This window comes from Pseudopodoces humilis, chromosome 25 (assembly GCF_049639895.1).
Source record: "Pseudopodoces humilis isolate 2021_Gansu_Grassland_sample_001 chromosome 25, ASM4963989v1, whole genome shotgun sequence".
Taxonomy (NCBI): domain Eukaryota; kingdom Metazoa; phylum Chordata; class Aves; order Passeriformes; family Paridae; genus Pseudopodoces; species Pseudopodoces humilis.
The window spans coordinates 2,295,335-3,432,832 of NC_142224.1; the positions used below are offsets into that span (position 1 = coordinate 2,295,335).

Here is a 1,137,498-nt window from a genome sequence, read left to right on the forward strand (position 1 = left end):
GGCACTGATCAGTAGCCGAGCTGGAGCCCCTGTGATGCCCATGGGACTCTGATGGAGGAGCCCCAGCAGGGGATGGAGCTGGGATTGCTGGAGCAGGGAAAGGACAGAGGAGAAGTGGTGAAATGGCTGTGAAGTGGGATAAGTGAAGAGAGGAGGTGGATTTTGTTGTTTCTGCCTTGTTCAGCTCTCTGGTGCATTTTCCTTCACTTTTCCATCCCCCCGGGGGTAAATCACTGACTCTCCAGGCTCTGGATTGCTGGCAGAGCTCTGTTGCCACCTTCCTTCAGCTGCAGTGCTCTCATGGATGTAGGAATGAGCACAAATCCTTGGAAGTGGGTAAAAATTTCTTCCAGAAGAATGGGTCGACAGTGCAAAAGAAAACCAAAATAACCCTCCCAGCTTCATCCAGGAGCCACTTCAAGCACCCAAGCCAGGGGAATCATGGCCAAAAAGCAAGCCCTGCCCCAGGCTGCCCTGGGGGAGCCACTGCTCCGGTCTCCCCTCTGCCCTGGCTTAGCAAGGATTGCTGAGGGAAAAATTAACTTTTAATTAAGTGGCCTGTGGTTAGCTGGACAAAAACCCTGGGAAGGTGATCTGAGGGGAGACTTAGGGCCAGCTCTGAGTGCGTTGCTTTATGGACCTGGACTTCATTACTCTGAGAGCAGGGAAGTGCATTCCCAGCCGGAGAGAGGCGAGTCTGCAATTTTCAGCTGAGTGAACAGGTGGGGCAGAGCATCAGCAAAAGACCTCCTGTGTTAAGCAGGAGATGTCCAGGCTTTTTCTTGTTGTAGAAGACAACTCCTCCAGGAGGCCACCTCCTCTTTGCAGCTGGGGGCTCCCAGCTGTGGGATCCGTGGTGTTGGGATGTGGTGCTGTCAGTCGCCAGTAATGGGATCCACCTGCTTGCACACAGTGCTGCAGGAATAAAAAATGCTCTGTTGTGCCTCTGGAATAGCTGCAATTAACAAAATCTGAATAGCCAAGGGCTGGATTCATCTCACAGACGCGGTGGGAGGCAGCTTGAAGTGTACCCACAAGCACTGATCGGGGTCTCGAGCCTAATTAGTCCCTGGGAGGCACCGGTTAGGATGTAAGATGGATGTGGTGTGGGCTCCAGGCAGGTCTGTCCCACACAGGAGAGTGGTGAGCTGCTGCAAGGAAGGGCTGGAAGCTGTCCTTGGGATGCTGTCACCCTGCAGCTACAGCAGGGAAGGGCATGTGGGCAGTGCCAGAGCCTCTGCCGTGCTGGGAAAGCCATCCCCATCCTGCTGCTGCTGGAACCAGACAATCCCAGCAGGGTTTGAGTTGGAAGGAAGTTTAAAAATCATTTTACTCTAATTCCTGCCACGGGCACAGACACTTTCTCTATCCCAGGTTGCTCCAAGCACCATCCAGCCCACCTTTGGACATTTCCAGGGATTCAGGGGCAGCCACAGCTGCTCTGGGCACCCTGTGCCAGGGCCTGCCCACCCTCACAGTCAAGAACTTCTCCCCAGTATCCCATCTATCCCTGCCCTCTGGCACTAGGAGCCATTCCCCCTTGTCCTGTACCACCAGGCCCTTGTCCAAAATCTCTCCAGCTCTCCTGGAGCCCCTTTAGGCCCTGGCAGGGGCTCTGAGCTCTCCCTGGAGCCTTCTCCTCTCCAGGTGAGCACCCCCAGCTCTCCCAGCCTGGCTCCAGAGCAGAGGGGCTCCAGCCCTTGGAGCATCTCCGTGGCCTCCTCTGGCCTGGCTCCAGCAGCTCCAGCTCCTTCCTGTGCTGGGACCCCCGAGCTGGAGGCAGCTCTGCAGGTGGGGTCTCACCTGAGTGGGGCAGAGGGGCAGAATCCCCCCTCCCCTGCTGCCCACGCCGGGGATCAGCCCAGGACACCGATGGCTTTCACAGGGACAGAACTGTGGATTATTGCTCCAAAGCTGTGTTTTATTCATGACTCAGCCATTTCCCCACCTACAAGATGAGGATAATGATACATTCTTCCTTTAGAAAGAGCTTGTCATCTCCAAGTGTGCTACAAACTCTGGTAACAATGTACCTTAATTGAACACTTTCACTTTTTCGAGTTCCAAGAGAAAGTTTGCAGCGAGAATAATTCTTATTTTATCCGCATTTAATGCTGTGAGGTGTGTGGCAGAGTACAGATGGTCACATCCAAGGTGGGAAGAGGACAAAGAGCTTTTTTGGACCCCCCTCCCTGATGTGACATTGGGACTCGACGTGCTGAGCAAGCACTTGTAAATCAAGCCAGCAAAAATTAAAGGCCCCAGTAATGGGTTGGATTAATCTGCTCTGGCTTGACTGTCTAAAAGTTGGATGTCAACGTTTGGGGTTTGTCACCTTGGGCTCCCTCCCAGCTGGTGGAGAGAAATGGGCATCTCCAGAGGCCATTTATCTCCTCCCAGACAGGCTGGCTGGATGAATTGCCCTCTGGAGGTGCTGGTCTCTCTCTCCATTGATATATCTTATATATTTATATTAAAAGTATATGGAGGGGGCTGAAGGTGAATCCTGCCTGTTGGGATGGAAAGGAGACAGGTCTGCAGCTGCTCTGGGTACCTGCTGCAAGGCTACACCCAAAAAAGGGGCATAACCAACTTTTCAGGATCTGCATCCTGAGGATTGTTTCCCTATGGAATATCCTGTCTGAAGCTGGAGGTTTTTTGGCTGTTTCAATCACCTGTATCACGGTTTGGTATAAATCTGTGCAGCTGCATCTCACACGTGTGGGCACAGGACAAAACCTGCTGGTCTTGAGCAACCCCAGCAAGCCAATAACACAGGTTCAACCAGCAAAGATTTGCATGGAGACACCAGAGTGATGGGCAACATTATAAAATCATAAACCAGAGGAAATGGAAGTTTTGGGCTCCTAACTACCAAACCCCTAAGCTCTGTGCATTTTGTCTTCCTAAAAACTATTCCAGAGGTGTCAGAAACAAACCACGCACTTCCAGTCTCTTGTGTCCTCCTCTGTATTTCAAATGAATAATAGATAAAGGAATCATTTTATTTAAAGAGAATGAGTTGAACAGTTTGCTTTAAAAAAAAAAAAAAAAAAAACCCACAAAAAAATCCACACAAAAAGCTCTGTGCCACTTGGTCCCAATTTCTGTTATAAAGGAAAACTTCCCTTTTTCATTTATTATTGAAGTAAATTAAGCTGATTGTCAGAAATGTGTGTGTTGGGTGAAAACGCTGCCATTGTGAGTTGGGATGAGATGAATGAATTTAATTTACCCCTTCGGTTCGTTCAGCTCCAGCTCTCGGCTCCCTGCCTCCCCCTGGGAAAACCCTGCCAAGTTTCCTGGGGAATTTTCCATGCTGGGATTTTGTTTCTTCACAGGGGCATCTTGTCCCCTTGCCCTAGGGCCAGACAGGAAAAAAGAGGACAAGGAGACGTGTGGGTTTCTTCCCTGCTCCCTCACGGTGTGTTGCAGCAGCCAAGTCCTCGCTGGGTTTTTCTCAGAGCCAGAAAACTGCTCAGAAGCTGCTCCAAGCAGGCCAGAGTCAGGTGCTGCTTCCAGATTTCCTTGGCCTGGGGATCCACGGGAAGCAGGGCTGCATCCCTGGGCAAAGGCAGATTTGGCAGCCAGGGGGATGCAGGATGGGGCTCAGAGCCTTGCTGGGTACCACGGGTGTGTCACAGGCTCCTACCACAGACCAGAGCATTTCTGTGCTGCTGTGAGCATCCTGCTGATGCCGTGACCATCTTTTGCCTTTACTTTTATATATCTTTTATGTGTTCTCAGTGCCCTTAACATGCATAATTGTAATTCCTTAAATCTGGTAATTTGGCATAGTCCTGGTGTCCTGTTAGAGCAAAAGATCAAACATCCCAAAAGCCTCACAGCTGGAAAACAGAAAGCCTTATGCTATCTTGAGAAAGCAAAGTCCCCTCCAGAATACAACCTGTGAACTAAAATCAGGCCCATCTAGGGGAGAATCCTTCAGGATAAAGAGATATCATGCTATTCATTCAAGCCTCTCATTGCAGCATCTTTGTTAGATATGCTAGTTTGCAAAGTCAATAAAATTGTATACACCATCTACCCTGTGTGTACATTTTCGGTGTTTTCCACCTTGGTGAAGTGTTCCACCATAAAGATCCTTATTAAATACTGAGGTAAAAACCCTTTATCCCTTAACTGTGTCCAGCTCTTCATTTTAAGACCGAGGAAAAGGCGTCACTGTGGTTTTGTTGGGGGTCAGGCAGCGCTGGGTTTGGGATGAGGAGCGTCAGATCCCCTGGTAGCTCTCCAAAAGCACCATTTCTGATCCTGCTGGGGTCAGAACCATGCTGCAGACTCCAGGTCCATGGGTAAATGCAGCCCCCTCCCAGCTTGTGCTGAAAATACTGATTTCCACCAGTGGCTCCAGGAACATGTCAGGAGAGTTTTTCTCTTGGAAATTGGAGTGGTGGGATGTTATTAAATGTCCTGCAGGAATGCTGAGAGTGTGCATGGAGCTTCTGTCAGGACAGTGAAGGCAGAAATGTGCTCGAGGCAGAGAAAAGCACCCATCAGCTGGGAATAATGGCACTGCTGGAGGAGGAAGATGTTGCCATTGAGGTTTCAGCCCTGGTGTGTGGTGAAGGAGCCATTGAATTCCAGGTTATTGCTCGTGCCACACAGGCAGCCAGGCAAAGGCTAAATCCTATAATTATCCAATAATTAAGGTTGTGAAAACCTCTAAAATCATCAAGTCCAAGCATTAACCAGCACTGCCAGGCTCTCCATTAAGCCCTGTCCATAAAATGTCCATGTTCCCACTGGCTGCACGCCCTGAGCTCGTGCACAGCTGGGTCAGGGTCAGCAGTGGTAGAGGCTCAGAGAGGTGAAATTTCCTGGAGGGAGCAGAGCCTGGGAGAAGACAGGAATAGTGGCATTGCAGGGAAAGCCTTTGCTGGAAAAGTGAGTGATCCCAGAACAAGCACAGGGTGACTTTTCACAGGAGAGTGTAGTAGCAGGACAAGGGGGGATGGCTTCCCAGTACCAGAGGGCAGGGTTAGATGGGATATTGGGAAGAAATTATTCTCTGTGAGGGTGGAAAGGCCCTGGCACCGGGCTCTGAGTCCAGCTGCTTCTCTGCTACAATGGTTTGAGACAGCTTGGAGCAGCAGTGCACGGTGTCCCTGCTCACAGCACGGGTTGGAACAGGGTGGGCTTTAGGGTCCCTCCCAACCCAAATCATTCCAGGATCTTGGAGCAGAGAGGGAGAATTGGGGCTGTGACAGCTCTGTGCTGGAAGTGGCTGCTGACATAAATCAGCAGTGAAGGGGGATCTGAGCAGGAGGGTTCTGTGTGGATGCTGGGCTGTGTACGTGGCATTTTAACACTTGGGTGAGACCCATGTGCTGTGTTTGTGCTGAATTTGGGTGTTTGGAACAGCGCTGTGACCGTGGAAGTGTCTTGAGCACCGTCCCCCCCCTCCACAGCCGTGTCTTTAGGTTGTGCAGGAGCCCTGGGGGATTTTGGCATGGGGCATGGTAACCACGAGATGAGGTCCAGAAAGCTCCAGTGACTCAGAGCAAGAGCAAATGAAGGGCATCCTCTTGGAAAGAAAAGGCAGAGAGAAGGAGCCACAGCAAACCTTGGCACTGGGAATGTTTGCCACTCTAATATTGCTGGCTGGAAATGGGATTTTTCCCTCTGCCAGTAGGTCTGTGTACACAGAACTTCCACCGCTGTTGCAATTACACCGCTCTAAAGTGGTTTTTCTGTCACTGCTTGTTCTGCCCAAGGAGCAGGACAACCTGTCCTGGTACCTTCCTCACCAGTGGCACTGAGCCACTCATTGTCAACACTATTTGGGTACCTGCAAAGCCAGGGCAGCTGCTTGGGTCAATTTATTTCTCGTCTGGATTTGAAAAATTGGACCTAGAAGCTTGTTCTAGTTTTCTTCTTCCTCTTTATAAGTTTATTCTCAATATTTATGTTCTCAAATTGAGTATATTCTGAATTATTCTCAAGGATAATCTCTCCAACCACCATTTTGTGCTTTATTCTCCCCCAGATTCTCCAGCAATTGCTCAGGAGGATATGGCAGAGGGAGAAGGTTTCATTGAACCTTTCTCCCGTTTGGTTCAGCTTGAATTTCAGGCGATTGTGGTAACTCCACTGACCGACTTTGGGTCTCGATATCAGGTTTGGCCAGGCAGGATTTTGCTTCCCGAGATCAGCTGAGGATCAGCTGCAGCGCTGCAATGAATTTAGGGCCAGAAGGGACTTTTAGATCACATAAACAGGCCCTGGAAAGTCATTAGATACCTCTTTCCTGAGCCTTGGATTTGGTGTTTGGCAAACATAAATCTTCTGAAAAGGTGTTCAGGGTTGATTTAAGGATCTCGGGAGATGCTGAACCCAGGGCTGCCATTGGTAGTGGCTTTTAAAGGTTAATCACCTTTGCTGCTAAACATTTGTGCTGTATTTAATTTGTCTGCCTTTAACTTTTTGGTTGTTGCTTATTGCAGTGTCTTTCCCTGCTGGGAGAAATCACCTGGCATTTTCTTTGATCAAACTCCTTTCTCTCCCCCCAAGAATAAAGAGTTTCCCCGAGTCCTTCAGCTGAGCTGTGTTTTATCATCCAATTTATCCTCACAGATTAGGGTGTTGTATCCTCTTTTGCCTTCCAGGTTTCTCCAACTTCAGCTCTTTGGTTATTTGATAAAAATTAGAAATTAAAAGGGCTTTGCAAAACTGATTTTACAAGCCCACAGGATTCAGGGGATGGGAGAGGGTGAGGTCTGTGTCGTGCTGCAGAAATAGCCCTGATGAGCACAGGAGAGCCCCGGATGCTGCTGGGCTTGGGCCAGGGATGGGTGGGACAAATCAAAAGCTTTGTGTTTTAAAGAATGTAATAGATTTTAAATTGCATTTCCTTTAATGAATGACTCACCCAATTACCACAGCCTGAACACCTGCGCCCGAGACCCGAAGTCTCCAGGGAGACTTTTGCTTTTAACAATATTTATTATGCTGAGTGTTATCGCATTAGGAGGAATCGGGGCAGAGGGAGGCTGCGGTCACGGGCAGCATCAGGGCAGCCCTGGGTTAGCCTCCCCCTGTGCTGCTGGAGTGTGTGCCAGGAATTTCCAAAGCCCCTTTCCACCAGGATAATCTGGAGGACTTTGCCCAAACTCCTTGTGCTGTGGGTGAGCTGATTCCTCTGGGCCATCCAGGTGGGGAGATCGGACAAAGGAGAATGGCTTTGGACTGACAGGGGACAGGGTTAGATGGGATATTGGGAAAAAATTCTCATCTGAGAGGGAGGTGAGGCCCTGGCACAGGGTGCCAGAGCAGCTGTGGCTGCCCCTGGATCCCTGGAGGGGCTTGGAGCAGCCTGGGATAGTGGAAGATGTCCCTGCCCATGGCAAGGGTGGAACTGGGTGAACTTTAAGGTCCTTTCCAATCCAAACCATTCTGGGATTCTCTGTTGCTCCTTCCAGTGCCTAAAGGGGCTCCAGGAGAGCTGAAGGGGAACTTTGCACACAGGTCTGGAGAGACAGGATAAGGGGGAATGGCTTTCCACTGCAGAGGGCAGGGTTAGATGGGATGTCAGGATGCAATTCTTCCCTGTGGGGGTGGGGAGGCTCTGGCACAGCTGAGAGTCTGGGGCTGCCCCATCCCTGGAACTGCTCAGGCTGGACCTGGCTCTGAGCAGCCTGGTCCAGTGCAAGGTGTCCCTGCCCATGGAGAGGCTTGGAACGGGATGCAAACCCACACCTTGGAGCCATGAGGGCCAGGATAACTCAATTCTGACCCTTTTTGCACAGGAGTGGATGATCTGGGAAGGGAATTTGGTATCATCTTGTGAAGTTATTTCTCATCCCCTCTGCTCCAGCATGAGGTCAGTGCTGAGATCCCGTTGTGTGGGGCTGGAGGAGCTGTCTGGGAGCAGATCCCAGGCAGGGCTGTGTCTGTGCTGGCTGGAGGGAGACAAAAATATAATTAACCCAGCTCCTGGTGCTCTCTGTGCTCTGCCAATGCTTCTGCAGGCCAGAGGGCTGAGCTGATGTATTTATGCACCTTCCCCTGTCTGTGTTTAAACAGCACCTTAGAAAATGCAGTAAAAGAAGCCACAACTCTCCTCAGTGTCCTCTAGGGGTTTTAATTTATTTTTATGGTGTTGGATCCTTGCTTTGTTGTGGGTTTTTAAGGTTTTTTTATTTTTACACCCAGTGCCAGAAGTTGGCTTTGCTGCAGAGCAGAGGTGGTGCAGAGAAACAGAGGCCAGTGAATTGCAGAGTGTGAAGAGATATTGTGAGTTAGGATGATGTGGCAGAGCTCCCAATGATCTCTGGTGTTATTTTATAGTCTACACATTTATAATCAGTCTGCATTTTTTTCCCAATGGATCTAATTGTTTTGGGCCCTGATTTTGCTGGGGTGCAGCCAGGATTCCCTGCTCTGCTCATGTCTTAAGGCAGGCACTTCTCCTGCATCCCTGTGGACAAATCCTGGTGTGAGCTGAGGGTGCTCAGTGCTTGAGGACAGTGTTACCCTCAAATCAAACAGCCCCCAGAATTGCTGTGGAGCTTTTTTGCATTTTCCAACCTTGGATTTTTGCATTTTCCAGCTCTGGATTCCCTGTGCAACAGGGAATGTTCCTGTGTGAATCCTTAGGCCACTTTGTTGTGCTCATAAAAAATTGCTCAAAATAGTTTTATTGGCTTCCCCAGTGACAAAAATAGCAAGAAACAGTAAAAATCTCTGCATTTTGTGTGGGTTGAGCTTCCTCTTCTCATTGCAGGCAGGACCAGGCTGATTTGAAGCCACACCAACTCTCCTGGCCATGCTGGATGCTGCATCACCTCGAGAAGAAGAGGTCTCTGAGGTACCTTATTTTTGCTTTTGGTTTTCTCCAGGTTTGAGGCTTTCTGCTTGCATGGTGAAGTGCCTGGAGGGCACCAAGCACCTGTCAAAGCACCGAGGGTGGTTTGTCCTGTGGCTCTGAGGTGTGGAGTGGGTTTTTAGGAGCGTGGTTTCACCTGGCTGGCATTAGGGAGCCCTGTTCCATCCAGGACTGGAAGATTTTAAATATGATATTTGAAAACCTGGAGATGTTTCAAAGCTTATAAGGCTTTTGACCTGTCTCATTTATGCTCACCTCCTGCATTGCAAAGGGAGAAGCTTAGAAATGTGAATTATGTGAAATACAGTGTGAAATCTTTTGAGATGTCTAAATCATGTGCATATACACACAGGCACTTCCACCTCCTTAAAACTTCATCTCTCCTTCCTCAGTCGATCCAGGTGCTGGCAGGATGCATGAGCAGCTGGGAAAGAGTTGGGAGGAGGAGGAGGAGAATTATAAGGACTTAGTTCTCCCCATCTTCCACACCCAGTGGCCTCCTGCTCCTCCCTTTGCTTCCCTCTGCACTCCATCGGGATCCAAACACAACATCCTCATTCAAATCCCCTCTGGGATGTGGGGACAGCAGGAACAACCCCTGGGCTCTGCATTTCTGAGGCTTCTGTGGCTTTTTTATTTCACAAAGCCGAGACCTGTGCCACAAAACATCCCTTAGGTGACACATTAATATTTCTCCCTAAATGTAAGTTTGCAGAATCTACCTGGTTTTCATATAAGTGTTCTCTCTTCCTGCTAATTACTCAAGTGGATATCTCAAACCTGGTAGTTGTGCTCAAGCTCTCTGCCGTGCTGTAGAGGTTTATTTTTACTGTCTTGTTAAAGAAAACAATGAGTTAAGAAAACAAAGTGTGTGCCAGGCAGCGTTGGAGGTGTGGGGGTGCTGGTGGGCTGTGCAGCATCTTTCCAAGGATATTGGTGGGGCAAAAAAACAACCCAGAACTTCAAAGATTTTGAAAATTTCAGCTGCTGAGGGGTGACCCTCTGGTTCCTGGTGTTGTCAATGCCATCCCACCTCACTGTGTTTGGTTCCTGCTGGCTGCTCCAGCGCTGGTGTCCCGTGGTGTCCATGGGGAATTGGAGGGCAGGAACCACCTCTCTCCCTCCTGTGGTGTCAGAACTGCCTGGCAGCCCCTTCCAGAGGCTGCCGTGGTTGAGAGGGAATGGGAGGATCAGGAAACCCCAAGGAAAGGCAGAAAGAGGGAAGGAATGGAGGGAATGAATGAGCTGGTTTGGGCAGCATCAGTGATCCCGGGTTTTTCCAGTCATTCAGTGACGCTGTGTGTTTGCCATCTAATTCCATCCCAAACACCCTAAACTGGAAATAAAGCCCTGTTTAATAAACAGCAATCGGCATTTCATTTCCCTGAATATTCTGGGAGCAACTGCTCATTATTCCGATGATTTCCCCCCACTGTAATTATTCCAAACGACCATTCACAGATTCCACTGTTGACTTACACGTCCATGCAATCTCACGCTGAAATATGTATATATTTTGGTGTCCTATTGAAAATTCAATAGGATCCAATTTCAATTGCTATTGCCTTCGCCACCGTGCCTCCCCTCTCCAATTTTCCAATGCTACAGCTGCACGGCGGAGAAGAAAGGATGCAGCAGACATAAACAGCAACGTCCAGCTGAAATGGGGAGAGAAAAATTACTTCCTTGTACTACCACACTCCTGACAAGAGCTGACTCTTTCTTTTTTCTGCTTTTTTTTTTTTTTTCCCTTTTTTTATTTCCCCTTTTCCCTTTTTTTTTTTTTTCTACCACATTCAATTTTCTAACTCTGCTAGGCAGGTTGCAGGACTAATCTTGGATGTGCTTTGAGCCTGCTGTATAACACCACGGGCTTTTAAAGCTTGGGATGGGGGAGAAGGAGGAGGAGGATGTGGAGAATGCAATTAGTTTGGGGTGGCAGGATGAGCAGGGAGAAGCTAAAATTGTAAATGAGGGTTATTTGGGGAATACGAATCCCATTCCTCCCAGGGCTGGTTTACCTGCCTTTGTCTTTTGGCAGATGGAGAGTGGGAGATGTGAATTAGATGGGAAAAAAATCCCTAGACAGTCTGCAGGGTCTCAAATGGTGCTTTCATCACAGCCAGTGTTTTGTAATGTGCATGTTTATTTTCCCCTTCATCTGGAGTACAAAGGATGTGGTGTTTGAGACCTGCCAGGGGTTGGCTGGTGGCAGGAGCCTGGGCTGCATTCAGAGGTGTCTCTCTGGCTCTTGGGAACAGAGCAGGTGCTGGGTGGCTTTGAGCACTGCAGCAAAGGTGTTGCCACTGCTGCACCTTCCAGAGCTGAGAATAATCATCAATAAATAACATCTGGTGGGTTTCTCTCTGTTCCCAGCTCCTGAAGAGCTCTCCTGAGGTGGGATTGTCTGAGACATCAAGGTGGCTGCAGGTTTCTTTATTGCCACAAGTCCAGCTGGTGTGGTGGTCACTGCTGAGCCACCTCAGTGCGAGCCCAAGCTTCAGAAGAGCTGGAAAAGAGCTGTGCAAGACTTTCCTCCCCCCCAAAATTAATATCCCATTATCAGTTTGGAGGAGATGGTCAGAAATTCAAAAACTGGAGGGCGAGTATATCTCCCAACACCTTCCAAGACAGTCTTGGGCAGCTGGCTGAGTCTTTGTCTTCACTCCCCAAGTCAGAGAGGGAGCTTGAGGAAGGGAACAAAAGGGAAGGGAAGGCAGGGATGTGCCAGGGCTGTGTCACCCTCAAGCCCAGCAGCACACAGACAGCAGCAAGCAGCCGCTATCTCCTCGAGCTGTCTGTTTGCAGAGCCTTTGCCCATGCAGCCGTGCCTCTTCCCACGTGGACTTGTTGCCTCCTTGTAATGCGTAGGTAAACAGAACTTTAATCAGCTGGAAAGCAGGGACAGGAGGTGGTGAGCCACGATAAGAGTCAGGTCGGGATGGGGACTGACCCAGCGGGTGGGTGCTGGGAAGCATCCCTGCAGGATCTTTGGGATATGGAGAAAAATGATTTGTTTGTGGGAAGGGAATGAATGAAGGGAATAGCGGGACCAAGCAGAGCATGGCCACTGAGCACCTCTCCAGAGGCTCTCTGCGCCTTGGTTTGCTTCTGTGTTGCTTGAAATTGGGAATTTTATGTAGAGAATAGAATTTCCTGGAGAAGAACATTTCCCTGGGTAACACAGATACCCCATCCTTGTGCACTGGATAAGGGCAGGGCACTGTGGGCATCGCCTTCCTGCAGGGATGCAGGTCACTGCTCCCTCTGAGCTTGCAGGTTTGAGAAGTTTGGGGACATTCTGGGAGGGTTCTGGGGGGTTTTGCGTGGTGCTGTCTCATGTCCAGATGGGCACTTTGCTTGGCTGATCCAAACCCTTCTCCATCCACCCTTTCTTTCTGCTTCTGCTGTGAGAACCACGTTGTCCCTCAACACTTATCTGGCCATCAAAGAGCCACAGAACCTCCAGACTTGGGTGGGGTGATGCCACCAAATCCAACTCCAGGTTCAGAGTTTGAAGGGGAAGCGAGGTGTGCTCAGTGCTGGAGCTGCTGGGGTTTTTATCTCCCAAGGGTTCCTTACAAGGTGCTGGGATACCAGAGGTGCTGCAGAGCTGGGAGCAGCCTCAGCCAGAGGCCTGGGATTTGGGGAGGTGCTGTGGGCGCTGGGAGCAGGTGACCCGGTGCCCTACAGTACATGGCATTACCGTGTTTAATGTACTCAGCGCTAATCTTTCTCTAAACACAAGCGATCTTGCTGAGTTCAGCACTGAAAGAGCAATAACCAATGAAGGAGATGAGATTAAGAAAACTCACAAGAATCAAATGTGCTAGAAAGGGCTGGGGAAGTGCCAGGGGCACTGCAGTAAATGACCTCCCTGGGAATCGAGGACAAATAAAATCCATGCCCCATGTCTCTCTCTCCTCCCAGGCGCCTTGCACTGCTGCCGGAGCCCTCCCCTCCCTGGTGGGGCCATAGATGTTGCTTTCAGGGTTATTTTTGCACTGGAATACAACAAATCCTCTGTGCTATGGGGCCGAGACGAGGATCCGTGTCGCTGCATTCAGAAAAACGAACCTCTCGAGCTCAAGGAGAGCTGCTTCAGTTGGCAGGAGCATTATTCTGTCTGGAACAGCCTTGAGAGGGCAAACAGAACCTCTGAGCTGTGGCTCTTGTTTCCAAAGGCTCTCTGCAGGCAGGGATGCTGGTGAGAGTGGCTTTTTTTTTATTTGCGAGCCAGAAACAGCCAAAAATTGACCCAAATGCCAGCAGGATGGGATGAAAATGAAGTGCAACGTCCTGGGGGAATTGGTGTCCCCAGTGTGAGCTCTGCTGGGCCGGATGTGGAAAAGTCTTGCGAACAACTTGCAGGTGCTCAGCGAGCATTGTGAGGTTTTTATCCCAAAGGATGGGATGGATGGAGGTTCTCCCCCAGTGCTCAGCAGCCTGAGGCTGTCCTTCACGGATCCCAGGCATCCCAAATCTGCTGCCTCAGATCCCTACCCCAGCGCCGTGCAGCCTCGGAGGCTGCGAGGATGACTTGGCAGTGATATATTTACTACAATTACCATCTCCCTTCCCAGAGGAGGAAAAAATAGATGAATAATATGTTTTGAAGGTGTCATGGAGTGAAAGCAAGAGAGGAGCTTGAGCCTGAACTTATGAATAACTTATAGGCTTCCTCCCTTCATGCAGCTGCTCCGTTTGGGTTTATCTTTCTCACCCGTAGGAGGTGTAATTAAAGGAGCAAAGCCGGGTACCCGTGGGCACGCGTCTGTCTGGCTCCGTGTGTCCCCTGCACACCAGGACACAGGGATGCTGGAATGCCTTTGTGTGGACACGTGGGCTATGTGAGGAGCTTCACAAATTCTGCCCCTTGTCAAGAAAAATGGGGAATTTTGCACATAATTCATGGCTGGTGTTTTTGGCAGGGTGGTGGAAGCGCTGCCTTAGCTCTCCCCTTGCACTGGTGAGCCACGAGCAGAATCATTTCGGGTGGGGAAACGCTGCAAGGTGAAGCAGGTGAGCCCTGCAAGCCTGAAAATCTGGGAGATTTTGGTTCTGTTCATGACACAGCTGGAAATTCCCTCCCTGGCCTCACGTGGTGGCTTAGCCTTCCCAAGTCTTATTTTTCCAGCCCTAAAATGAGAAGTAATTTGCTCTTGTCTCAACACCTTCCTCTGCTTTCTCTATTTTGACTTGAAGAGCTCAAGGGAGGGACTGTTTTTACCAGGTGTACACACGGAGTCGAACATAATGGAACGGGGATCTTATCAAAGGCATGCCAATGCTATTGTAATGCATACAGTAATTATAGGGATGTATATGGAGGGATGATGAAAAAAAAATCCAATGAAACATGGCATTTCCCTCTGGAAAAAATGTTAGCGAAATAAAACCACGCCTGGGAATATGTCAGTTCCAGCAAAAAATGTCTATTAAAAATTATGCAGTGCTGTTCAGCAAGGTCACAGCGCTCCTTTTAGAGCCAGTTAGAGGTTTCCTTGCAAAGCAGAACATCACTTTTTTTTTTCCCCCTGCAGACTTTCAGCCAAGGTGTTGCATTTTGGGCTTTTATTCAGATTTAGGGGCAGAAAAAAATGAATTTCATAGAAATTTTGCAGGAATTTCTGCCAAAAGGAGGCTTCTACATCTCGATATGCACAGAGGGATGGTGTCCCTGGTTAACACCAAGTATAAATATATATTTATATATGATTTCCAGTGAATAACTTGTTCCCCCCCATCCCTATCTCAGGAGTGCAGCCCTGCTATCTGCATGTTCCTATCAGCCCAGCGCACAGATATGGACGAGTGTAATGGAGATATTAGGCATTTATTGCAAGGCATTCTGTTGAACATCACCTGCTGTTCAACATGAAAAGTTGATGTTCCACAAAGCCACAAGCCAAAGGCTCCTTAAGAGCTGTTCTGGTGCATCGGGTAAATATCCGTGCTCGGAACGAGCGCTGTGTGGATTAATAATGCATGGAGCAAATCTGTAGGAAGAGCAGCGACTGCGTAGGGCTGACTTAGAAACTGCTCTCCCTGCTTAGGCAAATAGGCAGGGAAGTTGTGTTTTTTAAAGCATAATGTGTTGGTAATAAACCAAACTAACCTAATCGACCACTTCCAGCTGCTCCAAGCTCCGTCGCTGGCTTGGCAAGCTGGGGTCAAAGGAGTGTTGCCAAGAGTGGGAAAAATTGCTCTGTGGTTTGTTATTGTAGGGGATTTATGCTGGTGGAATGGTGGGGAAGCAGTGGACAGGTTGAGATGGGATGGGGTTAGGAATCTTTCCCCCTCTCCAAGGGTTTTCCATCAGCTGGAGGTCGCTGGGGGAACACTCCAATCCCTGACATCATGACAAGATTAAATCCTCCATACCCTGTGTTTGCTTCTGGAGAAATATCCTGCTGTGCCACGGCCAGGACTTGTCATGGGTGACAGGGTCATTAGTGCTACTGTGCTCGTTAGCTAGCTGTCCTAATGAGCTGGGAGGTGGTGGGGGCCCTGGCAGGGTGTGGGGTGCTCCTGGAGGTACCGGGAAGCGGTGCTGGAGAGCCCTGGATCCACTGGTGCTGCTCGAGGTCTGCGGATCGAGCCAAGCCCTGGGAGGGGAAAAGGAAGGAGAGCTAAGAGCCCTCAGCATCAGTCTGCAGCCACTTTTTGGCAAGCCCCCATGGGAACTGGTGGATCACAGCAGCTGAGGGGTTGGGGAGCACCCAAGGATGGGTGAAATTCATCTTGTCTGTGGCTGGGCACAGCGTGACCCTTTGGGGGCATCACACAGAGCTGGTGGGAACATCCAGCCCGAGCTCCCTTGCAGTGTTTGACGTTTGGATCATTGTCAGATCTGTGGATGGGGCCTGAGCAGAGGGACCTGTGCTCTGTCACCTTCCTGCAGCAGAACAACCGGCCTGGATCTGACTTGGGGTCTCTCTGGGTGACAGAGAGAGAAACAGCTGGATTTCCAAGAGTTTGCAGCCAAGCCTTCTTCTGAATTGCAAAGTGAACAGCTCAGATTTTTGGAAGCCTCTGAGGAGGCATAAATACAAAAAGCCAGAATATCTTTAATTTTTTTTTTTCCTCTTTGTCTTCTTTTTCTGGCTATAATGTTGTTTGAAGGGGCTGTGAGTCACCTCAAGCAATGGAATGAGACATCCTTATCACTTATGAAAATAATATTTAATGTGATGGATTTAATTTAGGTTGTTTTAAAGGGGTCTCTGGGGGGTTAGAGCCTCAGATATCCTTTTTATTGGACAAAGGGCGGAAATAATTTAAGGGTTTTTTTTCAAGGACCTTTTCTGTGTGGGCATGTGGGTGCCATGCTCTTGATGCTGGGTTGTGATGTGGACGGATGTGTTTGGTTTGGGAATCCTTAATTGGAGAAAAGTCTGTTTTATTTCTGGTGTTGTGGAACAGGGACCAGTAGTTGGCATGGGCAAGGAGCTGAAGTAACAGGAGTGTGTTCAACCCTAAACTGGATCCAAGGGGCCCAGATGCTGCTCAGAGCAGGAGGTGGGCTTGGTGTGAGGAATCAGATGAGCCTTGTTACAGGTAGAACAAAACCCCACCTTGATCTGGACTTAAAAGGAGATTTCTGCTCCAAACTGAAGAGTTTTTCCTTATTAAATTTGCTTTTAGAGCCATTTCCACGTGTGTTTAGGTGTGCAAGGGGAAGAGGCTCATTGGGGCTGTCCTGCAGACATCAGCCCCCCCAGGAACAGGTGCCCCTCTTCCTTTTGGGCCGGGCGGGTGGGACACGGGGGGGGGGGTGTGAACCCCTCCCACCATCGTGCAGCTGGGGAAACTGAGTCACAGCATCACTGCAGCTACTCCAGGAGGGATTCACCCCCTCTCCCAGTGGGGAAGAGCTTGAGGGGAATTGCAAGGGTGCTGTGGGGGTGTGTGGATGATGGAAAAGGGGCACAAGGGGAAATGTGGGGGTGTGCAGATGTCGGGGAATTTGGTGGGATGTGGGTGCTGGGGGGATGCAGATCCAGATGTCCGGGGTGCAGATGCTGGGGGAATTTTGGGGTCTGCAGTGAGGGGGATGTGGGTGCCGAGGGATGGGGAGTTCAGTGGGGTGGGGGGTGCAGATTTTGGTGGGGTTTGGGAGCTGCAGATGCCTGGGGGCGCAGTTTGGGGGTCTGGATGCCAGGGGGAACTTGGGGACTGCAGGTGCCGACATTGCCAGGGGTGCAGGTGCTGGGGGTCAGGATGCTGGGGCGGTGGTCAGGGTGTAGATGCCGGTGGGGTCATGGGGTGCAGATATTGGGGGTGCAGATGCTGGGAGTATTGATGTCGGGGGTGCAGATGTTGGGGGTGCAGATGTCGGGGGCTGCAGATGCCGGGGGTGCAGATGCCGGGGGTGCAGATGTTGGGGGTGCAGATGTTGGGGGTGCAGATGTTGGGGGTGCAGATGTTGGGGGCTGCAGATGCTGGGGCTGCAGATGTTGGGGCTGCAGATGTCGGGGGTGCAGATGTCGGGGGTGCAGATGTTGGGGGCTGCAGATGTTGGGGCTGCAGATGTCGGGGGTGCAGATGTTGGGGGCTGCAGATGCCGGTGCTGGGGGTGGGGGCGGGGTGCTCGGGGTGTGTTTGCCGGTGGGGTTAGGGGGTGCGGGTGCCGGCGGGGGGGCCCGCAGCCAATGAGTGCTGCGCGGGGGCGGCTGCGTGCGCGGCCGGCGGCGTGTTGCAGCCGGGCGGCGTGTGCGGGCCGGAGCGGCGGGCACGCAGCGCCTGTCCTCGCACCTGCAACCCCTTCCGACCCCCTTCCCCCCCCCTTTTTTTTTTCTTTTGGGTTTTTCCCCTCCCCCACCCTTCGGTGCTTTTTTACCCCCCCTCCCTTTTTTTTTTTTCCCCTTCCTTTTTCCTTCTTCCCCCCCCCCCCCCCCCCCCCCCCCCGCCCCTCTTTCTGCGCTTTGCTCCGGGAAAACGCTGGATTTTAAACCTTTCCCCGCCTGGCAGTGAGTGGGGAAGGAGAAGGAAAACATGGCCCAGGCCAAAATGCACCACCCCGTCTCTTGGGTGATCTTCGCCGGGATGGCCGCGCTCCTCCTCTCCCAAGGTAGGGAACGCCGCGGGGGACGCAGCCCGGGCGGGCGGGGGATGCGCGCTCCCACAGCAGCACCCTCCAAGGGGGCTGGGGGATGAGAATCCCCCCCAGAGTGGGGGTGAGGATCCCTCCAGAGCGGGGACACAGCTGGGAAAGGGTTCCCAGCCCGCTGTGAAGTTGCGGGGGATGCGGATGCGGGTACGGCGCAGGAATTCCCGGTGCACCGGGCTGGCGGCGGGGGGGACACTTCTGGCGTCCCGATCATTTTTGCGGGTGCAGAAGGACTCTGCCATCCCGGCACAATTCTGGCAGGATCAATGATCCAACAGGCTGGGGGTTGGCGAGGGGGGCCGGGGTTCCTCTGTGCTCCCCCCACGCCTTTGCTTTTCCAGCAAGGTCGTCCGAAAAACTCGGTGCAGCCCCGCTCCCGCCGGGCTGCGAGTTGGGAAGTGCTCAGCCAGTCTGTCCCGGGCCAGCTCGGCCGTCTCCCCCCCAGCCGGGGGACGCTGCTTGGAGGGGAGGGGGGAGCTGTGCGAGCGAAAAAAAAAAAAGAGCAAAAAGCGATGGGAAAAGGAGGGGGGAAGAGGCGGCAGGAGCCAACCCCATCTGGCCGGGAGCGCCGAGCCTGTCAGCTCGCGTTAGGCTCCTCGCAGCCATCTGGAGGGGCTGTGGGAGCGGGGTTTCCTCCATGGGAGGAGAGGCTGGAGCCGCATCCTGCCCCGGGCCGCCGCGGGAGCTCGGGATGTGCAGGGGGATGAGCGGGGGATGCGCCGGGGGATGCAGCGGGGGATGAGCGGGGGATGCAGCGGGGGATGCGCCGGGGGATGCGCCGGGGGATGCTGCACGGGGGGCGGCTGGTCCCGGGGCTCCGGGGCGGGATGCGGGCACTTCTCGGGGAAATGGATGCCCCCCCGCCAGGGGATGCAGGCGCTCTGTGGAGCACGGATGCACCCCCGGGGCGGTGCGAGTATTCCTGGGCGAGACGGATGCGCGCCGGGGGGGATGCAGGCGTTCCCCGGGGGGAATGTAGGTTCTCCCCAGGATGGATGCACGCCGGGGGGTGAATGCACCTCCTTCTCCACAGCCGGATCCAGCTACCTCTGCGCTGCTCCGAGGTGCCCACCGGAGGCTGGGAATGTCCAAAGCAGCGCAGCCTCGTCCCCCGTGTGCCGAGGTGCGCTGCAGCAGGGCTCGGGTGGGCTCGGGGAGCCCAGGCTGTGTGGGGCTGGGGGCTGCGGGGCGGCCAGAGATGGTGCCTGGGTGTCTCCCAGCACAAACTTCTCTCTGCTGGCCAGGCCGGGTCCCCCTCTGCGGGGGGAGAGCCCCCCGGTGCCGTATCGACCGGCACGGGCTGCTTAACATGCACATCACACGCCAAGGCATCGCTCCTCTTCGCCTTCCTCCCGCTCTCCCTCCTCGAGCTCTCTCCCTCTCCCAGGCTCGCTGCTCCCCGTGCCGGCATTCCTGCATCCCGGGGGCTTCCCTGGGGCTGCCACCTCTGCAGGGAGCCCGCCTGGGGTGTCGAGAAACGGGGCTTTCCCAGGAGAGGGATGAAGCTGCACCTTTCCCTCCTCGCTTCTCCTGCCCAGATTTTGTGCTTCGTTTATTTTATTATTTCATTATTTTATTATTTTTTAATGCTTGCTTTGGGGCTCCTGACTTGGCTTCCTTGCAGTCTCATTCCATGCCTCTGGTCATCCTTCCTGCTTCCTCTCCCTGCTCCCATCAAAGCTTCCAGATCAAAAAGTAGCTGGCTTTTTATTTCTTTATTTTTTATTTTTGTAACTCTCCTGGGCAGCAGAGCAGTGGGGAGGAATGTTCTGCTTCCCACAGCCATTGGGAATCCCCCAATTCCCTGCCTTGCAGGAATCTGATGTGGGTTCCAGAAGCCCCTGAATCACCCCTGGAGTGAGGAAAAGCAGGGAACCACCTTGCTCCATGGTCTGGGGAGGACCCAGGGCAGAGCCATGGAGAGCTGGGTGAGAGCTGGCTGCACGGGGCAGCCTTCGGCAGCAAAAAGTTGGGGCCTTCTTTGGGCTGGGAGTTGCTGCATTGTTGGAGGGCAGGAGTCCCCTCGGGAGGTATTTTTTTTTTTCCCTGCATAATTTTATTTAGGAGTCATTAAAAAAAAACCCAAATGCACCCTATAAATAATTTTGTATTTTAGCACAAACTTTTAAGGAGAGTTCTGAGAAATTTGGGTACATTCAACCCCAAGGTAATATTTAGGTTTGTATGCAGTGCTGAAAATCATCAGTAATGTGCTTCTGCTTGATTGATTCTTCTGATAATCAAAGCAGTTTTTGGAATTCATAAGTTTTCTCCCTCTTTTGGTGTCCAGAAGTGGAGCTGGCTTGTGTTTGAAAGCGTGAAAATTATTGTCATACAGGAAAACTGTGTTTTGCACAAATCTCCAAATATCTCCAGAGATGTGTGCTGCCCTCTGCAGCGGTTCATCCATACTCCAGGTCATTTCCCCATTTCCAGCCAAACAAACAATAAGAAAAGTGTTTTGTGAGTGTGCTTGAGAGGAAAGTGGAGTGTGAAGTGGGATAATTCAGAAGTGTTTGACCACCTGCATTTGTGGAAACATCTGTGGGTCCTCTGAGTTTTGTAGATTCGCTTTTGTAGAAATTTTGTAGATTTGTTGGATTTGTGGAATTGTGGCCCTAAAATGGGAGCTGTTGAGTGTTGTGTCTGTCAGGAAGGAGCCCCCTGAGCCCTGGAATGTCCAGCGTGGTTGGACACCAAGAGAAGCTGGGGGATTTCTTGGATGCTGCATCCCCTTGGGAAGGGGCTGGACGTGTCCATTGCATCCACCCACAGGAAGGATGGAGCCAGAAAATGTCCAGCTGAAACTTGGGAAAGGAGATGGAAAGGGGGGAGGTTGCAGAGGGCTGGGATAGCCCCGGGCGTCGGGAAGTGAGTGGCAATTTGGCAACACAGCTCTCATTGTGTTTGCTCCGTGTCTTCTGTGGGATTTTTAAATAGCAGCTATGGAAATCCAAAATATCCTCACACAGGGACCAGGCAGCAGCGTTTTCTCCTCCCCCTTTCCCTGGCTCAGAGTAAAGGGGTGTCCTCACATGTGCCCCATGTCCCTGACTCACAGCCCACCTGGATTTCTTAAGGAACAGGCAAAAATCTCACCCCAGCACTCGGCAGTGGGAGAGACAAGAAAACTCTTCACTCAGCCACGCGTAAAAGGATTAACCAGGCTAAAAGGTCATAGAAGATTTAGCTGGGCCTTTAGCATCAGTAAGCCAAGAATTATGGGAATTTGATTTACAAATTAGCATAAAGACCTTATTCTAATAAGCATACAAGCTGAAATAGGTATGTAAAATAATAGCATGTGTCAACATCCTACACAGAGCGTTCCTCATCCGAAAGAATTATTCGCTCGTTCGATGTGGCTGGGATTCAGATAATTCCCAGACTGAGACAGGCTGTGCTGGTGTGGGATGGAAAGGCTGGATCTGACCCAGAGACAAATCCACAGGGAGGAGAGGCTGGGTGCTTCCCCTCAGGAAAGGCAGGATTTGGAATCTGGGTTGGGGCTAGGCATCCTGTGAGAATTTTCTCTCAGTGGAGGGGTGAGGGGAAACCTCCTGGCAGTTCGTGCAGGATGTAATTGCACTAATGAATGTGTATAAGAAAAATTACACGTATCGACATCTTTTTGTGAATGCCCGGATTTATTGGTCCTCGGGAAAAATATTAGATGTGGTTAATAGTTATAGTGAGGGTCAATAAAATGTGATATTCACCCCAACAGCAGAAAATAGCTATTTAATAGGTAATAACAGTAATAATCAATACCTACATGATTAGATAACCCAGTTATATGCAGTACATAAAAGGAGGGGAGCGCACTCCGCCTGTGGATTTGGAGCGTGGCTGAACATCTGTCACTCCTGTTGATTCTCAGTGGAGCTGTGAGGAGCCATCAGCACCTCTGGAAATCAGGCCACCACGTGGCATTAATTGGCACATTTTTAAGATGCAGCAGAGCAAGGAACCTGAGCAGACCTTTGGAAAGCAGTTGCACTGTGTGAAACGCTGGATGGCACCCAAAATGCTGGGAAGGGGCTTGGGATTTGGGTTTGGGTGGTGGAGCTGCAGGTGGGGTTTTCCCTGTGTGGATTGCTGCTGCTTCCCTGGGAGCATCCCTGCACTGCTCTGGTTGCACAGCAGCGGATTGGCAGGATACAAGGAGGAGTAAAGTTGTAGTTGCTGATACTGAGAGATCTCCATCAAAAGAGAGGGGGATCAAAATGACAAAAATCAAAATGGAAACTCTGTTGTGTGTAATGAGCTACTTTAGAGCACGGGAGAAGGTGCTGGAGTAGGTCGGTGTTGTAGCTACACCAGGTTTAGGAACCCCACAGGTGGACTGGAGATGTGTGAGGTCCCACAAGTGCTGACACAAATGTCAGGACCTGCAGCTGTTTGCTGGCCATGAAACACACGTGAACAAGGTGCCTGTGGCCATCTACAGTGGGCACGTGAGCAGGCAAAAAACATCTCAGATGTTCATGGCAAGGGCTTGGGGCTGCAGCTTGGGCTTGGAGTTGAGCTTTTGCTTTCAAACAGGGACCAAAATGAGCAAAGGTGCCAGATTTGGGGATTTTATGGAAGTCCAAGTTGGTGTGGGACTGCTCTCTCTTTGCCACGTTTGGGATGAGCCTCATGGGTCAAAAGGAGATAAATATCATTTTGATAAGCAGAGGGGATCAGGTGGGAGCTGGGAGCTTGGGAAAAAACCTCCTTTGGTAAAACTGAACTTCTGAACCAGCCTAGGGACCATCCCTCTGTACAAGACTGGTGCTCTGGGGGCTGCAGCCAATTTTGGGATATCCTTGTGTCTCACAAAAACTTCTCCTTTATCCCCAAAGGAATCCAGCACAATAACCCTGGCTCCTGGTTTTTCCGTCTTCTTTTGACTTCCACCTCAGACGAGTGCATTTGATATCAGAAGTGTCTGCTTTGTGTATTTTTCTTGCAGTTTTCACTTAAAAATACCCATATTGTGATCTCCCCCCATTTATTTTTTTCCCATGGGGAAGAATTGGATCAGTTGACAGATCTAGGTCAGGTTAGTGAGCAGGGCTTGCTGTTTTCTCTGATAGACCAGGAGTGGATGGGGAGAGCTCTTCCCAGGAAGCTCCAGACAGTGGAGGTGGACTTCAGCTTTCCTCAGCCTGGAAAACACCACATGAAGAGCAAATATTTGGCCATGGGGATCAGAAAAATACCTTAATTTGTGTTTATCTTTGCTTCCCAAACTTCAGTAGTGGCAAGAAAAGTCAAAACTTGCTTTGCTTGTTCTCCAGTTGAAGTGAAAAGAGTTTTAAAGAGGGGGAAATGGGATTTTTTTAAGCTTTACTGGTCATTCTTCTTTGATGGGCCATGACAAATCTCCCTTTAGACTCATCCAAACCTGGTCCATCTCTGATGTTCATGGCAAGGGCTTGGAGCTGTGACTTGGACTTGAGCTCTTGGTTTCAAACAGGAGCCAAGATGAGCAAGGTGCCAGATTTGGGGATTTTATAGTGGAAGCCCGAGCCATGCTTCTGTCTCCTGCTGCCAGCCAGCACCCACACCTCAGCACATGGGTTTTTCATGCCTTTAGAAGCTTTTATAAGGAAAAAGAAAAAAAACAGTCTGGGAGGGCTGGGATTGTTCACCTGGAGAAGAGAAGGTTCCAGGGAGACCTTAGCAACCCTTCCAGTGCCTAATGGGGTTAGGCAGAGGAGAGGGACAAGGGCCTGGAGGAGAGGACAAGGAAAGGGATGGCTTCCCACTGCCAGAGGACAGGGGTAGGTGGGATGTTGGGGAGAAATTCCTGGCTGTGAGGGTGGGGAGGTCCTGGAACAGGGTGCCCAGAGAAGCTGTGGCTGCCTCATCCCTGGAAGTGCCCCAAGGCTGATTTGGATGGGGCTTGGAACAACCTGGGATAGTGGAAGGTGTCCATGCCCATGGCAGGGGGTTGGAATAAGAGGACCTTTAAGATCCTTTCCCAACTCAAACCATTCTGGGATTGTGTGAAAAAACAGGATCACAAAGAGTGATCCCTTTATCACTGCACCCCTTGGGGCACCTCAATGCCTCCAGCCCTTCCATGGGTGCATCCTGCAGGCATCGCATCCCTCGTGCTCCCAGCGCATCTGGAGCTGTGGCTGGCAGGAGGAACGGGGAGGAGCAGCCACCTCCCTCCCTCCCTCCTCCTTCCCAAGCAGGCACCTTGCTCGTGGTTAATAATAAATCAGAGGTGCTGCCTTGCTGGGCTCTGTTATCTGCCGCCAGGAGGGAGAGCTCGGATTTTTGATGCGCTTAACAGTTAATATGTCTAATGCTGAAAGCTGTTGTAAATTAATTGACCCCTTGGCCCCCGTGTCCTGTTGACTGTTCCCACTAAAGACAGTGTTTGGTTCTTGGCATTCTTGCCCCCTCCTCCTACTTTCCCTTCCTCCACCTCCCACATGCTTTGCTTACTAATCAGGGCAGTCAAAAAAAGGAGCCTTGACTCTGAAATGCTTCACAGGAGCTGTGTGGGGAAGTCAGGATTCCGGGCATCTGCTGTGCCTGAATTCCTGGTGCTCAGAGAATTCCCTTTACAGCACTGCTGGAAGCTGGCATGGAATCCTCACTCTTCCCATGGGGATCATGGGGATGGAGGTGCTGCCAGACTGAGGAGTCCCAGCACAGCATCACTCGGGGTCACCTCCAGGCACTGGGTGAGCTGGGGCCAAGTGCTCTCTGCTGGAGCACTGGCTGTGGCTTGGAGGAAGGGTGAGGGCAGGTTCTCATCAGGGAGTTTTTGGGAAATTTCAGAAAAAGATCCCAGAACAGTTTGGGTTGGAAAGGAGCTCAAATCTCATCTCATTCCACCCCTGCCATGGTGGAACCCTCCACCAGAGCAGGTTTCTCCAAGCCCTGTCCAACCTGGCCTTGAGAGGATGGTGTATTTTCCTTGCACATTGCTGATCCTAGAAACCCTGATTTAGGTTGGAAAGCAGCTTGGAATTCACAAATTCCAACCCCATAGGGCTGGTTTGTGTCCTCCAGTGACTCATGGTGGGAGAGAGCAGCTGCTGAGGAGTGGGAAATACCACAGGAAATTGTGTAATATTCGAAAAGAAGAAGAATGTTTCAGGGTTTTCTAATTCCAAAACGAAATAAAAAAGAACAATCACAAATTCCCAGTGAAAGTAAATCCTGGGAAAAGTCAGGATTGATTTTTGAAGCATTTTCTTCGGAGCTTGCTGAAGCTTTATGTACAAAGTTGTGAAGTGGTTTCAAACAAAAAAAAAAAGAGGAGCTCTGAAGGCCACGTTCCAGCGGTATCAAAGAGCCTGGAGTCTCCAGCCTTGTTCCATTTTGTATTGTTATTTCTTCAAAACAGCTCCTTTGCTAATGTTTTCATTTTACCAGAAACAGAATTCTTGATTTAAAGAACTGGTTTGAAAGCCAAACCTGACCCGCCTCACTGGAAGCGTGACAGGCCCTCAGAGCAAACCAAGGTTCATTAATACCATAATATTCTCTTTCTTTTTTTAGTGTTTAGGGCTTTTCTCCCATCTTAGAGGAGTTATCTGGTGAATAGCACTTTGTTCCTGGGTTGGTTTGGGTGTTTTTAGCTTTTATTCCCTTTCTACAGGACAGATGGTATTTAGAGATCAGAGGGTGCCTCCGTTAGACTTTTAGTTTTCCAAAGTCAATCCCCAAAGCCAGCACTGGGGTTTTTGAGAGCGGGCCAAGGCACAGGAGACCGGCAGGGCTGGCTGGCACGAGGTGAATTTGGATTTAGGATGAGTGACATCTCTCTTAATGAAGTCCTTTTTGGAACAAAGCTGGCGAGGAGCAGGATCTGTGATCCATTAGAGGCCGGGGTAGTGGCGGAGCCAAAACCGCCTTGTCATTGAAGACAACATGAAAAAAACGTGTATTATTTATTGTTTACTTTTTGTGCTGCTTTTCTGCACATCAACGCTTCCCATTGTATGTTTTGGGCTTCAAAACCTGACACCACATTAGAAACCATCTCCAAAGCCCCCAAATAATGCATAAACTATGATTATTCCTTCTGATCCACTTGTGTTTATGTAAATGGCTGGAAAAGCATTTTTCAGCTTATTTCAGAAGCTTAAGGGATTCATACCAAGCCTATTATTGAAAAATCAGAAAGTGAAAAGCAACTTCTGAGGCAAGGAATTAGCAACTCAATGGCAGCGTTGGTGCTGCGGGATCTGGCTGTACCACAGATGGGAATTCCCTCGGGATTCAAAAATCCCACATGTGGCAACAGGTTGGTGGGGGAGAGGGGAGAGGGGACCCAGAGGAGGTTTGGGGTTAATTCAAGGGGATGAGGGGCTGGAGGGGCAGCTGGGGCACAAGCCATTGGTGCTGCTGGGGCTGGTGGTCTGGATTTTTGGGGGATGAAACCCCCAGGCACTTGGGGGATAATCCTGGCTCTGTGTCCTTGCATCCACGGGTGGGAAGGGGCTGGCAGCGCCATCCTTGCTCCATGCAGACCTTTTCCCTCTGTCCCAGGAGAGGTGGGACCAGATGCAGATTCTCTTTGAGCTCCATCCCATTCCGACCAGCCCTGCAGCATCTCATCCCTCCTCTCCTGCTGCTTTTTTTCCCTGGTTTGGTCCCTTTCCCCCTTCCTTATGTTAATTTCCCACCTGAGCACCAAGTACTTTATAAATAGCAAATCTGAAATGAATTTCCTAGCAGCAATCATTATCTCCCTCGACAGCCATTAAACATTCACACAAGCAGAGCAAAATGACAAAGGGGATTGATTTTTACAGTATGTTGGGGGGAGGTAGGAGAAAGGAAATATGTTGACAAGGCTTTTTTTTTTTTTCCCTTATTTCCCCCCCTCTCTCCATTCTCCCCTCCCTTCCACATCCTCTGTCTTGTGGAATTCAAAATCACCCTTTTGGAGATCAGGTTGGGAGGGGATAGGAGCCAGCAAAGTTGGAAATAAATAACAATAAATTAAAAAAAAAAAAAAGAAGGGAAGAAAAGAAAAAAGCAGCAATTCTATCCCTTTCTTCTTCCAGCAGCAAGCTCTGCCCGCTTCTTCCCCAGCCCTGGAAGCCTCACTCCGGTGCGTTGGCCACATGGAGTAAACATGGAGTTGGTTCTGTGGCCCGGCTGCGGAGATGAATATGTCAGAGTTAATGCCTCTGAAGATGGAGGGGTGGGCTGCAGGGAATGGGGGGGCCCAATCTGGGAGCCTGCTCAGCAGAATAAATGTGTTGATGCAATCGGGAGCGGGCGAGCCGCGGCCGAATGAGGCACTGTAGCTGAAAATTTAACTTTGATTTCAATTTTCATATTTGTCAGCAATAATTAGATTCAAGAAATGTTTTTGCCGCTGTTCTAAAATACTAATAAGTAGGAGCCTTTGTAGTATGGCTAATGGAGTCTTTTTTTTCCTAGTGGGCTAGAAAAATTCCATTAAAGGGAAAAGTCATACTATATTACTGTGCTGCAACATGCAGTGACTTTGCTGCCACAGGAATATCAGCGCCCTTGCTTCCAAGTGCAGGGATGATGCTGGGGAATGGGACTGGCTTTGGGATTGGATGTGCAGGGACTAGGGAGGGTCAGAGGGGACTCCCTGCATCAAACTGGCCAGGGGGTGATGCTCTGAGGGGCTTTGGGAAGCTTTTGAACTGCTCATGGGATGATATTCCAGTGGCTCTCATCCAGCAGCCTTTGGTGTTGGCGTTTCCCTTTGGGTTTAAAGCCTTGGATCAATGAGGAATTTCCCCCTGTGGGCTCTGCCAAAGGCAGAAAGCCCCTTCTACCCCTCCCCAGCCTGCAGGGTGGATTTCCTTGGCAGCACGTGCCAGGTTTTATCCCGGAGAGACGCCGGCAAAGAAAGCGATATTAAATTTGCTGGCGATATGCAGAGCAAATGGGGAAGCTCTAAGTTGTGTCATTCTCAAGTTACTTCAGCCTATTAAGCAAACAAAAGCACTTGTGGAGTGAGAAATGGAAATGGCCAACGTGGCCCGATTAATCCTGGATGTACAATTCCATTAATAAGCCAGCTTTTAATAGGTGGCTCTTTCCAGGAGCTGCTGGGACGAAGAATTGATGTATTCACTGTAATTGTATTGCAACTAATAGGATCGGAAGAAAATTGTATGGAGAACTTATTCCTTTGCCACCATATTCCAATCAGTTGAAATAATACAGGAGGGCCCAGCATGGTAATAAGACTTAAATCTAAACAGGAATATTTTAAATTTTAGTGTGGGGGAGATCTGGCTTGTGCTTTTGCTTCCCCATGGAGTGGGCAGAAATAAAACAGCAGTTCAGAGAAGGAGGAAAAGGGATCCCAAAGCGCTCCATGGTGGGGTGATGGGGCTGCTGTCTGAGCTGGGTGATGGGATGTGGCTGCTGGTGCAGAGCTGTGCCAGGTCAGCCTCTCTCCTGAATGCTAAGGGGGGTGTCTGGATGCCCAGGGATGGGACTGCCCCTTTGGCACCTCACCCGGAGCCTTTTGTCCCTGTCACTGGCAGCGAGAGGAGCTTTCCCCTCTGCAGTCACTGTGGTTCACTGGCAGAGCTCATTAATGAGCCTCAGGTCCTCGCTCCATTCACCCCCTGTTTATTCTGACCTCCATCTGCAGGCTCTGATGGTTTGCTGATCCTTTCCGATGAACTCCTGCAAAAAAAAACACCTTCTGCTTTAGAGAGCAAATGCACCTTTGTGGCTGCGGCTCTGGGTGCCTGTGGGATGCAGAGAGGGATTTGGGCTTTAATCCATGAGCGTCTCTCCAAGGGCTCTTGGAAGGGAACTGTGTGGTGCCACAAATCCCAGGCAGGCTGGGTGGCTCAGCACATCCGAGGTGATGCACAGCGGTGCCCCAGGATGCAGATCTCCATAATATCAATGCAATTGTGGAATTATGGACATTAAAGCAAAGGAAATACTGATGTGGGAGCTGCCCGACCTAAAATCTGTGTGGCCTGTGATTACTGGAGCTGTGGCTTTGCCATGAGAAGTTTGCAGACACTTTTTGTCTGTTCACCACTGGTTCAGGGCTGTTTGTTTTTCACTCCTCCTCCCTATTTGTATGCATGCTCTGACCCTGCTTTGGTAACAGGCTAGAGAGCAAATAGAAAGGGGAGGGGAAAAAAAGAGGCAAGGAAAAAAAAAGCCAAGGCACAGTTCAGCTCAAATCCCCGAGGAAACAGATGTGATTGCCTTCCAGAAATGGCTCCAATAAGGCCAGAAAGGAATATTGCTTTTATAGCTTTTGGGATATAAAACATTTAGAAAATGTGATTGACTGGCAGTGCCTAATTTATCATTTACCCGTTTCTCTATCCACCCAAACACAGCAATATCCTCAGATGGACTCATTTCCACCTTTTTTTTTGGCTTTCTGCCTCTTTCCTGTGTGTGACACATGTGCAAAGCCATGTTCCCCTGCACACTGAGCTGTGTGCACACCGGCACGTGTTCCCCCATGCTCCTGGCTCCTTGTCCCTGCGCCTGTGTCATGGATTTATCATCGTTCTGCTAAGCACTCAAACTCCTGTGGCTATTTATAATTAATGCTCAGAAACCTGCCAATCCATTTAATGACACCGGGAGGTCACGGCCTCCCTTATAGCTTCCCATTAATCATCATTAGAACAGTTCTGGGTTTTTTACGTTCTTTTTAAATGTTAATTCACCTTTATAATGCTCCTTTCAGCTCTGACTGTAAAGGGATACTCTGTAGTCACTCCAGACTGTCTTGCAAGTGTGTGCAGGTGAAAGGCGCAGTGGGACAATTGCACTTGATAAAGTCTCTTGGATGTCTCCCGCTGGAATGAATTACACTCACAAACTCTGCCAGATGGGATTTCTCCACTGCCCTCTGCCACCGGCTCCTTGCAGCGATGCTGCCACAGCTCTCTCCCTGCTGCCTCCATCCCGGCTACCACGGAGCCCCTCACCATTTCTCCCTCCTGTGCTGCTGGGAACCACAGGATCAGAGAATCCCAGAGTAGCTCGGGTTGCAGGGGACCTTAAAAATCCTCCAGCTCCACGTGGCACATGGTTCCTAAGTGGAATAAGCTTATGCTGGCACAGCTTATCCACACTTGCTGTGGAGCCACGTGTGCTCTGCCAGGTTGTGCTCGGGCACATTTTTACTGGGCAGATTTTTTAGATCTGAGGGGGGCTCATGCACAGCTTGGCTTTATGGGTTGTGGTGACTTGGTTTGAGTGGAGCATGCAACTCATCCCTTGTGAAAGTTAACAAAAATCCCAATTCCCAGAGAGCAGGGCTGCTCCTATTGCCGAGTCCATCTCTTTCCTGGGAGCTTTCCTGGGAGCTTCCAGCTCTTTTTGTGTGTCCCAAAGCACCCCCTGTCACGGTCACAGCAGAAGGTCTCAGCAGAGATGTCAAGGGCAGCTTAGAGGAATGAAAACTCTGGGTGCAATCTGGTACCTTTGGCAAGCAGCAGCTCCTCTTCAGTAGCCCTCTCCAACCTGGCTTGTGGTTGGGAGCAATCATCCCTCCATCCAAAGTCCATCTGTGCCTGCCACCAAGGGGAATGGTTCCAAAGCGGTGCAATCCCGATCCAGACTGGGGTGTTGATCCTTTTGGGAGCAGCCCCACGGTGTGGTGGTGCAAAGCACGGCCCCATGTGAGCTGTGGGACTTCTCCTAGCTCTGGAGCCTCCCATGATTTCTGCTGTGTTCATCCAAGAGGGGAGAAGGCAGCACGGGCACCCAGTTCCTTTGGTGGGAAGCATGCACAGCCCCACATGTGCTTGAGGTGGGCAAAGATTCATGCTGGCCTCTCTTTTTGGGTGAAATACGATCACTCCTGCTCCTTTGGAGACTTCTGGTCTGGGTGAGAGCTGAGCCCAGCCCCGTTTCTCTGAGTAAATACGCCAGCAGCATTTGGCTTAATGAACTGTGGCTTTTAATAAATGGCTCTTATCTTGCTGAAGTGCTGCTAAATTGTCAGGATTTAAAATTAGCCTAATAGATTTGTGGGCGATGTTTTATTCACTGGTTAGTTGGAAAGAGACGGAGAGAGAGGGGGAGAGAGGGCTCCACCCAGTTCTCCCTGAATTATACACGAGTTATTTATTTGTTTGGGCCGAAGGGGAAATGTTCTGGATTAATGTGCGATGCCTCAGCACCTGACTTAATGAGAATTTAGAGACCTATCCCAAACTGATAGTCTCCCATTAATCACTCGGTGGCCCCTCTGCTTTGCTGTCCCTGGGATGTATTTTTCATGGTGGTGGTTGGGTTATGGTACCCACTGCTTGCCAGGAAAAAGATGGGGATGGACAAGGAAAGTTTTTGGGTGCTGTGGTGGCTTCCAGGACCACTTCTTGTAGCTTTGCTCCTTGTTGATGGTGAAGTAGAGCCCGTGGATCTCTGTCTACACCACGCCTACCTGTGCAACTGGAGTTCTTGAGCATAAAGTTGAACTCTCTCAGCTTGTGATACATCCTGTGAACTTCCATGAGCCACTTTGCTTTTATTTCTTTTGGCAACGCTGAGCTGGTTATGATCCTGTTGACAGTTTGGAGACATATGGAGAGTCAAGGCAGAACAGTGTCTTATAATAGAGTAAAATGGGATCTGGTTGGGATGAAAGATGCCAGGGAAATGTCAATCACTATCATTATCCTAACAAACTGCTGTACCTGCGGAGATAATAATAATATTTAGCAATTATATAGCACCTAACAAGCTCAAACAGCACAGAATTCAGCTAATTAAATCTCCCAAGACTTCCTTTGGGTGGGTGATTTCCTTAGAGCTTCTCAGAGCTCTCAGGCCAGCTTCTCAGAGTATTTTGTGAGAGGCTAAAGGCACTTCTTCCCCATTTCACAGGTAGGGAAAGGTGGTCCTGCTGGAAATCCAGTGAGGGTGGTGGGGTCAGTCCTGGCTCTGGACTGGGCTGTTTTCTCCATTAGGAGGTGTTGGCTGGCCTTGACTTGATCACCCAGGTGGCCAAAGGTGTTTGGATGCATTGATGTGCTTTTCCTTGTCCTTTTTGGAATCGGGGAGAGTTTGGGTGCTGGACATGCAAATGAGGACCCCACCAGCACCCCTTGGTGAAGCAGAGGTGCTGGTACAGGTGATTTTCAGGGCTGGACAGTCAGAGGGTGTTTTCTCCTCTGTCTGCTTTGCTGGGCTGCTGCTCTTTCGCTCTTGGTTCATCATTCCTCATCCCATCTTGACCAAGCTGCATCCTCAGAGACCTTTCTGGAGGGTGATACATCAACCAACACCCCTGGTTTGGCTGGGTCATCCAAGATCACAATGATGGGAAGCAAGGCTTTGACCATTTCCCCATTTGTGGTGGTGTCACCTCTCCCTTCCTGGAAAGCAGCAGATGAATCCCTCGGTGGCTCCCTGACCCCTGCCCAGCTGGGTGTTGCTCCAGCCCAGGGAGCTGGTGGTGTCCCTGTGACTTTGTGAAGGTCAGCGTCGGTGTCTGAAGTGGTGGCAACGCGTGATGCGCGGTGTCAGCCATAAAGGAAATATTGTATATAAAAGATAAGGTTTTTTTTTCTTTTCTTGTGGCAGAGGAACAAGGCACTGGGTTCATTTGGCATTCATAAAGTCTTGCTTTGGAAACGCCTTTAAGTACTGCTGAGGGAGACTTGAAGGAGCATGTTTGAGAGTCAAATGCACATCTCCTTGGGCTCTCCTTTCATCTGCTTTAAAAAACACAATCTTTTTTTTTAATCTTTTTTTTTCCCCCTCTGTAAAAATACTAATCTTCTCCAACAGCAGCAGACACCCAGGGTGCAGGCGCTTGGCAATTAGCTCAGTGAACAGAATAAGCGAGGAGCAGAGGGAAGGGGGGACTCAGCCAAGGACTGGGGGACGCTGAAATCCTGCTCGTTAATTAGGAGGCAGCACAGGATGGGGCCTGGTTAATTCAGGTGCTGAGTCGCAACACCCGAGCGTGGTGTCCACTCGGGTGACAACGTGGTCCTGTGGCATCTCTGAGCTGAGAGGAAGGCCCAGCAGGGAATCTGGGTCTTGGGCTGGGGAAGAGTCCAAGGGGATGAGGTGAGGATGAGTTTGGCTTGATTTACAGCCTGGCAAGAGTAGTCCTGACTCCAAGCAGGTCACGAGGAGTTGTTGGGAGAAACATGTGGGGGTTTTGGCGTGAGTCCTCCTTGGACTCATGGCCGACACGTGGAGTGGAGTGTCCATCCTCCAGAGGCTGGGCTTTCCCTCGTAGAGAGTCATTGTCTTGGAGCTCGTGCCGGCATGGAAATTCAGTGCACGGTTCCTGTAATCCTCGCAGGAGCTGAGGCAGAAGGAGAGAGACAAAAGCAACAAGGGTTGTCGTCATCCAAACTGCTTCAGGTTGTGAGGAGCCAACTTCTTGGGAAGTGTCAGATGGGCAGAAGTTCAGCTCAGCCCCTTCTTTTGGCTGAAACTTTTCTTGTCCTTGAAACCTCTCTCCTTCACTCTTCACTTGAGGGAAGGGAATTTACTGAGATGAAATATGTTGTCTTGTGGCTTTTTATGAAAACAGCACATGTCACTGCCCCTTTTTCCTGCAGCCAAAGGATATGGCTGGATTTCAAAAAGAAAAGGACTGGATGATTTCATTATTGCTAACAACTGTTCCCACCAAGATAAGGGCAGTCTAATCACTTTCCCTGCGAAGAAGTACCAAGGGAACCACAAGGGAACGTTTCCATTTGATCTTCCACGTTGTCTTCTGTGTTTTGGTCCTCCTTGGTGCTGTGCAGTGCCAGGAGCAGGCTGTGAGGCTGAAGGGATTTGGGGGGAGTCAAGGCAGCAGGTCATGGTGGGGTGTCCTGGTTATCAGGGGTGTCCCAGGCTGGAGCTGCTCTGCCAGCAGCTGTCTCCACGTAAGGATTTATTTCACTTAATGCCTGCAGTCAGGGCTTGAATTCCACATCCCAAACTCTTTGAGCGGAGCCTGAGCTGATGAAGGAGGCTGAGCACTAAGCAGAGGGGAGTTTTCAGCTTTTTATTTTTGATTTGCAAGTTGCCCAGAAGAAAAGTGCCACCTCCTTCAGAAAAAAAATAAAAAAAATAAAAAAAAAAAATCAGCGCTTTTGGCTAATAAATTTGCTTTTCTTAATTACGTTTCACAGATTCCCAATGTAGATTCCCCTGAGAACTGATCCATAGCTGAAAACCCCCTCTGCAGTGAGCATGCTCTGTCTTTAAGTGCCAGGAGGCGATGCTGACCGTGGTGTGACCCGTGGGGAGCGGCAGGGCAGAGCCAGCAGGTGGAGGGGACCAGATTTTGGCTGTGCCCCCCACTCCACTCAGCTGCCTGCACGGAGTGAGCTGCCACTGCAACGATTCCTGTCGAGCTCTCAAGGCTTTGATTTGCCTCGTGGCAAGAGATAACATCATCATCTCGTCCTTTAATGATCTGAGGACGGACTGTTTCTCCCATCAATTTCTCCGTCTGGGTAGCCCTGATTCTGCCACGGGTGGGTAGTGCACAAATCAGCGCAGGCGGAGGGGATGCAGTAACTCAATCTTCCCCCTCACCCTCTCGTTGTTTGCATGCCCTTGGCTCCTCAGGAGCTGGGAGAAGGCACTAATTGATCCATCCCGTTGGCACAGCCGGCGAGGAGTTGTCATTTGGTGAGCAAAGAGGGGTTCTCTCCTCTGCAGCGCAGGGTCACCGCTTCAGGTCCCAGCAGCGACCACCCAAAGAGAAAAGATGACTTATAATTACATTCATAATTGAAAGTGATTAATGGTAGCAAAAGAACTTCGAGCTATTTCTTGTAATTAAATACTAATTTTAGTTCCTTTGCAGTGCCGAGCACCATGTTTGCTTTACTGGGGATATTTATGGCTGTGCCTTAGCACGGTTTAATATCTTAAAAATACATGTTAAGTCATTAACAATTTTTTGGTGACTGGGTAAACATGTAAACATCAATTAATTTGTTTACTTGTGTGTCTGTAATTAGTTTTTATTATTTTGGATTTTGGAGAAATTTTATTCTGGAGGATTTGTGGCTTTGAGTGGAAGAGTGATCAGTCCCATACCAGGGGAGTCCTGATCTCTGCTCTGGGCTGCTCTAGCTGCCAAAAATCCCCTAAAGAGTTATGAGAAGGAGGCAGGAATCACATCTGGAATGGTTTAGGCTCAGAGGACGTGACGGCCAAGTGTTGAGCCTGCTGGCTCTGAGGCTTTGGAGCAGGGAAAGGAGCTGTCTGCCCACGGCAGATGCTCGCTGGCTGTTGCTTGGTCTTGAAGAACAGAAGTGTCACAAAATCAGCTGTTTCTGCCAGGTTTTGGCTGTCTGTAAGTGACACCTTTCAAACTCAGCTGCTGCTCACCGTGCTGCGTGTCAGGGGTTGCTCAGGGCTGCTCTCCTCTTCCCCTTGCTCCAGCTGCCAACACCATCTCCTCCCCTCCCTCTTTGGAGGCAGCTTTTACCCTGGATCCAGCTTGGATGCAGCCTTGACTGGATTTTGGGGATATATTTACAGAATTTAGTGTTTAATCCCTAGTGCTATCATTGTATCGATTTGATTTTGAATTTTGACCTGTCAAACGGGGCTGGTGTGGGTTTTGGCTGTGAACAGGGAGCTGATGGATGCTGGTTTGGGTGGCTGTACCTGGATACAAACATTGGGGCCCATCAAATTGGGCAGAATTCCCATCCTAGGGCGTGTGGGCTGGGTCTGACACCTTCCAATGTCACAGTGGTCTGCTCTGACTGGACCTATCTTTAAGCCTGGTTTATTCATCAGCCGCAGCAGCTCTTTTTCAAGCACTGCAGGATGAGTGTTACGCCCAGACGTGCCCATGTCCTTCCTGCACCTTGACAAAGTTGTTTTGGGAATCTGTTTCCCAAAAAACTTGGTCCTGCTCTCATAGCAACACACTGGGCCGGAAAGCTCTTGATGGAAATCATGTCTCTTCCTCACCAGTTCCCTGATTCCTTGCTAATGCTTTTCATTCCCTCTTGCTGCTTGAGAGAGCTGATCGTCTGATTAAATTAAGACAGACACAAAAGCAGCTGGCCTGCCAAAGACTTGGATTTTATTAAAAATAATATTGTTTACAGAGTTCTCTCCCTTTATGGCGCATATAAAGCAGTGTGTTCCACCCGAGCAGCCGGCAGACTCGCTGCAATTTACCCAGGAAGAGATGGAAAGACATTAAACCCTGTCTTGATGGGGAGCAGAGAGGGCATGGAGGAGACAGAGGTTGGGGATAAGAGACGGTGTGTGGCTGTGGCAGCAAACGAGAGGGGAGGAAATGCAAGAGAAATAAGAAGAGAAAAGGAAGGATGGTTCCCTGATCCCCACCTCCCCTTCTCCCCTTGAATACCTGCACTGAAATAAAGCTTTCAGCAAGGAGAGAGATCATGGAAAAGAGGAGATAAACTAGGGCAGAGAGCTTCAGCTGGGGACACAGCCTCCACTGGAGCAGGAGGAGAGCTGCTTGCCCTCCTTGCAATATTCAGGAGCCCTTCCCAGGCTTTCTGTGCAGGTGGAAAGGTCTGTTCTCAGCTAATCTGAGGTCTGGCAGATGTTTTGCAAGTCCTGGGGCTGGGGCTAGGCCAGGCTGGAAGTGCTGGCTCCTGCCCACCCAAGTGCCTCACCAAAGAGCTCTCGTGCTGTGTAAGTCATTTATTTGTGGTTTATTCTCAGTTCAAGGGCAAAGGAGGGTGTGCAGCGATGGGTCATGGCGTGAGGGGCTGGCAGTGAAGCAAGGAGACACAGGGAGGTTTTCCCAAGGTCACAGAGGCAGCTCGAGGTAACACCCAAATTTAAAGCAGGGTTCTCACCTCTAACAACCCTTGTGCTGGCTAAAAGGGGTTGTGCCTCTCTTTGGGAAGGGAGGGATGAGCCCTGTGCCCTGGCTCTGCTTGGCTCTCTCTTCCTGTGTCTTTCTTTGTTTGTTTGATTTGCTTCCAAATAATTAATTGTAAAGCACCATGGCTAATGGTTTGAATGAAGGGTGGATGGGTGCTTTAATTACCTTGTGAAAGGATTGTACACTTGTGATTTCAGTTTCCCTGACCCCAGCTGAAGTGAGAAGGCTTGAGCACCCCATGTTCTGAGGGAGCTGAGCACCCTGTGAACATGGGATGTGCTGGGTGGGGGGATCAGCTTGGAAAAGCCACCCAGACTGTGCTGGGAAGATTGGACAGGGATCCTGATTGTGGTTATCATGGAATCACGGAATATCCTGAGCTGGAAGGGATCTGCAGGGCCATGGGGGTTACTCCTTTCCCCTGCATGGGTGGGGCCCCAGGTCCCATGGGAGAAAATGTCCCACCCTATTTCCCTGGACCACTGAGCTCCAGCTCTGGCCTGGTGAGCACCTTCTGATGCTGATCACATGCTGCTTTTAACACCATAAAGGGGTTTGGTGGCACGAGGGAGATGTTCTTTGAGTTGTACAGAGACTTTAGAGATTAAATAAACCTGAACCACGTTTTGGACTAATACACATGGAATTCGGGTTGAGCATGAGCCACCAGCCCCTTCTTTGCAAGATGGTTACTGCACAAGCTTCCAAGAAGAGATGCCTTCTATTTTCCAACCTTTCCAGACAAAATTTAGCCACTGAATCTGGTTGGGAATAAGCTCAGCACAGTAGTCTTGGGCAGGAGGATTTCTGCAAAGCCAAGAGCTCAGGAGACTGTGAGACGAGACAGAAGGAGGTCTCGGAGGAGCTGGCCCTGGGTCATCCCTTGCTGGCTCCAGGCACATGGAAGCTTGATGGGTGTCAAACCCTGCGTTGATCCCTCGGTCTGAAGGGAGGGAGAGGTTTGGAGTGGTGGCAGCAAGTGCTTCAGACTCTGCAGCTCAACACATCACAGCTTCGGAAGGTTTTGCGTTGAGAATTGCTGAGAAAATCTTTGGAGGAAGAGGCTGAGCTCTCACCATCCTCCCCATCCATCCCCACACTTTCCCCCAGCCCATTCCTAAGGCTGACTCCTCCCATGTTTTGGGATAAAAGTGCCTCCTTCATGGCTGTTTTAATCGGCAAATAAACTCCCAAGACCCAGCTCCAGGAGGATTAGTGAAGGAGCCAGACCTTTACAGCTCCTTCACTGCATGGTTCAGGAAGCTGGGATTGGGATTGGGTCAAGTGACTCCTGAATGAGTCAAAAGTGCTCTGAGCATCCACCAGAGGCACAAGGTCGTTGTGCACATCGTGCTACTGAGTCACCAGGCAATTTCCTGTCCCTCCCAGTGCAGAGCACTCCAGGTGGGAGCTTCGGCATCTCTGCTTAAAACAAGGCTGATTGGGCTTGTTCTCTCATGGAAAATGCATGAGAAAAACTGCATTCCCATGCTGGTTTTTTGGATCAAAAGTCATTTTTACTCTAAACAAGGCTTTTTTGGCCTTTTTTCAATGGTGATATATGCCTCTAGAACCGTCCCCACTTATCAATCCCCCAGTGAGCCGCTTGGATTGATTGCTAATCTCCCTTATTATGTTTTTAAATGCACTTTAACACTTGAGTTTTAGTGGTTTTCTTTTATTTTTGAGGCCAAACTCCAGCTTCTGAAGTGCTTGGCTCTCTTTTACTTCAATGGCAGCCATCCCCGTTTATCCCAAGGCATAACATGGTCCTCACACCATTTGAAATGAGATGCACTGATAAGAGCATCCCTCAGCCACCACCACTGCTCTGCACCTCAAAGGACAGCTCGGAGAAGAGGCTGGAAGCTGGACCTGGGGGTATTCATGCACTCAGAATGTGATTTCTTAGGACTTGGCACTTGTTGTAGGTCTCTACAAGTGACCTGGAAATGGATGTCTGCTGGCAGGTGATGAACTGGAAGTGGTGGTGCTGGCGGGAGGGCAGTGATGGCCATGTGAGGATGTCTCTGATCCGTATCTATGATAGATGATTCCATCTGTGCTGTTGCCCTGTGTTTTTTATAAGTAAGGACAGAAGTAAGAGTGGTGAAATATCGAGTGAATCGCTAAAAATTGCTGTGCCTGGTACTGTGGGCTGAGAGTGCTTCTGGCTCAGCCAAGGACATGCTGCCAGGGCTGGAGCCCCTCTGCTCTGGAGCCGGGCTGGGAGAGCTGGGGGTGCTCACCTGGAGAGGAGAAGGCTCCAGGGAGAGCTCAGAGCTCCTTGCAGGGCCTAAAGGGGCTCCAGGAGAGCTGGAGAGGGACTGGGGACAAGGGATGGAGGAACAGGACACAGGGAATGGCTCCCAGTGCCAGAGGGAAGAAATTCCTGGCTATGAGAGTGGGGAGGCACAGGGTGCCCAGAGCAGCTGGGGCTGCCCCTGGATCCCTGGCAGGATCCAAGACCAGGCTGGGCAGGGCTTGGAGCCACCTGGGACAGTGGAAGGCGTCCCTGCCATGGCAGGAGGTGGGATGGGATGATCTTTAAACTTCCTTTCATCCCAAACCATTCAGTGATTCCTTTCTGATGCTGCTCAGTGCCGCTGGTTGCTGGAGGCGGCAGCGCTCTCCTCTCTGCCGCGCGTCTCCGCGGTGCTCAGCACCCGCTGCCGTGGGGTGCAGACCCTGCTGTCTGGCAGTCAGGAGCGTGTCTGGAGCGCTGTCTGCAGCCTCGTTAGGCGGCTGCTCCGCCTGTGATCGCTCCTTGGAGAACCCTCCCTCGATTTCACCAGAGTTAAGCATTTTGTTAGGGAATTTGCTCAGTTGCTCTGCGGGGTTTTTTAATTCCTTTCAGCTCTGTGTTTTTCCTGGGGAATTTGTGCGTGCCGCAGGGAGGCGTGGTGGACAGGACAGATGTTGCAGATGTGGGTTTGAGCTGATGCTGATGGTAGCTGGACGTGCAGGATCCACCTGGGGCTTGGCAGAGGAGCAGTCACAAGTTCTGGCAGTAATTTTGCCCTTAGAAATATTTTTCCACCTCAAAATGCTTTCTCACTGGGGTGAAACTTTAATGTCAGTGCTTCAGACAAGGAAATTGAGCCCCCCAGGAGAAGGAGGATGTGATCCCTGGGTCTGGATGGTTTCAGGAGCCACCAATCCCACTCAGTTTGGGTGAAGGGGACTTGTGTGGGAGATAGAGTTGTGCTTGGGGTCTGACCTGAGAGCAAAGGGTGTGATCTGAGCTTGGAGACAGCACAACACAACAATCTTTCAGCCTTCAAATCTTTGCAAAATCATAAAGGTCCATGTGCCCTCTGAGGCGCAGCCTTGAAATGAGGGCGATATATGGGAATGCATTGGATAGCTCTGTTTAATCCAGGCCAGCTGCCACCTTGCTGTTAATGACGAGCCCTTGCTGTCCCTCCAGGTAGGAGTGATATTTGTCTGAATTGGTTTAGCTTCTAACGATGGCCAGAAAACCTGTTCTGATTGAGTTGCCTCGGGAAACGTTCAGTGCTTCTGTCAGTCACTGTCTGAGGCTTAGCTGTCATTTTTGGGCTGTGCTTTTTCAATCCTCCCCTTGTCAGAACCCTTGAGCGGTGCAAGAGAGGGCCTGGGATGGATGGAATGATTCCCTAGTTAATGCTCTCACACAAACAGTGGTGTGTCCTAATGCCACATAAAGTGGGACAAGAGCTGGGGGAGAGCGGAGGGGAGAGGCAATGATCGCTCTATCCACTGAAGCAGTTGTCCCTGGAAATGGAACATGAATAAGTAATCTGGATAAATAATGGAGCTGTCTGAACTGTAACAATAAAGAATAAAAGTGCTGAGTGTGTCTTGCTGTGATTTGTGGGGTCACAAATGTCTGTAACGGTGGAGCCCTTGCTCCCAGTGGTGGGCGGGAGCTCGCAGACGGATCTCCTGGGTGCCACAGCGAGGACTTGGACTTGCCACTGTTCGTGGTCCAGATTTTACGCTGCTGCAACAGTTTTGTGGACCCCAAGAGGTTCCAATGTCACTGGTGAAGGACCTTTGTGGGATTAGGGTTGGGTGGATCCCAGCTGATTTCACCCTCCACTGGAGTTGGGCACATGAGGGACCTGCTTCATGGGCAGCTGAGCTGTCCTCTGGTGATAAAGCCCTTGTGCAAGGGCTTCACGAGCCTCAAAATTATTCCAAGTTCCCAAACAAAATCCCTGTTGCAAATTAGTGTGTTCTTCTTCTGTCTCTTTGAAGGGATGCACAAATAATTATTCTCCTGCTTTGTATGATATTTATGTAAGGGAAGAGAGTTGTCAATTCTTACTCAATCTTCTCTTTTAGTGACAAAGCAAACCCTGGTGCCTTTCATCTTTCTCTGGAGTTGTCTGCATCTCTTCCCCGTTTCATTGCTATTCCATGGATCCACCCTGGCTCGTCCCGGCTGGGACGTGCGATCAATTGCTGCACATCGATTAGAGATGTGTGTCTTGCACCGTGGCAAACGCACTTCAGACTGATCTGAGAAGAAAGGGAACCTCCAGCTGCAGGCTCAGGGCAGCCAGATGTGCTGGGAAAGAAGACAAAGTGCCAGCATGGGTCGGTGGGGAGGTGATAACGTGTTAAGCTGCGGTGGCTTGACCTTTGCCTTTCTGAGAGCCTGGTGTGCAGGTCGGGATGGAGCCCTGCAGCTGAGCCCTTGCATTAAACCAAGTGGAGCAAAACGATTCTCCTTTGTCCTTTTTACAACACTTGTGTTAAGATTTGCCATCTTCTGTAGCCTGCTTGAATCCTCCATCATTCGTGGGCAGCTCTAACACCCCAGTTCCTTAGGTTTATCCTATCCTTTTTATCCACATGTTCAATGTTTTCTCTCTAAGTGTATCACATCATGGTTGTCTGTCCTGGATTTCCTATTTGCTCATTTCCAGAGGAGATTTGAGATTCTGGTCCTGTCCTCAGAACCCTTCCAGCCCCTCTCCTCCTGGCTGGGCATCATCTACAAATTTTAATCAGCGCGCTCCGGGCTCCGTAACGCAAGCAGTTAAATGCAAATGTTGGAGAGAGCAGGGCTGGACAGACCCCGGAGGAATCCCGCTGTAGGTTGGCCTCCTGGCATGGTTGTAAATAATAGATAAGCACTCTTTGAGAGCGCTTTGTCAACAGGCTGTTATCCCTCCTCCCCTCTGCCCCCAGCCTCAGCGATTACATCCACTCCGTGCTTCCTCAACTTTCCTCGGAGGTGCCGCGTGGGACTGGCATCAGGAGCCTTATTAAAGTCAAGGTATATCATGTCTACAGCTTTCCTCTTATCCACCAAGTCTAGTTATCCTGTCAAGGCGGAAATTAGGTTGGTTTGACATGATCTGTTCTTGACAAACTCATGTTGGTGGTGGATGTGGGGTTTTTTTCTCACTTTATTAAATTCCCGGGCCTTACAAGCTATGATAGTTTCATCGTTTGTTTTAGTATCTTCCCAGTGATTGAAGCTGAGCTGATTGCCTACAGCTCCTAGGTTTTTTTACTTAAAGATATGAAGATTTCTTGCCCTTGCTGCTGGCCTCCACGAGCTCCCAAAGAGCAGCTCTGATGGCTCAGCGACGTTTCTGCCTGATTTTTCATCACTTTCCAGAGACTTTCCTCAATCTCTGCCAGTTTAATTTTATTTTTTTTTTAACCCTTCTTTTCCCCCCGCTCCAGTCTGAAAGCCATTTCCCTGTTAACATGAATTTTGGAGCTGTCTGCTGACACACCTGCCTTTATATGGATACAGCAAACGTGGCTCTGAGGATCTCTGCCACATGCTTTCTGTGACTGCTTGGTGACAGACCCAACATTCCTTTTCCTTTTCTTTTGAGCAAATCCAAGAGCCTTTTTATTCTCCTCTCATATCTTTTGCTAATTAAAACTTGTTTTGCATATAAGTGCTGCTGACTTTATCCCTCTCTGCTGCTGTGGCTCTGTTATACCCATCCCTAATTATTAGCCCTTGTTTCCATACTTTTTTCATGATTCCTTTTTTATTCCCAGGTCATTGAATGGCTCCAAATTCAGCCACAGCAGCCTCTTCCTAGGATTCCTACCTTCCCTTTGCACGGGGATAGCCTGCTATTGTGTGTATAATAAAGTCTCTTTCAGTAACTGCCAGCTCTCCCCTTCTTTGTGATTATTTTCCCAGGAGAACCCATCTACCAGCTTCCTGAATTTTTTGAAATCTGGCTTTTGAAGTCCATTATCCATATTCCACGGCTTTCCATCGGGTTGAGAACTCGATCGTTTCATCATCACTCTCACCCAAAATTACTTTCCTCCTTAAAGGCTGTAGTCCCTGTTTCCTAGGCAGGAAACCTCAGGCTTTTCCCTGGGCCTTCCCAAATGCTTCCCTTGGGCAGGGATGGGCTGTGTCCTGCCAGACACTGCTCTGTCTGTCCTTCTGGCCCTGTCCCTTGGTCCTTGGTTTAAGAAGGGCTTCCCCAGGGATGGAGCCCCATTCCCTCGGCTTTCAGCCTCTCCGTGCTCTCCATGTCTCATGCTTGCACGTTTTGGGCAGGGCAGGGGGTGTCTCCTGGTTGTGTCCTGCTCCAGATGAGGATTTTGGGCAGTTTGCTGCTTGGTCACCTCACTGCTTGTCCCATCCACATGGCACATCCATATCCAGGGCTGTGTAGGAAGGACTGGCTTCTTTTTCCAGGCCTCCTGCACCGATGCCCCAGGAACACCATGACAGAGCCCACGGGCAGTGACAGGACCTGGACATGCTGCTTGTCACTGAACCAGGCAAAAATATCTTACACTTGACTCTGAACTTTAGGGCAGCAGCTTTGGGTGAAGTGGTTGCTGTCCTCCCTAACAAAGATGTGGAGGGCTGGTTGTCCAAGACCTTTAAATGTCAATAAGGAGTTCTGCACAGCACACAGACCTTGGTAGGGAGCTGTCAGGGACTGCAGTGCAGGGGGAGCTCTGGCTCCAGAGCTGTGGGTCTGTCTGGGAGCAGAGACACACCTGGCTGGGAGCTGTGCTCATGAGCCAAGGGGTCTCAGCAGGTGGTTGCTGGAGCAGATCCACCTACTTCAGTGAAACACAGGAGGTTTAGATTGGATATCTGGAAGGAATTGTTCCCTGTGAGGGTGGGAAGGTCCTGGCTCAGGGTGCCCAGAGCAGCTGTGGCTGCCCCTGGATCTCTGGCAGCGCCCAAGGCCAGGCTGGACAGGGCTTGGAACAGCCTGGGACAGTGGAAGGTGTCCCTGCCATGGCAGGGGCTGGAATGAGATGAGCTGTAAGATCCCTCCCTACCCGAACCAGTCTGGGATTCAATGATTGAGTGATTTCTGTGGAGAGAGCATGTGGGAGTCTCCTTTCCCAAGGGATTTCTGGTAGCTTTTTTAAAGCAGCAAGGGCAGGCTGTGGCAGCTCAGGCGTGGCTCCTGCAGGGCTTGGATGCAAGCGTGGAGATGTTGCAGAGTGGCTGGATGGCATCAAGAGACTCCCAGTGAAGTCTGAGGCTGCAACAAGAGGCCCAGTCTGAAATAACTCAGGCAAACCATCCTATTCCCTTGGAGTCTAGTGAGAATGAGGGATTTGCCCTTCCAGCTGTGCCTGAGAAACCACAAGTGTGTGCTGCTTTGCTTGTGCTGGCACCAGCCGAGGTGACGTTCAACCCTGGCTGGCCCATGTGTTGGACTGGTGTTAAACACAGGGATGTGGGGGCTGAACCTCCCCCCAGCTGCTCTCTGGAGCATGGAAGGCTGGACAGCCACTCTCAGAGGATGCAATTTGGCATTTCAGTGGAGGTGGCAGAACAGGAGCTGGTGGCAGCAGGGCTGTGGGTGCCACAGCGATGTCCCCACGTGCCAGCACCTTGGCAGGGAGCACGTGGGCTCGCTGACAGACGCCTTCCCAAACAGGCTGTTGTGTCCTCAGGGATGTGACAGCTGCAGGGAGACACAAACACACAGGTTGGATAGAAAATACGTCACCCAGCAGCTCAGGCAGAGGTGCTGTGGGGCAGGCTGGCCGTGCCTGGGTCCCACCGAGCCCCCCAGGACCCCTCCCCTCTGTCAGAGAGTTGCAGTGCCTCTCACTAGCCCAGGAGGACATTGAATTTAATGGATGTCCAGAAATTATCATATCTGGGAAACACTCATTAATCTCTGCCTGGCTGGGTTTTATTGTCTTCCCTTCCTGTGAGCCCTGCTGTGCCCTGATCCTTTCTCTCAATTCATGTCATCTTCTTTGCACCCAAGTTTTGCCTCCCACTCCTTTGGTCTCCTGCTATACCTGTGCACCCAGGGAAGCTCCTTGCAGGGTCTGTGATCCAGAGCCCATCCACTGCAAACTGAGGGGCAGGGGTGGAGCTTTTGAAGCACGTCTAGATTTTTTCTGTGGTTGTTTTCACTGCTTTGTAGGGCTGTGGGAGCAGAGGGGGTGATGGCTGCTGGCTGTGGGCAGGTGATGGGCTGGTCTAGCCTGATCCTGGTGTTAGCTGCTGGATTTGGCAAGGGAATGCTCCTCTACACCTCCAGATGTGCTTCACTGATGGCACCTTGTCCCCATCTACACCACAAAGTGGATCTGCTGTCCAACCCCATATCCATGCCTGAAATAAGCCTGGATTTCTTGGTTAAAATCATAAAATGGTTTGGGTTGGAAGGAACCTCAAAGCCTATTCTGTTCCACCTCCTGCTGTGGGCAGGGACACCTTCCACTATCCCAGGTTGCTCCAAGTGCTGTCCAGCCTGGCCTTGGGCACTGCCACACATCTCAGTGGCCCTTTGCAATGGCTTATTTCAGTATTTATGTATTTATTCTGGTACTGCATGCAGCACAGCAACACATGCAGGGTTGCAGGGTCTGTAGGGAAAGGCTCTGGCCAGCTGGGGAAAAACTTTGGATGAAAGGTCCTAAAGATCCAATCTCCCTCCATGGAGTCACGCTGGTGGAGCAGTGGGGACGAGCAGCTCCAAGCCCCACCCAACCTAACCTTGTCTCTTTCTCAGGGTGAAACATTTACCACCTCTCTGGGAAACCTGTGCCAATGTTTTACCACCCTCACCACAAAACACTTCCTAATATCATCTGCACAGTGAATTTTCCCTGCTCCAGTGGGCAGCCTGGTGAAGGAGGGAAGGTTACCCTTGCACAGGGGCTCCTGCTGGTTTGCAACATCCCTTCCCTGGAAGTTTTCTGACTGCTAAACATGACAATTTGTTGAAACTGAGTGAAATAGGCTTCTTAACTTAATGAGTAAATTAATTTTTCAGGCTGGTGCCACTCTTTCCCTCTCTGCCCTCTCTGTCGGCACAGCACATCCTGCCACGGTTGGGAATGGCTCAGCCCCATCAGCAGGGCTGAAATTTGGCACCAAACCTCTTTCCACACAAAGATTTTTTTTTTTGTTTCATAAAGCATAAGCCTGAACAGTTTGCTCTCGCTCGTAGGTTTTGAAATACGCATTTAATTTTGGCTTAATGAAGAGATTATTGTGAATAAAATTAAAGGCTTTGCCATGTTTCTCCAGGACTGGGCTGCTGAAGGATGAGAGCTGTTGGGACAAGTGATGCTGGGAGATCTTGGGGATGGGGGAGTTGAGGGGAGAGACCTGGAACAATGCGAGGCAGCAGCGAAAGATCACAGAATCATGGAATAGCGTAGGTTGGAAAAGACCTTTAAGATCACTCAAGGAGTCCAATGACTCCCCCAGCACTGCCAAGCCCACAACCAAGCTGTGTCCTCTAGTTCCACATCCATACATGTCTGAAATCCCTACTCCAAGGATGGTGACTCCACCACTTCCCTGGGCAGCCTGTTCCAGGGCTTGACATCCCTTGCCATAAAGAATTTTTTTCCTAATATCAAGCCTAGATCTCCTCTGGAGCAACCTAAGGCTGTTTCCTCTTGTCCTCGTGGTGAAAGCCTAGGATGGGAATGGCTGCAGCAAGGGAGAGCAGCTGTCCAGAGGAATGACTTACATTTTTATTTACAGGGAAGTTTTCTTCCATGAGCCTGACCAACGTCTGTGGAGCTGTTTCATGGCACTGGTCTCCCAGAGCTGTACAGTCTGGGGGTGGCACAGGAGGAGGTCTGGGCAGAGCAGAGATGCTCTGATGGTCCTTGGCAGAGGTGCAGGGCTGGGATAGGGACTCCAGGCACTGTATGTTGTGGAAAATAAATGCCTGTTTTCAGGTCTGTGTGGGAGGAATAACAGGCTAAGGATTTGGGGATCTTTAGCTGCAGGTTGGTAGCAGCCAGCTGTGTTTCCTTGTGCCCTGACTGGGAGCATGTCATAGCTATGGAAAGGCAAGAAATTCAGAGAATCCCAGCCTGGTTTGGGTTGGGAGGGACCTCAGAGCTCCTCTCTTTTCATCCCCTGCCATGGGCAGACACCTTCCCCTATCCCAGGTTTCTCCAAGCCCTGTCCAGCCTGACTTGGAGGACTTTTTGCAGTAGATTATTTCAGGTGTTTAGGCATTTTGATGACTCAGCCAGTACAGCAACATGTGCAGGATTGCAGTGCTCTGTAAGGAAAGGCTCTGGCTCGCTGAGGATGAAAAGCCCTGAAGATCCAAGCTCAATCCAGCCCCTCCACTCACAGTGGCAGAGCAGTGGGGACGAGTTCAAAGCCACTGCACAAATAAACTCTAATAGCTTTCCTCTTGCATTTATGTTATTAGGGGGTTCATTTGACTGGCATTATGATGATAAATGAAAAATGCTTTGCACCATTACGTTGGGCGCTAATGCGTAGTGGGAAGAATTTTCTACTCATTTAAAAAAAAAAAGGGGGGAAGAAGAGGAAGGCAGAGGGGAAAGTGATGGGTTTGTGCAGCAGCACTGAGCTCTTCCCATGCAGCACCGATCTTTCATGCGTCCCTCCCTCATCCCTCTGCTCTTGCTGGGCTGGGGCAGGCCAGTCATGTACAAATCCACATCTCCACAGCTCGGTGTCGCTCCCATCCCGCGCGTTATCCCCCCTTTTGCACCACATCCCGCATCCCTGCAGGGTTTGGGATGCCACCTCCAGCCCCAGATGTGAAGCAAGGGCAGTGGCTGTGGGAAGAGGGGCACGCTGGGGCCCCAAAAGCTCGCTCAAAGTCCCCAGCCACCCTTGGAAGCCAAAGGAGGAGTTTGACAGTCCAAAGGCTTTCCTTCGTTTTCAAGCCGTGGAGCAAATTGAGTTCAGAGGGTCACTGTTCCTCCCAGCTGCCGCGACAGAAATCCCTAATGCACCGCATGCCAGCTTTCTCCAAAGCTTCGGCTGCTTTTTTATGAGGCTCTGTCACTCTATTATCTGGCTCTGAGTTGGTCTTTAGCTCTTTAACCTCATGAGAAGGGAGGGAAAAGGAACCTTGAAAAGGAGGAAAAATAAAGAGAAAACAGGATGCTCCAAGAGCAGCTTTTCATCCTCAGTCACTGAGCTGTAATTGGGTGCTTGGAGAGAGCTGCATTTGAAAGGGGCAGGTTTGAAATGTCTGGGGGGGGAGTAGGGGCTCTCCATGTCCTTTTAGGGGGGGAGGTGGGTGCAGGGGTCAGAGCTGACCAGAGACACTGGCATCAAACGGGAACTGGCTGCCCTTGGTGCTGGCGTGCTGTCACCTGCTTTGCTCCCTTCCCTGGTGTGGCCATGGAGGGAGGTGAGGAAGGGATGAGGAGGGGACCCTGGTGGCAGGTAAGGCTTGGAGGGGCTGAGCCCCAGCCTGCAGTGGAGGAGGAGAGCTCAGTGTGGGGCTGTGGCAGGGGCTGGGTGCTGGCTGGGAGGCATCACCTGTGGGATCCTGGGTGCTGTTATGGATCAGCTGTGGGTTCCTGGGTGCTGTTATGGATCAGCTGTGGGTTCCTGGGTGCTGTTATGGATCACCTGTGGGTTCCTGGGTGCTGGGATGGATCACCTGTGGGTTCCTGGGTGCTGGGATGGATCACCTGTGGGTGCCCAGGTGCTGCCACTGTCACTGGGGCTGTGGGTGCCCAGTGCAAGCTGGCAGGGAGGAAGGGATGGAGCAAGGAGATGATGCTTCTGGAGCAGAGGGGTGAGTTCCTTGCTGCTCCTCCCGGATAGTTTGGGGCAGTAGTAAGACAGGTGGTGGGGTTATCTCACAGAGAGAAACTGAGGCAGAGGTCGATTAGGCACCAAACCCCATCCCTGCTTTGCAAGCAGGAACTGAAAGAGGAGGGGGAGCAGCGAGGGGCTGCAGATTCACCAAGCACCCGGCTCCTTCCAGCAGCAATTTGCTGCTCCCGGCCGGCTGCTCCGTGGCACGAGCCAGGGCTTTGCTCCGCACTCTCTCCTGCATGCTAAACACGCTGGCTCCCTGCAGGATCCTGCAGCCTTCTGCACTGCTCTGCTGCAGAGGGGGTGGGGAGGCAGCTCTCGCCTTCCAGCACAGCGGCAGGCGGATGGCAGGAGGTGGAAAACTGCAGGACACAGCCCTCCTTCCCTGGACACCCTCCTGCAGCTCCGTTTTCACCCCGAACCATCCCAGCTCACGCACAGCGTGTGCCCAGCCCGCGCTGCTGCTGCTCCGGGTGCTGCTGGAGCGGAACTCGCTCACCCTGCAGGGATGTGCAGCCCCAGGCTGGTGCTGCTGCCTGTCCCGTGGGTTTGTCTGTCATTGTTTCTGCTCCCCAGTGGATGACACTGGCCTGGGGTGGGGTTTGTGGATGCCGGTTCCTTGTTTGACCTCCAGAAGGTATCGCTGGTGGTGCGGGGTAAGGTGGTGGTCGTACTCTGACCAGGGTGCTGAGGCCATCCATGGGTGCACAGCATGTCCCCTGATGTCTGAGTGACAATCACTCCTGAATCCATGCTGAGACTCTGCAGCAGAAGTTTTGAAGAAAACAGAGCAGCTTCTACATTTTTAAGGGAACGCATTTTTATTCCTTCAGTTAAGTGAGGTCTTGTGCTCTTCCTGTTGGGAATCCACTTGGTTTCCATTTGGTCATACTTGGGAGCACATTCCCCTTTTCTTTCCTTGTCTTCATGTAAATTCATTCAAAGTATGAGAGCAGACTCTTGGAGTGGTCTTCACTGCTCCAACTCCTCCTCCAAACCAGCTTGGAGATGGTTTTCACCAGCACCAGGAGCTGAGAGCCAGGAACGGCTCAGGCCACGTGTGGTGCCAGGCTGAGCTTTGGGACTGTGGTGGTCTCTGCTCTGCAGGGAAGTTCAGGAGAAATGAGCTGCTGAATATCTATGGATGGTGAGGAGAAGTCCTGAAGGGTTTTATCTTGTGAGAATCCCTCAGAAGAACAAGCTGGGGAGGTGTGGAGAGAGCTGGGAAGGAGGGGAGTGATGGCTGGTGTGTTTGGAGGGAGTTCAGGCTCTTGGCTGGTTGGAAACAACAGCTGTGTGAGGAATAGCAGGAGCAAGGTGTTTGGGAGAGGTCTGAAGGACACTTGAGTGTGGGACATGCTGGTGGCCCTCAGGGCTGGATTTCCACCTTCCTAAATAAACCTCCATGGCTGCAGCCTCTGCTTGGGTTTCCTGGCAGAGGAGGCTGCAGGGCAAGAGCACACGAGGTGCCTTATGGTCTTCAGAAACACGTCCCCGCTATTTCCAAAGAGCTCCATATTTTTGAGCAAGGACCAGAAAACATCCAATTGTGCTTTTTCCTCTTCTTTAATAATTCCTCCTTTTCAGAGCTAAATAATAGAGAGGGAGAGGGCACCAAAAATAAAAATGGAATCGCTTTTTAAAGAAATTTTTTATCTGTTCCTAACAAAGAAACCACTAAGGAAACATGTCTGGTTTTTTTTGAGAAAAGGCATTTTGAATGGGGTGAGGGTAGAGAAGGAAAGAGAGATCACATTAAAAACTTCCACCAGCTCCAGTAATGAGATTAAGGGAGCTGCCAGATGAAACCATCTGCCTAATCTTCTACCCAGAGTCGCTGTGTTCCCAACTCCCATCCAAGGATGGGACTGAAGCCACCTTTTGCCATGGACTGGCTTGACAGTAGATGTACAGGTGTCTGCCAGGGAAGGACTGCTCACTCCAGACATGGAGCTCCTCACTGAACATCTGAGGAGAAGGGGGAACGAAAAAGAAAAAAAAAAAAATAAAAAGAAAAAAAAAAAAAAAGAAAGACACTCATAAAAAAGACAGTTTGACATTTTCTTGACTGTTTTGAAATTTTCCTAGCACAACAAGCTGTTTATCCGCCACTCCAGCTCTTATTGAATTAAAGTGTGGAGGGGGTGTTAGGAAGAAATCAATTCGTGCTCCATATGCTGCTCTGCCGAGGAACGCGGCTCTCTGCACACTATGGAATATGTAGGGAAGGGTGGGGGAAGGAGAGATAAATCCATCAGCTAACAAGATAAGTGCCTTGTTCCTCCATCTGTTACTGCTGTGTCCTTATCAGGGATTGCAGCATGGCAGCAGTGATACATCTTGTGTCAGGTATTATATTCCAAATTCGTATGAATGAATTTCCACGCTCGCACTGATCCGCGGTCCTGCCGCCAGCCCCGCCGTGGCTGCGGCCTTTGCCGCCGAGCTGCCGGGGCCTGCCCAGCTCCTCTTTTGCTGTCGCAGGTTGTGACTTGAGAGGGATCATGTAGGGACAACTCCAGCTCAGCGAGGGGCTGGTAGAGCTGGGAGGAGGGCCTGGATAATGGCCAGCCTCAGGATGGCGACAGGGCGGACATGTGCTTTACAGACAGGAAAATCAGCTTGGGAATAAAGCGCGTATTTAGAGGTGGCAGGAGGGACAAGGGCTTCTCAGGTCTTTGCTTTTCTGCTGAGTTTCGTTAGGTGGAGCATTGAATGTGCTTAAACTGAAGCAGGATAGGTCTAGGTGGGATATTGGGAAGAGATTTTTCCCTGGGAGGGTGGGCAGGCCCTGGCACAGGGTGCCCAGAGCAGCTGTGGCTGTCCCTAGATCCCTGGAAGTGTCTAAGGCCAGGCTGGACAGGGCTTGGAGCAACTTGGGATAGTGGAAGGTGTCCCCCCCTGCCCATGGCATGGAATAGGATGAGCTTTAAGGTTCCTTTCCAACCCAAACTTTTCTGGGATTCTCTGTGCTACACATCCTTGGGGTGTGGAGGCTGTGCTCCAGCACTCGTGTCCAGTGGGCAGTCTCCAGCAGGGAGAGAGGCAGTGCCAGGCTGCCCTTCACATCATCCTTAAATTGGGCTTTTTTAGAGGCATCTATCTCTTTATTGGTGGAGGAACCAGATTCCTGCCAAAGTTTTTGGGAGCAGAAGTTGGATGGGATGGATCTGCTCCTGCTGTGAGAGCGTGGGGAGCTCATTCAGCTGTACATGCCCAAACTCTTGATGGGCTGCTCTGCCCAGCTGCAAACCAGCTCCAAAGGCATCTGGCTGCAGAATGCCGAGTTTCTGCACCGTGCTTGTGTTTAAAATCAATTTATCTCTGGACTGGGCTCCAGACTTGTACCAGATTCAGTGGCTCAGTGTGGGATGAGCCAGGCTTTTCAGAGCTGGGAGCTGCTCTCAGAGTCTGCTCTTATGGCTAATCCTGGTGCACTTGTAATTGAAGGCACAAACAAAAGCTACTGGAGAATTTTTGTGTGGTCTTCAAACCTCTGGTGTCTGTAGAACCAATCACTTCCTGGTTTGTTGGTTGTTCCAACCATCTAGTGAGCTCGGGGTCCTCAGAGCTGTCAGCAGCCTCGGGGTGTGAATCCAAGTCTGGCTGGGATGCAGGCAGGCTGGTAAAACCCACGGCATCATCCTGGAGTGAGGAACAGCATCACCATTTGTTCCTTCGTGGTTTTGAACACTTGTGTGCCAGCTTTTCCTGGAGAGGACAGTGTGGAGACACAGAGAGTTTAATCAGGGGATGGGAATGCATCTAAGTCATCTCTAACTGGCCATACTCCACCGAGTCCCTCCTGACCTGCGAGCCCTTGGGCTGCCCTCAAGGACCTGCTGCCACTGAGGAGATGAATTAAGTCTGTGCTGCTCATAGAGGGTTTTCTCTGTGTCTCTCAGCATTGGAAATGGGATTTTCCTGGCTGGAAAAAAAAAGAAAATCACAAAAGCTTTTTGCAAAACTGGGCTCTGTGAGGCTGGAGCGAGAATGGTGAAGGTCAGAGCCAAATCCCAGCCCTTGGCAGCATGAGGGTTTGGAGCTGGGTGATTTATTTTGGGGCCAGTTTTCAGTCTGGGTTTGTATGTGCTAGCGCAAGGCACAGAGTGTGGCACAGTGCCCAAGCCAAGAATTTAGAAACCTGTTTTTAGATGTAAAATCTAATTTGGAATTAAAGCACAGGAATTGTTAATACACTAGTAGGAATAATCTGTGCCTGGATCCTATTTTCTGCTTCTCATGTGTGTTAGACTCCTTTCAGTAACATCCACGGAGAGGGATCACTCAGGGTGATGCACAGGGCTGGGAGAGAGTCAGGAGGAGGAGTCACTAACCACCAAAACCTCTGGAAAGGGAGAAAGTGAGATGCTGCCATTCAGCACCTGGCTCCTGAGCATCCCTCTTGCCTGGGACTGGGATTTGGGAAGAACTCAGCCCCTTCGAAGAAACTATTCAAATGGCCTTGGTGGGGTGATGAAATTGTCTTTCTGCTGCCCAGGATATTGGTCCAGGTGGCCCCAGAGGGATGTGGGCAATGAAGCAGCAATGAAAGCAGGAGTTGTGCCTTTTTTCAGGTGGTCTTTTCCTCTCCTTTTGTGCCTTTGAATAAAAGGAATGAAAGCGAGAACGCTTATCTTTGCTGGTGTGAGCATCGGGGGAAAGAGCACATTTCACTTGCAGAGCAGTAAAAAGTTTCAGGAAAGAGTCAGGAACAGGACCCTGAGCTCAGCTTGCCCTGGGTTCCATCAGAGCATGGGAGGTGTGGTTTGATCTTGAAATATCCTTTCTGAGCCCGTCTCGAGCTGAAAAGGCAGAGAGATGCCTGAGGGAGAAGCGGGAGCATCGTCTTTGCCCTGCCTGCGGGATCGGCGCTGGGACAAAACCCAGCTCCAAAGCCAAGACTGAGCAAACCAGGTGTGTCGAAGCCAGAGAGGATCTTTTTTCTCATTCCCACCTTCTTGTTCTTGAATAAAGATGCTATTTTTATTTTCCCTTCTGTTTAGCCCCGATGGGCTTAACCCATCTCTGCAGAGGCACCGAAATCCCAGCTCTAATTTCAATTAAGAGTGCTCCTTTTGATTGCAGCCCAGGCTGGGGTTTGGGATCTATTCCTAATCCCTATATTAGCACTGATTCATCTCTTCCATGAGTATTATCATCAGCGGCCCTTAGGGAAGGGAGGGGAGGGATCTTTTGGGAGGATAAATACCATTTGTTTGTGTTTGTATTAGCTTCCACGCCGCATCCTGATTACATCCCGCATTTTGACACAACAATTATTATTAATTTCCCGGCGTCTGCGTTTGGATTCTCGCCGACACAAAGGGAAGATGACGGATAATGTCAGGCTCGGTAATTGGGTGGGGGAGGGATGGAGAAAGATGTGGGGGGGAAGTTGGGATATTATTAGATTGCAATTCTCAGTGTGGAGCAGGAAAGGTATTTCTCAGCAGATGTCGGCACTGGCTATTTATCCTCACGTTAGCGCCAGCGGAGCGATTGTCTGGGACACGCTCTGCTCCCTCACCCCTGCCCCTCTCTGCCCTCTTCCCACAGAAATCCCATCAGCTCTGTGTTGTGGGAATTGGCTTTTCCAGGGAGCCCTGCCGGCTGCTTTCTGCTCCAGCACCGCCGTCTTTGCAATTAACTTGGCTGGGGCGAGCCCTGGCTGGGAAGCAGCGAGCGTGGGGCGACGGGAGGGCTCTGCTCTGGGAGATGGGTTTGGGAAAGTCCTCGTGGGTCTGGATCCCTCTGCTGGGGGGTGTAAGGAGCTGGTGCTCGTTTTGGGAACTCTTGTGAGCTGCCTGATGTGGCTGTGGGCAGAGCCAAGGTGGGAGCCCGCTGGTCCTGCCTCCTTGTCTCAAAGATGTTCTCCATGGACATCCAACATCCTGGACACCCAACCTTGATCCGAAGTGTTGGATGCTTGGCTGGGGTAAAGGTGGCAGATTATGAGCAGAAAGATGATGGAGAGACATTGCCAATGAAGATATCAGAGCAGGGTGTGTGCCCTGGTGTCCCTCTGTTCTTGCTGCCGGGGATTTTTGGTAACTGCCTGCTTTTTTCCTTCATCCAGCCTTCACAGGAGAATTGCAGCAGGGCTGGTGTGTTGAGCACAGCCCAGGTGATGTAAAATCCTGAAGAATATTCAGAAAAAACCCTTGTATGACAGCAGGCATGCACAGACAACCTTCTTTTCCCACATCTTGCATCCATCAGCTGATCACTGACTTGCATCCTGTCATTCCTTACTGGCACAGGTTGCCCAGAGAAGCTGTGGCTGCCTCATCCCAGGCTGGATTTGGGTTTGGAGCAACCTGGGACAGTGGAAGGTGTCCCTGCCCGTGGCAGGGAGTTGGAATGAGATGGATTTAATGTCCTTTCCAATCCAAACCATTCTTTGGGCTTTGGAATGGTGGTGTCTGAAACAATGTGCTGGGAGGGAAGGTCTCCTGCCCTTCCCGTGCCTCGCTGTTGTCTCGTCCCTCCTGCAGTGCTTGTGCTTGTGAAACGCTGCGTGGTTCATCCCCTGCTCTCACCATGTGGAAGGAGGTTTGAGTTCAAGCTGGGAAAATAATAAATAAACCAAAGGATCTAACTGTGATTCAGTGAGCTTCGATTTCTGAGGCTGCTCCTGAAACATGGAGAGATGCTTGAGATGGAGGGGAAGCTACAGGAGAGGAGGAACAGGTGGGTCTTTGAACCTTTGGGAAACCTCCCTCCTCCTCTTTATAAATCTCTGAGGGCAGGTGATGTGCTGGAATATCTGTTCCTCCCCAGCACAGGCAGTAAAGATGGTGATGGAATTGTGTGGGGTTGATGGGGAGGAGACCTGCAGTCCTGGGGGGTTTTAGCAATGAGATCCCCAGGCTCTGTTCTGAGCCCGACAGGGATTTGGGAGATGAGCAGGAGTGCTGCTGGTGCCTGACCCTTGCTGGGGCTGAAAAGTGCCTTTACAACTGTGCTTAGGGCAGCAGCACAAGGTCAAACTGTGTCTCTGCCTGAGAGAGGACCAAGGGCACTGACCTTGTAGCTCCTGAAATCATTTGAAGAGGGTGATGGGTTCTTTAATGTTTGAGCTTTGGCTGTGCCTGGCATCCACAGTCAGTGCTGGGTCCCACCCCCCAGTGCCAGACCCTTGGCTGGATGCTGCTGTGAGCATCCTGCAGTGCTGGGGCAGGAGGAAATGCTCTCTTTCTTGGATTTGTGGTTGTTTTGTTCACCACACCCTGCTGTGACACAGCCAAATCCTGCTGCTCGTGCTCCCTCCCTCTGCATTGGGTCCTGTCCATCCCAAGCCCTCCCCTTGAAAGTGTCCCAGAGCTGGGTCCTGGCTCTCCTTCATCTCTCCTGTGCAGGTTTTCCCTGCAGGACAGCAGTCAGGATCCTGGCTACATCCAAATCATCTTGTGCATCAGCCAGGCCTTCCCAGTGCGTCCCACTAACTGCAAAGTCTTTCAGCCTGGAGTTTAACCCTCCCAGGGCTGGCAGCTTTCACACAAAGGGACACCTGGTCCATCCCAGTGGTGTTCAGCCCGCTGGATGCCAAGAGCTGCACTGCTCACAGGTTGTGCTTGGCCACTGGAAGGGCTGCACACAAACCAGCCCTGGAAATCTTCCAGGCCAGGCTGGATGGGGCTTGCAGCAACCTGGTCTCGTGGAAAGTGTCCCTGCCCATGGAAGAAGATGATTTTTAAGGAGCTTTCCATGACTGACACAAAGAGCTCCTGGTCCTGGTGGGGACAGCTAGGATGGCAGGAGGAGGTCCATATCCTGGCTCTGAGTCCTGCCCATGGACAGAAGCAGAAGATGCTTCTGAAAGCTGTTCTCTGAGGTAGGGCTGCTTTCCCTGCTGCCCAGTGGCTTCTCTGGCTGACACACAAAGCTGGGCTGGCTGGAGCAGAGGCTTTGTCTCCACGCAGGAGGGGCTTTGGGATGAGCCAAGCAGCTGGGCTGGGCTCACAAGGCAGCGTGAACCCACACTGGGGATGGGATCCTGGTCTGGAAAGAAAATGAAGGGTTTTTGTTTGGGTTTTGCCCTTTCTGACAGTTTATTTAGGGGGTTGTTGTGAGGCTGCAAGCACCTCCTGGGTGTAGTCCTGAAGTATTTACCTACAGGATGGAATGGGCTTGGCTTGGCGAAAGGAATGGATTCGATGCTTTGCTCTGAAATTAGGCCAAATCACAATCTCTGGATCCAGCAGCTGAAATTAAAGAACATGCATTGCAATTAAATTAATTGTGATATTTAGTCTTTTTGGAAGCAAGATCAGCTGAAAGGGCAAGAAAGACTGAGTTAGGCTGGGGCATGGTCCCTGTGTGTGCTGGGACCTGGGGGATGAGGAGCAGCTTGGTCCTGGCTGTGTGATCCTGGCCAAGCCCCTTCTCCGTGTTTTCCCCCCTCAAACTTTGATCTTTTCTCTTCAGCCTTTAAGCACTTCCAGCCGTGGATTTGTGTGTTCAATATCCAGCCTGGTTCCTGTGGTGTTGCTAGGGGTTAGCATAATGGCAATGGTAAGGCAGGGAATTATCAGAGATCTTATCAGCACAGTCAAATCTGAACTTTTTTCCATTTTTCCCTTTCACCCCAAAAGCAGGATGGGTTTTCTGTGCACTGTGACCTGTAGGTGCTGGAGCCAGGCCGTGGGGTCATCTCCTCTAATAGCAAATCCTTTGTCCTTAGAACAGTAAATCCAACGTTTCGTTCCCCCTCTTGCATCTTTTTATGTCCATTTGCACATTGAAATCTCTTCAGCTGACTCCTGCCATTCTTTACAAAAAGCTTTTGCTGCTTCAGATGTTTCAAAGATTGCAGGGTTGCCCATCAACCCGAGAGCTTTCCTCGTAAGCAGCTCCAGCTCTGCAGAAGGCAGTGGGAGGGAGGTAAATGTATTTGGAGAAGATGGGGAAGGGAGGCAAAAAGTGAAGGGGTTTTGTACCCTGTTCTCCAGGGGAAAGCATTTTTTATCTCTAAATCTGTGTAATTGATGCTCAGATACTCTGGTGATGAGTGCCTTAGAAATGCATCTGCAGTAATAATCTAATATCCGTTTGTTAGGGCTCCAAGGAAATCTAATAATACTGATACTTTGCCTAATAGAGCTCTTTTCATCCCAGGATAAAATGCAAGGAGTTTGAGATGGAAAAGACCAATTTTAGGTCGTGCAGTTCATCTCCCTTCCCATGCAAGTCTTGAGGTGTCTTGCAGACATTAAATAATTAAGGAGTAGTTATGGCCAGGGAGGCATCTGAGTGAGGAAAGCAGCAGCTGGGGAGCTCCTGGGGGTGCTGCCAGGCTGGGAACTGGGAGCTCCCTGGGATGGCACCTTCCCATCCCACTCCTGCAGTGAGCTTTTGGGTTTGTGTGCTGCTCTGGACTCTGAGCTTTGCTGGGGTGCATGCCCAGCTCCTTGGATCCCACCAGCCTGGCTGTTCTGGGACACCATCCCTGCTAGGTGGGGATGATTTGGCATCAGGCTTCAGGACAGCAGCTTGGTGGCTGCAGGCACAACTTCATCTCCTTTCTGACCGTCCACCTGAGAAATGCAAGACAGTGATGGAGCTCACCTGAGCTGGAAGCTCAAGGTGCCTTCTGCAGGAGCAGCTCCAAAGAGGAGGCTGTGACATGATTTTCCAGTTCACTGGCAGCTCCTGGCAGATGAATCTCCCTCAGCTTCTGGCGGTTGCAATCACTTGATATCAGTTTGTTATCTTTTGGAAGAGCGTGTTAAGGGCTGGGTTTAGGTTTGCAAGTGATGCTCTTCAGCCTCGCCCCACGTAAGAGCAGGACCAGCCCAGAATTCAGTCCCTCCATTGCTGAATCCAAATCAGGGGTGATCCCAGCAATTCCCTGCCTGGGAACAGGAGCCATGGAGGGTTTTATTCCCTCCCTGTTTGCTCCAATTGCCCGTGGACCGGGCAGGATCCAGCCCATGGAGCTGCACTTTCCCCTGGGGCTGTGGAGGGAAGAGCAGGCAGGACAGCGGGAGCTCCTGCAGGACTCTGGCTGCTGCCAGTTTTAGCCTGTCGCGGCTCCGCATTCCCCAGGACGAGGGTGGCAGGTGGGTGGGATTTGGGGATTTGCAGAATTAATGATATCTGCAGTGAGGAATCTGCCCCCTGCGGCTCCGTGCGGAGCGGGAGCCGGCAGCGCGGGGAAATCACCTGTGACCGCTTCCTCGGATGTGCCCTCCTGTAAATAACCTGCAGATGAAAATGTCAAGCCTGGAGCTTCTGACGCCAGGCTAAAGCAGGGGATGAGCAGAGGGAAATGTGTGTGTGGTGTGGGAGGGCGAGACACGGGGAGAGTGGTGGGGGAGACAGTCAGTGCACGACGGAGATGCAAACCCCGACAGGGAGGGCTGGAGCCGAAATCTGCAGGGAACGGGCTGGGAGAGACCCCAGAAGATGCTTGTGGGGCTCTGTGAGGATGGGAAGGTGTGTGCTGGGCTGTGCACTGACTCTGTCTTAGGACTGTGGTCCCAGAACGTCTGGCTGGCTCCCTCTCCCGAGGATGAGCCTCAGGGAAGGGATTTTCCTGGTTAAACACGGAGATGTGTCCTTCCATCCACAGAGAAACACACAGCATGGAGAGATGGCTGCTCCCCTTCCCTGGCCACCTCCAAAGAAAGAGTCTTGGCCCTTTGCTTCTCTGCTGAGTGTTAATTAGAGGGCCAATTAGTGTTCAAGGTCAACTGGATTTTCTCGCTGCAGCAGCAATTGGAGGGAGCCCATCTCCTCATTTGGGGAGGTGGGAGGCTGCTCCCTCTCCATCATCACCCTGGCAGCCTGGCAACGTGCTGTGCACATCTGGACTGCTGTGTGCACATCTGTGCAGCCCCTACACGGCTGATGGGAAGCAGCAGGTACTGGCATGGGAGAGTGGAGAGGGGAGCACCTCTGCCACAGTGGAGTGAACCCAGAAACACTCAAACAGGATAAAAAAACAGATTTGGGAATCTGGCAGGGGTGATAGGGAAATGAAAGGGTTGGAGTAGTTTAATTTGTGTTTCAGCAGCAGTGCTTTTGCTGGTTTTGCTGCAGTGGACAGCAGGATGTCGAGGAGAAGGCAGGTGTGAAACAGCCCAGGAACAGAGACCTCAGCAAGGGTCAGCATCCTCAGCCTCAGTTTCCACTGCTGAATCTCACTCCAGCAGGAGAATTAGGCTCTTCCTGGGAGTTGTGGGCAGTCAGGACATGCAGTATCCTCTCCAGGAATTGATGTGTGCAGGGATAACACTGGCAGCTCCAGTGCAGCATGACGGGATGTTGCACCATCCCAGCTGACCTGAACATTTGGGATTTTTTGGGTGCAGGACAGGCAGCAGAGCTGGCTTTTCATGGCTACCTCAAGTGCAAAGGCACAAGAAAACACTTTCATGTGGTTCTCCCCAGCCTCCAGTGTCCTGCCAGGTGGGCTGTGCTGCTGTGTCTGTGCCTGGAAAAGATTCTGTAGCTGAGATTTTTTCACCCATCCTCAGCCCATGTGCCCACAGCCCCCACCCTGGCCTTGCCATCGGGATTTCTGGGCACAAAACAAGGAGCAAGCGGAGCTGGAACACGCACAGCTGCTGATGCCTGCACCCAGGCGTGTGACACGAGTACCCTGCCCCATCCCTGTATTCCTCCCATCCTGAAATTCCCCGTGGCTGCAGGAACATCCCTACAGCGTGCAGCCAGCACTGAGCACGTGCCCTGAGAGACAGAGGCACGTCCACCACCTCCTCCACCAGCTCCTGCCTTCCCCACAGGCAAAGCTGGCTGTGTGAAATCTGTGCTGGGGGCATCCGCTTGATACCAGCTCCAGTCCAAAGCCGATGAGGAATGCACAGACTGGCAGTGCTGGACTGCATACTAATGGTGTGAGAGCTCGCAGGGAGCAGGGAAGAGAAAGGGAAGGAGCCAGACTGCAGCTCCTGGCTACCCACGATTGATTTATTACCAGGTTTGCTGATGAATGTGTGAGAAACGCTATTGGTGATAAAGCAGAAAGCCCGTAATTAAAGTAACAGCTTTCAGTTTTTAAGCACTGCTTGGGTGTTTTCTTCTCTCTGGCAAATTTTGTGGCTCGGTGCCACTCGGCAGCATCCTCCTCCCACCATCCCCAGTCTCAGCTGCCTTTGGCTCCAGCCTGGAGGCTCTGTGCCAGCCTGGCAGTTGGTGAGGGGCCGGGCACGGTGTGGTTTGGTCAGTGGCTGATTTGGGGAGGGAATATGGCATTTTTGGAGCCCTGGTGGCACAGAGATCTGTACAAGGAAAATTCTTACACTTGCCAGAGGCTCTAGGCAGGATTTCTGGGGGGCACAGGGCACTGATGCTCTTCCCTAGTGTGTGGATGAAGATTTTCTTTAAACCCTTGCTGTACCTTGCAGAAGGTGCTCAGCACCATCCTTATAAGCACGTGCCTGGTTTTTATGCATTGCCATGGTTTGCTCCTGCCCAGACCAGAACCTTGCTCCTTCCTCCTGCTGGTGGATGTGCAGGTGCAGCCCAGCTCAGCAGTGTGTGCTCCACATCCACCCCAGCACCCACCTGCTCCATCCCCTCTCTGGGGCTCCTGGGCCGTGGGAGAAGAGGACCTGCTGCTTGGTGGGCTGTGGATCCAGTGATCCACAGGGAAATATCTGATGCCCTGGGGTAGCAAATGGAGCAGAGAGGCCCCGAGCCCCTTGCAGCAAGAGGCTGTGATGGATGGGCTGCTGGATGGGAGGATACGTGCGGTGAAGGATGGGGGAGAGGAGGTGAGAGCTCTGCCGGTGACAGATGGACAGACAAGGGGGGTGTGAGGATATGTGTGTGGATATCTGGGCAGGAAGGTAGGGAAGGGTCCCTCTGATGAGAGATAGATTGAGAGAGATGGATGGATGGGATATTTATAGTGATGGCTGGGTAGATAGAGCTGGATGTGTGTTGATGAATAGGTGGATGATGGATAGAGGGCAGGGATTGTGGGAGCTGGCTAAAGGGTATATATGGTGCTAGATAGATTAGATAGAAGGATATATGTGATGATAGAGAGATAGTACAAGCAGCAGTCTCTGTGTCCCCAGCAAACTGCTGCTTTTAGCTACTCCAAGCTCTGGTGTAATCTCATTTTGCCCTGATAAATTCCTTATAAATTCCTTATCAAGGCAGGGTTGGTTTTTTTTGTTTGTTTTTTTAAAATGAAATCTCCTTAAAAGAAAGAAAGAAAGAAAGAAAGAAAGAAAGAAAGAAAGAAAGAAAGAAAGAAAAAAAATGAAAAAAAAATAAAAGTAAAAAGAACAGATCACCAGCATCAACACTTCCCGACTCCTCTGCCAACAGCCTCTGACCCGGGCTGGCTGTTTCCATGATGACAAATGAACTGATGCTCTGCAACAGCTCCAAGTTTTTCCCAGCACCTGCCCGGGAGTCATCAGGGAGAGTCTGTCCCTTGGCTCCCCTCCCTCCCCGCTTTGGGGAACCCTCTGTGTCCTCGGGCAAGCTTCAGATGTCCCCACAGGCTGTAGGCACACAAGGCATCATGTGTGGGATGTCACCGGCGCTGGCTCGTCGGGAATGGGCTCAGCTCATTCTGGCAAACCCCGGTGCGATTCCCGGCGCTCACCAAGGGCTGTAAGACGAGCCTTGGCTCCTTTCCCTCTCCCTGTTTCCTCCTGCAAACAGCTGAGGAGCCCGGGGACAGATTGTGCGCCGAGGAGAGCGAGCTCCAGCCTGCGGGATGCGGGGCTGCGCTTCTCCCCATCCCCGAGCAGGCGCACAGAGCCGGCAGACGTGGGGAAGTCTGGCGTTCCTCTGTGCCGATAGCAATTAAGATGTGCTAATGGGTTCAGATGAGCACCTAAAAAATGTGGATGTTTCACTTGAGCCTTCTGGAAGCTTTTGCTCATCTGCAAACATTCCTGCTGGTGGGAAACGAAAGCGTTCCGTGGCACAGGCGCCGTCTGCGGCGGCATCTGGAGTGACCTCTTGGTCCTGATAGGGAAAATGTGCCCGTGTCCTACAAACAATTCCATCACAAACCTTCCTGCTACCTCAGCCAGCGGGGAAAGGAAGAGGGCAACATGTGGCCGGGAGTTGGGATAAAAGGAGGCTGTGCCCTCTGAAACCTGGAGAGAGAAAAGCCCCGGGGGTGTGTGCCCCGCTGGACTCCCTCTTTTATTCCACTGAACTTGCAGGGCTCCTCTGTCTCCTTTATGGATGCTGGCTTTTCACAGCAGGGTTTTCTGTGAGTCCCACATGTGGTATGGAAGGTCAGGGAACCCTCGAGGTGTTTCTGAACATCCCCACGGAGGTCTGACCTCAGCCTGCCTTTGGGAGCTGCAGGATGATGTTTTATCCCTCTCTCTGTGTCTGTGTTGGGCTTTCTGCTGGGGAGACATTGGAGAGGGACAGGAGTCCTGGACCTAGCAAAGGCTTCTCCTCTGTGCTGCTGTGGGGATTTATTACCAATATTTTTATAGGATTTGGTGGAAAACACAGTTCAGACCTGTTGGCTTCACTGTCTCAGGCTGCTGATGAGGAGGAAGGTTATTAGGTTCTCCCTGGCTCTTAGGTTTAGCCAAGAGGTGGTTGAAGGGGTGGTTTCCTCTGCTGATACTCAGCACAGCAGCTGGGACATCCTGGTGGATTGTTCAGGACCTGGAAGCACAGGAGTCCCCACACTTTGCAGGGAAAGGCTGTAGCTTGTGTTTTCTGGCTGGATGCAGACTCTGCATTTTGTAGAACCATTAAATGGTTTGGGTTGGAGGACCTTAAAGCTCATCTTGTTCCACCCCCTGCTACAGGCAGGGACACCTTCCACTGTCCCAGGCTGCTCCAAGCCCTGTCCAGCCTGGTCTTGGGCACTTCCAGGGATCCAGGGGCAGCCCCAGCTGCTCTGGGCACCCTGTGCCAGGGCCTGCCCACCCTCCCAGGGAATGATTTCTCCCCCAATATCCCATCTAAACCTGCCCTGTGTCAGTGTGAAGCCATTTGCTCAGTCCCTGTCTACTCCTCATCCCCCCTGGGACAACACATCCTCTGGTCTCTGCTCCAGATACCCTGGAGTTCAAGAATAAATAATGTAGAGAGCCCATATGATGCTGGTGGACTTCTTTTTCCACCAGTGGGTTTCCTTTGGGAACCGGTAGAGACCCATTTCTGGTGAATCTGGCTTCCCCTTTCCTGAAGTTGAAATAGATTCATTCAATAATCAAATATTTGCAGCAGACTGAGAATCCCCTGCTCTCCTCCTGGATAGTGGAGGAGATCCCCTCGTGCAGTGAGACCTGGGGAAATGCATCTCCATGCAAATCTCTCTCCCCTTCCTTGGCAATTTCATCTCTTGATCATTTCTGACAACCCAAGTTTTGTCAGCCAGACACATTTGAGGCAAAAAAAAAAAGAGAAAAAAAAAAAAAAGGAAAAACACAGCAAGTCAAAGCAAGTTGGAGATGTGGTTGGGGGAAGGGGGAGGGAATAAGTAGGAGGAAAAGGAAGGTCCCTGGAGACAGCAGTGAATATGTAAACTTTCTCGATTTCCTCTGCCTACTCATACCTCTGTGTGTTAACAACTAGACAGACATCTTGTATATATTTGATAAATAAGCCTCTCCATTTATTCAGAGGAGTGAATTTGTAGCTATTATGATTCAAATGGCATGACAGGTTCTGGATTGTTGTATTTTTTTGCTATTGAGTTTACAAAAAGAAAAAAAAAAAACCCATGAAAATTGCAAAATTCAAAGCAATTTTCTTTGGCTATGGATCCTCACAATGCACAGATAGAGAGATACAGTTATATATATATATATACACAAAAATAATACAAAGGCCAGTCCGAGTGCCTCTTCCCTCGAGACAGGAGGATGAGGGGTGCAATAAATAATTTAGAAATTGCTACCACCACTTGATTCAGAGTGATGGATCTGGCATGTGTTCCAACAAGGCACATGCTGTATTCATTACCCATTGAGCTACATTTTAATTTCTCCCTCATTAACCTTATCTGTGACTGGGGTTGTGCATCAAGTCAAATCCTTGGGATGTCAATCAATTCATTAGATGGTTGTTTAGTTTGTCATATGTGCTGTTATCGCTTATTAGGCTGCCACGCCGATCAATCAATCAAAAGGCAGCGAGGAGCTGGCTGGAAGGGACGCGGGCAGGCAGCAGGCAGGCAGCATTCCATGGATAGGGCTGCCTGGAGCACAGCCCACGCCGCCAAAAGGAGCATGAACGTTTTGCAAAGTGGAAGGGGAGAATTTCAGAGGCGCTCAGATGGTTGCCGTTGAAAACCACGGCTTTGTTTCAGATCATTGAAGCAAGTTATAGGCACATAAAAATAATAATAATAAGGTTAGTTGAGTGTTTACAGTCAGGGCTGAGAGCTTGGTACGAAGGATGTCATCTCACCATCCTGCTGGCACAGAAAGTCTCTCCTCCTGACTGACCCTGCCTCTGTTTCCACCTGATGTTTGCTTCCCACTGAGCTCCTCCAGGGTTTCCAGCTGATGGACAATCAAAGAAAGGCTCTTGGCTGGCTGGATCTACATTTCCACCTTCTTGGCTTGGCTCATCTGAGCATTATTCCCATTCATGGATTAAGTGAGAGGCCTCACCTGCCCTGTTAGGAGAGGGGCTGTGTCCAGGACAGTCCCAGGAGCCCACGTTCCCTCCGTCATAGCCAGCCCTACTCCTTCACAGCCGTTTGCTTCCTCTTGTGGCACTTTAGGGGGAAGCACAAGAGCACTTGGGTGGAGGCTGGATAAGAGCCAGCAAATGCCCAGGTGGCCAAGAAGGCCAAAGGCATCCTGTCTTATAGCAGCAACAGGAAAAATTTCTTCATCCAAAGGGATCTGAAGCACTGGAATAGGCTGTCAGTGGTGGAGTCCCCATTTCTGGAGGGATTTAAAAGGCATAGATGTGGCACTTGGGGGTAGGATTTAATGGTGGCCTTGGCAGTGCTGGGTGAATGGTTGGAGTTAATGATCTTAGAAGGCTTTTCAACCTAAATGGTTCTGTGATTCTAAGGCATGGCAAATTTTGATTCATTGCCTTGGCAAATCTTCATGCAGAAACTCCTTTGCCAGTCCCAAACCTCTCCATGGAGCACCCAGGAGCAGGTGACAGCCCAGCAAAGGCCTGCAGTGCTGATACATCCCAGACTTCTCATTCCTCCTCTTCTCCCCAGCATGTGGCTGTGAGTGCTGCAGGGCTTAGTTTCTCCACCAAAATCAAATAAGGACATGCAGAGAGGTTCTGGCTGCTCCATCCCTGGAAGTGTTCAGGACCAGGAGAGATGAAGTTCTGAGAAATGTGGTCTAGTGGTCTAGTGGAAGTTGCTCCTATTCATGGCAGGGGGTTGGAACAAGATGATTTTTAGGGTCTCTTTCAACCCAAACCATCGTATGATTCCACAAAATGCTGGTTCAGGTTTGTGTGTATTTGTGAAGGTGCTGCTGGGTGTTTGCTGCCCACACTGGATGCTTCATGCCTGGGAAATTATCCCTCTGTGCTGTGATCCAGGCAAGCTGTGAAGTCCTTGGCACCGAGCTGAGCCCTTCCCACAAGCCCAGTGAATTCTGCCCTGCTTTGGGAGGGAAAGCCACTTCACCTCCCACTTTTTTGCCCCAGTACCACCTAACAAGTTCCTTTTCACCTCAGCATCCTCTCCCAAATCGCAAGGCAGGGACAGAAAGGACTCAGGTAGCAGGACTTCATCGCAGATGGAGTGAGACGGAGCAGCTAGAGGGGAGAAAAAATATCCATTACTAAAGTGCAGCTGGGTCTGCAGCCATTCAGAGGAAATGGCTCTGGATCCCCCCCGTGTCATTCTTCAAAAATAGAGCCATTCTCCTCCAAGTGCTCTTCCAGGATTCATTTGAAACCCCCCATTGTAGCTCGGCGGCTGTTGGGTTTGGAGCGCAGGAGTTGGTGGCTATTAAGAGGTCTGCTCCTGCCACAGGTGTCCTTTGGTGACAGTGCCTCTCTATTAGGGTACAGCAGGTAGATGCCACCGCTCGGTGTCGGGGAGGCCGGGACAAGCAATCCTAGCAAGGCGCCGGCGTTTCAATTAACTGCCAAGACAGCGAACATTTCAGGACCTGTACATCTCTCTCCGCAGCAGCTGGGATGTATTGTATTATAAATAACAATAAGCAGGCCCAGTCAAAGGCTGTAATTGAATCTCTTCATTTTGCTGACTCGGGTGAAAAAGCCCCTTTGAGTGAATTATGCCGTGGGGATGGGTGATTTGGGCGATGTGCAAAGGTAACACACACTCGCTGTAATTAAAGCAAACATCCATCCCTGCCGATGCCGCTGCCCTCGAGGTGGCCACAAGCTGCTTTGATGGTCTTGCTGTGGGCAGATCCTGTTGTTGGTCTGGGAAGCATCACTCAGCTCTCCTAAACTATCCCTGCCCTTGAAGGGTGATCCCTGATGACTGAGCTGTGAATGTCTGTTGAAGAGGAAAAGGAAATTCCCTCCTCTTGAAACACTGGAAGCGGTGAGAAGGGACTCGCTGTTCCTCCATTCTCTTATGGTTTTCCTTGTAGTGCTACTGCAGCCTCCTTCCCATGTTGCCAGCTGTTCCCAGCCTCCAAAATCCTCATTTTTGTGATCACGGAGACCTCCTTCTTGCTGACAACCTTCTGGGAGCTGCCCATCTTGCACACTCCAGCTGCAGGCCCAGCATGAAGGAATTTTTATGGATTAAGAACTCTCTTCAGTGGCTGAAATGGAGTCATGCAGGTGGTGTTGCCAACAGGAATGAGCAGTTCAGTTGACCTTTGCTTAGAGCAGTAGCCTGGGATGTCTTTTGGCTAATGGAGAGAGCCAAAGGTTGATGCCTTCCAGTTCCCTTCTGTCCCTTGTGTCTCACTGCTCTCAGCACACACCCTTCTCATCTCTTCTCTCCTCTCCAATCCAATCCAGACATCTCCCCAAGGCCAGCACATTTTTCAGCCCAAATTTTGCATTGACAGAATATATTACATCTGCGGCGAGGCGGAATAGAAAGTGAGGAGGAGTTACTGGGGGAGCACAGGGAAATGAGGTTTTCTCCACTGCGAGAGCACAGGGTTAAATTGGCAGCTGCAACCAGAGCTCCTTGGTCCCTCTGTGCTGCTTGAGGTTTTCTTAGAGATTTTTTGTTGAGAACATGCTCCACCTTTTTTCTTTTCCCCTCTAGAATCCACTTTGTATGTCACTTGCTTTTTCTTTTTTTTTTTATTATTATCTTAAACATCCATTATTTAGAAACTGCTGGAGCCTGGAAACCAATTTCCGTGCTTATTTCAAAGAGTTTGCAGTGTTTAGGTGGTTATGTACAGGCTATTACATGGACTGACCATGGGAAAACAGCCTGGCAGAGCTGGGTGCCCTGCGGGGAGGGGACAGTGGGCAGGCAGGGGGCTCAATATGGGACAACTCCTGCCTGATGGACATTAAGATGACTGGGGGTGAAAATCACAGAGGATGAATATCAGTGTTGCTTTTGGGACAGCTCCTATGCTGGAGGAGCTGGAGGAAGGATGGGAGCCCAAATTCTCCCCCTGGGAAGGGGGGTTGGGATGGGCAGTGCTGGGCATCCTCCGTCTCGGGGTGCTGAGCTCCTTCCCGGCTGGGGACGCGCTTGTCGCCGTGTCCTTCGCTGTTCTTGGCTTTGCAGGGCTCAGCGTGTAAAGCAGTGGATCCCTGCGGATGTTTTAAGCTACTCAAGGGATTAGGCAGGGTTATGAGCAATCCCAGGATGGAGGAAATGTGGAGGCAGCTTGCAGCCAGCCTCACCCTTCTCTCCTCCAGCCAAGGAAAGGAGTGGAGGGATCTTTTTGTCTCGGTTTTGCCATTTGTGGGTGGGTGGTTGAGGAAGCCCTTGGTGCAGGAGGGCTCTGTCTTCCCAAAAAACCTTGCTGCTCATATTTATGGCCAGGGAGGTGGTGGGAGGGAAATCCGGGATTGAGGGATTGAGTTCATCCCTCTTGTAAGCCCATCAAAGTCAGCGGAGTCTCAGTAGGAGGAGAGCTGGCCGGGTGCATTCCCGGCCTGAGAGCAATCCCTAAATGCCACTGCCTCGGTGTGACCCGCTGCTGAGCTGCCTGGCAGTGACACCGAGCCCTGCCCGAGGCACAGGGATCCCTTCTGGTGCCACTTTGGTGGCGAGGGAGCACCGCAGAAGTCACCATCACCAGGGCATGGACAAAGGGAAGAGCTGTCCCAGCAGGACGTGCTCCTTTTTCAGTGTTAAGCCCGGAGTCTTTTATCCTGCGATTTCAAAAGAGCTGAAAAAGATCAATCAGTGGCATTATCTCTGCTTCTTTCAAACAGAAGGAAGGCAGCAGAGCTGAGCTGGGGTCAGACAAGCCCCTGCCCTCCCTGGGTGCTCCCCATCCCTCCCAAAACTCTCCAGGGTGCCAACATGAGCAACTGGGGTGTGCAAGAGGTGTCATCCATGGGACATCTCCCCTCCTGCTGCCCCTTAGAACACCAAGATAGAATTGCAGAATCCTGGGAGAGTTTGGGTTGGAAAAGACCTTAAAGCTCATCTTGTTCTACCCCCTGCCCTGGGCAGGGACACCTTCTACTATCCCAGATTGCTCCAAGCCCTATCCAAACTGCCCTTGGACACTTCCAGGAATGGGGCAGCCACAGCTGCTCTGGGCACCCTGTGTCAGGGCCTCACCTCCCTCACAGGGAACAATTTGTTCCCAATATCCCATCTAACCCTGCCTCTGGCACTGGGAGCCATTCCCTGTGTCCTGTCCCTCCATCCCTTGTCCCCAGTCCCTCTCCAGCTCTCCTGGAGCCCCTTCAGGCCCTGCAAGGGGCTCTGAGCTCTCCCTGGAGCCTTCTCCTCTCCAGGTGAGCACCCCCAGCTCTCCCAGCCCGGCTCCAGAGCAGAGGGGCTCCAGCCCTGGCAGCATCTCCATGGCCTCCTCTGGACTCTGTCCAGCATCTCCACATCCTGCTGCTGTTGGGTGTCCCAGAACTGGAGGCAGCTCTGCAGGTGGGGTCTCACCAGGGGACAGAATCCCTCCTCTCCGTGCTGCCCACACTGCTTTGGGTGCAGGATCTTGGGGTCACTCGGGGTGACCGCGTTGGGTTGGTTCGATTTTCCAGGCTGCAGCCCAAAGCTGGAGGCTCTGCAAGAATCCACACAGCAAATCCAACCATGCCAGAGCTTCCTGAGCCACAGCCCTGCTCAGAGCCCTCTCCAAGCTCCCGCTATCCTCATCCTCATCCTCACACCAGAAAGCTGAGGCTGGAATCCGAGCGGTGCTGGCGGTGGTGGGAGGCAGACAGCAGCGCTGTTGGAATTTTCTCCACATCGCTGTGAGTTAATTCATTCCAGTAAATCATCCAAAATAATTTGCGGCGAATATCAATTTTCTGTGTGAACTTCTCGCTGGCTGCACAGAAGTATCTTCTGCCGACACGGCTCCCTTATTCTGCTGATGGGAGACAACAAAGCAGCTGGGGAATAAACAGGAGGCGAGCTGGAGTCCCCAGGGCTGCCGGCACGAGGGAGGTGCCTGGGCTGAAACTCTCTCCTAGATAAACCCAGCGAAGGCAGGCGATGATTAAAGGCTAATTTGCTGTCTGTGTAGTGTTAAGTGCCCCCCTTTCCTAATGAGCAGGAGGCGCTGCCAAGCGTTCTGCTTCGCCGCCTCTCTTTTATTTACCTTTTCAATTATTTTAAGGCTTTTCCGAACTTTGATAACGAACTTATCCTCTGTGAGCCCGCTGTGTGCCGGGTCGGTGACAGAGGGTGTGTCTTCTGCGCTAAGAGGGACTTAGGTGGGAAGCAAATATCTCAAAAAAAACACCCCCAAAAACCAGAAAACCCAGGCTGCTCCTCCTGTCTCATGGCGGATTTCAGCTGTGAGCAGTGCTGGCTGTCACTTGCTCGACCTTTCTCCCCTACCAGCTGGTAGAGCAGAGCTGTCCCAGAGCCAAAGGCATGGCTGCATGGAGCTCTGTCACCCCGGGAGGGTGGTGGCAGGGTGAAGAAGACTCAATATTAGCATCTGACCCACCGTCTGCCCTCCAAAAACAACAAAAAAAAATCCCAGGGAAGAATTTTGGGTTGGTTTGGTTGTTTTTAAGGATGTTTTAAGCTTGACATACAATATTTTTTTATGTTATTTCATAGGATTCTATGGTTAAACTCTGGCTATGCCGTGGCTGTGCTCACACCGGGGTTTGGAAAACCCATTTTGGTGTTTCGGCTTTTGTTCTCATTGTGATGGGAAAAGTCTTGCAGACAGCTGGGATGAGGAACCCACTTTATCACAGAATCACAGAATAGTTTGTGCTAGATGGGACCTTGAGGCTCATCTTGTCTCACCAGGGACACTAGCCTACTATTTCTTAGTGGAACTAGGCCAGGTTGCTCAAAGTCCCATCCAGCCCGGCCCTTCTCCCACCTTTTATCATGGACAGGAGGTGCCAGCTGAGGATTTCTAAGTGGGCTGTAAAGGAGAGAGAGAGCAGGAGCTCTTTCCCCACTCAGAGTCTGGAAGCAGCTTATCCCCATGGCACACACTCAAATGTCTGCAGCATCACTTCTCAGGGTTCTCTAGCCGGGGTTTAACCTGGATACAAGGATGTGGGTGCCTTTGCAGACACCAGCATCACCTCAGCTTCCTTCCTGGAGGAAGGAAAATTGCTCCTCCTTGGTGCTCCCCGTGGCTCGGGCAGCTCCAGCTGCTCTGGCACCGTGCTGGGGTGTCCTGTGATGGGCACCTGGAGGAGGCACAGCCCTGGGGAGCTCAAAATAGATCTGGGGCACCCATTTGCAACCTGTGCCAGGATTGCACACGGGCTCCCGGTGGGGGAAGCGGCCCTGATTAAAAGAACTATTTTTAAAGAGCCTGGATGCAGGGAGGAAGAGGTGATAATTAGCTGGTGGCAGTGGCTGCAGGACCCGGCTCGGATGGGTCCCTGTGCTAACTGGGAGATCCACACAGCCAGAAAAAACCCTGCTGGGATCTAGAAAGGACTGACTCCCTTCTCCTTACCTCTCTCTCCATGAAGCCCTGCTATTTTATTATCACTGTTTTATTTTCATAGATGTAGCACCTGCTCTTGGCTCCCACAGTGGGAGCAACCAGGGAGTTGAGGGCTGGTTGGGAATTGTGTCTGTGTGGTGAAGATCATCAGGAGTGATTTGGGTGATGTTTTCCACCACGAAGAATTTATTTGTCTGTTTGCTTATTTTCTTTTTAGATGGCTGTGAGACAGGATGAATTTTTCATGCAGAAAAAAATTCGAGTGTTTTATTGTTTGAAAAATTGGCTTTAAGTACAAGTGTGTATATGTGCAGTTGGGAAAAAAAATGGAACTCTTCAGTCATCTCCACTTATTTATTTATTTGTATGATACATCATGCAGATTTATTTAATTGATGGCAGCACCTGGAGTGTGTTAGGCACTTCCTAAGCTCTCCCAAAGGCCAGGCTTTGGGTTTGTGCTCAGCCTAAGGACAGACATGGCACTGGAGGTCAGCAGAAGGGGAAGAGCTGCAGACAATTTATGTAGGAGCTAAAATCTCTTCACTCAGAGCCGCCCAGAGCCAGTACCTGCAGCCTCTCGGGGGGCTGGATTAGCTCCTTGTCACCTCCTCAGAGTGGATTCAGTTTATATATATATATATATATATGTGTGTGTGTGTGTGTGTGTGTGTGTATTTCCCTTTCATTCAGCTGGGATAAAAATTGCTGAGTCAAAGATTCATTTTCTTCTCGCGCCCCTTGGAAGGCAGATAAAGGGGCTGGCGGTGCTTGGCAGGGCCATAAATAATGCATAGAGCACAGGAGCAGCCAGCCCAGCCCTCTGCTTACACCGAGAAGATTTCTCCATAACATATTACCCTGTCTCCGTGCCGGCGCTTCCTCGCTCACCTTAGGCTAACACCTACTGCTCGGAGAAATAAAGAAATAAGGCAGCCTAATAAAGCCTCTGGTTGCCACCATCCCTGCCTGATCCTATCGCTGCAGCCCTCGGGGTGCCCTGCTCCCACTGGTGTCCTGGCTTTAATGCTTCTGGGAGTCACCATGCTCAAGGTGATGTGAGGACAAGGGGAGAAATGTGCCTGATTATCCTCCTGCCATCCCCCCCAAGGCTGGAACGCTGCCTTCCCACCATGTCCCTTCATCCTGGGGATAAGATTCTTGTCCATTTAAATGCAGAATATGTCCCTGTGCCGAGCAGGAATGCCAAATCTGAGGCAGCTGAGAACGTGGAGGAGGTTCAGATGTAGCTGAGGTTGGGTCTTCACCCACAAGGCCTTCAATGCAGAAAATTCCTCAAGGATTCACTCTTGCTCTGTATCATTGATCAAATTACTTCCAGCTGCTCCCAGAAGCCTTCCCCCTTTCCAGGTCCTGCTGCTGGTTGCCTGAGCCTCTCCAGTGTTGGACGATGACTTGGGAATGTTGGCTGGTGAGAGGGTGACAGCCCAGTTGAGGCGTGTTAGACTTCCCTGCTCCACACAAAGCTCTCTCTGCTCAGGGTGGGAAGAGGCTCCCGTGGAACAAGGACTTGTGTGGGCTCAGTGCTGAGCTCTCAGCGATGCTCCAGGGAGGAGCGAGTGAGCCCTGGCACAAAGGGAGTGAGGGTGTTACCGAGGCACTGGCGGCTCAGGGGCCTTTTTCATGTAGTCCCACACCGTGGGGGGCTTCTAAGGCCTTTTTCCTTCCCTTTGAGCTGCTTGTTCAAACGAGCCTCACCCTCAAAGAGAAACACCCAGCAAAACTGTCGTAGTTCATGCGATTGCCATTGAGTCCTGGTGCAATAAATTGGTCCCAGGTTGGCACCGGGGATCCAGGTGAATAAATGGAAAGGGTGGCCCCCCCTGTCTCGTGGTGCACAGCCGGGAGATGCTGCTGAGAGAAACCAAAAAGCAGCAAATGTCAAATCGATGAAAGAAAAATCTTCTCCCTTTTTTACTGCCTTCTCACAGAACACACTGCTACTCCTGAAGTTTCTCAGTTTCTTTGCTCTTTGGCCTCAAATCCCTTGTCAGGAGCTACCTTTGAAAACAAAGAGCAGCTGTGGAAGGGTGAGAGGGAAGGACACATTTCCCACCTGACCTGGACAACCTTGGAGAGTTTGGAGGAGCTCTGAATCATCCCACTTCAGGGTGCCGGGCACCCTCTGCTTGGGGAGGGTCAGGAAGGGACGTTGGCTTGGGAAGGGTAGCCCAGGAGTGCCATCTTCAGGATTGTCGTTACCTTTTTTCCTGAAGTTCTAACGAGCAGGTTGGGTGCTGCTACTGCAGCGAGAGCTCACTGAAAATCCTCTGTGGCCAAGTTTTCCGTGTTTTACCCCAATTCTTCTCCCTGGCTCCTGCTGTGGCCACGCATGCTCCGGGCAATGCCCCTTCAGTGACATTTCCTTGGGTATCATTGTGCTTAGATTCCACGTTTTCAAGGGTATTTGGAGGAAATGTGGATGGTTCATTGACTGATATTTGAAGGAAGCGGCAAATTTAATTAAAAAACATGAGGCAAAATTAGTAGTAAAGGAGACTGATTGCAGGGCTTGATGTGGGGTGGATTTAGGTACGGCAGAGGAGCACTGGGACCTACTGGCTCCCTGCTCCATCCCAGTTCTCTGCCCTTGGGGAAAATAATAACAAGGAGAAGCAGAGGGAGGCCAAAAAAAAAAAAATAAAGCAAAAAAAACCCCTGGTTTTTATTGTTGTTTGTGATTTTTACATAAATTTTTCAGATTGCACAGCCTGTCTTGTCTTTTTTTTCCCCTGTCTGCTCTGTTTAATGCAAACGGCACCTTCCCGCTGATTGCAATCACACACTGATTGAGAGCAGCTCCTCTGCCTGGGCTGGGAGGGAAGGAGGGAGCTTTAACCCTTTCTCTCACTTCCCTCTTTGCTGTCTCACTCCTTCCTTGCTTCCTCCCCTTGCCTGAGGGCTCCAAACCCACTCCCCAAACCTCCTGCTTATACATGCGCCAGAGGTCCGCGGCGCTAACTGTAAATTTATTTCCGTAAGTGAAAGCTTTGAAATAGATACTGACCTGCTGCTGCAGGGCACGGGCCCAGCTCCAGCTAATATGATTAGGAAGAAACTTTTCCTGCAGAGGAATCTTTGCCTATCTGCCTGCTGCAGCCGGGTGCCGCGGGATGCCAGGAGCAGCGGTCACCGGGGGGAGGCGGAAGCTCCCGGCTCGGTGGATCATTGTCTGTTCTATCCCAGTTCTTGTATCCTCCTCATCACAGCTGCTTCCAGTGGTGCATCCAACAACACCCAGCCCACATGGCCCCTTTGCTCCTTGGGAAGCAGCCTCGCAGCTCATAGAATCGTGGAATGGTTTGGGTTGGGACAGAACGTGAAGTTTGTCTTTTTCCATCTGATTTCTCCTTTCCATTTCTCCAAGTGTCCACATTGCTCCCAGTCTTGTCCAGCTTGGCATAGAACACTTCCAGGGATGGGGCATCCACAACTTCCCATGCCCATGCTTTGCAGGCTCACAGGGACTGGGATCCAGGATCCAGGGATCCCTGGAAAAAGAGCACCACTGAGAGTGGCTTTCCAGCAGCACTTTGGCACAACTGCTGCTGGAGCCGTCTGGGCTTTTTGCTAATTCCCATCTTGTGAAAACTCATAAAGGCTCTTAAATCTCCATAATCCTTAATCCAGTGGACACACACCTTTTCACAGTGGAGATGCACAGGCTGTGGGAAGAGTTTAGGCGTTTGATGAGTGCAAATCTCGATTCCACGTGTTGCCCCGTGGCTTGGATCACAGCACATGGAAATCTGCCAGGCACCAGGTGTGATGAGAATCCTCCCAAAAAAGTCGTTCCTGCAGGCAACAGGGATGTGGTGATCGTTCCCCTCTGGCTGCAGATTGTCCTGTGGGGAGGAGGAGCTGAGTACCAGCGAGGCCACGCTGCACGGGACTGAGACCTGCACTTCTTCAAGGTCCACAGCTTCACACCCAGCGGTGTAACCTGGTTTGGATGCATCATGCAAAAATAGGAACAAAACCCACCCTGGTCCTCCTTTGCAGGGGCTGCAATTCTGCTCAGAGGGAGCTCAGCCAGGCCAGGCGTGTGCATCCCAAAATTTGGCCATGCCAGGTCCCTCCCTTCTCTTCCTCTGCGATAAAGGTGCCCTGGGAGACAAGGGAGGGGAGCGCTTTGCAGGCACAGTGATGCCTGCAGAGGTCGGGAGGGAATGTGGTCCATGGGCTGATAAGTTACCTGAGAAGGGAATGACTTCAGGGATTGGATTGCATTGCCCAACTCGGTTACGTCGAGATAACATCGTGGTTTGAGACATCGATCACTTCAAAGGAACCTGCAGAGGGATTTTAATGCCTCGCAAATTGCTTTTCCTTCTATTCAATTTACATTCACAATTGCACAGAGCATATTTAGGAGCTTTCCAAACTGCCACAAACAATGACAAATCTCTCCTGAAACGTTCTCCTGTTGCAGTAAATTTGACCTGACAAAAGAGAGGGAGAAACTTCAGCCTCCTTCAGTGCCATGAGGGTCTCCTAACCCCACCGAGAGCTGGGGCTTAGGCTCAGCCCCAAACCTTTGTGGGAAGGCTTTGCTGTGATGCTGCAACATCTGAGAGCTGGGTCAGGATGCTCTGTGTGAGAGAAGTCACTGATCCTGAAATAACTTCCCTGTGGAAGGTCTTCTTGATGGAGCTGGAGCCTCTGAAAGGGCTGCTGGTGTAGATTAAATAGAGTTTGTTCCTGGCAGTGGGATACATGCTGCCCTTGCCACTGGAGACAAGGTAAGGAAAGACAGGGATCACTTCAGCACCAGAAAAAACCCTTCTTGCTTTAGCTGGGGCTGTGAGCTTGAGCCTTGGTCCCAGTGCCCATGGGAAGGCTGATTGCCATCCTGACTAGGGTAAAAATGAGTGGATTGAAAAGGAAGCAAGGAGCTGGGAAAATAGGAATGTGCACCAGGACCTGGCAGCACGGCTGGGGTTTGTAGCATAGGGCTCATCCCATATAACACAGAGTCTTCAGGACATTTTTTCTGGGGATTCCTGCTATGGCAAGAGGCACAAGAAGCAGCTCTGGGCTGGGATGTGTTTCTCTCTGCAAGGCAGGCTCAATAGCCCCACCAGCCCTGTCACGGTCTCTCCAGTTCTGCCCAGCCCGCCATCCCATGGGAATGTTGCTAATTGAAATGTAATCAATACAGCAGTGATTGGTTTGCTGGTGAGAGAGGATCCCTTTCTCCCCCTGGAGGGACAGGCTGTGCTGATATCTGGGGCACACAGGAGCCCACAGCCAAGCTATTTGGGATTCCCAGGCTGCTCCAGTGTGACCAGATCTGATCCTCATGGTTCAGGACATACAACGTGCCTTCAGTTTTGGTCCTTATGCTCCCAGTGGCCTCTTTTCTCCCATTCCCATGGGTGTGGCATGGGGATCATGGCTCCTGCTGGAGAGAGGGCTGGGAGAGGAGGGCAGATGCCAGGAGGAGGGGAGGATGTTTTTGCCAGGCAGTCTCCAGGGCTTCCTTCTCTCCAGCACAGCTTTTTCCCATGCTTCCCAAGCCGTGGTCAGGCAAAGAACCCGCTCACCTGAGTTTAATTTCATTAAAGATGTTAATTCTGACCCTGCCTCTGCATATTCATGAGCCAGTGGTGTCCTTCCGCTGCCATGGACAGTCAGGATGAGCTGCCATCACAGCACACAGCGGGTGCCCATCCCAGGAACGGGAGGGTGCCACGCTCAGCTCAGCCTCATTCCCCTCCATCTCGTACCTGCTGGTTCCTGGAGGCTTTAAAAGCCAGTGCAGAGCTGCAGTGGGTTTGCTCCCAAACTCCCACTGGGTTTTTCCAGCAGCATTTGTTGCCCCAAAGTGCTTCTGCAAGTCCACTTGGCCCCTGTTTGCTTAGATGCACCTGGGTGACCCCCAAAGCACTCTTAATTCCACGATTAGTTTCCCAAATGGACACCTATAGATTGTAGAGGCCAGCAGAGCTCCTTGGCATGGCCAGGACATCAGAGTGAAGCCTCACATTGTGTCCATGTCCTCAGATTTGCTATGTGGCACCTGCCAGAGCATCTCCTGCTCTGATAGAGCCAGAGATTTCAGCTGGGAAATGTCAGCTAGCTTTGGATGGATTAAGGGGTTTTGGCATCATTCCTGGCACCTTTTTATCTCATTCCTCCATGAAGCTGTGATCTCGGAGATGACTGTGCTCCAGGGGAAAGCAGCAATCAAATGCAGCAAGGAGTAAAGCAATAACAGAGCAAAACCTATTCCCAAGGCCCCAAGTATGGACAGGTTTCCCAAGTCCTTCCATTCAGCTGGTGCTTCTGTTTGGGAATGGCTTGTTTGGACTTTCCCTGATATTCCTGTGCTTTGGGGGTCTGAGATAAAGCCTTTCAGTATTACTCATCCATCCCAGGAGACTGGGAAGGGCTCTGAGGAGCTGGAGGCTGCAGTGGTGTTTCTGCTTCCCATCTGGAGCTGGATCTAGTGGGGCAGCCTCTCTGTGTGGGGCTTTCAGGCTGGGATCTGGCACTGCCACGTGCATCCGTGTCCCAGCTCTCTCCACCTCATCCCCTCCTTTTTGGAGCCACACAGCAGCAGAGCACAAAGCTGCTCTGTCCCCTGGGCCCTCTTGCCCTTAGATGGCTGCAGAAGGCTGCCAGCCCCGTTACTGGGCTTGATTTAATCCTGGGTTTTGTGTAACAGCCTGAAAATCCTCACGGCCATCAGGGCACAGCACATTAGGGATCTAGAGACACGTGTTCCAGCCTTCTTCTGGGCTCCTGTGGAAGTACTCCCACGGCTGTTGCAACCGTGGGGAGGTGCTGGGATGCACAGGCAGGACTAGAAATAGACTTCAGCTATTTCATGGTTCTATTCTGTGATCTTTGCCAGATGCCTGGGACACCCAGAGAAAATGAACTGATTTCATACTGGTATCTTCTCCCAAGTGTTGTGTTTGGGAGGTGATTTCGAGGCTCCAAAGAGTGAAGGAACATGATCCATGGGCATGAGGGTGCTGGGCCCCTCTTCTGTCCAGGCTATTTCCTCCAACATATCTCTGATCTGCACTGAATGCTTTCAGCTTTTGGGGCTCAACCCCTTTCTCTTGGACAGACCTAAAAAGGGACAGAGGAATTCTGAATTTTCAGTCTCTTCTGCCTTGTTTGCTTCTTTGTCCCTCCAAATCCAAGTTGGCACTGCAGAAAATATCCTGGTTATATTCCTTTCCCCTGCCTTGCCCCTTTTTCATCGAATTAGTGGATGCACCAGGGTTGATCATTAATCTTCTGTGGCTCTGAGCTCTGCTGGTAAATCTGCTGGGGTGAAGCTGTGGAGTCATCACTGCACAGAGCTCTGACCCTGCTCAGGGCTCGAGAGGGTCCCCGAGGTGTCACCCAGCTGGTGGCACGGTGTGGCTGTGCTGGCTGGCAGGGGGAGCGGGCACTGGGCTCTCTCCCTCTCCTCTCCTCCTGCCTAGAGCTCTCTAGTTTGCATTGCACAGGAAGAAACGGGAAAGTCATAAATCAATCTCGAGTGTTTCTCTTCTCTTTAGGGGTAAAATAATAACCCCAAACAAAACAAGGTCGGGAGAAAGGAATTCCTAATGACAAACTTACTTCAGCTAGGACACTAGGGGCTTCAGCAATATGAGATTAAACCTGCTGTGCTGAGACTCTATTACTCCATATATTACTGTGTGCTGCTGGACTGATGGTTCTCACAGGCGGAAATATAACCCTTGGAAATGTCAAGGCACATAATAAAGAGACCTAGCAGGGGAGGCTGGATGGCTCCGGGGATTGATAAAGCCTTTACAGCACCAGTGCTGCTGTGAGGAGGGGTGGGTGCCCGCTGGAGCTCACACACTTTGCTGGGCCTTTTGTTAGATGGCTCCAAGGGAGAGGTGACATGGGAGAAATTCTCCTGGAACAACTCTGTCTGGCCGAGTTTGCTTTGGAAATAAAGCAGGGACCTCAAAATGAAAGCTTGGATGAATAGTCTCCTCCTAGTGCAGTCCTCAGCTGTGCTTGTCCCCGGGGTGGCTGTCGCACTTATACCTCTTCATTAGCTCTTAATAGTTCCCGTGTCCTCTTGGCATTGCAAATCCCCTGGGGACAGACTGTTTCCCTGGGAGCCCGGCTGGGTCTCCTGGGTTTGTGTGAGACCACACTGTAAATCTCTTGGGAAGTGTCTTCCTAATGGCTGGTGGATAGAGCTATCTCAGGGGGAAAGCAGCACTTGGGATCCTCGCCAAGGACCTCGTAACAAATCCTTGGGGGCTGGAAAAAACATTTTGCTCCTTGGCGTGTGGGCTTATAAATCCTGGGTTTGGGAATGGGCACAAGCATGAGATGCTGGATGAGCTGATGCCAGTGGGTCTGTGTGTGCTGTTCCCAAAAACACCACTCTTCAGTGCTGTGCACAGCAGGGCTCCCTGTTAGCCCTGGAGACTGTGAACCTTCCCATCCCTCCATGGCGGCTGCGGGCTCGTTAAGGCAAGAAGAGGGAAATAAATCTCCTGGAACTCATGAACTATTTACAGCAGTGCTGAGCAAGCAGTCTGCAATTATTTATTTATTCTCCCCAGGACGCTGCACTGGTGAACCCAGAGAGTTGGGAATGCTGCCAGGGCTTCCCAGTCCAGCTCCATGCTGTCTCCTCTGCATGGGGCTCCCAGTGGGCAGGCAATTCCCTGAAGATCCCAAAAGGCAGCACACATGCCCTGGGAGCATCTGTGTGCTGTGTGTGTCTTTGGAAGGAATAAAACCTAACCCTTCCTTGTGCTGGGGTATTTTCAGCCTTGCTCTGGCTCATCATTCTTGTGCCCATGGCCACAAAAAGAAGGAAAATCATACTGTGGAAGAGGATGATATTTTGCAGGGAGATGTGTTGGAGGAGCCTGTTGCATGTGAAATTTATCTGCAGCTGGTTTGGGGTGTAAGGAGGATCAAAAAATGGCTTGGGTTGGAAGAGACCTTAAAGATAATTTTGTTCCACCCTCTGCCATGGGCACCTTCCACTAGAACAGGGTTGCTTCAAGCTCCATCCAGCCTGGCCTTGAACAATTCTATGGGTGGGGCTTGATTTTATGAAATAGCCATTTTTCCCTCCATCATTCCCAGACAATCAATGGATATTTATTAGTGATCCTTCCATTAATTATACAACCCCTGTGTTTGTGGAAACAAGTCCTTTAAACAGCCAAGAGACGAGTCGGGGTTTGCTGGGCCATTTCCACATAGAAATGTGGAAACACCCATTGCACAGGGATGTGTCTGGGAGGAGCTGCCCTGCTGTCCTTCCCACCCTGTCCCTGTGCATTTCAAACCCCAGAATGAGGGCTGGTGGAGAGGATGCTGTGAGGAAGAGGGAATGGCCCCTTTCCCTTTCCTGGCAGCTCTGGAGTCTCCTTACTGGCACTCATGTTTCTTCAAAGGCATTTTCTCGTCGTGGGGCTTATGGGCCAAGGACACTTCTCGCCTGCAGCTTTATATCTGTCAGTTTGATCAGCGAATGGGGGAGAGGGCCATAAAACTGTGGAGGCTGAGTCCTGGTCCCTTTAATCCTGCCAGGAGGGCCGGCGTTATTTCTCCGCCGGGAGCGCTAATCGGATTCTAATACGCTGGCAAATGGGATTTTTTACAACTGCCATTCTGCAGTTCCGGAGACGGTGTGTCACCGGGACAGCCCTATAAATTCTGGAGGTGGAGGGGGCTGCTGACTTGGGAGGGGGAATGGTGCCCTTGCTGGTGATGATTGGGAAGGATTGGCTGGATGCCCCATTGCTGTTTTCCACGCTCTTGGAGCATCAGCGTGGCTTGACTGGGCGGTATTGCTGGGCTGGTGGGGCAGGGGTGGTTTGGCTATTTCTAGTGGGCTTTTAGGGTTGGTGTCTGGGAATTTGGACTTACCCTCCTTGCTCCCTCTGTGCCCTCCTTGTTCCCTCCCCCCTGCACGTGTGTGCCAGGATGAGCTTCCCTTTGATGCCCTCAGCAGGCAAAGCAAGGAGTTGGGTGCTCAGCGGTGTTCACATTGGGAATTGCAAAGCCTTGATAAACCGGGGAATGTTCTGGCAGGATCTGTCTGATCCTCCCCTCCATTGCTACCCCCTGCCTGTGTCTCCTCTGTCACAGTGGCTGGAAGGCTCCAGTGTGGAGGTCACAGCTCCCAGCTGCCTTTCCCAGCCAGCTCCAGAGCTGGGGCCAAGGCCAGTGGGACCATCTTTCTGTGGAATGGGGTTTATTGGCAGTGGTCACTGCAGGGTGGCCTTGCATGGAACACCTGCCCCGGTCAGGGAACTCCCTGGCAGAGCAGCAATGTCATGTCTTTGGAACCCTATTCCTTGCCTTGTGTTCATGCACATGGAAATGTTGATGGAATTGTAGGACAGGGATGTATTTGTGGCCTTGCACTAAATCCCTTGGCTGGAACAGAGCTGGCAGAGGGCAGGCTCCACGGATGCAAACGGATCCCACTCCATTTGAACATGACTCTGACACCCTTGGGACACACCAGGTACTGCTCTTCATCCCCTCCTCAGCAGGCAGTGCCTGGCTCAAGTGCCAAAGCCATAAATATTGTATCACTGTATCCAATCTCAGCTCCGGATTGATTTTCCTCCAGCCTCGATCGCGGGAAGGCAGGGAGACGGGATTATTTTCCAGGGCAATCACAGGTTGATGGCTCCTTGCAGCTGCTTCCACACTTTTTGCCATCAGTAAATAAGCAGCTCCCCACGCTGTGCTCAGAGTAGCACCTATTTCCCTGGGACATTCTCCGGGGTTTCATCCTACTCCGCTGCAAATTGGTACAGGAGAGTGGCCCGACCCTTCTTGTTTTACAGCAGCGTGGGCATGTCGGTTTTATCTTATCTATTATCACCTCTGCCCGAGAGCTAACAAGATCTCATCTACCTCTCTCGCAAATCTTATTTGTCATCACATTCCTACAGCTGCCCAAAAGTCCCACCCTGACGTCAGGAATCCTCATGCCCAGCGCTGCACAGGTTGATTGCGAGAGACAGAGCTGCCCCACAGGTAATAGACCAGCTCTCCTTATTCCCATTTTACAGGCAGCTGAGCCGAGGGGAAAAGCGTGGTCCAAGTTAATAAAAACTCCTTGAATAATCCCCCTGTGATTTTTCCAAGGTTATAAAGAAAGACTGAGGTTTGAAGAGAGATGTGGAGAGCGCTAAACAGAAATCTGGCAGTCTGTAAACAGCTCGCTCCAGGGTTTTAAATTGTCAGGATGCAACCAAAGCAGCAGAGTTCCTTCCCCAATTAAAAAATAAAACAAATTTGAAAAGTTCTGCATGTAAATCGGCACCAGAGAATGAGCTCGTGTTGTGCAATAAATGGGTGAAGGCAGGAAAATGTCACATTTTATTGAGGGAAAATCTGTGACGGGAGAAAATATCTTCTCTGAGACTGATGTGTTTGGGGAAAATAAAATAGCAGCAAAGTGGCTTTTTCAGAGTCTCAGCTGCAGGAGGAGGTGGAGGAAGTGGGTGTCCCTGGTAGGGATATCACAGGTACCTCTGCAGCCAGGACCTGGAACATTGTGAAAAAAGGCTCCTGAGCTGCCACCAGTTCCAGCAGAGAATTAATGCAAAATTGGGACCATCTGCTGCACTTCAGGATTTGTTTCCTGTGCTATTCCATCCTCCCTGAACACATCTGGGCAAGGAGAGGTGGTGAGACAGCTGCTGGGGACAGCAACCCTTGAACTTACCATGTGGTGTTTTAGCTCAGGCCGCTCCAAATTCTTCCAGATTCTGAAAATCCCAATTTTCTCTTCTTGGAGCGGTGGCTGCAGCTCTCAGTGCTTCCCAAGTCCTGGAAATGGGGTCGAATCAATGTGACATCTTGCAGGTTTTGATGGGAATGAAGAGATGTCCTCTCCTGGACCAAGGGACTCTTCAAATCATAGAATCATGAAACAGATAAGATTGGGGAAAACCTCCAATGTCATGGAATCCAATCTTTGATCGATTGCCACCTTTTCAAGTAGACCAGAGCACTGTCATGTCCTGGCAAAGGCACTTCCCCTGCTCCCTTCTTCCCAGAAAAGCCATGGGAGATATATCCCTTGGACAAATTAATCTGGTCTTGTCACCTTGGTTTTTAGCCCTTGGAATGAGACTTTGTAGGAAATAATCTGTAATTGTGGCTCTGTGTTGCAAACCTTCAGTGCTGTGTGGGTGTATTTTGGCAGGTCCTACTCTTTCCATGTGCTTTAACCCCAGGATATTCCATCCCCTGCCCAAACCTGTCAGGGTGCACTGCACATTAAGGTGAGAAGCAGGAGAAGATGATGAGATTTTTCCCTGTTTTACTCCCAAAATTGCCTGTGACCAAATCCACTTGCTTGACAAGGAGCCAGGAGATCGAGGATTTGGACTTTGGAGAGGAAAAAATGCATTTCCAGTGCAGTATTGCAAACCAGGATGGGCCCTGGAAGGGGTTTTCCACCTCCTGAGGCATCTGGCTCTGGGCACTGCTGGCAATGTATCCCAAACCAATGGGATTTCAAGGGAAACATCCATTTCTGCAGGTAGGAAACAAACACTGACAACAAAGAGCTCAGCAGTGAGTGCAAGCAAGGCAGAAGAAAGATGAATATTTGGCTTGCAGAGAAGTGTTTTATTCCTGTCCCTACCAGAATAGGATGCTCCTTTCCCATTCAGAAGAAAAATGAGGTTGTAGTGATGATCTTTGGGTTTTATTTGTAGAAGGGATTTCATGGGAGGAAGACAAACAGGGAGGAAAGGGAAAACAAAATCACAGAATGGTTTAGGCTGGAAAAGCCTCTAAGTCACCGAGTCCAACCAACCCAGCACTGCCAAGGTTACCATCATCTGTGTCCCCAAGTGCCACATCTTCATGGCTTTTAAATCCTAGGGATGACAAATTCATCTCTGTCCTGAACAGCCTGTGCCAATCCTTTCAGTGCAAGAATTTTCCCCAATATCCAACTTAACCTCCCTTGGTATAACTTGAGTCCATTTACTCTCCATCTTCCTATGCTCTTGTTGAACCTTAGCATGATTTTTCATTTAATAACTTTATATTAAATACTTTAAATTGATTTTTTAATAATAATTGAGCTTGGAAGAGTCTGAAGCTTTTTACTCCCTACCAAGCATACGATGGATGTGAAAGTCGTGCATGGCCAAAACTTGTTAGGAGCTGCAAACCCTGTACTTGACATGAAATGGAAAATAAGACAAATAGATCAATTTTCATTGCAGCAAAAGCTTAGCAGTCGTGGGCTTCAAATTTCCTCTGGGGTCTAATGTTGTTTAACTTATTTCTTAATGGTCTGAAACACGGGGTGGCTGGTGCTGTGGCCTTTGACTGCAAGAGAAATATAAAGTTGCCCTAATAACGGAACATTGGGAGTTATGAAAAGGAACTGGATAAATTAGATTGTGGCCTCGTGTGTGGCAATGGCAGCGTCCTCCTGGAGAGATAATGATCAGTATTAACTGAGGGGAAGGAGAAAACAGGCCAAATCTGCTGTATGTGGAGAACTTATTCCAGGAGTGCTGGGATTTCACACATTCCCAGGGACTGCAGAGGGACAGCTCCAAAACGCGCCGCTGGCAAAAACCAGGCGAATTTCTGGGCTCAGCAGAGAGATGTTGAGGAAATTAAAGCACTGAGGAGGGTTCTGTGTGTGGTTTTATGGCAAGGAAAAGCTCTTGGTCAGGCACTGGCAGGAAGGAATGGATATCTCCTAACACATGGGGCTGATGTCCTTAGTCACGCCGGTGGAAGTGACCCGATGCGAAATGGAGTTATAGATTTTTTTGTGCTGCTGGACGTATGGCCAGAGTGGGATTTAGAACTGCTTTTGCAGCTTCTGGGCTGAAACTGCAAGGAATTGCTGATACAAAGATGTTTCTGGAGACTCCTCACCATTACCAAGAAAATAAACATTAAAATGAAGACTTTTGCAGTGTGACATTATATAAAGAGCCCCAAACTGAATTTAAGTATTTAATAAGAATCAAATTTTTCACTTAAAACTGACTTTTTTTCTCCACGTAACCACTGTATGAAGCCAGCAGAGGCTCAGCCAGACCCACTGGGACATTTTTTGGTGCCAAAATCTTGTCCAGACTTGGTTCTCCTATGGTTTATGCCCCCCCAAAGGCTCCCCTGAGCCTTTGGCTCCTCACATGCTGCCCCCGGGGGAACCAACAGCATCAGCAAACCTTGCAAACCTTCTTTAAATTCTCTTTGCTCCATGGGTTCACTCTGTGGAAAGGAGATGTAGGGAGAGGTGACTTATATCCCTTGCAGCAAGAATGTGGGATAAAATCCACCTTGATCCAGGTGATTTGTGACATTTCACCTGTCATTTAAACTTCTGAAGCTGTTGCACTTGTGCAGAGCAAACTTCAATGTGCAGTGAAGAACACATCAATTACGTATCTGTAATATATATATATTTAATATGTAAAACTCAGTCCACTGATGTGGTTTTTTTTTTTCCTTTCTCTTGTTGAGTATTCCCCTTTCTCATCGGGAAGCAGGAATAAAGTTCACAGCGCCAGGAACATAATCAAGCAAACGGCCTCTGCGCTTATCAAGTGCCTCTGTTCTGCTTGGGCATTTAATCACCTACAAAAGCCATTTATTGCCTCGTATACTCCTCTTCTATGAACATTAGCCCTTAAATACCTGGCATAATTAAAGGTGAAGCCGCAGCGCCGCGCTCCGTCTCCTGCCCGTGGAAGGGTAACAGATGAGGTGGGAGTTCTGGTGGAGTTCAAGGTGAGAGCCGTAAAGCCCATTTTCTGCATGTGTCAGGGACATTATTTTAGGAATGCCTAATTCTGCTGGTGAAAATTGAGGCTGGCTCAAATAATAATTCACGCTTAATGAACTTAGAGTTATAGCCCCGGTGCTGCGATTCCCTCCGTGCCTGGCGCGGTCGATTGGCCTTGTCAGATGTTTAAAGGATGGTGAGGAAATGACAAAAAGGATTTGATGGAATTAGATGGAATTCCCCCCAAAAAACCTATTTCTTTTGTGTTTAGATCCCTGTCTGGGAAGAAAGAGAGAAATTTGCCGCAGCTTTGGCTGTAATCCAGTCAGCTCCTTGATCAGGACTTTTCAGGGCTTTAACCTTGTGTGTTCTTCTTGCAGCTCAGCTCTTCAAAGGGCTCTTACCCTTCCTTTATGTGAGGGAAAATAAACACAAAGCCTTCATGAAGGGTTAATACCCGGCCCTGTGTGTAGGGAGCGAATTTAAGCACTTGTCTGCCGCGTTCCTCGACGCACCCTCGGCTGCCCAACAATCAGACATCCAAAGGCTCCATCATTAACGCTGTTATCCTCGTAACACCCCTTTGATAGTAAATTAATGGGCTGTGGGATGTAGAACATCAGGCTGTTGCTGCTGCTGGGTTTATCCACTTGCAAGTTGTATGGCAGGGAAACGTGTGCCCGCTGGTGAGGGTGGGGAGTGGAGGCAACCAAGCCAAAGCCAAACATCTCATTATGGCAAGGAGACAGCGAAATGTGAGTGCACCCAGGAGCTGGACTTGATAATCTTTATGGATCCCTTCCAACTCAGGGTATTTGATGATTCTACCCCACACACAAACTGTTCTGGCTGCTGGTTTAATATCAACCTGTTTCATGCCCAGGGGGTTTAGGTACCATCTGCTGATCATCTGGAGGTGTTTGTCCATATGGGTTGTCCTATGGTGTGTCCTAAAAAGGGCAGCAAAGCTGGGGAAGGGTCTGGAGTGGCTGAAGGAGCTGGGAAAGGGGCTCATTCTGGAGAAAAGGAGGCTCAGTGGGACCTTCTGCCTCTCCACAACTCCCTGACAGGAGGGTGCAGCAAGGAGGGGGCAGGCTCTGCTTCCAGGGAACAGGGACAGGATGAGAGGAAATGGCCTCAAGTTGTGCCAGAAGAGGTTCAGGTTGAACACTGGGAAAATTTCTTCATGGAAAAGGTTGTCCCGCCCTGGCACAGGCTGCCCAGGGCAGCAGTGGAGTCCCCATTCCAGGAGGGCTGAAAAATCATGTGAATGTGGCACTTGGGGACATCATTTAGTGATGGTCTTGGGCAGTGCTGGGTTAATGGTTAATGGCCTTAGAGGGCTTTTCCAGCCTCAATGATTCCATGATTCTGCAGGTTTCAAGTGTAACATCTTAGGAGACCAACCTGGGGTGAAGGAGTAGGGTCTGGGGTAAGTGGAGATCACCAAGATTCCCCAAATCACAACCCCATTATCCACCCCTCTTCTTCCCAAGCGCATCCCCACAGCAGGATTGTTGAGCTCTGCGTTGCTTCCTAGAAAGACAAGGATTTTTCTGGCTGTTGGAAACATGAAGCATCTGTATAAACAATTGTATTAAGCTGCTGTTGTAGTAATTGTGTTTGCACAGTGAAGCAAAAAGGCTCAGTTTACCCCTCTGCTGTCTGGAAATGATTCCTTTAGGTTATGTGTGAAGCGTTTTTTCGGCGTGCTGATTTCATTCAGAGGAAGGAAAAAGGCAAAGATCCCATTACAGTGACATATTCTTCCCCAATGGTAACTTTATCCCCGCTTCTGGCTCTGTGCAGAACCATAATTCATTTTGTCACAAGGATAGCAAATAAATAATAAGAATAAATTGAGCAGATTATCTCATCTTTAAGCCATGCCCAGCATTCATCAAATCCATGCCAAGAAGTAAGACTTATCTGCAGTCAAATTGATCCTACAAGAACACCTACCTTAAGCTCCATTAGGGCACCTCAGAGCCACTCTCCCATTTCCTGGTCCTTGGCTGCTTAAAATGACAAGTCATTAAAGTGACACATTCCCAAAATGTTCTTTTTTTTGTGTAATAAGAGGGCCAGTGAAAACCTAGATCTTGCTATTTTTCCCCATTGATTTTTCCTGAAGGGACCAAACCATGCAAAGGCTAAATCCAACGCAGGAGAAGTTTGCTGCTCGTGCTGCAGATGCAAAAACATCCATTTCTTCTCTCGCTCCACTGAAGTTTTAATAACAGCTGCTGCAGGGACTTTGTGCAGGACTAAGGTCTCATTATTTTTAAAGAAGGTGCTACTGTACATTTACTGGTGGTACTGCAAAGTGTTATAAATAATTAACGTGGAACTACAGCGACTAAACCTACTGCAGTCCAACTAATTGGTAAACAGCCATGTATTTCACTCGGAGTACATGAGAGGTATTACCACTTTCAGTGGGATGATTCACTTGTATAAATTTAAGCTTATGAATAATGGTTTGAAGGGCTGAGGTTTGCTTTTTTTCATCTCACAGTACTCAAAAACCAGTGGCTGCGTCAGATGAAGAAAGGTGAGGTTTGTTTCCCCAGAAAATATCGATTCTAAAGCCTCGTCTAAACTAAGACTGGGACTGAAGGAAGTCACTTTGGTAACAAATAACAATTAATTCACTGGAAGCCTTTGTGTTCAGTTGAAATAATATTCCCTGAACCTGCTTCAAGCCCCTTCCCAAGTCATCACAAAACAGCACATCCTGAATGCAGAATTAGGTGGTTGATTTGCTGTTGTGCTCTCAAGGGGTGTGTGATGAAGGTTGTGCCAACAGCACAAGACCGTCTCCTTGTACGGTTTTATATGAATTTAACCCAATATATTTGAGCTGGAAAACATGTGAGGATGAAGCACTCCAATTTGCTTCAGCTTGATCTGGAATATATTTAAGATTAGACTGGAACAAGCCCTTTTCAAGCTGAGATAGTTTGTGCTCACGAGTGTTTGTTCCCATTTAGGTGGGTTGGTTTAATAACAGGGTCCTGTTAAATGGTGCAGGCTCTTGCTCATTTCCACACCCTCTGTTTTTCCTGAAATGTGGATTCCAAGAGCAATTTTCCTCCTCAGGTTTGCGTTACCTGTGAGCAGAGGGAGCACAGGCTGGACATGAAACCATTGCCAGCTGAGAGGAGGAGTGTGCTGGTGTGGGCTTCGTGCAGGAGAAGGGACAGCTGAGGGTGGAAGCCAGCATGGCCCTGGTGGCAAAGGGGGAAGCGTTCGGAAGCTGGACTTGCAAAGTCCTCACCTTTGTAGCAGGTACGGCAAGGAGTGAGGCTGTGCCTCAAAAGGCGAGCTGCCAGCGTGGTGGCACACAACATTTCAAGACTATATATAAATATCTGACCTATTTCTTATGGATAGCACAATAAGGACTCGATCAAAACCCCATTGAATTCTGCAGGAGTCTTTCCATTGACTTCAATGGCTTTAGGATTGGCCCCTATAAATGGCTCTTGAGAAGAAGATAGTGGTGCATTTGCCTGACTATTTTTATAATGTGTTTGATCACTCACTCGGTGATTTTTCCAACTTCAGCCGTTCGCAATGGGGAGCCAGTGCAAATTACAATGTTCGATGTCCAAAGAAATGTCTCTTGAAATTGAACGGAGACGCATAAAACAGATAAATGTGTTGGCATCCCATGGCCGCAGAAATGAAAGAGGAGCATTAACACTCATTAAAAGGGACAAGTCAGTGCCACACTTCCAGCCACCCTGTCATGGGAACACCAGGGTTTTGTCATTTATTTTCCAGTACTCCCGGCTTTTGGACTAGCGTGGGACTTGCAGGATCAGTGGGCCAGCTCATCTCCTGTCCTCTTTGCTGATAAATGGGAGTCTGGGGAAGGTCCAAGAAGCGTCTCAGAACGTGGCTGCAGAGTTACAATCACAGAATCACAGAATCTCTGAGGCTGGAAAAGACCTGTAAGATCACTGAATCCAGCCATTAGCCCAGCACTGCCAACACATCCCACTTGGAGAAGTTTCTTTCTCTGAAAGCTCAAGGGCTTGCTCTATTCTGCCGTGGAGCTGTGCAGATCCTCATTGCTCATCGAAGTCCTTCAGCCTTATGTTTCCCTTTGAGCTCTTCTGTTTAATGATACCCGGTGTCAGAGGTTAATCATGCCATGTGCAAAGAGGGGCCTCCTCCCCTACCTCTGCAAGGAGCTGCCTGGTGGAATTCAGAGAGGCCCCTCTGTTCCTCCTCTTTGAGGACTGGGAGCAGCAGGCATTGGGTTTGTGGTGAAAGGCTTTTCCACCACCAGTTACAGTGAAAGCAGAATATCTGCTAAGATCTTTTCTCCACTGGAGTTTTGCACAGTTTCACCAGTGGGTAAAATTTCCATAGGTTGAAATATCATAGAATTAAGGAATGGTTTGGGTTCAAAGGGATCTTAAAAGCTCATCTCATTCCACCCCCTGCCCTGGGCAGGGACACCTTCCCCTGTCCCAGGATGCTCCAAGCCCTGTCCAACCTGGCCTTGAGCACTGCCAGGGATCCAGGGGCAGCCCCAGCTGCTCTGGGCACCCTGTGCCAGGGCCTGCCCACCCTCACAGGGGACAATTCCTGCCCAATATCCCATCCAACCCTGCCCTCTGGCAGTGGGGAAACCATTCCCTGTGTCCTGTCCCTCCAGGCCCTTGTCCCAGGTTCCTCTCCAGCTCTCCTGGAGCCCCTTTAGGCATTGGAAGACTCTTCCAGTGTTCTCTTTTTGTCTTATTTTATATAATAAAAACCAATGGAATCAAAATGAAAGCATTCAGTGATCTCACTGATCACTGGGAATATTCTGTTCCTGTAATATTCTATGATGTGAAGGAAATTCACAGATTTTTGCCCCAGGTTTTGCCCCAGATTTCAAAGTCTTTCTCAAATAAAAGAGAATTTACATTTTTTGGCTTTTTTAGCCCCCCCAGGAAATAAAGCTCTCTGCTTTTGCTCCTGTTGTATCCCCCTAATCAAGACAGGAACACTCAATCTTCGTCACACCTAGAAATTTCCAACTGAAGGCACAGAGCATTTCAGGGATATTATATTCACAGATTGCTTTATACGATAATAATGGAGTGGTGTTTGCATTTTTTTTAAAAGCCTTTTGTGGATGTCTTGGAAGCAACAAGAGGATTAGGGATTGGAAAACTGGCTGGAGATTTGCTCATCACGCCTCAGCCAGATCACTGGGTTTTGTAAGGACGCCTGCTTGGTCTGTCCTTGCCTTTTTTTTCATGAATACAGAATCCATACAAACACTTCCTTTGCTTTCAAGGAAGAGGCAATCAATTTTTCTTGGAATACGGGATCTGCCACACCCTGTGGCAGGAGTTTGTCCTCTCAATGTCACCACCTGTCCCAGGGCTTGTCATTTAATTCTTTGCTTCTCCCCCTTCAATATGCAGCAGAAGGAGTCGGGACAGCTGCCTCCCCCGTGCCTGCTGTGGGGAAGATGCCCACGGAATTATTTCATTTCTCCTCCATGTCCTTACTCTCTAATTGCTCCCCTGCAGACCTGTGCCGATGGAAATCTTCCTGCTGTCCATGCTCAGGATTCCGCTTGGGAGCTGGTTTGGGGAGGTTGTGGGTGAGACAGAAAGATCTGAGGTTGTTCTCTCTGCTCTGACTTTACTCGCTGCCCACTGGGGAGACCTCCTGGCTCTTTTTCCTGGGTCACAGTGTCCTTCTCTGCTATTTACTGAGCTTTAAACCCTCGATTTCCTCAGCAAATCCAGCCTTTGTGTGCCTAAAATAAACAGGGAAACCTTTTCCATGTGAACTACAGAGTTTATGTCTGTATTTGTCGTCTAAAATTCACACTGTGGACCCAAAAGCAATGCCTGACCCAGGGAGCAGGTCTGAACCCCTTCATTTTTAGGCTGCTTTAAGTAAAGGCATTGGAATGATCTTTCTAAATCATGGGAGATACCAGGATTAATTTGACCATGTGAAGTTTCAGTGACTGTTTTTATGTATTTTGTGTAGATGGTCTTTTGAGAGATTTCCATTGAACCCCATTTTGGTATTTCATAGGGGTGATTTCTTGCTCTGCTTTTTTTGGCATGGACACAGTGTTTAGGGGTGGTCTCAGCTCTTGTTTTCTAGGAAAAATGATAAATTGATGGAATTAGTGAATCTGAGGCTCCTCCACAGCTGTGGCTTCACATCCCCTTCTCAGTGTCACCACTTGTCCCAGTATGAATCCTGGGATTCCCAATGCCTCATTCCAGGATTCAATATGGATGTGTCACTCAGTACTGGAATAGGCTGTTAGAACAGACTGACCAAAGACCTGGATGTAGAAAAGGTAATTAAACAATGAAGAATAATAGAATAATATCAATAGCACTAATGTAAGTCAGGTTGCTGGCTGGGCTGTGATGTGTCAGAGCTCTGGTCCGTGCACCTGCCTGGGGAATTAAACTGCTTTTTCTCCCTTTTTAAAGTAGATGAGATAATTATGCCCTGTACTTAATTTCTAATCCCTGACCTGCTGAAGTGCAGGATGCTATATTTTCCATGCTGGATTTGTCCATCAGTGCTGTTCCAGAGGGCCAGAAGGTGCTGCTGATGCTGGGGAGAGATCCCTGGTCTCAGGGATCCTCCCCCATCAGCCCCAGCAGGAATTCTCCCAATTCAAACACACCATTTTTGGCCTAAAGGCGAACTGAAAATTAAGTGAACTGATCTGTTTAAACCTTTATAAATACGTGTTTAATATCTGCTTAATGGGAGATGGAATTTATGAGCCGTTAAGTGATGCCGGATCGTTTTTATAAGAATAGAGAAGTCTAGTGGGAAAACTTCCTCCTGGGACATAATCTCATATTATTATTTTTTTAAGAGAGAGAGATTTAATATGTTACCGTTGACGTTTGCAGTGACACTGGAATATTTCCTACGCGGGAGCTTTCACAAGTGCTTTATAAATCTTGAAGGGTTTAAGTTAATGAAATCCTTGTGCCCGTGGGGAGGATTCTGCCTCCTCTGCTGACGGGGAAACTGAGGCTCGGCTACAGGAATGTGCAGAGAGGGGAATGGGATGTGTGAGTCCCACGTGGATCAGGGTGCTCCAGACACTTGATGGCATTTCCCCAGTGAGGAGACAACGCTGTGCTTTGTTTCTCCTTGGATTTGGGGTTTTTTTGCCGTTCATGTGGTTTTGCAAATGGTGGTGGAAGCAAAGGATGCACCAAGTGTCCTGCTGGGACAGCTCCTGCTTCCTGTCTTCTTCCCCCACTTCCCTCCCATCAATCTTTGCCTATTTTTTCCTTCCCTTCTTTTCCTTTTTCCCTTTTTTTCTTTTTCCTTTTTTCCTCCTTGACTATTTTTTCCTTTTTTTTTCTTTTACCTTTTTCCTTATTGTTTTCATCTATTTTCTTTTATCCTTTTCTTTTTTCTCATTTCCTCTTTTGTTTTTCTCTTCCCCTTTTTCTTTTTCCTTCATTTCCATTTTTCCTTTTCCTTTTTCTTTCCTCTTTACTCTCTTTTCCCTTTTTTTTTTTCCCCTTTTCTCTTTCCCCATTTTACTTTAATTTTTTTTTTTTAGTCGATTTTTCCCTTTTTCTCCCCACTCTATTTTTGGTGCTCCCATCTCCCCCTCCCTTTGCAGGGGATATTGCTGATGTGAATCCAAAATCCATCTCCTGGCTTTCCCAAGCTGCTGCTGCTGCAGTAACCGATTGCTTTGGATCCACCTGGAGCAAGGGCAGCTCCAGTCCTGGCAGAGATTCACTGCTCTGGTGGGACAGGGGATTTTGGGGACGTGGATCAGCCCAGGGAACATCTCTGTTGTTGTTTGTGACGTAAAGATTTTCTGCTTGGTGGCTTTGGGGGTGGCCCTGCTGCCTGGAGGAGTAAAGAGCTTTCTGCTTCCTGCAGCTGGGGCTGGAATGAGATCTTTTCTCTTCAATGCGAAAAACATCAGTGAAATCCCTCGGTGGCTGTTGCAGTTTGCTTCTAACATTTGGAGTATTTCTGAAAAAATCCTCATGCATTTGTGATATGAAACTTTTATATTTTTTCTCTCTCTCTTTTTTTTTTCCCCCCTCTAAACCTGTATTTTGAGGAGGATCCCAATTGCTGTGCTCTCCTCAGAGGAGATGATGGATGGATGATGGATGGATGGATGATGGATGGATGGATGGATGGATGGATGGATGGATGGATGGATGGATGGATGATGGATGGATGGATGGATGGATGATGGATGGATGGATGGATGGATGGATGGATGGATGGATGGATGGATGGATGGATGGATGGATGGATGGATGGATGGATGGATGGATGGATGATGGATGGATGGATGGATGGATGATGGATGGATGATGGATGGATGATGGATGGATGATGGATGGATGGATGGATGGATGATGGATGGATGGATGGATGGATGGATGGATGGATGATGGATGATGGATGGATGGATGATGGATGGATGGATGGATGGATGGATGGATGGATGGATGGATGGATGGATGGATGGATGGATGGATGATGGATGGATGGATGATGGATGGATGGATGGATGGATGGATGGATGGATGGATGATGGATGGATGGATGATGGATGGATGATGGATGGATGATGGATGGATGGATGGATGGATGGATGATGGATGGATGGATGGATGGATGATGGATGGATGGATGGATGATGGATGGATGATGCATGGATGGATGATGGATGGATGATGGATGGATGGATGGATGGATGATGGATGGATGGATGGATGGATGGATGGATGGATGATGGATGGATGATGGATGGATGGATGATGGATGGATGGATGGATGGATGGATGGATGGATGGATGGATGGATGGATGGACAGGGGAGATGCTCATCAGGAGAGCAGAGCTGACTCGATGCTGAGCTGTTTTCCACCTCCAGCCCCATTTTCTCCCAATCCTGGGAAAGCCTTGGGCAGAGGGAGCCGAGTGATCAGTAGATCCCAGTGCAGGAATTGCATCCTCACCCTGTGGGTGCAGCTCCCAGGCACTGCTGACAAAGCCTGGGCCCTGCTCCTGTCCCTGGTTGTGCTTATCATTCCAGTCCTGTCCTGGGTTCAGATGTGGTCCCTGGCCTGCATCCCACCTCTCATCCCACCCTCCTCCTGCCTCCAGCTAATTAGGGACAGCAGAGCCTCATTAGGATGGCATCCAGACCAAGGCTTTGACCCTTTCTCTGCAGCCCTTGGATGGGATGTCAGGATGTGGCTCACAGGGATTGAGTTTCGTACTCCTGAGGACTCTCTTCCTCCTTCCCCCTGTTTTGGGGGTGCTGGGAGATCTCAGTATCCCACAGGATGCTCCTGAATGATCCTGAGACTAGCCCTATGGAGGAGCAGTGCTATCTCGGACTATCAGCACCCGTTTGGCGGGTTTCTTATGAATAATTATTGAAAAAGAAAGGCAAGAGAGGCAGAGAGAGCTGAGGAAATAATCTTTTTACATTTTAATCTGAGCAGTTTTCAAGCAGTTTGATAAGGCGGGTTGTAGAAATGTCAGCTTCCCCTTATCTCTAATTGACTTAAAGTAGAAGCCAGCTTTAATCCCGGCATGCAGAGGAGCTTCTGATGGGGAGATGAGGGCAATTGATTTCTGCCTTTTTAATTAACAGTCTGGCTGCTTTTAAAAACAATAGGGAGGAGGGAAAGGAAGGGGAGAAGCATGCGGTGACATTTGGAGCTGGCGGTGTGGGGATGGACAGGTGCTCTGTGGGCTCTCCAGGAAGATCAAGGTGCTGCCCAGCTTCCAGAGGGTTAGGGTGGGCTGGTTCCAGTCTAAAGAGGGAATTGTTTCCTGGAGAGGAGGCAGAGAGTGGGGCTGGGGGATTCCCTGCATTAAGCAGCCTGTGAGGATTTGGGTTATCCTGTGCCAGGTCCCTGAGCAGGAGCGATGGAGGGTGACAGGCTGTCCTGGGACATGTCCCTCACCCACCTCACTGCGGCAAACCCACGGGTGGATGGAGAGTGGGACATGGTCCCACCTCCCTCTGACTCCTCCAACGTCCTCCTGTGAGGAGCAGGACCATGGGTTTGGTAGGGGAGGGGCACAATGGATGCCATTCCTTTGCCAGGCTTTTCTCTTGCCTCCTGACCTTGCTGTAGCTCTGCTCCCCTCAGTGCACTCACACACACACTCACACACACACACGTGTGTGGGGATGTATGGAAAGTGCTTCCCACATGGACAGCCCAGGAAGTAGAGGTTTGCTTGGATCTCTCACACTGGATCTGTGGCATCACACGGACGAGCTCCACAGAGCCCCCAGCCTCCTGCAAACTCCAAATTTCTCTTGACCCCACCAGGCAGCACATCACCAGTGGGGAGGAGGGGAGTTTTCTGCGGAGGTGGCTCTTGCAGCTGATTCCTGTGTGGGAAGGCAGCCCAGATGTGCTGATGATTATGGCTTTCACAGCGGGAGAGCTGCTGCTGTGGCTGTTCCGGCTCCATTTGCTGTCCTGCTGCAATTGGCTTCCACTTGTCCGCTTAAGTGTCAGCCACGCAGCAGAGGATTGTTTATGCAGCACTTAGTAACATCTACGGGGTAATGGGCTGTGCAGAAGACCCTGGAATAATTGGTAAAATGTCTGGAAGTGGATTAGCCGTGTGTCTGCACGGCGGATATTTGGAAAAAGATACATACGTTCAATTTTTAAATACATATTAGGCTAAAGTCCTGGTTCGCCCGGGGATTGTGGCGCTGGGGTTAATGTTGTGTGAATGGAGTGGGTTCAGATCTCCTGGGAAGGCTGGGAGAGGCGGTGCTGGATCCCTGGTGGGTTCCAGGAGGGGCTGTGTGTCCATGGTGGGGCAGGTGAGGCACAACCTTCCCCAGGAGAACCTCCCCCTGCTAAAGAGCTGCTGAATCCCAGAATTTTTTAAGTTGCTCCCTGATCAAGTGCACCTTGTTAACTACACTAGAGCACTGAGTGCCATGTCCAGTAGCTCCTTGGACACCTCCAGGGATTCCCCCAGGGACCAGGAGATTTGGGATTGGGGCTGGAGGAGCGCAGAGAGATGCAGGAGCATGCTGGGAACACGCAGCTCTGTGCCAGTGGTTTATTTGCCCTTTGCTCAGGCTCTCGCTGGAGGTCAGGCTGTTCTCCCTCAGCCCCAGCTCCCCTGGGCTTCATCCTGCTCTTGTGCATTTTTCAGCCTTCTTTATTCTTATTTTCTCCAAGCACCTCCTCCCCTACCAGCAGGAGGGAGAGGAACCACCGAACTCACCTGCCCAGGAACACGAGCCTCTCCACAGCACCTGGAGCGCTGGATGGCCACTTCCAGACGTGGGCTTTGGGGCCATCCCAAACATCCTGGGGGTGCAGAGCCCCTGGGAATGCAGAGCCCTGTGTGCCTGCTGGCACCAGCCTTCCCAACCCTCCCATTGCTCATTATATTCCAGGCGCTCGCAATGAATTGTTTAACGAGCTTTCTGCGAGGCTGAGCAGATGAGAGGAGCGCGGAGCTTGGAAAGGAGAGGAATAAATTGGGAATGCTTTTGATTTGTGAAGAGCTGTGATGAGCAGGAGGGAAATCAGAGCTGGAGCATCCCTATTGAGGGTTTGGCACAGAAAAGGGCTTAAAAATGGAGTTTGGCCCTGTTCTCTGGTATTTTTAGCCCAGATGCACGATTGCAGGACCTGCATTGTAGACGTGTGCATTGCAAGTTCCAAAGGGTTTGGCGTCTGCTCAGAGCAATGGTTTATAGGTATCAAATTTTTGTCTTTTAAAGCTCCCTAATAATTCATAATTTTTTAGTACCATGTGCTGTCTCTCTCATTCTAACAAATCAATTTGTTACGGGTTATATCTGCTGCTGAACCGTGGTGGGGAGGAGGAGGAAGAACAGTTTTTTCTCTGCACTTTTCACATTCCCTTTCATATCCTAAGGGTTATCAAGTCAGTCACCAAAATGCCATGACTTAACATGACGGGTATTTAAAGTCAAAAACAATCCCATCAGCAAAGTAATGCAGCAGCAGAAACACTAAAGCACATCTGAAGTGGTAAAGTTGGGTGCAAGTCCTGCTTCCCATGTCCAGCTGTAATAAAAAAGTCTTATCCTATGTGAACCACTAATGTCATGGAATCACGGAGTCCTGGAATGGTTTGGGGTGGAAGGAACATTAAAAATTGTCTTGTTCCAACCCCCTGCCATGGGCAGGGACAGCTTCCACTAAAACAATATGGCCTGGTGGAAGGAGCCTGAAATTCCATTTAAATTGTTTGGTTCCAAATATGAAATTGTATATTCCAAATATGTATTTCCCAATATGAAAATTATTCCAAATCCACCCAGATAAAATCCTTGCTGCCTCCAGATCAACTCCTGCCTCCTCATCATCTTGAAGGAAAAGGAAATTTGGGATCAGGCATAAGGGCAAAGGTGTAGAGACCCAGGATACAACAGCCTTGATGGGTTGGATGGAAGCTTTGCTCCAAATTCCAGAGGAGATTTGGCAAACCACAAGGTTCCATTAAAAATTAATAGAGCTTAGACTTGGAATTTCATGGAAAAATGGGGATTGGACCCCTAAAATCACCTTGGTCCTTTGGGAAGTGTCCTCGTGGTGCTGCCAACAGGGACATGGTTCCCATTCCCAAAGCTCAGCATGGATGTAGATGATAGAGCTCCGGTGGTGGCGTTGATTTCCTATCAGGATCAGGCCGGAGGGGCTCTTTCTTCAGCCAGCCTGAGATTTTTGCAGCTTTGTGATTCAGTATAATTAACATCTGGGAGGAATTAAAGGGGTCTTGGGGGAGAAAAGCAAGATCTGAAGTTTAAATAACAATTTGGTTTCAGCACAATTAAAAATAAGCTGCTTTGTGATTACTGGTGCGGCTGCTTACACGGAGATGTAAACGGGAGCTCTGGAAGGAGGAGATAAACGTAGGGATGAACAAGGAGAGAGCAAGAGGGTGAGGAAGGACTAAACCTGATCCTCAGGCTCTGGGGAATAAATCCAATAGGAAAAACATCACAAAAAGCTGGAGCTCAGTTGCCACTTGTGGTCTTCTCTAGAGCATCCTTGTCATTCTTTATATGCAAATGTGGATCCAAGCTCCAGCTCCACTCACCAAAGGAAAAAAAAAACCCAAACCCACTCCAGAAAATCAAATATTTTGTAGGTTGGGTGCCAAGACCCTCTTGAAGCTGATTGGTATCTGTGGCCGTCTGGGAATCTCATGCGATTCCTTTAATTGCTTTATTTTCCCTCCTCTGATTGCATCTCGCAATGTAGAATTGGGAAACAGGGAAAACTGAAGCAAACAGAAATTGTTGTGTGCAAACGAAATGCTCCACTTGCCCAGCAGCAAAACATTTGGAGAAAACTTCAGTTTCAGGGCTGATTTGAAATACGGCCAAGTTTTTACCAACTTGCAGCAAATTAAGGGTTTAATCCTGGTTTTGGAGGGGGTGAGGCTTTGTGATTGGATATGTGCAGTGAGGAATGGCTCTAAAAAAGCTTTTCTGGGGGGTTTGGCCATCTGCAGCCTGGCAGGAGGATATGACAGAGTTCTTGGGGAAATGGCAAAGTGAGAAATACATGAGTGATCCAAGGAAATACCATTTTAAACAGGGATTGGTTGGGTTGTGGAAGTCACCGGTGGAAAATACAACTGGGAACAGTTGACTGTGAGAGTGGAGTGAAACTCCAGACCAGATTTGGGATGGGGTGGGTTTGTGGAGGTGAGGATGCTGTGCTGCATCTCCTCCTTTCCATATATCCCTACACCTGCTGTCCATCCTCCAGGCCAGTGATGGACCAGCAATATCCATGAGCCCATCAAAGCCCAGAGGAGGAATAAATCTCTTCATTTCCTTACAAACCCACCTTGTACTTTGGTGCTGAGACACAGCAGAGTGCCTGGTTTTCCTTTTTTTTACAGATTTCCATATTTATTACTTGCTTTGCGCCACAGGGGGGAAAAATGTTTTGCAATTGGAAATTTCAGTGGGTTTAGAGATGCCTGGGCTCCTCCTGCTTCTTTGGAGTGTTGGCACCGTTTGTTGCTGGATAATTATATTTTTTCTGTTTAAGGTGGTGTTTTGGTGGGGTTTTTTTTATGGTTATGTTTTCTCAGGGAGTTTTATGTGATGGCTTTATTTAGATCTTTGCTTGGGCATAAAACCTTAGAGCACAAACGCAGCTTCTGCTTTGCTTTGAGGGAAAATGCCTGTGGGAATTTGTGGTTTGGAATTGTTTAGGTTCCATGCATTTTGAAGGGTGGGAGGTGAGCAGACATCATTAGAAGAGGAGTTTGAGAAGGAAAAGTGACCCTTGACTGCCTTAGGAAAATCACCAAAGTTCCTTATAAATGCAACCAAATGCTTTTCAGCCTGTCAGCAGAAGGTCTGTTACACACTTCCTTGTGTTTTGCATGGAATAAACATGCTGGATTTATGGGAAGCTTTAAAATCTGATTTTTAAAGCCCAAAAGCCAAGTGGAGAATGAGGCAGGAGAGATCTCCAGGTCAGAGTGTCTCCAAACCTATTGGAAACCGGGAAATGTGATTTTTTTTCCAAGTGGCAATGTGGGATATGACAGCTGTGGGAAAGTTCCTCACCCCTTCAAACCTGTCAGAAATTATCAGTGGGATTGGCACAGGTCAAAAATGACAATTATTCTTATTTTCAAAGACATTTGGACTTGCTTTAATGTCCCTGCTATTTTCCTCACCTTTTTTTTTGACTGCAAGACATAGACAAATGAAGCCTGGAGAGCTAAGAGCCCCCTGGAACTGATGTAGGTGGAAATTACAAAGGATTTTTTAATCCCTTTCTCTCCTAATATTTATGGGGGTTTTTTGTTGTTTGGGTTGGCTTTTTTTTTTTTTTTTTAATTTTAAAGTGAATTTGATCCAATAATCTGCACAGAAGTAGCAATTTTGCACAGAAATCCAATTTGCATTTCCAAAATACACCTAGAAAAAAAATCCCCAGCTTCCACCATTTACTGCTGGCTTGTGTTTCCTCTGGGAACGAGTCTCTCATTTGTCTTTTAATTTCTCAATGCTCACTTGGTGCTTAGTTTTGGGCACAGATTTATTGCAGTGATCATTTCCCCAGCAGTTTGTACCTTTTTCTGTACAATATAGTTGGTGCTTTGCCTTGCAAGTGGTTTGGGCAACAATGAGAGTTTTGTTCCTTGTGCAGGAACATCGTTCAGAGCTCGGATTGAGTCTTCTGGGCATTGTAGGTGCCTGAATAATAAATAATATTAGCAGAGGATAATTGGGCAGTGAAATACTTTGTGTTGGAAGTTCTGCTGCTGCTGCAATAGACTTGTTCCTTTCCTTTATTGACCCTTGATTAAATTTTTGTAACAATTACAGACCAATAATAGGCAGCTATTGATTTCTGGGGAGGTGAATATCAAGATTTACAGACGGGAGAGTGGAAGCTATTGACTCTGAGGAGAAGAATAGCTGGAATTGACTGGGGGGTTGCTCATGGAGTCAGGTTCATTTCCATGTCTGATCCAGTGGTTTTTGTCTCTCCAGCCTCGGAATGGAAATGCAGAGGCCCTTGGTGTGTGTACCTGCCTGGTGGGAGCTGTTTCCCCATGGCTTTTGTCATCAAATGGGCTTTGAGAATGGAAATCTAATGAATCTCCACATTATCATGGAATTCCAGACTGCTTTGGGTTGGGAGAGACCTCAGGGATCATCCCATTCCAACCCCCTGCCAAAGGCAGGGACGGCTCCCACTAGACCAGGTTTCTTTAGAGCCACCTTTGTCAAGATCAAGTATGTTCTATGCAAAATCCAGTTTGTAGAGTTCCCAAACTGATAAAGAAGTTGGGGCCTGCCCCAAATCCCTGAAATTTCTCCTTTTGGTGCTTTTCAGTTCGATTCTTGGCTCTGAATTCAGCTCTTTCGTTTCGGGAAGTGGCTGGTGCTTTTCTTCGAGATCTTTCCATTTCTGTTGCAGTTTGGGAGCAAAGAAGTGCTCACGAGCTCTCTTTTCATCTCAAAAACTCTCCTAAGATCCCACTCTTGTGCTTATCACCTTTTCCAATTGAGGCTGGTGCATGTCCTCCCGGGCACTTGAAATTAAAGGGTGCTTTGAAACAGCGCTTTTAGCAGCGTCGGGAGGATAACAACAACTCGAAATCGCTGCTTCATCTCCAAACCTGGAGAATTCCTGGTGGATCTGCTGCCTCCTCCATCCTCCCCGTGGATGTGCCAATAGGTGGCAATCTCTCCACGCACATGGATGTGGCGTGTGCCACCTCTCCTCACACGAGTTATCCTGCCTCTGCAGGAGCTGATGTGGGAATTGGATGTGGGCAAGCCTCACCTGAAGGGAAAGAGGAGAAAAAAGGGGATTCATGTCTTTTGTGGTGCTACCTTGGGATTCCAGCCAAAGTTTGGTGGCTTTGCTGGGAGGGTGGGATGGAAAAGGGGGACAAAGCAACTTCCATGTGGCTTTAAGAGCCTTTGTTGGTGTAATGGGATCCTTGATCTTGCGGCTGCATAAATCACAGGCAGCCAGTTCAAGTCAATTCATATTTTTGCAGTTCGTTAGCAGCTCGGGAGGAAATTGCATTTACTATAATTGCCTCTAATTGCACCAGATTAGTGATTACAATTATTGATGGTGGCTGATTATTCATTAGGCTTCAAATCAATTCCCCTGCTTCATCATTACCCAAAACAGTAACTCTGATGAGGAGAGAAAAAGGTCTGGAGGAGTCCACGGCCATGCTCCTGCCAGGGAACCTGCCTGCCTGCAGAAGTCGTGTGAAATCAGCACTCCGAGCTGATTAATGCCTCGACAGGATGGGAAAGGTCATTAGCCAGGACTTGGGATGCTTTTGGTGGCCAGGAGATGCATGGGCATCTGCATGGGCAGTGCTTCTCCTGCCTCAGGTGCCTTCCTTAGAGGGGCTGCTCTCTGGTGAAACGTGGTTGAGCTTGGGGAAGGGTCTCAATAAACCGTGGGGGTTCCTGACGTGGTTGGAGGTGTCAGGAGAGCGAGGGGACAAAGTGCAGCGAGGGGAGCAGCTCTCCCAGAGCAGCCCCAGGTGCAGGCAGCCACCTGCACCGCCTGCCAGCGATGCCTGATTGTCACCAGGGCTGCCTGACTCGCATGATAAGCAGCACTTGGGGCCGCACACAGCCCCCAGACAGCTCGGATTGCCGTGTGATGCAGGGGTTTGCCATCCCAGCCCTGCTGCCCCGACCCTTTGCCCTCTCCTGTGGGGCCCAAGCTGCAGAGTAGGTGCTTTTCCTGCCCTGCCCTGCCACCTGGACAGCCAGGGCTCTGAGGGCACTCGGGACAGGGCTGAGGAGCTGGTGCAGTTGTGCTGTCTGGCAAGGGTGGTGCTCACAGGTCTGACCCATGGAATGTGTTCTCCCTCCTTCTCATCATCATGGAATCATCACAGAATTCTCTGGGGTGGGAAGGACCTTAAAGCTCATCCAAGCCCATCCCCTGCCATGGGCAGGGACACCTTCCACTGTCCCAGGATGCTCCAAGCTCTGTCCAGTCTGGCCTTGGGCACTCCCAGGGATCCAGGGGCAGCCACAGCTCCTGTGGGCACCCTGTGCCAGGGCCTGCCCACCCTGACAGGGAGCAATTCCTTCCCACCTGCTCTCTGGCTGTTTAATGTTATTCTCCTTTGACCTGTTCCCGGCCTTTTCCAAAGTCCCTCTCCAACCATTCCTGGTCTGCAGATGAAAGGTGCTTCAAAGTCCCAAGTTGTCCCAGGGGCTCCTTTGCAAACCTTAATTGTGTTTGTCTTAAACTGACTGGTGGGTGCTAAGAGTGGATGTGGTATGGCAGAGCTTGAACATGATCCCAAAAGTGATGGATTTATAAACAGCCTTCCATATTCTGGGGATCTCGTTCCAGCCATCCCTCCTGCTGCTCCCCACAGTGAAACAGATCCTGGATTCCTTCCTTATGTGGGGGCTGAGGGGTGAAGTCAGTCCTTAGAGCAGCTCCAGTTGTTGGTCTCTGTCCTGTGATTTGCACCAGCCCAGGGCCCCGTGTGCCAGAGTAATGCCTGTCAGGCAGGATTGGGATTTGTAGCTGAGTGGGACACGCAGGTCCCAGCTGTCTTCTTAAAGGCCACTTATTACCTACATTTCCCACCTATTGATCCTGGTTCTGCTGCTGTGCTCAGACACTGCTAGGAAAAAAGAACCATAAAAAAAAGGAAGAGGTTGGTTCTGTTCATTAATCTCACCCACTCCCATCATCGGGAGGAGCAGGGCCTGAAGGCTCAATTAGCCTTAGTGGCTGCAGCTCGGTGACACATGGCAGCTTCCATCACTTTCCTCACGGATACTTTCCCTCCCCATGTCTGTCTCCAGCTGTTTATCCCTCCCAGCTGGCCCTGAGAGGCCTTGGTGGTGGGAGATAAGGCAGGGAGCCCTGGGAATTGCATCCTGCACCCAGGTGAGGACGAGAATATGGTGGGAGGGGGTGGGCAGGAGCTGATTCAGGTGAGACAGGGGAGGTCACTGGTGTCTGTCTTCTCGTGCAGGATTTGGACCTGCTGTGAGATCCATAGGGATGCTTCTTTTCAGCATCTCAGATTTTTAGCTGAAAGTGAAAGGATTTGGATTCCTGAATCTCCATCCCACCCTTGCAGTGCCAGTGCTGTGGCCATCTCAGGTGTGTGTCACCTGCCAGGAGAGGGAGGCAATTATGTGGGTTAGAGAAACACCTCACCTCACTCTACATGTCCTATGTGTAAATCTGGACCTCCTGCAGTGCCAGGAATTTGTCCTGAAGGAGATGAAATTCAGATTGCAGTGCTGATGCAGCTTTATAACACCTCCTGCTGGGGCAGAGGCAGAGCAGGCTCTGGTGCAGGAATATCCCAGGAGTGTTTGCAGAATGTGAGTGTGCCAGAATCAGAGCCAGGGAATCATCAGAGTCATGGGATGGCTTGGGTTGGGAGGGACATTAGAGCTCATCCCATCCCACCCTGCCATGGGCAGGGACACCTTCCACTTTCCCAGGCTGCTCCAAGCCCTGTCCAACCTCACCTTGGACATTCCAGGGATGGGGCAGCCACAGCTTCTCTGGACAGCCCGTGCCAGGGCCTCCCCACGCTCACAGGGAAGAATTTATTCCCAGTATCCCATCTATTCCCTTTGGCAGTGGGAAGCCATTGTCCCTTATTCTGGCACTCCAGGCTTGTGTTTGAAGTCCCCCTCCAGCTCTCCTTGAGGCCCTGCAAGGGGCTCTGAGCTCTCCCTGGAGCCTTCTCCTCTCCAGGTGAGCACCCCCAGCTCTCCCAGCCTGGCTCCAGAGCAGAGGGGCTCCAGCCCTTGGAGCTTTTTGTTGTCTCCTTTGGAACCTGTCCAGCATCTCCACGTCCTTTTTATGTTCAGGACTCACCCCACGACTGCTCCCACAAATACTCTGTGACTCTCACCTTCCCAGTCACCCTCTGCCCCTTTCCTGGGCTCGGCAGGGCTGAGCAGCATCCATTCCCTTCATTTGGGAATTCCTGCCTCCTGCACTTTCTGCACCACGACTGGACCGTTTGGGCCTCTCTGGTTTTCCTTCTAATTTGTCTGAGCATATGCTCAGGAGTGATTTGCTTGGTGATTGTTCGCAGAAAAGAGTTTTTCTTCTATGCTGCCATTTCGAATAGCCACGAGCATCTCGAGTCCCCAATTATTTTGCAGTTTGCATTCAGCAGGAAATGCCACAGCAAAAATTCAGACAACTTGGATTCCTCTCCCACTGTCTCTGAGTCTCCAGCCTTTGCAAACACCTGTAGGATTTTGGAATGCCGTGGAGAAATCTCCTCTTCCACTGAGGAAAGAAGCAACTCAAAAACGCGGAACAAAAGCGGGTTTGAGGTTAAAAGGCTGAAAAAGCAACCCCAATATTTTCCAATCTGATTTTTAAGGACTAAACTCCTGCTGAAGGTTTGGGATCAACAATGCTGGGAGCACCTTCCATGGGTTTGCATGGAATTAGTTAATAGGGATTTATAGAAAGGGACTTTTAAGCAGCTCTCTTTGAAAACTTTAACTTGCAAAAATTAAAGGAAAAACTAAGGTACCAGTAGGGAATAAAACTGGCATCATCAGAGCCTTTCTAGTGGAGCAACACAGCTTGAACTGGACTAATGAGCCTGAGAGTTTAAAAAAAAGATTATATATGTCTCTATATCTCTATATCTCTATATTTCTGTATCTCTGTATCTCTACATCTCACATTTGTACCTTTGAAGTACTGGCAGTTGGATATCTTGGGTTTGGCTGGGCTGCAAACACACATGACATTGGATGTCCACTATTTATTCCCAATTTTCTGCATTTTACTGCTTCCAGCATTGTTGCAAGAGGCTCCTCTCCCCCTGTGACGCTGTCCAGTGTCCAAAAGGGACATTAAGTAGGTGCAAAGTTTGTCCTGGGGGTATCTGTGACCACAGAGGGGTCTTCTCCTCATCATAATGCTGAGTCACCATTATTTAAGAAGCTGAATAAGAAATTGGGGAACCAGGATTCTCATTGCAGGGTGGGAAGATCTTTACCTGCAGATAAAAGAAAGTAGAAAAATTAATGAACTGGCTGAAATCGCTGTATCCAAGCTGGATAATTTACCTGTTTCCAGGCAGTGTCCTTGCAGGATGTGAACCTCAGAGACCACACGATTCCTGGCCTCATCCCTCTCCTGCCTAAGTGCTCCGAGGGAGTTTTCGGGTGATTTACGGCTGATTTAGGAGATCAATCTCTCCCGGCAGATGGGAGGGAACTCATTTTGGGGTTTTGAAGCAAACACAGTTAAATCTTCTTTTCCCGGCTGAGCTGCTTGTCTTGGAATGACAGGAGGGTGGAGGGCTGGGAGCTCTTCCCTGCTTCTGCCAGGGGACTCAGGGATGCTCCTGCTCCGTTCCTGGCTCTCCAGACTGCACGTGGCTTTGCTGGGGGGAGCAGCTGTTGTAGGGATCTGGCATGGAAAAGGCTGCAGGCTCATCACCACCAACCTAAAAACATCACTGCTGTTTTTCGGGAAAACCCCAAAATGCACGGATTTATCTGGGCATGGACAGTAGAGCTGAGAGGGAACCTCCCTGTGGGGGTCTGATCCCAATGGCTGAGCTGTCACTTCTCTGTCTCTGTTGGACAGCTTTCCATTCCATTTCTTTTTGATGGCTTGGAGTGAAGTTACCTGCTATTGTCATGGAAACAAGCTTGGATGCAGGGCCAGGTGGCAGCAGGCAGCACAGAGCCATCTGACCCCTGTCTGCCTCTGTTTCCCCCTGTTTTCCCTGACAGCCTTGCTCCAAACCCCCCAGCGCCGCTGCCAGACTCACAAACTGGCTTCCCAAGGATGGATGCTCAGCAGGAAGTGAAAGCAGAGGGTTGCTCCTAACCTTGGCAGGAGATTCCAGCTTCCTGCTGGGCTTTGTGTTGGCTGAATTCATAGCAGGGCAATTCCCCCGCTCCAAATTCCATCTATCCCAGGCCTGAGAGGAATTTGTGAGTAAATGGAAGTTGTCGGAAAAAACATCCCATATTAAAAAGAGGGAAATATCCATATCAAATTGTACCTGAGGCAGAATCCTCTGCTTCCTTTGACTGATGTTACAGGAGGAAAATTGAAGTGAAACACTTGGAGTTCATTGAAGAGATGAGAATTGACAATTCTGCCTTTTTATTCCTTTGGTTTTGATGCCGTTGCTCAGGTTTGGAGTTTGGTTATGGAAAGCAGGATTTGTGGATAGCTGTTCCTGGCTCACAGTCAGACCTTGTGCTCCGTGCCTCAGTTTCCCTTCCCACACGAGTCCTCCTTAGGATTTACACGGCCTGAGCCATGCAGGATCTTACTGGGGCACAGCCCAAGAGGCAGGGAGCAATTTGGAGGCTGGAAACGTTCAGAAATAACTTTTTGTCAGTGCCCAAATTCCCGATCCAACCGCCAGCACTTCGGAAAGGTCCCAGATGCTCGCAGGGAAGCGCGTTGCTCAGCCGAGCGGGACGGAGAGGCGCTTGATACAGCGATGCGGTGCCAGAGAACGACAGCCCTGTCACGCTGACTTATGATGGATGAGGAAAAAACCTATTTCTCATCGGCGCTGGGAAGATGTGAAGTGTAAAGAAGGATGCACCAGGAGTCTCCGGGCGATTCATCTTGTGTCGGGCATGCTCCTGGAGCCGGCAGAATTGAGAGAGAGCGTGCGCCGGCAGAGCCAAAAGGCGCCAGGAAAGAAGGGGTTGGGGAGAAAATTCATTACGTGAAGGATAATCTCAGCGGGAAATATCAAAATGTCAGTGGCACCCCAGATAGGGGAGAGGAGAAAAATTAACTGGGGGCATTTGTCACCTGGTTAACCAGGCGTGGATCGGAGCAGAGCGGTTGGATGGCGAGGTGACGGCTGCCAGGATGGGATGGGAGGCTTTGACAAGGAGGGAGAGGGGCAGAAGGGGCTCTGGATTCACTGGTGAGGGGGAATTTTGCTTTCTTGGCTGGGCTCTGCTTTGCAGGAAGTTTCTGTGGGTGCCACGTTGAGCTGGGGTTTTCCATGGAAGTTAAAAAGAATTATTACATCATTACTCCCAAAGAGCTGCTCTTCACCTCTTGGGAATTAAAAATCTCAAGATATTTTTTAATCCCAAAAGATGATGCCTCTCTGCTGGCAGAGCAAGGGGTTGTGGCTCCCAGCTTGGGCACTGGTTCTGGTTCCATTGAAGCTGTGGAGCCCCAGTAGCCACCGAGGGAAAGCCCCAGAGCAATTGGCTGCCGGAGCTGTGCTGTTATTTGCCCAGCCTGGATCAGCCTGGCCACATCCTGTGGTTCATTCCTGGTGCAGAGAGAACCAATTCCCTTGGCTGGGAAATTGCAGAGCTCCCATCTGGACTGCAGCAGCCATGTGAAAGGAAGTCAGGACTGATCCCACCCAGAGGAGAAAACCTTGATTTTCTCCCTGGCCAGGATATTCTGGGAGTTTTAGTGTTTCATCCAATCCTACAGTGAATTTCCATGCACAGAGCTGCCCTCAGCATTCCCACAGGAGCTTGGGAAGGGCCTGCACTCCAGAAGGGTTCCCAATACCTTGTTTTCCATTTGGTAAATCTAAAAAGCAGCTTTGCTTCGAGAAATCTCTTGGGTCAGGTGGCAGCAGTAAATGGCCAGGATGTTTAGAAATGATTGAGCCATTTATTTCTGAGTGACACCAAACCCACTGCTCCAGCAGCACTTCCAGCTCTGTATCCAGGGAGAGGGTTTAATAGCTGGAGTTCCAGGGTGCAGAGTTTGGGATAACAGTTGGGGCTTGACACCAAATAAAAATCCCCTATTAAAGAGATCAGGTTAATTTACTGTGTGAAATGAACCGACTTAAGCTGCTCTCCAATAGACAATATATTGTAGTTTTTTTAGTGGGAGTGGAAAAATGATCAGAAACCTCTGCAGCAGCCTGTTGGTCTCCTGCCTGTGCTGCTCCTGGGGTTCTGATGGATGCTCTGTGCCTTTCTTCCCCACCGTAAAACCCTTCTTCATCCAGGTGATACAGAAATCCACAGATGGGAGCACTCAGCATCTCAGAGCTGCTCTCCAATACACTCTGCAGCATCCAGGGAGCTGCTGATTCCATGCTGGGAGCATTTGGAGAGGATTCTGTCTCTGCCTGAAACCAAACCCGTGTGGAGGTCTGGGAACAGGTTGCAGCCCTCAGAATTAATGTTCCTGTGTGATGTGTTGTGATCAGGGAGGAGACCCCTGCACTGAGCTGTTGCAGACCCATCAGGGACCCAGAAAGACCTTAGAGGTCTTTTCCAAACTGAATTCTATGATTTTATGAAGCAAGGGAGAGTGGGAAAGCTTTGAGTGAGAGACATCTACTGTAAAATACCAGGGTGCCACTTATGGCCCCATTCCACTCTCAGAAATTGGTGTGTTTTCCCCATTTTCCCAACAATGCTTTTTCCACCCCATTTGGCTGAAACTTCTCCATTTCAGTGCTGCGCCTGTGTCCTTTAGCAGAGATAAACCCCAAATGATTTTTCCTATCGATCCTCACCGTGAGCATCGTGGGGAGCCAGAGGTGTAAGTGCCACTCTCTTTCTCCGCTGCTCTGTTAAGTGAGACTTTTAGTAGCAAATCTTGAAAGGGAAAGACAAGTCTCCTCCACAACCGGAGCCCCCTTCTCCTTCCCACCCCAGGAAACCGTGGTACAACTTGAAACCGATTAATAATACACAAAGGGATGATGTGGTTGGGCAAAGTGCTGCGGTTTCCTCGGCTACCTTGTGTTATGCTTTTATTAAGCTGCGATCTAAAGCGAAGGAGAGGGAGTGATTTTATAGCCTGCAGCGTCTTGTTTGCAGATTATTTTTCCAAAGATGCTCAGTAGAATATCAATTGGCTGTGATGAGACATCCCGGCAGGTGCTGCCTTGCACAGAGGAGGCTGCACAAGTCGTCACAGTCCCTCCTGGCATCCTGTGCTCATCCCATGCTCTGTCTCGGTGGAATTCGGGCTGACACGGATGGGAATGGAGAGAGGATTTTGGGGTGGGCAGCTCTAGGTGCAGAGGGCGGTTTGGGACTGAGGCAAAGCCCTGCTGGCTGTGCTGTTCCATCCCTCCAGCCCTAATCCAGAGGTTTCTGTGGAAGAGCAGATGTTCAGCCCTGCACGTCCAGGTTGCAATGGCACCGCTCATTAGCGTTTGCAGGGAGCTGGGGCTTGGCCGGGGGACAAGGAAACAGCCCGTGTGTCAGATGGGAGACAAGGGCAGCAGAGAAGGAAAATGGGAGGGGACCCAGAGGAGTGTGATGACTTCCCAAAGTCACACTGCAGTGTGGGGAGGCAGCCAGGTGCCTGCCTGCTCTCTCAGCCCCCTGACCCGCCTGCTGGATTGCGCTGCCCGAAATTAAAGCATCTTTTCTCTCCCTTGTGGGGATGGACCGGGGGCAGCTCGGGGTGATTGGCATCTTTCCGAGCGGCTGTGACAAAAGCAGCTGAATTCCTGAGTGTACAGCATGAGAAAAAGGGCGAAAAAGAAGTTAAGCAGGGGTTTTGCTTTACAAAAGTAATGCTTGCTGGTTCTTTGTGATGCTCTGAACCCCCCACAATGCCTTGGAGCCCCTTTAAGTGCCAGTTGGTGGAGGGTGCAGACAGATTCCTGCCATCAGGCAGAGCTTCCCAAGAGCCACAAAGCCCAATCAGCAGGAGAGGAACAATCGAGGCGCCGGCGGTCTCGGAGCTCTTCAGCTGATGAAGAAGAGCAGGGTCTGGACAAATTTGGAATAAGAAATCAGCTGCTGAGGAGGAACACCTAGTGACCTAGCTGGGGAAAGGAGGCAAAAAGTTCTCCTCTATTACTTGTGTGTCTTTTCAGAGCATCTTTAATCATATCGCGCGTCATCTTCATCAGAGGGAAGGTGGTAATCAAGGCAGCTGCCTGAGGCTGATGCTGTGTCTTTCTGCTGCCCAGGCTGTTCTTTTTGGGGCAGTCAGGAGAGCAGCTCTGGAGTGTGGGAGTGCATTTGGGATGTATTTGGCTTTTTATTTTTTTATTGGAGGCACTTAGGAGTTGGCTCACATTGTGCTAAGGACAGGGATTGAGATGCTCCTGCCCAGGGAGTTAACGAAAGACAAATGCAATGTAGTCTCTTATTTATTTTTTTTTTTCCCCTGCCTTCTTTCTTTCTAGTGGTAAAATGATAGAATTTCATGCAGTCAATTGAGGCTATTGAGTTGTTTTGCCACTAAAGTTCTGGAGCATTGACTGTATGGATTCACAGTGTCCCCTCGCAATAACATCCCTTTTAACAATGTGCTATCAAGGGAGAGCTGTGCAGGCTTTAAAAGGTTTTCCATGATTGTATTTCTCTCTCTCTCTCTGCTCAATGTGCTGAAAGCAAACCTGGGGCAGGTTTCAAGGGAGGAAGGAGGCCTCAAGGCATGGCCATGAGGGAATTGGTTGTGCCTGTATCCTGCTTTATGGCAAGACACCAAGTCACAGATTTTCTTGGAGCTGAAGGCACATGGGATGCTTGTCCCCTTCCCTGCTGGGTCCATCACTCCAGCTCTTGGCTCCTTCAGGAGCTACTGAGAGACAGCTAATACTCTGTACTTACAATAAAAGTAAGGGATAAAAGAAATGCAAACTCAAGGCTGAGAGGGAAAGCAAACAGCTGAAACCCCCAATTTTCTCTGAATTCCTGTGATTCCTCCCCTCTGTGTGTGCTCACCCTCATTTGCTGTTAGCTCTGCTCTGCTGCCCAGAGGAGACCTTTGCCTGAACAGAGCAGCACAGGGATGTGCCATGTCCTGAGATCCTGGGTGAAATCCCAGCCTGGTCCTTCTCACCGTGATTCCATGGTGCTGTTGGGCTTTGCTCTCCAAAGGCAGAGTTTAAATGAGCTTTTCCTTCAGGAGAGAAGGGTGGATTTGCCTGGCACCCCCTGGTGTGGTTGCTGTGGCTGTCACTGCTCTGGGGCACACCTGGGCACCCCGCGGGTTCCAGGTGGGGCTGGGAGAGCTGGGCAGACCCCTCTGGGTTCAGTGCCTTGGGGTATGATCCATGTGAGATGGAGCCCAAAGAGGTCTCAGGAGGTGTCAGCCAGGGTGGGGCTCAGCCTCCTGTGGGGTTCAGTGGGGCAAGTCAGAGAATCCCAGACTGGTTTGGGTTAGAAGGGACCTTAAAGCCCCTCTTGTTCCAACCCCCTGCCACGAGCAGGGACACCTTCCCCTAGAGCAGACCTCAGCACCTGCAGATCTCCAGAGGTCTCCCGGGAAGCTCCGTGTCCGTGCCTGCTCCGGGAGCATCTCCGGCACTGCTGGGCCTCCCAGCAGCCCATCCATAATGCAGATCTCTCCAGGTGTCCTTGCTGCAGTATCCCTGCAACTGATCAGGCTGGGGCTGGGATATTTATGAAACTCAGCTTTCCAAATTTCAGCTGGTTTTAACCTTCACTATTCGCTTTCCTGGCTCTTCGGTGTGTGCTCTTTTAATAACTGTAACCCATCTGATAATGTTGTTATAAATTAATGATCTGTTTACAACCTTAACTCTGTTTTAATGAAGACTTTTTTTGTTGAGGAAAATAAAAGCTGCTGTAATTATACCTTGTAACTGCAGGGTTTTATAGCCGGTGAACTCATCCAACAAGCAATTTCGATTAGTTTATCCAGGCAAATATTCTAGTGTTGATTTCATACATATAAAAAACACACACAGTACTTCCATGAGCAGCAGAAATAATTATTCCTGGATCCCCCTGCCTGTGTCTCGAGAGCAGACTCGTGCTAGATTTTCTGATGCTTAAAAAAAGTTGAATTCACAACGCTGCCTTTCTCTGGGTAAAAGCTTTAATAGTATCTTTCATCTGACTAGTTCCCTATTTTCCCCAAACTTGTATCTTGGAGATAAACGTGTCCTTCCATCAGATTTTATTGAGATGGGTTATAAGGTTTAGAAATCACTGGAGATGGGGAAAGGAAACAGCCGGGCAGGCACTGTAAGGTGTGTAAGGCTCATTTCCTCGGGAAACCAGGCTGAAAATACTTCGGGTGCCATTAAAAAGTTGGAGCTGTCATTTCAGGGGAAAGCTTCAGAGAGACTTGGAAGCTGTTTTCCAAGTGGTTAGTTCAGTCTGTGTTTCCCAAAGTGCTCAGCTTGGATTGCTGGACAAATTCCTGAATTTCAGAGGCTCAACAACTGACTTGTTGAGGACTTTGGAAAATGTGGCTGTTTCTTTTGGTACCTACACTGAGCCAAACCCACCGGATTCTTCTGGAGGAGCTGGCCAGCACAACGTGTTGGTACCTTTGTTCCATTCTACTGGAGATTCTGGCTGTCATCAGGCTCACAAGGTCCAAGAGACCCTCACTTCCCACCAGCTGGGGTTGGACCTGATTGCCAGAACCTTTATGCCAAGGATGGGAGCACAGGCAATGGTCTGGGATCTGTCCCAATCTGGGATCTGACCCAGATCAGAATTGAATTAATTCAATTTTGGGTTGCCCTTGGTGCTTTTGGCAGAGCTGCAGAGGTGGGTGCAGTTGGGAGCTCGTTAAGTCCAGGAATTCCTGTGGGATTGGGAAAGTCAGGTCAGTCTTCCATGCTGGTGGTGCTGCAAAGGAGGATGGTGATCCCTTCTCTCCTGGAAATCCCCCCTCAGCAATTGTTCCTTCCTCCCAACCTTGCTGATCATGGATCATGCAATCCCAGAACCCCGGAATTGTTTGGGTTGGAACGGATCTCAAAGCTCATCTCATTCCTACCCCCTGCCATGGACAGGGACAGCTCCCACTAGAGCAGGTTGCTCCAACCCTGTCCATCTCCTAACCCTAATCTAACCCAGCCTGGCCTTGGGCACTTCCAGGGATCCAGGGGCATCGACAGCTTCTCTGGGACACCTTTGCCAGTGCCTCAGTGCCCTCACAGGAGCTGTGACTCTCCAAGATTCCTGGCTGTCCTGGAACACTTCTGATCTTCATCATCCACACTGAACCCCAAGATTATTGTGCTCTTCCTTTCCTGAGGTGTCCTGTCCCAGCCCTGCTCTCCTGTTCCTTCACCCCTCCATGCTGCCATTGTCCATGGATCTTGCTTCTCAGGCTGGAGCTGCCCATCCTCTGGGCCTTCTGCTCATGTGAGATGTGCAGGTTTAAAAATAACCAGCGCTGGCACGGAACAGGAATTCTGGCTAATGAGGGCACTGGGATTCACTGCCCACGGTCACTCCAGTTCACACCTGGTATAAAACCTGCAGGGTTTGTGCCTCAGACATTTTCAGGACCTTTGCCATCCTGGGCATGGCACCTAGCTGGTGCTTCTCTCTGCTTCTCCTCCTCATCCTCAGTGTATAGAAAAAAAAATTAATTTCCTAGAGATTTTCTTTATTATATTTGAGCTTCTTTCCTGCTGTAGGATGCTGCCTCTGCCTCGTGGATTCCCCACGCTGTCACAGGATCAGTAACAATAGTGGAATGTTTTTTTTCCTTGGAGGCTGTCTAGCAAGGCCCCCAGAGCAGGGACACTGGCTTTGGCATGTTGAGCTGCATCCCTGCCCTGCAATCAATTTCTCCAATTCCAGCCCCCTGCTGCTGCAACAAAAAGTTGAACCAAAAGCATTTCTCGCCCCTGAAAATCCATTACAGTCCCTGTCACCGGCCTTTTCTCACAGTTGCTTTTTTTTTTTTCTTTATTTTAATCAATTTTTTTTGTTGGGTTCAGTGGGGCTGTTTTCCCATCCTGATTACAAGGAGTTATCGGAGAAATCCTTTGCCAAGTGTCAGCCCAGAGCCACCTGAGGCAGCTGGAGTAGGAGTTATCAGTATTTGAACAGGTATGGAACAAGCTCCTGGCCACAGACTGGGGCAATGTCCTTCCTCCTGTCCTTGTGGCAGGCAGGAGGGATCGGCTAATGAAAGATACTGAGGAGAAAATGGCTTGGATGGGAGTCTGGCCGGTGCCATGAGCTCCAGCTCTCCAGGTGTGGGGTAAGGTCCCCAGTGCTGAGCCAGGACCGTGCCTAGGGATGCTCTGGGTGCTTTGAGCTGCGCTGCCAAAGCTGCTTTTAGATCCAGCATCCCATTTTAAAATTCCTTCTCCTTCTTTCTTAAGTGCAGAGCTCCAGGCGGTATTTTCAATCATTTTATTTTACTTCTTTGTTTTTTTCCTTTTAAATTCCCGAGTGACGCTGCTATCTGAACCTCCTTGGGGATGGGAACACTGTGGGAAACCTATGCCTTAAATTTCTTTTTTATTTTTTCCCCTTTCCTTCATATCTCCACCAAGAATCTGCATAAAGCTCCTCCACATATCATTTATTCATCTGTATTTCAGCGCGAGAGGCTGTGCCTCGTGATGGAGATGTCATTTGCAAAATAATAAGGTCCCGCTTGCTGCAAGAAGAGCACCCCCACTCTTCCCCCACGAGGTCATTGCCTTCAAATTATAAATCTTTTTAACCATTACCTCGTGGGTATCCATGAGCACAGCACTCAGATTAATTCCAGGTCTGCTTCCTTGTCATCTCCTTTGCTTTTTCTTTTTGCCGTGCGTTCGGCTCTCGAGTGTCGGATCGGGATTCCTAATTGGGTGGCATCAGAGGATCTTTGCCGTCAGCTGCTGAGCTCTCTGCGTTGTGCAGGGACGTAAGTCACGGGTACCATCCCATAATTAAGCTGCTATCAGGTGATGGAAGTGGTGCTTCCCTGTTTGATCCCTTCCCGTGCCATACACGGTATCCAACCTCCCGTCCCTCTGCTAGGGGGAGGAGGAGGCACAGATAGAAACGGGCTTTGTTTGTATTTACAGGGTCATTCCTGCAGCAGGTCACTGTGAAATGATGAGGGACAGTGAGGCTATGGTGTTTCGGTGTGAAAAAGGTTTTTTTTTGGGCCTCTGGCCATCCAGTCCAACAGGACACAGTGCAGACCCTCATGGAGGGTGCCCACAGGAGCCAGGGATGCAGAGTTGGCTTCTCCCAAACCCAAAACCCATGGACACAGCCTTGATTTCTAGTTTGGCTCATCCAGAGCCAAGGGAATTGTGCTGTGCCAGCAGTGAATCCCTCCCTATACAGAGATGCATTTATGGGACATATCCCTGGAGCCCACCCCTTTGTCCTCTTCCCTAAACTTTGGATTTTATTCGAGCATCTGCTCCCAATCCCACCTGAGACTGAGCCAGCTGCATCCCAGGAGCTGCTCACGTGGCTGCTCTTACGGAGGGGAAATTATTAATGACCTAAGGTGTAATTATCTATGTCTTAAGCCTTGCTCAGGCTCCGCCGACATCTTTCCAGAGGAGGGAGGAGGGGTTTCAGGGAGACACCTTGCTGTTTAATAAATAAAAGAAGAGATTCATAAAGTGTCTGGCAAGCACATTCCTCACATAGAAATGTTACGGAATAACACAGGATGAATAATAGAAAAGGTTATTGAAAAATTCATAATTTCCAAGCGCCAGTGAAGGCCAGGCTTCCATGCCGTTTATTTGCCTGTAGAAAAGTGATTAAAATATATATTATTGTCCTGTCTATAGGAAAATGTATTATTAAGTGGATACTAGCATGACATTTGAAAAATCCATTTCATTCCATTTAGTGGCGGGCGGTGGGAGGGGAAGGGGGGTCTTTTTCCTGCTTTTGTGGAGGAAGGTTTTAAGGGCTTTTTAGTCAGACCTTCAGAAAACAGCAAAAACACAAAGAGGGGGAGGGTTTAATTACAGCCCCTTCCCTCCCAGTGGTGTCCTTCGCTCTCTGTTTCCATGCCTTTTGCCTTAAAAATGGAATGAGATTCCTTCACCTTTATTTATTGCTTTAATTGCCAAGAAGGGGAAATGAGGACGGACGGTGGGGGTGCAGGGATGAGGGATTTTCTCCCTGGACAGCACAGCTGGAGGGTGGGTGGGCTTCTGCAATGGTTTTCAGAGGTTTTCATCAGCTGATGATCTTGTAATGTTGATCTGATCAGGCCAGCCTCCAGGACCTGGAAGCAGAAGGAGTGTCCTCCCTCCAGGTTGTGCTGGTGGGGTTGGTGACACCCAGGTTGTCACACTGGGCTCATCCCTCTTGGGTTTGGGTTGTTTTATTAACCTGAGTGCATGCACAGGCCATGCTCACAGACCTGTCCTGAGTGCTGGCTTGGGAAAGGGGAGGATTTGGGTTTTTTGGGGGATATTGGATGTGTTTATTGGCCTTGATCCCTCCCCTGATCCGTCCAGCCCAATTGTATAATGAAGGGTGAGAAATTGTCCCGAGAAATGTTCTTGACCAAATACCAGGATTTGGATCAATGTGACTAAAAATAACTCCAAACTATCCTCCTGTACTCTTGGATAAATGTCTCCTGCCCAAGCCAGCCACATTCCTGCTGCATGGGGAGAGCAGTTGTTTTGGGCATGGGTGTGATGCAAGGTCTGGGCAGACCAGGTGGAAGCAGGGGTTGCATTTGTGTTGCACCATGGAATGTGGTTCCTACAGAACTCCATGTATAAAACATCTTTCCACAGGCAAAAGATATGGGTCACTGAACAGATTGATTTGGGATATTTAGGCTTTTTCTCCAAGAGCAGCCTCAGGAGATGAGCATTTTGGGCAGGAAAGTTGTGTCATGCATAGCCAGAGGCATTTTGTATATCCACTGTGTACACGGAATTGATCTGGGGATTAAAAGGCAAGAGCTGTCGCCTCTGCTCCGTTAATGTCGGCAGGGATACGTCATTCCACATTAGCCTAGATCTGTCCTGGAGAAGAGAGGTGGGAGCTTTTCTTCCCCCCCTGCATGGCTCAGATCTTGAGCAGAGTCTATATTTGCTGCGTTAATGACTCGGAGCCAATCTCCAGCTCCTCTTCAGTTTTATTCATAGATCCCATCTGGGACTGTCGGAAATAGAAAGGCAAAACCTGCAAAGAAGCCATGTGGCAGGAGAGGACATGAGGCAAGGAACTGCTTCTAAAAAGAAAACAAGGCTTGGGATTGACTTAAACTATTCCTCAGTCTGGAAGGATTTGCCATGGATCCTCAATTAAAACAGTTTAAAAGACAAAGCTACTACTTTTATGGTTTTCACGAAATGTTTTGATTTTGAGGGTGTGTTCAAATTTGAGCTGGGCTTCCAACATCTCCAAAAAGTGACTCACAGAGCGCTGATGTTGAGCATCTCTGGAAGTGCCTCCATCCATCCATCCATCCATCCATCCATCCATCCATCCATCCTGTGGAAAACCTCAGACCCTGCCCCTCAAATTAGATCAAATACATAAAGGCAAGCGTGTCTGAGATGCAGAGGTGTTCATTGTGTAAAGCTCTTTAAATCTGCATGGAAAATCAGGCTGGGAGGACAGGAATATTGAGATCTCGCCGCAAAGGAGAGCTTAATGTACCCAGAAGCCGCTGATAGACTGTCTGATAGCCAGAGTCACAGCCCGATGGGCAGCCTCTTCCTCTCCTGCCTGGAAAAAAACAGCTCTGAGCAGGAATAGATGCTGTGCCTGGGAAAATGGCAATATTTGGTGTGGAGGGGCTGCAGCCCAGTGCTGACCCTGGAATTGTGAAGGATTAGGGAAAAGGAGCACGGGCAGGCACAGGGATGACGACGTGGCAGTGGCAGCTCCGTAGTCAGCGTGGCAAATGTGTGGACACAACTTTTGTGATCAGCTATCTCTCCTTGCTTATTTATTTTTCTTTTCTCCCCCTCCCTGCCTTACAACCTCCCCCCTTCTCTTTCTCTACCTCTCCCTGCCCGGCCCTAACACCCATCTTGGAGGATCTAAATTAAAATCTGTTATCATTTCCTGGATAATCCCCTTTGATGCCCTGAATACAGCAGAATCTGTCCTGCTTCAACCTTGCATGTAAGTGCTGATAGCTTTTGAACAGCTAAATGGCTTTGTATATCTCATACAAATGTCTGTCTCATCCAGGAGCTGGCAAGCCCCGTGCAGTCAGCTGGGGAAGCTTTATGAGTTACAAGTGGAATTACTTTGGAGAGATGCTAAGGAGGCCAAACCTTTCAGAACACGTTCCCTTGGCATCTTCTGTCTGGCAGGGATGGGACTTGCATTGTCTTAACCTCACAGAGCAGCTAATTGGTGTCGTGGTGCTGATGCCATTTGTCATCAGGGCTTTCCTGCATCCAAGCCACCGTGCCAGCCTGGATCTGCCCCTCTGGCTTGGCTCTGGATACCAGTTTGCCCCAAACCGAGCTCCTGAGGAGCTGTGGGATGAGGAGAACTTGGGCATGGACTGTGTTTGTGGATTTTGGGCAGAACTGAGGGCAAAATGGGTGTTTCATAGAACCCAAGAATGGTTTGGGTTGGAAGGGATCTTAAAGGTTATCTCAGTCCCACCCCCTGCCATGAGCAGGGACACCTCCCACTACACCAGGTTGCTCCAGGTTGGTTTGTGCACCTCTACCCAGCCTGGCTCCTGATGCAGTCGATGTCCTGGCTCAGGTCCTGGTGTTCTCCCAGCAGAGCTGATCTTTTTGCTGGGGCTGCTGAGTTGCATCCCCAGTGTGAGGGGACCCTTGTCCCTTTCCATCCTGGCTTTCCTCATTATCCCAGGGTCATGGAAACCCTGTCAGAGCCTCCCTCCTCCGCTTTCCCAGAGGATCTGGGCTGTCTCCAGGTGCAAGGTGAGGGATGACTCCCACCTTAAGCCAGCCCATCCTGGCACCACCCCCTGTGCCATCCTCATGGGGAGACAGGAGGACACGGATCCTTGCAGAGGGGAGTTTTCCCCAGTGGGAATGGATTGTAAAGTGGCAAAGCAGAGCTGCTTGGGGGTGAGCAGGTCAGTGGTGTTCCTGGAACATCCTGGCTCTGGGAGTGTGTCCATCCCCTGCCTGCCATGGTTGAACCCCAGACAGAATCTCCAGCCCTGCCCAAACTGACAGAGTGCTGCAAAACACAGAGTGCAGCACAGAGTAATTGCCTGTGTGAAATAAAAGCCATTCCAGCCGGGAGAGAAACCAGGAATCACTGCAGCCAGTGACGTCTTCGTGCCCCCTCTGAGGACCCAGAGAGATCTGTGGGCATCTGGGGAATCCAGGGGGAGGAAACTCTGCAGGAAGCTGGTGATAGTTTAGCAAGGCCCCGATGACATGAGCTGGTGTGGCAGGGCACAGCTGTGACTGGGAAGCATCTTCCCAGCTCCCCGCCCCAGGTGATGGGATATAAAACCACAGCCCCATGCCTGGGGAGAGGCACTTAGCCAAAAACCCTGAGGAGAGAGGATTAATGGGAAGGAGCCAGAGAAAGGGAGGAAGGGCTTTGTTTTTAAAAGAAAAAGGAACAATAAGTCCTATTTAGTTGCAGCCACTTCTTCCCCATGACTGCCTTGCTGCTTCTCTCTGGTGCAGAGCTGGAAAATAGTGGACCTACATCCCTTGGTTAAACTGTGGGAGCATCAGTGATGGATGGGGGCTCCTGAGGGTGCAGGAAAGGGGAGCTCATGGTTCTGCAGATCACTGGTCTTGTGTTCAGCTCAGGGGGAGAGGACAGGGCACAGCCAGCCAGCTCCAGCTGCATTCATTCCTCAAAGCTGCCTGTTGTGCAGGAATTCATCTGCCAAATCGGCCAGAGAGCTAGCAAAGAGCACTGGAGTGGACTTAACCTTCCACCTCTGCTTGTGCTTCCTCAACAAAAAAACCCCAAACAAACTGCTCTTGCTGAGCAGGGACTTTATCAGAATGAAGGGGGAAGCAGGCAGCTGGGCTGCCAAGAGCTGCTGGCTCAGGGCAGGCAGCTCTGGCTCTCCAGGTGTTCCCTGGGAAAGGGGGATTCATCCCTGCTTGCTCTTTCTCTCCAAAGGCTCTGTAATCTCCCAGCTGTGTCAGAGGGAGCTTCCCTGGCAGCTGCTGAGGTGCCGTGGCTGGTGGGAAGGGGACAGGAGCTGACCTTGCAGTGTCAGATGGAGCTGTGGCACAGGCCTGGCACAGATCTGGCTCTGGATGGCACTGCTCTGCCATCCTTCAGAGGATGCTGATTTCCCCCTTTGGACAGACACTCGTGGCTGGGGACAGCAGCTGCTGCTCTGAGCACCTGTGAGAAGAGCAGGACTTGATGCAGCCCATCCATCCCCCTGCATCCATCCTGCATCCATCCTGCATCCATCCATCCTGCATCCATCCATCCTGCATCCATCCTCTGCATCCATCCTGCATCCATCCCCTGCATCCATCCCCCTGCATCCATCCCCCTGCATCCATCCATCCTGCATCCATCTCCCTGCATCCGTCCCCCTGCATCCATCCCCCTGCATCCATCCCCTGCATCCATCCTCTTCATCCATCCCCCTGCATCCATCCCCCTGCATCCATCTCCCTGCATCCATCTCCCTGCATCCATCCCCTGCATCCATCCCCCTGCATCCATTCTGCATCCATCCCCCTGCATCCATCTCCCTGCATCCATCCCTCTTCATCCATCTCCCTGCATCCATCCCCTGCATCCATCCCCTGCATCCATCCCCTGCATCCATCCCCCTGCATCCATCCTCTTCATCCATCTCCCTGCATCCATCCTGCATCCATGCCCCTGTGAGGGCAGCTTGGGATGGCAGAGCTGTGGGCAGGGTGCCGGCCTTGCCCTCCTGACCAGGGCCAGATGTGTGTCCCTGTGGCTGGTGACTCTGCTCCAGCTGTGGCTTCTGCCACCGCTGCTCCAGGTGCCCGTGGGCAAGGTCAGCCCTTCCCAGCACTCTGTCTCAGCTTCTCCCCTCCGCAGAGCTGGGATCTTGCCAGGGAATATGGTACTTGGTTATTGTCAGGCTTTGGGATCAGAACTGGTCGCTGTTGTGATGGCAGAGGGTGCAAAGGAGGACAATTCCTTCCATCCCTGGGATGTGAGGATGCTGAGGACAGAGATTTGAAGCCTGAGCCCCGAAATGAGCAGCATTTCTGGCACTGGTGTGATGAGCTGCTTCCATCCTCTGCATCCTCAGAGACAGGAGCTCCCTACCGCTGCTCCCTGTGTTTCCCCCCAGCCTTTTTCCCCATTCTGAATCCAGTGGAAAAGCAAAAAAGCACTCACCCCCCCTTAATGAACTCAGCATTAATCGCTTGTGTCAAATCCTTGTGCTAACAAGCTGAGGAAATCAAACAGGCGTCCCCGGGGAGAGCCAGGGAGTCAACACTCATCCATTAAAATGGTAATTTTGTATTTTTCACCGAGGCATTTGTCGCCTCTTGCCCTTGTGCACTCGTTAGAGCTTTGGCCTTTAAATTATAGTGATTTTTTTTAAAAAAAACCCAAACAACTAAACCACAAAACCAGCTCTCTTCAGACTTCTTCCCTTCCTCATCCCAGGAATGCTGAGCTGTGTGCAGGGGAGTGTGTCTCCAGGTGGGCCATTATTTTGGCTTCAGTAATGGCAACAAAGTGCTTGTGGCTTCCAAAACAACTCCTTTTCTCCCACAAATTCAAAAAACCAATCCCCACTAGCTGCAAAAAAAAAGTGATTTAAGAGTGTTTTGCTTGAATCCAAGCAGGAATTTCAGGTCATCCCGTTGTTCAGGGCCTTGCAATACTTTCTTGCTTGTGAGGTTTCTGGGAAAACATGGAGATATTTGCATATCCCAAGGGGTTTTGTGGTTGTTTGAATGCAGAAGGTGGGGGCTGGCAGCTGTTTGCTGCTCCCTTGTTTTAAAAAGTTGGTGGGAGCGAGGTTTTATTAGGCTGCCAGAGAAGGTGGGCAAACGCAGCATCGCTTCATCAGAGTTCAATCAGATCTGGGTTTTCAGCATAAAAATGGCTTTTCCCACCTGCCTCAGCTGCTCCAATGAAAGTTATCAGCTCTCCCCACAAACCTTCCAGCCTCGTGGCCGAGCTGGTGGAAGGCTGTTAAAATCCCCGTGGGTGCAGCAGGAAAACCAGGAGTTCCTGAAGTGCAGCATCTCCAGAGCAGCCTGGGAGAGGAGGAGCAGGCAGGAGCTGCTCCAGCACCACATGACCTGGGGAAGACCTTGCTGCCCGAGTGCCTCAGTTTCCCCATCAGCAAAATAGCAACAGGAAAATAACATCCTTCCCGGTGAGATCAGCTCCCCCTGTTTCAGTGGGAAGTGTCTGTGGAAAGGGGTGGAATGAGATGGGTTTTAAGATCCCTTCCAACCCAAAGCGTTGCGTGATTCTGCGATTCTGGAGGCATATGGAAAATGCCAGGGAAGGCACAGATTGCTGTGGTGGCAGTGATGCTGACGACAGACACGATTTTAAACCGAGTTAGCGCTCGTTCTGTGCAATCAGCAGGAGCACGAAGGGCTTGGCTTGGGATTTGTTTGCCTTTTCCAGCCGGGATAGCTGTGGAGTTCAGCTCTCCCCGCAGCTGGAGCTGCTCATTCCTGGCTTTGCTGAGGTGCGAAGGTGCAGCGTTGGACTCGCAGCTCTTTGAGACAGGGGCTCTCTCTCATCTCTCACTGTGCCACAATTAATACACCCTAACAACGCGTCAGGCGGCGCGGGGACGTGAGCGCGACGGCGGCGTTTCCCTGCGGAGCCTGCCGTGCGGAATCCGATGAATAATCATGCCCGTCCTCCTCTCCCCGTACGGAAATATTCCGATAAATAAATAAAATAAATGACATTTTCTTCGTTCCGTTAAATTTTTTTTTCCCCCTTTCTATTTTTCATCAAAGCTCTCCCTCTGGTGAGCAATTTGCAGGCAGCATGGCGCGCAGCGGCTCCGAGGAGAGGATCCGCTGTGGTTGATGTGTTTTTCATCATCTCGTTGTCCCATTTTCCGGGATGAAGGAGACTGGTTTTTCCCCTCCCCATACTGGTTTCTGCTTGCCACGATCCAGCTGCTCACCACGCTCTCCTGGAGCTGGGACCATTCTCACCACGAGGTTCATTCAGGAATGGAGAGAAGCCCGAGTGGTCAGGAGGGGCTTGATTTTAGTGCCTTGGTGTTAAATTAGGGCTGGGGGTGGGTTTGAGTGGAGATGTGGCTGTAAAACAGCCAGGAGGGGCTGTGTGTGTGCCACGGGCATTCCGCAGGGCTGTGGAATCAGGATTAATGGCTCCAGCATCCTTCAAGCAAACTGTATCTGCGAGTGCTTTGTGGAGTTAAATGACACAGGACGGTGGGTAATATATGGTGTAAAGCGCTGGAAAACAGCGGCACAGAGATATGGCAGGGGGAATAAATTAAAGCCTTCCGTCAGAAAGCCAATAATGGGGAAAGGGGGAGTGGAGAGGTGGAAACAAGGGAGAGGATATTTATTTTCAGCTGAGCTGTGGAAGGAGTGGGGAATCAATGACTAGAACATACAGCACCTCATGCATAGCACCAATATATACACAGCCCTGGCCAGGTTTCCTGGGGGCCTGGGGGTGCCCAGTTCCTTCAGCTGTTGATAAAAGGGATGCAGTGTGTGCCTGTGCTGAGGTTTCTCCCCTTGCAGGTGGATTTTTGTTTGGTTTGGGTTTTTTCAGGGGTGTTGAGAGCTTTCAGACAGGGTCTGAATTTGCCTTTAGCTGGGTTCAGCTTCCCTCTGCTTCTTCAGTTCTTCAAGGTCAGTCTTGCCTGGTCTCATCCAGCAGCTGATGTGAACCTGGTGTAGAAAACTGGATTTAGCCTCACACCTTCCCCAAACCTCCTGGAGGAGGGAAGTCCCATGCACCAGGCTGGGAGTGGGATATTAAACAGGAATTTTTACACCGGAGCCAGGATTGCAGCGTGGCTGCACTGACTTTTAGGAGCCCAAGGAGAGCAAGGAATGAGCACTCAGTGCCCTGCAAGGATGTTATCCATCCTCATTTATTAAAGGTCACACAGTGCAGTGGGACAAAGCAGCATCTTTGCCAGGCCTGTTTTTACCGAGGAGGGGCGAGAGGTAGAGGAAGGAGGGTGCGGTGAGGGGATGAAGATACCTCACATGCCTCCTTTGACAAGTTTGCAATCCAAGGAGAGGCTTTGCAGGCGTCCTCACGTCGCTGGCTGTGCTGGGGAATGTGTCAGTGCTGCTCCCTGGCTCCCCACTCAGCCCCTCTGATAAGGTAATGAGATGCAAGTCTTTGGTGTGTTTGACAAGCTGCTGTCCTACAGCGCGGGAGCTGGGAGTGCTCAGAGGCTGGGAGAGGAGATTAATTAATGCTAAAAGACACAGTTTGATGTGGCAATGAAATTTCGATTATAATAATCTCTAATTATCTTGTAGCACAAGTGCCTCGGCTCTCCCAGGTGTCTTCCCCAGTTTGAAATTGTTATTTGTCGGCATCAAAGGGAGAGAGGAGCTGGTGCAGGGGGTGCACGTGGGGTTCCTTGGGATGGGGAGCCCAACTTCTGCCAGGGGTATCCCTTAGTGGCTGCTTCCATGGATCCCATCAGCTCCTGCTGCCCCAAATCAGGGCAAAACAGGGAATTTGAGGCGTCTTCAGTGTGCTTTTCACAGAGTGTGAGAGCACAGGGAGGCAATCTGAGGTCTGTGCAACTGTTTTGTGGCACTTCCACTTTGCCTTTCCAAAGTGTGTCATTCAAACACCTGGTCCCTCACAGTTCTTGTTTTTTTCCTGATGGTTTTTACTCAAAATCAACTCGTTCCCAGGGAGAACTTTGGTCTTGAAAAAACGGCACTTTACCCAGGAAAGTGATTTCCTTCAGCTGCTTTATTGCCTCTCCTCCAGGCTCAGCGAGCTTCAAAATCCTCCTCCTCCTCTCCCATCAGCCTGAGCCCTTCCATTCCCAGCATCTTCAGCTGTGATGTGTCCATTCCCAGAGGGATGTGGTGGCCTTTGGAGAGGTCCCAGTGAGAGGGGCTGGACACTGGTTCTCCGAGGGTGGAACAGCAGATGGACACAGCAGCAGCTCCAGGAGCAGGAATAATTGGCTGCTCTGCTCCTGAGGCTTGGAGGGGGCATCTGAGCATCTCCAAATCATATTTATCTACTCAAAATGGCCTCTGGAGAGGAAGCATCTTGGGTTTGAAGTCGTGGTGCTATGGCATTGGTGCCTTAGGATTTTAACTTTTCTATTTGTCACACATTTGTAATCCTGCCATTCCTCAGTGTGGAACTCCAAACTCCACACACACTGGGAGCTGCTGCTTCCCCACTTTGGGCAGACACAACAATTCCTCTCCAGGCCTGGCAATCAAGGACACCTCACTGCCTCAGGCCCCAGAGATGGAAACAAAAGGGAGTTGGGGGCAGCAAACTTGGGGGAAATGCCTTCATTCCCTGCAGCTGGAATTGGGAGATGAACACCCAGTGTGCAAATGGAACAAACTTAGAAAAGTGGGAAAACCTGTGGCCTATCATTTATTTTTTGAGTGTAGCCCCTGGGGGGCTTTGTCTGCCCTAAATGCACCTGAAAGCCCTTCAACAAAAAGAACTTATATTAAATAAATATTAAATAAATAAACTGCTTTTTATTCTCTGAATTTTTTCTGGGCTCTGTCTTTAGGTAGCCCCAGAAGGCATCAGCACAGCGAGGCTCAGTTTATCCTGAGCTTCCTGGGGCTGCAGGGGCAGGAGATTTCCTGCAGCCACCAAACCCCTGCCAGTCCTGGGGGAGCTTCTCTCCTTCCCAGGAGCAGCAGCAGGCAGGGGGCATCTCCAAGCCCAGCATGGGAAGGGCTCCAGCCTGCTGCTGTGACCTGTTATGTGTCATTGCAGCATTGTTCTAAGATAAAAAAGCAGCCAGTTGCAAATGAAGCAGCTGTTCCAAAGCCTTTCCCATTTTTTCATCCTTATGGGTGTTGGAGAGCCCCCCTCCAGCCCCCCACTGCCTTCCCATACAGCTCCAAGCCTCTCTGACAGCATCCCACATCCCAGCCTTGCACTTCAGCATCTCCAGAGAGGGAGGAAAAGCAACACAAACCACAAAAAAAAAACCATCCCCGTGTGGTTGTTTGGAGTCACAGCTCTGTTTGCAAATGAGCTTGGGGGCTCACTGGGTAAAAAAGGGCATGCTTGGTGAATCCCATTTCACTTCCCCAATGAGCTGAAAAACTCTTGGATAATGGGTTATGAGTTGTAGATCTGTTTGATTGCATTGTTGCAAAGTGGGAATTGTTTTGCAACATAGATTCTTAATCACTGAGGCATCTGTGATTGAATGTGTCGAAAATTGGTTGAAATTGAAAGTTAACTATACTGCAGACAGCTTATTCTTGTGTATAATTGAAAATAAATTCTAATACTCTTCTTGAAAAGGGCTGCCAGGAGGAAATTTCCAACCTTGTCCTCTTCTCAGCTCCCTACTCCAAATCCACAAATCCTCTCCCTTCCCCTCTGATCCTTTTCCTCTCCATCTTTTAGAGCTGGGAAAGAAAAAGCAATCTCTGCACATCACTCCCTGCATCCTCAACCATAAAATACAGAGCTTGCAGATAGTTCCTTTTGGAATGCCCGGGGATGGGAGAGGTGGGAGGATTTAGAGGACCAGGACTCTGGGATCAGGGTCTTGTTTGCCAAATAGCTCAGTTCTTCTCTGAAGTGTTTCTCAGTGTGAACAGACCCATAAAATTCCAGAATGGTTGGGGCTGGGGGTGGTCCTTGAAGCTCATCTCATTCCCCTGACACAGCCAGGGACACATTCCACTATCCCAGGTTTCTCCAAGCCCCATCCAACCTGGCCTTGGACACTGCCAGGGATGAGGCTTCCCTGGACAGCACAGCTTCTCTCAGGGCAGGGTTGGTGCTGGAGGGGAGCTGAGCTGCAGTTGCTCCTGGCTCTCACCTAATTCAGCATCCAAGGAATGTCCTGCAGAACCGAAAATTGACAAAATTAAGGCTGATACAGGGGAATTTTATATCCCCAATAAAATTTTAGTAGGGATGCAATTGCCCTGTGACACCCCCTGCCCTGTGGCATTACAGAGCTGAGTTTAGCAGGCTTCAGGAGGGATGAGCTGTTCCAGGGAATCACGTCATCCTGCACAGGGTGGGGTGGGGAGAAACCTTTGCCAAGGCGGTTCCTGCAGCTCCCAAGGGATAGCAATGGGCAATCCAGGCCTCAGGTCACTTGGGATGAGACTCCAGCTCTTCTACCCCAGTTCTAGGTGACTCCTCCATCCTCATCCTGCTCCTTAGGACTGCAATCCAAGCCCGCGCCTGGCTGTGTCCCCCCCAGCCCCTCCATGGCTCCTCACACTCCGGGAATTTTTGGGTTAGAGATGATGATGCACACAAAAGGTCCTGCCTCCCCGTTTTATGCAGCCCACAGGGGTGAAAATCAAATGGTTCCCTGCTTCTTCCAAGCTTTTGGCAGTCTGCTGGGGGTTATTCTTCGTGGGATGAGAGGTCAGTTCTGCTTGACAAAGGGAGGGGACTTTGGTGGGTTTTTTTTTCTTGCACTGATCTCGAGTTATTTTTATTCCTTTTTCCACCCTGTGATGGGACAGGCAGTCGATAGGGTGCTTTCATGGCCTCATTTCGGAGAGGCCTTTGGAGGAATTGAAGAGATGGGTTATTATTAAGTCTTCATCATGCTAAAGATGCTCCGAAACCACACCTGGACCCGCTCATGATCTAAGGCTGGACCACCAAAGAGGAGAGGGCAGGGCAGCAGCCCAGGAGAGGGAACAAAAAGATGAAAAGATTTTTTTTTTGTGTATTGATTCTCCTTTGGTTGCTTGGGAAAGGCAGGTTGGAATCTTCTGTGCTGCCTGGAAAACTTGGGGCAATGCCGCTTCCTTTTGGAGGAGTACCATGATTTTCTAAGAAATAATTACTATTTAAAGCTGGGTTAACTATGGGATTTCATAATTTCTTTAAATTGTCATCCAAATTTGGCATTTGAAATCTTTTGGGAAAGCACCAGCAAGGAAATAAAGCAAGCAACTGGCTGAAACTCAAACAGAGCTTAGCGATGCCTTTGCTTATATTAGAAATTTGCACAAAATCAAGTGAATTGATTTCAAATCAATTTATTTAAAATGGTGCAAACTCCTAATACAGACAGAACTAGTTTAACCTTTGCTAAAATTGATTTTGCTTGCAACAGTAAATTACCAAGTGAGACTGAACTGATTTAATGGAGGGTTAAGCCTGTTTAAGTGTGTCCATTTTCGGGGGTTTCATTGGTTTGGAGAGTGAGGATGGCCCAGTCCTTGGGAGGGCCTCAGGAAACCTGATTTTTCTTTCTTGCTCTGCCACAGATGTTGTCAAATTCTCCTCTGTGTGGCTTGGTTTCCTATATGGGATGGGGGATTTAAAATTTTTCCTGTTTTGTAGGAGCATTGTTGCCTTGATGTGAGAAGCACCTTAGGGGGTGTCTGTCCAGGAAAAAAATAGCTGCTGCTCCAGCAACTCAACTGAAAATGAGAACTGAGGAGTTGCTAACAGGTTTAATTTAATTGGTCAGGCTGAACCAGAGCCATATTCTGTGTTGCAGAATGGAAAAATTGGCTTTTTTCCAACATGAAGTTTAAACCCCATCACTGTGCTGCCAGCATCCCTCCTCCATCCATCAAACTCTGCATTTCAGGATGCCTTGGAGCATCTCCTCCAGGCTGGAGGGAGCTGCACGCTCCGCAGTCCTACACCCCTTTTGTTGTGACATTTGTTTTGCAGGGCTTGTTTGAAGAGATGGATGGGAATGCTCCAGCTTAGCCTGGCTCCCCAAGGCTCCCCAGTGCTGAGTTTAAGGTTAAGGTGGTTTTCTGTATGCCAGAACAGCTCAAACCTGACTCTTTGCTTGTGGAGGAGCCTTAGTCCACCTGTACATCTGTTTTCCAGTGGATAGTAAATCCCTGTGACTTGTCTGAGAGCGATGTGATTTGAATTAATCAAAATGCTCAACTGCAGGAGGAAAAAAAAATTGGGGTCTAGATTGACGGAAGCAATGGAGTGGTGATAACTGTGTTTTAATCCAGTAGCTGAGGACTTCGAGCAGCCGCCTGGGAATCAATCCTGCTTTTTTTTTTGCCTGGGGAATTTGAGGCTGCAGCTCACAGGGAAGCACCAAAGGATGCTGGCAGATGGGGGGTGCTGGGCTGGCCCCAGAGCTCTCTGCCTTGTGTACCAATAGGTGTTTATTAATTAGGAATCCGAGTGGCTCCCTTGTTCAGAGGTTAGGAGGCTCGCTGGGGAGGCTCTGGTCCCTATTCTCATTAAGGTTTAATTATACAAAGTAAAATATCATCAAGAGGAGGGAGCAAGCCCCCCTGAATGCTCGATGGGGGGGTGGCTGGCAGGATGCCGGACGTGGCTTTGGGTCCCTGTGGAGGGGGAAAGCTGAATGGATCCCATCTGGAGTGGAGGATATTGGGATCATTTCCCTTCTCCTGTTGAGCTGCAAATCTGGGGAGTCCAGCCTGCAGTGGGGTGGGAGCAGGACGGGGTTAATTCCACAGAGGTGGGTTGCCAAGCAGGTATCGCTGTGGAATGAATGGCAAATGATCCGAGGCTGCTGTAAGTTAAGTATCCATCTGCTGGCATCCCAGGAGCCCATAAATTCCAGGGATAATTAGTAGCTGCCATACAGAGAGCAGCAGGGCACTAACCATTTTCACTTGTGGTTTGGAGCCTCTTCTGCCCAGGGAGTGGAGCGATGGGGAGGAAGGGTGGGGAGGTTCCTCCTCCTTGGATCAGGTCTGACACCAGCACAGCCCATCATCCCAGAGGGTGGGAGCACCCAGGGAAGGGTCTCTAGATGGGTGGCTTCATTTTCACTTGGAGAAATGGTGCCTGATGAGTGAAAGCATCTCTCTGAGAAGTCACCCCAAGCTCTTGCTGCCTGCAACCTTTGTCTCTGCTTCATCTCCAGCGCTTTTACCACCACAGGCGTCTTGATCCTGGTTTTTACAACGTGGAAACTGAGGCAAGGTGATGAACAGTGTTTTTACTGCCAAGATCAAGCCAAGTTTCCTGTTTTTGCTGCTGCTCTGGTCAGCAGGGTGCAGGTTCTGTTCCAGGGTGGCTGTGGCCAGGGCAGAGGCAGCCGGGCAGAGCAGCTCCGGAGGAGGTGGGTGGTAATGAGTTCACGTTTTGGAAGTGCTCTCAGGTGAAAGTTGCTCTCCAGGAGAAGTGCAAGGAGTGCTGATTTGCATTCTTATTGCAGGCAATATCCATAGGGAGAGAATGTCAGAACAGCTGTTATGTCAAATTACCTTCCTCCAGTAACAGGGGATTTTATCTGTCATCTCGTGGAGGGCAGAGGCACTTGCACCCCTTGGGGGAAGCCTGGCTTAGCATATTTTTTGCATCCAGTGCTTTGTGGAATGACTTCACCAAGTCCAGCGCTGGGAGAGGCCCTGGGTGGGCAGCAGGGTGAGGGATGGAGAGCAGATGGAGCAGAGCAAGGGCTGGGACCAGCCCAGGTGCTGCTCCTCCCCATCAGCTCCCCAGGATGATGCCCAGGTCTTTCCCCATCCCGGCCCGTGGCAGCAGCTCGGCGTGTCCTGTGTCGTGAAGCTTTTATTACAGCCTTCCAGTATAATCACTTCTTAATTAACTCAAGCAATGGCTTTATTTCACCAAGCTCGTTTCCAAAAGCTTAATTTTATTTCTATGCAAAATTAATATTTTTCATTTTTCTGCTTGGAAAAAGCTCCCGCATCCGCGTGAAGGGGGAGAGGAGGAAGCTGAGCCAGCACAGCTTCTCGCACCAAAAGGTTTCTGCTGTCGTCTGTGTTTTCCCAAGCAGCCATCAAGTTCTAGTGATCATTTGCAGGGAGGAAAAAATAAAAATAAAAGCGAGCGTGGATCAAGATCGTTCAAAGGCTCCATCTGGATGGTGCTAAGGATGGGTGATGGCAGCGGGACCACTGCAGCCAGGGACAGGCAAACAGAGTATTTTTATATTTAGGTGGGGTTTGGGACCTTGCAAGAGCCTCCAAATGTCCTTTGTGCCTCTGGGCAGGGCAGTGAGGCCCTGCAGGCAGGAGGGTGCTGGGCATGGATTTGGTGCATCCCAGCTCTGCCTGTGGAGGGCTGGATTTGGGCAGGGATCACCCTTTGGTTTCATGCCCAGGACAGGGCTGCTGAGCAGCAAAACCTGCTGCTGCTGCTCTCTCTCTTCCTTATCCACCCAGGACACCCCCAGTCAGTCCTGCCCCACCACAAATCCAGTTCAGGCTCAGCTCAGCCTTGTTTCGTTTATGGTGACCCCATCCTCGAGTTCCAGGCTGAGAGTGGATTTCATTTCCAACAACACTGTGCCTCAGTTTCCCCTTGCACAAAAACATGCTGATACCTTTTCTTGAGGTGCTCTGAAACCTCTTAGGAGAGCAGGGTGCCATTGCCATTGTCCATGTGGATGGCTCCAGCCTGGCTGTGCCTTTTGCCCAGGACAGCTCCAGGCAGGTCCAAACCCAGTTAGGCCTGACAGGAAACATCCCTTCCCTGCTAATCCCATGCGCTCAGTCCAGGCCAAAGCTGCTCAGTGACATTAGGTTTCTAAAAAAGCTTCAGATGGGACAGGGCCACAAGTAGGACTGGGTGTCCCCAGCCAGGTGAGACACTGTGCCCTGAAATAGCCACAGGCCAGCTCAGATGGACCGGCCTTCCCCAGCCTCTGTGTTGGGATTAAATCACATCCCCCAATCCCAGCTCGTGGCCAAGTCTGGAATCTGTGAGTCATTCCTGCAAGGGCCAGGACCCCCAGGCTCTGCTCCCCATTCCCTGACCCTGCTGGGGGTGCCCCAGGGATGGGACTGTGCCCTGCAGCCCCGGCTCACGCAGTGTTAAATATTCTGTGTTGGTAACTGTAAGGGCTGGACCCCGCTCACAAGCTTTGATGCGTAATTCCTGTGCTGTGCCCCCATTCCCATGCTCCAAACAGAAAGAGTCTAGAGCCAGTTAAGTGCTGGAAGTGAGGCAGAGGGACACTGAGAGATATTAAATCTCTGTAGCCTTTCAGAGGCTCCATAATTCATAATCCTGGAACGCACAGGCTGATAATTGCCCTAATCACTGGAGAAACATGGCCAAAATGTACTGAAATAAGCCATAAAACTCATTACAAGATAACAAGATTCTATCTATTCTCGGAGGTCGCGTTAAAGCTTGGCAGGTCAGGGAGTTAATCACCTCCTCCAGCAGAAGCGACGCTGATAAGCGGCGGAGCAGAGCCCAGCTCTGCCCAGATCCCCTGGATCCCACCTTCCTCTGACAGGGATCCAGAAGGGATGGGCTGCAAGGGGGTTGGGGGAGCTGCCACGTGGCCGCTGGCATTTGGATCAGCAGGGAATAACTTTCCTTGCAGAGGGGTCCTCATGAACAAAACCAGCCTGAGCTGAGCCTGAGTTTTGTGGGAGGGCAGGACTGCCTGGGGGTCTCGTGGCTGGATTAGGAGGGGAACATCATCAGCAGGTTTTGCAGTTCAGCAGAGACAGCTTTCCCTTCTCATCAGAGAGGTGATGCTTCCCACGCTGCCTGCCACAGCCCAGTGCTCCTGTATCCTAAAATCCTAGACTGGTTTCAGTTGGAAGGAGGTTTAATGGCAATCTGATTCCAACCCTGGGACACCTTCTGCTGTCCCAGGTGGCTCCAAGTCCTGTCCAAGCTGGCCATGAACACTTCCAGGCATGGAAGGACCCACCTTGTATTTTCTGCTCCTTTGCACAACCAATCCAGCCTTGGCAAAACACACTTTGAGAGGGAGATCCCTCTGCAGAACGTTTTGTAGGGTGGGATGCTGTGTGCCCTGTTTTTCAGGGATTGATAATTAGGGTGCTCTCCTCCCCTCCATCCTTCATGCTGCGTTTCCACTTTGCTCAACCCCAGCTCTGTGCTGGGCCATGTCTTAGGGGGAACAGTCTGGAGCCACGGGTTGGGGTCACCATCCCCTTCTGGAATGTCCCTGTTAGGGCTGTGCCTGAGCAGGGCCCCTCAGAGGAGCTGTGGAGGTTCCCCAGGTGTTCCCCCAGCACAGGACAGCTGTGTGCTGGCCCTGCCAGCAGCTGCCTTCCCGCTGGATTTGTGGTGATGGATACTGGGCACGTGGCTAATCCATAATCCCCGTAAATGCTGCTGATGAGTCAGTGCTCATTTAACATGAAATAGCCCTCCTGCGAAATCCATCTCCTCGGATTTAGCACAGCTACTTGTTGACTAAATATTAATTGGTTATTAACAGTATCGGTGAGAGGGAAGGAATTCGGAGTTTCCCAGGGCTGTGGCTGGTTCTGTGCCCCATGGACGAGGCTTTTCCAGGTCCCTGGATGCTGGGACCTCTCCTTCTTCAGTGCCTGAGCCCTCCTTGCCCAAATTTGTTACCCCCTTTTATTTACCACTCTCAGCCTTGAAGAAACTGCAGGGGAGGGATCAAGGTCCTGGAGTCTATAATAGCAACACCTCTCACATCCCTCTTTCTCTGGCTTAATCCTCCTTCCTTTTTTCCTTCATTCTTGCATGGATTTTAAAAATAATTATTGTTTTTTTCCCTCTCCCCCGCCTTGAGGGATTAATACAAGATGCAACAAGGACAGGGGTTGATACCTGTGGTATTGGGGAGCAAGAGGGGCTGGGAGGAGGGAGAGGAGTGTTGGGTCAGTGAAATGTCTTTTAGTGGCTTCCAAACCCCTCCAAATCCTGCTGTGCAGAGGGGAAGCTCTGAGGAGCCATGAGAGCTGTGCCTTCCCCTCCATCACGCTGGAATTGCAGGGCTGTGGGAGATTTCCAAGCCTGGAAAGGAGAAAAGGACCAGAACACCTCTCCTGGTGGAGTGTTGGGGGTTGAAGGGGATCTTAGACCCTGGAATGTATTTACAAATATTGGAAAAGGGGGTTATTGATTGAAGATCAGCAATAAGAGATGTAGCATCCCTCCCTGACGCTGCTTGGAGAGGATCCTTTTCCTTTGCTGTGGCTGGAATGGAGCGTTTTAAGCAGAGAATTGGGAGAAATGTGGATATTCAGTTATTTATGAGGAGGGTCCTCAGTGGCTCTGCCCTCGGTGCCGATCTGAGCAGACCCTTCACATCATCCCAGGGCCATCTGCAGTAATTTTCCTCTGGACAGGAATTTAGCCAGGAAAATCCTTTCAGCTGGAAATACACATCATTTTTTTTTCAGTATGAAACGAAAAAAAAGGAATGCTTTTTGTGTGCTTGCCATGGACCTGTGTCCTGCTGGGTGACAGGAGCAACAGTTTAAAGCTGTCATGCATTTTCTGTCCCTCAGCCCTCCCTCCTGCTCTGTAGGGGATGGTGCATCCTGCAAATGAAGATTCCCCACAGGTGCAGAATGCATTGCATTGCTCAGTGTGAAAAAACAATAAATATGCTCCCTAAAGAAAAAATAAAGTAAAATAAAATAAAATAAAATAAAGTAAATAAAATAAAATAAAATAAAATAAAATAAAATAAAATAAAATAAAATAAAATAAAATAAAGTAAAATTAAATAAAATAAAATAAAATAAAGTAAATAAAGTTAAAATAAAATAAAATAAAATAAAATAAAATAAAATAAAATAAAATAAAATAAAATAAAGTAAAATAAAGTAAAAATAAAATAAAATAAAATAAAATAAAATATAAAATAAAATAAAGTTAAAATAAAATAAAATAAAATAAAATAAAATAAAATAAAATAAAATAAAGTAAAATAAAATAAAATAAAATAAAGTAAAATAAAGTAAAATAAAATAAAGTAAAATAAAATAAAGTAAAATAAAATAAAATAAAATAAAATAAAATAAAATAAAATAAAATAAAGTAAATAAAGTTAAAATAAAATAAAATAAAATAAAATAAAATAAAATAAAATAAAATAAAATAAAATAAAGTAAATAAAGTTAAAATAAAATAAAATAAAATAAAATAAAATAAAATAAAATAAAGTAAAATAAAGTAAAAATAAAATAAAATAAAATAAAATAAAATAAAATAAAGTTAAAATAAAATAAAATAAAATAAAATAAAATAAAATAAAGTAAAATAAAGTAAAAATAAAATAAAATAAAATAAAATAAAATAAAATAAAATAAAATAAAATAAAATAAAATAAAGTAAAATAAAAAAAAATAAAATAAAATAAAATAAAGTAGAATAAAATAAAGTAAAATAAAGTAAAATAAAATAAAATAAAATAAAATAATAATGATAATAATGATAATAATGATAATAATGATAATGATAATGATGATGATGTTAATAATAATAATAATAATAATAATAATAATAATAATAATAGTATCCAAACAACAAAAACCCCCAATACACAGGGAAACTTGCTAAAAAAGCAGGGAGAAGGGAGAGCAAGAGCTCCTCTCAAAGGAATAGTTGTTGCAAAGGGAGATCTTAGGGAAGTGATAATAAATCCAAGCACTTTGCTGGAGAAGTGGAATGGGATCAGCGGGGGATGCTGCTGTACCCGGCGGGAGGACACACAAACTGCTGGGAAGGGTTTGGCTCTCACCCTGCTTTTCCCAGAAGGGTTTTCTCGCATTCCCACGAGCTTTGCAGCGATGGCTGGGGCGGCTCCGAGGGGCTGGGGTCCCTCTCCGCATTGCTGGAGCATCCCGGTGCCCGGGCTGGGGGAGCGGTGGGACTCTGTCCCCATCTAGCGATGGCTGGGCCGAACCTGGAGCTGCTGCAGCTCCGAGCCTGAGCTTCCATGAGAGAAAACCCAGCCTGACCTCTGCCTTCACCTCCCTGCTCCAAACCCCTCCAGGAGGGAGAGAGACAAACCCATCCCAGCCAGTTCTGCTCCTGCAGCTAAAAGGGAGGAGACTGGGAGCTGAAGGGGATAAGGAGCAGGCAGGCTGTCACCACTCCTGATTTTAGGATGAGAGAATATCCCTGAGAGTTTAAGGGGATGAGGAGCAGGCAGGCTCTCACCACTCCTGATTTTAGGATGTGTTAAAATGAGAAACCAGTAATTCATTACAGCAGGGTTCATTTGCCAGCTCTGGGCTGGGACTGCAGAGCACTTAGAGCATCCTCCAAGTGGGTCTCAACCTCAGGTCTTTGCGGGGAAGAAAAAGGGATTTATGTCTCATGTACCCACAAAAGAGAGGTGTGAGAGCAGGCAGGGTTGGGGTGGAGGGGACTTGGGAATCCCTCGAGGGGAGGAGGAGGAGGAGGAGGGAGGTGAGGATGAAGCACCAGCAGCTGACTGTGACTCGGTGACTGCAGGGATGGAGCTGATGGAGCGCTCGGTGCTGCTGCCTCCCGTTCCAAACGGGGCTGCTCGGCTCTCTCAGCCCGGAGCTCTGGGATAAAACCTGACACAACACCGAGGGGCTGAGCCAGGCTGAAGGGGTTTCACCACCCTGCCCAGTGTCAGGAAAATTAATCCACAAACACCAGAGGTTCATGTCCAAAAAGGAGACAGAGGAATCCTTTTACTTTATTCAAATACATGGAGAGGCCATGGGACATTCCCTGTGGGGTCTCTCCAATTTTTGGAGGACGCAGCCTCCTTTTTATCCCAATTTCCCTCTCTTTTTCCCCAGTGGCTGAGATACTTGAGAGGCACAGACTTCCCAGAGTGCCTGATAAATAAGATTCCCCCCTAATGTATAACCCTCCTTCTTAATTTTTAATTCTTATGGAATTTATGGTGTTTCCCCATTGTCTCTTTCATCTTTCAATATCCAATTTCATTTATCAGCAAACCTGCAGTTTGTAAAGGCAAATATCTTTTTTCCATTCATCAATCATCAGAATCCATCCCATTGTTTCTTTTATCTCTCATTGCTGGTTTTATTTACCAGCAGACCCACAGCTTGTTTGTAAAGACAAATCCATCATTCCTCTCATGGCGAAGGAGCAGGACCCGGGGCTGGAGCGCTGCAGAGCAGCCCAGGCTGCAGCTCTGCTCCTGTGCTGTGTGACAGCCCCAGCACCACTGCTGCAGCCCTGCATGTGGGAGAGGCATCTGGATGGATGCAGGGCTCCTCCAGCTGTTCCCTCTGCTCCCAGCGGGAATTGTCAGCAGGATGCTCAGCCGGGATGAATAACCACCACATCTTAAACACATCTCAAACTGCGCCAAGGGGAATAGAGGTTGGATATCAGGAAAAAGCTTTTCATGGAAAGAATAGTGAAGTGTTGGAATGGTCTGCCTGAGGAGGTGGTGGAGTCACCATCCCTGGATGTGTTTAAGAAAGACTGGATGTGGCACTCGGTGCCATGCTTTAGTTGTGGTGTTAGGGCTGGGTTGGACTTGATGATCTTGGAGGTCTCTTCCAACCTGGTGATTCTGTTAATTCTGTCAAACACACTCTTAGTGTTCCCCTCCAGGCAGCTCATGGGGCTGGAAATGCTTTGCAGAGGGATCAGGAGGGATGAGACTCCTTTCCCGTTTGGAGCAAGTGTGGCTGTACATCACATTCCTACATTTGAGGTTTTCTATATGTAGCTCATATATGTGCTGTAAAGGTGGGCAGGCAGATGGATGGGGATGATAAAATTTCTCTTTAGTAACAAATATCTCTTTTTGGCACTCAGCTTTGCTTAGAGATATGGCCTGTTAGGCTGCAGATAGCACTGGAAAGGATGGGAATCAGAGAATTTGCCTTAAATTGTTCAGGAATGAGCTGGAGAAAGCCCTTCATCGAGTCCTGAGCTGCAGGAGGAGCAGGAACATTTCCAGAGCTCCCCCTGATTCTCCATCCCTTGCATGGGATGTGCTGAGATGTGTGAAGATGAGGCCACCAAAGATGAATTCCTCCATGGGACAGGAGGCTGTGGATGCCTCATCCCTGCAAGTGCTCAAGGCCAGGGTGGACCAGGCTTGGAGCAACTTGGAACAGTGGAACCAGAAGGTCTCAAAGGCCCCTAAACCATCCTGCAATCTCTGCTTTCACCTCTGTTATTTATTATTTTGCTTTTCTCCAGCTCTTTCCTTGGCCCCCTCGGGGGGAAGCAGCCCCGTGCACACGTGGGACAGGATGAGGTGGGCATTGGCTGAGCACAGAGTGAAAAAAACCCCAACCATATCAGAGGGAAAACTGGACTCCAGGAAACCTTTGAAAGTAGAGAGTCCTTTAAAAGAGTTGGGAAAAAAGAGAGGAAGGGAAGTGGGAGGAAAATATCTTTCAATTTTTGCCATTTCAAAGCTTTAAGCTGACCTGATTTCAAAGAATACGTGTGTAATACTTTCCTCCTTTCTTCTCTTTTTTCCCCCTAATAGGTAAGTGACATCTTATTCTACTTATCCTTGAGGCAAAGTTGGATTATTTTTTTTTCAAGAGGGGGGATAAGACATGCAGGGAAGGAGCCACACAGGCACAGCAGCCAGTGGCACCAAGAGAGAGGCATCCAAGAGCTGCCCAGGTAGGTGACTCCAGGTGGGGACTGCCATGAGGGGTGCAGCCCTCGGGGGACATCCAGCCATCCCAAAATCCTTCAGTTTTGAGAAAATCATAGGGAAAATCCTCAGGCAGGGCCTTCTCAGCAGCTGTAGGGAGGCAGGGGTGGATACTGGTGGGAAGAGAAGCTCGTGCTTCGGTCAGGACTGTGGCCATGGGGCTCACTCCCTGTTTTTGGGGGCTGCTGTGGGATTTGGGTGGAGTGGATGTGCTGAGGGTCAAGTGTATGGATATGGTGGCTCACTGGCATTTTCACAGCCTATTATTAGTGACACTGGATGGTGTTTTGGTGCTTTGGTGTTGGGGAAAACACGACAGACATGGAACTGGATCCAGTCAGCACATGGAAGTGCTCTCTGAGCTCCTGGAATATGCATTGCAATGACACTGGACATCCCCTTGTGCATCCCTCCCATCCCTAAAAGCTCCTAGGCCAACCCTTGTCTTTCTGGGCTGCTGCCTGTGGAATCCACATCGTGTGAATATCTGGGATAATTTACTGGGAGCTGGTTTTGCTGATGGTAGGAATGAGGTAATTTCTTGGGGGCCGTTCCAGGCTGACCTGCGAGTGTGCTGACTTCTCCTGAAGATTTGGCCTGGCAAGACAAAGCTGAATTGCAGCAGCAAATACCCTGGGCACCGTCCAGGAATGGCTGGGGAAGAATTATTGTTTCCTGCCCCATTTTGCTCTGCAGCAAGATGACTTTATAACCACGTGTACGTGAGGGGATGGGGCATTGCCAAGCAGGAGTATGGCTGCAGGGCTGAGCTGGGAGTCTGGGATAGCCAAAAATACCTTTAAACAACAGCAAAAATCCCAACCTAAGCAAAGAGCAGCATATCCTTCCTGCCAGCGTTCCTCTGGAGCCCAGAGGAGCGCAGAGCAGTGGGTTCTAACCTTTGTTGTCAGCTCTTTCTTTATTTTTCACCTCCATTTCTGCTTCTCATAACCGAGTTGACCACCGAGTGAATCCCACCCTGTGCGTGCTGGTGCTGATGCTGCAAGGGTTACCCCAGAGCCTGGCTCCAGCTGAGCTAGGGAAACATGTGCAAATCAACATTTTTTGACTCAAATGGAAGGCAGAACTAGGGAGAGAATAAATACAGGCCGTGGGGATCACAACTCTATAGGAAGTTGTTATTTCCCTGAAATCCTACCCCAGGTTTGCATGGATGAGCAGCTCCCTGGAACTCTCTGGGATTGCTGTTCTTCATTAGCAGCTTGCCGTGGGGGGGAATATTTTTAAGCCACGATCTTGTTTTTCAGCTGCTTATTTTTTTTTTTACCAAAAGGAAGCATCAAACCCTTTTCCAAGCCTGTTTTGCTGCTCTGGTGTGGGGGTTTTAGGAGGAGCAGGGATGGAGGCATGGGAAGGAGACAAAGCGTGCAGGAGCTGAAGCACATTCCCACAAATAATTAGTTATATTAAAAGTATAAATCGAAACTTTCTGGGGGGAGCTGTGAGGAAAACGAGGGTTTGAAAAAAAAAAAAAAAAAAAAATCAGTGTTTTTATTTCCGCGTTGAACTTCGGTGTTCTTTTTTCTCCTGCTCGGATTTGTAGACAAGAAGGGAAAATTAAAAGTAAATGACTTAAAACCCACTTTGCTCCAAGAAGATAATTTTCCCTTCACTTTGATGTTTTGTTTCAGGGAGAGGGAGGGAGTCGATGCATAAACTCGAGGTTTATCGGGTGATGCTTGAGATCCATCCCTGCGCTCCCGGCGAGTCCCGGCGGCCTGGGAGAGCCGGGATGGATGGATGGGAAAACCGGAGCGGAACAGCCCCGAGGGGAGCCAAGCTGAGAGGCAAAACACAAAGTGTGTTTGAGGCAAATATTTGGACAATCTCAAGGCTTTGTTTAAACTAAACGTCAACTGTTAATAGCTGATCCCGCAGGGAAAAGCGGATCCTCCTGCCGAGCGCAGATTAGAGCGTCGCTGATGGGGGGACCGCAAAGTCAAAGCGGTCCCAAGCTCCAGAGCTTCTGCTCGGATCCCGCTTGGAAAAGCAAGAAATTAAGCAATTTCTTCCCCAAAAAGATGAGCTTGTGCTTCCCTCTGTGGTTTGGGGTCAGGAATACGGGAGGTGCCCCGGGGCGCTGGGCAGGGCTGGGTTTGGCGTGGTGCTGGATGGAGGTTTCCAGGTGTGATTTAATAAAAAAATGTGGGAATTTATGGGCTGGGAGATTAACGCAGCACCGAGGCTGCTCCTTCACCCCTCCAGCCCCTCTATCAGACTTCACAGGAATTAGGAAGCGGTGCTATATTGATTTTAATAATTTTTCCTTTGATCTTGCTTGTCCTCATCCCTCTCCCATTCACACCCCCGTTTTTGATCTCTGTAAAGTGTTTACACCCCACAATTATAGTAATTACCTGTAGGAAAACCGGGAGCGGGCTGCCAACCCTGTGTAAATCCAAGGGGTTTTAACCTTTTCCCTGCTGGGCATTCCTGGCAGCAGATCCAGGTTCCCTCTCATGGGGCCCTGCTGGGTGCTGGCTCTGCTGTATTAAATGTGTTAAATGCTGCAGGTGTTACACAAATTGCTCAGGGTTTAGGACACGTAGGTCGGGATAAAAGAGCTTTGGCTCCTTCTTTAATTTCCCCTGCCTGTCCCTGGACCTCTGCCGTGCATGGGAAAGGATGGCTCCTCCCCAGCCCCGACTGGTGACTCTTGTCCTTTCTCATTTGGGATGGATTTTCCCTCTCCTTGGCCAACTCTTTATGTGTTTCCTTTGTTTGCTGCGTGGGGGAAAGCTCCCTTGGGCCTTGGAACATGTTCCCCAGGGAAAGGTCGTGGCTCCCAGTTCAAGGAATGCTTAACCAATGCTCCCAGGCCCAGGGTGGGATTATTGGAGCAGCCAGGAGTTGGACTCGATGATCCTTGTTGGTCCCTTTGAGCTCAGGATATTCCATGATTCTTGTGGATTTTTGGGAATGCCCAGCTGGAAACGCCCCTGGGAGCAAGACAGCGAGCAGTGACAGAAACAGAAATGGATAATCATGAAATGTGGAGCTGTAATTCCATCAGGCCGAGGTGGGAATTCCCAGAGGGGAGTTTATTGTAGGGATGGTAGGAAGGAGCTGGGTTCAGCAGGACCTGGAGGGTGTTTGCTTTGCTTCACCTCCAGCCACGTCAGGGGTGGATGGTTCTCTCCATCCCTTGAGTGTGGCCAATGGGAAAAATTCAACTTCAATCCAACATTTCCCTGGGCTTGGAAAAGCTTTGAGGCTAAAGGCTGGCAGATGAGCCATCCCTGCATGTGCCTGCTGCTGCAGAGAAGGGACAGACTGAGCTCCCTCCCCCCGAACACGACGGAAAGCACGGGGGAAGCACCGAGCACAGCAACAGGTCCTGTTTCCTCCTTCTCCTCTAATCCCTGATTTTGGACAAACACCGACCCAGAAAGGGAGAGAAGAGGAATTAAATTAACGAACACAATTTCTCCCTGTCATTGCACTCTGACTAATGAGTCTATTTCTGGGTAATAAGAAGGAGCAGGAAGTGACAAGGCACTGTAATGAATTAGTGGCCCAGAACCTCGTTAGTCAGAATAATCTTTCCATGAAAGATAAACGATGCAAACATTAATTATGAAGCCGCTGCGGAAATGCATTTTGTTATTTGGCATCCCAAGACATCTCTCCAAGTTATTACTGAAGTGAGGTGCTTTATGAAACAAAATAAAAGGGATTATAAAAAGAAATGGGGATAATATGTTGGGCTCCAAGCAGGATCACCTTTGTGAAGTGATGCACGAGGTGAGCAGCCGGGCGATTTCCAGGGAGCAGCAGAGATTTCCAGGGTGTCCCTGTCTGCTTGTATCAATCATCCATCTCCCACTGCTGCCTGTGGGCTCCTGCCAGCCCAGAGCCCAGTGCCAGAAGAAATGGCAATCCAAAGAATTGCACCCTAAGGGATGTAAAAAAATAAAAGTAATTCAAAAAGAAAGAAAGGGAAGTAGGATTTGGATTATTTATCTATGCCACTCTGCACATGGGATTGCAGGGTTTTGGCTGCATGAGTTTTGGCCAGCTCAGTCTCTCCATAGCTGGGTCACTGTTGCTTCCTGAAAGAGATGTCTTAAAAATGGCTCAGGGACATCTTTGTGAGCCACAACTGTGGCTTGGATTTCTCTGGAGGTAATGGAACAGCAGCAGAAATGAGGCTGGATTTTAATGAGGGAAAAAAGCACAGGAACATCTTTAAAAAAATATTAAAATTATATAGATATTATATGTATGTCTATAGATCTCACATGGGAATAAGAAGAATCATTCCACCCCCACTCTTTAGCTGCTGCCTGCTCCCACCTCTGCTGTATTAGTGCGGCTTGTCCCAATTTTCTTCTTTGTTGTTTTTATTCCCAATGTATTCCTGAGCTCTTCTCCCAGATTTCAAAGAGACGGCGCCCGGTGTTTGGGCGCAGTGGTGGCTCTGCCTTCCAGGTGCAATTACTTTGCAACACAACTTTGTCTGGTGCAGAGCCTTTCGTGGCAGCAGGAGGGGAAAAGGATTTGGGGGGTGAGGTGGGGCTGGGGAGAAGGCAGGGAGAGGTACCTGGGAAGAGGAATGGAGGGAGAAGGCAAGGGAGAGGAATCCAGGGAGGGATGGAAGGAGAAGGCAGGGAGAGGTACCCGGAGGGAAGGATGAGTGGAAAAGAAGGGGAGAGAACTCCAGGGAGGGATGGAAGAAGGCAGGGAGAGGATTCCAGGGAGGGATGGAAGAAGAGGGCAGGAAGAGGATTCCAGGGAGGGATGGAAGGAGAAGGCAGGGAGAGGTACCAGGATGGAAGGATGAGTGGGAAAAAAGGGGAGAGGTATCCAGAGAAGAATGGAAGGAAAAGGCAAAAGAGAGGACTCCGGAGAGAGATGGAAGGGATGGAAGAAGCAGTGTATGTCACATTTTAACAGAGCAGCGCTACCAATGAGACCTTGTCACCCCCAGAGCAGCTGCCAGGGTGGGTGGGGTGGATCTGGTGGATGTGATGTTCTTCTGGGACTCTGCTTCCCTCTGACGACCTTAAGTCTGTGCCTCGGGTGACCAGGTTTAGTTTTGATGCCCTGAGCGGATTTTACCCGAACAGCAGAACAAGTCAGGTACTCGCACAGATGCTTTTGCAAACCCTGCTGAGCATTGCCAGCATTATTTCAGCGTTATTTGCAAACCCTGCTCCTCCCTGGATCGCAGATCACCGTCTGTTAATGGGAAGCAATAGTGGAACATTGCCTTCGCCGAGGGTTGCGGGATACATCGGTAATTACGAGGTGCTCAGAAAGGGCCGGAATGGGGCCAGCAGTGCATTGCGGCGAGGCAAATACTCCCTAACAATCTCTGTGCTGCCTCGGAGGCTCTGTCTCGAATTCGAACGCTTTCCTAAGGCTCCAGCTGCTCTGAGATGGGTCTGGCTAACGCGACACAGCGGCAATAGCCCGGGGGTAGCTGTGCGCCGAGAGGGTGTTTCTGGGTCAGACACAGTCACACCAGTTTAGCATGTCTTTATGGTCCCCATCTCGGGGGTCCACGGCCAAACTGCGTTACTTGTGGGGGTGGGAATATTCCGTGGGAAGAGAGGTGGAAGCCCTCTCTAGTTAGGGAGTTTGTCGGTGATCCTGGTTAGCCGGGGCTGGCCGAGCACGCAGCCTGCAACAAATCCATAAAAGCCTTTTCCTAGAGGCAGAAACACGCAGTATCGGCATGTCTCTCATCCAGTGTCAAAATAGAATATTTTTATAGACTCCCAGACTGGGTTGGGTTGGAAAGGACCTTAAAGCTCATCCAGTCCCACCCCTGCCATGGCCAGGGACACTTCCACTGTCCCAGGCTGCTCCAAGCCCCGTCCAACCTGGCCTTGGACCCTGCCAGGGATGGAACAGCCACAAATTCCCTGGGCAGCCTGTACCGAGACTCGTCATCCTCACAGGGAATAATTTCTTTTGTATATCAAAACTAAATTTCCCCTCCTTCAGTTTGAACCCAGACAATGAATGATCTCCGCTTATTTTAGGCCCTCAATCACAGCAAGAAATTCCCGGTAATCACCACCATCATCCTCGCTATTGTCTCATGAAAGCGAGAGAGAAAAGAAATAACCCCGACCTCTTATTTTAAAAACGTTGTTATTGTTTTCCAGCAATTGTTGGCTCGTTATGCCGGTGCTTGAGTTAAAGGGAGAGAGAAACAGGCTGGAAATAAGCTGAGGAACAGCCGTGTTAAAGCGCTTTGCACCGGAGCTAAAGGACTCCGGGGCCGGGTAATTAAGGAGCCCAGCACCCCCCCGCACCCGGGAATTGTGTTTCTGCCTCAGGTGCTTCTCTGCATGTTCAAAGTGCACAGGAATGGATCAAACAGGATTTACTCCTTTCTGCAAGGGCTGCCTGACAAGCCGGGATTATGGTCTAGGAAAGCATCTGATGAGGAATGAAATGAGACATGGCAAAAATGCGCTCTTTAGAAAAATACAGGGAAGTGGAGAGGAGGGAAGAGAAGGAAAAGGGGAAAGAAAAGGGAAAAGGGAAAGAAAGAGGGAAGGAACAAATGAGGATGTTGTGCTGGAAAATATCAAATGAGGATGTTGTCCTGGAAAAAGGGAAGGAACAAATGAGGATGATGTCCTGGAAAAAGGGAAGGAACAGATGAGGATGATGTCCTGGAAAAAGGGAAGGAACAGATGAGGATGTCCTGGAAAAAGGGAAGGAAGAGATTAGGATGTCCTGGAAAAAGGGAAGGAACAGATGAGGATGCTGTCCTGGCTTCATGGCCAGCTGTCTCCTTGGGTGGCACAGGGGCGAGAAGAGGGGTTCATGTTCCCACCCGTTTGGATGGCTGGGGTGTGGCCTGAAGGAAGGTTGAGGTTTTCGGTTGATTTTGAGAGGGGTTTGAAGCTCAATTTCCCAGGAGTCCTGACCTGCCAGGTGGGCTGCTGTCTCCTGTAATATTCCTGCCGTGACTTTCTGCCTCTTTGAGCCCCTCTCTGGAGCTCTGCGAGTCCAGCAAAGCAATCTTTGATTTCAGTGGGTTGAGGATGGAGCCTGTAGGAAAAGGAGAACCCTTATCCTAATAAAATGTGCTGAATTCAAGGAGGCCATAAGGGGAGGGGGGGAATCTCTGCAAGGAGAACCGTGGGCAAACAGCCCTGTCCTAATTCAGGGCACAGCCACACACCCTGGACATGCTCGCATCCCTTTCCCCCTCCTGCCTAGCAGAAGGTGACACCTAAACCTCTGCACACAGCTGGATGTGAGCTCTGTGCTGTGGTGGGAGCAGGACCTGGAGGGCACGTACAACATTCCCAGCTGGAATTCCCGTGCCAGCGCCGGCTCCGAGGGCTGATGTGCTGCCGCTTGTCTTTTGCTAGGATTTGCCATTTTGGAGGCTTGAAATCCCCAGCAGGACGCTGTGTTCTCCCTCCTCCCGTCTCTCCTTCATCCCCCAGCCCGGTTTCTGGCCCCCACGGGGTGTCTGCTGTGCCGCAAGGCAGAGCCAAGCTGGGAGCTCAGCCGCCGGCAGATAATTGACTTCGGAAGCGTTTCGTATGAGATCTGGGAGGAAAACAAGGGGAAATATGTTATTTTACAACCTTGATACTCCTGACCTCATTGGAAATAAATGTAGACTCAACAGCCCGGAGAAATGGGATGCTGCATGGCGAGGCAGGGACGGGAGCGCGGGGCTGTGCTGGCCTCGCACGGCTCCGATGGGTACTACAAGGCTCCGCCGCGGAGTAAAATGCTTGGGAGGATGCGCTGGAGTATCCGAAGGCAGAAGGACAGCCCCGTTTTCCTCCCTAATCTGCCGCTGGGGGCTCCGGTGCGGTGCCGGGCGGGTGTCGCTGGTGGCACTGGAGCGGTGTGGGGTGCTTTGCTGTGCTCTGGGGGGGCTGCAGAGGGATCCCAGCTCCCCTGGGATGCAGGAGCTGAAGCAAAGCTCCCCTAATTTGCCACGATCCAGCTGTTGCACCCCAGCTGGTGATGCTTTGGCGCTGGTCCCTGGCCGGGGTGGGTGCTGGGGGTGCTGCTGTGACCCCCCAGCACCGAGCAGAGCCTCCGGGGCACCCAGGGCACTTTGGCTGCCCCTGCCTTCCCCGGCCCTCTCCGCCATCTGTGCCAGGGTCGTTAAAGGTGTGAATTAGTGCTTGTCGTGGGCGCTACTTAAAGGTAATGAAGTTTACTTGGCTGGGTAAATTACCAGCTCTCTTTAAATGGCCCTTTTTTCCCTTCATTACTATGCAGATGTATGCTAATGAGATGGTCTCCAAACACAGCTTTGATGACCTTCTAATTTTTATTTATTTATTTACTTGACGAAGCAGTTTTGGCTGGCAGTGTAATTTAATTAGCAGCTCCATTTCGGAGCCTGCCTGGCAGCCAGGGGAGAGGAGCTGGGGCTGCAGAGGGGCTCCTCCAAAGGAGACGGGGCCACCCCCTAAACTGGGGGTCACAGAACCCTGGAGTTATGGAATGGTTTGAGTTGGAAAGGACTCTAAAGCTCATCTCGTTCTACTCCTTCCCATCCACAATCCCAGGTTGCTCCAAGCCCCGCCCAACCTTGGGCAATTTTAGGGATGGGGAGCGCACAGCCTTTCCGGGCAACCTGTGCCAGGGCATCACCGCCCTCACTGGGAAGAATTCTTTACTAATATCTAATCTAAATCTCTCATCTTTTAGTTTAAAACCGCCCCTCCGTGTCCTGTCACTCCATGCCCTTGTGAAAAGTCACTCTCCTTTTTGTAATCCTGCTTGAAGTACAGGAAAATGCAGCAGGAAGGCTCCGGCTTGTCTGGACTACCCAGAGGTGTATTTAGGGAGTGACAGTGCACTGGTGGGATTAATTACCTGAAGTTTCTAGGGTCGTACGAAAGGAGAGTGCTGTAAATACGCTGAATAAGAGGAAATCTTTGCATCTGCTCTGAAGGGGGGCACTGCAGGGAGCATCTCCTGCAGGCAGAGCCAGCCTGGCCCGTGCTGCCAGTGGGTGGCCGCTGCCAATTCAGAATCTGGGCGTGGGGAGCAGCTCGGGGGACAGACCAGCCCCAGCCCTGGGGACGGGGACCGCCAATGAAACGCCTCTTACAAAGCATCAGCCGGGCTGCAATGAATCGCAGCGGCTCCGGCAGCTCCGCTGATACATCTGGAATCTCTCTCCTGCAAGAGAACGTGTGGCACAGCAGACATCAGGTGCCTGGACATGCAGGCAGTGTCTGGGCGCCTGAATAGGCTTGAGGAAGCGTCATTTCCCAAATTCCTCTTCCTCTCCTCTCCTCCTCGCATCCTTCTGTTTGTGCTTTGCTCCTTCCCACTCCCACCCAGCAGCTGTCTCCGAGTCGCAGAGCAGCTCCTCCATGCCCCTCCATCCATCCCCATCCATCCCCATCCATCCCCTCCATCCCCCTCCCTCCCCTCCATCCCCTCCATCCCCATCCATCCCCATCCATCCCCTCCATCCCCCTCCATCCCCTCCATCCCCTCCATCCCCTCCATCCCCTCCATCCCCTCCATCCCCTCCATCCCCCACTGGAGCCGTGCCGGGGGTGCCCGGGGGTGCCCAGACACGGCAGCTCCAGCTGCTGCTGCTTAGGTTTAAGTGTTTGCATTTGTTTATCACAAAGACGCCCCTGAGATTTCCTGGCTCATCCACAGGCTGGGCCAGAGAGCTGAGCGAGGAAATCCACAGAAGCCGTCCATCAGCAAAAACACCCCCAAAGCACCCCCAAACCAGCACCCGGCTGTGTCCTCGGCTTGGAGGTGCAAGGAACAGATCTGGGTGCCTGGGTGGGGGCTGTGGGTGATCTGGGCCTCCCCAGCTGGGACCAGGCAGGACCTTTCCATGTTTTTTGGGTGCTTTCAGAGTTGGACCAGGTTGCTGGCCCCGTGGTTCCCTTGCAGCTCTCACTGGCTGAGTCTGACATAGGGATAATAATAATAATAATAATAATAATAATAATAATAATAATAATAATAATAATAATGACGCTCTGGCAGCGGGGTTGCAGCCTCTCCTGCCCATTCGTTCCGCCTGGTTAGAGGCTAATGGGAAAGCCAGAGGAGGGGACCACAGCCCAGAGGAATTTGGCTGGATGGAGCCTCCCACAGCATCCTTCATCCTTAGGGATCCAGAGCAAGGCCAGGCAGGGATCCGAGCAGTTCTGTGCATGCACATGGTGGTGGCCAGGGAAGAGCCTTGAAACATCGGTGCTGTCCTCCGGTGGGTACAAAGTGTGGTCCCAGAGTGTGAGGTGACACGGCTGGGTCCGAGGAGTCCCCCCATGTCCCTGTGGACCTCCAGCTCCAAATTGGTACCCGAGCTACCCGAGCCCCTCTCTTTGTTTGCTTTTCCATCTCTCCATCCTCAGGGCGGTAAAAGCAAACAGCCCCGTGCCAGGAGGGAGGAGAGGAGGTTGCACACCTCTTCCCGGCCTCTCATCCCCCTGTTTTGTGCTCAGCCAGGAGCTGGGAAAGCACAAAGCCATTTCTGTGAGCGGTCCCCCTCCAGCCCTGGGCTGGGCCAGCGCCGGGATGCTGGCAGCAAGGAGATAGTTCAAACTTTTATTGGCGTATTCATGTCCTCCGATTGACTGATAAACTGGCTCCTCATTATGTTTTTGTGTTCTCCTCGTCTTTTTAATTAGCCTAAGGGCCTCATTAGCAGCAGCAGCAGCAATGACTCTGTGATCAGCCTTGCCTGGCATCCAACCTGCATAATGTCGCACAGGCTCCGTGCGCAGGGGTTACCTGTGAAGTGCCTCCCCCTCCTCCCCAAGCCCCTGGCCCCGGGGGAGAGAGCCTGGGAACAGTCCTGGAGCGGGATGGGGAGCGGCAGTGCCGCTATGGGATGCTGCAAAGGAAGAGGGTGAAGTGGCAAAACGCTGCTCAGAGCTTCTGGGTCCTCTGCTTTGCTCCTCTCCTGTTCCCTGCTGGGTGGTGGCTTCATGCCTCAGTTTCCCTGCGCGAACCCCGAGCCCCTTCCCCTCCTCCTGCTCTCAGTTTCAGCGCAGGGTGAGGATCCCTCTGGCAAGAAAAGGCTGCAAATTGCTCCCTCCTGTGGGCTGGGGATTTGATTTCTGCACCCGACTCTGCTGCGGGGAGCCAAAACCTGCGGCGCCGTGCAGCAGCCAGGGAAGGCCCTGCCTCGGCAGCCAGCTGGTGCCCCCTTGCTCTGCCTGTGCCATCAGGCAGCCAATTAGCAAGAAATTAATATTGTGATTAGCAAATATTATGATTTTCTATCTGAATCTGTAATAAGCTGATTATTCACTCGTGAGTGGAAGGCAGTGCTGGTGGATGAGGCTGCCTTTGCCCTGGCGGGATGGAGCTGGGCAGATCCTGGAGCAGGATGGAGCATGGAATGGGGGGTTCCAGCCGGGCTGGCTGGGCTCCATCCCCGGTGCCTGGAGGGGAGCAGGCAGGGCTCGCTGCCGGAGCGTGCAGGGCTGCAGCCCGACAGCAGATGGCAATGCCCTCCTGCGGCACGGCACAACAGCCTGCTGCCACTCTGGGGACATCGGGAGTGCTGGGGACCACCCTCCCCAGGCAGCACTGCCTGCTGAGCAGTCCCACAGAGAGAGAGAAACAGCGTGGTGAGCTCAGCTCTGGCTCCTGCTGCAGCTCCTCATGGGGCTGGGACTGTTCTTCCTGCTCTGTATCTCAGAGCATCCGTGGTGCTCCTCCCCAGAGGGGATTGTAGAACTGTGAAACAGTTTGGGCTGGAAGGTTTAAAGGTCTCCAATCCAACCCCCGTGCCATGAGCAGGGAGACCTAACCAGGTTGTTTCAAGCCCCATCCAACCCAGCCTTGAACACTTCCAGGGATGAAGAGTCCAGCAGCTCTCTGGACAACCTGCTCCAGTGTTTTACCCCTCGGGCTCGCTGTGCTTTTCCCAACAATTCTATTACTTTTGAGTTAGCAAATGTCTGGGTTGATGTGGGACATGCTGATGGACATCAAAATCTGCTTTTCCTTTGCATTTTCCTGTGCATTTTGGACCACATGGAAAACGTCCTGTATTCAGGTGTTTATCCTTCAAAAAGATATTGGCAAACTTCCCTCCCTTGTGGTTCCCAGAATACTGATGAGGTGTGACAAGAGATGCTTTTCTCTGTGTTGTTAGAGATATTTTCCTCTGCTTGGGGAAACTCAGGCACACACAGTGATTTCTCAAAACCAAGGAAAAGGAGCATGGAAAGCAGGAGGAGAAAGGAAGGTTTCATGGACTGAAAACTTTGCACTCCCTGGACCTGTTTATGCCAATATGGGATGGCTCAGTTTTGTTCTCTTGCAAAAAAATACTCCAAAATGACCCAAATATGATAATTTATGACCATCTCATGCTCTGGGACTTTAGGTGCACGTGGGCCAGATCTGAACTGGATTGGAAAAGCAGGGTTTTGTTCTGCACAGCTCCGTTCTTGTGAAATAATCCGTGGTTTTGGTTGGTTTTCCATGGAAGAGGGAGCTGAGCACTAGATGGCGAAAACGAGCTGTGGAAAAGGCCTGTGGCCCTCACCTCTCCATCCTCACCCCTCCATCCTCCCCTCCCTCACCTCTCCATCCTCCCCATCCTCACCCCTCCATCCTCCCCACCCTCACCCCTCCATCCTCCCCATCCTCACCTCTCCATCCTCCCCTCCCTCACCCCTCCATCCTCCCCATCCTCACCTCTCCATCCTCCCCACCCTCACCCCTCCATCCTCCCCATCCTCACCCCTCCATCCTCCCCATCCTCACCTCTCCATCCTCCCCTCCCTCACCCCTCCATCCTCCCTGTTCTCACTCTGCCACCTCCTGGCCCTCACCCCAGCGCTTTCTCTGAAGATTTGGGATAAAAGAAGAGATAATTTGGGGGAACATGATTTCCCGCAGCTGCAACTCTTCCCTGAGTTTGAGCATCCTCAGTTCAGGATGTGATGGCTGTGTAGGTGGTTCAGCTTGGCCCTCCTGCTCTTGTCCTCCTTCCCTTGCTCTGTGATCCCCCCCAGACCTGTGTCTCACTCTGAGCCCCCTCCAACCCCACTTGCAGGTCTCTGAGGCCGGACAGAGCTCACTGCAGAGCTGATGGGGTTGGAAATGGGAATATTTCCAATGGGAACAGTGAAAGGCTGGTTGGAGAAGGGGTGAGAGGATGTTCTCCAGTGCTGCCAGGCATGGACTTGTCCTGGCTTAACCTGCTGCTGGAAAATCACTGCCCCTGTCATGGGCATCGTGCCACCCCCACCCATCCCAGGGCATCTCCACTGGATCCCCAGGGATTTTCCTTATAGGTGTGGGTTGCTTTTCCTGCCAGCTCTACATTGTCCCTCCTCCCTGTGCAAACACACAGAGCATCTTTGTGGAAACAACAAAGCAGCATCATCTCCTCTCCTTCCTCCTCCTCTCCTTCCTCCTCCTCTTCCACCTGATGCCAGCATCACCGGGGGTTTGGATGCCCAGGGCCTGTCCCCTCCTTTTCGGGGAGCAGCTGCCTGGCAGTGCAGCCCTTGCTGGCTCCCACAGGCCGTGGGCAGAGCAGGCTCCTGCTGGTCAGCCATTTGTTTGCTCTCCTGCCATCAGGCTGTGCCGAGCTGGAATCGCTCCTCCTCGGAGCAGCCTCTCCTCCTGTGTGTTTATGACCTGTGCCTAAGGCATGTTTCCTCCAGCCAGAGCTGGCCGTGCCTCTTGCAGCTGCTTTTCCTCCCGGTGCCAAGGCTGGAAGGAGTCTGTTGCATGCTAAAGCACCCCAGTCCATCCCAGCAGGGAGCAGAGGCAGAAGGGCTGGCTCAGGGAGAGCCTGGCTGTTTGTCTGTCCGCACTCAGAGCCTCCCTTCTCCACAGCCTCTTCCTGATCTTCCCACCTGCACCAGGGGCGTGGAAAGAGAGGGGAGAAGTCCAGCTTGGATGGAGCTCTGAGCGACTTGGTCTGGTGAAATTTGTCCCTGCCCGTGGCAAAAGGTTGGAGCGAGGTGGATCTTTAAGGTCTCTTGCGACCCAAAGCATTCCAGGATGCTGCAATTCTTATCAAGAATTGTTCTTATCAAGTCAGAGGCATCTGTGGCTTTTCAGAGTGAGCTCAGGAGAGCTGACATCACCTCCAGAGTGAGGAGTGGGGTGTCTGCAGGGCAAAATGATTTTAATGGGGGAAAAATGGGAGTGGGATGGGGGAAGTGGGATGGGAGAGGTGCTGAACATCTTCTCCAAAGCAGCGCTTATCCAGGGAATTTATTTTATGCCACAATCAGGAATTGAATTCAGAATTTCAACTTCCTTTTTGCCTTTTTTTGGATTAAAATTGCAATCCTCTTGTCTGCTGCTTTTCCCAAAACTCTTGAATATGTGGATCCAAACTTCCCTGAAGGCTGAGCAGTTTGTAAATGCATTAAGGCCCCGTCCCAGCCCCCCCAGGGGAGGTGACCCTGCTGCAGGAGCGACACCACACAGCCAGGGGAACAAAAGGCAGCGTGGTGGGGACATGGGGACTCTGATCCAGGCTGAGTTAGAGACACCAGCTCTGTAATCACTGGCAAAAAGGGGATTAAGAAGGGGTTTCGTTGAGGGCTTACACATTTCTGAAGGGAATTGAGCGGATTGATGCCATGAGACTCTTTGAGCTTGTGTCAGATTAGAGGAACAAGTGGGCATCAGTTTAAGCCAAGATGCTGCAAAGCAGGACATTAAAGGAATTTAGGTGAATATATATATATATTTAAAATATTTTTCTGTGTGCTGTGATTAGTTAATCTAAGTCATTGACTACCCAAGGCAGCAGTCAGAGTAATCAGTGCAAATGACTTTAAAATGAAGCCAAGTTGGTAATTAGGGATAACAAATGTCATGTCAGGAAAGCGGTGGCTTGGCTCAATGGCTCTGGAGCTTTGCAAAGATTGTCCGGACCCTGTGTCCAGCCAGTGAGGGAGGAGGAGGAGCAGGAGAAGCTGATGATGCAGAGGGTGTTGTGCAGTGCTAATTGTGTCCCACTCAGCTCTGTGTGGGTTCATTTATGGTGTTGGTGGTGTCTGACTGCCCTGTTTGGGCTGGTTTTGGGGTACTGTTCCTTGGAGAGGAGGCAGAAGGCTGAGGGAGGCACAAGTAGCTGAGCCAAGTGGACTCAAACTCCACGACGACTTTGAGCTACCATCAGTAGGTTTCAGAGTTAACATCTCTCGGTGTGAGTGCCTGATAAGACATCTGACGTTCAGCTTAGCACCGAATCTCCTCTGCCTGCTGCAACTCAGAGCAAACACAGCCCTTTCCTGAGGGGAGGCAGGGGTTTTGCCTGTTTGTGAAGTGCACAGCAGGGCCCTGGTTCCAGCCGTTATCTCTGGGGCTCACTGGAACAATAACAACATCTGAAATCCTCCAGTTTTGTAATGACTGTTTTTACAAAGTCTCTTCTGGTCATGTTTGAATTTTATGTTTTTTGGTGTTTTTTTTTTTTTTTTTTAAGTTGCTCTGTGAATAAATTGAAAGCAGATACAAACCACAGCCAGCCCCCTGGAAAGTGTCACCTTCACAGTGACGCCGACCGTGGCGCTGACAAAATCTCCTGTCGGGTGACGCGCTGGCAGATGGCAACGTCCTCTGGGATGGAGCAAATGAACAGCGAGAAATCCTGCAAAGAAACAGCCAAAATAACCCCCAATCCACCCCAGAATGTGTGTCCCCTGGGAGAGGGGAATGCTGCCAGGGGGTGTAACAGGCTGCCTTGAACCCTGCCAGCTGGTGTCTGCTGAGTCCATGAATCCAGGTAGTGACAGGACAAGGGGAGATGGTTTTAAATTGACAGAGAGCGGGGTAAGGTGGGATATTGGGAGGGAATTCTTTCCCTGTGAGGATGGTGAGGCCTGGCACAGGCTGCCCAGAGAAGCTGTGGTTGCCCATCTATGGAAATGTTCCAGGTTGTTTGGGGCTTGGAGCAAACTGGTCTAGTGAGAGCTGTCCCTGCAGAGGGCTGGGGATGGAACTGGATGGGCTTTAAGGTCCTTTCCAATCTAAACCAGTCTGGGATTCTCCAATTCTAATCCCAACCACCTTCCCAACAAAAGCAAAGCCAGAAGTAGCCTGGGGGGTTTTATCTTCCTCTTCTTCCCCTTCTCTTTCTTTCCCCCATCGCTGCTCATTCCTTGCCATGACTCCAGCAGACTCTAATGAAGTGAAGGAATTTATACTGGCCAAAGCAGAATGGATGAGGCTGATTGCCTTCATCTTATTACCCTTAATGGGAGCCCATGGAGATAAATCCTCCTGGATCCTGATGGAAGCTTACCTTTGAATATCTGGCATGCAGTGTGAGTTATGGGAATGCTGGGTCTGGGGGAAGGGGAGTCACACCTGCAGCAAAGCACAGGAGTTAAACTGCTCCCATGGGGATTCAGGACACACACAGATGACAGCTCTGGGCTGGATTTTTGCACAGATGGGTGTTCAGTGGCTGCTTTTGTGGGGGATCTCCCTGTCCTGGTTATGGTGGTGGCCCCATGGGTGGTGGCCTGGGGTTTTCTCACTGATTTGTCTGCCCCCACCGTGCTGGATCAAAAGGGACAGTGGGAGCCACCGTCCTGTCCTCCCCACATCTCTGAGATTCTGGAACAGGACATCCAGACAGGCTGTGGACTCCTCATCTCTGGAAATGTCCAAGGCCAACTTGGACAAGGTTTGGAGCAACCTGGGATACTGAAGTTGTCCCTGCCCATGGTAGTGAGTGGAATGAGATGAGGTTTAAGGTTGCCTTCAGCCCAAACCGTTCTGGGATTCTGTGATCTGTCCTTGATGCTGGCCATGGATGGCCATTTCCTCCATGGACAGTGAAAGGAAAGGAGGAGCTGTTTCCCAGGGATGTCAGAGCTACAGTCCTGCTGGTATTTACATTTTGTTCCCCAATAAGCCCTGAACTCCCTGGCTAATTAAATAGCAAGTGGCTATTAAGCTCTTGCCTAGGACTAAGGTTTAATAAGGCGGTAATAGGCACTGTGTGTTTGTACGTGTGTACCCAGCCTGAGGTGGGAAACCTCAGCCCAGGTGCTCTTTAAATAGTCAATAGTTATTTATTAAACATGGGGCAGCTATCCAGAGAAATTTAAATTAAAGGCCTGGCTGAGAGATGAGCTTGGATTTAAAGAATTAAAGGGTTAGCAGCCTAGCACAGCATGCACTGGAATCCTAAAGCTGCATTCCTAAAACTGGAATAGCAGAAGGAAGCAGCACATTGCCATTTAATTTGTGTGAGTTCCCTGTTTGCTCTGCAAATACCAGCGAAGGTTAATGTTTTTAAAAGTTTTGGGCTGGCTTCTTTCCCTCTGATGGCAATCTGGGTGTGGAGAAGCCCAAAGGACAGTTCTCCTGGGGGTGTTGTTTCCCACTGGAGCCCTCCAGCTCCTGTTCCTTCCTTGGTGTTGGGTGTATGGGCACCGAATGTGAGAATCACCACTGAATTATGGGATGGTTTGGATTATAAGGAACCCTAAAGCTCATCCAGTTCCACCCCTTGTCATGGGCAGGGACACCTTCCACTAGACCAGGGTGCTCCAATTCCTGTCCAACCTGGCCTCAAACACTTTCAGGTATCCTGCCACAGGATTTCTCCCAGGAAAGGATTTCTTCCTAAAGAGGATCCTCTTCTCTTTATGGGCTTCACCAAAAAGGTGATGCTCAATACCCTACAAGAGTGGGGGGGTGGAATACCTCAATTAGGGTGGAAAATTGCATCCATGGATGGATGACACCTGCTCAGGGCATGGAATGTCAGTATAAAGTTAATCAACTCTCAGCACCGCTTTCCCATTCCTTGGCTTCCCTTTCCAGCCGTAGTGATCCTCACTTATTTTGTCATTCCTTTTTCCTCCAGAGGGGGATGGGCTGGCTCTGTCCTGCTCACACTTGAACCAGATGCTTTATGACATCTGGGGACTCGCAGAGCTCCCCTCGAGGAGCTGCTTTCCTCTGGGTTTGTCTTCCCTGTTTAGGCAGCCGGCAGGGAGCTGGTTCCCAACAAGTCAGCTGTGCCTGCAAGCACCTAGCTGTGTGTCAGTAACTTTGTACAGCTGGTTCAGCACTGCTCCAGGAAATAAAAAATGAAATAAAAAAGCGGGGGGGAGTGTGGGAGTGGAGAAAGAGCCTTAACTGCTGCTGTTTATCCCTCTTATTTTCAGTTCATTTTATGCAGCTTCAAACACAGCCGACACTCACCCGGGTCCATTAATGGAAAATAAAGGTCAGGGCTGGAGGCAGCGGTGCTGCCATCCCTGGATCCCACGTGGTGTGTGGTGAGTGCCAGGGCTGCAGGATTTTCCATTTGATTTCCATCTGGGGGGACAAACTGGGGCTGGAATCGGCTCCGAGCGCTGGCAGCAGCGGCTCCCACCATCCCAGCCCAGGAGCAGGGACAGCAGCAGGCAGGAGGAGTCCTGGCCACTCCTTGGCCAGGCTGGATGTTCTGCAGTGTAATCTCCCTGCATCAATAGCATGGTTACATTTAATTGCCAATTCCAACTCTGTTTCAGGGATTCAGGGTCATACCAGACAAGCTGCGCCCCAAAATCTCACTTGTCCTGAAATATTGCTGTTAACATTCTCCTCAAGGCAGATTTACTCATTTTAAGGATTCAAAAAAGACAAAGTTTGTTTGCTGGTGTGCTGATGGTTTCAGGGTGGGTCCCTCTGTTTCTCCAAAGTGTCCCAGGAATATGATCAGCTGGAATATTGCCCGTGAGCAGCTTGAGTTGCTGACACAATCCTAGAATCTGGGCCTGAGGCTCCTGGACTCCACCCAAGTGGGAAAAATGAGAATTTTGTCAGGGTGATATGGAGGGCTTGAAGCCATGTTTGGGTGTTGTCCAATGTGTCCAAGGGGATAAGGCACTCTCCTCTTTCAGGAATTATACAGAATGGGTTTTATCCCTCCACATTTTGCTGGTCCTTCGGCCTGCAGATCCCACCTTTCCATAGGAAATTAGGGAATCCTGTATGTACCCTTCAGGATTTGCCTTTTGGGGTTTTTTCCCCCCTGAATTTTGCTGCTGGGCTCTGTGCAGGGCAGCAGGAGATGCTGGAGAAGTGGCTCTGTTTTCCCATGAAATGATCCCAGGCCTGGGTAGGGATCTGTCACCTTGCTGTGCCTCTCACACCTCACTCAGGTGAAATCTTTACCTTATTGCCTTTGATGCATAAACCTGACCAAACTACGCATCCTGAATAAAAGAGTCAACAGCAGCAGGTTGGTAGGAGCTGGAGCAAACCTGGTGGGCAGCAGACCCTTATAGAGCAGGAATTTTTCCTCCCTGCCTCCCACCAGAGCTGAATAACTTATTCAAGGCAAGCAAAAGCTGGTTTTGTACCTTGCCTTTGTATCTTTATTTGTGGCTTTTCCTCCTGGTTTTAGCTCCTGTCTCTCCCTTATGCACAGTCACTGGGTGATGTCTCCATCAGGCTTGTGCTGTCCATCCCTCCCCAGTGTGGCAGTGCTCCCCCATTCCCAGCTCTCCTGATGTGACAAAATCCTCCTGCCACTGCCCTCGGGCTCTGTGCTCCAGCTCTGACAGAGGGATGGGGGCAGAGGGGCTTCATTTCCAGGTCAGATACAAAATCCGAGGTGCTTTTCTCCTTCCAAGGCACTCACCTGGACACTTCCCTGCGGTCAGGATGCTCCTCACATCTCCCTCTTCCCTTATCTCCCTCTTCTTCTTGTGCAGGCTGTAAAGATCATCCCTGCTTCTCCAAGGAGCACCTCCAGGACTTCTCCGTGGGCAGTGAGCCCCGGGGCAATGGGAAAAGCTCTTTAGGACCAGCAGATCTTCATGTTTGTATTTCAAAGCACCAGTGGAGTGGGACTGGGATTTTTGCCAGAGTCTTGCTAGAGGGAAAGTTTTCTCTGGCTCAGTTCACACAACGAAGATTTCTCTTTCTTTTTCCCTCTCTGCTTTATTCTGATAGCTTTTTAACAGGATCAGCTAAATAAGCAGATAGAGTGTACCAGTTCACAGGCCCCTAGAGGTGAGGAGCCACTGCAGATTAAAGTATTTTTTTGTGATCTCCAAAGCAGCTGTATTTTATATGCTGGCCCTGTTTTGCTGATCCTATTAAGGGGTATCGTGGAACAGAGCACCCCGTGGCTGTGTGTGTCTGGCTTTTATGGAGCAGGACTTTTGGTAGTGTGGTGGATCTTGTGCCTTGCCTCACTGCCTGCCTTCCCAGACCCTCAGACAAAAGGTCTCTCCTTAGGCTGAAAGGAGATTTCCATTAATTCAGGACTAAATTCCATCAGGTGCTTCAGGAAAAGATGTCCCCCACATCTTGAAGGTCACCCTCTGCTCTGGAGCGACTCATGCCCTGTTGGGATGGAGGGAGCTCTGACAGTTCAAGGGTCAGGCTGGAAATTCCTTAATTGTATTAATCCCTCTATGGGATGCAGATGCTGTGGGCAAGGTTGGGGGATGGCTTCTCTCCCCTTTATCAACTGGCCCATATCTTGGGTGGTTTCATTTCACCCCCCAGGTGCATTACTGCTCTTCCAGCACATCTCCATCCCTGTTTCCACTGCAGCCCCTGGCAGAGGTTTCAGGTGCCAGTGATGAGAGGCACAGATTTCCCTCCTCCCCCTGTTCTTGCACTGCTGGAAACCCAGTGTTAATCTGAGTTTTTAAAACCAGCTCTTCTGCAGAGCGCCGGGCCCACTCACCCCAAGCCACCTGTCAGCTCCAGAGGAGCCTGCCCAGGGACCCCCTCTCACACTAATGAATAAGGACAGTAATTAATGCTCATTGCTATTTGTGTTGAGGACTATGACTGCTCTCACTGCTGACTGCTCTGGCAATTACCAAGCTGCTCCCTCCATGCTCTGGTCAGCAGGGGAGGAGAGGAGGAGGAGGAGGAGGAGGAGGAGGAGGACGAGGACGAGGAGGAGGAGGAGGAGTCACAGAGATGTTTGGGGCTGGCTATCTCCAAAGTGTCCCTCAGCATCATCTTGCTGAGTGTGGGAGCAACCAGCAGCAGGTCCCCGTGGTGCTCCAGCCACCTCGCCCTCCTCCTCCTCCTCCTGGTATCAATCAGCCTTTTGGAGCTTTCCCAGATGGGTCTCACTTTCTGTTCCATCTCATTTGACACTTCATCAGCTGTAGACGGCAGAGAGACGTGTCAGCTCCTGAGATCCATCCCTGACCTGCCAAAAGGCTTGTGCTCCTTGGCAAGAAATGTGATTATTCTGCTTTGCAGCAGAGATTTCTCATGGTGTTTTCTTGGGGGAGGAAATTTCAGCCCCCATCCCATTTCCTTCCCTTCCCAGCAAAGGCTTGGTGCTTATTCTGGCCTGAAGGAGATGTCACTCTGCTTCACTGGGTTATGCATAAACTGACACCTGCCATGTGAAAATCCCAACAGCATCAGGAGTTCCTGGTCAGAAGAGGGGGAAAAACCTCCGTGGAAACACCTTGGTCATGGAGATCTCTCCTGGGAGCTCAGTGTGGAGGGAGAGGCTGGGCAGGTACAACAGGCACCGCTGCAGGAGCCTTGTACCCTCCCATTCCAGCCTTCCAAATTCAGCTGGAAGGATACTGAGCCACACCCCAAATTCCCCTGAGATCCAGCTGCTCGCCCCTCTCTGCAGCTGGTCCCCAGCTCCGTGTTCCAGCTGCTGCCTGGGTGACTGCTGGGAAGAACCCACAGCAGAGAGAATTCTCTGTATTTTTCCACATTCCAATGTTTTCTCTGTGTGTGTCAGTGTCCCATAAACAGTAATGATGGACATTATGTTCTGAAGCTCTTTGAAGGGAGAACATAAAAGCTAATAGGTAAAACCAGGCTTTTCCATGCAAATTCCTTTGGAAGTTAAACCCAGCCTAGGTTTCAGCGGGTTTTGTGATGCCCTTACCACGGGGCTGGTGCTCCCACAGTTCTTCCCTGTGGAGGTGGGATACCATCCCTGGGCTCTGCTGCAATCAGCTCAAACAGAGGAAATTTGGAATTGTTGGCAGGTGGAGAAGCTAAAGGAGGTGAGGATTTAAGAGCCTGAATTCCTCCCATTGCGTGCTGGGGCTGTGACTTGTGATAACGCCCCAAGGCACCGACTGAAATGCACGTCATAAATTAGAACCAAAAATGTGATTACTTTGTCGCTTGGAAGACAAATGTGTGTGCCTGGGGAGTAACAAAGCAGGTTTGATTTGTTGTTGTTTGTACTATGTTTACTATTATTATAACTTATTCCAAATTATTCCAGTCTGGAACAGAGAGGAGGCTGGAGCTGGCAAACCTCTTTTGAGGGTGGGTTTAGGGAAAGGGCCAAATCCTAAAAAGCTGAGTGTCGTGGCATGAAATGGTCTTGGGGTGCTGGGGGGGAAACTGGGGAGGTCTGGAGAAGGTCTGGATAATGGAGGGTGTTGAGTGGAGCTGGTGCACATCAGCTGGAGATCCCGACCCAGGAGTGCAATCACTGAGAGGGTGGGGAGGCCCTGGAACAGGGAGTCCAGAAAATCTGTGGCTGCCCCTTCCCTGGAAGTGTCCAAGGCCAGGTTGGATGAGGCTTGGAGCAACCTGGGATAGTGGAAGGTGTCCCTGCCCTGACAGGGGTGGAACAAGATGATCTTTCAGGTCCCTTCCAACCCAAACTATTCTGAGATTCTGTGATAAAATAAATCAGAGAGAGCTGTCAACCCCTTCTGGGACAGAAATCTGAGGTGGAGCCCTGCTGGATGCTTGCCTACCCTGGGTAACCTTCAGCTCAGAGCTGAGTCCTTGACTTTGGACCCAGCTTGCTGCTCCATCCCTCCCTGTGAGCAGCATCTCCCGGGAGCACCGCACTCCTGAGACCCTGCAAGGCACCTGCCACCATGAGTGACAGATTCTGTCCCCTGTAGGAGCAGAAATCTCCAAAGAACGCTGCATCCCCCATCGTTCTGACCAGGGAAAAAGGAAATGCAGCTTCTAATACTCGTCTCCACAGGAATCTCTAATGCTAAAGAGCTTAGAGGGAGCACTCATGACTTTGAGAAGAGTAAAAGCCTCCCTTGTCCCCTAAGCGGTGTCCGGCTCAGTGAGCCAACACGCTCTGATACCGTGGCAGATGGGTATTTCTAGCATTTGTTTTGATGATGAAAGTGTACATTGTGCTCAAAGATGCCCCCAGGACACATTGTTCTCTGGATAAAGGGATGAAAATTAAAACTAAGTTTCCTAGGTCAAAAGGACGCTCATTAAACCATTCAGGCCTAAGAAGAGAAAGAGGGGGAATAAAAAGATAGAAAAGACCCAGCTAACAAAGCCCAGCCCTTTCCTTAAAGGAAGGTGGCTCTGGAGGAGTTGTGTGGGCTCAGATTGTTGTTGGGTGTGCTGGAAAAGCTCAGTTTGGATGATGATCTTGGTTCAGGGTACATTGTCCCCTATTAGGGAGCAGGTTTGGGGCTGGTGTGCTGGAGGAGCAGAAAACTGTGGGGTAATTCTTATTTTAGGGTTATATCCAGTGAGGTTGTGCCTGGCAGGAAAAAGGCAAAGCCATGAGGTTTAATCCAGGGAGAAAACATCAGAATTTGGTTCCTTGCATCAACAGGGAGGTGGGAAGTCAGGGTTGATGGTGGGAGCAGCATCGCAGGAATGGGATCACCCTCTGCAATGCTGCAAGGTGTGTGGGAAAAGAGGGGAAAAAAGGGGGAAAACTGGAGGAAAATGCAGATTTCCTTTAGGTTTGGGTCCAAGCAGGGGCTGTGGCTGCTCCCTGCTCCCTCTGTGCCTGCTGGGCTTTGCTCTCCACTTTCCACCCCCTTCAGTGCTGAAGAAGAAGCACATTTCCCTGGGAGCACGGGAAAACACCTCATCATGGAGATGGAAATGCCAATCAGTGCCAGCCAGGGGAAGAGAGGAACAGCGTGTGGCCTCTGCAAATTGCAGGAAAAGTGACACAGTTATTCAGAGCTGCTTGGGGAGGGAGGGAGCGTTAGTGGATGGATGGGAAAAGTGGTCTCAGATTCCTTTTATAAGTGCATTATTGAGCCAGCATGGACAAATTGTTTCCCATTTTTGTTGCCCCAGTTTCCCCAGCTGCTCAAAACGGGACTGATTTTTTACCTGCTGCCTACCAGGGCTGGGAGAGAAGCTTGGGTTGTTCCTGCCAAGCCCTTGGGCATCCCCAGAAAAGCGATGCACTTTTGGGGCTCAATAACAGGATCAGGTACTCAGCTGTCAGATTTAGGCTCTGAATTGTTGTTATCCCACTGGAAAATATGTAAAGGCCATCCAGGCCACCCAGATAATAATCCAGGCCACCCACCAAAATAATCAGATTTTGTTACTCAGCATATTTAGGAGGTGAATTAGAAAAAAAACATGTTTTGAAAGCGACCTCTCCCCTCTCTCCTTCTAGAAACGACCCCAAACCAACAATCCTGTTTATTTTTCAGCATGTCTCTTTTGGGGCTGCTGCCCCCCTCATTTGGGCTTTGATTTGCCCTCCAGGGATCAGCAAAGAGCATCAAGTGTCATTTTCGTTCTCTCCTCTAGATCAAGGGAGAAGATTAATAGATGAGGTTTTTCCTCTGTGTGTGCTGGAGTTTGGAGCTCTTGTTTCTCCTTAAACATTTCCTGTCTGAAAGCAAATTTGGGGCTCTCTGCCCCAGAGTTAACACCAAATTCCTCCTTTCTCCTCCCCAAAACCATGTCAGAGTTATGAATCCCCTTGACAGCAAGAAATATCCTGCCAAGTTTTTCATCCTTTTCTCTGTCCTCCACCAACCCCCATTTGTATTCTGTCATTAAAAAGATTCCTTTTGATCTGGAAATTAATTTCCAGATAAGCTCAGGCACACAGGAGCATGCAGGGCCATGTACATCCATGAGCAGGAAGAGGTTTGGTGGCACCAGCTGCGGATCAATCCCAAATTCTGTGACATCCCTGAACCCCAGCAGCCCCAAGTGCAACAAGTTTCTGCAGGATTAAACTCTTTTATGGATAAAAAATAGATATATGGGAATGTGAATATATATTTTTTAAAATTTCAATTCCCCCCTCCATCCCTATTTTTTCTGAGCCACTTTGAGGGAGGCAGGGCATTTTTCAGGAGCTTCACACCTTTCTCCATGCAATATGTTTTCACCTGCTTCCAAAGCCAAGGCAGTTTTCCTGATGCTCTGGCTGATAGAGAGTCCTGCTGCAATCCCAACTTTCCTTTTCTCTTTGAAGTAAGTCTCTATTCAGGGTGGTTAAGCACAAAAGCTCCAAAAGGCAGCTGCTGAGGGCTTAAAAACAGGGAGAAAAGAGGGAAAAATAGGAAAAGGCTGCAACTCATCTTTTTGGTTTTAAAAGGTTTTAAGGGCTGCATTCACCTAATGTGGAATGCCTGTGGGAAAGGGATCCCTTCAGAACAGCAGCGAGACACGTGGGAAGTGTGGGAATCACAGAATTCCAGAATAGTTTCAGTTGGGAGGAACCTTAAAGGGACCTTAAATCTCCATCTAGTCCCAACCCCTGCCATGGCAGGGACACCTTCCACTGTCCCAGGCTGCTCCAAGCCCTGTCCAGCCTGGCCTTGGGCACTGCCAGGGATCCAGGGGCAGCCCCAGCTGCTCTGGGCACCCTGTGCCAGGGCCTGCCCACCCTCACAAGGAAGATTTCCCTCCCTATATCCCATCCATCCCAGCCTCTGGCAGTGGGAAGCCATTCCCTGTGTCCTGTCAGTCCATCCCTTGTCCAAAGTCCTTCTGCATATCTTTTGGAGCCCCTTTAGGCCCTGAAAGTGGCTCTAAGTACTCCTGGAGCCTTCTCTTCCCCAGCTGAACACCTTCTCCCAGCCTGTCTTTGTAGGAAAGGTGCTTCAGCCTCTGGAGCACTTTTTTGGTCTCTTCTGGACTTGCCCCAGCAGCTCCATGTCCTTCTGTGTGATGGGAAAATGTGGGAACCCCAGAATCCCAGACTGGTTTGGGTTGGAATGGACTTTAAAGCTCATCCCATCTCACCCCCTGCCATGGGCAGGACACCTTCCACTGTCCCAGGCTGCTCCAAGCCCTGGCCAGCCTGGACTTGGGCACTTCCAGGGATCCAGGAGCAGCCACAGCTGCTCTGGGCAACACAAGCTCATAAATAAATTTAATTTCCTCATGCCTCAGTTTCCCTTTCTCTGCTGTCACCTGGGCTGGGGAACACGCTTGGGAAGGGTCCATGGACTGAGCACAGCCTTGGGCGATGCTGAGAACCTTAATCCAGACCTAAAAGGTGCTTAAAAAAATCCTCCCTGCTTGACTTTCAAGTGGATTTATCCGTAATTCACTCTCCATGTATGTACTAGGAAGGATTTGGGTTCTCAGAGGGTGGGTTTAGGATTTTTTAAGATGTATTATTTTTTATTCTTTAAAGGCAGCACACGAGGAGAAAAGCAGCTAAGTTCACCTTTAAGGATTTATTGTCATTTCTCTAGAGCAGGTATTTACTGGGGGTATTTCTCAGAGGAAATGACTGTCCATTATAAAAAATAAAATAAAATAATAATAATAATAAAAAAAACCCACCTCTCTCCTGAAGCCAGTAACCTTGTGGAGTGATGGATTGTCTTGCTGAAAGTGGAGTTAGGGAGAAATGGAGACAGAGAGGAAGAAATGTAGATACTGTAACATACTCCAGGGGGTCGGGAAAGGGATATGAATTATTAAGTAAAATTAATAATTGAAATAATTAACAGCTGCAAGAGATTTTTGTCCATCCTCCACATAATAGGGGAGCAATGTTTAGTATCAAGCTGGAGTAACCATGAGTAATTTGATGTTAATTAATTCGTTGGCTCAGTATTCCAAGCATTTATGGGTGTTTTCTTTCCTTATAAATATATTAATAAGTTTAAGTCATTCTACAAAAGTAATTTCGAAAATAATAATAATAAAAAAAGAGCCCTGGCAAATGCAAGTCATTTATTTTTGATCAGTAATTAAAATGGCTTTTCCCCCACTCTCGTGTACATCAGAGGAAAATGGCTTTGTTCCGAGGAGCTTCTAATCCTTATTTTCCTTCCTCTGATAGGAATTTATATCATATTTGGGTCCAGATTTATGGATTATTTTTCATCATGGGCTTTTGGAGCTCCTAAAGATGGGAGGTTTTCCTTCCCCATCGCTCTGAAGCTCCTGGAAAATTCAGGAGAGGCTGGAGAGGCTCTAAAAGATGGAGTTAAATGATGTATTTGGGACAGATAAATTTGGGAGTGCTGGATGGGTGGGTGATGGATGTGGGTAGGAGGAGCCAAACCCCTCTGGAAGCCCTGCTGGGAGGGAAATCCATCCAGAGGGAGATCCAGGGGCAGATAAATGGGGTGATGGTGTTGATTGCAATCCCAAATGCTCCTCAGCAGGCTTGGAGGTGCAGGATGCAGAGGGATTCAGGGATGCTTGAAGGATGTGTGGCTCTGGCAGGGCTCTGCTCTGCTGACCTTCAGCTCTGTCTTTGGAGTGGAAAGGATCCCAAATGTCCCTGTTTGGAACAGCAAAGGTGTCCAGCACCTGTCCTGGGACCTGCTCCTTCTGCTCACGTGCATCTCACAGCGAAATACCATGACTTGGAGTGGTGTCACTGCTCTTCAGGAAAGGTCTGGTTGAAGTCCATGGGGTTTTCCAGGGATTGGCAGCCTCGAATCCCTGAATCCCAGGCCATGCTGCTGGAAGCAAATTCCCTTTCAGAGCTGAGGTGGCAGAGACAGTGCCCTCTGTGCCACACTTTGCTTCCACCTGGGGAAACTGAGGCCACAGCGACACATGGGAGAAAAGGCTCAGGGCTCCAGGCAGTGTTATTTTGCCTCTGGATTGGGATCTGGGGTGGGATGCTTGGTGTTTGGGATGTTCAGTGTTTGGGATTCATTTGGGATGCTCCATGTTTGGGGTTCTCAGTGGTTGGGATGCACTGTGTTCAGGACACTGTGTGTTCCAGTTGCTCAGTGTTTGGGATGTCAGTGTTTGGGATACTTGGCATTTGGGATGCTCAACATTCAGCATGCTTGATGTTTGGGATGCTTGGAATTCAGGATGCTCCATGTTTAGGATACTTGGAGTTTGGGATGCTCAGTGTTTGGGGTGTCAGTGTTTGGGATGTCAGTGTTTGGGATGTCAGTGTTTGGGATGCTCAGTGTTTGGGGTGTCAGTGTTTGGGATGTCAGTGTTTGGGATGTCAGTGTTTGGGGTGTCAGTGTTTGGGGTGTCAGTGTTTGGGGTGTCAGTGTTTGGGTTATCAGTGTTTGGGGTGTCAGTGTTTGGGGTGTCAGTGTTTGGGGTGTCAGTGTTTGGGGTGTTAGTGTTTGGGGTGTCAGTGTTTGGGATGCTCAGTGTTTGGGGTGTCAGTGTTTGGGATGTCAGTGTTTGGGGTGTCAGTGTTTGGGATGTCAGTGTTTGGGATGTCAGTGTTTGGGTTATCAGTGTTTGGGGTGTCAGTGTTTGGGGTGTCAGTGTTTGGGATGCTCAGTGTTTGGGATGCTCAGTGTTTGGGGTGTCAGTGTTTGGGATGTCAGTGTTTGGGTTATCAGTGTTTGGGTTATCAGTGTTTGGGGTGTCAGTGTTTGGGGTGTCAGTGTTTGGGATGTCAGTGTTTGGGGTGTCAGTGTTTGGGATGCTCAGTGTTTGGGGTGTCAGTGTTTGGGGTGTCAGTGTTTGGGTTATCAGTGTTTGGGGTGTCAGTGTTTGGGTTATCAGTGTTTGGGGTGTCAGTGTTTGGGGTGTCAGTGTTTGGGGTGTCAGTGTTTGGGGTGTCAGTGTTTGGGTTATCAGTGTTTGGGGTGTCAGTGTTTGGGGTGTCAGTGTTTGGGGTGTCAGTGTTTGGGGTGTCAGTGTTTGGGATGTCAGTGTTTGGGTTATCAGTGTTTGGGGTGTCAGTGTTTGGGATGTCAGTGTTTGGGGTGTCAGTGTTTGGGGTGTCAGTGTTTGGGGTGTCAGTGTTTGGGGTGTCAGTGTTTGGGGTGTCAGTGTTTGGGATGTCAGTGTTTGGGATGTCAGTGTTTGGGATGTCAGTGTTTGGGATGTCAGTGTTTGGGATGTCAGTGTTTGGGATGTCAGTGTTTGGGATGTCAGTGTTTGGGATGTGTGCAGGCTGTGGCAGCAGATGGAGGCTGTTGGATGGCAAATGGCATCTCCATCCTCAGGGAGCAGCAGGATGTTATCTGCAGGCAGCAGCAGCAGCAGCAGCGTCCCTTTGCAAAGCTCAGCACAAAATAGTGGAGCAGGGAAAGAACTCATTCCCATCCTCAGATGGGAGCCAGACCTATTTCTGGCCTGGCTGTGGGAGAGGAGGGTGCAGGGGGTTTGGATATCCAGGAGTTGGGTACCAGGGGCAATTAAGGTGCTGAGCTGGAGGGATAGAGGAGGGAACTCGGGAGACAGAGCAAAGGGTGAGGAATTCTTATTTTCCCCCACTCCAAATGCTGTGGGAGCTGCAAGGTGCCTGGCAGCAGGGACCGACTGCTCCTGCCCCAGGGAGTGAAAGCATTAAAAGTTGGAAGGTAAAATGATGGAGCTGAGCTGTAGCAGCAGAGTTCTGCGCATTTCTCCCACTCAGGGATTTGCCCTATATTTAATTTTGTTCCCTGACTGCTTTAGTGACTCTGTAAACGTTGCGGAGTTTTTGTGTCTTTTTTTTTTTTCCTTTCCTGCTAGATGAAGTGGGTTTGGTTTTTATTGAATCAGTTCCCTCCGAGGATAGAGGTTGCGAGTGGATAAAACCTCTTTCAATCCCATAAAAATGCTGTCAGGGGATTCACTTAAATTTATTTAATCCTGTGCACTTTATCGCGGTCACTTCATCATGGCAGGTAAGTGGATGCTAATGGATCCCTTCTTTTTATGGCCTGCAGACTCCTGGAATTAGATCCCCCAGCTGCAAATCTCTCATTTGTGGTTGGCATTTTATCTTCTTTCTTTTATTTGATTAGCGGAGGGAGCGAGAGGCAGGGCGCCCGTTTCGGGGAATTAAGGCCAGGACAGCTCGGTGCTCTGAGCCACTCTGACCTTCTGGGTGGCACCAGCCAAAATTTCACCTGGAGGAGAATCTCTCAGGGTGTCAGGACATGAACTCCTCGCTCCAGCCCTCCCATTCTGCTGAGCTGGGATCTCTGGGTCCAGGTTTGTGTGATAAAAGCCACACAAAGCTTCTGCTCCTCTCTGCTTTGGTGATGAGTCAGGGTTGATGTGGATCTGCCTCTTCTGATGGCCTGATTCACTCTGCTCCAAACCTGACAGGCCTTTTTCACTGAAATGAACTTCATTGTCACTGAACCATTTTCTTTTATAAAGTCGAAGTGTTTGGGTGCTTTCGGGTGAAGGTTGTTGAATTGCCTGCTCCATTAATGCTTTTAAAATGGAGATATTTTTTCCTGTGCTGTCACAATTCTGCACTTTTTTTTTTTCTTTTTTTTTTCTGAACCTGCTTTAGTATTTAGTATTTAATTTTGGCTGCTAAATCTGGAGCCTTGTCCTGTCTGACCTCTGAACTTCAGCCTGTGTGATGCTCAGGCTCAAGGACGAGGGATGCTGATCCCATGTGGTCCAGCCCCACCTGGGAGCTCCAGCACCTGTGATGCTTCTGAATCCTTTCCCACCAGGAAAACACATTATCCAGGTTTAGCATCATGAAGTGTGGTGCCTGCATGGAAATTCAGGCCAGCTGAGGCTTTGGAGAGCCTGGGGGCTGCAGGGTTTGTGTTCTGGGGTATCGCTGTCTTGTCCTCAAGGGACTCCTGCAGGTCTGTCCCAGAGGGATGAAAGGCTCCTCAGGCTCTCATGGAATGTGTTGTAGGGTCTTATTGCTACAAAAACCTTACCTGGGTGATAACAGAGAGTTTCCTCATAGCAAAACGTCCTTTTACAGCAACAGGCACCAAATCAATCCAGAATACTCTGCAGGGGAAAGGCAAAGCTTGGCGAGGGGAAATGAACCTGGTGGTTGGTACCGTGGGGGGAGTGGTGCTTGTGGATTCCCAAAGGGATTTATTGCCTCTTGGAAGGGATCCCCTGCGTGTCAGAGCATCCCTCAGCACACACTTCCCTCCTGTGTCCCCCAGGCAGGGGAAGGCTGGTGTTGGAGTGTTAATGGAAAAACTAAATAACGCTGGAAACGCAAAAGCATCGGGTGAAAACCAGAGAGTTTGAGTTATTAGGGAGCCCTCTCGTCACTCACTGCGGAGAGAGAGGGGGAAAGGGAGGGAATATTGGTGTTTGGGAAGCCCAATTATTTCTGAACTGCAGACAGTCTTATTAACTTGGGCAGAAAATTAATTACTCTAATTAGAAAAACTGATTGGAGTTTGGTGAGGAGTTAGTGGGGGAGATGATAGTGGTGGAGGGGAGCTGGGGAGTCACGACAGCCGTGGGAGGGAGGGGACAGAGGGGTACACGAGCAGTGGGGGAGCTGCTCAGATTAATGAGAGAGAAGAAGAGATGGGGGAGAGGAAGGAAGATTTTTTTTTTAGTCATAATGGTCTAAATTTAGGGATTTTAGTCTTTAAAAAACATGAGTATTCTTATAAGTGCACAGTCATATATATATATATACACACACTATATATATATGCACAGACTCATATATATAGATATTTTTATTTTATATATATATATATAACGTATCTGGAATGTAATGCAGAGATTTATCCGACTTTCTGTGGGTGGCTGTATTTATTTCCGATGCACCAGCCCGTCAGCACAGGGGGTTGTTAGAAAGTGCTGGGTGGGTGGTTTTTTTTTATCTTCACGGATTTATGAAGTCCTTAAAACATCTGTTCCATCCTGGTTCCACAGTCCTTCGGGGAGAGGGAGATGTTCCTCGGCGGAGCTGTCTGGCTGCGCATGGTTTGGATAAAGATGCATTTGCTGAGCGTTAATAGCGGTGATGCAGGAAGGGGGAGCAGGATCCTTCCTTGGATGGGATCCCAGGAAGGAAATTCATCCAGGATTGGTGCTGGTGGGGCAAAATGCTGTGGCATGGGAGAGGGAAATCGGGAGTTGGGATTTTTGAAGGAGTCTTGTAGGAGTTCAGTAAGAAATCGATTTTCCTTCTTTCCTTCTATGAGCTGTGGTTCCAAAGTGAGTGTATTCACTCATCCCCACACAGGGAAAGACAAACACTTGATTCCCAGGCACAGGGTGGGATCCTTGGGACTGTCCTGTGCAGGGCCAGGAGTTGGATTCTGTGATCCCTATGGGTCCCTTCCAAGTCAGGATATTCTCTTTCTATGACTTTCTTGACTCAAGAATACTGAGGCCACAAATGGGCAAGGACCAGGGTCTGGCAGTCAGTCTCCTCATCACAGCAGCCAACCTTGCAATACTAAAAACATTCCAAAACCTGAGATAAAGCACAGCTCTGGATGAATCAGAGCTCTCTGGTGTTTGGGACCCCGGTGTCACCTGCGAGTCCCCGCTTTCCCGAGCTGGATGTGCAGCAGCCAAGCTGAGGATGGAAGGGATTGTGCTGCATTTCCAGCCCTACACAGAGCAGCCTGTTGCCCATCCCGAGCCCCAGAGCAGTGCTCGAGGTGACATTGTGGGACTGGCAGGGCTGAGCCGACTCTCCGGCCCCGCCAGCTGCACAGCCCCCAGCTTCTCCCCAGTGCCTTTGCTCTGCTGCCTTTGCTGCCTGTTACTGAAATAACCTGTCAAGCTCTCGCTAATAATGAGCCATAAGTCAGATTCTCTCTGGTAGGTTGCCCTGGGTGTCTGTCACAGTCTTTAGGGGTGACCCAATTATGGTAATTGGCCAATTTTGCTACCGGTGTTCAAAAAGAATTGCCAAACAAAGGAGGAGAAATCAAAGCTCCTTAGAAATTAGCAGAAACCCCAAATCTAGCTATTTTTCAGACCTTCTTTTTAAAGGCATGAGGTGCCTTTAATATTAACCTCTTCAGTCTGATACCTGCAGAGAAGAGTGAAATAAAACCCCGAACGCAGCAGATCACATCAGTGATGCTCCACTTGGGTACCACATCGTGTACTCCATCCCCAGGATTGCTCACAACCCAGAGATACAGACATTTGTTCAGCTTCAGAGCCTGAAACTATGTATTTAGAGCAGTAGTTTCCCTCCCACTCAGTCATAAGGCCTTGATTTTGCAAGAATCTCTCCGATTATACAGAGATGGACTCAAAGGGGGAAGGTAGAGGAGAGATTTCTTTTCCACCCAGCTGTGTATGACATGTACCTTCAGTTAGTCAGGGCAAGATAAAGGGAATAAAGAACAATTTTAGCCCCATCCTTGCTCCTTTCCATCCTCCACCACCCACCTTCCCTTTCCCCACTCACTGGCCTTGTGTAAAGCACCAGTATTATTTCTGCATCAGAATAATAATAATAATACAGAGAGAACTCACTGCTACTACTGCTGTGACCTCCTGCCCAGCGGGCTCAGCAGAAACGCTGCTGGAATTGCAACTTGGCACCGAGCTTTGTAGTGAAGCATTGCTCCTGGCTAATCTATAATTTACAAAACACACTCAGATTCATTTTTTATGGACTGTTTTGATATGATGCCATTTAAAAAGCGGAAAGAAACAGCGCACCTTTTTAAAGGTTGCTTCTGGTTCTTCTTGCTCTTTTTTTTTTTTTTTTCTTGTGGGAGGGCATGTTATTTTTGTTGCTGTTGCCATCTGGCCACAGAAGGGGAATTTCTGTCCTCTCGCAGGTGTTGGACTATTCCCTGCAGTGCTGGGGACAGTCTCGTGTCACAACCTGCATCTTCAGCATCCAAACTGGCTGTGCCTACAACCCTCTGCCTGTTCCTGTTGGCTTTTCCCCCTCTGCTGGCTTGGGATACGTATTTCAAAGGAGGAAAATGATGTTTTATTCCACCCTCAGCTTTTGCTCAGGAAGGCTGGGCAGGGATAGAGAGGGAGGACACCCAGGGTGATGCTGACATCCCCAGGGATGGGGATAGGCTTGGACTTCCACCTGCATCATCATCCCATCCCTCCTGCAGCCTCTGGAAAGGAAGTACACCAACAGGAAGGGTTTCTGCTGGTGGTGGGGTGGCTCAGCACAGAGAGCAGAGCCTTTTTTGGGGGGCCAAGACTTGTTTCTCTGGTGTTTTATTGCCTGCAGGCTCCTCTCCATTTCTGCCTGCCTTTTTATGGTGCCCCTTCCTGACTAATGCGAATCCCATCCGGCATATATTAGCGGGAAGGGCATCGTTAGCAGGAAGAGCAGCACTGTGAAAAACCCACCATGAATCTTCTCAGGCTCACAGGGCTCTGTGAATAGCACGGGAGGAATTAAATATGTTCATCTTCACAATCCAAAGGGAAAGGAAGAGGTTTCTCATCATCAGCGTGTCCGTGGTAGGATGATGTAGCTATAATTAACCTCTTCCCTGATGGAGACTGAGCTGCTTCTCAATCCCCCACAAGTTGCCCAGTGTGGGAAGCAGTGTCTTGAGCAGGAAAAGCTTCATATCTGTTGATAAATAGAGGCTGTGATCTTCAGCACCAGGTCCTGGGATGGAGGGAGCTCCAGGAGACCTCGTGCTCGTTTATATCCATGTGCAGGTTGGAGCTCGGGTGTTTTATGCCTCCTTTCATCCATGAAAATAGGAATTCCAGCCCACTGGTGAGGAGATCTGCTCTCCTCCAGGGATGGATGGGAAATAGTTTAACTCTCCTGACATTTCCATGCAGTCCCAGAGATCTTCAGGTGTTATTTTAGTCAAACATTGAGGACAAAGGGGCACAAACCACTTTCTGTGCCATCCAAATGATGAGGGTGGATGCTGTTCCATCAGGTGTGCTGCTGCCAGGTGTGTGAGGGGAGAAGGGATCACAGGTACAGCTGACCCATGGCAGCTTGGTCTCCTACCATGGCACAGATGGATTCAGTGGGGCTCTGGTGCTAAGAGATGGTTCAGGTAACACAGGCCTCCTGAGGAAGGTGGGTTATGGAGGGGGAAGGTGCTCCTGGGTATGTCTGGAGGGAGAGATGGAGTGTGAGCCTGTCAGAACCAGTCCAGAGGAGGCCACGGAGATGCTCCAAGGGCTGGAGCCCCTCTGCTGGAGCCAGGCTGGGAGAGCTGGGGGTGCTCACCTGGAGAGGAGAAGGCTCCAGGGAGAGCTCAGAGCCCCTTGCAGGGCCTAAAGGGGCTCCAGGAGAGCTGGAGAGGGACTGGGGACAAGGGATGGAGGGACAGGACACAGGGAATGGCTTCCACTGCCAGAGGGCAGGGCTGGATGGGATATTGGGAAGGAATTGTTCCCTGTCAGGGTGGGCAGGCCCTGGCACAGGGTGCCCAGAGCAGCTGGGGCTGCCCCTGGATCCCTGGGAGTGCCCAAGGCCAGGCTGGACAGGGCTTGGAGCAGCCTGGGACAGTGGAAGGTGTCCCTGCCATGGCAGGGGGGTTGGAAGGGATGGAATCCAAGGTCTCTTCAGACCCAAACCATTTGGGATTCTGTGACAATTCTGTGACACACAGCTGCCAGGGCCTGGCAGGTTGGGGAGTTCAGCTCCACTCCTGTGGCCATGCTGTGATGTCCAGCACTGGGTTATGAGGCATCCAAGTCGGTGCCATGTCTGAGGAGGAGTAAAGCTGGAGTAAAGCTGGAGTAAAGCAGGAGCAGTGCAGTCTCTAGGGAGGAGCACGTGAGTGAGGAGCACTGAACAGAACCAACCTGATAATGAATGCTGCTGTTACAGCACCTGTCACAACTGCTGAGCAGTTTAATACTCTGCAATGTCAGATGAGGAAAACATCTTTCGCTGATGATTGCTGCTTCTTTTTTTTAAAGGGAAGAAATATTCCATTCTCTCAGTGTTTATTTTCCATTCATCATTTTTTTAAAGGTGGGGAAACTGAGGCAGCACATTGCACTGGCAATCCTGGGGGTGAGGGGTGGTGTGGGTTCCTGTGGCATGGCTCCCCCTCCTATCCCCTGCTCCTTTAAATTCTTGGAAAAGAACTGTTCTTTGCAGAAGTCCACATAGCCCTGACTCTCTGCATGGTTAATATTTAGGTCAGCAGAATCTAATTCCTTTTAAAATCATAATATTATCATTGTAATTGCAAATGTTTTCATTAGGCACTGGCACTGGGGAGCCTGGCACAAACCTGCACGGGGGCTTTGTCTCTTGCTGGGGTGTGCTGGCTCCAAAGGAATAGCAAGGAATACTTTGTCCCTCTTTATATCCCAGCTCCAAACCTGCAGCTGATACAGGGATTTGTGGCTGTGTCCTGCCAGCACCCGAGTGTGGACAAGGGGAGACACGAGTGGCATTGCCAGGCTGTCACCTGAGTGTCGCCTTCCCACTGCACTTCCAAGTCCCTGGCAGAGAGAATTAGCTCTCCTTAAGTGAGTTATTGTGTCTCCAAGTCAGGGCTCTGGTTCCAGAGAATGAGACAAAACTCTCCGGGGATCCAGTCTTAATACCACCTGCCTGGGAGTCCTGATAGGGGACTTAGTGCTGAAATGAATATTCATCCTTTGTAGTGGGAGTTATGATCCTGCTTCCCATCTCAGGGGGGATTACAGCCCTTTCCAGGAGGGATGGCACAGGGATGCTTGCTGTGGGATGGGGAGCAGAGGTGGGGGCTGTGTGTTCCCAAATATCCCTGTCCCAGGGCTGTGATCCAGGAGGGACTGAGGAGGGGCTGTCTGTTCCCAAATATCCCTGTCCCAGAGCTGTAATGAGGCAAGCTGGAGTCCTGATTTTCAGGCAGGGCTGGTGAAATGCTGGCTTAGGTTGGGACAGGGCAGAAAAAGTGATGCCACCTTCTCCATGCACTCCCTCCTTTCCAGTCTGGAGATCCAGGGCTTTCAATGCCCAGGAAGATCATTCCACGCTGCTGCTGGCAGTCCTCCATCAGTCCATCTGCAACACCTCCATGAGCATCCTGGTGTAGCACCTTCACCCCCAAATATCCTGGGGTATTTGCTGTGCAGGAATTTGTCCTTTATCTGGAAACACTGAGGAGAAAACTGCAGGAATCAGGTCTTGGATAGCAGAGTTCCTTTGCAGCTTAACTGTCCCGAGCTAGGGCTGCAGGAAGCTCTGCCAATCCCTGTTGCAGCCTGCAGGAGATAGCTGGACTTGGTTATGCCTTGATTAAATAACATTTTTGTTTTTACAGCAGTTAATCCATCCAATTCCCTCAGCACGTTGCTGCTCAGTGATATCCGTCTGGGATAATTGGGATGAGGGGCATCTCCCACCCCCTCACCAGCACCAGATGATTTTGAGCACAATTTTTCCTTGCAGTTTTCCTGGCCAAAATCACAACCTGTGCAAACTCTGCCCTGATCAAATCTATCAGGCCCCAATTCCAGAGCAGTCTGTTGATCAGGGAAATGGACTAAAAATTGGCCCTTTAATGGGAACGCGGCTCTTGCACAAGTGTTGGAATTAATGGCAGTGCCCTGCTGCGAGCTGGCAAGTTGGGCATTTGATTCCAGTTACAGGAAATTGCCATAATTTCTGCTCCGTGCTCCTCTCAAGTGACACTAAGCATCTATCTTTCTTCCCTCCCTTATTTATTTATACTGGGAGAAGAGAATGGTACGTGGGTGCTTTTCCCACCCGAACTCTTGTCTTGTTTTCATGGCAACCCCTGCTTAGCAGCAGACCTTTTGTGTACTGAGAAAGGGAGGGAGAAGGGAGGTCTGGAGGGAGAAAAGGATGGCTGGGAGGGAGAAAAGGCTGGAAATGAGATCTGCAGGGCTGGTTTCGTGAGTGGGACTGTTGGTGTGTGGATGCTATGCCTCTCTGGTGTAATCAAGCTGGGAGAACCGAGGGGTATCCCAGGAGATGTTTGAATGCTGGGGGTGGAGCACTGGGCTCCTCAGGGTGCCATTCCCACAGCATTCCCTCCAGCTTCCTCAAATCCATCCTACAGAACATCTGGAATGGCTTCTCCTGGCAGAGCCCCTGGCTTCTCCTTGGGTGGGCTCCTGGAAAAGCAGCTCTGTCACACTCAGTTTGGCCAGGGGACATCAGATTCTTAAATTAAATGCTGGAATACAAGTGTGTAAATATCCCACCCTGCACTTCGGGTGCTGTGGGTCTGAGCTGTTTATTTATCCTTGCCTGAAGGTCAATCCTCATCCCCCTGGATGCTCCATGGAGTTTGGGGCTCTGATTCCCTCATCTCCTGCTGGCAAAGGAAAGGAGAGATTTACCTGGGGAGATTGAAGCACCAAAGCTCCAGGGGCTTTGCTCCCAGTTGTAAAACAGGGAAAATAGTGAGATGAAGGGAGGGCTGCAAAGATGGATGTGAGGAGGTTTCCAGAGTGTTTAACACTGTGGGAAGCACCAGAAAATGTTGAGGAGGAGGTGAATAATTTTGTTTTTGGAACAGGTTGGAAAAGTGTAAAATAAATAAGACCTGGAGCATTGAGGGCACAAAGCCTGCTTGGGGTGGGGATATGCCAAGAGCTGGAATCAATGCCTGACCTGGCATTTGAGCACTTGACTCCTTGACCCTCCCCTGGCTTCTTACCATTTCCTGGGGTTTTTCCACAACTCAGACCAAAATGCTGAGCTGAAATTTCTGGGCACAGGCTGTCTTTGAGAGTTCAACACAGCAATGCTGGAGGATGGGGGGATCCCACATCTCCCAGCACAGTGGTAGAGGGATGCTGGCTTTTCCCGTGTAACACAGTCTATCCAAAACCCAAACAAGAGAAGGGAGTTTCTTTCTCCACCCTTAAAATTCTTCCTTGCACTGTTGTTTTTCCTGGGCTCGGTGTGGTGCAGGATGACTTATCTCTGCTCAAGTTAGGATCCTTTTATTTCCAACCAGACCTGGCCCTAAGTCATGCAGCGCTCCTTTGACAGAGCTGTAAATTCCCCACAGCAGCCTGGCAGCCAGTGAACAGGGTGAGGACATTGGCAGAAATGAGTTTCTGGGGATGTGAGGAGGATGAAGCTCCTGGCATCCTCTTCCAAGGAGGAAATAGGTGCAAGGGTCACAACCCAAAGACCCTGAAGCATTTTTGGGGCTCTTTGTGTAGGAAAATCGGGTAAGGTGACTCTCTTTTCTCACTGAGGGAACAGTGTCTTAAGAAATGATGGCAGGATGGCAGTATAGGACAGGAAAATGCAAAGGAGTGCACACATGTGTGTGTTGAGAAATCTGCAGATAAGGTTTTAAAATTAAAAAAACCCATCATATGCAGCTGTGAAGATCCCAAATTGGGGAAGGCAGAGCGTATATTGCCGAGAGCTGCCTGCCAGCCCCAGCAGGTCCCACTGGCCATGGCTCAGGAAGTTGGGAAGTAGAACCTGATCCTGGTTTTCCCCATGGAAAAATAAGGAAAAACCCAGAGCTGTGAGTTCAGCGATGCATCAACTGTTGGTAGCTGTGGGCAGGATCTGGTTTGTGTGTTCTGGGCTCATGTTTGGTTTTCTGATGGTGTGAGTGTTGGTCAGGTCTTTTGAGGGCTCAGACACCCTTTCTCTCCTGGGATAAAGTCCCCGCTCTTTGCTCTGGGGTTTCTGCCAGGAATTCTGGACAAGCTCTTCATCCCACGTGTGTGTGTGTGTGTCTAAGGGTGAGTTGTCACCACTGTTTAAGGATCATGGAATGGTTTGGTTTGGAAGAGACCTTAAAATCCACCTTGTTCCACCCCCTGGCTTGGGCAGGGACAACTCCCACTGTCCCAGGCTGTTCCAAGCCCTGTCCAGGCTGGCCTTGGACACTTCCAGGGATCCAGGGGCAGCCCCAGCTGCTCTGGGCACCCTGAGCCAGGCCCTGCCCACCCTGCCAAGAACAATTCCAGCCCTGCCCTCTGGCACTGGGAAGCCATTCCCTGTGTCCTGTCCCTCCATCCCTTGTCCCCAGTCCCTCTCCAGCTCTCCTGGAGCCCCTTTAGGCCCTGGCAGGGGCTCTGAGCTCTCCCTGAAGCCTTCTCCCACCCAGCTCTCCCAGCCTGGCTCCAGAGCAGAGGGGCTCCAGCCCTCGGAGCATCTCCGTGGCCTCCTCTGGCCTGGCTCCAGCAGCTCCAGCTCCTCATGTTTTGTGCTCCAGCTCTGTTTTTCCATCCCTGCCCGCTCTGTGCCGCTGGGGCTGAGCGGTGCCGTGCACTTGGGAGGAGAGAGCCAAGGGTGTCAGCGGTGCCTCGGCAGCCAGAGCCAGCCCCAGCCTAATTCCAGCCGTGCTCCCAGGGGGAAGAGTGCAACTCTCCCTTTCTGCCCCCCTTTGCCAGCCAGAGCCGTCCTGTGATCCCCACTGACCTTCTTAAAAGGGATCAACCCCGTCAAATGAAGAGATGAAGAGTGAAGGGAGGAGCCGGGAGCAGGAGGAGGAGGAATGAAATTAGGAGCAGATATTAATAACCACGTTAAATATTTATCTGACCTCCTTTCACATGATCCTTTTTAATGGTGACCCAAAAAGCTGATGTGCTAATATTCACTCTCGCTCTCCTTTCTGCCTCTCTGTCAAAGCTTTGGGCTTGAGCAGGAAAAAAACTTCTCCTTTCTCACCTTCTTGGGTGGGGCTGTGGGAAAATGGGGGTCCCAAAGGAGCCTCCATTAATAAAGTGGCACTGAAGTTGATGGGCTTGTGCTCATGGACTGCTCCTGCCTTACTGATGCTCATTCACATCTGACTGAAGGGTTTGTTGGGTTTTTAAAAATTTTCTTTGCTGGTTTTTCCAGCTGTCCCGCTCTGAATGGCTCCGGGCATTTTGAGCTGGAGCTGGAGGAAACATCTCTGCCTTGAAACCTCCGGCTCCGGGCTCAGGGACGGGAGCGTTACCAGCTCAGTGAATGTACAAGTCATTAGTGAGGTTTGCTGAATTCCTGACTGCTTTTCCTCCTCCGTGCCTGAAAGGTTGTTGTGCTGGAGTGCAGAAATGTCTGCTGTGGTTTGACCTGTTCAGAGGAAGATGAGAGTGGGGCAGAGCATGGCAGCAACAGGGTTTTGGTTGTGGCTGTTACGAGGCAGGGCCAAGCTGGGGCACAGGGGAAAAGCAGAAATAAATCAGGGTAATTCTAGTTCAGGGAGCTCCATTGTATGTTTCTGATCACATTTTTGTTGTTTTTCCACTTAGCCCTCAGGTTTCTCTCTCTCATCAGCTCCTGAATTGCAGGAGCATCAACTGTGCATCCAAAATTCTCCGTGTTTTCCATCACCTCATCAGCCTGCCTTTTGCTGCTGAACTGCCTGCTGTGCTCTCCCTCTTGTTTTCATGGCTCAAAGCCTGTAAAAAGCCCTTGAGAACAATGTGAAATATCCTCTCATATTATAGTATTTGTCTTTTTAAAGGAAGCTGAATCCATTAGAAGCAGGACTGAATACAGTAGCAGGATTTTTCTAATCTTGCCGACATCAGCCCCCTGGGATGAGCCCCTCTCATTTGACTTGACTGGATCCTCTGGGACTTAATTTGTGTTTTCAATTTAAACATCAGTTAAACCACAGCATCTCCTTTCTCAGCCTCAGTTTCCCCTTTGCAGGATGGAGCTGAGGGCACTTTCCAGCTCCAAGATCCAAACCTGGTGGGTCTTCCCCTTCCTCCAAAATCCTTCAGAACCAACAACCATTTTAGTGGGGCAATGCTTCTTTTTTGGGTTAAATGAATGGACTTAGGGATAAAATGTGGCATTTTAATCCAGTGTCAGAATACACAGACCCTGGGACAGGTTGCTCATCAAGGACGGTCCCCATCCCTAGAAGTGTCCAAGGTGAGGTTGGAGAGGGCTTGGAGAAGCCTGGGACTGTGGAAGGTGTCCCTGCCCATGGCAGGGAATTGGAACAAGATGAGTTTTAATGTCCCTTCCAACCCAAATGATTCCAAAATTCTGTGATTTTTCCACTGGGATGCCTGTTTCCAGGACCTGACACAGGACTGTGCTTTTAGAAATTAATGCATTTATTTTAGGGAAGTAAAACAAAACAAAACATGTTTTTGCATTCCTGCACTTGTCCTGGATGGAGATTTCCACTGAGAGTCTTTCACCAAGTCCCCATCCCCACCGCCTCCAGCAAAACAGAAATGTGTTTAATCTTCCTAAATGTAATCCTGTTGTAGAACAGGAAATTCTCCGCTGGTCAGAGAGGATATTAAGATGCCTGCTCTGAAAAGTGTTTGAAATTATCATCATTAATCTGGAAATGATTATTGCTTAGTTCAAGCTGAGTAACGTGAAAAATAAAGTTAACCTGAAGTGTATATGGGGAAAAGTAAATTGGATTTTTTAAAAAGCTCTCGTTTGCCTAATGGAAGATAAGATTAATAGCACGGCTCGGGAATTTAGAAAAAGTGAAGGTTTCCAAAATTTAAAAGCAACTGGTGTTTGAGATGTTTGGAAACCCCACAGCTGGGGAGATTTCTGTCCTGCCCAGAGTATTCCATGAATGTGTCATTCCAGGAAGCAGAGGTTGTGACTGGCAGGTGGGGCCAGACAAGGGGTGGGGGTTCAGGTGTGGGAAGGGCTGCAGGAACCTGATTTCATCCTCACTCAGTGTGGAGGAACCGGAGCCTCTCTGATGAGCAAAGCCAAGTTGTCCAGGTGTGACCTTCAAGAGAGGTTGGTGCTGAGGAGTGGCTTGGAATGGCCACCTGGAGACCTGGGATTCTTCCAGAATCTCTCCCTGAAGGATTTTGAGTTTATTAGCGCCTCCTCTGTCACTGTCTTTGACCAGATCTGGGTTCGTTTGAGTTGGATTCTACTTCCAAGCTGAGCCAGCATCTGACAAACGGAGAAAGCCACATGATGGAAAGGAGAGCTTTGGGAGGAAGTTCTTTTCGGTGTGTTTTGAGCAGAGATCTGAGATAATCACTGCTCTTTCCCTCTTCTGTCAGACCTGTCTCAAGTTTGCTGCCGTGAACTCTCCCTGGTTTATTCTTTCTGGTTTTCTCTCCAATTTGGATCTGAGAACCATCTCCCCCTGACACTGCTGAGCTCTGATAGCAGCACAGTCATAAATCCTGGGTTTCTCTTGCCTCCTTGATCCCTGTTGATGCTCCTTAATCCCAGGTCCATGGGGGCAGCAAACTCCTGTCCCCAGCCCTGTCCAGAGCCTGTGCTTGCATTGACAGAAGGTTAATACCGATGGGGTTTCACAACTTTTTGATTTATTGTCTTTCAGTGTTCATCACTCTTTTCTTTAAATTAAAACTCCCTCCAGATGGGGTTTGTGACACAGATTTATTGATCTGCAATAAAACCTCCCTCATAACCTGTACAGCTGCCCATTCATCTTTCAGTGAAGGAGGGATCATTTCTCTGTGGATGTCCCAAGAATGAAAGCGAGTTGTTAACTTCTTCCCTCTTCTGTCTGTCTGGTTTCTTCCATGATCTCCATGCCTATTCTCAGGTCATTTACAAGGCTCTAGATGGTAACAACATCAGTTCTGAGCTGCTCCTCATGCTCCTTCTGTCTTCAGGTGGGATTCTTCAGGTTGTCCTGTGCAATGCAAGGAGTTTGACTTCAGTGAACCTTGTAGGTCCTTTCCATCTCAAGATATTCTATTATTTCTTCATTCAGGTGCTCAGAAGGTGATGTGGTGGCAGAAAAGCCACCTGGGAAAGCCCCATGGGATAGCATAAGATATAACAGTCTGTATTAGATCCTGCAAATCCTAATGAGGCTTCTACCCCTCTGATGGGGATGTACAGAGGGAGGCAGCAATGGCAAAAGTTGTGTGGTTTTTTCTGGTGTAACATCAATGATAAGATGCTGGAATAAATTCTAGCAAGGTAAGTTGGCTGGAAGCTTTAAAAAAAAAAAGATTTTAAAAATTTAAAAGATTTAAAAAAAAGAGATTTATTTCACAAATGCCTCCGTTTCCTAATCTAGGAGGAACCCAATCAGAAAGTGCTGCCTTCAGTGGTGACGGGATTTTGCTCAAGTCTATGTTTTTAATGATGTGATCACACCTTCCAGAATGGTTTCAGTCTTGGGCCTGAGTTATTAACAAGGCTGGATTTTTAAAAAAATGTACCCAGAAGAAAAGTGTGTCTGTGATTAAAAATATCACAGAATGGTTTGGGATGGAGGGAACCTTGAAGCTCATCCTGTCCCAACCCCTGCCCTGGACAGAGACACTTTCCACTGTCCCAGGCTGCTCCAAGCCCTGTCCAGCCTGGCCTTGGGCACTTCCAGGGATCCAGGGGCAGCCACAGCTGCTCTGGACACCCTGTGCCAGGGCCTCAGCAGCCTCACAGAGAAGAATTTCTTCCCAAAAGGCAATCTAAACATGATCTCTGTCAGTTTGAAGCCATTCCCCTTGTCCTGTCACTACATGCTCTTGTAAAGAGTCTCTCTTTGTGATGTTGAAGTATTGAGTAACTGCAATTTTAGGCAGATTGATAAAAAACATGTCCTCAGAACACATACTAAAGTCTAGACTTGCCCAACTCAATTCTTCTTCCTGAGTTTCCCAGTAGAGAAAGATGAAAATGAAGTAGAAGGCAAAATTTCAGTGGCCTGAAGCCAACCCCTCGAACTTTCATTTGTGTGTGAAGTCTGGTTCCTGACTTGATAGACCTGATACTTAACAGCCTCAGGAATCATGTAGAGCTGCTCATTCTTCAGGAAGCAAATGGGATTAGGGAAGGATCAGTCGTCCTGACAATTGGAACAGGGTTTTTTTCAGGTGCCTCAAAGCACAATGCTGTGTGAAGCAGGATTATGGAATGTCTGCCTGAAGTCACTCGATGCATTGAATGTGTATAAAGACAGCCTGTGTAGGGCTGGCAGGTGTTGGCTGAGCACATGGAGGATGATTTTGGCCCACTGTCTGGCCCACCTACACCTCTTCAGGTCACAGAATCATAAAATGGACTGGATTGGAAGGGACTTTAAAGATCATCTCGTTCCAACCCCCTGCCACAGACAGGGATACCACTCTCTAAATCAGGTTGCTCAGGTCACAGTCATGCCCAAAAATGTCTCTACTGATGCTTCACTTAAATTCTAGAGGTGATCAAAGCTGTAGCAGCAGCCCTTTGGAGGACATGGGGATGGGTGGAGAGTAGGAGAAACACATGTGCTGATGGATGGATGGATGGATGGATGGATGGATGGATGGATGGATGGATGGATGGATGGATGGATGGTAGAGAGCTGGACAGAGGGGTGAGCTGTGCCCATGGATAACGGGATGGGAGCTGGCCAGGGCAGGGGCACTCAGGGGAGGCTGGGTGAGTGTTGAGTCAGAAGGGAAGGCACTGTCATTTGTCACCATAATCAGGAAGCCAGGCTGAGAAGGTTTTAATCACTGTGCACGGAGCTGGAATGCAGAGCAAGTTTATGGTTTACAGTGAGCGGACTGACACAGCTGATTGATGTCAAATATGTCATGATGTATATTGTAAAGCCAGGAGATTTAATGGTGTAACTCCATGGTAGTCTTGGAAGTGAGGAGCTGCAGAGCAGGGAGTGATGGATGGGCTCATTTACATGTAAAATTGCCGATGGCATTGACAGCACTGGTATGCGGAGGGAAGATAAGAGGGAGACAGTGAGATTCACTCTGACCCTGATATTGAAATATTAAAATACAGCTGTAGGATCATCTGGACTTTGCAAGGCGACTGTGCATGTCTGTGTGTGTGTGAGCACATAAACACATGGGTGCTCATGGTTGTAATTGTGTGCACAGGGGCCTTGGTGAGGCAGAACAGCTCCGGCTGGTGTTACCAACCCTCGGCTCAGGCAAGGAGAGTTTGTGCTGCTCCTGCACTCTCAGGGAGACAAATCCAGTTATTTCCTAGCTTTGGAGGAGCCTTGGTCCCAATGCTTTTAGGGGCAGTGTTGCAGAGCAGAGGAAGCTGGATTCATCCTGGCAGCTGGGCAGAAAGCTGTGCTTCTTTCTTTCTCCAGAAAGCACAGGATGGTAGCCCAGGGTTCAGCATGTCCCATGGCACAAGGCTGGATTTCCAGATTCAGCGCTCCATTAATGCTGATTGCTGTTCTCACCTGGACGTGTCAGGAGCAGGACTAGTGCAGGAGTTGCCTTTGTAGCTCAGCATCTCCCTTCTAATTTTGGTTGAGTGAGGAGGGGGAAGAAAAGAAGAAAGGAAATTTGGGGCTGTGAGATGACACAAAGTGGAGGGGCAGAGAGCCTGGCCTAAATAAACTGTCCAAGGTAGTTCTGTTTTCATTAGGCCTGCTGCAAGGCCTTCCAACTCCTGGCAGTGCTCTGTAGCAGCATCCTCCTGGACAGCTCTCCAGGAAGGAAATTTCTCCAGGATAGCACCACTGGGAATCAGTGAGCTGCTGGCAGGAGCCTGGGGAAGGTCATGAGGAGAAGCAAGGGGGTAAAGGGAAAGCCTGGAGGGGGTTCAGGCCCGTTTTGGGATGTTTTTATCAGGATTTAGCTCTCCATCACCCACTCCAGCTATTCTGGAGCCATTCTGCTGCCCCCAAGCACAGAGTACCTGTCTGGGGCAAATGCCTCTGGTGAAGCTGATGGGCTCACCCTCAGGATAATTCATCCTTGTCATATCATGGAGAATCTGTGAGGGATAAGCAAGGGAAGGGAAAAGCTGGCTTGGGGATGCAGGAGCAGCCCAAGGAGGGGATGGATGTGAAAGAGGAGGTTGTACAACCCTTGCTCCCTAATGAGGGTTATTTACATGGCATTTGCCTCCATCCTCTTGGTCCCTGTTGCCTTTGACCCTGTCCCTCATTCCAAACTTCTGGATGGTCATGGAAGGACCTGAACTGGTGTATTTTCAGAGGTGAGATGACTAAAAACCAAGTGAGCTGACCCTGATAGAAACACTTAAGAGGCTTTGCAGGGGATTAAGTGGCTGTGTTTTAATCTTGTATTTTAATTTGTTGTGGGGATGTGTCACAGGGCTGCCTGGGGCTGTGGAGCTGCTCTCCATCCCTGTCCCTGCCTGCAGATGCTCCTGGGACAGATGGACCAAGTGGTACAGGCAAAAGACAGTATTTCCAGGAATTAATTTCAGTTGCTCTTTCCCTAAATGAAAAGCCTGGTATTAAAATTATCCTTGAAAAGGACTTTTTTTTTTTTCCCCCCCCCTTAAATTTATGAACTGCTCTGTGGTCTTTGGAGACAATTATAAATTATAGAGCAGCCATATATCTGAGCCAGAGATGGAGGCAAAGGGGCTTTGTCAGGAAGAGCAGCTGTGGGGGCAAGGGGAAAAGGATTTAGACTTTTTTAGACTTTTTTTGACTTCCTGAGCTCATTTTGGTTCTGATCCCAAATCCTTGGAAGATGTTGTGTATTCCATTTCCCATTAACTCTCACAGACTTCAGAAAGCCCTTTTCTGAGCTGAAATTGGGATTGCAATGCCAGATCAGTGCAGTGTCCTATCTCCAAAAGCTGCCAGCAGCAGATGCTCAGGAAAAAAAAAAAAAAGTACGAGAGAGTTATGTTGGAGCAATAAATTTCATGTGGGAAGTTGGCTGGGGGCTGACAAACAATTATGCTTAACCTGTCCTTGCCTAGATGGGTTCCCAAGATAAAACAGAGGGTCACAAGGATTTGAAATGTTGTTGGATGTGGGAGAACTGGAGAGGTCATCTGTGTCCTGGTGTAACCCTGAGCGTTAAGAAATGACAAGAGAACAGAGAAGGGTTAAAGGGGAAGGTCATGAGGAGAAGCAAGGGGACAAATGGAAAGCCTAGAAGGGGTGGAGGCATCCAAGAGGTTGCAGACCCGTTTTGGGATGGTTTTGTCAGGATTCAAGGGTCATCTGTGTTCCAAGCTTTAAGAAATTACAACAGAAGAGAGAAGGGTTGATGCTGGTTTATTTTCTTGCATTTCCTCTCTGCAGCTCCTTGAATCCCTCCCCAGGACAAGAACATTGGGAGAATCTCTGGAAGTGCCTCACAGAGCACCATTCCTGAAAAATTGATGGGTTTTTATAGATTTGGGGTTGCAGGGGAGAATTTCATACATGGTTGCCTGCAGGAGCACTGTAGCCATCTCCTCAGCTCTCCTGTGCCCTCTCTGGGGATCCATGCAGCCCAAAACTTGGACGCACTTGGGCTTGCCCTAATCCCAATGGATACACTGGCACTAGAGCATGAATTTTCCCATTTTTAGAAGATCTAATTGAACCAAAATCACTTTGGCTCTAACTGCCCCACGTGGGAACCATGGATTTATAGTGACACCTGCCCAGTTTGTGTCACAGGAGCACAGAGCTGTGTCCCTGGGAGCCACGTGGGCCTCTCTGCAGACCAGTTTATGGCAGGCAGAAAGCCCAGGTGCCTCAGCTTTTCCACAGAGCTCTCCCAGGAAGAGCTGGGTTTCTCCTTGACTTATGCAACACTTTCTGCCAGAGCAGAAAATTTGTTAAGAAAAAGGAGACTGAAGGGGTTTAAATGATGATTTTGTGCAACTCAGTAAGGCTGCATCAGTTTATCATGAAATCCCTGAATGGTTTGTGTCGGAAAGGGACCTTAGACATCATCTTGTTCCACCCCCTGCCACAGGCAGGGGAACACTTTCCTCGAGGTTGCCTCCATCCATGAGCACTCCCAGGGATGGGGCATCCTGATAGAAAACAGTGAGAGGTGGAGTTGGAAGGCTTTTGGTGAGTCAGCCAAGAGAGGAGAGACATTTTTAGGGAGTCTGGCACAGCTGATTTCTGGCTTTGTGAGTTCCAGAGTACCAGCCCAGCATCCCTGTTCCTGCAGAGTGGGGTGAGGAGGATGCTGGGGGGGTTGTCCCTGCTGTGGGGAGCAGCAGCACATCCTCGGGGCATCCTCATCCCTCCTTGGGGTTTGTTCAGCCTCGTGAGGCTGCATTTTGCAGGCTGCACTGAAGAGGGGATGGTTTAACCATCCATTGGGTGCAGCTGCCCATCACAACATCTGGTGACAGGGACAGGTGGATTTCCCAAGCATTCAGGATCCTGATCCCCCCAGCCTCCCCTCAGCTCCTCTTTTGCCTCTGCCATGTCCCAGTGGCACCCATCCATCCATCTCACCATCCCTTAGGTGGGAAGTTGAGGCTACTTTTTGTTTGTTTATTTTAATTATCATTTTTCTCCGTGGCTCGGCGCTCCCACAAGGGAGACGGTGTCCGTGTTAATGGGATTATGTGTGCTGTTTGCTGATGTGGACGTGTTCACCACTTCCTCTCCCTTTGAGTTTCACCCAGATAATTGATTTCTGTCTGTTCCTTGGCACTTGCTTTTGCAGCACGGGGTGTTATTAGTCCCCTTTTGTTTCATTGCTGAGAGACGCAGCCTTTACACGGCAGCCCGAGCACAAACAATTGTTGAATCTCTCGTTTTCTTTATTAACTAACTGGGGATTCCAGGCAGCTTGAAGCCCTCAGAGAGACGTAATAACCTCAGAGGTAGTTTGGGAGCAAAGCAGCTCCTTCCTGCTGCCAAGAGGTTGTGTGGATTATCCAGGTCTGTAGTGCTGCTCATGAACCGAAGTGGACTCTTGCTGTCTCCTGTCTATCCATGTATCCCAAGGTGCTGGGAGCTGAGGGAGCAAATCCTTCCCTGTTCTGCATGTGAGGAGTTGAGGGTGGGCTGAGATTTGTGGCACTGGTTTGGAATTCCTTTCTGCCATAGCTGGCTAGGAGGGAAGAGAATCATGGAATGGTTTGGGTTGGAAAGGAGATTAAGGCTCCATCCCATCCCACCCCCTGCCATGGCAGGGACACCTTCCACTATCCCAGGCTGCTCCAAGCCTCATCCAGCCTGACCTTGGACACTTCCAGGGATCCAGGGGCTTCTCTGGGCACCCTGTGCCAGGGCCTCCTCGCCCTCACAGGGAAGAATTTTTCCCCAATATCCCATCTAAACCTGTCCTCCCTCAGCTTAGCCCCATTCCCCGTGTTCTGTCACTACAAGGGAGAATGGCCTTGAATGAGATGATGGAAGGTGGCTGGTTCTCCTAAAACTGGGACATGCAGATTTAGGAAAAGCAGCTTTCCAGGAGAACAGGCCGGTTTCAAAGGAGTGTTTGAGCAGAGCTGAAAAGGCAAGGAAAATGAAAACATTTTGCAAGATTTTAAAATCTAATTTAATTTTTTTCCTTGAGGAAAACTAGTGATTTTCTGGCTCAAAATATAAGATTGAAGCATAGCTGAATTTTTCTTATAATTAATAAGCAAAAAAAAAAAAAAAAGTGAAATCTAAAGGTCACGTTGACTTTGGCCCAACTTTCCTCGAGTTTGAGTAATTTGAGAATTTTGGCTAATGGCTTCTTCCCCCCCTCTTTCTATGGGAAAGGGCAAAATTTTTATAGAGTGGGAACAGTTATTTTCTTCCCAGCTTTTTTCCAACTGCAGAGATTTCCATAAGAACATCATGTCTAATGCCACACAAATGCTCTGAGCACGGAGAAGACATTGGGTTGCTAAAGAGGACTCAAGTCCATGGAAAATAAATACAATTGAGTCCTCACTTGTTAGATTGTCCTTTGCTCCAGTCTCTGGGCAGAAATAGGATGCGCTCTCCCAAAACACAGGGAACTGGCTCCTCTCTCTGCCCTTCTGACTCTTGGCTTTGTTTTCTTCTATTTGCATAATTTCTCGGCTTGTTTTCCCTTCTTATTGTTTTTTCTCCTTTCGTTTCTCTTCATTTATTTCCTATTCTCTTGCTGCCCTTTTTCTCTTTGATTTTTGCTTTGTTTCTTCCCTCCCTCTCTAGCCTCAAATGTGGGTAGCATGAATGAGTGATTTCTAGAAGGAATAAAACCAGTTAAGGAGGCAAAAAAAGCAACAACATTTTCTGTGCATCACGGTGTAAAATGTACAATAATCAAGCAGAACCACTCTAAATGAATTATGGTAGAAAAACGAAGATTACCAACATGTCAAATACTATTAGCACTCAGATTTGTAGGAGCAATGTATGCACAGAAGAAGGGTTTTGTATTTTAGCTTATTTTAGCCTTACTTTCTTTGTAAAGCGAATGCCAGCCACTCCTAACAGCTGGGTTTGGTGCCTTGAAGGAATTATTGATAAAAAAAGAAAAGCAGGACCTTTTCCCAGGACCATTTCTCATGATGTCAGGTACCAAGGTGTGACTTCTTGCAGGAACTTCTGGTGTGTTCCTGTACATGTGTAAAAGTCTCATTTCCTTGGATGGGATTAATGATCTCTTATTCCACCGGAGAAGGGAGATGGAAGAGAATCAAAAATAAAAGGCTGCAGAGAGAGGAATTCTGTCTAGGAATTTGATTTTCTGACCTGGACTAGAAAATCGAGGAAGGATGGCTTTAATTAGAGGGTTTCCTAAAGGACCAAGTGTCTCATGGCATCCTCAAGGACTGGTGGAGCTGGGGTTGGTTGTGGCTCTCATGACCTTTGGAAGAGGCCGTGATGGCTGTTCATGTTAAATACTCATGGAATCATAGAATACCCTGAGTTGAAAGGCACCAACAAGGATTATCCAAGACCAACTCCTGGCCCTGAACAGGAGAGCCCCAGGAATCCCACTGTGTGTTCTAACTCAGCTCTCCAAACAGCCAAGCTTGAGGACCTCACATGGGGATGCTTTCCTTGTCCAAGTTTTATGAATATTTATTAATAATATTATTTCCCTCCCTATTTTATGAAAAAAGATTGCTCTTGAATGATTACAGCTATTTTCCCTTGAATGGTGGAGTTTGGAAGGATGAGGAGTTCAGCCAAGAGATGAAAACATTTTCTGAGTTTGGCCAACAAACCCACATCTCCACCTTGCCAATGTTTGCTCCTGGGTGAATTCTCTGAAGAGCACAAGGAGAGGGCACGACTCCGTCTTTCATCAGAGCTGCTCCATTTTACATGGATAAATATTTGTTGGGCCAGCAGGGATTTTACAGCCCATCAGCTCAGGCACTAAGCTGGGATGGAGGAGACGTGTGCTCAGGTCCCTGTTCCAACATGTGGTTAATTATTTATCTGCAGCAGAATGGCTGAGAGAGACCGAGACAAAGAGCCAGAGGCCAAGTCTGCAGCCTCATCGCTGGGGTGTTTGGTTGCCAAGGGAGGCCATGAATTTTATCCCTGCAGATAAGTGGCTTTTTTAGGGTTCAAGTGGCTTTGCTGCTCTAGGTCTGAGCAGGAAGGATTAGACTGGATTTTAAAGATTGCTCCTGATAAATTGGGTTGGTCTGGGAGAGTGGTAAGGGGGTTGAATTTTTCTAGGTGGAAATTTTCCAAGGTCTAGGAAAAGGTGATGGCTCTTTGAAATGCCCAGCTTTTTCCAGGATGGGCTAACTCTTTCCCTTCATATGTTTTCTATTGGACCGGTATGCCCTCTTCTTCCTCAGACACCTTCCACCAGTTTCCCTTCTCAAAGGACAAGTTGTCCAGCCTGGATTATGTCCAGGCTGTCATTCACCCACTTCCCAAGGAATGCTGCACAGGAGGACCTGTTTAGTGCAGGGATCCTGGGACATCTCTTTGAAGAGCTCAGCTGAGGTGGCTGTCGAGCCACCGTGCGTGTCCTAGACCAAAGGTCTGCAAAGAGGTCACTTAACTCAAGACATAGGCATTTAGCTTAAAGTGAATTAATTAGCAGCTGAATTAGAGTGAAATAAATTATAGTCTAATAGACCCATGGCTTGCAGAGGTTTCTCCCATCCATGCTTTTCCAGAAGGGCTGAGACTTCAGAGGTGTCGTGTGGCCTCTAATGAAGACATGCTCTGAAGTCTGTGTGTGTCCAGCAGTTCAGACTCTCATCCTTGCTATTGAGTGGGAAGAAAAAGGTCACCTTCCTTGACCTCCCCCAGGCAGATCTTATGCCAAAGCAAAGCTGCAGCTTCTTGACAGAAAGGCTGGGAAGCAAATTAAACAATACAAAGGTTTGTTGACCCTCTGAGACTTCTTCGTTACTGATTTGCAAAATTATGCTGCTCCACCTTGCTAAACAATATCTGGGATACTTTTAAATAATTGCACAATCAAAACAATTGACTCAACTAGGAAATGGTTTAGAAAACCTGTTACTTCAGGCATCCTCTTATTAGTGGTTAATAAGAAATAATGCATTAGGTGTGCAGTTAATAATGGGAGGTTCCAACCTTCCTAAGGCTTTGGATTTGGTCTGTAGATGAAAACAGTTTCAAGGTGTGGGTTTAATCTAAACCTGGAGGAAGTTTAGGCTCGACTTCAGATTGAAACCTGCTCCTAATGTGAGTGGGGGACTAGACCAGGGGTGTCCAGAGGGCTCATCTGACCTGATGGCTCCCTGTGAAAGACATTCTTCGTGTCCTTGTCAAGTTGCTTGGATTCTCCCTTCAGTCAGTGGAAGGATGTCCCTGAGCAGTAAATCTCTAAGATTCCCTTGCTCTGGTTTTCTTTAAGGACTGCACTCCTGAGGAGTGCCAGAATAACAACATTGAGATGGTCAGTGAGAGTTGGAGAAACCTCCCAGCCATGGCACAGGTTCCACTTCCCAGTGCCAGTGTCCTTGATGGCTGGGCTGCCCCAAAGGTGACAGTGACTTTATCCAGTGCCATTTGTCCTGTTGCAGGAGACCTCCCCGATTTCTGAACACGTGTTTTTGCTGAGGAGCAGCTCGAGGACAGCCATGTGTGTAGTGCCACGTTTTATATTAAACAAAAATAAATTCCCTCTAACGTGAGCTTTTCAGACAGGTTGTCCTAATATATTAACTTCTGTCTGTGTTTTGAATAGTCAATTTCACGGTGAAATGAGTTCTTAATAATATATTTACCACCTGGGAGAAATCTCCCAGCCATCTGGAAAGGAGTAGGGATTTAGTGCCTCCAAATGGAGATTGGTTTTTTATTTATTTATTTTGCCCATGGTTTATTCCCTCTCCAAGATCAGACCCAGAGGATGCTTTGGGTCTGACTTGACCATTGCAGAAGGTTTTTGTGTCTTTTTCCCCATTTCCAGCCTGGCAGGAGGTTCCCAGCCCATGGTAGGGGGTTGGAAATAGATGATCCTTAATGTCTTTTCCAACCCAATCCATTCATGGATTCTGGAATTTCTTACTGGCATGGAGGTTTCAAGAAGTGTGTGGAGGTCCTCCACTTAAGGCAGCATGGAGAAATGTCACCTTCACCAACCTTAAACTTCTGTCCCAGGCACTGAGGGGCCCTTTTGGAGGAAGAGGAGTTTTTCTTGTAGGTGCTGGCAAAGCCTTTCCCTTCGGATGGAGATGTCGGTGATACATGACCTAAATCCAGGCTGGTTTGTGTAATACATCTTTGGAACTCGGGTAAAACAGGAGCCAGATGCAAACCAAGCTCTCCCTTGATTATGTGGTGGAAATGGTGAATTCATCATCACTTGAAGTCTTTTAAGCAAGACTGATTGTCCTGCTAAAGCCCAGCGGTGCATCAGCAAGAAGTGGCTGGGTTTGCTGGTGTTTGCCAGAGTGCAAGGGAACAATCCCTGTGTTTGCTCCAGGGCTCACAGGGTGAAATTGTGTGGCTTGGCTTCTCCAGGCTGTCAGCTTTGATTGTCTCTTCTGCCCTTAGACATTGTGGATTGATGGAAGCTCATCATGGCCTTTCTCTCGTGTCCTCACGTACCTTCCCCATGTGCTTAACCCTCATCTTTTATACCACTGGAGTATGAAATTCCCACGTGGTTGAGAGAACTTGGTGCTCACCCAACACGAGTCCCTGAGGAAGTGAAATCTGATGGCTCCAGGGCTTGAAAATCATTAATTTTGTTTGCAGAAGGGATAGCATTAGGGATATTAGCATATCCCCACCCCCTGCTTTCGTGCTCTGCACAGGTCATTCGTGTGACACAAAAGGAAACTTTTTTGCTGGGAAATTTTGCACAAGCCATGTGGGATATCACTGAATTCCCAAAATTGCTCAGAACACGTTTGCACATGTCATTGCAGTGGGAAAGCTCTGCAGCCCTGCTCTTGGAATTTCTCTGTGCTGCAGGAATGTATATAATCTGGTGGATTCTATCTGCCAAAATCTTCTTGTTGTGAATGGTGGGAGAGCCTGGAATAGAAGTTTCAAAAGTGAGAGGGCAGCAGAGTTAGCACAGACCCATCTCTCCACCGTCACAGAATCCTGCACTGTAATTTCCAGCGCTGTTGTATATGCAAATTAAAGCCATGAGGTCACAGGATCATGGAATGGTTTGGATTGGAAGAATCCTTAAAGATAATATAGTTCCACCCCCTGCCATGGGACACCTTCCACTATCCCAGGTTGCTCCAAGCCCCATCCAGCCTGCCCTCAGACTCTTCAGGGATCCAGGGGAAGCCACAGCTGCTCTGGACAACAAATTTGCCCTCCCCAAAAGACATCTTAAATCTCCTTTGTTTTTGTCTGGGCTAAATGAGTTCAGGAAGGAAAGCAAGTCTCAGCCTCCCATTTTCCACTGTTACACTTTGCAGGCTGGAAAAGGTGAGAAGGGTTGAAGGTTCCCTTCGACTGAGGATGAAAACATTAATGTTTTGTTTGTCCAAACCATTTATCCCACCTATTTCAACAGTGCTGAAATGGCCTCCAGCCATCCATACCTTTGAACTCCACGGTCTCTAATTTGGTGCAGACAGCTGGCAGCTCCTGAAATATGTATGGGAGAGGGGAAAAGACAAAGGGAGTCCTGTTAGAGCTGCATTTTACATCAGGTTGCACCAAACCCCTGGATTTAGCTCTCCTTGAACTTGAAGTTGGCAATAATTGAAGACCAGATTTGGCAGCTGCTGTTCTGACATGATATTGCTGCTGGGTGTTATGAAAACCACTAGAGCCAGAAACCAGTGCAATATTCTCTGCTTGGAGTTTGAGCTTTCAAACATATGAAGCATCAATCTCTCGCTAGCGGCTCCTGAGCTATCAGCTCCTACAATCAGGTGGAAAAGAGTCTTTCAAAAGTGCTTAGTTACTGGAACAGTACAAATGCTTTCTGGACCAGTAAATGCTTCCATGTATTGGTCCCGGACCATGATTAGGATGATAAAAATCTGGTCCCTGAGAAAATGCAGTGCCTGGATGCTCCTGCTGCTGAAATGTCAAAATAACAGGAGGATGAGGAAGGATGCAGGGCCCTGGGATCAGTTATCTCACCTTATGGGGCTGCTTCCAGCTGGGTTTTGTTTTTGGTTTTATTCTCTTTATAGCAAATGAGTGATTTTCCCTCTTGATCTTTTAATGTGAAATCTTTGTTCTTGAATCTCTGAATAGGCTGATCCCACTGCTCTCACTCCATGGATTTATTTTTAAGATTTAGGGTGATTCAGGCTATACCTGAAATTTTTAGAGTCATGGATGATCTTTGGGGCATGTGGGGGGTCAGACATACACTTGGGTCTAGCTAGAAAATGTAGGAAGTCTATTAATCCTTGTTTGATGTCATCAGGATCATAACTAGACTATTTTAATTAATTGAATGAGAATGATCCATGTGTCTGAGTGCAAAGACAGCTTTGTCTTTTTTGTCTTTTGGTGTGGCTCTGTCTTCCAGCTTTACAAATCCAGAATCCAGCCCTGCATTGGATAACCACTGTTACAAGCATCACTTTTAGCTGTTTAAGCTCATCTCAAACCTTTGTTTGTGATATTGCCACTGAAACTGCCAGTTACACTTTGCAGTTACTGTGATTTTATCAGTTATAATGGGAATTGTGGGCTTGAACCCCCCAGGATGATGTTTTGGGAGCTGGGGATTATTGCTGTTTTAAAAGGAGCTTGGTGGTGCTAGTGCTTTTGAGCATCAAATGTTGGGTGGAAACAACATTTTATTGATTTCCTTGCATAATTTTGGGCTCAAGGGGCAAATAAGCCTGGAATTTTTTGCTTTTAAAAGTTACATGGCTGGCAAGCGATGGTGTGGGGCCAGATCCAGTGGAAGGAGCAAACAAACTCTGCCAGGAATTTGTTTCCTAGCAGAAAACAAACCTGTCTCAACCCCGTCCCTGAAACAACTGTGGGGGTTAAATTCCCCTGTGTGACATCACAGTGCCTTGGCTTCATTTATCTTGCAAGGATGTAAAAGGTGGGGATGTTTTCAATTGAAGCCATCTCCATTCTCAGCCCATTTTGCAGGAGCCGTTTTACTGGTGATGTGACATGATATCAATAACAATGAGGTTTCTCGCTGCCTGCTCTCGTTTATGGAAAGGAGTTTCAGAAAACATATTATTATGGAGAATAATGGATGGGCTGTAGGGAGACAAGGAAATAATTGCATTGAGGGGGTTTGAAAACATCATAAAGCCAAGAATGGAGTTTGGTTGGACTCTCATGTCACAAGGTCCCAAGGACTAAACTAATTCTCCATAAATCTGTGCAGCCCATTTAGACTTACGGGATTTCTTTTCTTCCCTTCTCTACTAGATTTTTCCCCCCTTCTTTTCTTTTGAAGAAACACCACAGAGGAGATGGAAGTGAATAAAAGCCACCCAATCCCCAATTATGGTGATTAATTATCCGTTTGTATTTTGTTAGCACCTATAGATTCTCTGTCACGGGGCTGAGAATCATCCAAGCACAGACTAGAAAAACACTCAGCCTTTTTTCTAAGGAGCTTAGAGCTTTTTTTAAAAAGGAATGAATAAATATTAAAAATAAAAACAACTAAATAATTAAAAAGGAAAATAAAAGGGGCTGCTACGGAGTTGACATCCAGATCAGAAGTGTTGCCAGCGCTCTGACTGCTAAAACCTTTGCTCTGGATTTATTTCAAACTGACAGAGAGCAGGTTTGGATGGAATATTGGGAAAAAATTCTTCCCTATGAGGGTGGGCAGGCCCTGGCACAGGTGCCCAGGGGAGCTGTGGCTGCCCCTGGATCCCTGGAAGTGTCCAAGGGCAGTTTTGACAAGGCTTGGAGCAGCCTGGGATAGTGGAAGGTGACCCTGCCGATGGCAGGGGGTGGAACAAGATGAGCTTTAAGGTCCCTTCCAACCTGGACCATTCCATGATTATCTTCCCTCCAACCCATTCTGGAATTCTATGAATTTTGGCTGCTGTTGGGAAGATCTCAAGTTGTTAAAGCCATTAATATATAAGCAGAGCCTGTTTGAATTAGGTTGTGAAAATAAGTCCCTCTCAGCTGCCATGGCAGGAGGGAGGTGAGAGGGCAGGATGAGTTCCTCAGTTGTGCTTTTGGGGGAATTTTAGATCCATCCAGGCATGAGGTTGGAAGGAGTTGGGCATCTAAATCCCTCCCCTGGGGGATCCACATTCCCAGTCCTGAGAGATCCAGGGGAAAGCAAGCATCTTCCCAAAACTGGGCTGAACACTGCCCCTCCAGTGGTCCTCCCACTGGAAATCTCAGATTGCTACATCACAAAACCCCCATTGACCGACCATTTCCCAGAGATGTTTTCCCTCTATTTTCCAGTCAGTCATTCCCCCCCAGGCCCCTGTAATTTTTATTTGCATTACATCAGTCTGGGGGAAAATTCAGATAATCAGGACTTTGACCAGATCTTTCAGAGGGCGAATGAAAAGGACTTTTCTGCCTCAGGGAGGGGTTGTTTGTTCCAGCCTGGAAGCATGGCATTATAATTATCATGTGATTAAACTGAAGGATTAAGCTGGTGGTGGATGGTCGTTACACTTCCATGGTCTTCCTGGGATCTGAGGTCAAATTCAGGATGAATGGGACAATTTATATTCCCTGGATGTGCTGCTTGTGTCATTTTTCAGTCCTGTTTTCTCCACATTCCTGGATTTTAAGATCCTTCATTAGTTTAATATGGACTTACGCGGGTTTAGCTCTGTCATAGCTGCCAAAACCTGTGACAGCTTTCCAGGGGGATTTGTACACCTGCACCACTCCAGAAGATCCCCTGCACTGGGAACAGCTCCACGCACCCTCCCAACCCCAGCACTGCTGATGGTGGGTGAATAATGGCTTTTTAAATTCCTTTTCACAGCTTAGTTGGTGGCCAGGGCAAAGAAACAACATTGCCTTGAGGTCACCTCAGAGAAAAGTGGGGAGCTGAGTTTCTTTCAGTGACACCAACCCGGTGTTTCTGTCAAATCCTAATGAAACAGTTTATGCAAACGTGGAAACCGACCCATATGCTTCCCTCAGCGTAGCCTTTTTTTAACCTTTTAGATAAATGTCAATTTTTTGGAATGACAATGACATTTCAAGTGAGAGATTGAAATGTAACACACAAGAAACATCATCCACGAGATGTTTTGACTTCTCTGCAGCTCCCTCCTCTCCCCGTTCTATTTATTTTCTGCAAAAACTGTTCGCTAAACCTGACTTGAATCCACAGATAGTTTCAGTTCCTGAAAATGACATTTTCTAGCAAACACGCCGTCAATCGAAAACAAAAAGAAATCAATCTTACAGGCTCTGCTCACCCTTGGTGCCAGAGCCAGCCCTGGGCTCATCGTGTTGCTCAGAACCACTGGGGCTGGGACATGAGGGTCTCCTGACCCTCTCTGACTTGCAGAGCTTTTGATTTTCCCGCTTTGCAACCCAGGAATTTTCCATTTTGGATCAAATACTGTGCTTTGGTGGCTCTCTGCAAGGTTGGAGAGGAGCATTTTGGGGCTTGGTCACCATCCTTGCTGATGAAATGCACCAACCACACTCCTCTGTAATCAAAAACAAGGTCAGAGAATCCCAGAATGGTTTTAGTTGGGGGAGACATTAAGGATCATCTTGTTTCAAGCACATATCAAGAGCAGGGACACCTTCCACTATCCCAGAGTGTTTCCAAGCCATGTCCAACCTGGCCTTGGACACTTCCAGGGATCCAGGGGCAGCCCCAGCTTCTCTAGGGAACCTGTGTCAGGGCCTGCCCACCCTCACAGGGAAGAATTTCTTCCCAATATCCCACCCAGCCCTGCCCTCTGGCACTGGGAGCCATTCCCTGTGTCTTGTCCCTCCGTCCCTTGTCCCCAGTCCTTCTCCAGCTCTCCTGGAGCCCCTCCAGGCCCTGCAAGGGGCTCTGAGCTCTCCCCAGAGCCTTTTCCTCTACAGGCTGAACAACCCCAGCACTCCCAGTCTGTCTCCATAGGAAAGGTGCTCCAGCCTTTGTAGCATCTCCGTGGCCTCCTTTGGACTCTGTCCAGCTGCTCCACGTCCTGCTGCTGTTGGGGTCCCAGAGCTGGACACGATGCTCCAGGAGGGTCTCACCAGAGCGGAGCAGGGGGGACAATCCCCTCCCTGGACCTGCTGCTGATGGTGCTGGGAATGCAGCCCAGGACAAGGCCAGGCTTTCTGGGCTGAAGGCACACATTCCCAGGTCAGGCAAGATCTGAGCAGGGAAGCAGAGTGTCCTTGTCCAACGTGAGCAGAGCTCTGCATGGGCATCGTGAGCACCCATCTGCCCCAGGGGTAACGGGGACACGGAGCGGGCAGTGACAGCCACAGCCTGGCATGGGATGAGCTGGGATTGGAGACATGGAATGGACAGTGACACCCACAGCCTGACATGGGATGAGCCGGGATTGGGAGCAAGGTGCTGGCTCTGATTCAGGGAAGTGATGAAGTGCAAACCTCAGGTACTTCATCACTCAGGCTCTTGCTTAACTGCTGCCTTATGAATCAGTCCGTGCTCACATGATTCCCTGAGTCACTGTCTAGAAAGGGATAAACGCTGCTTCTCATTGTCTCATCCAAATTGTCCTCCTTCAGCCCCTTTATTTTTGTCTGCTGATGGTGTTGTGAAAAAAGATCTTCAATTTACTGAGAGAGGAGATATATCAAATCTTTGCTGTGCTGCTTTGCTTCTGTTTTACCTCAAAGAGCGCGTGGCTTTCACAGAATCATGGAATGCTTTTGGTTGGAAGGGACCTTAAAGCTCATCCCATTCCACCCCCTGCCATGGGCAGGACACCTTCCACTACCCCAGGTTGCTCCAAGCCCTGTCCAAGCTGGTTTGGACACTTGCAGTGATGGGGAAGGCACAGCTGCAGGAAGGTCCCAGGGTGTGAGGATCCCCTGTCCCCCCTCCTGCTGTCAGGCTGGTTTGTGGCACAGAGCAGGGTGCACCCACGTCACTCGCTCTGTCCAGTGTGAGCTCTCAACTCCTTTACAGCCAGGGAAAATTGATGGCAGGCAGGTTTGGAAGGTAGATTATTTCATTATCATCGTAATTGGTGCTTATAATTAGTTGTTACTCTGGCGTGTGATGTGCCCTGAGCTCTGCGGCTGCAAAGTGCAGGAGCAGAAAGGAAAGGCTATTTTTATTTTATTATTAATTATGGCTGTTGTTTATTTTATTGGAAATTTATGCACTTGCTGTTTCAATCAAGTAACCTCAGCTCGTTTGGCTTTGCAGCAGGCAGATGGTTGGGCTTTGCCTGACCTGGCTCTGGTTCAGCTTGGGCTCTGCCTCCTGCTCTTCGGTCAGCCATGCCTCGCTTTGCCCAGGAGAAAATCTGGAATATTTTGGAAAATTTGCCTTGCTCTGTGCTTGTGCTGTGCATCCCCAGAAATGGCAAACCCCGACATCGGCGATGCTGGATGCAGATCCCTCACTGGGGATCCAGAGAAGCGCCGCTGCTTCTCCCAGCGGGGACCACCGTCAGCCAGGCGTCTTGCTGGAGGACAGAAGCCTCTTGTCAAAGGCAAATCACCCTGGAAAAGCCGCAGATACTTGCTCTGAGTCAGGCAAAGGGCCCTTTTTGTGGTGCGTCAGCCTTTTCCCCGCTGAAACAATAAATGGCCTTTTCCTCGTTAGCTGACGCAACCCAACAAAGCGCCATTGATTTTGGTAGGTGCTTCATCAGTGACAGCGAGGCAGGGATGGGGTTCATGGCCCCACCGGCTTTTCCAGGCGCCCACGGACATGTGGTTGGGTTTTAATGAGCGCTTTGGGCCACAAAGTGGGTCAGCACTTTCATCTGCTCCGCCTTGTCCCCCCGCCACCCCCGGCTCCCTCCTGCAGCAGAGCCGCGAGGATGTCACCGTGAGCCGCCCCATCCCGGGGCTGGCAATGGGGGTGTCAGGGTGGGCAGGGGTCCTGCTGGGACACGGGGCTGGAACCTGCTGGTGCCGCTCCCCACGGATCCCGAGCTTTGTGCGAGTGGCCGGCGTGGTGAGCTTTGAAGCCTGAAACCTTGAGCACTTCAAACGGGCAGAGGACAGGGGGATGATGTATGGGAAATTAATATCTAACAGGGCTAAAAATTGTTCTCGACGTCGCCCGAACTCCCCTGCCCAGCTGAGCTCTATTTACTTTCATCCCATCCAGAGCATTTAGCACAAAGAGACCCCTTACACCCTTAATTTCCGAAAACACAAAGCCTTCCATTTCATCGAATCCGGCTGAAACCTTCCCCTTTTCTCTCATTTTCCGGCTCGCTTTTGAAACCCCCTTCTCCCTCGCTGCAGCCTCTCAGGGGATGAAGCAGCAAAGTTTGGAAAGGAGAGCAGGTCGGTAACCCTTTTGTGGCCGGTTTGCTGCAGGGAGGGCATCCAGAGGCTTTTCCCACATCCCAATTTGTGTATCAGCCTTTGCGGGAGCAATGCCCCGCCGGCACCACGGGCGGGTTTAACAGCGGGCAGTGCACCGTGGAGGATTTGTAACTGGAAATCGGGATGTTGGAATCTTATTTATGTTGCGGTAGGAGGATAGCAAGTGAGAGCTCTTTGAGAGAGGAGCATCCTGGTGGAGCTGTTTGGGCTGTAGAGAGGAGGAGGGAGGATGGTTTCACCATCAGGGCACCAGCCCGAGCCCGGGGGCAGCCGGGTTCAGCCCTGGGCTCTCAGTGTCACTCACCCGGCTCTAGGGATCACACCCCGGTTCCTTATCAGCTTTGGGAATGAGTTCAGGGAGGATTGCTCCACGCCGACTGGGAATGGTGTGGGCTGGAATGAGCCTGGCATTTCATACCCCACCCCTGCACGGACAGGGAGTGTCTGAGATTATCAGGGCTGGGTGGGGGAGAAAAAACGCAAAACAAGTGATGTTTCAAAACACAGCCACGAGATTTTCCCAGGCTGATTTTCCGGCCCTCCTTTATAGGCTGGCACAAAACCAGCAAAGGAAAAGTCGTTCTTTAGTGCTGACAGGTTAGAGGTGATGCATCACCTAGAGGTGATGTCCCCGGGGGCATCCCTGTGCCGGGGGCTCGGGTAGCTGGGATGGATCCAGCAGGGCAGTGCTGCCCTTTCCTTGGGGTCCCAGCCCGCTACTGCAGCCCCGGCTCCCATCGGGAGGAGATTTCGGCTTCCCTGTAAACACAGCCTGGGACTGGTGTGCCGGCATTGTGAAACAGGGAAGGGTGGGATCAGCAGTGATGCCGGCTCCCTGGCAGCCAGCTTGGCCCCGGGGCCTTTGACTGCTGTAGTTTTATTCAATTAATTCCAAGAGGTGTGCGAGTGCCCAGGGCAGAGACGCTGTTCCCATCCCCTTGTGCTGCTGCAGGTGGGGCTTGGGCTGGGGGTGCTGACCCTGAATGGGGACCTCCCCTCCACAGCTCCAAAAGGAGGCAGGAATTGCAGTCTGGGGCTGGAAACTTGTTACTGGTGTAAGGGCTGGGTGTTTTTTATCTCCTTATATGCATATACGTGTGTATATGTATGCCCAGAGAGGTTGTTGACTCCTCACCCTGGAAGTATTCCAGGCCAGGCTGGAACAACCTGGTGTAGTTGGAGATGTCCCTGCAGGGGGTGGAACAAGATGAGCTTTAAGATAAGCTTCCAACCCAAACCCTTCTGGGATTCTGACTCGATCTTCTCGAGTGTGGCCCGGCTAGCTCAGTGATGAGGTTTCTCTTCACTCGAGTTTCAAGCCAGCATATGTTTGTGGGGTTCACTGATTTTCTTCAAGAATCCAAGTCTATAGAGCGAGTAAAGAAATCAGGGGGGGACTCTCTCTCTGGTTTGCATTCCACAGTTTATTTCTGTGAAGGGGAATCCAAAGGATGAGAGACCAAGGATTTGGGGTTTGGGGGATCTCTTTTAACAGGGTTTCTCGGAGGGAGGGAACATCAGAGAGGGAACCAATTATTTTTCTCAGTTAGTACATCTTACAAACTTTCTACAAATCAAGGTTACACACGCCAAGATAAAAAATAACAGACACCAACTTCTTCAAATGCCCACAAAGGTGTGGGAGTATTCTCCACAGAGGGGCAGAGGGGGAGAGGGGGGGGGCCTGGTTTCCTGGCAACACAGGGGGGAAAGAATGGGAAGGCAAGGTAAGCATGCCCTCTCAGCTTCCATAGCTCAGAGGCATTCTGGGACAGGAAAAAGTTACAAACTTCCGTGTTGGAAAGAAGAGTTCTCTTCTCCCAACCCCGTGCTTTCCTGGGCTAAAGAAACTTCAAGCAGCTGGAAATGCCAGCGGGGTCCTCTCTTTACTCTACCCGGCCTCTCGCCGTGGGGCTGAGGAGAGAAACTTCAGTAACCATGGTAACTTGACGCCAGGTAAACAGGAGAAAGAGAAGCTGGGGGGGAATCACAACTAAAAGATGGGAAAAGATACATTTCAGGCTATCAACTACAACAGGATTCTGTGACTCTAATTTCCTATATATTTGTATACATGGGGTTGTTGAGGTGCTCGGAGCCTCCATGTGCCTTGTGGGGTGACACCACAGGTTGTTTGGGTCCCGAATATGCCCTGAGAGCGCAAGACTGGAGTCACAGCAGTGTGCAGGACACGGCTTTGTAGGTTGGTGCCTTCTTGCCATGCTGTTTCTCTGCACTGGAGTGCAGTTCTGTAGTTTTCACCTTTTGTTGCCTCTCAGCAACCCCTGGAGAGCCCCTGTTAGCTCTGTTACTGCTGGAGCTCTGACACCTCCTCCTGGATATGATCTGGGATGTGGAGCTGACCAGCCTCTCCCAATCCCCTCATGGACAGCTTGGCATGACCCCAGGTGTCCCTGAGCAGGTGCAGGTCCCGTGTGTGTGTGTGGCACCCGGAGCAGCTCCGAGCCCAGCACCTGGCAGCCGTGGCAGATCCGTGTTTCCCTGCGAGCCCGGCGGCTCACGAGCCGTCCCTGCAAAGCTGGGATGTCTGCCATGGCCGGAGGGGCTGAGCCTGGCTGCTGTCAGCTGGCACCATGTCACCCAGCAAACGGCCCAGCTGCTCGCTCGGTGGCTGCCGCTGCCCGGCCCTGAGCAGCCAAAGCTGGGCCAGCCAAGGGCCAGTTGGAGCTGCTCCCCTCTCTCTGCCTCCCACTCTCTTCCTCACTTCTCCCTTTTAATTCTCTCCCCGTCTGTTCATCTCTCTCCCCTTCTGTTCACCCCTCTCTATTCTTGAGCCATCCTTCTTTTCCTCTGTGAAGAAAGCTTGGGGAGGAAGGGAGGAGAACGGTCCAGCTCCATCGGTTTTTCCAATACCCTTCCCTAAAATCTCACCAGGTTACATTATGCTCTAATAGACTTTAAGCCAATCTGCCTAATGCCACTGCAAAGGTCAATTAAATTCACCCTAAAAAATTTACTCCTGGCTCATTATACGTTTGGAAAATGAGTTAGAAGCACAAGCTGCCCCAGAGGTTTCTGATATTTTCCTAATGAACATGTCTTCTAATGGAAAGAAAAGAAAGAAAACCAACACAAAAAAAAAAAACTCGCAGCAATTTGAAAGGAATATTTTGCTGGTCCATTGGAGAGGGTAGAGTAAGGCTGAGTGTAAGGTGAAGAGGAGGAGGAGGAGGGATGCGTGATGCTCTGTCTCAGCGAGGTCATTACACCCACCAGAGGAATTTTTTTAAGGAATTTGCTTGCCCAGGCATTTGGACAAGAGCTTTGACCTCTGTGTCTGTGGCTGGCCCCTCTTGCAGGGTGCTTTGGCTTCGTGCTCCCCAGGCACATCCAGGTTGGCTCTGACTTGGCACACTCACAGCCCACCCACGGCTTCCTCACCCCGGCAGCGCTTTGTGCCTGCGGGGCCTCTCAGGCTAAAGGAGGCAAAATTAATCAAGTGAATGATTAATTGCAAACTGTGACCCGACTTGCTGAGAGTGACAACTTTGAAGGGCTTTTCAGGCTGAAGATGCTCAATGTGAAAGGCCTTTGTGGACCCTGAGAGGTTTTTTTGGTTTGTGTTTTTCATGAGAGAGTGATGAGAGGGCTCTTGAAACCCCTGTGCCTTTGAGGGCACAGAGTTATTTACTGCTCATCAGATTTTCATCCTCATTTCCAACATGTAGATCCAGCCAGGTGCAGAACAGAAATAAATTCAAAGATGTTCACTGGTCTTTTGGGCACCCGGCTGTGGGTGCTCCCCACAGTGTTCAGGATTGGGTTGATTTGGAATCTCTGTCAGTAATGCAGAGGTTTTGTTAAGTATGAACTGGATTTTGAATGCAGAATTTCATTTCCTGCCCTGCAAGTGGAGTTTCTCAATGGGGAGAAGTGGGGGGAGCAGAGCATCTCTCTGAAAGATTTGCTAGGGAGGAATATAAACCATTAAGAACCAGCAGAGGTGCTTGGAATGAAAATGAAGCAAATCAAGGCGATAAAAGCACAAACGTGACTTTGTCAAAATCAGCATGTTCCCATGGGAAGTTCTAAATTTCAACAAAACAGCATTTCTGACCAAACAAACAGCCCAAACCTTGCCATTTGTGCAGGGATTTAATGGCCTGGGATGGTTTGTTGAGCAGGATTAAACGTGTAACTTCCACTGGTGCACGGTTGCCACCACTGGGTGTGCTGGGCTTCAGTACCTTAGTCACTTCAATCATGGGGGTCTGGTTTAACTTGGTCATCAGCCAGCCAGGGAAGACCTTCCAGCACCTAAGGAGGCTTTGAGGGAGCTGGAGAGGGACTTTGGAAAAGGGCCTGGAGTGACTGTACAAGAGAGAATGTATTCCCACTGCCAGAGGGCAGGGATAGATGGGATATTGGGAAGAAATTCTTCCCCGTGAGGGTGGGCAGGCCCTGGCATAGGGTGCCCAGAGCAGCTGTGGCTGCCCCTGGATCCCTGGGAGTGCCCAAGGCCAGGTTGGACAGGGCTTGGAGCAAGCTGGGACAGGGGAAGGTGTCCCTGGCCATGGCAGGGGTGGCACAGACCGTCTTTAAGGTCCCTTCCATCACAAACCCTTCCATGACCTGTGTTCCTCACAGAGAGGGCAGTTCATCCCCTCCTGCAGCGCGTGGCTAAACGATGTGGGACACCTGAATTCCAGCCCTCTCCTGTGTCTGGATGAAAAGCTTGGTCTAAGTACCATCATCTAAACCAGGCTGCAGCTCCAGGCTGAGCTGCTGCCTTTTTCCAAGAAGCTGCTGGGAATTTTCTTGCAGAGCTGTTTTTTTGGCGCGGGGAAAAGCTTCAGGGAAACCGAAAGCCTGGGCATAACTCCCTTCAGTTTGTCTTTAATTACAGCTAGGGAAGAGGTGGTAATTACAACACACCTTTCCCTTGCACAGATCCTCAGGTGGAATCAGCGCTCAGAAATATGCATACTAATCAGGAGCCTGGGTTTTGCCAGGGTTGCTGTTGTGTTGGTTGGGATTGAGCGGAGCGAAGCTGCCCAGATGGCATCCAGGATCTGGCTGGCAGAGGAGGCTTTGAGGAGCGACGAGGACAGGGAAAGCTGTTTTCTCCCTCTTGCTACGGATATTAGGCAGGAGCTGGGGACAGCGGGATGGTGCTTGCAATGTCAATTATTAGCGTGTTTAGTAAATTACCTAGTAAATTGGCCCTTAAAATTTCCAACTGCGTGTCCTCTCTTGCACTCCAAGCCTGCAGCTGAGTTGTTTACACTCTTTCAGCGGGGAAGATGGATCAGCTCTGTCTCAGCTTCTGGATGTCTTGCAGAGAGGAGCCTGAGCTGATCCTGCACGCTGTGCCGGGCTGGGAGGCGGAGGGAAGGTTGTGCCCACAAGCACAGGAAGCCTCACCTTGGCCCAGCTTAAAGCTGAAAGAGCCGTGCTGTGGAAGGCAGGACCCCAGGAATCTGCGTCCTTGCCATCCACACCATGGGCTCGCAGCAGGTTCAGTGCTGTTTGTGTGTGACAGCATCTCCCGTGGTTCTCCTGGTTGCCTTCCCTCTGTGCTCCTGTTCTTGGCGGGGGCCGCGCCTGGTGCGGCGCAGAACCGCTGGCACCGGGGGATGAGCTTGTCCTCCTTTTCTCACAACAGCAGGCTGAGAGAGAGGCTTGCAAAAGGGAAAGGCAGGAATCTGTGTGATGGGAGGGAGAAGGAAGCTCTGCAAGCTGTATGAGATGGGTGAAACACTGCTGGAGAGACTTTGCCGTGGTCTGCTGGCCACTGCTTGCTCCATAAGCTGATCTGGGGAACTTACCTCCCTCAAAATCTGTGGTTAAATAGCTGGGAGATCACTGTGGATGAGCCTTAGGGATGCTTCCCAGCAAGGGCAATCCTGCTTCTGCTTGCCAGAAAAGCTGGTCCCGTGTGCTTTTGGGCTAAATCTGCTCAGGGGCTGCCTTGGGACCTACCCTTTGGGGTTGGGACAGCATCGAGAAGAAGACCTGGCTTTGGTTGGGACTGATCCCAGGCCAGATCCCCTTCCTCCCCCATTTTCCCCATTTTTCTAGGTGGGATGTGCATGGTCTGTTTTCCATTGCAAGGCACATTTTCCCTTCTGTGCGTTTCCACCTCTCCTTTTGCCTTTTCATGTGTTCTGGAAAGGTCAGCCCATATCTGGAACATGCTTTAAATTCGCACAGAGAGCCGGGGGCAGGAGGAGAGGGGAGCGTCGTGCTGCTGCAGCTCCAGCCCTCTCAGAGGGAGGTTTGCTGCTTATTTCACTACTTTTATGGATGGATGGGATGCAGGACTGCGTGAAAACCCACCTGCAACCTGAGGAAACCGCCTTTTCTTAGCAGAAATCCCCCAAAGCACGGAGTGGTGCTGTAACCCCACCGGCTGTAGCGATCCACTGTCCTCTCACCAGCCTCAGCTCTTGGGGTGCATCACCCTCGTCCTTACTCTCTCCCCGGGGCGATCCTCACCTCCTCCAGCCTGCTGCTGCCAGCTGAGCCTCGCCCCCTGCTCTGTGTCCTGCTGTGCAGGCAGTGCGTCTGACCCGCTCCCCTGGCCACCGCATCCCTCATACCGCATCCCTCACCCTGCATCCTGCATCCCTCACCCTGCATCCTGCATCCCTCATCCCACATCCCACATCCTGCATCCCTCACCCTGCATCCCTCACTCCACATCCCTCATCCCTCATCCCTCATCCCTCACCTCACATCCCTCATCCCGCATCTCTCATCCCTCACCCTGCATCCTGCACCCCGCATCCCGAATCCTGCATCTCACATCTCTCATTCCTCATCCTGCATCCCTCATCCCTCACCTCACATCCCTCACCCTGCATCCTGCACCCCACATCCCGAATCCTGCATCTCACATCTCTCATTCCTCACTCCGCATCCCTCATCCCTCGCACTTTTCCCGGGAGCACAGGGACGCCGTGGCCGGCACCGTGCCCCCTCCTTGTCTCCACGTCAGGCCCTTACCTTGCCTGTCAGGCGCTGCCTCCTCTCGCCGGGACCTGATGCTGCTTCATTTCTGTTTTAATTTTGCTGCGGTTTCGCGACAGCCACTGCGGGGTCAGGAGTTACAGAAAGGTTACTGGTGAGTGATGGGTATTGACATCCTTAACAGCGCCCTGACCCCATCAGTCTCGCTCTGTTCTTCTTTTTCCTTACACTTGCCCTGTTTTTTTTCTTTTAAATTGGCCTCTTTCATGCATAAAGCTGCTTCATCACATTTTTACCCAAAGCTGCAGCCGGTGAGGCAGGAAGGGAAGTGCTGATGTGCCCTGGCTGGCATTGAGGGAAGCTTTCATCCTCTTATTTTCCTATCCCAGAAACCTCGTGTGCTGCTTTTTGGCCCCCTTTTTTTCCCTGATCTGCCAGTTCCTCTTTCCAAGTGCCCACCTGGGTTGTCGTGCCTGTGCCTGGGGCTGTCATGGGGGCTCTCACAAACAACCAGCTCACCTTGTGCAGGGCCAGGCTGCATGTTGGAGGCTCAGCAGCAGAATCAGCTCGTCCCTGCTCCTTTCCCACAGCCTGGCTCCTTGTCTGGTGGGTTCCATGTGCAAACAGCTGGGAGAGCTTGTCCAAAGATGTGCACCAGTCTGGAAAACCCCAGCACAGCAATTCAGGTGCAGCCTGAAGAAGCTCAGGAGTTGGCAGTGGGGGGATGACAGAATTTCTACTCAAAAATTGAAAAAAAAATTAATTTAAAAGCCTTATTTAATTTGTTTTGATGAGAGTAGCTTTAGACGGGATACTGGGAAAAAATTCCTCCCTGTGAGGGTGGTGAGGCCCTGGCACAATGTTCACAGAGAAGCTGTGGCTGGATCCCTGGATCCCTGGAAGTGTCCAAGGCCAGGTTGGATGGGGCTTGGAACAATCTGAAATAGTGGGAGGTGCCCACGGCAGGGGGTGGAATGGGATAAGCTTGAAAATCCTTCCCATCCCAAGCCATTCTGGGATTCTGGGATTCTGTGTGTGCCAGTGTTTCCCCCCAGCCGAGGCTCATGGCTTCCCCTCCTTGTTGCACCTCATAAACCCCAGCCTGGCAGCCCATCACTGCTTCATCTGGCCAGACATAAACCTTCACACAGGCTATTTGGAAATACGGCACAGCTCATTTTAAACGTGTCTTATCTCCCCTCTGAGGAGCTGGTGTGGCTTAGCAAGGCTGGGTTTGCCTCCCTCCCGCAGCTCATCCACATCTCCACTCCCCTCCCAGCGCTCCCTTCCCTCCATCCCACGACAAGCTGCCGTGACGTTATCAGATGCTTCAGCACTAAAACTCCTGGCACACAAACTTCTTTTTTTTATTTTTTTTTTTTTTGGCTTTATTGTTGCATCCATAAAACTGGCTGGAAAAACTGCTGAAGCAGTAACCCTGCTCCGTTTTAAAGGCAGCTGCAAATCAGCCCCACTCCCCGGTGCAGCACTGAGCTGGTTTTATGAGCCCTAATTAAACAGGATCTGCCCTGTGGTCCAGCTTCCACCCAGCCTATCTGAGAGATGGGATTTAATGGTTGGGGTTATGGATTTGTGTCCGTGGGCTTTGGTTCCCCTGGAAATGAGCTGCGGTAGGATGGTGAATGGGTTAAGGTGAACGGAAACAGCCCATGCAAAGCTGTACATCAGCTGTGTGCTTTGTCTTAGCTGGAAAATGCAGCTTGGAGACTGAGTCAACCTGTTTTAGGGTTGGACAAGGAACAATCTAGCACTGCTTTGTGATCCTGAAAAATGGGAATGGGCATTAAATATAGGAAATACTTATTGCTGAGGGAGCGCCAGGGCTGTCGACACGCCTGGGTTGTGCCTGTAGAATACCAGGGCAGAGCAGGGTTTTGGTAGCTTCAGGCTGCCTTGAGCCAAGATCCTCCTCAAAATGGGATGGCACAGGCTGTCCCTTTGCTTGTTTTCCTGTGGAAATCTTTTCAAGGCTTGTACCTCCTGACATTTCTTTGTGGTGGCATCTCTACAGGAGAAGCCTCACGGTCCTGCTGTGGCAGGAGGAGGGAAGAGCTGGCACCCAGCACTTGACAATTTATTTGAACCCTTGAGTCTTTCCAAGAAAGCAATTTCTTTGATATTTCTCTTGGCATTTGAAGAGGGGGAAAGGTATTTCCCACATACACTCACTGGTTTTAACCTTCCCTTCCCTGAAATGATGATTTCTCTCTTTGTCAAAGTCAGCTGCATCTTACAACCCATAAACAGGGTGAGGAGGGAGGTGGGGAGGAGGGTTTGCAGTACAGGAACTCTGTAGTGGTGTCCATAAGGATATTGGGATTTTTCATGGCACAAGAGGATCCTTCCAGACAATTCTGTGCACCCAACATTGTGCTCCCACAGCCGTGTCATCCACAAGCAACCGTGAAATATCAGCAGCATCATGGCTGGGCTTAAATCTTTACTGAATCTCCATTTTTCTTTCTTTAAACGCTTACAGAATAAATGGAATTTATAATCAGAAACCATAAAATCGCTGATTTATGATTCATCTTGATGACAATATTTAATAACTCGTGTATATTTTATTACATCTTTTTAATGCCCTGTTGTGGAATTTTACTTAGGCATTTCACCCTCTATATCAACCTGTCTCAGCACAGATGGGCTGACTTTTTTGCCTTGGGCTGGCGACGGAGCCAAACGTGCTCCGGGCTGGGCTCTTCCCAGGACTGCCATCAGTCTGTCCAAGCGGGCACGGAAAGCAGCGCTGGACATCCAGCCGTGCTCCAGCTTCTTCCAAGAGCTGCTGCTCACGTTGCAGATCTGATGTTTTTCCCTGCCTGGGCAGCTCTTTTCCGACATCCCCAGCCAAGTTTCGGTGCAGGTGGGGAGAGACATTCAACTGTAGGGCCTCTCTTCCCTCCTCAAGGACTTTTTGCTTGGAAACGCGGAGCTATTTAGGTTATTGCTCGAGTGTGTTCTCCTCTGGAGAGCTCTCCCTGCCTTTCTGGGACCATTAGTGCAAATTAGCTGCTGCATCCCATCATCCCCCAGCCTGCTGCACCCAGGATACCGATCCTCCCACGGGGAGGGGATGCTGTAAGCACCAGAGCTGCGTTCTGGCTTGGCTGGAAAGCAGCAGCTCCCTGCATCCTCCCTCCCAGCTGGCTTTTCTAACCAGAAGAAGGAAATCCAGAGCTGGAGTGCAGAGAAATGAGGGTGGGCAGCAGCTTGGGATGGATGTCTCTTGAGGTTTGGATGCAAGAAGGGTTCATGCGCTTCCTCAGGCGCCTGCAGCCTGTTTTGGGTGTTAAGCCAAAACAGGGACAGGTCATGGCTAGAGCTGGTCCTAGGAGGCACTGCGGGCTTGGGGCCACATCAGCCTGGTTTTACCCTGGTTTTTTGGCAGGTGGGCTGGCAGTGTGTGGTTAAATCCATTTTCCTCCTGCTGAGGGTGGTCTGGTGGTTTGGTTTTGCTGCTCCTCGAGAAGGATGATGCCCCAGCACTACGCTGGCACTCGAGCAAGCCGGGTGAGGGGATGGGGTAGCAGGAATAGCTGGGAGCACACGGGCCTGGGGCTGGCAGGCACCCCAGGAGCTTGTTGGGAGCGTCTGTGCAGCGCTGGACGTGCTGCCAGTCGCTGCCCATCCATCCGGCACTCCCGCCCGCTGCCATCGCCTCGCTGCTCCTGGCAGGAGCCGGCCGGGCAGCCAGGTGGAGAGGAGGGAACGGAGCGAGGCACCGGCACAGCCTCCCCCGGGCTGCCGGCAGCCATCCGCATGGACGGGCAGCGGGGATCACCTGGGGACAGCAGGAGAGGCTGCAGAAGGGAAGGACAGAGGGTGGGAAGCAGCCAGGCGGGGAGGAAAAAGCAGCGTAGCATCAAATCTTTATTTTTTTCTTTTGGCACCCGACAGCAGCAGGATGTGGAGCTGCTGGAGCCAGGCCAGAGGAGGCCACGGAGATGCTCCAAGGGCTGGAGCCCCTCTGCTCTGGAGCCGGGCTGGGAGAGCTGGGGGTGCTCACCTGGAGAGGAGAAGCTCCAGGGAGAGCTCAGAGCCCCTGCCAGGGCCTAAAGGGGCTCCAGGAGAGCTGGAGAGGGACTGGGGACAAGGGATGGAGGGACAGGAGCAGGGGCAGTGGTTTGACACTTCCAGAGGGCAGGGATAGATGGGAAACTGGGGAGAAATTCCTCCCTGTGAGGGTGATGAGGGTCTGGCACAGGGTGCCCAGAGAAGCTGTGGCTGCCCCTGGATCCTTGGAAGGGTCCAAGAGCAGGTTGGATGGGGCTTGGAGCAGCCTGGGATCATGGAAGGTGTCCCTGCCCAGGGTTGGGCTTTAGAATGGGATGAGCTTTAAAGTCCCTCCCATCCCAAACCATTCTGGATTTCCATGATATTTAAGGTTCAGCATTTTTCTGTGTTGCACTTTTTGGGTACAGAGAGGTTGGTTGTTTAATTTTGGAGCTTTGGTGAGGTGACCCTGTGCTGTCCCTCCAACAAGGATCACTGCAGCCACTTGGCTCTTACATGGAGAAGGCAGAATAACCAAATACCTGAGTTCCATGTACTGTTATGCACCCACCAGTCTGTTGGTCCTGGGTGCTGATGGTTCCTTTTGAAATGAACAGAAAAATTCAGTCTCCTTCACAATGTTTTGACAGTTTTTTGGGTTTTCTTGTTGGTTGTTTTTTTTGTGGGGCTCAAACTGTTTTGCAAAGAACTCTCAGGGCTGGATGAAATGTTTGTGCTGGGAAATCAGCCATCTTCAAAAGGGCTCCTGCTCCCTTGAAAAACATTTGCAGAGTTTTCATCTGTGCGTTTTGGCTCCTCTGATACAAGGCAGGAATCATCCTGGGAATTGTCTTCCCGATGGTTATTCTGCTGTCTCTGCTAGGAAATAGAAAAAGGCAGAAATGAGAATAACTTCAGCCAACCAACAGCAAGAAAACATCCTCTGTGCTGCAGGTTGCTGGGCTTGGATGGTTTTGGTCTAAACAAGGTCATCGATCCCAAACAAAACCTGTCTGATGTGAGCTGAATGGCTGAGATCTCAGATCACAGGGATTTGGAGGAACTTTTGCCGTCCTTGGCTGCCCCAAATTGCCCTTATTGGCTGCATGTCATTGCTCAAAATTTATTTATTTCCTTATTGAACACCATAACCAAAGAAGATTTTGTAGAGTCAAAGAATCACAAAAAGGTTTGGGTGGGAAGGGACCTTAAAGCTCATCTCATTCCAGTCCCTGGCACAGGTAGGGCACCTTCCACTGGTCGCTCCAAGCCTCATCCAACTTGGCCTTGAACAATTCCAGGGATGAGGCAGCCACAGCTTCTGTGGGCAACAGAGAATTTAAAGCTGCAGCACTGGCTGGGAGGAGCAGGATGCCCTGCACAGATTTGAGGGGGGAAAAAAGTCATTGGCAGGATAAAAGTCCTTCCCTGGGAGGTGGTGGTGACTTCTCAGAGCAGGCACATCACAAGGCTGCCCCATTCCAGCCCTAAGTTATAGTCTAGCAAAGGAGGAGAAGCCTCCTGAGGAGGTGGGAAGGGATCACAATCTGTAAAGATCTTCTGGGGAACGTCGGAAATGAAGAAAGGAAATTATTCCTGGTCTCCAAAGGTGGTGGGACAAGGAGTAGTGGCTTGGAGCTAATGGAGGGAAGGTTTTTCTGCTTGGCTATTAAGAAAGTGCCCCCGTTGTTGGGAGGGAAGGGGGAGAGTCCCCAGGGAGGGAGCGCCGGCGCCGGGCAGAGCACAGAGACGGGATGTTAATGGAGGCGATGAAGGGAAGGATCTTTAGACAACTCAAGAGGTCAACCTGTTGACCTGAGCCAGCTCTCTCCTGGCCCTACAATCTGTATGGTGCCATGATAAATTCCACTTCCCTGACTTTACTGCAGGCGCTTTATCGCTCGACTTAATGGCTGGGAAATGTCTGCACTTGACTGCTCCGTTCAGACGAGAGGGCTGTCTGTGATCCCCGGGCTTAAGCAACAATTCACTGCCTGCGAAGGGATGATGCTTTTTTATTATCTTCCCTCTCAGAGCCTGGACTCGAGATGCTGGCTCCTCTTTGCCACTCATTTTTCCCTTTCTGACCTCGTTCCATCCCCGCTGCCTTGAAGATTCTCACAAGCTGCCTTTGGGAGCACATGTTCGGAGTTTCCATCCTCTGAGTTCTGATTTGGCAGTGGTTCTGTTCAGTCGGAGATGGGTGGGTGGCGAGGGGCTCCCCGAGAGTGTTGTGACCCCTCTGGATTCCAGCCTGGAGAGCAGGAGTCAGGTGTGGAGGAGGATGCTGGCAGCAGATGTGTGTGGTGTAACCAGCCCTCCTGTTTTTATTGCAGGTCTCAGTGGTCTCATCAGAGTTGATGTTTTCTTTAATGTTACTGGCACCGGGAGATTGCAGACGAATCCAGGCTTTGGGTGAAATATATCAGGAATCTGCCAGCTAATAAAACCAGCACATCTTCATTGTGACTGTTCTTATTTTAGAGGTCAAAGTGAAGGTTTGGGGGGGGATACTTTGGAGCAGTGGAAGTACTGAGGTGCTCCCAGTGGGAATTCGGAAGGAGTCCAGTGCTGTGCTGGGTTGTGGTGATGGAGAGGTGGCCCTGTGCTGCAGAGAGCTTTGACTCATTCCTGCAGGGACCTGGCCGTGCTGGAAGCTTTTATTTAAGGAAGTAAGGGAGAGCTGATGTTTGAGGCAGAGCCAAGGCTGTGTTTGTGTCCCTGGGCTGGGCTGAGCAGCGTGTCCAGGAGCGATGCCCCAGGGTGGGGAGAGTGGGCGCTGGCACTGCCCTTCCAGCTGCCCCAGCTGTGCTCCCCACAGAGCCTCCCACTTTCCTTGGATAAATGCTGAAGGAATGTGTCCCTTTTTGGAGGCTGTTAAAGTGTGAGCAGGGAACAGGAGCAGCAGAGGAACTGTCGCCATCAGCGGCTTTTTGTTAATCTGATCCGAAGGTTCCAGCTGTGGATGTGGCTGGAGCTGTCCCGGCTCTCCCTGCGAGTGCAAATGGAAATGTGCAGGCTCCTGGTGCCTCTGTCTGCATGGAGGGAGACGAGGGAGGCCGATGAAAGAGGGATTGTCCTGTCTCCACCAGTGCTTTTGCATCTGCATCTTTTTGCTTTGCTCCATTTGCCCATTCCCAAATGCACATCAGGGCACGGCGAGGAGGGATGAAGAAAGCCACCTTTGGAATTCTGGCTGTGAATCCTGGAATGGTTTGGGTTGGAAGGAACCTTAAAGCTCACCTAATCCAACCTCCTGCAGTGATCAGAGACATCCTCAACTAGACCAGATTGGTCAGAGCCCGTTGGTCTTCCATCAATGTTCATTTCTGCACAGAAAGTGCCTTTATTGCAAAATTCCTGGGATACTTTTCATTTTTGTCCAGAGAAATTGATTTTCCATTGGGCAAATCTAAATCTAGGTGATTGCCTGGAAGGAGCTCAGTGGTTTGGTTGTCTGATGGACTCAATTTGCTGCCCAGGGAGACCCACTGGGAGGCAATGGGAAGCACCAAACCCCAAAACCCCAAACCCTAAAACCCACTGGAAAGCAACTTGCCATGTTGTGTCCCATCTAGAGGACACAGATGATTCTTCCAGGAGCTGGGATCTAGCTGGAATGTCCTTGCATTAGGTGAATGGGGGAGGAAAATAATCTATTCCATGAAAATTGTACTTTTTTGGAAATTTCTGCTGAGATGGGGAAGTTAGAGGATATTTTCTTTTTTATTTAAACATATATATACATATATATATACACACACACACACATATATATTTGAGTTTCAGAAGCTTTCCATTTCCTAGTCAGCTCTCTGCACGATGCCATTTCTGCAGGCACCAGATGACTCTTTTACCCCTCAGGAAATTTTCTAATATCAATTTAATTTTGACTCTCACAGCTGCATCTATTCCATGGGGAACCTACTCTACGGCCTCGCCAAGAAAGTGTTTCCTTTTAGCTGTGAGTTCATTTTCCAGCTTTAAAACATCATTCAGTCATTCCTAACGAAAGGTGTAATCAACTTTCAGGCTTCATGGCTTAGCTGAGCCCCAAATGGAGATGGGATCATTCCTGTAAGATCATTCCAGCTCGGCCCTTATTTCCCATGACAGCTGTGCTGGCGCCTTGCAAAGGATGGATTTCAGTGGATGAAACTGCACCCACAGGGATTAGAGCCAGTCCACGTGGATGCAACTCCATGAATTACTCCCTTGGGATGCGTTCTGGCATCTCACAGGGAATTGCTCCTTCGCTGTCGTTGTGGCTCCACAAATTCTGCGCGGCTTCTGCAGGAGCAGATGATAAAGAATTTGGTCCAGCTTGACTTAAAACAAAGAAAAAGAAGGAAAAAACAAACCCAAACAGCAAAAAAATCCAGCAAAAACATAGTTTGTGTCCCATCTGATTGTATTTCCATGCCCATGTCTGCTCTGCATAAATGTTTTGGGAGCACCAAAGGGGAATTGTCTTCGTTTGCTGTGCTGTGCTGTGCAGCAGGAGGGGTTGGAGTTATTCCAGACCTTGCTGAATTCCACCATGGATACGATTCTGTACATCCCCTCCTGTGTCCACTTGCTGTGGAAGTATGAATGCAAATAGCACCAGGAAAACAGGATCAGTTGGAAGGAGGAAGCAGTAGGAGACCTGTGAGGAATGTCAGGGCTGGGCTGGGCTGGGCTGGGCTGCCTGGGGAACAGGGTGCTGTTAAATAAGGCCATGGAGCACTGGAGCTCCAAATGGGACCCCATGGGGCAGGGTGGGATTTATTCCATTGAATGTTTGCCCAGCCTTGTGGAACAGGAACCTTGCGCTGGTCTGGGCAGAGGCAAGCCCTGGAAATCATGGATTAGGATGGAATGGGATGGAAAGAGGAGAGGAGAGGAGAGGAGAGGAGAGGAGAGGAGAGGAGAGGAGAGGAGAGGAGAGGAGAGGAGAGGAGAGGAGAGGAGAGGAGAGGAGAGGAGAGGAGAGGAGAGGAGAGGAGAGGAGAGGAGAGGAGAGGAGAGGAGGAGGAGAGGAGAGGAGAGGAGAGGAGAGGAGAGGAGAGGAGAGGAGAGGAGAGGAGAGGAGAGGAGAGGAGAGGAGAGGAGAGGAGAGGAGAGGAGAGGAGAGGAGAGGAGAGGAGAGGAGAGGAGAGGAGAGGAGAGGAGAGGAGAGGAGAGGAGAGGAGGGGAGAGGAGAGGAGAGGAGAGGAGAGGAGAGGAGAGGAGAGGAGAGGAGAGGAGAGGAGAGGAGGGGAGAGGAGACTCGAGGAGAGGAGACTCGAGGAGAGGAGAGGAATAAAATTGAAAATAGAATAGAATAGAATAGAATAGAATAGAATAGAATAGAATAGAATAGAATAGAATAGAATAGAATAGAATAGAATAGAATAGAATAGAATAGAATAGAATAGAATAGAATAGAATAGAATAGAATAGAATAGAATAGAATAGAATAGAATAATTTATGCTGGAAAAGCCCTGTAAGATCACTGAGTCCATCCATTTCCCCAGTGCTGCCACACCCACCTCTTAACCAGCTTTACACAACTTTTAAATTCCTCCAGGGATGGGATTCCACCAGTGCCCTGCTGCCAGAAAAAAAACCCCATGGGGACCCTGGGACACTCAGATGTGTCACAGGGCAGGGGAAGGGCTGCAGGGACCTCATCCAGGGCTGGGTGCTCTCTCTGCAATGGGCTCCTAGGTTTTCCCCCTTCCTGTTCAATCCTGAAGTAGCTTATGAGGCATCAAAATGACAGAAATTGGGAAATAAGCAAAACTTCCAAGTCCTTCATCTCTCTCCCCAGAGGAAAAAACCCAAACAGATGAGCCAACAGAAATTTTTAATTGAAATGTTTGGGTACAAATTACCTGACAACCCAAACAGAGGAGTTTGGAACCAGCGCTCGAGCTTCTTGTTCAGAAAATATTGAAGCGTCGTGACCTGACACTTTCAGAACTCCCCATAAAGCTTTGGAAGTGAAAAATTAATCCGGAGTAACCTCTTTCTCTGCTTTCCAAAAGCAGATTGGCTTTTGATGGATGCTTTTCCCTCCTCAACAGATCCCAAGCAGCCGAGCCTGGCTCTTCCCCATTGTGTGGTGTGAATCCCTGGAGCATCAGAGGGTGGGGATGCACGTCGGGCCGCTCCGGATGTGAGCGATTGCTCTGCATACCTGGAGCATTTCCATTCCTACCTCCTCTCCTTTTGCTGTCCCTGTCAGTCCACGTCCATCATTTCTCCTTGCAGCCGTCAGGAGTGTGTTGCTGCTGCCTTTTATCCCTCTGAATCTACCTCGTGGGATTAGGCATGGAACGCAGAGTTGTAGCATATAATAGAAGGGCTGTAATTACCTGACGAATACGGTGTAATTACATCTTGGTAAAGCTTTTGGATAACCTCACCACCTCCCACTTGTCCCTATAACTGGAATTTCACTACATTTCAGCTCTTAGCATTACCCCCATCTCCAAAATTGTGGCATTGGCTTCCAGGTCACCAAGGAAGGGTATTTTTAACGTTCAGCGGCACCACTGATTTTGCACTTACACTTTAATTAATTTGCGGCCATGGAGCCTTGAAGTTGTAGGAGTAGAGTGAAAATTGCAGGTGTGGGAAGTAGAGCTGTGGTGTAATCACACCACAATTGCTGGGCAATCACACCCCTCAAGCTCAGCATAAAGCCACATTAACATTTTGGTGGGACCTCCCTGAGGTCTGTTGGCACAGGTTTGGATGGGCAGGGGGATCTGAGCTGCCACAGATCCCTCTGTCCAGGTGCAGACAGGTTGGACTTCTCACCCCCTTCGACTCCCTGACAGGAGGGTGCAGCCTGGTGGGGATCAGCCTCTTCTCCCAGGGAACAAGGGACAGGACAAGAGGACACGGCCTCGAGCTGTGCCAGACAGGTTCGGGTTGGACATCAGGTGGAATTTCTTCATGGAAAGGGTTGTCGAGCATTGGAAGGAGCTGCCCAGGGAGGTGTGGAGTCCCCATCCCTGGAAGGATGTCCAAGGAACACCTGGACATGGCAGTCTGGGCTGGGTGACAAGGTGGGGATTGGTCACAGGTTGGACTCGAGGATCTTGGAGGGCTTTTCCAACCTTAATGATTCTGGGATTCTCTGAATTCTCTGATTCTCCTCCAGTTAGCAGCTGTGGAACAGCATTTTCCCTGATCCATCCTGCTTGCAGCTTTGAGCCCCTCAGCCCAGCCTGGATGAGGCCTGGTGGCACCACTCAGCAAACTTCATCCTGATGAGTGACCCGAAGCTAATTACTGCCTTTCTTGCACATTTCCATCCCCCTGACTCTGGTAAAACCAGCCCAGCCATTTCCCTGCCTTTTGGAGCTGTTAGCTGGGATACACAGACAACAAGCACTGTGACATAATGGATTTTTATTATTATTAGGCTCCCAGTGCCTGTTTCCCTGTCAGTGTAACAGGGCTAATGAAATGTCCCCACTGCTCATGGGGCTTGGGAGGACAATTTGGGCTAATCTCCATAGCACTTGGAAGAGGTGGAATGCTGGTTGTTATTTATTACAGATCTGGTTTACTTAGCCCTGGGTTTATTGAGTCTGTCTCCCACTCGCAAATGCCGACCACAGCTCCCAGTGCTGCTCCCGGTGCCAGGGATCCTTCCTGTTGCCTCTGACTTGCCAGCTGGACTTGTTGTGGACTCCAGCTCAGGCCAGTGGGCCAGGTTCATCCCTGATGTACCATCATTGACTTTAATTAAGCTCCCCCAGGGAGGAATTTGGCCCGCTCTGTTTGTGAGCTGTGCGCTGATGCCAGGAGAACGGCACGGCGGGTGCCAGCGAGGGCTGTGACAGCCCCGTTTCAGTGTGGGACAGAATTCCTGCACCTCTGTCTGCTGTGTGACACCAGCATCCACCCATGGGCAGGGAAAGGGGAATCCAACAGCGCATTCCTTACAGGACTTTATGTCTCATGGGGTTCCAGGTTTCATCTCTCTGGAGGTAGACAGGGAGGAAAAAAGCAAGAAGGGGGGGAAAGGTGGGCAGTGGATCCTTAAGTAAAGCGAGGTCTGACTCAACGCTGAAGAGCTGCTGCTCTCAGACCCTCTGGATCAGATCCAATTTTCTCCTTGCATGTTTGTGACTGGCACCAGAGCACTTGCCTAGATACAACCCCTTTTTTTTTCCTGGTGGTGAAGTTTATCCTTGGTTTACTCAGGATCGTGGGTAGCACAGCCCCAGCATCACCTGGGTGGGTGACAGTCCCTCCTGCAGCATCACCTCGGCCACCCCCACCCGGGCAGCGCTGGACCCTGCCGATATCTGATACCCTCCTCCATCGCCTCCCGCACGCTGCCCTGAGGCAGCCGCTGCCCGGGGAGAGAATTCGCTTGCCTGGTTCAAAGCAGAGGGAAAGTTTCTGTGCTGGCAGATCTGGGGCAGAATTTTAAGAGTGTCTGAATTTCCTCCTGCTCCGTCTGAAGTGAGGCACATCCAAGGATGCAGCCCTGGGCTTTCATCCGCCTCACCGCAGGCGTTGTGAGCTGTTCTCCTCTGAATCCGCTCTCCTGGCTTCATATTTCCTGGGGTGTTTTAGAGAGTGGCTCTGGCTTTCTAAATGCAGGGGCATTCTAAAAAAAAATACATATAATTAACTCTAAATGCTGCAAAACCGTGACTTTTAGTGCATCCCCCCACCTCAGTCTGCGGGGATGTGGTGGGGTGGGGTTGATTCTGTGATGGAAAGAGGTGGGTGCATGATGGGATGAGATGGGGGCTGTGATGGGATGAGATGGGTGCTGTGATGGGATGAGATGGATGCTGTGATGGGATGAGATGGGGGCTGTGATGGGATAAGATGGGGGCTGTGATGGGATGAGATGGGTGCTGTGATGGGATGAGGGGCTGTGATGGGATGAGATGGGGGCTGTGATGGGATGAGGGGCTGTGATGGGATGAGATGGGGGCTGTGATGGGATGAGATGGATGCTGTGATGGGATGAGATGGGTGCTGTGATGGGATGAGGGGCTGTGATGGGATGAGGTGGCCATTGGGATGGGATGAGGTGGGTGCCATGACTAAATGAGGTGGATGCCTGATGGGGTGAGGGGAGAGCAATAATGGGGTGAGGTGGGTGTTGAGATGTGTTATGAGCGTGAGGTGGAGCTGCTGGGTGCAGAGGGATTTTTCTGTGGCTCACACAGATGGGGATTTGCATCTCCCACCATCTCCTGTGCCACCCTGTCATTCCCAGCCCTTCTCCTCCCCGGGGGCTGCCAGGCCCTTTTGTAGCCGTGGCTGCACATCTCGGGTTATCTCAGGACACGGGGTGCAGGGAGCAGCAGGTTTGATGACAGCAGGGACACACATGGAAAAGCTGTGGTGCAAACAGTTGGAAACTGATAACTAGCAGTGATGCCTTTGCCAGGAGGAGAAAAAAAAGACTGTAAATTCGCTTTGTTTTGATATTCAAATACTCCTTTCCGTGTATGTGCTAATGGGTACGCTGGTGTTATGGCATTATTAGAACAAAATATTCAGATGATTCCTAACAGAATTTGTGTTTCACAAGCTACATGGAAATGTTGGCTTGGAAACTGCAGTAGGAGTAGGAGACTGTTTCTCCCAGGGGGTAATAACTGGCCCGAGCTGCTCTGCAGGGTTGGGGTTGGAGCGTGGGATCCAGGTGAATTCTGCCAGGAATCCCTGCTAGACAATATTCCCCTCCCCAGTGTGAAAGGAGCACCCTAAATACAGACCAGGAGGAGGCTCAGACCCTCCTGCCCTTGATCCTTCTTTCTCACCAGCTTTATGGGATGTGAAAGGCTGTTTTTAAGGACAGCTCTGCTTCTGCTGTGCAATGGCACAGCTGAACCTGGGTCAGCATCCCCCAAGATCTGCTCCAGCTCTATGCCTGGATTCCTCAGCTGAGGCCAGGCTGAGGCTCTTAGTTCTTCATTCCCACCGAAATGAGCAGCAAATCAATGCAGGCCTAATAAAAGATGATTGGGAATTGCTAATAGGAGTGTGGGAGGGCAGCCCTGCCTCCCAGAGCCAAGATGAGTATGGATTTTCTTGTGCCAGGGACTGTAAATGCTCCTGGCCCCCCCAGGGAGCCCTGGATGCTCACCCTCTCCTCACCTTCCTCATTCTCCTGCCACCTTAGAAAGAAACCTGGCAAAGGCAATTAGCTGGGTTAATTAGCTGGAGGGGGCAGGGAGGGCTCGGCCTGGGTGGGCTGGAGTAGGCTGGGACAGGGTGCGTGGTGGGGCCAAGGAGCCCCTCGGCCAAGGGCAGGGTTAGATTGGATATTGGGAAGAAATGCCGAACTGTGGCTGTGCTGAGGCCCTGGCACAGGGTGCCCAGAGAAGCTGTGGCTGCCCCTTCCCTGGCAGTGTCTGGGGCCAGGTTGGATGGGGCTTGGAGCACCCTGGGACAGTGCAAGGTGTTCATGGTGGCAGGTCCCTTCCAACCCAAACCATTCTGGATAATAAGATCATCTGCCCCAGTCAGAGCTTGGTCCCCATCCCACAGTACCTGTGCAGGGGCAGGAAGAGGAGAAGCAAGGTCACAGAGTGGGAATGGGGGAAGATTCTCAGTGCCTTGCTGCTTGGCTTCAACTCCAGCTCCTGGTAGCTGCTCTCTCCAGCCAGCCTTATTTATGGACTCACATCTCCCCCACTCCTCTCCCTCCAGCAGCACGGTCCCAGCACCCCACAGGTTCCCCAGCACCGATAGATCAGCACCAATAAACTCCCTGCTCTGCTCTGCATCCGCTCAGCCAAACCCCTCCTGCCCTTCACATTGGTGCTGCTGGGGGATGATGTATGAAACCCAAGTCTTTTTGATTCATACGAGTTGTGTTCACCTTGCAGAACAGGCTGTCACCAAAAATAATAAACCTCCTTGTTTTAATGCCTGGAGAGGCTGTTGGACGAGCAGCAGGACAGGTTTAGATCCTCTTCCAAGGAAAAGGACGCTTTTGAGAAAGACGGATGGCAAGCCACGGGATGGCTGCACAAACGGTAAATAACAATTAGAGCCGTGTCTGGAGGCTGCACAGGGAGCAGGGACCTGTCAGGCTTCGTGTGGCACTGTTGCCCTGGACAGGACAATCCCTGACCCACAGCCTGTCAGGTCTAAATGACATTGCCAAGAGCAGGGGGTTGGCAGTGACCTGTCCCTTGTCACCCAGGAGAGAGGTGGCACGGTCCGGGGTGCTGCGGCTTTGTGCAGGGATGGGGACCAGGGTGGCTGCAGTTCATCATCTCTTACATCCACGGGCCTTTACCAGGACAGGCAAAACCCTTCTGGGCAATCCTTTACCCCCTGGTTTAGAGTTCATCCCTTGAATTTTTCTCATGCCACAGCACAGCCCTTCCCTGAGCTCCCACCTGCTTCCATGAGGTATTTTCTTAGGAGTAAATGCACCAGCACAGTACCCAGTGAGGTTATATCCTCATCTCTCCTTTCTGGGCAGCAGTTCAGATTATGATGCCAGTCTTTTGCTTGGCATCAGACCTGCCTGGTGCCCCCAGCACCACCTCTTGGTCCTTCTCCCTTTGGATGCTCTGCTGTCTCCTGCCTCGGGATGTGATGCCCAAAGCCCCATCCTCCTGGAGCAGCCCACACGTGCACATGGCATCGAGGCAAAAAAGTATTAATGGGGAGAAAAGTTAACCACATTTATTGAACTGCAAAAAAGCTTGTTTTTATATCCCTTTATTGGAATATAAAGACAGCTTTTATAACCTTTTAAAGGGGCATAAAAGCAGCTTGGAGACCAGAAACCTCACTCCAGTGGAAGGCAGGGAAAGGGAAAGGGAAAGGGAAAGGGAAAGGGAAAGGGAAAGGGAAAGGGAAAGGGAAAGGGAAAGGGAAAGGGAAAGGGAAAGGGAAAGGGAAAGGGAAAGGGAAAGGGAAAGGGAAAGGGAAAGGGAAAACATCTGCCACATTCTGAGATCAGGAGGAACTGGGGAAGCTGGCTGGAGCCACCAAGTCCCCAGGTCGGAAGTGGTTGTGGTTGAGGTGGTGTCAGCTCTCTCAGGAAGGTTTGCAGCCCTCTCTGCTGCTCACAGCTCTGGACCAGGACAGTGTTCCTCCCCTCAACAAGTGCAAAGCCCTCCCAGGAGGGGAGGTGTTGGACTTTATGAACTCACTTCTTTCCTTTCATTTTTCTCCCCAGTCTTCTGTGAATAAATACTGCTTTGGATTCTTCCCTCCTGGAATGAGGGAGGAGGGAATGGGTAAAGGTCTGGCCTTGAGGCTGGAAGGAAAGTTTGCTCTGTGACTGCTCCAGCCTCTCTGGTGACACTCTGGGGCTTCTGGGTGGACTAGCTCCCAACCTCAGTGGCCCAGAAAGTCTTGGTAAATTTGGGATCTGGGACTGGCACAATCATGGGTGAGATATTCTCTGTCCCCAGTGCCATCAGTATTTTGGGACAAGCACAGGGGCGTGCTGCAATCCCTCTCCTCCACTGCAGAGAATTCACTGCCTCCTTGCCCACCCAAATCCAGCTGTTGCTTGGGATGTGGTTGAGAGCAGCAACTTCAAATCCAGGAGGAAGCTACTTCATCCTCTTCCAGAGCTCCTGCAGTGCTCCAAAAGCACTGCAGGAAAAGCAAAAGCATTTGGTATGGTCAGAGCCCAGCCACCTCCTGCTGGCACGCTCCTCCCAGGATGGAGCTGGGTTTTCTCCATCCAGGGGGGGAGATGTGCCTTTTCCTTTCCCTTGCTCCCTCAGCAGTGGCTCTGACACGACATTAAGAGAGGAAAGTGACCTTTCCAGGAGTCTCCAGCTCTGGGGAGGGGAGAGCTGAGCCCTGTCTGCAGCACAGCACTGCTGGAATATGGATAGGTCGCAGGGCTCCCTTATCCCCACGCCATCTCCCAAATAATCTTCCCAAGATAATGTTGTAGGGCTGTAGAGAGGACAGGAGCAGGAGCAGCTGCTTCTAATTTCACTTCATAGGGAGGGAGGCAATGCTGAGAGCACCCCACATTCTCGGCACTTATTTTTCATCATTATAGGCAGAAATGCCAGAGCTCTGACAGATATTAATGCAGTTCACACCGGGAGAAAATCTTCTTTCCATCAGGCTCCATGTGCAGCAAGAGGGCAGTGCCATTTGCAGCCCTAGGGAGGATGTTTGAAAGGTGATGTGTTTTTTACCTGGGAAGTTTTATTCCCAGACAAAGTCCTGTTTGGAGAAGGAGCAGCTGGACCCATCCCACTGGGGGCTGTGGGGTCACTCTTCATGGGCCTGGGTGAAGGTGCATGTGAGGCTGTGCTGGGAATTAATTTGGATTTTGGTGTAACTCAAATTGCCCTCTGCTGGCTCTGTCATGGCTGTGTGTCACCATTGTCCCATGGAGCAGTTTTGTGACCTGGGCTCCCATCCTACCCTGACCCACAATCATTCTGTGAGGTTTCAGACTTATCCCACAGGGAACTGCACCTCCTTGCACCCCTCAGCCTCCTTTTATTTGCTTATCCCACTAAATATTCATCAGTAACATTTAAGACAAAGGAAAGAGATAATTACAAGGGGAGAGTTTTTTTGCAGTATTAAAGGTTAACAGAATTCTTGGCATTTGTGCCTTGTCGATCTCCATGTAATTATGCTCATTTCCCAGAATTCAGAGGCGACTGTGCCTGTTAACGCTCAAAGATGGTACCCTGGGAATTAAATTTATGAGATCATTTCTCAAAATCTTCAGATTCAAACCAAGTGTCTTGCTTAACGGCAGGACTATTATTAATATTATTCTTGGATGCAGAGAGCCGTGAGGGTCAGAGGACCAGTGGCAAAACTCAAATTGATACAGGCAGACAGCCACGAGCCTGGACTTTTTTCCCAAGGAAAGCACTCGAGCGATTTGGCAACTTCAGGGAAGCAGGCTGGCAAAAGATGGGTGCTGCAAAGGTGCTGGTTTGAGGTGAAAATGGGAAAAAGCCCATTTTTGGCAGCAGCTGGCAGGGACTCAGAAAGGAAAGCTTGGTTTGGAGGTGACTGATCCCAGTCTGGAGGCAGGTGCAGGCAGCAGGGAGATCGGTAGCTCCAGGAGAGGCTGATTCCAAGGAAGCAGAACATCTGGCAGTGGGCTGGGCTTTCACCCAGCACAGCAGAGCACACTCAGTGCTTTTAAAAAAAGGGATTTCAGGGTTTCTGCTCTTAGTATCTGCTTTTTGCTACATATGGTCATCTAAACTGAGGTATGTGCTCCTCCCCTGTTGTCTGATTCCCCTGCTTTGGTAGGGACTGAGCAGCTTTCTGTTCAGAAAGGGTTTGTGAGAAAACTGAGCTGGAGGGGGTGAACCAGCCAGGCTTTTTGCTACTCCCTGCAGTTGAGGATGTGTGTTATATCCAGATGGGCTGGGGAAAGCTTGGCTCAGTGTGTTTGCCTTGGGACCACCCCAGGAGAAGGCACAGCAACTCTTGGAGCTGCTTTTCCAAACAGTTATCCAGCACAGAGCCCCCAGACCGTGAGCAGAGCCTCAGAAGTGGTAGAACCTTGTGTTTTCACATTTAAGGGGGCTGTGCTGGAGCTCCCAAATATCCACAGTGAGACCTGAGGAGTGTCTGGCTTTGCTTTTCAGCTTATTCAGCTTTTTTCCCTTTTCCCCTGACTGTGGGGATTGAGTTGTAGCGCTCTGGGTTAATCATGCACTTATCAAATGCCATTAGATGGATAATGGCATGGCTTTATCCCATGTCATCACCGTCCCTGGCACCTGAGCCATGCTGATCAGACACTGCTGGGCATGCAGAGCCTGTCCCAAAGAAGTTTTTTGGGCTGTTCATACAGCACCATCACCTCACAGGGAAGCCATGAGAAGCAGATTTATGTAAAATCAATGTTGATTTGTACCAAGGATCAGTCTTAGTTCATAATTCTCACTGTGCCACCATGGCTTGGTAGCTCTTTGATCAGTTTTTTAACTCTCTGCAAAGAAGTTTAATGCAGAGTTTGGACCTGCAGAGGTGTGACCTCATAAATGTTTGTGCCAGGATGGGCTGATGGGAGAAAGGCCTAATCCAAAGGGAAAAGTGAGGCCTTGAGGGCTGCTTTGCACCCTCCTGATGTTCAATCCCAGCTGCAGCACTGCCTGGCCCCTCTGGAAAGTACAGAGAACCCCAGGATGGTTTGGTTTGGTTTGGAAGGGACCTTTAAAGCTCATCCCCGGGCAGGGACACCTTCCTCCAGCCCAGGCTGCTCCAGCCTGGCTTTGAGCACTGCCAGCGATGAGATATTGAGTATCTCAAGGATACTGCTGAGAATTAGGGCTGGCAGGGCTGTGTGGGGAATTTTGGCTTTGCTTTTCCTCCTCTGGGTTACCTGGTGGGAGGGTGCAGGGGGATCAGCCCTGTGCTGGGTTTGCAGCACCAATTTGGGACAGATTTGGTGCCTTTCCCTGGTTCCTCCAGCCCCTTGGCTTTGCAGCTCAGCCTGGGGTGCCCTGGAAGGAGTTAATTCGTGCTTGAAAATTTCAAAGTCCCCGAGCACGATGAGAGCAAGCGACAAACCCGAGCCCAGCAGTTTTTTAAAGGGCAAACAAAATGTTCCTTTTTTTTTTTTTTTTACTGCGAGGCGCTTGGTGCAAAGTGCAGGCAGAGCAGGGCAGCGTGGCTTTAGGGGAAGGCTCCCAAAAGCACTTCTTATTTAAATTTAATAGGATGGTTACTGTACGTTTATCTAAACTGCAGTTAAATATTAACAGAAGCTCTAGCAGGGATTAATGGGGTCTCCTGCGTTGTTTTTAAACACCGTGAAGAGGGTGCTGGTTGTCCCTGCTTGAGAGGGCTGAGCGCCCATGAGGATGCTGCTTGCATTCCAAAATCTGCCCTAGAAACAGCCCTGAACAGGAGATTTCTCCAGCTGGGAGTGGGAATTCCTTTGGGGCGAGAAGGGCTCAAAAAGGCTCCGGCCAAGTAAGGCTCGCAATCATTGTTCTTTAATTGGGGCCACAATTAACGAGGGGATAAATGAGCGGAGCTGGAGCCTTTGTGGCTCCGGTGAATGGCTGGAGACACGGAGGGCTCTGCGGAAAAACTCTCCAGGACTCGTGTGTCATTCACCTGACTAATGCCAAGGAAATTAAGCACTTTTTGTGCACCTCGGAGCTTATTGGAGAATAATGTGGTATGCGATAGCACGGCTGGCGTTATAAAATCGTGTTTTCATTTGGAAGGAACGAGAATGTCTCGAGCATAAATTATGTTTCTGATCATATTTGGCCATTTCAGATTAAAAATAAATTTCCACTTTGGGGCTATAGATTGCCATCTATCAACTCCCTGAAAAGGGAAAAAAGGAATTAAAAGGAAAATCTGGCTGTACGAATTGCCTTGCTATGACCTACTTATTGAAAGTAGTTTTTTGTTCTCCAGGAATGAAATCCACTTGTGTGGGGAGGTGTAGGATTGTATGGATATAGGTTTGCAGGCAGGTCTGTAGGATGGGAGGATCTTTAACTTGGACCTGCAAGCAGCTACAATAAAATTAAACATAGATCCGAGCTGGGTATTTCGGAGGAAGCAGGAAAAAATGCAGCAATGTCGTTGTTTCCCTTGATAGAGGAACTTGAACTGCAAATTTGCATCTGATTATCGGCCTCTGGGACCACTCAGATCTGCAGATTAGCTGCTTAAGGCTTGGTTTTGTGTGAAAAGCCCGAGACTGGGGCGGTGTTTGCCGGGAGGGTCCTTGCAGGAGGAGTCGGGGTCCCTTGCAGCAATCCCAATGCCATCATTCTTCCCCGTGGGACACTTTTTGGGACTGATTTGCTCCCTGCTGTGCCTCTGAATCTCGTCCTCCCCAGCTACCGATAGAAACGCTCCTCTGGGAAACAAACCCACAGGTTCTTGCTGCTTCTAACCCCTTCTTCATCCAGGCTTTCAGCATCCTCCCCTGCGGCTGCCATCTCCCACGGGGGCAGATCCTTCCCCGGCTCCATCCTTCCCTCTCGCTGCAGCCCCTGCTGCTTGTGCTGCCCTGTTTGTGGTCTCTGCCAGGAGAGGGGGGCCTTTAGCCTTGCTGGGAAGGAGAGCGGTGAGATGGAAATAAAGATACACCTCGAGCGTGCTGCGCTCGCCTCGTTCTGCTTGTCTCCCGCCTGTTGCTCGCCATGAGGAAAAAAAGGACTTTCACCTAAGTGGGAAGAAAGGGAAGAAGTTGAAAGCGAGAGGCTGTTTGGTGCTCAGATGGGCTCAGCCCCTGTGCAGCAAACTCTGCTGCTGCTGTGGTCAAAACCCAGTGAAGGAAAAAAGACTCTCTCATCCCCAGAGGAGGCTACAAAGCTCTCTTTCTCTCGCTGCTGAACCTGCACAGCTGGACTCGGTTGCTGGCTCCACTGCCGCTGGAGCAACTGAATTATTTAAAGGAACCTTGATTTGGTTTTCTCTTTGCTGTTTTCCCGCGTTGTGTTTATTGTCTATAGATATTTTTGTAGTCCGAAGCAATTACAGCTGTCAGAAAAGAGACGAGCTGTGACAGGCTGATTTATATGTACATTGTATGTATGCAAGAGAGGGAGGGAGACCAGGGATTCTGCCGGGCTTTAGTATGCAGGAGCATATTGGATGTAAATTCCTTGGGATTTTCAAACAATGCTGCTGATGATCTCCTAACAGTGGGCCAAATTCAGCCTGGCAAGGGCTGAAACAGCTCTGCAGGTCACATCTGCCCCAGCCCCGTGTGTTTTCAGTGCTGGGAGGTGTTTTTTGTGCTCGTAATTTAAGATGCTCCTGGCGATCCGGGGCTGAATTCCGTGTGAAAAGGTTAACTGGCTGTGGTTATTGGAATCCCTCTGCTTTTGCTGACACAGGAGTTGGTCTCTGCCCGTTCAAAGGAGCGGCCCCACAAAGAGCCAGCTCTTGTGTGGTGGCCCTGCAGGTATCGCAGCGGGGTCCCCATCCTGCCAGGGGTGTCTGGATGCCGCAGCAATCAGCAGGATTGGTGTGTTTTATTCTTGGCTGCGTTGTACACCCCGGTGCAATGACACAACCCCGGACAGAGCCTTTTCCCCAGCCTCTGACGGTCTCTCCTTACGCAGTGAGGTTTCAGAGACGCCTCCCATGTAATTTGTGGCCCCAAAGGATCCGCTGAATGCAGAGTTCCCCCCCTCTCCTGCCAGTTCTGACAGCCGAGTTCACTGCAGGGATTAAAGTCCTTCTGCCAAGAGCTGGGGAAAGCTGCCGTTTCCTCTGGGAAAACACAGGGCTCGAGGCAGCACGTCCCACCAGCGCTAAATTCAAGGAGCAGAGAACCTTCAGACAAGGAAAAAGTAGCGAGACTTTCAGAGCAATCCCCTTCTCGTATGACCAGTCAGCATGCACAATAATAATAAAGCTTTATTTGATGGAGTGTTTCCTCTGCCCGGCACAGCTCATAATGTTTTAGAGATTAAATAGCACAGTTAGTGAATTAAGCAGTAGTTTACAGGGGATTCGGAGACTCCAGGGATTAGTAACGGGCTATGGATCCTTTCACATCTAGGTCACCAGTTTGAATCCAGCTCAGGTTGCCAGCAGCGAACTCAAAAACAACAACAAAAAAACCCACCCCGTGTTGGTGCCGTGCAAAAGCTGCCGAGCACACGGTGGGGGAATGGAGGGAGGATTTTTGGATAAGGCAAAGCGGGGAATCATTGGGCACAACAAGGGGGGGAGACCTGCTTTTCCCTAAGGCTGGGCTGCGGCAGCTGAGGGGTTTGAGGGGTGCAGCCCCCCAAAAGCTGTGATCTGACTGCTGCCTCCAGGACTCTCTGCTCTGAGGATGCTCCCCGGCACCTTTTTACCAGCATGGATCTGTGCCTGGAAATATTAATGTGTTTAGCCACTAGCGGAGGGAAGGAGGAATTACCCGGCATAAGCAAATGTGATATTTGTTAAATTATGAGCTGATAAAAAGTACGCGGGGACCGTGCTTGTGGCTGGGGAGGAATTTGCCACTTAAGCTCCCGCTGTGTCTGTGAGGTGCAGGGCACCAGGAGGACACGCTCCTGCCTCTCCTCATCATCACCTGGCTGGGGGGGGAAGCGGGGGGAATATTACTTGTGCCTCAGTTTCCCCTCCTGCACGGCGACTTTGCCGCCTGGCTTGGGGAAGGTGCAGAGGTAGAGGAGGGCAAAAGGGGAAGAGTTGTGCTGCGCTGGCTGCGGGACGCAGGTAAGCGCAGGGGAGAGAGGAGAAAGGAGAGGGGGGGGGTCTCGTTATTCCCCCCCCGAAGAGCGCGGCGCGGCAGGGGTTAATGTGCGTGTCCTCCTGCGCATCCCGCCCCGCTGCCGCCCGCCCGCCCGCCCGTGTGCGGGGCTCGGGCCGTGCGGGAGCCGAGGCGCCGGGCAGCGCTGGAGCCGCTGCCATGACAACCCCGGGGGTGCTGCCGGCCGGGGCCGGGGTGCTGCCGCCGCCGCCCCCCCGCGCCCCCCCCGCCCGCCGCTGAGGCCAGCCAGGGGCTCCGGCAGCCTGACATCCCCGCATTCTGCATCCCACCGTCCGCTCATCCCCATCCTGCATCCCGGCATCCTGGACCAGCCCCCCGGCAGCGGGGCGGGAGGAGAGGAGCTGCAGGGCATCCCGAAGGCTTTTGCCGGCTGTGCCTTCTTGCGCCTGGACACCTTTGCTAGCTCGCCTCGGGGGTGTTTTTTGGGGTTTTTACTGGTTTTTGGACTGCCCCCGCCTCGGGACAAGCGTGCGGGAGTGGGGTACAGCCGGGCCCCCCCGGCACCTCCTCGCCCAAGTGAGCCTCGGACTGCTGCCCGAAGAACCGGCTCGCCCAGCACCTTTGCCACTTCTCCTCCTCCTCTTCCTCCTCCTCCCCCCGGCCCTCCCGTCCTCCTCCCTCGCCCGAGGACAGCGGGACTCCCTCCGATGCCGCTCGGCAGGCTCAGCGCTCGCAGCCAGCCTTGCCGGGGGCTCTCCTGATCTCCGTGGAGCTCCGCAGCGCTCGCCCCGGTGGTTTTGCTCCCCCCCATCCCTCCTCTCCACCCACCCCTTCCCCCTTTTCGCCTTGTCGGGTGTGTTTTTTGCCTGTTGGAAAAGTCCCCGCTGCCCAGGATGGGGGTCGGTGGGTGCTTGGCCCTGCCCTGGAGGTGCCTGGTCGTCCTCTGTCTCAGGCTGCTCTTCCTTGTGCCCGCAGGAGTGCCCGTGCGCAGCGGAGATGCCACCTTCCCCAAAGCCATGGACAACGTGACAGTGCGGCAAGGGGAGAGCGCCACGCTCAGGTAGGAGCAGCTGGACGGGGGCTTTGGGGGGACCGGGGGGGGGGTCCTGCTTGCGTGGTGACTTTGGGGACGTGACTCAGTTTCCCCGCGGGGGATGCGCCGTGCCGGTTGGCGGTACAGGATGGTACCGGGCAGCGAGCGGAGAGATTGGAGTGCCAGGGGGACTGGGCTTGGGTTCAGCCCTCCCGGTTGTCTTTGGGAAAGTTGATGGGGGATGAAAAATAAGGGAATGTGATTCCCTTTTGGCGCCCTGCCCCACAGCAGTACAGAATATCGGTACCATGGCTCGGGCACTTTTGGCTGCGTTCGGTGCAGATACATCCTGCTCTGCTCCTGGAGTGCAGTGCCCGGGGTGTCTTCATCCATGTCAGACCCAGCCTGGGGAAAGAGGGAGTTGTTGACCCCCTGGTGTGGCTTTGTGCTTTTTTCTCATGTCCAGACCTGCTGGAATAGGGAAGTGTAGGACAGAGCTGGCTCCGGACAGGTGGATGCTCCACTCCTTTAAAATCCTCTCGCTCCAGAGGCAAGGGGTTGCTGCTCCCTGGCAGCATTGCCTCCCTGGGAAGGGGAGAGATGGGGGCTGGGCGTTGCACCAGGGTCCTGTCTCCTGCAGCAGCGATCCGAGGGGTTCCGGGGCCGCCAAGGAATCCGTAATTTTACTCAGCGCAATTTCTGGGACATCTTATGCCCCGACACTCCTCCCTGTCCTCACAGCAGATGGGCGCAGTCATCCCAGAGGATGTTTGATGGGGACATTAAAAATCAAAAGCCAGGTTTTAATTGCAGCTCTGGGAAGCGGCGCTTGCAACTCCGGCATGCTCGGGAGCGACTTTGCTCCTCCGGAGCGGTGCATAGGTGACACCAACATCTGCGGGGCCAGCTGGGTGTGTGCCGTGACACCGCACTCCTGCTTTATGCCAGCCACTGGAGAGGGGCCAAGCCAGGGCAGGAAAAAAAGCCCCGGGAGGAATTTCAGCAGGAATTTTCCTGCAACTCAGTTGTTCCCAGCCAAATCTTGTGTCCCCCCACGGCCCCTGAGTGCTCCTGGGAGGGTGGGAGCTGTGTTGTGGCCATTCCTCTGGATTTGTCTTGCGTCATGGCACGACTGGGCAAAGAGGCTGGCAAACGGGTGGCAGAGGCTGGAGGACAGAGTGTCTTCTTTAGGAATTTGAGCTTGGCTTAAAAAAGTAGTAGCTCCTTTTCTTTCCTGAACCGCTGTGTTCTCCCAAATGCCAAAAATCCTACAGATCTCACTGTCCAAGAGGGAGAGGTTTGGGTTACTGGGGGTCTGGGTGGTGAAACTCACAGGGGGTGGCAGCAGCTGGGTGGGTGCTCAGCAAACTCATGAGAAGAGGCTCTGGTGAGGGCCCACACAGGGTTTTGGGTGTAGATCCTGATCCACACCACGGATGGAGGTGCTCTGCCCTGGCACTGGGTGGTCGCTGGTGTTGGAGAACAAAGGGAAGCTTGGGTGAGTCAGCAGGAGGGATTCTTTTGTCAGGGAGGCTTCATGGGAAGGGGACAAATCCTGTCCCTTGGAGATGACTCTGGTGGGGAAGGACAGCACTGTGTCACCATCACGGGGCTGCCATAGGTGCATCCCTGTAGAGCTGGGAACTGGGCTGGTGGCAAGGGATGTCCATGTCCCTTGGCAGGTGCCTGGTCAATACAGGCATGCCCCAGGAGAGGGGCCCGTGGGCTTTGGGATGTGCAGCCTGTGCGAGTGCTGTTCCCACTGTGCCAATGACATTCCTGCTGTCCCACCCCTGGAGCGGGAATTGCTCTTGGAAATTCATGGCTTGCTGCCACGGCAGGTGCTCTGCTGTGGTGACAGGGAGGTGCAGGAATGTGGTTTTGCCTGGGCGTTTGGAGGTGTTTTCCTGCTGGTTTGAGGTGGGAGCAGTTGGCCCAGCAGGCAGTGGGACATGGCTGCATCCCTGGGTCAGTCCCAGCTGTGCTGTGCCGTGGCAGGAGCCGGAAAGAGCAGGGAATGTGCAAACCAGAGGAAATCAAGGAAGCATGAATCTTCCTGCCTGCTCCCCTCCCAGCCCGGCGTGCCCATCGATCTGTTGTGGAGGAGTTAACTTGTGCAGAATAGCAATGCTGCTACAAAGGCTCTGGCAGACCCCAGTGATGTTCCTGACCACCTCCTGCCTGGCCCTGCATTGGTGGCAGTCAGGGAAGGGGAAAAAAATTCAGGTCAAATCCAATCCCACTCATTTCCATGCAAGGTGGGAGGATGGGGAGCTGCAGCCAAGGATTCGGAAGGAGAGATGTTTCTAGAGGTCCCTTCTTGGTGTTTCACAGATGTCAAAAGGGAAGAGCAAGCTGAAAACTCAGCAGCAGAAGTTGCTGTTTCTCTGGAGCACTTGGAAAGTCCTGTCCCTCGCTCTTCCCAAGGAAGAGGCTTTGGCTCTTGGAAATAGGATTTTTTTTATCAGGGTGGCGGGTGCTGAGGAGCCTGAGCCACTGTCGAGCAGCAGTGCCCTGCCAAGAGGCTCTTTTCAGCTCTGTCCCTCCAAGCAGAGTGAATTCAGTGCTGGGAAAAAAGCTGGACTGAAAGCTGCAAGGAGACTTCTCTGTTGTAAAGGCTCTGCTCCGTTCAATCCACTGTAGGGAATTGGTTTAGGACCAGAGACGTTGGAGATGTTCAGATATTTCCTCCTATCTCCTGATGATTCTGCTGGAGGGTACAGGCATGTCGTGGGTACCAGCACTTTAGATCACTGTATTAAATTTAAATCAAGCTTTAGATGTTGGGTCAGAGCTGCTGCCTGGGATAGGAGGGGTAGGATTTACTCCTGGATGCTGCAAAACCTGTGGGAATCAGGAAAGGGTTTGAGGGTGTTGTGTTCAACAGGACGGTGTTTTTACTGCTGGGTGTGTTGGTCCTGCCTTTGGGGTTACACTGAGGACTTGTGTGCAGGTGAAGGTCAGAGTCTTCTGTCCTTCCTTGTGTCCCCAAGCATAGATTGTGAGGATGAGGCTGATCTTCATCCCCTCCCACCATGTCCAGACAGCTCTGCCCTCACCAGTAGTGAGCAGTTCATGCTGGAGAGGACCCATCCTGAACTTCCATGCAGTGTTTGAACCGAGTCCAGGCATTGCTGAGACCTTTGGAGCAGCTCTCTCGGCACCAAAACAAATGGCTTGATTATGATTTCACTTTAATTGGCATCAGTCAGCGCTTTCCATGGCGAGGCTCTGACGTTCCCATCAGCAGCACAGGCGCCTGCATGGTGTCCCCCCGAACCCGCCTGTGCTCCTCTCTCCATCTCCTCTGGTTTTCTTGGCAGGGTGATGCAATGCCTTCATTTGTTCCCCTCTTTGATTCCAACACTAAAAGTCAAATCTGAGTTAAACATGAGGCAAAGCTTTTTTTAACCCTGATGTTTCCCGTGGTTTCCACTCAGGCTTTGAAAAGGGCTGTGAGCTTTGCCACTGAGCTCTGTCATTCTTTACCTAAGCCTGTTTTGCAAATTTATTTGGCCCCTGTTGTGCTCTTGAAATAATTTTGGAGAAATGATGACTTGGCTGTGAAACAAAACAAAATCAAGCATGTTTGTTTGATGGGTGCAAACAGTAAGTGCTTGTTTGCTAAGCAGAAAAGACTATTTTTCAGAGATGGGTCTGTTTTCTATGACTCTTTGCTGCCCCATCTTTTCCCCTTTATTCACAGGAATTTGCCTTGCTGTGTTTTTATTGTGTAATAGAAAAATAAGAATGAAAAATAAGAATACCAGTGGGTAGATGTGGTGTGTTCCAGCACCCAGGTCCTGGGGAGCCTCCGTGTCTCCCCCAGTGCTGCTCCTGCCAGGGTTTGAGTGAGGGTGATTCTCGCTGAGGTTTTGGGCAGCTGCCTTTGTGGTTTGCCGTCAATGAGTGCAGAAATCCTGCGGGGGGAGGAGGGCAGGGGAACCCATTCCAGGCTGTCTGTGCCTGGGAAAGCCTGGGCTGAGTCAGGGGGGTTCAGGGGGGCTCAAAGAGCAGCAGCAGTGGGCTGGGCTCCTGGTGTGAGTAACAAAAGCCAGGCAGGGCAGAGGATGATGATGATGAAAGGGGCCAGCCCTGATTGCTAAACCTCCTCTGGTGGCTGCCCATCTCTGTGTCCATTTTGCTCCAGGCTCCCACTCCCACTGTGAGCTGCAGTAACCCCACTGAGGGAGTTTTGCTTGTGCACCCTGTCCCACCAGCTGAGAACACACCAAGTTCAGCATTCCCATCTCCTGCCCTGCCCAGCCAACTCCCCCCTTCCCACATTCCCACATGTGTGGTGCACAACCACCACATTCCTTATTTCCAGATCAGTGCTCATCTGTGTCTCCAGGGCTCAGACCAGTGGAAAAGTCATCCCATTCCAATGGTCTCCAAGCCCAGTACTCGGTAGTTTTCATCCTGCTGCAGTTATTTATTTCAGAGACTCCTGACTGCTTGCCTGCCTACTTCCCAAGCCCTAAGTTGGGGATAAAGCTGGGGCTTGCAGAGGCCAAGGTGTAACACCTTTGCTTTTCTCAGTTCCTGAGCAGTAAAGGAATTCTGAGCACCTGGGATGGGCTGGGAGCAGCTTCCAGTCCTGTGGGGATGGGGTGAGGATGGAGCTAAGCTGCACACTCATGTCTTAATCCAAGTTAATTCCCCCAATTCTCCGCTATCCACCACCTTTGCCCTTCTCCTTCACACCTCTCCCCTTTTCATCTGAAGTTTAGGGAATAAATTCAGGGCTGTGGTGACCCCTCCTGTATTAAGGTAAGGAAGCAGCAGAGCATGTTCTCCTGCATCCCTCGTGGTGCCACTTCACCCCTGCCTCTCCTCTTCCCTTTGTTGCCAGGTTCTCCTTTCTGGTCAGGGTTTTGTCCCCACATTCCCGGGGATGCCCCGTGGGAGAGGCTGCAGGAGCCCCACGTGCAGGGCTTGTAGCTCACGAGCCGATTGCTTTGCTGGCGATGGCACGTTTCTGAAAGAGGAGTTTATTACTAAAGTGACATGTCAGCAAATCTCTGCCACCTCTCTCCCATCTCAGAGATGGAATCAGCTTAAAGTGGTGAAAAAAAAAATTGTCATATGCATGGATTATTCTCTTTTTCTTTTTTTTTTTACTGAGTGCAATTTCCATCTGAGATGAGACAAGCTCCTGATTGCTGTGCCAGAGGAGGGTTTCCCTTTATAGCTTTCCTGGTAGAGCTGCTGCCTCTGGTTCACTGGAGCTGGGGTCTCCTAGGGGACAAGTGGGCTTTTGTGGAGCTGTCATCTCTGTCCTGGCTTAAAGCATCTCACATCTGGAAAGGCTGAAGTCAAACAGACTTTACCTTGGCTTGGGGAGGGGAGGCCAGAGCAGCCCCACAGATGGCCAGTGGAGGGGTGCTGGGGTGGTGTTTCTAATGGTGAAGGCAGGCTTAGGAAATGGATTTTCAGTTGTCAGCCCTGCCCTCGGCTCCTCGTGTGACGTTAGGTGCCCTCCCAGGTCCTATAAATGTCTTGATTCGTGCACAGCTATTGCAACGCTTCCTTTCTCTGCTCCATGACTCATCTGCTTGCGTTGCAGTCTCTTTGTGGCAGGATTCATCCCTCTGCAAGGAAAATGTTTAAAGTGTCCTGCTGGAGGGCACCAGAGGTGTCCACCCGTGTCCCGCCCTTGCTTGGGGTTTGAAGAGGGGACTGGGAGCTTTATTTGGTTGGATATGCCAGGGAAATGTCCTTTTGGGGGTTCCTGGTGTGAGGATGGGGTACTGCAGAGCTGCTGGGAGGGTGGGTGATTGGGTTGGAGCTGAACTAAAATCAGGGCTGTTGGGGAAGGAAGGCCTCTGTGGGGCTGCTCACAGCCCCAAAGTCTGCTCTGAAGCTGCCTCTCCAGAACCATGAGCTGATGTCAGCCTTGGAAACAAACACTTGTGGGTGCCAATCCAAGGGATGGCACCTGGCCTCACCTCTAGCCTCTGGCTGTCCTGATGTGCTGTCCCAGTGCCACCCTGGCAGAGCCCTGTGGGCCACGCTGCTGCTGGCACCAGTGTGTTAACAGAGCTGGGTTGGGTTTGTGGGTCATCTTCAGCTTGCCCGAGTCCTTGTCACTTCTGTTGGCTTCACTGGAGTTACTCCAGTTTATGCTGTTGGAAAAATCCTCCTCTTGATCAGAGTTGTTTTCTTCCCCCTAGACCTGCCTAAACCTGCCACTTTGAACTCAGACACCCTTATTTTCCTTCAGAGGAAAAAATCCGGAAGGAACTAATCTACAACCACATCAGTGGGAGCCTGGGCTAATAGAAATTGTAATGAAAATCCAGAGCCAAACAAACAGGCAAATGGGGAAAATGCAATCCCACCAATGCGACAGAGAGATTTATGCCAGCAAAGGGGCTGATCCAATGCTCATTAATGTCACCACGAGTCTTTATCCCAACTGTAATGGACTGGGGATCAGGTTGGAAGACAGCATTTCAGTCCTGCTACAATATGCAGGCTGTTAACGGGTTGTGTGTGGAATAGCAATGTGGAATTCCTTCTCCTCGGGGTTTGCTCGCTGTTGCATGCGGCACCTTTGCAAAGCAAGTGGGAAATACCTTCTGCTCTCCTTGGGTTTCGTTCTCGGAGGTGCAAGGTTGTGAAGGAGCCAAGTCTGAGGCTCAGGCTTGGCTGTCTGGTTGCTGCAGTGTCTGCTGAACCGCCAACAGCATCTCCATCATGAGGATATTAAAAAATCTTGGTTTAAATAAGGATTCTTCAGCTGCTGGGGAGCGGTGTTGGCTGTCACCACCACAGTCACGCTGGGAAGCATCCTTAGTTTATGTGCAAAGTGAGGAGGCAGATGGGTGGGTATGGAAAATCAGCAGGCAAACTTGACTTTGCAGCTGGATTCTCCCCTGGAAGAACCAGGGAGAGAATTGAGACAAGGTCTGGAGAGCTGAGCCTGGTCTGAAGGTGGGGACACCTTTGGGGACGGTGCTGAATAGGAAAGGACACCAAGGGTCAAACAGGAGATGAGTGAGTCCAGCTCTGCATGTCAATGAGGACAGAGTAAATAAGGGATAAAACTGCTTTCCAACATGAGCAGCTGGTGAAATATCACAGGATTTTTTCCCAGAGATGGGAGATTTTGACCAGCTCTGTGCCTGCAACCATAAATGGCTCTGACACCTGTGTCTGTTTTATCAGACACATGCAGAGCCCCGGCCATGATCCAAACATTCATTACTTGGGATTTTTGAGTCTCTTTTTCCCTTTTTTTTGTCATGGTGGGATCATTATTTTCACAGCTTCACATCCTCGGTTCAGCAAAACCAGCGTGTTTTTCAGCCTCATGGTTTTTACACATCTCTAATAAGAAGCATGAGAGGAAGCTGTTGAGAAAAGCAAATTCTCAAAGGTATGAAAGGAGGAGAGCAGGGCAGCTCCAGGCTCAGAGACACTTACAAATCTCAAGATACTTTGGACCTACAGATAGGCACAGCACTAATATTTGAAGGCATATTTGGGTTCTTATCCTTCAGTCCTCCAAATTCAGTCAATTATATGTGTAGGGCTTTATTACTTAAATAACCTTAAAAAACATAAAGATAACTTTTAATTATCTTGCATCCCTTTTTCTCTTTTACAGTCCAGTACAATGCTCTTGATGAGCTCAAAGGAAGGGTGACTGAGGTGAAAATTCAAGGAAGTATTTTCCAAGTCCTTTTTCTTATTACTATTCAGCAGGAGTTGGGGAAGCACCTGCTTCTCCTTTCATTCAAAAATTTCAGACTTTTATCATTTGTTAAATAAGAAAGCATTTTTTTTTTTCTTTTTTTAGTTCAAACCCAGATATTTTTATTAAACAATCCATTTCTTTCTTGCGTACCTTGACTGGAAAGGATTTGACTCGGAATTCCCTTGTGAAGAAGAGGGCATGTTTGGGTTTGCTTGGAAAAACATTTCTTTCCTTTTATCTGAGTTTGTGAGTTCAATGAAGCATCTTCACAAATGTAACAGGAAGCTCTCTGAAGCTAAAGCAAGATTTGGGGTTTAAAAGTGTTTTATAGGAAATAGCAAGAGTCTGATTTCATTCAGTCTCAGAAGGGAAGGATTTCTGGACACACAGAGTTTCCCTTTAGCTGAAAAGAAATCTTTCCCTATTCACCTCTAAACTGCTTTACATCTTGGGTCAATTTTTCCATCAAACTTCATCTCTGCCATTGCTACCATTTGGAAGAGCTGCTGTGTTTTGAATCAGACAAAGTTTATTTTGAATTATGTTTTCTAAGGCCAAATTTACAGCTGGTCAAGGCACATCAGGACCCTGTTTGCTCTATAAAATTCCACAGCGTGGGAGTCAGGGCAAAACGTGGTGGGTGTTGGGAGGGAGCAGTTTGGGGATTCCTCATGGTGTGTGTGCAAGTGATGTGATTTAGACCTCTACAAACACAAGGAGCCAAAGGTATCTTGTTGGCCTTGTGGAAATAAAGAGTCTCTTCCCTCTCTTGCATTCTGTGGCAGGGCAGGATGTGGTGGTTGGTCACTTCTTATGAGTAACGAGTGATAGGACAAGAGGAAACTGCCTCAAATTACACCAGGGAGGTTTAATTTGGATTTTAGGGAATATTTCTCTACCAAAAGGGCTGTCAAGCACTGGAATGGGCTGCCTGGGGCAGTGGTGGAATCCTCATCCTTGGAGGGATTTAAAAGCCACGTGCATGTGGCACTTGGGGACACTTGTGAGTGGTGGTCTGGGGGAATGGTTGGAGTTGATGGTCCTAGAGGTCTTTTCCAGTTCTGCAGTTGGAAAGCCAAAATCCCATCTTGGGTTGTTATTGCTTCGTCACGGAGGTGGTTGGTGAGGGGAGACGCTTTCACTGGTGCATGGCAGCTGGGCTCCTAAATTTCTCCTGCTGTCCTTGTCTCCTGGAGGATGGCAGCTGCAATTTCCTTGCTGGTTCCAAGCCAGCAGCTTGCAGACTGTTGACATTGCTCAGCAGACACGGGGCCTTCACCTCAGACACCTCTGTGAGTCTGAAAACAACACAGACGTTTTTGGCCATCCAGAGATGCTCTTGGTGACCTCCATTCATTCAAGTGGCACTGCCTGAAATAATCTGAACTACTGAAGGGATCGACATCCTCTTGTTCCTTCCAGAAAAGACTGCAGGCTCGGTGGCTGTGCATTGTTGGGAGTTGGAATTTTGGAGCTGGAATTTCACCCACCTTGAAGGGTCTGACCCTCTGGGCTCGGTGGGAGTTGCAGGATGATCCCCTTGCAGGTTTGGTGGGAAGGGGAGGAGAGAAGGTGCAGGTGATGCCCTGAGCAAAGGGCTGTGCTGGAAAGGGAGGCTGCTGAGAGGCGCCGTGGGGCTGCCGAATGAGCACGCCGGGGACGTGTCAGCTCTTCCTCTCAGCTTCCCTCCCCAGCGCCAACTGTCAGTAATTTAACTAACATTTTGTAAATAAATGTGGCATTCGGACAGCTGTCACCGCGCCTGTTATAAACACTCCCTTTGTCACTAAAAGCTGGCAGTACTGCTCCGTTTCCTCTGCAAATGCAGCCACCGCTGCCAGTTAGCTCCCGAATCCAGGGCTGTCAAGGATTCGCATGTCGGGCGGTGCCTGGGACACCGTGGCTTTGCACAGGGAGCCTGGCCAGGCTCTGCCAGGGCCTGGTGCGAAGGCAGCTTTTGCATCTTGAAAATAAATAAATGGCCTGAGCAGCCAGCAGGAAAACCCATCTGAATGTGGCTGTAGGGCTGGCTCCCAGCCAGGAGCCCAGGCGGTCCAGCTGCAGTGTCGGTGGAGCCACTTTGGTTCTGCTGTCACCTCATCCCGGCTCTGTGGGAAGCACTGAGAGGATGAGAGGGGGAGCTCAGCCAGACCTGGGATTTGATGTGCCAAGGGAGTGGTTTGGCACCGGCATCGCGGACCCTTTTTGCTTTGAGCAACCTGGTCTAGTGGAAGGTGTCCCTGCCCATGGCAAAGAGCTGGATTGAGATGAGCTTTAAAGCTGCTTCCAACCCAAACCACTCTGAAATTTCATGAAAAGTGGGTTACTCACTCATCAGGATTTGATTTTGGTAAATTTGGAGTCTCTGGGGCTGGTTGGATTTGAGTGGTGAGATAAAGCCCTTTGGTCTTGCTCAGCACACTTGTCCTATCAGGACCGGATTCTACATCCCCAGGCAGTCAGGATGCTTCTCCCACCAACGAGCAGTTGCACACTGCCCAGAAAAGTTGTGGCTGCCCCTGGATCCCTGGAAGTGTCCAAGGCAGCTTGGACAGGGCTTGGAGCAGCCTGGGATAGTGGAAGGTGTCCCTGCCCATGGCAGGAGGTAGAATAAGACGATCTTTAAGGTCCCATCCATCCCAAACCACACTGGGATTCTATGAACCTGGAGAAGGAATGCAGTTAGATTTCTCCTTGATGGGAATTGTTGATTCTGTGCTGCTTTTCTTCTCTCATCTTTCTGCAGCTCCAAACCTGCTTTCCCTGGATTTTCTGTCCTGGTGCAGGGTGGTTTAACTTCCAGCCATCAGCACCTATGGCCTGGCCGTGCTGCAGCGCTGGGTGATGCAGACAGCACAGAAATCAGCACATGACATCTCTCTCCCTCTAAGCTGCTGTAAAATTAGCTTCATCTCAAGTGGCAGAAAATGATCATATCCTCGCTTGAGGGCGATGAAGAATATTCCTGAGTCACTGCTAGTGATGAAACAGGCAGAAAATCCAGAGTGATACACAGCTGCCCACTCAGTTCTAATCGCTGAGGCCATTTGCTGCTGCAGAGCCTTAAGACACAGCTTCCTCCTCCTCTCCCTCCCTTTCATCCATCACTCCCCATAGAGGCCAGGGCTGCAGATCCCAGCAGGAGCAGAGCAATTTCCCGTCCCACCAGCGAGGCTTCAGGCTGTGAGCAGCATGTCCTCTTTCCCTGTTCCCCTGAGACGAGAGGAGGGGGTCAAAGCTTCCCTTTCTGAAAGGAATCAGAGAAAAATATTGGAGCCTATCCCCCTCAGGTCCCCTTCTTCCACATTGTGATCCTGCAGTCTGGGAAAAACTCAACTCTGAGCTCAGCCTCCTCTCCACAAATTTTCCCTGCTGTCTCTGAAGCAGCTGCTGTGCCCACAAGGATATTTCCTTTTTGTCTCTCCTGCATCAGCTTTAGTTCAAAGCCATCTCCCTGGATTTTTATGTCTTGGATAAAACCACCCTCTTCCCTACCGCTGCCAGCTCAGTGCTTGGGAAACCTCCTGCCAAAATTGCTGGCAGCTAAGGCCAAAAAACCCCTTCAAAACAGGGATGATCAGAAGCAAAGTGCTGTAATCCTTCTCTTCCTTGCATATGCTCCCTGGCAGTGTGGTAATGGGAAGGGCTCCTGGAAGGATCCTTCCTGCAAACCCTGTCCTGCCAGCTTCCCCCAGGTTGAGATGGGAGCCCCCCATGCTCCAGGGGCAGTCTGGAGGTTCTGAATCTCCTCCTCCTCCTGGTTTTCCATCTGGCTCTGTCACCTTGTTCAGCAGCGTTTAGAGGGAAAACCGTAACAATCCTCCAGTTCATGCAGGTGTTTGAATGAACACTCTGTTCTCCAGTCAGGGCTTGTCAGTATTTATCCCTTAACCTGGTTTTCAGATGTTCTCTATCCTGCAGATTTGTGGGATATGCTATTCACACAGAACTCTCCTGGTGTCAGACTTCTGCTAGGATCGCTTCACCGCTCCCGCCAGCCTGCCACGGGAATTAAGCAGCGCTGGCAGCAGAACAGGGAGAAATGTGTCGGAGCAGGGCTTCTGCCAGTGTCAAACAAAAATATTGCACCAGCTCACCACCCCCCCTGGAAATTGCTGCACCAGCGCGAGTTTCCCGCACTGGTTGACCAAATGTGGGCAGTTTTCTGTGAATCCTGCTCCCTTCCATAATCCCAGACAGCTCTGCACGCCGGGAACTTATTTGTCAGCACAAGCAGGTGCAGAGCTGCAGGACATGGGCTGAGCATCTTGCTTTGGTGGTTATTCCAGCACACAGCCGCTTTATCCTCCTGTCAGGCAGCACCAGCAGCTTAATTTCCTGTTTGCCTCATATCTTTTCCCAAAAAGCACAGTCTGGATGGTGCATTTTGGGTCAGGATCAGCAGGAGAGTGGTATCAAAATGAGTATAGGGCTGGGAATTTTGGGGTTGAGTGTTACAACAAAGCACCCCCTGAGCACGATTCCTTCTGCACGTGTCAACCATCAGCACATGCAGGGAGCAAATTTGTGTGTGTTTATCATGGGGTCATAGAAATGCTTGGGTTGGAAGGGACCTTAAAGACAATCTAGTTCCACTATGTAAATAAAACATGTATTTATATGCAAAAAAATTAAAATATAAAAATATGTTTCAAAAATATAAGTATGTATTGATGTATCTTGTGAACAAAGGTACAAATGGGGAGGAGTAGGTCATGCAGAGACCTGGTGAGAGAGGCAGGACACAGGGATAAAGCCAGGGGAGATGGAGCAGATGGCAAGCCTGGATGCCACAGCTATACCCTGGAAAAATGTTTCTGTGGAAAAGCAGCACTGGGGGCTCCTTTTGGGAGAGGTGAGGGGACAAGCCTTTGGTAAATGCTCCAATCTTTTCTCCTGATGCTGCCAACTGCTGCTTGTTTCCCCTGCTGCGGGTTTGAAACCACCCCACTAACCTCTGACAAAATCAGGGGATAACAAGGATGGAAGGCTGGCTTTGTTTGTGGCATTCAGTTATTTAGTTTTTCCCTGGCTTGGAAAGGAAGAAATAAAGTTGGATTTCAAGTGGGGTTGTTGCAGTAATGGAGGGAAATGAGATCTGCTCATCAGCTGCCTTCTCCTTCCTCGTGTCCCCATAAATAACCCTCCTCACTCGGAGACAGTTCAGCTCCTACGCCGGGGACAGAGATAGCTTCGGTCTTTTATTTATTTTTTTTTTTTTTGCAGTGGCTGGAGGGCTCCTTCCCTTCCCTGCCTGCAGTTCCCCTCCTCAGAACCCGCTCCTTCCTAGGGATGCTGTCAGTTAAAGCAGTTTTCCTTGCCTGATGGAACAAAGGGGAATGGCTTCCCACTGCCAGGCAGAAGGGTTAGAAGGGATACTGGGAGGAAAACTTTCCCTGTGAGGATTGGGGGACCCTGGAACAGGCTGCCCAGAGAATCAGTGGCTGCCCCATCCCTGAAAGTGTTCCAGGCCAGGTTGGACAGGGCTTGGAATAACCTGGGATAGTAGAAGGTGTCCCTGCCCACAGCAGGGGATGGGACTGGATGACCTTTAAACTTCCAATCCGAACCATTCTGTGATCCCATGATTCCAAGGATTTTTGGCTAGGTTTTACATGCAGTTTAGCCTTGCTGTGTCTGTAGCTCTTCTGCCTAAAAGTCATTCACACTTTCTTTGTGGATTGATGGAAGAAAGGCCCAGGTGTCCCTTTTCCCCTTCACCATTCCTGCCGGCTTTTGTGAATCAGCTGCCTGGTTTTGGTCAGGTTTTACAGGGAGGTTATATTCCTACAACTCCCATGAAAACAGTAAAGCTTGAGAGACCTCATTATTCCTCTGAAGCAATGATAGAACGAGCTCAACTCTTGTACGAGACACCCGAGAATCCGCGTGGGCGCTGGTTGTGTGCAAAACTCAAGGAGAGGGGGAGCTCCAGCCTGAGCTTCCATCCTTTAAGGTTTAAAATGTGTAGGAAACCACACGTCTTCCATGCAATGTGTGGAGCTACTCATTAAATGCAGCAAGGAGTGCAGGTGGGGAGGGGTTGAGCACTCCAGATTGTGCGTAAGGAAAACTGCAGAGCTGATGTTGTGTTGGTGGAGAGAAGCTGCCAGTCCTGGTGTCAAGGAGAAGAGACAAAAGCTCAGGGCTTTGTGCTTAATTCTCCTGCTCTCAAATAGGGGATGCTGCACTGAGCTCGGCTGAATGGGAAGACTGCAACAGCTGGTGGCTGTGGCATTACTGGAACGGGCTGGCTCGCCCTTCCCTCTGCTTAGAAAGAAAAAAATAAAGGCAAAAAAAGGCACAAGAGCACCGACAAAAAAAATAAAATATATCCAATAACTCGCTTTCCACAAGTTCCTAATGCTGCAACAGGCAAGGCACCAGAGATAAAAGAAATATAAAAGCAAGGGAAAGAGGGGAAAAAAAAAAAGCATTTATGAGCTCTCAAACTAACAGCATGCAACTCTCATATTATTTTTCCTCCTTAGCCTTTGAAACAGAACAACGGCCTGGAGCCTTCTCGGCAGATGGACAATGTGCGTGCCTTAACCACTTAACAGCCATTAGCCTAATTTCACGTACTGGAGCCAAATTAAATAATAAGTAAGAGGCTATGAAAAGCTGGTTTGGAGGCTGCGTTACTGCCTTTCACTTGATAACCTTCTCATAAACAGATGCTCTCTCTCTACCCTATTAACCTTGTCTGAGAGTGGGGAGGGGGCTTCGGTGAGACAAACAAGCCAGACCTTGCTGGAGGGGGGGGAGATGAGCTGGAGGGGCCAGATGTGGGGGCCCTGCCTGTTTTGGAGGCTCCTCTCATTTTTGTCCCCGATGCCCCGGCCCTGGAGAGGGCCCTGAGCAAGGAGCCCGTTCTGCGGTTGCGCCCGGGTCATTGGAACGTGCCAAATGATTCATCTTGATCAGCGAGTCCATCTGTACCTGCTGGGCGAGGCTGCGCCACCCGGAGCTGATTTTGTGGACAAATCTGCTTTACTTGGAGGAGAGGGGAGATGGTGCTGATAGACACGAAAGGAGAGGAGTGCCTAATCCCTCCCTAGTTTTGGCTCAGGGGGCTGCTGCCTCCTCCGTCCTCGCTGTGCCACCAGCTCGCCTTTTCCGATGAAGTCATTTTGCTGCTCTTTGCCGCTTTCCTCCCCCCCTGCACTGAAATAGAAACAAAAGTACTTGCCTAAGCTCTGGGAGTTTGGGAATATTAGTTTGCAAAATGCTTTTGACGCGGATTTAGCGCTGGGAGGGTGAGGCGGGTGCAGGTGTGTGCAGAAAAGGTGTTCTGCCTTTCTTCCTGCCTGTAAAGGTTTGGGAGTGGCTGCCCTATTTCCTCAGCATCCCCCACTAACTCTTGCTCTGTGCTTTGTGTCTCAACTTTAGACCTTTAGAAGTTTTCAGGGGATTATAGATGACTGGGCAGCTATTTTTGGTGAAAGCTTTTATTTATTAAAAAGCCATCTTCCTTCATTAAGATACATTGATGGGAAATAGATGAGCGGCTCTATTACTGGCGTCTGGCGAGCCCGGGGCTGCTGAGATTGTGTGTTTTGTGCCCTCCCTTGATGCAAGAAATGCCTTGATTGTAGCCAAGAAAAATTTGGTGCAGGAACCACCCAAAATTTGCTGCATCAGTCATCCCCTTGCCCTGCCTGCAGCATCCAAGGTCCTTGGATAGATGTGGGAAGTTTTGGTGCAAGATTTCCAGCAGTTCCTTGGTGTCAGCAGCAACTTGACTTTCCTTCCATGTTGGTTTTCCTCCTTTGTCTGAGTTGTCACACAGGCTCTGATTTCATATGCAAAATCCATCCTCTGACTGGCACGGAGGCCGATAAAGCCGGGGTTCTTATAAGTTTACTTCATTTTAGTCCAAGTAGGAGTCAATGATTTGCTGCCTGTGGTGAGGACGTTTGGAAAGGCTTTGTGCTGAGTGGATTCTCTGAGGTTCAGATGAGGATGAATCTCATTTTCCTGTGGCCTTTCCCTCCGTGGGGCACTTGCAGCATCTCTCTCCTGTACCTGGCTGCCTATCTGCACTAGACTTGCAGGTACTTAATGTCTTTGAGCCATCTGTTCCTCTGTCCAATTTAGTTAAAATTGGCCAAAGGCTTCACGAATTATTGGGGAAGATTGCTAGACAGAGGTGTGCAGGTGAAAAGCATGATTGAATAAGCTCATCCCAGTAGGACTCAAGGCTAAAAATGTTTCAGGGTATGTTATTTGGAGACAAGGCAGCTTGGAAAATGGGATCCATATCCAACCTTTCCCCAGCATGAGAGATACTAGATTTGAGTCTATTTTTTGGTGCTGTAGAAAGCTCCTTGGTGGAGGAGGACTTTGCCCCGGGTGGGATGTGGTGCTTTATCTTTTATTTCTGGTAATGCATGGCGTCCTGTCCAAAATGAGCCCATCCACGTTTTTCCAAAGCACTGATCCTTATCCCAAGATGCTGCAGCTGTATTTTCAGGCAGCTGTTTGCTGAAGAGCTCCTCCATCAAGGGCTGGGAGGGCTCTCTCAGCCTGAGTAAGACATTAACTTTGGGGGAGCAGTGTGCTTGGAGACTGCTTCATCCATCTCTTAAACCAAGATGCTTTGATTCTGTTGTGGATGTGACTCTGTGCTCCCAGCTAGATCCATCCAGAAATTTTGGCATCCAGAAATTAGGTCTCTGATCCAAGCAGGTCTTGGGAAGAGAGAGGGACCAGCCAAACTCCCAGAGCCCCCTCTCTACAGGGGGACATGGGCTAAGGGGGAAGAAAGGAAAAGCAAAGGAATCATTGAAAATTCTGTCAAAAGCTGGGGATCTCTTGATCCATGAGCAAGATCCACTTCCCAGAGGAGCCCAGAGAAGCAGGAGCAGTCTGGGATACCTGCTCCTGTGATTGCAGGTGTCTGAGATGATGGATGGCTGTGTCTGAGCGTGTTTGTCCAGTCCCTTTTGCAGTCACTGGGGAGCAATGGGCCTTTTTAGGGTGCAATTCATCCCAGTCTAAGGTGTCTAAAATAGGTTGGACAGATTGTGTCCTAGCAGTGCCTCCTTCTCTCCATTTGCTACAAAACGGGGCCCAAATGGCTGAGCTTGGCTGGTGAGGTGATAAATCCCAACCCCAGCATTTAGAGGAAGTCATAGGATCAGAATAGAAAATATCTAGCATTGATCAGGTGTACTAGAGCCTCATGAGGGTGTGGAGCAGCAAGAAAACACCTGGTACTGCACTAAGCAGAAATAGAGGAAGAAATGGCTTTTTTGGTGAGTTTTTGCATCCTGAGTCCATTTAAATCTCAACCCTGCAACTTCCAGGAGACTCAGCTAAGCAATTCTGCTTGTGGCTTGTCATTAGGTGCCTCACCCAGCAACCTGCAAGTTCATTAGTATTCTTTTTAGTGCTAACGAAATGTCTGAGCTGCATCTTTTCTGCATGAGAGGCTGAAACAGAGGCAGTAAAGGGAAAAATCCAACTCCAGCTCTATGGAGACCACCCAGAGAGGGTCCCTTCTGCCAGCAAAGCGCTGCTCGTGTCAGTGTGGCAAAACCACAGGAGTGCAATAAAAAACCCAACCCCAAAAGTAGTTGGGAAGAGAATTTTAGCTTTATAATTACATCTGCACTGGGGTCTCTGCCAACGTGGCAGTTTGAGCCGAGGATCTTCCCACCCCAGCACAGCCGTCACTGCAGAAATCCATGGGAGTGAACATCTGCAGGTAGAGGCAGAGTGGAGGATTAGGTTACGGATGTTCCTCTTTCTCCTGCCTCTGTGGGAACCCATAGGGCTGCTTGGCTCTGCTTCCTGGGCTGGAAAATGTGGATCCAAGCTCTGTTTGTGGGTGAGGAGAAGGCAAAGCAGCTCATGGCTGTGCCCCGCCTGCCGAAGAAGCTTCATTGATTTTTCTTTTCTTCAATGGAAACAGAACTGACATCCATTAACCAGCCTCTCCAGAGCTAGCCATGGAGGCAGCAAAGCCTTTATTGCTATTTTTTTTAAAAAAAATTTCTCTTAGGCTTGTGGGTTTCTATCCTATTGCTCCCTGCTAATGCTCAGCAGCTCTGGCTGCAGCCTGGGGGATGCAGAGGGGTTTGAGAAATAGGAGGTAGAAATGCAGCTCCCCTAATCTGACTGTGTTTTGGGAGACACCCCCTCCCATGTATTTAACATGACATCCACAGAGAGCTCTGTGAAATTTCCAAGAGGGAGAGGGATGGGGGAAACCATCTCCTCTGGCTTTATTTGGCAGCTCAGATGCTTTTTGCTCCCTTGGGAATGGAGCACAGCCAGGCTGTGAACAGTGGGGTGCAGTGTGGATTCCTGGGGTGCTAGCAGGCTCTGGGAAATGGGATTCTCCTCCTCCAAAGGCAGCTCCAGTCTGAATTGTTCAATTCCTCTGCTTGGAATGAACATTTTTTTAATAGAGGCTGGAGGTGAGAGCTGAGGGTCTTGAGGTAGCAAGAGCCAGGATCTTGCTGCAGAGGTGGGATGCTGGTGGCTTCATCATCTGCATCCTTCCCATCTCCTGGGGATTATCCCAAATCACTGTGCAGTTGTTCAGGGGAAAAGACGTTTTCCTTCCTCAGAACCTGTGGCAGGTGGAGAGAGAAAAAAAACATTTTGGATGAAAATAGAGCTTTTAATTTCAAGTTTTGCAAAATAACTAATATATATTTAGCACTGTGTCTGTCTATATGATGTAGATTTATGAGCCTTATGTACATTTTATACATACATACATCTTAGACAATTAAAGTCTCCTGAGTTCTCAGCAGATTTTTTTTCCTTGGCATTTTCCTTATTTACTTCTTTTCCCCCTTACTTTGGGTGGGTTTGTTCCTCACTGCTGTCACTGTGCAGTTCTCCAATAACCATGTTTTGTATTCAGTTGCAGAGTTTTCTTTGGGGGGTTGGTTTTTAATATACAGATTATGAAGAAGCCTGATTTTTGGGAGCCATGTATGTTTACAGCAGAATGTTTCTGCAGAGAAAGGGAAGGTCTTGGAAAAACAAAGGAATATGGGGGAAAAAGAGATTATTGGGTCTTTTTGGCCAGCGAACACTGCAGAAATACCTTTGACATTTTCCCAGACTGATTAGACAGGTCTCGAGCTGACTCAGGTACCCGCTTTCCAAATGTCTCTGCCTGGACCAGACCTCAGCTGCAGATTTAATGGCAAACCTCTCGTTACTATCCTGGCAGTGCTGCACCATTCCCTGCTGGAAAAACAGCCTAGGCTCTGGATTTTAATGAAGGAGTTGTTAATGCTGTGCTGCATGGAAAGCTTCCTGCTCTATTAGGGCAAGACAGGAGCTTCCCCCCTCACCCATCCCCATGTGCCTGGAACACGCTCACAGTGCCCGTGCACATCGATGGAGGGAAGTTAATGAATTCCATCAAAATCAGGATCCTGTCAAGGATGTGCTGTCCTTGGCTTTTGAGGTGGTTTTTTGGTGTTCATCTCACCAGCTGCTCCAGAGACTTGGTGGGACTTGTGGTTTTGTGGAAGCACAGGGAGTGACTGTCCTGAGCTGGAAAAAATTCACATGCTGGAAATGGAAGCACTGGGAGCTGTGGGCTTCGTGCTTGATTGCTTTCCTGATCGGTACTATTTCAAAAAAAATGCATTAGAGAAAGAATGTTTGATTTCAAGAGTGCCTGGGTGCCGACACCATCTCTGTTTGTTTTCCTTCCTTTAGCAGAAACCTTGTAAAATTTTTATGAAGCATTAATGGAACAGAGATTTCTTTTTCCTCAAGCAAATTTCCTGAGGTGAAGGTAACCCCCACAAGAGCAACCCAGTTCTGCACTCTTGAGAAATGCAGGACAAGGAGTGCTTTGGGGTGGTTCCCAGAGCATTCCTGATGTGCTTCCCACCTGGGATTAGGGAGGAAAAGGAGGATCCATTCTCATCCTGGTGTGTGGTGATGTGGTTGTTGGCCCTGGAAGGACAAGCTGCTGGGAAGGATGAGGCACAGGATGTGTTGAAAAAGTGAAGGAATGCAAATGTGGATCTTCAGGTCAGCATCATAAACTAACCCTGAACTCGAGATTCACCTCTACATTCGCCTCTCAGTTTGTGGGGAAGGACATTTGAAGGTTAGTGAACATCAAGAGGAAAAAAAAGTGAAATACAACATCCCAGCCATCCTCTGCTGGTATCCCTTCAGTGTGCTGGGAATGTTCTTGCAGGCAATAAACTGGTCAGAAGTGATGGATAAGAGGATTCTTCTATTTAATTTATTTTTTTTTTAAATTTTGTTTATATCTTCTGTGCTGAATGCTGTCATCTTCCTTGGGAAGAGAAAAGCTAAGCTGGGATCAGAGCAAAAACTTGGGGGTTGTGGTTTCTGTGTGTCCAGCTCTGGCAGGGATTTCCAGCCGGACTGGTGGTAGAGAGCTCATTTTACAACAGTGCCTCAAGCCATATCCCTTCAAGAGTTAGCTGGGTAAGGAGAGCAAACAAGCCCTGGCAGCAGCCCTGCAGAAAAGCATGGAAAACATCCAGCTCTGAGGAGCTTAATGGGAAGTTATTAGCCGGAATATCCTCCTTATTGTGGAGGCCGGGCTGCCTTATCATCCTGACAGCCCCGAGTAATTGATGTCCCTTCAGAAGGAAGGTGAGCAGAGGATTTGTGGCTCAGTGGGAGCTTTTGCTCTGCTTGACCTTCCTGTTGGCTGAGGATTTTAACACCGATGGTGCAGCTCCGGGAGCTGGGCATGGGGCAGTGGCCAGGATCCGTGAGGCACGGGAGGGTTGGGACATGAATGAACTGAGGGCAAACGGGGACGCTGATGGCACACAGGGGACATTTAGTCCCATGTGGAAGCCTGGGCTCAAGTCCCTTGGCAGAGCAGGGAACATTCTGGCATGGGGAGTGGTTGCTCAGATTTGGAGGGGTGGGGTTGTCCCTGGCGTTTGCCTAATTTGAGAAATGATGGAGCTCAGAGCCCTGGGTAATTTTGAGCCTGGGTGCAGATGAGTCCCACAATTATGGGTTAAAGGATATTTACGGTTACTGTAGGTAATGGGACATAAACCTGCATCATCCCTGTGATGCTGAGAACACCTAGACAGGGCCAGCAGGGGCTTCTCCACCTGCAGCTTGGGAATTGTGATTGAAGAAAGTTTCGCAAGTTATTACAGAAATGGTCAAGACTGTGTCAGTGGTTCTGGAAGGGCTTTCACATCCTCAGGGTTTATTTTGACAGGAACGCGAAATAAATCAGAAGCTTCAAATGTTAACTCTTTCTGTTCTGGTCTCCATATGGCTCTTTGTTAAACTACCCTGTCTCATACATTTTTTCTGAACTTTCTTCAAATATGCAGTAGCAATCAAGGCAATTAACTATAATTGCAGAGAGACTACCTTGTGAAGGCGGGCCGCAGAAATAGGCAGGTAATTACAAGGAGTTATAAATGGATGGTTATTTACATCGGGAGTGATGCACAGGGATTTAGTTATCGGAAGTGGCAATTGGTGATTGAAGCACAGGGCAGTTGTCTGGGGTCATTTGTCCAAGATCCTGCTGTGCCCAGGCACCTGTCTGGTGTTGGTCCTCTCCCATTGCAACCCAGGGACTCTGTGCCCACCACCTTGGGATCATCAGCAAGCTGTCAGGGTCTCTAAGAGCACTCTGCTGTCTTCAAATGAAAAGATAATTTAATTAGGCACATCTCTGAAGACACATGGACTTTGAGGGTGAGCTGTTAGATCTGATTTCTGAGCGATGCTTTGCTGGCCTCCTGCTGCTCAGCAGCTCAGGGTGGGCTGATGGTGAGCAGCTACAGCAGCACCCAGAGCTGCCCCACTGCTGAGCTAACCTGTGCCTTACTCCTGCTCACAAGGTCCTCACCCCTTGCAGTTGTAGAGCTGCCTTCCTCTTAATGCCTTTTAGGTTTTCTTTCACTTGGGGAATTCATGGGTCAGAAAGATCTGACTCGGCTCTCAATGCTCCTCGTGCTTTAGGAACTTAATCTAGCTCTACTAGGGCTAGCCACGTCCGTGTAGCTACGTGCTGTGCTTTCGTAGGGCTGGCAGGAACCTCACATCACCCTGCTGCCACTTCTCTCTGGAGGAGCACTTTGTAGGCATCACGCTCTACGCTGAAATGATTTTTTAAACCAGATTTGAGAACGTCGTTAGGAATCAAGGAGGATGCCTTTCCCATAGTAGTGACAAGCACCCTGAGGGAGAAACCACGACGGGAGTGGCTCTGAGGAGCAGCACAGTCGGTCTCGTTTCAGCAGACAAGGTACTTTGGTGGCAGAACATCTTGTGAGCTGTGTAGATTTCCTGGTCCTGGTGTCCCCGGAGAGGTTTAAAACTTTTAGTGCCCTCTTGCTTGGATGTACTTAGCAATGAAGAGATTTCAGTTATTTAAAGGTACAGGAAGACATGAAAGCCATTAGGAAGGAACCTGGTGCCCTCAGGAGATGTTGCTGGCTTCTCCTCCAGTTTGCAGGACTGGCTGCAAACCCCAGCACTGAATCAGGGGACGAAGTGAAGAACAGATGAAAACCACCTTGGAATAAAACTGGAGTTGGGTTTGGGCTGGAATCGTTGGCTGGGTGCAGTGAGGGCCTGCTTGAGGTGGAGCCCAAAAGGAGAACAGCAAGGCCTGTGCAAGATGGGATGAAATAAAGAGGAGATCAGGCAGCAGGGTGCAAAAGATCAGGGTATGGCGTCCCTTGTGTTCATTGTCCCTTGAGCAGAGATGGGAATCAATGACCAAGGGCAGTGATGTGATGCACAGTGAGGAAGAGCTCAGGTATGGATGAGTAGGTGGGATGGAATCCTCCCAGCCCCTCTGTACCGTGGCTCTAAGGTTGGCTTGGGCACAAGGAAAGGCTCGCTCTGATGATGGAGTTTGAAGCAGGCTGCCTTGCAGCCCTGCTGCCTTGGCAGAGCTGGCTGTCCCCAAAGCTGTCACTAGCTCAGCCACAGAGCTGGGATTTAAACTGGATGTTGATGTGTGCTCTCCCCAGAGCACGGCGGGTTTGTTGTCCTCATGACAGGTCACCCCACTGCAACGAGCTGAACCCGAAGTATTGGAATGCTGACATGTTCCAGAGAGCTGGGGTTTATTTCTGCTGGCAAAGGCAGTACTCCTCCGGACTTCACTGTTGTTTCTTTCCAAATTCTTCCTTAGTGGCTCTCTGGGCCTGTCTGGAATTGCCACTCAGGTGGCATCAGGTTAAGCTCTGAGACTTTGGCCACAGACGTGGCTGTGTTTCACTGCTGAGTGAAGCAACTCATTAATTACCTTGTCTTGCTGGACCCATCACGAAGGAAGGCAATGCACAAATAGCAATTGGATTTAATTACAATTTTAACCAAAATTAAACCATTGTGATCAGAGATACAGAGCAGGGAGCTGTCTGGGCTGAGGACATGTAAAGTTGGTACAGTGGGTGATCAGCAGGTCTTCAACAGCAGAAACTCTTCTTCACACAGAGCAAGTACATTTGATTTATTACAACTGGGAGTGGGAACAGTACTGGGGCAGTAGGAGAATTAAAAACATGCGTGGCATGGATATGATACAGAATAACTAATCTTTGCTGACATTTACTGTCAGTCATGGCTAAGGAGAAGATAACTAACTCTGCCTCTCATGTTCTCTGGTCTGCCGTCTTCAGTCATGAAGATAAATGTCAGGCTTCAGCTGTCCTTGTGTACAACCATATTCTGCTTTCAACTAATTCTTATGCTGGAATGAGAATATTTGTGGAGCCCAGATCCAAAATCCTGGGGACTCTGTGTGGAAAGATTTTGGTCCCAAAACAGGGACCCGGGGTGTCCCCTGCACAGAGAGCTGCCATGGTTGCCTTGGTGGTGATGACCCCATGAGCCAGATGGAGCTTGGAGGAAGTCCTTGTGCTGCTCTGATTTCCCTGAAGTGTTTATGTCCTACATGGATCTGCCTTTGCAGCCACTCAGACATGGGATCACTTTTCCCATGGCTGCCGAACCAAATTCCACATGCATTTTTCCTGTAGAAATAATAACGCCTTTTTAGCCATCTGAAATCATTTCCCCATTCATACAAGAGCTCTCAAGTTGTCCGGGGGAAAGGGAAAGCATGGAAAAATAAGCCAAAAATGGCTCTTTGTTTTCGAGTGTGTCATTTGAAGTGAGGGGGGGCAAACACTCAGCTCTCGTCGCTTTAATTTGAACTGCTTGACTCGGGGTTATTTTGGAAGGTGTGTGAAGTGGAGGAGGTTCAAGTTCAGTCACAAGGTGGGAAAATATATTTTGGGGCTTGTGCGAGGAGATTGAGGATTTTTTTGTGTGGGGGTGAGGGAAGCATTTATCCAGCTTATATCCTCCAAGGAAAAGAAGATGGATAAAGTCACGAAGTCCAGAGAAGACAAACAGGGATGTGCTCCTGTTGATGGCACAGGAGGGGATCATGGCCAGGGAATCTGCCTAAGGACACTTGCAAATTCTATTTCCCTCCTAGAGGTGCCTGCAAGGGCAGAGTTAGCAGTATATTATTAATAATAAATAACAGTAGGATGGTAAAATGTTTACTTAAATATTCTGTGTCATTCAGTGCATCTCTCTGTGCCGAACAAGGGAAAATTTTAAGCACGTGTGAGAAGGGTAAATATGAGACAAGGAGGCAGGAACTGGGAGGGGAGATAAGGTGGAGATCAGGAGCTTTTTCCTCTTCTTGTTTTTTTAGGGTTTTTTTTGGCTTATATATTATAATGATCCAATTCCCAGTTGCCCAGGTGCTCTTTAGGGCTAGCTGGTCATTTCTGCATGCAGGATGAATCCAGACCGGGTGAAAAAGTGGAAGGAAAGGTCTCGTAACATTTCTGTCATACAAAATCTGCTGGTGATGGGGGAGGGCGAGGGGCTATCGCTGTGAGAGCTGCAAATAGAGCTGTTAGTGCCATCAGATAGCTGCCGGCCATCGATAGCGCCGTATCAATGGGATAAAGATAAATGCGAAGATAAAAGAGTCGGGTTTGCCTTGAAATCCACTTGTGGTTACCAAAAGGCTTTGTCTTCACGTTGATTTCTTCATCCCGCTCCTGTGGTAAATGCCAAGGCTTGAAATCTTATTTATGGTGACGCTAATGAAAAAATGTCCAGCAGAGCCAGCGCTTCACCCAAAGGATATGAAGATCTTCTGTGTTGTCTTAATTAAGTGAGGTAACGGGGAGACTTCTGAAGCCACCCGGCAGTGCTTGAATGGCTAATTCTCTCCAGCATTGCATTAAAAATTAGGAACATTTAATAAGCGGGGTTAGGTGCCCCCTGAGTTACGGTTTCATCAAGATGCAGTTAAGCCCAGTCTTTTTGCTTGGTTTTGAAAGTCTGACTCATCTTTCCCAGCACTTCTCTGGCAGCTGGGAGGGCATGGAACTTTTTTAGATCAGAGATAAGATTCATGTCGTAATCACATGATTTCAGGAGCTGGCGCTTTAAGGGAAAGAGTGCTAAAAATAACCAGAATTGGTGACAAGATAGTAGCAATTTTGGCTTTTTCTACCGTGAAGGGCTGGTTGCCAGCTCTAGGGAAAGGAGTCAAGGGCTTCATTCTGCAGTGGGGTTCCAAAATGTCATTGCTCCCGTGATAATGTGGGGTAATGAAAAAAAGAGGAAAGGATAGGAAGACAAAAAGATGGAATGGAAGTGAGAGTAAGTAAAGGGGAGATTTGGAAAGGGTAAATATTGCAAAATAAAGAAAAGGCGGGGAGGGAAGCGGGGCACGTCTTGGACTAGTCCTGCATGGGCTCGGATCCTGTCGGAGGAAGACAAAAGGAGTGAGACAGAGCAAGAAGCACAATGACTTTAATTTGTAGGCAGAGACTGTTAAGAGAGAGAAAAAAAAAGGTGATTTGAGTTCTTTTATTCATTACTAACCATAAAAGGCCCAGACTGTGTTGCCAGTGGCTTTAAAATCCAGGATCCTATTAAACCTTCCTTGATAGTAACTCAGCACTTGGAAACGGAGTTAAAGAAGGAGCAGGAGAGAGGGGAGGAGGGATGGGGGAGCTGGCTGAATCCAGGGGAGACTTAGAGGAAAGGTCTCACCTTTTTCCTGGCAGTGTTTTTTGGGATCAAGTGCCTGTTTTTTTGGAGAACCACGACAGGCAGCATCCCGATGCCCCTTGCAAAGGGATCGCCCCGGCTGCTGCTCCCTAGAAAAGGGCACTGCTCCCCATTCCCAGGTATTAAATCAGGTTTTATGCTGCAGCTCACAAAGCAGCTGCAGCTCCGGGGAGGCTGCACAGAATGCAAGATGAGATGGGAGAGATCAGCAGATAAACGCGATGGATAAAGCCAGCAGCAAAAGGTTCTTTGGATTAAGTCCCTGTATGATAAATAGCAGCATGTGTCTGTCTGGTTGGAGTTTGACACGGGGGTGAGGTGAGGCTGGGCTGGATCAGGACGGTGCCAAGGCAGGATTGGGAACGTACTGGGATAAATGGTTAATTCCCCCTCTTCACCTCCAGCATCAGCAGTGGTCCCGGCACACCCCCAGGGACTGCCCTTCCCTGTTTTCCAGGATGCTGCCAACCTGCAAAGCCTGCGCCCAGCTCAGGGGAGAGCTGTAATTAAAAGAGCTGTTCCCTGAGACCCAACGACTTATTGATTTTGTGTGTGTGCGGGGAGCGCTCGCTCCTCTCTCCTCGGGGAAATAGCAGAAACCATTCATTTCTAAGGCAGACTCGGAGCTGACATGCAGGTCTGTGCCACGCCACGTCCTCAGCTCCCTGTGACACGTGCACAGCAGTGCAGCCAGGCAAGGAAATAGCTCCCACGGGAGGTACTCGAGGGGATCTCAATTCCTCAAGGATTTTCCTTCCCTGCTGGAGTTGTGGTGGCGGTTGGAATACAGAGATGCTGTATTTCACCTCGCTCCACACCTCGTACTGAGCATCCCCAGGCAGCGAGCAACAGGTTTGGGGAGCCTCCACAGCTCTGATAGAGATGGGAAAGAGGGAGAAAGAAACAGGGCTGAGCATCCCTTCCCTGAGCCGACACAGAGAATCCGGAGAGGCACAGGGAGCTGCTGCTCCGGTTCGTGAAGTGGGTAATCAGCCCTTTTTATGAAGTCTGACTCCAACCTCTTTGAATTTCACCCCGTGTTCTTCCTGTTGTGGAATAGAATTGACTGATAAAGGTCTTATCTGGTCACTGTGCTTGAGGGAATCGTGCAGCCGGAGGAGCGTGGCTGTGACTGGAGCCTTGTTGGGAATGCAGCGTGCGGCTGGGGGATGGAGGGCAGAGCAGGGGTGACAGGCACAGAGTGACCCCACTGGGCTGGAGTAGCCAGAGGGACAGTGCAAGGAAATGGAGTTAGGGGTGAATTGTACCACTCTGTGTGGAATTTGGGAATTGCCTACTGTGGCCGCCTTTGCCTTTCCCAGAGGGGTGCGGCGTGTTTGCAGATTCCTTTGTTTGCTTCATAAGAAAAGTGACAAATTGCAAAATTAACCAGAAGTACAGGCTTCTGTCATCACTTTCCTTTCCTAATGGAAATCCAGAGGATCCTGCGTAGTAACTAATCAGTCAAGCGGAGGAGTAAGATGGTTAATGCAGGAAAAATACTCCTCTCGGTGCCTTGTCTGGGAGAGACTCGACAGCTTCATGCTCAGTTATCAATCTGAAGGAGACACTGGCAGCTCTGCGTGTCTGTGCTGAGGAGAACATCAGGGTGGGCGGATTTGGGCATTTGAATACCTGAAATAAACCCTGTAATAGAATAAGGAGATCCTCAGCACCTTGTCTCTCCTTAGAATTACAAGGAGAACCAAAAAAATCCTCCAGTCCATGAGGTCTCCCCCTAAATCAGGCATTTCTGAGGGGGCTGAAAGGAGAGGAAGGAATCTCATTAGCCACCCTTTGGAAGCTTAATTTCAGGCAAGCCTGCCAAAGTTCCATGGCCCCTCGGATAGGAAGTGTTGGAGAGCTCCAACAGCAGCTCTCCATGTCCAGACCAGCCTCAGAGAATATCTTTAAGTGTTACTTGAGGATTTGGCCGGCTGGAGCTGGGCAAGCTACAAAACCCAGATGTTGTATTTGGCAAGAACATCTTGCCCCTTGCAGGGGACAAGGCTTTGCCCTTTGCTAAAGCCTGAACAAACTTCCATTAGGAATTAAGCAGAGTCCTCTGCATTTCAGCAATCTGGGATTGCAATCTTCCCTCGTGTTTGCCCTGCTCAGCTCGTGGAATTCTGCAGAGCATCCATTTTCCTAGAAAGCTTTGCGCCCATCTGCTCTGTCGACTTTAGTAATGGAGTTAAGAACCCCCCTCCTGAGCCAGGGTGAGGAGATTATCCCTCTAATATAATTCAAGGAAACCCCTCAGCTCCCAGCTGGCTCAGGCAGTTGCTGGGTGATAGAATTCACTCCAGAAACAAAAAACCTGGTCAATGTGGCTCCAGATGGAGCGCCCGCAGTTGGAGATGACTCTGGAAGAGGGGGTTAAACAGCTCCACCAAAGTTTTTCTCATTTTCTTTCAATTTTGAGGCTGAATGAGCCTGTTCACTGAGGCCACTGGTGTTTTGTGGAGGGATTTAGGGAGGTAAAGTGTCTTTTTTCCAGTTTGTGGAGTTGATCCTCCAGCTGGATCCATGTGTAGGGGCTCTGTGCCTCTCTTGGGCACAAAACCTCTGCTTTTCCGTCGCCTGTCCTGTGGGTTTAGACATCGTGGGAATGGGATTTGGGGAAAACTCCAGGTATTGAGTGTTGAGGCTGGGGGGAGCAACTCACAGCATCCCTTTTCCAAAGGGGGTCCCACAGCCCCCAGTTGTGCTGGCTGAAAGCTTCCCATCGTACGTTTGCCATAGAAAACATTCCATGTGGAATTTGCTGTGTAAAAAACCACCCTCCTAACAGCAAAACCAAAAAAGAAATACAAACCCATAGAGACAAAAGGAAAAGATATTGATTTTTAGTTTGGATCCTTCCAGAGGAGTCTGTGCAATCATCGGTCCCTGTCTGTCTGCCTTACCCACTCCTATCCCTCTGTAGTTTCTGCGCCCTTTGGCCAATTCCTGGCCAATTTCTACCCAATTTGACAGAAGGAAAGAGGTCTCAGAGATATTAAATTTCTATAAATTTCATTAAAAGAGGTGTCTGGGTAAAGGAGCCCAGCTATTACAGCAGCCCCATGAGACTGGGGGCTCCAGCATATGCAGAGCCTTTGTTAGACAGCAGACAGTGGCTGAGGAGAAAGACTTTTCTATATAAGCAATTTCAGGGAGAAAAAAAAACCATCTTTGACCAGCCCTTGCACCTTCAGAGCCGCCGGGGAACGTGGCTGGAGAGCCCTTGAAGGCCGTGTTACATTTGTTCCGCTGCCTGTGGATGGTTGTTCATTCAGAAATGAACTTGTAAGTCCTGGAAATAGGTCACGAGCGGGATGGAGGGAGCATTCCGGCCTCATTCGGGTGCCTCCACACCAGAATAAATCCCAGCCGTGGAGATCTGGCTGATTTCTTCCCCCACCCCAGCACTCTCTGCTTTTTTTTTTTTTTTTTCCCAAGGCTGAAAATGCTGAGCTCCAAATCGGGAATTGGTTCCGAGCAGAGCCCGCGCGCCCGGCGGGGAGAGGATGCGGAGGGGTGCAAGGAGGCAGCCGGGAAGGCCAACCAAAAGCTCGGTGTTATTAAGATTTTTAAGATATACAGTTTTGATAAAAGCTTGCAAGTAGCAAATTTGCTATCAAGCCTAATGTAGCATGGCAGATTTTGTCTGAGCTAGCAAAGGATCACATTTGCAGCTCCTCTGAGGCGGGGAAGTGGGCTCAATAGGCTATTTTCCACATCCATGCTCTGTTCCTAAAAAAAATAAAAAAACCAGGGAGGGGGAAGAGGGGAGATGGAAAGGAAAATAAAGACAGCTTCTCTTTTTTCACTTTGCCCTGATTTCGCATGTGTTTGCCCTGAATGTTAATTGCCAATAACCTGTGCTCAACACCGGCTTCACCGTGGGATTTGTGTTTTGCTGGGTGTGCAGAGTTGCTTAGGAATACTTCCAGATGGGCTGCAGAATTTTGGCAAGTCTGGCATGTTACTGATCTGTTGGCATTTTCATTTTGACCCTTGTTTTGTGGAATTAATACCTTGCTGCATCTTCCTGAACCGTGCTGAGGCTGTAAGGCTGCCCATGGCGAGAGGTGGAGACAACGTAAAATATCCATCAGAAGTTGGTTTGGTTGGATAGGTGATATTAATCAGGACCTGGTTTCTGCCATCTGAGCTTGGGTTATATTAAAAAAAATGAGAATTTTGGGAGAAAAGTGGTTAATTCAGCTGTCCCACCGTCAGCCAGAGGGGAACCTGATGCAGAGGGAGACTGTTTACAAGGGCCTGGAGGGGCAGACAAGGGGGAATGGCTTCATACTGACAGAGAGTAGGGTTAGATGGGACATTGGGAACAAAATCTTCCCTGTGAGGGTGGTGAGGCCCTGGCACAGGCTGTCCAGAGCAGCAGTGGCTGCCCCTGGATCCCTGGAAGTGTTCAAGGCCAGGCTGGACAGTGAATGTGTGACCCAGCCAGGGATGGGATTCTTCACTCACCTTCTCAGTGCAATAAAACAGATATTTGGATGTGGCCTGGAGGAGATTGGGTGTTTTCCTGTGCTGATATACTCACATTTTTCTCATGCATGAAGCAACTCTTCTTGTTTTAAGAGACTGTGGTATATTTTCCTGCTCAGGAGAGCATGGGGAGATGGCGTATTTTTTTATGGGATCAGGCATGTGTTTTGTTAATGCCCTCTGAGATGTGCTACTGCTTTTATTTGCATCATTTACTGTCATTCTGTGGCTTAGTGACCCAATGTGCTTCTGTCCTGGCTCCCAGCACTGATCCTGAGCATCCTGCAAGCTCTGGCCGCATTCCTGGATCTTGTCTTATCCTTTTGCCCTTCTTTCTCCCATTTCTGAATGGAATTTGGTACCTCGTGCAGTTTATTAATGCTTCTTTGTCACTGCCTGCCTGATGGGTTTTCTTTCTGCCTCCCTGCCGCATCCCTAATCTTCCAGCCTTGGCTTCATTTAAGGGGGGGAATCAAAAGCCTGCTGCTTCTGCTAAATCAAGTGGTGTTTGTGTTGGGAAATGAGAGAGTGTGATGCCATCAAACTCACTTATTCCAGAGCTCCGCTAGGATTGTATCCCGGCTGCTTGCAAATCACGTTATGTGGAGCCAGGGAGCTCATGGCTTGGCAGAACAACTCCCATGGCTGTGCCCTGTCCTGACAGGAGGGAAACTGCTTATTTCCCCCCTATATTTTAGGAAAAATATGGGTTTGTCTTTTTAAGGGTGAGGATGAGGTTCTGCTGCTGCCCCTCTGCCGTGTCCTCCCGGGCAGCAGAGCTGAGCCAGGGTGAAGTCCCCCAGGGCTTCCCTGGATTCAGCCGGCAAATCTTGTAAATGTACAGGACCATTTATGCTTTTAAGACATCTGAGGTCACTTTTCATCGCAGGCTGGGCCGCTGCACAGTTTTACAGGGTCATAAAAGCCCTGACAGGAGTCATAAAAGCCTCCAATTGCACTGCACAAACCCGCGGAGTATATTTTAAGGGCCCCTGAGTTTTCATTTTGCTGCTTTTATGGGAACTCATAAAAGCCTCGATGAGCACAAGCCCTGATTGGCTCCTCAGCACGGAGGTAGTTAAAATTACAGCCGACGACAAATTGTTCCAGTCTAAATAAATCAGGGCTTTGCATGGATTGTGGGAGAGGAGCCCCGCTCCCCCTTTGCTGTGGGTGCTCCGTGGGGGCTTGGCCCTGGTGTCCATGTGGGCATCACCCCTGGTGACCTGTGTGCTCTGCTGTCCTTAGGGACACGTCTTGGCTGTCCTGGTAGAGGGCACGGTGCGTCCTGCTGAGCCCTGTGCCGCGCTGGCCTCCCCTGGGCACGCTGCTCTGCTGCATCACTCACCCTGCTTTATGCACACACACGCACCAGCCCTGCTCCCTCCTTCCCTGCTCCCACCAAACGCTGCCCCAGAACCCTTCTGCTCCCTTCCAACCCAAACTATCCTGTCATTCCACGGAGATTCACGTCCCAGACTCAACCCTGCTTTTTGTGCACACGCAGACGCTCAGCTGGCTGTCACCGAGGCAGGGACAGCCCCTGTGCATGGCAGTGGTTGTGACTGAAGGGGTTTGGCAGCGTTTTTGGGCTACATTATATTTCTAGTGAGCAATGTCAGTTTGTCAAGAGGGAAATATTTCATGGAAATAGCTTGTTGTGGTGTTTATTTTTAACATTACCTAGCTAGACTGATATAAATAAAGAGTGGTTGAAATTCAAATGTGATGCTTGGAAACTTCAGAATCAGACCTCTGGGTGTGGTGTGACCTGAAAATGGGAATGTTTGGGATGAATTCCCTCTCTTCCTGGGGCAGGGAAATATTTCTTGGTTCTGGCAGTCTCACCTGGGCAGCTGTTGTGATGGCCAGAGGGATGTGGTGAAGGTTGGTACCACGGGAGGAAGGTGTGGAATGGTTGCAGCAGCAGGTGGAGTGTCTGGGTTTGTGGTGGAAACCTCCTTGGCCGGTGTCCTGCTCTCTGCACCCAGCTGGGAACAACGAGGGCAGGTTTTGGTGGTTGGGCGTGCACTGCGCTGCTCTCCCTGAGCCCTTCCCTGCCTCCCATTCCCAGGGGCATCTGCCTTTCTGCTGACATGTTTCTGGCCTTTCCCTGGGCCAGTCCTCACCACAGGGAGGAAAACTCCCCATCAGTGGCCTCTTCCCTTGCCGTGACCTCCCCTTTTCCCCAGCTCCGTGCCCAGGGCGCTGCCCGTGGTGCCCACTGCTTGGTGTGACCTGCGGGAGCTGTGCTGGCTCCCAGGGCTCAGACAAACAAAGCCAAGCCCCAGGGACCAAGCTCAGGTCCCACAGCCCCTTGGAAAGGGACTGGCCAAATCTCAGCTGTGTGACCTTCCAGCCTGGAATCTGCTTGTCACAGCCTGGGAAAGAAAGGAAGCGATCAGAAAGGTTCTCTTTGCTCTCTGAAGATAAATGTGTCTTATTTCTGTCTTGCTGTAGCTTTATATAGTAATTATATCAACTACAGCTGATCAAAGCATTTGTTAAAGAGAAAACTATCTCTCCTTTGCTTTTGTTACTGTTTGCAGCCAATTTGACAGGCTTTATATCTCTGACTACATTTTCTCTTATTTTCCACGCTTGATTTCTCTTTTTTCTTCCTTCCCCCTTGTTGGCACCTGGCACATAGATGTATCTCCCTCCCCTCCTCCCCTTCCCCTTCCCCCTCTCTCCATCTGGCTTAATGAAAATGTTTTTTTTAAGCCATCCCAGGGACTCTGGAGCAGCAGCAGTTGTGCAAGTGCTCAGTCTACCTGGGCCTCGAGTTCTGGCAGAGGTGGGAGCGGGCAGGGAGGGGGTTCAGCCAGGCAGGAGAATGCCTGGAGCAGCTCCCCTCAATCCTCACCTCTCCTGGTTTTCTATTTTCCTCCATTATTGTTTCTTCAGGTGTTTGTGAGGGTTTAACCTCTCATCTCAGAGTTTTTCATGAGACTAGCACGAATGGGCTGACCTTTTGTGCGAGCCATATCCACAAATCCCAGAAAGCGCATCCTTGCTGCTGCTTTAATGTTATTATATTTTATATTTTTTTTAGGATTCCTTCTTTTCTTGTTGACTTTCCATCTTTCTTTAATCTCATTTAAAACCTCCCTCTTCTCCAATGTCCGTACTCCTTCCTCTCTCTCTCTGTTATTGGATATATGGCCAAATGCTTTAATTTATTTGCCATACAATATCTCTTTACCACTGTTCTGGGGATACAAATTGTTTGAAAGACATTACAATAATATCCAGGCTTGGCACATCTGTTTGTCAGTGCACAGCTTTTCCAGCTCAGCCGCTCAGGGATGGGTAGGAGGAGGGTATTTTCCTCTGCTTGAGCAACTGGGGAGATTAGATGTAATTACCTGGGCTAAAACTTAGCTGGGATTGAAGTTCCTAAGAGAAAATGTCCTGGGAAGCTGCTTCTTCTCCAATATCAGCGCTGTGGTGTCGATATCAGCCAAAATGATTTGTACCCTGGTGCTGGTTAGCACAAATTCACTCCTTGCACAAGAAAAGGCTTGAAATAACTGGGGGAAGAGTTCTTGGTCAAGACAGGGGTCAGAGTGGGGGCATTTGTGTTCAGGCTGCTGGGGCTGGTTGGGAATTTGTTGGTGTCCCTCTGACAAGGGTGGGGGTGCTCTGGTGGCTTTGCCCAGAGCTCACAGCAGCAGCGGGGACAGGAGCTGTCCTTACACCCACTCCCAGCTGGGACCGGAGCTGCAGAGGGGAGAATGGCGTGGCTGGATTTACAGAGGGTCTCCAGCAGCCTCCAAGGTGATTTATTCCTGCTGATGCCTTTTAGCTGTGAGAAGCCAGCTGCCTTGGGCTGGGCTGGGGGTAGTGCTGTTAAATCCCCTCCGTGCTTCAGGCAGGCGGCAATTGCCTCCCCCGTGGTGTTTTTAGCTCTCCTTATCAATGTGCTCCATAACTCCTAATGTGCATTGATTGCTGTCTATTCCTCTTTTATTTTTGTGTTATGCTTGATTGCTGCTTTAGCAATAAGAATAGGGCTTTTAGCCAAAATTGTCTTTTTTGGATTGTGGAGCCCTGACTTTTTGGCTCTCTAATAAGTTTTGTGTTATGAGCCCACATTTCTCTGTTGACATTTTTCCTTCCAGCCAATTTCTCCCATAATTTTCCCCCACGTTGGAAATGAGTCCTTTTGAAGCCTTGAGTATATATATTACTGATTGGGGCAAGCCTTTATTATCCATTGTGAATGTAATCAGGTCCTCATCACTAGTTTCTTGATAATCACTGAGCACCAGTTCAGTCATTAATTTCGTCTTTATCCATCATGTCTTCTTTCCACGTTATTTGCTAAATAGCTCGGACGTGATTGCGCCGCTCGGCATCTGAGCTTGTAACTCTTTGCTTTCTTAATGTGTTTACATTGTCAGGGTAATGCAGTCCCTGCTACTCAGGTCTGGGGGATTTTACTGTGAGGGATGCTCAGCCAGCTCCAGCACAGAGGAGATGAATACTCCTTTGTTGGATCATCACCATCGACGGTCTTTAGACCCTGAGGTTTCAATACTGCCTTGCCTGCAAGCTCTAATTTATTATCTCCCCAAATCAAGCTCCTCAGAGCTGTTTGTCTTCCCCCTCGTTTGCAGCACGGTGTAAAAATTCATCCTGGTGTGTGGTTTGCCTCGGAGGTCTGTGCCTGCCCATGTCGATCCATATGTATCCAATAGGTCGAAGAGATCAAAAGCTCTAAAAGTAGGAAAATAAATGGATTATAGCAAAGGCAGCCCAGTCGTTCCGACCACTCGGTAATGCCAATAATATCTCCTCACTTCTTGTCAAAGAGATTTTCCAGTTCTTGCTGCCTCTGGGGAAGTCCTGTGACATGGATGGATGGATGCAAGGAGGGAACGGGGGAGGGAGGAGTGGACAGAGCAGGGTGAATGGCTGCTTTGGGTGGTGATCCATGGATTCTCAGAATGGTTTGTGTGAGGAGAGGCCTTGAGGTTCAGTCCCACCCCTGCCATGGCAGGGACACCTTCCACTATCCCAGGTGGCCCCAAGCCCCCTCCAGCCTGGCCTTGGACACTTCCAGGGATGGGGCAGCCACAGCTTTGCCAAGGACAATTGGTTTGCTCCCTGACCTGGCATTTGTGCCCCACTCTTCTTTTTTGAGGGTACCCTCATTAAACAACCACCCAATATTGATTGCAGGGGTTAATTAGCCAGGACAGGGCTTAGTACTGCCATGCCCATAACTTCTGGTGCCCAAACCAGTTTCTTACACTGCCCCGAGCCTCTCCCTGCTCCCTCTGTATTGTACAATTAGGGACCCCTTCAGGGCCTTTTGAGAAGGTTTTCAGAGCTCCTCTGAGCTCTGCCAGGGGAAGTTGAGGCTGCAGGCATTAAAAACCCAACTTCCAATGCTGCTGATCCCTGCACAGGTGTAAAACAAGCTGAGGGATGACAGGGGCCTCAGGGATGCAGCTGAGCCTTGGAGACAACACTTCTGCTGCTCTCCTTTTCCTCCTCTTCCTCCTCCTACCCACAGCCAAGTGCTCTGTTAACTTTTTTCCCTGCCAAGCTGCCATGCTCCCTCCTGGCTGCTTCTGTCTCTGCTTTCCTTCAGTCTGGATTGGGCACTTAACATAGGGAATGAAACTCTCCATGATTGCATTAGGCTCATAAAAATTGGAAAAACAAATGCAAAAGGGCTTTGAAATCTGTTCAAAGCCACAGGCTGGTTTTTCAGCCATGGGGGTTTGGAACAAACGTCTCCAAAAGGATGCTTGGGTGGCAGTGGCTGTGGCAATCACCCTGTTTTGGGGTGGCCAGTTTTGTGTCCCCACATTCTTGTTTGGGGTGTTGGAGTGTGGTGTCAGGGCAGGTAGCTGGGCGTGTTTTATGCAGCACACACAGCAGAGAACCAGCTCTGGTTTTGTTACTTTTTTGGTGGAGTGATGGAGTCAGCAGGATGCACTGGGAATTTTCACAGAATCTTACGATGGCTTGGGTTGGAAAGAATCTTGTGGATCTTTTAGCTCTGATGCCCCTGCCACATGCAGGGATCATCCTGATAGATCAGGTTGCTCAGGGCATGTCCAGCCTGGCTCGGAGTTTTGAAGAATGTTGTTGTGTTGCCACTTGGATCAAATTTCGATATATTAAAATTAATTAAAAAATGTGGAGTTGTAAGTGGTGGGTACAGAGATCCTCAACCCTGCCAGGGATCAGCAGAGAGAATCTCCAAGAGGAATTTATCCCAGCCTGTGCCTGATGCTCAAGAGAATTAGGAGAACTCGTACCTTACGCTGACAATCCCATTGGAAAGACAAATTCAGCAGGCAATAGAGGCCACTGGATGGTGGCTGCAGGACAGGTGAAAAGCTCAGTGCCTTGCCTGCTAAAGGAGCAGCCTGGGAGCTCTCAGCCCATTGAAAACTAAGCAGCAAATGGATTTTAAAATTCTTGATTGTGTCCTTCTTCCTTCTAATGCACATCTCATCCATCGGTCACCTCTCCTTGTTCTCACTCATAGTTTCGGCTTTCCTTTCTCCAGAGGCATCAGCTCCTCTGGGTAATGTGCCCTGACAGCTCCTCTTAGCAGAGCTTTCAGCCTTGGTGTGCAGGGCTCTGAGGAAATGGAAGAAAATCCACCTGGTAAATGCTTCTATGGGCTGAAAACAAACTGCTCTGAACACCCAGCCCAGACAACTTCTGCAGTTCCCAAAGCCAAGCAAAACCTCGGGGGGCTTAAAAATGAGCAGTGGCTGAGCTTTGGGATTTTCCTCCTATTTTCTTCCACAGTTGTGAAAAGTGCAGGATGTGGGAGATATTTTACCAAGAGGAAATCAGGTAGTAGGGAAGTGCAAAGGCTCATTCCTCAGTCCATCCCCACCTTCCTCAGCCTTTCCAGAGCAGGGAAAGGGGTGGGAGAGCTGGGAGCCCCTCTGCTCTTGGCACAGGCAAGTGCCAGGACAAGGCACCTGTGTTCAGTTCCAGCTGTGCCTCCAGGATTCCTGGTGTGCATCTCAGCTTTACCAAATCCCCATCATTTCTGAAAAGATTAAAGCTGTGCTTCCAAAAATCCTATTTTTTGATAGCTTCTTTGCTTCAGCTCCCCACCTCCCTTCCTATTTTCTCTGCCCTCCATCCCCCCACTCATGCACCTTGCTGCCATCCATCTCTTCACTGTACACACATGGAGAGGGTCCTTTCTGTTATCCAGGCCTTGGGAGCTTCTTTTTCTTTCCATTAGGAATGAGTGAAGGCAACAAAGTGATTTGTAAGGGGCAGCATCCGGCTGTGGGATGCTGGGTCCTGCTGGATATGTTCCATTTCTTTGTGTGCTTTACAATTTCTCCTATTGTTTTAGGATCATATAATTTACTTTGCTTTAAATACAAGGGCTGCATAAACCGCCATCTGTATTATTTTGTGGACCCTGACATAAATTTCCATTATGGTGCTTATTAAAATGTCTCTTTAATGCCCAGAACATCGACAGCGCTTTGCAAATGTGTGGTTTTTTCCCCACTGCCTTGTGAATTGACTGGATTTATCCCTGCCAGGAGCCTTTTGGAGGGTGATGGTCGGGGGGAGGGAGAATCTTTTTTATCTCATCCTGTTCAGTGAAGCTTGTGCCCCTCACGGGGGCTCCCAGGCCACCTCAGCGTGAGTAAGGAGAGGGCAGCAAGTCCTGCTGGGACAATGCAGCCATGAAATGCTCCAGGATTAAAAACTGGAAAAGCTTTTATGAAATATGTGTGTCTCTTTTCTTTTTAACCCTGCCCCCAAAATCCAAATATTTCCTGCAAGTGCTGCTGTTTTATCAGAGCAGGGCTTTTCCTAGAAGCGATCTTTTTATTCTGCTCAGTGTTTGTGCAGTGTCTAGCCAGGCAAAGATCCCGTTCTCCATGTGTTCCTAGGCATCCTTCTAATAACCGTGGTTAATAATGAATGACAACCATTAAATCACTTTAAATATGTACGAGCAGCACGATGGAGACCCTTGTTTCCCGGCACTGGTAATGCCAGTCAGGTGTGGATAAGCACGTTGCTCTCTTGTGCCACGGCCACAAAAGGGGGGACCCTGTGGAGAACTGGGGTAATTTGTCTTGTTGTTGCTTTATTTAGCAGTAAAAATGCCTGGAAGTGGAATCAGGAGAGACATTCCCACGTCGGCTTCGGGGGTCGGGGGGGGTTCATCGCGGCAGAGATTATGTGAGGCGGCAGCTGCTCTGCCTTCGTGGGCTTCACGAGGGTAAAACTCGTTTTGTGGCAGCTTGATTCCTGCAGGCAGAAATAATCCAGATTAGAGGGACCTGCTGTGCTTATGGAAGCTGGTGAACAGCCAGCCAGGAAAGCCTCTGTGCCCATAAACTTGGTGTTTGATCAGGGGCTGTGCTGCATCTGTCCAGAGACACGGAATGTGTCCCTTCCATAGTCCTGATATTGGACCATCTCCTCTGGCAGGATCCAAGGGCTGCTTTAGCCCTGTCTCCTTGAGTCTGTGGTCTCTGCCTTTATCTGGTGTTCTGCCTTCATCCCACAGATCTGCCTGTATTGATGGCAACAGGACGAGGGGCAGATTTTGGCAGAGCTGTCAAGACCCCTCCAAGGTTTGAGCAGCTGAGGGGGACACGTGTCCTGCTCCTTCTCACCCAGGGTGGTTTGGCTGCCATCCCCATCAGGGTGAGGTGCCTCCAAACCCTCTGCAAGCTCCCTGCACCCCTCACAGAAGGAAATCCAAAATCAAACACTCCCTGTTGTGCCCACACCAGCACAAACAAGAGCAGAATTTGTTCCTCTCTGCTGCTCCTCACGTGGCTGAAGCCAGCTCTGGGATTTTCCACTGCCCTGCACCTCGTCTGTCCCTCTCCTGTCATCCCAGCACCCTGCTGCAATTCAAAGGAGCCTTTGGAACACAGGGATGGTGCCCAGATGGCTTTGGAGGTGTCTCCGTGCCACGCGTGCCCTGAGGAATTGGGGAATTGTGGAATGGCTGCGTGGGGCTGCAGACGGCAACAAGAAGCTGTTTCTGGCTGCTCAGTGGAGTAGAGGGACATGAAAAGCCTGTCCAGCTGTGACAAATTCCCCTGGTCATCATTCCTGACCTGCTGAAGTGGGGCAGGAGGAGGAATGCTGAAGCGTGCTTGGGAAACGGGGAGCAAAGGGTGAGAGTGTGGAAGAGGAGCAGATAAATTATTTAAGATACGATCATTAGAGCAATGGGAGGGAGGAAAAAGTAAATTTTATTGCCTTTTGCTTTGCTCGCAGTATTGAAAATGGGGGGGAAAAATCATTTAGGATCAAGCTGGAATTCAACCTTAGTAACTGAGGGCTGAAGGGAAATAAGGGAATTGATGCTGGGTTGACTGTTCCTCATTCAGTGAGAGTGGAGAAAAGCTTTGCTCAAGTCTTTTCAGAGTGAGACAGGCCAGAAGGCCAAGGGAGCAGCAGAATCCTTTGGGATTGTGCCTGGAGAGGTCTGTTCCTGCTGCTGTTCTTGGTCTGGAAAACCAGAGAGAAGAGAAGAGCAAACTCTTATTGCCTCTGCTTTGGATGGCACCTCAGGCTTTGCATGGATAAATCCCACAGGTTTTGGGCAGCATCCTGAGGCATCCCCCTCCCCTGGGATGTGGTTTGGCAGGCACTGCTTTCATCCCTGCTCTGTGGGTGCTGGGGTTCTCTTCCCTGAGGTGGTAGCTGGGCTGGCTTTGTCCTTCCTTCTCCCAAGCCATGGTGGCAGTGTCCTAGTGAGACCTGTCTCCCTTTCCTGGGATGAAGCTGCTCCAGTCTCCTGAACAGGACGTGATGCTTCTTCCCAAGCCCTGGCAGAGGTGATGCTGAAGGCTCTGGACAAGTGCTTTTATAGTCTTTTAAGATTTCCAGAACCACTCTTGGAGGGCTGTTAAGACCTTCGGCTGGTGATAATTGGATTTGTAAGACAGTGCAACATGTGATAAAGTGCTCTTGTTGGACAGGATCCCAGTTTTCTTCTATCATTCCTATTAATGTGATAAATGTCGCTGTCTCAGCTGATAGGGCCGTGTTGGATAATAAGATTGGAATCAGCTTTGATTTCTCCAGCTCAGTTCTGCATCACAGCTCGGCAAGAGCAGGCAGGAGAGACCTGGCCAAGGTCTGGCTGGGCTGGGGGTCTGTGTCCCTTCACTCCACACTAATTCCTGCAGGGCAGGGCAGGAGACAAGGAGATGGATCCGAGGCCGGTGGCTGCAAGTCTTTAAACCCCTCAGCAAGGAGTGGTTGAGGAAGATGGCCTTGGAGGTGCTGGAGCAGAGGCTTGGATGTGTCAGGCAATGAAACCTCTCCTAATTAAAGCTGATAGCAAACAAATGTGAGAGTGGGAGGACAGCTGGGAAGCACAGTCCAATTTGGAACTGAGCAGCTGTGAAATTGGACCCACTGCCCACAGCTGGGGCTGGAGGAGGAGGGAAATCAGGACTGGGAGAAAACCATTGTGGCTGTTGGTGATCTTATTGCTCCCTGTGGCTGGTGATGTATCACAGTCCATAGGACACCCACTTTGCTCCTTGGGAGTTATGGAGCTGTCCAGGTCCCGGCCATGGATGAGGAGAGGCAGAGGTGGCACTTTGGTGGCCCAGTGTGCTCCATCTTCTCTACAGTGCTGGTGGTAGCCAGAATGAACAACATCTTTCATTTCCTCCAAGGCATTGAGGCAGAAAAAGGGGGACAGGGTGAGGTTTTTCCACATCCAACCTCCAACATTAATGGTTACTCTTTGTGTGGAGAATTAATGTGGAGAATTTGTGTGGAGAATTAATGGTTCCTCTTTGTGTGCAAAGATGAGAGGTGTCTCTTAAAATCAGTCTCCTAAGCTGGAGATGTTTTTCCCCCTGTCCCTCTCTGTGTCTCTCCATTTCATTCCTCTGAAGATGTGTTGTGCTTCACTGATTCCTTGGGAATGGGATGTGTGTGCTGGGGAGGATAATGCTGCAGCAGCAGTCCAGTGTGGGTGAGCAGTAAATAGTTATGACATCCTGCTCATGGCTTTTCTTAGGACTTGTGCTTTTTCTTGCTAAACAAATGCCAAATGAAGCCGCCTTCCTCTTTGAGGGTGGTTTGAAGAGGCAGCTGGAGTCACCAGCGTTTGAAATTAGATGGCAAACTGAGCCACTGTCTCTTTCTGCTTGATATTTTGTGCAAGATGAGGGCAGCAGGAGGAGAGGGCTGTGTCCAGCCTCCTGCCTGTGCCTTGCAGAGTGCTTGGCCCTGCTGTGGCCGGGGCCAGGGAGCTGCTCCCAAGGCTTAAAGCATCTCTGGGCTTTGCTGTGGAGGGATGCAGTGGCCAGAGAAAGTCATTAAACACCCCCTGTGTTTAAGGTTGGACTTTGCCAGCCGTGCAAGCAGAAATCACAGCGCCGTGAGGCTGCTGCAGGGATCATCCCAGAGTTATTATCCTCGGGTTCTCTTCCTCAGGGAGCAGCTGCACTCAAAGGGAAAGAGGAGCACACACTGTTCAAAGAGCCAGGCAAAGTACCCTGTGCCTGCTGAGCCCCACGTTGGTAAATGTTATTTCCCATCTTCATTGACTTCCCGGCGTGTCCTTTCCACTGGCTCTGATTGCTGCTCTCCCACTCTGGGAAGCTGGGTTTGTCCTTTTCTGTGATTGCTTTGATCTATACAACACACACCAAAAAAAGATGGGGGATGGCCAGCAGGCAGCAATGAAGAAAATCAAAATTAAAGAGAAAAAGTATTCGTAAATAAATATCTCCAAGCGCTGAATGATCTGCCCTGTTCGTTTCATTTACAGCTTGGAAGTGAAGTATTTGAGCGCTTGATCTGAAGCTGAGCAGGGTTGGGAAGGATGCAAAGAGCAAGAATTACAGCAAACTGCTCCTGTTCTGGGATCTGGGGGGTGAACTGTGCCTGGAGGATTTGTTTTAGTTGTTGAGGAAGATCTGGTGAGTCTTGCAAAGGCACCAAGAGCTGCCAGGGAGAACGGAGATGTTGGGGATTTAGCAGCATCAGCATGGCCTGATGGCCTTTGTGGTAGGAGCTAAAAGACTGAGAGGAAGCTTTACCTCTTCCTTCTTACCTTGTGGAAGGTGGAGATGTATCTTGGACATCCAGCTGCTTCCCACGGTCCTGCTCCATCACAACAGCAGCCAGAAGGATTTGGAGTTTGGATGTTCATGACATTTTTCTTGCTTGTGGTTTTGTCCAAAGGTATTTAGGCTGGAGATCAGGAGAAGGTTCTTCCCCCAGAGGGTGCTGGAACTGCTCAGGGAATGGGCCCTGAGGCTGCGGAGCTCCAGGAGCGTTTGGACACTGCTCCCAGGCACAGGGTGGGATTGTTGGGTGCCTGTGCAGGGCCAGGAGTTGGATGTGGTGATTCCTGTGGGTCCTTCCAGCTCCCGTTCTGTGATTCTGTGTTTGGACCAGGGACTGCCTCATTCTGTGGCCAAGCACAACCGACCCTGGGGTCTCTCATCATGCCAGGGTCTTACCTCTACCCTGCCTGCTCACTGCTGTCAGCTGTGGCCACTTCTGCATGGGGAAGGAGTGTCAAATATACCCCAAAAATGTGCTCTGCAAGGGCGAGAGATCCCAGAGCAGAATCCAAAAGCAGCTGCTGCCTTATTACACCTGGCCTTGTACCCGCCGAGTCCATCATCGCCTTGTCGGGACTGTGACACTTCGTGTAGCACAGAAATCCTGCTGGGTATAATCCGTGTTAGACAAGCAGGGGATGCTGCCCTGCTCTGCCTACGAGATGGGATCAGCTGAGATGGCACAAGGCAGCGTTTTCCAGCTGCTCCAGGAAGGCCAGGCAGAGGAGAGATGCTCAGGGGCTGTGAGCCCCCTCTGCCAGATGTTTGCCAGTGGTTGCTCCCACCCATCATTATTAGCACTGAATTCCCTGCATCCTCTTGCTGCATTTCCAAGGCTGCAAATGCCCAGCTGCCTGTGCATCACCAGCTTGGTGGCCTGACCTTCAGTCATCCCCTGTTTTAACTTTTCTGGGCTCTGGTGTGTTTTATTGAAGCCCTGGAGCAAAGGAGTGCTCCTTCATGTAGCACTTTATGTGCCACAGTGCAGTCTTTTTTATTTATTATTATTATTATTATTAAACGTTTTTGTTGTTTTCTTTTTCAATCTGGAGAGAGCGGATATTTATAATTTACCACCTAGGGCTTGGTAATTAATATTTGTGTAGAGCTCTCAGCGATGTCTTGGATGTGAAATGTATTATATAAATAAAGACCGTCTTGCAAGCAGCAGGGGAAGAGGGGAATTAAATAAAAACCAGGTTTCTGCGATGTTCATGGGAAAAGGTGAAGCTGGGAAGGGATTCAGGATGCCCAGCCCCAAAAGGGCTGTGGGAATTGTCACCAGTGGAGGTCAGGGGCTCCTGGTGCTCCGAGGCCGCTCAGAACACGTGGAATGAATTTGTGTTTTCACTCCCAGCAGAGCAGGAAATGCAGTGAACTCGCAGGAGCTTTGGGAACTGTTGGAAATACCTGTATGGAAATACTGGGGATTAAATGGGCTGTGGGGATGGAGCCATGGTGGGAATGCTGCTGCCAGGGGACCGTCACCAGCCGGGTCCCTTGTCCCCCTCATCCCTCCGAGCTGCAGAGGGGCAGGGACTGGAGGAGCCAGCACCCCTCAGACACAGCCACAGGGATGTGAACCCTGCTGTTCCTAGGAAATCTGCCCATTTCTCAGGTCAGATTGTCCTGATGGCACCAGCAGTGAGGATGAGGGAGAAAATCCCACTGCCCCTTGTGGGGTCACCAGCCCTGGGAGTGTTTTTGTATTTTTTGGTTGGCTTGGAATGGATTTAAAGCCCACCTCATCCATCCCCTGCCATGGAAGCCTCCACAGGACCAGGCTGCTCCAAGCCTCATCCAGTCAGGCCTTGACTGACCCCTTTTGGGGTCACTGGTTAAGGTGGTTAAAATTCTTCCCAGCAAACTCTGCCTATTCAGAATTTGGCTTTAAAAGAAACCCATGAGAAAAACTGGAAAAAAAACCCCAAACAAACAAACAAAGGGGAAATAGTTGCAAACCCCTCCCCAATACCCTGCGTGTCTCACAGTTGTGCTTAAAAAATTCCATCTGCTGCATCCCATTACAGGTTTTCATGGTCATAATAATTTCCCTGGAAAAGGGAGGTCTGGTTTGACTGGAATTATTACTGAACAGAGCTCAAACCACCAATTTTGGGTCAGGGAAAGGAAAAATACCATCTAGAAAACTTGTTTCATTTTCCAGAAAAAATATTTGGATTTTTGTTTCAATTGCTGTTTTGGGTTTGTTGGCTTTTTTGCTAAATGTAACAAACTGTGGTTATGAAGGTCAGAGAAACCTGATACCTAAACCAGAGAACACCTGACAATGAAACAAAACCTTTATTTTCTGGTTGAACAAAATATTTAATTTGACTCAAACAATTTTTCACCTGATTTTTCACTTTTGTCATAAAATCAATTTCCTGCATAGCTCTGTTCTCCCACGCTGCCAGCATTGTGGAGTCAGGGAATCTTTTCCCTTTTCTTTCTTTGTATTATTTTCTCCTTTCCCTCCCTTTCTTGCTTTTCTGCTCTTTTTTTTCCTTTTTATATTTTTCCTTTTTATTTGAATTTTTCCTCTTCTCCTTCTGTCTGATTTTTTCTTTCCCCCTTCTTTTCCTTGACTCCCCTTTCTTTCCTTTCCCCCCCTTTTCTCCCTTTCCCCAGCTTTCTTCCCCTTCCCCACCTTTCCTCTCTTCTTCCCCCTCTTTCTTTTCTCTTGCTCCCCTTTTCCTTCTCCCCTTCTTCCCCTTCTCTGCCCTTTCTCCTCCTCTTCCCCTCTTCTTTTTCTTCCCCTTTCCTTCCCCCCTTTCTTTCCTTTCTTCTCTTTTCTCCTTTTTCTTTCCCTTCCCTGTCCTTCCCTTTCTCCCTTCTTTCCTCCCCCTTTCTTTCCTTCCCCTCTTTCTTCCCCCTTTCTCTCATCTTTCCCCTTCCTCCCTTCCCCCTTTCTTCTTCTTTCCCTTTCCTTCCTCCACTTTTACCCTTTCCTTCTTCTTTCCCTTCCCCTCCTTTTTCTCTTCATCCCTTTTACCCTTCCCCTCCTCTTTCCCTTTCCCTCTCCTCTCTTTTCCCTTCCCCCCTTTCCCTTTCTCCCCATTCTTTCCCTTTGCCCCCCTTTCTCTTCCCTTTCCCCCCTCTGTCCCTTGCCCCTTTCTTCCCTCTCCTCCTTCTTCCCATTTCTCTCCCTTTCTTTCCCTTCCCCACTTTTCCCCTTCCCCCCTCTTTCCTTTCACTCTCTCTTTCCCTTCCCTCCCTTTTTTTCTTCCCATCTTTCCTTCCCCCCTTTCTTTCCTTTCCCCTTTATGTCCCTTTCCCCCCTTTTTTCTCTTTTCCCACTTTTCTTCTCCTTCCTCCTTCCCTTCTCCCCCTTTTTCTCTTTCCCTCCTTTCCCTTTGCTCCCCCTTCTCTTTCTCCTCCTCTTCCACTTTTCTCCTCTTTCTCTCTCTCTCCCATTCTCCCCTCCCCCCCTTTCTCCCTTCCCCCTTTTTCCCTCTCCCCACCTTTCCTCCCTCTTTCCCATCCCCCTTTTCCCCCTTTTTTTCCCTCCCATCTCCTTGCCCTGCACTGCTGCTGGGGCAGCCCTTATGTAACTAATCTGCAGGTAATATTGTGATTATATATCGGGAGCCATATGGTCCTGTGCAGTCACTTCCCGTGTTGTTAAACTGCTGAAGCGGATAAACTCCATGTCCATGCACAAAGTAATTGCACAAAACTAATTTGTGTTTGCAAACAGAACTGAAATTAAGTATGTAAATAAGCAGAGCTGCAGACTAAATATTATAGTAGGGAAGGAGGGAGCCGGGGGGGAGGAGAAAGTGGAAACAACTTCATAACTGCAAAGTACAATCCATGCAGGAGATGGGAATGGGAAGTGTTTCTAATGTGCAGGGAGCTGGTGCTGTGAACAACTGGTGGAGGCTTTGTGGTTATAAATCCTGCCTGTCTCCAGCACAGGCCCTGCCTCCAGCTGCGGCACCAGCTCCTTCATCCAGGGGGGAATACAGATAGCTTATAATTTAATGGGGGTTTTTGCTGGGAAATAGATCTAGTTTAACCCCGTGTGTCGTTTGGTTAGAGGCTCTATTTTATTTGAAAACTTTTCAGGAGGAATGTTTTATAGCCTGTGGATAATGGATGTGGGATGTGCTTTGGAGGTGCATCCATTTGGGGTTGAGGAGCAGCTCCCCCTTCCCCAACACGTATAGACCCCCCTGTCCATGGGGTGTGAGCTTCTCCCTGACCCAGGGGAGAGGCTGAATTTGATTTTGGGGGCTTCTGGGGGTTCTTGGTACCAGTTCCTGGTGAGCAGTAGGTGGGATCTGCAGGGATGAGTCCCAAACGGATTTTTGCAATGGCGAGATTTGGGCACAGGGGGTGGATTTGTCACCGGTGCACAGCCCAGAAAATGGAATATTCACAGTGGGGCAGACACTCTGCACCCACTCGAAATGCACTGGAGTGTCTGAGAGGATCACAAGTGATCTCTGGGTGCGCTGTGATCCCAAAGCTGGGCGCAGCAAAGCGATGTTGGCTGCTGCATTGAAGCTCCGAAGGGTCCCTCCGTCTCCCAGCCAGCAATGGGAAGGTTCCCTCTGCTGGCAAATGCCAGCCTGGCCCTGGAAAAGCTCTCGGTGATTTCACGGAGCCAGCGCTAAGCCAGAGAAAGGCTTTAATTGCGAGATGCTTGGGAAAATGTCACCGCGTGTACACACATGTGACATCCTGTATTTATCGGGAGAAAAGGTGCTGGCAACCCTGCCTGCTGTTTATAACCCTGCTAAAGGCTTGTCTTGGGACTGGAAGAAGAGCTCAGCTTTTGTCTATGAGTTTTTACTCCTAAAATTAGCCCCGTGTTTGGCTCCTCAGATGGGTGCTCACAGGTGACTGCGAAATGGGTTGAAATCTGCCAGCGGAGGCACGAGGAGAGTGCAGTGTCATTATTCCTGCTATCATCATTAATGGTGATGTCCTTGTCATGGAATTGTGGATTTCAGCTCTGTTAGAAACTGAAAGGCTTTAAAAAAAGCCAGGGAAATAAAAGAGAATGACTGTTTACCAGATGGATAAGGGGCAGAATTGCTTGAGGGATATTACGACTCCTTGTTTTCAAGATGGCGCAAAAGCACAAGGTAAAATAGATACATTAATTGATAAATAAATAAATACTTCTCGAAAACAGATGGGTCCTCTTGAGCCCAAAGCCATCTCTCTTTGTTTCTGTTCCAAGCTGGTACTTCAGAGCAGTGTTGGAGTGTGCCGGGCACACCGGGCTCTCCTCTGCCGCAGTGTTCTCAGGGCAGGATCTGCACCGGGGGGTTTGCCCCAGGTAAAACTTCTGAGCTGGCTCCAAGGCTCTCCATTTCTCTTTGTCTTGCAGGGACAATCCCCTCTCATCCTCTCCATACCTGCTTCTGTTTTGGCTTCCTTGCCCTGCAGCCAAACCCTGCCCCTCTCCACAAATGAGATTCAGCAGCTTTGGGGGGACGGTGGGGCACTTCCCCAAAGCTCTGACAGGATAAAGGGGCTTTTGCAGTGGGATGTGCTCCTGGGAACAGTGGGGTCACGTCTGGGGCAGATGGCTGGTCACCCTGAGTGACCTGTCCATCCCATCTCCTTGTGGGGAAGGCTGGGAGAAGTTTCCAGAGCTCTCTCTCCAAAGCATCCCCTGGGATGATTCCCAGCAGCAAATATCAGAGATCATCCTAACCCTGTGCACCCTTTGGCTTGGGAAAGTTCATCCTTCAGCAGGTGTGAGGCTGAGTGGTTGAAACCAGAGGAGGTTTGGTGCTGGAGAAATTCAGGGAGCATCCTCAGCTTTAGCTGTTGGGAGAGGTGTTCCCTCTTGTTTGTGCCAGAGCTGTAAAGACAAAGTTCCCACCCGACCTTTGCTGTCACTCTGAATCACTGCACATTGCCCAGGCTGAAATCTGCCCGAATCCAGGACTCTCACTGCAGAATTGCAGCTGTAGGACAGGGACCAGACTCTCTGCCTCCACCTAAGCTCAACCCCAGCCTGCAGCAGGCAAGGCTTTGGGCTGGGGAAATGGGAAGGTAAAATTTCCAGAGCTGGGAGAGGCTGCTGAGAGGCTGATTTTTACCCTTAGCCATGATCATTAGGTTCTGTTGTTGTGCAAATGTTTTAAAAATAACTAGGGAGAAAAAAAATGCAAGTGCAGGGGGAAAGCACTGATAAACACAGCCTGAAATGCTGTTACAGGCAGACTTTAGAGCCTGAAATCACCTCAAATGTATTCTGAATTACCTTGAGCATATTTAGACAGATCTATTTTTCATTGCAGGACATTAATGTACTGACTTGGGGGATTTTTTTTCTCTGCACAAACATTTCTGTCGCACGCTGGGAGGAAGGAGTAATAACCCTCCTTTAGCACCAGGACAGGAAGAAAGACTTCACGAGGGAATGGCTGGGGAGATGGTTGGGGGCATGGCTGTGAATTTGGACTCTGGGGAGTTATTTTTTGCAGTGCAATCCAAGGAAAACTGGAGCTTTGGAGCTGACTTGGGCTCTGGAGTCTTTTCTGACGAGGTTGAGAGTTGATTTTCTTACCTATCATGTACAGTTTGCGAGGCTGTCGAGTTCCATGCAATATTTGTATCCCTAAAGGTTTGTGAATTCCCAAGGTATCCTTTCCATAGGCTAAGATTCGAGGAGCAGGTTGTATGAATTAATATAAATACTGTAAATAAGCTTTTTCTCCCAGGATCTGGGATATTAGGGCACCATCCCTCTGCCAGGCAGGGACTTTGTGCAGATCTCAGGATGAATTAAATAGGAAGGTGAGCATCCTGAATCCCAAATCCTGAGTTTCCAGCTGGATAAGAGGGTTGGGGTTGTTGCAGTGCCTCTTGCTGTGTCCTGCAGCAGGAGGACGTGGGGATGGAGGTGCTGCAGGGTTGGATGGAGGAGGAGGAGGAGGAACTGGAAAAATCCAGTGCAGCTGAGCTGGGTGGGAATGTTTGTGTGAACAGCAGGTGAGGGGCAGCAGGAGCAGCACAGCAGATGCTGAGGGGCTGGCCCAGGAAGGTTTTAGGGGGAGGAGGATGTGAAGGCACACGGGCTCCTCCCGTGCAGCCTCCTGCCAGGCAGGAGCATTGCAGGGATGAAGAAAAGAGGAAGATTTCTCCCACTTTTGGTTTGGCAGATGCAGTTCCTGGGCTTTGTTGGGTGGTACAAGAGAGAATATGGAGCCTGGGATGGAGTCAAAGACTTCTCCTGGCTTCTGGCATTTCCTGGATTATCCCTGAAGGCAAAAGGGGTCTCATATTTCCCTCCTCCTCCTCCTGCATGCCTGGCTTGCTGCCTGCTTGGAGGAACTGTAACCCTTCCCCGTGTCCTTGTGATTAATGACAGAGGCAGAGAGACACCACGGGTTCTGCTCAGCTCCTGTGGGCATCAGCCTCCCACCCAAGCTGTTCCTGACCCTGGGAAGGGCAGCCCCTGCTTGGATCAGGGGCCTGAGCTTATCCTATCCTTGGAAACCCAGCAGCATCCCGTGGTGTAGCTGGGAATTAGGTGTTGCCCTTTCCAGAAGGGATTTAGGTGTGAAATCAGGGCAGTCCCCGCAGATGCTGGAGCTGGGGGTGAATGCCTTGGAAAATTTCTTGGAGCTTCCATGCTGTCTCCAGCCCTGGGCAGGTGTCCAAGTAGATGACTTTGCAGCAGGGGTGGGCTGGTCCCTAAATAAAATGGGGCAGAAACAAGCTGATATCACTCATATTTTCCCTTCCCCTGCTGCTACTCCCTCTCCTGATCCTGAAGTTGTGTTCCATTTCCACAATTCATCACCTATGGCATGGCTGTGTCCTGCTGTCCTTCGTGTAAATGCCTGGTTGCTGCTTGTGGGCAGTTGAGAACATATCAGTGGTAAAAGTGGGTGATTTTCCCTTTATCTGGATATTTTTTTCCTTATCAGGAAGTCAGATGGAGATGTACAGCAATAGGTAGATTTACAATTCTGCTACTAAAACTCCTAAAAGTAGAGTCTTCCTGCAAACGTAAAGAGAAGATTCTAAGAGGATTTGCCATATTTTCATCAGTCATAATGTACATTTGCCAGGGGTTTTATGTCCTTGCAGTGCCCTTATCTCCAGCATTTCCATGCATGAACTTCCAAGGCTGGTTCTGTTGAGTTCAGCCCAGTTGTCGTCTCCGTGGAGCCCCATCCATGGCAAGCCTATGGTGTCCTCTAAACATGACAGTGATTAACTACCAGAGCTGTTGGATGGGGATCCTCCTTCCTGGCTTTGGGACTGCTGGTCTGAAACGGGCTGGCAAGAAGTTTGTGGATAAACTTGAAAAAAAAGGGGAAAAAAAAAAAAAAAAAGAGATATATTTTATTTTTTTAATTAAGTCAGTAAAGCCTGGGTTGTCAGAGCGGAGCATGCCCTTAACTGGTGACTTTGGTGTTATCAGTGCTGTCAGAGATCTTTATTGCTTCCATCCCTCTGGCCAGGGATGGAGTTTTCCTCGTGTTGGTGGCGTGACTGCTGGGACGTGACTTGTCTGGAGAGTGGACAGAGCAGCGAGCAGGGGTTTTGGAGTGAGCTTTGCAGCTGTTCCACACAGCCTGGAGCTGCAGCTGCATCCCCCTGAACCCCCCAGGCAATCCCTGGGGATAGCTCACTTCATCCCTGATGGAAGGGGACAAGATGAGGACCAGTCTCCCCCTGAAGGACTGAGGAGGGGCAGGAGGAGGGAGCCCGTGGTGGGAGGAGATAGCAGAGGAATGTGTCTCAGCCTCACATCTTTCCCAGCCCCCCCATTTTTCCTTGTGGGAGCTGCCCCCTGGTTTTCCTGCCTAAAGGAGGCGACGATTTGTCAAGTAAAAGGCAAAGAGAAGGGCAGTGATGGGGAGACAAAAGGAAGCATTAAAAACCCCCTGCCCTTCCAGAAGAAAGCAGTGTGGGCTCAAGAAGGGTCCCTGAAAAATATAAGGCATGAGTCTGAAGGAAGGAAAAGGGGAGCATGCCAAATTCCCCTCTAATCCCCTCGACAACAGCCAGATATAATGGGTTGCCAGACTTTTCCCTGAGCTTGTTTTGCTTTGGGCCGGAGATTTTTACAAACTCTGGCATGTTGGGAATTTTAATCAGGGCCAGGGCCTTGTTCGTGGTGATGTTTATAAATGTGAGTGGAGGAGAAAGTCCAGATTTTGCCCTTAAAAAAAAACCACCAAGAAGACAACAACAACAAAAAAAAAGCAATCCGGAAAAAAAAAGAAAAAGGGAAGCTTACAAGCTGTTCCCATCCTCATTCTGTCCCAGCTGATGGAAAATCACCAGCACTTGCCTCATGTAAATGGCACTTTATCCACTGGAAATGTGAATGCTGTCACCAGTGGCCAGGTCTGTCAAGCTTATCAGCTGAGCTGGTGAGACGGAGAGATGCACCCAGCCCTGTTCACGCCAGGAGAGTGAGAGATAATAACATTTGGAGGGGAGAAAAGGCAGCCAGGCTGACGGGCAGGAATTCAGGCACCCTGTGGAAGTCCATCGCTTATTCACTCCTGGTTTCATATTCAGGAGAATGGCGTTTGCTCTCCCCTTCGTTTTCTTTCTTCCTTTCACTCTTTTGAAGAGCCAGCCCAGCAGAATTAATTCCCTTCTTCCCTGCTCCCATCTCCTCATGCATCATTCCTCATTTGCACCTGGAACAGGCTCTGCTGGATTTACTTTGGGGGCTTTGGGTGCTGAGAAAAAGAGGGATTTGGGGGTTTTCAGGCAAAACAAAGAGCGGTGTGGGGGCAAGGAATGCCCAAGGAGGAATCTGCCATGGGTGACCTCCTCCAGAAGAGCTGCTCAGACCGAGGTGTCTGTGCTGGGAATGGGGGATGGCAGACAGGACCCTGCTGATGGAGGCACCATGGAAGAGGGATGGAAAGAGGCTCCAGCCATGGCTTTGGAGATGTTTTGGGTTAGGGAGATGTTTTTCCAGCCTTAAAAGAGATTATACTGGAGGAGAGGGAGTCTGGAGATGGTTCCTTATAAAACAGGCAGCTGGGCAATGAAGCCAAAAATGAAAGCAATGCAAAAGTTGGTTTTGTGGGAACTAATCATCAGCTTGGCATCAATGCATGGAGACAAAGGCTGCCAATCTCCCGGGAAAAGAACCACCAGGAGGAAGGGGCTGTCCCTGTGCAGAACTCCAGGAGAAATGTGGGATCTCTCCTTAACCAGCCCCAGCCTCGGAGGGACTATTAATGCAGATCAGAGCTGTGTTCCATATGTATGATCCTGAAATCTCTGCTTGCAGAGAGAACCCCAGGCACGAGCGCTATAATGTAATGAGTTAAACTGCTTGTTCGCAGTTCCACTAAAAGCAAATGGACTGGGAATTTGTTTTAAAAAACTGGACAGAGCTTTATCGGCCAATTAATCAGGATGTATAATGGATAAATTAAAGGGCAGAGTCAAGCGAGGCTGCCAAATAAAAACCAATAAAGTGCAGTCTGCAAATGGACATGACATTATGGGATGCTGAACAACAGCAGCAGAGGGGGATCAGCACATGGCCTTGGGCTCCCCAGGTCCCCTTGGCTCCCCAAGTCCATATCTTAGAGGAAAACCCATCCTGTGTGGATTGTAGTGGTTCACAGCAGGAGAAGTGCTGCTGTTTGAGGGGTGTCCCCATTCCTTTTTAAACTGGAAGCTGAACAAGCCATAGGCTGGATTGAAGGTGGCTGGAGATTTGGGAACTTCAGAAATTCAGATGAATTGTGGGCAGCCCCAAGGGGTGAATTTTGCAGCACCCACGGAGGCATCTTTTCTTCCTTTTTTATTGACATTGCTGGAAATAGCAACATTTGGGATCCCTGGCTATTACAATAACTGCTCCACTGCCTTTATGGGCAAAGGACTTCCCAGGAGCACAGGCAGGGGGCTAAAAGGGAGAGCTGGCAATGGCAGGGATGGGCTGGAAGAGCTCATTTCCTCCCAGGCTCTGTGCAGTTGACCAGTCACTCGAGGAGCTGCGTGCTGCTCCCTCGGCAGCACCGACCCTGGGGAAGCTTTGGGAGCAGCAGCTTGGCAGATTGATCACCCTCCTCCCTACATGCCTCCACGGATGGGGAATTTCCTCCCCAACAAATAAACCCAAGCAGTTAATTGACTTTGCAGGTAGGGTTGGGGTGCTCAGCTCCAGGCTGAGTTCCTGGCTGTGCTCATGCTCCACAGCAAAGTTGTCCTTTAGATTTAAGAAATAAATTAATTAGCTTGGTGTCTGCCATGACCGTTCCTGCTTCCTCAGGCTTTGTGTCATGGCAGTCAGAAAATCACTGGGAGCTCTCCTCTCCAGGTGACTGAGGCTCTGTTGGGATTCCTGGGAAAATGAGGCTGTGTCTTCTTCTCCAGCACTGGGTATCATGTCACAGCTCCAGCTGGGGCCTCTTCCAGGTCACTTGGCACATCACAAGTGTTTGATGCGTCCTCTGAAGGGACAGCAGAGGTGTGAACCTGTCAGGAAGAAAAGCCACAAGTAACCAGAAATAAATTTTTAGTTCATTTTTCAATTTTTTTTTGTTAAGTAAAAGTGTGAAAAAAAACCCCTTTTTTTGGGTCCTTGCTAGAACAAAACCAGCAGGGTAAGAGCACCAGGGCACTACAGGCAAGGAGGGGAAGATATTTTAATGATATTAAGCAATATTTAGCTAATGGAAGACAGATCTGATGGAGAGGAGGTGTTTAGAACACCGGCCATGCCTTTTCCTTGGGAGCTTTGGATGCCAGACCGATCCCGCCGTGCGTGTTCTGTAGCGTTGCTCCCTGTGGAGAAACTTCCATAAGGAAATCTTCTAGTTGAGAGACAAGGCCAGATCCTGACGAGCATATTGTTTGTGAGCAAACACCGACAGCTCGCTCCTCAGCTGCTGCAGACACGGCCATGTGGCGACTTCCCCCCAGCTCTGGCAAGTCCCTGCTCCTCTCTCTGTTATCAGCTAGGAACGTGTTGCTCCCAACAATGCTGTTATGGACCGAGGCAGGGCTGTGTTTGTGGGGTGCTGGTGGAGCTAAGGTCAGCTCCAGAAATACTTTTCCCCTTTCCTCTGACTCCCATATTTTTGAAAATCCTCCAGGGCCTTAAATCTCTGTCTCCTTTCTCGGTCTTGCCCCCAAAGCCTCAGGGGGTTTAAGTTAAGCAGGGATTTCACTTTGTGTGTAGGACCCAGATTTCCCATCACCAGCATGGATAAACACTCCTTGTTCCTTGGCTGGGGATCAGGGGCTGAGTGTTATCTCAGTAAAGAAATTGGGATTAGGTTTGGGGGCTGTTTTGTCCATCAGAGTCTGAGGAGAGGTGGAAGGCAGGGCACAGTCCTCTGCTCCCCTGTGCCAGCCATCCCCATTGTCCTTTTGAGGCTGTGGCATCACAGCTTTTGGGTGGCTACAGGGTGAGGAGGGAGCTGGGCTGCCTTTGGCATTGCAGCAGGAAAGGGAGCTGGAATCCCTTGCAGAAACACAGGATGTGGGCTGAGTGGCAGGGCTTTGTCTCCCTTTTTCTGCTGAGGCTGCAGAGGTTTCTCAGTGTCCTTAAAAAGCCTCTCCCAGCCCTCCTGGAGGTGCTCAGGGATCCGGGAGTGCTAGTGGGGTGTATCCCGATGGATGAGCACCCACACCTCCTGGGCATCCCCCCCGCAGGCTGACTCAGTGCTGAGCTTGCTGAACTGGGGCTCTTGGGATTAATCCCCTCCACTGGCTCTGCTTCCAGAGGCTCAGACTCAAAGAGGATTTGCCCGGTGATAGAGCAAATCTTCCCCAGCACATTTGTTTACTTGCAAATCACGACCACCCCCGTGCACCCAGGCCAAGCTTTGCATCCTGTTTGTGAGCAGCAGGGACCAAGGGAACCCGCTCAGCAAGGGAACAGCCTCGTTGGGTGCAAATATCCCTCCTCATTCCCACAGGGAGAAGGGAAGCACAGGGAGGCATCAGGTGCTGCAGTGCCATCCCCTGCTCGTGGCAGAAGATGCTCTTTGTAAGGGATGGGCCTTGCAGGGGATGCTCCTGGCCAGGGATGCTCCTGCATCCCTGCATCCCTCTCCTGAGGAGGGAAGCACTCCTCACCTCCCCAGGAGCCTCCCTCCATGCAGCCGTCCTGCCCGAGCCTCTGCCACGGGGTGGGCGAGCTGACACTGCAGCAGCAGGAAGAGCAGCGTGGGAGAGGGTTGGAACTTAGAAAATCTGGGCATGTTTTCTTCTTTTGGACAAATAGCTTATTCTCTGAAAAATTCAGTTGCGGGTCGGCCAGTGCCATCTGTGAAGCCCTGCCAAACATGGTGAAGAGTTTCAGCCAAGAGTGAAAGAAAAGGAAAAATTAAAAAACCTGGAAAATGTCCATTTCCAAAAGCACTTTGCAAAACAAACATTTCAGGTCTTTCTGTCCAAATTACATTCCCTGTTAACATGTGTCTGTTTAATAATATATACGTTTTTCAGAGGTTTGGAGAAGATGACCTCAAGTACTCCGGTTTTTGATTTGTGGCTTCTGTGTGGGAGATGTTTTTGTTCCCTGGACACAAAGCTATGGGAAGAGCAGATCCAGTCAGCTCAATGACCTATTTGGTGCTTGTACAGTGATTATTGTGACCCAGCCTCGTTCACAGACTGGTGTTGAGGTCTCTGTGGTGGGGGTTGACTTTTCTGGGGAAGGGTGGCAGGGTTTGGGGTGCAAATAATCCAGCATCTGCTCTGGCTTTTAAAGACTGAATGTGGGAGGCATGGGGTGTAAAAGTGACCAGGTTTGCTGTTTCAAATTGAATTGGCTTTTCTGGAAGAGCGGAGCTACACCTACTTGAGTTTCCACTTCCCCTTTCGTATCTCTCTTCCCTGGTAGCTTCTCTTCTCCAACACTCTTGGTTTCCCATCTGTGCTTATCCAAGAGCTGTGACCCCAGATCAGTGTCGCCAATCCTTTCTCATGATCAGATTTTCACAGAAAAGAGGAAATAACTGTGGGTGGTTGCCAGCATGGACAGATTCATGTAATAATTTAAGTCTGATGTAACTTCTAGGATATCACCTGGTTGAAGTTTCTGCTGATGTGGAAATCACATGCATAGTACCGGTGTTATCATAGAATCCCAGAATGTTTTGGGATGGAAGGGACCTTAAAGCTCATCTCATCCAACCCATGGGCAGGGACACCTTCCACTATCCCAGGTTGTTCAAGCTCCATCCAGCCTGGCCTTGGGCACTTCCAGGGATCCAGGGGCAGCCACAGCTTCTCTGGGAACCTGTGCCAGGGCCTCACCTCCCTCACAGGGAACAATCGTTTCCCTATATCTAATCAAAACCTGCTCTCTTTGAGCATCAAACCATTCCCCCTTGTCTGTCACGACATTCACTTGCTTCATGCTTTTAGAACTGCTCCACCTGCAAACCACCAGGCATTCCAGTAAAATATCCTCCAGACCAGTGGAGGTCTGGAGTCATCAGCTTGCTGGAGCAGTTTATTTGGCTAAATACGCCATTGATTTGTTTGGGCTGCATTCCAACCGTGTGGGCTTTGTAAGTCAATACAACTCCCGTCCTCCTCTCCAGGCTCAGTAATTGCAGGGTAGTAGATTCTGTTTAAAAAGGGCAATGCTCTGTGTGTGCTCAAACAACAGGAGATGGGAGGGTCAGCACCAGGAGAAGAGCGGGGCCAGGTCTGGGACAGTGTTGGAGAGAAGAGGGAGAAGGAGGCAAGTGAAGGTACCACATTTCCAGGTTGCTTGAGGAAGAGACGAGATGTGGCTCTGTCCCCTTTGCTCCTGCTGTGAATGTCTGGGAGTCTCTGATTTTGAGTGTCCCAGAACTGGTCAGGACGGGAGGAATCACAGTGCTCCAACCTGCCAGGGTCATCCCAGAACACATGGCACAGCATTGTGGGTGGCTCTGGGATATCTCAGTGATGGACACTCCACTCCTCTCTGGGCAGCCTGTTCCAGTGTGTGGTCACCTGCAGAGTAAGGAAGTTCTTTCCCATATTACAGGTTTCCATCCATTACAGCCTCAGGTCTGTCGCCCCTTGTTGTGCCCATGAAGGTATCACCTGTCCCTCTCAATTTTTGGTGCTGGCTGGGGAGGCACAGAGTGTCTGGTTGAGGAGACTGCCTGGAAATGAAGAGTTGCAGGCTCTGTCCCTTTCCTCCATCATGCTGTGATGAGGTTCTGTCCCTGATCCAGGTGTTGTCCTCCTTCCCAACACAGATCCGGTCCCAACTTGGTGGTTACCAGCACGAAAGTCACTGTGATATGTGATTATACACTTACCAGGGACCATAACACTCATAAGGGACTCTGCTGCCCCAGAGTAAAACACTCTGGGTGGCAAAGGGTTAAACAGGGGTTAAACAGACCTTGCTGAGGCCAAGGGCATGGTGGAATGGGATTGGCTTTTCTTTTCCCTTTCTCTCTGAAGGCAGACAATTTTAAATGCCCAATTTCCCCCTAGAAATGCGGGTTTATCAGCAGATGCTGCAAACCCACCTCCCCAGCACGACAGCTCCCCAAACAGGTGCAAAACCGAGGCAGAGGGGTTGAAGAGAGGCCAATTTCTCAGCAAGGAATCAAATCCTGCTTCCAAAATCCCTTTGCACACCTCCATGAAGACCAGGCACGCAGGCAGCTGGATTCCCCCCCATGCCGATGTTTTTTTCCGAGCTAATCACGAGCGTAACCTCGGTGTCCCTGATTGCGGGTGAGGTCCGTGCTGATTTCCCAGGGAGCCTCAAGGCACTTTAATCCCGAGCCTGGTGCTGCCAGGGGGCCCCCCCAAAGCCAGCCCATCTCCCCATCAGCAAACACACCACACTTGTTAGGACACAGCGCAGCCGAGCCTGCCATGCCAATCAAGGCGCATTCATGCGGCCGTGCAGGGTCTTCGTGCTCTCTCCAGCGATGTGTAATTAGTGTATATTTAGAATAACAAATTCTTGGCTCGCAGGAGGGAGTTCAGGGCCAATTCTGCTCCTTGTTGGAAGGAGGGGGTTGCATGGATGCCTTTTCCTGGGAAAAAGGACACCTGAGCAGGGAGGTTGTTCCTTTTGTGCTCGTTCAAGTGGGTTTGCACATTGAACTGCTGCTCTGGGGGCTTTACCTGTGCCCTCAATACACAGGGCTTGTAAAAACAGTGGGAATGTTTGGATTTTATGTGTCTTTCCTGCTCTATTAACATTGTACATGGAGAGCTTTGCCATGGGATGTTGCTCCACGCAGCTCTTGTCCTGCACAGATGCCAATTTACAGTGCCTGCACCCACACATGGGTTTGTTTTTAATACTGGTATTTATTATCTGCCTTCCATCTAATGTCACTGTCACTTCCATGTCTGCCACCAATTGCCAAGGAATAAATACAATTAAATCAGCATCTCCTCAGGATAGAGAGAAGGAAAAAACAATGTGCCTACTGCTTCTTTGCAGTCTTGGGCTTGCTGCATCTCATCTCCATCCCAGCAGCTTTCAGTGTGTCTTTGCTGGGGCTGGTGAACAAATAAAGCAGTGAACAAGGTTTTTCCAGGTCCCTTGGAAACACAGAGGGAAGGAGGCGATGGCAGTCAAAGGGTGGAACTGTCAGACTTGAAGAAAAGCCATTTCCAGGCAGGGAGGAGGTGCTAATTAAATTAAATTTGAGATTTATGCCACTCAATCCTGAGCAAGTCTGGGAAAAACCAAACAACCTTTAAAAATAATTAAAAGTTAAACCCAAAAAAGAGAAAAACAACCAGGTGGGGAGGGGTTGCTGACTACAGGGTTTGCTGCTGTTATCCACCCCCTGGTGCCTCTCTCTGAGAGCGAGCAGCTCTGCCGGAGCCCTTTGGAGCTGCCTTCCCTTTGATGCTGTGATTGATTTCCCCCAGGGATGGGAGAACACTACCTGGGGAAGAAATTTATGATTATTTTTAGCTTTGTGAGCACCAAAGGGGATTCCACAGCAAGGCTGAGCTCTGCATGCTTGAACCTCTCCCAACCCATCCCCGGTGCCATGGGCCTGGTGGGAGGATGTCAAAGCTAAGAAAGCAGGATTACTGCTATAAAATTAGGGAATCCTTATAGCTCAGCCTCCTCATGCACTGGCACAGAGAAGTTGCCCCATCCCTGGAAGTGTCCAAGGCCAGTTTGGACAGGGCTTGGAACCACCTAGTCCGGTGGAAAGTGTCTCAGCCCATGGCAGAGAGTGGAATGAGATGAACTTTAAGGTCCCTTCCAAGCCCAAATGTTCTGGGATTCTGGGATTCAAGGCTAAGCAGCCATGATCCAAAAGAAATCTCCCCGAGGGAGCACTTGGAGGCAGCAATTCAGAGCAGGAGGAGGGATGGAGGAACATTGCTCTTGTAGAGGGCATAGCAAATAGCTTAGAAAAGGCAGTTGAGGTTGAGAGTAGTGCTTGGATTGATGGCATGAAAAAAACCCATTCGGGCTCAGGTCACAAACGAAATGTTTCAAAATGTCAGTGGATTTAAAATCTGGGAAAATATTCTGACTGGATTTCACTCTTTTGCCTTGGCAAAACCCAAGTAGTCTGGTGTTTGCTTTTGAGCTTTCCGATTTGTGCCTGATATAAAGCAAATGTAAAGGAAAGGTTGCAGGGAAAGACTGTTTCAAACACAAGAGTTTGGAGTTAAAATCCAGAACAAAAAGTGGGTGAATTGGTGTGTCCATGGTGCTTCTCCCTTTGCAAACCCAGACTGAGTAACAAAAATAGCACTTTCTGCTGAACATCTCATCCATCCCTCATGATGAGGTGGAGGGAGGGAGCCAGAGCTCTTGGGTGCTCCAAACTGTGGGAAGAGCTTGGGCTGGGATTTTGGATGGGTTTTTGAGCTCTGGACAACCAGGGGGAATGATTCCCACCACCTGGTGTGATGCAGGAGCCCAGGAGGAGAACCATGGGTTCATGGACCAGGCTGGCAGGGGAGAGGTCCAGCTCCATCCCCCTGCATTGCTCTCCAGATGGATTTTTCCATCCTCTGGGCTTGGCCTTTGTGGTGGCAAGGCTGCTGACAGCAAGAGCCAGGGTGCTCTAATTGGCGGGGAATAGGTCCTGAAATGTCACAAAGATTTATATCCCTGTGCAGCCTCTCCAGGTGCTAATTGTGCTACAGGCCCCTGGATAATGGCTTGGGGAGAAAATAATCCCAGTCTCCCCTGCTCTCTGGCCTCTTTTTTCCCCTTTTTATTCACTTGGTGGATCTGAGGGCTCAGAAGGGTGACTTCTTGCATTGTTTCCCACCTGCCCTGCAGGGAGAGGGAATTCTGTCCACAGCAAAAGCGAGAGCAGGTTTAGTGGGAGTGGGGAATAATGGAAAATGTCACTGCAGATGGCTCTTGGGTGGGATGCAGCTCTTCAGTGCTGCTGACACAGGGAAATTTCTGGATGGATTACAATTGTGGCTGCTGGGAGACTTCCCAGCAAGGTCCTGCTGTGGCACATGGAGCTTCACAGCCCTGGCAAGGAGAGACCCCCAAATTTTCTCCCTCCAAGAGAGGAAGAACCTTACTTAGGGATTTTTTCCCCCAGGGTGGAAGTTGTTACTGGGATGAGCAATCTGTGATGGTTTGTCCTCTCCAGACTGACCCAGCCAGCCTGGTTTGGGCAGTCCTGAGCAAGGTGCAGGTTGCTGCAGGTAAGGTAATGATGTGTTTTTGTCAGACAGGACAAATTTTTTCCTTCCCTGACTGAAACAACAATATTGATCTATCGTCTTGGTCAGTTACATAAAGACCGTCTGCATTAATCTGATTTAATGGGGATTTAGCTGGCACGGGAGGGAACCTGTTACTGTTCTAATCTCATTTCAGCAACACACCGCTGCTTTTTTTAATACTGTTTTCCTTTCCCCCCATCTCTGCTGTTCCAGTCTATTTGGATCAGGCTGTTCCTGGCTGCTTCTTTACTTGGTTTTGCAGCTTTTCTGTGATTTTTTTGCCATGCTGTGTGTGCTCCCTGGTGTCTCAGCCATCCCAGCAGCCCCAAACCCTTCGGTGTTGGAGTCTGCACCCCAAAATTTGGACAATATTGATCTATTTCTCCACAAGGGCTGGTGGCACCCATGGGTTCTCCTGCACAAAGGGGAGGTGTTGTAACTGCTGTGGCCACGGGAGCCCTTCATTGCCAACCTCTCCTTACCCCAGTCCTTCCCCAGAAGCTGCTGGACCACGTGTTGAGGTCCACAAATTGAGCCTCTGCTGCTGCACCTCCAGAGGTGAGACTGAGCTGGGGTTTGCAGCACCGGGCCTCCTGATTATCAGTCCTGCAGCAGAGCAGGGAGGCCTGATGGGTTTTCCCACCTCCAGATGGTGAATAGGATGAGAAGTACACGAGTACCAGGGGAGGGAAGATCAAACATCATCTTCTTGGCGCCTGTGCTGGAGGCTGGGGAGTTGCTAGGACCGAGCAGCGAGAAGCAAATTAAAACCTTGCATTAATTCCATTAACAATGATCATCTTCTCACCAGGGATGAATTTAACTGCTCACCATTAGTATTTTTATAGACAAAAAGTTGCATCGAGAGACCCACGCACCATTAACTCAACCCCATGGCGGGGATGGTGCGATCCATCCTGGATGTTCACGTTCCCTGGGTGCACCATGATCCCTCCATCCCTTCTCCTGCTGCCTCCTCGAGAGGGAAGGTGTTAAAAGGCAACACGAAGCTCCAGTTTAATTTGCCAAGTGACTGGCTCAGTCCAGCTGTGCCATTAGTGCCTGCACAGCTGGACCGCTGTGCTGGTGGCAGCCAGGGCTGCCCGCCGAGATCTCGCTGTAGAACCGAGAGCAAATACATCATGAATGCTCAGCTGCCTTTTGTAGCTCGAGGTTCTGTCTCTTGGTAGGAATTTTGGGGGTTTGGGCCTTTGCTGAGCTCAGTTTCTGGGATGGGGGAGGTGGGAACAGTCCCAGTGTGGTGGCACCAGATTTCTGCTGTGCTCTCTGCTCTTCGTTCCCTTCTTTTCTTCTGGAGGGGTGACCAGGACTAATGGGTCCTTCCAAATTCATCTGTAAGGGAGAGCCAGGCTTTTCGCACCTTGCCAAGACACCAAGGATCTGGCTCAGAGGAATCAACTCAGAGCTAAGAGGTTCCCAGACCTGTTCTGTAGCATGAGACCTTCCCAGAGCCAGGAGGCACCGTGTGGTTGGGATTTCTGACTCCAGAAGCAAAGATCCATCCTCAAAGCATCTTTGCCTGGTGTTCACCCACCCTCTGGTGCTGGTCTGAGCTCCCTTGCCAGGTGTTTGGACTCAGCACATCCTTCTGTTCAGCTGGGAGGGGGTAGTTTGGCATCTTCTACCTTTTGGGGTTCAGTTTTGTTCAAATCCTTGTTGCCCTGGAAACCCTGCAGAGGAGAGGGATGGGAGAAGGGAGAGCCAGGTGACCTGGTGCTGCCAGTGCACAGGGGACAAGGGGGGCATCTCATGCTGTGCCATGGGGACAGCTGGGAGGGCTGCACACAGCACTGGTTATGGACTGGGACACCTGAGCAAGCGGCTCTTTGCAACTTTAGCAATTAGGGAATCTCAGCTAGGACAGCTCCAGCTGAGGGGTGGAGGAGGAGGGGACAGAGAGGTGTAAACTGACTGAACAAGTGCTAGCAAAGAAGAAGTGGCTTAGAAGGAGCTTCCTCCTGGGAAGTTGTATTTCCTTCAATGTCCTTCTTGTCTGCTCACCCTGTCCAAGTCCTGTGTGTAATGGTGGCTGCATTTCTCGCTGCAGGGCTGGGGCTGGTGGAGCAGGTTTCTGGTCCATGCCACCCTAGGTTGGACATAAACCTCCTCAGATCCACCTGAGGATCTTTCCTGTCACCTCTGGGATGTCCTGGAGCCATCACCAGTCTCTGCACAGCTTGTGAAAAGTCTCTCAGCTCCACTGGCCATGCCCTCATTGTCAGGATGGTCAAAACCTTGACCACTGCAGGGGGAAATGCCTCAGGGCCACGCTGGGACATGTCCATCCCAAACCATGTCCCCTTCTTTGGCTTTGCACCCATCCTTCTGTACCCACCCACATCTGCAGCTCAGGGTCTGCAGCTCAAGCCCAGGGCTCTGAGATGGAGCAGGCAACAGGAGAGGAGCAGCACAAAGAGCAGCAGCTTTTTTTTCCCCATTCCCCATGGCTTTGGGGTCAGCTGGAGCTCTGCAGAAGGCACACAACTTGTCGGGAAGCACTGGAGAGTTCGTTGACAGCGGGTGATTTTTCCTCCTCTTTTGCATGGATTACACTTGTTCTCTGCTTGCCCTTTTCAGCAGGGAGAGCAGTTTGGATACACATTACCTACATGGCAAAGTGTGCTCTAATTGGCCAAGAATTGGTCCTAAAATGTCAGGAAAAGATTTATTTCCCAGTGCAGCCTCTCCAGGTACTAATTTTTCTATGGGCCGCCAGATAATGGCTCCAGTGCACAATAGCTCAGTTCCTAATCAGGATACAGAGCTGTAATTGGGTTGAAGGGATTTAAAATCATTAAAGCCACATTCAAGGGGAATAAAAAAGGAACCCCCCCACCTCCTTTCCCCCCCAAGACTGAGTGACTGTGTTTAATGAGCAACTCCTGGCATGTCACTCGTAATAGGCAGCAATGAAGTTCCAGCAAGAAGTCCAAGGGCAATCAAGACAGACTTTGTGGCCTTGGGATGACTGGTTAAGGAATCAGGAGCACAAAGCAGAGCTCTCCCGTGTCTTTCCAGTCAGAAGAAATGCTGAGGGAAGAAATGGAAAGAGCCAGCAGATCAATACCTGGCTCTGAGCCTGGTGGCACGGGCAGAATTTGGGGTGTTTTGGTCTCCACAATGGGGGACCCCTGCCTCAAAGGATCTCTGTGGAGGAGTCAGCAGAGCTTTAAACCAGATTTGAAGGGGTAAAGGAATGAAACCAGGCTCCAAGGTAAGTCTGGAGGCAGCACATCAGTGTTGACAACAAGCAGACCTAGAGGAGGTCACTGAGCATCCAGAAGTTACAAAGTCTCAGGCTGTGCCCTTTTGGTGATTTTTCTGGTCTGGCATCCAGCCCTGCCTGGGCAGTGGGAGCCAGGACTGCAGCTCTGTGCATCTCCAGGTCCATCCTTACTGCTGCATCTCAGTTTGGGTGCAGAGTGATACCAAAGTGGTTGTCCCCGTTTTACTGTTCTGGGTCCATACTGGAGTTTTGCTATTGTCCTCTTGCCAAAATCAGTGCAAAGTGGTAAAAATCACCAGTTCTGCAGTGGGCGAGGAGTGGCAGGTAAAGAGCTGAGCAAAAATCTCCCACACTGAGCAGAGCAAAATTGTTTGGTCTTGCTTTAATTTGCTTAGCCTTTCCCTTTCTTCAGCATTCTGCTTCACAATCTCATTCACTGAATTTCCTTTTCCACATGAGACCATATCTTAAAGTGTGTTGAGACCTTTTAAATTCCAGACCCTCCACACCCCTTGCAAACCCATCAGCCCGGTGTCAGCCACCCACCAAGGCCACGTTAGCACAACTGCTGGAACTGCAGCTGCTTTTGTCCTTCAAGCTGTGCCCTGTGTTGAATTCACGCCGTTATCTGGCCTATTACAACTTCAGGTATTAATTTCCCCAAAGTCTCACCCTACAGCGCTGCACCCTCACTCCTCTGCGAGGATCATGGGGAAAGGTGACGTCAAGAGACTCACCGATGATGGGGAAAATACGATGTCCAGGTTTAATTGGCAATGATTGTTTTGTCTCCTGTACAAAAGCAGCAAATCCCCAGAAGCTGGAGAGGAGCACAGCTGTTTATGGCGAACAGAAGCCGCTGCTTATCTCCTTGTAGCAACCTGTCTCCAGGAGATCACGGCTTAATTAACTCGCGTGTTATCGAGAGCAAAATTGTACAGACATTGTTAAAAAAAAATAATATTAGAAAATAGAAACTAAAAAGAGATAAAGTGGGAAGGAAGGAGGTGACCTGGGAGCCAAGTGGAGTGAACTGTGTAGGGAGCCAAAGCGTGTGGCCAGCGGTGGCTGCTGGAGGCGATGGGTGAATTTGCGTGTGCTGGATGAGCTGGAGAGAGGAGAGCCATTCCCTGGCCACAAGGAATGTGATTCTCAGGCATGGTGTGGGATGGACTTGCCCCCAAAAAAATGCAAACCTGGGTTTGCACTGTTTGTTAACTGGGTTTGTCATTAGGAAGGGATCACTGTGCACAGCTGGAGCCTCCTGGGCACCAGGCACATCAGCATGTGTTGATGGAAGGGTGAGTGCAGCACTGCTGCTCCTGGTCTCTCCACCCCATGGATTTGGGGATGGCCCTCTGATTTCCTAATCACAGAATCACAGAATGGTTTCAGTTGGGAGGGATCTTAAAGATCATCTCTTTCCACCCCCTGTCATGGCCAGGGACACCTTCCACTATCCCAGCTTGCTCCAAACGCTGTCCAACCTGGCCTTGGACACTTCCAGGGATGAGGCAGCCACAGCTGCTCTGGGCACCCTGTGCTGGAGCCTCACCAGTCTCACAGGGAAGAATTTCTTTGTAATATCCAATCTAAACCTACTCTCAATTTTAACCCATTTCCCCCTTGCCCTATTGGCAAGGACAAATAGATCCCAAATGACTAAATAGGGCAGTTATTTACCATCAGACTGGGGTGCAGAAACCAAGTGGCCACTTGCAGTCAAAGGGAGGGGAGAGCTGAGTCCTTCCCAAAGATACTTTTCTCTGTGAAAACCTCATTCCTTGCTCTTAGATCCCAAGTTTGTCAGCAGCCTCATCCCTAATTTCAGCAAGTGGCCACACACAGTGGCCAACTGCCCCATCCAGGTGCTGGTGCTTTCTCCCAAACAGCTCACTCCAGAACAAGGGGCATGGCCTTGCTGCTGCAGATCTTCCTGAGGATGTAAGGGAAGATACTGCTGGAGGAAATTGCAAAGCAGCCTCTCAGTGAGGGCTGTGGAGTCACTTGGAGAGTGGTGCAGAGGGAAATTTGACAACCTCTCCCATTCATCACTCAAAGTGCTCTGCAGATCAAAGCCAGAGAGACAATAATACATTTTGAACTAAGAACATTAATTTGTATCCAGAGCATTTTAATAAATAATTTTTTAAAATCCAGTTCAGCCCTGTCATCTCAAGCCAATTCCATTTAATATCCAGCCCTTCGACTGACAGATTTTTAACAGCATAATTAGCATGTATGGCTCTTAAAAGCCTTCACCGGTATTCTCAGGCCTCCTCTACATTTCAGCATCTCCTCTCCTGTCCTCCCAGCCCCCTTTTCCCATATTGTTATTCCATTTGTAGTTGTTTATTGTGCCTGCTGAGGCAGATTAAAGACACGAAGGAGCCAGAGAGTTGTTCTTAGGGGCTCCTGTGCAGTGCAGAGTAAGCATGGCAGAGCTTAAGGATTCCAAATCCGGAGTCTTGCTTTTCAAACCGTGTGCCTGACGAGTGGAGGTGGTTTCTGAAGCATTTCATTATTGCTTTGTTGGGTTGTTTTTGTTTGATTTGGGTTTTTTTTCCCTGTGGATTTATGTTTTTGCATGGGAAGAGTGAGGAGCACCAAGGGTTTCTTATATAATGATATATGAGTGAGAGCTGAGGCTTAAAAGGAAAATAAGAAAGATTATGGAATAGTTGGTCATACTGTAAATTTTGGCAGCACCAGGAAATATCCTCATGTGTTACTGCATTGAACAAAGCTCCTCGAGCTCCATCCAAGGATGAAAGCATCCAGCAGAAGCCAAACGCAGTCCAGTCCCCCAGTTCCCTCCTCGGAACATTGAAGTGGGATGTAAATTGTCTACAGCACACACTTAGAGCTGGGTCTCCTTCCTCCAGCAGAAATGGCTGGTGAGAGCTGGAGCTGTTTGCCAGTCCCCATTTTTTGTGGGATCTGCCACACAAAAGGAGCAGGATTTTGTTCTCCAAAGCCAGCGGAGTGTGCGGAAGGGGGAACCAGACCTTGTCCACAGAAACAGAGACGCCAAATGCTTTCTTGTAGTGATTTTGTTCCACTTCACTCTTGGCTGAGGATGGGCCCAAAGCAAAATCCCAGCTCTGAGCAAAAGCCTGAAAGCTGAACCTGCTCCCAGCCTGCAGCTGCTGCTTATCTCAGTGATAGGAATCAAACCTGGAAACCTGTGGCTCTGCTCTGTGGCTGCACCTGCCCTTTGGAGCGTGCTTGTCCTGTCCCACAGAGATGTGTAAGCCTCAGGAGCATCCATCTGTCTCTAAATCTGAGCAATTCTGGGCTGCAAGACTCCATGCTCTGCAGTGAGCACCCCCAATCCCTCCACCTACCTCAGAGCAAGGCAGGAATTATCCTCTCGGTTCTGCCATGGCATGAAAATCAAAGCCAGGCTTTGAGGCAAAGCAGTGCCAAGCCCTGTTTTGCCATTCAAGGCATGCTAGTGTTATCCCCATGGTGTGAGGAGGTGGTGGGGAGAGCTTTGAGGCCAGCATGGATCCAGGATGATCCCCAGCACTCAGCACAGAGCTTGTAGGATCACAGAATCATGGAATCTGCTCAGGAATCACTGAGCCCAGCTCCTGCCCTGCCCAGGACCATCCCAAAGAGTCACACCCTGTGCCTGAGAGTGTTGTCCAAATACTTGCTGAGCTCTGTCAGGCTTGGGGCTGTGACCATGTCTCTGGGGAGCCTGTTGAGTGCCTGACCACCCTCTGGGTGTCAGACTGGCCGGCCCCTGGCAGACACCCACCCCCAGGTGCTCCAGCACAGCGTGGGCCAGTGCACTGAAACACGGCACAGCCAATTTGGGCTGCCAAGCCCCATTCCCCCACCCAGCTCTGGGATCCCAGAGCTCATGCACTGAAAATCTGCAGAAAGCAGCAGCAAAGCTCTTGCTCTGACTCATTATTCTGACCACAGCAGATGCTTTGCAGAGGGACACTGCCTGTCCCCTGGCTGTGGCATGGGGCCACCAGCCCCAGCATGCCATAGCAGCCCTGCCAGCTGACAGCTCTGACAGGATGATGGGCTTTGGCACCTTCCCATCTCCAGCTTGGAGCTGACCCACAGTGCCCTCCTGGATTCACAGGGGCTTGCAATAAACTTTAGGGCTTGTGCCTGGCTTATTGTTGGCACTTGATGCTTCTTCTCGCTGCTCTGGTGGTATTTCTTGTCCCTGGCTCGTGGCTGGCTTGCAGCTGCAGCGTGCTCGCCCTCATGCTGAGGGGAGAAATTACACTACAAGCCCCCAAATTGATGTAGAGTTAATTCCTTGCTGCAATTTGCTAAAATCCTCCCTCCTCTGTGCTTTCCCTGTTAAAGATCACATGGAGTGGCTGGGTTTGGTGCCTGCTCTGTGGGAGCCAGCTGCAGTCCCTCGTAGCCTTTTGTTTTCAGATTGCCTTTTTGGAGAGAAACGAAAATCCACTGAGAAATGATGGGCAAGCTCTGCTTTGTAAAGCTCCTCTCTCCTTTCTTTCTGGAGTCCCTGCAAAATGTCAAATGCTCTTTTCCTGCCTCCTAAGTGCACACATTTGCCCAGGTCCCTGGTATTTTGGGAGCAATCCCATTCAGTCACAGGCTGTGTAGGAGGCACGGGCAGAGGCTGTCCAGAGGAGCTGTGGCTGCACCATCCCTGGAACTGCTCAAGGCCAGGCTGGACAGGGCTTGGAGCAACCCAGGCTAGTGGAAGGTGATGAGGGGGTTGAAATGAGATGGGCTTTCAAGTCCCTTTCAACCCAAACCATTCTGGGTTTCTGTGATTCTATGCCTGATTCCCAGTGCTGGTCTGGAGCACTTTGAAAACTGAAGCCTTAGATGTAAAAATTGCAAAAACTGGTGATTTTTGGTGCAGTGGCCGGGATGAACCAGCGTGGTCACCTCCATTCTCCTGCCTTTTACCCACTGCTCTCTTTTCTGTCACTGTGAGCTCTCAACAGGAGATTTGGGCACTTTCACTGCAGGTTGTTGCCTGATGCAGATTCCATCTGCGGTCTCCTACTCCCGCTGTCACTTGTGGCCAGCGTCCCTGCAGCAATGAGCCACACAGGGTGAAGGTGACACTTCCCCTTAATCCCCAGCCCCAGAGGCTGAGCTTTACATGGGTCAGCTTTTGTACAAAAAAAAAGGGAATAAAAACAAACAAGCAGCTGAAAGTTGAGCAGGACAAGGAAAGTTCAGGCTGCTCTGTAATGTCAAGGTGAGCAAGGCGATGGCATTTACGTTGGAGATATCCGGGACTCAGGATCTGGGATTAGTGTCAGCTCTTCTGTGGCAAGCTAAATTAGGAATGCAGAGGCTGTCTCTGTTTATGATACAGGGTTGTTAGGTGCTTCAGGTACTGTCATTCTTATTTAAGGATATATTTAAGGATTAACAGTAAGAAGACCAGCATTAGCAGGAGAGAAATGAATGTTAGTGAGCTTAGGCTTGGAGGGCTTATTTTTGATCATCATCATGTGAGCTGCTTTAGGAGAGATGAGCTCCAAGATGGGGAGGGTGGGGGGAGATTCTTGTATTTTTGCAGGGAAAGAAAACGTTTTGCAAGTTTGAATAGAGCTCAGAACTTAGCAACAATGACGGTTGCAGGGGTAAAGCTGCATAACTCCCCGGAGCCGGTGCCTTTGCTGGGCTGGGGATCTGGCTCACAGCACCCAGCCTATTTTTAGCCTCTATTTCTTTGGTGTTTCTTTCTTCTCGTGCAGAATATGTGTGATCAAACAATGTCCACGGATTTCTTTGTTGTTTGAAATCATTCTGTGTTTTTTAATTGGCAGCTTTTCTGTTTCGCCTTGATCGCGGTTGACTGCAAGTAGGTTACGTTTGCTCTGAGCTGTCTCAGGCACCCTGGGCTGGAGAAGTTCCCTCCTGATCCTGCTCCTTCCAACGGGGGGTGCAGCACAAAGATTTTCTTGCTGCCAAACATTTTCTTATGTGCAAACGCCACGTTTTGCTTTCCCAGGCTTTGGCTTTGATATTTGCTGCCCACAAGCACCTGGCGCTGGGGAAAAGCTGCTGAGGATTCACAGCTCTTGACATCCCAAGATTTTCATATTTTCAAGGCTTTTCTTAGAGCAAAAATGGGTGAAAAGATTGGTTCACTTGTGCAGTGGGTTAGGTCAGTTCTGATGGCTGAGATGCAGGAAGGGGGAGGTCTCACAATCACCTCTGTTTGAAGGAGTAGCATAAAATGTACACCCCAAACTCCTGGTTTTGACGTTCCCATTGAAATAATTTTAATTATTATCTTTAAATATTGCAAGTATCAGGTCCAGCTCCTCCTTAGAGGTGAGTTGAGTGTGCTGTGGGCTGTGTTTCACCCCTCTGCACTGAGGACTCTGCAAAACCCTTGCTGGATGATGGAGTGGGCACCCCATGACTCCAGCACTCCTTGGGTGTGCCAGAGAAGAAGGTGGCCAGGCTGAAGGAATAAAAGGTGCCCAATTTTATGTGAAAAGTGCTTAACCAAACTGGACAACTCCTGAGTATCCATTACTTCTGTGCCTCCTGAAGCTGAAACAATTGTTATTAAGCCACATCACACTGCATGACCTACATTTGACTTGAAAGCCTCCTGCTAATAATTAGTTTGAATTTCGATTTAAAAATAAACACATTCATATTCTAGGTTTCAAAACTTGAAGAAATCAAGCCCCTGGATAGATAAAATCCCCCACCTTTCCCTCCTGGTCCCTTCTTTCCCTGATTTTCACACAGGCAATGAGGAAGGAGTGAATTAACTGGGCTCAGTGGAGGAGGAGGCTTTGGATATAATGAGACCGCTGGGCATTTTCCTGGAAAACTGCAGGAGCCTCAGCGCTTGGAAGATTTGGGCCATCTGGATAAAGAGGGTCAGGCTCGGCGTTGGCAGGGATGAGGCAGCGGGTGCTCAGCCTCGCCAGAGGAGCTGTGGAGAGCGCAGAGCAACGCTCAGAGCCTCTGGCAGAAGGCTCAACCCTTCCCTTCCCTTCCCTGGGAATGATCAGCATTGTGCTGCTTCTCCTGCTTCTCCATCTGCCTGCCCGGCCGCTCCACCGGGAGCGTCCCGAGGCGTGGAGGCAGCGCTGGGTCAGCGCCTGGCGCTCGGCCGCGGATCCTCGCTCGCTCAAGGGGCCGGTGTTAATCAGAACTGCTGGGGAGGAGAGGATTGTGCCTGCTGGAGATGGGATCTCTCCCAGAGAGGAGAGGTGCAGCTGGGCTGTGTCCCACGGCCAGCTCCAGGAGATGGATGCGTGTTCCTGGCAGAGCTCGGGCCCATCCGATGGGATGTGGCAGCGTTCCTGTGAGGTCTGTGCTGGTTGTGGCCCTGGCAACACCTCATCATCTGCCTTTCTCCACACACCTCGGGGCTTTCTGTTGCTGGAGGTAGAAAATACAGAAAGCTGTCATGGTCATAATGCTTATCCAAAATCCCAGTGTCCTCATTCAGTTGTTCCATGTCCAAGCTTTCCCCTGTATTTCTTGGCCTCTGGTCTCCTTTTGTCATGGTGTGCTACCATGTGCACATGGGTGTTTTTGTGCATTTTAGAGAAAATATGGCAGAACAGCCAGAGAATGTGGTTTTGGGAGATGCATCCCTGCCTGGACCAGGTTCTCCCTTCCCACCAGGTACCTGTCCACCCCCACCCCTCTTGCTCTTGCGTTTGGCAGCAGTAACCCAAGGGTTTGGAATTTTGGAGTGTGCTTTTATAGGCAAATATCACAGCACAAGTGGCTGCACCTGGGAGAAAAAACCTGGCTTTCTGCTTAATCCAGAAATCCCCTAAAACACCGGATGGCACTGTGGGGTCATTGTCATTCCGAGCTGATGATGTGTCCATGCCTTGAAGCGAGACAATCCCTGCACCTTGTAATTCCTTTATGGCAAATAAATAAAGAAATAAAAAATGTCCAATCAAACTTAATAGTAACAAAACCAAGAGGATCCTGTGGAAATTAGTGTGAAATCCTATAGAAAAGGGGAGACAATGAAGCAGCATCCCTGGTGGGATTCCACAGGTGAATTTTTCCACCCATGGGAAGGGTTTTATTCTCCGGCTGCTTCGGCAGCACTCGCCCATAAGGTGTAATCCTAAATGATGCCACTTCAGGTGCTATTTTTATTCAGGAAAATGTCAAATCCTTTCTCAGAACTTAGTGACTTGTTGTCTTGGTAATTTCTTGCAGAAACAGGATCTATAAAAATCCCTTATTTTCTTGGCACTAGGCTTTTCTTGTCTATTTTGGATGTAAATATTTTTTACAATCGGGGGAAAGAAAAGGGTGCTGCTTTAATTCTACCAGCAGTGTAATTTCCCCCTAGAATGCCTCTTGTGGGTCTGTGCACTCAGATTTATGGTCCTGGCCCAGAGTCCTTTGAAGCAGAGTCCTTGTACATCCAGATTGTATCCGCCCTGTTCTCTCTTCATGCATTGGTTCCTAATCTGAATCACAGCTCTTGGGAAGCTGGAAATCCAGTACTGAGCAGGGTTGTATCCATTTTGAGTTGAGTGTGGCAGCGTGGAGGGCACACTATGCTGTTGAGTGGAGATTTTCTTTTAAATTTCCAGCAAAAATGACATTTTCAAAAACCAACAGTCACTCTGGCAGTGAATCCTTTCCAAATTTTGGCAGCTACAGGTCATTTACAAATTAAAAGATAAAATCAGAGTGTTTCTGATAACACTGAGATGTTCTGCACTCAGAGGAGTTTGGGGCTGCTTCTGAAATGCTTCAGTCAGAAATCTCCACTTCCCAGTGAGGGTGACTGGTTCTGCCATGCCCTAGTGAGATTGGGAGCTCTGAACAGGCCTGGTGACCACTTTCATAGAACCAGAAAGGTTGGAAAAGACCTCTAAGGTCATTGTGTCCAAGGATTAAGCCAGCACTTTCAGATCCACCACTAAAACATGTCCCTAAGTCCCTAGGGTGGTGATGGAGGAGGAGGAGCAGAGCCTTTGCTCCCACTGTGATCAGCACTGACATCAGAGCTCATTCAGAGTCTTAGGGTTTGCTGCAAGCTGCAAGAAGAAGCTTTGAGGATGGCAGGGGGTCATTTTGGGCTATTCCTGCCGCCATCCAGGCTCCTGGGCTCCAGCACAATCTCACTTCAAGTGAGATCCGAGGGAAAAGCGAGGCAGGAGCTGCACAGCCCTTCCTGGGAGAGAGGGAGATGATGAGCAGTGTCTTTCCAATCAGAACAAGATCCCCAGAGTCCAAAAGGAGCAAGGCTTGGGCATAAAAGCCAGAGCTGCCCTAATAAAACATTTACTGGGGTTTGGAGACCTGTGCGCTCCGACACGGCGCATACATATTAAATGATCAAAGTTGCAGTGCCTTCGGAGGAGCCGGCTGCTAATCTAATGCAGCCCTCGGGCTTTGCTCACCACTGACTCGGCATGAAAGAGAATGCCAGCTCTGTTTTCCTATTTAAAAGGTTTCCCAGCTAAGCCAGATGGGTCACAGTTCAGGAAGGAATAGGATCTGGCCTCTTCAGGGCTTTGGCAAGGAGGGGCTTGGGAAGGCTTGTTAGGGTTGAGGTGGGTCTGGCTGCATCTCTCAAGCCCTGTCTGCCTCTGACTCCTGCAGGCCAGCTTGGTGCTGCCATGGTCTCACCCCTTCCTCCTCCTCCTCCTCTTCCTCCTCCTCTGCTTGTCCCTCCCTTCCCTAAACCACTCTCTCCACATCCCATTGCCTGGCTCTGTCCCAGCCTGAGTGTTAAAGTTCTGCCATTGGATTAAAACCAAAGCAAAGGGAAAAAAAAAAAACCACCCAACCCAAACAATCCCACTCCCTTTGAATTTATAAACCGAGCACACTCGAGCTGAAATGTGCCGAGGAGGAAAAGGAAAACACAGAGCCCCCGGGGTGCTGTTTTTCCAAGTGATGCAGCCCTTTATTTTCCTGCCCCCACTTGTTTTAGCTGTGCAGGGAGGCAAGCAGGTAAAACCCTGGCAGGGTGCTGGTTCCTGGCGTGGGGCTCCCTCCACGCGGAGCTGGCTCAGCAAACCTCCAGCTCTCCCATCATCTGCTGCTGCTGCAGAGCAAACACTGCACCTCCTGCTCCCCGCTGCTCCAGTGGTCTGGGACTGATGGGTTTGGTTTTCCACTTGGTTACAGCATTTCTTCTGCTTCTCAAGCATCTCCCATGTCTTTCATGTAATTCCTTAACTAGTTTCCATTTACTGGAGGTTGCTTTCTTTTAAGGTACTTGAATCTGTTTGATCATCAACAAATTTCTCTTTCTGTTCCTCTGATAAAAAATTAAATCTGGGCACTTTTTGAAGGCTTCCTCCCCACCCCCTTTTCTCTTCCTCCATCCCTGCTCAGTGGGGAATCAGTCCTTTTCTAGGAAATGAAAATAAATAAAAATTAGAGTTCAAAGTGTGATATCTCCCCTTAAGAAGAAGAGGGGAAGAAGAAGGAAAAAAGCCCCACCATATATTCTTACAGATGTGACATCAAAATGGAAAACTATAAAGGACATGTTTTCAAAGGCTTGTACAGGGACTGAGTTGGATCAGTAGGAAACAGGCAAAGTCTCTCTGGGTGCTTTGAAATCCTATCCCCAAGTCACCAAAACTGTTGTTTTAGCTGGAGTGCTGGTGTTCCTCCACCTGCCAAAGCAGCTGGATGGGGAGCAGAGGCTGCTGCGGGCCCCACGTCACCACAGAGGGTTGGGGGTGTGCTTGGGACAAGAGAGTGACATCGTGGTTGGGTGCTGGCACCCCCTGCATCCCCCGTGTCCTCGTGTCACCTTGCATCCGTGTCTGCCAGCAGAGGCATCTCCTTGCTCACTGCAGAGGAGCTTTTTGGGAACAGGGAAAAAGCACAGCCAGACCCTTGGGAAGGGTGCAGGACAGAGCTGTGGGAAATCAGCTCCTTCTGTCTTGGTGATGGCCACCACAAGTGGGGCTGTGGGGATGGGCAGCAAGAGCTGCTGACTCTGCTGAGAGCTGCCCTTGGCTGGGGAGGGGCTGCATCGGGGCAGGGCTGAGTGTGGGGTCACCTCTGGTTTCCCACCCAGCCTGGAATCGGGCTGGGAAAAGCCCCGTGGTGCCGTGGAGCTGCAGTCTGGTCTGGGGCCTCCCCCTGTGCCGTCCTGTGGGGTGGCAGATGGATTAGCAGCTCACTGTTGCCCAGGTAACTGCCTTTCCTCCCCTGAATCCTGATTATTTGGTTTCTCACCATACACCGAGGGGCCCTGCGACTCATTCCATCCTTCCCAAAACCTCTGGTGCTGTGGCAGAGCAGGTACCCAGCTCAGCTCCCTCCCTCCTCAAGGGCCTTTTTACCCTGTGGGCACAGTGGAGGCTGAGCCATCGTGTCCTGGGACCCTCTGAATGAGCCACCGTGGGGTTGGAGCAGGCAGGATGTTCCCCAGGGGGCTCATCCAGCCCAGTGGCTCTGCATAGAGGGTCCAATGTGCTGTTGGTTGTTTCCTGCAGGCAAAGGCTCGAGCAGCAGCAGTTTGATTGCATTAAGAGAAATTAAAGGAGTTTCCAAATGTGTGTGAAACCCCCTGGCTGCCCCAGGATGGAGGGAGCAGGGTCAGGTGCAAACCCAGCTCAGCTCCAGATTTGGATGTATTCAAGGTCATCAGAGCATCTCTGTGAGCATCTGTGGGCACAGGGACCAGCCCTACGCTATCCAAGGCTGGATTGTGCATCTCTGTTTTTTAGGGAAGCTCATAACAGCCAGGAAGGGATCCCACAGCTCCCAGCAAGCAAAAGCTCCCCCCTGCTCTAGGCAGGTGACTTGCACAGCACAGGAGGCTTTAGGAGGTTGAGTGATGTTCCAGATGGCAATTTTTCATCTGTCACTTCATCTCCTCCTGCAGCTTCCCTGAGTTATCCCCAGTGCAAACTCCTTTTCCAGAGATTTTCTCCAACAAAACTCTCTCACCCCATCACTTCCCTCAGTGCTCATGGAGCATCCTGGCTGTCTAATGTGGAACACGAAGGGCTGGAGCCCATGGCTGTGACTTCCACGTGCTTTCAGCGACAGCACAGACACCTGCCTGATGCAATCGATTATTTCTTTTGGGGAGGAGGAGCTGCAATTAATCTCTGCTTGTCTTTAGTGCTTTTTGTTGTCTTTCTGGCTGCTAAACTGCTTGTGTGGGAGGAAAGATGTCCACCTAATGGTGGGAGATTGCCTGGGGAGGAGGAACAAGGAAACCTTTGGGTTCTGGGGGGCTCCTGTTGTCCAGTGTGTCTGTGGTGGAGTGGAGAGGGAGATTTCTCGGTTTGCAGCTGGTTTGGGCCACAGGGTGGGCTTGAGCCTGAGGATGTGCTGAAGTTTTGGGGTTGATTGTCTCACTGTGAATCCCTGGCTCCTGCTCCATCACCTTGGATTAATTACAATACAATGCAATATACATTTATATGGTGTCTGCACAAGTGTCTCAGGGCTTCTGCAATCTGAAAAATCTAATTAAGGTGCAGCCTCCAACATGAATGCTTATCACCAGAATGCGTGCAGCCAGCCAGGGGCAGCTGCCTCCCCGCCTCAACCCCAAGCAGGATCCACACTCTCCTGGCATTATTAATTACTCAAAGCTCGGTGTCCGAGACACCGATCGATACCGCGGCTCTGCAGAGGTAGGAGACTCTGAGTGTGAGGAGCTGGAGATAACCATCAGCCAGAAACAGGGTGGAGGCTGTTCCTGGCCAGGGAGGAGGAGGAGGAGGAGTCTCTTTGCAGAGACAAGCACGTGTTCCCAGTGACTTTGACGCTGGGATGTTACTGATGGAGAAAAACGTGGTTGATATTGAACCTTGGCCTGGGGAAGGTCGTGCCTTGGGGGTTGGACCGGTGCTGGACACAGCAGCACTACTGCAAAACTTATTGGGCATTTTTATTTTGTCTCAGGAGTGGCAGCAGCTGCCTGGAAGGGAGGGAGGGAGCACCACAAGTGTGATGAGAACGTAAATAACCAGGGGAAAAGGGAAAGGAAATGTGAAGTGGCCCTTTAAATATGAGCCTCCAGAGCCCAGAGCCCAACTAGCTTTCCCTAAAGTATTCAAATGAGATTGCAGCATCAGATTGGTATGCATTAGGCTGGTCTCAATGAAAATTAACATGTAATTGCTTCAAATGAAGTAAGTGAGGAGGTAATCTGTTCTTAAATTGGATTCGCAGGATTTTGTGGTACCATAATGCAGCTGTGAAATGAAATATATTTTAAGGATGATGTCCTCAAGGGGAGAGGGAAGGATGGGGGAGTCTTTACTGGGAAGGGTCCTTTCCCTCACTCTGTCTTTTGTTTCTGGTCTCATTAGTGCTATTTTATAAATGAGGAAAGGGCTTTGGTGCCATGGCATGGCTGGAGAAGGTCCCATTGCTTTGGCTCCATCATGTTTCCTTCCTTGACATCCCTCATGTCCCTCTCTTCCACTTCCTCTGGTTCTCCACTTGCCTTGCTATGTCAGTGCTTCTCCAGCCTCTTCTGTCAGGCACAAGTCCCCATCCCATTGCAATGAGTCACATGGGAGTCGTGAGATGAGCCCTTGAACTTTGTTTATGTAGCAAACCACCTTCTGGTTAGGTGGTGGGATAGGATCTGGCTCTGTGGTGGGGTTTGTGTGTCTGTGCAGGTTCTTGTTAGGGAGCTGGGTTCTCCAAGGAGAGAGACATCAGAGCAAGAGGCACAGTTTAGCTTCTCTCAGCTACTTGTGCTCTTCTGCCAAAGAAGAATCACCCTGTGATGCAGCACAGCACTGCAAGGCTTCAGGATTCATCTCCAAAGGCTTGGGATGCACCACTCCTCCTACTCAGCCTTGAGTTGCCGGGACCACCTCTCTGTTTTAATTTTAAGGATTTGCTGCTTGTCCTTGTTCTGTCTCTCCCCATCTCTCCCCATCTGGCAGCAGAGGCACGATGAGCTCAGCCATCGTGGTGAAGATGCAATTAGGAGTGTGAGGGAGAGCTGGTGTAGGAAGGTGATGTGGTAACCTGCAATTATTCCCAGGCTAGAATTATAGAGATGGCATGGTATATATAGATATAGTATATATAGCTAGAGAATAGATAGCTAGAGAATAGATAGATGGATATATATAGATGTGGGATATATAAGTATTATAGCAGTTTATTTTTGCTACATAAAGTTGTGGCTGCCCCATCCCTGGAAGTGTCCAAGGCCAGGTTGGGCAGGGCTTGGAGTAACCTGGGATAGTGGAAGGTGTGCCAGCCCATGGCAGGGGATAGAACAGGATGATCTTTAAGGTCTTCTCCAACCCAAACCCTTCCATGATCCTAGAAGGCAGTGACAGTGCAAGCTCCCCCAGCTCCCCAATGTCCTGGGCAGCTCTGCCAGTGCCTTAAAAGCCTGATTCCTCATCTTGTGTCCTTCCCTGGGCCCTGCAGCCCACTGCTTGCAGCACCTCTCCCTCCCTCTCGCCCCCTGCTCCTCCTCACAGAGCCCCTGGACTCGCAGCATCCTTCAGCAGCCTCCAGTTCCCTCCTCCATCTCTCTGCAGTCCTGGCAGAAAGCATTCACCCCTCACCGTTCCTGTTTTGTGCCTCAACTTCTAAGGAAAAGCCACTTCAGTGATAATTTCCCACTTGTGATAAGTTAAGTGCATGGCTTCCTTTGGAATACATTTTCAGTGCAGTTAAGCTCAGCAGTCCCTTGCCTGTGTGCGTAGTTAAACGCGCTCCTTTGCAGCCCGTTGGGGTGGATGGCATCACTTTATTCCAGGGCCATTAGTGTCACTTGGCAAAGCAGAAGCAGGATTTATTCCGGGGCACAGCTCGTAATTGAGCGAGTTCAGCCGGGGATCGGCACTGACTGCTGCGAGTGCAGCCGGCCGGAGGAGAGCGGAGCTGCGGGGGTGAGGGATGGGGACTTGGGGTGACTCGAGTGGCTCAGCCAGGGACTAGCAGGTAGCAAAGGAGCATTTTTTCTAGAGAGAAGTGCAGAGAAAAGAGAGAGATCCCTGTTCTTTTGGAGGCAGAGAGAGAAAACGACTTCTCTGCACCTCCTCAGATGGGGAGACCTTGTTTTCCAGGGTTTACGCTGCTCCGTAGCACTTGAGGGGAGACGATGAGCTCATCAGGGAGCTCTTTTCTTATGTGGGATTTTCCACACCTCTTTTTGAAGCTGCCAGAGCCTGGTCCTGGACTGGGCTGATGCCCTCCCAGCAGGAGTGAGGATCCTTCCATAGGCAACCCTGGAAGACTGCCAGGGAAGGGGTGGCTTTCAGTGAGGGCTTTTTGCCTGCTGGCATCCAGGAGCCCCCTGTTCATTATTTGGGCTTTGGGAATGTGAAAAAGGAGAAAACCCTGAGGAATAACTGTCCCACAGCTCAGTGCAGGATCCCAGCAGGACTTCCCTGGTGGTATCTGTGTCATTTTTAATGGGGCAGGAACAGGGGCTCCGGTGATGCCCCATGGAGCCAGCCACAGCCAGGGTTAGGGACACGCTGCCTGCCACGCTCTGCGAGCCGCTGCCCTCATTGGTGTTTTGTGGCACGCTCCGAGATGCTGAGATGGAAGATGCTATAGATGTGCAGAGCCCTGTTGTTAGCAGAGACAATGGGAGGATAAATAGAAAGGCTGGATGAGCTGAGCACGGGACTTGGAAAGGTGCTGGTGCACTGCTGCATTGCAGAGAGATAAAGACTTTTCCAGACGAGCCATCCCTGCCGGCTGCATCGCGATCTGCCCAGCCCTTGGGGCCGGCACAGGGGTCTCCAGGACTGTCAGGATGCACACAGATGTGTTCATGGAATCCATGCCTGCTCCCTACCCTGCCTGATGCTCAGTCAGCAGGAGCTCCAGCTCTTTTTGCAGCTCTCCTTCCCTTCCCAGTCCGGTTTCCTCCTGTTTCCTAGGCATTTGCCAATAACCGTGTCTAAGGCAGCACACTGGGAGTTGTTTGCAGCTCTGTGAATCCCGGGCAGTGAACCAAGGCGGATCTTTTTGAGCCCAGTATTATTATTAATGTAATTAGTGGGAATCATTTGCATGTATAAACTTTCAATTGAGGAGATCAGGTACTTTATAAACATGAGTTAACATGCTCTCCCTGGCAAGGAGGTGCCAGATATCTCCAAAGCCTTGCAGAGGGCAGGAATGAAGGGCAGGAACTTGCATGAACCAGTGGGAAAGACAGGACCTCCCATTCCAGGTCCCTGACTGCCTCTGCAACAACCAACATGGAGCTGCCTGGGCAGGGAAAAGAGGGGGAAGCACAAAGGGGTTTTATTTTTCTCTTCTGTGCATTTCTTTTCACCAGCTCGGTGCTATTTTGAAGAGGTACTGGGGTGGCAGCTGATCCAAGGGCACCTCCTCACCCCACAGCCTTTGGAGATGCTCTGGCTGCTGCATGGGGGTGGGAGGAAGGCACCAGCCCCAGCAGGAGCTCCCCTTTTCCTGCCTACCCCGCTGCTGAGTTAATCACTGTGTCAGCTCCTGCCTGTCAGGAGCCAGGCTCCCCATGCAGGGAAGAGGTTTCTTGGTCCTGTGACCACGCTGTGCTGTGAAAACCTCCTCGGGCTGTGTCTTTGGTGGTGTCACATCAGTGGGAGCTCCAGGGATCCCCTCCAGACAAACTCACAGTGAGGGTGAGGATGACTGGGCTGGTCCTGGGGAGCAGGTGAGGATGGGAGTGCCAAGAACCTCAGCAGGGCTGAGCCACTCACCCCAGCAGGGCTGAGCCTCCAGCCCCCATTAGAGTCCCTGACTGAGCACTGGAGGCTTCCAGCAACACCAAACCTGTGGACATCTTAATCCAGCAGTCCAGCTTCCACTGTGAATGGAATCCTTCCTGCAAGGAGCCTGTGACCAGCACACCCAACCTTGCCATCCAGGCTCCAGGGCCTGAGCTGGGTGTCCCTGCTCCAGCAGAATGGGATTATTGCTGGAGGAGCACACGCTGCTCCCAGTGCATGCTCTCAGTGGGGTTGGTGTGCAGGGCAGTGCTGGCCAGCCCTGTGGATGTGAGCAGACGGTGCTGCAGGGAGGGTGTGTGAGCAAAAGCAGGCTGGGTGTGCAGGAAAGGGATCAGATGCTGTAAATCCTGCTGGAAAAGGGCTGGACTGGGAGAAATTGCTGGTGCGTGACTTAACCCAATGCAGCAAAGAGAGCGAAACCAGACTGGGTTGTAACAATGAGAGGTTTGGCTCGATATTTATTAGTTAAAAAGCTTTCAGACCGTGTTATATGTGATATCCACACCTCAGGCTGTCCATGGCATAGGCATCCCAGCCCTACAGGATCATGGGCAGTGCCTGTCCCAAGGAGCATGGCACAACCTGGCCCCAGCTTTCCCTTTGCTCAGGAATTGATGGCCAAAATTGTCTTCTAAACATCATAGGAAAGTCTGTGAGACTGTGCCTGACTGGGATTGAGTTGTTCAAAGCCCGGCCTTTAATTAATCCTAATAAATAACAATAAAATGTGATAATCACAGAAATAAATCTGAGATGTGGAGCTCTGCCTCCGGCAGCACGCTGGTTTAGTTGATCATTTATAGCTCGGCTGACGGTGCAGAGGCAGGAAGGTGATGTCTGGGACATGAGAAGCTGGGGACAAGGCAGGGCCAGAGTACCTGTCATTTTACCCAGCCTCAGCAGGAGGATTTGCACCCAATTTTAAGATAATCCCCAAACTCATTCCTGATCTCTTTAGCTCATAGCAGAGACAAAACATTTCTGGTGTGGGATTGATTAAAAATCTGGAGGTGTGTGAGAATGGCTGAGTTAGATTGGGAAGAAAATGAAAAGACATCTGGGGCTGCTTGGTGGTGGGACATGGTTTAGGGATGGGCTTGGCAGTGCTGGGTTAATGCTTGGATTCAATGATCTTAAAGGTTTTTTCCAACCTAAAGAATTCGGATCAATGCCATTTTGAATTTCCATCAAGTGGCCAGGATTTAGGAAGGTGGTTTCTCTAGGGTGGGCATGCCATGAAAATTAGGGGGTGGTGGAAGGTGAAATGAACCTGGGAGGGGTCAGTTTGGTCACAGCCCAAGGTGGGCCTCCACATTTGCTGAGGTGAGCCAGGCTTAGCCCCATCCCTTCCTCCCCATGATGGAGCTTGTACCCTGATAATTGCAATGAAAGCAGCAATCAGGTTGGTAATTTTGCTGAGCTCTTTTCAGTTCTAATTAACATTATTCATTTCTTGTGTGTCCTGCTGGGTTGAGACAATCTGTGCTCTCCAGCCCAGCCCTCTGGAACACCAGCAATCTGCATAAGAGGCAACAAAAAAGTGTTGTGTGCCAATTACTACACTTCAGTAATTAAAAACCTCCTTCCCCCCACTGCCTGCCCACCTCCTCTCCTGTCATTTTTTTGTGTGCAAACTTGAGAAAGCAAAGAGAGGAATTCAGGAGGGCCCATCACTGCTGGCGTGTTCCATCTGTGTCTGCTCTGGAGTCGCAGGGAGGTGCTGGGGGCTGGATGTGGCACGGGTGGGATCAGTGGTCAGGGAACTCGGCACCCTGCTGCTTGCTTATTCCTGGTACTTGTTTGTGAGGCTGTTGTGTCCCCACTGATGGCTGTGTTGGCATTTTCAGCCCAGCTCATCTTTGTGCTCGCTGGCAGAATCCTTGTGGTGTTGCTTTCCCTCTTCCAATTTGCCTTTGAGTGCTGTCCCTGCAGCCAGGTGAGCTGCTGGCTGCACCTGTGGGGCCCTTTGGCTGCATGAGCTCAGTCCTCAGGCTGTGGAAATGTTTGGGAATACCAGTGTAGGAGAGAGTTGCCAGTCCCTAATGGATCAGCTTGATAGAGGAGGGTGGATAACAAAGCCTGGAAGTTTTGGTTGTGGGAGATGTTGACAGATCTGGAAGGGGCAGCACCAGCCTGTATCCCACGTCCTTGACTGGGGAGTGCAGGACAAGGGATGAGCAGATGGGTTGGGACGGGGGGGGAGGATGGAGATCTGCAGCTCTCACCTTGGCTCAGTGCGTGTAACCGTCTTAAAATGCCCAAATTTTTGGAGGGAGCAGAGGGTCTGGTGCTGCGTGAGGAGCTGCATCTCCCTACAAACCATCCCTGCCTGCCCCAGGATGATGCAGCAGTGATCAGTTAGGCAGCGTTCCCATCTCCCTGAGGAGATTTGAGACTCTGGGTTTATTATGAAGGAAACAGCAGAAAGGGGCAGCAGTATCTAGAGCAGCATCATCTCCACCTTGTGCTGGCACACAGCAGTTTTTCAGCTTCCTGGAGGAGAAGTTCTCGCTGTCTGAGCAGGACTGGAACAAGGATTAAGGATCTTGAGAGAGAAAATTACCTCATTTGTGCTTAATTGTTTTTAGATTATATTTTTGGAGGCAAGCACTGCTTTCCGGCACCCCAAGGACCTCTCCCTCCCCTCCTTCCCTGGCACATCACGAGGTGACAGGGAAAGTGAGAGCTTCCAGCGAGGTGGAGGAGGCATCTCAGGGCTCTGCACTTTGCCAGGAGCAGGGTGGGAAGAGGGGAGGCTGTGGGCTCGGTGGTGGTTTTGCTCTCCACCTGTGCCTGGAGCGTGGCCTCCTGGCCAAAGCCAAAGAGAGAGGAGGTGGGAGAGGAGGCTTCTCATCCCTGCGCTGGGCTGCTGGAGAGAGGAGCTGCTGGAGGAGGGAAGGAGGAGCAGATGGAGGGGCTGGAAGAGCATTGGGTCACTGTGACGAGCCTTGGCCATAGGGACCCCGACCAGCACTTGTGCGAGGAGGAGCAGGAGGAACTGGAGGAGCTGGAGGAGCTGGAGGAGCAGGAGGAGCTGGAGGAGCAGGAGGAGCAGGAGGAGCAGGAGGAGCAGGAGGAACAGGAGGAGCAGGAGGAGCAGGAGGAGCTGGAGGAGCAGGAGGAGCAGGAGGAACAGGAGGAGCAGGAGGAGCTGGAGGAGCTGGAGGAGCAGGAGGAGCAGGAGGAGCAGGAGGAACAGGAGGAGCAGGAGGAGCAGGAGGAGCTGGAGGAGCTGGAGGAACTGGAGGAGCAGGAGGAGCTGGAGGAGCTGGAGGAGCTGGAGGAGCTGGAGGAGCAGGAGGAGCTGGAGGAGCAGGAGGAGCAGGAGGAACAGGAGGAACAGGAGGAGCAGGAGGAACAGGAGGAGCTGGAGGAGCAGGAGGAGCACAGTGTTTGGAAGCAGCTCAGGAAGGAGCACAACTGCCAACCCCTAAATAGCCCAGCACATCCAGAGCTGAAAGCACCTCTTTCCCAGGAGCTGCTGCTGCGCTTTATTTCATATATATATATATATAAATATATAAATATATAAATATATATAGGCTCAGGAGCTTTAAGAGGCAGGGAAGAATATAAAGTAACAGCTTGAAGCTTGCCGATCCCAGGGACAGGGAAGCGTGTCTGGGTGATAAGGAGAGATTGTGCCCAGGTGCTGTGAAGGGCGAAAGCACTTATTTCACTGTTGCCTCATGCGTTACCTGAGCCCCGTTGCTTTTCAAAAGCACTTAAATGCCCATATGATAGAGGGAATGCTTGGATTGCACACTGTCTGCCTCCATTATTATCCAAGGATCTCCAAGCTGATGCATTTCATAAAGAAAACTGGCGTGGAGGAGGAGAGAGGAAATATGTATTTTTAGTTCAGCCTGCTTAGAGTTCCTCAAGGTAACGTCTGCAGAGGGGACTGGTTGAGAAATTCAAGTCACGTCTGGTTTCTCATCACCCAGCCCTGGACACCTCTGTGTTTGTGCAGAACCACCACCACAGGAGCCTATTTCATGGTACCAGAGCCAAACACCAAATAACCACTTCATTTTATTCGTGCCCCATAGGTCTGAGCTACCAGCAGAGCTGAGATTTGGAGTTCAATAGACTAAACCCATCCTCTGGGAAGTAATCTCCAGTTTAATTCAACTTGTGTAACTAAACTCTCAGGCCTTTTACTCAAGTTGTAATGCAGCTGAGAGCAAGAGCCAAGTTCTTGGTGTTCAGCCCAGACTGAATCTATTGCTTTTTTAAATGTAGATCATAAAAATCTGCTCACATTTAATTTATTATTATCGTAATATCATTATGGAACAGTAGTAAAATTGTTTAATATATCGGCTGTTTTTCACACCAGAGAGGGAGGATGGAGCAGGAGTTGGGTACTGGCAAATCAGGGGTGTCCTGTGCTGCAGACAACACATCTGACCTTGGGCATGTCTCCTCTGTCACCCCCAAAAGTTGTGTGTTGAGGCTGGGTGGGTTATTTTGGCTTCTCCTGTAATCACTGGGGCCAAAGAGGTTCCAAAAAGAGGCAGAATGAGATGAGATGACTTGTCCCCAGGTGGGTACCTGCATCTTCCCTGGCATCAGCAATGGACACAGGAAGAGAAGTCTGACACCACAGAACCATTAAGGCTGGAAAAAGATCAGTCCAACCATTCCTGTACTGCCAGGTCCTCCACTAACCCATGCCTCCAAGTACCACATCTCCGTGGCTTTTAGATCCCTCCAGTGAGTCCAGCACTGCCCTGGGCAGCCTGTGGCAGGGCTTGACCACCCTTTCAGTGAAGAAATATCCCCTAATATTCAATCTAAACCTTCCCTGGTGCAACTTGAGGCCATTTCCTCTTATTACCTCGGAGAAAAGGTGAATCCCCACCCAAAGGAGTCTAGAAGGACCCCAATAAGGAGACAGCTCACCCAGAGAAAGGGCACACTCCCTAAAGTGTCCAGGACAAGTGCCACAGATAAAACCATCCTTGCTGTTACCTCCCATTAGTCTGGGACATGGAGCCCATCAAGTCCCTTCCATTCCTTGAGGTCACCCCACGTGAGACGTCCCAGAAGCTGCCGGGCTCCCTCGCGGTGCCTTAGAAGTGAATTTGCATCCCAGCCGCTGCACAAGTAATGAAGTGGCTTGGGGAAGAATATAAAGAGTGGATCTTAGGCTGAGTGGTTTTATGCAGGGACATTATGCTCTGGAGCCAGCATCCAGCAAAGCGTGGCTAAATCCCGATGGCTCCGTAATCCCAAAATTTCTCAGAGAGAAGCAGGGGTTTAGCTGGATGTGGGAGCTGCAGGTTTCTGCTGCTTAGAGAAGGTCTTGATGCTTGTCTGCAGATGATTTGTGGCTATGGGAGGATTCAAACTTGGTTTGGGGACATGGGGGTGGGGGGGTTACAGGGCTGGCAGAAACCTTTGGGAGAAACAAGACTGATCCCAGTTAATGTTGACAGGGAAATAATCTCCTTCAGGATCAAAATAATTTCTAGGTTTGCACTGTGTTGTCTCCAGGGGGAACTCAGGTGCTTATTGAGGCTGAATATAGAGGATTTCTACCTTCAAAACATCCCTGGATAAGTGAAATGCTCAGCAGGAGTGAGGTGCACAAGTGAGGGAGGTGCAGCAGTGCAGTTGATGGGTACGGAAGGAAAAGTTGACAGAGGGGACAAATGGTCGGATGCTCAAGGTTTCTCTTTAAAGGTGTGTGTGTGTCAGAGCTGGCTTTCTCCAAAGATAAATTTTCCTCACTCCTTTGTGAAGCAGCACAAGCTTTCCCAGCACCACTTTGCATTCCTTTGTGTGACTGCAGGGATGTGAAGTTCTGCAAACAGAATGAGAGGTGATGGATTTGGGCAGGAAGTAACAACCCGCACCGCCCAAAAAAAGTGGGGACTCGGGATGGAGGTTTGGGCTCAGCTCTGTTCGTCTGGGAGTTTGAAAAAGAATAAATTGGAATGGAGGAGTGAAAGGCTGGTACTGGGTGTCTCCCTGCATCTGGAAACTCTGTGGAGCTCTTGGGAAAATCTCTGGAGCCGCTGGTTTAGATGGATAGCGGTGCCCTGAGCACCGCAGGGAAAGTGCTGACCTTGTCCTCTTTGGACACTGAAAGCACTTGGTCCCTGAAAGTGCTGCTGACAGCAAAGCTAAAAATAGTGCCAGGAGGACCAGGAGGGCTGGCAGGGAGGGAGGGAGAGCGCCCAAGAGCAGCACACTGATGGGTCACCTCTCTGCCTCTCCCCAGGTGCTCCGTGGACAACCGGGTGACCCGAGTGGCCTGGCTGAACCGCAGCAGCATCCTCTATGCCGGCAATGACAAGTGGTGCTTGGACCCTCGGGTGGTGCTCCTGGCCAACACCAAAACCCAGTACAGCATCCAGATCCAGGATGTGGATGTGTATGATGAGGGCCCCTACACCTGCTCCGTGCAGACAGACAATCACCCCAAGACATCGCGTGTCCATCTCATCGTGCAAGGTAAGAAGAAGGGAGTTTGTAGAGGGGTTGGGCTTGGGGCTTTGCTTTCTGTTCTTTTTGGCCTGGTGTCTCCTCCTCCCGTTGCTCCTATGTTGAGCATGTTCAGCTTGGTGCAGAAGTAGAGGCTGATCCACAAACTTGGATCATCCCAAGCTGGGTAATGAATTTTACAGAGTCAGAGAATTTGCTGAGTTGGAAGGGACCCACAAGGATCACAGAGTCCAGCTCCTGGCCCAAGAGTCACACCATGTGTCTGAGGGTATTCTCCAAATGCTTCCTGAGCTCTGTCAGGGTTTATCCAACTTTGCTGATGTAATCCCAGGGCTCTGATACAGGCAGCTCTGCCTCACGACACAGCCACTGGCAAACCCGTGGTGCTGTTTGTTGTTGTTGTTTGATGTTTTTTTGTTTTCCAAGCTGGAGGCAGTGCATGAAGTAAAACTTGTGTTGGGGGGAAAGAGAGAGCTGACAGATTTGTGTGCTTTGTGGGGGTGTGTGTATGCCTAGCAACAATATGTGTTTGTGTGTTGAAATTCCATACTTTTGGAGAAGGAGGAGGAGGAGAAGGACCAGCACAGGGTGCTGGAGCACTTTTGGTGGCTAAGTGGGTGCCTCTACGTGCTCTTCAGCAAATGTGTGAGCACACACGACTTCTGGAGAGGGGACAGACAGGTGTGGCCGCAGGTGATGGCCAAGCAGATGGACATTCATGGAAGATAACTCCTGTGCCCATGTGGCAGGACAAGAGCTGGACAAGGAGGAGCCTCGTGGAGGGACACACAGAGCCTGATGAGCTCTTAGCTTGGGGCAAGATTAATGGAAAATTCCTAATCCCTTGCTAGCAACTGGGGTTTTTTTCTGCTGCTTCTTCTGTGATTTGGCTGGGAGCCCTCTTAACATGACACACCAGCTTGAGTATTGGAATCTCGTCTTGGGTTGATTTTCGAATGCTGATGGGTGTATTGATTTGGAAACAAGCTGGGTTAAAAAGGCATTGGTCTTGTACACAGAGTCGGGTTGAGCTAATCCGCCGTCGATATTCCAGGCCCAAGCACTATTGACAGCCTAATGAATAGAAGTGGGGAAAAAACCCAGACTCAGGGCCTTTATTTTTCCTCTTCCCTCCCTTTTCATTTTCCTTTTCCTCTTCAAGCAATCAAGCTGACTAACCAGAGCCGGACTTTCTCCATCTCCATTAAGCGCGGAGGGAAGCGGATGCATTGCCAGCTCCGGTTCTGGCTGTTTATCTTGCAATCTCTTATTACCTGCCCGAGTTTCTTAAGCCAAAGTCTATCACCAGCAAGTTCTGAAGTCGCTATCAGATGCTGGGGTGATGCAGGACAATTTCTATCTGTTCTCTTCTGATTCCCATTTCCTGACCTAAATTTCCTGTATCACCAGACATCCAGGCCCATCCCTCCCGTGTCCTGCTGTATCATTAGGAAGAGATATTTGGGTACTGCAGGAAAAGGTCAGAGCTTAACTCCTTGCAGCAGTTAAGTACGGGATGATTCAGTGATGGGCTCAGTCCTGTAAATGTGCTGAAGCTCCTCATGCTGCCTGCAGAAATTCCAGCTCTGGAGAGCGAGCCCCCTAATTTGAAGAGCTGTTCTTTGGCTCACCCAGCCCTTTCTCAGAGCAGGACATGAAAGTGAATTACCATGTCCAATTAAAGGGAAACGTGCCTTAATGACCTCGACGAAAATTGGACTGGGGTGCCAGGATTAACTCTCCTGCCTTGGAAATTGGGCCCTATAAATATGTTTTCTCTAATAATCCTGCCCAGAACAGCATTCAGCTTGTGGGAAGTGGTGCTTATTCACCCCCCTAGAAAAGCAGGGTGGCCCAGTACCAGATTTCAGGGATGTGCCAAGTTCAGCACACGGCCCTGGGACATTTTGCCCCTTCCTGATAGGGGCAACCTGAGAGGAAAGGAGAGGTGATGTGAGGAGGTGAGAAAAGAGGTGTCTCCTTTTTAACAGGTTTAGCCAGGAAGAGAGCAGTGTGCAGGTTGCTCTAAGCAGGTCCTGAGTTTCCCCTTGCTGCACCAGCAAAGGGCCTGGAGGCACAGCTCTGGAGGCAGGAGCTCTCCAGGCTCTCAGGATGCAATTAAATCGTGCCCCGGGGCAGGCTGTGCTCTCCAAAGGGACTGGCAGCTGGGGGGGCAAGGAGCTCTTCCCCTTCCAGCCAGGATTGCAGAAGCCTGCTGCTCCCCCAGGCAAGCAGGGTGCATATCAGCCAGGCCCTGACGCTCTGAGCCTGTGCCTGCATCCCTGCTCCTCCCCAGGTTTAGGGAATATTGCTGGGAAACAGCCATGGATGGAGGGCATCCGTGGTTTTGGCCAAGGGCTGCTGGAGGGAAGCAGAGTTATGGGAGGCTGGAGAGCAAAAAACAGGAGAGGGATAGGGGTGGGAGAAAGATATTCCTGCAGGGTATGAGGGTCAGGAATGATCCCCAAGGAGAGAATCAGGTAGAAACACCCAGATCTGATGATCCCCACACTGCAGCAAGGGGTGAGCTGCACATTTATTTCTAGGTTGGCTCTACTGGATGGCCGAGATCCCAAAATAGGTGGGGAGAAGGCACCTCAAGAGCTAATTTATCCTGTCCCCCCGCAACCAGGCAGAGACCTCGCTGCCAAGAACATGTGAAAGCTATTCTTGAAAATCTTTAACAAAGCAGGTTCTTCAGTCTCCCCAGACAATCTATTCTACTGCTTTGCTACCTTTTTAATTAGAAAATGTATAGCTAATATCTAACTTAAACCTTCTTTGTTGCAAATGAACTGGAGTTTTTCTCAGCTTATTCCCAGTGGATGTGGGGAACAATTGATCAGTGTCCTCTGTAATAACCTTTTGCTTTTGGAAGGTTGTTATCCCGGTGCCCCTTAGCCGCCTTCTTTCTGAAACCATCCAAGCTCTGTTTTTCCCACCTTTCCTCATTGGCCAGGCTTTCAGAAACACTTGTCAGTCTTAAAATCCTGGTACAAAAGGGAAAAGGTGATTGCTGCTGATCCAGGAATAGCAGGTCGGTGCCTCTGTGCTAATGTGGGACAAATGAGCTCAGGAATGAGACAGCAGACCCTTGGCACCAAACGCACCAAAGTTCAGCCTGCTATTTTGGGGACTGCTCTAAATGGGGTCAGGCTGGTGGTGCCAAGCTGATGTCAGCCAACAACAGAGCTGCCAAAGGGACAGGGAGGTTCTCAGTACCTGGATCTCTCTTGGAAAAATGCACCCAGATTACAGACAGAGCTAAAATGAGCAGCTCAGGGAGCATCCCTGTCACCTGCAGGGTCTGGAAGGTGCTCCCACTCCTTCAGTACACGTTCCTTCTTAGGAGGAGTTGCCATAAGACCAGACAAAGCACCAAAAACCAGCACTGCCTGTGTTTGCAGGTATCTGCCTTGAACTTTGGGGAGAGCGAGACGTTTTTGGGAGTAAATCCCAAAGAAACAAAATCCAAGGAAGCCCCACTTTCAACAGGTAAACTGTGAACTTGGAGTGGGGCAGAAACCCAGAGTGAGGAAGAAGATTTAGGTCTCACTGACCTCTGAGGAGCGATGATTTTCCTTCTTCTCTTCTCCTGTATCCCACTCTGGTTTCCTAAGCAAATCCTACTTCTTGCAGCAGCATCTCAGGCACAGCCTCCCCCTTCTCCCTGCTCCCTGCAGGACATTCCAGCTATTTAAGCCATTCTCCGGGTTCCTGGGTTTAAAGGAGAGAGGGGAGGTAGGAGGAGAAGGACGATATCTGAAAAGCTTCTATTTGTATTGATAATAAGCCGTCTCCAATGCGTGCCTGCAAAACACTCCCCCTGCCTTGTAAGATGCATTAAGGGAACTTGGCCTTATCTCAGTGCGGGAAATGGACTTGGGGAAGGAGGCACGGAGCCTGCCAGAGTTTAATCTCACTTAGGCACACGAATTTGCATGATAGAAAATGGTGGAATTTTAGTGTTTAAAAAGAAAGAAAGAAGGGAAAAAAAAAAAAAAAAAAGAAAAGAAAAAGGCAAAAGCAGGCAACTGGGGGATATTAGCGCTTTCCCCGCTTCTTTATCAGTTTCCCTGGACCTATCTGGCTCTTGCTGTTGTCACTGGAGCAACTAATCACCCCTCCCCTTTTGTTTGGTGTAAATGAGTTTTCCCCACTCCTCCCGGAGCCCGGGTTAATCTTCAAATCCCACCTTTGTCTGGGAGTTAATTACGTGCTCGGCGGAGTCAGGGGGCTGTGGACACAGGTGGCAGAGGTGGCAGTGCCGGTGGCACCTGTCCCCACGAGGGGAGCAGCCCTGCCAAGGTCTGTGCCAGCCAGATAAAGCCACCGGCTTTGTTTCAACCACCACACTGCCCAATTAAATTTCCTTTGATGCCACAAGCCCCTTTCACTCGTGGGACAGCAAGGAGAACTTTTTGTTGCTGTTTTGCTGCCTGGGTGCCTGGGAAATGCCTTTGCTGGGAGGAAGGCTCAGTCCCTGTAGTCATCATCACCTTAGCTGTGGGGCTGTGCCACCAGTGCCAGTGGTTCTGGGAGCAAGGAGGGACAAGGGATTTGCCCACCAGTGGCAGAGGATGTGCAGACATTGGTCACGTTTGAAGCCGTGGGTTGGAGTTTCACACCAGGCAGTTTCACACATCCTGCTTCTGGAATGGTTTTTCTGGTGTTTCCACACATTTTCCCCCTGGGAGCAGCTATTCCTTCTAGAAGCAAAAGCAGGTTTAGATAATAACTTCTAAAAGGCATGGGGGAGCTGGGAGAGCCTCCCCAAAGCTGTGGAGGGGAGGAAAGCAGCGGCACAAAATGGAAATCCTCCCTCACTTCGCCTGAGCTCTCGGCTCCTTTGACTGATGTGTTCCTTCCTCGTCTCTCTTTTGTTGCTAATAACCGTCCCTCTGTCAAAGCATCCTTGCCTTTTGTACCAGGGCTGTTGTGGAGGACTGAAGGTCTCCCACACTCTCTCACGCACTGGCCTAGTTTTTGGCTCTTTATCCTCGTTTTGCTCTGCCCTCAGGGAGCATCTCTGCAGGTCCCACATCCATTACTGCCCCTGGATCCCTCCTTCTCCCCCACACCCTCAGATCCCAGCCCTGCCTTCTCTGGGATGTGAATGTCCAAGTTCCCCTGTGGAGTGGCCTCGTACCCAGCCAGGCTCCCTCCAGCCTCCCCAAAGTCACTTGACCTCTTTGCAAATCAGTTTAACATCTGTGAGGCAGAGATAATAATTGTCACCTACTTCACAGGGGGGTTGATGAGGATTAATTCATTAATGTCGACAGAGGTCTTTGAAGATGGAACGCGCTATCTGAGAGCTAAACGTTATTATTAATTAGCAATTATATCGTGGGGTGGGAGCAGGGAGGGAAAAGAGACTCCAGAGTCTGTATTATGGGAGAGTTTGCTCTGGGCTCACATTCTGCCCTTGCTGCAACTTCAGGCTGCCCCAGTTTCATGTCCATGCTGCTGCTGGAGGGAGCCAGGCACTCTGCATCCCACTGGGGGTGTGTCCCACCATGCTGCTCCTACCTGGAGCTTGTGGATGGGCCCGCTGGTATGAGGAGTGAGAAGGATGGGGAGGTGAACAGTGCTCAAGTGAGTTAACATTGTTAGAAGGAGAGCAACTTGGAGGTTGGGATGAAGGGAAGACACAGAATCCCAGAGTGGTTTGGGTAGGAAGGGACTTTAAAGCCCACCTAGTTCCATCCCCTGCCATGGGCAAGGACAAATTCCACTGTCCCAGGTTGTTCCAAGCCCTGTCCAGCCTGGCCTTGGACACTTCCAGGGATCCAGTGGCAGCCACAACTTCTCAGGTTAACCTGTGCCAGGGCCCCACCACCCTCATTGTAAAAAGCTTCTTCCTAATATTTATTTCATGAACTTTTTTCAATTTCAAACCATTCCCTCAAGGCATCCTCTGGGCTTGCCTGGCACCCCAGTGATGAAGCGGGCCAGAGTCATGGGAGGATGTATCCTGTTCCCAAGGAGAAAGAATTGGCAGGAGAGTGGAGGAGAGGAGAAGGAAGATCCAGTGATTCACAGGACACACAGACCGGTTTCATTTCCTTCCTGTTTTTCTTCCTTGTGTACACCCAGGCTGTGGCTAATTCCTGTTTGTCTCCCCAGTGAAGTGTTAATGCTGCAGTCCTGTGTGTCACTGGGTTCCCTCAGGCAGCACTGACAGAGTTCTTTGTGGTCCCCTCCAGATGTTCCGTGCCTCAGTGCTGGGGGCATTCCCACCTCTGGCATCCCCTTGGCTCCACTGTTTCCATCCTTCCTGGCTCAGCCGTGTGCGCTTCTGTGGCAGGGAGGAGAGCTCAGTGGAACTCTCTCTGCTACTCCCTCAGAGCTGCGGAGGTCACCCTCGGATCACCCCTCTTCCAGAAAACAAGAGTGTGCTCCTCTTTGAGCCTTTCTGAGCACACGAGCGCAGCAGCCCCGTTCACCCAAGCTCTCCAAAGGCTTTCAGGGAGAGGTCACCCGCCTCACCCAGAGCCATTCAAGAGTGACTCCGCTAATCCCTTCTGCGGAGCGGCTGAATCCGGGAGGCCAGAGCACTGGAGTTGTGTGTGGCTCTCCAGATGTGCAGCATCCTTTCCCCCCATGGATTTTCCAGCCAAAGAGGTGCCACAGCAGCACCCAGGATGAGCGCCGGCCATGTCCCACTGCCGCGTGCGGTTTCTGGAGGAGCTTTGCGATAAAGCCAGTGGGGGTTTAATGAGGTCACTGCAGTTTAATGTTACTGCAGTAATCTCTTTTGTTTTACTACATTAAAATATTTGTGGTGGAACGGTTGGACCACTGTAATGTGATAGCGCTACCTTAATGTTATTGTTGCCATGGCAACACTAATGGCAGCTCAATAACATTATTGCAATTTAATCTTACGACAATAAAATTAAGGGTAGAACAGTGAGACCTCGGCTCTGTAATGTTACTACAGTAACAGCATTGTTATCGTAAGCGCAGGAGCGGAGTCAGCCCGCTGTAGTGTAACATTGGTACCGCGCTTTGTTGTTACTACAGGAGCACCACGGAAAATCACAGCAGGGGATGAATGGGAGGAGACGTCACCGGTGCGCTGGTGCTGCTGCTACCCTGGGGCTGTCAGCATGGGGAGGTCATGCTGTAATCCCATCACTTATTCATCTAATTCCTCAATTGTGGTGTTTTTATCGGGGTCTGTCCTCTTCTCCCTCCGTTGCTGGAGCTCTTTGGAGCAGGTCTGTTGTTTTAGTGGCAGTAACTCTGCAGGGAAGGATTTAAAGCACTGCCTCCATCCAGTTCCAGATCCTTCTGCCTGGCGTTTTATAGCATGTGGCTGTTATGGAGTGATAACGTTTTATATTTATATGTCATCTTTCAATGTGAAGGATCCCAGCACAAGCTACAAATTACTGCCGTGCTGCAGGGCCAGGCAGACAACCCGGCACACGCAGCGTGCCAGAGGAGGGGTTTCATCCAAGGGCACTAATTCCTCTGCAAGTGAGAGTCTCCTCTGCCTAGAGGATTCATCCAGAGTCCCCAGACTTCGTGAGGTGGGGCACAGATCTTTGTGCACCCTATGCCATGTGCCTCAGGAAACACCTGCCATGGCTGGCATGGGTATGCGCAAAATTCCTCCTTTCCCAGGAATAGATGCACTGCATCAGGGCTGGAGAGGCAGTGGGGGGACAAGGCACAGGTGACATCTCTGTGCCGTGCAGGGGCTCGCTGCAGTTTTCTCCAGCCTCCAGGGGAGGGAGGCAGAGCTGCTGATCTGTCCTGAGCATCGCAGAGCTTCCCTCATCCTGCCCAGGCCCAGTGCTCCCGGGGACGCACATTTGCCGTGCCCAGGGATGTGTGCTCTTGGCCGAGGGATGTGCCCAGGGGTGCATTCTTTCTGTGTCTGCTGATTCATGATTGTTTTGCCCGGGTATGAGCTCTTGCTGTGCTCAGGGATGTGCTCTTTGTGCAGAGAGATGTGGGTTTGTTGAGCACAGGGATGCAGATTTGCCATGGTCAGGGATGCACTCTTGTCCCCAGGGTTGTCTTCTTGCTGTGCCCAGGGATGCACAGTTTTCATGCCCAGAGATGCCCTCCTGCCGTGCTCAGGGCTGCAGGTTTCCTTTGCCCAGGGATGTGTGGTTTGTGCCCAGGGATTTGCCATTCCCAGGGATGCTCTCCTGCTTGCTGTGCTCAGGGATTCACATTTGCTGTGCCACACCTGCCAGCCACGCTTAGTGCCCCATTTGCCCACTTGCCCACCTGAACAATCAGCAGGCAGGAATTTTCCCTCTGCTTTGAGCCCTTATGCTGCCTCCCAGTTTCTCAGATCTCCATCCCCAGACAGCTTTTCGGCACCTGAATCTGGGGGTGTTGCTGCCTGCCCACATTCCTCCAGCCCAGCCCCGATCTGGGCCCGCTCTGTGCAGCAGCTGCTCGGCTCCCCTCGTGCCTCAGCATTTGATCTCTCTCCATGAGTATTTGGATTCTGACCACCGCAGTAATTCCTTGTTTGTCCTTTAATAAAAGACCCGTGGGCTCCCCTTGACACCGGAGCTGGAATCGCTGGGACCTGGGGTGTCCTGTGTGCCAACTCTTTGTGGCAATCTGGTTCCACATCCATCCTGCCAACCCCGCTCCTCCGGGGGTTACGTGTTTGAAAACACCAGCAGCAGCTCATCTCCCATTCACTGTTTTTCTCCATCATTTGCTTTATTAAATATTGATTTTCTGTTGCATTATTAAACCTTAAGTCCTGAGCATAAATTTAGAGTTGATACTTTAATCTGGCTCTTCTTTTTGGCCTTTAGAACTGATTTTTCTGGCCAGTCTCTCCGGAGGCGAGTCCAGAAGCAAAAACCTGTTGCAGAGGCTTGGGGAGTCAGAGGATGAAGCAAAGGGCTCTTCCCAAGAGATTTTTGTCTGTTTGGTGTAGTCTTTGCTATGAAGGTGGCATCCATAGGGATCCTGGCCTGCAATCCTGCACAGACCTTGAGTGAAAGGAGGCTGGGGAGGAATCAGCCAAGTTTTTTCAGGGAATTTTGTACATTACTGGCTGCCGGAAGGATGTAGTCCTCTCTTTTTTTCTCTTTTTTTTGCAGAGAGATTGCAATCTGGAATGGGAATTTAGCCTGGAGCCACTGCGTGGGCAGGGTGGCCGTGAGGCATCCAGCCCTCCACGTGCCTGGCTCTGCTCCCTAGGGTTTGCTGCCTTGCTCTGCCAAAATTGCCCTGCTTGGGAGCAGGACTCTGCCGAGGAAGGGAGCCACAGATGGCAATGCCTTGTCCTAAATTCATTCCCAGCTCCTGAGTGATGCTGCACAAATCTGGTCATTTTTTACCCTACAAATCCTCAGCAAAACCAGAAATGGCCTTGGCCAAAGCTGCAGGCAAAGCCAGAGGGATGTGGGTGGTATAAAGCCACCAACAAGCCAGGAGCAGTGCAAGTGGCCACCATCCCATCCTTGATAGCCACGGTGGGTAGCTCTGATCCCTGCTCTGATCCCTGCTCTCCTCCCATTCCCTATCGGAGAGCTGCACGCTGCCAGCTGCTGCCAAACCCCATGCTGCCAGCAACCAGGTGTCTGAACATGCTTCCAGAGCCAAGAGAGCTCTGCAGCCAAAAGGGAGGAGGGGAAAGCAGTGTGGCAGCACCGGCAGGTTCGGGAGGATAAAAAAAAATAAGAAAATTAGAGAAGAAAAAAGGCAGAGGGAGGTTTGCAAACGGCTTTTGGATCCAAACAGGGCATGGAACCTGTGCCTGGCAGCTGCTGTGCTGAGCAGTGATTTAAAAGCAGACTCCCAGCAGCAGGGAAAGAGGCAGAGGGGTAAGCAGATGTGAACACAATGCTGGAGATAAAGGAGAGGCCAAGGGAACAGCTGCCGAAACGCTGCCCAGGCCCGCCACTTCCGAGGGCTAGAGAACCTCCAGCAAATGTCCCCAGGCTTGAGGACAGGCTGGGAGGAGGTCACTGGGAGAATAAAGGGGGAAACTGGGCAGAAAACGTGTTTTTTTTCACATTGCTCTTGCCTGGGTTTTGAAGGAGAGGGGGAAGCTGGGAGGATGGAGCTGCATTGAAACATGGGGAGAGTTGTGATTTTGTTTTCCTTTCTGTTCTGGTGATGCAATGGAGAAGAAAGAGATTTAGAAAGACAAGGAGAAGCAGGAAGTGGAAAACAAAAAGGCAAGGATCTTTGTAAAAGATGTGGAAATGTGATTCTTCAAACAGTATTGAAATGTGGCCTTGAAATATTTCTGGTTTGGGTTTTCCATGCCTGCTGTGAGACAGCAGTGAAACCCCTTTGTCCTGTCCCTCAGAAAGGAGGTGGATTTATTCCTTAGTCCATGACTGCATCCCTGGAAGGGATCACCACAGCCCCACTGGGTGCAGGGGCCAGGGTGGGGAGGTGTTCCTGTTTTAGGTGGATCCATACCCTCATACAGAAGAAATCCTTCCCTGTGAGGGTGGTGAGGCCCTGACACAGGTTCTCAGAACAGCTGTGGCTGCCCCTGGATCCCTGGAAGTGTCCAAGGCCAGGTTGGATGGGGCTTGGAGCACCCTGGAATAGTGGGAGGTGTTCCTGCCCATGGCAGAGGGTGGAATGAGATGATCTTTAAGGTCTCTTTCAACCCAAACCATTCTGGGATTCTGTGATTTTTCATTTCTGGCTTGCTTGTCCCGCTAGTAGAGGTGCCCAAAAGATTTCAGCTCTCCTTTTTGGTAGCATCTTGTATAATTTCCTGGGTAGGGTTTGGGATGAGGCAGGAGAGGTCACACACCCCGTGCTGGTTCGCTGTCCTGTGTGAGATATGATGAACAGGTCTCAATCTACCCTCCTCTCTGCCCAAATCTCCTGCCCACTGGGCCCCCACAGCCAGCAGACTCTCCAGTGTGTGCCTGGGGCTCTCCTTGCCTGGCCCAGCATTGACACAAGGCATCAACAGAGATGTCTCCTCCATGGTTTGCCCTCCTTGTAATCCCTCCTTCTCGCAGCCAGCCCGAGAGCTTCAGCCTTTGATCCTCCTCCTCTTTTGCAAACACTTCTCTCTGCTTGTGAAATTAAATCTCTCTCACAGTGATTTCCTTCCCTATCTTTTCTTTTTGGCCGAGTCTGTCTGAAATATTCTCTTTTTTTTGCTCCTTCAGCAGCAGGGCTATATAATTGATGGCCTCGCCAAGCTTTCTGTGCTGAACATTAAACCCTTCCTGCCTTGGCTCCGACCGGAGTTCATTACTTTCTGAAAAGCTCTGTTGTCTGTTTGTGCTCAGATGATTGTTGCTGTGGAGGGGAGGATGTTGTCGACACAGAGAGAGGAGAGGGGTTGGGTTTGGCCAGGGATGCTTTGTAATCAAATCCTGCTCCCTTTAGCAAATTTTTGAGTGGAAGGGGCCTCTTTTAGTAAAATTGAAATATGGTACCCTCCTGAAGCAGAAGCACAAAACTCAGGGTCTGAATTAGTGCAGCAAAAGGTCGTCTGGCTCTTGGGGCAGTGGGAAAACGCTGCTTTGCAATATACCCCTGCTCAGCACTGGGCAGGAGGGAGCAGGGGCTGCTCCCATCAGCACAGGCTGATTTCCTGGGGTAGTCACACCACCTTTCTCAGTGAACCCTCTGTGGTCATTCCTTCCAAGCATCTGCATCCCAGGAGCTGCCCTGGGAAGGATGAGCCCCATGCCATGCTGGCAGGGTCCCTCCAGAACCGTGGTGTCCTTGTCCTGGAGCTGGGGGTCACTCTGTGTGTGTTTTTACACGATGCGAACCCTTTCTGCACATTTTGGCCTTTCCTGGCAAGACAAGGTGGTGCTTTCTGTGCTTTGCCCTAATGCCAATGACACTCCTGGCTCCCCATCTTCCTCCATGGGCTGTCCTCACTTAAAACACAGCAAGGCTGAGGTGATTACAAGGATTGGAGATGCAGTGACTCTTCCCTGCCAACAAGTAATTGATTTATTAAAGACATTACAATACATTCATGGTTGAGCATAAGAGTTTCCTTTGAACTCGCTCAGAAATCCGAGGGGATTGTGCCTGTTTGCGAGGACCACGGGCAGAATAAATCTGGGCTCCCCCATCGCCTCCCCCCCGTGCCGCCACAATTTCATTTCCCTTTGACTGGCGCGAGTAAATATCACAGCTCGACAACTCCAGTCCGGTGACTGGTGTGATCCAATTTAATAGCATTTAAAAATTCAAAGTGATTGTTAGCCAAATGGAAATGTAAGATTTCATACCCAGCCTGCCTTGGGGAGGAAAGGGAGAATTAGGGAGGGTGCGGGGGATGTAGACAAATGGACTAGATAAAAAATAATGGAAAGTAACTTAATTAAGAGGCTCGAGTCAAGTTAAAAACAGTAATGATTTTGAATCGGAGAACCACAGGTATTAAAAATGAAAGGGAAAGAGGAAAGAAAGAAAAGGAGAGTGCGGATAAAAAGCCTCCAAAATGATTAAATGGGAGGAAAAAGAGGCATAGGAAGAATGGGGTAAAAATAGTCCTTCCATGTAAAGCAGGAGCACATGGGGAATAGACAGTGCTGGTGATGAGGCTGGGCATTAGGAAGACAAATAGGGAAATTAAGGATGCTCTGGCGGTGATAATTCCCTGTGGCTTTTCTGGCATTCTCGGAGGCACGAGTGTGGCCGAGAAGAAGACTCGAGGGCTTTGTTTAGGAGAAACAGGAAATGAAGGAGCAGTCCTGATGGGAAAGGAGAACAGCCCCCGCGTTCTCCAGGCGCATCGATATCCTTCCCTTGTGGGACCGTCGCTCCCTCCTTTTCCTTCGCTTTTAGCTCTCTCAAATGTTGCTTGGTTGGGTTGAAATTGGGGATTGGAATTTTAATTGCCCCTCTGTGTACAGGGATATACAGCTGTGCTCAAGTGGCCTGATGACTGATTTTTAACCGTGGAGCTCTCGTTCCGTGCAGCCCCATGGAAATATCTGCCCTGGCAGCCACCCTCACTCTCCCTGTGCCTTTTTGACATGGTTTCCCAAGCTCCACAGAGCATGAGAGGCAGGTGCTGCAGAGCGTTGATCCCAACAGGCGCCTCTGGCCCATTTGATCTTTGGGTCTCATTTCTCCATCCGTGAAGTGGGAATAATAACGCTCCCTTATCTCCCAGGGTGATTTGATGATAGGTATAAACCACATAGGAAGGCTTGGGAAGGACAGTAAGCATCATCCCACAGACTCTGGATTGTTGGTATTTGCACTCCTGCTTGTTCCTGGCACCTTTGGGCAAGCTTTGGGTTGGTCCCCTGGGCTTGGGCAGCTGTGAGTTTGCCTAGAAATGTGCCTTGGGATAGGGTGAGGGATCAGAAATATTCCATGGGAGGGGTGAAGAAGGCTGTGGGGCTCTTGGAGCCCAAGAAGGAGAGCCTGAAAAAGCAAGGATATAAAGAAATTCCTAAAAGGAGTAAGGAATGGATCTTTGGCAAGGCAGAGCTGCCTCTGTTGGCACGATGGATGAGTCACAAGAGATGTGTTCCCATGGGATAGGAGGAGTGGCAGCACATGGAGGCCATGGATCACCTCACCTGTGGTTCATTTTGGACTGCTGGACCTTGCTGACCTCCCACTCCACGAGCTTTGCTCTCCCACTCTGTTCTCCCAGACAGAGTCTGGGCATAAGTAGCAGCCTCCAGACCACCTAATCAGACAATAACAGGGCTGTGCTCCCTGCCTGACCCATTAATTTTTAACTGGAGTCAAAGGCAAAGATGGGAAGAAGCCCAAGCAGGAGTAAAAGCCCTGTTCGGAGCATGAGGGGCACCTGGAAGAGCTGGAGCTCAGGAAGGATGGGAGGAAAGAGCTGTCTGGGGACAGGCAGCACTGGCAATGCAGAGATTCAAATAGATAAATGAGGCAAAAAGGGCATGGATAGACTCAGAAGATCCAAATAAACTCAATCAAAACTTGGGGCTTTCTCATGGTTCCACACGAACACCACGGATCTCAGTGGTTTTTGAAGTGAAGGCACAGGGTCCAGAGATGCTTTTGGGGAAGCACAGCTCGTCCTCCTGCGAGGGCGGGTGAGCCACACGCTCTGCCTGGGCACGGGCTGGAGGCTCCCTGAATTAGCTGAGTGTCAGTGTGGAAGTGCAATCACAAACACTTTGTGCTCCAGCCCAGGGAGAGAGCACAAGAGTGAGAGCGCCGAGATAAGAACAAATATGCAGGAGCATAGTGTGTTTTTAATGGAAGGGAGATTTATTTCTCTCTGTGTCTTTTTAAGCCTCTAGATAGATCATAAAAAAAACCAGCCCAACCCACACACAACCTGTCTGCCTGAAATAGCCGAAATGTAATTTAAAGAGCAGCATTTTAACTAATACTTCACTTCAGAGACACCTGCCCTATATTCATTGGAGATGCAGGCTGCATTAGAGCATCTGATTTATCTTTGGAAAGGATGTTTCAGCTCCTTTGTTCCTGTCTGGTCCCTTTTGAGGAGTAAAGTGGCAGAGGGGCGGTTTGGCCAGCTCAGCCCTGGTTGTGATGCCCACTCTGCATGGACAGAGAGCTGGAGGGGACAGGGAGAGACTCCTGGCTCTCCAGGAGCAGAGTGGGGAGCACGAGGGTGAGGCACAGCCACTCTGGCTGGTTGGGGGAAGGGGAAATGGGGGTTTGTGTAGAATTTAGCAGGACATCATGCACTGATGGATCAGATGAGCAGTATTGTGGATATCTGCTGTCCTTTGGAACAGGAGATTCCAGGTTGCCTGGGAAGGGCTGTTTGCAGGTACAGCCACTTGAGACATATGTGCTAAACTAGATCTGTGCATCTGTCCCCATGGAGAAATGCCCCCACCTCCAGTTCCTGTGGCCATAGGCTCTGGATATCTTATAATTTCATATGTTGTTGTCTTTTTAATGAGCCTGCAAGGATGAGAAAGTCTTGTCATTACGTTGATGGAGAGATGAGACCAAACGAGACCGAGGGTTTTGCCAGGAGCACTCTGGCAGAGCCGGCATCCATCCATCCTTCTCTGCACTTATTGACCTGCAGCAAGGAGGCTTTTCTATCATTAAAAATAAAGGAGGTTCCACAAATCATGATTTTCTCCCAGGGTGGAGGAAATGATCCTGGGTTGGCCTGCATCCCCCAGGTCCCAGGCTGGTCCTAAGCTGGGGTCACCTATCGAGGATGAGGGAGTGCAGTGATGAGCACGAGGAAAGATGGGGAGAGGAGAGCTGCAGTGAAATCCCTCACTCGCCCTTTCTGATCTGAAGTTCACTTGTAATATTTTCCCCGGCTCGGGTTGCTAATGCGTTTTGTTCTCCAGAGTGTGCGTGGCCCGGCTTCCCGCGCAGCCTTTAATTAGTTTCTGGATGATGACATCTCCGCCGAGAATCATCTCGTCGTGTCCCTCCGATCTCGGGGGGAGATAAAGGAATCTAATAAAGACATTCAGCATTTCGAGGTGATGGGTTTGACAAGCTTTGTATTAACCACGAGTCGTGTTCAAACTTTCTGGGGTGCTGTCGGCACGCTCTGGCTCGTCCCCACACAGGGATTTTCCCAAGGGTCTGATGGAGACTCCAGCGTGGAAGGAGGGGAGCTGGAGACCCTGTGTCCCCTGAGCAGGGTGTGACAGAGTCACTGTCACTTTGATGGTCACCGTGGAGGCAGTTGTGAGAGAGGCTGTCGTGCCTTGAGGAGAGGTGTCAATAATGCTAGAAAAATGATGCAGGTGTCTTAAGGATTTGAGATCCTTCAATTTTCTGCCTTTCATGAGGCGTTGCTTGGCTTGCAGGGGGAATCCCAGGTGGCTCGGGGTGCAAAAACTGGAAACTAGATCCGTGCAGCGTGTGTGGAGTTGAAAATGAGATCTGTCTAGACAGGGAGCTGAACTGCCAAACACTCCTTGTTTGGCTGCATTTCTTCATGGATAATAATGGAAAAAAATTCACTTTTATATCTTTCTTCTTGTTTTCTTTTCACTCAGCATCATTAGACTCATTTTAAAGGAGGCAACGAAGTCTAGAGCAGTGCCACATCTTCCTTCAGTCATTGTAATATGAACACAGAATTCTCCCAAACCTGAGGGAAGTATTCTGCCTCCTCTTAAAGCTGCTTATTAATTGCCATGCAAAGAAGCTCTGGTTTGATTCCCCACAGGTGTGGGGCTTGGTGTCAGGTGTTTTCTTCATTTTTTTGCTAGGAAAAAGGATGCAGATCCCTTCGGTGTGTTGAAAGTGGAGGAGTGAATCTAGTGAGGCAGCGCCCCAACTCCTTAGGGAGCTGCTCTTGACCCAGGCTTGTGACCTGGATCCATCCAGAAATCAGGGAAAAATCCTTGTGCTTGAGCCCCGACTCTCCTATTGTGCCACGTTTATTGTGGTGTATCCCTGGTTGACTGCAGCAGTAGTGCTGATTTATGCTGTCGTAAGTGGAATCAGATTGGGCTCCCTTTTGGCACTTAGCTATAAAGTTTGTCTGCAGAAACCCTGCTGTTTATGCGGTGAATTATACCCGCGTTCACAAATACTTTACTAATGAATGATTGGGAATGTCTTGTTTCCCCCTCCTCCTCTGAGTTATTATGATGCTGTGCTGTGTAACCTGCTGCAGAGACGGGTGTAAAAAATCTCATGTCCTCCAAGCTCCCCTGCAACAGGGGCTGTTACCTGTTTGGGAAATCATTTAGACACATTTCGGTGCCGTATGACACATCTCATTACGCCTCGCTTTAGAACGAGCAATTGTCATTAGTTATTTATTAATTGCTTATTAAGGTCGTTATGTATGTCTTCTTTGTTTCCAGCCTTCTTTCTTCATGGCTTTGGCTGCTGCCAGGTTTGTGAAGGGGGGGATCAATCCCTTGGCAAAGCTGTGCTGAACCTGGGAAGGGGGTGGTGGTGCCAAGCCAGGGTGCAGGCAGCCCTGGGGAGCAGGACGGGCACCCACAAGGGGTTTGTGTACAAACCTCGGTGGCTGAGCAGGCTCTGAAGCTGTTTGCCCTTCCTCATACCTTTGGACAGGCTCAAAACAGCTCCTGATATGATGGAAGGATGATATGAAGCAAGGATGATATGATGGAAGGATGATATGACAGAAAGACGAAGGCCTCTCTGCTTTTCTCTTAACTATAATTGTGTTAGAGCAGCACAAACTGATTTAAAAGCCCATTATAATACACCTGTATTTGAAGGTGCAGGGCTCTCAATTTGCTCCCTAAAGGCGGAAAGCTTTGGAACACAAAAGAGTGTTGAGGAGGAGGCACCATGGAGGTGCCTGGCACTGTGGCAGCCAGCACTGCACCTTCTCCTGACCTGGCAGCTACAAAGTGCTCTGGTTACAACCTGGAGGAGTCCTGGAGCTGGATGTCGGGGTCCCTGCCTTGGGCAGAGCCTCGGCTGACTGAGGGTGGGCTCGTTTTGATTCCACATTGCTGGAGCAGGGATAGGACACCCGGGATCCCCCTCACCCAGTCCCAGTGGCAGCACCTGTGGCAGCAAGCTCTGTAAAACACAGGGAAGTCTGAGTGTGACAGCAGTAAGAAGCTGTTATGAAAAGCAGGAGCAGTGTCAGGCTGATGCTCAGGAAGCTGCCAGTGCACATCACAGATCGCCTGCAGAACGCAAGTCTGACTCTCCTTTTTCTTTCTTTCAGACACTTTTATAGTTGTTCTTTGTTGTTTCCTTTGATTTGGAGCAGATGTTGCTCGTGCTGGAAGATGGAGGTTTGCATGTTTTATGAAGAGGAAGCAGGGCTGGGCTTACCAGGACAGCCACTCTCTCCCAGACTGTGCGAGGGGCTGACACCCCTTAGCTGGGACAAGCACCTGCTCTGCCTCCTCCCACAACAGGAGGGTTTGCTGCTCTGGAAGAGTCACAAGTACATTTCTGCTGGCCTTGGCTCACAAAAGTGGGTAGAAGGGGGGTGGTTAAGGAAAAAAAAATGCATTTGTGCCTTGAAAAAGGAATAGACCACTTGGTGAGGCTCATTTGAAGTCTCTTTGTCGGTCTGAGGTGAGAGGTTGTTCAGATGCACCCTCCACTCAGTGTGGCTGAAGTTTGGGGTGCTGGGGTGTCAGGAGACAGAGGTGGGGACACAGGGTCAGGGAGAGGACAACCCAGACAAGCAGCACAGTCAGTACATGCCAGGAAGGTGGGTGGGGAGGGGATGATGATGGAGATGGAGGTGGCAGGGCCCAAGCATGGAGGCAAAGCTGGTGATGTTTATGCAGTGTGGGATGAGTTATAAAAGGCAGCTGGAGGAATAATCAGGGAAAGCCTCAGTCCTGCAGTGGGTGCCATGGCAGAGGCAGCAGAGGAGGTGGCAGAAATGCCAGGGGAGCCCCGCCACATCCCCAGGATGTGAAGATCTGTGTGCAGCACTGCTGTGGAATACAGTCATGGGATCTGTGAGCTGTGCACCTGTGCTGGCTCGGGAGCGGGTGTTTGGAGGTGAAAGCAGAGAGGGGAATATCATCTGTGCCAGTGGCGGGAGGGCATCTGTGCGCCAGGGAATAGATGTGTGTCGGCAAGCACATATGCTTGGATCCAGAAAGACATCTATCACCTGCCTCAACACCCTCCAACGTGGAGCTCACCATATGCTTTGGTTAAATATTTAAGCAAGCTGCTTTCTGTCCTGGGGACTCCTCATGTGCACGTGGGAACCGCGTCAGGGAGAGCTCGGGGCATGCCCTGGGCACCTGCAGGGGGCTGAGAGCACCCAAAACCTTCCCCAGAGCCGTGGCAAGGATGGAGGGGGGGGAAAAAGAAGGAGCTGGATGAATAAAGCACCAGCCTGCCTCTGGGGAAATCTGTGCAGTGTCACCGGAGCAGCTTGGCCAACACTGCCATGTTTAATCTCTTCCGAGCAAGAGAGATGCTGAGCACAAAAGGACTGCCCGCAAGGAGAGGGCTCCCGCCTGGGAAGCCTGCATTTACTTAGCTTTATTTATTTATTCATTCCCAAAGGGGCACATCTCCATCTGCTTTCGGCTGAGGAAATGTCTCCTCTGCCCTGCTGCTGCAGAAATGCCAAGTGCTGGTGAAAGTCCTTTAATGCAGAGGGAATGGAAGTGCTGGTGACTGTTAAATAATATTAAATATATACATGGATCATTTATTTATTAAGATTTCCCTCCCTAGTCTGGTAAAAGCCTTACAAAACACCTGTTTTGTCTCTAGAAAGGCATTTGGAATAGTTTGTGCGGTTAAATATTCAAATATTTAATTAGCATACAATAACCACTGTGTTAAATCCTACCACTGCATAGACAATTCCAGACTTAGTTAACAGCTTCAGTGACGTTTCTCTGGTTTGCTTCCCAAATGTTCTTGCCTCCTCTCATTCCAGATGGAGCACAATAAATTGCATCTCCCACAAGTTGTCCTGAGCTTGCCAGAGTATGGTGAACTCTTCCCCTGTTGCATGAGCAGCTCGAGCTGCTTTTTGCAGAATTATGGAAAGGTTTGAATTTGAAGGGACCTTTTAAGATGCTCTAGTTCCATCCCCTGATGTGTGCAGGGACTCCAACCTGGCCTTGAACACTTCCAGGGATGGGGCAGCCACAGCTTCTCTGGGCAACCTGTGCCAGGGCCTGCCCACACTCATTATAAAAAACTTCTTATACCTGTCCTAAATCAACCCTCCTCAGGTTAAAGGCATTCTCCTTAGTCCTACCAATCAAACACAAGTTTAAGTTGTTTTAATTATGTTTTATAACCTGGTCAGTTGATTTTTGTCTCTTGCCTGGGTGGGTGCACGTGGGTCTGTGCAGTCCCAGAGTAGCAGTATAAAGTCTGTCTTGTTTTTTTTTAAAGCCTCTGCAAAACAAGCTGAACTGGGTCGATGTGGATTCAGCAGTTAAAAACATCAGAAAGGTTCCTCTGTGATGCAGCAAACAGCACATTAAAGATGATGGATGCTGCTTTAGTTTTATTGGGACTTAGAGCTGGAAGCTCTTGCTGCTTCCCAGACAAAGGTGGGGATCACTGCACCTCTTCTTGGCTCTTCCCACCTCTGCAAAATGACAATGGTAGTACCCCCTTGGCCTATTTTTGTTGTCCAGACCACGTGCTCTGTGTTTTTAGAGCACACATGGATTTCCTGGCTGGCAGTCCCAGCCTCACTGGGAGCACAGCAGGGCAATCATAACGATGTTGTAATTAATTGCATCTCCCCAATGGACCTGGCCATGGGCAGAGCATTCCCAGCTCTGAGTGGTCCCACAAGGAATGTGCTGTCCCCTTAGTGACACTGAAGCACATGAATATTTCTTTAGGTGTTGTCTGTGTGCCCTCCATTGTCCTGCTCCAGAGCCCCCTCTGTTTGGGAGCAGCTGATCCAGAGTTGTTCTCCAGTGCATGATTAGCAGATTAGCCATCATGCCCAGAGCAGCAAAAAAATGAACTCCCAGAAGCCCTTCAAAACAGAGAATAATTCATTACCCACCTTGATTTCCACTTAAAATGTACTTTAACTACACTTCCAACTACAAACCCTAAATCACCATCATGTTCACAAAAAATCCATCATTTTTTATTTTATTGCACGGCACTGGCATGACATAATCCCTTCCAGAGCGTCTTGGAGTGCTTTACGGATCAATAAATTACTTACCTGCACAGCAGAGGCATTGCGTGCAAGGCCATTGCAGTCATTCCGGCTTGGAGCAGCCCAGGAAGGTGTGGGAGGTGGGGAGAGGTGGGGAAGGGAGGCTCGGGAGTGGGGTCTGAGGCAGGATTTGGGTGTTGGGCTGCAGCCCCAGGTGGGGTGATGGATGGGGCTCTCCCAGCCCGGGTGATTTGTGACTCTCCTGCAAAGCGCTGCAGCAGGGTGCCAGTCCCTGCTAGGCTCCAGAGAAAGCCTGGAAACAAACCCAGGAAGGTGATGGTCTTTATTATATTCTGATAACAGCAGCTGATGGTTTTTCCTCACATATCCCCACCGTAGATCCCCCAGGAACCCCAGCCCTCCCCAGCAGCCACATCGTGTCCTCTGCTCATGCAGCAGCAGGAGCTGAGGGCTCCCTGCTTGCTCCTCATCCCCTCCCAGCCCCCTCCTCATCACCCCCATCCTGTACCTGTGTCCCCTCCTGGGGCCTGTATCTGACCCCTGAGTGCTCTGGGTGGCAGTTCCAACGCAGGGGGACAGATCCACGCAGAATTTCCCTCCCTGTGCATGGTGCTTGACCTTAGAGGCTCCTCAGCAAACTCTCTCTTCATGCCCATCTCCTCTCGGTGCTCCTGTGCTTACAAGGGCCTGGCAGAGAGCCTGCACAGCTGCAGGAAAAGCTGCAGCAGTCTGAAGGGGGTGACTCGTGTTTTCTGAGGAAGATGCAGCTCTGCTGGGAACAGTTTGTCATGGCTGAGACAAGGAATGCTGGAAGTGGGGTAGGAAGAAGTGCTGTCTCACACCACAGAGGAGCTTCTCGAGCCTCCCTAAAATGACTGAATCCCCTCTGGCTACAGTTTCTTCCCACTTCAGCTGTGTCTTCTCTGCCCCCTCTTTTCCCTGTTTGTTCCTGCCAAGTCAGATGAGACTGATGGGCTTCTTCATAGACTGTCAGAGCAGAGGGAGGATGGAAATTCAGCCTCCTTCACCCACAGTTTGAGATTTCACTTGAAGCAGAACCAGTTTCATTTTCCTTCTCCTCTTTGCATCATTGCAGTGTCTCCAAAAATCATCGAGATCTCTTCTGACATCTCCATCAACGAGGGTGGCAACGTCAGTCTCACCTGCATAGCCACGGGCAGGCCAGACCCAACAATCACCTGGAGACACATCTCACCCAAAGGTAAGAACCAAACATCACCAGAAATACTTTGGGAAGGGCACAGCACTGTTTGTGAGTGGCTGGGGAAGGGTCAGTGGCTCATTCTGCTGCCAGGAGAAAGTGAAATGCATCAAAAAGATTTGACTCAACACAGGACTTGGTGACTTTGGTGGAGGAACATCCACCCTGGTGCTCTAGAAGAGGAGCTGATGGTTTTGGTCCTGTGGAGGACTGGCTGCAGGTGCCAGGTTGGGGTTGTTGCGCTTGGATGTTTATAGAATCAGGGAATACTCTCCACTGGAAGGGACACACAAGGATCATGGAGTTCCTGCATGGGGCACTCACATTGAACGTTGATTGTGCTTTTCTGGCCATGTTTTGAACATTTTTCAGGCAATTCTTACAGGTTGCTTCAAAGGAGGATTGTAAATAGTGCAAATGAGCAGGAAAACACACAAAGCATTAATTGGTGGCCTTGTTAATTGGTTAGCAAACCCTCAGCAGAACTGTGTGGGTGTGACTGCTGGGAAGCAAATTCCCAGGCGTGCAGGACCGTATAATTCCAACCCCCTTTCCCAGCTGCTTTTTGGCATTTGCTTTGCATTTTGCTGCCCTGTTATCCCCAGGAGGCTGCGAGGTCCTCATGGGTGAGCCGGGGGTGAGATCTGCAGGCTCCGGGTGGGATGAGCCGTGCGGCCAAGCGGAAGCGCCTGACTCTGATCCTCTGATCCTGTCTAAGTGCTTCAGTTCCACCTCAGAGTCGTGTTTCCCCTGAGGTTTTACCAACGTGGGCTGTTGTTCCAGACAGCTGCTTCAGGCTCTCCTCGGGGACACCCGGCCAGGCTGTCCGGCAGCCGAAGGAGCCGACGCAGGGGCGGCAGTGACGGCTGGCGCCGGGGCTGCTCTCCCTGCCCAGCTCCCGACGGGGCCTGCGGTGTCTCACTGCAGCTCCATTGATTTTTTGCTATTTGTCTGTGCTGGAGTGAATGGCTGGGCCAGATCCATCACTCTGCAAAGCCCAGAGCGAGCTGAGTCGGCGACATCTCAGCTCCTTCCCTGGACGGGAGCCTCTACAAACCGTTCTCCCAGAGCACATTTTGGCTTATCCACTGTGGGTGGTCTTGCTTCTGAGCTGGTGGCTTTGGTCAGGGTCTGTGCATGGATCCACACGCTCCTCCCCATCCCTGAGCGTCTCTCTATGGAATCAAAAGTTGCTGTCACTGTGTGTCACCACCAGGTAGCATCTATGGTCGAGGCACTCCATGCGTTCCCACCTTGAAGCCTTTTCTTCCTACTCTTCCCCTTGTCTACCCTGACAACATGTTTTTGTTTTGCTCAGCCTCCTCAGCACCTGTTTTTCACAAGCATCTTGTTTTCCCACAGCCCCACTCTCCTTCCTACATCCCCTTCTGCTCCCCAGAACCCTCATCTCCCACATGTGCCCCTTTCTGCCTTCTCCCACATGCCATCCATCCTCTCCTAACCAGGCTCCCAGCTCCTGATGCCTCTGTCTTTCAGAAGGGCTATTTTCTGTGTTTGCTGCCATCCAGCAGGTTTTTTTCCCCGGGGAATCTTTACATGCGCTTGAACCAGATGTTTCCATTTTACTTAGGACTTAGCTGCTATGGAAACTGAGGATGCACCAGGAGAGGAAGAGTGAGCTAATCAGAAATTACCTGTGGCGCTGTGTAATTTGCAGCAGCAGCTCTTTCCTGATTTTGGCCATGATTAGGCATTCTGCTTTCAAAACTCAAAGGGAACAAATGATCACAGAGATTTACCAGAGTCAGGTCTCCTGCTGATGGAGGGTGATGAGCCCAGAGGTGGCCCAGGACAACTTCCATGGTTGCCCATCTCCGTGGGCAGCTCCTCTGTTTCTAGGTCTGCCAAGCCACCAAGGGGAACCTCTACTTCTCCATTTTGCATTCACCACACACGGCAAAGATGAGGATTGGAAGTGTGAGGACTGAAATGAGAGCCAGAGAAAATGCATAGAGGTGCTATAGCAGATGCTGGGATGGTATCCCTTTTCCTAGCAGGATACATTCTAATTCGGAGTGCCAGGGGCAAGAAAAATCCAAAGTTTGCTGCTGGCCCCTCTTGGTTGTTGTTCTGCTGCTCATCCCATGGGAAGCCTCGAGCGAGCTGCCTCCTGTTCCTTCTCACCATCCTCCTCCATCTCGCTTGAAGTGGTGGAGAAAAGGGACGAGGGAGAATTGTTTGAAAGGATGCTGGTGCATAATTTAAGGGTTTACACAGCGGGTGGGGAGTGGCTCTGAGGGGTGCTGCTTGGACAGGCTGTGCCAGCGCTGTGTGTGCCAGGCATGGCCACACAGGCAGCTGAAGGACTGGTCCCCACGCTGACACTGGGGAGTGCTGCTCTGTGCAAAGGCACTTCACGGGTTTTATGATTTCCTTGGCACCTGTGAGCACACAGCTCACCTCTTGGTGGGAAATGGAGCAAATAAGAGTGTTTGCTCAGCAGGGAGGGTATGGGCAGGCCTTTCAGAGGATGTTCACCAGGAGCAGCCCAGCTCCCCGGTGACTGATCTCACTCAAGACCCTTTGCCAGCCCTCCAGGCTCCTGTGAATGCTTGGCTGTTCTCTCTGCTCCAATTAATTTGCATTCAGGTAAACTCTGCTGAATTATCCTGCCTGCAGCTGTTGCCATGTTGTAGGAGCTGTTAAGCCCATTTTGGAAGCTCTGTTTGGTTTGGAGGCTGGAGGAGATCCTGCAGCTGGGATGAGGAGACCGTGTTCATGGTATAACTCAAGAGCTCAGTGAACCTGAGCAAGAGAGTTTTCTGCTTCTGATTTTGTGAAACACGGGCATGCTGGCCCTGTTGGTGCCTCCATCAGTACTCAGACCTTAGTCCTGCCTGTGCCCATCCTCATCCTCCAGCAACAAAATGAACAAAACCAGGCTACTGGCTCTGGAGAAGTGTTTTGTGAGCCTGTGGCCAGTCCAAAGAAGGTGTGATACAGTCTGTCTTCTGTCCCTCTGCCTCACTTCTCTGTCTTATTTTATTTCTCCTCCCAGTAATGCTGTATTCACTCACAGCAGCTCCTGTTAAAGCAGCTGAACAGATTGAGGGGGAAAAAGAAGTGAAGCTGCTGGAGTCACAGCTTCTTCTGCCTCAGCAAAGGAGGCTTAACAGCTTTGAGGCTCTGTCCTGGGCTTGGATGCTCCAGCTGGCATCACAAGTACCAGTGGAGCTGCCAGGCACTGGGGCTTCAAAACAGCTCTCTGAAACTACTGTGAGGTGCCAAGACCTGGCATGGGATGGGAGGGGGCAGCTCCATCCCTTCTTGGCACCTCCGTGGGGCCCAGATACTTGGGATGGAAATTAAGAGAGGCATCTTGAGGGTGAAGGGAGGGAGCAAAAAAAGGCAAATAGGGAGTAATGATGTAGATAACATCATGTGGCTTAGGTATAACACCTGACATAAAGGCAGCAGCATGTGCCCAGGGGAGGTGGAAGTTGCACAGACTTGGACTCAGAGCCTGAAAGGCAGCTCTGTGTGTACCCATAAACATCCATTTTGCACCCTTAGGTGCCAAACATGTCTGTGTCTCCAAGGCTTTGGCTGGATTACAGTCCCCAGCCTCGTGGTGCCAACACTGTCTGTAAACTGTGGCGAGGTCTTCTAGCTAGTAGCCTGGTTTTGGTCACTCAGGTGTTTCCATAGCTACTGGGCTTTTTATTTATTTTTGGTGGGGGTAACTGATGTTGTCATGGTGATTGTCATACTGTCAGGCCAGTTTTCATCTCTCAGTGGAGGAAGGCTGGGATTTCTTGGCTGGGAAAAAGCACAGCATCCCAGGCCACCAGGCTCAGGGGGACGCCAAGGCACTGGCAGAGAGAGTGGCACCATGTTGAGCTATCCAGGGGATGTTTATCAGCACTGCACACGCAAAACTAGTCATGCCTCCCGTTAAGCTCAGGAAATATGCCGAGGAATTGAAGTGAGGGATCTTCCAGGAGGGATGAAGGAAGGCTCAGCAGCCTCTGTCCCAGGATGAGCAGACACAGTTTAGCAGTAATGATGAAGAGTGGGCAGACAAGTGGGGTTATTGTGCCATGACAGGGCTAGGGGCACAAGGAAAGGGTATGAAACTGGGTTTGTGCCCGTGGATCCCTCCACTGGATCACCCAGCACCGCTCTGCCACGCACAGACATCCTGAGCCAGAGGCTCCGTCCAAGTTGTCATCCTTAATGACCCTGATGGACTTTTCTGACATGGTTTTATCTAATTGCTTTTTGATTTTTGCTGTACTATGATGGATTCTGGTGTGAGGCTTAAGACAGTGGCTGCCAGAATAGGAAAGCATTATGGTTTGGCTGATGATGTATTTACTTGTAAGAGATCTGATCAAGAGGTTTCTGTGGCAGGAATCCCTCATTAATCTCAGGATTAAGCTGGGTGCTGAAAGCTGGATCCCATGTGGAGCCAGAGTTGTCATTTGGGGGGAAGGTGAGGGCTCAGTGCTACAAGGCAGAGACTGGGAAGCTGCTTGGAGGATCCTGACGTGGCCACATGCAGGATATCCCCCATGATCAGCCCGTTTAACCTCGGCAGCCTCCCTGGAAGAGGTACATTGGCACTCCCTTGTCTCACAGAACTGTGGGAGGATAAACACATTCCAGACGTGAGGCACTCAGACTCAGCAGCAATCACAGCTTGTATATGCACTTAAGATAGATGAGACACGGTGGCCTGATGTGGCAGAGGTCTCATGAGATCATCTGTCTATACATCAGCAGCAAACCAGCAAAGGGACTCTGGGAGAAGTCTGGTATATTTGGATATATTGATTCACCCTGGCTCTTGGCAAGGCTTGAAACAAGAGGATGAACATCTGCAAAATATATCCAGCTTGAAGAGGTGCTCGAAGGGGACACATCCTCCCATCTCAGAGGTTTGTCCATTAAGCACATTGCCTGCCATCTTCATACTCCCTGGAGAGGAGGCAGAGGATATTTATAGATTGGACATCAGATCTGGAGCCCAGCTGGGAGGCACAGGGAGAAGGGGGATCCACTTGGGTGGGAAAATCTTTGCCTGCTTCTGTGCTGCCTTGTTCCTGTCCTGATCAGCTGCACGTGCTGTGAGATTGCTCCCATTAGCCCTCACATCATTAATGGAAGACCAGAGAGCCGTGTCCTCTGCTGGCCCTTTTAGCAGGGAAACACCTCTCAGAGGGAGCAGATGGTTCATGTAAGGCTCCTTCTGTGTTCATCCCGGGTCTTGTGTCTCTGCTCTGCCTCTTGTCTGCTTCGGAGATTTGCTTTGTGCCAACACAAGCAGTGTGTCAAAGAAGGGAAGAGAGAGATCCTGCTGTGAGATGGAGCTCAGAGCCCAGCCTGAGCTGTCAGCTCGGGTTGGGTTTGGATGGGTTGGGCTTGGATAGGTTTGGTTTGGATAGGTTCGGTTTGGATGGGTAGGGTTTGGATGGGTTGGGTTTGGATGGGTTGGGTTTGGATGGGTTGGATTTGGATGGGTTGGGTTTGGATGGGTTGGGTTTGGATGGGTTGGGTTTGGATGGGTTGGGTTTGGATGGGTTGGGTTTGGATGGGTTGGATTTGGATGGGTTGGGTTTGGATGGGTTGGGTTTGGATGGGTTGGGTTTGGATGGGTTGGGTTTGGATGGACTGGTTTGGATGGGTTGGGTTTGGATGGACTGGTTTGGATGGCCACCCTGCTGTACGTGCTGTCCCACCTCACTTTATTGCATGTGTCCCTCCTGTCTTTTGGTGTCTGGGTGACTCAGCAGAAGTTCAGCTGATCAACTTGATGGCCAAGCACCTTGTCTTCCTTCTGAGGCAGTTGCAGGCCTGGGCTCTGCTGTATTAACTGGAGCATTTCAACTGGCTCCAATCCTGTCGGCAGCTCAACCATCCCCTTGTTTACTGTTGAAATAATTACTGCTTTGCCATAATATTAGCTCTGAGCCGTGACTCCATTACCATTATCACCGGAATATTACCCATTTATTATCTCCCAGCAACCCTGGAAGATGAACACTAGGCTTCAGAGACCAATTGTTTTACAACAGACAGGATCTTGGTGTGCATTGTTTAATGAGGTAAACTACATTATAGCCAGCATTAATTTGGCTGCGGTGCTCTCCACTAAATCATTGTTAACCTGTAAATCTGCCACCACTTTTGATACTCGTTTAATCAACATGCGCTGGATGGAGCAGCCGGGCAAAGGGTCAGCAGTGGTCCAGCTCTGCTTGTATCATGTAGAAATAAATAGGGTGAAGTTGCCATGGAGAAGCAGGACTTTGGGATGGACGCTGTTTTTTTGTGTGGTTGTGGTGAAGGAGGCAGCTGGCATTGCCATGAGAAGAGTGTGGACACACGTGACCACCAGCAAGATCCTGACAGGGATCAGGGGGAATATTTAGCATAAATAAATATTCCAGCAGCTTCTCCATCAACTCCCATGGGAGCAGGGTCTGGCCCAGCAGGAGACAGAATCTGGTGGAATTACGTCATGGGCTCCAGGTTGTTCTTTCTCCAAGGAATGACTAAAACTTGGTTGGCATGCCATGCGGGGAGCTTCTTTTAGCATTTCCCTTCTGATGCACCCTAGTTCTTCCTGCTTCTTCAAAGCAATGGGAGATTATGTACTTTTATATGAATAAACGTAATATTTTTGGTTCCCTGCATGGTGGAAATGAACTCTTGGAGCTGATTTTGTGTATTTGGCATAGCTACCTCTGAAATATGCATCATGGTACAAAAATAACAAGACCCCTTCCAGCTACAAATGAGGCAATGTCTTTCCCTTAATAAAAGGAGGGGAAAAAACCCTCTTGGTTTCAAGACATTCCCTAAATACAGCTTTGCAATGTCACACTTTCCCAGTTTGCCAGAGGCGGGGAGGGATCTGCTCCTCATCACGGTTTGGGGTAGCAGCTGCCTGCTGCCCTAATAGGGGGCAACACCAGGAAGGCCTGACTGCACCCCCAGATTTTATCCTGTGTCTTATCCCCTGAGTCCCTGACCACCTTTCCCACAAAGGTGAGACCCACAGAGGAGCTGCAAATGCCCTGATCCATGCTTTGCATGGCATCTCTCTGTGGGAAGAATGGGATATGTTAATGGCGTGGTGGGACAAAGAGGACAAAACCCAACGCACCAGCAATGTCAGCTTGTTGGATTTTCCATTTCTTCTTTACTGCTGAACACAACTCCCTGTTTCCCTGATAAATGCGTGGCTTTGTGTCGCTCCCTGTCTGGGACTCTCCTTTCATTCAGCTGGCCTGGGGAAGAGCAAGGGACAGGAGTGTCTGAGATTCCAGAGATCTCCACGCAAATTAAAACCTTTTATCAGTCCCTAATAGCTGTGCAAACTAATTATATTTGGGCCAAACTTTGCCAGCGACTCCCCTGAGGTATTATTATAAAAATCTGAGCTGTGGAAATGCGTCCCCATTCTGTCAACACCAGGTCGCTCCAGCTATAGAAAACTCTGCTCTGGCTTCTTTTAGCTCCCGTGATGTGCTTTGCATAAGCTGCTGCTGTTGTTTTCAGGAAGGAGAGAGGCTGGCTGGGCTATGTCACATGTGGCCCAGGTCTGCTGAGCCAAGGACAGGGCAGTGTGCCAGGTAATTGCACTGAAATATTTATTTGCACAAGCCCTGACGGCCTGGCTTGGTTTGTGGCCGTCAGCCTGGCTTTGGGGCTGTGGGTGCACAAGTACTTCCATCCCTGGAGAAGTGGAATGTGGTGATGAGGGGTGGTAAGGATGCTGGAGAGGAGGGGATGCTCAAACACAGCAGGCAGGAGATGGGAATGAGCAGCACAAGCAGAAAGCACACCAGGCTCTATATGGATGGTTTTCCCAGTGCCAGTTCCTTGCTGGGTGGCTCCTTGTGGTGTTGGAGCCGATTTCCACCCAAATTTGTTCTTTCTTTTTCCTGAAATCACCATTTGCTCCATTCATTGCCTTATAACCTTGTTCCCAAGCTTGCACAGGGTAGGCCACCAAAGATAACCCCCATGTTCACCCACCCCCAGTGTCCATAGGTGGAGGCAGCACAGGGAAATGCTTTGAGCCAGACTTTCCAGTGGGAAGGTTTTCGTTCTGTGCCACCATTCCCCCACCATCCTTGCACTCTTCCTGGGGCGCAGATTGCCAGCTAATGGGGTGGAGCTACTCCAAGCACTCTCCATTAATGGAGCAGAATATAAACAGAATAAAGCCTTCATTTCCCGGGCTGTGATTTCATTATTAATATACTTTACAGTTCACAGGTTGTTCATTTGCTTCCATGTTTTCTCAGCTGGTGTAATCTGCCGCGCGGAGTGAGAAGAGTCATAAAATTTCCATTTCCAGTTGAATGTGCGTCCAATTCGCCGTGAAATGTTTCTCTCTGTCGTGAATATTAAGTGCCCGAGGAGTTGGTGGCCCCAGGATTAGGCAGGGCAGGTTGCCAGCCCCTCTCTCTGTCCCAGGGGTGTGGAAGAGAAGTGGGTGTAGAGAAGGAAAGGTGACAAGGCAAAGTGGAGGGACTAAAGGCAGAACCTTGTGGCAGAGGGAGGGAAAGGGAAAAGAAGATAAAGTGAAGATAGAGGGAAAGGAGGGAAATTGAGTGGCAAAGAAGCTTCAGGGAGGGATGTGGTGGGTGAAGAATGCTCTGACAGAACTGACCGACACTCACCTCCTTGTTTCCCTGTCCCATGACCTTGACACTTGTCACAGAAAACGTTGCACCAGTGATTGCCCCGGTTTGTAAATCAGTTGTTGATGTCTGTGCTTGGTCATTGCCATGGGCCTCAGGGCTGTGCCCTTCCCCTGGCCTGAATATGGGTAGAAAAAGATTCTCCTTGTCTCTGGTGAGGTTGAGAAATGCTGCTGTGATTGTAAGGGCAAGGAGCTGGAACGTGCTGGTGATCTGGAGTGGCTCAGCTGCTCTGTGTCGAGCTGGAAAAGAGCAGTGAGCAACCACGGAGCTGTATCGCCATTGCAGACACATAAAAAGGGCTTTTCACACGAATTTGGGGAGAAAAATATCATGTTCTGCTCATGTTAAGCAGCCAGCAGGAAATTTGTTGTATATTTAGAGTATTTAATGGCTTGTAGCCAAGCAATGGGTTTCTGGGACAAGGAAGCAGAAATTTGGGTAGTTGGGGCAGGTGGTCATGCCCCAGGCTGGGAAGGTGGTGGGACCAGCAGTGCCACAGAGGGGTGCCCACAGCTGCAGCACCACTGGCAGTGGGCACATCTGGCGGCGCATCTGGCACATTGCTGCAGCTGGAGGTGGTGAGGGATGTGTGCCCCTCCCTGGCCTTACAATAGCAGCACGGGATGTGGTGTCACTGCTGGGAAAGGGGACAAAAAAGGCAAATCATGGTGGCATGCCCAGGCTGTGGGGGTAGCTTGGGCACTGCCCCAAGCTGATGGCATCGTTTCCTTCTGACTCTTTGCTGAAATTACTTCAGCCACAGCATTCCTCACTGCAGGGGAAAAAAATGCCTCTTCCTTTCCCATCTTCTCTCGGTCGAGTCAAGATAATAATAGTCTTTTTCTGATCCCCTGAACTTTCCCATCTGCTTGGTAAAACAATGGCAATTCTTTTTCCTCCTGGCCTCTCTCTCTGTCTTCCTCTCTTTTATTTTTATTCTCCTACGGTATAATTTAAAGCCAGAGCAATGCTGTAGCCTGTGGGTTTTTCCCCTTCCTGTGACACACTGCTGTTATTTAAAATGGCTTTTCCCTTGCAGAGCAATGCCTCTCGCTGCCCTCCCAGCTCCTGTAGCAGGGCCAGTACCTACACAGAGGCCTGAGGAAGGCATGATGGGCTCAAGAAAAGGGGCACAGCCCTTCAGTCCCCCAGTTTCATCCACCCAGCATCACACATTCCTGAAATTCTGTCACAACCACCCCATCCCCACTCTCCAGGCCCAGGGCATGCTCACCGGTCCCCCAGGGCCCCAAACCCATCTAACTCATCACCCCTGCATTTCCCTGGCTTCTCTCAATAAGCCACAATATTGCAAGTGATCCTGCAGAAATGGAGACATCAGTGCCATAAAACACGAGGGACAGAGCAAGGCCACTGGGCTGGAAAATAGCGTGTCTGAAAAAATAAAGACGGGATAAAGATGATGGAGAGGCGACAGCGAGTCTCACCCTGCCATGATTCAGATGGCTCTGGGGGGGTGAAGAGTGGTCAGGGGGTCCCAGGGGAAAAAGGGGGATGGAAAATATCCCCCATTTGCAGAAAGTTGTGTCAGCAGCAGAGTCCGGGATTGCCGTGAGCTGCCTGCAGGGATATGCGTGGAGAAGGGAAAGTTTCCCAGATCCCCATGACTTCTTGCCAGCACTGGGGATGGATTTAGCTGGCACTTGATGCTTATTTTTTTACTCTAATGCCATTATGCCACTTGCTTCCCATCTGAGGGATATTTCCCTAATGCGGCTGAAATACAGCTTAACCGAGGTTACAGCCATTTAACGCTTTGCATTGCAATTGCTTCTTAAGAGCTTGTCCTGTGGAGAAAGCCTTGGGGTTTAAATTTCCAGCCAGAGGGACCCTTCGGTCCTGGCTGCCAGCAGCTCTTTTTCACACAAATCCAGAGGAGAGCAGGGTGCCTGGAGTTTGGCAGGGGTTGGGAATGCTTTCTCCTGCGCAGCAATGCGGTCGCATGGAGCGGCTGGGAAGGGATGTGGTGGATCTCCCGTGGAATTTTTTCAGGTTCTTTGCAAAGCACCTGCAGGTAACAGGCAGGAGCAACCTTGGTTCTTGCTCTCCTCACCAAGCCCTGTGCACCACAGCTTCTCGCAGAGCCAGCGAGGAGGCTGCCAGAAATGGGATGAGCTCCAGAGGAGCCAAGTTGCGACAGGATTTAATGGAGGAGCAGCGTTCCCACAAACAGGATGCATGTTTGAGCGATTTTCTCCAGCAGCATCTGTCGCTCTCCAACATCTTGGTACCATTGCAACAAATTATTTAACCACTACCCACTGTACCCCATCTGTTAGGCAGCCCCTCCACGTGGATCAGGCCCTACTTCCCACCTTTCCAGAGAAACTCACCGGCAAAGGCTGAGCGCCAAACAACAGGACAAATTAAATCAAAAGCACAGCTTCGGCACCCAGGGGGAAAATGCACATCAGCTTTGACTTATTGCATGGCGCACGCTTACAAGAGAGAAGCAGCGGCTTTTGTCACTGCAAGGGGCCATGAAAAATGAATTAGGGCCGCTGCTGGGAGAGGGCATGCAGGAGAATCTTTCATTCCAGAAACGCTGTCCTCTCTCACCTTGGAAGCAGCTACGGGGAAAAAAGCACAGGGAAGGAGGAGGAGTAAGGGGAGGAAGGAGAGGGGACTTTGTGTTGGGCACCTGATTGGATGCTCTGGGCTGTGGGAAGAGTGGTGCAGGAGCAGTGCTGATGCTCGGGCAGGAGCATGGAGCTGCTGAGAGATGCTGTCTCCTCGGGAAATCTCTGGAGAGGTCTTGCCTCTGTGGGAGCCTCAACACTGATTTTCCTGTACCTTTTGCATTTGTTTCTGTGAGAAGGCAGAAAAGCTCCGTGGGAAGTGGCTCCATGCCAGCCACAGCCTCTGCTGGGCATCAGTCCCTCCCAGTGTCACCACAAGGGTCACCCTTGCCTTTCCAGGGCCAAGGAGGAAGGTATCCAGCTCATGCTGGTGGTAATGGGTAGTACCATTGAGAGCAGCTGCCCTCTAAGGAGCCCTGCACGCATCTTGGCTGCAGATCTGGCACCTCTGCAGCTCTTTGTGAACTGTAGCCATTGCTAATTGCTCTAACAGGGTGACACGTGCCCTCTGGACCTTTTCCTGGGGTCCGGTGTCCTTACCAGCACCCCAGGAGGAGGAAGGGGCTGGGAGAGGCTGAAGACAGTCGCTGCCACTTTGGCGAGCCTTGATCTGCCTCTGAGCTCTCCCTCTCACCGAAATAAAAGGGCTCATTCTTTATTCGACTCATTTACTCCTGAGTTAGAGCCTCGTTCAAGGGTGGTTGGTCCCTGAGTTGTTTTGTTTTGTTTCTTTAAATATTAATTTCCATAATCCATTTATTTCCCAAGGAACTACTTCTTGCAAACAAAAGGTTTAATGCTCCTCTTTTATTCCCGGTAACAAATAAGTTGTCTGAGACGTGCAAACATCCCGGCAGCAGCAAGCCGTGCGCCGTCTGATGCCACAAACCGTGCTAAGGATGCGCAGGGACCGGGGAGACGCATCCCTGAGGGATCACAGGTGCCAAAGCAGCATCTCCCTGGAGATGATAGCCCAGAGAGGGAGGGCAGCAAGCCCGGCCAGCACTGGGAAGCCCCCACAACCCGGGATTCCAATCTTTTGCATGGAGGCGTCTCTGACATGCCTTTTTGAGATGGAAGATTTGAGAGCCGAAGGCCGGGAAGCACAATAGAAGATAGACTGCTTGTACCTCATTGTCTGGAGAATAGATGGGCTGCAGGCTCCCGGAGAATAGGAGCTGCCACTCAGGTGGCTTTAATAGAACAGGCGGCAGATAGATTTCAATAAAAGAAATGAGTATAAATATTGTTAGCAGAGAATAGAGGGAAAGTGAAAAAGATCTTGTTTAACGAGTCACAGTGGGAAACTTTCAAGGACTTTTAAGCTAAAAACTCTTCACAATGGTGCTATAATGGATGGCTCAGGTGACTTGGCTACGCTGCATAGCATCGGTGAGGCGAGCAGAGTGGGCAGGTGTCCCTGGAACACCGTGGGGAAGGGCACAGCAGGGAGTCAGAGATTGGTTTGGGTTGTAAGGGACCTTGAAGAGCATCTCATTCCAACACCCTGCCATGGATAGGGTCACCTTCCACTAGAGCAGGCTGCTCAGGGCCCCAGTGCCTTGCTTTCACTGTCTCTGGAGTTAATGCTAATATTTTGACTTTATGTGACCAGGAGATGTGGTGGCATCTGGAAAGCCTCTGCAGGTCAGCTGTCCCAGTGATTAGTGAGATGTGTGGCATGTGCCCACCAAATAGTTAAATGTCAGAGTTGTTGTATGAGATCTGAGCCCCAAGGGTGATCTCAGGGATGCACTGAGCAAATGGAGCCACAAATGTGGGTCCCGCCTCAGTTCTAGCTCTGCACTGAGCATGAAGTTGAAGAATGTCTTTCCTGCTTTTGTGGCAGCTCCGTGTTGGAATGTGTCTGTCAATGTCCCCAAGTCCTGACCCTGTGGTCACGGGCAGTCAGAAACGGGGCCTTCAGAAATAGTCACCTGTGCTCATGTCAGCACAAAATCTGGCCTGGGTGGGTCCTCCATCGTATCTTGGAGCAAAACTCAAGGCACCCTCAGCTCACTTATGCCCCAAAAAGTTGGAAGGGGATGAAAAGCCACAGCACTGCCTGTCCACAGGCAAGGAGAGAGAAGCTCTCACAGCCCCAGGGAGGAGGGGACACTGATATCAGTGGAGGGGAAGGACTTTATGTCAAGGATTTTATGGCCACCCCTCTCCTTCAAAGCCTGTGCTGCCATGCACAAAGAGAAAATTGGATGTTAGAGTTCCCCAAATCCAATAATAAAGGGTCCAAGTAGGAAAACATGATGCTTTCCCTCTGTTTGGTGACACCAGCTGGTGATGGTCGCCACCCCTGGGGCGTGAGGATGAGGAGGGACCTCAGACTGCAGCAGTGGAATGAACTCCTGCCAAGCTCCCACATCCCTGAGCACCGCACAGTGCCAGGCAGCGAGTGCACCATCCCCTGGGGCTTCGCACAACATCGGGCCATGGAAACACGCTAATTAACATGGAAAAGCATGTCAGAGGAGAGATTTCCTTCCTTGTCATCGGGAAACTTCAAAAACAGAGTGGCTTGGCCCCGTGTAAGCACAACACAGACTCTGATACGCTGTGTGCCCGTTTCTGGGGTGACGGTCCCGCCTCTGAAGGCTTGTGAACATGAGGAACAGGAGGTTTGTACCCCATACCCCACGTAGGTGTGCTTCCTAAAGGGATGACTCAGCTAAGGGGGGAATCACAGATAGAAATGGGCTGGAGCCTGTGGTTCAGGGATACAATATTCACAAGAGGAGGAGAGGAGTTTGTCTGGGTCGATAGGGTAATCTTAAAAAAAATCTTTTTTTGAATGATTGAGCTGGATGATTTCCAGCAGGTTAATTACCCCTAATCTTTGTTCACTGGAGCGTGGCAGCTTTAAGCTGGCACAGGGGGAGCTGAAAAGAGGGGGTGCACAGAGGAGAAGCTGCCCTAGCTGAGGTCATTCACCTGATCAAACAAAAATGGGGAAGGGAATTTCAAAAATGCCTGAACTTTGTTCCTTATGTGTTAATTGAGCCACCAGGAGAGGGTAATAGTGGTTAATACGAGGTGAAGCAGGTGCATCTCCCAGTTTGGCTGGGGCATGTTCCAGAGGCAGCCTTAGCTCTTGTTTACCCACCTACCTGGGGCTGTGTTGTGCCTCCTTTGAGAGAGATTTGGGGTGATTTGGGGTGGTTCCTTTCCCCACCTGCTTCCCCATCTGCTCTGATTCTACTAGATCTCCCATCCTGCACTTTTCCTCTCGCTGCTGCATGAAGGAGAGGTGAAGTGGGTCTCAGGTGCCAGCAATTCTCTTATTACCTTTGTGTGTTTTATTTATTTACCATAAACTGTTATAGGATGGCCATCAGCATCGCATCGGGGTGACGTTTGAAATATATGGCTCTCGGGTTTAGTGCGTCACTCGGAGCCGGGAGTCTGCGAGATGTTAATTTTTATTGCCAGGAGTAGCCATAAATTGATAGTTGAGAATTGCTGTAGGGACTGTAATTAACTAGTTACTATTTCACCTCCAAAAGGAGCAATGTTTCACGCTCTTACTTTTACTTATCTGGAATCAGCTGCTGTCAACATCCGCTGAAGCCCGTATAAAGATTTATAGACCTTGGAGGTAAATATTGACTAATGGGCAGCTTGGCTTAATGTTCACCTTGAAGGACAATAAATTGTGCTATTGATTGAAGTGAGACGTCAATATCTGCATTGTTGTAAACATTTTAATAAAATTATCTCCATAAAATATTCTCTTTCTTTGGTTGATCCTGGCCAGTGGGATCAGTGTCTGGAAAATGCAGCAGCACAGTGGAGAGGGCAGGGCATTGCTTCGGGATCACTGGTGGGACTTTGAGCAGCCAGAGACTGAACCTGTTGTGGGACCACTGTTGAGGTTATGCCTTTGGGCTTTAGAGGTGAAAATCTTGCAGCCCTGAGTGGCTGGGCTGGCTCAGCTTGATCTGAGATGCAGGGAGTTCCTATGGACACAGGAAAGAGCTCCAAGGAAGCTTTTTCAGTGGCATCATGGGCAGCCTTCAGCCAGGGAAAGCTGAGCAGTGTCCTAGAGACCTGAACATGGCTGCAACAGTGAGCCAGGGGACAGTGGCGTGTAATTAATTTGGGAACATGTGTTCACTTTCTGGTGAGTTATTATCTTGTCAGAAGCTCAATGGAAGCAAATGGGGAGGAGGAGTCAGAAGGGAGATGAGTTGGAATGGGAAAATGAGGAGAAGCAAGGGAAGGAGAAAGGCATGGAGGGAGGAATATGAATGCAGGAGGCATCTGCCCACAGTTCATCACATCCATGCTGTGTGGGACCCCAAGCACAGCTTGGCCATCTGTTGGGTTTGCCTTGGTGCTCTGTGCCACACCAGGACCTCGCCTCCGTGACTCCTCCACTGCCATGATGGTCAAACTTCCCTTTCCCTGAGGCTTCTAACAGAGATCTGAGGAGCAAGTCCTAAATAGTGTGTGCTGCTCTGTGTGCAGCCTCCTGCTCACTGAACAAGGATTCAGGCTCTGCTTTTCCATCTCCCCAGCTCGCTCTGTGTTAGTTCATCATCCTTGGCTGATGAGCCAGGATTATGCTTGTGCGTCGTCCATGGCCATTCCATTTCTGGCCTGTGTGATATTATTAGTATTAATAATAATAATGATGGGTGCTGGCTGTGCTGGTTTTCTAGCTCCTGAGGAGATGAGAGAGCTCTCCACTAATTCCTGCAATATTTCAGCTCCTAATTGTGCTCAAGCAGAGGCAGCCTTGAAAGTTCCCACCATCAGTTCAGGCAGAAAAGGACTGGTATGTCTGGCAGGGCTCCTGGAGCAGCAGGGCTCTGGTCAAGCCTTGCCCTGAGCATTCCCAAGTTCCAGGTGCTTCCAGGATGTGATCCCACAGAATGAAGCAGATTTATGGATCTGGCTTTCCTGCAAAACCACTTGTATAGGACAGGACAGGGGAATATTGTCTCAGTCACCTGGTGTCATCTGCTTCACCAGTGAGCAGGGACTCTTTATGTCACCTAAGTATTTGAGATGCTGTAGCTGGCACTGAGGAGGCATCCCTGGGCCAGAGCCTGCTGCAGGGAGGGTGTTCCTTATGCTGTTGTCATCTGAGCATGACTTACATCAGGTTGTACACAGGACAGAGACAGGAGTCAGCTCCAGCTCAGAGCATCCTGTCTCAGTCCTGGGCAGGCTCTGTTTGGCTGTAGCCAAATTCCCGGGATGCCAGACCCTGAGTCCCTGAACTTTGAGTTCTGCCTCTCCATCAGCTGATTACCATGCACATATCTCAGACTTCAGAGCTACCCAGACACAGAGGAAACCTTCAATTTTCTGAGCTTTTACAGGTGGAAATCTGACCCTTGCAGTTACTTTAATGAAGTCTTTTGCTGGGGAACAAAATGCACTCGAGCTGCTTTGCTCCCTGATCAAACCAGGCACACAAATTATGGCTTGACTCTGGCAAGAGCCAATTCTTGCCACTCCAGAACTTGGGAAAGGGCCTTTGGTGAGTTGGGAAGCAGTGTTATCTGAGCCTTTGCACAGCCCAGAGTCAGATTCATGCACGGAGCATCTGAGGGCCACCAGCTGTGTCGTTACTTTATCAGCAGGCAGCGCTGTGCTACAGAGAAGCCAATTCTAGGTCAGCCACAAAAAGGAATTTTTTTCCCCCCCTTCTCCTTTTTTTTTTGCAGTGCCGCAGGGCCGCTGGATGTAACGCTGTAATTTGTGTGTCTCTAAAGGATATTGATTTTGGGGTAACGCCTTCATATCTCACCCTTCAGTTGCACTAAGTACTGATGAGCTCAGCGGTTTGCACCACCAGCCACTCGGGTGGGAATTTCAGCACAGGGCTTAGGACGCTGTTGGATGTCAGCAATTCATCAACAGGAAAACTCACTTCACTCCTTTCCAAAGCTCACAGGGCTGCCTTCCCAGTTAGGTCGGCCTGGGAAGGTGGGATGCACACATGAGTGCGTGGGGTCCTCAGTTCAGGGAGCAGTGGACATGCAAGTCCCAGGAGTGTTGTGTGGAGGTGGCAGCTGCGAGGTCTGGTGCAGGAGAGAGAGCCAAGGTGGGATTTCATCACGGCTGAGCATATTTGTGCTAGTTTGAGTTGACAGTAGTGGCACCTGGGATTGCAGCAGCAGGATCCTGGCACATGCCTGGAGTTCTCACTGTGTCGAGCTGTTCCAGGGCATTACAGGAACACCATCGGTGCTGGCTCGGGTCTTCCCACGGTGGGTGGTGGAGTCTGACCACACCACTCCTGTAGCGTGGGAAGAGATGCCATAAAAGCCTCAGCCGGCGGGATGCAGGCGCTGTGTGCCCTGCTGGGAGCCTCCCACGTGTGCATTTACATGCATTTGTTAGGAGCAGGATGCACACGGTTGGCCGGTCAAGCGCAGCGAGTTGTGGCCCATCAGGTCACGCCAGCACAGACAGCGATATCCGGGTGGGAAGCGAGGGCTGGCCGAGCTCACGGCATCCCCCTGGGGACCAGGGACCTGTGCTTGGCCTCTCTGCCATTGGCACTCACTCTCAGAAACAGCTGTCCAGAGCTAATTTATTTCCTAATGCTGCAGCAATGTTAATTTATAAATTACACTGGTAATTCGAGCTATTATTAATTTCAGATGGTGTAGGGCAAGCCTAATTAAAATATGACACCAATTGCCACACATATGTACCAAGGACTACCGTTTAAAATTTATAGGAATATTAAGTGTGACACAGGGCTCGGAGATGCTCTGTGCAGTAATTACAGCATCCTGGCTGCAGGAGATCCAGTGGGGAGATGTAAACAACAGGAAAGGGAGACGTTGTCCCTGTTTTGCGGCCTGCAAAAAGTAATTTTTGCTGCTTGTTTGGGGGAAGAACCCGGGGAGTCTTGTGCCCCAGCCAGCCAAGCACTGTGTGTTTCCTAGACTGTGTCAAAATAAAGAGAGCTCCTAAAAGGAATGGGGGCTGAAAGATTTCAGAGTGAAGGAAATGCCACTGATTGCATCTTTCTGGCTCTGAGTGAAACAAGAAGCTGCACTGCAACCTTGATGGGGAAGAGGGGGACAAGTGCATCCCCCCAGAAATGAGCCTGAGTGCCACAGGCATGAGGTGTTTCAGCTAAAGGGAGGTGTTGGCACCACCGCTAATGGGAGTAGAGTTGCTGTGAATTAATTGAAGCTGAAGAATCAGAGAAAGGTGCTAATGTGAGCTGGGTGAGCCTGGAGGTACCTCCCAGCTGGGGGGATGTGCAGAGGTGAGCTCAGATCGTTTTGCAGGGTGCAGGTTTGCCCACTTTGCGCACCCTGAGCACCTCTGGGACATTATCCCCAGCAAGCGATGCTCCCAGTGAGGCCAGAGCTGCTGGAGCACTCCAGTGTTTGCGGAAACCTTTCTGGCAAGGATTTTCTTGGAATGGAGGATCACAGGCGCACGGGCAGTCTGGGCTGGGACCTGCTGGCTGCGTGTCCTGCTGCAGGGTGACATGCTCGCGGATGGTGACCAGCCAGCGGGCACAGGGTTGTTGTGCCTCCCCATCACTCAGGGCCTTCTGTCTCTGCCTCTGCAGCCGTGGGCTTCATCAGCGAGGATGAGTACCTGGAGATCACGGGAATCACGCGGGAGCAGTCGGGAGAGTACGAGTGCAGCGCCTCCAACGATGTCTCAGCGCCCGTCGTCCAGCGAGTCAAAGTCACCGTCAACTGTGAGTCCCTGGGGGCCATCGGGGACAGGGGTGGGGCTGGACAGGGGCACCATGCTGCCCCACAAGGGAGTGGCACTTGGAAGTGAGGCACACAGAGCGAGACAGGCGGCAGCAGTGTTTTTGAGCAGGTGGTGTTTTGCCCTATTTTCCCCTTCTTTTCGAGCTCCATTTTTTTCCACCACCTCCTCCTCAGCTGTCTCCATCAACCTGGGTTTTCTGCCCGTGGAGAGATGCTGTGCTGATAACCTCTGAGGAGAGGAGAGAAGTGAGCAGTAAATAGAACATTTTTTTTTTTTTTTTTTCTGTTAGAAAAAATGAGAGAGAGGAAGAAAGCAACATATTTCATATTTAGACATACATGAAGACCCTCCTAAACCCCTCTCTGGCCACTCCATTAGCTGGACATGTAACAACCATGAGTTGAGGATCTCTTGTTTTTTGGAAGAGAACCCCCATGAACCTGAAAACCTCTGGACAGCAGCACCAGCGTGGCAGGAGCTGAGCATGGGCTGAGAGATGGTTTTGGCTCCTACCCTTGAGCAGGGAGAGAAAGGAGATCTTGAGCAGCAAGGGGAGAGGATAGGAGTCCCAAAGGCTGCTGGGGGCTCACCCCAGGTTTCCCCTCTTCCCACAGACCCGCCGTACATCTCGGACGCCAAGAGCACCGGGGTGCCGGTGGGGCAGAAGGGCATCCTGCTGTGCGAAGCCTCCGCTGTCCCCTCCGCTGACTTCCAGTGGTACAAAGATGACAAGAGGTAAGAGCCTGGGGAGGACACACCGACCCCACAGGGGCTGCACCCAGTGCCAGCAGCTTCGGCTCATAACCCTTGGCACAAGCCTGGTTTGGATACCGAGGCAGGTCCCCCTGACAGCCTCAGGTTGTGCTTGTCTAGGGCAAATTCAGACATTCCATCAGGCAGCCAGCGTCCACAGCTGGAACTGCCACCAGCCAGGATCTATTAAAGGCTTTATATTTAACTCAGCAAATTTTTGGAAGGGGATTTTCCCAGGAAACTCTTTCACTCCCCACTGGGGCAGGATCTTTGCTGCCCGTGCCTCTGTTTGAAGGTGTTGTGGTAAATCCCTGCTTGGGTGAAGCATAATGTCCAAAATGGATATTGGCAGCACAAATCCAGGCACTTAAGAGTTGGTGGAACTTCTGTCATCTCTTTAAATGCTTTGGCCAGAAGGCAGCTCTTGGAAAAGCAAAAGAAATGTGGTGTCAGTCAAGAGACAGGGTTTGCTATGCCCCAGAGACAGCCTGCCCTGTTTTGGGGTGGAAAAGGACCTTTTAGGTCAACCAGAAACTTCTGTGTCCTGCCAAAGCAATAGCACAGGGACATGGCTGGGGAATGAGGAGGGGAGCAGCACAGCCCAGGGTAGGTTCCACTCTGGAGAAACTGCCTCTTTCTGACCCCAGGCAAAGTGGTTTTAACCAATTTTTGTGTTGGTTATCCCCCAAGATCCCCACATGGCCCCCCCAGAGGGGCCATGGTGCAGCCAAACACAGGACAAGTCACACCAGTCACTGATAATGAGGGATGTTTTGGCCTAAAAAGGTGCTCCAGAAGCTGGAGGGGAGTCTGGTTCTGCCTGCCTCACCCAGTTTGAGAGGAAAGGAGCAGCAGAGTGTACAAAGCTGCAGATGTTTGTGTGGCAGATGAAAGGCTCCGCTCAGAACTAGGTCAGATCACGAGGGCCTGCAGAGCAGCGGCAGGAGCGGGCTCAGCCTGCCTGATCAGCACCCAGCGTGGATCATAATGGGAATCCGCACTTCCCGTGAGGAATTAGCGAGTATGAGCTAAGCAGGATGGGGACACCAGTACAGGGATGTCCAAGCACTTGGTTAACACTTCAGCATTTGTGCTGGCTGAGGTGCCTATTGCACCACTCCTCGGGGACACGCAGGGATGAGAGAAGAGGAAGGTGACAGAAGGCAGAACAGAGGCCTGAGGACAGGTTCTTCTGTAGGGTGGGAATGAGCCTTTCCCAGATTCCCTCCCCAGGCAAGGGAGCATCCCTGTCTCTGCACAGCATTTGGCAAGTCCCAGCACCATCCCACGACTGCAGCAGTGAGGATGCCTCTGGTCAGCACGGGGATGGCATGGGCTGGCAGCTGGAGACCCAGCAGAGCAGCATCCATCTCCCTTGTCTTTCCCAATACCTTCCCTTCTCCCTCTTCCCCCACACTCTATGTCCCCACTCACAGGCACAACCAGAGGATAACTGGGCATGGGAAACAGTGGGCACTTCCCTTCCTGATGCCAACCCCGTGACCTCCCATTCCTCTTTCCTCTCAGACTGGCTGAAGGACAGAAAGGGCTGAAAGTGGAGAACAAACCCTTCTTCTCCAGACTGACTTTCTTCAACGTCTCTGAGCAGGACTATGGCAACTACACCTGTGTAGCCTCTAACCGGCTAGGGAACACCAACGCCAGCATGATCCTCTACGGTGAGTAGGGCTGAGGGAATCAGCCAGGAAGGGGAAATGGCTTCACAGTGACACCACCAATGGGGGAGGCATGGGAAAGGTCTCCCATGTCTTTTGGGGGAGATGTGTATTTGCTGCTGATCCTTTCTGCCCTTGGCATGTGGGCTGGAGGTTGTGGTGAGTCCAGGGAAAAGGAAGAGCCACCAAAGCTTCCTCCTGATTGAGGTTCAGTGTCTCCCACCATTCAGAGGTGCTTGGCACTGTGTTTGGGATCTGCCATGAATGCAAAGTTAGGAGCTGGCTGCAGGTTTCCATCTTCTTGCTCTGATGAGTGTCTAGGAGAGCCTCTGTGTGAAGGCATCTCTCTGTGTTGATGGGTGGGAGGGGAGATGCTGCCCCATTCCCACGTGAGAACAAACAGGCTCCCTGCTCCATCACCTTCCAGCTCATGTTTTCTGCTCATGCCAAGCAGATAGATCCTTATTGGAGGTGCCAAAGGAGATGGGAAGGTGTGGAAGGCAGGGACGAGGAGAAGGTTTGTACCCTTGTCCCAGGACTGTTTTCCCTGCATGCTGGAGCTGGGATGAGAGCAATGTATCCCTCTGACACTGCTCATGGATGGGAAGGGCTGTGATTGGTTGACATATTTGTCAAACCTCTTCAGGTGGTAGCAAAACCAGAGCAGGGGCTCTGTTCTCCAGGAGACAGGAGACAGAAATAGATGACAGATCTCATCCCTGGGCACTGCTTGGGAATATTTCCCTGCTAGGGTACAGGGTGTGTGGTTCTTGCAGCTGAGGATACAGGAGAAGTGGGGACAGGGGACATCCAACATCTCCCCAGCATTGTCCTCCTCCTTGCCACCCGATGTTGTGCCTGGTCATCTCCTTGTCTCTTGTTATTGTACGGTCAGAGGGAGCAGAGCAGAGTGACAGATGAGCCCTCCTCATCCCCACGTCCCTCAGGATGGCTCAGGGCAGTCTGTGCCCCAGCCATGTAAAGCGGGTTGGGGTAGGGAGCAGGGTATGTGATGGGTTCTGGAGTGTGCCACAGCAGCAGAGACCCTGGGAAGTGCTGTCCATGTTTTGGGGGCTGGTTGGATGGATTCCAGGGGAGCAGTTTGTTTAAGGATGGTAGGGGATGTCGAGCTTTGCCAGGGGCCGCACCACAGCCGTGGGGTCAGGGTGCCATCACAGGACAGGTTTATCCTCCCCTCCCACTGGTACTGGCAGCTGTGCCAGGCTCCCCTGAGCTGTGACAGAGGAGTTCATCCCATCTTGGATGCTCAGACCTGTTTGCTCCCCCAGTAAAGTCCAAGCCGTGTGTGATGAAGGTTCATGTGTGCTAAGCCATCATTAGCGTTGCTTAGGAACTATCTCAGTCCTCTTCCCCGCTGGCCTTCCTGGTAATCCAATAACTGCACGTTTTAGGGACACCAACACTGCAAAACCACCCAGGCCTGGCTCCACCTGTGCTGCAGGTGTAGGGTGGCCATGCCAAGTGTACAACATAGCCTGAGTGACATCCTTAGCTGTGATGTTGCAGCATTCCAATGTGTCTATGAGGTTAAAATCTTAATTAGTGGGGGCATCCAGTTTGGCATCTGCAGATTCAGGCTGAAGAACAGCCTAAAAGTAAAGATGACATCTCCCTGCTGATGGGCTCTTGGTTTCTTGGGTTCTAACCCACCTGTGGGACTTGTGCTGTGATGGCAGTCAGGTGGGAGGCAGGGAAGCATCCCACAGAAGTCTAAGCTTATTTTCTGATCCGCCCTATGATTTGTGGTCTGACTGAATCCCATCAGGGAGCAAAACCAGATTCCTTTGACCACGTATAATGTCCATAAAGGCTGCATTGATTGAATGATCCATTCAGTCTTTAATAATTGAATGCCCTTGGGGGGGGTGACAGTTCCCTGAGGAGACTGTGACATGTGGGGGTCCTTCATCTCCTGGTGCAGGGCTCCCCAGCACTTCCAGGAGCAACCCCTCTCTAATTATCAGCAGTCATAGGGCCAAGCTCACCTGTCCCTAAGCAACTGGTGTCTTCAGTCTGGGGATTAATGTGTCTTTATCAACATATTTATTAATTTAATGCAAGATTAGAGGGAAGTAGATGCGGTGGCTGCACTACCTGTGCATGAGAAATGTCTCTTCTGTGAGGTTTTGGGGGACAATTTTGTGAGTGGCCCCTTTTCCCTGAAGCTGAGTGTTTTGGAGTTTTTCCCCCACAAATGGAGGTTTAATCTGTGCAGGTACCGTGACATGAGCCTTTTTGGGGTTGTGTGAGAAGCTAATGTAGCGTTCATCTTTTAATCCTTTTTTTAATCTAATTTTTCATGGAGGTCAACTAGTGCTTTATTTAACATGTAGCGCTCGTTATTCCAGTCCTGCCGGCTCATTCAGCGGCTCATTTGGTGCTGTCTGGGATGTGATAGAGTGCTCAGGGAAACGACATCATCCTGAGTTGGGGAAAAAAACCAACCCTCTGCTTCTCACCCATCACACAGTCCATGTTGCTCCCAGAGGTGGCTGTCAGGCCATAAATCTTTTTGGGATGTTGCAGGATTAGCAAGAGGGATGGACCCCAAACTCACAGGGGAGAGGTGATCCCCTCACATCCCCATATTCCAGCCCTTGTGCTTTGCCTTTTGCACAGGGTGCAACTACAGGCTTTGCCAGGTCTGAGGCCCCATATCCAGCTCATCTCAGGTTCCCTCCGAGACGAGGGGACCATGGCCCCACAGCAGTGGGCTGTGATTTGAGCAACATATCCCATTTCTACCCCATCCACTGGTTTTCCCACCCCAGGTCGAGGGCAGGCTGAGGGAGGTGTCTCGAGCCTGCGCTTTGCATTGCCCTTTTGCCTTAACTTTCACTTGTTCTTTAATTTTTAGAAGAGACAACTACCGCTCTGACACCCTGGAAAGGTCAGTAATTTGGGGGTTTCCCACAATGCCAGTGCTTCCCCTGCTGTTCCCCTTGGGCCCCTCTGGCTTCCACCACAACTCATCTCAGTGGGAGCAGCAGCACCCACCACCTGGATCTCCTGCCCCACAACCCCACTGCTTTTACTGGTATAGGGATGAATTAGGGCTTTCTTAGCTGCCCTCCCATCCTGCCCCTCCCTGCCAGCCTACAGTGCCTGTCTGGTGGTGGCCTGTGCCCACTGCATGCCTGTCCCCATCCCATGGTGTCCCGCTCCCTCCCCATTCCCAGGGCAAAGCAGGGATGTCTTTGGGCTGCTTTCCCAGTGCTAATGTGTAAGTGGGTCTTGTGGCAGGTCCTTTCTCCTCTGGGATGCTTCTAGTGTCTTTTTTATGGGATGAGATAGGGGTGGACAGGCCCCTATGGATTTGGTCTCCTTCCTGGTGTTATTCCTGGCCTGGGCAGTCAGCTCTCTGCTGTGCAATCTTAGTGTCCAGCCAGCTGGCTTGGTGTCATCTTGATTTTGGGGTGGCTTTATTTGTGATGATTCGAGTGGTCAGTCCTTGGGATGACTTGAACATGTCTGTGGAGGTAGTGTGTGAGACCTGGATCTGGTGCCTGGATTTGTGAGGTGTGAGGTGTCTGAGTGTGCTGCAGAGTGTTACTGGTGAGAAGCCAGATGGGTACTGATGCTCAGTGCCCTGCTCAGGTTTTGAAGTGAGGGGACATGTCCTGGGGTTTCAAAAACAGTTGTGAATCAGACCTTGTGGTCAGCCCTGCTTCCACAGGACACCAGCGTGGATGCCTTCCTGAGCTCTTTTTCCACCTTAGTCTTCTCCTGGGCCAACTATTTGGTGAAAAAATGGGTGTTTTGGCGAAAGCCATTGGCTAAGACACCCTCCACATCCTTTCCCACAGTGAGCTTTGAACTCCTCACCCCCTCTGGTCCCCAAAGATGGGTGGGCTTGACTCTTCTTGACCACCCTTCTCATCCCATCTCCTTGTGCTGAGCCCCACAGAGGCTCTGAAGACGTGCAACACACCAAATCCACAATGCAGTGCTGCTGGCAGTGCCTCTGCAGGGTGGGCAGGTGGTTACTGTCCCTTCCAAGGGACACTAGTGGGCAACAGGGTGGTCGCCCTGGGGTGGGCAGAATGTGCTGGGTGAAAACTCTTATCTCCCCTATGAGTGTGGATAGAAAATTTGGAACAATTTGGAGGAGGGTGAAGGGGGCTGAGGGAGATTGGATGGTGGTGATGCACAGGGAGCAGGCTTGGGATGAGGACATAGGGCTGAAAGGGGACCACAGAGGATCTTGTCCCAAAGACCAGCATTTGTGGGGAGAGGGGTGGCTGTTCCCATGTTCTTGGCACAGCAGAGATGGAGGGGGACACCCACAGAGCTCAACCACCGAGCAACCCCACCACGTGCGACACCACCGGGGCCCCAAACAGCGCCTTTGTTTTTTTCTCTTTTTTTTTGCTTGTTTTAATCTTTATTTTGTGGTTTCTGCTATTTGTTGACTTTGTGACCAACCACGAGGGCGTTCCTGTCCCTTCCCGCAGGCCCTGGCGCAGTCCACGACGGGAACAATGGCGCATGGCGGCGAAGCGGCTGCGCGTGGCTGCTGCTCCTCCCGCTCGCCCACCTCGCCCGCCAGTTTTGACCCGAGAGCCGGCCCGCGGAGTAGCGGCGGCGACGACCACGGCCAGCGAGCTCAAGCAGAAAGGAGAGGAAGAAAAGAAGAAGAAGAAGTGTTCACCGTTTCTGAAAATAATCATAAGAATTGAGAGAGTATCCGGCCAGGCCACCTGGGGGAGGGGGAGAGAGGAAAAACATGCAAAAAAAAAAAAGCCAACCACAACGGGAATTTGGAATGGAGAGAAAAGTGAAAAATTTAATAATCCAAGGCTTCCTGCTGAAGATGCAATGCGACTGAGTCTTTTTCTTTTCACCCTGTTTTTATTTCTTTTTTCGTCCCTTGCCACTTTTTCCCCGTTTTCGCCGTTCTCTACCACGGGCCAGCACGGAGGATGGACAGGGCCATCAGAGTGTGGCACTTGTCCCCTGCCCTGTCCTTTTCACCGGCCCTGCTCGCCTGCTCCCTCCCGAGGGACCCTCCATCCAGACACACCGGGTTTCTCCTTTGCCAAGATTTCCCCGTCTTCTCATGGACTGTGCCGCCATTTGTGTTTCAGAATATATATATATATATCTATATCTCCATGTATACATATATATATATATGTACAGATATATAGATCTTCGACAGTTATCACACCACCACGAAAGGAAAGGGAGGAAGGAGACCGGCGTCAAGCCACGCTTTCATCGTACCATCCGCGGACATCGTGAATGATAAGGGATTCTGAGTCATGGTTAATTTTATTAATTGTATTTTCTGATACGAGCTTAGAACTCTTAGTTCCTAAAAAACAGAAATGCAAAAAAAAAAAAAGAGGGGAAAAAAAGAAAAGAAAAAAGAGGAAAAAAAACAATCCAGGAGAGGGGGAGCAAGCGGAGAGAAGTTTGTTTGCCGAGGAGGCGACCAGCCAAGGAGGTTTATGAGCCCAGCAAGGAGAAGGAGGAGGAGTCCTGTGCTGAAACCCCCACAAAACCGGCCCAAAAGCGGTCATCTGGACAGTTCCTGCTGAGGGCACAGACGACACTCACCGCGCATTGAGGTGGAGGGAGATACTGAATCTTTTTATGGGATATATATATACAGTATATATAAATATACATATATATATATATATAATTCTTTTTTTTGTTAGAGTTCTAGCCACGGTTCCCAGCAGGGTCCTTCCGCTGCCATTACTGCATGCTGTATATGGAGTTAGGTGTGTATCGGTTCTCAACGAGACAAGTGTCTCTGTCCACACATCCCTGAACCCCCTCGGCTTCCCACCCTCGGGTCACCGGGGACAAAGGGTCACAGGGGACCAGGGCCCCTCTCCATCGCTTTCTGCCGCGTGGCCCTGGCCTTTTCGCGGTGGAATAAAGCGAGCTGAGGGACAGAGGGAGATCTATATAGCTCAGTTTTGTATTTTTATATATATATATATATATATATATATATATATATATATGTGTATGTATATGTGTGTGTGCGTGCGTGTGTGTGCGTGTATATATATATATATATATATATATATATATAAAAAAAAAACCAAAAAATACCCACAAAAGAAATAAGAAAAAGAAGACGAAGCAACCGGCCCCTGCCGAGGAGCAGGACCTGTTGCCTCGCCATCCATTTCAGCGGGGGTTTCTCCTGCAATTGGTTTTCCTCCTTCAATTTCCTTTCCTTCCCTGCGGCCGGCGGCGGGGGGCACGCGGGGGGCCCGGGCGCGGGCAGGCGGGCGGTGAGGGGGCTCTCTCTGCCTATCCATTAAAACGATTGTTCCATGTGGCCGCTCCGTCTGGTTGTGGTGCTCATTGCCGCGGGGGCCAGGGCCACCCCGCGTTCTCCCCTTGTGCCACCAGGAATGGGGAGGGATGTGGGGAGGGATGCTGGAGTGGGGGTGGCAGATGGGATCACCAAATCATCACAATGGGCCAGGAGAGCATTTGGAAAGATGGCCTCTGGATCTCACCAGGAATTCTGTCACAGGTGAGGCTTTGGTGAGTAGATGGAGAGAGTGTGAGGCACAGCTGTGCCCTATTTCCCTGCTCAGGACCCCACTCAGTGCCCCATAGCTCAGCGTGGGGCTCTCTAGCCCAGCTGCACAGCGTGGCAGGGGATGCTTGCGGAGCAGCTGAAGCGAATCCTGCGTGGGAAGGAGAGACAGAGTGATGTGAGGTGGGTGCAGGGAACAGGGTCCCCCATGCAATGCTGCATACAGGCGAAGCACGACAGGATTGTTTGGGTGTAGGTGCATTTCGCTGTCCATGGAGGCTTGTCTTGGTCAGTGTCTTGGTTTTTGGTGAAGCTGGAAGGTTGTTTAGTGAGTTTGGTCCTCAGCCCCAACTGTAGCCTCCGGGGTGCTGGTTTCTTCAGGTCACCTGACACATTTGCAGGATCAGAAGTTGGTTGCTATTGATTTGGTGTGAGATTTGTGTGTTTATTTCTTGACCCTATGATGTAACCCAAGAGATGAGCATGGAGAAGAGGGATGGGAAGGTGTTGCTTTGAGGTGTGACATGCAGTGTCCAAGTGATACCGATGTGGGGTAAGGGAAGAACCGTGCTCAGGCTTTGTGGCACATCCCAAGTAAGGGACAAGGTACTGAGGGTGTGGGGACAGGACAGATGGGCACAGGTGGCAGGGTCAGGATGACAGAGAGGATGGTGTTGGTCTTCATGCAGATCTTGCAACTCCCAGGTTGGACCAGTCAGCCATGGTAGAGTAAACTTGGTAAGAGGGGCAGTGCCTGGATTCTTGGGGGTAATGGGGAGGGATCAGGAATCGGTGTGGAGGAAACAGGGCTCTCTCCCTCACCTCCTCTGTGTAATTGTAACTTTTTTGGTGTTCTAGGTGAGAGATCAAGGAGTGTCCAGTGCCAAAGTAGCAGACAAAGAGGAAGTTAAAGAGAGAGAGGCGGCTCGATGGATGCTTTTATGTAATAATTTATTGACATAGGTAAGGGTGTCTCTTGGTGCTGGGGAGGGATGGAGGTCATGGTCTGAAATATGCCCTCCCTCCCCCTGCATGTAGCAGCTGAGGTTCTTGTCCTTAGGCACAGGTTGGGCATTGCTGAGGGCCATGGAGAAACATCCCTCTCAAGCCAGGAAGGGGAGATGGAGAGAATCCCATGGCCAGAGAGGGGCTGCATCACCTCCCCGTGCTCTGTGATGGGGACAATGCAGATGAGGCATCAGGATGTGCCATGAGCAGGAGCGTTTGGGCAGCTCTAAGTATTCACTGCAGTGGAGGCAGGTCCAGCACTGGGTATCCAGCAGAACTGGCATGGGAAGATGGGAAGCATTAGGGAGGCTTGGATTGTGGTGGGATCCCCAGGGGCCACATGCAAGGGGTGAGTGTTGCTTTATGCCACCTGTAGCTACATCAAATCAACCCTGGCTCCCTGATGGGTTGGGGTTTTTGTAAGAGGCTCAAAGCAGAGTGTCTCCCATGGAGGTCACTAATGCTTGATTCACTGCAGGTGACATTGAGGAAAGTGGGTGAGGTGTCACATCCCTCCCAGATCCCTTCCCTCAGGAGGTTGCTGGGTTTTGGGAAGCACTTACCTTTCTGCTGGGGTCACTCGAGGGGGACAGCAGGGTGTCCCTGATATGCAAGGTCACAGCAGCTCATAGCATTGCTGGGATGGAGCTGTTTGCTTGTTGTGGGGTTATGGGAAATAACTCTTGAGACTGAGCTTTTCATTCCCACGTTGGGGAAGACGAAGGGAGGTCTCAAAGTGAGCAAGACTCTGGTGGATCTGTCACAGTCCCACTGCCCCCAGTCTCCTGGCAGCAGATCTCACATTAGAGGAGTGTTTCAAATGTTTTCTCCTGGTTGATGGTGTGGAAAGGTGAGGCATCCCCAGGGAGCGGAGGGCACAGTCTGCTGTGAGATTACAGCCATGTCAGGGAGATGCTGAGGGTCATGGCTCTTCTGCTCCTGGTCCTCAAGGTTTTTGTCCTTTGATGAAGACATTTGTTTTGTGTCACACACTGCCAAATCACGATAGGAGCAAACCTCGGGAGTGCATTGTCTGCAGAGACATCCCTTCACAGGGGCAGGTTTAGTTGTCAGAGTTAGTATTGTTGCAAGATGATGGAGGAGATGCTGGGAATGTCTCAGTTGTGGAAAATAGGCCCCTGATCATGCTGCTTCCACTGAACATAGGTGAGTGACAAGAGCAAAGACAGTCCTTACCCTGCAGGGACTCCATCAACAGGTGCGTGCTCATTGCTCCTTGGCAGACAGAGGTGGGCAGGACCCAGGACTCACTGGTGGATTCCCAGGGGAGATGCATGGATGGGGTGAAGGATGGCCCAAACAGCAGCAGGCCCCCTGCTGTGGGGCTTGAAGCATCACTATCACAGGGGACAATCAAAACAGGGTCCAACCAAGTGCTGGGTGAGATCCCAGGAGTGGCAGAGGTCCCAGGCACTCAGGAGCCCTCCCAGCTCAGCTCAGCAGGTGCCCAGCACCACGTCCCTTCCCTGGGGTGCGCGGGACCCGTGAAGCAAAGCCCCGAAGGTACAAAGTTCGTCAAACTTTATTGATACACTGCACAATCACAACCATCTCTTATTCTTGCCGAATTAGAAAAGGTTACAACTACAATGTAACATGCACAAATCTCAGGTAGTATAGCCACCCTTGGAATACAATGATCGACAGAAACTCAAGACCGGCCATCACGGCCGTCAGCAGGAGAGACCCGACAGCCACACTGCCCCCGCCCTGGGCACCCAGCCACCCCCTGGGCATCCAGACGTGGAAAGCAGTGGTCACAAATGGGTCTGCCACCCGGCAGAGCCGTGCTGGGGCCGGCGTCAGACAGCCAACACGTTCCTCACAATGGCACGTTACATGGCACGAGAAAGTCGAATGCCATCCCGGCAGGGGACAGGGGAGCCCACCCGACCCAGGGGCGAGGATGGGATGGGGGCAGCCCTGGCACCAGGCCCACCAGCCTCAGTGTGCGTCGTGGCATCTCGTCGCCGCCGCTCTCTGATTTGCCATGGCCTCTGGCCCTGTGATTCTGCAGCATTTCTGCTGTGGGGACAGAGAAATTTGGGGCTCACCAAGGAAAGGGCATGGGGTGGCAGCAGGGGACTGTTGTGGGGCAGTGCAGACCAGCAAAGGCAGCAGGGCAAGATGTCTCCTGCACCCATGGTACTTTTGGAGCAGACGTGTGGAAGGATGTGAGTGTTGCCGTGCCGGCTGAAGACAGTGCCATCCCCAGCCAATAAACATGCCCGGGGCCATGGGATAAGACCCAGATTGCCGACGGTGCCACCCTTCTTGGATGCCAGTGGAGAAGCAGAGCAGCACCGCAGGGACCGCAGGACGCGGACTCACCCAGTCAGTGCCGGATCCCCATCCACCAGGTAAGCCAGCGCCTCAGGCCAGCACTGGGACAGCCCCTGCCCCAGGCCAGGCGGTTTTTGTCAGTCAGCCACGGTACATGTTGAACATCCAGGATGCAGGGGCAGCAGCATCCACTGAGATTTTGTAGCAGATCCTGGGCAGCCCACTGAGAACAGGGATGAAGACGGGCATAGCTGCATAGAGGACAGGGTGGTGGCCCATCATGGCCTCTGGCTCAGGGTGGTTTTTTCCATCTTGTGTGCTGAGGGCTGGCACCCCAGCTTCCTTGCAGCCACAGAAAGCAGGTTTGGGCAGCAGCAGAGTTTGCACGGGGAAGACAGCGTGTGCATGGTCGTTGCTCTTAAGTCATCTCACTTATGGAGGGAGAAGGAAGGGACAAGGCACGGGGAGGCGCCGGGTCAGGACAGGGGACACTCTGTGTGCTTGCTCAGTGCCTTGCTGGAGTTGAGTCTCCCTGTCACAGCAACAGGGTCCAGTGCCACACGTGACTTTTCAGGAGCAGAATGGGAGTGTCCATCCCCAGACTTTGTGGCCCCAAAGCATCCCTGGGTGGCCATGGAGTGACAAGAAGGCTCAGGGCTGCCACAATGTAGCAGGCAAGGGGGTCCATGGTGCACAAGGCTATCAGGAGCACAATTCCATATGTGGGGAGATGACATGGGTAGCGGGGTGGCAGCTCCCAGGGTGACTGGAAGAAGCAGAGAGGGCAGAGTCTGGGTGTGTGTGTTTTGGTGTCGCAGGCAAGTTGCAGCAGGGAGCATTGGAGCAATCCTTGTCCCTGCTGTGCCAGCACAGCAAATCAACAGAACCCAGTCCTCCTCCACAGGGTCAGACACATCAGATTTTCCTTAGACAGGGGCACATGATGGGCATGAGACAAGGCAAAGTGAGGACATTGCAGCTCAGGGCCCTCTGAAGGGCAAAGATACAGACGGTCATGACTGTCAGAGCCATAGCAAAAGGGCCTTGTCAGCTGGTGTTTTGATCTGTCAGTCAAAGCCTCTGCCCCACACTGTGATGCTGTGCTTTTGATGTGCAGCTTGGAAAGTGCTTGGAGAACAAGCCCAGAGAAACCTCCCCAAAAGTGCTGGCAGAGCATCAAGGTGAGAGCCATGGGGCAGCCCCTGCCATCAGGGGGGCAGCAGCAGAGTGGGCAGGGATCTGGAGCAAGGAGTAAGGGCCTGGCTGCCCAATGCAGCAAGAAGGCTCTAGTCTCTAGGAGGGCTGGTGGCAGTCCCCAGGGCTCACGTTCCCAGGAGAGCAGCCTCATGTCCTCAGGAAGGTGAGGGGGTTTTAGTGGGAGCCACAGGGGTACGATGTCAGCTGGAATAAAGAGCAGTGGGAAGTGCGTGACCCTTGAAGGACAACTGGTTGTGTCCGGTGACCCTCTCCCAAAGGGCCAGAGAGTATCCTGTCAGGAGCAGAGGCAGGTGATGGGGGGCTGGCGACATCAGGGTGCTTAGGGAGGAGCTTTGGCGACGAGAACTGACATTCAGGACCAAGAGGGCTGAAGGCAGAGCCAGGAGGCTTCAACCTTGGGGTCTTTTTGGGCATAGGCGGCTTAGTGAGACGACGAGACGGACATCCCGGTGAAGGCTCTGGGCGGCACCCGCCCCGACGGCTCCATGCCCCCGGCTTTGGAGATGAGGCAGCCACGGGGGGCACCGTCTGTGCCGGGCCACATCCCCGGGGCGATGGTGGCGGGTGACAGTCTGGTGGCACGTGGTGGGGTCTGTACAGCGTAACCGGCGGCGAGAACGATCCCGGCACGTGGGAGACGGGGCCATCCTCGGACGCTCGGCACCGCCGCCCGTCCTCCGGTGCATCGCCCGTCCGATGGAGAGGAGTCCCCAGGCGGCACGGCGGCCGAGCCCGCGGCGGGGGAGAGATGCGGCGAGGCCTCCCGGGACCCTCCGCTCCCTTATCAAAAGTCGAGGAGGAGGCGAGCGAGGAGGGTGGCCCAGAGGCAGAGGCCGGCAGCCACCCGGGACGCCGCGTTGCCGCCGTCGTGCACCGCTCCGGGCCCTGTTCGGAGGAGAGAAGAGAGAGAAAGGACAGCGTTAGGGCCAGCGCTGAGATGATGTGATAGAGCCAAGGGAGCCCACCTCCCCATTGTCCCTGCAGTTCACATCCCACCCCTAAGCTGGCCAGGGTGCTGTGTTCCCCCTTGGAGAGGTGGTGGATTTGTCCATCATTTGGAGAGCATTGCCAGTGTTGAGGAGGAGGTGAGGAGGTTTGCAAAGAGCTTGAGGAACACAGCAGAGACACACAGTCCTTGTCTGAGGAGGAGGAGGATGCCCTGGCCAGGTGCCAGTCCAGCCCCACCATGCTTGGAAGTCTCCTTGGAGAGTCCTGATGCAAACAACCATGTGAAAACCACTGGGACCAGAGACCTTGGTGCTCCAGAGTGGCACAGCTTGTGACTGCTAACAAAGGATGGTCAGCTCAGGAAATGGCATTGTCCAGATGTGGATTCTCAGGTATGCAGAAGCATTTTGGGGCTGCTGGGGCAGTTCTTGGCAGGCAGGTCAGGCAGGGAGGAGGCTGGGTACACCACTGGAGTAGAGATTTGCTTTTTTGTTGTGTTAGGGCTGTTATTCAGGCTGCAGGGCACACAGGGGGCCAGTCAGGATGGGATGAGACAGCTGGGCAGTGAGGGAAGCAGAGGCAGTCACCACACACTCTGCCACAGGGACATGGGTCTGTCTGCACTCCTATGGCCATGGAGAGGCAATTAGGGAAGTCACAGGTCTGAGTCCCAGTCCTGGCATTCTGAGAAGGAAGAAATAGAGAAAGAAGTGCTCAGCTGTCTTAGTATCAAAACTCAGGGCATGGATGAAGTGTGAAGTCAATGGGATTCTTATGTATTTGTGAATAGGTTGTCATGGGTTCATCATAGAATCCCAGAATGGTTTGGGTTGGAAAAATATCTTGTTCCAGCCCCTGTCAGGGGCCAGGAACCCTTCCATTATCTCAGGTTGCTTCAAGCCCTGTCCAACCTGTCCTTGGACACTTCCAGGGATGGAGCAGCCTCAGCTTCTCTGGGCAACCTGTGCCAGGGCCTCACCACTCTCTAAGTGAATTTTTTTCCCAGTGTCTAGTCTAAGCTCATCCTCTTTCAGTTTAAATCCATTCCCCCTTGTTCATGCCCTTATCAAAAGTGCTTTCCCAGCTCTCCTGTAGCCCCTTCCAACCCAAATCATTCTGTGATTCTATGAAATCATACCCAGTTATAATAATTTCCTCAGGATGGTGTTATTCCTTGTCTTTTTATCTACTGATTTTTTTGTGAACATTTATCTTAATTCAGGAAGAGGCAAAGGAGAGTTTGAGATGTTAAATCCAAGCGCTGCCAGAAGGTGAAGGAAATGATAGGAAGATTGAGTGATGAGCAAGAAGCTGTGTCATGCCCATGCTCAAACAAAATTGATTATAAGAGCACACGATCATCCAAGAGGGGTAGAACAGCTATGCCATAATCAGACATTTCCTTGCTGAATAGACCTTCTGATATGAAAGGTGGAAACCCACATTTCTTAGGGGCAGGTAGAGCCTTTGCAGGTAGAATGGAAAGGGCTCCTTAACTCGGTTTCCCTCAGACCTGCTGCTGCTCCCTCTTCTTTGGTTTTGACCCCCCCCAAACCAAATGGCAGCAGCTCAGAACATCATCCAAAACCATAAAAACAGTGAAAATTTCTGCAGATTTAATACCAAATGCTGATTAGCTTAAACTTTTATGTATTTACACCTGCCCAAATACTGCTAAATTGGTGCCTTTCTCTAGTATCTCTATAGATGTGGATTTTAATGTGTGACTAATTCTTATCTCTATTTTCTAGTTCACAGTTCTGCACTGGTTATTGGCTTTGATTTAATGACACTTTTAGAAATTTCATAATCTATCCTAAAGCAATTTCATTGTGGTTGAGTTGGAGAGTTCCCAAATAGATAAGTCACCTAATACAGAGAGGAAATAAAACTAAAAATGCTGGGTCATTACTAGAAAAAAATAAATATTTTCTATTGAATTTATTCTTTATTCTTTTCTGTGGAAGAATATATTCTACTATCAGACAGCTTGGCCTTGTAAAGATTGTAAAGATACTCTACAGAAGAGACAAGAATAAAGATACAGGGAGAAAATAAAGTAGTAATTAGATATGATCACAAAATGAGGGCAGATGGTTCATTGCATCCCAGGCTGCTTGTGACTCCTGTGTGTTCTCTGAACTGTCACTCTCTATGGGAAAAGGAAGCTCCCACTGGGACAGGGAGTGAACTCAGCTGAGGCTCCCTAGCCCTGTCAACCCAGCAAATATTTTGGCTCTGCTTTACTCAAACCCCAGTGCCTGGGCATTGAGGTGTGAGTGCACCTGGACTCTGGCTGCCCCTACTAATTATTTATTATTGCAGTTATTTATTATTGCTTGCTTTTAGTTTTCCTCCTCTTGATTTATTTTGTGTCCACTTTTCTGGCTATTTTCTTCCTTTCCTGGCTATTTCCTTCCTTGTCCATGAGGCAACCTTAGATTTTCTGGGACCTTGCTTTGACTACAGATGGCAAGGTTGGGATTTTGTTTCTCTCCTAAGATCTTGAATAGAAAGGTCAGAAGAAATCAGTGAGTTTATGGTGAATGGGTTTTCTTAGCCTATGTTGGAGGCACTCTCACTCCAGTGTGAGCCATGGGAATAGCACAGATGTTTACAGAACTAAGCAGTCCCTTCACATGCACCAAAAAATTGCTTTTCCTTTCTTTTCCTGCCTTCTTTCTGTCCAGGACAGAAGTCCTATGCCTTCCACTTCACTCCTCCCAGTTTGTTGCAATGTTCACCCTTCTCCAGGTGAGATACAGACACGTGGAGATGAAGAATTTAGAATGTGTCTCTTGCTGCCTTTCATTTTCAGGACTCAGGAGAAATGAGAAAGGAACATGCAATGCCCAGGGTGCTGCTGGAGCCTCTCTTTCCTAGAGGGCTCAGGAAAGGACAATGGCTGCTCTCAATTCTCATGGAGCACACCAGCAGCCAATGGGGAAAGTCTGTCCAATTCTTCATGTCTGAGGAAGTCCTGGGGACCTGATGGGAGGAAGCCTGTGCAGTGTCTCATGTCTGAGAGCAGAAGCATCTGGAGTAAGTCTTGGCAACCTCCCCAGGATGAGATTTTTCCTGATATTTTCTCTCAGGTAACTGCATGGTCCCTCAAGGCCTGTCCCTGCTCATTGAAGGGTGGTTGGACTAAATGACCTTTAAAAAGTCCCTTCCAACTCAAATTATGATTCTAAGAAGACTCCAAAAGGGATGTTCACCCCTGTGACTGAACAGCCACCCAGGGCAGAGCAAGGAAGAAAAAGCACTGGCTTCTTGCACATGAAAAGGAGGCACAAGTTGAGCAGGACCTTAGGCTGGCCACAAACACAGAGCCTGGAACACTGTGGTAAAGTGAGCAATGGCTATAGGTAAGCATTTATAGAATAGTATAATATATGGATTATTTACAGCATCTAATGGCAAATTCAGCAATTGGCATTTCATGAAATAGCTAAGAGAAAACCCAGAGTAAGTACCAAACACAGGAAGACAACTGCACGTGTGAAGTACAGGGACAAAGTGGAAATAAAAGTGTGAAAGAGAAGAAAAACCACGAAAGTGTGAAAGAGAAGATAAGAGATGAAGGCAAAGTAACCCCACAGGATAACAGGGAATGTGCTGGGAGAAACTCTACAAAACAAAAAACTCAGTGAAAAAGAGGTGAGATTTTCCCTCATCCCTTCACAGGAAGATGGAGAAGAGAACATTGATAAATACTGAGGAAAAAGAAGATATCCCACTTCAGCTCTGGCTTCATTCACCAAGACATGAAGGAAGCTCTTCCCCCTCACCTCCAAAGCTGCCCAAACCACAGTGCCATGGCACAACCTCTGCCCCCTGATAAAAGTGCTCCCATTTGAGACTCATGGATAATTTAGGCCAAGTTTATTAAAGACTAATTTTTTACCTATATGTTGATGATGATTAAAGCCTAACCCTGGCTGCTGTGTCGTGTTAATGATTGCCTAATAAAGCCTGGTTTAAGGTTTCAAGCTGTGTTGGTGTCTTTGAAACATCTCACCAGATCTGCAGCTGCAGAAGGTAAAGGTTGGTATGGACAGAGGGACACAGAGATCCAGGGGTACCAGCCAGAGAAGATGGAGCTGGAGAGCTTCACTCTGCTCCAGATCCTCAGGATCTGCATCTTCTCCCAAAAAATGGAATGCAGGAGGAGCTTGTGTGCAGACAGCCAAGAGGTGCTCACAGGACATGGGTGGGATGGAATTTGGAGGCACAGCCCAGGGGCCAGAGGGAAGGGCCAGGGAGCCTGTCATGAGCAACTCATGGTGACAAGGGAACTCAAAGTCACCAGGCAAGCTGGGGTGAGGGTGGGACTGACACAGCACTGGCACCACGGCAGGCAGGAGTGACACAGCAATAGCACAGGGGCATTCCTTGGTGTGAAATGGAGCAGAAGGAGTCGTGACAGGGACACAAACTCAGGCTCAAGCTCTGGTGTCACTGCTGGAGCTGGTGACCTCAGATACTGGGACAAGAAAAATGGCTGAACTCAGTGAAGCCCAGCATGGTCCCTAGAGATGGAACGTGACCTCAAATAATCCCATGTAAATTGGCTGACCTCAAGTAACCCAAATGACCTAAAGTAGCCCCAAATATGAACTGGTTGACCTCAAATAACCCCCAATGACCTAGAGTAACCCCACAATGACCTGTAGTAACCCCAAATATGAACTGGTTGACCTCAAATAACCCCCAATGACCTGTAGTAACCCCAAATATGAACTGGTTGACCTCAAATAATGACCTCCAGTAACCTCAAAGTGCTCTGCACAGAACAAGTTTGACCTCTAGTAACCCCAATGACCTATAATAACCCAAATGACCTATAGTAACCCCAAATACTAACTGGTTGACCTCAAGTAACCTCAAAGTGCTCTTCCCAGAATAAGTTTGAACTCTAGTAACCCCAGTGAGCTGCAGTAGCCCCCAGTGTTAATTGATTGAGCCAAAGTAAGCCAATGATCTAAAGTAATCATACAGTACAGAATGTGAATTTGTCCCAGGTAACCCCAAAAGATAATTAGTTGACCAAATAACCCCAACTAACCACAAGAGTTAGCCCTTTCCAGCTCTCTTGGAGCCCCTTTAGGCACTGGAAGGGACTCTAAGGTCTCCCCAGAGCCTTCTCTCCTGCAGATGAACACTCCCAGCTCTCCCAGGCTGGCTCCAGAGGAGAGTTGCCATTTCCCAAGGGGTGTTTGGAGCAGGAGATGAGGGGAGGGATGGCTCAGCACGGAGTCAGGAGGCTCTGAGCACCAGCACAGCCATCCCCCAACATCAGCCACCTGCTGGACATCTGCCCTGATCCCACCTAGAACATCCAGACAGCATAACCCACTCAATTAACAGCAAAAAAAATCATTTTATTATTGACCAGAGAGAATTTGGAACTCCCCACCCAGCAGAGTTCTGTCCCCTCCACTGCTTCCAGCCAGGCTGGCTGTGGCACCACAACTCAGCAGTGTGTGACCACCAGTTCCTGAGCTGCCCACCAGCAGATTCCTGAAGCCAAATAAAGCTGGGATTGCAATTCCCCAGACTCTTTGGCAGCAACTTCAGAGTTTACAGATCTCAGACTTTTTGTGGGGTTTTAATAATGGCAGGTGGCAACTTGAAGAATGATGAAATATTCATCATTCTTAGGTCATCATTAGATCATTGAGATGTTAAATCCAAGCGCTGCCAGAAGGTGAAGGAAATGATAGGAAGATTGAGTGATGAGCAAGAAGCTGTGTCATGCCCATGCTCAAACAAAATTGATTATAAGAGCACACGATCATCCAAGAGGGGTAGATCATCATCATTAGGTGTGAGCTGCTCCCTTGACCCGAAAAGCAGTGTTGGTGGCAGACACAAAAGAATATTTGGACAGATTCACCTGCCCTTCGAAGTTCCTGTAATGCACAAAAATAGGTGTGGGGTAATTACTTTCTCTCCTGTACAAAAGACCTGGTTCAGAATTATACTCCCTGAATACAGCACTGCCTCCTTCTCCTCTCCTTACTATTTTCCACTCCTAATATCTCCTAGGCACGTCAGATTACTGGTTTGTGTGCACAAATAAAAACAGAAAATCACTGCAATCACAGACACTCCACAGCAATAGGTAAACAGGGCAAAGATGCTATTTCTTACCTTTTTTTGTTTGTTTGTTTTGCATATATTTTGCATTGAGACTCTTTTTGCAAAATTCAAATAATTTTAGTAAGACTCTGGCGTAGGTTTTCCAAAGAAGCTGTGGCTGCCCCTGGATCCCTGGAAGTGTCCAAGGCCAGGCTGGACAGGAATTGGAGCAGCCTGGGATAGGGGAAGGTGTCCCTGCCCATGGCAGGGGTTGGAACTGGATGAGCTTTAAGGTCCTTTCCAGCCCAAACCATTCTGTGATTCTATGACTTGGGTTTTAAGTGTTTTAAGTCAAGCAGTCTTTAAATATTGAATCAGAGCTCTTATTCTTAAAGACATAATTGCTTTCCCTTGCTTTTATGTATTTAGTCTGAAGCTGCTGATTCTTAAGAGAGTGCACAATAAAGCATGAAAAGATTTTATCTCTCCATAGAATAATTGGTTTAAATCACATCTAACACTTGGTATTTTAACTTATATTCAGTTAATTCACCCAATCATCAATCATAAAGATTACATACTAGAAATGAGACCCTGAACATCAGAAAAATGCAGATGGCATCTTTTATAAAACATCTCCATCTCTCTTTACTCCAATAGCTCTTCAATGGAAAGGGCCAATAAAAAGTCCCAGAGCTCCCAGTTTGGATTGGGGGCTTGGGGGGATTTCCCTTGGTGACTGAGGGACACTCTGCATTTGAAAGAGATGTAAAGACCCAGGTTTGGGTGATTTTTCACTCTTATCTCCATATATAAACAGCAAGTACAAAATGCAAAAAGTGAGCCCAGACATGACATTTTTAAATAAAAGAATTAGCAGATTTCCAACCACTTGTGCTCCTCTCCCCTCTGGCAAAGGCTGGCAGAGACTGTCCAAGAAACACCACGCACAAACCCAAATAGAAGCTCTCCACAGAGCCCATCTTTTCCACTCTCCCCTGGGTTTCCAAGAAGCTGCAGTTTTGACTGACAAGCTGTTGAATTTCACAACATGTTCACAAAATGAAAAAAGCGCAATCCTTGAGGAAGGATGGAATCCCACCTGCTTAAATTCCTTTTTGAGCTCACTCCATGGCCTGCTCCTCACTGCTCCAGTGTGTTTCACTCAACACACTCTTGAAAGATGGGGGAAAAATAGAATATGAATGTTTGCCTTTTTCTCCATTAAACTTTACAAAATTAAAATAGCTTTAGGTGTCCTGAGCATTCACACAGTAATATCCAAAGGATGTGCCAATATCCTTTCAAAGACAAATTTAAGCTTCAGTGTTGATGCAGGTAAATACCCACATGGAAACAAATAGAACATTTTAACTTTTCCTTCCTAAGGCTTTGTCTTGCTGTCTCACTAGTAAATATTTTCCTAATCTTCCTTATATAAAACAAGGATTAGAGGAATATTAGCGTTTCACTGAACAGACCATCACAAACAGGAGTTGCTCCAAGGCAGGGAGAGTTTTACAAACTCAGCCACAGGATTGGGCTCCTACATCTCACTTTTTATGGATGATTTTTAATATCCCTGTTTTGCCATCTATGGGATCACCTCTAATGCACTTCATTTCAACCTGCTGGATGTGTTTGGGGGATTAATTTATTAAAATGGGGTGCAATTTTGTTTTCTCTGCATGTTGGCATCAATTAATAACCAGTGTGAGAGGATTGCTGTGCTGTCATGAGAGGAGTGTGTAAAGAGCAACACTAACTGCTGAGAGAAGGAAAAATGTCTGAAAATATATGCTGTCAAATAGAAGATAACCATGAGATAACTTGGAACAAAACCAAAAATCCCTAATCCAGTCTCCTTCTGAGTAGAGGGAGTTACCTGGACTGCAACCTTTTCTTTAGTCTGGTTTCAAGTCATGGAAAAAAGAGACTTAGGAGATGTTATTTTGTCTCACATTAGGGTAAGAGCAAGTGTAAGAGAGCCAGCAGGACAGGGAAACAGGAAAAAAATGGATATTGGGGAAACTTAATTGGAAACTTAATGTACTTACTTATGTACTAATTATCATAAATACAATATTTATAGAGTCAAAGAATCATCAAGGTTGGAAGAGACCCTTAAGAGCATCAAATCCAGCCATCAGTTCAGCACTGCCACTGTAACTCCTAGGCCTTATATATATAAAATACCTCATGTATTGTAAGTTATATTTTGCACTATATAAAACCTAATAATGTATATTAGATATTCTATAATTTATATACTATGAGCATAGTAAATAATATATAATAAAGAACAATATGTTTTTATATAACATGTCAACAAGACATACTATTAAATATATGAATAATATTGTTTTCATACCTATATATTTGTATTATTGATATATCATTATGAAAAATCTATACAACATTATATTTGTATTGTATTACATTATATATAGTCTACTATGCTATACTGCATTATACTGGATATTGGGAAAAATTTCTTCACCAAAAAAGTAAAACACAAGAGAACAGACCAGAACAGTGGAGAGAGAACAGAACCCAGAGCTTTGGCCCAAAGAGAAGAAATCAGGCCTGGGCAGACGAGAACTGGCACACAACAGAACAGAGTGGAGCAGAAAACACCTGAATGAGCTGGCCAGCCCACAACCAAAGCCAAAGGTGTGCCCCTCCCACCACCCCACATCACCATAGCCCCACCACAGTGTGAAGCTCTGCTCCCACTGTCCATCCTGATGCTGCCAAAGTCCAAGCTGGTGTGGAAACTCCTCTCCCTCTCAACATCTCCTTGAGCCTGCTACCCGACTTCCATCCTCTCCCTCCTGCTGGAGCCCAGCGGGGGGAAGGCAGACCCCTGCTGTCCACCCTTGGATCGTGACAGCTCTCTTGTCTTGTCAGAATGCCAAAGGAATGAGCCACAGGTACACACCACCTTCCTCAAAGACAGCTGTCCTTGATGACACCTTCCTGCCCTGGCCACCTGAATCCAGGGTGATGTCACCTGTCCTGCTATTGCCAGTACAACATGCTCATGCTGGCAAGTCCTGCCGGCAGCAAACAAGGGAACACCCCCACACCATGCACCCGCAGCGCGTTCTCACCTGTCCCAGGCTCCCTCCTCACCCCTGTGCTCCAGCAACACCAGGGTTCAGCCGACTGTTGGCCAGCTGTGCTGTGCACCCAGCGTCGGGCTGACACAGATCTCATCCTCTGAGCATCCTCTGGCAGGACCTCCCTGCTCGGGGTTTGTGCTGTTTGGCACCTCAATGGATGAGGAACACCAAATACAGCCAGCTCTGCTCCATCGCTCCACCACTGGCCATCTGCCAGCCTGCTTCTCTTCATCCTCCTCCTCCTCTTCATCATGCTCTTCAAACTCCTCTGCATCCTCCTCCTCCTCTTCCTCTTCTTCATCCTCCTCCTCCTCTCCAAATACCTCCTCTTCACTCTCCTTCTCTTGTTCCTCCTTGTCTCCTCACCTTACTGCAAAGAAGCAGCACCTACCATAGAGGATGATGCTGGCGTTGGTGTTGCCCAGCTTGTTTGTGGCCACGCACGTGTAGTTGCCATAGTCCTTCTCCGAGACGTTGAAGAAGGTCAGCGTGGACAGGCGGCCCTTGCTCTCGATCCTCACCCCCTCCAGCCCGTTTGCTAACCTGCAGAGGAAGGCAGACAGCAGCGATGGGAGAACGGGGCTGGGGCTCCAGGGTGGGTCTTGCCCCTCCCTGGGCACCCCTTGGCTTCCCACCAGCCAACATCACTATACACCCACATATTCCCCTGCTGGACTCGTGCATCCCAGTTTTGAACACAGACTCTCCATTCTGCTCTCCATCCCATAGCCCAGCCTGACCCATGTGTCCCACAGCCACCATCCCTGGGAGAAACAGCTCTGGGATTTCCTCAGCCCTTAGCTGAGCACCCACCAAAATAAGTTGATCCCAGCCTTTTTCCACATGATGCCCTCAGGCACTGTCACCCCCCTTCACCTCCTCACCTCCTCACCCCAAGGCTGCAGTTGACCCCCGTGCTCCACCACCTCTGCAGCCCCTCACCTGGTGTCCTCCTTGAACCACTGAAACTCCGCCACGGGGACGGCCGAAGCCTCGCACTGCAGGATGCCCTTCTGGCCCACCGAGGCACCCGTGTTCTTGGCGTTGGAGATGTACGGTGGGTCTGCAGAGACATGGTGCTGTGTCACACTGGGCCATGTGTGCCCACCCCCACCATTCCCCGGTGCCCTGCACTCACAGTTGACGGTAACTTTGACTTTCCGCACGTCCGGGACGGCCACGTCGTTGACGGCGCTGCATTCGTACTCCCCGGACTGCTCCCGCGTGATCCCTGTGATCTCCAGGTACTCGTCCTCACTCACAAAGGTCTGCCCTGAGGGATGTACTGAACGTGTGGCACCGTCACCCATGGACACCAACACCAGGAACCTCCCTGTGCCCCCTGCCCCGACACCCCCTGCCTGGGCATCTGGCATCCCCTCCACCCAGGAAGCACTTGACAAGCATCCTCAGCCCATCCCAGTCCACACCAAAATGTCAGCACCTCTGACTCTGAGTCACCTTAATGCCACCCTGACCACCTCTACAGGGACAACCATGCATCCCAGACAGGCCAGGATGACCCCTCTCAAACCCAGGAAGTTCATCCACCGAGCAAGCGCTCACCTTTCCCGGAGAGGTGTCGCCACGTCACGGTGGGCTCCGGTCTCCCAAAGGCCAGGCACATGAGGGTCACGCTGCTGCCCTCGTTCACGGTGATGTCCGACGAGATGTTGACAATCTGGGGGGGCACTGCAAGACATAAAGGCCACCAAAGACACCATCAACACACCAGCTTGTCAGGCACAGCAGGGAGGCCCCAGCCATGAGACCTGTCCCATCGTGTGACGCTGGTGTCCGCTCCACTGCCCTTTGCAGTCAGCAATTCCATGTCTCCAAACCAGGACCTTGGACTGGAGCCAAGCATGGATCTGGGGTGTGGAGGGGTCCACTCACTGTGCCAGCCCCCCCACTCCATGGCTGAGACCCCGATAACCAGCTCTTGTTATGGCCTGAGACAAGGCTCATATTTTAGCATATTTATTAAAGCTGTTTAAATTACTGAGCGTCTGCTCCTTCAATACTGGCCAGGGTGATTTATATTACTCTATCCCCAGATACTTCATCTAATAAATAACTTGGCAATCTCCGTACCCATAAATATCCCTGGCCATGGCAAAAAGCAATTAAAGCTCGCTTGCCGATGCTGCTTCCTGGTGCTCTGGGCTGTCGGACACAACCCCTAAAGGGTCTGCACCCCAGGGAGTAAATGAGGCCACATTTAACAACTCTCCCCAGACAAAACACCATACCTACAATGCCAGCCAGAAGGGATGCCCTGTGCCCCCTCCCCAAGCACACAACATGCTGAGAGCCCAGGCCAAGTGGCATCAGGTGCCCAGCCCTTGCACCCAGGGCTCTCCCACAGTGCTGAGATTCCAGGATAATCACCTGAAAACCACGGTGGCCAACACCAGAGAGAGAAAGTGGGGCTGCCTGGCTGTCCTTGCACCCCCAGGGAAGCTCCCCTCACACTCCCAGGGAGGTTCTCCTCTCTCCTGGAGCAGGAGAGGCAGCACAGCAGGATGAGCCATGGCAAAGATGCGGCACGGGCTCTGCAGCCCTATGGTTCTGCAAAGCAGTAAATTTCCCAGCAACTTGACACATTAATATAGAAGTACAGTCTGTTATAGCAGAGGGAGATTGTCTGAGTCCTTCAGGGGAAAGCAGCAATCCAAAAATGAAAAGTGTGTGCCGGCAACTGCTGGAAAACGTAGTTAACGCTCAGAGCAGAACTGCCCAACTCCGACAGCGCAGCCACAATGAGCTCCAGGAAGGCTGCAAATGGCCCTTCCTCAGACAAGATGACACTAATCCATACCACCAGCATCCTTGCACCTCTCCCCCCCAGTAACAGCACCTCAAACTGGTACCAGGAACATCTGAAAACTACAAGAACATCCAGGATGAGGCTTCCCACAACTGGGCATTTTTCATCTGCTCCTGAGTGTCCTAGTTTAGGGCAAATTTGGGAGGAAAACCTGCAAACCAGCTCTCCTCGTGAGCAATTTTGGTCTGGGGTGACCACCATTGTTAGAGAGGATGCTGAGATCTTAGGATGCCACCCCTGCTGCAGATGGCAGCCTGTCTCTTCCTTGTGTGCTTTTGCCTGCAGATGCAGGACTAGATTGACATTGTGTGATGCAGAGCATCACCAAAATCATGGTAATCGTTCTATCCTTGCTCTCTCAGCCTCCTCCAATTCAAGGCTGACATGCCTTTCCTGTCTGCTGAGTCCCAAACCACAAGTACAAAATGAGATGCAGAAACTGATGCTCTGGGCACAAATGTGAGCCTGTCCCCCTCCTGCACAGAAATATTTTCATTCCTGTGGAAAAAATTACCACTACCCAAAACCACTACAGTCACAGTGCTCCCATTTGGAAAACCCCAAGCCACACAAACCCACGCATCAGCCTGAAAGCCCTTCCCTTAGCAAAGGATGCTGACACAGCCATGCCAGCAGGTCTCACAGCGGGGAACTGCATTTCCTAAACCTCCAGAGGCCAGGGAAGCGTGGCTGTGCTTCCACTGCTGCCCTAATCCAATCAGGAATGCCCCTGTGAGCCAGCAGGACATGTGGTGGAGGGACACCTGTGGACAGCACGGGGACCCCACTGAGCTGCTCGATACCCATGACTGCAATCGTTACCTACAAAGTTACCAGGACTTGGAGAAGGACATTGAAGGACCTTGATTACATTTTTATAGATCCCACTGACTGGGCTGTCAAGGATGGTGTCTCAAGGACACCCTGGTTTGCCATGGGAGTACTGAATCCTGTGGGATGAGCAGGTGGAAACTGGGGCCACTTAGGGATGCAGGCAGAGTGAGTTTGGTGGCAAACATGACTGTGTGGATAAAACCTCTCAATACCATGAGACAGGGATGGCCAAGGCACGGCTGCCTTGACAAGCACATCCCACTGAAGCTGCCTTGTCTCAAGGTGGTGACAGCTTGGGATCGGTGTTGAGTGTGGAGTCCAAAGGCTCTCCCATGCCCCATAGATCCCTCCTGGTCCCCAACCAGGTCAAGCAGCCCTGCTAACGCCTTGCAGTCCTCCAGCATGACAGTGTGTGCTGTTCCTAGTCCTTCACCTGCTGACAGCATCCTTGCCCTGAATTACTTTTGGTTCTCTACATTTCCCTCCCTCTGCCCTACACAGCCCTACACAGCTGCAGTGAGAAAAATAGGGCAGAACACCCTCTCTATCCCCTTTTATCCATGGCCCTTCCTTGCAGAAGTCTACAACTACAAGCAAATCCAAGCAAATTGAATACAGGATAAATCCTGAGGAAGCGACGAGCGGCACAGTCTCACCGGAGCGACGAGCGACGCACAGAGGGTTTCGTCAGCCCTGCGTAATATTAATCACAGGGAAGTTAATGCATAAGGTTTGGTAAGCCAAAAAATACATTTGCACTGTAATTTCTTGTTTGTTCGGAAAGCCATCAAGAGAAATTGAATGTGAAAGCGATGCCACTAAATTCAATAACAATAAGCCCGTGATTTATTTCCTTCCTTTACCACTCGAGACCGGCACTGCCTGATGTGCTGATCCACACTTTCTGTGGGCCTGGGCACGTGCCAGTGTCTGCCACCACCCGTGGGGACTGTGAGGTGCTGTCCCTCCCCTCACCTCCCAGACTGGGTGCTGTGGGGCTGGCCATGGGGTCACGCCTTGGTGACGCTGCCACGTCCTGTGATGCTACACGCGGTACCTGGGGTATCTGTGCGACTCTCCCCGGTACGTTCCACCCACCAGTGACGCCTTTGCACTTGTCCCATCTGGGGACAAAAGCCACGGGGAAGCTCGGCCCTGGCAAGCCACAGCAGACACCCAAGCGTGAGGAGGGATGGTCACTGCGGGCAGGGACGCCTCTTCCCCACCAAACCGTGCGGGAAATGCAGCACCTCGGGAATGGCTGCGTGATCGGTGACCGCACATGACGGTGACGCACACACCGTGTGCGGGCTGACTCATCCCCCGGCCGCTCCGGAGCGCCGATCCCTACCGGAGCCACTCGCCGCCGTGGCCCTGGATTATTTTTAGCTGCCAGATCATTACTGCTGCACGCCTCGGAGCGGAGAGCCTGCATGAGCACAGTGGCTGACACATGCGACTGATGTCCCTCCTCCACATCATTAGCTCCTAATCCATTAAAAGAGATCTCTTCCTACACTGCTGATAGGGGGAGATGACAGATGGATAACTATGGGCTCCTCAAACCACCAGGCAACAGCCACTTGTCCACTTCTACTTGGGGGACAGGTCCCCATGGGGACAGCAGAGAGGGACAACTCATCTTCGGAGCTCTGAAGCCTCTGTGGACACTGTCACACCCACAGCACATTGTGCTTCTGCCACCCCCTCTCACACACCTCCTGTTTTGGGGAGATGCAGCATTCATGCAGCTCCCTCCCCTCTCCAGCTGCAGTGTCCAGCTGTGTCCTGTGACAGGTGATGCTGTCAGCAGCAGGGAGAGGGACTGTCACCCTAGCAGGGGACGGATGCCTGCAGGAGATGACGCTGCCTCCCTTCCCAGCACCCCAGCTGCCTATAGCCCCAGGCATCTCCAGCTCTGCACAAGCCTCCCCGGCACAGGCAGGATGGGGCTGTCAGAGGTGTCACTGTGCAAGGTCTCATTAGTGTACAGAAAGTCAGCACAAAAGAGGCAAATATGCTGAAAGCTCACATTTTGCCTGTGCTTTCCATCTCCTTCACTGATGAGAAGCACAGCAGGGTGGCACTGGGGCCTCCTCCAGTCCCTGTGTGTCTGCTGAAGGAACCAGCAGGACGAGACTTTCCTTAGAACAGCTCTTGCTTGGGGCTGATGCCCTTAAATGGGCCACCTGAGAGCCAGCTCCTGGCTGGCAGATGGAAATGTTTTCCCTCTCTCCAACTCACTGCTTTTGGGGTGCAGGAGACACACAGAGCGACCCTGTGCAAATGCACCTCAATATTCCCACAGGGGAGGTGACTGGGGCAAGGAGGTGACATCGAGAGTTTTAACAATGTGTTGCTTCTCAGCAGCGATGATGATCATCTCTGATCGAACCATTCTGGTGACAGCCCAGTCTGAGAGGCTCATCAGAGCTGATTTTATTGAGATACCGGATGAAGCACTTCTAAAAGCTACAGTTTGGTCAACAAAATGATCTTTGTCAAATTTCCCTGCCAAGCAAGCTGCATGGCATGGCCTCCCTTTTTCTACAAGCACTCCATTTTGGTAATATCTTACTTTTCCCTTTGCTTCAGGTCTTGAACACCCTCTTTTCACAGAGTTCCCCCAGTAAAACACTCTCTGTGGGATCCTTTTACAGGAAGGAACATGGCAAAAATGAAACACAGGCACCGAGCACCCCTTAGCCAGGAGGAGTCACCAGACTGCTCGCAGTGCATCTTTTTTCTCCAAGTTTTCATGTTGAGACAGGGAAAGCAATAAAACCAAAACTCACAGTGTTATACCTACTGTGTAACCACCTGTCAGTAAATTTATGAACAATTAGGAAGTGAGAGTGCTTCCCAGGGAGCTATTTGTGTGCGAGCTAAAACGTTCTTTCTGCTCGGAAATATAATGGGGAAACAACTTCACCAGTTCTCCCTCCTCTTCCCCAGTTTTGTTTCCTTGCAGTAATTAATCATCTGCTGGTCCCTGTGGCACATCCTGATGGCTCCTTTTCACCAGTTTCAGGCAGCTTTGAGACTGGGAGCCCAGGGATGCTGTTGGGTGCACCCCATCCTGTCCCTTTCCTGTTCTCCCATCCAGATTTTGGGTTAGCACGTGATGGCAGGTGCTTTAGGGACAGTGGCTGTTCCCATCTGGGCAGTGCATGTTGTTTTTTGCCTGCCATTCTGACTCTTCCTCCTTCCAGACCTTCCCCCTCTCCCTGCCCTCACTCCTTCATTATTCTTTCATTTCTCCCCTTTGTTGCCTCCTGCCCTTTTGATGCTCCAGTGCTTTTCTGTGTGCACACATCTCCTTCTCTCTTTCCTTTGTTCTAAGGTCTCTGCGCTTTTCTTCTCATCTCTCTTTTTTTTTGTTTTGTTTTTTTTCTCCCTCTAGTTGCTTCAAACTTTGATATTCCTTCCAGTTTTTCTCTGGGCTGCTTTGTCTTTGAATTCACTGCCACATTGCTCCTGCACCACCTTTCTTTGGCCGTTTTCACTGTCTTGCCCATCCTCTGCTTCTTCAGGGAGGAAGGAAGGTTGAGACAGGGGTCTAGCTGCAACTTTCCATCCAACCTTTTCCCTTTGGAGAAAAAGATCTCAATGGGGGTGGCCCTTTGAGAACCTTAAGGAGCCATTTGTTATCACAAGGGAAAAATAAAAGATTCAGTTTGGTTTTCAAACACTCACACAGAAGCTGCATCTGCACTGGTGCTGCTTTGAGAGGCGGTGAGTGAGACACAGGACCAGCATCCTGAGGTGCATTTGGATATCACACCACACAACCTCACCCTGTAAATGATGCCATGGCCCTTCAAAACCCTGTCCTGGTTCCGAGGGCCAGGAAAGCAGCAAACACCAGGATGGGAAATGGACTGTGCCAACCAGAAACAGGACAAACAATGCCAGCAGCTGGGAGAGGCTTCAGTATGGTGAGTAGGATTAAGGCAGTACAGGGAAGGGTTCTCTAAATGAATCAGAAACAGAGGACATCTAAGAAATACCAAAGACCACTGCTAGGTAGGAATGGCCAGTACCAAGGTACCAAAATCTCTACCAGAAGGGATCCCAAGTTCACAGCCTCCACCAAAACACTGACCCTGAGCTCCAGGTTTCTGACTGAAGTACACACCCTGAAGCAGCCCAAGCCATGAGGGCAGGGCTGTGTCCTGCCTGTGGTCTACCGCACTCCTCACACCAGAACCATCCTGCAGCATGATGCCATTAAGGTCTCCCAGCTCCTCCTTGCAAACCTGCCCCTCCCAGGAGCTCTCCCTGTCCCTCTTTTTGAGAGGTGGCCTTCACAGTGCTCACCCCACAGGCAGGAGGGCTCAGCAAGGTCCACCCCACTTCAGCTCCACTGCAGCCTTCATGACGAGAGGAGGACAGGGTGGCTCATCTTCTATTTATATGAGCTTAAATGCTTGTTCTCTCTGCGTCCCAAACTCTCCCCAGAACGCCATAAACACCACGCATGTCTCTGAAAGCATCCATCCCTTCGTCACAAGGCAGCTCCTGACAAAAAGAGGAAAAGGGAGACAAAAACAACCCTCTGGCTTCCTGCCATCTACGCTCTTATAAGCCCTGTTAACGGCTGTTGCAATGAACCAATGCAAGAGACATATTAATAGTGCTACTAAGAGACACATTTAGTGTTGACGGCGATTCCCTGGCAGATTTATCGCTGGGTTGTGGGGAGGGAAAGCCAGGCCCCTCAGTAGCACAATTAAAACCCAATTGAACACGGGCACAAAGAATCAATACTCTCTCCGGCCAACTTATAGTTTTGCAAAATACAAATAGAAATTAATTGACCTGAATATAGTTGCTAACTGGTCATTACTGCTTGTTTGCCATCCTGCTGGCACAATGAGGGCAGCAAACAGAGGACAGACCTAAACCTCAGTTTTACAGCCAGAAACAGGGCTTTGCTCCCATCCCTGCAGCGTGTGCTCTGCTTGTAGTAACAGCCAGGACCAAATCCATCTCTGGAAAATCATTCCTTTCCTCTCAGCCCTGAGCAAAGGACTGTATGTTGTTCACCCTCACAGAAAGCAGAATGTAGCCACCGAGAAACTGCAGCAGAGCTGAATGATGGAATAGCTTGGGTTAGATGTGACCTTAAAGATCATCTCATTCCACCCCTCTGCCATGGGCAGGGACAACTTCCACTAAACCAGGTTGCTCCAAACCCCGTCCAACCTGATCTTGAACACATCCAGGGATGAGTCCAGCTTCTCTGGAAAATCTGTACCAGGCCCTCACTACCCTCACAGGAAGGAATTTCTTTACATCAAGCCTAAATTTCCTCTCTTTCAGTTTGAACCCGTTTTTCCTTTTAACTACAGTTCCTGACAAAGAGTCCCTCTCAACTTCCTTGTAGGCTCCTTCAGATACTGGATGGCTGCTCCATACAAACTCCTCTTCCTCAGGCTGAACAGAGCACAGGAGGATTTGCCTCTCTCGTCACCACCATCAAAGGCACCTAGGGATGGATTTTCTCAGCTGGGGAAACAGTGTGGTTTGAGCTTAACACATTGAAAGGGAAGCACAGACACTGCTCAGCATGGACCACTTGACCTGTGCCTGCACCCCCAGTTCCTCTCATGCCTCCCTCCAGCTGTGCAGAGGTGACACTGCTGAGAGCCACAGTCATCGCTGCGGTGGGAGCAATTCAACACAACTTGCTCACACCAGGAGAAAACCTTTCCCCAGCACGGTTAGGAATGGCTCAGCAGCAGACTGTCACTCTGGACACAAACTCTCTCACCTTCACCTGCCCATGCCTGGCAAGTGCCTGCACCACCCTGAAAAAGGGGTGAGGGCAGGGGTGCTCATCACCGCCAGTTCACCTGATTTCATTAGGTGCAAAGCACTCGGATACTTCACCAGTGTTGACTGGATGGATTAGCACGATTAGAGAGCAGACAGGATAAACAGATTAAACCTCACAGATGGACAGCTCGCACACAGCTCAAAAAGGAGGAGAGGGACAGCTCCAAACAAGGGGATGCAGGGATGCTTGCAGTGGATCTCCGCTCCCCCTTTCCCGAAGTGAGCACTCCTCTTCTTCACCACAGCCTGGTGCACACAATCTGGGACTTCCCACCAGGCAGGAAAACCTGCTGGATAGGTGACCACAATCAACCCCTGCCTCTAGCCAATGAGAAGGGTACATAAATACATACATAACTCTGCTGGGGGCTTCTCAGACGTGTCAAGGCTGAGAAAGTTTTCAGATTTGCTCATTGCAAAATCAATACCCATCAGCTGTTTGAAATTAAAGGAAAGATTAGGTCCTGGTTTTATACACGCTTTATTGTATTCCGAGAGCTTTCTACTCAGCAAAATAAATCTTCTTTAAGAGGATTAGGAAACTTTCATTATCTTTATCTAACCTGAACTAACACTAACTCTGAAAAATTAATCTAGAGACCAGACAAAAAGCCAGTAGCTGGTGCAAAGCCACAAGAATCCTGAGGAAACATCCATCAGAGTGCTACAGGCCCCTCTGATCTGCCAGCACCTGGATCCCCCCATCAGAACAGCCTCAGGACACTGCTTTGCAGCCCAACAGCATCTGCTATATCAAAACACTTGCCTGTGAAGCCCTGTGCCAAGAGCCCTTCATGGCCCCACAGTGACTTTGACCTCTCTCCCAGAAGCACAGATCCTTGTGCTGTTGGGATCTGCTTCTCCTCTGTGCCTGGCAGCACATTGCTTTTGGCTCTCCTGAAGCAACTTCAAATGCGTGCTTGAGAACCTTACTAAGGAATCCCTGCAGGAGCAAGCTGAGCAGCATGGTTCCAAGCACTGGAGACAGGTCAAATTCACAGCAGGGGACAGGCAAAGGGGGAATAAAGCAGAGCTCAGCTGGACCATTGCCATTTCTCAGGTGTCCTGAGACAACTGTACAACAACGATGTGACAACTATAAAACAAAGCAAGGCCAAGACAATGCACGTTCATCTCCTCCTTGGCATGGTGAGCACTTGTCCACACCACTGCTCCCATGCCATGCCATGGGAACAACTAATTCTGGCTCCAACTCCACTACCAAGAGGGCCTCCAAACCCTCCCCAAGTCCAGGCAGCCTTCCAGATCAAAGCATCCGGCAACAGCACGAGGCACGCTCAGACCTACCTTGCACGATGAGATGGACACGTGAAGTCTTGGGGTGACTGTCTGTCTGCACAGAGCAGGTGTAGGGCCCCTCATCGTAAATGTCCACGTTGTGGATCTTGATGCTGTACTGGGTCTCGGTGTTGGACAGGATGACCACACGGTTGTCTATAGACCACTTGTCATTGCCGGCATACAGGATGGTGCTGCGGTTCAGCCACGCTACCCGCGTGACCCGGTCATCCACAGTACACCTGGAGGGGACACACAGAGCGTCACACACCTGGAATGGGACACACACACAGCATCCTGGGGCCCAAAAAGGGATGGGAGCAGGATGGGAGTGTGGCTCCCCAGCTCTGCCAGCATGGAGATGCTGCATGCCGTGGCTGTGCTCCCTGTTTCCGCATCCCCCCATCTTGTGAGATTTCACATTAACAGTGGGTTGGCCAGAAATAAAACCTTCCTTTTTCTTTTATGCACATCTGGGGAACCACAGACAAAATTCCCATTGTTTGACCTCTGCAAGCCAGGCAGACAATCTCTATCCCCCTTCTCACCCACCTCCCCAGCCCCCCTTGCCTTGGCTGTGCACTGAGAATTCCAGATGAAGCTGTAAAATGTGCTGACAGCTCAGCTTGTCGGCACAGCCCTCGAGCCATCCCCGGGGTGATAAACACCCCTACTGCTGGGGACAGGGGCCACAGCACATGCACAGGGAGAGGGGAAGAAGAGAAACAGCCGGAGATGGCCAAACCAGCACACAGGGAAGGGAAGGGAACATTTGGATAAGCAGCTGTAAATCCTACAAGTGCCTTGAAAACACAACACGCTCGTTTCCATTATTTATTTCCTGCCTGGCTCCCACCCTCCCCGCTCTGAGACGTGCAGGAGCTCAGCAGCTCCGGTCCACAGCGCTGAGTTACACTTGGCAAAGGATGGCATGGGGGGGAAGGGAATTAAAATGTTCCTGGAAAACATGGCTTTTTCATGCTCTTTGATAGATTCTTCTCCATCTATTTACTTGTGGTATTCTCTGCTGCTGCCATGGAATCTGCAGCAAAAGCTCTGAGCATTTGGTTAAATTAAGAGCATCTCTGGGGAGTTTCACCTTTGCCACCTGAGGACCAGGCTAGGGAAACTTTCTCTTTGCATGAAAAAAAACAGGGAAAATCAAGCTAGACGTGAGCTAGTGCCGGCAGTGGCAGAGCTGCCGCAGCTTTGTGCAGCCAAGATCGTAGCAAGAGGCACTGACAGTCAATCAAGAATCTCATGTGAGTCCCTCTCCACGTGCCTGTAAATTCATAGAGGGGCTGGGAGGCTGTTCCTGTCCTTGTCCCCCTCCCAGCCCCTCTCCTTCCCAGGCTCTGGGGGTGTTATATGCCTCCCTTGCTGAGATTGCAGAGCGTCACCTCGATCGAGATTATTAATCGGGCGCAGGGAAGGGGCGATTCTTGGCATGTTTGAGGGTCCCCCCGGGTGCTCAGTTCAGAGGAACGAGCCATATATTCTCCTGCAAACAAGTAATTTTCCCCTTGCAGGAGCTGTACGTCTCTGCCAGCCACATCACGTAGGGACGCCGGGAAAGACGGATGGCCCTCCACGCCTGCCGCGGCACCGCCGGCACGAGGGGAGCCTGCCTGGTGTCACACATGCCCCGGCGCCAGCTCGGCTCTGCCGGACCAAGGCAGCCCTGTGCCGGCACACAGCATTGTCCTTGTCGGGAACCGAGCCCTCTCTTCCTTCAAATTAACTGGGGGAGAGCTAAACACAGCCGAGTTAAGTTCGGCCCTGGGGGATTCCAGTCTAGTGGACTATTACTGCTGTCTCACTTCATTATAATGAATAATAAAGAGATACTTACACACGGCTTCTGTAAATTATTCATTGCGTGCGCTGAAAAATCAGGGCAGCAATATGTAAAACAGACAACTTGCATGTCTGTGCTCATATAAATATCCAGACTACAGCCCTGCGAGGTACTCTCGGGTCCCCTCATTAGGGGTGAAGCACAAGGACTCGGGTTTGAAGTGACAGGGATGAGACGCCCGTGCCGGCGCCGAGTACGTTCAACTGCTGCTGCCCAGCTTTGGCTGGCGCTTATGGGATGTGCTTCCTGAGGAGATCTGGGGCCAGTCCAGGACACCTGAGAACTGGGGTGGTTCATTCTGCATTTACAGCTCACATTTACATCTCAGAGCTGCACCTGCAAGAGCACTCAGGGATGCCCCAGGTGGACACTGGGGTAAGGACGGCATCACCCTCCCTTGTCCGTGGTGCTGTTGACTGCTACTGCCCTCAAAACTACTTGGAATGAGCAGGCAGCAGCAATTGGAGACCTCTGTAACAAACCCAGGCCAAGAGCAAGGAGGCAAAGGCTCCTCCTTCCCATTCCTCCAGCCCACTCTTCAGCCACTGTCACCCAATAGCTAATTTAGGACCAAGTCCCTTTGGTTTTGTGCAGCATGCTCCTCTCCACCAGAGCCCAGACTGTCCCCTGCTACAGACCACCAGACAAACCACCCTCCTTCAAAAAAACAGCCCTCCTGCTCCTCCTGGGAATGTGTCAGAACCACTAATGGAAGAAAAGCCCCATCCATCAGCTGGCACAGAGCACATGGCATTCCTGAAGGCACCTTCTCAGCTGACCTCACCTTCCCACCACCCATTTTCCAGGCCCTGGCAATTGGCACTGCAAAGAGAGCACGGACAGATACCCTGGCACTAGGAGCACCTCATCAGCTTCATTACCTGTCTGGGAAAGTGATCTCCATTAGCTGCTAAGCTGATGGCACTCGCTTGTCTGCTGAGCCGTCTTTGCTCCCCATTTCCAATTGACCAGGATTATGATAATGTCTCCAGTAAGCAAACAGGTAAAGAGACTTCTGCAAAGTGTTTAGATAAAGCAGACAAGCTCTGACAAAGCTGGATAATAAAGCAGGCCAGGAGGTTTTCCCTTGAAGGGATCTAATTAAAACCAAAGACAAACCCCCATTAACAGTTTCCTGAAGGCACCGTATCCATCTCCAGAAACTGCCTTACGAATCCAGAAGGGACAAAAGACAATAAAGAGCCTGTCACATGGGAGGGAAATAAACTTACCCTGGTTCTGCAGTTCACCTGGAGAAAGCCCATCAGCAAGGCAGGGGGAATATCTTGGGAACAATATCATCAGCCCCCAGCACACGCTGTATCCCAGCTCCCCCACGCATCCCTTCTTTGTGCAACGTGACCTGTCCCATCAGCTCCTCCATCTCTGCATCCCACTTACACCCTCACTGCCTTTGAGCAGAGACTTTGCACCATCTGTAACCCTTCAGCTGCCTCCAAGCACTGCTGCTGTCCTCCAGAGTGGCTGGGGAGCTTTGGATGCCAGACTTTGCTGGAGCTCGGGCCCCCACAGTGCTCACAATGATACATGTGGGCTCTCAAAGACTTCATCATCTCCTGAGACCCATACAGATCCCCTCACTCTGCAGGAGGACGAGAGCTGTAGGGATCCCAGTGCTCCACCAGAGACGAGGGCAATGAACCTGAACGCGGCAGCGTGAGAAGATGCATGAGGGTGGGAGCTGGGGGCACCGGCTCTGCGCTGCTTCCCCTCTAATTGCCCCTATTCCTCATTCTTAAATGCTAATTTTGAAGTTTGCTGTGGAATTATTTCACTTAGTGTCAACAATACAGATAGCTCTGCTGACATGCTCTTTGTGTTTGGTGGCACACAGTGCCCGTCTCCCTCCTCCTGCACCTATTAGGAGAGACCCCACATGGCTCCCACAGCAGGCTCCTTCCCAGCCCCATCAATGACACTGACAGTGCCTCTCCTACCTGTGGGTTGAGCCATAACACCCTCCACCTTCATCCCTTGCCTTCTCTGGCCACGTCACAGACCTCTCCTGCACTGCTGACTTGGCTCAACATGAGGGAAGGCCCTCAACGCCTCCCCTGTGGTGAGGGAAATACTGTGTCCAGGGTCAGAACAAGTTTTCTGGCAGTAATTTGGAGGGATAAGCAGCACACAAAGAGATGGAAACATACAGGAAGTCTTGCAAAACTCTCTCCATGGCTGCAAAATATTCTGAAGAATGCATGGGACCCCAAAATGTTGATGTACGTCCTAAGAAATCCAGGGGACATGTTTGTTACTGAAGAGCCAAGACCACTGGTCCCTGTCCGTGCCAAGAGGCTGGGGGGATGGATCGACCCAAATTTGTTATCCAAACCTGTTTGGACATGTGGTGGGATTTTTGGGGTTGTCAGGACATGTACTTAATGATCCTTGTGAGTCCCTTCCAGCTGAGGATATTTGATGATTCTAGGATTCAAACCTCTCCTTTTTCCTTGTTCAAACCAACAATGCTCTACTTTTAAACTCCTCTATGGCCCTTCAACCCCAAGCTGCTTCTCTCTCCTGTAGGCAACATGTCTCGTCAGGATGACAAATGGAGATGCCAAAACCAGTTGCAAACTTGCTGGCTGACCCAGTTTTCAGTGGCTAAAATAGCTCACCCAGATCAGGAGCAAAGCCCCTCGACAGCCACCGGGTGATGCTTCACCCTGGGAAACCACCAACCAAAAATACCTGTTACAGGGGCAGAACAAACACCCTTGTCTTTGAGAGAAAATTGTTAATTACATCTGCCAGGGACTCCTAATGGGATTTCTCCTGCACTTGTAATATTCGCCCTGGCTACACGGTTAAGGGGCACTGGATGTTTTTTATTCTGGGTGGCTGGAGCAAAGGCAGAGGAGATTTATTTGTAATCATCGGAAATAAACACATTTCCTCAGAAGTAAACACAAAAGAACAGAACCTGGCTCTGCTCCCACTTCGTTCAAGATGCAAATGAGATGCAGACCATCAAAACATAGCAGCTCCTCTAATCCTCTCCCAACAATGCAACCCGCCACATTATCTGCAGGGACAATGGCATCTGTGCCTTGTGACGGTGGTGGGTAACACAGCAGCTCCCGAGGGCAGGACTGTGCCACCCCAGCTTCCATCACTGCCATCTGTGCCGTTTATTCCGGGGGTGGAGGGCACGGGGCACTTTGTCTTTCATCACTGTCCTGTCCACTGGCACTCTGTCTGCTTTCTGAGTCACCCCCACTCGCATCTATCCTGGTGGCTGGATGTGGAGTGCACAGCTCCACACCATCCCTGCACCCTGAGAACAGCTCCACACCATCCCTGCACCCATCCCTGCACCCTGAGAACAGCTCCACACCATCCCTGCACCCTGAGAACAGCTCCACACCATCCCTGCACCCATCCCTGCACCCTGAGAACAGCTCCACACCATCCCTGCACCCATCCCTGCACCCTGAGAACAGCTCCACACCATCCCTGCACCCTGAGAACAGCTCCACACCATCCCTGCACCCTGAGAACAGCTCCACATCATCCCTGCACCCTGAGAACAGAGCACAGCTCCACACCATCTCCTCACCCCAAGGACAAAGGGCACAGCTCCATGCCTCCCCACACCACCCCAGCAGGACAGAGGGCACTCAGGATGCACCGTATGGCATCACCCAGCACTGTCACCTCCCATCCAGCCTTCAGCAACCACTCACAAGTCCCAGCCCAGCACCACTCCCATACCCACTGTGGGATGTACGAGATGGCATGTACAAGAGCTTGACCAGCCCAAACAATTCTCCTTTTCTCTGTAACATTCCTCCCTCCCCACCATACGCCACTCAGCCACTGCCTCCTGCAAAGGCACACACAACTGGCTCGCTCTCTGCATGTTTAATTAATTGTCTGGCCCCACTGCTACTGCTCCAATTCCCCAAGTGCCCCCAGTGCTGTTCAAACACATTCCAGGCCACTGGATAACCTCTTCCCTGTCAACAACCCCCTGCCTGAAGCCCTCCAAGGGCTATGGGACCCTTCTTCCCTCTCCAGAGGCTCAGGGCTTGCCAGGGAGGGTTTGTCCCTGGTGGTTCCCCTGTGGTGGCAGTCTGCCCACCAGCAGGCACCAGAATAGAAGCTGCTCCCCCTGAAAAATCAAAGCCCAAATTGATACATTAGCAACTGCTAAATATAAAATATCCATCTGCAAAGATAATAAGCCTGTGAGGGCAGAGGCTGTCGAGTTGCTCCATTTCAGATAGTTTAATGGTGTTTTGGTCCATGACTGCAGCTCCCAGACATTAGAATGATAACAAGATGATGAGGAGGGCGGGAGCCGTCTGCGCAGGCATCAGAAGTCAAGACAATGCTCAGTACGCAGTCCCTGAGGGGTCCATGCCACAGAAAACACTGGCTGCTCTGCACCCATCATTCACAGGGCTTTGGGTGGTCTCTGTGACAACCCAGATCATGCAAAGGCTGAGCCTGGTGCTGGGTGGCTGCCAAGCTTGAGCTGACATTAATTCAGCGAGGGGGGTCTGAGCCCCCTGGAGTGGACCTGGGTACCGCTGCAGGTGGCACACAGAGATGCTAAAGCTGATACAGGCAGAGCTGTGCTGCAGGTGGCTTAAAAAGCAATCGTAGTTTGAAGAGGGAAGGGATGCCCAGTGAGGTGAGCTGCTCCATGGTGCCCCCACTGATGGATCATGTCCTCTCCCCAAAGCCATTCACAGGATTTTCTGAATTAATGCTCCACATCGAGCAAATCCAGAAACAGCCAGCTCTGCTAAAGCGAGCCAGGCTTTCCCTCCAGTTTGTAAAGCCCCTCTTTCACTCCTCATTGCTTTTACTTCCAGCTTACAGGGACACACCTCACCCCGACAAAATCATTGGCAAGGGGAAGGGGGGCCAGGCGAGGTCAGGTGCTCAGGTACACTTCTCCCAGCTCCCACCTGACTTTCCCTTGTTTCTGACAAAACAATGCACCAATATCTGTGTCCACGTGCAGGGATGCTCCCCCTGTGTGGTAGGGAAGGTCAGAAGGCATTAGCCTAAGCCCCAACAGCTGTTATTAGCTCAGGAGAAAACTTCATAAGGAAATGTAAGGTAGCAGCAAAAGAAATAAAGCAGAAGGCCTTTGGATAGAGCAAATCAATGGGAATGTTTATAGAGCAGGTGGCACACAAATGCTTCCACAAGAATCAGTCGATGCTGGCAGCCACACCTCATGTCCCAAAGACAGAGATGAAAATGAAGGCGCCAAGCAGGGACAGCCAGGCCAGGAAAACCACAGAAATTAGAAGAAGTACAGGGAAGCTTCTTTCCTTGCCCTAAATGGTACCTGAATGATTGCACTTTCTCCCTAACACAGCCAGGCACTGATTTCAAACTTCTCCATGGTCACTTGGCCATCCTGTGGCTTGAAGAAGGCTGGGACATCTTCCCAGCTCCTCTCCAAAGAGACAGTCACCATCCAGCAGCATTTGCCATCAAGGCACCTGTCCTAGGAAACATGGGCAGACAGCTGTTTTCTCACCAGGAATGCCAAATTCCCCTGTCCCTACACCAAGCCCTACTCTACATCCCAGCAGGGAAAAACCCAGTGAGAGACACCTGCCAATGCTATCAGCACCCTTCAAGGGTGCTCATTAAGGGACACAATCTGGAGATTCCCCTGCTCAATCAGTGCCTGCACCCTGCCTAAATCAGTGCTAATCCCACACAATACAGCACCTGCAACTGGCTGATTTCCAGCGTTCTTCAATCAAATGCAGCAAAGAAAACAGAGTTCATCGCTAGCAGAGCTGAGCAGTTGAGAACCGAGTCCTCCACGCCTGCGCTGGGGTTGTAGGGTTGGATTTTTTTCCTTGCTATTGTTTTTTTTTCCCCAGTTTTTTTCATTCATCTGCCCAGGCAGGGAGAGAAATAACTTTGGCTGTCACAGCTGGACAGGCAGTTAAGTGGTGGTAATTAGTGTGTGGCAACACGAGGCTCTGCCTGCTCTGATTCAGCCATCCTGAAGGGATTGGTGACCGTCTCCATCTCAGATGGATAAGGGGGACACTTTCAACCCAGGAGGACGTGGCCGTGGCACCAGCAGCATCCCACAGTTGCAAAAGAAAGGAAGGATGCTGGCAGGCTGATTAAAACCTGGACCAAGGCACATCCACGAGAGAAGAAGCCAGAGCAAAACCATCAGACACTTGTCCCTGCATTGCAAGGAGGGGAAATCGGTCTGAAGCCACCCCAGGGCAGGACAGGATATCAAAGCAGTGAGGAGGTGGTGTTGTCACCCCAAAAGGGGTTTCTGGGGGAAACAAAAGCATGTAGGGCCCTTTAATAGGAAAGCCATCCATGCCTCCATCACCTGTGGGCCTCATGCTCTCTGTTGGTGTATCTGGCCACACCACCCTCCCCAAGAGTCGGGCAGAAAGCAAAACTCTTCTCACATCCTGCTGTTGATTACCACCAAAAATATATTTGTCATGAGATGCCCACCGCTATCTCTGTGGCTCTTAAGGGTAATGGAGAGGTTTCAGTCTTTGGAGGATAAGTCTCAAGCTCTTGGCTGCTTGCCCGGGAGGATTATTTTACATCAGGTTGAGCTCTGTAGTAATTATCTTCAAAACAGCTGGACTGCTGGATAAACTCACTGTATCTTAATGCACAATACGGGAGCAAACGCAGGGAATTAAACTGCAATTCCAGACAGATCGACGGAAAAACCTCTCACCAGTGTTTCAGAGGCCGAGGCTCAGGGCTCCTCACACATTAGGGGTGGGGAGGCATTTGCTCATTTGAAATCAATTCCAACTTCCCCAGAGACAGAAAGGAGGGGGAAAGAGATGCCCAATGAAGATGTTTTACCCTCAAGCTTTCAGCAAAGAAAAAAAGCACTCTTTTCCTGCCCCTCATGGCTGGAAAATGAAGCAGTGTTTGATCCAGGCTGGACAGCTTGGTGTTCCACACAACCCCAAGACTTCCATAAAAGCTCCAACATTCCAAGGTCTTGGCTCCACGCTGTGCTGTTCTCTGTGATGCCAGCAGGCTGGGAAAGCTGAGGGACGAATCAGTTCACTCCATTCACACCCCCCACACCTGGAAATCACTCCCAGTGCCTACTCTATCCCATCTCAAGAGGATGAAGGGGCTGACAGATGGACAAACCAAATCCCAGACTGGTCCACCAGCATGAATTAAAAGGAAAAAAAATCAAGTACCTTCACAATTGCGCTGCCACAAGATTTAGATGCAAAATCCTTGCAGATGGAATTAATAACCTCTAAAAAGAGGGAAATTCCTCCTCTGGAGAGTGAAGCTGTATTTCATGGTGAACACCATAAAGCGCTCCTGCCAAACGCGAGATCTGTAAACGACCTGGGTGAGCCATCAGCTCAGGAATATAATTGCCAATTTGCAGGAATTTCACCAGCAATTAGGCAAAATGAAATAACCCACCGGAGTAAATCCCTTGCTCGCTGATCCCACACCTCCCTGACCCATCTGATCTCCACCCACTGCTGCTCTGCCAGGATGAGGGTTGGATGCTTCAGGCACTAAGGAGCCAGGTGACAGCTCTGTGAAGATGAAGAAGTTGTCTTCAGTGCCAGATAAAGAAGTCATCATCAGTGTGAAATGACAACAGACACTCCTGGGCACCAGCCAGATGAAGACCTCTCCTGCTGGTACCCCCTCTCCGAGCATCCCTCAGAACCAGGAGCCTGATCTCGGTAACCCCAGGGGCAGAACAACTGCATACAATTAGGGGGTTTATTTGTTTGAGTTGCACGTGAATATCCCAAATTACATTATCAGATCATAGTCCTGCTTCTGATTTATTCCTTCTTTGTTCTTCAAGTCTTCGTACATCTAAGCAATTAACCTCTCAAAGAGCTGGAGAACACATAATTATCCTCATTTGTCTAAACGTCACCAAGATGGCTGCCTTTCAATTAACCTTCTGGGAATGGAGGGAAGTTGGAGTGATACAGTGATCATTTCCAACTTCAGCCTAGGCTGCTGCTTTTTTTTTCCCCTTAAAGTAATTTAATTGAAATATTCAGATGATAAAATATAGCCAGATAACTGTTACTGCAGGTAACGGGATCAAGAGGAGACTTGCAATCGAAAAAGAAGTCAAACGAGGTACAGTAATATTATATCAATACGTGGCACTTCCATCTAAAAATATCAAAGCACTTTGTGCTTATTAATGAAGGGAGAATTTCGCACTCCCCTGCCAGGCCGAGGCTTACATCACTTCAATATGTCACTGCTGTCAACAGGGAAACTGAGGCAGGGGATGGGCTCTGGCACCTGGAGTTGTAAACTCAACCAATGTAGTCAATCCTTCTGCAGCCAGGAGCTTCCCAAGAACATCCTCTCGTGAACCCCTCTCCTACCCTAGGAGAAGTTGGCTGCTTCATGAAGTCAGCATGGGAGATGTGGTGGTGGCCGAGCTGCTTCTGCTTTCATTTATTTTAATAATAATAATAATTACCCCCATTCTGCTGAGCCAGGGTCTGCCACGCCAGCGAGAGAGGGAGCAATTCCCACCCATTGCCTCGCTAATAAATATGCATCATTCCCACTGGGAAGTGCCAGGTCAAGCTTCGCACTCGCACGAAGCATGACACCAGCATCGTCTGGCACGAGCAATATTTATACACACCCCCTCTCATAAATACACAGGCAAAATAAACAAGCCAGCTCAGAAGTTCAGCGCATCTCCTCCCTGACAAGCGTGGCTCCTCAATTCCCCACGGTGCCACAGCTCTGCTCCCGGCGTGAAATCGAGCTTTCCAAAAAGCAATTTGGGCTCCGGCACTGCTCCAAGCTCTGTTGGGTGCCTCCTGCCCCAGCAGCAGCGAGGTGGCTGTGGCAGGAGCAGCTCTCACACTCCCTGCACCCTCAGAGGGTTGGGGGAGGCTGGACAGAGCTCCCACATGAAGGGAAACTGAGGCACGGTGATGCACAGGACTCATTCCCTGCGTCCTTCCCTCCCAACCTCAGGTGTGGATCTGTGTTTCAGCACCACGCAGCCACTCTGCTGATCGTGCAGGCAAGCGGGGAGGAAAGGACGTGGGAATACGAGAGGGTCCCCAGTGGGGACACCACAAACCCACGGTGCATTCATCCAGAGACAGAAGCGAGGGGAACACAATAGCCACCGAGTTTATTCTCGGCACAGGCTGGCGGCGACATAATTAAAATGCAGGTCGGAATCAAGGAATCTTCCAATAAATCTTTGCTTTTGGCTCTTGGGCTTGACAGGAAGCCTATACCTGGTGCAGGGAGTACAGACCGAGGGGGAGGCACGGATAAAGGCTCTGCTTTATGGACAGCCATTTTAATGTTTCGTTTGAGTAATGGGCCTTGCAAATTAGCACCCCGGCGGCCTGAAATACATATCTTTCCAAGGACATGCAGGCTCCTGATCCGACAGGTGATGTGGGCAAACAAGCCCCCAGGGCAGCTGCCATCTCAGCTCTTTGTGGCTGCAGTCATATTCTATCCCAGCCGGGATGATGAGGAAAACAGAGAGCTTGGAGGGGGAATCCGGAGGCTGGGGGAGGAAATGGAGCAGAAAACGACCCTGTGTGAGAGCAGCGAGGGGCTGATGAGCGGCAGCAGTGGCAGGGAGTGCCTGGCAGCCTCTGGAGGGAACTGATGCTGCACTGGCACAGCACGGTTCCTCTCTCCCTTGAGGGAACCTGGCCAGACACTCCAGGGCATGTCTGTGGCACACACATCTCCTTGCACAATCAAAACTATGGATCTCTGGCTCTTGATGCAGCTTGTCTGAGCGTCTGGCTCTGGGCTGCATATTCAGAAAGGCTGGAGGTGCTGCAATCATGCTGGGCAGAAGGGGGATGCCTTGGTTTTGGGGAAATTAAGCCAACAGCCAGTGGACTGCCAGTGGGGCTCCAGCTTGTCCAATGCAAACACAGCCAGAAAGATGGAATATCCCTGCAATAACTGGGAGAAGAGCGTCAGGAGAGCAATGGAGAAATATGTGCAGCTGAACACGAGGGGGAGCTCAGGCCAGAGCGTGCAGGGAAGCACAGAGCAGAAAGCAGAACCTACAGCTCACCCTCTCTCTCCGTCCCTCCTTTTCTGCCTTCTCTCCTTCTTCTCTGTCTATCCATCCCATCCCACCATGTACATAATCTTCCTTGCTGTCACCTTCCCACAGCAGCTCCATCAAACTTCCAGAGCAAGAAGCTGGTCGAGCACCCAGGGGATGTGTCTGAGCTGCTGTGATGTAACTTTGCACAGCAAGGGGGGAACCTCTTGCATGGAGCTGGACATGTGGCTGGGCATGCATCCAAATCAGAGCTGAAAATGTGCCTGCAAATTGTTCTGAGCCTCAAATGAGAAGATGGATGTCTGGAATTCTCCTCCTTGTCCACACAGTCTCCTGCAAGAGGCATAGTGTTGACACCTCCCTGTCAACACACATCTGTCTCTGGATTTCACTGCACAGACCATAAAGGACAGGATGAAAGCAAGCTCAGAACCTGGAGCAGGCTCATCAGCTTAGATCAGAAGTGTCCAAAAAGGCCTTGGGAGAAAGCTGAGCTGGTGACCAAGACATGAACTTTGACAGAGACCCCTGTGTAGCATCACAGACTGGAGCTGGACTCCGTCCCGACCGACCCCGTGCCCAGGGCACAACTTGCTGCATCTCCTGGGTTACTCCAGTCCAGGGAAGTTGTATTTTGCGATCACACAGCTCTGCCTGCCGCTCCCACTCGCCCTGCCAAGTTTCAGTCATCCAGGATGTGATTTGGAGAGACAGCTCTGAACTCAGCAGGAGAGGCAGGAGTTTGGGCGCGGTGTACCCAGCGCTCCCGAGGCACTCTGGAGCCGCGGCACGGATCCTGCGTGCCAGCCACTGGTGCGTGCTTTTCCAGCTGGGAACATGCTCTGGGGCAAAGGGCAAGGAGCAGCCTTTCAGAGGTACCACGCATTCCAAGTTGCTGCTGTTTTATGCACCAGCATCTCCCTCCAGGAGGTTTGACTGCAGCTCACTGGGGAGAGCGCAACAACTTCCACCTTTCTCCGAAAGTGCAGGGCTGAGCTCTCAGGAATTCCAGCCACCCAGAGCCAGTGCATTTCATTTACAGCCATAAGGAGTGGCCAGAGCCACCATCAGTAAATTCATGGTCTAGTTGCCACTCTAAGGACATGCTGAGAGCTCCTCCGAGAAATCCCTGCAGCTTTAATACCTGGAATGCCAAAAAAGGGACGTGGTGACGCCAGCTACTCCTGCCACCCACTCGTGTGCACCTACAGAGCAGAGAGACAGAGGACTGGGCCAAGGCACACGGAAATCATTTTCTGCTGGCAAAGCTGCCGACTCAAGGAGAAACATAAAACCCTCGATGAAGGGCTTGTCTAGTTTATTATAACATCGGCTTTAATTTATGCGCCTGCCTTTTATGATTGTTCTCTATCGCTGTTCCTGGGGCTTATTTATAGAGGGCCATTAGCACAGAGAGCAGGCCCTGATGAGGGAGCATTTGCAGGCTGCTGCGGGACCAGGATATAAACTGAGCTGAGGAGGAGGCAGCGAGCTCTCGCATGGGGCTGCCGGAGTCCTCTCCCCGAAAGCTGAGAAGGATAATTTGATCTCAGAGAGTGATACAACTTCATTTCACGTGGCTGTCTCTGGGCAGGCTGCAGCCTCCTTCACATGCACTTTGCTGAATTCCCTAGTCCCGAACAAACTCAGCAGTGAGCGGAGGGGAAGTAGAGAGCTTTGGATCCAACTGTCCACACCAAGCACAAAGACAGGGAAAAGCCTCTCAGGGGTGTGAAAGAGATGCCAGAGTGAGGAGACAGAATCACAGAACGGTTTGTTTTGGAAGGGATTTAAAGATCATCTCATTCCAACCCCCCGCCATGGGCAGGGACATCTTCCACTATCCCAGGCTGCTCCAAGCCCCATCCAACCTAGCCTTGGACACTTCCAGAGATCCAGGGTCAGCCACAGCTTCTCTGACCACCTTGTGCCAGGCCCTCTCCATCCTCACAGGGAGGAATTCCTCCCCAATATCCCATCTAACCCTGCACTCTGGCAGCTTAAAGCCACTCCCACTTGCTCTGTCACTACAACAACCTTATGTAAAAAACCCCTCTCCACCAAGGGGTCCCTCTCCAACTGCACAGTGTCCAGGCAGTGCATCCCAGGATGCTGACACTGGCACTCATCCCCATCCGGGCATCCCAGCCTTGTGCCCATCTCATCTCCTTCCACCGAGAAGCAAAACACTTTGAAAGCTTGTGCAAACACCCCACGGTACACAAACAAACTTCACAAATTATTCCTATTTACAAACATCACTCTCCAATCTCCAACACAACTCAGACAAGCAATCCTATGCTGGTAATTAAAACCACAGGCACCAAAATGATGGGTTAATTAAAGGTCCAACCCACCCCCAAAACACACCGATGTGCAGGGAAAAATGCATTGGTTCAAACCCCAGCAAAGCGGGTAGGTGGTTCTGTTGGCAGAGAGAGGCGATGTAAAATGAATTTGTATGATCAAAACCTTCCCGTACAGTTCGCAGGTAATTTGCGACGAGAACAAAAGCTTTAAATTCATCCACTAAATTATTCACTACAAATCGTCCTCTCGGCTCCCGCGCTTGTGTCCTTCAAGCTGTTCTAGGTGGTGATTGCGTCCCCTCGGCGCGCGGGGAGACCTCGGGGAAGCGGCTGCAGGAAAGACGGAGCCGCCGATCCGACACTGGCAGTTTGATTTACAGAGAGAACTGGGGAGAGGAGACAGCAGCCCTCAGGAAAAAAGAAACTTCAAGCTCTAACCATCCCATCAAGGGGCTTTCTGCCTTCTTTATGTGGCGGATTTTTTTTGCTCTCTTTCGTTTTCCGCAACAAGCTCCCGCTGCAGGCACAATAGATGATGCTAAATTATTTTGGAATATGCTGAGAATGCCCTGCTTGGCCAAGCGAAGCCTCATAAATCATTCCTCTTCTTCCACTCCCTTTCCTATTCCTGATCTCTCTTTCAGGCAGTACAATGCCAGCTTGCTGGGGTGCCCATTGCCCTGGCACCGTGGGCACTGCCGAGAGCGACCGGAGCTATTCCTGCTGTCCAGGGGATAGGACCATGCAGCTGGGACAGGCTGGAGCCACTGGAGCTGCTCAGCTCTCTACATACCAGCAAATCAGCTCTGGAGCCCACCTGAGTGCAAGGCAGCCCCACAGCAGCCCACAGTGGTCACAATTCCATTTACTGCTGGGAAGGGATGGGAAAATTCACATTTATGTCTTGGATGTTCAAACATCACCCCCGATGGAGCTGTGATTAGGACTGAGCTCGTCTCTTGTCACTAGCACAAGGTCCCCTCCAAAGCAGGGGAGATGCTGGTGAAGGACCTGGCAGGGCAGTGTGCCACCAATGGTCTGGAGAAGAGGGAGAAAAGGAAAGCTGGGGAGAGGAAAGCCCTGCATGGAGGAGATGTGGAATGCAGTCAGCATTTGTGCTGTAGCTGGAGTAGCTGCATGGCCCAGGGCTGTCAGCCTGGCTCCTTGCACTACAACTGAAATCACACTTTTCACTAAAAATCCCAGAGCAGAGATACCTTAGTCAAAGGCAGAGGCCCCTCCAGCTGGAACTGATGGGAGGAAAAGCACTTTGGACCAGGAACCACAGCGCGGCAAAAGCACAGTCATTTTCTAATACCTGAAGTGACATTTTCCGAGTCCCTCACACTCAGCTGTGACACTGACAATGTCATAATAGGGGTATGAGTGCTGTGCATCTCTGTGCTGGCCTGGTACCCATCACTCAGGAATGATGGAGAGGCGGCAGGTTTGGGAAGCTGCTGACAAGAAGGAGCAGTGAGCAGTTCTGTTTGCAGCCCTGGGCAAAGACTACATTCCGTTCCCTCCCCAGCTCAGAAACAAGTGAAATGCCATCTTCCATGGCAGTGAGCTGGCCTGGGAGGACTCAGCCAGGCATTTTGGGGGAGCTGGCAGGATGAGGCAGAGTCCCCTGAGGTCACCCCAGCTAGGAGGGAGCCCCATTATCCACCAGTGTTTGGTGCACCCAGAACTGTGTGATGAGGCTCAGGGTACCAGAGGCAGAGCTGGGGTCCCCCAGCCCTCAGCACCACCCCATCACTCCTTCCACCTTCCCACCCACAGACTCAAGTGGGGTTTAGCTTGGCTTTTATCATCACTGCCCTTCTGCCCTCCCCAGGAAAACGCTACAAACGCCAAATGCAACGAGAGCCTCAGCAGCCACCCCTGCCTCTCCAGAGCCTGAGCTTTATGACTCTGCAGCCATTTCTCACTCGCTGTGTTTTGCACAGACCAGATGTGATGCTCATCCTGAACAGCTGAATTTCAGGCCCCTTGGTTATTCCTTAGATGGAGCTGCTATTTTAGACAAGACAGACGCAAAACAAAAACAAAACCTAAAACAGAAGCAGAGGGAAAAAGCCCTCTGAGCATCACAATGGTGACAAAAATCCATAGTGAGGCATTTGTCTTTGGTTTTTAACCCGGAGGAAGGTGAAAAAGCCAAGTGGAGCTGCAGATATTCCGGGACCATGTGCCCCAGCAACCCTGTGGGGCTGGATGGGAGCTGCTGGCGAGCAGGGAGATGCCAAGAACTCTGCCAACACAGGGACCAGGGCTGGGGATGACCCTGTGGACAGGGGGAGTCACTCACAGGACTAGAGCATCACCACCTCTCCCATGCCAGCCCCTTGTCTGGGAAAACCAGGCAGCCACAAACACATGGCTTCCCTCCAGTGCTTTTCCCAGCATGTTTGGATCACCCAGCTGCAACTCCCACCTTTTCCATCAGGACCTCTGCTGGAGTCAAAGTCCCTTCAAGCCAGCCCACCCACACCAGTGAGGCCCAAGGTACCCAATATTTCATCCCCAGCATCCCAGAAGGGCTGAGGAACATGCGGACACACTCCATAAAGCCACCATTAGAGATCCCCTGATGGAGATGAATTATAATTTGCAAATGATTAAAACACAATTAACGGTGGTAGGGAGGTACTCGAGGCTCTGCAAAGGAGCTGTACAAATGAGGAGTTATCAGGACCTTCGGTGTCCTAAGCACCTGTCAATTCTTGGTTGAAACAAGTGCATTAGCCTCGTCCAATATCCATCTAACCTTTCCACTCTCCCTTGCTCTGTTTCCCTGGCAACCAGTTAAAAGTGCTGGAAAAAGGCACAGCTGCTTTCAGAAAAAAGAAAAGGAAGAGGGGAAAAAAAGGCAGTGTGTTCTTTTAAAGCACGTGTGCTCGTCACTCTTTTCCCCCTCTCTCTCTGTCTCTCCTTTAAGTGTCTGTGTTTTCCCTGCCCAGCTCAGCTCCAACTCTGAGACCTCAACACGAGCTGCCACGCTCAGAGGGCAACGAGCAGGGTGGGGATGGCTCTGCCATCCTGCTCTCCCTGGGAATGGCCAAATGAACCACGAGCCACTGCAGAAAACCACTTGGGACTGCAGAGAGATGGAGGAGAGCAAACCCAGGAGTGGGCTCACCATGGGAAGCTGTGGAAAGGGGAGATGCTGTCCCAAAGCAGCCGTTCCTGGGGCAGGGGAGCTGAGTGTGCCCCCATGGTGTGCTCCCTGCTGTGTCACAGCAGAGCCACACACGACCTGCACAGCTCTCTGGAGCGGTACAAGCTGAACACTCCGTATTTCATGGTGCTCCCTGTCAGTCTCTGAGCAAAACAGCAGTTTAACAAAGATCAAGACTTGAGGCTGTCACTAAACCCTGCTCTGCTGCCTGCTAAACAGGGTTATTTTTCCTTTCTTGCCTTTTCTCCCTGCTCCTGCCTGCCTGGGCAGAGCCACGCTGATGAGTGTGGCATTTGTCCTGACACCTTTGGGAACTCAGTTCTGAAGGGTAGAAGGAAAATAGCAGTGAGAGGAGCCATCACAAACATTGGAGTGGGGAGGATGGTGCTCAAAGCCTGTCACTGCCACGCTCTCCTGTCTCCACAAGCAAATGCCAGAGAGGGGCTGGAAGCACATCCTCTTCCCCAGGGACAATCCAGCACCCAGAGCAGCCTGCTCTGGCTGAGGAGAATGGGGTGGGAGAGGGAAAGGTTTTCCAGGTGCTTTGGGAGCTGTCACGAAGGATGGAGCTGGGAATGCAGTTGGAGGGAAGAGCAGTGAAGGTGGGATGGGGATGGCTCAGCAGCCTCTGATGAACCCTGTGGTTCTTCATGGCACTGTTCTGGCAGGGAAGGTACAACACCAAAGCTGTTCCATCCTGGAGAGCGCTAGGAATCTCTAGGGGAGGAGCCTTGTGGTGCTACATTTCCAGGACTGACCATGAATTTTCCTCCAGACCAGAGGGGCTCCAGGGGAACAAAGCCCCTGGGATGGCCCCACAGCCAATCAAGCCTCATTCCTCTGCTGCTCAGTGAACAGCTCCATCCACACGTGGATTTGCTGCTCCATGTCCCAGCCTGGCTCCTGGCACACACAGGAATTGCTGATAGCCCTGTATCCTTTATCCTCTCCCTGCCCTGCATCTCCAGGAGCAGGGTCTGAGGACCACCCCCACAGCAGCATCCTGCTTACATGGGGGACAAGGAGCAGAAAGGGGTGGCAGCAGCGTGGGGAAGAGCTTGATTGTGTTAATTAATTGCCTGGTTTGAAGAGCCACTGCCACTTTGCACTCAGCATCTTAAACAGAGGGAGGGGAAAAAGAAACAACCTATTAAACAACACACATGGGGGAAAGAAACCAAAACAAAGGAAAAAATCACCCTAATCTAATGTTTTGCAAACACTGGGCACCCAAACAGCTGATCTTTGTCAGGAACCTTAGTTCCAAGAACCACTTAGAGGCTTTCATCAACACATTATAATATTAATCAAGACTCATAATGCAGAGTGATTTGCATGCCAACAAATATATTTACACTGTAAATTGTTTGTTGAGAAGCCTCAGAGAAATATGCAATTCACTGCTATTGAACTTGGGTAGCAGGGAAAAAAAAAAATAAAAGTATCAAATCCCTGTAGAGTTGGTTCCTTCTGGTTTTGGCAACACGACTCATTAGCATGCACTCACACTTCCACGTGGGTTTTTGCTCACAGCCATTTAGCTGGATCCCAGCAGCTGGAGGTGGAAAAGCTTAGCAAGGTCCTCACAGTTAAAACCAGGTCACTGTCTTCTCCACAGAGGAGACACAGCCTCTGGTAAACTTGTGCAGCAAGAGCCAGAGAGTCAAAGCACAGCAACTGTCACCCATGGGTGACTCTGGGTGACTCTCAGAGCGACCCCAGGCTATTTATGCAGCTCTGTTGTGAAAGCCAAAGTGACCCCAGAGAAGTCCTGCTGCCACAGAGGGGAGGATGGCCAAGCACAGGGAGCTGAGCACCTGGAGAGGCAGTGGCCAAGCTCCCAGTGCCACATCCCCCAGCTCAAGTCAGCCAAAAAAGCCTGAGGATGCTTGGACTTGATCTTAGACACCTTTTCCAACCATAATGACTCCATGATTCCATGATGTCCTGCTGCAGAGGGCCACGGCAGCATGCAGGATGTGACTGCTCACTCCTGGGACCTCCCAGACGTCCCTGCCAACAGGGAACACTGCTCAGAGAGACTGCTCAGTCCAGACCCCAGGATTCAGGGGTTTCACCCACCCTGACAAGCCCTTACAGACTCCAGGGCACTGTGTGGAGAGGCCAAGAGGAGCAGTTACCCTTATCTGCACAGGTTCACAACTCAACCTCTTTCTACAGCACGGAGGGAGAGGACAAGACAGAAAGCAACGCCACTGGCCTTTTCCAACCTAAATGATTCCATGACTCCAAGAGCATTCAAATGGTTTGCACGCTGCTGCCACGCTTCTCATGCCAAGGGATCTTCCCCTCCTTTCTCCCCCCCTGCTTTTCCCCCTGGCACCCCTGCTCCTTCCCCTGCGGTGTGCAGGTCCTGCCGTGTCTGTGCCAGCTGTAAATGAGCGCCTGCTGCGCCTCCCATCCGGACTCTCCCCTCCTCGCCTGCCTGGGGCTCTGGGGCTGGAAAGGATGATTAGCAAAGGTGTTAGAGGAGAATTAAACGGAGTATTCTGTGGTGCCTCTCTAAGCTGCTGAAGAGCGGATTAGCAGGAGGCATTGATCTCCTGGTTCAGAGACCTTCTAAAGAGCGAGGCAGAAAAATATTGGGAGGGAGGAGGAGGGAAGTTAATTAACACTTCCAGGGTAGCGAGCCCTCCATGTGGAGCTGGTATTAATAGGCTGGATAGAAGATGCCCTGGTCAGAGTAAGCAGTGTTTGTTCATCCAGTGGGTTTCCTTGTGTGGTGACTGGGAAGGAGCTGGGAGACAGGACTAAGGAAGAGGAGATTACAGAATCCTAGAAAATACAGAAATCACAGAATCCCAGAATGGTTTGGGTTGGAAATGACCTTAAAACTCATCTCATTCCAACTTCCCTGCTGTGGGAAGGGACATTTTGCACTAAACCAGGTTGCTCAGAGCTCAATGCAACCCAGCCTTGAACAGTTCTGGGTATGGGGCATCCACAACTTCTCTGGGCAACCTGACGGCACAGAGCAGCAGAGAACCCTGTCTCAAGTCACTGCTGTCCCCGTGGAGCTGGGACAGGACCAAAGGCTGCTCTCACACAGCTACCCCTGGCCACAGCTCTGTCTTTGCTCCGTCTTTTTATGGGAAGTCTGAACCTCTCCTGCATCCTGGCTAGTTATCCTGCCCCCCAGCTAGAAGCTATTTTGGGATGAGACCACATTGCTGCTTCCAAACCTGCCACGCCACCCCCATGACGAGCAGGGAACTGATCTGAAAGTCCAGGAAGCATTTTCAGCGGAGCAGTGAAAAACACGGGAATAAACTTTGTGGGTCTGTCAGGTGGTTTGATCTGTTTGCATTTAATACTCAGTTTCTCCACGTGTGTGCAGTGCAAGTCCCTAATCCCTGCTCAGTAATTACCAACATTAGAGGACTGGAGCTCAGTCCTACCCGTCCGTGCTCACTAATGCCTGCACAAGCATTTCCCTAACCCTCGCCATGCCATGACATTAAGGACAAGCAGATGCCTTCAAGCTCTCTGTTCACAATGATTGCCCTACAAAAACATCAGGGAAGGAGAAAGAGCTTGGTTGGGGGTGAAGGGGCATTTTATTTGATAAAATCATAAAGAGCAGTGCATCCTGCAGAGGAAGAATCTCCGAGACATAAATGTCAGGTTTATGAACAATTGAGCTGCTCCGTGCTTGCCCGAAATTGCTCTTTAAGGTCAGCGCTGTAAGTGCTCCCTCAGGAAATGGAGTGTGGCACAAGAGCCAAGCAGGGAATGGTGGCTGTCCTGTCACCAAAGTGGGGCAGAGACACAGCACCGGGGCGAGGAGCCACGGCCCTGAGCTGTGGCTGCCCACGCGATGCAAGACACCCACGCACACTGCCTTTTTGGGAAAAGCCTCGGGAACGGGAGCATCGCTGCCTCCAGCCCGCTGCCTGCCAAACCCGGTGCTGACACCCCAAGGAAGCATCGACTCCCTCTCAGAGATTCAGATTTATCTGAGCAGCCACAGCACTTGGATTGGTCGTGCCAAGATGCTGCACTTCATTTTGGAATTAAAGTGATAAGATGCAGACAGACCCTCTTCCGGGGATCCCTCCTGCTCTGAGAGTGCTCCCTCCATGGAAATGAGTGTTATTTCAGCAGAATTTGGTAAAGGAAGGCTGTGAGTCCACAGGGGAACAAGGAAAAGCCCCAGACTATTTGAGAAGACAACAAGCTGAGCATGCTCCAGATGAATCTAAATCTCAAGGAAAGACCAAGCAGATGTGGCATATCCAGCTTAGCAGCTGGGCTGGCTGAGGGCCGAGGGGGCTGGAGGCAGCAGAGGGGTGAGCCATCAATGACACCAAGAGGCCACTTCACACTGATCCAGGGATGAGAAATGCTGGCAGGAGCAGTAAATGCTCACCTTCGGGTGCCAAAATGACATGACACCCAATTTCACAGCTGCACACGCAGGGTCTCCCGGCTTTCCCCAAAACAGGCAGGGTGACAGAAGACTGAGCCTGGAGCCACGGAACCCAGGATGCCTCTGCTCCTCCTGCCTACCTGCCAGGGGATCCACAGGGCTCTGGAAAGCAGCTCAGGGCATAAATCAGAGCAGGGTGGAGCTGGGGAGCTGCTCTCACAAAGGTTACAACAAACAGCCTTGAGAGGAAGCAGGAAGGGTGAACTAACACAAGGTGTTTTATATTCCTCCGGGTTGTTACAACAGGGACCTTGGTGGGCCATATGGTCTTGTCTTGACCCTTAAATCATCTTATGCCCTTCTAACAGCAGCCATCGCTGCTGCTGGCTTCCATTCCTTGTTATTCTTGGCACTGGGAGGCCGGGAACGCGAGGCAGCTCAAGCCCATAATGAGATGCATCAGATGGAGACCATCTGGAAGGAGCATCCAACTTTAACCTTGAGGGCTACTTGGAAAAGGACCTTCAGCCAGCAAAAGTCGCCTTCCTACCAACAAACAGCCCTCTCTCAACTGCTCCCCGCAACGTTCCGGGGTCTTGGGAGCCGTCAGCCTCCAAAGAGCTCAGCACTGAGCCTCCTGCACTTGCTGCCTACAGGATGGGCTGTCCATCTGCTCCCTGCCAAGGCACCGTGTCCTCGTGTGGTGGGAGAGCGGTCGAGCGGGGCTGCAGGCACTCGGGGGAAACGGGACAGCCGACTGCCAGGTGGGGCACGGCCAGAATAAATCAATTATCCAACGTTTATCATCTGGAAAGGCAGGAGGGGACTCGGAGGAAGCTCCAGCTCCGATTGGGAAGCTGCAGGGGACAGCTCTATCCGCTGGCGTTTTGGACTTTCCTCGCCATTCCCCTCACCCTGTGCTCCCAATCTCCACTCACTAACAGCCAATACTTTGCATTTCCAGATTCACATCTACTTAAGGAGCAGTGACAGATAATGCTGACAAATCTTGCCTGGCCATGCGGAAGGAGATCAACTTTGCCATTAGCAGAAAAAAAACATTTTCTAAACAACTCAGAGGCTTCTGCCTTTCCATCTCAGTTAGAAACCCACAAAGATGGGGGAAAACTTAATACCTTATTTACTTATTACCCTTACTTTACTTATTATCTTTAATAACTCAAGTTTCTGTGATGAGAACCTGCTCCACGTGGATCGAAACATTTCCCATTAATGTGGACTTGCTTCTGGGGTGAAAAAGCTGGAAGGATTTTCACCAGTAGCCTTAGGACCCCAATTTCATGGAGCAAAGTCCCGAAACACCTCTAAGCCTGTACTGAAAGCCAGAAAAATCTGTTACTTCAACCATTTGTTGGAGTGCTTCGCTCAATTGTTCCTTTGTTCTTTCCATTTTTTTAATTAAGATTGAAAGGCCGAGGCTGTAAAAAGAGGCATCGGGAAGCTGCATCAAGGGAACAGGGAAAGTTCATTTGAATGGAAATTGAGAAGCCAAATCCTTGGAAAGGCTTTCAAAAGCCACCTTAAACGACTTTCTTTGTTCTCTGGCAGGTTAAACACCTCATTGGAACTGGGATATCTGTCTTGAAATGCCTCTGCACATCTCCCCAAAGGCTGTTCTCCATAGCTTGGCTGCACATGGATGGGTTTTTTTAGGAAAGAGCTTGTGCAAGGGCCAAACAGGAGCAGGATGCAAGAGGAGAGCAGGAGGGAGTGTTGTGTCTGTGCTGCCTTGCTAAAATCCAGGGCTTCTCTGACAAAGAACCCTCTAACAGCCCAAGTACATCCCCACAGCCTGACCCAGACGCTGCCTGAGATTATTTGAGAGAGATCAGGCAAATCGTTTCGTATCAAACATCCCCCTGAGACACACTGAGGAAAAAGATTCATTAATAAAAAAATCCAAACGAGCAGCACTTAGGCAGAGAGGCTGGGATGGAAATAGCAGCCCCACAGGGCTTTGGGAGGGCAAGCTTTCCTTCACACTGAGGGTGACCGGAGGGGACAGCTGAGCTGTGCCAGCTGCACAGGCAGCTCTGTCCATGGCAAACGTTATCAGCTCCACACTGAAGGATTTATTCCCAGCCACAGACTGTGCTGTCCAGCCAGGCTGGCTGGCATGGATCATCCACACACCCCACCCTAATTTAGCATCCATCCATCCATCCATCCATCCATCCATCCATCCATCCATCTCACTGAAGCAGATGCCAGTGGTTAGAGGCCCTAGGGCAGGATCAGGCTCATGGGATGCACATCTCTAGGAGAAACCCAGCAGAGAAGATCCTGAGAGGTAACACAGATGCTTCTCACAACATCTACAAACTTCAGTTCTCCAGTCAGGGCTGGACAGCAAACAACACCAGGGTGCTCTCAGATGACTTTGTGCCCACCCCTGGGGCTCACATAATTTTAATTTCCCATTTTTTCCTATATAAATCTCTCAGATGCTGTGCCCAACAACAGCAGTTGACTTACTGGGGAAGGAAAGCATCTCCCTGTACAACCATCTACCTCGTATTTGTCCACTAAAGATGATTTAAACTTCTCCAGTGTTCCTGGTGCTGGACATCAGAAGAGGCACAGCACCAGCCCTCATGGACAGGTGAGAGAGAAGCAGTTTTGGCAAGACACCACTCATTAAGTGAAGGACTAATTGGTGGGGTGGAGGGATGAGACAGGATGAAAGAGACAACTTTGGTGGAAACCCCCAACTCCCGATCCAGCATCTCCACTGACAAAGTCACCTCTTGGTGCTCTTCAGGCCAAAGAAGGGTTGTGAAGCACCTCACGCATGCTCTCTGACCCAACAAAGACTCCTGGAGCAGCACAGAAGAGCTGGGATTCCTCAGCCTTTTCCATTTCTCTGTCAGCATCCTGATCCCTTCAGCGGGATGAAGGTTCCTCCGCTGGGCGCGGGATGAGGTGCTGATAACAGGGAGCCACACAGGGAGCGTGCGAGCCACCCCGCTGTGTTATTAATACATGAACTTTGCCACCGCCCTCCCACGCTGCCTGCTGATTTTTATACCATATTGCATAATTAATCTGTCAACATTCTGTGACGAGGTATAAATATTAATAATACGATCACACAGTTGGCTGTTCCTTTTAAAATTCAAACTTGGCGAAGATAAATCGCGCACTTAATCTTAGCAAGCTTTGAAGAGTGTATTAAAAAGGGAGAAAAAATAATAAGGGGGGAAAAAAAAAAAAGGATACATTTGATTTTGCAACAGGATTGCCTGATTTTACCTGGGTTTATCTTTCCCTGACTCTCTGCCTCTCCCCTTTCTGCACATGTGAGGGTGATAGTAGCATTTGCTCAAATATTTGTGTGCAAGTACCAAAACAGGGTGGCGAGGGGAGCACACACACAAGCTGTGCCCAGGTCAGGGTTAGGTCTTCCCTCACACATTCAGCTGGGGAAAAAAACCCAAAAAGCAAGAATGACTTTAAAAATGCCATCAAGCACTGTTTGAAGGGTAAAGAAGAGGGGAAGAGTGCATCCTCACAGAGTTCTGAGCTGCTTTTAGTGCCACCCCAAAGAGCTGGACACTACGGCAGAGGTTCCCAGTTGAGCCAACAGGAATGGGAAGCTTAAAGCACCACCCACTTCACAAATGCCTTTAAAAACACAACTCAAGAGGCCCCAGCACTGCTCAGCACTGCAGACACGAGTTCTCCAAGGCAGCACACAGTTTCTGAGCTCTTTGCCACACGTACGATCCTCCCAGACCTGTCCCTCGACAGAGGATGCTCGGCTGAGGAGAGCCTGTGGCAGAGCTGGCAGCTGAGATCTCTGAGCACCTACCAGTGCCTCTGTGACTCCCCAGACCTGTCTCTGATAAACTCCACTAAACCTTTGCAGAAACAACTTTCCTGTTTGTTCTGGGCTCCAAGACCTCAGTAATGCTCTCTGCCTTCCCTGCTCCAGCCTCACTATTCCAAGACTTCAACACCCTGTACTTTCCACACATTGTTCATCTCCAGTTGAGATGTTGCCTCTTCCCGTGCTTGCTCTGCCTCCCAAGACGAAAAAAGCACCGTCTGCTCATGATGTAACACCTCGTGCACCATGGGAATTCAGCCTTTTCCATGCCCATTTAGTCCCAGCTCATGTGCTTTTTCTAAGCCTGCTTTTGTTTCTGAAAGAGGAAGACGGGCGAGGAAAAAAATCCTCACACCACCCACCTCCCTAATACAAATAAAGAACGGTGGTGGCAAACTCTTCCCTCAATACTCCAGTCACTTTGTTTTACAGAGTACTGAAATGAAAGGGATACTTTAGATTAAAAGATTTGTTTAATGGTCTGATTAATTCATTCCAAACAGACAGAGACTGTTCTGAGGATCTCTGTTAGCTCTTAACCTTTCCAGCTTGGGGTTTTTTTGTGTATAAGCGAGGATGTGTTTTAATTTAATATTCAGCGCCTGCTGCGCTCTCTCTGGGCTGGATCACATGGCTTTTCTTCTGCACATGGTGAAGGGACCAAATGCTTCTTAAAATATACAGAGAGGAGCTGGTAAACAAGGAGGGCAAAAGTGGGAGGGCTCACCTGGCGGCCCACACACACCACAGGCAATTACCCCATTCACCCTGGTTCAGTTCACAAAATTAATTAGCACTGAACGCTGCTGGTCCATATTATTTATGAGCTAATGAGCAGGAGAAGCTGCAAATCCAAAGGCAAGCGCACCAGGTGGCCACAGGCAAGCTTCCAGCCCTCAGGGAGGGAGAGGTTCCCAGCCCATGATCCCAACAAGAAGCTTTGCCAAGCCGGGACTGGAGCTGGGAATTTGAGTGTGGAGATCTCACCTGTGGGATGGCAAGGCATGAGGGGAAACTGATCCTGTTCCTTGATTTTTGGAGACCTGGACCAAAGAGCAAGGGGGCTGGACAGTGCCCTGTGCCCTGCCTTCATGGGCTCTGTAGAGCAGCTACACCTGCACCCTGCAGGTCACCTGGCCCTGGCCACCACCGTGCCTGTGTGCCCTCAGTGCACAAAGGGCAACATGGCCAGGACCATCCTTCACACAGGCACAGTGTCCTGCGCCTTCCAATGTCCCTGGTGCCTTCTGCTCCTCCAAGGAGGCCTGAGGAATGGCCATCATCAGGCATGGGCACCCGTGGATGACAGATGGGTTGTGGGATTGGCACATGGGATAGAGGTGACAGAGCTTCAGCTCCCAGCTGGCAAAGGCCATCTCTCCAATGGCTGTCACTGTCATGCTGGAATTCAGGAGGCCTATCATGTTATACCTGCCCCCTGCAGGATTTACGCTATTTCCCTGTCCCTCTGTCCTCTCTAGCTGTGAAGACAGACTCGTTCTCTGATTGAAACACAGCTCCACTCTGCCAGGGGGAGAAGGGACAGTGACAAACAGGTGCAGGAAGTGTTCCCACAAAACCCCAGATCAAACACCACACTTTGTCCTCGCTGCCACCACCGCTCTTGTCCCTGGCTGGGTACTCACAGCATGGCATCAACCCTGAGGAAAGACACGCTCAGCAAAGTGTGGGGGAGATGGTCCCCAGGCACTGCTCAGGCACCAGGCTGGAGGAAGTGGAGGCAGCATTTCATTTCTGCCTGACGTGCTATCGCTTACGCGGGATCGCAGCTCTGCTCTTGCCTTCTCTCAGCCCCCTCCTCTATGGCTGCGGAGAAATAACACCGCTCGCTTCAAGTGAGGCAGAAAGTTCAGCACTGGCATCTGCTAAGAGTCCTCCAGTCTAGTGCTCATCTCTCACGCGATTCTCCAACCACCGGCTGCTCCCAGAGGGCTGGGGTGGCTTAGGAGAGGCTCCATTAACATAAACGGGATGATTTTGGGTTGCATGGACAACCTCCAAGGCAGCAGGTCACAAGTGCCACTCCTCTTTCAGCCCAGGCTCAGAGCTCCCACGAACACAACGTTATTCCCATGTTCAGCCTCATGTGTGTTCAGACAATTAATTTCATCTGACTGATCTCTGTTTGCCTGTTTGACTGACAACATATCCCCCCACAATACCAATTCCAACAACCACAAATGAAACAAAACCCAAAAAAAAATCATCTCTCCAGCCAGAACATCATTTTACTTTATTCGCCTGTTTATTATTTTTCACCCCATATGCTCACAATTATTCTTGTTTCCATTTTGCTGCTTAACAAGCAGAGGGGAGGGGGAAATCACATTCTCGAGTTTTTCCCTCTATCTGCCTTTCCCCCTTTTTTTAGCACAGAACAGATGTTTCCCACGTCAGTGTCTCTCTTGACAAAGACAGTCTTTTTCTGGTGGGAAAAAGATACTCCAAAGGAAATTTTCCTCCAAGCTCTACTCCCAAATCTTTTCAGGTTTCCCAGGGCTCTTCCAGTGGCTCCAGTTAGAGCACAAGACTGAGCATGTCCTCAGGTTATCCCAGCACACCGGGAGCAGCCACCCAACCTTAACCTTGCTCATGACCTTCAGGGCAGTTTATACAAAAATAGGACAATAAACGAGACTGCCATTAATGGGAATAACTAATTTTCATTAACATCAACTGCAGCTGTCCCATGAGGGAAAAGGAGTCCAGAATTAAAGACATTTCAGAAATTTAGGCTGGATAGATGGAAAAAAATTCTTTACAATGAGGGTGGGCAGGCCCTGGCACAGGTTTCCCAAAGAAGCTGTGGCTGCCCCATCCCTGGAAGTGTCCAAGGCCAGGCTGGATGGAGCTTGGAGCTGCCTGGGACAGTGGAAGGTGTCCCTGCCCATGGAAGGGGGTAGAACAAGATTTGCTTTAAAGTCCCTTCCAACCCAAACCATTCTGATTCTATAATGTGGCACTAATAGGAGGAACTCACTCACCTAAAACCTGATTCATAAAAGCACACCTAGACTGCAGCGAAGGCACAGATCAGCACCAATGGCTCTGACATGGGACAAGGAGAAAGGAGGCCCCCACAGATGCCTTCAAAGAGGCATGGCAGTCAAAGCAGTTCAATCCCAGGGCTTGGTGCCAGGACCTCTGGCTATTTTTTGGCTCCTTGTTATCTACAGTTCTTGTTTTCTCACCCTGCCTCAATTGACTTGTATGAAAAATGGGGATGATAATGGCCAGCTAACAGTGGCAATCTTTGAAATACTGGCTCTGCTAAAACAGATGAGCTGTCTCAGCTTACAGAAGCGACCCTGTGAGCATCACCAGAGATGGAGTTCTCTTTTCCTAGCATGAACAATAAATCACCAGCTCATCTCTGCTCTGGGATAGTCAGAGAATCGGGGTAGCAGTCGACAAGGTGTGCTTTGGCAAATCCCCCCACAAGCATCAGCTACTGAATATTGCAGCACTGAGAGAGGGAGGAGAGGATGGGCTCGCTCTGCCTCTTCTTCCAGCTTCCCCATGTGAAGAGAAGATGTGCTTGAAGAGAAAAGCAAATAAACCTCTTGCTGCAGAAAAAGGCTGAAGAAGTACAACCTCTATCTATGTGGGGCCTTCAAAACTCCCATCTGCTTTTTCTTGAGCCAGTGGCACAAACTGGTTTCACAAGTCTGGAAATATAGCCAGGACTCAAGGGAGTCTACAAGAAAGATGGAGAGACTTTTACAAGAGCACAGAGTGACAGGACAAAGGGAAATGGCTTCACACCGACAGAGAGTAGGTTTAGATGAGATATAGGGGAAAAAAAATTCTTCCCTGTGAGGTTGGTGAGGCCCTGGCACAGGTTTCCCAGAGAAGTTATGAAAGTCCACACATCCCTGGAATTTCAAGGCCAGGTTGCACACGGTTTGCAGCAACCTGGGATAGAGGAAGATGTCCCTGCCTATTGCAGGGGGGTGGAACTTGATCTTTAATATCCTTTCCAATCCAGGCTATTGTATGATTTTATGACTCCATGTTCGGCCAAGAGTCCCAGACATGAACTCCAGGAACATTTTCATGCATGGAGCAAACCCAATGCCCACACGCCCCAGCACATTCCCACCCCATGCCCAGTGCTTTGGAGCTGCATCTCCCCAGAAGCTGCCGCGATCACTGCTGGCACCAGCCTTCCCCAGGACGAGATAATGTGCATTATTTGCTAAAATAAGTTTGACATTAATGAGCAGGAGTCTCGCTGGCAAAGGCTCACACTGTGCAGCAGATGTGGTGCGGGCTCACGGCTCCTTCCCTCCCTGCCGGGGATGGGAGGAAGAGCTGGAGTCACGGAGCTGGTGTAACGCGGCCAAGAACACTGCGTCAAGAGGGACTGTCATCACCAGTGCCAAGCTAAGACATCCTCCCAGCAGCAGCCTGGATGCTTTTTAAAGAGGCAGGATGAGAAAGAGACAGATGTCACCCCTGACAGACAGAGTAAAGGCAGGGGATGGCTGGCACCAGGGCTCTGCTCCCCAGGAAATGCCGATATGGGACACGGTCATTTGACTTCCCCCAGAAAGTGGGCAGTGAGTGATCGAAGCATTCGTCTGAAAGCGCTTGTTCCCTCCAGAACATCAGCTTCAGATTCAAGCCAGGCAGCTCAATTCCTCATCTTCTGTGCTCAATAAACCCTGGTCCATAAAATTTATTGCCTGCTTCTAGATGACAACTGCAGGAAAAAAAAACAACCCCATGCTGTAGTCGTGTCTCGTGTAGACACGACTTTACAGATGGCATCACCATGGCTGATTTATGTGAGACAAAAGGCAGGACACACCTGAGTCCTGGGAGAAATCCCATACATGGTCAGCAACAAACATGTTCTCCTTGGCCCCATCCTCTCTGAGCAGTGCCCCTCTCCACAGGTCAGCCACAGCATCCTGGAGAAAGCTCCAGGGCATCCAGGGACTCAGGAGAACTGGAGCTCACTCACAGGCACCTGCACCAGTGTGTGCATCACTATGGAACCCACATCCTCCTGCCCCTGTGTGGGAAACATACACAACAGGCAGACAGAAGGCACAGGGACGAACATACACAGCCATGGCAGGAAAGCTCTCTCTGAGCCCAGGAATGTTGCAGTAGGACCTGCTGCTCCTGTTCCTACACTGACTGTGGCAAAGAGTTCAGTCCTCCTGCATTACACACTTCAAAAACCAAGAGTGGCTGGTCAGCCCTAGCGCTCTCTCCACAGCTCAGGAAGGGCAGGTATGAGACAGAATAAGACCAAGCATCCACTGACCCTAAGAAAAGGGCAAAGACTCAAGTTAATGGGAGTATCTGTGGTGCAGGACAAGGCTTGGACAGGTCTGGAGTGCCTGGGAGAGGAGCAGGGAGCAAAACCATAAGGGTTGGGGAAGGTCAGCACTGAAGCATGCAGGACTGATATCCTGGGAGACACAATCCCTCTGCTCTCAGCCCCACCAAACTCACTGTGGCCATGGCAGCAAGGGCTGTGTGAGCAGAGCAATGTCTCTGCCATGCCCTGCCCTCCTGTAAAAGCTTCACTGACAACAGGGGAGAGACGCTGCAACAGCAAAGTTCAGAGCAGGTGAGAACCCAAACCACACAGCAGTCTCTGTGAGGCTGAGTGGAATTCAGGGTGGCAGTGACCTCCTGAATCCTCCTCCATGGCACAGGGGCTAAGAGGCTGCTAGAGTGGGGAATAAGCAGGAGGAGGGGAAAAAAAGCCATGGTGAATGGAGTGGAAAGATTTCTGAAGGAGCCACGTTTGTCACATTAAAGTGAGTGAAAGGCAGTACAGGCGCTTCCCTGCCTGTCAAGTGTGTTTGTCTCTGGTCCTGGGAATTTTCATTATTCATTATTCGCCTGGCATGGGTAGCAACAGGAGCACGAGGTTCTGTCTAATCCCCACCTGATAATGCATTTCTGATAAGCGTGACGGAGCCGACGCCACTGACCGGATTCACATTTCCAGCGGATAAAATGCCATTTACAGTTGGCAGGCGCTGAAAATTCAGATTGGGGAGATAAGGGGAAGTGTGGGCAATGGGTCCCAAGGGTAAGAGGGATGAGCAGTGATGTGGGCTTGGGGACAGAGGTGACATACACACTGCTGCCTTGCCATCTGTGGCAAAGATGAATACAAGTATTTAATATTACAGATGACCCAAGTAAGGACAAATAAGCACAGGAAGAGTTTTGGGTAGACTCCCATCCAACCTGAGCCTTCCCTCTATAATACAGAATTTGAGAAAGCAGAGGCCAAAATTAACCCCCTGGAGACAAAATACAGAGCTCTAGAAGTGCATAGTGCTTGGAGAGACAGCTAATTCAGCACTGCCTGGGGTCCATGTCCACCAGCAATTATCATGCCTCAGATCAACCTCATTGACTCCAATCCTACCACAGTACAAAGTTACAGCAATGGGCCATTAATATTTATCAGGCTTCATACGAGGAAAAATGGCTTGTATGATTCGTTCCGTGTAATTTATGTCATGTATTTTAACAGTGGGTCATGGCAGAAGCCAGATAACAATAACCTTGTCAACCAGCAGGATTTATAGCCTGGTTAAAATACATAGAGAGGTACCTGTATTATTGCAACCATAAGTATTTCAAGTGTAAACACTCTAAAGAAGAGAGATACTGGGAGAGGGGATATTGCCAGAGGGCAAAAACTGTGGCTATTTGTGAGAGAGAGAGAATTTAGGTCACGTACATATATGAAAGACGTTCTTGATGCCAAGATCTACAGGGCAGTGCAAGAATCTCCCAGGAGGAAGGAGAAGATGCTCCATTGTTTTCAACATCTGAAAGTAGACTGGATGGAGAGCTAAATATTACATATGGTGGAGAGGAGCTCACGCTAGCACGGGGAGAGACTAAAATACAACCCGCTGTGAAAAGTGGCAATGGGGAGATGGCACAGCCTTTCCATCCTACTCCACAAAGCAGCTCCCCACACATATCCAGAGCTGGAGCTGCTGATTTTGGGTGACACAGAGAAGTTTGTAATGCTTTCTGCTCCTGGCAGCCATGCAGAGTCAGCCAGGAAGGAGGGAGTGGAGCCTCCCCCGACTGCCGTGTGCTGAGCAGTGTTATTGTCATCCAAGTACTGGTTCTGCAACCCCACAAGAGACAAGGAGGCTGCACGGACATGAACAAGGACAGTATTTCACCTAGCTTGACTTTTAGATCCCAGCCTGAGCCAGTAGAAAATCTTTTACTCCTCATTAGGAGTCAAGAAGCAAATCTACTAAGGCTCCAAGAAGATGGCACGTGGATATTGGATTCACTGTCCCTGGCAGATGGGGAACATGCCCAGGGAGCCCCAGACTGAATTACTGCTGTTGGTCACAACACCATGGCATGTCCAAACATCTCAGCCTGGAGCCAAGAGACACACAGGGATTTATGCTCAGCCAGGCTCTAGCTTTGCTGTGCCTATCCCTGATGACCTCTCAGGATCCAGATCAGATGCCAAGGAGCAGCTCCTCCAGGAAAAGGGGAGATGAAGACCGGCTGGCCCCAGAAGACAAGAGCATCCCCGCAGTCTTGGCAGCAAGAGAGGCACAGCGTAGCTCCCTCCACACAGATCATAACTTTGCAACAGCAGCTCTTTAACAGCTTCCCTCGCTAACAAGCTGCTCTTGTTTTCATGTTTTGGAATGGCTTAATCCTGTATATGATAACATCCCCAACAAGCGAGTGCATTAAACTGTGACAGCTTTTCACTGACCTAAGCAATTGCATTGTGAAAACGCCATTAGCGTCTCTCTCTTCTTCATCTAATCCCCCCTTCCCCCCCTCCACCTCTCCCCTGGCCAGTAAGAGCTATGCTCAACACCACTATTAAATTACCCTTAGAAATACTCTCCTCAAAGAAAATCAATGCACATGTGTTTTAACACTTGTCACAAATAGATCAACCGGGCAATCAAACATACATCATTCCACCCAAGGTTTAAATAAATACCAGCACCACGTGTTGATGGTGCATTCCCGCGGCTGGAGCACCTCTGGGCTGCTGCCGTGCCCAACACTGGGCTCTGCTCCATCTAAATCTCCTCTAACAGGGGTGCTGCCCACACAGTGCCACTACTGAAAAGGCAGAAAGATCCAACCCCATCACACCAAAGCTCATTGCACCTGATTTTCCAGCAATCCTCATGTACCTCCAGTGAAATCTGGGAGAGTGGAACAGGCAGCGCTGTCCATGGCAGCATCAGGCTGTGCAGAAGCTGCTGCACAGGCTCACTTGGCTTGTTTTTCAAACCCTTCTGCTCATTCCCTTCCTGCCACTGTTATTTACTGCTCTGGGTGCCAGTGGGACGATTGTCCCCACGTCTGTCTGAAAAGAGCCATGGCTGATGGTTTGTATGGGGAACATGCACACAGGTCTAAAGTGGCTGATAAATAGATCGTGAGCCTTGAAATCTGTTCCTACTGTGAAGATGTTTGCTGCAACTATTTTTACTTCTACATCATTTTCTCTATTTTTTTATTTTTTTTTAAACCATCCTTCCTCTTTTTTCCTTGGTCAAATGGGGACAGAGAGGGATTTCTTGCCGACTAATTAAAGCCCCACATGTTAATGAACTCCCAACACTTTACTGCCTCAGAGTGTCTGCAGCCCCACAGGAAATTAATAAGAGCTTTAATCACAAAGAGACTTGAAAGGTCAGTGCCTGCTATGGGTCTCCAAACACAGAAGGCAAAGGAATCATATCATATTTTTAAAACACCCCGCTGAGAAGCCACGGGACTGAGGCCAGAGGCAAAATAACAGGCAGAAAATGAGTGGTACAGCTGCCGTCACAGGGCTGGGGAAAAGCAGGACAGGAGAGGCTGTAATCACACATTCTCCCTTTGTCTTCTATTTAATCTGCCCTACCTTTGTTACTCCTTTTTCTCTCAGAGCAAGGCCAAATTACACGTGATCGATCTGCTTGAGAGTAACCCTTTACCAGCCTACCTGATGGCTCACTCCTGACCTTCCCCTCCATCCTCTTGCTAAACGAGCTCTTCCTCATTTTGCTTTCCTTGTTACGAGTGCACATCTTCCTAAAGCTCCTTTCAAGATATTAAGAGGTACACGGAAAAATTGATATTTTAAGTAGATGCTCCAGATGGACCAATTACTGAATTAATCCATAATACCCACCTGGCTCCAGCAGCCAGTTATTTACAGCAGCCACCAAGGCACACACATAATCTATTCGCTCCTCAGCACGGTATCAGAGCGCAGCATTACGAGCACCAGCTCCACAAGCTATTTTTAGCCCAGCCCCAGAGAAATTTCAGTGCTTGAAGGACTCCAGCTTGAGGAGCATCTCCAAGTGGAGGAATGAACTCAGAAGGATTGCTTGAAGTGGGTGTTTCTGGGGTGCCATCAGCAAGAGGACTGGGGTGATGTTTTCACGTGGCTGTTCTTGGGACAAACCTCAGCCTTTCATGGTTTTTAACATCCAGTCCAGCAGCAGCACCTCGAGGACCAGTGGGAGAAACCCTCCTGAGGCCACAGCTGTGACTGCAGACTTGGTTTGGCCACCCCAAGCTGCCCACAGCAGAAAAACCAGCAGATCTATACCCAGTGACCAAGTCAGGAAAGTCTCAATTGTCCCAACCCAGGCAGCCAAACCAAGATGAAGACCCTTGGCTGTTCTGAGGACCCTCAAGGATTTGCATCCACACATCCTCCTTGCCTTTCCAAATCCGCCAAGAGGCTCTGTCAGCTATTCTCTCTCCTCACACTCTCTCCAATTTCTCTGACCTCTGAACCCACAATCGTGTGATTTCCTACCTGATGGACTCTAAAAGCTTCAGCTCCTCTAATCACAGATCAATGGCCTGTTCTGTGGAGAGAAAATTATCCTCCCTGGTGTTTATCATCCCTGCAAAGTTCTGCTACCCTCCTCTCGCTCCTCTGCCTCTTTAACCCCTTGCCACCCACAGTCTCCTGCTGGACGCCCTTGGGACAGGCTGAGGAAGGAATTCCCTCAAGATGTACAAGCAGCTGCTCCCAGAACCCTCAGCAGGGCATTTTCTCCAGAAATTTCTGGTCCTGCCTTTCAATGAAGCCATTTATCCCTCATCTTCCCCAGCCTCCTAAATACGGTTGTAATCCCAATAGCAAGAAGGAACAAGGCCAGAAATCAGTCCAAGCAGAAACCAAACTTCCCTGCAAGGCTGGAAGGAGGTGCCAGGGCAGCAGGAAATTCAGCCACCAAAAGCAAGCATCCAAGTCCTAAGAGGCAAGTCTGTCTCAGCCACAAAGTGAGCTCCAGCAAGGCTCATATCTGAAAGCAAGGGATCACACCTAACACATCGCTGCTCCAGCCCAACTCCAGGGTGCATTCAAAGACTTTCACACTCCAGAGACCTCTCAGTTTTTAGGTTTACAAGGTAAATCCCAAATGGGAAGGAGCCCCCAGCACTACCGCTGAGGCTCAAATAAAGACTTGGCAACGCACAGCCTAGGAGAAAACCCAACGATCCAACGGCATCAGAGACATTTCAGACACCCTCCTGCTTGCAGGCTCACAGCAAGTGCTTCTTCCCTCAAGTTCAAAGTCTTTTCCCTTCAGGCAGGCTATAATTGAGCACCGTGATGTTCCCCACACGGCCGCTCTCGGACGAGACCCATCATCGCTCCAGTTTCTCTCCGGCAATTCCTCGATCTCATTTTGACTTACGGTTCCTCGTCCCCTCTAGGGATTTGGCCCCATCTACAGAGATAATTGGAAACACACCCTCTGCATTCTCCTCCTGTCAGGAGCCAGCTGTCTAAGGCTTTAAAGGCAATCTCCCTGTTTTCCTTTCCCTGTTCCCTATGAAAGCATCTGCTGCGATCCTGGGGAGCGGGAGGAGACAGCCCCTCTCCCTCCCCAAATATCTCATCCTCTGCAGTCCAGCCACAGCTTCTCCCTTAATTTCCAGCCAGATTTCATCTGACAGCACTTTAGGAAGCGATAGGAGAAATCACCATTGGAGCAATAATATGATTACAGTCCCTCAACAGCCATAGCTGAGGCTGCAGTAACTGCAGAGGCTTTGGCCTCACCTCAACCCATCCTGCTCCAAGCACCCCAATCCCCACTCCCACTCTTTTTTTATTATATTGGATTATCTGGCATCACCAGAGAGGGGAAAAGCGTGCAAACTCACGGGAGATGCAGAGAGCAAACTTTCCTGGTGAGAGCCAGTCCTCCCACCACATCCCTCCCTCCCTGAGACAGGGAGTGTCTTCCCTTTCCTGCTGCACTGACGTTGGCCTGAACAACTGGGATATATATATATGTATATACACACACACACAGATACATATATACATACATATATATATATATGAAGAAGAACAACCCACTTAATGAGCTCTGATACCCTCTTTGTAAAGAGTGGGAAATTATCTGCAAGTCTAGGAATATCTTCATTAAAAATGCATTTAGCTGTGGAGCGCTCAGAAAAGAGAGACCTGTAATACATGAAAGATTAGCCCCAGATTGCTGATTGGGCTCTTTCACATCGTTATGGTAATTAGACTCACACAGCCTGTTGTGCTGACTCTGACACTTTGCCGGGCTTGCCTTTGTCTGGGATTTAAGGTGGATTTTCCCCCCATCCCTCACCCCTTCTCCCTCCTCTCCAATTCCTCCGTCTCGGCCCCTGGCCAAGGAGCGGGCACTACCTCAGCTCATCACCGTGCCAAGTGCTGGGATCCGACTCACCCCACTCCTGGCAGCCCTGCCTCGCAAGAGGAGAGAGAAATTAATGGTAATTATGAGGTGTGAGTGGATATTACAGCTCTCAATCTGATTGCCACTGAAACCAAATAAAAATGCAACTTAATCAGCCGATTATTAAAGCAAGGAGTAAACAAAAGGCGACGCGCCCTCGTCCCTCCCAACTCCCTTCCCTGCCTGTGCACCCTGGCTCCAGCTGGTTGGGGTTGTGTTTGCCCCGTCTGTGTGATTTGAAAGGGAAATCCATCTCAGCCCACCCAGCTCGTGGAGCTGAAGCAAAGAACTGTACTTCAGACAAGGAGTCAGAAGGTTTCCAAGGAGAAGCACATCTAATGATTGAAGTTTCCAACAAGTCTCCTGGCTCACCCCTTGTTGTGAAGTACTGCTCCTCTTTCCTGAGCTGCTGAACTCCCTGACTGGATCACAGGGCTGCAGACCCCCTCTGAGCCACATGGGCAAGGCATGGAGCTGCCAGAGAGGCACTTGACAAGGAGAAAGGGCTATTCCATGGCACAGAACCTGCACACAGGCAAGCTGGCAATGTGCCATATCGCTGCTTGGGCACCGCTGCAGCTCCAGCCCCTGAGCTACAGCAAACAGCAAAACAACCTCTCCCAGGCGAATGAACTCAGGATCCACATCCTACAAAGTCCTTCACTGCTTTCCACCTCCTGAGAATTAGCCAAGAGCTATAAAAATCCCAAGCAGGAGATCAGCAGCTCCTGGGCAGCAAAGATTTCCAAAACCCCTACTTGCCACCACCTGCTGAAGCACCTCTGGGATAGAGAGAGATTTGAGATGCAGTGTTCAAACTCAGCCAGCCCAGGAAGCAGGGTGTACAACCAGGGAGTACAAGCTCACCTCATCCCATCACACAAACCATAAGGCACTACTTTCTCCCTCCTAAATTAAGTCTGGGCTTCTGCACTGCCGCCATCCCGGATGATGACGCTCCTCTGGTGACCCAGAGCTGGTGCCAGCCTGTATCACCACTCACTAATCCCAGCCACAGAGCCCTCTAACCCCTCTGCTCACCCTCTTATCTCTCACTCCCCTACGTGCCCACCTTAGGTTTCAGCTGGCGTTTGTCTAATCCAGCTCCGAGCCCAGGGGATCTCACGGAGCCATTGGCCTTGTATTAACCTCACGGCACCAGGGCAGGATTGGAGACTTTCCAAATGTGATCTGAGTGTCTGACTCAGAATAATAATAGACAGGAACAATCGTAAATTAATCTTGTCATCCATCTCTCCCTTCCTCATATATGTATTAATGTGTTTCTATAGCCCCTCCACATCCTCCCTCCACTCCATTCATCCATCTATCCTGGCATGTCCTTTAATTACCTACCCATTAGGCTTCCTCTTTCCTGGCTCCACATTTGATCCCCTCTCTGACTGCACTGGGGAATATGTTTTAACCCTGCAACAGACTGTGGGGGAAGATTTGGGGCAAGTTTCTTGTGACAGGGGGATGCTGAGCTCTACACTCCACAGGAGGGTCTCAAGAAATTCCTTCCTGGAAGCAAAAGAGCTCCTGGTTCAGTGCAGGAAGCTATAAGCTGGACACCTACCCCAGAGGACACAGTTGGGGTGTCAATGTGTTCCAAACCACCACTGGGCATAGGAGAAACTCAAGTCATATCTCCCGTGAGGACTTCAGCTTTGGAAAACCATCCTGTTCCTCCTCATCCCATCCCCTTCAAATCCTGCTGCCAGGATCTCATTTCTCCAGTCCTTGCAAAAAAATGAACAGGGAGGATGCAATGAAGGTTGTGGCATTTGCTTACAGAGAGGGGCCAGGACAACACCAGAGGGGTTAGATTAGGTATTAGGAATGATTTCTTCACCAAAAGGGATGTCAAGCCCTGGCACAGGCTGCCCAGGGCAGCTCTGGAGTCACCATCCCTGTAACAACTTAAAAGATCTGGCATTTAGGGACATGGGCTAGTGCTGGGCTTAGCAGTCCTGGGCTAACAGTTGGATTCAATGGCCTTAAAAAGTTATTTCCAACCTAAATCAATTCTCTGACTCCATCCCCGCATGGTTTAGGAAACCATGGTGGGTGCTGACACAGCCTTTGCCTTCGGAGCAAGCAGATGGAAGTTCTTGCAGCTCCCAGCCCCCGGAGCTAGTGTTCATGTCCAAAAAGCACAGCAGAGGCTCTCTGTGAACAACACCACCACCACAAATAAACCCAAGCACCAGCAGGATGACAGCTGTAATGAACCAGTGCATACGTCCCACTCAGAGGTTTCGGAGAGGCTGTTCAGCTGCTGATGACGGATGACATTTGGATTTCAGCGAGACAGTTTGCACAGGAAAGCTGCAGAGCAGCCAGTTTGGAGACACCTCTCTGCTTCCCCCAGTAATTGCTTAATAAGCATTGTATCCCTGCAGCCTCCATCACTGTGCCCACATCTGGCAGGGAGGGACAGCATCACGCTGGGAAGCCACCACTTACAGATTGTCCCAGGCTCCACCATGGAGCAGTGCCAGCTGTCCCCATCCCATCCCCAGCACTGATTTGCTCTTAGAGCCCCCGGCCACGAGACAAACCCATCTCCCCATCCCCTCCCAGCGCTTCCCAATGCTTGCACCAGACTGATGTTCCCGAATATCTAACCTTGATCTTCCCTACTGCAAATTAATCTGATTCCTTCCTGTTCTGTCTAGCAGTGGACACGGAAAGCAATCGATCGGTCTCTTTTCTATAACAACTTCTGACATATTGGAAAAAACGAGATCGCATCTCCCTCCCTTCCTTCGGGTCTCACAGGCGGCACTCAGAGGTTTTCCAGCTCTGTTTGGCTTCACAAACACCCAGCCCTGCTGCACAGGGAGAGGAGCTGACCTGCAGATCTGCCCCTTCCCTCTCCTGCTGATTCGAGAGTTACACAAGGGGCTCAAGCCCAGAGCCTGAAGGATGCAGGAACTAATAGCTTTAAACTGAAAGAGGGAAGGTTTAGATTAGTTACTAAGAAGAAATATTTCCCTGTGAGTGTGGTGAGGCACTGGCAAAGGTTTCCCCATCCCTGGAAGTGTTTTAGGCCAGGTTAGATGGGGCTTGGAGCAGCCTGGGATAGTGGAAGGTGTCCCTGACCATAGCAGGGGGTGGAAGGAAATGATCCACAGAGACCCATCCAACACAAACCGTTCTATGATTCTGTAATATGCAACAGACCAGGCAGTCATTTCTGGCTTGGGCAATAAAAAAACTCCAAAAAGCAGCATTGAGCCTGTCTCCCTGCACACACTCACAGCTGCATCTCCTTCCAGTCCTGCATTTCTCCCACGGAGTGTCCTGTGTGTGCCCAAGCACCACCCTCCCAGGAGGGTCTGTGCAGAGCTGGTCCCCTGGCTGTGTGACCACACTGAGCACCACCACAGCATTCGGAGCATCAAAACAACAGAGTGCCTTTGTCAAGAGCTCTGCTATTTATACCTGACTTGATGAGCACCAGCAACAAAGGAGTCACAAAGGCGAGCGGCAGGAGCTTGATTACCAATGGGTATTTTTAGAGCATGCAGGGGGGTGCTGGAGAATTCTCTGCTCCCAAGGCTGAGGGTTTTCATTCCCCCTTTCGATCCCAAATGGCAGCACTGCTGCTGCTGCTCCCCAGCATTCGACCCCTGCCTGCCAACTCACTTGTGCTCCCAGCTGCAAATGGGTAAATCGCTGCAATTACACTCAAAAAGTCACATCCCCGTCCTTCCTTTCTCCCGCTGCTCTGCACACATGCCCCAATCCCACAAAACAAAGTAGTGAGTGGCAATTGAAATGCTTACACAGTTAATGGAGCCCCTGTGGGTGCTGCTCCTGTGCCTGGCAGCCAGAGCTGGGTGCGTGCGTGGGAGCCCAGCAAGAAACCATCTCCAGTCCAAGGGGAGGCAGCAGCTTTCCTGATTCTGTTTCCTGACTTTCCTGACTCTCAGTTTCCTGACTCAGTTTCCTGACTTTCCTGACTCCCATTTTCCTGGCTTTCCTGACTCCCAGGTGAGGCCGGGCCCCAGCGGGGCTGACTCACAGGCAGGCAGGAGCTGCTGTGTGCAGGCACATTAACACAGCTGTGTCAGCTTCCAGGTGAATCAGCTTTGCTTCATCAGACACATCAACAGACTCAGCACTGCCATCCCCTCTCCTGTTCAGATTTATTTTAATTGCAAGTTGCAAATAGCATTCTCCTCTCATTTTCCTACCCACATCCATCTAGAAATATCTCTCAGATCATCTACTTTTACATTCATGACTGTTTTTTGGCACTCCCTTCTTCTCTTTTCCACCTTGTCCTAATCCTAGTTTGTAGCAGGAGCCAGGGAATATCGGGAATAGGAAGGGTCTGGGTCTCTGCAGCCACTTTTTCAAAGACCACAGGGCCTAAAAGCTGGGCCCTTTCTGACCAAGACCTCAAAAACTGTTTCTCCAACATGCCAGCATTCTATCTTCATCATAAGCACGACCCACAGGATGTGTGCCAGCATTCCTGGAGTTTCCGAGCTTCCCTTCAACATCTCACTCCCATATTAGAGATGCTGGACACCCAGTAGTTTCTGACTCTATGGAAAAATACCAGCAGAGCACCTCTGGAAACCAGGCTGTGTCTCCAGGGACCTGTGGTGGGTACAGGCACAGAGCAGCCAAGGAGAGAATAACTTCACAGTGACTAACCAGCCACTTCAAAACCTTCCCAAAGGGGTTTCTGTTTCTCAGCCACTCTAGGGAGGGTGTCTGCCTGCACACAGCTCCCCTTGAAGCCATCAACTCTTCCCGACTCCCCTTGGATATGCAAGAGCCATTTCAGCCTTGTCCTTGGACACCTCTTACACGCAGCAAATTAATACCGGCAATCAATCATTAATCAGAGCTCTCCTCCAGCTACCAGGGAAGGGAGCTGAAGCAGGCCAGGCTCTGCTCCCATTTATGTCAGACAAATGCAAGCCCGTGGAGCGACTCCAGATCTACACAGTGCAACAGACAGCAGAACAGGGCTGGGCACTCAATCACCGGCACCGGGAGCCAAGCAGAGCAGTCAGTGGCCCGGCAGCTGGGCCAGCCTTCAGCAGCTCCAGCAAGGCTATTAGCCAGGAGAACAGGGAAGAAAAAGTACCCCGGTGGTTATTCACCCGCCCGGCCTCGCTAAGAGAATGTAATCATTAGATACGGCTTTTCCCATTATAGCTCGTTAATGACTTGCCATTGTCCTCCAGCATGTGAGGAGGGAAGCATGGAGGACAGGACCGGCCTGATTGCTGAGGTGTCCTGCACTCGCCACAATTGAAATTAAAAGCTGCTATTGCCCATTTTTTATTAGGGCAGGCTGGCAATTAAACCTGCTATGCCAAGAATTGTGTCTTTCCTTATATATATATACACATACACATAGAGATATAGGTAAATTTTAAATGCAATTATTTGCAAAATAAGAAATGACCTCATTCTGCAAGCGTTTCAAAAGAACTCCCATCATTCCAGACTGTATAAATATTTTTAATATCCTTAGCACGGCCCATCCAGCCTGTCCAAGTGCTGCAGGGCTGTTTCTTCCATGCTTCAAGCCACCCATGCCCACCCTGAAACACAGGAGCTGTAATCCACGCACCCAAGCGAGGCTCCTAACCCGCTTATTTTAATTATCTGTGACACCAGCTCTAGATTTGTACTGTGAAACTCATGATCCCGTCATTTCCAGCAGCTCTCTTCAGGGACCCTGCCACACGTTACTGCCACAGCCCTGCTCACAAACGGCTCTGCCTGTGCTGAGGGGACAGCAGTGACTTTTTTATTTGTAGCTACTGTAAAAACCATGCAGCAACTGCCTGGAAAAGGGCAGAACAGCAACTTGGGGGAGATCTGAGAGCCAACAGATCTCCTAGAAGGATTCATCCAGGTTTCTCCTAGAAGGATTCCCTGCTGGGGAATGCAGGAGGAATGACCAGCAAGGCTGTGCCCTGACCACAGAGCAAACACCAGGTAGGCGGTGCACACTGATACCTGGTTGAGCCTTGCACATCTCCAGCTGATGTCAGCAGGGTTTTTTTCTATTTTTCCATGCCATGAAAAGCTCCAGCAGCACCAACACAGCATGTAACCCCCTGCCTTAGGTCCCTGCAGACTCCTGGAAGCAGCCTGCCATGGCTGCCTTTAATAACTTTGCAATCAGGTTTAAATTGCCACTGCAAAAGGTTTATAAAAGTTTGTGTTGCCTGCTAATTAAATCTATACAAATGCCAGCTTGGCATTAATTTACTGTAAAATTAGCGTGAGGCTACAGTGGGTTATTTTCAAGAAACTTGTCCACGCTGAACTACCACTGAGGAGCAGCTGACCTTGGGAATTATCTCCCCAAAACCTCCCTGCCACGGATCAGACGCAGCTTTTCTTCCAGGCGCCACATGCAAATATTGTTGCTTTTCAATTATTTGCTGACTGATCCAGCGGCTGGGAGACAGCAGCTAATTAAAATCTAATTGAAATAAAATAATTTCCAATTCTGCCGCCTTTCATCGCCTCTTGGAGCAAAGGTTTCTCGTTGCAAGGACTGGCTGTTCTCGGTCCCATCTGTCCCTTAGCTCTGCACGCAGCCCATGTGTGTTTCCAGATGTGGGTGCTTCCAGATGTGGGTGATATCCCCATGGGGTGAAGTAGGGACATGGGGGGGACAAGGGAAATCTTGAAATAAATAGGGAACAAAGTGAGGAAAAATATGGCAAGGGGAGGTATGGAGAAGGCAGAGGAGGGGGAAGAGAGGACACAGCCAGGGAAGAAGGGAGCAAGCTCTGGCCATATGGATGTCCAAGGCCAGGCTGGATGGGACTTAGAGCAACCTGGTCTAGTGGCAAGTGTCCCTGCTCACAGCAAGGGGGTTGGAACAAGATGAATTTTAAGGCCCTTTCCAAGCCCACCACTCTGGAATTCCATGATCAATAAGAATCTCTTCCCCCACAGCAGCACCCAGCCAGCACCTGGACCAAGCTACATCTGAGCACAGAGGATAAATAAACCCCCAGTCCACTCTGGAGGCTCAACCCCACTGGTTGCCCTTGATCTGACTCCGTGGGGAGGATGGAGCAGAAATGAGCATGACAGCAATGCCAAAACAGCCTCATCCTAAAAGGCTGAGCCGAGGGGTCCCCTCCAGCCACACAGCAGTGGGGGCAAGGAGCAAACTGGCTGCACAACCACCTCTATTTCACCCTTAAAAGTGAGGGAAAAAATCCTCTGCATAATTCAAGCAGAGGTGGCAGAAATGGCTTCCTGATATAGCTGCGCCTCAGCCATCGAATATAGAACTGGACACACTGTATAAAACCCAATTACTACTGTGAAAACCTCTCTCAGACATACACACTTGAGACTGTATTAACTCCAGAAACACACTATATCTTGTCATGCCAATAAAGTTCTTGACACTGAAATTGAGAGGAGGGAGAGCATCTATATGTACATGGGGACTATGGAGAGAGAGCTAAGGAAAGCCAAGGATACAGCAGCAGTTGATTATAACAAACCAGTTCAATTTGCCTGATACGGTTGCCCTAGTATTTTTTTTTTCCTTTTTTCCTCACCGCCTTTACAGCTCAGCAGGAGAAATCATAGTAATAATTAAAAAAATCCGACCAGAGTTATAAATAAAACGAGACAAAGAAAGAAAGGAAGAGGCACACGCAGTGTTTAGAGGCAGCGGAGCTGCTGTGCCAAAGGCTTTGGAGAGGATTCCTCCTGCATGCCCTCCCAGTTGTTCTGCTTTATCCCTTTGTGGCCAAATTGGATGCTGTATGCCCAGCTGGCCACTCAGCACTACGGCCACGACCAGCAGCACAAGAACATCCCGTGGTGATGCTGAAAGTGCAGGGATGGGGAGGGCCAGTCCCCCGTTTTTGAGGTGATGGGGAGGCTCTGTGCTCAAGTGGAAGGAAAGCTGCCAGCCTTGCCCTCCCTCCCATCGTGTCCCTTCATTTTCTGCATCGTCCTCCTCCTCAGCAGGGGAGCACAGCTCCCTGGGAGACACCCACCACAAGCCCCTCTCCCTGGAAGTTCTGCCCACAGCTGGCTCCCACCTGGAGTGCTCGGATAACCAACTCTGCTGCTCCTCAGGTTTCATTCCACTGAAACGTTCTTCATTATTAATCCTCGGAAGAGGTTGTGGAGGATCACACTGATCAAATGATATCTGCATTAGCGGGAACACAGCACAACTGTCACTGCATTACACAGCTCTTTCTCCCTCTCAATATTCACAGGAGCTTAAGGGCTAAACAAACTTAATTTGAGGAAGGAAGAGAGAGTGGAAATCTTTTGTCTCCACCACATGGTATGGGCTGTGGGAAATGGCAGCAATGTCTGGCAGTTTGAGTTTGGGGAAAGCATCCTGGGATATTTGGGAGGCAGAGGCACCAGCCAGGATGGAGGAGCTGCTCCTGGTCCTGGTGGACAAAAATCCACAGCAGCAACCCACCCTCCTTCCAACTGCACAGACAGAGGAAGCTCCTGGGAAACAAATTTCCCTATCCGAGCTCCCCAGTAGTCATGGGAAGAGATGCTGCAGGAGATAGGGAGGGTGGACTGTGGATATTGTGACTGCTGTGCTTCTGCGAGGGATGCACAGCACTGGGGGGAAAGTTCACAGCTGTCCCCAGATGTGGGGAGACTCAAAATGCTAAATATCTGGAGGAAAAAAATCAACTCAGTTTTGGTCTCGTTCATCCCCACACAGCCTTTTTTCCAGCACCAATCTGTGTGTGCCAAACTGAAGGAATCTGGAGTGAAGGTCACCTCACATTGCTGAGGTGGCTTTTGGGACAGCTCTGAACGGGCTTTTCCTTGTCAAACCAGTCCATGACCAAATGGGGAGCACAGGGCAGGGAGAGAGGAGGATGGCACACAGCTGAACACCTTGCACAGAAGCTTTGGTAGCAGGTCTAGTTTAAAAAAATAAAGAAAAATCAGGGAATGTGCCATAAGGATTTGCACTGGGACAAGAAGAGACCCTTCTCTTCCCCTCAGAGCATTGGCAAAATGCTTCCCATCCCCTCACGCTCTTGGGGAAAGATGATGGTTCTTCATATTAATGATAAGTGTCAGCGTATCAATTTCAGCCTCTGTGCGAGTTGAGATGAAACATGTGCCAAGGTCAGCGCTGGAAGGCTTAAGTGTATCTATTGTCATCCACATAATAGCACACAGATTCATTTCTATCATTTTTATCTCCCTTCTTTTTTAATAATCCTATAGTGAGGATATAATTCTCTATTAATACATTATAGAAGAAGCGTAATGGAAAAAAGCAGGGTGCTGCCTTTTTTTTCCCTGACTTACAAGCAGCTCATACAGACAGGCGGGGTCTGAGGTTGCCCATTCTCTTATTTTTTTAACTGAAAAAAATGTTTTCACTACTTGACTTGCCTCTTCTTTTTTTTCCCCATTACCTCAGACAAAACAAGAATACAGAGCTGTGCCTCCTGGGGTGGCTCATTAGAGGTTTCCCCCAAACTGGAGGTTTTCTGAGCCTTTATTTCTCAGTGCAGGGTTTAATAAGGACATCTCTCTCACGAGCTTTTCTCCAAAATAAGCATTCCATAAGGAGGTGACAACATGATCCACCACCAAAATTGGGGTTTCAAACAGCCAGAGCTACCCCTCAGCCTCCAAAGAAATCGTGTCTCAAACAACAAAATCCTAGCAAGTTCTCCAGATGTCCTCTGAGCCTCCCAGAATATAGAAGACAGACATATCTTGAATTTTTAATGTGAAAACACTCTGAAAAGTAAGAAAGCAAACAAAGAGGAGCAAAACCAAACAAAAATGAAGCTTTTTAGCCCTTCTGTATATGTAAATCTGATCTCACTGATTCCAACATCTGTTTTTTCCTATTTTTTTAAATCTCAGCATAGCTACGTAAGAGAAACTACAGCAAACAACTCCAGACCTGGAGCTACAAGGTCTGTTTTGGGAGAGGATGAGCTTGTCCCTCATCCATGCCATACCCACCATCACACAAAGCTGTCAGCACACAAATAAATCCCTGTGAGCCCAATTTTTGGGAAGGTGAGCCCGGATTTTGCCTGGACAAGCCAAGTGCTGTCTGTGGCCAGCATGATGTGCCATGGCCCACGCTGCCTTCCTGGTGTCAACTCATCCATTTCACAAAAGGAGCTTCCAACCATCACCTTGCCAGGGAAGATTAATCTTATGGCATCTGGAGATGCAAGTGTAGCAACACAGAAGCGACAACAACTGCTGGACAAGTAAAAAGTGCTTTCCACTGCTCTTTGTTCCCCCCAGCACATCAGAGGAGGAGCCCACACGCATGGAGAGGTGTCAGCTGGACCTGTCATCTCCAACTGGGAGCCCAGCTTCCTGTCACTCACTGCCACCGAGCTGCCTGTCACCTGCCAGTCTCATCACATTCAGCCCCAAAATGCCACATTGTTCTAACCAAGTGCTGGCAGCCAGAAATGCCTCGGGAAGGAGGAGGGAAGGGGAAAATGGAGCAGGGAGGGACCAGGACAGTGACTGCAATGATGCTGAGCCTAAGGTAGAGGGGTGTTGTCCCACATCCATCACCACACCACAAAGCATTTCTTACACACTTGTAGGAGGCAGCAGGGACATCCACCTCCTCTCCACAAAAACTCCCTTCCACAAGGGTTTCTCCTATGACTCATCCTACTCCAGTGGGAAAGCCTTGTGGCTATATATTCCCACCAACAGAGCCCTTACTCCTCATTTAAAATACGATGATCAGGGTAAATGGCTTCCAATTCCCTGACATTGAAAGCCCAGAGCAAAGAGATAAACGTTAACACTTCCAGAAAGCTGTAGAGATAGAGAAATTACGGCTGGCTCCTCTGTGGCTCCAAAGACCTGGCTGAACTCCTTCTGGGGCCTCCTGCTATTCCCAGCAGAGATCAACACAAGAGCTGGATTAGGCCCAGAGATCCATGCTCTCAGCTCATCTATTAAGAAGCCAAGGATATCCAGAAAGCCAATATTTTTAGCATAGTCTATAAAAAGAAATAAATAATACAAGCAAAAGCACCCTTCTATTCATAGCACGGCTCTGGAGGATCCAAGTTGTAATTCTGAGTGAAGGTATCCTTGGACGACAGCCCCTGGATCCCTGCTGTGCACAGCAGGATTTTGGAAACAGGATTCAACCTCTGCTCAAGCCACAGGCTGAATCCAAATGCCAAGACATCCCGGGGTTCACAAGCAGGGGTACGGCGAACACAGGCACATCTAAAATGCTTTTAATCTTTGCTCCCAAAAGAGCAGCCTCCTCCCGTGGGATTTCTGAGGGAAAAGAGCTGCAGGTGTTCAAGGGGGGGAAAAATAAGAGAGGGATGAAAAAAATTTATTTCCCTATTTTTGGAAGCAAAGTTTTGGGCAAAAGCCTGCCCTGGAGCTGCTGCTTGGCCGTGGCTGGGCAGGTGATGAGCACTCACCGGCTCCCTTGGAAGGGACATTGATCTCATCTTTGCATTAAACACCGAACCAGTGCTCGCCGTGTTGAATTAGTGCCGGTAGATTTCTCTGCCTAGAACATGTTAGAAATCACAGTTGGGTTACAAGAATCAATTAGGGCCAGATGGGGGTGTGAAGAAGTCAAACAATTTGCCTTATTGCAGGATTCAGCACTCTGGCAAAGGGTTCTTTACATTTTCATTTAGATTTAAAAATCACTCAAGTGCACCCTCTGTATAATTCAATCGAGGAACAGAAACTACCAAGCGGGTAAGAGATATAATGTTCTCCTCCAGAAGATAAAAGTGGGGAAAAAAAAGAAGAGAGGATTAGAGCACGGATCCTCAGCAGGGGGAATTCTATGTGGAGATACAGAAGTTGATTCAGCATCACCATAATCCAGAGAAGTTAGGAGCACATCCTCTCCCATCATCCCTGACTCCATCTGGCCATTGGTGGGAATTCAAGCTGGGCATTTTGTTAATGAATCATAGAATCATGGAATGGTTTGGGTTGGAAGGACTTGGACTAAAATATAGTTCCAACCCCCTGCCATGGGCAGGGACACCTTCCACTAGACCGGGGTGCTCAGAGCTCCATCCAACCTGGCCTTGGACATTTCCAGGGACCCAGGGGCAGCCACAGCTTCTCTGGGCAATCTGTGCCAGGGCCTGCCCACCCTCACAGCCAAGAATTCCTTCCCAATATCCAGTCTAGCCCTACTCTCAGTGTGAAGCCATTGCCCTTTGTCCTGTCACTCCAGACCCTCGTAAAGAATATTTCTCCATCTTTCTTATCAGCTCCCTTCAGGTACAGAAGGCCACAATTAGGTCACTCTGAAGCCTTTCCTTTTCCAGGATGAACAATCCCAATACTCTCAACCCTTCAAACTCGATGATTTTAGAGTTTTTTCCCCAAACAAAATGATTCTATAAATTAGCAGGACAAAGCACATGGAGGCTGATGTTGGTCACCACCTCATCCCCAGCATGATGGGACACGGACCCACACAGATGGACAGCCCAGCAGAGCCAGGAGTGGGTAATGAAACCTGGCCAAGGTTAGTCAGGGGAAAAAACTCCTCGCTAATATGCAGCACACCTCCACCACTGCAATAAAGACAAGATTGAATTGCAGAACGTGGCTGCAGGTCTTGTTTCTATACATTTCAATGTTGTGCTCCAACAGGTCGGAATATTGTTAACAATTCCGTCTGCAGAGGAGACATCGCTGAGCTGGGTAAAACATGTGGCAAATTTCTTTCTGGGCTCATCTTGGATCAGGTGAAGGCGTTTGATTATATAGAGGCTCAGGGGTTATTTGCATTATGGGATTCCCAATGCTCCTCCCAAAATGGTTCGGAGCATTAGGTAAATCAGCCAGAGGGGAAGCTTTTGATGAATGTCTCAGCTGATGGAACAACTTTAATCTCAATCCTGGCTACTTTTCCAATTACCTCGTGGGTCTTTTGCCAACAACAGCTTCATAAGGGAAATCCAGCTTTTACGGGGGATCCCTGAGTTGTTACGTTTGAAGAAGGAAAAGGGCAAAGGTCCTCTTCAATTTTCCATCTGTGTGCATGAGCTAATGTGATGTGCTTCCCTCAGACAAGAGGAAAGGTTAAACGGAGCCCCGTCAGAGAGGAAAGCCGCAAGGCTTAAAGCCGAGATCTGCAAAGGAATGTAAGAGCCAAAGCCCAGTGAAAGTCAAAGGACGATGAACATCTAAGCACACAAGGCCGTTCTGAACCATCTAAATGGAAATAACTCCAGGTGCTTTCATGCCTGGGCTGGTCTGCTCCAAAGAGGTACCAAAGGCAGAGCGAGATGTGATGGGGTCTGTCCTGCAGGGATCAGCAGGAGGAACTCCAGCATTGATGAGGAGAAAAGGAATGAAAAAGGGGGGGCAGAGAAGCTCTGTGCCTCAGACAGCTGCGCTTTTCCAGAGCCCAGCTTGAATTTACACCCACCCAGCATCACCAGAGATCAACTCCATTACAATTTTATTTCTGCCTTTCCTCACCTTTTCCATGCACGAAACAAGACTGGAACTGAAGCATCACAACTTTTCCATGAGAAGTCACTTTCTTGGTTATGGACAACCCTTTCTGGACAGCAGTGAATCCTTCAGCACAAAATCCCAGGACACAGCATTCAAAGGAAGAGGAACATCATCTAGAGACTCCTCTCTGGTTGGTTTTTAGGTACAACTTAATTTCTGTTCTGTGTTGACAGTTTCCGAGCTTTTCCCTGCATTGGAACATCCATTCCTCCCCCTTCGGATACACCTTGATTAATTTTGCTTCATTTATTATTTAAGCCTGGTATCTTCATGTAAAATATTGAAGACCTGACTCATTCTTTATTATTAAGCCCTGCCATGCACCCTTAGGAGGCTCTGAGGTCTCCACAGCCTTCAATCTGCTAGAAGAGAACAAACTCATCTCAATCCCTCAGTAAATATGAGGGATTGCTGGAGGGATGCTGTCAGCATCCTGCTCCCTCTTACCTCGTCTGCCGCGCCGCCTTGCCATGGAAAACACTCTGAAAGGCTAATTCACTCTCCAACATCTGCACGCCTCATTTCCTGCTCTCCCCTCTCCCCCTCTGTTCCTCTGCAGCTGGCATTGAAGTTGGTCGGCTCCCAGTAATCCCGGTTTGTGGATATAAATGGAGCGAGCCGGGAGCGGCGACTACGGCCAATTAGACACCAAGGGCGGCTCTGCTGGCAAGGCCACAAGGAAATCCCGCTCACCCAAAGGCAGCGAGGGGGATGCCACAGACACAAAGCACCTCAGATGCTTTCGGAGTGGTAGTGGGGCATCATATGGATTTTTTCCCCCACAGAATTCCAGTTGGATCCCATAATTTTCTAACCTTCATTTCTTTTCCATCACGGACACATTTTAGAGGCAAACATAGCAACAGCCTAGTTTTCAGAAGCTGAACATGGGAAAAATGTGGCTTCCCACCAACCCCACTCCCAGCTTGAATTCTGGATTCAGAAGGATGACAGTCAGTGGTCACTCCTATCTCCAAGTCAAGTTTCCATCCTGACTATTGGAGCTCACCAGATTAAAAAGCTGGGCAATCAAGCCATGCCTGGTGTTGGCTTAGGAAGAATTTACATCTGAATTTCACAGCTTGGTTCCAGCTCTGTAATAGGCCGAATGGGAAAAGAAAATGTAGTGAATGCTTCCTTCCTTTGAACACAGATCTACACCTCGAGATGAAACTCCGTGGCTAAAATTCATCCCTACTTCAAAGACACCTGCGTAACTCAAAGGCAATAAACCCAGGAAGGGGAAAGAATAAAAATATTTCAATGGCACAAGACAAGGCTTCACATTTCTACGGCTCTCAGAGTACTTTGAAACGTAACAGAGCACACAACCAACTGCAGGTCACAAGAGAAGTCAAGTTCACACCTTGAAATCAAGCCCAGCTGATGGAAAGGGAATTTTGGAGTGATAAAAGACTACTGGTGGTGCAAACTCCAGGTGAGCACCTTGCATTGAGCACTCAGGGTAGCACTGAGCTCAGCTAAATACAGCAGTCTGGAAGTCGCTTACCTTGTGCAGGTTCACCTTCAAAGCTGTTCAAAAAGTGATGGCCAACCCAAATCAGAGAACTGTGGAGGTTGGAAAAGACTTCTAAGCTCATCAAGCCTCATCGTTAACCACCACAGCTTTGGGCTGGGAGGACATTTAAAGAATTTTTAGGGACATTTAAGAGGACATGGCCTCAAGTTGCACCAGGGAAGGGTCACATTGGATATCTGGAGGAATTTCTTCACTGAAAAGGTTTTTAAACATTGGAAAGGACTTCCAGGGAGGTGGTGGAGTCACCATTCCTGGAGGTGTCCAAGGAACACCTGGACTTGGCACTCAGAGCTCTGGTCTGGGTGACAAGGTGGGGATCAGTCACAGATTGGACTCAATGATCTTGGAGGTCTTTTCCAACCTAAATTTTGTGATTCTTAAAGAGAATATCCTTTAAGCAGCTTTTGAGGGTGCAATGAACTGCTCTCTTGAAAGACGCAATGACCACCAAGATGTTCAACAGCTCCCACTGCAATTTTAGCCAAGAAACAGGAGGACTTTGCCTCCCCGCGCCCACACGCAGCTCCGCTGACAAGTTCACAGCAAATCCGACAAGGAGCAAATTACACATCTGTAAATATCAAAGGCAGGTTGTTTTGTGAGAAGTTCAGCATCCTGAGTTTGGGTTTTCTTTTTTCTCCCATCTCTCTCCCCCCGCCTTTTTAAGCTTTGTCAATACCAACTGTGTATTTCTTCCTAGAAACTGTATAATGATGAGAGAAGCTGTTTATTTTTCTCTTTAAAGGGATGAAGTATTTTTCACCGATATTTTACATGTCTGTAAAAACGATTTACGGGATTCAGCAGATGGGTTACACGATGCCCTTTGCCTGCTCAAGGGAAGGGGAAAAAAGGTCACTCCAGGGTGAGATTTCATGAGCTTCTTTGCTTCTCAAAGGCTTTTATGTGAACACCATTCGATGCTTTTCTGGCCAGGGAAGAGAGAATGGGATTGTAAACACTGATCAGCATGGGTTCATCTCGAGAAAAAAAGATGATGCAAGACAAATATAATTGCATTTGTTAAGGGACTAAAGCAGAAAGACAGAAGGAAAACAGTGGATGTGCTTTGCTTCAGTGTCAGCTAATCCTCTGGAAAGGAGCATGTGCAGCCCCAGCATGGAGAAGGGGGCAGGAACAAATCCCTGTCATGCCTCTTTGGCATGTGGTTACAACCAAAATCCACTGGGCATAATACGACACACACACTCCCTAAGCAAGTCAGGTTGGATCTCACAAGTGCAGTGTTTGCTGCACCCTGGGATAGAAAGGCAGCCAAGCTCCAGACAGCATCCAAATGAAGCAACAGGCGTCATGATAAGGGAAACGGGAATTTTTCACTGGATAATGAGCAGGAAGGGTGGAAGATACTCATGTGAGGATCCACAGCTGATCCCAGGAACCAAGGAGTGTTTCTGTACCGGTATTTAACTCTCATTCCTCCACCACCTTTGCTTCTCCTCCCACCCACTCCAAATGAAACGAGCGCATCTTATCGGCCTCATAAGCCAGAGACAGCTGGAAGGAATAGATTTCCTCCCTTCTTTCTCTCTCCTTTTTTTTGGATTTATGACAGAGAGCTGCAAACCAAGAGCCTCTATTCCTGGAAGAGCGTTGCTGGCTGGGAAGCCCTGCGGCTGGCAGATGCACAAGGCAATTAACCCCTGTGCAAGCAGGAAGGGATGGAGAGGGACTGCCTGCAAAACACACGGCAAAGGACAGCAGGGCTGATGTCCCCGCACCCCCTGCTCGCTGCCGTGGGGCACAGCTGGACAGGGGACCGGGGACATCACCTCCCCAGGAGACAACTCTGTAGGAGCTGCCATATGAGCTGGGGTGTGGATCACCCAGAGTATTTAGGCAGGCAAATATCTTGCAGGTCCTGAGCCCCTTGGAGCCTTCTCATGCCTGAAACCACACTCCTGTACCATGGAACCGAAGGCCCACAGCACCTAGCAAGATCAGTCACTAATTAAATCGTTCCCAGGACAGCTTGCAAGTTAGTTATGGCTCATTATCCTCACTTAACTGACTGGAGAAACTGAGGAAGGAGAGAGATTAAAGGATTTGCTAAATCTCCGGCAGCAGTCAGTGGCAGAGGCAAACCCGGAGCTCATAAACATTATAAATCCCCCACCCCAGGGCTCCCAGCCCCCCACATCCCTGCACTTGCTGTTTTTACTACAAACTTTTGCTTATTAAGTACTGAGTGTATGCAAGAAGCAAAGCCTGGGGAGCACCTTGCTCGAGAGCTCATGCCTGGAGGGCAGGTATGAAAGGGAGAGGACGCTGAAATCCAAGACACCCTCAAACCTCTCCAAAAACATGACCCACAGGGGAGCTCACCCAGCCCAAACCACGGCACTTGACTGTGATCCTGAAAACAAACCCAGTGCCCTTTTAGTGCCCTCCCGGCTGCTGGCAGCATCTTAGAGGTGCAAATACCAGCCCAAATTTTCTCCAAGTGAGCCAATAAATCAGTTGTGGGAAGAGATGGAGGAGCGGAGGGCCCCCAGGAGAGGCTGCAAAGCCTGGCGGCAATGGAGAGGATGCTGAGAGAGGAGGAGGGCTTGGGAGAGAGAATGTGATGAATTTAAAGGGAATAAAGGCAATAGGAGAGAGGAGGAAGGGAAAGGAGCTTTAGAATAAAGGAAGAGATTGACAGAGCAAAACAAAGATGGAGGAGAGGCACAGAAAGGAGAAAGAAGGAGACAAAAATAAAGGAGAAAAGCAGGAGGAGGAGGTAGTGGGGGAAGAGGGGAGGTGGCGAGACAGGGAGAATTAAAACAGTGACAGCAATTTAGCAGCCGACTTTTATCTTCAAGTTTAACGGGAGAAACCAATGCACTGCAAGGAAGGTGGGTTCTGTCTCTGGCTGTCGCAGCAGCATGAGCAGCGAGGAAGGGAAAGCAGAATTGGGTCCTTCCCCTCCTACCAGCAGCACTGCTTCATTAAAGATGGGATACTTCCTGCTCCCCCTCCCTGCTCCTCTGCTGCACTGGATTATATCCTCATTACCCCCTCAACGACAGTTTGCCAATCATAATTTGGTTGTTTTTATTCTTGATGACGAACTCTGGCAGCTCCGGCTCCCTCGACAGAAAATTCCTGCCTCCTGTATCCTGCCCTGCCACAGGGAAGGGTTTTTTTTGTTGGGTTTTTTGTTTTGGTTTGGTTTTTTGTTTTATTCTTTTTTTCCCCAGGGATTAAAAAAAAATTCAAGTGCAGGTTTTTTTTTTTAAACTCAGCTTATCTCTTTCCTTGTGTTCTGTTTGTTATTTCACTGCAGATAGGTTTGGTTTAGAAACAAACAGCATTGACTGTGACACCAATAACTTCCACCTCCCCAGGGAAAAGAGAAACCTGGCAGAGCAGGTGGGAAGTTGGGATGTGGATCTGCATAGCCCTGGTCTGGAGAGCAGCTCCAGCCACCCCATACTCTGCACATCACACCCCAAAGCCTGCAAGTTGTGCAGCTGGAAAAACAAAGCAGAAAGAATGGATTAGACCTTGGGTCTGAGACTCCCTTTGCCCCTCTGGTTTTATCCAGTAAGAAAAACCATTCCTCAGCTTGTCCTGGAGAGCCCATCTGCTGAAAAATGGGGGTCCTGAAAAACCCAGTTTAGGAACCCCAGGAAGCAAAAGTCCATGGAGCTGACATGAGAGGGACTGAAAGAAATATTCATACCCAGGTCTGCTGGGGCTCACAGTGGGGTGCTGACCCACACAGATTTGGGGTGGCAGTGGGATGCTGATGCACACACTTTGGGGTGCTGACCCACACAGAGACTCAGCAGAGAGGTTTTGGGAGATTTCAGCCAGGGGGGCAGGAACACACCGCTGTGAGCTCTGCTCAGACTGAAAACAAAGAGGTATTTATGGGGTACAAGCACTGCCAGGATCACAGACGACCCAACTCCTCTGGACAGAGACGTGGATCCATAGGAAGACATGAAAGCACCAGGAAAAACAATCCAAACAGGATGAGTATGTCCCAAAAAGGGCTTCCTTCCTATGATCCTTAAGCCCATGGCTTTCTCTCCCTAAGGCAGTCTCTCACCACAGGCACAGAGCAGCGATTTGAGGGCAGACACTGCATCTTTCACTTGTCCTCTCCAGTATCTCAACAAGGCTGACGAGCAAAACCACAATGCAAAAAGATCCCTCTGGAGATGGGAAATCGGGGGCATCCAGTTTGTCTCCGTAACACTATCAGGCAGGGCTGGAAACGCCGCTCCTCAGAGCTTCACCTTGCAAATAAATAGCTCTGAATTGCAGCCAGAAGCAACGGGACCTTTCAAAGACATTATCTGGGAGCAGTCAGTGGAATGCACCTAAAGTCTCATTAATCATCCTGCCGCTTACAGTACTTCTTAATGGCTTTTATGGTTTATCCTTTGAACGCCAACAAAGAGTGTGATTTCTCCTGGCTTATTCTATTAAACAGAAATCAATATCTAACACAAATGTGCCGACGGTGGGAGATTTGGAACGGCCGAGGAGGCACCTGGCGGGCCTTTTCTCCTCTCCTCTGGCGTGGGCACTGAGCTCTCCGAGGGGCAGGGGTCTGCTAAGCGCGGCTCCTCGCTTTGCAAAGCCAGGCCTAAGCAGGAGAGAGGCCAGGAGCTCACACAGGGGCTCTGAAACACCTTCAGTGACAACTTCTTTTTCCTGGTGCTCAAAACTTTGGAGGCAAGTGCTGTGAGAGAAAATTGAAAAGAAAAAGAGGCAGCAGCGGGATAGGGTGGTTTTCATCTCTCCTTTCTATGAGAGCTCTTGTGAATTTGAGTGATGCATGTGAGGCAGCTGAATCAACACTAAGCACAGGTATAAATAAGCTTCTGGGAACACGGGCTCAGGAGCTGAAGCTTGTTATTAATTTTTGCAGCATGAGAGGCAGGCAAGGAGAAGAGGCTTCGGGTCTTTCACTCCCTCTTGCACCCCTGGAAACAGGACTAGAGGGTGAAAAAAGAGGAAAAAGAGGGAATTTGCTGTGCTGAATTAGTTGAAAATGAGCACAGCTTTGGGACAGGGATGATCCTTCACCAGGAGGACTTTTCAGCCCAGCTCATGTCTAACTGGGCCCCCTGGACCACACCAGGAGCCAGGAGTGAGAGCAGCCACCAAAGTGAATCAGCTCTGGGGTTCAACCTGCATTACACAGGGCCGGCTCCTACATTCACAGAAACAGGACCCAAAACAACTGCAAAAAGCAGCATTTACCACCTCAGAAACCAATTCCAAGATCCTAATAGAAAATGAAATTTGTATTTGTTAAAAACCACTTAGAAGCTTTGGAGCCTTCTCTTTATACTCTTCTCAGAAACATGCTGTTAAGTAATTAGCAATTTGCCAGGTTTAAACAGTTACAGAAATCCTCCCTGAAAACACCAGAGGCAAATCACATCGCTCTAGAAATGAGCTCTTTCCCCCAGAGCCCTCAGTGTTACCAACCACCTCATTCCAGAGAAGGAACAGGGCAGAGCCCACCCTTCTGCTGCCTCAAAGCACTCCCAGCACGTGTGGGAACTCGAGAGCATGAGTGGGTTTAAGTTTGTTTGGTGCCACAGACATGTGGAGCTCTCCACCCTGGCACATTCCCATCCAACCCATCCCTGTACTGGTGTGATGAGGAGCAAGAGGATTCTCAGCCCAGGAGCATCTCAGAGGCACCAAGTGCACCTTCCTTGCTGCCTTCCAGAGGGTCTACCAACACCCAGCTCCAAGCACTTCCCTACTCCACAGATGCCAGCAAAAGGATCCAGAGGAGATGAGGTGGAGGAGGTGAAACTGGGGAATGAGCCAGCCCAGGCAGCCCACACATCAGTGCTGATGGCACCTCCTGCAGCACCTTACGGGATTATTTAGCACGGCTGATTGCACTCGCTTCCCTCTTCAGAAAGTTTCTCTTCATGGAGAAAAAAAAAAACAAGGAGCTGAATAGTTGGGGATGCTCGAGGCACTTAACTACACTTAGCAACCCCGAGCCTGCCAGAAACATCCTTGTGCAAGTGACGAATCCAGAATTAACTCCCAGCTCTTGACGCGCTTGAAAAAAAAGAGAGAAGCAGGCAAAGCCCCTTCAATGGCAGCTCTTGATTCGGATTCAGCACAGGTTCACACTCAGCTCTTATCCCACCAAAGGCTGCCTGGATGGGGAGCAGCATCTGACCTGCTGGGCAGCACCTTCACCTGCCAAAACCTGCTGGAATTTTGGTGGTTTGGGTGAGCATCCTGGCCTGGGCTCCAGGTGCAAGCTGCTGGCTGGGCTTGTGGTACCTAATTCAAGAGGAATCATACAGCAGTGCAAAGATGCAGGTAAAGAATCAGCAGGTTAAATGTGTGTGGGAACATCTCTGGGTTGGGTTGGGAAGGAGCTGCCCTGTGCCAGCTTCCTGGAAGGAGAGAGGAATCACCTGCTCCTCTGCCTCCGAAAGAATTAAGGGAGGCAATGAAAGAAAATGCCATTTCTCTGGCAATGCAACAAAAGGTCATTATTTTTTTATCTCTTTCCCAGGGAAGGGCATCACCAGTTTACATAATTAGAGCTGTTGGGATTGTCCTTACACCTATCTGGATCTTTTTAATTTTTTATTTCCTTGGCTTATGCTCTTCCAGCCTGAACATTACCACAGCATCAGAATCCTTCCAGAGCCACTCCTACTCCTGCCACCCCGACTCAGAGGCAGAGCCCACAGCCAAAGCAAACAGCTCCAACATCTCTCCTCTGAACTGAACTCGGTGTTAATAATTTAAGGCTTTACGGGTCCTTTTGGTTGCGTGGTAAATTATTCACCGATTTCCCCTTGCTAACAGCACCCCCGCCCACGGCGCGCGCGGAGCAGGTGCACCCACACAAAGAGAGATGCTCTTTACAACTTTGGAGATGCTCTATCATGTCAAAGAGAAGGGATGAAAGGCAGAGGGAGGACGCCAGCCTCAAAATCACATCCCCCGCTATTGCTCTCGAATAGATAAACGCTCCAGGAGAGTTTCGCGGGGCATGTGATGATAGGAGACGTTTTTGTGATACACAGGTGTGAAAAAGGGAGACAGGCGGGAGAATAAAACCTGATAACACTTCACTCAGGCAGCGGCAGCAAAGGCAGGTGCTTTTTATTCCCCAGCTGCATGAACCAAGAGGAGCAGAAGGGAAGCGCGGAGCAGCCGAGCCAGCTCAGATCCCAGGCAGGATCTCACCCTGGATGTGAGAACCTCCCGCAGCGAGGCAGCTCTGTTCTTCCCCCACACAGGTATTGCACTCCCAGCAGCTCAGCTCCTGGGTTTCCAGACTGGGGTGTGCAATGCCTGCTCCTGACAGCCTCCCAAGGGCTCCCTGGAAGCAGCCGCCTTCATTTGCATCAGCAAACATGAATTTAAGTCTTTTGCAGATAGACTGAAAGTGGAAGATGGTCAGAGACAAGTTTGTTGTAGGAAATGTGGAAAAAAGCCCACCTGATAGAGAAGGTGCTGCCTGATAAGTTGAGGGCAAACTCTGTCCCATAAGCCCAGCCTGAGCTAAACCAGAGCAGTGCAGTACACAGGGAAATCCCACAGGATGTGAAAATTGGAGGGAATATTATTTTTAACTCCAAGATTAGGAGTAACAATTTTAGGGTTTATCTGGGAACCACCTATGCATGCATACACCTACACACAGGTGTATTTGTAGGAACCACTTCCCGAGACACCTGCACCTTTGTTTCCATATCACACCGTGTCCTTAATTTCTCTGTATTCAACACTTTCTTAATAATCAGCATCATTTGCCCTGATTTTGAACTCCTCAGGGTCCATTTCATCTGTAGAGGCCTGTCTAAAGGAGGATTCCTCCAGTGACCTGCTAACAGGGAGTCTGGGGGCTCCTTCTGCTGCTCACATCCCACCAGGAGGTCCTGGGAATGATCTGGGAAGGGCAGCAACAATGACAACACCAGGGTCTTTTCAGACATCCCTGGGGGACAGTGCACTGCTCCACTCCCGCAGCTCCCAGGAAAATATTCCCCAGCTCTGCTGTGAGGACAGTGCTCATGGGTGAAGTGGCACAAGTGGGATTTATCTCCCCACACACTGGGAAGAAAAGCCAGTCCAAACTCAGCTGAGCACAGAGGTTTTGCCTCAGCCTGGGTTTGTGAGGGACACGACCTTTCTGAAAACTCTGGTTATTTATTTTGATAATCCTTTTGTTGGGATAAACGCTTTGCTCTTGCCACAGCCTCAAGGTCACGGGAGTTAATGAGGAGAGGAGAAAGGCCAAGTGAATGGGATCTGTCCTTTGCAACTGAAGGCATTAGTGAATGAGAGGTGAAATGAGGGGGCTGGACTCCTTCTCCTCTGCTTTTCACTTGAAAAAAGCCAACAACAGCAACACAGCTGCAAAATAAGTCTCTCTTTCTATCCCTTCCTTATTCTTTTATTCCCATTACTGCCCTCATTGCTCTTCCCTAGGTGGTACCACCAGCTCCATGCTCCAACCTGTTCCTCACAAGCTATGCCCTGATGGGAAGAGGTTCATATCCATGCCCTGTACCCTCACACAAACACCCCCAAGGCAGCCCAGTCCTGCCCCCTCCAAGGACCCCACCCCTTTTATAGACCCTAACACTGAGGTGGCCTTAGAGCGAAGCAAAGAGGTGGAGGGGAATCTGCCAACCCCTCCCTGCTTGGTTACAGCCATTTTGGTGCAGAGATCTGCAAGAAGAATATTAAGCTTGGTCTGAATGCAGCAGCCTCGCTCAAGATTTATGAAGGATGAAGGAAGGAAGATTCTGAGGCAAAGCATCATCTCAAAAATAACTGCCGAGTCCTAGCGGGTATAAAAGATCTGTCCATAAACCAGTTTGTCATCACCAGTCAATAAAAATTCAAGCAATGGGAGGAGGAGGAGGAGGAGATAGCTGAGGTCCCTCTCCTGCCACCCGAGTGATCCCAGCTGGATCACCTGCACACACAGGTGTGCAAAGGACAGTCCATCCTCAGCCTGGCTCCGAATGCACGTCCCCTGCCCCAGAGCCTCAAGGTGGGCACAGTTACACCCATTCAGTGCACAGAGCAGGGGTCTGACGGCCAGGCAGGACCAGAACAAGAGGAAACAGCCTCACGTTCCAGCAGGGGAGGTGTAGGTTGGAAATTAGGAATGAGTTCTTCATGGGAAGGGTTTCAAGCACTGGCACAGGCTGCCCAGGGTTGTGGTGGGATTTAAAAGATGTGCAGGTATTGCCCTTGGGGACATGGGTTAGTGGTGGGTTTAGCAGCGCTGGGGAACGGTTGAGATTGATGATTTTAAAGGGCTTTTCCAACAGAAATGATTCTGTTATTTAAGGGAGAAGGATGGAGTCACACGCACAAAACCCATCTGGGGCATGGTGTCAGCATATGCTGGTACCTCTCAGATGTCCCTGAGGACCCTGTTTCTCTCTGCCACCTACTGCTGACACTTCAGCCACATTCTAGACAGAGAGAGGAGGATCTGGTGCCAGCTCAGGTGACCCATCTGGGGCAAAGCCTCCTGGCCACAAGCTGTATCCAGGCACAGCTGCCCAAGGCATCAAAGAGGCTCTTTGATGAGCTGCACCAAGCTGAAGGCAGCTGGCAAGCAGAGCAATCCATTGCTGTGATAAAATCTGTCTTTAAAGGAGCTTGGTGCCTTTTCTTTCTTTTCTGCGGGTTTTTTAACACTGCCTGATACAAAGGAAAACACCCCAGCTGGTGAAAGATGAAGGAAACTTCTCTCATCACCTTTCCCATCACAGGCAGCCCAGACACTCTGAGACACTTCTGCTACCTACCAGCCTGGGAACCTTCACATCTGATTTCCCTGATTTCGTTCAAAGACGGGACATCCCCGGGAGGCGACACCGGATCAGCCGCCAAAGGCTGACGGTAGCAGAAAGGGAAGCGCCAAAGCTGGGAAGGATCTGTCAGAGTTCTCCAGGCTCTCATCCAGCTGGGGTAGGCCTGTTGCTTTGCTATAATTCTCCAGTGCTCTATCAAGTCAAATTTTAAATAGCTCAGATGATGGAGAGGACTGTGGAGGCTTCAAGTTCTCTCCAACAGGAGGATTTCTTCCTCTGCAAGATAATTTATTCCCTAAGGGAACATCTCATGCTAGCTTTTTCCACTTCAGCCTCTCCTCAGCTTCCAGCCTGGTGGATCATGTCCTTCTACCCCATCCTGTAGTGTCTCTTGGCAAACTCCTTTGCCCATCAAGGCATGGGGACAACCCCAGTGCTACCAAGCCAGTCAGAGCCAGCACAGCCAGAGAAGCAGGAGCAGCATCAACACGGGGAGAAAAACCCATTTCCTACCAATCCCCAGCCATAAATTAAATTATTTGGGTGCTTCTCTGCTGGGACAAAAAGGAACATGCAGGGATATTGCTGAGGTTGATTTAGAGCCAAAAAGAACCGTGTGTGACCAAGCACACCAGCAGTGTGTGTCCTCTCTTCTTTTCCATCTCACCAGGTTTTTTATCCCCTGAACCTTCTGGCTGAAAACAAAAAAAATAAAATTAAAAAGAAGCACCTCGCCATCCCTTCTCATTACTAATCATTCCCATCAGCCTCCCAGGAAGCACTCTGGGGCCACTTGACCATTAACCGGGCACTAAATGCAAGGCAGAGGAGGTTGTATTAATATCTAATAAGAGTGATAGATGATCTGAGCCAGTCGGGCTCTCTGGCTCAGGTACTCGTGGCAGGCACTGGAGCTAATTTAAAATAATAATAATAATAATAATAACAACAATAATGGCAGCAGCAGCAGCAGCTGCCTTCATTTTCCAAGTCAATTGATTCCTCAGCAGGAATGCCATCTTGACAGATTTATTTTGATCAAATTGTCTAATTGAATACAGTTCTTGTTTCCCTTCACTTTGTGACCTTTCACGCCTGTGAAATAAATGCAATTTGGAGAATTATTCTTCAGCATCAAACTCAGCTCCTCCAGGGCTGGGGTGCCTGCCTTGTGTCACCAGTTTGCCAACAAAACACTATCAAAGGATGCCAATGCAAAGGAGGTGCCCAGGCTCGGGCGCTCTGCCAGTGTTTCATTTCCACTTCCACTTTAAAAATGTTTCATAAAAAAATAACTATAGGAGGCTTGCAAGGAGCACAATCAAACGTCCTGGCTGTTTGGGCAGATTTTATTTTCTGCCTATTCAGGTCCCCAGCATTTACTGTAGCACAGCTCCTTTCTAGTTTAATGGAATAAGATTTTCTCCCAGTCCCACGATGCTGCTGGAATAAGATGTACCAAGCCCTTCCCTTCATCCAGCAGAGACACAGGCTCCAACCCCCACCAGCCATTCATCCAACTCCACCTCCTCCCCAGGCCCTCCCAGCTCCTGCCTGGGATGCTCTGATGTGCCAGATACGAGACGATGCCTCCCATAAATTTCACAAGAACAAGAATCAAAGATTAAAAATAACTAAGCCACGTCCCTCACAGACAAACGCGCTGTCTGCGCGCCAAGAGAGGTCCTGGTGAGAAGAGTTGCAGCTGAATCTTTTATAATAATATCAATCAATATTAAAAATGAATGGCCTGCTCAATTTTTAAAGCATCTTAAATTAATCTTTAAACACAACTATTTTGCTTAAACCAAAGGCTTTTGGTAGCCTGAGAATGGTATTTCCATCTGCTCCCTCAGGCTCGTGCCAGGTAGCTAGAAGAGGTCTAATAAATAAGCAAATAATATACATCCAACACAATTCCCTTGAACCTCCAAAGGGGGAAACTGCAGAATTTACTATTAAATTTGTTATTGACTTAGCTGCAAAAAACATCTTTATTAGTGCATTATGACAGGCCCTACTGAGACTCTTAAACCTGCTAAATCCACTGGGTTTAGGCTGGATAACGGACCTGGCTGCTACCCCTGGAGATTGGGGTGGTGCAGGACCACAGAACCACTTCAGCTGGAAAAGACCTCTCAGATTGAGTCCAACCTGTGACCAATCCCCACCCTGTCACCCAGCCCAGAGCTCTGAGTGCCACCTCCACTCCTTCCTTGATGGGATGGGGACTCCACCACCTCCCTGAGCAGCCCATTCCAATGTCTAACAACACTTGTGAAAAAATTCCTTCTGGTGTCCAATCTGAACCTCCTCTGGAAAAGAGAGGAATGGGAGCACAGGAAGGCATGGGACTACAGTGGAGTTGGGTTGAACCCATCTGATCCCCTCCAACAAACACCTACATCTAAAACAAATCAGAATTTGGACATTACTCCCATGCTCCATGGGCTGCCCCAGAATCTCAAGAGCTTTCCCAGCAAGGGAAAAGCCACTCAGGCAGCAAGCTTCCCAGTGCAAGTGTTTTTAATATATTCAGGAGAATGTGGCATTTCTGATGGCAAGACTTCTGCCTCACTTGCCGTTTAATGTTAAGAGGCTTGTACAGTCAGCAGCGTTTAAAGAGTAATGACTGTTTTCATGGTAAATGCTCTGTTAAATAACCCAGGATTATTGTGTTGTGTTATTGCATATATAAAATGGCATTTCAAAAAAAATAATAATTGTTTTAGAGCTAATTGATGTTTTTAACCGGCTCCGTGCGTGGAATTTTTATTTGGCGGAGGGTCGGGCTGCTGTCAGGAAGAGGCAATAAAGGCAGGGAGTCTTTGACCTGCCAAACTCACCCTTTCTGGCCTTTGTATGGTTAAGGTGCTGCTTGTGGTTGAGTAACAGGAGAAGGTTCAAGCTCTCTGCTCTAAAATGTAAAATTTAGTTACAGGCAGGCACCTCTGTACCCCAAACCTGAGTGTCCAGCCACAGCTGGAGCATCCCTTGTCCACACATGGTCAGTGAGACACTGGAGATCCATTGTGCCAGCAGCACCTCTGCCTCCAGTCCTCAAATCTCCTTCTCTCAACCCCCCAGCTTTGGTGGGTTATCCATGTGGTGACACTTCAGAGGCACCCAAATCTCCCTGGGGGTGACACATCCCCCTCCCCTGTTCCCCAGTGTTATTTCTGCAGACAGCAAGGGAGAACCGCCCTAATGCTCAGGCTGATGAATCACTGGTGAGCAATCCTGCTGCGGGAGTTTAACTCCGATCATTCCAGAAGGGATTAGGATGGCTCAGCTCCTTCCCCGCACCCACCTCCTGCAAGGGCATTGTCCTGGCCACATCCTCAGCAAAGCCATCACCGACATTTCTCTCACCACACGGTGATTTTGGCTCCTACCCTGCCCTGCTGAGCACAAACATTCAGTGACTGCTTGGCTGCTTAGAGCCCAAACCCTGTTTGCACCTCTCGAGTCCGTGGGTGCTTCAGTCCTCAATCCAAGGTGGGAAAGTGCTCCTGCCTCTCCATCCCAGAGCTTTTGAGCTCCTCTGAGAGCAGCTGCCTCGCTGACCCGAGGCACTGGAGCAGTCAGAAGCACTGACAGGTCCAGAAGTTTCAGAGAATCAGTGACTTTGGGGATGTGCAGTTAATTACGGGAGCTCTCGGAGTTGCTGGAAGGGAGAGCAGGGCCATCAGAGCCCTCAGTTAAAAGCCTCGACCGTCTCCTAAGATCCCAGAGTCCACACTCAGATCACAGGGTGAGAGCAGGGGGTGACACACACCTCCCAGAGAGAGCCAGGGTGTCACTGAGTGTCATCCCTTGCAATCTGACAGTTCATTAACTCAGAAGAGTCCCCAGCATCTCTCCTCTGCCTACCAGAGCACCACGAACCACCTCACAACAGCTCATAACAAACCAGGGACCTGTAGTGCAGAGGCCAAAAGCCACCAGCTCTGAATCATCACAGGGAAGGAGGGATGAAAGCCACCATCGTGCCCCAGACCCTCACAGCAGCAGGGAACGGGTAAAAGGAAAATGTTTAAATGAAGCACACGATGAGGTTTGCAGCTGGGCAGGGAGGAAAGCTCCACACTCCTCCAGCATGGGAAGGATGGCACAAAAATAATTGGGCTGAAAAATCTAAGGGAAGACTGCCCAGAGCAGGAGAGTTCAAAACCATGGTTTGAAGTTGTTCCTCATCTTCAGAAGCCACTCCTAGGCCTGTCTTTGCTGAGCCATCTGCTCACACCAGCCCTCAGGGTGGACCCTATGGACAGTCCCAGACCTGGCCAAACTCACCCATTGCTGCCCTTTAATAAGAGCTGTCACCTTCTGCTACAGCTTTTCCCAGCCCCCAAAGACAAGTTTGATCTGATCTGGGAGACTGCATCTTGCTTTAGGAATCATGGAGAGGTGACAGGAGTCATCTCCTTTCTTAGCACCACCCCATGCTCTGCTCACGTCCCGTGATGCTACAGCAGCTGCACAGCCCAGGAGGTGCTGGTTAAATGTGGCTCTGTGTGCTCTAACAGTGCCAATAATATCGCTGGCTGCACACACAGACTCTATAAAACAAGATACAGACGTGAGAACCTGAGGCCAAAACAGTCTCAGAATCATTTTCTCCCAACCCCACCCTCTGCAAAAGCCAGAGAACCCTGTCCCTCAGACTGAACAACTCCTCAGTTCATTCTTTCCTTCTTCAGAGGGAGTCTTTGCCAGGTCCTGGGGCTCTGTCTGACCCCTCTCCCTCCCTTGGAGGCACCTGGATCCCAGAAGGACACTGCCCTAATGGGTTACATCTCATTACCGTGACTGCAATGTCAAACCACGTCTCCCTCTCCCTTCAGCATCTGTCTCCACGGTATCCAAGTGCCTCAGATGAGCAGAAAAGTCCCTTTGTGTGTTTTCCCAACCCTTGGCTGTACAAGTACCGTTTAATCAAGCTCAGTAATGAAGGCAGAAATGAGCCAGAACAGGCTGTGCTGCCACAGGCAGGATCAGCACAGACTTTGAATCAGAGGTGGGGGCTGACCCTGCTACCCACAGGTGACAAAGGGGACAGGAGCAGCAATGGGGTCGGGCACCTCTGTGATGTTCCAAAGGATCCAAGCAGCCTCAAAGCTCCAAACAGCCCATGGGCATGTCAGCTATAGCACAATGCACATGGTGGATCCCAAATCTGTCCCCACACATTAACTCTGTGGGATATTTCATTCTCCAAGGTTCCCAGGCTCAAGTTTAAACCTCCATAAAAGCAACACTTACCTCAGGACCCCTAAAAGATATTTAGGGCACAAAGTCTGTGCTTTGGAGTGTACTCCTGCCTGGCACTGCAAGGCCAGATGCTGCTGCCAGCTCCCAGGCTCACTTCTGAACGTGGTGCCTGCTCTCCAGGCTTGGCTTTCTCCCTCTCTCCAGGATCCTCCCCACATGGATGCTGTCACCATGTGCTTTAATTAGCACTTCCCTCCAGCCTGGCCAACTCCTGCTTCCAGCATTTGTAAGATGACTTCCCCATCTGTAAATCAGGCATCAGAAGACATCTCTGCCTCCCACACCTTCCCTGCCATGAGTTCTGCCCTGCTGAGCATCCATCGGATGCTTTGGGGGAGTCACACACCTGAGGGAAGGTGCTTGGGACACACAGATTTCCTAAAACCAACTCCTCTGGCCAGAGCTCTCTCCATGTCTGGTGTCACACTGACAACTCCCACCACTTGTTGCTTTTCCCTCTCTGCTCAAATCTGCCAGTCCTGGAAATGGGATTGCATGAAGATCTCACCTTGTACAGAGCTGAAGTGCATGTGTGGAGCTGTAGGAGCACAGTTAAAAGCTTGCAACCGTGATCTGAGGTCGTCTTAGAAAAGCCACAAAGCAAATAAAAGGCATTTCAAAACTTAGAATCCCACAATGATTTGGCTTGCGAAGGGACCTTAAAACTCATCGTGTTCCAAGCCCTGCCATGGGCAGGGTACCCTCCTCTACCCCAAGTTGCTCAAATAATCTATAATTTAACTAATCAAAATATGTGGGTTTTGTTCATCCCCTCATGGTCTGGAATTTGCCCCTCCTCTTCAGAGTGATTAACCATTACTATCACTAATAGGGAATTACTATATCCCCCTAACCAAGAGGAAGGAGAAACACGTTTGCAGCCTGTGCTGCACAGGTGCAAACGACTCCAAATAACTTTTATTTCTAGGAAAAGCACAGTCACGATCCTGCTGCTGACATAAAACTCCCTGCAAGCTGTTCTGGGCAGGGACTATCTCTGTGTTATACACTCAGTGCCTGTCCCAGCCTCCAGCCCTACTACAATATAAATAATGATAATCCCTCACTCAGCAATACAATGAAACACTTGCATGGTATTCAGAAATTATTTAAAATTCATACCTACATTGGGAAATTATTCAGTAAACTCTAATTACTTATCAAAAGCAATGATGATAGTTTTAAGGAGAAGGAGTGCCCATAAATACAGAGCCATAAATAAACTGCTCCTCGGTAGCACGAATTAATTTGTATTTAATTGCTAGAAATTGCTATCAATTACTAAACATTCCTTGCAGAATAGGCAAATTCTTTTAAGAACAATTTCAATTGCTAATTGACAGTCTTTTTTTTCTTTTTTTTTAATTTTTCCTCTTTCTCATCCCTGCTCCTGCCAAGTGCAGGAGTCGTCCCAGCCAGTGAGATACTGCACTTTTGGAGGGCAGAGAGAGACCTGCGAGGAGCCAAGGAACTGCTCAGGCTTCAGGAAGTTTTATCACCTGTAAAACCCTGAAGAGACAGGAAAACCTGTGCTGAGAAACATCCCTGCCATAGCAAGGAGAGTGATTCCTTGCAAGGGATTGAAAGGAAGGAAGTGAGAGTTGAAGTTTCACATCCATCACACATCCAGGGAGAGAAACACCTCCCAGGGACTGTGTATCTCCCCTGAATGCCACAGCAAAGCCATGGCAGATGCTGAGGGATGCTCTCTGTGCTCCCCTGCTCCTCTGCAGAGCCTGACCCTGCCCTCAGTTGGAGGCAGGGAGGCTGCAGGAGGCTGCAGGAGGCTGCAGGAGGCTGCAGGAGGCTGCAGGAGGCTGCAGGAGGCTGCAGGAGGCTGCAGGAGGATGCAGGAGGATGCAGGAGGCTGCAGGAGGATGCTCCTGCTCCTGCTGTGTGGCAGGACACGAGCTGAGCCGCACACCCGGCTGCCACTTCCCACCTCTCCACGCTGAACAGCCCCGCTCTCGCTCCTGACTCATTTTCTGGTGTTTTCTGCTTTGCTGTTGGCATAACATCCCATCAGCACAGTTAATTACATCCACGCTGAGTGTGAAGGACAGGCTGAGTCTCGCAAGGAGCCGGCGGCTGTGCAATCCTTCCCGCTGCTCTCGCCAAACAGCTTCCGTGGATGCTGACAAACTGAGTGCCGTCTCGCACACGGCAGCTCCCGAGGGAAATCCTCCCTGCAACGTCGGGATTTGGGATGGCTCTCACCCCCACACCCCTCCAAATCCCCCCAGTGTCCCTGCTGTGAGCTCAGACTTGTGGCTGACAGCATCTTGTGCTGGGGATGTCCCATTCCTGGGAGTTTCCAAGGCCAGGCTGGAGCAAACTGGGACAGTGGAAGGTGTGCCTGCCCATGGAACAAGAAATGAGCTTTAAAGTCCCATCCAACCCAAACCATTCTGGAACTCTCTGATCCCCCTGACCCTCATCGCCCAAACCAGGCTACAGACTCCCAAAAAAAGTTTGCTGGAAGCACAAATTGCAGAAGAAACATCTGCCCATGGCAGCTGATCTGCCCTCTGCCAGCAGAGAAAGCCCCAGCACAGAAAGCCCTGTTCCCACCCAAACCCACCCTGCTGGTGGAGGCACTGGTACATCCGTGGGTGAGAGCAGGTTGGAAGCAGAGGAGGGTGCTGGGAAGAGCTGCTCATGTCTATTCAATTAAAGAGAGACCCAGGGTCTCCAGGACTGTCAATCCAACATGCAGGCACCGCTCCACCACCGTCCCCCCAGGAGCGGGCTGACAGTCACAGGGAGCCATGTGCCAGCCATGACAAGCAAAGCAAGTGACACACACATCTCCTGCTTACAATAACAGCCCTTCCGTGTCTAATCCATCATATTTGATGCAGATCTCTTACCCTGAAGTGTTGTCAATGAGGATTTAATTTAGTGCTAATTAGACAAATATTGCATGTTGAACAGCCATTGATTATTAAGAGACAGGGAGCGTGGCTCGGCTCAGCAGTGTGCACGGACACGCTGGATTATATCTGGGATGAGGCTGGTAAATGTCTTGCTGTTTCTAATCATCAGATAGTAATTAACGTCCAATAACTTGTAACTTGGTTTATCATTATAGATTTAGGAAGGCAGTAATAGTACTGTATGCTAATTAAATATCAATTGATTATTTAAGGCATATAAAGATTTAGCAGCAAGGTAATATATATACACAGTTGTTAAAGTTTAATATCCATCACAAAGCATTCTCCTGTTCTACTAAGTTAGTGTTTAATGAGGGTGTTGTTGCTGTAGGAAACTTTTGGATGGGAGTGTCCAAAATGTTTGGCAACATGCAAGGTTCAGAGTCTCTCAAAAGAACAAAAAGTCAGGAAATTCAGAGCCTCAGGTGAAGTGAGGTCAAGCAGGAGGTGGTGACAGAGCCCGAAGCACTCCTAAACCACCTATCTGACATTTTGCATCTCAGCTTTCCCCTCAATCCATGCAATCCCCAACCAAAAAGATGGACAAGTTGTCAATTCCCTGCTGGACCAAAACTTCCAAACCCCAGCCTGGACCTTTCTGGAATCCCACCAGCCCACAAGGCAGCCTCGTCCAACTGGTAGACATGCACAAGCAGCTGAAGTTTGGAGCAAACTTTCCAGAATAATAATGGGAAAGAAATCAATAGAGCCCTGCCATCCCCCCTCCCACGGTACTTGCCCCTAGAGCTGCCTCTCCTCCCTAGGATGGGTCTGAGCCCATGCCCAGCTACCAGTGATTGGGGAGGGCTGGGAAGACTGAGCTCCTTCCCACATAAAGAGAGATAAAACCGGAGATGAGAGACAGAAGCCCGGCATCTGAAAGGGAAAAGATAAATGGTTTCTGAAGGGAAATAACCTGCTGGACTCCATGGGTCTGGCAGCACCCTGCTAAGTGCAGCATCAGTCTTGAAAACCGCTGCAAGCTCAGCAATTGTAGGACAAAGCACAGGATTCGGAGAGTGAGGCCAAGCAGATGTCAGGGCTTCTTCCCAGAGGGAGCCCAAGGCCCAGGACCGTCTGGTTTTGGCCACCCTGGATGGCTCCCAGGGCTAGGAGAGAGATGGAGCAGGGAGAACACTTTTCAGTGCACGGAGCTGCTTCCTGCAGACAGCCTGACCCCATCACTGATTTACCAGGCAATAAAAGCAAAATCAAGGAGAATGCCTCAAGTGCACCCCTGAGAGTGTCCAACCTCAGTTATAGAGTCTGGGCAGGCCCCAGCTGCCTCTTAAAAGCTTGTCTTGTACACAACGGGTCTGACGCGACTGGGGAAGGGGTCCAGAGATGGCTGGCTCTGTGATGGGTGCCGGAGCATGGCACCCACAACAAGGAGAGGAGGAAAAGTGCTGCTGCTTGGGAACACGACAGAAAAAGGCAGCAGGAGGCAGCAGGATGAGGCCAGCACCCATCCTGCAGCGGGCTGGAAAACCCCATTGCATGGAAGGCAGATCAATACACTCCATCATGGACCTTCCCACTCAGGGCACCACAGGCTGGGGTCTAGAATGAGACAACAACAACTGCATGTCTACTTCAGAAACCTCCGGAGTCCTTGGTGGCATCCCAAAATGCCAGTGCTGCAGCACAATGATGCTATGAACAGGCACACTCCTGCACAGGAAGATTCAGGACATAAAGCCAGTTCCCCAAGCTCTCTGTGCCATCCAGAAGGATGTTACCAGCCAGCTGCATCCTGAAACTACTGCAAAAGTGACTTTTCCTACCAGTTGGGAATGGATTTTACACTGGGCTGGGTCTCAGAAGCAGGGAAGCACCTTAGAACTCCCAGCCTGCTTCCTTACAGCCATCCCAGACAGCAATTCCCACCTCAGGCTTCCCACTTGCTCACAGGGCAGCAGCTCCAGCCTTGCCTGGGTCACCTCCTGCTTCCCCCCTGCCCACCAGGCTCCTCATGGTACAGACAAGATTCGATTCGTCTGACACAATTTCTCCTTGACAAACCTCTGCTGGCTGTGGCACAGCTTCTTGTCCGTTCTAGCTGATCACAAATAATTTTGCTTGTTTGCTCCAGAGCTTTGCCAGGATGGAAGGTGAGCGATCTCCTACAATAGTTTCTCTCCCTTTTCTACACCAACCACTTTATTTGCCCTCCCCCAGGGGTCTGGAACATTCCCCACACTCTGGGATGAGCAGCAGCAGTCCTGACATCACTCCAGCCACTTCCCTGCAGAGCCAAGCAGGAACAGCATCAGCCCAGGCAATTTATACCAGAACTCCAGCAAGAGAGCTGAGCAAAGGCTGGCAGAAACCCCTCTTAAACAGTTTTGCAGTGGAGTTTACCCGAGCTGCAGCAGGCAACAAAGAAACGTCAAGAGCAATGAGATGAGGCAGGGGAGGCGTCGTAACAGATAAAGGATTCTTCAGGTATGAGACAAAACCAGCTTTGGAAACCTCGCAGAAGTGAGTTTAAAGTCTCCAGAGGATATCAATTGAGAGTCTGTCACTTGGTGTCAGGATAACTTTCTGGACAGCTCTCGGAGCTTGTTAAGCTCTCGCTTGGGCTGCATTTGAGCTCCGGTGGCAGCGCTGTCTACGAGCACCAGCGCTGAAACCAGAGATGAAAAAGATCTGCTGAGTCCATGCAGCTTTTCCATTATCCCTCCAAAATTCCCCACCATGACCTGCAACAGCCCACTGGTGTCAGGCACGGGGAGCTCAGACAGTATTGCTCCAAGACATGCTCCCTCAAGGAGGGGATGTCTCTAAGCAGGAGCAACACTGTGAAATCTGGCTCCTCTCACCCCAAAACAAGGGCTGGGGTGTCCAGGAGGGATCTGTGGGCACAGGGTGGGAAATGCAGGATGAGATGCAGCAGCCCATGTAAAGCAGGTGGCCAAACCAGACGGTCGTAACACTGTCTCAGCATCACAATCTATGGCTCTGGGTAGGAAATAGCCGCTTCCCCCACAGCAATCATTTCATCAAAAACCCTGCAAGACTCCTGCTGTTCCCACTAGCCCTGTATCCCTAACTTTAATTAAGTCCAAAGAGCCTTCCTGCAAGAACAAGGCAGGAGAGGGTGACTCAGACAGCGATGGGACCAGTCAGTGCAATTATCATACAGTTAAGAATATTAATTAAAAACAGCCCTCCCCCCAGTTAAAAAAAAAAAAAAAGGCAAACTAATCAATTCTACTTAAAGGAATATATGGGGATGAGGAGAAGGAGCAGGGAGGGTGACGGAGACAGAGATGGGACGCGCTGTGAATGCTAAGAGCTTCCCTCCGTGGCCGCTGCCGCAGTCAGCCCCAGGCCTGGCTGCTTCCAACAGTTACTCCGAGTCTCCTCAGAAATGGGCTCAGTCTTTCCCTCTACCTGCTGCCGCATCAGAGCAACTCCTGTGATCACAGAAAGGACTTTAAATCTCGGCTTTAACTGCCTTGATTGAATTAAATGCAACACCACAGTAAAGCAGGCTCTTCATTTCAGGTACAAGCATGGAGCCCTTGCTCTCCCGCTAACGGCACTCTCCCTCTCTCGGAAATGATGAGTTGCTCATGGGTTATGCTCTTTAAGAAAGGAAAAAAAAAGTCATCTGATAAAGTGGGTTATAAAACTGGTGGTGGTAATAAATGGAGAGCAAGGAGCCTGATGCAAAGCCTGCAGAGAAGGCAGAACCTGCTGTAGGGACACAATATCTGAACCATGATTCATACCTGATCATGGGTGACAGCTCAGGAGCAGCACAGGTGCCACCTGCTACACAGGGGACAACAACAGCAGAGGGAAGTCACCCAGACAGCAGAGGGAGGGTGTCAGGGGAGGAAGACGAGTGACAGGCTCCCAAGTGTTGAAGCTGAGGGTGTGGAGGTGCCTGGTAGGCACCTTTGGCTCAAGCACCTGCAGCCCATCAGTGGAGATGCTTCCACCACTGCAGTGCAACTGGGATAAAACCCAACCAAGGCTTCCAGACAGCATCAATCCATCAGGGTGGCCAACCATGGCCTGCCAGTGATGCCCCCACAGCAACCCCAGCGAGCAGCATGCAGAGAAAGCCGTGACTCGATAGCATTCTGCCACAACAGCTGCTTTGACTGCGGGCACCACATGGGACAGGCCACAGGCACCAGGGGACAAGGCAAAGGAATGATGTGATGAGATGGGAACAGCCTTGGTCCTGATCCTTCAATGAAGCTACTGTCCTGTGAATGAGAGCTGCAGGAAAAGGCATCTCAGGTGCCTGGGTTTATGGGAGGGAAGGAAAAAGAGACTGCAGGAAAGGACTCTGAATGGAAAAACACTGACGAGAGCACAGCTCTAGCACTCCCAACTCCTGTCTGAAACTCTTCAGGCCATGTCACTCCAAGCCAGACCTACAGGGACCAGCACTGCCACAGACTTATCACAGAGGGTGGAGAAGAGCTCAGCTCCCTCCTCTCCTTCCATGTTCATCCTCCTTTCCTGGGACTTGCCTCTCAGTGAAACTGGAATAAAGAGGAGCACGCTCCTATGGCTCCTATGAGCCCCGACACAGAGCAGGATCAGTCACAAGAAGGTGCCCTGGGAGCATAAACCATTTCTCCTTATCAGCCTCTATTATTATCACATTAATGGAACCTTCACTGGCAGGATGGATGCTCAAGTGCCCAGGAAGCACTCGTGGCTCTTTCCTGCCCCTCCACGGGAGCAGGGCACTGTGCCGACAAATCCCCAGGAGAATTACGGCTGGGTTCCAGGCACAGACACGACTATCGGCTCCTTTTTATGAGCCTTCATTGTTATTACCACCTATTTCTTTTTACATTCCTGCCAAAATACCAAACATTAATCTCCCTCACTCCCTGCAGGCAAAACATGGGTAATTGGATTTATATGGGTTCGAAATTTGTTAGATTTTTATATATATATTATATATACACATGCACACATGCACACACATGGGGAAAATAGAAAAGACACAGTGAGGGGATGCACTATCCCATTGGAACTCGGGTACCTACTGGCTAAAGCCAAACCCCCTGCATTTCTGTGCTGGCTGCTGGCTTTTAATTCAGGAGCTCATCCCTCAATGCTGAACTTCACACACTGAGAGTGGATTTTTCTTTGGACCACCCTTTGCAACACCCTGCTTTTACATTTAACCAATCCCTTCTTCCACCTGACATTTTTCTTTCCCCCTTCCCAACTTTTCTTTCCTGTCTTCCACTTTCTCCCTTCTGGACTCCCATTCCTCTTCTCTCCAGCTCCAGCCTGGAGGTGACATCACACACAAGCCTTGGCACACCAAGAGAAGAAAAAGCAAAATGTGTGACATGTCCTCAAGTGCCCCCACTCTGAACCCACCAGCACTGAGGATGGCACAAAGCACCTCATCAGCATCAGCACAATTTGCTGATCTTTTACGGGATGAGAAAAAATATCTTAAATTTACAGCTTACACCACAACAGATGTTGTTCTCATTATCCTCCCCCTCCACAGAGGAACAGACTTGGAGACCCGTTTGTATCCCAAGGAACAAGTCCGTCAAGTGAGCATAGTCATGGAAACAACTCATTTTAACAAATCTTGGAAATATTCCTAGGAAATATTCCTAGGAAAACAGAAATATAAAATGTGAGTGTTTTGCACTGACGAGCCGACCTTGAAGGGTTCTGTCAGGGAAGACAAGACCTACATATCAAATCCAACCTACAGTAAACAACCCATTACAGGCTAAAAATTGTTGACAGGGGCTTTGGGGAAATTATTTTTCTCATTAAAAGAAAAAAAAAAAAGAAGAAGAAGGAAAAACAGCACATCCTAACCCTCAAAGGCTGCTTACAAGGACAGAGGAAGAAGTGATAGTCACCGAATCAGATATTTCTTATGAACTGTCTGCTAGGCTGCAGTATCTAAAGATTATCACTTAAAACAATATGTCCAGCTGTTGTAAAAAGCATCCGTGGTTTAGGGCTGAGGAATGCAAGGAGGAGGCAAACTGTGAGAACAGTCAAGGGAACAGAGAAACTCTTTGGAAAGCAGGAATGTGAAAGACAGCCACTGTGCCCCCATTTGGTTCTGCAGCGTTAACACCTAATCCTGTTCCAGAAACAAAGCCCTGAGCTCCTGGAGGAGTGTGCGTGATCCAGGGGAAGGACAGCTATTACCAGGGAGTTTATTATCCTTGCAAAAAGATCTCTGTTCCTTATAGCGCAAGGATTACCAACAGTTCAGTCTCATCCCCAGGAGGTAAATATCACCACTTGGAACTATTTCTGCCTAGTGGAGCTTAAAAACTTAGAGTGGGGGTGGAGTTTTATTTTTTGCTAGACAAGAGGGCCCTCCCAGGGCTTGAATTCTGGCCCTGGGATATGTGACAGTGAGGGTCCCCTCCTCCCTCTGCAGAGCCCCACCAGCTCTCTTTATGAAACCAGTTTTGTGCAGCAAAGCCCCAGTGTTGTGGTTCCAGCCTGTGGCAGCAGGACTCCCCAGCTCTCAGACTCCAGCCCTACACCCACATAAAACCTGCCTGGTGCTGCCTCAGCAGAAGGGCTGGCACAGGCAGCAACCCAAGCCTTGCTGCCTGAAGGTGAATTCCTCAAAGATAGCCCTGAATCTCCTCAAAGCCAGACTTGAATCTTCCCCTTGCACAGCAGGACTGTGCTCTTGGAGGAGACAACCAGTGCTGGGGACAGTGAACCACAGGGAACACCAACACCAGGGACAATGAACCACAGAGAATACCAACACCAGGGACAGTGAACCACAGGGAACACCAACACCAGGGACAGTGAACCACAGGGAACACCAACACCAGGGACAATGAACCACAGAGAATACCAACATCAGGGACAGTGAACCACAGGGAACACCAACATCAGGGACAACCAGCCCCAGGGACAACTAGCCCCAGGGACAATGGACCACAGGGAACACCAGCCCCAAGGACAATTACCCCAGAACAACCAATCTCAGGGACAATCAGCTACAGGGACAACAAACTGCAGGAAACAGTCTCAGGGTCAACCAACACAGGAAAACCAACCTTGGGGACAATGAACCACAAGGAACACCAGCCCCAGGGACAACCAGCCCAGGACCAACCAACAACAGTGACAACCAGCCTCTCACTGCACAACCTGGGAAGTGACCTCACACAAACCAGCCAGCCCTGACAGGAGCTGGAGACCAAGATTCATCCCAAGAGAAGGACACCAGGACTTAAACCTCCCTCCAGCACATCCCTCCCTGACGCCAGCAAGGACAGCAGCAGTGCCAGGGCTGTGAGGCTGCTCCAGGGGCACAGCAAGAGACATTGGGTACCAGCTCCATGGGCTCAGAACCTACATTTTGGCAGCATCACTGGTGCAGAGGGCTGGGGAGGAAGGATCCCTCCTGCAACCCCCTGACCTTTCTCCAACCACCCTTCCAGCGGCTGCAATATTACAGTGAAATTAGCGGGCACTGTAATTACAACTATCAGGAGCAGATAAGACAAGTTAAATACCAGCTACCTAGGGAGAAATTATTATGCCAGCCAGGAGGATCCAAATGCCAGAATCCGTGGCTGTAATTTCCCTGAGTCGCCAATTACAGCTCTGCCACGCAGCGAGCTCTACCTTGGAAACGGCAGGTATATATTTAGCTGCTCCAGAAAACTTTTTGGGTAGGAGAGGGGGGGAAGGAAGGGGCAGCAATGGAGCAAGTCCTCACTAATCTGCTCTGTGCTAATCCCCACGCTTTTAGCATTTTCACACAAAGAGTGGTGACTCTCTTCCCGCTCCCCAGCAAGGATTTAACAGCAGAGACGTGGCTGCATTAACGCTTCTTTTCTCTGCCAGGTCCGTGGCTGCTGTTGCAGGGCGGCAGGTGAGTGTCACAACCCCCATTAACAGGTAGGTACATGGAATATCAGCGGTTTGACTAAAAAAGAGGCAAAAAAAATTTGATTTCCTGACTTCCCAGACCTATGCCTGGAGACTGTGGTCCTGCCACCTGCTCCTGCTGGTTGTGTTTTACTGAGGTCTCGTCGTGTGCTGGAAAATAGACTGCGGTAGGTTATTACACCAAAAGAAAAAAAGAAGAATCAAAGCAGCATTGTCAGAAATAATTAAAACTATAATTGCAAAAATAAATGGAAGAACAGCATCTCATGATGCTTTATTCGGGCTTTTTATTTTTAATTGGAATTGTTCTCACACTCGCTAATTGACAGAATACAACCAGGCACGGAGTCTTGGATGCGAATGAGCAAAGCTATCCTGACTTCTTGGTCTCCTTCATGGACAGACAGTGGGAGAGGCCATGGGTTCACCAGAAGCAGACAAGCCCAGGGGATTTGACTTGAAACTCTGCCCTTATATACAGAGATAAAGCAGCTCTGTATTATTTAGTTTGGAAAAAAAGGCTAATTATACCTGCCTATGAGTACCCATTCCTGTAATCATCACTGATAAACCACTGCTCTTGGGTCATTTTACAGATGGGGAAACTGAGGATGAGAGCAACAGAGGGGCCTCCTTAAGTCCTGGTGTCCCTGCAGAGAAAAGTCAGCACACCCCATCTCCCAGATAATCCCTTCAACCTCTAAAACGCACTCTCTCCCTTAAAAGAAAACCCAACAATATTTCTTAGATACAGATTAAACTATAAAGCCTTGAAATTTTGAGCAGCTGGTGGTTTATGTCTTTATGAACTGTACTGATGGCTGCTGTAAAGGTCGGTTTGCCGCCGGCACAGTGGGATGATCCCGTTTCCATCCCCATTTTAACACCGTGGGAATATTTGCCACAGTCTCCCCTTCGGCTCATGGAGATGCTTCCACCACTGTGGTGCAGCTGAGATAAAACCCAACCAAAGTTTCCAGGCAGGATCAACCCATTGGGATTGGCCAACCATGTCAGTGATGCCCCCACAGCAACCCTAGGATGAGTATCCAACGAGCAGCATGTGGAGAAAGCCAAGACTCAATGGCATTCTTCCCAAAAACAGGAACTTAATCCTTGTGTCCACATCAAATCCCAGCTGGAGATTAAAAAGTGACCATCTCCAACATCCCTGGTGGTTCCCAGTGTGCTCCTTGTTCCAATCTGGTGAGTAACACGAGTTACTCCTGCCATCTCAACACCTGAGTTTTGTGTTCCTGAGTCAGGGAAGAGGCGGTTTGGTTTTATTTTTAACACTACACAGAGAATTTCCATACTGCCTTTAGTTCCCGGGAGAGGAAAGGTGCCTGAGTATTATGGGAATTGTTTGCTCTTACAAAAAAAGGAATGAATTACCAACAATCTCTGCTTTAAACGGAAATTATTTGTTGCTGATCTAAGATGACCTGCAAGTTGCCTGTAGATGGAGCCTGAGTTTCTGCAAGGATTATGCTGAGCCTCCCTCGAAAAAAGGGTGGAGAGCTGGAAATGGAAGCGCCCAAAATCCAATACAGAAAACTCACAAGCAGCCTGCAAATCAGAGAATAGCCAGGTTGGAAGAGACCTCCAAGATCATCAAGTCCAACCCAGCTCTAACACCACAACTAAACCATGGCACCGAGTGCCACATCCAGTCTTTCTTAAACACATCCAGGGATGGTGACTCCACCACCTCCTCAGGCAGACCATTCCAATACTTTATCACCCTTTCTGTAAAACACTTTTTCCTGATATCCAACCTATATTTCCCTTGGCACAGACTTAAGACTTTTAAGAAAAGCCTCCAGGTTTCCTCCACCACTTTCATGCAGGTCTGCTCGCTCTCCCAGCTCCTTTCTGCAACTCAAGGGGTGGTTAAAGGACTTATCTTGGAAAGCAAAGAGCTTCCACCAACCCTGCAGGAGCCAGGGAGATGTGCAGGCTCAGCCCATCTCACGACCAGGATGAGGGAGAGGACCTGGCCATCCAGACTGGGGCTGATCCCGCAAGATCTACACACTGGAGTTAAAGCTCTCAGTTTTCCCAAGCCCAGCTCCTTGGTTTGAGACCCAAGTGCCATCTGTGGGGAGGACAGAAGAGGACACCACCACCTCTTCCTACAGGTGCACAGGAGAAAACACCACTTAGCAATAGCACCACTCACTGGGAAAGACTTCCCAGGGCACTTCTCCCTGCCTGGCTCTTCACAGGAAAGCACAACCTGCAAATAAACATCAGCCCTATCCTCAAGATGCTCCACCTTTGTCCTACTGCTTTCAACCCCCCACTGATGCCACCCCTTTGGCTTGCTGTGTGCAATTCCCTGCCCATCTCCAGATCCCATGGGAAGATGGAAAACTGCTTGCCACCCAGGGGCTGCAGAGGGGCAGCAGCAGGGAAACAGGGAGAGGAGTGAAGAGAAAGACCACTGCGGAACATCAGTGCAAGGAAAGATGGAGCAAATGGGAGCTGGAGGCAGAAACCTGCCTGCAGCAGGGGAAAACTGGACTTGAGGAGAAGGGAGGGGGTAAGAGCGTGGAAAAGATGCACTGGAGAGCCTGGGCAGGAGCAGATGCCAAGGGGGGAAACTGATAAAACCAGGTGCTTTTGGTGTAGGGGCTTCCCCTAAGTGTCAGCATTTGGGGAAAGCAGAGTTTCTTATGGAAATGCTAAAATCTCCCACCATTCCTGGGCTGCTTCACAAACATCCCCTCCTGCAAACAGCACTGAAAAGGGGAGAGAAGCTTAGAAATAAAAATAATAAATTAATAAATAATAATAAAGTAATAAATAAAAATAAATTAAATAAAAAAAAAAGAGGAGATCCAAGTCAGCCCTCTGCTGGCAGCAGGTTCAGCTGGACTCGCAGGGGCTCCCCAGGGAGCAGGCACAGGCACCCATCCTGCTCTGACCACCACCAGCATCACCTCTGAGAGCCCCAAAGGCCACACTTCACTATGGAGACAAATTCCAACAGCGAGGGAAAGAACGCCAGGGCCAAAGGCACCTCCCTGGGGGATTGTCCTTCTTTTAACTGCCTTGCTCACACAGCTCAGGTTAATCATCATTGCAGTTCAATTAGGAAGAGCACAAGGAGACAGAGCCCTCTGCTCTCCAGCTGTGCCACAGCCCCAGACACATGGGGTGATGACAAGAGGGTCCCAGCGGGTCCCTGGCAGGGACCAAGGAAAAGGGACAGCAAAGTCTGGCAGTGGCCATGGTGGGAAGAGGGCAGGCAACCAACACCCCCCTCCACGGCAGGGAACGCACAGAGCCTCCAGCCAGAGCCTGATTCCTATAACCACCAAACTCTTCCCCCTACAAATCCCACCTCAGCCACGGAAACCTGCCCAGGTGAGCACAGCACCCTCTGCTCAAAGCAGCAGCAGCAGCTCCTCAGCCCTGTGCAGGCTCGGCTGCTCACGGAAAGCGTGACAGGCTCTGCTTGTGCCATCCCCACACCTGGCTTTGGGAAGAGCAGCTGCTCTCTGCTGCAGCCCTGCTCCTCGGGGTCTGAGCGAGGGAGCAGCCAGCCTCGGGTGAGGGGCACACGCTGCTCGCTGGTGCAGGGAGAGCAGACAAACTCCTCCGGGCTCTCTTGCTCCACGCTCACGTCCCACCATCCCCGAGCTCCCTCCCCAAGTCCCACAGCTCCCGGATTAACCGGCCCAGGTCCTCCCGGGGCTGCCTGAAGCAAGCACAGCACGACCCAAAACCCCAGCCACGCGCTGCCTCCCCACTGCCCTCCAAAAAAAAGGCCGGGCTGCTCCCTGCTCGTCTGGTCCGGCTGCTGCAAAGCCTGGGGAGAGCTGCTGTGCTACCTGGGCAATGCACCGAGTACACCTGTAACTCATCCAGGGAATGAAAGGGATGCTCGGCTGTGCTGTGCGGCACAGGAGTGACCCATCTGCATATCAGCCGCCTGTGTTTCTCCTACAGCAAACAACGTACGGGAAAGCATCCATCAGAATTCATAAGATGCACCCCTGGAGTAAAAGATTGATTTGATATTAACGGATTCGTGCGGAGACTATAAAGTGATTGAGGCAAACGCTGACACCTCGGAGGCATCGCAGCCCTGGAAAGCCGCTGGCAGCGCAGGCTGGCACCGCTGCCAGGAGCACGGACCCCTCTCCCCTCCCACACAGGGACAACTTTGGGAGTGTCAGGCAGCACTAACTCACTGTCTGCCACCTAAACCCCTGTGTCGTCTCCTCGTCTGGCACCCGCAGCCCCCCCAGGAGGTTGCCAGCCCCGCGCTGCAGCCCGAAAAGCACCGGCGCATCCGTCCCTCCAAAACCGCTCCAACGGGGTCACCCCACCACGACGGCGACAAGCTGCCATCCACAGTGTCCCCTGCCACCATGGGGACAAGCCCCTGGGACACGTGCAAAGTCTCCAGCTGGTCCCAGGACCCTCCGGCAGCCCCGCCGGGCGCAGAGCATCCCCCAAAAGCCGCAAGCAGGACCCCCCCGTCCTCCCAAAGCCCCCGTCCAGCTGCTCCTACCTGAGCGTGGCGCTCTCCCCTTGCCGCACTGTCACGTTGTCCATGGCTTTGGGGAAGGTGGCATCTCCGCTGCGCACGGGCACTCCTGCGGGCACAAGGAAGAGCAGCCTGAGACAGAGGACGACCAGGCACCTCCAGGGCAGGGCCAAGCACCCACCGACCCCCATCCTGGGCAGCGGGGACTTTTCCAACAGGCAAAAAACACACCCGACAAGGCGAAAAGGGGGAAGGGGTGGGTGGAGAGGAGGGATGGGGGGGAGCAAAACCACCGGGGCGAGCGCTGCGGAGCTCCACGGAGATCAGGAGAGCCCCCGGCAAGGCTGGCTGCGAGCGCTGAGCCTGCCGAGCGGCATCGGAGGGAGTCCCGCTGTCCTCGGGCGAGGGAGGAGGACGGGAGGGCCGGGGGGAGGAGGAGGAAGAGGAGGAGGAGAAGGTGCGGAGCACGAGATGAAGGTCACAGATGTGTGGCTGCTGGAGACGCTACTTTCAGCTGCAGCTGGGCAGGCGCTGCGGAGATCTGGCATCAAAAGTTTATAACCCACGGAGGAAACGTGAGCGTCTGTGAAAGGAAGGGGAGGGCGGCATCGGCACCGGAGGGGGGAACACAGCGGGCCGGGGCTGGGCTGTTCTCCGGCTCTTGTGCTTTTGTTTAAATCACAGAGGGAAAGGAGAATTTTAAAAAAAATACAAAAAAAAAAATTAAAAAAAAAAAATATATATAAAGCTCCCAATATCCCGGTTCTGTCGCAAGATCGAAACTTCCCCGCGGAGCTGCAGGCGACGTCCCCGATGCTCCTCGGCTCTGCTCAGAGGGTCCCGGTGGCTGCTCAGGCTCGCAGTGGGGCGGGGGGGGCGCGGGGGGGCGGCGGCGGCAGCACCCCGGCCCCGGCCGGCAGCATCCCCGGGGTTGTCATGGCAGCGGCTCCAGCGCTGCCCGGCGCCTCGGCTCCCGCACGGCCCGAGCCCCGCACACGGGCGGGCGGGCGGGCGGCAGCGGGGCGGGATGCGCAGGAGGACACGCACATTAACCCCTGCCGCGCCGCGCTGCCACGAGGGACCCCCCCCCAACCCTTCACCCGCTTCAGCCCCGCTGCAGAGGGGGCTGTTCTCGCACCACGCACCCCCGAGCCTTCCCCACGGCCCCTCAAGAGCAGCAGGCTGCCCATACCCTCACCCACCCCAGCATCTTTCCCCGCATCTACTTGTTGATGCATATCCCTGTGGGGGACTGGCTCCGCTTTTCTCTTCCTGTGAGAAACAGGGTCCTGTCCCCACATCCTTGCCCCATGGGATGGTGCAAGACAGCTCCAAAGCTTCTGCCTCTCCTGTCCCTGCTCCCTGACACTCAGATCCTTGAATTAGGAAGCCCAAGGCCTTTCCACCCCACCACCCTAAACAGTAAATTCCAACAAATTTCCTCCTCCAAATTTCCACCCACAGACCACCATTTATCTCCTCAAAGAGCAGCTGAGGGCACCAAGGTCTTGGTGACCATCCAGACTCATCTTTTTCAGAAGAAAACTAACCCTGTGCTGCCAGTGTTCCTCACACAGTTCCTCACACCCAAACCAGGCTGGACCTTGGCTGGGTGCTTCCTCCAAAGGACATCTCCCTCCTCCACTGAGGTATCCCAGAGAACCTGTCCCTTCCAGGGGCTGGAGAAAGGAAATAGCCACCAAAAAAGGAGTTTCAGCTAATTCAGGACCCTGTCCTCATCCAGAGATCCAAACACAGCTGTTAGAACAGATAAAAAGGTTTTGCAAGGTGTTTTCAGTGATCCCAACTGCAATTTTCAGCAGAGCGGGTCCCTTGTATGTGGCAGTGGGACTCAGTGACCCTAAATCCCACTAGCCATGGGCTGGCACTGCAGAGAAGGGTGTTGGAACCCAGCACCAGAGGGATGCTCGCTGCAGCTTGGACAGCCTGGGAGCCCAGGGAAGCACAGAGAAAGGCAGGGCTGAGTTTTCCATCAGAAAGCTCTTCAGCTGCTGGAAAGTTGGCTTAACCCCGAATGTGCAGGTTGGCTGCTTCCATGCCAGGGATTCTTTGAGAGGGGGAGGATGGGAGAGGACGGACACTCCGTCTCCTTCCTGAGCTGCTCCACTCTGGCACGGAGGAGCTGTGTCTGCTGGAAGAGAAGGAGCAGCAGGAGCCAGCACAAACCCATGGCAGCCCCCAGCAGTGAGACCACAGGTGCTGCTGAGCCTCACCCAGCAGCAGGATTAGCTCCAGGGGACAAGGATGCTGCAGGGACCACAAGCTCTGCTGGGTAAAATGGTGTTTACCCCTTGGGATAGAAGCTGTAGACATAGAGTGCGTGTAGCACAAAGCCTGCCAGAGCCAGAGCAATCCAGGAGAGGGAAGATTTATAGGGGAAAAAAGCCTGTCTGCCTCACAAAGAGACTCTGAGATTCTGAGAGAGCCATGGATCCACGAACAGATGCAAAGGCAGGTAATAAATGGACAGACAGAGCTGCTACAGACAGGTAAGAGGATATGGGGCATCAGGGAGGGCAGAGAGAGAGGGCTGGAAAAATAATGTGATCCATATTTTTGTAACTGGGTAGGGACCCAACAGCCTGGAATGGCTGTGCAGGAGACATGGCTCAACCACGCTCATCCCAGAGGCCACTTTGGGCACCCTTCAGCGCTGCAGGCAGCCAGGTCAGCCTCTCCTGGCTTGGTATTCTGGGCCACCCCATCACAGACATGTCCCAGTCCCACTGCTGGGGTTAACGGGACCTCCCCAGTGACTGCACTGCCATCAAATGAAGGGAGCGAGATGGGATGTGGGAGAGAAAACAACAAGGGAAAAGAACTTGAAATCCAAGAGGCTGCAAAATTTGCGTGAAGCACAAACTCAGCAGACAGAGAGGCAGAGGCACTTTTGCACCGACACAGTTGCAGACCTGAGGTTGCACAGGGTGGCTTCAGTTCAGGTCCATGGCTAAAAATATCACCTTGCTGAGAGGGACTCAAGGCTGGCACAGGCCCTGGGGGCACCAGGCATATGGCAGTGGTGGATCCTGCTCCTCACGGTGACGTTAACAAGCCCTGACCTTCTCTCATCATCCCAGAGGCTCAGAAAGAAACTGAGCCGGCAAGGACGAGTCCCTGCACCTCCCAGCCGATTGTCAATCTCAGCTTTTATTAGTGGTGCAGTTTGGCCTCCCTCTCCCTCCGAGATTTCTCCCTCGTTGCTCTAATCAGGAGCTTGCAAATGTCAGGAGTACAGGCCTGGAAGTAATTAGTGAGGGACCAGAGCCTGGGGGCCGTGAGGCAGCTCAGCCACAGCGCTGCTCCAGCATCGTACTGGGAAGCTGCCTGCAGCCACTGGGACCTACGGATGGCCACCCTGGGTTTCATTCCCCAGCCTCATTCCTGCTCCCAGGTTATTTCCCCTTTCTCCACACAGCTCAGGGCACAGTGAAATGCTCACTGTGCAGCAGGGAGTGAGTCCAGCTCCCTTGGGATCAGTGCAGTGAGGGATGGAGTGACTGCAGTGCCACTGGGAGACTGCACACTTGGCCAGCAAGTGCCACCTCCTCCTCTGGGACACTGCCTCTTCCAAAAGAGATCCAAGGACCATTTCTCAGTCCTTTTAAACCTGCCTGGGTAGGGGAATGCAAGGAAACGTGGACACGGCTGCACCACTGAGATGTGCTTGCTTCATCCTAGGACAGCAGCTTTTCCCTCAGTGGGCACAACAAACCATGCGCTTGTCACAGTCCTCAGCAGCCAAAGAAAACTAAAATTTAAGGCAAAGATAATAGGAAAGAGCTTTTTTTTTTTTTCTATTTTTTCTCTTTCTCTGAGGTGAACTTCACTGTCTTTCAGCCGTTCAGCTTTGTTCAAAACAGAAGGCGTTAATGCTGCACCCAGGAAAGCAAAAACCCAGCAGAGCTGTAGGGAAGAGCAGTCCTTGGAGGCTTTGTGCTTGTTTAATCAAAGAGTAATCTTTGCTCCCAGGGATTCGCCCTCCAGCACCAGTGGAAGTGGAAGTTCTCCAGATCTCCCTCTGGAAACCCCAGACAAGATTTTTCGATGACAACAGCTCCTCTCTGGTCCCAGCTGGCAGACAGCCTCTGGCCCTTTTTTCCCCAAACTGGGCTCTTTTAAGGCATCTCTCTCCTGGGGCACAGGGAATTTCAAATCCTGAGCATCTTGGCCACCCTACCTGGCCAAGGCATATGTGACACCTCCATGGTGAATGTGGAGCTGTGTCTCGGTACCCTGCACCATCCAGATGGTGTCTGGGCTCGGGGCTATAAGATTTTTAACTAATTTCTTTCCACACTATTATCCCCTCCTCCCATTCCTCCCACCCCCTCTTTCTCTCCCTCCTTCTCTCCATCTGTCCCTACCCCTTTCTTCTCCACCTTTCTCTTGCACACTTGCAGCTGCTAATTTTTCCCCGGCATATTTGGCAATCCATCCCGACACCTCTTCCCCCACACCCCGCCGCCCCTGCTTCGTGCTCTTCCCGTTTGCTGCCCAATATTGTCATTTCTTCACCCAAAAGAGACGGCACGAGCACAGGCAGGAGGAATATGCACCCTCCTCATGCAGGGAGAATCACATCTCACTGTCCTGGGATAAAACTGAGCGCCCATCAGATTTTGGGAGGGGGTACAAAGCAAAGCATCAGCTCTTTCCCAGGTGGAAAGCCTTAGGAATGGGATTCTGCACTGACCACTGCCAGGCCACTGCCACACACACACCTCCCCCTCTCTCACCTCAGCCTCTTCTCAGCAGAATTTATTTATCCCACTTAATTTTTCCAGTTGTTTTATCTTGTTTTATCTTCACACTAAATCAGGCTCTCTCTGCAAACGGAACTTTTATTTTCCGTGCTGTTACATTTAATGCTTTTTATTGCATGAATTTAGCAAAAGACAAAAAAAAACCAAAAAAACAACCTGCTGAGGTAATTGTGGGAAAAAATGCGACTTGTTCTTCACATTGATCATGGTGCTTGAGCTCCAAGGGCAGAAAATTCAGACTGGAGGCTCAAGCTCCTCACTTACACCTGGCTCAGGGCTGGTTTAGCAGTCAGTGCCCAGGTAGCCCCTCCCACACCATCCTTGTGCCCAAAATGCACACACAAATCCTTCCCTCTTCCATAAAATCCCCCCAAGGCCACACAAATGCAGCCTGGAGTCAGGATTAGAGTGTGGGAAGGCAGGTCGTGGTTGAGCAGGACCCACAGCCCAGGCATCCCTGGGGATTTTAATGGGATTACTCTACACTTAATGCTCAGCCACAATCCCCAGCTGAACCCCAGCATATGGCACCTTTAAAGCGTGTGTAAACCTGACAAGTGAAATCCAAAACGGAGGCAGCTCTGCAGACACCCACCTGGAGCAGTTTGAGCAGCCTCCTCCTTACACCAAATATTAAAGGAATAAAAAACACCAGCTCTGAAAACACCCAGCGCTGCTCAAGCAAAGCTCGGAGGGGCTGGGACACCCAGGGGCAGCAGAACCATCACAACATCACCCTAAAAGCTCGAAAAACACAGATTGAATTCTTCTGTAGCATTTCTGACAACCACCCAGAATGGTTTAGGGTTTTTCAATTTTTTTTTTTTCTAAGGAAAGCAAAATGTTAAGATTTTCTCCACGATGCCAAGATTTTTTTTTTTGTTGCCATTTCTGATGGTATTTAGTGCATTTGGGCAAATTTTCAGCTCCTGTGCAGTCCCTTTCCCTGAATACCCAACTCTAGAGGGAAGGGATGGGGGGGCATCACAGACATGTGACATTTTGCTTCATTGCCAAAACATTTCCATATCAAAACAGCCAAAGTTCAGGCTGCTTCACCAAGGATGCTGTCTTGGAAAAAAACCAAACCAAACCAAGCAGCACAACAAAAACCCCATCACAGTGCAGTCTCTGTCAAAGAGATGCTTCCAGGAGCCTTGTCCCAAATTTCCCACATCCCTGGGAAGCAGTGACAGGACAAGGTTTGACCTTGGGCAGGTTTAAATTGGATATTAGGAAGAAATTCCTCCCTGTGAGGGTGAGAGGAACTGGCCTTTTCAAAGATGTGGGTGCCCCATCTCCATAAGGGACTTTAAAGGACTTCCAGTGCCACCCCTACCATGGGCAGGGACACCTTCCCCTATCCCAGGGGACAGGGGACACATCCCAGCCTGGCCTTGGACACCTCCCAACATCCAGGGGCAGCCACAGCTTCTTGGGGCAGCCTGTGTTTAACAGGATTTTCCATCATTAGCACCAAATGAACTCTCCCTGGGACAAGGTGTGGGGGCACAATCACATTCCCAAATTAGTCCAGGAGTAGGAGAAACACCAGAAAAGGGGATCTGGACCACAGATGCTGAGCCTGGGCATGAAATATGCATTTGAACCCTACCAGTCATTACAGACTGGAAATGGAAAGCAGGATCTGGGATCCACCCTTGCATCTACCACGGTCTCACCCTGGCCATGGATGCACAGGGAAGGTGTTGGAACACTCAGCTTCCCCCACCTGCCAAGTGGAGCAGGAATGCCTCTCCCCTCTCCTGGGAACATTACAAGGCTCATTTCATAGATGCTCACAAAGTGTTTTGTGAGCTCTGCGCTGAACTAATAAAAGAACAAATAAATAGATATCACATCTCCCCATTTATCCTGTTTCTAAACACGAAGCCATGGTGTAGCCTCAGGGCTTATTTACAAAATACAGAGATGCAGGAATGATCAGAGAGCAGCTGTGCCACCTACACTCCATGCTGGAAAAGGGAAACACCACGCTCTGGGCTGTCCTGGGAGGCTCCAAACTGCATCCCCAACACAGGTGAGAGAAAGGAAAATCCTGTCTTCCCATCCTCCTCGGTGTGTGCTGCTCTTTTCCACACCTGGATGGCACCAGAGCCTCTCTGTTCATGGAGCTGGCTGGGCTGGCACCACCAGCTCCCGTGGTCAGGGGCAGCAGGACCAGGTGTCCGTCCAGCAAATCCATCCCTGTGTGATGCACACATGAGGGACTGAACACCCTGGAGCCCGCTCAGACTCAGGGCAGCAGGGATTGCCTTCCCAAACCAAACCTTTTATATCAGCAGAGCAGCCAAACCAGCAAGATTTCAAGATAAAGAGGGAGGGAAGAGAAAAACATGCCTGACTGATTCCATAGAGATAAAGGGTGCCTTGAAATCTTGTATTCCCCTGAAGGAATGGCTTGTGCCCTGCAGCACTGAAGTGCAGCACTTGTGTACCCCCATCCCCTTCAACATGGTCCTCTCAGCTTGGGCAAGAGAATCCCAAATGGCTCCTACCACCACCCAGGGCAGCCCTGCCCTACCACTCGTTTTTAATGCTGCCCAGGAAATGCTCCAGGCCAGACTGGACGGGGTTTGGAGCAACCTGGGAGAGTGGAAGCTGTCCCTGCCCATGGCAGAGGGTGGGACTGGATTATCTGGAGAGTCTCTTCCAACCCAACCCATCCTGGGATTTTCACACCTACACACACACCCACTCTCCCAAACCAACCAACACAAACCAGCCTCCAGAACATCTCTTTTCTCTCCCTGTGAGAAACAGGGTCCTGTCCCCACATCCTTGCCCCATGGGATGGTGTAAGACAGCTCCAAAGCTTCTGCCTCTCCTGTCCCTGCTCCCTGACACTCAGATCCTTGAATTAGGAAGCCCAAGGCCTTTCCACCCCACCACTCAAAACAGTAAATTTCAACAAATTTCCACCCACAGACCACCATTTATCTCCTCAAAGAGCAGCTGAGGGCACCAAGTCCTTGGTGACCATCCAGACACATCTTTTACAGAAGAAAACTAACCCCGTGCTGCCAGTGTTCCTCACACAGTTCCTCACACCCAAACCAGGCTGGACCTCGGCTGGGTGCTTCCTCCAAAGGACATCTCCCTCCTCTACTGATGTATCCTGCTGGGGCAGCTCCTGGGAGCTCCCAGATCCTGCCTGTGCTGCTGCTGGAAGCAGCAGGAAGAGGCAGGAGGGCTGGGAGCAGAAGGGAGCTGGGTGGGATCGCTGCAGAACTGGGGAGGAAATTGCCCTGTTCCCACTCCTCACCCCTCCCCACTCCCCTTGTCTCCAGGCACTGCCGGGCAGCTTTGGCAGCTGTGTTATGCAGGAAAAGGTCTGAACACTTGTTCTCAACCTGTCTGAACTACCCGGGCTGCTCATGCTGCAGGTCCCAGGAGAAATAAAAATTCTCAGTATTTTCAGTCTTCCCCTCTGTGGCCAGTGCAGATGATGTTTTTTCACTTTTGAAATTCCTTCTTCTAAGGGCTGAACTGAGGGGGAGAAAACCATTAGGTGAGGGGAGGCTCTCGGTTCCTGCAGGCTTTGGAAAACTTCCCTGAGAGTTTGGTGGGAGCTGTGGGTAAATTCTGGTGCAGGTCTGTGCTCTCAGAGGCAGCAGAGCTGCTCCCTGCATGTCTCACTGCTGATTTATTCCCAGTGGTATCAGGCACAGTGAGATAAATATGCAAGTGGCAAAGCTGGGGTGTGGATGGGAACATCTCCATCTTCCTAGGTCAGCTCTAATTCATCTGTTTCAGTCAGCCTGGCCTCAGCCATTCACTTCTGACTCCAACCCAATTCTCTTCAAAGCCCGGCTCTGCCTGGATGCTGGGATTAAAATCTAGGTTTGCAACAAACAAAACTGAGAGTGTTTTATGAGGAAGAGTAACCTTGGGGGAGGGTTTGACTGTGGTTTCAAAGGCTGAACAAGGTTTCTGTGCACAGCTCTGACTGAGTTCTGCTTGCTGTCAGCAATCCCTGCTATCTCCAGGCTGCTGACAAGCCGACAATCCCCGATACCGCAGGAAGGAAACAACCTGCAAGCTGCAAAGCCACTATCCCGTTTTGCAGAGAGAATGGCAAAGTAGGAAAAGACAAAGGAACCCAAATACCTCAGGGAAAATAAGAGAGCTGCCCACAGCTATCCTGGAAGCCCCAGGTCCCTCCAAAGCATTGTTCCCAATGGAGATACGGCTTGGAGCAGTCTAGGTTGTCACCAGGAGCTGCTGCTCCACAAACAACCAACCCTGAGGCTCCTTCTTCCTTAAAATCCCTTTAACCCCACCAATTCAAACAAGGACACACAGCACTTCAAAATCACCACTGCTCCCAAAACAGCAGGCACTGGGTCCAAATTGATCTTCCCAAGCTGGACAAGGTGGTGCAGGACTCCAGGGTGACACCAGGGAAGAGCAGGATGAGCCGGAGAAGCTCCATCCCTGCATCTCCCCCTCCTCGTTATTAAAGCTGCTGTTTGTCATGTTAAGCAGCTGTTCTAACATAAAGCAAAACTATCAAGAAAAATATGAGTGTTGCAGATGGGCGGCATTTTCTTCCTAACTGCTTTATTTTTATTTATTTGTGGGGTTTTTTGTTGGTTTTTTTTTCCTTCCCATCTCCTTCACCCTTTACAACTACCCCTGCTATTGCAGCTGGCTCTGACCATCCTGATAAGCAGCCGCTCGCTCGCTTCTTCTGGTTTTTGCAGGCTCTTCTATTCATTGTTGTTTCTCTGTCGCTACAAATTGGCACTTCTAAAGAGATTTCCAGGCCAAGTATTAACCCCCTCCGGAGCCCAGGCACATAAACACACACGTTATTTGTCAAACGAGAGGAAGGCAGTTGAGCTGCAGGGAAATTTAAGTGACTTGTCTGAAAGAGCAGCGAGGAGCAAAGGCGGAGGGGCTGACAGACGTTTCTTACTGCCACAGGACCTGCTCCCTTCCTTCCAGCCCTGTCTGCAGCCAAACCCCTGAAATCCTCCCTCTGCCCCATAAATCAGCAAACTCAGCTCCCTTTCTGAACTAAAAACAGGACCCCGGAGTCCTGACATCACACAGCACAAAATCAGGTTTCCTCTCATTGCAAATTCTGGTCGAAACTCCTTTTAGAAAAAAAAAAAAAAGTTTTATAGAGGTTTTTATTTATTGTCAACTCCTGGATGATAAAATGAGGCCACTACAAGCCCTATTTATTTCCCACCCTCGCAGGAAATGGAGGGGCTGAGATGTGAAACAAATCCAGGGCTCCAGCACTGACCCTGGGCTCGTGCTGGTTCGCAGAGCGCTGGGTGATTATTTTATAATAGCTGATAGCATCTGTGATTTAATGCAGCTGTTAGAAATTAGCAAGGACTCCATCGAAAGCGTCCCAGTCACTCATGATAACAGGCTAATAAATCATTCCCCCAGTGCTCCGTGGCATTTATGGTTCTATTTTAAAGATGCAAAGCATAGATCCGGCTGCTCTCCTGGATTTATTTTTATTTATACTTTTAATAATGCAATTAAATAAATAAATTTAGGATGTTGTGACTCTGTTGCCAAAAATGGCATCGATGAGAACTTCCCCTGCATGACTTCCCTTCGTTATTTTCTCCCCACTAGCCAATTAAAGGGAAAACAAATGGCTCCAAAGCTGCTCCAAGATATTGTTTCCGATGCATGGGGTGAAAAATCTCAGGCCGTGGAAATCCAAGGGAAGCAGGAAGAGAGATGGGGGAGGAGAAGGAAAAGGTGGGCTGGCTGTCACTCTCCATCCAGATTTCCTCCTGTCACACCTCAGCCCTGAACATCTAGAGGCTACATTTCATGGATACCTACAGGAATACACTCACAGCTGCCCAGTCTTCAATCAGCCAGCAAACACAGCTTTATTAATTCCTTATGGGGTGATAATCTGGAGCATTCCTTATGCTCCGAAGTAAGCAGAAAAGCAGCAGATTCCCTGTATCTCCCTACTGCAATCTGGGTGCTTAAAAACCTTCCCTGGCATGGGATGCCTGACCCCAGAGCAGGAGGAGGCTGTCCCAAGGCTGCCTGGCCAGCCTGGCTCTCCACTGAGCCACTTCAGGATGGAGCACACACTGCCCTGTCTGCACCTTTCCTACCAAACCCAAGGGAATTGTACCTGAAATGGTTCATTGTGCTCCCCAGAGAATGGCCAAGGCAGGTGGGAGCACGCCCAGAGAGGGAGCTCATTGAGGTGAGCCCCAAATCCTTCCTTCTCTCTTTGTTTTCACCTTGCAACAACACACTTTGGGACACTCTTGTGTCCCAAATGTCTCCATAAACTTCACAAAGGGTGCACCAAGGAGCAAAGCACCCATCACTCTGCTCACCATCCTCTGGGATCCTCCTGCCTCTGCCTTGGCACACTTGTTTTTCCACCTGCCAGAAACCAACACGCACCAGCCTTCAAACATCTCACTGATGGGGCTGGAGCAAAGCAGAGCCAAGTGGGGTCTTTAGAATTGGGAATTCAAACTCAGAATTGAGAGGAAAACCCTGCCATTCCCCAGGCTTGCATGCCAGGGAGAGGTCACGATGCTCTTCCCCCTAAGTGAACTCCCTGAATGCAGCATGTCCCGGAATCCAGCAGAACCCAACACACCGCCCATGGACAGCTCCAGGGTCACAGCTCCTTTCAAAGGGCTTCTCTGACAGGGTTCACCAGGCTGGCTTTGCTCAGCCACTTTAGAGAGAAAGGGGGAAAACCTTGGGAGCAGAATTGGGACTGGAGGTGCCTTCACTGACTCCCAAGGCAGGCTCATGTTGGTTCACATTTTGAGCTTTTGTGGAGGGTTTTTTTTCACATTCCTTAAAACGAGCCTTGTCGTGTATTCCTTCACAAGCCCTGTGAGCCTGACAAACACACAGACATCCTTGGTGGTTTTCAAGGTCAGCTTCACCCCTGGGAGCTTTCCATCACTTGAAGACCTGACCCATCCTGAGTCCTGTGTGGAGAACCCTGACCCAAGGTGAGGAGTAAGCACGCCAGTGCCTCACCTCAACATTACCACCCTCCTTGCTCTCATGCCTTAAATCCCACCAAAATATTACAATTAGACTGTTCTTTCTCCTTCATCTGAGAGTATTTTCAGTTAATAAGGAGAAGGAACCAATTTATTTCTCGGTCACGCACTAAACTCTGGTCTTAGCAAGTTTAGAGTAAGCCAACACCCAATAAAGTCTGCACAGACTTCACTGGAGCTGAAGCAGATCTCTGCTGGGTCCATTTAAAATGCTCCAAGCATTTCCATCATATCCTTACTTTTAAGTAGAGTTACAGTCAGAAAAATTACTCTGCATACATGACCCCAGAGGTTTCATATTTCTTTTCCTGTGATGACAGTTCCCAACCAGATCTGCTTAATTTACAAGTTGGGAGATAGGGTTGCTTTCCCCCCTCCTTAAAACTGCCAGCCCTGCAAATTCCTCTGGAACGGAAATAATTGTGTCTCCTCACCAGCTCTGCCATTGGAGTGCAGGATAAACAGCCCTGGGCATAGCTCCCGAGTGGATGGGATAGGGAATCCCATCCCACTCCCCATCCTGGCTCTTGCTGACCACAGGCAACCCAGGAACTTGGAGAACATGAGGACCCTCAGCACTAAGATGCTGAAGATGGAGATCTTCAGAAAAAGCCTCCATGCCTGGCTGTGAGGTCTCCTTTTAATTATAGAAACTGATTTTTTTTGCAATTACCGTTTAATATAATGCAATCTCTCATTAAAGCAAAGGGTTCAACTGCCCTGATCTTTTCCCATTTAACAAAGACAGCAGGAGAAGGCTCTGGGAATTGGCACCACCCACGAGACTGGCATCTCTAGCTCAGGAGCGCTGGGTCAGCCAGGAGAGCTGTTCCTGGCGTATTCCCAGCTCCCTGAAGAGTCAAAACAACCAGAGCTGCTCTGAGCAGGTAGATCAGAGGTGTTCTGAGGAGGACAGGGCAGGGAGCACACAGCCTGAGAGCTCCATGGGGCTCTGGGCTCCTTCTCTCTGCTCCCCCTGTAAGTTTTTTGGGTTTGCACATCTCCCATGGATGGAGGAGCCACAAGTCCATCAGCCCATCCGGGATTTTTCCTGCTCTTCCTGACAGGCTGCTGCCATCCTCAGAGTTCAGCAACATCATAATCTGACACTAAAGCTCCCCAGATGTCCCTCCCTGCCCATGAAGTGTTCTCATCCTGCAAAACCCCATTAATGCCTTTCTAAAAGAATCAAGCCTAGACAGGCATTCCCATGGGTCCAGCCAGGCCTCATCCCACACCCAGCATCCAAAGGAAAAGTCCTGTTCCCTTCTTCAGAAGACATTTGGTACCATTATTCCCTTCTTTACCCCAAATCCCCCTTTAGCATGCAAGAAAATGAAACAGCCTTGATCTCCAAGAAAGAAGAGGGTTTCAGAAAGCACTTGTAGCAAGACTTTAATAATAAAATTTCTAATTAAATTTTTACATGTTTAAACACATTTGTCATGTATTTTCATTAATAGCATTCTGTGCTGTCTTTAATTTGATAATCTCCTCACCCTGTGCAAATAACCTACTCCAAATCCTGAGGCACATCTGGCACACCAGGGAGCTGGAAAACATTCCTGAGGGTACACAGCACATGGGGGGCAGAGATCTGTGGTCCTCTGCTGGGATCAACAGGAATGGGAATGGGAATGGGAAACACAACAGAGGGAGCAATCTGGAAATTGCCAGAGCCACGTTACACCAGCTCTATGGCAAGTGGAGATGTGAGAATGCTTTCCCTGCCAGGACCAGTAAACAGCAGGTGAAGAAGCAAGAGGACAACAGGAATCAGAGGCAGCTCTCAGAAAACATCCTGGTTTTAAGAGCATTGGCACATTAAAGAAAAACCACTCAATTTTCCAAAGCCTTTAAGATCTTCTGAGCTTCAGCTCTTCTCCCTAATGTCAAAGATAAAATTGAGAAACAAGAAATGATCCCGAATATGCCTCAGTCACAGAATCACAGGATCATCACAGAATGGTTTGAGTTGGAGGAGACCTTAAAGCCCACCTTGTTCTAATGGGCAGGGACACCTTCCACTATCCCAGGCTGTCCAAGCTCTGTCCAACCTGGCCTTGGACACTCCCAGGGATGGGGCAGCCACAGCTTCTCTGGGCACCCTGTGCCAGGGCCTCACCACTCTCCTAGGCTGGAATTTCTTCCCAATATCCCATCTAACCCTGCCCTTTTCAGGGTTAGAAGCCTTCACCCTTGTCCCATCAGCAGTTCTCAGAAAACATCCTATTTTTGAGACCATTGGCACACTGAAGACAAGCCAACTTCTCAAAGCCTTAAGGATTTGTTGAACTTCAGCTTCTCTCCCTAATGTGGAACATAAATGTGGGGAACAAGAAATTACCCGAAATATACCTCAATTGATTCTGACTTCTATCATTCCATCTTTAGAGGGGGTAAAAAACCAGCAGACTGATTCCAGCTGCTTGTTGATTCCTCCCTGGAGCAGCCTGGTGTTTAGTAGTAGCTGGGCAGAGCTCCTCTGCAGTTATGTATTTATTTTATGAATATTATTATTATTATTATTTTTAACCGTGGAATCATTTTATTAATATTAATAAACCCGCAGAAAGTGCTAATTTCCTCCATCATTCTCCTAATTACCTCTATTGAATTGTGAGGATCATATGCATGAATAATGATTCCCTGTGCATTTGCTTCACTGTTCAGCAAAGGCATCAGCAAGAGCCAGATCCTGCACCCGCAGATGGCAGGGAAGGAGCTTTGGAAGCACCACCAGATGCGTCCTGCAGTAACTCACGGCCTCTCCCCAGCTTCAAAATCCTGGCTGGGCCACCAAAATCATTCTGCATGACCACAAGGGGTGGGACAGGTCTGCTAAGGGGAGTTGATCCTCCTCTGCTACTTCTCAGGGAACAAGGGCTCTCTCTGCTCCTCTGGAGCTCCAACACCTCCCCAAGTCCTTTCAAACAAAGATCACATGGACAGCCCATGACTCTGTCTGGCCCTTCTGGCCACTCCAGAGACAACAGCAGCTTCTCCACTATTCTGGATGAGGCAGGACTTCAGCCTGGGCTTTGGTCCAAGAGCAAGGAGCCAGCACAGCGTCACTGAGGAACAGCTGTGACTGTCCCACCCCTGGAAGTGTTCAAGGCCAGGTTGGGTGGGCTTGGAGCAACCTGGTGTAGTAGGAGGTGTCCCTGCCTATGGCAGGGGGTGGAATGGGATGGTTTTTACAGAAACATCAAATCACAGAATTAAGTAGGCTGGAAAAGACCTTTGAGATCGTCAAGTCCCAGCACCACCTGCCATATCACGTACCTCCTACCCCACCACCACCTCACCAACTTTAATGTCCCTTCCAAACCAAACCACCCTGGAATTCCATGGTATCTCCCTTAGTCACACACAGGGACTGGAACCAGAAGTTCTCAGATCAGGTGGAGGAAGTGATGCCAGTGACAACTCCTCCCAAAGCAGGGTCTGCAAGACAGACTTCCCAGGAAAGACTGAGAACAGAAAAGCCTTCCATTTATTTCTTTTCTTGTTGCTGATGCCAAGGTGTTTTTCCTCTCCTAGTCATCTATAAGCTCCTGAAACCACAGCATGGGAATGATATCCAGAAACACCCCAAGTGCTGGTGTTCAGCACAAAACCAAGGAAGATGCATCAGTGTCACCTCCACGGCTCCTTCACAGAGCCCCTGCTGTGCTGGCTTTGCAAGATGAGCCACAAGAAAAGGGACACCAGCGCATCTCTGCAGCGTGTGACTCCAGCCCAGCCTGGCAGTGACAGCTGCACAACCCCCTCGGGCTTGCTGGGGGACCATAAGTCTTTAAAATATGTATGATGTTCTTGGATGGGCTCCATTCCCTGCAGCTCCCCCACGCCTGCGGGATGCGCAGGGATGCCAGCACATGGCACTGTGACACCGTGTCCCCACCATGGACCCTGGGCAGGACCTGGCATCCTCTGCCACTGCTGCCTGCTGCAGGACATCTGGCTAGGGAGAAAATTCTGAGCACGAAGGAGAGCTCCATAACCACCGCTGCTTTTTTTCCTAGCAGAGCAGCTCTGGCCAGCTGCTTGCAGAGGCAGAGGGAAAAGCTGGGATATTTCTGAGTCCCCCTGCCTGCTCCACTCCCTGTGAACACACTCAGCTTCTGTGACATCCTTCAACCACGACCCCACACTGTGAGGTGGCCACAGGCTGCCTCTCTGCCTCCACAAAGTTCCCTTTGGAAAAGGAATAGGACACACATCCGTGTTTTCCTGGTGGGGAGAGGGAGGGTAGGTTAGTGAGGCTCTCATTTCACAGGAGAGGCTGCCCGGATCGTATTTGTATTCATTTTCATGAAATCCCCATAAAAGTCACTAATAGAACACAATCTGCTAATTAAATTTCACGCAGGAAGGCATTTTCACCTTAGATTAGCAGTGTCCTTGCACATTTTTTGCTACTAATGTACTAATAACATCTTATTTATCTTATAAATGAATTCCGTTAGACTTATCATTAAACTTGAGATATTAATGTGCTCAGATGAACTCAACGTGAAAGGGGGGTGTGATAATTCCAAAGGGATGGAAAACACAAATTCATTTTCCTTCTATTTTGCAGCTGGGAAAGAAAGGCAGCAGGCTGACAGCTCTGGGGAGCAATGTCCTGATGTTAATTGCTGCAGAGGTGTGAGGGAGGGCAGGGAGTTCTCCATGGATCCTAGGGATGCTCTAGCCAGGCACAGGACACACCCAGAACTTCTGCACCTCCAGGTTCTCTTTGTGGGAAGATCCATATTGAGTGGTTCCACACCTCAGGAGAGGATTGAGGTGCATCTCAGCCCACCAGACCATACCTACAGACCTCCACCCCAGCTCGGGGCTTCCACTTCCCAAGGAATCTCTCTCTCACCGCAGATGTCCCATCTGGGTGTGCAGACAGGCACCTGTTTCCCAGCTCAGAGCTTGGCTTTAAAATATTTGTGGAAAGCAGGAAGGAGGTGAGGGAGAGGCGTTCTTGATCATGAATCTTGGCAGGATACAGCTGCTTCCCCACGACTGGCTGGAAGATGGATAAGGGGGAGGAGGCCAAGCTGCAGTGTTTAAATCCAGATCTGCTCCACCGGATTTTCTGAACACATCCTCCCAGCTCCAAGGAACACATCCCTGTCCTGCTCAACACCACGTAAAGGTGCAGTGCCAACCACCAACACCTCAGCTGTGCCTCAAGGAAGGGTTTTTTATCCAGCTTTTCATTCTGTTGTAGCTTTTCATCCCAAATCAAGGTTTAGTCTTTATGCAGATGGGATCAAATCCTGCCCCGGCTGAGCCAAACAGGAGCAGTGACTGATTCCTCCCTTTCGCAGAGGCTCTACAGTGTTTAATAACCAACTCCGCTGAAGAAAACAACATCCGACCTGAGATATTCTGACAGCAGCATTTTCTCCCCTTCCTGAGGATCCACGACTTTCCCACTTGTAATTGGATGAGGCAACATTGACATCCAGTGGCCGATGAGATTAATCGCAGCGAAGCCGGAGTGAATTCCCGGGGGATGGAGCGAGCGCTCGGAAGGGCTGGCTCTGCCTGGCCATCAACAGGCAGAGATCAGCGGAATCCCACTGCTGCCCTGCCCTGCCAGCACCAGCGGGATGGCAATTCCAGGCTGCCATTCCTAAATTTTCCTCCACGCTGGAGGGGACTGCGGGTCCAGCAGCACAAATCAGCATGGCTGCTCCAGCTGGAGCAGAGTGAATTTGTGCTGGTGAGCCCCTAATTTTGTGTCCCAGTCTTGTGGGAAGCACAAACAGTGTGAGGTGCAAGCCAGAGCTGCCCTGCTTTATTTCAGAGAATCATTTTTCCCAGTATCAGTCATGTTGGAAAAGCCCTCTAAGACAGCCGAGTCCAACCATTAACACTGGATTTTTCCCAGTGGCTCACCAGCACTGGCTATGACATTCCAGAGAGGGAATGTCATACATTCACACATCGTGCTAAGCACAGATCCATCCTGCCAGTGAGCAACCTCTCCTCAGGTATTTACACCTTTCCTACTCATACATGGAGCCAAAGCCTCGCAGCTGAGCTGGGCAATGCCCAGGAGCCTCTCTGCTGCCTCAGGCCCACCCTGGATTTCCCTCTCCATGTGCCCAGAGCACAGAGCTCTGCCCATCACACACCCACCAGCTCTTGCTGTGTTTTACCTCCACAGCACCGTGGCACAGGGCCGAGACAGACTCCTGGAATGGTTTGGGCTGGAAAGGACTTAAAATCATCCAGTCCAACGTCCTGCCATGGGCAAGGACACCTTCCACTATCCCATGTTGCTCCAAGCCCTGTCCAACCTGGCCTTGGGCACTTCCAGGGAGGGGACAGCCACAGGGCTGTGCCAGCCTGTGCCAGGGCCTCCCCACCCTCATTGTAAAGGGTTTTTCCCAATCTCAAACTGAACTCTGTCACATTAAATCCATTCCTCCTTGTCCTGTCACTCCATGCCCTTGTGAATTTTATGGATACCCATTACTGTGGATAATTTGATGACTTCCCATTCTCAAAATGCTTTCCAGATGCAAGCTACAGCTGGACACCCGTGAGGTTTGGAGGAATTTCTGTATTCTGAGGCCCCAGAAAGGGAGGAAGACTGTGATGGATGGGGCAAGGCTGTAAATCCCTGGTCAAAACCTGAATCCTGGCCATTTTGCCAAGCACAGAACAATTTGCAAGCCTGTGTGGGCAGTTAGATGCTGTTCCCTCCCCAGACAGCTGTAAAAACCAGAAAGACTCCGCCTTCTCAAATCTGCTTTAAAGGTTCCCCAGTTTCTGTGGGGCTTTAATTTTATTTTAAAAAATATTAAGGCAGATTACATGCTACACAATTAAATATTGATTGGGAATTCTCCCCAAGTAGGTTTCCCCCTCCATCTCTCTGCCTCCACGGGGAGACTTCAAGTTCTGTTTCCTAAGCTGTCCCCATCCAGTGATTACATTCATTAGGACACCAGTGTTGTGGTTAAAAGTACTTTCTTTGCTGCTGTACATTTAATTAGACAACTCTTTCCCAGAAATTATTTATAGCCAAGCTTGGGAGCTATAGTTAGTCCGAATGTAAATAAGATTCAAAAGGGAAATCCCAGGGCACCCCTGTGGCTGGTGAGCCGCTCGCTTCAATCCATTAGCACTGGTCCCAGCGCCCCTGCTTAGCACAGCCTTCCAGGGCTTTATGGCTGCAAGTTGTGCTATTTAACAAAATAATAAAGCAAACCAGCCCAGGCACAGGTTTCCAATCCAACTTCTGATGGACAAAGAATATTTTCCCTCTTGTCAGCGCAGGGAGCTGGGAAACTCCCTGGTTTGCGGAAGGAACAGGATGTGGATGGAGCAGGGCAGTAAAAAGCCTTTCTCCTCAGTGGGAAAAACCTCAAATTAATTAGACTAATACAGAACTTTTCAAACCCCTCAGAACACCTGAGCAGGGCTCTGGGTTTGTTTGGAAAGACTGGGTTTGGAAATGTGCTGAGCAAGGAAGGACCCAGTGTCTTAAAACCCTTTGCAGCACATTCATGACACATCATGAAGCACTGCAATTCCTGCAGGAAAAGTGAGGACTCAGCTCTGATCCTCACCAAAATGACCACAGAATTATGGGTTAGAGTCATAGAATCATTAAGGTTGGAAGAGATATCCAAGATCATCAAGTCTGACCTTAAGCTGGAGGGGGAATTTCAAGGTCATCTAGTCCGTGTCCCAGCCAGACTCGCTCACAGACACACCCACCACCTCCAGGTGGGATGTTCCTCCCATCCCAGTCCTCCTCTTTTGGAAGAAGCACAGTCAGAAAACTAAATATCACAGAATTCCAGAATGGTTTGGGTGGAAGGGACCTTACAGCTCATCCCACTCCTGCCATGGACAGGGACACTTTCCACCATCCCAGGTTGCTCCAAGCCCCATCCAATCTCCACCCATGCTACACTTCCAGGCATGGGGCAGCCAGAACTTCTCTGGACACTGGCTCTGCCTTCAACCCAAATTTAGCTCTGGACTGGACAGGCAAAGCCATCCCACAAGAGCTTTGTTGGGAATATTTGCCAACCATCACATTCACCATGCATCAACAGGGCAATCCAGCTGGGATCCTCCTGCCTCCTGCTTCACAAACAAGCATCACTTGATGGCTGATTCACAGGGTTAATCTTACATTTTCACACCTTTGTCTCTCCTCCTGGCATTTGAGGGAGAGGAAAACCCGCACTCAAGCAGTGTTATGTAGCACAACAGCACTCAGCTGCTCGGAAATCGCTGCTCCAGGCAGGGAGCAGCTGATAATGCAGGAAAAACAGTATATCTCTAAGAACCCCAAATAACCAGGAGCATGCTGAAGTTCTCTGCACCAGGCACGGCAGCCACTGGCTGCACACACACTCCACTCGTGGCTCTGCTGGGACCAGGAGATGCAAAATTAAACGCCAAAATCTCGGCTCTCACTTTTGATTTTGGCTGCCACCACACCGAGCTCCCTGGTGCCACAAAACCGCTTGCACGAGGTGTCCCAGGCCTGGTGGTGACAGTACCAGCAAGTGCCACCAGCACTACCAAGCCCAGGCAGGAGCCATCACCGTTCTGGAGAGTAACACCGTGGGGAGGTCTATTATTTTAAACATATAATTGATTCTAATTCATCACTTATCGCACAGTGACAGATTTTTATATAGTTTATTATCTCAGTCGCAGCACAAGGGCCCGGGGGGGCTGGCTCCTATTGTTCAGCAGCTCCTGCTCCTGCCTCATCTCGAGCTGCTCCTGTTATCTGTCTGATTAAGTTAGGGATTCTGGTATCTCGGGGTCCCCAGGTGAATGCCAGCACTCCTCTCCTGCCCTGGAAGGATCTGAGCAGCCTTTGTGCCCCTCTCCTCCTTGACCCGGCTGCCAAGGAGATCAGTGGATGGTTTTGGGGGCCATCACCCCCCTGCTCCCAGCACCCAAAGATTCAGGAACACAGGATCGAGTCCTTTGGACCATGCAGAAAGAAACCTGCACCCTGTTCCTCCATCCCATCCCATCCCATCCCATCCCATCCCATCCCATCCCATCCCATCCCATCCCATCCCATCCCATCCCATCCCATCCCATCCCATCCCATCCCATCCCATCCCATCCCATCCCATCCCATCCCATGGATCCCATCCCATCCCATCCCTCACTCCCAGAACCTCCACTGGGAAATGCAGAAGTGAAGGGGCCCAGCCCCACCAGGTTTAGCACAGGATGCACAAACACCTCTCAGCTTCCCAGCCCTTTCCAAAATCAATCCAGCCCCATCCACAGCGCTGGGCTGCTGCACACGGGAGAGTCCCACTGCTTTTCTTCCTCCTTCTCCTCCTCAGTTCTTCCCCTTGTGCCACAGATAGGAGATCACAGCTAAAATGGGTCGATTTAGAATTTCCATTTCACAAGGTGCTTTCAACTCCTTCACGCTTTGTTTTCGCTTGGATTCGGAATGAAAAAACCCAAAAGCAGCCACACACTTTCTTCCGATGAGCTCAGCAACTCCGAAACTGCCAGAAACCAGAATTTTCCTTTGACGCTTTAAGGAGCCACTTTGCAATTTCACTATTTCATTTCAGCATTTTAGATTATTTTGAATTATTTCTACAACATTTCCCAATGCTAAATGCAACGCTGAGCATCACACAGCACAGCTACGAGGGTGTCATTATGTGACATAACATAATGATTGAAACATTTGATCCTATTTTAAAATCATTAAGGGCTGTTGCTTTTCCATTCTGATTGAAACATCTTGGGGTTGTGTTTTTTTTTTTTCCTAGATCAAAGCATGTCTTGTTCAAAATGTAAGGAAACAGTTTGACATTGTTCAAAAATGGCGTCAAAACCAGTTTTTACAACACAAACAGCAGAGACTTTCATCTCCGTGTCAAACTACTTCATTACAACAACAAACAAGAGGCACTTTTATCTAAAACTGGGATGTTTTAGCTGACTTTAAGTAGCAGCTGCCCTTAATTATTTTGAAAAAGGAAAGGAAACACTGCAAGGATTAATCTGCTTTGGTGTGGGTGATGTGTCATAGAAATATATGAATAATAAAAACAAATCTCCAAACACAATCACATTCAAGCAGAAACTTTAAAACAATGGAGTTCTTCAGGATCTTTCTGCTGAGGAGAGCGGTGTGAGGAGGGTCTGTGCATGTGGGGATGCTGGAAGCAAGATCTGTGCTCTGTGAGCCTTTTTTCAGCTGTCACCAAGCAATGTAAGACCAGGTGTGGCATCAAAACCAACAGCCCTGATCTCACAGCCGGGCTTTCCCAGCAAACGCACCCGGCAAGCTCAGGAAGGAATTTTTGCTGAGGGTAAAAAGGAAAGCTCAGCTCTGGCTTGGATTGGATGTCCCAGCAATGCCATCCCTGATGTCCCCTCACTGCAAGGGATGCTCTGTACAGCCAGGAATGTATAACATCACTAGACAGACCTTGACAGGCTTTAATTTGGTAAGAAAAGCAGTCAAAATTCCTTCCTGTTACCTGGAGGGAGCATCCAAGGAAGTTGAAGAGGGACACAAGGGAAATGGAGCAAACTGCCAGAGAGCAGGTTTAGATTGGATATTGGGAAGGAATTCTTCCCTGTGAGAGTGGTGAGGCCTTGGCACAGGGTGCCCAGAGAAGCTGTGCCTGCCCCATCCCTGTCCAAGGCCCAGCAGGATGGGGCTTGGATCATCCAATGTTTTTTTCACGTAGAACTCAGTGCCAGGGGAGATGAATTGTCCAACCCCTTGAAACAGTGGGAAGGAAGTGAATAGTAACAGTAATTATAAATGCATCTTAGACTAAACAAAGGGACATTTTCCAAACACACACCTACACACAGAGAGGGGGAGGCTGCAATCTGCCCAGGCTTCAATGTTGTTTCAGATGGGATCAGAGCAATCCAGAGAGAACCATGCCAAAATAGAGCAACTTAAACACACTGCCTGATCAGAAAAATTGCTGTTAGAAGCACCAGCTTAGAAAACAACTTTTCCCATTCCTTTGGGTGCCCACTGACACCACGGTGGCAGGTGACCAGCGGCAGCTTGGGCACGATGCTGCTGTTCTCCGGAGCCCTGCATCCATGCTGCATCCTTGGAAACCAAAACCCTCCTCTCCTACAACCCAGAAGAGGCTCTTGAGGTGCTCTCAGCTCTTCCTGGGAGAGGCTGAATATTTCTGAGGTGGGCTGGGGCTGGGCTCTCGGGTGCAGGAAGGAAAGCACTCGTTTCCCCACCAGCTATTGCCTTTGCTGCTGACATTTTGCTCGGTGTAGGATGAGCTTCCTCCCCCACTTCCCCTAGGAATGACACCGCTGTTATCTCCACTGCATCTAAAGCACACACAGACTCAGTTTAGGGACAGTTAATTTCCAATTCTTTCCAGATGGGTTGGAATAATATCCCCAGGTGGTAAATACATTATTAAGAAGGCAGTTTGGTGTGAAATTGGCTATTAAAATATAGATAAAGTTTAATATATTGAGCTCCTTGTCAGAAAAATCACTTTAGAGGGAGCTTATTATTTGTTTGATATTAAAAGAGTCACAGCTCCGCTCCAAGTGACAAATGGGGAGGGGGAGGAAATGCCACCAGTAATGAACAAAAGCTTTTTAACATTTAAATTTAGGTTTCCACTCAAGGCCCCGTGTTGTTGTGGGCACACCTTCCCTGCAGGTCCGTCCACAGGGACCGGGAATTCAGCATCCCTGTCCATCCCAAACACTGGTCCATCCACAGGGACCAGGAATTCAGCATCCCTGTCCATCCCAAACCCTGGTCCATCCACAGGGACCGGGAATTCAGCATCCCTGTCCATCCCAAACCCTGGTCCATCCACAGGGACCAGGAATTCAGCATCCCTGTCCATCCCAAACCCTGGTCCATCCACAGGGACCGGGAATTCAGCATCCCTGTCCATCCCAAACCCTGGTCCATCCACAGGGACCGGGAATTCAGCATCCCTGTCCATCCCAAACCCTGGTCCATCCACAGGGACCAGGAATTCAGCATCCCTGTCCATCCCAAACCCTGGTCCATCCACAGGGACCGGGAATTCAGCATCCCTGTCCCCCGAGCGATGCCGCAGCAGGAACAAACATTGCTCTCCTTTGGGGAATTTCAAACCAAGGCTTCCCCTCCTTGCTCCATGATTCCTCACCCCTTGGGGTATTTCGGGGCAGAAATCAAAACAGGAATAATTAAGAGGGAAGCCCCACTTTATAATCAATCCAGTGGGTTCACAAATCCCATGGTGTGACATGCTGTGCTCTAATGAGGGCAAGACTCCCCTCCCGCTGGAGTGTCCCATCACTACGGCTCCAAAAGGAAAAAGTTTTCCAGCAAAACCAGAATAAAGCTTTGGGATACACTTCCCACACAACTGGAGCAGCAGCATCCCTGCCTGGGTGGGATTCCTAAAGGATAATCATGCAAAACATCCCTGGTATGAAATGGATTAATCAGAAGGAGGGAGACAAGCTGCATCTTCCCGCGGCTCCGCGCAGGGCTCGAGTTAGGTCTCCTATTACTAAGACTTCATTAGTTTTACAAAATATCCTACAGAACATTTTCTAGCAGGCTATGAAGAATCATAAATAATTAAAATTAAATTACACTTGTCAAGGAAATGAACGAACCGCTTCTCCGCGATGCATTATCCTCCCGAGCTTATTCCTTTATTTTTAAACATCTCCCTTAAAAACTTCTCCTGTTTTTCCAGGGTTAGAACAATGTGGTCTTCGGACAAAAAAAATCTCACCAAGCTGATTTTTACCCCAATTAGCCACAAAGCAGAGGAAATGACAATTTAAATCAATGGTGCTGCAGCACATGTACCCACATTTGAAACCAACAGTGGTGTTAAAAGCATTATTAATCAGCATTATTATTAGCTGGCAATTAGCAAACTTCAATAATTGGCACTTATTAGATCTTCCACTTGATGAGAATTTACTGTCAGAAGCCTTTGAGGGGAGGCACAATAACAGTGGAAAACATCTTAACTAATTAATTAAGCCTCCCAACAGCTCCAGAATCCTTATAAATTAAAAAAAGAAAAGGGGAAAAAAGGCATTTTGTCAGTGCCAGAGTTTGTGTCAAGGCTCCTTACCCCGAAATAAGAGTTTGCTCTGGGCTTGCAGATGGCACCTTCACACCACTGCCCCGTGCAGGAACTGGGCTCCTCTCTCACCTTCTTGTGCCTTATGCTTGTAGTTATTTACCTCATTTTTTTTTTCCTCCCATTTTCCAGAACTACCTAAAAGTTCTTTCTACAAGTTCACACCTCCCAGGGGTGCAGGGATCCCTCTGGGGATGGGGGATCGCCTTCTGTCTCCTATTTCATTTCTCTCCTTAGGTTCTAATGGTTTGGATGTTTCATCAACAGCCCCGCTCTGCTCCAGTTGGGGCCTGGAGGAGGAGAAAGAAGAGGAGAAAGAGGAGAAAGAGGAGAAAGAGGACAAAGAGGACAAAGAGGACAAAGAGTTCTGTGAGCCTGGCTCAGCTGAGCTTGTACTCATGCCTCAGTTTACCCCTTCACCACACAAATTCCCCCTGTGATCACGCCTTGTTAACATCTGTAATGGGACTGGAGTTTCTGGGATGAAAGGTGGGATAGCAGCGCACAGCATTAATGAGTTAATCAATACCTAATTCCTTCAATATCTGAAAAAAATACAATTAAAAAATCCCTGAAAACACATTTTACCCAGGAAACTTTACACACCCAGATTTACACCCCAGGGCTGCCCACGCTGGTCCTGACACTTCATTGCCCAGAAACTGCTTTTCATGTGGGGGCTTTTTTTTTTTTTTTGGCTTTCCCCTATAACAACAAAAGGGGATGGCCCAACAAGAAGTACCTTAAATAATCCCAGCATTTCATCCTGGCATTGGAAAAGATGGAGAACACGAGGCGAGCAGTGCTGTGGATGTGGAAGGGGAGAGCCACACGCTGAGTGCTGTCCCCCAGAGAAAGGTGGGGTACAGCAGTAGTTACCTCTGTTTAATTGCACACTGCACCACGGACAGCAGGGAGACCCCAGAGAGACACAAATCCCTCAATGATCGCCAGGACAAACTGGTGCTGATGGGTAACTGGGGTTCCTTTTCCATCCAAGGGATGCTGAGAGCACATCCCCTTTGGAGGATTCCTGCAAGGCTTTGGAGAGGAAGATCCAGGTTTCATCTACAGTCCCTTCCACACTGCACTGATTCTCCAAGCAGCAGCCCAGAGCTGCAGCTGTTTCTCCAAAGGAAACTCCCACCCCTCGGTGTCATCTCCTGGCTTCTCTTCCCGGCACTCAGGCACAGACAACTCTTCCCCGGCCCTCCCGGAGCCTCCATCCCCGGCTCCCCGCCCCGGAGGAGTTCGCAGAAACTGCCTGCACTAGTGGGGGAGGAGGAGGAGGAGGAGGAGGAGGAGGAGGAGGAGGAGAGGAAGATCAAGGTTGTTGCTGCTCCTTTCAAAGAGGGCCTGGAGAAGCTTGGCGGAGAGGCGGAGCTGCCTGCAGGCTTCCCCAGAACATCTTATTAGAGTCACTTTCACACATCACTTGAAAGCCGCCTGACAACGTCCTTCCTATAACAAAGCAAATATTGTATAAATTAATAGTCCTTCAGGGAAAGACAGTGCTTTCCCGTGGCAGCCCCGACGGCCACTTCCCACAGCCTGCTCCTGGGGAGGTGACACGAGGACACACGAGCAGAGGTCCCTGGATGCCAGGTACACCTCAAAACCTGCACGGAGGAGGCTGCAGAAAGCAAAACACTCCCCGAATCCTGACTGCTCTCGGCTGCTGCATTCCTGAGGCAAGCCCAGGGATGGCTCTGGTATCCCCATCAGTATTTCAGCACGCACGTTTGTAATTCATGAAGGAAAAGTGACGCTTCTGCGAAAGCCATGGCGTGTTTGCAGCTCTGCAAACCCGAGGGCTGCTCCCACTCCTTGCAAGTCGCAGGTGCAGAAGGCCTGCAGAGAGGAGATAGGCTGTGGGCTTTGTTCAGAAAAACCAGGAGACTCCTGGATTTGAAAGGCATTGGAAGCGCTATCCAGCCTGGTCTCCTCCACCTGCCACTCATTCCTGCTGCGTTTGGCTCCCGGGGTGCAGAGGGGAGGATGCTGGGCTGGGATGCCAGGCAGCAGAGCTGCTAAGCATGGCCAGGGATGGTTTGGTGTTAAGATGGAGCTTGAAATCCTCTTAGAGAGGCTCTGCACGGACTTTTGGTTGGTCATGAAGTGCCTTGGATTTTCTGTGCCAGCCTGGGAACCTGCACAGAGCACATTCCACCTCTTTCCTACTGTACTCCTAAAAAACATATCCCCCACTGTCCCCAGCTTCTTATCTTAGAGAGAAGGTTCTGGCAACCAGTTTCATAGAACACTTCCACTATCCCAGATTGCTCCAAGCCCCGACAAACCTCGCCTTGGACACTTCCAGGGATGGGACAGCCACAACTTCTCTGGACACCCTGTTCTTTGTCCAAACCCCCATGGAAAGACCCGAGAGCAGACGGAGCTCCCTGCACCGCCCTCCAGCCACCTCCCGACAGCATCAGTCTCCAGCGGCTCAGCCCCCGTGGTCTTTGCACAGTGAACCTAAAAATATCCACGGGGCTGGCTGCTGGTTTTCTCCCTTCCCTCACTTTGCTGCTATTCCCTTTCATCATGTTTAAAACCCCTGAGCTCCCACCTCCATCCATCCCCGCCTGTGCGCGGCCGCTCGCCAGCGCCCCGCAGTTGATTTAACCTCTGTTATCTCTGTGATTAGCCCCGCCATGGAGCAGATAGTTGGCTCTTATCAGCCCATTAAAGAGCCAAAGAACGCTGTTACCAGTTTTTTATCTGCAAAACGCACACAAAGCCCCGCTGATTATTCTATTAATTTGTTAATGAACCTGTCTTGCCAGACAGACTCTCAGCGCCTTTCGAAGTAGGGGTAGGGAATTTTAATCTTCCTAGGGGTTCAGGCCCCGGGCTCACAAGGTTTTTCAGCTCCAAACTTCTGTAGGATCTGAAACAAAAAGTTCAGCCCCGCTATCAGCTGCCGAACACATCCGTGAGGGTTCAGAAGCTGCTCCTGAGCGGCTCTGGCAGCGAGCACCAAGGCCTGGCTTGCTGCTGAGTGCCTTCCACAGCAGAACCCATCCCTGAGCTGAACCAGCCTGGAGGTGATGCTGGGTGTGAAAAACGAGGTTCACCTAATTTTTATAGAATTTAAAAATTTAATAAATAAACAATTAGGAGAATAAAATAAAGTATACAGATACGGCCAGGTGTCTCTGCATTCACCTCACTGACAAAGAATTGTCCCTTAAAAACAGAACCCTGCTACATATCCATAAATTCTCACACATTCAGACATTCTTCTTAGGATCTTTGGTGTTCTTCTGTTTAGTTTTCTCTTGCCCCCTTCCCAGTAGATCAATCCTCTTGGCACCATCGAGATTTACATTCCCTGATACCAGAAATGCAATAAATTCCTCCCCCAGAGTTCTGGTCACTGCTGACTTCATCTGGATAAGATAGTTTACAAAAGAAAAAAAAAATCTCCAGCTATCTTTTTCAGTCTTTGGGTTACACAAACAAAAGTAGTTTTTGTTTTAATGCTATGTCATAGCTTAACATACATGTATTATACCACTATTTCTAAGTTTCATTAATAACAGAAATAAAGAAGACTATATTATTACAGCTATATTTTCTAATCTTATACATATAATATTCATTATAATACTTGTGAAAAGCCAATAATATGATATCCATTTATAACATTGGGCATCGGTACCTTGAGCCTGACTTTGAGGAGTGCCATGTACCCAGACCAGCTCAAAATCCTTAATTTCCCAGTCAAGAGTGCCACAGAGAGCCGTCACTGCTGGTGCTGTGGGGACAGGGTCCACCTCGGGCTGGAGATAATCCTGTTTCTAAAGAATTATGGTGCCAGGACCCACCAGCACAAAGGGAGGGAAATCAAAGCCGCTGGTCTGGACCTCAGGTTGGACATCAGGAAGAATTTCTTCACTGCAAGGATTGCCAGGCATTGGAATGGGCTGTCCAAGGAGGTGGTGGAGTCACCACCCCTGGAGGTGTTCAAGAAATGACTGGAGGTGGCACTCAGTGCTCAATCACAAGTTGGGCTCAATTATCTTGGAGGTTGTTTCCAGCCTAAATTCTGTGATTCTATGACCTGAGAAGGAAGGTCTCCTTCCCTGCCAAGGACAGTTCAAAATCTTCCAGCTGACTCAGAAGTAATGAGATATTAAAAATAATATATTTGAGGCTGCTTTTGTCGACCCTCTGAGCCGCTGAGATTTGCAGGTGCACGCTCTCTTGCTCTGCAGGAGCCTTCCCACAGCACCTTAATGCCTCCCAATCTTTAATATATTTACTCTTGCAAGCCCCCTGTGCAGAAATGGTGATATTACAACTGCAGAGAGACTAAAATGACACAGAAAGACAGCAGCAAAATGAGAGGTTCAGCCTAAATCACCTAAATCCTGAGCTAGTGCTGTAACCACCAGCCTACACTTCCTCCCTCAGAGCTGCTTGTGGCCAGAGCTGCTTTGAACTGGGGAAGGGATGAAGAAAAGCCACAAATAACCAGAAAAGCATGGTGGGCCTGTCAGGATTGGGCTGCGTTCTTGGGTTGCAGAACACATTTTTCTCCTTGGCCCACCTCCTCCTGAACAAAAAAAAAAAAAAACAACCAACCCCAGGTGCTTTCCAGTTATTTTTAGGCAAGGAGAGCTGGATGCTTAAGTACTTTTAAAGCTGCCAATTGCACAACAAATTAAATGCATAACCCTGGAGCACTCAGAGGATGAATACATTAAGGACAAAAGAAACATGTCATCACACCCACATGCAGCTTTGTTTACTCTGCATTCATACATGACTCTGTTGTCCCCTCCATCCCTGACTCCTAATGATAAAAGACAAAAGGCAGAGAATTCCTGCTCAAACCTCCAAAGTCTCCATCTGATATGCACAAATGCAATTTGTCTCCAAGCCTCCCGAGGCCCCTGGTCGAAGGGAGATGAATACAGAAAGAAAGAGCTGTGGGTCGGACACAGCCCAAGTCCTGCCACAGAGCCTGGACTACAAGCCAAGCTCAACCATTGCTGCCCTATCCAAAAATTTGGGATCAAGATTCCTGGACAGGCTCAGACATTTACATATCTGGAAGCAAACTATTTCCCATGGACATTGAAGAGCTGCTATTGTTCCTGTAGGAGTCCTCCCTGTTTATCGTGCTGTGTATTTTGTACTCACGCTTCTGGCTTTCAGCTGTGCTCTCCAAATCACCCTTCTGTTTTTATGCTGAACCAGAGCTTGATGTAAAAACCAGAACTGATACTACACCATCAAAGCCACGTCGCCTTTGTTAGATCCACCACTCAGAGCCTCCTCTTCGTTCATCCTTGTCTCCTCTGAAATGAGTCACCTCATTTAGAGTTCACATTTTGATGCCTCACCCCAAGTTTCCTCTGATACATCCCCAATTCGAGGGCAGACTCGAAGTTTCTTTCAACCAAAGCATTTAAAAACCAAAGCATCCCCAGCACCTGGCAGGGCACGGAGCAGCTGGGGCTGCAGGTCTGCTCCATCTGCTGCTGGCAGCAGCTTTCCAGGTCAAAGCAGGTTTGCACTGCTCAGTGCAGAGACAGCTCATGCTGCAAGGAGGCCAGAGGAGCTCTGCGTTAATGTTCCTGAGCATAAAACCACAGGATCCACGGCTGAAAGGAAATGGGGATGTGTGGGAGACAGGCAGCTCTTGAAACACACAAAAATACCCATTTTGCACCCAAACATGGTCTTCCACAGATCCTCAGGGAATAGCCTGGGGAGGTCCAACGAGGAGATAATACTGAGGAGCAAGCCCCCCACAGTCCCCGGGACAGGATATTTATCCTTGACTATCTCAGATCCCCCTACCAAACAATGGACCTTGAACCCTGCCCTAGGGGAAAGGCCACAGGAATCCCTGCTTGCCACGTTTTTGTTTTAGTTCTGGAGACTGATTTAACAAGAAATGCACCGAGAAAAAAAGCATTCTTCAACTAAGAGTTTTTTACTACCTGAGAGTCCATTTACAGCACTCCTTGACACACATTTTGCATTTTTTCCCCCCACCACTACAGGGTAACACTCAACACACAAAGACAAACCCATCTGTGCAGTTTTCAGCCTGGTGGTTTCCTACAGCTGGGCACAACTCACAACTTGGTGTCAGCTCCTGTCAATGGTTCTAAGCAATAAATATCAGCAACAGCACAGCAAAGGGAGCTGAGCTGGAACACACTGAGGGAAAATAATCTGGGAAGGGGTTATTCTTCCTTCTAGGATCTGGTAAAGGGAACTTAATCTCCAAATCCAAGCCTTGTGTTACTGCACAGCTCTTCCTCAGAGCATCATCCAGGCATCTTCACCCCAAAGGACTTCTCAGAGCCCAGGATCCTCCCAACAGGCAGGCACTGTCGTCTTCTTCCCTGCCTGCACCTTTCTGTCTAACCAGTGCTTGGTATTTGAGTCTAAAGGTTAATTAAGTGTGGCTGCAAGAATGAAAGGCCACAATCAATTACTGGGCCTGCTTGTCCATTTGAGTCAATTTTTAATCATGGTGATTTGGTATTTTGGGAGGCGTGGGGTGAGGAGAAGGGTGAAATTCTCTTTCTTTCTTCTCTTTTTAAAAGGTATTTATTGAAGCTGGATAATTCCCCTGTCTCCAGGCAGACAGCACGCCTTCCCCTGGCACCTGCCAATTTTTCTCGCCTTCCCTTTGTTTCTGCAGTGCTCCAGAAGAAGAGAGCAGAGATGGGGGAATGCAAGAAAAATGGGATTTAATGCATTCCCATTGCAATTTTCCAGACCTGCTTGTCCCAGGTTTTTCCTGTCCTGAGGCTGGAGAGACTGGAAATGCACCCTGTACACTCAGCTGGGGCAGCACATGCACACATGGCCTCAGACCCTCATCTCCACAGCCCTTTGAACTCTGCCCAAAATTTGTTTGCTCCAGGATGTGCACTTCCAGAAGTCCTGGGGCCACCCACCTACTTTTTCACCTGGGTAAAAACCCCCCAGCACTCCCCAGCAGCATTCCAGGTGTACCCTGCTCATACTCACACCATATGCACACAAACCTTCCAAATCTGAGTCACCTACACCCCCAAAACACTCGCTGCCACCACGCCAACACTCACCCCTTCACACACAGCCACCACCCCAAACACAACACCCTCTCCCACCCCCAAACAGCTCCTTTTGCCTGTTGAAATAATTAACTATTTAAAATTCAACCTGTGCTAATCGCAGCAGCCCGGGCTGTGTTCTCATTACCCGGGATCAATTCCTGTTTAATATTCACCTCCAGGGGCAGATGTGGCTGGAACAAGTTGCCAATTTCTCTGTGCTACGCCAAAGCTAATGAGTGGCTCCTGCTATTGTAGTACAGTCACTCTCCTGTAATCAGTCAAAATAACAAGCAGCAGCACCTTCCAGGGATGCAAAGTCTTCCACATAAATATACACAGACAGTCAGCCACGCCAGTGGACTTCAAATCTCCGTGAGCTATGGCCAAGGCACAGCCCTTTCCCCAGCTCCTGGCTCGGGAAGCAGCTCCTGCCTTCACAGGGCATCACAGCCATTTACAAGAGCTTGTGCACATCTGGAAGCTCCTCTGGCTTCAGAGCGTGCACAGCTGTCCCTGCATCCCTGCACACACACACCCAGCACAGACACGCTCCTTGTCCCTCTCAATCTCCAACAAATGAACTTGCCCACCAGGAGAATGCTCTGCAAAGTCATTCCTGAGGAATTCCATGTGTTGTACATCACATGCAGTAACTCCCAGCCCTGAGAGTCACCCTGCCCTTCAAATCTTTCTCCATGGAAGAAAACAGGGCTCCTACAAGATGATAGCAAGGAAAACCCACCCTATCTGTTCACTCTGAGGCGCTCACTAATAGACCTTGCATGGGATGTGACTCATTTCCATCTCCCCCCTCTCCCACATGAGAGAAAAATGGGGATATCTGATGGAGGTATCTGCCATTCCTGTGGCTTTTGTAAGCACTGGGGAAAGCCAGCCCCATTCCTTTGGGAAGAGCAGCCTAACACATCGGGCTGGTGGGACCATCATCAAATACCTCACTCACAGGGATGTGAACAATCATGGATAAAAGCCTTCCTAAGGGTGGCCCTGATTAAAAGGATGCAGTGATGAGACACAAGGAGCACGGAGGAAGAGAGAATGGACCTTAGCAGGGCTCTAAAGATGCCAGCCCCACATCAGCCTGGTCATTCGTGGAGGTGCCAGGGACACATCATCCAGGGATGTGTTGGGAGTAGTGAGCGTTGATTCTCATCAGCCTTTCAGTGGACAGGTCACAGGACAGCAGGAAAATGGGAGCTGGCAGGAATCTTCATCAAATGTCCAAACAAGCCTATTTTTTTTCTTTTCCTTAGCAGCAATTAAGGGCAGAAGATTAAACCAGAACATTCACGGCAAGCAGTTGTCACGCTGGCGGGTGGCAGGGACCTGTCCCCAGCACTGCTGGGTGGGAGTGACTCTGCCCTTGGGAAAATCTCCAGAGGAAGAGGGAGAAATGCCCACCAGCTCTGCCCATCTCCAGCCATGGCACTACTGATGGAGAAAAAGGAAATAATCTCCCTGGTGCATGTCTATCATCTCCCAGCAGCTCACAGGGAGGAGGAGGAAAACCACGGACATCTCAAGGCACTTTGCTCGCTGAAAATCAATAACTGGTATTAAAAAATGGATCCAGTTCCCATTGGAACAGACTGCTCAGGGCTCTGCCATAATTCTGCAGAACAGTCAATATTTACTGTAAGTGTCTCAAATAAAGCCTGAGCTTCGATTTAGTGAGATCGTTATTGTGCGTTAATAACATGCCAATTGATTATTAAACATATTTACCCAGGGTATGAAAAATAGGCTACGAGAGGAAAGGGCACCTGATGCATGAACATGATGTTAACTGAGGAACCTAATTGTGCCGAGCTGCATTAGCCAAATTATCTTTCTGTCGTTAGGAAACGTTTTATAAAGGCATTAAAATGCTACAGATAGAGGAACGATACATGGACATTCCAAGGAGTTGGGCAAGAGGACAAATTGCATCCCATCAATGTGTTCACTTCCCCCTCTGCATGATGGTCCTCCCCAGAAAATGAAGGTGAAAGGCTGGGATAAAACCACAAACTTAATGGATAACCCCAATGCCATCCACTCCAAGCTCCTGGATGCCGTGTCCCTGCTGTCAGAGCGCCCACCAGAGCTTCACAGGGTTCAGAGTGGCACATGGCTGCTGCTGAACAAGGCTTTGTGCTGCCTGAGGATTTTCACAGCGCACCCACAAATGTCACTTCAAGTAACACTTGTGGCTCCGCAGTCAATTCTCACTTTGAAAATACAGGGAGAAGTCAATTTCTGTGTGTTTTGCTCCTGAATCCTACTCCTTCTGCTGAAAACCTCGCATAACCGATGGGGCTTGGATTTTTCCTTGTCCTTTTTCCACAAGTTCTTGATGAAATGTAAATTATTCTCAACTTTGATCTTTATGTTTCCTGGCTCTTTCTGATTATATTTCTTCCTTAACAACTTGACTCAAGCTTTCTCCAGCAGTAAAGGCTCCACACTCCCATCTGCACTGCACAAATTACTGAGCAGCCCAGTGCAATAGCTCAGAACAGGCCACTCTCTTCCCTAGCAATAGAAATTATTTCCATTTGGAGCAATATATCCTCCTGCTCGATGGACTGCTGCTCACCAGGCATTCAGATTTTGTTCATCTTATGCCGCAGGGCAATTCTGAATGCACCAAGCCCAGGTTGCTCGGCCACGGGATGCTGATCAAATTAGAAACAGGATTCTCCCAAGCAAAAGGAGGATTGGGATGTGCAGTCTCCCACCTGCCCTGAAGCCTGCAGAGGTTTCAGTGGAAGGACTTTGTTTGGAGCTACCCAAGGAGGAGGTGCAGCACTGGGAACCTGCAGAGCTGGGCTTTGCACTCCTTGCACATAACATTGCTCTGGCTCCACGCTGAGTACACTCATTATGTTTGGGCTACTGGACACATTTTACATATAGCTGATAATGAAAAAAAAAAAAAAAAAAGAGAAGCGTAGAGATCTAAAACCTGACTATTTTACAATATTAAAAAAAAAAAAAAATAAGAAAAGGGGGAATTAAAATTCAATTCAGAGCCAAAGCACACGATGCTCTCCAAGAAGGAGCACTGCAGGCCCCACACCTACCCCCCGTCTGCCCAGCCTCAGCACAAACACCAGCACTCTGCATACCTGGGTTTGATCCTGGTCTCCAGGCAGCAAAGGAAGGCTGGATAATTCATGTGTTCTCAGAGGCAGCGAGAGAAGAAAGGTATAACTTGCCTTCAGGCTTCCCACCCCTCCTCCTGAGATGCTCCCGGCTGGTGCAGCTGCCAAGACTTTCTACTTTCAGCTCAAAAAATGTGATTCTCAGTGCCCTTTGTAGGGGGCATCTCCCAGGGATCCCACTGCTAGCTCCCCCCAGCACACCGAGCCCCACCGCGCTGACAGAACCACCTCCTCAGCCCCTTGTGCTTTCCACCTCTCCATTCATATAAAACCATGAATCCTGGAAGTCCTCAGTGCTCTGTCAGCACCTTTCATCAGAGGATTTCAGAGCATTTTCCAGATATGAACAGAACAAGCCTCCCCACTCCCCTAGGAGGAGAGCAAGTGAGATTAAGATTAATCCCAGTTCAGGAAATGAAGGCCTGAGAGGTGAGGAGAGGGAAAATAAAATAAAAGCAATGCAAGAAATCACAGTGGGTCCCCAGCACCTTCGATTTACCTTCCACTGGCTGAACTGAGATGCCCAGACCTTGAAACACAGCCATGAGTCCCAGCACCACCCTGGGCTGAACAGAGACCTCAACCCTCCTGCTCCTCCTGCTCCCCCGAGCCCATCAGCTCCTCTCCCGCATTATTCCATCCCTGCTTCCCTGTCCTCCAGAGAGGCTTGGGAGAGACACAGCCATGACAAGCTCCCCAGAGATACATGGACCTGTTTGCAGAATATGACTTTTTGTTGTGGTGTTTGATGGAGAGGGAAGGCTTCCCCTGGAAGAGACGGCTCTGCGGCAGCCAGCGCCGGTGCCGGAGGGAAGGTGACGGATAGGGTGGCGGATGGCTCTCCGTTACCTCTGCTGTCTGCCTGAGTGCTGCTGGAATGAAGATAATCTATGAGCAGCAGCAAGCATCAGCACTGCTCGCTCCCCTGTATAAATCAGGAGGGCGAAGCCTTATTGAAGGCAACGCTCCCGAGCCTTCCTCCTGCCTGCCCGCAGCATTATCCATCTGCTGCTGAAGGTCAAAGAAGCCTCCAAGAACAGGATAATCACTACAGAGAAGAGGGTTACACTCCATCACTCGCAGGGTGGAGACAGGGTGAGCATGGAAGGGTGCAGGTATCCTGCCTTGCTGCTCTCCTTTCTTCCCACAAGTGAATCCATCCCTGCTCCCACCCAGGCTGAGCCTGGCCTGAGGGAACATCAGGAGGTTCTTCTGCAAGGGCTGGGTGGGCTGGGAGCTTTTCAGTGCACCCCTGTCTTGATGTGAAGCCCTTGGCCTGGAGAAATGGTTTCATGCCTCTTTTCCAGAGAAAGGAGACTCCTGGAGTGAGACAATAAAGGGAATAGAGCCAATTTCCACCCGGGAAACACAGCTAGTCAGGCAGGAGGAGGAGTAAGGCATTAGAGGATACACTTCTGAGACCTAAGGAAGAGCTGTGGCAGCAGGAAGCGTCACTGCTGATGTCTCTTTAGGAACACCATCCCCACATCCATGGAGGAACACTCAGAGCTGGGCAGAGGATGAAGCCCAACCCAACCCTGCACTGCCAGCCTTGGAGGCTGTGATTTATCAGCCCTGTTGACATGGTCAATAACCTCATCCCTCTTTTTGACACGGCCATGATGGAAGAGGAGGTCGGAGGGTGTTCAACAGGCCCTGAGGTGTGACTGATGGTTGGGAAGAGCCAGACTCCCCCCAGCTGCCTGCCCTGAGGAGAGCCTGGCCCTCATCCACCGTAAAGGTCCTTCCCTCCTACAACTTGGCAATGGCCTTAATTTATCTGCTGAACAACTTAATTATAGTCAGTGCCCGAAACGAGTCATTGAATCTGCCCCAGATCCTTCTGTCCTCCCTCCAACTCAGCCACTGCCCAAAGCACCCCATTATTTCCCCACCCTGCACTCAGTATTTCCTACACAAGAACTGTCTATTCCTTGCTTCCTTCTCTGCCATTTTGCAGAGCTGTTCCTGCCCAGCTGGCAGAGGAGTGTGTGCAAAAAACAGCCCCATCCCCTTTTTGGGATATAGTTCTTTCTCCCAGCCAGTTCAAGGGTGCTCTTTTTAGCACACTGGGATTTTACAACCCCACCATAAGGAGAAGCAGGATGGCCTTAGGAAATCCAGGCTTGGTACTTGTGGCATTTGTCTCTGCCAGTCAACAGCCATAATTGGTCCCTGCTTTAGGGAGAGAAAAGAAATAACCTACCTCCAAAAACACCTCTCCAATCAATAAGAATTTGTCCTTTGCATCTGTGGCACAGTGGCTGGGGGCTCCCTGGGGCTGCTGCCAGCCTATTTTTCTTTCCTTTCTCTGGCCCATCGTTTAAGCCTGGTGCTGAGCTTCACCTCTGGACCCTCTCTCTCTCCTGAGCCGATCAATAACTAACCCTCTGCTAATGACCTTTCCATCCCTCTGGAGGAGCAGATCCGTCAGAGAGCAGGGATGAGCCAGGAGCTTGCTCATCCCTTCTTGGACAGTGACTAATTGCTGCCATTAGATGCAGAATTACAGACAAAGAATGAAGGCAGGGAAATGACTGACCCTATGTTTAATGCAACCGGTGTCCGAGTGTCCATCGCTGCCGCAGTGCTGGGGGAATTGAAATGCAGCAGGGAGGCCAAAGTCCCTCTCATGGCCATCTCTGGCCCAGCTGGGCTGCCCAATTGCACTGCCAAGCCAGGCCAGTTATTCCTTACCAGAGGAAAAGATGTTGCTGGTATCAGCAAAGTTTCCCGTCCCAAAATCATGACCGCTCTCACTCAGACTGAGTATCTCACACTGGTTAAAAATCTTCTGCAGAGCACCAGTGGGCATTTCTCTCCTCCTCAGACTCATTTTGAAGAACTCCAGAACAACTCAGAGCATTGGCAATATTTTTCTCTGTAGCTGACCTGCTCGTTTAATCACCAAGAGGCACTCTGAAGGGAATGAGGAAAAATTCCTCCCTGTGAGGGTGGGGAGGCCCTGGCACAGGTTCCCCAGAGTGCTGCCCTGGAATTGTTCAAGGCCAGGTTGGACAGGGCTTGGAGCAACTGGGGTAGTGAAAAGTGACTCTGCCTATGGCAATAGGAGGTGGAATGAAATGAGTTTTAAGGTCCCCTCCAATCCAAACCAGTCTGGGATTCTACTAAAATGCAAAAAAACACCACTCCACATAAAAAAAAAAAGTATTAAATGAGTACCCACAACTGCTTCAACCAGCCCTTCTCCATAACACAGCTGCTCTCAAGCTCTCTGAGCCCAAAGACAGCCCAGCTCTGACACCAGCAATACAGCTGGGATGGGCACACAGCTCCACTGTGACCAATGACACTGGTGCAGGGCTGCTGGAGCCTGGGACACACCAGGAGCAAACAGGCAGATGCTTTTGATTTGTACACAGAGAAAACTGCCTTGGAAAGTCACTGGAAGAGCACAGACAAGCAATTCCCACCAGTATGGAAAGCAGGGAGGGCTTTTTATTGCTGCTGTCGTCACCACTGCTGTTTTCCTCCCTGCAAACCCCAGGCCAGAGCATCCCTTTTTGTAAAGCAAGCCTCTGATATGGAAAATTTCAGCAGCTTTCAGTGCACAGCTGAAGCAACATATTCCCATCTCAGCTTGGCCTGCCTGTCTTTATGCATCTGATTGAGCCTGAAGATCTGCACCTCTGCCAGTTGCAGCTTTGCTTTAGACTCCTAGTCAAGTTTCTGTGTGCTGGGCTCTTTTGTGGGGGATTTCTAAGCCCTGAACTGCCAAGCACAGAGTGAAACAGTCAACGCAATTATTCTGTGCTGGATCAAGCCCAGGCGAAAAGCAGCAGGCACCTTTCTGCCTGCTCCTCGTGAGCCTAGACCATGAATTTACGCAGGAATCAGTGCAAATTGTACAGCTGAGCAACAGGATTCTATTCAGCTCAAAGAGGGTTGGTAAAACACTGATGGCAGCAGCTCTGCCTGGTTTTCTGTACCTCAGCTGAGCAGGTGTGGAGGGGCTGGACCGATGCCTGGAACGATGCCTTGCTCCAAAAAAATCTCTCTGGGCTCGTTTGGCTCAGCCCCCTGTGGGACCATGACCACCAGAGCGACCACCACCATGTCCCAACAGGGCTGCACCTTGGGGCTGGCAGGCACAAAGCAGTTTGGGTCCCTGACTGACCGAGAGAGGAGCTCTGCTCGGGATTTGTTTTTGCAGTCCGGAGCGGATGGCTCTCACGTCTTTGTTAGGATAAGAAATGAGTGGTCATCGGAGTCAAAGCAATTAAGAAGAGTGATTACCATAACATGGCACATCCTTCTTCCCTGCCTGCTGTCTTGCTTAATTTCCCAACTCGGTGCCTTTCCTGGGAAAGCTCACGTGGTGGTTTTAACCCACCAAGGAGGTTTTTTTCCCCCATCTCCTCTGCAGCTGCCACCCCTCACTTCTTTCCCTGCCTCCCTCATCCCTCTGCCAGCCACACTTGAACCACAGCACAGGATGATTTACCAAATTAAAAAGAAAAGAAGTCTTTAGCACCAAATCTTTTCTCTGGTGCTGTAAATATTCTTCAGTGCATCCCCTCCTGCGCTGCCAGCCCTGCTCCACACGTGGGTCTGTGGCAACTCTCCTGCCTCAGGCCCTGTTCTAACAAGGCAGAAGGAAGCAAGACAGTGAAGGGCTATATTTTGTTTTTTCCCCCCAAAGTCATTTCAAGTGTCCCTTGCGGGAGAAGAATGCAGGAGACATTTTCTAAATATACACACCCGTGTCTTTCTCAGGAGCAATATCATCGGCTGCAGACACAGACAGGAGGTACAATTGCTGAGATAAAGAGAGATTAGACAGACCAAGAGCAGAGAAAAATGTGCATTTAAAGTGTGATTGATCTAGAAAGACTTCCAAGTGCCTTGTGAGCAGAGTAAAACTTTGCAGCATCATGCTCCGAAGTGCACCCACTCCACGCTCACGTTTTTCAGCGCGCCCAGCGGAATATCAAACTGCCAAAAATCCCAGTTAAAATTCCCATGGGCAGAGGGATGCAAAGTGCCAGACTTCCTTGTGGCCACTCACCTTTCACCAGCAGCTCACAAAAGCAGGATCCATTCCCTGCAGCCAGCAATACAAACCATCAGCACCAGGATGAGTATCCCCATCCTGCTCCCTCTGTACCACCCAGCCCACGAACTGTTTTCCCAAAGACAGAGCAAATTTGCCCAGCAAACACAGCTCCTAGGAACTCCAGGAGATCCACAGACTCACAGCTACACACCCATAAACCAGCAATTTAATCTCAAAGGCAGATACAGCCTGGTTTGGGAGCTCTTTGGCACAAATCAGAGGACAGTGTGGCACAAGGGACGGGAATGTTCCCATCAGTAGCGTTGGTCTCTGCCCTCCTTCTCCCAGGAGCTGATTCCGGTGATTCCTGATCCAAAGTGAAGGATGCTGAAGTGAAACCATGTCTCTCTATCCCAGGAAGCCTGAACTGCTTCCCTCCCACCACCCAATTGCTATTCACTCACACACAACGAGGTTTATGCTCTGCTTGATTGGCACGCACTTAATTAACGTTAATGGAGCACTCACATCACGATCCAGGAGAGATTCGGAACCCCAAAGTATACTAAATCTAAAGAATTACAGAAGAATTCATGGCCTAATTACAGTGTATTGTTGAAATACTACTTAAATACAGTGATTATTAAAAGCATATTATTGATTGGGGTTTAACTGCTATGTAAATAAATCTCGTCGAGGCAAACTGAGCTACAAATTCATTACTCAGCCGTAAATCCTCAATAAATATTTTTTCATAGAATCAGTTGTTGTTTATTATACAATAAATGTCTTATTAAGTCAAAATTAATTGCGTATTTGGGGAAACTTCACTGAAGGCTCCCTCCCCTCCTGTGCCACACGGGCGCTTTGCCAGATGTCCTTTTAATATCCCCCTTCCCGGCTACCTGTGCCCCCGGGGCTGCCGGGGAGCAGGTGCTGTGTCTGCCTCGTGCCAGAGCAAATCCAGCCGGCACAACGTTGGGAGAGACGTGGTCCAGCCATCTGCAAGCCTTGGCAATTAGCAAAGCTCATCAGTCGCCTCCTCCTCTCCCAGCCCAGCTCCCACAGGATCTTCCCTTTTCCCACGCTCCCTCCCGCAACGTGCCAAGAGCACGGCCGAGGTGGCCCATGCTGGCAGAGCAAAGCCCACCATGTCTTGGGGAGCCAGATGACATCTCCCAGCAGAGCTGGTCAAAAAAGTAAACAATTTAAGCCAGAAATGATGAAATTTTAATGAATTTCCTATGTCTTCCACAAGTGCAGGCAGGCAAGCTCCATAGCTGGGCAATTTTCACGGGACCCAGCAGCTAAGAAAGAAAGAATATGAATTCCTCTTTGGGCATGAACTATCATGATGAATAATAAATAAAATAAAAAGCAGCAATATTTTGCATCTACCAAGAGCTTTTCATCTGTAGAGCTCAAAATGATTTACAACAAAAAGTAAGTGTTAGAGGTGTTAAGAAAGCAGAATTTCCTTCCTCTGGGAAATCTCTGTAGTTCAACATTTGTTTTCATCTTGAGATAGGGTGAGAAGTTGAAAGGTTTTTCTGGAATCATCAGTTCCACAACGCTGAAATTCAGAAATGGGGATTTTTTTTTCTTTGTTTCATCAAACCAGGGCATTGTACCAAACTGCATTTGCAATGTTTTGATGTACCAGTTTCAAAAAAAAATGTCTTAGTTTGGATTTTCTCCAGGAAATAAAAAATCCTGCGGCATAATAGATGCTCCTGTTTCCAGCCTATTCCTATCACCACAGATGTGGATCTCAGCAAAACTCAGTTTCTTTATAGAAAATATTATTTTTTTTTTATTAAAAGTCACCCAGCTCCAGGATTCCTAAAGTTCCTTTTGCAGATGAGGGAACTGGAAGGCTGCAGAGGAGAGACTGAGCTCCCATGGAGCAGGAGTGCATTAAATATCATAGAATCATAACATACACTGAGTTTGAAGGGTCCCTCAAGGATCATTTAATTCCAGCTCCTGGCCCTGCACAGACACCCCCAAACCCCACCCTGTGCTGTGTTTTCCAAATGCTCCTGGAGCTCTGGCAGTCTCAGGAGCATTCCCTGGAGCCTGGGCAGTGCCAGGACCCTCTGGGGGAAGAACCTTCTCCTAAAATCCAACCTAACCCTGCCCTGGCACAGATCCAACCATTCCCTCATGTCACAGGTCACCAGAGAGGAGAGAGCAGTGCTGTCCCTCTGCTCCCCACCAAGAGGAAGCTGCAGATGGCCATGAAACCTCCCTCAGTTCCCGTTCCCATGTAACAATCCTCATCCTCATCTGGCCTGTCCATCCCAGAAGGCACGAGGAGCAATCTCTGTCTGTGCTCTGTTTTGTCCTGAGCAGGTGAAAAAAATGATCTGGGTTTGTACACAACAACACCAGGATGGGAAAGGCTGAATCCATCTACTTGAGAAAAACTAATGCTCTCATTAGAAAACTTAATTATTAACATCAGCCTCCAGTTATTCTCCCTGACACTTGTTTCATTTCTGCCTCCAGAGCAATTGCTCTTTGCAGACCCTCGGCACAAGCTCCCTGTCTGAGCCTGGCCAGTGACTGCTGTATGAATTTCCCTGTCCACCAATTCCCCTGTCCCCAGGGAATCGATATCCCCTCATTCCTAATGCCTCAAACAAACAACGAGCCCCCTTCTTCTGCCTCCTCAAAATGTTTGTAGAGGCTGCATGCGTCGCAGAAGGAAACGAGACAGGGACAGGACAGGATCATATATATTTTCCTTGACGTACCATTTATTGGAAACACATCAGTAGCTTTTCCAGAGCTCCTGATGGAGAATTGATCGCTGGGTCATAAAACTAAATTGTGGAGCTCATAAGAAGAGTAAACACAGGAGCTGGTGGAGGGAGACCGCAGTGAGGGCAGAGCTGCAGAAGCAGCTGCCTCCATATCTGCTTAAGGGTTCCAGGGATTTGGGAGTCGATGGGATAAATTGGATCAATGCTGAGCTTCCCCTGAGAACCTATAAATCCCTAAATAACCAAGTATACAGCCCTTTTTTGGACACCACCAAAACGGGAGTGAGTGAGATGCCTACCAAAGGTGCCCAAAGAATGAGGGCAGGAGCCATCCTGGTGCCATCACACCCTCCCCAGCATTGGCAGCGTGTCCAAGGCAGCACACATGGATCTGGGAACATGAAAGCCAAGGAGAAAAAGTGCTTTTAGCTTCCACTTTCCTGGCTGCCCGAGGGGTTGAGCACATTTTGCCCTATACTCCATGAGACGCGTGGCCCAATTACACAGCAATCAATTTTGGGAGCACTGAGGAGATAATGGAGTGATAAGGAACAGCCACTGCGGATTTGTCAATAGCAAATCATGTCAAACCAACTTAATTTCCTTTTTTGATGGTGTAATTGGTCTCCTGGATCGGAGGGGAGGAGGCAGCAGATGCGATATACCTTGACTTCATTAAAGTGCTTGACATCGTCCCGTGTGACATCCCCTGCAAAGGAAGTTGGGAAGAAAGCTCAGGTAGCGCCAGGGGTGGAAATGTCATCGCCTGAACCGACACAGGGAGCAGCTGCCAAGCATTTCCCATCACTGAGGAGGGCATTTCAAATGTTGTGGCTTCCCCAGGCCAGAGACTCTTTGCTTTATATTTCAGCAGCGCTGGGGATAATAAAGAAGACCTTGCAGAGAGGAGCCTGGGATGCTCCAAAAATGAGGATCAGAATTCAAAATATCGGTGATAAATTAGACAAACAGAAAAAAAAAATAAAAAAATCAGTGAGATGAAATTCAATAAAGACAACTGCAGAGTAATACAGCAAGGATGGAGAAATCAAAGGCCAGGTAGACAGCGGTGCTGTGGTGCAGGGTGTGCAAACAGACACTCAATCACCAGGCAAACACCAGCAGGGCTGAGAGAAGCAGCAGGGCCCACTTTGAGATACCAATTCCCAAGGAAAACCACATCCCTAGCAGGAATGAATTGGGAGAATGTGAGTTATCTTCTTCTTGGAAATGTTGAGAATGAATTAAAGATCTGCCTGAAATCCTCTTAACCCTTTTTTTAGTGAGATGCTGGCTGGTCTCTTGATCATCACAACAAACAAGAGGTTTTCTCTCTGCTGCCTTCAGCAGGTCTGAGCCATGAAGAAGCTGACTCCTGCCTCCAACAAGGAGACATCCTATAAATCCAACCTATCAGCTGTTTAGAAAGTGTCTACATGTTTAAGAGTAGCTTTTGCTGCTAAACCCCACCAAAGCATTGTTACAAGAGAGCAACAGGTGGAGAAAGAAGTAAGGGTTAGACAAAGTTTGGGCTGATATTTTCAAAGTCAGCTATGAGACAGTCTCTTCTTATTAAAATTAATGGGAACTGAGCATCCCAATCTCCCAAGTGACTTTGAAAATCTCAGCCTCGCTCCCTGTTTGCTGCCCAGCACCTACACGGCCGCCTCCTTCCTTCCACCCCAGCGCTGCCAAGAGAACCAGGCTCACAAAAAACATTTGCACCAGAATAAATTATTGGGTTGGGTTTTTTTCTCTCTCTCTTCACTCATCTCCCTTTGATTCTGCTGGCTCTGTAATTTATATGCATATAACTAATTGCACATTAGGAAACAAAGGAGGGGAGGAGAGATGAGAGCTCAGATCTGCTGCAATCTGAGTGCATCCAGGTTGGATGGGAACTTATCCCAGGGACATCCATAGGGCCAGCAACTCTGCTGAGGGCATCCATCCTCTGCCTCCAAAGCAAATCACACCTGCAAGCCCCCACAGCCCCAGCCCTGGGGAGAGGCATCAACCAAACCCAGGTGGATTACAGCCAATATTATGCAAGAGCAAATGAGACCCCAAACACCACTCAGACAGTGAATAGACCAGTAAAAAATGCACTTGACAGGAGGGAGTTCTCACACAGCTCTTCATAACCATGAGGAAAATGCACCAAGAAGAAGAAGAAGAGTAAACAAACTGATAGACTTCTCTGCACCACCTGCCCTGAAGGCACTAAAATAATCTCCATTCATTATTCTGAATAAGCTGGACAGGAAATGACTCCCAGCCCAGCTGTGCTGCTGTGGATGCTCAGGGCTTCCCATACAGCTGTGGGGTGATGTGAGGCATCCCACACAGCCAGGCTGTCCCATGTCACCTCAGCTGCCTGGTATGGAGGAAATATTCAGGTAAGCCCCCTGGGATAATCTGCACAAAGATACCCTTCACTGGGTACAGGTCATGGAGCCATTAAAAGCCCCACTGTGCACTCAGTGCTAATAAAATCACATTAAATACACCTGGAAGGACTGCAGGCCTTCACACCTGCTGCGGCTGCAGCAGAAGGGTCTCCCTGGGTCACCTTCCCATCCCCATCGCATCAGGGCTCTGGAAGGATGCCAAGCCCTTCACACCTTTCCTCCCCCAACCCTCACATGGTGCAAAATGAGGGTACCTGGAGACTGGCAAACACAACCCATTGGTGACCTGCTCCAGGCTCAGCAAAGAGGTGTGAAACTCCTAAAAGTGCTGGGAGCAGGAGCAATCCTCTGCCATGCATTAATCATGGCTTGATTTTGAACACTTCAGGACAGAGAGGAGGGACTGATGACCTGAACACCCTCTCTCCACATCACCACATCCTTCCCTCTGCATCCCCTCATCTCCCAGCCTGGGGTCAAGACACCCCGAGCTGACAGCAGCCCAGAAAGAAACAGAAAATTGGCCAAAAGCTGATTAATTCCTCCCTTTGCTTTTCCAACCATCCTGAGATGGCAGTGAGAGGGAGAGGATGGGGACAGCAGTGCCCAGGTACGGTGAGGAGGAGACACAGAGTGGGCCTGAGTGTCACCCGCTGAAGAAACATCCTTGTGGGACTAAATTGGATTCAATATAATAAACTATCATCTTGAAACGAGTGCTCCAATTGAGTTTTGATGTAAACACTAATATTTTCTCCACTCCGCTATTCTCTTCCACGGAGATCTCATGTTTATTTCACTATGTGTCCTACCTACTATTGCTCTCATACATCAAAGGGTTCGAGGACAAGGAGCCTGATTTTGAAAACATTATTCTTTTAAAGATTTATTCGCTCATCTTGACCACCTCCTCTGCTGAAAGGAAGAAGCTCTCCATAAATTATTTCAGCGCCCTATGTAAAACATGCACGTGCATGCTGCCCTCAGCTCAGCAAATTTTGTGAGGGGACCTCCAGCCCTTCTCCCTCCTGGTTCACGTTCTTCTGAGAGCCTTCCTTGCCCTCTCCATGCTGGACTACTCCAGGTACCACTCAAATTTCATCCTGCCATGATCCCAAACAGGGAGAAGCTGAGAGACAGGCAACATACCCAAGGTCATATGGGGACAGTGTGGCAGAGGATGGCTCTCCAGACACCTTGATGTCCTAACCTGCACTTCTGCCCAGGTAAAACCTGCCCTAGGGCTCAGCCTAACACCTCTAAACCCTGCTCAGAGCTCTGTGTGACAGCGGCATCCAGCAGAACCCCCATGGCCTCTCTGAGAAGTGTTGGCTCTAAGCAGGGCAGACAGACACATGTCAGAGAGATGAAGAATTCATCTCCTCGTTTTGTAGCCACAGAACCTGACTCGCTCAGGGTCACCAAGGACAGCTGCAAGAAACATGAAAAACTTTCCAAAGGCTGAGTAACAGGCAGGTCTTTGAGGAGCAGCACATGCAAAATTAACCGCCCGCTCCCTCTGCCCCTTCATGGCAGATGCTGGGAGCACTCAAAGGATGCTATGTTTATTTAAAATTAAATAAAAGAAGCTAATTTTGGCATGCAAGAGCAAGTGCACCTGGGGGACTCTTTGCTTCAGGGCACTGCCAACAGAAGAGGAGTAACGAAGTTAAGAAAGCAATTAAGAAACTGCTGCAGACACTCGGTGGGAGGCTGGCTGCTCCTGAGTGAAGCGCAGCATACGCAGTGATGAGAGGAGATTGCAGCCCAGCTTCTGCCACCCCACAAACCCAGGAACTCACTGTCTCTGAGCCCACCCAAGCCTGCAGCACATAAGCAGTGCTCAGGCTTTGTCCTGCTCCTCCGAGTGCCCTTCCAGTCTCACCTGCAGGCCTGAAAATGGGAGGAAGCACACCTTGCCCACCCTGAGCCCACAGCTGGGAGAGCAGCTGGAGCAAGAGGAGCAGGGCATCATCCAGTGTCTCCTGATCCTGCCACAACCAGGGAGCTGAGAGATTCATCCTAAACATCCAACTGAGCATCTCCTTCTCTCCTCTGCATCCCTGGAGTCGAGCTAATTCTGCTCCAGGTGCTCACAGGGTGGGCACTGCCAGCCTTTCGTGGCTTGTGGGATGGGGAAAGCTACAAGCACTACGGAGGGAACGTGGCCTGTGGAATGAGGATCCAGAGCCTTCTGTGTCTTGTGTGGAGTTTTGTCAGCACCGTGTGGAAGAGCTGCGGCACTGCACGCTGCTCCCAGCTCCTCACCGCGCAGCCCACCCGCACGGATCCGCATGGATCTGCATGGATCTGCATGGATCCGAATGGATCTGCATGGATCCCATGGACCCGCATGGATCCCATGGATCTGCATAGATCCACATAGATCCGCATGGACCCACATGGATCCGCATGGATCCCATGGACCCGCATGGATCCGCATGGATCCGCATGGATCCCATGGACCCGCATGGATCCGCATGGATCCGCATGGATCCGCATGGACCCGCATGGATCCGCATGGATCCGCATGGATCCGCATGGACCCGCATGGATCCGCATGGATCCGCATGGATCCGCATGGATCCGCATGGACCCGCATGGATCCGCATGGACCCGCATGGATCCGCATGGATCCGCATGGATCCCACGGACCCGCATGGATCCGCATGGATCCGCATGGATCCGCATGGACCCGCATGGATCCGCATGGATCCGCATGGACCCGCATGGATCCGCATGGATCCGCATGGATCCCATGGACCCGCATGGACCCGCATGGATCCGCATGGACCCGCATGGATCCGCATGGATCCGCATGGACCCACATGGATCCGCATGGATCCGCATGGACCCGCATGGATCCGCATGGATCCGCATGGATCCGCATGGACCCGCATGGATCCGCATGGATCCGCATGGATCCGCATGGATCCGCATGGATCCGCATGGATCTGCATGGATCCGCATGGACCCGCATGGATCCGCATGGATCCGCATGGATCCCACGGACCCGCATGGATCCGCATGGATCCGCATGGATCCGCATGGACCCGCATGGATCCCACGGACCCGCATGGATCCGCATGGATCCGCATGGATCCCATGGACCCGCATGGATCCCATGGACCCGCAGGGGTCTGCATAGATCCGCATGGACCCACAGCTCCCTGGGGCTGGCTCCTGCTGTGATGCACCTGCCCCGTGCAGCACAAGGCTTGGCATCCTCACGGGACGCCTCCCACATGCCAGCGGGCAGGGAGGATGCCCCAGGTCCGTGAGGATGCACAGCTGCCTGCAAGGCACAGGTGTGAGGCCAGGGCACATCAGAGGGGGGCACACAGATGAGAGGCTGGGAATGCTGAACTGCCCTCAAGGCTACTCTCGGTCTAAAATTACCCACCACAGGCTGCACATCGTGTTCTGGCTCTGCAGCCCTTTGCTCCTCAGTGACTCATCGATATTTTGAGGCTGGAAGGGATGGTTCTGACAATTTTTAGCCTGGCCTCGGAATAATTGGCAAGCAGTGATTCAGAGCAAACTCCGGGTGGCCAATGCCCGCTCCATGCAGGGAGTCCATGGAGATGAGGAGAAGAAGGGCTGCAGAGCATTCCCCAGTCCCTTTCAAAGTCTCTCCTCTCAGCCCAGGTGGTTTCTCCCTGTCCAGAAGCCCGAATGCAAATGGAAGCAAAGTAAAAATGTTCAAAGGCTTCAAAAACCTCTGTGTTAGATTTGGGCAGGCCCAGAGGTGCTCCTGCTTCTCTCTCCACTCACACACTTGCTCCAGGTCTCAGCCAGAGCAGCCTCCCCCATCCCTTGATGGGCACATGCTCTGACTGGAGGCTGGAGCAAACCCAGGGAAGGGAATCCATGGCCCCTGAGGCTCCCACAGTGTGTCTGCAATGAGCTCAAGCTCAGATCACCAAGTCTTCCTCAAATCATCACCCCCAGAATCAGGAGCAGAGACTATTCCCCCAAAAACCAAATTTTAATCTGTCAGTTTGTCCATACGGATGCAAAGGATTTGGAGAGCCACAAATACTCCCAAGCTTTGGGGCTCTCTCTTCTGTAGGAAGGTACAGAAAATGAAAACATGCCCCAGACCAGTAACACCAGTAAGATCAAAGCCTACACCAGGCTTAAACCCACCAGGACATAAATCTGTCCTTTCCCATTCCCTTTGCCCAGCCAGCAATACTCTGAAACACTCCCTGCTCCTCTGGCAGCCTAGGGCAATGTGGGAATGATTTTGCTTTTCCTTTCCTCTCAGATGGTCTTGAGTCAGGATTTTCTGAGCATGGGTTCACGACTGCAGAAAGAAACCGGCTTTATGTTTGTGTGCCATGGGACACTGAGTAACAGAAGGGCATTTCTGGCTCAGCAGTGGCCTAACAGCAGCTGAAATGTCAGGCACAGATGATTTGCATGATTTTCCATTGATTAAGATGACAAAGTTGGGCCAAAACCTTACAGAGACCGATTACAGAGGCCTGATGCCATCTAATCTAAGCCTCGGTTCAGTAGCTTTAGGCCTAAATCCTGGCTCAGTCTGCAAATGATCTGTGCTTCCTTGGTTATCTCCACCAACTCGGAGAATAAGCAGTCATGTAAAACCACACACGGAAAGTTGCTAAGGAATTAATGAATAAAAAAATAAACATATGTTTTCCCCACCATGAGGCTGTTCCTTGGGAGAGGAAAAAGAAAAGGAGATGGCAGGAGCTCCTCCAAGCACAGGTAAAACCACACCTTGAGCCCCACGGTGCCAGCAGGAGCTGTTTAGCTGAGGGTCTCATCCCTGTATCAACAATAAATACATCTGCAATAAATATGCAAAGTTGTAACTGATTTGCATTGACATTTGGACTGGGGGGAGAGCCGAGGGGAGAAAGAAATAAAGTCCATTACAGCACGGAGTAATTTAGGATATTACCACCAGCATCTGAATTACAAATCTACCTCTCATTACTGGTATGTTAACCAGGAAAGGCAGCTTCTCCACAACATGCAAGGCAGAGTTTATTAGCATGAATTTGCATAATAATTAGCTCTGCAGCAAAGGCTGTTGTGCCTTTCAAAAAGCCAACTTTCAATGTCAGTATCCAGCCCCAATTTGGCTCCTGCCCTTGGGCCCTCCGGCAGTGAAACCCTCATCAGCCACTGCCACATCCCTGGTACTGGTCCCTGGTGGGATCCAGGGAGGTCCTGCCTCATCCCATGGATGCTGGGAGGCACAGGAAAGCTCCTAGGGAGGGGTTTTGGCCAGAAAACCTCACTGCACAAAGAGTTTCTGCATTGCACAGAGAGTCCCTGCACCCCATGAAAAGTCCCTGCATCCCATGAAGAGTTCCTCTCCCTGCTGCCTCAGTAGAGCTGCTGCTGGATAGTTACAAAGAGTCCCAAAATCCCCAGTTAAAATACCCCCATCCCATTGCTCTCCAACAAAGTCACAATGAAGAAAAGAGGGGGATCACAGAGGGAATTTTGTTTATTCTCCATCGACCCAAGCTGGCTGCCAGAAGGATGATGCTGATCCAGCCTGGCATTTTCCAAGTAGCCTTATGCCAATCACAGACTCTTTACTAACTAGAATGGAAAAATAAAGGCAAAAACATGAGGCTATTTTAGTCTTTTTGCTGAAACTACAAGTTTCACCTTCTAGGGCTCTATCTATAAATATACATATATATATATGTAGGTGTGTTTCAAATGCAAATATCTCAATTTGTACAAGCCAAAGAAAACTCGCTGGTGGAAGGAGGCTGCACTATTTTGTTTCTCCAAATGTTTTCTTTGATTTTTTTTTTTTAATTTATTTTTTTTCATAGCTTTTCAGCAGAAAGGCTTGCCTGGAAAAACTCACTCTCTGCAGTCCCCAGTGCTGCAGGCAGCCTCCCTTACCTTGCATGATCCAAGCTTTGTGCTTCAAGAACTTCTGGGGACACACCAAACACCCTTTGCTTCATAAAAGATAGAGCTGCTGTTCCTGCAGTTTTAAAGACAATGGGCCTCAATTTCCCCTAAAATGAAATTATTCCCAAGCAGGGACCGAGCTGATAATTTCTAGATAGCAGCATCTCAGTGTGGGATTGAACTCGGCTCTTTCCAACACAGGAAAATCCTTAAACCAGCTCTAAAAAGAAAGGAATTACCCAGTTAAGTCTCAGATCTGCCATCTCCAGGCCTTGGGCTGCAAGTCCTGCTCTCTGCAGCCTCTCCCCACCTCGACACACACAACTCCTGACCAGCAGGAGCGGTGACGCACCAGCTTTGCCTTTCAGCGTCTCTCGCTGCTAGAAATAGACCTCTCAGAAAGAGCTTTTCTTGGCCTGACACTGTCCCCAGTCCTGTTTTCATCAGAAACCCTTTTAACTCACCAACTCTGGGTGTCAGCAGCCTTAGAGAGGATAAAACTACTTTAGAAGATGCAGCAACTCCTTGCTCTGAAGTCTGGGTCCTACATACCCTTGAAAACCACACCTCAAAGGAAAAGCACCCCTAAATATATTCTATTCTGCTATCATTTCAGGCTTAAATAGGGTGCTATAAATGGAGTCTGAGCAGCAACAAATAAACCTCGTCACTTCTGCATGTCCTGAAAGATTAGGAAAAAGCAATGATGCACATTTGAACCACTCAACATCCCCTCAGCTAGCAGAAGGCTTCAGAATTCCCTGCCCTTGAAAAACAGGAGGGGAATAAAAGGAGGAAATAGGATCCACGTTCTGAGAGGGCGGAATGAGGCAGCTGGGACGAGCTGGTGCTGGGGAGTGCCGGCATTTCCCCGGGTTCTCCGGGAGGTGCGGTCGCGCAGGGACCGGCTGTGCCGGCTCCAGAGCAACGCGAGATGGTGCTGCTGCCCCAGGCACCGGCAGGGATGCGGGCAGGAGGGCTGGGATGGGGATGAGGCTGCGCGGACAGGGATGTGGGACGGGGATACGGCCGGCAGGGCAGGGATGCAGGGCAGGGATGCAGGGCAGGGATGCAGGTGCCCAGGCAGGGATGCAGGTGCCCAGGCAGGGATGCAGGTGCCCAGGCAGGGATGCAGGGAAGGGATGCAGGTGCCCAGGCAGGGATGCAGGGCAGGGATGCAGGGAAGGGATGCAGGTGCCCAGGCAGGGATGCAGGTCAGGGATGCAAGGCAGGGATGCAGGTGTCCAGGCAGGGATGCAGGGAAGGGATGCAGGTGCCCAGGCAGGGATGCAGGGCAGGGATGCAGGGCAGGGATGCAGGTGCCCAGGCAGGGATGCAGGTCAGGGATGCAAGGCAGGGATGGGGAGATGGCACAGAGATTCAAAGCAGAAGGGCAGACGTGGTTGCATGGGCAGGAATACAGGACAGGAGGAATGCAGGGAAGCTGGGGCAGGGATGGGAGAGGCCAGAGCAGGGATGCAGCTGCCTGGGCAAGGATGCAGGGCAGGGATGTGGCCACTGGGCCAGGGATGCAGAGCAGTGGGGCAGGGATGTGATTACATGGGCAGGAATGCAGGGCAGCAGGAATGCAGGGATGAGAGCAGACAGAGCAGGGATGAGAATGGCTAGAACAAGGATGCTCCAAGACCTCTCTCTTTGCAGCCCCTCACACTCTTGCACCGCACCCAGCAAGGAGCAGATGAGGGAAATGCAGATGGGAAGAGCTGGCAGGAGCCAGTACAGGTTCCTGCAGCTCCTGGTTTTCAGCACATTTAAAGTCTGTTCATAGAAAGAGAGAGAGATGGGTAAATAAACTCTATTCCAAAGCACTCTCCACCTCAAGAGATTTGCTGTTGAAGAAGGAAAAGCTGAGCTTCAGAGAGAAAAAGAGTCTGCTTAAAAGTTGAACAAGTGAAAAGACATCATAAACCACATAAACACTTTTTTTTCCCCTGTGCAAGTCAAATATTTGTTCCCAACTTGGGCTTCTAAAGAAAAGTTGGGGAAGCTGTTCCTAATTTTTTGGTGAAATTCTACTATACAAGGCACATGCCATGCATGTTTTTCCTTCTGGAAAAATATGGAGTTGAGGATCCAGCAGAACTCCTCAGCAATCCAACACCCATGTGTGCAACCCCAGGATAACAAACCCAGGCAGGGACATGGGGGGAGAAGTGGGGAATGAGCATTTGGAAGAAGATGATTCTGTAGTGAATTTAAAAGGAGTTATCAGCTGCTCCTGGGTAAATCAGCTTGGCTAAGATAAGAACCAGAACAAATACTTATTCTAAATTTACACTGACCTAAACCTGAACGCTTCAGGGTTGAATAATTTTGGTGAACTATATATTTTTGTGAAATCATTTCCTGGGCTTCTTGCATGGGTTGAAAGAGATTTAGCTGGGAAGGATAAATCCTGGCTGCTCATATACTGTTGTCAAAAGGATGGGATAGAGACACAGATACAAACACTGATAGATGGCAATAAAAAAGATCTTTATAGTGGTTCAGTTTGTGCTGTTTCACTGTGGCAAAACTAGACCAAGATTTCTTTGAGAGATTTTTTTAATGTCTCCTTGTTTAAAGGGCTCCTCCAGCAAAAAAATGGTCACAATTTTTTAGAAAGCCCTTCATGACTGCTCATACACAGACAGGCCTCCCAAATCCTCCTCTTAGGAGAAGTCTCAGTTTAACTCCTCGAGATGGGGTCACCCAGGAAATTCGGCAGTTTTCTACCACACAGGTTAATTTGGAGAGATTTAAAAACATTGCTCAGCTTGCCTGCCCTGCCTGAAGAGAGAATCAGACCCACTCCCTGCACATCTGGCTAGGTGGAGCCCACATCTGTACGTGCAGCTGTGGGCTGTGCTGCTCAGCCCCAGGCACTGGCCTGCAGCAGGTATTGAGCCAAGGTTGGAGGCTGCATCCAAAGCCAAGCACCTTTCCCACCACCACACCACCCATCTCCCCCCAGGACAGGCGTTCTGCCTGTGAGAACCCCGTGCTGACACAGTCCTTGTCATCACAGACACAAAACTGTAACCTGGCAGAAGGCACAGAAACATCCAGCTCTCAGCTCCCGTCCTACCTGCACTGCTGGTTTCCCTTTAAGCCCACCATATGAGAGACTTTTTTCACCAGGAAATATTCACACAGGAATTTTTCCCTGCTCTATCTCTCCCTCCATCCCCAGAGGAATAAGAGCACAGGCACAGTGTGACAGGAACAAGCAGAAGCCAAGTTTACATAAACAGTGGAGAGCAGGACGTAAAGGTTATTTGTGCCTGCGGGCTGCTTGGGGAACCTGTGAAATACCGAGGGCTGGCACTAGACAGAAGAATTCCTGTAACGCTAAAGACTGCAGCTTTTTGAAGTCCCCAAGCAGTGCAGGGGCAACTGAAGGCAAGTGTGAGCAGCTAGAGGAGGTGGTTCCATGTTATTGAGCACCTCCCATCCCTTCTTTGTGTTGGGCAACAGCCTGATCCCAACCTCAGCTCAGGAAACATCCACTCGCCTGGCTGAGACCTCCTGTCCCAGGACAGGAGTGGGCAAAGACTGCAAAATTTCCATTAATGTTGTACTCCACACTTGCAGCTCTTGATGAGGGGTAATTTGAACTCTGAGAGAGTTATTCACATTTCGTGGATGAAGAAAACAGAGCCATGGAAATCAGGTACCTTATCCAAAGCCCCAGAGCAAATAGAAGATCCAGGATTAGAGTGAACAGAGCAGTAAAGATCTCCTCCTTCCACCCCACAGATCACAGCAGGAAAGTGGCTGGTCCAAATTCCAAAAAGCAAAAATCACCCAGGAGCAGGCAAACCTTGCAAAGTTGTGCAGGGTCTGGTTTGTGGGACAGGAGAACAAGTGGAAATCAGGGGATAGCAAACCCTGAGGAGCACATTCAACTCTCAGTTCCAACAAGATCTCCTCAGGGTCACCTTAAACCAGTCTCCTTCATCCCTCTGCGCTGGGAATGGGGACAAAAAGCCCTTTGGCTATCTTTGGCTGATTTTCCTTATTCTCTGCTCTCTTACAGGCAGAAACTCTCTCTTATCATGGACAACCCAATTTAATCGGACAATTCTGGAAGCTCCCAGACTATACCACAGCTAAGAGCCAAAAAATACTGCATTTTTTTTACATTTTTAACCCACCTTCAGATTTCGGAGAGGAACTAACAGTGTTTCTTTCCTACCAGAGATCTTGCTCAAGGGAAGGCAATTGAGAGGGAAGCAGTGAGTTACAAGTGGGCTCACAAAGCACCAGTGTTTGCATGTGTATAAATACATTTCTCCCGGTATGTACACACCCACACGGACTCGGGATGAGCAGGGTGGAGGTGGAGCATGTAAACTTGGGCAGAGATAAAAATCAAATAAAACCCAACCAAAATTAACAAGGGGAGAAAACCTTTTACCCAAACAAAGAAAGTCATTTTGCAGCCACCGATTTCCCCCCCTCCCCCTTCTTTCTTCTTATTTTTTTTTTCAGGTTTATTTATATTTTTTTTTCCCCTAATGCCGGCATTGTGCAGAGCACTGTTCCTTTGCGAGATTTCAGATGTTGCTGTGTTCAAATGAATCCCATTTTGTCACAATCAATGACTTTCCCCTCTCGTTATTACCTGCAGCCCTCCGGAGCCGGCGGCGCTGCTGGCAGAGCTCCAAGGAGAGGGAGAGGAGCCCAAACCTCTCCAAAACTCACAGCGAAGGTAAACGGGAGAATGTCACCTACACCTGGGTAATTTTTAATTTTCTTTCTTTCTCCCCGTACTGTTAAATTACCTCCAGCTTATTTGTCTGGCTAGAGGTTAATGAAACATTAATGATGTTAATGAGCCTTTCATGCTGCAAGTTTTTTCAAGAAAGAGATAGAATGGCTGTTTTCCTTCCCTCTTAATCTTTTCCATCATTCGGGACTTGCAGGGCCAAAGCAATTAGTGACTCAGGCAGCTCTGTCTCCCCTCCTGGTCACAGCCCAGTGGGGCAAAGAGAAGAAACCTATTAAAGCCCCTTCACATGTCCACAGGTGAGGAGCTCACGGGCTGATGCAGCCACGCTGCTTCAGCCAGAAGGCAAAACGCCATTCAGGGGGAAAAACAGGGGGAATTAACAATCTGGAGCTGTCGGGAATGGTGAAGTGTCGCCGTTAGCCGTGCACTGTTTGTTAGGGAAGGTGACAAGTGATTTTCAAAAGGTTCGAGGAGGTTTGGGTAGGGCTCCACAGCCGAGGGGTGGCTTGACAGCTTCCCCCATCAAAACCTCGTGTCGGTTTTCATCCCGCTGAGCTCTGATTCCGGGTGCATGACATTCCTCTGGATCACGGCCAGCCAAAAATCAACCCTTCCTTCCCAACTCATTTGGTTTAAACACAAAAGGTGTGGGAGGGGGAAAGACACAGCAAGAGAAAAACTAAAAAATTCAGAGGAATGGCTGCTCTCCACCCTGCCCATCTCCACCCTGCTGCCTCAGGCACCAGGCAGGATTTCCTTATCGTTCCTTAATCCCCTCAACACAACCACAGAGTGAAAAAAACCCCAGTGGTCTCATCCCATTTTACAGGTGGCTCATCCCACACTGAGCAAGGAGGGCAGGAGCTGGGGTCCCTTCACTGCTGAGCCCCCCGCGGGCCCTGGTGCGGCACCGGGAGGTGACGCTGCCTCCGCTTCCCGCGATGGATGCGCCGGTGCCAAAGGGCACACAACTAAATTATGAGCTGGCACTTACAAGGAGTGAGGGCTCTGGCTTGTGCTTCCATTAGAGGGTATCTATCTGCATTTAAAGCTGTGGCGCTCTGATAAGGAGAAGGGAGGAAGCCAGAGAGACCTCAAAAAATTGCCTGGACGAACTCCGAGATAAGACTTTTCAGACAGACAAAAAAGCCTGTCCTGATTTATAGAGCTTCGTCCGTCCTTGACAGTACCTCTGGAGCTCCTGATCTTGGATGTAAAAAAGAAAGTTCCATCAGAAATGTGTGTTCTGCCCCCAAACTATTTATCCAGACAACCTGTCAACCTACCACAGCCAGATCCTCTCTTGACATGGACAAGGCAGCAACACAAACGGCCGCCTTTTATTTTTACCCTCTCCTCTCCCCTGCTCCTGCTAATCACAGATGCTTTGTCCGCTCAATAATAAAGATCCCGGGCGCCTCAGTTTCCATTTTTTTGTTATCGTGCCTTTCACCCTGCATGTTTATTTATGACTGCTACGAAGCGCTTCCACGGGAAGATGCCATTAGGCTGGAATGATGCTCCCTTGACATTGAGATCAGAATCGGCACAGGAGCCATGCAACAACTCATCTTTATGTTTGCTTGTCTTAATTCCTTTTCTTTTATTGTTGTTATTATTGCTATTATTAGTATTATTATTATTATTTCCAGAGCAAGGGCTGCCAGGGAGGGAGAGGCAGAGGGGCACGTGCAGCACAGAGATGAAGCAGCTCTGGCTGAGGGCACAGATGGCATGGGCTGGCTTGGATAATCCTGCACATGTGCTGAACAAGCCCATTAAGAGAGCAGGACCCCACACTGACAAGGGCACAGGGATGGATTTACCCTCACTCACGGCTCTCCCCCCCCCAGCAGAGACAGAAATCCAGGGAAAGATGGATTTTGGGGAGCTGAGGTGCACTGCTGGCTCCCTGTTGAGGGGAGGGCAGTGCTGGGGAGCAGCCCCTGATAGTCAGGGATCAAGGTCTCACATCCAGCCAAAGCCTTGTGGGCAGCCTGTGCTGATGGGGTCACTGGGGTGCTCTGCTTACAGAGCCTGGCTTCAAACTGGAAAAGAGGAGCAGGCACACAGTGACACTGACTTGGACCCTCTCCAGAGCCTCTATAACCCACCCAGCCCTGCTCTACTCTCTTCCCCTGGAAACTCCCGGCAGAGCTCACCATGACCACAGGACAGCTCTCCAAAGCTGTGCAAACATCCCCAGGATCTTCTCAGTCTGCTCAGCAGATGAAAATGGGGGGAACCAACCCTGCTGCACAGGAGTCAGCTGTCCCCCCTGCTTCCCAGCCCTCATCCATGCTAGAAGGTGGCCCTGGGACAGGGGACACGCTCCCTTTCCAACGCTGTCCCCCAAAGGACAGTGTGCCCTGTCTGCCACGCTCACGCAAGGCGCTGGGACAGACAAAGGGAGGGTTTTGTGGGATCTGGCACCGCTTCCAGCCGCCAGCCACGGCGCGTCCTTCCCCAGCACCGGCTCCCTAATTAGTTCTATTGGTTTCAACAGTTCGGCGGGCTCGGGGAATGTAATATTTAACACCCTAGAGGGAAGCCTTTCACGCCGATGCCTCTTTCATCATCTCTGCCCATCTGGTGCTCACTTCAAGCTCGCAAAGCACCACCTGCTTGGGAAACAATGAACTCCTGTGGCTCCCTGTCTCCTCCCGACTAGCTGGACCCTCCAGGAAAGGCATGTGGGAGCAGCCCTCCCCAGGGCAGCAAGCCTTGACACCCATGGTGCGTGTCGTGTTCACTCAAAAGGGGATTATTAGTGTGTGTTTATACCATTCTCATCAGGATGCTGATTCCAAGGGAGCAATTTGTCTGTTCACGGCTTGCTCCACAAGAGCTCAGGAAATGCACAGCACATCCGTAGGGATGGGGAGAGGAGCGAACAGACCTCTTGTGCTCCCCCTTTCTCAGCAGTGACAGCCTCACCATGGCCAGCCTTCCCAGATGAATCAAGGATGGATATCTGGGTAAGGGCCATTAGCAGGGAAAGGTGGGGGAGGATGCAGCAGCACCAGGTCGTGGGAGCTGGCTGTGTGACACGGTGACACCCATGAGAGTCGTGTCAGGACCCTGCTGCAGGGGAGGGTGCCACATGGCCACAGACACTGCACCATTACAGCTTCTCTAACAACAAGACTGAGCAGAAATGGGAATTGAGCCCATAAAACCATTTGCTTTCTGCAGCCACAGCAGCACGGTGGACGCTTGGAGACACCACCGTGTCTGGAAATGATTAGATTCCTTCCAATGACTGACACCTGCTAATAACCTGGAAGATGGGTAGAGCATACTCACATTGTCATCTCCAGCTATCTACAACTTCATTTTCCATCATCTTTGTCACTCAAGGACAGCAGCAAAGGATATTATTGCTACTGGTATTGTTATTGTTATTTATTTAAACCATGCAGCAACAAATCCGCAGGTATTGAGCTGGGTTGGGCAGACCAGCAGATTCTCCTTCAGATCAGAGGGAAAATAATGGGGAGCATTATGTATAATGTATTTTTCTATTAAATTAAAATAAGCTTCTCTTCACAAAGTTTGGTGTGTTAAGCAACACTGGGAAGGACAGAGGGTTTAACTTCACGCTCAGGGAAGATGGAGAGGATGGATGGCTGGATGGCTGGATGGATGCTCAATCCCAGGGAAATAAAACCACATTCTCTCTACACAATGCTGAACTGTATTTCAGGGCCTCCTGCCTCTTCACATAAACCCTATTAGTCACTCATCAGTGCTAAAAAAATAATAAATAAATACACCAGTGCACAAGAGTGCCAAGGGCAGCGAAGTTAAAGGACATTATAACTCTTTAATTACATCAGTCTTGGAAAGAAAAGAGCTGTCATTCCCTCCTCCTTCCCTCTGGGGAACACTCGGTATCTACCTTGGCCAGAACCCCCTTAGGAAAGTTGTCGCAACATATGTCCTCCCTGTGATTCATGCCAGGGATGGGTTTAGTCCTGTATTAATATTCCCTACCCACTATTTACTGTGCTGCATTCCCACACAGACACACACAAACAAATGCCTTTCATCTCCTGCCTTCATAGGAGGGGGGAAAAACCCTAGTTAAGCTATCAAGATAAGGCTGTTGTCTGCAAGTCACTGGGTTTAGCTAGGAGGGAGGATTTTCTTCTCAGAGCACCTTAAGGAGGGTTTAAAAACATGATTGAAAGGAAACAACCCCTCGAGGGGCTGAGGACCCTGCCCTGGGGACACTAAACACGACCAGTCACCACCTCCCACCACCCAGCCCATCATGTGCTGCTCTGCCACGCCAAGAGCCATCAAAGAGCATCCAGAGAGTTCTGAGAGTTTCTTCAAATAAAGAATGTTTTTACATATATTTCTCCCTGACAAAAATGCTCTTTGTAGAAATGAAAACGGTTGTCATGAACCCATCGCCCACTTCCTAAAAGATCCCATTACATTTCTGCATTGAACTTCTTTTTCATCACGAAAGTTATTGGAACAGCAGTGGCAACAGCCAATAGTGTTTTCGATTAAAAATGTATCACAGCGTTTTGTGATTTAAAAGCAAACAAACAAGAAAGGCGCCATGAAATGTTAATGCGCATGTGAGCGGGTTTGATTCCTGTTTGCTGTTTGTTTGTCAAACATTTTCAACTATCAATTAATTATCAAAACTGGGCCAGAAGTGGAGCCTGATCCGCACGCCCTGTGACACCAATCAGGAGGATCCAGCGGCACCACTGTTCCCGTGAGGATGCACAATTCCGGCTGTGGAGCGTGGCCACGGGGGGATTTCAGGAAGGTGAGCAGTGAGTGATCATCCTTTCACCCCTTTAACCAACACAAGAGACTGATGGGGCTGCAGCCCATCAGCAGCTCCCTGGTCACCTTGGAGCCAAGGCCATCACTCTGTTGTCAGAGCCACATCACGAAGCCCAGGACATCTTTTGTGGAGATCTCTGATGCTGAAGGACACACCACGAGGGATGGGAAAGGACTGGCAGGTGCCTTGGTCAGCCCCAAATCCTCCCCTCCTTCTGCATTTTTAAAAGCCCTTGCAACACCAAAAGAGAGCAGGAAAAAGGCAAAAAAAAAAAAAGAAAAAAAAAGAGACACCATTGGAGCTGAAGCAGGTGAATAAGGAGATATGGCAGAGTCAGGAGGCAATGGCCCAAGGGACCCATTAACAAGATTCCTCCCACACAACATCCAGGAGTCCAGGCCATCAATAAAACCTGCTCTCCTCCCCAGCCAGCCTTGCGTGGCTCTGAACTTTCCAGCTACAGGCTGCAGATTGGATTCTTCCGTCATCACCATAAAACCAGATGAATTGTCCACGGCTCAGGGACCTGTGAGAAAGCAGGACCCTCTAGGCAAGAAGGCAGCACACCTCATAAAACCAGTGCTGCCTTTCAGCAGGGCCTGTGCTGCCAGGCTGGGTGTCTGGTCCCACACGCTGCAGCAAACTCCTCTCCACGCTTTTCATACCCAAAAAAGAGGGGTGGGGATCCGCTGCCCTCTTGCAACCCAACAGCTCAGTGTGGTGATCTCTGCCACTGCACATCCCAGGGTGATGCCTGCATCTCAGATTGCCTTATCTCTCCCTTGCCAGGATGTGAAAGGAGCCCTCTCATCCCAAATTTCTTAGGAATAACTACAGCCCTTGCTTTGCTTTTTGCTGCAGGAGCCCAAAAAGCCACCAGCAAAAGCCATTCCACTGCTGGGTCTTCCACTTCAGCAGCACGGAACTACTCCTGCATGGGCTGGGAAGGGCATCCTGGTCATGGATAATGTGTCTCCTGCTGTAAGATCCTGTGCCAGGAGGTGCTGGGAAGCATCACATCCCTCTAAGGTAGTGGGACACCCTGGCTGAGCCAATGTCAGCGCCACTAAAGTGCCACTTAAACAGGACATTCATCCTCTCTTCCCACAGCTCTGGGGGTGAAGCAGCGACTCCAGCATTATGGAAAGCACCATCCCAGCCACAAATAAAGTCTTTGAGAAGCAGCAAGAAGCTGGAGCAGATAGAGCCTGGACTCTGCAACAACAGCATTTCTTCCTGTTTTGTTTTGCTTTGCATTCTCATTGCCAGGTTCATTATCTGGGCCCTTATTCCTGCACACGCTTCCCATTTTTCTCCCTCCTATCTCCCTGTGTCCAACGCAGCAGCCTGTATTAGTTTATGTTAACAAGCTGTGGCAGCAGTAATCCTGGCCTCTCCAGCTCCACTGCCTGTTCTGCTGACCAGGCACCTTGTTTGTCTCCACTGCCTGGTCCCCTGAGCCTTTCTCCACCTCAAATCCCAGCCTCCTGCAGGAATTACACTGGGATATATCCCGTGCCAAACGCTGTGACCATGCTGTCACCGGCGTGCGAGTTGGAAAACATTTTGCTGCCCCGCTGCCACCTCCACAGAGCACCAAAAGGATGGAAAAGCTTTTTTTTCTCCTCAAAATAGAGGCTTTTCTTCTGTGCTGCAGAAACAAGCATCACCCCCATGGCCCCAGCGTGCTGGGGGCTCCCATGTGCCGGGCATTCCGTCCTCCCCCTGGCCATGGGGCAGGAGGCTGGGCTGCCCTCTGTGGCCCACCGCACCCCTGTGATGTGACAGCCAGCATTTGTCTCTTCAGCTTTGACTTCCTCCCCAGCCCAGGTTGACAGCCAGCAATACTTGGAAAAAGAAGAGAAGAGGAGGAAAAAAACTAAAGGGCAGCTGCTGTCGTGGAGGGAGTGAGGAACAAAGAGAGATTTCAATCACTGCTCCACTCCAAGGGCACGGGAGTGTGCTCGAGTGTCCAGGAGGGACAGGGAGGGTGAAAAGCCTCGCTGGGTGTCTGGGCTTGGCCCTTCTGCCCGGGCACCTCTCTGTTCAGCACATCAAAGCTGTTTCCCCATGACAGCAGGGGTAGGTACTGGACCCTCTTCACCCGCCTGGCTCCCCAAGCATGAGCAATCCACCAGCCTGAGGCACTAAAATAAAGCTCCTTGCGCAGAACCTTGTGCCACTGCACCAAGACACTGCTCAGAGCCCTGCTGGGCTAATGGTGGGGCTGGTTTCAGTGGAAACATTTAACGAGTGGTGTGTGTGCTGCTGATTAACAGTGTGGCTCTCCAAGGCCAAAGAAGAAAAGAAATTCAGTGTAAGACTGCAAACAATTACTCCTTTTAGATAATCACTGTTTTACAGTCCAGACACATGCATAAATATTGCATAATGCTGGGGCTCAGCACGTAATTGTCAGATATTATTCAAACTGAGTCGCTGCTTTATTGGCAAGAGCTGTGAGCTTGTCACATCTCAGGGTCAGTGACTGGATGGCTGAAGGATTTTCAAGGAAAGCTCAGGTAATGTGAGCAGCAGATCAGCCATTCCCTAAACTGCTCAGCGCCGACCTCTGCAAAGTGATCCCACATTCAGGAGCACGTGTGGACAGTTGTGTGTGAGGACAGGGATGCGAGGCAGAGAGAACAAGCAGCTCCCAGCCAGCTCTCCAGGGCAGGATTTGGGATGAAAGCTCTCACAGTGCAGCCACCAGGTGGTTTGCAGGGGCACCAACACCCCCAAGAGCCGCAGAGCCCCAAGAACCAACACCTCCTGCCTGCCCACAGCCACACACCTGCCCATCCAGGGGAAATGCTGCTGCCAGAGCTCGCTGTGCCGGGGCTGAGCTCCAGCCACTTTGGACAGGTCTCCTTCCCCTCCTGAGCCGAAGCTGTTTTGTTTGCAAACCATCTGCTCGGTGCCCCACCGTGCCGGCAGCAGCGAGGGGGCCCAGATGGACGGGCTCTTTGAAAATTCTTTAAAACGAAGCACCCAAGCACAACAGCTCCATATGCCGGAGAGCCGGCCGGCCCCGAGAACTGCTTCACGACCCTTCCTCCTCCCTCCCTCCTTGGCTCAGCCCTGCCCAGACCCCGGTGTGCTCCCTCACCTGCCGAGAGCTTGCAAGGCTTTCCAGAGCCCACCTTGTCTCTGCACAAGGCAAAGCGGCCAGAAGGAGCCTGGGGCTCCTGGGCAGCCTCCAGCCTGCACACTTTGCACAGCAGGTCCTGCCTCCCGTGGGTTGGAGGATCAGGGACTGCACTCCCTCAAGCTTTCCAAGGCAGATTATGGGGTAAGGAGAGGCAGGTGGAGAAGAGGAGGCTGATTCTTTGGAGAGTTATTTCTTGGCCCTGGTTCACTCCTAGTTTAAATGAGACACCTCTATGATTACTCTGCACAATAACCAGGGCTGGATTTGGCTCAGAGCAGTTCATGGACAAGCTCAGTGGCACAGGAGAAAGCCAGCTGCTTATGGGCAATAAACCTCTGCCTGGAAGCACAGCTTCCCTTCCCTAGGAAAGCTCTGCTTCACCTCCAAATACTCAGACAAACTTTCTCATTAGAAGGAGAAAGCAGACAGATTCCTGCACTGTCGCAGGAACTGGAGCTTTAAGGAAAAAAAATGCACCTTGCAAAACCCACACCACAATCAGATGAATTTTGATCCAAGCTGCAGTGAAGGACAGCTCTGTGGGATTTCAGATAAATAAAGGCACAAAGGCCAGTGAGATTGCACTGACACCTTTCAGGCTGTGCTTTCCTTCCCCTGTGCTTTGAATAGCAAATCCTCCCTCTTGCCAGCAGCCCTGAACCCCAAATCTCTGGTGGGTGGGATGGAAAGGATGGAGTCCCCTAACAGAAGCTCACCAAAGACTCTGCTGTTTATAGATTTGGGATGCCAGAGCATGGGAAACCCCTCCTCAGTATTTTGCATTACCAAGGACCCTCTGTGGTCCCAGGACACTGCTCTCACCCTCTGAGGAGGCAGGAACTGCAATCCCAAATAATGGGGTTTCAGTGACCTGACTGCCCAGCTCCTGAGCTGCAGCATCACCCCCAGACTACATTCTCCACAGGGATCTGCAAGGAGTGTCAATAAGGAAAGAGATTACATCGTCTTCCCGAGAGAGAGTGCGGAAAAATCAGAGCAAGAAAAGCTGCTTTAGAGTATGAGCTAAGCAGGGTCTGGCAGGAGTACACAGCTTCCCCAGGGATTGCTGAGCTGGAGGCCAGCATGGAATGAACAAGAGATTTGGGGGGTTCAGGGTGTCCTTCCTCTGCCTGGCTGGCCTGCAATGAGCCAGAGATGGAGCAGGGAGTGATGGAGAGAAGAACTCCCATGCCAGCACCTCCTAAGCTTCTCTTTTCAAGACATCAGCCTCACCTCTCATCATTTTGTGGTAGATGAGAGCTTTTTTAAATAAATATAACACTCATAGCCTCCAAAAATGTCTTGTCTGGGGCCCACAGCTGCAGCAAAGTAACTGTGAATGCTGATAACTTTATTATCCAACAAGGCTCACATGAAATGCTTCTCTTGTGCTAACGATACGCTGGAGACACAGGGAGCTGAGGCGGGACAAAGCTCCCGGCCGGCTGCTAATGAAGGACCATAAATAGTGCACCAAATCAGCCCTGAGTTCCTCTCTGCAGCCCTTGATCAAGCAGCTCCCCACCAAATAATGAAAATCTTGCTCTTTTGTATCCATGCAAATCACAGGCGCCGCTGGAAATCGCCTGCATTAACGACTTATCTGGTGGGCCAATAAGGAAAAAAAAGTATCCCATTATCTTGTCCACTTAAGCATTAGAACAGCTCCAAGTGCTTTCATCCACCTCCTGTGAGCCTCGTGGCTTCCAGCTCTGCTCCCATGGACCATAATTCCCACCATCCCTGCTGGCTGCTCTCCTGGACAGACAGATGCCAGCCCCATCCCAGGGTGATGAGGCAAGGCACCAGCTCACAAGCCTTTAGGGACAACCACCACAACGGCCCTGCTGCTGCCCTGGGGGAGCTCTGAGCATCAGAAACCCACATTTACACCCAAAGGCAGAGGGGTCTGGCTGCCCGTGACTGTTTAAGGCTCACTGGTGAAGGATACCGTTATCCAGCTGGAATTCCACAGGGGAATTCAGGTGAGCAGACTGTAATTAACTGAGCTGGCACGATGCTGCATCCGACAGATGCAGAAATGCACCTTGAAAGGAGGAAAAGGAGGAGGGAGGGAAAAGCAGGAGAGGAGCGATGCCTACCCAGGATCCCTCCCCATGCGCTCAGCGGGTATTTGGGGAGATGCAGTGGCTGCAAAGGAGCAGGAAAATGTGTGGCAATTCTTTCCTCCTCCTCCTCCTAGCTGCTGGGCAGGAGCAAAATCCTCATGGAAATTCAGGCAAAGAGTCTCAAAAGCACTGATAGCGAGTTGGAGCTGGAGTTAGGTTTTCCAGCACCCTCGGGCAGAGATGGCCGATGCTTGGAGTGGGAAATGGGGAAATTCATGCTCCTCAGCTTAGGAGGCTCAAGCCACAGCTCTGCTGTTAGGCACGTCATGCTGGGCTTTCAGAAAGCAGCCAGAAAGTAGGATTTGTCTGCCTGACCCCGAGCCAAGCAGCAGTAATCTCCACCCAGCCCAGCTAACTCCCCTGTCAGCCCCACTCCTCCACAAACCACTAAGAAGTTTGTCCAAGCAAATGCCCATGAGAGAGCGTCCTGGATTTGTTCTGCTCTGGCCTGGCTCACACCAGCACCCACACCTCCACATCCTGCGGAGATGAACCTCCCCATCCCACCATGGGCAAGGCAAGACCTTCAAACCAGAGCTTGGACAACAGTGCCTGGGCACGGCAAGGGCAGAGGAGCAGCCCTGCCTCCCGTCCTGCCCCACACCACCCTGACCCCCAGCAGTGAGGCACGGCTTTCTCGCTTTCTCTTTTTGCTTTGTTGGATAATTTGACTTTTCCCTGCTCTGCTCTGCAATCAGAGTGGCAGGGAATTACAGCAAGGGTGCTCTGCTCCATTCAGATGTCAGAGCCTGTGGTAATTGTGGCACACACATTTGTGTCAGTGGGGGAAGCCTTTGCGTGGCAGAGAGCTCACCCTGTCAGTGCCGAGCCCGGGACAGCCTCTGCTCGTCCTCTCTGGGGTCTTGTCCTGCCTTCCCACCAGGAATGTGGGCAGCATGTCACCAAGCAAAGCTCCCTGTCAGAGGGAAACATGTTCCCCAGCTCAGTCTTGCTCCAGGAGCCCATCCAAAATGCACAGCCCCCTGTCCTGCTGCCTGCAGAGCTTCTCCAGACCCTGCACAATTGTTTCCCCAGCAGACTCCCAAAATCCCCCCAGGTGACTTCAGCACACACTTCTTGCCTTCTCCTCCCAGACCTTCAGCTCAGCATTTCACGACATGTGAAGGTTTTCCTCTGCAGGGATGTCCCAGGAGAGGGAAGAAAGCCATCAGGAGAGCAGAAGTTATCCCAGCTGGAGGAAATTCACTCTTCAGGTGGGAGCTTTGCCCATTTGCAGCAGGAATGGGAGCAAGCAGAGGACCAGGGTGGGAAGAAGGGGTGTGAGGCAAGGTGGTCCAGGAGTTTCCCAGGAGCTCACCCCCCTGCTGCCACCCCCAGCTTCCAGCAGAGTGACATGGGAAGCGGGAGGAGGATGAAAAGCTGTATTAGCATCCTTTGCCTCTTCTGGCACATAGAAAGAATGCAACCCCTAACTCCAGCTGGAAAGGTGGATGGGGAGAAGCAGCAGGAATCTCCCAGGTCAGGAGGAGTTTCCAGGCCCCCAAATGTCACATTTGCTGTCACACTGCCTGCCCTCCCCCTGGCTCCTGCAGAGCTCCCATCACCATGGCAAATGGGCAGCTGGTTCTGAGGAGCAGCATAGTTTAAAAAAATAAAAAAAATAAAAGAAGTCAAAACCCACAACGCCAAAAACAAACATTGCAAAAGACAGAACACATCAAATATTAAAGGAATCAAACTCCTCCTGTCAGCAAGGAGGACACAGAAAATGTTCCCAGATGTGGCAGGGCTGTCACCTTCTCTGATCAGCTCGGCTTCAAACAGCTTGTCACAGGGATGTTTGTGCTTTTGGGTCCCTAACCCCAGTGTCCCTCCCACCCTCAGCTCCCGAGGAGGGCTGGATCCTTCCCTGGTGTAAATCCACCTGCAGCTGCTGCTGAGAGCTCTGCTGAAGGCTCGGGCAGGCTCAGGGCTGCTTTCACTGGCAGCAGCAAGTGCTGGTCACAGATCTGGGGACAGATCCACGGAGGGGACAACCCCAGAAATGTCTGGTTTGGCCAAGGCAGCCCACGGGGAAGGCACGGCACCCTCCACCAGTGCATCCATGGCCAGCCTCCCCAGCCTGCACGGGCTCAGCAGCAGCTCCAAGGCTGGATCCCACTCTCCCTGGCAGGGAATGAGAACACAGCCCTGGGCTCTCCCTCCTTCCCACACCATTCCTGGCACCTCGTGCCACAGCTGCAGTGTCCTTGATAAGAGGTGGCACACCCCGGCCATAAACCAGCCTTGTTCAGAAAGGGATTGACAAATGAAGAGTCTGGGACTGGTCCCAGTAGCTGGACCCTTGCTCCAAGCACTCAATCTCACCTTCCCAGGGCAAACATTGACTATCCCTGTCCCAGCTGCCTGGAAAGAGGCGCTCCCACACAGGACAAAGCCCTGCAGGCACACTGCTCCCGGTTCCCAGGGATGCTAGCTCTGTCCCAGGGTCATTTCCAGTACCACAATTCCATTCCCACTCTGGATTTGACACATCACTGCCTGAGTTTCAACCTCTGAATCTGGGCTTTCTGAGCCTATGAACTTCATCTCTGCTGGTGGGTGATGCCAGGAATATTAAAAAAACCACAACCCACAACAGGCTTTGGAAGGTGGCTGCGTGCCAGGTTCATCTGTTCCCAAACTCCAAAGTTTTGTGAAATCCCTCTCTCTCCCTGCAGCACACAATCTGCCTCCCCTCCTCCCCAGACCCCACCAAAGCCTTCCCTGACCTTCCCCCTGCACAGCTGCTTCCTCCACAGCACAAAGCTGCCCTTGGGTGCAGAAAAAAGTGGGATTGGAGGGAATTCCCGTGGCAGGGCCCCGGCTGTGCCTCACCTCACCCTGTGGTTTCTGCCCATGCCACAGCCTTTTATTGCAGCAGAAAATTGTTAATGGCCTGGCTGTTTGGAGCAGGAATGAGATTGGCTTTCCCATGGAAGAGCAGCTTTCCATTCCCCCAGGTCCCATTTCTCCAGGTCTCTCCATTTAGCAGCCACACAAGGGACACCAGGGGAACCACGGCCCAGGGGCTCCTTCCAGTGCCAATTTAGGCCCATGAAATATTCAATAACCCCCAGAATAAACCCACAGAAGATCTGATGGAGTCCCTGGCAATGGGCTCAAGCAGGGATCTCATCAGCCCAAGGATGCAGCACCAGGATGGGGTGACATGTGCTGACAAGGACCAGGACAATCAGCTTTTCTCTGCCTCAGTTGGACATCACCCAGCCCCAAACCAAGTGCTCTGTCAAGGTCAAACAAACAATTTTTGGAGTGTCCAATGCAGTCACATCCCAAAACAGCTCTTCCAAGGAGATACCAAATCCAAGTGTCTGCTCTTGGAAGTTCTGCCCACAGAACCAGCCCAGGACCCCCTCCCTCCAAACCCCTTCATTTAACTTTTTCCAGAGAACACAGCAAGTTGCTCTCTAATCAAGGGAGCTCTAATGTGGTAATGCAAGTAAATTGTAATTAATTTTCCCCCTAATTGATGCGTGGGAATATCAGGGACCCTCATTCTCCTGCCTTCAATTCCCTTATAAATATATGATTTGACAGGTTAATTTGAAAGTAAAAGTTCAGTTCTTTCCAGCAATCCAAGCAGAAGCCCCAGAACAGAGCCGGCTGCCTCACTATGTGAGGCGGAATGAAAAGGGTTGAAGTCAGGTTACAGTCGTCATCATCATCATCTTTTTAATTTCACTAATTTAATTTCTGCCCCCTTCCCCCCCTTCTCAGAAGATAATAAAAGCTTCATTTCACAGTCCAGAAAATTTGGCAGCGAAAGGTGACAGACAGCCAAGGAAAGATGGGGAAGATGAGTAAGAAGGGCGACAATTCCTTCAAAGTTAAAAGACGGTGCTCAGCAGCCCAGGGAAGGGAACACGAGGGCACACAGGACACTGAGGCATTAAAGACCCGCTTTCCCAAGGTGGCAAAGGGAAATCAGGCAACACTAATGATGCAGCTCAGTGCCAGAGGGTGCCAAACTCCCTGTGCCTGCAGGTAAACACACCTGCAGCTCCCTCCCTGCTGGCTGCAGCAGAGCCAGGTCACCTTCCCTGAGCTTTAATGAGTCTGGAGGGGCTGTCTGGCCCTCATGAAGCTTTTTTGGCTTGAAATTCATCAAGTCCAAGGCTATATTTTGCTGTTGGCCTCCCCAGGACAGGACATGGCACTGCTCCCACCCGGAGCCCCAGGGCCCTTCCACACAAATGCCAACTGCTCCCGAGTCCGTGGGGAAACAGCTCAAACACAATCACACAAAAGGTTTCAAAATCTTTCTTGACTTGTTCCTAATTAGAAAGGAAGCATCAAAACCAACCCTTTTAATAGGAAGAAACATCCTGGGTTGATATATTTAACCTTTTCTAATGAGGAGTTGCATTGAAACATCCTCTTTCCCATTTCCTCCAGGAGCTCCAGTGCTGTTCCCTATCTGCCAGCCCTCTCCCTGTCATCTCCACAGGCTTCAGCCTGCAGGTCTGGCATCAAGTCAGTCTGGAAATGCCATCCCCATCCCCTGCATCCCTCAGCACCAGGGAACACAGGCTCCCCACCATTCCCATGGGAGTTAAGATAAAAAGCTTGTGGAGCTGGGGAAAGAAAGGGTTGAAGTGACACCGGACATTGGCCAAGGGAATGATAAAGGATAAATAAATGCAAGTCTTAGATGAGGATGACTGGCAGAGAATCGAAGTTCAATCCTGGCTGCTGAGGATATTTACTGGAAGCAGATCTGGACTAAGCAAAGCATATGGGAATGCTGTTCCTCCAGAATCAACACCAGCGCTGTCTCCTGCCAAGCTCCGTTTTGGGGCTTAAGGGACATTTTTGGTGGAAATCTGCAGGAAAACGTGATGAGGAATGTGAAAAATGTGCCTGGATTTATGTCTCTAAGCTGACAAAAGGATGTTCAAGCAGTACATTTTGTAAAATCCCTGCTCCTGTTTGCTGTTTTCTAACCACGACTCTGCCTCTTGGTCACAAAAATGCCCTTTTCATCCACGTAGTCAATTGCAGTGGCAAAACACCAACAAAATCAAGCAACAACAAAGGCAGGCAGAGGGAAAGACAGGCCTTTCTTGTGCTTTTTGGAATAATCCAGCGATTTGGTGGAGTTCCAGGAAACGAGACAAAACTATCAATTGGCAGTTCCAAGGGCAGCCGGTCTGATGCCTGCTCATGCCTCCCCCAAAAATCATTTTGCCTAAATTCAGGAACTGCTGAGCCCCTCTGCACCAGGGAGGAGCTGGAAGTTTTCTGAGCCCTGCAGAGATGCAGCAGGGATCAGGTTTTCCCATCACATGCATCTCCCTCTCCCTCCTGCCGCCTCTCATAAAGGGGAGAGATGTCATCTGACAATTTCTCAGCGGGGGAAAAAAAAGGAAAAGAGAAGAAAAAGAGGGGTTTTATCTACTTTAGGTTATATTTTTATTGCCAGCCATGGCTGTAACATTTGTTCTGATTACCAGATTAATCACCAGATTGCAAAGCCCATTAAATAAAATCAAGTTGGACAGTTGAGGTGTTCCAAGAGCGATGTCCCTCGGAGCGTGTCCCAGCCCGCTTCTCCCTCATCCTTTCTCTCCCTGACACTCAGCTTGAGAGAAAGACCATTCCCCAGCTAGGACAGAAGGGAGAACAACATTTCCTCTCTCCTGATCCATAGGGAAAGGCCAGCACAGCTGTACTCCAACACCACCAGCATCACCTCTCCCCTGTCCGAGCTCTATTTGCCAACCCTGCACATCATCAATTAGGGTGATGGACAGCACAAACAGGTGAAGATGTGTTTCACAACCCTCGGCTCAGGTCTCTCCAAATGAGCGCTGTAGATCTCCCCTTCTCCTAATGCCACCTGTCAAAGCCTCCCCTTTTCCCGGGAACAGGATCCCGCATCAAAGCACAGTTAAATGGGGTGTAAATGCCTCTTTCATGCACAGAAAATGGGCTGGTTGGCAGTAATAGGGGGAACTGTAAATGCTGTCAGCGGCTACATTTTGTTTATTGATTTACACCGTGTAATGGGATGACTCGATTTGAATCATATACACAGGTGTCATGTCCCATTCATCGCCATCGGATTTAATAACCACAGCAGTGCACCGCCGAGCTCGGCTCTGCAGTGGGCACACAAAAACTGCCCAGGAGCACGGGGATCCCAAACCCTGGGCTTTGTGAGCTCACAGCAAAGCCACAGGCAGGAGATGGGCACCAGGGGCTCACCCAGCCTTCCCCTACAGTCATAGAGTCATGGAATGGGTTGGAAGGGACCCTAAAGATCATGGCAGAGAGGTTGGAATTAGATGGTCTTTAAGGTCCCTTCCAACCCAAACCATTCTGTGATTCTACAGCCCTTGTGATGTTCACTGTGCTACTGGGGCAGCTTTTATTCTTGCCCTGGGTTTTGGGCTCTGTAATTCCCTGCAGGCACACACAGATTAAGCCATTCACAACCCTGGAACACCTTCCAGAACTATCCATCTCTGCTGGTACAAACCAAGCGTGCAAATTGCTCCTCCACCTTTGCAGAACCTTCCCAAAGCCCAGGTGGCCACAGCACCAAGGGAGAAGGGAGGGGATGAAATTAACTCCCCTTGCTTAAACTCTACCTGCACCATCCAAATCCCAGGCTGAGCTCACCCTAACACGGCAAACCCGAGGGATTTCTCCCTTCTGCATCGCGTGTCTCTCGAACAACACAGAGGAATTAAACCCTATTGCTTAATTTCTGCGGCATCTGCTAGGCTTCCCCCCTCCAAAAAAAAAAAAAAATAAGAAATCCAATCAAGAGTCTCTGAGCGTGTCACCCCAGCGGTTACGATGCCAATTAGGAGAGAGTCAAGCATTCAAATGGCCAAGCAAAACAAGGCAAATGACAAGTAATTTAAGCCCTGCTGGGCACTCTCCGACGAAGGCGGCTGCCGTGTTGCAGTGAGCTGCGGCACTTGCTAATTAGTAACCACTCAAAAGCCTGTAAATAGCCCTAAAACACTCTCCGAGTACCGACAGCGATGGGCTGTTAGGTTTATCCCTGTTCCCAGGTCTATCCCTGCTCCCAGGTCTATCCCTGCTCCCAGGTCTATCTCTGCTCCCAGGTCTATCTCTGCTCCCAGGTCTATCCCCTCTCCCAGGTTTATCCCCACTCCCATCACCTCAGGGTCCCACATCCACCTTCACTGCTCAGACAGGGACATGGGTACAGCAGGATGATGTGTCCTGTGCAGAAGTGTGGCAGGGACAAAAATGGCACATTCCATGTCCTGGGACTGCAGACATCCCTTCCCGTTCCCAAAGCTCCACAGCAAGCCAGAGGTGCCTCTGCAGAAGGGGCAGGGTCGCTCCCAAGCACAGCAGTGACACAACTGCACACCCAAGCCCCAAATCCTTCCTTTCCACTGCTCTTTTCCTCACCACGTGAGCGGAGGGAGGCTGGGACGGCATTGCCTCCATTTTTTCAGGTCACGAGTCCCCTCGAAATACCATCACTTGGAGCAATGAAGCTGTCACATTTTGTATTTTTAGTTTTTCAAACCTTGTATTTCACTTCACCGCCAGCTGCTGAAAAGGATGAGCAAAAGGCCAGAGCAGGGAGCAAAAAATCAATACGCTGCAGGAAGACAGAAGATCTGTTTCTGTTCTTCATCTCTGATGCCGGGTACCCAGGGAACATCACTGCAAACAAGGCTGGGGGCTACTGCCCTGCTCAAGCCATGTCCTTCGATTCCCCACCTCAGTCATCACAGAGAGGGACATGCTTGCTGCCAGGGAAGGGGTTGGCTCTTTGGAAAATGCTTTCCCTACATGGATGATGCTGAGTGAGTCCTATATGGGTCGTAGGCAAAAAAAAACCAGCCCTAAGGAAAGGAGGACTGTATTGATTTCTCTCCAAATCCTCCAAATTTCTCTCCTCAGACTCCTCCTCTAACTCATCCCACACAAGCTACACATTCCTATTTTCCATGCTGTCCATGGGATTCCCCTTCCCTGCTCATCTGTGATGTCACCCCAACTTTGTGCTTGGAGCTGCTCATTGTCAATGCCCTCAAGTTTCACCTATTCCATTTATTTTCTCTTGCTTGCTCCACATTGAGAACGAGGTCCCCAGAAGTCTCTCTGAAGCCACCTTGGCACCAGGTTCCTGCAAAGCTACTCTGGCTCTTCTGCACAGGCTGAGGAGTCACTTGTGCTCAGCCACTTCATGCTCTGCCAACCTGCTGCTTGTACAGTGTGGGAACGTATTGGATACGTCCAGACAAATCAGACTCCCCTCGACAGGCTCGACAAGGGAGCCAGGAGCTACAGGAGCTCTCCGAGTGGAACAGAAATGAAGGGATTGGCATCCCAGGCAGTAGAAGCATCTCTCAGATGGTAAACCTGCCTCACTCACAAGCCAAACCAGCCTGAAGGGGTTGGAAAGATCTTTTAGGTCACAGGAAGATGCAGGTAGAGGTTTTCTCCATGTGTGGAGGAGGTGGAGGATGAATGAGATGCAGGATCAAAGTCTCCCTCCTGTTCCAGGCATCATCCTTTCAATAGCTACATGATAGATACAAAACACCTCAAAAATGAGCTGATACAGCAGTTGAATAGGTGAAGTCCTGAAGAGCAGCAGGATGTGATGGCTGGTATTAGCCCAGCTGGTAACTCCATCCATCCATCCATCCATCCATCCATCCATCCATCCATCCATTCCTTCCACAGTGGCCTCTTCCCAGGAGGAGCCTCCCCATAAATCAGGGGGTGAGGAATAAGTATGGAACAACAGAACTGCAGAAGCAGCAGCAGCACTGCAGTCATAAATCAGGATCTAATTCAATCTTGTGAGATGCCTCGTTTGATTAATTTATGTCAGCGTTTTCTCTTCCACCAGCGGCTGCTGTCCCTCCCTGCATTGCCTCTGCCTCCACGCTCCTCTGGACAACCCAGAGGGATGGCCAGGAGGGGACACAGCCAGGCCCCATCCAAGGAGATCTCCATGGGACTGACCAAGCCTGACCTCCTGTCCTCTGCCAAAACCCCTGGATATGGTGGTCACACCCATCTGCCACCCCAGGGCAGGTCCACTGATGTTCTTGGGTCATGGACCTGTTTGATACAAGACACTTTTGAACACCTTCCCAACATGGTAGAGACTCCCTCTGATCCTGGTCTTTTCCCACATATTGCTCTCAGTAACAGAATCCACCATCACTGTATAAAAAAACCCTTTCCTTTAAAATGGGGGGTGATGGGGTTCTTTTTCACAGGAAAACCAAATGCCTGTTGCCACCTTAAAATAAAGATGGACCTTATTGAAAATCCAGATGCTTCATCTGAGCCACACTTTCCTGGCGGAAAGAAATTACTGAACTAAATGAACATGGAACAAGGAAATAAAATAATACCCCTTCTAGCTGTCCCTGCTGAATCTCCAGTAATGAGAGTCTGATCAAGTGCTGCATAAATTAACTGGTGTCTCAAGACAAGAAGGTGTAAGAGCAACATCCACACTGACCCCAGCAGCCTCAGCCTCAGTCCTGCCGGGAAAGTGTCCTCCCTGAAAGCACATTACACCCTCCAAACTTCTCTGTGAGCCACTCATTTATTTAGGAAGGAGGTAGGAGAACACAAGAGTGATACTTGGGCCATCTGTTTGAGCTCTCCCTCCTCCCTCCCTGCACAAAAATTAGCAAGAGCCTGCAAGAAGCAATGGCACATGTTTAATTCAGTCCTGCAGAGGGCTGGAGCCGTATTTTGGGCTTGGCCTCCTCCGTAACAAGGGTTTAAATAAATCACTGGGTCAGAGGTGCAGACACTGATGCACAGGGACAGCAAGCAATGGCCATTGCTCTTGCCCTCCATGAGCGTTCTCTCTGCCAGATCCCAGGGCCAGGAGCTGACACAGGCAGTTCTATGGCTTAACCTGGTGCAGCCTGGTTAGCGCCAAAGGGAGCTCAGATACAGCTGCCTGTGAGATGCACGGCTTTGTTCAGAGCAGCCAAATCCTGGTGGGGATCAGTGCCAGGCCCTGGGCTGGAGGACTCGGGCTCTTTGCTCCCCAGGGGCTGGCAGGAGTTTGCTGGAGCACTGGAAGATCAAGCTGCTCTGGCACTGCAGAGGCAGAAAACAGACTGTTAAAAATCTGCTGAACCCAAGGAGCTCTGGGCAGCCCCATCCAAGCCAGAAGGTTGCAAACCACAGGGGCTGCAGGTTGACACTCTGCCCGAAGCAGCTCCTCGCTGGAACCTCACAGCTCGGGTGATGGAGGAGGATGGGAGGTGGCCCAGGGACAGCTGTGCCTGCTGGGTCTGTGTGTCACAGACAAAACCCTGCGGTTTCACTCATGCTCCATCCCTCAACAGAGCACTGGAGAGGTCCAGAGAAGGACACTGTGCCAGGCTGCTGTCAGGCCAAAAGCCAAAACTGCTCATGGACCCTCGCTCAGGGACCAATGTTCCTACACCTCCCTCTCTTCCCAAAGAGCTTTCACCATGCAACACCCCAGATTAATTCTGGCTCTGTGCTGTACTACCAGTCTGGGGCAAAGCTGTCTGAGCACCTATACCATCCCATTGTCCTTCCTCATCCTCCCCCCGCTCTGGAAGATGGGGGTTATAAATAAGGAGACAATCCTAGGAGAAAACACCTCCCTTCTCATTTCACCCCTCTCTCAAGACAAAGAACAGCCTTGCTCTTCCAGCTCTGGTCCCACAAACTCCTGCTTCAACCTTCACCTCTGCTCTCACCAGCTTTAACCCTCTCGTCCTGGCACATCATCCTGGGAGTCAGTTCCCACTGGCCTCCCATGAGGATCTGGCTGTGCTGCCCTTCCCCAGACCCCCGCTGGCTCCTCTTCAGAGGAGACTCCAGTCTCCCGCTACGTATCCGAGCAGCAGCAACTTACAGCGTTTGGAGCAGTTTCAGAACATCTTCACTGACAATTTCCTCAAAGGCCACTCTTCAAACAGCGACAAACCCGCCTTGATCTCCCCCGCAGAACAGCGGGAGACGGACTGAGCCTGTCCTCTTAATTGGTGTTACTCTCCCATTATTTCCAGGCTGGTAGAAATCCTGCAGACTCCTTTTCTGGCTGGTGGGCAGAATGGGATTTCCTCGGGACTTAGCAGGGAGCAGCACTCCGAGGCACTGATAGCTCAGCACACACCTCCCCGGGGAAGAGACACGAAGCCAAGGGCTTACAGGCACTGTCATTTCACGCCTGCCTTGGAGCGCAGCAGAGATGGCTCTGAACGGATTGGGAATGCCATCCACTATTCGAGCCACAGACAGGCCTGCTCCATCCAAACTGGGTCAGGGCATGCTTTCAGACTAAGGTAATTCCTCACAAACTCAACTGGTTTTCATATGTATTATTCACATGTCAGTCTTGGCTAAAAGCTGTCCGAGTTTCCAAGGTGGATAACTCCGTGCATTCTGGGAATCAAAGCTGCGATGTCCCCATCACTTCCAGGCTTGCACACGATAAAATCAGCACCCAACATTTGCCAGCAACAACTGTGAACATGCCCCAGCACAACTGCCCATGAAGCTCCAGCACTGTTTTTTCCAGAGCTGAGGGAATAAGACAGCATCCATTAGCTGTATGTACCAAGGCATGGGTCTGCTGGCCTCCCAGTCCAGCCCACTGGAAAGAAATTCCTCCAAATTTGAGCAAAATTGCAGGCAAGGAAAATCCCTTCTGTTACCAAAATGTTAAGAAAGAGTTATGTCCTCACAGGCAGCAAGGACAACATGGAAGTGGCCTTCCAAAGGTTGCATTATTTACACTGAAGGCTCAGCCAAGTTTGAGACAGATCTGTTCATTTTAAATCAAAGTAATATTTATGATAGAGCACAAAAGATTATGGGCCAGAACCTCAGACAGTGTAAATCAGGACAGCACTTGACCCAGTTGAGGTCCCAGTTCTGGCTGTTGGGTTTTAAAACTCTATTTTTCTTTAGCTCTGTAGTTCCTTCCAGCCACGTGTGGCCAAAAAAAAAAAGCCAAAAATATGGGGAGAAACAGAGACCTGCTTCCATCATCGGGGCTGCAAGGATAGTGACCAAAAGTGAGGAGGAGGTTTGAGAGGTCCCAGCCTGGAAGGGTCTGGTAGCACATGAAACAGCTAAAAAGGAGAATTTAAAGGGTAATTGATACATCAGGTCAGGAAATCTTCCTTTTGTGAACTCTGCTATCCCCACAGAATTCAGGGTTGGGGAGTGGGAGTGCAGCTCCACCACACTCCCCATTTCTGGTGAACCCCAAGTCCTTCATGTAAAGCAGCCCTGATTTCATAACCACATGCCAAGGATACAGAGGTACTGCCTGCAGGCAATGAGAAACCATCTGATTAATTTATTTAACTTTTTTTTTTTTAGATTTACCAGGATTTGCAGCCCTCTGCCCCTTCCCCCACCCCCCAAGCTGCCCTGAGCTGCCTCTCCCCAAATTTAGGAGGCTGCCTGCAAGGCAGAGTGGAGTTTCTGTATCTTTGTCTCAACAATCCCCAGACTTGTTGATATTGCTCCTGTGTCTCCTGTTGCTTCCGTGCCCTTGAGAGGAGGAATTTTGATGAGGTCCAGCCCATGGTGCTCACGTAACCCTAAGTGCTGCTAATCAAAGGAGCAATTAGAGCAGGATGCCTCACTTCCACAGCCCTGTGCATTCCCCAGCAGCTCCCTCCGAAAAGACACGGTGATGGATAACAACTCCATATTACTTATTAAACACCTAATACGGCGTTAACGGTTCTGTTTACTGAAGAGTGTTAATCTTAATGAAAACAATATTTGAGGCAGACCGGCAAGGATAATTCTCTACCCTTTTATCCAGGGATCTCAGAATACAGAAACAGTAATTGATCCTCGCGGCATCTCTGCGGGTATTACACCTTTTTAAAAGGGTAAACAGAGGCACAGAGAGGTTAAACGGTTTGTACAAAGTGCATTTGCTGCTCTGAGAGTGGTGGTAATGCAGTCCCCGAGCCCTCAGGAAAGCCAGGGAAGCATGCCTCTAACAAGAGAGGTCTGTGGCTTTTTATCCCCCTCGCCTCTGACAAGGCTGGTTTGAGCTCTGCGATGACAGAGGGGCTGAAATGGGGCTTCACAGGAATCAGAGATGGAGGAGACCCACGAGGAAGCTCCTCGTTACATTAGGAGAGATCAAATGTGGCGGGGCTCTAAACCCTTCTGCTGTGGCACACGAGTCAATCACTGACTGACTGAAATGTGCAGACAAAACCTTTCCCAGGCAAGAGATCATCCCAGGTCCTGAGCACCTGTCTCCCAAGTATCTGGGACTGGGAACCATCAGGTGCACCTGGCTGGACCAGGATCCCAGTGCCCAGGGCTGCCAGAGCATCCCCACTGCCCGGGCCAAGGACACTGACACAGGCAGGGTTGGTGGGAAGGGAAGAAGGAAAGCTGGAACTCCCTTAGCCCAGAAAATTAATTTTGCTCTCCTTCACAGTCTTTTCTGCCCTGTCAAGCCAGGAGAGGGTGTAAGATAGGAGGAGGCACGACAGAGTATAGAAAACACTGCCCTGTGGCACATTCTCCAAGTAATTTTCCAGCTCTCAGAGTTCACAGGCTGCCTCTGGAGTGAAAGAGATGCCAAAGTTCATAATATTTTCCTATTTTTCAAGGTAAATACTCTTTTACCATCCCAAAGCCTTCACTATCTACTACTTAAGTCCATCTCATAGAATTCATAAATCTTTCCCAAAATATCCCCCAGCCAGAAAAGCCCAGGTTAGTTTCAATTCTAAGCAATGCACAAACCCTTAATGACAAGCTCCTGATAACAAAGGCACTCAGGCATCAATCTATCAATCCACAGGCTGGCAAAAAGCACCTTAAGAGGAGGAAAGGGGGGGACACAGAGCCAGAGCTGAATCACCAATTTCATTAGGACAATCACTGTCCAAATGCCTTCACATTTGCGTAGGATTATTTGATTTCCCCCAGCACTGAAAGGTCTTTTATTACACACCAACAGCACCACAACAACAGGTCTGGAATGGGAAGGAGAGCCATCTAAATTAATATTGCTCCTGAATTCCTCTGCCTGTGTCAGTGGGGACTCTCAGCGAGCTCCTCTGCATATGAAGGGCAGGTCTGTAGACTTGCACCCTGTCACCAAAATAACACCTATATATCTATATGGTCTCATACAGACACTCAAGCACCCAGTTCATCAGCTGGAGTTTAATTTCACCCAGGTATTCTCCTGACACCTTAGCAGGTGTTTATTATTTAAAGTCCTTTATCTGCTTTAGTGGAACTCGTGTCCCTGAGGCCACAAGCACGCCCAAGTAAAACAACAGAAAAACACCCAAACCCAGCATTCAAAATGTGTGCACAGACAGAAGGTCTGGCAAATCTGGACATTTCCAACATCAGTATCTTGGGAGATGGAGACTGAAACAAATTGTTCTTAGCCCAGAGTAATTTCACAAGATTTTATCCATACAGCAAAGTCACTTTCCACCACCAAAAACGATTTTCTGCCATGCCTGCAGATACCACCAGAGCACTCCCAGCTCCCGCAAGTCTTGCAACTCAAGAGGGAAACTGTGGACATGCAAGTCACGTCCAGCCGGATTTAGCTCCCACAGCCTGGGAAACACATCCTCTTACAGCCCCAGAGCTGACAACCTGTTAGCACCACGAATTAGCCTGATCCCGGGTGGGATCTAACCCGCTGCAGCTCAGGGCTCTGTCGGCTGGGAGAGACAGGGAAAGGCAGAGACAGCAGCTCAGGGATGGATGCTCAGCAGGAACGAGGCAAAGCAGCAGCAGGATATTTACATGTGCACAGCAGCGTTAATGACCTTGCAGCTTGCACTCATCCCAGGTCCTCACTATAGACCCCCATCCCTGCTGGATCAGCCAGCCCCACTGAGAAATGAACTCCCACCCCTTCTCTAATGCAGCAGGAAGCCTAAATGAGTGCTTTCCACACATTCTGGGCTTGTTTACACGCAGTTCCTGTACGAGCTGTACTGGCTCAGCAAGAAACAGCACAGCCCAACGCGAGGGATGGAGTTATTCTGCCATAAAGGCGCTGTGTCAGGGATAGCTTGTTTGCACATGCATAGAGAAACTGCAGGGCAGCAGCGAGGGCTATCCATCATTAGGGAGTCTTGGAATGAGCCCTCCTCCAGTGGGAAAAGAGCAGGTACCTCTGGCAGAGGTTTGAAGCCACAGGGGATACCCAAAAGATGTTCCAATCCCAGGAGGAAATCCACTTTTCCTCACCCCTCCCTGCAATGCAATGCAAAGCCTCCAAGCCTCTCCCAAATCTCCCAGTCCTTTCCTGATATGATGCTGGCACTCACATCCCTCTCCTTGCCCAGCACATTCCTCCCCTCCCCTCCGTCACTCCGCCTGCGGCAGCATCCCTTGTATGTATTTTGCTGGGGAACTTGTAGGGCTTGTCTGGCTAATGAAAAGCTGCTTTGGATCCCCCTTTGGGCTTTTCAGGAAGGATTAGCAAGGTTTCTCCAAAGCAGACACAGCAAGACAGTGTGTTTCTCTAAATACATCAGGGACTTCTCCGGCGCTTGGCTTTGGCAGGGGCTAAGTGCAGTTGTCTCACAAGTTGTCTCCTTGCTCGGGTGTGCAAGCAGGAAGGTGCTGTCAGGCATTGATACAGGGCTGCTCGGGCTCTGCCTCTCTGGGGTGCTGCACAAAATAGTGAGTGAAAGCTGTTACCTGCTGACAGCTCTGCCCAGGCTGGCTCAGAACAACGTGGGCTGCACAGAAGCTTCCCTGCTGAAGATGCTGACACTGGCAGGGAGGGCAGCAGAGCCCAAATAATCCTCTACACTCCATCTCACCCTCCTATGTGTGCCCAGAGAAAGACCCAGGAAGGGCCACCCACTGCTTGCTTAGGAAGCACAAACTCCAGCTTAACTTGGCATCTCCCTGATCTCCCAGACAGCATCCACGTCTTTCTCTCAGACCCTGCCACAAAATGAAGTGAATTTCCTGTGGTCAAGCAGCAAAGCCATGGCAGAGCTGGTCTCCAGCTCCACAACCTCCTCAGGCAGGACACCAGGTCTTTAGGGGACCTGTGTCATTCCCAGTGATCCTCTTGGCCCCACACAGCCCCAGAGCTGCCTTGCATTTCTCATCTGGAATAAGTGGGGCAAGCAATTAGCTGTCTCAACAACCCTTCTGGGAAGCTGCTGTTGGCAGGGGTAATTGAATGCTATCCCAGTAAAACAAGGGGAACAAGATGTGATAGCCATATCATCTCAAAAAAGGCTACACACAGGCCATTCATCCCTCTCTCTGGGGGCCTGGCTTTGTTTGAGCAAGATTATGAACTCCCCTTCAGAAGAGCTTCATCATTTCCACATATTTCCCATTGGCCATGGGCAGGCAGGATCAATAAAGATATAATCCGAGAGACAGCTGCAAACACAAAAGTTCCTAATGAATTCCCGACCAGCCAGGCAGCCCAAACACGCGTCCCGTCAGCTGGGAATTTGTGCAAAGCCATCACTCCAACATGCTTAAAATTTCCCCATGGAGGGCAGGACCAGAGGCAAGCGAGTGTCAGGTGTCCAGTCCAGCTTGGAGTAATTTCTCCTCCAGACATCAACACCTACAGCCAGGGGAGAGGTTGGAGGCACAGGAAGGTATATTTGAAGAAAACACTATGGAAATGGCCTGGCAGGGTGGCCTTGGGGACAGAAAGTTGTTGTGTGGGTAATAAGGATGAGTCAGTACCCAGGATCATTCCCTCCAGCCCACCTAATTCACAGGCTCTATCTCTGCTACCACCTTTTCCCTTCTTCCTTTCCCTAACTCCTTCCTCTAAATGCGATTTAGCATCTCTAAAAGTACATATTGTCCCACCATCTAACAGTTTTGCTACAGATGTAGCAAGGAAAAAGAAATACACATGTACTGATATGTTCTTAAATTGTACTGGACAATTTGACATCTCTTTAGAAGGTAAAAGTTGCACTGAAGGGGATAACTGGAGCTTTATTTCCTCTGTTGGGCCACAACTTCCCTTAGATGCTAATAAGTTAAAAGCCAGCCATCCAAAATTCACTGGGTTTCTTGTGGCAAAACACATTTTACTAGTGGTTTTCCATGTTTTTGTAAAACCTCCTTTTGGAAAATACACAGCAAAACTTTCTAAGCCATCTGGGGAACGCAGGATATTAAATTCCCATTCAAACGATGCACGGACCCAAAATCTCATGTGGGTTTGTAAATTCCAGTTAAACTGTCCTGACTTTACAATCAGTCCATTGCTCCCCCAGAGGACCCCACGGATCTACTGCCACTATTTAGGTGAAAAACTCCTCTGAGTGATAGAGATCTGTCATTTTCAAAAGCTGAAGGAACAAGATGCTTATCCCAGCTTCCCAGAAGTCATTTTGTGTGCATGCAGAACCGCAGATATTTCCATCCCCGCTCACTCACATCCCTCACTCACACCCACAACAGCTGAAAAAGGGGAACTCTTCCCTTTCGGGGCCACATCTGGTCAACAAAACATCCTTAATGGACTCCCAAACAGCAGGTTTAGTCAAGAAATTGATGCACTTGGTAGCAGATTGATATATAATATATCTGCATAAATACAGAGAGATGCAGTGCAATTACAGGGGTCTGCCAGGAGCAAGAATAAGTACAGGGGAATTTGAGCAAAGCCCTGCAGCTAAAGGTCCAAAGATCTTTCATTTTACTTATCATGAGCACAAGAAAGCCTCTCCAGGCAGCGTTAGTTCAAGGCAGGGCATATAAAAACACAAGAGGTCTCTCATTTTGCCTTGTAACACAGAGGTTAAGCAGCATGGCCTCCAGCCCCCGGGCAAAGCCACGTGTCTTGGGCTGTGGGCAAAGACAGAGTTTACAGCTCTTTGTACTCACTCACTGCTTCCCAAGCCCTTCTTGACCCACCAGCCAAGCCTGGAGTCGAGTCCTAGACAGCAAACACTCCACTCAGTAAAGGTAATTTGAGTGCCCCAGTGGCTGGGATCATGCAGCAGCCCTTGCTACCACTCCAGCTTCCCCAAAAGTTTACAAATGATGTTAGTGATGGCAGTGGATCACAGGAATCAATAAGTGCTCTGCTGCAGTTTGTACTGAGCTAATAAAAACACTCAGCACCAGGCGCCGGCCCTGCTTGCAAACATTTGGCTCTGATTGACTCCGGCAGCTCCTCAGTTCAACAGGGCCAGGAGAGCAGGAGGTCAGCATGGGCTCCAAGGTCATGGGGCTGCTGTGCCAGCTTCAAACCTCGGGTCAGCGGGGAGATCAATGCTAAAATAGCAGGAGTCATCTGCTGTTTCCTACTGCCATCCCTCCCACACTCCCTGTGAACTTCATTAACACTTATTTGCTGAGGTAGGTGATGGATTTCCCAGCTCTGGCCCGTGGATATCACTCCTTCCTGCAGTAAGGAAGTGGAGCCTTTCAGAGATCTGCCACAGGCCCTTTTTAGGTACATGATGAGAAGGATTCAAGTGGCAGCCCAGGACGCTTTGAAATCAAACACCTTCTCTTCTATTCTAGGTGTTGCTGTGATTTTTTTGAATGGCCACAGTGTGCCTGCAGCGAGAGCTCACGTACCTAGCAGTACTCAATTTAGCTGTATGAATAGCATTAATTACTGAGCGATTAAATGACTTGCTCAAAGTCAAAATGAATCAGTGGCAGTGCCAGAGAAACAGCCCAGCGGTCCTGGCTCCGGGTCCTTCACACCTGACATCAGATCTCAGCGCTCCAGCCGCCTGCTTAGGTGATATTTAGAGACTTAATTGCACACCACCATCAGTCTCCTTGCTCTGGGTTTCGAGGCTCAGGCAAAGCCGATCCCCAAGGATCCAGAGGAAAAGGAGGTTCCTGTGGTTGAAAGGCTGCTTTGTCACCAGCTCTTCTCCAAAGTTAGCTGTCAAGAGCATCTGGGCTTTTGGCTGGATCGTTCCCTGATATATGAGGAGCATGTTGAACATGTGCTGCCTGCAGTTGGTACAAGGTTCTTTGTCAACCCAAGCATTGCTTAAGTGCCCATAATAGGGAACAGGTTGCCCAGCCGTTCCTCCTCCCCGATATTGATTATGGGGGTATAATACTGCACAGAGCAGCAGCAGCTGTCTTTCACCGCCTGGATATTCCGCATAATAAAGCACTGCAAGTTCCCTCTCCCGAGCAGTCATTACCCGCTGCACCACAAGGGCTCCTGCAAACAAGCTGTGCTGGCTCAGCCTCGCCACAGGCAGCCCCAGCTTAAAACAAGCACTCAGCAGGGCCGTGCAGAGCCATAGCCCTTCCAGTCCAGTGTCCTGGGTAATCCCTGTAGGGCCACAGGAACATTCAGGAAGCTCTACGAAGGAGTCTGTGCATGCAAAGAGGCAAAGGGAACAGGCAAAACCCGCTCATCCTCATTTATGGTAACAACAGACACTGTCAAGTCTGCATCAGCAGTGTCACAGCAACCGCATTGATCCCTGTGTTACACGAGTCTGCCACCCCGTCCACTGCCCTATAAAATCTTAATGCCAACACACACTCTCACCTCTGCCTGACTTAAGCTCTTGGGTTTAGTCCTACGAGCACAGAAGAAAAACCAAGTGGAGGCTGCAGCCCAGGCTCCCTCCTGCCCTACTCCAGCACTCCTCACAAGCTCCCCACACGTATTACAGCAACAGCTGGAAAGAGCAGCTTTTTGTGCCAAGTTCAATACACACACAGAGGAACAAAATCTTTTACCAAAGCTGCCTGCAATCAGACGAGAGGAGTGAACAAAATGATGTGCTGCTGGGGAAGAGACAGGCAGACTGTAAAGCCATTTGCTGAAGGTCACGCAGTCAGGACTGCGACAGAGCAGGGCTGAGTCCTGAGTCCCAGGGTAATTCCTCAGCCTCACCACTTTACAGACCCCATGTACATTTGGGTTTACCTCTTTTTGAACTCCTTCCAGAGGCTGCAAAGAAGTGCTCCGTGCCTGCTGTGGTCCTCCTGAACTTCTGTCCTGGCAGGGGATGGCTCTGCCTGCACAACACTGAGACCTTCAGGCAAATGAAACCAGGAGACACTGGAAGGAAACACTGAGGCTCCTTTAACCATCTCTGCTCCTCCCAGTTTTAGCAATAAATGGTTTCCACAAAGGTGATTTCTCTTGGGAAGCCAGACAGAGGGGTTGGAGTCTCCGGGAAAGCTCCTGCATCCCCACATCAACACCTCCATGGACAGAACCCTCCCTAACTACTCCACATCCCCACATTTGCCCCTGGATGAAACCACGGCTCGTTTTGCCAGGCTGTCACTCAGCACATTGTTCATTACAGGGAAATGAATTCTGTTCCCGAGTGTCCGGGGGACAGAGAGTAATTGGGTTCTGTGCAGCCTTTTCACTTAATTTACTCAAGTTGTATTTATTTCTTACAGAATTAGGTTTTAGCGGCTGACGGACAAGACATCAGAGAAAGACAGAGGCAAACGGATGGGATAATAAACTTGGAGAGGGAAAAATTATGTCTCTTGTCTCTCCTTTTTTCTTTCCCTCACTGTCTCAGTCATCTCTGCCACTCTTTCATCCTTTTATAAGGAACATGGAGGGCTGCTGCTAAAAAGCTCTACTTCATCACCATGTGGCTTTGTAAAGGTAACCTTATTATCTAAGTTCATCCCAATATGGAAAAAAGGATATTTAGTGTGGGTTAAAACATGCCAGCAGAACAATCTGCTGAGTTTAATGAAATGAAAACATTTGCAAGAACCTATTGATTGTGTTGACATTTTCAGCGAAAAATTATCAAAATGTTATTTTTGATAAGGTTGAAGTACTTCATTTCAACATATTATAATTATATCTGATATCCTTATGGAGAGAAATTCTGAATATAATATAAAAGTCAGAAGAAATTGCCTCAGCCTGCCAGAATGAATCACTCTATCCAACACCAGACTTTCTCATATACTTACACTTGGGGCAAAGCAAGACCCCAAAAGGAAGAAACCCACCTTTCCACCTGATTTTAAAGCCTTTTCCAGCAGCACCATCCTGCTGCAGGAAGGCAGGAGGGGAACATCATGGGGTGACTAATTAAACCCATTATCTCTGTGCCAGCAGGCAGGGACGACCTTTGATGGGCTGAATGTCAGCACCTCTCATCTCCCATGGACCCAACACCCCTGGGTGTGTAATCCTGTGATATTAAATCCCTTCTCTGACTGAAAGTGGGATCTGAAGAGCAGCCACCAGCAAACGTGGTGCCACCAGCTCCTCAGTTTGTTCGGAGAAAGGGCATGGGATGGCACAGGGGGCAAGAAGCAGAGGAAGAGCACACAGGGCTTTGCCTCACCCTGTGGCACCATAAATTATGCAGCTGCCTTCATCCATTATTCAGCATAATTTATTTTGAACATTTAGATCAGCAGTTTGTGTGAGGAAAAAAATAGAAGTGGAGGGGGAAAGGAGGGAAAAAATAGGGAATTAAGTGAAGGAGAGAGGGAAGCAGTGGAATGGATGGTCCAGTCATTAATCAAAGACAGGCAGGGAGACGACAGGATGAGAAGGAGCAGCTGGAGAGCCACTTAAATAATAACAGGAGCTCCAATTCCCCCAGCCCTTGAGGAGCAGAGGGTGAATGAAAAGCCCTGTGCACACTGCTTTAAGGCTATTAAGAGCTTGAGCCTCTCTTCCTCCCAAACCCAGAGCCCCTCACACCCAACAGAGCAGGGCTGCAAGAGTGGATCAGCAAAGAGTTTTCTGAAGGATGCTTTCCCAAAAAATCTCAGAGCAGGCTCCCAGAGGAGGACCTCATCCCTCATCTGCCCCTCTGAGCTCACCAGCCAGCCCTGATTTCTGAATTACAAATGTTTTCTGACACAGAAGCCTCAATGTATATTGGCATATTACTCCACAACTAATAAATTGAAGGAAATAACAACTTGCCCAGCAGACATACCCCAAGCCTGAGACTGGTGAAGTCAATGAATAAATTGCTTTCATGAATTTTTCACTCAAATTTAACACGCTCAAGAGCAGCTGTCCCAAAGCCATGGCATATCAGCAGCTCTGAGGTACTGGGGGGCAAGAGGGAAAAATTGTGACCACTATAATAAGCTGGGCCAAGTTATCACCATGAAATATCCCTTACTGCTAACAGGAGGTGCCCTGGGTTTTCAAAAGTCTCCCTCTGCCCAAGAAACAGCAGGTTCCTTTGCAAACACCTTTTTCTGCATCTCAAGGGGCTTTTCAGACACTCATTCCAATCCTTTGGAGAGCAAGGAGCTGCCATCTGATGGTGCTGTGAGACCCTCAGGCAGCAGCAAGCAATGGATTCAGGTCAGGGGTGTTTGGAAAAAAAATCACAAGGGGTTTCAGGAGCATTTGAAGAGCAAATGCAAGTTATTCTCTGGAGGAAATCAATAAAAGGGGTGGCTCGTGCCTTTCAGATGTGTAGGGAACCATCGGCTTCATCTAACGAGAGCCAGTTTTGTTTGCAGCTGGAAGAAAAAGGTTTCTATTCCCAAATTTCTGTGACACGAGGTGCTCCTAAAAACCAGAACACCCACAAATTCCTTCCCCATCTCCAAACAGGTTGGGAACACACTGAAAGCAGATGATTTTCACGGTAACCATTCACATCCCAAGTGGGCACAGCAGAATTGTGTCCCAGCCAGTCCCTCCAGGGGTGCCACTGAGGCTCAGTGCGAGCTGGGGAAGGCAAATGATTCCATGCACGCCCCTCTGCTCGTGTTTTTCCAGGCCATAGCCCTGGAAAGGTGACATGCTGGATGGGGAAGGGACAGGCAGGCTCCAAACACCGAAACGAGGAGGGGAAAGCTCCAAGTCTGGGTGACTCGGCAGCTGCTCCGTGGTCAGGATTGGCACTGCTGGAGCACAGGAGTGATGGCCTGGGCATGGAGCAGCCCCTGCCAGGGCTGCAGCTCCTCTCCTGAGGGCAGCTCACTCCCCACCTCAGCAAAGCTGTTGAGAGAGGGGTGGAAATGTGGGAATGAGGCCCTGGACCACCTTGTGCACAGCATCAGGCTGGGGCAGTCAATGGGACCCAGCTGGAGACTTTAATGTCCTGGAGCAACTCCCCACAGCTGCTGCCCAAGAAGGGCACTGGCTGCAGGTGGAGCCATTTTTCAAGCTGTCACCACTGCTTTCACAAAGAGTTACAAGGTCTCCTCTCCAAGGAACCCCAGAGGAAAAGATGCTGATGGTGTTTCACTGGGCAGGAAGTTCAGGCTGGAAAAGCAGGCACAGCAAGGAGCCCCATCACCACTCAGGCTTTAAATGCCAAATTGCTCTCATCCCTCCCCCCGGCCGTCTGTTTGTCAGTGCTCGCCTTGCAGTGAGACCTCCCTCATCCCCACACCTCACCTACTCTTACTCCTCCTCTTCCCAGTTCCCGGGAAACTCAATTCAATCTAAGCCGACTTTGAAAGGTTTAATGGGACCAGATGGTTCCATAAAATATAAATGCAGGGATAAAAATACCAACAGACCTCTGAGCGATTAACTTTGGATCTACCCTGACTGGGAAGGATTCAACTGAGCTCGCTGAACTGGCAAGTTTGCTGCTGTCCTCCTGCAGATGGGTTCATAAACTCTCTCTGTGCCTTTCATCTGCCTCGGGAGTGATGCCAGAGGTCTCTCCACCTCTTTTTATGGTCCTCCAGCCCCTTCTGAAGGTCTGGTCTGCCAACCTGTCAATGTGGCATCCAGTTCTTCCTCAAAGAGGAGTTACAAAGGGAGAAAAGCCATACAGGGTTCTCATAAAGGCCAAGTTAGCAAATGCTTTAATTTGCTGCAGTAAACTATTTTGGGCAACACTGAATAGAGGAGATCCTTTCACATCATTTAAAAATATCGAGAAACTTTCATAGATTGAAAACCAAATTAAGACTAAAATTATCACCCAATTTCACTCAGTAATTTTTGCTGGCATGGAAATGATCATTCCACGCTTTCGAAGTGAACTGATAATTCCAGACTTGAAAGGCTCACTTCAGCAGTAAGTAAACTTGTTAAATTAGGGGCTTGAAAGTTATAATAAACTATCTGGCTGAACGTGATGTGGCACAGTGTGGCTTTTAGAAAATAAAGTGTCCCCTCTCTAATCCATTAGAGTTCTTTGAGAGAGGCAACAATACTTTCAAGAAAAGCTGTTATTATTTATTAGACCTTCAAAAATGTCTTAATTAGTAATAACCAGGACCCCTGAAGAAGCAGCAGGCTCTGAAGATGAAAACCATCTTCCTGCAGATGCCTTGTGAGGGGATGTCATTTGAACAAGTACACAAACTGAACAGCAGCTGGAGAAAAACAGCAGCTTGTCAAGATCCTTACAAAGCAGGGATGTGGGAGAGTGAAAAATAAAAGTCAGATCTCCTGGCTCTCCCACTCCTGTATCAGGCAGATCCCAAAAATGCCATTGATATGGCCAGGGGGACATGAGATCACACACAGATTAGCAGGATTTGAGTCACCATGGCTGGGAAAATCCTGGTTTAACAACCCAAACCCACATCCCAGAGCTCCTGAAGGGTTTCTATCACCTGTGCTACATCTTTACCCCTTCACCTTTAGGAAAATGGAGCTTTCCTTACCCATCCTGGCTAAATCCAAGGTGGGCACCTCCTACTACCACGGAGGAAACCCCTTCAAAGCTGACAGGTCAGCAGAGGGACAGAGAGAGGGAAAGGAAAGAAAGGAATGCCTCAAAATATGAGAAATTGATAGCAAATTAAAGCAGCCAAGCCAAGGTGAAGTTTTAAATGGCATGGGGAAAAAAAGTTGTCAAGTTTGAAGCATTTGTGATACAAATGCTATTCATTTTAGTCAGGAGGAGAGGACTGTGGGAAATTCAACATTATCTAACACAGGCAATTAAGAAAACAATGACAGCTGAAATTTAATACAGACAAGTACAAGGTAATGCCTATCAAAAGCAACATTGCCAACAACTCATACACATTGATGGATTCTAACTTAATTGTAACCACTCAGGGGAAGGAAAAAACCCACACATCACTCTGGACAACTTAACAAAAACATCTGATCAACAGACAGATGTGGCCGAGAAAGGAAGACATGGAGAGAAAGGGAGAGAGAACAGTAAATGAAAATATTGTGGTGCTTTCGGGGAAGAAAACAACATTCTCAGCTTGCAATATCACCTTCAGCATTGGAAAGACAGAGGTGTGTAAGGAGAATAGAAAAATAACAATGAAAAGATGTAGTTCTAAACACATTTCCATACCTAATGAGAAAGTTGTGTGTGGATCATTCAAGAGCAGGATGAGAAAGGGGAAAAACATTTCAAAACAAGAAAACAAGGTTACATGGTGCCTTTTATTCATTCTCCCATAAGGAAAAACACAAATTCACTGACACTGAAAGTCAACCAATCTGGAAGAGACAGACAGTGAATGCCTCAGCAGAAATGCCCAGACTGCCCTGGAAGCCTCCTGTACGAGCTCCCAGAGGTGCAGGGAGCAATTCCACAGATCACAGGGATTATCAGGTGCTTTGCAATAGCATCAGATGTGAACACAAATTATCGAATCCAAGAGACATCTTTGTAGGATAAAAATCCATTAGGATCTGAATGAAGGCTAAATAAAAACCTCTGGGAGTCTGACCCATTTGTGCCTTTGGCCAGCCTGGTATTTATTTAATGACAGGTCCTTATAGAGGTTTGAGGCCAATTACCAACAGCTTGTATTCAGAAAAGAGAATTTTCTCTTGGGAGAAGTTTTCCCCTTCGCTGCCAAGGAAGCCAAGCATCCCTGTATCCCTGTATCCCTGTATCCCTGTATCCCTGCCACGGCTGCTGGAGGCAAATCAGGCGATGCTGCCAAGGGGGGTGCTTTGCAGAGAGGATTTACCGGGGAAAGGCTGGAAATGCCTTTGGTGGGAAGCAGGATCCTTGCAGCATGAGCAGAGGATGGGCTGCAGCAGTAGCCCAGCTCAGCAGCGTGAGGCACTATTGATTCAGCTTTCACCCAGCGCAGAAAGCAGCGGCGCTGGCCTGATGTGACCCGGGGGGAGACATGACACAGCTGAACAGGGATGAACAGGGGCTGGGACCCTCTGTTCTCTCACAGGAACATTCCTAAAGTCAGCAGCTCCGTGTGGAGCCCAGAGAGCCGGGGAGGAGGACAACCCACAGGAAGGAGGCATCACCCTTCATCCCTGCCAGGTGGGGGAAGAAAGCCCTTTCCTTTTCTTTCCTTTTCTCACAGGACACTTTATTAATTCCTAAAGTGTTGACAAGGCGGGGAGAAGGTGGGTGTTTGTGGGGACCGTGGATTTGCAGCCACGGGCTGCCACCGCTCATAACCAGGGGTGGATGTGAAGGGCAATCTGAGCACATTTGCAAACAGATTTAATAATAAGGGGCTGTCTGCCTCGATGTGTCAAGCTATCTGCAAGTACTGCAAAAGAATATCATCGAGTGTGACATAATGCAAAGCAGGATAAGGTCATTTGCTTTGCTTTCCTCTGTTTTAAAGCATCAGAAAAATTCTTTTCAAAATACAGCTTTCACAGAAACATGACCAGCTGCCTGAGGAACGGCTCGAGATCAAGCGTTTGATATTCAAAATTAATCCCAGGAGGACGAAGCGAAATACGTTCCCTTTCCCTTCATCCATTTCCAGGCTGGAGATATCTCTCTTCCATTAACTCAGCTCTCACCCTCCTCCCTTCTCCCCCAACCAGGTTTTCTTCACAGGCTCCAAGTTCATCTCTATTTTTTTTTTCCCTTCCTGAACCATTGATCTAAATGAGGGGTCTGATCCCACACTCCTCATTCAACAGGGATTTTCAGCAGAGCGAATCCTTCACAAGTGAAATCTTAGATTTTTATCATCCCTGCAAAGCCAAACACCACAAGTTTGCAGCCAAAAACACTCAAGGTGAAGTTAAGACAACTGGGGACTCCTGCAGCTTTCACCTTCATGGAGAAACAGAAACAAACCTGAGGAGCCTTTAATGACAACTCCAAGAAGTTATTTAATTCACATCTATTTAGGGTTTAAATTGAGATCACTGCAACACAGACAAGCAAAAGCCTTGCATGTGGAGAATGTTTAAAAACACAAGGTCTTGCTTTCTCCTTTGGCACCAGAGTGGATTTCCACGCTGTCCTTTCCCTGCAAACAGGTCACCTCTGTCCAGCTGGGCACTGCTCGTTGTGCCCAGCGCTGTCACCACAGACATCTCCCCATGGAGCTCAGCTGGGGCCAAAGTCACTGCAGGGGATGTGGGTTTATAACAGCATCCCTCTGACAGTCCCCAGCACTAAACCACCACTCAGACAGCCAAAAGAGAGCCAAGGAGCACAGCTGGATGCTCCCAGCACAGCTGGACGCTCCCAGTGCATATCCCCGTGCCCCACCGCAGGAAGCGGCTGCTGGAATATGCGCATGGCACAGTGAGGCCACAGAGACATCCAGGAGTGGGGTGAACTTTGCAAAATACGACTGTTCCTTATGAAATGAGGCATGAGAGATGGAGCCCTGGTGATGGCACCTCCAGACGTGTAAACATCTGGTAACGGTTATGGCTGGGGACACTCCGGAACTCGCCCGGTGCTGGCGGCAGCGGAGGCGCTCAGGGAGGTGTCGGGGACGGGGTCACTCATAGCCAAGAGGCAGGAACCAGTTGCAGAAGAGGTCAGGGGAAGTCACAACACATAAATCCAGGCTCTGTCACGGTTGCAGAGTTGCTGTGGGACAAGTCCTGCTGGGAGCACAACGGGGTCTCGGGGCTGAGGTGCAGAAGCACAGCTGCACACAGCTGTACACATCTGCAGCAGCAGAACCACAAGGGGAAGGGCAGACTGGTCCCAGGTGAAGCCTCACCACAGTTCTCTTTCCTACCTGATCCCTGGGTAGCTCCTAACACTGTCAGTAACTGCTGTGGAAAGCTAAACTAAAAAGAAAAGAAAAATAAAACCTAAGCAAGCTGATACTTAAGGGGAAACACAGCTCCTCCCTCCGTGCTGAGATTTCAGCTGAAATTTAGCCTGGAGGAAAGGAGGATCAGGGGAGACCTTATTGCTCTCTACAACTTCCAGAAGGGAGAGTGGAGCCAGGTGGGTGTCCAGCTCTGCTCCCAGGGAAGTGACAGACAATAGGAAATGCCTGACTTTACATCAAGGGAAGTTTACATTGGATGTTAGGAAAACTTCACAGAAAGGGTTGTGAAATTGGAACAGGTCGCCCAAGGAGGTGGTGGAGTCAACACCCCTGGAAGTGTGAAAAAAAATCATATGGATGTGGCACTTGAGGACATGGTTTAATGGTGAACTTGGTGGTGGTTGGACTTGGTGATCTTCAAGGTCTGTTCCAATGTGAACAATTCTGTGATTCCACATCTGCCTGTGGTGACTGACTCTAAAAGATTCCAGCTAAAGAAAGGCCCCAGGCCACCAGCACAGTGCCTGGCCCAGCAGGACATTCGCACCCTCCTGGCCAGGCTCCAGAACTCCACAGATTAGGAGTCCCCAGGGCCAGAGAGCTCACAACAAGCACCTGGATGGGCTGAATCCCCAGCCACAAACCTCTCTGGAGGATTTGGGAAGCAAAGGCTGTCAGTGTGGTGCTCCAGCCACGTCCACAGCCACCAAACTGACCAGCTAAACTCCTTCAGGTGGAGGAACCCAGAGCCACACCCCAGCTGCAGAATGATTTCAATGGCTTTTATGGGAAGGTTTGCTGTGCATGTGGCCCAGGGCTCCAGGATAACCAGGAATGGAGAGCCAGGACGTTTAGCACCCATCAGGTCTCCCCAAATTCAGTGCCAAGCATGATGGCGAGCCACCCTGCCAGATGACATGGGGTAAAGGCAACCCACAGGCTGGATGTGGCCCCCTGAGCTCACTCATCAAACCCAAAGTGAAGGATCCTGACCCTGACACCTCTTCTTCCACTGGCAGTCACTCCTGCACACAGGGATCCATCCCACATTTGTGCTTCCAAAAAATTCCCCCAACATTTCAGCTGTCCCAGCTGGTATCCAGGCTCCAGTCAGCTCCACTGAGGAGACCTCTCCTTTTTAACAAGCGTGTTAACATAACACACAAAACCCTCCAGCTCTCAAATTTCTCTCAAGCCCCAGAGGAGTACAGGAAATTCCTCTTAATTACAATGTATGTGTTAAATAAGGACACCAGAAAGCAGCAGTTGAAACTACCTGGGAAAGGTGGTGAAGACATCACCACCACTCCTGCTTGTGTTTAAGGGTGGCCATCACCTCTCAGGGCAATGTCACCCCCAGGGGCTGGTGGTGAGGCCACCAAGGTTGATCTAAGAGGGCTTCAAGCAGAGTGGGAAATGTGATGCTGGAGAGAGCAACGTGATGCCGCAGAAGCAGCAGCTCCTGACACAAAGTTTTAACTAAATAATTACAAGCCACTATTTCTTTAACAAAAGACCGAGCCCTTGAAAAACTACTTGCAATGCCACTGCAGCCCTCGGCTCGTTTGTCATCTGGCGAGTAATCACTCACCGTCACAGGAGTTTAACCCTGTCACGGGAGACAGCAGGGGATGTGTCACTGCAGGTCACACCTGGTTCCTCCAAAGTGGCTTTTTCCAGAGGGCACGGTGTGAGTTCCTGGTGCGCATCCCTCCCTCACCCCCGGCCGGCTGATGGGACTCCCCGCCACTGGATCGCTCCAGCCCCGCTCCGCAGCCAAGCGCTGCCACTTAGAATTTGCTAATTAGGTCCTGTTAATGAATTCCCGCCGATGTCTATTCACAGCACATTTGTGCTCCCTCTCTGCCAGCGCTCTCACCAACCCGTGCTGTTGGGAACTTGTCTGAAATCTGGGGGATGGTGCCAAGGAAGGCCCATTTCGGCTCCACGGTCATGAACGCTCACGCCAGGAGCGCAGCTTAGCGCTGCATCCATCCAAGGAGGGAGCAATCACAGCCTGCCCGTGAGTCTGGCTCTGGCAGGAGAACAAGGATATCACACATCATCCATTTTTGATCAGGGCATTTTACAGCTACAAAAATCTCTACTCCCAAGCAGGTACCTACAAAGAAGCTACAGATGAGTCCCACTAGCAGAAATTACCCATCCACAGCGACTGTCTCTGAAGGAAACACAGTCTGTCCACCAGTGGATGAAAAACAAGCAGGGAAGGTGAATTATTTGTCCAGAGAACCACCCAGCCCTCCTGCTCTCCAGCACAGATCCCCCTGAACAGCTGACACACACACACAAATAAGGGGAATTCAGGTAGACGCTCAGTCGACACTAAATATTCTTGTTCCTTAGACACTTCTTTTCATCCTCAGGATGTCTCAACATCTGAGCACGGTAATTCCCTAGTGATTAACTTCTTTATTTATTTAAAACAAGCAGAGAGGTTTCCACCAGCGCGACTGTCACTCCGCGTGTCTCTCCGACTGCGCAACGGGGATGTGTGACAAACGCTCTGCGCCAGGGCTGGGTGTCTGCTCCAAAGGGAGATAAATCCCTGACCAGGGCACTCCCTGGGGGGCTCCTGCCATCACTGGTGCACCAGCAGCTCCCAGTTAAACAACAGTCAGTGCCTCAGCTCCTCCCCTCCCTCCAAACATGCCCCCAAAAACATGGGAGCACCCAAGTGCATCAGACACAGCACAGGGAGAGGGTGGGACACGAGCTGATGGTGCTGACAGGCAGCAAATCCATCCTCCAAAACAACCCTCCATGGACTCCCAGGGAAGCACCCACTGGCAGCCAATGGCAGAGGCAGCTCAGCACAGAAGAGAAAAATCTTTAAACACAGAAAGAAATGCGACAGAGGCAAGGGTAAAGCTTTGCAGCTTTTCCCCAGTCCTCCCAGAGGCTGCTAAGGACTGCTCCTAGGCAGAAAGAGGAGAAATGAGAAACAGTCCTGCTTCAAATGAATAAAATATGTCACTCCTGATCTTGTAGCTTTTAAATCACTGGCTATACAATTTCTTAATTACGTAGCAGTAAAAAAAGGGGGGGCAAGATGATATTTTTCCTCCTGAAAACTTCAATTTGCTACCTCAAGAAAATAATTGCTCAATTCAAACATTAAATAATTGAGACATTCATTAGTAGTCCTATTGTATGATTAGCACAAGGAAGGTACCATTTAAAGACTTAGAAATTGATTCAGCAGGGAAAATGAGAGCCAGTTTTAACAGGCTAAATAGGACCGTGGCCTCGAGGGCTGGTGGCTCAGCAGAGGACAGCGGCAGGTTGTCTCTTCACCCACCAAGGGAAGCATTCCCAAAGCTCAGAGTGCTGGACTCAGAGAGGGTGCTCTGGGTGTTTACAGCCCAATCCAAAGCTCAGCTGGCTTGTCCTGGTGTAGGTTCATGTGGTCTCCTTGTCTGTCATAAATACATGATCACGGTGAGGATCTGTGTGCTCACCCACAACACCAGAACACCCAGCGCTCTTCCCTATCCATGGTGCCACAGAACTCTCCAGAAAGCCCTGAACCTACTCAGACACATCACCTGGCACCATCAGGCCCTGCCTGGAGAAAACAAGCTGCTGGTTCCCTCAACTCAGCTACACCTCAACATGGACCTTGAGTGAATTCACTGCTGCTGCAGTAACCAGCTGAAAAATAACTGAGGATGCAGGAAAAGCAGGAACCCTTTATCCCTCTAGGTGCAATCGAGCCATTTGCAGTGTCTGAAAAAAACTTGCAAACGTGCTCCAGCTTAGCAAGAGGTGGGAGAAAACTATGTGCAGTGGACAGGGGACAGCAGCTCCTGTGAAAGAGAAAGGGCAAAGGCAGCACCGGAGGGAAAGCAATTACAAGCAATAATTGGCAGAGGCTGCCATGTGGAAACACTTTCATTGTTTAAAATTTGACCCACTGTGAATATCTTTCTTAAAATGGTTATTGCCTTATCCTCTCAGATCTAAATAGCCCTCTCCACACTTGGCTGCTCCAGGGAAGACTAAAGAGCGGCTGGTGAATGCAGAGGGTTTTTGGTCAGTCAGTGTTTCCCTCCTGACCCATCTCGCAGGGTCCCAAGGCTAATGAGAGGCACATCACTGCCTGGAACAGGCAAAACATTCCTGCTCCATCCCACCCTCGCCCCGAGTGTGTTCATGTTCACACCACAAGTGCAGTTTTGCTCAAGGCAGCACTTTCATGGAAAAGGGCATGGGCAGGATGAGCATCCCCCACTCTGTGAGAGAGGAGATGTGTGGAGAGGGAAGAGCACGGAGCAGAAGGAGCTGCTGCAGAAGCCCCTGATTGTAGGCCAGGCAGCTGCCATCCCTCAGCCCTGTTTATTCCCCTTTAACAAGCAGGGAAGCCAGGGAGTTTGAAGTCCTAGACAAATTATTCATCCCCAATTTAAGCCTGGAGTTGAAAACTGAAGAGACAGCTTAGAGCTGAGTGTCTTTGTAACTTAGATCATGAGATGGCTTCTTTTATGAGCCGACACCTTGCAAATACATTTTTTTCCATCAGAAAATACTGTTACATATACAAAAGCTGGGCTTTCCTAGTGAGGGAGAGGGTTATCTTCATTTCACTTTGAGCAATTCTAAACCCCGCCTTTCACCAAAGATTCGGGTTTTTCCCGACAGTGGATCAGACAGCTCAGAGACTCTTTAAGGTGGAGCACGAGCTCCTGCAGCTGCCTCAGCAGCTCCCTCAAAGCTGCATCAATGTCACTGCCCTCCCCAAAGCAGCATCAATGTCACCAGAAGCGATGCCACCAGCACGAGGGTGGCGAGATCCCAGCGCAATCCGGGGCTGTATTGAACCGGAACGATCGCGGAACAAAAGTGGGCATGTTAATCTCATCTCCATTGAAAAATAATAATGGATCAAAGTTTGCCAAATAGAAAAGGACAAAATCAGCAGAGAATTACTTTAATTATTACCTTCAAGCTTACAGGAAAAAAAAAAAAATTGGTATTACAACCGAGAGCACGCGCGAAAGGAAAACTATAAAGGAAGTACTTGACAGTGTCCCTTTAATTAAAGCGCTCTGAATATCATTAGCAATGGACCTTTGGAATTTAAAGCCAATTACAGTCTAAATGCAAAAGTTACTTTGCTCGCCAAGTCGCTTACACCACATCTTTCAGAAGTGGGCTGGGTGCACAGGGAACAGCTTTCTCCCTGCTAAATTCTTATACAGGCTGGGGATGTCAGCACAGAGCGATCCCAGATAAAGGAGGAGTGAGAGGATCCCACAAGAGACTGCAATTGTGGGTCTGAATATGCCCACTGCATCCTGTGATGCACACAGGGCTCATCTGCCAACAGATGATGAACCTTATAGCATGGTTAAAGGAGTTTTTGACTTGCAGGAAAGTGCTATGGCGCTGCTGAAAAGTTAAATATTTGGGATCTAGAGGCCAGCAGACTGGTTAGTGCCACACAGCCTCTGTGCCTGTGCTCCTGGGACCAAAGTGTTTCACAGCAGCTCAGGAGAAACTCAAGCCTCTGGAACAAGCTTCCTATCGGTGTTTCCAAAAAGGCTCTCCACTACTCACCAACCCAAAAAGGGACAGAAAATCAATTTCCTTTGGATTTGCAACACAAGATGCTGAGCTCTGGCATCACCAGGGATATGTCTCTACCCAGAGTGAGACCTGGGACAGTCCATATCTGTGGAACATGCCCTGGCTCCCAGATATCCCTCCCAGGCTCTCTCCCAGTCTCTGCCTCTGCAGGATCCCTTGGTGTCCCCAAGGTTTGGGTCAGACCCTGACTATGATGCAGCAAAATCCTGCAGTTTAACTCCTGGACAAAAGACCACAGCAGCAATGCCAGAGACAGCAGCTGTCTGCATGGAAAGAGCTCTTCCCATGCCACCACAACAGGGAAAATGCTGCTGTGCTGGAGCCTCTGCTCTGCCCTGGGGTCTGGAGGGAAAGGGAAGAACAGATGGCACAGGGAATGATTTACCCAAAAAGTTACACCACAATAGGGCCAAAGCCATGCTGGTTTGGGTTATCCCTGGGTTTGGCATAATCCATGGGAGCTCTGAAAATGACAGAGGACCCTGAATTCTTGTATGAGAGGGTAAGGAGGGAGCAGAAGGCAAAAACTTTGGTGCCGAAGACTTCTGTCATTAAAACCAAACAATAATTAAGCATTGATAATCATTTTTTCTTTTCCTTCACACCTTTCATCTTTATGGAAAAATCCTGCAGACATTACAGACTGCACAAGTGTTTGACTTTCAAAGCAAACCGGGGAAGCATCTCCCCGGCACAGCATTGGATGGGACAGCAACACAAACCCAACAGAAATATTCATTGCCATATGTTTCAAGAACAACTTCCACAGACGTTCATTAGTATCATTGCCATGAAACTCTCCAGGACTTTCCTGCAAGGGAAGTGGCAGTTGCTAATTAAAGTGCACACGTCACCCCGAGCGAGGAAAGGGAGGCTCAACACCTCCAGCTGAAAGAGCAAGAAAAGGTGATGGAGAATACTGCAGATTCCCAGCTCTGTCCTGGCTGTAGCCCCAGCTATTCCCAACCACTAAAAAGCAGGATTTCTAAGGGAGAATAATGATTTCTACAAGCTCCTCATATCCAGGATTTTTGGCAAATAAACCACAGCACAGAGAATCTCTGTTGTTCTGTTACCCAACTTTGCTCATGCAAATTTGCCCAAATAAGACACAAACCAAAGAACTCACCCTATAATTAAAATAAAAGTACTCAGTGGTTTGTGAAACCAAGGCTGGTACTTCCTTCATTATATTTAATACTGACAGTTCCAGTTGATTTGTTACATTTCTGGGGCAGGTGAATACCTTGAGGGACTTGTGTGGAGCCGAGATGAGGAGCACTGGTGCTTTTTGTGCTTTCACCTGGGCAGCAGATACAGCTACCACCCACCAGAACTGCTCCTGAGAAGTGCCAGGAAAGCAAAGGCTGGCAGGAGAGGACAACCCCATGTCTCAACACCCAGAAACGTTTCTCCAGACAACCAGAGCAGAGCAGAGCTTGGGAAACCAAGCTGAAATGTGGGATATGCTCCCAGGTGTGACACAAGAGCCTTCTGAGCTGGGAGAACCAACTCCTGATGGAAAACAAAATTGTTATTCAAAAGTTGCAGGCTTAATATAAACTCTTGGAGCCTGAAACATCAATTCAGAAGGGAATTAGATGTGGGCTGATGGCTTTTCCAGGCAATTTCTTCCATCCTTAGCCGGACTCCCAGAGGGGTAGCACAAACGAGAGAAAAGCAGCAAGAGGAGGAGGATGGAGCCAGAACCAGTGCTTAGACATGATGACTGATTCTGTCATCTTGCAGCTTCCAGCCTCCCCCCAGGGCCCACCACACACCTCTTTACTGAACTCTGAAGCACATTTTGCTCTTCTGAGCCCTAGAAAGGAGCATAACGCTGGATGGCAGAATGGTTGGGCTCCATTTCCAAATTGCTCCTGACTCGCCGCACATGGTCTCTGCCTTGCTTTCCCCATGTGTAAAAGAGACCTCAGCAAATTGCTCTGAGATTCTCAGGAGGCAAAAACATCACAAATGCCGCTTTTAATAACTTAATCCATGCAGTCCTGCAGTTATCCCGCTCTGGATCTCCCCACGGAGCAGCAGAACACGTGTGCGCAGAGCTGCAGAACACAGTTATTCTGAGGAGATGGATAGAGGGGAAGGAGACAGGCTTGACAGCCAGCAGAACATTTCAAAGCATCTCAGCTGTCCAGGAGTCATCCATCATCGCCAGGAACACCAGTGAGCCAGGGCTGGGGGATCACAGGGAGTATTTAACACCTGTGTTCAACTCATGGGGTCTCAGAGGGCATCTCCTGGGCTGGGACCCCAAACCTGGCTCACAGCCATGGTCAAGTCCCCAGGGACATCACCTTGAGTTGAAGATGTAGAGAGTGAAAAGCTGTTGTCCTCTAATCCACATCCATTTCCCTGTCATGCATTTCAGGTGCACTCTGTAAGCAGATTCACCCCCAGGTACAAAGCACTGCACACAGAACAAGGTTAAGTGCTGGGACGAGCACGCCAAGGTTTGCTGAGGGGGAAACTGAGGCAGGCCAAGAGCAAAGAGACCTGCCCAGTGTTCTGGGACTGAAAACCAGATCTTACCTGGCCACAGACATTGCCTTTTTGACTCCTCTGATCCCAGCCAGGAAATATTTTTTTATAACAGAGCAGACCCTCTTTGGTCCTTTTTGGTGGGCCCCAGTGGCAGCAGTGCTGAAATGCTCTTCCTTCCCAGCACTGCAGGCAGACAGAGCACAGCCTCACGATGCTGATGAGCAAACAAAGACCTGGGTTTTGTTCTTTCCCTCCACCTAAGGAAGCACAAAAATCACTCAAGGATGTTTGCTGGTTTTAATCAATACAGAAAGAAAATGGTTATGTCTGTTCCTTCCAAGGAAAGAAAACATCCCCTGTGTGCTAAGTCAAAGGAGAGAGCAGGAGAGTGAACTCCTCAAGGGAGGAATCACATTCCCAGACTCCTGAGGCTATCTCCAAAATGAAGGGAGGGAAAAAAAGTCTCTCTTTTTTTTTTTTTTCTTTTCCCCTCACTGCCACATCACTCAGTGTCTCCCAACCTGTAATTTTCAAAGTGACATCCAGGAGAAATTCTCCAGAAGGAGAATGACTTTGTGGCAGAGCCTGGCCCCAGCCCTGATGAGACTCCCATGTCCCAGGGGTGTCCTGACAGCCTCTGGCAGGAGCAGTTTGCCATCTGGATGGACAAGAGGATATCAAATTACTTTGGGATAGATTTACCACATTATTCCCTTACTTTTCTACCTTTACAGACACCATCCAAAGCCACCTTGTTTCCTAGAGCTCTCCAAAGAAAATGTGGGCATGTAGAAAGCAAGGAATGCCAGGAACATTCCAAGGATAACCCAGGAAGGGCCCAGCAGGAGGGAGGAGCCCTGAGACTGTGCTGGGGGAAGCAGCACAGACATCCCTGCACGAGACATGTCCCAGGAAGCCTCCTGCAAAACCACCCCAGTGGCTCCTGTAAAGCTTTGGCCTCTTTCTGCAGCCAAACAAATCCTTCCCCAGCAGCAGAGACCTCGGTGGGACAAACTGGTGTCCTGGAGGTGACCAGTGACGGCACATGGGTACACAGAGCTGCTCCTGCACCTTCAAACCCCCACGAATAAAGGGGGTTGTAACACTGGCTGTAAGAAATGGACTGGAAGAGAACAGAAGGACCTGGCAGGCAGGCAAGGTTTGGGCTCTGCAATCTGGATAATCCATCTGAAACTCAGAAAGCAACGAGGAGAATGGAGGAAGAAAAAGTAACGGAGCACAAATCTGTCTGCAGCCGTTCCAAGCAGCAGTTTTGTCTCCAAGTGCGCCAACAGACCCAGGAGATTCCCTAGTAACACAATACTGGGAGCCAGGGGATCCTTAGGATATTTTAGAAATCACATAACCTGCACACCAGCACCAGGAGGGGTCAGGCTGAGGGGAAATTTGCCCAGGATTTTAATCCTATTTTCAACTCCATTTTAAGAAGGTTCCAGAGGGCTGATGTACCCCAATAATGACCTGTGATCCTCCCATCTCCTGAGCACCCCAAAATCCCTTCTTCCAACACCAGCCCTCCCTTGCTGGCCAAGGAGGGAAGGGAGGGAATGCACAGAGGGAGGGAAAGGGAGCAGGGATGTCTGGGAGGAGAGATGGACAGCGAGGAGATGCAGCAGGAGAGCAGGGAACAGATCCCGAGTCTCATTTAAAGAGGAGGAATCTGCAGCACAGGCATGGGAAGGAAAATAGAGAAAAAGCACATCAGTGCAAGAAAGCTTGAACAGATGGGACTGGGAGCCTGCAAGGAAAGGCAGGGATGGAGGCTGGTAAATGCATGGACAGCAAAACCTGGGATTTGCTCCTCTTCCCAGTGCAAGAAACTCTGAGCAAATATCAGATGCCTTGCTTTTCCAAACACCTTTTCCAGGAGTTAAACACAGTGCAGGCTGGAGGAATTCAGAGCAATTTCCCACACACATGTCACTGTCAAGGCTCCAAGCAGTGCTTAAAATGGACACCCCAGCTGGAATTTGCTGTGTGCAGAGACAGCACAATTGCCTGCCTTTGTCTTCTCCTCTGCTGCAGAGAGGAGGAGGAAGGAGAAGGTGAAGCAGTCAGATCCACGGGATGCCTGAGCAACTCTGAGATCGATCTCAGTGAGGGCAAAGCTGCTTTGGAATCCCAGAATATCCTGAGTTGTAAGGCTCCCACAAGCACCATCAAAGTCCATCACACTTTAGCTGACACCATTCAGCTTTAAAAGCAGGGCCACCTGAGCTATGAGGGAACAAGCCCAACAGCACTGGAGGTTTTCCATCAATCCAAGCCCCATATTTTTTATGAAATTAGCAAAAGCCATTGCCTCCCTGCAGGCCTTACACCCCCAGACACTCCAGCTCGAGCCCAACATCACAATAAAAAGCCCAGTGGTGTTTTGCAGCTCAGAGGAATCTGGCACAGGACTCCAAAATTTAAAGTGAAGTTAGCTGATCACTCTCTCCCTTTCCCATCAGTGCAGGCACAAAACAAATCCCTCTGAATGTGTGAAAACTGTGTTGAAATTCATCCATTCATCCAAAATTTGGAGAGGGAGCAGCACCAGGTACCCACCCCCAGCAGGTATAACCCACCCAAGGCAAGCCAAAGGCTGCATTAAACAAAGATACCTTGAAGGAGCCAACAGCAACAGCTCAGCTCAGGTTTAGAAGTGACCCTGGTGGCAGAGACAGGGCTGGAAAGAGTTTCTCCTCCCAGCCCCACAAGCCAGCGAGGCACCACGTGCTCCTTTTGTGCTGCTCCCTTTGTGCTTTAAAGGGAGAGGTGATAGCAGAGACCAGACTTGAGAGAGGAAAGCCCTGCAGGGCAGTACGGTGTTAAAAATGCAAGAATTACACGAGCACCTTTTGAAGGTGCTGGTGAGAGGGGCTTCCCGACACACCAAGGTTAGGCAGCTCTCAGAAGTGGTTTTGTTTTCCCGGAGAGATGGGTCTGTTCAGCTTTTGGCTCTTCCTCTGTGGAAAAGATAACTGATCTCCTCAGATCACAGCATATTCAGGTTCACTAATAATTTAGATAAGTGCAGACAAGCTGGGTTATTAAAAGTAAAATAAAATTAAGAGAAATCTGGAAATTTAGACCTATAAATCTGCAGGCATTAGGGAGAATTGAATTCTTTCTTATACGGATGTAAAATCAAGTCTTTTTTATATGATTCAATTATAGATTGATGGGAAGGCTCAGAAACATGGATTAATGATCTTTTCTTAAAGGAAAAAATTATATAAGAGAAAATAAAAGAGAGCCATATAAAAGAAAGAATTACTACTCCCCAAACCATGATTAAGGTTTAGTAGGTTACGTTCAGAACAGCGTAAAAGGGAATTTGTGGATTCCCAGCCACATTAAGAGAGTATAAATGGAGATAAAGGAAGCAGCATGGTGCTGTAAATTATTGTCCCTGCAAAGGTGGGGGAAGCACATCTCCAGTGCATGGGACTAACAAGGAGATGGTCATTTCCCATCAGGAAGGAGAACATGGCTTAAGGGACTCTGGAGCTTCTGAAAGGTCTCAGATTTTCACAGACATGGGTCCATTGCATGGATGACAATGGAGCTGGGCTCCATTGATTTCCACCAGCTGGGGAGGGAATATCAGCTTCTCCTAGTGAAGGGAAAATGATGGCAGGGGCACAGCACGAAATAGTTCTGATGTTAGTACTCCACAGCACCTCGCTCAGCCCAGCCACCTCTGTAATTCATCCCAGCTTAAGTATCCAAAAATCAATGCAATCCTACAAAAAAAAACCACTCCAGGCCCTGTGCCCAGAGCTTTCCTTACACTCCTGATGATTCAGCCCCCAGCCTTTTATAAAAAAAGATAACGCCACAGGGTTAACAGGAAAATAAGCATCTTCAAAAGGCACAAGGCACGCAGCTCCTGTGGTAATAGGGGCATGGAGTACCTGAGATAATCGAGAAATGTTTGAGAGAATATTTCCCTAATGCTAAGTCCAAGCCCCACGCAGCAGTGGAGCAGCAGCCGAGCACATTGTCAGGGAAGCCATTGTTTATGGCTTTGTCCGAAAAGAAAGCGCTATCTGGGTCACACATTACAGGGGACCGGGCTAGGAGAATGCAGCCCCGGACGAGCTATGGAAATGAAGGCAATAAATGCAGGAAGAATAGCAGGGAAGGAGGTGAGAGGAGCTGGGGAAGGACTGTGCTAAAAGGGGAAGGTGGCATAACCAGAGCTCCTGCGCCGCGACACCGAAATCTAATTCACACCTCTGCGCTGCCTGCCCGTGCGGTTCCCAAGCATGGGAGAAACGTGGAGAGACATGGAGAGAGCACCCAGGATTACTTTTCAAGCTTGCCTGCAAGGGTAAAAACCATCCTCAGCCAGAAGGTGGGAAGTTGCAATAATATAAATAAATGTATAGTTACATAAATAAAAGGCTCGTGGCTGATTCTCACGTTTGGCAAGGGGCCGGGGCTTTGCGCAATTAAAAGGAAAATGGATTCCAGCGGAAAAAGAACAACTTCCCCTTCTTCAGGAAGATGTCTTTCTGATGAGATAAAACCTTTACTTCACTCAGTCTGAACCAGACTTAAAGGCCAAGGTAGTATTTGAGCTTGCAATTAATTTCCGGGCATTTTGGAAGGCTGTGATCAGATGGCAGCAAATGAACACAGCACAGGAGGAGCAGGAAGGGACAGGGACACCCAGGAAGTTAAATCCACTCCAGGACTCAAAAACTCATGGAGCTGGGAAGAACTTTAGCCAGGTTTTTTATCAGGTTCTGAGGTTTAGGTTGTTTTTTTGCCTCTCGACACCATTATCCACAGACACTGCAAATGGCAACTCCTTTGTTTTTAATCCCAAGGAGTTTGATCCAGTATCCCCTTCCAACGCCCACACAACCCACTGCTCTCCACCCCTACTTCTGTTAATTGATTTTTATGGATCCTCCTGTCAGAGAAAATTGCCTGGGAAGTCCAAACTCTGAAGACAAGTCACAAATTTTAGAGCCCAAAGATTTCGTGAAATTGTAACGGCTAGTGGGAATCAGGAAACATTATTGAAAATTAAGGGTCTGGGGTTAAATCAAAGTTTCTCTTTCCCTCTAATAAGATGACAGCCCAGACCATTTGACTGACTGCTGAGACACCGACTCCTCGCTGGCTTTAGATTGCTCAAGTGCTCAGAATTTAATCTCAAATGGCTGTTATTGAATTTTCTCTCGGACTAGCTGGCTGACGGGCACAGCAAGAGAAGCCAGCCCCTACTCACCCGGGCAGCCTCCCAGCCTCTGCAGCTGGAATACCTGCCACTACACCAGGGGTTTTACTCCAGCACCTTCTAGGAGGGAACAGCATGGCTCAGGAGGGACAAAAACACCAGGAATAATTTATGGAAGACAGGGTTGCTTCTCCACACACTGTTTCTTACCACAAAAGGTATTAACTGTAAGCAACAGCAAGGAACCGTGCAAGAAGTGATCCCTCCAGATGTGTTTAACGCCCGGCGAGGCGAGGCAATCCTCCAATGTACACATGGCTCTCCGAAGGGTAAATGTTTCCCAGCTTCTACCGGCATATTCCTGTCATTTACACAGCGCCGTCAATCACTGCTCTCCCAAGAAGGAGAACAGTGTAAACTCATGTTTAATGCCAGATTTACACACATTTCTATTCGCCAGTAAATGAGACCATTACATATGTTGTGTCAATTGATTTTTATAGTCTGAGCTGTGAGCGTTGGCACTGGGGAAGTGCAAAGGAATGCAGGCACTGGAAGTTGGAGCTGGCTCCTGGTTTCTCCTGGCATTGCCCCATCCTGAGGCACATCCTGACCTTTACTCTGTGAAATTAAATTTCCCCTGGTCATGGACCTTCTCAGCTCTATCAGCTGATCCCATCCCTGCTATGCAGACTTTCTCCTGGAGCTGTTCCCCACTGTAGGGAGGGAGACATCTGTGCCATGTTTCACCCTTGAACCAAAACCTCGGGATCTGCCCCTAAGTTTTGCTAGGTGTGTACTGAGTGCAAGCCCTCAGAATGAAACTCAGACCCTCACTAACCTTAGCCCAGTCCTAGCTGTGCTTTGCTGTGGCCACCACAACCACAGGGCAGGACACTGTCCCCAGCACTGCAATGCCACCAAGGGAGCTGATGTTCAGCTGAGGAGTTAATTCACCATCCTATTAAGAAAGTCCTTCCAAGCACGTCTTGCCAAAACAAAGCAACTTTCCTCTAAGAATTATCCTTCATAAATACCCCCCAAGGAGTTAGCAATTCCCTTCCCCAAGATGACTCATCCTCCTACTCAAGGGACGGCGAGAAGAGCAATCACGCCGCTGTGTCAGCGCCGCAGAGCCGGCTCTAGCCTCCTTGCATCGGCCCCCGAGAGAGGTTCTGGGCACAGCCCTACCTGCTCCCCACAGCATCTCCCACCCCTGTGTCCCCTCCTCTGAGCAAGCTCCCTCATGGGGTGGCCTCTGTGTGTCTCAAGCAGTGCCACCTGGACAGAGAGGATGATCCATCTGCAGGCAGCATTTTGCTGCTGACCTGGGTGCTTTGCCTTCATCAACATGCACAGCAGCACCTTCCAAGGCTGGAGAAAAGGAGGCTGATCCTTTCAAGGGGTGGTTTTTTGCACCCCCTGCAGCCAAGCAGAGCTTTCTCTCCATAATTAACTGCTCCAGCCGTGTCTTGGCTGAGCTCCACCAGCAGCACGGCAGAGGCGGTGGCCTCCAAGAGCACAGCCCTGCTCCCCACCACCCAGGCCACGCCACGAAAAGCCAGCCCGCGGATGCGGGAGGCAGCAGAGCCGTTCAAACCAGCCACAGGCAGTTTCACAGAAACAGAGCTTCAATCCAACATTAATTTGCAGCATCCTGGGCTGAACACTTTAGATAAAGAGTGCCGGAGCCAGGGAGATGACAGGGACAAGCTTGCGACTGTGGCACATCTGCGCGTGATCACAACGCCCTGCCTGGGTCCGCTGTGGGCTCTGGTGTCCTGTGCAACACAACTGCAGGATGGTCCTCACAGGCAGACCCCTTCTCCAAATCCCCGACAACGTCTCTTTTTTTCCCTCCCTGCAGGGCTTAAAGCCTCATCCTGCTCCAGTTATTCTGAAAGGGAATTTAGTGCCTTGCCATAAATTATACGAGCATTGGACATAAGCATCGTTTATGCACAAATCACTGTTCCCTAGAACAAAGCAAGTATCAGCCTCCTGACAAAACACTTTTTAGTAGGATTGGCAAATGAATAAAACCTCTCTATGAATACCAACGTGCTGATGAAAAAAGTCCTACTGATTTTAATAGAAAATTATCATTTTCCTATAGGATTTTTGTGAACCATCTCGTTGAATTTAATGGAGATTTTCTATTCTGGTCTGCAATTATGCAAGAGTTAAAATACCTCCAGAGACGAGGAGATTATCTATTACATTCTATAGGATTGCAGAGTAATTTCCATAGAATCCTGTTATGTTTCTATAGAGCCTGACAAATTTAATCCCTATTGAACTTTAAAGGGACTTTTCCATAAGGGACAAATAGACACTGACATCTGTTAGCTGCAAAATGAGTAATACTCAGAAAATAGAGGCCTTACACACCACTCCTGCACTCAAAATGGTCAAAAGATGTCTTGAACAAGCAGCTTAATGGGGAAAATGCATTAAATTGGTGTCACATGGCTGCATTAGTATGGCTGTGTTGCAACATTTCTTTTATACACAATGTCATTTATCCAACCAACGTTTTACAAATTGCATTTGCTACCAATGTGCACTTGATCTCATCATCCCATGCTGGGACTTTCCTGTATCAGCACAGGAAGACTGAGAACAATCTAAATCCAGGGGAAAAATGCCAGTTCCAAGTGTAGAGCTGGCGACGTATCCATGCACATTCCTCTGCCCTAATGGTTCTAATAAATGCATCAACTCCCAATCTCTCTCTCTCATTGAACTCCACTGTGGAGCTTGAAAGGCTGCACTTCTCTTTTATGCTCAGTACTAAAGAAAAAAAACCCATTCAGCTGAGCTATCTGGAGAATGAAGTCTTTTAAAGTTAACTGTAAGGTACTTATAATGAGGAACAAAACAAGCAGGCACTGCCTAAGGTTTCCTACGCCAACACGACAATTTGTCCTAGACTGGTTCAAGGAACAAATTAAAAGACACAACAGTCCCATGGGTCTTTTCCCACCTTTCCTTGTGCAAGCTGGCATCTAACACGATACATCCTTGCATGTGGCTTTCTATCACCCACTCATCCAGTTATTCCTCAAAAGCCCAAAACTCACTCCAAGAGGTCCTTCAGGAGATTTCAATTTTGGATGCATCACCTCTGCAGAGTTGCTCTGGTTCTTGCCTAGCCATTCCCTCAAGTTTTTGGAGATTATGGGTGCTTTAAGATCACCCTGGATAAAGCAGCTTGAGTGTCCCTAAGCCAGGCTTGTGGCACCTAAAGACATACAAGTTGTTGGAGTGATCATAGTAGCCTGCACAGGAGTCTCAGAGCAGTAGTAGTAGAATAGTAATATCCAAATTAACCTTCAAATTATAGAGCTAACAGGGAAAATTATCCTAAAATAGTACAGGATGCATCTTAGAGAAGGAGGGAATTGGCAATGTGGACTTAAATCCCCTGACAAGCATCTAGCAGTGGTGGAGTTGAGGGGACCAAGCCAAAACTGGGCACCCAGAGCCACATGTCTGAAGACACCACAGACATACCCATGGCAACAAGAAGAACAAGCACCTCCATATGTCTTCCCAACTGCATTTCCTTTCCAAAGAAAAGGACAACGTGGTAACTGAGCACAGCAGGAAAATATATGGCTTTAATATTTTCTCACTTGCCAAATGCTGGCGGGGTGTGGACAGTGGGTGCAGGGAAGGCTGTGGGTTGGATTTGCTTTTTTTCCTTCTGAGATATATCTGCAAGTGAATAAAGCCCTTAGTGGTGCCAGGACAGCTCTTTTGGATAGTTACTGCCCAGAGACCCCTCCAAAGCAAGCCCAGAGCATGAAGGGAATACATGGCAAAAATCAATGTATAAGTGTGTGGGTACATCTCACACCCTCACTGCTTCCCTTCCTTTTTTAAAATCAATTCCTGTGCTTCTAGAAACCAAACCCAGCTTCCACATGGGCTAATAGTGATGTCTCTTGTCCCTTTTAGGATCCCATTACTGGGTATGCCAACATCCACACAGAGAAAATCTCATTGACTTTTCATCCTAAGCATTGTAAGACTGGGAAAGTGGGAGAAATGAGGGAGGCTCAGATTTCTAACACCAAAAGGAAACAATAGGAGAAAGCTCAGCTTTGCAACCTCAGCCTGATGCCAGCAGCCAGCTGAGGGTTTTCACACACACATTGCTCCCTGGGACAAGGGAAAAGACAGCTCTGGGGAAGGAAGAACAGGCCAAGCAGACACCAGACCTGTAAAACAGGTCTTAAAACTTAAAACAGACTCAAAGGCAGCTGTTTAAATGAGCATTTAGGAGTAAAACAACAGGAGTTTCCCAAAGGGCTCCACTCCAAGCCCACAGGTACAGCCCTCACTGACACCGTGGCACATGCAGGTCATGGGTGTGACCTTGCATTTCAGACTGGCATCACTCAGGGCATTGCACTCGAAGACTTAGGAAGGTCCATACAGGAGGGAAGGTGCTGCCAGCCAAATTTTGTTAGTAGGAATGTCACATCACGCGATTTGATGTGCGATAATGCACATCAAACTAAGGAAAAGTTTCTCAAAGTGAGGGCATCCTCACCGGACCCACGGGCAGGATGAAAGCAGAGATGCTCCTGTTGCTGAACCCAACACAGAGCTGGCTGCCCCACCATCCACTGCCAGGGCAGAGCATCACCACGAGGGGAATTCTGGAGCAGTTTCAGCTGGATCAAGCTGTGCTTTGTTTTAAACCCTCCCTCCCCAAGGTGTGCCCAGGGCTGTGCCATGCCGAGGCTCGGCATCGCTGGGACGGTGATTTGCAGTCTGCTCAGACACAGCCCTACATCACTTGGGAGAATGAACCTACAGTTTTATAAACTATTTATTAGCCCTGTCCTGTAGCGCTACATCAATATGGCCATCGGTGAAGCAAGGCAGGAGCTATAAAAATACCATCTATCCAAAATAAGCTTCATAAAATCAAACAGAGGCCAGTACAGCCTAGGATGGGATTGTGGCTTGACATATAAAGGGCCTCTCAATCTTTGAGATAGACCATTAAAATCCTCAAGCCCTTTTGGTTCACAGAAGTCTAAAACAAAAGGGGAAAAATAATGACACCTTTTCTGGCGGAGCAGAAGAAGGCAGCTAGGCAGTCATGCAATATCATTTGTTTCCACAGAAGCCAGATTACTCCCTCTTCCCAGCAAGAAAACTACCAGCTCAAAAAAAAAAAAAAAAAAAAAAGAAAAAGAAAAAAAGTGTTTGTTTTCCTTTGCCCTTCCCCACCCACGAGCTGCTTTTCAACAGGCAAAAAAGTTTCTCCGTGTGCCAGCAGTGATGTTCCCTGCTCGGCACAGGAGAGGCGGTGCAGGAGGGGGAGAGGGGAGGCACGGCTGGAGCACACCGATATCCCAGCCCGCACTCCCCCCGGCTCCCGAGGCAGCGGGGTAAGGCAGAAGGCAGGTCAATACATTGTCAGAGATGATGATTAACATTTCCAGCCAGTGCTCCCTCAAACCACCTCTAAAACATGTCTTAATAAACTGCATTGCAAATAGCCTTGTATTTCTACCTCGCTGCATCTGCCAGGGTGAGATAATACAGCGACCTCAGGAAAAGTGACACACAGGGAATGAGCTGCTGGGAGTTACACGACACCATGAGACCTGGCTCAGCACATCGCTCCCAGCCCTGGCTGGCTCCTGCTGTGGCTCACCCAGGCTTTTTGGGGCTCTGTAGGAAACAAGGGGTATGCTTTGAGCAAAGAAAATACCAGCTCACAGAGGGGTTTGGGGCTGAAAGGGTTCCAGGAGGAAAATCGCTCTGAATTGTTATTGAGTGTGAAAATCACAGTAAGAGAGAAGTATTTCAAAGTCAAGCACGTGACGGGTTTTTTGCAGAGACAGGCACCATGCTTCGAAAGGTCAGAGGGAGGTGAGAGCAAGCACAAGCATCATTTTCCTGGAAACATGGCTCTGAAGCTTTCCAAAGCTGTGTGATGGCAACAGGCTCCGTGACAGTTTCCAGCGTTGCTGAAATACTTGGCTGGATCGAGCACGGTGTGGCTCAGCATCACCTTTCCAGGGGATTTTGAACCTCACACCTTGCTGCACTGCGATGCTCAACCCTGAGGGAGACAGTCAGAGCTGCCAATCCAAACTTCAACTCAGCTCCTCAAAGCAGTGAACTGGAAATGAAGCTCACACACCTTCACGCCCTTCCCCTGCTTATCAGCCTGCCTCAGTAACATCAAAAGAGAGAGGAAACAGCTTGGGTTGGACATGGGATGAAAAAAGGAAGGAAAAGATTTGGGTTTACCTGACAAGTCACCTTCAACTGGGCAAGGATGTTTTACATCCCCGCTCTGGACCTTCAAGTACTTCAACATTAAGTAAATGCCACTTACCTAGGAGGAAAAAGAAGAAAAAGTTAAAGTTCACCAAGTATTTTAACGCAACGCATTTTAAAAGCGATGGAATTTGTAATTCACTTGTAGGCTGGAGGAAACACAAAGGGGAAAACTCCAGGTTTTAATACACTTTTATAAAGGTCAGCTTGAATGGCACAGGGTCACAAGGCCATCCTATGAGCTGTTTGTTTTCTCATTTGCTTCTCACAGTCTCAGCTTTTTCCAGCCCCACCACCAAGCCTGGAGAACAAGCCTCAGTTCCAGAGGCAGGAGCTGCCTCTTCCCATCCCAACATTTAAATCCCAACAGAGAGGTGCTTCCTGCTCTTTCTTACGTTGTTTTTTTACCCAACAGCAAAATTACCCATCCTTGCTCAAGGTCACCAAGCTTTCCATCTCTGCAGTCCCAAACAGGCAATGCCATCAAATATTTCCAACATCAGCCCTGATTCCATGCTCCATGGGGGAAAACTGCTCAGGATCCATCTTTCTCAAGCTCTAGCTGCAGCAATTCATCCTTCCAGGTGGGGATGTCCTACCTGATCTCCTGCCCACCAGGTAAGACCATAGACATGGGACAAACACAACTATTCATCCTTTGCTTTCAGAAAGACCAGTTTGACCTTCTCTAGGAAAAAGAAATTCCATCCTTGCCCACCCTAGTCAAAAAATCTGCCTCATAGATACGATAAATTTTAATTTGAGATAAATGAGAATCCCTTCCCTTTTTTTCCACAGGCATCTGGAAGCATGGAAAACCAAGCAAGGAGGCTGTGCCCATCCAGCTGTTGCTCCATAGGCTGTTGTAGGAATTGAGGATGATGGGATGGGGCATGTCTGGCTAATGCATGGCTGTGTGTACTCTAAATGACTTAAAGGGTGCCTGGGGCTATGGACAGATGCTGCTAAAACACACAATTGAATAAATAAATGGAAGGTAACGGAGAGGGGAGCGATGCCACGGGAGAGCGAGTGGCAGAGTTGTGTGCCAAGGTGTTAAAAAAACTCCCACAGAGCTGCCTGAACCTCTTCTGAGACTCCGCTGCTACGTGTTTCAGATGCTGAGAAGATTGAACTAATAAAAAAGAAATGAGAGAACTGTCACTGCAGATTACATGGTATTTATTCCAAAATCTGCTCATTATAGAAATTTGCAAGACAAATGGGTTTTTAGCAGGAAATGGCAGCTTTTCCTTAAGTGTATAACGATGAACAGATCTGGTTGGGAGCTGAATCTTTCTCTCCCTTTTTTGAGCTACTCCGGCTCCAAGTCTTACCAACCACCCAAGAAATACTCTTGAGGCTGAAAAAAAACCCTTTTTTTTTTTTTTTTTTAACATTCTCCACCAGCCTCTTCATAATCCTATAAGAAAGTACGATTAAGAAATATTTGAAGCAAGAAAAGCTCATTTGGCCTAGAGAGTTTCTAGGCGGCGCGAGCTTCTCCTGCTCCTCAACAGCTTGCAATCGGCATTGCTAACGCTCCGGATCCTTCCTTCCTCGCAGGGAAAGCCCTTCACCAAGAAGAGTATTTGTGGTCAGGCTTTAATCCCCCAGCCTTGATAAATGTTTAATTCCTGGGCCTGCCTTCGTATCTGAATATAGACTGGAGGTGCTTCGCATTCTGCCGTATCCGAGTGCTTCTAATGACATTTTGGCTTCTTTCCCAGTTAATTCCAAGTGCCTGAAACCCAAGCATCTCCCCTCTCTCCCTCCCCATCGTGGATGCACATGCGGATATTTGACTGATAATATACAAAGCCAGAATATGTGGTTTTAAAACAAGTCTCTGCAGCAGAGACTCAAGAAGGGAGAAGAAGAAGGGGGAAAATATGCCTTGAAATATTACAGAGTAGGAGCTGTCAAGTTGAAAAAGCTTCTACAAGGTTTTCAATGCCATAACTGTGTTATTTAGCTGGGGATGAGAATTTTCAGACACATCAACAGGAAAAAAGGGGTTTCAGGAGGGGGGGAAAAAAAAAAGAGAGGCGGCCTGTCTTATTTGCAGCTCTCCTTTGTTGGAAAGCAATTACAGCCTTACTCAATTTATGACCCAGAATGCACCCTAATCTACTTGTAAATGCGTCTTATTCACCACACAGCACTTTCAGATACAGCCAGGGTAAATAAACGGGAGATTGTTCCTACCTACATTGCGGCACAACTGTTAATTGTAACGCCCCATGAAACTTAATTATGCAAAGCAGAGTGGCGACACTGCAGCCATTAATGAGATGTTTGATTCAAGAATAATTTGTTGTTTGGAGCCTCGGACTTGTTTTGCCTGTCCCTTCCACTGTGCTGCACTAATTCTCAATTCGTGCTTATTTTAATAGCGCAGCAGCGGGGCACAAAATGGCTCGGCTGAAGCAGCGACGGGAGGGCTCCTGGTTGGAATCCCATTTTCCAAGTGTGCAGCAAGGCCCCACCATATGGGTTTCGCTCACTTCAACAAATTCAGCAGAAAGCCGGTGATGGGACACAAAACATTCTGCAGGTAAAATGCTGGTAATGCTACCAAGCCATTTTAGACAAAAGAGTGGCTACAAGGAAGAAGACTCAGCTTTTTTAGACCCCAAAGCCATGCTGAGATGGACACAGGTGTGGATTCACCACACACACAAACACCCACGGCATTGCTTCCAGCTCCTCTGCAATGGCTGGATCTGAGCAATGCTTTGGGCTGAGCCATTGTGTCGCCTGCCTGGAAAAAACATTTTAAAAACCACAAATAGAAGTGGAGAAGAGGCTGAAGAGACAAAGAAAAAGCTGACTTGGAACAAGAAGTTGTAGTACACCCACTGATAAGGTAGGTGATAGATAGAGCTACAGGATGTTGTGTGGAGACTCTCCCCGCTGCTCACAGAGACTTTCTCCCTAAATGGGGAAAGGAGATTGGTAGTCAGACCAAAGTCTATTATTTAAGCCTCTGGTTATTGATAGAAACACACTATCCTTTTAAATTTACCATCAAGCAAGCAATTCACTCTTTCCCATTTACAACAGCACAAGATGTTTGCTCATATCTGCCCTGGAGATACCAGAGTCTTTTCTCCTCTCAGTTGTCTCCCAAGCTCTGACTGCAAAAATCCTTCTGCTAACATCATCTCTGAGCTTTCCCCTCATTTTTCTTCCTGGTGACATACTCTGCTCCTAACTCAGGCCGAGCACTGACCCACTTCTCCAGTTGGCTCCATTAATACCTGTGATTAGTAGGCCTTGGAGCCACCAGCCACCACCAGCCCATGAATCACCAGGATTTCTTCCTTTGCCTGGCCCCAGCAAAAGGAAGGAGCCAGGGTACTTTATCTCTGATATATCTGCTGCTGATAGGAAAGACATTGTTGGTCTACTGTAACTGTCTATTTTTTTCTTATAAATGTGACTCTTAAAATAGCAAGTCACGAAGAGGGTTTTAGACATATCGGAGGCCCTTGGGAACGAGGCCCTCATGACTGCGCGCGGTATTGATAGCAATGAGATAAAGAGGAACCGGCACACACCAAACCCCGCCGACGCCTCTAATAAGATCAGGACAGATGACAAGGCACTCAACTGTGCCCCAGCAAGGTCATTACTGAGCATTAATAACAGAACCTTATTATGAGCAGATCACTCAGTGGTAGAGTCCTTCCCACCTTCGCTGCTAAGAAAGCTGCAGCACCCCAGGCCCCAGAGCAGCAGGGTTTGGGTTTTGCTGCCACCCAGCCAGGCTAAATATGGCCAGGGGAGTCAAGCTGCCCCATGGGAAACCCCTGGGGCAAGTCTGTCTTCCTAAGAAGCCATTTAGGTTGGAAAAAGCTCTGAGATCACTGAGTCCAGCTGTCACCCCAGCACTAGGGCCACCACTAAATCACGTCCTCAAGTGCCACATCCCTCCAGGGAGGGACTCCACCACACCCCTAGACAGACTGTTCAATGCTTGACAGCCCTTTTGGGGAAGACATCTTCCCTAATACCCAATCCAAACCTCCTCTCAAGGCCATCAACTCTTGCTCTGTCATTTGCTAGTTGGGAAAGTAGATCAATCCTCACCTGGCTCCAACCTCCCTTGGGTAGTTGTTGAGAGTGAGGAAGTTTCCCCTGAGCCTTCCCAGCTCCCTCAGCCACTCTTCACAGGACTTGTGTTCCAGAGCCTTTCCCAGCTCTGTTCTTTGGACAAAATCCAGCACTTCATGTCTTAATGTCTTTGTATCTTCCTTGAGAGTCATGACCAGCTATGTGCATCAAATCAACTCTTAATATTCTCCTTCCCCCTTGCCTGTGTGACCCCTTTGCAGTCCAAACCAGCTCTTCCAGACTCCCACCAAAGCAGCAGCCAGCCCTGCTCTCCTCTGCCACAGCATCCAGCAGCTGTTCTCTCCCTTTTCATCTCACACAAGGTTCAGGTTTGTCTGATCCTCCATCCACTGCCCTTTTTCCAATGGATTTTGGAGTCCAAGCCAGGGAGAACTGGCACCACCAGAAATCTGACCCTGGCTCTGCTGAAACTCTGAGTGAAATTATGCCAAACCCACTGAATGGGTTTTGAGTTGTAGAAAAATAAAAAGCATGCCTGGAGAAGGGCGAGGGTTGTTTTTTTTTTTTCAAACAATTTTGGCTTTTTTTTCCCCCTACTGTCTGATATTTCATTTTGGGTGTTACTTTGATTTTATAGAAAAAATCAAAACCAATCTGACCCCAATTGTCCAGAAGTACTACAAAAAAAAATATCTGATATTCACAGAGCTTTGGTCCTATTGCCCTAATTCTCACCTCCTCTTATTCTGTAATTTCCTCCTTTGTAACACGGTGACTGGAGCTGAGTGCAGTGTCTCAGACGTGCACTCAGCGAGGGCTGAGATATTATTGTTGATTTATGGGGGCTGGCTCTGCTTAGGGAGCAGTGATTTACTTCGGTGTGTTTTCACAGCGCTGCCATCTCTTTGGAGACAGATCTCACCCTCAGCTTCCTCACATCCAAGCACCTGGTGCTAAGCACTTGGTCACAGATTGCTGAGACATTTCCCCATCTTTCCTCCTCTCTCCAGCTTTGTTTCCAGGGAGGTCATTACCACGTTTTTGCTCCCCTAGGGTTTAACAGCCCAATTAGGGGAGACAGCAACACTTCAGCAGGTGCTGGCCAGAGCATGGCCTTATCCTTGGAAACCAATTCTCCCTCAGACTTAAACATGGACCCAGTTCTATACATCACTTATCTTCAGAATGGAACAAGTCAGGAATTATTCTTCCCAGCTTTATCTGCTATTCAGCTCTGCCTTTTGTTGGTCTCCTTCTTTTGATGCTGTGAAAGAAGCAGACCTTGCACACAGAGGTTTTCCAAAAGTACTTATTTTCCTCCTGTGGGAGGATGCAAAACCTGCACCCAAAAATCCAGTCAAGTGACCATGCCAAGATGAAACATGGTGCTCCCTGGGTTGTTTTTCCAAGGAGAACTGTGACTGCAAAACACTCCTGGGAGACAGGAAGAGGAATGGGAACGATGCTACAGCAGGACCTGGCCATAAATACCTGTTAAAGGGGCCTGTTATGGCTTTGCCTTCTGCAGTGGTTTTATACATACCTAGATCAGTAAATACTGTAATAGAGGCAGTTTTCTGTATAACACCTTTTGCTGCTATTTTGCAAGTGCAGATACATCAGTGCAGCATCAGGCTCTTAAAAATGCTCAGGAAAAGCTGCTCAGGAGAAGCTGCTGGTGCCATTACCCAGCACCCACACAGCAGAACACACCAGCACGCCTCAGACTCACATTTCTGCTGCAAAAGAGCGGAATCAAGACACTTTCAACAGCAGAGCTCGGGACTAAGTCTCCTATGGAGCAAGTCCCAACACCCCACTGGGAGACAGGAATCACGATCACCTCTTTGTTTCCCATCTCCCTTTTCATCCTCCCTTTGCCTCTGTTTCCCCCACTGCAGGAAACCTTGAACACTGGCTCCCTACCAGAGGTATTGAGAAGCTGAACAACTGAGCAGCGTTCTGAGAGCCTTTGAAGGAGCTGTACAGTGTGGGAACAGTGGTTCACGCCGAACAATAACGTGTCCTCGCTCGCGGTGCGGCCCCCGCGATGACTGTCCTCAGCACAACTGTCAACTCCACTCCCGTTGAAGGATCTTTATTATTAGTGATGAGCTCAGAAGCAGGGTGAATGCAGCTTGATTTTGCAGCTCCAGCACTTAGGGGAAAGAACAAGTTGTGTAAATCCGTAATCGGAACCATGGAGTAAGAATAAATGTGGAATCCCATCGGGTAACATCTTGCTTTAGGTCCATGTTTTCCCTTGCTGCTCCCCACTTCTCTCCTGTGAAAGGAGGACCAGCTCCTCTTTCCTCCCATCGCCCTTAGCCCATAATTCCTACCCTTTATGTCCTCAAACATTCCCACATTCATTGTAAACTCCAACACTCTCTCTCAAGCCGTTCCAGGCAGTTCCTCTGTGATGCTCATAAGTATAAAATCTTTCAGTGACGGTTGCAAAAGGCGAAATCAAATGACAGGTTGATTTAGTGCAGCTCTTACAAACAGCTTCCAGAAATTAGAAGTAAATAGGAGGTCAAACAGCTCGCAAGCAATTTGACATTGGCAATTGCAGCTTAGTTAGGCTCCTCTGGTAATAAAGAACCACCGTGTCTTTCCTTTACCTCAGTGCTCGGCAATAGAAAGGTCATTACCAGCTAAGGATGCTGCAAGAATAACATTTTAAACCTTTATTATTTTTAACAAGACACAGGTATTTTAAATAGTGTCTGTGTAATACACTAGTGGCATGCTGCAATGACTGGAAATGGCTCGAAATAATAATAATAATAACAAAAAAAAGTGAAATTGGAAACACAATATGGAACCATCCATGGTTCTTAAAGCTGTGTCAGCCAGTTAAGCAAAAACTATGCTTGGGCATAAGTGAGCATGAAATTCAATATAAACATCCTGAATGTGGTAGAGAAGCAGATGAAATATGTATAAAAAATGCTAAATTAAAATATACTATGAGCTTTGTATAAATAAACAATAAAGAAATAAGAAGATTAAAAAAAAACCCTCTCTTTATGATACATAGGATTGCTGAAAGTGAACCCATTCTGCAATTGTCTGACTTAAGACACTTTGGGGATGTTGATTATGCTTTTAATTCTCTTTCATCAAAAATAGAGGTAATTAGGGACAAAATAATTCCAGTAAATGTCAACTGCCTAAGACTTGAGAAAACTCAAAAAAGGCAAAGTCATACACAAATGTTTTGAAGTGAATAATAAATGAATCATGGGCTCGAAACAATTATTTTTTGAAGTATCCCTAATGTAAACGAACCAGATGTCCTGGGTGAAGAGGGTGAGAAATTGCCTTGACAGGCCACTAATTCTTTCACTGCAGATCCCTTCTGTGAAGTGGGGATTATCAAAATAAATAAATAAACGAATGAAAGGAAACGCAAGAGGCACAACATGACTTAAAAAGCCAGAGAAGGCCAGTGCAGTTATTACAAACAACTGCAGTCCTAAAAACATTTCTGAAAGTTCCTATCTGAACTTCATGACCTGTTTCAAATGGGAAACGCACATCCCTGGCTTTTCAGACCCCCCCACTGCAAAGCACCAAGTTTGTCATTTAGAGATGTGTGTCCCCAAAACAGTGACAACATCACTGAGCCCAACTTGGTTCCTGACTTCCCCACACCTCAGTTTCCTGTGTCTCTAATGGGAATAAAAACGTGGTCCCATTTCCCGAGCGTTGCAGAAGCACTTAGGTGCCATGGAAACGGGCGACATTCCACCACCCACGCTCCCCCATGCCGGCTCCGTTATTCAGCAGAAATGCAGATGGACCAGCAGCTGGCCCAGAGGAAACCTCCTCCTCCTCCTGGGTGAAGGATGGGCAGCATTTGGCAAACCTCTGCTCCCAACTCCGTTTTATGAGCACTGGGGTGTCAGCAGCCACTGTCTGGGTTTTGTCCCCTGGAAACGTTTCCCATCCCACCAGGACACATCACTGAATGCCACCTGTGGGCTCTCTTCTAGATATTCTTTTCTGCTGGAACCCAAAATCCTGCCTGCAGGTGCAAGGGAGCACATCCCCAAGGTGCAAAGGACTCCCACATTGCACAGAGATGCTGAAACCCCCAGGCAGGATTACCAGAATGTCTGTGGAACAAACATGTTCCTCTCCTGAAAGCTGAGTCCAATCCCATCCGTGAATCTCCGCTCCCTCCCCGAGCAGGGAGAGGGGCTGACCTGTAACTCATCCCACCTTCACCAAGCTGCAAGAATTATTCATCATCGTGCCAAGCTATCAATTTCCCAAATGCATCCCAACTGGCCACACCACAGGTAATTAAAGCTTGCAGCCACCAGTGATTCGGAGGGTTAGCACTGAGCATGGGATCCAGGAGTGCCCTGGGGAATGATGGGACCATGTGGGTCATGCTGGTTCTCCTGCACATGATTGGTTTAATCAGAGAGAAGACTGACAATAGAGCAGAAATTTGAGCTGCAGACCAGGTCACACAGGCCAGCTTGGTAGGAGACAAAGAAAATCAGAAATGTCAGTAGCAGGTCTATAATAATTGCATAACAATTTCAGATAATAATTTTACAGCACAATTTTTTCCCTGGCTTCCTACCCTGTTCAAATCCCAAATCAAGGCTAAACTGAGGGGTTCAAATGCCTGAAGATTTTGACAATGCAGAACAAAACCAATGAGGGACACCCTCACACTGATCTCCACTGGGATGGAAGGACAGGACCACCAGGAGCCAGAGACAACCAGAGAAAAGCAGAAACACCTCCCTGGCTAGCAAAGGACACGGCTCCACACCACTTTTGTCATCCTTCCCTGTTCAGCAGACAAGCTCCTTGGTCACTGCAGAGGACCAGGGCCGTGGAGAGCAATTCTGAGCCATCTCTGCCTGCAACCTGTATTTGTTGCTCCCTTGAGTGGCTGCCTCAGACAGGCTTTGCTGTATTTTAGACCTGACATTACCCAGCAGGCAGTGAAAACTGGCGACTCATTAACTTTGCCGAGATGGGAGCAGCTCCCATAAAAGCCACTGAAACCACTCCAGCATTCGGGGTGTGTGTCATTTAGCTGTGATGTGTCCCTCTTGCTGTTTGGCTTTTCCCTTTCCCTCCAGTTTTATTTTTACGTGGTGACATTTGGAAGAGAAAGCCATTGAAAGCGGCAATATTGGACACTCAATTCCTGGCTCCCTTGCTGTCACTTAGCAGAAAACATTCAGAAATTTAATATTTGATCTTCTACCTCCTCTTTGATCACCTTTTTGTGCCTCTACCACTCCAAGGACAAAGTGGCTTAATAAATTGGAGAAATGGGCTGAGGAGGCTGCTCCAAGAGGGATTCAAAGCAAAGGCAGAAATCAGATGTACAAATTACTTGCTAGCCAAGATTTTGGCAGGGGTGTCAAGAGATTTGTGTACTTGGTGCTATTTCAGGCCAAATTTCCCAGAGGGGGACTCTGGCTGGTAAACAGAGAGTTAAACAAGGCTTAATAAAGGCAAATAGTTAGCAGGTAATGGATTGCTGAATATTTAGCCAATGAGGCAGTGCTCAGCTCATGTCCATAGCCACCAGCAGCATCATCCACTGATGGATTTATCCCAATCTACCACTAATATCTGCAATATGCTTCTAACATCTGCTAACCACTTATTAACTCTATACAGACTCCTAAAGAGCTATCAATAACCCTAACTTTAATAAGAAGGGTGACCCTGTAGCCAGCATCAGGACAGAAATGTCATTCAATCAACTTTTCTGGCTGGGCTGTTTTCCTCTGCCTGAAATCTCCTGGGAGCATCAGGCAGGACAGAGCAGCATGTTCAAGGTCAGAGAGTCCTCAACCAGTCTTGTCCTTGGGGACTGCAGAGCCCCAGCCCCAAACTTCAAGGCAGTGCCATATATCAGGCTGCACGTCCTTCCTTTGAGCTCCTCAGTGGCCACTACACAGTTGATATTCACCTTTCAACCATAAAAAAATGTTCATGATGAGATCAAACGCAGTGACCTCATTCTGCATGCACCAGCTCCCCATGTTAGAGCAGATATTTTACTCTTTGCAGATGTGAGGTGAAAAGCGTGTGTTGAGGGGAGGCAGCACAGTGAGAGCTGTGGGGAAGGATGGCACAGAAGTCACATTTTCTTTCCCTGGAGGAAGCCTCCTCCTTATCCACAGCCTGCTCAGCTGCATGGGGAGTGCTCTCAGGGAGAAGGACAAGGGGCAGAACCCTGCTGCCATCTCCTCACCCTCACAGATGGTCCCTCCCGGGTGCTGTGGGTGCCAGCACATGCCCAAGCCCCAGTGTCACGTGTCACAATGTGCCAACGTTCCATGGAGCTCCCCTTGCACACCTGCATGACACTGCCCAGTGTACAGATGGGGAAACTGAGGCAGGCTGGGTGACAGCAGATGGGCTCCTGCTGCCTTCAGTGCTGCTTGCAGCTCATCTCCCAAGGCCAATGTGCCAGCAGCACTCACACATCCTGCAGGGCTGGAATTCACAAGCCAAAGCCCAATTCCTCCACCAACTTGAGTCACAGGCAATCTGCAAGCCAATGGATTTGGGTTCCAGCAAAAGTTTGAATCCCAAACTAACACAACTGCGCCCCATCCTGTCCAAAGGGGATGCCAGCTTATGGAGCAAACACCCCATTTGCCCATCACTACTCCTTCCAAAATAAACAGGTTTATGGTCACGCCATCATTCCATCGGTCCAAGACTCTCATGGAAAAACGCAGCCTGCGCCGTGGCCAGCACCACCACCCCGCGCTCCACAGACCGACTGCGGATCTGTCACCATTTCAAGAGCCACTTTCTGCATCCCACCCATCCAACACAACTCTGCCAAACTCTACCACCTGTTCTGTTCTGGCCTGCACCACGGCAGCCCTCGGCCGGCAGCAGAGGCCCTGGCATGGCGCGGATCCTTGCGGGGTTTGCAGCTCCGTGGCGGTGCCGGCGGGCACAACTGCCTGGATGCTGCTGCATCCCGCACCACTGTGCTGGGTAATGGCCATTGCTGCACCAAATTAACGGTGCATCTGCTCCTCGCCGCAGACGCCGCCGAGAGTGGGCTGTAATTTCATCTCCGATCCCCCAAATAATGTTTGTTGTCGTGCTGTAATCTTGGCAATCAATGTAACAGCTGAACAGATCGTTTCGGCTGAAATATTTGCTAAACACGCGAAGACCTTGAAACCACACCTCAGCGTGTGCGCATTGTGTGCGGAATTACACACTGAACTAAATAAGGATTGGGTGGGGGAGACGTGGGGAGAGCTGCCAGCCAATTAAAATGCAAAAACAATGAGGAAAATAAACAAAACACCAAACCCTTGTGAGTTTATCTGCAGCACCTTTCACCAGCAACACCTTGTTTCTTGTAAACCAGGCAAAACAAAGCTTCGAGCACTCTTTGAAGCACTCTGCTGTCCAAGATGGATCAGCTGAAATGTGTATGCAAGGCTTTCAGAAGTGGAATTTAATGGTCACAAAAATCAATTGGCCAAACCAGCTGCACGCATATTAACCTCCTGATGTCCCTCTCACTGAGTGCTGCCTTCACTCAGCCAGCTATAAATAGGCTAAGCCACAAAATGTTTTTATTTAGGGAATTTAGCAAGAGCTGCTTTTTTGATTTCTGTGTTTAACCTGCTTGAAATGCCAGCCTGGGAAATGAAAGCAGCAGATTAGTGAAGACAAAGCCGCAGGTGACCAGGTTACACTCATGGCCACGCTATCAACCACCTGCACGTCCTTCTGCAAGTCATGGTACTGTGAGATTTCCCTTTTTCCTCTCCAAGAGCTGTTTATTTTGAAATCAGCTTTCTGAAAGAACGAATCTGACTTGGATACAACAGCTGGGCTGCAGGACCCTGACTGGGGCTGGGGTCCCCAGGCATTAAGTTAACATTTACCTGAAATAACACAAGGTCTTTGGGGACAAGAAAGAAAAGTTGCTCCTTTTTTAGGCAAACTCTTGTGCTTCCAAGGTTTTGATTTCTTCTAGCACTGCAAAGCATTTGTACAAATTAGTGCAGACATCTGAGATACATCAAATTTGACAGGCCTGGGGCAAGTTCAAACTTCTGATCACAACATCCATCACAGGCACTGAGCTATTTATCAACAATTGATCAAAACAAAGAGGGAGAAAAGAACCTTTCACTTCAGTAATTGATACCTGAAGACTGACAAGAGCAGATCCACCACCTCCCCCTCAAGACTGGAGATTACTTAGTTGACCCCCAAGACATCATTAAAGCACCTCACCAAATGTGGACCTTCAGCAGACCCAGCATCACAGAAGGAAAGAAACCAAAACATCTCATGGACCTGCTCAAGGCCCATCTTTGACCCTGTAACTCAATCATGCAAAACCCCTGATGACCTACCCCAGTGTAAGAGGTAGCTGGAAGAGGTTGGAAGACCAGAGATGTTACTGATGGAAACAGGGTCTGGGATTCTGCATAAGAGGGGTCACTCTGCTCTGCCAGAGCCCCCCAGAGAGGCCTGACACATCACCCAGACCCCCATGTCTCATCCCCAGTAGGGCTGGTAACTATTTTAGACAAAAGAAAGCACATTTGCAAGTCTGGTGTGCCAAGATATGACAGCAAAATGGGAAAAATCCTTTCAGTGAGACCCAAGCAGCCTTTTAATCCTCCAAGCAGCAGATCACAGCTGCTGAATCACAGCGCTCTTGACTGGGATTCAAAAGAGAGAATTTGGGATCACTGGGCACCTCCATGGTGATGTGTCAGGCTCAATTCCTTGGCTGTGACATCCTGTCCATTTCTAAACATCTCCTTCAGTGGGGTTTCAACCATCTGCACTGCGCTGGGACTCGTCTCCAGCCTGGGCTGCAAATTTGGCTTGGATAAAGTGGCAGGAGCCAAGGAGCGAAGCCAAGGGGACAACGGCCTGGAGCCAGGAGAGCCACACCAGCACAAGCAGCACCTCCATGGTGCCACTATCCCGGGGACCAGGAGCTCCCCTCCCCAGAGGAGAGGAGGGAAACACTTTGCACATCTTTATCACGCCACAGCCTCTAATCCAGCAGCGGGAGCCAACCTGGCTTGCCCGGATCCCTGGTGGAGGCACGAGCCTGCCAACCTGCCGAGGAGCGACCGGCTGCCAGCGCTCCCAGCCTTGGCAGCTCTCCCAAGGTGGAGAAGCAATGGGCTTTCCCTGGAGGCACCAGGCAGACAAAGGAAGCTCCGGGCTTCCTACAAGGCCTGTGTGGCCCTTGCCAAGGGACACGTGTCCCCAACAATTCCCCACACGACTCCAAGGGGGCTGTGACACAACCTCATTGCAACAAGGCTCGTGGAAGCCACATGTGCCAACCATGGCAAGGAAAACATTGTTTTCTTTAAATAAAAATTTAAAAAAATTAGCCATTTCCCACACATTTGCTAATTACTCATCAGATTTTCTAATGAAGGTGCTGTGCTGGGCACTGGGAGACGGAAGGATTTTCTGCTAAAATCAAACGGGGAGTAAGTACAGCATTTACCAAGGGATAGGCAGCTTCAAAGCTTTCCCTTCCACTTAGATTTTAAGCACTTCTACAAAAGAACATTGATTTTGGGTTAAATTGACTGATTTTATTCATAGCTGGTTCGTATGGTGTATTCAAAAGACAAATTGTATGAGACTGCAAGCTATGGATCAGCTCTGATAATTCAGAGTCCTCTTTCCTCTTCCTCTTCTTTTTCTTTTTTTTTATTTTTTTTTTTTCTAAATATTTTCCATGCTTATAATTTGCTATTATTTGGCCCCTGCCTGGACAGAAAAGGCATTTTCACAGTATGGGAGCCTGTCTTTGAAGGGAGGGTATTATATTTTAAAGCCAATTACAACAGAGGTAAGAATCAGACGTCCCTGCAACTCTTTAGAGCTCCTGCATAGCAAATGGCCTATTTGGGGAGGGGATGTGTGTTTTGTTCAGAGACATTATATTTATGCAGAGGGTTTATTGACTCCAATTTACTTGAAATATATAATAAACATGTGTATCAAGCACTAAACACTTGTGACAAAGATCAGCTCTAATCCCTCAGGTGCACTGCTGTAGCTGTTAAGGGAAGTGCTATATGAATACTCCTTAAAAATATCACACGCCAGGAATATTTAAGGCCATTGCACACATTAGGCATAAGGCAGCAGGTCTGGGACATGCTGCCAGGTGCCTTTGGACATGCAGGGGGGAGCATCAGCTCCTGCCACCCCAGCACAGGTCACTGTAAATGTCCCAAAACATCCTCCCAGGCTGACTTCAGACACAGCTGGCCAGCTGCAAACAGCTGGATGCAAACCAAAGCAACCTCATCCCAGCAAGTCATGCTCTGAGGCTGGGCAGCTCAACCACTGTGATTGTTTCCACATGGAAAAGGAGGTGTTGAAAGCTACTGGTGAGAGGAATTCAAGGGGGAATTGTTTGCAAAATATATTGTTTGCAAAATGTAATGAGGAATTAAGACATCAGCTGCTAAATTAATATCTGCATCATCACTCCTGGCATCACTGGAAAAGTCCTCCAAGACCATCAGGAGGTCTGATGTGTCTGATCCCCACCTTGTTCCCAGGCCAGAGCACTGAGTGCCACATCCAGGCCTTCCTTGGACATCCAGGGATGGGCACTCCAAACCTCCCTGGGCAGTTCCAGGGTCTGAGCTCCCTTTCCATGGAGAAATTCCTGCTGCTGGCCACCCTGAGCTCCCCTGGCCCAGCCTGAGGCCATTCCCTCTTCTCCTGTCCCTGTTCCCTGGGAGCAGAGCCCAACACCCCTGGCTGTCCCCTCCTGGCAGGGACTTGTGCAGAGCCACAAGGGCCCCCTGAGCCTCCTTTGCTCCAGGCTGAGCTCTCCCAGTTCCCTCATCTGTTCCTCATAGGATCTCCAGAGCCTTCCCCATTAACTTTGGTTCCATTCCAAATTTTCTTGCAGCAGCAGCACAAACCTAAAATGGCAAAATCCTTCCATCATGAAAGGCTGCTCATTTGCTTAACTAGGAGGAAGAGAAACCTAAACTATCAAAAATCTTTCTCTAGAAACCAAAAGTTTGGTGACCCCAAACAATTCTTGGGTTCAACCCACTGGATTGGTTCAGAAAGGGGAAGAACTGAACAATTTTAAAAGATGCTGAAACACAAAAACATGCAGAGCATTCGGTTCAAAGGCCCATCACAGGGTTTCCTTCTGTTTTATTCAAACCCTTTGGGAATATATTTAAATAAATGAAATCTAAACAAAACAGTAGTGTTTGCAGGGAGTGGGGCTGAGTTTTCCACCCCTCCTTTTTTTTGAGCAGAAAAATGTGTTATTCACTGAGCTCTATTTAATGTGCTGAATAAAAAATAATAAATAAATACAAGGAGTACAAGTGCATCAATCTGAACAGATAATGAGAGCCTAGTGGTGATGAACTTGAGGGATGCAGGACAAACCAGCACTGAGAATTGTGTAGGGACCAGGACTCGTTGTTGTGCCATACACATGCTCCCCAGTGGATGCTGAGGAATTAGGAATGGCTCCTGCAGTCATTCCTAATTCCAATTATTTCCAATGAACATTTCCAATGAGCCTGCTCATGTCACACCCTGAATGTGGAGGAAAAGAGGGGGAAGAGGGCACAGACTGCAGAACATGAGGTCAGGAGTGTTGCTCCTTTAGCAGGTTTTTCTACTGATCTGGAATTGTTGAAGTAAAAACCTTATAAAAAGCCCAAACATCCCAAATCTCTCTGCATTCCAAGTACAATTAGATTCTCAGCAGTCAACCACTGTAACCACCTACCACGCATAAGAGCTACAACCCTTGAACAGGAGATGGGATTTGGACCAACCCAGCAGCATCCCTTTGTTTCTCCCCCCATGAAGCCCAGCTCTCCAAGTCCAGCATCTTCCCTTCCCCAACAGCCAAAATCCCACCAATTTTTGCCACATCCTGGCACCTGCTCTCTCAGTTTGCAGCCTGGGATGCCAGGCATGTCTGGAAAGCTCCTCTGTTATCATTTCAGGGCATCCGATGCTGCTAATTGATACACCGTAATACTCTCATTTACTCAGCAGCAAGCTGGAGCGTTGATAATTGATGGATTGGTTTGCCTTTGATGATCTGCAAAATTAAAAGCCCCAACTCTGCAAGATGCTGAGGATCCCACATGAGAGCCTGCAAACTCCTGAGCTCCCACTGTAGCTGAGCAGAAAGGAAAGGCACTCAGGACCAGGCAGGGCTGGACCTTAATTCAACAGCCCCCATGACTTTGTGGAGCTGTATCTATTAATATGGATTTAATTGTGGGTTTGTATCTTATTATTGTCAAGTGAATTAAATTAGGAGGAAGGAGATGCTGGTCCTGCAGGGAGCATCTGTATTTCCAGTCCCAGAGAGCTTTAACTTCTGGAAGAGGGCAAATAGACAATAAATGTCAATAAGACACCTTTTTTTCTGCTATTTTTTTATTAAAAAAATGATTCCTGCAAAAACCCACAAAACCAAGGGGACTGCAGGCATGGACCTGTGCACTCCTACCCAGTTTTGTGATGCTGCTTTATTCCAGCCCAGCTTCCCTAGGATACATCTTGGAGAAGATCAAGTGCAGCGCACAGCAACCTGTGCCACAAACCAGTTGCCGAGTATTTTCCTCCCAGCACGTTCAGCAAACTGCATGGCTGGTTATGGAGGAGGGGGAATGTCTGGCCAGGCTGACATTAATCAAAACAGGATTTCTCAAATGAGTTTTACAGATTTCTGACCCAGCATCGCACAGCACATTCACGAGGTCAAGGAGACGTATGCTTGAAGGATGGCAGTCGCATGGCTCCTCTAGACTCAAAGTCAGTCAATCCATACTTTCCCTCAATACATTATTGCTTCCTCAGAACAACTCCCCCATTTGCAAATGATGATTAACATTCTAATCTTGGCATAATTACTCCTGCCTCTCAAACCACACCAAAAAAAGAAAGAGAAAGGGGAGGAGCGCTGAGGAGTCGATGTCCCACTGTCACGCCATCATTTCAGAGCCAGCTGTCCGCGAGACAAGTCACGACAGCAGCGCTGTCCACCTGCTTGGGAACAATGTCACAGGAACTGAGGAGGACGCTGGCCATCTGCATATATTCCCCTCATTACTGTCTCTCCAGCTCGAGTCACCGTGCCTTATCAGGTTTTAAGACACAGCAAGGTCATTGCGACCAAAGCTCTCCCATTCACTTCCCAGAATTTGTTCTAGTTATTCCTATCTGGATACTCATATTATTGCCATTAAATTATGATAATTTAAGCATCCTGCGTTCTGGGCAAAGCAGACAGAGATACTCAGTCAGGATTCCTGCCAGAAACACGGGCTGGCTGCACCTCCTGAGTATCTCTTAATTATCTCTTTCTCTTTCTGGTGGGGAAAGGTCTGAGCTCAGGTGAGTGCTCCCTGCTCTCCTCTATTTGATTCAATTCTCCGGCTCATGAAATATGCTCCCGCTTCCTTCGAAGGACAAATGAAATGAAACAGCCTCTTGGAAAGAGACAAACGAGAGAGGATACGGGTGAAGACATAATTCAAGAGACTTTGGGAAAGTCGGATGGTGATTTTGAAAGGTACTCAAGGAATTAATCCAGGAATGAAAGAAGCAGAGAAGGAAGTCAATTAATTCACTGCAGCACTGTGTGGACCTCTGACTGGAAGTCAGCTGCAAGGAGTGCCCAGGGAGGCTGAAAGGCACTACAGACACTGTATTTTTAAAAAAGGGGTTGAAAGGTGATTTTTCATTCACAGAGAGAAGATGTGGAGCTGGAACAGCACTAAGGAGGTGGGCAAGAGCAAGAGCCACCAGGATTCACCTTTCCTCCTCCCTTTGGTGAGCCCACCTTGGCTCTGAAGGGAGGTCCCTTGGATGATGACATTTGGCAGCCGTGTGCCTAACAGCAACCACAAAGGACTGTGATGTGACTTCAAGGACAGACAAAGCAGGAAAAAGGGATCTCTAGGAGGTAAGAAAGGACAGCTGGGCACTGAGCAGCACAGGTGATGCAGGGCTGACAGAGGAAGTAAAAAGAATTTGGCAGAGAGGTGAGTGGACAGATGGAGCAGCCAGGAGCAGCCACCACCCATGGAAAAGTCCTCCACAAGTATCAAGACTGGGGGAAGGAAACAGCAGCACCTGAGATCAACACTGGCCAACTTTTGTCCCTTGAGATCTCTGGAGACACCAAACTGCCTGGAGCCAGAACTGGATCATCTCCAACAGCACAGACCAGCAACCAAACACAGAAAACCAGAATGGTTTTGGATGGGATGGACCTTAAAGATCATCTTGTTCCATCCCCCTGCCATGGACAGAGACACCTTCCACTAGAAGGAAGAATTGCAGGGACAGGGCAGCCACAGCTTCTCTGGGCACATTTTAGTGGATACCACTTTAACCACCCTCTGTTTGTTCTTTGAGGCTCTCCAGAGCCCCAGCAGGGACCAGAGGACTTCTCTCTAAAGCACCAATGAAGCCGGAGGTAATTAAATACGAGGGGCCTCCCATTGTCAGCGTTGTGCCTCTGTTTTGGCAGCCAGCTCCAGCAGAGCAGAAGAGGGAAGATTTGATTTTAATCACACAGATTTCAGGTTTTATTTTGCTCATTAAAATTTCTGATAAGGATTTAGTCTGACATTATGCAGTATTTTGGAAGAGGATGTGTGGCAGTGGGGGGGATTGAAGCAAACCACGTTTCCTTGTGATGAGATCTTTCTGCCTCCCCATGACAGACACAAGGATATGAGCAGGTGTTATTTCAAAGGGAAAGGATTTGGGGGGAAGAGAGGAGCAGGAGGGACTCATCCACACCAAATCAAGGATCTAAGCCTTGGATTTTGGAGAAAAAAGGTCCAAACTCTGAGATTACAGAGCCCATTTTAGAGCAGCCTCCCGGAAGCCACAGATCGGTAACTCTCCTAATGCCTTTTCAGGCCCCATCAGAGGGAAGGGAACATTTTCCCAGAACACAACCAGAGATTTCCAGAGTGTCCCAGCCTCCCCACATCCCTCCAGAATAAGCTGGCGCTCCCCACTCAGCTTTGTCCTGGCAAAAATGATGGAGTACAGGAAGTGGAACCATCACCATTTCTCACTGCTTTTGGGAGCACCATCAAACACTTCCATGGAGAGGAATAGTGACAGCTTGGACAGGGGAGGGAGCAATTCTCTTGTTTGCTTGTTGATTAGGATCCAGCAATTGCAGGCAATTTGCCTCCTATTTCTTCAGCAGCTTTACACAAATACTACTTTAAGACTTAAGTGTTATTCATCAAGAACAAGAAGTCTGCATGAAGCCAAAGTCACCTGAGCAAGAAATAAATGAATGAATGTGAGCTTCACCCGGGCCTGATATCGCCAAGCACTTGGATTTGTCCCCACAAAAGCATTTGGAAACAAGATGGATTTCTTTGTCCCCAGAGGATGCGTTGTTCTTTTAATAAGCCTTAAACCAAGCGAGTTCTGCAGCGTGAGTCGTGCAGAAGATGAGATGAGCTTTTAACTGCGGTTCCCTGGGTGCTCTCAGCCTGTGTACCCACCAGCTACAAGCCAGGCAGGAGATCTGGGGAATGAGCAGAAATCCGGGAAACAGATGGAAAAGGAATCTATGAAATACCCAGTAATTCCCACCAAACCAAGGGCAGCCAGAATGACAGCAGCAAGAAACTCTCAGCCAAATATTTCCAGCGTGTCTGAAGGGCTTGTGCCACCACAGAGGTTCCTGTGCATTCAAACCAGCCCCCAGCAAGAAAATTCCTCTGTAAAAGGGATTTCACTGGGTCAGCACTGCCAACCATCCCACTGAGGCAGCAGCTGGCACCAGTCCCCTCTTCAACCTCCCCTCAGTGGTGGCTGGGCCTCAGTTGTGTGCAAGGTGCTGCAATTAGAAGGCAAAGAAAATAATGCAAATGACGCCATTCATGTATTTTTAACTTCTTCTAATGGAAATCAGTAGCTGGGAATGAGCAGGGATGCACATCCTAAGTGCAGTGAAGTCCCAAGGGCCCAGAAATCCATCCTGGGTGCCAGGAAGGGATTTGATTTACTGTGCCAGCTGTAATACATGACTGCCCAGGGTTGGATCTGTCCTTCCCACCATGGTGCTGGCAACGAGTCCCCAAATCCTCCCCCAGGAGAGACAGAACACCCAAAGTAGCAGCAAATGCCTCGTGCTCATCATTCTTTGTGGCCCCATCCATCAGGTGGCCCCTGGAGTGTTTCAAGTCCCTCTGATACCCATTAAAGGAGTCAGATCTGAGTTAAAAATCAATTAAAAGATTTGGGTTGAGTCCTGCCCTGCCCCTGCAGGCCTGGCACACTGTGGGGTGTAAAACAGGGAAAAAAGCCATTTGCATCCATGGAGTGCTGAGCAGGGCCCCTGAGCCACCTCCCCCAGCAGTGAGGCCACTTCTTCTCAGGCGTTGCAACTCATTTTTTAGATCTCTCCTCTCTTTTCTCCTCCACCTTTCACTGTCTTTATTATCTTTTTTTCTTTCCCAACCAAAGGGAAAAGGAAAAAAAGGAAATCTCTCCACCACAATAGCGTGTCAGGCTCCTATCATTTTCAAACCCTCCTCTCCCCTCCCTTTCAACTCTCCTTACTTAGCAGAGAATTTTTCTTCATTAAAATTAAGCTTCATTTCAGGCTCATCTTCTTTTCTCCCTCTCCTTTTCTCCAAATTGAATGAAACGTGATCTCCATCAACCTGGCCTCCCCTCCCTCTCCTCTCGCTTTCAGAACCAAACCTTCCTCACCATAAGAAAAAAAAAAAATTACCCAACCATCCTCCTCATCCTCTCCTCTTGCTGCTCCAGGAAATCAGCCCCACTGAAGGCACCTGTTTCTGCCAGGAGCTGCATGATTCCCTCGCTGCCCTTTCCCCCCACACATCCCACTTTCAGCTCATTCTCTTTAATTGGGAAGTATTTTCTCCCACATAATGGAATGAGACCTTCTCCTCTCATTTTCTCTCCGGCACTTTTTACCTGCCTTAATAATCCTGCAGCTCCCCTGGAGAGCAGCAGGAAGGGACTGGGGGCCCTCCCATTAATCCACACCCTGCCAGAGACGCTGAGCGGCTCAGCCCACGCAAGCCTTGGCATCCTCTCGTAGGAAAAGCAGCCAGATGGCTTTACCAGGACTTTCCCCTCCCCTCCAGGTTTCCAGTAACCTGTGGCACCACTGGATGTTCAACAACTGCTTCAAAGACACCTTGGAGATGACACCAGGCACAATCTGCACATCCATCCTGTCCAGAGACCCGCCTTAGCTCCATGACCAGTGCTCAGCAGGGATAACCCCATCCCTTTTCCCAATTTCTCCCACCTTTGTTGTCCTTCCCTCCCTCCTTCTTCTCACCGCTGCTTTCTCCTCCTCATTCCAGCTTTTTCTCCACCAAAAAAATGTATTTAACATTCTCTGATGCTCAAGGCCAGCCAGCTCGTTAGCTCTGTTACACCTGGATCAGGATCTGGAGACAAATTGCTGCTTCATTATAGGAGCTGAGGCTCTAATCCATTTTTTTTCAGGCTGTTTAACTTGTAAGGACAACAGATGGATACAGGGCTGTATAATGCAGACTCCTTAAGATCCATCACACAGTCTTGGAAGTGGAAAAACACAAGGCTGAGGAATGTGAAAGCAGAGCAGATCTTAGAGCGGTCACCTCAAATTAGGCACAAAGAGAAAATGTGCCAAGACTGGAACTGGACTGAAACTGCCAACTTGTATTGCTGAAGATTAAAGGAAAACCAAACTTTTTCCCTCCACATCCCACAAAGCCACGTAAGTTTTTCCACTTTTGTCTCTCCAGTGAAAAAGAACAAGGAAAAAGTTCAGTAAAAAATTAGCTAAGAAATGAACATACTCCTACTTTGGTTTTGAAGGGATGATGTGCAAGAGCCAGAGCCTCAAAACCTCAGGCTTTGCTTTGGGATTTTTCACAAAGGCAATGGAAAACCTTGACCTACCAAAACACCTCCTGCAAATGTTCTAAATGAGAAAACATCCAGCACCATCTTCCTTTCAGCATCTCAGGCAAGATCTGAGCTCACCTGCAGAGCTCTCAGCTCCCTGTCCCCCACCCAGATGTGCAGCACATCTGCTGACCCTGCCGAACCAGCTGTTTGCTTTCTGCTGTGCTGAGCTCCCGAGACCCAGAGGTGCTGTCCTGGTGCTTGGATGCTCCAGAAGTGCACACAGGCACCTCCAGGGAGCACTGCCCTGTGCCCATCCTTGCCAAAATCCGGCTCTCCCCAGCCTCTGCTCGGCCAGAAGGCAGCAGTGAGCAGCAGCACATGCTGGGAACAGCCTCTCCCTACCAGCCTGGGAAGAGGTGCCACGGAGGATGGCTGGATTTCTAAATCATCGCCGTGGAGAGGCGTTTTCACTCCTCCATGGCTTTAACTGCTCCTCCCTCCTGCAGCAGCAGCAGGTGCCTGGGAGCACGCATGGAATTCCATGTTTTCCCCACGGAATGAGTTGTTTAGGGCACGAGGCTGCCAATGCCGGCATTTCTCAGGTCTATAGGCAATTGAATCACCTCGGAGGGGACACTGAACTGGGGAGCTGGCATTTACCCTGATCCTCCCGAGGGAGCCTCTGCTCCAGCCAAGGCCAGGGCTGCCAAAGCAAACCAGTGCCTGGCCTCGGGGCAATTCCCTCCCCTCCCTGGAACACATCCCAGGGACAGTTTCATCCTCAGGGCACCAGAAGACTCAGAAATCACAGAGCTCATGCAGGGATGGGCAGCCATCCTTCCCAAAGCCAGCAAAGCCCCCGGGAACACTCCAGCTTTGCAGAGGAAACCTTGGACGCCAGCCACAACACGCTTGCCACTGGTTTAGGGATTTGCTGGGACAATGGCAGGACAGCAGCTCCTGCCCAGGGGCAGGAGGATGAATAGGCACAAGAATCCAAATTTAACACACACAATAGCTCAGCCCCGCTGCCCGTGTAGGTTCACCGGCATTTGTTCACATTTTCCCAATCCTTGGACTCTCTCCTGTTCCCTCCCAGAGCTGGGAGGCAATAACTTGCCTTCTTATCTGACCCAGAAGGACAGCCAGCTGTCAGCACACAAACACGGCCTTTGTTTATCCTGAAATGAAAGCTCAGTTAATTAAAACCAGAAATCACTTTCTCTTATCTGCAGCCTCTGGCCCCTGTGGCAGGCCAGAGGCTCCAGGCCATGCTCACACCCCAAGCTGCTGACAACAGCCCCCAAACAATGTCCCAACCTCCCTGCCAGCACCTGCTGCCTCCTCCTTCGGGATTCATTCATGGGAAATGGGAATTTGTCAAGCAGCAAGAGCTTCTCCAGACAGGTTAATGGCACTCAGTACTAGCCCGTTCCCTGACCACGGAGCTGCAGAGCAGGCTGATGTGCAATGAGCTGAACGTTCTCAGGGCTCTGGGTTTGGAATCCTGGGGTGATCGAGTCCATTGTGCTGTCGCAACTGTCCCCTCCCAGCATTTTTTCAGCCCCATGCAGAGATTTCACCCTCCCCTTCCCAGCAGCCCGCCCCACACCATCACCAGAGGGATGAGCCTGGCCGGAGCTCCCAGGCAGGTGCTGCCCACACCCAGCCCCGCTCCCAGCACGGCTCTGGGTGTGCTGGAAGCCCTGGCCAGCAGCAGTCATGGTTATGCAAGGCAGGAGCTTGACAGAGTGCCAGTTCTGCATGCTGAAAATTGAAAGCGATCAACTTCCACCTTGCGCGTAAGACAGAGAAAATCACATTCAACTCATTGAGAGGCTTCAACAGCAGAAAGATTGATCAACTTGATGAGAAGTGACTCTCTCTCTCTGCCATCCTCCTTCCCCCCACTCTCCTCTCCTGTTGATCCCAATTTCAGCACAAACGAGGGAGCCAAGGGCCCGAAAAGGAGCCCATGTGCTGCTGGCTGGGTCAGATATATGGAAGGAATTGTTCCCTGGGAGAGTGGGAAGGCCCTGGCACAGGTTGCCCAGAGAACCTGTGGCTGCTCCTGGATCTCTGGAAGTGTCCAAGGCCAGGTTGGACAGGGCTTGGATATGGGAAGGTGTCCCTGTGCATGTCAGGGTTTGGAATGACCTGGATTTTAAGGCCCCTTCCATCATTCTGTGATTCTATCCCAGGGTCAGTTCTCCCTGAACAGATCAAAGCTGCACCAAACTGCAGAGGATGTTTGGTGATGTTGCTGGGTACCACAGAGGATGCAGCACCTCGCTCTGGGGACACAAGGAGGATGCCCAGCATGAGGGACCCCACCTCCCCCAGCTCCCCTGCCCACACACAGGCTGCTCCCTCCCTCCCCTCTAGCCTGGCACTCCTAACTTCGCCATTTACACGTGTCACACCAAAATCTTTCTCATTAAGCGGAAATTGAATTTCGTTAATTAAAGCAAAAGAAATCAATTAACCTTATCAGCAAACAGGAGCCATTGGAAAGGGAATAAGGAGAAGGCATCCCTCCCTCTCACCCTGAGCCTCCCCTGGATGCTCGGAGCTGTGCATGGGCAGCTCACCGTGGGCTGCAAACAAGCGAGACGGGACTGCGGGGAAGGTGGGGAACTGCTGACGAGAGGAAAGGGATTTCAAAGCAATTAACACCCCCAAGATTTACCATCAGGTTGACAAGCTCTCAGAGTAGCCATCACTCAAACCTAAGGATTCAATTAATTTTTTCTCCCTCTTCCCCCAACTCCCCTGGGTAGTTTTGCACGTAGTAGCAGAATGACTCCAGTGTGGAAAGAAGATTTAAAAACCAAACAGAGAAGAGTGATTTTCAAAGAGATAAAAGCATAGTTTCCCCGTGTCCCCCAACAGCCAACATTTGTTTTTCCTTCCTTTGCTGTTCGCCTCATTGGCACAGCTCAAATGCAGCCATTTTGTCACTACCCCTGGATATTTGTATGTGTTCCTTTGCTTTTGCATCTTGCAGAACCTTAATCTCAGATTCGAGCCTCATAGGGAAAGGCTGGCTTCTCTGGGATGGTTAATCCATGCTAATGGTCCCAGAAAGGGCCTGGCAGTGGCTCTGCCACAAGACCTGTCCCTAGCAGAGGTGATGGTGCTGAGGTGACAGGGGACACCCAGGCTCGAGCACACTTTCAGCCTGATTAAGACCATTAGTCAATAATTGCACGATTTTTTCCCAGCCAAGTGGGACAGGCTTTACCTGTGAACAGAGCCTGTGGGACCTCCTGCTTCTCAACACCACCCTCTGCAAAGGCAGGGAGTGAGGGAAGCTTATCCCTGCTTCCCGTGGGCAAGGATGCTCCAGAGGAGAGCTGACATTCAGAGTGCTGGTGGAAATCTGCAGTCTGAGCATGAGCCTCTCCTCCAACCCAGGCAGATGAGCTCAGCTCTTTGCTGCTTCGGGTTGTCTCCTGGGGTGGATGTTTGCACCCAAATCTGCTCTGGCCAATCTTCTCTACCTCTAAAAGCCTCAGCTGAAGGAGTCCTTTAATGTCTCAGTCTCTCTATGCAATAAAAGCATCACAATAATAATAGCTTCTGCTGAGCACCCTTAATCTGTAGAGATCCAGGCACTTTAGAGAGGAGCAAAGCTATTATATCGAGGGGACAGTAGAGAAAAGAACAGGGACACGGGAAAATATAAGGATTTGCACATGGAAATAAGCAACCCAGGCAGTACAGACCCCCAGTCTCCCACACCTCCCTCCAAAGCCTGGAAAACAGAAACACAGCCCCCCAAAATCAGGCAGGATTAAGGGATGAGCAGGTCAGCAGTGCCCACTGAGGGCTGGTGCTGAGAGCAGGGGGAGGGAAGGGCTTTCCCTTCCCAGCTGGAATGCTCTCTGCTTTCCTCTGTGCTCTCAGGGGTGATGAACTCTCCCTTTCCCATGAGAAAGGGGGGTGACCTCTCCCGGTTTCCCCACCCTTAGAAGGGCACGGAGCTGTCCCTCTCCCCCACCTCCCACAGCCTCTGAGCCTCCTGGAGCCCAAATCCCTCACCATCCCTCATCCACCTCCAAAACACCACCCAGGGGAGGTTCCCCAGCTCAGGAAACCTTTTGTGACCCCCTCACCCTGAACAGCCAGCTGGCTGCAGAGATCCTCAGATATCCTAGAAAAGGGTTAGAAAGATCCATCATTATATCAAGGAGCCAAAAATCCCCTCTCTCCTAAAACATTACTGCAGTCCTTCCACCCCCTGCTCTGTCCTGCCCTTAAACACCCCCAGGCAGCTCTCAAACCAGCCCCTCCTGCCTGCAAATTCCAGAAAAGCTCTCCTTGAGCAGCCTAATGAATGAGGTGGGTTCATGCAAAGCCTGAGCCCAAGGATGAAATGAGATGGAGATCTCCCTGTCTCAGGGATTTTTTTCCACAGATCAGGATGCTCAGTTCTACCAGGCAGGACACTCCTCCTGGGAACAGGACTGGCAGACCAGGAAAGCCCAGGAGTTAGCAGGGAAGATTTCCTGAAGGAATCTCATTTGTATGAGGAATCCTTGGGTGCAGGGCCAAACCAGCACGTGTTTTCAGGAGCCCAGACAAAATTAGGGAAGAAAAAGATGCAAATATCCCAGGAATGTGCCCGGCAGTCTTTTGTGTGAGCACATTAGAATACAATAGAAATGTGACTAAAAAAGACTCAACAGAATAAATACTGCACTTATAATAGGCCTCAGGGAGAGAAAGAGATTTAATGGCAACATATTAAATGTAAATCAACACAAAAGGTAACTGGGAAGGGAAGAGATATACCAGCTTAGGGATTATAGCACAAAGCTGTAATATTTACTCACGAGATTAAGGCACTTATAGGAAATGAAATATTGTCCTTTGGAAATAATTCAATCCTTTGCCTTTATCCAGGAGGATTGGACATATCAAGCTGTTTGAGAGATGCAGACATAAATTCACAGCTAATACTAGTGGAGGAATGGGGACCTGCATCTGTCACAGTGCTCTACAAGGGCTCCAGGTTTTCCAGGGGAAACTCATCTTGCAGCAGCAGCCTCTGCCTGCACATCTCTGCTGACACCCAGAGCTGCTGTGAGCAGGAATTCTGGCTGCCTTGGACGAAGCAGAAATGCCTACTAACCATTTTAGGGGGGACCTTTCCTCCCCACGACTCCCAGCCATCCAGCACATCCTGGGATCCACTGAGCTCCTGGTCCCCAGCTGGATGGAAGGATAATGAGGGCAAGACTGCTCCAACCTTTTGGTCAAGGTGATCCCCATCACCTCGAACCTCAGTGTCTCAGTTTCCACACCTGCAATTTGGGAGTGTTTCCCTGCTGTGTAAGAAGCTTCAGCCAAAACATGCTTGAGGAATGAGATCTATCATCACCACACGTAAGTTATCTCCCAGTTTACTGTAATTTTTTTTTCAGGCAAAAATAAAATTCTAACAACTCAATCTGATTTCCAGGTGCCAGGCAATAAAAAAGACAATCTTCTGATTTTGCTACTGCAAAGATTCCCCTAAACCAGATACCTCAGCTACTTGTATGGCCCCAATCAGCAAAGCATCTTTAGCACCTCGCAATCTTTAATAGACTCGTCCCCTGCAAACCCCCGGTGAGGTTGGGAAGTGCTATTATCTCCTTTAAACAGGCAGGGAACAAGGGCTGGGCATCATCCACCCACAGCGTTGTCTCGCTGCATTGGAGACCTGCCCAAAAACCTTCAATTCAGCAGGGCAGCCAGGCCGGGCTTAACTGCTCCTCACTGCAGAGAATTTAGTGTGAAAGACCTAAGGCGTCCTGGTGGCTGAAATGGACAGTTTAAGGTTAAAAATAAAATCAAAAATGCAAGCAAAACCCCCAACAACAATGGGAAAAAAAACCAACAAAAAACAAACAACCAAATAAACAAACAACACCAGAGAATGGTAGAAAAAAATAAAAAAAATGAGTGAAAGAAAAATAAAAAAGAATGCTTAAACTCAAGCAAGAGGTCTTCATCATCCTTTTAGCCAGACAGGGAGGCAGGAAAGCCAGACCTCCCTGCGGAGCTGTCTCCAAGCTGAGCTCAGCACAACTCCTGTCCCTTTCCCTGCATTATTTTTTTAATAACCAGCTCCTGGTGGAGAAAACAATATTGGCACTGAAGTGCTGCTGTTGGCTCGGGGGAGGGAGCCCAGCAGGGCTAACGGGATCATTAGAGCTAAACTCAGCCTCCGCTTAAACTCTCCCGGGTTAATTCCGGCTGGTGATCCGCAGCATCTCCAGCTGCCAGGCCTCGGGTGTCCCCCGGAGTGTTCCTAACCCAGAGCATCCCACGGCCCTGAAGTGGTTAATGCCACTTGGAGTGCTCAGGGAGGCTGATAGACACAGTCCCACTCTGCTCTTTATTTAATAATAATTACCCGGATAGTAAATGCGACCCTGCTGTTTTGCTCACTTAAATTTTTTTTTGTTTCCCCAGCTATGGCAGTGTCACTTCTCCCGAGGCGGCCTCCCCCACTTGGCAGAGTTAAATTGCATTCTGATTCTATTAAATGGTACTAAATGTCTTGGAAATCAAAGAGCAAATATAATTTAAGTGCCATTTGGGTCTTCCCACAGGTTCTCAGCTGTTCACTCTGCAACCAACCTGTAGAAAGCTGCCTGGTGACAGGGGTATAGTTTAAAAGGAAGCACGCAGCCGGCATTTACAATACAATTCCCTTCCACAACACATCCTTTATGGAAATACACAATGCACACTGCTTACAGCCTAAAACACAGCAACTGCTCTGATCAGCAGAGGGGAAGGGAGAGGGAAGGCAGCAGGAGAGCTGGGGACAGAGCTGTGCATCAAATCTTCCCTGGATCCAGATCTCACCACGACACCAAACACAGCCCAAAGATGCTGCCCACACCAAAGCCCCGGGAGCCCAAAGCACGCCCCGTTAGTCTCAGAACACCCCCCTGATCCTGTTTGTGCAGACAGCCTGGCAGGAAGGAGGGGCAGAAAGGTTTCAGCTGGGATGGGATGTGGGGCAGCCCTTCCTGGGAGATCCCAAGGAGATCCAGGAGGAGCCGTGGCTGGCAGGCAGGGAAGAACAGGGAGGAGTGACTGCTCCAGCAAGAGAGAACCTGTAAGCAGAAAGTTCAGATGATAAAGCCACCTTAAGGTGTTGGTTATATGTAGCAATTTCAAGGCTGGTTTTTAAGGGCAGGTGCTCAATAGAAGCAAAAAGCACTTAATTAAGTTGTTCAGAAACACCAATTGACCTGAGGTGCTTTCACACTTGCAGCAGCTACCAGCCAGAAGTGTTTAAAAGCAAAGTGCAGTGCAGAGAGAGGAAATCTCCTTTAAGGCACCCGGGCCTGGGTACCAACTGGGAATAATCTCACTCAAGCATCTTCTTGGCATGGTACTGGCTCCTGATGAGGCAGAGCTCACCTGCAAGGCGCAAGGCTGCAGCCAGCACACCTCTGCGAGGCCAGGAGGCAGCCTGCCAGCTGACAAAGCTGATCCTCAGCTCCTGCTGAGCAGAGAAACAGTCCTGGGACAAAGCCCAAACCATCACATCCCCACCAGCCAGAGAGAAGGGAAGCAATACAGCTGTGTACAGCCTTTCTCCCATTTTAGTGAACAAAATAACAACCTTACAGTCACCACCTGCTGCTTTCCTGTTGTGGATGGACCCATCAGTGCCCATCCTCTGCCTCCAGCACCTCATCCCACACCCAGGGCACAGCTGCAGATCTGAGGGTGTTAAAAATGTAGACACGTAACACAGAGCTTCATTTGAACAAAAACCACCACGAGGCAAAGCTCATCTGGAGCTGTCCAGACCAGGAGGACTCACTCTTCTGCTCCCTCAGCACAAAACCACAAATAGTTCAGGCCCTTGCTCTCCTTTGAGCTGGTGGAAGTGACTAATTGTATTTTGAGAGAGAAGCAAATCATCGCTCAGATCATCTGCACCAACTCCAATAATAGCTGATCTTCCTGCAATGATCTGCCACACAGCTCTCAGGCTGCTGCCTGAGCCTCATTAGGCAGCAAATGCTGTGCAAAGGCTCTGTGAGGTCAGAGTCCAAGGCTGTGCCCTGCCATACCGTGGCTCCCTCCTCCAGCCACAGCAGCATCCCCTAAAACCACTGAATTGCCAGGAAATAGGGCCTATTTGCAGCCAGGAGAAGCCTTGCACAAACATCTCAGCTGCTCAAATCCAGTGCACCAGGAGCTGGAGGATAACAGCTCTCCAAAAAGTCCTCCTGGCTGCTGAAGAGGTGACTCTGATGTGCAGCTTGGGAGGCTGGAAGTGCAGCGTTCTGTGGTGGCTGGAAGGTGGTGGCAGTTGCCAGACTCTCCCCCAGGCAGAACAATTTGGGGGGTGCATGGCCAGCACCTCAAGGACAGCAGCTCCTGAGCCTTGGTGGTCCTTCCAAGCTTTTATCCCCACCCTTGGGGATACTCAGGCACTGCTGACCACTTTGAGAAGCAGGCAGGGGTTTCCTAAGGAAATCAAAGGTTTGGCAGGGGTGAATTCAGTCCTGACTCCTGTCCCATTGCTGCAGAGCAGCCCCAAGCCCAGGGATGCTGCTTAGCCTGAGGCACTTCTCCGAGTGACACCGCAGGAAAAACCTTTAGATATTACACAGCTAGCTGGCACCCAAGGGTTTGCCAGGTGTCCTTGTCCTCCCCCTATCCCCTGACCAGGCACAGGAGGAACCAGACCTGTTTTTAAGCCTGCACCACCCCCCTGTAGAGAGAGCAGCCCAGGGTTTTTAAACATTCAACATCTCCTGGCCAGCCTGGCCTGCACTACAGAGCTGCTCAGATCAAAAGATCTTCAGCTCAGAAGATTAAAAGGCTCCAGGGATGAGTAAGAGGATGCACAGCTCTTCACCTCGAGGTGGCTGGCCCTGTTTCTAGGTCAGGAACAAGCACAAAACCTGTTTCTGCTGCGGCAGAGGAAGCAGCCAGCTTGGTTTCAGCTGCTGGCTGTCAGCTGTCCCCGTTGGGGGACAAACAGGAGCTGGGCTGGCACCGCTTCAGCACATCAACACCCTCAGCGACCCGAAATGGGCTGAGGCCACCCCGCTGCGTGGCCATGAGGAGGGGATTGGTGAACAGGGGATATTTTGGAGGGGATGACTCCAAGCCCACACCTGGGGCGAACAGGGATGTCCCTGCATGGTGCAGGAGCACTCATCTCTGCAGGGACACTCCAGCCCTCTCCGCGCACTCTCTGGAAAGAAGCGCGGCACGCTGAATTCACGCCTCGGCTCCCTCCCCGACAAGTCGCAAGCCCGGAATTCTTGGCTGGGCTGGCAATCTGGCACTTTCTGCCGGTGCCGACTGCACGTTCGGGGAGCGGCGTTAAAAATACCCTGCGTGCCCGCACCCACCCCGTGCCGCCTCCCACGGGCGCGCTCGGCTGTGCCCCCCTGGCTCAGGGAGGTGCCGCAATGCAGGCGGTCGCTGCCACCCTCCCCTCGGCTCTGCGAGGAGAGGTGGGCAACAGATGGAAGGAGCTCCTCATCCCTTTCTCCGTTTTTAACCCCGCTGCACGCAGCTGGGGAGGTGCTGTTGAGGAAAACGGTGGTGCTTTCAAGAAAGCCACCCTCAAACCGTGGTTGTGGCGCTCTGGGGTTTAATGTTTAATGTGTTTAATTCACAGAACAGGAGAGCAGGACTGCGCCTGTAGGCTGGATCCAACTGCCTGGGCTCGATAGTGTGGATGAGAGAGGACTTTTAAGAATTCAGGGGAGGTTCTCATCTTGGGGATGAGTCATCTGTTGTCACAAGGATGATATCATAGTTACTATGTCCTGTACCAAATGTTTCTGTTGTTCAGTGGTTAAATCATCATCTCAATCCCCTTGAGTTTGCCAAGGATGGGAAAATTCCTTCAGGAACTGATTAAAGTCACCTTCAAAGTTTAAGGTAAGAGCCTGAAGAGAGGTCTAAGTTGGTCCCTCTGTTCAGATTTTGCTCAAACGGGAATATCTTCTCCTAAAACCCCAGCAAGCATCACCATTTAAAAGGTGGCCAGCCAAGCAAATCCTCCAAATTTCCTCCACCACCTGCAAAGAGCAGTAACTCTTCAGTCCCCCATATCTCCTCAGTGACTATGGAGAACTTGGGCATCTATCACAGCTGGATTTTTATGGCGCTAACAGCAGGTTCCATGAAGTAACTCTCTGTCCCCAGAGAAGCCATGTTTGCAAAGAGGCTCTCCAAAGGCTGCATTTATAACCAAGACTTTGACACCTGCCTGAAATTGCAAGAAGCAATTTGTGAGGCAGGGGGGAAAACAGTTTGACTGGGCTCAAGCCTGCTGAGCTGCAGCAGATGGCTCCTGCAAGAGTGGGGAAAGAGGAGAGACATCTCTACGCAGTTACGAAAGGTTGCCTCCTCTTCTTAGTCTGCTCTTCCCCACCTCCTTCCCCACACTCCTCCTCCCTGAGACAGAGAAGATGCGGGAAATATGCCGGTGAATCCCACACAAGGCGCTACTGAACTGACTTCTCCAAGTTCCTTCGCTCCTATCCAATTTACCCAAACTTTGCAGGCAAACTGTGGCCTGCTGAGAGGAAACTTGGTCTCCTCATCAGCGTTCACATCACGTCAGCCTTGCCTTGCTTCACCTCGGCAAGGGCTCACCGCGTTCTTCGCAGAGACCTCACGCAGCTCGGCAGCGCGAGGTGAAACCAAGAGGCTCCGAAGCAGCATGGATCAAACCCAACAGAAATATTTGTACCAGGCTCTGTGAAGTGAGACCGCCAAGCTTCTCACGGTTTTAATTATGGCTGGCAACTTTCCATGGTGTTAATAAAACCGGTGGTTCTGTGGCACCTTTCCTCCCACAGGTCCTCGAAGTCGCAGCCCTGTGCAGACGTGGTGGGAGTGTGTCCGCCGAGGGTATTGGGATGCAGCCACTCCAGCTTCCAGCTTCCAAGGCAGCCAGCAAGGCTGGCCAGGCTCCATCCCACTCCTGCTTTGCAGGGATACACCGTGGGACCGGCTCTGTTATCCCTGGGCTGACACGCCAAGCCTGTCTGAGGCAGCTCAAAGCAGAAGGCAATGACTGGAACTGGAAAACGAGCAGCATATTTCCAATCTGATCTCCTGACTTGGGTTCTTTAGTGGCTTGTTTCTCATGCCATTTATCTTCCCACTTTCCAGTTTTTCCAAGTGCCCTTTTTCTGTTTTGTAGAGAAAGCTGTTCTCCGCTCAGACCGCTCGTTCTCCCCGCTGCCCTGCCTGAGAAGTGATCAGTGAGGAGGGGGTTCAGCAACCCCCCCTTTCCCCTACACTGAAGCTTTTCCCAGTGTGAACAAGATCCAAAATGGGACCAGGAAAAAATAGAAGGAATGTCCTCTCCACGCCTTATCTCAAGGCCACCTGCAGCCACATTACATCTTTTACCCACCTCCCTGGCAGCCAAAGCCTTGTTCAGGCCACAGCTCAGCCTTTCCAGGAAGGAAACAATTTCCTCGATGACAGAGGAACAGAATTATCCACTTGGAAAAACGGCGCCTCGTCAAGTTTGACACATCCAACAAAGGCTCCATCCTCCACGACTGGAGGAGGCACAGCAGGCGAGATGAGTGGAATCCCACAAAACATCATTTAGAGGTATAAAATATTCACCATAAATTGTGAGGCCGCTCGGGACCCGGCATTCAAAGAGCAGAGAAGAAAGCGGAGCCTCAGCAATGACATTTCGCTCCAGAGCTCAACTTTCTCCCAAAGCCCTGAGGGGACATGAGAGGCCAGACGTGAAGCTCCGGCAGCAAAGATCCTCCCACCCCAGCCTTTTAATCAGCATCTCCCCCAGTATTTTACCAGGAGTATTAATACCTTTAACCCCGTTTTACTAGGCAGAAAGAGAAATAAAAGATGTTTTAGAGAACAGCTGCCTCAGACATCCCAGTCTGTATCTCCAGCCATTAGACAACACTTCCAAGAGATAAGGATAAACCTTATCCCTAGAGAGATGAGGAGGCAGAAAACTTCCACGAAGTCTCAAAGGAAAGAATCAAGGAAACATTTTCTTATGGGTGGGGAAGCTGCTGTGTATTTCTGAGGTTGCTTTAATGGGGAGATAAGGCCAGTGTTTGGTAGCTGGGATGGAGCCAGGTGCCTGCACCCCCTGGGCTGAAGGTGACCAGCACCCACCTTCCCAGTCTGTATTTGCCTGGCACTGGGGGACACTTCATCCATCACTCAGCATAAAAACTCCTCAGCTGATTTCTGACATCTTTCTTTGCTTTTTTCTTTCTTTCTTTGTCTCCTACCACACGCCCAAATTTCCTTCAGAAGGTGAACACTTCCCATGGAAATTTCACTTTTGATGAAAACCCAAGTTTCTGTCAAAAAACAACCCTGATTCCCCTGAAAATTTTTCCACTAACTCTAATAAGTAACAGTAACACTTGGATCTGAACCGCCCCTAGCTTGGTTTTGTTGTTTGCAAACGCTGCTGGAGGCTTTGCCCACCTGTAGTTATTATTTCATTGCTTTGTTCCTGGCTGTCAAACTTCATCTCCTTTTTTTTTTTTAACCTTAACACCATATGCTTCCTAATGAAAAATGTCTCCATATTCACACCTGAAATTAGAGTCTTGTGTCAGTGCTCTTTCACAGAGCCCTTACGGAATTTCACTCCAAGGCTCGAGGTAAATGAAAAGGCGAGAGAAGAGCCTTAAAGAAGAGAGAGAAGACCCTTTTTTTTTCTCATCTCCCCATGACTGTGCAGCAGAAGACACCTTTCACCAGAGGTCTGGGCTTAGCTTTATGGAAAATTCAGATTTCAAAAGGGGGAGAAGAAAAGGGTTGGGGCACCACTCACCGCAGCCATGAGAACCACCTGGGCTTTTTACCCTCGGAATGGAGAGTGGGAAGGTTGGCAAGGCTGCCTGCTCTGAGCTGAGGAACAATTTAGCTGTAAAAAGGTGCCCAAGAGCCTCTCCATCTTCCCTAATTTGGGAGGTGACCTTGCTGTTTGAGAAGATTCCCCAATGATATTTGGATTTACTGATTCCCCTTGTCTTTCTGGAGGGTTCAAAAGCAGACACCACCCCGCAGCCTTGGCAGGAAAACCCAGGGAAAGCTCCTGCAATGGGAATGATGTCCCCACAGGCAGCTCTCCCTGGGGTACCACACACAGCATCCCAAAAAGCCCTGGAAGTTCCCCCTGAACAACACCCAGGTGCTGGGAGGACAGCACCACAACTCGACAGCTCAACCCACTCTGCAGCACGCGAAGTACTCAACACCGCCGAGAATTCACGCCAAGGACAGGAAGTTTCAGAAGTTTCCAAGGAAACCTGACATGCTTTTGCAGGAGAACTTGAAAAAGCAGACAGCACACTGCTTGCAATCAGGGCTCAAAGAGCCTGCACGGCTGGGAAATTGCTGTTTGTTTTATTTCTCATCTGCAGCATCGGACAGCTGAGCAGGATGCGGCGGGGGAGAGGCTGCGGATGCGCTGGATCCCAGCTCGGCACCTCATGGCACGGAGCTGGAAACACGCTCACCATCAAGCTGTGCTTGGCCTTGAGTCATCTCCATGGCCCCTGCTCCTTCCAGGCCAGGCTGTCAGAGAGGCTTTTGCTTTACTCCCAGCAACCACTTAATGAGGCAGCCAAGGCGTGTTTAATTACACCGTGCTTTGCATGTTTGTCATCCCTGAATCCCAGAAATCTCAGCGGAGCCAGAAGGGGCTGGCATGACCTGCAGGCACCCAGAGCTCTAGAAAGTGCACCCAGCTCAAGCACCCAAATTGTTTTCACTACCTCCATGTGGCCCCAAAAATACTTTGCAAAGGAGGATCCAGTGTTTCCCTGTTCTGTGCCAACAGCAGGTCCAGTTTCTGCACCTGCTCTTCCCCAATGGGAAGATGTAATCCCAAGAACTGACAGAAAACACCACGAGGATAATTAGGATTGCATCCTCCAAGTCTCCAAAGCCAGCAGGAAGCACGGAGAAAGAGGTGCTGGGAAGGAAGAGAAGCAGCCTGACAAGAGAGCTCCTGGATGCAAGACAGAAAAGCGAGTTGCTGCAGAAGAATTTCTGGAGGTATTTAAGTCCTGGATGAGGCTCTGCGAGAAATGTTTCTGTTTTGACAAGGAGGATGTGTAAGGTGGAGAGCTATTATGGTTTTCTCACATGGATTTCAAAGCCTCAGGCAGAGGTCAGCGAGCAGCGATTGGAGCGATTCCCGCAGCCCCCGCGGGGCACGGGGACCCTTCGCTTCCCACCACCACGTCTCCACCAACAGCCCACAAGCACTTCTGGCAAAAACTGCCACTGTGCTGTCAAGGATAGAGAAAGAACAGGTTGAAAATGCATTTTGTTTATGTGTGGGCAGCTAGACTAGGGAAAAGATTTATTTAAGGTATTGTGAGGGGCTTTGAGCCACTTTTCCCCTCCTCCATCCTCTTAGCAGGGACCAGGAGTTTTCCTTCCCAGCTTATCCCTTGACAAGAAGTCAAATTGATTTTTGCTTCCCCCCTCAACACCTAAAAACTTTGGACCTCGGTGCAGACCAAAGCAAAAGACCAGGGCCCCCTCAGTTATAGGTGCAGGGCTTTCCAGCCCTGCTGGGGCTGCACCAGCCCGAGCTGCTTTAGAGTCAAACAGGAAGAAATGAAAGAGCAAGAAGAAAAAAAAAAAATTAAAAACCCAGGAGAAAGACTGAAAATTGGATCCATTTATTTTACTTCAACCTTCCCCAATAGCTGCTGGTTATTTACCATTATCTCGCCTTGCAGTGCTGGTGTTGAGCTGAACTCCTCTCCTTAGGCTGCTGACAGTCCATGATTACCAAGGAGTGCAGCAATTCCTGCACAACCTGCCTGAGGAAGACCCTCTGTGCCAGAAACAACCAGCCCCCTCGAGGGGAACTGGGGGAAAAGGCTACAAGAGAGTCACAGAACCTGTTGAGATTATGCCAGGCACACAGGGATGAATTTTACTCTCAGGGACCCAGCAAGGATCCCCTGAGCTGCTGCTGCTCCCACCTTGCACCCACGAATACAAATTTGGAGGTGCCATGAATAAATTTTCTCCCTCAGCAGGATCCTTGCCAAGGCGGAGCTGTTGCTCTGCTGCACACCACAGGGATGACGACAGCGTTCAGGTAAAGGCCAGTGCCTTTGGCACCCTTCTGTGCTGGAATTGCCCAAGACACAATTTGTTTGGCTTGGATGGGAGTGGGTACATGCAGCATCTTGTGTTTTATAAGAATATATTGTCCCTTGGGAAGGGCTTTAACCAGCTTGTACCTCCAAGCGTGGATGAGCTCTGGAAATGACCCACTGCACAATTCATCTGAGGTTTCCTAGTCAGCTTTCTGCAGCACGACAAGGAGCTCCACTATCCACCCCAAGTTCCCAGGGTCACCCAGAATGTTTCCCAAACTGTTCTCAAAAAGCACCCCTCCTGCTGAGACAAAAAGAGAGGGAGTTTGGATGGGTTCCCCTGCAGAAATGAGGGTGCCAGAGTCAGAGGGTGCTGCTCAGCACAAATAACTCAGGCTGAGAGTGACCCTGCCCCCAGAGCTGAAACTCAGGCACGGGGAAATCAGCTCTGACCAGATGAGCTCAAGGGAGCCAAGGCAAGGGGCTTCTGGGGCTGCCTTGGCTTGCTCTTGTTCTTCAAGCAATCCCTGGCCTTAAAGTCAACAAAACGCTCCTAAAGCCAGGCTTTTCCCTTGGTCAGTGGCCAGCTGGGGATGTCCTATACCTTAAAAGCTACATCCTGCACCCCTTCAGCCCTGCAACCCCCTCGAGCCTCCTCTCCTGCATCCTTAGAGGGTACATTGGCTCCAGCATCCTCCCATCTGTCTCAGGCAGGTCAATGCTCTGTCACCCTTCAACCCATCCCCACAAAACAGAGGGCTCCGGAGGGAGCTGCGGTTGTCTTCCTAGATTTATGGCCTCTTTATTTATTTGTATTGATTTTTAAAAATGTTTTTGAAAGGAAAAAAAAAAAAAAAAGGCATAACGACCCTGCTGATCCCTGGAGGCCTGGCAGTGATTAGTGCTTAATGTGTCCGAGGTTGTTCCCTGCACCTGGGGATACCCCAGCACTGTGCAGACATCTAAACTGGGATAAAAACACCCTTGTCCAGCTTTCTGGAGGTATTGGGACTGTCCCCATCCCATGGATGGCGGGGTCCTGCCACCAGTGGGTCCTGCTCAAGCTCCCAGCTTTCCCTGTGGCTCCTGAAAGCCCCTCAGAAATGTCTCCCTTCAGTGTGGAGCTCAGGGGTTATGGCAGCCCTGCTGTGGCTCAGAGTAAGTCGTTGCTGTGATTAATTACCCTCCCTTCAAAAATCGGACACTGCTTCTATTGTAAATGAGTCCAGCTTCACCTTCCAGCACTGGATCCTGACACACTCTTCCCTGCTAGATTAAAAACCTGTCCATTTGCAGCAGCTTCTCCCCCACAGAGAAATATGTAGACCACAATGAAATCACCTCTTAACCTCCCTTTGATAAACTAACCAGGAAGAGATGCTTCCCTCACACTCCAAAGCGAGCCTCACATGCCTTAATTTACCCACATGTTTTGTTTTCAACTTTCTGTGCTGGCTTTTTTCCTCATCTTCTTTTGAGAAATGCTCCCTTGGAGCTGCACAGAGCCCTGTTAAAAAGGTCCTGCTCGTACATGTAATGCCACCTCCAGACCCTGGTTATTCCTCCCGTGCTCCCAGAGACACTTCTTGCCCAAAGGAGTTCATATTTATGTTGAAAGAGTGACACAAACTGAGAGAAAATAAGGATTATTTTCCCTGTTGTCTAGATGAAGGAAGCAAAGTACAGAGATGAAGAGATTTGCTTACAGCCACAGGGAGTTGAGGAGCTGCCTGTGCTCACCAATGCCAATAATTATTTAGCAATCAGAATATCAACAGAGAGCAAGAGGAACACGGTTCAGATCTGGATCTTGCTGCTCTGATGGAACTCCAAGAACCTCTCTGACCTTCACTGCCCTGACAACAGGATTTCAGCACAGAGGAGCACAAGCTCCTCGGGATGAGGAGCTGCTCAGAGAGTTTTCCATCACAGGGAAGAAAGAAAAAGCCCTGTTTGAACACCCAAACCAAAGGAAAAGTAAGATTTCCCACAGGACCCAGAGCCAGTTGTTCCAACAGTTCCATCAGCTGGAAATACTCAGAGCAAGGTCCAGGATCCAGCTCAACCCCCCACTCCAATTGGATTCTCTGCAAATTCTTGCCTGTGTCCTGTCTGACTGAAGACAGGGGCACTTTTGTATATCTAAAGCCTGTGGAAAACAGGTTGTGACTCTTTCGCACTCTGCAAAACAGGGACAGTCCTGTCTCCTCCCCAGCTTTTCATAACTCCATGACTTGGGATGGAAAGTTCCTCCCTGACTCCCCTGCCTCCAGGAGAAACACCATGTTATGGTTTGTCACCTTCCTGGTGACAGGAGAGTTGAAAAAGGGATTTATAAAATTTTTGTTTATTCCTGCCCAACATCTGGCTTCTCCCAAAGCTTCAAGTGTCCAAACACGAGGGAGTGGTGTGACAGCCAGCGGGGATGGCAGCCCGCTCCAGCTGGGTGCTGAATGAGCAGTGCTAATTCCACTCCTGCCAGGATACTTCTGATAAATCCAGAGATAAACACAGCCATCGTAAGCAGCTTTTTCCATGCTGCCAAGTACCCATGGCCAACTTGGTTCTCCTCACTTCTCCAGTCCCACTTTGTTCCCCTGACTGATTGGACAGTCAGAGGAGATGAAGAGAAGTCCCAAGATGCAGCATCCCTTTGCTCACTTCTCTTTGGAAAGCTGACATGAAGGGATCCATCCCACTTGCCAAACAGTTAAAAAGAAAACAGCCCAGCACAGCACATCAAAACTGCACTTTAATTAACTTGGGATTGTTTTCCCTCTCCCCCTCTCGCCTTTTTTATTCCTCTTCTTCTCTGTCTCCTGGCATCAAGAACCAAATTGAGATGCAGGTGAATTCATTTTCATAAACTATCAGTTTCCATCAAATCTATCTAATCCATCTCTCTCTACAAAATCCCTTAAGCAGAAGATCTCGCTCCCACTCTGCCTTCCCCAGCTGTGTAAGCCTCGCAGAGCCGGCAGAAATACCAAGTGTGGGTGGCACTACAAGTTCCCAGCTCTCTCTAGATGTGAATATCACTGAGCTTACACGTCCCCGCCGTTCCCTCTAAAACATATGGCTTTAATGTAGCACCAGTCACTTCCCATCAAGATCAAAGTTTAAATATATCTGCAGACCAGGATGGGCAGAGCAGGTGCTGCTTGTGGGTCCAGAGTGAGGGGCTGAGCTGGGATGGAGAGGGGATGAGCCACAGCTGGAGCCCAGCTGCAGGGAGGAACCTGGGGTGGAGAGAGAGAGACTGGGGCTTGGGAAGGGGCTTGAGCCAGGAACACACATCCCTCAGTCCCTATTCCTTCACAGATATGGCACAACACCCCAAAATTCCTTCATCCAACTGGAACATCCAGAACAGCTGATGCAGACAACATTCCCCAGCCCTGAAACAACTGAAAAGCCACGATCCACAGCGTGAGCAGGGCAGAAATTCAGCAAGCCCTGCCTTGAATATCACACTGCCTTTTCCACAAACTCTGCTTTGAAGCACCCAGGGACTCAGCCTGCCAGGCAAAGTGATGGCAGTGAGCAGGATTAGGGCTGAGGAGGCAGGAGAGGAGGCAGGAGGAGATATTGCATTTCTTTCAGCATCACCCAAAAGTGTTTATCAGGATCACACACAAAGGTATTGGCCACAGATTGAACACATCTCATGGCAAGTGTTTCCCAAAGCCGCTGGGAGCTGGAGGGCTCATCAGAGAATCTTAATTGGTTTTCTCTTAAAAAACTCCAAATGCATAAATTAAAGCAATATAATAAACTCCTGCCTGTTTCTCGTTATTAATATGAACACAGCAAGACAACACTGCAAAGAAACTTTCTCCAAATTCTCTCTCCCAAGATGGAGCAGCCAGGAGTGGGGGAAGGCTCTGGCACCCCAGGGCAAAGATTGACCTGGAGAAAGGAGAGGATCCTAACCGCCAGGATAAAATCCTGGGGGAAAAGACTGGGGCTGCTACAACCTCCTTTTTGTTGGGGTTCATGTCTTGCTCCTGCCAGCCAGGTCTCTTTATGCTCATCTTTCATCTCCCTCTCCCCTTTTATTTCCTCTCCAGTGCAGGCATTTGCTCTCAAGAGCTCGGTTTCTCTCCATGTTGTGGATGGCTCTGCCCTTTCATCCCGGCCTCCAGAGGCTCCAGCAAAGCTCAGAGTCTCACCCTGGCCCAGGCAAAGCAAACATCAAAGCAAGGAGCTGATGCTCAGGCTGGGGTTCTGATGCCCATCAGCCTGGCACCTCCCAGGCTGCCCCAAGGCCATGCCAGCTCTGGTGGGTGATGAATCTTGGTGGGATTAACCAGGTAGAAGGTGGGCACTGGACCTCCACGACCTGGCATTCAGACAAAACTACAACAGCAAGTCCAGTTTCCCTGCTTCTGGTGAGGTTTTCCCCTGATATATTTGTTTCAGCTCAACAATCACAGAATCCCAGAACAGTGTGGGTGGGAAGGGACCTTAAAGACCATTTAGTTCCCCCCCTGCCATGGGCAGGGACACCTTCCACAAAACCAGAGCCCCATTCAACCTGTCCTTGAAAGTACCAGACTTTATCTTAGTAAAGTCTCTGTTGAATTAATCTTCTTTTGAAGTGCTCAGTGATTCTGTCTCCCAGATTATGAGGCCAGAATCCACCGGGTGAACTGAGGAAAGGAGCCAGTCCCCTGCACATACAGCCAGATTTAAAAAAGAAAACACAAACCAAAACAGACCTCGCTCCTTTTGTTCTTTCTCTTTATTCCCCCCCAAAAGCAGGTTATTTATATTTTAATTAAAGTGAGCACAATGTAACTCCGTGAGTTTGGCCGCTGAGTGTTGTCTCAGCTCGGGCCTGAAGATAAACAGGCTCAAATACTCTCAGTGTGGCCCTTTTCTGGGAAGCACAGGGATCACGCTCACAATTCATCTTAAACCATCGCAAGATGTTGCCCATTAGAGGGGAGAGAAGGGGTGTTAATGAGATGAAGTGTGAGAATGGGGGGAAAATGAATAAAAGCAACAGCATGAATAGCACATGAGAGGCAAATGAAATAATTACTCCATTCACCATTGTTACAACAACACAATAAATTTAATGTAATTTCTAAAGGCTAACCAGTTTTCTTTCTTACTTGCTGCTTCTTTTTTCTACCCCCCCCTTTTTTTTAAGTTCCTTTTTACAGTTTCAGAATTATGCTTTAATTAGCATAACATTTAAATTAGCGAATGGAATCTTAATTAGCTGAGGAAATAGACTTTTGTTGGAGTGGTTGCTAAAACAAATAAATCCTCTTCCTCTTTCAAGAGCCATTTGCTTATGGCACATTTAATAGCCTAGTGTACCATAAACAATTTGAGACAAGGATAAGTAATTAAATTAGAAAACATGCCGACAGAAGTAGCCCAGCCTGGCCTTCTGGAGCTACAAGGAGATAATGCAAACCTCCCTTCAGGAGGGAGAAGTGGCCATGCTGGGATGTTCAGTTTTTGTTTGCACAATTCCAGTTGCCCAATGTTTTGGGTTGGATATTGGAGCCTCGGGGGTGGTTGAGCCTTGACTGAAGGAGGGCTCCCATGGGAATGCAAGGAAAGGGTTGCAGAAAGTTCAGTCAGAAAGACAAACCCATGAAGGATGTTTTGTCTTGAAGAGGGGAAGGTCCACACTGGTGAAGGTCTGGGAGTGGGATAGGAGCCACAGGTTGCAGTGCCAAGAGAATTTCCCTCCAGAAATTCTTTCAACTGCTGCATTTGAGGTTCATCCACCACAACACAAGACCCAGCTGAGGGACCATCTTCTGGGTGTGATCTAACCTTGCTCCCAGCCTGGCCCCTCTCCTGGGGGTAGGAAGCATCTCCCCAGCTTTAGCCTCAGCATGGTTGGAGTGGGATCAGCACCTGAACAAGGCACGCAGCTCACCTGTCCTGAAATTCCATTCCATGAAAAATGCCCTCAGCAGGCAGCTCTTCTCTCTCCCTGTGCCAAGAGAGTGTCAAGTCAGGCAGCTCAGGCTGCAATATCCGTGTTCTGTCTCCCTCACATTATCACAAGTGATAAATTTTTCCCATCCCTAAAAAGGCAGGATCCTTTTGTTAATATTTAGGCGTGAGGCTTGAGGATGAAATAGGAAAAACGGCACCATCCAACAATCCCTCACAAACCCTTTGGAGGACATGCTTCCAGGCCCTCATCTGCACAGGCAAGGTGCCCAGCAGGTACTTAAAAACCTGGATAGTCCCAGGATGCAACAAAAATAAGTCTTAAGCCTCCTGCACTCTCAGCTTTTAAGGATGAGCAGGGATATTGTCAGCCAAGAGAGGTGGGAAACAGCAAGACCCTGGGGAGGATGCATTTGTAGAGCTTCCTCTGCCTTGCAGAGGATTGTGACAACCATCATCACATCCAAAGCATCTCCCAGCTGATGAGCAAACCCTTGGGTGGCCCAGGGAGGCCTCTCCCTGCTGTCCCTCCCTTCCAACACAATCCTGGCAGCTGAAGACGGAGCATTTCCAGCAGCAGGGCTGCTCCATCCCGCTCCGGCCAGGCAACTGCAGAGAGCAATAAAAGTTTAATGGCTCCCAGTGGGTCGATTCCAAAAGAATGAAAACGCTATAAATCCAGCATAGTGCTTATGTGGAGCTTAAAAACAAACTGCTCCAATCACACTTAGCGAAGTCGTCCAGTCTTCACAGAAGACAGGGATGAAAAGGAAAGATTTAACCTTAGCCGTGCCTTGGGCAGAATTCAGGTTGGGCAGAAAAACAGTTTGGCCTCAGTGGGAAGATTTTCCTGGCTTTGTTTTTATTTAGTGTGATGTAAATCCTTGTTTGTGCATCCCTGCCATGAGGGCTCACACTCTCAGGCATCACCAGATCTCAAAGTACACACGGAAAATTGCCAGGATCAGGCGAAACACAGCTCCTTGCTTTCCACACAAAGCCATGCTGAGAAAGCCCCTTTTAAAAGCCTTGCTCCGTGATGTTTCCCCATGCAAAACTACTCCATCCCCACTGCCTCGTTCCTCCTCTCCATGCATTGTAACAGCCAACAATTTTCAGTAACAGCCTCTCTCAAGGAAAATGCTCCATCACAGGTCTAACTCATTCCCGGCCAACACTCTCTTTCCATCTTATCTCCCTTTGTTCCCCGCTTCACTACACAGCTGTGGGCTCTTGGGAGGATGGGAAAAGCAAAACTTCCTGTGTGTAATCCCATCTCTCATGGCAAAAATGCCTTTGGAGCCGCACCTCTCCCAAGGAGACCAAGGTGCAGCCCAGGCCCATCCATCTTGTGTCCACCTGCTCCGTGGTGCTGATGAAGGCAGGGATGGGGATGGCTGCAAGTAACAATTAACCTCTGCTCTCCGCTGGGGAAAAGTGCATCAGCAAAGAGGAGCCAAATCCTGGCTTATTCCACCTTTGTTCTCCTTTTCCAGCAGCAGTGGCAGTGCCATCCTCTGGGTTCTTGTGTTTCTCACTCCTTACAAGCTGCTCTGCCCTCAGCAAAAAGAGCTGTTAGGTCTCGGGGAGACTGAGAAGAACAGAATTTCACAAGAACACTGACATTCATCTTCTCCTGACCTCAATGGTTAGGAAAACCCACACCCCAGGCAACAAAACCATCTTGAAAACAAAACCAATTGAAAATTATCCAGGGAAGTCAGATTTTTTCCCCATTTGAAGATAGGTTATCAACCAATCCTCATTTCCTATTTCTTACACATCCATTACCAGCTTTCCACAGCAGAGTCATAGAATTGGTTAGGTTGGGAAAGATCTCCAAGATCATTCAGCCCAACCTTTGACTCCAGAGCCAAACCATCCCATACAATCAAATCCCAGGAAATACCTTGCTCTGCCTCTAGTGGAATGTTGGTAAGTCAAGTGATCTTTGTTTCTAATTCCTGTAAGGACTTCTAAAATATAAAGAGGATGTTTTGGTACCTCTGGGATAAGGACCCCCAGCCTAAGGACAGGGTTCCCTCCAGCATCTCCCATCCTCAGCCTCTCTGCGGGAACCCCAGCACCCACAGAGCAGTAATTCCTCATTTTTAATATAAAACCCTGTTTAATATTTTGACCTTTACTTCTAAAGCCCAGAAAGCTGCTGAAACACCACAGCTGGAACACTGCACCACGTAAACATCCCTCTGCCAGCAGACAGAGGCACCGAGTCTAATTACTAAAATTGCATCTACATTGCAGCCACAGAAGCTGAGACGGCTTAAAACAAGCTATGCCCTCATCCCTAATAGCACTTTTTATGGACATACTTATACACACAGACAAGAAAAAAACAACAAAGCCAAACAGCCCACCAGAAAAAGAGGCTCTCTTCTGGTAAAATTCCAAATGGCAGCCAAATTACATATTACAATTACTAAACTCTTCTCCTTAGGCTACTTCTAGCCCTCTCCTGTTTTGTTGAGGGCAAGGGATGCTCAGGACACAGGCCAGGATGAGGTAGGATTGGATGTTGCAGCAGTGCCAAACACTTGGAGCTGGAGGGACAAAGTGTCTGATGGAGACCAAAGCAAAACCCCATCCAATTCCTTCACTCCTTTCACAGCATCAGCTATTTTTCTTTTTTCATTTTTTTAAGATACATTTCAGCCCTCCGGAACTCAGACACCCCAAAATGGCCCAGCTTCATCCTCTAAGCCATTACTCCAGCAATATTTATAGTTTTCCAAGAACAAACAAAGCCATCACACCGAAGCCTGCGCGTTAATGGCACAGCCTGGGGATAGATGACTTTGGGGAAATCACTGTGGCGAGCGCAGAATGGTGATGGATGGAGGAGGAAAAGGGGGGAAAGGAAAGAAAAAACAGCAGTCTGCAGGAACAGGGGGGCAATTTGCAGACTTGAGTAGAGTCACACCTCCTTGCTCCAGTGACAAATCTGCTCCATTAGGCCTATAAACCACACTTTGCCATCACCATGCTGCAGAGAACGGCTTGCACTCAGTAATGGGCCTCACAAGGCAAATGCAAGCCCAAAACAAACACTTTTCTAAACGCCTCATAACTTTTCTGTTCCACCTGGCTGCAGTCAAACCTGAACTCCGACCTTGCTGTTTCTGCCACACGCTTCAAACCTCCAGAAAAAAGCCCAACAAACCTGCTAAGCTGCATTCCTGGGCTGCATCAGCTCACAGTGCAGCCCTCTGATGCTCAGCCAGAGAATTTTCTTTCCTATGCTGCATTTATTTAAGGAAAAGCAAAGGGTGGCCACAGAGGTGATGCGAGTCAGGGCACCTCTCCAGCCATCCATCTTCAGAGGAGTGATTTCAGAGAACCAAGGAATATCCTGAGTGGGGAGGGTCCCACGAGGATCACTGAGTCCAACACCTGGCCCTGCACAGACACCCAACAACCCCAGCCTGGGCATCCCTGGTAGTGCTGTCCTGGAGCTCTGGCAGCCTCCAGGCTGTGCCCATTCCCTGGGGAGCCTGGGCAGTGCCAGCACCCTCTGGGGAAGAACCTTTTCCTGATATCCAACCTGAGCCTCCTTGGCACAGCTCCAGCCATTCCCTGGGTCCTGATCCTGGTCACCAGAGAGAAGAGATCTGTGCCAGCCCATCCACTGCCCATCACAAGGAAGCTGCAGGCTGCTGTGAGGTCTCCTCTCATGCCTGATTTCCCCCAGCCTCAGCCTGAAGATGCTGTGCCTTGCAGGATTAACACATCTCGAGATCCACTGACGGAAAGATGCTGCAGGTAAGGGAAAAATGCGATTCCCTCGGACACAAACTCTGACATCCTATCTTAATCCTCAGCTGCAACAGGAGCGCTACCCTGGGATCTCACCCCGTGTTATTAAAGCACTCCAGATGGTTTTGATGGGGAAGAGACATTCATTGTGATACCCCAGACACCAAGCTGACATCTCAGCGGCTGCGGGAACATCACAGAGAAAATCGGTTCCTCACCAGAGTGTTTGTGCAGCAAGAGGGAACTCGTGAACTGAAGCAGAAAATCCTCCACGACTGCTCTAGACTAATAATTGCCCAAACGCCGGGTGGTGGCAAAAAAAAACCAACCCACAAAGCGATGCCTGGCTTTGAAACGAGCCCTGCTCCTCGACCCGGAGGCAGCGACTGTGCTGCCCCCCGAGGGGGCGAGTGAGGCTCTGGACACGGTGTCCAGCGATAAATGAAATGCCAGCAGAGCCGCCTGCCTCAGCCCGGGCACCCCGCGGGCAGCAGAGATGAGCTCGCTCCGGCTCTCCGGCGTTTGCTCCTCTCCAGTCCCCTCCCGTGCATCCATCCGCACCGCCTCCCCTCCCATCCCGGCCACCTTCGCCTCTCTTCCTCCCGGCTTTTACTGTCCCCCTTCCCAGGGGCTCTGCTTTCCTCTCTCCCCTTGCAGCAGCGGCGCAGGGGGACAGAGCCCGCGTGTGCAGCCTGCTTATTTACAGGCGCTTCTCCCTCTCTCTCTCGGTCAGAATTCCAAGGGATCAAAGCCAGCCGGAGCCCACCTCGGACTGGAAAGGCGGCCAGGCTGCTCGTGTCACCACGGTGTCCTTGTACTGCCCAGGGGCTGGGCAGGAGCAGCAAGGGGGAAAATGCCTCCAGGGAGGTGCTGCAGGATGCTCTACCCCAGTTAAGGCTGGCTGCTGGGAAACGTCCATCCCACTCCCAGAGCCACCTTCCATCCTCACCCTGCACGGGGCTGCAAAAGAGATGTCACAAAATCACCGTGAGTGAGCAGCGAGCCCGGCTGTAAGCAAAGGACACAGGGAAAGCTCCCAGAAGGGACTGGATGAAGGGGAAAGGCGAGCCCCGGTCACAGCAGCCTAACCTTCAATCACCGCCAGGCAGCCGCGCTTGGCTGCGAGCAAAATAAAAGCTATCGCTGCGGCCTTTTAAAGAGCAATATAATCTGGGGTGATTACCATACAGAGCGGCACGGAGAGAGCTCGGCACAGCGGGAGACTTATGAGGAGTTTGGCTGCTCCGCAAAGCGCAGGCTGGTGCTTTTTGAACCGTGCTGGCAGAGCATCCCCGGCTCAGCCGCGCCTGGCAGCGCTGCCCGGTGCCCTCTCCGGGCACGCTCAGCCCCGGGGAGCCGGGGAAGGGTTTCCATAGGTGAACCTAATGAGGCCGATCATCGGCTGATGCTGCTTGGCAAAACGCTGCGGATATTTTGCTAATTTACACCACCAGAGAGTCCTACCCCAGGCATTCGTTATCATTCTGGGGTTTGGGCACGCTTGCTGGCTTTGCTTCCCCCTCCTCCACACGCTGGACTGTTTCCCCCTCTGCACCAGCGAGGCTGGAGCTGGTCCCTCCTGCCAGCTCGTGCCAGCACAGATGATGGCACAAACTGCACAAAGGCAGGAAAAATAATAACCAGGACCAATCCACTTGGCAGAGCAGTGCCAGAGCCATATTCTGTCTCTCTCCTTCACATGGGAGATGAACAAGGACCTTTTAGGAGACCACTCGTGTCTGTGGGACAGGGAGCCGCTTTTCTGGCTAAGAAATCCTGCCTGGAGGCAGGAAAGAGCATCACTTGAAGGGGCACCTGGGCAGGCATTAGAGGGCAATGTTTGGGGGAAATGAAGCTCATCTCCAGCCAAGGGCTCCTGTTTGAGCCAAGCTCTCCCAAGGTATCCACCTGCTGTGAAACCTTCTCAACCACGTAGGTTTTGCCAAACCAAAGGCCATCAGAAAAAACACTGGTTTGTGATGCTTTCACAGCTGCAATAATTCAAGTCACACTTCTGGAAAAGATCTGCCCCTGTTCCCGTGAGGTATGTCCCCTTTTGAGAAGATCTGGAGCTTGGAGGGCTCCATGCTCAAACAAACAGCTCTGAACGTGACAGTGCCCCTGGGTGAGAGCCCATCCCACCACCTGGCATCCAGGTACACAGCACCAGAGAGGCCAAACTCTCATTTTTGAGGTCCTCTCCCTTCCACTGCTGCCAAAATGAAGACTAATGATGATGGTCCCACCCGTCCACACCGTACAAGAGCATCTCCTCCTTGAAGGGCAACAACACAAAGAGAGAACAAGCCCATTTAAAACTCTGCTTTCTCTGCAAGTCAAGCCCACGTCTGACCTGGCAGTGAGAGAACAGCTCGAGTGATGATAAGGAAAACAGCAGATCAGGCAAATTTAGTCAGACTGGATTATGGGAGACCAGCAGTCTCCAGGTTCTCCATAGAAGTATAGTCAGGAGTCTGCGGTGAGCTGTTCCAATGAGAGGCAATAATTGAATTTGTTTTCATTTAATTTGAAGGACCTTTAATTAAAAGCCAAGCCTGTGTGTGCAGAGAGATAAAGCTGAGCACGTGGAGAGCGGGGGTAATTTGGGTGCTGAATGCAATAATTAATTGTAAACGTGGAGGTCAGGAGCTGGGCTCTATCTCCCTGCAATCAGCACGCGGCGCTGGCCAGCCCAACGGAATGGGCTCGCCAGAGCCGGAAACGCTTAAGTGATTTTTGAAGCCTTAATGGCAATTATAGAGCAGCGAGGAGGTTAATTTGCAGAGTTCATTAATCAGAGAAATAAACACGTCAGCGATCACCACGGAGGGGGAAGCAGAGGAGCCTGCCGTGGAGATGGAGAAGGCCGACCTCGGCACCGGGGCTCGTCAGGGACTGGGGATGGGGTTTGCCTCCTCGACTTGGGGTGAGCCCTGGCTTTTCACACTAACCACGAGCTGTGAAACCCTTGGCTGCTCATACCAGGGCTCCTGCTTAGCAGAGCTAAATATTCCCCAGCTCCACGAGGTGTTAACTGGATAACAAGACCACGTCGCTCTCCAGCTGGTAACTCCAGTCCTCTCAGTCCTGCTACTCCCCTGCAATCTCAGCTTCTCATGGGCTGGGACTTTATTGCTATTGCTGAGAAGCTCCTCAGCTTCTCAATAAACCTGGCCACCAGCTCTGAAGTGGCAATCACCCTCAATTTAAGAACTCACCCCACAGGTAGGAGATCTAAAGCCCAGCCCTCCCAGAGCATCCTTTCTCCAAATCTTGGAAAAACGGAGCACTGACACAGCACCTTCGATGTTATGTCAGGACACAGAGTGCCTATTAAGGGAAAACACTTAGAAATAAAGAAAATGGCTTGAATCCTAATAGGCTTTAGTGAAGTTAAGAGATGTGTGGCTTCCTGGACAAGAGTGGTGCATTGTGGAGGAAATATCTTGTCAATGGAGTAAGGACAGTCCCAGGCTGCAGCAGGAGAGAAAGGGACCAGGAGTCAGGGTTATCTCTGCTGCCTCACACAGCTCATACAAAATAGAATTTGGCAGTGGGAGGAAAACCACTACAGGAGTGAAGGGGGCTGGAATCCACCCAGGTTGAGCAGCAGGAAAGCTTCAGCAGAATCCTGGGATAAAAGCAGAGCAAGTCAAGGCTGGAGACCTCCAACAACTCCTTCTATTCCTGGGAATCTCCTGGCTTTCCCCTTCAGGCTAAGGAGAACAGGGTGAGGCTTTAGGGAGGAGCTCCACACTCTCAGGGGGGTTCTGGAGGAGCTGGTAGCCCCTTCCCAGTCTGGTGGCTCCTCCTGTCCCTGTTGCTGTGGGACCAGCGGGAAGAGGATGCACACAGATGGGAAGGTGTTTCAGGGAGTGCAGCACCAAGAGCTTTTTCTCAGGCTGGTAATTGCTCCCTGGAGAAAGGCTGTACTCTGCATTTAATTTTTTCCCTCCTTCCTTCCTTTCTTCCTCACAGATTATTTCAGGAACTGATTTCTGATGCTTTTTTGGGATGTACCTTCATGGAAGACCTTTGCTTCCAAGGCAATGGACAAAAGGGCTCCAAACCCAGCACAGATAGGTCTTGCCTTGCTGATCTGTTCATCCTGGTACAATTAACACGAGCCAATTACTCCAGCCATTGCCTTGGCTCCTCTGCCTCTTCAGGCACTGTTATCCCGGGGACCTCCATATGGAAAATGAGTTTTAAACACCTCAACAGACTTCAGGGATTTGTTTTTATAGGAGCAGCTGTGTTCTTCAAAATATTGAAGAGTATCTATGACATCAAGCAGAGTGCCAAGCTGAGCACCTGGAGCAGGATAATCCCACACGCTGGAACAGGCTGGGAGGGGATGAGCTGAGCAGGAGAGCTGCTGAGAAAGACCAGGGGGCTGTGTGCAGGATGAAGAAGATGAGCCATTGCTATGAAAAAAGCGAAGAACCAGCCTCCAACTGCAAGGAAGCTGCTACTCCCCCCTAACTGGACCAGGGAGAAATGAATAAGCAGCACACACGTGTTCCCTGTGACTTTGTCCCCGTGACTTTGTCGCTCTGTCCCTGTGAGCAGGTTCACCTCCTGCCCTTCTGAGCACTGAAGAATCCATCGTGTTACTGACAGGCAGCCCAAGGCCTCTCCTCCATGCCCATCTCCTCCTCTCCCCTGCTCCCACTAACCCCAAGTCTGGGGGCTGGCCAGGATCGGTGTTAAACTTTTCTGCCTGCTGGAACTGTGTGTAATTAAACATTTTAATTAAAATCTACAAGAGTGATTGCCCTGTCGTCCTCTGAAGGGAAGGCTAATCACAGCCCTTTTATCCAGCCCAAGGACGTGATGCTGGGCAAAATTTTGGGTGGCAGCAGAAATGTCTGTAAAGAGCCAGGTCCTTACCCATACCTGAACAGAGCCAGAACCTGGCACAGACACAAGATTCACAAAATCTGAATATGTGGAAGCTTGGATGTGGAGTCAGGAGGATGCAAACCACCCAGGGAAGTGCGTCACTCGCTACATCTCATTCCTTCAAGGGATTTAGACTTTTGGAAAGCACTTCAAGAGCTGTTTCACACCACAAGCAGCCTGTGTGTCATTAGGGCTGGTGGTCCCTGCTCCAGCTCCATCCATCTTCCCTGATCCTCCACACCCTTTTCCTGCTGCTCTCCCACTCCCTGGCCAGGCGCCCGAGGGGCTGTGGAGGCACAGAGCATCCTCAGAGCACTCATGCTGATTGCAAGTGAAGTGTTTGAGCAGCATTTCAGAAGTTTTCTCCCCCAATGCCTGTCAAGAACAAACAAAGTATTTGTTGTTGTTGGAGTAAAAAATTCATCAAAATAAAATAAAATAAATCAGGAGCAGAAATGCACACATCTACATTTGACTAAGTGGGGAAAGAACACACTCGGAAACTTTTTGATCAGAGCAGAGAGCCTCAAATCCTGACAGAGAAAATGTATTCATAATTTATTAAAAAAATAATTTATAATTTATTTTAAAATTAATCAGGCTCCTTTTTTTCTTTTTTTTCTTTTTTTTCTTTTTTTTTGCCTCCCTTCTGGCAAACAAGATTTTCTGCAATTCCCGAGGAGGGCAAACAATGGGGACAATATTGCTGAAGGCTTCTGTGCTTTCAGAGGTTGGGAACATGACAAGACAGAGCAGCAGTGCCAGAGACAGCCCTGACCAGCACCCCTGCTGTCCTAACCCCTCCCAGGGATGCTCCTGCATCTCAGAGCCTCTCTCTCCAATTCAGGAGACTTAAAATAGGAGCTCCCCACCCTCCCTAGATGCTGCTGGGTCCCACCACCTCACTGGGCTTCATCCAGTGTTCAACCCCAGCTCTGACAGGTGAAAAAAAGCAGCCAGGGCACAACGCTGCAGCTCAGATCCCTCCTGCTGGACTCCTTATCCAGGAAGATTATGAGGTTTACTGCTGCTTCTCCATTATCCTAAATAAAGCAGCCTTTCAAAATTGCTTCAGACATATTAGATCATGTACTTTTTACACTTCCAGAGACACTGGTTATAATATCTTTTTAACAACACTGGGCAGAATCTATTTTCTTCTTCCACTGAGCTGAAAAATACTGTTTTCTCAAGGAAGAAGAAAAAGGAGGAGGGAAAAAAAAAAGCTATTGATTTTGTTTAGGGTCAGAATAAAATATCATTGGAGTGGGTGTTGAAATCCTCAGCCACAAATTACTTCCAAAGTGACAGTTTGGGCTGTGAAGATTTTTCTTGTGAAATAAAACAAAACAAATGAAACATTGTGTTCTTCCTCTCTATGTACACGTTTGAGGTTTCCACCGGCTCCAGCTGGTTCCTGCTGGGTATATTTAGCGTTTCAATCTATTCTCTTCCCATTCCCATCCCTGCTGGAGCTGTTGCACGGCCAGCACCAAATCCTGCTGCCCAGATGGAGCAAAGCAAAGAGAAATGCCGTGGGTGGGATGTGGAGGGATGAATCCCAAAGCCACAAGGAGAGGAGACGTTGTCGTTGTCCGCTCCGATGCCTGGGGGATGCTGTCAGCTCCCCCTTCTCCCTCCATCCTCCCCCTTTGCCATGCAGGAATGAGGATGGTACCCAGCACATCGTGATTCAGCATCCCCCTGGCCAGGACTGGCTCTTCTCACGCTGCTTTTGAAATCAAAAACACCCCCAGGAACCTCCAAACCCCGGAGCTCCCAGCCAGGTTTCACTTCTCCAAAGAGTCAGCAAATTAACCCCCATTTATATGCACAACCCACTTCCCTCTAATCTATCCATCTATCTCTGCTCTCTGCTGGTACAAGAGATGAGTATTGGCTTTAAATACAATAATTTCTTTATAAATAAAGAACAGGCAACACTTCTGAAAGGGAAACCAGATGTCTACCTCAGGCTTCTGTGCTTTCTGCTCCTCAGCATTGTGTGCAGAAGATGGGAACACGCCACCAGAATGAAGAGATCTGCAGGTCCCTGCCTCCCACTCTCAATTTTATTTTATTTATTTAGATTTATGCAAATGCAAAAAAGAGGTCACCTACCCATATGCTCTCAATGCCCTTGATGTAACTTTAAAATGCATCATAAAAATGCCCTGTACACTGCAGTATAATTCAGTAGCACACACCAGCAGGTAAGAGAAAAGCCACAATCTCCCCCTGCTGCAAACAGGCACATTCCCACCCTGGCAGCACCTGCACACACACAGATTTTAGCTTCCATCAGCTCTTCCCTTCCCCACACCTTCTGTTTAGGGCAGTCACAGCCCTTTTTCCCCCACACATCTGCCTCTCTGCTCAACATCTGTCCCCCAGCAGTCACTCCATGTCCCACATCACCATCCAGGAGCCACTCCTGCCATCCCATGCCACAGCCAAAGGGAGCGTCCCAACCCCGCCACTGAATCAGGAGTCCCTGTTCTTCTCCACCCTTCTGAGCATGGTGGGCTTAGAAACCTCTTGGTAGTGGGGAAAGGATGAAAAATTCTGCAAAAGCATCAAAAAACTCATTCCAAAGTGTGTCCTTGTGGCACTGCCAGACTGGTCTGATGGAGCCAGGGCAGGATATTCCCTGCACACAGAGCGGATGTGGCACCAGGGGATGGTCTGGATCATGTTCCTGCTTGGGACACCACCCCCACCGACACAGCCACACCTGAGCCACCAGCCAGCCCAAAACCCAGGAGCATTTTGGACAGGAAAGACCTGCCCATCATTCAAGCCACCATGAGGATGTAAATTTTTACTTCCTGAACCTCACGGAGCCACCCCTGACCCAGAAGCAGCGCTCCCACTGCTGGCTCCAGCCTTTAAGATGCCACAGGATTTCTCCGCAGCAACTCTTCACGGTTCCCGGCCATTCTCCCTTGGGAACACGTGCAAAGAGTGAACTAATGAGTCTATTAGACTTAATTAAGCTAATGTGAAATTATTTACTTAATCTGGGAAGATCTTATGATGGTGAGAAATCCCCACAGACAAAAGCTTCCAGCTGCCTCGCACGGGCGGGCGAGAACCTCTCGAGCAGAGGCTGTGGAGATGCTCGACCGCAGGGCACGGGGCCAGTGTGGAGAGGGGGCTCAGCCACCACCACAGCCCACAGCACCTGGCTCTTGCCACTCCAGCATCGCCAGGAAAACCAGCCCAGAAGCCCCAGCCATGCTTCGCCTTCATTTTCCAAATGCACACCTCTCCCCGGCCAGCAAACCCATCCAAGGCTGGCAGCTGGCAGGGAAAACTTTTCAGGAGTGGTTGGCCCCTGTCTCCCATGGATGGGGAACATCCCTCATCCCACAGCTCCTGCTGAGCCTCAGCGTGGAGCGGGAGCGCCGAGCAAAGGGGATTTTGCCTCGCGCTTTTTCCTGGCTATTTTTTTTTTTTTTTTTTTTTTGCCTCCCTTAATGTAGAAAAGCTTAATGCTCGCTTTGAATTCCTAATACGACTGAGTTCTTTTTGCCACTTATTTTGTTTTGTCATGCACTACATACAATTACACATCTCTAATCCGCAAATCCTCCCCTGACGCTGGAACACGTGCCAAGCCTTTCCTTTCCACGGCCGCTGCATTAAAAGCCTTTGGAGACAAGCTGACATCACAGAATGCCGGGATGCCCTGGCATCACCCACAGCCACGATTCTCCAGACATGGAAGATCTTATCCCCATGCTGCTAAAAATGCCCCATCCCCACCCTCCCTATCAGTGCAGCCAGGAGCCCCCGCCAGGACTAAATCCCAGACCCCTCCATCCTGGCTAAAGGAGCTCGGCTCAGCATCTCTGAGACAGAAATCACATTTTGTAAATCTCCCACAGTGAATCAACTCCCCAGTCAGATATGAGCTCAGCAAAAACTGGCAGGCAAATGATCTCATTAATAATCAGCACTATCAGGAGTTTCTGCTTCTCTCAGGCAGCCAAAGAGGTGAGAATTTATCTGGGAATGGGGGCACAGCTACCTGGAACAGTGTAATTATTGCCCCAAGGTCAATCAGTGCTGGCAGGCCCTGCTCAAAAGTCAGGCCACCTGCAAAGGGGACAGCAAAGCTGTGGTGGCTGCCTTTCAATGTCTGTGCCGGTTCAGACCCAGTTCTTCATCCACAGGAGTGGCTCCTCCACCAAATCCAGGGAAAGAGGAGCTGAAAGCCCCCTCAGCACATAAACCATAGTGTGGGCTCTCACCTGTGAGCATCAACCCCTCAGCCAAGCCTGGAGGGGACCAAGGGCCTCCCTGCCAACCCTGCTGTGACACCCAGAGCATTTCAGTGAGGTATCAATGAGTTTTCAGTGAGGTATCAATGAAATTTCAGTGAGGTATCAATGAGATTTCAGTGAGATATCAATGACATTTCAGTGAGGTATCAATGAGATTTCAGTGAGAGGTTAATGAGATTTCAGTGAGATATCAATGAGATTTCAGTGGGGTATTAATAAAATTTCAGTGAGATATCAATGAGATTTCAGTGAGGTATCAATGAGATTTCAGTGGGGTATTAATAAGATTTCAGTGAGATATCAATGAGCAGCGAGGGTGCAAACAACTCTGAGAGTTTCCCTCCATACAAAAAGCCTCACTGCAGCCTCGGAGCATCTCCCAGCCCCTCTCAGGAAAAGAAGGAGTAAGAGAGACATCAATTTCCAGAGCTCTGCTCCAAAATCCGGCCTCCGCCTTTGAAAGAGTAATTTATTCAAGCTGCTTTATTATTGCAGAGCCCAGCGTCGACGGGGGATTATGGAGAGGTCACAGCTGGAGCAATAACAATAATAAGAAAAAAATAGTGAAGTCAGGAGAGTATCTTGTGTGAGTTCACCGTGCTGCAGGGACTCACTTTTTTTGGAGCCACGGTGTTGGAAAAGCACAGGAAGAACATACCACGTGCCACCAACTTAACACAAAAGTGGCATCCAACAAATCTTTGGGGGAGCAACAGGGATGGGGGCTTCACACCCCCTCTGTTTGTGAACCCAATTAGGCATATGTTGAGGAAAGGGTGTATGTATATTAGATTTTAATTAAGCAGTGTTAATTATAATCTATGAGATGTGCTTACTGCTTATCTGATAATTATGAGAAAGCCAATTTGGCTGCTGGCTTGTGACTAATTAAGTGGAATTAGTAATGATAATTATAGATTTAATTTTTGTTTGCCTTTATTGGCAATGGGGGGGAAAGTGGCTTCCAGGGCTGGGTAGGGCAGGAATGGGAAAAATGCTGGGGGAAGGTCACCACACCAGGAATTTGGCCCACAGAATGGGGATTTGCTCAGGATTTCCCAGAAACGGGGGATTTTTGGTGAAAAAACCCCAATCTGGCACTTAAAAATAGTTTTGCAGGAAAAGCTGATGGAAACAAAGTTCTCCTAAAAAGCAGAAGTTTTTTGGAAGATCCAGCTGGGTTTTGTCAGCTCATTGCACAGGTAGCCAGAGCCTTTAAAAAGAAGTTGAAATCTTGGGCAATTCAGGGAGTTTGACTTTTCCAGCCCACAGGGGAAAATTCCCTGGGGATTTCTTCCCTTCCTTCCACACTCACCATGACCCTGACTCCTGTTCTCAAGAAAAAGGGGACTGTTTAGCACTTTTTTGTTGGTTTTTTTTTTTTAATTTCCCCAGAGTAAATTGGTAAGGTACAAAGTAAACACCAAATCCTGCAAAAAATGCCAAATCCCTGGGAATGGGACTTGCATATTTTAAACATGCCCACAGGTTGCTCTGCCTGGCTGGAATCCTTGAAATATTCATTTTCCGCCCTTTCTGAGCATGCACTGTGCTCAGAGGCTGCCAAATTGACCCAAAACATAAAAGCAAAGCTTTTGTTTGAGGCAAAGGATAAAAACACAGGGGAAAAAAGGGGGAGGAAAAAAAAAAACATCGCAGCTGGATTTTTAAAAGGCCCAGCTAAACTTGCAGCTGCACGACAGCACGTGGAGCTGTGCAAGCTCAGCTAATGATAATTAAATCTCCTGCTGCAGGGGTGAACAGCAATTTCGCGCTAGGTCTGCTGCCCGGGATGAGAGCTCTCCCGGGAAAAGCCACGGCAGCAGCACAGGGCCAGAGGCTCGGACCACGGAGATGCTCTGCTCGCTTGCCAGGCAACACCCGGAGCTGGGGATGCTCTGCCCGGCTCCTTCCTGAGAACAGCATCTCGCATCTCCAGCGCTAAATAATACATGGTGATCCCAGGGATGAATTCCAGGCGGAGCTGAGGGAAGACAATGCTGGCTGAATGCATTAAGGCAGCGGCCCCGGTGCAGCCGCGCTCATTCGCCAGGCCCCGCTGCACAGGGGGGTCCCCGCTGCGGCACCCCCAGGTCCTCGGCGAGGACGGCTCCACGCAGGGCTGAGCAGAGCAGAAAGAGCCTGACCTGACTGCCAAGTGGCTCTTTGCATCCTGGCTCTTTGCATCCAGGCTCTGTGCATCCAGAGCCAGGGCACTCCTGGGATGCAGCCTGGGGAAGGGGCTGCGGGGCCGGAGCGCTGCTCTCTGCACGCCGGCACAGTCCCCGGCACTGACAGAAATAGACTCTGCCCAGCTCCAGCTCGGCTAAATTTGGTGCCCAGCCCCCCCAGATCCAGGGAAGCAGCACAGGACCATTAGCCAGATCGCTCGTGTCACATCAGGAAAGCGGCAGGCAGGCACACAGCATGCCAGAAGCCGGCTCCTGAGGAAGAGGATGGCACGCAGGTGATGCTTCTTGCTGAAGGAAGCAGGAGTGAAACAAACCCCAAGTCCTGGCTGCCTGTGAGCATTATTTGCCACACAAGCTCTTGCCCTGGCCTCTGTGGTGGCTGGTTTAAAAAGATTAAATGAGAGCAAACTCACAATTTCTGGTTTTTTTCCTTTTTTTCATTTCAGCAGCTACTCAAAAATAGGCTTGTTTATAGAGGGAGAAATTCCCCACGAGTCACACATTATCCAGACCAAAAAATACTGCCAGCATCAGCCCGAAGTGACTAAAACACATGCACAGATGGACAAAACTTGACCTCATTCCTGATGATGTTCAGAGTTTGTGCAGCCATGAACATCCCTACAAACTCTCTCCAGGGTTTCCACCTGGGATCCAGCAACACATCAGGATCCATTATAACAGGGCATCACCCTTAAGTGCATTTGCTGAATCATCCATACCAGCTCCTGGATTTAATTTCTGCATGATACATTAAATACCTTCCCTTCCTGTCCTAAAGAGCTGTGGGATGCACCGGGATGAACACAAATGATTTTGGCTCTGACTTGATGCTCAGCTCTGCAAGGGAAATGCTCACTTGGAATTCCCTGACGAGCAAGAGAGCTAAGAGAGGTCAGTGCCCAGCCCTAGAGGGATAAATAATACTCCAGCTCCATGCCAGGACCTCCTGTTGAACACTTCCACCTGTAGTTGGCAAAGGATGAATCACTGAGTGCTTACCCACCCCTCTGAAATGAGGAGTAATGGGGTTTTAAGAGAATAATGCTTCATAACACTTGGCATTCTGTTGGATAAGGAAAAGACAAGGCAGAAGCCAGGAGCTGATAAAAGCTATAGCTTGTAATTCCACTGCACCTTCTCTACTCAATAAATGGGTTTCAGTCAGAGCATCTCTTCCATCCAACCCAAAAAGGACCTGAAGGGTAAGTTGATTGCATTGATCGTGCATGCATTTTCCCGGCAGGGAAACTGGCCCAGTCCCTGGCTGCTCCTGTCCAAAGTACTCCACTTACTTATTACGGGAATATCGCCAGAGACTCCAGGGCCAGGGAGCGGGACGCTACGGGGAATTCATTGCTCTCTGCGTGCTGGGAACGTTAAGTGGGAAGGCAGAGCAGGGGGGTATGGCAGCGGCTCAGCTCAGCCTCTTCCCCATCGCAGCCCCTGGCAGCCAATCACTCCTGCCACGGCTTTTGGCAGCCCCGTGGGATCCTTCCCACAGGACTGTCCTTAACCCTTGTGAGAACAGGAGGACTCCACGGGGCAGAGCAGCATGGATGTGCTGAGACAAACTGCTCTCAGGCTGCTCCTGTCCCCCCCAGCCCTGTCACCACTCACACCTCATCTGTGCGTCCTCCAGGCAAGAAACTCCCTCTCCATCCTCCCTCAGTCCCTACACCAGGCTGTGACACTGCCCAGGGATTCAGCCCTGAGCCAAAACATCTCCTCTGCTGCTCCCCAGCTGCCCACCACTGTAGGGCCTGCTGGTGTGACCATGTCCACCTCTAAAATCCTGCCTGTCTTCCCCAGGGAAGAATGTAAATCCCTGGACTTGGTACAAAGCACAAACTCCTCTCAGTAAGATCAGCCCTTAGGATCCACTGGTTAGAGGGCACTGCCCTCCCAAACCAGCCACAGGGAAAGCTGCTGAAACAAGGGATCAGGGCCCAAATTCAGCATCAAATCCCAAAAGGGGAGCAGAAGGCATTGCACAAGCTCTGTGTCTCAGCTGTCATGCCCTTCACCTGGTCGTGTCCCCCCTAAGGGCTGGCACACATGTCCAGGAGGTGGGAAGGGGACATCCCAGGGCAGCACCAGTGTCTCTGCTCACTGCAGAAATGACAGGCAGGACACAGGGCAAGCTGGCAGCTCCCAGCAGCACTGCCCAGCCTGGGGAGATGGGCTGGGGTACCTGGGTTTGCTAATTAACCCCAAGGCAGTGCCCTGCCCACACGGCACCGCTCCTCCAGCAGAGCTGCCCCCACCTCTCCCGGCAGGAGGCTGAGCCGTGCCTCGCCAGAGTGTCTTCGAAGGAGAAGGCTATCAGCTCCAAACAGCCGAGACCTTTAGCTCAAATCCATTAATCCTCTTTATTAAACCCGGGTCACCTCTGAGTCCTGGCAAATTAACCAGCATCTCCCCACTGCAAGTACATCAAGAGGAAACGCGCTGTACAGCGCCTGTAATTTTCATGGACCAGGGCTCTGAGGTCAGAGGGCTTCCTGGGCTCCAGTCTCTGCCTTTGTCAATTTAAAAGGGAACATCGGCTCACGCTTGTATAAATTACGAGAGGCAGAGCAGGGGCCCGGGGTGCTCACAGGGCGCTCCGCCAGCTCCAGCCGTGCCACTGCCCCCTCTCCTGCCCGGGGACAGGAGCAGGGGACAGCGAGGCCATGAGCACTGAGTCCCCCTGGGGGGAAAAATGGGGCTGGGGATATCCTCCAAACAGCTGGGCAGGCAGGGCACCGCGCTTGGCATCCTCCAAGGCTACCTTGGCCATGTGCCTTCTTACCGCCTCTAATAAATGGCACATCCCTGGTGCCAGCCCAGCTGGGGAGCCACAGAAAGGGAGACTGGAAGGGCTTCGCTCCAGCTCAGAAGTGGGTGGAAAATTGCTCCCTTGTTGCCTGAAATTTCACCATTTGAAATATCTCCCCCTTTCTGCACTGTCCTGTTGGAGCCACTCTACTCTGAGTGCTCACCAAGCCAGCACCAAAGCGAGAGCAGCTCTGGTTCTGAAGAGTCAAGGACATTTTGCTGGGCTGGGGAAGACCTGGGGCCAAATCCCTTATAAAAACTAATTATACACTCACTAGAAGAGCTACAAAAGAGAAAGCCAGCCTGGCCTGCCCTGGGGAAGAACTCTGTGGAGGCTGAGGGATAAAGGCAGCACAGGGATCAGAGGTCGCAGCATTCCCTTCCTCAGATGGGTCTCCTCCTGCTCCTAGAAACAGCATCCTCAAGATAAACAAGCTTCCCAGAGTCAAGCAAAGAGCTCTCCTACACTGTGAATGAAGATAACAAAAAAAAACATTTTTCATGGGGAAAAAAAAAGTGGGAAAATTTCCAAGCGGCTCCTTAAGAGCTGAAAGCATCACATCTATTCCTCTAAGACAACTCCACACCTGGCACTTCCCAGCACACTCTCCATCCGTAGCTTTTCCACGGGGCTATAAATCCACTGGCTTTGGCTGAAGCTGCAGTGCTTTTACACCAGCCTAAGCCAGCAGAGGCTGAGCTGGGGAACCACGATCCAAAGGCTGGGATGTTCACCCTTAACTCAGTCCAACAGCACGAGGAGTTTTCAACCTGGGGTTGATATACTGGTAGGATTAACACACAGCACCTCAAATCTCCCAGCCATCAGCTTGTATCACAGCTTTAGTTTTTTATTAAGAACACCACTTCTTGCTGTATTTAATCACGGCAAGGTCATTTCAGTGACAGTTGTCAGCATCCTGGCCAAGGAGCCAGAGGAGTGGAGCCCTGGCCTGCTGGCCAGATAAAAGGAGGAGATGCTGGGTTTCATTTCCTTGTTTTCAATTGAGAGGTGCCCACCTCAGTGTGCAGATTAAGGTGTGGGTGGGCCAGTGTCAGCCTCCCATGGGCAGAGATGGGAAGCTGCTGCTTGCTCTTCTCATCAGGAGCCCCGAGGAGAGAAATTGCATAGTTCTCCCTGCGGCCCTCTGCCCACCTCAAACCAATTTCTGCTCCTTTTAATTCAATTCAGCTCCTCCTGACCCTGGCTGGCTGGAGTTGCAGAGTTTCTCTCAACAGATAGCACCAATTACAGAGGTGTGAAAATGGAAGGCTTTCAATTCGGAGAACAAACCCAAGAAACTGGGACTTTATTGAACTGAGAATCAAGGGGTGGGGAAGGGGGAGCAGGCAGGGGCATGGGCTCAGCAATATCACCTGTGCTCGCTCTAGAAACAAAATTCTGGGGCTGATCCCCCCACGAGTGAAGGCATCCCCAGGGGCTGGGATGGCAAATGCCAGGAGAGGTGCAGGTTCAGCTGATGGCACCTGGAGATGAGGGGTGCAGAACCCAGCGCTGCACCCCTGGCACGTCACCTCGCTTGGGAGCGGCTGCGTGCGCGAGCATTCCCCAGCGGGCTGATTCCAGACCCTCGGAATCAGATCCGGCACATCTGACACAAACTGAGTTTGCTTCCCCGCAGCAGATCCTGGCTGGATTCACTCTGCAGCATCTGATCCAGCTGTTAGGCACAGCAGCACCTCCCTCCACACCACCCTTGGTGGGACACCACTTTCTGTCCTCCCACAAAGCCAAGGACTGTGGGTCAAGCCTCTGGAAACACGAGTGGCAGCATGAGCCTGGTCAGATCTGGGTAGGAGGGCTCTGGCAGGATGGTGGAGATGCCTGACAGCCTCAGCAGTGAGATCAGCACATGGACTGACTTTATAAAAACTGCACAGTACAGCCTGTGATGATCAGAGAGTCCCCAGACAAAAGCAGGAATGTTCAGTTCATGGGAAGGAAGCAGGGATAAGCACTTTCCTGAGCTGAGTTCGCTTAAGCTCTTTGCCCAACATGCCCTGATGCTAAAAAAAAATTTTAAAAAGCTGAAGTAAGAAGTCCTAGATGCCCAGGAGAGAAAATGGGGTTACTCTTATGGGAAGCAGAACCACTGAGTAGGGTCTCCCACCATCTCTGGATATTTCCAGGCACCTCATGGGCTGCAAGGATACAAAAAAGCCTCCCCCAGACATGAAAACTCCCCTCTCCTGTCCTGTCTCCACCCGGCTGGAGAGACCATCAGCACAATGTGCCAGCCAAGCCCAGGGACTCCCTTTAATCCAGACACTGGAGACTTCTCGAGTCTTCTCCCCATCCCTGGAGATGTTCAAAGCCAGCCAACCTGGCCTAGTGAAAGCTATCCCTGCCCATGGCGAGGATGTGGAATGAGATGTTTTTTAATTCCCTTTTAATTCCAATCCATTCTGTGATTCCCTTCCTCGATGAGGAAAACCTCACACGGCAAAGCTCTGCCTCCCAGGCCAAAACACAAAGAGCAAGGGGGTCCTCTCAGTCTGAATTTTGAGCAACTGCCCGTCCGGCTGGCACATCCGAGCAGGCTCAGCATCTCCTTTCAGAATCCCAGAACTGGGAGGTCACCAAAACAAAGCAGTGGCTCATTCCTGCCTCTCTCCCAAGAGTTCCACGACTCGGGGCAGCTCAGAGCGTGGTTTCCAAGCCAGTGCACGGCACCTCCTGTGCCTCCAGCCAAGCTGTGACCGCGGCTCCTCCAGCACTGCCCATAAATCCTGCAGCCCGGTAAACAGCGGAATTACGGCGCCTCGCCATTGCTTAGCTGCCTTTGACACTAATTGCTCTGCGGAGTGTGTGCAACTGGCAACACCTTATTAAAAGTGAAATATATTATACTGTCCACTTATTGCGACTTTATAAAGATAAAGTGTCCCGAGGATACGGAGAGGCTGGCAAAGGCAGCGGCTCCCGGCCTCGGAGCGGCCGGCGGATGCTGCAGCGCATGCAGCCGAGGCAGGGCAGGCATTGCCAGGACAAATGTGTGCTCTCCGTGAAACTCCAAAGAGCATTTCCATCTGGAGACCAAGGGCTGAGTGAAGAGCGTGCTTGAGAATTTCTCCTCTGTTCATCTCCTCCGTTCAGCGCCGGGATCACCACTCTCAAACCACAGGGGAAAGACAGGCAAAGATGCAACGTGAAAGGGCAGAGGGATCAATCACGTGCTGCCCTCCTGCCAACCTGGAGAGGAGCAGAGGGTGCCCCTCAACTCATGAATTCACACTTTCCTACTTCCAGACATCTGCCTGAACTGTGGCACAGACTCTCCTGCCAGGACACAAACTGGGCCATCCAAGCTGGTGATGCTCCAGCTCCCTGCCAGCCCAGTACAGAGATTTTAGCACCCAATGTATTGATCCTGCACTCTCTCCCCTGTGTTTCTCAAGGCAGGAAGCTGAACTCCACTGTTTCACAAGGAAAAACGCATTTCAGATTTGGAGCTACAGCAAGGACACGTCTCTTAACACGTGTCTCTGCACATGCCTTGGGCAAGTCATTTTCCCTCTTTATTCCTTGGCTCCCCTGTCTACAAAAACAGGTACAATGAAATTTCTCTTCTCCGTGAAGTATTTTAAGATCTTCTGGAAACAGCCACTGTATCACAGGTATCACAGAGTTTCAGTAATAAACGTTTTGATCCAGGCCCCCCGGCCTCGTCTCACCAGGTAATTTTGGAAGAATTTTTGAGTTTATTTTGAATTGATGGGCTATTTCTGGTTGGGAACAAGACAGAGACAGGAGGAAGGCACACACAGGGTGTGACATCAAAGGCACTTCTGCAGCCTGCAGTGGTCACAAAGAGCAGAGAAGGCACAGAAAACCCACCCATGTGGGGTAAAACTCAGCTTCTGAGGACTTCTCACCAGTAAAATTGAGATGCTCCCAGGCACATCACAAAAGTCATTATGTCTACATCCCTCCTGTACCATGGAGAGTACAGATAATATTATTTATCACTTTTTGGTCATCTCCCTTGTGGCAGAGAGGAGAGACCCACCTCCCACAATCCATGTGGTACAGAAACACAGCCTGCATCCTGCTTTGATTCCTGAAGGAAACGGCACGTCCTCAGCAACAGATTTGAAATATCCAGAGTCTTTGGTTCAACAAGTTCAAATCCAAGCAGGATCAATACCTTCTCACTCCTGAGGTATCAGCAGGTAATTGGGTATCGTGCAGTGATGAGTAACCTAGTTTGCTCAGAAACTGCAAACTTTAATCTTCATCCATTCCTGGTACATAGAATAGCGAGGGAGGAACAGATCAAAGGAGAACAGATCAAATTGAGCTGCATTTGGACCCAGATTGCAGAAAAAAGGACTTATTCTTAAGCAAAATGGCTCAGGCTTCTGAGGTTCAGCATCTTGAGAGGTTTGAGTACAACACAAGGCAGAGAAGTTTCCACTTCTCCATTGCAGCTACCTGTGACCCCAGTGCCACCTCCCCCAGGGTTTAGGCTGCTCCTGAGCCCCCAGCTTGGGGAAGGAGGGGAGAGCCCTCTCCAAACTCACACACAACATCTGAGCACCTCAACATCCCCAAATATCCATGACTCCCACCTCAGCCTTCTCCCCTTTTCCCATTTCCTGCCCTGCAATGCCCATGGCACCAGCCCTGGTGCAGGTGAGGAGAAGCTGGTCCAGCTTTCCAAGCAGGAAGGTCCTACCTTGCTGCAGGAAGTTCCCAGCTCTGCCATGGAAAGGAAAAGTGCCAAGGTAGAATTATGGGCAGAACGAGACAGAAAAGCACCGGGGGCAGCAGAACGACCTATTTGACAGATTTCCCTGCCGATCAAAGCTAACTTTGCTGAGAGCTTCTGACATCTGATTAATTACGTGGTGCTGGCTCGCCTGAAAATCCCGAGTTTCCGGCAGCCCTCGCTTTTCCTTCTCACAGCCCTTGGCGGCCAAACCCGCTCCCCTGGTGCCAGCAGAGGAGGGGATGGCAGGAGGTGGCTTTGCCAAAAGTCCTGGCCTGTCCCTGGGAGGAAGGAGATAAGGACAGCCGGGGACAGAGCCCCTTTGTCTCAGGTGCCTTTTGTCACGGGGAGATAGGGGGAGGCTGCCGTGCGCTGACATTTCAGTGACCAAATTAAAATGCGCCGCCACAGAGACTAAATGTCATTAGCCTCATTAGAAGCGATCGCATTAAAATAAACAACCAAAAGAAAAATAAAAAATTAACGTGGAAATTAGCCAATGTCATCAAATAAAATAAATAAATGGGGAGATCCTTCGAGGACTGCGCAGCCAATGCCAACAGAGCTGTGAGCCGGGAAGGGGCACGGCAGGAGCAGCCAACATCTCCATGGGCTCTGCTGCCACCCTGGACTGTGATGAGACAAGTCCACTGCTGGTGTGGCCCCAAATGGAGCTACCCCTTTGGGAGAAGTCTATGGGGTCTAAATCTATGGGGTCTTTGGGGCTTCCAGACAGTTGCAGACAATGCCCATGTCCCCCAGAGCTGGCGCTGCATCCTGAGGGATGCACCCTGTGTGTGCTGCTCTGACAGGAAGGAGGATTTTTTTAGCAGCATCCAGGTCCCTCTCAGGTGCTTCCCAGTCAATTACTGGCCGACACCAACTGCGTTTGGCTGATGCTCTGTGACAGGACCGCCACACGAGGTGGAAGGCTTGGTGAAAGAACTGCCACTTTGTCCTTGTAGAGAGAGAAATTTTTCCTCTAACCCCTCTTGCTATGCAAACGCCATTTCCTTTGGGGCGGGAGAAGTCATCAGAAGGCCCTTGCAAGATCCTGCTTATGACAGAGCAGATTTTAAAGCCCAGAGATCTCCTTCCCCCTCCTTCCCTTCTGTCAAAAATTATAATCATCATTTTCCAGCTTGCTGAACAATCAAAGTGTGGCCTATATACACTGGAGCTCCTTCCACATGCTGCATGCATAGCAACAAGTCCAGGAAACAAAAGGCAGAAGTAAACAGTTGGGAGAGAAGAGGCCAAGGGCTGCAGGAGGGCAGCAGAGGGACACTGCTCAGAAAACACGTGGGGCACAGCCTGGCTCAGCCCAGTCTCATGAGCCTGGAGCTGCTCTGAGGGCCAAAGCCCCATGTGAAGACTTCTTCTTCCATCCTCCACAAGAAGCATGGGAATGCACATGCCTGGGAAGCTTGGTTAGTGGAAAAGGCAGTACCAGAAGGAAGCCCAAACCCTCCTGCTGCTGGGTCAGCTGGTCCTCTTGTGGCTGAGGAGCCAGGAGGAGCAGCCCATGGGGTGAATCATGCAGGACAAAGCCATGTGGAATACGGGTAACCCCAGCTGCCCTCTGGGAATCCCATATCCCCTGGAAAACCCCACGAGTGCACCAGCTCTGCTCAACACTACAGACATTCCCCGTGGCTTTGCTGTCCAGGCAGTCTGAGCTGGTCAGGGCCAGTCCCAGCATCCCATCCTCAAGTGCAGAGCTGACAGGGAAGCTTTCCTGGGCTAGCCCTTCCCTGCACTTTGCAGCCTGCTTCAGTCTCTGGAGCAGTCAATCTAGCACTTTTCACTAGCGCTGAATTCACAGAAAAGTAAACCTAAAAATATCTCCTCTTTTTCCCCCTTCCTTGCCTGATCTCACACGTGTCCCTGGTGCACATGACTGCCGCACAGGCAACAGGTTCAACTTCCCAAAAGTAGCTCCTCCCAAGGGGGTGGCTCTTGACACTGGCGGGTCCCTGCAGTACCTGAGCTTCCCAAACCACTGCCCTCAGCCACCCCACACTGTCTGAACCTAAATGGGGACTAGAGGAAGAATCCCCCAGCTCCCCCTCAGCCAGACCCCACAGCACCTGGGCTGGTGTGTCCATCCCTTCACAAGGGTGATGCAGCCCCTGCCACTCCCACCAGACAAGCCACCTTGCCTGGTCACCTGTAGAAGGTGAAAACACAATCCCAGAGCTTTGGAGAAGCAGGCAGGAAAGAGTTTCTTCCCTCTAAGCGTGAAACGAAGAGGAGCTCCCTGGAAAAACCCACCCACGGAGCAGCAAGTGTCAAAGCCACCTCTGTTATGTGCTGTTGCCGCATTGGTAATTATAAGTACCGTGCCTTCATTAGGGAAAGATGACTGGGAGGCAAGAGATTTGCAGCAAAGCTGTTATTATTTTTAAGTTTAAACAAAAAGGAGGAGTGTGACAGCTGAAATCACTCCCCATCCTGCACATGCCAGCAGCCGAGAGCATCTCAGGGGATGCTCAGAGGTAAGAAGGGTTCAGCATCAGTGCCCAGCTTTGCCTAACTGGGGAGGGGAAAGGCAGGGCTGAGAAGCTGAGGGTGACCCCAGGGTCATGAAGGAGGTTACAGATAAAGACCAACAAGTTTTCCTCTATCCCCACCTGACTGCAGCAGAATGATCCTCCTAGGTACCCTGTTCACCCCCTGGGCTCATTGCAGCACCCCAACAGCCCCACTCAGTGACTTTGGTTTCTTACCAAGAAAAGCACAAACTCCGAATTTCATATTCAAGTGTAAAATATGAACACAGCTGTTTATGCAGCTCAAGATTCGCCATAACCAAATATTCAAGCCTTTGGAGAAGATTTTCAAAGGCGCCAGTTAAGGCACAGAGCTCCCATCGGTGCCTTTGAAACATCTCTCCCTTTTCAGTTTTTCACAGGGATTCGCACCAGCAAAAGCTCCTCCACCCGGCCGTCTGCAACCACGGAATGCACAAAGGAGATGCTGTCAAAGAGAAGCTGCTGGAAAACGCAAAGCAAGGTTCAGCACTTTGGGGCATCCTGAAAGGCAGCTGCCAGAGCCACCGGCCCTGAAACCCAAAGCCCCCAGGGCAAATTGTTCTGGGAACTTGCCCTGAAGGGATTTGCACGGAGCAGGAGCTGTGTGTGCCTCCTCTCCTGTCACGCTCCCTTCCCACATCGTTTGGAAATGACAGCGAGTGCTGCTCCTCCCCAGCAGAATTAAAACATCCCCTAAGAGGCCAACACCAACCTCCACCCTGCGCTGGGACCTAGGAGATGGAGAAATCACCCTCTAACAGGGAAACTACAGGTCAAGCCTCAGGAAGAGGCAGAGGAAGATCAGACAGTGCTTTTGGGCTCACACCCCGTCCTGCTGGGACATCTTCCCCAGCTTCCCTGATCCCTGTAAGACTGATGGTTGCAGTGCCTTATCCACACCCATCCCCAGACTTTGGGAGAGCACAGAAAATCCCTTTAAGCCCCTCTTGCTCATATTGAAATGACACTAAAGCAGAACTAATGTGCTCCAGGTACTTATTCTCAGGCTTAGTCGAAGGGATCAGCAGCCCTCCACCAGCCCAGCACCCCCCACCAGAGAGAGGTGATTGTCGTGTCACAGGCAGTGGGAAAAGCGTGCTCCTGCAGCAGGGAACCCTTTGGGAAGGGATGGGAAGGTGTTTTTAATGCCTGCAATGTCTCTTTTGTAAATTTAGATGAGTTTTACAACAACCACCAAAGCCAGGCTGCCCTAGCAAGGATGATTTCTCATAGAATCTCTGTGAGGATGCAGAAAGCAGCTCCTGGGTGCAAGGGTGATGGTGGAGCACTGGGGGACACCCAAAGACCTGATCCCAGTTCCCTGGAGCAGTGAAAAACAGGATTGTCCATCTCCCCCTGCACTGCCAGATTTTCTGACCACTGCCATGACAAGTAATTTCCCCCAGCCTGCAAAGGCAGCAATATAAATGTCTAAAGAGGCTGATGAGCATTGATTTTTGCCACCTGTAGAGCCATGATGTCACCCTGTAATTGCAGCTCCGACAAATAGATTCCCCCCTGCCCCAAATTCATTCTCCATCACAGCCCACCCTCATCTCAAAACAGCAGCACCCACAATGCCCAGCAGTTCAAAGCATTTGCCAACAGCTTGACAATTAAATTACCCACTCACCTCCCCATCCTGCAGTGCTGGGCTCATTAAAAACCCTCAGCATCCTTCCCACCTCAGAGAGCAGCCCATGTCCAGGGTCCCACCTCCCCCAAGGCTCCAGATGACAACAGCATTAAGCCTTCGAAATTATTTTAGATAGAAACTTGTCTCACAGAGAAATAAAAAGCTGCAGAGTAAGACGCTCTCCATGACCAGAGGGGTCAGGGTTTCATTATTGCATTAACCTTTCGTGTCTTTAGATTCCACGAGAGTAAATTGGTAACGAGATGACACGAGGCCCAATGGGAAAAATGCATCTTTCCTAACAAAAATAAGAGAAGGGGGGAAGGACAGAGGTGGGAGCAGGAGAAAGAGGAAAAACTGGCAAATAAGCTATTACAGCTAATAATAACTTTGCGATGCTATTTTCTGCAGGAGCCTTCAGGTTGTGATGTTTCCCTTCACTCTAATTACACCTTCTAAAAGCAGGTTCCCTTCTCACTTTAACCACCCCGTGTGAAACTCCCGCAGGATTCAGATAAAAACGGAAAGGGAAAGAGTTTGCACTTCAGAAACAGCCTCTGCATATCCCAGGGGAGCGTCACCTGCATAAAACCCTTGGGATTATGCCTGCAGATAATAAACAGCCCAAAAAAAAACCACTTTGGGAAGGTGCAGGCTCCAAAGGACAGCAGGGACCATTCACTTTCCCTCTGCCATCCATGACTTTGCCAACATGAGTCGTGTTCCAGCCCACAGCAGTGAAACCATGACTGAAATCACTGCTGGGACAGGTTGGGCGGGGAGGGAAAACATCCAATCTCTGCAAGCCAGGCACAAATAAAAAGGATTGGAGATGCTCAAATCCAGGGCAGGGAGGCAAAGCACCGAGCAGCCCAGAGTATTTCCCTTCCTCTAATGCAGGCAGAAGGGTTTGGCTTGATGGATTAAGGGCTGAGCCGAGCCAGGCAAAGTCCTGGGCTGGTTTAGCTCAGGGGACATCCAAAGCCAAAGCAGATATTGCTGCTTAATGGAAATAAGAAGGGAAAGCTACAACCACGTAAGTGAGGATCAAGAAGCCTCTCCCAAGTCCAGGGGCTTAAATGGAGGGGCCTTTTCCTTCCCTGGCACACACAGAGGCCAGAGCCAGCCCAAGCCTTGGCTTGGCCTTGGCCAAAACAGCCACATCCCCAGGAAACTGCAGCAGGCCACTGGCAAACAGCAAATGCGCCCTGTCAGGTTTCTGCCAGCTCCTGCAGCTTAAGGACATGTCGATGACAGCCCATCACGTGTCACATGTCCTCCCTTTTGGCCCGCACAGCTGCTTCCATCCGTTTCTCTGCAATTCCAACCCACAGAACCTCATCCAGCAAGAGGGTGAAAGAGCCAAGGCTCCACTCAGCTCAGCCTTGCTGAGGCATGCTCGCCCCCACACCAGGCACTCCCACCCTGTCCTGCTGAGGATCTGTGTCCAAAAATACCCCTTTACACACACAAAGTCAGGCAGCTCGCACAGCCACGGCTCCCTCGTGCTCACATGCTAAATCACAGATGCACCATTTTGGTTTCTGGTGCTGCTGAGGAGCTCGAGGCTCTGCTGTCAAGGGTTCTCCACCACTGCTCGCCAACAGCCAAAGCTCAGCCCAGGGGACAGCGCTGACCCCAGTGCTGCTGCACATCCCAGCCCCCTCCCATCCCACTGAGGGGTACCCAGCCCATTCCAGGGGGTCTTGTATCCACTGATCTGCTCCGTTTGCACTGGGACAGCTCCACAGGACCCCAGGATGTGGCTGCTCCCATGGCACAAGCCTCCACAAGCAAGTTTTAACCCAGGAACCCTCGCGTTCAGCACTGCTGTGGGCAGAGCTCTTCTCCAGCTGTGACACGAACAACCTCTCCCCCGCCAGCCTCACCCTCTTGCCACACACACCAACCCTGCACAGCAAAGCTGTAACTGAAGCACGGGCAGCTGCTGAAATCACAGCCGTGCCTCTCTCTGCCCTCCCGAGTCCAACACAATTCTCCCTGGCAGGCATGAAAAACACAGGCTGGGTTAAGATCGGATCCGAGCCTCGACACCCAGTCCCCACCAGCTCGCACAGGGATGATAATCTCTCTAGCTGCTAAAAGTGCACATCATCGTCAAAAACACGCCGGTGACTTCCTCCCCCGTCGTTCACTGTGCTCCCCCATCACCCTCACTGGATGCAGCGCTCGCTGCCCCGCTCGCAGCAGCACGGAGCCAGCGCTGGATCCAAACCCAGCATCTCCCCCGGCAAGCCGTGGGGACGAGGCCGAGTCACATTTCGGGAGCCACCCGCTCGCTTCACGGAGCTTGCGGCACCGGCACGGCCTCCCCGAGCGCCTGGATTGAGGCGGGGGGGTCATTTTCACTTTGTAAAAGGGAGCGAGGGGAAGGCACCGAGTTTGCCTGGCAGGAATCGGGGAAGCAGAGATGAGGGGAGCACGGGGAATAGCGTGACAGCCCTCAGAAGAGGGAGCGCACAGCGGGTGCACAACTCTGAAAGGGAAAAACTGCATGAGCCCATCATTTGGAGGCAGAGGTCGCCCGAGGGGAGAGACCCTGCCCCAGCTCGGGGGATGCTGCGGGATCCCACTGCAGGTGCGGGCACCGCTCAGGTACCGGCGGCTCGGTGCCCACCTGGGGGTCCAGCACCGGAGCCCCTCACTGGGAGCACTGGGCGATCCCCCGCTGCAGAAGAAGTCGCTGCCTGCCTGCATGTGCGCTCTGGTGCGCAATGTGCGCGGAGCCCGCTGCCCTGCGCGCACACCCCGCTCGGCTCTCCCACCCTGCCAGCCCCTGCCTCCCATCCGCCGGAGAAAAAGCTTTCTGCGCTACCTGGGATGAAGAGCAGGGCAGTGGTGGCCGTGAAGACGATCCAGCAGGCAGGATGGTACATCTTGGAGCTGCGGTAGGCGAGCGGCCGCTTTGCTCGCTGCTTGCTGCTGCCGCCGCTGCTTTTCGTCTGCGCTGAATTCTGAGCAGGTTTAAATCCAATGTTTGCAGAGGGAGGGAGACGGAGTTAGCGAGCTGGAGAGAGGGGGAGAGACGGGAGCAGGCAGTCAGTGTGTCTGGTCTCCCCTTGCACACTCACGCACACTCGCACACAACTGGCAGAAGGAGCAGCAGGCTCGGTGCGTGCACCGGGAGCGCAGACCTCCTACCGGGCACCCATTGGTTCAGGATGCTGACTGACACACGCACACCCGCTCTCCTGCGGGCTGCACTCCGCAACCAGGGAGTTAAATGCAGCCATCGACCCCCCGAGCATCCCTCCCGGCACCAGCTGGTGCCCGGGATGCAGGGAGCAGCTCTGGGATGGAGACAGCAGCCCCAGGATGCAGGGAGCAGCTCTGGGATGCAGGGAGCAGTTCTGGGATGCAGGGAGCAGCTCTGGGATGCAGGGAGCAGTTCTGGGATGCAGGGAGCAGCTCTGGGATGCAGGGAGCAGCTCTGGGATGGAGAGAGAAGCCCTGGGATTCAGGGAGCAGCTCTGGGATGCAGGGAACAGCTCTGGGATTCAGCGAGCAGCCCCAGGATGCAGGGAGCAGCTCTGGGACTCAAGGAGCAGCTCTGGGATGCAGGGAGCACCTCTGGGATGGAGGCAGCAGCTCTGGGATGCAGGGAGCACCTCTGGGATGGAGGCAGCAGCTCTGGGATGCAGGGAGCAGCTCTGGGATGCAGGGAGCAGCTGGGATGCAGGGAGCAGCCCTGCACAGACATGGGCACGGTCTCACCAGCTCCTCATGCACCAGCCGCCTGCAAAGGGGAATTTTTTCTTCCCCAGACTGGAGCTGGCTGGTGGAGCAGCCCCGAGCTTCATCCCCTTGGCTCACCCTGCCCTCTGCTCCCCATGCTGGGAAAGCAGCAGCAGCTCTTTCCTACTGCTGAGGCAAACCAGGGAGCAGTCCAAGCTTTTTAGCATGAGTGGGTGTTTTTCACACAAAATCTCTAAACCAAGCAGCAATCTTCCCTGTGCATCCCAACTGGAGACATGTTTTTTTTTTTTCCCTTCAGCAGCTCACAGAGCCCCCAAAAGACATTAAGCTCAGGGTACCTGCTCCTGCAGACCCCCCACCCCATACCAACCCATATCAAGGAGTTTTCCTCATGCTCTCTTTTCCTTCCAGGATGCCACAATTTCCCTCCTTACCCCCAGACCCCCACCCTGGCACATTCCCACACCTTTGCTGAGCCCTGAGCATCCCCAGCACAGCTGCCCTCCCACAGCCACCTCCAGACCAAGGCATTCACCAGTCAGGGCTTGAGTTTGCTGCATTGCCAAAAAAATAAAAAAATAAAAAAAAATTACAAAACTTAGTTTCCAAAACAAATAGTGCTTATTTTTGACATTTTATAAAAAAATATGTTTCTTATTTCTCAATAATGTCAGCTTTGTTCAAAACAGACTGTAAGCATTCTTTTTAATGCTTTGGGACAAATTTAAACCTGCAGTTTTTCTCAAGACAATCTCTTTCCCCACTAACTTGGGGTTAAAGGTCTCTTTTTGAGTTCCAGGTCAGCCCAAGAGAGCTTTCAGCCCAACACTTCAGATTTCCAGCTAACTCACCACAGCTTTCTGGCACCAGTGGCCACACACTCCTCCACATCCCACATCCCAGGGTTCTGTCTTCTCCTCGCCTTAGTCTCTGTTCTCATCTACCTGGGCTTGTTCTCACCATCCCTGCATCCCCTTTTCCTGGATTATTTTCCCTCAAGACTCCTTTTTGCATTAAACCATCATCTCAGGGAGCACCTGGCTAAGAGACACTCTGCACTGGGGTGCTGGAATCCTGGAAGAATGATGGATCCATAAACACCAATTCCCACAGCCTGTCACAGAGCTGGGGCTGGCATCCAAATCCAGCCACAAACCCCTGATCATTCCCTCCCCTCTGGTCTTTTTCCCCTGTTTCCCTCACCCACCTGTTAAAACTCGGTACCATCACATCCCTGTCCATGCACATCCCTCTTATCTGGCATTATTTCCACACACAGCAGCACCAGGATGAGCAGGAACAGTTTGGTGCACAAAGCCATATCCATTGTGGATATCTGGAAGGGGTATCGCGACCCAGAGAGGGATGAGAGCCAAGCCCACACTGTCAGGACAAACTTTCTCTGGCTTTTAACCATTATTCCTTCTCCATTTTCTACTCTGCATGAATAAACCATAAGTTTTTAAAAGCTTTTAATTCAACCATATTCCCACATTGTCTGCTGAAGGCATCCCATCTCCTGCATCCTCAGGAAAGCACCAAAGAAAACATGACTAAGGATTTAATTCCTTTAATAAGAGTAAAGTTATGCTGTTTGACCTCTGAAAGAGCTAAATCATCATATGGAGAAAAATCCAGCAAGCAGAGCGTCTCCCTCATCTCCCTCACCCTGGGATGAGGACAGGGATATTTCTGTCCTGAATTTCCCTCTAAATGACACCCCAACAGATGACACCAAGCTTATCCTTTGCTTCACGAGTATTTTGGGAAAACAACTGCAAAGAGACATTTGGGATTTCCCAAGGCTGCCAGGCATGTGGCTGCATCCTTCCTGGCCAGCCCAGGACAGGGCCATCTGTCCCCAGGGGAAACTGAGCTGCTCTGGGGCTCAGCTGAACCCTGTGGCTGCAGCTCATTCTCCAAATCCACACAGCGAGCTCGGAATCCGCCCAAGGCAAAAAGAAATAAAGTTATCTTGGAGGAACTAAAGGAAATGAACAAAGAAATCATTTCTAATTAACAGAAATGTTTGATGGACTCAGAACAAACATGTTGCTCTGCTTTCAAACCCAGAGTTGAAAAGCTATATTTGGGTAAGTTTCAAAACAACACATTCTTACTTTTTATTTTTTTCTCCCACCACACTTCTCCCATTTGCCTTTTTTTTTTTTTCCACCTGGCAGTGATTATTACCCAAATCCAGCACACACTGAGCTGCTCTCTTTGCATATATTTTGCCCAATTAGGCTGGCACCCGAATTGCCAAACACAGCTCTAAGGGTGACCTCGGAGCAGACCTTAGGTACCTCGCTGCCTTTACCTTCCCATCTGCAAAATGGGAACAAATGTGCTTTGATCAGCCAAACAAATCCATCACTGCTCACCAGCTCTGCAGGACCAAGCAGACACTGGCCCGTTTCATTTGTTTGATTTCCAAGACACATAATAAAAAGGTGTATAAATATGTATTTAGCTGGTGGAGCTTTTCTGGGATATTTGGGGTTCTTTGCTTTCCGATATCAAGCAGAGAATCTAAAATGCATATTTAAATTTGACAGGCAGCCCCCGATCGGAGAGCAGACATTCTGGTCCGCTGGGCACATCTAGACATGATTTTTGTGTGTATTTCCAGAGGTTTTTTTCCCCAGCTGTCTCAATGCATATTCACATCTGGGACCAGAATAGTCTCTGGGGGAAATAACACATTTTCAGAGGTTTCCTCGCCCTCTGCTTGCACAGCCGGGGAGAGGGGGCAGAGCAGCGCAGGAGAGCAGGGTGAGGAGCATCCCTGCTCCCACCACGGATGCTCCAACACCAGAGCAGCCTCTACTGAGCTGATCCCATCTGCCAGAGGTGATCCCTACAGAGCCCTGCATCACCTCATGCCACAGATCACCTCTGCCACAGATCACCATGTGCCACAGATCACCTCATGCCACAGATCATCACTGCCACAGATCACCATGTGCCACACATCACCACTGCCACAGAGCGCTGTCTCCCTGCTCTTCCAGGTCCTGAGGACCATCCTTGCCCTGGCCACCTCCACTCTCCTTCCCAAGCCCAGCATCCTCCACAGAGCATCCCAGCCAGGCCAGTCCCAGGGAACTGGATGGCACCTCTCTGCAGGGCTGTGACTCTGCAAGGAGCTCAGGTGGTGCCTTGTTTGTCTGCTCACACAGGGAGATGGAGGGGAGCAAAGTGGGAGCTCAGGGATGGGCAGGATGGGCAGCAGGAGCTCAGGGATGGGCAGGATGGGGAGCAGGAGAGTCCGGGATGTGCAGGATGGGGAGCAGGAGCTCAGGGATGGGCAGGATGGGGAGCAGGAGCTCAGGGATGGGCAGGATGGGGAGCAGGAGCTCAGGGATGGGCAGGATGGGCAGCAGGAGCTCAGGGATGGGCAGGATGGGCAGCAGAAGCTCAGGGATGGGCAGGATGGGGAGCAGGAGAGTCCGGGATGTGCAGGATGGGGAGCAGGAGCTCAGGGATGGGCAGGATGGGGAGCAGGAGAGTCCGGGATGTGCAGGATGGGGAGCAGGAGCTCAGGGATGGGCAGGATGGGGAGCAGGAGCTCAGGGATGGGCAGGATGGGGAGCAGGAGCTCAGGGATGCGCAGGATGGGGAGCAGGAGCTCAGGGATGGGCAGGATGGGCAGCTGGAGCTCAGGGATGGGCAGGATGGGGAGCAGGAACTCAGGGATGTGCAGGATGGGCAGCAGGAGCTCAGGGATGGGCAGAAAGGGAAGCATGGGCTCCAGGGAAACAGAAAGCCTCCCCAGCCGGCCGTGCCTGTGGGTTTCACCCCCGTGCCCTTTCTGCAGCGCCCGCCCCAGGCAGCCCCCGCAGCCTCCTCCCGCCCCACTCCCTCCTTCCTGTCCCCTCCCTCGGGGTGTGTGTGTGTGCTCTGCTGAATGAAAGGCTACCCTTTTCTCCTTGACATCTTGTTAGAATGTGAATACAACAGCTATTGATTTGCATTTCGTGCAAGGAGAGAGAAAAAAAAACCTAGCTTTTTTCTTTTTCTTTTTTTTTTTTTTTAAATACTCTCTGAACTCAGAGCTCCTGCAGGAATAAACAACCTGGATGGGGCTTGGAGCAACCTGGTCTAGTGGGAAGTGTCCCTGCCCATAGCTGGGGGTTGGAATGAGATTATACCGGCACAAACCATCCCGTGATTCTATGAATTGAGCATCAATCGCCCCAAGCTCTGCAGGGACCCACAAGGACCCACCTGACCATCCTCCCCAAGTGTCTCTTCATCCCTGCAGCCCTTGCCAAGGGCAAATACTTACAGTTACCCCAGGCTGGGCCAGCAGCACCATCCAGCCCGGGGCAAGGCAAGAACAGCAACCGAGCTGGACACGAGGCAACTAAATGAGCGAGAAAAGCCAGGGGAGAAGCAGGCTGGGGCTCGGGAGGAGATGGAGCAAGCAGCACTGCTCACCTCTTGATGGTCCTGGTTTGCAGTGCCATCGGCCAGGCTCCTTCCATGCAGGTCCCCAACCATTGTGACACCAACTGTCCTGCCACCCTTCCATGGGGAGAGTGTCCCACTCCTCCAGAGCAGGGCAAGCACACCCAGCACACAGGGAAGGAACCGAGGGGGAGAAATGAGGGTGCTGAGGGCAAACAGCGATGCATCACCTCCCCCAGCGGGGTTGCTGGGGGGATTAATTAGTGTTTATAAAGCACTTTGAAGATAAATGAGACTGTGGGAGAGCTCCCAACCAGGAGAAAGGGGGAGATGGGGATCAGGGTGTGGTTTCTTATCTGGCGTGCAAGCTGCAGCCCCGGCTGGGCCGGTGCCACGCGGGTGCAGATGAAAGGTAGAACGGGAAAATTTCCGCAGCGTGAAAAAAAAAGAGAAATCATGCGCATGCTGTTTGGGAAAAATGAGTGAGAGAGAGATGAAAAGATGGGATCTAAGTCTCTAAAAGCTGTAGAGACCTGCTATTGATTCTGGCTTGGGAAGAAGGGGCCTGAACAAGAGCTGGTGTGTTGTTAAGTGCACTTATCTCCTCTTGTTAGATGGCAGAACGGGGCCAGATGGACAGGGTCCTAATTCCCGTCAAGAATCATTACCCACCACATGCTGGATGAGGCACCTCCAAAGACGTGCTGTGAGCACTGGAAAACGAGGCAGCACCAGGAGGTCGGGACCCCACAATGTCTCTGGAAAACCATTCCAGTGCTGGAGCACCACTTCCCTCAAACAGCTTTTCTTAACATTTAAAGAGAATTTCTTGCGCTTTGATCGTGCTCGTTGCCCTCTCTGCGAACTCCTGAGAAGTGCCTGGCCCCTGCTCACCCCCAGGTGGTCCCAGCCACCCCCAAAAACACCCTCCAGAGCACCCCATCTCCTGGGAGGGATCCTCATGGGAAGGAGGATGGTGGGAAAAGACAGTGAGGGAGTTTGCTCCCCTCCTCAGCCGTCAGGAGGATGTGCCAGTGCCAGGAGCGATGAAACACAAGATACCCTCACACAGGTCTTTGATCACAGTAATTATCCACTGTTGTCATGTACAAAACATTATCTCCACACAGGCATCAGCTTCCTTCTGTGCCACCCCTCATCCCCTCACGCCCCACTGCTCCAGGCTCCCCATCCCACCCTCTCCAAAGATGCTCTCGCTAGGACTGGGGCAGGATTCCCTTCTCCCACTCAATGGGTTGAAAGCAAAGAGTTTTTTGTTTGCCTGGCTTTGATCAAAATGACTGAATGTCAGGGAAAGAGCAGGGGGGGAAAGAAAGAAAACAGGGTAGAAATGATGCATCCCTGATCCATAAGCAGGAGACGGTTCAAGGATGAATCCAGGCATCGCTCACTGGCTGCACGCTTCTAGGGGTTGGGTTTTCTCTTCTTCTTCTTTTTTTTTTTTTTTTTTTTTTTTAAGAATGAGAGAGAAAGAAAACATTTTTTTAAGCTTTGCTCCTTTTCATTTTTCTCTGAGTTCAGTGGCTTTCCTCGTCAAGCCTCTGTAGCTCAGGTAAGAACAGAGGGCTCCAGATTAAAGAGCAACACGGCAGCCAAGCAGAAGCCGTCAAGATAACAGAGAGGACAGAGTCAGGAAAGACAAAGGAGGGAAGTCTGCTTTCTGCAAGATCCCCATTCTCAGCTTTTATGTAGATTACTCCAGAAACAGGGATCAAGCTGATCAAGCTGCACATTTCAGACTCCAATCCCAACCCCCTCCACCTGGATGTGGGGTTCCAGGACAGCGATCAGCACCAGGAGCCCTGGCCTCAGCAGCAGGGCTCTGACAGACATTTAATGCAGCCTGGATTTTTATAGATGCCTGGGTGGGTGGACAGACAGACAGCACGCCAGACTGACAGCTCGAAATACCTCTCTGCACGAGCGTGGGTAGCAACCAAGCGTGGAGCTCCTGCCAGAGCATCTCACGTGCCGGCAAAAAACCCAGCCCTGCAGCTCATCCCAGGGCACCCAGGGAGACGGGTTTGGGAGCAAAATTGGTTCCATCACTCCAGATCCCAACAAGAGCCCAGAAGCTGTGTCCTGCAACATGGCCCATCGCAGCTCCTGCAGCCAGGGGATGCAATATTCCCTCTCCTCAGCTTTGCAGTGTCCAGCCCCAGCCCTTCTCCTTGGCACCAGAAGCAATCTGCAGTCTGGGAGAGGATTTGCTCAGAGCCATCCCCCACATGGGAAAGGCAGGCACCCCCCAGAGCAAGGGCCCAGCAGGGTCCACATCTCCTGTGACAATGACTCCAGCAATGACATTCTCTGAGAGTCCCGAGAGGTTCCCCAGGGAAGCCTTCCCTGCTGGCTTGTTTATAGATCTATTCTTAGCTCGACTTGGACTCATTGCAGAAGCAGCAAGGAGCCTTTCATCCCGTGACCCCAAAGTACCTCAAAGAATATGAGCCGAGCCTTGTGGAGAGGAAATATTGTCCTCTCTGTTTGACAGAGGGGTCAGCCACGTGTGAGGCCAGGCAGACGGGCAGCGGGAGGAGCAGGGAATAGCAAACAGGCAGGAGAGGCTTTGGATGTGCACAGGGCGAGAGGCAGCCCAGGGACACCGTGAGCAAGATGAGCACACGAGGTGCATCTGAAATTGGATGGACTGGGGGGGCTCAAAGGACGGAGAGCAGGGGTAAAACTCCAGCTGGAGAGCCAGGGCTTTGTGCTGCTGCTGCCCAGGGATGAGGGAGATGCTCCTTCCCTTCCAGCAGGAGCATTCTGGGGGTCTGTCTGCTCCCACAAACACATTGCCCTCTGCTTAAAGCACAGGGAGGTGGGAAATATGTGACCAAAACCCCATTTACAGCAGAGCAGCAGGAGGGAGCCTGGGTGGTCACAAGCTCCATGCAAACAGCCCCATCCTTGGGATGCTCCCCGGTGAAGGCCATCCTGGAGGTGGTTGTTGTGAAGAAGCCACCAAACCACCGTGTTCTCACTCTGCCTTTTAATAACAACTTTATTTCTTTTCTTTTTTTTTGAACCATTCTGGAATGGTGCTCTCCCAGCTGCAGGGCCCTGTCCCAGATGTGTGACGGGAACATCTCCCATTAAAGATGGGAGATGCTCGTTGTTGCGTGGCACCCCTAATTTGGGGAGGCAGAGCAGGTGCTGGGAGAGGGGGCACTGCACCCTCACACAGCACAGAAAGTCTTTTCCATATGCTGCCTGATCAGTTATATCAGTTTCTTAAAATGCTATTGCACAGATATTTCAGAGGCATCCTGTAGGACCATCTGGTATGTTATATATTGCACAGAGCCTGGCCAATTCTGGGATCCTGTAATTTTATCTCCTCCATTTCATATGCGGCACAGGCATTTTGCAAGGCGACGGGGAATGGGGATTTGTGGAGTGACAGAGCGCACGCAAACCAAAAGGCGAGGCCCAAAACCGAGCGGCACTGGCAGCTCCCGCCCATCCCAGGCACTGGAGAGGAGTTTTGGGGCTGCACAGGGATGTTTGGGGTCACCCAGCTGGCCCCCATTACCCAGGGCAGAGCGCAGCTCTCTCCATCCCTCCCGCTTCCTCCCTGCCTCCGACAGCAGTGCTGCGGGGTGGAGAGACGCCTCCGGCATCTCACAGATGTCCTTTTCCCTGCCTCCCCCAGCTTTTCCAGGCAGCTCCATGGTCCCCACATTCCCCATGGAAGCTTTTCCAGGCAGCTCCATGGTCCCCACATTCCCCATGGAAGCTTTTCCAGGCAGCTCCATGGTCCCCACACTCCCCATGGAAGCGATGAGCTGCGCTCCAGCACGTCTCCCATGCGAACCCAGCGTCCTCCCGGGAAGGGATGCTGCAGCTCCGTGCTGGGACCATCCCTGCCATTATTCCTTTTTCCAGGTAGAATGTGTATGTCGACTTCTGGAAGTGCCCAAGGCCAGGTTGGATGGGATTTAGAGCAACCTGGGCTAGTGGAAGGTGTCCCTGCCCATGGCAGGGGGTTGGAATGAGGTGAGATTTAAGGTCCCTTCCAACACAGACCACTCTGTGAGGCCGTGAATTACCGTGTGCCTTGGCCCATCCCAGAGCTCACCAGCAAAAACCCTCTCTGCTTTGTGGGGAGAGCAGTGACAAGCCTGGACAAGCATAAATTCCCAAGCTTTCCCCATGGATAGCTCTGTGCTGCAAGAGCAGGGAAAAGGCCAAAAATAACCCCCGAGATTTTAAGATATTTCAAAAAACAGACTGGAACAGGTGGGCAGAGCAGAAAGGAGAAAGCCCTGTCCTCCCAGAGCAACAAACTTTTGATTTTTAAAGTGAGTGCTCCCAGCTTATCCATCACACACTGACAGCACTTTATCAACTCTTTCTCAACTGACAGCAAAGTTTGGTGCTGCTCCGCTCAATTTCTTCTGATTTCATTAGGAAAAGAGACATTAAAAAGGCAGAAATGTTCTGATTTCCTGTGTTTTGCTGGCTCCCTCCTCTGGCACTTGGAAATATTTTTATTTTGTAATGGGTTTGGCCATGAAGTAATTGGAACTATGTCCTGTGTTCTCCTTGGAGCTGCTCTTCAGAACAAGCAAATCTTGCTCTGACTCATCAGAGCACCTGTTTTTAAAAGCTTTTTGTATCCTTGCTATAATAATAAAAAAATAAAGGGAATTGACCAAAAACAGTTCCCTTGCCATTGTCTAATATTAAAAAAGTCAAACACACTTTGAGAAAAGCACTGTCAAGCACAATTAGCACTTAAGCACATCCATGTCACATTACTTAAGGAAGGTGCAAGAACCTCAGAGACAACTCCTTGAGTGTTTCCTACCCAGAAGGGTCTTCCCCTGACCACCATTAATATAACATCAACGTAAATCTGGAAGTCCCATGGCTAATTTCCCCCCAAAGGCACATTTTGTGGCTTTATTTGTTTTTAAACAAAGATATGACCCTCTCCTGTGGAGATGTGGCAGAGACTTCACAAAGGTTTTGGTGTCAGGCATGAATTCTGCTTTCAGTTGCATTTTATTCTTCTCTTAGCTCATTAATAAGTGTTAATACCTTGTGTTTGTGGTATTTAATATTCCCCACAGTACTTCAGTTTTGCTTTTGAAAGGGACACTTCAAAGGCTTTTTAAACATTATTTTGTTATTGTTCATGAAATGGTCCTGACAGAAAACAACATTTCCATTCTGGTTTAAAAGTTGTAAACAACCTTTCCCCTTTCTGAAGAAAAAAAAATGTGTTTATCCATCTACCAAATCCCAGCCAGTGGAGAGCTACAGGGAGCCTGTTAACTCCGGGAGCTCGGGGTGGGAGGTGTTGGAAAATAATAAATAATAATGCTGCTTTCTCCATCTTTCCTCTAAAGTTTAAGGACTCTTGGCACCTCTACCCAGCATATAAAAACAGGTTTCATATTAAAATATGAGCTTGTATTGAGGACATTCACCTTTTTTCCCTGGGTGTGCAACACCTGAATAACCTAATTGAAGGTTCTCTGTTACAGGCCACATAATTTAAACAGGTAATTAACAGCAGAAGCAAGTTCTGCCCCCAAAAGGAACTGAGGGTCTCGTGGCAAGCATGTGATTGTCTTCTCCCTTCCCCAAAGGAAAATCTGAGCCCTCCAGAGAGGGGATGAAGTGGGAAAGGAAGGATTTCAGAGAAGGTGGAGGGAAGTGTGACCAACACAGGGAGGAAACTGCTACTCCAGGGCATAGCAAAATCACCAGAGCCCCTCCAAAGCTGCTCCCTCCTTCCCCAGCACTGAGCCTTTCCCAGCTGGAGACTTCCCCCTGCCCGTCCATCACTCCCCACACTGCTCTGGAACACTCAGCCAGCTACAGGCTACATAAATATTGACAAGGTGCATTCTTAAATAAATAGCTCTGCTCGAGCAGTCGATATTGACCACTTGGAGAAGGCAAAACAAAAAGGCCTGAGGGACAGGGGGTTTCATCCAGTCCCAAACTGGATAAGCACAGAGGAAGCCAGGGCACTGGGGATGGCCCTTTGTTCGTGTCCTGAGCTGGGACGTGAGGAGAGAAAGAAAAGCCCTGGAGAGACAAGGAGACAAAATCCTTGCGTGGGAATGATGTCTTGACAAGACATTTGTTTTTCTGGTTCTGCTGCCTTCTGGTCAAGTAACTTGAAAATTCGATAGTGTGAGTGGAGAACTGGGGCAAGGGAGGAGCGGGGAGGCAGCGTGGTCCTCTGGGGACGATCCATCACAGAGGCACGGCTGCCAAATCACCCTGGAGCTGCCCAAGCGTGTTTATGGAAGAGATTAGAGAGATCCTTCTGGGGATCAAAGAAAAGCTCTCCCCCAGGACCGCGCTGCCTTCAACTCCCAAACTCCCAGAGGACTCCTTTAGCAGCATCTCCTGCAAATATTTTCTTTGGGAGGGTCACAATCCCATAAGTCTCATTAAGGACCTTGAAAGAAAACAACACTTAATTTGAGGGAACCACACTTCACCTGATTTCAAGTCAAAATTCCACACTGGGTTATTTGGATGCAAAGCCTCGAGCCTCAATTTCTAACCCAAAAGGTGTCCACTGGTGCATCCCCAGCGCCCTGTGCTGTAATTAAACTGGAAATTATCATTCTGAGTCACAGCCCTTGTGCAGCCAATGGCATTCATCTCTCTGATATCAACCCATAAAAAAATAATAACTACAACTGGAGCTTGCTGGAGGAAACAAGCGTCGCAAGTCCCGGGGTTTGGATCACGAGAGTTCAAACCCAACCAGTGGCAGGAACCTTGCAGCTCCTGACCCCTGGTAATGGGAACTTGCCTATTCTACGAACTCCAAAAGCAATCCAAAGGAGAATCATTCTTTATAATTGTTTTTCAACTTCTCCTCCAGCTGGAGGAATAATGACTGCACAATTCTCCTAACAACATGATCATAATCTATCAGTTCTATGAACTATAGAATGAACCCAAAGAGATAATTGGTGCAGGCACTGAATGATAAACATGTCAAGATTATGATTTCTTTGCTTAAAAATGAAACGAAGATATGATTGGAAATGCCATGCTTGGGGAGTATGAGCAATATTCCCATGCTCCATCATCTAAATTAGTTTATAATTTGCATACACTAGTATTTTTAGGCATTGTTCGAAGGCAGAGGAGCTGTAAAACATTAAGATCCAAACATCATCAGACTTTGTCCTTCAGTGGCACCTTCCCAGTAAAGATAAAGTGCATCAGGAGGTCCCATTACACTGGAGCAGCTGTGGAGGTGCAGCTCTGTGGAGTCTCGGGAGGTTTATCACCTCCTTCCACAGGGTTTTCCATCCCCAGAGCCTCGCTGGGAGCGCGAGGTGTGCGCACACGCCAGCAGCCAGCTCAGCAGGCAATGAATTCTAGCGCTGCACCTTCCCGCCTGCCGGCTCCCGACGCTCCCACAGGGACGACAAACCCAGGCTGACATTCAGCTCATAACAAACTTAAACCACAGCAAAATTCTCCTCATTTCCATGGTTTATACAAGAGCTGCTGCGCAGCTCTCTGAGGTTATCAGCCCACGGTGCTTTGTTGGGTTAAACAAGAGACAAAAGCGCCACCACCCCAAGCTGTGTTCGCAGGCTGAAGGAGCTTCTGTCTCCCCTTCTTCCCTGAACCCACCTTCACTTTTTTAGCAGCAATGCCAATGGAAAAGGGAGGGAAAGGGGCACCTCCCAAGACCTGGGGAAGAGATATTTAACCCCCAAATCCAATTCACACTCTCACCCTGTGTGAGGATGCCCCACACCCCACAAAACTCCCTCTTTTCCCTGCCCACGGCACCTTTTGCAGCTCACGGGGTCTCCCTGGAGAGCACCAGGTGGAAATGGAGCCTGCTGAACCATGAAAGTGCAGCTAACAGGTCCCTGTGCCTGTGACTGCTCCTGTCACTGCTTGGAAAGCCCTCGGGGTTCCTGGGGAGCATGGGTGGGAGGCAGAGCTAGGCTCGCTGCTCCTTCCTTGTGGCACCTCAGCCCGACACTGGGGTGGCAGTGACAGTGTGGCACGAGCTGCCAGCCAGGTGTGGAGGCACCACCCCACCCATCCTGCTCCAAAGGGGATGGGGAGGAAGGAGAAAGAACCTTGGTGGGCCCTGGGTGGGATTTGCTGCAGCCTCTCGCATGGATTCCCCCAAAGCCCTGCACAGAGAGCGGAGGCTGGTCCCAAAAACCCGGCACACAAAGGGATGGGAACCACAAAAAGGGACATCTCTGCTCTGGGACAGACTCTGCAGGACTCGGGAGCCAGGGGGGAACGCCAGTAAAGGGAGCTTGAAAGATGAAAGCACCGACTCCATCCTTTCTCTGCTAAAACAGAGTCCCTTAAAGCAAGTCTACTGAATTAAAGAGGAAACCCCAGAGAGCCTCCATGCTCATGAATAAATTCAATTTGCCATCTCATTTTTGAACTTATAAAAGCCAAGGGTCTCTAAACAAGAGACAAAGTCTCACACTATGCCTCCAGGCACCTGGAGATGAGCCCTCAGATGGGGCACCAGGCTCCTTGGAGTCCTTGAGCAATCCAGCTCCAGGTCCCCTGTCCCATCTCAGAGCCCCAATCCTGGTGACCAAACCCGGTGCCACAGAATTGGTCACCAGACACAGTCAGGACAGGAAAGGAATTTGAATTAAATCTTCCTATGGCATTATTTTTTATTCTGCTTGTATTATGATTATTATTTGCTCATATTTTCCCCCTCCTTGCTTCACGCTGCCTTATCCAGAATTGCAGTGACACATCTGCCTCTGCTTGGGCACTGCTCCCTCACCCACCCCCTGCCAACAAAAGAAATCCACCTTTTAAACAGCAGCAAATTAAAATCCAGAATGTGACAGAGGTGCTGAACAGCAGCTGCTTGGCTGAAGTGACCAAGCACCTCTGATTTTACAGGTTACAAACCACCAGCAGCACCTCTCCAGTGGGACTCTGAGGGGGTGGCTTGGCCCAGCTCCTCCCAAAATCCTGGACTTGCTCACCTGAGGCTGTCTGAGGCCAGCAGCACCTGAGCAGGTTTCTGATGCAGCTGCAGTGCAGGGAGAGCAGCTCCAGCACATCCCAGCACCGGGGCCGTGGGATGCTCGCTGGCACTGCCCCTGCATCTCACCTGCCCAGCTCCTCCTGCTGCGCTCTGCACATTTGGGAAATTTGGGTTCGCAGTGGGAGCAGGCCAGAAGCAAATCCAGACAGAGACTCCCCGAGTTTTGCAGATCCCACCATGCTGAGCTCTGTAAACCCTGGGGTTTGTGGCTCTGGCAGCAGAAGGAACAACCAGAGTGATCTGATCACACCCCTCCCTCCTCCAACATCATCTCTCCAGCCCTAGGAGTGGTATTAAAGGCTCCCTGATTTTTCCTGCATTTTGTTGCTGTATCCCTTGTGTGTTGGGAACACAGGCAGCACAGCCTGGCTCAGGAGCCAGCACTGAAGTGCTTTAGGAACCCAAGCCAACTGAATTATGTGCCGTAATGTGTTCAAGAAACACTGACACACTTGTCAAACTCTTCACAATTCCTCCTTTCTCTTTCCGTTTTTATTTTTTAAATTTCTGCCTAGCTTTATAGATCATTGGATAACATTCAGAAAATCATGGGGATGATTTTCTTTTCTTTCCCCATCATTGCCATCAAATGAAGTTATTTGTGAATACATCTGCTGGAAACCAAACCAAACGAAACATGACAAGTCTATTTTCACCGTTGGCAAGGCACGGAGGTGCTCACAGCCCCGTGTGCCACGCCTGGCTGCAGCACCAGGAAGGCACTTTTAGGGAATATGGAAAAAAGGGTGTCCAGAGGGTGACTGCAAGAGGAGCTGGGATGGGATTTTACACCAGGGGAAGAATTCTCTAATGACAGAAGGCTCAGGAAGCTGTAATACCCAGGGAAAAGCCATCCTCTCTGACAAAATACAGCAGGCTTTGGAGTTGCAACATCCCAGTGCAACCTATTACTAAGTCATTAGCAGTAAAGTAATATTCTAATAGTTAGCAATTTGACTAATAAGCCTCCAAGGCAAAGGAAATGCAAAGACAAAAGGCTCTGCCTGATGCACCAATTTATCCTGGTGATAAACTCCTGAATCATAGACAACCATGTTGAGGCTTGCTGAGGTTTGCTAAGGGAATCCTTCCAGAGAAACACAGGTGCTCCTTCGATCTACCTGCTCCTCTGCAGCCACCTCCATCTGCATCACAAACCTCCCGAGGTTACACAGAATAAAATTCCTTTTATAGCATATCTCAGAGCCCAGGCACAACTCTCCCACCTCCCCCCAGCCAAGCTGCAAGAGTCCTTCCCTCTCCCAGCTGTGACTGGAGATTCTTCCTGAAAAGGTGGTTCAAGGGCCAGTGGAGGCTCCTGGACTTCAGATTTCAGAGCCAGATCCTGAGGTTTTGCCAGGGGAACACACAGAAAACCCCAGCAAGGGGCACAGCCCAGGGTGGGAAGGGGAGCCAAACACTCTGGCTTAGGCACACACCATGCCAAGCATGGCCCTTTCTGAATTTAAAATCTTGATGCTTGTGAAATCTCTTCCCAAGAGGATGCCTGGAATAAATTGTCATCTGATAATAGCTACCAGGTGGTGAGGGAAGGAAAAAAACAGACATGCACAGAATGTTTTGACTTCAAACTCATGTCGATTGTCAGAGAGGGGATGTATTTTGTGTCCCTTCCTCATGCCCACCTCCCCTTCCCCATTTTTACCCCTTCATGGATTTTTAAAAATTAGTTTGTCTTTCTTCAAGTCTTAGGCAGATTCCCTGGGGCAGTGGCTGAGGCCAGAGGCAGAGCCCAGAGCAAACCTCCACCACTGCTCAAAGGCTCAGGGGTGGCCAGGCTGGGGTCTCCTCTCTAATTAAGTGAGCAGATGAAGAAAGCCCTGCACAGACATCCCACTTCTCTCTCCTTCCCCCATCCTTCCTACCTCCTGCCTTATCCATCTGCCCCTTCCCACGCTGGTCCTCACTCCCCATCGTACCTGTAACCTTTCCCATTAACACCTGCCCAGGCAGGGAAAACCCTTCCTGAGCTCAAAGCATCTGCTCCTCATCAATTTGCCACGGAGCTGCCTCAGCCTCGGGCAAGGAGCAGGCACAGAACTCCCTCTCCACCCAGGATGACATTTCCAGGGCAGGGGAGCAAAGGGCAATCCTCTCACCAGCTTCAGAGGCCAGGGAGAGGCAATGTCAGAGCTCCCTGCTGCATGTGGGGAACGCGCATCCCTTTTTTCCTGTTCCAGGAGCCTGATGCTGCTCTGTGTGAGCCTGTGAAGGCACACACACACAGATTACATCTTGTTCCTAGCAGGAAGAGATATTGACTTGGAAAATATCAAAACTGCCTCTGAGCCTGCAGCACTGTCATCTCACAAAACAACAACAACAAAAAAAAAAAAAAACACAAAAAAAATATAGAAGTTGAATCAAAGAGACATTTTACTAGACAGAATATCCGAGGAAATTTGGGTCAGTAATGAGGAGGTCAGCACAGAGAGCAAGAAGGAATTTTAAATGGCATCTTGGAATTTTAGGGATCTCAACACACCAGGAGGGAGTGCAGCAGGAGCTGCCAGGAGAGCTGAGCTGCTCGGCTACCCTATGTGGGAGGGGACATCCAGCTGAAGGCACCGAGCAGTGACAGCCAGGAGAGCATCAGCCACTCCCCTGCAAGAGTGGGAAGAGCTGCTCAGGTCCAGAACCATCTAGGCACTTCCCTGGGCAGGTCAGTGCTGCAGGAGAACCAAACATCCCAAGCCCAGCCTTGCCTCTGCCTCCACAACTCTATTCCTGCTGTGTCAGACATGACTCAAGGAAAAAGAAAGTGGTCACAGGCAGGCATTAATGATGACTGCAAATCTAATAACACATATAATGCAGGCAGCTCCACTGCAAGTGTAATTGCAATCATAATGCAATCAATACCAATGGAAACACCGTATTTATACAAGGCCTTTCATCACTCACATGGAATGCAGTCAGTGCCAGTGCAAATATGCCAGCATCTGAAATAAAGTATTTGCCACACATCTCGTGTGCATGCAGACCAAACACTGCATTCGGGAGAGCCTTGGGGTGTTGAAGGCTTTGGGAAGTTTCTGGGCATCTGACAAACTCAGGAAAAACAAAACAAAAATCCTGGGTCCAGCTGTACTTTGGGAAATAATAAAACCTCAGTTCACATTGAATTCTCCTTAGCTTAAGTCACGATTTCCACATTGCTCTGCCTGTCAGTTCCCTGCCCTGGCACATTGCTGTGGTCAGGCAGTCATTAACCTCCTGACGGGGAGAAAATGGGGAGAAACGCTTCTGGCTGCCAGCAGCATCCAAATCCTCCCCACAAGGGCTGCACCAGAGACCTGTGGTGCTGCTTCATCCAGTGATGGGCGAGCACCCGAGCTTGGCATTCCCTGCTGACATCCCTGCAGACACCTGTGACTGGTTCCATTAAGGTGAAGCAGCTGAAGGACGCTGACATTCAGGAAAGCACAGCATTCCCAAGACTCTGGAGCCCAGCAGCGCTGGGAGAGAAGAGAAAACCATCCTGCCCTCACTCACCATCCCTTCTGCCCTCTGAATCTGATCCACACAGTCCATCACTGGGTCTTGACACATTTAATGTCTCAGTAAAGAAAAACATGATGTGTTGATGCTCCTGTAAAGCTCTGACAACTGACAGCCTAATGGCTTCTTATTTTTTCCCAGCTGCAGTTTAGAAAATGAAATAAATTTAGGTCCTTAAGCAGGCTGGCTGCTCCGTGAGTAAAGTGTTTGCTGCGATCCCAGGCACCAGCTCTGGGCTGCAGGAGCAGGGAGCAAGGCTGGAGAAGGGAAAGGATGAGGGGTGGAAGTGGATGGAGGGGTTGTTCAATACTAATTTATGCATCCAAATCCACCTGGAATATCCTTCTCTTCTGTCTGCAGAATGCAAGAGCAGCACCTAAAACTCCAGCTGCTGTCCTAGCCTGGAAGTGATGGGTGGGGAAACAGGATCCATCCTGTTAGGGTGGATTTTAGGTTAATTGGGAAAAGGTTTTCTCCCAGAGGGTACTGAGCACTGCCCAGACTCCCCAGGGAATGGCACTGAGGCTGCCAGAGCTCCAGGAGTGTTTGGACAACACTCCCAGAGACAGAGTGGGGTTGTTGGGGTGTCTGTGCAGGGTCAGGAGCTGGACTGGATGTTCCTTGTGACCCCTTGCAGCTGAGGATACTCTGTGATTGTCTGAGGCCTCTCTGTTCCACCCACACTGGGAGGACTGGTGTTTCCTGGGCAGTAAAAGCTGCACAATGCAAGCTCCGAGGTCTATTAAGCAGCGCTGCTGTAATTAGGCTAAAGCAGTGCATGGCCACAGGGCTGGGAAGCAATGATGGAAAACCTTTCCCGGGAAAGGGCTGGGTCCTTGTGGAGCACACCCCAGCCATCACTCAGCTCGCCCAGGCATTATCCAGCCTCAAGGCAGCAGAGTGGAAACCCTTCCTCTGAAAAATTCCTGAGGCCCTGCGTGATGGAAGAGTGACAGTGCTGCAGACAGAGCTCTTATCTCACCACGGAGCCTCTGGAGGGCAGGAAAGGAGGCTCAGGAGCGGGGACACCACTCCCAGCAGCTCGGATGCAGCTCTCTCCTGGATGCAGATGAGGAGGGATGGGGGTGGTGGGATCCTGCTGCCTCTCCCCCACCCATTACAGTCACAGTGGGACATGACACCCTCTCCAAAGCATCACACAGCTGCCCAGCCCAGGCACAGAGCCCCCAGCCATGCAGATTTTGGGAACCACGGCAGCACCAGCATCATTTAGAGGGAAATGCAGAGGAAAGAACAGCTCTGATCTTAATAATGTGGAACTCTCACATTCAGTTAAAAGCCATTTCTCTTTTTTTTTTCCCCCACAAATGAACTCCTCTTAGGCCATGAAATCTTGGCCCCTGTTGCAAAGCACAGCTTTGAGGGTGGAAGCAGCCAGACCCCTCCAGCCTGTGCCAGTGAGCAGCAAACCCCAGGGACTCAGCCTGAAGGCTCAGGGGACCCCTCTATGGTCCCACAGCTTCCCACTGGAGGGCAAAGCCAAGCAGAAACACAGGACAGCTGCAAAGCCAACAGACAAACCTTGCTGCATCCCCCACAGCCCAACCACAGTGTAGGGTGGGGGCTGCAGCCCCTTCACACACCCCCAAAATCCTGGTGGTGACAGGGGAAGCTCACACAGCCCCCCCAAGCACTGTCCCTGCATTCACATCCCAGCTGGAGCCCGGTGGGACCTGGTCCATCTGCACACACCACACCCCCCGGGCACACTGTGGAGCACAGACTGTTCCTTTCAGCACTTTTCTCACCCCAAATTCCCTGCTCTCCCCCTCCCTCACTGCCAGAGGCTGTTTTTCTCTTGATCCAGGCCAGCTTCAAAACCAGGGCTACTGCAGCATCTCTTTGCAAGTGGTGTTTACTTCTCTAAATGCATTCCCCTCCGTTCTCAGAATGACCCCACTTCTTTTTGGAAGCACCCAAGACTTGGAAAAGGAATGAGAAGGGAAAACAGTCTGCAGGCTACTCTGAGGCCAAAGATGTTGAGATTTTCAAAGAGGACATTGAAGGTAGGAAAGAAAAGGTGGTGTTAACTGTCCTGAAGGGAGCAAAGGGATGGGAAGCAGTAGAGGAGAAATTAGGGAAGATCCAAGGCATTGGGAAGGCATCGGGGGCAAGGGCAAAAGCAACCTCAGCTCCCTGGATCTGCTATGGATGAGTTCATCTCAGCTGGGGAAAGTTATTCCATTCCTCCATGCATTCCCAAAAAATAGCTGTGTCTGTAAGAAAAGCAGGTTTGGGAAAGTTTGGGAGGGCAGGGAAAGGCAGAGAGGAGGAGAGTGAGAAATTGAGGCTCAATAGGTGCTTGGGAGCAAGAGAAGGGCCCAGTCTCCTTCTGAGCATGGCCAGACACATGGAGTGATGAAGCCGCCAAGAAGTTATAATCAGGACTAATAGTTTGAGGTTCTTAATATTCCTGCAATCCAATAAATCAATGGTGCTAAAGACGAGCGCGGGAAGGCGAGCGGGGGATTGACAGCACAAATTAGGTTGGGCTGCAGGGAGACATTTCTCAAGCAGTTGGTTCCGTCTGAGCTCACAGGCAGCTCCGAAGAGAGGGGCAAGGTGAGGATGATGCAGAGACATCTCTCAGGTGACCAGACATCTCTCCTGTCCCCACACCTCTCCTGGCATCAGCTGCCCCCAGGGTCCTCTCGGTGCTCAGGAAAGCGGGAGCAGCCCCACCCATCCCACGAACATTAACTACTTGTTCACCCCGCTGCTCCCCGGGCACTGAGAGGATTAGCTCAGTGTTTATTTATTTATGGGTATGTTTAAACCATCATTGAAGTGCCAGGAATTAATTTTAGAGATATACAAATGCTGGGATTTACAAGAGGATTAGTACCCTAAAACAGAGCTGGTGCTATTCCTCCTCTGATCCTCCCGAGTATCCCAGGAAAGACTGTTGTGTTCTGGGGGAAAACAGTGATGCATAACCTTCAGATTAGGGGGAAGGGAATAAGACAGCCTAGCTCTACCAAATCCTCCAGAAGACACCTTGCAATTACAGGAGATCTAGATCAGATCTTAAGCAAATACCACGGCTACAACCTCAGCCAAGTTATAAAACATTCCTGCGGAAGGAAATCCACGTTCAGCATCCACTTCTGAGTTCAGGACTAAGAGGCCATACAGACAGTTCCTACAAAATTTAGCTTATTCCATGCAAAATTCAAACTTGTCACAGCCCAGAATGTGTTATCAGCATCAAAAATGGGGTGGACAGATGTGTTTCCATGCACTTGTCCCTGTGTTAGCCACAGGACATCTGCAGAGAAACTGGAATATTCAGCCCAGTTATCTCCATCTTCTGCTCTGTCCTCCAGAAATGAAAGGACCAGACTCAACATTTGAATCTCTGTATCCCTTGTCATATGGAACTTTTCCAGCTCCTTAAATCATTCTTGTCTGCATATGACAAGGGATTGGAAGGGCTGAGATTATTTATCTTAAAAAGGAGACAAATAGGAAGTCTTATGATAAATGTATATGAATTAATGAGTGAGGGAGACAAAGTACATCTAGTATTTCTACCCTCCCTGCCTTGCAACACAAGAAGTCCCATTTGATTCCACTGAAATAGTGACAAATTCAAAACTGATGAAAAGAAACACTTTCCCTAACCAGCCTATGAAATCCGTCAAAGCCTGGAGCTCAGGAGGTTTCAAAGACATTTATATCAATAACACGGCTCTCCAGAGCTAATGGTCAATGCTAATGAAAAGGAGAGAATGAGTTTAAGGCCCTCTCTAATGACTGCAGTGGGCTGGATAGAAGTCCTGGATTTAGCCAGAAATTCCAACCTGAAAAACTCTCCTTCACATATTTGCAAGTCAGGTGCTGCGTGAATTTATTAGGGGAGACTGTTCTCCCCAAATCCTCTGCTCCTGCCTGTGATTCAGGGCCCATCTCACAACCCTGCTCTAGGCACTATGAATTCAAATATTTGTGTTTCCCTTCCTATCCTCCCACCCAGGTAAAAGAGCACAGTGAGGTCTGGAAAGCTTGTTTGTTGTACAGCAGATTTCAGTCCACACTGGAACTGCAGTCTGAGCTCCACAGTACTTCTTATTTCTTGTCAAAACTCATCTATGTTCCTTACCCCTGAATTACCAATACAGGAGAGCACCAGTGTTCTATTTTTCCTGGGAATTGTTCCTTTGTCTTTGGTCTCTCACTATCATGATTGTTATTGATATCAAAAGCAGTGCCCAGAGACTTCAAACAAGAAGAAAACCTTGATTAAGTAGACATTGTAAGAGATGGTCTCTGCCCTAGAAAGCCCAGACACAAGAAGAAAAGAAAGATTTGAAAATATCCTCAAGGTCAGAGAAGGAATCTCCAGCACATCCAGGGGAAAAAATGGTGCTGAGCCATCCCTGTCTGAAATTGACCCCATCCTGATGTTTTCACATCACCTGTGGCTGCAAGTTTAATGTGCTGGTTCTGCATCTGCTGAGACAGGAGCAAGCCTGGCCCAGCACATCTCCCTCCTTAGGGTCTTAAAACTCAGGACATGCACGTTACAAGGATGTCAGCTCCTCCTTTCCTGCATCACCACAGCATCCTGCTTCCTTTGCTTCCCACCATGTTCTTCATGCTTGGTGAGGACCTCTGCAAGTGACAGCTTCTCTGTCTGAGCAGGACATTAAACTCGTAATATTAAGGCCAGGTAATTAAGGCCAGCTCTCCAATGAGTCCTGATAATAGACTGGGGAGGTCAACGGACCAAGTCAACAAGAGGGATGGACTGTTCCCAAGGGCAGCTCTCCTTCTCCACTGACACAACTTGGGACTTTATTAGACAACAGAACTCAGAGAGTGTGAAAGTCCTCCAGCACCTCTGAGCATAAATCACAACCCAAAAACTACCATAGCAGAATGATGCTTCCCTACACAAATACACTGCAAAACGCTGGGCACATTTGTCCTGGCCATCAGCAGCTGCAGTGATCACTGTAAGAGGTTTGAACACAGCAGAATGTTCTTTACTCTGGAGTGTAACATGCCCATTATTAAGTGCTATATAATGCCAAGCTCCTGCTGTAAAAGGGTCTTCAGAAATGACAACATAAAGAATTAACGGCCTCCAAAACAGGGCTCAGGTGAAACCTGATAGTTAAAGCTGGGAGAATTTTATATCAAAATCCTGCAAGTTTCACAGGAGCATAACACAAAGCCATAAATCACATTGGCTCTGCTCACAAGGTTGGTGGAACTCAGGAAATATAAAACCCCAAAACTTTTGATGAACATCCCAAGTCCTGAGCTTGTTACATGGTTCTGAGCCAATGTTTGTCAAATCCTGTTTACCAACACACCCTCAAATAATTCACGGGCTTCTGCCAAGTGTAAGGAAAATACGACTCAAATTAATAAAGTTACAGTGCTGGCCCAAAGCAGGTGTAACATGGGGATGGCACGTGGAGGATATGGCTTGAAATGCCCAAGGAATGAGATCTCTGACTGCTGTAGGAGTCCAGAATTGGGATACTGAAACCAAATCCCTCTGCTCAAAGCAGGGACAGAACCATTTTTTACCTTCACCCTGTGGGTTTCAGCATGGAAATTATAAGGAAGTGCTCAAATATTAAATAAAGGCCATGAAAAAACATACACACACAAACCAAAAAAGAACACAGGCACTGCAAGCACTCAGAGAAGATTATTCTTCAACAAACCAACAGACCCTTTCCCCATGTGCTCCATCCCCTGTGTCCTACTGATGCCTTGGAGCAGCGACCTAGAACAGAGGCCAGACAAGACTGAGACAATAAGAGTAGGTATTTATTAAATATTCAATAGATACACCCTGGGCAGTCAAAAGCCTCCGAGAGGGGCTGCACCCAGGTTGGATGACAGTCACAAGTTTTTCAGACAGATAAAAGTTTGGTTTATTTACATATCAGGGGTTAATCCTCCAATCCCCCTGTTACTGCTTCAGGTAATGGAGTCATTTACCCCCAGATTTTTCCCCTCCCTACTTCTGTTTATACTTTTTGGTGCCTGAGGCTGTCGGGTGTCCCTGGATCTCAGGCCTCAAGGGATTCTTTTGTCTGACCAGAATGTGAAGACAGTTAACTACACTTTATATGGAGTTTAGAGTTAAGTATTAATGCAGTACAGGATTTGAAAAATATTAAAGGCTAAAATCTTAAGGCATCACTGCCTTGCCCAGAGGAGCCCAGCCCAGCACGGCCCAGTGTCCAGTGCAACCCCTGTGAGACATTTTGCCAGAACGTGTCTATTAGCAAACAAAATCCGACACAAGAATAAAGTTGGTGAGAAGTTTTAGCGGTTTCATTTTGGTGGTGTTGCTTCCCCCGGCCATGGATTATCGATCTCTGTGGAGAAGAGGCAGCAGCCATGGCTGACGTGCCGTCCCTCAGCCAGGGGTAATGTACGGCGCTGCCGGGATCCGCAGGTAACTGATGATCCCATCTGGCACAGGAGCGGGGAGTGATTGATTCACTCTCCATCCTGGTACTTAGACTTTTCACCCTCAACAGGCCACGAAGCCTCGTTCATCATCTTCATCAATCAAATGGGCAAATATCATTAAATCTGCAGGCCACAAGCGGCATCATTTATATTTTTGTCTTTTTTTTATTTTTTTTTTAAACTTTGTTTCAAAAGTTTGCCACCTCCTCTTCCCACATCCCCTTCTGAAAAATAGTGCTTCCACCTGCCAGGAATTCAGTGAGGCAATATGCAGAAGCTGACCCCTGAGAGGAAGGGAGGGTGCCAGGCTTTGGGGCCCTCACTCCCAAGCCACGAGGGATGCTCAGAGGAGTAGAGCATTCTCAAATTCTCCAGAGCTGCCAAGCATCAGCCACAGCATTTAAGCACCACCACACGGGATGTGGCACAAACCAGGGCAATTCCTCAGAATTCAGTGGAGCAGTGGTGACCTGTCTGTGCTGTTCATCTGCCCTGTAACTTCCCAAGGACAACGGGTACCTCCAGTTTGCCACCGCTGTTTATTTAAACATTGATTTTTTCCTTAATGCACTTTTTCAAAGTCATTTTTTCCAATGTGGAAATGCACCAACACCACCGAGCACTGGATGTGCAGGAAGGGGATGTGAAACCCATCAAAAATCAGGGATAGGTTTGAGACCATCCTGAAAGAAGCTGACAATTCCCCCTGGCAGGTTCCCTCTTTCCCAGAGCTGTGTGAGTCCACTCTGTTTATCCCAGGGCTCTGAGCAGTCCAGAGTCAATGCTGAATGGGTGGATGGATGGATGGATAGATGAACAGCACTGCCAACAAGTTTACTGCCTCCCCTCCCAGCAAGACACTCCATTAGAAAATTTTTTCAAGAAATAAAAAGAAAAGCAACTGTAAACACTGGCAAAAAATAATCTGACTCAGGGAAATTTCCAGTGAGTTCAGAATAGCCTGGAGTGAAAATCCATCTCTAATGTGACTGAAAGAGCCTCGTGAAGGAACAGATGCAGCCTGTAAATTAAATCACCAAGAAAGGTTGGAGGAGCCAAATGAAATCTCCACCTGCCATTACTTCCGAGGCAGAGACAGGGCCGGGCACAGGGAAGAAGGGCGATGGATGGGCAGACGAATCATTTTATTAGCCTTAATTGCCATTTCAATACCATACCCATGTCTCCACATAAGCCTTCATTCTCTGCAAAGTTGTCAGTTCATGTCCTGAATGGGCCAGGCTTGTTATCAGCAAGGCGTTTACAGCCCCTGGGCTGTGCATTAATTAAAAAGGCTTTGTGCTGAGGCTCATTCATTAGCACACTGCTCCTTTAATCACTGCCTCTTCAGCCACCAGGACAATCTATAAATCTCCTCAAATATGAAATAATGAAGTGGAATGGTTCAATTTATTACAATGTAATAAGGCAGGATAATGTGGGGGTGGACAGGGTGGCACTGGAGCTGTCTCCTTGCCCAGTCTTCCCACCTGGTTACTGACAGCGACCAGGAGGGTGCAGGACAGGATGGAGAATGCACGGGACACGGATCTTCCCATCTCCTGCCATCCCTCCCACACGAAACCCAGCATGCCACAAGTCACTGAGGATGATGCTGAAATCCAGACATGGTTCCTTGAGGTTTTGTCCTGAAGAAGTCCCCAAGATTTTGCTCTTGGACACCAGCATCCATCAGCAGTGAGGAAAGTTTCTCACTCTCATCTTTTTTCCCATTTTCACCCCCATTTCCCCACCTCTCCCTGTTCCACCATTCCTGGAAGGATCCAGGTTGAGCTGGACAGGCAAGTGCCAAGGAGCAGATGTTCTAGGGAACATCAACAAGCTCCAAAAATCCACATATTAACTCAGCACAAAGCTCCTGTTTCCCCTCTCCATGGCTCATCTCCTAGCAGCTGGGCCCTCCAGTCAAGCTGCCAAATAAAATGTGATTGTACACATTGGGTTAATTAACAAAGGGAGAAGGGGAAACACTTGCCTGGCTTTGCATTTCCTAAATAAATGCATCAAGGACACCTAACTAGTGGGGGGAGGCCAAACATGAGGTTTTCTCTCCAAGAAAATTGGAGACTAAAGATGCCAGGGGAAGAAACAAAATTTCAGCTATTCTAGAAAAGCAGCCACGGCATTCAAAGAAAGAGCAAAATGAAAACTGCCCATAGAAAAGTTGACAAAAGCTAATTATGCTCTAGCATAGAAGGGAAGCATTTAGAGAAAAGCAGGATTTGTAAAGAAGATTGTAGTGGGTTTTGAAAAGTTACTTTTCCCTGTCAAAAGATACCAAGTAAGAAACATTGAGTTCACACTGTAACAACTCTGCATTTTGCCATTTTATTTTCATTGCTGTCCCTATTCAGTCTTAGAAGGCCTTGAATTCGTATGCACCGTTATATAGTTAATGTGTTTACTAATATAATTAATACAAGTATTTGATTTATCCAAAATTCATTCTGAGGGAAGTGAGTTGTGATAAATTGACAATAAGAAAAAAAAAAATTTAAACTATCAGAATATCCCATATCAACATTCTGCTTAAAACTGAAATTTTTCTTGAAGCCTTTATTTCTGACCCCAGGTTAGGATTGTTCCAGGTTTTTCTACAGGGAATATGCAAGCCATAAACGTGAATCTTTCTAACTGACCCAGCTTAACCCTGCTGGGAGGGGGTGCCCTGGCCCAGGAAAACACTCAAGGGTTTCATTTTTTTCTCCCTATTTATTACCAGAAGTGCATTCAAATGCTGATAGAAAATGGGAAAATTATTCTTCCTGTGTTAAAAAGGCCCAATCGTACACATTGCTCAAACCCACAGCTCTTTAACACCAGCAATCTGCTAAGTGCTAATTTGTCAAGACAAAACCTTTCATCTCCAAGGCTCCCCAAACGTTTAATTTGCTTGAGAATCACTCACCCCACCACAATAAAATTCCAGATCATCCACACAGCTCCACAAACTGGAGGTTTGGGTTCTTCTTCCCCTCCAGGAAGGACTCCTATATGAGAAGGGCAGCTAATTACTGCTCAAGTCAACGAATTAACCCTGTCCCTGGCTATTCCATGAGTTTCAAGGTGCTTTTTAGAGGGAACAGCATGGCAGGGTCCTCACCATCAGAAAACTCTATTACACGGATCTTCAAAAAAGCTCATTACTACAAAGCTACCAGCATTCAATCCCATTAATAAAACACATTGGTGTATAATTATAATATTAGGCACTTAAATTGCAGTTTTCATCAGCAGCTCTCAAAGTATTCTACCAGAGTAAATTGAGTCCCCCCTAATTTGGGCTGGTCAGAGTTTTCTATTTGAAGCCTTTCCTGACAGAGAATTTGATTTTGCTTTTGAAAAGAAAATCGTGAAAAAGATCTGTTCCTCCTCAAAATGGTAATTTCCTTCAGGTGAGGGATATGCAAGGGGGAAAAATCTCACAAAATCTATAAAATTGGATGGGGAGGAAGAGTTAAAATGCTGACAAGAAAGGAATAGCCATAATCCATAAACTTTTTTTGGTGGCAGCAAAATCAATTTTGCTGCAAACAGTTCGGGGTGTGTTTGCACATAATCCAACATTTGCATTGGGGTTGTCCCGCTTGCAACATCGTATCAGGGATAAAAAGGATAAAAATGCTTCATTTTGTGGACAAAACCACCCTGTGAGCCATTTTCCTTCTCTGATGGAATCTCCAAACTGGGAATCTCCAGATTCCTAAGAGCTGCTCTGTCATACTGTATTAGGAATGGTGAAAGTACGACACAGACTCTCTAGCCTTGGCTGCAAAAGAGAGCAAGTTTTATTCTTCCAGATCTTTTTATAGACAGTTCTGAGAAGATCCAAAAAGGTAAAACTCTCATTGGTCATTAAACCAACACATCACCATCATTGGGCAGTTGGGAACAGCACCAAATAAACAACAAGGAACAAACAACACCTGCAGAGGTCATTTTCCCCCTCCAAGGACTGTTTGGATTCCTCCTTACGATTTCTCAGGCCAGAGTGAGAGAGCTGTGTACTTGACTTTCCCACAGGCTCAAGCTAGTGCCTGAAGCCTAAAAAATCTCTGATTTGACCGCTGTGAGATCCCACACTGCTCCCCACATTTGGGCTGTTGGGGACAAAGCCACGCTCTCTGCGAGCTGACAGCGGCACTGCCCCTGACAGATGGAGGGTGGCAACCACTCCTCCAGAGCCACATCTTGGCCCATGCCAGAACAAATCTGCTTCCAGCAGACAAGGAAGCTGAGGAAATCACAGATGACAATAAAAGCAATGAGGAAATCGTCTGTCCAGGAGCCGGAGCCAGGCGGCACACAGGGTTCAGCGTTCATTTGTGAGGAGACCTGTGTGCTCGGGAGGTTATCCCAGGAATACCACTGGAAATTATATCACCATGGGCATCCACCAGGCAGCTCCCTCACAAACCTGTTCCCTGGTAAACACCAATCTTCAGTAATTCCAGCTATTAAAAACCACTTAAAGAGGACTCAGATCTCATTTTGCAGAGAGCGCAGGGGTCTCGAGCACTGTTTTTAAAGTTTTCCTGCACTGGAGTTAACAGTCTATGGCTTTGATATATTCAGCTGCTGTGCTGCTTCCAGGTTTATTAAATTTACAGCCAGAGAGACAGCATGGCTTGTTATTTTTCCCAAAGAATCCCCAGAAGAAAGGCAAAGTTTATCAGGCATCAATGCAAGCTGCAAGCTCAGAAACCATGGGTGTCTAGGAGAGCCCCTTCCTAACAGCACAGAACAAATCATTTCTCCATGCACACATTTATTCAAATCTCAAAAGATAATTATATATGTGGTACCCCTACAATCACACCCACCTTTGGACACTCACATTGACAACAGTGAACAGATTTAATAATCAAATGCACTCTCTACCTGCTAATAAGGGATAAATACCACAGCAGCACCATTGGGCATTGGGAAATACCCCAAATCCTCCTGTTCTCCAATTATTTATCCCCACAGTTTCCTTCTGAAGAAGGGGCTTGGTTTTGACATGAAAACATGACAGAAATTAATTTTTCCCCCTGTTGATGACCAAAAGCTCCTTTTGAAACTGCTTTCCTATAAAATTAAAATTAAACCCTTTTTGTTGGATCGGGAGAGATTTTCTGGCCCATCCTCACACTTGTTTGGTGACCAAGTGGCTCACAGGATGATGCATCTCCAGGTTTCCCATGGTGCTTCCACGTTTTGTGTGAAGGGAGATTCTCCCTCAAGACAAATAAGAGGATTTAATGCTGCTCATCACAGATATCCCTGTGTTGTCTGGGTAAAACCCCATTAAATCCATCCCACTTTTTGCAAACTCTGAGGAAGGAGAAGAAAGGACAAGGCCAGGCACAAACCAGCACCATCTATTGTGCATCACGAGGGGAAGAGGTTGGGCTCTGGGGACATTTTTCTTTTGGCACTTATTATCTTCTAAACTCCGCAATCTATACAATAGCTATGTTTGTAATCACTCGAAAATTTTCAATTAAATGTAAAAAACCAGAAACAAGTAAATCTATTCTCTCTTTTGACTGTTTTATTGATTAAAATGGATGCCTGAGCTGCGGCCACTGAACCATGAAAAGCAATCTGTCTTGGATGGGTAAGAGATCGTTAGGAAATCGTTGTGCTGAGGCAAGAATAACTGTGCATGTACACACACGTGTGGGGCTGGGCACAGATACCCACATGCTTCCATGGAAAAAGCCACCTGCAACAAAAATTGTGTCTATATATTTCACTATCGAGCTCAAAGCAAGCTGAGGTGTTAGCCTGTCACAAGACCTCTCGTTTTTCTAAGTTTCATCATTTCCCTCGCAGCCAAACCTCGTCTCTCTTGCTGAGGAGCACAAAAAAATACACGAGGTGGGAGAAGAAAAACCTCAAGGTCTGTCATGTGTTACAAGCTCCAAGAGCAAGGAAACCACTCCTTGGGTCATTAGGAGATTTTCAGGATGATGTCAAGGAGATCCTTCAGTTGACGTTTCAGCTTCCTTTCTGTCCCTGTCCTTCCAGGGCAAAGTGGAGGATGTTAAATGAGTTCTAGACATCACCAGGAACACCCAGTTCTACAAAGCCTGGCTGGTTTGGGTGTGAGTTAACCTAAGGCAAGGCAAAGGAGGGAAAAAACTTCCCACATGAAGATTTTGCCATGAGCCCTCGCAGATTCCCAGCCTGCAGTGGAGCTATCTAATATCAGCTCCTAACAGCCACGGGAACAGATGGAGAACACTTCTCTCTGCGCTGACAATACTCTGCTTTTGAAGCAAGACTACCCTGATATCAACTCTGTTTTATCTCAGCACCTCAAGTTGAAGCTTAAATTAACCAAACATTGTTTTTGGTTTATTTTTGTTGTAGCCCATCATGCAAGCCTCGATCTGCTAATTCTCAGCCTTAGCCAGAAAATTCTCTTATTTGCTTAAGCCAGTCCAGAGCCTGCTCATCCGTAGGAATCAAAATCACCCAAGGGAACAGCCCTAAGAGAGTTCAGGCTCGGAAGCTTTGCTGCAAAGCACAGCTCTGAAATCCTCAGCTGATGCACATCCTCTCCAACAGGAGCAGCAGGAAACTCCTTTCCAAAAATCCACTTCCTAGCAGGTTTTTGAAGCCTGGGGCTGAGGCCACAGCAGCTTTGTCCCACCAACACAGGTCCAGCAGATGTCTGTCCTCATCTCAGCAATGGAAAGATCAACAGCAGCCACTCCTCTGTCCAGGAGATCTGGGAGAGGCAGGGATGTGCTCAGCATTGTCTGAGCCAGGCTGGAAGGCTGGGAATGCTCAGCAGATCAGCATCACTAATGAGTTTAGCCCTGAAAGAAGCTGTCATTCAGGAAGGAGGGGAGAGCCACCTCCCCACACACTCAGCACTGCTATTTGCTAATGGGATGAACGAGGCACAACAGCAGATTCTGGCTGACTCACACAGTTTGTACTTTTATTGGGTGCCTTTTTCCATCCCCCCTCTAAAGTGCAAACAACGTACAGGAGCAGCGCTGAATGAGAGTGGATCTTTGGGAATGGTGCTCCAAATCATTCCTATTCTATTTATTTGGGTGTGAGAACTCTCAGACCATGACTTCATCTCGTGCAGCAGGCAAAGGTCAGCAAGGGGTGCTCAAAGACACTGGGCAGCTGCCAGGTGCTTTGGAAAGAGCCTAATAATAATAATAATAATAATAATAATAATAATTTTAAATTTTTTATTGCTTTAATTTAAAAAAAATAATTGTAAGAGAATAAACTTTTAAATCTTCAAACTGGACCAGCCTAGAAAAGCCCTGCCAATTTTGAGAGGGCAGTAAAACCTCTAGTGCCATCACCACACCACAAAGCATCACATTAAAATAGCAGCAAACACAAACTGGAGGGGTCTGGAGCCCCACACATGTGCAAGACCACACAGATGTACCAAGAGGAGGCACTGAACGGGTTAGCAGCTCTCAGATCTTTTAATATATTTTCCCTAATTAAGCTGTTCAATTCGGCAGCTTAAAGAGCTGCCGATAGCTGCTACAAATTGATTTATCTTTTGATGAAGGTAAAATTTGCTGGAAAAAAATGAGAAGCAAACAACATATGGGTTTGGGAGGGATTAAATTACTTTGTCTTGTGTTAAGATTCAAACATATTCTGGAGGCAGGATGAGTCTTTTACAAGTAAATTGTTTTTATACTATATATCCATTTCTTTGTAAACAGAAGGATCCTCATTTACACATCCACCTACAATACCTGCGAGGTAACAGAAGCTGATCCTTAAAAGCCAGATGAGATCCAAGTTTTCCGTAGGCACAAAAACACAAATAAAAAGCAATCATCCTGCAACCCCCCACCCAGGGTGGGGGAGAAAAAAAACTCCTGGGAATAAAATAATCCATAACAGATATGGCCTAAAGAAGTCTCCACATGGAGGATCATGACCAGCTTGGGACATCAGGGCTCCAAAACTGCACTGAAATTCCCAATCCATCCCTGCCTGTGAGCTGCAGTCCCCTTGGACAACACAAGCTTAGAGTTTAACACCACCACTTCATTATTCTGCTTTACTCATCAGAAGGAAAGATAAGGTGAAAAGGGATAAATATTAAGAGTAAATCACAGCCAGCCTGACAAGACCAAGCAACAGTAGCAGCCAGAGCAGGGTAATTTGCCTGATCTCAAATGAGGAGTTTCCCTGGTGGATGGGATGTTACAACCTCAGGAAGGAACAGGAAACCAAACACACTGAGCTCTGATATCCCCTCAAACACAGATCCCTCTTCCCTCAGCAATGCCGTGCCCATCTCACCTCTGCAGCAGCAGCAAGGAAATTCCCCTGTGTGCTCCCTCACTCCAACCCAGCTGCAGAGCCTCTCCAGATCTGTGTCTCCAAAAAATGAGTTAGAGTTCAGCAGGAGGGATGCAGCAACAGCCATGGGGGGGGTTGCATTTATTAACTGTTGCCCCCCACATCCCCTTTATCAGCTGTTTTGGACACACACATTTCCTACACAAGCACATGCCAGACATCTGAGAGTGGATAATTTGCCCAGACAGGCAGTAAATACATCCCATCTCATGCTTCCTCTGAGAATAATGTGCTTGCCAGTGTCACCTGTCATGTAAATCATCACCTTGCAATTTATCCTGAGCTACATTTCAACTGCTTCTGGACCAAGAAGAAAAAAAAAAAAGAAAAAGAAACCCTCAGAAAGTCCAGTAACTCCTTCTGTGAAACATGGATGCTTCTTCCCTGGACAATATTCTGAATTTACTGAGGAAAAGACATCTACTGAATTTATGGCTTCCCAGCTGAATTTCCAACTCTTAGATTTAAAGGAGTCCTAGACTTTCTCTGAGTTGTACAGAAGACATTTACGTAAGTTTTTGTGCAACATTCCTTCAGCCTCTCTCACCATATGAGTAGCCATCAGCTACCCACTGAGTGACTGCAACTCAACAGGTGGATTTGAAAAATTCCATGAGTTGCATGAGAAATGACACACCTGTGATTTTTTTTTTCCCCCGCCCCTGGCATTTTTTATTTAAATATTCCCTCAAAACCAGAGTTGTGGAAAGAATTGAGGTTGATGGCGATGCCTGGGCTGCCACCTTACAAGGGGAAAAGAGAAATTATATTTTCTTTCCAGAAGCAAGCACAGAAAAGTTCCCATGGGAGCTTTCCACTAGAAAAAAAAATAAAAATAATCCAAGATATGTTCCCCAGAAATCCATTTTAAGAGGTGCCAAGGGAGGTTCTCTAGTGGAAAGTGTCCCTGCAGAGGTTTGGAACCTCTGCATGGCCTCCAAGGTCCCTCCCAAACCAAACCATTTATGATTCTCTGAATTTATTCCCAGCAGAAATTCCTCTAGCCAGCTGGGCTTGTTGAAAAGGTTGGATCTGAAGAGGTCTTTAGGCAGATTAAGCTGGCTGGGGGTGCACAGTCCTGGAGGACCCCTTTAATCTGCGTCCTCTGGCTGCAGAGAGAAAAAGCCCCGTGCACATCTGTGTCTTCTCAATTTTGTGTTCAAAACACTTGAGAATCTCTCTTTTGTTCCTTGCCTGTCTCCCTTAATCCTTGCCTCAGTCATTATTCAATATTTGGTTTTGTGACTACATTATTTAACTTGGCGGAGCGTTTTGGGACGTAGTTTGCATAAAAGCCGCTATTTTTAAGCAGCGGAAGGGACCGTCAACGAGGCAGGGAGGAGACAGCAGTGACAGCAAAGAGGAGACCAAAGCTTCACCCATCAGGAAAAGAAAGCTCTCTCTGGGAAAAGGCAGTCACAGGATCGTCATTCCAGGGAATAAATCACCAAAGCCAACTCCGGTGTCAGTAATTTTGTGACGCAGAAAATTGATTCGTACGTTACAATCAAGGAGCGCCCTCCTCCATAATGTATGCTCGGCATTTGAACATAATTATTTGTGCAACAGTTTTAATGTTTGCAGCCTTCCCTGGCTGTCAACCTGGAGGTAGTGGGGAAAAAAAATAAAATTTTAAAATACTCTTCTTCTTCAGAGACAGGATTAAAGGGAAAAAAAAAAAAATCAATCTCCGAGCAACCTCCTTTGTATTTTGTTGTGACAAGCTTGAATTTAAACAGCCTGTGAAGTCAAAACAACGGGAGAAATATCAATACACATTAATTTAATCAAGAAACACAACTCTGCCATGCCAAGCCCAACTTGGCTTTATTTCCTCTGAGGTTTCCATGGGAGCTGATGACACCCTGACACCTGTCCCAGCCCCCCCTGGTGACTGGGGGTCTTCTCAAAGACCCTCTCTCCATTTGGATGCTTTGCCACACAGAAATCAAAATTCCTGGTGCTGCAGCTCCCCGCTAGCACATCTCCATCTCTCCACCCCTAAAAAGCTGATTTTGCTGGCAGAGCCGCCCCGAGTGGCCGTCCTGCTGCATCCTTATTGTGTGCTGGGGAGCTTTCAAAGGACAGGCAGATAAAAGGGTAAACATGATAACAAAAACTATCTCCAGCACACTTGACTCTGTCAAATCCTGAGCACAGCGCGACTCTTTGAAACAAGAATCTCATTAAGGAAGGGAGAGTTGAAAGGATAAGCCCCCGCATACCAAAGGCAGAAATCAGATGTGCTTGACCTTTCAAATGAATGTACATTTTCTGAGTGACTGTTCATGTCAGAGTAATTCAAACAGACACCTGATAATCCTCTTAAAAGACTGAAATTTGGATACTGGATTGAGCACAATGCAGCGGGATCTGCGGGTGGTCTCATTGCTGTGCTCTGTCCTGCCCTTGCTCCCAATTTCCTGATGCACCCTCAAGTCTTGTCCCCTCCCTGGGCTTTCATGTCGCCACACACTCATAGGAGATGTTTAAGTCCAGGATTCATTAACAAGGAAGCATCTTCTGTGCTGGCACAGCTGGAAATGAAAAGCCGATGCTCCTTACACAAATTAGGTGATTAAACACTTCGGACGGAAAAGAGGTGCCCCAACAGCAAGGGAAGAGGGGGATTTTCTTCCAGACTGGCCCCATGTACAAATCCCAGGACCATGAACCCCACCTGGATCCTTAACCCATGTACTGGGGCTTGCTGAGAAAGAAAAACCCTCAACTGAGCCATGAGTATTCACAGAAAGTCCAGCAGCTTCACAGGGAAACCTTCACACGGTGAAAGGCCGCAAGCGGAAATGTTCACTAAGCCAAGGATGTATTAATTACACCCCAAAGGCTGTTAATGAACACAGAGAGTGACTGAAAGGTTTCCTCATGGACAATGTTGCTGCAGAGATCACCAGAATGAGGTCCAGGAGTCAGCTAGAGTCACCTTCCCTTCAGTTTTTGGATGCCCTGGTCAGATCTAGTGACCGTCCTCGAACTTCAGTTCCATTTCCACCAACGACTTCTGGGCCTTGCTTACCACATCCACTTGTTCAGCACAACAGATTCTGCCAAACCTTAGAGATCATTGCTCTTAGGGAGTCAATAACCCAACAGACACTGGAGGAAAAGGGGGTTTTAGTGTCTATTTATGGCCTGTGTCTATGAGCAACCCCACAGAGTGACTGACCATGCAGTGACTAACACCAGAATTCTTTTGATAACCCAAAAATCAGTAGCACAGCATTTCCAGTGGAATCCTGTGGTGTTTTATGACCTGTAAGGTGTTTTATGACCAGTCTCCTGCTGATGTCACAACAACATCAGCCCCGGCCGTGGCAGCACACATAGGCTGCTGGATCCTGCTCACAGATGTCCATGCTGGACAGGTACCTCATGGCTTCCTACCCTCAGGTGTCCTCCCCTTCCTCCTCCCCCAGGCTCATGTTAATTAGCTAATATTTGTTTAGATCCTTCCTGACACTGCCTTTTGATTCCCTCTGCAGCCCATCAGCAGCTCTGGCTCCTGGAGGAGCATCTCCATTGCTGGAGGGATGAAGGATGCAGCTCCAGCCAGGGGGAAGGGTGGGACTGGGGGGCTGCTCTGCTTCCAAGTCAGCCCCCAAACACACAGGACAGGCTTTAAAGAAATCTCTTGGAAAAGTCAGATGTGAGGGTGTCAACCAGCTCATTTCACAGGAGATGGACTGGAGCACACTGCCCATGCAGTGACACTCCAGGGAACTGCCTCTCTCTGTCCCTCTCCTTCTGATTCCAGGAAAAAAAGCTCATTTTGTGGTCTCCCAAACAAAGCTCCAAAGAACCACAAATTCAAGCTCCAAACCAGCAGCAGGCTCCCTGAGCAGGCTGAGCCCTGCTGTTTCCAAGCCCCTGTCACCACAACACCTGGGCTCCAGCCCTGACAGGATTCCTGTTTCTCCAGTGGCTCTCTGAAGGCCATGCAAGGAAAGCTCTGCAGACCTTCAGGTAAAGACACAGTGGTTGTTACCAGGAGAAACCAGCATCTCTCCTCCTGTAGGGACTCATCCCTCTGTCCTACACAAGGCTCTCACATCCCATCCCCAAGCCCCAAAGCAGGACCCTGCTGGATGTGCCAGCAGCCACGTCCCTGCTCACTCCCAGGCGTGTTTTTCACCCCTCCTCTCCACACTTCCTAACAGCTCATGAATTTTATAAACTAAACTCATTGTAACCAAACCATGAAATTGCAAATTTAACTCTGTCAACAAACAAAGCTTTGGCAAGCAGCTGCTGCTGTCTGAGCCTTTCCAGCAGGGAGGGAATCTCCTCCGAGGGACACTGCACCCCTTGCAGTCCCCCTTGGCCAGGGGGCAGTGGCACTGACAGGGTTGTGCAGGATGCGGGAGCATCGCAGCGTACAATGTCACAGCTCACTCCCAGAGCAGTGCCAGCCATTCCCACCACCCTTCCCTGTCGTGGCCATTCCCAGCACGGAAAAGCCTCGGCAGCCCCAAGAGCCCAGAGCAAAGCCCGGCCTGCTCAGCCACAAAAGCTCTGCCGCAGCCCCCAGGCCCAGCCAAGGCCCGCTCCCTCCTCCCCTCTCCTGGCAGCCCTGCACGCCGTGTCCACGGCCAGGGTGGCCGGCACAGCCTCGTTAAGTTAATGGAGTGCTAATTACCTGGCAGAGCGAGGGGAGGGATCGGAGGCACTGCCTCATTTGCTCGGTGGAATTGGGCCATTAAAGGAAGGGTGGGTTGCAGAGGCCGCCGCTGCCTGAGGGATGCAGCGGGATCTCCTCAGGGCCAGCCGGGGCTGCGCCAAGCTTCCACCGCTGTGGAGCGGAGAAAGCGGCCACTGCCTGCCCCGCTGGGGACAACGGAGCGCCACCAAGGGTGGGATCTTCTCCCATCGCCCGCAGTGTCTCCAGCGCTGGCTGTTGGAGCCCTTCCAGCACAGTCACCCAAGCCAAGCCTTCTTTCCCTCCTCGCACAACTTCCAGTGACCAAAGGCACTCGGTCCACGTGGGAAAAGTGCAGCACGTCCTGCCACCACGCCAGTGCCACCTCATTCCAAAGAAGCACGGTGCCACAGGGTGTTTCTATGGTAACAGGCAGCCGATACAGCCGAGATTCCAGCACCGTTCTGCTGATACCCCACGCAAGGTCCCACTGGGTCCAGGCAGGACCCCCAGAGTGGAGCTCAGCCTTTGAGAGGCTTCAAAACCAACTTTGCGCTCCTTTCCCAGGGTGGTCACAGCACCATGAGCCACTCGGGTGTCCCACACGTGGGAAGGACACGACATTCCTCATGTGGATGTCACCGTCAGCTGGCCCTGGCACTGGCAGCCCTGCAAACCCTGAGCCTGGAGAGCAGCAGCAGAGCTGGGGTCATCAGTCACAGAGCTGTGCTATAGGCAGCCTTAAATCCCAGGTCTACCTTCCCATCGATCTCTTCAGCTCCGTGAAATTAAGAAAAACGCAAGACAAACACAAGCGAACATCCCCGAGCAGGCTCTGTGAGAGGCAACCAAACAGCTCCAATTCCCCCAGCAAGGCTGGGGCAGCGCCTGGCTGGGAAAAACAAAACCTAATTCCAGCCAGAATGCCAATCTCAGCTTAAACATCCCCCCTGGAGCCTCCAGCTTCCAGGAGGAAGAGGACCTGCAGCATTGCCGGCACCCACGAGCACCTCCAGGGCTTTTGGGGGCTGCAGCAGGAGAGGGGCTGCAAATCCCTTTGCCATGAAGTAAATCTGTCATCAAATGCGGCAAGAAATGACAAGGAACACCTGGAAGATTTCCCTCCTTCTACAAAAATCACTTCCCAGAGTAGATGTGGACTTGAAGGATTAAATGTGCCTGAACAACTCAACACAACATTATTAATGTCTATTTTCAACGAGCATCTCCATTCCACCCATCTTTACTCTCTCTTTTTTTTAACCATCACTTTAAAGTCTTTCCTGCCTAACCATGTATTGTGGGAGGAAAAAAGAACTTGTTTAAAAAAATAAAATAAGAAAAAGTAATTTAAAAGCTTTAAATCCAGTTCTCTGGTCTCCGACCCCCTGAAGATTCCCGTACAGAAAATAAAGTGCTTAGCTGCCCTCCTTGAAAAGATTTAATCTCCCATATTTTAGAGCTTGTATGATTAAACTCTACCTCTAATTCCGCTTTCAGAGCCACAGCCAAATCTCTGCTTAAAGAGAAGTGGTGCAGGCGCCTCTCCTCCTCTCTCCCTTTCACACAGGGGAGCCGAGCTGCATCCACACGGATGTGGGGGAAGAGCTGCAGGTAGAGAGGCAGCTCCAAGCATCCCTGCACCCCCTGCTTCCTTGTCAGACGTGGAAATACCTTTTTTTTATAGGCATCTTTCAAGAAAATTGAGCTTCCTTATATGCAGTTCTGAAGGAATAAAGAGGAGAGGCAGTGTGGATGTGCAGGGCCAGCTCACACTCCCAAATATCATCAGTTTTATCCCATCCCTGGCGGTAAGGAGGGAAAAAGCCTCATATGACTGAGGAGAGACAAACTTCAGCTGGCAGTTAGGGCAGGACAGAGCCCAAAAACCTGGTATGAGAACACCCCAACAAGGTTTGTCTCCAAGATGAGATGCTTCTTATGGCAGCAGAGAATTTCATGGGAGCAGGGGCCATGCTGGAAACTGGATCCTGGTGAATTCCTGACAGGCTAATCACTCATTTACCCCCAGAATTATTGACCAGTTCTACCAGACAAGAGAATGCCAACCTGCCTTGCCCTAGGCACCTTCATCCCAGGTCAGCAGGAGACAGAGCATCAGCAAGAGAGTTGCAAAATAAAAACCTCACTTTTGCCTCGGACAAACACAGGCCCTATCCCTGCCCTCTCTGCTTTATGATTTGCACAGAGTTTGTTAAAAACCTGCACTAATAAGGCAGAATGCTTATTGGAAGTGCAGGAGAAATCAGCTTTTCTGAGACACAGCACAGCGACCTTCACTGGCTGAAATGTGGAGGGAGCTCGAGGCCAGCTCTCCAACACACCCAGCAAGCAGCAAACACAGCCCAGGGCAAGATGGAGACAAATCTCCAAGGAGCGGAGCACTGCAAAAGCCAAGAAGATGATTATTGACACAGGAATGTTGTAGCTCCCACCAGCACCAGGAGATTTGGACAGGGGCTTGATGGAAAAATATCCCCTGACACTTCTGTTGAGGAACTTTTGCTGAAATTCCATGGGCAAACGATACCAAATCAAGTTTCACACCTTCCCTATCCCCTTGTTCAACAGAGACTTTTATGCTGCCAAAACCTATTTATTTCTTGCAAATCTCTCTGAGCTACTGCTCATGAATAGAAATGCTTTTATCAAAAAACTGTTCACATTTTCCACTGAAAATTTTGAAACAAGTGTTTTCAGGGGGAGGCAGGTTGCCTTCTGTGAGAAAACCACATATAATGCCCCTTTGGAATATTTTTACTTCAAAAACAAATAAAAAAAAAGGCTTTTAGGTATGTCAGCCTATGAGATGGGAATAAAAAGCCGTTACTGCTGCTTCTGGGCTTGGTTTCAAAGAGCCTGGCCTCAGACATCCCCTTTGGAGCAGCCACCTCTCCAGGGTGTGTGCCCAAGGACCCCCATCACCCATCCCAGCCTGGGCTGTGCTGGTGCTGCAGAGGACTCACTTTTGAGCCAGAAAACACCAGAGGGAGGAGCAAGTGTGTCCAGGAGCACACAAAGCTGGTCCCTGAGCAGCCCCAGGTCGTTTATCTTGATTTCTCTTTGCAATGCTGGTGAAGGCTGGAAAACATCAGCTGCATTTGCTGGGCTTGAATTCAGCATGAGGCAAAAACCACGAGAGCTGCGAGGGCCAGCCCAGGGGCTGCAGGAACCAGGATCCTGCCAGGAAGGGGATCTCCAGTGCCATCCCCCCAAAGACATCGCTGTCATGAGTGTCCCAAACAGCACTGAGGGGTTTTAGGCTGAATCTCAGCCCCAGCAGTGCCTAATCCCTGAAGCTGCAGTAATTATCAGACATTTGCATGAGCATCTGAGATTTTGTGCATCCATCAGCTTTGGATGGTCCATTATTGTCATCTCCTGGGGTAAAACACCACCCCAGAACCTGAGGCAATCCCACTGTCCTTTCTGAAAGCCTTAATGTACAGTCCCTTTGGAAATTGCTGCATCTGATGTATTTGGATTGCTCTGAGAAAGAAAATAAACCCTGTAGCTCCCTAATGCCAATCACTGCATCGTCTCCTCAGCCCTGCGAAACATTTCCATGCAGAAGAGAAAAACCATCTCCTGTCCCTCTCACCACAGATCCAAAGGGCAACGGTGTGTGTGGATAAATGAACAGGTAGATGTACTTTCATTAAAATCACCACATTTAAATTACTCACAGACGAGATTGAAGACATGAGGTTAAAAACTTAATTGACTAAATCAGCTGAGACGCCAAGGGCTGATTATATCATTTAAAATAAATGTAATATTGGCCATCAGAAAAACACAGCACAATATTATTACATATCAAAAGCCATTATTCAAGAAGCACAAACAATATCCTCCTAAAGCCCTGGTGGATTTAAGAACATCACCCTCCCTGCTTTTTTGATTGTTTTTCTTCTTCCACAAACTGGATTGGGAGAGAAAAACAGACACCTTCCTGTGTGAGTCCCTGAAATCCAGCATCAGAATAAAAATCTCCCTGGCTGCTTTTTCATCAAGGACTGCACCTTTGAGTTAAGGCTAAAGGTGGGCAGGCACAGCCACCTTGCCCAACCTTGCATTGAATTTGGGATATGCTCTCAGGATATCCAGGTTTAATCTTGGAAAATCCAAGTGGCTGAAAGCCATCTCCTCTCACCATTAATTGTCTTCTTCAGAACACTTTGGGTTATCCAGGCTCCATCCACTTCCAACTCCACACTTGGGCTTTATTCCTGCAAGCCATCAGCAGCCCCAGTGTTGGAGCTGGTGGCTGCCACCAGATTTGTCCCCGTGCCACAGGACAGGAGCACTGTCCTCAGCACCCTGGGGGACAATTCACCCAGACATGCAGTGTTCACTCTCCCCTTGCTCCACCATCCACACAGAGGTAAAACATTCACACTCTTAATAAGATCTGAAAAAGCCAGAAACCCTTCAGCAGACAAGGACTTTCCATGGAAATCCAGATCAGTTTCCAAATGATGTCCTAGCCTGGACTGGGAGCTCGTTCCAGCCTGGGTGTTATCAATTATGGATGGCTCTGGTTGCCCTCAGGCCGGGCTGTGGTGTCACAAGGAGATGTTTGCTCCGTGCCTGCAATCCTTGTTTCCCTCCTGCTCCCCATGGACAGGCAGGAGGAAGGACCCAAGCGAAGGCAAAGCAGCATCACTAAACCCCCAGAGCCCAGGCCTGGGGAGGTGGATAACCTCACAAGCCTCAATATAACCCAAACCACACAAATCAGCCCCTGGGCTCTCCATTGCTCCAATTACATTCTAATTACAAGCAGTGCCATCAAGGGTTTCTCAGACTCTGTGTCTGTTCTTAGAGGCTCCTGTAAGGCAGGAAAAGCACATTAATATGCATGTGCCATGCCCACGGAGGAGACCACGGGTTCCCAGTACCGGCAGCCTGGCTGGGAAGCAGCCTGGCAAAGAGCAGGGTTCCCTGGCTGCTGGCTTTGCCAGGCTGGCACACAGCAGTGCCATCCCTTGTCACCTTCCTGCAGCCCTGTGGGCCCAGGCGTGTGTTCCAGTCAGCCATTCCCCTCATTTCCTCCAGACCCGAGGGATCTTCCATGCAACTGGGCACCTAGCAGGGCTCACCCAGCTGCCAGGAGAGCCCAGGGACCCGCAGCATGGAGGGGAGGGTGACAGGCAGCAGAGATGTGTCACAGCAGGGCTCATCCTAAATCCAAACCACCGGGGACTAGGAAGAAAATTAACTCTACCCAGCCAAAAGCAGGACAGCAGGGAAGCTCCTCAATTGGGCTAAACTAAGCCAAGAGCACAGTGCCCCCTTTGCTGGATCCCATCAGGATCCTTGACCCAGGGATCAGGTGAGGATCTGGATGTGGTGCGGGATCCCTGGCACAGTCTCTGGATGTCCCCACACTGCCATCCCTGCGGCTTTTAGGGCATGAAGCACGTACCGTGTCCCACGGAGCGTGCCCTGCAGGGGGGCTGCATTACAAAGCCATTTAGTGAAAATAAAAAGCCTGGAGCCCCAAGCAAATGCAGGGTAATTGCAGGGTTTTCAGGCGTGAGGCTCTCCGAGTCCGCACACAATGCTGTGATCAGCCAGGCTCCGGGGGCCCTCTCCGAAACCCACCCCGTGAGCTGCCTAAAACACCTCCCAAACACACACACACGGCTTCTCAAATCCTCCCTGCTCCTCTCCTGCTCTGGAGGAGGGAGCTGGTGGCAGGAGGCAGCGGGAGGGCTGGGATGCTGCACATCTGGCAGCTGCAGAACTCGGCATCGCTCCTCTCGCAGGCTCAGGGGTAAAACGGGCAGCAGAGCACCATCCCAGCCAGGGTGCTGCTCCCCTGCCTGCTTCCCTCGGCCTCGCAGGGGATTTAAGCTGCTGGATGCTCTACAAAGCAGCCGGGAGCCAGTGCGGGCAGCAGAGGTGTTAAAATTCCCGTCACGGCCCGCGAGGAGACATCCCCAGCATCCCGCTGCAGAGCGAGCTAATCCTGCCAGGTTAATTCTCATCCTCAGTTCATTCCAGCTTATTAAAGCCAGCAGGCACCCTGCAGAGGATTCATTACCTGTGTCACTCGAAGGCAAGGCTGGGCCTTAATGAGCTGAGAAATGGGGGAGCGGTGCTGGGCAGGGTCCATGGTGGCTGTGGGGATGCCCGGGATTCCTGCAGCCCCGTTCCCAGGAAGGGCAATGCTGTCATAAACAAGAGCAATGTTCAGGTTCTGAACGTTCTGCAAGGTTCCAAGCTTCATCCAAACGCATCTCGCTCCCGTTTCCTCCCTTACACCTGCTCTCCCCGGCTCTCCCCAAAACCCCAGCCCAGCCCAGCTGGCCGTGGAGCTCAACCTGGAGCTCACCAGCTTTAATTTGCTGGGAATTACTGGCAGAGGGCAAAAGGAGATGAATTCTCAGCTAGGTGAGCGAGCACATTACCAGCCAGAGAGATGGCAGCTGCTGCAGTACATCTTCATCCCTTTAAATAGTTCCCAGCCTTCCCCCCGCAGAGCCGGGCTGGCTGTGGGAGAGAGATCTCTCCTAATTAATCTAGTCCTCTCCATCGCTGGTGAAACAGAGCCGGAGCTGGCGGATAAAATATTGCAGGAGCTAACAGAGGATGGCAGGCTTGGGGTAGCGAGGCAGAAAGCAGCGCTGGACTTCAGCCGAAGGGGTACAATTATTTTACCGCCATGCTATGCCTCTATTCCCAGACCTGTCTGGCATCTTCCAGCACCAGCTTGCCTTTTTCATCTGGGTTTTATCCCCCTCTGCCCATTTTTCACTCCACTCTCTTTTTTCTCACCGGGTGGCTATTTAATTTGTTGTATTCCATGCTTTCCTTTTCATGAGAAAAAAAAAAAACCAACTTGCATCTGAGCTTTCTTTTTCTCTCTTTCTCTCTCATTTCATTTACAAAAATTTTGCTTTTTGTGGGGGAAAAAAAAGGGGGGAGAAGAATGGGATGGAAAATGCTAAAGGAGGTAGGAGATGAAAGTGGCTTTTATTCACAAAAGGGAGGATGCAAAAAGGAGCGAAGAGAGCATTGGATGCCACTCACACCATTATTTGAGCCATGCAGGAGTGAGATGTGTCGGACAACAGCTTTCACGGGCTGCAGCAGAGCAAAGCCATGCCCAAAAACACTGGGGCATCCAAAAAAACCTGGGAGAACAACACGATGGGAATGCTTGGGAATCACTCATCTCCTACACAGGGCCAGGCTGATGTTACCACCCCAGGAAGGCACTGCCTTCATCCTCAGTGCTCTCCCCAGACATCATCTCCCCTGGCAGCTCTGCTCCACCTCCTCACCTCTACCCAGTGTCCCTGAGAATCCTTTTTTTCTCTCAGGAGCAGCATTTTCGGCCCCCACACCTTCACCCCTGAGCAGCTCAGCAAAATCTGCACACACAGCCCCCAACATTTTGCCTATTTAAGTCCAAGCAGGTCTGCTCAAGGAGGAATATTATCTGCAAGAAGCAGAATGTCTAAAAAAAAAAATCTTTGCTGGTGATCAGAGAAATTGAGACAACAAACAGCACAGGATGGAGGCAATTCCTCGTTTAAACCTGAGCGAGGAATCTGGCTGCCAGATCTGGGCTCTGCTGATGAGAGTGTTTAAAAACCAGTGAGAAGGCTTGCAATGCTCACAGGGCCAAATTCACCCCAGAAAAAGGTCCCTGGCTCCCTATTTGGCTGTGGCAGAGGAGGAGGCACAGAGAATGTTACCAGGGTTTGCCTCAGACGAAGCAGGAAAACAAATTACTGGAGATCATCAAAGGCACCAAAGGCCCCACAGCCATCCTCATTTGTGCTGCTAGCAGAGCTGGCTTTCCTGGGCCCTGAAAGGTTAAAAATACTATCAAGAAATCAAAGTAAATGACACCTGGGTGCCAGCAGCCTCCCACCTAGAGCTGCCATACTTGCCAGGATGCCCAAAGCAAAGCTGCTCACTGTTAAATGCTATTTCATCCTTCCTGGCTGGCCTTCATCCTCGGGCTTTTACCTTCTCTCCTCCCCCATAAGGCTTTAAAGAGCATCCTGGTGCTCCAGTGATAGCTCTCAATTACCGCAGAGCCAGGAGATGTTTGCTTTTAATAAGATTTCCTAAAGAGCAGAGCAGCGGTGCTTGAAAGGGATGAATATCACAGCTCTGCCCGGCTGGGACCACCCCGAGGCGGCAGCTCCGACTCCCACCGCTGTGCCAGGGCCGTGCACATCCCCTGGATGGCTGGGACACCTTTCCCTGCTCATCCCTTGGCTCTCTAGCCTGGGGCTCCCTCTGCCTGTCACCGCACTGTGCTCGCTGTCACCGTCCCCACGGCTGGGCGGACACTCGGAGCTGCCGGTGACAATCGGTGGCCAGACCAGACCTCCAACCACCACCGGTACTCCCTCCGGCGTCCAAATCCACGACCCAAGCCCAGAGCACGCTGCCACGTTATTAGGGGAGCAGGGGAAGGTTTTCCCTCAGCTGAGCTCAGCTCTCACCTCCTCCTGCGTTATCCTTGACAGCAGCCACTGAGAGCATCAGTGAGGCACCAGCACCTCCTCCAGAGGTTCTACCACGACTGAAACTTGCTGGCAGCTCAAGTTCTAAAAATACTGATGGCTGTTAGACAGACAGTACAAAAAAAAACCCACCAAAATCAGTAATTATCTGGGCTTAAGTAGAAATTAATTGCAGCCACCACGAGCTTCCAGCAGGAGCGCGGGCCCTGCGCAGGTGACACACGCAGACGTGTCATTGCCACTGAGCGTGGGGGAACAGCAGCATCCACGTTGCCATGGCTCTGCAGATCTTACAGGCTTTCCCACAGCAATGGTAAAAATAAAATCCAAAAGTATTCCGAGATTTGCCTCCCCGCTGAGAATGGAGTTTGTGTTGCCAGGTCGGGATATGATCCTTAACAGCAGCTCTTGGCAGGGGGAACAGGGACATCCCGGCCACAGGGGACAGCCAGCGGCAAGGACAGAGCCCTGGCACTGCAGAGTGTGTTCCCTGGGCTGGCTGTGCCAGAGCCTGGCAGAGATCAGGCACCTGGGAAAGCTCATCCAGGGCTGCTGGAGCCCCCACTAGGAGAGGATGGCAGACCCCTGCGTGTTTAGGGGTGGGATGGCAGCAGCTTTCACTCCACAGCTCAGGTGGGACACAGAGGGATGTGACTGAACAGCTGCACAGCACAAAAATGGCACAGAAGTGACAAAAGACTTTTGCAAAGCTCTGGTAATGCCAGGAGAGAACTGCCACCCACGGCCCTTCCCAGGAGCCTTACACCAAGCCACGGGAAAGGCACATTTTGCCTTCAAACACGTCCTGCGCTTCTCAGATGTGCAATTCAGCTGCACCTGGATCCTTCTGCCTCCAACTCCACGCTCCCAGAGGAGCAAACTCTTTTCTCAGGCTGCTGGTTGATCTCTCCAGCAGAAACAGATCAGCTCTGCCAGGCTCCATCATTCCCAAGTGCCTCAGCTCCACACAGGTGGGTGAAGGGGCCCAAGCCCTGCTCAGTGGAGCCTGTCAGGATTAGTTTGCAGGTGCTGTTCACCCATTGCCATCATTTCCCATGTCTGGAAGGCTGCTGTGTCATCTCTGCTGCCACCACAGCCAGCAGCTCCCTCTGCTCCGGACTCTGCCCCTCTTTGGAGGATTCCATACCCCTCCCCTGCACTCCTGGTCTTCTCCCTCCTCCTGCAGCAAACCTGGGGGCACCACGGGCTGGCAAAGCCAGAGGCAACAGCTCTGGGCTCTCCCTTCTCCTTGTTCAGAGGTGGAGCATTCCCAGCCAGGCTCAACGAGATAAAGACGGGACAGGAGTTTTAAACTGTTTATCAGCAGGATGTGAAGCCTCCAAAAGGGAGAGCATGATAAATTCACCCAGAGAATCAGAGGCACAGAGCGCAGGGTGACGACTTATCCTTCACCATACACACAGATTTATTAAAAATTTAAAATTGCTACATAGATCTAAAGGGCCAGGTTATTTATTTTTGCAAGGCTGATCAATCACATGTGTCCCCGCAGGATACCAGACCTTTAACTACTCATCAGATTATTCCTTCTCTACCTGCTCCAGCCCCAGTGCTTAATATTTCATCCACATGGTTCCTGGGCAAAGCCGGAGTGGAGTCTGATCTCCTGGCAGAGCCTTTGGATTTTATCAGCTCCTACTCAAGGGCAGAGGTGGAAGGAAAGGAATAACTTTTCTTTTACACGCTGCCCCTCCTTTCAAAGCTAGATTTATCTTCAGTCATCACCAGCCAAAAGATACAGGGGTTTTGATCATGAATGACAGAGGTGACATGGTGTTTCATTCCCTGGGGAAGGGATGGCTGGAGAAGTCCTGGGAGTGCCACGAGTGCTCACCTGCCTCTCCTGCAAACCATGTTTTAGCAGCAGAATTGAGGCTTTCCCTGGAGAAGGAAGGGAAGTGTTGGAAAGGCGGGGTTTTGTAGTCTATAAACCGCAAGGAAAAGCTCACACCGCCTCCCCGAGCCATGTGTTTAATCTCACCCCTGTCCCTGCAGCCCACCTGAGATTGCTGCAGGCAGGACAAAAATGCAGCTCCAGGCTGGGGGGTGAGTCCACAGCAGGGCTGGGGGCCCTCCCCAAGCTTAGCATCCTCCAGGGCACATCTGAAGAGCTGAGGGAATTCTCCAGCCCAGCACGCCGGGATTGCTGCTCCACGAAGGCTGATCTGTCTCCTGGGAGCAAAACGACGCTCAAAGCGGCTCCATCCACCCTGGAATTTGCAGCAGACACACAACCAGCAAAGGAATCAACACCAAAGCACCTGTTTGGGAGTCAGCAGCACCAAACACTTCCATCCTCACTTTTTGCATCTCTTGGCATGTTCAGGCTCAACTCAACCTCTGGAACCCAGTCCCCATCGTTATCCCAATGGATGAGGGCGGAGGATGCTCTGAGGACGAGCTGGGAAAGCTCCAGCAGTCCCCATGGAGAGTTCTGCATGGGACAGATCCCCTTTCAGCCCAAGGCTGTGATATTCCACGTGTTCCTTTTGTGCTCAGGGCTAATTGAGTGGTGATGGCAGCGCTAAGCAGCCCCTGCGCTCTGGGACTGGAGTCAGCCGAAGCACTGAAATCATGTAATTTTTTGCATGACTGAGTGTGCAGATGTAATAAAAAAATAAAAAATAAAAAAAAGGAAGAGAAGAAAAGAAAGAAGGAGGAAATCAGGCCCTTAAATGAATCTGTGCTTGATGGCAAGGAATGGTTGGAGGAGCTGACTTACAAAGAGGACAGCAGGGAATTTTCCTACTCTGACCATGCAGGGGACAAGAGACATCCCCTGATCAAAGCTGTGCCCCCCTCAGAGCAGAGGTGCTCTGTCAGACCTCCTCTGTGAGGAGCAATAGGCTCATTAGCAGAGCCAGTGCTCATTAGGGAAATGCAGAGATGGCAATTACCCCTCCAGCCATGCTAGCCAAGCGTGGACTCCATTTAGCCCGAGGGAAAATGATGGGAAAGTGACTGGGAGAGAGAAAAGCTGAACCCAGACCACTGAGAGCTTCCTCCATCCATGCCACAGGAAAACCCTGCAGAGCTATTGCAGACTGAGCTGCACCTTTTGAAAGCTCCTTCCCTCCCTTTCCAGGTTATGCTTTTCTATCCAAGTCCTTTCCAGCGCTTCCAGTGGAGCTACAGCCACCAGTCCCTGCTCTGAGATGCCCAGGGCCATGTCCCTTCGTCCCTCTGCCTCTCAGGTGGTGCACAGCAGAGGTGACAGATCCCTGGAGGGAGGTGAAGGATGGCATCTGGCATCCCCTGCTCCATCTCTGCATCTCAGCAAATCCCACAGGCAGGAATTCACCCTTCTGGCTCAGGTCCCTCAGCTAAAGCCAACACTGAACTGCTGCTGAGGCTTTGCACGGCTGTGGGTGCAAAGCAAACAGCCCAGCATGGCCAGGACACATCCAGGGAAGATTAATAAAGCCTGGAGGATTGGCAAGGAAAGGCTGAAAGGGAAGAGCTGGCTGTTAATGTAATTCCAGGCACGCCAGGTGCCCCTATCGCCCACATCAGGAGGAACAAAAAGAGTTTTCAAAAGAATCACGGTCAGTTAGCTAAAGATTTATGAATTTTATTCTTAGTGCGCTTTAATTGTGCCTATAAATTAAAAATGAACTGATTCTGCACTGTGTAAAGTGACTGCATTCACCTAAAAAAATTGCACTTCAACTTTTAATTCCACTTCAATTGCACGCGGGCACCGCAGCAGTGCCACTCCCGCCCGGCAACCTGGGCTCAGACCCTCTGGAAATTGCCTTGGCAATCCCATTCCACCTCGGCTGAGCACATACATTTTTTAAAAGTTACTGCTGTGCCGTACAGAGCGACATTAATTGAGTGTTAACGAGCTGTCTGATCAGCTTCCCACTGTCCTTATTACTGGACGTCAGGGTCTCTGCAATGTCCCAATTAAACGGAATCAAAGAATACTTAATGCACGGTAAACTGGTTCCCAGCCACTCGAACTGATTACCCAGCTGTTCCCTTTATTTGGGGCCCCATTAAGCCACGCTGCACAGTCTATATTGCCCAAGCAACTCCTATATTCTGGGTTTAAATGGAGATTAAGTGGGAAATTTGGGATGGCAGGCTCGGTCCCTCGCGTTTCATCCCGAAACAGGGTGGTGCAGGGAGACAGGATGAGAGGAAATGGCCTCAAGTTTCACCAGTTTAGATATAAAGAAAAGGTTTTTTTCATGGCAAATTTTGTGAAACATTTGAAAGGACTACTCAGGGAGGTGGTGGAATCACCATCCTGGAAAGCATCCAGAAAATGTGTGGATGTGGCACTTGAGGACATGGTTTAATGGTGAGCATGGTAGAGGCTGGACCAAATGATCTTAAAGATCTTTTTCAGCCTTAAAGATTCTGGGATTATATAACAGAATCATCATAATTCAAATTGGGCACCTGGACTCAGCAGGCATTTTGTAGCTCCTGTTTTATTTAACCAGCTCCAGTGGTAAAGATGGAAAGAGAGAAAATAACCTGAATCACTGAAGAAGAAATCCCAATATCCCAATACCAACAGAAATACAGAGCCTACAAAAACCCCACTGGCAACATAAGATAAGCTCAGGACGTAGGGAAGGACCAGCAAACCCTCCCTGCATATCTGCTCTGGGCTGGCAGGCTGCTTTGGCATAAAATAAAATGCTTCTGCTTTGGCATCCACCTCAGCTTGGGTGGGAAATACAAGTGCAAGAGAGTCCCTGAGGAAAAGCCCCCCAGGCCCTTGCTGTACGCTCTGTGGAAATACCCAGGGATGCACGAGATCTCCCAGCTTTGCCATTCCTACTTCCAGATGGACTCATAACCAGAATCAGGGAGTCAGCGAGGTCATTCTGGCCAGGGAGGAAGGAAACAACTTGACAGAGCATGTGGCTCCCCCATCACAAAATTTCTTGGAGCTCTTGAATCACTGCTCCAAAGGCCTTGAGCATCCGGGCCTCCGGGATCATCCCTGCCACCAGGATGGCTCCAGAGCAGAGACACCCATCACATCCTCCAAAATGCCAACACTGCTCCAGCCAGTCCATACAACAGTCCCACGTCCCACGGAAAATCCAGGGATGGGGACAGAGGAGGGAGTCCCGCCCGCATTTTCCAGCTGCAGGAGGAAAGATGCTCCAGCTGTCTGCGGGCTCGGCGGTGACACCAGTTGAGATAAAAGAGAATTTAAGGTGCAGAGGAGAACCAAGCAGATCCTTGTAGATTGGAGGCGAACAAGATAAGGGAGCAATGATTAATACAGGCACATTACACAGGGACAATTCTGAGCACACGCAATTTTAGCGGATGGGAAAACGCGATAGCGCCGCGTCCTTACAGTCCCCGAGCCGAAGCTTCCCCGAGTCAGCCTCAGCCAGCCACGCTCTGGGGGCAAAGAAAACAGACTTTTAAGGATCATCAGCATCCAGTTTCAGGAGAAAAGCCCACACTTCACCAAGGAGGGCATTCCTGGAGCTCGGGCAGGAAGAGTTTTATTCGCTGTTATTTTACAAGACGTCGGCAGAGTGAGCAGTGCAATTATCGGAGCCTTCAGCTCCCCCTGCTCCTAAATGGAACAGTCAAGGAAAATAGTCTAATTTGACAATTTTCAGGCAGTTGAAATGATACGTGGAGGAGACATGGAAGAAGGGAAGCATATTATTCACTATTTGATAAATTATCTCCATTATGCAGAAGGCAAATCTGAGCAGGGACAGCACGGGTGGTTTTGGCAGCCCCAAAGGGCAGCGCTGTTGTGTTGGATGGAGAAACAACCCTGCTCTGCTCAGCTCCTGCCTGTGAAGCCACAAACCCAAAGGAACAGGGGGAAGATGTTTGGCAGAGTCCAAAATTCATTGCCCTCTTCTGCCACCTCCACGTGTCCCTCTGCTCAGGGAAGGGTCTCATTGTGGCCACACTTTTCCCTGTTTTTCTCCCATCTCCTCACCAGTTAACTTGCTGTGGGTAACAACCCCAAACCCTGCTGTGAGTATGGATTCCCTGCTCCTCCCAGTCCCAAACGATGCTGCAGACAGACACACACCCCAAGGGGACACCCACTGCTCTCCCAGACAAGTTCTCAGGGATTCATGTGAGCACAGACACCTCCTCCCCACGCTCCTGCACCCCAAACCCCATCCCCACCGCTCCCGATCCTCACAAATGTATTCATGAATTCGCTCAGAAAGTTCTCCCTGTGCTCGAGCGGGTGCTGCTTGTAATTGCTGGCGGCCAAAATCTGTTCTGTTTTTTCTGGCTGAGGTACCAGGCAATCATCAGCTGTAATTATTTCGAGTCTTGTTACAGATGGATCTCGGAGCTTTCAGTCTTAAGCAGAATTCATTATTCAAATGCTGGCTCCAGCCTTCTGCAGAGGGGTGGGCACGGGCGCTGCCGGCCCCCCGCAGCCGCCGCTGGTGACAAATGCTCGTGGGGAAGGTGAGGATGTGGTGGGATCTGCTTGTCAAAGCCACCCCTGCAGCTCCCTGAAGCTCCCACCCCACACGTGGCTCAGGTTTGATCCCAGGAGAATGGGGGTGTCTGAGGGGAGCAAAGCTGGGGGGCTGCGGGGAGCTGGGGGTGTGGTCACTACCAGCAATGCCAGGTCCAAAAAACTCCAAATTCCAGCTCCAAGCTCATTTTGGATACATGACAGCACAAGAGAGGAGCCCTGGGGACTCAGGAGTGACTCCAGGCACCTGGACAAGGTATTACTGGACCAAATCATGGAATCATTTAGGCTGGAAAGCACCCCCAGGGTCATGGAGTCTGTTTAACCCATCACTGCCCTGTCAACTAAACCAGAGCACTGAGGGCCAGTCCAAGTGTTAAATGGCAAAAGTGAAGTTGAAAAGGGAATAGACTGGAGCTTTTTATTGACCAAACCACCGATCTCAGCCTTTTCTTTTCAATTTTGAAACTGCAAAAGTCAAACACTCAAAGATCCTTAAAATATATTGGGCAGAAAACATTCCCTTACCAAGGGAAAGCAGCTGCAGGAAAGGCAGTGGGCACAGGGCAGGGCTCCCTGTGGTGCTCAGGCACAGCTCCCTGGGGACCTGCCACTGAAAATCCCCGTGGTGACACTCCAGGAATCACAATTTGCAGATGTAGATGCAGAAGATGCAGAAGACGCAGAGCCCAGCAGGAGCACGAGCTGTGGCTGCACAGTGTCCACCCAGACGCACACCTCGCTCCCCTCTGGCTCAGAATTCCCTGTCACAGAGCCAGCTCATCCCTCTCCTCCTTCCATATGGATTTCAGGTTTATGACACATCAAGATTTACAAGGAAGGCATCTAATTCCAAATTTTCAGGGTTTGTGTGGGAAAAGTAAAAAGGGGAAGTTTCCTGGCTGCCCCCCAGGCCAGAGCAGGAGCAACGTCCAATTTAAAAAGTCAGTATTTTCTGTAGGAAATCTCAATCATCTTTTTTTTTTTTGGGTTTTGTTTTTTGGGTTTTTTTTTCTTTTGGTCCAAAAATATATATATTTTTTTGTCACAGTTTCCCAGGAGGAGGGGAAGAGGGATGCTCATAGCAGGCAGCAAAGTGTTGCTAATCTTATGCACATACAAAATGGAAACACCGCTTCCTGGTGGGATTGCTGCTATTTTGTTTTTATAAAAATTTTAATCTCTGTATCCCTCCTGCTACTGTTTGTATTTTTCGTGTGTCTATTTGAAAAGCAAACAATATTGCCTGCTCCTGTGGTGCTCTGGGTTTGGGTTTTGCTTTACACTTATTTATTTTGCTCAGCAGTTTAAATTATTAGTCCCTGACCCTGCAAAATATCTTGTTGCACGTGGATCCTGGGGCACACAAGCGAGACGTGCCCGGGGTTTATTTGCACTTGTGAGCACAGCCCTGGGCCCAAGGGGAGGTAAATTAATTTGAACTCCAAAGAAACAAACTCTGGTGATGCCCCCCAGCACAGAGGCCAATTTGAGGTTTGTTTGTTCAGCACCCCTTGGTTCTGTGGACAGGCTGGAAATTGGATGGAGAAGGGCCAGGAGAGGCTTCAACAGCTCAGGGTGGTGCCAGGGGATGTTGCTGTGTCCCCCTCTGACAGCTGGGAAAAGAGAAGGAAAAATCCCTTCCTGCTCCATCCCCACTTCCTCACTGCTTTGGGGCCAGGCACAGAGAAAACAGAAAAAAAATCTGTATTATATTCAAGTGAAACACTAAAAAGAGGGTGAAAAGGTCTCATTCTCTTTCCAGGAATGAAAATCTAAATAAAACAAGTCATCCCAGGAGCGCCAGAGCCGATGAGCCCTGCTTCCCTCGGGATTTATGCCTGGAGATTGAATGACTCAGAGGAAACAGCCTGTGGAGCTGGGGATGGGGGAAGATTCCCCCAAAGAGGGGTTCAAGATCTGTGCTTTTGGGATCTCCCAATCCCAGTTAAATCCTACAATACAGCAGGAGGCTAAACCTGGGTCAAACCACTCTGCTCCTGTTCCCCTTCACTCCCTTTATTTTCCTCTCTACCATTCCCCACAGAAGCAGCTGGGCCCAGCTCCTTCCCATCCCAAACCCCAGCCTGAGACCCTCCATCCCACAGGGGTGAGCTTGTTCCTACTCTTCCAGTCAGCCCACCCTCCCCAGGACCCCTGCCCACCCTCTGATACCTCAGTATCAGCCAAAGCAGCCAAAAACTGGGAGAAAAATCCTTCCTGGGCAGAAAACAGCAAATCCAGCCCCACCACCCCCCCTGGAAAAATGAGGTTTCACCTCAGTGCACCCCAAACTGAGGGCTCAGCAGTTCCACTCTCCCTCCTTCCCTGGCACTTTGGGGGTGCCCTCTAAATGGGGGGACCCTCTCTCCCCTGGGACACTCCCTGGATCCCCAAAGGACAGCAGGACTTTCGGTGCTGGAGCAGCCCCAGGGCCACCACCATGGGGATGGAACCCACCAAACCAAGTCCTGCTAAGAACCCAAAAACTTTAATTCCTCTGGGAATTTGATATGAAATTGTTCTGCCCTAGGCTGAGCCACGTGGAGAGCTCTCTGGGGAGCTGGGTGACACTTGGGCACTCAGGTGGGACATTTGGTGATGCTAAACACAAGCCCTGCACTTGCAGGGGGGCGATTTTGGGGAATTGCTCCTTGTAAATCGTTTTTCTATGGGGTATCAAGAGTGGATGAGTGGAGTTTGTTTCACGGCGGTTCTCAGACACCCCACAGCAGAGTTTGGGGTGGTTTGCACAACGTGGCTCCCTCTCAGAGGGAGAAAAGCTCAACAATTCCTTTTTCTGAACGAGCAGAGCTGGGAGGAGGCAGCTGCACGCAGCAACAGCTCCATTCACCTATTAAAAACCCCAATCTTTCTATTGTAGCTAAGGAATTAAACCCAAAAATAAAGACATCCACGACAAAGCCTCCTCCCCATCCTCCAGCTCTCCCACTCTGAAGGATCAAACTCCTCCTGCAGGGGCTCAGGGATGCTGGGAGCTCCCAGCCCACCTACAGCACTCACCCAGGTGTGCTGGGCTGGGGGAACTATCCCAAATTCCCCAAAGCAAGGGAGCCTCTGGATGGGGCCTGTGAGAGCAAGTGAAAAATGTGCTGTGAATAAAAAACATGGGGAAAAAGCATGGATATACCACCCCCCAACCCCCAAATTACCTGTTTATTAATGAAAGGCTTCATTTTTCATACCATAATGGAACTGGGGAGGGGTTTTCTGGAATTATTTGGGTTGGAAAGACCTCTTAGGTCCTTGGTTCCAACCATCTGAGCCTCCCATCCTGCCCAAACCTGGGTGTTTGGGGTCTGGGAGGGGAGGTCCCAAAAACCAAAATTGTTCTAAAAGTGCTTTAAAACTCCAGCAGAAACACAGGGATGGGGGGGGACCCTGCAACCGGGAATTTGGGAGGGAGAGGGGAGCAAAACTCACCCGCTGATCCCCCAGGGATGGAGATGTGCAACCCCCCAGGTCCCAGCTGAACCCCGGGGGTGCTGCACGTCCTGAGGCAGGACCCTGAAATCTCACCCAAACCCACACCAGCAGGGAGATTTATTTCTGCCAGTTTACACACAGCTTTTGTGTCTCGCTGGAAAACAAAAGCCCTGAAGAAACGCAATTAAAATATTATAATTATTGGCGGTGGAGTATTTGCTTTTATCAGCTCCTATTTAAAAAGATGCAAATAGGGGCGTTTTTAACATTCCAGTCAGCCGGGCTCCCTCCTGCAGTGATGGAAATATTTGCTTTAGTCAACTTTGTTGTGCTGATTTCCCACTTTCCCTTATTTTCCCATCATTACACTCACTCCCTTTCCCTGGCACCGAGTCCCCTTCGCTGGTTTTGTCTTTTCCCTGAGCTGGGCCCCGTTCCTGGGGGGTCCCCAATGCTCCAGGGGGGTCTGAGCCACCCCGGGGTGCAGTGGGGTGAACCCCCCTTCCCATTCCCGGCCCCCCAAGCTGGGGGGGGATCGGGGGCTGCAGGGCTGGAGGGGGACAGGGGGAGGCTGTTCTGCACCTGGGGCAGGGGGGTTTGGGGACAGGGGGAGGCTGTTCTGCACCTGGGGCAGGGGGGTTTGGGGAGAGGGGGAGGCTGTCCTGCACCGGGGGCGGGGGGGTTTGGGGACAGGGGGAGGCTGTTCTGCACCTGGGGCAGGGGGGTTTGGGGACAGGGGGAGCCTGTACTGCACCTGGGGCGGGGGGGTTTGGGGGACAGGGGGAGGCTGTTCTGCACTTGGGGCAGGGGGGTTTGGGGGACAGGGGGAGGCTGTTCTGCACTTGGGGCAGGGGGGTTTGGGGACAGGGGGAGGCAGGGGGGCAATTCTGAGCCAAGAGCGCCCTCCTCTGGTCCTGCCGCTGATCCCAGCCCTGCGGCACCGCCCGGGGGTGCTGGGGACAGGGGGGAGACACAGGCTGGGGACATGGGCTGGGGGATATTGGGTGTGGGACATGGGCTGGGGACACGGGCTGGGGACATGGGCTGGGGACATGGGCTGGGGGATATTGGGTGTGGGACATGGGCTGGGGGACATTGGGTGTGGGACATGGGCTGGGGACACAGGCTGGGGACATGGGCTGGGGGACACTGAGTGTGGGACACGGGCTGGGGGGTCACAGGCTGGGGACATGGGCTGGGGGACACGGGCTGGGGACATGGACTGGGGACATGGGCTGGGGGACATGGGGTGGGTGATGTGCTCTGTGCCATGTGTAATGTGCCATGGGCTGTGGGACACAGGACTGTGGGACACGGGCTGGGTGACACAGGCTGTAGGACACAGAGTGGGTGACAGGTGCTCTGTGACATGTGTAATGTGCCATGTGTGCCACGGGCTGTGTGACATGGGCTGTGAGCTGTATGACATGTGCCATGAGCTGTGTGCCATGGGGCTGGGTGACACAGGCAATGTGCCACGGGCTGTGTGCCATGGGTTCTGTGCCATGGGCTGTGTGCCATGTGCCACGTGCAATATCCCCTGTGCCACGTGCTCTGGACCATGGAGCCTTTCCCTTGTTCCGTGTGCCTTGTCCAGTGTGCCCTGCAGGGCCCTGGGCTCTCACACTGCTCCTGCTTTTTGCCTTCAGTGTTAGAGACCAAGCAGGTGACAGAGAGGCCACCAAGAGCCCACGTCCCTGTGGGCCACCACAGCTCGTCGGCAGCGAGCCACTTGCTGGAGCCCCTGCGCCAGGGTGGTGACACCCAGACCCCCACACCACCAGGGACAGGGAGTGGATTTAGGCTGGGATCCATCCCCGGGGACAGGAGAGGTGCCCACCCCTCATCCAGCTAAAAGGAGGAGCCACCAGCACCCCCAACCCCAAAGACCTTTGCCCCCTATTACACTCACAAAGCAGCTTCCCTCCATGTCCAGCCGCCCCCCCACAAGCCTCAGAGGGTAATTAACTCTCTAATTAAAGATTAGAGCGCGGCTGTTGTTGGGTTTTCCCCACAGGGACAGTACCACAATCTGGGCAAGGATTATCCAAAGCCGTGTGCTGGCTCTGGCCACGGGCTTTGGGTTTGGAAAGGGCATTCCAAGGTGCAGAGGAGGGGCAGGACACGCTGCTGCCCATTCCCCACCCTCCCTGCTGGTTTTGGAAAAGCAGAGAGCAAGAGGAAGGAGAAAGGCAGGGAAAACTGGCTGCCACCCACCAGCCCCAGTGATGATGCTGAGACAGGAGATGTGGGCAAGGAGACACCACAGGGAGCTGGGATTGGGAATAACCTGTGAAATCAAACCTTCTTCATTCTTTTCCCCTCCCCTCCTCCTCCCTCCAAGGCCAGAAATTGTGAAAAAATAACATTTCCTGCAGTTTCAGCAGCGGGATTAGTGTTGGGTAAATCCCTGGAGAAAAGCCAAGGGGGTAAAGGGGAAGCCCAGCCTGGCACCAGCTGCTCACCTCCAGCTCCTGGGGGTCCCCCAGTGCCCCCCTTGTGCCCCCCTTGTGCCCCCCTTGTGCCCCCCCAGCCCCTTTCCTCACCCCCTCCCTGCACAGCCCCGGGCAGTGCTCAGCAGGGCTCTTGTCCCAAGTTATTAAGTTTACCTTGCTCATAAACCCACAAGATTATAAAAATGCAAAAAAGGGCCCTTTCTGTTCACCTCCCTCATCCTCTGCTTTGCACTTTCGATCAGATTCCAGCACAGCTGACTAATTTTCCTGTTTCCAACCCTTTTTGCTGATGGGTTCTCATGCCAGAGGGGGAATTCTGTGGGGATCAGCCAGTCCTGAATTCCACAGAGGGGGAACCCACCTAAACCCCACTTTTCTCCCCTATTTTGGGGCAGATCTCTGGATTTAGGCTCTTTCCCATCCTCTAACAACCTCCTCAAAGCAACAGGCTGATATAAATGAATCATAGCCAGACTTCCTTCTTTTTATGTCTCTACAGTTTGGCCTTGTTGTAGAAAAATCTATATTTTAACCCTAATTGTCTCCCGGTGGTAATGATTAAGGCATGGCTGGGTGATTTGCATTCCAAATGCCACAGGGCTCTTGGTCCAGCCTGGATGAATCCCAGGCTCAGTGTCCAAACCCCATTAAAAAAAAATAAAAAAGCCCATTAATGCTTTTTATATGGTTTGTGGGAGCTTCTCACTCCTGCAGCAGCCACCAGTTCCTGTTCCCCATCTGAGCATCAAAGAGGGGAAAGGAAAAGATTCACAGAGTTTATTTCCCACCACTGGGGCAAAATAAAACATCCTGGAGCTGCTTTTACATCTCCTCCTCACTGGTTTGCCCTGCACGGGGAATTTGGGATAATTCCCCCATGCACCTTCTCCCCCAAAATTCACACACACAGCTGTGGTTAATAAAACTTCCCCCAAGAGAGGAAAACCCAAAATAGAGTCATCCTTTGGGGAATTGCAAAGTTATATTTGGAATTAAACACAATAGACTTCAGATAATTACATAGCCAAAATACCTATATAAAAAAATATTTCCTATGAAATCTGCATTTTAAAAGAATTCCCACGAGAAATCACACAAAGCAGCAGAAATTGGAGAGTAGAAACAAGTTTGTAAATAATGAATATGTATTAAAAAAAATGAAATATATTCAAGTTAGGAAGTAGAGGAGTTGCTAGGCTGGTAAATATCAGCCTATAAAGAGCAAATTGCAATGGAGCCGGAGTTTATTTAGTCTTATGTGAGGTTTTGTAAAGGCTCAGTCCAACCCTCTCTGTAGCTCCATAAATGGAGTTTTCCATTATTGTTTTGCAGATTAAAACACACAGGCTGCAAGTTGAGGAAGGGCATTAACCTTCTTTTTTATTACTTTTTATAAAGAGATATAACCGGCTTTATTATATTTTCAAATTTCAATGGAATGAGCACTTTTACTGGGATTTACACATTCCCCCTGCAGCAGGGGAAGCTTGGCAGAGATGTTACAGGGGATGAGACCCCAGCACTCAAAAAAAAAAGAGTTAGAGCAATTGTAGATCACATCTTTATTCATATTTGTCAAAAAAAATCAGGGAAAGCAGCCCCACAAAATGTTGGAAAACCAGCATGCACATACAGGAAAACATGGCTGGAATAAGTTAAAGAGCAATGCAAATCCTGCTAGGGATCACCATTTGGAAAAGGAAACGAAAAATGATGTCTCTTGACATTAAGAGCTGAAAAAACATCCCCACTTCAAATTAATTTTGGATCCATTGCCTTCCCAAGAGGAATCTTGGAGCCTTGCTGGATCCCTGGCCACATTCCCCCCTCCCACAGGGGAGCAAACCCAGCTCACACCAAAAGCACCCAGCCCCACCCCATTCCCAGGGAGAAATATCTCCTTTGCACAACTCCTCAGGCCTTGAGGGCTGCTGAAACCAAGGAGGGAAAGGGAATGTGCTCCTGTATTTTAAATTACATGAGTTTGGAGCTGGTTTATCCCCTCCTGCCTCCCCAACAACCCCACACGAGCCACACTCTGCCCAAAAAACACTTCCCAAAAGCTCTTTCCTTGCCAAACACAAGCCCAAGCCCCACGGATCTGAGCAGAATCTCTGCAGCAGCAAGAAGCAGGGTCCCCTCAGGCACAGCTGGACCTGGGAGCATCCAGCCGAGTGTGATTAATAAAGCTGAGGAGGAATTTCCTTCCCTGTTCCCATCAAAGCTGGTTAGTGGGAGCCACTAATGAACTCTGCCAGCAGCTGGATGGCATCTCTACCTTTTGCTGCAGTGGCAATGTGGGTGATCCCCCCCAGATCCCAGCTGGGATAGGACAGTAGAAAAGCTGAGCTTCACCCCAAAACTGGAGGAGAGCAGGGTCCAGGATTTGGGGATTTGCCCCCCGCCGTTGGCTCACCACAATTCCCTTATTCCAAAATCTGCCCAAACCTCAATCCCATTTTGGTTTGCCACAAAATACAGAGCCTTTGGGGCCACAGAAATTAAAGGAGCGTGGTCTGGGGTATTGCCACAGTGCAGGGGTTTCATGAAGGGACAGAGAAGCAGGAGGTGCAGAACACAAGGGTCCATAACTGCGAGTGATCCCAGTGCTGCCTCTGCTCTCAGCTCCATGGATTTGGGGAGCATGGCCAGAGCCTGGGTGAATCCTGACAGGCCACCCCAGCTCCAGGGACAGCACCACATCTCCAAGGGGGTATTTGGGGCTGTGAGCTGCTATCTAAAGCTGCCCTGTGACCCCAAGACTTTGAAACCACACAGTGCTTGGTTCAACCAAAGCAAAGAGGTCTGAGCACCCAGAGCCCTGAAACAGGGAGGGATGAGGTGGGAAGAAGGTGTCATGGGGCCAGCACATATTTATTGATTGAATTTTAAATAAAATATTACCATTAGCATAGAAATGAACTTCAGTCCTATATAGAAACGAATCACAGAATCAGAGGATGGCCTGGATTGGAAGGCAATTTGAAGATCATATTGTTCCACTCCCTGCCGTGGGCAGGGACCCCTTCCACTGTCCCAGGTGGCTCCAAACCCCGTCCAGCCTGGCCTTGGACACTTCCAGGGATCCAGGGGCAGCCACAGCTGCTCTGGCCACCCTGTGCCAGGGCCTGCCCACCCTCACAGGGAACAATTCCCTCCCAATATCTGATCTAATCCTCCTCTCTGTCAGGTTGAAGCCATTCCCCCTTTCCCTGTCATTCCAAGCTCTTGTAAAACATCTCTCCCCGTCTTTCTCATTGGCTCCTTCAGGTACTGGGAGGCTGAAATTTGGTTACCCCTTAGCTCCCCTTCTCCAGACTGAGCAATCCCAACTTTCCTAGCCTTTCCTCCCAACAGAGCTGCTCCATCCCTCTGATCATCCTTGTGCCTCCTCTGGACCCTCTCCAGCAGCTCCCCATCCTCCCTGAGCTGGATTAACCTCTCTGCTCTCCGAGCACATGGATGAGGACCGGTTCCTCCTGCCTCAGAAACAACAGGATTTAGGGATTTTCCTGCTCTGTAGGAGCAGCAACACAAATGTGGGCACATCTGGAAGTGAACCATCCCTGGGAAAAGCAGGAGGCCAAGCCAAGGCGTGGGGAACAGCCCGTCCTGGCGGGCGCCGCCGCTGCTCTGCGCTGCCGTCGGTGAACGTGAGGGCAGATCTGATATCCATAAATCAACATATTCCTCATTTCCCAGCATTGCAGCCTGACAGCTGTTACATGAGCACATTGTTAGGAGCTGTCAGGCGCTGATACATAGTGCCTTTTACAACATATGTTGACTTTTATCTAATGTTGTTCCATAATTAGCCCCAGGGAGTGGGAATCTGGGCAGCCGGCTGGCTCTGTGATCTCAGCTAACCTTTGCTGCCGGGGGGAAAAGGGCACAGCCGGGAGGGCTGCGAGCTGGGGATGCCTCCATGGATGCAGGAGAAGGCAGGTGGAGTGTGGATGTGAGTGGTACCTGCAGTTCAGCAGCTGGGGATGGAGCAGGTCCGGTTCCCCTCTGCAGTTCCTGAGTGTTTTGGGCCATCTAAGAGAGAAAATAAAGCCCCAAGGGATTTGGGAGCTTCCCTCCTGGATGGAGCCTTGAATTCCAAACTCAAACTGGGGCCATGGCCCTCGGGGTCTGCGATGAGGAGGGGACCAAGAGGTTCTTCTCTCATGCATGGATGGAGAGGGAAGACAGGGATGATTTACTGGCCAGGATGGGAGATAAATGAAGGAGCAGATGGTGGAGTTAATGAGTGGAAAGGGTAGATGGATGGACAAAGAGACAATGGAGACAATGTGATAATGGATGGCTGCGCCTCTACCCAGATGAGGACGAATTTTCTGATGTGTCCTCACAGCCTGGCTCCTGGCTAGGACCTGTGATGATGCCCACAGAGGACAGTTCCTGGTCACTGTCCCTCTCACCACCCCATGCTCCATGTCACCCTTCAGGAGCACCTTTGCTGTCACCAACAATGATTCCACTCACTCTTTGAAATATTCCCAGGCTCCTGCTCCACCAAAACAAGCATCAGAGTGCTCAGAACATGTTGGTCTCCATGAAACAGCTCCCAGCTTCGAGGAGATACCCCATGGGACTGATGGCTGCAGGGAGGGGACACTGTCCCACTGCAGCCCCCCGGTTTCTGGGCTGTTTTCCCTTCCTCACTGCAGCTGCTGGAGCTTGAAAAAACGGGAGAGGAAAAATAAATCAATAAGACACGAAGATAAATATGCTTTCCGTGTTGCAACCGATTCCTCTGGACGTGCCGTGGTGGCTGCATAATTCATAAACTCACCCCTAATATGCAAATGGAGCAGCTCCTGCCAGGCTGGCCCAGAGGACCTGAATTTTCCCCCACTGGCAGACAAGCCCCCATTTTGTGTGTGGTTTTGGGGTGCAGAGTTGTGTGTTCATGTTCAGCACCGGTGTGATCCATCCCTTCCTGCAGCTCACATTGTTCTGGGCTGTGGGGTGAGAAAATGTTCCCTCCCCTGTTGGCATTCAGCCTGTCCCTGACCCCTGGTGTCACCCCACGAGGTTCCGTGGGGGTTTGGGGCTTTCAAAGGTGCTTTTCTCCCTGGCACGGTGCAGGGATAACATCCAGCACAGGGTTCATTCCCCACAGGCTGCCCTGGCTGCAGGAATCCTCCTTTTGGGGTCTGGAACACTCAGAGTGATCCCAGGGCAGCCCCAGGTCTGGAAAAGGCTGGAGAACGAGGCACAGCTCAGCCAGCAAGTGCCCACGAGAATTCTCTTGGGGAATAAAATCCTGCCCAGCCCCGGCCAAGCACAGACCCCTCCAGCTCTGCATCCACCCATTTCTAAACCTGCAAGGCAACCCTTCATCTCTCCTCACAAAAGCCATGTCTCTGAGAATAAACCCCAGCCAGAACACAAGGAACTTCCCCAAAGAGAAGGATAAAACCCTCTGCATGTGTCTAATGCTCCATCAGCCAACTCACCCATGGCTGGGCATCTTCTTGTGGGGGCACAGCTGCACAGCCCCTCTCACTGCAGGGTTACTGTCATTTTGCTGGAAGAATCCTTTATTCCCCATATTTTTACACTGTTTCCCTCACTCTGGATCACTGGGGGAATGATCCAGACAAAGATTTCCCCAGGTGTTGCACGTTCATGGAACCAAAAGGATTTGTGCCACCACACCAGGGATGAGACATTCCCCCTGTCCCATGGAACCCATCTCCTGCCCACAGCCCCCCTGGATGGGTTTGATCTGAGGATCCAGGTCTTTAAAAAGGAAAATTTCATTGGCATTTCCTTCCTCTCCTTCAGACAAACACAACAGTGAAGGAAAGCACCAGGCTAAGACCTTGATGCAGCAGAAGGGCAAGAAATACCTACGTGCTTTTATGAGGGATTAGGCCCAACTTAGTTGTTTCTTAAGCTACTAAAGGCTTATAAAAGCCCTGAAGAATAGGCTGCACTCCTCAGAAAAACCTCCCAGGGCTTCACTAAAAAAGTCAATTTAAAGTTAGAGTGAAGCCTGCTTCAGTGCAGAGCCGTGCTCTGCTAACAGCAGGCCTAGAGAGGGGAGTCTGGGGGGGGAAAAATGGGATTTGGATTCCCTGCATGGATAGCACAGAGCTGAGGGCCAGCTGGGAATGCACACTGTTCATCAGCATGGCTGGGAACGATGGGTGTATACAACTCAGCACCAAGTTCTCAGATAGAAAAGCAGTTTATTGGTGATTTTAGCACTGGGGACTTGTTTCAGGCAACACATGGAAGGTCAGGATCTGACCTGGGGTGTCCTGGCAGGGAATGCTGTGGATGGGACCCACCTTGCTCAGCTCCCAGCTGAGATTCTCCCTTTCCAGGGCCTGCCCACAGCCTTCTCTGCTTTCCCCAGCTCTGTGCTCCTTCCTCCTCCATCCTGCCTGCAGAGCTCCCCAGGAGTGGCTGCTTTTCCCAGATAAATGGCTTAATTAGCTTCCTATTGACTCAAGTGAGCACATTCCTCCAGCAGGGCTGGGAAAGGAGAGGCAGCATCCCGGGAAGCAGATCCTGCATCCCAAGGAGCACATCCTGCATCCCGAGGAGCACATCCTGCATCCCAAGGAGCACATCCTGCATCCCAAGGAGCACATCCTGCATCCCAAGGAACACATCCTGCATCCAGGGGAGCAGATTCCATCCTGTATTCCCTGGGAGAAGAGGAACACACAGAGGGTAAGACCGTGGCAAGAGGAGAAATCCAATAAATAGTCTTTTTTTTTGAGGGGAGGGGAAATAAATAAAATAATAAAATAAAATAAAAATAAAATAAGCATGAATTAGTAATAATAGTAATATATAGTATTTTATATGTATAATATATATAGTAATAGTAAGAATAAGAATAAGAATAAGAATAAGAATAAGAATAAGAATAAGAATAAGAATAAGAATAAGAATAAGAATAAGAATAAGAATAAGAATAAGAATAATTCATCTGCTGAACAGTAAGTCCAGAAATCCGAGCACAAACTCCAAATATGTCTGCAAGACACAGGGAAAAATTTTAATTTTGGAAACCGGCAAAAGATTTGAGATAGCTGGAGAACAATCAGCACTTCCCTTCGTGCCTGGAGGGACTGACAAACTTTGCATAAACAATTTTCTTTCCCTCTGATGTGGAAAAGCTGCCATGGAGCAGTGGGAGAGGCCAACGCTGGTCCCCACTGACTTGGGGAAAGCCAAGCCCAGAAGAATTCCTTGTAAAATGACATTAATGGCCCAGAGCAGTGGGATGGGGTGAATGCAGTGGGAGAGGGGGAAGCAGCAGCTCTGATTTCTGATCCAGGGATCCTGTGCTGCTTCCTAATCATGACCCCTCAACCTGGCCACCCTGACCTAGTAGGAAAAGAGATTTCCCTGCCATGTTAATTGCCATCCATGGAAAAGAGGGTGGGGGGTTGGAAATAATCCCTTTTCCAGGCAAACCCCCCAGACTGCACCGTCTCGAGACATGCACCAGCAGCAGAATATTAATGTGGTGGAGGATGCTGTCCACCTCAGCCAGGCACCAGCTCCAGCACAGCAGAGAGATACCAGGAGCTCAATTTGTGTTTGCCTGAGCCAAGGAGAAAATCTAATTAAACATGGCGTGGGGGCTTGGAGGAGCTGGGATGGGGCAGGAATATAAAGCACCGCCGCTTCCCACAGATCAGAGGGCAATATTAATAAACCCACGGAGGGGGACTGTGGGATCAGCTGGTAATATTGATAAATGCAAAGCAAAGACAAAGCAGCCTGGGAATATTGGATGGTAAAGCTGATAAAAGGACGAGCAGGGATGCAGGCAGCCCTGCCATCCTGCTGGAATGAGCAGCTCAGCTTCCCAGCGGGATGGCATGGAGCATCCCAACAGCCCCACAGCTGGGCATGGGGGAATTTTGGGCCATTGCTGTGCCCCAAAACCTGCAGTCCCAGAGCAGCACGGCTGCCCTGCACACCCCAGAGCCAGGGCACGGTGGGAAGAAGCTGTGGAGACACAGGCACAGCGTCTGGGGTTCAGCCTGGGAGCTGGGGCAGCGCTGGGGATGGGCACTGGGGACACAGCAGTGGCCGGGGGATGTGTGGGAGAGCACAGCAGGGTGAGCTGGAGGCACAGAGCCCTTGAAGTGCTCCCTGCTTGCTCCATCAGCCACAGGGAATGATGTGGATGAGGCAGGGATGGGGCTGAAGGCTGGGCAGAGGCCGTGGCATGGCCCCCACAGCTCTTGGCCCTCCCTGTTACCTGCAGCCTTTCATCTGCAGCATGAGGTGAAAGTTTCTTTCCTTCCACCCTCGGCAGAGTGACCTTGAGTGTCCCCAAAGCCTCTCGTGCTCCCCCAGCCACGCACCCTCCTCTGCCAGCAGCACATCGAGCCAGGGGATCAAAAAGAGCCACTGAGTGCGTTTTAAATAAAAGATTGCATCTTTCAGAGCTATTGGAGTGATGATTTAAACATGAAGTCAAAGCCAGTAATGGTGTTGTCAGAGCCGTGGCGGTAAATCCAATCAATAATTCACTGATAGCAGAAACTGTGCCTCCAGCCAGACCTACCTGTGGAGGGCACGGAGCCTCCCCCTGGAGCAGGAGGTGCATCCCTCGCCTCCCTGCCACCTCCTGCCACTGCCACCCGGCCTGGCTGCAGGGGTTTTGTCCCCAGTGGGGCTGGGAAGGAGCCAGGAGGCAGATCTGGGGCTCCACAGGAGGGGAACACTCCCTGGCTTGGGAGGTGAAATAAATCTGTTACCTGGGCACAGGTGTTCAAAATGCTGGGAACACCTCGGCTCGGTGGTTGCAGCCCAAGGCTTTTTCTCAGCCCCTGCACCCTTGGAGAGAATCTAAACCTCCCTCAGGAAATGTCACAATGCCTTGTGAGGCCCAAAGCACTGCCAGGGGACCGTGCCCCAGCCATCAGCACAGCTGGGCTGCCCACCTGCCCTGGGTGCACTGGGGATACGGGGGGCTCACAGCTGCCATGTACCCCAGCACCATCCTCCCCCAGCCCAGGGAGTATCCCTGTGACCCACACAGCCTGGGTGAGCTCTAGAATCCATTCTGATGCCTTAGGATTTTAGCTTTTCTATTTTTCATCCATGGCAGGTAATCCTGCCATTCTTCAGTGTCTAAGCTCCACACACACTGGGAGCTGCTGCTTCCCCACTTTGGGCCGACACAACAATTCCTCTCCAGGCCTGGCAATCAAGGACACCTCACTGCCTCAGGCCCCAGAGATGGAAACAAAAGGGAGTTGGGGGCAGCAAACTTGGGGGAAATTCCTTCATTCCCTGCAGCTGGAATTGGGAGATGAACCCCAATGTACAAATGGACCAAACTTAGAAAAGTGGGAAACCCGTAAGCTATTTTTGTGTGCAGCCCCTGGGGGGCTTTGTCTGCCCTAAATGTACCTGAAGCCCTTCAATAAATAGAACTGCTTTTTATTCTCTGAATTTTGTCTGGTGTCTATTTTTAGGTAGCCCCAGGAAACATCAATTCCACTGCACAATCCTCAGCCACAGCCCAAGCACCCTGTGTTTGCCCTGTCACTCCCTCTGAAGCAGCATGGATCAGTTCTCCTGTAGATCCAGACGGGAAGATTCCTCCTCCTTCCTGCAGGGTTTCACCAAGCCTGGAACAAAGCTTGGGCAGGACCTGAGCAGTTCCCCAGCACCTTCCCACCCGTGCTGGGACCACGGCAGGACGGTCCCTGATCCCTGTACCGACACAGCAGAGGTGTGCAGGGTCCAGGGCTGCCTCAGCCCCCAGTTTTGGGGAGCAGCCGGTGAGGGATGTGAGAACAGCCCTTCTCTGCATCCCTGCTCCCCCCTGGAGAGGGGTTTAACTGGGAACCCCAGAGCTGCAGTGCCCTGATCTGCATCCCTGCTGACTGAGGGGGTTCAGCTGCGAGCCGAGGTTTAACCCTGGAACCGACCTAAGGATGCTGAGCCATATCCCCAACACTCTGAGGGGTGTGAGGGCAGCCCATCCCAGCCCTAAAAACCTTGCAGGGAGGCTGGTGGGGGACTTCGTGCGGTCCCCAGAGCTGGGGCATAGCTTGAGGACAGACAGACAGACAGAAGCATCCCCTCCTCCGGGCCCTGTGGGGGTCACACGGAGCACAGCGGTGTTGGAGGTGTCCAGGCAGCCTCTCCTCGCTCCGAGCGCATCCCGGCTCCGGGAGCTGCCGAGCCGGCACTGCCACCTCGTGGCACGGCCACCAGCGAGCCTGGCGACACTGTGGCATCCCGGACACGCTCCGTGCCTGCGCAGCCACTTTATAACCAGGGGGGCTCCTGCGGGATGAATCAGGGCCAAAGCGATGGCAAAAAGCTCCAAAGGCGGCAGGTAAAGGGGAGGGGAGTGCGGGTTACCCTGGCTGGAGGAGGAAGATGAGAAAGGGAAGCTGTGGGAGGGGACAGCAAGGGACAGGGCTCACTGTCCATCATCACCCTGCCAGATGGGGTTGGGGCTGTCTCCCCCCCTGCTCCTTGCTCAAAACCAGGACCGGAGCATCGGTGCCCATCCCAGCACCCACCTCAGCATGGAGCACCAGCTGGGACATGCTGCAAATCCCAGGGGGAAAACACAACTTGGGATGCTCAGGGCAAAGAACAGCCCAGCACCCCCCACAGACACCTCTGGGGCAGCCCACCCCCCTCCCCACAGCCCCTCCAACCAAATCAATGGCAGCAACCAAGCCTTTTTAGAGATATATTTATTATTTTTTTTTTTTTAGCAAATGTTTATTTATATCAAAATACAAAACATTTCTGAAGCAGGGTAATGTTACATGAGGAGCAAGTTAATCGATTCCAAAACCCATCATTCTCCTACAGCATGGCTAGTTGTACGTAACATTGCAACACTGCCAGAATTTCTTATAGTGGGTACATTAAAATAAGAAAAAATCAACTCAAGAAGTCAATCTATGAACATGCAATGTTACCGGCGATAAATTAAGTACTCAGCAGGCCTTAAAATCCCAACAGGCAGAGACCGAGGGACCAGCTACTCCCAGTAAGGCAGGGCTTCAAACTCTCGTTTCTTCCAATTTTTGTTGGCTTATTAGCATTTACTCATTAACTGACAACAGTCCAAGAGCCAAAAGGACCCAGCTTTCTTGGCAGAGTGGGATTATTGCTTAGAGCTATCAAAGCAGCCCCAGCTCCCGGCCGGCCCCAGGGGAAGGGCTGGGAGAGGGCTCGCAGGGCAAGAGCCAGGGGTCTGCCTTGGCTAAGCACTGCGGAGGTCGGGCTGAGCTGGAAGATGTAAAATCCCCCGAGGATGGGGCTCGGTGGGTCGTGATCCCGGGGGTGCCGGCAGCGCCGCCGGCGAGGTCTCGGATCCCTGCCCGGGGCAGGATAGCACCCAGTCGGAAGGAGAGTTTGGGGTGAGGGACCCCCGCTTGTGCCCCTCATCGCACGCCTGGGGAGTGATGCTGAAATTTGGCTTTCCCTCCCCGCGGGCCGGGAATTCCGGGGAATGCCGATTCCCATCCCGGGGAATTCCAGGGATGCCGATGCCGAGAGTGGCCATCGGTCCCTCCTGCTGGCATTTCCTGGCCTTGGCAGAGGCCGAGAGCAACAATACAGATACAGAGAGATTATAGAGAGAGCGGAATAAGTTTCGTATAAGGCTTTGGTACAGCACCATCATGTCAGATTTATTTGTAAATCGTTTACAGAAAAAAAAAGCTTACTGAAAAAATAGTGTTTTGTTTCTCTTTTTTTTTTTTTTATTCTTTTTTTTTTTAATTATTATTTTCTTCTGAGGAACATACCTGAAAGTTCAAAAATTAACCCTCTAGTTGCCGTCTGGGCTCCCATCAAATGCTCATTTTGCTGCGTGCAGTTCCAAAAGGAAACAACTCCATCCCAAATCCCACTAAATTGTGACACAGCCCGCCCGGCTCACAGCAGCCACCGGCCTAAAATCAACATCACAGAAACCTGGCAGCTGATCGCTACTCACTGTTTAGTAAAAATTAAAAAAGAATTCAAAAAAGGAAAACCAAAACCCTAACAAAACTTCCAAAAAAAAAAAAAAAGAAAAAAAGAAAAAAAATAAAAGTCACGACAACGAACGTTATGGAACCAGCGGCACTAAAGTTTTTTTTTATTGTTATTGTTATTTAAAAAAGTCAGTTCCACTGGTTACCATTGAAACAGCACCAAAGAGCACCCTAACGTGTGTTATACATTGTAATACTTGACAGTCAAGATATGGAAACGAGGTTGGATGGTCTAGTCTTTATATCCAGAGGCAAGAAATTCTTCTTACAAAGAGGAAAAAGTTGTCCCACGCAACCAGAGATGCGTTGGGTCCGGAAGAAAATCCTGCCTTAGGGGAAAACACTATGGGGTTAGGAGGGGATTAAATCAAGAGCTACCTATGGAGGTCTACAAGGGTTCAGAGAGTCTACAAACCTATTAAAAGGGGATTAAAAAGTCTGGGCTCCCCTGGAGAGCCAGGGACGCTCCCATGGGAGAGCTGGAGATGCTCCCGGGGGGATCCAGGGCTGCTCCCCGAGGAGCTGGTGTGCAGGTGTGAACCCTGAATGCCCAAAGGATGAACCTTACTGCAACGTGGGCATATCCAGGATTTCCAAAGGGCTTTCCCACATGGGAAATGCCAAGGGACCAGAGCCTGCACAGCCGTGTGGAAGGTCCTGCACCCCCTGGGGCCACGGGAGCATCCCCTGCCTGCTCTCTGCCAGCCCCGGAGAAGGAAAAAAAGGGAAGTTTGGCCTTAAAGTGCACCTGGGAGGGCAAGGGGTGAGTGCCAGCATCTCCCACCGAGCCAGAACCTCCCCGAGCAGAGAGGGGCGCTTCCCAGAGCTCCCAGCCGAGCGGGAAGAGCCGGGGAGGGGGCAGGAAGCAAAGCCCCCTGGAAAGCAAGCTCCGGGCAGGTGCGCGGATGGAGGCAGCGGGGATGGTGTCCAAAAAAAACCAAACCAAAGAAACCACGGGAAGCGGGATGATGCTGTGGGAGCCGCCGGCCCTGAGCCCCACCGGAGCACGGCGGGGAGGGAGCGGCTCCTGATGTGTCTGTTTGGCATCCAGAGGGTTAACGGTACTGTGGGAAGTGTGCTTTGTAAACATTTCTAGCTTTCCTTTGCCTGTTTTTTTTCTGTAAGTGATTCCAGGGGAGATGGGGAAAGGAGAAAGCTGCCCGCCCCCCTGCCCACCCCCAGCAATACCCAAAGCCCCACAGGTGGGGGGCAAGGCAGCCCCCCAGCCCGGACACCGAGCGGTGAGAAATCTCATCCCTTCTCTTTCTCCTGACATCCTTTTTTTTTTTTCTTCTTTTTTTTTTTTTTTTTTTTTTTTATGTTTGTTTTTTTTTAACATATAAAATACTCACTTATGTATTTACCGCTATTAAATGCAAGTTAGTCCCATCAAACATGCTTTGCTTTGATATCAAGAATTGGTGCTGAACAAATCTCGGCTGGATATTAGAAACATCCCCCACCCCAGCCCCCCCGACCCGACAAAGAAGAGAGAAATATCATGGAAAATACAGGTGACACCTAGGGAGGACACGGTGCCGCTGGAGGGGCCAGCTCCCGGGGGTACATTCGTGCCTCAGCCATGGGGACATGGCATGACCACGCTCAGGGAGCTCTGCCTGCCTCTGGAAGGGTGTGAGCACTCCAGGGCTGTGCCACTGTCCCCTCGGGGCCATCTGAGCCCGAACAGCAGCACCTGGATCCCCCCAGAGCCCAGCCTTGTGGGACACACACCGAGGGGAGCGAAGCCCCGGTGGCTGCTGCCCAAAGACAATCCCCAAATCGTGCCCCAGCGAAGGCAGAGGGGTGGTTTGAAGCTCCCTGGCACTGCTCAGTCCCAAACTGGCTCCTTGCCCCGCCACAGCCCGCGGGGAAAGCCCCAAATATCCCCAGCACATTCTCCACTGCACCAGGGCTCGATGCCACCTCACCCACAGGGACAGGGAGAACCCCACATCCCATCCATGGGGACAGGGAGAGCTTCAAATCCCATCCATGGGGACAGGGAGAACCCCACATCCCATCCAGGCAGGGAGAGCTTCAAATCCCACCCATCCAGGCAGGGAGAGCCCCACATGCTGCCCCAGTGGACACCAGCAGCCCCCAGGGCAGCAGTAAGCCCTGCTGGCCAGGGACACTCCTGGAGAGGTACTGACATTCCCGATGGAGAAGGCTCCCTGCTCCAGCCAGCTACAGAATCCCACTGGGGCCACCTGGCTGCCTCTGAGGGGCTCCACCAACTGCAGGAGGGTTTCAGAAACCCTCGAGATTTACGAGGGCAGTGAGGACAGGTGACAAACAGCACCCAGGGAGGCAGCAGCATGGGGACCCTGTCCCCAGAGCGTGCCCCCACCCTGTGCCACCCCCCCGGCTGCAGCTGCCTAATCCTCCCTGAGCGCCCTCACAGCTGAAATTTGTCTTTTTTCTCTGAAAAAAAAAAAAGCCCCAGACAGCCCTCAGTGGAAACACCACCTCACCATGGCCCTGGGCAAGCTGGCAGCAAGCCCAGGCTTCCCCATCCCGGGATTTTTTCCCTTTTTAGTGTTTTTCCCTATTGAAACAGCAAACAGCGGTGATGCTGGGCTCGGGGCGGGCGGATCCCCCGGAGCACTGCGAGCCCCCCAGCCTGGCCCAGCCCTCCTCTCCCTCGCCACTGTATTGCTCAAACAGCACTAGGCATGGATACAAAAATAAAACAGCTATGTGACTTAGATATATATAATTTTTATATATATATATATTTGTATATATATTTTTGTCTATTTATAGGTGGATGGAGAAGCAGAGAAGCTGAAGCGCAATATAATGTAAAAATTCTTGCTCTGCTCCTGCTGTTGAGACTCTCCCCACCTCTGACAGCTTTTTTCATGCTGCACAGAAGTTTCTGACACCTATTACTAATGAATTATTTTAAATATTTATTCTCCCCCCCTTCTAAAATAGAGAGTAAATATATATTTGTTTAATTTTATATACAATGCGGTTTTGCTACACCAATATCATTTCTTTAGATAGAGATACTGGGGCTCATTTCTCAAGTCTTTTTTATTTTTTTGTGTTTTATTTTAATCTAAGTGCTGGGGGGGAGTGGGTGGAAATCTGAGGAGCTTTCAGACCCGGGAAGATGGGCACCCTCTTTTGCAGCCCCGCAACCTCAGGAGAACAAGAATAAAAGCCCTCCTGGGAGAGAAAGTGTCATTTTGATGGTAAATCCAAAATCTGGGCAAAATGTCCTCCATGGGGGATGCCAGCCCCTCCATCCTGCATTTCCCACCCCACTGCAACCAGTATAAAAATCCTTATGTACCTGTACAGCGCATGCTTGCCTCATCCAACGCCCCCGAGCCTGGACCAGCCCCTCTGCCCCCCCTTTCTCTGCCCACCCCCTCCCCAGGTCCTTCCTCCATCCATGCACGTATCAAAAGTCAGCCAGAGCCCCAGGATTGGGGATGCTCCTCCTGCTGCCACGCAATGCCAAGGAGAAGAGCTCAGCCAGCTGTGCCAAAACACCTAAAAATGGGGAAAACGGGCAAACACGGCTCCCTCTCATCCCAGTCACCCATCTCCAGTCCCTTCCCACAACCACACTGGTCCTCCCTGCTTGGGGACGTGCCAGCTGATGGGAATTAAGTGAAATATTAAGTTTCTTCTTTTGCTGGCACCAGTGTTGCCAAATCTGGTCGCTGCTTCCCAGCCCTCAGTTCCTGGATCAGGCGTTCCCTGACAGAGCTCGAATAGGAACAACTGCACTTCCCACCTCTCCCTCCCACAAACATGGGCAGAGAGGAGTCAAGATACTCAGAAATAAAAAAAAAAAACAACAAAATTAAGCTGAAAGGGGGAAATGGGAGTAAATATCCTGTTTTCTGTAAGGGCTACCCGGTGCCCAGACAGCACAGGGAGAGCAGTGGGAATCCAGCCCAAACCCGGCTGCCCCCATGCCTGGGGTCAGTACCAGCTCTGGCATCACTGTGACCAAATCCCCTCTCTGCCTCAGATCCTCAAAGTCCTGCTAATGAGGTTTAACATAAAAAGACAGTGTCAGGAACATCTTGTCCCTCCCAGGAGGCACTGCTGTGGCCGGCTGGCACAGTCAGTGCTGCATTCCTCAGCTCAGGGGACAAATTTAGCTGTATCCCTCTCTCATCCCTTCTGACTCACGCTTTTCTGGGAAGAACAGACACAAAGCAAAATGCTTTCACATGAGTAACCAGAGAGCAGCATCTAGAGGGACTTGAGGGAAGGGTTTTCGCATGGTGCAGCTTTTTCTTTAAGCAGTGGCACCAGAGATGAGGCAACGTGACATCCCCCTCCCTTGTCGTGTCCCGTGTCGTGCCCCACGTGCCCCAGACACGAAGAGCACGGGGCCTGTCCCTCCTGCTCCTCCTTGTCACGGCCCAGGGGTGAGCCACAGACAGTGAACAAAGAAAAGGTAAAAACTGGGGATGAAATAATGAAACAGAGCAATCTGTTGTGTGCAGCAGGGCCGCAGAGCAGGTCACGCTGGTGCCTCTCCATCCCCAAATTCCCCTCAGGCTGCAGCTGCTCCCAGCCCCTTCCCTGCCTTGCCCATCCTGATCCCCCGCTCCAGCACAGCTCTAAACTCTCCCCTAGAGACACACATACCCCGACATGCAAATCTACTGAATTCTGCAAACCTATCTACCTTTGTCCTACGCTTCTCTATCTATTTATATCTCATATGTACAGTGGGTTTTACTCGGGTTCCTTGAGAAGATTTCCTTCCAAAAACGCCCTGACTTCAGTCTGGGGCTGCAGCAAGCCCATGTGGGACATGTGGAAATCCCTGAAGGTCCAGCCTTATGGAAAAATACCTCCAGACAAGAACTACAGCTGAGACCAATCCAAAACTCCAAGAACTCCCAAACCTACGTCGCTGCCTGAAGCAGGAAGATAAACCAAAATGCCAGGCGGATTTTGTCTTAATACAGACGGCAAGGTGGGAGCAGCAATGAATCTGGAATGTGTGTCATGTTCAGATGCCACCAGACATGACTAAGACCTGCCAGGACCGTGCCTGGGCTACTGAGCCCAAATCCAGTGTCCTCAACACTCCCAGAGGCAGGTACAGCAAGTTGTTATTCCCTTTACATTCCCTTTACATTTATATATCCAAACAGCATCACCTCCAGCCTTCCTCCAAACGGGTGGCACTGAGCCAGCTGACAAGATGACAAACACCAGATGAACAGCCTGGAGCCCACCAGTGCCCAAAAGCAGCCTCCAAGTCACAGGGCAGCAGGAATGAGAGTCCTCCCAGGAAAAGCATCCCCTGCTCACACAAACACCCTGGGGCTCACGGAGACCTCTCAGCTCAGGGGGCAGACTGCAAACCACGCCAAGGTTCAGATTGGGAAGAGACCCTGGGACCTTCCAGCTCCCCCACCCCACAAAGTCATCGCTCCCTGTGCCTGTGGGTGCTGTTGTGGCAGGCACAGAAATGGGGCCCCACAAACGAGCCCTGAACGCTCCCTCTCCCCCCTTACACTAACTTGCATTTTCCTTCAAGTCAACACCGCAGAACCAAAACGCTGCTGGGGCTGCACGGCAAAGTCACCTTAGAAACACGAGGATGAGAGCTCAGCAAGTCCTGCTGGAAAAGCAGGCAAAGCACTTCCCCTGCCCTTTTCCCCTGCCTGCTCCAGGACTCATAGTTGGACAGGCTGCAGGGGACAGCACCCCAGGACCACCCTTTTTCCACAGGATCTCAGTGGCATCCTGTACCCACCTCTCCATGCTGCCTCCCCCAGCTCAGGGTGCCCCAATCCTGCAACCCCACAGCAGCATGAAACCAGTGCTGGAGCATTCCCACCGTGGCCACCTTGCAGGGGGAAGCACTGGCAAGGACCCCCCAAAACCGGGCTGGCACCCCTGCACTGACACCTCAGCAGAGCCCAGGGACAAACCCCAGTGATTCAGAGGCATTTTTCCACCATGGGCCAGGATTTGCCAAGGGACCTATTGGAACATCGCGTTCACAACGTGCAAGGAGGAATCATACGGTTACAGATACAGAAAGAGCCATCTACCTCAGACCAGCTTAGAAAATAAGAGAGTTTGGCCCAGGAAGATAGAAATCATGATATATTTTGCAGCATGAAAGGAAAAAAAATAAAAAAATAAAAAAATGAAGAAGCAGCAGCAGCAGCAACAGCAGCTGTGTTTGCAAACCACCAAAGCGACACGGAGTTCAAACGGGGGTGAAATGGGGGAAGTGTTTGGCATCGTCTGACACGGCTTCGATGTTTCCAGGTCCACGGAAGGAGAGAGGAGCAACCCTGGAGGGCATGGGAACCAAAGGGCTGGGAGAAGCGAGGAGGTTGCCAAAGCAAGAGGCGAGCCAGTCAGCCAAAGCACGGCCCGAGTCTATCAGAAGGTAACTCGGTCTAGCAGGGAAAGGAGTTAAGGATGGTTTTAGGGAGGAGTTGCTTCCACGAGGCGCCCGGGCGGGATTTCCCACTCCAGCAGCGTGGCAGGTACACGGCTGAAAGAGAGAGGGCTGTAGCTCCAGCCTCTAAAGGTCGAAGACCATGAAAAGCCCAGTGGCTCAAAACACCTGCAAAAGGAAAACAACTCTCAAAAGACTGACCCAGCAAGCCGGCATGCTCCGTCAACCTGCCCTGCGCTCCAAGTCCTCTAGAGCTCCTTAAGATGGGATGGGGCACAGTCCTGAGGTAGCAACCTCAAGAGCCTGAAGACAGTGCCTGGCCCATCCGAACGGGTGTCATAAATCGTTTGGAAAGCACTCAGATAGAAAAGCAACCCTCTGTTGGAGAGGCTGAGGCAATGAGAGCAAAAGGAAGAGCAAGTTGGCCATGGCACAGGTAGCACAGAGCCTCCAGGCCTCCCCTGGCCCCAAGGGTCACTTGTCCGTCAGGAGCAGCCCAGCTGGAGTCACTGGTGAGCTGAAGTTGGCCAAGCCAGGCAGAGTTTTCCCCGCTGCAGAGCGGGAGAATGGCATTAAATCAATTCAGATCCGAGCAGGTTCTAGGGAAAACCCCTAAAAACACACCCAAAGAAAAGAAATTCACAGTCATACTGTTAGCAAGGTTGAGTTCTCACTCTGAGAGTTGAGGTTCTTACATCAGGTCACTCGTCACGTCAATAAAAAGCCCTGGTGCAGGCTGGAAAGAGAGGGGCATTTCTGCCAGACCCTCCCTCCTTCCCGAGATAAACCTGCTGATGGTTTGAGACCACCTACACAAAGTTGTTAAAGCTCAGAAATATCTGGTTATCGATTTAGAGGATTCATTGTCCAGTGGTTCAAACCTTACTTAGGGCATGGAGATTGGAAAAGACACGGTGCTCTGCTTTTGGTGGTCACAGGTTCCCAAGCATCCTGCTGGGAGAGGAAGCACAACCTCTAAAACCAGGTAAGTGGAGGCAGAGCAATCAACAGGCTCCGACCTAAAAGCGTGGCATGGTCGGAGAGCCAGATCACAACTCAGAGCTCTCGTCTTTCTCCAAACATCTCAGCCCTTGGAGCTTCAACCAGCAGCAAGAGCAAAAAACCAAGGCAAAGCAGAATTAAAGGCGAGATTGCAGAGAATCTCTTGGCAACTCTACCTGGGAATAAACAAAAGTTTCATATGCAAATAGAGAGCCTGGGGCTAAAAACATGCCTGCGAGGCTCTCCAGCTCTCCTGACACTTTTCCTACAGCCTGAATCCACTCAAAGCAAGAATATCTACATGAAACACTCTGTGTTTTATTCCCAGGCAGGCTGGAGGGTTTAGCACTTTACCGCAGAGGAAGAACTGTGCAAACCTGGATGCAGTGGTTGATTTTACCACTTCAATCTAAAAAACAAAAAAAAAAAAAAAGAAAAAGAACCAACTCTAAATATTTTAAAGGTAGGGATTGCTTGGTATTAGCACTAAGCATTTACATAGCACTTGCAGTCTGTAGGCCACCAAGTGCTTGTCCAAAGTGCTTAAATATGACTTATCCCCATTTTACAGATGGGAGAACTGAGGCACAGAGAGGTCAAGTGACTTGCCCAAGGCCACGCAGTCAGAGAGTGGAGGCAGAGCAGGAAAGTGAGCCCAGCTGTCCTCGGGTTACACCTTGCCTGCTAAAAACAAACCGAAAAAAAGGCCTATGCAATCCAGAAAACCACCAGCCACCAAACCTACCCTATTCTGAAGAGGAAATACATTCTGGTGAAGAGTTAGAACAGCATTACTGAGGGGAACAGGGGGCAAAGGGAGGGAAACAACCCCGGCGGGTGTCACAGCCGACACATCCGGGCTGGAGCAGGAGGAAAAAGGGAAAAATGGTGAAACCAGCGGCAACACATTTTAAGCTGGCGCAAAACGCTAGGCTTAGCTTTGCACGGAGCCATCCACGTCCATCCGCAGAGCTGGGCACTTCCAGATGCTCTCCCCGGGGCTCAGCACCTGCCGACGGAGGCTTTGGGGACCACGCAGCCAAACCCCGCTCGCTCGCACGCCTGCGTCTCCCCGCTCCGCGGTCACCGGCAGAGATCAAACATCACACAGTAAGAAATGACATCACCACGCGGCACTGAGGGACATTTGCCTGAGATACACAGAATTAATCAAACCCACCCTCATCAAAGCTGGCACACGCCACACCTGGAGGGGGAAACGCCCTCAGATCACGTCAGCCCCGTTCCCGCGCGCTCGCACGGCACCGAGCGCACGTTACCGAGGCTCGAGTGCGTTTGCACACAGACAAATGGTGATTTCTCACATCTCACATTGATTCCAAGGCTCTGGGTCTTTCTGGCTTTCCCCTTTCAGAGATAGGTAAGGAAAGATGTCGCGGATGGTTTTGCTGCTGTTACCTTCACGTCAAAGGAGGCTGGGAAGGGGGAGGCAGGGAGATTTTCACAATTACAGCTTTCCTGGGATTATTTGGTCATGTTTTTATCATAATCAGATTCATGGGATTACCAGTTCCCGCCTGGGTTGTTAGGTTCTTGTCACTTAATTACACCCTGTGTCATTCAATTTCTTCCGGCGATTGAGGGCCAGCTGCTCAATCCCACACTCTCCCCCTAAACACGTGCTGCGGACGCAGATGTCAAAAGCTCCACCCATGCCTTTGAAGCCTAGAGATCTTTTCCAAAACCGAGGTGCAACACCCCCCCTTCCCACCCCACACAAACAGTTTGGGGTGGGGGAGAAGTGGATTTGAGGAACACCCAGCCCAAAGCATCCTCCCCAAAGCATCCCCCAGCTTGTCCCCGCTGAACCCCTCAGAGAGGTGACAGTGTAGGGGTGTCCCCTCCTCTTTCCCACCACCTCCATCCCCCCGTGGTGTGACACCAGCTCCCTCCACCAGCTCCTATTCCACCTCCTGGGACCGGCGCTAGGCTAGAGCAGGGTGGCGTGTCCGCTGGTGTCATCGTGGTCTACGCTGTTGAGAATAGCTGTCTGGTCTTCAGGGAGCTGCCGGTGGCAGAGGTCGTCCTTCAGCGCTGAGAGCCGGGCGAAGGGGTCCTGACGAGGGTGTCTCTTCTTCTTGCGGAGGCAGACAGCTTCGTCAGGCGACAGTACCTGAGAGCTGGGAGGGTGCTGAACCTGGGAGGCAGAGCCATCTGGGAAGGGGGGAGAGAAGGCAGATGGGACCGGAGCCAGCAGCAGGCAGAGCAGAACGCTTTGCTTGCTGAAAAAGGGAGGTGACAGCAAGCCTGGCCCTGAACCTGCAGTGTGGCAAGAAGGGAGAACGCTGGGCACCAGGGAAAATGAAATTAACACTCAAAATCCAAACAAATTACTAAATATGGGAGGTGCGTGGAAAGGACTCGGTTTGGAGGATTAAAGGAGGGACAATCTACAGGCAAGCAGCCCAGGGAGACATCCCTTTGGGAGGCAGGGCACAAGGGCAGCATCCAGGAATGGGCTTGGAGACCCCCAGCGCTGGAGCAGGGATCTGCCCGAGCTCTGCTCACAGCAAGACACAGGGAATGCTGTTGGGGACTGCAGGGTCCTCGCACTCACTGGGTTGTTTTCTGGATTTCGAAGAGCCCTTGGATGACTTTTTGGGCTTCTTTATCCGCTGGTATTTCAGAGCTTCGAGCCTCTCAGGTGCAGCAGCGTCCCCGGGCGGAGATGGACGTTTTCTAGGAAGGAAAAGCAGACACGCGCCATCAGCGGCTCCCAGCCACGCTCGGGCCTCTGGACGTCCCCGGTGGGGGATCGGCCGATCCCAGCCGGCTCTGCCGTGGAAAAGGAAGAGGTGAGGAACCCGGGGCCGAGGGAGCAGGGCCAGCCAGGCGTGCCAGAGCGCGGGATGGAGGAAGTGAGGCATCTCCCTACGTCTCCTCCAGGTTTTCGAGCGGCACCGCGACCCGGCCAGTGCCACCGGCCACGTCCAACGTGGGCACCCCCAGCTCACCTGCCTGCCATGCCAACACTGCTAAACAAAACAGGATGGGGCAGATCCTATGTCCGATAAGGCATTTCTGGGAAGTGGTAGGAAACCCCTTGGGATGGAGAGAGAAAAGAAAGAGATAGGCAGAAGCGGCACGGCAGCATCGAGACGGGCACCACGAGCCACCCAGGGCGGACAACACCGGCGCCACAAACAGCAGGGAGGCAGGATCCTGCTGGCCCTGCTCCCACAGCCAGGAAAACCAGGGGCCACACGACAGACAGGGACACCAAGGGCACACACCGACAGAGCCGGGAGAGGTACCTCGTTCCCAGGTCCCTGTGAGAAGCGACAACAGAAATGCGACAGCACAGGAGCACCTGCTCCTGGAACAGCGAGAGGCCGGGAGCTGGAAATGGAAACACTGACGAGGTTTTATTGCGAGGACAAGGAGGGCGTTTGCAAAGGGATGCTTCCTGCAGGAGAGCCAGCAGGTGCAAGGGATAGTTTATCAGCTGTAACCCCTGAGGAACTCTTCTACAGGAACCAGCTCAAGGTGCAGTATCCTCCCCTTTGCAAAGAGATTTTTTGTCTTATTTCCTTCACTGTACCTGTTTCCCATCCAAGGCCTGGAAAGCATGACTGCTGTAGAGAGCAGAGCATTAGAGGAAAACCTTTTCCTTAGGAGAGCAGGCAGTCCAGCTCTTATTGATAACACACCACAGTATCCCCCCTTCTTGCTGCTTTCCCATCTCCTTCCCCCTCTCTATTTTACTTCCACGACCCTCCAAGAGTCACCAGCTCCTAATGCCACAGAAGTCTGAGGCCATCTGGGATAAATCCAAGCCACTTGCAGACAAGGTGTGCAGAGAAGACAGGGAAGGCTCCACAAAGCACCTTTCACTGTGATAAAGCCAACACTTTAAGCCAGGCTCCAATGAGGAAAGGAAATTCAAACCAGCTTGCCAGCACCCTTCAGAGGAGGAGATGACTCTCTTCTGCTCTCACAACTTGGTCACCAGAGGTCAGCAACCAAACCTTGTCACAGGAGCCACACAGAGGACAGTGCTGATGGCAGCTCCTGCATCCATCTGTGGCCGGGGCAGGGATCAGCCAACCCCACAAGCCACGGGCAGCAGGAGGGCAGCAGGCTCAGCTGGCTGCAAGAGGCAACATCAGTGCCTTTAGACACCTGCTTGGGCACAGAACCATTGAGGGTGATGTCCCCCTGTCTGGCAGCAAGGTGTGCCCCATCCAGGATTGCGAAAACACCGTGGCTGCTGGCGGGAGCAGCAGAGAAGGGGTGAGGACATGGGCTGGAGCACAGAGCCTGCACTCCCGGGCTGCGGAACCAGAGCACACCCACCCACGGAGAGTTTGGAGCTCCTCACCTCCCCTGGGGTCCAGGCAGAGCCTGGCTGGCACTGAAGACACCCTGCAGGTTTTCCCCCACAGGTCCCCACGTGTGCCACCACTGCAGAGCACAGTGCAACAGCAGCGCTTCCCATCCGACATCCCAAGAGTCTCCAGAGCGTTGAAATTTCAGCTGGAGCACACAGGCATGGAGCTCCCTGGAGATTTTTCCCCTTGGGGAGCAGAAGGGTTTTTGGTTTTTTTTGAAGATGAGTGTGATTGAGAAGCTTCTCAGTTCTGCTGGCAGCAGTGGAGAGCACCCAGGGAAGTGCAACGTGAGGTGAAGAAGCAGCTGAGGCGCAGCAGACGCAAAAGGAACCCAAACACTGGGCACAGAAAAGCTCCTTTTCATGTTTTCCAACGCAACAGAGACGTCAAGGTGCAGAGAGCTCCTGGAAAGCCTCTGTTCCAGCTCCCAGAGAGCCTCTGTTCCAGCTCCCAGCAGAGCATCACATCAGCCGAAGATGAAGCAGCTCATTAGACATGCCGGGAGTCCCACTGGCTGGATCCAAGCTTTTCCTCGTCAGGAAGACAACGTTTACAGAGCTCAAACACCTTTCTGAGTCCAACCAGTGTCTTGTGAGAGCTGCTGCCAGCAGCATCTACCCTCTGAGCTGAACCAACACAGCCAGCCACTCAGTGCTGGCTGAAGGCAGGACCACAGTGACCCACAGGTCACACACAGCGTGGCATTCCCTGCAGCGATTCCTGCCCGAATGGCCAGTGGCTCTTCCCACTTGTTGCCACCACGCTGTGGGGAGCACACGAGTTACATTCCTGCAGGTACTTGGCGAGTGGTGACTTCAGCTGCTCCAGTTCCATCGCCCACAGAGCTCATGTGTGCCAAGCCCTGGACACCACCGAGCTTGGTGATCCTGCCACCGTCCTGCCCCCCAGCACCTGCCTCCTACCACCTCTTCCCACCACCCAGACAGCTTTGCCACTATTATTAAAGCTCAGCCTGTAAAAGTCTCTTGCTCTTTCCACTCTTTTTTTTCTTTCTAAGAAGAAGCTGTTGTGGCATGCTGACAAAATTAGACAGATTTACATGAGGGATTATGAGGAAATTGCCTGAAGCTCATTTCCACTAGTTCTCCGTAATTGAACTTGTATTTATACACACAAACATAAACAGTGAGTGCACTGAACCCATGTGTCACCATAAATACTGTCTGACCTCTGGCAAGGAAGAGATACAGAGGACAAAACGATGCTACTCAGCAGCCAAATTTTATCTGCTCTACCCACCCTTTATCTCTTCAAAGGGCGCTGATTCTTCCAAATTAATTTTCATTTTAAGCTCAGCCAAAAGGCTCTTCCTGCCCCCGGAGTTCACATGTTGGGCAGCTGCCCACGCATGAGGGAGATCTTGAATACCAACAGATGAGATGTGCAGGAGGCAGGCAAACTTCTTCTGGAAATTTCAGCGTAGAGCCAAGCAAAGGAGCTTTGAGAAGCCCACGTGAACTCCTGGCCCCAACCTTCTGCAAGGTACCACCAACACCTGGAGAACCAGTTTTCCTCAAGTCTTCAAAGGAAAACCCTTCTGCATAAGCAAGTGTGTGGACTGCATGGACTGGGAGGTACTGGAGAGGCCACAAAGGTACTGAAGGACCTTCAAGAGTCCCAGGACAGGAAAGGGAAGTAGAGGAGAAGTATCCAGCCCAACACATATCTCAGCTGCTCTTCTTCAAATGTTCTTCCACGTACAAAGCAAAGATATAAGGGAGAAGACCCCTGAAATCATCGCTGACCTCTTTCCACTCAGAAGGGGAACCCATATAAAGGAAGGGTCCAGGAGATTCAAGGATACTATACACATATTTATATGTATTTAACCTCATGGAGGTCTCAACACACCCTCCCTGTCTCCTGCTCTCCTTGAGCCAAGACATTGACATCCAGGAATAGTTTGGGCATGTTAGAGCATCCACTTGGACAGAGTGTCCACTTGAAAGGAGCCCACTGTGTCCTTCAACCCTTCATCCTCCTCACATGAAGAGCTCAATTTTCCTACACGAGGCTCCTGCAAGTCAGAATTCCCACTCTGCTCCCACTCAGCTGGCTGCTGCCTCCATCCCGGAATGCTTGGGATCCTTCAGCACAAGAGGTGCCAGAGAAACACGGCGGTGACAGCCCCAGGTCAGGGCTGCTGCTGCTGCCAAGGCACCGCCAGGAGGGAGGGAGGAAGGGGCTGGTCCCAGCAGGGAGCACACCAGAGAAGGGGTGACCTTCTACAGGTCTGCAGACACCACAACTCATCTACACAACGGACTTCACCACCATGCTGACGGAGAGGAGAGAAGGCGAGGGAAACGGGGCCGGGCTGGACAGGAAGAGGGGGATACAGTCATGGGGAAGGGGAGGGGAGAGAGGAAGATAAATGAAAAACAGGAGTGAGAAAATATATAAGGAAATTAAAGAGACTGAAAATAAAAATAAAATAATAATAATAATAATAATAATAATAATAATAATTAAGAAAGAAAAGAAAAACGCACTCAGACAAGCGGACTCACAACTTCTCCAAGCGGAAGGAGGCATGGAACACATGCAGAGGATCAGCACATGGACAGTCTTTAAAGGGGAACCTGTTTTCTTTCAAGCGGGGAGCGAGGGCTGCTGCTCCTCCTGCATGCCTGGCGCCGACGTCCCTTCGTCACTCAACGCTACGCCACGGCCAAGCCCCCCAGCTCCCAGCACTGGCAGTGCTGCCCTGGCAAGGGGGGCCTGGAGAGGCCACCCAGGACAGGCTGCCGTGCCGAGGGGCAGGGGAGCTTGGTGCCTCGTCTGTGGTTTTTGGGTTTCCCTCAGCAGGGAGATGACAGCCCCCTTTACCCTGTTCCGAGATGCACGCTTCATCCTAAGAGAAGAAGATGGGAGAACTCCTCGTGCTGGCTCAGTAACAGCATCATTGATCCCTGCCCATCCGTCAGAACTACCTGAGCTTCACCTAGCAAAAGCCATCATGCTGCAGCACGGAGCTCACGTGCTCCCTCTCCTTCTCCTCTCAGCTTTTAATGCTGCAATAGACAAATCTGGCTGCTCTGGTATAAAACCCCTGTGCTCCGCACACACTGACAATTTTACGACCCCAAATCATCAAGAAATTACTTGGCTGGGCTCTCTATGGGATTCCTCACATATTGAAGTGAGATTTACTCTTCTGGTTTTCCCTTTTTGGGGATAATGACTCTGGAGACGTTCCTGTGACTGCAGCTCCCAGCAGCATCCTGGAGTAGGACACACGGCTGCCCCCATCCTGCTGGGCAGTGTGACCCTGCTCCTCAAAATCCATCAGCCCACGGCAGCCAGCACTGGAGCCAACCAGGATCTGGGCAAGAGCCACACCAAACTCAGACACGAGCCTGGACTCACCTCTGCTGTGCTAAAGCCACATCTGCTCATGTCCCTAAAGCTGCCAAAGCAGGAAAGTGCCACAGAGCAAGAACAAACAGCCACATCCTCTCTGAGGGCTTCCCCATTCCCCAAAAAGCCTGGCACAGCCCAGATCTCACCAAGGCTTGGTGCCAGCTCAGGGGATGCCCTGCTTTGGGATTAGCAAGGAAAACCAGAAGGAAAAGGCAGCCAAGTGCTCAAGAGATTTGGAGGCTCAAACAGGATGGGTTTTGTCATGCCAAGAGGATGGCTCCTCCATGGAGCACACACATCCAACACCCCCTCCTCACCAATCCTGCTCTCCCCACCCCAGGACAGCCCTCCAGGTCAGCTGGAGGGATTCCTCTCTCCTGGAAACACCTCCCTGACTTCTCTAGGCATCCCACCTCTCTCTCATGAGGCTCTTTCCCATCCCAGCACAGCTCCTCATGCTGTTGGAGAGAATCAGCCAGGACCTGGGCTCTTCCCAACCAAGGCAGCAAAGCTTAACCTTTTTTGTAAGACCTGTCCTAAGGAAGTTTGGCTATGGGCAGGCCCTTAGAAGCAGGCCCATCTACAATCCCATCTCTGCTTTCATAACCAGCCTGGCTGATGGCCCAACAGGTCAGTGCTGCCAATCCTCTGGGTCACAAATTACTATTATCCCATCTGGATTTGGCAGTGTTAGTGATATTCTTCTGCTTCTAAGGTCTGAAAACCATCTCCAGATTAGTCCATCCCAGTTCCAGAAATGCCCGTGGCTATCTAGGAAACCAGCCCCATGAAGGCAGCCCAGGAGGAATTTTATTGGAAGAGTCTTGCAAGATCTGCTTAGGGCCGTTTAATTACAGCTGGGTCAGAAGAAGTCAAACATTTCTCCATGGAAAATTTCAGGGATGGAGGGATTTTCCCATGACTACACTTGTGATGGGAAGGAAAAAAACACCTTTCTGGCAGTCTGAGACCATAGTTCTGCTGCTGCCAAGCATCCAATCCATCTTGGGAGAAAGACTTCTCCCATTTTCTGTGATTGAGGAGACTTGGGAAAAAGAAAACAGATCCAGATACTGCTGGAAACAAAATTCTCCATGTGCTGGACTACAGCTGGAGACTGATTTTTGGAGCCCACTCTGAGCACACTGTCTGCAGCTGGCAGCTCCAGAGGTGGCTGTTTTTCCTGCCTGCAGGGGGTGGCTGTGGGCTCCTCCTGGTTTGGATCATCTGGGACAACCCCACCTCAACACAACCTCCCTAACACCACACAGCCCTCGTGCACCCTGCCAGGGCCAAAAGTGTGTCACCATCCCCTAAGAAAGGAAGGGTGGCCCAGGGAGACGGCAGCTCGGCTCATCCCAAACCCCAGCCCCGAAGGCAGGGGAGCAGCGTGTGCTGCTGGGAGGGGAAACCCAAAAGCCACAGAGACTGTGCGTCCAGAGGTGTTTCCTACTGTTTTCGCATTCCTTATTCCCCTTTAAAGGAAGAGATGGTATTGGAAAAGCCCCTTCCGTGTCCCCTGTCATGCCCCACTCCCAGCCACCCTCCACAGCACCCACACCATCCTTTCGGACATGGATCACCCTTACCTATTGAGCTGAGGAGAAGCTTGTCTCGACAACACTGCCCAGATAGCTGAGATTAATCAAAAACAAAGCAGTTATCAACACCCGCAAGGAGCCGAGCTCCGCAACACATCAGCACGTCAACAACTCCAAAGGAAAAAGGAGGGAAAGAAACCAAACTGAAACACAAACGAAACGAGGCTGGAGAAGAAAGGGGGAAAGAAACAGAAGAGAAAGGAAAAGAAGAAACAAAAACGATAATCAACAAAGCGAATGGATACACTGCATAAAAGCACGGACAACAGTGCTGCTCTAACACGGCTCTGTCCTGAGCTGGCTCTCCTTGGAATGCCCTGCTAGAGACATGGACCTGCAACTACATCCCTGACTGCATCGCTCCGTAGCTGGGTTTTCCAGAGGCACACAGAAGTCGTTTCAGGCTCGTCCAGCTGCTCTCCCTCCCCATCCTCTCTCCCCTGAGCCCTCCTTCCTTCCGTTCAGTGCCGGAGGGATTTGCTAAGGCCATAACGCTTCCAGGTACCAGAGGACGGGAGTGAAATGCGGAGGGCACTGCGGGGTGAAACGCTGCCTCCCCCCTCCCCAAAACACAGCCTCTTCTCCGAACACCTCCGACCGCGCCGGCTCCGCGGGGCTGGGAGCCCCGGCCCCGACTCCTCTCTGCCACAAGCCGGAGGAGGGGGCTCGACCCCACCAGACAAGAAGCCAGAATGAAGCGAGACGAAAGATGGGACGAAAGCACGGCTACGGGGTCTAAAGTGCTGTGAAAGACGGAAGGAAAGAGGAGAAATAGAGAGAAAGAGAAAGAGAGAGAGAGAGAGAGAGAGAGACGCTTTCGCCTGGAGCAACCCTGGTACCTGGAAAACCAGCCGCTACTGTCTAGTGCAGCCACATCCCTCTTTAGGGCAGGATCTGAGCGTGCCGGCAGCCTCCCGATCTCCGCTGGGCTTAGTTTATTTTTATTTTTCCTCCTCTCCTGACATGCTGCTGGTGTGGCTAAGTCCTTGATCTCTCCCTGCCCGCGTCCTGGGGCTGCAGCATCCCTTTTGCAGGTGGGGCGGTGACCGTGATAGCTCTTTCTGTCATGCATTAAAGCTCTCTAGACTCCGCGGGAAGGAAGAGGAGGAAGACAGAGGCGCGGCGGCGGCGGCCCTAACGTTCGAAGAAAGCCAAGAGCCAGCAGCTAGAAGAGGAAACAACCTCCAGTGACACCAGGACACTTACCTAAGCGAGCCAGGTCTTTGAACACCTGGTAGACGGCCCGTAGCCCGAGTCACGGCGCTCCCAGATTCCCACGGGACCGGGAAGGTCGCCTGCCTAAGACCCAGCGCTCTCGGGCGGCGGCCATGCAACCCGTGCCCGTGGCACCAGCCTCTGCCTAGCAAAGCCCGCGGGACGCCGTCTCCAAAAGGGATGCTGCAGCGTGCCCAGAGAGACCCTACCAGTTGGGATGGTGATGGCAGGGAGGGAGTCAGAGGGAGTGGGTAAGGCAGGGTGGGGGAAGCCAGGAAGGGGCCAGGGGGATCACCAGGGGGCTCACGCACTTACCCTGTGGCGGCTACCGTGGTGGTGGATGTCGGCTCTGGTTGGAGAATCTCCTCGCCAGCCCTCCTTGGAGAAGGGATGTCTCCGAAAACATCCATGGTGTCCACGGGCAGGGAGGAGCCCTGGGAGTTGGAGAAGCCGGTGCCCACGGGGGTGAAGGCGGTGGTCGGTCGGAAGCTGGGGCTGTCCCCGTGGCTGCTCGGCGCCGGAGATCCCGTGGAGGACGGCGTGGATTTGCGGGAGAAGCTGACGGCCGCGGGCGGCTGCAGCGTGATCTCCGACACCTCTGCCTGCTGGATGAGCCCCGGGCGGGGCCGGGCGCGGGCAGTCAGCTCCGGGGAGCTGTTGCGGGAGCTCAGGGGACTTTGGGTCAGAGGAGAAAGCCTTGAAGGTTGTAGCACCACCTGATGTAAACTGGGCTCAGCCCTCCTGACCTGCCGAGGGCTGGGCCGAGGTCGGGGTTGGGGCTCGTACCACCTGGTGTCCAGGCTGAATGTGCTTGTGCCGCTGGGGCCGACGGGCTCGGACGGTTCGTGGTAAGGCAACACGGGTATGCCCATACCTTGGCTGGTATGTCTTAGCTGCCCTTGACATCCCATGGGTTGCATAGGTTTGTCCTGCCACTTGGTGGTAGTGGGCACGGAGGATTGACCCCTGCCCGGTGACTTGCCGGTCCAGCTCTTTGGTGCCTCCAGGGGCAGGATGCCCGAGTAGGATGCGGGGACCACCTGGAGGGAGGAGGGGGGCGGCCCCCGAGGAAGGCAGCCCGTGGGCTGGGAGCCCTCGGCCGCCTCGCAGGGCTGGAGCTGGTGGGGGAACGGCGCAGGGGCCAGCTCCAGGCTGCCGAAGGGGAACTCGGCCCTGCCCCAGGGCTCGGGGGACCGGCCCCCCGTGGGGGTCTGGGCCAGGGGCAGCGTGCTGTTGGAGGCGTTCTCCCCGTTCTCCTCGGGGATGGTGGGGTGTCCGAAGGGCCCCTCGGGGGGCAGCGGTGGGGAGGACATGACCGAGCTCAGCGGGCTGACTTCTGGCATGTAGAAGGGCGGCGGGTCCACCTCCCCGGGGCTGCTGCTGCTGAGGTAACCGTAAAACTGGTGGTGGAAAGCCCGGGGGGCCGGCGGGCGGGCCTGGCCGGTGGCCTGCAGGGCGCCAGGACCCTCCAGCGCCCGGTGGAACCGGGGGCTGTATGCTGGTGGCTGAAGGTAGGACTCCTGGCTGGAGGACAGAGGGGTGAGCTGGGCTTTCAGGGCGGTCACGGAGGTGGGGACGACAGGGTCGTCGTTCTCCTCGTCCGACTGCCTGAACTCGGGGTACATGTCCGTCTCCTCCACGAAGGGGAAGCCCTCGATCCGCCGTGTCTTCAGGGAGGGCTCCATCTCCGCCGGGTCCATGACGAAGCGTCCGTCCGGCCCGCGGCTGATGAGCTCGATCGGAGTGGTGGCCTCGGCTTCGGCCTCCGCCTTGGAGACGCTGTACTTCTTGCTGCTGATGGCTCGTTTGGTCTTCTTGTAAAGGGAGAGCTCCTTCTCCTTGGTGGGGCTCAGCATCCGCTTGGCCTGCGGGCCCTGGTCATCAGAGGACTCGGAGGGGGGACGGAGCGTGCGGATGCTCTCGGGACTCACCTTGCCGGAAGACAACCTGGACCACAGGGGAGAAAAACCGAGAGAGGGGACAGTCACCCGGAGCGGAAAGGACGCCTTCTCGCCCAGAAGAACAACTCTGGATCCGGAAAACAAAGTGCTACCGGCTCTCAAAAGAGGAACCTCTGGGAGAAACTGGCAGGAGCTAACCAGGATGGCAGAGTCTCGCCAGCAGTGGTGCACAACATCCCTGATCCTTGGGAGGGCAGCTCGGAACACTCGGGGCAGAAAGCTCACACCAACACCTTGCAAGCTCCACCAACACCCCAACGCCTCTCAACAAGCTCCACCAACACCTTGCAACAAGCTCCACAGCCCCACAGGGAAAAAAGACATCCAGAGCTCGCTTCCAACTCCTTCTGAGGTTTCTTATGTCCACCTGAGCTATCCATGCCCAGGGAAGGCCCTGACAAGAGGGACATCAGGCAAACGTTCCCTCCCACATAACTCAGCATCTCATTTGGAGATGCTGATGGATCATTTCAGACCAACTCTTTCTCCCATTCTCAACACTCAGACTTTAGGCTGAGAGCCTCATCCCTATCCAGAAAGCCTTGGACAAACAGGATTGAGAGGCAAAAGACAGCAGATCCAACAGAGACAGTGCAGGTAATTTCAGTGCAGTGGATGAACTGAAAACAAGTAAGATTCAGATCTACTGGCACCAGGACATTTTACAACAGTCCAGGAGCCAAAGAATGAGGTGACAAGATCCCAGACTCTTGCACTCCCAGCGGGAAGATGCTCCTGCCGATTTGCAGCTACACATGCTTTTGATGGACTCTGCAAGGAGCTGTGGCTTCTGCAGCACCATGATCCACCACCTTTGGGCACGTGTGGTAAGAGGCTTCAGCAGGGCACTCTTCAGGAGAAAAGATGAATTTCCCAGGGAAAAAAGAGCCAGCAGAGGATGACTCAAAAACTGCACCGAGCTGGCAGGAGGGACTCCATATGCAGCAGGCTAGTCCTTGTCCTAAGGAGCGCCTTCCAACTGGTGTGGAATTGAGTTCCATCAGCCAACTCCAGCTTTGGAAAATGTTCACAGATCCAGCAGGGTCATCTCTTAGCTCAGTTTGCTGCATTTGTCCCTGCTGCTTTCTGCTCCAAAGCCCATTTGTCTCTTGTGAACTGCTATGCTCCCAAGAGTTCAGGGAACACCCAAACACAACTGATCATGAGCAAGCAAATAAGGATGAGATATTTCCATTTGAGTTTTGCAATGACTGTTGGAGGGATGCATCTTGAAGACCCCACAGCCTGGTGCTGCAGCTAAGACAGATACTTACGGGGACTCCAAACTCTTCCTGCAGTGGGTTATCGAGAGAGGAGGGTCTGGAAGAGAATAAAAAGGGGAAAGAAGAGAGAACGCTGAGGAGGCGCAACACGACAGAGACAAGACAGACTCAACATCAAGACAACAAAAGACACTCAACAAGAGGCCAAGGTTTCATTGCTCCAGTGCTTTAATGGTTGCTGACAACAAACAGCTCCCGTCACAGGGTCCTGCCCGTCCTGCTGCCGCAGCCCCGCAGGCTGGAGGAGACGGAGCCGCTTCCCTGCCCTCTCCAGCTCCCCAGCCGCCCTTTTCCCTACCAGCCGCTCCTGCATGGAGGCTGCAGTCCCAGCTTTCGGGAAGCAGAGCAGCAGGGTCTCCTTTGGGGTCTTCTCTAGCCCAGCACTGCCCGCTCCAGCAGGCTGGGAGCAGCTGGAGAGCCCAGCTTCAGGGGGCCCTGGAGGAGGTGAGCGGTGCCCCCCGAGTGCATCCCAGAGGACAGCCCAGCCCTAAACCCCCGGTTCTAGGAGTTATCACCACGTGGGAGAGCTCCCTCGAATTCCCAGGCTAGTTTCTCTGGCGCCTCTTCACCCACCCTGCCTCTCCCGCTCCCGACCACGGGCGCTTTCAGGCACAGCCGAGGGAAGAAGTCAGGGCTTCACCTGAGGACGCGCACGGACGAAGAAGAGACAGACAGGGAAGAAGGTTACGACCACAACACAACCAGGGGGAAGAAACGAGGAGGAGACAGGAAGGAGGGAGAAAGCACACGGGGAATGGACTCACCTTTCTTGCGCTTGAGCTTGCGTTTGCGTTGCTTGTTGACGAAGCAGGCGGCGAGTGTGCTGAAGAGGATGGCAGCAGCCAGGAAGCAGATGGTGGCAACGATGCCAGCCAGCACCGGGCGGGCTAGGCCCTCGTCCGTCAGGTCAGGCTGAGGGAAAACGTCTGGGGAAAAACCACAATTCAGTGTTACACCTGCTGCCTTCCCCAGGGAGCTGCCGCAGTGTGGAGGCAGTGACCGTGTCCAGGAATGACAAGCTCTGTAAAGACCCTGCTTCCAAACCAGCCCACCCAGGGAGAGCAATCAGCGCTGCTTCAGGACCAAGGGATTTGGTGATCTCACACCAGATCACTGAATCATAAGGTAGTTTGGGTTGGAAAGGGCTGTTTAAGGCTGTCTAGTCCAACTCCCCTGCAATAAGCAGAGACATCTTCAACTAGACCAGATTGCCCAAAGCAACCTGATAAACCTTTCTGTGTTAGCTGGTGGACACCCAGGGAAGACTCTACACCGAACAAATACATATTTATGTCTAAACACACACAGCTGCAGCAAACCTGCAGTCACCTCCTGGCTGTTTAACCTGCTGCAGCAGCACAAGATATTTCAACCTCTTTGTCAGTGCTTCATTTCAGCGTTCCAATGAAAACTGGGCTCCAAACCCTGACACCCCTTTGCTACAGGAGCATGTGTGCAGCCCCAGCAGAGCTCAGCTGTGGGCACGTGCAGATGTGCAGCCTGCACACCTCGCTGCTCCTGCCGTGTGCCATACCCAGGATCAGCGCATTTCCCCACGGAGCCTGGGCTTTCAGCCTGGGAGAGCAGCTGCCTGGGGCCGGGCACCTGCCAAACCCCATCAGAAAAACTGGGCGTGAGGAGCAAGGGCAGCGAGCAGGGAGGCTGAAGCAAGCTCTCCTCACCACACCGGCACCACTTGGGGGCAGAGAGAGACCGCTGCTTCTCAGCACAGGCTTTTCCACAAGAGCCAGAAATGCGGGCTCGCCGCATCCCCATCCCTCCCTGCTGCCCTCGCCTTCCCCAGCGCCATCGCAGCCTCCTCCGCCTGCCCCTCGGTCGAGGAGCATCCTCCGAGCGCAGGGAACACGCACGAACCGCAGCACGGTGCAGTCTCCCGCTGCCAAGCCCTTTTCCCTGTGGACTCTGCACTGCAGTGCTGCGTTTCCCTCTCCCCACCTTTCACTCCCGTTCCCAGGCTGCGCCAGTGCCCATCGGAGCTTTGTTCTCCCGGCTCACCGCAGCGCCGGGGCGTGCTGGGCTCTGCGGTGCTCCGGGGATTTGTCCTCACCTGCTCCCTTCCTGGGGTCAGCGCCGTGCTCAGCACATCCTTCACAGCCCTGCACCCCCTCAGCCCAGCTCACAGCCCCCCCAAGCCAGGGGGAGAAGAGGAGCCAGCCCTCACCTGTACTGGACACGCCAGCGACGTTGCTGGGTTCACTGATGAGATCCTGCATGACCGCCAGCACACGGAACTCGTACCAGGTGTCCTGGAACACCAAACACACCTGTCAGGGCCCCCACACAGCCTCCAGCCTCGTCCTACCAGACCTCCCAACATCCCCAGCATAAATAAAACCCTCCAACCCTTTTTAAGGTTAGCAAGTCAGGCTTTTATCCTTGCCCAGGGCGTGTGTAGCCAGTAAAATCCTGGCCTCCACCCAGACACAGATAGAAAATTTTTTCATCTATTTATAGGTTTTCATCAAACAAAAATTATTGTTCATTGGTTCTAAATTACACAATTCTCTTTCATTAATTAGTATTCTATCCTCTATTGGTTATTGATTTCTCGCTTCTTATGCTAATTAGTGCATATTTTTAGTCTTTTTAGTAGCTTTTTCCTCGTGTAGGGACTTTCTAATGTATACTGAGACTTTGCTAGTCTCTTTAGCTTCTAGTTTCTGAAAAATGTCCTTGTGGTCCATAAATCCTACATTCCAACCTCAACAATACATCCTTCTCTCCCAGGCTTTGTTCATTGGAGCACATCAGAGTGACTGTATCAAAACATTAAGTTTCAGTCATTTTCTCAAGCTGCGCTCCTACAAAAGCAGCTTATAACAACTTCACCAAATGCTGGCTAAGAGTAATTGAAGAGTAACACACTGTTTGTAATTTATATGTATATTGTGATTACTTAACACCATTAACTAAAATTATTAAAATTTAAATTATTAATTTTTTCCAACACTTGCCCAGCTCTTTGATCGAGCACAGGGATCGAGCCACTCCAAAACTTCCCCAGAGCTGCAGCAGATGGTGCAATATCATGAAGGCTGGAAAAGATCCTTGAGCTGGGTGTGGTGTGGGCAGCCCCTGCTCACCTGGGACAAGTCCTTGGCAAAGAACTCGCTCTCGGAGCCCGGGATGCCATCATCCAGGATCTCCCACTTCTCCGCCACGCGGAATTCCATGATGTAGCGGTCGATGGGGAAGCTGTGGTTGGCGGGAGGGAGCCACGACAGGAGGACGCCTTGCTGTGTCCGGTTGGCTGTTAGGCACCTCGGTGGGGTAACCAACACCAGAGGCTCTGGAGTTGTTACAGGGAATGCTGGGGACAGAGCAGAAGGGACAGGGACACCTCTGAGATGGGGCAGGGCAAGCACAGGAGGTCGTCTTCCATAAGTGCCCCCAGCAGCAGCAGAAGGATCACTGTGGCTGTTCCCACATTCCAGGAGTTTAGGGCACGTTTTGGGAGCCTGGACTCTTATCACAGAAATAGAAAAGTGGATTTTCAAAAGGCACTGGACTAAATGAGGCCGTGACTCCAGGCCTTCCTGCCTCCTCCCACTTCCACCTGAGAGCCCAAAGGCTCTGAGCTGTAACAAGTGATCTCGTGCTCTATTAATACCTCCTGATCTCAGCTGAACTTAAGGAAGATCTGAAAGGTAACTGGCACAGTACAGCTCTCCCATGCTGTCTCTCAGGACAAACCTTCCAGAGCCTCATCCTTCCAGAAAAGTCTGCAAGCTTCATCCAGGACCCTCCACAAACTAACCCCTACATGGCTGGAAACTATTGCTGATGGTGTTCATCTCCATCTTCAGCAGCATCTCATGAAGCAAGGCAAAGGGCTCCTCCCCACAGACCTCCCAGATCCCTCCCCAGCCCACCCCTCGCTCCCAAGGAGGACCCACCTAGAGTGTTCACAGTGACCACCTCACTGAAGGAGCTGGTGCCCAACTTGTTTTGAGCCAAGACACTGAACTGGTAAGCAGTCTCTGGTTCCAAGGTATCCACCAGTAGCCAACTGGAACCAGCTGGCACAGGGAGAGACAGCCAGTCATGGGGTCCAAACTGGGCTCTCTTCATCCTGCCGAGAGAAAAGGGAGCATCCTCAGGGAAGCTGTCTTTGACAGGGAGGACAAAGAGGCAGCATTAACTTCTTATGCAGAAATGGAGCTTTCCCGAGCGATGGTTTGGTTTGGCAGCAGTGATGTGGATGGACGAGGGGCAGCCACTTGCCACCCACGAGCTGGCACAGGACACCATCCCTCGTGTCCCACCTGCTCTCAGGGGCACTGCCACCAGCTCTCCCCTCTGCCCTGTGCTGGGTCAGGGATAACAGCAGTGCCAACAGCCCCGCTCTGACGTGATTTCCACCAGATTCCCACGGGCAAAAGTGGGAGCGGGAGCATTTTGGTGAGTGCTGCAAAGGGAACGGCTGACGCAGGAGACAGGCCCTGTTCCCATTTATACCTCGACATCTCCTGAGCCAGAGCCAAGTTCTCCCTCAGCTGTAGCCCTGTACGTGTCATCCCACAAGAGACATTTAACTAAATCCCCATCTCTGCTACATTTGCACAAGTTGGGGGCTGCCAGCACAGCCTGGGGCACCGCTCAGGGTTTGGCAGAGCAGCAGAGGCACTGGCAGGGAGTGCAGGACAGAACCTTTCTTCTGGGTTCTAACCACAAATACAGGGTGAAAAACGCTCCCAGCGCCATCCCAGTGCCACCCAGGAGCATGCAGCCACCTCCACAAGCCATTAATCCCACCAGGATCCCACATCCCAAAGCAGCACCACTGCACTACTGTGATACTGCAAGAATAGGTGCTCGTGTTAGAAAGATGCTTTAGGGAGTCTGAGGCTTTGGTGGTGTCCACGGAGGATTTGGGAAGGATTGGTGCAGATGGTCTGTCCTGCACAGGTAAGGGGACACATCTGCAGCCACCAGCACACAGCCAGGTGAATCCACCCAGCAGGAAAAGATGGAGGAAAGAGAAATAACGCTGCTGTCCAGGGAGCAGAAGGTGAGGCAGAGAAGAGGCAGCAAGCCATGGAAACGAGCAGGTCGGTGGAGAGCCGTGCACGTTCTGTGTGCCTCCACCAAACCCAGGGAAAGCCTCTGGATCACCACAGCTCCAGCTGGAACTACAGATCCCAGGATCCCCCAGCACCGTGGCAGAGGCAGGAGGGCAGCAGGGCAGCCCCTCTCCTGCACAGGTTTCCCTGCAGTGTTTAATCCCACTGCCCCCACATCCCTCCTTCCCGGCACTGCTGCGGGCAGGAACACATGAGAGAGGGGCTGAGGGTGGGGAAAGCAGAGGGTAAATGCAGCACTGAACTGGGAGAACCCCCTGGCTGAGGGGGGATGTGGTGTAGCTGGAATGCTGGGGTGGCCCTGGAGCAGGGCTTGCATTTCCAGCCTCAACAACGGCAGACACGGGAGGAGAGCACGAATCCAGAGAAAATGGAGCCATGTTTTGCTTGAGCATCCCACAGCCACAGCAGGGAGGAAAGCACACGGATGGCACTCTGAGTGGCACTACATGAGCCAGCTGTGTCCCAGATCCCTGGTCCCAGGGAACAGTACATCCCCCAGGGATCACATCCCAGGGTCAGGGCAAGACAGGTCACTGCCTGCCTGCTGAAAGCCCCCACAGCTCCCTGTGAATTCCTTAATGCAAGCTTGGTGCAAACACCCTTCCCTGCTGGCTGCTCTCTCCCTGTGGAGTCTGGAAGAGCCACGAGGAGGCAGGAATCCGAGAGCAGGCTGCAGAGCAAGAGCAGCAGCAGCTGCTGATGCAGCCACGTCTCCAGAGCAGAGAGGTTTAACCACTCCTTCCCAAGGACATTTTCATCAAAGCAAGGTCTGCACTGCTCAGCTTGCTCCCTCATTTTCCCCCCTCTGTTCAATCCATTCCTTCTTTCCATCTCCAGACAGACAGCCCAGCCCCGGGCTGGAGCAGAGCAGAAATCATTACAGGCAGCGTCTCCCTCTCTCCTCTCTATCAGCAGCCTCCATCAGGGCAAATTAAGGCAAGGAAAGAATGAGAGAGCAAGAGGAAAGGCTTAGAATGCCAGGCCAAGCCTGGAAAGGGAAGGCATCACCCCCTCCACGTTTCCAAGGATGATTCTTTAGAAGAAGATGACGAAAGCAGAGCCCAAAGTAAACCCCAGCCTTGCTGCACTTCATTTCTCCCTCCCCTGTCCCAGGGGAAAGGCACAGGGCTGAGCCTGGCCCTGCTGCAGGAGGGTAGGATGCACCCACCAGCTTTGGGTGAGCACAGGAGCTGTGGGAGCAAAGCCCCAGGGGCTCAGCCCCAGTACCAGGATCTCACAGTGCTGGCCATGATCTCAGCAAGGATTTGACCACCTCCTGGGAGCCAGAGAGAGGCTCAGAGCAAGGAGAGAACATTTCTGCTTAGTCACAGCTCTTCCAGGACACACTCTCTAAAGGTTGCATTTTCCATCCTCTCCCTGGCTGCTAAGCCTCATAAACAGTTTATCTTGAAATTAGATGCCAGAGGCACAGCTACATGAATGCAAAGCGTCTCCCAAGTACCACAAGCAGAGTAAAACCTGCTGGGGCAGACAGAGGCAGTGGCCAGCACAGAAGGGAGAGGAAATACGGGAACTACACGATCCCACCACCATCACCACCACCCATCTCTCCGAGGAACTCGAGGGAGCTCAGCCCTGTAAGGCCCACAGGCACAGATCCAGGCACGCCACCCTCCCCACCCTCCTCCCCCCGGCTGCTCGAAGCTCGGGTCAGCTAGGAAGGAAAAGAAGCAGAGAGCAAAGCATGCCAGGATGACTCACAGAGGGCCGTACCAAACTGAGAAAGTCTGCTCGTATCCACCGTCATAGCCGGGCTCCCAGGAGACGTTGGCTGAGGTCATGGCGGCCACGACGTGCACGCTGGTCGGGGCGTGAGGGCTTGTCCCTGCGGAGAGAGGGGACAGCTCAGAGGGAGCAGCACCAGGGCTGCAAGGGGGCTTCTCCCAAGGGTCTGAGGGGATTCCTCTTGCACCGAGCCAATGGCCAAGGCCTTTTCTGCTGGAAATGGCAGCAGGACAGGTGGCCAAAACAACAGCACAGAGAAAGGCAACTCCACCAGGAAATAACATTTAAAGGACAAATTTGTCTTGGAATCGTAGAGTGGTTTGGGTTGGAAGGAACTTGAAGGGAGATCTACTCAAACCCTCCTGACATGGGCAGGGACACCGTCCACTTGACCAGGTTGCTCCAAGCCCTGTCCAACATGACCCTGAACACTTCCAGAGACGGGGCAGCCCCAGCTTCTGTGCCAGGGACTCACCACCCTCAAAGGGAGGAATTTCCTCTCAATATCCCATCTAAACCTTCTGTCTCTCAGTTTAAAGCCACTCCCCCTCATCCTGTCACCACACTTCTCTTTGTGGGGAGCATCCCCATCTCCTGCCTTGCCTGGGGGGCTCTCCCCAGGCCCCTTTCCCCCCCTGCCCGTACCTACGACAGTCAGGTGGGTGCTGGCAGTAATGCTCGCGACGATGTTGGTGGCGACGCACTCCCACTCGCCGTGGTCGTCCTTGCCGAGGGAGCGGATCTGCAGGGTCCCGCCGGGCAGCGTGTTGTGCTTGCTCCTGCTGGGCTTCCCTACCTTGGGCAAGGAGCGGGGTGGGGAGCCGGGCAAAGAGAGAAAAAACACACCTCAGCAGCGGGTTGTGGGGCAGGGCGAGGCGGCGGCGGGGTCACTAAGCTACCTGCGCGGCCCAGGGGACACCGCCGGCCACCGGCAGGGGATCCGGTCTCTCCGGTCGTGGCAAGGCAGACGGTTCCCCCGTTTCCGAGAGGACCTGGGGGGCAACGCGAGAGGCATGCGTCAGGAGGCTGCTGCTCAGCACTCACACACGAGCGGGAAACCCCACGGCACTCGCACGGACAGCGAGCCCCGCGCCAGGGCTCAGCCTCCGGCATCCAAAGCTGAAACTGCTGCGGGAAGGGGCACCGGCCATCCCAGCTAAACCACTCACGGGATGGGAAAGGCACAGGCTGCCCCAGGAGATGCCCAAACTGCCCCTCAGCCTCAGACAGCGGCAGATGAGAGGCAGGACACAGCAGAGGTCTGGGCAGCAAGGACCCCATGGGGATGTGGGAGGATGGCGTGCGTGGAGGTGCCTGGAATTTCTCAAGTCGAGCGGAAAGATGGATCTTGTAACAACTCATCTGTGCCCATCAGCCAAAGTTGTGCAAATCCCACGTTGTCCTGAGTCCTCTTCAGGTGTTCTTCATGTGGGGAACTCTGCTGATCAACACCAGGACCCACAGGTTGACGCAAAGAAGGAGGAGCAGAGGAGCCCACGGACACGTGGGGTTACCAGTGCAAGCCCAGGAGTCCTTCAAGAGACTGGTCAGCACTGGTGGGCTGATGGGGTGGGAGGGAGTTGACTTCTGCCACTGGAAAACTGAGCCCAGTCCAAGCCAGCCCTGACTGAGTTGGAGGAGATAAGCCCAGAGCCACAGAATGAGGAGAAGCACCAGAAGGTACAAATGGGATTGGAAAGAAACCTGACTGAGACTGGTGAGGGCATGGAAAGAAAAATAAGATGGATAAAAAGACTAAACAGCCAAAAAGCTTTAGGCAGGTCTCTTGAAATGTGTGAAAGTCATGGTCCTCCTCGTGCTGCTAAAAGGGACTCAGAGATCCAGCAGCTCAAGACACAAGGATTGGGGATGGTCCCAGACAGAGGGGATACAGCTCACTCTCAAGAGCCCTAAGAAGGGCATGGAAAGCTCAGAGGGAAGTTCCTGACAGCACAACAAAGAGCCCAGGAGGTCTCCTGTTCAGTGGCTTTCCCATGGGAGCAGTAAAGGTGGGAAGCAAGGGGAAGGCTGCAGGAGAACTGGAAAGCCCTCGCTGCTCCCAGGCTGTGCCACCACACCCTGCTCTATGAAAAGGAACGTCTTGAAATCTTCCTATCCAGTCCAACATCATAAAAACAGCTTCTTCCCAGGGTCTTTAAAGTCACGAGGCAGTAAAGCAGCTGCTGACTGGTCCAGAGCCAAGAGACCCTTGGATGTGCTGTGGTGACACATCCCCTCCCTGCACAGGAGGTGTGCGCTGCGAGAACGGCATTGCCACACTGCCACGTCCTGCCAGCGACCAGCTGGGAGCCAGGCAAGGAGGAGGGTGTCCTGTGGGCAGTGCTGGCGAGGCAGAGGAGGGGGCCGGGCCGGGGGCAGTGTTTCAGCTTTGCGGATGCTGCCGTGTCGGTTTCCCGGGATTACTCGGTGGCCACAAGCCGGGCTTCCCCCACCCACCTGCGGGACAGGACGGCAGTGGCTCAGCCCAAAGCGAAGCAGCTGTACCTGCAGTTTGTTCTTACCGGGACAGAGTGTGGCTTCTCTGTCTGCAATATTCACCAAAAGCCAAAGGCACTGCAGATTTGTCTGGCAGGCCGGGTACCTTTCTCCAGGCGATGATGGGAAAGGGGTCTCCTGCAGCAGCGCAAGGAATCAACAGCTCCCTCCCTGCCTCCTGTCTGTACTCCCAGCCTGGTAGCACCGTGAAATAGGGGGGGTCCTGCAGCCAAGGGGAAAAACAAGGAGTGTCAGCCTGCCCAAACTCCCATCATCAAAACCAAGCCTTTTCCAAACCAACCCTATCCCCATTCTGGTTGCAAGGAAAATTGTGTGGAGAATGTGTGCCAGGAGCCTCGATGGCACACCAAATTACACACCTGGGAGAGGGAGATTCTCTCCAAAGAGCCACTGTACTGGAGCATAAAATCATGGAATCACAGAATGGTTTGGGTTGGAAAGTACCTTAAAGCTCATGTCATTCCACCCCCTGCCACTATCACAGATTGCTCCAATCTGGCCTTGGACCCTTCCAGGGAGGGGCAGCCACAGCTTCCCTGGGCAACCTGTACCAGGGTGTCCCCTCTCTCACACAGAAGAGCTTTCTCCTCATATCTAACCTAAATTTTGCCTCTTTCAGTTTGAGCCCATAACCCCTCATCCCATCTCTACATTTCCTGACAAAGAATCTCTCTCCATCTTCCTTGCAGGTCCCCACAGACACAGGAAGGCTGCTGTGACAACTCCACACAACTTTTCCAGGCTGAGCAGCATCTTGCTTTTTTACCTCCTCGAAACAGGAAGAAACCCACCCACATCACATCAGCCATCAACCTGATTTCCTCGCCCCGGCAGCCGCCCCGGCGGATGTGTGTGTCTGGTACACAAAGCGTTGTCATCTGAACCTCGGCTAGACACCATGAATCACCACAGCTCCCTCCCAGGCACAGGACTCCGTGTTCAGGGAGGGAAGAGGCAGCAGCTCCCACCCCAGCTGCACCAGGAACTGCGCTGGGAGCCCAGCGCGCCCCAGGCGCCGCACGCAGCCGGAGCACGTGGAGCTCAAATCATCCATTTATTAAAATCCTCCTGAACCCAAGCCCGGGCCAGCAAGGCTAAGTGTTTTATTGGCAAAGGGGACATTCCAGGGAGATGTTTCCTCAAACTACCCCAGTCCAGTGTCAAAACCCGTGCTGCTGCTCCGGCAGGATATTTCCAGCTACACCAGACAGGGCGCCCTGGGGGTTCGCCGGTGCTGGTGGGAAGCACAGACACACCCCCACCCTGGAGCCTCTCCTCCTCCCCACACAACCCCGGGAGCTGCCCCTGGCACAGGAGGACACTGCTCCCAGCAAACCCATGGGATTTTGGCAGAAGAGTTACCTTCAGTACCAGTCGGGCAGGGGGAGACTGGCCCATCGTACCCAGGGCGTTATAAGGCACACAGGTGTAAGTGCCGAGAGCATCTTCAGTGGCCTCCTCGATCCGGATCGACCCGTCCTCCAGCAGGTTCCAGCCGGAATACTGCAGCGGGGAGAAGCAGGGAGCTCACTTATCCCGCACCCACCACAGCTCCTCATCTCCCCTTGAGCCAAGCCCCCCACCCATGCCTGGGGGGGCTGTCATATCCCCGGGAGATGCCCAATCCCGCTCCCAACATCCAAAGCGTCTCAACAGCAGAGAGAGGAATCTTGGGCAACATCAGCCTGTCCAAACACAGATGGGCTCCTTCATGTAACCCAAAAGATTTAAGATCAGAGTCTAAAACTAAATAAAACTTGTTCTGGAGTTAGCAAGACATCTCCACCTGGAGGGCTGAGGGCACCAAGGACCAGGAGGCCACAGCAGCAACAGCTTTAAATGGAGTTAAAACTTCAAATTGTTAATATTTAAGCAAAAAATTTAAAATATTAAGCGTTTTCTCTAAATATTTAATGGCTAATATCCTTGCTCAGACTATCAACCCACGATTAGGAGAAGATGTAGATTTATTAAAAAGGTCTTTTTACCACCTGTTGCCATTGGAAAAATAAACCAAGGCCATCAGGAGGTGACTTTAGGGGGAAGAAGGCATCAGGTGTGAGAGACACAGAATAGCCACAGGCACTGTGGGCTCTGTACAAGTAGTGGAATTAACTCTGCCCACAGCTGATAAAGAAAAGCAGCCTCATCCCATCCATGAGATTCTTCTCTCCCAGCACAAAGGGACACACAGGGTGCCTGGTGGTGCTCATTGGTGTTGGCTGAGGACGTGAGGGTCTGAACCCCGCTGTGCCCCCACCTCCCCTCCCCAGAGGCTTCGTTACCTTCTCGATTCGCAGGGGACGCCCGTCCTTGTTCCACTTGACCAGCGTGACCGGGGGCTCTGCCTCGACCGGGCAGCGGATGTACCCGTGGATCCCGATGGGAACGTAGATGATGGGGGGCATGTTCACCACACGGGCAGGATCTGGGGGGGAGCAGCACCACGTTAGCATGGGGAGAGGGTCCATCTCTCCTCCCAGCCTAGCTTCAGCGGATCTACCTCACTTCTGTAATGAATTCCAAACCCAGCACCACCCTGGCTCCCACGGGCTGTTAAGCCAGGCTTGCTACGCACAAATCCACCGGAATACCTGGAATTTCTGGGAGGCTTTGCTCATGTCCAGGGTGTTCCTACCTGGGGCTCATTAAAGACTGCATTTAAGAAGAAATGTGAGATATGCCTGCTCCCAATTCCACACCAGCTTGTATCCCACTGAACTCTGCGCTGCTCCATTACAACATGACACGTGCCAGGTGTGATGAACACCCAGCACAGCCTGGTTTGACATACCAGCAATCAAAGCTATTTCAACTGCCAAGCCTTAAAACACACCCAGATGGGAAAAGGGACCCATGTCCAGGCTGCCATGAGTCCTTTACCTCCTGCTTGTACTCGTGCCTCATTGAGGCTGGGTCATGTTGAACAGCAACCACCTCACCCTTTCCAAGATGCAAAAACCTTAAAATACATATCTAACCCCCCCCTCCACGCTGCACCACCCACGCAGAGAGGTGTCTCGCAATCCTCCAGTCTAGAATGTGTCATTAACAGCACTTCTAAGAGCTTTTTAATTAAGTGTGAGTGGGTTGAAGATAATCTAGACTTTCTTTAATAAGAAGCTTTTTAAAAAAATGTTATTTTTAATAAGAAGAGTGAGTATTTCCACAATCTTGTCTAGACACCGGCAGCACGAGGTTATGGGAAAATCCTGATGGGGCTTACGCTGCATTAAGGGATAAATGTGGAGGTTTTGGGGTGCAGCATCCCTGCACTGCTGATGCAAAGTGGGAGCTAAACATTAAGGTGCTTAATAGGAAGGGATGGAAGATATGGGGGTGTCCTTTCCTTATTGCTTTCTTGGGGCAAAACCAGCAGAGTTTGGGAGCTCTGCTCCCAGCACATCACCCCAACCACTCCCCAAATCCGGCGCCCCCGGCAGTGGCACCATAACCCAGATTGCCCAGCGCCGCATATGGAGCAGGCTTTACCCCCCTCTGCGCAACTCCACCTCTTAGGAAATGTAATCAAGGGCTCCAGCAGTGCGGGAGAGGGTAATGGGATCGAGCCTTTCACTACTAGGTCACTGGCCAGGGGCCAGCCCAGCCCACTAATGACCCAGAGCGGTGTCCCCATCTGCTTCGGAGGATGGGAAGCTCCCTCCGGAGCCATCAGCCCCGCTGTGGATGAGGTTTGCTCAGGAGGAAAAGGGTTTGTGGCACCAAAAGCCGAGCACCCTTTGGCTGAGCGGCAGATTGTCCGAGCGCTGCTCTCCCTGCCATTAGAGCTATTTTTAACAGCTATCAGCCCTGACAAGCGGCCTTGGATTAGCGGCAGGGCAGATTTAATGGCCTGAGGCCACAGGCTTTCCCGAGAGCCACCCAGCTGGGCACATCCAAGCCCCAAATCACGCCTGTGCCTGGGCACAGCACCACTGACACCGTCCCCCTGCCCACTCTGCCCCTTCACATCCACAGGGACTTGCCAGCTCTTCTCTCAGAAGCTCCCCACTAACCAGCACCAGGTCTAAAGTCAGCAGCTCAAAGACAGCCTTGGAAAACCCACGCTGGGAACCCACTTTGCTCAGGCCTGTCTTTCATTATGAAATAAAAACGCAGCAGTCTTTTTGAGCGGAGCAATATTGCAATTGGAGCGGCGGCAATTGAGGCCATTACTGTGGAATGCCACAGGATGCCGGTGGCACACTACCCATTACCGCCCGGGGATTCCGGGAGAACGAGCGTGGGAAGCAACGCTCCTGCTCCAGCCCTTTCTCCTCCGCTTGTTTAGATCACTTACCTCACTTACCGCCTGAAAAATGTGACACGCCGAGCTCCGCGCTCGCCAAACGGCCGCGCCAACAGGAATAAACCCCCAAAATGAGCCCCAAAAATACAGCTTGGCACTGAGAGCCCTGAGCTGGTGCTTCCCAGCAGGCTGAGGACAGTGAGGGAGCAGGCATGGGATGATGCTCACCTAATTAAAAAGCACTTGTAGCAAAGGTGGACAGCAGTCCCAGCTGAGCAGTGTCACTCAGGCTGCTCAGACCATTTGCTTTCTTGTCTCCCACACCCACATGGGATGCTCTCAAGCTTTTTTTGCTGAGGATGATTCCATGTTCATGCAAAGGCTGCTGTCACATCAGCCCGATTCTCCCAGTGTCATATCAGGACAAGAGAGCCTCTGGGGCTGCCTGGGAGCCAGGTGTTATCACTCCCAGCCCCATCCCTGCACTCACACTGCACTGTCAGGTAGGCAGAGGCTGATGGTGAGCGGCCCAGGCTGTTGCTGGGGATACAGGTGTATTTTCCAGCATCCTCTGGTTTGACACGGAAAATAATCAGCGTCCCGTCGATCAGGATCCGCACCCTCAGCTTCAAGTCGCTGCAAGAGAAGAGGAGAGGAGGATCACAGGGAGAGCCAGGGGCGAAGCCCAACACAATCCCAGCTCCCAGCACAACCCAGGAGCAGCAGGAGAAGGAGAACACACTGCCCCACCAGTTATAAACTCACTTCTTGAAGTAGACATTCTCCTCCTCCCAGTACCACAGGTAGGTGAGGTTCCCGGGATACGCCTCGGCCTGGCAGGTGAACAGCGCATCCTGGGAGATGTTGACTGTGATGTTCTCCGGAGGGGAAACGATAAAAGGAGGTCCTGGAGGGGGGAAGAGGAAAGTGTCACTCCCGGCACTGCAGGTGTTCCCACAAAGGCTGCTCAGCTGCATCACAGTGTTTTGGCTGGGAGCTGCTGGAGGGCTCTGGGGCAGGGCTGGCCCCGATCCTCTGAGAACCACAGTGACCCTGTTATTCCCAACCCTTTCCCTAATCTCTGGGCTGACTGAGAACCACAGTGACCCTGTTATTCCCAACCCTTTCCCTAATCTCTGGGCTGACTGAGAACCACAGTGACCCTGTTATTCCCAACCCTTTCCCTAATCTCTGGGCTGACTGAGAACCACAGTGACCCTGTTATTCCCAGCCCTCTCCCTAATCTCTACAGCTCTGAGGAGGGGATCCACTCTCATGGTGCTTCTCCCAGGGCACACAAGGACACACCTCCCTTCATCCCCAGCACTTCTTGAGGCTAGCATCACCCACAGGAAAAATCCAGGGGGAACAGACTGCCAAGAGCCAGCAGCTCACCACTGCCACAAAAGCAGAGCAGAGGACACCCTGTGCTCCTCTCTCTGCTGGTAGCTGTTGACCTAATTAAAGATTTATTTAATAAGAGAGGGAGCAAGGAGCAGGAGGCCTGTCATGCATCACCACTGTCTGACGAGGCGCTTCATGACAGCCTCAATCTTTTCCCCGCTTCCCAAACAAAACTGAGCTGCCATCAGGGCCTGGCTGCTCATCAGCACGGCCACCACTGTCCCAATTAAGCGCATTCCTCTGTCCTACAAACCGGATGCAGAGCCCCAGGGCAGCCAGCACCGTGCCAGGCACACAGGCCTCGGGGGTCGCTCCAGGGTGACACCACAGCCCCGTGGCCCCTCCATCCCTGCTTCCCAGGGGATGCTGAGGAGCTGGAAGGTCTCACCTTGGACGAGCAGGCGCGTGGTGTGCACAGCCTCGCCCTGGATGCTGTAGGCCCGGCAGGTGTAGGCACCTCTGTCCTCCCGGCTGACCGAGAGCACCGTGAGGCTCCCGTCGCTCACCTGGGAACAAGGGGAGACCCTGGAGCGTGGGCAGGGACCCCCAGGGGGACGGGGAAGACCCTCCCTGCTTCCCACGGCAGAGAGCTGCCGGCACTTTCAGGGCCGGATGAGAGACGGGTTTCCCCGCTCTGCAAGGCTTGGGATATTAATAAACCAACACACGCGTTCCTGCTCGACGCCAAGGGGAAGGGAAAAGAAATCATGAAATAAATAAATAACCATCCCAGCGCATTCATCTCCCAGAAGTGACTGGCAGGCAGCAGGCTCCAAACCGCTCCTGCCAAGCACCCTGCCACCACTGGAGCTTCAGAAGGAGCCTTGCTGGAGCATTCCCTGCCCCACCAGGGACCTGCTCCATCACTCAGGGATGAGGAGGACACCCCAGCTTGGCCGCTGTCCTCCCTGTGGGGCCACCTCTCAGCTGGAAGAGTGGATGGATTCCCCCTGGGGACACAGCAGAGGGATGGACAAGGGACTGTCACCTTTGGGGTAGCAGCACCCCCAGGCACAGGGAGGCCTCCCAGCCAGGCTTTCCCCCCCACCTCATTCTGCCTCATCCTTCTATTTCAATTAGTAACAAATGATTCCTAATTACTCTCATTAGTGCCTGCGCTGATTCCAATGCCTGATTTACCAATTACAGCTCAGGGGGGAATCTCTGCTTGGGAGCCTCTGGGATGCAAAAATGGTCCTGAAGGGGAGGGAGGAGGGGAAATCCTCCCTGCTCAACCCTCCCTTGCTCCAGCCCTGTTGCATCCATCTCTGCCAAGGGGACACTACCCCAGGCTGCAGCCCCCACCCCATCTCGAGGGTCCTGGCCCCTGGGCTGAGTCTGCAGGGAGCAGGTCAGGTGCAGGAGCAGGGCTGTCCCAAGCACTTGGGTGGTCTCCAGCCAGCACCCAAGGGCTGGCAGCGTTACAGGCTGCTGCTCAGCAGGGATGGGGCGGGGGAAAATGGGCATCTCACCAAGAAGAAGTGCTGAGAAAGCACAGCTGGCTCCAGGCACGGCGGAGCTGCCACCACCGTGGCCCTGTCAGTGCTGTCCCAGCCAGCTCCCAGCCAGGAGTCCCCACGGCAGCCCTGCCCCACCTACCTGGTACTTGCCATTGGCACCCAAAAGGTCTCCCTCTCTGAGCCAGGTGACGATGGGCTTGGGGTTCCCGAACGCCATGCAGGTCAGGGTGACGCTGCTGCCCTCCTTCGCCTCTACGTACTGCGGTGGGGTCTCCGTGAACGTGGGGGGAGCTGGGGGCACAGGAGAGCACCGTGACCCCTCGGGTCACCCGCGGCCACTCTGGCTCTGGGGGCACACGGGGACAGAGGGGAAAGCGCTGCCTGCACACAGGGGACACTGCACATCCCCAAGGCGGGGCTGGGACCACCCCAAAGGCAAACGGGGCTGCAGGGACAGGGGTGTCCTTGGGGACACCGACCAAGAGGGGCCACATCGAACCCCAGCTCTGCCCCCTCTCCTCCCCCCAGCCCGCTGAACATTAACTCGCTATTGTCAAAACATGGGAAAACACCGCAGTGCAGATCGAAAGGCTCCTTCCTGATGAAAGAGGCTGGCAGGATTACAGCCCGCCCCTAATTACCCGCGGTTGTTAAAGCCCACTTTAGAGGAAGACAGGTTGGCAATTTAATCTGCTTGGGGGGGGGGGAAAAAAAAAAAAAAGAAAAGGAATTATATTTTGTTTCTCCCCAAATGATTTTTATTTTGCCCCTAAGAAAATTAAGCGTTGTAATGCCACAGCCCTCACCCTGAAAGCAATTCCTCGGGCTGGGAGGATTATGGTTATTATATTGTTATTAAGCCCCTGCACGCCCCGTGCTGCATAAAAGCCCCAAAACTGGCCCATTTTGCCAAGGGGAGGGACAGGGTATCTGGGCCCCTCCAGCTGGTGGTTTGCAGGATCCATGCACGTGGCAGAGGTGAGCCAGGCACCACCACCATCCTCCTCCTTCCTCCTCCTCCTGCCCTCCTTCCCAAGCCCTCGGAGCTCATTAGCAGGCTGGGGGAAAGCAGGAAGCGGCAGGCAGGGCAGCAGGCAGGGATGGGGCTGGTGGCCTGCACGGCCCCTCTTGCAAAGCTCCCGCTCACTAATTGGGCTCAATTAGGTGGCTCTGCGCTGTGCCACAGCACAGCATCCCCCCAAAGGTTAAATTAATTGCACAAGGTCAAGGCAAGACCAGCGAGGAGCTGCCAGTGGCCACATCTCTTCAGCCACCCCACTGCAGCAGGAGAGGCACAGCCCTGCTGCTGGGCTAAAAATAAAGATCTCTCTCCTGATGCGGAGAATGACAATTTGCTAATTAGTTTAATATACAGCCCTAATAAAATGAAAAAGTAATTTGAGTAAATCTGAATTTCAAGAAAACAAAGATTTGATTTTCTGATCTGTTTGTTGAGAGAAGATTCATTCCCAGCCCCGGTTCTTGATGTCTCTCCTTTAAACAAGCTCCGTGTAATTAAACTGAAGAATCCCTAATAAAACTTCGTCCCTTTTGAAGTCACGCCCTGGCTGGAGCAGCCAGCCTGGATGGCTTCAGGCTCGCGTGTCTGCCAGGCACAGATGCCATCGAGGCCAGCATCCAGCAGGTATCCAGCATCCACCAGAAATCCCATTTTGGCACCACACAGACGCCGCAGCCCCCGCCGCGCTCACCATTGACCGTGAGGTGGACCCAGCTGCCGTTGTGGAAGGTGTCGTACTGCTGGTCCAGCATGAGCACTTTGCACTCGTACCAGCCCTGGTCCTCGGAGCGCACCTGCTCAATGCGCAGGGAGGCTTTGTCGTGCAGGCTGGCCCGGCCTGTGGGAGAGCACAGCGTTGGCACCGTGTCCCTGACACCAGAACAACCCCTGGAGCATCACTGCAGGGGACACCCCATCCCCACACCAGAGCAGCCCCAAAACATGGCCACAGGGGACACCTCATCCTGACCCCAGAGCAGGCCCCAGAACATCAGGGGACACCCCATCCCAAACTGGAGCAGCCCCTAGAGCATCCCCACAGGGACACCCCATCCCAAACTGGAGCAATCCCCAGAACACCCCCACAGGGACACCCCATCTGCGTGTGGGCACTGTCCCAGTTTGGGGCTGGCTGAGCTGCGGGGTGTGGTTGCAGGCGGTGGTGCCAGGCCGGTGGTGCCAGGCTGGTGACACACTCGCCCGTCTGGGGACAGCAGAGCCAAGCTGCCAGGGCCAGGCAAGGTGCCTCGAGTGATGTCTGCCCGCAGCGACACCGGCCTTCTGCTCCCAGCCGGGGGCTGGCGGGGGCACAGCCGGCACACAGGCGTGCCCCAAAGCTTTTCCCCGCCTGGGAGACTCCCGGAAAGCAGGGCAGCCCTGAGCTGACCCTGTGCACAGCCCCAAAAACTGGGTCAGGAGCAAAACAGTCTAAACCTCCGCCCTGGTGCAGTGGCCATCGGGCTGTGGGATCACCCATTGCTGAGCTGAGTTTGGCACGGCTCAGCTGGTGCATCCTCCCTGCTGCAGCATTTCTTAGAGCACTTTGGGCAGAGAGTCCCATATGACCCAGGGAAGATTCCCAGGACAGCATTCCACAAGGAAAGGAGTACCACAGAGGGTCTGTCCTGCCACACCAACCTTCTCAGGGCTGCTTTCCAGCTCCCAGCTCCCACCAGGGGACACCAGCCACGTGTCACAGGCAGCACATTGGCGAGCAGCCACATGAGTTCTGCAGCTCCAACCTGTCACCTCTGCCCAGCACGTGGCCCTGGCTCCATCCCCAGCATCCCTCCCTGGGCTCACAGCTGCTCTGGGGCGCAGCAGCAGCAGCAGCAGCCACCGCCACCACGCATCACCCTGGGTTTCTCTGCCTCGCTTGCTCCCGTCCCACGCAGCCCAGCTGGCTTCCTAACGCTGCTGCTTAATTAAAACCAACTGGGTGGAAAGCGAGCAACGAGAGGCAGAGCCTGCGTGGTTTCCGACGGAGGAGCGGATGGAGCGGGGCTGCGCATCCCGGGCCGTGCTGCGGACGGGACCCGGCACCCTCCCCTCGTCCCCCCCCCCAGGACTCACCGGCATACTCTGGGTCGACATGGGGAGGGTAAAACCCAAACTTGATGAAGATGGGGATGGGGACACCGAACTTGAACCACTCCACGACATAGGGAGGGGGCTGTCCCGTGAGCGGGTGGATCACGTCGCATCCCAGGATCACGCTCTCGCCAGCGCGAGCGGTCACGAACTCGGGCTCCTCCCTCGAGCCGAGGGCACCTGCGAGGGGGCGAAGGAAGAATCCGTGGCTGATCCCACTGCTGGTCCCCAGCATGGAACCAGGATGGCCAGAAGAGCAACAGCATCTTTTAATGCCCATAATGCCCATCCCCAGCCACCTGTCTCCAACAAGAGCAGCCTGTGGGTCGTCCTTGCCCCAGAAACAACAGGGGGTCCCAAACCCTTGCACTCAGCTCCAAGGCCACCATGAGCTACCAAAGGAGTCAGGACAGTGGCCATCAGCACCCCAGTGCTCCAGGACAGCTTCCCAACCTCTTCAAGGGTGATGCCCAGTGACCCCATGGGGGATCTGCTCTCAGTTGAGGGGCACAGAGCATGCCTAGCACTGCTCCCCACATTGCAGCAGCACCTGGGCTACCTCGTATCCTTTGGATACAGGGAAATGGCTGCTTTTAGCTCGTACTCCTGCATCCTCCAGCGAGCAGGACCGAGCATGCAGGGACCCCTGACCACAGCTCTGCTGCGCCAGCTCACGGACCCAGCTCTGCCGCCGCTGCCAGGACGGGCTGGGCCCCGCAGCCACCATGCTCCAGCCAAGCCCACATGTCCTCGGGCATCCCTGAGAGCCCCAAGCCTGAAACCCGTCTGCGACCTGCGCGTCGGGTCTGTCACCCTGCTCCTCCCAGCTGGGTAATTACAGGGGACTTTGGTCTCAGCTCCGAGGCTGCTCCACCCCGGCTGTGCCGCCCTGCTCGCTGCAGCCTGGCGTCATCCTGCTCCGCCAGCAGCAGCAAAGCTGCATCCTCAGCACGGCGCTCAGAGAGGGAGAGAGAGGGGGAAACCCAGAGCTGGGGGAAAGCCAAACAGGGGGTCCCCAAAACTAGGTTTAGACCCACATCGCCCTTCCCATCGAGGAAGGGCCCCCCGTTTTCCCAGCACACGCGGCCGCTGGCTGTTCCGGGGGGGATGCTCGGGGAGGGATGCTCGGGGAAGCACGTTCCCACTCCTCCGCGCTGCTCCTCGGGGCCGCCGGTGATTGGCGGCGAGTGACATCACCGCTTCCCCGCCGCGGGAGCCGAGCATCACCGAGCATCACCGGCTATTTTTGGCTCTGGCACAAGCGCGTACCGGCGAGAGGCCCGTGATGTGCCACCCCACGGGCCCGCCAGCCGAGTGTCCCCGCGGGAAGGGCAGCGGGCAGAGCTCGCACACGGCACGCACAAGGTGTGTCCCTGCCCAGGGTCACAGCCCGATGGTCACCCGAGCGTCCTGAGCCCCCACGCCCCCGGCACACGGGCACGGGTGGCTCTTTAACTGGGAGGGCTGGCTGGTGGCAGCGGGGTGCGTGAAGCCGGGGTGCAGAGCTGTGAGCCATCTGCAAGGAGCAGATGCTGCATTGCACACCCACTGCAGGCAGCCGGGCCCGCTCTGGGGGTCCCGCAGAGATGGGGAGGGGGGTCCTGCACGGCCACGGATCCGCCCGGAGCCCAGCGGGGCGGGGGAATCGCTGAGCACACACGTGCGGTGTGCACGCACACCCCCGCACACGCTTTGCACCGCCTCGACAACGCTCTTGCACCTTTCCATCCCTCGTTAGCGCTGCATCGCCGATGAGCTCCCGTTCGCACCCTGTCAGCAGGGACCGTGTCAGCCCTCCCCTGCCACCCCGGCAGCGAGCTGGGAGAAGCCGTCCTGACCCCGCTGTGCCCATCCGGGAGGGTGAGGAGGGCTGCGCTGGGAGCCCCCTCCCTGCCCATGGCCCTGCTGCGGGGACAGAGCCATCACGTGCTGCTCAAGAGCATCCAAGGACGCGCTTCCCCGGCCGCCTCGCCCGAGCGAGCAGGTCCCCAGCACCTCGTCCCCTTCAAAGTGACACCCTGTACCCACCAGCAAGAGGAAACGGAAGCTCCAACACCCAAACCCCTTTCCCAAGCCCCCCACCTACCCCAGCGCTCCAGCTCCCGGGCTACCAAGAGGGAATCTCGGTTTCCAGCACCTCTCCACCAACTGGAGCCTGGAATGCTGATGTTTGCCCAGCTGGAGCAAGCTCGCTGCCCAAGAGGCCACCCTGACACCCTGGGGACGGGCGCCAGGGAGTCACCCTACGCCAGGATGCCCTGAGTGGCTCCCCGGCAGGGCACTGGGTGACGTCCCTGGGGAGGGGACGAGCCAGGCGCTCCGCCGGACCCACGCCTGGCCAGGGCTGCCCGGGCTCAGGAAAATAGGTCATCCCCGGCAGCTCACAGCGCCGGTGTCTGATCGCAAGGCCGGTGGGGAATTGCACGCACGGCTGAGCATCGCCTCCCCAGCGCACGGCCGACTGGCAGCCACGGCAGAGAACCGGCCCCCGGCTCTCCCCAGCTGCCACCCACCCTGCTACCAGCCCCGTGCCCTCCTGTCCCCACTTCCAGAGCACCGGGAAGGCAATGGGAAGATGTCTCACAACCCCTCTTTTGGGTCTCCTCAACTTCCCAACCCATCAGCCCTGTGGTCCCAACCCTGACCAGGTTTTTCTTCGAAGTTCAGACCATGAAGAAAGCGAGCAATGGAGACTGCGGCTCTCAATTCAAAGTGTTTTCTCACCCCCACATTTGTAGGGAAACGCTTGAAAACAACCCGCAGACGCCAGAAGAAACAGAGCACAAATAGACAAGGTATTTTTAAACCCACTTTATTTTCCCAGCCAAGTTCAGAGAGGTTTCAAGGCTGAATCTGCGGTTTGGAAACAGGGTCAACATCAGGGAGCGGCAGCAGGGATGCGAACCCCAAATCCGCCTCGGTGCAGGAGCTCACGTGAAGATGGGGGATGCCTCGTAAAGAAAAACAAGTAATCAACAGGCTTCGTCATCCAAGCAGATCCAGGAAAAATAAAAGCACGCCGCGTGCCAGGAGGCAAGAATACAAGATGCGGAGGTGGAGTTGAACAGCATCCCAAAGGGAGAGGAGGGAAGGCTGCCGCCACTGAGACGGTGCCACCGCGGGGCTCCCCAGGATGGCGATGCCAAGGATGGGGAGACCGTCACCTGGATCTGGGCATCCAGTTCCTCTGATCCCAAGGGCAGAGGTAGAAGGTGCCACAGGACCCGCTGAAGCTGAAGGCATCCAGCATCTCTGCTGCACTTGCTGAAGCAGGACCCTTCCTTCAGGTGCTTTCTGAGAAGGACATGGCCACGGTAGAGAGGTTTCCAAAGGAATTAACGCCTGGGAAAGCTTTCCTGCCTGGCATAGTGGACACCCATGCCCTGGGGCAGAGAGGGCATCCTGTCCTGATCCTCCATCGCCTTGCAGCCTGCTAACAGAGGCACCAGAATCCATTTCCAATGCTGCCCCACACCCCTGGCACTCATCCCCACCCTGTGCCCCCATGGGGATGGCTGAGGGAGCAGGCACAAGGCCTGGAGCCTGCGGACCTCCCCTCCCTGGTGAGCCGAGATGAGATGTGCTCTGACACATCCCGCTCCCATCGGTGGAGGAGGGATATGGCAGGGATCTCTGAGGACAAGGCCACCAGCGTGGCATATGGAGGCCAGCAGGGAAGGAGAGCAGGCAGCCATCACCATGAAATGAAGAGGGGAGCGACTGCAGCCCAGGGTGGGGGACAGGGACAATGTGCTGCAAGGACCCCGGCTGCTAGGGCAGGGTGTGAGGTGCCAGGAGATTGCCCGTCCCCCACCTCTGTAGACCCCTAAATATCTCATTGGGGGTTGCACCCCCCATTACAAACCCAGTCCCTTTGCCTATCTTAGGGTATCCAGAGCCCCCCAAAAGAATCTGCCTGTCTCCTGGTGGGGGGAAGCCCTGGGGCTGGGAGCACAGCCCTCACCCCCTCCCCCAGCTGGAAAGCAGCATCTGGGCTTTCAGTGCAATTCCTGCTTTTTAAACCCGATTTTCCAGATGGATGGAGGGCAACGCGCAGGTCAAGTGACATGCCTCAAGGTCACACGGGGCCAGGGAGGAGAAGGATTAGCAGCTCTGAGGGGTGGCTTGTTGCCCCATTCACAGTGAGATGGGGACTCAGAACCCCATTCCTGGGCACGAGGGGTACCCTGTGGGATCACCACCACCCTCTCCAGGCAGCCAGGCAGCTGCCCGGGCATCCCAAGGGGAATGCATGCATGGGATGCCGCACCACAGCGAGTCCTTGCTCCCTGGAATGGCACAGGCGGGAACATGCCTGGCCAGGCAGCAGCTCAGCAAGCACGTGAGAGCACAGGGTGATGTTCTGAGAGGCACGGAGATGAAGCAGGAAAGAAAATTCCTCCCTTACGGTCACCTTACACCTACCTGGGGGTCCCTTGTGCCCCCTCCCTCTAATCGCCATCCGCCCGGTGTTGGCAGCTGCCTCGTGGGAGGCATCATCTCCCAGCAACGACCAGCAGCTACCTGTGCGCTCCCTGTGAGCTCCCTCTGCACACCACGGGGCTGAACACACAGCTGTGCTGGGAGCTGGAGCACCAAACCCATCCCAGAGGAGACCTCCTGCAGCTGGAGAGCACTGCCAGGGTGCTGTGCCCCCAGCCCAGCCCCACATCACAGCAGGACCCCCATGCAGGCTGGCATCACCCTCCCCACGGAGCAGTGGGTACCATCCCGGTGCCTTCACAGTCCTCCAACAGGAAACCGGGATGCAGGCAGCGCTCCGAGCTGCCCGCCAGCAGCTCCTGAATCACGCTGTTCCTGGCTCAGGCAGCCCTCCCACCAACGCCAGCCTCTCCATGGAGGAGCAGGAGGAAGGGAGTTGTTTTTCCAAAGGCCAGCTGGTCGCTCAGGGCTCCCGGCTCGGGAGATTCCTACCGCAGGGAAAGGGAGAGGGAAGGACTCCTCCATCGGCACGGCATGGGGTTGGACACGCTGCTTGCCCATCTGCAGGGCTTCTCGTCCAGCATGAAGGCACGACCTCCAAGACAGAGGACCAGAGGTGAAAGGGAGCTGTGCCACCCTGCCACAGCTCTGGAGAGGAACTTGCAGGGCTCGCCCATCACCAGCAAAGCTGCATCTTCCAAGTCAAAAGGCAACTGAGCCGGTAAAACATCGCCTCAAAGACCCTCCGGCATGCCAAGTCATCGAGCGAGACGCTCACGTCTCTCCCTGCCCCGCGCGCTCCCATCCAACAGGTCCAGAGGAGCAGAAAACCTCCAGGGAATGATGGAAATGGGAGCCCGGCCAATGCCCGTGGCTGTTCCCGGTGCCAAACCATCCCCTTGCCAGAAGAGAGCGGGGCCAAAGCTGCACGTGCCAAATCCAGCGGCTCCCAGTCCAGACTCCTCCACGGCCAAAGAGGCAAAACCCCAGAGCTCTGCGCCAGGAGCGAGCAGGGGATGCAGCGCTGGCACTGCCACACCGAGCCACTCCAACCGGCCAAGGTCAGCGCCAGGAGCATCGCCCACCGCGGCGTCCAGGGAACCTCTCCAACGGAGCCCGCGCCCAGGGCTGGCGGAGCCCAATCGTCCCTCTGCAAACCCTCCTGACAGATCCACGAGCATCCCCACTCCCTGCACGGTGCCACAGCGTCACACTCGTGGGAGAGGGAGGAAAAGCCCCTCGGTGTGACGGCACTGCTGGGAATGCCAGGAGGCCGGATCCCTCCTCTGACACCCACTCCTGGCACGGTCACGTCCTGGCTCTCCTCCCCCATGCCATAAGAGGGGATAACGCACCCTCCTTCCCTCTCTGAGCCGATTAACGCCTGGAAAGCCCTTGGAGAGCCAGGCAAGAAGGCTGTCCAGGGCCAGCACCGCTACTTCTCAGCTCAACAAGGAGGAAGTGGTGTGGGAGGAAGGCCACGGCAAGAGGAAAACCCCCAGGGAGGGCACCGGCACACGGTGAGCCCCAGCTCTCTTCCAAAGCCTCGTCCCCAAGCAATGCAGGCTGCCAGCTCCCCATGAGGACAGGACAGTGCTAGGACCAAAGGGTTGCAGCAGCTGGGGCGAGTCCCGTGGGCTCCCTGCCCCTGCGGGGGCCACGCCGGCCCGCAGCACCCCCTCCCCCGGCACCCACCCACGCATTACTCACGGCACGCTCATTCATCACGTACACGCTGCTCCACACGCACAGCACCCCCCGTGCCGGGGCTTCCCGGCACCCACCCAATCCAGCACCAGCTCCGGAGCTCCCTCCGAGAGGCTCCAGGGTATTTCCAAGTTCCCAGGTGCCGAACGAGCTGTTCGGCTCCTCTCCCCGGCAGAGCATCCCTGTACAAGCCGCTGCTGCAAACACTGCCTCACCACACTGCAGCACGCAGCTCAGGCAGGCAGCAGCCGGCCACGGCTCAGTAAGAGGGGCTACGTACCCCCAAAACGGGGCAGCCCCATCCTGACCCCCGCGAAAGGACAGCCCCGTCCTGACACACCCCCACCCCTGCCTCCAGGAGCCGCCTTGCCAGGCGAGGAGGACAAGGGACTGTGGCATGGCACAGATGTGACCCAGGAGGCTCGAGGAGCGCTGTGAACTGGGGGGGCTGCAGCACCCCGGCACCTGCCCCCTCCCAGCCCACCCGTGCCCCCCGAGGCAGCGTCTCCTCTGGGGAGTGGTGGTGGCTGCCAGCCAGGCATCGCTTGCTGCCGGCAGCCGCCGCATCCCCATGGGCAGGGTGGGTGACAGCCAGGGCACGGCTCCAGGGTCTCATCCCGGGAAAGAACCACCGGGACACAGGGATAATCATGTGCCCAGTGAGAAACCAGCGGCAGAAATGGGGGACGTGCTGCACCAGCGACAGGCAGCTCCCCTCTACCTGCAAGGATGGCTCGGAGGGCTGGGAAGGGGCTGGCAGCTGAAGGGAAAGAAGCCAGAGCAGGAAAATCAGGGTTATTCCTTGCTGCCGTCTCCGTCCTGACCTTGGACAACCCTGTGCCTCAGTTTACCACAGCACAGCAGCCAGCCTGCAGTGGGGGGAGAAGGAGGGCAGCCTCTCCTGAGCGGTGGGGGGGGGAGCAAAGTCACCCCCAAACCCGCAGCCGGGGCGCTGCAGGGGAAGGCAACAAATCCCTCCTGCATTTCTCCTTGCCCGGCCGGGCTATCCTTGCAGGGAAGGGCAAACGCTGTCCGCACCCCCCGGAGCTGCCGCAGGCGCTTCCCCAGGATCAGAGAAGAAATTCGAATGCGGAGAAAAGCTTGCCCATCCCTGATCAAGGGGGACACTCAGCCAGCCGTGCCCGCCCCCCGCCAGGACCCGCACCCGCTTCCCTTCTCCCAGAGGGAATTTCCAGCCCCTGGGCAGAGGCTCCGCCGCACCGGGAGCGCGGCTTCCCGAACTTCCCCAGCTGCAGCCGCTGCCCTCAGGGAGGTCACGGCCAGCCCCGCCGAGCGCCTGCGGAGGGAGGGAGGATGCGCCGGGCGCTCCCGGCTCCCCCCGGCAGCGGGGGATGAAGGAATCGCCAGCGCCCCGCCGCAGCGGGAAGCGCTCGGTCCCCGCACCGGCAGCGGGGAAGACGCAAACCCCGCAAACCCCCTTCGCAGCCGCAGCTCCCCCTCCTACCCTCCTCCCCAGCCTCTTCCCGGTACCCTCTCCCCGGGACGTGACGCCCGCCCCCCCCCCCCCACCCCGGTGCGCGCATCCCTCTCGGTCCATGCGCATCCCCCCCGCCGCATCCGGTACACCGGGAGCGGCGGGGGGGGCACACGCAGAGGCGGCCCCGCCGCCGCCCCGCAGACCCCGGCGCGCCCCTCCCGGGCTCATCCCGGCGGAGAACACCCCGCGGCCGCACTCACCTTGGACGGGCAGCCCGCGGGCGCCGAGCACACTTGCTACCAAAGCGGCCACATACCAAATCATAGTACTACCGGCCCCCGGTGCGCAGCATCTTCCGCCCGCCGGGCGGCCCGGCCGGGGCGGGGCGGGGCCGGGCCGGGCTGGCCGTGGCCGGGCAGGGCTCGGCGGGGCTGGCGGGGCCGGAGGGGCGGCTCAGGGCCGGCCGCCCGCCGCTGAGCCCATGCCCGCGCCCATCCCCGCGCCGCGCCGCACCTGCGCTCCGCCGCGCGGTGCAGCCTAGCCTGCGCCCTTTAGCGGCTCGGCACCGCCCCCGCCCGCCGCCCATTGGCCGCGCCCCGGCGGAGTGGGCGGTGATTGGCCGCCGCCGCGGCCCGGGCCGGTTCAAGGTGGGTTGGCGCGCACGGGGCCCCTGCGCCGCAGTATCATGCGCACTGCCGGGAGCGGCGCGGTCACCTCCGCCGGACGGTCACCTCCCCGCACGGACACCCGCCGGGACCCGCGCCGCCCTGGGACCCCGCGCAGCCTCCCCGCCACCTCCCCGCGTCCAGATGTGCCGCCGCACCGCCCCGGTGCCGCCTCCCCGTTCCCAGATGTGTCACCACACCAGATCGGTGTCACCTGCGCGTCCCCAGATTGGCCCCTGCGCCGGTACCGTGTCACCTGCTCGTGTCCAGATGTGCCCCTGTACTGGCTCAGTGCCACCTCCCCGTCCACAGATGTGCCCCTGCACCAACTCATTATCACCTCCCTATCCCCAAATGTCACTGCATGTACTCACCGTTCCCTCTTTGTCTGCAGATGTGTCCCTGCCTCAGTGCAGCATCACCTTTCTGTCTCCAGATGTGCCCCCTACACCAGCTCAGCATCACTCTGCAGCTCAGTGTCGCTCCCTGTCCCCAGATGCATTCTCTGTGCCAGCTCAGCATTACTTTCCTGTCCCCAGCTGTGCCCCTGCATAGCCTTAGTGTCACCTCCCTGTCTCTGGATGTGCCCCCTACACCAGTTCAGCATCACCTCCCTGTCTCTGGATGTGCCCCCTCCCCTGATGCAGTGTCACCTCCTCGGCCCCAGATGCCACCTGCCCCTTCTGCCATACACCACTCCTCTGACACGCCAATGACAGCTTGTCACTAGGCAGGGTCACCTCCACACCGTGGGCTGAGCCACCTGCCCCCTGCACCAGCTCCACATCAGCTCTGCCATCTGTCCCTGCCACGCTGCACCACCTCAGGGTCACCTCCCTGCCAGCTGCTTGGTGCCACCACAGCCTTGTAGCGCACATCAGCTCAGGGTAACACAGCTGCCACCATCTGTGCCCTGGCAGAGGTCCAGGGTCATCGCCCCACAGCCTGGGACAGACATGTCACCTGCCCCCTGCACCAGCTTGCTGTCACCTCTGCCAGCACCTTGCACTGCTCAGTCACCTCATTGCCACCACCACAGCTTGGTGTCACATTCACCTGGCACCGGCTCAGTGCCGTTGTCACCTCTAGCACCAGCTGTAGCACCTCCTCCTGTCATTGCACCACCTGTGCCACTCCCCTGCTCCTGCTCCCCACCATTTGCCTGCTGTGACAGCTCCTTGTCACCCTATCTGTTTTGTCCCCTGCTGGGAACAGCCCCCTTGACAAGAGAGAATTTGGGTTCGTTTCAATGGAAAGTGGGCAGAAAACAGGAAGCGTTCCTGTGCTCCCCCATCTCATCCCACCCATCCTCCCTGCAAAGACCTGGCAATGCCAGATGGGCAAACAGCCGGGCTGGCTCCCGCAGGAACGTGCCAGCCATGGAAAACGGGCCACTGAACTTCCCCTAGATGACAGCCAGCCCGGGAGGGGACAGGCTCGCACAGAGTGGGGGACACATCATTTTGTCCCCAGCACTCACTGTCTTCCCCTTGCCCATTGGGAGAGTATCTGGGAAGAGGTCTGAGCAGCTGCTGGTCTTCCCACCTCTTCCCATGCACGTTCAGGCAAGAAGCAAAAAAAAACCCCAATTCTTGCAGAGGATGTGGGAGTTGGAGAAACATCCCACAGCTTCTGCCTGGAATTACGTTCCCGGAGGATCAGATGTTGGCACGGCCCTGGGCAGGAGGCAAGAGCATCCCCCAGCCCTGCCCCAGCTCACGCGAGCTCCCGGGCACTTTGCTTCCTTAGCAAATTCCAAGACCTCATAAAAGCCTGACTCAGCTCCTAGTGCTGAGGCCTGAAGTGAAAGCTTGCAGATCTGCACAGGGGGTTGGCACAGCCGAGGCTGACCCTTCTGCTGGGGCAGTTCTGCTCTCTGAGCTGCTCTCCTATTTCCTGAAAGTCTGGTTTGGAGTGGCCCAGGAGGGCAAAATCCCTTGGCCAGCACCCTCCTCATGCCGGTCCCGCCACCTTCAAAGCACCCAAAAAATCCCAGCCATCACTCACTGCCTGCAAAGCAGCCAGCCCAAGGCTGGCAGAGCTCCAGCTGCCCTCACTCAGCCAGACAGAGACAATGCGTTCTGGTCTGGCTGGAGTCCCTGTCACCAGTCAGATCATCTCCATGTCTTTACCTGGGTTTTACCACAATTTCAAAGGGAAAAAAAAAATAATTAAGGGCATTGATGGCACCTATGGTAACACAGCCCAACCCAGGAGGCATCAGGAGCCTGTGGTGGATGGGGGGACCCAGCCCTGACCCCAGTGTGTGCATCCCCAAGAAGAGCCCAGCACAGAGTCCCCACCAACATCCCTCAAGAAACTGGAAATATGGGCTTGGTTTGGAGCATGGCTGTCAGTTCACACCCTTGTTTCTCCAGACTAATTTGCTGGTTTCATGAAATCCATTCCCCACTGTTTTCACACTTCTCTCCCTCTCTATTTATAGCCGGGTTTATTTACATGAGCAGGGCACTCCTTGTACTTGCACGTCAGTCTGCGGTGGCAGAGCCGGGAGCGGGTGAAGGAATCAGTGGCACGGCGAGGAGCCCCCCAGCCCCTGGCCATGGCCACCTCCTGCCCAGCACGTGGGAGGCAGGCGGGCAGCCCTCCGTGCCAAGGGCATGAGCTGGAAGCAAACCAGCAGCACAGCCCCCAGACCCACACAAGTGTCTTGTCCCCATCTCTGCAGGGTGCAGCACTGCAGTTCCCATGGGATGCAGATCACCCTGGAGCTGGCACCTTCCTGCCCCACATTCCCAGCTGGAGCTGCTCCTGCAGCAGTGTTTTGCTGACCTGAGCAGTACCTGTGTGTTGTGCTACGGACCCAGGGATGCCCTTGCCCTCCACACAGCCACGGCCAGCAGAGCCCACCCTGCCCAGCTGAGTCACCTGACAGCTGCCCACTGATAAATTCACTGCTCTGCCTAACAAGAGGGATAAAAATGTCGTTGCTTTCTTAAAGAAAACAGCTCTGACAGATGAGGCAGGAGTTCTCAGACTAGCACCAGAGACCTGGGGGATGCAGCTCTCCCCATCAAATACATTCATCAGGGAGAGACACAGCCCTGGCTGAGCCCTGCTGCCATCTCCCTGGGGCTTGGCTCTCAGGATCAGGGACAGAGATTTTGGGTTGGGAAACGGCACAAGAAAAGTGGGAAAGAGCTACCACTCAGGCTGGAAACCCAGAGAATTCCAGAACTTGGAGCAGCAATGTTCTGGATCAGACTTCGTATTGGGCAGCAAAAACACTCAACACTGGAGAGGGGCTGACCTGAAAATGGGACTTGCCAAGGTATGGATTAGTGATTCTCTCCCTCTAACTCCTCACTGCTGGTGACCAGTCCAGGAAAGCAGGAATCTGGACCCAGCTGCTTCCCACCTGGCCGAGGGATGCTCCAACCCACGCGGGGCTGAGTCTCCCTGCACAAGTACATGATTATTCACAGCCTCCAGGATTTGCATGGTGGAGTCACGAGTCTCACAACACCTGATCTCCCGGGAGAGCTGCCTCCTGTACTTCGGAGGGAACGGCCCACATTCCGAAAGTGGGACTTGGTGTCTCACAACATCCCACATGGCCCAGCTGTCACCTCCTCCCCTCTCTGTGCGGGGACCAGGAGAGCCCACCCCATCCCTGCCACCTCAGCGAGGAAGAGCAGCAGGGCAGGGGCCCGGAGGAGCTCTGAAAACTCGGGAGCTGAGCCTGGAAGTGCTGAGCCAGCCTGCAGTGTCGCTGCCTGCACAGCCAGCCTGCTCTTTGGAAAGACCAAAACAAGCCCCCTCAAAGGACGAGCAGGCAGATGGGCTCGACTCACACCCAGCTGGGGTTAGGCTCGTTCCCTCCTCGTCCCCTCTCCCCTCGCCGGTGGCTCATCACCGACGCGTGACTCCAGATGGCAAACAAGGAATATCCTGCCATGCCTTCCTGGCTGCACATCCAAGTCGTGGAATGATCCACCTGTGGTATTTCAGAAAAGACACACTAAACTTGTGTGAAGAGGGGTCAGTTGAGTCACGGTAACAACTTTCTCCTCCCGTTAGCAGGTCTCCAACAGAGCTAATTACTCATCAGCCCACTAATAGACTCACTCACACAGCACTCCCTGGATCAAGCAGCAGCGATTGTCTGTCTTGTCTTGTTAACCTCAAAGAAAGATCCGACTGTGGTAACGCGATACCCCATTCTTATCTCATCACCTGCTTCTCCAGCCAAAATATGTCTTCCCACGGCGTGGAGCATCCCTGTCCCAACACCAGCCGGGGGAAGCCTTGTGCTGCTCCGTGGGATCCTGGCTGGGGCAGATGCAGCCCGGGGGTCGGTGGGAGCCCCCAGACCCACGGCAGCCACCGTGACCCGGTGTTTGCTCCCCCAAGCAAGGAGCAGCAGGACACTGTGGCCTCCCCGGGGACCCATCTCACCCTTCCTGCAAGCACGGTGGTGTTGTAGCCTCTCATCCTACTGCCCCATGGGGGGGACACACCCCTCTTGGGGCCGGTGGGGGTCGTCCCTCCATCCTAAAAGGATGACAGAGTGTACCCTGCAGCCCCCTCCTGCCCGGCAGCACCACCCCCCCCGGCACCCCAGCACTGCCGCCCACCCCATTACTCACTGGGGCTCTCTGGCACCGGGAACACACCTCCCTGCGCGGGAGCACAGGCACAGCACGTGCTCCTGGGGGCTGCGGGACTTGTCATCAGCACTGTCATCGCCATGAGTAACCACACTCTGCCTTGGCATCCCCGAGAACATCCCCGAAAAGCCAGGAGCGTGCCGCTCTCCTTGCTGGGGGAGGCGCGGAGCCGCGGCAGCTGCTCAGCTCCCTGCACGGGGGAAACTGAGGCACGGGGATCCGGCCATGCCGGACAGCTGAGCCCCCGGAGGGAGCGGGACAAGGCTGAGGCACCTCAGAGGTGCCCCGGCAGGCTGGGGAGGAGCGGTGACTCAGTGAAGGTCACCGGGCTGGCTCAGCACTGTGGGGCACACGCCGTGTCCCGGTGCTCCAACCTCTCGCCCCGGCATCCTCTCCAACCCCTGCACATGCAGCGTGTCATCAGCTGTGACACACTCTGCTGACGTCCCCGGATCATGTGGCATCCACCTCGTCCGTAATTACCGGCGCAGGAGCTCTTCTCCTTTCCCCGTTCGCTGCTGCCGTGCCGGGCTCCGCGATATCCGCGGCCAGAGCCCAGCCCAGTCCCACCCTGACTGTGGGGGGCTGGTGGTCACCCCGAGCCCTGCTCCCCCACGAGCTTTGTTGGTGCCAGGCAGGGAGCGCCGGGGTGCGGGACCCTCTGCAATCCAAGCATCGCCCCCCCCAAACGCCTGCTGCAGGAGGGGACAAGCCTGTCGGGGTCCCCGCCACGGCCGGACCCCACAGCACCCCAGGAAGGGAACAGGGGGGCAGGTGCCAGGCTGGGCTGGCCGAGGGCAGGGAAGAGCATTGCAGCCCTCCCGGGGAGGGGGGGCCGGGCTTGGAAAAGGCTTTTGCTGCCGGAGAGAAGGGAGCTCTTGTGCAGTGCCAAGAGGCAGGGGAGCCTCAGAGCCGCCTTTGTTCAAGGGGAGAAGATGATGGCTCTTGGGTCTGCAGCCTCGCACCTCCCTGCCCAGGCTGAACCAGCTACTGTTTTTCTCCTTCCTCAAAATTATCTTCTTGGTTGGGGGGGCTCAGGGTGGTCCCTGACGATCCAACAGCCAGATACCATCCCTTGCTGGATCACTTTTCCCATAGTCATACCCCAAAACCGGGCTACATCATGGATGGGGGAAGCAGAGTCCAACCTCGCAGGGAACCCCCCATGTCCCTCCAGCCCCAGTCCTCCTCCTGCCGCTCCCTGCCCCTCAGCAGGTGGGCAAATCCTCAACTCCCACAAACAACAGCCTGACAACCTGTAACAGGATTGCCCGAGGCCACAGCCCTCCAAGCTGTCTGCTCCTGCACGGGCCAGGCACAGTGCAAAGAGGCTCTGCCCTTCCTTGTGTGTCCTCCAGGCACAGCCCAGATGCCACAGTGAAGGGCTGAAGGAGACAGAGTGCTCAGGACAGTTGGCTTTGGAGGCTCCCAAGCTCAGGGCATCACCACAATGTCCCCAAACTCTCCCTGGATCAGGAGAGACTTGGGGATGAAGGTGCAATGAGCAGGTGGCACCGCAGCCAGCCATGAGGAGGAAATCCCCATCCAGAAGTCACACAGTGGCACCAGCCTGAGGGTCCAGCGGCCCCCGGGTCACCCCTCACTGCCACGGCACTCACACGGGAGAGGTGACAGCCCTCCAGGGCTCTCTCGGAGATGTGGGGGTCCTGCACCACCAGGACACACAACTCCCCAAAGCATCCCTTCATCGGGACGGGCACAAACCAGCGAGACGAGTTGGCCAGTGCTCAGCTGCCGCTGAAACCAGCCCGGCGAGCCAGCCCGGCCCGGGAGCAGCGGCTGTCGGCATCGCTTCCCGCAGCTGGGCTTGGCTCCCAGTCAGCTTCCCCCTCCCCAGGCTCCCTCCCTGCCAGGCAGCAATCAGCCCTGCATTCACAGGGCTGCGGGAAGATGACTCGGCAGCGAGTCAGACCTCTTTGGGGACAAATGTGCAGTCAGTCCCCAGGAACACGCCTCGCTCCCCTGGAAGGCCGGCAGAGCTCCAGGGAATGCCCTGAAGAGGATGTGGGCATGGGTAGCACAGCACCTTGCTTTGCTGATGCTCCCCCATCCCAAAAAACTGCCCCCCTCCAGGGTCCTCGCCCACTCCTGCAACATCTTCCTGACACACAAGCTCCCAGCCTGGGCAGAAGGACCATGGAAAGCTCTCCTCCATCTATCTGCCTTCACTGAAGACGTTCCTGGGAGCAGTGCAGCTCAAAAGCCTCAGCTCCAGCCTGTTTTCCCTGTCAGCAGCAGAACAACTTTCCAAGTGCTGAGAGCCTGGGAGAATTGTGACTGATGTGTACCCCAATCCCACCTGGCTGCATCAGCACTCCCAATAACAACCTGGGCAGCACCACAGCCATGCTGTGACCCACCAGATTCAGGGAGAGTCCCCCTCCATCATCCCTGATTTCCATGGATTTGATCTCCCAGACAGCATTTCCCTCCCCATCTCGGGCACTGGCGTGTCACTGCTGCTGCACACTGACATTTCTTTCCCCGGATGCCACTTATTTATAGCACGCCTGACCTTTTCCCCAAGTTTACATCCTCCTCTCCCTTCCCTTCCACCCACCCAACTCTGGGAACCACCCCCGGGATGCTCCCAAGCCCAGCTGTGTGCAGACATCGGTTGGGATGTGGCTCCCCAGCATCGCCACGGACAGCACGGGAGGACAAAGCTGGGGGTGTCTGTCAGGCACGAGCCCCCTCCTTTCCCACTGCAAGGAACAGTTTCCAATTAAAGCAGCTGCCTTTGAAATCCAGATGGTCCATAATTCTTGCTGGGGAAGAGGAGAAAGCCTATTTCACCGCAGCCCCCTGCGAAGGCAGGGCTGGGGAAAGCAGCAGGCTCCAGCCGTGTGCGTGGGATTTGCCAGCGAGTTGCAGGCTGGAAGGCCAAGGGGAGATTTGCATTGCAGCCCGGCTCGGGGCTCTGGTGCCGTTCCCTTGGGCTGCAGGGAAATTTTTCCCATTTTTGCCCAACTGTAGCAAGAGCCAGCTCCTGCCAGGATCCCCTGTCACTCTTTATTTGGGTGGTGCAGTGGGCTCCCTCCCTTGCAGGCAACTCCCAGCACCCAACCCCTGCCCACTTTGGGAGAAATTGCTCTCTGGGGCTGGAGGGGCTGCTCCAGTGAGAGGGAGAGCTGGAAAACACGCAGCTTCAGCATCCATGCCTTTGTAGTGAGAACCCCCTGCTCCTGCCAGCCTGGGGTGAGGGGGTCTGGGTGCCAGGAGGGGCATCCCGGCTGCTGGAAGAGCGGGAGCCCCTCGCCCTCCCTGCTGCCTGTCCCTCCGTCTGTCCCTCCGCAGGCGATGGGCTCCGGCGGCCGGCCCGACCTCCCGGCCCGCGCCGCCTCTGCTGCTCTAATTACTCCTCTCGCACCCGGCGCCGGGGCCCTCCGACCAAATTACGATCAATCCTTTGCTCCAGCCCAATCGATGCCATTGACTGAGGCATTAGAAAGACAAATCCGGGCTCCCCGCCCCAGGAAGGCGGCGGCAGCCTCGGGGGTGGGGGATGCCACCACGCATGGCGAGAAGAGGGAGACACAGGGATGCCCTCGCTCGATGCTCTGCATCCCTACATCCATATGGAGAGGGCAAACATCTCCGAGGACCTGAAAGCACCAGATCAGTTGTTCTCCAGCTGCTGGACATGAGACAACCCACAGCAGGGATCAAACTCCTGGAGCACATAGCCCTGATCAGCCAAGAAATCCCTGGCAGGAAAGCACTTCCCTCCCAAAACCTCCCCTGCTTCTGCCCAGCTCCCACTCTTTTTCAATAAAAGAAAGGATTTTCTCTTAACCTGCCAAATCAGCAAATGCAGCCTGCATCCCAGTCACCTGAATCAAGCAGCAGTGATATTTAACAACATGGGCAGCTGATGAACCAGCTGACCTGGGAAAGAGGAGACTCAGGCCTGCATGGGACAGGGATGCCATGGTCCTGGGTGGGCTGGGGATGCTCTGGTCCAGCAATGGGATGAGGATGCTTTGGTCCAGCCCTGAATGGGATGGGGATGCCATGAACCAGCTCTGAATGGGATGGGGATGCTGTGGGCCAGCCCTCAGTGGGTTTGGGATGCTCTGCTCCAGCCCTGTACAGAACAGGGAGGACATGACCTAGCCTTGCCTGGCACAGGGATGGGCCATCCTCCATCATACCACATGAGGAAGAAATTCCAGTGCTGCCCAGTAGCCACCAGCAAGGCTGCAGTGGGGAGTAATTGAATCACAGCCCGGACAAGGGATCACTGGCTAAAATCCCCCTGGCCCAGTGTTCCACAGATGGGAAACAGAGGGGGGCCACCCTGAGCCCCCTCCTCCTGTGCCTCCCAGGAGCAGATAATAGACCCTGTGTGAGCAAATTACAAGGAATTTGCAGCCATCCCATCTAATCCACAGGGGAGACATCTGAATCCTACAAGGAGCATTTGGCTTCTGGGTATAGAGGAGCTTAGAGACATGCAGAGGCATTAAAAACACGCACGGGGATTAAGCTGGGAACTGGGAAGGGAGAGCACAGCTGGAGACCATGGGTGGCTGTAGGAGAAGATGGTTGGGGCTATCCAAGGGCTGTGGGCAAACTGGTTTTAGGCAATGTCCAAGTGTCCCAGTGTCCTGATCTAGGCCTGGAGTCTGAGGCATCACTGGTGGAGGTGGGAACCCATGGGATGCTTCCAGACAGGTGGGATTTCACCCTGGTGTCAGTGAGGTGTCAGTGTTTTGGGCTCCAACACCCAAGCAGTCACCAAGAGCTGCAGCCTGTGCCCAAACCCACAGCCAGGTCACATCACCCAGCCTTGGGGCCGAGCAAAGTCAGCCCCAAGCATCCCTCAGGATGAGGTCCATGCCAGTGGGGTCTTCCAAGGATAGACTTTGGCAACGTCCCTCATCATTTGGGATTTATTCTGATCATCTCTAATCCTCTGCCTTGATTGCTGAGGCTCCCAATCTCATTAGCTGGGCTACGCTGGGTCATTATTGATGTTGGGGGGTGTTTAAAATTGATATTAATCCCATCTCGATAATCTGGTATATGTTGATTTTTATTTTTAACTTCTCATGTTATTAAGATGAGCTGAGCCAGCTCCTTATTTCTGGAGGCTGCCCCATCCCAGCAAACCCTCGAAGGTGCATCTTGTGATGCCAAAGGCTCCCAAAAATCGGGTTTATTCCATCCCACAGAGAAGATGCTACCTACCTCTGGCCTTTGCAGGCTGTGAGCATCACCGAGCTGCCAACAACCCAGCAGCACTGACCCCCAGCTGCTCTCCTTTGAACCTGTTATTATCATTTTTCTTAATTATCACAGAAACAAGCGGCTTCCACTCCTCACATTCGGGGACATCGCGAGTGCCTGATGAGGAAGGAGCCATTAGCACCCCGTCAAAACAGCATCTCATAAAGGATCTTTGACAAAATTGTCACCAGAGAGGCAGGGGGAGCGAGGCAGCCCGGCACAGTTGTACATCATTTTGACAGCTCGCATTAAGGCAACTTCAGGCACCTCTGGGAAATTACCTCCGCGTTAAACAGAGCCAGGAGCAGGCGCAGTGCCTGGGGGGTTGAGCTCAGCAGCTGGGGCCAAGCAGGGTAGGGAGGTGCCCCTGGGGCTGCCCAGTGCATACAAACCAAGGGTCTGTGCCTCAGTTTCCCCGAGCACAGGCACAAAGCGCTGCTGACGCTGCCTCGACCCTGATGATCGGAAGGGGTTTCCTTCAGAGCCCCTCTCCCAAGCCCGAGCTGCAGCTCAGAGCTGATGGCTGTTTATCCTCCTCCTCTCCAGACCCTTGGCAAACAGCAAAATGCCAATAACTCGGGGAACAGCTCGTGTTTAGCTTGGCAGGCCGGCTATTGTTCCTATACTGCAAATGCATGGATGGCACAGACATGTTTGGAGTGGATGCAAGCTGTTCCCCCCAGCCCCGCCACAGCAAGCGTCAGCTCCCAGCTGGAGGCACATCAAACAGGGCTTTTTGGGATGAAACCACCTCCAAAGGCTCCCCAAATTAATGGGGTGGGAGAAAACCTGCTGCAAATGCCTTCCCATCCCCATAGTAACCCATCCCTCCATCCTAATCGGGCTGCTCTGGGCATATTTCTGCCCAAAGGCAGCAAGTTTTTAGCACAAGGTAGGAGAAATGATGGAGCAAAGCCAAAGTCAAGTACCACCAGCTCCAGCAAGTGCGTCAAGAAGCTCTCAGGGAGCAAAGCAATGGAGAGGCAGCAGTCCAAGGTAAAGATGTGGGGGTAGGGAGGGCAGCTTGGTGGTCTTGCTGTATTTTTAGTTTCTGGGCTTAAGAGCCAACTGTTTAATAGGGGAGGTTGTTTTAATTGGAACTACAGTCACTAAGAAAAACACAAGAAGGGTAAATATAGAAAAATAGTCATGTTTCTGAAGGTTCTTTGGTATTTGTCTAATTAAATGGAGCATTTTAATTACACATCAAACAGTGCCATTTCTAAAAGAATAACCTACAGGCATTTGCCTCAATTTGAAGGGCAAATCTTGGAAAAACAAGTTTGGACCCCCTCATTTTCAAAGGAGATTTGGAGACACTCCAGGATGTTTCACAATCATCAGCCCAAGGATGAGGAGCTGATGGACCCCAAGTGATTTGGGATCCAAACCCACCCGCAGCTCCCAGGGATCCCTAACACACTGTTCCCACCAGGGAAACCCTCTGCTGGAGGTCCTGAATGTTATCTGGATGCCAGTCAGGAGGTTGCTATCCCCTGGTGGAGAGGGAGAGGAAACTGCTGGTGCTGATAAGCTGCTCCTCAGAGCCAGACTCTCCAAACCCAGGATGTGGGAAGAGCCAAGCAGCCAGTGAACCACCACAGAACGACAGAGCACATGCACATCAAGATGCCAACCATCTGGGCATATGTGATGAGCAAAAAGCCACTTTCCTGTGTTGTTCCAGACATCCTGGTGTCAGGCATCACCAGGTATGGAACCTTTTCAAAGCTAGAGACACGCAAGAGCTTTTTTTGATCCCTCTCCCTCCGTACCTGAGCAATGCACAGCCATCACTTGCAGCTGTGCAACCCACAGCTCCCTGCCTGCCACTTTGAAACGGCTCCCCAGCAATTACCTCCACAAAAAGTTATTAAGAAACGTCTTTGTCTGGAAGGGATTAGAATGGCAGTCATTAAAAAAAAAAAAAAAAAAAAAAAAAATTGGCATGAAGAACTATGTATATTGCAAAACAAAATGTGTTGCTTTTTAATATGTTTTTATAACCCAAACAAATTTGTTTCTCACACTCCCAGGCTGGAAAAAGGAGCCGTCCGACAGTTTAGGATTGCAGTTTGCAGTCAGCTCCGCCAAGGAATCTGTTGCAAAGCTGTCGCAGCACATGAATGCCTGTTCCCTGCTGTGCTGCGGCTCCTCCGGCACCGCTCCGGTCACCGCTCGGTGGCTCCCGGCTCCGAAGGTGACACGGAGCTCGGAGCCGCGGGGACAGCAGCCCGGCCACGCGTACCTGCGCCACCCCCGCTGACAAGGACACGGTGGCCTTGCCGAGGCTTTGCGAGGCAGCGCAGCCTCTGCAGGGGCATCGCTCCTGCCCCCGGGCTCTCGCCGGGATCTCGCTGGGATCTGCCCAGACGGCAGGAGCCCTCCTCTGATCACCCCATCCCCACCCTCTCCTTCCCCCACCGCCATCCGCTTTTTCCTCTCCTTCCCCGGGCCTGACTCCTCACCAGCAAAAACGGGAGCAAGAAAATCCCAGCAGACGATTTTTATTTATTTATTTTCCTGGGAACAAGTGCAGAGCCCCAGCTCCTCGAAGCATTTGAATATATGAGCATCCTTTGAGGCGCTGACAAGGAGATGCAGCTCCAGGCACAGCCGGAGCATCCCTGCAACCTAAAGGATGCAGGAAAACACCTGCAGGGACCCACCAGCACCTTTCTGATCCCTGGGGTCAGTCCCACTGGAAAGCAAACCATGGCAGGGAAAGGACCAACATATCCTTGGGAAAGTCTGACAGAGCCTGAGCATCTTTTGGGAGCAGGGAAGACAGAGCAATCCTTTCCCTGCAGCAGCACTGCCCTACGTGTTTTCCTCCCCCAAAACATCCACGGCTGTCACTCGCCTTTCATCAGCAGAGCAGCGAGACAGGGCAGGAGACGCTGCTCCCAAATTCCCCACACTGTCATCGAGACCGGGGAATCTGGAGATTCCCAGCTGGTTGCCCGAGGGGGTCCAAGGAAATTATGCATTCCCTGCAGGAAAGCTGCCTGCAGCAGGCAGGGAGCCATCCCAGGCAGCCCCCGGGGGGGGGATGCTGGTGCTCACTCTGCTTTATGCTCAGAGAATGGCTGATTCATGCTTATTCCAGGCTTCCCCTGCAAAACCTTGGATGAGGACAGCACTCCAAGCTGGGCGGGTGTCTTCCACAGCCCCACGCTGGGCTTCCCTTCGGGAGGGATGCTGTGAGCCAAAACCGTGGTGTTTGTGTAAAAACATGAGAGAAGGCCTTACGAATTAATTAAGGAGAACCAAGAATTCCTGGGATAAACCAGCCCAGCCCCAGACACCTGCAGTTCCCCCCAGCTGCACCTCTGACCCTCAGAACCTGCTTAGTTTTAGGCAGCACTAAAAAAGTCAACTCTATTTTAACAGCATATTTTTTTACCTTTAAAAGTAAGTCCTTAAATGATGCAAAGCAACAGATCAAGGATGGTGCAGGCTCAGAAAAGGAGCAGGAATCCCCCAGCATGAGCCAGGTTAGATGCTGGAGAACAAGGAAAGCAGGATAAAGGCAGGGGAAAAAAATTGGGTGGAGGAAAGATCTGGGACAGTTTTCAGAACACTTGCTGCCCCACAAGGACACGCTGGTGAAGGAGCAGGAAGAGCAGCTGGGCTCCCACCCCACAGTTCCCCTCTACCCATCACCCCACAACTCTTCCCACCCCTCAGACTCCCTCCAACATTCCCAGGCTGCACCTGAGGCCACGCACGCACAGGCAGAGTCAAACAATGGCCTCGACGCTTTATTAATTTGCAAGGATAGAGGCAATTAACGACACCGCGCTTCGGAAGCTCCTAATTGGTTTTCTTCCGAGTCTGCTACGGGCACAGGTCTCTGCTCGGGCAGCTCTTCCCGTGAGCAGCACCGGGAGGGGATTGGGGCAGGGGGGCACGCAGGAGCCAGCGGATATTTATGAGCACTGTGAGATAAAGAGCGAGGTGAGGCGGGTGACGCTTATCCCGCAGCACCGCTCCATCACCGCCGCACCCGAGGCGCGATAACGGCTCCCAGATGTTGGGTGTGATGGATGCTGCGGGAGACTGACAGTTGCTGGGGCAACCACATGCAGAGGTACCCGGTCCCCCCCTCGGAGGGGCTCCAATAGGGATGGGGTCTCCCCGCCAGGGTCAGGTGGGGACAAGCTCATTGGCCAGAGAGCAGCATTGCACGGCACAATTAATTTTTATGGGTAGCTGCAGTTTTAATTGTTTTGTAGAGGCTTGAGGGTGCATTTACAGGAGCAACATGAGGGATGCAGAGAATAAGGAGACCCCCCAGGGGTGCTGCAGTAGGGTGGTGGCACTTGAATCCCCTAAATTCACCACTGATTTTGGAACAAAAGCATCTCCCCAGGCACCTCTGTAACCCAGGCATCCAGACCTAGAGCCTGGCTCTGCCACGGGGTATCTGGGAACACGCCATCGCGTCCATCTCCCTGGATAACGAGCTTTTCCTCCCTGGGAGCAGGGAGCACAGCACGGGGGATGTTCATTAGTGCCTGCAAAGCCACGTGGAGACACACACGGCTGCCAGGGCTCTGCATGAGCCCTGCGGACAGACATAGGAGCTGCAACGCTGGACAAGCCAGAAAAGGTCTGGTCCAGCCCAAAATCACCTTTTGTGTCTGGGAACTGAGCAAGAAACAATTTCCCTATGTACTGAGCAACACCAGCATGTTTTAATAAATTTAAAAATAATAAAGCCCATAATAAAGCCATGGAGAAGCAGGACTCCCCTAACAGACAGGGGCAGCCACTCCATACCCAGAACCCTCCACACTTCATTCCCTGGAGATCAAAGCAGAATCCCCACCAGGAATCCAGGTCCTGTTGAAGGTAGGGCTCTGCCAACCCTATCCTGATGCACACACCAAGGTTGGTTTCCCAGAGGAGGGGACATCCTCTTGCAACCAAAACCCCCATCACACAGCCCAGCCTGGCCAGGAGAGCTCCAGGGTCACCAAAATGCTCAGGAACCAAGGCAGAGAATTTGAAATGCTGGAAGGGCTTCCTATCCCCTGTTTAAAACTTCTTGCTCTGTAGCTGGGCTTCCCCTGGGTTTGGGAGGCTCCAGATGTTTCCTATCAGGGCAGTTGTTGTCCCTGCATCATTCCTCACCCCACATTCTGCTCCTGTTCATGGCCATGCCTTTGGGAACACTGTAGACCTTCATTCTCCTCATCCATGGCAGTGCTCCCAACCCAGGGTAGCGATGTCCTTCCCCACTTAAAATCCTCTTCTACCCTTCAGCCTACACTGATTATTTTCCTCCATTAAGAAGCAACATCTGTGGCTACAAATCTGACAGAGGCTCATCTGTCACCTCTGCCTCCCCTCTCCAGTGCTCTTCCATTAGTGCATCCATCCATCCATCCATCCATCCATCCATCCATCCATCCATCCATCCATCATCCATCCATCCCAGCATCAACCTCACCAAGAGCTCCCTAAAAACTCCTCCAAGCCAGGAGTAAACTCCCCCAGGAGGGGGACAATGTGTTCGCTACCCTCCCCAGCAGTGGGGCAGTGTGTGCACCTGGCCCAGCAGAAAATTCCACACCAGAAAATTCCACACCAGCGTGATGCCTTCATTGTGCCCAGACTCCAGCAAAACCCCCAGTCCCGGCTGTGCACCACATCTGGGGAGCTTGGGGACATTCTTTGCCAGCCACCTGGAGACACCTGGAGGAGAGGAGTGCAGGAGGTCACTCCCACAGCCACATGAGCCTCCTCCACCTTCTCCTTGGATCAATCATCTCCAATTAGCCCTGAGGAAGCGGCACATGGAGAACCGGAGGCACCAGCATCGGCACAGCCCCCGCCCGAGCATCCCCCCCCGTCTGACGTCCCTCCAGTGACACCGGGGGAAGGAGGGGGCTGCAGAGGAGTGGGCGGCCATTGCTCCGTAGGAAAAATGAGTCCCCCACCCCCTGGCCTCCTCCTCCTCCCCGGTCCCCCAGGTTGGTGCACAAAGAATAGACCCAGTTGCTGGCGGGGCTGAGTAATTCTCGGAGCCGCTCCTCCCCGGCAGTGAGTAATGCCGCTTTTGTCTCCCGCGCCGGCACCACATTAGCCGGGAACACGGAGTTAGCTGGGAACACGGAGTTAGCTGGGAATGTGGCATTAGCCAGGAACACGGAGTTAGCTGGGAACACGGAGTTAGCTGGGAATGTGGCATTAGCCAGGAACACGGAGTTAGCTGGGAACACGGAGTTAGCTGGGAATGTGGCATTAGCCGGGAACACGGAGTTAGCTGGGAATGTGGCATTAGCCGGGAACACGGAGTTAGCTGGGAACACGGAGTTAGCTGGGAATGTGGCATTAGCCGGGAACACGGAGTTAGCTGGGAATGTGGCATTAGCCGGGAACACGGAGTTAGCTGGGAATACGGAGTGAGCTGGGAATGTGGTATTAGCCGGGAATCCGGAGTTAGCCGGGAACACAGCGCTCCTGGCACAGCTGTGGCTGCGGCAGCATCCCGGGGGTGACAGCTCGGGGGTGGCACTCGCTGCTCACATGTCAAGCGATGCCACCTCTGCCCAGGATGTCGTGGCATCTGTGTCCATAGGGACAGCTGGGCAGCGCCCTCTGCCCGGGCACCGCTGCTTGGGTGCCCTGGTTTGCCATGGCCATGGTGGAGGGACACCCCGGGCTCCCCTTGCCGTGATGCCACGAGGCATCAGGTCCGTGGAGAAGCATATTCCCACCGGCTACCATGGAAACGTGGCTCCCGTGGAACAAAGGAGTCTCTGCTTCCACCTGGACTTTCCTCCTTCCCGAGGAAACACCGAGGTGTGAAGGGTTTGACCCCAGCAGCCATGGGGTCAAGCTCCTGCCAGCAGCTGCCCCTGGGGTGAGGGGTTTCACCCCTGGCTTTCCCCCCAGGGCATATTTTGGGGTGTGGGGGTCAAGTCCCGAGGGTCCCCAGAGCACCTTTCCCTCCCGGTGCTGAGTCACTTGGCACTGGTGGCACCCGGGCTGCAGCAGCGGTGCCGGGCTGGCGGGTGGCTCCTGCTCCAGCACCCACAGGGCAGATGGCGAGCCTCTCTCCTTGTGATTGGATTTTATTTTGTAATTTTTGGCTGTTATTTCTGGTCCTCAACCTCCTCTCCCCTCCCTTCTCCCTGCCGTGTCCCCTGGCCACCTCCTCCTGGGGAGGAGCAGAGAGGAAGGCCGTGGCGAGACTTGTGCTTTTGCTCAGAGGAGAGGAGCCTGACTGTCAGTGACTCTCTACAGCCCTTGGTGGCTTCCCTGTGGGAATGGCAGGCTGGCAGTGTCCCACATGGAATAGCACTGCCTGCTGCACTGGTCTGAGCCAGTCCCCAAACTTCTCATGGCACTGACACCGCTGCCAGTCAGGGCAGGTGATGCTGGTGTCCCCTGGCTGAGGGCTCCTCTGCACATCCCTGGGCACAAGGACATCCTGCCATGCCCTGGGGAGGGGACAGTGCTGTCAAAGAGAAAAACTCCAGCCCCATCTCTGCCCGGCATCTCCCTGCAGGGCCATGGGCAGCACGAGCTTGCTGGGTCTCGGCAAACTCCTCCAGCAGGCAGGAGACTGGTGTCACCAAACTGATGTAACAAGCAGCACAGACAGCCAGAGGGACGTCCCTCCTCAGGGCCTGGTCTGTCCTTTGCAGGGGCCCTGCGAGCCTGGTGCCACAGCAGGATGATGCCCACAGCACCCAGCAAAGCCCCAAATGTGGGTCACGGCAGCGACCTCGTGCACAACCCCCGGCCACCCACAGGGGTGACCAGCACTGATGAAGAGCACGGTGATGAGGCTCTGGGATGCTCCTGTGGGGATCCAATTTCTCTCCCAGTCCCTTTTCCATGGCCATGCAGCTGAGCTGAGGGAGAAGCCTCTCACAGCGCTACGAGTTCAGCAGCTCAGCTGCGCCGGGGAGAGGGAAAGAGAGAAAGAAAAAATCCCCAGCGCGAGCAAGACAGACTATAAATAAAAGCTGGAGAAGTGGGAGGCAGCAGCCACAAGGGCTTTCTGAAGCAGCAAGAAAAGCAGGTGCATGTTGGCTCTGGCTTTCGATGCCTTTGTGTTTCCCGAAGAAGCCTGGGTATCCCTAATAGCCGGGCTCGGGGTGGGAGCGGGGCCGGGCTTCCCTCCCGCGAGCTGGGAAGGCGCAGACATCTGAAGAGCAAATTCTGCACAGGATGGATGGGAGCGACGTCGCTGAGCCTGGGGAGTGAAGAAAGCTGAGGAGAGGGAGGAAGGGAGGGAATGGAAGGCTGAAAGGGAGCTGCCGGCACCGACACAGCCCCAGCGGCTTCTGGTTTAATGGATGAAGGGGATCCTCCAGACAGAATTCCTACGGGATTTAATGGTGGACGGAGGGAACTGCCAGAGCTCAGCCTTGGATGCATCCAAACCGGGATCCCCCCAAAAAACCTCCCTGCAGGGATACAGGAGAAGTGGAGGGAAACAGAATGCCTGTCACTCCCCAGGGTCACCCGGAGCTGCTGGGGATGGGGACCTCGCGCTCCGCCAGCGCCTGCCAGCACGGAAGGAGTGGAAAGAAGAGAGGAAGAGAAGGAGACAGATGGGCAGCGATGGAAACATAAGTTAACTCGAAGGAAGCGGATAAACAGCAGGCAGGGAGCAGATCCTAGCACATATGCTGCGCCGCAGCCAGCCAGGCACAGGGAGCTCCCTCGTCATTCCTGCTCCCCAGGCCTATGGATGGGGCTGGGCCGTGCAGGAGGTCAGCAGAAGGACTGGGTGAAGGCTTGAGGCTTGGGGTGAAAACCCTGGGAAGGTCTAAGGCCAGGGCTTGCAGCTTGGGTGCAGCTCATGGCCATGGGACATTGTGGAAACTCAAAAGCAAAATCTGGCCCAAGCCACAGAGGAAGCATCCATGAGATGGAGGTGACTCCTAGCTGAGGAATCCCAGACCTGTTCCCTATGACAGCTGGGCTGGATTTGACAAAGGAGAGATGGTTCCTCCCTTGCTGGCAGGGACAGGCAGGGTGGACAACTGGATTTGGGCCAGGTGAGTTCTCCAGCCTCAGTTTCCTCAGCCAGCAGAGGGGAGCGGAGCAGCACCAGTTCCTAAAAAGGACTGGCAGAACCAAACACCGCTCCTGGTGCTGATGCAGCAACAGCAGCAGGTCACTTCTGAGGACTCCAGCAGCTGATGGACAGGGAATGAAGTCAATACAAAACCGAAGCAGGGAGGCTGAGACCCCCAAAAGTCCTTGAGCCCTGCAGCACGGTGCTGCCTGCTGATTACCGGGGACCCCAGCACCAGCACAGCCTCACTGGCTGCTCCAGCCACGCCACCACGGCAGGAGGGGACCCTGACCACCCCACAGTGCCACCCCTGCCCACAGCAGAGAGGTGGGGTCTCTGCTGAGGGGACTCTGAGCTGCCGCAGCCCACGACTCGCCCGGAATAACAAGCAGGCGGAGCCGCCGAGAGCATCTCTCCAGCGACGTTCGGCCGGGTGCTAATGAGCCCCAGGCTCTCCGATCTGCTCAGCGAATGTCATGACCCAGATTAATTGCTCAAAAAGACACCCAAAGGCTGCTAATAAAATAAAAAAGGGAAAAGGAGAAAAAAAAAAAGAAGAAAAATCAACCTCACAACAAGCCCCTTATAGTAGCCAGCACCCCTCCCTGCGCATCCCAGCGCCGGCAGCCCGGAAAGCGCTGCCCGTGTCGGGAATGCGTGTCAGGGCAGTGGGCCAGGCAGTGCCATGGGCGCACACAGCCGCCCTTGTTCCCCGCTCCCCTCGGGGGGTCAGAGCCGCCCGCCGGCCCCGCCGCACAAGGGCCGCCTGTTCGGAGGCACGGCGCTCCCGGAGGGATGCCCAGGGATGGCCAGCACGGCCGGATGCTGCCGCGGGACCCCCACAGCCCATGGGGGCTGCAGCTCTGCGCCCTCGGAGGGAAACGGAGGCGTTTAGAGCAGAGTGCTTCAAGGGACAGAGCTGTTCCGATGTCACCCAGGTCCTCGCTGGCACAGGGCACTGCGAGCAGGTGGCCTTTGCATCGGCCCCAGCCGAGCCCTTCCTCCCGAGAGCAGCCTTTCTCCTCGGAGCCTGCAGACATCAGCTTTCCCAAGGCTTTGATTTCCCAACGCTCCGGCTGCGTGTGGCTGGCCCCGGGGGGCTCTTGTAGCTGTCACTCAGCTGCACCCTGCAAGCTGTTACCTTCTGCACCGACCCCGGGGCTCCCACGCAGCTCCAGCGCTTCCCCACTTGCCATGGCCACGGCCACCACCACCCCAGGGGTGCCCCAGCAGATCCCCCAGTACCACAGCAGTGCTGGGGGTGGGGAGCCCTTTCTGGGGATGTCTGTAGCCAAGGGATGTTCCCACCAGGACAGGCTCTCCACAGCCACTGGCTCAATTGGCTACAGCGGATGGCTGGGCTGTGGGGCCATAATCCAGTTACTGCCTGAAAATACCTTCCTGTTCAGAAAAAAGGTCTTCATCAGCCCATGGACATGGCAGCTCTGCAGCCCCATGAAGAGCAGAAAGAGGAGGGGGCTGGAGGGTCTCCCTGCCAAGAAGGCAGGAGGAAAAAGAAGGAAGGGAGTGGAAGCAGATGGGAGATGACCACCCACCACCCGGCTGCTGCTCCCTGGCCTCCAGGACTCCTGACCTAGTTATTAGCCATGGAGGCAAAAGCACAGAGCAGAGAGGGATGGGGGGAAGAGCCCAGGCTCAGATCTGCAGAAATCTGTGGGTGATGGACAGGTTAACCCAGGGCACTTCCAGAACGGTCTGTGAGACAGAGCCTGGCTGTGAGCCACCACAGCTCAGCCCGCCGGTCATGTCGAGCCGGCGACGAGCCGCAGAGACATTCCCAGATCTGGGAGAAGACACCTTCTGACAAGAGACCTAAACTGCTGCACCCACGCAGCCGAGAGGAGACATGGGGGCTGCCATCCCCCCGGAGCGCTTCCACTGTGGGCACTGGGAGAGGCAGCACGAGGAGCGGAGCGGCGGCTGCGAGAGAAAACCGGGAGAGCTCAAAGGAGAATTAATAAGCTTCAAATTGGTAGCAGCAAGAGGAATTAATGCTGAGAAGAGGCTGCCAAGTGCCACGGGGAGAGAGAGGCACTTGCTCGGATTTCCGCTCAGCTCGGAGCTCTGCCTCTCATCCCAGCAGCAAAATGGAGCCAGCTCTGGCCTCGCTTTATCCCAGCACATTCGGAGGCAAAATCTCCGAGCATCCCTCGGGCTCTCTGGGGAGCACAGCCGTGTCCTGGATCCACCACAGCCTGCTCATGCCAAACCCGGGATGTGCAACACGCCAGCGTGTGCTCAGCCATGCCAGCAGCTGGATCGGGACCTATTTGGGCAGCAGCGAGCAGACCAGCTCTATTCCTGGCTCCTGGTACGTGCAGGGCTTGGGAAGCAGCTTGCAGCCTTGCCTGGCACACCGGAGCCCAAAAGCATCACTGCAAGACAAGGGATCCTGAACCGCACCGTGCCCAGGAATCTCTCCGTGCCGGGCAGGAGCCCCGCACTCCCCTGTGCGCATCTGAGCGCCCAGCAGGATGTGCAGGGGAGGTGCTCCCCGTCCCCAATCACCGGGACACCTTTGGGGACCGAGAGGTCACACTCAGGAGCCCGCAGCTTCCCTCTCCTCTCCGGCAGCCCCGAGCGGTGCCGGCTGTGGGCGGCGGTGGCTGCAGCGGAGGTGGGAGCGATGATGACTCAGGAGATAATGAGGCAGATCAGAAGGAGGAGAGGAGCGGTGAGAGGACGCGGAGAGGAGGCAGCTGTGTCCTTCGGGCCTACACCCGCTCCCCCTGACGTGGCACCTCAGCTGCGGTGCAGGAACACGCACCCCCGGCCCTCTGACTCAGCCGGGGGGCACGGCAGCACCGGGGTGGGGCCATCATTTTAACCCCATCCTTCCTTCTGCCGAGAGCGGGGGTCCCCAGGCAAGTAGGTGAGAGGGAAGTGGGGCTACACATGGGGAACCACCAGGATGATGGCTCTGGGGTCCCTCCAGCCCCCCACCCTCGCCCAGCGCTCAGACTCCCGCTGTTGTGCTGGTCCACAGGGAGCCCATGGATCAGCAGCCCTGAGATTCTAACCTTTCATCCCTCCTGCTCCCAAATGTGCCGGTTCCCCAGGTCCTGATGGATAAACAGCCTCTCTTGCTTTGGGAAACTGAGGCAGGGAGGCACCAGACTCGCCTGGGGCTCCCATTCCCAACCAAGCCGGTGAGGGGAGCCAGGAGTCCTGGCTCCTGTGCTCATTTTCATCCCAAGCTCATTTATAAAGTCATTTTCCCTTCCTGCTGGTGGCAGAGTCACCCATGGGGTGGCCGATGTCGCTGGATCACCCTTTGCTTGCCAGCCTGGGTGGCTTCATCCCCACCCAGCAGCAGAGAAGGAGCTTCTGGACCTGAGAGGTGTCCCTGCCTTGCTGTGTGTCCCCAGGGCACAGCACATCACCTTTCCCAGCCTCAGTTTCCCTTCTTAAGCAAAACCTGCTGCAGAGGCAGACGTGGCACTGCTGGGTGCCTCAGTGTCCCACTGTGGGAATTCAGCCTCGGGGACCTTCCCAGGAGAGCCAGAATGGCCCCTCCATCTCTCAGCATCTTCCTTCCCTGGGAGCTGAGCCTTGGCAAGGGGAAGGAGCTGCTTATGCAGAGCAAATGGAATCAATCAAAACAAAAGGCAGCGGGCCTGATTCTATTTATTACCCATCCAAGGGTGTCAAACGCAACTCCAGACATCCACAGCCATATGGAGAGGGGGAACCCAGCAGGGCCACCCTGGTGGGCAGGGACAGGCAGGGCCAGCCGTGCCTGGACAAGGACACACAGCCACTGGCTAGTCATTCACCCTGCTCTGTCCTATGGCTAGTCCTGGGCCACCTCCCAGTCCCTCCCAGCCTTTCACCCCACTGCTTGGCACCCTCAGCCTGCTCCTGGGGACTGCACCAGTCCCCAGCCACCCACTGCTTAGGGATGATGCCACGGAGCAGCCAGGGCATTTGGAGTGGGGGGGGGATGAGGAGCAGGACACTGACACCTGCCCAAAATAGCTGGCACTGGATGCAGCACCACCTCCACGGACATTTCAGGCACTCAGGATCCATGGTGGAGGATCCAGCAGCAGGATCCAGCCCACACTGCCGAGTGAATTAAATCTGTGCCTGCTTTTCCAGGAATGCCACTCATGTTAACACACCCCCTGAGCTCCAGGTACCTCCTCACCTCTCCCTCTGCCTTCCCAGCTGCTGCAAGAGGTGAACCTGGAGGTACCTGCGTGCTCCTCTCCCAGCTGGGGCAGTGCCAGCCCTCTGGCATTGGAACAGAAGCTGGCAGAAGCAGGAAGAGCAGAGAGATGGTTTGTTGAGCTCTGGTGAGGCCGCAGCAGGGCAGTGGCATGTCGCAGCCTGTGTGCCAGAGGGACACGCTGGCTCCTGGCACGTGTGGCCACGAGGATCTGCAGGAGAAGGGGCCTTTGTGCCTGGGGGCTACTGCAAAACACCAGAGCCTCCTGTCCTGCCTGGCTGGCACGGGGCTGAGCCCAGCTCAGGGCTAACAGCACGCCTGGGCACAGCTCCTGGCGCTGGCACCTCCAGGTGAGCCACACTGGCCCGCAACCTGCTCTCTTCTCTCCGTCCCCAGCACAGCTGCTGGGCTGTGCCTCGGTTTCCCCTTGCTGACAGGCATTGCCCACCCTCTTCCTGGAGCCTGCCCCACCTGCCGGTGCTGGGAATTGCTGATCACAGAAGGAGCAGAGGGCAGCAGCTCCGGGAGTTCCGCCTTCCCGGCGCTGGCAGCGCCCTGGGCACAGCCGTGTGCTGTGAGCCATTCCCCAGGCAAGGAGGAGATGCCAGCTGGGCTTCTCGGGGAACAAACCGTGCCACGAAGCTCCCCTCGCCATCCGACTTGGCTGAAGCTGCCTGCTGCATCCCTCGGGGCCACACGTGCCAGGAAATTCCATTGGAAATGCCATTGGAAATGCCATTAGAAATGCCTTGGGGCCCCGGGCACTCGTGGGGCTGGGGCAGGGTGGGACTCGCACCGTGCTGAGGACGCCGAGGCTGAGCCGCAGCTCCGGGACGAGCATCCCCCGGGAGGCCGGCGGCGCTTACGGCCCCAGGGCGGCGGGGAGGATGGTGATGAGGATGGTGATGAGGATGGTGATGAGGATGGTGATGAGGATGGTGATGATGGTGATCAGCAGGGGATGAAGCTCCCGTCGCGGCTGCAGGCTCCCCCTGGCGGCCCCGCCCCGCCCGGAGACGGGCAGGGATGGCAGCTCCCATCAGCAGCGTTCCCATCAGCTGCATCCCTCACCGGCTGCATCCCTCACCGGCTGCATCCCTCACCGGCTGCATCCCTCACCGGCTGCATCCCTCACCGGCTGCATCCCTCACCGGCTGCATCCCACAGCAGCAGCACCCCAAATCGGCAGCTTTCCCCCTCGACAGCATCCCACACCAGCAGCGTTCCCATCAACTGCATCCCTCACCGGCTACATCCCACACCGGCAGCATCCCCGGGTCCCCAGGCTACCAACAGCCCTCCGTGCTTCCCCGAGCTGAGAACGCCCCCCCGACAGCATCTCCCTGTCCCCAGCCCATCTCCACCCTGCAGAGACTCAGCTTAAGCCCATTCAAATGATACTTCAAAGAGAGGGTTAATGAAGGGGTTCACACCTGAGCCCTTCCCAGCATCCTGGGGGATCTGGCACATCAGTCAGGAGGGGCTGCCCCCGCTTTTTGGGTTGGAAGGGACCTTTAAAGGTCATTTAATCCCTGCAGCCACTGTCAGTGTGTGCCCCTGGTATGGGCTGTGAACCCCCCACCACCCCAAGCACCAGGACAGTCCCCGTGTGCAACCCCACAGCTTTTATAGCCCTCAAATTCACCCCCATCACCTGCAGAGACCCCCTGAACACCCAGCTCCCAGTCCAGGCTCCTGCCACCTCACAAGGGGTTTTGCCTTCACCAGACTAAACCCAACAGCAATCAGGGAAGGGGGGCAGGAGGAGAGGGGGAAGAGGCACTATTTTCTTTTTCCAATTTGATCTTATTAAAACTTCATTCAAAGAAATAGACTTTTAATCTCAAATCTCATGCAAGTTTCATGGCTCTGCAGATGGCAGAGTGGGAAAACGCCCGTCACAGAGTTTAATAACGGCACCAGCCCTTAAGCTGGTTCCTCCCTGTGCCAAAATGTCCCCACTGTGCACCCAGAGCACACCCCACGCTGCCCAGCATTTTAAAGACCATCCCCCCTCATCCTCTAATGGCTTTGCTCACGCTGTCGCCAGTTAAATCTGCAGCCCTGTCACACGGACAAATCCCCCTGGATGTGCCAGATGCAGGCACAAGCCCGCTGCCCATCAGGAGATCAGCACGGCCAGGCTGTGTCCTGCTGTCACCCCTCACCAGCCGTGCCTCAGTTTCCCCAGGTCCGGCCAGAGCTGTGCAGGGAGGGGAGGCAGGGAGCCGTGTGCCAGCGGGAGCGGTGACATCGCGGAGCGCTCCGCTAAATGCTGCGGGTGCCTGGCTGCCTCAGACGTTCCCTGAGGACAGAGGAGCCGCTTCTCCCCCTGCGGCTCCTCTCGGGCTCCGTGGGAGCAGTGACTAAACAGCATCCCCAATACAGTCATTAATAAACATCGATGCCGCCCGGGCGCTGTCGCCTCCGCGCCGTGAGGAGCCCGGCTCAGCATCCAGAGATGCTGATCCATCCAGAGAGGTGCTGATTCATCACGGCAACCGGCTCCCCTCGGCTCCCCGGGCGGGCACGGGGCTCCCAGAGGCTGCTCAGAGCCTGATCTGGAGCAGGGGAGCCTGTGGAAGCCTCCTCTTCCAGCCCGACTGCTGCAGCAGGCAGCTGCAAAGCGTCTCCCCGTGTGAGAGGGAAGCCCAGGCTGTGCCCCAGCTCGGAGATGGGTACAGAGGGGCCAGGACTCGGGTCCTGGCTGTGTCACACGGCTCTGTGAGCTCAGGGTTATCCCCATGAGCTCTCCATCGCTCCCAGCCCGCGGCATCCCTGCGCCGGCACAGCGCTCCAGGGCTGCTCCTGCCCGCATGGACGGGGAGCGGAGGCACCGAGCGCTGGCAATCCTGGAGCAACACCCCCTGTGAGCTCAGGGACACACAGGGGGAGATGCAGAGCCCGGAGCTCTGCCGAGCTCACCCCTGTGGCCACAGGAACGGCAAACCCAGCGCCGGTTCTCTGCAGCCGGGCGGGTGATAACCGCACACCCGCAGACATCATCCTCTGGAAGGTACCAGCACATCCAGAGCCTTCTCCGGCAGATCCCCGCACCAGCCCGAGCCTCCTGCCACAAGGGGGAACTCCTGGGCTGGAGAAATTCATCCCAGAGGTGCGCCACGGCTTTGCACCCTCAGCCCTCCCAGGGAGGGCTCTTCCCCAGGGAAGGATGCTCTGCCCTCGCTCAGCACAAGGGCCTCGGACCCCTTCGCTTGCCCCAAACCACCTGCAGGCACCTCCCGTCACCCTGCCCCAGGGTGATTCCTGTCTCTGACCTCCTTTCTGCTGATCCAATCCAAGGGATGGAGGCCAGGCAGGACACAGAACTCGCCAAGGGAGAGGGAGTTTAGCTGAAGGAAGGAGCATAGCAGGGCAGAGTTTCTGAGACATCGCTGGGAGTACCACAGAACAAGCCACATACTCTGCGTGGGTGGCTCGGTCAAGCAAGGCCAGCCTCGACACTCCTATCATCACTGGGAAGGAAAGCCAACAGGACTTCCAGGAAAAATGTCACTGGTCTGGCTCCCACTGCTGTCCTGTAGCTCCCACACAGGTACGGAGGGAGCAGGATTTGCATCCCAGCTGGACTTGTCACACTCTGCAGTGAGCCCAGAGTCCTCTAGTGGGGCAGAGATAAGACTGAGCACTGGTCTGGTGGTGCCATCCAGCTTTGTATTCTCACAGCCTGGCTTTGTGGCCACTGCTGTCCCACATGGACGTTCACCTTCCCCTCCACCTCCTCGAGGGCTCCAACCCCACCCCAGCAGCAGAGGATGGTGTTTGCCTTGGCCATGTGGCTCTCCAAACAGCAGGATTGTTCCAAGATGTTTGGTTCCAAGATAAAATTTCCTGTGGTGCTGCTCACACAGAGCCCACGGGAGTGGCTGTTTGGGGAAAAGTATCAGATAAACTCCAGGCTGGGTGGGATCCAGCACTGGGCAGAACCCGTGGGGGGTCTGAGCCCCTTGTCTGAGCCCCAGCCCCACATGTGGATGATGCAGGAGCATCGATGACATCAAAGACAAGCACACCTGGAAGGGACCTGGGCAATGCTGCATCACATGAAGTATCACCGAGTGGGGCAGAGAGGCAAATGAAGGTGATGAGAGTGGGGTTGGGAAGTCTATCCAAAACTTTGGGGTGACAAGATCTCCCCATAGCTTCAATCTGCACAGGGACACTTTCAGGAGAAAGAAAAACATTCCTTGGCAGACAAACGTATTGGGAAGAGGAATTTGTCTTCCCCCATGATGGAATATCAGGAACGAGGGAGAAAGAGACAAAACACAGAAAGGGGAAGAAAGATGCCAGGAGGATGGAACAGAGAGGCATGGACCAGCAGGATTAGCAATGATAAACTTGCAGCTAAACTGGGCTTATGTCAGCATGTATTACCCGGGAGTGACAGCAATGATGGGCTTGCTCAGCTGCCATTTATAAGTGGCAAATTCTCCCTCCATCCTGTTTACTATGAATTAGCTGGCATATGTCTAATCGTCTTTGCAAGCACCACTCGACTGGCAGAGATTAAGGCCCTGCTCCTCCTCCAGAGCACTGCACTCCACTGCAAGGCAGCAGGACACTGCTTCCACCAGGCTGCCCAGGGAGGGGACCAAGGATGGCACTCAGTGACACAAAGCAATTCTCCCCCGGCCTCACAGCCCTCCAGAAACCCAAAGTTCCAAAGCAGCCTGGCCCCAGATCAAGAGTCCCTGTTCCTCCAAGGGACCCTGAGCAGCTCTCTTCATGAGACAAGCTCTCCTCTGTGCCTGCTTCAGACCCAAAGGTGTGGGATGTCATCACCTGGATAGGCCATCAGGTAAATGGGACAGGGAAATAAGCACCAACAGGTTCTCGAGACCAACAAGAATTAAATCCTTGGCTCCTTTCCTAGCAACTGCTGCACTTGAGCACATTGCCAATGCAGAACCCCACTGGTTTCCATCAAGAGCCATGAAAACCAGCTTTAGCCAAGGATTCACATGGAGACAAGCTGGGATGGTGAAACCCAAGGCACTTAATAAACAATAAAGCAGTGCAAGAGGTGTGTGCCTGCGTGGGGAGTGTTTGCATGGCCAGCTGCCTGCCCCAGGGCGTGTGTTGGTTGGCAAGCAAGGTGCTGCTTGGGTGGTGGGAGACCCTTGGCTGACACTGGACTGTTAGTCAGGCACGTCAAAACAACCTTGGAGGGCTTGGAAAATCCAGCTCACAGACAAGGCTGCTCCACCACAGCAGCAGGAGCCCTCGGAGCCAGAGAAAACAGTGGTTCAGGAAGGGAAGGAGCACAGGGGATCACAGGGAGATGGGTTTGCAGGGAGGCAGTGAGGGGCACTGCCAAAGGAGGCTGCTCTCACCTGCACAGGATGGATTTGAAGACTCCACTGCCCTCCTGCAATGATGCTGAGGAAGCAGAGCAGCTCCTTCTGCCCCAGGGCATGAGAAGCCTGAGATCAGGACTGTGGAAGCCCTGAGCTTTGCAGAACATCCTCACTCTCTTGAAGCAAGTATTTTTCCCTCTGTGTTCCTCATTGTCTTTCAAGAACAGAGATAAACTCGACAGAGCCTTATCTCTAACAGTTATTATCGTGCCTGTGCACCAGAGTCTGCATGGGGTCAGGAGAGAGAGGAAACCTCCCCTTCCCACTGACAGCCCAGCCCCGCTCCCACGCCCCGGCAGAGGAAGGGGAGTTCCATCCACCTTCTCCACGCAGCCCCGGCCTGGGAAGCAGAGCTTGCTGTTCCCACAGATGTGTCAGCAGTGCCGAGACCTGAGCTGGGTCAGCAGCCTGAGCACCCACCCTGCCACTCCCGAGCTGCTGCCAGCCCGGCTCGCCCTGGCAAGGGCACAGTCAGTGTGATGTGCAGTGACCAGCTGGCCTGCGTGTGCTGGGGGCTGTGCAGGGCAGTGAGGACTTGGCTGTGAACAGGAGATGTGCAGCACGCCACAGCCTGCCCGGGGGCTGCCCTGGGCCAGCCAGATGCTGCTGTTTGCTCGGCAGGGAGAGGAAAGCCCTGCTCACACCAGCCACACGCCACGGCTGCCTCGCATCCCTGCACTGGGGCACCGCAGCCTGCAGCAGGCTGGGGCTCCAGGGCGTGCTGCAGCCAGGCAGGAGGTGCTGCTCGGTGCTGCGAGGACAAGGAGACAAGGTCCTGCTTGGGGACACCTGGTTCAAGGCCACCTCTAATTAGCATCGCTGTCTTCTCCGTGCCTGGACCAGCACAGGGTAAGGGAGCTCAGCTCGGGGATGCCCCCAGGGATGTGGCTGCTCCAGGTGAGGAGAAATGAGCGTGCAGCTTGGAGGCAGCTGCAGGGAGCTGTGAGCAGGCACTGCGCTGTGCTGCAGGACGAGGAGGCAGCTGTGGCCCTGTCTCGGGGGGTTACTGGCTCCTCTGTGTGGCTGTCACCCCAGCACGCTGCTGCAGGCAGCCCCTGAGGAATGCAGGCGTTCCCCACGTCCCAAACTCTGCTGCCAGCCCGTGTTTATTCAGCAGGAAGGCTCCCAGGCACGGCCAGTCCCCAGCGCTCGCTGCCTGCCCAGCTGACCACAGACGTGAGAGCCCTTGTGCACAAAATATCCCGAGAATACTGCCTCTAATTAGAGGGTAGAGTTAAAAATACCCATAGTTCATAAAGAGAGGGAGGCAGACAGGGAAAAGGCACATGCCAGTGTGACTGACGCCCCGGGAGGGAGACGAGATTAGGAGCCACTCAGCCTCACACATACAAATGATTCAAAATAGATGAGCATATGCCTGAGCAATGAACTAGGGGGAAATGATGGGACTGGTGTAGGAGTGGGGTCATGGTCTGTGACACCAGGGAATCAACAGCTTGTCTAGACTCCAGCAGACAAAAAAAGAGATGCTGTCTTCAGCTAGGAGTGAGAGGCACTGTAGCACGAGGCTGTCCGTAAAAAGCTGCCCGAGCAGCAGCAGTGGTGTGAAAGAGGGATGGACACAGGCCAGACACCTGCATCTGTTCCCAGAGCTGCTGAGAATGATCTGGGGTAAATGGCTCCTGAGAGCAGGAGTGATGTGCACAAACACATACCTGCAGAGCCTAAACTGACCCTAGAAACCCTCCAGGACAAGGCAGGACTTTGCTTCCAAACATCCTACCCAGTCACACTGAGAGGTCCTGTCCCAGCAAGGGGAACCAGGCCTGTTCAGCCAAGGGTGGGATCCAGCTCCTGCTCAGCCCAGCGCAGCTCCAGGGAGACTTTTCCTCTCTAGTGGCCATTCCGTCACCAGTTACGCACATCACCTGTGACCTTCCATCTGTCACATGCAAAGGTTGCTCTACAGACACTTCAGATCATCCAACAAAATCACATCTGCTGGTATTTTCCCTCAAACGCGGTGGCCCAGAACCCTCCTTGTTTGTGTAAAGTTTTTTCTTTAACAGAACATATTCCCCCCAGTGCTGCTGCTCCCACCTGGACAGCACAACCTGCTCCCAGCCCTGAGAGCAGCCAAACCCCCTCTCTCTGGTGGAGCTGTCTGCCAGGACCTCCCTCTTCCCAGGCCAGCAGTGGCCTGCCACAATCACAACATCGAAGTTAAAGAGGTCTGGAGCAAACCTGCAGGCTGGGAAGGGTCCAGATGGACAGCCCTGAGGGCTCAGACAGGCGGCTCCTCTGCAGGCAAGGTATGGCACAGCTCGCTGGCAGAGTCCTGGGAGCCCAGTGCCTCGGATAATCACATTCCTTCCTGCCTGCCATGTGGACTGCTATTGAAAAGCCATCGTGACAGGCACAGCCTGTTATTACAGGTTTGAGCAGCTTCTTCCCAGCAGGGCTTGAAACTCAGTTTTGGCCTCCAGGCACTGCAAGCATCAAAAGGATCCCTTTTCTCTGAGTCGCCTTCAGATCCCAAACACCTGATATACAACACGCTCCATACAACCTTCAGAAATCCCTAAGGGTTTCTTTTCTCCCAGTTTAGTCCTTGGTCACCCTCCTTCTGTTCTTACAAGTGCCAGGAGTGAGGCTCCACTGCCTAATCCCACGTTTTGTTCTCCATCACTCCCCACAGAGGTTGTCCTGGAGCTTGGGAAGGCTCCCTGGCAGGGCCTGTGCTCCCTTCCTATCATCCTGCAAATTCCTCTTCTTGTTTGGAGCGTGGATTGGAAAGCTCTTCAGAGTACAAGGAAATCCTAGGAAGAGGTCCCTCCTCAATCCTGAATACATCCCTGTGCCACACAGGGCTGCCCTCAGCACAAATTTTATTCTAGTTCCTTGTTTCAACATTAAATAAGGGAAAGGGAGCTCCATCTGTGTGTGAAAATCAATGTTTTACACAGCAGTGCTTCACCATCCCAGGTTGATGGGCGCTACAATTCCTGTATATTTACTGTGACTCCTTGATCTTGTTGAGTTTCATGTTTCAAAGGGCTCCTCAGAGGCGATGGCAGCTGAAAAGGCAGGACCTGGCTGCAATGAAACCACGGAAGCAGCACAAAGAGAAGAGCTGGCACCGGTTCTATCAGCTGAGACAAGCAATTGGCACATCCCTCCGGTGCAGGATGGATATCTGAGATGATGCCCGAGGTTTCTCACCCTGGTGTTATCCATGAAGGTGATATCTGCTCTGCCAGTTGACTCCAAACCTGGCCTCTGCCTGCTCTGATTATTCACAACCACACTCTCTAGGCTGAGCTACAGCAGCCAGGAGAGGGAAATCAAGGCTTAGGAGAGCTCCTCAGAGCAGATCCAGCTCCCCCTCAAGTGGTCCAGATGGCCTGGAGGAGCCAACACACCTCAGCACAGTCCTACTGTGGCTGTCCCAGCATGGCTCATCCCCAGTCAGAGCAGCACAGAATGGTTTGGGCTGGAAGGGGTCTCAAAAGTCATCCTGTTCCACCCCCTGCCCAGGCAGGGACACCTTCCACCAGACCAAGTTTCTCCAAGCACCATCCAAATGGAAATATTTTTCTTTTTTTTCTGCAGTCCAGCTAGAGACCTCCCATCCTTCTTCGTCTCTTCTGTCTCATCTCCTCTCTGCCCTGATCAAGCTGCTGCTGGAAGCTAAAGAGGATCCTGACACTTCAGTGATTGCACTTTATCGCTGATTATATTCGCTGTCATCACATTTTACTTCTGCTGTCAGAGCAGCCCAAACGGACTGTGCTAAAATGATTCCTTACTCGACAGGGACCCAGCCCAAAGATTGCCAGTCAGGTTTTAAGCCCTACAGCCTTATTAGGCGATTCCTTCCCCTTCATCCTCAGGGAAATGTCCCATCTGGCCATTAGAATTGATGAGACTCCCTGTATTAACTTCACCAGGCTCAGATCAGCCCTGTAAATCTACTCATTAGCATCTCGAGTTAGATCTGCTACGTTATCAGGCTAAATACATTTTTACATCCCTTAACTTCTGCCAGCTCTGCTGAGCTGGTTTACAGAGCAGAGGAGAGCTCTGGCTTTCATTCCAGCTGCTTGATCTTCAACAGCTTCTTAATTACATCCTCATCAGACTCTGCTGGCAGTGACGCAAGAGCCAGCATTAACACAGAACTCGCTCTGTCTGGGGCCACTGTCCCACGCTGATAATTTTTGTTGCTTTCTGTTAATCAAAGAAAAAGGTCCTGGGGAACTTTTGAGGACCACACAGCAGCTCGGGATGCTCTCTGTGCAAAGGCATTTTTCAGGGCAAAAATCACTAAATCAAACATTTGGCTGTGTCAGAAAGGATTTGGTCCAGCACGAGGGCTGGGGGAAGGTGTCTCTGCCCATGGGGATTTGAACTAAATGATCTTTAAGGTCCCTCCCAATCCAAACCAGTCTGTGATTTTATGGCTCAGGAAGTTCCTCAAGAGCAGCATTCTCTGCACAGCTGCTTGTTTGTTTCTTGCTTACTTTAAGTTGTTGAAAGTTTATAGTGAAATTCACAGATCAATGAGAGCTGGCTTTTTAGAGCAAATTCTCAGAGAAATATCTTTTTAGGGGTTCTTATTAAATACAAAGGGAAACACCTACTTTGGATCAAAACTTGGATGGGCTTCATAACCAAAATGTCGCTAATATCCTGGCTCAAAAACATTAAAGTCGTCTCAGAGCCTTACTCGGGGTGAGTTTCCTTCTCTCCACAGAGCTCAGCCAGCGGTTGTGACCGGCCCCTCTCTGCACCACGGGGGGGATCATCCCTCTCGGGGTGCCACTGCCAGGATCTCCCTCTCTTCCCACCCACGGGGGTCCCAAGAGAGGGATCACTCTTTCTCCCCGCCGGCTGGGGGTTCCACTAGCGGGACCGACCCTCTCCCCACTCGCCGGGGGTCTCACTGTTGGGCTCTCCATCTCCCCCGATCCGCCGGGGGTCCCATGGGAAGGAATAGCCCCTCTTCTCACTGTGTGGACATCCCAGTGCCAGGAACATCCCCTCTCCCCATTCACGGGGGTCCCAGTGTCAGGACCATTCCCTCTCCCCATTCACGGGGGTCCCAGTGTCAGGACCATTCCCTCTCCCCATTCACGGGGGTCCCACCGCCGGGACCATCCCCTGTCCCACGCGGCGGGCCGGGGGCTCGCCCTGCCCGGGGGTTCGGTGCGTGCCCCCTCCCCTCCCGTGCCGTGCCGGGCCCGCCCCCGGCCGGTGCCCCCGCGGAGCCGGGACCGGGCTCGGCGGCACCCCCGCCCCCGGGCCGGCGCCGCCCGGGCAGTGCGCAGGCTCGGCTCGGCTCCGCACACCCCATCATGGCGCTGCGGCGGCCGGAGCTGCTCCGGCTCCTGCTCCTGCCCCTGCTCGGTGAGTACCGGCCGGCAGCGCCCGCACCGCCCCGCAGCGCCCGCCGCCGGGCCCAGCACCCGGGGACCGCGATGCGCTGCCCCTGACCGAGCCCGGAGTCAGCGAGGGAGGAGGGATGCGCTGCTCCCGTCCCGATCCCGGACTCGGGGAGGGAGGAGGGATGCGCTGCTCCCGTCCCGATCCCGGACTCAGGGAGGGAGGAGGGATGCGCTGCCCCAGTTGCGATCCCAGGGAAAGGGAGAGATGCGCTGGCCGGTCGGGATCCTGGGGCAGGGAGGGAGGAGGGATGCGCTGCTCCCGTCCCCATCCTGGAGTGAGAGAAGGAGGAGGGATGCGCTGCCTCGGCTGGCGTCCCAGGAAAAGGGGGAGATGCGCTGTCCCCATCGCGATCCCGGGGAAGGGCAGGGATGCGCTGCTCCTGCCCCTGCCCCTGCCCCTGCCCCTGCCCCTGCCCCTGTCCCTGTCCCTGTCCCTGTCCCTGTCCCTGTCCCTGTCCCTGCCCCTGTCCCTGTCCCTGCCCCTGCCCCTGCCCCTGCCCCTGCCCCTGCCCCTGTCCCGGCAGGGATGCGCTGCCGCGACCCTCGCCCCGGGGAAGGGAGGGGAGGGATGCGCTGCCCCGAGCGCGGGGGATGCGGGGACAGCGCGGGAGCCGCCGGGATGGGGACAGGACAGCACACGGGGCCAGGCCGGGGCCGGCCGGCAGCAAGGACCCGCCGGATGCTGTAGGGAGTGTGGGACACGCACACACGCACGGAACAGGGGGAAACATCCCAAAACCCAGCTCAGCAAGGAGCGGGTCCAGGGCTGAGGGTGCCAGGAATGTGCAGGCTCGGCAGGCAGGCAGGGCGGACACTAGTGCCTATTCAGGACCACGCACAGGCGCCTATTGTTCGGGGGGCCCCGCATGAATGTTTGCAGTTTTAATTGCAAAAACATTTGCCAATTCCGCTCAGGAATGAATTTGGGCTCATTTGTTGTCTGGCTATTAATAGCTGGGGGGATGAGGAGGGGGACAGCAGCCGGTGGGCTCGCGTTGTCCTCCCCCCCTCTGCCCAGATGGCAGGAGGAGAAGATGGGGTGGAGTGGGGTTAGCTGACAGCCAGCCTACAGCTGACTACTGAAATACAGGGGGCTGAGTGTGTACACACTCACCAGTCACTGTTTTGGGTCAACTCAAAGGCTGAAGTGAATGGAAATATTTCAAACAGTTTATTTAAGGACAAAAAACAATCCTCCAGTGACTCCCGAGAACTTGCAGAGTCGCTTTGGGTCTCAAATAAAGTGAGATTTGGGCACTATTTACCCAATCAGTCAGCAGAGGGGTGCGAAGATGACTCTGACACCCATCCCCAACAAGCAGAGGGTTGTCACGCGCTCCACGCTCTGCTGTTCACTTGCTTTGCTGTGGTTTGGAGCAGAAACAGCTTCAGTGGAGAAATCAGGAGTGCCTGATCCTGGAGCATCACACGGTCTGCCCGGTGCTACCTCTGGATTCAGCTGCTCCCTTTGAATGGGAAAAACCACAGACTTAACACCACTTTCCCTCTCAGTGGAGCTGCAGGATAGAAAGGTGCCCCATTTCCTTCCTGTGCTATGTGAGCAGAGCCCAAGTGTCCTGTTGAATCTGGCCTAAAAGATAGGAAGGATGGACTCCAGATATTTCTGCGTTTCTTCAGACAGACAATAGTTCTTAAAGCAGTCAAACCTCACTGGTTTCACACCTCTGCCTGAGAACATCTACCTGGTGAGTGAGCCCAGTGGTACCAGGCTTTGCTTTCCATTAAATTCAAAGTCAAAGTGCCTCATCCTGTGTTGATTGAAGTTTAAATTTAGCCCAAAAGATTGGGCAGAGTGAGGTTGAGATTAAAAAGGTTTCTTCCACCATGCCTGACTTGAGGTTCTGGGGGCACCCCACTAAAATAGGGATATGCTGTCAGCAGTACATAAAATTAGACATGAACTGAAGCCTGCAGGGCTGCTGCTGGATAGTGGGATGGGAGTGTGACTGGAGGGATGTGTTTGTGCCAACTGATTACTTGAGGGAGGGGAAAAAAAAAAAAAGGCATGAAAAGAAAGAGACAAAGCTCACAGGGTGCTGAGACCCCAAATCTGACCTGTTCTAGACTCTGAGGTGCTGCTTTGACTCCCAAGTGCTGCGAGCTGGGGATATCTCCTCCTGTGTGTTACTGCCAGAACAACCCCTGTTCTTGATCCTGGCCTTAAAACATTGCCATGGAATGGGAGCCAGTGAAGCATGGAGCATTCAGTGCATTCCCAGCTCTGGGCACTGAAAGCCTCTAAAGATTCTGCACATCAGGGAAATGCCATGGTCATAATTAAAGCAGTGGAAGCTCTCGGCAGCACTGATGGGGAGTGGGGCTTACGACTGACATCAGTTCTGCCTCCAGGTCTCTCCTTGCCAGCTTCCCCGTGGAAACAAATATTTGGATTTTAGAGGATTTCACATGCTGGGCTGAGGGCAGAGCTGTGGAGACCCTCCCAAAACTCTCAAGTATTTCCTGATGAAAATAGAACAGGCTGATGTAGTCCTTGATGGGGGATACGGGCAAGTCCCAGGCACATTTCAGTTTTAAAGCTCATTATATTCAAATCTCCTTTTGATTTAATTCTGAGGGCTTGGTAATAGGTTGGATTTCGCAAAAGGCTTTTTAAAATCTGTGGAGTAGAAGTTCTCATTTCCTTTTTTTTTTTTTTTTTTAATATATGAAGTCCATCTGTCCCAGCCACCAACAACTGTTCTGAGTCAGCTGTCAGTGCCAAAAACCACTCAGTGGAAATGTTGTTAGCTCTCTTGCAGTGGTGATAAGTTGCTTGTTGGTATTTTCTGATGGGAAGTATTTGCAGTATCGCTTTCTTTTCAACAGGCAGTAAAAAACCGGGACAAACAGCTTTGAGAGCCCTGCCAAAATCAGACGCTTAATAACATCTTCAAAAAATTCCTAGGAAGGGCTTGGTGTTCCTTTTTGGGCAAGTGGGGTCTGGCATCGCCACCAGAGATTGGTTGGATGCACATCTCCTTTACAGCTGTTGACAAAGAACGTGACAGCAGCACATTCCCTCTTTCCCTGAATGCTTCCGAGAATTTCTTGGTTGCTGAAACACGAGGAGATTCAAAGAGTAAAATGTGTTTGCTTTAGTCTGTGGACTGAGATGTTGCTCTGCTTTGTGAGCTTGGGTTCTTTCAGTGTTTATTTTCCTTGTACAAGTTGAATTCTGGGTCTCTTGGCCTGCTGCAGTTGTTTTTCAATTATCTGTCCACACACGGAGGATTTGCACCAGGGACACACTTGGAGCTGCCAAAAAATCACCTAAACAAGTAAATAAGGCGGAATGAGCCGCTGCCTTTAGCTCCACAAACAAGGACAAAAGCTGTGGGTGGCCTCCTGCCAGCTTGCCCCTAACTTTAGCCATCTCCAAAGGGCAAAGCAATGATCAGCCCCTACTCCCTCCTGCTTTCCTTGCAGCTTGCTTGGATTATTAGTTAAGTTTCTCTTGCAAATTGGGCTGGCTGCTTGCTCATCCTCTGCCATGAGTGTTTGTGTGTTGAAGCAGAACTGGCCTCCCAGCTGTATATTTAGAGCTAATGCTTCACACTTGATTGCATCAAGCCCTGATGATCCGGAGAAGGTTCGTGAACTCCCAGCCAGAAGTGGTGGGAGGGAGTTAGCGAAGGCAAAGATTTCCACAGGCCAACAGGATCCTGAGTCCTCAAGAGTCCTCATCTGCACAACAGGAGCTTGTGTTGCCAACATGCCCCTCAAGAAGATAAAAACACTGCTCTGTGCAAAAAAAAGCCGGTGGCCTGCTTGGAAACTGCTGTTTGTGTGAAAGGAGATGAGTTCCAGATATAAAATTAATTAGGATAATTACATTCTCAATCTGGCTTCTCTATCGACGGGAATTTGAGCTGCAGCGTCTTCTCCTGATTGATAAGGGCTGGTTGGCTTCCCTCAGAACCCTCAGGGAGTATCGTGTTCTTACGAGGCAGGATCAAAACCCAGCCAAACACTAAACATCACTTCTGTGCAGTGGAGGAGTTCAGGGCGTGTGCAACAAACCCCAGGCCCTGGCTGAGTCAGGACGCGGCCTCAGAACCAGCTAATGGCTTTAATTGCACTAATGAATGTTCTGGATGCGGCCTGAAATTTCCCCCAAAGGGCTTGGATTGCTGTTTGGGTGCAGTTCTGGCAATAGCTGGGCTTGGGGCAGAGGAAATACCTGCTGGGTCACAGCTCTCCAACTCCCTGCTGGAAATCACAGGTTTCACTTTCAGAAGAATAAATAATAACATAAAAACTGGACTTTTTTTTGGCTGGAAAGCTCAGGTCTTTGCTTGCTTGTGACCCCTTGAGAGCAGCAACAGGAATAACCTGAGGGGAGAGGTGTTGTTTGGAGAGATTCAGTTGTTTTTTTTGTGGAGGCTTACCAAAATAAATCTGTGGGGAACAGGACAGCGAGGAGTTCATGGAGTCCCACCAGAACACTGGTCTCAGGGATAATCAACTCATTTCAGAGCTCAGGCTGCTTCTTTGGGGGATAAACCTTGAAGGAGGTGTATTTTAAAGAGGTTTCCTGCTCAGGGACAGCCAGCTGAGGTCCTGCTATCCCTTTGATGGCCTTGTTGTCACTCTAAGGAAGCTTTGTGTGACTCCAGGGCAGGACTTCAGCTGTCCAGCACAGGGAGGGCAGCACCAAGACAGCTGCAAATGGAGCTGGAGTCCTGTTCTTCAGAGCAACATCCTCAGCCAGGCCTTCAAAGGTCTCAGAAAATACACAAAAAATGAGGCTTGGAGAGGGAGTTCCTCTGCAGTTCCTCAGTGCCTTGTCAAAGGTGCTTCTCTGCTGTGTTGGGGAGTGGAGGGAATTGCTTTAGGTGCATATTCCAAACCAGAAAACAGGCAGAGAAAAGAGCAGCAGAGGCAGGAGCAAAATTTATAAATGGGAGTTGACAAAAAAAACAAAACAAAACATCCCAAACCAAACAAACAAACAAAAAAAAAACCCCAAACCAACAAACAATAAAAACACCCCAAAACAACAAATACTTTGGAAATTTCTCCACCTTCTGAGAGTGCACTTGGGTCAGATTCCCACAAACTCACCTATAAAATGCTGAGACCTGTAGATGAGAGTCCAGTCAGCTCTGGGCTGGCATTGGCTAATCAAAGAGAAACTAAGCCACATACATGTTGCAACCTGACAGCCCACGGGTCCTTCAGATAAGCTGGAAAAATTAGTGGGAATTGTTCTGTCATGCCAGAATTGCTTGTCAGTCGAAGTAATCCCAGGTATTGGGTAGTGGTGCCCCTCGTGGGCTGGAGCACAGGGCTTAAGACTCAGTTACAAGGGGAAATGAAGGTTTTTCAGAGCACCAATAGATGAAGTAGATGAAATTAAATTGTGTTCAGATAATGCTTAAGGTTTTCTTTTATTTTTTTTCAAGTCATAAATCCTAGGGATTTCAGAGTTAAAGCCAGAACACGCTCGAACCTACTGCCTCCAATGTACCTGATTATTACAACTCAAATGTGGGATCAGTGGGGTTTTTAAGAGTCCTTCTTAATTTGTTTGGACACAGCTGGCTCATTTGAAGACACTGAGCTTTAAACTGCAGCACGCCAGGGACTTACTCTGTCTTTGGCACGTGGCTAAAAGGCAGCAGTGGACAATGTTCAGCGCTATTTCAAGATTTTTAATCACGCTATTAAAAATATATTTCGGTGGCCTAGGTAAGATTTTCTGCTGATCTGGAGAAATCCACTGAAATCTAAAGGGATTTGTTCCTATTACTAGGCTGGGTTGTAATGCCCATGACCTCCTCTGAAAATCCCTGCCTTAATAAACTTTGGGCAATTTCTTATATAAGTGGCCAGTATTTGACAGAGAGGATGTAAATCAGGACACTTCTGGGCTCTGTTTTGAAGGGTGGGAGTAAAATACTCCTAAAATTTCAGGTCTGTTGAAAGCACCTGACTTCCCTGCTCTCTCCCTTTGAGACATCTAATTGAGTTGCCATTTTTATCACTCTTGCCCAGTATATCTCAAGATGTACAACCACGAGGTGCTTCAGTGGTGGCTGAAGGAGCCCATGAAAATCCCAAGTATCCAAAGGAAGTCAGGAGTTGTGTTTCATTAGCGACACAGAATAAGGCTGGCAAGCAAGGTCGAGGAGGAGAGCTCTTTTGAGAGCCAGGCTTCCCTTTTAACAGAGAAACAGAGCTCTGCACAGCAGTCCTGCTTTTTATTCCCAGTAGAAAGGTTCCTGCCACTTTTCATCCCTCTGGGGTGGCTGTGTGTTCTCTCAGACCTCGAGTGGAGGTAGCAGCACAGCAGAGAACTTAATGATTTTGTCTGTGTGTAAATGTACAAGATCTTTCAGACCCAAAATCACCCACGGAGACAGCATTTTTTTTGTTTTGCCAGGATGTTATCCTTGGAAAACAGAGGTTTGATGGATGTTGCTGCTGTTACCTGTGTTACAGAACAGCTTCTGTTCACGGCTGTTTGCTGGGGGCTGACAGAAAAAAAAAAAAAGAGAAAAGAAAAGCAAAAACTCACTGTCCCAGTTTGTGTCCTGACTCACTGGAAGCTCCCCAAAAGATTAATTGATGGGGCTATCAGGCTGCCATAAAGATGAGGAGCGTTCCTGGGAGTATGGGATGATAACTGGCTGTGTGAGTCGTGGAGCTGGAAAGCGCCCCTGTGTCCACAGCAGCTTTTCCCATGTACCCCAGGGTCCATTAAGGAGATTGCTGCCTGCTAATGGACTTCCTCCTGAGGCTCTGGCTGCTGACACTCTCCTGAATGATTTCCGGCAGCTCACACGGCAGGGAAGGTGTTGCAGAGTCCTGCAGCTCTTGCTGCTTCTGTAAAATAGCTTTTATCCCCTCAAAGGGAACTTACCAACAGCTATTTTTAAAACACACTTAAATCTTTGCTTTAATCTTTTTCTTCTGTATTGATCTTCAGCAAAAGCTTGAAGGTAAATATTGCTTTATGCCCACCACATTGTTTGGAGCTGATTATTTTTAGAGCCTGGAAAACATCCGCTCTGTGCTAGGGAGGTCCTGGGCATCTTGGAAAGGGAAGTCCCAGCTCTGTGCTCCGGACCTCTGCTCTAGCCCTGGCTTCCCCAGCCTGTAGGAGCCCTTGGAAGAAGGGCTTGTTGAGGTGTTCAGGTCCCAGCCAAGTGGGACTAATGCAGGCCCTGACAGTGTGATTGCTCCATGCTTTGCTGTTGGGATTGGAGACATGAGCTGTGGAACAGGTTGGCTTCACCCACCACGGATCTCCTTGTTGATCTAGAGGCTCCTAAGGCACAGGACATGCTGCTTTCCCTCCCTCTTTGCTTTTAGCTGCTCTGCTGAGGTTGCATGTGGTGGATGTGGATGGGGCTGCTCTGATTTCTGGGGGAGGTGATGCCTTATCTCCTTCAGAGCTGAGGGAGTTGCCTTTGAACTGGCAGAGTGCCTTGTAATCGCCTACTGAGCCTCGTGGGCTCTCCCTCAAGCAGAACTGGCTGTTTGAGTTGGTAAACACCCTTCTGGAGCAGGTGTTTTCCCTTCATTTTGGCCAGTTTTCAGCATTCCATAAATCTCAGGGCAGCGCGGAGCTCTGCCTGCTGGAGCTGCCTCGCGTGTGCTGGAGGGGATTACACCAGGTACCAAACCCTCTCTGCTGCCATCAGAAATGCTCTGGTGGGCCTGGCCAACACACAGCCGTCCTCTCCCACGCAGCAGGGCGAGATGAGCCCTTTGAAGTCCGTGCTGGGGCTGGCAGCAGCTCCCGAGGCACTCCGGTACCCCCCTCTCCCACTGCTCCTCGGGTTCTCCAGGCCAACAGCTGAGCTGTGATCAGGGCTGAGCATCCTGCAGGGCTGGGGCTTTGCCAGGGGGCAGAGGAGACTCCAGATTCCAGTTTGTTCCTGAGCACGGGAGGATTTGGGGACTCTTTCCCCACGTCCCAAGGCGTGATCATCGCCCACCAGCATCCTGCTGCTGGTCACAATAGGGATTGTTCTCCCCGCCTGGGCAGGCTCCTGGTGTTCTGCTGCAGGCTCCTTGATCCTCCTCTTTCTGCAAATATTTGGAACAGATCCTGTTTGGCTGTTTTGACAGTTTGACTCAGCTATTAAATGACAAAAGCGAGCTGGGCCTGGGTTCACTGTGGTTACAAGCAGCTGTACAAGGAGGGGAGCTGAGGGTCGAATTGAGACACGAGGCTGTCTGGGAAAGGTCCTGGCCTCGAGGCTTAGTTCTGGAGCAGGGTTGGATGCAGCAGCTCTGCCTGCAGCGTGCAAGGGCATCCCTAACCTTTGCTGGCCGTGACACTGCGCAGTCCTGAGGAGAGCATGGTTTTGGAGTGACAAATACGGCATAATTCTGGCTGCTTCCGTATTTCCCAAGAGCTTTTTGGTTCCTGGCTCATCCTTGGTCACTTGTGAGGCACACATGCCATAAGTCTCACATCTGTCACTCAGCTCCACATCCTGGACATGAGGCAAAGACTCTCTTGGCTATAAAGGCTTCCCTCTTTCCTCTCTCCCGAGTTTCCTCTTGGTATCTCTGCCTCTCATTGAGAAGCAGTAGCTCCTTCAAAGAAATGCAAGGAAGCCCATTTGCAGAATTTACAGCTGCTTCCCCGGGCTTGAGTGTCCTGCTCTTTAAGAGCAAGCTTTTAAGCATGTTCTTAAGTGGGAAGATAAGTGGTGTTAGGATCCTTTCATCTTCTGGCTCAGATCAGGCTGGAGATAACTGATAAGGAGATGACAGCAAGGAAGATGCAGAGGCACTTTTGGAGTTAATTCCTACTTTGCAAGGCAGTCTTTAAAGCACATCTCGGGTGGGAACAGAGGCTGGTAAAATAAAGCTGGGCCTTCCCTTCTCAGCATATGTCTTTTCCTCATGTCTCTGAGGCAGCTCCTCTGTGTGTGCCAGCAGAGCCGGCACAGACTGAGCCGGGTTCTCCATTTCTGAGCCCTCCTTCTGCTGCTGACATTCGAGGGACTTGGCTGGGGTTGTCTCTAGACACTGTTTCGGCTGGTGATTTCATTTGCACGTTTCTTTCTTTCTTTTTCTCTTTTTTTTTTTTCTTTTTTTTTTTTTTTTTTATCTGCAGCAGTCCTTTGCACATTTGAGCTGTGCTTTAAACAGCACGTGATGGGCTGAGATGCATTCCTGTGCCAGGCACCCTCAGCCTCACATGGGTGGGAGGCTCCAGACCCCTCCTGAACAGACTCTGCATTCAGCTCCAGAATTCCTGCCTCAGCCCCTCGTCTGCTGCCCGAAACAGGTGGCAAGCACGTGCCCGTGAGGGTCTGTGCTGGGGGTGGTCTTCAAGGTCAGCTGTATCCAGCCCACATTCCTGCTGCATCCCCCCTGCCTCACCTTCTGGCCCAGCTGGCCTTTGGCCACCCAGCCCAGAGGTTGCTGGCCACGTCCACACGCTGCTTGTGGAGAGCAAACCACTTGAAAGCGGGGTGTCTGTGGGCCAAGCCTGCCCCAGCCTGCTGCCTGCTCCTCCGAGGGAACGGGGAAAAAGCTGGGGCAGAAGGTGTCAGGGGCTCCCCAGCACCCCAGGGCACACACACCGTGTGTCCCACGGCCTGGGGATGGCACCTGTGCAGCCCCAGGGGCTGCTCCCCGGCAGGGCATTGCACAGGCTCCGTGCCAGACCCAGGAGCAGAGGTAAAAGTGGAGCAGTTTGAGCCAGGGGGTTCCTTGGCAGGGTTTTGGCACAGCTTTCAGGCAAGCACGATCCAGAGGAGGATCCTCATGCCCTGAAAAGCCCAGATCCAGGTGCTGCTGTTCATTTTCCAGACGCCTTCTCCCGTTGTGTTACCAGGGACTTCTGCTCCCAGCTCTCTGCGTGGTGCCAAGTCTCTCACAGATGAGCTACAAACCTTCCCACAGCAAGCCCCATGGTTCTGCCCCTCAGGCTCTCTCTGGGGAGCTGCTGCAGCTGGGCAGGGCTGGCTCTGCCACCCTGGACAGCCCCAGGAGTGAGCAGAGGCTGCAGCTCCCTCTCGGATCAGCCCCCAGTGCCTCTGCACCTCGCTGTTACTCAGCACTTTTCCCTGACAGGGAATTAAGTAGGATTTCTAGGTCATTGTGGGGCTGTCAGGAGGAATCGTCTCCTGTAGACCTCATTATCAAGGCTCTTTCTGCAATGCCAGACTTCAGAACAATTGCAGCCTGGTTCCCTAAACACTGACTAATGAGACAGAGCTGTTAGCAGCAGTTTGCTAAATAAAGGCTGTTTCTGCCTGAGACAGAATAAAGCCAGACGGGATTTTCTTAGCTGTCTCTCACACAGAAGGTATTTCAAAGGACCCTGATTAAAATAATGAGATAGATGTTGCTCTCGTGGTGGCTGCATGGGGTCAGTGCTTGATGCCAGTGCCAGGTGCTTCCCCACAGCAGGGACTTCAAAGAAATGGTGCTCAAGAAACCTGAAATCCTCTCCTTGGTTTCGAGGCACCCTGAGCATCTACCCAAGCTCCCGTGCCTTTGTCCTGCTGTGACAGTGACTTGGTGGGCAAGCTGGCTGCTGGCCTCCCTTCCCTTGGGTGTCACAGGAAGATATTCTGTGATCCCCAGCTTGCAGCAAAGCTTGCCCAGCATTCACACACGTGGCTTTGGGAAGGCAAGGGGTGCAGCAGCTGAGCAGAAGGGACAAGTGTGACAAGTGTGTGGCAGCTTTTGAGAGGAGCTGGGGGATTGCAGCCTGCCCAGAGGAGACAGGTGAGATCTCAGCTTGCATCTGGGCACTGAGCAGAAGGGAAGCAGCCCCCAGCTGGGTAGTGGGAAGCCAGGTGACCTCTGTCGATGTGCCTGTAATGAGATTTTTCATCCTACCTCTCTTCCTGTTGTCAGAAGGGCCTGGATTAAAGATAAACTCTGGAGCATGATGGGATGAGTCCTTGCCTCTGGCTGGAGCAGGCACAGGAGGGCTGGGGTGTATTACCTGGCCAGTTTGCAGTTTTGTTTGAAGAGGAGCTTTGATGTGGCAATGGGAGTCCATGGAAGGTAAATGGTGTCTAGACAGGTTTTTCTCACTCTCTGTTGTTATCTCTGAAGCAGCAGGAATGGTGCCAAACAGGCTGAATGGCTCCAGAAGCAGAGCTATTTCTAGAAAGATGGAAAATGGTTCTTCAGGAGAATCCAGGACAGCTCTTGCCAGACTCTGATTGAACCTCTTGCAGGTGGAACCTGGATCACTTAATTACAGGTAGAGGCTCCCAAGTGTGAGCAAGAGAGGTCCAGGAGTGTACAGGGAGGGTACAAGGAGTTGTAGTTTATTTAACTCCCCAGTCACTCAGTTTTAAGTTTGCCTTTTTAACCCCGCAGAATTATTGTTATAATTATGTTTCCCTGTTTGGTTCATGTTTTGTAGAAAACTGTGCCGTAGGCCTTCTTAATAAAAGAAAAAGGATGAGTTGTGAAGGCCCAAAGAGTCCCTATACCCCAGTCATGGAAAGGAGGCAGCAAATAGTGCCTCCCGAGACTGAGGTGAGAGAAGGCCTCTCTCCCACAGGTCCTCGCAGTCAGATGTTAATGTATTGTTAAGTTTGTTTTCCCATTGGATTACTGAGTTGATGTCACCCCAGTTCAGCCCGTTTACCCTACAGAAATCTTCTCTAAAATGTTCTCCCATCCCTTAATCCCCATTTGCCTCAGTTTGGTGCTGTTCTCCACCCCTCTTTTCCCATTTGTTGTTCCCAGCCCCTAGCCCTGCCTCTGCACCATTTTTCCCTGTGTCCATTGGCCCTTGACCCTCAGATCCTGCCCTGTTTCCCTCTATATCATCCTGGATCCTCAACCCAAGTTTGTGTTTTGTCCCTGGACCGCTTTGAGGTGCGGACCAATAAACCTTGTCAGAACTCTGCACCACAGACCCTCTTGGTCGAAAGCGATCCGTGGTGTGTGTGTGTGGTCTGTGTGGCTGCTCTGTGCCCACACCTTCACCTGGGGACACTTGGGAAGGTAGCAGCATTCAGCACGCACCCACAGGAGGTGGCCGGTGTGTTTCCATGAGCTGGCACTGCAGGGAGCTCCAGGAGAGCTCCACTGACCACTGCTGTGGCCGGCGGCTTGGGAATCCAGGACAATCCAGTCGATTTTGGCAGCAGCAGAGTGCTGAGAGAAGAACCCCTGGGAGGGTGGAGGAGCTGGCCTGGGTGCCCAGTGAGCGCTGCAGTGGTGGGGCTGTGGTGGGAGGGAAGGGGAAGGTAGGCTGGGATCTGGAGGCACTTGTGGCTGGCTGGCAAGCGCTGCTCTCAGCGCTGCCTCTGATATGCCATCTCCCCGGGCGATTGGGAGGGGAAGTGGAGACTGGATTCAAATGCCTATTGTCTGTCCTTCAGCTGGGAGCAGAGCCAGGAGAGAGAGGCGCTGGCAGCATCTGATACAGGGGGCAGATGTGAGGGGAAGCACACTCATCCGTGAAACGCTGGCGCTGGCATTTTCAAAGGAGCCTCAAAGGTTAAGCGCCACGTGCTGGAATGCGTACACGAAGGTCAGGAGAGAAATCCGGGGCTCCTGGGATCCCTGCAGGGCTGGGGGAGCTTTTTGCAGGCAGCTCTTGCCACAGGGATGAGGTCTTGAGCAGCATCTGTGTGCTGTCTGGGCTCCTGCTGCCCTGGGCCCCAGCTGCTTTAGCGTGGCCATGAGGAGGGCAAAGCCACACTGTGCCAGGTTTGGCATCGCCTGGGAAGCCTCAGAGGAGCTCAGGTGAGCTCAGCCCGGCTCCCCTGTCCTGTAAGCAGCTGCCAGGTTGTGTGAGCTGAGGTTTCCCAGCCCTGCCTGTCCTCTCCTCCTGCCAGAGCAGGGCTCGGCCACAGGTTTCAAGCAGAGCTGGAAACTTGGCACCGAGGCATGGAGCAGCCAAGAGCCCAGCTTGCTCCTCTGTGTCAGGGCTGGCTTCTGTACTGCTGTGGGGAGTGCAAATATGTTCCCAATCTGTTTGGTTTGCTGACATGACTCCAAGACACACAGGGAACAGATACACTGACCAAGAAGAGGCCATTGTTACAGGGACCTTCCTGACTGTGCCTCTGCTGTGCATCCCCAGCATCCACAGAGCTCAATCCTCCCGGGTCCCCCAGCCTGAGCTGCACATCAGCACAGAGCAGCCAAGGGTTTGCTCCTGCTTGACTCAATTTGTCCACCCGTGTGCCCTGATCTGGCTTTTTGATTTCTGTGCTGATCCCTGGCAGGCAGGTATTAAGTCAAGTTGTAGATAAAAGGAATTACAAGCGTTGCCTCTCTGAGAAGAGTGCAGACATCCAGTGACACATTGCTAATTGCAGCCAGGCAGAGATAGCAGTGCTGGAGGCTGAGCAGCCAGGAGCCAGGGACTGATGGACAGGTTGGGGTTTTGGCCAAGGAAGAATGAAGGCCCCAAGAAAAGCAGAGAAGAGGAAGGGAGTTACCTCATTTGTTTCCAGCAGGGTTGTCCTCTGAGAGGTATTTCCTTAAGGTTTATATAGTCCTAATTTAGTCGCAACTTTTATGAACAATAAAGGCTTCCATGGTTTCCCTTGGAGGAACTGGAACGAATCCAAATAGATTTTAGTCCTGAGAAGCAGATCCTGTTATTAATGTCAGCCTAATCATTTCTTTCAATCTCCTTCCCAACCTTTTTTACCATTCATGCTGCTAAAGCCTCCAGGCGAGTTACCAAGTCCAGTCTGCCCCTTTTAGCTGTTTCTGGCTTTGTAGCCTCCCCTGGCTTTTTGAGGGTATTTAATATGAGGGGTGGGGACTGTCCCCGTGCCTCAGGAGAGAGCTGGCAGTGTGACACACGAAGCCCAGAGATGGCAGGACAGTGGCACAGAGCTGAGCTGAAGCAGGGAACAGCACGTGCTGCTGGGCCTGTGTCTCCCTGGGAAAAGGGCCTCTGACCAGCACTCAACTGGGAGCACTCGGCTGAGAAAATTCTCTGCTAAAAATAGCAGCAGATGATGTTTAAGGAGAAAAACAAGTCAGGGTCTGGGAGAAGTTGGTTCCCAGATATGTGGCTAATTCAACTCCCCCAGGACAAGTAATCTTTTAACCCCTCCGTGTCAAGTCTCGTTTCTGCTCTATTAAACAGACTTGCCCTGGTCAGGAATCCAGGCTGGGATGAGCCAGGGTGGGTTTTGTCCTCTTTGCTCTGACACAGCATTACTCCCTTCCCTCTCCCCTTGCTCATTTATACTGGCATCTTCCTAATAGCTCTGTGTGTCACGCTTTTCATCTTTATCTGTCTGTGACTTCACTTGGGCTCCCTTTAATTCCCCGGTGCACTTCCTAAGAAAATAATCTCCCCTGAACCCTGCGGCGCTTCTCCCCGCGCAGGTTGGCAGCCTGTGCTTGCTCGGGCTGATGTTAACAAGGGAAGTCTTTTCAGATCTGCTCCTGTGATCCAGGGCTGCTCCTAAAATCACATCTCTGTGCCTCTCTGAGTGCCTTTCCCCCCTTGTGGGGCTGCGTCCTTTGTTCTGACAGATTTGCTGCAGAGCTTCAAAGCTGGCGGGGGCCGGCCGCAGCTCTCCCACCTGGAATGACGGCAGTGGGATCGCTGTGAGCTCTGGGTCTGCTCACAGGCAGCTGGGGATGTTCCCTGGGTGCCTGCAGCCAGGCTCCTGCAGCGTTCATTTGTTCGTGTTCTGTACAGCGCATTAGCGAGACAATTGCGGTTTGTACCCGGGGCTAGAATTATATGCACGCGGAAAAAAAGGTAAAAATTACACTGTAAAATCGGAGGAAATGTTCTTAAAACGAGAGCTGCTTTCAGTCTTGTCATAAATGATTTCTCTGTGTGCTTGCTCACGCCCTCTCCCGTTCCCTTCTCCAGCCTACTCCTGGCTCTTGGCTCTGATGACTGCTGCTCTCTTCCCAACTCCCATTTTCCACAGGAAGATGACATGGTTGGTCTTCAATAAGCAGAACCTCGGATCCGTGTTCTGCTGGTCAAGCTCTAGGCTGGAGGAGAAGGGAGGATCAGGAGATTAGAGTCACAGACAGAGGAATAGAGGATTATAGGCTAAACCCCTGCAAGTCTCTGTATTGATGGTTGGGACACAGCCAGACACTAAGGAGCACTGCAAAGCCTGGTGCTGATAGCATATCCGCTTATTTCCTGTCTTTGCATTGCAGGCAGCTTCTGAGATGTGTGTCCTCATCAAAAGCCAGGGTCAGGCAGGTGCTGAGCATCCCAGCTCCCAGAGAAGTCAAATACCTGCTGAGATCAAGTCTGTGCCTCGGCTGGCGCTCAGCCTGGAAAACGTCACCGTGGCTTCTGAGATGCTCAGCAATCCTTGAGTCAAATTCCTACATGAGCCAAAAATAAAGGAACTTGCCCCTTTTCCCGTTGCAGTTCACTCCCTCTCCCTGACACTGGCCATAGATCCCTGTCACGTCTCGCTGACCCCACTCTGTCCTGGATTTCGTCCCTCAGCACCTGTCTGCTGCCAGGAGAGCCCTGCTGGCAGGAAGGGACAGGACAGCAAGAACACCACTGCCCCTGGCTCTTGTGATAGTTATCTGCTGGTTCCCTCCCACTTTGCACTAATTTGGTACCAGCATCTGCCACTTTGGGGAGGAAGGGGACTTACTGAAGTGAGAAATAACGTAGGATGTGCCTGCATGGCAGTTCCTAGGGCTGGCTGAGGAAACAATGGAAGGCAAGTGGGAATAGGCAGGAAGGGTTGTTTTCAACTCTGCCCTGTGCAAAAGTTCCCACTGCTCTCCAGTGCTCATCATCTCCGTTCTGGGATTTGCTGCTGCGAGGCATTCTCATCTGGTAAACAGGTCACAGAGTGGCATATCCACTGCTGCCTGAGATAGCGTGTGCCTTTGCTCTTCCTGTGATTTCCATTCCTCGTTTTTTTCCTCCAGTGAACTGGAACTGTGCATCCTTACTGAGCTACAGGGGACGCTGACTGTGGAGGCTCAGCTGAGAAATGTACAGCACTGGGGCAGATGGAAATGATGAGGGGAACACTGCACGGGAGAGCCTCGGCTTCCTCAGGGTTCCAGGGGCCCGGCCAGCTGCATCCCTGGGGTCTTCATGCCCTAAAGCAGAGGTGGGGATGAGCTGCCCTCCTGGCATCCCCTCATGTCCCATTTTTTGCACTGATTTCCCTGGTGTTGGCTGCGAGCCAGCCCAGTTTGAAGGTGTAATTAGGCTGCCCATTTGTTATTGAAAATGGCAAGACCAGCACTGAGCACATCCTGGCTGGTTCCATGCATTCCTGGCCAAGTGATCTGGATTTCTCCTCTGTTTTTTTGCCAAAACCTTGGTGCAGCTGTAAGGAGAAGCTCTCCTGCCTCAGAACCACACAGCAAGGCCACTGCCCCTGTTTTTCCCTCCTGGAGACTCAGCCTAACACTGGTAGCCCAAAGCATCTGTGTGAGGGGCTTGACCCCAGAGGCCAGCAGCAAAGGCAAAAAAATGGTCTGGGCAGGACTTAATCCCCTGGCAGAAGCTCCATGTCCTATTCCCTGTTGCTCACACAAGAGAAATAAGATTTTCAGTTCAGCCTTAGGTTTGTTGGGAAGGAAGAAGCAATTCAGGAATGTGGGGAATGGTAATAACAGCTTTCCTGTTCATGTTTCCTTTCTGTTCCCCCTCTACTACCTTCATCCCTCATTCTGAGGGGCAAATTCCAACCCTATCCATCTTCTCTCTGAGCTGAAGTTGGCCTGAAGTATATTCCAGAAAGAGATGCAATCTGACATGCTGGAAACTCTGGAGCCCTTGCTGCTTCCATCCTAATCTCTTTTAAGTATTGGGTATTAGTCATCCACACAAATATTGCTTCCTTCCCGACTCACACGTACAGTCAGTCCTCTCCAGGAGAAGAGCCAGAACCCAGGGGATGAGCTTGGGAAAACAGGAGAGCTAGGCCCAGATCAGGCCCAGATTAAGATGTTGGGCAAGGCTTGTACAGCCACATCTGCAGGGGATGAAGTGTAGTATAAATGCAGTATAAATGTCCATCTTCTCCTGGATGGCAGCAGCATGAAGGTCCCTTGGTGGGGCTGGTACCTCCAGCCACCTCTGTTGGGACAGAGGAAACCTCATTTTAATGAAATGGGGTAATTTCTGTGAAGGTGCTGATCCTGCAGGACCTCAACATCTCATCTCTACCCCCGCTGTAATGCCACAGCGAGTGAAGGTTGTGAAACTCTGAGCTGCAGAAGCCCTGCTCAGACGGTGGTGTGAGACAGTCTGTCTGCAGCTGCACCCCAACGTGATGAAACCATCGGGGAAACCATCAGAAAGCTCTGTGTGGTCTTCCCAGGCAACACCTACACTTTCCTGCCTGCCTGGGAGACAGGAGGAATGTTCGGCTGCAGAAGGAGCTGCTTTGCAGAGAGGCTTTTGACCTAAGAGGGTTCCATATCTCCTTGAGAGCAGCCTGTTCCACCCCTCAGGGTGGGTGTGCTTTGCTGTCTGGTTAGGAGGTGGAACAGTAAATCCTCCTGTCCAAAAGGAAAAAAAAAAAAAAAACAACAAAAAAAAAACAAGAAAAGAAGAAGGAGGAAAGAAAAAAACCTAAAAAAGCAAAGGAAAAAGAAAAGGAAGAAAAAAGCCTGTGTGTGTGGCCTGGGTGTTAATGAGCCCTCTCTGCAGCAAATGCAGTCAGGTCTTTAAGGTCCCAGTTTAAGTCAGGAGATTTAAATCAGGAGATTTAAACAGGTTAAGATTTCATTCCAGAACTGCACGTACCCTGTTTGAAGTCAGGCATCTCCTCACCTTCTGTACTGGTGAGCAGGAAGAGTGAATTAAGGGCAAAATCCCAAGGTCTTACACCTTCAGATGAGTGCAGATAGCTGGTGGTGTTCCACACAGATTCATCCTGTGGGGCCCTGCTCCTGCTGGGACCACCAGAGACCCCCTCACAATCAGTATTTCACACGAGTGCCACGAGTGAGCTCCCTAAGAGAGGGGGAGAGCAAAGCCCAGAGTGATGTGGATGCCAAACACTGCTCTGCAAGGCTGCATTTGCCTTCTCTGGGTTAATCCTGCCTCGAGTTCCCTGCCCGGGCGGGCACATCTCTGTTGGAGGTGTCTATCAGAGAGCTGGCACCCTTTTAGCAGAGCAGTACAAGCCATGCATCTTAAAATAAGTCATGCTGGTTTATGATAGCTGGTAAAAATAAAGCCTTACTCGCACAAGCAGCTATAACAGCACAGAGGATTTACGACTGAGTGGGTTTTTTCCAGGGTGGGCTGGCCACAGTCTGGTGATGGCCTTTTTATAACTGTTATCAGCTCCCACACAGACCAGGTCCATCTGTTACTTAATTTGAACGGAGACACTCCTAAGCTTTTGTTCACTAATCTCTCGCTGCACTCTACATTGTTCTCCAGCAGGGCAGCCCACCCCAGAGTCAAGGCTGAGCTCAGGGAGGTGCCATGGAAAAGTGGAATAAAAAAAGGCACGTGGCTCGCTGGGGTCACTGGGCAAATACAGCCCATCCACCTGCCTGCTCCCTTCTCTCAGCTCCAGGGGCTTTCAGCCTGACACCTGGGGGCCAGAGCAAACACAGCACCAGCTCCTTGGGCTGGAGGAAAGGAGTGGAAGTTAAGACTGAGTGCTACAAAACATTTATTCAGCGTTTATAAATCCAGTCTTTATCTGGCACAAGTGCATTTGCTATTCCCAAAGTTTGACACAAAGATACTTGGACAAAGAAAGCCCAAAAAACTTCACCAAACAGTGCCTAAAGTGCTCTTGTCTCTCATTCCTGTGCCAAGCTGTGTTGTCTGTCCTGCACCACCTGGCACAAGTCTGATTGTGGAATTGCAACGAGACGCGCTTGGAATAGAGAAGAGGGGGATAAAGAGCCTGCAGAGCTGGGAGACAAAAGGATGGATATTTCCAGGCAGATGGTCAGATGTTCCTGAAAGGGCTTATGGTGATTTCCTCAAAATAAGCTGAGGGCAGGAATGCAGCCTCCCCTCTCCTTGTCTTACCCAGTCCAGCTCTGCTTCCTCAGCCTCCAGAGGGAGGTTTCCCACAGATTTCCCAGTCAGCTTCCCCCCTGCTGCACACACCCCCCCGAGAGGCAGGGCCAGCCCTGGGGTCAGCCTGGCTGCCCTTCCCAGCACCCTTGTGCTGCTCTGTGCCTGGGCTGTGCTGTCCTTGTCACCTCCAGTCCATGGATGGATGGATGGATGGATGGATGGATGGATGGATGGATGGATGGATGGATGGATGATGGATGGATGGATGATGGATGATGGATGGATGATGGATGGATGGATGGATGATGGATGGATGGATGGATGGATGGATGGATGGATGGATGGATGGATGGATGATGGATGGATGGATAGATGGATGATGGATGGATGGATGGATGGATGGATGGATGGATGGATGGATGATGGATGGATGATGGATGATGGATGGATGGATGATGGATGGATGGATGGATGGATGGATGGATGGATGGATGGATGATGGATGGATGGATGGATGGATGGATGATGGATGGATGGATGGATGGATGGATGATGGATGGATGGATGGATGGATGATGGATGGATGGATGGATGGATGGATGGATGGATGGATGGATGGATGATGGATGGATGGATGGATGGATGGATGATGGATGGATGGATGGATGATGGATGATGGATGGATGGATGGATGGATGGATGGATGGATGGATGATGGATGGATGATGGATGGATGGATGGATGATGGATGATGGATGGATGGATGGATGGATGGATGGATGGATGATGGATGGATGGATGGATGATGGATGGATGGATGGATGGATGGATGGATGGATGGATGGATGGATGGATGGATGGATGGATGGATGATGGATGGATGGATGGATGATGGATGGATGGATGATGGATGGATGGATGATGGATGGATGGATGGATGGATGGGTGGATGGATGGATGATCGATGGATGGATGGATGGATGGATGGGATGCTCCAGGGGCACCTCCAGACAGGCAGCCCTGAGGGTACTGACCTGCAGAGGGTTCAGCTGCCATGTTTGAACACCCCACAGCACATCACTCACTCCTGCTGCACCGAGTAACCCCCAGAAAGCCGAGATGCTTAACAAGGCGTGAGGTTTATTGCAGCGTTCCCACATGGCTTAGGTGTGCTTTGAATTGCAAATTGAGCAAGGGCTTAGTGATGATGGACACCTCGAGCAAGACATATTTTTGTTGCTTTGGTGGGCAGGTGTTTAAATACAGCTGCGTGGTTTTGTACTGCCTGTGCCTGACAGTGCATTAACTAAAATTACCGTATCAGATAACGGCGAGCGCGGCATCGAGCGAGGCTGCAGCACAGGATGCTGCCAGCGACTTCTCCCAGACTCTCTCCTGGTCATCCTCTCACTTTCCCTATAACACAATACCTCACCTCCTCTTCAAATTTCTGCCTAGAGCTTTCAAACAGACATCGGGATGGAAGGAGATGGAAGGTCAAGCTTGGCTTTGAACAGTAGAAAGGAGAGTCAACACGCAAAGTCGCCTATAAAGCTGCTTTTTTTCCTTCAGTACAGCATTTTAAAATGATTCAGATACCATGAGTCACAGTAACAAGCATGGGCTGGATCTGAAAAAAAAAAAAAAAGAAAAGTGCCATAAGAATATGCTATAGACTTCAGTGCCTTGTCCTGGATTCTATTTTGGAGAACTGATGACATTTGGGATTCAACCATATGTCTGGCTGAGTCTGCAGCACATACAGATCTGGTAGGTATTTGGGGGGTTAGAACATGCAGATCTGGTAGGATTTGGGATTTTGCAGCCTATAGAGACCTGGTAGGAACTGGGAGATGCAGCACATATGGATCTGTTGGGGATTCAGGGATGTGGAACATACGGCTGTGGTGGGTGCCTGTGCTGTGGCACACATGCTGCTCTGGAGAGGGAATGCAATTCCAGCTGTTCTCCAAACCCTGGGTGCTGAGGCCTTTGAAGTGAGATTTACATAACACAAACCCTTTGCTGCTTATTTGTGCTGGGCTGGAAGGAGCCTAAAGGAACACCTTTTAGAAGGTGGTTTAAGCACTAATGATAATTTAACACAGAACAAAACCAAGAGACAACCCTTGCCAGCAGAGCAAGGTTCTAGAAAGGCATTCCTCTCTTGCTGTACAGTCTGTATGGTCAGTTCAGGTTTTTGTTTTGCTTTGCTGTCACCTTCTTTTAATTTAGAACATGCTACTTGCAGTATTCTGCCACACAGAGAGGAATAAATCTGCCTTAGCAGTGATTTAAGCCACCACATTGATCTCTGCCCACGGTCAATACACGTAATAATGTCAGAACCTCTCACACAGTCTCCAAGGACTCAGCTTCTGTCTAAAATTTGTTGTCATCCTGCTTTGTGCCTGAGGGATAGACCTGAATCTCTTGTGCTTAGTGGGTGAGAAAAAGCCTGCTGTGAGCAGTTTCTGAGAAATGAGATGGGGCTGGAGTCTGACAGAGTCCTGCTGTCCTGGAGTGAATATTTCTAGAGCTCCTTCAGAGCCACACAACTCTGTGGTTTTACTGTCCCCACCTTCAGCTGAATAGAGATTCGAACTACAGCAGATGTAGGACTGTTGCCATGTCTATTTGATGGGACAGCATTCTTTCAGAAAAAGATACTGTGCAAGCAAGAATCTGTAACAAAACTAAAACTGGTCCAGAGCAGGCCAGCCAGCATCCCCTCAGATCAGCTGAGTGCTGAGGCCTGCGCTCTCAATTCAGTTCTTGGTTCCAGAAGCAGTAATCTCACAGCAGAGGGACTCAAATGCCACGTTTCACGGTTGTTGGAAACATGTCTGAAGATTTCAAAAGGACTTTCCCAAAATTGTGCCTTGTCTTCTGGGGATTAGCAGCTTCCCATGCTCTGGGGTTTTTTTGGGATCAGTGGAATCTGTTCGTGCTCCCGAGGATCAGAGCCCCAGACAGAACACACATCAAGGGACTTTTTACAAGAGCACGTTGTGACAGGACAAGGGGGAATGGATTCCAACAGACAGAGAACAGGAATAGATTGGATATTAGGACAAATTCCTCCCTGTGAGGGTGGGGAGGCCCTGCCACAGGGTGCTCAGGAAGCTGTGGCTGCCCCTGGACCCCTGGAAGTGTCCAAGGCCAGACTGGAGCAACGTGGGACAGTGGAAGGGAACCATGGCAGGGGTGGGACTGGAGAATCTTTAAGGTCCCTTCCAACCCAAACCATTCCATGGTCCCGTGATGAACAGAGGGAAGGGAAAGAGTTGGCATCATCTGGCACAATTCCCTGCTTTCAGGGGGAAGGTCTGGAAGCAGCAACTCTTATGAAAATGGACTCTGCTTCAAAACAGACTTGCAGAAATTACTGCTTAGACCAGCTCCTGGCTGGAGAGAACCAAAGGCCAGAGCTCTGTCAGCTCAGTTCAGCATTGGATTTCTCCCAAATGCTGCATGACCGTCTCCAGTGCAGAAGGGGGAAGGGTGGAAAAGTCCTGCTAGGAGCAGTTTTGGCTGGGCCAGCTATTAGTTAACATCAGCCAGTGGTTTTTGTGTGAGAAACAATGATTTTGGACAAAGGCAGCTTTCTAAACCTTGCCAAATGCCAGCTCTCCCTGGTGGTCTTTGGGGTACCAGTACTGGGGCTCCCAGGAAAGTGTCAGCATTTAACAAACAACGAGGGATAGGAACATTTCAACATGCTGGAAGGATTTGGAGTGTTGAAGGCCCTCAGGCTTTCAGTGGCAGTGACTTTGCAGCTCCTGGGTGTTTCTCAGGCTGCTGCCTTGCCACTCCTCCAGAGGGATGTTGTCTCTGCGCTGTCAATCTCTGCCCAAAAGCTTTTCCCTCTGAAAGCCAGCACAGGAGTTTCCAGCTGTGTCATGATGCTGGAGATCATTTCTTCCTCCACATCTCCTTTCAGCTGCCTTTTCTGCTTTCTATCCATGTTTATTATGGCTTTTTACTCTTAACCTTTAGCTAAATCCCATGTCCCTGGGGCAGTGTTTTCCATCATTTTTTAACCTGCTGTTTGATCAATGCCCAGCGAGCTCAGTGGGCATCTCCCTTAGATTTCCACAAACTTCTGATGGGATTTGTCACAGCAGAGCTGCTCGTGTGGCCACAGCAGGCCCCTGCAGCTGATTATTTTGGCACTGATTGTAGCATGGAAGCTCCTCCTGTAAGGGCTTTGGAGCAGTCTGGTTTGGCAGCACCACGCTCTGCCTGGGAGAAGGAGAACCAGATCACCAGTTCCACAATATCCTCTGTCTGCTTCACTTTCCTCTTGCAGGGAACTCCCTGCTCGTTTCCCTGTCCCTCTGGAGAGTTGTTGGTGAATTGGGCATCCAGCAGAGCGTGAGTGCTGTTGATACCTGCTCTGGTGGAGTGCACAGCAGAAGGGACATGGAAGGCAGATTATTCAAACTAAATTAATCTGCCAAAGAGGGAGGATGACTGGATTAATTTGGAACACTTTGGTGCTCAGAGCAGGATGGGAACAAGCGAGTTTGTGTTGTAGGGATCCTCACAGCATTGCATGGCTGAGCTTTCTCCCCAGAGTGGGTCTGTGGCTCTACCCAAGGAGCTGAACTCCTGTTTTCTCCTGAATCACAGTCCTCTTGTGATTTACTGCCTCACATTTTACATTACCACACTTGCAGCACTTGCCAATGTAATCAGCATTTGTCAGAGGCCAGGCCTGGCCCATTCCATCTCCCAGGAACTGACCTGACCTCTGGAGCTTGGTCTGCTTCCTGTCTTCTCCTGACCATCAAGTTAATTTTCAAAATAAAACTTTCACTCCTGCATGAGCACAGTTCCTTTACCATCTAAACAAGCACAAGGAAACGGCTCATGCTGTCACTGCCTTTGTGCCATTATGTTAATCCTCTTTATCTAACAATTATATTTTCCTGTATTTACACCACAACTCCTAAATAAACTCAGTCCTGCTGGAGCTGTGCTGGTAGCCAGGAAGAGTTTTTGTCTGGGGAAGTCAGTCCTCGGAGCTGGCCAGGATGATTTCTCAGCAGGCAGCCTGTTCCTAGCTGGGTGACTTATGAGCTGTGCTATTTCTTATTACCTTCTGTTTGTTTTTCCAGGCTGCAAACTCTTGGCTGTGGAGCTGACATCCAGCAACACCAAGCCCGTGGTGCAGGAATTCCAAAGTGAGTGCTGCCTGTGCTGCATCAGGCCAAACAATGGAGGAGAATTTGGCTCACTGGTCACTGGTTCCTTAGGACTACGAGAGCCTGGGATTCAGAGAAGTGCCTAAGAATGTGTCTGTATCCCCTTTTTCTAAATGGTTTGTTGAGGCCCTCTGCAAGCCACCAGCACTGCAAAGTCTCTGCCTAAGTGCTTTTTTGAACTGGGTCCCAAAAGAAGGAAAAGCAGTTGCCTTGCAATTAATACACAGAGAGAGAAATTTGTGCAGACGTGCCCTGGGGCACTGGGGAGGCTCCTCAGCCCTGCTGAGGTTCTCCAGGGAAGATGGGACGCCAGTGGCAGCTGCAGGGGGCAGGGTTTGCTGGGTTTATCCCCAGAGGTCACTGTCCCAGGGATGCTGCATCCCTGACTCACGGTGTGGCTCTGCCCAGCAGCAGGACAGGGCTGGGCGCTCACCCTCACCAAAGGTTTTGTTTGCCATAAGCCCCAGCCTGCAGAGAACAGAGCGTTCATTTCTCTCCAAAGCTGATATCTGCTGGACTATTATTTTTGCTGGCCAAAATCCATCTTCCAATAGCTCCTGGAACCCAGCAGCGTTTCTGTTTGTGAGGCAGATGAAAGAGAAGGCTCTGCTTTGTGGGCAGCATCTCCTAATAAAACACTGAGTGAGAGTGCTCAAAGCAGAGCAAAAACACAGCTGCTTCCTATTAATCTGGATTGCTTCCATTTCTCCTGCTAGGTGTTGAGCTGTCCTGCATCATTAAATCCACGGTGACACCAGATCCCAGAATCGAGTGGAAGAAAATCCGAAATGGAGAAACCTCTTATGTGTTTTTTGAAAACAAAATGCAGGGTATGAAGATTCCTTGTTTTCAGATTTCCAAAACAGCTTTCCAAACAGATTTCAGAAACAGTACAATGGGGAACAAACAAGCCTGTTAGAGGCAGGAGCTCTGGCTGTCTGGCTGCTTTCTTCTGGAACAGAGCTCAGCAGTTGAAGTGCAGGATGGAGAGAGAACGGGATGTTTTTTCCTCCCTGCCTCATTATTGACAGGTCACAGTGGGGAGCTGGAGTGAGATCCTGCCTAGGAGATATTTTTTGGGTAAGAAAAGAATTATGTAGCCTCCCTTTTGTGGGTCCCAGCATGGTCACTGGGTGTGACCTCTCCTGTCTTTCCACAGAACATCTGAGGGCTCCCCCTGGGATCTGAGTGTCCAGCTGCCAGTGCTCTCTGCTGAGGCAGCAGAGGGATGTGCAGCATCCTGGGAGCATTAGAAGGAGCCTCTCTGGATTGATAGGAGAACTCCAGTGCCAGTAGGGCTTGACTCCATCTGGAATTACTCCAGCACTTCAGATGGGACCAAGAGCCACATCCAAATGAATCTTCCAAAGGAGGCAAGGCCTGAGGCTGTCTTGGAAGTTCGATTTTGCCACAGTTTTTGAGGTTTAGAGTGATGCTTTCCAGTTCATCCTCTTACATGGTTGGCAGCTTTGCTTTCCTTTGGGGCTTTCAAGGATTGAGTTCCTTTGACTCCAGAAAAGAGTCTGAGATCAGCCACTTAATTTATCCACCCAAAACGAGTCTGGTGTTTCATCTTGAGTCATTAGCCTTGATTGCCCTGCTTTTTTCCTCTGTCTTTCCTGTGTGGCAGGAGACTTTGCGACACGGGCAGAGATTCTGAGCAGGACGTCCCTGGTGATTAAGAACACCACGAGGATGGACACGGCCACGTACCGCTGCGAGGTGGCCGCACCCTCCGACACCAAAACCATCGATGAGATCAACATCCAGCTCACAGTCCAAGGTATCAAACCCACAACCTCTGCAACAGTGAGCTGTGGGATCTCCAAAGTCCAAACTGTGCCACTCTGGGGATTTAAAACCAGCTGGGAATAATGGGAAGTTTGGATGGTTTTGCCTAAGAAAGCGCAGAATTCAGGAATGATTTAGTGCCACTCACCTGGTTTGTGTCTTCCCACAGTGAAACCCATGACCCCCAGATGCTCTGTGCCTAAAGCTGTCCCTGTTGGCAAGTCAGCCTCTCTTCACTGCCACGAGAACGAAGGTTTCCCCAAATCCACCTACAGCTGGTACCGCAACAGCGAACCTCTGTCACCCGACAGCAAATCCAGCACCAAATCCCACAACTCCTCCTACACCCTGAACCCCGCCACAGGCACTCTGGTAATGCCCTGACAGATCTGATCAAGCCTTGTTTGGCTGGACAGGTTATCTTTAATTGCTTGTAAATTCAGAAAAACATTGCCTGGCTTTCAAGGAAGGGATAATTTAAAGAGGGTGAGGTGTGCCAGGGTCTGGGAGAGGGAAGATTGATGGAAGAAGATCTTAGCAGATATGCATTTTTATCCACGTTTTTGTACCCTCACAGTGCCTTGTTTCTCATGTCACATCCCTTCCCTTTGTCCCTTTTCCCTCCCCAGGTTTTCCACGCAGTGCACAAAGGTGACACAGGTCGTTACTCCTGCATAGCAACAAACGATGCTGGCTTTGCCAAGTGTGAGGAGCAGGAGATGGAAGTCTGTGAGTGGCTCTCTGTAGACTTTTCATCAATGCTGGTTGATTTATCACCATAAATGAATTGCCATCACCATCAGGGAATGAGGGGGGACATCCTACAGCGTTAAGTCTTCCCTGCTTTCTCATAGCCCCAGACATAAGGAGATAAAAATAATCTGAAAATGCAGGGAAACGTCAGATCATTAACAGATTGGATCTTGTAGTCAGGGACTCACTAGTTCCCTATGAACTACTGCTTCAAATACTTGAGAGGTGGCATTTTAGTGTGTGTGTGAGGCTGGAATGTTGCTGCTGCCCTAAAGAAACACTGGGTGCTGGTGTCTCTCTTTGCCAGATGACCTCAATATCGGAGGGATAATCGGGGGAGTCCTGGTGGTCCTCGCAGTCCTGGTGCTCATCACCCTTGGGATCTGCTGTGCCTACAGAAGGGGATACTTTGCAAATGGCAAAGAGAGTGGGGAAAGGTAAGCTGGGCTGCTTGGACAGGTCCCTCAGGTAACATGGAGGAGTCTGAAGGGCACCAAAAGTTAGTGGCTAAAAGGAATTTCAATGCCTAATTCCCCACAAAAGTCCACAGGCTAAGCCAGTCCTTGAGGCATCCAATACCCTGCTGTAAAACCCTGCAGCATTCAAGTTTATTTCATGGAATCCTCACAGAATCCCAGAGTGAATTTGGACCTTAAAGATCATCCAGCTCCAATCCCTGCCATGGACAGGGACATTTTTCACTAGACCAGGCTGCTCAGAGCTCCATCCAAACAAGCCTTGGACACTTCCAGGAATGGAGGGCATTTTCCTAGGGTAGCACTGTGGTGTGGATGAGAGCTGTGCTCTGATATCCTCATCCTTTGCATGGGAAAGGAGGCCCAGCACAATTCAATGCCTGCAGGTGTTTGTCCAATAGCTCCTGGGCTGTTGGCATAACCAGGGCCAGGGTTTAATGATCCCAGCTCCTGCACAATTAGTCTGAAGCATCAGGACATGCAGAGGGAATGGATGCAGCAGAGCAGGCTCTCTACAGGAAGTCTCACTAGTTGTGAGGACCTAAATTTGGGATGAAAAACAGCCGTTCTAGAGCGCACATGAAAATGTTAAAAACAACAGCATTAGCATCAGAGACAAGCCTCGATGTCCTTACAGAGTCTGGAGAGGAGATAATATATGCAAAGCCAAGATTCTCACCAGATCGATTTGTTCTGTGCTAAATGTTGCTTTTCAGCACAAGTCCTGTCTTGTTTTTCTCTCTGTTTCGTTTGTTTTTCAGAAAAAGCTCTCAATATCCCATTTAAATGCAGCTGAGGGTTGGCATACACTGGACTTGACAGTCGTGTATAAATCCCGAGCTCCTGTGGGATTGCAAACAAGTGGCGCTTCCTTATAACTAAGAAAAATGCTGAAGGTTTCTGGCAGTGAAGGATTAAAATGAACTTTATAATTGCCACAGGAAACAGAGCAGGAGGCACAGAAAGGCAGTGACAGGCACCAGAGCGGGAGAGCCCAGGAAAGAATCAGTTTATCTCTTTGCAGAGTCTTAGGGAAACACAGAGCAATCTTTTCACCCCGTGCTGAAGGGGAATTTAGACAAAATCCCAGTGATGGTAAATGATGGAATAAACACAGACCTCTCATTTGAGAAACAAACTGGGTTTCTCTCTGCTTGCTTCTCACTCAGCTCCTCCTCATCTCTGTCTCTCCCAGCACCTCCCCTCCAAAATCCTGCAATCTTCCTGTCCCAGAAATGAGATTTTTCCCTTTCTTTCAGCTACAAGTCTCCAGCAAAGCCTGATGGCGTTAACTATATCCGGACAGATGATGAGGTAACAACAAATGATTTGCATTTACCATCTCTGTCAGGAGAGGAAGAGGGTGGGCAGAGGACGAGGCGCTTTTCGGGCCCACAGACTTTGTGAGAGTGGGCTCCACTCCGAAGCAGGGCTGGGGAACAGAGGGAAAACAGAAGGGTGAAGGCTGAGTCATTTCCCTAGAAATGATGAACAGTTTAAGTTGCCTGAAGTGACTGATGCCAGGAGCTATGAGAGGCAGCTCTGCTCAGAGTTCTCTCATGGCCTGACCCCCTTAGGATGAGTTTCATTGGATTAAGTGGGCAGGACGTGATGCTTTTACAAGAGAAGTTGTATTTTGGGATTTGAGTAGATCACAGAGCTTAAGACCAGAAGAAGCCTCTCCCATTAGCAGAGATACTGAGGGAATGAGAAAGTCCCTGCCACACCTTGGTGTGTGAGGAGGATGGGAGGAGGAGCACCTGGCCAGTGGAACTGGTGCCTCCCTCTCCCTCCCAGTGGGAAATGTGAACTGCCTGGGCAGAATCCTCATTGTTACAAAGCTTAGATCTACCTTTTGGGGGCAGCAGGAACAGAGAGCTGCCTGGAAAGCTGCTGGATCCTTCCTACATCCCAAACTGTTTCGTTGCAGGGTGACTTCAGACACAAGTCTTCATTTGTCATCTAAGATGCCAAAAGGAAATTGCAAACCAGCAAAAGCAAGTGTGAAAATACCTCCTCCAGGAACTCCAAGCAAGAGCAAAAGATTAATTAAGTGCGCTTGGAAGAGTTTGGAACACACAAGAACTCGATAGCTAGCTATCTGTATATCTTTTTTTTCTTTGCCAAAGTTTAAAGTAACTCCTCACTGCCCAACTCGCGTCTCCCCTGCCTCTGGAGATACCAACAGGATCACCCAAACTTGTCCTTGGACTAAGGAAAGGTTTTAATCCTTCCCAAGAGACTGGGCTGTGGAAGTTTGTGGAATTGCCTTCTCTTTGTGCTGCAGGGACACAGCCACAATGTGCAAACCAAGCAGGGGCACAGCATTAGGTGAACGTGTAGCAGACATTACCAGTAATGTGTTACCAGTAGACAAAAAAAAGGTGCTGAAACAGCATTAGATGGACTTCAAAGAGTGGGATTTGGGGGATTTCCTCCCAGCAGCTCATTGCCCAGGCCTAGCTGGTGACTTTTCCACACCTGTGATTGTCTTGTGCTGGGCTCTGACTGCTCAGGTGCACAGGGGGTCTGTGCCCAGCCAGCAGTGACAGTGAAAACACCACTAATGCCCTCAGCCCTTCTGAAACCGTCCCCAAATGCTGTTATTTAACACCACCCCCAGGGCAGGGGCACTGCCTCTGCTCCCTGCTTGCCAGGACTCATTGCACGCAGGTAACCCCTCCTTCTAATCTGCACAAAGCAGGCTTGGCTCCTGCGTCTTTCCGTGGGGAAAGAGGCTTAGAGGGGAGGCACAGAACCAGTGCTAAGACATCCCTTTCAGGAAAATTAAAGCCAAATAATTTCCTGGGCTAAGATTGCCATAAAAGGTACTGAGAGATCCTCCAGCTTTTTTTACCTTCTCCGTTTATTTTGTAAAACCCCACCTTCTAAATTTTTTGCAAAGATCTATTTTGATTACTTCAGAAAAGGTAACATTTCTATTTAAAAGTGTAAATAACGTGATGCCAGCGGTGTTTGAGTAACGGAGCTATTTTTTTACTGTTGAAGCTACAAGAGAGGAGCTCACACGTTGCTACAGTGTGGCACTGTCAGAGCATATCAGTATTAGTGCAAAGTGTAACAAAAAGCTGCAGGTGGAACAGCATCTCTTTCCTCTTCAGCCAGCTTCAGCCATTTCCTTGTCACAAGAGGTCTTACCAGACACAGAACAGAGTCACTCAGGGATAGTTTTTGTAAATTTATGGCAGGAGCTATCAACTTTTTTTATATGAGAAAAAAAAAAAACAAAACAAAACCAACCAACCTTTTCTTGCCAGTGACCAACACTTTGTTTTTGTCGTTGCAAGAAATATCCAGGGATGGCTTTTGGACTCAGTTCCAAAGAGGTGACAGAGTGACTTCAGTTTTTGCTGCCCCTCTGCAAGTTCCCTAAAGCACTAACACAGCGTGACAGCTACAGCAGCTTGGCAGGTTTAAACCACACGGCCAAGGCCACTGTTTCTGGGGTTGGGAAAGCAAAAGCTCAACACAAAAGCACTTTCATAGTGTCAGCTGCAATTTTTCTTCAGATGGTAAAGGAAAAAAAATAAAATAATAAAAATAAAACCAACCAAATTTGGTTCTCTTGGCTTTAGAAAGAATAATGGGGAACACGTGTTTCCCAAAATATCTGTGTTGATAGTGTTGAACAGCATTGAGTGAGACCAGGCTGCAAGATGTGGATGCAACACTAGGACTGTGCTGTGGTTTAGGAAGTTTTTTAATGTAGCAGAATTTAGTGTTCTTGTATTTCCAATATAAATTGAGTTGTCTTAACTTTTCCTGTATACAGTATTTTGGATACTTGACGATTTGGACTGTTGGTGTTGTTTTCTCGTGTTCTGCTTTACTCTGCTTTGTTTCCTAGAGCCCTCGCTGGACATGCCATTGCTGCATTTGTTGTGCCCAAACAAAGCATTGCCACTTGTCCCTTTGCCAGGGGAAGCCAAGACAAGGATGGGGCAGCCCCAACCAGGTGTTCTCCGTGTCACTCACATCAGCTCTGCTGTTCTGCAGCTTCCCTCTGGTTACCTTCCTAATGCCAGCTCTTCATCCAAGCCACCCAGTGCCGATTGCTGCCTCTAATTGTTCTGACATTCCTTTGCACCCTCTGGGCATCCACTGCTCCTCCTCTGTGCTGCTTTCAGGGTACCTGCAATAAAGGAGAGGAAAGGGTTGAACCAGGGTAGCTCTGGGAGCACAATCTGCAGTCCCACCAAAGGCAGCCTTTGGGTGACAAACCAGCAGAGCTAAGAATCCAAACTTCTTTTTTTTTTTTTTTCACTTCTAAAATGCACAGTGGCATCTCTAACGAGAGAAAGGGGAGATGATTCCTCCCCCCAGCTCGTGAGAGCTGATGGATGGAATTCTTTGTATCATAATAATATTCAGGTTTGTACTAATGTATTACTTTGTTTTAACTTTGCCAAGAATGTTTTACATAAATACCAAGCTATAAAGCATTCTTGTAGGGGTTTTTGTTTGGGCTTTGTGGTGGTTTTCAAACAGCCAAATTATGGGAAGCTCCTGTTTTCAATTCAGTGAAATAAGGGAAAGTCTGTCCGGGCAGAGCACTCACAGTGGATGGAGGTGGCAGAATGTCCAGGGCTGTTTATCAGTTTATTCTTGGACATTTGTTCCTGGTTCTTCTCTAGAGAAGTCAAAACTCACAGGGCTCCTCTCAGATACTGCTCGAGGACAAAACAAAAAGCAGGAAATGAACTATCCCAATTGCCCATTCAGAGTGGTTAAATAATAGCTCAAGGCAGGAGAGGAGGTACAAAAAGAAATGGTTTGGCCATAGCTGACCATTGCTTAAGCCAAAGCCATTCCATACATCCTCTGTTCTCTGACTTTGATTTTGGGAATAAAGTTTAACCTCACTTGAAGGGCTCTCTGATCTTCAAAAGAGAGTAGGGAAAGTGGAGGCAAATGATGGGATTGCAGTGCAGGAGGCAAGTGCCTCTGTTTCCATTCCTGCAGCAAATCCTGCTCTGTGCCTGGAGCTCGTGTCTGAGTGAGACAAAGCAGAGGGAATAAAACACATCCCAGCTCCAAGTTTCAATGAAATCTAGGCCACGAGCTCTGTGATACAGGTTAACAACAGAAGAACTCCAGTGAGGAGCACGTGGCCATCAGAGAGACTCAGGAAGGGCCAGATTTACTCAGGATATTTATGATAAACAAGGTACCTGCCCAGAGCACTTACCCACCTTGTCTGAGTCACCCATACCCTGCTTGCAGTCAAGTCAAAGTCTGTATTTAAAACCTGCTGGGCCCAACATTAATTGAAGTGAGGGCCCAAGATACCTGTGATGTGGTAGAAGAGACTGAGAGGCTGTAGAAATCTACAGGGAAAAAAAAAAAATCATTTCTCTGTCAGCTCAAGAAAAGGGGAGACGCCGTGGGCGGAATTAATTCTGCAACCATTTATTTTCATCAAATGCTAATAGTTGGAAATAACATAGTTCAAGAATGGAAATATTCCATATAAAAAGAACATTAAGGCTGTTCATACACACAGGAGTTTGCACAACAAATAAGAGGTGATGTAGCGTGCAATTACCAGATTTAGGGGTGTGGCAGTGACAAGCTGTTTTACCTTTATTCAAATTAAAGCAACTCTATTATATAACCAAGAGGGGCAATGAGGGATTGGCTGAGTAAAGCCAGCCCCTCACTGCCCTGCAAGCTGTGATAAACGCATTTATTGCCGAGTTTGTAGCAATGTTATGCCCTTACTTTTCCAAATGGACAAATTACACATCCTGAGGGTGAAAAGCCACCCTCCTTTTACACTGCAGCTCTGAGCCCTCTGCCAAGAGCAGCACTGACAACGCAGCCCAGTGCTGCTTTGCCCGTCTCCAGGACAGCTCTGGGGAAAAGGCAGCTGAGAAGAGAGAAGGAAGGATGTGCATTCACACCCAGAACTCCAGAGGGGAGGCAGCATGCTGGTTCTGTGCTCAGCTGTCAGGTTTTGGGGGGGGCTCTGCGCTGTGATCGTTTCAGGGGCGCTCGCTGGCTGCTCCTCCTGGCTGGGGATTCCACCTTCCAAACCCGAGGCGGGGCTGGGCTGCAGGAAGGAAGCAGAACAAACCCTGCATTTTCTCCAAGCTCTTGGCCAGCCTATCTCCCTGCAGTGGCTGTTCCAGACCCGTGCTGAACTTACAGTTTCTCTGGCAGTGTCAAACAGATGATATCCCTGAGCTCATCCTCATCCTTCTTCGCTGCAAACAATACATACATTTTCATAATTTACAAAATGCCACAGATTTGGTCATTTGGGGTTGTTTTGTTTTTTTTTTAGCTTCCCCTCCCCTCAAGTAAGAATCACAGAGACTTGCCTGGAGCTGAATCGGGTGTGTGCGTTGAGCTGATGTAACTGACCCCAGCACCAAAAGTCAAGTCCTGAATGGTCTCTGGAAATAAAAAAATACTCACATATTAGCAGCCTGTGACACAGCCAGAGGGCAAGGCATGCTGCTGTGCAGTACTCAAGTGTCACAGAGTAAGTGAATCCAGTTAATTGCAAACACACATATCTGTCTCTCTTTCCCAGACCTCAGTGTCTCCCATCCAGCCTCAAACACCCCTGTGCTGAGTCTGATGGGCTCATCACCTCCAAATTCCAGCCTCACAGCCTCCCTGGCTGGAGGAAATCAGTGTGGGACCTTGGTCCTGCTGCCCCCTGTCCTGCCTGGCAGGGACAGCCACCCCTTCCACTGAAGCTCTAGCATCTCTCCCAGCACCTCGTTCCACCCAGAGCAGCTGCTCTGCTTACTCAAGGCACAATTTGGGGCCCCTGAAAACTGCCAAAGGCCCTGGAGAGCTGCTCTGTGAGGAGCTGCCTGCAGACAGACAAGAGGAATCACTTGACAAGGGAGCTAGGTAGAATTTAGCTTGCCTGAATAGGCCCTGGTTGTCAGCTGTCTCTTTCCTGTCATTTATCTCAGGAGAGATGTCACAATATTCAGATTTTACTTAACTCAACGCTCTGTTTTATGCTCATGTTTCCCAGAACCTTTCACAAAGAATTAAGGTAGGAAGTGCTTTATAGGGCAGGAGTTGGAAACTCAGCTAAAAGGACTTTTCTTCACAGCTGAACTGGGTTTGCTCTTTAACTCCTGCCCTGTCCTGGAAGGGAAATCACTGAAGCTTAGAGCAGAAATCAAACTTGATCCATCTGCCTTAGCTCTGCCCTGCATCTCTCAGGACTGACCTGTGCCAGTGACTCTGTGCCTGAAGAAATTACCTTGGTATGGAGACATTTATGGGGAAGGAAGGGAAAGAAATGGTAAAGATATATAGTACAGATGGAATAGGGGGAAAAATGGGGAAAAAAATGGGGAAGTAGGGCTTCCCATGCAGTATGGGAAGGTGGTATCTCCACAAGTGTTTCAGTACAATCTCCACTCTCCCAGATGCACTGAAGCTGTTCCCAAAGCACCAAGCAGGAGCTGAGGAGCCCCAAAGACAGAAGGGAAGAGAGAACACAACCAGAACAGCTGAACAAGGCAGAAAGAGGGGACAGCTGCTCCCAACTTCTCAAGTACAAACCTGTTTACAAAGAACTGTGTCTCCAGTAGTCTCAGAATGATACACCAGAGGAATAAAATGTTTTATTCTGGTTGTCTATCAGCCTGTGCCACCATACAGATGGCTCAACACACGCTGACTGAAGTGATGATCCTGCTCTGTACAGTTTGTCTCCATGCTGAAGGACACATGCTGCCTCGAAGCAAAGCAGGAATTCAGCTCTAGTACCACTGCAGATTAACATTTTTCCTCCTTTTTCACCATATGGTGCTTTAAGAGCAACAGCCGTGTGAGCTTCCAGGAGACCACGGCGCTCAAAGAACCCTGCTCTCTAAAAACACTTTTTGCACGAAACCCCACATTTCTTTTGCTTGTTGCTCAGGCAGAGAGAAACATTGAGGCAGACAAGTGCATCCCAGCACATGGGGAAGGGCAGGATCAGATTTTCCAGTGGCTGCACACCAGTGCCTGCTCAGGGCTCCCAGGGATTTGCAGAGCCTGGCTCTCCTGTGTGTGAGCAGGGCAGGGCTGTCAGGGGCACTGCCACAGCTCCCTGGGGATGCCAGCCCCTTCCCAAAGCTGCCCCCAAACCTAAGGAGAGCTGAGCTGCCACACACTCACACCTGGAGCTCTCTCCCAGTTCTCTGCACCTCACGGCACAACAGAGATGATCTAAAGGAGTTCTGGGATGGAAAGGAAGGGGATCTCCTGCTGGAACTCAGCCCCATTTGGGTTTTAGTGCCTCTCACGCTCACAGGGCTGTCAGAGAGCATTCCAACAGAACCCTGGAAGGTTCAGCTGCAGTGGACACAGACTCACAGTTTGTGTATTGGAGATTCCTCTCTGTGCATTTCTACTTTAATTTCTACAGCAGCAACAAACCCCATCATTCCTTCTGAGTGTGGAACACACACACTCAGTGACTGTGCAGGTTGTTAATCCCTCTGAGCAGATCCCTGTGCTCTCCTGCAGCTGTCACAGCCCTGTGCCTGCTCTAGGAGCAGCTTGCAGCTCACCCCAGACCCTGCTCACACAACTTAGAGCAGGAAGGACCCAAGCTTGAGGATCTCCCTGTGCAGCAGGGCTCTGCAGGTCAGTCTAACATTGCTCAGCTGGGCTTCCAGAGCCAAGGAAGCGCTCAGCTTTGCACCTTTGGGCAGGGCAGGCTGGAAAGGAACCACAACCTTCCTCTTCAGCACCCCAGAGTCAAGGAAGGAAGAAAGGGCACTGTTACCTCAGCATCCCAAAAACAAATTCCCTCCTGCACTGGCCCTGTGAGATGCACATGGAGACGCTGGACTGTGCTTTCCCATGCACACCCTCACTTCCAGGAGGGTTCCTCTTCACCACAAGCACTTGGATCAATAAATAATCTGTAGCTCTCAGTTCCTACTCACGCTCTGGGGTGCTGATTGCTCGCCCCGCCACAGCCACGTTTTCTCCACTGGACTGTTGGTTCAGGCTTTGGAAGGACCCTGGAAACAGCAAGGGAGTAATTAAGATTTGAAATGCACTCCAGACTCTTTGTGGATCCGTGTAAAGCAGAGCCAGAGCAGTTCCCACCTTGCTGGCTGCCAGCAGCTGATAAACTCCTCCCCACACTCTTGCTGCGCTGCTTGCTCCATTTTTCTGATGCCTTCTTGGCAGAGTTCAGGATGGCCAGAGTGCTCAGGGATGCTGCCCTAGGGCCAGAAACAGGACAGGAACTGGGATTTCCCTCTACAGCCCTGATGAGATGCATGAGGGAAGATCTGTCCCCTCCCAATTCCTCATTTTAAACACCAAATAACGAGATTATGCTGCAACACCAGTGACTTTCAAAGCCCTCTCAAAAGAATGGATCAGCAAAGCAATATAAATAAATAGAAATACATCATAAGAAATATAAATGTATAATAAATAGAAATATAAAATACCAGGTAACCAGGAGGAGCCCATACCTGCGATGCATTAGTGGCTGCCTCAGAGCATCAGCACGAGGTGTGGCAAACTCAGGAGGGCCAGAGGGAGAGATGGACCCAGGTGTGGACAGCCTCCCACTCACAGGAGACTGAGCATTGTCATTATCCTGGCCAGCAGCTCTCTCCAAAGAGGCAGATTGCTGCAGAAAACAGGAGAAAAGGTCGTGTCTGCCAATGGATATGACAGCAGAAAACCCTGCAAGGTGCTTTGACCTGAGTGTTTCAGGGCTGCCCTTTGTGTGATGGAGGTAAAGGGTGCTGGGGAGAAACAATTCATTGGCCAAAGTTTTACCAAGAAGTGAACAGGGACACAAATGTCCGAGTTTAGAGATCTATCTATAAGTGCTCTTCTAAAGTCTGCAGAACAATGAACTTCCAGGCCAGAATTCATCTCATCATAAGGTAGGGATCTAAAATAGTTCAGGACAACTGACTCAGGCATATATTTATTTCTTTACACTGAATTTAAAAGAGTACCTCCATGACTAGGATGGGTTTGAATTTCTGCTTTGTAGACACCTGAAGTCAGACAAAGTGAACTCTTTTCTTTGTTACCAGTTTATCATTCTGGGAACAGAAAGAATACAATATTTAAGCCCAGCCAGTGCCAAATTAGACTTGGTTTTCTCTTTAAATTGAATTATTTCTCCATTAATCATTTGCTGCTCCTCTTGGCTTTGGTTGTTGATGTTCTAAGCTTATTAAATGACTCTGAAACCAAAGCTTCTGTCAGGAGGTACAAAGAGGCAGGAAAACCCTTCACAACCATCCTGCTCCAAGTGCTGGGACAGGGTCCCTGGGTGTTGTGAGCACACGAATTTGAGCAGAGGAGACAGGTACGGAGTTAATGGCACCAACCTCCTCCCCGTGGGCTGCTGAGAGCTGCTCTTGCTCTGACTCCTTCTCCCTGGCCAGCTGCTCCTCATATTTCCTCATGTCATACTCCAGCTCGGCTGCCAGCTGCTTGTCCACAGCAAAGAAGTCTTTGATTTCGTTTCGGTAATCTTGCATCATTTCCTGCAGCAACAAGGAATGTTTGGACCCTTTCAGAAATCTCCCCCAGCTACTGATTCACATCCCCATTCAGATCACAGCTGCTTGGGAGCTAAAGGAAACACCAGTTGGTAGAGCAGAGGTGTTTTTAACAGACTGAGGAGTTTCAACTCCAATTTGTTCTTCAGAACACGGAAAAGCTTTCCAGCGTTTGAGCTTTCTTCCTGCCCACGTTCCACACCGAGAGCCTTCTCGCCAGTCCCTCCACCTCCCACGTTATTTAACACAGTGGCAGTGTCACAACATCTTATTTTCTGAATTCTTCCCTCCTAAGGAGGCTCTTGGTTCTGGCAGTGGTTGCACACGCAGCACATTAACTCCAGAGAGGATCAAAACACCACGACCAGCAAGAAAACACTTCCCCTTACCCGCAGGCAGTTCATCAGGTCCTTCAGAGCTGGGATCCTCTTCTGCTCCATCAAGGACTTGAGTGATGTGATTATTGGGATGACGTTTTCGATGAAATTCTTCTTTTGAACCTTTTTGTGAACAAGGCATGAACAGTCACGCGAGGCAGCGAAGGCAGCCCCAGCGAGAGGAGTCATCCCTCCACAGCCAGGGAATCTCTGTAATTAAGGCTGCTCTTACACCACACACATGCACAGAGGCTTTTAACCTAAGTGGAGCCTTTTCAGATGCATCACTAAGTCACTCGGTTCTCACAGTGAAGGCAAATTGCCCAGAGGTGCAGGAAAATCATTGTTCCGCTCAAATGCTTCACCAAGGAGAGGGGTAGGGAACAAATCCAGCTCAGCACAGCTCCCCTGGCTCCTGGGGAAACGCATTTCTGATCCCTCCAGCTCCAGAACAAGCATCCCTCACAAATTCTGCCCTCATATTTTGTTTTCACAAAACACAGAGCTGCCCAGCCCTCTTCCCACAGCAGACCACGTGCCCCTCACCTGCGAGATGAGCTTTTTCTGGGCCACCTGCATGACGGCATCAGCCACGGCCATCTCATCTTCGTCAGGCTCAATGTGTTCCTCAGGCCTGCATCTCATACTTGAGAGCTTGATTTCTTTGCAGCTGAGGACTGCAAATGTATCTGAGAGCAGCTCACTGCCTTCCAGGTCCAAAGGAAGGACCTCATCCACAAAGCAAGCTGGAATACACAGACAAGAAAACATTTGTTTTTCCAGAAGCAGCAGCGATGGGGAAGCCAGGAAGATAAAACACCTGGATCGTGATTTGTTTGTTTTTTGTTTGCCAGATTTTTAAAGAGCCTTACCTAGGATGTTGTGGCTGATCTTGGTGGTGATGTTGAACCTCTGCTCATCCGTGAAATGGTCCAGCAGGAAGGTGTAGATCCTCATCCTCTTCTCCTTGTTATCCTTCCCCTTCAGAGAGAAGAGCTGCTTCGCCCTGTGGCAGAGCACGATATTTTACAGAGGCCCAAATCACATTATGCCAGCTCCCAGGAATAATGAGACCTTAAATCAGCCAGGGGTATTTGCATGTCACTTTTAAAACCCATAAACCTGTTAGGACAGCACACAGTCCCACAAATTACACGCAGCAGTGTCACAGGGAGGGCAGGACACAGCCCAGCACTGCTTCCCCCGGCTCTTTTCACTCTGTTGCATGGATAATTATCAAGTGACACAAATGCTGTGCTGTCACTGAGAGCTGCAAGGCCAGACAGCCCATAATTTAGCAAAAATTAGACAGGAATGTGCTCAACTGACCGCAGGCTCTGGGGGAACCTGTTGTACTTCTGATGCTTCTCGTAGCTGTTGAAATGGAAGATGCACTCGATGAAATGCTGGGAGAACATCATGGGGTTCTTCTTCAGCAAGAGATGCACCAGGCAGTACTCTGCAAACCTGGAGAGGAGGAGAAGAAAGAAATGATCACTGGATAAATTCCAAAAGCCACCCCTGAAGCTGGGTAGGGCTCTCAAGGCAGGAGGATGGTTTTCCTCTGCCAAGTCTCCCTTAATACCACATTTAATTCTTGCCCAGATCACTGGCTTCCATCCTTTTCTCAGATGGAAAGACATTTCCAGCATTCACAGCTCTACTCATTTTTATGGCCATTAAAGCAAACTGAGTCAGAAATAAATCTGAACTTGAATCCAGGCACAGCATTTTAATTATTTAAATAACCCGAGTTCCACCATGGCAGAGACACAGCACCCAGCAAAAAGTTAATCCCCAAAGACCCTGCAAGAGCTGCAAGGCAACCCCAGGCTTGAAGGATGTGGTTTTGTCTGGATGCAGTCTCTAAATGCAGATGCAAAAGAAAAGGCTCCCAAAGAAATGGGAGGAACACGATGCTGCAATGTCACCATCTACTGGAAAGACATTTTTAGATATTAAAAACACACTGAAGAGAAAAGGATATGTGAATGGTGATTGACAAAAGGTTGATGGTTCTGGAAATATCCATCTCAGATTGTTCCAGGCAGAAACGAGCAGCAAGGTGTCCAATCCTCCTTTGTAGCCCTAATTTCTACATGACCTCCCAAACCTGCCCCACTCATTTCTCGTAACACAGCAGCTGGACACCTTGAAACCTCCAAAAACTTCATAAACATGCACTTAAAATCAGAGTGCATAACTCCTCTGACACATCATTTTACAGGTCATTCCTCTGACAACTACAAGATGTGGCAGAAGGCTGAAAATAAATAAATTGCAAGGCATGCAATACAAGAAAAATGAAACTCCAAAAAAATATTTCATCCTAGTCCTAAAACAAGCCCAGCACACGAGACAGAACCTGTCAGAAAACCACAAGGAAGATTTCATAAGGGTATCTCTCTAAAATCCCTTTTTTTCCTCTGGATAACTGAGTCCTAAACAGAGCAGGGCTGCACATTTTGATGAGTCAAGGACAAACGTTGGGATTTTCAAATAACCTGGAGAGAGCTTCATCACCTTTGTGCCACCACTGCAGACCCTAAAGGAAGGACAGAGGTTAGAGGGATAATCTGCTTTATCACTGGAATTTTTTTTCACAGTGTGAAGGTGTCGAGACTGAGGCAGGTTTTTGAGACATCTCTGACCTTCAACTCCATCATTTCACAGCTGAGATTTTTACCTGGCAATATCTGGGTTTGGATCCACCAAGACACTGACAAACCAAAAGAAGAGACCGTCCTTCCATTTCACAAACTCCTCCTGTGAAATCAGCAGAAATTAACAACCTGAACCAGGAAAACTTAGTGTGAACCTCCAAACTGTAGTCAGGCAAATGAACAAACTGTAAAAATTCAGAGAGAGGCACATAAAATAAACCCCAAAACAACCCCAAGTATTTTGGGGGATGCTCTAAGCAGCATAAATGGCAACACATCAAGGTTTACCCCAGGTATGAAAAATAAAGTAGAAAAAAGAAAAATCTGCTCTCCCACCCCATGGCAGGTGTGTTCTTCAACACTTTTCAGAGCCAAATGCACCCCAAAGCTGCCCTGGTGTGAACATTGGGAGGGTAAACATCTCGAGCCTCTCAACATTCACACCTTCAGAACAATCAGCAGAGACAGCAGGAGGAAAAAAGGCGTTGTGATGCTTGTTACAGCCACTGATAGAGGAGTGAAACTGGAGGGAGTTCAAAGAAACCAAGATGAGAAGAGGGGCAACCATTGACTAAAAATAACCTCATTATCCAACCCAGCCGGGCGTTGTTGATGTGAGTGCAGAAAAAGCAGAGTAACTAAATCCAGATTTAGCCAGCCTTCACTCTGGATTAATTACACCCAGCACAGAGGAGCCCAGCCCCACCTGCAGCAGGTTGGTGAGCAGGATGAGGGTCTGCTTGCGGATCAAGGGCTGTGGGTCCCGCAGGCACAGGGAGATGTTGGGGATGTATCTGTCCCCCAGCGAGGTGTAGCGCACGCACAGGTCGCACAGCACGATCGCCGCGTTGTTGCGCACGGCCGTGTCCCGCGACACCTCCAGCTCCCGCGCCAGCGCCGGGATGCTCTTCTTGGCCAGCTCCTCGTGCTGCAGGCACAGCTTCCCTGGGGAACACCAGTGGTGCCTTGAGATTGGAGCTTTTGTGGTTTTCAGACCTTGTGCTGCGTTAGGAGCTCTGAGCTCCGTGTAATGCGCAGTCAGCGCTTCACGTTTTGGCCGGACAAAACAAATCCTCTCTGGGCCTGTGAGCCAAGGACACCCAACAGCCTCAGGCCCAGGAAAGTATAAATAAAAGTGGATTGGGGGGGAGCAAACTGGGGGAATATTGATGCCTGGAGAGGCTCCTGGAGCAGGGGCTGGCCAGAGTTAAAGGAATAAAGCAGGGATTTATTAAAAGCCCTTCCAAGGATCACCTTGGGCACTGCAAGAGCCCGGCCGTGGCTCCACCCAAGATGGGCCCCGGCTCAGGAGTTTCACCCTTGGATCAGTTCTGGTCCATTTCCATCTCGGGGTGAATTGTGCAATTGCAGCTGCAGGTGATGCAGTCCCACCCTCCCAGATTGCTCTCCTCAATTCCCTGCTGCTTGTGCTTTTTGGGCCTGGAGCTGCAGCGCTGCCCTTGGTTGTGGGGCTGGGGAAGGATTGTTGTGTGTGCCTGAGCTGTGAGGAGAACTCGCTGACACTTTGTGTGGAGTTCAGAGTTAGGGACCAGTGCACAACCTGGAAACTGTGAAAGATAAAACTGAAGGCATCAATATGACTTCATTACCTGGAGCTGTAATTGCAGAATTAACCCCTGATATGCAAATGGACCAAACTTAGATCTGTCTGGAAAACTCGTGCCCATTGTCCAGCCTGGGGGCAGCCTCTGGGAGGCTTTGACTGCCCAGGGTTTAAAGGCCTTTAGTAAATCCCCACTTCATTCTCTCAACTCTCTCTAGCCTCAGTTTTAGGGAGCCTCTCCAAGGCATCACCAGAGTAGCAGAGTTGGGAGTAAATTCTCCTTCCCAGCCCAGCCCAGCCTGCTGCCTTCAAAATGAGCCAGGGAAGGAATCAGGAAGTAAACAAGGGAATAAACAAGAAACTCATGCTGGAACTTGATGAGCAATCTGCACGATCTCTCAGAGAGATGGTACTTCAAGTTCTTCCAAATTCCCCTTAGACCTATAGAGTGGGTCTCTATGCCAAATTCCCTCCTTCACAGCAAACTATTTCTGTGTACAGGGTATTATTCAAAGCAGCTAAAAAGAACAGCCCCAGCTGTCATAGGCATAGCAGGGAGACACCCACCTCTGAGAGCATCACTGAACCAACCTAAAATAAAATAGCCTGCCATAGTTCTAACATCACTTCTCCCTGTTCCCAAGCTCTACACAAACGTATTAAACTTTCCAAAGCAATTAAGGGAAGAATAATGCTGCCTATCTGCAAAAAAAAACTTGTTTCTAACCATGGAAGTATTAAAACCCAGGATTTTCACTTGGTATTCCTCAGAATCCTGGGAATGCAGCTGGTCAGGCTTCTCTGAAAGCAGCATTTCACTCACGTTGAGGAGGAAAAATATTTAAGTGCAGTCATTCTGCTCTAAGCTACATCAAAAGCACCAAGTTTTCTTCACCCTCTCTGGAGCATCTTACTGCAAGTGAGATGATCCTTCAGCACCCAGCTCTGAGGACAAGGACAGCACAGCTCTGGGGGACAATGCTGGTTATTGATCACTATTAATGCATTAACTGCCTGGAGAAGCAGAGCTGGCAGGGTTCTGATGGTTTGCCCAGCTTGTTTCCATGGATATTTGCATTGCTAAAAGCTCTGAGCTGGGCTAATGCCAGCAGAGAACTGGGGCTCTCTGTCACAACTGCCAGAGCTTTACATGGAATTATTTAGGTTGGAAAAGACCTCTGGGATCACTGAGTCCAACCTGTGACTGATCCCTACTTTGTCACCCAGCTCAGAGCTCTTAGTGCCACATCCAGGCCTTCCTTGGATACTTCAAGGGATGGGGACTCCAAAGCTCCCTGAGCAGCCCCTTCCAATGTTTAACAACCCTTTCCATGGAGAAATTCTTCCTCATGTCCAACCTGAACCTCCCCTGGCACAGCTGGAGGCCGTTCCTCTTGTCCTGTCCCTTGTGACCTGGTTCCTCCCTCAGGGAGCTGCAGAGTGACAAGGTCCCCCCTGAAGCTCTTCTCCAGGATTCTGGGCAGAACTCCACCAGAAAGGCTGAGATACACAAAGACCCATTTTTAGGGCAGGATGGCACTTACCTAAAGTGATGAGTGCGTGAGCCCTGACCACGGGAGGCATGGCTGAGCCTCTGAACTGGGACAGCGGCTGGGAACTGGAGATGTCCTCACCGTCTGTGGAAGCTGGAAAAGAGCAGGTCAGGGATGGAAACACGGCCTGGCACACAGTGGTGCCTGTAAATGCAAAGCTAAAGGCAGAAGGAGAGTGGCTCACGTTGGTTCTCGCTGCCAGAAGAGGCCAGGATGGACTGAACCAAAAGGAAGATGCGTTTGTCCACCTTGGCTGGGCACAGCTGGGCAGCCTCGCCCAGGAGGAAGAGGTGTCTCACCTGCAGAGAGAAAACAGCACTGCTGTCAAAAGGCAGTGACTGAGCTGCAAATTAAGCCAGCAGGAGTCGGTTCTTCTCCAAAAGCAACTCAAAAATTCCCTCAGTCCTTTCAAGGCAGTGGCTGGAGAACAGAAGGGGAGGCTTTGGAACAGAAATCCTGGGTGGGTGTGTTTAATATGCTCCAACACCCCCCACATCTAATGAGACTGAAATACTCCTCAAAGCATTCCATGCCTTTTACAGACCTCTCTCCCAAACAGCTCAACTGAGAAGTTTCAGTGGAAAAGCAAGGGGAAAAAAAACACGTCATATATTAAAAATACATGGGGTGCCATATCCTTAAAGCAACTGCTGGTGTCTCAAACTGCTGTGGGCTCCCAGGCCCTTAAATACAAGAATTCACCACACACACAAGCCATGCACATCCCCATTTTCCCAGTTCTTGGTGTGGATTTTGAGGAACACCAGCTCCAAGCACACCTCCACCCTTCAAATAATCCATGAAGGGGGGTTATTTAAAATAATAATCCCCAAACTTACCAAGAGATCTTCCTGCAGCTGCCCTGCTCCATCCTCTCTGAGGACTATATTGGAGATGAAGCTCTCACAGGTGGATACCAAATCTCCAAACACCTGGTTGAAGAGCTCCTGTTCCGTAATTAAACAAAATTAATTCAAGACTTTATTAATTAAACAAAAGGTAGCTGTAATATCTGTCCACACATGAATCCCTAATATCAAAGTCTTTAGATGCTTTTAATAATCTGGATCCCATTAAAATCAATCTGACAGTGCCTTAGAGGTTTAAAATTCTCCCTGCACATCAAAGGATGTGTGCAAGTGTCAAAACACCTTGGAAAATTTGGCTTTTAATGATCTACAGGCCCAAGTTTACTTCATTATAGAAATCACACAGACTTAAACAAAAAGGATTTGGGCGACTGTTTCATGTGCACCCAACACATTGGAGGTGTCTGTGGGAATTTTTAGATGCTGCTTGAAAAAAGCAGCTCCATTAACAGAGGAAACATGATGTGAATTCCAAAGAGTGGAGGGGAAACCCAGGAAAAGCTGATTATCTAGTACACTGTGGTGAATATAAAGCATCATTTCTGGCTTTCCACCATCTAAATGTGGTTATTTTAATAACCAAATAAGTATATAAATGCTAGCTGTTAGATTTGATGAAGTGACCAACTACAGGAACATCTGCATTTCATTTTAAGCCAACACTCCATGGTGGCTGTACCTACAGGTGAGGATTTTCTGACTGCCCTTTAAAAACCCAGAAACCGTCACCCCCACCTGGCTTCTGAGGCACAGAGGGTTCAGTTTTGCCCATTATTTACTAAACTTGATTGGGATGATTATAAAATACCTGTCATCTTTACTGAAAGAGAAATATAAAACAGACACAAAGAGGAATCATTAGGGACAGAGACCTGCATTCATTTTAGCTTCTCTGCAACTGTGTCCAGGCTGAGATTTTTATTTTACCAACAAAATATGGCCTAACTTCCCACTGTGGGAGCAGAACAGAGCCATGGCATAAAACAAATGGAGGCAGACAGAAGTTATGAGCAAGTTATTAACTCCCTGTTTGGTCTCCAGGAAGAGGTCTAGGAAATAGGTGTATTTCCAGCAGCTCTGATGGAGAATAGTCAGAGATTACAGCATAAATCTGTGGCTTCAAACTGGCCCAAGCACAGCAACAGGTTTCCTTTAGGAAATTTCCTTTAGGAATTCTGTAAGCCTGAACAGAAGGCAAATGGAAGGTGTTTCAGAGGTGTGTGGGGGAATACATTCAAAGGCAGATTTCTTACAAGCCCAGGCTCAGCCACAGGATGTTCTCCAGCTCAAGTGCAGCAGAGTCAGAGCTGAGCAGAGCAGGCTCGAGCCCCTTTTTTAGAACTCATCATCCCACAGCCTGGAGACAGCAGCAGACACCCCCTGAGTGGGGAACAGCCTGTTTGAAGAGGTGTATTTTAAGTCTCACCAGTGCCTCCTCTGGTGCAGCTGCAGAGGCCTGGCAGAGCTTCTGCAGGGTCTCCACAGCTGGGCTGATCACCTCCAGGGGACACTGAGACTCCTTCAGCCAGCTCTGGATGTTCTCTGGGGACGAGATCACACATAAAAACAGATTTTTCTAAGCTTTTCAAGTGTTTATGGAGGCACAAAACCTCTGCAGGTGGCCAGGGCCACTCACCCTTCAGCCTCTCAGAGCTGCTCTTGGGGAGGTGCTTTGCCACGTGCCCGATGACACACAGGACGTGTCCCACGGTGTCACTGCTCATGTTCTGCTGCCTGGAAAACCAACAGTGAACTCTGAGGCACGCCAACAAATCACAATCCTCTCACCTGGGACATGCATTATTAAGGCAGACCCGCCAAAGCCAGTGAAAACTCGGAGAGCTTGAGGAAAGAGCTGGTTACTGCATGGATCTCGAGGCCTTTGCTGGATTTCCGGCTGCAGAAGTCACAGTTTGAAGAAAAAACTGGGATGGAAGCAGCTAAAAGGCAATCTGTGCAAGGGCACTGAGGGATCCCTGGCAGGGTGGAGTTCAAAGCACACTCACTGACCTGCTGACACTGTCCCAGGTTTCAATGATCTTGGAGTAATTCAGCTTGGGGGAAGAACCTGCCACCTTGGCAAGCAGCATCCAGGCTGCCCTGGAATGTTCTGTCTCCACGTGAGACATGACATTATTGATGAAAGTGGAGGTGAACTTTTGCTGCTTGGACCACATAAGGAAGGCTTTGCTCAGGTAACGGCTGCAGGGAAGAAAGGAAAGTTTAGAGAGGAATAAACAAAACAGGAAAATCCAGGAAAATCCAACATTCAATGGGCAACACAACAAGGCTGCTATTGCCTGGTATTCCCATAATTCACACTGAGAATTCCCACTTTTCCACATGTTTTCACTACACGGATGCTGTGATCCAGGGCAGTAAGAAAGAAGGTCCAACTGGTCCCACGACACATCAGGAAATTATAATTGCAGCAATTTGTAACCAAGACTTTCCAGCAGTTGTTATTTAACACCCAGAGTCATAGAACGGCCCAAATTGGAAGGGACCTTGAAGATCATCTCATTCCACCCCCTGCCATGGGTAAGGACACCTTCCACTAGACTGGGGTGCTCAGAGCCCCATCCAGCCCGGCCTTGAGGACTCCCAGGGATAAAGGGACAGCAGAGCCATGTCAGGCATCACAAGCATCACAGCCTGCTCGTTTTTCTGCATGACCCCAATTTAGTAGAGCTGTGAGATTTCTCAAGCTGCAAGGTCCTGCAGGGTCAGGAGGAAGAAGGTGCCAGGAATGTGCAAACCCTGTTACAAAATGGCCCAAATTAGAACAGTGACAGCTCCCCACAATGGCACAGCAGCACCACCAGTGCCTCATCTGCTATTTCTGAGCTATTATGCCCTGTTGACTAATAAACATACAGCTGTCTTTAATCAGTGTTGTGTCCTTGTCATGCTGTGTGTCATCGCATTTCTCCCTCTCCTTCCCACGGCGTTCTGTGGCAGGCAGGATAATTCGATTTGTCACAAGACAAGTAACATATTGTACATAAGAATTAATACAAGGTGATGTTCTTGCTTTATATATCCTCTCTCACTTCTGTCAAAGGAACTCCTCCGTTTGACTTAAATATTCATGTGCTACCAGTGCATCCAGCACGGGATGTAACAATGAGCATTTCAGCCCAGGGAGAGAGCACAGGTAACAGGAGCAGCAAGTGAAAACACCTGACACAAAGCAAAGCTGAACTCTTCTTGCCCATGCTCAACAGCTCTGTCCTGGGAGGACATCTCCACAGTGATACTGAGGGTTTCAAGCAGGGAATTGAAGCAGCTGTAAAGAAATCCCTGAGAAAAATTTGGTTTCTTGTCCTTGCACAGCAGACAGCACGTGCATTTTTTAACAGTGTGAGCTGTGGTACCTTATGGATGCTGAAAGCAGGCAGGGAGCACAGAGCCTGTGTGAAAGCAAGTCACAGAACTTTCTCAGACTGGCCTGAGAAGTGTGGCCTAGGAAATCATAAGGAGGAATCCAAACAGTGCTTGGAGAAGGAAAACAACCTTTGCAGGTGTTCTTTGGATCCCTGTTGTTTACTCGTTAGAAACAGTCAAGGGGTGGTGTTCTAATTGTCCAGTGATGGTGATGTGTTGGTTTAATGACCAATGAGAGTTGGTCCTTCTCAGACCTGTCTATAAAAGAGGATCTGGAATAATAAAATTGGCTCTCTTTTGCCAAGAAGAGAGTCTATGTTGTACTGCTTCACCGTTCCTCAGTGTGACAGTACCTCACAGTCTGTGGCCACACAGGGAATGAGAACACAAACTCTTATCTTAGTCCTCCAGTCAATAGGTAATTTCCTTCTGTAAGGGGAAAGCTGTGTATTCTAATGGGATTAAAAGTGAAAAAAAACCCACAGGGTTTTATCACCAAATGTTAACACAGGCAGGAAAGGGAAAAATGCACTTACCTCAGCTCCTGGCATTCTGAAGACAACAGGGAGAGCAGATCCCACGCCAGCTCCTGCCTCCCATCACCATTCCTGGATTTATTGTAATGTTTTATGTGTTGCAGTAAGAGCTGATCAAGGCAATCCAAAGCCTTTTCTTGGACAGAGCTTTCTGCATCCATCACCACGGGCACCACTCCGTTCAACCAGGCCTTCTGCACCAGGACATTGCTGTGCTGAGACTGAGAAAAACACATTTTTAAATCATTAGGGGATCCCAAATGCACAGGGCAAGACCAGCAAAGGCCTCCAAGTTCAGCTATAAACTTTGAAACTTGAATTTTAATCAAGCCCAGCAGTGTGGTAGCAGGTGGGACAGGGAAACTCAGCATCACAAGGTCTTTAATCATCTCTATGATAAATACCTGGTGTTTCTGCTAAAGTACTGCAACACTTTGTTTAGAGACTCTAAAGAATTATAACAGGTTTGCAATAAGGCTGTACAGCAGATGATTTAGCACTAAAAAAAAGAGCTTTGCTTAATATAAACCCTGTGCTCCAAGCCTGAGTTACGAACCCTTTGTGAATAAATAGAAAAGAAAGAAAAATATAGCATTGCTATCATCCACACATTACATCTGAAAGTGATTCAGGGTTTTTTTTAACTTGAGAAGGCCAGCAACATAAACATTTTCTTCATGACACATAAATCAACAGCCAGAAAAATCAGTGTTTCCAACAGTTGGAAGCACTCTGCATAAATCACAAGTAGGTATCAGAGTGAGTCATGACTTCCGAGTCAAAAGGTAATGAAAAGAATTAGAGCAGAGTCACAAAATGCAACTCCCAGAGTGAATAACTGATTGGTGAGATCCCTCCTGCTCTCCACCCTCCTGGATGTGGCAGAATTCCTGTTCCCCTCGATGTCTTAGGATTTTAGCTTTCATATTTCTCAAATCCTGTACTGCCCTAGTGTGTGACTCTAAACTCCACGCAGTGGCAGCTACTGTTCTCCCATTTTATTCAGACAAAACAACTCCTCCAGGCCTGGAACTCAACAACACCTCACTGCCTCAGGCCCCAAAAAGTATAAACAAAAGTCAATTTGGGGGAGGAGCAAACTGGGGGTGTATGACTTCATTACCTGCAGCTGTAATTGGAGAATTAACCCCTGACATGTAAATGGACCAAACTTATAATTGTGTGAAAAACTCGCGACCGTTGTCCGGCTTGGGTGCAGCTTCTGGCAGGCTTTGACTGCCCAAGGCGTACCTGTTTGAAGGCCTTTCATGAACACCCATTTAATTCTGTTAATTTTGTCTATCCTGTGGTCCAGGTGGGCCCTGCAGGGCCTGAGGCTCACCAGGAGCAGCTCGGTGATGGAGTGCAGCGCCTGCTTCCGCACCGACAGCGCCGGGTCCCGGCAGCGCTCCTGCAGCACGCCCACGTCCTCGGCCGTGCAGGGCACCACCCCGTGCCTCAGGATGCTCAGTAACACCTGCCAGGCAAACAGCAGCACAGCTCTGTTGGGATTCCATGCCAGGGGCACCGAGTGGAGAAGCAAAAATATCATTTACCCCCCGCCAACGTCAGCCAGAGATTTATCGCACCCGGAGCGAAGCGGCACATTAACGATTCATGAGTGCTGGGCGCAACCAGAGATGTAAAATGAGACTGAAAACATCATCCCAGTCATTCCTGCTCTGGAACAGCAGCTGGAGAGGGAGAATGTCCCAATTTCCCCTTGGAAGTAACGTGCCTCTTTATGAGCCACGGCTTTTACTTGGCAATAAGGAAGAGGGATTTATTTTTATTCTTAATCAGAAAGCATTAAAACATGAATTGCAAAGCCCTAACTGGGAAGCTCAAATCAGTGTGAATTGAGGGGGAAGAGCTGGGTGAAGAGGACTAACAGAGGAAGGCAGTCAGCAGCAGACACCTCTTTTTTAAAACAAGGAAATTTCCATTGAAGCATCTCTCTTTAAAAGCTAATGCCTTCATTAAAGAAACGAGCAGCAAGGAAAGCAACACAGAGCTCAAAAAGAGGCTGGATATAACCTAATCCCTTTGCTAACAAGGTCAAAACAAACTAAGCAGCTAATATGCTTCAGTTTATGAGGAAGTCTCTTAATTGAAATGCCTATTGACATTTGACAAGAGCCTCTCCTTGCAAATGACGGAATAACAGAATGCCAGCAAGGGTACTAGAGAAATTTCCATCATTATGCCTGCATTATTTACTTATCAGGAGCTAGTAAACAAGATCTTTAATGCCTTTAAGGTACTCTGCAGGGAGAGCAGGAAGCTACAAGTGGGCAAAGTGAGAGAGTTTGCAGCAAAGCTGTGGCCTAATTAATTATTTAACAATTTTGGGTAATGACTGAGAGCAGGGAAGGATGCAAACCCCATCCTACCTGCAGAGCAGATTTCCTCACGCTGGTTTTCTCATCTCCAGCTCTCACTCTCAGCATGGCCATGACTTCTTTTCCTATCCAAAATGAGGATAAAAAGTAATTACCCCCAGGAAGAAGTAATTACCCACGGCAGCAGTTGGAACCACACAATCCCAGGATGATTTGGGTGGAAGGGACCTTAAAGCTGATCTGGTTCCACCTTCAACTGTCCCAGATTGCTCCAACCTGCCCTTGGAAACTCCCAGGGGATCCAGGGGCAGCCACAGCTTCTCTGGGCACCCTGTGCCAGGGGCCTCTCTACCCTAAAGCAGCACAAACTCAGTGCAAAAACAAAAATAGTTCCCCAAAACTTTCAGAAGGACTGAACAAAGTACAATTAAAATCACCCAGAACGAGGCATAAGCCAGAAAGAAAAACAAACCAAATTTCCTCACTTCTTTCATTTGAAAGCACATCTTAATGTATCAAGATTGTATTATATATATAACATAAGAAAATGATGAACAAATTACTTGAGACACAGGAGGGAAAAAAAATAAAATAATAATAATAAAAAAAGGTGAATCTGTAATTTCTGACCTCTTTTGTCTACACAGAAGATGTCAGGCTACCTTCAGAGTCTGAGAGCTCATCAGATGAGCTGAAGAAAAGCCTGTGGCTCAGGTAACCCTGGTAGCTGCAGGAAGAGCTACCTGGGCACAGCACAAATGGAGCCAACACAGAGCCAGGGGAGTTTCTGCAGAGCTCAGAACAGCCAAAACCTCCTGGGAATTTTGCCTCAGAGCTCCACACAGCATCAAGCATTAATGTATGAACTGCTGTGTGTTACAGAGGGGAAATGACTCCATTTATTAATTCCTCAAGGCTGCAAAGAACCACCCCAGAGTCTACAAGGAAACCAGAACACATCTCGCTTCCCTGGATGTCAGGGCTCCAGTTTCACTCTGCACAGCCGTATTCATACTTATTTCTGCATGTTGGCAGGGAAAAAATATACATCATCAAGGTAATAAGTTATTAAATGACACACACAACTGAATACACAGATCAATTATTTCTCACATTTTGAATCACTGGGCTATTAACTAGCCATAAGGACCTCAAGCATTTTACCATGGCTTTTAAGGTTTCTATTTATTGCTGTTTGTTAAATTTCTCCCAGCATTAAGTCAGATTTCCCAAAGATATGCCAAATTTGGAGTTCTGTTACTTAGAGATTCACATGGACATCCATCCTGTTGCCATTAAAAAATAGGATTAGTCACAGGGAACTAAGCAAAAGTAGCTTAAAAATACATTTTTATCAAAGGGAAGCAAAGGGACTTTGATCTGAGTTTTCTTAATGGACAACTAAGTGCAGTCCCACCCTCCTCCCAAGAACAGCTGCACAGAAAGAGCACAGAACCTTTCCACTGCAAGATTTTGCTATTAAAATAGTCCAGTCTTGTGAAGGCAACCAAATAATCACACTCTGACATTGATTTTTCTGATGTAGAAAAGGGGAGGGGGGGGGGAAGCCAAACAAATAATGAAACAACCAAAAATCCCAAGTTCTAAACGGCTGAGAACTCCCAAGGCAAGGGAATGCTTGATGCTGGTGGGCAGAGGGAATTCTGCAGTGCAAACCTCACCTTGCAGGTTATCCCCACCCTTCTTATCTCTGCCCTTGAGCACTGAGCATGTTCTGACTATCCCTGGCTGAGATTTATTTATTTTCTAAAAGAAAAAAAAAGAGCTGTTTGGTCTTCAGAGGAGTGCAAAATTAGCACAGGCATAAGCCAAGCATAGGCATGTGCCAGACAGCTTTGCTAATGCACCTTGACTGCCTCAGAGAGCCCTGGATTGCAGCATCCTCTGGAGCCCCAGACAGTCTTTTTTCATTCCAGCCTTTTCTTAATTTGTTTTGCCAAGTGCCAAGTGTGTGCTCAGCTGGGTATCAGAGACAAACCCAGGCATCCTCTGGCACGAGGAGCCCTGCAACTAAACAGGGAATACACAATACCTTGAGTGGCCTGGAGGACTTTTCTATCTGAGGGAGCAGATTAAGGAAATTTATCAGCAGAGTGTGTTTGAAAAAGGGAGCTTTCAATGGGGGGAGATTGGAGCCTGGCTCCTGCAGATAGGGAGGGAGATCCCATGTGAGGAGCAGCGTGGAACAAAGGATGTGAAGCAAGCACAGAATTCAGCTGTCAGCAGTTCAGGGGAGGTGAACAGCAAGAACTGAGAGCGCAGATCCCGGCAGGGGCCGAAAGGTTAGGAAGAAAAGCTTTTCCACACAAGAGGAAAAGAAAGGGAGAGGTTTAAAGGAGGAATATCCCACAAAAGCCAACTTGCATGGTGATTTCATGCTATCAAGAAATTAGAGGCAGCTTGCCATGCTGCATCAGGACACTTCATGTGACATTCTGCTTTCAGCTTTCAACCTGATGCTGCAGAGAAACAGATCCTTGCCTACAGAACGGTGCCACTCAAAGGTGCTGTGCTTTACACAGCAAAATGTATCAGTTCTTTGTGCACTGGAGCAAGAGATTTAATTACCCTGGAATTCACGGAGCTACAAGCGTTATATCCCACATCAATTACCATCCTTTCTTGGGAAGAATAAATTACCTGCTTTTCAACAAGTGTTGCCACCACATTAGTACCAACAGACATGAACATTTCAGAAATAAATGTATTTTTCAGACTTGAGTGGAAATACTATTCCTTTATGGCTGGCAATTCCACCCCCTGCATCACCCCTAAGTGTTTTGTAACAGCTTTCTCCAGCTCCTTTGAGAAATGGACAATGAATACACTTCAGAAAGTCTGATTTCAATTAAGGTTTTGAATGGTGATCTGAAAAGGCTGCTTTAATTCTGACATACCATCAGGCCCAGGAGTGTCACTGCTGTCTGCCAGCTCGATAGTTTTGAAAGTTGGTAAGGTCTTCAGTGGATGGCTGGACACAGCTGAAAGAAAAAATAAAAGCTGAAGAATAATAAAGGCATATATTCACCTGGCAAGAAAATGGTTCAGTGTTAAACAGAGAGCCCCATGCATGCCCTAGGTTTAACAGATATGTGTATTTTTAGGAAATGGCATGCCAAGAAAAGCCTGAGACTTACTGGAAAAGAATGAATCTATACCTTCTGCACCGACTGTCATGCTCGCAGTGTTTGTGTTTTCTTCCAACACTGTGCGGACAGAGGCTGCCAAAAAAGAGAAATAAAAAAGGAAATCAAACAAAGTATTTTAATTCTGGATATTCTGTCATTCCAAATTTTATTCAGGCAAGCAATCTAACCGTGGGCTGCTGTGTGCAGGCTCTGAATCGTGCCATCTGGCCTTCACCACACCTGAGGGAGCCCGGAATGCCAGTCACGAACAGAACAACTTAGCAGAAGCAAAAGGCAACTCAAGATTTAATCAGCTGTCAGGCAAGAATGAACTGCCTTTTTTTTTTTTCTTTTCCTTCCCCCCAGTGAGCAATTTTGGTTGTCTGTAAACATCCTTCAAAGGGACCTGGCAGAGGAATCTCTTTAGAACTGGTACATGAGAATAAATACAAATATAAGGCTTCATAAGTAACGAGGCTCATTATGACACAATACGTAAGGACGTTGTGTGCCAGTTTTTAAGTTCCTGACAACTCCTAACTCCCAGCAGCTATTCCCTTGAAAGTTCAGGAATAATTTTCATTACCTCATGTGCCCATAATACTCACAGCTCTGTAGCAAGTCCTGAATGCTCTCCAAGGTAGAAGTTTTCATTTCGAGACAATGGGCAAAGCTGCTGAGAGCTTTGCTCCGGACCACGGGGGATTTGTCTGAGCACCGGCCAAACACCATGACCTGCACTAAAAACTTGTGCTTTAGGAAATTCTGATGATCCAGAGACAAGGAGCTGTCTGGGTTCCTCTCTGACAGCTCCAACAAAGCCAAGGCTACATCAAGAGCAAACACTCTGTAGGAAACCTGCAGGATGAAAAAGCACACGAGGTGCTCTGTTAATGGAAGTGAACACGGAGTTTTCTTGCCTCTGGGTACCAGCAGTGACAGAGCTATTCAGTGCTGAGATTGAACCCTTCATCTCCAGAACATGAAGGAGATGCACTTACTTGGTTGAGTGAGTATTTATAAAGCCAAGCGATGAATTCAGCGAACTCTGCACACGGGAATTTGTCCATCAGGGTCACCAGGGCCTGGGCAGCGTAGGTGCGATAATCAGCCTTGTCTGGGACCTGAAAGACAAGGGCAAGGGCACCCTGTGATACTTCACTGCTCTGCTCTGGATGCCAGAAAGGCATTTCAGGGCTTAAGAGAAGTATTTTTTTTATTTAATGAGCTGATACGTTCACATTCAACAATAGCAGGGAGAATCATCACAGCTTCCTCAGTCACTACTTCACCATCACACCTTTTCATTCCTTACAAAAGATTGTGAAAACTGATTTCCTAAGCTATTAATGATATTCCAATGTATCCACACGAGTTCTCCAGCTCCAGAAGTGGCAGAGCTTGGCATACCTTGGCACAGATATGTTGGAGCAATATTCGCAGAACAGAATAAACAGCTTCTTTCAGCTCGTCTACCAGAGAACTGCACAGGAGGGAAAGAGAGAAGCAGATTTTAACAAAGCTGGTATATAACAGAGGAAGAATCAAGGACATTCCCTCTGGAATTTGAAAAGTCAGGAAAAGTGGCCACAATTCTGGAGTCATGAGTGCAGCAAGAAATGTTCAGAGAACCATCCTTACTTTTCACATTAACCTGGCTTTGCAGACACAAAATAATTTTTTCCCATACCTTTCTAACAAGTAGAAGACTAACATGAAAAGCTTCTTTGTTCTCTTTTCTACTATATATTATCTATAAATCTACTTTTGTATGTTGTCTGGGGATCTCTGCACAAACTACACTTCCAACAACGTGGATCCCCAACAGGGGGAATAAACAAAGGCAAAACATATCATTAAGCAGGAGAGAGCAAAGAACTACAGAGGAATGAGCTCCACGTTAATCTTTCATTTCCTTCACAAGTCTCTGTAGTAAAACCAAGACCTGAAAAACTGACACAAAGCAAAATACAGAAAATGGATCCTTTCCACAGCACCTTCTTCCCCCTCTGCCAGCAAACTCAGTAAATTCCCATTCCAGACATTTTAATTAAGCCTCATTTGCACAAACAACTTCAAAGCCAGTGCCAGTTTGTCTCATCCCTTTATCACCTCAACAGCAAAGCAAAGGCATGCCAGAAGAAAGGAGCAGCCATGCTCAGAGCTCTGAACATCACCTGATGAATTTCACAGCCTGGTTCCTGGCGCTGGTCACGGCTGATGTGATGGGAAGGGGCTCACACCTGGGACCCCCCCTGCTCTCCACCATCAGAATGACATTGAGGAGCTGCTGGAACACACATCGAAGGGTCTGCAAAGAAGAGGTTATTGGCAGCCTCTTTTGCATGGATAGGCACTCCAGGGTCATGAAATAATTCTGACTCAAGTTTAGAACCAAAAAACAGCACGTTAAAGCATGACTCCTAGCCGAGAAATTCCAAGAGGAAACTTTCTAAATACACACAACATCTCTCATGGCTGTGATGTTCTCATGCAAGTTCAGCAAGGTCTCAGAAGGCCTTCCTAAAAGCATTAACAGCTTCCCTCCCAAGAGGGCAAAATCCCCCCTCCAAAGTCCCCTGCTGACTTTTTCTGCCAGAAATATTTGAAACTTGAGGAAACTCACTGGGTTTTGCACAGGAGATGTCTTAAGCTAAATAAGTGTTTTGTATCACCATCTGCACTTGAACTTTTGGAGTTTCCTCCCTTGCCATGTTTTTTGGGACCACGGCTTTGCCTCACGATCCTGACACCCCCTGAGCAAGCAGGAGAGGCAGGGAAGATGAGGCAGGTCTGGGAAGGGGAGTGACAACACCTCCCTGTCACCACAAATGTCAGCAGCTCCAAAAACCTCGTGCTGCACTGAGAAACCAAGGAGGCAGAAACATGCAGGCCTAGGGCTGCTGGAGCTGGGCTGGCACTCAGGAATGAGCAGGTTACTGAGCACTCCAGGCCTTCCTGACTAGACAGCTGCTGATTGCCAGCCTCAGGCTCAGAACCAGCCCAGGGGGGCACACAGACACAGCTCGGGCACACCCAGCCCTCAGCAGCCCCATGCAGAGCAGCAGCACTCAGGTGAGCGCGAGATGCCCTTCTCTGCTGCAGATTTAAACAAATAAAGACAAAGTTTCCTGCAGAACTGGCTGCTCCAGGACCACAGAGGGTTCTCTGAACAACAACCAGCCCTGCTCAGCCTCACCGAGCGCACAGAGCACTGCACAGCCCAACCCCTCACGGGCTGCCAGGCGGTGCTGCAGCTCCATCTAGCAGGGAACCACAACATTCCAGGGAAGGGCAGCCACCTGGAATTCTCTTCTTTAAGATTCAGAGACCCAATGCCACTGCAGCTCTCCTTTGTTGTCAATTCATTTGCTGTAAGAGCCAGCAGAGCACGGAATTCACGCACACAAGTGCTGCAGCAAAGGAGCCCAAAGGGAATAAGGGCTGGAGTGGTGTCCTGGGGTGACTGTGATGTTAAATTGTATCCCCACTCCTAAAAGTAAAAACCATACAAGCAAAAATGGCATGCAGAGAAGGAAAGAAGATTCTGTTTAACTTGTACCTTATCTTCTGTGCCATGGAGAGGGGAACACAGTAAGTGAAGTCCGTAATAGGCCAGCTCAGGAATGTACTTGGCTTTATTAACATCCCTAAGAGAAGAAGGCAAAGAGATGTCTTCACCTCTCATCAGAGTAACTCTGACTATTAAAAGAGTTCATTTGTCACTGTTGGACACAAAATAAAGGTGCCTGACTCCAGTTCAAAGGGAGAAGATCATCAGAAGGCTTTATTGTCTACTTTTTGGTACCTTTTATAAGGTGTTGCGATAACAGACTTAACATGATTGGTAAAGGGAACAGCACCTCTCTAGTCCCATTGGTGGAACAAGAGAAACACAATCAGCACAGCTGCACAGATTGTTTTGAGAAACCTAAGTTATTTACAGAAATTGTCCTTGAAACAAAGAGTCTCCTGAGAAATTTTCCCTTGGGAAAGAATCAGCCACTGGCAGGCTGAAAACCTTTTCAGACTCAGAAATATCAGGCCCGCATTCATTGACTGCAAAACATTCAATATTCACAAGATGCTGTTTCTGTTAGCACATGCAACATATCTGAATTATCTTTATAGGACAATTTGTTACTTTCATTTTTATATGCACAGGACAATAACACAAGCACTGAGGGCTTTACTGGTTCAAAGCATCATATAAATATTAAGAATTATTAAGAATTATTTGCTCACATGGCTGCTGAGAACTTGAACTCGTGGAGCACTGGCTCAAAGCTGGTCATCTCAACAAAGACCTGCAAGGGAAGAGAGCCAAGGTGAGCTCAGCCCCCTGAGGGGAGGGTGAGCAGGGCTCTGGGATGTTTGGGTCACACCACTGGGTTTAACTTTCAAACACCTCCCTTGAAGCAGAACAAAAGCAGAGCCCAAAGCCCAGAAGCTCCCCCCAGGAACAAGTGGTGGCTGCTCCTGGATCCCTGGAACTGTCCAAGGCCAGGTTGGACAGGGCTTGGAGTAACCTGGGATAGTGGAAGGTGTCTCTCTCATGGCAGGGGGTGGAGCAAGATGAGATTTAAGGTCCCTTCCAATGCAAACCATTCTGATTGCATGAACAAAACACTTGCAGGTGTTCAGCATGAGAGGCAGACACAGAGCAGGCACCCTTCTGCCACCCCTCCACGTGGAATGCTCTGCATCCTCAAAAAGTCTTTGTTAGGGGACATAGGGCTCCTCAAGCTGGATCTTTCTTACCTGCACGCAGTTCTGCACACACTGAGGCTTTTCTTTTAGGGAGAACTTGGACAGAAGTCTTAGGAAGTTTTTCAAAAGAAGGAAGATGGCGTTGCGGACTTGGAGAATATCTTCTGCTGAGAAATAAACATTCTCAGCATCCTCTTCCTCCTCCTCTTCCAACATCTCTTCTATCTATATTGGCAGAAAAGAGAAACAGCTTGCCAACAACTTGCTCACTAATAGGGATTTGTATCTAAAGAGATTGCACAAACATCTTACACTGGAATTGTCATTCCTGCATGGTTTCCCTTTCTTTCTGTTCCTTCTGGCGGTGGGCTGAGAGCTTTGAGTGTGTGCCTTCTTCCTCTTCCTCAGGTCTTGAGGCCAGCATTTTGTCAGGGTGTGAAGACATTTATCAAACATCACTTGGTGGAACACCTGGTTGACGATGCTGCCTGCCCAGAAAAGACAACATCAGTCCTCTTCCAGACAAAATACAGAGAACATCAAACCATCTGGGCATCACGTCCCACCCCTGGAAGTGCTCAAGGCCAGGCTGGAGCAACCTGGTCTAGTGGAAAGTGTCCCTCCCCATGGAATGAGATAAGCTTTAAGGTCCCTCCCAACCCAAACCAGTTTGTGATTCTGTGATCTCTCCACAGGTGTCCCAGAGCCTAAGAAAGTTCAAGAGAAGAATAAGGAGCTGCTTGAGCTGCACCAGGCTGATGCATCAGCAGCAGTGATACATTCCAGCAGGATCACCAGCTGCACCATGGGGATCAGCAAAACTTCCTGGTGTGCTGGAATACAAAAGGATCCTGCTGTGAACTAACCTGCTGGAAACACTCAGCTGCTCGTTATTTTAACCTGATATTTCTGTTTTCACAAACAAACCCAAATCCAAATGTGCTGCACGGTGAAATGCTCCCTGTTTACAGAGCAGGAACAAGATTAAGCTCCTGCCTTGGCTGTCAGAGCAGAGGGACCTGTGTGGTTCCAGCTCTGTGCGCTGTGCAGGCTCCTCTGTCACCTTGTCACAACACACAGACCTGCACTGAGGCCACCAAACCCCTCTGTGACAGGAGGCCAGGCTGCCACCAGCCCGTGATGCTGCTCAGCACTCACACCACGCTCAGCTCAGCCCCCGAGCATTTCAGGGACATCAAGCCACCACCACCTGGCATTGTTACAAATTGTTACAAACCCGATCCTGCCTGACCCCAGGCACATCCCGAGGCTCACCTGGGATCTCCAGCAGCAGCAGGTACAGCCCAGCTGAGTGCAGACCAAACACCCTCTGCTGCGTGTTCGCTTTGGTGTGCTGGCCCATGTGCACAAAGTGATGCAGCACAGCCACCAGGGCCTGGTGGGACAGGCTGTTCTCAGCAAACAAGGTCCAGACATTCTGAGGCAAGACAGGAATAGTGAGGAATCCTGGAATAACATGGATGTCCAAAACCAGACATTATTCAGATTTTAACAGGTGCCACCATGACCAATTCCCTATGTATTGTATGCTTTAAAAAGTGTTTTAATAATTATAATACATAACACTATATATACTTAATATTATGTTAACTCTATTCTTACAATTTGGGAATAGCTTCCTTCTGAAGCATTCCAGCACACAGAGCAGGAATTGTTTGAATAGTTTATGAATATTTTGCGAATTTCAAGGCAAGACAGATGTGAAAAAGAGAAGGTGGGAGTGGCTGGCTCTGTGTTCAGGTGATGTCACCTCTCTGCTCTCCTGGTCCCCGGTAGCAAAGGGCTCGAGAGCTCGGTACAGGCAGGTAAAGGTGTGGAGCCCATCAGCCGTGATCTCCTCTGCTATGCAGGGATCCAGAGGCTCGGTCTCCGTGAAATCCAGGTCCCACACCGTGTCCACCCACACTGAGAAAAACAAACAAACAAACAAAAAAAGTTTAATAATCGCCAAGGGTGAGATTTCTCCGAAACGCGCATTTCGCCCAAAATAAGGCTCCAAAATAAACGCAAATACCCAAATCCAGCGGGGCACGGGCGCGCCAAGGGGAGCCGCTGTCAGCGCCAGGAGCCAGCGCCTCCCGCTGCCCGGTGCCACCCGCAGCCCCGAACCGGGACACACGGACCGGGACCGAGAGAGGAGACACACAGACACCGGGACACACAGCCTGACACCAACACTGGCAACGGGACACCGGGACCTAAACCGAGACCGGGACCGAGAGGGGTACAGAGACCGATACCGAGGCGGATACCGGGACAGAGAAAGAGAGAACGGGAAAGAGACACCGGGACAGGGACCACGACAGAGAGCGGGACCGGAACAGGGACCCGGACGGGGACCGAAACCGAGACCGGAACAAGGACCAGGACTGGGACAGAGGCAGAAAGATTGAGATGGAGAGCAGGACCAGGAAACAGAGAGACCGAGAAGCACAGCGACCAAGACGGGAACAGAGGTCGGGAGACCGGCCCTGGCGGCAGCAGCGGCCCCGCTCCCGCTCCTAATCCCGGTCCTAACCCTGATCCCGATCCTGGACCTGATCCCGCACCTGCGGCCAGGTCGTGCAGCCGCCACCCGCCGAGCGCGCTGCTCAGCCGCTCCGCCGCCATCCCGCCGCCGCCGCCCGCCTTCGAACGCGCCAATGGCGGGCGCGGGGCGGCGCGGGCCAATGGCGGCGGCGCTGCCCCGGAAGGAGCGGGGCGGGCGGTGCGCGGTGCGCGGTGCGCGGTGCGCGGTGCGCGGTGCGCGGTGCGCGGTGCGCGGTGCGCGGTGCGCGGTGCGCGGTGCGCGGTGCGCGGTGCGCGGTGCGCGGTGCGCGGTGCGCGGTGCGCGGTGCGCGGTGCGCGGTGCGCGGGTCCCGCCGCCGCCGCCCCGGCAGCGCTGCCGCATTGCGGGCCCCCCCCCCCCCGCACCCCCGCCGCCGCCGCCCCGGCCCCGGCCCCTTCTCCGGCGTCGCCGCCGCCCCGCGCAGCCCCGCCCCGGCCGCGATCCGCCAGCGGGGCCGCGGGGTCCGCCCGCGCCGCCCCGCGCCGCATCCCGGGGCCATGAGCTTCTTCGGGTTCGGGCAGAGCCCGGAGCTGGAGCTGGTGCTGAGCGACGCCGAGAGCCGGCGGCGGGTGGAGCACAAGACGGAGGAAGGCAAGAAGGAGAAATACTTCCTCTTCTACGACGGCGAGACCGTGTCGGGGAGGGTGGTCCTCACCCTCAAGAACCCCAACAAGCGGCTGGAGCATCAGGGCATCAAAGTGGAGTTCATCGGGCAGATCGGTGAGCGGGGCGGCCTGCGGGCCCGGGTATCCCTTCCTGATGCCCCTCGTGGGTGCCGGGAGCATCGCTCCACCTCACGGTGCCGGGGTCCCACTGGTACCGGGGCTCCAGGGAGGATCACTGGTGCCACGGGTCTGGGCAGCATTGCTGAACCCAATGGTATGGAGATACCTGCGGGTGCCAGGGGTCCAGAGAGCACCGCTGATGCTGTGGGGCCAGGGAGCATCACTGCATCCTGTGGTAATCCCACTCGTACCGGGGTCTGGGGGCATTGCTGTGCCCCACGGTGCTGGGATCCCACTGGTATCGAGCAGGTTCCTCTCGCTCCAGAGCGATGCTCGGCTGCATGCAGCATTCCCATGGCTGCATGAAATGATTCCGCTCTCCGAGCTGGGCAGCCTGGCCTGTTCTCCAGGCTTGAACCCTGGCAGAAGGAAGGGCATTCCAGTCCTTTTCCAGGTCATTGTTCTCCTGTCCTAATTTCTCACTTCTCGGTCACCGATTTCAGCTCTGAGCTGGGCACACTTTGGTTCCGTCCTGCAGCTGCAGGTGAGCCCAGACCTGCTGCCAACGCCAGCTGCCAGGCCCTGCTCCATCCAGGCTGGCTGCTCCTGCTTCTCTTGTGTGCCTGCTGATCCTTACTGCCAGCCTAGGGATGCTGATCGGATGGATTTTGTCCATATGTCCCTTTTACCTGGGTGGATCACCTCTCCTGAGGCCTGCAGGCTCAGCTGGGCTGATCCCACCTCTACTCCACGCATCTCTGCACGGTTGGTCGGGTGACTTCAGGCTGTTCAAAACTCGTGGTTATCTGTGCGTGTAACCAATTCAGGTTTAATATTTCCTGCTTTCGTAGAGGAAGGGCAGGTGCCACACCCACTTGTCCATTGGAGCGGAGCTATCCGTGCTCCACGGACATGCCTTGAGTCCCACCAGCCAAAATAAGTCCAGGATGTGCCTTCCCAGTGATGTGGCTGCGTGTGAGGCCTCACATCTGTGGCTCTCTGTGCTCGGCTCTAAACCCTAAAATCACTGCTGGAGCCAGGGGCCTGCAGCCTTTGCATTGCAAATCGTGTGGTGAGAGAACGTGAGCAGATTTCCCACCCAACCCTGATGCTGCTGTTTGAGTTTTATTGGCTTTGCTTGTGCCTGACTCTGGTTTTTGGGAAGGAGGGGAGCGTGTAAATGATGGAGGCTATTCATCAGGAACCAGGTTATGAGTTCCTGTTGATATGGTTGGCAGTGGAAATTAAGCATGAACTTTGTTTCCTGCTCCGCTGTCTCTGCTGTGCTGCCTTGCCTGCTCCTCATTCCCTGTTTTGGATGACTTTTGAGCCAGGCCTGTATGGAATAACTGCTTTGTATGCACATTATTGCCCAAACAGGGTGTGTTCCAGCTGCTGTGGCTGCACATTAGTCCTTACTCCCCTCAGGGCTCTTAGATAAATCACTGAAGTTTGTACCACTAATTGCACTTCTCAGTGCTTTCCATCTCAGGCCTGGTATTCTGACTTCTTGCTGCCACGAGGTCAGCGTGGAGGTGAGACTATTTATCAGGCAGGGGGACTGGGAGGAGAAGGAGGGATGTTTTACAGGGAAGATGCTCCAGAGCAGGTACCATAGGCCAGACTGAGTGCTGGGTCCTGCCTGCTCTCAGGTGAGCATGGAACCCATTCCAGATGGTTTTACCTCTGGTGGCTGTGGCCTGAGCAAGCCACCGAAATGTTGGTGGCTTGTTATTTTGTTTGTTATTAATGGCAGGTTATTTTCTCAGTCTGGAAACCTTACAGCTCTGAAAAGCTGAAATTACAGCTTATACCTGTTTGACGGGCTGGAGTGTGGGAAACATCACTCTGCAGGATGCCAAACATGACCTTCTGAGGTAGAAGAGAGCTCAGTGCGCTGACATTTCTCTCTCCTTGCCTAAAGTTTGATTTGTGCCTTCTGCATCCTGTGTCACGATGGTCTGGGCTGATTCCTCTTTTTGTGTGGCTGGTTCCTCTTTTTCTGTTGGCACGTGGCTTCTCCCTGTCACATCAGTGAGCTCTTTCCTCTCAGTGGACACACAAATTCAGTGCACTGAGAGAGGCTTGGTTATTTATGTCACCTGCCCAGCCTAAAGGGCTTGGTGACATTTGGTGTTGTGCTTAAGTGAGGAGAGCTCTAGTGCCAAAATTTCCATTAGAGAGATAAGGTGAGCAAAGGGCTCTGAGAAACAGGCATCACTTAAAAGCTGAAATCTCATTGTGCATCTCAAGGAGGGCAGAACTGCAGTTCCTGAGCACCTCTAATACCTCTCAGAAGCCTCCTCTGCACAGTTTAGTGCTGACACTGAGCTTGAGTGTGTGTGATTGTGTGATGACTTAGGTTTTTGTTTGCTCATCTAAGCAGAAAGGCTTTGCCTTGCAGAAGGACTGTGTGGGTGTCCTGTAGGCACAGGCTCACACGCAGGGCTGGGAAGGGCAGGTTTCATTGATGCTTTTGGGTAATCCCAAGCTGTTCATGCAAATTGCAGAGTTTTAAGGGTTTTGTTGCTTTGTCTTGTGGCAGAAAACTCTGTGGAGGTGTGGAGGATTGCTTTCATTAAATGAGGAAACGTTTAGTTTCCTGCTGATGTGGGAAGGTTGTGGGGAAAAGCGAGGCAATGCTGGTCACTTGAGCTGGTTTGAGCAGTGCTTCCAGAGGTGAGAGCTCTTCCTTCACCATGGCCATTAATGTGTGATCCATGGGCTGGAGGAGCAGTGGATTCAGCACACATGGGGCAGCTGTGCAGCAGGATCAACATTGTCATTTATTCCCTGCTGCAGCTCAGAGCCACTCAAGCTCTTTGCTGTCTGAGGATAAGCAGGAACAGTTGGAATAATCCTATCCCCTTGGTTTTGTTCTGTCAGTGTCTGTTCCAGACAGGCCATGGTGGTTTTTCCTCACAGTGGCAATGCCTTTAGCCTGGAATACAATGCAGAAAATTATTGGAAGGGTTTGTGTGAGCTGCAAACCATATTTAATATTGATAATAAGCAACTCATGTTCAAGGCAAGTTCTTGGTTTATTGTAGTAAGGGAGGCTGTGGGGATCTTTTCCTGTTTCAGGGAGGAAAGTGGCCTGCACCTGGCTCTGATGGAGAGCAGAGAACAAGGGCAGTTCTGTGGAGCCATGGGCTCCCCTGGTAGGTTCTGTGAATGGTATTGAAGGAAGGAAGGAGTGACCTGGACATTAAGCTGGGGTTAAGCTTAACCTGGATTTCCATTTTCCTAGAACTCTACTATGACCGAGGGAACCACCACGAGTTCGTGTCCCTGGTGAAGGACCTGGCCCGGCCTGGGGAGTTCACTCAGTCACAGACATTTGACTTTGAGTTCACACACGTGGAGAAACCTTACGAGTCCTACACGGGGCAGAACGTGAAGCTACGGTGAGTCCCCTGCCCTGGCTGACCCCAGTCCTGCCTCTGTGTAAGTGCTGATATTCACTCTGATGATGCAGAACTCCAAATTAATTTTGAGGGCTGAGTTGTAAAAGGCTGCCTTTGAGATCTTTCATTTACAAGCATGCATCAGGCTCTTTATGGAACTTGTTTTTCCCCTTTTGAGTGACAAGAGAAATTAGCCCCTTTTGAATCTAATACTTGCTAATTTATTTGATAATTCAAAAAATCAAAATAAAATGTTTGGTTTAGTTTATCCAGTGGGGATATTTTTGCTGTAATCAGTTTTGTCAACTTTAATTGTGCTTGATATGCAAACAGATGCTTCACTTGTGCCTTGTTCATGTTAGAAATGATATTTCACATCAAGGCACTCAATCAACTCAAAATCCTTTCACTGGTTTCAAAGTGGGGGTTGGAAAAGTCTGAGATCTGCCCTGGGAGGTGTGGCTGTACAGCCTGATGTAATCTTGCAGAAGGGCAGTGGTTTTAGCATGTGCAGGCTGTTCCTTGGATCCCCAAAACAGGGCTTAGGTAACTCGGGCTCACAAATGCATGGAAGCTGAGAGGAGCCTGCTTTTCCACCTGCAAATGCCCTTCTGTCTGTTCCAGTGTGGGGTGTTGGCTGCTCCAGGGGCAGGTACATGTAAAGAGCTGGGGGCTCTTTTGCTGTGGGTTTATTTTGTTCAGACCTGGACTAAAAGAGTAAATGACATGAGAAGAGGAGGTTCCTTGCTGTTCTGCTTCCTTGTGGCAATTCTTTGGTTTCCTGCTTATTTCGTCCCTTTGGACATTCCCCATTCCAGGTTCTTGAAGTGCTGGTCCTTCTCTCAGCTGAGCACCTCACCTTGCCAAGGAGAAATTTCCAAGCTTCACTGGGAAAAAGGAGCTTTCTCAGTGAATCCATTGAGTTTGAGCACATGTTTTATTTAGATTTGCAATCCACTGCGTTTCAGCTCTTTCCATGGATCTGTGTAGTGAGGCTGCTTGGATAGTCCAGCCCAAACCACCCAGCCCCTGTCCCTGCTGCCCCCTGCGTGACCCTGATGGGAGGGGACTGTCCCTGCAGGTATTTCCTCCGTGCCACCGTGAGCCGCAGGCTGAACGACGTGGTCAAGGAGATGGACATCGTTGTGCACACCCTGAGCACCTACCCCGAGCTCAACTCCTCCATCAAGATGGAAGTGGGCATCGAGGACTGCCTGCACATCGAGTTCGAGTACAACAAGTCCAAGTGAGTGTCTCAGGAGCAGCTGGAGGCTGTGGGGACCCACCTGCTAGAGGTTTCCTCAAAGGAATTCCATGTCCACGTGCTCCAGAGAGGCTGGGAGACAGCTCAGATCCTCCCTGATCCCGGGGTTCCTCTCCTTTCCCCGTATCTCTGGATCAAGGAGTGGGCAGCAGTGGCTGTGGCTCACTGAGCCTGGAGCACAGCATGAAATTCTTGCTGTAACTTCCCACTCCCTGTATCCTCAGCCAGATCAGTACTTCCAGGTGTCTCCAAAATGCAATGTTTACTCCTTACCAGGCCATAGAGCTGAAGTGGGAATTAACTCCAGCAAAGAAGTTGGGAAGAGCTCTTTTAAATTACTCTTAGTGCATCTTTCCCAGCTGGTGCTGGCAAATCTCCCTGCAAGTGGTGGCTGGTCAAAGGTTGGACTCGGTGATCTCAGGGGTCTTTTCCAACCTAAATGATTCTGTGATTTGTGTTGGTTTTAATTGATCTAAAATACTGAGTTTGGAGCTTTGCTCTTACAGGGGTTTCTTGCAGATGTTCAGCCTGAAGTGATGTTTTTCATTTACCTGCTCATGCTAAATGTTCTCTTGGGTTTCCAAAAGAGCAGAGGATGGAAATGAAGGGCTGGTTGCTGATGGGGGTGGTTGATTTGCCATCTGCTGGGGATGAGAGCAAAGTGCCTGCCTAGCAAGTTCCTGCACGTCAGCCCGAGCCCTGCTCTGCTGCACAGGGCTTGATCCTGGTGCTTTCTCCCCTCTCCTGCCAGGTACCATTTAAAAGATGTGATTGTGGGGAAGATCTACTTCCTGCTGGTGCGGATCAAGATCAAGCACATGGAGATAGACATCATCAAGAGGGAGACGACGGGCACGGGGCCCAACGTGTACCACGAGAACGACACCATAGCCAAGTACGAGATCATGGATGGGGCACCTGTGAGAGGTGAGAGGGCACAGGAACCCCCAGCATTCCTCTTCTGGAGGCTTTTGGAGTGGGAATATAACTCTTGCAGTATTCCTCTGTGTGCTCAGCATCCTGTTCCGCTGGTGGGCTCAGAGCAAGGGATTGACCTGATCCCCTTCCTTCTCCAGTGTGATGAGGGGAACTGAGGCAGAATGAGTTGCAATGACTTAATTCTTTTGATGAAGCGGTGGCAAAACCAGCTATAAATTCACAGTTGGCATGGGCCACCAGCTGGCATTGCTGCAGCTCAGAGTAGAGATGGTATTTCTGCTCTGTGCCAATCTCCTGTGCCACTGTTCCTTTGCCCGGCAGAGTCACCTGCCAGAGAAAATGTCACCTTACTCATTTTTTCCTGCAGTGCTGTCTTGATGCAGGTCCCAAAAGAGTCCTGTGCTGTTAGAGTGGAGCTGGAATAGCTGTCAGCAAGGGCAGGAGCTGGCTGTGGACCGTGCATGCTGGTTTCTGAAGGGAGTTGAGGCCTTCTAGCTCATGTTAGTCCACTTGTGGAAACGGTGACAAAGGTTGTGGCCGTGTGAGTTTGTGTTTTGCTGCTGCTCTCCTGGTTTTTGTCTGCATCCTGTCTGTGCTGAGAGCTCTGTGCCCTTTCCAGGGGAGTCCATTCCCATCAGGCTCTTTCTGGCTGGCTATGAGCTGACTCCAACCATGAGGGACATCAACAAGAAGTTCTCTGTGCGTTATTACCTCAATCTGGTGCTGATCGATGAGGAGGAGAGACGCTACTTCAAACAGCAGGTGAGAAACAGAGCTGCTGTTCTCCTTGGACCTGTGGATGATTGATTGGGATGCTTTTACAAGGACCTACAGGGAGTTTGGGATTCATCACGTGGAAGGATGATCCAGAAGAATGTCCATACAGGTCAGATGTGTGTGGTGGTGGGGAGGAGTCTCGAAAGTGCCTGCCTGGGATTTCTTTTCTGCTCAGTGGTGGAGCTTCTGTGCTTCACCTTCTCAGTGGCACTAGGACAGAGGTGGCTGTGGATGTCCTCTGTGTGCCCAGACCCCAGGGAGGAGCTCTCTGCCCAAATTTTGGGCAGGCTGCACTGTCAGGTGCGTCCTGGCTGTGGGTGGAACAGCGAGCCTGGTTCAGCCTGCAGAGCTGGGTGGGGCAGCAGAAGGTGTCAGCAGAAGGTCTCACGAGCCCTGACAAGCCTTGGCTGTGTCCCTGCAGGAGGTGGTGCTGTGGAGGAAAGGGGACATCGTGAGGAAGAGCATGTCCCACCAAGCTGCCATCGCGTCCCAGCGCTTCGAGGGGACATCCTCGCACGGCGAGGCCAAGCCCCCCGGGCAGCCCGCGGAGAACAACGGGCAGCAGTGAGGCCGGGGGGCCGCCGGGAGCCCCCAGGACAGCGGCACCGAGGAGGAGACGCTCAGAGACTTCACAGAAATAAATACCCGTTTTTGACTTAATTCCTTTCTTCAAAGGACTGGCGCGGTGGGACGGGGCGGGAGGGCTCGGAGAGCTGCGGCGCCGGAGGTTCCGCGGCGCTTCCCGACCCACATGTTCCTCTGGAGGCTGGGGCCGGCTGCTTTGAGGCAATGTCCGGAGGCTGCGGAGCTGCCTGATCTCCTCTGTGCCCCGAGAGCCTCGGCCTGGCGGTGGGGAAGGAGAGAGCAAGTGAAGGCCCAGTCTGCCGCTTCTCCCCGGCCACGTGCAGGTTGCTTTGGGGCTGTGTAGGGTGGATGTTTTTCTTGCCTTTCCAAAAATCTTCCCTGGGGAAAACGGCCCGGTGGTTAGCTGGATGCTGGAGGAGGGACCAGACTGGCGTGGCCTACTGGAAATCTTGTGGTGTCATCTCCTCGCTGCTTCCCCTTCTTCCTCTTCGTGCTGGCGTTGGATTCCTTGCCACGAGCGGTTGGATGACGGAGGTGGCTCAGGCCTGGCACTGCCACCCGGCCACGTGGAGCACGGGCAGGGCCGTGCTGTGTCCCACCAGGAGCTGTGGCTGTAGAGGGAGTGAGATGTGTGGATACAGGAGGAGGTGGCACGGGGTGGGCAGAGCAGTGACGGTCCCAGCGCTGCTGGCTGGGCAGCGAGCGGGGGCAGGACGGCTCCTGGCCGTGAGCTGTGCCTTCCTGGTCTTGTCCTGGCAGCTGTTCCCGAGATCCACACTGGCTGCTGCTCTCGTGCAGCTCCCGGGTGTGCTGCAGAGAGGTGTAGGGAGCAGTTCTGGAGCTCTTGGGGGCTGTCCTGTGGGTGGGTTTGTGCTGCACACGCTGCCCTGCCCGTGTCTGTGTCCTTGGGACAGAGCAGGCTTTGTGTAGGGACGGACAGCAGTGTGGGGACAGGTGTGTGGGGTCTGGTTTGCTGCAGGACAAGGATTAGTGGGGACAGGAGGTGGATGGAGTTGTTGTGGGAGGCTCAAACAGGCCTGTGTGGGCTGCTGGAAGGAGCCAAGCAGCACCAGGAAGGGTGGCAGAGCTCTGATTCCAGACACACATTCCTGAGGCCTGAGCTGAAGTCACCAGCGAGGTCTGAGAGCATGCAGTGAACTGAGAACCTCAACATGGGTTTTCTTTTTTTGAAATAAGCTGCTTTTAGCCTTCAGCTAAGTAGACTCATGAGAACATTCCCAGAAGGAAGTCACTCCTCCATTAAAAATCAGATGTGTCTTTGTAGACTTGACTGAGTATGGAGAATGTCCATCCTGTTCAGCTGCCCTCCCACAAGCAGGTGCTGAGACCTCCTACCCGAGGGAGAGACAAGCCTGCACCGAGTGCTGGGGTATGAGCTGTGTCAAGTGGGGTTTGTCTGGATTTCCCTGAGTTTGTGGCTTGCTAGTTTGTCCAGCTTCTTTCTAGCTCTGGAATCAAGTTCCTCTGTCCCACAGCTGAATGTTGAGCAGGTGTCTTGCAGCTGGGAAATGGAAGTGTCTGCTCTGTTTAGTGGAATGGTGCTGGTGGAGGGAGCGGGGCCGGGGTGGGAAGGGGAGCTTTTTATGTCATGACAGCTACTGTATTTCAGTGATAAATGTGTGTTTCTGCTTGCCAAAGTAAGTTATCTTTTCCTCAGCACGTGTAAGGTTGTGGTTTTTAGTAGAGCTGGCCAGTCTCGCTCTGTAGAGGACACTGATGCTCTCATCTCTGCTGGATGCTTGTGTCACCCCGTGGTTCTGCTGTGCACCACTGCACACGTGGCTTGCTTGTCCCCCCACGGGGGCTCTGTGCCGTGGGCTGGGGCTGTGTCTACCCCAGGCTGGAGCAAAAGCTCGTTGCAGACAACAATCACCTTGCTGTGCCAGGGCTGGGAACCTCTGCCATGGCAAAGGACTCTGGATGTCATTTTGGACACTCCTCCCTCCCTCCCTCCCTCGGGGGAGCTGGCTGTGCTGCAGCCAGGCACAATCCTGTAGGGACAAGTGATGCTCCTTTGGGAGCCCTTGGGGATAGCAATCCATCCTTCTATGGCTGAGCTGAGCACAGCAGCACCCTTACAATCTTCTTAAGCTTTCCTTCAGCTCCTTCCTTGCCTTTATTCCTTTATTCCCTTTATTCCCCTGGATTCTAGGCCATGTAGGAAAGAAACCCCCTGGATGGAAATGTCTTCATTCCAGGAGCGGGTTTTTTTCCTGACTGGATGTGAGATCATTGCCTGGCTGTAAGGAGATGGCTGTTCAGCATCTGCTCATCATTCCTGGAGGGTTCCCTTGGAGAAGGTGCACGAGCCTATATATTGATTTGGGGGATTTTTCCTTCTTTTTCCCTTCTCCCCCGTGTCCCTGTGTGTGGAACCAGAATTCAGAAATGATCCTGATTTTTGCTGAATCTGATGGACCATTCAACCTGTTAGCCACTGGGCCCTGTTTGTCTTGGGTGGAGCAGATGTGCTGAGCATCCTTAGAGAGAAGCTGGGGTCACTGCAGGACAAGGTACTCTAGAACAGTGTTTTGTTAGCATGTGAGGGGGCAGATGCTGCTGGAGCACTCGTGTCCCCCTGAGCTGGTGGTTCTGTGCTGTGCTTGGGTCATTTCCTCTCTCCCAGGCAGAGAGGAGTGGGCAAGTACCAAACCAAGCAGTGCAACTTGTAATTAAGCCTCTGCTGTGTTTACATGTTTCTTAATTCGTCGTCTTTTCAATGGCTGTATTTTAAAACTTGGGTTTTTTTGTCTCTCCAATTAAAAAGAGCCAGCCCTGGCTGTCAAATGCTGTGCATGAGTTTGTCTGATGTTTTATATTGGGTTGGGCTGTTTTTTTTTCTGTGGTATGAAGGGATTTTTCTTTAGAAGTGCCACAGTGTGCAGCTCTCCAAACATGCTGGAGGAGTTTGTCCTTTGTTATCTGTACAAATCCTTGGTCTTTCTTTAAGCTGTCACTGCTTGGCAGCTGTGCTGGTGGAGGACCCATGTGGCTTAAAAATTAGCAGGCTGGCTTTATTTTCTTCCATTTTCCTGATGTCAGAACTAAAATAACATGGGAACTTCTGTACCTGCAGGAAGCTCACTGTGATCTGCTTTGTGTATCCATCTCCAGAGACTCTGTTTACAACAGCATGCAGTGACAGGATGAGGGGGAACAGCTTCAAACTGACAGAATACTTTAGATGAGATGTTGGGAAGAATTTCTTCCCTGCTGGTGGTGAGGCCCTGACACAGCTGTGGCTGCCACATCCCTGGAAGTGTCCAAGGCCAGGTTGGACAGAGCTTGGAGCAACCTGGGATAGTGGAAGGTGTCCCTGCCCATGGCAGAGGGTGGAACGAGATGATTTTGAGGTCTCTCCCAACCCAGGCTATTCAATGATTGTTAATTTTCTGGTTCTAAACAGAACTCAGGGATTCCTTCCTGCAGAAAAATGTCCCTCTGCAGTACATGAAGCTGCACTAGACCCCAAACTAAACACAGATGATGTACCTGTTTCTTCCTCAAAAGATAAATTGCAGTTTTTCCTATTAAAACCCAAGTAGCTGAAGTCGATTCCAAAAGGCTTTATTTATTGAAAAAATAAGCAAAAATAACAGCGTGTCAGGGAAGGGACGTGTGGCTGCGGATCTTGTGTGGGCACATTCGTGGTGCTCTGCTTGAGCAGGTGAACTTGAGAGTTGTGCTGGTGGAGGAGGAGGCATCAGCGGGCTGGGTGGGAGCTGTGCTGCTTTAATGTGGCTTTTCCTCTTCCAGGCTCAAGACAAAATCAAATTCCTCTGTGGTAAGGAAGGAAAAACCGTAAGTGAAACTTCCAGTTTGTCTGACAGAGGGAACCAAGAGTCCCAGGAGGTTCTCACCTTGTGTCAGGGGTTGGATGGACAGGCGCTGCCTGCTGAAGAGCATCATGTCCTTGAGGGGCCCCCCATCAGCTTTGTGTGCCAGGTGGTGAGCCTTGATCTCAGACAGGGGGATGAAGCGCTTGGTCATCCTCACAAACTGCACATCCACCTGCCAAGGGAGGGGCAGCACAGTTGGACAAGGACACAGCCTCCAGAGAGCCCATCAAATCTTTGAGGGATAAAGATTTAGGACTGAAGCAAGTGACTGATGTGCACTAACAGCCTGGAAGCTTTCCTTTGCTCAAGGCTGAAAGAACTTGCCAGTATTTCTGGCGGGTGATTTGTTGGCACTGTGCACCAGCAAGGTGCATTCATGTCACAGACAATACAAAATTCAGATGTGGGATGCAGCCAGCACATGAACACTCCCTTCCCTACAATTCAAACTCAAAACTACAGCTTTGTTTGCTGTGCACTGACAGTGGTTCTTAGTTCATTTTCCTAACTCAGGGTTCTGCCATGCGTGGAGGCCAGCTGTGCAGCCAAGATTTGAAAACTTTGGTGATCTTCTGGAAGAAATAGGGGAAAAAAACCAGATAAAACAGGATTGAATTTTCTCTTGTGAGAAGAAAAGGCAGCTAGGCCAGGCCAGAAGCTTAAGATTTTCAATACGATGCAAAGAGCCTTCTCCCTTCTCTTGGCTTGCACACAGAGCTTGAACTTAATGCAGTAGCTTGTATTTAATGCAGTAAATTACCATGGACCATTTGGGGTTTTCTTTTCTGCTGGTGGAGTCATAATGAGGATCCTTCTGATCAAACTGTGTGTGATCAGGGTACGCCTCTTTCACGATCTGAAGCAGAAGAGGAGAAGAAAGTTTCCATCAGTTCTAAACACCTGTCAGCAAAGGGCATGAGATGTGACAAGGAATAATCCTGGTGCAAAAATCAGCCTTGCTTTTCCCTCAGCTCCATTCTAACAGGTTCCACATTTCTTGGGTGGAAGAAGTGCAGATCAGTGAGTGATCACCTGCTGGAGATCAGTGTGGAAGGAAATGCAACAATGGGTGGCTGCTGCTGATCTTTGTGATGAGTTCTCTTAAAGAAAAAGCTGTTCTGGGCCTTGGGTTTATTCTACTGCCTTGTGGGCTCTGCTGACTAGAATGGAGTGAGTCAAACTGGAATCAGAGTGTGGAACAACACTTGGCTTGGCTGGGAGTGCCCAGAAACGTCTGCAGGAAAACAGCACAGTGTGGTTCCATCCCTCTGGGGACACATGGCTGAGTCAGCCCTGCAGAGCTGAGGTGTCCTGGGCTCATTCCCTGCTCTCACTGCACTCTTTGGCGCTGAGACACAAGCAATGAGCTGTTTGATACCCCATTCATTATCACTTCTCCCCAAAACACAGGCACTCACCTTGACAAGGGCCACAATGCCAGGCTCTTTGCAGTTACTGTGGTAGAAGAAGGCCTGCTGCCCAAGTTTCATGGATCTCAGGAAATTCCTTGCCTGTCAGTAAACAAGAGACTTTCAGCTCTTCCCATCAAGCTCTCAGGGCTTCATTATAAGCAGCCAAGAACAGGAACCAACAAGAGGAGAGGTAGATGTGCTTCAGGATTACTCAGATAATGTTTCCTACTGTTGTCATAGAGATGTTTTTGTGTTGGAATGAAATTAAGTGAAAACAAGGCTAAAGAGCAAGATCCTGTTGGTCAGAAAGTGTGTGGGAATTCAACAGCTCAGCCACCCTTGCCCAGGAGAGCTGTCAGCAAACATCTCAGAGCAGATCACATGTAGGGGGATAGGGAATCCTGTACAGTACAGGGATCATACACACGTGGAATTCCTTTGGAACAGAAAGCTGCATGCTGACAGAGGATTTGGGTAAGTACAGACTTGCTGTAAGGTATCAAAGGTTGCTCTAAGTGAAAGAAAAACTGGATGATTTGACAAAATATTCCTGAATCTACCTCTGACCTAGAGGCCACTGAGCAGGAGTTGACTTAGATCCCTGCCAAACTGCACCTGTATGAACAGGCAGAGTGCCCCAAAAGGAAATGCGTCAGGCACAGGAACAAGCTGTGGGCAGAGCCACCTTCTTCCTACTGCTATTTCAGTGCCCCCATGTGCTTCCTTACCTGGTAGTTCCTCACTCCATCCCAGCAGGTTGTCTGATTAGGCTGAGCTTTCAAGTCATCGACACTGAACTGCCAAATGAAATGAAAATAAAGATTCATTCAGGAGGTTTCTGATCAGTGTCATTGTCTGCACTGAGCCTAAGCATTTGTTGCTAGCAGCTCCTTCAATTATAGCACAAATGTGACACAATTTTTATCTCCCACAGGGCCTGCAGAAAAACCTTTACAAAGCAGCAGTGTAAAGGCAGAGTCTGAAATAGATGCTGCTCCTGTGGCCAACAGCTGAGCATCCTGAGGAACTGATTTCCTCTTGTATTACATGTATGAAACCCCAAGGTTGTCACCTTGGACAAGAACATTTGGTTTTTCTCTTTCCAGGAGGACAAATGGGTTTTGAGAAATAAAAACAATCAGAGTTGCCTGATGCTGTCCCTCAGCATCTGGGCACTAAAGCTGGGCAGGAGTGACCCTGTCCTTTGCTGAGTGAGGGGGTGTCAGTGCTTACCTTCACATCCACCCCCTTCTCCAGCCTGCTCTCAGGTTCTGATTTCAGCAGCCAGTGACAATATGTGATCTTGCTTTCCTCTCCACCAGGCTCAGATTCTTTTTTCTTCCAGTTCTTCCATCCTGACTTGGAGCTCCCAGCTGGATTTTTTGCAGACTTCTCTTCTTCCTCCTTATCTGAAATCTCCTCCTCGGTTTTGGCAATTTTAGCATCAGGCTCTTTTTTATCTTAAAATACATTAAGATAAAACACATTTTGTTTCAAAAAATACTTTGAGTTGTCCAAGCTGGTTTCACACATTTGACTGCAGCAGGAGTTTGGGGCACCCCAGGTGCTCAGTGTAAGGTAGCAGCATTATGCACCAATGATTCTGAGTATTTCTAATTTGCATCTGAAATAAGGATATTTTTGTGTGTGCAAAAATGTAGTTTAATATTCCCAGTTAGTAATAAAAAAAACTTGGGATAGAGCATGTTTGCCCAGAGGAAGTGTAGTTGAATTTTTTTAATTAATTGCTGAGAAATTGGCTGCAGGCAATGAAGTAGATTCAGGTGAATCTGGTGAGTAAGAGGAACATTCACAAAGCAAACCAAACTATTTCAATTCCTGCAGGAGACGGAAATCTTAGCTTAACCTCCACTGAACTACCTGTTCAGAAGGGATCCATATCCTTTGTTTCTTTAGGACACAGACATAAAACCCACAAAACAGTTATTAAGAAGTGATTAAAGGGTAAAAAGATTATTTGTGAGAGTGGATCAAGCAGATGAGTGGCACAGATGAGCCAACTGTGCAATTTTTTCATCTTGTACTTTAAGCACCACATCATGATGCCTCCAGTGCAATGTTCTTGCTTTTTGTTTTGGCAGCTGGTACCACATCACCTTCCTGGGTGTGCTCTGACCAACTCTGCTGTGCAGGACCTGAAAGCATAAATGGGCCTGAAATCCATTTCCTAACCCCCTTGTGCTAAGAATACATCACTGTCCTTATCACACACCTAGCAGACTCGTCTCCGTCACGCCTGGGTGCTCAGCCCATTTGGCACAGGAAATGCTGTCTGTAAGACATTGCCTGTGAAAGACAGACGGTTAATTCGGCTGTCTGTAGTTTCACTGTAGCCTGGAACCTCAAATGAGAGATGCTAAATCAGTCAGGATGTCAGCACAGACCTGCTACTGCTCCTTTGTCTCTCTTTTTGCTCGGCCAAGGCATCTCTGGTCTCTCTGAATTATCTTCTCTTCACTGAGAAGCACCTGATGAATGAGAAGAGGAGGAGGAGGAATTACTGCTCCTTCAGGCAGCTGAAAAAAGCAGAGATGGCTGAAGCAGAGCCGCAAGCGCTGTACGGCGAGTGGAGAACAAATAAATCTTTCCTTGAGCTCAGCCACTTCCTCTATCAGTGTGAATGCTGGCAGGGCTTGGGGACCGCACCCTGGAGCCCTGATGGACACGAGCAGCAGGGCTGGATTCCTGCAGCACAGCGGCCCCGGAGCTGCGAGGGCTGAGCGCGGCCCCTCTCCGCCGGGCCAGAGGGAAAGGGAGCCGTGCTTGTGTCCGGAGCTCAGCCCAGCCTCGGCCCGGGGGTCCTGCTCTGCCTGGGCTGCCTGTGCTCCGGGAATTCCTCCGGAATTCCCCCGGGAATGGCTCTTTTCGTGCACAGCGCCAAAGCCACCTGGGCGCGCTCGCCGCAGGTGACCGTGCCTGGCCGGGGGCTGCTCCGGCTGATCCCCACGGTCCCTCCCGGCCCCCCTGCCCCCTCTGTCAGCAGCACTTGCACGGCTCCGAGCCGGCCGCCTCCTGCCAGACCGGCTGGCATCAACTTTTCCACCTTCTATGCCAAGCTTTCCCCTTCCTCCCTCCCTCCTTCGCAGCCCTCCGAGCTCCCGCTCACCAGCCCGGGCCCTGCCGCCTGTCCTGCTCGGCGCGCTGGGGATGCTCGCGGTGCCGGGCAGGGAGGAGGAGGAGGAGGAAGCCGCGCTCGGAAGCGGTGCCCGCTATGCAAAGGCCGGGGCAGGAGCGGCTCCCCTCGCTCTCTCCCCGCCCGGGCGGGCGGCGCCGGGGGCAGGACTACAGCTCCCAGCGTGCCCCGGTGGGAGCCGGCGGCGGGGAGCCGGGAAGCGAGCGGCCCCGCACGGCCATGGCCATGGCGTGGCGAGCGGCCCCGCGGGCGGCGGCGCGGCTGCTGCTGGGGCGCCGGGGGATCGCGTCCTGCATCGACCGTAAGGAGCTGCCCGCGGCCCGGGGGAGGCGGGCTGGGGGCCCCGGACCTCCTGTCCCCGCCCGGAGGGATGTCCCCAGCTGCCCGTGTCACTGCTCGCTGTGGCGCTGCTCTCCGCGTCCCTCCTCCCTGGCTCCTGCCCCCGGGCAGGGCGGTGCGGCCGCCGCCAGCCCGCGGTGGGTGCCTGGCGATGGGACAGAGCCCGCAAGGAAAGGTCCTTCCCGACCCTTATCCCTCCTTTGTGACACTGTGATCTGCAGTGGGACAGAGCCCGAAAGGAAAGGTCCTTCCCGACCCTTATCCCTCCTTTGTGACACTGTGATCTGCAGTGGGACAGAGCCCGAAAGGAAAGGTCCTGCCCTCTCCCTGTCCCTCCTTTTACCTTGTTAGACCGTGCCCAGCAATGGGAAAGAGCCTACAAAAAAAAAGCCCTTCCCTCTCCCTGTCCCTCCCTTACCTTTGTTGGGCTTTCACGCTTTTTCAGATTTAATAGTGAATCAAAGAGTATCTCTCAAAGAAGGGGGATTATAAAAAATAAGGAAAGTGATTTTTTTACATGGGCAGACTGATAAGGCAAGGGAGAATGAATTTAAAGTAAAAGAGGAGAGATTTGGGTTAGATATTAGGAAGAAATTCCTCTGGCAGAATTCCAGCTGGCACAGGTTGCCCAGATGTTGTGGATGCCCCACTCCTGGCAGTGTTCAAGGCCAGGTTGGACAGGGCTTGGTCTTGTAGAAAGTGGTTGGAGGTCCCTTCCAACCCAAACCAGAACACTTTGCAGGTGAATTGTTTCAATGTCTAAATGTAAGAACATTTAGAATTTAAGTAGCAGCACCCCTGTATGAATTTCAGGAGAGGAGCTAACAAAACAATCTTGTATTTATGTGCCATCGAAGCAGAAGGTTTCAAATACAGAACCCAACTAAATCTTTAGATGCTGTTTCCAAAGGGCTGCTTTATTCTTTGCTTCCCAATCTCCTTTCTTTGAAGTCCCAGGACTGCTCCCTCATGTTTCTGCAGCGCAGACTTAGTGAGATGGAGTGACAGCTGCCATGGGCTGTGCTCCCCTGCCCTGGCTTTCCAATGTAGCTAGCATGGAGCAGAGACAGCTGGGATTTTGGATTTGTTTTGTCCCAAGAAAGCCCCTCCCAACTGCTCTCAGCACAGTTCATGACATTCCTGAGGGACAGAGAAATGTTCTCTGCAGCAGAGCCCCTGAACTGTTTGTGTGAGTTAAGGAGCACTCTGAAACTGGGCTACAAACGAGGTTGGTGTGCTGCTTTCCCTCAGCAGACACGTGTTCTGATCTCTTCCTGCTTTTCTAGCATCCACAGGACTGACTGAGGATCAGAAGGAATTCCAAAAAGTTGCCCTTGATTTTGCTGCCAAGGAGATGGCTCCTTACATGGCCGAGTGGGATGAGAAGGTAGGACAGCCTCACAAGGGTTGTACTGCTCCCTTTTTCCTCCTTTAGGATGTTCTGACCCACAGGTCTGACTGAGGGGTTCCTGCAGTGGCTCTGGAGATTGTCACTGAAGCTGCTGCTGTAGCTGAGGGAGGGGAAATCATCAGAAATACCTTGAAGCTTTCCTAGCCAGGTTATTCAGTCACCTGAGTCTTGGATTCACTGCTGAAGATGGAGTGTGTCTGTGTAGGTACCACCTCTTTGACCCACTCAGTTGACTTAAACTCTGCAGAACGGTGGGACTCAAATTGGTAGCCCAGGGATACCAAAAGAGATTGAACTAACCCTGAATATTCATTGGGATATCCCTGCCTGCCCCAATAGGAAATATTCCCTGTGGAAACGATGCGGAAGGCAGCCCAGCTAGGATTTGGTGGGATCTATGTGAAACCAGATGTTGGTGGCTCTGGATTGTCACGACTTGACACCTCCATAATCTTTGAAGCTCTGTCAACAGGATGCACCAGCACCACTGCTTACATGAGCATCCACAAGTGAGTGTGTCTGGGGAGGTGGATGGTGTCAGCCTGGCTGCTCTGTGGGCTCTGAATCCAGATGGAGGCAGCTCCCTCCCTGCTGCTCATTATTTAAATATTTAAATTGTGACCTCAAGTACACACATCCCTGTGAGGATCCCTGGGTGGCAGTAAACAAGTAGGCCACAAGGACTGAGATGCCACCAAGAAGTAATTTTAGCTTTGTGACATGCAAGATGGGATTGAGTTCTGGATTTTTTTCCCTGCTCTGCCACTTAAGCTGTCTATAGATAGTAACCTGCCTGGAAAAGGCCTTTGTGCCTCGGCATTGCTGTGACAGAGCCCAGAGGCACCACCTGATGCTGGGGCTGTCCTGCTTGTACAGACATGTCCAGTGACAGGTCTCTTGGCACAGAGAGCTGCAATGATGCTGCCAGTTTCTCCAGTGGTGCAATTTCCTGGAAAGGGAGCAGGGCTGAGCATGGAGGGGAGACTGAGGCTCTTAAACAGGAACCTGCTGTTCCATAGGGCAGGGAGTCTGTGGTGAATGGAAGGTGTAACAATGCCTTTTCAGGCCTCAGGGCTTGTGGCTCAACTCCATGGAGCTTTCCTCTGTTCAGCCAGCGATGTTCTTGCACAATCTATGTTCACATCCTGAATTCTGCTCCTTCTCTCCCACCCCAGCATGTGTGTTTGGATGATTGACACCTTTGGCAACGAGGAGCAGCGGCGCAGGTTCTGCCCATCACTCTGTAGCATGGAAAAGTTTGCCTCTTACTGCCTGACTGAGCCAGGTGAGCATCCTCAACTCAACCAGGACATCTCCTTTCTCTTTAACTGGACATGAACTTTGCAGAGGTCTGGAGGTGAAAAGTTTCTTTCCATATTCATTTGGGAAGTTGGGGAGGGGCAGATGGCGATGGCTGAGATGCTCATGGTACAAACCCAGCTGTCAGGGTATGATCCTGGGGCATTTGTAGGCTCTGGACCTTCTGCTTCACTGGCTGCTCCCTTACCTCTCAAACAGGGAGTGGCAGTGATGCAGCTTCCCTGCTGACCTCAGCTCAGAGGAAAGGGGACACCTACGTCCTGAATGGCTCCAAGGTACCTCCTCATTCCTGCTAAAGCTGCCTGGGTCTCACTGTCCTTCCCATCCCTGCTGTCTCCTCACCTCTGTGCATTCTCCCAGGGCAGGATGTGCTCTGCAGAGCTTTCACCAGTTGGGTCCCTAAATGCCTCTGGCTATTGGGTCTTCGCCTCTCCATTTCTGCACCCTGCCAGCTGCTGCTGTGGGCTCAGGCTTAGCTTGCAAAACCACCCCAAAGCCCCAGTTTTCTTGTTGTGCCCTCCTGCAGGCCTTCATCAGCGGGGGAGGTGACACCGATGTGTACGTGGTCATGTGTCGCACAGGGGGCCCAGGCCCCAAGGGCATCTCCTGCCTCGTGCTGGAGAAAGGAATGCCAGGGCTCAGCTTTGGCAAGAAGGAGAAGAAGGTAAGAGTTTGGTTTGTGCTTCCTGTGTGCTTGAGGAACGTGCAGGACAGAGATCACAGAACCATAGAATCAAGACCTTCGAGTACAGCCTGTGACTGATCCTCGCTTGTCAGCCAAAACACTGAGTGCCACATCCAGGCATTCCTTAAACCCCTGCAGGGGTGGTGACTCAAACACCTCCCTGGACAGCCCATTCCAATGCCTGACAGCCTTTTTCATGGAGAAATTCCTTCTGATGTCCAGCCTGAGCCTTCCCTGCAGGGCTTGAGGCTGTGTCCTGTGGTCCCAGTGAGCGTGTCTGTGCAAAGCATTAGGGATCTCTTCATGGATGGATGGGAGTCCCAGCCTGGCATGGTTTTACCAAGCCAATTCCAGCTTTGGTGAAGTTTGCCTAATACCCATCCCTTTGGTAAGTGAAGGATTTTAGTCTCAGGAACATCAAGATCACTGGATTTTTGCCTCTTCCCAAAAACAGCCATTCCAGTTTCCACCCTGAGGCCAAACCACGCAGACCACGGGTGCTTTGTGGCAGCTTGGCAGTGAGACCGAGGGGTTGGGAGCAGGCTGGTGGTTCTGTGCTGGCCTTGTGCTGCTCCTCAGGCAGTCTGGAAGGAGCTCTGTTTTTTCCCAGGTAGGCTGGAATTCCCAGCCAACTCGGGCTGTGATCTTCGAGGACTGCGTCGTTCCTGTGGGCAACCGGCTGGGAGCCGAAGGGCAGGGATTCAGCATCGCCATGCAGGGGCTCAATGGAGGCAGGATAAACATCGGTGAGAAAGGCAAAGAGAGCCAGGGGAGGAGGGCAGGAGCTTCTTGTTGCCTGTCTGAAGGAGCTTCACATTCACTGGGTGTCCTTGGCTTCTCCCACCAGCTTCTTGCTCGTTAGGAGCTGCTCACGCCTCAGTTCTTCTGGCTCAGGAGCACCTCACTGTCCGCAAACAGTTCGGGGAACCCCTTGCCAACAACCAGGTAACCCCTGCAGCAGCTCTGCCCTCCAGAGCCGAGCTCTTCCTCATCCTGGAAGGGCCATCCCTCACTTCCCTGGAGAAGTCAAGAACACGCTTTTCCTGAGAAAGGAAGCGTGTCAGGCCTGAGCCCTGCCTGCAGGTGGTGGGGCTGTGGCTGAGACCCCCTGAGGATGCTGATGTCCCTTTTCCTGTGGCTCTGGCAGTACCTGCAGTTCAGGCTGGCAGAGATGGCCACGCGGCTGGTGGCAGCGCGGCTCATGGTGCGCAACGCGGCGCGGGCGCTGCAGGACGGCCGGGAGGACGCGGCCGTGCTCTGCTCCATGGCCAAGCTCTTTGCCACCGACGAGTGCTTTGGGGTAGGTCCCTCAAACACCACTTGGGATCCCAATTCGAAGCTTAGAGACCTCCCTTAATGCCCAGGGTGTGGGAAGTTCGACGCTGTAGAGACCCAAAGCCAAGCCCAGAGCCAGGAGCCTCATTTGAAAACAGGTTTTACAAAACATTTGATGTTTTATAAGACGTGTGGAAGCCTCAGGATTAATCTGTGAGAATTAAAAACATCTTTCCACGGTTCTTCCGACACCACTTCCTAGGGGGCCAAAAGGGAGATGAGACAGGGAGCAGAGCATTTTTATTTTCCGAGGAAAATTCGCATGTTTCAGGGTGATCGTTCCTAGGTAGCAAGCGGTCTTTCCACTGAAAATTTACATTTTTGCTTTGAAAATTATCTTATCACTTTGAAAAATACCTTATTGTGTTACCTTATCAAAATGTCCCCATAAAGAGGAAGCAAGAAGGGGGAAGAAAGAGCGCTTGACACTTCTTAGCCCAGTGTCTTTAGAAGCTATTTTATGTGCTCAGCACTCTGCATTTTGTTGTTTTCTATCCCAAACTGAGGGATAGGATACACCGAGTCCCGTTTCCATGGAAACAGCGCCCTGCCAACCCTTCCCCTGAGTGGCCGCCAGGTGGCGATCGGGCGGTTCGGATTTGCATCCCCAAACCACAGAGATGCAGCAAAAATCGCCTTATCCCCTAAAAAAACACCCATCCTCGGGGTATTTCTGTGCATTCCTGGGTATTTCTGTGCATTCCTGTTCACATAAACACACCCTTCGTGTGATAGCGCGGAGAGCAGCACTGATGGGGGCTGAGAGTCACACCATGATTTTAAGAGATGAGATTAGGTGACCAGGAAAAATAAAAAAAGTGATCTGAGGTTCCTGGGTCCTCCCCGAGTCACCTCACAGCAGTGTTACCCCCCTAGATCTGTAACCAGGCTCTGCAGATGCACGGGGGCTACGGCTACCTGAAGGATTACGCGGTGCAGCAGTTCGTGCGGGACATCAGAGTCCACCAGATCCTGGAAGGTAAAAGATGCTCCTGTTACAGGTGAAATTGGCACTGGGGTTAGGAGAAAAACGCCCCTGGAGTCCCCCACCTTCCCACATGACTCTGATTCTTGTGTTTCTGAGCGTGAGGTGTGCTATGTGAGTGCTCTGGCCGTGTGGGAGCAGTTACTGGCTATTTTAAGAGTCTTGCAGCAGAGGAAGGTATTTATTTACTTGTCATGTTAGCAGTGCCTCTGTCCAGTCTCATCCCATTACTCCTGGTCATGTGATGATTCTCCCTAACAATTCCTCTCCTGTGATTTTGGTCTGTTTGCACTCCTTGACATCGTGCCTCTAGCAGTGTTTGGCTTTTTCTAATCTCCGTTTGGCTTCCTAAGTATTTTGTTTTCCCTGCTTTGGAATCCCCTCACCTACAACCAGAGTACCTGGTAAGGGACGTGCTCTTTCTTACACCGAGTGTGTTTGCAGCCTGTGTGTTGTGTATGTGTTAAGTGGAAAGCAGAGGGCTCAGATGTTGGTATAAATCCAGTTCTGCTCAATGCTTGGTTCTGCATCCTCCCAACACCCAGATAAAAAGCAGCACCAGCTTTCCCAAGCAATATGCAGGCACTTGGCAGATGGGTTTTGGCACAAGCCCTCCCAAATCCCACTTCAGCTGGTGGGAAGAGCTTCTCTGTGCCATAAACTGCACATCAGGGGAGAGTTCTCTTGGCCTTTTGAGGGGGAAAATATTGGACCATGCCTTAATTGTGCTTCCTTTGCATCCCCATCGTGCTGCAGGCACCAACGAGGTCATGAGGATGATTGTGGCCAGGAATCTGCTACAGGGCTGAAGCCAGGAGCCTTCAAATCCCTCCATCTGTTACAGCTCGGCCTGTTTCCCTCCCCTGCTCGCCAGCTCTCTCCCTGGGAGTGGAGAGGGGGATGCCCCAGTGGAAACAGCCTTCCTGCCTTATCCACAGCTGGGTGGCACAGCTGCACGCTGTGCCTGGCAGAGCTGCTGGCACCAGGCTGGCATTGTGCAGCCAGAAATGCAGCTGTCAATGCAGGCTCTGTCTCCAAATCCTGCTCCTTGCCACACGTCCTCCTTGGAAAAAGAAACGCCAGAGCTGCTGCTCACCTCTGCTGAGTCAGGACTGGAATGGGAGCCTCGGGCACAGCTGTGGCCTGTGCCCATGGGATTACTGAAATCTTTATTTTGTAGAGTTAACTGCTCACAGCACCCCGGGGAACAGATGATCACAGGTGTTTTTATCCCAGGATGTCTCTCCTTTAGCTAGAAGCACTCCCTCTTTTCCCAGCAAACTTTTCCTGATGTCCCAGCCACTGCTTGTTCTCTGTATTCCTGACACATCTTGGTGCTTAATCTCAAAGAAGCCTTTGCAACACAAAAGTACAAATGAAAAACTCTGGTTATGTACAGAAATACTGAACTCTGTGGGCTGCAATGTAAGGGGAGTAAAAATATTGGTAAATTAAACTTATTTTTCCTTTCAGGTTTAGAATCAATAAAGCAATGATGGAATTGTTACTGGAGTGGAAATTATGATAATTTCCTTCTGTGGTATTTCAGGTGTTTAAACAGAATTAACAGGGAATTTTTGAAGTAGGTGTTGCAAAATAGTTCTGCTTGAGGGCTTTGTAGGTTGTCTTTGTTAACCCCTTCAGATCAGCCAGCTCCTCTTTCTTCTCAGCAGTACTTGGCAGGAGGGAAGATGACAGAGCATTAGCAGCAGAATCATTAAATGGGTTAGGTTGGAAGGGACCTTAAATTCACCTCATTCCAGCTCCTGCCGTGGGCAGGGACACCTTCCACTGTTTGATCTCAGTCTCTACTGTTGCTGGCAGGCTCTGAATGTCCCCTCCCTCGCTTTATTGCACATTGAATTTCCTCCACAGGGCAGTGGGGGCACTTTAAACACCTGTGCCTCAAAGAGGAGCAGCCCCCTGCCCACTGGGGAGACCCTCTACCTGCCCAGGGGATCCCTGGGGCTGGGAAGGGTCTCTGGACAGGGGGAAGGGGTCTCCAGCCAGGCTCCCTGTCCGAAGCCTCCCTGCAGGGTCTGTGTCCGGGGTGTCTATGGCAGCTCCCTGCCCGGGCTCTCAGTGCAGGGAGTCTCTGTTCTGTTCTGGGGGTCTCTATCGTGGGGCTCTCTGGGGGATCCCTGCCTGGGGACTCTGTTGGGGGTCTGTGTCTGAGCTGTCTGTGCATTCTGTCTGTCCACACTCTCTGTCTGTCCATGCTGGCTGTCCCTGCTGTCTGTCAGTCTGTCCATGCTGTCTGTCCATGCTGTCTGTCCATCTGTCCATGCTGTCCCTGCTGTCAGTCTGTCTATGCTGGGTGTCCCTGCTGTCAGTCTGTCCAGGCTGTCAGTCTGTCCCTGCTGTCTGTCCATGCTGTCAGTCTGTCCCTGCTGTCAGTCTGTCCCTGCTGTCTGTCCCTGCTGTCAGTCTGTCCAGGCTGTCAGTCTGTCCCTGCTGTCTGTCCATGCTGTCAGTCTGTCCCTGCTGTCAGTCTGTCCCTGCTGTCTGTCCCTGCTGTCAGTCTGTCCATGCTGTCAGTCTGTCCCTGCTGTCAGTCTGTCCAGGCTGTCAGTCTGTCCAGGCTGTCAGTCTGTCCATGCTGTCAGTCTGTCCATGCTGTCAGTCTGTCCCTGCTGTCAGTCTGTCCAGGCTGTCAGTCTGTCCATGCTGTCAGTCTGTCCCTGCTGTCAGTCTGTCCCTGCTGTCAGTCTGTCCATGCTGTCAGTCTGTCCCTGCTGTCAGTCTGTCCCTGCTGTCAGTCTGTCCAGGCTGTCAGTCTGTCCAGGCTGTCAGTCTGTCCATGCTGTCAGTCTGTCCAGGCTGTCAGTCTGTCCCTGCTGTCAGTCTGTCCAGGCTGTCAGTCTGTCCATGCTGTCAGTCTGTCCCTGCTGTCAGTCTGTCCAGGCTGTCAGTCTGTCCCTGCTGTCAGTCTGTCCCTGCTGTCAGTCTGTCCCTGCTGTCAGTCTGTCCCTGCTGTCAGTCTGTCCCTGCTGTCAGTCTGTCCAGGCTGTCAGTCTGTCCCGGCTGTCAGTCTGTCCAGGCTGTCAGTCTGTCCCTGCTGTCAGTCTGTCCCTGCTGTCAGTCTGTCCATGCTGTCAGTCTGTCCCTGCTGTCAGTCCATGCTGTCAGTCTGTCCCTGCTGTCAGTCTGTCCCTGCTGTCAGTCTGTCCATGCTGTCAGTCTGTCCCTGCTGTCAGTCTGTCCATGCTGTCAGTCTGTCCCTGCTGTCAGTCTGTCCAGGCTGTCAGTCTGTCCAGGCTGTCAGTCTGTCCCTGCTGTCAGTCTGTCCAGGCTGTCAGTCTGTCCATGCTGTCAGTCTGTCCCTGCTGTCAGTCTGTCCAGGCTGTCAGTCTGTCCCTGCTGTCAGTCTGTCCCTGCTGTCAGTCTGTCCAGGCTGTCAGTCTGTCCCTGCTGTCAGTCTGTCCAGGCTGTCAGTCTGTCCCTGCTGTCTGTCCAGGCTGTCAGTCTGTCCCGGCTGTCAGTCTGTCCAGGCTGTCAGTCTGTCCCTGCTGTCAGTCTGTCCCGGCTGTCAGTCTGTCCAGGCTGTCAGTCTGTCCCTGCTGTCAGTCTGTCCCGGCTGTCAGTCTGTCCCGGCTGTCAGTCTGTCCAGGCTGTCAGTCTGTCCCTGCTGTCAGTCTGTCCCTGCTGTCAGTCTGTCCCTGCTGTCAGTCTGTCCATGCTGTCAGTCTGTCCCTGCTGTCAGTCTGTCCAGGCTGTCAGTCTGTCCCTGCTGTCTGTCCAGGCTGTCAGTCTGTCCCGGCTGTCAGTCTGTCCAGGCTGTCAGTCTGTCCCTGCTGTCAGTCTGTCCCTGCTGTCAGTCTGTCCCTGCTGTCAGTCTGTCCATGCTGTCAGTCTGTCCAGGCTGTCAGTCTGTCCAGGCTGTCAGTCTGTCCCTGCTGTCAGTCTGTCCATGCTGTCAGTCTGTCCAGGCTGTCAGTCTGTCCCGGCTGTCAGTCTGTCCAGGCTCTCTGTCCGTCTCTCCGGACGCCCCCGGGCCGTTCCCTCTCGGTCTCGCGGCTCCTTCTCGCGCCCCCCCGGCAGCCAATGGGAGGCGGGGGCGGGGCCAGGGGCGGGGCGCGGCCAATGGCGCGCGGGCGGGGCGGGGCCGGGGCGGGGCGGGGCGGGCGCGCGCTGGGGCCGCGCCCGGCGGGTCGGGGGTTCGGGGCCCGGGGCCGGCGGGGGGCGCGGGGCCCGGGGCCGGCGGGGGGCGCGGGGCCCGGGGCCGGCGGGGGGCGCGGGGCCCGGGTCCCTCGGCCATGTGGCCGTGCGGGGGGCGGCGGCAGCGCCGCCTCGGGGGCGTCGCGCTGCTCCTCGTCGTGCTGTGGCTGGTGCTGCGCAGGTGAGAGCCGGCGCGGGGCGGGGGGCGCGGGGGTCGCGCCCCGGGGGCGGCGGGCGGGGTTCCCGCGGCGGCGGGGCCGGGCGGGGGTGGGCGCTGGGCGGGTGTCGCTGCCCCGCCGGGCGCAGGCCCCCCCGCCGGGAGCGGGGCTGGCTGCGGGAGAACTGCGCATGGATGGAGTCGGCGGCGCCGGTGGAGGGGAGAACGGTTATTAATGTAATTAACGTAATTAACGCCCGCGCCTCCTGCGCGCTGCCGGGGGATTAACGGGAGGCAGGCTCGGTGGAACCCCGGCTTTCCGAGCAGAGCCCTCCGCTCCCATCATTCCTGCAGCGGAACGGGAGCGTGGGAAGGAGCGCGGCGAGTAAGGCGGCCGCCGTGCCGGAATTACCCAAAGCTTTAAATAAATGCTGCACCTGATATCCGCAGCTCTTGTCCATCACCGAGGGCACCGGCGGAGGAAAGCCCCGCTGCCAGCGCCATAAACCGGGTTCTGTGTGAGGTTCTGCCGACCTTGGCTCGGGGGAGGCTGTACATCACCGCAGCGCTGATGGATGATGCGCCTCGCCAATCAATCAGCTCTAACGCAGCTCCGGGGCTCCCTGGCGTGCTCGCAGCAGCGTTGGTTCCCTCTCTCCAGCCCGTTCTGGGGCTGGCTCTCCCCGCTCTGTGTCCCCAGGCACTGTGGTACCCATGGCCACCTCTCCAGTCCTCTTTGCTTCCTTCTGCTGGTCCTTTTTCACTCTCCAGACCAGCAGCTGTTCCTCTGTAGCCCACCAGCAGTAGCAACAAGTTGTTTACGGTTCTAGATTGAATCCCACGTGGTTTAGATCACATTCATTTTGGGGGTGATGCTCTTTCCCAGAGGAACATATCCCATGTTTGTGGCTTTCAGGTGACAGAAACTCTTCAGTCCCTGAAGAGTTCCATGCTGGAGAATACAAGAAAATACACATGTTTATGGATGGAGATGTAACATAATTATTTATTGCCAGCTGGATGTTTTATAACAGGTTCTTAAAATCATAGTCGGAAGTAAACCTGATCCTCAGAGCTATGGAAAAGCTTCAATAAATCTTTGCATAATTAGAAGCAAAATTCTTGCACAGCTGGCCTTGGGTTTGTGCCACCTGGTTTCTTAGGGAGGATTATTGCAAACTGATACCTGATGGAGGCACGGAATCTGTCTCTTGTGAGAGTGTATCCACAAACCCCAGTATGCAGAATAAACCCCAGTATGCAGAATAAACTGCTCTACAAAACCATTGTCACCTCAGCCATGGGCTGTGAGCACGGGGGCTGTGCAGGGCAGCGAGCTGGGAGCCAGGGCAGCTCTGAGCTTTCACTTTCCCCTGGCCAGAGGAAGGCCAGAATAAACAGCAAAGCCCTTGGAGGTCTCAGTGGAGCTTAGGGATTAGCAGCAAAGTCCCTTGTCCTCTGAAGCACGTCCTTTAGCATCAGTAAAGAACTGAATGGCTTTTCCCCCTGTTTCTTCTGGCTGTTTTCTTTCCCACCAGCTTTTTTTCCCAACTGCAGTGGATACAGGGTGGTTGAACACCAAAGGTAAATCTCTCTTGCAGAGAGGACTTCAGCCAGATTTGTGTTTCACAGGCATGAACAGCGTGGCACTTTGGTTCAGAAGTTAATTGGGACTTTCGTTTTCCATGTGTTGTGTTTTGCGCTTCAAATTCCATCTTACAAGGGCTTATTCCATCTTATTGGAATAACTCATCCAATCCAACTTCAGAGTGTCTGCTCTGGGGTTAGCTTGTAATAGAATGGTTGGTTTGGTTTTGTTCTGCTTTTGCAAAAGAGGCTTCCCTGAAGCAGAGACAAAATCACAGAATTGTGGAATCCTAGAATTTGTGTTGGAAAAGGTATTGAAGATGTCCCTGCCATGGCCAGGGACACTTTCCACTATCCCAGGCTGCTCCAAGCCCCATCCAGCCTGACCTGGAACACTCCCACAGATGGCTACTGAGGTTGACAAAGGCCAGGAGCCTTTAACAAAGTGAAAAAAAAAAAAGAAAGATCATTTGCAGCCTGTTCTGTCATTATAGCCTGCTCTGTCATTATAGAAGTGAGAAAGAAAATCTACTGGGAGCTATAAATTGCTCTCAGGAGGAAGTACAGAGCCCAGGTACACTTTAAACTCTGGCAATCCAGCTCAGGGTAACAGGATGAAGCTCTGCTGAGTCACAGAAATGTTTCTTCCCGAGGTTACTAGAGCAGATCCTAAGGAGAAATGTGGGTTTCAGGATATCCAGCATAATGTGTTGAGAATATTGGGAGCCTGGGAGCTTCCTACCAGCCCTTCTTGGGGAGAAAAAGCACTGGAACTGGGGAGTTTGAAAGTAGGAAACTTGTTGGGAATGTGCCAGGTTAGTTATGCCTGGGATTAAGGAGATGAGCTTAAGTGATTAGTTTATTTTTATCTGGGTGTGTGTGCTTCCTGAGCACAGCCTTCATTCTGGCACCAGTCAGCAGCACTTTTGTGTGCAGGGGTAATTTAGGGCTCTACCTAGCTCAGAAACAACTTTTTTCCAACCTAATCTTTAAAAATTGGAGTTTTGCGTCTCCAGATCCCTTTGAGCTTTCCACCTCTGGCTCTCCACCTAAAATAGAAGCAGATGTAGCTGCTGATTTGGTTTGCCAAAGTTACAGTCTCTAATTGAGCAGCCTAGAGGGGCAGGTGGCCATGGGATATCCTGTTTGGGGTTCAGAAGCCTTTCCTCTGCTGCTGAAATTTGTAACAATTCCTTGGGAGTGATGCTGCCATTTCCCAGCCTCATTCATCATTCTCTGGCTGTGTTTCTTGTGCAGATGAACATTTTCAGTCCTGTTCTTGCTCAGGCACACTTTGAATGTGGCAGGTTGATGTTTTGTACTCATTTCTCCTACCTGAGCTGCTCTGTCACCATGAGCTGTTGTTATCACCCCATATCTGACCCAGCACAGTCTCCCTGCTCAGTTTTTGGGAATGGCTGGACAATCAGTGTGGGTCTGTGCAGGCAGTGACTATCTAACCTGCCTTCCTTTTCCAGGTATTACCCCTGCCTGCTGCCGGTTGTTTCAGAGCCCTGTGAGAATGCTGTGCTACTCAGGTACCCTCTGAGCTTGTCAGCCAGCCCGTGCAGTACCCTGCAAGCCTTAGCTTTAGCTCCTTTTAGTCCCCCTGTGCTGTCAGAGGACAGGCAGGATGCTGGTTAGCAATCCCTGTAAGCCACGAGCTCTGAGCATCCTCACCCTCTGCTAACAACTGCTTTACACATAGCCTAGGCAGCAGCTGGAGGCTTAGGTGTTCCTCTCCTCTCACTGTGATGTTTCTCCCAAATGTGTGGGTCATTCCTGCTTTCTGGAGCTGGGAATTCATTCCTCACATCTGGCTCTGATAAGGAACAAGCTGCCATTGTCTGTGGACTGATGGAGGCAGTGACACTGCTCTGTGTCTTGCTGCTAAAATGGGGTTTTGGTTTGGCCAGAGTGAGCTGGGAGCTTGCAAGGCCATGAGCAGTGCAGGAACTGAGCCAGGAGGAGCTGTGACAGCAGGAGTGCTCACCCTGGTAAGTGCTGAGGAGCTGCTGGCCCCACGGCTCTGGTTCTTTGGGCAAATAACGTTTTCAAGATTAATATAAGCAGTGATGTGGGCAGAGGTAAGTTTGTGGTGACAGCTGATTTAGTCTCTCCTGGGTGATGAATATAATCCAGGGGGTTCATTAAATGGAGGAAAAGGTTCTCTGTCCACAGGAAACAGGTGAGGGGGTTTTATTTTTCCCGTGCTTTGAGATGGAAGATGCCAGAGTCCCCAAGACATTCGGGATGGCAAGGATGAGATGCAGCTGCTGTTGGAACATGGATCTGGAAATCAGCCATGTGCCCTCCTATGCAAGTCAGGGAGATGTTGAATTCCATAAGTTGGGAAGTGTTTGTGAGTGAAAACTTGCCCATCCCTGATTTCAGCAAGTGAGTTTCGTGCTCGGTGCCTGAGCAGTGTCAGTTGTAGAGCGAGGCACAGTGTGGGGAAGCAGCCAATAAAATAGATTTAAATCTCCATTTGGGAAAGTCTGCCAACTGGCTTAAAGCCTTCTGAACAATCTGTGTGCTCTGTATGACCAAGATGTGGCTCTCTTGAGAGGCAGGAAGGTCAGGGCTGGTCCTGCTGGGTGAGGTGGAGTGAGGAGGACACATTCCTTCCCCAGGACTGGCTGCTCACGTGTCTCCTTTTCTCTTCCAGGTTTAACTGGAGCGAGCTGACCCCTCTGGGGCTGTGGGGGAGGACCCTGGGCTTGCAGACAGAGAACTCCCAGTTCCTGCTGGAAGGGATGCCCTTCCGCATCTTTGGGGGTTCCATGCACTACTTCCGAGTGCCCCGGGAGTACTGGGAGGATCGGATGCTGAAGATGAGAGCGTGCGGCCTCAACACCCTCACCACGTACGTGTCCTTGCTTCCCTGCTTCCTCCTGTGGGAAAAGGCAAATGGTGGGGCCTCAGGTTTTCTTTGAGCATCCCAAACCTCATCCTTCAGCTCCCCTGCCCTCGCTCTGCCTTTCAGGTACGTGCCGTGGAACCTGCACGAAAAGGAGAGAGGGAAGTTTGACTTCAGTAAAAACCTGGATCTAAGGTAGGTGGCACAGACAGCTCTGTTAGGAAATACTCCTCTTGGGAGGGGAGGGGGTGGGTGGTGTTTGGGTGAAGTTGTTATTTCCAGATGTGCCTTGATCAGGCAATGGGGACTTGTTCCTTCTCAGTTTAATCTTAATCTCTCCTTCAATCAGTTTAGCACCAGTGCAGTATAGCTGCTTCATCAGGCAGTTCCCTTCTGCTTTGGTGCCTAAATTCAGTGGTGATTGGAGCAGCAGGAGTGGGGGTTCTGCAGGCAGACAGTAATTCCTCTGTCTGGATCCCCAGGGCCTTCCTTTCCCTGGCAGCTAAAAATGGACTGTGGGTGATTCTGCGGCCTGGACCTTACATCTGCTCAGAGTGGGACCTCGGGGGTCTGCCCAGGTGAGTGTGGAAATGGCTCAGTTCAGGGGAGCATTAGGGACAGACAAATCCCAAATTCCTGATCACACAAGGCTCCTTCAGAGGAATTGCTTTGGAATTGCTTGATGGGGATGTTTATTTTCTGTGTCCCCAAAGCGGGTGGATGCTCATTATCTTACGGAGCTCTTCTGATTTATTTTTTTTTTTGAGTGTTCAAAATAGCACAAACCTCGGTGGAGATATTTGGGGATTATTTTTATTTAACTTTTCACTTGCCTTTGGCATCAAAGTTCAGGTGTCAGGGACTAACTCCTGAGAGCAGAGCTCCTCATGACCAGAGCCACGTTAGATTATGAGAAGTGCATCTGTTATCAGTTGTCACATCACCCATGTGGTTTTTTTATCAGATAGATAAAAGATTTTAATAAAGAGCAGCAGTACTATTCTCATTTTCCAGCTAAAGAGGAGATGATTTTTTTTTAAGTCCACATTTAGCAAAGAGTTGAAGTCTTACAGATCTTTGGAAGGATATTAATTAAGGCCTCATTTTGCAGAGAAAAGGAAGATACAGGCTCATTCGCCTTAAATTGTTACGGCATTATATTGTTCTGCTCTTCAACAAATTGCCACTTTTTCTGTTAACTCCAGAGAGAACCCAGCCTTGTAAATCAGTGGTAGAAACGATGGGAACAATTAGAGAAATCTTTGTTTTGAGAAAGGATTGGGATTTTTTGAAGGAGCACTTGGTTGTAGAGTGCCCTTGGGAATGCAGGGAATTCACTTTAGAGTGATAAGATTAATCCTTGAAATATTATTGGTAGAGGTGACAAATTGAGTTTAGGCCTGAAATGCAGAAGAAAAAGAAGAGAAAGAGATTGGGAATTGGAGCCTGGATTTATTTCCAAGTGAGTGACAGACACCACTCACAGCTCGGGGTGTCACAGCCGCTCTGTGGGCTCCGCCAGCTGACACCAGTGATCCCTGCCCAGCTGTGACTGGTGCCAGTGGGTGAAATATCTCTGTAACACATTCCCTGTCCTGCTTTTCCCCAGCTGGCTGCTGCAGGACCCTGAGATGCAGCTGAGGACAACGTACAAGGGCTTCACAGAAGCTGTGGACGCCTATTTCGACCGGCTGATGCGCGTTGTTGTCCCTCTCCAGGCAAGCAGGATCCCTGTCCCTCTCCAAGGGTGGGAATGGGTGCACAGGGCAGTGTGGGCTGTGTGTGACAGCAGCAGGGTGAGGCAATGACAAATGGACCAGTTTTGCTCCAGCAATCAGCACAGGCCACAGTTTTCTCTGTCAGTCTGGGAGGGTGGAGCTGAGTCCATCTGATGCTGGTGCACCTTTCCTGCCAGCTAGTGTGATTTTGGTCCCTGTGGTTAGAAATCATGGTGAACATCTCTTTTCTCCCTTTCTGTCCTCCACAGTACAAGAAAGGAGGTCCCATCATTGCAGTGCAGGTGGAGAATGAATACGGTTCCTATGCCAAAGACCCAAACTACATGACCTATGTCAAAATGGTAATGGTGGCACTTTCACTTGTTTCTGTGTCAATCTCTCCCATAAATCACCTTCTTTACAGTGTTCTTTTTTTCTGTGTAACTTTTGAGCGTGATTTAAGAGACCCTTCAAAGTGTTAGTGCCTTATCCAGCTGCATTTTCCTTGGATTTTCCTTTCCTGCAGGACTGGAAGAGTTGGCACATGACCCTCTCAGTGTTGATAAATCTGTGTTCTTATGTCTTCCAGAGAGGAGGGTGATAGGGAGCTGGGGAGTGTCTGTATTGCACAGCTGGCCTTGAAGAAGTTCTCACCTTGGGGTTCTGTTTTGCCTCTCCTAGATGATATTTGATAAAGTTTTCCCTTTGTTGACTTTCCTGGGAGAAAAGTTGATGGGAACAAGTCACCAGCATGCTCCTGAACTTTTGTGATCTGGGGCTCAGCATCAGTCAGGTTAATTTGCCTAATGCCTCCCTTACTCCTGTCAAAAAGAGATTAAACTGTGCCCTGGCTGCTCTGAGTCAGTGATGAGGAGCTGGCCCGTGCCCAGGGAGGCTGGATTATCCTGGTGCATCTCACAGCAGCCTGACCTGTTTGTTTGCCCTCAGCACCAGTGCAGGGCAGGCAGATAATGAGATCTGCAGTGTCTCTCACAGGCTTTGTTGTTGTTTAATTTATTTTCACTGAATGCTTGAAGTTATTTCTGCACATCACGGGGGGTCATGCATCCAGTCTTGCTCTTCTGCCACAGGATTATGGGATCGTTCTGAAAGCTTTTGGGTACCCCAGCTGCACCCTGAGCACCCTGAGGCTCGGGTTGTCTCATTGCTCTTCAAACAAGTAAATTCATGGCAGGAGTGCTGATCTCCTTAGGGCTGTGCCAGCTCCTGCACCGACTCCATCTCGTGCCGTGATTTAACTCTGCTCACAAGGTTAAATATGAAGTGTGTACACAAACAAATCAGAGATAATGCCAAGCAAGTGGTTTTCAGAACCCAAAACCAAGGGGACACAGAGACTCTGGGGGTCTGAGCAGCCTGCAGGCTTGGCCTTGCTTTTCATGGCTCAGTGAGGAAAGAGCTTGTGCTGTTTCAGACTTGTCAGGACAGATTTCCCTGCCAGGCCTGTGGATGTATTTTTGCAGTGCTGTTTCATCATATTCTGGGATGGTGTGCAATTTGCATCTGAGGCAGTACAGAATAGTGGTTAGAGATGAAAATGTGGGAAAGCAGGATTCACAGGCTTCGTTTTTGGTTGGAGCGAGATCTGATGTGAGGTGGGGCTCCGAGTCTTTGTTCTGGTTTGTGGCAAGGTGATTAATTCACATCTTCCATCTGCGACCAAGTTGCATCTTCCTGGAATTAATAACCTCATTAAAAAACACCCACAACTCACACCAAACCTCAAATCCCTGTGCTTACCTCGCTTTTTGGTGCAGTGCCTTTGCCTTCCTAAAAGTGAAAGATGTATTGACATGACCCTTCCCACACAGAACTGAGATTCTATTCCTGCTTCTGCTGTGCTCTGGGAGGCATCTAATGTGTGGCAGCTCTGCTGTTCCTCCATTTTCCACTTAGACTCAAAAGGAGGGGAAGAAACTTAGCACTAATGCAGTGCTCAAAGAGTTACCTTGGTAAAATTGGTTAGAAATTCCAGTTCCCTCAGCAGCTGAGTCTGAATCCAGCCTCTGTTCAGGTATAAATTTGGTGGTGATGGGTTGACAAAGTCAGCAGGTTGGGTTTCTCTGTGGGCTCTGTGTTGTCTAATGCAGACACTGCCGTGCCCAGGTCTGGTCTTGGTGCAGGCAGGGACAGTAAACAAAGGGCTTTATCACATTTCACAATTAGTAATTTAGACTGGAGGCTGGAGCCTTGTTCTCAGAGCTCCTGGGAGCTGGAGGAGTGACTTCCAATGCAGGTACAGTGAAATGAGTGGTTAATTAACAACTAAGGTTTCCTGATCTCTCCAAACATCAGCCACAATGGGAGGAACCTTGTGTGTGCAGGGGGATTTTAAAACCTTAAAGTGCTGTTCCCTCTGGTGCTGGAGTATTGAGGAGCCACTAAATTCATTGATTATGGAAAAACATTCATACCTGAGCTGTCCTGTGATGCCATTCCTTGGAAAACCAGCTCTTCCCTCTTCTCAGCTTCCACTGTGAGGCAGTCAGGAAGCCTGAGCTGCTTTTCCTTTCCTCCTTCCACCTGCATCCCTCTTTCGATGAAGGCAGTGAAGCTATTTATTACATTGATCTCATGAGCTGAAATCCTGATGTTGGATGCCTCAGTGAGAAACCAGTCCAACTTTCTAAAACAAAATAAGATATTCAGATGTCTTTAAGCTGGAAAAGGTAGGCAGGGAAGCTTGAGGAGGAATGGGAGATGTCACAGGGATAATATTTCATTACAAGGCACTGCCTGTGGCAGGCTGTCCCCACAGAAGGTGATGCTGTAGTGCTTTAATATCCTGGGAAATGCTAAACTCTGTTAAAACAGTAGCTTTTGCTCTTTTTTAATCTAGGCCCTGTTAAACAGAGGGATTGTGGAGCTGCTGATGACCTCAGACAACAAGAATGGGCTGTCCTTTGGCTTAGTGGAAGGAGGTGAGTGCCTGTCAAGGTGAGGGAAGGCTGTGATCTGTGGGGAGCGTGGCTTTGGAAGGAAAACAGGACTTTAATTCACCCTCTGCACCCACTGAGTGTATGCTGGTTGTGGTAGGAGGGACCCCTTGGCTGGGTGGTGCAGCCAGGACAATCCCAGACCCTTCCCAGAAAGGTTTAGGGTGGTTTATTTTCCACATGAAGTGTAACACCATGTGAAGGGTTGGGCACCTGTACTTCCCACTGAGTCAAGAGATGGCAGCACCCAGCATTTCTTAATGTTTCACCAGACTGCAAGGCTGAAAGTGCTGCTTATTGCTTCATTTCAGGATATGTTAAACAAGTTCCTCAGCAATTACTAACAGTAATTATTCGTTCCTAAGGTAGATGCCTTGCAATTAATAAGAGAAGGAAATAAGGTCCATTAAAACCTTGATTTTGAATTTTACATTTAAGCAGTAAATTTAGCAATAGTTTGTGAGGCAGCATTATCTTCTCAGCAAGCTTATTATGGGGTGTAAAACCTTAGGTAGGTAAAGGAGGGTGTCAGATGTGTAGATTGCAGAAGGATGCCCATTTCCCTTTTATAAAGTATAATTCTAATAAGTTCTTAAAATGCTGCTTAGCACCCTCCTCCTTTTTCCTGTGAAGAAGTGGAGGTGCAGCTCCTTGAATTTCACTAAATCTGACTGTTTGGGACACTGATTCTCAGAATTTCAGGTAATTTCAGCTGGGATTTGCTCTGTACTTGGCCTCTGTTCTCTCCTGTGTTCCTGCCAATTGTAACAGCTCCCCCAAATTAAATGTTTGCAGGGTACAGCCTTGAATGCTCCTGGTAGCACTCAGTCATAAATAATGTAAAATTTCCAATCTCAGGCATGGAGATGATTAAAGGGAAAGATCTTCCCCTCCTTTCTTTTTCCCCTCCTTTCTTTTTCCCCACCTTTTTTTTTCCCCTCCTTTTTTTTCCCCTCCTTTTTTTTCCCACATTTTTTTCCCCCTCCTTTTTTTTCCCCTCCTTTTTTCCACTCCTTTTGCTTTTCCATGTCAGTATGAGAGGGATAAATCCATTAGCTGAAGTCACAGGCTTTCAGCAGCACGCTGATCTTGTTGTTTGGATATTTTCGGGTGTGCAGCAGTTCTCAGCTGTGACCACACAGAGTCACTCTCTGCCTGCCAGAGCTGTCAGCAGAAGGACTGGAGTGGAAATCCCTGCCTTGCCCTCATCTCCTGAGGGAATGTTTGCAGCCTCACAGCTCCTTCTCCTTCGGAGTGTTCTGCTGGGAGCTCTTTGATCCCAGTTTGCCTCTTGGATGTCACAGGAATCTGTTTATTCCAGCCGAGGTGTCACTGATCAGATGTGTGGGATAACCAGGCTCCAAGAGGAAGAGCAGCAGGGTGGTGAGGAAGGGGCTGAAGGAGAGGCAGGAATCACTCCCCATCCCTGGAAGTGTCCAAGGCCAGGCTGGACAGGGTTTGGATCAATCTGGGGTAGTGGAAGGTGTCCCTGCCCTTCCAGGAGGTGGGATGGGATGAGCCTGAAGGTGCCTTCCATCCCAAACCGATCTGATTCCAAGAATCCCAAGCTGATGTGAGGTGATAAAGGGAGCCCATGAGTGACAAAGGCCCTGTTGTCCCTCCAGGCCGTGGCTGAAGGACCATGGTGGGATTCCTTGTGTGTGTGGTGGGGAGGAACATCCCATGAGAAGGATGAACAAGGCTCTGGGGACTGGTTCTCTTTCCCATGGTGTGCTGGTAATCTGCATGGAAAGCAGAGCTGGGCATGTTCTCCTTCAGAATTGCCAGCTAACATATTACATCGGTGCTAAATCCACCTTTTATTTTGTTCTCCTTTCATGTTCTCTGTGCTGAATTCTTCAGCTCAGCACACTACATAGGTCAGCCTATTAAAATCAAGGTATAAATAGTGAGAAGTGAGCTTTTCTTTCTGTAAATATTCTGTTTGAAGTGCTCTGCCTGACACAACTGGGGCTGGGTTTGATACCAGCTCTGTTGTTAGAAGTCAGTTTTGAATGCCGAATCACATCATCGCTGCTGCATTTGTCTGGTGGAAATATCAGCGTGACCAAGGGCTGGGAGATTCCAGAATGGTTGAAATGCCTGCCAGGGGCTGGAACACTGATCCCACATTAGTGTCTCCTGTCCTGCAGGCAGGTGTTCCCACTCCAGGGGCTGAGGATGGGCAGAAGCACACAGAACTCTTCCAGTTGCAGTTCTCTGTGGTTCTCCTGTCCCGTGGTTGCTCTCGCTCACCCCCACAGACATGACAAGCTGTAGGATATTGCCTGGGAAGGGATTCCTGCAGCTAAAGCCTGGGAGAGCAGTGTGGCATCCAGACAGGACTTTGTAATGAGTTTGCCTTTATGTGGTGCCTTTTAAGTGAGGATCTCCAAGTGCTTTACAGGCTCTAATTAGAGCTGGTGACACCCCAGGAGCTGCTCTGATGCTCTCTCTAATATCTCTGCATGTTAGAGCTGAAAGATGGCCTGGGAGGATTCCAGTGTGTGCTGGGGTTCACTTGGATTCTGCATACCAAGTGAAGGCTTTGATGGGGAATTTCTAAGGAGGTTATTTTGGGGGTTCAGAAGGTTCCCTCCTGCTGGGCTGAGGCCTAAGGCCCTAGACATTTTGGATGAGTCTAAATTAATACGTTTTTCCTTTCCCACTAGCACTGGCCACTGTTAACTTTCAGAAACTGGAGCCTGGGCTGCTGAAATACCTGGACACAGTACAGGTAAGATGCAGAAACACTTTGTTCATCCATATTTTCCAGCACTAGAAGTGAAGCACTGACACATCCTGTTTGGGATTTGTGTGTTGGCTTGGGGCTTCCTTCTCATTAGGTCAAATCCTTCTGGAATCAGGGAAGGAGGATTTAAGTATCTTGTTATCCAGCACCCTCTAAAAAGGCTTTTCATCCAGCTGTGCCCTGTGTTTAGCTGTTAGAGGTTAGGGTTTCTGTGAGTGTGGATACCCAGAGCATCCCAGTGCACAATGGTCAGACCTCTCTCTTGAAGTTCATCATTTTTCCCAAACTCTCTCGCCCTGGAGCTGTGGGTGCTCTTTGCAAACTGCTGATGTGCTGCAGGTGTGTCTGTGCACTGTGATGGGTGCTCATCTCCAGGGCCTCCTTCAGGGTAGATTGATGAAGTTTTAGTGTGTCACTTGAGCATTTTTAACCCTTGAGTGCTGTCAGAGGAGGGAATTCATTAATGAATGCCTGATGAACTCTTGGTGTGAAGTGTCCTGGTTGTGATGAGGGAGTGGTGAGGGAATGGCAACTTTTCGGGTTAATGACAGGTTTTCTGTCTCTTTACACCCTCTGTCCTCTCTTCCTGTGCTCTGCTTGCTCCAGATGAACGATGGGAGCACTTGGGATCTGCCCCCAGCCCTGATCAATTCTCTGCTCACCTCTTCCCTTGGCTTTTGCCTGGCTGTGGAGGGAAGCCCTGCTGGCATGCTGGATCTTCAGTCCTACAGCTTTCATTTGTTTTCTTTTCCTCTGCTGGCAAAAGAAGCTCTGCTGGAAGTGCTTTCACCCTCTTTAGGTCTTCCAAAATTGCCCAAACCCTGCAAATGAGCAGAAGGTGGCACCTGCCCCACCAGATGAATACAAAGTGTCCCCAAAGGAGCAGCTCCTCCTTTGCCACACTAATTACCAGATAGGAAGTGTTTGTAGGGGTTATGAAGCTGTTTTATCTTTTCCTTGTTACGGGTTTTTGTTCCAGAGGGTGACAAAATCACTTCTTTGGTTCACTGGGGATGGATTGATGAAATACATATTTCCAAGAGCTGGAAGGTTTAGATGATTACAGGCAGTTGTTTTCTCCTAATGAAACACGAGTTTCTTTAGTGCCACTTAGCTCAGCCAATTCCTGAGGCATCAGACAAAACCCCTACCACACACAGAGGGCAGAACAGCCTGGAAATAAAGCCCAGGGGCTGGAGGGGCAGCCAGGCTGAGCACACATCGCCCTGCCCATGCCATGGGGACAGGAGGGATCCTGCAGGAGCTCAGGGAGCTGGCAGGCACTGACAAACGGGAAGCAATTGCTCTGTGTGCAGAGCCTTTAATGAAGATCTAATTCCTGCAAATTCTTCCCTGCCAGCACCATATGCAGCATTAAAAAGGCATTAAAGCAGCTCAGGTCTGCTGCTGTACCTTGGCAAGCACTGGCTGCCCTGCACCTGCAAGCTCTCAGCTGGCAGTGGCAGATAAGCAGACATTTATAAATGTGTGTTTGTAGCAGAAACTAAACACTGACAGTTGGTTTGTCCCTCTGCTGAAGCTCTCCCAAACAGCAGCATCCAGAACTCTTTGATGGCACCTGATTGTGTGCCCTGTGCTTTGTGACTAGCAGAGCCACAAAGCTTTGCTTGCCTCTTCTGGGCATTGCTGCTTCTTGTTCCTCACATGCCCAGAGCTCCTTAGGTGCCTTTTTTGTCTGTGCCAGTCGAGAAGAAAACACTCCTGTAAAACCACATCACCACACTGGATTTGAACAATGCTGCTCTAGGAAAAAAAAAAAAAAAGGGATGACTGCAGGACTGTCCTGAATCCATTTTAACTCTGTTTTTTCTCTTTGACAGAAAGACCAGCCCAAGATGGTGATGGAGTACTGGACTGGGTGGTTTGATAACTGGGGAGGCCCTCACTATGTCTTTGATGCAGATGGTGAGCACCAAACGCTGTTCTTGTAGAACATTCTGTGGTGAATTCCAGCCCCTTGTGAGTGCAGCACCTTCTCCCTTGGTTTAAAAGCTTATTTGGTTGGCTACTATCAAAAAAAAAACCAACCCCCCAGGGCATTTACAGAGCAGTGAAAGCAGAGCTATACAAGACTGTTTTAACGATTCTCTTATCCTCCTGCAATTGTCTTTGTAATTGGGTCATTAGCGTGTTGGGTTTAGGAGTCTGATTGGAGTCCTTGCAACTCTTCTTCTTAAAAGCAAAACTCCTGCTGAAGGCCACGAGATTTGCCCTTTTTCCCCGGGAGGAGAGGATTATTTGGGTGTATTAATGCATCAGTAGATGTTCTGCCCCTTACTGAAATCACAGTGACTGCACAGGAACGTGGCTGATTTGAACTCTCCGATTTGTGCTCTGTGGCCTCCCTGGCACTGCCCCTTTTTTTTTGCAGAGATGGTGAATACTGTAGCAAGCATCCTCAAAACAGGAGCATCCATCAACCTCTACATGTTCCATGGAGGCACCAACTTTGGCTTCATGAGCGGGGCTTTGGAGGCTGATGAGTACAAGTCAGATGTCACCAGTTACGGTGAGTTTGTTTGCACTGCCTTGCCTCTGCTGCCCTGGCCAGTAACCAAAGTGATCAGCACAGCCACTGTGTCCTGCTGGGACACACAATTCCTGTCTAAAAAGGGGCTTACATGAGTGTTTTCAATTCCCAACCCATTCCAGGAAGTGGGGGATTCCCTTATTCTGAATTGTAAATAGAGGTGTCACAAATGATGAATTGATACCTTTTTTTTTTTTCCTAGGGAGAGATGGTGATCCAAGACACCATTTTCTAATTTTACCAAGTCAAATTTTACCATAAATCTCTTTTCATCCCAACTGCCTGTGGTTAAAATGGTTAATTGTTGACTTTATCCTGTGTGAAATTCTGGATATGTGCAAATTAGATCTCTGAAAGTGTGAATGGCTCTTCTCTAAATTAAGGAATTTTGTGGCTGTTTAGTGATGTTAACTCAGATTAAAGTGTACAGATTTCCACACTCTAGACAATGCCATGAAAATTGTGCCTGGGGCTTTCATTTCTTGTGTGAAGCCATCCCAGAGCTGCTTTATGTTTTTAAAACACATGCTGCTTTTCTGCTTTTCCAGATTATGATGCTGTGCTGACAGAGGCTGGGGACTACACATCCAAATTCTTCAAACTGAGACAGCTCTTCAGCATGGTCATTGGTAATTTCAAACCCAGGAACCACAGCACTGAAATTAGGGAATTATTTCAACTGGCCCTTCTGCTGGAGCCCCAGGGTTGGGTTGGGAATTAAGGATGGGAGGACCAAAGGAGGTCTGGAGGGATCTTGAATTTGCTTTGTCTGAAATCATTGTTCCATCTTTCTTTCTGCACCCCAGGCCAGCCCCTTCCTCTGCCTCCCATGATTGAAAGCAAGGCCTCCTATGGTGCCATCCTGTTGCACCAGTACATCTCTCTCTGGGATGTGTTGCCAGCACTTTTACAGGTAGTGACACCTCTTTTAATGCATCCCAGACCTAAAAGGCATCAACTTTTAGATCAATTGTGCTCTGTCTTGTTATCCCACAAGGATGAGGTTGGGGGATTTATTTTTTTTGCGAAGGATTCACAAAAGCAGCAAATCTTTTATCTCGCTTTTTTTTACTTCTGTTCTCTTGGAATTGCAGTTTTGCAAAAGTCCTTGGCTCCTTTTTCTGGTACTTTGGGGTAGCTTTCTGAAGGTCAGGAGGGAGTTTGGGTTGGAGCAGAGCTTGGGAGGCTCTCAGCTGTGGCAGAGTGGAGCACCTGCCAGAAATGAGCCTGTTCATGGTTCTGGTCAACTCCTGATGGCCAATTTGCTTCTCCCCTGCAGCCCATTAAATCAGAGTTCCCTGTGAACATGGAGAATCTGCATCTGAACGACAGCATTGGGCAGCCCTATGGATATGTGCTCTATGAGACTGTCATTTTCGGGGGGGGCCACCTGCACACCAGGGACCACGTGCGGGACCGGGCACAGGTAGGGAGGGACACAGAGTCCTTGGGGCCTCCCTCAGCCTGGGGGGAAATGCTCTGCTCTGGACAGAGAGGCAGAAAATGGGGGAAAACACGACATTTTGGATTAGTTCTGTGATTCACTCCTTCCACTTCGCAGCTGAGCCCCAAACCCTTCTAATTTCTAATGAAATTTCCAGTTCCAATCTGCTAAAACTTAGAACATCTTGAAACATCAGAATGTTGAACGTTCTGAGAATATTCTGATTCTTTTATTCCCACCTGCTCTGACAGTAGCACACCTATGGACACCTGAGTTGTAGTTTCAAGCAGAGACAGTTTCCTCCCCAGATGCAGCTCTGGAGTGCTGTGACTGTGACGTGATTGATGAGTTGTTCTGCTCTCCTGTGCTCTGTTCTGCAGGTGTTTGTTAACACCATGTACGTGGGGGAGCTGGACTACAACACAGTGGAGCTCTCCATTCCTGAGGGACAGGTAACAAGATCACCAAAAGGAGAGGTCTCAGAAAGGCACCTCCTCCTCACCCAGACTGGCTTGGTACCCTAATCAGACACAAACAGTGGCATTTCACTGCCAAGTTACCATTTGTGGTTGGAAAGTGAGGCCTGAATGCTTTTCCATGGAGAAAATTAAAGTTATTGTAGCCCTTGCTGCACAGAATTTGCCAGACTTTTTACCACAGCCACAACATCAAGCACCTGAACCTTGTTATTGCAGATTAAATCAGTGCAGGCTTCATCTTCCTTAGCACAAAGCAGGTTTTAAGGGGCTTTGGAGGCTTTTGGGTCTCAGATTAAATGAGGGGGAATGTCTCTCTTCAGCTCTGAGAGCAGTTTCACCCTGGCAGAAGCTGGCAGTCAGAACACTGTATTGATTGAGCACATTGCAGCAGAGCTGTGGTGGCTGGAGGAGCAGGAGAGGGGGTGGATGCACTGGTTCTTAAGGCTTGTGGGAAAGTTTATGGCACGAGCCTGTCCTGTATCAAACCCCATTTCTGACCCTGTGGGTGATACCAAAATGGGAATTAAAAATTCAAGAGGTAAAAAAAAAACAGCCTAGAAATCTTCTGTGCAAAGGCTGCAAGTTCCTCACTGTTTGCAGTAGAGAACTTTAAGTTTATAAATTGCAGCTGCCAAAATTAGATATAATAATTTAATAATATTAAATATAATTGCTGCTGCTACTTTCCCCCTTAAACACCTCTGGTGAGGCTGCTGTTTCTCCTGGTTTGTTTTCAGCAGGGTTTCAGGCAGCTGAGGCTCCTGGTGGAGAACCGAGGGCGTGTCAATTATGGGCTGGCACTGAACGAGCAGAGGAAAGGTGAGTTTGGTTCTGTGCTCCCGAACTCCCCCAGAGACTTCTCGGAGTGGAAATGCTGCAGAAGTGTCCCTGTGCTTTGCTCAGAACCAGCTGAGGGCCCAGCACAGCTCTCGTGGTGCTGGTCAGGACTGGGAGTTGGTGGGAAACGGGGTGAGGGAGGGAATGTGTTAAAAAACATCCTCACCCCTGGCTGGAGTGATCAGGGGAAAAGCAGCAGATGCTCAATGCCCTGCACCAAGGTTTATTTTATAAGGGTACAGCTAAACCCAGTGCTATCAATGAATCTTGCTCTGCTCTAGGTTTCCTAGGTGATGCTCAGCTCCCTTTCTCTTGCTCTGTGAGCATATTACTTCACAGGGAGGGAAGGAAAATACCTTTTTTAATCTGTGTTTTCCCTTGAGGGGTTGATATTGGAGGATCACACCATTTAAAAGCTCACACAGTGTCAGGAGGAGGGAACTGCATCCCCTTGAGCGGAATTGACTGAAATGCTCAAGCCTATCACACACAGTGGTGGAGCTGGAAGGGGTTGATTCTATTTTCGTGGGGAACTGTGTGCAAAAGCTCTATAAAATAGATTAATGGAGTTAGGCATGTAACTGTATCGATTTTATTCAGTGCAGAAAAGTTGCATAAACCTCAGTGCTGCCCAGGCAGCCTCAGTCCTGTGATCAGGAGGCTGCATTAGCACCCAGGCTTTGCCTGCTTCAGGGAGAGCAACTTTAACAAAAGGCTGCTAAAGGTGAATGACTTATTCAGGTGCCTTAAAATCCTGGGATGAAAAGCCCTGGACCAGCCCTGGGCATTGGTGCTGGCTCAGTTGTGTTTTGCTGTGCCTCTTAGAGAAGTGATTGAGTGCTTTAAAAACAAATCTGTGCATGGTCAGCTCACTAAAGCCCAGCAATCCCAACAAGCCCAGCTGCTGCTGTGCCAGCACATCCCAGGGTGTTCTGCTGGGAGGGGATTGAGGCTCTGGTGAGCCGAGGGAAAGGAGAGAACGGAGAGGCCAAAGTTTAGCGATGCTCCCCACTCAATCTGGATGAGCAATGGGACCATATGGACTCTAATTCCATTGCAGAACATGGCTGCTTTCCATCTCCTGCTGTTCCTCAGATCCAAATAGCAAAATCCATCAGCTTTTGCTGTTCCTCAACTCATCATTACCCCCATTGCTCTTGCAGGCTTAATTGGTGACGTCTTCTTGAATAAAACTCCCTTGAGGAACTTTAAGATTTACAGTTTGGAGATGAAACCTGCCTTCATGAAAAGGTTTGTGGGATTTTAACTTCCTTTTTTTTTTTTTTTTTTTCCTTCCTCATTTGAAACCAGCTGTTTTCCAGCAGTGCAGTGTCTAATAGGGAGCAGCTAAATGAGGAAACAGTGGGGAGGTGGATTTTTGCACTGATAAATTCCTTGCTGATACTTTTGCCCGAAATAGTGCAGGAACTGGTACCAGCTGATCCACACCATCATTTAGGGAGAATTCTAACCCCACTGTGCAGTTTAAAGATTTCCTTGCAGCAAGGGTTAGATCAGGTTAGGTAAAAGCCAGGCTTACCCAAAGGGAAGGATCCCCTCACACCCACATGTTGGAAATTTTGGGTCTTTCTGGAAATTACCAATCTGGTTGATATATTTAGTAATTCAGAGTGGCAAGGGATGGATTAATTCTGGAAAGCTACTGATAGTGCATTAACAATCCAGATGGCTCCCTCTCTCTTATGTTGTTTTGCTTTAATTCAAGGAAGGAAATTTAGCAGGGGGATGTTGAAGAGCCTCTGTCAGCACATAGAGAAAACCTCAGCAAATGTTTCAGGCAGCAGATGCCCTATGGACTCTGGCCACAGTCCAGAGACACTTTTCAGTGATGTTTTTAATACCAGAAAACAGCTTATGTGCATCCCCAAGATACCACAGCTGCCCCATTTTGTGTAGGAGGGAGAGAGAGGTCACGTTAAACCGAAACAGCTTTTAAAAGGCAAAAAGTTCACATTCTGAAATGCCTCAGGACAGTTTTACCAGGTGCTGAGGGGCTACCTGAAGGATTCTTATTGATGGGGTAACTCACAGCCTGTTGGACTGCAGGGTGTTAGAGGAACATTTCCAGTGAGGAGCATTAAAGCAAGTGAGCTGCCATGGCCGAACAAAAGCAAGATTAGTCACCACTACCCTCAGCTCCTGGCTGCTGACCAGCAGCACTGAAACACAATCAGCTCACAGTCCCCTCGGGGGAGGAGGGAGAGGAGTGTTGTGAAAGGAACTGTCACAGGCTTTCAGTTGAATAATTCAGTAGCAGCCGGGCTGCACTGGATCAATAACTTCCCTGAGTCCAAGAGATGCAGTTTGTAAGGGTTGCAGGGAACATGTTCTGACAGAAGCTCAAGGCTTCTGTGGGATTCTGCTCTCCTGATTTCCTCTTCTGCTTGTGCCCTGCTCCCAAATTGTTGCCACAGGTAAGAAATAATGTCAGATTTCCCCTAATTACTGCACACTTGCAAGGATGTGTTTGTGCTCCTGGACAGGAGCCGTGGCAGGAGTGTCTGCTTTGAATCCTGTCAGTTCTGCAGTCTCCTTTAGCGAGCCACAGACATTGAAAGCACGCTGGCACATCTGAGGGATCCTCAGCAAGCAATGTGAAGCAGAGCTTTTATCCCAGAATGGTTTGAGTGGAAGGGACCTTAAAGATCCTCTCATCCCACCCCTGCCATGGGCAGGGACACCTTCCACTGTCCCAGGGTGCTCCAACCTGCCCTTGGACACTCCCAGGGATCCAGGGGCAGCCACAGCTTCTCTGGCCCAGGGTCTCACCACCCTCCCAGGGAAGGATTTTTTCCTAATATCCAATCCAAACCTGCTCTCTTCCAGTCTGAATCCTTTTCCCTTTGTCCTGTCACCACACACTCTCATAGCAAGCATTTCCCATTGCTGTGAAGCACCAGAGGCGGTGACAGCCCCAGGGATCCTCCTCCTGTACCCCAGCTGGGCCTGCCAGGGCTGGGGACCGTGGGGACAGAGGCAGCTGGCCCCAGTGCCCTGTGTGAGTGCGAGTTGTCCCTCTCTTGCAGCTTGCAGCACGTGGCTGGCTGGAGCACGGTCCCGGATTATTTCGTGGGGCCGGCGTTTTTCCGCGGGAGGCTGTGGATAGAGCAGCAGCCCCAGGACACCTTCTTGAAGCTGCAGGCAAGTCCTGGCTGTTCTTGGTCAAGTTTTTTAAGAAGCTGGGTAGAAAGACCTGTGCAACAGCTCTGATCTCTGTGCCTGTAGCCTCCCCCTCTCTCTCAGTGAATTATTCTGGCAGTCTCCTCCAGGTAATTCTGTTCAGCCTAGAGAGGCCCTGTGAGCAAACATGTGCAGCACTGACCCTGCAGAGCTGCCAGTGACCACTTCAGTCTGTTTTTATTGGCATACAAATGCTATTTTCTGGTTCCAGAAGAGTAATGGGCACAGAAAATAAAGGAGATCTTTGTTTTATCCCTGTCTCCTCAGTGTGACGTGGGAAGAGTCACTTCTTTGTGGCCATGGCATGGGAGTTAACATCCCTGTCATCCTTCTGTGGGAGACTGCATAGAACTTCAGATGAGATTTTAAATGTTATTAAACTTCTGCTCTGATTTCCTTCCCTTGGAGCCAACCTTGTGCCCAGCCTTACTGTCCTGCTCACTTTCCCATTTATTGGGAAAATTATATATGTTGTAAATCAGGCCAGCCAGCAGCAATTCAGTTTTTCTGGCACCTGGGAAGGAGGTGAAGGCAGATATTCCATGCTTGGGAAGGAATAAAGCCCTTTCTGTTCAAAGGGAAGAAATTTCCTGTAAAAGCACAAATCACAAATTGCACTTTTTTGAAAGCTTTATCCTTTTAATGAGTACATTAAGGATAACTCCTGTTCAGCAGGGCTTGTTTAAACGTTCCTGGCTGCAGGGATTTGCACAGGGAAGGCAAGCAGAAAACCTGCAGAAAGTGCCTGGAAAGAATGCAAGTGTGAAAGCAGATTTGGTTTCCTGTGGGGACGCTAACGAGGCAGCAGAGCTGCATCAATAATTCCATGTTCTGCCTTGATTCCAGGGCTGGGAGAAAGGAGTGGTGTTTGTCAATGGGCAGAACCTGGGAAGATACTGGAAGATTGGACCTCAGGAAACCCTTTACCTTCCTGGGCCCTGGCTAAGGAGAGGGGGCAACGAGGTGAGAGGCTCTGCTGGGATTGCTCTTTGCCTCTCGGGGTGTTAAAGATCCTTGTCCCAAAGGACAGGACATCAGTTATCCTTCAGCTGAAAGCAAGAGGGGCGGGACAGGGCAAGCTCCTAAGATCTCTGAAAATTAAGGAAGGTGCTGCTCTAAAGCTGGCTCTGGCTCTGACAGCCATTGAGGGGTGACAGGGATGGCAGCTGAACTTCACAGCTCTGCCTCAAGCTGGAAATCAAGACAGACCTGATGTGGTGCTGCTTCATTCCTGCACCACCGAGGCAGAGCCTCAGTCACTGTTCAGACCCACACTGACTGATCTCTTTAAATGGTGCTTCCTTCCCCTCCTCCTGAGAGTATTTTAAGCCCCCCAGGCTTTGTAAGAAGGGATTTTGTGTCTCCCTGTGCAGATTGTCATCTTTGAGGAGCGCACAGCGGGGCGGATCATCCAGTCCGTGGACATCCCGTACTTAGGACGGACGCAGTACGTGGATTGAGAGCTGCTTTCCCATGTTTGGCTCACCCTGAGTATTCCTGGTTGCATGTCTGGGGATGTGATGGCTCAGCACTTGGGCATGCTAATCTCCACTAGAGCCAGGGGAAGGATTTGCCCTCTGGCAGTGAGTTCAGAGGAGAGGACAGCCAGAGGAAGCAGGGCCGTTGTTCCATGGATGGATGGATGGATGCAGCAGCTCATCTCCCTGGACTGCTGAGGCCCCCCAGCCCGGATGGCTGCGCATGTTCTGGACCATCTGCTGGATGTGGGGGAGGAAAAAGGTGCTGGAGGCAGGTGAGAGAAAGAATTGAAGCCATCTGAACCGAAAGCTGAGCTCAGCTTTCCAGAGACTTTCAAAATGTGCTATTGCTGGCCGCCTCGTTTTTATAATTAGGTAGGGAGAAAATAGTTGGTGAACATGTGAGTAATCAGGTGTGGAAACCATTTTGGTGTGCTTTGAGGCAGATTTTAGCAAGTCTCTCTGCAAAAAAGCCATTATGTGTTCCCTTGTTGGAAGGCAAGGTGGTTGTCAAATGACTTTTAATTTCAGCTTTTTTTTTTCCACTAAGTTTTACTATGGAGGTCGCCTCTCTCTCAAAAAGAAAAAGAAATAAATTAAAAAGTGAGATGTGTTTTGTCTTTTATCAAATGTATCATTATGTTTCAGGACAGGCAGGAATTTCCAAGGAGGAGAAAAGAAGGAGTTCTGCAGTCCCCTCTCCACCAGTGCTCACACTGTGAAGCACCTAAAGATGAAATTCCCCCTTGGAAAGTGAGCAGGGATCAGACTTTGGCTGGGGTAGAAGCAAAGGGATTACAGGTGGGAAAACGCATCCCTGCTTTCTCCTTAAAGCTGCTGTGGGATTGTGGGTCCTGGCTTCTTTTTTCTTTTTGTCCTTGTTAACAGAAACTTGGGATTTAGGTAAACATGAGGTTCTTGTAGCTCAGCAGCTCCAAGGCACAGAGGAGCTGCAGCCTCCTTGGGGAGAGGGAGAGATGAAACTCGAGCTGTGAATCCTGCAGAACTCCAAGGAGTTGCTGCTTTCTGTGCCAGTACCAGGATTCAGGCTCTGAGAGAAACACCAGACTGTGTCTGTAATGGAGGTGCAGGGTATTCTGGCTCTTAGAAACCATCATTTTATTTAACAAATTTAAATACAGTTTGTTTAAAACTGAGAACAGACAGTGCAGCTGGAACACACTCCATCCTGGCCAGGTCTGTCACACCTTTCTCTGCTCCCCAGGACCACGGCAGCTCTGGGACAGCTGAAAGGGCCCAGGCTCCTGTGGCCAGAGCAAAGTGCAGGGCTGTGTTCAGAACTCCATCCTTTGCATTTTTCTGACAAGTTATTTCCTTCCAAGGAGGGAAGGTTGGAACCCAGCAGGGACTGGAATTCAGATTAGTGAACCAAAACATGCAGCTCGGAGAGGACATCAGCTGGAAACTATTTCAATGCTATGAAAACTTGGTAGTCCTTGAAAAATGTCTCTTTCCACTGTAGGGTTTGCAGACTGAAGGGAACTTGGAAGGCCAGTACAGTAACGAATAAATCTACTTGAGTGCAGAGTTTTAATCCAAGGTAACAATACCTGTTCCCATAGAGCAGCCAGCAGCATCCAACACTTTCTTTCCAAGTAGTGCTTTAGCCATTGCATCTAAAAGGAACATTTTTGTAAAGGCTTCTGTGGCTGGGAGCTAAAGAATGTGACTTTTCCCCAATGGTTCTGATATACAGCGGGAGAAAATAACTTACAAAAAATATTTTCCTTTGAAATATCAGGAAATACATAATGTCATTAGTCCAAGGGGAGACTTCTGCACCGTGAAGCCAATAACCAAACCCAGAGCATTTTAACAGTTCTATGTGTTAGGGCTAAAAATAACCAAGTCTATTGCAGGATTACATTTTTCCCTCAGTTCAGAGGTAAAATTGTGCTTCAAAATTTTTGAAGGAATTGGGACAGTGGTGGGGGGGGTGTTCAAAGGTTTGACAACAGTTATGAAGGGGGAGGGAATTTAGGGGTTTTGGCTGGGGAGAAGGGGCCTGTTGTCCCTCAGTTTTTATCTCAGCAAGTTTGGCAGTCCCAGACAGAGTCACCCACGGTGGCAGCACCACCAGGTGTTGGATAAACAGAGCCCTGAGCCCAGGATCCCCTGCCCAAGGGTGCTGCTCTCTCCTTCAAAGGGGACTGGGAGCTGCTCCAGGGTGGCTTTTCACACCAGCTCTGCAGCAGCAGAAAAAGGGGCTGGGGCTGAAGGATACACTCCAGTCAAATGGGAAATGCACTAAAATCACCTCTTAGCATCCAGTCCCTAGTTTGAAGCAGTTTCATTTTTTAAGAGTAGAAATTTACCTTCAGAACATCCCATACCTAATGCTCACAGGAACCAAATTAGGGCTAAACAGGACCAAGGTCTGGATGAATATTACGGTGGGTGGCCCCAGCGATGCCATTAAACCCCACCTCCAATTAATTTAGTGTTTTTAGAGAATCACATGCTGGAGCCACGGCTCCATCCAGGATCAGTGCTGAACTGCTGGTGAGCAGCAGCTCCCTGATCCTGTCCCTCCATCCCACCTAAGAAAGGTGGGGACAAACCTTTCAGCGGGGACAGCACAAGGGTTGATGGTTTAAAACTCAAAAGAGGATATATTAGATGTAAGGACATTTTTTTACACTGGGAGTGGTGTCACACTGAGAGAGGTTGCACAGAGAGGTGGGGGATGCCCCATCCCTGGGAATATTCAAGGCCAGGAGCGACCTGGTCCAGCTGAAGGTGTCCCTGCCCATGGGAGGGGGTTGGACCAGAGGACTTGAAGTCCCTTCCACCCCCAACCCTTCCTTGATTCCATGACCACAGAGGAACATCAGGGTGCCCCCCAAACTGAAACTGAGGGAAGAAAAGGAGAGGGAAATCAGAGAACAGTGATGCTTAAAGGGTTTGTTCTAACCTGCCTTGCTTTTTCCCCCTCCCCAAACCTTTCCTGTCTTGTGCAGCGTAACAAACACTGATTAAAGTAGGTTTAAAATTAAGGGCTAAGGTGCCATCTCGGAAGGCAGCTGTCCCCTCCACGGCCAGAGAGCTGCTCAGGCTGTCACACAAGGTTCATGTTTCTCAGCAAGACCAGTCCCCGGGGGCCACTGCCGTGGCTCTCCCTCAGCCCAGGTGCTGGCAAACAGCCCCTGCTCGGTGCAGCCACATCCCAGCCGGAGCCTCCGTGCCGGGAGCTGGCAGTCCTGGCTTTCTGTGCTTTATTCTCCACCTCCGGAGCTTCTGCTTGTGCTCCGAGGCCAGGAGGAAGGGCAGGGGATCCGGGCAGTTCATGGATGCAGTGTTGCTTGGTTTTTCAGAAGTGGGAGGCGGCAGAGGTGCTGGCTCCCGCCTGGCTGGCTGGGTGGATGCTGTGGAGAGGAACCTTGCAGGTTGTGCATGAAGAAATCTGCAACAGAGACACAAACAGTGTGGAGATCACCCCTGTGCCTTGCTGCAGAGCCATCCCAAAGCCCTGTCCCGCTGCACATCCCAGGGCTGGGCTGGGGGAGCAGCTCCAGCCCCTCTGCAAAGCCTCTCCCTGGCACCCAGAACCTGGTGCAGGCTCTCCTCCTGCCCTGCCAAGGCCACAGAGCAGCAGGCAGGGCTCCATCTGCTTCCCCCAGGGAATGGGACATAAGGGAGCTCACTGCAGGTAAAAGTTCACCACTGCTGAGCAAATCCACCCCCTCTCTGCTCTCGCTTCTCAGGACTTAAGAGCAGCAACCTCCTCTCTCTCCAGGCCTGGTTCTACACTCCACTGAAAGGGAGTTGTGCATTTATTACTTTGCCCATAATAATGAAGGACAGCTCCACAGGCTGGGTGCGGATACAAGTGAATAGCTCGTCCTTCTTTCCTGCAAACCCACTGCAGAAACACCCAGGGCATGAAGAAACTCGAGTCAGCCATCAGTGTGTGTTCTTTCCTCCTTTCCACTGGAAAAGACGCCCCATGTTCTCCTCAGGTGAACAAACACCTCAGGTGGGGTTTAATCCACACCTTCCCACACTCATCACTGCCTCTCTGTGGCTTCAGTGTGGGTCTAAAGTAAATATTTCCCTCAGTGAAAGCTTCTGCCTGACCAACAATCTTTTTGCTGGCACTGCTTTGGCTTTCCTCAGGTGTTGGCATGTGGATGAATCCACACCCCTCACCCCTGTGCTTTAGCTATATTGAAGTTAATAAGGCAACCTTGTTTACACAAGGGTTTTTCTTAATGGTGCAATTCCTGCCTAAACTCCCTGCATTTCTCTTCCCCTCAACCTCTCAGCAGGTATTTAGCACTTTGTCTTAAAAAATAGATTAATTAAAAAAAAAAGAGAGATTAACTAATGGTCTTGAGAAGTTTAGCAGTAAAGGAAAATCAGGGTTGTGAAAAATGGAAATTATAAAGAATATTTTTAAGAGTTTTTCTCCTGCCCTTGTGTAGCTTCACAGTGCTGTTGGAAACGTGTGCTCTTACCTGGTGTTGGTCTCCGTTCAGCCATGCACAGTCAGATTTCCACATTGGGATCTGTGAATCCTTTCTTGCCCTCGTTCACCAGCACAGGCTTCTCTGTCCTTGTGTGCCAGACTAAAATCTGAAGAAGCCAGCAAAGCCATTAGCTGCACCTCTCCAGTGCTCTAAAAAATATCCTTGCACATTAAATCAATAGTGCAATTTAACCAGCCATCCTGGAGCCTAATGGTGCATCCACCGCTGAGAGGGGCTTTGCATAAACCTTCATTTAGGCAGAGCTGCTGCTCTGCAAAATGCACAGTGCACAGAAATTACCCATTTTACAGTGTGCTGTCGTGGGACATTAACCTGCTCCTTCCATGTAGTTATCGAGCAGCTCCCTCCGAAGGCTCATCAGCCTTCCAATGGGCTAAGGCAGCTCCCTCCCAGCCAGGGAATCACATCCCTGCTTCCCCACAGTTCCAGCTCCCTCCCAGCCAGGGAATCACATCCCTGCTTCCCCACAGTTCCAGCTCCCTCCCAGCCAGGGAATCACATCCCTGCTTCCCCACAGTTCCAGCTCCCTCCCAGCCAGGGAATCACATCCCTGCTTCCCCACAGTTCCAGCTCCCTCCCAGCCAGGGAATCACATCCCTGCTTCCCCACAGTTCCTCAGCTGCTTCCTTAGCACCTCACCCCCTCGGCCTGTGGAGTCACTGGAGGGGAAATGCAAATTCCTGACGTTTAGGTCACGTTGTGAGGGAAGAGGCACCACCAGCTCTTCCCATCACCATCCTGCCTTTGCTTGGGGGAAATAGAACCTGAATTCTTCAGCACATCCCTGAAAATCCATTCCTGGGGAGCAGGCATCAGTCTGCCCCCTAACCTCGGCATCGCTTCTCTTTTTTAACTTTTAAATCCTTTCCAGAGCCTAAAAAGCCATGAGAGTGTGACTGAGCAGGGAAGGACTCCCTGCTGCTGCAGTGCTGCCTCTGCTGCCTCAGAGCTGCTGGGGCAGGAGCTGCTTCCAGAATCCTCCCTTCCCACCAGCTCTGGGCTGCACACAGCCTCTCATAACCCAGCACCACCCTATGGACGCCCAAAATCCCCCTCCCCATCCCTTTGGAATGCTGGCCCCATACAGCACCCCCCTATTCTACCCCAGGTATTAAAACCCCTCTCCAGATTGCTTAAAACTGAACTGAAGCTTCTCCTAAAAGCTTCCCTCGGTCTTGGCAGCAAAGTTCCACAGAGATCAGCATCTCTGGAGGAGAACTGAGGTAGTTGAGTATTTCAGGAGGGCTGTTACAGGAAATGGTTTCTCCTTGCTGTGCTCAGATGGTTCTGGAAGCTGCTTAAAATACTCAATTATACTCATTCTTCCCCCTGGAAGCGGGATTGCTGGGAGCAGCTTTTATCCTCTCTGAACAGGTTTCCTGCTTCCCCTCACCTGTGCCTGGCTGTTTCCCACCTCGTGGGGTTTCCCTCTGGTTGCCATGACAATCCCCTGCGCACCGAATCCTGCAAACCCCTTCCACCCAGCTGAAAAACCAGGCCACGTCCTGCTTCTAAAGGATGAACAAAGCACCTTTCAAACCCTCCTGGTTCAAGCAGAGCACCTTCCCCCACCCTCCCAAGGAGCTTGTTTGACCAAATTCGTCTCTGATGTGAGCAGTCACCTCCTGCGTGGAGCTTAAATCTCTGCTAATACTGAAGCAGTGGAGACCAACTGCTGGTTGGAGAGGGTCCAAAAATCCATTTCATCATCCCCCACAACCACTTCAGAGCCCGCCCATCAAAGTCACCTTTGATTCCAGCCCTGCTCGTCCCACGGCAGTGACGCTGCTGCAATTACTGCGCTGCTTGCCCGGGAAAAAGCAAAACCCAACAGCGCTCACGAGTGGCTCTCAGGGCTCTGCAGTGATGGTGAGAGGATAAACCAGGTGCTGGAGAAATCCTGTAGCAAATTCTCCTCTTCAGAGAGAGCTGGTGAGAGCCCTTTGCGCTCCTGGCACGGCACACTCAGCCCTGCTCGCAGCCCGGGCACTCGCTCACGCTTCAGCACGCTCGGCGAGCAGGGGACACAGCTACACATCATCAGTGCTCTCCTTCAACTGGATCCCACCTCTGCACTCTTAAAGCCAAATGCCAAAAAAGGCAGATTAAGTGAGCTAAAATGGACCCATTTTCAGAGTTTGCAGCTTGCTAGAGCAGCTTTTACTATTTTTCATGCTGTGCTTTTTAATGTGGGAGGTAGATCACCATTTAGTACTGAAACATTTGCTTTTCCTTTCAGCCAGCGCTTGTTTTTTTCAGCAAGCAGCATGTTTTATGCCTCAGAGAAGCTTTGGCTCTCTCACAAGAGACCAAACAGCGAGGGGGACCAAATATCTGACTTTTCCAGAGCAGTTGTTTCATACAGATCACCCGAGGGACTCCCCTTTAAAAATACTACTGCAAAACCCTTCCACTCATTTACAGCCCTGCCATTTGGAGTCACGGGACTCAAAACAGATCTAGGAGATCACAAGGCTTCATCTCCACAGCAGAACAATTCACTGTCTCCCAACAGGAGATTAAAAAGCAAACAGAAGTGTTTGACCTGCAGTGGGAGGGGATCACAGGGTTTCCAGCACAGAGACCCTCCCAGGAGGGATTCAGGAACTGTTGTTTGAACTGGAAACTATGGAATGGGAAAAAAAAAGAGACACGAGGCTGAAAGGGCAGCTCTGCTCCCCCTTCTCCAGCCTGACAAGAAAATGTTCCCCCAGCTGTGCATTAATGGTGCCCATGGGCCCTGTCTCTGCTTTAGTCCTCCCTGGCTGAGCTCACTGCAGATTGTTCCCCTGGGTGTTCACAGAAAATGGGGAGCAGAACGTCCCCCCTTCCATCAGCCTCACAGGAATGCCAAATCCCAGACCTCCCTCCTGAGCCAAGGGATTGAAGAGAGGATGGTTTGATCTGGGGGCGTGGGGAAACAGCAGAACTCCAAATACAGAGAACCCTTCTTGCAAAGCTCTGTTTCCTTACAGCTCCAGCATAAACCAACCCTTCTCTCCTCATGAGGAGGGAAAACTTTCTCCTCAGCAATTAATACCAACTTTCTTTACTTTCTCCTTCATTCTGGCCAGTTCCCAGACCAAGATAATAAGCAGGATATGTGATCTTTGGCCTAAACTTCAGCTTTTTGCAGGAGTGTGTGTTTGTGGGCTGAATTCTGATCAATATTACCAGCAGTGCACACAGGGAAGGCAGCATTTTTGGAGAACAGATGTCTGTGCTTATCTTACACATTCCTCTGATCCCTCCTTAATGACTCTATCTAAGCACATCATAATTTTTAATGTAAATCTCCCTGCAAAGCAGGTGTGTGGTTATGTTTAACAGAAGCAAAGCATGACAAGTGCTGGGAGCACAGGAGACAGAGAGGAGCCTGTGCTTTGGGGTCAGAGGACCCCAGACCACAGCTGCCTTTGGTCCTTCTCTGCTGCTGGGCCAGACTCTTCTCCTGGTAAAATGGGTGAGTAAAAGCAGAAATGGAGATTTCCAGGGAAATGGAGGCTGCTGGTGCCAGCTGAAGCAGAAAGGCAGAGCCCAACCTGCAAAGCTGCACTCAGAGCCTGCCAGGAGCAGACAGCATTCAGCTCACAACAAGGACCCTTGTGAGCTCTCCCCAGCCCAGCCAAGAAAAGAAACTCAGTCTGCTTCCGATGCTGGCCAGCAATCCCTGCTGCTTCCTCCCCATCCCTGACCTGGGTCACAGCCCTGCCTGGCTCCAGCACCATTTGTTTCCTCCTGCCTGGAAACAACATTTTCCTTCCTCTCCTTGCTCCACGTGTTCCTCCAGGGCCGTCATTTCCCACCCCCAGCCTTTTAGCACAGCTTCCTTCCAACAGGTATTTATTTACAGCAGGGACAATGAACCAAAGACTGAGTTACTGGCCATGGAGTAAACACCCCTAATCTTCTGTGTACAGCATAAAAGCAGCCTGTCCATCTCTTCTGCCTGTTGGAAACACATTTATTTCCACACAGTGCCCAGGAACAGCGATCTAATTTTAATCCAATCTCTTTCCCCATTCTTGGGGGGCTGGTTGGGTTATTTGTCCCGGCAATGGACAGCCATAACCACAGAAATGTGGATTCAGAGAGGCACAGCAGGTATCAGATAAAACCCAGACTTGCTCCGGCCTCTTGGCTCCTCCTCCTTATTCCTGGATTCCTTGTGAGAGCACTGCTGAACATTCAGATTCCTGTTTTTTTCCATGGCTTTGGAGCAGTGCACATGGAAATCAGGCAGAGGGTATCAGTCACATTTTCTTTTCTATCCCAAAAAGGATGGAGAACTGGATCCAACACTGAGGCTGTTAGCAATAACAACTTATTTGCAATAAAAGAGCAATTCTGTTGGGGCAATTAAGCAATAAAGACTCTCTAAATCAGACTGGCTGATGTTTGTAGCAGCCAAAGGTGTGGGAGTGTTACACAGGGGTCTCTGATCTCAGAGGGATCCCCACCACACCTCCAATGTTTAGGGGACCCACTCACAAAGCTTCAAATCCCTTGACAGCACCTCTGTGGCTGATGGGCTGTGATTGATGCCTGTCACTCTAACCAGCTTTGTCTCATGGTGTCTCCCACGCTTCCTGTCAGCCCAGACAGATTCATCTCTCATCTCAGACTGGGAAGTCTTTAGGAAGAGAACCATCAGTGGTTTCTGTGTTATTTAGCACACGGGGTCCTGCTCCCTGACCCAGCAATGTTGATCAGCTGACAGCAGTAAAATCCTCCCCAAATGGAGCTTCCTGGAAGCCTCCTGGAGCTCAGAGCAATATCCCAGGCACTAAAACATTTCTGTATTATCTCTGACAGAGAAAGATCCAGGTTTTTGTGGGCACCTACAGCACAGATATTGCACAGATGTCAGGAGGGAGAAGACAACTTGGCAGCAAGGCAGAGACTGTGTGAGCAGCCCTTCCCTGCAGCCAGGGAAGGCTGTGGCTGTTCCTCCTGGGGTACAGCTCACAGGGGCCCACAGAGCCAAACCTCAGTGTGCCACAGCACTCAACCCCCCAGTCAGGAATTCACATTAAATAACTGACATTTCACCCATGGAATTCCCTGCTCCAGGGGATCAGCAAGGCCACAGGAAAGCCCACCTTGAAAATAATATTTTTTAGGGGTAATGTAAGAAAGAAGAACAGTTACAGGGGAGAGAAGACTGTATTTCAAGGCTTATGCAACCACTAGCAGCCTGCAACTGAAAGAGATTTAGTGCATAATTCACACATTAGCATAATCCCCCATTGCCAGCTTCCATGACATGGGGGTGTGCTCCCTCCAAACACAGAGGAGCAGCCTGGAGGAGACTGAGGGGAGGCTCATAACCATCTGCAATTTCTTCATGAGGGGCAGTGGATGGACAGGCACTGATCCCTCTCGTGTCTGTTGAGGACCCAGGGAATGGCTGGAGCTGTGCTAGGGCAGGCTCAGGTTGGATATCAGGAAAAGGTTCTTCCCCAGAGGGTACTGGCACTGCCCAGGCTCCCCAGGGAATGGGCACAGCCCCGAGGCTGCCAGAGCTCCAGGACAGCACTACCAGGGATGCCCAGGCTGGGATTTTCGGGGCAGGATTTGGACTGGATGATCCTGGCGGGCCTCTTTTAACTCAGAACATTCTGTGCAGTGACAGAACAATGGGGAAAACAGGGGTTCCTTCCTCAGCACCCCCACACGAGGAGGAGATCATACCTTAGTGCAATTGGCAGCCTTGGGCTCGAGGTCGCTGAGGGTGACCAGCTCTCGGAGCAGGCTGCTCTCCTGGTAGCCGCCCTTGACCCCGCGCAGTTTGAAGTAGGCCTGCGAGCGCTGCAGGATGAGCCTGAGGTTGACGGCGAAGCCAGCCATGTCGATGGCGAAGGGGCGGTGCGGATCAAAGACGGTTTTCCAGCCGTACACCTTCCCCGCCGCGTTCACCTTGGGCGACTCGTAGCGCAGGCCACCCACGAAGGCCACGGGCCACACCGACACCTTCCTGGTGCTGCGCATCTGGGGGCGAGCACACACAGGGACACGCTGAGCCCACACCAGCTCTCCTTTGCTGGCAGCTAAGTTTTTAGCTAGCTGAGGCAGAGAAGTTCCCTGGATTGTTTGTTTTGGGTTTTTTTTCCTTTTTTCTTGGATCTGTTCAAACCTGCTCTGGACTGCAAACACAGCCAAACCCCGGGAGCTCACGGCTGTGGCCCACCGGGGCCTGGGCCTCGACACTTTCCACCACCAGAGGGGTTGATAAGAGCCTGAGCAAGCCAAGCTACACCCCATGGAAAGGATTTTTCTGGATTTCCCATCTCTGCAAACAGTGAGAGGTTTTATTGTTTAATATTATTCAATTTCTGTTAAGTAAACAGTTTTTTCCACTTTTCCCCAAGAAAACCTTCTTCCCGAACCACTTAGAGGAGGGGGTGCTTGAATTTGCTTTCTGGAGGGACACCATTCAAAGATTCTCTCCCAAATTTGCCCTAAACCAGGACAAATACAGTTATCGGCACCATTTATACAGTTATTGGGACCAGCAGCCCCTGGCACAACCACCTCATGTGACACCTTCAGATTTTAGCTTGTATACTTTTCAAATTCTGCTCTGGTGTGATTCCTCAGAGGCTCCTGGAGCAGGGGCTGGCCAGAGTTAAAGGAATAAAGCAGGGATTTATTAAAAGCCCTTCCAAGGATCACCCTGGGCACTGCAAGAGCCCGGCCGTGGCTCCACCCAAGATGGGCCCCGGCTCAGGAGTTTCACCCTTGGATCAGTTCTGGTCCATTTCCATCTCGGGGTGAATTGTGCAATTGCAGCTGCAGGTGATGCAGTCCCATCCTCCCAGATTGCTCTCCTCAGTTCCCTGCTGCTTGTGCTTTTTGGGCCTGGAGCTGCAGCGCTGCCCTTGGTTGTGGGGCTGGGGAAGGATTGTTGTGTGTGCCTGAGCTGTGAGGAGAACTCGCTGATACTTTGTGTGGAGTTCAGAGTTAGGGACCAGTGCACAACCTGGAAAATGTGAAAGATAAAACTGAAGGCATCAGGTGTATAGCTCTGAACTCCATATGGAGTGTGGGCTGCTGTCTTCACATCCTGGTCAGAAAAAACAATTCCTCTAGGCCTGAAACTCAAGGGCACCTCACTGTCTCAGTATAAACAAAAAGTGAGATGGGGGGGAGAAAACTGGGGGTAAATAACTTAATTGCCTAAAGTTGTAATGGGAGAATTAACCCCTGATATAAATGGACCAAATTTATATCTGTACAAAAAACTCATGATCATCGTCTATTTTGGATGTAGCCCCTTGGGGAGGCTTCATCTGCCCTTAATGTACCTGAAGGTAGAGGTCTCTTCCAACCTGGTGATTCTGTGATTTGAGCTGCAGTCTCAGGCTGTGTAAAGCTAAGGGCCTCTCCCAGAGTGAGGCACTGCAGCTCCCAGCCTGGGGGACAGCTGGGAAGAACAGCCTCTCCAGACATTCCCAGCAGGCAGGACAGTCCTGTCTCGCTGCTCCTGCCCTGTGGAAAGTGCCTCTGCTCCCCGTGGTCACCAGAAAAGGAGCAGAGCCACCAGGGACCCCTTTGGCCACCTGCACTTGCCAAGGCAGATGATTTGAATGCCACTCACCCCCAGCACCCTGCCCTGCTCCCTGGCAGGCTCAGCCTCCCATTCCGCTCTCAGCTCACTCTCCTAGATCAGGGATCTCCCAGAGCTAATCTCATCACTGCTAATTACTGCAAACGAGTGCAGAAGAGCTCTGGCACTTGCCCTTCCGCATTATACAGCTGCTAACGGCAGCCCCTGTCCACAGGGAACAATAATGTGTGTCTCCTGCATTTCACAGCACATTTCCTTGGCTCGGTGACCTTAACTGCACAGACATATCTGAGAGGAGAAGCCTCTATGTGCACAGCACACGAGTGAATGAAGGAGCCCTTTCTGCTTTATTCATGTGAGGAGTCTGTCTCAAGATGCCGCCAGAGCCAGCCTCAAAGGGGATGGAGGAAGAAAGAAATTCAGTCTGAATTCACTTTCAGCTTTCAAAGCGTGTGTATTCCTGTGGCTGTGAAAGCTAAAGTGAGAACCATCAGGGAAGGGAAAGAGGCATGTATGAGGAAATAAATAGGAGATCCCTGCTATGAAAACTGGCAGCTGGTGGGGAAGGAAGCAATCCTCCTTTCTTGTCCCTTGCTGCAGGAATTTGGCGTCAAGAGAGCAAGGGAACAAGTAAATTCTGAGCTGGGAGCCAGGTGAGGTACCTGGCACTGTAAGACCATTCAAACCTGCAGACAGGAGCTCATTTAGAGCCCCAGCTGGACTGGAACAGAGAGCAAAAGCCCAAGGAAAAGCTTCCCCTCCTCAAGCCCAGACTGTCAGGACATGCTGAAATTCAGCCCTGGAGCTGCCAACTTCCAGGGGGAGATGTCAGCCCCTCTGTCTGCTGAGAGCAGCCTGGGACACATCCATGCCCAAGTGCTGGAACAGGAATGGCTCCGGGGAGAAAGGCTGCACATCTCCTGGCACAGAGACATCCCTCGCCCAGGCAATGCATGGAGGGCTCAGCTCTTCCAGGAGGGGAAGCAAAATCTCTGACAAACTCCTGCTCCTGGAGACAAGCACAGAGAACATCTCTAAACAAGATGTCCTGGAAAGGCTGTGGCTGTGCTGACACAGCTCAGGGGTGGCTGCTGTCTCAGCCGGGGCCTGACAGCTACAGAATTTAACCCTGGGATGGGAGGAGGCAAAGGCAAACCGCAGGGAAGGAAAAGGATCCCTCAAATAAAAGCAGACAGGAATTAACAGACAACCAAGTGGTGGAGGAGGAAGGTGGATAACATCAGATCAGCTGGAAATCTCCAGGACAAGGCGAGGAAGGAGGATGGCTGAGGTTTCTTTGCACGATGGACAGCAGGGGATGTTCCAACCCTAACGAGGCTTTCACAGGGGAAAGCAGCTCCTCATTAACTCCCTTTCCATGGAAGCTGCCTCCTGATTACACACCACAGATAAGCCGGGGTTCCCATTGCTTCCCACGGGAGGCTTTGGCTCTGGAAGCACACAGAGTAACGGAGCTCCCAAGAAAACCAGAGCACAGCTACAGTGACTACAGCCAAAACTCATCCAGAGCCCAGGAGAGGACATGCCCAGCATCTCCTCAGCTCACTCACAGCATCTCTCACCCCCTCCCCAGGCTAATCAGCCCCATTCATCCCCCCCAGCAGGCTCTTACCTCCTCGAAGAGCTCCAGGCTGTAGGTGTTATCATCATCAGCAAAGTAAACAATCCCGGGCTGGCTGTTGTTTTTGTTAAAGGTCTCTCTCAGCCACCTGAGGGCCAGGTTCCTCTGCATGGTGCCTCGGGGGATGCGGGGGTCCCTCATGTCCCCCCGCAGTTTGTAGTTGCGGGGTGTCTCCACGTTGAGGTGGGTGTAGTTGAGCCCCGTGTCCCGCAGCAGGCGGGTGATGAGCGGTGTGCGGCGCTGGGAATCCTCCACCAGGATCCAGTGCAGGTTGGGGACGTGCAGGAGGGTGTTGGCCAGCCTGGTCAGCTCTGCCTTCTGCACCGGCCGGCTGTAGGTGGGGGTGACCACGTGGATGGTGGGCAGCGTGTCTGACCACGGGGGTGGGCGCGTGTAAACGTACTCTGTCCTCACCACCTCCACTATGTCCCGGTCCGACAGGCAGTATTCCTTGGAGTCCAAGCCTGCAGCGAGATCACGCTGGGAGTCACCACCATCATCTGGGCAAGGGCATGGAGAGAAGAGAAAGCCGCATGGACTCGGGCGTCCGGGGCTGCGGCCACCAGCGGGTCACCCTCGTGGGTGCCAGCAGAGGAAACAGGCTCGGGTGGAGGCTTTCATAGATAAGGGCACGGATAAATAAAGGCATCAGGGACAAACACATGTGAGAAAAGGAGATTCTGCTGCTAGAAAATCAGCACCAAAAAAAAAAAAGGTCTGAGAGCCCGGGACAACTGGGCTGAGCGCTCGCAACAAGCAGCTTCAAAAAGCACCCAGAAGAGACAGGATTGTAGATCTAGATAAAGAAAATAGCCACGTGGAGTGATGATCCATCATCCCTGAAGAGCTCCAGTGCACCACGCTCAGTGGGACAGGGCTCACAGATCTGCACTCAGGAGCTGGAACACCTGGACTGGGAGGCAGGAAAAACCTGGTGGAAAACACCAGGCCAACGAAGATCCCCTACAGCACGGTCTGGGCAGTGCCCCACTGCTCTCTGACAGGCACAGAGATGTGGGGAAAGACACACTTTAAATCCATTGATTTAATGGATTTAATCTCTAAATTGAGAGTGGAATTAAAGCCTGTAACTGCAGGTTTTTTCCTGCACAGACTTTCCCCTGCCTCAAAAAGACCCCTCCAGCCTCTGAACATAGCATCCCCCTCAGGGCTGCAGGTATGAGCAATGAACAGCCTGAAGATCGGATACTCTGATCCAAACATAAAACCCCTGCAAATCGCAATCAGCTCGAGGAAAACCAGTGTTGACACCCCTGCCACTTTTCCAGGGTGTAACTTCCACGTTTTGCACTGCAGAGCAGCGGGAACGCCATGGTCTGCAGAGATGAAGTGGGACCCCTGCTCAGGATGTAAGGCTGCCTCTCCAGTGGGCACAGAACATTTTGAGCCATAGATTCTTCACAATCAGGTAACTACCAGGAACTTGAGATGAGAAAGAACAGGAACAGAGAGCCATTAGGTCTGATCCAGCAGGGGACTACCCATGGCTTTTTCATAGCGTGTCATTCTTCCAGCAGCACAGACTTTGATACCTGAACCAAATGAAGGCTTTGTACTGCACGGCATTGACAGGGGCAGGGTGGATATCTGGGGGAGGGAACAGGGTACACGTTGTTATCACACCCTAAGTACTGCAAAGCACCTCAGCATCACACAGCAGAGCTCTCTGAGAGCAGAGAACGCTGGAATCAATTCAGAAATAAATCTGCAAAATGCATTGGACACAGACAAGAATGTAATTAGCCAGGATGGTGCCTGAGACAGTTTGCAAAGCCCTGCAGGTCAAAGGCTCAGCTGTGAGCCCTGGCACGGGGAAGTGCTGCTGTTCTGGGCATCTCCAGGTGCACATCTCACTCAGCACCTGTGAGCAGAGCATCTCAGACAAGCTTCACAAGAACAAAATTATTCCTCTCAAGAGCTTTCAGGTCCATCTCTACCACCACTCACTTTCCACTGGGGGCTCTGAGAAGCAGAAAAGTGTCTCATCAAGGTCACTGGTGAATTCTTGACCGAGCCATTGGAGCAGTCTCTGTGCTGTAACTGCAGAGGCCATCCACAGAAAGCAGATTTTAGGGCAGTGATAGACCTGCTGTACATACAGCAGTGTGTTTTTAGTCATTTTTAAAGTCCACTTTTAGAGCCTGGTAGATCCCTTTTCCTCTGAAACACTGTCCACCTTCCAGAAGGATCAGAGGTGATTTCTCCTCTGCCCAGAGCCTCAGAGGTGGCTGTCAGGACAAAGTGAAAACTGAACTTCCTGGGACTCAAACCGCACATCAGTGTCCAGAAAAGGGATAAGCAGCTGTGGAGGATGGAGACAAACACTGAAAAGGGAGAGAATCCCTCAGAAAAAGGGACCAGAGAGGATGAAAGGGTCCTGAAAACGATCTGGTCTTCTTCCCCCAGACCAGCCTGCCCACAGCAGAAGGGCAGAACCAAGAAGGAAGGTGGCAGAAGGCAGAGTGGAGTCTTCCAGCCCACAAGAGCCCTCATAGCCCTTAGATATTGCTGCTGTGCCAAGAACAGGACCAAACTGGGATGCTTCTGGCTAAAAGGGTTCCCTCAGAACTTCCTGGAGCCCCCTGACTTGGACCAGGGCTGTGTTTACTGCAGTGTGTGGCAGGCAGTGTGGAATCAATTTCTCAGTGCACTTTAACTCCCCCAGGCAGGTGAGATCTGGCTCTTGCCTTCTCCTTCAAGATCAAGAACACTGCTTTTCTGCTTTGCTTAAAAAGTGCTCTCAGCCTCCCATCTCCCAGAGCAGCTGCCTCGAGTGGCAGCTTTGTTTCCTCTGCTCTCTCTCTTGCAGCTTTCCCGCAGGAATAACTTTGTGGGCAGAGCGCTGCCAAGGCCAGCAGGGAGGGAATCCTCTCTCAGGGAACAAAGAGAAGCAGCACTCTGCATTTAGGCCATGAAGAGCTCTCCAAGTGCAGCAAGCACATCCCATGGCGTGGAGTTTGATGCCTCTGAAGAGCCCCTACGAGCACTGGGCTGTTCCTACAGCAGAGGTGGGGAGGCTCCTGCATGGGCATGGTCTGGGAGCTGGGATGAGCATGGCTGCCATGGAGAAATGAAATGAGAGAGGAGATGAGGACGAAGGGGGGATGCACGGACTTGGCATGGGCTGGTTTGGTTTCTCTCACCCTTGTGCACTGCAAGCAGTGGAGCAATGGTGCTCTGGTGCCAGACGGTGATTAGTAGTGTCCAGGGCAGAACTATCAGCACGATAGCCAGGATGTCTCGTCTCTTCGGCATCTCCAAGACTGACTGGGCCCACAGCTCCTCATTACCTGACAGTGAAAACCCCAGAGACAGAACAGCAGAGCACATGGAGAACAGAAATAAATGGGCAGGAAGGAGCAAGGACAGAGAGAGAGAACGCGAGAGAGGGAGAGAGCAGCCAAGGCGACACGACTCGTGGGTCTTACCAGTGCTTACAACCCACCCATTGCAGAAGCAGGTTTGGAGGGGCCTTGGCTGCTGAGCCCAGGAGCAGGAGAGCACTTCTGCAGGGCACTGCTGGAGCTGCCAGCAGGAACCTCAGGGACTCATGTGGAAGGAAACCTGCAACACAGAGCAAAGGCCAGTAGGCAGAGAAAGTGCCAGAGTTCTCCTGGAGAAGAACAAACCTCACTGAGGCAGTGAGCAGCAGCAGTGCTGGGAGGTGCCTGCTGGGTACCCAGTGCTTTCCCTTTGCATCCCCTTGTCGAGCAAGTCCCTTTTGTCAGCCGAGTAAAAGCTTCTCAGTCCTGTCTGAGCCATCCCAGTGGAACAGAGCCTTCCCCTCAAGCCAGCCAAGCCCACAGGAGGAGCAGAGACTGCCATAACCACACCACACCAGCCTGACACATCAGCACATGCTGTGACCCCCCCAGATCCTCTCCCTTGGCCAGGCAGAGCCCTGGGGTGGCTACACTTCTGCTCCTGGGGCACAGAAACGTGATCCCATATTTTTCCTGATGCCTTAGGATTTCAGCTTTTCTATTTTTCATACATTTGTAATCCTGTAATTTGTAATCCTTCAGTGTGGAACTCCAAACTCCACACACACTGGGAGCTGCTGCTTCCCCACTTTGGGCAGACACAACAATTCCTCTCCAGGCCTGGCAATCAAGGACACCTCACTGCCTCAGGCCCCAGAGATGGAAACAAAAGGGAGTTGGGGGCAGCAAACTTGGGGGAAATTCCTTCATTCCCTGCAGCTGGAATTGGGAGATGAACACCCAGTGTGCAAATGGAACAAACTTAGAAAAGTGGGAAACCCATGACCCATGGTCCATTTTGGGTGCAGCCCCTGGGGGGCTTTGTCTGCCCTAAATGCACCTGAAGGCCCTCCAATAAATAGAACTGCTTTTTATCCCCTTAATTTTGTTTGGCCTCTGTTTTTTGGTAGCCCCAGAAAAAGGCATCATTCCCATCAGTATTCCCTCAGCTCAGCCCATCCTGCGGGCAGCTCTAGCACAGCCAGTTTTAGCTCCGGCTTCCAGCAGCCTGCTCAGGTTGGTTCCCTCTCAGAGGTGCTGTGCCTGGAGTATATTAAAGTGCCACAATGGCTTAGTTTGATGCAACACGAGCACATACAAGATTTAAGCAGACTGTATTTCATGCCGGCGCCTCGGCGAGCAAAGCACAGCACTTAGCAGGGCTGCCACGCGCGGTGGGCAGTTTGCAAACACGGGTAGCAGTTTAGTGCTGCTGCTCCCATGTGGGGCAGCGCATTAGAGGCTGCTAAAAGGGCTGCAGTGCAGGCAGGCAGAGCCCAGGGATACTGCAGAGGAGCAGGATGCTCTGGGAAAAGCGCTGCTCTCCTGCTGACAGTGATCTGGGAGTTATCAGGTCCCTTCCTTAAATCCCCTCGGTGACACGCTACTTGTACAGATGTTTTCCCAGAGCTTTTTCTTGATTGCATGGAGAAGTCCAGGTCCAGATCCCTGATTAGCCCAAATTGGATTGATCTGAGTTTCCCTTGGCCACTGTACAGCCAGCCCCCAGCACTGAGCCCACTTGGAGTGAAATAGCTCCAAGAACTGACAGGTTTTTCCTCTAAGGGAATCTTGCAATCAAGCAATATTCAAGTGGCTGGACAGAACCTGGCTCTTCCAAATTAGCACTTCAATCACAAAGACATTAATTTACCAGGGAAAACAAGAGGGAAAGAGGTCATAGGTTGGGCTTTGTCCTTAAAATGTCATGTAAATGTCCCTCAACTCAAGTTTCAGTGAATAATTTTTTTCCCATGCATATAAAACCAAAACTCATAGGAAAATTTCCAGCCAACTCTAGCAAACAGCCAGTTCTCCAGTCAGAGCTCCCTCATTTATTTTCAGAATTGGTGAAAGCAGCCTCATTCAGACAAAATAAACCAGGGAGGAAAAGGAGGAATTATTCCAGCAAGCATCAGCCTTCTGCTGCATCCCTGTCCAGCTCCTGGAGCCAGAGAATTCCCGCTGGCCTTGATCTGCCAATGCACAGTGCCCTGAGGAAAGAGCATCTGGCCTCATCCCTGCCGTCCCTGTGGTTGCTGACTGTGCCTGAACACAGGACAAGGAGTGTTGGCATCCTTGGAATCCTCTGACAAAGCTGGAACAGGTCCCCTGAGCATCCCTGCAGGGCAGGGCCAGATGGGGCAGCTGGAAAGGCTGAACACCCGGTACAGTGCCTTCCCCAGAAATGCACCAGGGAAAGGATTCTGCTGCTGGAGAGGGGCTGGGAGGAAAGAGCAGCTAAAAAAGTCACCCAGAGCCCATTCACAGCCCCACAAGCTGCCACAGTGGGCTGGCATCACCAAATGTTTGTCATGGGCAGCTTCCTCCAACACAGCCCCTACCTTAAATCTGCCTTTTCCCTGCCTCCTGCCCATCCAGGCTCAATTCAGCCTCTTCCCATGGGACAGGCTGAGCTTGCCACGATGGAAAATGGGCTGCTTTGTGCTGGGGTGCTGCTCTGCTTTCCAACCCCTCAGCACCGGTGAGAACGAGCAGGCTCCAATGATTGTGATTTGCTCTGTCCCCAGCGTCGATTCCCTTCCATTTGCTCTGGAGCATTCAGCAGCTCCCTGGTCACTCAGCTGTCACCATGGGCTGCCCAGGGCCAGCACAGCCCACTCGTGGCCCAGCAGGGAGAGCTGCCAGGCACAGGGAATGCTCCAGTGCTCCCTTCCCTGTCCCCCCAGAGCTGGCTGAGCTCCCTTTGCACCATCGGCGCTCCTGGGCTGCAGATGCCACTCAGACGTGGCTGCAGTGAATGTCCCCAAAGGGCCACGAGGCCAGGCTGGGTCCCAGATGGTGATGGGGGGCTGGCAGGGACACGGAGCCAGAGCCTGACCCCAGTTCTGGCCACACTGCACCCTGAGCTGCCCAACAACATCCAGGGAGCACCACAGGCTCTGCTCTGCAGCATCTCCTCACTGCTGATTCCTGAAGGGATTTGCTTTTATTGATGATCCTGGCAGAAGGACGTGGTAAGAATTCCTCTGGGGCAGCTGTGAGCACTGTGAAATCTCCATCCAGAGCTTTTCAAGCTTCCCTCTCAACACCCTGATGCCACTGAGTGCCTCGGTGTGAGGTGACGTGGGCTCTCAGTGTCACAAAGCCACGCTCCCCCTCTCATCACATGCCAAAGCTGAATGAAAAAGGTGAAATCCATTTCCTCCTGTGAGCAGCATCAGCCAGGAATTGCATGGAAGCCTGTGATTTTACACTGCTGCTGAGAGGAGTCACAGCTCTGCAGCCTGAGACAGAGGGCTTTCCTAAATCCCAAAATTCCCTTGTTGCCAAAGCCAGGCTATGATTTTTGTTGCTGTTTCTGGCACTAGACAATAATTGGTCTGGGAGAAATTATGCTCCTCTTCAAGGCATTCACTGTAGCCCTTCCCCATCAACACCACTCTCCTTTTCTCACTGAAATTGTTCAAAACAAAACCTGCTTCCTTCAGATTGTCACATTTAAACTTCTCCTATCTCCTCTTCCCCAGGGAAATGAGGGAGGAACAAATTCAAACATCAATTAAAACAATCAAACTCTATTTTCCACTACAGAAAGTATGAAAGTAACTTGCCTTTTTTTTTTTCCACTTTTGAAAAGTGAGGTGAAAGCCACAAATCACTGGCTCAAATGTAAGTGATTTTGGGGTTAAAGTACTCCTAAAAGAAAGGAGTTTTGCATGGTTTTGGGAAGAATTGGGTGCCACACGATGAAAGAAATCCCCATCCTCCGGCAGAGGGCAATGGTGTCGAGGAATGACAATATGGAAAGGGCACTGATCTAATAAAAAAGCTTTAATAAATCCTGGATCCACGTGTTAGTAACATGCTGGATTATTAAACAGTGAAGGTTCTTTTTTTAAATCAAGTTAATTGGCATCAGCTCTGACACTTGCCATAGGAAGGAGTGATTTGATCTGCAACCTTTATAGTCATTTTTACCTTCATTCCTCCTCAGGGGCTGCTCAGCCCCAGTGTCATTAATCCTTGGTTTGCCCACACTGAAGAGAAGTGATTTAGAAAATGTTAAACTAAAGAACGGCTTGATTTGAATTTGTACCTATACATCTTACTGGAGTAAAAACATTGTCTAAATGTGAAAAAAACACACCCAAAAAAATCCCCAAACAAACACAGCAAAGGCTTTGTTGTGCTCCAAACAAGCCGGGAAATAACAAACAAAGGCTGCCAAAACCTGCAACAAAAGCTTTGCAAAGAACACAAACACTCACACTTCAGGATATTCTCACCAAAGGCTTTTCCCTCCCAAAATCTAAACACAAACCTTTCACTTTTGGAACAGCAGCTGGGTCGGATCCCTGCGGAAAAGTGATGCTGGAGTGGCACAAGACAAGAGTTGGTGCCTCTGCTCTGCCCCACCTCAACCCACAAGCCCAAAATTCCCTTCTGGATTCAGAATTCAGGCTCAGGCAGGCGTCTGGCACAGAAATCAGAGCCAGGGATGGCAGTACAGGGATGTCCTGCCCGCTTCCCACAGGGGAAACTGAGGCACGGGGTGGTCACAGCACAGCAGTCCCTGGGAACAAGGCAGGATCAGGACAAGGGGCCAGGCTGGATGGGGCTGGGGGTGGAACTGGATGAGATTTAAGTTCCCTTCAACCCAAACCAGTCTGGAATTTTGGGATTCTGGAGCGGTTCTGAGCTCCAGGTGCTCCACATTCATCCCTGCTCCTTCCCACTCTTCTTGGCAGGGGATGGGCACTCCAAGCCTCTGTCTAAGATTTTTGGCATTTGGCAGAACAGGCTTGTAAAGCACAGGCTAAAAATAAAGGTAGTAATAAAAGCCTCTTGCTCGTTAATTACTCTGTAAGCCATTACTGCCTAAAAACCCCATAACTTTAATGGGGGCTATTATAAGTATAGTAGCAAAACTGTGCAGCTAATTAGTGTTTAGTTATTAAGCAGAACATAGCCAGAACTGAGTAATGAGCACACAGAATTGCTGCTTCTTGGAGGATTTAATCAGGGGTGGTGGTTTCAAGCTCAGATTCTCCCCATGCAGGGGACAAAAGGACACAGGATTTTCAGGCCAGTCCTCCCAGAGAGCTGTGAGGGGGAATGGCCATCCCTGAGCTGAGCTGGGCAGCACAAACCTCGGATTGCAAGTCAGCAAAGGGAGGGAGAATGATCAGAAGTGTTTCAGCTCTCCAGGAGAATCCTTCCAGCTAGAGGAGACCTGGATTCATCCATGAGAATCCAGGTTTTGGAGCTGATGCTGCAATGGAGGGTGAGAGTTTGCATCATCTCTTCACCCAGCATTTGTTTCCTTCTTTTAAAAATTAAAGTAATTCATATGGTCAGAAATACAGAAATAATGCTTTTTCTTTTCCTTTTATTTATTTTTTCTTTTCAGTTTTCAGAAATTCAGAGATGCTGGAAAAGCCTGGTGAGGAAGCTCAGTTTCTGGAGGCTGTTTTTTCACTCAGTATTTTCTCCAGCTTCACCTACAAACCACAGTCACTGCACTTGCCTTGGCTACAGAGCCATTCCTTGTGTTTTCCAAGCTGCCACAGAAACTGAGGCACAAAATTTCCCTGACCTTGCAACAGCTGAGGCAAAACCCAGCCCACCCTTCCCTTCCAGCCTGAGCCCTGTTGCCACAAATGGGATCAAGAACACAGATTATCTCCCAGGAAAAAAAAAAAAATAAATTAACCAAGCTTCTCAGAACAACACTTAAATTTTAAAGCAAGCATGAGCAAAGTGGATCAAGTGAGCTCAGCACAAGCACAATTAGCTGCTGGAACTTATTGCCACAGGATATTGAGAAGAACAAGAACTTAACAGGATTCAAAAAAGGATTAGTTGTGTATGTGAATAAACTGCATATCCAGAATTAGAATGAACCACCCACCAGTTTGGAAAACATATAAACCCTTGAGTTTCAGAGCTTCAGCCAAATATTAACAAGCATCAGAAACTTTCTCTTCTCCAGATTAATCCCCCCTCCATGGCAGAATCAGCACAGGAGGTGTGGTAACACTGCTCTTACGTTGTGACACAGTCCCGAGGTTCCACTGCTTCCAGCAGCAGGGCCCATCTCCTGGGAAAGCCTGAAAAGATGGGATTTATTGTCCTAAATGTGTTTATTTTCCTGTACAGGCTCTCACACCGCAGTTATCACCTCAGTGCCCAAGTGCTGTCCTGATTTTCCTTAACCACAAGCACTGCACTTCCTCTCCTTCCTGCTCCAAATCATTTCCAAGGCTGGAAAAGACAGGAATCCTTTTGTTAAATGATTTTGGAAAGGGCTGAACCTGGGCTTTGAAACTTTCTTGTGCTAAGCGAAGCAGGAGCAAAAAAATGTGTCACACACTTGGGCAGCAGCAGCAGTGAGGCTGCTGAGGGTCCTGGATGCTGGGAACAGGGAATGGCAGCAGCTTTAGGAACTCTTTCTGCTTCCAGAGGATGCTCTGCCCTGCCAGGATTGGCAGCACCCTCTCCAGCCAGGAAAGCTGTGGCTTGACTCAGGTCTGGGGTGAGGAAGCCTCTCCAGCACCCAATCCTCCCTGATCAACGCTGCACTTCACACGTGGTTTTCAAAAAGCATCTCTCCCAGATGAAAAGCTGTTTGACTTACAGCCCACTTCCAAAATGGAAAGGCAACTGGGAGTTGTTTTTCTTCGGGAAAAGTTGGTGGGTTAAGGTTGCTTGTGGGTGAATGGTGGGGAAATGCTCCAGCAATTTGCTCACTGAAGGGTTTCTCCATCCAAGTCTCCTCATCTGGTGACACTACACACCTGGAGTTGTCCCCTCTGCTCAGCTCAGACCACATCAGCACTGCCAGCATCAGACACATTCCCAGGCTCTCTATTTCCACCTCTGTGGTCTGCACTGCACTGGATATTTTGTGCACCGCTGACTCCCATGGATCTGAAAAAGTGACATTAACAAAGGATGACCCAATTTCAACGTGATCAGGTTAAATTCCCCAGCTCCATAATAGGCTTTGCATATGCTTTGTCCAAGGGGTTTGAAGGCACGAGCTGCCACGTGACACCTATGGGAACAGGTGGCAGGTTGGAATGACCAAACCTCACTTTTCCAGAGGAAAAACCTCACCTTTCCAACCTGCAGGCCAGCAAACTGCTTTTTTCTGGGATGTGCAAGGCTGAATCATTGAACCAAATGTGTCAAGGCCTCCTCTGGACTTTCCATTCTCCTTCTACCCAAGGAAGCCTAACAAGCCAAACCAGTACAACACAACAGGACAATAAAAGGAGACAGACTGGTGCTCACAGATGCTGGAGCATCACCTCCACCACCCCACAGCTTGTGCTGGTGATGGTTGAGAGAAGCCCCAGGCTTTTATACCTCGTGTGAATTAACAGTGGAGGATTCTGTGGGTGTGTCTGGAGCCCTGGGATACGCTGGGAACCGCCTCCCCTCACTCTGGCATCTGGCAAAATTCACAAATCCAAGCCTCAAACAGGCAGAGCTGTGCCCAGCAAGCCACAAGGCCTCATTTTATCTCCCAGTTCCCCAAGTTCACAATTGCAGACCTGGAGATGAGACTGCTCTCCTCGCACACCCCGTGCCAGGGGGGCACAGCAGGGTGGGACACACCTTTGGCATCACCTGGCAGCAGCTCAGCAGCCCCACAGCCATCAGCACTCACTTTTAATTAAAGAGTTCTTCCCTACCTCTGGAAGAAAATAAATCCTGCTCTATTTAAAAAGAGTTATTAATAACCTGATTCTAATGTATAAAAGGGGAGAAAGAAACTCACGGAGTTGTGAGCAAGCTTGTCCTCTCCCACTGCAGAAAGACACCACTGGGCTCTCTAAACACCTTAAAAAGGGATTTAGTTTTTAAAAACATGATTATTATCTTTTCAATAGCAAACATCAAATATCTTAAAGGCGCTTTTTTAAAAAAAACAAACATGAAGGCATCCAAATTCTCCATCACTTTTGGAAACAGCAGCAGGTGCTGCAGGCACAAGTCCCTGAGGAGAGAGGTGAAGTAGGAACTGCTTTGCAGGAGCTGCTGTTGGAGCCGCAATGCCCAGGCTGGGAGATGCTCCAGACAGGCAGCCAGGAGCGTTCCTTGCTCCTGGGAGCAGAGTGAGGCTGTTCCTGCCCGGGGGAGGCTCAGTGCTCCTGGCAGTGCTGGCAATTCCCAGCCGGCATCTCCGCCCTGCTCCTCCCCACAGCTGCTGCTCAGAGCTGGGGGAGCCCCAAGGAGCTGCTTCGATTGTCAGAAGCACCGAGAGCAGCCAGGCTGGGAATCTGAGCTGAGGAGTGTCTGGGCTGTAAACTCACATTTAAATTTGTGCCTTATTCCAAAGCACCTTTGCACTGCAGAGGAGCTGCCAAGGATCCCGGGGTAATTCCTTGTTCTCTCCCGTCCCAGCAACACCACAGCACATCCCAGCACTGCAGGAACAGATTTATGGCATAGCAGTGCCAGTCACAGTGATACCTCAGGATTTCAGCTTTTCTGTTTCTCACACATTTGTAATCCTGCCGTTCCTCAGTGTGGAACTCCAAACTCCACACACACTGGGAGCTGCTGCTTCCCCACTTTGGGCAGACACAACAATTCCTCTCCAGGCCTGGCAGCCAAGGACACCTCACTGCCTCAGGCCTGAGAAATGGAAACAAAAGGGAGTTGGGGGCAGCAAACTTGGGGGAAATTCCTTCATTCCCTGCAGCTGGAATTGGGAGATGAACCCCCAATGTGCAAATGGACCAAACTTAGAAAAGTGTCAAAACCTGTGACCTGTGGGGGCTTTGTCTGCCCTAAATGTACCTGAAGGCCCTTCAATAAATAGAACTGCTTTTTATTCTCTGAATTTTGTCTGGCTTCTGTTTTAGGTGGCCCCAAAAAGGCATCAAAACAGAAGCCAGAGACAGAATGAAGCTGACAGTTTCACAACTCATAACTCAGAGAGCACCAGGTTGTCACAGGGAGAAAGGCACCCCCAAGTGCTGTCCCCCTGCCAGCATCACTCCCCAGCCCCTGTCTTTCCCAGGAGCATCCTCAGCCCTTGGAAAAGCTTGTCCTGCTTGGCCAAGCATCATCCTGCTTCCAAATCGTCCCTGTGGTGTCAGCAGCAGGGAGCTCTGATCTACAGCTTCAGCACACACCCCTCATCTGAGCCAGCCAGAGCTGCAGACGTGCCTGAGGGACACCCAGGCTCCCCTGCAGGCTTTAACTTGCAAGGTGAGGTGCCAGATGAGCCCTTGGGGAGCTCTGAGGAACTGGAGGGGTTTGTAAGGGCTGATCTAAGAATATTGTAATCACGCAGTAATTATGGCACATCTCAAATCAGGCAGGCAAATCACAGCGTTATTATTCCGACTGTCACCAACCTTGCCTGGCAGAGATCAGGCTGTGCCCTGCCCAAGGAGGGAGCAGGGCTAAGGGAACATCCACAGAGCTCCACCACACTCCCTTCAGGCCTGCACAGCCCACACCACACCAGCCTGGCAGCTTCTTCCTTCCTAGGACCACATCTGTACTTCCCTCAGCTGCAGCCCAAGGTACCACACTTAATTAGTCAGCTTGATTTTACCTTGTTGGTTTTTTTTTTAATTAAACAACTGTCTTCAAGCACAAGAACAGCCCTTGTGATTTGATTGGAACTGTCAGTCTTTCAAATGTCATTCCTGTAGATGACTAATCTTTAAAAACATGAGTTACTAAACTCATTGACTCAGTTGATAATGAGCCAGAGCAGAAATGATGGTTGAGACAGAGAGGGAGGAACCAGAGCTGCATGGGCTCTGAAAGTGCTGCATGGGGCCACTCTGCAGCCTGAGGGACTGGGCTTTACTGGGAAATGCCGGATGCAGGCTATGGAAATGGGGATGTGGCACATCAGTGAGGACATCTGGGCACTCCTGGTCCTCCCAGTCGCTGTCATGCTGACAAAAAATGGATTTTCTGTCTCAGCCTCTATGGGCTTGCTGGTTCTCAGCACAGAGCGAAGCCATTGCTGCCTTTGGAACCAGATTCCCTGGACTCCCTGATCCTCTCCTTTCCCATGTCCACCCAGTGCAGCACAGCTTTGGGAAGCACCCCAAGCTTTACAAGCTGAAAGTGTCCCACGGCATGAGCAGCAGAGGGGCTTGTGCTGATCCCATCCCAAATGTGGACTCTTCCCCACTCTCTGTCCCCAGCCTGAGAGCCCCCACTGTGCCAGGATAACTCAGGCTCTCAGGTGAGTTATCAGCTCTGAGCCTCTTGCCTTCTGAGCCTTCTGCAACAAGACAAAAAGGGCTGCCAGGCAAGGCAGGAACAGTGCTGGCAGCACTTTCAAAAGACAAACGGGTGGAAGGAAGGGTGTGCACGTGTGGGGTGACAGCTTCAGGGGATTGTAACAAATCCCTTGCCACCAGCAGCTTCACAGCTGTCAGATTTCCCAAAGCTCAGGTTCCCCTGCTCCCCTTCCACACGTGTCTGCTACTGCAAAACCCCCAAAACATTCAGCAGCAGCAGATTTATGGTGTGCAGCCTTTCCCTGAGCACAGCACCTGACAGGAATTCCTGAATCCTCCCAGTGCCACAGCCACTTACTCCTCCACAAAGGGCAGAATTTGGCAGCTCCCCCTCCTCCCCTCCTTTGGGCTTTATTTATAGAAAGGCACCTTTTATTGCCGTTTTTCCTCTTTCCTGAGGCCAGCCTGCCAGGCTGGAGCCAGAGACAGTATCTACACCTGCAGGATCCAGCCAGATCCAGCCAGATCCCCCTTGCTGCCAGGGGATTGATCTCAGGGTGGTTTTATTCACAGTCATGCCTGCCAGGCCCCTTCTCAGTGCTCCTCTCTGAACTCTGCCTGCTTGCACTTGGGAGAATTTCAGAGTTAAAGGAACTGATAACTTAGAGTAGCTAACTCCCAGGGAGATGGGGCTTCAAACTGGGCCACCCAAGAGTGAGCAGAGCTCTCACCACGCTGCTCCCCAGTCTCAGACAGAGTTGTCCTTTCCCACACAGATTCCAACCCATCTTTTCAATACTCCCCCATTTCAGCACTTGCAATTTTTTGTCCCCTGCTAAAAATCCTGTCAGGAACGATGCTCCTCGAGCTGACAAACTGAAGGAAACACTTCCAAAGCCTCACAGAAGGTCATTCCAGGAGCTGCACTCTCTGGGAAGATGAATACGTCCGAGTCATGCCTGGAGAATGTGACACTATTATAAGAAAGACACTGGAAGAATTATTCATCAGCAGTGACTTCTGTGGCTCCAATCTCCATAACCAGCTGCTGTTCATCCAAGTGGATCACAGCCCATGTGAACAAACCCTTGGCTGTCCCTACAAGCCCACATCACACAGCCAGAGCAGCCTCTCCTGGAGCTCTGCATCTCTGCAGCTTCCATGGGAGCCAGGGATGGCAGGAGGGAATATTCCTGCACCTCCGAGGCTGTAGGGAGCAGGCAGACAGAGAGGGCCATAAAGTGGCTGGCAGCCTTTCAAAGGTGGCAGGCTTGTGCCAGATTATCCTTCTCTCTCTCCCAAATTAGAAGCAGAACGTGCCACTAGAAAGTCAGGTGAAAGCTGTCTCTCCAGGAAGAGAGAGGCTGCCTCTCAAAGCATCTGAGCACAGCCAGTGCCTCCCAAAAATCCCCCCAGCTCTCAGGTCCTGCCTCTGGGCTGTCCCAAACCTGCCCTGGAAGGTTGTCCTGGGTTGCTGACCCTCAGCATAAACTGTGCTGGGATTTATTCACATTGCCTGTGATTTAAACATGGTTCTCCAGCCACAGGAAGCCCCTCTTGGAGGCAGGGAAATGGCATCATGACAAATATTCACCTTCCCCAGCCCCAGAGCCCAAGCTGGGTGCTGCTGTATTGCACTGACATATCTTTTTATATAAATACACACTTGTATACTCCTGCTGACCACAGGAGACACAAAAAGACCAGCCTGACTCAGTCACACATCTACATTATCCAAACATCACCTGTGCCAGTTTTCCAGCCCCCAGCAGCTCCCAGGACTGCCTCCCTCCCTGTGCCTCCCTCCCTCCTTCAGACACCCAGCCCCCTCGCAGCTCTGCCTCTCAGCAAGCATCACGTGCATCTATTATTCAGGAGAAATATCAAGTTATTCATGAGCCAAAATAGGCTCCAGGTACTGCACCCAGCCTGACAAAACCCCGTGTTAGCTGCTCCGTTCCCAGCCTGAGCTCAGGGGGAGCAGAGTGGGTCTGCCCTGGCTTGGATCCCTCCCCAGGGACTGATGGCTTTGCTGTGTGAGGGGCAGGAGGAACAGCCCTGCCAGCCTCATCATCTGTCCCATGTCCCTGGTTAATGGGCACAGCTCAGCGTCCCTCACCTCCTGCTCACCCCACAAACCCCAGCCTTCCCCTTGGGCTGGAGTGACACAGGACACAGGGTTTAACCACAGACCAGGGAGACATCCAGCCACAGCTCCACCAGCCAGCTCCTGCCTCCCTCCTGCCCTCCAGCCTGACTCCTGATGTGGTGGTGAGGATCCAGCCCCGCTCTGGGCTCCTGGACCCAGTGAAACCCGGTGGATGGTTTCTCTCAGCATTGCCCCTCAGCCACACACGCAGGAAATGCTCCCAGGAGTGCTGCTCCGTGCTGATGGCACAGCCTGGGCAGGAGAGCAGGAGCAGGATAGAACAGGCAGGCTCCATGTGTGTCTCACCACACTGTGAGCACCCACAGCCCTCCTAAAAAGAGCAAAACACTCCAGTGCAGACCACAAAAAAAAAGCCCTAAATCCTACACTGGAGCACCCAGAAATGCTGCAGCACTGATGTGCTGCTGCTGTGCAAGGAAGGCCTTGGGAAAATGATTCCACAGGACTGTAGGGTGGCTTTTTTTATTTGTATTCTTTTGGTTTTTTTGAAATGGATGGGTGAGGCTGACATAAGGTGAAGCTGGAAAAATCTCACTTGGATGCACTGGTCCCAGCACAGTTCTAGGTTTACCTCCTGTGCCACAGTCTGTGGGGTTCAGATGGAAAAACCCTAAGAGATCAGCCAGCCTGTGGGGCCAGGGCAGTGCCACCCCCCAGCCTTTGCTCATTCCCTAAAAAGAAGAACTCCCCCAGGGCCATTTCCCAGTGAGAACAGTCCTGGCCCTCACAGAGCCACCTCAGTGAGGAGAAATTCATTGGGACACCTTTCCTCTTCAGCTGTAGGAGCTGCTGAACAGATGGAAAACACAAAGGCTGAAATCCAGGGAGTTCAGCCAGAACTCCAAGGTGGAATCTTATAGCCAGGACCAAGGGGAGGTGACCCAGGCACCCACCCCAGTGTCACATTGGCACTCACACACACTCAAACAGCTCACACTGGAGCATCCCAGCCCTTGCTTGGTGCCACCAGGACAAGAGTCTGGACTATGCAAACTCCAGCTTATCCAGAGTGAGATCCCTGTCCCCCTGATAGCCACAGGAATGCTGCTTTTTATTCACCAAGAGCCTGAGTGGGCCCCACATCATGCTGGCATTATGTTATGATAATGCTGGAAGTATTATAAATGCTCTGTGTGCCAGACAAATCCTGGAGCAGGCTTCCAAATCCCCTCAAAATCCCCTCTTGCGTCTCTACATTCATCCATTCATGAAATCCAGAGCACAGCCTCAGCATCCATCCTTCTGCTCTGGGGCTCTTTCCAGCTGAATGGAAGCTGAGGCAGGCTCAGGGTATTTCTCCTGGATTGGCTTTTTTTTTTTTTTTGCTTTTTTTTGCCTTTCAGGTGCCAAATCTGCAGAGGAACCTGCAAGGCATTTAGAAATTATGTCCAGCAAGGCAACTGAGCCAATCCCATGGCTCTTTCTCCTGTCAGAGAGTGAAGTGTGTCTCATTCTCCTGCTCCCTGCAGGGCCATAGGAGCAGGGAGATCCCCTCAGCAGAGCTGGCTGTCTTTATTCTTCTTGCAAACAGCAGGGAGGGTTTATTTAGTCTATTTTAGGGGAATTCCTTTACATCAGGTGAGCTTCACCCTGGAAATTCTTATTTTTCTTATTTCCTTATTTCTATTGTTTTTTTTTATAGCTGAACCTACCTGAGGTGACAGCCCAATCTTCAGAACACTAAAGCAAAGGGTTCCTCACCTTTTGGGGGTGAGCAGACTTCTCCCTCTGAGCCACAGCTTTCAATTCCCTCTCCACTGCTCTTCCAGAACAGCACAAAAATCCCTGTACAGAAGCTTAGCTCTTGTCCTGGCTTTAGGAGAACAGCTCAGATCCAGGCAGAAGGGGGATCTCGAGCATTCCCTATTTATTGTGCTGTCACAGCCAGGCATATCGCGTTGTGCTGCCCGTGGCTGGCAGGGAGAGCAGGGCTGGAGGGATTTCAGAGGCACCGCTGCAGCTGGAAATTGTTTCGAGGCTCTGTGGTACCCAGGCAGGGCAGGAACAGAGCGAGAACAACTGCACAGCGCTGTGCAGAGGGGAGGAACTCACTTCCAGCATGGAAAAAATGGGTGTGGAAGTGTGCTCCAAGGTGTTTTCCTGCCCAGGAATAATTCTCTGAGCCTGTGAACAACGTCCTTTGGGAAATGTCACTTGGTACAACCAAAAAACCCACAGAGGGAGAGGGATGAGGGGAGGAGGGCTAAACTGGCTAAATTTTTGGGACAGAGCACTGAGAGAGCAGGATCTGCTCCCCAGCACTGTGAATCCTTTGTCCACTCTCTCACTCCCTGGGGATGTGGCGTTCCCATTCCAACTGGAGGACGGTTCTGCAGTGCCTGACACACCGTGGCACTGGGGGTGCTCCTTGTGTCCCCATCAGGAGATGGATTATGGGCCCCCCAGCCCATGATGTCTGCTCAGCAAATCCCCCAGCAGCCCCTGGAGGTGAATCCAGCCCTGATGCCAACTTGCCAACCCAAACACAAAAAGTCAAGGAATGCAGGAGGAAAAGGGAGAGTCCGTCCTCACCCTTCAGCCCTCGTGCTTGGCACGGGTCACTCCTGCCACCACAGCAGCAAAACACGGGCAGGTGACCGAGTCAGGATCCCCAGAGGCAAAACATGAACAGCCAACACATCACAGAGAAAAAGGACCCACAAAGCAGCCACTGCAGAGGCACCTTCCAAGGACACTGATTCCAGAAGGATCTTTGCCTTGGGGTGGGTTGAAGCCACACCAAACGCTTCTCCAGCTAAACACAACTTACAGCTGCAGCCCACTTAACTTTTCAAGGCAGGAAATGAAGGCCTGCAGGAAAAGCAGAGGGTGAGGAAGCCACAGAGGGCATGGTCACAGAGGAAGATGCTGAGCAAGGCTTGCTGTATCCCCAGAAGTCAGGGATCTTGCTGAAAATCCAGGCAGCCCCTAGCACTGCTCATCCCTGCTGGAGAAAATGCACAGAAATGCAAGAAAGGACCACATCCTCTCCTCCTCTGGATTCAGATCTGTCCACTGGGTTCTGTTGGAGGAACTAAAAATTGCTTTTTTGCACAACTTTTTTTTTTTTTTTTTTTTTTTTGAGCCAGTAGAAATAGAACAAGGGCAAGAGAGAGCAAAATCATCTCAAAAGGCAAGTCTGCAAAAACCACTGAAAAATGAAATGCAATATTTGCCCCGGTGTCCCTTTTAAGACAGCATTTGTCATTTCCCAAGGCTTCTGCTGTGGCAACAGGAGGGGGCTGGAGGAGATTGAAAGAGCAGACACCCTGTTTTGGGTTCAGAAAGCATCATTTTGGCAGGGAGCAGCCAGCCTTGGCCAAGGGGAGAGCATGTGCTCACACTTCAGTCCTGGAAGGTTTCTTGGTGAGCTTAGGCCAGATCCCCCAGAGGGCTGCCAGGAGGATGCAGCAGGGCTGAGGATGCTAAAACCCAACCAGCCCTGCACTCTGGAGGCACTCACAGCTCTCCTTGCCTCAGGGGGTGCATAACTGCAGAGAAACCCCAGAAAGATGCACGGCAGCCAGGCAGGGAAGAGGAAATCCAGCATCCCTGAGCTTGGCTGGGCTCTGGAGATGAAGAGGATGAAGGCACAGACTTGCTGGCCCTGGTGGCACTGAGCCAGCTGTGACACAGACAGGGTGACAGCCCCTGCCAGGGTTGGGGCACTGTGTGCTCACTGAGCCACCCCAATGGTCAGGAAACTTTGGGAAGCCAGGTGGGAAAGCGCTCCCCCTCTCCTCTTGTGGACACTTGCACTGAGGGAGACCCTTGTGGAGGCTCTCTGACTCTTGTGTCCCAGAGAATCAAAATGTGAGGTTTGTGTTCCCTGTTCTGCACCCTGCTGGGTCAGGCAGCTCCCACTGAAGCTGTGGGGGCATTGCTGGGAATCCCACAGCATTTCCCTAGGAATTCCTATGGATGGGTGCAGGAGGGGATTTCTAACCCAGCTGGAATGGGAATGTACTCAGAGCCAACATCATTGATTGCATGTTTCTTCCTCTGCCTTCCCCACACCCATAAATATTCAGACAGGAAAATAAAATTATTGATCAGCTGCCTTCCCATTATAGCAACACCCACTGTCCTGCTGGCTTTGGCCATTTCCAAAGCCCTGACCACAGAATTAACCCTCCTGGGGGAAATACTCTTCCTAGATATTGAATTCCTTCACCAGAACATCTTCTACATTCCTCGAGGCTGGCACAGAAACCAGAGTTTGGAGTTTCACATCTTTTCCCCATCTTTTCCCCAGTGCCTCCATTTTCCTTTCCACACCCTTTCAGTCCCACCTCTGCCAGGTAAACCAAGAAATCCCAGCCCTAAAAACCTTCCATCCAAGTCTTGGTGAATCCATTCTCTGAGGTGGGTGTTCAGGGGCACCAACAATCCAAGTGTGTGCAGAGCAGCGCCAGAGACTCCAGAGTCTCTGCCAGTCCCTCACATTGGGCCACAAACTCCCTAAATGTTCTTGCAGGCTCTTACAGCCACCGAGGCACTCCGGAGCTCAGGATCTGCTCACTCCAGTGAGGACTTCTGGGACACATCATTATTTCAGTAATCAAAGCAAATGCTTCCCAACCCCATGCCAGGAGCCATCAAGAAGCCCCCGAAGGCAAGGGGAGGAGGGGGATGTGGCAGCCAGCACGGAGCAAATGGATGTTGCAGCAGTGAGATCCTGCCCAAGGTAGTGAGGGATGGCCAGGCAAGAGCTCTGCTCGCTGGGAATGACTGGATAGGGGCTCCACAGCTGGAAACATCGGCCTCTCCTCGGGGCTTTCCCAAACAGCTGGGTTAAGACACCTCCCAGCACTGTTTGAAGTTGTGCTTTCTGCTCTGACTGAGAGAAATTTGGAGTTTCACAGTCAGAGACCCAGGAACTGAGTCAAAGAGAGGCCCATCAGGGAGAGAAAAGCATCATTTGTGGGCAGCTTCATCGATCAGCGCTGACTTTCTCCCTCACAATCACTGTTTTTCATCCCCTCCCACTCCCACTCCATAACACAACACAGAGATCCCTCCTCAGATGGCAAAGCTTTGCTCAGCCATCTCCAGTTCCCCCAAAAGACAGCACTTTGGGAAGCTTTTCCCTTTAAGCAGCCTCAAAGTTGGCTCTCAGCACTGCTGGCACGAATGAAAGAGGTTCCAGTTCCCCCTCCTCCTGAATCCCATCCCTTCCGAAGGGAAGGCGAAGGATGACCAAGGGAAGAGAAAAGCAGCCACGGCTGGCCTCTCACCTCCCTGCCCTGATCCTGCAGGGATGCACGGAAGGTGCAGGGCCACTGTGGTCCCCGAGAGCCCGAGGGGAGCCCCGGGGCAGGGGCAGGGCTGGGAGGGCGATGCTGGCAGCTCCTGGAGGCGAGACACGGGCGCATCTCCCCTAAGCCAGGCAGCGTTCCCCGGGGAAAGCAGCTCGGTGTCCTCAGGCAAAGGGGGGCAAAGTGATCCCAGCACTGCAGCCCCCGGGACCCGCTCTGCGTCCTTTCAATGCGCTGCCAGGGCTGGGAAAAATCGCTCCGAGTGTCTCCTGCTTCCTCCCATTCCCTGCCCGCTGCATCCACACACCCTGTGCATAAAGGATCTGTGTCCTGCTCGGCTCAGCCATGCAGCCACAGGAGGCAAGAGTTACCTTATTCCCACAGCCGGAGCCGCCTTCTCTGTCCATCGTGGCCGGGAAGCTGCTCCCATTCATGCTTTAATCCCTGGGAACAGAGGCACGATTCAAAGCGCCTCTTCGCCCATCCGAGCGGGCTCCCCCAGCAGCCTCCGCCTCCTTCTCTCCTCCCTTTTCGCCTCGTTTGTTGCGTCCGGCTTTGTGGTGTTTTTGTTGGGTTTTTTGGGTGGTTTTTCTTTTTTTTTAAAAAATGTTTTCCTTCTTAATCCAGGCGGCAACCACGACGCTGCTTCATCGCATCCCTGTCTGTGTTTCACTCGCAAAGGAACAGCCTCGGAGAGCTCCCCGCTCCTGCTCTGCCTCCGTGCAGCTCCGGCTCGCAGCTCTGCCTTCTGCAGCGTGGCGTTCGGGAAAGAAAGAGACGGGGAGAGGGAGGGAGCGAGCAAACAGGGAGGAGGAGGAGGAGGAGGAGGAGGAGGAGGAGGAGGAGGCCAGCGGGATGCGGGAGGAAGGAGCCAGAGCGTGGCTGCTTTGTATCCAGAGCAGCGCCGACAGCCTCTCCCTGCCAGAGGAGGACCTGCGCTGCTAATGGTCGGGACCAATTTATCCCGCCCAGCCAGGGGCACCGCTCCCTGCGACAGGGAGGAGGAAAAGCCAGGGAAGGCTCCCAGATGGTCCCTTGAGGAATTGGTTCCTGCTCTCCTCACTCTCATCATCACCCACCGAACTGGCGGCCGCGGGCAAGGGGAGCCGCTCCCCCGGTTCACGGGAGAGTGGGGATGGGATGGGGATGAGATGGGGATGAGGATGAGATGGGGAAGAGGATGAGATGGGGATGAGGATGGGGATGAGGATAGGGATGGGGATGAGGATGAGATGGGGATGAGGATGAGATGGGGATGAGGATGAGATGGGGATGAGGATGAGATGGGGATGAGGATGAGATGGGGATGAGGATGAGATGGGGATGAGGATGGGGATGAGGATAGGGATGGGGATGAGGATGAGATGGGGATGAGGATGGGGATGAGGATAGGGATGGGGTTGGGGTGAGGGGGCTCAGCATCGCTCAGAGGAAGCTCAGAAGGGGAACACATGCTGGGTGCCAGGCTCTGCTCCCCTCCAGCCCCCGGGGTGGCAGGCAGAGCTCAGCCCCACTGCCAGAGCCCCAGAGCTCCTCTCTGGCTGTGCCTGCTCCGATGGCTCCCAGCTGAGCCCACCTGGGCTTTGGGAGCAGTGGGCAGCGCTCCTTACATCTCATCCCACTCCCCTTCCATGCAGCACCAGCCTGCCCACAGCCCCGCTCAGCCATCCCCACCCAAACACCAAATACCCCATGTCCCTCCTGGGGGCTGACCAAGGGTCCTGGCACTGGACAAAGGGCAGCAGGAGCGTGATTTCCTGTGGGAAGGAGGGTCTGGATGTGACTAGGCTGTGACATCTGCACCGAGCCCAGCAGGAACACAGGACCCGTGTGTGACCTCTATCCATGCACAGAACCAGAGGGATGCTCTCTTCCTCCTTAGGGACCACTTGGAGGAGGCAGGGCTTGAAGGGCAGGGAGAGCAAAGGTCTTATCTCCTGATCCTGCCCTTTTGCAGCTGACCCAGCAGGGCTGACTCACGCTCAGCAGCACATCTCTCCCAGCTGGCCAAACACCACAGTGAGTGTGGCTCCAAATGCCACAGCTGGGCAGTTTAACCTGAGCCAAAAGTCACTGCTGAGCTTGGGGGCAAGGCACCTTTCATCTGCCCTGAGCTGCTTCCAACCACATCAATCCTCTCCAGGTACCACCATCTCTTCCTGTTCCACAGTGGACGTGCACAGATCCACAGATACTCCCCTGCTGTTCCCTCTCTGTAAGGTTACAGTGCCATGGAAACCTGTAGGTATAGACAGATTTACTTATGTTTTACCAAAAAAGGAAGAACAAAGTAAAAAAACCCAAACATTCTGGTGACTGGGGAAAGCTCGAGTACACAGGGATGTGAGATCCACAGCGTGGAGCAACCTCAGTGATCTTCACCAGGGATTCCCACCATTTTCACTGGACTTTTTGATCCATTCAGCATTCAGACTCCAGTTTTAACTCGTGCATCTCCAGGGGATGCAGAGATTTCTGCTGAGAAGTTTGGAAACCCAAACATTACCCAGAAATGATCAGCCATGGAGGCCCACTGATAAATCCCAGCTGCATCATCAGAGGGACAGGGATTCCCACACTCCTTATTCCTGAAGTGGGGCAAGCTGGAGGACTCCACACCACTGCCTCAGGTGGAAATGAGCTTTGCTGAGCCCAGCAGAGCCTCTGCTGCACAAAGCCAGGGAGATGACGCCTTCAGGCCATGCTGAAACATTGTCCAGGGTGATGCTGGAAGGAAGGAACTTTAAGCAGCCTCTCCCTGCAAGCTGTGGAAGAACAGGATGAGCAAGGACTGCCAGCCCAGAGTCCTTCATGCACAGCCAGGCAGCTCCTGCTCAGCCACCTCCTCTGCAAAACACGGCAGCTCCTGCGATCAAAGGGAACGTGGCCTTTTTTTGTCCTTGGTCTCATTTTCTGCAAGGTACCTAGGGAGAGATCAGCTCCAAAGACTCCTTGCCTGGGAATTTTGTGCCAGCTCAGCTAGTACTAAGGGTTTCACTGAGCTCCATGACTATTAAAAATGCATAATGTCCACTTATATCAAGAGGGTGGATTCAGACCCAGTGCTTTCCCTGCGTGTCCCAGGCTGTTATGGCATGCTGGAGATGGATAGGAAGGATCTGTCCCTTGAGGCCCATATCAGAATGAGAAAAGGGCACATTCACTGAATATTTCAGGGGAAAAAAAAATGAGAAGAGGCATAAAAATGCTCGTGCCACAAAACCTAAACACGTAAAAATTCAGGGGGGAGGGGAAGGAGGTGTGCCACACCTGAGATTTATAAAAATTATGGGTGAGCAGTAACATTTCAGTCTGAGCCTTGCACCAGTGCCTCATAACACTCACAAAGGTGGAAAGCATTGGGAAAAGTCTCAAGGAAGCTCAGGAAGGACATAGAGAGGCATTGCTTCATCCCTGTGGACAAAAATTACAGCGTGACGCACCCAGAGCTGCTTTTGGCGATCAGAGCAGCAGAACAACCATGCAAAGACACAGCCCTGACATTTCCCAAGGTTGTCCCTTTGAACCTTCACATATCCACTTGTCTGCACTCTGGATGGGGCTGTGCTCCCCAGGGCCAGATTCCAGGAGAGGAGAGCAAGAGGGGAATGGGAGGAGAGGCTCAGCCAGTCCTCCTGCAGGATCCTGGGATAAAGGGGGAAATGTGCTCTTTGGATCCAGGGAGCTTCACACAGGATGCGAATCTGGAAGAGGCAGCATCGCTGTTGACAGCAATGTGTATAAACAGAGCAGCATTTCCCTGCTCCCTCCCCCTTCTTATTATAGCACAAAACACCCCGAGTAAAATACATACACACAACAATCCACTAGAAAAGGAAAACAAAGCCCGGAGCGTGAGCGCGCACACGCAAACACAGAGACACTGCTGGAGAATACAGCATAGATCCAATACCTTAAATGCCATTTTTTTAAATATTAATGCTGTGCTTCCGGCTAGGTTTATGTAAGGTTTGTTACCACAGGGCTGGAGGCACATGGAAACCCAAAGGAGATGCTCCCAGCCCCACACCCTGTGCCTGCCCCAGCCACCCTGGGGCTCAGTCCTTGACCCCGCTCTGCCTTGCCCTTCCCAGCTCCACAGCCAGGCAGCAGCAGAGCCGGGGCAGGCACGTTCCTGCCAGGCTTTTTTCCTGTGAGGAAGCAGAACTACAGCTCCCTTTTCTCCTCTCCCCCGTGTTTGCCATCTGGCAGTGCCGGGAGCATCCGCGCTCGGAGCTGCGCCGCGGCCAGGCACGAACACGAGCGGTGCCTCTCCCTGGGTGAACAACCGAGGCTGCGAGGGGCAAAGGGAACAGCACGAGGGCAAATCCTCGGTAAACAGCAGGGTATGTTTCAGCAGAGCACGCACAGACACGGTGCTGGGCTGCTGGGAGCAGCAGCAGAGATCCCCCCTTGCATCTAAGCTGGCTGTGAGCCTCTGCTGCTGCCCCAGCCACAGCTTCACACCAGCAGCACTGCCTCGTTCTCCTGCCTGAGCACAGGAATGAGCTCCCCTCAGAGAGTTTCCCCAGGTTATCATCGCCCTGTGGTGCCAGGCTGCAGATACAGCTGCCTGCAGAAACGGGGAGAGGAGTGGCATGGGCCAGATGCTGAAACACCAGGCCTGAGCTCCTTGGACCCAACCCTGGCCTTGGTTCAGGGCTGAACCCTGAAGGTTCAAAGGGACATCCTTGGGAAATGTCAGGGCAGTGTCTTTGCATGTTCTGCTGCTCTGATCACCAGAAGCAGCTCTGGGTGTGTCCTGCTGTAATTTTGTCCATGGGGAGGGAGCAATGCCTCTGTGTGTGTCTCTGTCGCTCAGTCCCACTCACCTTGGCACTCAGCTGAGAGGGACCAGAGGCTCTGGGAGAGGCTGCGGAGGAAAAAATTGCCAAAGTCTGGCAACTTTGCTAAACTGACACAATTCCCCTTTTTCCCCACAGTGGCTGTAGCTGCTCATACCCAGAAATTGTGTTCACCCTCCATCCAACCAAACCCCCCAACCCAATGTGTTTATGGTGCTCCCTTCAGTCACCCCAGCCCATCCCACCCTCTGGAACAGATCCTTGCTCCTACTTCAGTTGTCAAAAATATCCTCCAACAAGCAGCTGCTGTCCTGGCTGTTACTCACCAAGGGCCAGAGACCAACAGGCTTCCTTCCCTCCTGGAGCACAGGGAGACATTTTCTTCCCTGGCAGCAGGGAGGAGCTGTCCACCCCACCGAGGCTCTGGAAGCGGATGGAGGATGTTTCTGCTCCCTGATGTGTGGGTGCAGCCCTCAGGACGCTTCACAGCCTGTGCATAGCAGTTCAGGAGCAGGTCAGAGGCACAGGAGACCAGAGGAGCCGTGGTGCTGTATCAGCAGGTGGTGCTCTCCCCTTCAATTAAGCCCCAGCCTGGCGTTTTTCCACCCGGATTTCCTCCAGTAAAGACACCTCAGCCTAACACAAGTCCCCTCTTCTCTGCCCTGCTGAGAGCCTGAGCCTGCATCAGCTCAGAGCCAGGAGATGAGAGCTTTGAGTGGAGCTCCCCACGGACAGTAGTGCTCCTTAACCTCCTGGAAGAAACTCTTCATGGGCTAAAGACCCACCACAGGTGAGCTGAGCTCAGGGGAACATGCAGGAGGAAATGGTGTAACACCCTGCAGGGAGCTGGCAGGAGTGCCTCAATAACCCCCAGACTCCTTGTCCAGCTCCAGCTGACATTACCCTGGCCAGGATCCAAGGCAGAGATTGCTCAGAGAGCAGAACGGCACAGACGGTGCTAAATCATGCACCAAAGTGTTCTCTGAGGGGCTTTAATTTATTGGGAAGCACCCTCTCAGCAAACAAACACCAGCAGCTGTCTCCACGTTGCTCTGTGATTAAGCTCCGTTTCCAAACCCTCCTCGCACCCATCACACAGGTCAGGAATTTCTGTCTTTGCTGGATGCCACAGCTTGAGAAGGGAGGAGAGGGAGCCAACACCTGCAGGCACTGCTGGAATTATTGCTGGGTGTGCTGAGACACCTCCAAATGGGGACTTCAGGATGACAAAAGTCACAGTCTCTGTTTTTAGGGGTCAGGAGGCTCAGCAGCCAGACCAAGCCTGCATCTCTCTCTTCCTTAACACTCCAGCTGTGCTCTTGGCACATGCTCTGCCCCATTTCCTGCTCTGCTGTCCCCACATTTTCCACCACAGCTTCTCCAGGCAGTTTTGGTTCTTGCTGAGAGAGCCTCCTTCAAGAGCAGCTTGTGACACTCTGGGATTGCAGCACAATGAACTGATAAAGCGAGACATAGAAGCGCATAAATAATCATAATATCTCACGTCCCAAGATCACACAAGCAATTTAGATTCTTTTTTTGTGTCCCATTTATAAATATTCATTTCAGAGATGTTTTAAACCAACAGAGCCTGATATAGAATTGTTCCAAAAACTCCAGCCTGGTGTTCCCAGGCAGTGTGGGGAGACTCTTTGTGGCCTCACCTCATCCTGGCAGGGTGAGCAAATATCCACACACCATGAGGGCACGGCACAAAAGAACCAGCTCCTGTGGCAGTCGTGTCCCTGCCACATCCCCATTCCCTGCTATTAACCCCCAGTTCCAAATTATCATTGCAAACACAAGAATCGCGTCACCTTGTCTGGGTTTACCAAGCTGCCACTAAACACAATCACTGGGATATATAAAAAAACAACCTGTTGTGTTTGTGGCTGGCAAAGAAAAATTAGTATGCAAACAGTGATAAATCCTCTGATGGTCACATTTATGTTTTTATCATGTAGTTAATCAGGAAGGAGTATGTTCAGTTTAGATACAGCTCCACACTTTGCCTCTCTAATCCGAATCCCAGAAGGGCCTTATAAAACCATAATCTGCAATGCAAAATTGCAAAGCATATGGGAGTGTCTATAGATTTTCCAAATCACCTGTGCCCTAATTTAATATGAATAACAATTAGTTTACTCTTATCAGTTAATTGTGCCCCTTGTGGATTCAGCAACACTGCATCTCGTCACCGAGCGCCTTTGTCTGAACAAACTTTAATTACACTGCCTCTCGCCCAGCCCTGCTCGCAGCTCCCGCAACAAAGGTGAAATTGCTGCTAAACAAAAATCCCACCACAGTGAAAAGGAGAAGGGAGCCAGCAGGCTGCTTGTGGAGGGGAGCAAACCGAGCAGCCCGGGGTTAATAGCAGGGAGTGGAACTCCAGTCCCAGCTCCACATCCCAGAGCAGCGGCAGCAGGAGATGCGCCAGCCCCAGACAGCACTGACAGCTCTCCTTCCCCAAATCCACTGCGAGCTCTGCTCCCAGCCCTGGGCACCATCACCAGCAGACTGGAGAAAGGCTTCATCCACCAAGGGTGCTGTGATTAGCAGAAGACGGAGAACCCAGACACCGGGGTCCTATTTCCAGCTCTGCTGCGGATCCAAACACCAGGCACTTAAACCCGAGCCTGCTTCCTCACCCCCTTCAGCCTTGGCATGGATGGAGGTGATGCACACACCCAGAGCTGAGGGATCAATGCTGCCCTGCAGACACCGGCACTGCCCCCACAAGTGTCGCAACATTGGCACGGGAAACGTGTTTTCTTTTCAAGGAGCAGAATTCCCCCTTGTGAATCATACAACAACAAAAAAAAAGCAGATTGAGGACGGCTGTTCCTGCTTCCATTTCAAACACTGCAGGGTTTTGCACACATACAAGCCTTCAATCTCAGTTACACCATCACCTTGGCAGCAAAATGTTGCCTTTACACAGCAGAGGATGCAGGCTACAAACCCTTTGGCAGAGCTGAAGGAACAGGCCTGCAGAGCGGCAGATAAAGCCTGTGGAGTGAGGAATGCTCCCATCCCTCTCCCTTCAGCCCAGAAATGCTCCCATCCCACTCTGTTCAGCCCAGAAATGCTCCCATCCCACTCTGTTCAGCCCAGGAATGCTCTCATCCCACTCTGTTCAGCCCAGGAATGCTCCCATCCCACTCTGTTCAGCCCAGAAATGCTCTCATCCCTCTCCCTTCAGCCCAGGAATGCTCTCATCCCTCTCCCTTCAGCCCAGGAACAAGATGCTGAGGCTGTGCACCTTCCCCTCCTTGCTGGAGGAGGCTCCAGCATCCTGCTGCTGCTCCCTCTCCCTGAAGGACTTTTACCATCACTGGGGTTTGCTGAAAATTCTCGCTGCCTCTCCACAGCATAAAGTCCTGCAGGTTTTTTTTTTTTGCCTCGCAGCTTTCAGAGCAGGTGTAAAAGAAGGATTCTCCATAATCTGTGCTGATCCCTGCTCCTGCCCAGCCCTGAGCACAGATGAGAGGGACTCTCACCCTGCTCGAGTCAGGGATTCATTACCTGCCACATCAAATATGCTCCTCACCTTTCCACTGCCTGACCTCTGCTCCTCTCCAAAATGGGATATCTCCACCCTTACCAAGGAATAAGCTGCTGTGAATACTTAATTGCTTTTATTACACTCCTGTAATTGTTATCATGACCTTTCTATGGACTATTTTGATGTGCCTCTCACCAGGTCATTATTTCCGAGCCATAGGCTCCAGTGGAACAGAAACATTAATCTGCTACAGACAGCAGATCCAAAGCTCATGGTATTTGATCTCTCCTGGTGAAAAAAGGAGGCCACAAGCTAGGCCAGGTTGAGCTCTGGCATTCTTGTGATGCCATGAAATCCCTGATTTTTCCCAACAGTTCCTCCCACCTCTCTTGTTGATCCCCCTCATCAGCTTAGCAAGCAGCAAAGCGAGAGCTGCCACAATTACAAATCTTAAATACGGCCAGGAGCAACTGGAACAGAGCGAGCGGGGAGTCCAAGCTGCAGTGGCCAGGATAATTCTGCAGGCAGCATTAGCTGCTTCAACAGCAGAGTGAGTCACTCCCCCAGCTAATTCCCACCTAAAGAGAAAAATCAGGCTTTGATTCTCCATGGAGGTACCAGCAACAACACCTTTGCAGTTCTCATTTCTGCTCCAAGCCATCCCACACAGCATGATGCCAAACACACGAGGCACCAGGCAGGACGAGCTGGCAAGAGCAAACAGGGGCTGTCTTTTGACCATCTCATTCTTCTCAGAACAAAGCTGTGGCCTGAGCAGGGTTGCTTTGGCTGAAGAAGCTGGAGATACAAACCCAACAAAAGCTCATCCTGCAGACCTGCCAGCTTTGGCAGCGTTCAGGCCGGGCTGACAGCCTCACCCTGTAAATAAATTGTTCCTGGTGAAAGCAGAGGAGCCATCTCATCCATCTCAGGTGCTGCAAATCCACTGCTGGCCTTTCTGAGAGACTGCACTATATTAAGGGAGCTGTTTAAATGGCTACCAGCTCACCAAAGAGCCTTTTCATAAACAGAAATGTAACATTTGTTAAGCTGCTGTGGCTGCCCCATCCCTGGAAGTGTTCCAGGCCAGGCTGGACAGGGCTTTGAGAAACCTGGAATAGTGGAAGGTGTCCCTGCCCATGGCAGGGAGTGGAACCAGATGATCTGTAAGGGGCCTTCCAACCCAAACCATTCTATAACCGGCTGAATTTATAACTCTTGACAATCCTTTCCTCCTTCTTCCCCGGTCTCCCAGCTATAAATTCCTGTCTAGAGAGACAAACCTCCAGCCAAAAGTGAGATAACATTGTGCTCCTTCTGAGAATGGAGCAGGCTCCAGGGCAGGGACTGCCCAAGTCCTTGCAGGAAGAGGCCCCCAAGCCTGGAGGACTGCAGTGCTGCAGGAGCAGGGACAGCAATCTCATTCCCATCTCCACTGATGACAATGATGCCTTTTGGGGCTACCTAAAAACAGAGGCCAGACAAAATTAATAGAATAAAAAGCAGTTCTATTTATTGAAGGGCCTTCAGGTGCATTTAGGGCAGACAAAGCCCCCCAGGGGCTGCACCCAAAATGGACCATGGGTCATGGGTTTGACACTTTTTTAAGTTTGGTCCATTTGCACATTGTGGGTTCATCTCCCAACTCCAGCTGCAGGGAATGAAGGAATTTCCCCCAAGTTTGCTGCCCCCAACTCCCTTTTGTTTCCATCTCTGGGGCCTGAGGCAGTGAGGTGTCCTTGATTGCCAGGCCTGGAGAGGAATTGTTGTGTCTGCCCAAAGTGGGGAAGCAGCAGCTCCCAGTGTGTGTGGAGTTTGGAGTTCCACACTGAGGAATGGCAGGATTACAAGTGTGTGAGAAACAGAAAAGCTGAAATCCTGAGGCATCAGGACAGGCACAGGCAGGAAAGGGCCCAGCACCTGGACACGGGCACAGCACGGTGCTGTCCCTGCAGGAGCACACCCTGAGCTCACAGAACAGGTCTGTGTGGGGATGTGAGGGCTGGGGGGCAATCCCAGCCAGCAGCAGCCTCTGCCAGGGAGCTCAGCCCAGCATTTCAAAGCACCACACTGTTACAAACACGACAAACTCCTAAATAATCACTTTGTTGATGGGTCTCAAAGCCCTTTAGCACAGCTGCTGCAGTGACACAGGCACGGACAGCACCGGGGCTCAGCTCTTGTTGGGCCACAGGGACATCCTCAAACTGGCCCAAAGTGTGCCTAGAACTAGATAAACTTGCAAATTCCCAGTTTAACATCGTGTTGGATGCTGACCCAGTTTCTCCTCCCCTCTCTGTTCCAAGAAATGCAGCTGTTCAGGGAATCAAATCATCAGGGCTCACTCAGAGCCTGGCTGGTCACGGCGCTTCCCTTCAGGCTCCGAGCTGCAGCACCAGGACACCAGGATCTGTTTTTGTGACAGTCCAGCAGCTCATGTCTCTTCAGGTAAATTAAATATTGCCCTGATTAGTCCTGATACACACAAGCATCCCCCGCCAGCAGCTGAGGAACAAACAGGCAGGACAGGAAAAATGTTTTTCCTTTGCCATGAAAGGAGCAAGTGCAAGGTAAAGACAATAATTTCTCATCTGTGTGAAGCACAGCATCATTCCCACCGAGCAAGCCACTTCCAGAAACACATCTGGATCAACCACAGGGGGCTTTGTGCCCACAGCCACCCCTGGGAATCCTTCCTGAGCCCACCCACACTGGGGCTGTTCTGTGCCCAGCCTTCCCTCACCTTCACACCCTGGCCTCAGGTGGGATGGGTTCCCCGGGCACAGGCTGATGGAGGCAGCAGCCAGAGCCCGTCAGGAAACATCAGCTCAGTCTCCTGCACTCAGCTCCATCCTGCTGCTGCTTCCCAGCTCCAAACAAACACTCTCCACTCTCCCTCTGCACCGCCTGCCCTCGGGCGACACTCAGGGTTTCGTTTCCTAAATGCTGTGATTATTATTTCATGGGCAGCCAGCTGGAGGCGAGGCTGGGTGAAGTGGGGCTGCTTTTCAGGCAAAAAGGGCAGCACAGTAAACCTGGGAGGGAAGGAAAATACTGGGAAATATCCAAAAACCTGGGATAGAGGATGGTGTTTCCTCTCCTCTCCTCCTGGTCCCTCACCATGTGGGTCATAAAACATCTTCATATCGAACAGGGATAAAGGGAAGGCTGAGGTTTGGAGACACCAAGTTCATCCTTAGAGCAAGGCACCCAACATATGAATAATGGAAAAGTCTGTAGCAGCTCCACATTTGAGTCTGCACAGACATTTGCACTTGAAGCAGACTCAAATCCTGCTGCTTCTCCCTTCCCTGATTAATTCCAGCATCCAAACTCAGTGCAGTACTGAGGGCAGGGAAACACCCCATGCAAACAAAGTGAAATATTAACTTATATTTGTAGATGATTTTTTAAAGTGTCTATGAAATACTGCTCTGAAATACTGTGAAATACTACCCACATCTTTCAGCCCTCCCCTGGCTAAACCCACACTCCATCTGAGCCCAGGCTGCATCTCAAGCAGCAGAACTGAGCACAAAAGTTCTACTTCTTTTATTCTGTCAGGAAAATTAATCCACAAACACCAGAGGTTTATGTCCAAAAAGGAGACAGAGGAGTCCTTTATCTGAATAAAGGGAGAGGCCATGGGACATTCCCCTGGGGTCTCTCCAATTTTTGGAGGACACAGCCTCCTTTTTATCCCAATTTCCCTCTCTCTTTCCCCACTGCCTGAGGCACTTGAGAGGTGCAGACTTCCCAGAGTGCCTGATACCTAAGGTTTCCCTCTAATGTATAAACCTCTCTTAGTTTTTAATTCTTATGGAATTTATGGCTTTTCCCCATTGTCTCTTTCATCTTTCAATATCCAGTTTCATTTACCAGCAAACCTACAGTTTGTTTGTAAAGGCAAATATCTTTTTTCCATTCATCAGTGGAATCCTTCCCATTGTTTCTTCTATCTCTCATTGCTGGTTTCATCAGCAGACCCACAGCTTGTTTGTAAAGACAAATCTGTCATTCCTCTCAATTCTAAGACTAAAACATCTCAGGACACCTCTAAGAGTTGGGTGCACAACTCATCAGCTTCTACCAAGAAAGAAAAGACCAAATTAGTGATACCTGCCCCTAATTGCCACTCCCTGCCCCAAAGCAGCCCCAAGGCCCCCAGAGCTGTGGGTCTCTGTTCTCTCCCTCCAGCTCTGCTTGCTGGCCCTGGCTGTGCTCCCAGCTCTGACAGGAGCAGTTCTGCTCGGCACACTTGGCTGAGCAGCCCCTTCCAGCACAGTTTGTTATTCACATGCTCCGCCTGCTAATTGCTTTCTGAAATGGGCAAGGAACAGATGAGGAGCAGAATGCAGCTCCTGACAAATTCCCCGGCGCTGTAAATACGACTCACCTTGCTGTAAACAAGGAAATGCTAAAGGAGAAGGAAAGCAGAAAAGGCAGAACACAGAGTGCAGAAAAAGTGAAATAAAATTAAATAAATCTCAAGCTTCAAGGCAGGCTGCACAGGGGTGAGGACCCCAATCTATTCGGTGTTTCACTCCAAAGGCACCTGGGAGCCCCTGGGGAGCCCATGCTAATGCCAGCACAGCTACAAACCATTCCAGCAGAGCTGATTAGTGCCCAGCAACCTCTTTGTCTTGCTGAAGATACCCCGAATCAAGGTCTCCCAGGCAGCCTCTCTGCCTTCAGAACTAAATCCTAAAGAATGGGAGCGAGGCAGGGTTTTGAAACAAAGCAAAGAACTTTATTTCCTTCAGGCTCTGAGCATCTCATCAGTTAGGAGAGGCTTCTGCACCTCCCAGTGCACAGCCCCACCACAGAGCCAAGGATCTGCTGCCTCTTTGCAGGTGTTATGTCTCTGCTATTTTAAGGAAAATATAATTTGCTCTTAAAGATAATGAGATTTAAAGTTAATAAACTTGGGGCTTTAAGCTCTCTGAGTTGTGAATCCACAGGCAGCACTTTTAACACACTTCCAGATTTCTCCTCGACAGCCACAAGGCCTTGAAGCTTTTTTAAACCAGAAACTTCAAGGTTCCCACATTTCCAGGAGCAGGGGCTCTGCAGGGAAACATCAAATGCCATCAGATTCACAAGCATGTGGCAAAAATTGACAGCACTGGTGTGTAAACACCTGGAATTGGTGACTACACTGTCGTGCAGTGATAGAATCCAACAGTGTGAGTCATCCCACCCCAGAGGAAAACACATTTCAGTTCTAGAGGTAGAAGAAATACAAACCCAGCTCTCACTCTTTGGGGACAGAAGGTTCTGGAAGCCCTGAACTTGTGGGCTGCAAAGAATGGGAAACTCAAGGGTGACAGATAAATGGTTTCTAGAGTTCCTTGTAGAAAGGAGAGAACTTCCATGTGTGGGAAATGAACTCTGTCACTGCTTGGGGCACGAGGACATCAGCTCTGATAGAAGATATCAAATGAAGTCAAGCAGATTAGGGAAAATGACCATGGAAATTTGAATTCACAGGATCCTTTTTCTGCAGACAGATGGTCATTTCAGCTTTCTATTCTCTAATCCCTTGTTCTGCCAAGCAAACATCCTAAATCCCAGATAATGTAGGTTTTACCATCTCGTGCATTTCCCCCAGCATTAAGGATACATATGCTGGAACATCTGCATGCCTGAGGAACTTACAGCCACAGGATTCTCCTACCTGGACCCAGTACAAGCCACCCTGGCCTCCAGCCCCAGCCGGCAGCACAGGCCCTGATGCAGCAGCCTTTTCCAGCCATCCTGGGGATTAAAGGGAATTTTTCCTGGGAATGGCCTTTCCCTAGGAACTGCTCAAAGTCCAAAACCAGACGTGAAACTCTGCTGGGAAACTATCAGGCTGCCAGACCAAGGCAAAGGAGCTGATTTCTGAGGGAAGAGGGAGAGGAGCAGGAGACTGATGAGGGCTTGGTGCTCAGAAATTCTCTCCCAATTTCCCTGTTTGTCAGTTCAAGTGATTCACTGAAGCAGCTCCTGAAAACTCACCAAGGGGCGTTCACAATTAAACAGATATTGAGCTGAATTTCATGAAATATGCATATTGTTTGCTTTCTAAAAAGCTATTTAGATTAGGCTGTGAAAAGCCCAGAAATTGAGAAATAAAGCAACAATCACTCCCCAAGTAGCCTCTAATGAGCTCTGGTGGATGTGGAAGGAAGGGATGGTCTGGAGGAGCTCTGCAAGGACACACTCTGCTGGTGTTGAGAAATGGTCCAGAGCTCTTGGAAGCAGCTGTAGGTGCAGCCTGGCTTCCTCACAGGGCAAAGTCTGAAAGGATGAATTCCTGCAGCACAGAAATCACACCTGCGCTGTGAATGCTGGTCACAGCAGGGTCCCCAGTGGGATATCTCAGTAAATGCGATTTTTAGGAGCTGCAGAGGCAGAGCCAGCCTTGGGGAGCCCAGGAAGTGTGGGAAAGGCTCTGGCTGGGGAGCAGGGCCACTCCAGCCACGCCGTGAGAGCCAAGCTGGGGGACAGGGGAGGATGTGGTGTCCCTTGCAGGGCAGAGCCACCCTGAGCCCAGCACTGTGCTCTCTTCCTCTGCTCTAGCAGCAGGACTGGGTGTCCTTCATCCTCCTCCCACATCAATTTGGACAGGGGAGGGACATCCCTGACTGCCCCCTCCTCTACCTGCAGCCTTCCACAGGGCAGGGTTTGGGATTTCAACCTGGGAACATCCTCCCTGCCCTGGAAATATCCTCCCTGACCCAGGAACGCCCTCCCTGAGGTTCCAAAGGTGCCCATCACACCCCAAAGCTGCTGTTCCTGTTTCCAATTCTGCAGCTAATGGCTCATTGTTTGTATTCATGCACGAGGAGTAAATTCTTCATTATTGGAGAGAGATCTGACATGTACAAACAATTGGAGTAAATTGATTGTATTTTCCAAATCATCACACAGACTCTAATTCTATCGGCAAGGCGCACTAATTTGCACTAGAATTGCCTCCTAAATTAGGAATTAGAGCTTTTGACAGAGAAGACCAATGGCTGTCCTGGTGTCACAAGGCTGGGTGGGGGGAAAGCTGCAGGTCCCTTCCCAGCTCACACCAAAGAGCCTTTTCATCCCTCAGAATTTACTGAGGGGTGGTGAAGGAGACAGATCACTAGAGGAGCTTTTAAGGGAGGAGAGGAACGAACTGTTCTGTTAAAAATGAATAAAATATTTTAATGGAATTGCTCTATACCCAAAACATACCTTTTTAACACGCAGGAATTCCCTGGCAAACTGGACACAGGAGGCTTTGCACACCTTTTTGTTGAACGGAGATGCTCAGTAGAGAGCAGCACTGAAAATCAGATCTCAGAGCACGCAGGGAATGGGTTTGTCCGTGCAGGAAGCAGAGGACAGGGTGCCCTGTGCTCTCCCAGACATGAGGTCATCTGTGCCAGCCCCTGAGCATGGCAGGGAGACAAAATCATTGAGTTCACTTGAGTCATGCAGCCAAAAAGCGTCTCTGTCTGCAGGAAGGGAAGGGATTGGGGCGTTCTGCACTTCCCAAAACGCCAGGCACGAGGTGTGTGTTCCTCACACGTCCCCTTCTCCATCCCAAACACGGATACCTCACTCTGCTTCCAGTCCTCACATGCTCCTGTCTCAGGGAAGGGGTGAACAAATGCTGAGGTAGGTGTCAGTCACATTGCTGGAACAGCGGAAGGAGCAGCATGACAAAATAAATTCCAAATATATAAAGCTTAACACTCGGGTCACTCTGTGGGTGGTGGAAGCACAAAACCCTGAATTTCCCATGGAAATGGATGGAAGTTTAGACACAAAGCAGCTTTTCCTGTTCCTGGGACATTTGGGATGTCTCCCACATGGATTCTGGTTCTTGCAAGGGTGACCTTACCCTCAGCCCCCAGCAGTGGGATTGACACACTTTTCTCTCCCACCTGTGTTAACAAAGCCTATGGAAATATAGAATTAACACCCCTTTCTTTCCCACCTGTGTTTATGAAGCTTATAGAAATACAGGATTCTACCCTCTGGGTAATAAAAATAACATCCTCACCGAGTTCTCTTTGAGACTGACACACGCTGGAGAAATTTGTTGGAAATTCACAGATGGTTCAAAAGCCATCAGAGAGCCAAAGACAGGGGGATCTCAAAGGTCCCTGTCTTGTTTGAAAACCCAAGGAAAACCATCTCAGAGGAATAAATATAATTATCACCACGGCCCAGAGAACGCTCACAACTTAAGCTGGACCCGACACAAAGGAATAGATAAATAAGGGAGAGGGAAGGGGGAAGCCAACACTGCATCTCTCAGATATGCAAAACCACCCAGCCAGACCCCAGGGAGCCAGAGAACTGCCTTTGTACAGGAAGGATTAAAGGCAAAACAAACACCACTGAGTTCTTTCCCCTTTGCCTTTAAGCTCCAGCAATTACAGAAACTTAACCTGAAGCACACCCTGTGTGCAAGCAGTTGATCTGCAGGGCTGTGTGAGCTCTGGATGTCCAACCCAGGTCAGGGAGAGTGATTCCTACATGGAATTGTTGGGTGATGGGACTGGTGATTTCTCCCTCCACTCAAGGTCACAGATGTCCTGGGATGAATGGAAGCAGCACCTGAGGTCAGTCAGGGCTGCCAAAGCATCAGCAGCACTCTGGCAGCCTCTCTGCTGCTATCACAGCAATCTCCACCCAGCAAGAGGGGAAGGATTTATAATTATTATTTATAATTATAAATGCAAATTTTACTTAAAAGCAGTTTTCCACAAGTTTGTTTTGCATTTGGTCTAAAGAAACATCTTCGACTATTTCTGATACCACACCCTTCATGTAAAATCACATTTTTGTGTGCAGGCAGAGCCTAAACAGACTCCATGGAAACCCCCAAAAATTCAAGTCTAGCCCCTTCTTTTCAAAAAAGAGGTGGTGGAAAAAACACAGCTTTGTCTTACACTGTAGGACAGAAATACAGCCACAGTTTTCCCTCCCAAATGGTCTTTTTTAAATAAAACCACCTCATCCATTTCATAAAAGCAACTCATTTTAAAATAGCACTACTTTGGCATTAAAAATGTTTCCCCTTCATAAAACACCACTGTTACGTTTTTAATATAAGAGCAATTCATATCAGCTAGAAATATGCTGGAGCTTATACTTAAAGGGATATTAAAAATGTTTCCAAGGCACAGGAGCTATTCAAAGGCATCCTTCTCCCTTTTTCTCCCCACATGGGGGATAAAACAGCCTTTAAAAAAGCTGACAAAGGGTTTTCCTTTTTAATCTCAACAGTTGCCCATTTTTCAGCCAGGCTTCTACAAATCCTCTGTGTCCAACCCAACAGGAGATGGAGGGGTGGAGTCCAAGTTCAAAAAGTTTGATTTCCTCTCCAGAGTCCAGTTCCTGGCACGTCCACCCGAATCAGTGATGCTAATGGGCACTTGCAGGTCTTACATCAACAAGTGAAGCCTAAATTTGAATTCCAGATCACACAGGAAAAGCCAGACAAGTGGAATTCCATGTCCTGCTCCTTCACTCTGCCTCCTGCACTCAGATCCCTGCCCAGATTCGAGCAGGGTGTTGTGCTGACAGGCACTGGCACACACACACACACATTTGGCTGGAAATCACAGCCTATCCTTCCCTTTCCTAAGCAGCAGGAGGTTTCATTAACTAAAAGCAAGTCATTAAGGAACAGAAAAAAACAAAAAAAAAATAAAAAGTAGAGATAAGAAATGGGAAATCCAAAATAATTGTGTTCATTTTCCAATAGTGCTGCAGTCACTTAGATGCACTGAGAAACCCTGGCACGAAATAAATGTGGAAATAAGAGGGTTCCAGCTGGCTGCAGAGCTCCTGGTGCTGACAGCAGGGGCAGAGCTGGGGTTGGCTTTGGTTTTGGGGATGGTCAAGCCACGTGTCCAGGACAATCCTTACTCTTGTCACACAGCTGCTGCTCCCTATCAGCCTGGGGTTCAGAGATTAATTCAGGGATTATTTATTCATTCATTTATTAGGTGCTTCAGCTCCTCCATGCTCGTGAAAAACCCTCTTTGGGTTGGTCTTGCTTGCACAAACCTTCTACCTGTGAAACCTCCACTCCCTGGACCCCAATCCTGTTCTTCCCAGCCCACTCAGCTCTGCAGGAGTCTCAGCTTGGGCTCCAACACCCTGCAGCAAACCCCAAACTCCTTTTTATTAACACCATTTTAGCCATCCCTCAACATACCAGTTTGGATTTTCCCTTGGGCAAAGTCTCTCCAAGCCATGGAAGGGTTAAAAGGGTAAAAAGCCAGGGGATTTTTGGAAGCCCCTGAGTGCTGGAGAGGCTGCTTGATGTGTGTAGGGACACGAGGGAAGGGAAGCTACCAGCAGCACCAATTTGCTGAGTGGCTGTAGATGGAACACCAGGATCACACAGGAACAAGGTAAATCTGACCAATTTGCACCTGCAATGGGAAAAAAACCTATCATGGCAGGAAAAAAAGATGTTCTGTCAGTGGTGCCTCTCTCCTCCATAAATCCCTGTGCCCAGAGGCTCCCAAGCTTTGCTCACATCCTCTTCCCCTCTGTGGCACAGGAGTCCCACACCTGCAAACAGAGGAAGGAACAATTAAACTTTCCCTCATCCTGCCAGGAAAAGAGGCAGAGATCTGGCACAGAGTTAAATATCCAAACGCTTCTTCCCAGACCTCACCTCCTCTGTTTCCCAAAGCAGCGGGACAAAGCTGCATACACCGCTATTTATTTTCCCTCTGGGTGGAACTGGAAGCAGCAGCAGTGAAATGTTTTGCCTGAGGCAGCAGATCAAGTCAGCAGCAAAATGAAAAACCTGTGTGTGTGACCCTGTTTTGATGATTGCCCCCCTGGCTGTGCCACCTCCCCCCCGATCTGCAGCGCTTCCACGTCCCAGCGTTTTCTTGTTTTCACTCAGCGGTGCAAAAGCAAATGTTTGTAGAAAGGGCCACAGCGTTTGCCAGGTGGGGATGTGGAATTTTTCAGGCAGGGATAAGCTTTTGAGGAACTGGGGGAGAAGTGTTCATTAGCTGCAAGATGCATTCCCAGGCAGCAGCAAGGTTCCCCTCTCCATCAGCAAATCACACCTTGTGCAGCAGGATTAGCTGATGCCTTTAATGATAATGTAAGAAGATTACACTTCCCCTTTCTCTTCACAATTCAAAGCCCTGAAATAAAGAGAGCCGGCGATATTTCAGGAAATATCACGGTGGAATTACCACTCTGCTCGCACAGAAAGCTGGAGATGCCATCAGAGGGGAGCAATGCCTCAAACATGTTCCTACAACAGCTCAGCGAGAGCGAACAGGAGCAGGGGAGAGCCTCAGATCCTCAGATCCCATCTCCAGCAGGGCCTGGAACGGTGGCAGTGCTCAGCAGAGCTGGGATGCTCCTTGTTGGTGACCTGAGGGAATCCAAACACTCCTTCTGGGATGTTTCCAACCTGAGCCAAGCTGAGGAACGTGACCATGGATCCTGGGAATTGGGAAGCGAGGGAATCCCATTCTCCTTTGTCCCTGACAGCTTCTTCCTGTGGAAGGGTTTGCAGCTTTAAGTGCTGGTACCCAGGGGATATTTATATTGGGAGATGCAAATTAAGGAACATTTCTCTAACACAGAAATCTCTAATTAACAAATAGTCCATCCAGGCTCAGTTAAATATTTAAATGATCTGACAGAGCTGAGCAGGGCTCGGAAACAGAGCTGCAGTATTTTTTTTTACAAGTGGGAGGGCAGCACTGAGAGTTTAGGGACAGGGGAGCTGGAACTAAACCAAGGGGAATGAAGATGAAACCAAAGGTGTAAGAAGAAATTGGCAGTGGATGGGAGGGGGGAGTTTTCTATGAATTAAATGATTCAGTTTGGGTCCTGCTAAACTTCCTCCAGGCTCTAATCTTCTGCTGAGGACCACAAAAGCCCTAACCTTTGTGTGAGCAGCCACAATTTAGGGTTTCTCATCCACCTCCATCCCCAATTTATCACCAGGGAAAGGTGGGATGGCACACAGGCTGTGCTCTCTTTGAAGGGCAGCTTCAATCAGCGCCTTTCCCGAGGGATAAAGGGCTGATCCAGGAAAGCCCTCCCAGGACCTGTGTCTTCCTCAGCCCCAAAGTGGTGGTGGGACTGTTTGTGGCTCATGAAACCCCAGCCCTTCCCATCACGGGGAGATAAGAACATCCCAAATACCAAGATGAGAGCTGCTTATGGGGAACTTAAGAGAAAGAGAGAAATTCTCCTTTTTTCTACGTTCTGTATCTATTTTTACCATCCTTTATATGGGATATTAACTCTGTTAAAGCCTAGGGGGTGGTTTAGAGGTGAAGAATGTTCTTGATTTCTATAGGACTACAGGGGGTCTGACTTTTTGCTGAATAATTTTGAATTCTAAAGTTTCCTCTGGTGTCACCCCTCTGGAATCCCACAGGAGGGATGTGTGGGGCAGCAGCTCTTTAAAGGCAGAGGGACAGGGACAGAGCTGGGTGCTGGCACAGGGGCTGGGGTTGTTCCCTGCTGTTTGTTCCATCCATCCCTGGGCCCAGGAGAGGACAATGTTTGTGCTTCCCAACCCAGGGGAATCCAGGAAAGGTAACCTGAGAAAAAGTTTTCCTGGAGAGAAAATAACAGGAAACAAAAGCTGGAGATGTTTTGGTGATTCCTGTTTGTCCACAGTGTCCCAAACCTGCAGAGCAGGATGTAAAAAAGGGGCCTGGTTGCTCTTTTGTGCACAACTGGAGGGCTTTGATCTCCCTGGACACTGGGATTTCAGGGATGTGGCTGCATCTCCACTGAGGGATGGAAGAAGCTGACATCAGTCCCCAGGTTTTCTCCAAGTTGAGCAAAATTGTGCTAAAAAAAAAACAACACAACCCAAATAAAAATAGTTTCTACCAGAGCACCTGGAACAAACCCAAGCTCAACAAAGGGATCAAATTTCTGGGAACCAGACTAGTTTATATTTAATTTCATATCATTCATCTTCCCTCTTGCTGTACCTCCACCCATGTGTTTCTGCTGCTCCCTGAGTCAACAGAATGAATAAAAATCCCAGGTTGAGCCTTTATTAGCGTGTGTAATGCAAGTCAAGCTGCTTTGAACATCCTCTTGTTGGGTATTAATGCAGCATGCCATTTGTTACACGAGTATTTTGCTGTGGCAGACAGAAAGTGACATTTATGGGTCTATCATGAGAATGAATTTCACCATCCATTAAAATGATGTACAGGTAAACACTCCATTCATTTTAAATCCAGGAGCTTTGGTTCTTTCTCTGCTCTGCTGGATGGGTCCATCAATACAACCACTATTAGCCAAACTATTCTCTGGGAAGTGAGAATGACTGAAAAATGTTACAGGTCTGTAATTAAAGGGGTTGTAGCTTGAAAGGAGAGGAGAAGAATTAAAGTTATTGGTGAACTCTGCTCTTTTAGATCTGTGATCTCTGGAAATGGAAAGGCATTCTATCAGCAGGAGACAGCAACCAGCCCAGGGCCAGAGCTACAAAATATTTATCTAAAATTCAAATTAAAAAAAGGTCAGGGTCTGGAAAATCTGTAAATCTGGGTTTACAAACCACACTCTGTGGGGTGCAGCCCCTAAAGGAAGGCAAGAAATGCAAGCTCTTGGCACTGAGGCCTAAGATGTTGGTGAAAGTGTCCCACGTCCAGGAGCCGGCCAGAGCTGAGGGACAAGTTCTTATTACCATAAGAACTTATTACCATTGATGCCTTCAGTTTTATCTTTCACAGTTTCCAGGTTGTGCACTGGTCCCTAACTCTGAACTCCACACAAAGTGTCAGCGAGTTCTCCTCACAGCTCAGGCACACACAACAATCCTTCCCCAGCCCCACAACCAAGGGCAGCGCTGCAGCTCCAGGCCCAAAAAGCACAAGCAGCAGGGAATTGAGGAGAGCAATCTGGGAGGATGGGACTGCATCACCTGCAGCTGCAATTGCACAATTCACCCCGAGATGGAAATGGACCAGAACTGATCCAAGGGTGAAACTCCTGAGCCGGGGCCCATCTTGGGTGGAGCCACGGCCGGGCTCTTGCAGTGCCCAAGGTGATCCTTGGAAGGGCTTTTAATAAATCCCTGCTTTATTCCTTTAACTCTGGCCAGCCCCTGCTCCAGGAGCCTCTGAAGAATCACCATAAGCATATTTTCAAATTCCCTGCTTGGGAGGACGTACATGATGTTTTCTAGAGAATTGCCACGAGAAATGAGCCAGGCAGGAAGCAAACGTGCTCCAAACGTGAGCCACATCCCTTGGAAAAAGAAGCCCTGTTGTTTACGCACTGTAATTGTAGAAATTAAGGTAATAACAATTACAATTAAGTGACTCACATGTATGACCGTGCAATTAATTTAGGCTTAGAGGCAGTGCCATTGTGCATTAAATAAAAGGCAATGATGATGGATCAGGCCGTGTGTGTGAATCAGGCAGGGGCATTGCTCATCTGGGCCCAGCCCTTCTGCAGAGCCACGTGAGGCTCCTGGGATCAGGGAACAGGTCCCATTTCCCTGGATGCTGCATTAAAACTGCTTCTGACAACCTCTGGTGCTTTTTGCAAAGCTGGGATGCTCATCTGGCTCTCTGGGGCCAGTGCCAGCCTGGAAGGGTTGTGTTTGCTCTGGTCACGTTTGTTTGTCATTCCTGCCCCTTGGAATGTGTTGCTAAACTCAGGTTTAATGGTTTCAAGCAAAATGTTGGTGCTCTGCTGGGCTCCCTCGGCATGAGTCACATCTGGGGCCCTGTGTTTTACACAGCAATAATTAGTCAGGCTCCTCGGGGTTGAGTTAAACCTGAAGTGCTGCAGCAGGAGCTGTGTCACCAATCCAGCACTGGGGGGTCACAGACATGCTCCTGTCACCACAAGGCCATGCAGCAGCTCCCCAAGCACAGCCAGCTCCCTCAGCTGCTTCGTGCCAGTCACAACCCCAGTGACAATCCCAGTCACAATCCCAGTCACAATCCCAGTGACAATCCCAGTCACAATCCCAGTCACAATCCCAGTCACAATCCCAGTGCAATCCCAGTCACAATCCCAGTCACAATCCCAGTCGCAATCCCAGTGACAACCCCAGTGGCAATGCCAGTCACAATCCCAATGACAATCCCAGTGACAATCCCAGCAACAATCCCAGCACAACCCCAGTGACAATCCCAGTCCCAATCCCAGTGGTAATCCCATCAGTTCTGCTCCCAAAAGGAGTTGCCAGAGTTCCACACCCACCTGTTGCATTTACATGAAGATTTATCATGCTTTTGTGAATTAAGCCACTGAATCTCTGATTCTGTCAGCTTTTTACCATGGCTGTCATGGATAACCTGGTGCTGACACCACCACAATAGGTTTGTTCACAGCAAAACAGGTGCCCACAAATCAAGAGAATCAAAGGTTTCTATGTCTCATTTTTAATTCCAGTGGCTACGTTTCCAGAGTCTAAATATTTTTACCTTGAGCCTGCAGTGTCTTACTCATCCAGGAAGAACCAGAGAATTTAGAAGTTATGGCAGGAAAACTTTTAAGAAAGAAATCTCTTTGTTTTCCTGATAACATTCTTCAAAATAAGTTAAAAAAAAAAAAAAAAGAGGCTGTAGAAAAATCAATGCAAAAAAAAATATTTCTAAGTAGGATGTGTTATAAAATGCTCCTAGAGGCATCAGCAGGTCTAGGATTCCCATAAATAAGTTTTCCATAATCAGTCAGTATTTAATTAACACCCAGAAACTGCCTGACAGAATCTAAATGGAATCTTTAAGGCACTTAATTTAGAAAGTGTTGCTGAAATGTATTGCAAATGGTTCTCCTGGCCAGTTGTTTCTCTCCCACAGATGCAAAAGCTTTATCTCAAGGGCAGCTTGTCTGCCTCAGTTTGGGCAACCTGAAAAGCTACAATTCACTTTCAAAGTGGATCTGTTTAATTCATCCTCCTCTTTCTCTCAATTACAGCCCCTTCCCTGAGGAAAGGCAAGTGAAGAGAACCTGTTAGCTGAGGCTGAAATAAGGAAGCAGAAAGCAAGAGAGTATTTCCCAAAAAAGTGCTGCAGGAATAATTACTGAAACTGCAGAGCTCTTGTTCTAACAAACAAATTATTTTCAGGGTAATCCTCTTTCTCTTTGCTAATTTCTGTTCACATTCATTTGGACACGTATTTCTGCAGCTGCCTTTGTTCCAGCAAAGCTTTGCCTTTGATCTCTTTATTAGCAGGGGTCCTTGGGAATGTGTTTTTATTAAAAAACATGCCCTGGAAAATTGTTCTGTTGCAAAATCAGTCCTGGCGTGGCAGTTTGCTGAGTGAGGGTTAAAGACTGGCACTTCTGGGGCAGAAAGGAGAGATTTGCTGGAATTTTCAGTGGAGGAGGGAGAAGGGTTGGATTTGTCTGGAGAATCTCACCAAATGCCACTGAAAACCCACCCTGCCAGAGCTGCTTTCAGAGTGGGTTAAAGCAGGTGTGGAGGGAAAAGCACAACCAGAGGGGCAAGGATTCCTCTCCCAACATGATTCCAGAGCCTCCAGACATGGGGATTTCAGAGATTCCCCCACTCACTGTGGCATCTGTGTATTTCACAAGCCACAATGGATTTTTTTCCCCCTTTTTCCCCATTAATTTGTACGAGCATCACTCTGTGATTTCTCATTCTCACACAGGTGCAAACAACCTGGGAAAATCGCATTTCTTCTTGGATTCTCACTGTTCTCTTCCACATTTTGACCTGAATGAGACACTCAGACCATTCTCCATTTTTTAGTGATTCCCACTGCTGTGGAAACCCCTCCTTTCAGCTGGGGAGGGTGGATGTAGCAGAAATGATGAGCACCAAAGCTCCACAGCTCCTCTTTCTCCGTGGAGAGCCCTGCAGCAGGGGCAGCCCAGGGAACAGAAATCCCAGCTGACATGGCTGTGGCTCAGTCCAGAAATAGAAGTTTTACAGAGCTCCCCTTGGGATGAAATAGCTTTTTCCTGAAAAAATGGTGTTGAATTGAGGGGTGCCTGCGCTGCAGGACGTGGCAGAGACCCCTGGCACAGCAAAGCAGAGTGACCCTTCCCACAGCCAGGGGCTGGAACTGGGCTGCAGGGATTCAGCCTCTTCCAAACCCCATTCCCCAGAATCACTCAGGCTGGAAAACACCTCCAAGATGATCAAGTCCAAGTGTGAGTGACCACCACCTTCCCCAGACCAGAGCACCGAGTGCCACATGGCTGGCTCATTATTTCAGCAGACACCCTGAGCTCTTGAGAACACCCTGCTCTGGCTGGCATTTAAAACTCTCATATTAAAACTTTAAACATTTAAAACTTCTCACATTAAAATGTTGCCAATTCCCCACCTCTCCTGGGAGAGGAATGACGGGTTTGTGTTTACAAGCAAGCTGTGGGTCTGCTGATAAGATGAAACTATCACTGAGAGATAACAGAAACAATGAGATGGATTGCGCTGATTGAGTGAAAGATGAAAGGGACAATGAGGAAACACCACAAATTCCATAAGAATTAAAAATTAAGAGTGAGGGTTATACTTTAGAGGGGAATCTTAGGTATCAGGCACTCTGGTGTCTGCACCTCTCAAGTAGCTCAGGCAGTGGGAAAAGAGAGAGGGAAATTGGGATAAAAAGGAGGCTGCACCCTCCTTAAATTGAGACCCCAGGAGAATGTCCCATGGCCTCTCCCTTTATTCAAATAAAGTAAAAAAACTCCTCTGTCTCCTTTTTGGACACAAACCCCTGGTGTTTGTGGATGAATTTTCCTGACAAGGGTGTTCTCCTGTCACAAGCTGCCTGTCCCTGTCCCTCCCCAGCTGTCACCTCCCAGAGGAGCAGGCCCAGGCTGCAGCTGGTGCTGAGCAGTTTCCAGGCAGCTGTGCCCAGCCCATTGTTGCCTCTGCAGACAAGAGATGTTTGCAAAACGCCTTTGAATTCCCCCAGCCACACTGGATGCAGCCACGCTGATTGTAATGGACACGAGATAATTCACACGTTATAAAGATCGGTTTACAATGAAGAATGATTGTTTTTTAGCCTGATAAGGAAGGGTTTGAGAAAGAGCCATTTCTTTTTTATGAAGCTCAGACATTCAAAGCCATTCACAAAATGGCTACAAATAAGAAGAAGGCAGCATCAGCTGAAAGAAAATGATCTGGGGAGGAAACTCATATTGACCATGTGTGTTTTTCCACTATTTTTTTTGGCAGCAGGATATGAGACACAGCTTGGAGCATCTCCCTGCCACTGGAAGCAAAGTCAAGCCTAATCTCAGCCGGTGGGCTGGGTTTGTGTGCAGATCTTGCTCCCAGACTCAGCAAAGCACGGCAGAACAGAGCCAAATGTCCACCCCCAGCTGTTCCAAGCGCTGCTCCCAGCTCAGAGCATCTCCTGCTGCTGGGAGCAGAGTCAGACCTGATCCCAGCCTGTGGGAGCTCCCTCACAAACACAAACCAGGCTCAAACTGCTCACAAAAACCGCTCCTAGCCAGGACAGAAGGGGATAGTGCTGCCACAACAGCGCTCAGACCCAGGGGGCAGAGGGGATTTGGTGTTATTTGGTGTTATTTGGTGTTATTTGGTGTTATTTGGTGTTATTTGGTGTTATTTGGTGTTATTTGGTGTTATTTTGGAGTGTACTCCAACTCCTCCCACTCCACCCAAGCAGGGAGGGATGTTAGCAGGAGCCATACCCTCAAAACCCCAGAGAAACAGCTCAGAAAGCTCCTCTAGAATGATTCTGCAGGATGAGGGTCAGCACAATTACCCTGAGATGGAATGGTGAGAGGGGCAGAGTGTCCCTGCATGGCTCAGGGGTGGAGGCAGCCAGGGCTGGGCTCAAACACACAATTTAAAGCCCAAACAAAAAGCTGTAGCCCCAAAAAGTGCCAAGCTCACGCTGGCATGACAGAAAATGCCACCTCACCACTAATTAATTCAGCTCTGCAGAGCTTTCCAAGAGCCTCACATAAAAGGTTCCAAACAAACGCGAGGCATTGTTAAGAAAACGCTCAGTCTTTTTAACAAATTAATTAATTTGTGGTGTTTCCTTGATGACAAGCATTATCTAATGGAAGTGAAAACACCAGATCAAACAGACATATCCCAATTCCACAGCCAATCCAAGGAGAGAGAGCGGCAGGGAAGCGTCTTGAGGGTTTAGCAGGGGAGCACCAAACAACCAGGCAACCACATATGTCTCATTTCATTTAATATCTGTTATCAGTGTGTGAATAAACATTTCCTATCACACCTTTTGATGGCTGCCACAACAGTATCTCAAAGAGAGAGCTCCTTCTTCACAGGGAAGTTGCTCTTGTGTGAGAAGAGGGAGATGAAAGACAGCTTTGCAATGGAGCTGCAGCACAGCCCCAGACCTTTTGAACCCTTAGGATTTATATGTCATTAAATAATTAACTCAATGATGCATGAGAGAAAGTGATGTAAAAGCCCTCAATTAATTGCTTTCATTGCAGCAGGCACCGGGTCCTGATGAGATGTAAGCAGGGTGAACTTTGTTTTGGAGATTGCCTTTTAAATGCAGTCATAAAAGAAGTGAAAAATGGCTCGTTCAGATGCCACTTTTGTTTGCTGGAATGTTTTTTTTTCCTTTGTGTTGCAGTGTCTTTGCCTTAAATCAACTGACACAATCAGATGCCAGGCTCAGCCCTGCCCTTGTGCCATTGGCTTTGTGCTGTTCTCTCTCCTCATGAATTCCATGGACAGTGAGAGGCAAAGCAAGGCCTGTCTGAACTATGGATTTTTAATTAATTTATCTGCTGCCTTTTATCTTTCAGTATTCACAGGCTGGTATGAGCAATTTGGTTTAAACTGCTTGCTGCATTCTGCCACCTCTCTTGGGATTATCCTGTAGTCTAATAGGATATAATTCCTGATTGTGTCAAACTCTCAGTGCTTTATTTAATCCAGCTAGTTGCTTTTTTTTCAGACTTTTCTGCATCACCCTTAAACCCTTTCCTATCCTGCTGCTTGCAGCCTCTGATAGATTTTTCCTGCAGCTTCTGGAAGGAGAAAATTCAAGCCAAGTCTTGGATTTAATCCCCAGGGCGCCCCATTACATTAAATTAAATAGTTGGGTGAGAGATTGGAGTAGAAGCAGAGGACAGAACATAACCTACACCCTGACCTGAAGCCTGACAAGCCTCAGGGCAGCCCCAGGGTCGGGATTTCAGCTGAATTTAGAGTAAGGCTCAGTTTGTTCTTCCAACCTGTTGTGTTGAAATGAGTGGGGTGAGAATGGCTAAAGGGGAAAAACGGCAGCGGTGGAATATTCACCAATTCAGGATTCTGGTAAAATTCTGCAGTCAGCAGGGGTCATTCCCAATCCCAGTTTTTCCATGGGTGGAAATGGAATCACTGTACAGGCTGGATTTGTGTGCCATTGCCCACGCTGTCACCTCGGCTCGTGGTGACATAACCTGCACTTAACCTCAGAGGAGGATTAGGATAATATGATCCAGATGGGGCCATTTCAGCCAGGTTGCTGCTTCATTATTTAAAAGGTTAAAAAAAAAATAAAATATGGAGAGAGGACTAATCTGGTGCCATCTGCTCAGGGTGAGGTGAGAAAAATTCTGCCAGGCTTTTATGTTCACCCCTGTCCACTGGGTTCACATGGGGATCCATTCCCACTTAATTACACTCTGGAACCTTGGCTGCTTCCACCTTGGAGCGGGCACACAGGGACTGAGAGGGGCTGAGAGGGGCTGAGAGGGGCTGAGAGGGGCTGAGAGGGGCCCTGGCTGCCAGCAGAAGCCCAGGGGATGTTCCCAGCAGCTCCTGCTGAGGGGTCTGGGCTGTGCAGGTTTAGCTTTTCTGTTTCTCATCCATTTGTACTCCTGTCGTTCCTCAGTGTGGAACTCCAAACTCCACACACACTGGGAGCTGCTGCTTCCCCACTTTGGGCAGACACAACAATTCCTCTCCAGGCCTGGCAATCAAGGACACCTCACTGCCTCAGGCCCCAGAGATGGAAACAAAAGGGAGTTGGGGGCAGCAAACTTGGGGGAAATTCCTTCATTCCCTGCAGCTGGAATTGGGAGATGAACCCAAATGTGCAAATGGACCAAACTTATAGAAGTGGGAAAACCCATGAGCTGTGGGGGCTTTGTCTGCCCTAAATGCACCTGAAGGCCCTTCAATAAATAGAATTGTTTTTTATTCTCTGAATTTTGTCTGGCCTCTGTTTTTAGGTAGCCCCCAAAGGCATCCAACCAAAAAGCTCCCCAGTTTGTGTGGGGAGGCACAGCCTCGGCTGGGCTCTTTCTGCTGGGGATGGTGCAGCAGGAAAAGCTGATCCTGCAGGAGTTTCACACAGAAAAAGGGAGACACCAGTGTCAGCCTGGAGGAGACTGGGCCAGGTCACAGCCACGAAGCTCATGAGCTGAGCAGGACAATTCCAGAGCTGGAATTCACCTGAGCTGGGAGGGTGTGATGGCAGCGGGAAAGGACGGATGCTCTGCTGGTCCTTCAGAGCTTTTAGCTGCTCCCAGCTCCACAGAAGGAGGCAGATCTTGGCTCTCCAGGATGTGGGAATGGCCAAGCAGAGTTATTTCCTCACTCTGACTCTGCTCTTTGACAGCTTAGAGTGAGGAACTCCCTCACTGTGCTCACTTCCACAGTCTCTGCTACTCACAAAGGCAAAAATCACCTTGATCACGACAGTGAGAGAAAAGGGTGCAGCTAATGAGCTCTTAATTGGGTGGGATTGGCACTCAGACCCTGCTCCAAGCTTTGGAAACCAAAAGGAAAGGACTTCCCATGCAGGCAGTGACATCAGCTCTGGTCCTCACATGGGCTGCCTGGAATGAGCTTCATTAATGTTTTCCTTGGTATAATCCATCATCCCTTCAACAATGCATTTCTGACAGTTAATTAGACTCCACAGAGTGGAATAAGTAGTGCCGTGTTTGGAATTGTAATCCAGTCCTGAAAAACAGATCACATGAGGCACATCAGCAGCCCAGGCCTTGGACATCTTAAGGAGTTTTTATTCCAAAAGTTTGATAAACTCTGCTTAGCAAAACCTGCTGTGTGTTTGCCAATGGATTCATTACAGAGGAGTCAGGAATCTCTGTTCATTAGCAAAAGCCCAAATAATTACACCCACACATAAATAAATTCAGCCTTTCTGAATAAAGGTGAGCCCTGAGTGTCATGACCTGCCCCAGGTGACACTCAGGCCATGAGAGATGGAATCCTTGCCGAATTTCCTGCTGGTTTCAGGGGGGGTGGACATGGGAAGACAGATTGTATTACAGGATGGAAAATTCTGCAGGAGGGAGCTGCTTCATCTGGGTTACCTGGGACATTTTGGAATGGTTCTGTTATTTACTGAGTGCTCAGAACAAACCCAGGAGCTTGGGAGTGGCTTCTCAAAGATCAAAATGCTCACACTCAGTGATAATCCTGAGATTGGATTGATAATTCTGGAGACTTGGCTAGGTGAGGGAATCCTGAGCCAGGAGAGCTGCTGGGGACGCACAGCAAGGGATGGAATGCTGAAGAGGAGGACAGGCTCTGATGAACGAGGCAGCAGAGATGTTTTTCCAGAAGGTGCCCACTTGCTTCAGACATGCACCAGTGCTGTCACCTCGAGGCTCCTGTGACAGCTGGCAGTGCCACCAAGTGTGACAGGGAGAGCAGCGAGTTTGAACAGAGCCTGGGCCGCTGCTCCCCACACCTGGCATCCTCTCCCCCTGTCTTCTCGCTCTTAATTGGTTTTTAATTTACTGCTTATCTAGGCAGCGTTTGAAAGATGTCCCAGACCTCCCTGGCTGCAAATATTCCCTTGAACATGGCTGTGAATCTTTGTTGGGGAGCTGCTACAGCCATCAGGAATTTTCCTTGGGAAAAGGAGAGCCAGCATCCTCAGCTTCTCCCCCAGCCTGTCCCTGCCCACAAATCCCTTGTGCTGGGCAGAACCTGGGAGAGAGGGATAAATCCTGGTTTTTCCCAAACCACAGCTCCCCTGCAGCTGCCAAGGACTCGGCTCCTGCTGCCAGTGCAGGGTTGAAGTCTCTGTGAGAGTTTGGGCAGCTCAAGCAGGGCTCCCCCAGAGCTGAGGATCAGCTGGGCAGTGCCTGGCTGTGGGCCAGGGAGAGCAGTGATTTTAAACTCAGGTCATTTCCTTCCTCCAAGGAGTCTGTTCCCCCCCGAGGCAGCGCTGTGAATGCAGCCAGAGATGACAGAGAGACAATTTTCTGGGCACAAAGCCTGCTCCTGATGTCCAAAGGGTTCTCCAGGTGCATGGACTGTCCTGGTGAGCCACAGTGTCCCCTCCTGTGTGTGTGCAGAGGAGCCACCCCCAGCTGCTTTGGGTTTTTTTCTAAAAATAAATTAAATTTAAATCCTCCCTGAATCCAATCAGAGAACAGGATGAGGGAGTTCAGGCGTGGTGGGGATGATGGAGCCTCAGCAAAGGGCAAAACCTCCACTGCTTGGTAAAGGAAAACCAACAAAGCAAAAAAAAGGGCACATTTTAATGTTATAATTTGGTACAACTGATCTGCTGGCCAATTCCCACATCTCCTTAATCTTAATTATTATCACCAGGAAGCCAAGAAGAATCTGAGTCCTGAATTTAGACTTTTCTTTTTTTATGTATTAAAAATGCATTAAAAATATTTTTGTAATAACAACACAGAAACCTGCATAAACTGAGCTGTTCTGGGATCCTCAAACGAGGCTGCACCCTGAACTTTGAATATATATATATTTTTTTTCAATCTTATTATGCTCAGCTTGTAGATATTTTTATAGCAATGCAAGCTGGAGTGAAGAAAAAAAGTGAGAATTGGAGCAGAAGATTGGATACACAGCTCCTGATAGCTACTCATTGATTATTTTGGGTGTAAATTGCATTGATTATGGTAATGAGGAGTTGACAAGCTCAGGAACAGCAGGGGAATGTCTGAATGGTGTCTGCAAAGCACTGCTGGAATTCACAGCATGGGGAAATGCACTGAGCACCCCAGCACATCTGGAGCACTGAGGAGGGCCCTAAATCAGAGTGATAGGAAAAGATTTTAAAATCATAGAAGATTTGGGGAGTTAGAAAGAAAGTCAGGTTTGGAAAGCCCTGGGAAAAGCAGGCCCTGGAAATGTTAGGCCTTGTGCTTGCTAAAGACCAGGTCAAGCTGCACCTGTGTAGTCAATATATGATAAATATATAATTGTTAGATGTGATTAGATATAATTATTGTTTAGAGAACATGAGGAACAATGTTAGGGGGCTGGGGGGGATCACGAGAAATCCATGCTTGGGTAAAAACAATGCATACAATAGAACAGTGTAAGTTTAATAATTAATATGTAAGTTGCATAACAATAGAGTATAAAATATGTTCAACTCTAAAACCAAATGGGGTCAGATTTGGGTCAGTGCACCCCTGACACCCAGAGCTGTTAAATAAAGCACCTTCATATAACCATTTGTGGTTATGTGTGTTCCTGAACGCTGACACTGCCAAACCCAGCTGGGCTTCCCCCACTGCCTGGCCAAGGCCTGTGGAGCTCCCAGCTCCTCCCAGCAACACCCAAACACCTCCAGCAGCTTTGCTGAAGCCATTCTGCAGCGAAACCTTTGCCAGCTGGGGATTGATGAAGGGCTGATATTGGAAAAGAGATGAACTCCCCTTGCCAATCTCCCTCGCGGCTCCTGGGAAAACAGGCCGGCAGTTTTTCACGGGGATGTTCTGGGGACGGGGACATGAAGGATTATCAGCTGCTCAGACACAACCCTGGGAGATAGCAAATGAAAGCCACAGCACAACTGGAATTCCTCAGCAGATATTGGATTTCTTGGGTATTTTTCTCCTGCCACCCAGGATATCTGATATTTCTTCCTTGCTTTCGTGGCAGCGAGTGGGAATTCATCTTTCAACCTCCAACCACCAAGAGATTAACAAGAGAAGGGTTTGGCATCTGCTCTGATATTTTAAGCACAAAAGAAGAAAGACCTGTAGCTTTGTCTTGCCAATGCTGGTAAATACTTTGTGCCTGCTCCTCTTACCCGAAGGTTACACGACATCAGTGCAGAATGGAAATGTCCTGTCAGGCACAGAGAGACAACAGTGGCTGCTGCACAAATTCTTTCCACGCTATAAATATAGATCTTCCCCCATAAATGCAACACAATCTCGATCTGCCTGTGGTGATAAAGAAGAAAAAAAAAAAAAAGTAAAAAAAAAAAAGCTGTTTAATTTAATTAGAGTCCATTTGGAAACCTAGCAGCATGAAATAATTTGATTTACAGAAATAACCCTCGCTGGCTGCAGACAGCATTTCTTTGTGTCTTATCTTGGGATAACAGCAACTGCTACATTTCAAACATTAAACTGTATAAACAGTGTGAGCAGAGAGAGCCCTGAGATCATTTTAAATGACGTCAGGTTATTGCCACTGATTCAGCTCCCCATCTCTCCCAGGCAAAGATGCTGAAAATTCTGCTGGAGCAGCATTGACCCCTGAGGAAATTGTAGTTAATTCCTGTCCAGCCTCTCCACAACAGATTTCATCCTTCCCAAAGGAAGCAGCTCCCACTAAAAGCTCCTTTTCTGTGGCTGAGGCTGCTGCTGGCACAAGAGGTGATGGTTTATACCCTAGAATTTTTTTTATAAAATTTTATACCCTAAAATTGTTTGTGAGGTTTAACATTAAAAACTTTTCATTCATTCTACAGCAGGTAGACAAAACAAATCTAGGACAGGGTGAAGAGTCTATGGATAAGCTGATTAAAAAAAGTGTTTTTTACTCTTTTTGTCAAAACCTTAAGGGGAAAATTCTTCCCTCCCTTCCCCAATTTGCTTTGAATATTTTTCTTTTAATTTGTTTTCTTACTGCTTTGTTTGTTTGGGTTTAACTAAAATTGAAAAGCTTGAAGAGAACAAAGTTGCTGCAAAGCAAAACATTATCTGATATACAAAAAAGAGCTTTTCTTTGTGTTTACTCACATTTTCAGCTTCCAGTACCTCTTGGAAAAGCAGAAAAACAAATGATGTTATGTTGCTTTGGCATTTTATTTCTTCCAGAAGTAAAGTACAAGAGAGAACAGAACCTTTTTTAGAGGCTAAGAGGGAGCAAGCTGATTATTTAGGTGATCTCTTGGATACAAATGATATATTTACCATCCATTTATCTCTGCTGAGTCCAATAATTTCATTTAAATTACAGCATTTCCATCCCCTAGGACTAAACACAAGGAAAAGATATTTTAATTTGATTTTAGTAACGTAAAGGTAGGGAAACCCCACCATTTTTAACGTTCAAAAGGAGCAGGATCTGCTTGTGAGTGACAGAAATGCAGAAAAAGAAGCATGAATATGTATGGGAGAGATTATTTATAAAATATAATAAATAGAATATAATTAATATTATAATAATATAATAAATATAATATAATATAATATAATATAATATAATATAATATAATATAATATAATATAATATAATATAATATAATATAATATAATATAATATGTCTCTGTATGTGAGGGAAAGGCAAAGGAAAAGGGGATTAAAGATATAAAAATGATTTATTCTTTATATATATTTATAAAATGTATAATTAGATATTATTATATATAGTATTATTAATATTATACTATCTACATTATATATACTATATAAAATATATATTACATAATGCAGTATTATATTATATTATATTATATTATATTATATTATATTATATTATATTATATTATATTATATTATATTATATTATATTATTTTATATTATATTATATTATATTATATTATATTATATTATATTATATTATATTATATTCATTTATAAAATGTATTTTGTGTATATATATATATATATATTTATTTATAAAATGCTTTATAGGCTTATGTAAATAAAAGAGGGACAGAGGAAAACAGCCTCAGGATGTCACAGGAGAGGGGAGAGCTCCTGGGACAGGTGAGTTTTTCTCCTTACTTCCAGCTCCTGTAATTTTTATTTTGGGCACCCCTGAGCCATCCCCAGCACTGCTGCCAGCCTGGGTGGCAGAGCTGCAGCCAGCCACTCAGCCAATATTAGTAATATTATTAGTAATTATTATTATTATTTCACTCTGAGCAGCTTCCAGGCAGGGAAAGGCTTCCACCAGGCCAGCCCCTGCTCCAGAGCTGACCTGGAGTGCTGCCACCGCCTTGCTGCTTTCAAAGGGGAATAAAAACCCCATCAGAGTCATCCAGAGGTTTCCCATGGGGGAAAATGGAAATAAACCCCAAACAACCACCCAAGAATTACATCAATATCTGCAGGCCAGGCTGGGGGTGATGGGACTGGGACAACTTTTGGTTTTCAGTGGTTCAAACTCTGTCCCAAGGAGAATTATTTGGGAGAAGGTTCAGATGAGGTGCCAGACGAGCCCAGAGCCAGCGTGGATGGCACAGAGCGAGGCAGATCTGCAGCCAGCCACTCAGCCATTATGTAAATAATAATTATTATTATTATTATTTACACTCTGAGCAGCCTCCAGCCAGAGAAAAGCTTCCACCAGGCCAGCCCCTGCTCCAGAGCTGACCTGGAGTGCTGCCACTGCCTTGCTGCTTTCAAAGGTTCCTGCTTTAAAAGGGAAAAAAAAAACATTAAAGCGGTTTCCAATTGGGAAAAATGAAAAAGGAAAGAAAAGGGAAAAGGGAAAAGGGAAAAGGGAAAAGGGAAAAGGGAAAAGGGAAAAGGGAAAAGGGAAAAGGGAAAAGGGAAAAGGGAAAAGGGAAAAGGGAAAAGAAAAGGGAAAAGGGAAAAGGGAAAAGAAAAGGGAAAAGGGAAAAGGGAAAAGAAAAGCCCAACCAACCACTGGGAAATTTTATCAATATCTTCAGGCCGGACTAGGGTGATGGGACTGGGACAACCTTTGGTTTTCAGTGGTTCAAATTCTATCTCAAAGAGAATTGTTTGGAAGAAGGTTCAGATGAGGACCCAGATGAGGATGCAGCACAGAGCACGCTGCTGCTCTCTGCTATTTCTATTCTGGAAGAGCCCAGAGGCCTTGATCAGCACCAGCACAGCTGAACCATGAGCTGGGGAGCACAAATATCCCAGCAGGGATTGAGTGCAACATTGATGGCTGGGTTCCTTTCCCCAGGACTGAGACTGACAAGAGAAAATCTGTTTTCTCATGTTCAGGCTTAGTTGTTTATTCTTTTCTTATCCCTATTACATACACACAGAATACAAGGAGCTACATACACTAAGAGAGGTGCAAAATGGCTAATGAAGAATCTCTCCAAGGTCTTTTATGTGTTTATTTGTCCAATAATCAATTGCCAAGTAAGTTATTTTTCTTAGTGACCCAATGACTCAGTGCTGCACTGCGAATTTCTTTGTCCAATCACTCCTTATTACCCAAAAACCCTTAGAAGAAGAAGATGAAGAAGGAAGAAGAGGGAGAAAGAGATAATGCCCTAAATCCTCCATATTGTCTTTTATTCTTTAATATAGCTTAAACCCTAAACTTTCTCACCCAGTGACTCAAGAAAACTCTAAGCCACACACTCACATTCCCAGTTTCTCTACTTTAGAAGCTGTCCCCATGGTGTTTGCCAAACTCAGAGCTCTCTTGGGTGTCAGGCACCACAGGTTTGTTTTCTGTGCCTCTGACCCCAGCATGGACGGGCACAGCTGAGGCTGCAGGTGGGGTGAGAGGGGAACGTGAAGCAGTGTCACTGTTGGACACAAAATGATTCACACAGACACAGCTCAGTGTGTGATGAAAGAAGAACAATGTTTATTCTGTCCATTATTTATAGATTTTCAGCCACAACCAGGGATTGGATAGTCAGGTCACCACCTTCCCAACCACACTGGTCATGAGAGATGTCCATCAAAAAGCATGGAATAATAATGGAATAATGGAATTTATAAACACCTATGTTCATAGTTATTTTCCTGGGAAAGTGGTTAGAAATTATGAAAACAATATCAAAAGGTCTGATTCTCAGGGTGACAAAGAAGGGCTGCAGGTGGGGTGAGGAACATGAATCAGGGCTGCAGGTGGGGTGGGAAGGGAATGTGAATCAGGGCTGCAGGTGGGGTGACAGGGGAATGTGAATCAGGGCTGCAGGTGGGGTGACAGGGGAATGTGAATCAGGGCTGCAGGTGGCCCCCAGGCCCAGCTAGCTGTGCTTATCCCACCTGTCCCTGTCCTTCCCCAGCTCCCAGGCAGCTTCCCGGAGCCTCTGGAGCAGGGACAATCTCAGCCTGCCGATGTGATCTCCCTCCCCACCTCCTGTCAGGCTGTATCTACACAAACCTGCATTTCTCTGTGACAATAGCCCGGGTTTCTCTCATTATTTATCTACCTGTTGACTCCTTTTCCAGCCTCTCTGGGCAGGCACGGAGCAGGAGGCAGGAGCAGCTGCTGTGGCATGCACCGAATGCCAACGAGCACGGAGGAAAGGTCCCTCTGTAAACACGCCTGGTGATCAAAGGCCTGATGCTTGCTGATATTTTCAACATTAATAATCTCCCAGCTGCCTCCCTGGATTCTCTGGCTGCCTGTTTACCTCTCCTTCATGGCACATGGAGTGGCAGAGCTTAAAACAATCGGCTGGCTGGAGGGAAGGGAGGTGGTTGGGCACAGGAATTCACCTGAAGTAAAAAAACTGTATTGGCATTGCCCAGAAAAGCATCAAATATGTATTAAAAGATCATTGTGTTGTCGTATAACACTCCTGGCACAGACTGAGAGGCATCTAGAGGTGTGTGCAAGCATACAAAAATGTATATTCACAGTCCCTGTCCCTGCACCTGTGCCACTCCTCCTCTCGTAGCCACCACGCAGAGACAGATGGAGTCAGGGAATCAAAACCCAAGTGCTTCATCAATAAAAAGGGAAAAGCACTGCCAAAACTGGATGCCCATGCAGGGTGCTCCCAGCAGAAGGCAGGGAGCTGGCTATTTTTGTGATGGTTTGTCTGTTTGCTAAAGAGCAGCGAGAAGGAAGCCAAGAGAGGAGCTAACCAGAGGCAGGAACAGCTCCAGCAGCAGCGCTCTGAATGACAGCGAAGGGAGGATATCTGGGCCAAGTGCTGGCTGAGACAGAGCTGAAGATGCAAGGAGAGGAGATGTTTTGGATGGTTTGGCTCCTGCTGTGCTCTGTGGAGCGGGACCTGGAACGTTCTTTGTCAATCACCAGGATGCAAAAGCATCCCGGCACAGTGGTCAGTGCCTGCTCTGATGGGTGTCCTCTTGCTCAAGGAGAAAGCTTTCATCAAAGCTGGTTCTAAACCCTGCAGACACTGGGGAAATGTCATCTGTCACTGAGATCCAGGCGTGGCAAGCAGCAGGCCCCAGAGCAGCACTCCGCCAGTCTGGCAGGGAAAACGTTCCACATCTGGCTGGGAAAGCAGGGATGGTTTAAAATGAGGCAGAGCACAGAGAACACTCGGGTGAGCCTTGTCCCAGCTGGGCTCTGAGCTGGCTGCCTAAACCCATGCTTTAATTCCCAGGACTCCAGCACCTGCCTGTGGAAAACCACAGTGCTGTCCAGGATGTTCTGAGTCCCTGGGTGTCCCCTGGGTGTCCCCTGTCCCTTTTTGCAGCTGCCTCACTGGGACCTGTTGGGACAAACTCTGTCTCCACCATCAGCCACTCAAGCTAGACCTGCAGCCAGGCTCTCCAAAGCACAGGAGAGTCAAAGATATCAGAAACAAGGTCCATTTTTAATCCATTAGAGCCTGAAAATGCTACAAAAATAGGACTAACGCTGAGTTTCCTGTGAGGGTGGAAATTTATCACTACAAATATTTTGCTTTCCTTCTCTGTGGTACTTAAGGGCTTTCTAAACTCAAAGGTCAGCGAGAAACTGCTGAGAGGAATCACAATCAGAGAAAATATTTCCAAAGGGGGAGAGTCTTTCTGCAGGAAACACATGCCCAGACTGCCAAGGAAGCGGAGCCACGGCTCTGCATCATCCCAGGGCTGTGCTGTGTGCTGGGAACACGAACTGCATTGCCAGATTCCATTTCAGCTGCATTTCCTGCCCTAACCCACTGAGAATTCCAGGCTATCTGAATGCCTGCCTTATCACCACATCCCCAATATATGCAAAGCAGGGGGATGTTATCTCTCTAGCTGGAATGCTGCATTGCATTGCTGGAGCTGCACTTCAGCAGCCTCCTGCTGCTGCTGCAGGTCGGGATTTCACTTCCCTCCCTCCCTCCCTGCACAAATACATTCATTTAAATATAGCAGGGGTCATGCTGGGGCATCAGGAGTTTAATTCCTGATCCACGAGGACGTGGGCATTTCAGAAAGGACACCAAAAACTTCCTCTTTGTGGTGTCTTAGTTAGAAGACCACAACAGCCAGGATAGATTCACACCGGCAGTGCTTCAGCTGCAGAAATGGCCCTGGAATTTCTCCCTCTGCTAAAACCAAGGCTGGAGGGGCTCAGAATTATCCTGTCCAAGTGAGAAATCCCTCAGCATCCTGCCCTCATCCTGCCCTGGAGCTGGCAGGATGTTTTTCCTGCCAGGAAGGAAAGGGAAAGGAAGGGGAAGGGAAGAAAGGGAAAGGGAAAGGGAAAGGGAAAGGGAAAGGGAAAGGGAAAGGGAAAGGGAAAGGGAAAGGGAAAGGGAAAGGGAAAGGGAAAGGGAAAGGGAAAGGGAAAGGGAAAGGGAAAGGGAAAGGGAAAGGGAAAGGGAAAGGGAAAGGGAAAGGGAAAGGGAAAGGGAAAGGGAAAGGGAAAGGGAAAGGGAAAGGGAAAGGGAAAGGGAAAGGGAAAGGGAAAGGGAAAGGGAAAGCTGCTGGCAGCAGTCACTGGAAGATGTTTAAAGCACAGAAAAGCAGGGGAACTTGCTTGGGAATTATTCTAGTGGAATTCTTTTTAAATTGTAGATAGTTTTAGGCCTCTGACTGACAGAGCAGGGTCCGAGATGTGATAAACCTGCAGGACTGTGGAGAAAAGGCAGAGCCGGCATCTCCCTGGCCCTTGGAGCTCCCCCTGCAGATGAAAGAGGAGCCAGGCTCTTTTTGCTTTGCATTTTTCACATATGGAAATGTTTACAGAAATATAAAATTCCCCAGTGGCCGAGTGCACTGAGACACATTGGCTGGGAGGACAAAAGGCAGCTGGAGCCCTGTGCACACTCATCTTTCACTGGGGAACGTCTTCACTGAACAGGCTCCAAAGAGATCCCTCCTCTGGCACCAGCACCTCACTGTGAGCACACGAGGACTTGTGAGGGCATAAAATAAAATATAAAATAAAATAAAATATAAAATAAAATAAAATATAAAATAAAATATAAAATAAAATATAAAATGAAATATAAAATAAAACAAAATAAAAAATAAAATAAAATATAAAATAAAACATTAAAAACAAAACAAAAAAACCAAAATAAAATAAAATAAAATAAAATAAAATAAAATAAAATAAAATAAAATAAAATAAAATAGTGGGGAAGGGAGTGAGGAAAGAGCAGCACATTTGTGATGGATACAGGTAAATAATTGCTTTTTTTCAATGCATCATTTACTGTGGGATTCACTACTGGATAAGACAGAGGTCTAGAGGATTTTGAAAGGAACTGATGTAAATGCTGAGTGTGGCCTTAGCCACTGTAAAAGGTAAAGAATTCCCTCTTTCCATGCATTTAGGTAGGACTGAGACCCTTCCAATGGATTTGGGCACTGCTCCTCCTGCTGCTCCTGTGCCCACTCCTTCCCCAGGGCCTGCTGGGAGGTGCTAATGAGGAGCCCAATTAGCATTCAAGGACAATGCAAACACCCCAAATCCCACCCTGGGCATCCCTGGGAGCTTCATCCCCACTCTCCTGGAGCTCTGGGGCTGTGCCCAATCCCTGGGCAGCCTGGGCAGTGCCAGCACCCTCTGATACCAAAAGCCCTTGCAAGAGCATTAAAATGGGCAGGTAAAAAGGCAGCTCCTTATCAGAAGCTCCCAGGTGTGTCCTTAGATCTGGGCTGTGGGCACACCTGGTATGGGATTTCTGCAATTTTTATAAATTTAACAAATTAGCATCTCCAACAAACCTTGGCCAATTAGGAGAGGAGCTGATTAGGTAATTTTTTCCCTGGGTGCTGCCCCACTGGAGTTGGTCCAAGGTTTCTTTGCCCCATTTCTTGTGTCTTCTCTGATTCTGATTGGAAAACAAAATATTCTTCTTGAAAATAAGACCAAACAGTATTTCAGGGATGTGTTAGAAGGTTGACTTATGACTCTAAAATCCAAAAGAAAGGGTAGGAATAACATCAGGAGCTGTATAACCACATATTAATAGTCTAGAAAGCTACAAATATAGGAAAATTGTATAAAATCTGAAATCTTCAGGCATCAGGGGAAGAACCTTTACCTGATATCCAACCTGACCCTTCCCTGACACAGCTCCAGCCATTCCCTCTGTTATCCAACAGAATGATCATGGCACAAAGCAGAACAAAATTCTGGAGCAAAGCTGAATAAACAGCAGCCACGGTTCCCTGATAACCTCAAAATATAGTTTTGAAAGTTTTTCAAAATTTCATTTTGATTGCAGAAAACTGTTAGGAAAAAAAAATGTGCACTATGATAATCAGATTATTTTTCTTTTTCAGATCTTTTTTCAGCCAGCAAGCAAATAATGAGAGAAAATGATATATCCCTGTCCTGCTTGGGTGAATAAAATATGCCCTGAAATAGCTGCAGTCTCACAACATGAGCTCATGGATATCAAGAATCCTGATCAGGGTTAAATCTCTCTTTCTTTTCAATTATTTTTTTCATAAATTAAAGCCAAATGACAATAAATCATGCTATAAAAATTAAAATGTCATTTGCTTTTATCTGAACTAAAATTAAGCTGTGCACACACTGAAGATTTAACAAAGGGGAAGAGGGAAAGGGGGGAAAAAAAGGATGATAATGGATTTTTTATATACTTCGGTGCAGTTGAGATGAGTCACGAGGGCTGCATCTGGAACTGGGTCACAGGACTTTTTCAGACTTAATGTTCTGGTCTAGACAATTAAAAATTAGCCCAAACTGAGACTCCTCAGACCCTGAGGGACAGCACAACAAACTCACCTCCCCTGCTCCCAGGTCTGTGAGGAACTTCAGTTTTGCACCATCTGCTTGCACTTATACACTGATAAAATTTAGTACAATGATCAAAACAGAATTAAAAACTGAAATTAAAATTTAATTAAATAAAAAATAAATTTAATTAAAAATTGAATTCCTTCCTTCCTTCCTTCCTTCCTTCCTTCCTTCCTTCCTTCCTTCCTTCCTTCCTTCCTTCCTTCCTTCCTTCCTTCCTTCCTTCCTTCCTTCCTTCCTTCCTTCCTTCCTTCCTTCCTTCCTTCCTTCCTTCCTTCCTTCCTTCCTTCCTTCCTTCCTTCCTTCCTTCCTTCCTTCCTTCCTTCCTTCCTTCCTTCCTTCCTTTCCTTTCCTTTCCTTTCCTTTCCTTTCCTTCCTTCCTTCCTTCCTTCCTTCCTTCCTTCCTTCCTTCCTTCCTTCCTTCCTTCCTTCCTTCCTTCCTTCCTTCCTTTCCTTCCTTTCCTTCCTTCCTTCCTTCCTTCCTTCCTTCCTTTCCTTCCTTTCCTTCCTTTCCTTCCTTTCCTTCCTTTCCTTCCTTTCCTTCCTTCCTTTCCTTCCTTTCCTTCCTTTCCTTCCTTTCCTTCCTTTCCTTCCTTTCCTTTCCTTCCTTTCCTTCCTTTCCTTCCTTTCCTTTCCTTCCTTTCCTTCCTTTCCTTCCTTTCCTTCCTTTCCTTCCTTTCCTTCCTTTCCTTCCTTTCCTTCCTTTCCTTCCTTTCCTTCCTTTCCTTCCTTTCCTTCCTTTCCTTCCTTTCCTTCCTTTCCTTCCTTTCCTTCCTTTCCTTCCTTTCCTTCCTTTCCTTCCTTTCCTTCCTTTCCTTCCTTTCCTTCCTTTCCTTCCTTTCCTTCCTTTCCACCCCTTTCCCCACGAGGCCTATCTGAAGTTGGTGACACAGATTTGGGGACAGGTGAATGGGGAACGTTGAAAACCAACCCACACAATGCTGCATTTAAGGAGTCAGGGTCACACAGGCCTTGATCTGGGCTCAGCCCTGGACTTGTGACAGCTCTACCGACCCCAAAGGAACATCAGGGGTTAGTCCAGGATCAGAGCTTTACGAGCCTGACGTGGCAGGGTCTCTCTCTGCAGTGTAAATATTGAATATCCCCCAAAAGAACAGAGCCAGGCAATGCCCAGCACGCTTTAGGCGGCCCAGAACTCCAATTATTTTATTCAATAACCTTCCCTCCTCCCACATTCCCAAGCCTACAAGAGAAGGGGCTATTTCAGCCCCCAAGAGGGCATGAAATGGCATTTATATTTTCCCAGGGCATTGAGGTGGAGTAAAGGAACATCCCGTGGCTTGAAGGGGGTGGTGTAGTCAGTGAGAGGAAAGAGGAACAACAAATTGCATCTGCTGGCTCCAAAGTGGGCAGAGATGAGGCTGCTCATTATCCCAACAGAGCTGAGCTGCCCCAATCCTCTGCCTGGCTCTGCAGTATCAGGAGAAAGAATGATGAAAACATAATGGGAAAGCAATGAAATATGACCAAAGTCTTGTAATGATGAAATATAATGACTCGTAATGAAGCAGAGGTGGGAGAAAAAATAAGCTCAATTCTTGTGAAACACAAATAAGAGACAGGAAGAGTGTGAGGAGGAAAGGGGGAGTGAGGGAGAGGAGAAAGGAAGCAGCAGCTGGAAATGACTTTTAACTTTTCCACTTAATGTTTTAAAACCAAAAAGCAATTACTGCCAGGCTGGCATTGCCTTTCTGCACATTAATTTCCTATTATGAATAAAATTAATGAGTTTAGCAATCTCCTCGTCCTCACAGAGTTGTGCTCTCCATTATTGGTGTTAATAATCCTCCAGGGACTCTGACTCCAAAACTCGGTGCCACAGCCTGGTTTTGTGAAGTTTAAAAAAAGAAAATACAGACAAGGTGAGGATGGAGATTCCAAGAAATGGACATGGAAAGTGATAACGGGGCTTGTGAAGAGTCAAGGTCATTCTTTATTCACTCACCCCTGTGGTTACAACCAGTGGGATAAGGGGGATTCTTGTACTTTTGTCCCAGTGGAACTCAGGAACCAAGGTCAAACCATCCCAAATCTTGCCTGGCAGATTTAGAGCCCTTGAAAGAGCAGGAATGTCTCATTTCTTATCTCTGTCTTCCACGTGGAACCAAGATACCAGGGAGGGGACACAGCACACAGGTGGCACTGGAGGGGGATTTCTCCCAGCCCCAGAGAATCCCACAGGGCTTGGCACATCCCACTGCTCCTGTGTGGGATTTCTGTCTGCAATCACTCATTTGGAGCTGAGGGCAGCACCCCAAATCCCAGCAGGGGAACTGAGTCCCAGCTGGCACTGAGGCTGCTGTGCCACTGCACAGCCATGGAATCCCTTCCCTGCAGGCCAGGGGCTGGGATATGGAAGGTTCTGTGGTGACAAGTGAAAAACCCTGGATTCACCAGGGAAACCTGGCTGAGATGGCAGCAAGACATGAAACAAGAGCTGCAAATGTGAGATTTATACTGATGCCAGGCTGGGAGGGATCTGCATGAACAGGTTGGCATCCCTGTGAGAGGAAATTCGGATTTGTCTTTACAAACAAGCTGTGGGTCTGCTGGTGAATAAAACCAGCAATGAGAGATAGAAGAAACAATGGGAAGGATTCCACTGATGAATGGAAAAAGATATTTGCCTTTACAAACAAACTGTAGGTTTGCTGGTAAATGAAACTGGATATTGAAAGATGAAAAAGACAATGGGGAAAAGCCATAAATTCTATAAGAATTAAAAATTAAGAGAGGTTTATACATTAGAGGGGAATCTTAGGTATCAGGCACTCTGGGAAGTCTGCACCTCTCAAGTATCTCAGGCAGTGGGGAAAGAGAGAGGGAAATTGGGATAAAAAGGAGGCTGCATCCTCCAAAAATTGGAGAGACCCCAGGAGAATGGCCCATGGCCTCTCCCTTTATTTGAATAAAGTAAAAAGACTCCTCTGTCTCCTTTTTGGACATAAACCTCTGGTGTTTGTGGATTAATTCTCCTGCCAGAAGGCTTTTTCCAGAGGGTGACGCTCCTGCAGAGCAGCTGGAGAGCTCTAGGATGTTGTGTCCCTCGGAGCATCGCCCTGGCCTTGCTGTGGGACCAGCCCAGCAGGCAGATTTCTCCTGGAGAGCAGCCCCTGGGGCAGAAATGATGTGTTTGACATTCCTCCCCCAGCCAGGAGCCTCTGGGACAGGCACAGCTCACAGGGCTGGAGCACTCAAAGCTATAAAGGTGCCCACAGCTCACCAGGGCTGGACACACTGGGGGAACAGCTCACAGCTACAAGGTCCTTTATTAAATATGATTTCTCTTGCAGCCTCCTCTCCAAACCCTGGGCAAGATCTGAACAGCCTGAGCCTGTCTGGCTGCGTGACTGAACAAGGACTGGGCTTTCTAAACATCCTCAGAACCAGACCTTTAACCCAATTTTAATGTCATCAGCACGGAGATGTTTACCTCTGTGAAGTGAACAAGCACAGCTCAGATCCTTCATGGATCACAGCATGGAAACACATTTTCTTTACAATCCCTTCTGGGCAGAGGACTCCTGATATAAAAACCCCGAATTCACCAGGCAGTGGCAGGTTTAAGTCACCTCCTTTGTCCTCTCTGCACATTAGCATTTAAAACCTACAATAAAGAGGCTGAGAGGGGAACTTTATTAAAAACCTTCTTTTACATTTGTTTGAGATCTTTATATTGCACTTTCCTCACAGATTTAAACACCACTGGCGCTCTCACTTTTTTCTTTCAGACAAATTCTCTTCTTCCAGCAGCTCTAATGTTATTTCCTAATGGCATGAAAATTTCCCAGATGCCAGACTCCCAAGTGTTACCTTGTCCAAGCTGAAGAAAAACAGCTCCCAGCCCTGAATCAATCCAGATTGGCACTGACTGGTAGCAGTGGGGTAATGGCATGAACTGAGTTTGCTGAGGATCAATCCCAGTGTGACCAGAGAGGCCTCTACAGACAGAAATTCCCACTCCACTCCGTAGGTTTTGCTGGAAAAGGGAGGAATTTCTCAGCTGCAGAGCCCAGAGTGGGAGGTTTGAGGCATCCTGGTGGTCCAAGGTGTGGAGTGAGCATTTGCTCCCCTCCTGCAGAGGGTTTCAGCTGCCACACCACCTCATCAGCTCTGATTGATTGATGAAAGCATTTAAAGCTCACAAAGCCTGAATTTCCATGGACATCCCAGCTGGAAAATGTCTTTTCCTTCACCTCTGGGAAGCAGAGTGCTCGAGGAGCCATCAGACAGGAGGTAAGATGGGAGTTGGGTCTCATCCATGGAAAATCACAATTCAAATCACAGTGACCAGGAATGCTCTGCTTTACCCAGGAAAACATTCCAGGCAGGAGGATTCCAGGACATCTCAGCTGCTGCACAGGCTGGATCATGCCAGGGGCTCTCTGGTATTGCTGCTCCTCCTTTACAGTCCCTCTGCAAAGAACCAACAGCCAGACAAAAAAGTTATTGCACCAAATGCACCACAATATCCATTTAAAGCTTTGGCTGCACAGGAGGAAATAGAAGTGAAAATAAAATGGAAATATAAAAAAGTGAGGAGAGGAGTAAGGAAGCCTCCCATCAGCAGCACACTCTTGTTCTTTTCCATTTCCAGAGGTCAAATTCTACTTTTATTCCTGAAAATGCCATAAAGTTCCAGCCACTAGGACACAAGAAGCTTTTAGTACAGCCTGGGTTTCAGACAGGATGCCAGAATTTGACTTTTCTGCTACAGAGACACTCAATTTAATCCTGTGCAGCAAAAGTTTGTCCCAAATGTTCTTGTGCCCTGTGATTCTGGACTGATTCTAGTGGAAATAAGGAATTCAAAGCAGTTCTTATGTTTGTCTTCCTCAGGGTCAGCCCAAAATCTCTAATGATGATGAATTAATACAGAAGATTCTGCTGTGCTCATCAGGGGAGCTTTGAAACATTGCAAACCAAAGCAAAATTATCCCCTAGAAATCATTTCCATCCTCAGCAGCTCTCATTGCACCCAAGCCAAGTTAAAAGAGAAGAGTCCTGTACTTCTGAGCAGAGCCTGAGTTTGGAAAATGGGGATTTCAACTCAAAGAAAAATGTGGAAAGAGTTGTAGTGCCCAGGTTTTGCTCCTGTGAATGGACCTGGTGCCTTGTCCTGCCTTTATTTTTAGGAAAAGATCCCTGATTCTCTCTCCCTGTAGCTTCCTTACACTTGAGGGGGCTGAGATTTGGTCTAACTGCAATTTACTGCAATTTTAAACCCTATTACCCCCTCAGCATGGTGCTGTATAGACCCAAGGCAGGGCTTTTCATTTTCTAGACAAAGGTATTATTTGAGCTCCTTTCATGGCCTAATTATTACTTAGCAAATATCATGTTGTGATGAGCATTTATGGCTAATTCTCAGATAATACCTAATTATATGGTTAATACTCATAATGATGGGAAAGCCTCAAATATTCAGAGTCCAGATTTTTTAGACTATCTCAGAACTCCTTATAGTTCAAAGCACTTGTAAGTTGAGGATTTATGGTTTTTTGGGTGTTTTTTTTTACTATTTCTAGCATGTAAAACAGTTTCTGCTACAATATCTCCCACAGCTCACTGGAATTTGGATTCACAGGTAGGCTTGGACAGCTTTGAACTTCTGAGTGACCTGACATAGCTCTAAACCTGATTAACTCTCCAGATAGCCTGAGCCTGGGGATAATTTATGTGACTGAACAGGCAGACCTTTCAGGGAATGTACTCCTGGGGGAAAATGGTCTCTGATAAGTGGAGAGCAAGGCTGGACTCCACTGAAATTCCTCATTTTCAAAAGCACATGATTGGGCAGGCAGGGCATGGAGAAGAGAAATGCTGGGGAGAACTCAGTTCTGATTCTCTGAGTCCTTGTGGATTCATTACTGCTCTTGCTGTGGGCACTTCCCTGCAGAATGTCCCAGGCTGTGGCTGCCCCATCCCTGGCAGTGTCCAAGGCTGGGTTGGATGGAGCTCTGAGCATCCTGGTGTCAGGAAAATTAATCCACAAACACCAGAGGTTTATGTCCAAAAAGGAGACAGAGGAGTCCTATAACTTTATTCCAATAAAGGGAGAGTCCATGGGCCATTTCCCTGGGGTGTCCCCAATTTTTGGAGGATGCAGCCTCCTTTTTATCCCAATTTCCCTCTCTCTTTCCCCACTGCCTGAGGCACTTGAGAGGCACAGACTTCCCAGAGTGCCTGATACCCAAGATTCCCCTCTAATGTATAAACCTCTCTTAATTTTTAATTCTTATGGAATTTATGGCTTTTCCCCATTGTCTTTTTCATCTTTCAATATCCAGTTTCATTTATCAGCAAACCTACAGTTTGTTGTAAAGGCAAATATCTTTTTTCTATTCATCAGTGGAACCCTTCCCATTGTTTCTTCTATTTCTCAGTGCTAGTTTTATCTACCAGCAGACCCACAGCTTGTTTGTAAAGACAAATCTGAATTTCCTCTCACTGGGCATGGGGAAAGGTGTCCCTGCCAATTTTAGGTGTCCTTTAGGGTCCCTCTCACCCCAAACCAGGCTGGGATTGTGTGAAGAGCTGCACAGAGCCCAGCCCCAAACACAAACTGTGGTTCCTGTGTGCTGGAGCAGAGCTGAGCCCTGACCTCCATCACTCCCACAGCTCATTCATTAAAACACCCCTGCCAGACACAAATGAAGTTTGGTTTTATCAGGTAATAAACAAGCTCTTGCTCTCCTGGGCTGGAATGTGAGCCAGTGCCTCTCCCAGCAGAGACTGGAGACACAATGATTAATTCACTGCTGGCTGCCTGGGTAAATGGCTCCATAAATACAGGAGAAATGGGGCCTGGACAAGACAATCAGACACTGCACTGGGAGACAGGGAAACACAGAGATACCTGGAGAAAGGGAGGCACAAGATTGTCAGGGCTGTTGTGAATGGAGCAGAGAGTGTTTAAGGGAGAACAAAAGATGTTCAGAGCAGCCCTGTAGCTCCCTTCAAACCTGGCGATGTGACTGGAGCTCAATCCCTGTATTTTATCATTATTAGTGAGCCTCACCTCGTGAACACAAAGAAATGGGCAAGGCCAAAGCTTTGGCAGCTGTTTTTTGTCACCTCCCGGTGTGGCCTTGTGCAAGTGTCAGGGGATGAAGGGAAAGTGGGTGAATGTGCTTGAAACACACAATTTGTGTCTGGGGAGGCCTTGATTCCACTGGCAGCACCACCTTCCACCCCAGCAAGCGGCTGCTTGTCTCTCAGCCTTGATTTACCCCTGGAAAATGAGTTTAACAGACTTCTTCGTGAAGTAGTCTCAATTAATTAGCATTTGCAAAACTGTTCTGAGATTCCCAGATGAAAGCCCGGCCCGGAATGGCAAATTGCTAATGATAATTAATAGTTGTTCATGGTCTCTTTGCAGAATTTCAAATTATTTTCTGTGGGGAAGGAAGTAGGGATGGGGTGTCTCTCAAGGCAGAGATGACTAAAACAACCCAGGACAGCCATACCTGCTTCTCCTTTTTCCCCAGGAGGAAGGGGGAGAGCTGTGAGCAGAGGCAGGGGAGGTGATGAAGGCCCCAGGTGCTCCTGGATTCACCTCACGTCCTTGCTGGGGCAGGAGGGGATGAAGGGCTGCTCCACTTCCCCCTCAAACGGATGCAAAAGCAGCCCTAATTAAACAGATGTTCTTAATAATGCTCTGACAACTGTCCCCGCTTTAATTTGCTTCACAGTAAAGATTAATATAACAACACAACACTGCTTTACAAGGGGAGAGAAGTGAGCTGAGCTAATAAAAGGCAGTAGCTTACACGGTATATTATTGCTTTTCTTTCTGCTTGTGTAGCGAATATTTACCTCCTCTGGGAGCAGTTTTCATATTTATTTGATCTCTCCTCCCAGCTAAAGCTGACTTTGTGGTACATTGCAACAGGATTAATGCCGGGGCCAAGGGTGCACAGGCATGTCAGGGGTCTCCATGGAGATTCTCCAGCCTCAGGGAAGATCCCGGTGCTGCTGGAGCCAGCAGAGCTGTTAAACACCAGCAGGGGATGAATTCCAGGCTTGTGAAGCAGGAAACTCCTGAAGTTTGAAGGAAGATTGGAGATGGTTTCCAGGCTGATCCTTGGACCGAAGCAGGAGTCTCTGGGTGCTGGCAGGACAAGAGCAGGCACACCCAGAGAGAATTCCTGAGCTCCTGGGAAGGCCTCAGGAGCTGGGCTCACACTCTTAACTCACAGATCTGCACTGAATTAGCTCCAAATGAGAACAGCTGGACTTGTGCACCTCCTTTCCTCTCTGCTCTGTCACATCACCTCTTCTGAGCATGGACTCAAACCCCAGGGCATGTGGAGCACCCAAATCTCCACCCAGCACCACATCCACACCTCCAGACACAGCATGACACCGTCCTGGGGCAGGATTTTAAACCGAAACTCCCAGGTTCCTTCTTCACTTTGATAACAACTCAGAGCAGGCTTGTTAAATATTAAATCATCCTTGGCTGAGCAGCATTCGTGTTTGCCCAGTTTGAATTACACAGCAAGAAAGAAACCAAGCTCTTCCAAGTGGGAGAGCTGTGTCCAGGATCCACAGGTGATTTTGGATCTTTTTTTGTTCAGGGCATCCAAAAAAGGACTTTTCCGCAATCAGGAACAGATTCTTCCACTTTTAAAAATAAATTCATGCCTGAATATTCTTCTCCTAATATTCTGTGTGGACCAACAGCCTGGCCATGGGAAGAGAGAGGGAGAGCCCCCTTGGAACAATTATCATCCATCTCCAGGTTTTTGTGAGGGAGCCTGCTTTTGCTCCCCTGTGCCTGAACTGAAATAGTCTGGAGAGATGATCTGGCACCTCTGCAAGTCCTGCCTGTCACTGCTGCCTGTGCTCTTCCATGTCAGCTGCTTCCCCAAGCTGCTCCTCCTGGCAGGTTTTACTCTGGGCACAGCCTGGGGTGGGCTTAGCTTGAGCTTGGCTTAACCACAGCCCTGGGTGCAGCTCTGCACCTCCAAACCAGGCAGGAGCAGGACGTGGCAGTGTCTGTGCCACAGAGCTCTGCTCCCACACTTCGTTACCTGCTATTTAATATCTGAGAGCTCTATTTGTTATGCAGTTTCTGGAGCTGTTTATGGTACAGAAGCCCTCAGACAAGCTGAAGGAAAGAGCAGGAGCTGGCAGCTGTATACATTGCCCTTTGTTGGGATTAATGAGCCTTGTTTGCTTTCTGCCTTTTTCCAGCTTTCTGAAATGTCACACATCAGCCAGAGTACCAAAATCACATCATCAACCTCACCCCACATCCACCTGGGTGTCTCCATCCCCATCCTGTCTCTTTACCCCAAAACCCTTTCCACTGATGGGCCTGGGAATGGAATCTCAAAACATTTTCCACGCTGGGCACCACAATTCCCAGGAATGGACTCAGTTTGAGGGGTACTGATCACCAGTACCACGATTAGACCCAGAGCATTCCTGGAGCTGTTACACCTGATGGCTCAGCAGCACACAGACATCCACCACAGCTGAAGCTGCGTGCAGGACAAAGTTCTGCAGACCCCTGCAGCTGTGAGGTTCCCTTGGTCCTGCTCTCAAACAGGGACAAGGCTGTGTGTGTCTGCAGGAATTACCAGGGATAAACTGATGGATGCTCCAGGCTTGCACCAGCCTGGTCTCGTATCTGGCAATTTCCTCACCCAGCTCCAGGCTCCCTGTTTATCCAAGAGCTCTTCCCATCCCTCTCCACCACAGCATCTTCCTGCTGCTGCCTCAGGTGTCCCTTTCTAGTGCCAAAACCTGCCCCAGCTCGGGTGTCCTGGGTATGGTGAGGAAGAGGAGCTTCAAACAACCATCCTGCACAGCCCTGGGGAGAGCAAGAGTCGATCCAGGACTGCAGGAGCAGCTGAATTATTTCTTTAGCTGCTCCCTAGAACAGGTGAGGTGGTCTCTGAACAGCAGCAACTGGCCAGGGCTCGTTATTCTTGTCCTTGCTCGGGGTGCCAGAGAGGGACTCAAAGGTTATTGACAGAATGTCTGTGTCCCTTCCCATTCACAGAGGAATTTTTCCTGCTCCCAGCCTCCCCCTCTCACTGCAGCCAGGCTGAGTCAGAGCCTGCAGGAATCCAAGCCCTTGTGGGGGCTGAATCACAGCCTCCCACAGTCCCCAGCACCGGGAACAGAGCTCTGGGTGCTTTACCAGAGCCTCCCTGGTGGGAAGGCCTGAACTGGCTCCTCAGCCCCTTTTTTAGCAACATTTTAATTCCTGTCGACAATTGTCCCGTTCCTCTGTGTGGGCTGGCTCGTTCCAGCCTCTCCTCTTGTGTCCTGCCAGAGGTGGGGTGGCCCTTTAGTGCAGATCAGCTCAGTTCCCTCTGCCAGCCCTGCAGGGATGCTCCAGGTGCCCTGAAAGGGAGCAGACACCAAACATGGACAGGGGCTCTTTACATGAGTGTTACAGGACAAGGGAGGATGGTTTCAGCCTGACAGAGAGCAGGTTTAGATTGGATATTAGGAAAAAATTGTTCTCTCTGAGGGTGGTGAGAGCACAGGGTGCCCAGAGCAGCTGAGGCTGCCCCATCCCTGGGAGTGTCCAAGGTCAGGCTGGAGCACCCTGGGACCCTGGAATTTGTCCCTGCCCATGGCAGGGCTTGGAACCAGAGGAGCTTTAAGGTCCCTTCCAACCCAAACCATCCTGGGATTCTGTGGTCACCCCCAGCCTGCGCATTTCATGTGAAATGAGGTTTTACATCATCAGCCTGGGTGAGCATTCCTGCAGGGAAAGGGCAAGGACAAACCTGTCCCTCCTCAGGGAGCCTCACAACCAAAGGGAAAACCCTAAAAATACCCAGCCATGTGTTCTAACTCTGCTGAGAGGTACTGGTGATGAACAGTCACATCTCTAAGTTAATCAAGGGCCTCAAAGAGTTTTATATGGATAAATCAATCCAATTCCTCTAATCCCAGGAAGATCCCCCAGACACAAAGTGCCACACTGGGCTGTTTCTCTTTCTGTGTCCACACACAAGTCCCATCCAGCATCTCCAGGTGTGGGATCACAGTGGTCAATGTGAAATTCACTCAGCATTTTCAAGTGAAATTGAGTTGCTGGAGGGTCTAAGCGAGTTCTGCAGAGCACTGCTTCCAGCTCAGCATTATTCAATTAGCCCATTTTGCTGATTGCCATCTGGGTCACTGTTGTCAGGGTTACAGCTGGCTCGGCTCTCACCCAGAGATCAGATTTGAAAATACACCTGGGGCCAGGGAGATATTAAAAAATAACAGACCTTCAGTGTAACACGATTTCCAAACGTTCCCACAGCTGCTCGGCTGATCCTGGAGTGAAGTTCAGCTCATTAATTTAGAGCACCTCAAGTAAAGTTAAAATAAAAACGTGTTTTCTGTGATCTCTGCACTGGCAGTGGGTGTGGGAAGCAGAGAGGGGTGGCCTGGATAATTTCACCTGTCTGTAGTGAATTATATGCTAAAATTCACACAAATCTAATGATCCTGAGGGATTGTGTCTGCCTGTGCGAGGCTGATTGTGGAAATAGGAGAAGGAGAAGAAGGAGAAGGAGAAGGAGGAGACCTAAATACTTTGAATTTATATTTATACTTTGAATATTACTGCTTGTGAGCTTGGCACTGTGTGTCTGACTGCAGCAGGACAACACTGCCCACAACAGCCTGGGGGTTGGAAAGATTTAACCTGCGAAATTCACTTTGTAAAATTGTAAAAATTCATGTGAGCGCAACAAGACGGGACAAGAAAGGGTGCACTGGCTCCTGAGAATTTGGGATTGTGTGACTGAGCATTTGTGGAGCAGCAGCTAAAGGAGGTCAGTCTGGGACAAGGCAGTTTCAAAAATAGGCTCATCAGGAGGCCAGAGCTGCAGGTGACAGAGCACTGACACCACTCCCAGCCCCAATAATCCCGTGTCACAAACGGAGCTGAACTCACATCACCCTCAGCCCAGCCACAGGGCTGTGAGCACCGACTGTGCTGCACTCCAGAGACAGAGACAACTTCCACACAAGCTGTTTGTTTGCTAAAAAGCCTAAATCCTCATTTCCAGTCATTTTACCATGGGCTGAAGTTGCTGAGGTCTGAGCAAAGCCAGGGGTCACAGGTGGAGTGCAGCAAAGGCAGAGACACCTCTGAGCTCAGGACTGAGCTGTGAGGAATCCATTGCTCTAAACAAAGCTTAATGGGATGATGGAAACCGGCCCCTGTTTCACTTCCAAGGAGAGATCCAGCCAGATACTCACTGCCCTAGGAGAGAACATCCTTCACTGGCTGCAGAGGCCTGAGCCAAAGACCATAATTGGAGCTACAGCAGGAATAATAAATGCCAATTAATTAGGTGGCATTTTCCCAAGCATCCAGTGCTGCCTGGCTGTGTTTGGAACAAATTTTCACTACAACTGAACTGGGTGAACACAGAACATGTGTGAACTATCCCATCAATTAATTCCTCTTGTCTCCTTCTTCCCTGTCTGCTAGAATTTCACACCCCAGACAAAACTGGTCCTGTGCTGGGATCAGGACAAAATTCCAGCTGATGGGGGAGCCCCGTTGTAGCTGGTGCCACTGGAATAAAGGGGAATGACCAGCAGCATTCCAGGAGTCAGCAATGCTTCCAGGAGGAATTTCAAGGACAGCTCCAGCTCCTGGGAAGGTGTCTGCAAAGGGACAATCCAGTTTCCCACCAGCTCTGTGCCACACAGGCAGCAGAAATCGCTGGGGATTGGCCAGAGATCAGCCCAGCCTCCAGTGTGATCTCTCCCTCCAGCATAAAAACTGAAATCACTTAGCCCACCCCTGGGAATTCCACCTTGGGTGGAATGTGACAGCTCTTTGAGGATGCTGCTCCACGGGCTGAGGTAGGGAGTGAAAGGAGCTCCTGCACACCCACGGGGAGCACAGACAGGAGCAGTGCCAGCCTGGCAACTCTCCTGCCTGGCTGGTGCTCACACAGCCAGAGTGCACCTGAGGAGTGCCAGGGAGTGACCCCACCCTGTGTGACCATCCCCTGAGCCAGGGACTGACCCTGTGTGACCATCCCCTGAGCCAGGGACTGACCCTGTGTGACCATCCCCTGAGCCAGGGAGTGACCCCACCCTGTGTGACCATCCCCTGAGCCAGGGACTGACCCTGTGTGACCATCCCCTGAGCCAGGGAGTGACCCTGTGTGACCATCCCCTGTGCCAGAGAGTGACCCTGTGTGACCATCCCCTGTGCCAGGGACTGACCCTGTGTGACCATCCCCTGAGCCAGGGACTGACCCTGTGTGACCATCCCCTGAGCCAGGGACTGACCCTGTGTGACCATCCCCTGAGCCAGGGACTGACCCTGTGTGACCATCCCCTGAGCCAGGGACTGACCCTGTGTGACCATCCCCTGAGCCAGGGAGTGACCCCACCCTGTGTGACAGCTGTTCCCCTTCCCAGCAGTACAGAAGTGTTTGGTGTGAGAAGTCCTGCCCTAAATGCTGAGATCAAACTCAGCCTGCTCAGCTCGATAACAGCAGCTCCATTAAAAATCTCTCTCAGGAACCAGTTTTGCCTCTCTCCATCCCCTGTCATGAGCTCATCAGTAAACAGCTAAGCAGCAACTTGATTAAAAATGTGAAAAGAGATTTTTCTCCTCTAAAGATTTCATGCAGAGCTGTTTTAAGCTCCTTCCCACAACAGGTTTTCACAACTTGTTGGTTGAAATCACTCACACAGAATGCCGTCTATCCAAACACAAGCTGTGCTGCCCAGTCCAATTTCTGTTCCTCCCACTAACACATCCATTTATCTCAGCATTCCAGCATCTTTTCGATGATTTTAATACCTGGCAAAGATTTATGCAGAGGTGACTCATGGTCAAATATCAACAAGCAATTTAGAAGCAGCATTTCCAAAGGGATCCTTTGGAGGAGGCAGAGATCTCAGTATGAGGGTTTGCTTTCTACCCTCTCAACACAGAGCTTTCAAAAGAGAAAAAAAGACAATTAGCAGATGCAGAACTGAAAGTGGAATGGCTCAAAAGCTGGTGGAAACAGAGAACTAATCCCTGTCTGTGTGTGCACAAACATCCCCCAAGGAGGGCACCTAAAGCTTTTATTTGGGTTTTTTTTTTCACTACTGCTGCCAAAGCCTCTTCACTCCCTTGCTGTTCTGACCGTGTATGACTAATGTGCAGAGGTTTGGGAGCCTCCAGGACAGATCCCTGCAGCAAACACTGTCTATCTGACCACAGAATTTAATGAAAACTCGCTGGAACAAAATATTTTTGAGGAGAGAGTTCTAGGGGCTGCTGCTGCCCTGCTAATGATAAAAGAAATCATGTCCATATTGGGTTTTCTGTTCTCCTTTGAAATGTAATCCCGGGGCTGTGTGTAAAGGAGCAATTGTATTTGAAAAAGAGAAATGGGAGCGTGTCAGAGCAAGCTTTGAGCAACTCTGGGCAAGGGCAGAGGAGATCTGAGCTGGAGTTTGTGGCAGGGCAAAGGATTGACAGGGAGAGACAGAAGACAAAAGGTAAAGTGGAGAAAGAGGAAATGGAATAACAAGGAAGATGGAGGGATGGAAGTGGGCAACAAAAGAAAATAAATATTACAGAGTTGTCTGCACTCATCTATGTACAAAATCTTTATTTACCTACCCACACTTTGTCTTTCCTGTCCCCATCTGTCTCTGTGATCAAACCACTTCCCTGAATTCCTGCTTCTTCCTTTCTCCACCCTCCTCTTCCTAACCTTGCTCTTCCAGTGCCTCTCTGCTTCCAGTGAGAAGTTCCTCCCTCCCCTCATCCACAAACCACATTTAGAGCTCTCTGGACACAATGAAATTCCAGTTCCCTGGTACATAAATAATCCCTTTTCATGTAATCTCAGGATTATTCATTTCAAAGGGAGGGCAGCAAATGTATCAACTTTTTATAAATGCTGGCATTTTAAAAATAAATGAATGGGGTGCAACAGGACTTTATTAAAATACAAAGAGATTAGCAAGTTCTCATTCCCTTCAATTATTAACAATGTACTTGTTCTCCAGAAAAGTACCCATGAAAATTTAAAACAGATGAAAATGGTTGTTCACTTAAAACTGCTCTGTTAATCTGTGAGAAATGTTTTATTCAAAGGCATTAAATGAATACTGCAAGGTTTGATATGAGATAATCCATCATTCATGTGGCACAAACACGGGGATCGATAAAGTGTTGTGTCAAGAGGAGAGGAGAACATGGCATCTTCGGAGGATTTCTGCACAGGAGGCTTGTTTCAATTCGTGGGATGGCCAAAATCAATATTAACTCAAAGATTTTACAAACTGGATGCCTTTTTGTTTTTCCATTTATAACTCTGCAGTCTCGGCTCACATTCCGAGGCTGAAAGGGCTGAAAGGAGAAAACTCTCAAAAGCTTTGGTATAAATTGCCACCAAAACAAAGAGACAGTTTTGGGTTTAGGGAGGACCAAATCACTACAAAATGGGCCCCCAAGGAAATCTGGGGGTGAATTACAGGTTGTCTTGGCTTTCTCCCCAAAATCAAGCTCAAATTAAGATTAAAACCTTTATCCTGGGTGTCCTTGGAAGGTACAAGGAGTTTGGGCAGGATTGTGCTCGAACCAAATTGAACTCCACCTTGAACAATTTCATTTTTATTGCTTTCATTGTTTGCACCAGAGCAGGGTCAAAAGAGAATCATCAGCATCAAGGCTCTCAGAGCACATGGATGTTCCTCAAACACCTCAAACAAACAAAAAAGAAGTCCAAAACATGGAAAAGAGAGGGAATCCATAGGAAAGGAAAGTGTTGTTCCAGCTGAGCTGTGAGCACAAGGGGGGTGCAGACAGGTTTGTTTGAGCAGAGGAATTCCTGTAAAATTCCATTTCCTTCTGATGTAAATGCAGACCGATCAGGAAAGGTGTGCCAGGAACCAGAGTGAGCCCAGGGGCCTGGAGGGTGGAATCAGGTGGAATCAGAGGGTGGAATCAGAATGGAATCAGGGTGGAATGAGGGTGGAATCAGAGTGGAATCAGGGGGAAATCAGGGAGGAATCAGGGAGGAATCAGGGAGGAATCAGAGGGTGGAATCAGAGGGTGGAATGAGAGTGGAATCAGGGAGCAATCAGGGAGGAATCAGAGGATGGAATCAGAGTGGAATTAGGGTGAAATCAGGGGGAATCAGTGTGGAATCAGAGGGTGGAATCAGTGTGGTATCAGAGGGAATCAGAGGGTGGAATCCGAGTGGAATTAGGGTGGAATCAGAAGATGGAGTCAGGGTGGAATCAGAGTGGAATGAGTGTGGAATCAGGGGGAAATCAGGGGGAATCAGGGAGGAATCAGAGGGTGGAATCAGTGTGGTATCAGAGGGAATCAGAGGGAATCAGAGGGTGGAATCAGAATGGAATTAGGGTGGAATCAGAGTGGAATCAGAGGGATCCATCCCCTGGATCCTCACCTCCCTCCCCATGTTTTTGCCATTATTGAGCTTCCCAAGGTGAGACTGGGGAGGATGAAGGTTGCCGATCTCAGCACACAGATGAGTTTTATCTGCCCAGGATAAAGCTACTGAGCTGCTGATATCTGCTTATCTGGATTGCTAATGAGCAGGGCTGCAGCCAAGAGTGAATCATAAGCAGGGCTGGGACTCTTTATCTTTGCCACCAAAGTGGGCACAGAGAGGTTAAAAAAACCCCAGAGCCACTGCCAGGGGTAGATGTGGCTGCCCTCCCTCTGAGCCCAGGAAAGTAAGAATGAAACAGAGAGGAGATGACAACTCTTTGTTTAAATAACAAGACAGAAATCAAATTAATATGCAAGAAAAGCCCATCTTTCTTTGCATCTCTCTGGAACTAATGATGGAGACAGCAACTGCTGTGTCAAACTGACTTGAAAGCTGAAGGAGCTGTGAAAGATGATAATCCAGCCTTTGATTCTGTGATAAAAATGGTTTTCTTCCTGGATTAATCTGATTATTGTGGAGGTTGGCTGGGTGAAACAGGGTTTTGCCAATCTGACCTCCCACCTCAGCTCATGGAATAATTCCTGGTGCACAACGGCCGGGATATGCTGTAAGTGCAAAAGTTAGGGAAAAAAAGGGTTTTTTCCAGGAAAAAAAAGCAAATTCTTTTCCAGTTTCTCTGATCCAGTGCTGAACAGTTCAGAACTGTTCTGTGCAGAGGCTGTGAACTGTTTGTCCTGCCTCAAACCTGGGCAGAGCAGCAAGAGAGAGGAGAGAGGAGCTCAGAGTGCACGGAGCTTTCAAGTGTCTGCAGCAGCTTCTTTGGCTGATTAAAGAAGTGTTCACGTTAATCGTATCTTGTGCTTAACGAATTAACACAAATTGCATTGAGCAGAGGGTCCTTTCTGTGAGATGCTTCCCCATGAGATAAAAAAGCAAGAAAAACAAAGCCAAAAGGGCCTTCTGAGGCATCCCCATCCTTCACTGCAGGACAGGGCTGGGAAGGGTAAAATTCACACAGTGTCTCAGAGCTACCAGTGAAATTCTTATTAGTGAGTGCCACAGCTTCTTCTGGGGGGAGGGACAGCATAGAGTGGGAAATCAGGGGGAAATATAGGTAAGGAAAAGGAAAATGTAACCAAAGAAGAGTGTAAGCAATGTAAGAATGAGAATTTAATCAGCTTTTCTTTGTGCACACAGAGAATCCTCGCTCTGGTGAGGGCTTGCCTTGTAAAGAAACATCTCCAGCCAACCAGTGAGTGCTGGTTTTTATCCTGACCTTTCATCATTCCTGCTATATTCATTGCCAGCCTATTCCTGGCTCTGTTCCCACCTCCTGGCAAGAATTTGGATAAATTTGCTCAATTTTCTCCATGCCTCAGCTTCTTTTCAGTAACATTTAACGAGCTGGAATCGCCAGGATGCGAGCAGGACTTCGAAATTCCTGGATGAAAGGGAGAGACTTGCTTCTGCTATAAAAGATGACCAAATTTGTGAATGAATAAACCTAGGGTCAGATAACATACTACAAATATACTTGTAAGAGATAATGGAGCATTTATTTATAGAGCCATCAGAAAGCCAGACTTGGTCTTCTTGTAAATGGAAGCAACAGTCCATTTCTTTGGGCTCTGGGCCAGTTCATACAAAGGCTGACACATTATTAAAGCCAGAATAGTTTTATTTTCCATTTCTCAAGGCTGCCTTTTTCATTACTGTATGTTTCTGCTTCTCTATCTTTCCTTTCTTTTATTTTTATTTGGTTTTGGGGTTTTTTTGTTTGTTTTGGTTTGTTGTTTGGGGTTTTTTTTGCAGAGCTCTGATACAATTCTGCCATCTGTTACTGTGTTCATCAGCCACCAAATCTGATCCTGATCAGAGAGAATTTCTCGTGCTTCTTGTCACCTTCACACAGGCTTTGCTTGTCAATTTTTGCCCTGGACACTGGTGGCAGAGCAGATTTTGACTGGAGCTTTTTTGTTTTCCTGTGGTGAGGAACCACCTGATCCCCTTTTAGATCCAGTTCAGTGAAATGTAAGGATCTGCGAGCTCTGCAATTTGAATTTCTGATCCCAGATGAAGGCTCAGTGTTCAGAGCAGCTATGAATCCCTTTCCTCCCAGCCTGCTGCTGTGGATCTGCCTAAAAGCCATTGCCTGAGGATATTCTGGCTCTCATGTTTGCCTCAGGATCAAAAGTATCCCGTGGGCAAGGCTTATCAATAAACACCAAGCTGCAGGGCTTGGTTTGCTCTCTCTTCATCAATTTTGTCTATTTTGCTGATGAAATTGCCTTGGTGAGCAGGAATAAACCAATCAGACAAACATGACACTTTGTCTCCCGTATCTCCCCTGCCTGGAGATGTGAGGGTTGGCAGGATTTTGCTGTTTGGCTCTCTGGAAGCAGCTGGAATGTTCTGTCTTGCTGAGCATTTTCCTTGCAGACCATCAGCTGTGTTTGGCTCTCCCTCATGGTGGGTGTAGGACAGACCCTCTGTGTCACTTTGGTGACATCAGTGACAGGAAAATGAATAAATCTCTGAATTTTAGGGTGCAAAAGCTGCCATGGAGGACCCTTCCCAACTGAAGAGCAAAGCATCGACCTCAGAGTTGAAATATCTCAATGGCCAAGGAAAAGTGGGCGAGGGAAGGAACATTTCCTCAGCTGCAGTGTGGAGCTAGAATGGCTTCAAAGAACCTCCCAAAGCTCCTGAATCCTCACAGATGGGAATGGAGCAGCAACTCACAAGCAACTTTATTCCTGTGGCTTTCACAGTTTTGCTGAAATCCTCATAATTTTTCCGGGCACTTCTGCTGCAGTGCAGGGATTCCAGCCTGGTCACCAGCTGAAAAACAGCCTGGTGGCAGCACACTGTGGGCCCTTTGTTTGCTTCAGGGAGGATTTTTTCCTCGTTATATTCTTATCAAAAAAGAATTATGCTGAGCAATATTCCCAGATTTAGGGAATCTCTCTGCCAATTCAGCTCAGCCTAAGCCAATCCAATCTACCCATCCGTATGCAAAGATATTCAGGAGCCCACTGGAGAGCTGGAAAGTGAGAGTAATAATTTTCTGACCTGCAAAGATGTTGCTGTGAACAAGGTTAACTGAAGGAATTCATCTTCTCTGAGTAATGTTTTCCTCGTGGGGTTTTCAAGGCTGAGGACTGAGCTGCCTGGACACTGCATCATTTGTATCATGGCACTCCTTCATTTTTCCTTTCACTGTTGGCACTCCCCTCTTTTCCCTCCCTCTCTTTTAATTTTCAGCCTTTTTTGTAAATGCTCCTGATTTATTCACCTCTCTCCCTGCCCTCCTTTCCATTTAACTCTCCACAGGAGGAAGAAATTTGAAGTCATGGAGCTGCTTCCACCCTGGACAGGTTGTGCAGCCAAAATTGGTGATTTGGAAGAGCTCAGATGCTCAGAGGCCACAGAGGTGCTCAGACAGATCTGAGAGCTGCCATTTCCTGCTCACTCCCTGCTCCACACACCTCCACCTGCCATTGGAATTCTGATTTCAGCTCCTTTTTTCACTTTTAGGTGCACACAGAGCTATGCTTGCTGCTAGAAGATAGGAAATGCCCAAATTTCCCGGCACTGCAGACATCATAAGGCTTAATTTTCCTCGAAATATTCCTCCTTAATTTTCCTTGAAATAAGCAAAACTGGCAGCCTGATAAATGCCAGAGATTTCCATAGGAACAGGGGCTCTTCCAAGTGGAACCTGATGGGTGAATTCCATGCAGGGACTGCACTGGCAGCTCACTTCTCATCCTGGACAGAAACACTCACGGGCCCCCAGTGCTTTCACTGCTCTCTTATGTGCACACAAGGTTTTAAGAAGGACTGTAAAGAAACCGAAGCTGAAACAAAAGGAGAGTGGATCACACATCAAACCATTTGTCCTGAACTCTGGGCTGATTAGAAATTTGAATATTTAAACCCTTCCAGGTTCATTACTCCTCAGCCAGAAGAGATTCAGTGCTGAGGGATGCAAGGAATTGCAGGATTGCCAAGACCATTTTCTATTCTATGCCATAAGGATTGGGGATATTGGCTGGCTGACTGCTCCAAGGGCATTCTGTTGAGCTATCTAATAGCAGACTGAGTTAAAAAAATTAAATTTCCACGAGTTTTGCTGGAAGAGTAACTTTTTAAAGCAGCTTGCCTTGAATTCCTCAACAACAGCAACAAAAAAAATAAGCTGCCACTTGCCAAGCTTTGCTGGGGACCTTTGCTGAGTTTCCCTCAGCTTTTCCCTCTGTAAATGACTTTCCTGTCAGCCTTGGCAATGTTCCCATGCTCTGTTATCTGAAGAAGATTTAGCAGCTCAACATCACCTGAGCTGAAATCCAATCCCAGCCTCACAATTCCCTCCATCCTCTGGATCACCCAAGCTCAGCTTAAACCTCCAGCATTGTGCTAATCCACTTTAGGTGTGTTTTAGACAACAGGGAGTTAAGAGAGAGCTGAAATTCCAGTCTTGCCTGCCATTGGAGCAGATTCACTGCTTGGGATAATTCCTGGGGATTGCAGAGCAGTAACCCAGGGATGAACCCAGCCCAGGAGCCAGATGATGCCAAGGGCTGTAAATCCCCCTCCCTCTGGCTCCACAATATTTATTGTCTGGGCCAGTGAAGCAAGGAGCAGTGTCACATGTCCCTGGAAGCCTTCTATCTGATGGCCTGCTTGACTGGGATGGGAACTCGAATATCAGCAGCTTTTATCTGAAAAAGGGGAGGGAAAACTCCATTTGCAGGACAGAAGGAGTAATATTGAAATGATCCATCACAGCTGATGTGCCCAGATGGCTCTGGGAAGGATTGGGACAGGGGATGGATTGGCCAGTTCACCACATTTGAAGAAAAAAAGCTGAGAAGTAAATCCTGGTGCCATTGGGCCCCAGTTCCTGAGCAGGAGATGCTGCTTTTGGAAGCAAAGCAGTGAAACAAAAATTACAGTTGAGGGCAGAACAAAAGATTTCCTTATCTTGTTTTAACCCCAGCACAACTCTGATGAAGAAGACCAAGACCAAGCAGAGAGATGGACAAAGAAAGAGTTAATCTGCAGTGCCTGAACTGACCTCAGCAGAGGGCAAACACTGGCCATGCACCCTGGTTAAATTTTCCCACATTCCCATTTTCTTGAAGTGAATCTAGAAAGCCAAAAAAACGCTCTGGAAAAAAGCTGCCATGGAACCCTGGCAAAATTGTCATTACTTGTCATGCTTTATGGGCTTTTTAAGTAATTTCCTGCTCAGACTCTAGTATTAAATAAAATTATCCTAAGCACCACCGCAAGGTCACTCTATATATTTAATTCTTCCCATTAAAATTCCTCATCTGCCGCATCTGTTGATTGGTTTGTCTGTTCAATTAGCTACCGTGGCTGTATGAGCTGGGATTCTGTCTGACAAATTAGCATATCCATGATGCCAGCCTCGGCTTTAGGACACCCATCACACACAAATGTTAGGTGACAGACCCCATAATTACACAGCAATTGCTCTCTCCCTGCTCCCGGGTTCTGCTGTCTCCAGCTGTGTCAAAGGAATGCCTCCAAATTGATTTCAGGTTCAGATCTGCTGAGCCTGGAGCAGGCACAGAGCATCCCCAGCTCCACATCAGATCCCACTGAGGTTCAGACCCAGGGGGCAGCCAGGTCAGGAACTGGGCATGGCTAGCAGCCCACCTCTTCCTGCTGGCACTGCCCAGGATACAGATACAAACGGGAGAAAAACAGCAGGAAATCACTGAATTATCAGACCAGAAGATAAGTTTGGATGCTGGCTGATAACCTGAGGCACAACACTGATAAGGTGACAATAAACTCGGGAAGGAGCTCCTGAGGGAGCAGTGAGCCGAGTTCCAGGACTCTGCAGCTGTGGGATGTGGCGATAACATCTGGAATTTGTGACCTCTCCGAAGGAGATGCTCCAGGTGAAACTGGGAATTGTTCATCTCTGTGTTATTGTCATCATTTATCCAGAAAGGGAAAAGGAATTATTTGTGTGAGGGAGGCCCACCACGGCGTTCCCTTCTGGTTTGGGATCACACACAAATCGTAGCTGGTGAGATTCAGGTGAGATCTCCAGGAACTGTGCCTCACCTCTGCATCTCCCCTTAAAAACCAGGACAATGCTTATCCTGGCCATGTGGCTGAGGATCCTTTATTCAGTGAAATAATTTAGGACTGAACCCTTCTCTCTCAGCCCAGAGCTGCACAGACTCAGGTTATTATTTCAGCACTCGGGGACAGAACCTCTGGAGCTGATTTCCCTCGGCAGGAGCTGGATGCTGATGCAGCTCCCTGTGTGCCCTGCCTGCAAACCCAGCTGCTCTGAGGTGTTTCCCTGCCCTCTGTTCCTGCTCATCCCCGCCTGGCTGCTCCCAGAGCCTTTACACAGGGCAGAAAGGGAGATTTGCAAATCTGCCGTGTTTTGGGAGCTGGCTGCGCTCCCCAGAGCGGAGGGGAGCTGTGAGTGTGTGTTTGTGTGTTTGTGTGAGTGCAGATCGCTCCCCTCGCTGGCTCAGCTTCCCCAGCACGCAGCCAAGGATTATTCCAGCGGAATTGCAAGAGCTGAGGCTCTGCAGAGAAAACAATTTCACACAAGACTGCCCCGGCTGAGGATGGGGAGCAGGGACACAAAGGCAGGGTCTTTGCCTTGCCAGGGTGAGCCAGGAGCCAATTAGGGTAAAACAGCAGCCAGGGTGATTATTTTTGTAAGGGAAAGAAATCCATGGAAGAGTGAGGTGATTTGATTCCACAGAACTTTCCTTGCCTGTTTAATTACCATTGTAGCCCCATCCAGGCCTTTCCTGGGCACTTTAATGTTGCTTTTCAGAGGTCCCAACAAAGTTTATTCTGCTGAGATGATGGAGGATGGGATGAGATTCCTGTGGAAGCAGGAACTGGGAACCTGTGCACTGTGGACAGAAGACACATTCCCTGTGCTCAGGGATCCTGGTGACAGAAGGGATGGGTTCTGCTGTGGTTTTGTGGAACTGAGACCAGCAGTAACACAAACAGCTGGACAAGAAGTGCCAAATAAGAGGAAATCCTAATGAAATAAGGATTTCCAAATGAAATACCTTGTTTTTACTATGAACATGGGATTACTCAAAGCATAAGCTTGGAAAAGACTGAAAAATGTGTTTTGGGTGGATTTCCCTCTCAAGCCATGCAAGATGGGTGCTGTTTAAAACATGTAAACCCTTTATTTTGGCCTAAGATGGTTTAGAGGGATAAAGAGAAGCCCAGAGCTCCATCCAAAAGCCCTGAGATGTCTCTCATTTCTACTTTGCAAATACCAGCAGCTGCTCAGCTTCAGGCTTCTTCCATTCTCCAGGAAGTTCCCAAAGCAGAACTCAAATCCCAGCACAAGATCCAGTGGCACAAGGAGCAGGTGGCATCAGCCTGGGCAGGGACAGGCTCAGAGCGATGCTGGGTGGTGCTGCAGATGGCAAAAGGTGTTTCACAGGTCTCAGCCTCCTCAAACCTGACAAGGAGCAGCTGCCTGTGCAGCCTCAGCCTGCTTTCTGCACCAGTTAATGCACACAACTCGAGATTAAACTCTCACCACCCACAAAAAGGCTTAAAGAAATCTCAAGCGAATAAATTCCCTCAGTTCTGGAAGGGGAACATTAGGAACAATTCAAGGGAAATCAGTGAAGTGTGGAACACACAAAATAAATCAGCATTTCTGTGGGTTTTTTTCCTTTCTTCTTTCCTTCCTTCCTCTTATGAAGTGAAACACATTTGGAGCACCTCTCTTCCCTGGGGTTCCCAGTGCTTCCCACTGCAATGAAGTGCAGCTGGAACACATTTGTTGAGTCCGTGTGTACAAAGCACAAATTAAAGCTTTGAGATGGAAAACCACAAGACAACCCATGACCTACAACAACAGACAGAGCTCAGCAAATGGAAAATGCTCTGGGGCCTGTGGGAAATCTCTTTTATTCCAGCATTCCTTGTCCTGCTCCCTGCCCAGGGTGACTCTGCTCCCACATCCACCAGCCCAGGGGGCACAGAGCTATTTTATATCCTGGATATATAGGAAATATTTTATATCCTGGAGAAAACTCAGCTCTTTCCTCACTTCTGCTGGGCTAAACCTTCCTCGGGTTTTCAGTCTGGAAGAGGAGGATAACAATCCTGGCCCTTGCAGAGGGATGTGCATCCCAAAGCTTGATCTGGGTGCTGTAATACAAAGAATGGCACCCAAACCCAGACATTCTGCTTCCCCCAGCCTCCCTTGATGCCAGGCTCTCTCAGCTCCTGCAGCTTCTCCCTTGCCAGCCAGAGCCTCTGACAACAAAAATAAAACATTTTGGTTGTTTCTCCCCCTGCTCTCCCCTCCCACCAGCCCTCCTTCCCCTGCAGGAGGGGAGGATCAGCACCTGGAACGTGCATTCCCAGCTCTCTGCAGCGCAGGGGAGGCTGTGATGAGGCTCTGGCACCATGGCTGGTGTTGGTGATTGATGGGGGCTGTGCTGGGCACCGGGGGAAGATTGGTTTCTGGTCCTGATGGATAAAGTCTCTCATGCAGCACGAAACAGCTGGCCAGGAGAATAATGGGCCCTCTGATTCCTTCCAGCAGCGAATATTTAGTAAGAAAAGCTTGCAGAGGATTGCCCCTGATTAATTTGTAATTATAGAAGCTTGATTTTAGGTGTGAATGCCGTAAAGTCTTGGTTAAGGAAGGATGCCTGAGCAGTTAATTAAGGCAAAGGTGCCTTTATGGGATGTCACAGAGGCATTCCCTGCTGTTGTGGGGATGAGCTGGGCTCAGGCAGCCTCAGCAAAGGGAACACCCGGCCCAAGACCCCGTTCAAGGAGCTCCCATTCCCCAGTTGCACAGCGGGATTAGCGACCGGATGGGAGGCAGGTATTGCTGGGATTGAGGCTTCAGCGTGTTTTCATGTATATTTCATAGACCTGTTTGCTTTTTGATGTTCAGAGCTCTTTGATTATTCTTTTTAATCCTTTTCCTAGACGTTCTTCAGTGTCAGCTGCAGCCCTGGGATTTGTGGGGCAGGTGAGCTGTGCTTGCTCACCGAGCAGGGGACACCAGGTCCAGGCATGGTTTAAATCGGTGACAGCAGCACCTGAGGGGCTTTGATCTGTCACTGGAGCCCCTGCAAGTGTGGGAGAGACTGGGAAATTCATGGAGCTGAGGAATGGAAAGCATGGCAGAGGAAAACTTAAAGTATTTGTTTCAAATATACCTTTATGAGCTAAAATCCTGCAGACAGATGTGAACTGTGCAATCTGCGTTCCCTGTGCAGTGCTACAAGGGATTGCCCACCCAATAGTGACACCTAAAAGGGCTTTGAATGCTCTGCTAGCACCCAGTGTGAACCCAGACCTGAACCTGGCAATTAGACATGGAAACAGAATTTCCATGCTGCCCCTGGCCAGGGTGAACTGCGAGCAAACAGCAACTCAGCAGCTCTATTTCACTCAGCATCAGGGCTGCCAAAGCAGGAGGAAATACCAAAATCACAAGAAACTGATCTCTTTAATCCTGGAATTTTATTATTTTTTTTTAATAAGTTTAAATAATTGATACACTGTCAGGAGCAGCCTGAATCCACGGAGCGGAGATTAATATTAAATGAGAATGCTTCTCCCTCTCTGTGAGGGGAAAGGATGGCAAAGTCACAAAACAAGTCCAAAACAAGTGGCCTAAGGTGGGTGGAGGGCTGGTGGAATTGTTCTGGTGGTTCTTCATCCCAGAATTCAGGCACAGCCCGAGCAGAGGTGCAGTGAGCAGGGAAAGGGTTTCCTGGCTCTGCCAACTTTGTTCTTACAGGAGAAAAGAACCAGGAAATTCTGGAAACAAAAGGAAAGAGTGGTAAAAACGCTCTGAAAATCTATATTAATGGTCTCTCTGTGCAACCTGGGCTTTATGGGCACTTGGCAGTGTCCCCTGTGCCCACTCTCCTGCAATGCTCTGCTTCCTGAGGAAATTTTTGCTTCCCTGCTGTGCTCAGCCTCTTCCATGTGTGGGGCTGAGCAGTGAAATGCTCCAGCTGGAATCCCTGTGCTGCAGAGCTGCTGCTGGTGGCTCTCCCATGGCTCAACCATCATCTCTGGGATGGTTTTATCCCAGCTGAGCCCTCCCCAGGAGCCTCCCTGGAGCCAGGCAGGTCCCAGGGCACGAACCTTGCCTGGGGCAATGCCTGCATTTGATGGAAAATGGCATTGCCACGATGCCTTTTGGGGCTACCTAAAAACAGAGGCCAGACAAAATTCAGAGAATAAAAAGCAGTTCTATTTATTGAAGGGCCTTCAGGTACATTTAGGGCAGACAAAGCCCCCACAGGTCACAGGTTTTGACACTTTTCTAAGTTTGGTCCATTTGCACATTGGGGTTCATCTCCCAATTCCAGCTGCAGGGAATGAAGGAATTTCCCCCAAGTTTGCTGCCCCCAACTCCCTTTTGTTTCCATCTCTGGGGCCTGAGGCAGTGAGGTGTCCTTGATTGCCAGGCCTGGAGAGGAATTGTTGTGTCTGCCCAAAGTGGGGAAGCAGCAGCTCCCAGTGTGTGTGGAGTTTGGAGTTCCACACTGAGGAACGGCAGGAGTACAAATGTGTGAGAAACAGAAAAGCTGAAATCCTGAGGCACATCCAGGGGAAGGAGGAGGCACAACCACAGCCAAAGCTGTTCTAACACTTCATTTTCTCACTTGTGCTAATCCCGGTTAGGGCAGGCATTTTTGTCCATACCTACAAAGGAATTTGGAGGCTCAAACGCTGAGTTCTGCGCTGCTCTGTGGCTCTGGGTCCGCAGCCTTTTCCCTGCAGCGTTCTCCCTGCTGAGGAGGTCACAGCTCCTATCAGAGCTGCCACGTTGCTCCCTCTCTTATCAGTCTCTGTCCTCACAGAGGGGCCTGTCACAGGAGGATCTGGAGCCTCTCATGTCACTTAAAAGCCAGCAGCTCTGTCTTTGTCTCAGCCTTATCTCCCATCCCGAAGAGGGCTCATTATCTCCAGCGTGCCCATAAAAATAACTGCTGGGCCATTGCTCAGGGAAAAAGCAGCCTCGGTGACAGGTAGCAATGCCAGGTCACAAAACTCAGCAGAAATAAAGAGAAAAGGAACATATTTCACTGCAGAATCCCGGGCTGACATCAGGAGAAGTGCTGGAACGGTGCCTCAGAGCTTTGTGCCAAAGGGAGTGGGGCTGAACGAGGATAATGCTTCCCTCAGTATTTAATATAAACAGGCAGAGTTTTATTAACCTGCCCCCCGAGGTACCCAACAAGGATCATCTCAGAGGAGAGAAACAATAAGGAAATGAATAACAACTGACTGTATTACACATGCAGGGTGGTGATCGATAGCACTCTGCACTAAAATTGCAGTTGGCATCCAAACACATCTCAAAAGGGAAAAAAAAAAACCCAGCAGTAAGAACTCATTCATCAACCACCTCATCTTTAGAGGCACTTCAGCATTATTAAATGTTTTATTCAGCTGGGGGACTCTTTGGGCCACAGGGAGAAGACAACAGTGGCCCAAAAACTCAGCTCTCAGGTACAGGGCTTCAAAACCAGCCCAGGGCTCTGTGCTCAGTGTCCCAGGGATTAATTAATGCTTCAGGGAGGGTCACTCTGTCCACTCCATTTAACAAAACTCCAATCTGAGATTCCCAGATCCAGCCCAGGGTTGTGCTTCTGCAGTGCTGGTCTTTTGAAGAATGAAAAATGAATCAGATATCACAACAAACCCCGTGTTAGCTCTAATGGCTGTGACTAACCACTCTGCAGTGTCCCTCAAAATGAGATTTTCTTGGGTTGGGAGGAAATGCTGCCTTTAAACCCACGGAAGGCACCGAGGGCAAGGAGAGAGAGCAATTCCTGATCATTGACACAATGAGGGCCTTCTTTTCTGCCCCCTTCTTTCCTGAAACACTGCAGAAAAATGGGAAATGTGTAAGGAACAGGACACAAGTTCACGGCAAAGAATGTTTCAGCCAGGGGCTGATTCCAGGCCATGTGGTTTGGTGGGATACCTTAAAGACACGAGGGCCTGTGCTGCACATCATCCACCCAAACCTCTCTCCTATTCACTGACAGTGCACACGTCAGGCTGGAGATCAGCTGAAGTGCTGAAATAGCTCTTGTGGGACAGATTTTGGGCTGCAGAGTTTCCAGTGCTTACAGATGTACTGTCTCTGGCAATATTTGGTGCTTTTTCTAAAAAGCCTTCGTTCCCAGAGTCATTAGATCACCTGGGAAGTTCAGCTTTCAGGCAGCAGAGCTTGCACACACAACCTCCAGAGATTTAAAGCTCTGCAGGAAAACACTGAAACCACGGCTGCCTCTTCATCACCTCTTTTTTTTTTTTGTTAATTTTAGTATGAATGTGATCAGATGAAAAGCCTGACTGCTGATTTTTCAACACTTCAGGTTCATAGATGCAAAGCCCTTCTCACGTTTTGCCACGTGCTCCTTAAACACATCCATTAATTGCAGCCCATGAAGATCAGGATTTGGGCTTTGGAACAACCGTGGCTCTCCTGATTTCCACCCACAAACAGAGCCTGGCTGTCCTGAAGCCACACACACTGAAAATTCTGCCACTCTGATGGGAGAATAATTGCCTGCTCTCTCAGTACTAATATCTTTTTGGTTTCTGGTTGGCTGCATTTGCATCTGGCTTTGCAGGCTGCCGTGCCCGCAGCGCCCTTATCGGATTTGCTCGGTCTCACGACTTTACTGCGTTTGTTAGACCCAGTTCTAAATAACAAAAATAAGCCTCAGGAAGGCTCAGCTTGCTGGAGCACAGACAGGAGCATGGGGGAGATGCAGGCAGCCCAGGTGTGATGTGAAGAACCTGGAATACACTCCAGGCTGGGAGATGAATCCCTGGGAGTGTTGGAGCTGCTCTTCCTTCAGACCAGCCACAGAGCCTTGAGCACAGCCAAAGCCCACGGCACAAACACTATAAATAACAGTAATGGGGCCACTGCTGGTGACATCAGAGCAGAAATTAGTGAGGCTGGCAACGGCAAAGCTGCAGCAAACTGAAATATTTTCACCCCAGTGCTTTCTGGAAAAGGTCTTTTATCTCAGAGGCTGAGTCAGAGGCGAGGAAGGGGGCAGATGCCTCGCCCCCACTCTGCCTGCTCCTGTGGGGCTCACAGGAGGGATTTCTGGGAGCCATTCCTGACCCCCCACCTCCCAGTTTCCATTCTGTGACGAGGCAGGGATTCAGACAGCAAAGAAAAGTGCTTTCTGTGGTATTTTTCACCCGGCTGAGTCACACTGTGGGGTGTGCGGGGAGGAAGCCGTGCCAGGCTTTAATAAATGCAGTGTCATGACACTCCCTAAATGACATCTCCTCAATTTAGCAGCACTGCAGTGCTGCCCCCAGAGCCCCATTTCCCACAGCATCCCCTGGGAAGAGGCCTCATTGTCGCTGCTCCCAGATCAGGATGCCCCATCCCACATCTGGTGTCAAGCAGAGCTGGGACAGCCTGCTCAGGGCTTCTCCTTCTCAGCAAACACCTCCAGCACACTTCTAGCAGAAGGGTTTTACTGCCAAGGTGCCATTCTGTTGGGATTAAAGCTGCTCCCAGCCTTTGGATGGGTCCTCCTGGGTGATGCAGCCTGTGTAATGAAACAGTCTGTTAATTTTACAGCTTGAGTGTGAGTATGAATTGTGTAAGAAAGCTCTTGGAAGCAAACCAGGGCTCACTGAAGTGGCCACGAGTGCCTTCAGCACAGTCTTGAAATAGCCAGGGAGCCAAGAACATGCAGATGGAGCAGGGAATGCTGCAGAAGAGAGAACACTTCAGCGCTGCCACGGGGCCACAGGGACAAGGTGGCTTCATCTGGGTAGGCTGAAGTGGCCAGGAGCTGAGGACCACAGCACCTGAGCTGGCAGCTCATTTCCCAGGGGCTCAGGCAGGTCCTGCTGGCAGCTCTGGGGGCTGTGCTGCTGCAGCTCTGCTGGTTTTCGGTGCCCCAGCTCTGCAGCACAAAGATAGCTCGAGTACATCCAGATGTGCTGCAGACAGCCCCAGCTGCAGCATCAGCACGGCTTTTAATAGCCCTGGGAGGAAGTGCTGACATGGAACTCGCTCAGTCAGCTGAGCCCCTCGAGGTGAGGGGAGCTGGCATCTCCTGAGCCTGCTGCTGGTTCCTGCCAGGCTCCCAGGACGGGCCAAGAGCTGGTTTTTAGTCAGCCCCACGCTGCTCGGACACTGGCACTGGCAATCCTGATTTCCAGCCCTTCCAAAAGGGATGGAGGGGCAGGCCCAAGGAGATGGAAAAAGCCCTGTGCTCCCCAGGCAAAATTCTTCTGTGATGCCTCCAAAAGAAGCAGGAAAACATGGGAATCCCTCTTTTAACAACCCAAAGGATCCCAAGGCGCTCGTGAAAATAAACGACAAAGGGATAATCGGTGACCTGGCCATTAACTGGATCCTTGCTCTGGAAGGTTTTCATTGCTTGCAGAGACAGCCTGAAAACAAATCCAAAATCCAAAACCTCTCCTCCCTTGGGCAAGCTGACACTGTTTGTGTTGCTTGTCCCTGGCTGTGCTGCAGCTCAGGTTGCCTGGCCACACCTGGGCAGAGCAGGAGGGAGGGAGGGAGGGCTGTGACCTTTCCTCAGCAGCTCACAGCAGCTCTGGAGATGTTTGCTGGAGTCCCTGATGAGACAGAGCTGCCCTTTCCTGCTGGCTGAGGCTGGGACAGCTCTGTCTGCACTAAAAGGGTTTCCTGCTCTGTTCCCAGGCAGAGGGGACAGCGTGGAGATCATCAGCAGGGCTGGGATGGCAAAAGAAACCAAGGATTTGATACCTCAAGGAGATGGCAGGGAGGGAGAGCTGAGAGGTTCGTGTAGAAATTAGGAAATGCCAATTAAAAGCTATCAACTTGCCATTTGTGCTTTTAATATCCTGCCTGGTATGTCTGGTTTGATGCTTATCCTATGACAAGGAGTTTGGGAGTGCCCAGCCTACCTGGATAAACCTGATCCCTGTCTTGGAGAGCCTCTCATCCCAGAAAACTGCGTGGGTGATGCTGGAAAAGGAGAGAGGCTCAGGAAAGGAAGGATTTTCCCTCAGGTCAGGAATAAAACCTTTCTGCCCGTTCCCATGGTCACCACTGCCTTCATTCTGCTCTGGGCACCAAGAACAAGAAAAAATTATTCTGCTTCCAGATGGATTTTAACTTTTTTGAAGTTTAAAGCAGAGACAGAAGAGACAGATAAATCCTCATTTCCAGGCACCTTCAGACACGGATTTGGATCCAGATTTTCCCTTCCCAATTCACATGGGCCTCTCTGCATTTCTCAGGTTGAGTTCTACAGCAAGTCCCAGCTCATCAGCTAATTTTACTTTTTTTTTTACTTTTTAACCACCAGACTTATTTTACTTTTTTCCCCCAGTTTTTTCTGCCTGCTGCTGTCCCTAGTGCTGGATTAATGGATGCAAAGCTTTGTGGCCAGTTTCTGTAAATGGCTGGCAGCAAGCAACACTCACAACACACTTTGTTGCAATGAAATGCAGTTTGTAGTGAAACCTATAATAGTTCAAATATAAATTAATTATAATCCCTTCTGCTGTAGCGAGCCTTCATGTATAATTAACATTTATTGGGGGGGGGGAAAAGGGAAGGAGAAATCCCTATCTGAGCGTTTCAGTAATAATTTCCACGTCCCTAGTGTCACTCACAGGAAGGAATATTATGGTTTACCTGTCCCTCCCATGCAGGGCAAGGCACAGCTGCTTCCAGCTGGAGCCAAAAGATGCTGCTGCAGCATGAAGGAAACACGAGCAGCACGCTGTGCTCTGGGCTCAGGAATTATGGACAGCAGCTCCCTGCCAGGTTTGGGAGAGAAGAGTGTTGAGAAGAGGCAGATTTGAGAGTATCAGTAAACACAGCACTGATTAAAGGTGTTAAACTCAGGTAGGAGTGTCCAGAGCCACACTGGGGCATCCATGGGGCTTTAAAGTCCAAATCTGCCTCTTTCCCATTGGGCTTTAAAATCCAAATTTGCCTCTGTTCCATGGGATTTTATAGTCCAAATTTGCCTCTATCCCTTGGGGCTTTAAAGTCCAAATTTGCCTCTATCCCTTGGGGCTTTAAAGTCCAAATTTGCCTCTATCCCTTGGGGCTTTAAAGTCCAAATTTGCCTCTATCCCTTGGGGCTTTAAAGTCCAAATTTGCCTCTTTCCCATGGGGCTTTAAAGTCCAAATTTGCCTCTGTTCCATGGGATTTTATAGTTCAAATTTGCCTCTATCCCTTGGGGCTTTAAAATCCAAATTTGCCTCTGTCCCATGGGGCTTTATAGTTTAAATTTGTCTCTATCCCAGGGGCTTTAAAGTCCAAATTTGCCTCCATCCCATGGGTTTTGAATCCCAAACTCGCCTCTATTCCATGAGCACAATCCAGCTCGTTTTCCCAGCATGGAGCTGCTCTCCAGCACCCTTGAACACATTTCCACTGGAGCAAAACTCCGTGTTCAAGCTCTGCAATAACAGCACTGTGCTCCCTGCAGCCTGGATCAGAATTCCAGCAGAACTCTGGCTGCTCAAGGACTCCCCAGCCCGGCTGTGAGCAGCTCTTGTGAGAGCAGCACACAAATGTTGATGGCTCTGTGGCTGAATTTGTTCAGGGCAGGGGTCAGCACAAACACCAGGAAGCTCAGGCTGGTAAATGAAAATTTGGAGGCTCCTTCCCCCTTTCTAACAAAGCCTCCTGCTCCCAGTCTCTAATGAGAGTCAATTGCTGCTGATAAATTTTACATAATAGCTTTTTGCTTGTTCTGCAAATTAAGCAGAAAAATTGCCTATTAGAGGGAAAACTGGGGCGATCCTTAAAACTTAGTGTAACCTATTTAGCTGTTCAGGTCAGAATCCGAGGCCTCCTGATTAATTTTCTGCAGGGAGCAGCAGTTTGCAGGGTTGAAGCAATGCCTGGCTCATTCCAGGACCACATCAAAGCTGCCTGAGACCAGAGGGGTTGGATTAATTCCTGTGCTGCTGCTCAGGTGTCCTCTCCTCCCTCCTCACCCTTCTGCTGGCTCAAGGCTCACCCACGCACGATGAGTTTATTTAAAGATGGGAAATGCCAGGATTGATTCTCAGAGCCTTTTTTTTTTTCAATGCCAGGACCTGTCAGAGCAGCTCTGGCTTTTCAGAGCCTTCCTGACCCGGTGCTGCCCTTGCAGCAGTCACAGGGTGACTGAGGCAGGAGAAATGAACCCCTGGAAAGCACCACAGCTGGCAGAACTCATCATCTGGGGGGTGTGAGCACCACCTCCTGACTCCTCTCAATCTGGGGCAACTTTTATTTTGGCTGCAGATGTGAAGGGCTTCAGGCTCAGCCCCAGATATTCAGGCCTTGTTAAAGAGTCACTCCAAAGCTCCCTTATACCTACAGTTGTTTATTCACTCTCCAAGTTACACATTTGGCCCTGAGTCCTTCCTTTCCCCCAGCTGGCTCCTTTTTCTTCCCCTAGCCAGTGCTTAAGAGGCTGTAAAACACCAGCATGGAATGAGATGAGCTTTAAGGCCCCTTCCAACCCAAACCAGTCTGGGATTCAGGGATTCCTCCACCAGTTTCACCAAAAAACTGGACTTTGACTGCCCTAAACATGAGCACACCTTGTCCCAGTGCATTGCTCTGTTTGTATCCATCCTGCTGCCTTCACCACCTCATCCACGGGAATCCATCCACAGGAATCCATCCATGGGAATCCATCCACGGGAATCCATCCATGGGAATCCATCCACGGGAATCCATCCATGGGAATCCATCCATGGGAATCCATCCATGGGAATCCATCCACAGGAATCCATCCACGGGAATCCATCCATGGGAATAACCAAGCACAGCGATGCAGCTGAACTGGAAGCAGCTGATGTCAAAACCTCGCTGACCACAGGCCTGGACAGCTCATTTACCTGCCTCAGACACAGCTCCCTGGAGGTTTATTACCTGCAAGGGATCCTCACTTAAACCCGGGGTGTGTTTTTTTTTCCCTCTCTCTGAGTGCTGCTGGAAACAATTCCGAATGTCTCAGCTAATCAATGGTGTCTCACAGCCAATCTCATGCTCCTGACACGTGGGAGCCTTTTGCTTATCCCTCTCCAGCTGAGGAAGAATTACCCAGAAATTTCCTCCATTCACTGTGAAAAAGAAAATAATAATAAAGGAGGAGAAGGAGGGGGGGAAAATCAAGAAAAAAACCCAAAAAACAAGGAAAAAAAAAATACCAGTAAAGGTCACCAGATCTAACCTTGGTCTGCTTCAAAAGCTACTTGTACTTTAGCATCCAGAAAGCACAAAAATAAGTGGAACATGGAGCTGCATGACAAGAGAGCAGAGCTCCCCTCAGCATGAATAATGATCCATTGCCACCCCCTGCAGCTGCCGGGACCTTCGAGGTGGGCACACAAATTGTTGATGTCTTCAGATTCCGAGTCTGAGCCTGTGCTCTGAAATATCCCAGCCTCTCTCCTCTGCATGCACAAAGGAATTAACTAAATAACCTCTTCTGGCACTAAATAACTGCTGCTCCTGGGAGAAAATGGTTCTTAATAGCCAAGGGAAGGTGGTGCTAGAAAAGATTTTATTGACAGACATGTGCAGAGGGACTCGGAGATGCGACGAATTTCTGAATTCTTTCAACCAAAGAAAACATATTGGGGAAAAAATGGACCATATTCCCGACATTTTTCTCTTTTCACACTAATCCCTTCTCTTTTCCATCACCGAGATCTTTTATTTTCTAAATATGCCAAATTGTAAGAGAATGGATCACCCTCTCCCCTGCCTCCTCCAAAACAAATCAATGTTTCATTCAACCTGAAACACATATTTCCTCCTTTGTTTTCCCTCCACCCCTAGGAAGGTAAAAAATGCTTCTTTCCCCCAAAGTGTGCTTTCTGCTTTTCAGCACATTGCTGCCTGTAAACGCTGGTTATTCACACAGCTCCATTTATTACGTTTTTTATTTATTTCTCCGAGGGAAATCAATGCAGGACCTGTTGTGTGGTTGGGAAGGAGCTGCAGAGCTCCTCTGTAGTGGCAGCTCTGTGTCCCCATCCAGCTGCAGATTCCTGGCTCTGCCTCTCCCAGCAAAAAAAATAAAAGACATTTGAGTTTTGGAGCTCCTTTGCAGGGCAAAGGGAGAAAATTCTCAGCATTGTGGGGTACATCTGTCCTAGTTTAGGGCAAATTTGGGAGAGAACCTCCAAATGGGGTTCCCCCAGGAAAGCAAAATTCAAAAATTGTTTATTGTCACCCCAGGACAGCATCCTAAGCTGAGCTTTCACTGTCTGGTTTGACCAGGTTTGAGCTAAAACCAGCGTTTTACTCTGATTTTTCCACCTCTGGCTGAGCACAGACTCACTTATGGTCACTCCCTCCTGCCCCATTCCTCAGTTTTATTTCAGCTGCTGATCTGTGCCTCCCCTGAGCTCTGGAGGAGCTGTTCCAGTGCTCTCCTCTCTCCCTGAGCCCAGCCAGGTAACCCAAACCCCCCGTTCTCCTTGTGTTAATACTGCCCACAGCAGGGAGGAACAGCACATCTCCTGCTGATCACACAGGATCTTTCCAGGAATTAACTTTATCTGCATCAGATCCACAGGCACAAAACAATGGCACAGAAATGAGAAGCAGAGCTTAGGAACCATCTAGGAGAATGAGCCAACCACTTCATCCTGAGCTTTAATTAAAATGGGCTCAGCCACTTTGTTTTATTTATTTTTTGACAGCCACCCTCCATTTTCTGCCTAAACACAATTTACTCCCATTTTTCAGTGCCACTGTGGGGTCAGCGACCAAAGCACAGAAATAAAAGCCACATGAGTGAGTTACTGCAGCTCCCAAACACTCAGGGTTTTATTGCCAGCAGCTAACTGCCTTTGGAGAACATCTGCTGCAGCTCTGAGAGCCATCCCAGCACAGGCTGGGGCTGTGACAGCCTGAGGAGCCCGGAGAGACAAGCCCTGGTGTCGAAGCCTGACTGACCTGCCTCCATCAAAGCTTTGTCACCTCCTTTTCCTTTCCTCTCCTTCCCAAAATGTGTTTTCCCCCCAGGGACCTGCACCTGCCTTGGCTGCTGAGGGGGAGGAACTGGAGGGGGTTGTGGCTCTGCAGGATTTCACACCATGACCCCACAACTTCACACCTAAAGATGTGGAATTCAGCTCTTCCCTGAGGATCCTCTTTCTTTTCCAGGACCCCATTTACCCCCTCAGGGCCACATTTACCCTTCCCAGGACCCTACATACTCCCCAAGGACCCTCTTTACCCTCCCTATTTATCCCAGTTACTCTTCCAGGACCCCATTTACCATCTCAGGACCCCATTTACCCCTCAGGACACCATTTACCCGTTTAGGGGCCACATTTACCCTTCCAGGGCCCCATTCACCCTTCCAGGATTCCATTTACTTTTCCAGGGCACAATTTACCCTGCCAGAACTCCATTTACCCCTCAGGACACCATTTACCATTTCAGGACCCCATCTACCCTTTTAGGGATCCAAATTTACCCTTTTAGGGATCCCAATTTACCCTTTTAGGATCCCCATTTACCCCTCAGGACCCCATCCACCCTTCCAAGACCCAATTTACCTCCTCAGGGCCAAAAGGAGCAGCAGAATTCCTTGGGGGTTTAAGTCCTCAAGGACAGGGGGATATCTCCCTCTCCCTGCCTTCACACTGTCCTTGGACTCCTGAAATCCTCTAACCTTACTGATTTATCCTATTTCAGCCCAAACTGTCCCTGTCACCATTTCCTGACCGGGCTGGATGTCTGTGTGATGACAGCAGAGCACTTCCCAGTGCTGGAGGAGCATTCCAGCCATTCCCTCTTTTCATCCTGCAATAAAAAACCCAGCAGTGGCCAGCCAGGAACTGCAAAACCTCTCCTTTATCTAAAGGTTGTGGATGCAGAAAACAGAATGGCATTTCAGGATGGGATTCCTGACATAATGAGCGAGCTGGCAGTAAATAAAAGACAAGATGAGAATCAATAGCTCGTGAAAGAGGAAAGGAACAGCAAAGGAAATGGGAGAATACAGAGAAGGAAAAAGGTAAAAAAAACTCTCTGAGAAACTAAATTTGTAGGGGTTTGGGCTCAACCCAAGGCTGAAAGAAAGGCACAGCTGTCAGTGATTTCACCACCTTCTGGATCAGGTTCTCTGCTCTTTTGCTCTGAATTCCTGCCCATCCTTGTGAAACAATCCCGGGATTCCTCTGGGGAGTGAATCCCGAGCTGTGAGCGCAGCAGAGCCGGGCTGGGCAGGCTCAGCTCCGCAGCCCAAAGCCAGCCCTGGCTCCTCTCCTGCCCTGGAGAAGGTTCCCTCTCCCCTGTTCAGTGTAACTGCAATAAACTGGAAGGCTGAGTGAAAGCAAACACAGTAATTTTAATTTTAATAAAGTTAATTTTGGCAAAGCACTAATGAGCAGTACCCCAGCCTTCTCCTTACCCTCATGACCAAACTCCTGACATGACTTCTCTCTTTATGGAGATCATTAACAACTAACCCTCTGTCCTCCTTTTGGAAAACTTGTTCCTTCCAGATTCTGCTCCATGGGGATCTCAAAGAGCTTTTCCAATCAACAATTCATTGAATGAAGTCTCCAGAAATCTGCTGTTGTGTTCCCATCCCCAACTGACCTTGAGCTATTTAAACCTAGATGGATTTCAGTTCCACGGTCCCACCAGATCCTCCTTCCCCGCCCTCCACCTGGGATAAGAGAGGCTTTTCAGAACGTTTTAGAGGAGGGCTGCTAAATGATGCATTGAAAAGAGCTGCAGGGAAAAACAACTTTATCATCTTGTGGCTTGAGGAGAAGGGGATGGGGCTCCTCAGTGCTTTAAAAGATAATGAAAAAATAAAAAACCCAGGCAGAGAGGAATGCAAAAAGGAGAATTAATACTTTTTGATGGATGAATAAAAATGGGTTCAACAGAGAGCAAGGTCCCAGGAGAGTCCCAGGCACTGCCTGTTCAGATTAATGCAAATTCCATACCGGTGTAACCTTTCCTTGGAGGATGAAAGGGTAAAAGGGTCCGGCTGCTGAGAGGATGTGCCAGGAAGGAGCAGAGGAGTGAAGCTCAGAGTTTGGGTTCAGGGAGTGAAACAGCCCAAGTTCCAGTGATGGCTGGGGCTGTGGTGCAGTCAGTGGTCCCTGTGCTGGAATGGAGCATTTCTAACCTGGATTCTGCTGCAGGGCTTTGTGGCAGTGGCTCCTGAGTGTGGGAACCCCTCAGAGCTGCTCACAGACTCCAAGTGCCAGGTCTGGGATGCTGGGAGAGCTCCCCAAGGGAAGTGATGCTTTAAGATTTTAAATTTTATATTTTTCAAATCCTGTACTGCCCTAGTGTGTAACTCTAAGCTCCATGCAGTGGCAGCTACTGTTCTCCCATTTTATTCAGACAAAACAATTCCTCTGGGCCTGGAACCCATGGATACCTGACAAACCCCAAAATAGATAAAATAAAGTGAAGTGGGGAGGGGAAAGAAGCAAAACAGGACAAACCTTCCCAGCATCATCTGCCTCCCCTGCTGAGCCCTCCTCCTCTCTGCCCTCAGAAACATGCAGCTCCATCACTGAAAAGTGTGGGTCAGCACCTCTCCGTGGGGAAATTCTCCTTAATTCACTCATGTCTCAAGTGCTCATTTATCCACCAATTTGGCCTGCTGGAAAAACAACCAGCAGAGGAACAGATTCTGCTCCTGTACCACCCTGTGTCTGGAATGAAATTTATTTAGAAATTCCAGGAATTTAATGCAAATATTCAAGGAAATCCTGAGGTAATGTGGCACCCTACCTCAGGCCCTGCAGGAGATGCTGCTTTGTGTTGTTCTGAGTCACTGTGCTTCTGCATTTGACAAATATTTATATAATAAGATATTAAAAGCCAAAGGTAATAACTGCAAGAAATGATGAAAGCACAGTGCTGGGCACAGCCAGCCAAGCCAGGAATGCCATTATCAACCTGTTTCCTTATCCCTTTCCTAAACACATAAGTATTTTAAATCTTCCTTAGTGGGTGTGAAAATGCAGGAGCCAACACATTGCACAGGCAGAGCTCCTCTCAGACGATTCAGCACGATTCTAGGGCAGCAGAATGAAATGTTATAAATCCCTGTGCAGCTCTGAGGCACTGGGAGGGGAAAGGGGACAATTGTGGAGTTGCCCTGTGGGTGCTGTGATTTGGGTGGGAGCTGGGAGGACACACAGAGCTCACCAAGGGCTTTCCCTGCCCACAAGCACCAGGGCTGTAACTCCTCCATCAATCCCCCCTCACCACTGGCACGTTTATGGCACCTGGGGAGATGTCACTCCCAAACCCAAATGAGCAATGACACACCGAGCAGCAGAAGGTAAATGGCTTTTAACAGGATAACGTGTCAGTTAAAGGCTGAATTATTTCCCTGCTGTCACTTCCCTTTACTTTGCTGCTTGTGTTATTGGCTGTTAGTGGCAGTGGCTGAGAGGAGGGATGCCCTTGGCCCTGGGACACGCTGGTTGTGTTTGTGGTGGAGCAACAGGCAGCTGGAGCTGAAATCAACTTCCATTCTTTTTATTTCTGGGATGCAAACAAGTGACTTGTGCAGCCAGATTCACTCCTCCCATGGAGATGCTTTCCCCAGCAATCAGAGGCTGGGGGTGTCTCCCAGACAGATTCGGCAGAAATGAACCTTTCCTGAGCTGTTTGTGGTCCAGATTAATAATTTGGGCCTTCTAACACAAAGAAGAAGCATTGAGGTGTAAATACAGTTCTGCTGTTCCTGCAGGAGTCCTTTGGGGGCCAGAAATATCCTCAAATATTCCTCCAGGACATCGGGATGGGAAAGGCTTCCTTGATTTCCCGAGGCTGGGTGCTGGGGACTGGAATCCGTGGTGCCAGCAGCTGGATAAATCTGTCTGGTGCCAAGGTAAATGCTGCTGCTTTAGATCTTCAGTGAGATGTTGAGGGGAGATTTATGTGTGCCAGCCTCCATGAATTACCTGGGTGAGTCATTACACGAAGGCAAGCGGTAAAAGCAGCATTAGGTGCCATAAAACTGATGGAAACCAGAATGTTAAGGAAATTCTGAAAATGAATGTATTATTTATACAGTGGTCTTAGCACTGAAAGAGCTGCACTTTCTCCACAGACTAATTGTTGTTAAGGAGCAGCAGAGGGGGAGAATTCATCTCTGGGCTCTGTAAAAACCAGAACTTTCTGCTTTTACTGCCTGGCTCTGGTTTGAAATGTGCCCTTGAGGAAATGGCCCTGTGGTTCTGTTTGATTTTCTCCCTTCCAGATGTCTCGAGATCTGCAAATCAAGCCAGGCCTTTTCTGTGCCATCATCCTTGGTAGCAAAGGTACTGCAGGGCAAAATTGGCTTTTATCTGCACTTCCAAGATTTTGCTGAGATTTAGGAGACTCCTTACTGCTCTCCTATATTTGAGCAAACTCTGAAGTGGCAGTGAGTTAAAGGCACTAAAATCAGTCAGTATTTCCTTCAAGCTTTAGTGGATTTTATTTGGAGTTAGACTAGGTAATGATGGCTCTGTTCTTACCCTGTTTAGTACTCAAATCTTTCATCCTTTCTTTTAAAAGCCTTTGTGGGAGGTAAGTGAGAAAAAGCTCGGTGAATGAGTATTATTGTGTTGAAAAGCCATTTAGAAACGCTTGGAGGGTGTTTCTTGTGTCTGTCCACTAAGAACCAAAGATTCCTGAGCATCAGGGTCCAGCTCAGGAACCTGGATCAAACAAGAGGCATTCAGAGATATTTCAAACACTTGGAATATGGCAGAAGTCTTTTAAGTTCAGTAGCAAACACATGGAAAACCAGATGGTTTCTTTGTGACAGAACCCTGAACAGAACAGGAAAATAGAATATGCTCCCCTCCCTCTCTGAGCTGGAGAAAAGGATCTTTGAAATGCCTTGCATGTATGCTAAATAAATAAATTTAAAAATGAACCTCCTGGCCAATCACAGTTGAGCTACCCTGCAATTAAACAAATCCACAAACTGGCAACACATTTACATCTCATTAAGGGGAGGCACATGCAGCAACGGCATGAAAATTTAGAAATTAGACACAATTACCACGTTGGCTGGAGGCAGGAAGGGGGAGCGTTGTGGAGGGAGGTTTTTAAGAGAAGTTTGATGGTTCCTTAATTGGCTGCTGCCTCCCCAGACCCAGCCAGCTTTGCCGGGTAAATGAATTTCCCAGAGAGGGGTCGCTGGTGCTCTGCCCATCCCTGCAGCCTGGGAATTGATGGAGCAGCACCTGAGGGATGTGCAGGTGACACCTGGGGTGTGACACCACCACCCATGGGACATGTCCCCAGTGCTGTGGCTGTGCCCTGCTGCTGCCTCCATTGCTGTGTTCCCATTTCTGGAAGGGAATTCCAGAGCAGCTCTTCCCAAAGGAAAGGTGCCTTTCCATCCCTCTGGAGGCTGGAGCACTTTGGCTGAACCCTGGACTGAGATTTTTTGGCTTTGCACAGCATCCTTCCTCCTTCCTTGCCTCTAGAAGTCCCCCAGTTCTCTATATTTCTTATAGGTATTTATGTATCTAGAAATATATTTCCCCTCTCTGTTTTTCAGTAGATTCCAGGTCCCTTCTCCCTGAGGTGGTTTCGTTCCTCACAAACAGATACAAACGTGTGGGTGGGTGTGAATCCTTGAGCAGGGGCAGATATTTACATTATTAATAAATAATTATTAATAAATAATTAATTAATTAAATTATTAATAAATAATGTAAATAGCAATTTAGTTGGGAACAGTAATTGCAGGTAATTATCACCTCGGGCATCACTTCTGGGAGTGGGGCCTGGCTTTTCCTGGGGAGAGGTGAAACCACTGGATTCTGGAGCTTTCCACAATAATACTAATTAGCTGTGAGGCTGTTGGCAGCAATGCCCACTGGAAGTGTTAAAAAATAAACTCACTGTGATTTCCAAAAGGAGCAGTGGCACAGGAGGGCTGTTCTTTGGGGACTTTGGTGGTGGTGGAGTTTGTTTTTGGGGTTTTTTTTAGCCTCTTCCACTGAGGCAGAGATGGATACACTGTCCATGGATGCTGCTCCATGCTCTGCCTGCAATTCTGCATTTTTCTATTTCCAAAATCACCACAGTGGTGATCCAGATCAGCTCAAAGGCTGCTGGGAATAACTTCAGCCCACTCCAGAGGGGTGAGGGATGGAGAAAAGGCAGTTCCTGCCAATCACCAGGTCCACTCTGTCCAGGTATTTAATGATCCTATTAAATATAGCAAGTGTAAATCTTACAAATTGTCTTGAAAAGGATTCAGCTGCTTCAAAAACTGAGCTATATTTTGGATATATGACTTATGCCTTAGAGCCATAAATAAAAAGGTAGTATATCCTCAACTTACAGGCAAGTGCTACTTAGGTGTTTGTATTTTTGGGAGGTTTCTGGCTTTTCCTTCTGAAACATCCTGGCCTTTCCCAGAGTTTTCATGGCTTCAACAGCAAACCCCAAGGTGTCACAATGGAAATGGGTTCAGTAAGGAATGAACAGGCTGATTTATTCACTGCTAAAATGAAACCTACGCTGTGCTGGAGGCTTTTCCCCCCTCAAGGGTTTCTTGTTGGGGTTTTATCCCCCTTAAATTCCAGCTGTGGGGTCGCTGTGATCCCCTGGAGCTGTCACTCTGCAGGGCACTGTGAGGAGAGGCTTTATTGCCGTCACAGAATTGATGAGCTGGTGAATTGATTAGGAATTAATGACTCTGTGTCTGGGGGCTGCTGCCGAGGGTCTGGAGGGGATTTACATCCTGCTCACACCCACGAGGCACGGGGCTGTGTCAGGGGTTCAGGGGCTGTCAGGGATTCTTGGAATGTGCAGGAATTCAGGGAGTGTCAGGGATTCAGGAGCTGTCAGGGATTCATGGAATGTGCAGGAATTCAGGTGCTGTCAGGAATTCAGTGATTCAGGAGCTGTCAGGAATTCAGGGGATGTCAGGAATTTATGGAATGTGCAGGAATTCAGGGGCTGTCAGGGGTTCAGGATCTGTCAGGAATTCAGGGGTTATGGGGCTGTCAGGGATTCAGGGGTTCAGGAGCTGTCAGGGATTCAGGGGTTCAGGGATTCAGGGGTTCAGGAATTCAGGGATTCAGGAATTCAGGGGTTATGGGGCTGTCAGGAATTCAGGGGTTCAGGAGCTGTCAGGAATTCAGGGGTTATGGGGCTGTCAGGAATTCAGGGGTTCAGGAGCTGTCAGGAATTCAGGGGTTCAGGAATTCAGGAATTCAGGGGTTCAGGGGCTGTGTGTGCAGCAGGGAGTGAGTTCAGGGCTGCAGTTCCCACTGCATTAATCCCACTCTGACAGGGGGTTCAGCAGTGTCTGACTCCTGGGCTGGGCTCATCCTGCCATCAGTAGCTGCTGTGGGTGAGGTGTGTGCTCACAAACGTGTTTTTTGTGAAGTCAGGGGTCACTGAGGGGCTACAAAAGCCCCCTTTATTATTCCTGCCACATTCCCTACATCCCTTTTCACACAGCAGGATCACACAGCTGAGAGAAAGGTGTAAAACTGGCCAAAAAATCAGCCTGGCCTCACAGCACCGGGCAAAACACTCCTGTGTAAAACCAGCACGTTCTTATTCACACAGAAAACTTTTTAGGAAGGGTTGACCCAGCTTCAGGATGTGGATTCTACTTTTGCCTGATGACTGGGCCTGTTTTATTTGAGGTTTTAGATGAAGTTCTAGGAAGGGTTAATCCAGGTGATGCTCAAGGATGTGGCTTTTTGTTCTGGCTGATGACTGGGTTTGTTTTATTTTAGGCTTTAGATTAACATATTCTAGGAAGAGTTAATGCACGTGGTGCTCCAGAATGTGGCTTTTCCTTCTGGCTGAAGGCTGGGCTTGTTTTATTTGAAGTTTTAGATGAAGATGTCTTGCCCCAGCAATGAGAATAGGCTGCAGCTGCTCCTCTCTTGCCAATCCAGGCCCCTCGTCCCTGAACACGGATCACAAAGTGTCAGGAATGAGCGCTGATTCCTGAGCTCAGGAATAATTCATACAAATGTCTCCCAGCTTAGCCAAGAGAAGCAATTTCAGCTGGAACAGTGTACAATCCATTTTTCCCTGGCAGAGAAGAAAGGGAAGGGTGCCTGCCATTACTCTGATTTTTATATTTTTTTTTTTTGCAAATGCTCAGACACTGCGATGATGTGTGGAAAGATGGAATCTAAAGATAGATATAAAGGGGATAAATCAAAAACCTCAGGTGTAGTCACACTCAGGCTCCATGGAAACTGCTCACAGCCAGCACTTCCTAATGGGGCAAACCAGGTTTCAAACAAGCAAATTTGGGTAAACCTAAGAACCAGATCAGGGTTTAATCTTTGGGTTCAGGTGCCACAGTACAAGCTCACTACAAACCTCCCTTCCTGCTTTTGGCAGCAGTGGGGATTGAAGGTGGATCTATTTAAACAAACTGGAGTGGGAGCATTTCCTCAGGGGGGTTTTCTGAGCTCTCCAGTGCCTGGCTTTTAGGAAGAAATCAGCAATTACCTCCTTGCCACCTTCTTTTTTTGCGTAGTGAAACAACTGTTATGGAGTGGATCCAAGTAGGTGTAATTCTCTTGTGGATTCCATCTTTAACTTATTTGCAATAATTGCCTGAGCAAGCCAGAATTTATCTGGAAGGCCCTGGCTTAGATAAACTCCTGCTGTGCTGGGTGCAATTTTGTGGAGAGTGGGGGAGGCATTGTGAGAACAACAAATTAAAACTAATCTCATCTCCTGAAATATTTCATTACACAAACCCAATTTATTATGCAGGGCTGCCCTTTGCAGCACGTGCGAGCTGCTGAGGCAAAGCAGGGCTGTGCAAAGGGAAGAATCAACAGAACAAATCAACAACACAAATTTAACTGCATGAGGAAACAACCACCTCGTGTAATCTACTGCTGTGGGAGCTTGGAAGGCTTCCCTGACCTTGCTGACACTTGGCAAGTGCAGGAAAAACTAATAATTTTTTATTTTATTATTATATAAATAAATATATATATATTTTTATAAATATATATTAAATAATTTTTATTTTCAATCTTTAATTTTAATTAATTTTTTAAATTTGAATTAAAATTTTAAAATTAAAAATTAAACATTAAAAATTAAAAATTAAATTAATCCTTGAATTTGGGGTCCTTGTAGCATCTTCTAACCCAGGTGACCTTGCTGACACTTGGCAAGTGCAGGAAAAACTAATAATTTTTTATTTTATTATTATATAAATAAATATATATATATTTTTATAAATATATATTAAATAATTTTTATTTTCAATCTTTAATTTTAATCATTTTTTTAATTTTAATTAAAATTTAAAAATTAAAAATAAATTAAAAATTAAATTAATCTTTGAATTTGGGGTCCTTGTAGCATCTTCTAACCCAGGTGACCTTGCTGACACTTGGCAAGTGCAGGAAAAACTAATAATTTTTTATTTTATTATTATATAAATAAATATATATATTTATATAAATATATATTAAATAATTTTTATTTTCAATCTTTAATTTTAATTAATTTTTAAAATTTTAATTAAAATTTAAAAATTAAAAATTAAACATTAAAAATTAAAAATTAAATTAATCTTTGAATTTGGGGTCCTTGTAGCATCTTCTAACCCAGGTGACCTTGCTGACACTTGGCAAGTGCAGGAAAAACTAATCATTTTTTATTTTATTATTATATAAATAAATATATATATTTATATAAATATATATAAAATAATTTTTATTTTCAATCTTTAATTTTAATTAATTTTAAAATTTTAATTAAAATTTAAAAATTAAAAATAAATTAAAAATTAAATTAATCTTTGAATTTGGGGTCCTTGTAGCATCTATCCATCAAAGCCTGTGATCCCTTTTCCTCCCAATTCTGTGAACCAGGTCTCTCCAAAGATGGTTTGGGATGAATAGAGGTTATTTCTGCTTCCTCTTCTCTCCCAGTTTGAGCAGAGGTGCGGGGTTCTCTCTGCTGGGAGCTGCTGTGGAACAACTGGGGAATAAATTCCCTGCTGGAATCCAGCAGCCCCTCCAATCCATGCCCTTCCCAATTAATTCTGTGGAAGCAGGACTCCTGAAAACAGTGTGCTGCTGTTAGCTCTGGCTTTAATTTATTTTGAAGAATGTGTAATTATCAAGCTGTGAGCAAATTGCCATTGCTTTCACCTGGCTCCTTTCGGGGCTCATTGGCATTCAGAGGAGCCTCTGATTAATGAGCAGAGCAGCAGAGGACACAGATCAGCCACAGACCACGAGCTGCATGAGGCAGCAATGCCTTGGGAGAGGCCCTGGGCTGCAAATCTTCCTTTCTTAGTGGAGAAAAACAATAAAAATCCGTAATTCTGGTGGGCCAAGGACGTTCTGTGCCTCGTACAGTGCAGCAGTGAATGGGGAAGGTGGAGCTTTTACAAAAAAAGATCCAGTGTTTCCTCTCTGAGCCCTTTTTAGTGTCCCTTTTGCCTTTTTCCACAAGTCTGGGACAAAGAGGAGCTTCTGGCAGCATTCTGTTTTCCTGTGTCCCTGCAGGTCTCTGTGTGGAGCTCGTTCTGTGCTCCCACTTTTCGAGGTTTACACAGGGCTGTGGTGCAGCATCCTTTGATTTCCCAAAGCCAGATCCAGAGCCAGGCAAGGGATGCTGAGCTGATGGATTTTGTTTCCCTTCAGCAGGAAAATTTTGCATTTTCCCCCAAGTTTTTGGTCACTGCCAACCTTTTAATTTTGCCCTGATTACAGCGGCAATGATCGTCACCATCAGAGGTGAATCCGCAGGAGCTGGGACGAACAGAAGCAGTTTTGGAGAGCAGGGCAGTGTCACTCCAAACACAAGGCACTGATGGAGAACAAGCAGGAGAGAGGCTGGATCCCTCCTGCTTTGTCCCTTTCAGCTGGGATCACCCCGGGTGTCACTCAGAGCTGTGGCCCTTCCCCAGCTCAGGGTCCCTGGGGTGTGACACTGACGGGACGCGATGGCCACGAGCTGCTGGCAGACACAGAGCTCCAAACGCTTCTTCAGGGCTCACTGAACACAGAACTCTCACTGGGAAGCTCAGAGCACCATCAAGCAAGGCTGGACTACAAGTGATACTGTAGAGGGGAAAAGAAAAATCGTGTATTCATCTCTGTATAGTCCCACATTCCAGACTTTTTATTTCATTTTGGGCGTCGTGCGGTTGTTCATTAGTTTAGGGGGAGAGCAGGATTTTTGGTTATGTTTCTTCTAAGCTTCTTTGGGCTGCAGATGCCCTGAGAATGTCAAGTTTTGCCAGAATTCAGAGCTGTGCAGGAATAAACAGAGATCCCTCTGACTTGGGGACTTCAGAGCTTCCTGTTCCTGCAGGAGTTAAGAATTGTGTGCTAAAATAATCAGGTTGTGATTTAAGAGCCCTCTGGGCTGAAAGCTGATAGCAGGAGGAGCAGGATATCAGCTCCAAAAGGGGGACAAATACTTTATTCCATTGAGTTTGCAGTGAAGGAGAGAAAAGCAAAGCGTGGCATGTGAGCCCAGCAGCTCCTTAAAACCCTGCTACAATCCATTTAACAAATTGTTTCTCCTCTATCTTCACCCTGGTTGTTCTTATTATTATGCCTGTTATCTGATGGTTATTTAATCTATATTTTGTAATTACTTCCCTTCTGTCTTTCACTCCAACATACATTCATTTTCTTGTTGCACTAATGCAGTGACCTACATTATCCGAGCTGTAAAAGTCAATTATGCTGCCTGTGATTTTTCAAGTGGTGTTTAGCAAATGGGTTTGTGTATTATCCACCCGTTACCTGGCTCCTTTACAAAAGCCAGCTTTTCCCGGGCACCTTTTAAAAACATCTCTGGAAATACAACAGATTTTTTTTTTTTTTTCCCCCACAATCTGGATGCAAATTGTACTGGGAATGTCCTGCCCACTCCTAGCGTGAAATCAGATATTTCTCACTGTGGATTGGGAATTTATTATCCCAAACTACTCTGCAGTTTCCAAACTCTATCTGAGCCTGTGGATTTTGCATCTCTGGCATTTAATACCAGGCTTTGAGTTAAAACCACTTTTGTGGCGTTAAAGGAATCCCAAAATCATCTGTGCCCAAAATCATCTGTACCCAGCATTTTAATGACACACAAGCACTCCCCAGGGGATGCCTGGGTGGGGACTGGTTTTTAAATCAAGCCTCTCTCATTAATTCCTGGAGCTTCCCTGCATAAAGATCCTCACCCCACAGCCTTTCCCACCCTTCCTGGTCCAGCACTGGGATGTGAGCACGTTACAGATGAAATTTGGAGCCCGTGTTAACGAGCTCTCCAGGCCCATGCTAATTTTGTGGTGGAAGAAAAGGAGGTATCAGAGGGAATTTGATGGAGAGAGGTGCAATCATCACGAAACTCTGTCTCTCTCCTGGCGTGGAGGCTGATTGCTTTATTATTCCACATCATGACAGGGCTCAGGGCAGCAGCCTCAAAGACTGCAAAACCTGGAATTTTTGGGGTGATGCTTATGAGGATTTCCTATTTTTATAGTTAAAGTTGGAAAATATGTTAGGGGAATTGTCCTTCTCTCATTCTTTGGGTTTTTTCCCTTCACCTGTACCTCTTTATTCACTACCTATACATGCACAAAAATTAAAATTGAAGTGGTTTCCTGCAAGCAGGAGCTTCTGTACTGCTCAACAAGTGCTCTGGTGAGCATCTCCTGATTTAAATGTGAGGCATTTTACCCCCTCAGGCATCTGGGGATGGATCCAGTTGTGCCACTGTCATTTCCAGCAGCACGTTTGAGCCCAGCCTTAAGTGGCAACTGATTTAGTTTGGCTTTTGTTCCCCCTCACAATCCCTCCTGTTAAAAGCAGCTGTTACTCCTTCATTTAAGGCAGAGGAAAATTAAATGACTTGCCCGAGGTCATGAGCAGAACTAGGAACAGAATTTCTTGCAGGTCTGAGCTCAGTGATTTAATTGCAGGCTGAGATCTAAAGGTGAACATTTGCACCGATTATTTTTTTACTATTATTTTATTTTTTTAATTTGTTTTTTGTTTTATTTTGGGTTTTTTTGGGTGCTTTTTTTTGGGTGGGTGTTGGGTCTGAGATTCTTGAGGGATCATTCCAGATGGTGGATCAGGAGCTGGGTTCCACCTGTTATGTTTTTATATACTTTATGATACCTGGTTTTTGTTTGGTTTTCACTACAGCATTTTCCAGGGTGGTTTGCAAACCTGATTATTTTCAGAACTTACAAATGAATATCAGAATAACCAGGATGCCCCTGTGAAATCTTGACTATAACTGGGGAGTAAAAATAATTAAGGACATTTCAGCCTCATTTTTGAGCTTGTGTTCTCCCTCGTAGCCCTGGCAGTGCAGGAATGTGTGCCTGGGAGCTGCAGGAGCAGGATTTAATAGATGGGTTGTAAATGTGACAGCATCTTGTCCCTGCCTTTACACAGATCGCTTTGGAGGCCTGGAATTGTCTGAATTCTGATCTGTGCTCGCTGGGAGGTGTTCAGCAATCACACCGTGCTCTAAACCCAGCTGGGAAGATAAACCTGAACAAGAGCTAATGCTACACCAAAAAAAAAATAAAAAATAAATAAAATAAAATCTCTGTTTTAAGAACCATAAGGGAAAAATTTGATTTCCACCAGCCTGGTGTTTGCAGACTGGTGTTCTCTCCTCTCCAGGAAGCCAATCTGAGCTTTCAGGGGGCTCCTGCTGGAAGAAATCAAGCAGCCAAAGGGCAGGTGAGGATGGAAGTGCCTGTGCTCCTGGGAGAGGGAGATGAGAAGTGGGAGAAGGGCTCAGCAGGGCAGCAGGAACGAGCTCTTGTCCTGATTGTGCTTTTAAAAACGCCTGGGAAATGCTGCTCTGAGCTCCCTCCTGCAAACCTGCTCTGATGGAGAGGGGAATTTCTCTCTGCTGCCTCGGGATGAAAAACCGGGCCAGGATTTGGAAAATCCCTCTGTCAGCATTCCCCAGGGCAGAGGCGAGCTGGTTCTACCCCAAGAGAAAAATTAAACCAAAATTTTATTTATTTTGTATTGGCTTGAGAAGGAGGAAGAGCTGAGAAGCGTTTCAGCCTCACCAAAACAGTCCTCTGTTTTTATGTCCTACCATATCTTTCATATCTTTCATATATTTTATATATTTCTAGGACTATTAACACCATTATTTTATATGTATACACACATATTTGTATAAAACATATACATATAACATACATACATATGTTATATAAAACATATACATATAACATACATACATATGTTATATAAAACATATACATATAACATACATACATATGTTATATAAAACATATACATATAACATACATACATATAATAAGAACTTCTCACTTGATAGGCAGTCATTTATTTATATATATATATTAATATATTTTTAGGACTATTAACATCATTATTATATATACACACATATATATTTAAACATCATTATTATATAATATATAATATGTTTTATGTTATATGTGTATACACATATTTATTTATATAAAACAGTTCTCACTGACCGATGTGTTGCAATTAGCACTTCTCACTTGATAGGCAGTCATTTATTTCTATCTTTATAAATATATACATATCATAAATATATTTCTGGGACTATTAACACCAATATTATATCTACACACACATACTTTTAAAAAATGCTTTTCACTGACTGATGTGTTGCAATAAGCACCACACAGCAAGTGTGGCAGATGTGGGTTCAAGGCTCTGGAAAATTAAACATGATGCCTCTTTTTGCACTCTTACATGAAAATACAACATTTTACCCATCTGTCCTGAGCCTGGGGCAGATGCTTCACCGGGAGACCACGCTCCTGATGAGGTTTCATGGCAATAATGTATTTTATTGTTGAATTATTCATCCATTTTTTGTGTCAGGCTGTAACTTAGGCCAGTTGTTTTCCCTCCTCTGCTGGTCCCTGTTTTCTCATGTATCCATCAACACCAAAAGCAACATCCTCAGCTGGAGCTGAAAGCTGGAAAGGAATCTCAGCATTATCCAAAATATTCTGGGATATCCATATTGGGATTACTCAAAAATGGAACTGGAATTCTTTGGCCAGTTAGGGTGATGCTGCCACAGCTGAGGTAACTCCAAAGAATTTCCTTCATCGAGGTCTTCTTTGGGATGCTGAATGAGGAAATAAGATCTAAGAATAAACTGCTGTGAGAGTTTGAATTTTTCTCCTAATTGCTTCCTCCATCTGCACAAAAAAAAAAAATCAGGAGCTTCCAAAATCAGCATTATTGTTATTCCTGTTTTTAATTAAGGGTTGATCCTCCAGGCCCCTCTTTTGCAGCGGTCACTTCTCCAAACTGGCCCAGGCAAAGCTAAAGAGGCAAAGCTGATAAAAATGTGAAACATTTGGTTCTTAACTGACATTTCAGAGGCGGCATGCCCTGGGTGGGGAAGGAATTCCAGGCTGTTAAATGTTGTTGTTTGGCTGGAATTAAGCTACAGGCTCATTTCTGATGGTGAGGTTCTGTTGGGTAAGAGGGGTGTGTTTGTACAAACAGGGGCATCAAGGCTTTGCTGCTGTTCCAAATCAATGTGGTTTGGGGCTTGGCTTTTAGGAATAGCAAAAAAAAGATTTTTTTTTTTTGAAAACAACAACAACAATAAGTAACAACAAGAAACAAAAAAACCAACCAAACAAAAAACAACAAAAAAAATGCCCAAAACACCCCAACAAAAAGAAAAAAACACCAAATCAAACAAACAACCCCCCCAAAAAAAACCCCAAAACCAAAATCTCCCACAACCAACCCCAAAAAAGCTTGGCTCTCAAAAGCTAAATGAGATAAATAACCCTGACAGAGGAAGAAGGAGATCTCACTAAACTGAACCCAGCCAATTTTAACATTCAGAGGTAATTTGAGGCAGTGTAAACGTAATGGAAAAAGCATATTCCTGAAGCTGACTTACAGAACGCTGTATTTGGCTCCTTAATGATGATAAATCAATGATGTAGAAAATAAAATCCCTTTCCCATTATCCAGATGGGCACACAAATTCTTCTCCAACTTTGAGACGGAGGCACCCAAAATTTTCAATTAGCGTTTCACATCCCACTACCTTAAAATTATAAGCAATTAAATTGGAACACGGTGCAGGCACTCATGGAGGAATTGTCTTTCTCTCTCCATAAAACAGGGCCTGCTGATTGATACAATCCTTTAACTCAGCTGAGGGATTCTCTGCTGACACCCTAAGAGATGCGCTGGAGCAGAACTCTGAAATTGAATTACAACCTTTGTATCGAGCCAGAGAGCAAAGTTGTGATTATCAGCTCCTGCCTCTCTATTTCTTCCTTCTGAACTCAACTTTCTCCCCTTTATTTTTATTTTTTTTAATTTATTTATTTATTTATTTATTGGTTTTGTGCCTTGACAAGTTTCTTATCTCCAGTGCCATCAGGTGATGTCCTGGTGGCACTGCCTTCATTTGGGCTGTGCCCACCCCAGAGCAAAAAAAAGGGGCAGAATGGTTTTAGGGGAGCTTGGGCTGAGTGGAAAATTTGCTTTGTTAAATCTTCAGCATCTCCAAAAAACTGAACACTTTAATCTTGTGTAGACAGACTTGTCCATGTTAGGAGAGTGAGTTGGATTTAAATATTCTTTCGTGCCTTTAAAACGTTAAAATTTGACAGATAAAATTTAAACATGCCAGGGTTTTCCAAAGGTGTGGAGATGGTGGGTGTGGAATGTTGGCTGTCTTAATCTGACAAAGGAGTCTCCTCCTATCATAAATGGAAGGGAATTTTGTGATTTCAGTGCAATTAATTGGAATTTGGATAAACTTGGGTTGATTCCCAGACCTCAGAGTTCGCCCCAGCTGCAGCACCTAAAGGATTTTGCTGTGCTGAAGTAGCAGATTGAATTCAATGTCTGGGAAAACCTGGGAGTTTTGGAGTTGCATTTCTTTTTCCTGGCAGCTCCTGGTGTTTCACTGAAGTGTGTCCCTGGGTCTGGTGCAGTGGCCAAGATGTTTCCCATGGAAAAGTTTATTCTGGACAATCCAGAACATGCAAAGGAAGCTCAGCTCCACTAAACTCAGATTATTGAGGTCTCAGTTTAAACCTTAAGGGGAAAATCCCAGGGGAAATGGAACCTCGAGCTGGCTGAAAAAAGGCAAAACTCCCTGGAAATAAGAGGGCAAATTCTTCTCTTTCCAGCTCCCACGGGTTTGATGATGAGAATGATTAAAGCAGGGTAAAAAGTCACTTTTTACAATAGAGGCTGTCATAACTTCCCAGTTTCCTGCATGTGATGGCTGTGGAATTACATCCCATTTTGTTTCCAAATATGTAAATACCACTTATCCTTATGAATAGAAGGTTAATTTCATGACAGCATAACAGCCTTGGATATTTTTCTTAATGAAGTGCTTCTAAACTCCAGATATTTAACTACATCATATTTATGGTGTAATTATTCCTACTTGCTTGGTGCATTTCCAGTTACATAAAATGTGCTGGTTTCAAATAGGCTCAAACAAATGCATTGTGTACTGTAATTGTTGGGTAATTACAGTGTGCTTAGATGGTGATGAATGATGTTCCAGCAGAAATTTTTTCTCTTTTTAGTTCATTTTTTAAAATAATTTACTGTCCCCCAAAGTTGCTGGACAGGTTTCATGCCCCTTTCTTTGACCCTGAAGACAGAAAACACCAGGAGAGTTGAATCATGACTTCTCTGGATTAATCCTCATGGTTAATTGGCTTCAGCACCCAAGAGATGAGAGAGCTGATGAAATTTGTCCTCAGAAAAGCCCCAGGCTCTGGTGGCTTTGGTTTCCTAATGAAAAGCTGTCATCCTCCTTCTGCCAGGACATTTGCTGTGTGTCTTGACTTAAATTTACCTTTTTTTGGGATTGGATAGTGAGAGATGAGAGAAACAATGGGAAGAACCAGAGGAGGAATTCCATTGATTGACACAAGGAAAAGAAAAAGGGAGGGTACACGTAGAAGGGTGATTTGGTGATTTGGGATTTGTACCTCACAAGTACCTCAGCCAAAGGGAAAGAGAGAGGAAAACTGGGATAAAAAGGAGGCTGCATCCTCTAAAAATTTGAGAGATCCCCACAGGAAACGCCCCATGGCCTCTCCCTTTATTCCAATGAAGTTACAGCTCCACTGTCTCCTTTTTGGACACAAAACTCTGGTGTTTGTGCATGAATTTTCCTGACACCAGCCTGACGGATTTTCCCTTCAAAGGGAGCAAATCTTCCAAAATCCCTCCCTAGAGATCTGTGCTCCAGCTCTGTGGGAGCTGCACCACGCTCAGAGCCCTCCTGAGCCTTTCCCCAGGGATCTCTCACCCACAAGGGATCGGGTGTTTCCATCCTCCCCTGAACCTGCCCCTGCCTCGTGTTTTAATTTCCATCAAATCAGCCCCAGTGTGGTTATTTATACAGTGGGTGGATAAATATTCCTTGACTTCCACACTCCAGATCTCCAGAGATTTAGGCCCCCTGAAGAAAATATTACTCTTTGTCAGTGGCACATAAGCATCAATTTGGGGGATTTTTCATAAACAGAGCCTTCCTGAGGGCAGAATTATTGATTTAGCTCTGACCCAGCCCAGCGCCAGCATCACGAGCAGCAAAGGCTCCTCTCAAATTGGGAACTTCTGCTTTTCCTTTAACTTCATTATCAAAACATTCCCCACTCTGAAGGCTGTAATAAAGCAGCCTACTTCTGCCAGAGATAAATTCTGTTTATGATCTGAGCCGTGGCTCTGATAATTGAGACCTGAATGCCAGAAAGTCATAAAAAAGTTCCCCGTGGTCACGAAGTTCCCTCCAGTTTGCTTTTCTCGCAGTAATAATCTTATCTTTCACACATTTTTCTCCTGTTAACCACGGCACATTGAACCATCCAGTCCCTGCAAGAAGCCTGAGCAGTCCTTCTGTATCTTATGGGTTGTTAGGGCTGCATTTCATTAAATAATAAACCAGCACATGGTGTTTACTGGAATAACAACACATTGTACAGGCCGAGATAAGCTGCTGTCAGGAAGTGTCTATAAAGCACAGGCAATTCCAGGGCTTGTTCTTTATGTTTGTGACATTGTTGGTGGAATTTCAATTCTGCAAGAAGAGCTCCTGGTGGTTGTGTGGCCCGAGGGGAGCAGAACCTGCCTTGTGCTCCCTCCTTTGTGCTGCTCTGCAAGGGGATTCTCCAAATAAACCAGCTGAGAATTTAAAGGAAAAAAAAAAAACAACCCCAGAAAGATGTGAAAGTGGAATAACAAAAAACTCTGTAAGGGCTAAACTGGTTTCAGTGGATGGTGAACAAACCGGACCCTGCAGTGAGAATAATTCATCTTTGTCAGCAGAAATTCATCCCACAACCAGCACAAAATCAGGGTTGAGGTTCACAAACGTGCAGAAAGTTCAACATCACCAAAACTCAGGGCACAACACTCTCAGTGCAAGGCTGTTGAAAGGTTTTTGGGCTGAACAGAGCCCGGCACAAGTCACAGGGTGCTGCTGTTTCAGCCCCTGCCGGGTGAAGGGGAGCATAATCCTTCTGGGTAATAATCTGGGATAAATCTCATTTAGTTGCAGGTTCCCATTGCTCTTTCTGCTGTTTTTATTGCATTTTATGGGAATATTAAAGGAAGTTTAGCACTGTGCTGCTGTGCCAGTAACTGGGCAAAAAGAGAACAAGAACTGTGTGACAGCACTTTTCTGCTGTCCTCTCCCAGGACATTTACATCCACTCACAGGATGATTTTAGTGCTTAACACACTGTTCAAACCTCAGAAATACCTGTTTTCCCATGAAAATACTGCTCCAGATCATGGCCCAGAGTATTTTAGTGCTCATTTTCTTTGAGTTATACAGATTTTGGGTAGGGAGGGTAATAAATCATTCCATATTTGCTACAGAAACAATTTTCCTCAGAGCCTGGGAATTTTCATGAGGTGTAGGGGTTTTTCTGGAAATGGCAGAGATGGGTGATGCCTTTTCCCCTGCTGCTCTGGGATTGGAGTTTTCAAGGTGTTTTTCCTCTCCTGCTGCTCTTGAGTGTCACATGAGCCACTGGAGCACTCAGATTGTGTCAGAGCAGAAATACTTCATGCTTTGTCTAAGACTCTTCTCTCATAAAAATAATAAAATAATAAAATAATAACATAATAAAATAATAAAGTAATAAAATATAATACAAATATGGAATTTCTCTGAGATTTTCCATTCTCCTCTCCTCTTGCCTTTCCCTGGGCAGCACTGCTTTCCTCAGCCCTAATGCTCCACTCAGGACAAACCTCAAACCATCTATTTCTTTTTTATTATTATTTTTTTTTATCATTTTTTTCCCCTCCCATATTCCAGCTGTGTAATCAGCTGGAGTTCTGCTTCAAAGGAGAACAGGACAGAAATATCAGCTGCTTTCTCTGCTGCCAGGCTGTTTCTGAGGCTGTTTTCAGCGTGGTGCCTGGACAGCTGTGGCCTTTAAAGGAGCACAACCTCCTCTAAAACTGTGCCTCACGCATCATTTGTGCAGATTGGGATTTTCCTGAGGATTGGGGGTGTTGAAAAATGAAGGGGCAAAGTGCATCTCCATCAATCTTCCCCCCAAAAGCCCTCTGGAGCGTGGGATTGTGCAGAGCAGCACGGATTTTGTGTGCTAACAAGCAAAAGAGAGCAAAAAAAGGCAGCAAGGATCTGTTCCAGCACGTGCTGCTCCGCTGTTAGCTGATTCCTCTGGAAAATCACCACCAGGGCAGCTTTGCTGACTGGCACATGGATAATGCATGAAGAGAGAAATCAAAGTTTCATGGCAGAGCTCGGTCTCGCTCTGGCTGCGACACCAGCTCTGTTTTTGGGTGCCCGCGCTTTGTCCCAGCCTGGGTGACACCAGTGCCGTGGAACCAGGAGCACTCAGGGGTGCTTTTCCTCCTGTTCCCACTCCCACTGGGACATGCAATGTCATTTATTGGGTATTTTTTACAGATTTGTGGAGCCAGAAAACCTCTCTGCGTTTATCCTTAGCCCAGGGTTATTCTCTTTACAGCAACAAACACACATAGGAGGCTGTCCTTGCCCCAAGGATTTAAACAGGAGTGCAAAAATGAAGTTATTGTACACAACAAAAATAGATGAACAAAATCAAGCCTAAATATTTTATGATCAGGGTCTTCTGCCGACAGTAGATCATCGTTTATCCAGGTTTTAATTTGTATAAAATGAAGAGACAGTGAATCTGGCTTGGTAAGTGCAAAGAAGTAAGAGTTTAACAGGAAAATGTGTGAGGGAAATTAAAGATTGGACTCTACAAAGAAAGTGTTTTCTTCCAATTTAGATACAGATTTAGATTTACTGCTGAGCACTGCTGGAAAACCAGGCTGCTGCAGAGGGACAGCAAAATTATCTGTTAGTTCCCAAATTCTCACTTCTGGCATAAACTTCAGGGATCACCCCGAGCTGACTGCCTAAGTTTAGCTGCTCACCCTGTTAAATTAAATTCACTGCATTCAGCAGCATCCTGAAACATGATGTATGTGTTAACTCAGCTCAAAAAGCAAAAATAAAACCATTGACCCAGCAGTATAACATCTCCAACAGGAACTGCGGGCACTGGGATAATTATATTGAGATTTGGAGCCAAGTGTTTTTGAACTAAACTCGTCAATGACTTCACAGATTTCCTTACTTTCTTCCCTCCTGCAAAGAATTATGTTCTCTGTAATGCCAAGCTCCTTTACATTTCCAGCCCACGGGAGAGTTCACAGCATTACTAATTTTGTTCCTCCAAGCCAGCAGGTTTTGATTTAATAAAGGGTAACAGCGTTTTTCCAGCGATATTCCAGGATAATCCAGCAGCTTTTCCACAGGGCTGGGATCCCACTGTGAGCTCGGGGCTTTGCCAGCTCAGAGGGGCTTTGGGGGGAGCCAGGAGAACTGAATTTCCTCCCTGATGTTGCCATGGAGTCAGGGGTGATTTCCTGGTGCTCTTCTGAAATCTGCCAGCTATTCCACTCTCAGGGACACTTTCAGCTGCTCTTGCAGGTGGCTCTGATTCTCTGCACCCCATCCCATCATCTGGGAACGGGGAGGAATCTCTCCCAGATTTCTAAGGGGTGAAGCTGCTGTGGGCTCCTGGGGGCTGGGTTGGCCTGGGGAGGATTGATAATTCCTCGGTTGAGGAAAAGAACAACCCTTGGAGGCAGCAGCAGCACAAAACTGCCCATCAGGAGGAGTTCAGGGAGGAAAACAGGAGGACAAAGTGATTCCCTTTGGGACCAGACCCACCAGGAGGAGTTCAGGGAGGAAAACAGGAGGACAAAGTGATTCCCTTTGGGACCAGACCCACCAGGAGGAGTTCAGGGAGGAAAACAGGAGGACAAAGTGATTCCCTTTGGGACCAGACCCACCAGGAGGAGTTCAGGGAGGAAAACAGGAGGACAAAGTGATTCCCTTTGGGGCCAGACCCACCAGGAGGGCCTGAAGGAGGTTTTTTGGGCACCACCACCCAAGGGAAAACAGCTCTGGAGGCTGCCAAAATATTCCTGGTGCACGGAGACAGCAACACCTCCGTGCTGTGTGAGCTGAGGGGAGGGCGAGCAGGAAAAATAAAAAGCTTTTTTCTCTTCTTCCCCACCATCCATTATTCATTTTAAACATTAACCTTTTAGGGAAGTAGAAAACAATCACACATGCTGGAAAGAAAAATTGGTTTGGTCTTTTCTGTAATGGCTTTTTCAGCTCCAAGAAAACGTGAAAGTTAATTTTAAAAACAAAGGCAGAGCAGGGAAGGGCTGGGAGGGAGAGGAAGGTGAGATGGGTTTTGTTCCTTCCTTCAGCACTCACAGGGCTGCAGAAGGATCAGCTCAAACTCAGCAGCAGAAAGCACTTGATTAATGTGAAGAAAACAGGAAACTTTTCCCTGTGGGGAGAAGAGTAAACCAAAACTATGAGGTGACAGAAAACAGTGATTTCATTTTCAGGTTCCTTCTTACTGAGCTAAGATTTTTATTGGGGTAAATAATGGGCACCCTCTTTGCTCTTAGTGCTGTCAGAGCAGCTCTCCAGACATCTTTTGCATATTTAACAGCAGAAAGGAGGAGAAAGGGGTAGAATTTATAGAAGATGCCATTAATTAGTGCTCACCCTTCTGTTCTGACGGCAGAAAGTGATGTATTTGTAAGAGGTGTGCACCACAGGCACAGTAAACAGGCAACAAGCCTGCGACACTCGCAGTGCTGGAAAGGAAATTGTCAGCTAAAAAATCCCCCCACAAACCTGTCAGGAGGAGTTTTATCAGAAGTCATATAAATTCAATTTATGACCTTTGTTTATGTCTTTGTTCACTTCCACTGATACGGTCAGAGATTTTTAGTTTAGTCAGGGGAAGCTGTGGCATTCCAGGCTCGGGAGATGCCTGGGAGCGTTAAATGCCATCAGAGGAGAGATCGAGGGAGGGAAGAAAAATAGAGGCAGCTGAAATCTGGGCCATGTGTCTTTCAGGAGACAGAAGCTTCATTTAAAATGGGTGGCACGGTTTGAAAGGAAGCGCTGAGCACCTGGCAATGCTTCTGGGGGCTGGGCAGGAGAAACCCTGAGACTTGCTCCCAAAGTCCTGGCTCTGAGGTGTGAAAAAGGGCAGGGGGAGAGGGAACAGAGCCAGGTCAGTGCAAAGCAATCACAAAATAAGTGCATTTTCCTCAAAAAGATCTTCAATTACTCAGGTACCTTTTAGGAGCCATTGAAGAGACTCAACCTGATGCTTTTGGGATGCTCTTGGAGCACCTCACACAGCAAAGCATCTGCCCTAAAAGAAGTTTCACTCGTGCATTTTGGATTTCTTCCTCCTCTCTGCTGCTTCTGCCCCAGGGCTGGGCTGCCAGCACCCAGGTGCGACTGCAGAGGAAAAGCAGAGCAGCTCCTGGAGGGAGCCCGGGGACATCAGGGACTCCTCTGCTCACACCTGGAGAGGCAGCCAGGGACATCAGGGGCACCAGGAGCTGGCTGGAATCCCTGCCTCTCCAAAGAGCTGCTCACCCTGGGCAGAGACATTCCAGCAGCCACAGGTTCCCCTGGCATCCTCCAGAGGTTTCAGGGAGCTTCATTCTCCCCCACTCCTGTGTGTCCTGGACAGTCACCAGTTACACCTTCCACAGCAGATTGGACACTGGGAAAGTGAGGGAAGCAATGTCTGGCACCTCGGTACAGAAAATCTCCTGACACTTACTCATCCCCATCCACTCTGCTATTCATTTCGCTCTTCCTGCCTTAATTATGCTGCTGGCTGAATGTGTGACTTATAACTCCTTTCTTCCCTTCCCACAGACTAATTCTGGAAGCTGAGCCAGCCTCAGAAGGAAAAGCTGCTTGTCCCTCTCAATGGAAGGCTCCCTCCACTTATTGCCACAGAAGAATGTCTGCTGGAAAGTTTTGGGAATGAAAAGGTGTAAATCTTGGCTTTGTGCTCTCGTTCCTCCCCACTCCCTGAAATCCCAGCACCTGTGGAGGAGGCCATGAACTGTGAGGAGTGCCAGGTGTCAGGAGAATTAATCCACAAACACCACAGGGTTCTGTCCAGAAAGGAGACAGAGGAGCTGTAACTTTATTGGAATAAAGGGAGAGGACATGGGGCATTTCCCTTGGGGGCTCTCAGATTTTTAGAGGATTCAGCCTCCTTTTTATCCCGATTTCCCAGCCCCATTTCCCTCTCTTCACCCATTTGCTAAGGCACTTGAGAGGTCCAGACTTCCCAAATCATCCAATACAGACCCCTTCTAATGTGTACCCCCCCCTTTTCTTTTCCTTGTGCCAATCAATGGAATTCCTCTGGAATTTCTGATTCTTCCCATTGTTCCTTTCTCAGCATCTATTTATCAGCAGACCCACAGTTTGTTTGGAAGGACAAACCCCTGTCATTCCTTCCACAGGTTGGGCTGACAACACCCAGGTGCTCCTGAAAGGGAAAAGCAGAGTAGGTTCTGGAGGGCCACAGCACCTCAGGGACTCCCAAATTCCACAAAAAAAAAAAAGCAGAATTTCCCCTGGAGGCAAGGGGAATCAATTAAAATATCTGTTTCAGGAGGTAGAAGGTGTTTATGCCACGGCAGGGACTTTTCCCCAGAGCACCTGAGTTTCATTTTTAGCTTCTGAAAATCTCCTTGCCCTCTCCCAGCCCTATTAATAAATCTGGCTGGCTGTGCCACAGGGCTCTGATGGACCAGGACCTCAGGCAGAGCCAGGAAAAGGCTCTGAGCATGGAAGGCAGGTGAAATAAACGGCATTTTGTGTTTCCCCTGCAGTTTTATTCCTTGCCAATTTGCAGACCTCCACAGCAAGTCCCTGTGTGGAGCTGGCTGGGGGCACGATGGAAATCTGCTGGAGAATGGGAACAGTGCTTCGGAAACTCCACATTAGCTGTGCTCTGGGATAAGCTCTACCGCTTCTTTTGTGGGATAAAATCCCTCTTTTGCCAAGCAGTTGGCTTTTAGGAAACTTAATTATGAGACTTTGCCCTGAAACTCTGGATTCGAGCAGTGTCCTGTGCCAAATCTCTCTGGCAGCTGCCGTCTGTGCTCAGGTAAAACAGAATTTCCTCAGCTTTTCCCTCTTTGTTCCATCAGTGCTCCCATTCCTGGTTCTGTGTCCGCTGCAGTTTGCTCCCTGTTATACCCAGCACAGTCTGTGGGGGCTGTTTCATTTCTCCAGCAGCATTTATTCCTCTCACCTTGTTAATATTTCCTCCCAGTCCGTGGCTCTGTCTGAAGGGGATGCAAGAAATCCAGGAAAAGCCTGGTGCTTGTTCCTGGAAGTGTTCCCATGTGCTGGCTAATTGAAAGGGGAGAGAAAAATCACCCAGTGCTTTGCAGCAGTGCTGCAGCAGAACTCTGTTAAAGAGGTGTAAGATGTTCAAAAAGTATTGGCTTTTCACATGCTGGCTTTCTGCATTTCTAAATCAGTCCTGGGTTAAGCAGGAAGCATCAATAATTGGGATTTTTTAAAATTTTTTTCTAGAGTTTTGTGGGGTTTTTTTTCTCAGGGATTGTGTTCACAAAGCAACAAGATGAGGATCTGGGGCTAAAAGCTCCCACAGAAGAAAAGCACCATGCTGGGTTTTTCCTCTATTGGAATATTTTCATGCAGTTAAGCAAAAGAATTTGATAAAAAGGTTTAATATCTTGCTTCAGCAGTCAGGCAGGACAAAAGTGTGCCAGCTCCTGAGGTTGCTGGAAATGTATTATTTATTTATTGATATAAGTGGGAGGGGTGGTGCCTGTTCACAGTGAGTCCTCCTAGGAACAGCTCCTCAATTTCCAACAGTTTGGGATTGATGTGCCACAGATTTTTATTTTTTTTTTGTAGCTCCTGTTTTATTTGCCTTGCTGTTCTTTTGGTTTGTAAACACTGAAAATAAAATAATCTCTGATTTAAAAAAAAAATAAAATTAAAAATCAGGTGATTTTGGGTGTATTTTAATGTGAATTGTGGCTAAGAGTGTTAAATGGGTTTTTTGTTGTCCACATGAAGGTGGGGTTAATGCAAGGGGTTCAAATCTAGGAATATTCACAAAATTAACTTCGGGTTAATTGAGAGGCCAAACCACACATAACAAAACTGTGTTAGATTATTTTCCCTATATATTATAAATATATATTGTAGATCTATATATATTACATATATTATATATATATTGTATCTTATTTCCAGTGCTGCAACATTTACCTCAGCCCTGCATTCCATCCAGATTAGCCCTTATTTAATTAATCAGAGTTGATTTGCTGGGATTTTCCCAGGAAAAAAGCAATAAAACTGTTTTTTCCACCACCTGAAACAGGTACCAGAAAAGAGATTCCAAACCAGGTCACCGAAGCCTCAAGTTTTAGGTTTCCTTGTGTTCTCAAGGACTGATGTTCTCAATTTGATTGTTGAATTGATGTTCTCAATTCAAAGTTTCTTCCCCCTGCAGCGGAGCTCTGGCTGTGATATTCCATCCCCAGGGCTGATCCTTTTTGCATTGTCAGAAGTGATTTCTAACCACTATAAACCCTATTTATAAACCCCCTGTTCCAAATGGATCTCTGCAGGAAGCTCTGCAGCAAATACCTGTCCTCCCTTAAAAATAAAAATATTTTATATTTATTTACTTTTATTTATGTTTTATATTTTATATATGAAAATATTTTATACACTAAAAATATATTATACATTAAATATATTATACATTAAATATATTATACATTAAATATATTATATTAAATATATTATATTAGATATATTATATTAAATATATTATATTAAATATATTTATATTAAATATTTTATACATTAAAATATTTTCTATATTTAAACTATTAAATATTTTAAATATAATTATCTATTTATGATATATAATTACATAATTAAATATAACAAATATATTAAGTATATATTAATATATAAACATATTTTCTATTTCTATATATTTATAATATTTTATGGTTTATATATTTATATTCATAATATTTTCTATTTATTTATTTATATTTATCTATATCTCAACCTAGAGCTCTGGAATTGACAAAGGAACAAGTAACTACAGGAAAAAGGGAAGAGCTGAGTTGTTCTCCAAGCAGAGAATCCAGCTCAGAAATGCAGCTCAGCACTTGAGACCATCCCTTTTCCACACCCAGGAACCCTGACACATCCTGAGCTCTTTTATTTCCCCAAATTTCAAGTTTCTTATGAATCAGAGCTCTCTTCTTCAGGGCCTCCACTCCATCAAGATGTGAAACCTGTGTTAAAAAACCCAAACCACAAAACCAAACAAACACAAAACCTAAACAAATAAATTTAAAGAATCAATATTTGAAGCAAACAAACAACTTCTTGCCTTAAAACAAGAGAATGAATCAATAAAGGGTGGCACTTCCACACCTCACTGACTTTAAGGAAAGTAAAAATAAGTTTTGCTACCTGGAAAAGTGAATATCTCGATTTTTTGGGGGTGCATCTCTGCTTTTAAAAACTTCCTGCGACTTTTATTTGAGGAAGCTGGGGATTACACAAGGCAAATGTTATCCTTAGAGGTCATTAGCACCCAAGGAATTCTCTTTTGGAAGAGGCAGCACAGCAGATGGTGCTTCTGAGCACAAGGTGGAAAACAGCTGCTCCCCTGCTTATTTATTTCTTGGCTGGCACAGCCAACAGCTTTGGATTGAGGGAGAGGTGTAGAAAGGGATGTGCTGAAGTTGATGTTTTTTGTCCTAATTCTGTTCAAGTAGAGCTCCAAGGTGTGCTCTAAGCTCTTTAAGGGGATTTTAGCAGGAACATTTACACAGTGATCAACAAGATAAAGGCACGTCGCTGTCCTGGGTCACCTCAGGAGAGCTGGGGATGCACATACTGATGCTTTTTGGGGCCACCTAAAACAGAGGCCAGACAAAATGAAGGGAATAAAAAGCAGTTCTATTTATTGAAGGGCTTCAGGTGCTTTTAGGGCAGACAAAGCCCCCACAGCTCACAGGTTTTCCCACTTTTGTAAGTTTGGTCCATTTGCACTCTGGGTGTTCATCTCCCAATTCCAGCTGCAGGGAATGAAGGAATTTCCCCCAAGTTTGCTGTCCCCAGCTCCCTTTTGTTTCCATCTCTGGGCCCTGAGGCAGTGAGGTGTCCTTGGCTGCCAGGCCTGGAGAGGAATTGTTGTGTCTGCCCAAAGTGGGGAAGCAGCAGCTCCCAGTGTGTGTGGAGTTTGGAGTTCCACACTGAGGAATGGCAGGAGTACAAATGTGTGAGAAACAGAAAAGCTGAAATCCTGAGGCATCACTACAAAGGGGACATTGAGGGAGAAAGTTAAACTGGGGCTTCTGAGAAGGAAAGAGCTGAAGGAGAGGGACAAGAACGAGGTGTTTCCTACTTGTGGTGCAGCTGGGAATGGGACCAAAGCTGCCATCAGGGCCCCAGAGCAGGGACTGAGCAGCACCCAGGGCAGGAGCTGTTCCAGGAGCTGCTCAGGTCCCTTGAGCAGGCAGAAGAGGCACTTCAGCAGCTCAGGGTGCTGCTCATGACCTTCCCTTGGCATTTTTCCCCTCCCTGGGCAGCTCCAGCACAGCCCTGCAGCCCCTCCTTGGCTCTGCCAGCTCCTCTTTGTGCCTCTCCCTAAAGGATTTTTGCCCCCAGCTGGAGTTTTGGGCAGAAGAAAGCTCAGCATTGTGGGGAGTGCTTAGGTCAGCTCTGAGACCCCTGGAGGAGCCACATGGATGGCACAGAGCTTCAGCAACCAAATTAAAGACTTTTCCTGAGCTTATTCCTCCCAGTCTGTTCAGGAGGAACCTCAGCAGAGCCAGATCACCACTGTTGGCTCCTTGGCACCCCCGAGAGCCCTCCCAGTCCCCACATCTGTGGGTGGGCAGTGCCAGCCCATCCCCTCCTTCCCTCCCTTATCCACTTCCAGCTGCAGCCAAGGCCTCACTGGAGGCAGTGAAAGTGGCTTTTATTGACCCACAGATACAAAGAGTACACAAAGCAAACACTTCCAGCAGCAAAACTGGAGCCCCTTGTTCACCAAGCCTCCCCCACAGCACCCACCACCACCATCATGCATCTGTAAGCATTTACTGCTTTTATAATTGATTGATTTAGGTTGGTAACACTGATGCTGCTCATAATTCTCTTGGACCATTAAACAGAGCAAGTGTTTAGGGGCAGGGAAATCAAACGAAGAAAGGAAGCAGCAGGAAGATACAAAGCTGCACCTTTGCAGGGTTTCACAAAGGAGCTTTTACAATCCCAGTGAGAGCAGAGCCAAACAATCCTCACAAGCTGCTTGCTAAGGGAACAGAACCACTTCATTTCCCTGCTCCACCCCTGCCAGAGGGAATGTCTTCTGTGCTCCATGCAGGGTGCAAGACAGCCAGGAACATGCAGCAGTCAAGCACTTTAAAGATGACAAAAATAATGTCCTCTTATTGTATATAAGAAACCCTGTCTTTACCAGTCGTTTTTTTTTTCTTTTTTGCAGGTATCACACTGGGCACTCGATCCTTTTCCAGCCCACAGGAGCCTCACTTTTGGCTGCTGACTGCACCAGACTCAGCTTTAGGTTTTATTTCTGGGGTCTTGAGGTTCTTCAGCCACCTGCAGAGAGTGCAGTGTCCTGCCCTGTGCACCCTGGTGCTGGGTCTCTTGTGTAGCCCCGAGCTGCTCTTCACTGTCCCTGGCGTGGTCTCCACTGCAGGCTGCAGAGGGAGGTCCCTTGCTGTCCCCTCTGTGTCCCCTCCAGCTGCCTCAGCTCCTCCCTGAGTCACAGCACGAGTTTTCCCATCTGGATTCATGGCAGGGGGATTGTCCCCAAGCTCCTGCAGCTCTGAGCTTCTCACCATTCCCTGGGCCACGGGTGAGGACCAGGAGGGCATTTCGCTTTTCCTGCCTTGCTCTTCGCCGTGCAGCCCTGCAGCAGCACCCTGGGGTCTCTCGTTCTCAGGGAGGCTCACACTGCCCCAAATCCCTGCACCCTGGGCTGGCTGGGCCGTGGGGACAGCAGGGACAGCAGGGACAGCAGGGACAGCAGGGACAGCAGGGACAGCAGGGACAGCAGGGACAGCAGTTCTCTCCTCAGCTGGCAGCCTCTCAAACCTCCTGAACCTCCTGCACCAGTACTGCCTGTGGCTGATCTCGTTCCCCATGGCGTGCAGAGCAAGTCCTGCTCACAGCTTCTCCAGGGAATCCTGAGGCTCTGGGGGACGTGGGCACCAGCAGAGCCTTTAGGAGCAGGCACAGATCCTCAGCCCAGCCTTGCTGAGCTGCCAGGCCACTCCTGTGCCACCTGCAAGAGAGGAAAAACCCAACAGAAGCCACTCAGCCCTGTGTCAGAGCAGAAGATCCCCTTCAAGATGAAGAACAGATTCCCATTTAATTTCTCAGCCCTGTGTCAGAGCAGAAAGTGCCCCTCTAAAATCAAATTCCATTTCAGAGCTGCGGGTTTTATTGTTTTTAAGTCAGTCTTAGGAAGTCTTTTGATGCCACTGAGAGCGTTTAGGAAATCACTCCCTCCCCAGGACTCTCAGCTCACACTGCACTTCACAGTTATTAGTTTATATTCCCAAAGTAAATATTACTTAGGTCTCCTCTTGTTTCCTAAACCATTTATTAATTCTACAAAGAAGTTCACATTTAGCCAGGGAAGCCATTCATACACCTGATAAGACATGGAAGGGAGAAGAAAGGAAAGAAAAAGAAAAATATCTCCTTATTGAGAGGTGAGAAATAAGTGGATTTCAGGCCCTTGGGTCATTAATTCACTTTTTTTAGAAACCACAGCAATGCCACTGCTTCAAACTCAAACATTAAAAAGGGGCAGCACATTCTGCATGCAGAGAAACATTTCCCTCAGGTTATGTTTGTAAAGGGCCTTTGTACAAGTGCAGCATTGCCAGAAAACTGGGAAGGAGCAGGAGGAATTTGTGTGCAAAAGGGAAAGAGGGACCTGCACACAGCCCCACCAATTCCCTTTGGAATCTGCCATGCAGATTGCTAGAAAGAGGCTAAAAGCTCATCATTAAGCAGGATAAAAATGCCCTGTTTCTGACAGCCACAAAGCAAACATGAATTAAATAATTTCTTTGCAGCACCTCAGCCTTTACTCCTGGCTCAGGGTGATAAAGTTGTGCTCTTGACAAGGGCAGCCAGCAAGTTCAACCCATTTCCCCAGCAGTCCCACACCTCAGCCTGTTCCACTCCACATCCTGGGCCACTTTTTATCACTAAATATTTAAAGTAGGATAGAAGTGCCACAAAACATGATCTGATTACGGCTGTGCTGCAGAGAGAGCTCAACCAGGGCAGAGTGAGAGGAGCAGCGGAAAAACAGATCCATAATTTAGGAATTACAGTTTTTAAAGTGAAGCTAATGGATCCAGAGCAGTTTTGCTGCACTGTTTGAGCTGCTTTTATGGGTGGAATCTGTAAAAATATGTGATTCCATGGTGGTTAGGCACTCACTTATAAGACTACATGAACTTAATCACTTAAAACTACAGAGCTGCAAGAAAGGAAAAGCAAGAAAAATGAACCCATCCACTTCTACTGGAGGAGAAAAACCAAAATAAGATGCTCTTCGTTATCAAAGCTGCAAAAAGGCCAGGTAACAAATAAATGAATGTTTTGTAAGCAATTGCTGCACCAGCAGCAAGGATTTTGTGTAAGTGAATATATCCAGGATATGTTTCGTGCCATTTTGGTAAGGCAGTAAAATGCCAGGAGAGGAAAGGGAAATAATAACTTATTTTCTGTTATACTTAATTTATTTGTCATCACTGCAAAAGCAGCTCAAAATATGACAAAAGACAGAGTCTACTGCAGCTATCTCCAAAGAGGGTTTGATTTTTAAAGACAGAGGTATTTATTACCTTAAGACACCAGTTATTTTCATATGTAGGAAAATTATTTCCCCTTCCTCATTTGACCCTTGCATGCTGTGAATGTTTCATTTTCAGTCCCATTTTGCCACCAGCAGAATTTTGTTCGAAACCAAAGACACAAGAAAGGATAATTACAGTTCTACAGGAACCCTTAAAGGCAGAGCTCTCCCTCACTAGAGAAATCAAACAGAACCCTCAAAAATAAAGTACAAAAAAACCTTCCTTCCCAAAAAAAAAAAATCCCAAAACTCAAATTTGTGTCACTCAGTGTCCACACTCACTTGCAAAGGAAGCACCTTCCAGAAGCTCCCAGTGGAGCTTGAGAAGGAGCACCTGGACCTTAAATAGGGCAGGGCAGCAACACTGAATTTCTTCCACCCAAACCTAATGATTTAATTAATTACTGCTCCCTTCCACAGCTGCCTGGAAGGCTGGGAGCTGTTCCTGCTCTCTGGTTATGAAATATCATATAAACTTTCACATCAGAGGGTTCTGTGTATTTAGATATTATTTTCCTTTTTTCCCCCTGAAGTATTTACACAGAGCTGGAGGGAAATGTTTTGGGGTCTCTCTTTGAGGGATTTACACAGAAATGGAGGGAAATGTTTTGGGGTCTCTTTTTGAGGGATTTACACAGAGCTGGAGGGAAATGTGGGGTCTCTCTCTGCACAGTGGAGGTTGGAGAGATTTCTGACAAGAAGGGGAGAAGGGGGAATGGCTCCAGAGTGACAGAAAATAGTTTAGAGGGGGGATTTAGGAGGAAATCCTTCTCTGTGAGGGTGGGGAGGCCCTGGCACAGAGAAGCTGTGGCTGCCCCATCCCTGGAAGTGCCCCAGGCCGGGTTGGATGGGGCTTGGGGCACCCTGGGGCAGTGGAAGATGCCCGTGGCAGGGGATGAAGTCAGATTATTTTTAAGATCCTTTTCAACCCAAACCAGCCTGGGATTCTGTGGCTGCAGAGCAGCAGCAGCAGCACGATAGAATTTAGGAAAACCCCTTTCAGCTGAGGTGTTGCAGGCACAGAACATCCTCCCTATCCACAGGAACAGCTCTTGGGTGCTTTTCATCTCCTGTGAGATGCTGCAGCAGCAAAGGAGGCAGAGCTGGGGGAGATTTGTGATCATGTTTTCCCTCTCCCTCTCAGAAAGGATGTTTTGAGAGGCTTTTGATTCAGAACTTTTCAAACTTTCACATCGTGGTTGGGCCTGGTTGTCAGATTGCTGCAGATTTGGTGATTTTTTCCTTGGATGTTGTGGAGAGAGGAGAAAGTGGAGTGAGGAAGGAAGGAAGGAAATTATTGTGCTCCTGAAATCCAGGGGCCGGGATCCAACAACCAAAGCAACGCAAAATCATTTTGTATTGAAAAAGAATATTGACCAGCAGTTGCTGCTCTGGATAAGGGAGGAGTTTGGGTTTTGATCAGCTGTTTTCAGAACTTTTTATTTAGTTGTGTAAGAGCTCAGGAGAAACAGATTTACTGTGATAAGGAGGGTGATTATTTATAAAGCTGCTTCAAAAGGAAGAGAAACACTGGAGTTCCTAACAGCTCCAGCAGCCTTTAAACACTCCTGAGGTTTTAGTTTGTCAAGTGTAACCGATCCTTTTTTTTTTTTAGCTTTCCTGCTGAATGACAGGAAGTTTAATTATAAAAGTTCAAAGCAAGAATTCTTAGCAACAGGAGCTAAGATTTCCCAAACGCCAAAAATTTAGATAGCACTCCAAGCCAGTTGTGTGGCTCGGTAATGCTGCTTTAGATTCATTTGCAGAGATTCATCGTGGATTTTAGCAAGGAATTTGCTGCTTATCATCTTAAGAGGGCAGCCTGGAGCCTGGGAACAGCGCTGGGCTCAGCCACACCACTGCACTGTTAATAAATCCTCCCATTAGGACTTGCCTAAAAGGACCAGACAGAGCAGTAAAAGGTGGAAATTGCCTTTACTCATCAGTGACGGAGTTTGGAGGAGTCAGGGATGTGCTCTGCTGGATGGTGCAAGGGCTCTGCTGCAGGATGGGCTTTCCCAGGGCAGCAAGAGGGGTTGAAAGGCATTGAGGTGCTTTCAGACCTCAGCCCTGCTCTAAATGAGCCACATTTGGAATCTGAGCCTTCCATCTTTAATTATTTTATCAGGGTTTGAGCACAGAGAGCCCAGTTGGTGCTCCAAGGAAATCACCAGGAGAGGAGCAGCGTTCATTCTGAGACCACTGGTGTCAATATTCAACATTTTACCAAACACTTCACAAGCTGAAAAGGGCAAAACCATCAGTTCTGGCATTGGGGACAATGCAAAGATCAGAAATGAGGAAGAGTCTCCTCTGACAAAGGCAAACCTCCCCCATGTGTAATTTTGGGTAGGTCAGACAAGGACAGTGCAAACCAGGAAAAACTGAGGGTAAAGCTTAGCTTTACAGAACTTGGGCTTTACAGAACCTGGGGCACATCTGGAACTTGAGGTACATCTGAAAGCCCCAGATGAATGTGATGACAAAAAAAAGCAGAACAGGAATATTTTAAGAGGAATTTTAGCTGATTTTTTTTCTTATTTACCATGGAACTTTTTACATTGCAAATAGATTGATGTAACTGAAGTCAGGGCACTGCAAAGATCTCTTTCCCAAAATTCCTGTAGCTCTGCATGTGGTGAAAGATTATGCCATGATTTTTTTTTCTGAAAAAGGATGGAAAAAGTCACTCCTTTTCCAGAGCATGAGGGAATGTCCCTGATTCAGATTGTAGCTTTGTTAATTAGATTTAAACACCAAAATGCCAGCAAAATTGAAGAGCTGCACAGCACCACTTCTGTTCCTGTAATTTGGTGATCACCTGGCAGGTGTTTTGGGATGATGTTTGTGGGACTCCAGCCTGCAGAATTATCCTGCACAATTCCTCTTGGAGTGGAAATTGATCACTGTCACCCATTTCAGTGTCATGTAATTATGTATTAATTGTCACTCTTGATTAGCCCCACACCTTCAGTCACAGGGGGAAGGAGCTGCTGCGTAATTTTAACAGGACTCCACGAATTCTGAGCTTCTTTTACTAAACCACAAAACACAATTACTGATGTGAACATCCAAGAGAGAGGCAGAGTGTCGCACAGAGTTTTTTTGTTGCTTTCTGCTTTTCCTCCCATGATTTCCTCAGCTCCCCTCCGTGCTCTCCTGGTGAGGAGGAGCTGCCAACCCACTGATCTGTAAATCTCAATTCCTTGCAACAAGGACATCATCTCCAGCCTGCCAGCAGAGCTTTGCCAGAGGCAGCCAAACCCAGAAGCAGCTGATGGAGGGGCCTTTGGGATCATGAGGAGCAGCCAAGGGCAAGGAACATTCTCTGAGTTATTAAAGTCAGGGCAGATGAGACATTTCCATGGGCAGGGTCTCTGTCAGGGGTCATAAGGAAAAAAAAAATAATTCAGCAAATCTGGCTGATGTGGAAAGGTTTGGAGTGTGGGAACCTGGTCCCTGGAGCCACAGGAAATCTTTTTAAGGCTACACCAAACTCCTGATGTAATTAAGCACTTAAAGACAGTAAAACCAATCATCCCTTAAATAGAATCGTTGCTCTCCCCATCCTCATCTCCTGGCTTGCCTTTAACCATCATTTCCTGCCTCCTGTGCATGCTGTGAGTGAGGGTGCACACAGGAACACCAGAGCTGGAAATGCTTTCCTCAGGGAGGATCTTGTTCTCCTTCACATTGGACTTTTCCAGCTAATACAAATAATTATTTCCCTTTTAATTTTTTTTTTTTTAAATCCCCATGAGTTCCAACAGAATAATGTGGTGTAAAAACCTTTTGCTTGAAAGAAATGAGGCTGCATTATTTTCCTGATTCCCTTCAGCACCACATAATTTCTAAATTCAGTGAGAGCAGTGCCACCAGACAGGATTGATGGGAAACCTCCCCTCTACTTAGCACTGTGTAATTAGAGATTAGCATTGGATATGCAGTTGCCAGAAGTTTATTGATAATTTGCAGCAAAATGACCATAAGTTTTTTTTGTTGTTTACAGCTTCTTCCAGAAACCTCCAGTCTGAGCTCCTTGACCTCCACCCAACCAGCACAAAGCATAAAGCAAATGCCAAGTTCTGTGAAGCCAAATTCTGTGAGACAAATGCTCTTACACGAGCCACATTTGGAATCTGAGCCTTCCATCTTTAATTTTATCATGGTTTGAGCACAGAGAGCCCAGTTGGTGCTCCAAGGAAATCACCAGGAGAGGAGCAGCATTCATTCTGAGGCCACTGGTATCGATATTCAACATTTTACCAAACACTTCACAAGCTGAAAAGGGCAAAAACATCAGTTCTGGCATTGGGGTCAATGCAGATATCAGAAATTAATTATCAGAATGTTAATAACCCAACATCTCACAGCAGTCAGTTTTAAAATGCACCCATTTATTGATTCCAATTGCAACACACACATCACACAATGCACTTCCAATAGTGGTGACAAGTCAGTGGGGTGAGAGGACAAGTGTAATTAATAAATTATCCATCACTGAACCCTGTGCAGCCACACACAGGGAGAGAACCATGAAGTGGACAGCCCTAGCCAGGGTATAAATACATAAATACACTTTCTGTACCAAGAAACATTCCCTCTCCCAGCAGGGAAGGAAGGAGGGCAGTGCCACTTGCAGAAGACAACACACAAATTTTAAGTTTAGCATCTTGGTTTTCAGTTTTTCAAAGCAGGTTCTGCCACCACCAGCCTGATTTCAGATTTCTGGGTCCTTCAGGGCACAAGCTCCCTTTGGCATCACCCTGGCAGGATGGAGGCAGCAGGGTCAGCTCTGGCTGCAGACAAACCCTCAGTGCTCCTCTGCTTTTCCCTCACTGCTAACTTTGATTTTCTCCTCCTCCTCCTGGGTTTCTGGCAGGCAGGCTGGGATCTCCTCTGATGTGTGTCCATCACCACAGGCCTCAGCCACCTCTTCAGCTTGCTCTGGCTCACCAGCAGTTCCTGTCACACCTTCAGGATCAGGAATCTCACCGGGTCCCAGCTGGAGATCAGGTGGGGCTTTAGCTTCTTCTCCCCCCTGCTCTTGTGCAGCTCTCTGCCCACTTGTGATGTCTTCTCCTGGCTCTGCAGCCTTCAGGGGCAGCTCTGGCTCCTCCAGGGGACACGGAGCAGCCGTGGTGTCACCTGCAGTCTGCATGGGCGCTTCCCAAAGAGCCTCCCCAACACAGGCATCCTCTGCAGTGCTGCCAGCCCCATTCCCCTGCCCTGCACCGCTCAGCAGCTCAGATCTTGCAGCCTGACCCCAGCCAGGCTCCTCGTGGTCACCTGCAGACACGTGGACATCGACCTCCACCGTGGTCTGGTGGGGAGGTGTCACCCCCTGGTCCCCACGGCGGAGCTCGGGGTGCAAAGAGCTGCCAGGTGGGTGCAGGACAGCTCCAGCCTCGCTGCTGTCCTGAGGATTTTGGGATCTTTGTGCCTCTCCAGTGAGTCCCTGGTGTTCCATCAGCTCTGGGTGAGGTTTGGCTTCAGGCTCCTGGGACAGCTCAGCCCCTCGCGTGTCTCCAGCAGCCACAGGGACTGAGGCCTCGCTGTGCTGTGCCCTTGGAGAAGTGCCTGGGTCTCCTTCCTCCTCTCCAAACTCACTTCCAGAAGTTTCCATCACCAGCTGGGCAGCAGGAGGCTCAGAGCGCCTCCGAGTCCTCCCAATCCGTGCCGAGTGGAAGTGGCTCTCCCCAGTCCAGGTGGCTGCATCGCAGCACGCCCGGGCAGCCTTCCTGCCCCTGGCCCTATAAACAACCCTGGGGAACACACAGTGTGCCTTGTTCTTCCCAAAAACACCTCCCATGGCCAAAGGGCAGCACAAAAACTCCAAGGGCTTCTCCTGCGAGGCTGCAGGGGGCTCAGGAGGAGCAGGGAGCTCTGGCTCTTGAGGAGCAAGGGGCTTCACACCTGCAAGAAATGGATATTTATTTGCCCACGCTCATTAAGGTGAGTTAATTACCCCATTCTCAGCCAGCAGTAGCTCAGGGATCACGGGAATGAGCTGAACAGGTGGAATTGCACCCGGTGGGGTCAGGGGAGACACTGAGTTATTTTAAAAAATAACAATGTGAAAAGAAGGAAAAAAGAGAAATACAGAGACCTTGTAAGAAATAACAGCCTGGAAAAGAGGGATACAGAGACATTTTTTCCTTCTTTTCAGACTTATTTCTTAAAAGAGATCTCATTTAAGAAATAAAGCTTACTTCTTATAAGAGGGCTTATTTAAGAAAAAACAGCCTGAAAAGGAGGAAAAAGAGAGCTACAGAGACCTCTTAAGAAATAACAGCCTGAAAAGAAGGAAAAAAGAGACCATTTGTCAGTCAGAGCGCTCTGGAAAACAGTGACAGGTATCAGGAGCCACTCTTCAGTCAAGGAAATGTTTAGACTTCCAGTAATAGATGGGGGCAGGAGGGAAGAGAAGCAAGTCAGGCAGGAAAAAATTATAGATAAATTTAAAATTCACAGGACACAGCAGGGTTTTTTCCTGAATAATAACATTAGGAGAGGACTGCAAGAGAGACAAACTAAAAGGTAAAATAAAATCTCCCAGCACAAAACAAATTCAATAACTAAGAAGCAAGGCCTGCCTTAAACATCGAAATGAGCTAAAAACAACAAAATTACTTGTGCTCAAAGAGGCCCAGACTGTAAAAATATGCAGGAATTAAAGCAAGGAACCCATCCCACAAAAACCAAAGGGTGGGAGAGCACACCCAGCCCCTGCTCACCAGCACAGCTCCACTGAAATCCCTCACCTGGGGGGCAAAGCCCTCACCTGGGGTTAAATAGGACAGGGGGGTCACACTCAATCCCTTCCCCCCTTGACTCCCACCCTTAGTTCCAGCAGGTTCTGAGGTTCCCTTATTTTATTTTCTATTTTCCCAGGCATTTCCAAGCCATTGGGAACAGGATGTGGCTGTGCCCCTGTGTGCAGCTGATGGGTGATTGACTTAATTTTGATAATTGCCACTGAATGTCTAAAATAAAGCTCAAGATTTACACAGAGGAGCCATGGACAAGACAAACTGACCTCTGCTTCAAAGTGGAGATGCCAAGTGGCAGAAAAACCAGGCTGGGTTTGTGTATAACTCACAAATTATTATACTGATGTTGCAATCTCCCATTTTATTTGATATTGAGCAGTTAGAGGTGAAAAATTTCCCCCTTTCCCACTTGTGTGCTGTCTTCAGCTGGCTGAGTGGTGCAATTAGCAGTTTTACAGTGGCTGCAGATGATTTGAACCATCCCAGGCACAGCTGATCAGGCCCTGCCTGTGTCTGCTGGCTGGGAGGGAGCTCCAACGTGGAATTGGTCACACGGGCAAAACACAAAAGCAAATATCCATTAAAAACAAACTAATCCCAGCCAGGAGTGTGAAGGCAGAGCCTAAATATCCACTGCCAGCAGCGCCAGTGCTGTGGAATGAAGAAAAAAATCAAAATGGATGGATTCCAGGCTTCTTTTATTTACATAAAACCCCCTCAAATCTACAATTTTGGACGGCAGATCTGGTTCAGCATCCTAAACTTTGCTGAGCTCCAGTGACTCCCTGAGAGCAGAGAACAAAGGAGGAGCATTTGGCGAGGGCAATCCGTGTGTGCAGCCAGGGCTGGGAGCAGAACAGGACAATGTTCCCCTCCTGCCTTGTGATGTGCTCCAGCATCTGCTCTGCACCATAACTCTGTGTCACTGCAGTGCCACCAGGCTGGGAGAGCCTCACTCCGTGCCTGGTGGGCTTTTACAGCTTTCCAAAGCTTTTTTTTTTGTTGTTTTTTTTTTATACTCCTTTTTAGGCTTCAGTGGAAATGAAATTCAGAGGCAGGTCAGGGTTTATTTGACTGTTGGAAACTTCATGTGCAGGGTGTCACACGGCAGTAGTTGGAAACTCTGGTGGCTTTGGGGACATGGATGCTTTGTAAAACATCACAACTGGAAGGAAACTTCATCCCCAGCTGCTCCTGAGTGGGGAAATGTCAAGCACAGAGAGCTTGGCAAGTGGGTTTCCAAATCCTGCAGATGTTGCAGGGATTTATTTCAGTGTTCTGTGCAATGGGAAGGTGCTCAGTCATCAGCTCATCGTGAGGTAGCTGGAATATTGGACATTTAAAGTGTAGAATTTGAAATACAGATTTAAAGAATTTCTTACCCTTGAATCATGGTGAAATATGAAACATATAAATGAAATAAATAAATGAAATATTCTAGTTTAAAAAGTCCAACTTTGACACATTTGAAACAACCCAGAAAATCTCCTGCACGTGAGCCACCACAGGAAATGGCAACACAACACATGCAAGTGGAGGGAGGAAAATCCTCCTGTCAGAACAATCACATCTTCCTTTACCAGGCTCAGTCTTTGTTCCAGAAGCCTTTCCCAATCCCTGCTACTTTGATATATTTAAAAGGACTGTTCTAAAAAAAACCCATACACTTCTTTTTTTGACAAATAAAAGGAAATAATCCCAGCTCCTCCGAAGAGCCGGGCTCAGCTGTTGGGCCAGGATTGTGCTGCAGGATGGAACGCTGTACAATAGCACCATTACAAAACCTCTCTGTGGCTCCATTGCTTACAAGGAGGAGGCTGCAGGCAGCTCAGGGCATCACTCCTCGTGTCTGGGGGTTTTTATTGCAGAGTTCAAGCTGATTCCTGGCAGCAGAACTGTCCCTTCCAATGCCGGGGCCTCTCGCTACGTTTGGGGCATCAAACCCAGGGGGGCTCTGCCTTCGTCCATCACGGAGCTGGCACCACAACAGGAGGACACCACAGGCCTGAAAAGTCTTCTCCTCAAGGAACAGGAAGGGTTTTCCAGCACTGGAGCTCTGCAGCTTTGCTTTTCCAGCTTGGAAACTCTGCCTGGCCCCACACTGCGGAGCCACAGGCCCCTCAAAGGTTAAAGAACATTTTGTGTGGCACAGCTCCTGCTCAGGACCCTCCTCAGCAGAGTTAAATAACCAGCTCATGGGCACAAAAGTGATTGAGGCTGATTTCTCCTCAGGGTTTCTTATTCAAGCCTTTTCCCTGCCTCAATCTGGGTTTTGGGAGAGGCTGGGACAAAGAGTGGCAATGAGCAGGCCCTGATCCCTGCGAGACAGCAGCAGCAGGGGTTGGTAACTTTGGCAGAACAAACAAAATTAAAACATTTGAGTCCAAAAAGAAGAGCCTTCAGTCAGCTTTGTGTGTATTTATTTAATAACTTCCCACCTTTCAGGGCCACGTAGCTCATGGTTTAACAGCACTGCAGACACAGCCCACCTGAGCAATAATTGGAGTTTATTAGCTCAGAGAAGCCTTTCGAAGAACAAAAAGGATTCCAGGCACCTCCTTTCCCCCCCTCTTACTCACAGAGGGCTTTGCCAGCCTAAGGGTGATTGAAAGGACAGAAGTTGAGGTGTTAAAAAAACCCCACCCTCTTCCCAAAACATTGAATTTCATCCCCAGCGTCACTGGTCACACTCCAGTCACTCTTCCTCCTCAGCCTTCAGCTCAGTGCAAGACAAATAAAGAAGCACCTGCAGGATATTTTATCTGGCACTTTTTCCATCAGCATCCCATTCCTCAAGCATTATTTAATGCCTAAAAATTCCCCAGTTCACCACTCTCCCTCCCCTCTACACATCTGGGCACTTTGTGTTTGTCAGACCTTGCTCCAAAGGCTCCTTTAAAAAGGAGTCAGTCCCTGTTTCTCATCTGAAGTGTAAAGAAAAGCACTCCACAGTTTTAGCTGTATTCTCTGTTCTCATTTATTCCCAGCAATTAAAACACACTCAGTTTGGGGTCTTGCCATGATTTTTAAAAGTGTATTTTATTGGTAGCACAAAGTGGGGAGCATTAAAAGTCAGTAGATTTCAGCTGCAATACACTGACTTCTGCATTCTGGTCAAGACTACATTTTACACAGGTTACACAAACACTTGCACTACTACAAAAGCTACAAAGAACAAGCCAGAATTAGGATTTCATCATCTTCCTGTGAAAATATTTTGTTCAACATGGACAAGAAAGCAGGAAGCATCAATTGTACAAGAAAATTATTCAGGGAGGTATTTGAAGTATTTCAGTATTCTGAGGTAGCAGAAGTGGCTGTTGGCCTCACAGAAAACATCTGACTGCTCACAATTAGAGGAGCAGTTTTCTCTTCTGTTTCCAGACTCTTCAGACCGAGGGATGAAAACCTCCCATCACCAAACCTCATTGGGGGAACACAGCAACAACATCAGCTCAGTGAAATCCTGATCTGAATGAATCAGCTCCATCCCAGCGAGGCACGATCTGAAAAACAGCTCCTGGGAAAAGCAAGGAACAGATCTGTGACTGAACAAGAACTCAGGAGAACATCTGGAAAGCTCTATGAAAACTTCACAGATCTGTCTGGCAAGAGTTTCTGGAGTCTGGGACACATTCTGCAAAATCCCGAGTCCAACAGCTGGGGTTCATCCCTTCCTGAGGGCAGGGACCTCATCCTTGCCACTGAAGATGTGACCCCGAGCCACCTGAGGACCAAACACCTCAAATTTCAACATTTTCAGCCTCTCTTTCCCCACTGCTCCCAAGCACTTCAGGCAGTGAGGGGGGCACGTGTGGGGGCTCAGCCTCTTGCTTTACAGGCACAGGAACAAAATCTGCTGGTTCTTTTGGAAGCTCCAGTGCCGGCTGAGTGACCCCATGCTGCGGCTCTGCCTCAGGTCCTGGGGTGCACCCCCTGCTCCCCTCCTGTCCCAGCTCACACAGGCCTCCATCCTGGGGCTGCTGCAAGATCTCGCTCAGTCCTGCAAGCCCTGTGCAGCACAGGCTCCCCACGCCCTGGGCAGGGGCCAGGCTGCCGTGTGTGCCCTGCTGGAAGAGCTCCAGAGACCCCCACTGCGGGCACAGCGGCTCCCAGGACTCGGCAGAAGTGGCGTAGAGCTCCGGCAGCCCCCTTGCAACGACCTCCAAAGCGCTCTGCAGGGTCAGGAGAGGCATCACTTCCATCAGACAGGTGAGCTCTGCCCTTTGGGTGGATTGAGGGCTCGTCTCAGCAGCTTTAGCCCTGTCTGTGCCCTGCAGGGGCTCAGCAGACAGACAGGGCTCAGCCTGCCCTGCCACCTGCACAGCACACAGCAATATCTCCCTGCCCACCAGAGCCCCCGTGGCGCCTGCAGGAGCTTCTGTCCCACAGCCTTGGCCAGGCTCAGCTTCACTCGAGAGCTCCACGAGGCTGACAATATTTCCCTCCTGGAGGGTTATCCCAGCACACAGGGCTCCCTCAGTGCCAGGCTGCTCCTCCTCTGCCACAGGAACATCAGGAACAGGTTTCATTTCCTCTTCTGCCTCCTCCTGGGTTGGGTCTTCAACTTCTCCTTCAACCTCCTCATCGTCATGGGCCACAAAGAAGTCCATGGGATTCCAGGCTGCCTCCCACCCCTCTACAGCAGAGCAGGGCTCTCTGTTCTCCTCCAGAGCATTGTTTGAGGGCTGCTGGTGCTGGCTCAGGTCCTTGGAGGTCTGTTTGGGGACTTTCAGGGCCGGGGTGGGGGGCTGTGTGTCCAAGAACGTCCGTGTGTCCCTGGGGCTCTGCAGGATGGGCTTGGTCTCTGCGGGCTCTGCCTCCTGCTCCCTGCACCTCTGGCAGGGCACACAGCACAGCTGCTGGCTCAGGCTGCTGCCCATGCTGCCACCCCACAGCACCTGCAGGAAAAACACCATGTCAGCACTCTGCAGCACAAATGCTTGCTCGTGTGCCAGGAGTTTGTTGGTTTAGCTCCTCAGACACCTGTGACCTTCAGGAAGGCTCCTGCACCAAAGCACAGCCAAGGTCTTGCCTTGGCTTCTCCCACCAGAACCAAACCCAGCTTCCCACAGCTGGCAACGTTTTCCTACCACACCTTGGGCAGGCGTGACAAAAACACCACCAACCCAAGCAGCAAAAAAGCAAGAGGGTTTCAGAACCCAAACCCCAGCACTCAATCCAGGATTCCCACCACTCACCCAGGCAGGGTTATTAATTATTTTATTAATTAGCAGAGTGGCAATCAGCAGCCAGGAGTAGCTGCTGTTAATTGTGACAAGTAACAGTTCAGGTGCAGCATTTTACAAGGGCAACTCCTTCAATTGGAAGGGAAAACTGAGTTTAGACTTGCAACTGGAAAATAGACTTACAGCCCCACAAAATAACAAACCCACCCAAGCAAATGCTCCTCATTAATTAGAATAAAAGACTTGAAGTGCCCACAGAGAAAATTATTTTCTTCTGCTTGAAGCCACTAGGGCTGGGACAGAAAAAGCAAGTTTCAGTCTGTGGGTTAATCAACAGCATAACCCAGTAATTGTGTTGTAGCCCCAGGCCCAAATGTTTTGGAGCACCACATCTTCCAGCCTCTGTCCCAGCATCATATTTACAAGAGCTGTTAGAAACATTAAAATCTGAAGGCATTAATTTAAGATATGGGCCCTTAAACACCAAAATATTGTGGAAGCCCAAGCTTATTTTCTACCTTTGTTCTGCATCACAACAGAACACTTGTCTTCAGAAGCAGAATTCCCAGTAGTCAGATGGTTTCTACTTCTATATTTGTATTTCCTTTAAGAAAATGACAAAAAACTCCAGGAGAAAGCATTTTATGTTGTTCTCTGAACACTTAATGGAAAATTAAACAATTAACATCCTTTCACTAGAAGGAACCTCAGTTTTGAGTAGCAGTTTCATCATGTGAATGAAAACTAAAAAGTAAATTTACAGACTATCATTTAAGGGCTTAAAGTGAGCTACAAACCACACAGGATTATCCCAGCAATTTATAATTCACACAATTCCCCAACACTATAATTAATCAAATGGAAACTAGAGAGCTGGGTTAAAAAACATGGCTAAAAGTAGTTACTTACCAGCTTAGAACAAAAGAAACCACGAGAACACAACAAAAACCTCCCAGATACCTTTTGAGCCTCAAGCTCAACCTAAATACTACCCAGGGGTCACACAAAACCACTTCCCCCCAGCTCCTGGAGCACCAGTCCCCTGAACCTTTGGTTCCTTCCCACTCTGATTCCCTTTGGGAACAGCTGCTATGGCCCCATCCTTTATTTTACACCTGAGAGTGTTTTCCTGCTCGTTCTGTGCTGCTTTTTATCAGGGAGCAAAGTGAAAATAAAAAGGTGGGTTCTGTTTATGTCCAAGGAGTGACCACCAGAAATATCCTGGAATAACACAGTGGCATTAAAGCAGAGGAACGTTCCAGAAGCAGGATGTGGGTTTGGGATTTCCCATGGGCAGTTTGGGGTTTCCCTTGGCTCTGTTTGCCATCTCCAGAGGGAGCAAATTCCCAGGTGTGGCTGGATTTTCTGCAGGGGGAAATGGGGTTGTTGGACACCCACCCTGCTCCCCCATCTTTGGAATAGCAGTACAAGGGTGATGATAGAGGCAATTGCAGGAGAGCTGAATTAGCCCTTAGGCTGGGCTTTTAGGCTGGGCTTTTAGGCTGGGCTTTTCTCTCCCTTCTCTTACTCAGTTCTTAGGTCTGGTTACAGCATCACAGAAAACAGAAAAAAACCCCAGCTTTGTTGTAACTGGTGGCTGAGCCAGGTGGAAAACACTCCAACCACAATTCCAGCTGCAGTTTTCCTCAGGTCTTGCACTGGTTTTCAGGCCCTGAACCCACCCAAGGCCTCCAGAAAACTGCAATTGCACCAAAACTCTAAAATCCGTAGGGTATCCTCGTGCCTACAGCCAAGTCTCCGTAGCACAAGGCTTGGTGCATTAAGAAGCTTCACTAATGGTGTGGAAAAATATTGTAAAGTCTATGTTCAGCTGTTGAGAGTGCTCCTGTTTAGTCTCCCAGAAGGCAGATACTCATTTAATAACACAGAACAGAATCAGTTCAAATGTGCATCTGGCAGGAGCAGGCAGCTCCAGTCACTAAGGACAGATCCAAAGGACACTGGGAATGTCACTTTGGAGCAGTCCCTGCCACATCCCTCGGGTCCCACATCATTCCCTGCACCTCCCACTGGCAAGAGGAACACCCAGGCTACATTAAAGACACACAAAGTTCCTGTGAAACCCCCAGAAACTGGGAATTTTGTTGAGCAGGTGTGGAAATTCCAACACAGAGAGGCTGCTTGGTGACACCCATCATCTTCTGGGAGCTGCCAGCACCACTCCTCCAGCTGGAAACAGAGCACAGGAAGGGCTTCAAACTGAAAGAAGGGAAATTTAGGATAGATATCAGGAAGAAATTCCTCTCTAGGAGGGTGGTGAGGCACAGGGTGCCCAGAGCAGCTGTGGCTGCCCCTGGATTCCTGGAAGTGTCCAAGGCCAGGCTGGACAGGGCTTGGAGCAGCCTGGGACAGTGGAAGGAGATTTTTAAGTCCTTCCAACCCATCCCCTCCTCTGCTTCTATTCTGAGAGTGCAGCCTGCCAGCAGAGTACAGAGTTTTATAGAAAATTAAACCTGCCTCTTTTAACTCCCAATCTTTTCTACTCAAAATCAGTGCAGGGACACCCTCCCCTTTGCCCAGGGATGCTCAGAGGTCTGCACCACAGCCACAAGAGGCCTTTTGGCCACAAAATCTCCATCAGTTTAAGAAGCTGGACAGAAGACAAATGGGAAAACACACACAACAACGTGGGCATTTCATCCAGCAGACAAGTTAAAATCGGATTTCTAATATCTGGTACCACAGTAATAATTATACTGCTCATAACAGACTCATTTAATCCAATGGGGCTGCTCCCATAATTGCACAGAAGTGTCTCTGGAGGACAGTTGCAAACACCCATTACAATCATCCCCACAGAAGTGAGTGGTGCTGGCAGGAGCACAAATCACCTCCTGCCAGAGCAGCTTCCAGAGCTGTTAGGGGAGCACACGTCCTGCTGCTGACAGTAAAGGAGCTGCTCGCTGCACTTAGGCTCTTTATTCTTTGTTTCTCCCTAATTACACTAATTTCCAGACAACGCTGATGGCAGCCCAGCAGCATTTGTTCCTTCAGCAAAGCAGCTCTTGATGCCAGGTCAGGCTTAAAAATAGACTCCTATGTGTTGTGGAGCTCAGTTTGGAGATGATTTCTTGTCTAGAGCGTGAGTGATTACATGGATGAATTTATCTTACAGCTCTCCAGCTTGCTTTTCCCTTCCCAACCCACTAAAACCTCATCTGTAATCACACAGTAGATTGCAGCAGGCCATTAGTTTGCAAAATAATCTGCAGAATGTTATAAATGTTATACCCCAACCAAAACTTCTGCTGAGCTCCTTTACATCCATCAGCTCAGAGTTTTTTGCTCCTGGAGGGGCAAAACTCAAGTTTTCAGCAAGGTGGATTGTCACAGTTGGAAATAAAATGAAATTTAAGCTATTAAAGCCCTTTTGGGAGTTGAGAAGAGGTTAAAGTGCCTGCATAGACACAGCCACAGCTGAACGGCCTGTGAGGTCACTGTGCTGTGACTTAAATTGAATTAAGAGGTGCTTCCACAGGGACAAAAAGGCTTCTGAGGTAAATGCAGCGTTCAAAGGGCACGGAGCCAGGAATTGGCAGCAGTGTTGTGTCAGATAAAAGCCTTATCCCAAACTTCAGCCTCTCCTCCTCCAAGCAGCTGTCAAGTGTCTCTTGTACACACAGCACAGCCAGGAGGGCTCTGAAGGAGCGCTCTGGAAAGGAGCTGATAGAAAACAGGTCAGTCCTGCCAGCCTCACGCAACCCAGCAAGCACAGAACATATGCACCAGCTCTCACTGGGCAATTAAACACCGAGCCCAGGCCTGGAAAAAGGTGTTTAACATCTTCCAGAGAGCCCCTGCAGCAGGGATGGCTGCTCAGCGTGCGAGCTTGTGCGTCTCGGTCTCCAGACCAAGGTAAAAATTCATCCCTGGAATGAACGGTGCTGTGAAAATTCAACAGCTGCTCATCCACAGGCCAGAAAAATCCCAGCCTGTTGCTTTTCCTGTGCCTGATTTGTGCCACCCAGCTCCTTTTTGTGTGTTTCCACAAGACAAAAAATCCCAGCCTGTTGCTTTTCCTGTGCCTGATTTGTGCCATCCTCCACCTTTTTTTGTGTGTTTCCCAAACCAGCGCTGCTGTGAGCAAGCATTTGAAAATGGAAATGGCACCCGTGGATCAGCACCATCTTTATGGGTTGTGAAATTGTCTTTCACTCAACCATTGTATTCTAATTTCAGAGGGTAATAAAAATAAGGAAGAACCCTAAAAATAACCCTGGATAAACGTATATGTGCTCTGGGCTCCAGGAACACATCCAGGGTAACACACTGGGATTGGATTTTAAAGTCTGACTGAGTTCAGGACTAAATTCAGTTTGAGGCTTTGCCATTGATGCTGAGTCAGAGCCTGCCAGCACTCCCTCGCTTCTACCCAAGTGTCAGGATGAGTACAAGAGGTTACACAGATAATTTACACCCAAATCAGGGTGGCACTCACTTCATGAAAACCACAGCGAGCTCTCTGGAGAGCAAAGTCTGCCTTTTATCTGGGCAAACAGCACTTGCAGCAACACAAACATCTTCTCAGGTAGTCCCTAATCTGACAGGGAATTACAGGAGCTGCTGATTTGCTTTGCTTTGTTTTTCCCTCTCCACAGTTCTTACCTCTGAGTTACTCCACAGAATGCACAGCAGTTCATAAATGATTGATGGCCACGTTAAGCTTTGCAGAGCAAAACACCAAACTGAATTATGCTGCTGGTTTTAAAAGAGCAAAGAAAACTCCTACAAATATCCTGATCCCTCTGAATCATTTTAATGTCGGAAATTTATTCTCAGCAGCCTGGAAAGTGTCAGATATTGATGAAAGGCAGGGATTTTTAAATACCTACACATCTCTAACAGGCTTTGTGCTGCAGGATTTCCCCTGAGTCGTGTCTTGAGATGAAAGTTCTTGTTCATAAGGAACACAAAACCAAACAGCCCCTGTGTTAACAGGTCCTGGGGATGAGGAGCAGCAGAAATGGAAATTAAATTAGAAGTATAAATTGAGCAGCACTGTGAATTTGCAGCAGCCTGGGATTCACACACCTGGAAGGGGTGTGAGAAAGGGGCAGCTCCCATCAGTGCTGCCACAATGGGGGAGGAATTTAATTCCAGCTTTTTCAACTCCAAAAAAAAAAAAAACATCCCACTGTAGCATGGGTGAAACCATGAGTGGCACCAAAGCTTGTGCTACCAGGTGGAAAGGACATTTATTATAAACAAAGGTTGGGGTTTGCTTCCACAGAACCAAAGACCCCAAAGTTAACAAAAGAAGATGAGCTGGCAGTTTTAAGTCAAGACTAAGTTTACTGGTGACTAAAACTAGGCTGGAATTCCTTCACTGGAGCTGTTAATGGAATGAAATCATCAGCCAAGAGCTCATCCAGCAGCAGCTGAGATGCTGCTTTTCAAATGGAAAGAAGACAGAGAATTTCTGTGAATAAAGGAAAGATGGATAAAAAGGACCGAGAAAGGCAAAAGGAGACTCCAAGGAAGATTTGCTGACAGAACAAGACCCAGAGTTGTGGGACTGGGGAGATACAGCCCTGGTGGTGAAGGGAGAGGGCAAAGAGGGATCTCAATGTGTTCCAGAGGATTTGGAGGCAGAGGAGGACTCAGGGAGGCAGAACACTGAGTGAGCAGGCATGAAGAGCTGCTTCGAGCTCAGTGAAAGCTCCCGAGGGCAGAACAGCTCTCTGTGCTCCCAGCTGTCAAATCTCACCTTTTCCTGAGGCTTCACCTCTCTGGAGCTGCTCCCATTATTGAAATTGAGTCTGAAAATAAAGAGATTAAAGCTCTGATGGGGAATGGATGGGTGACATTTCCTGGGGCTGCCAGGGATGCTCTACAGAAGGAGCCCAGGCACACAAAACCTCCCAATTAACAGAGCACAAGAGTAATTGCAAGAACAAAGCCATGCAGGAGTCTGGACCATGCCTTTCCCCTTTTTTTTAGCAAACCAAATGAAAGCTGCCTCAGAAGAAATAGGGACATAACCATCGAGCAGTTTTGAAAAGAAGAGCTGGTGGAAATGAATAGAACTTCAAAAGATAAAACAAAATTTTTTAAAAGGCCCTCATTATTGTAGCAGAGAGAAGAAAGTGTTGGGTCAGTGGAAGTGCCCAGGATTGTGTGGAGGCAAAGGGAAAATAAAGGCACAGACCTGATAAAGGCAACTGATAAAAATTGTAACTCCCCTGGCTGGGACAAAGCTTCTCCTCACTTAGCTGCAATCACAGCAGCATCAATCACATCCATGAAACCACCACAAACCTCAAAGGCTTCAGCTGAAGAGCCAAATTCAGCCCCCACAGGGCTCACAATGACCCACACACAGCCCTGCCCTGGTGCCACCTCTCGGGAGGGGTTTCACACTCAGGTCTGGGGCAGCACCTCTGCTGTTTCCTGCAGACACAGCCACACACATCTTGGAAATTATTGAAGGAATCTCCCTTCTTTTTACTTTTTCTGGGGGCCAAATTCAAGTGAAAGCATCCCAGGCTTTCCAGCTCAAGAAATCAGAAATACACACGTGATTTTTAATCCCATCACTCCTCACCCTCAGCCATCCTTTAAAACTCCAAATAACACCCTTTGTAGCCAGAGTAAAATCTCTATGTTCAATTCAAATGTTAATTTTCCATTTTGAGCCTTTTTTGTTAGCATGTATTTTTGTCTTAATGTTTATTTTTATGTTAAAGGATTCTATTTTTTGTTTGAGGGAGTTTGGGTGGTGCAAACGTGGGATAAAAGCTGTGCCAAGTTAAAAATACCTGGATTTGTGGTGTGGGCTCTTATTGTCCAGGTAAGAAAATACCTGCCTAAATGCACTTTTACTTGTATCAGATAAAATTCAGGATGTGTTTCTTGAAGTGAAATTCAGGATGTGTTTCTTGTTGGTGATTTTTGTCTATTTCAGTGCAGCTGAGGAGAAAAAAAAAAAAATTCTTTACTTGGTATAAATAAGAGGCATAACCACCAAGGAGAAAAAAAATAAATAATTCTCCTATTCCCTCACTTGCAGAGCTGCTGGAGGTAAAATTTAATATAGAAAAGCAGAAAGGAGAAAGTGAAAGTTCAGCAAGATGAAATTTCATCAGGCTGAAGTGAGTTAGTCCCTTGTCTGGAAGATAATCAGTTTGGGAGCCGAGGCTGGGAAGTGAAGTGTGGCTGACCCTGTCTGGGACGTGGGGCAAGGGCTGAAATGGGAAAATATCAGGAGATGAGTGCTGGAAAAAAGTGTTCCAGGTGGTTTTAGAGACAGCAGCTGTTCCAAAACCTGATTCAAAACTTGATTCTTTTCGTTCTGCAATCTTACCATGCCTGGTAAAGCCTGGCTTTAGCTTTCACTGGTGTTGAAGGAATATTTGTGAGATAACTTGGCTTATTTTGGCTCTTTAAGTTACAGGGTCAAAGAGCTTCTTTGTGAAGGAGCTTCTGAAGAGGATTTTCTATCTGACAGATAGTCCTGAAACTGGGATCAAAGGTTTTGCCCTGACAGAAACTCTTCCTGTTCTCTATCTAGGCCATAATTGAGGCTTATTTAGTCCAAGCTGAAAGCTTTTTTCTGTTCTGATTTTAAAACATGCATTAAAATAACGTGTGGCTATCAGAAACGTAATAATTCCATAAACCCCAGGTATTTGTGTTAAGCAAGGACAGAATAACAGCTCTGAGCACTGCAGGCAATTCCTCCTTGGGGAAAGAGCCATCCTAAATATGGATTTTGCACTGAATTAACATCTGCTGGTCAGGCCACACATCAAATGCAAAATCAATCCAGCTCATAAACAAAACACCTGGACAATGATGAAGTTTTAGCCACCAAGGAAAAGAAATTTTCATCTTAAGAGTGCTCATAATTTGGCAAATATGGATAAACCTGCAAAGTGCTGCTGGCATTTATTGGGCAGGACCTGCTTGGAGTGGAAGGAGCATTTTCAGCTGCAGGGAATGGAAAGGCTCATTGAAATAAGGGGTTTGAAGAGGTGAAGCTTTTGTGTAACTGAGAGGTGGTGGTGTGCCAATAAATCCTGCTGATTTTCCCCCCTTTTCTGGGAGCTGTCACTGCAGCCTGTGAGGTTTCTTTGGAAGAATCACACCCTGCAGCTCCTGCACGAGATGGTGGGAGAGCAGTGAGGTCAGAGAGATGGGTTTGGTCTCCAGAGCCCTCCCTATGGAATGGGCTGAGAGAAATCCTGAGGAAGGGCAGGGATTTGTGTCTGCACAGGTGAGAGAAGGGGCAGGACGTGCTTTATTGAGCTCCTTTTGCCTCCTTCCAGCAGCAGTGAGTTCCTGTGAAGCAGCAGAACACACAGGGTGTGCTGGAATCGATTTAAATAAATCCAGGAACACTTCCAGTCCCTCAGAGTTTTATTCTGTTGCTCACATGAGATGAAGGAAGCACAAAGGCAAGTCCTGGTGCTGATGGAACACATCCCCCTCCAAGGATTTCTCTTGTCAGGAAAAATTGATCCACAAACACCAGAGGTTTATGTCCAAAAAGGAGACAGAGGAGTCCTGTAACTTTATTCAAATAAAGGGAGAGCCATGGGCCATTTCCCTGGGGTCTCTCCAATTTTTGGAGGGTGCAGCCTCCTTTTTATCCCAATTTCCCTCTCTCTTTCCCCACTGCCTGAGGCACTTGAGAGGCACAGACTTCCCAGAGTGCCTGATACCTAAGATTCCCCTCTAATGTACAACCCTCCCTCTTAATTTTTAATTCTTATGGAATTTATGGCTTTTCCCCATTGTTTCTTTCATCTTTCAATATCCAATTTTATTTACCAGCAAACCTACAGTTTGTAAAGGCAAATATCTTTTTTCCATTCATCAATCATCAGAATCCATCCCATTGTTTCTTCTATTTCCCAGTGCTGGTTTTATTCACCAGCAGACCCACAGCTTGTTTGTAAAGACAAATCCATCATTCCTCTCACTCTCCTCGTGGCTGGCTGTTGAGAAGGGTTTTTATGAAGTAGTTAATTAGTCCTCGCTCAGAGAAAGCAGGCAGAGTGCTGGCTCCTCAGGAAGGTGGTGACTGAAGAGCTCAGTGACTACTGCAGGTAATTAAATAACTGTATTTTCAACCAAGAAACACTGATTAAATGGCACCGAGGGTCACAGTTAGATAAGTGCTGTGCTATTGATAGAGAAATTAAACCAGATGTGAACTGACTGTTCTGACCCCCAGAAATAAGCTGAAGTTACCTGGCTTTCTGTCTGAAATGGATTAATTTGCAGTGGTATTATGATGCAGCAGGATTTATGGCAATTCAGAGCTGGAAGGGTTTGCATTTGGCATATTCCTTGCTGGAATTTGGCCTTTTTTTGGTTACTTAAAGACATTGTGCCAGCTGCTGTGGCCTTGATCTGCTCCAGAGCAGGTGAGACTGAGAGAGCTCCTGTCCTGAAAAATCAGGAATCTGTGGTGGAGCTGCTCTTCCCTCTCCATCCATCCTCCCTTGTAAATGCTGAGTGCTCCTTGTAAATCCAGCCAGAAATCCTGAGCTGTCCTCTCAGACTCTCCAGGCTGTCTGCATTGTTTTTACAAGTTATAAACTGGGAAACTTCCAAAGGCTGGGCATAACAATGCATTCCTGGGTGTGTGATAAGCTCCTGGCCTTGCTTTTCAGTTTAGAGCTGGAACACTGATCAGCCAGAGCTTTTAATGGAGTTTTAATAAGTCCTGAGCCTTTGGAGAGCTTGAGAGACAGGCTGAATGTAATTTTTGGCTCCCTTTGTGGCTGAAAATATAGCAAATACCTAAAGGTCTTTACAGACTGGAATTAAGGTTTAAGAGAGAAGGATACAGATGTTGGATCATAGGCAAAGACTTGGTACCCCAGAATCATCTGGCACACGGGAATATTCAATATTTGGGACTCACACAGCTGTGGAAGCTCCTTCTGGGAAGGGAAATACACAGAGGGCTCTGAACAAGATTTCACAGGAATCCTTTAATTGTAATTTTTTTTCCCCTTGACCTTTCAAAAGCCCCTCAAGACTCAGCACTCAGGTACTTGATTTTAGAAACCAGATTTGGGTTGGAGTCCTCCAGCAGCAGTAAAGAATAATCTGTTCCTATTTCAGGGCAGCAGCTGTGGCTGGAACTGCCTGCCTGAGATGGATGTTGCCCACGAGAGTGGCATTTATTGACAGGTTTTAATTGTCTTGTGAAGGGCAGGATGATACAGACCAACTTTTTCTCCTTCAGGGCAGCTGATAAGTAAATGCAATTGTGGTGGGTCCCTACCGAAAAGGTTTGAGTAAATGCAGAGTAAATTTTGTTCATCTGTGAATAGCAATTTAATCCTGGGCTGCATTTATGGTGCACAAACCCCCGTGATGGATAATGAGAGCTCCGGGGAGGTTCATTTGCATGAGAGTGAGGGGAAATGGGCTTGCCAGGAATGAGAATTAAGAGCTTGGTATTGTGTGAGTCACAAAGTGCTTCTCAGGTGGGGAAAAGCTGAAGTTATGGGAAAGGGGTGTAAAAAAGGCCTTTAAAGTGATTGTTGGCTTTTATTTCTCGTTTGACTTAGAATAAGGGGAAGCCTCTTTGTTTGTAGATACTTGGAAGAGGCTTTAACTTATCCTTTAGGGAGCTGGGGGTTTGTCCTGCCTGTAAAATCCTGACTGCAGCCTGTTCTCCAGAAGAGAAGCCCAGGAATTTACCTCCAGCAGGAAATCCCAGGCTGTTTCCAAGACTTCTAAACTGGAATTTTGCCTGCCAAATTCGTATTGTATAGTCACAATTTGGGTTTGTGCTTGTTTATCTGTTGGGTGTCTGATTTATTCTGCACTGCTTTGATAATATTGAAGAGTTTGAGCCTTGCCTTGGTTTGGTGATACAGAATTTGGTGTTTTCACAAGCTCTGATAATTTGCAGGGCTTTTGATGGAGGTGCCTCGACTGTGTCAGACGGGTTATGGCAGATGGGAGGAATATAAATCACAGAAATTCAGTGTTTGACATGAAATACAGCCGAAAATGCACTGAGTGTCCTTTTGCTGCAGAAGGAAATCACCACCTGAATAAACTCATCTGTTTTTTCCTGAGAAAAGGAGAAACTTGGGAGAGTTGGCCTGGCAGTGAAAGCACCTCCTTGGGGAGGAATGATCCCTTGTAGAGTGAGAGGCAGAGAGTGAAGATGGATTCATCAGTTTCTCTTGAAATGGAGGAGTTTGCTGCTTGTTATTTGATGGGAACATAAAAAAAATGAACCAGACTGATATTCCCTGTGCTGCCATTGAGATCCTGTGAATTCATCACCTTGTCACCTGAAATGGTGAATTAAGTGCAGAGGGTAAGAAGTGGTTTCTTGGTCTTTTTCCCCCAGTGCTCCCAAGCTTCATTTAAATCAGGAATCCACGGGTGGCTATTTACAAATGCCAATTTTCCCTGGCTAGTGAGAAAAACAAACTCCTTTAGGGAATGATTTGCATCAGCCCTGACTTAGCTCCAACTTCTGCTGCATTTTGCAGCAATTGGCTTCCTTAGCTGAATTTAGCCCTGAGTGCTCCCAGAGGTGCCAGGTCCATCACATTCCTGAGGAACACCGAGATCCTGGGTGGGATCCTGCTGGAAAATGAGTGTTTTAAATGTTCCTCTGCCCTAAAGCTGCTGGTGCTGGGGAAAAACACTGGCTGAGCATAAAGTGGGTTTTCCACCCTGGAAAAATTGCAGTTCTTCTGTTTATAAAATATATTGGTCCTGTTTATAAAATACATTGATCCTGTTTATTAAATACATTGATCCTGTTTATAAAATATACTGATTGCCCACAATCCTGAGCTGTGCCTTGTCTCAACTGGAAGCTGCTGGAGCAATCCTGGGAATGAGTGGGAGCTCAGGCAGAGGCAGGAGGTGCCACCCGACCTGGCAAGGGGCTGATCCAAAGCTTTTTGTGGATGTGTGGGGATGGCTGAACACCACGTGCTTTAATCAGGGCCTCTTGTGTTTAAACCTTTGTTTGTATTTCACCTGGAACACCCAAATTGTTCATTATCAGCACGGGTTTGCCACCGAGGAGAAGCAATTTTTTATCCCTGGGAGCTGAATGCTGATGGGGATGGAAGAGGAAACAGTGAATGTGCCTTACTGCAGCTCTGAGGGTGTTTTTGGGGAGGGGATTTGTGTTTTCATGTGCTTTAATATTGCCAAAACACTTGTGGATCTTGGGCTCATCATCTTGTTTTGTTAACTACGACAGCCATTTAAAGCAGGAGGGTTTCTGGGCTGAATTGTCTGATTTTGGCCCTTAAAAACCCAACTGGAAAAGGAGTTGTTGTTGTAGCTTGAGCTGTCGGTGGTGCTGAAACCAGAGGTCGGGAGATAACAGGATTGCAGGGCGCGTTTCTGAGGGTTTTATCCGGAGAACAGCTGGGACTGCAGGAATTCCTGCCCTGGAACACATCAGGCTGATGTGAGTGGGCACCTAGAACAGAGTTAAAGAATAAACTGGGCATTTATTAAATGTCTTTGACAGTTACACCTTGGGCAGCCAAAGCCTCCCAGAGGCTGCACCCAGGCTGGACAATGGGCACGGGTTTTTCACACAATTATAAGTTTGGTCCATTTGCATATCAGGGGTTAATTCCCCAATTACAGCTCCAGGTAATGAAGTCACATTCCCCCCAGTTTGTTCCTCCCCACTTCACTTTTGTTTATCCTTTTTGGGGCTTCTCAGGTGTCTCTGGGTTCCAGGCCCAGAGGAATTGTTTTGTCTGACCAAGATGTGAAGAGTTAACTACACTTTATATGGAGTTCAGAATTTAGTTTAGAGTTTAGAACGGGATTTGTAAAATATAAGAACTAAAATCATAAATCATCAATGCTCTGAGGGGAGCCAGCAGAGCATCCTTGGGACAAGGTGGGAATGGGGAAGGTCTGCCAAGCACTGCTGCTGAGAGCTGAGCTGGCTCAGGGGAATAAAATGGCCCAGGTAATTCCATGCAGGAATGATTTTATTTATATTGTTGAGGGAACACGTGGGATGAACACGAGGGAACAGTGGGGCTGCTCTCACTGCTGTGAACTCAGTGTAAATTTAATCCTGGAGGTGCTGGTGCCTCACAGATTAACAAACCTGAACTATTGTATCCTGGACATGCCCACTGCTCCTGGAGCTCTGCTCTTGGCACTGATGGGTTCTGGGACGCTGGATGGGAACCCATCCTGAACAGGTTCTGATGTCAGGCTGGCACCGAGGTGGGAGGAGAGGCTGAAAGGAAATATCTCCTCCAGCTGGAATAAAGCAATCCCTTTAAAAGTGACCAGGAGCCAGCAGCTCTGCCTTCCTGCTGCCCTTCCATTGCATTGTACAAACAGCCCATCATCTGCAATGTGTGCTTCCCTACGTGCCTTCTTTGTCTTTCAGCTCCTTTTTTGTCTCGTTTTGTGGAACTGTAATGTGCTGTGATAGTTCACATCCCTTCCTGTGACCTCAGCTCATGAGAGATAAATTCTTACAAGGATTTGCACGAGATGAAACCAGACAGAAATTACATTCCTCTGTGTTAACATGGCCCTTCCGTAATTGAAATTAATTTGTGGTTAAGGCTACAAGAGAATTACAATTTTCTGGAAGTAACATGAAGGGATAGACAGCTTTGTATGAACAGAGCCTGCAATAATTATGTGTGAATGTCACAGAAGGGCTGGAGAACTTTTCTCTGTGTGGCTTCACATTTGTGCAGTGATTTTCACATGGCCTCTGCTGGAGGATCTCAACATCAAAAGGCAGAAAAAACAGTGAGATTTTCACTGGTTTTGAGGGGATTTCCATTTTCTGCTGTGCTGGAGCACTTAAAATTTCTATTTGGGGCCTTGCATCTATTACTTTTAGATCTGAAATAATTAATTGATGGATAATGACTGGGCTAGGGAGTGAAACACCTGAAAACACTGAAACACCTTCCCCCAGAACGTTCCCAAGAACAAACACTCATCACTCTCCTTGTTAGCTCGGTCAAGTGGCCTCGAGGAGTTTCCAGACATGAACAAAACCCTGCAGATGCTCCACCTTCATTATTATTCACACAAACCTGCTTTTCCTTCTGCTCAGCATTTCATGGTCCAATAAGCAGGACAGCACATCCTGGAAGGGAGCAGAGCCAGCCCAGCCCTCCATCCTTTCCGCTCGGCTGGAATTCCTATAAATAGACAGGACGAGGGTTCCTGGCCTGGCTCTGGCTCCCTCCTTAGCATTTGGGTTTTTCACCAGAGCTGCCTGAAGTGCTCCTTGGACCTTGAGGAGTTTCTTCCCCGCTGGCTGCGAGGTGTGGGTGTAAATACAGGATGTGTCTGAAACTCACGGAATTATCCCAGGGAAAGATCAGCCAAAGCTCTGTGGGTGTCCCTGCCCTGCACAGCAGGAGGAGACCCCCCTCTCGTGGCATTTTTCATTTGGGATGAATCAATTCTCAGTGTGTTTGGGGTTGAATGGGTGATCCCTCTCCAGCCTTTCAGTTTTTGGGGTGATGGAGAGCCCTGTCAGAGCTCAGACCAAAGAACAAAGGTCAGCTGAAGCTGCTTCCGTGGTTTATCTTTTCCTGTTCAGGGCTGGCAGCGGTGCAGAAGCGTGAAAATGGATTAACCTGAGCACTGAATTGTGCTGATCTTCATGCAGGATCATAAAACACCCCGAGATGAACTGGTAATGTGTGTGTTTATGCCCAGCTGAGGAACCCAGGGTGATGTTGCTCCCCTGAGCCTGTGGGGGAAAATCACTGGCATTCCTTGGTTTGAAGTGGTTTGAAAGCCACTGACATTCCAGTGTCAGGACTGGCCTGTAAGAATAATTTGGTTTCAAGTTTCTGCTGTTGGACAAAAGTACTTTGCAAAAAAAAAAAAAACAAATAAAGAAATGCCTTAGATGAGGGCTGGCTGGAGGTGTCCAGTTGTAAGGTTTGGTTTAGGAGCTGAGAGCCTGGTGAAAAGGCAAATCCCTTCTTTTCCCCTCTCAAATGATGCCCAAACTCCTCCCCCAGTGATCTCTGTGCCAATCCATGCTATAAATCACTGTGATATAAAGCTATTTACTGGAGATGACATGACTTGTATGTTCCAAACTTCCTCCCTGGATTGGGAAACACTCAAACCTCCCAGCTTTTAGCCAGGAAAGGATTCATCCTCAGTCTCAAGTGCCTCTCACAGGCTGACAAGTGCTCAGTGCTTTTATGTCAGCTTATGGACAACATTCTGTGCAATTCAGCTGCTGGAAGGACCCAGAGCTCTCTAGAACTGCATTTTTCTCGAGCTGATAAAGCAATAACATCCTTTAAGGGAATGGCTGCCCACAAACAAGCAGAGAGCAGCAAACCAGGCTGTTGTGGGAGCAGAGCCCTGCTGCTTTCCTCCAGGACCAACCCCTGGCAGTGTGAAAATGCTTTCCCACCCCTCTGGCCTCTGCACGTGAGAAAAGAGGAAAAACACAGCTCATTTTCTCCCAGGGCCTTTTTGTCCTCCCTGGGAAGTGAAACAGCTGGGAGGAAGCAGTTCCCATGGAAACCCCCGGCTCTCCAGCAGCTTCTCCAAAGGGCACAAGCTGTGGATGCCTCTGAGTAATTATGTTCTCATGTTCCTGAGCATCATCCTCGGGCACCAGCAGATCCCTGGCAGGGGTTGCCTTGGTGATGGCGTTTTTCCACCTTGTGGGCAGCCACGGGCACGTTTGCAATGCAAAGTGGAGATTTCTGCACCTCTTGGAGCCTCTGCTGAAATCTTGGGGGGCACGGGGTCCTCTCTGAGCTGGTTCCTGCCTAATGGAAGAGCTCAGTGACCACAGAACTCCTGGATGGGTGGGAAAATTCTCATTCCGGATGATGACCCCGTTTAAGAGGTTACTCTGGGTCCTGGAAAATGAGACACTCCATGGGAAATTTGGTGTGGGTTGATTAAACAGTTTCTCTGCTGTCTTAAAAGGGTTAAAGCCTTGCTTGAGTACTTGAAACCTTATTTTGTCGTTACATGTCGAAAGTATTGACAGATACCCAACTTCCCTTGATATGCAACAAATCTCTTTTGATTCAATAAACTGCTTTCAGTCTGCTGGTTTTCCTCTGCTGGAGCTGTTGTAAGTTGTGTGGCTTTATGGGGCACCATAACAACAAAAAAGCACCAGCAAAGACTTTTGCAGTTCACAGGAAGTCTGATATAAACTCTGCTGTATTTGTAGGCTTTCTATATAAAGTGTAACATCCACTAAAATAAAAATAAATGGATGCTTGCTATGAGTGCACTGAAGTGGAGGGGGAGAAGGGAAAAGGACATTTTTTTCCACTGAAATTGCAGCAATAATTTAGGGGATAGAGAGAATTGCTCAAGTTTTTTTGAGCTGGCGACTTCATTTTAATGGCTAAGGGCAGCCTGGTGTTTCTTATTCAATTTTTTTTTCGGTGTGTTTGAGGGTGAAGCCACTTCCTTGCTAGAACATCCTCTCATTTCATGCTGAGTTCTCTGGGGAAGTAAAAATGGGAGAGGGAGGGTGAAACTCCTGAGCCGGGGCCCATCCTGGGTGGAGCCAGGGCTGGGCTCTTGCAGTGCCCAAGGTGATCCTTGGAAGGGCTTTTAATAAATCCCTGCTTTATTCCTTTAACTCTGGCCAGCCCCTGCTCCAGGAGCCTCCCCAGGCATCAATCCAACAAAACCTGTGTCAATCCAAGCCTTGACCTCCTTGTGCAGTCGGTATTCCTCCTTTCCATGGGCAAACAACCATGGGAGGGGATGTAAAATCCAGGCCAGGGAAGGGCAGGTTTGTTGGTTTTTTACAGGACCCTCACACGGAGGGAGGACTTTCTCCTTCTGCCTTTTCCTGGCTCTGAGAAAGCTCAGCACTGGCAGGGCCCATTAATTTTTAATTTAGTCCTCTCTATGCTGCACTGCTATTGTGGTTTATGAGGATATTATGCTGGAACAGAGGCCTGTAAAACAGAATTTTAAAGTTTGGGAAAGGAATGGTTGTCATACATAATATGCACGCTGTAGTAGAAATGAGTGGGTATTTATAGCACAGCTAATATTAATTATTTTTATTGTGATGTCAGCCCTGCAGGTCAACTGAAGAATAAGTTGCTGTAGAAGCCAGAAATCTCCAGGCATTAAATTATATTAATATGAAATGTTGAAAAGTGGTTAATTTGTACCGCTGGTTTTGTTTAAAATGTTTTCCTGTATAAAGCCATATCTCCAGTGTGATAGATGATTGTTAGGAGGGATATAATTCAGTCCCATTACAGGGGAAGCCCATGTGCTTTATGAAACCCCGAGCTGGGAGTCCTGCTCTGCCTAAAATAAAGAGCTACAGCAAAATAACACTTTTTTTAATGGCAAATTGCTATTTTTAATTGCTAACCACATCTCTCTGTCGCTCGTGCTTTGTCAAGGTTATTGGCAATATGAAAATCTTCCTGTTTCCTCCAAACTTTCACAAATTCCTCCAAGGGATGATTGATTCCCCCTGCTTCATGGAAAACCCCCTGTGAGGGGAAGCTGCCAGGAAAACACTCGCTGTGGTTCTGTGAAGCTCTGGGAGGAAAGTTTGGGAGGATCAGGGGAAAAACCCTGCAGTGCTGCTCTGGCCCCATCGTGTGCTGGATCCCTGCAGGATTGTGTGAGATGGGGGCTTTTGATGTTTAAGAGGGAGAAATTGCTTCCCCTAAAATCTCCTCCTGAGCTGATAATTTCCTAAAAGCTCAAATTCTGGCATTTCCCTGCGATGGACCCCTCAGATGCTCTGCCCTGGGTGTTTCACCAGAGCTGTGCCCCAGCTGATTGCGTGGAAATAGAGACTCAATTGATCTTTAAATAATCAGGGAATGATTTGGCTTTGATCTGCTCAAGGGGAGAGTTAATGGATGAATGTTTTCAAAATATCTGCGCTCTGTGTGCCTCAAAACTCCCAAGGTGGAAGTCTCACAGCTTTGGGGCCAGGTGAGGAACAGCTCAAGGTGAGGAACAGCTCAAGGTGAGGAACAGCTCAAGGTGAGGAACAGCTCCTGCTGTGACCTCGTCTGGAGATCCTCAGTTTGGATCACAGTGAGGGCAAGGCTGGGGTTGTTCTCTCTGCCCCAGCATGAGAGAGCATTCGAATGTGGAAATAGAGAGCACCAGAAACACTTTGGATCTGGCTTGTTTGTTTGTGGGCACGATGAAGAAGCAAGAACTTGAGGCAAGGCTCGGTCTGTGCTGTGCATTGCCTGGAGAGCTTCAGGCCAGCTGATTGCTCTTGCTCTTGAAGAGGTTGCTGCCAGAGAGGGCGACCGATTTGAGAGGCTCATGCAGCCTGAAAATTGCAGCATTTTAAATCCCTGAAGCCTTCCTCCCTGCAAAAACACAGAAAGATAATGAAAACTTGATGAAGCGCAGGAGGAAGTTCCTCGTCAGCACACTGCAGCGGTGGGGAATCGGATTTTCACAGCTCACTAACCCCTTAAGTGTTTCATAAATCCAAGAGATCTGCTCCAAGGATAAGGTGGCCCTGGTATCTGAGCAGACAGACTCTACCTGCTGTCATCTTTCTTAAAGCTGACCCTGCTCAGCAGGACCAATTACCCAGCTAACAAAGTGGAGACAAGTGTCTCCCCGCTGCCGCCCTGTCCCCAGAGCTGGAGGCGTTGTGGTTGCCATGGCAATGTTGCTTGAGATCCTGATAACAGCACGGTTGAGATAAAGTAACCAAGAATAGGGGATGGAGGATTTCCTCCTGCTTTTTTGCATGGATTTTCCTGGTTATTCGTGTGCTCCTGCACTGGCAGGCTGAGGAATGGGCTGCTCCAAGCAGCTGTGGCCACTCTCTGTGGTAAATTGGCAAGTTGGAAGTGTGGTGGGTGCTGAGAACAGGTTGGTGAAGGAGTTTCTGTGCTGACCATGAATATCCACAGGAAAAGTCTCCTTTGTGCAGGGAAACCACATCCCAGGCTGCCCCAAAAATCACCTTTTAAGCTGTCGTGCCTTGTGTGGGTGACACTTGTTCTGCGTGGCAGGGTAAGAATTCCTGTCTCTCCACCCTCATTCCTTGAGGAATTCCTGCTGGCCATGGATTGTAGATCTGGGAAAATGAGGATTTCAAAGCTAAGACCCTTCCCAGGAGAGGACAGCTGATGGGACCAGGCCACTGATGTCCCAATCAGCTGCTGGTGGCAGGAGGTGCCTCAAAATTGATCTTGGGGATGAGCTGCTTGTCTCTCCACCCTGGAGAATCCCTCTGGAATGTGAGCATTCCTGCTTTATTTTTAGGAGAATTCTCCTGTTTCCAGTTTCGAGTTCTTGAACTTAAAACTCTTGAAAAAGGCTTAGGCTTTTGAAAACTCGGAGATGCTTTTCAGTGTTTGAAAAATATTGATCAAAAAGGACAACTCTAAAGTTTTCCCCTTGTTTTTACAGCCTGGCTGTCTACACAGAATTATGAAAAGTCTGAATTTATCTTCTGACAGGTTGCCTTGAATCTTTGAACAATCCAGCAAAATTTGAGACAAGTGGAGCCGGCTTTGATGCAGGAGATCCAGGCAGTCAGCCTGATTTATTGATATTATTGTTTAGGGAGATTAGGAAAATTGTGTCTGACCTTCTTGCCTTGGTTTTCAATATTAAAAATACAGACTGACCTTGACTCATTTAAATCTGGTTAACATTCCTCAAGCTGGGGAGGATTTAAAATTCCATGTCCCGATGTTGCAGGTAACCAGATTGTCCCAAACTAAATTCTTTTCTCTGCACAGAACGAGCGTATTTTGTGCAGTTTTATTCTTTTTTTGCCCTGTCAGAGCAGTGATTTATGACCATGCCTGTTCAAGTTTGGCTTTCCTAAGGCTCAGCTCTTACAGCTGCAGTTGTGGGTCAGAGCAATCCAACCTGGCCCAAATAGTTGCTGATTAAACTGGCCAAGCTCGGGCTCAATCCTAAAACCACGCTCTGGTTCTGTAGAACTGAGTTCCAGGTGGGTTTTTTTTAACAAATCCTGTAAGAAATAAAACATCTGTGCCCTTTGGGGATGTGAGATGTGTGAGCACACAGACCTGGAGTGGCAGCAGCAAGGCATTGATTTGCATACAGAAGGCAAATCCTTTACACAGTGCAGATAATGCACATTGTAAAACAGTTACAATAACATTCACTGCAGCCATGAAAACAATTTTACAGCAGATTAAACACACTTAGAGAAAGGGGAAAGATGAGTGAGAAGGCAATGCTGACACTAAATTAGACTTGAGTCAGCAGCAGCGAGAGAAGAGAGGAGAAAATGAGAAAATGTTCCAATTGTCCTGCTATGTTTTTTTTTCCCCCCAGGCCAAGTCCGTTCTGTGCTCACCTATTTTGTTGGATTGGGAAGCTTTGGTGCTCTCTGAGATCGTGGTAATCAGTGGAAAATTCTGGAAGTGAGGTGAGCATTGCCTGGAATAGTGCACAGAGGGCAAGGCAGTGACACAGCTCTGGACAAAGGTTTTTAGTGGGTTTGGTATTCCTTCTCTGTCAGGTGAAAAACCTGGGAGTGCTTGAGAGCATTGGAGCCAGGTTTGAGAGGAATGATGGATTTGTCTTTACAAACAAGCTGTGGGTCTGCTGGTAAATAAAACTAGCACTGAGAAATAGAAGAAACAATGGGATGGATTCTGATGATTGATGAATGGAAAAAGATATTTGCCTTTACAAACAAACTGTAGGTTTGCTGGTAAATAAAATTGGATATTGAAAGATGAAAGAGACAATGGGGAAAAGCCATAAATTCCATAAGAATTAAAAATTAAGAGAGGTTTATACATTAGAGGGGAATCTTAGGTATCAGGCACTCTGGGAAGTCTGTGCCTCTCAAGTGCCTCAGGCAGTGGGGAAAGAGAGAGGGAAATTGGGATAAAAAGGAGGCTGCATCCTCCAAAAATTGGAGAGACCCCAGGACAATGGCCCATGGACTCTCCCTTTGTTTGAATAAAGTTATAGGACTCCTCTGTCTCCTTTTTGGACATAAACCTCTGGTGTTTGTGGATTAATTTTTCCTGACATGTTCCAGTGGATCACAGAGACAGCTCCCAGAGCTGTGTGATTTCAGGTGCATTTTCAAGGGTGTGTTTCCCCTGCACGGTTTGGGATGTCTGCCAGCTGAATTGTTTGTGTGAAGGCACAGAAGCTCAGGAAAATGCTGCATTTTGGTCCACACAAGGTCTTGCAAAAATGAGTTTTGTGCCACTCTAAACCTATAGGGGGCTTGTAAACCACAAGTGTGGATTTCTGGATGATCCTTTAAGTGCTGATTTTTTACCTCCAGGCTCTGGATCACACAGGCAGAGGAGCCAGGAGGTGCTGGAGGCCTGGCACTGCTGAAGGTTCAGATTAAATGTGGGAGGTCAAACACATTTGCTGCAGCTGCTTGGCTGTGTCTATAGAATTTTCATTAATGAGCTGTTGCTTCTTGACTTTACATGTGTGTGTGATGGTTGATTATGCAGGATTATCTTCCCAGCACACAGACACCTGCTAAAGAGGGAGTAATCTTGTTAGGAGCCAAATCTCATCTGATCGTTAAACACGGTGTGCTTACAACCCACTTGTCAGCTCTGCTTAATTCAGCATGCAGGGCTCTGTCACAGCAGCTATTGATCCATTGGGATTGCTTGGAGTCTTTGGAGATGATGATCTCGGTGTCTGACAAGCTGCTGGGCCCTTTCAGGAGTCATCAATGCCCCAGGCTGTGGTGGCTGTGGGGCTGTGTGCGGTGTCCTGGCTCCTGTGAGGCTGCTCCTCCTGCTCAGGGGGTTTGGGATAACCCTGCTGGCTTCAGGCGTGGTGTGGGTGACAGTGGACACGGGGGTTCTTTGCTGGTTTGTGTCCCACAAACCTTTGGAGGACAACAGTGGCCTTTGGGGCTCTGTGGGATGAGGGTCTGGGTGTTGTTACAGGAAATTTGTGTCTGCTGGTCGTGAAACATCCGTCCCAAATGATGTGTTCTGCTTGGAGCTGGGCTGAAGGGGTGTGGGTGATGCCTGGGGAGGCTCCTGGAGCAGGGGCTGGCCAGAGTTAAAGGAATAAAGCAGGGATTTATTAAAAGCCCTTCCAAGGATCACCTTGGGCACTGCAAGAGCCCGGCCGTGGCTCCACCCAAGATGGGTCCCGGCTCAGGAGTTTCACCCTTGGATCAGTTCTGGTCCATTTCCATCTCGGGGTGAATTGTGCAATTGCAGCTGCAGGTGATGCAGTCCCATCCTCCCAGATTGCTCTCCTCAGTTCCCTGCTGCTTGTGCTTTTTGGGCCTGGAGCTGCAGCGCTGCCCTTGGTTGTGGGGCTGGGGAAGGATTGTTGTCTATGATGGCAGTGACCATTTCTTATAAAACAGCCATAAGCTGCACCAAGGGCAGCTCAGGTAAGCTAGAAACTCTTCACTGAAAGGGTGATTGGGCACTGGAATCATCTGCCCAGGGAGGTGGTGGAGTCACCATCCCTGGAGGTGTTGAAAACACGCCTGGATGTGGCACTCAGTGGCAGGGTTTGGTTGATGAGGTGTCAGGTCAGAGGTTGGACTCCATCTTTTCCAACCTAGCTCATTCTGTGTGATTCTGTGATTTCTCTCATAGCCCTCTACCAGTGTTTCCAGTCAGCTCCATTCAGTGATTAAGGTGACTCTTCTGGTCTCTGCAAATTTTCCCTTTTTTTGGTTAAAATTGAATCATTTCTGTAGCTTTTCTACCTTTAATGCCTGCCCAGAAACTGCTGCCCCTGTTGCTCCAGGACGCTGCTCAGTGAAAGGAATGCCTGGAAGGTTTGGATATATAAACACTGCTGAAAATTCCTAAAGGAGGGCAGGAAAACAAATTTTCCTCCCAAGGAGGGAAAATACCTGTAGAAAACCTTCTTGTAGAAATTTTCTTGTGATTTGAGCGGATGCCAAAGGCCAGGGGGTTCTCTGAGGCACTGAAGTGTCTCCCCTGGGGACATGGAAGGATGTGCTCCCTGTTGTCCCCACTCTTGTGCCTGTCTTGATATTGCCGTGAGTTTATTCTGATGGAAGCTTGCAGAAGTTCTACCTCCTGAAGGATGAGAGCGGGTTAAATGAAAGTCAAGAAGTTGATTCTATCAAGATCATCTGGGATTTCCCATCCTGGCAGATTCATTACTTCCAGAAATGATAACTGATTGTATCTGAAGAGGTGAAGGGAAGAGTGATTTAAATCGTGTCCATTACCTGTCAGCAAATAATTCTGTGTGCAGCTGTGAGGAGTGAAAGGAGAGCATCTGACACTGTTGTAGCCTCTCCTATTCGACTCTTCAATCAGAACCACTATTTGTGCTATTCTTTTTTCCTTTTTTACACATCTACACCCCATGGAAATTTCAATTATCACGACAGGAGGGAGAGGAACCTCTGGAATGTGTACAGTGAGTGCTCCTGGATAAGGGAGACAAGTGGAACAATTTGTTACACATTAAATCTCGCAGTCACTGAAAAACCTGGCCTGATGCAATATTCTGATTTGCTAATCACATTTCTACATGGCAAACAACTTTCTGGAGCGTTGTTTGCTCTCTATCTCAAAGCAAATATGTATTTTTGATTTGAGAATAATTCCAGGTTCGAGTAACTTCTGCTTCCCCGTTAACAAAAGTCATTGCTGTTAATTAGTCATGGGCAGAGATGAAATATTTATTTGAGGGGGTGTTTGTTTTTATTTCACTTCTCACTGCGTCCTGACGTGGATGTTTAGGGCTGGGACTGGAGGAGGAGCGTAGTTCTTGTAATCTGTGACCAGAGCAGACAAAGCCTGGCTGAAGGAACCACCAAACCCCCGTGGAATTCCCAGTGGAATGTGTTTGTCAGGCTGCCCAGCAGTGCTGGAATGGCCCTGGCTCTGTAACAGGAAATTCAGTGCCTGCAATGAGTTGTTCAGCTGGGGAGTGCCCGTGCTGTTACAGCAGAGGCCGCTTGACTTCTCTGAGGTTTATTTGCTTTTTCAATGTGCTCTCCTCGTCCCCTTCCAGCCTTGTTGGTTCTCCACGTTTTAGGAATTTAATTGAATTGGGATTAGACTGTTAATTTTCATCTGTTACACGTGCACACAGCTCCAGGTAGGATGTGGTGAAAGCATCTCCTGGCCCGAGTGGAGTCCCCAGGAGCTCAGATTCCATCCTGAGAGCTGCCTGTTATCCTGAAAATTCCATCCTGAAACCTGCCTGCCATCCTAAAAATTCCATCCTGAGACCTGCCTGTTATCCTGAAAATTCCATCCTGAAAATTCCATCCTGAAAATTCCATCCTGAAAATTCCGCCCTGAAAATTCCATCCTGAAAATTCCATCCTGAAAATTCCGCCCTGAAAATTCCATCCTGAAAATTCCATCCTGAAACCTACCTGCCTTCCTGAAAATATCCTGAGAATGCCAAACTGAACCCTGTTTGCCATCCTGAAAATTCCATCCTGAGCCTGCCTGCCATCCTGAAAATTCCATCCTGAAAATTCCATCCTGAAAATTCCATCCTGAACCTGCCTGCCGTCCTGCAGGACTGCTGGAACCTGCCTTGGAGCTGATAAATCCCATTTCTCCATCTGTTCCAGCTCCTGTATGTGAAACCTGCCTGCCTGCTCCCTCCCAGGTTAAATTCCTGTGGTGGTGCTGTGAGGCTCATTAAGAAGTAGGGCTTGGAATATATTCCAAGGCTTTTATGGGAACGGCTCTCAGCAGTGTGGAGAGGTCGTATTTTGGTTGATTTCCTTGTGAAATAAAATGCAGAGTAGCTTGTGCTCGCTATTTTGGGGGTGTAAAACTTGTTTACAATGTGTGAAGCTTATATGCAGTTTACTTTTAAGGTTTTTTGGGCTGAAAATTAATAGAGAAATAGCTCTAAATTCTAGGTAGTGGAGTAAAACCATTGTTAAATTTTTGGAGAGGGACAGTTTTTTTGCAGAGGGCTGTATTTTCTGCCAGCCTAAAATGCCCAGAATTTGGGGTAGAGACTCTCTCAGTGCAGTTGAGCAGAATTTTTGACTTCAATCATAGCAGTCTCCTATAAAATGAATCCCCTGGCAAACCAGAACTTCCACTGGATTTAAATACCTGGAAGCTGTTTAATTAAATGGGATTTCTGGGAACAGAGGTGAAGGTGAAATTGGAGATCCGTGTGAAGGGTGATGGATTTGTAAAACCTACAAAGCAGAAATACTGACAGCACCAGGTAGGACAAAGTTCTGCTGCTGAGGTTTTTGGGAGAATTTTGCTCATTTCTTGTGGGTTTCTGATCCTTTCTGATGTCCTGAAGGATAATTAAGTGCAAAGGTGCTGAGATGCCAAATATGACAAAATTGAGGCTGGAATTTTGGATTAAGGGTACAGAAGAAGGCAGTTTATGCATGGAAAAGTTAAAAATCATCATCATCTGGGCACATATGGCTGGAAAACATCTTTCCCTTCAATACAGCTTTGTGGTAGTGAGTGAACCTGAGAGGTTTAGCAGGGCTGAGGGGGATTTATTTAAGTCCAATTTTATTTTCAGATTCTTTTGGCTGTTTTGACACCTCCTGGCAATTTTCCTAAGTGTTTAAACTGCACATTACAGTGAGGAATGTTTTTAAGCACATTGAAATTGGGTGAGGCTTATTTACTGTTTGACTCCTGCCTCTGACAGCATTTATTTCTCCCAACGATTTCTGCTAAATGAGTTATTTTTCAGTCGGATTGAGCAGGTTCCCACACTTGTATCTCCTTTTCCATTTGCATTTCCTTTCTTTCCTGGCAGTGCCAATCACAGAGCTCCCTGGGTAAATGAGGATTTCAGGAGCCAAATGTTGCCTGATGTGGTTTGTGCAGCAAAGAAAAAGCAAAAGGGGCTGAGGAGAACCTTGAAGCTTTCAGCTCTTGACTGACACAGGCAGCTGGATGAGAACAACAACTTTATTTCATTTTCTTCCTTGTTTTCCAACAGGAATGTATTGATGAAGCAGAGGAGAGAGACACAAAACCCAAGTAATGGTATTTCTACAGAGAGGTTTTGTGTTGCCTGGATTAAGAGCTCTGAAGGGCTTTGGGATCCTCATTTCCCACATCCATTTCCCATTTTCCATGAGAAAAATGGAGTGGGCAGAATGCTCAGACTTCATCTGATGGGCAGGATTTAATGGCCAAGGAGAGATGGAAGTTATTTCAGAATGGAGCTCCTCTGGGACTTTAAAAAACACCTGATTTGAGCTCGTTGTGCCCTAGATGTGAACTGAGCAGAGGAAGCTGGGTGTGTTTATATCCTTGATTTAGATTTTTCCTGCTTTTGGAGCTCAGATCTTAATTCTTTACCAAGCATTCAAATAGGAGGGTGATTAAAAAACCACAGATAATCCACAGTGGCTTTTCTTTTGCCTGCCAGCACTCAGGTATTGCTCTTGTGAGGAAGAGAAGGAAGATACTGGTGCTGAAATTAAGAATCTTCAATTCCTGGGCATTATTTTTGGTCTCTTTCTCCCTTGGCTTCGGCTGTTGGACAAGAAATCACTTTGGTTCTTTAGGTTTTGTGTCTGTCTCTTGTTTACATGATTTTTTTTGATTTTTTTTTTTTTTTTGTGGTGAGTTTGTGTTTCTGCCACAGAATTTCTGTAATTCAGATCCCACTGTGCTGATGAATCTACACATGTAGAATTTGTTTGTCTTTGCCAAAAGGAATATGTCCTTATTTATATTTGTGCCTGTTCAATTGAAATACAGCTGAAAAAAATACAGGATTTTGGGGCTGTTTCATCATTTGTGCTTCAGTTTCTGCCTCTTTTCTGCTGTGCTTAGCAGAAGAATATTCCAAGTTTTGACCTAGGAAAATTCCGTGGGTAATTGGAAGTTTGCTTCCAAACAATCAATAACAAATATCATAAAGCACCAATCTATTCAGGAAATTAATTGGAGATGCTCAGGAGAAATTAATAATGAATGTTCAAGTGATAGTTCCTTTTTAACCTTGCAACATTATCAAGACAAAGTAAACATCAGAGGAATTATAGTAAAGCAGACAAACTGTGGGGGAAATTAAGTATGCAAATGAGAGAACTGCATAAATCTCCATGTTATTAATTGGGGGAGAGTTCCTGAAATTATCATCTGGGCTGAATATTAAATGTCATAAATAAAAATGAAATGCAGAGGTGCTCAGTGGGGGGAATTGGGAGGAAGCATTGCAGGCATCCCTCGAAGGATTGCAGCTTTTCCCGGTGCTGGATGATGAACACGATGGGTGTGATGCTTTAAATGGATCCTGTTTCCTGCCTGTGCAGAAAAAGGAATGATCAAAGCCTGGAATAAGGAACTTTTCATTAGAAACCTCTCTAATTGCACAGCCATTGTGCTTTACCTCCCACAGCCCTGGGCTTTTCTTGAGGGATTTTAGCTCAGAAGAAAAGCAGGTAATTCACATTCCTGCTGCCTTCTGGAAATGGCTTCAGGACGTGCTCTAAAGGTTCCTCCTGCTGAAATTTCAGAAGTGTTTCAGGTACCTAAAGCACTTGGACAAAATTCTCTGAATAAGTAAACATCCATTGAACCATCTCCCTGTTCGAGATCATGTGGAGTGCACATTTTACTGAGGATTTCCACTTAAAGAAAGATTTCCACACTAAAGAAAGGTCTGGAGAATGTTTGAACTGATCCTGGTAAAGCAGTTTAGAGCTGTTATTTATACAATTCACAGCTTTGTCTCCTCTGGTAGAATTCAGATGCCTTAAACACAAGCTATGTTCTGTATCTTCAAATATGCAACTGCTATCTTCCCAGATGTCATTAGGTTCCCTGGAAATATGTGGGAACACTGTTTAATAACTGGTAAAACTCCTGAGATTGAGAGTTTGGCTGCATGGCTCCAAAATGAGTGGTAAAATTGCTGTCAGCTGTTACTGCAGTGAAGGTTTTGGGATCTTAGCCCTAAAAAGCCACCAGAGGCAGCTCAGGAGCTGCTTCTGAATCTCCTCTCCATAAATCTCTTCCCTTTCTCCCTCTTTAAGGCACAAAAGCGTTTGCTGAAATGCCCATTATTTCATTTGGTGATGAAGCTGCATTATTCATGAGGCACCACATCCCAGTTTATCACTTCCAAACAACGTCCTGCAGATGCTCTTTGTGAGGTGTCCAGTAATGCCCCTCGGGATTATTTCCAGCTGCTAAAAGCCTGAAATTGCTCCTACCTCAACTCATGAGTGCTGCAGTTAAGTGAGGGTTTAGTCTTAGCTCTGAAAATTCAACAGGAGGGGTCTGTGCTTAAAAATCAGAGCGAGGAGGCGAGTGGAGATTCTCAGGACTGCTCTGAACTTGTATTTGCCTTGAAATAAGAAGTTGTTTTCAGCTTGAATATCACCCTGCAAATGCCTGATGTCTGTGATGCCTCACAACTGCTATCAAATCTCTGCACAATATGCCTTTTGTTTCTCTTTTCCAATTAAGATTGAGGCATCGCTTTCATTCTTCCCAAGCAGCTATTGAAGAGCTGAACCTGCCAAATGTATGGCTCAAACTGTTTGGGGACATCTTTCTGGCTTTATGCATTTCCCTGGGACAAAAAACTGCTTTTGTGAGGAGTATTATAATTGATTAAACAGGAAATTAATGTAGGGACCTGCCATCATTGTAAGTGGGAAAAGATTAAATTTCTTCTGTCTCACTTTTCATTATGAGCTTGAAAAATGAGGGCGTTGAGATCCTGAGGGAAGTGACAGCAGAGAGGGTGGGGACGGAGATGGGAGGGACTCCAGGAGGGATCCTCTGCTCAGCTCTGCTCAAATGTGAACCTGTTCCCCCCCTCCCATCCTTTTTCAGTGCTGGCAAACTTCCCTTGGACACAGCCCCTCATTTTCTATCGCTGCAAGGAGGAAAAAGGGAAACAGCTCAGCAGGTTATTGGCTAAACCTCAGCTGTTGTTTTGTGTTTAAAAATTGTGTCACAACATTGGTTTGTTTCTGCTTTGATGTGAATAGTTCAGAGTGGATATTCTGTTTATTTCTTCATCTGCTCAGGGAGGCCAAACAGCTTTGGGGTGGCATTAAAGTTAAAAAGGGTCAAGTTTCTAACTGAGCTCCTTGCTGGACAATGACTCCTCTTGAGGGAAAACACCAGTGGAAAGAAATTGGAATACCCTTGAAAATATCCCAGGAACTTCCCCCAGTGGCTTCAGGATGATCTATAAAATGTAGACTCTGTGGAATCTTCACTTTGCTCCCAATTCCAGGCATTAAAAATGATGCAAAAATGATGCAGCAGGAGTTGAGGTCTGATGGTGCTGCCAGCACCTTGGAGGAGACACCTCTTAATTCTCCTTCAAGTCCACGGACCTGGAGCCTTGCTGAGGGGATGGAGGAGTGGATATTCCTGCAGAACAAAAGCTTTTGGGATTGAAATGTAAGAGGTAAAATGTTAATTCTGCTGTGGATTTATGAATTGAACATTGGGAGCTCAGGTGCTCGCTCTTCCCTAATTTTTGTCCAGGAAAAGCAGTTGAGTGGGTTTTGTTTTGTTTTATTTTTTTGTGAGAATTCTCTCCAGCTCAGAGAACTGGGTAATTAACAGAATTAAGTTTCAGGATTGTGCCTGAACACCTGATACTTCTCTGCAGCACAGCCAGAACTGTACAGCTGCAACTCTTAACTGTTCCTTTGGTTTCCCTCAAGAAAATCTGTTTCCATTGTGGGAAATTATTTCCTTACTTGTTTTTATAAGGGATGAGATCCCCTGCTACCATTTTTGGGATAATTGGCTTCTCTGTGACTCCTTTGACACTGAGTGGTTATGGCAAGGCTGAACCTTCCTGTCTCAGCTCCAAAAGTGCTGTTTCCTGCCTGGTTTATTTACCTAATATCCTTTTTTACTCTTGGATTTAGTAGAGATGTTGAACGGCAGCTGATCCCTTCAGCTTGTTTGGGGTCTGGCCTCTGGTTTCTGCTGGGTCTGAAGGCAGTTTTTAATGTAAAGTTGAATGGGTTTGGGTTTTTTTCCTACTGAAAATTGAAACGTCATCCAAAGAAGCACAAAAACACCTCAGTGAAACATGACTGAGGGATGGAGACTCAGGGCTTTGAAATAGTTGCATTTCCTTGGTTATTTCTTGGATTTCTAGCCTGGTGTGGGGCTTCCATCAGGGACTCAGGTTACAGATAAAGCTGCCCTGAAAAGTGGCATCATTTATGGTCAGTGACTGCAGCTTCAGAGCGTGGCACCCAGGGAGGGCAAGAATTCATCAATACCTTTAATTCTCCCCTTAGAGAAGGACTGCAAGGTTAAATTTCCCTGTGTTCCTCTGCTATACAATGATCTCACGTGCTTTATTCTGTGTCAGCTGAAACGCACAACACTCCCCAAAAGCAGAATTTGAAATTCCCTTTAGGCCCCTTGCTGCTGTTCTTTCCCCAGCCACCGTGTTCTTCTGATGATTAATATTGGTTCTCATTGTAGGAAAGCCAGATGGGTTTCCACACCTGCTGTGCCATCCCAAAAATAAAGCACCTTTCCCCTGAACTTGCATTGCCCCCACTTTGGTGGGAGCTACAGCTGTAATTTCCCTCTTCTGAGGTTACTCGGTGCTGAAATGGCTTTGGAGCTGGTGGCAAATGTCTTGGTGCTCAAAAGCAGAGATTGAAGAAGGAAATGAAAGCCCAGAATGGAGAAGAAAATGAAACCTCCTGCTTGGAAAATGATCCTCTTCTACTTCTCATGAATACAACTCGTTCTCTCCGGGTCCTTTCCCCGCCAAGATTTCCCAGTTCCAGCTCTCAAAACGGTGTTTTTCTGCCTTTGTCTCTCTGAGCTGACAATTTCACTGCAGTTCTATTTCCTGAAGGATCTCCAGCCCTGACCTTGCCACGATTGCAGGGTCCAAAGGGAGGCAGAATATGAAAACGAGCGCTGGGATTGCTGTGGCAGCTCAGCCAAGGACCGGGACAGCTCCTCAAACTCACACTGGGAAAACACTTCCCACTCCTTCAAGCCTCTGACATTTCACCCACTTCAGATTTTACAGGTGTCTGTGGCATTGCCAATGGCAGAGCTAATACAGCTTTTGAGAAAATAACTCGTGTCTGTGAATTCCTGCAAAAATCACCTGATTTTCTGTTTGTTTTAAGCCACTTTCACTTTTTTGTCATCTTCTCCTCCAAATCTCAGCTGCTGATGCAGCGAGGTGATGGTGCTGGTGGCAGTGCCCCTCGGGGCTGGGAAGTGCCAGCTGTAACCCAAAGATCACACGGGGGAACTGGGAGTCAGAGCCAAACTGGTTTCCACAACAGGAACCACAGCAGCTGCTGGTGGTGCAGAGCATTTTGGCTCTGCTCTGCTGGTATGAAATCTCTGCTGAGTTATTTGAGAAGGTTTGAGCTGCTCCATGAAGTGTGGGCAAGTTTTGCTCTCCTGAATGAGGATGGAACCTGAAGCCAAGGGGTGAGGAGGCAAATCTTCACTGCCCCTGCAGAACGACAGAAAACAAATTGCAAAAATCTCCAGCTGCTGCTAAAAAAGCCCCTCTGTGTCACCCAGCCCAGCTGAGCCTCGGTTTTTATTTGTAGAATCCCATCCTTCCCTGTTAAATTTGGGTTTGGATCCCCCGTGGTGCAGGGTGACACATCCACTGCATCCCAGGGAGCAGCAGGATCGGTCCCACACCGGATTTCAGGAGTGCTGGGTGGGAATTTCTGTGGCATGAGCTGAGGAGAGAACCCCTGGGTGAGTGCAGCTGTCCCCTAAGAGAGCTGCTGTCCCAAATTTCACATGCAAACAATAATTCCAGCAATAAATGCTCTGAATGCAAATTCTGTTTAGAGCTGGCTTTGAAATGATTTCTCTTTCCTGCTGCAATGGGGACGGGAGAACAATGGGAGTGAAAACCATTGTTTTCACAGAAAATTCTTTGTGAATATCCTTGTGGCTTTAAAGGAAAACAGAGTACAAAAAACATAAATACAAAATGCTTTAGTAGAAGTGGAATTGATGTTAATTTTCTTCAGATGTAAACAAAATATGTAAATATCAAGAGAAAACAAGTTTCAGTCCTTTTTCTCCCCACCAAATGCTTCTCACTTGGTGACATTTCACCAAGCAATCTTTTTGTCTTCCTTGAATTTCCAGTAAGAGAATCTAACTTGTGATTGGTATTCTTGGAAATTGGTCAAACAGTCTTTCCAGGCAAGTTGGATGATTTGAAGTGAGCTCAGCTATTAAAGACTGACATTTCTTCCTCTAAGAGCTTGGCTCTGTGCAGAATTGTAACACTTGTAAGTCTTCCAGGACTCAGATTTTCAGAGAAGTTAAGGTCGAGAGAGAAGTCACATATGTAACTTTTGGGGTTATCTTGATGAAAAATATCTCAGTGTAGAGGACTTTTAAGTGCTCATTCCTGCCATTCTTGCTCATGATGAAGAATAAGTAAAATTGGATGCCTGGCCCAGAATTGAGTTGTCAAGTGTTAAAGAAAATTTCCATGGGTAAGAACAGCTCCAAGTGACCCTGAAATGTAGGAAATAAATTCATTGCTGCCTTTGTCCAGCAGAAATGATGATCAACAAATTAGGAGTCAGCAGTGTGATCTCCCAGGAGGGAGATGGGATTCCTGTAAAGTCCTTCCCCAGGCAGAAAAAAAAACACCTTAAATTTTCCAGTTGTGGGAGCTCAGTAGGAAAATGAGAGCAAAGTGATGGTGGCTGGAAGGAGCAAGGGGAAAAGGGGAAAAACACGGATGGCAGTGCTGTAAAGAGGAAGGAGCTGAATGAAGATAAATGAAGATAAATGAGGAGTGGAGGCAAAGAAAAAACAAGTGTGGGGGAAACTTATAAATTGGAATTGGAGTGGAACAAGGGAACTAATCTTAGCTGGGGGTTAAACACTGCCCCAGTGCTGAGAGGTACAAAATTAAACACAGATCCTTCACTTTATAAGAATCCCCATGTTTAGTTCACCTGGTAAAAGAGATGAATTGCTCTAAAAGGTGCCTGCTTCTGTTTTTCTAAGGGAAAAACACAGTTTAAAATGGAAAGAAAACAGATCAGTGAGAAGCAGCTCCTTAGTTCGCACTGTCCAGCAAACCTGAAATGCTGAACAACGAAATCAAAAATCCTTTTTGCAGCAAAACCTTTCATCTCCAGCACTCAGGGAGCTGCCACCCATCCCTGTGTGTTTTGTTTAGGAGGGGAAGAACAGCCTGCAATCCTTGGGGCAGGGGATGTGCAGTGACAGCAGGGGACAAGGGGCTCGTGTGTCGTGACACTGCTCAGCACGAGCCTCTCCGGCTCACCAAATTACCCAACAAGGGGAGAAGCTGCTGCAGAATTAATCTCTACCTGGAAAACAATTTCATGCTAGGCTAAACAGGGATTAAAAAAAAAAAAAACACCTACCTGGATTGTTTCACAAGCCAAGCCTTGGGTTTGGAAAGGAATAAAACTGATATCTGCAGGTGGGACTACAAATCCGTCCTGTGAACAAGGCGTGGGGAGGGCTGGCCTGAGTCAAGTGAAGATCTACAGGACACTTGCCTACTTTAAATTATAAATTATAGATTATAAATTTATTAAGCAGTATTTTGGGGGGGACATCTGCAACCTGAGTGCGTGGGGAAGGAGGGATAATGGGAGAGCATCCAGAGAATGGGAGAATTTGTCAAAATTTGTCTAATCCAGAGTCCAGATGTTTAAAACCAAGTTCATTTATCCTGCAGAGTGTTTGAAGCTGGGGCTAGATGGTTTTCTTTGTAGTTTGCACTGACCTGAAGGAGCACATGGACAAGGATCTGAAATGCAGCATTTGTGGGATTAAATGTTCAATGGGAGTGGCCACTTTAGGGCTATTCCCAGGTTTGCTGGATGGGAATAACCAACAATCCACACAAATTTACTGGCTGGATGGGGATAACCAACAATCCATCCAAATTTACTGGCTGGATGGGGATAACTTTTCCTGAAGGATTTAATGGAGAAATATCTGCTTGAATCTCAGGTTCTGTGGTGAAACAGCAGCTTGAACTGGGTGCTTGCAGAAAATGTTCTGTTCAGGTGGAGCAGGAGGCTCTTGAATTTGGGAATTCTGGGGCTCTGGTCCCTGCTGTGCTTTAAATTCATTTTGGCCTTAGGCAAGGCACTAAAAGGAGAGTCTGGAAAAGCTTTTAACGCTGCACCCTAAGGCACTGCCACTTCTGGAAGGCACCTGGGCATCCAGTGGAGCAGAAACCTCTCAATTCCAGGGTGCTTTTCTCTGTTTAAGCCAATTCCAGTCAAACCAGTAGGAAACTTGTGTAATCACACAGGATGCTGAAGGGCTGGGGGTGTACCTTGGTTAGCACAGAATTGAACCTCCCCAAAAGCTTTTCCTTCATGGATTTGCATCGAATATGCCACAGAATCCCAGGGGTAAAACACATTTGGTGCCCTGACTCAGGAGGATTTTCCTGTGGGTGACAGGAGGGAGTCTGTAAATAAATGTAACAGCTCTGAGAATCTGCTGAAGAGCTGTGCCCTGCCCTCTGATCTTGATTTTTCCTTCTGTTAAAACAAAACAAAACAAAAAAAAAGAGTAAGAAATGTTCAGTGAGAAGCACCAGAGTTCAGAGACTGAGGTTTTTTTTGTCATGTTTCACTTGGCAGAATTTTCCAGAGCCACTTTCTCCATTAGAAGTGCTGCCACTCAGAGATGCATCCCCTGTTTAAATTTCCTCCTCTTTTTTCTTTTTTTTTTTAAGCCTGTAAAGTGGATCTTTGAGGAAAAAAAAAAACCTAAATGAACTTTCAGGCAAAGCTTAAATGAACTTTTTAGTGCTGCTTGCTGAGTGACAGTGACTCACCAGCACAGAAAAAACCCCATTATATAGAGCATGGCCTTTGTTCCAAGGAATAGGAGATTTTAACAATAACTTTAGAGAGTTCTCAACAGTGAGGGAAGAAGTTTCATCTCTTCAGTTCCCTGGATGCAGCCTTGGTGCCTGTGCTAAAATTCCCCCTGGAAATAGGGGTGAGTTCCAGAAACTCGGCTGACAGAAGACATTGCAGTAGAAAAAGGGATCTGAAAGATGCTTGGAAGAATGGAGTCAGGTTTTCAAGTGCTTTTTTCATAATTGCTAAAGCTTCCTGACACTCTTGGAGCAGGTAAAAGTGAGATAAAGAGGCTGTTCAAGTGTTTAAGCTTGGAAATGAGAAATAATGATTTTTGAGCACGCTGTGGAGAATAAATCAGGAATGTGGATTTAACACTTTTTTTTTCTCCGCTCTTATCAATTCTAGTGGATGCAAGGCACCTCTAATTCAAGCTGTACTTGTACAGTGCTGGCTCTGTAAAACTTCCAGGGATAAGTAAACATCCAAGAAGCTTTGCTCAGGGCTGCAAAATGAGTCCAAGCCACAAACCCCTGAATTTGAGATCGTATTGGCTTTTAAAGACAATGTTTCCTGACAGGAATTCAGTTTTAATAAATGGCCTTTAGTTGCAGTTAGATATTGTGAGAATATTAAATATTCTCACAATGAAAATACAAGATATTAAATATTAATATAAGAGATAATATGTTCGTATAAATATGAAAATATTAAATATTTTCAGCTTTGAAATGAATTCCTGGTGGGATGCAGCTGGCCTGAAGTTTTTCCTCCTGGATGGACATGTTGGTTTCATTGTCAGAGCTGCTCAGAGCTTTCATCTGGATCTGAGCATTCCACAGGAGACATCTCTAATATCTCTTTTGTCAGGACTTTGGGATGAAGAAGGGAGAGATCATTAAATGCCTGTGATGGGTTATGTGAGCTCCCTCCAATATAACACTTGCAGCTTTTGATCAATTACCAGCCTGATGTTTTGAAAACCTTTTTTCTCCTCTTGTCCTGAACTCCTTTCAATCATTTCATATTCTATTGCTGGCACTCACTTCAGCCTTTTCCTCTTTCTAAACTCTGGCTCTTAAGCTGCCAGCTTGGCCTTGGAGACTTCTGCCACAGACCAATTTCCCTGCTAAAATCTTCTGCAAGGTCTTGGCACGGCTTAAAAAGAGTTCCTTCAGCTGCTGCTGGCTGACAGAATTGATCCTGGCTTTGAGAGGATGTACAAGGCTTTCAACTTTCCTGTCCCCTGCAAGAAGAGGCTTTTTTGAAGGGGAACACTCAAAGCAAGATTTAAATCTGCAGAGGTTATGCTGATGCCTTTGTTTTGTTACCTACTCCTGTGATTTTATTAATTAAGGAATGAGGCAAATAAATAATGTCAGTGGCGGGGGGCACTTTGAAATTAAAGTGCAATTTTGTTGGAGTCAGCAGCTACCTCTGCTTTTCTGCTGTGGCAGCAGTTTGGTTTGCCAATAAAATGCAGAGCAGGGTCTCTCCAAAGCAGATCTGGTGCTGGCTGGAGCCTTTAAACCCCAAACTTTAAACTAAAAAGTGGTATTTCTGCACTGTGTGCTAGTTTGTCAGTGTGTGGAAAGGGCTGGGTTAGCTGGACTCCAGTTCTTGGGTGTTGTGAGGATTTTTTTTTGTGTTTTAAGGTTGGACTCGATGCTCTGGGAGGTCTTTTCTAACCTGGAGGATTCTGTGGTTAAATCCAAGGTACAGCATCAAAGCTGCACGTTCCTATTGGTATTTACAGACTTCAGACCCTCCTGGGGCTGTGTTTCAGCTTTAGCAGAGGAAAATCCAGAATTCTGGGAGGCTGCAGAGAGGAAGGCTCAGTCTGGTCCTGCCCATCTCACAGGAGGATTTTCTGCTCCCCCTGCTCAGAGACGAGTGGGATAAATGCTCTGGTATCATGAGCAGCACTTGAAGTGTTTAATGAAGTTCGATTTGCAGTGGGGCAGGAGACAGAATTGATCCATCAACAGGTGTGGAGCAAACCGAGGCAGTCTGGCCTGTCTGAGAGGGATTAATGAGTGCTTTTAGGGATTAATGAGTGCTTTTAGGGATTAACAAGTGCTTTGAGCAGCATTTGTCACCGGAGCTGGGAACACCTGGGGCTCCCACAGCCCCTCTCTGGCAGGGAGTGCCTCTGTCTGTCTGTGCTGCCCCTAAATTCCATTTGTTGTGTGTTCCACCACTCCCTGTCACAGCTGAGTTTCATGGAAATGCATCTGATACAGGTTATATCAGTGCTGTGTCGAATCTCAGCCCTGTGGAAATCCAGGGATGTTTTGCTGTTGGATTCTCTGGATCTACAATTCCCCCCTTGTTTTTTTCTTCCCCTCCTGCTGCCTTTCACTCCCCATTTCCATCAGCTTTCCATGCTGCTGGAGATGTCTGGGAAAGCTCTGCTTCATCTTCATCTAAAATTTCCTCAAGCTCTGATTTTCTGTGTTAGACCATTTAATTTTTCCTCTACATTGTTTATTGCCTCTGTAAATTCAGTATTTAACCGTGCAAGCTTAGTAAGGATGGAGTTTAACATGGATAATAAAGCTCTGCTATGATTTTACACTGCTGCAGTTTATTCCAGAAGTGGAAAAACTTCCAGTTTCATCTTGGGAGTGTGTTGGCATCCTGCTCATGCCACCCTCAGGTCAAGGCTTTGAAACCAAATGATGTCTCAGGTCTTTTCCAACCCAAAACATCCAAAATACCCCTGGATTTTTGTTTTTTCCCCCGTGTTAAATCCGCTATTTTTACCCTCTTTCCCCAACTTGCTCTAGGACTGCCCAACAGGAAAGTGGCCTCTGTATCACTGCAGCACGTCTCAGTAAACCTGGAGGGTTTTGCATTGCTAAGTGGACATATTTTGTGATATTTCCTCATTTTTTTTCTCTCCAGCTCATTGGGATGAACAGATGAGAAGCACTGGAGCTGCCCAAAATCCCACAGTGAATTCTCAATGTGTTTTATAGGTGTCACTACCTTGCAGAGTTATTTTTTTGGGAGGGGGGTGTGTGTATTTACATAAATGACTGCAGGAAAGGTGTAGCCCTGACTTTGCAGCTTTAAAAGGGGAATTTTAATGTATTAATCCACAGAATCAATAATAAAAATAATAAATAAAAATTAAATGTAATAAAAAGAATGTAATAAAAATAAATAATAAAATACTAAATAAATAATAAATATAAATATAAATATAAATAATAAATAATAAATAATAAAAATTTAATAAAAAGAAGGAAAGAAGGAGGAAAAAGGAGAGGGAAGCACAGGAGAGGAGGCCTCACCCATCACTGCCATCCCTGACTTTTTATCAAACCAAGGCGTGGCTTGAAGTTTAAATGTCTTTTCTGCTGCTCTGCAAGAAATTTGGATCCAAAATCACCGCTTTTTTTCCTTTTATTTTAAACCTCTGTGAGCTGTTGGTGCCACTGAGATTTCTATCTGTACAAATAAGTCACAGAATAATTCCCAATGTGATTTCCAGCTCCTGCTTTTCCCCCAGCTTTGAGCTGTCTCTGTCCTTTCCCCACTTCCCCTTTTCACCTCTGCACCCGCTGTGGGTGAAATGAGATGTGCAATTTGGGGCATTTGCATATTTTTCATTTAGGAAAGGGATATTTTATCAGGTTTGATGGCTGAGGAAAATTGCCTGTGTGGAAATAGAAACCAATTTCAGGATGAGTGATTGGAGCTCCCTGCGAGGTTCCAGGTCATTCCTGTCCCCTCCAGTGTGTTCACACACAAAATTCTTGCTCTGAGGAATTCCTGCCCTTGTAGTGCTGCTGTTTCCACACCTGGGAGGTGCCACTGAGCTGAACAGAATGAACTTTTGGGGGTCAAATCGAGAAAAATGGTGAAATAACTCCAAATATTTCAGATCTGACTGGTTCCTTTAGGATTGGCCAGAGAGTTCAGGATAAGTCAGAGATTTCCAGACACAGCCAGGGTGGCAGGAGCAATACCAGGAGGAGAGATGAGCGTGTCAGTACTGGAAGCTGAGCCATTTGTATCCCAGAGGGATGAATATGCTGATTTTTGGGCATCCTCCAACACCTGCATGGAGAAGAAGACATTCCTATTTATTTTCCTTGCTGGAGCCACACTCCCATCCCTGTGGGTTGATTTATAATTCAATCCGTGTCCATTTGTTTGCTGACAGAAGAGGATGAAATCAGAGCAGCTTTTCTTTATAACCAGGAGCAGATCTCAGTGTGGAGGGGTTTGGGGATGTGTGGGATGGATGATGTTGCTGCTGCTGCTGTGTGGAAGCAAATCCCAAAATCCTGGAGTGAGTCCCAGGCCGCTGCTGCCTCACAGGGTTTGGATTCTGTGCTTGAGGAGAAGCAATCAGGGCAGATTTTCCTTGCTGCTGGCTGCAGTGGGAGTGGGAAGGTTCAAGATGGGTGTGGATGAAGCGGATCAGGACCTGCTCTGAGAGGTTTTGTGCTGGGAATTGGGAATTCTCAGGGGTGCTATCCCTGTGTGACAAGTCAGGGCCCCTCAGAGCTCTGGTGGCTGATCAGAGGAAGGACAAGTCAGCATTTCACCCCTCAAATGAGACCACAATTGAACAGCTGACCCTTCCCCACGCTCCAGTTGGTGCCACAGGAGGGAATTGGACCTGTGAATTATCTCTGCATAGATCTGAGAATTCTGCAGTGCAATGGGAGGGGATCTGACCCCCGAGCTACCTCTGCATAAATCTGAGTATTCCATAGTTAATTGGAGAACTGGAAACCAGACAAAGTGAATCAAACCCTTCCTCTCATCTCTTCTGCCTCCTATTGCATCTTCCATCTTTTCTGAACTTTCTCAAGTACAAGGGACGAGCAGGTCGAAAATGAGAAGAAAATCAGAAGCACTTGGCCTGGTGCCTGCCTTTACACTGTGTTGATTAGGTTTTAATTGGCAATTCTTGCCTGTAATATAAGATAATTGCAGAGATTTTCAGGAGTAGTTGTACAATAGGAAGAAAAGACACATCTGAGTTCTGCTGGAGGAGTTTAATTGAAGGTTTTTAAAAGTGCACCAGGTGCTGCTTTGCTGGGTGGGAAGAGAGGTGTGAGGCCTCTCTGTGGACGTGATGTGATGGTCAGAGCTTCTCCTCCCTCCTGCCTGGAAATGTTCTCCATCTCCTGCAGGAAGGGACTTGGACAATTCAAGGATAATGAACAATTCTCATTTTGGTCCCAATTCTGAAGGTCTTTGCTCAGGAAGTGAAGTCAGGCAGCACTTGAGTGAAATTCCTTGTGTGTGTGGCAGGGCTGCCCTTCCCAGCTTTTTGCTGCCACTGAAGGTGTCCTCAGCTCCCTTCCAGAAGTCACCAGACCAGGGGGAATGGCTTCAGACTGGAAGGGAGAAGGTTTAGATGGGATATTGGGAAGAAATTCCTCTCTGTGAGTGTGGTGAGGGGCTGGGATGGAATTCCCAGGGAAGCTGTGGCTACCCCTGGACCCCTGGCAGTGCCCAGGATGGGGCTTGGAGCAGCCTGGGACAGTGGGAGGAGTCCCTGCCCATGGAAGGGAGCAGAACTGATCTTTAATTTCCCTTCCAACCCAAACCATTCTGGGATTCCACAAAACTTGGAAGAGCTTCTTCCTCCCCAGTCCCCAGCATCATCGAAGGGTTACCTTGGGAAGGGGAAAATGAGTGGATAGTGAACATTCCAAAGGAGAATCCTGCTTTAAAATAAGAGTTCATCCAGGCCTTCAGCTTCCAGCAAAAACCTCAAACAGCTGGCAAACAGGGAATGCTGCACCTGGAATGCTGCACCTGGAATGGTGTTGAAGGAAAAGAAGACATTGGTGACCCTGCAGGGCACTTTCCTCGGGGTGATTTTGGGTAGCCAGGCAGATCTGTGAGAGGGTGACCAGTGCACTTCCAGTTTTCCTTGTGGATGCTCCAAGGGTGCTCATTATCTCCCGTTTAAAGGAGTTTCCTGACATTTTGGCCTCAGCAGGGCTGCAGGGAGCTCCCCTGGGATGAGCTCTTTATCCATCTCCTCTTTCTGCAGCTCGGTTTCCATTTCACTTGGGCTGGCTTGGAAGTGATTACCTGGAAGGGGTTGGGTTACCCTGAGCCTCAACAAAGGCAGCACCAGGCGCTCAAGAAACATTTTAATCAGAAGCTCTGGGCTTCTCTTCTTTTTAGGGGCTGCTCACAAGCTCCCATGGCTCAAGCTTTGAGTTGGATGGTTTTGTTCTGGACCTTCCTCAGAGGTGAGCAGGTGACTTTTGTACAAACAAACTTCATTTTTGATTTGTTCTGCTGGATTTTTGGTCAGGTTTTTTTGTTTGGTTTTTTATTTTTGTGTGTGTGTGGTTTTTTGTTTGTTTGGGTTTTTGTTGGTTTGGTTTTGTTCTTGGGGTTTTCTGTTTGTTTGGGGTTTTTTGTTTTGGGTTTTTGTTTGTTTTGTTTGTTTTGTTTTCATTTTTAATTGTTGCTGATGCTGTTTCCTTCTGTCAGCATTAAGGATGGCAGTTTTAACTCATTTTGGTCATAAAGTGTGGCTGCACAATCTTTTTAGGAATTCTTTCAGGAGAGAAAACAGCAGGTGGGGGATGCATTCACCAAGAAGCTTTAATTTCCTAAATAGAGAAAAAAACCAGGAAAACATCAGTGTGCTGTGATAACAACAATCCCAAGGTGTTTATTTGAGCATGGAACCAAGGGGGAAAATTCCTGGACCTTTCCTCCCCACTTTTCACACTCGGGTTTGGCTCCTCTTGAGGAACTTCCTCTGAAATCCTCATGGTGAAACTCACTTTTAAAAACCAAAGTAATTCAGCGGGACAGAGACATGACAGAATCTAAATCTGGTAGTAAGAAATGCCAAAAGGGAGATAATCAGGTGTTTGTCCAAATTTTTTAAGTTCAGCTTTCAGGGGTCTTCCTCTTTCTGAAGAATTTATCACCTCCCTCTCATAGAATGTGATGCCAGGAGATTTCTTGAAGAGAGATGGGTAAATTTGCATTTTCTGTGTGGTCTGAACAGCTGAAATAAAGAAGAAAAACCAGTATTTGTTTGAAATGCTGAAATTCTGAAATTACAAACACATAGCACCTCCTTTATCCCTCGGCTCTTTCCATCCTCGCTGTTTGCACTCTCCTGAAAACTGAGCAAATGAAACAAGACCTTTCCTAAAGCTGAGAAAAGCTTGGAAAAGGCTCCCTGCTGCCTTTTCCAGAGGTGAATGGTTTAGTCTGATAAAGAATCTGAAATTGGGGTTTCCTCCAGGATTTTGTGCTTGGAGAATTTACTTAGAAATCTTAAGGGAGCAGATTGAAAATTTTTCTTAATTTTAGCTGTCAGCACCTCAGGCTGAGTGTGGCAACAGGCACTGATATTGCATCTTGGTGTAATAATAAATGTAGCAATAATAATAATAATAATAATAATAATAATAATAATAATAATAATAATAGCAATAACAATAATAATATATATTAATATATACTATAATAATGTAATATAATAAAATACTATTTAATAAAAAATATATATAATGAAATAACAAAAATAATAAATAATTAAAATTATAATGACAAATGTAATAATAAATAATAAAAATATATTTATATATTATAATAATATAATATAATATAATATAATATAATATAATATAATATAGTATAATATAATATAATATAATATAATATAATATAATATAATATAATATAATATAATATAATATAATATAATATAATATAGTATAATATAATATAATATAATATAATATAATATAATATAATATAATATAATATAGTATAATATAATATAATATAATATAATATAATATAATATAATATAATATAACAAAAATAATAATAAAATAAGAAGTAATAATAAATGTAATAATAATAACAATAATAATAATGATAATTATAATAAAAATAATGATGACAATAATAATGATAATGATAATGATAATGATAATGATAGTGATAATAATAATAATAATAATAATAATAATAATAAACAGCTGTTTAGCTTGGAGTCTTGAATATATATAATATAATATAGTATAATATAATATAATATAATATAATATAATATAATATAATATAATATAATATAACAAAAATAATAATAAAATAAGAAGTAATAATAAATGTAATAATAATAACAATAATAATAATGATAATTATAATAAAAATAATGATGACAATAATAATGATAATGATAATGATAATGATAGTGATAATAATAATAATAATAATAATAATAATAATAATAAACAGCTGTTTAGCTTGGAGTCTTGAATATATATAATATAATATAGTATAATATAATATAATATAATATAATATAATATAATATAACAAAAATAATAATAAAATAAGAAGTAATAATAAATGTAATAATAATAACAATAATAATAATGATAATTATAATAAAAATAATGATGACAATAATAATGATAATGATAGTGATAATAATAATAATAATAATAATAATAATAATAATAATAATAATAATAATAATAATAATAATAATAAACAGCTGTTTAGCTTGGAGTCTTGAATATTTGTTAATTGTACCTTCAATTTGTTTGATTTTTTTTCTCTTTCAGGGGTGTCTTCCCTCTCAGCTGGCTGCAGCCTGGAGTGCCAGCGGCACTGCCTCATAGACTGCAGACAGGGACATTATTACACAGCTGGCAACTGCCTGGAGTGCCCAGCAGGGTTCTAGTAAGTCCCCTGAAAAAACAGAGAGTCAAACACTCAGGGCATCTGACATTCTGAATATTCTGAGGGTTAGAATGCAGGGATGGAGGTGAGGCACAAAAAACACCCCCACATAATGTCATTTTTTATATGTGAATAATCAGCTGAGCAGGAAAACCACTATATTTGGGTTAAAACCCACATTTTTGTGGCCAAAACCACTTTTATTTTAACCAGTGGGTGAAGGGGGATGTTCCCGCATTTCCACATCCCCCCACGCTGGCTGCCTGGGGATGGAATTCAAAAGGCATCAAAGAATTGAATTTTCTAACCTCATTATTTTCCATCCAGCTGCCCTGGAGGCCAAGCAGCTCCCAGGAAATGCCCACTGGGAACTGCCAACGCACTGACTGCTCAGGGAAACCTCTCGGCCTGCCAGGTGAGCTGGACACACCAAGAAAGTCAAGTTCTTCTTGCCTTTACTCCCGTGTGTTTTGAACCGTCTGATCTCAGGTTTCTCCTCAGATTTTTGCGGTCTGCTGTGAGGTTTTTCAGGAAATCCCTGCACTTTAGGGCTTGGATAAAGCAGGCTGTGCCTCCAGGTGTCCAGCAAGGAGCTCTGCCTCCGTGCAGACGGAAAAAAAAACACCTGTGGGGAGCTCTGAGAGGCTAAAAATGACCCAAGATCCTTCCTGCCACCAGGGCTGGGTGTCACTAGAGGACACAAAGTGTTTAGGAGAGAGTCTGAGTCAGATCAGCACACACAACTCGTTTTCCAAGTGGCTGAAAACAACTTTTTAAAATCCTTTTGTTTCTTATTTCTCTTGATTCTGCTGCTGTGATTCTTCTGCGCTTCTTTTCACTCCTGGATTTCTCAGCTTCTCTGAGCTGAGCTCCTTGGGGATGTTCCCTTTATCACAGCCCTCCATGTCAGGACACAAACTCCAAAGCCTGTTGGGATCTTGTTTCTCGTGTTTATTAGGATGTTATCACAAAACTTGGCAGGTCTCTCCAGACTTTCTGCACAAGTTTAATTCACCTCAATCTTGTTAATCTCTTTCTGATGGTACAGAATGGCCTTGTGGCTCACTTTGGCTTTGAAGGCACAAAATGGCCCTGAACTACTCAGTTTTTTTATCTTTATACTCATTCTTATCCAATTAACAAAAGACATGTATATTATTTTTCTCAATGACCCAATGACCCATCACCTGTGTGCTGCACTGTGACATTTTCTCTCCAATCACTCATTATTACCCAAAAACCTCTAGAAGAACATGAAGAAGAAAGAAGGAAAATAAACACTTTAAAAAATTTAAATAATAATAAACATAATAAAAATTTTAAATCCTTCATCTTGTCTTTTGCTTTCTAAACTATTTTAAACTCTAAACTTTAACTTTTTCACCCAGTGGCTTAAGAAAACTCTCCAATCTACATACACCTTTAGCTTTTTTCTATCTTAACAGTTGTTTTCATGTATCACCATGAAAACATGCTCACAAATTTCATTATTACATGAAATTCAGTGTTCTTCTGGATCTCAGAGCCAGGTATCAGAGACAAGGGCACACACTCTGTGTTTCAGTCTCCAACAGAGAATTGCCCTTTATTGTGAGGCTTCCTAACCTTATTTTCCAACCAGGTTACCCTGATTGGTAGAAATAACAACACCCCCTTTGGTGGGACCAGAGAAAACACATCAAGGACATCTGCTCAGTGTTGTTTTGAGAAATATTATCTCTTTACAATAACACAATTCCGGACAGAAACTGTTCCCAGGAACTGCTCCCTGGGGACAGATGAGCCCAGATTTCTCCCAGGCTCAGAAATCCTGTCCACGGCCGGGCATCCTTGGAGTTTTGCATTATTTGTGCAGCAAAGCCGTGTTTCTGTGCCTGCAGGTTTGTCCCCACGGCTACCTGAGCCTGGAGAGCGGGGCTGGCTGCCGGCCGTGTCCCCAGGGATATTCCTGTGAGCCGGGCACGGGCACCCAGAGGAGCTGTGGCCCTGGCCAGCACTCGCCAGAGGGCCAGCTGGGCTGCAGGGACTGTCCCCAGGGCCACGCCTGCCCCGATGGGCACAGCACACAGGTACAGGACAAAGCTGCCCACCTTTGTGATCCTCTGGACACACACGGGAAAGAGAATTCCCTGGTTCAGCAGCAGGATGTGCATGTTGATTCATCAAAGAAAAGCATTCGGAGCACTTCGTGGTGAAGGTCTAAGATTCAGAGAGTCACAGAGTATCCTGAGCTGGAATAGACCCATCAGGATCATCAAATCCAGCTCCAGGCCCTCACAAACACCCCAGATCCCACCCTGAGCATCCCTGGAGCAGTGTCCAACCCCTCCTGGAGTTCTGGGACCCACAGGGATCATAAATTCAACCCCAGGCCCTCACAAACACCCCAAATCCCACCCTGAGCATCCCTGGAGCAGTGTCCAACCCCTCCTGGAGTTCTGGGACCCACAGAGATCATCAATTCTACCCCTGGCCCTGCCCAGACACCCCAAATCCCACCCTGAGCATCCCTGGGAACTTCATCCCAACTCTCCTGGAGCTCTGGCAGCCTCGGGGCCGTGCCCATTCCCTGGGGAGACTTTTCCTGACACAAATACCCCACTGTTAAAAGAAATAAATACTTTTCATCTAAATTCTGGCAATGTTAGGGCTCAGCTTACCTGCCACCATGAAAACCCTCAGATGAGCACTTGAACTTAGAGGCTGAGGTACCATTTTTGCATCTAGAAATTGTCATCTGACAATAGAGTTGAAGCAGGGCAGAGAAGAAAGAACGCAGTAATGGGGTTTTTCCTGACTCAGGCCTCCCTGGGATACTGCTTTTGGGCTCAAATTTGAACTTTTTCTGCTGTGAATTTGTGTTTTTCCCCTCAGCTCTGCTCAGCAGGTCAGCAGCCCGACCCCACTCGCACCCTGTGTGTCACCTGCACTCCTGCTCCCCTCTCAGCTGAGGCCACCGGGCCCTGCCAGCCCTGCCCTGCAGGTAAATACATCTCACAGGGCTCTTCTGGGCTCATTAAAACACTGAATTTAGGGAGACTGGAGTGGCATTTTGCTCTGGTAACTCTTATTGGAACAGAGAGAGGCTCCTTGTGTTACGGTAAAACTGGAAGTTAAAATTAATTTTGCTGCTGCAAAGAGCTCATGAAGGGCAGAAATGAAAGTGGGGGAACGCTGAGGATGACAGCTGGTTTTGGGAATTTATGGGAGAGGTGCAGCTGATGCAGCCCCAGGATGGAAACCAGAGTGTGCAAATGCTGCTGAGCAATGAGGGAAGCTTTTGGGTTCTCTCCTCACACAGAAAGCAGAGCTCTCACTCTGATTCTTAACTGATGATCTGTAAAATTGATTTATGTACAGTCAGAGCTCCCTCCACTCCAGGCCTTGATTCACTGGCTATCACAAGTACCATTTATTGAGAGAGCTGTAGGCATTAGGAACCAAAGAGGGGAACACTGATTTTCTTACCTAATTTCCCCTTCTGCTTGACACTCTCAAATAAACCAAACAAGCCCGTGTTTAGGAAATTGTTGTGTGCTGTTCAGGGTGTGACTGAGATGCAGAGTGAGGCAGCAGAGGAGTACACTGAGCAGGTTTTGTTGCAAAACCATTGCCCTTTGAAATTTGGCCTCTTCAGTGAGAGGGTGGGAGAAACCTTCCAGTACTGAATGGGCCAAAGGTTCCCTATAAAAAGAGTTTTCTGCAGAATTAAACTCCTGGTGTGTCCCAGGCAATGAGCATAAACCCAGGGAGGATTTGCTAGTCAAAGATGAGCTTATTCTCTGTGCTGTTTCCTGTGAATTATCCCTCCAAGCCCTCCACGTAAATCCTTCCTATCCTTCAATACAGCCCTGGCAAGGGATGTTTGGGGCTAAAGGGAGCAGCAATATCCCCAGCCATTCCCTCCACACACCCTCCTTTCATCCCCATTTCCCAGCCCACCTGAACCCTCAGGGAAAGGCCTGATGGAGAGTGGGGTGTAGCTTGAAAAAGGATCAGCAGCTGGCAATCTGAGGCCCTTCCCTGCCTTTCCCTCTCCTCCAAGCCCTGGCTTGACACAGGAGATGATTCCATCAGAGTAACCAAGCTCAGAAACTCAACTCTGATGTCTGTAATTAGAACCCCTCCTATTAAATAATGAATTCCCGTGATCTGGGTACCTCACCTGCTGTCCAGAAAAAGGGAGAATGGAAAAGCTAGAGATCAGGATCTCAGGAGTTCAGTTATAAAACACAGGGGAAGGAATAGAAACGGGATTTCTGTTACTTCCAATGCCTGGGGCTCAGTACAAACACAGACTATCCCATGCTGGAATTCTGTGTTTAAATCCAAGCCTGCCCAGACCAATCCCAAAGCCCTGAGGTGATGAGGAGTTGGGATTCCATCACCAGCCTGAGATTCCCATGTTCTTTTCCGTGCTTTGACTGATTTTAATGACACATAATCTGTGTATTTAGTGTTACATGAGTGAGAGGAGTGCACAGCGATGGATTTCAGCATAGCACTGCCTCACTTAATCCTGCTTTCTTTTTCTTTCTGCTCTTCAAATTTCCATCCAGAGTTTAGGAAACCATTTGATGATCTGCAAAACCTTAATTGGGGAGAGCAATGAATTCTGGGTGGATGTCAGCTTTTTGTCACAGTGTACAACTGGCAGCAGGATTTTAAATGAAAGAACATGTATTGAACCGGGGAGAGGAATGTGGTGCTTGGGAAAATATTGGGAACACCTCAGCTGATCTTTAATCTCCATGATCTTGGAGACAGCAGAAAAATTGGAGTAGAAAGTGAGAACAATTAACTCAAACCATGCTAATAAAACTAATTTAGCCAGAAATTCCACTGTATGTTTTGAATTTAGAAACATCATTTTGTTAAATGTTTGCTTTTCCTCAGTCTCTACAAAAGGAAGCAATTTTTAGGCAGGTAGAGACTGAGCTGCCCAAAATGTTGGGTTTTTTTTTTAAATTCTCTCCAGGTCACTTCTGTCCTGATGGCCTCGAGGTCCCTCCATGCCCAGCTGGGAGCTTCAAGCCCAAGGAAGGAGTTCCCAGAGCCAGCAGCAGCTCCTCGTGCTTGCCAGGTCTGTGTCCTAAAATTTTAATTTTGGGCCTGCTGAGGTCACCCAGCAGGTCAGTTGTGACAAAAAACTCAGAAACTTTCTGCTTTTTTTGACAGCAGCTTTGCACGGGAGGCGCTTTTTTAACACTCTTAGTGAACTTTCCCAGCACAGCCTCCTCACTCAGACTCCTTTCCAAGCTCCCTCCTGAGGAGGAACAGAGGAGGAACACAATGAAAGCTGAGCATCCCCCTGTGCATTGGGAAAGGTGTTTTAATTTGTGTTTGAATCACTCACTACAGTCCTCATCCCATTCTGGTATCCAGGGGAAATGAGGTTACAGATCAGGGAATATTTTATATACATTTTTACACAAAATTTTATTTTTTATATAATTTTATATATTTTTAAAATAATATTTATTTTATATATAATTTTTACAATATTCTATATTGCAACAGCCAAAAAAGCACTTGAATTTCTGCCTTCAGAAGCTGCTGAGGCCCTGCCCTTAAATTTAAAAATGCCAAGCAGATGAAGGAGTTTGTAATGTTTGTAATGTTCCAAGGGCTGCAAGGCAGCAGCACAAGGCTTCCCCAGATTTCCAGCTGTGATGCTTCCTGCTAAATATTTTTGTTTTGGTTTGGTTTCCTAAGCCAGTAGAACTTTGTTTTATACAGACAGCACTGAGTCACCCTAATGACTGGGAAATGTGGGGAAAGCGATGAGATTTTAGTTTAGTTATGGTGAAATTAAGTTTAAAAGGCAGAATAATAGAGGTTTGTTAGTTTTTTCTGCCGTCAAATCTTTGCTTAGGCATGGAAAGGGAGCTTTGGCTCTATAATCACACGTGGCTGAGGCTCTCTCTGCCTGGGTTTGAGCATTTCAGAGCATTTCACAAAGGTATAAAAATCCCTCTCAGTCCTTAGCAATGCTGTACAAATAGGAAAATAGAGGGAGATTCAGGGAATGAGCTCAATCCACCAAAGTAAACCTTGGCCCAAGCTCAGAATGTTTTATCCAAGGTCACAAACCCCAGCCAGGAGCACAAACCTGGAGTTCAGGTGCTCGGTCTCCCTTTGCATCTCTTGGGCTCACTCCCTGGTGTGCTAAGAAAATAATTATCTCCCTCAAATCAAGCCATGTCTTTGTCTATCTGATCATTTCTTTTCCAGCAAATGACCCAGCTGCTAAAGTGTCTTGACTGTTGAATGATTTTTCTTTCCTCAAAAGGCAAGTCCAGGGAATTGCTGCCTTCCACCCACTCCTGGAATTAAAACCAGGAGAGCATTTCCGTGCTGCAGCGAGGAGCAAACCTCACATCTCATCAAGACAGCCAAATTCAACAGACAGGGCCAGTGGCATCTGAAAACAAAATCATTGTAGGAGCTGCACAGTAAATTAGGGTTTAAAAACTCTTTGGGTTTAATAATGTAAGCTGCTGTGCTGTGCCCATGCTGCTTTATTTGATGGTGTTGTCATCTCTCCTAAGGAACACTTGGCAAAGGCAGGATAATTCCTGATGCCACAGGATACAGGGATGAACTCTGAGAAGCCACAGGATATTCCAAATACACTGCCCTGATGGTCTTGCTGTGCTCACCCCCTGCACTGCTGTGTGTCAAGTGTGACAAAGTTGTTTTCCAGTGAAAAACAAGTTTCATGTCACATTTATTGCACAGCAGCAGGTCCAGCCTGGTCCTGCAGAGCAGATCAAAGCTTAGGTCAGTGGGAAGATGCTTTGGTTGGCCAGAGGAGCTGTGGCTGCCCTGGGAGTGTCCAAGGCCAGGCTGGAGCAGCCTGGGATGGTGGAAATTCCCCTGCCCATGGCAGGGGTGGGATGGGATGAGCTTTAGGTCCTTTCCAGCCCAAACCATGCTGGGATTCTCTGCTGTCCATCTGCTCCCTCACTGATCTCATATGGAGTGTCCAGGCAGCCACACTGCTCAATCTGCTCTCAACTCTATCATCTCCAGAAAGGAAGGCAAGAATTGGGAATTTTCCACCCCTATACACACATGGTTCTGTAAAATCACCATCCTGCTGGATTTGCTGGGGGTGCAGATCCACATCAAGAAGTTTTTGTCAGCTCAATGCTGAGTTTTGAGTGGGTCCCACAGCTCCATGAGTTTGCAGCCTCCTCAGACGTGTTGGCTCAGCTGTGCTCAGTGCTGGGGAATTTTATAGTCTGGAGAAATTCAGATTTCATCCTTTCCCACCTTGTGCTCCCCTGGGCTGTGTGTGTAAATGTAAGGAGCAAACAATGAGATTTCTCTGAGGGGTGACAGTGAGCAAGAGGGCGGAAGGCAGAGGAGGAGACAGCCCCAAAACTCTCTCTGCATCCTGAGGAATCCCAGCCTGGCCCTGTGCCTTCAGTCTGTGGAGGGAGAAGCCTGGATTCTAATGAATCCTGATATTTTTGGGGGGCTGTAAGGCTCTACTGCAGCCTGCAGAGGCACCCACACCCCGGGGCATGACTGAGCCTTGACAAACTCGGGTTTGGAGCAGAACCAACCTGGCAGTTCTCCATCCTCAGGCAGCTTTTTCCC

General features: G+C 49.9%; 12 protein-coding genes and 2 long non-coding RNA genes across 43 annotated transcripts; 6 read left to right on the forward strand and 8 right to left on the reverse strand.

The window, feature by feature from the left end:
• The first annotated feature begins 17,771 nt into the window (after nt 1-17,771).
• LOC102105752 (protein CEPU-1) lies at nt 17,772-369,985 on the forward strand. Of its 9 annotated transcripts, none has more exons than XM_005528456.2 (9): nt 17,772-17,921; nt 233,443-233,527; nt 320,610-320,842; nt 342,454-342,579; nt 361,425-361,559; nt 362,194-362,314; nt 363,860-364,011; nt 366,887-366,919; nt 368,484-369,985. In XM_005528456.2, exons 1-9 carry the CDS (start codon nt 17,846-17,848, stop codon nt 368,582-368,584), a joined length of 1,062 nt encoding a protein of 353 aa, XP_005528513.1. In that variant the 5' UTR covers nt 17,772-17,845; the 3' UTR covers nt 368,585-369,985. The 9 variants fall into 9 exon arrangements, 8 of the variants coding, with proteins under 8 accessions (XP_005528513.1, XP_087922966.1, XP_087922961.1 ...); XM_088066840.1 differs by lacking the exon at nt 17,772-17,921 and adding an exon at nt 19,065-19,083; XM_088066835.1 differs by lacking the exon at nt 17,772-17,921 and adding an exon at nt 169,918-169,936.
• Nucleotides 369,986-370,563: 578 nt separating this feature from the next.
• On the forward strand, nt 370,564-374,731 carry LOC148182586 (uncharacterized). The gene is made up of 3 exons (XR_015774515.1): nt 370,564-370,723; nt 371,399-371,503; nt 371,601-374,731. It is a non-coding gene; the product is annotated as an uncharacterized LOC148182586 (long non-coding RNA).
• Nucleotides 374,732-374,791: 60 nt separating this feature from the next.
• Nucleotides 374,792-665,673, reverse strand: LOC102106197 (opioid-binding protein/cell adhesion molecule homolog). 4 transcript variants are annotated; one of them, XM_005528459.2, is made up of 8 exons: nt 665,387-665,673; nt 478,940-479,024; nt 396,041-396,273; nt 386,794-386,919; nt 386,366-386,500; nt 386,170-386,290; nt 385,619-385,770; nt 374,792-375,955 (listed from the first exon to the last, which is right to left on the reverse strand). In XM_005528459.2, the coding sequence occupies exons 1-8, from the start codon at nt 665,445-665,447 to the stop codon at nt 375,855-375,857; spliced, it is 1,014 nt and encodes a 337-aa protein (XP_005528516.1). In that variant the 5' UTR covers nt 665,448-665,673; the 3' UTR covers nt 374,792-375,854. The 4 variants fall into 4 exon arrangements, with proteins under 4 accessions (XP_005528516.1, XP_087922931.1, XP_005528515.1 ...); XM_088066805.1 differs by having other exon boundaries at nt 386,366-386,512; XM_005528458.2 differs by lacking the exon at nt 665,387-665,673 and having other exon boundaries at nt 478,940-479,568.
• Nucleotides 665,674-734,412: 68,739 nt separating this feature from the next.
• On the reverse strand, nt 734,413-784,416 carry IGSF9B (immunoglobulin superfamily member 9B). Of its 8 annotated transcripts, XR_015774511.1 has the most exons (23): nt 784,288-784,416; nt 776,422-776,619; nt 775,040-775,186; nt 773,467-773,618; nt 772,256-772,373; nt 771,229-771,370; nt 770,954-771,099; nt 768,500-768,642; nt 767,577-767,717; nt 766,300-766,416; nt 764,597-764,689; nt 764,343-764,493; nt 763,674-763,797; nt 760,764-760,939; nt 759,951-760,177; nt 759,029-759,113; nt 757,611-757,772; nt 756,838-756,883; nt 753,918-755,549; nt 745,629-745,750; nt 744,982-745,225; nt 744,579-744,693; nt 734,413-744,486 (listed from the first exon to the last, which is right to left on the reverse strand). XR_015774511.1 is itself a non-coding variant. In XM_088066778.1 (22 exons), exons 1-21 carry the CDS (start codon nt 784,349-784,351, stop codon nt 745,002-745,004), a joined length of 4,398 nt encoding a protein of 1,465 aa, XP_087922904.1. In that variant the 5' UTR covers nt 784,352-784,416; the 3' UTR covers nt 734,413-744,693; nt 744,982-745,001. The 8 variants fall into 8 exon arrangements, 4 of the variants coding, with proteins under 4 accessions (XP_087922904.1, XP_087922903.1, XP_005528517.1 ...); XM_088066778.1 differs by having other exon boundaries at nt 734,413-744,693; nt 763,686-763,797; XM_088066777.1 differs by having other exon boundaries at nt 734,413-744,693.
• A 34,082-nt stretch (nt 784,417-818,498) lies between these two features.
• On the forward strand, nt 818,499-850,148 carry JAM3 (junctional adhesion molecule 3). The gene is made up of 9 exons (XM_005528501.3): nt 818,499-818,565; nt 842,670-842,735; nt 843,473-843,586; nt 844,387-844,539; nt 844,717-844,919; nt 845,177-845,276; nt 845,608-845,737; nt 847,036-847,090; nt 847,707-850,148. The coding sequence occupies exons 1-9, from the start codon at nt 818,514-818,516 to the stop codon at nt 847,740-847,742; spliced, it is 909 nt and encodes a 302-aa protein (XP_005528558.3). The 5' UTR covers nt 818,499-818,513; the 3' UTR covers nt 847,743-850,148.
• A 1,140-nt stretch (nt 850,149-851,288) lies between these two features.
• Nucleotides 851,289-880,118, reverse strand: NCAPD3 (non-SMC condensin II complex subunit D3). Of its 3 annotated transcripts, none has more exons than XM_088066765.1 (35): nt 880,026-880,118; nt 879,227-879,381; nt 878,731-878,893; nt 877,768-877,943; nt 877,507-877,680; nt 876,991-877,052; nt 876,308-876,395; nt 874,923-875,056; nt 874,156-874,228; nt 873,747-873,869; nt 873,354-873,603; nt 872,755-872,838; nt 872,515-872,598; nt 869,648-869,721; nt 868,597-868,731; nt 867,255-867,475; nt 865,342-865,533; nt 864,968-865,065; nt 864,758-864,873; nt 863,302-863,409; nt 862,647-862,761; nt 862,454-862,555; nt 860,052-860,290; nt 859,369-859,448; nt 858,012-858,149; nt 857,555-857,688; nt 857,229-857,428; nt 856,695-856,805; nt 856,132-856,290; nt 855,253-855,413; nt 854,876-854,994; nt 854,710-854,787; nt 852,121-852,195; nt 851,946-852,003; nt 851,289-851,849 (listed from the first exon to the last, which is right to left on the reverse strand). In XM_088066765.1, exons 1-35 carry the CDS (start codon nt 880,084-880,086, stop codon nt 851,747-851,749), a joined length of 4,443 nt encoding a protein of 1,480 aa, XP_087922891.1. In that variant the 5' UTR covers nt 880,087-880,118; the 3' UTR covers nt 851,289-851,746. The 3 variants fall into 3 exon arrangements, with proteins under 3 accessions (XP_087922891.1, XP_014112787.2, XP_087922892.1); XM_014257312.2 differs by having other exon boundaries at nt 851,290-851,849; nt 872,776-872,838; XM_088066766.1 differs by lacking the exon at nt 880,026-880,118 and adding an exon at nt 879,491-879,625 and having other exon boundaries at nt 851,290-851,849.
• Nucleotides 880,119-880,472: 354 nt separating this feature from the next.
• VPS26B (VPS26 retromer complex component B) lies at nt 880,473-890,534 on the forward strand. Its single transcript, XM_005528461.3, has 6 exons — nt 880,473-880,744; nt 884,000-884,156; nt 885,238-885,402; nt 886,172-886,347; nt 886,979-887,121; nt 887,558-890,534. Exons 1-6 carry the CDS (start codon nt 880,522-880,524, stop codon nt 887,702-887,704), a joined length of 1,011 nt encoding a protein of 336 aa, XP_005528518.1. The 5' UTR covers nt 880,473-880,521; the 3' UTR covers nt 887,705-890,534.
• A 759-nt stretch (nt 890,535-891,293) lies between these two features.
• THYN1 (thymocyte nuclear protein 1) lies at nt 891,294-896,259 on the reverse strand. The gene is made up of 8 exons (XM_005528462.3): nt 896,121-896,259; nt 895,399-895,482; nt 894,227-894,453; nt 893,722-893,790; nt 893,000-893,092; nt 892,342-892,437; nt 891,603-891,753; nt 891,294-891,521 (listed from the first exon to the last, which is right to left on the reverse strand). Exons 2-8 carry the CDS (start codon nt 895,439-895,441, stop codon nt 891,475-891,477), a joined length of 726 nt encoding a protein of 241 aa, XP_005528519.1. The 5' UTR covers nt 895,442-895,482; nt 896,121-896,259; the 3' UTR covers nt 891,294-891,474.
• Nucleotides 896,226-903,729, forward strand: ACAD8 (acyl-CoA dehydrogenase family member 8). The gene is made up of 11 exons (XM_005528463.3): nt 896,226-896,448; nt 897,773-897,873; nt 898,237-898,406; nt 899,073-899,182; nt 899,416-899,492; nt 899,744-899,881; nt 900,513-900,648; nt 900,750-900,847; nt 901,050-901,202; nt 902,114-902,216; nt 902,979-903,729. The coding sequence occupies exons 1-11, from the start codon at nt 896,226-896,228 to the stop codon at nt 903,029-903,031; spliced, it is 1,362 nt and encodes a 453-aa protein (XP_005528520.2). The 3' UTR covers nt 903,032-903,729.
• A 2,718-nt stretch (nt 903,730-906,447) lies between these two features.
• On the forward strand, nt 906,448-929,008 carry LOC102107251 (beta-galactosidase-1-like protein 2). 5 transcript variants are annotated; one of them, XM_088066886.1, is made up of 20 exons: nt 906,448-906,561; nt 909,603-909,662; nt 910,793-910,990; nt 911,111-911,179; nt 911,467-911,562; nt 912,594-912,702; nt 912,972-913,064; nt 915,563-915,644; nt 918,332-918,396; nt 920,253-920,337; nt 920,804-920,941; nt 921,511-921,591; nt 921,769-921,875; nt 922,242-922,388; nt 922,787-922,858; nt 923,623-923,704; nt 924,886-924,973; nt 926,770-926,884; nt 927,770-927,886; nt 928,297-929,008. In XM_088066886.1, the coding sequence occupies exons 1-20, from the start codon at nt 906,479-906,481 to the stop codon at nt 928,381-928,383; spliced, it is 1,974 nt and encodes a 657-aa protein (XP_087923012.1). In that variant the 5' UTR covers nt 906,448-906,478; the 3' UTR covers nt 928,384-929,008. The 5 variants fall into 5 exon arrangements, with proteins under 5 accessions (XP_087923012.1, XP_005528521.2, XP_087923013.1 ...); XM_005528464.2 differs by having other exon boundaries at nt 923,626-923,704; XM_088066887.1 differs by lacking the exon at nt 909,603-909,662 and having other exon boundaries at nt 906,456-906,561.
• A 495-nt stretch (nt 929,009-929,503) lies between these two features.
• On the reverse strand, nt 929,504-964,152 carry B3GAT1 (beta-1,3-glucuronyltransferase 1). Of its 6 annotated transcripts, none has more exons than XM_088066891.1 (7): nt 963,614-964,152; nt 945,591-945,709; nt 945,289-945,435; nt 942,116-942,624; nt 938,607-938,903; nt 932,880-932,997; nt 929,504-931,825 (listed from the first exon to the last, which is right to left on the reverse strand). In XM_088066891.1, exons 2-6 carry the CDS (start codon nt 945,592-945,594, stop codon nt 932,911-932,913), a joined length of 1,044 nt encoding a protein of 347 aa, XP_087923017.1. In that variant the 5' UTR covers nt 945,595-945,709; nt 963,614-964,152; the 3' UTR covers nt 929,504-931,825; nt 932,880-932,910. The 6 variants fall into 6 exon arrangements, with proteins under 6 accessions (XP_087923017.1, XP_005528523.1, XP_087923020.1 ...); XM_005528466.2 differs by having other exon boundaries at nt 945,574-945,709; XM_088066894.1 differs by lacking the exon at nt 945,289-945,435 and having other exon boundaries at nt 942,116-942,588.
• Nucleotides 964,153-1,071,481: 107,329 nt separating this feature from the next.
• Nucleotides 1,071,482-1,074,747, reverse strand: LOC148182587 (uncharacterized). The gene is made up of 2 exons (XR_015774524.1): nt 1,074,710-1,074,747; nt 1,071,482-1,072,834 (listed from the first exon to the last, which is right to left on the reverse strand). It is a non-coding gene; the product is annotated as an uncharacterized LOC148182587 (long non-coding RNA).
• Nucleotides 1,074,748-1,078,803: 4,056 nt separating this feature from the next.
• LOC106628445 (uncharacterized) lies at nt 1,078,804-1,081,255 on the reverse strand. The gene is made up of 2 exons (XM_014257340.2): nt 1,081,165-1,081,255; nt 1,078,804-1,080,343 (listed from the first exon to the last, which is right to left on the reverse strand). The coding sequence occupies exon 2, from the start codon at nt 1,080,237-1,080,239 to the stop codon at nt 1,079,241-1,079,243; it is 999 nt and encodes a 332-aa protein (XP_014112815.2). The 5' UTR covers nt 1,080,240-1,080,343; nt 1,081,165-1,081,255; the 3' UTR covers nt 1,078,804-1,079,240.
• A 2,965-nt stretch (nt 1,081,256-1,084,220) lies between these two features.
• Nucleotides 1,084,221-1,087,443, reverse strand: LOC148182588 (uncharacterized). The gene is made up of 2 exons (XM_088066833.1): nt 1,087,299-1,087,443; nt 1,084,221-1,086,101 (listed from the first exon to the last, which is right to left on the reverse strand). Exon 2 carries the CDS (start codon nt 1,086,081-1,086,083, stop codon nt 1,084,944-1,084,946), a length of 1,140 nt encoding a protein of 379 aa, XP_087922959.1. The 5' UTR covers nt 1,086,084-1,086,101; nt 1,087,299-1,087,443; the 3' UTR covers nt 1,084,221-1,084,943.
• Between the last annotated feature and the right edge of the window lie 50,055 nt (nt 1,087,444-1,137,498).

Coding starts and splice junctions, on each gene's coding strand:
- LOC102105752 (XM_005528455.2), top strand. CDS start 233,361: ATGGGGGTCGGTGGGTGCTTGGCCCTGCCCTGGAGGTGCCTGGTCGTC. Junction 364,012..366,886: donor CGCCAGCATGATCCTCTACG/GTGAGTAGGGCT, acceptor TTTAATTTTTAG/AAGAGACAACTACCGCTCTG. Junction 366,920..368,483: donor CGCTCTGACACCCTGGAAAG/GTCAGTAATTTG, acceptor CCCTTCCCGCAG/GCCCTGGCGCAGTCCACGAC.
- LOC102106197 (XM_088066804.1), bottom strand. CDS start 479,106: ATGGGGGTCGGTGGGTGCTTGGCCCTGCCCTGGAGGTGCCTGGTCGTC. Junction 396,274..478,939: donor GGGGAGAGCGCCACGCTCAG/GTAGGAGCAGCT, acceptor TGTCCCCTCCAG/GTGTACTGTGGATGACCGGG. Junction 375,956..385,618: donor CGCCAGCATCATCCTCTATG/GTAGGTGCTGCT, acceptor TCCTCCGAACAG/GGCCCGGAGCGGTGCACGAC.
- IGSF9B (XM_088066777.1), bottom strand. CDS start 784,351: ATGATTTGGTATGTGGCCGCTTTGGTAGCAAGTGTGCTCGGCGCCCGC. Junction 772,374..773,466: donor GTGCCAATGGCAAGTACCAG/GTAGGTGGGGCA, acceptor CCTTGTTCCCAG/GTGAGCGACGGGAGCCTCAC. Junction 759,114..759,950: donor TTGCCAAGGACTTGTCCCAG/GTGAGCAGGGGC, acceptor TTGGTGTTCCAG/GACACCTGGTACGAGTTCCG.
- JAM3 (XM_005528501.3), top strand. CDS start 818,514: ATGGCGCTGCGGCGGCCGGAGCTGCTCCGGCTCCTGCTCCTGCCCCTG. Junction 842,736..843,472: donor CGTGGTGCAGGAATTCCAAA/GTGAGTGCTGCC, acceptor TTCTCCTGCTAG/GTGTTGAGCTGTCCTGCATC. Junction 847,091..847,706: donor ATATCCGGACAGATGATGAG/GTAACAACAAAT, acceptor GTTTCGTTGCAG/GGTGACTTCAGACACAAGTC.
- NCAPD3 (XM_088066765.1), bottom strand. CDS start 880,086: ATGGCGGCGGAGCGGCTGAGCAGCGCGCTCGGCGGGTGGCGGCTGCAC. Junction 877,053..877,506: donor GTGTGCAGAACTGCGTGCAG/GTAAGAAAGATC, acceptor CTTCCCTTGCAG/GTCTTTGTTGAGATGACCAG. Junction 864,874..864,967: donor CAGCTCTGAGAGGCTGAAGG/GTGAGTGGCCCT, acceptor TCTCGTCCCCAG/AGAACATCCAGAGCTGGCTG.
- VPS26B (XM_005528461.3), top strand. CDS start 880,522: ATGAGCTTCTTCGGGTTCGGGCAGAGCCCGGAGCTGGAGCTGGTGCTG. Junction 880,745..883,999: donor GGAGTTCATCGGGCAGATCG/GTGAGCGGGGCG, acceptor CCATTTTCCTAG/AACTCTACTATGACCGAGGG. Junction 885,403..886,171: donor TTCGAGTACAACAAGTCCAA/GTGAGTGTCTCA, acceptor CTCTCCTGCCAG/GTACCATTTAAAAGATGTGA.
- THYN1 (XM_005528462.3), bottom strand. CDS start 895,441: ATGCCTTGGCCGAGCAAAAAGAGAGACAAAGGAGCAGTAGCAG. Junction 894,454..895,398: donor AGACAAAGGAGCAGTAGCAG/GTCTGTGCTGAC, acceptor ATGTATTTTAAG/ATAAAAAAGAGCCTGATGCT. Junction 891,754..892,341: donor AAAACCCCAAATGGTCCATG/GTAATTTACTGC, acceptor CTCCCTTGGCAG/GTGGATGTGCAGTTTGTGAG.
- ACAD8 (XM_005528463.3), top strand. CDS start 896,226: ATGCAAAGGCCGGGGCAGGAGCGGCTCCCCTCGCTCTCTCCCCGCCCG. Junction 898,407..899,072: donor GCTTACATGAGCATCCACAA/GTGAGTGTGTCT, acceptor CTCCCACCCCAG/CATGTGTGTTTGGATGATTG. Junction 899,882..900,512: donor TTGGCAAGAAGGAGAAGAAG/GTAAGAGTTTGG, acceptor GTTTTTTCCCAG/GTAGGCTGGAATTCCCAGCC.
- LOC102107251 (XM_088066886.1), top strand. CDS start 906,479: ATGTGGCCGTGCGGGGGGCGGCGGCAGCGCCGCCTCGGGGGCGTCGCG. Junction 912,703..912,971: donor GCGTTGTTGTCCCTCTCCAG/GCAAGCAGGATC, acceptor TGTCCTCCACAG/TACAAGAAAGGAGGTCCCAT. Junction 922,389..922,786: donor ACGTGCGGGACCGGGCACAG/GTAGGGAGGGAC, acceptor TCTGTTCTGCAG/GTGTTTGTTAACACCATGTA.
- B3GAT1 (XM_088066890.1), bottom strand. CDS start 945,475: ATGTGCTCTGCTGTTCTGTCTCTGGGGTTTTCACTGTCAGGTAATGAG. Junction 942,625..945,288: donor ACTGCTTGCAGTGCACAAGG/GTGAGAGAAACC, acceptor GCCCTTGCCCAG/ATGATGGTGGTGACTCCCAG. Junction 938,904..942,115: donor GCCTGGAGCTCTTCGAGGAG/GTAAGAGCCTGC, acceptor GCTCGCCCCCAG/ATGCGCAGCACCAGGAAGGT.
- LOC106628445 (XM_014257340.2), bottom strand. CDS start 1,080,239: ATGGGAGGTGTTTTTGGGAAGAACAAGGCACACTGTGTGTTCCCCAGG.
- LOC148182588 (XM_088066833.1), bottom strand. CDS start 1,086,083: ATGGGCAGCAGCCTGAGCCAGCAGCTGTGCTGTGTGCCCTGCCAGAGG.